The sequence below is a fragment of the Astyanax mexicanus genome, chromosome 3 (assembly GCF_023375975.1).
Source record: "Astyanax mexicanus isolate ESR-SI-001 chromosome 3, AstMex3_surface, whole genome shotgun sequence".
NCBI classification, from domain to species: domain Eukaryota; kingdom Metazoa; phylum Chordata; class Actinopteri; order Characiformes; family Acestrorhamphidae; genus Astyanax; species Astyanax mexicanus.
Window position 1 is genome coordinate 41,176,394 of NC_064410.1, and position 1,153,433 is coordinate 42,329,826.

The 1,153,433-nt window shown below is 37.7% G+C and overlaps 4 protein-coding genes and 1 long non-coding RNA gene across 21 annotated transcripts; 2 read left to right on the forward strand and 3 right to left on the reverse strand.

Moving 5' to 3' along the window:
- Positions 1-472: 472 nt before the first annotated feature.
- Positions 473-35,274, forward strand: col9a2 (procollagen, type IX, alpha 2). Its single transcript, XM_049475326.1, has 32 exons — positions 473-799; positions 2,326-2,400; positions 5,930-5,965; positions 6,128-6,190; positions 6,700-6,753; positions 7,941-7,976; positions 8,240-8,263; positions 8,661-8,714; positions 10,780-10,833; positions 12,201-12,251; positions 14,149-14,205; positions 14,348-14,401; positions 17,971-18,024; positions 18,124-18,177; positions 18,722-18,775; positions 18,872-18,925; positions 19,012-19,065; positions 19,176-19,229; positions 20,550-20,603; positions 21,172-21,216; positions 21,693-21,746; positions 21,906-21,959; positions 23,112-23,165; positions 23,304-23,375; positions 24,284-24,319; positions 24,453-24,497; positions 24,606-24,638; positions 25,947-26,093; positions 27,252-27,306; positions 27,992-28,180; positions 29,729-29,806; positions 34,011-35,274. Exons 1-32 carry the CDS (start codon positions 737-739, stop codon positions 34,214-34,216), a joined length of 2,067 nt encoding a protein of 688 aa, XP_049331283.1. The 5' UTR covers positions 473-736; the 3' UTR covers positions 34,217-35,274.
- Positions 35,275-37,838: 2,564 nt separating this feature from the next.
- col16a1 (collagen, type XVI, alpha 1) lies at positions 37,839-165,786 on the reverse strand. 8 transcript variants are annotated; one of them, XM_049475328.1, is made up of 71 exons: positions 165,638-165,786; positions 157,148-157,242; positions 147,046-147,126; positions 142,976-143,093; positions 131,471-131,594; positions 130,806-131,087; positions 126,525-126,605; positions 123,364-123,438; positions 103,998-104,030; positions 99,876-99,911; positions 98,449-98,505; positions 98,002-98,037; positions 97,801-97,845; positions 97,649-97,687; positions 95,550-95,612; positions 94,203-94,247; positions 94,012-94,107; positions 92,239-92,277; positions 92,008-92,052; positions 91,726-91,761; positions 90,343-90,465; positions 89,342-89,377; positions 87,512-87,547; positions 85,873-86,001; positions 85,540-85,584; positions 83,885-83,920; positions 83,756-83,800; positions 82,767-82,793; positions 81,731-81,877; positions 81,262-81,297; positions 81,064-81,171; positions 78,871-78,993; positions 78,636-78,689; positions 77,969-78,010; positions 77,506-77,541; positions 77,276-77,329; positions 77,112-77,180; positions 76,801-76,854; positions 75,297-75,323; positions 71,752-71,802; positions 71,303-71,344; positions 69,073-69,144; positions 67,283-67,327; positions 64,583-64,627; positions 61,404-61,520; positions 61,043-61,084; positions 60,823-60,900; positions 59,183-59,227; positions 58,512-58,556; positions 55,801-55,854; positions 54,750-54,803; positions 53,773-53,826; positions 53,136-53,180; positions 52,901-52,954; positions 52,703-52,738; positions 52,554-52,616; positions 50,701-50,772; positions 50,356-50,409; positions 49,976-50,020; positions 49,830-49,874; positions 49,630-49,683; positions 48,446-48,499; positions 48,305-48,355; positions 48,105-48,194; positions 47,940-47,975; positions 47,769-47,813; positions 43,356-43,550; positions 43,140-43,203; positions 41,482-41,658; positions 41,315-41,392; positions 37,839-40,746 (listed from the first exon to the last, which is right to left on the reverse strand). In XM_049475328.1, exons 2-71 carry the CDS (start codon positions 157,221-157,223, stop codon positions 40,550-40,552), a joined length of 4,833 nt encoding a protein of 1,610 aa, XP_049331285.1. In that variant the 5' UTR covers positions 157,224-157,242; positions 165,638-165,786; the 3' UTR covers positions 37,839-40,549. The 8 variants fall into 8 exon arrangements, with proteins under 8 accessions (XP_049331285.1, XP_049331284.1, XP_049331286.1 ...); XM_049475327.1 differs by having other exon boundaries at positions 157,148-157,246; XM_049475329.1 differs by lacking the exon at positions 99,876-99,911 and having other exon boundaries at positions 157,148-157,246.
- Positions 165,787-263,522: 97,736 nt separating this feature from the next.
- adgrb2 (adhesion G protein-coupled receptor B2) lies at positions 263,523-785,907 on the reverse strand. 10 transcript variants are annotated; one of them, XM_049475337.1, is made up of 34 exons: positions 784,909-785,907; positions 650,173-651,001; positions 533,281-533,361; positions 531,051-531,236; positions 496,511-496,675; positions 493,502-493,666; positions 491,197-491,298; positions 487,109-487,215; positions 482,541-482,735; positions 479,435-479,503; positions 467,041-467,149; positions 464,960-465,106; positions 458,281-458,356; positions 451,932-452,034; positions 444,060-444,103; positions 394,134-394,260; positions 364,970-365,073; positions 361,401-361,503; positions 359,841-359,942; positions 355,390-355,540; positions 346,875-346,944; positions 343,668-343,734; positions 336,076-336,161; positions 328,697-328,795; positions 325,061-325,232; positions 315,651-315,743; positions 307,813-307,852; positions 307,504-307,518; positions 303,052-303,794; positions 292,495-292,530; positions 288,902-289,012; positions 274,996-275,047; positions 272,137-272,190; positions 268,210-268,301 (listed from the first exon to the last, which is right to left on the reverse strand). In XM_049475337.1, exons 2-33 carry the CDS (start codon positions 650,984-650,986, stop codon positions 272,153-272,155), a joined length of 4,572 nt encoding a protein of 1,523 aa, XP_049331294.1. In that variant the 5' UTR covers positions 650,987-651,001; positions 784,909-785,907; the 3' UTR covers positions 268,210-268,301; positions 272,137-272,152. The 10 variants fall into 10 exon arrangements, with proteins under 10 accessions (XP_049331291.1, XP_049331289.1, XP_022538851.2 ...); XM_049475338.1 differs by lacking the exon at positions 268,210-268,301 and adding an exon at positions 281,387-281,465 and having other exon boundaries at positions 272,165-272,190; XM_049475334.1 differs by lacking the exon at positions 274,996-275,047 and having other exon boundaries at positions 263,523-268,301; positions 315,663-315,743.
- Positions 785,908-913,612: 127,705 nt separating this feature from the next.
- LOC125799237 (uncharacterized) lies at positions 913,613-914,506 on the reverse strand. Its single transcript, XR_007438070.1, has 2 exons — positions 914,234-914,506; positions 913,613-913,731 (listed from the first exon to the last, which is right to left on the reverse strand). It is a non-coding gene; the product is annotated as an uncharacterized LOC125799237 (long non-coding RNA).
- A 180,862-nt stretch (positions 914,507-1,095,368) lies between these two features.
- On the forward strand, positions 1,095,369-1,097,391 carry LOC111195561 (uncharacterized). Its single transcript, XM_022683438.2, has 3 exons — positions 1,095,369-1,095,540; positions 1,096,006-1,096,225; positions 1,096,507-1,097,391. The coding sequence occupies exons 2-3, from the start codon at positions 1,096,014-1,096,016 to the stop codon at positions 1,097,327-1,097,329; spliced, it is 1,035 nt and encodes a 344-aa protein (XP_022539159.2). The 5' UTR covers positions 1,095,369-1,095,540; positions 1,096,006-1,096,013; the 3' UTR covers positions 1,097,330-1,097,391.
- Positions 1,097,392-1,153,433: the final 56,042 nt, after the last annotated feature.

Here is a 1,153,433-nt window from a genome sequence, read left to right on the forward strand (position 1 = left end):
GAAAGAAAAGAGAGAAGGATGGATGATCACAGCCATCAAACCATGCTGAACTTCTTATATTTGTGCACTAAGAGTGGCATAAAGTTATCCAAAAGCAGTGTGTAAGACTGGTGGAGGAGAACATCTTGTTTGTTATTCCAGGCATTTCTCATCTTCTGCAAATAAATGCTCTAAATGACAATATTTTTATTTGGAATTTGGGAGAAATGTTGTCCGCAGTTTATAGAATAAATTAACAATGTTCATTTTACTCAAACTATAAATAGCAAAATCAGAGAAACTGATTCAGAAATTAAAGTGGTCTCTTATTTTTTCCCAGAGCTGTATATTTCTTTTTCAGTGGGGATGTAAAATGAACTCTCTGTCCAATTAGCTCCTGTTGGTGGTTTCATATTCATGAGAATGATAATTAGCCTAAAGCTCCACCCCCTCAGGGGTCCTCAGGCCTGTCCGGTTCTCACAGTGCTGGGCTCTGAGCTCCCTGAGTTCTCAGGGGCTGGCTGTACAGTTGGGTTACACCTCTCATCCCCCCACTCAGGTCCCTGCAGCTGAGTTTTTTCTCTTCTGTTCTGGGCACCTCACACTCTCACACACACACACACACACACACACACCTTCTCTTGGCCGGAACCTTTCTGTCCTGGGCTCAGAGGCCAGGAGAAGAGAGGCAAGGCGAGGAGTAGTCCCTGGGAGCGGTGGTTCTGAAGGAGAGAGGAGCCAGAAGTAAGCCTTCACCATGGCTGGGTGTTTCACCATCCTGGTCCTGCTGCAGACGCTGTTCCTGGCTCTGGCTCAAGTGGTGAGTGAAGCTGCAGAGTCTGGTTGTCTGGTCTTTGGTGATAGTGCTGCTGCTGCTGGTGCTGCTGTTGGATGGCTTGAGGGCTCTGAGGTTGCCAGGGAGAGACATAGCGGGCTGGAAGAGAGTGTAGTACAGTAGTTTATCTCATTTTCAGTACATCTACATTCAGTAGATGATTGGCCATGCATATTTAGTTTCTGGTCAGATATTGTTGCTGTTGGACAATATATGCACTTTTCTTTACTTATCTTTACTTATTAAGCTTCATTATGACTTGAAAATCACACCAAGAGCTTCCTCGATCGATTACCATTTTTGGACTATGCTTCCTTTCATGCTTCTCAATTATATTCTTGGTGGTTCTATATGGTTCAGTGTGAACATTGCATTAATTAGATTTAGCTGGATTTGAGTGAAATAAATGAAAAGAAGGACCAAGATGTGGCCTAGGCACAAATGGAATGTGGTGGCTGTGTGAGGGAAAACACACATACACACACAGGCAAACACACTCCACAAGGGCCCCTTTCAGACTCTCTGTTAGTGGTCTCTATGCCTGAACCAGCAGAATCACACCTACATGGGAATGTTTGTTAAACAAACTCTGAACTTTGGAAGATTTGGAATGTCTAGATTTGATGATCTGATGCATTAAATATTTTCTTTTTGTCATAAAAAGACATGCCATCTTTGTAATGTATGTTAATTGTAATTATAATCAATGTACATGACAATCTGATGCAAAACTTAATTAAGCTTAGGATGCTGGAGGGGGGCTGGGGTGCAAGGCCTCAGTAAACATCTCCCTCCCCCAAATTTTGAGTCTCCCAGCAAACATTCTTTAGTTTTCGTGTACATTCCTTAACTAGAACTTTGAATTCTGTTTGAATTATTTAAGTATTTAAGTATTTATTGTGCATACGATGTTCACAATAAATTTGCTTTTTTTGATCGCACTATGCCTTTAATTATCATTCAGTTATGATTTACAGTAGGACTGGATGATATAGCCAGCTTTTTTATTACTTTTTATGACATTACATATAATTCTGCTGATATTGATAAAAAAACAATATAAAAGCACAAAAAAATTGCCATGTCCGTACATACAAACATATGTAAAATGAATTTGCCAATTTAATGTATAGTAATGCACCCTGTAATGAACATCACACAGTGAAAGATGTTGGTAAATGTGTTTAAAATCATAATATTATTATTGAAACATTTCTTTATTGCCACATATAATATTATTAATAAATTATTCTCCATTGTATTGATCAGATTCCATCCCACAGATATTATTGTTGTAGATGCATCACTGGTTTTGCATTCAGTTCATTGTTGTAGTTTCACCCTTTGTATCATTAATAATACAAAGTGATGTTTTTTGATGAATTATCGTGAGTTATAAGCTGATTATCCCCTTTGTTAAGATGTTATTGGATTAAACCCATGTATGCCATATATATATATTTTAAAAGTGAAAATCTGAGAGCCTATATTTTGCTCGTTTTTCGTTTCAGAACGGTCCTCCAGGAGCACAGGGCCCGCCCGGTCCCCCCGGCCCTTCAGGTACCCCCGGAGCCGACGGCATTGATGTGAGTTCTGCGGTGCCACAAGTTGGAGCCATACAAAGATAGTCATTGTGTGCTCAGTTACATGGGCAGTGCAACCGTCTGCAGTGCCACAATTTTCTCAACAGAGGGCGCCAGAAATGAAAACAAGTGTACAATAGAGTTCTTTCTGTTAATGCAGAGAAGCAGCTTTACAAGGTAAACTGTGGGGAGGCCCTTATTAAGAGTCTAGTAATCTGATATTCAGTGTGTTTGAGCAGTAGAGGACTGGTCTGTAGAAGAAGACTGGACACTGCTGGTACAGTGACTGGAGTCATTTCTGTAATGCTAAATGAGCACTAAATTATGGCATATAAAAGTATTTTCCATATTTATTAAACATACAAAATACAATGGTCTTAATTTATTTATTATTAATGATCAGATGTGAATCTTAATGATAAGGTCTTATGAGAGAGGAGAATAGAAAAGCATGATAATACTGCAGGCCTACACCTGGCCAAGACTGGGTTAGTACAAATGCTCATTTTGCAAATGGGACCTTTAATAAAAGCCCAGATACATGCAGGGAGGGTGTCTGAAGGTGGGGCATGTTTATGGGAGGAGTCACTCAGCCCATAAAATGATGAACACACACATACACACTTACTTTTTAAGGAACTGGACTTTCCAGAAATTTAACATACAAAGTGCCTTTTTAGTAACATTTATGGTAACATTTACTTAGGTCAAGTGTGTATAAGTTCAACAGAAATTAAATGTTTAGTGATTGTGAAAATTGTAAAAAATAATATTTGTAATTAGTTTATAACTGAAATTAATAGTTCAAACTGTGTACATTCTAAATTGCCATATATAATACATGAGCACATGCGCAGTACTTTCTATTAGCTAAAGTTTAAATATAAAATAATATAGTAACACTTTATATGAATGTTATCTTTATAAGATTCTATTAATATACTCATAACAGATTATAATGCATTCATAAGGCATTATAAACATGATTATACATATTTATAAAAATGTATAACCCATCATAACCATGTTAATTTTGCATCACGAATTGTGATCATAATGCATTAATAGCTGTGTTAATAACATATCATACGTCAATACCAAGAAACTAAATAATATTAGTTATAGTCACTTATAATGTATTATAACAGCTCTTTGTGTGCTCCAAGTAAAGTCACATAATTTCATTATGGAACTAGATTATTAGTGATAGATATATAAACTATTTTAACATATATATTATACACACAGCTTATGATCTATTATGATCACGTGTCATATAATATATGATATCATATATTATACTGGACTTTTCAGATATAACGTCATATAATGTCATATAACATCATATAACGTAATATAATGCCTTATGAATGCATTATAACATGTTATGAGTGTGTTTATAGAGTCTAATGGAGATGACATTTATAGAAAGTGTTACCAATAATATATATATAAAATACCACAAATCCAATAATATATCTTTCTGCTATCTACTTTTTGGAACTATTCTTTTAAGTACAGTTATTGGAAATTATTTTTACATTAATTTTACTGGTTATGTTATACACAACAGACACTTAAAATGCATATTACAATACTCAAAATTAGAGATCATAGTAGGAATTGATGAATAAACAATGTCAATTGACATTATTTTTTTTACAAGAATATTTGTCCATAAATTCTCAAACTGTCTTATGTCACATAATGAATAAAGGTCAATAATTGTATTATCATCTATAACCCTGGTAATTATTTCACATACTTCCAAGAGTTCTTTTTTATCTTCCACTTGGATTTGTTGAAGAAATTGTATATATTTATCTGCAAGGGCAGAGGTTAAAATTATCCGACTTTTTGTATAATAATATGAAACATCAGCCAAAATAAAATTAATTTTGGTTGTGCATCCATATCACTATTAATATCACTGATAATACTATTAAATCATGCTATTGGCCTTTGGATATACATAGCACACTGTAATTCCAAATAAGTCCTCAGGTTAGATTTGGTTTAGCATACCTGATTTAGCATGTCAACTACTTATTAACTTACAGATATGCTGTGTTCTATTTAGTTTAGAAATGGAATTTCAGAGATGGGAATCCCAGCTGGATTTTCAGTGCTTATTCACAGTTGATTTAACATCAAATTAAGGTTTAATCAACTTAATTTTTTTTAAAAAAGATGAATCAACATTAATATTGTGATGTTGTTTCAACATCTTACTTTTCAACATTTAATAAACTATAAAATGCAATCCATTTTCATTCTACAATGTACACTCTTGTTACAGGTAAAGGGTTTAATAAAGACAGTGGTTCTGTATAGAAACATCAACACTGGAACAACATCTGCATCTTAAAAGCTTCTTCAGATTGAAGCATAACATAATTACAATTACAATTACAATTTATTAAAATATATAAAATATTAAAATATATAAAAATATAATTAAAATATGAATCCTATGATTAAAATATGATCTTATGATTAAAATATGATCTTATGATTAAGAAATATAATATAATATAATATTATCTTAATATAATGCCGGAAAATGCATTGTTATCAATACCTATTAATCATTTTTAGCAACACCAGTTGATAACAATGCATTATACAGTATTTTACACATCCAAAGACCAGAAAAACATGTCCACAGATAGACGTTAGACAGTACTTAGTGTAACTAAATTAACGAAACACAAATACTGAACAAAGCAGTGCTAATAAACTGTGTAATACTACTGCTTTTACTACTGTTCATATGCAGGGGAGCCATTTTGTATATTGAACTGTTGGTTTGTTAAAACTCTCCTTACTTTCAGAATCAGAAATCCAACTTGTTGGGCTGTTAAAGGTTAAACTTCCTACTTGGAACTCGGATTCTGTAATGCAGCATCGTTTAATTACATTAATATTCTTAGAATTCAGGGGCGCTGAGTGGTCCAGCGGACTAAGGCGCTGCCACTATGATCAGCGGGAGATTGCTGGTTTGAATCCTAGTCATGCAGCTTGCCATCAGCTGCCGGAGCCCTGAGAAAGCACAATTGGCCATGCTCTCTCTGGGTGGGTAGATGGCGCTCTTTTCCCTCATCACTCCAAAGGGTGAAGTCGCTCAGAACAGGGCATCTGTGAGCTGATGTATCAGAACCGAGTCGCTGCACTTTCCTCCGAGTGCGCTGTAATGCTACTCAACAATGCTGCATCAGCAGCAGTTGGAAAAGAGGTGGTGTCTGACTATACATGTATCGGAGGAGGCATGTGCTAGTCTTCACCCTCCTTGTGTTGTGGCATCACTTGTGATGGATGATATACAGCTGTTTAGCAGCTGAATGGGTAGGGCAATTGACCTAGAAAATTAAATATATATGTCTTATTTGCTTGGCAGTTTGACATTTTATTGAAGTTTGAGGTAAAGTTGGAAAGGAATATAGAGTTTTGTACACTTCAAGAGTACAGACCCAGAATGCAATGAGAATTGTTTGCCTTTGTTCTAACAATCTTTTTTCAAATATTTTTACAGGGTGATAAAGGACCTCCTGGCCCTCCTGGACCACCAGTAAGTGACTGTCAGAGAGTGTTAACAATATTCTTATAGATGCTCCTTTTAAAACTTGACTATAAACCTTACATTCCTCCCCAAAATGAATCTTTTTTGACTGCACTTCTATATCCCGCAAAAATATATTTTCCACATATGTAATTGTAATCCACTTTGCAGGGTCAGAAGGGGGAATCAGGCGAGCCTGGACCAGACGGACCTCCTGGGGAGGATGGAATTGATGTGAGTTCATGTCTAGCTCAGAAGTATTTTGTGTCTAACACTGTATTATATGAATACTGATGAAATGCTTTTGTGATGCTCTTGCTAGTGCAACACTGAAGTTAAGTATTGCTTTCTTACATGTATTCACTGCCTAGCTCTCTAGGAAGGGATGCAGGTCTCCCTGACCCGGCCTTTCCAGTCACATGATTGGAATCACAGCATTAGAGCAGGGATTTTGTTGGATAATCTGCTTTGGAATGTCAGTGCAATGCTGTCCTTTCTAAAACTGTCAAAATGAGTAAATTATGAATAGTAAGTCCTAAATAGAATGAAGGAAAGAAGGCCCCAATGTTGGCATCATAATTAGTTCTGAAGCATCACAGCCTTTACTTAAATCTTCAAGAGAAAAAGACCTAAAATACAATCTTAAAATATAAATGATTAATTCTCACTTGTATGCAAATATTTAAGGAATTTTGTGCAGATGAATATTTTAACACTCCTCTCTGTATTTCTCTCTTTTCAAGGGTTTGATTGGAGGAAAAGGTGAAAGAGGTCCAGTCGGACGTCCTGGACAAAAGGTTGGTAAAGAGGCAAATCCGATACTAACTGAACTGCAGTGACACACTGTGTTTTCATCTCAGTGGCTGGGGAGAATGATTGCTGGTTCAGCGATTTGCTCCAAAGCACCATTAACCCACATATCTCTGAAGCTTTTGAATAGATTGTATTCACCTTTATGGCATTTTGTAAAAGCATTTAGCCTGATTTACATACAATTTTATCAAAGATAGGTGAATGTATAGTATTAAGGGGTTTGCTCTGAGTGGTCTAGCGGTCTAAAGTGCTGCCACTATGTTCAGGAGATCGCTGGTTCAAATCCTGTTCATACAGCTTGCCTTTAGCTGCTGGAGTCCACAGAGAGCACAACTGGCCTTGCTCTTTCTGGGTGGGTAGATGGCGCTCTTTCCCCTCATCACTCCAAAGGGTGATCTCTGCAGCACAAGGTGTCTGTCAGCTGATGGATGGGAACCGAGTTGCTGCACTATCCTCCAAATGCTCTGTGATGCTACTTGGCAATGCTGCATCAGCAGCAGTTCAAAAAGAGGCGGTGGCTGACTAACAACACATTCTACCGGCCACTGTATTTGTTTGTATTTTTGTTTTATAATGTTATACAATGCTTAATTTCTACAGACAAAAGGATTTCTGTGTATTCATATTTATTATGGAATGATACAATATTAGATTTTTACAGGCATGGGCGTTGAGCGGTCTAAAGCGGTCTAAAGCGCTGCCACTATGATCGGGAATTTGCTGGTTCGAATCCTGGTCCTGCAGCTCACCTTTAGCTGCCAGAGGCCTGAGAGAGGACAATTGGCCTTGCTCTCTCTGGGGGTAGATGGCACTCTTTCTGTGCCGATCAGCACAAGGCATCTGTCAGCTGATGTATCGGAACCGAGTTGCTGCACTTTCCTCCGAGCACACAGTGACACTACTCGGCAATGCTACATCAGCAGTTCAAAAAGAAGCGGTGTCTGGCTTCACATGTGTCGAAGGAGGCATGTGCCAGTCTTCACCCTCTTTGTGTTGTGGCATCACTAGTGATGCGGAATATACAGCTGAGTAGTAGCTGAATAGGTGGGACAATGGGCCGAGCTAAATTGGGAGAAAATCGTAAAAAAAATATATATATATATATTACAGACAAAGTGGGATTGATTTATATTCATTTTTAACCATTTTTATTCTTTCTTGATTGTCACAGGGACTACCAGGGCTTACTGGTCCAGTAGGACAAACTGTAAGTTAAATATTGTTGAATATATGACATTAGTTGAACCTGATGCAGTTGATTACTGAATTATTTTGTATTACATTTACAAAATTAATTTAATAATTCATGGTAAAGCACATGCACTTCCATTTTTTATTTCTTTTTATTAATATTGTGTACATTACAGTAGTGGCATAATGTGGAAATTACTTATATAACTAAGACAACATTCATGTTTCATTAAATAGGAGACTTTTCAACAATTATTTCTTTCTTTTGTACTCCTATAGGGACCTGGGCTTCCTGGACTTCCTGTAAGTACTAACAAATTTCAGCATACTTTTGATACCTATACCATTACATAATCATTTGGATTTGTATGTTGGTATATACAGTACTTCAATTCTTCACTTTCAAACAACATTACAGTCTTATAGCAGTTCCTGAATAATGTATACAATCGGTTGTTACTGAATATTATCACTCAAAAAAAAAGTCTAGGATTCAGCAGGTAAATTAGAGAAGGCACATGCGGTCAACACATGAGCTTAAGTTTTTGTTATTAACCATAATCTGTAGCTGGTTCACAGTGATAGAACTGTTTATTTTCTTTAATTTGGAACTGTCAGTCAAAGTTGGTTTAAATTCTGTTGCAGACATTTCTGCTCATCATTCAAATGCTGTCTTTCTTACTGTCTGTTCTGTCTACAGGGAGCACCAGGCGCAATTGGGCTTCCAGGGAAAATGGGAGCTACAGGCCCGAAGGTTTGTCCTACTGATTTAGATTACCACAAGGAATTAATATCACAATGTGACTTGACATAATATTGTTAAATTTGAGTTGATCATATTCCCTAGTTTTTAACTAATTGCCTATAAATGCTGCCATGTACAGCAGCATAACGATTAACTTAGCCTTGATTAGCTTCAGGCGAAAGAAGCTGTGGAAAAAAACAGAGAAGAAACAGAGTTACAGCTATTCCTATCAGCTCTACCATTTGGGAAATTAGAGCGTGTTTCAGATATGAAACAATGATTTTGATTATCCAGGGATGTGACAAGGCATGTTCATGATAACTGAGCACAATTTAAATTACTTTCTATCCAAATGTATCTAAACACCCATTATAATGAGTGAATTTAGCTACTTTATGGTGCATCTATTTCTGACACAGATGTTCACTTGTAGACACACAACTCATACAATCCCTACAGAAGAGCTTTGAGCCCTATCTTACACTCTGCACAAGGTGTGTTGCGATGCTCATCGTGATCTTACACCCTAAGAACAGTCGGTTTTCATGCATTGCGCTTGCATCATTTAAATAGCAAAGACGGATATATCTACACTGATAGACATGGTGGTCTGGGAGTGAAGTGTGTTCAGGTCAATTTCTGGCATATCCCTATTTAAGCAACGGAAAACACAGGTGCCCCACTGTCTGAAATGAACCTAGACAACAGTCAACCCTCAGACGTTCATTGCTATCTTGGCAACACAGACACATCGTGACATAAGGACATGCAGCAGTGCACAAACCCAACTTTGACGTCAACTAACCAACTAACCAAATAGAGTACCTAATAGGAGTGTGCCATATCATATCAGACACGATAATATCGCTAACATTTTTGAATATTGTGAACGATAATATACCCTAAAATATCGTGCCTTATCACCCACCCCTAATTGTCACATTACACGCAGGGTAACACAGGGTACTATTTTTTTGCTGTTTTTAGCAAAAGACAAATTCACACTGTTCTCATTTACCATTATATATCCATTAGAGACTATAGAGATTAGAGATTATATTTGTCCATCATAATTTATTTTACTTTAATCCTGGATATATGGAGATATTTGGAGTGCAATATTATTAGCCTCATGACATTCTGGATCATTGACCTTTGTTACAAATGTGATAAAATTCGTTTTTTTTTAATATCTTAGTTAGTGGTGTGCCATATCAAATAGTATACAATAATAAAATGTCATATTCATTTTGTTGCAGTGGTGTATTCTTGAAATATCTTTTTTTTTAATTCAGTGTTTTGTCATAGAGTATCATTATCAAGAGTATCATTATCATGAAAATACCATTAAATATTGTGATATAATTTTAGGGTCATATCGCTTACCCCTAGTACCAAATAAAAGAAAATTGCTGTTCTTGTAAATCACATGCTCACTTATCTTTTTCCATCCACACCATACCAAAGAAACATTGAAGCAGCCTAAATCAAGCTTGACCATGCACGATTGATGGCTCAAAATAGGGCCCTAACACAGACTGACACTATGACCTGAGGATTACAAATATTAATCCTGAGTCACGTTGCTACGCCATCAGCAGCCAGAGCCTGAGAGAGCTACATTTGTGGAAAACATTGGGGAAAAAGTATAGCATAGTCAACAGAACAGGTCATCCTGGAACAGAGCAGCCATGCTCAATTCATATGAGTGTTGGATAAAGGAGAATAAAGCTTCCCCTGCACTAGACTGTAGAACAATGATTGCGCTCCATCCAATACCTTTGACCTGAAGACCTTTGGAATGGGATTTGTTATCCAGAATTATTAACGCAAATCGGTTTAGTAGCTAACCTCACAAATGTTCTTGTTACTTGATGCACTCAAATCAGATGATAAACAGAAGGAGATTTAAGCTGTACCATTCCACTTATAGACTTATATGATGATTAAAATGAATAGTATTGAAATAGTATTAAGTGATAAGTGATGAAAAAAAAGATAAAGCACTCATTCTAAACTTTTATGAAGACTGTTCTAAGTAATATCTGTGTTCATTTTCTGTATCTATTTTCAGGGAGTAATGGGACCTGCTGGACCTCCAGGATTGCCAGGACCTCCAGGAAAGCCTGTAAGTTGTAGCAGAACTATGAACTAGCAAATCAAAGACAGGAAAAGGCTTTTTTCTGTTGTTTTTTAACTTATTAAGTCGCCATATAGAGTATACTAAAATGCCTTAAGCTTAAAAAGTGACTAATTTGAGAAGATGCCTTAATAAAGTACTTGGACAAAAGTATTGGGACACACTTAGCAATTATTTGAATTTAATTCCAACAGTCTTTTTTATTGACAATTGGAAGCGTTTGTGAGCCACAGCAACTCAGCCATGAAGTGTCAGACCATGTACAGTTATAGAGCAGTGTTGAGGACTCAGGAAGTCTTCGAAGCTCTGTCGAATATAACAGAACAGTTTCTGCTGTTAGAGCTGCAAAAGGCTTATTATTATTATGTGGTTTTGAACCACAGAGTTTAAGATGTGATAAACAAAAATATTTGCAAAAATAAAACATTTTATTTAGGTCAAACTCAATGATTTGACTGACATAGTACAGTCACGTGACTGACTAGCTAGCTGAGTTTTATACATTATGGAGGGAAAGCGGGTGTAAACACGAGGTGACCGCATGGCCGCAGACAGCCTGTCCCAAGCTGTGCACCGCTATTCTGAACAATTTTGCGCAGATAGTTTCAGCTACAGCCGGAAACGTGCTTTTAATTCTAGAAAAACATTTATATTTACTTTTTTAAAGGCCATTTAAATGCTTGATTATTGTTGTTTAGCTGTTTTCCTTGGGTTTGGAGTGCTTGGCTGACTCTAAAGGGCTGACTCAGCTCTCGGTCGTGAGACAGCGTGCGGGTGGGGGCGGGGCTGGTGACATCACAGGTCCTGCAATGTTTAATATGAAATATAAAAAAAAAACATTGCAATGTCAAATTTTTCCAATATCGACATGCCACTGTTGCCCTTTCTATTTACGTGTTCTAACGTCTTATTAATGGTTTATAAACTCTTTATAAACCCCTTTTTAAAGGAGCCTTATTTTAAAGTGGTACCAAAAGGCTTGGTCAATGGAATGTTTTGTGGTGTGTTAGTTGGGATGCAAGTCACAAAAGATTGAAAATCACTGCTTCATATTAATGTCTATAGATTCAGAATGACATGTCCTAAATGCTCCTGTCTGTGTCCCAATACTGCTGTCCATGTAATATTTATAGCCTAGATCAGTCATGTAAGAATTTTTATGCTAGTGTTGTTTTGTGTAAAAAGTGTAAAAGCCAAATAGTTCACTTTAGGTTTCTTAAAAGAATGTGTCAGTGTTTAAAGTGCACCAGTACCCTTCTGCTCTACAGTAAGAACCCTGCTATTACTTCGTGCCACTCTCTCTCTCTGACAGCGCACCTTCTGCTTCTGTTTCATTATCTGTTTCTCATATCCAGGGGCCGCCTGGAAAATTCTTGGGTGGAGAAGAAGGCAGTGCTGACTTGCAGGTGAGATGATTGCTCTAGATAAAGCTCCCTCAATTTCCGCAGTATGTCTACTCTCTGCCAGCGTGTCAGTGACAGCGTAAATAACAAAATTTATTCTTTCATCCTTTGTCGCTTTGGCACCTGACTTTTTTGTCGTATCATCTGTTGGATTCCTGGGAACACAGTGCATATCACATTTTGTTGAACTGCATTTACTGAAGTTCTCTGTGGTCAAACTTATAAAACTTATAAACTTATTTTATATATAGCACAGCAAGATCCTACTGTAATCCATTACCCGCTTTGCCTCTTGCTGGGCTTCTCCTTCCTCTTATTGATTCACAGTTCATGGATTTCTTTCATGAGCTCCATTAAACGGTTTTCTTCAAAGGTCTGTGCCCATTAGTACCCTCTTAGATTCAGGTCCATGGCTGGATGCTAACTTGCCAAGAGTTTATGCAGTGTGCAGAAGGATCATTACTGAACGTGGTCCAGAAGTTCATCTTCACCTCAGCTTCTCTCAAGAACCCTGTAGACACTGCTTACAGATTCTTCCTCCTTTTAATTAGAGGCTGGTGCTTAGATATGGAAGGCGAGAAAAACTAAGCTTTCTCTTCTTTCTGTTTTTTTTTTTGTACCACTCTCGCTTTCGCGTGTGTAGCATGATGAAAGTGATATGTAGAAAATGATAAATTTATATTGATTGGCACTTACTGTACATAATTTAGGACTTTAAAATAGATTTTAAATAATAGTATTAATAATTAAATTCAGTCTAACCAGTAGTACAAACTTTGAGGGAACATCAACCCAGTACTTATAAACATGTTCAAATGAACTGCAAAGTGCACTGATAAGTGTGAAAGGTCAGTCTAACGTATTTTTATTTGAATTTTCTGACTGTTTGAGGCTAAATCCAAAATTATTATTATTATTTTTTTTTTAATTATGTAGTGCAGTGTACAATTAATAAGTTTTCATCCATTTTACAATTTTATTTTTTTCGTCTTTGCCCCTCACAATCGTAATTTCAGGAAAAAAAAATATATTTTCTTTATTTTCAGATTTTTTCATTTTTTGCAAGGTGGATAATACCGTCAAATAGGGGTTACAAAACACAACTCTGAGAATCGAGAGAAGATTTAACTTTTAATTTTTTTAAAGTTCTGTTTGCGAAAGGCTAAATAATTGAAAAATTGGATGAAAACACATTTCATTTTCTCTGTACTGAATGGAAAAATAAAAAAGTTTTATACACAATCTTCTATTTTCGAATTGAGCTTGATATAGTCAGATCTCTCTGCATAGTTTGGTGGTGCTCTCTCCCCTTATCAGTTCCTAATACTACCTAGTGAAGCTGTATTGGCTGCAGATCGAAAAAAGTAGGGGCTCACTTCATGTTTTGGATAAGGCACATTCTTACACTCCTAATGTCAGGAGCATTGTGAGTACTAGGGCGAGTTCTAGATAGAGGGTGAGCCAGTTGTCTCAGCTAAACTGGAGATTTAAAAAAATCTTGATTAAATATTCAGTTGAAAGTATTGAAATTGTTGAACAACTTTTATTCAGGTGGACCATGTTTTTCTCCCTCTCGAGTAAAGTTGCCATTGTTGGATCAATACTAGTTTTCGATATTGATAATTAACAAATTTCACATTTTTACCATTATATGTCAATATACTTTTCATAGTTTTTAATTTAGGGGACCAGCTTTGACATGGAGGTGTTGTGTTATTGTGTTAGCATTGCACTGGTATGAGTGTATCAGACACAGCAGTGCTGCTGGAGTTTTAAAACACTGTCCACTCTATTAGACACTACCTTGTAGATGTAAATTGGAGACAGAATCTCATCTTGCTGCTGCACAGTTTGTGTAATCCTTCTTCCATGGTTACTGACGCAAATGTCTTCTGTTTAGTGTCCAACCAACTGCCCACCTGGTCCTAAGGGTCCCCAAGGACTGATGGGCGTTAAGGTAAGTTCATCATTAAAATGAACTGAAAGCCTAGCATGATAACAGGTTCATTATAATACACATGACTTTGGATTTTTAGTAGTGAATAGTAGGTTCACTGCATGACAAGGATGTGACGGTTTGGTTTATTTATTTTTTGCAGGGACACAAAGGTCATGCTGGTATCTTGGGAGATCCTGGAAGCATTGGAAAGACGGTACAGAGATCCTTTTAACCTTATTTTCTTTCTTTAGAAGTTTAGAAGTTCTGGAACTTCTGCCTCCTTGTACCTTGTATACTTCAATATATGATCGCTGTAGGCATCAGACAAAAAAAAAAGCTGAGTTGCTTTAGCGGACTCATCCATAAGGAAATACTGTTAATATACACTTTGAAGTGAAATTTAAAAGTGAAAAATGCTACAAATCCAGAAAAACAAGAATACAGCATTTCTATAGGGGAGAGAATTTGGATTTCCAGATGAGATTAAGCCTAATCCTTGACTACACATCCCAAAAAATTGTCCAGGACTAGACTTAATCTCTATTTGAGAAATAAACCCTAAAGATTTGGCTCTCTGGAATTATAAGAGGATCAGTTCAGTTCAATTTAGTGGTGAATTGGTGGTTTGAGCAAAGGGTTATTGATTATTAGTGTTGTGAAAATGACCTCCACAGGGCTGGTAGAATAAGTTCTTTCTACAGTACGCTGCCTTCAAGCTTAATCTTAGGCCATTACGTTTGGTACATTTGGTCAAGTGTAAAAGCTGTTTTCAGACCCAGAAAAAGTCCACCTGAATTTAGTGGTCTGAATTTAATTTCAAAGGGACTCATCAATGCATGTAGAAGTTATCCACTCCCTGTGCTATGTGTGGGGTTGTGTGATTGGTTCAATTCATCATGTAACTGCTTTGACTTATCTTACTCTAACTTACCTATCCTACTTATCGCACCTGCATGACTAAAAACCTTATTCCACGAAAATGATCATTGATCAGGTGTTCCTGCCTGATAAAATGCCATGATTGAATTCATGGAAAATCATGAAAAGCGATGAATGTATAAACATGTTAAATGTAATGGCTGATATACTGCCCACACACTCTACAGCATGTCATATACTATATATTGCTTATCCCTCAACTACAAACCAGGACAAGAAAGACCATTATAATGTATATGACATGGTCATAGTCATAGTCAGCTCTCGTACAGTAACCTGGTCTATGTCCTTGAGTCTGAGTCAGATTTATTATTCTTCATGTTCAGTTCATTCAGTTTCTGTTTGTTTACATACACTAATGACCTCTGATCCTCACTAGGAAGCACACTGTATATCAGAAGCAGATCCCTCGAATTTAGACTTCAAGGGAAAATATCCTTGTAGGATTGGAAAAAGCCTGAGTGTAAGCACGCAGATCATACGTAGGCAACTTTTCAAACAAACAAACAGACAAATGAACAAAGAGCAGCTCTCGCGCATCCACCCACTCACTCATCCAGAGCAGGATTAGCTCTAATGAAGCCCCCTGAGGCATATGAGTGGCACTAATCTGCGTGCGATTAGTCAGGACTAGCCCAGCTGAAAAGGCGAGGGAGAGGGTCAGGTAGTGCAGGAGGAGAGGGAGCTACAACGCTGTGCATTAATCAGATTTAATGAGCGCTCCACGGCCAGAAGGGCAGAGAGAATTTACCCATAGTGCCCTGCACGGTGGCATTTGAGGATTCAGTGATTGTAACACAACGCTGAGCATTTCAGCTTTTGGATTCTGGCTGCTCAGCCTTTCATGCCTATTAAGAACAGTCTAATAAAAGATCAGTTTTGGTGTCAGCGAGAAGCATTGACTAATAAAGACATCAGTGCAGAGTGACAGGATACACTGACTGAGCTCAGATATATTAAAGCTTATACTCAAAATGAATTAACAATCAAGGAATTGATAATAATAAATTATTTAAAAAGTCACTACCTCTCTTGCTAAACCAGACTCTCAATAGGTGCCTTAATTTTAGAATATATCATAGTGCCATCATTATCAGATACAGTATGTACTGTCCACACTGTTAAACCCAAGTGCACTTTTTTAATAAAATAATAAATATCATTTTAGTTCTACAGAAATATGGGCTTTCATATTTTGATAAGTTAACCTAACTCAAAAATTATGTGTAAGATCAGGTTTTTGGCCATTTATATTTTAAGCTATATTGATCTGAGTATTTACATTTGCCTGGGGTGTTTTAAACTTGATAAGTAAAACTCACACGTTTCCCATCGACTCCTAGCATCACACCCACCTTCAGTGTGTTATTGACCCCCTAGCTTCATTTTCTTAGGTATACTTTTATATTTTATTTGATAGCTGGCTGCTTGGCCTGAGTGCTGAAGGTTGTAAGAGCAAATTACAGGTGTCCCTGTTTACGAATATATTTTTTTACGGTTAATGTTTAGTCAATTAAGAAATTATAATTTTTTTAACAACAATAACATTGCCCACCTGAAGCAAATTTAATATGACTCCTGCGCTCTTAACTAGACTTTTATCTAAAACAACGCAACTGTTTCCCTAACTGCCTGGCCAAAAAAATATGATTTTTGGATTTAACTAAGTAAATGATCTGGGGTTGCTGCTGCAGTTGGTCTGCAGGTCTAGGTTCAGCAACAGTATGTGCTGAAAGAATGAGGTCAGCTGACTACCTGAATATACTGAATATAGACCAGGTTATTCCATCAATGGATTTTTTCTTCTCTTTCTTCCCTGATCGGGCTGGAATTGTTTGTGAAAGAGTGGTTCAGGGAGCATGAGATCATCATTTTCACACATGGATTGAGAGTTCACCACAGAGTCCAGACCTTAACCTCATTGAGAATCTTTAGGATGTGCTGGATGGAGAAGACTTTGTGCAGTGGTCAGACTCTACCATCATCAATGCTGCTGCAAGATCTTGTTGAAAAATGAATTCAACTCTGAATTAAAATAAATCTTGGGACATTGCAGAATCTTATCGAAACAAAACCAAAGTAAATGCCGCAATGAAAGCCAAAGCCGGCCCAACAAAATCTTAGAGTGTGTGACCTTTTTTTTGGCCAGGCAGTATATTTCTATGTTTCGTACTTGTTTGAAATGAACATCCTTATATGGATATCATGCTCATTCCTCAAAGATATGCTCTAATAAACGTCTTAATAATCATTAACTTCTCATCAGCTAATCTGAAAGCATTTGTCTACTAATTAGTCTCACTTTGATTCCTTATTCATTGTTCTTTGAACTTTTAGTGTTGTGTTCTGATTTTTTTTATTCAGCATAGTCCAATCTGTGTATGTTTTGTTGTGGAACATTTTAGTCTTGCCAATGTCCTGGAGCTTCGTTGAACAAGTGCTATATAAATAAACATAATATAGATTGTTAGCCTTTTTTTATTTCCAAGTGGGTATTGGCAAGAACTTAGTGATACAATACACATCACAATACAGCGCTTCCGATTCATTATATAGTGATACTGTAAGCAAGGTGATTGTTTCAATCCACACTGTCAAGTATAAAAATGACAAAGTTTTTATAACAAGTATATCAATGGTAACTACAGAGTACAACACTGCCATCTAAAGAGTAGGGTTAAAAACACAACATAAAATGAACCACTGTCTGACACCAATTTTTACATGTACAATCGATACAGCATTGCAAAACAAAATATTGATACTTTGATATATTAATATTGTCCTAAAAAACACTTTAAAAAAGGCCACTTTATGTCTTAACCCATCTTTTTATTATTATAGGGCACCAAAGGAGATGTTGGAATCTCTGGTGAGCAAGGAATACCCGGCCCTCCAGTAACGTATTCATTTATTTTTTTTTTTATTTTGTCATTTTGTATGAGGTATTTTGGAAACAAAATACTGTAGACTGACCTTCTTCTGATTCTTTCCCAGGGTCCACAGGGTCTGAGGGGTTACCCAGGAATGGTTGGACCAAAAGGAGAGACAGTGAGTCATCTAACATCTGAACTGTCAGCCATCAAAACACTAAGTGCACACTAAAACACTGGTGACATAAAAGGCTAAAAACTGCCAAACCTGCAGTATTAGCTTTTCTTTACCTAGGAAATAACACAGTCGCATAGTCTCCTCATCCACAAAAAATATCAATCACAGGCTTTTAGAAGCAGATGCTGCCTAAATCCTGAATCTTCTCCAATTACAAGCTAACCTGGCTTTGGCCCATATTCCTCCATCTGTAGTTAACGATCCCATGTAGTCATTTATCCTGGCATGACCACCAAAACATTCTGTCCAACTGAAAGCGTTTATCTGTTATTAGCAGAACAAGGCAGCTGTAATGTCTGCTGCTCTTTATTAGCAAAGAGCTAGCATATCCACTGACATCTACACTTTTCCTGAGGTATCTCACCGGAACAAATGATACTAAGAACAAATTCAGCATTACTGTTAAATCTCTACACCCCACGCTGTTATAAACCACCTTTTTATTTCTACCTTGTCATCACGGCTTCTTCATAATCTCTCTTAGGGCCCTCGTGGTTACAAAGGAATCACTGGTCCCATCGGCATACCTGGAATCCCTGTAAGTTTCAAAGTGCTCTCAGATGTTCCCTCTCTCGCTCTTTTTCATCACTGAAGAAGTTATATTTACATCAAACTTTCTTCCTGTGTCACGTAGGGTGAGGAAGGACCTCAAGGACCTCCTGGAGATGCTGGTGAGAAAGGTGATATGGTGAGTAGAGCTGATAAGCATTCACTTGATATTTCCTCTGCCCATTTCCTGGATATTTCCTTTTATCTGACTCCGTTTCCTTGCAGGGCGGACAAGGCGTCCAAGGACCGCAGGGAGGCGTAGGAAAGAAGGGTGAAAATGTGAGTAAAAACATAGACAAAGTAAAATAATTCCCTTTAAATTAAGCACTTTACCTTCAAAATATGTGAGCATGATCTGCAATAATGACATCATGAAATGTAATTCTCAGGGCCTTCCGGGTATTGATGGAAAAGATGGTACACCTGGCATCCCAGGAATAAAGGTATGAACTGATGTTTCAGATCTTTTAATCACCAAACTAAAAGCAAACTGATAAATGGAGAAGACAATGATAAACACATTTTCTAAAATGCAGGATTATAAATTATTGTAGCTTTTTATTGAGTCAAAAATACAAAAAATAAATTAAATACAGATATTTTAATGCAGTAGCTTAGCACCACCAAAGGATTTGGCACATTTACAGAGCATGAAAAAAAAAACATTATATAAAATGTGTCATATTAATCTAAAATCTAACAATATTTTGTTATTATTTTTTTTAAATATCTGCTGATACTAATATGACACTGATATATAATTTAGATAATTGACTACATTTACATTACCAGGCTGAAGAGACTCAGATATGATATTTTCAAATCGGTTTGGAGTCACTTTTATATCTGGTCATAGGTTAGCTACAAATCCAGTTTCTGGACATGTGGCATGAATGTAAACAGCCAGATCAGATTTCATGCGTTTTCTGCCTGTACTCTTGCACTTAGTGCTGTCATCATTAGCTAGCCCTGGTATTGTGCCGAATTCTGACTGTATTAGCACAGTGGATTATGCAATATTGTGATTCCTGTTCTTTCTTTTTTATATTGATTATTACATTTTTCCTTTACAACAAACAACAGAACACTGCTTAAGGAGAGTCAGATTTTGCCAGGGAGTTAAAATTCTGCAGAACACTGGCAGCATCGCAAAACAACTGTGGCAACGTGTGCATATTCTTACCATAATGTGCACGTGTGGCAATTCAAGAAAAGATTTATTCACATTAAAGACACACACACTTACATTTTTCAATCTGAACCACCAAGATTGATTGACACATTGATTAATGAGGCTTGTAATGTGAACAAAGCCATTGCACATCCTGAATACCTGCAATAACCACAGTATTAATGTTTGTTCAAGCTTCATTAACTGTGCAACCTTATTAGTGCTTAGATTCTCTACCGAACCCGACCCGACCTGAGGCCCGACCCAAACACGGGCTGGGCCAAGATTTACCACCACTTTCCTCGGGCTTAAGAAAATAATCTGTGACGTAGGCCTCTGTTTTTTAATGCTATTTTTATTTTATATAAAGCTATGGTGTGGTAATCACAATATAGCAAAGTAATACATCAAACTGTGTTTTAAAAAAGTTGCACAAGTGCACAGTGCACACTCCGCTTGTCCGTATTACGCACTTGTGCAGTGCAGTGTCGTGCATAGCCTTATTACTGTTTTTTGTGTTTTTGCACTTTATTTTTTTGGGCCCGATCTAAGCTTTAAACTTGATCTCATATGTATTATTCTCTCTTTCTAGGGTGCTCCAGGTCAGAATGGCAGACCAGGGCTACCTGGCCACCAGGGGACAGCAGTGAGTACCCATTTCAAATCTATACTGCATTATTTTCAATATTTATTGTTTTCAATATAAATCCATTGTTTCCTTTGCTGCAATGCTGCAGTAGTGATCATCTCATGCTTGAGGACACACATTCCCATTCAGCTTAAATCGCCAGCGACTGTGAACCCCCCTACCTATTCTCAACAGGCATAAACGGAAATAATTAAACAAAACGGAAGGCAAAGTGTCTGTGTGTTTTCTAGGCACGGGTCCAGACTGACCTCTGGGACCTCGCTACTTTAGAATTTATACTACCTTGAAATTGTCCTCTCTCTTGTTCTCTGCAAAAATTCATCATCATCAAACATGACTCTTTGTCCTGGTGGCTGTGGGTAATGGAGCATGCTGGGTGTGATCCACACCATCACTGCATACTCAGCATGCAGCAGAATGGAGGAGAGCCCTCTCTCCATCCAACAGCACAAGTTATCACTACTTCCTCTCTCAGAATATTGCTAGTGTGCAGAGTTCTTAGAGGAGGGACAAAGCTGTCACAACTCTGACCTTTTCTATTCTGTATTTCTTTCTTTTTTTTCAGGGTTTGCCTGGAAGCCCTGGGACCAAAGGAGGAGTGGGAGATAAGGTAAGACATATACAAGCTTGTTGCCTTGAGTGGTTTTTCATTATTGATGTCTTATTCTTTGGGTTGCCATGTAAGATCTAATGCAGACATAGTAGAGCACTTAATGTATTGTAGTGTCACTGGGGGCAGAGGCCAAAGTCCTGTTTAGCAACAGCATATTAAAAATGAAGAGAGAAAGCATGAAAAATAACTGCCATGAAGCAGTGGATCTCTTAATATGGTGGCTCCACAAGCAGAGACCCTTATTCACCATCCAGCACAACACCAGGAGGGTAAATAACGCCCCACCATTGGAACCACCACAACTACATTAAAGACCAAACACAGACAACACAAACTGCTTAATTAACACCAACAGACAGAAAAGGGCTTTTTACCTCCTCTATACTTGGTGCCACCACAGTATCGCCAAGTAAATTCAAACAATAATGCATCATCCAGACATCAGACCAACTCTAAATATCTTTTTTTCACAGGGAGAAACAGGACCCAGGGGTTTGATGGGCATGTCTGGTGCTCCAGGTCCACAGGTACCTAAGATATTTTTTTTGGAAAGCTGTTTCATTGCAATGTCAAAAGTGAGAGGCAATTTGTCATGTACTGCAAATTAGAAGCAAAAAAAAAATAAATTTTCTTCCCAAGACTGACACTTCCTGTCATCTCTCTCCCTCTCTTTCTCTCTCTTTCAGGGTGAGCCTGGGCCTCCAGGTGAAGCTGGTATGGAAGGAGTTCCAGGGCCAAAGGTGATGACTGGCAACTTTCTCATTTTTTGTAATCAAATGTTTTTAATTTTTCATTTCAGGAAAAAAAAAATGTAACATACATCACTGAATCTTAGAAGGAAAAATTGTGGCTACATATCCCAAGGCACTCTCCCCGAATGGCAGTTTTATTTCATTAAAGATACACTATTTAAAATCAACAATTATAATTAATACTGGATATAGTACAAAATTTTAAAACATTTAGGCTAACCTCTTGCCAGAATTTCCCAACCCTACAGTCGATCCCCCTTAGCACCATAAATATATGAGCAGCTGAGTTCCAGTTAAGTTCAAGGTTATACACCTGATGCAGAAAAGAATCATTTGCCTCTCCAGCTCAGGAAATGAGAGGTTGATAATGTTAGCATTTTTTATTGGCAGTCAATCCAGCATCCAAATTCTGTTATCTGCACAGGGGTGTATTTTATTTTAGTTGAATTTATTTTTCACTAACATTTATAACCAATTCCCACAATTCTCTCTTATTGTATCCCCTTACCATACCAACCAAATCATCATACATACTGTATATATACAAAATGTGGCAATGTGACACAGTCTGAATAGATGTTACATAAAGTCAGTTGCTAAGGAGAATAGAAAATGGATGACAGCAGTGAGAGAGGTATTCAGGTATGAAGGGATAGTGCCATAACAGACCTTGTAAATATTTTGGACACTTTACCTATTGTCTAAATGGAGCTTATGTTACCAATATTTGTTCTAAACTAAGAAAGCTGTCAGACAACTAAACATATTTTAGACAACTGACAATTTTTTTTGTTGTTGATTGTATTGTCAATAAATATTTTAATATTAAAGTATGGGCTCCTGAACTATTTTTAAATTATTTTATATTATTTTAATATGCACAATTTAATTTGATATATACAAACAAACAATATACAAGCCCTGTACCTACAAACATCTGAAAATAAATGTTCCTATTCATGTAGTGAACCCTGTAATGTTACAGTTACAAATAATGTGTAGTACAAAAATGGAAATGTGTTTAAAAAATAATTGTTATTGAACCATTTAACTGATTACATAATAATGTTAAATGAATGTTTTTTCACAAACAGTTATTACTTTGCTTGTTAAATTATTTTACCATTCCCTCTCCAATAGGGTGACCGGGGTGAGAGAGGAGCAGTTGGGCCTCAGGGAGTCATCGGCAAGCCTGTGAGTTGTTTAACCAATTATTCGAGCAGATCTAAATCATTCTAGTCTGTGTAAAACAAAAGTGACTTTTTTTTGTATATCTGGATTCACCTAATTGATAATCCCTGTTGTCTTGTATTAATATCTGTTTGTTTTTAGGGAAGCAAAGGAGAGAGAGGGCCAATGGGTATACCAGGACCTCAAGGCATTCCTGGAATTAAGGGTGACAAGGTGTGTGAGTATGTTTGCATGTTTATCTAAACTTATTTGTGAATTCAGTATATAGCCCTGGAAAAAAATAAGAGACCACTTAAAATTGATGAGTTTCTTTGATTTTACCAAATTGAAAACCTCTGGAATATAATCAAGAGGAAGATGGATGATCACAAGCCATTAAACCAAGCTGAACTGCTTGAATGTTTGCACCAGGAGTGGCATAAAATTATCCAAAAGCAGTGTGCAAGACTGGTGGAGGAGAACATTATTTGAAGTCTGAAAGCTCTGCATCTTTTTTTGTTATTTTAGCCATTTGTCTGCAAATAAATGCTCTAAGTGACAATATTTTATTTGGAATTTGGGATAAATGTTGTTTGTAGTTTATAGAATAAAACAACAATGCTCATTTTATTCACACACATACCTATAAATAGCAAAATCAGAGAAACTGATTTAAAAACTAAAATGGTCTCTTAATGTTTTCCAGAGCTGTATACTGAAAATGAAAATGGTACTACAGATGAGAAAAGCTGTTTGGCCTGTAAGAGATTGCAGTAATATGCTATGGCCATGCAGTGGTGCTATTACTCTTTCTATAAATAGGGAAGCACTGTATGTTTTGTGCCTTTTCTCTAAAAGATATCTTTTCAGCTCTTGGGTAAATTATGCCTCAGCTTTCCAAATAATTCCCCTCTATCATAGATGAAATATCCTCTTATGGGCAGTTTAGTGTTTGTTGTCCTTTTATCTATAATATCCTTGTCATTTAAAGTAAGCTATCGGGCATTGCCGCTGATAATTTAGTATGGTGGTCCTCCGGTATCTGGTTAAACAAAGATATTGCATGCAATAAATTGTCTCTGCTTGAACCATTAGGGCTTGTGATGGATGGTGTGTAATCATGCTATTGCTTCTTTCTATAGGGATTCCAAGGCAAAGTGGGGGCAAAGGGAGACTTTGTGAGTATATGCTCAGATAAATAAATGGCCTGTTTATTCAGCATAATGGAAACCCTGCATCATATAAAAGATGAGAGCAACTTCAGAAGAGTTTCATACGTGCCTTACTAATGTAATGTTCGCTCTGTTACAGGGTGATCCTGGGGTAGAAGGACTTGCTGGAGAGAAAGGAGAAAAGGTAAGGGTGTTAAAAGGTTTACAGTATATTGTTATTGTTAGATAAGAGACTATTCTTTTATACTCAGAAATAGATGCCAATATACTGATGTCTCCCATCATTCAACAGGGACAATCTGGAGAGCCTGGCCCCAAGGGACAGGTAAGAAGAACAGGGTTCTGCAGTTCTTCACAGATAATTGTTTCTCAACTCAGGTTGAAGAAGTAAATTGCAAACAAAATAGCATTTTCACAGATGCTAATGCTAGAGGGCTAACACACAATGTAAAACCCCATTAGAACATGCAACTAGCTGCATACCTGTATCACCACACACTTTCCTCAAACTATGCCTCAAATGCTTAAGCAATCTCAAATAAACCTGTTTCTGACACAGGTTGATGTATGGACAATATCAAGGCTTTAAGCTAGCAACTAACATCGTTTTCAGTTTAATATACACTGCCTGGCCAAAAACAAAACGTCTCCACCTGGATTTAACTAAGTAAAGGATGTGGGGTTGATGCTGCACTTGGTCAGGTCTAGGTTCAGCAACAATTGTGAAAGAGTGATTCAGGAAGCATGAGATCATCATTTTCACACATGGAATTTTCACCACAGAGTCCAGAGCTTAACCTCATTGAGAATCTTTGGGATGTGCTGGAGAAGACTTTGTGCAGAGGTCAGTCTTTACCATCATCAATGATGCTGCAGGATCTTGGTGAAAAATGTATGCAACACTGTATTTAAACAAATCTTGTGACATTGCAAAAGCTTATCGAAACAATGCCTCAGTGAATGTGTGCAGCAATCAAAGCTAAAGGAAGTCCAACCAAATATATGACCTTTTTTTGGTGGCGACTTTTTTTTTTTTGGCCAGGCAGTGAATGTATCCCCAATACTCTGCTAAAAAGGTTTTAATAATAAAACAACATTGCCAACTTAAGCTATTCAAGCTAGTTACCATATTAGCTTTTGTATAGCATACAACATGGTTTTGTTTGAGTTTGATGGTTTAGCTTGTTTACATGCATGAATAACCTGATCAAGAAAAAATAGTACAATCAAGCTTGACTGACAAATGAGGTAAACCATTCATTGGTTGTGTTAACCATGTGTTGGTTGTGTTAACCATGCGTTGGTTGTGTTAACCATGCGTTGGTTGTGTACATCAACAAAATGCAGTACACATAAAAACAGTAGGGGCAGTACAGAGATATTCAACAAAATTGACATTATGAAAAGATTTCAAGAAAGGCTACCTGCATCGTTATGGTGTGTCCTTGTCATGGTGGTAAGGGGTAGAGGGGTAGACTTCAGTAAATGAAGCACATAGGCAAGTATGTAAGTCAGTAAGCTCCCATTGCAGCCAGTCGTCTATGCAATATAGTGATTATTTATAATGACTGATTGCCAAATGTCCTTTTATTACTCAGCTTCTTCAACTTTTTCTCATGCTCTTCTCTGACAGCAAGGAGTGAGGGGTGACCAAGGACACAACGGTCCCACTGGTGATCCAGGCAAACCCGGAGACAAAGGTCCCGCAGGCCTGCCTGGACCCAGAGGCCTCAACGGAGTGAGAGGAGTGCCAGGCATGCCAGGAATACAGGGCCCAGCTGTGAGTGTCTCTCACACATTGCAATGTGTGATTTCACACTACACTGTGTAATCGTGTAATTTTCCCCCCTGCTGTGCAGAGACGGCACCTCGGATTATCACATCTGATTATTTTTTATGCGCTGATATTTCCAAAGACCTTTGTCAACAGGCCCTTTCTAATGTTGCTGCTGTGCAGCCGACTGCAAATGTACAATATTACAACATTGTGTTGTCTCGGTCAGAGGTTCGATGTTTTGTTGGAGCTACTGATACAAATACAAGATTGAAAAGAATGTATGACATATTAAAAGAACTGGGGCTGAAATTAAATAAATTCCACTGTTTTGATACTTAAAAAAATATTATTTATGTTTTTATTCTTTAGAAATCTCATTGTTTTTGTAAGTTTTTTTTTCTTTGTAAAGAACAGTGAGTCTTTAAATACATTTTTATGTAATAATAGCCTCTACAGCCCATACAATTAATTGTAATTAGTTTAAAATAGTGTAAAACTGGAGATTATTGTACTGTTAGAGTCTAGGATAATAATAACTTAATAATGTCATGCCACAGCTATACATTAATGTTTTCCCAAAAGGCTTTGTGTCCTATTGGCTGTTACCTGCACCATCACTTTCTGTTATCATGTACTGTTATTGTTTTTATTTATTTTTCAATAATTGTAAAAAAAAAAAAAAAAAAAAAAAAATGAAGAATTACATTCAAAATAAGTAATAGCTGTATAAATCAGATAAACTGGACACTGATGAAGAAGGTATACATATTATAATTAAAACATGAAAAAATAATCCCTTACTGTATTAATAGCTACAGTACAGCAAACTGCACTGTTGTGTTGATTCAGCAGACTGCTAGGCTACATTGCCTAGTAAAAATATTTGCCTTAAACAGTGTTGTTCGTTTCATTTACTTCATTTGGTATATAACCGATACCTTATTGATATTATATGTTATATGTATTATAAGTTATATATGTGGGGATTTGGCTTTTTTTTTCTTTGAACTTCTTAAGATTCTCAGTCATGTTTTCTTGGGGACTTTTTTGCAAATTCAGCTCCTGATGAATAAAACAGGATGTTATTACTTTAACTTCCTTTTTTCTAACCTGAATTTGCTGTTCTCTTTCCCCCCTCCCTCTGTTCTGCTTTCTTCCCAGGGGCGTGATGCCTCCGATCAGCACATCATTGAAGTGGTCTTGAAGATGCTACAAGGTGAGTGTGAGGCATTAGCTCTAAAAACAAGAGATTGTGACCACTTTATTCTGTGGCCCAGGGCAATGTCAGGAAGAGGGCAGCTGAAATCTGTGGCGCTATAGCCGTGATGCACTTTTTATCCATAGAAATGAATTAATGTGAAAGTCATCACTCCTCTGGGAGGTGTTGGCTGCCAAGGTGTGTGGATAGTGCAGGCTGCAGCTCTTTTCCCCTCCTTTCAGATTGACATTTTCTTCCCTCCCTCTCAGTTTACTCAGGGTCTGTAAGTCTCTGCGATTTTGCTGGAGATGACCAGGCCTGACTCATGATAACCCCTGTTAGGCCTTATCATTTCAGTGTAATCCTTCAGTCTGCCAAACACACACACAAACACACACACACACACACACAATTTGATACAGACGGACAAACAATTTGGAGGAGTGGAGAATTTCGGCCTTCCTCCCTGCAGTGAGGGTGATTAGATTTGGCCACTGAGCCGTCTTGAGAAGGGGCAGATTATCACTCGCGGTTCCTCCGTTGACACACCTGCCCAGCTCTACTCTGTTATCTTAATGGCATTTACCCCTAAGCCAGATATACAGAGATATGCAGTATGTTACATGGAAATCGATCCATATTTGCACACTACCTAAGTGATCACCAGATTGTGCTGTACTTTTATTCTATTATCTCCTGACAGAGAGGTTGGCTGCTGTAGCAGTAAGCGCTAAAAGGGCGGTGTTGGGTGGAGCTGGAGTGATGGGACCACCAGGCCCTCCAGGACCACCTGGACCTCCTGGTCCTCAGGGACCACACGGCCTTACTGGCGCCCGTGGCATCCCCGGCATGCTCGGAGGTCCAGGCCAAATCGGAAACACTGGCCTCAAAGGTAAATGAGCTATGATATGTGCATGGTGTGTAGCTATTAACATCTTTTACACTTTTTGACATACAGACTGAGTGTGTTTACATTTACTTCATAATCTGATTACTACAGAACATTGGAGTTTGTCAGTAATCTGATCATTGCATTTATGTATATTTAATCAAACAATTAATTAATTAATTAGCCAATAAACTCACAGAATTAGATGTAAAACCTATCCTTTAGTCCAACTGTCTTTGTCGCCATCTCACGTGCACCATGCTGCCTTTTAAGGGTACCACAGTCTGATTTCAAGAGTAACAAAGACTAAAATATATAGTTACTGAGGTAGTAGAGTGCTTTCTTAATTTCTAAACCAATCATTTAGACATTATTCCAATTTAAAAAATCAGAGTATGTTGTTTACATGACTACTTTAACGATCAGATAACTGTAATACTCTGCTTATGTAGATTAGAGTTATGTAAACATAAAGTTATGTAAATAAATTGGGCCTGAATTATCAAGCATCTCAGAGTAACTGTACCGATCTAAGATCACCTCTCATTAGCTGTCTAATAAAATCCAGTGAACTTAAACTGATCCTGGATCAGTGTTCTTACTGAGAAGAAGTTTGATAGATAAGGGACACTTTTTTCAAAATGAATTATAATTAAAACATGACTTTTTTACACTGACATCTATTGAATGTAATATGTTTTTCCTTCTTCTGTAAAGTTACAGCATACTATAATAATATATATTTTTGCTACTTTAAAGGCACTGGTTGATAATAGGGCAGCACAATATGTACAAAATGCTTGGAGTGCTGATCTTTATTATTTTTATTTATTTATTTATTTTATGGTCTATTTATTTCTGTTATCTTTACGACCAAATTTGCCCATCGCTGATTTTGCTCAGTACGTTTATTAGTTTTTTATAAACTCAAGCTCTCACTGAGTGCCCTTAATGAACACAGGAAACTCCAGCATGAACACACTCTCCAGTATCTTCCATCTGCCACAGGCATTATATAAATAAACTGGTCTTTAATAGGCCAAACTGGCACTTTAGATTCTTAATTGAAAACTAGTGGCTTGTTTATCCAACATGATATCAAATAAAGAGCTACATCGAAAGAGACAACTGCAACACACATCAGCACACAACACAAATCAAGTTAATCAGATGCAAAAAATGTCTGCTTTTATTATCAGACAATTATGTAGTGCGTAATATATTCGTTTTGCCATTATATTACTGGTTAAACATGAGCTTGTCTTACATTTACCAAATACTTACTAATTTACTTTTGTTAAATTACATGAACAGCTTTAATTCTATTTAATTAATAGTTTTGAGAATGATCAATAAATAATGCTGTGTAGCCCTGTTTGCTAGTGATCTGTGGAAGGCATTTAGGGGTTATTGTACTGTGGAGCTATTAAACATTCTCAGCTCATTCAGATGGTTATAGCACAATGTAAAACTTAACTTAGGATGGAATACTACTTGGCAAAGACAGACCGAGGTACATCTTTATTTTCTCATCTGTGCCATGTTTTACAGGAAAGAGAGGCGCAAAGGGAGAAAGAGGAGATCCTGGCCGTCCACATCCAGGAGAGCCTGGACCTCCTGGCTTCCCAGGTAAGCCCTATAGAGAGCCTTAATATTATATTCAAATATGAAAGAACTGCTGAATATTTCCAACATTAATGTGAGGGAGTCCGTTTTTTTTGGCTTGTGATGTCATGATGTGCCAAAATTATTAATAGACAAATACTTATGGTCCAAAACGACTTTGAAAAAAGTATTTTTGCATTGTCTACACTATTCGCTAACTTATCAAACACATGATCCTCTATGCAGCTATCAAAAGATATTTAAAAAAAAAGTAATCGATGCCCACAAAGCAGAGTGTTTTTAGCCTTCAAGTTTAGGGGAACTGTGGAGGTCAAGTTGAGACCAAGAAAATTTGATAAAACCTTGAAGAGAACTGCTTAGATTGTAAGAAAGGCAAATCAACCCCCACATGACTGTCAGGAATATGCACTGGTCCACTGTGCAGCATTGCTTGCGCAATCTAAATACATGAATACATGCAAACTCAACCTCAAAGTAACCAGGTTGTGTTGCCACCATTGACACTGCAGAGGTAGAGGGGAAAAATGAATTTCCACAAAATGTCATTAATTACTGAATACAGATCTAAAACAGCCTGTGTTAAACAGTTGAAAATAGGATATCTTCTTAAACAGAAGCATGGTTTCAAATATACCCACAAATCCACCATGGCCTACCTGAAGAAACACAAAATGAAGCTTTCGGAATGGTCCTCAGAGTCTCCTGACCTAAATCTCACAGAAGGTTGGTGAATATATCTTAAACAAACAGTGCAGCAAGGTAATCCAAGGATATATTAGAACTTGAGTGGGAGGCGAGACGAGAACATGAAGCCTTAAAAGTTGCTTCAAAAAGCCTATGTAAACTGATTTTCCCATGTCATGGGATAAAATCTAGTTTCATATCTTTTGACTTTTGCCAGTCACATGCATTCATTACTGTACTGTCCAAACATGACGTGTGTGACAAACGTGTGGTTCAAGAAATGTTAAATGCTCACACAACTTCAGAAACGTATACACTTATACTTGATAATCCTTCATGATCAGTTTACTTTCTGGTCTCCCATGACTTCTGGCATGTCAGTGTATTAATATAGGGTGAATTAAATACTGTTATTTAGGGCTGCACAACATGTACATAAACCCCACTGGAGATGTGATTATTTAGAGTCTACATGTGTCTGTTGTTTATTGCCATCTACATAATCAGTGTTGCAGAGGCCAACAACATGAGAATGATTAACAAACATTTTTTTCTAGCTTAATCTTTTCATTAGCTTTCAGTGGGGTACTGACACATATTATATATGGAAAGCTTTACTCCCTTTGTTAATAATAATCGTGCACATAAAGCAGTTTTTAATTATTTTTAAACTGATAGCATCAAGCTTTCTGCAGTATCTGAATGGGGGAATCAAGAGAGTGTGATTACAGCTGCAATACAACTCTGCAGGCAAATCACCAGGACGAAAACAGCTTAAGATTCAGTTAGACTACTGTACTGTAGACTACTGCTGCATGCATTTACATAAACCTTGTTTTTATGTAAAAAAATATAGAACCATACTCTAGTATTATTTCTTTTTATGCTGATCAATAAAATACAAACCTATCACTGATCCATCCATCTATTCAATTAACCAACCAAATAATTAATAGATAAATAAAAAAACCCAGAAAGTTTCAGAGATTGTAACAAACTATAAACCTGAAAAACAGATTTTGATGGGTTAGCTGGTCTACAATCGTGATCAAGCATGATCAAAATTAAATGCAACACATTGAAGGTCAAGAGCTGGTTAATCAGCTTGTTTATCATCAGGACTGGATGTTCAGTCTTGACTAGGAAAGACCAGCTTAAACCATCCAAAACCAGCTTCCAGCAAAAACTGGTCTGCATGTAAATAATCTAAACAGGCCAAGCTGACATCGGTCCTTGATTTTGGATGAAAATGGCTAGAGGACAATATTTAAGTCAATTTATTATTGGGATATGAATGTCAGGAACTTCTGTCACAAAGACTCACTGACACTCTTATGCAGGCCACACCATGGACAGACACTCGAGGATAAAAATGACAGAGTTTATAACAAAAGGGACTAGGCTTACAAGAATTATGAGGGACATTAAGAGTAGTTAGGCAAAGCAGGGTCATACAGGGTAAATCCAACAAAACAAGGGAGAAGGCGAAAGAGAGGTCCAAAAAACAAGAACGGTCAGCAACGGATAATTTATAGAATGAGCAAGGCAAAAGACGATAAATGGTGATACAAAAACAGATCAGTAAAAAGGAGGCAAAACAATAAAATGCGTCATAGAAGAGCTAGGAAAACTATATTCAATACTCAGCAATGAACTGAGCAAACTGAGGGGTATATACACTAGGGAGGGAAGGTGGGCCAGTTAGTAGCTTGGAGAGTGGGAACACTGTAGCGTCATGTGATCAGTAGAGTCAGAGATGACTGGTGTGGGTGCATGCTGGGAAGTCTAGGAGTCTTTTAGGAACAGTTCAGAGATATAAGCAGGCAGACTGACAGCGTCAGGACTGACAAACACAAAGCCTTAACTGACCAGCGCTTTAATGGAAACAATGACTAAAGTGCCATCAGTATTTATGTTGTTAATATTTGGGAAAAACAGGAAATTGGGTTGAAAATTGCTTCAAATTGTTTCAAAGCTTGTGATATTTGTTTATTAGTACAATATATATGAATATTCAGTGAAGCATCCTCAGGTGACTGACAATGTCAACATAGAATGTGATCAGACTGTATCAGCTACAATGGTGCCTCCATAAGTATGTAGACAGAGATATTAGGGAAAGCCTGTATTGTGTGGCATCACAACCCTGATGAATGCACATTTAAGGAGAAAAGTGCAATAAAAAGAAAAGGGAAATGGTCAGATGAATCTTCTTCTTTCAGCATATTCTCCTCAAGTGGGCAATTGTATGGCCTTTTCAGAGGTCGGCTAATGCTTGTAGTGTTGTAACAGCGCATTGGCGGTGCTGGATTACATCTGAAGCTGGAATACTACTAGCACTGTAGTAACGATGTTAGATAAAGCCACTATCCAGGCAGGGCAAGGGTCCTATTTAGACAATAAGCTGAATTTCACAACTTAGCATGCTAACTTGATTGGTGAAATTAGGGCAGTAATGTGAAATTGGATATAGCCAACAGCAACAACTGTTTTTACTAATTATTACTAGATGCTGTGCACAGTCTGGTCATGATTTAGCAAAACAGCAAATGGAAAAAAGGAAACTGTAACCAGTCTAATGGGTCCACTTCTGTGCATGATGGTACAATTTGGCCTTCATTAATCATTTGCCCATGCAGTAAAAAAAAACAGCCCAAGAGGATTGGTATAGGCTTACATGCTTGGCCCCTAGAATGAGTGTGCTTCCATAGTGATTATTCTGTTATACACGGTTATTCTGACTGATTCCATTATTCTATGATAAAGCATTTATATCCTAATATATCTTCCAGTGTATCCACAGGGTATAAGAAGTCATTGAATGGTATCATGTTATGGCCTTCATTGTCATTTTCATGGCTTTCATAGAGATTTTAGACATGCATGTTAGACAGCTCTCAAAACTAGCACCCACCATCAAAACTGACTGAGAGAATATACAGCTCTGAAAAGACTTTCTCTGACCCTGCTATTTATAGGGAATATGTGTGAGTAAAATAAACATTGTTGTTTTATTTTATAAATTACGCACAACATTTCTCCCAAATTTTAAATAAAAATAGCATTTTTTGCAGAAAATGAGAAATGGCTGAAATAACAAAACATTTGCAGAGCTTTCAGACCTCAAATAATGCAACGAAAACAAGTTCTTATTCATAAAGTTCAGAAATCAATATTTGGTGGAATAACCCCGGTTTTTAATTACAGTTTTCATGCAGCTTGGCATGTTTTCCTCCACCAGTCTTACACACTGCTTTTGGACAACTTTATGCCACTCCTGATTTGGTCAAATCAAAGAAACTAATCATTTTTATTGCTTAATGCTAAATGTGACTGTTTAGCTTTGTTGACATTAGCGGTTAGCATTTAACATTAAACAGAAGACTGGAATATTATACTCTGATTCAGTCATGACTGGATGAAAATCCTGTCTGAATATACAGCATTTCTTACATTTCAAGTTTCACTTTGTTCTTTGGCCTCGGTTTGCAGTGTAATTAAACTTTACCCTGTTCTCTATTAGGTCCTCCTGGTCTGGATGGCGTGGCACGGGACGGTAAACCAGGAGAGAGGGGGCCACAGGGCTCTGCTGGTGAGGCAGGTCATCCTGGAAAAGCCGGACCTCCTGGCCTCCCTGGCTTCTGTGAAGCAGCAGCATGCCTGGCAGCCTCGGCCTACACTTCCCCTCGACTACAAGAGGCCGGCAGGGTGAAGGGGCCGTCCACTTAAAACAGGCCATTCACTGCAGCCTGAGGACATCTAAGGGATAGAGAAAGAGAGAGAGAGAGTAACAGAAAGACACACAGTCCTTTCCTCCACCGGACATCATCATCCCGAGAGCGGATGGAGCGGTCTAGCGTGACTGACTTTGCAGTTTAGTGTGAGCCTGATGTATGTGTGTTTATGTATGTTTTGTGTTTGTTTGCGTGCATGTGTGTGCTTGTGTACATGTGTTTGTTTGTAATGGATGATTTGGTTACATCACTAAAAGCAATCGACCAGTGCTAATCGTAAAAAGCTAGTTATGAGTTGATGATCTGGCACCATTCCGCCATCCCGAACACAGTGGGATGTGAAAGTACCACCAGTACTGTAGAAGTTATGAGCTCTGGACTAGATAATCTGTGATGTGCAAACAAAATCCAAAAATTGGTGCTGTTTCTCTTTTTTCCATGGTCACTGCATTTGTTTTTGTTACTTATCATCATCAAGTTTATGGTCAATCTGAATTCTTATAAAAAAAAAAAAACAAGATCACTGTTTCACCATTAGTAGACATTTCTCTAAAATGTGTAAAAAAAACTGTAGTAATAAAAAAAGAGTCCAAAACTATAGTCTATACCCTTGTAACTTATTGTTAATTACCTCATGAAAGTACATGTACATTATGCCCCCTTTGTACTTGCCTCGGCTTAGGAACAAATGATCTATGCTTTTGTTTGGCCAGTAACAGTTTGTTACGCCGAACACTATCACTGACTCAGTGCTGTAAATCTTTGTAAATGTGTGTTAATTTTATATGAAGGGTGGGTTTACAAGCATGATCAAAACCCCAAATTAATGAACATAATCAGCATTCGGGATCAAGCTTTAAATAAAACTCTCTGTGCCTCTTTCAGGTTATTGTGTTCTGTACTTTTAGCTGCAAAACAAAGGAGAACTGATTATTTACTGGCTATTTATTGGTGATTATTATTTGGTTCATTTGTAAACACTCAAGGTTTATTTTTCTCGTGCTTGTTCGGGATATTTTAAATCAATAAAGAGGAACGTTTTGTAAGACTGAATGTTCTTCTGCATCTTGTGAAGTCATGATATAATTGTTTTAAAGCACAGATATGATTATTGTACCAAAGGGCAAGCTTTATCTGCCTAATTCATTCACTTCACTTCTTAGTGTTACTACAGCATTTAACATAGAGGGAAAAGTACTCTTTAAGCATTCAGTTATAAAATCCAATTCTGGATTTTAGTGGAAAGCTGATTAAAAGAAGAGACAATTCTGGAAACAATCAATAGGTCATTACTGCTAATACTAAAGTGCTAGCTTTTTACACTATAGTGTAGAGATTAGCATATTGTATTTTATGACTAAAATAAAACTAAGTATATTGTGGTTGTTGTAACAGGTAGTGTGCATTATAGTTTGAGCAAATGCAATACAGTCTAGGCTATATAGAAATATTGTTGTCTGTAATTCATGTGGTTTATTAAACTGAAGTTATTTGTTGATGGAATATTAATTAACCACCTGTGGCAAAGCAAGATAGGAAACAGAAGTTTTAAAATAATTAAGTTAGCTGCTCTCTTATTAATCTGTTTAAAAGTTTAGGTAAAATGTTATTCTCATATAGGTAATGTAGCAAAATGTTACCTTAATGTTTTTTAGCAGTTTTTACTTCTGTGGTTTGTTTTTTATTTAGCAGTATTGCTTTTGCTCTGTCCACTTTACTGAGGTTGTAAATATTCAAAATTAGCTTAATGCTAACATAATAGATAAATCCACATTTCAAGGCAAATGGAAATTCAGTTCTTATCAGGGCAAGCATGTGAATTAAGCTGATTTTAAAGGCAATTATAAAGTTTCTGTAATGTGTGCAGCTATCGACAAGCTTTTCTGATATGGAATCATCTTTCCTGAGTGCATTTCCATATGGTCTTTTACTATTAAGACGATTTAAAAGCTAAACATGTAGCTAGCTAACTATGTTAGCATTAAATTAGCTACATTCTATATATCTCCTATATACAATAATATATTATATTAATATATATATATTAATAATATCTCCTAAAACAATGACCATTTCTACAAAATGTATTACACTAGCAATTTTCCATCAGAAATAAAATTATTTGTAATTAACTTACCAACTTACCTCCACTTTTTATCTCTCAAACTGAGACTTGAAATGAGACAGCCCCTTTACAAATATGCTGTGCCTGCAATTCCACAAATGCTGACTGGATACTTGGCTGCTCACACTATCTCACTTTAAAGGCAGTGTAGTATTGAATGTTTCTGTATCTAAATTAAGAGAAAAACATGTCCTGTATTGCTTACTGCTAAATATGAAGGTTTAGCTGTGTTGTCATTAGCTGTTTTTAGCATTTTTGCCCAGTAAAACAGAAGGCTAGGATATTGTACTCTATTGCCCGGCTTCAAATTCCTGTTTGAATATAGTGTTTCTTACATTTCAAACACAGTCAAAAGCTAGATAAAAGAACCTTAGCAGGGAACCTTCAAATCATACACGACTCAGTACCTTCCTGTCTTTTGAATATATTTATTTAGTTTCAGACACTGCTGTTATTTAAATAAGCAGACCTAGTTTTTTTTTTGTTTTTTTTTATCAGGTTCTGTGTATGCAAGACACATTCAATTCACTTTCTGCCACCTAAAATAAAAAGAAAATACAGCATTTATTATTATTAAGTAACCTGCTATTACGTTAGATAGTAAGTCATTGTTTTGAGATACTAAGTCATTATTTTGAGAAACTATTTCATTATTTTAAGAATTTGATTATTTCAAGGTACTCATTTTATTGAGATTGTAAGTCATTATTTTGAGATAGTAAAACGTTATTTTGAGATACTATCTCATTATTTCAAGATAGTAAATCATTATTTTTCGAGATAGTAAGTCAATTTGAGATGGTAATTATTATTATTTTAAAGTAGTAAGTTATTTAGAAACACTACCATTATTACTGTCTCAAAATAGTGACTTACTATCTCAAAATAGATATACTATTTCAAAATAACAATTTCCTATCTCAAAATAGTGACTTACTATCTCAAAATAGATATACTATTTCAAAATAACAATTTCCTATCTCAAAATAATGACTTACTATCTCAAAATAATGACTTACTATCTCAAAATAATGAGCAGTTTGCTTAATAATAAGAAAAAAATGTAATAGGTTATTTTTCAGGTGGCAGGAATTGGCTTCCCTATTTGCCATGTTTACTAGGTGTTCTTACCAAAAAAACTGCTCTAAAGCTTTAGCCTTATACGCATTTTCCCTGCTCTGCTAAAAAAAACACACAACTCATCAGAAGCTACTTAGCCAAGCAGTGAAATTCACAGGGTGTGCAGCATGAACTCTTGACAGTTTGTTCCTGATAGCAGTCATTTTCTTGCTTTATTATATTCAATTAAAATTAGACCTTTGACCTTTCATACTAGAGGAAATAATGTACAGGTCAGAAGGCAGGCACTCCAAACCTCCTAGTATTAGTCAGAAAGTGAAGAAGAAGGAGAAATCAATATTCAAAAAATATAAAATTACATTACGTTGTTTACTGTTTACTGTTGGTGTTCCTCTGAATAAATCCACACCAGTCTGCTTTAAAACTTTATTGCTTTTCTTATTTTTTGTTAAAAAACGATTTGCACAACAAGTGGCTACAACATGAACAACACAAAATGGAGCTATAGGTAACGGTGGCTTCTTTTTCACCCTTTTAAAGCTTGAGGTTTGTTAAAGCATTGCAAAATGAAGTGATGAACAGCAAGTCTTTCTGTTTAATGTAAATTAGGGTAACCCTTGGTAACAGAACTGTAAAGATTATAGGTGCATTATGTAGGATTTTTAAGATGAAACTGTGTGGGCAGTATGGCATAAATTTTATACCTCCATACATTTTCATGATGCATGTAATGTACCAATGTGTATTATGATACTGAGCAAATGCAGACTAAAAAACACACTGTACAATAGTACAAGACGATTTATTCCGAATTTGCAGCACTTCATCCAGTTTAACAGGGCTAATTATGTTGGTCAGTGGTTTTAAGTAGTGATGATATCCATCAAATGCTCATACATGCAGGCATTGTGCTAAGAAAATGTAAATCAATAACAAATTTTGCCATTTTGCCCAAATTTATTACAAATGTCACAGGTTGTGAGTGAGCCCATGTTTAAACAGAGCAGTTTTTTAGAGAATTCAATGGGACTGCTGCACATGTTATGCAGGCATCAACTAAAGCAATCTGGCAGTCTGAAAAGTCTAAATTACATGAAAGTTTTCCTGTAGTGAGAACTAATCTGAGGTTAACAGTCTCTGGCTGTACACTACATGGCTGATTTTTTTTCCCATTTTTAAATTCATAAGTGAAAATGGTATAAAGAGACTAGGGATGCACAATGATATGTGCAATTGTTAAAAAAAATGCAGTTATTTATTGGCTTCAGACTAATAATTATATTCTATATCACAGTGATTTTTTTAAAGATTGTTTTAGTTATATTTCACTTGTATTGAGCATCCTCTAAATATTCCAATTTTTGTGCATCCTAAAGAGACTCGTTACAATACATTTATTAGAATGTTACCATTAAGCATGCTTCACACACAGAACGATTTTATATATTTTAAACAATATGTTTTTTTTTTACTTTTAATCCTACATAGTGCACCTTTAAATGGCTCACATACACACACTTTAATATCATACAAACAAATACACGCACACATACAGTACATGCTTATATAATTGTACTTTTAAAGACAATTTCATAGATGTTTGACCCAAATCTTAATGTTCATGCTTTCTTTAAAAAAAGGCTCAAAGTGGGGCTACAAAAGTGGTTTGGCTCTTTTGGTTTTAAAAATCAATTAAAAAGACATCATGCACCCACTCACAGACACTCACACACACACATGCTCACACACACAAACAGTTCTGAACGCCTGACAGAGAGAGGATAAAGTGCTGACTGTAAACGAATCAGGTTGGCATCTGGCTGGCACACAGCAGCAGGGTGAATGTGGTGATATCAGGACTGCTTTCAGACGATGGGATGAGGACTAGAGACTGTGGCTGATGGAGAAGCTAAAGATGAAAACACAGCAAAGTGTGTCTGGGTGGAAGCACGTGGTTCACCTGAAAGTGGTACAGTATATCAAACAAAGGAGTTCAAGTCTAAAAGGTTTAAAAGGTTAATGGTACAAGGCCATGAGTTGTAGTGTCACTAAAAATTGCTCACAATATTATCTTCCTTTATAAATCTGTAGTAAAAATTGTTTCATTTAAGTAAACAAGTCATTAACTTCAACATTTTACAAAATATTGTCTCGTTTAGTGCTTTTAAAAAATACCACAATAGATCTGAGATGATCGTGGCAAAAATAACGACCGCCATGCTGATGCCAATCTATTGCAAATGTATAAAAAAGCCGTTACATATAAATATAAATATGTACAACACAACCTCGAGGGTAAATAGGCATCATTATGTCTCGATTTTACCACCTTTACAAGTCGATTATGATTATAAACATTTTACATTTTAATGTAGGGAACTTATAGTGTAGTCTGGCTCAAAATAAGATTGAAGGCACTTTCCTTTGGGATATTTTGTTGAGGTTACTATAGGGAACAAGAAAAAAATTTCAGAAAGGACTGTGTGAAATATTTTTCAGCAAAGCAATAATTCAGCAGAATGCAGCAGCTGCCAAGAAGACCCAAAACTGGAGGAATATTTTTTTTTTTAGAAAGCATTTCAGCACAAAAAAAAAAATAGGAAGTGTTGACATGGAAGAAAAACGGTTCATAGCTGAGCTTCTCACTGATGACACCAATGAAGCCAGTAAATCAGTGTGTTGATAGTGAAGGTCTATTTTTTTAATCAGGGCCCTCAATCCAGAAGTCTTCAGTCAAGCATTAGAAAACAGAAACTCCAACGAAATCAGAAAGTAGAGAACTCCAAATTAAAGAGAGGCATGATGGGTGATAATCCAGGTATTCCAAGAGGGTTTGTGGCTGTAATTGCAGGGAATCGATATCCTTTAGGCACTGGTTCTCCTTTAACAGATAGCTTATATTACTCCATTGGTGGTATGCCAGAACCCCGGCATAGTAGCATTTGCTTTTGTATGGTGACACAAATGCCCATTCATTCCACTGTTTCTTCTCCAGAGATCTTCTAAGGTGCATTAGCAGGCAGATTCAATATCACAAAAATGATGATGAGAATGCTGATGTTTGAGTCTCATCCTTTCCCTTTACCCCTCTCTTGTTCCCTCATACTCCCTCATGTTCTCTCTCTAATACATGGGGCCTTTAATAGGAGGGCCCTTAGGGCTGTACTCCACAGGCCCACTCATACAGTCAGAGGGGTGACAGCGGCCTTCTTTGCCCTTTTGGCCAGTTGCCCCTGGAGGTCCAGGAATACCAGGGATACCCTGTTGACCAGCAGGGCCTGGTGGTCCCATCTTACCATAGCCAGGGGGTCCAGGAACACCTGAGAGAAAGAAGTAGGTAAGTGAGTAAAAAGAAACAAACACTAGAAATAATTTCTTAACTAGAAATGACTTTAGTCAGATATTAGAAGTCAAAGCTCACATTCACTGTGTATATTTCTAAACTATTTGCTCTCAGCTGAAGCAAAAAATATGTAAAAAAAAAAAAATCTGGAGGCATCTAAATAGAGTTTTTAACCTTTAACTCAAAAATCTTGCTTAATAGCCATATCTTATTAGCGTATTTCTCCCCTGAGATCACATTTTTTTTTAGAGAGAACTCAATAAAATAGTGACAAAAGTCAATGTGTGCATATCAGGTAGCTAGTCTTGTTTCTCATTCATGATCCTTGATTTTTTCTTAACATCTTTGTGTCATTTTGCCATTTCATTTTTTTTTCATTTAAATGTTTTCTACATATATTTGTAGTAAAATGTGATCTGATCTTAATCCAAGTCAAGGGTATTGAGAAATAACATAACTCATTGCTTGAAGGCGACTTTAAAGATGGCACAGATATTCTCTTCGTATTCTAACACATCACTTTAACCACTTATCTAAGCTCTCACCTGGAGCTCCTGGGGGTCCAGAATCTCCCATCTCTCCCACACCCTTATCTCCTTTCTCTCCTTTTACACCAGGCGGGCCTGCAGACACATTCCAGTTTTGAGTAGAATATTAAGCTTAAGGCATACAGTGTTTATTCTGGGAAAAATCAGAACCGTGCTGCTCTTACCTTGAGGGCCCATAGGTCCCTGTCTGCCCTCCCGTCCGAACTGCCCAGGACGGCCCGGCAGCCCTGGGGGTCCCTGGATTCCTGGATTGCCATCTTTTCCTGGGGGTCCAGGTCGACCAGGCGATGATACCATCTCTACTGGCATCTGCATGCGTGACATGTAGTACGCCATTCGCTCTGAGGGAAAAAAGCGTAAATATTAAAGAAGAGGCAAAGATGAACCCCAAGTAGGACTGGGTTAGTTCGTGAAAATTAATCAAAATCATAAATTAGAATGTCTGATTGAAGTAATTTTGCCAATGAGAGTCACTTAGATTTACTAAAGTGTTAATTACTTAATTAACGACGTTAATTAACGTCTGAGTTTGTCTACCTACATAGGTATACATTCTGTGGTGTGCCACATAGTTCTATCTTAGGGTCTATAAAACCGATATTATTTATGAGAATAGTGCAGTTATGAGTGTGAACTGAAGTGCATGCCAACACAGGAGAGTTTAAGGAGTTAAAGCACTGGATTATTCATCAAAAGTTCGACTACACTGCCACTGTTTGGCCCTTAAAAAAGGCACTTAACCCTTTCTGCTCTACAAGCCCCACAGCAAGGCTTTCAGACCTGCCATTCCATATGCAAAGAAAATAATTTATTTACTGTACAAATGCAGCTCTGGAAAAACATAAGAGACCACTTCAGTTTTTAAATCAGTTTCTCTGATTTTGCTATTTATAGGTGTATGTATGTTTAAAATCTTTAAACTAAGGACACATTTTCACCCAAATTCCAAATAAAAGTATTGTCATTTAGAGCATTTATTTGCAGAAAATGAAAAATGGCTGAAATAACAAAAAATATGCAGAACTTTCAGACCCTGAAATAATGCAAAGTTTTTTTTTTAATCACAGTTTTCATGCATCTTGGCATGTTCTCCTCCACCAGTCTTACATACTGCTTTTGGATAACTTTATGCCACTCCTGATACAAAAATTCAAGCAGCAATACATTGCAATGTAATGTAATGGTTTGATGGCTTGTAATCATCCATCTTCCTCTTGATTTTTTTCCCAGAGGTTTTTAATTTGGTAAAATCAAATAACCTCCGTATTTTTAAATGGTCTCTTAATTATTCCCAGAGCTGTATTTGCATATTAAATATTATAACATTTATAACAAGTTAACAAACAAAATCATATGATGTGTATTTCATATTTTGCTATGTATTTTGTTTATATTGTGGTACTATGAAATAACAAAGATTTGTGAGGCAGCAATACCCAAAGCCCCTCATCCATATTAACTTCGCTTATCTCTGCTTCACGGCTCCATTTATCAAAGAGGGGGACTGGCTTCCTACCACAAGCAGAAGCTGCCTGAACTCCAACCCAAAGTTCTCTGAGCTCTCTCCCATCACTTTAATCTCCTCGTGAATAATCACAAGCTGCTGGCATGTCCTGAACTTGCAAGAAATGTATTATGATAATGTCCTTTAATGTGAATAAAGTGTTCTGACACTTTGACACATCAGGGAAATAATGCCTTTGTTTGGGAATGTGTGGGGTCATTTAAGTAACAGTTCCAGCTTTTCCTGGAAGAAACGTGTCTTTACTTATCATTCGAGGGAAATAATATGAAAGCCAAGTGACACAGGAGGTTTTCTTACCATCAAATATCTTTATGACCTGCTGTCTGATAAAAGACCTGATTTCATCATAGTTGACAACAGCCTGAAAAGATAAAGAATAGCAAATATAACTTCTGTTTTACTGCCAAACAGTCTATTTTTACTCATACTTTGGAAGAAAAGCATTTCTATATTTGTGCTCTATGCACTTAAAATGTTAAAATTTTGTGTAGAAACAGTGGAGTTTGATCCTACATCATTTCCTGGGATTCCTGGTGGTCCAGGGGAACCAGACTGTCCAGGAGATCCAGGGTTGCCTCTTTCTCCACGTGGCCCTGCTGGGCCCATTATTCCTCCGGAGTCTTTAGAGGAGAAGGGTCCTCCTCCTGGTGGGCCTGGACGTCCACGCTCTCCTGCCGGCCCCCTCAGTCCTGGAGATCCTGCCTCACCCTGACAGGGAAAAATACACAGCTTTATATAAACTCCTGCAGGTGACCAAGATTTAATGAACCCACAGTTTATGAACAGAACTTGACAGTAAATACGTTGATTTGTTCAGAACTAAATGTAAATAAGTTTAATAATAAAGTAGTGCTGTGATGGCAGTGCATGCCAATGTGTTCATTTCCCCATTTCCAAATTTCTCCTTGAGCAAGCCCAATATTATCTGTAGCTACCATTCAATACCTGACTTGGCTAATCAGCGCTTCATTAAGTTTAATTAAGCGTGCTGGTGGTGGAATTAAACAAATGATTACAGTGGCTGGAGCTGTGTAGAGGAGAATACTGGAAATAAACATTCACAATTTAATTAGGCATTGCGCTGATGCTTTGTTCTAGGGAGTTAATAAAGGGAGTTTAAAAGTATCTGTATAGGTGACATAGCACAGTACTGAAAGTATGTGGTCAAAACTATTAATTTAATGACCTTCACTAGCCAATAAATACCTTATGATATGATCAACAATTTATTGTATCAAACAATTTATTGTTACCCATCAGTATTTGAATATGATCTGATTTTTAGTTTTAGTTAGAGACATATCAGCCAATCACATATTTTGGCTAAAAATCCGATTCTGAGAGCTGACAGGACAATGAAGTCCACAAGTTTGGATTCAAACTACACAATTGTAGTCCTAATTTTGTGCAGAATTGCAGACAAAAGTCTCAGATTAAAAGCAAATCGCATAGAAAGAGACTTGCAGGTTGGGGATTTTACCAGTATTATCTGACTAGACTCAAATATTTGTAGAATGCACAAAAAAGTAAAGTCCTATGGGGGATGGATACCCCTCTCGAGAGTACATCACTTAACCCGGTGTAGTGAGTATTAGAACACAGCAGAGATAACAAACACCAACTACCACATCAAACAGCAAACAGTGCCAATCATATTTAACTGTGACCAAAGTACAACAGCAGCAGCAGGGAAGCTGAAAGAATCTTTTTAAAAAGTTTTAAAAAGTTTTTAGCGCCACATATGCAGCCCTTTTGCTGTGTTTCCACAGCTCCACACTATTAAAATTCACAGGCTCGCAGCTGGTGTTCAGAGTTTGACAGAGTTTGATGTTTTATCATGGTTGATAAAAAAAGTAAAGTACATTCTATCTTAAGAGATAAGCCTTGCATCATTAAAACATATGATAGAAACGTTAATATGGCGTCCAGCCCTGACTTCAATTCAGTATCGCCCCAAAAACACTGAATGTCAATCTTTAATATTTTAATACTTACACAGTAGTGAAGATGGAGCAAAAATTCTGACACAACTGCATACTTTATTTAATATCACTGTAATCAGATATGATATTTCAAGATCTTTGTAGTTTAATCGGCACCTTTGAAATGAATCATGATTTTACTCATTTATACAGGTCCAACACCGTGTATGCTTTTCTGCAATATTAACTACAGTCTATTTTGGTTTAATTTTAAGTGAAATAAGTAATGCATGAATAAGTGATATATGTGACACTACGGAGTCACTAAATACACTATTCAAGCAGTGACGTTCTCGTGGGATGAACTTGTAGGATGGTTTCTTTTAATAACGCTTTAAATCTCCATGACAAGTCTCTAATCTCTGTGGCAAAACAGATGAACATTAAAACAGCCAAAACCAACAGCATCAACAGCATCAGTGAGTGTAAGTAAGTCAGCCAAGTGCGTGCATGATGACAGCCTCCTGCTGTGGGTCTGAGAGAAGAAGAAGCTGCTTGTTTACTCAACACCCATACATAAGCATTTACGCCACACTTTTGAACTGTTTGGCTCAAAGGGGCTCTAAGTGGGCAGCTCTGGGGAGGGGCAGATCACTCAGGGCAGTGGGCATGGACAGGATGAGGGGCACTGGAAGGACACTGCTCTGGTTCGTAATCTGGTTAGGTGAAAAGGGGTGGAAGAAAAATAGTAAATCAGGTCTGTTTCGACTTTTGACTGGAGTTTCCTCAAGGTGGCGCTAATTAATCTGCAATGAGCTGCAGTGAAAACATAGAGACTGAGCTGCTGCCTGTCTTGTATACTACCTGACTAATTTTCGACAAATTAAAAATAAAAAATGTTGTAAATCCATCAATATTTTGAAGCTTTTCAATGTTATTTGAATCCCATTTTTCTTTTTTCCGTTTGTTTTGTTTGTTTAGGTTTGTTGTTTGTTTGTGTTTTTGTGTTGATGTGCTTGTGATGTTGGTTGTATATGCTGTGTATCTGACCTATTGTTTCTATTTCATGCTGTTGGATTGTGTTTTATACAAAAAAAAAAAATATATATATATATATATACATATATATATATATATATATATGTATATATATATATATATATATATATATATATATATATATATATATAAAAGTGTGAGAAAAAAACTTAATGGTTTAAAAAAGGCACCACATCAACCAAAAAGACTGTGCCAAAATAAAAGACACTTATACAAACTAATACAAAACAGACGATACTTTTAGCAAAATTCTAAAATAATTGTACCACATTTTACACACTTTTATCTTTTTTTGCTAATCTAAAAAAATGATTCTATCTGTGCCTAAAGGACTTTTGTCACCTTTAGTGTGTGTGTACTTATAGTCTGATGATGCATAAAGAAAAAAATGGAAAAATAAAAACAAAACAAAAATAATCTCTTTAAAAATGTGAAAGGAAAAAAAAAATACAAATCTTAATTTAGGAAATACAAAACAAATGCTCAAGAGAGTGACCCCAGTGCTCAGTGTCATTTAATTAGCGTTGGGGCAAAAAAAAAGAACCAGATTCAGCTCTGTTTATTATTATTATTATTATTATTATTATAAACATTATTTTGTAGGTATTATGAGCTTCCCAGGCAAAACGAAGGTACATCATCATTCATTATTTTATATCAAAAACTTTCCTGTCCAGTAATGAATTTAATAGTTTTCAAAGAATTGCTGTGCATTTTATTTCACTCTTCCGCTAACTCAGTATTTTCTGACTAAGCAGAGCACAGCAACCATGCGCTCAAATTTCAGAGTTACTAAATGGTACAAATTTATGTGTGTCTGCTTCAACAGATCTGATGAAAAACAGAGACACATGACAGACCAGCAAGATTACCAGACCTCAATACCAATTCTTTCTTTGAAACAGCAGCAGAGATGCTGAAATTTGATATAAACTCCTGCTACAATGGTTACTTAGTTTGTGGTAAAATGGACTAAATTGGAGAGGAACTCTCAAAAGATCCTTAATCCATACTCAAAGGATTAGACTAAAGACAAGTATATATGGAACCAAATGTGAAAGAAAATCAATAATTACTTGATTTTGAAAGTCTGGAAGCAAAGTTGCCAAAAAAAACTGTTATATAACTCGAAATCTGCAATTACACTGAGAATTAGGGCTCATATCTGCATCAGTAGATAATTGCCTAAGAAGACGAGGGATGGGATTTCTTAGCCACAGATGGCTGCAGTATCATTAGGATTCAAACTCATGACCTTCTCTCATGGCACAAGTAGTACTGTGCCATTCTGAAGCTTTTAATTCTGACTCATTTACAAAAATAATGAAATATAAAATAAATAAAGTTCAAATGTGCAACTTGTTCCATAGTTTTCAAGATAGTAACACCACTCTGCACCACTCTAGAAAAAATTAAGAGATACTTCAGTTTCTGAATCAGTTTATCTGATTTAGCTTTTCAAAGGTATATGTTTAAGCAAAATGAACATTGATGTTTTATTCTATAAACCACAGACAATATTTCTCCCAATTTCCAAATAAGAATATTGTCATTTAGAGCATTTATTTGCCGAAATTAAGAAATAGCTGAAGTAACAAAAAAGATGCAGAGATTTAAGACTTCAAATAATGCAAAGAAAACAAGTTCAAGGGTTCAGAAATCAATATTTGGTGGAGTAAGCCTGTTTTTTAATCACAGGTTTCATGCATCTTGGCATGTTCACCTCCATCCATCAGTCTTGCAAAAATTGCAAAAATTCAAGCAGTTCAGCTTGGTTTGATGGCTTGTGATCATACATCTTTCTCTTGACTATATTCTAGGGGTTGGTAAAAATGGTAAAATCAAAGAAACTTATCATTTTTAAGTGGTCTCTTATTTTCTTTTCCAGAGCTGTATACATACACAGTATATTTCTGTCAAGTGCCAAAAAAAAAAACAGCCAAACCTTCTGTCCATGTTGACCAGCCTCTCCTGGCAGACCAGGTGATCCCTTATAAACAGATAAAGAAAGTCAATTAAGCAAAGATTATTAATATTGCATTTTACTGAACTGTTGAATGTGGTAACTTAACTGTATCATGACTCTAAGTCATTATCAATCAGAAATGTGACTTACATCTTTACCCGCTGCACCATCACTGCCTGGTTCTCCCTGAGCACAGAAAAATGCAAAAACGGTTTGTTAATAATTTGACAGTTATTCCAGTTATTAAGCATTAAGACTGAAACACAGAGTTTCAGCACATGGGTCACAAATTTCTAATGAACTGCAAAGAAATACCATCTGTCCTGGATGCCCGGGGGCCCCTGGAGAACCAGGCATTCCTGGCAGCCCTCTCTCTCCTCCTTCGCCTTTGTCACCTTTAATGCCCTGCAGATTGACAGGAGGACAGAGTCAGCTGGATGAGACAGGAAACCAGCATAGACTGGGATATTATTAAGCATTAATTAAAAGGGTTCGCTCGTCATTAGCACGCTCACCACGCCAGCAGGTCCAGCTGGTCCTGGTTGACCTGGGGGACCTGCAGCACCCTGTACAGTGAATTACAAACTGTTAGTTCACATATTATCAGTAGACTGCAGATTGGATTATACCAGAAGCACACATTTCTTTAGGCTTACCAGATGTCCTGGTGCTCCTGGTGGTCCTTGTGGTCCTGGTGGTCCTGGATCACCCTGAATTTAAAGGTAAAAGACAATGTGGCAAAGTGGAAAGCCATTAAACCAATGCAAAAATAATGTAGTTAATTTTAAAAACGATATTGTAAGAAACCATGTTTAAGGAATCACTTATTGCTAACCCAAATATTGCTTTGTTAGCTATGTACTGCTTTTAAGGGGCTAACATTGCTAACAAATACTAGACATTAGTAGTTAACCAAATATATTTTACATAAATACATGGCCACATATTTCTCAATACATTCAAATATCCAGGTTTTTGCACCCAAGGTATGCACATTTATCAATATGTTTGTGTTCTGCTTTTTATCCTGTTTCCGGTCTGTCTCTGTCTTACCTGCCCTCATGTTTGTTTAATTTTACCCTCTGCACACGCCCTGTGTTTTTTCCTTGTCTCCGCCAGTCTTCAGTGTGCTCACCCGTTTGTTTGCAGCCCCTCCCCCTTGTTACCTGGTCCCAGGTGTTTCTTGTTTCCTGTCCTCACCTGTTTTTCCTGTCTGTGGTTGTGCGTCCTACCGTCAGTCAGGTCTCGTTTTTTTTTTTTTCGTTTTTGCTGGGCACAGTCTGACTTATAATTTGTCTTATTTCTACTGATACACAAATGTATCCAGTCTGGAAATGATATGTAATGTAATATATATAAATACTGCTAGGAATTTAATGTGTAGGTGTCTCTGCATTCAGCTACACAGAGAAGTCTTGCCTCTACATATAACTACACTATATAGCTACATATGACTATATATAACCTACAATAACCCAGTAGATTCAGTAGTAAAATAAAAAACATATTGGGCACTAAATAAATCCTGTTTTAATGGTTACATATAAGGAAAGTGTAAAATACTGCACTTAAGTTATTATAGAATAAATTCTATAAAGTCACAGAGTAACCTTTAGAGGAATTTCTTGGTAATTTAAAGACAATTTGGAAACAACAGTGCACTAAACACGTATTTACTATTCAAGTGCATTTGAGATAGTCTCTCACTAAACTGTTGCTATACTAAACGTGTTCAATTACACTGTGTTGCACTTTATAACTTATTTTTGAACTTAATTTATCCCTATTCCAAACATTCCCCCTCTAGAATGTGAAAATAAAATAATAAAATAGTGCTCACCTCAAGCCCTGGTCTTCCTGCTGCCCCAGATGGGCCCTGAGGTCCAATATCTCCCTGAGAGAAGAGAGAAAAAAGAGAGAAGAAAGAGATAACAGAGAGCGAGATGAAACAATGAAAATATATAATTTAAGAAACAAAAGAATGCAAAAACAACAACAAAAAAAACAACAAAAAAATAAACAAACAAAAATGTTTCCCACCTTTTGTCCCGGGAATCCGGTATGCCCCTTTATGCCCTTGAATCCCTGCAATGAAAAATATCATCCATGTTTAATAAGAGAATGTTTGAACTGGAATTCGAATAATAAATTACAAAAAGTGATAGATATGTGTTCATAGTGCATACTGGTATTCCTCTGGGTCCAGCAGGCCCAGCTGGACCTGGATCACCCTGCAAGAGATGATAACGAAAGATAATAAGAAATAATAGATATTGTTTAAAAATATAAAGGGATAAACATTTGCTTAATATGTTTTTCCTTCTTTGTGATAATAAAAGTTAGAAAAAATAGAAAATCGCAAAAATGAAAGGAAAATAGTCACAAAAAGTAATCAAGCAACAAAATAAGGTTTAATCTGTATTTTAAATTTGCTTTTGGAGAGTTCCTGACAAATATGCTCAGTAGTTTCCCAAAAAAAAACAGTAGTTTAAAGCAAGCAATTCAATGCTAGCAAGTTAAGAATTATAGTTATATAAACTAAAACATCAATTTAATATTCTCTGACCCGCATTCCTGGTTTCCCATCCTTGCCGTCATGACCTTCAATCCCTGGAGGACCCTATAGGTGACACACAGACAGACAGACAGACAGACAATGTCAAACACACCCACACATGTATAAACAGCAAAACACTGATAGCTGCATTGTTCCTGCGGGTAGAGACATCCTGTAGTGTACATCTTCACTAAATGCTTTTCCCAGACTCAGTGCCAGGGCAAGGGCTATTCTCCTGAGGCTGCAGAGCTGGCCTTGCTCCCAGCCTCCCACACAGCCTCAGAAGCTGCATTAGTTTTAAAGATGCTACAGTTTCAGAGCTCATCCTAGGTCTTCCTGGGTCTTGCCCCTCACCTGCATGCCAGGGCGCCCTGCAGATCCAGGAGGGCCTGGGGGTCCCTGTGGGCCTTGTGCTCCAGGGCTGCCCTAGAAGAGAGAAACAGAAAGAATAAAAAGAGCTTAGTGTAAAATTAAATATTAAGAACACTGTCAGGAATATGAACGCTTATAACAGTGCAGCAGGCTTTTGTTGCCTTCACTCTCCTGACCTGCTTATCCTAGATGCATTCAAACATTTTGAGGGGCAGTAGGCTTGTCACTGTAATTATTTACGTTATATTGACTGGCTCAAGCCAGTTGGGTTTATTTAGCAAGAAAAGTCTACTATCATGAAGGAGCTGGTATACTAACTTTTCTTAAAAAAAAACAGTAACTTTAATTATATTTATGTGCTATTTATGTGCTATTTGTGATCATTGTTAATGTTTAGTTTTACATATGGGGGTTCAGTTCCTAAGGACCTCTCTACTCTCTATTTGATACACTACGTTAAACAACATGCAGAATAAAGCAAAAGAGCAGCAGCACAGGGAAACTCTCAGCAATCAAGCTAATGTTGTTTTTTAAATGATGAAAAGCTTTCACAAGCCACTAGGGATTTGCCAGTCCAATACTCAGTATTAGTATGAGTACAATACTGGCCAAACCCTTTAGTTCAAATATTAAAAGAAAAAGAAGTATAACATGTTATGATCCAGTAGTCTAATAAGTCACAGCAAATGCTTAAACCTAGAATTCAAGCCTACATGTGTTTAAGTGTACCTGATGTTATTCTAAGCTTTATAGAGAAGCAGAATATTTCTCAAAGTGCTACATGGAAAAAGCATCAATATTACAACTTAAAACATCTTACAAATTCACGTTAATAAGTTAATTATTTTATATGTTTTTAGAGTGGCCCTAAAACGCCATAAAATACAGTCCAAATCCTTCTTTAAAACCTTCAAGCTGCTACAAAGTGGAAGCATCACCACTAAACCAAAAAAAAATACTGTAAAACTTCTAAACAAATCTACAAGTTAATTTCAAGTTAAGAGTCATACAATCTGATAAAAATGATTTTAACTGCTTTTTTCATACTTAAGATGGTAAGGAAGGGCATTCTATAAACGAGTGTCATCTGTCTATGTTACGGTTGGGGTAGTTGATGGATCCAAGTGCAGAGCAGAGAGGGAGATTTATTTACTTATATGGATATAGTTCTACGATTTTATTTGTCAGTTCTATTAATGGTTTTGAAATAATAATGTTAGTAGGAATGTACTTAAGCACCTCACAAGAGGTGTGGAAAAAAGGCAGGAAACAGAACAAAGGAAATGCCACAAAATAGCATTTACCAACCAAACTAAAACACAACCAAACTCAAAACTGTCTGAGCACAGTTCAGTCCTTTCGTTTTGTTATCTTTTAAGATATTTTCTTTATCTTTTTTGTGGATTTCTTTTCAGATCTCTTTCCTTCTTTTGAGATCTATTTTCTTTTCTTATACCCTCTGTTATCGGTCACCCTTCTGCAAAGGTGCAACAGTGAGGTTTAGTTGACACTGATCACTACCGGGGATTCTGGGAGTTCCTCCCCTATGTCTACCAGCCCCCCCTGCTGGTAGCCTGCCTATCTATCTATCTATCTATCTATCTATCTATCTATCTATCTATCTATCTATCTATCTATCTATCTATCTATCTATCTATCTATTGTATTCAATCTTGGCAGAGCAGCCAGTGAATGAATGGAGGACGGATGTAACATCAGTAACATCAATCAACAATCACCACTGACATGACTGTGCGTGGCCTTCAGTGATAACAGTGCACTGCACAGCAACACACTTACAGTACAATGCATTTATTGACAACACTGTTACTTGCCGGCTCTGCCTTTGGCCCTGCTGGTCCGGTAGGACCAATTTTTCCTGGAAATCCTGGTGGTCCCTGAAAAGATAGCAGATAGACCATCAGTTAGGTGGTGGAGGATCAAGCAATAAATTGATCGTAAAACCTTGTTAATAATGTTCTACCTGCTGTCCGGGAAATCCTGGTGGTCCTGGGAATCCCTAGATTAGAACAAAACACCAGGAACAATTCTTACTATAGGTTAAGCAGCACCACAAATATATTAAGAGGGAATGAAACTGAAATATGCACCTTAGATATGATTTTTATTTAAAAAAGCAGATGTTTAAACCTTTTAAGAGTTGTAAGAGTTGTTTTCATACCTGATCTCCCTTCTGTCCCAATGCTCCTGCTGCTCCTGCTTCTCCTTTGGGACCCTGTAGGCATACAGGCATCTTTGTATGAATTCTAATAAATAAAACTGCAGAACGCACAGAGATCTGATTGCACAATTTAAAATATTAATGAACAAAATATACCAGAAAAAAATACAGTATGTAAACTGATGTGTGTATGAATTTTGATGATGTAACTGCAGGAAGGGGACTGTTTTCTTACAGCTGGGCCTTGTGGTCCTGAAAAACCTGGAGGTCCTGGTGGGCCCTGCAGAGGTGAACAAAAGCATTTTTTTTTCTTTGGGCTGTTTTCACACCTTGTTCATTTAACTGAAGTGCGCTCCAGAGGTTTGGGTTTTTGTCAAGCTGCTTCTTGTTCATTTGTTTCGGTTGGTTTCACACTGCAGCAGTTAAAGTGCACCACATTTTACATTTGGGAGTTCTGGGACAGTTCAGGCATTTGGCATGGATACAAGTGCTAAATTACTTTCACTTTCACTGAAGATAAAAAATAAGAGCTATAGCTTTTGGAATTTCTGATCAATCTTCACATTAATTCTTAATATGAATGAATTGCCCTATCTACTAAACGGCATGTAAGTGTAACATCTATGGTTAGCGTAAAAAAGCCATATAAATAAATCAATCAAAAATCATACATGTTCTATCTTCCTTTTATTGCTTTTGATTATTTGTCTAATTAATGAAATCAATCACCAAAATATGACCAAATATGATGTTCCATGATCTTTACTTTTCTGTTTCTTTATTTAATTTTAGTTTTAATAAACAGCTAGTTTATATTTACTGAACAGATCAGATATTACAGAGAATAATTTAGCAAAGAAAGATGCTCTTACTGATTCTCCTTTATGTCCCGCAGTACCTGGGCTGCCTCTTTCTCCTTTTAGCCCCTAGAGTAGCAAACATACAGTAAGAACATGTAACATAAAATATTCAGTCTCAATTCTAGAAATGCTCATTAAAGCAAAGTGAATGTATGCTAGCATGGGTTAGGTTTATTCATATTTAAAACATGTATTTGGAATATAACACGTGAAACACACCCTTATAAATAAATATAAAAATGGCTGCTAATACTGGCCTGATTCACTTTGACCCAAAATACTTGTGTGCAGCTTTTTGACAAAAGTATTTCAAAGAACAGCATGACAGACTTATGATAATTAATAATAATTATTTAATATATTTATTAAATATGAATCTAATACTTTAGCAAACAAAAAAAGGTAATAGAAATTAGAGATTTAGAGAGGGTTAAATATCAGACAAAATCAAATACAAAGCAAACAAATTGAAAAATTAACACAAAAAAAAAAAAAAACTAAATGATAGAACTAAAGCAGAACTAGACAAACTGACAAAAAACATGAACCAGACAAGGAACATTACAACAAAGGAGCTTCTCTTACATTACATTACATTACATTTAGCAGCTGCTTTAATCCAAAGCGATGTATAAATAATGATGTACATTTAGCAATAAAGGACATAGAAGTTTAAGGCCAGAGGTAAATTGTGGGATAGAGGAGGAAATGAGTAGAAGCAGGAATTGAGGTTAGAAGTAATTCGTTTGGTAAATGTGTTAAGAGAGTAAGCTCTTAACTAGAAAACTGTAAAAAAAAACACAAATGAGACAAAGGTGGGAATATTAATCAATAGGCGGGGCTTGGACAGAGACAAGGTAGGAGACATGACAGAAAAAAAAAACATGGTGCACAAAAGAAAGAGCCATGACAAACACAGAGATGGGTTAGAAAAGCGAAAAACAGGACAAAAGCGTGACAGCACAAAACGTAAATTTGACACCACATACGGGAAGTCCAGGTGGTCCCATGGTTCCTGGGTATCCTGGAGTTCCAGGTGGACCCTGGTAAAATAAAAAAAAGAGTTGGGAGAAATGACCAATTAGACTAAATTAAATTGCTATTAGCAGTGTTGGGCACGTTACTTTGAAAAAGTAATTAGTTATAGTTACTAACTGAGTTACTCCACTATAAAAGTAACTAGTTACCAGTAAAAGTAACTATTGTGTTACTTTTGTGTTTCTCACCCCCGTAACCACCACCCCCCACCCCCTGGCCCCCACCTTCTCAGAGCGTGTTTCATAAGCGAGATAAATTGAGTGCACGACAGTAAAGACAATAATCATCTGATGCTCCCCTCCCTTGTGACTCTCACACGCACACACACACACACACTTGCACCTTTGTCTGTATGCACGAAGGTAAAACAAAAAGTTCATTGAGCAGCTAAAGTAACGTGCAGTAACGGGGTGTCGGAAATGGTAACGGTGTTATAGTTACAGTCATAGTAATTAGTTAGATTACTTGTTACTGAAAAAAGTAACACCGTTATTCCCATCACTGGCTTTTAGTAATAGCTATAGTTTACAAGTGAATTGTATGCTCAAACATATCCAGACTCTACTTCTAATTAGACGTATGCAACTTTAAAATGTACATAATAGTTCAACAATAAATACTGTCTAATGAAAAGTATTGGAAATGGAATGGGACATTGAGAAGCAGTAACGAATAAGCCTAATGGTACCATGCTCAATGCTCAAGCATCAGCTAGAGGGGTATAACTGCCTAGAAATTATATGTGGAAGAATGAAACTGTGTTTGTTTGAGCGCCACACAATACCTGTAATACTACAGTATTAGGCCACCATCTAATGTAAAGTATAGGCTGTTAACACAGCAAGGGAAGGAGCAAATTACTCTTGAATTTAGAATAAAATATTGGACAAAAAGTTTTTTTTATTGGGTTTAAAACCTAAAACAAAAAAAAACTTTTTGGGCATTAAAAGCATCCTTATACTGTACAAAAAAAAAAAAAAAAAAAACAGAAAACAGACATACCTGTTCTCCTTTCAGTCCAGGAAGCCCGTTTTGTCCTCTCTCACCTTGCTGACCCTACAATACAAACGACAGCAAAAGGAAGCTTCTGAGAGACAGCATAATAAAATGATGGACCGTGCACGGATATGAACGTGTGCGCATGTCATGAGATGCACCGCCGCAGTAATTTGACCATCAAGCACAGTTTTAAAGTGGCTGTTTACAGCTCTCTCTCGGATGGCCTATGTTCTGCATCATGATTTGAGGGGATTATAATGGTGCCTGCAGTCTTGCCTTGCAGTTCAAATCTCATTTCTGCGAGCTCGGCGCTAATGTGCAACGCTGGATCCTGACACCATCTCATTATTTACTTCCATAGCGAGGCCTGGTAATGGGGTGAATGAATTATTGATCTCCCCTCTCTTGTCATCTGTATTCCATGTAAACAAACAAATGATGCAGAGATATTACCTTTATTATCGCGGGACAAAATGCGCCCATCGGCTATCGGAGATGCATAATGAAAGATACATGCACCTGCGCTGAATCGCAGATAAGATTATCCATTAAAAGTCGCCATGCATGGATGTGTCACTAACATCGCTTAGAGTACTCTCTGCGATCTGCTTCTGCAAAGAAATCAGCGTGAAAATCTTAAGCGCGGCATGGCGAATACTGAAATAAGGCAGCATTTGTCCCGAGTCAAGGCGGATTCCAAAGAACAAGAGCTCATAAGATGAATATGACTTCATCAAAATGATATGGCAGGGACAGGGCGTCGGCCAACAGGTCAGTGCCCCGGTGGGTCTCAATACTCAGCACAATTCACAATAGACGCAAAGATGGCAGGATATGAAAAATTCCTAGCAGGGGATGCTTCAACAAAATGAAAATACACTTGATTTGTTTAAAGGTGCATTAGAACAGACAAGTGTATTTATCTTGTTGGGGTTAAATAAAGAATAGATAAAGAGAGTTCAGCAAACTAATCTCAACAAACCTCAAAACTGTTACACAACAGACATTCAAATTTTACACCCGGCCCACTAACAAAGTGACACAGCAGCAACTTGATACCTGCAACTCGAAACTAGAAACTAGAATTCTCTGGAAGCAAATGGGCATCAATGCAAGGCTAAAAGCTAATGCTAGCCAACTGGCATTTCCCATCTCTACCTCTTCTCTCTAACATCTGCTTTAACAATGGACTGCCACAGTTGACTACCAGTTGAGCTACACACAAATTAAAATGGCAAATAACCTGGCTAAAATCTCTTTTGCTAGCTAACCACACACCCCACTGATAGTACTCAGAGACGAGAGCATTAGGACATGAATACTAATAGGAATAATTGCCAACAATAATTATAATGAACTGAATACTGTGCTAAAAATAGCAAACACACACAGAAAATATCTGCTACCCTGCTATGCTATGCTTTATGGATCCTATGGGTTAGCTACTATGCTACTTTTAAAAGGAACTAGTTAACAGAGAGTGTTAGAAGAGGCCCAACACTTTTAAATTCAGGCTCAAATCCTTCATGTTTGAGCAGGCCTTCAGCTCAGCTTAAACCACTGCAGCTCCACACACTTTTATTCTGTGATGGCACTTTTATTCTAATTACATAATTTGGTTATTTTTCCTTTCTTTTAAAAATAGTGTTTAAATCATGTTTGAATCATGTTTTATTAATGCTTTATTCTTTATATTTTATTTGTATTATTTCAGTTTTTATTTGTGTTATTTTTTAACATGTTTTTTAATTTGACTTCCCTTTGTATTTTCTCATTTGTATTTGTAATTTGAATCACCGTTGTGCATGAAAGGTGCTATATAAATAAACTTGCCAAGCCTTGCCTTGCCGTTGATGTAAATTAGCCAATAAAAGCCAATTAAAGGATTGTAAATGGACATTTAAAACCATGTCTGGGCCTTTAGGCATGATTTTATTCAATCACATACTATAATATACCAATCCATATGCATATTAAACACACTTGACTTAAATGAAAACTTTTATAATTACCACCAAGGTTTAAACCATGATATACCATTAAAAACGAAAAAAACAAAAAATCTCTAGGAGAAAGCTGAACGCAAGGCACTCAACAGCTCTGTGATTTTGGCAGCCTCTTTGTTGTCCTAAAAGCTTGCTGACTACACACACCACCTAGGGGTTCAGTAACACATTTAGTCAATCTGCAGATCAATGCTATATACAAATTTCAATTCAGAAAACAAGAATCCACAGCGCGGGCCTACTGTTCGGCTTTTCTCCGCTAATAGGAAAGCACAAACAATGAGAGAAAAGATCAACAATCTTCAGGCCAGCACTTTTAACAGATCCGGAAGGAGACTGAAGGAAATTAGAGGATGCGGATAGTGCACAGCAGGCATTAAGCTGGGCCGCACGGATAATAGAATCCATGCTGAACTCATCACTGAACCCGGATCAAAACCGTGCACAGGGAAATAGCCTGTCAGCAACGTACCCTCGCTGTTCAGCCTTACAGATTTTCAGTAACAGAACAAGCGTGAAAACAGACAAGACTCCCTTTGTCTTCTTGACATCACGTTGATTGAGTGTACAATATATGAAACTTCTGATCAGGTGTGGAGGAATGGCAGCAGGCAGTCAAATAGGCAGAATGCATTTTGTATGTTTGTGTAAAATGTGCTAGGCTAAATATATAGGGTGCTATATTCATGGAAGTGGCAGAACACTTACAGGTAGTCCGCTAGGGCCTTGAGGACCAGGGAAACCAATATTACCCTTTGAAAAAAAAAGAGAGAGAGGAGTTAGGACAGGGCAGCATTTACTATCATTGTGTTTTATGTTTTATATGTATATTCAGTAAAAACATAAAAAACAACTAAATACATAAATATTTTAGCATAATCTACGCCTAACTGGCACCTCCCACACACCTTATCTTTAAATCAGTCCTTATCTGCACCTGCAAATCATGTAAATCAAATGCCTCCTCATTGTTGAGGGCATTGCAGTTTTAAAGCCCAGCACTAGAGGGCTCTGTGACCTCGTGGTGAAAAGCCAAGGGCGTTTTCTCTTTTTGGATCTTTCCTAATTGAAAACACTGAACCTGAAACAAAGTAGCCCCTGTAAACAAGCCGCGAGCTCAGGAACTAAATGTTAATGGCCAAATCAGGCCATGAAGAGCACTTCAGCGTCTGCTCCCCGTCCAAAACACAGGAGCGCTTCCGCCCTGTAATGCTCGAGCTTTTGCACCAGAGACATCTGGTCAGAGAAAACCATGACAAAGAGAAAAACACGATAAATAATCTTCCTTTCCTCCCGAACACCGGAGGAAAGATCCTCAGTCTCCAGTGGTGATAATCAGGCCATGCTAAAAAAACCACAGAAAAATTGCACAGACTTACAGGGCTTCCAGGAAGGCCAGCAGGACCTCTTTCACCTCTGTCGCCCTAAAAGAATGAAACAAACAGAGAGCACATCAGCCGAAATATTGAAAATAACACAATAACATTGCATATAAATATCCACATTATTCAGAGTTGTCCACACACACAGCCTCAGCATTTTGACAGCCGCTAAAATGTATTTTGACCCTTTTTCGTCCAGAGAGAAAATAAGTTTTGCTGTAGTAAATAAACAAGGTCACACAGTGTCACTGATTCAGAGCACCACTGTTTTTCCCTGTGGTCATTTCCATTTCCATGACCTAAACCTTGACTCAAGAATCAAGCCAATGGGATCCATCTAAAAGCACGGGACACAATTAACATAATAAAAAAAACATAATAAATAAAAAATTATTCATGGTACTTAACTATGGGAATATGGTGTTTTGTTTCACCTACGGGACATATGGTTTGTTTTGTTTTGTTTTGCAAAGTATGCAGCTACCATTAAATAAAGTGATTTTTTATGAAAAGCAATCTGTAATATGTATATTACTTAAAACTAATTCAGCAGAGTTTATAGGCTATATACAGGCATATGGAAAAAAAAATGGAAAAACCCATGAAAACGGAAAACGAGTTTCCACCATAAAAACAAAAATAATCATCTACAAAAATAATTAAGAAAATGTAAAATGAAGATGACATAAATATGTTTAAATTTGTTCAAAAATACAAATTTTTAGATGGGCTATTTTTTTTTTTTTTTTTTTTACAAGACAGGACAGTACAACAACACAGACAGCTCTGTACTACAACACACACGGACATGCACTACACATCCCATATCTGCACTACTGCTTATACTCGCACTGTCATACACACTTTAACTCACCATAAAAACTGTGAACTTTAAGAACTTTAGGCACTCATTCACTTTACCACCAGCCTTAAGCTATTATTATACCATATTTGCACTACTGTATATTATGCGGGTTCTGTTTATGCTTGTACTGTCATCCCATCTTAATCACCCCCATCACTATTGCACTATTGTCTTCTGTCTTACGTATGTCTATTTGTGTATTGTACATATAGTGTCTCCCATTCTTCATATTATATGTCTTATTTTCACCCCCCATCACTATTGCACTATTGTCTTCTGTCTTACGTATGTCTACTGTGTCCTCGTTGTATTGTACATATAGTGACTCCCATTCTTTTATATTATATATCTATTTTCTGTACTTGTAATTTTTGGGAAGGACGGTAACGTAATTTCAATTCTCTGTATGTCCTGTACATATGAAGTATTGACAATAAAACTACTTGACTTGACTTGATTTGACTACAGCACAACATATAGATACAGTTACATAACATGTATAGTAAAAAGTGCAGCACTGTATTTAGATGCAGTAATATATAGTATGGCAAGTGCATGCAGAGAACAGCAGAATGTGCAGCAAGAATACAGTATTTCTATCATATACTAGTGTAAAGGAAGTAAAAGTATATGTGTAATCTGCTGTATAGAAAGATGCAGAAAGAAAGCACAGAAATCTGCCTTTACAGGTTAAATCCTAATAATACACTGATAATGAATGAGCCCCTGTCGTGACATGGCAAAATTGGTCTTGCCGAGTGCTCACACTCACCGGATCTCCTTTGATGCCCGGTTGCCCTGGGATACCAGGCGTCCCTGGCACACCTGTGCAAGCATTGTTGTTGCTAGCCTAGAAGAGATTAAACAGGCACATGGGCACTACATTACAAACATCCTGGGATGACTTAAGGACATGCTGAGGCAATGGCTGCCTCGCAGGATGAAAGAAGACTGGTTATAGATAGCTTCCGGATAACAGCGCTCACACTTACAGGCCCTCTAGGTACTTCCTCGCTCTGCGGCCTCTTGAAACACTGTAAAAACAAGCATAGATTGTATTACAAGCTCATTCGTATGCAACTGCAAATGAACCGAACCTGTGCAATGCTATATCAAGAGCGAAGTGTGACCAGAAGCTAATTTAAATGTTTATTGGGTGGCCGGCTACAAAATAACACGCTTTGTATCCCCGCTTGCATCATCTTCGTCTAGATAATGCAGGATACTTCAGCTTGCAAGTAGTATATCAAAAAGAAAGTTAAAACAGCCGAGTCAACAGAAGCCCAAACCAGCCACTCAATAAAAAAATAAGAAAAAAAAAAAAAGAAAAACTGCACTAAAAAGCCCCCTCACCCTCTCACAGCCATCTATGGGAATGACACCAGGCTTGCCCTGATCTTCCTTGTCAATCTTAGTGTCAGCCGTGCCAGGCGCGCCTGGCCGGCCTTGGGTGCAGTCTTCACACCCCACCTACAGCAGAGCACATTCAAGGTTAAACAAAGAGACATTGGCACACATACATTTAGAAGCCCCCCCCCCTTAAACTCCATACTAATGTCCATGAAATATGTGAGAAAATGCATTGAATTAACTCGAATGTGTACAGAAATCTCACCCAAAATATATATTTTACTTAACTTTACTTATTTAATTAGGGCCAAAATAAAGTTAAGTAACTTTAAAAAACAAAAACCCACAAAAGTTGTAAAATGCACTGATCAAGCATAACATTATGACACCTTGTTTCCACAGCCATTAGCCCACAGGAACACCACAGAGCAGATTAGGGTGTTAGGTATTAGGGTGGTGGGTCAGGCTGACACAAGTAGATCAGACACAGCTGTGCTGCTGGAGTTTTTAAACAATGTATTCACTTGCTGTCCACATTGTTTGTGGACTAATCTCAGTCTAGCAATGATTCTGAGATGTTTAAAAACTCATCTAAACACAGGTCCTAACCATTAAAGAACAGTGTGAAAGGAGGATGAATAAATATAGTATACATAAAATACAGCATAAATAAATATAGTAATAATAAATAATTGAGATAAACAGAAGGACTGCTGTCTGTAACTAGATTGCAGTTACTGCAGAAACTGTGAGTGTGATTGCTGATTTGTGGCTGGTTGCTATGGTGCTGCTAAGCGGTTAATAGGTGATTGCTAAGGTCTTGCTAGGTGGTTGCTAAGGTGTTGCAAAGGTATCTATGGTAGTTGCTATGTTGTTTCTAAGTGGTTGCTAAGGTGTTGCTGGGTGGTTGCTATGGTATCTGTGGTGGTTGCTATGTTGTTTTTAAATGGTTGGTAGGTGGCTGCTAAGGTGTCCCTAGGTGTTTGCTAAGTTATTGCTATGGTGTCCATGGTGGTTGCTTGCTAAGTGGTTGCTTAGTGGTGGCTAAGGTGTTGCTATGGTATCTGTGGTGGTTCCTATGTAATTATACTGTAAAAGTTCAAAGTGCTCCTATATGGTCAGTGGAGTATAGAAACAAGGAGGGGAGTCATAATGTTATGCTTGATAAATTTATGTAATATATTTTGTTGATGATAAAATGATCTATACAACTGAGAAATTCAATGCATTGTTTTGTATATGCATGTATAATAATAATACCAATAATGATATAAAGAACAGTGTAATATTCTAATGCCATATACATCTCAAAATATCTGTTACTTTAAATAGTTAAACAAGTAAAAGACAACTTGATTTACCAAAATCATAAATTCTCTCATACCAATCTATTATGGATTTTGAGGAACAGAGAAAATGGCAACCTGAAAACTCTTCACCTTCTTCTTACAGGTTTAAACTTTGTGGAGATCAATTACTCTATTGTTCAGTTCAGAGAAGAACATGTAGGCTGATTGTTGGGACAAGGTTTAGGCAGTCTGAGAGCTCATAACTCTTGGGGTGCACAAACGTTTGCATAGTGTTTAAAAGATATGGCCAATATATCTTTTAAAAATAAAATCACGATAATCTTGTTCCTACTCACTTAACTATTAACAGTAACAGAAATTCTGAATCAAGGAGCCTTGGGCATACTGAATACATTTGGGCATTGCGATAGTCATGGGATATCGGTATGCAAATTGATCAAGAAGTGTTACCTAAGGTGACATCTTGGGAATTCCCTTACCTGTATAAATTGTGAGGTGTTATCTTGTGAATGAGGCTAAACACTGGCCAGCATGTCCATGGCAAGGTGATGTAAATTAAAAAGAGTTTGAGTGAGAACTGATAGTAAGTGCCAGATGAATGGGACATTCCATTTTTCCAGTTGTGTCACTGCACTATGTACTGGGAATACATCATACACTGCCTGGCAAAAAATAAATACATAAATAAAAAATCGGCACCCAAAATAATCTAATATATCACTTTTTTTTGCCACCTTTAGCTTTGATTTTGACATGCATTTTCTGTGGCATTGTTTCGATAAGCTCCTGCAATATCACAAGATGTATTTCAATCCAGTGTTGCATTAATTTTTCACCAAGATCTTGCAGCATTGATGATGGTAGAGTCTGACCACTGCACAAAGTCTTCTCCAGCACATCCAAAAGACTCTCAATGAGGTTAAGGTCTGGACTCAAGTGGTAAACAATCAATGAGTGAAAATGATGATCTCATTCTCCCTGAATCGCTGTTTCACAATTCCAGCCCCATGAATCCTGGCATTGTTCTCTTGGGATATGCCCATGTCATCAGGAAAGAAAAAAAATCCATTGATGGAATAACCTGGTCTATACTCAGTATATTCAGGTAGTCAGCTGACCTCATTCTTTCAGCACATACTGTTGCTGAACCTAGACCTGACCAACTGCAGCATCAACCCCAGATCATTTACTTAGTTACATTCAGATGGAGACTTTTTTTTTGGCCAGGCAGTGTAGAATGTATGACAACCCACAGTGGACAGCACAGAGGATGGTTGTAATTGTGACCGATGGCATCTGGCTAGAATTGTCCATGCAACAGACAAGCGCACCATTTTTTTAGCTTCGATGGGACATGGCAAAAGTCATGGGACACAATACATGACATCTGGCTTTTAGGTGTATATGGAGCTATTTTAATGAGGTTTGTCCCATGCTAAGTGATGTAGTTAATCCACAAAGGAATGATGTGTTAACGTACCTTCGAGTGTTGATGTATCCTACTACAAATTTCTTCCATCTGAAGCAGTGATTTATAATACTGGTCCTAGACTACCACTGCCCTGCATGTTGGAATGCTTTTCCTGCTCTGACATATTATATTAACTGGGATCACTATTACTTAACATAATTAAGTTTAATTAATTATGTTCTCTCATAAGCTCCAGGTCTCTCCAAGTAAAAAGTCCAGCTCAAAATGTGCAGAAGAATATAAAATATAGGCCTTTAACACAACTTCCAGAGGACTGGCACGTCCTGCCTGACAGCTGATGGACGGACTGGGGCGCTGAACTGAGGTCTACTGAGAGGACATATCTGGTCACAGGCGCTTGTGTACAAACAGGAAATCAGTCTTGCGTCGTTGTTGCTAACCTTTACGTCGGGGGAACCCTCATCATTTGCGATCTGTATGGGGATCTACAAAATGGAGTCGAGAGAGAGTGAGTGATGGTGACACTACATGCCTATATGTATTGTTAAAACTCTATTACCGTTCAAAAATGAAGAAATTAAACATAGCCCACAATGTTAACATGGTCACTTTTATTTTTATTAAAAAATATTAATAGATGTATTAATAAAAATGTATTAAATATTTAGAATATATCAAAGAATGTATATGTTTTATTTATTTTAAGAATAATCCTATTTAATATTGTAGCATCTGTTTAATTAACAATACCGTTTTTTATTTTATGAGATAATATTTAAAGCTTAAGTTTATTTCTCCGAAAAATAAATATTATTCATTACATGTTTTTGCGGTTCTGTTTTTACCACTACAGTTTGGAAAACAAGTGTTTCCCATCACACAGCAGTTCAGGGGTCATAAAACTCACATCTGCTTTTTTTAAATAAAAACCACATTTGAGTAACTAAGAAACACCATTTTTTTAGGCAGATATGAAGTTTGTATTTCTCCCGTCACTACTGGGTGGCCTGAAACACATACCTGTAACTCTGCAGTAAAGAGCAGTGGTTTGTGGTTTCACAGTAGGACATTTTTTTCTAGGAGAACACCTGTAAATTACATCCTTCCTGAAGCGCTATCTATCTAGTAGCCAGCTTGTTCTGTCTAAACTGCTGTAATCAGCAAGGGTTGTAATTTGTGCTTCGTAATGATATGATCTGCCGTGCCTTTGATTATAGGTGTGTGCAATTACAGAATCTTGCTTATTATATGTCAATGTTGACCTGGGTGTAATTTAACCTATATATTTTAGGTAAATCAGTTTTTTTTATGTCTTTTAACTGTTTAGACCCATTATCAGTCAGCACATGTACAGTATATATATATATATATAATTTAATGAGATACACCTCATGTCCAAAAGAATCTGGACACCAGCAGCACAAGTGGGACACAGAAAGTTTTGTCTATGGGTTCGTTGTTGGCAGTGACAAGACCATGAGAGATACAGTGAGGGCAGCAATTATTTGATCACTTGCTGATTTTGTAAGTTTGCCCGCTGACAAGGACATGAACAGTCTATAATTTTAAAGGTAGGTTAATTTTAACAGTGAGAGATAGAATATCAAAAATAAAGTCCAGAAAGACAATATTGTTTAATTATACACATTTTTTTTTGCATTTTGCAGAGAGAAATAAGTATTTGATCCCTTTCGAAAAACCCTTGTTGGCAAGCACAGAACTCAGACTTGTCATGAGGAGTTTTGGTCCACTCCTCTTTGCAGATCATCTCTAAATCATCAAGATTTTGAGGCTGTCGCTTGGCAACTCAGAGCTTCAGCTCCCTCCATACATTTTCTACAGGATTAAGGTCTGGAGACAGGCTAGGCCACTCCATGACCTTAATGTGCTTGTTTTTGAGCCACTCCTTTGTTGCCTTGGCTGTATGTTTTGGGTCACTGTCTTGCTGGAAGACCCAGCCACGACCCATTTTTAGTATCCTGGCAGAGGGAAGGAGATTGTAACTCAGGATTTTACAGTACAAGGCTCCATCCATACTCTAATTGATGAAGTGAAGAAGTCCTGTGCCCTTAGCAGAGAAAACACACCCAAAACATAATGTTCTCTACTCCGTGCTTGACCTTGTGGGCACTGCAGTGTTTTAATCCATTACAGCGTTTTTGTTTTGATATTCTCTCTCACTGTTAAAATTAATCTACCCTTAAAATTATAGACTGTTCATTGTTTTTGTCAGTGAGCAAACTTAAAAAATCAGCAATTTTCTTCACTGTATTAACAAGAGCTTCTGCATTGGGATTGGGATTAAGGTGGGCTGTAATGACGGGGCACATTTGGAAAGCCCAACTGGGTCCAACAAAAAACAAATGTACAAACCCACTCAGAGTCATGCCCACCTGGAACCCACCTTGCCCAAATTGCACCAATGTTTCTTGTCACAAACGTCTTGAGTACAAACTTTTGGACCTACAGTGTAGCTTAGTAATTGGGCTCTCCTGTGAAAACCGAATTACTGGTGTATCTCTCAGAGGCCGGATGTTGCATTGACATTACAGATGTAGTTTGGCTGCTAGAAGAACTGGTTGTTGGACTCTGGTAATGTTAGAAGTGGAGCAGAACTTGAATGTGGGATTTTGAAGCCCGGCCAAATTTCCGTGGTGAAGAAGAGGCCAGCGTGGGCTTCTGGCCAGTGGAGAAAACGAGCCTGCCAAAGCACCACTCTTAAATGGAGATCTAATGGCTCTTACTGTACCGCACATCAGGCACCCTTAATAGCCGTCCTTCCTGTAACTCAACACGATGGCAGTGTTTACTATCCCAGAGAGCCTTGGAGACGGAGTTAACACTGAGAGGGCAATGAGATCATTGGCATCCATAAAATGGATAGAGCAATGGAGACAATTCACAATGTGCTGAGTTAAGAGACTTACAACCCGGTTACCGGTTGCTTTCAAAACCATAAAAAGCAGATGGTATATTGCTATTGTTCTCTAGATGCTGCTACAGTGAGCTTAGCCTCTTCACGCCATTAATTCCACTAACAGCTCCCATAAAGCCCATCCTACTCCAGTTCCACACCAGATGTCAACCAACCAAAGCTACAGTACTCTATTAACTCCTCCTCCTACTATCTGGTTACTCACTGCTTGGCCGGGCAGACCCGGGCGACCATCATTGCCAGGGAGACCCTGTAAGAAGGAACTGAGGTTGAATTGCTTTAGCCTTTGGCCACACTCTGGTCACCTTCTTCGGCGGAGGGTATAGGAAAAAGTAGCCAAAGCTCTGGGCCCTCTCCTGGTTTGTGTTCCAGCTTGTAGTTTACATTTTACTTTTAGCTTGTTTTTAATCTTGCTTTTAGTTTAAGTTCTTCTCATTCGTGCTTGGAAAATCAACACAAGACCAGGTTAAAGACCAAGCAGTGCCCACTGTGAAGCTTCAGTAAGGGCCTCATGTTACTTTACCTAAAGATTACAAAGAGCTTATGAGCCTTCTATTATAAATAAGACATTTTAATTTGTGTGGTAAACTTCTGATTCACTAAGGCTGCTTTTACACATCAGGTAGAGTGGTCCACATCCAATTTACTAACTGAATCTGATGTTTTTTTTTAGGTTGTTAACAAAACAATTTTAAATGCTACATATATTTAACATTCCTCTAAATAGTTTATGCTTTTCAACTGATACCTGACAGACATCTTTGCCAGCATCACAGAAGCTATGAAGAAGATTTGGTGGCTGACATATGGACTTTGGACATGTGGACTGTAAAAGTGCTTCCTCTGCTGCCCTATAGACAGCTCTCAGAGGCTATTTCGGGTAGTGCACCTCTTGGTGAGAGATCCCTGGCTGCTAGACATGCCTCTACGACATACTCAAAGACACATTGCCCAGTTAACAGAATATGAGAAGGGACACATCATTGCAATTGCAAATGATGGTAATTGCAACTAATTGCCTGCTGTCTTCACCATCTGTCAGTTTTCTTCATTTGCAGTGGTGACATAACAAAGAAACTTTAACTAATATGGACTTTTACGGTATCCTCTTTATTGTCTCAATGAATTCTGAACTGGCTGTTTAGAACAAGTTGCATTGACACTTACTGGATTTGAAATGGATTTTAATACCACATATGAAAATCTTTTTTTTTTTTCACACTGCCACAGAGATTTGATCTGAATCACTTTTACCTGCTGTGTAAACGTAGCCTTAATATCCAGAATTAGAGAATTTAGTCCTTAGGATTGATGATTAGTATGGGCAATAAAACAGCACCTCAATATGCAAAATATTTCATAGCTTCACAGTGAGTTCTGCATGGTTTTTAATAGAGAACATTACATTACATTTATAGCATTACATTACATTTATAGCATTACATTACATTTATAGCATTACATTTACAGCATTACATTACATTACTTTTACCAAAAATACTTTTAAACTTTACTTTTTTAAAACATTTAAACTATTTAAAAATAACATTAATAAACCTGCTCCAGTTAAACACACCCATGCCCCATTAAAAGCATTAGTGCAACTTATACAAGCAGCGCAGTTTAACAGGACTTCAACTTATGGATTAAACCAGCAGCGTGAACAAAAGCAGCTACTTTAAGAGTTACATTAAAATTCAACTACTTTAAGCTGTTTCTGCAAATATTTAAAGCATTTACTTTACATTTAATGACGTTACATTACAGTTTACTTTAAATATCAATTTACTTTACAAGTTACATTTGATAATTTTATATATTATTGGTTTAACGTATAAACATTATACAATATACTTTTTATTAGCTTTAGCCAAAGCCCACAGCTACCCATGCAGCCCACATCCCACCCTGACAAAACAAAAGCCACAAACACTTTGACTGTGAGACACACAGAGAGACAGTAGCAGAGCAGAGGAAGGCTCTCAAAACACTAACCTGTGGGCCTGGGATGCCTGTGAAGCCCTGGGGCCCTGGAGGCCCTGGGGGTCCTGGAGGTCCTGGAGGGCCCTGAAGTATATTGAGCACATGAGCATCATTATGAAATAAATACGAAATAAATACAAATTCTTACACTGACAGAAGAGCTACATCAAATTGTATATATTTTTAAATGTGTACACAATTTCCACATTCAGAAAACACCATCACTGTTACCATCAAAAATAAATAACAATAATGTTGGCATGATGCATTCTCTTCATGTGGAAATGGTGAAAAGTTAATTTAAATCATCACTTCTGTCATTATACAGTAGACTGTGCATTGAGGAAAGCTACACACAAGGGAGCACAGAGAGTTTAATATATGTATCAATCATCTCAGAGCACTGATTTGGGGGTTTGTTTCATTATTTAAAAAGAAATAACAGCTTTGTCATGTTCTTCCTAACTTTAAACATAGTCACACTTTCTAAATGTGCTTGTAATTGAAAAATCAAGCTTCTAATAATGAATGATTTTATCAGAGGCAGTCTCACAATGTTAGAAACACCAGGTATCAAAGCGGTTTACTCCAAATTCATAATAGACCAAATGCTAACTGCAAACACTTCCAATACTTTTTAGAAAAATAAGCAAACCAGAAACTTCTACGCTAGAGAGGGCACATATCTTAAAAGGAAAAAAATATATATTCTTAGGTTTTAAATCCGAGAATTTTAACTGCATTAACTGTCAATATACCAAACTTGCTTACAATACAAATATCTAAAAAAAAGACACCATTGTATCAAGATAATTATCTCAAAATGTATGACAATTTGAAATATATCAAGATAATTATCTCAACATAATCTTATGAGTATGTATTATCTGAGGATAATTATCTAGAAATAATTTTCATAGGATACATTTTTCAAGATAATTATCTCCATGTAATTTTCTGATGATAATTATCACAAGATATCTGTGTGTACATGTATTATCTTGTGATGAATTATTAATTGTCACATAATTGATTCAATTACATGGCAAATGATATGATCTCTATATGAACTCTGGTGTAAAACTGACGTTTGGTTTAGTGAAACATGAAAAAGAGTACTAACCTTTGTTGAATAGCCCACCTCCTCTCTCCTGTAGCTTTCCAAGATCCAGTAATTTTACTCAGTTTGTCCAAACATGCTTTACAATGGATGATGTGGGGCATATTTTGCCCCTGCAGATAAATCACATTTTTACATGTTATCCAGGCTCGAAGTAGCTTCACACATCATTGGTAGAATCTGGAGAGCCCTGACATTTAAAACGAGGCATTAATAACTTAAAAAGTGCACAAGAAGCTTATTAAAAACACGTAGTGCACTACAGGTTGTAAACAGTGGTTTTTAATAAGATTCTTGTGCACTTTTTCTGGACAAAAGCATGTTTGGACAAACAGAATAAAGTCACTGGATCTCGGAAAGCTGTGGGAGAATGGAGGTGGGCTATTTAACACAAGGGTTAGTACTCGTTATCATGTAGTCAATTTTTCATTGGAGTTCTCCTTTAACCCTTTTTACAGTGGTTTACTGACAGGATTTTAAAAAAATCCTCTGCCTTCTGCCCAATGATTCTGTGTAGACTTTGGACACAATTTAACCCTAATCAGGAAAAGTGTTTTAAAAAATGGAACCTGACATAATTAAACAGATTAACGAGTCTCTTAATTTGAAGTGTCTCTTAATTGTTAAGTTTGTTGTTTCCTGAGTTTTTATGTACTAAATGTACTTTTGTCTTTTTTAACCTTTTCAAGTACTCGGGATCATTTGTGAATTCCTCTGTTGTTGGGAACTTTTCTACTGGTAAAAAAAAAATCAACTTCATATGTGTCAGCCTTGTTTGGCTTCTAAACCACAAAGGCTTTAATTGGATGGTGATGCAAGGCTGTTGGCATTGCAGTTATTTTATTGGTTGCTTTCTAAAATTGACTCTTGCACGACTTTGTATTCAAACGACCCTGGATCCAATTTCACTTTATTTGATGACAATGTGTACGCTTAAACCCGTTGGTTTGAAATTAGTTGTGAACTTCTTAAGTTGTTTAGTTTTTTAAGCTTTTGCTTTTATCGTTCCCCCAAATTAGACTAAGACTACTAATACACACTCTATGGAGATGTTTGATACATATGAGCCTGTTAACTACATGTATCTCAGCTCAAAGCAGAAGAAGGGTTAGACAGTCAGACCTGAGGGCCAGCCTGCCACATGTTCTCAGAACCTTTGACACCCTGCAACACAAAAACAGTCAAATATAGAGCAACAACAACCCATGCATGGCTTTTCACCAATAGTAAAGAAATAGTTCACTGAGGATTCTAATTGATCACACTTTCTCTTAATCCAAATGAAGTCAATCAACAAAAATAGCTTTTTTTTTTTGCTCATGAGCTGTTTTTTAGTGACCACAGACTTCCATTGATTGTTAGCTATTTAATGCTTCAGCCAAATAGCAGCTCAGTCCAGTCCTGCATCCACATCTTGGCTGATGAAAAACATTTAGGATAAGAGTGTATCCACTTTTTTTCAGTAAACTATTCCTACTATTCTTTAAGCATCTGCAAGCTAAGGCACACTGAGGCAGAATACCGGGTGTGCAGAGTCATGATGAAGTGTTTGAATGTGTGGAACTACTTACAGGTACTCTGAATGCTGCATTAGGCAGGCAGTTGCAATCTCCTGGTTCACCCTATTAAAACAGGAAACACACCATACTGTCTCTGCTTTCTGCTCACTATATCACTGTACCACAGTACAACTGAGTAAAGCTCTTTATTATTGTAGTAATATTCTGATATTCATTAACATATACAAAAAAAAATCCTCTGTATTTGACCAATATAGGCCAATTACCCCACTAACGTTTTTTTTTTTTGTACTGACATTGTTGCAGTGTCACTGGGTAGCAGTGCGTTTAAAGGAAAGCACAGCACCCCAGCTCTGAAACATTAACTAACAGATGCCTGTGCTAACCATTAAGTCATTAGGTGAGATAAGGGGAGATAGCGCCACTTATCCTCCAAGAGAGTAAGGCCAATTGTGCTCTCTCTGATCGTCAGATCATAGTGCCAGTGCTTTAGTCTGCTAAACCACCTAAAGGACCTATTTTAACCTTTCAAAGTGATTTTAATCTACAAAAGGCTTAAAGCGTTAATTACAAATAAAAAAATCAGATAGAACAGAACACTTATTTTGTCACCTGTCACTTTTACCTTTCACATTGCATTCAACACTACTTCCTTGATCTACACTGAAGTACATTATTATAACATTTTATGTTCGTCACAGATGTGATATAATCATAAAACTAACATTTTAAAATTTACTCTCCTCCAAAAACTGTTTTTTATTTTTTTTATTTTTTGCACTGTATGTGCGCAGAGAATTGTGGGTAACTGATGGCCTGAAAGTATACAAGTTACATGCTAATAACTTGCTGAATGAAGGCTGCATTTGTAGACTGCATTTCTAAGGCTGTATGCAAGGTAACCTTCACTTTGGAACAGCCTTCTATGAAAGGAAATGTATGTTGGCTACAGCCTAGGATTGGAACACAGCTATTGTAGTATGATTGGCAATGATTATTACAATGTTTGACATGAATGTATTCATTTTGACTTATAAGAGAGTTTAAATGAGCCTTTAAAGTGTCTGATTCTTTTGGTTACAGGTAACAGATCATTTTATATCTGGTTTAGATATAATGCAAGCTAAACTGATTTAATTTTAATAGATTATATTGCTTAAAAGTAGCAAAAGTAAGTTTGTAGTCAGATGACTAATCTTATAATATCAAACAACAATGTATAAACTGATACATGCAAAATATGATACATTTAGACCACATTTAGGAGGATATTACTTGCTAACTCACTTTTTCTCCTCAGTTTAGCTAGGCCAATTGTCCCAGCCATTCAGCTGCTACTTGGCTGTATATCCCCTGTCACTAGTGATGCCACAACGCAAGGAGGGTGAAGACTAGCACATGCTTCCTCTGATACATGTGAAGTCAGCCATCGCCTCTTTTCAAACTCCTGATGATGCAGCATTGCTGAGTAGCATCACAGTGCACTCGGAGGAAAATGCAGCAACTCAGTCCCAATACATCAGCTCACAGATGCATTGTGCTGATCGACATCACCCTTTGGAGTGATGACGGGAAAGAGCGTCATCTATCCACCCAGAGAGAACAAGGCCAATTGTGCTCTCTCAGGGCTTCATCAGCTGATGGCAAATATTGTTTCATTATTAAAATTATTACAGTTTAAAAAGTTCCATCACAAAGACCAAACTTTGTTCTGTTCAGTTTTGTAATGGCAGTGATGATTTGTTCCTCCCTCCAGACGAGAGCGTTGTTAGGGGTTATCAGAAGAATGAGGGAGTATAAACACAATGTTGAGACAGAAATACAAAAGACTGAGTGGAAGAACTTCATTGTGGTGCTCAGCAGCAGTGACAGAGCACTCCATCACACTTAAAGCAGAATATGCATCATTAGCTATCAGCCACTGCTTTCTGTCTGTTTAGACCAGACAGTCCAAGACATAATGGAGAACATTAGAGGATGAAGTGTCTCAGCATCCAGTTTCTCTTTCTCTCATTTTCTCTCACACGCATTCTTCACCTCTCAATCTTTCTTTCCTATTGTTCCTCTCTCTCACCCCATCTTTCTTTTTTTTGCTGCTCTTCTTCTTTCAATCTTTCCATCTCTCAATTGATTCTCTCTCACCTCTCTCCCTCCCATTTTGTCTCTTACTGTTTCTATTCCTCTACTTTTTTTCTGCATATTTTTCTCTCTCTCTCTAATTCTTTTCTTTCACTTTCTTTCCACATTTCTCTTTATCTCTCCTGTCTCTTCTTTTTTTCTCTCACTTTCTGTTTCTCTGTTTAATTCTCTAACACCCTCACTCTATTTTGCTCCTCTATCCCTCTTAATCTTTCATTTCTCTCTTACTCCTCTTTCCACCTATCTGGCCCTCTACTTTTGTTTTGCTCTCATTTTGCTTCTTTTGCATATTTCCTTTTTTTTTGTCTCCTGATCTTTCTATTTCTCTCCCTCTCCCTCTCCCTCTGCATTCCCTCTCTACCATCTCTCTGCTTCCTGTACCTAAAACCCACTCTCTCTTTGTCTAACAATTTCAGTATTGCTAAGCTCTTTCCTATTTTGTCTCTACCTTTTTCTGTTGCTCTTTCTCTTCCACTTCGTCCTTTTTTCTTTTTTATTTCTAACGCATTTCTCATTTGTTCTCTCTCATGTCTCCCTTACTTTGTTTCCTTTTTATTCTCCTTTATTCTTTCAGTGTGCCAATTTTTCCCTCACCTGTATTCCCTTTATTTCCATCATTCTGTCTTTCTTTTTATAGCAGCTGTTTTTTCCACCAATATTTTGATAATTTATAAAAATAATAATAATAAAACTCAATGAAAAGAGTCCAAGATTTGAGTGTCTAATCATTGAACATCCATTTAGATGGACATTCTAAAATGCTGAATCATAAAATGTCTCTGCAGTGCCTTTCCAGAACTGTCTAGTGTGTTTGTGCTCCCAGATTTATGTTAACATCACCTGGGAGGCTCGTCCTGCCTGACATGTCTGAACTGCAAAGAGCACAGCCTTAAAAAAACTGCAAATAACTGTAAAGATGGAGTTAAATCTCTCCTGACCTATGTTTAATCCCAATATTTTAGTCTGCATGACCTGCCTTGTTTCACTCCTGTGTCTTTAATTGTTTTAGTTTATTTATTTATATACTCTGTTTTTACCTCTTTTCTGCCCTTTCTGTTTTTTTCGTTACACTTTCTGTCTCTCTTTCCATTCTCTCTCTCTTTCTCTTTCTCTCTCTCTCTCTATCTCTCTCTCTTTGTCAGTAGATTGCTGCTGACAGTTAATTAATAGCCTCATTCTTGCTCTTAAGGGTTCTTTTAACGTCTCCCAGTTTACTCCAAGTCTTTTGTCATTCTCTCTCTCCCTGGCTCTATGTGTGTCTCCAGGGTGGACACATCACTGTCCACACAACCAATCCCCTCTAGACTGATTCTCTATCTCTTTATGCATGTTCACGTACACACACACACACACACACACACACACACACACAAACAAACACAAAAACCCACACAATGCTTTTGCTTTAGAGGACCTCCTCTAAATCGCCTCCTCAGCCCACTGAGTCAGAGACTTACCTTGTCACCCTTAGGTCCACTGGCTCCCTGAAAGACAGAAAACACACACACACACGCGCGCACACACACACACAACGGCTCAGTTTAACTCTGTTATTGTGTATAAAGCTCCTGGGCATGTGAGATGAGTGCAGATCAGGGAGGAGAGGCGACAGCTGATGAGATGAAAGCAGACAGCGTGTTGTTGTTATGGATCCAGGCAGCGTTATAGCCGACCCTGCCTGTCTCTGCCTCTACTCCTGCATCCCCCTGTGATAAAGCCCCTGGTAATTAACATCTGATGCACTGAAAACAGACGGCACCGCCTTTGTTTCTTTAATAAGAGGAGCCTCGCCGAAATAACAAATTCCCACTTCCTTTGTCTCTGATGCTGCCAAAAACGCATCCCATGCCAAGAGTATGCGGGGAAGTCTGATTATTTATGGGGCTCTGAGTTATGTAATAAGTCTGGTTTTGCATGTAACAAATTTGCTAGTGTTAATTCAACACTGTTAATGTTGATGCGGGCAATCTGACTGTTAGAAAATAATAATTACAGTGATAATCTGGTTAATTAGTTAGTCTAATTTGCCCACAAATGGGTTACTGGTCGTGTTCTGAGTGTAAAGAACTGTGTGTAAAGTGTCAACTGAAAGTTCAGTTCTAGGAAGACAATATGTGAGTATAAGGAATAATAATAATAATAATAATAATAATAATAATAATAATAATAATAATAATAATAATAATAATATTTAAAAAAAAATGTAAGAGAGAATAATGTAGAGATTCGCTGTATATGCTCTTAAAAATAGAATTAGGGTTCTGCAATGCATTGCCATAAAAAACTTAAAGATTAAAGATTCCAAAAACAATGTTGTCTAAATGTTTTAATTAAAAAAGCTATTTTGAGTCTACTTGTATACTGGTGATGAAAAACAAAACACAGTTCAATATTACCTGATTGTGGAATTGTGGCTGTGATCACGAGATTATTTTTATTATTTTCTTTTATTATTCTATTTATCATTAATTTATTTGAGCATACAGCTCTGGAAAATTAAATTAGAAACCACTTAAAAATAAAAAGCCTTAAAACTTTATTATTATGAACTTGTTTTCTTTGCATTATTTGGGGTCTGAAAGCTCTGCATGTTTTTTTGTTATTTTAGCCTTTTCTCATTTTCATTCAAATAAATGCTCTAAATGACAATATTCTTGGGGGAATTTGGAAGAAATGTTGTTGGTAGTTTATAGAATAAAACAACAATGTTCATTTTACTCAAACATATACCTATGAATAGCAAAATCAGAGTGGTCTTTTAATTTTTTTCCAGAGCTGTAGATATTGAGGCACTTATTTTATTGCATAATATTAAGTCTCAGTATTTTACAATTTTCTGAAACTCAATTGTGATGTTCTTTATCATAACATCTTCATCTTGGAAACGAATGATTTTCTAGATCCCCTAAAAAAATGTTTAAAAAATGGATTTGAATGACAGAATAATGCAGTTTTACTTACAGGTCTGCCATCCTCCCCAGGGATTCCATGTGAACCAGGAAGGCCATCCCTTCCCTGAAACATCAAACACACAAATTACAAATGCAACACACCAAAACTCACAACCGCTCATATTTTATTACAGTTTTAGCACTTTTTTACATTATATGTAATAGCACATATACTGTATGTCCAAATGTTATCTGCAAAGAGACACTCATTTTACTGTGTGATATTATATTGATTATCATTGTATTTTCAGTTTTCTACAGCTTTTTTAATCAATTTATAATCATGATTATCAACAGTTGTGGAGTTTGCTGTGCCCTCACCGGGGGTCCTGTTGCACCCATGCCTAAAGGACCCTTGGGCCCTGGTGGCCCTACGTCACCCTTCAGGCCCTGTGGAGGAGGTCACACAAAGTCAGACAGAAGTACGGACAGCCTTAGGGCCTGGCTGGCCAAAAAAGTGCAGAGTCATCATGACGGTCACCTACCCTCTGTCCAGCTGGTCCCATCATCCCGGGGGGTCCCTGAGGCCCTACAGGACCCTGCGGCATACAGTTACACAAGTCTCCAGTCAGTATACACACAGAATGGGAATCTAGGCGGGCTTGGAGCAAGCAGCGAGCTAATGTTTATAATTAGGCTGCTATAAATGCATCGCTATGAGCACAGACACATTTGCTTAAAAATGCAAAACTTGGACCATTCTGAATGCACTTACAGCAGCTCCAGAGAGACCTCTGGGTCCTTGTTCCCCCTAAATAGAAAGAGCGAAGGTGTTGATTAGCAAAATAATATGCATAGAGTGTGTTTAGTTAAAGATGAGATGACATTTTAAAAGAAGAGCTTCTTCTGGCACAGTAACAAATCAGTAGGCTGTACAGCAGGTGCACCTGCAGATTTTGTATTTAGCGCATTAGCTTAAAACTGCGCTGGCTTTAAAAATCAGTTTAGTGAAATGTGTGTGTTCAAAGAGCACCGCATGTACAAAATGAGATTTTCTTTTTATATGACCTTATCGGATTTGTGTGTTCAGGCAAATCAATAGAATGTGAAATGACTTAAAGCCAAAATGGAGATGGAAGTGGAGGAGATACATCTGAATCATATTATAAATATAAATAATCAGCTTTAACTGTGTGTCTAAATGTAGCCTAATACTGTTCTTTTATTCAAATATATACCTGTGGTCCTGGGAGGCCAACTCCTGCAGGTCCAGGATCACCCTAAAGAGGAAAACAGGCAGAGACTGAAATCCACAACATGTTCACATAGAGATAAGTAGAAAGTAAAAAAAAAATAATGCACTCCAAATACAGTATCTCGTATATCCAGGATTAAAGTAAAATAAATTAAACTGGACAGATACAATCTGTCTCTAGTAGACATAACATGGAAAATGAGAACAGTGTGAATTTTTCTCTTGCTAAAAAAAGCAAACATGTAGCAGCCTGATGTGATAATTAGTGATTATTAGAGGTGGGTGATTCGGAACAATATTTCAGGGTATAATATAATTTATAACATTCGAAAATGTGGGCAATATTATTGTGTACGATATGATATGGCACACCCCTACTTAGAACTTATTTCAGAGATTTAAAAAAAGTATTGAGCTGAGTATTGAGCTGAGGACCAGCGGATCTGTGTTCTCTGGAATGATGGAGTCATTCTGGGATGCCTTGGGAAGTTGGGGATGAGGTAGGGTGATAATCCTGACCTCACTAACACTCTTGCAATGCTTTCTATTGATCCTACCATCATGCAATTTTGACACAGTGTAAAAAAAAAAAAAAAAACTGCCATATTTATATAATGTCTATAAACACACAATGCTCAGCTTTACTTTACCTGACTTCCTTTAGGTCCTGAAGGTCCCTGGCTACCGGGCAAACCTGGCATTCCCTACAGAGCAATAAGAGACAGAGTAAAGTCAGCATTCATTCTAAAGAACAAGTCTGGCATTGAGATGTTTGCTTTGCTACCAAAGACGCTGGCACGCCTGCGCAGGTCTAATTCATCTGAATAGAGAGAAGTGATTATACAGTATATCTGTGCAGAGCGTAACACAAACTCAAGCACTCACATGTTTCCCTGTTCTTCCCTCGCCAGGTAAACCCGGCTCTCCTCTCTCTCCCTTGGGTCCAGGTAAACCCATCACCTCACCGGTCCCCTCGGGGAGCGACGGACAGCTGTCACACGCGTCGCCCTAGTAACAGAGGAAAAAGACAAGAGGACCCATGGGTTCTGCTCTCAGGGTAAATGACTCCACATTTCAGAGGCTTTGGTATTTGCCACTTTGGTAGATCAACAGAACTCAAGCCATTTAATTTCATCACTGCCACACAGTTTTTTTGGTTTGTTTGTTTGTTTGTTTTTTTCTCCCCAAGCAAATCTGTCGCAATCATCTCTGGTTACACTTCTGAAAGCATTATCTGTCAGCATTTCCTGTTCAGCACAGACTACACTTCAATATTTTATGAGTATTTTTACATTTCACGTTTAGCATTTTCACAACTCGGCGGCAACACTAAGCAGCAAGCAGACTGCATTTTATGCCTTCCCCATTGTGTGCTGAGACAACTCATACATTTGCCAATATGACAGACATATTATTTTAAAGGGCTTTTAATAATGCATTTAATACTGAACAGTATACGAAGCCATGGTTAATCACTTACCTTCACTCATCAAAAGGTACCAGAATCAAAAAATGATTGAAAAAAATGTTTTAATCATTTATTTCAGATTTTTCCCCATTTTCTCCCAATTTTGGTTATCCAATTGTCCCACCCTTTTGTGCGTCCCCATCACCAGTGGCACCTGTGACCCTAGGAGGATGCGGACGAGCACATGCCTCCTCCGACACGTGTGAAATCAGTCACCCCTTTTTTTGAGCTGCTGCTGATGAATCATTACCTGAGCAGCTAGTGCGCTCGGAGGAAAGCACAGCGGCTAGGTTCCGATTCATCCGCTCACAGATGCCTTGTGCCGCCCGGCGCCAACTTTAAGCGTGATGGGGAGAGAGCGCCATCTACCCACCCGGAGGGAGCAATGCCAATTGTGCTCCCTCTGAGTGCTGACAGCTGATGGCAAAGCTGCATGAGCGGGGATTCGAACATGCGACCTCCCGCTCATAGTGGCAATGCTTTAGACCGCTGGACCACTCGGCGCCCACATGATTGAAAATTTAGACTAACTTAGACTAGATTAGTTGTAGAGATTCCTAAATTTACTCTGCTGAGAAGTGTTGTAGCGTTAAAATACCAATCCGCTGCCAGCAAAACGCACCTGGCTCTTAAAGGGAATGGCAAATGACACACTGATTGGTTTTATTAGGTTTATGGAGAATTAGTACATGCCTTTTGAGCGTATTGAGCCGTGTAAGGCGTATTTTTAGTGTCCTTATTACAGCAAAGACACACTGACACACCCTAATTCAAGCTGTACAGTGCTTGGTTGACAGCTCACCTATAGATTGTTAAAATAGGGCCCTAAGTGTTTAATAAACCTGCACCTGACTCCAAATCACTTTTGTGGTTAACTTTGTTACACGTAAGGTTCTATTATGATTGCTACTGTATGTACCATATTTTTCGGACTATAAGGTGCACATACATTTCCTTTATTCTCCCAAAAATCGACAGTGCACTTAATAATTAATAATATAATAATAACAAAATATAATAAATAATATATAAATATAATACATAATAATGCACCTTATGTATGAATTCTACCGGTCAGGTTCTAAGAAGCAGTAAAGCCAGTCCACTGGAGTATAGCGTTATAAGGGAGTTTTTAGTGAGCACAAAGTTTCTCCAATGCTGAGGTTAAGTGCAGTGGCATTACTTTAGCATTAGCGCTAACTGCACGGCATTGGCATTAGTGCTAACTGCAGCGCTAGCTCTTTCGGTGTTCAGAGGTTGAGTATATCGAACTGTAGTCTGCGTGTTTACCGTGTTAAAACAAGCTACATGGAATGAACTGCTAGCTGATAGCACTCTAGATTTCCAGAACACTCAGGGTTTCTCAGTCTACCGCTATTGGTCTGTATTTACTAGTGTTAACCGTGGCTAGCTAGCTTTGCTAACCTTGGCTAGCTAGCGCTGCTAACCGTGGCTGGCTAGTGCTGCTAACCGTGGCTGGCTTGCACTGCTAACCGTGGCTGGCTTGCACTGCTAATCGGGGCTTGCTAGTGCTGCTAACCAGTAATTTCAACTGCTGACTGAACTCTACGTACTAAATAAAAAATGCACCTGAAATACTCATAGCTTACCTTCTCTCCTTTCAATCCGTTAAGGCCATCTCTACCTGACTCTCCAGGCAGTCCTGGAGTTCCAGCTGCCCCAGCCAATCCTGGGTCACCCTGTAAGCCCTGATCACCCTGTGGATGAGGATCGGTTGTCAGAAAGTGTCAGTATGTCACTCATTATGCATGCATTCAAATCTACCTTGTCTTGTAACAAAAACTTACTTTTTCTCCTTTTAGTCCTTCAAGGCCTGGAGGACCCTGTAGGGACAGGTTAAAAAATCTAATTAATGCAAGTGAGGTTCAGTCATTGATTAGTGTGGATTACAGCTGCCATGATGTCCACAGTGATGGCTGACTGATATGCAGTTTGATTGTGGAATTGAGATGGAAACCACACATTAATTAAGAGCTCTTCAATCATAGTACTGGACACTCAGGCTGATTAATCAGTCATATTTTAATGATGACCAAATCTTTTTAGCTTATTTGATTATTTAGGTAATTTATTCGGATATCAGTAAAGTTAGTTACTGTTAGATATGGTTTTATTCATCTGTACACATTTTAAAAGCATTTTTTCTTTCAAATTGGGTGCATACTGAGAGCAGGTACTATGGTTATAATAAACAAAAACAATTAGTAGTCCCAAACAATTATACTATAGAAATTGTATTTAATGTTGTGCACTTACCTGCTTGCCCTCTACTGCCTCTCCTGGAGGCCCCGGAGGCCCTGGAGGTCCCTGGGGGCCCGGTATACTGGGTCCTTCTGGTACTTTAACAAGGGTTGGGCCACCTTTCCCCTCGGAGGAAGTCATGCACTGACCACACGAGTCTCCCTGAGATATGCAGAAGTGTATGGACATTACATTCATACACACAATTTATACAAACACACTTCTGATCCTTGTTATCCCATGTTTTCTGGATTTTTTTTAGATACAGCAAACAACACATGCAGCTCCATTACTTCTACTACTTACATTACTACTACTGGACTGAAGCAATGTAACGAATGCTCTCTGGGAGAAGGTGGGTTCAAGAAATAGGCAATAGATTTTAGAATGATCCTAAAATAAAGTTTTTAGGGTATTTTTGTGATGACAACATTCTTGGCAATATGTATAGTCACAAAAATATATATAATTTTTTTTATTTCAAGAATTTACTACTGCTACTATCTAAAAATATGTAACTTACCAAGACTTTAATTGTGTATAACATAATAATAGTGTAACAAAATAAATAAAGTAATGTAGCAAAAACAAAAAACTAGCATAATACTAAAAACCAAAAAAAAATTTTTTTTACATATTTACTGGAAACATAAATAATTTTATATAAAGTAAAGTAAAGTAAAGTAAAGTAAATTGCAAACCAAATGCAAAATAGACTGCTTTCAAGATAGAATATCAGATTGGTTTATTATTTCACAAATCATAGCAATATTATTGTGTGTGATACGATATGGCACACTCCTATTAGGTATTATTTTCAAATAGTTAATTTTTTTACTTTACAACTTTAGCTAGCTAGGTTAGATAGCCAGCTCTCTCCACAAACAATGGCTAATTAAATTAGACCGCCAATTGTCTCACCTGCCACATTAGTCACATTAGCAAGTCAATTACAATTTCTCATTAGACCCAATATTTTTATCATACGTCCAACCCCACTTCAAATTCTAAGTATAATCACAAGAACATTTTGAAACACTCTCAAACTCACCTTTTCACCTTTGAGACCATGATCCCCCTGCACAAAACACAATTAACCTAAATTAGGGATGTGTACAAGCAAGAACCTGCATTACATCATAATAATGCAATCACATTAACTTTTATTAATTAGGAATATTCAGGTATTGTTATTAAGTTATGAAGATTTTTAAATATCTAAAAAAAAAAAAAACATAAATGCCTAAACAGCATACCAGATAATCATGTTAATGGTCTCATGTTAAAAGTACTAGTGCATCCCAAAAGTTAGAATATCATTAAAAAGTTACTTTATTCCAGTAATTCAGTTACAAATGTGAAATTCATATATTATATAGATCTATTACTCACAGAGTGATTTATTTATTTATTTATTTTTTAATTAGAATATTATATAAGACCAATTGGTACTTAGGCAGTGTGGGCAGTGTCCTGCTGGAAAATGAAATCTACATTTCCATAAAAGTTGTCAGCAGAGGGAACCATGAAGGGCTGTAAGATTTTGTGGGAAAACACTGCACTGACTTTAGACTTGATATAACACAGTGGATCAACACCAGCAGATGACATGTCTCTCCAAACCATCACTTATTGTACTGTGTGCCTCTTCACTCTTCCTCCAGACTCTGGTCCCTCGATTTCCTATCTATCTATCTATCTATCTATCTATCTATCTATTGCAAAACATTTAAAATGAACTAAACTTGGCAGCATTTGAGCATATTTAAAGTCTTCCACTGATTATTGGAGGTAATTTAGCAACTTCAGCATGTGAGCAGTGGTGAGTAACAGTCACTGCTGACAAGCTTTACTAGTCAGTATGGTTCATTAAATGCTCATTAAAGGCCATGGATTTGTTGATTTTATGTTGAGCTGAAGCTTTGATTCTGTTTAGAGGTCTAAGGAAGAGTTTCACTCTAAACTCACTTCCATAACCTGCTTTTAAAATATCAACATAAAATTGAGTAAATCATTCTATAATCCAGTGGGATACTTTACCTTTATTCCTTTCTGTCCACCAGTTCCTTTTGGACCAGGTTTGCCCTGAAAATAAATGGCATAAAGTAAGTCAAGTGTATTGGTTATATCTCATATACTAAAGGTAATAAAAAAACAAAGTGTACTCACTGTTTTTCCTTCATTGCCTTTACTGCCTGCATTACCCTACAACCAAAAAAAAAAAAAACAGGGTCTCAGCCTCATCAACAACAGGAAGTTCAGGCCCTAATAAGACTGCAACTAACAATTATTTTGGTAGTCTGATGATTTTTTTTATTTTCGCTTAGTCATTAATTAATTGCATTAATTGCATTAATGGTCGTGCCTTTTACTATTAATTAGCATATTCTGTTTCCTACAACATTTTTTTACTGCTTTAAAAAACAAATAAATTAAATAACACTTTACATTTATGACTTTTATTTTGCATAATACACTGCCTGGCCAAAAACAAAAAAAAGGTCACATGCTCTAATATTTTGCCTTTAGCTTTGATTACATTGTTTCGATAAGCTTCTGCAATGTCACAAGATTTATTTTAATCCAGTGTTGCATGTTTCATTTTTTCACCAAGATCTTGCAGCATTGATGATGGTAGAGTCTGACCACTGCACAAAGTCTTCTCCATCCAGCACATCCCAAAGATTCTCAATGAGGTTAAGCTCTGGGCTCTGTGGTGAACAATCCATGTGTGAAAATGATGATCTCATGCTCCCTGAATCACTCTTTTACAGTGCTAGCCCCCATGAATCCTGACATTATCATCTTGGAATATGCCCGAGCCATCAGGGAAGAAAAAATCCATTGATGGAATAACCTGGTCTATATTCAGTATATTTAGGTAGTCAGCTGATCTCATTCTTTAGACCTGATCAACTGCAGCATCAACCTCACATCATTTACTTACTTAAATCCAGGTGGAGACTTTTTTTTTGGCCAGGCAGTGTGGATTTGATACATCAGGAGTGTATCTCTTTGAACTGCAGAGTTAATTGCTGTTTTCAAATGCTGACTAAAGACCCATCTCTTCAAGGAGTACTTACAGTATCAGCACTCATCCTCCAGGTATCTTCCAGGTACCCATCCTGACTTTTGTATTTAGATGTATCTAAGAGTGAAGCCTCTTTTTGATTATAGCATCTACTAGCTAACTCACTTCCAAACTGTTTCAGAAAAAATACAAAGTCTTGCATAATGCTGCTTTAAGTGAATACTGATAAGTTTATTTATGTCTCCTTAAGTAGTTTTTACTGTCTGAACGATCTTCAGTAATTCAGAATCCAGAGCTCCTTCGGTAACTGTAGTCCTGTAGTCCTGAACTGACCTTACCTTAAAGTTAAGTAATAATTAAGGACGTTTTTATTCTTATTAAGTGTGTTTTGTGTTCTGTGTGAAATCATTAAGTATAACAAGTATAAGAAGGGAATAACACTGCTTGCTGCCCTTCCTGTGGCAGACGGGGGTTTAATTTCCTGTCTGGGCAAGCACACCACCACACCAATTAGAGCTCTTAGGTACATCTGGTCTTCCCTACATTTGTAAGGTGAATATGTTGTAATATGTCGTGTTATAAGTTAACAGATATACCACAAATTTAAATGTAAATCTGGCATACTTTGACCTTTTAATTTGAGCTTTTTGTGGAGATTACACACACACACACAATTTAACCTGTAAGAAGTGGCCAGTCAAATCCGACTACAGATTACATTACAGAACATCCTGCTATAATGTTCTACAACATGCTTAAATGTTTTACTGAGCATTTAATAGGACCAACCAACCTTTTCCCCTTTTAATCCAGGCAGACCACTGAGACCTGGCTCTCCCTGAGAAAGAAAGAAAACAGAAAGAGAGAAATAAAGTGGGGGGGGGGGAAAGAAAAATGAGAGTGATTAGAAAAGGAAAAAGAGAAAATAAGAAATGCAGAGTACAATAACTAATGATCAAAACAACACAGGAGCATTTACATGCACAGGTAAATGAAATCCATTTGTGGCTGATTAGGCCTCGCCACCCTATTCATTTTTAACGACATGCTGTATTTATGCCAAATTGTTCCCATTTAGCTTCTAAAATAAACAGTATCTCCAGCGCCGCTCTATATAATGACTCACCTGCTCTCCTTTCGGCCCAGCCAGCGGCTCTCCTTTCTCTCCTTTAGCCCCCTTCAGACTCTGAGTCTGAGAGCTCAAGGGAGCTGTAGGTTTTTCACCAAGCGTAGGGCACACAGCACACGGCTCACCCTGAGCAGCACAAAAACACGAAAGTGTGAAATGAAAATCAGCACTAATTTAAAGGAGTTAAATATTATAATAGGCAGAAATATCAGCTATTATACAATGCAATGATATTTAATGTTATGAGGTCACACGTTAAACTGATTCCAATAGTGCTAGCTCTCAATGACAGAAATGCAGGAAACAGTAGAGATTGTGTGAAGGGGCTACAACAGTCCAGTATTTTAGAATGGTGCACATCTGCACAATAAGCTGAATCACTTTCCTCATAACCACATATAAATACTGGGGGCAATGTAACGCACATGCATATAGATTGAGCAGGATGTGTGTCACTAAATCAATGTCTCAGGTATGTATTAACATTCCATCAAATTATAGCCCTTCTTAACACATAATCAATTTGATGTAATATATGTTTAAAACTCGAATAAAAAAATCTGTATTATTTTCTAACAGTATTTTTTAATTATAAAGTGACTTTCTATTTTATAACTTTTATAAACTTTAAATAGAGCACATGTTTTATATAAGCAGATCTAAACTAAATGAACAGATGGTTCAGCATCAGGGAATCTGCATATATGGGAAAATTAAATGTAAAACTTATTAAGACTTTTGATAAAACGTCTCAGAGACTAAATTAAAGAGCACTTTCACAAAAAAACAAAATGTAAAAAGCACACAAAACAGATATGAAATTACTACAGTAATTTCTGTTGTATCTGACAAAAGTCAATATTTCAAACAAACATACAATATCTTTGCATGAAAAAAAAAACAGTTCTGACACACTTCCTTATGCCTACAATATTGTTAAATCAATAATCATCAAACATCTGAAACTATTTTTATGGTCTGTGGCCTTTTTAAGTCCTTTCATGGAGGGTAAATGTAAAACATTTTATGACAAATTAAGGCTTTTTTAGCTAAACTAATTGAAGATCCATAGACACCCAGAGCATGTTCACATTCTTTACTACTTTCGACACATATTATCCAGATAAAGTTTAGCTTTGGATGCATTTATATGCTCATATTTTTACCACATCATTGTGCTTAAGTTTACCATGGAGTTTACCATGTGTAATATGGAGCCTTGGATTCCCTAAAGTGTCTATAAAAAAAGATTTTTTTCTTAGTTGAATAAGACAGGAAGCAGCTATTTTATCCAGTGTAAGAGATATCCTTCAGAAGGTCACAACCTACTATTATACAATAGCAAGAAAACTCCTTTCTATTTATCATTAAATGTGGAAAAGTAGCTGATGTATCTGGAGTGATTTTTTTAGAACAGCAGATTTTTTATTAATTAATTAATTTTGTTTGGCTAGATAAATCACTTGTTTTACCCAGATATTACAATGAATATGAGTGTAAAAATGCTTGTATAGTATATAAATATAGTATAAACATTTCTTATGAGAGTTTTTGTGAATCAACATTTAGAAGCTGAGCATCACTGCAAGAAATATAGAGAGATGCTTGAACTCCTATTTACAAAGTCCAAACTCACCTTTTCCCCTTTGGTTCCTTCAGACCCACGCTCACCCTGTGAAACATTCACAACATCACAAATGAGAAACTGCCCACGACCAGTCAGCTGCCCAACACTTCACAGCTTAAATCAGCAGAAGAGAGCGAGGTGTGAAAGGCACAGTGGACATGTGGGTGTCAGCACTGGGGCTGTCACAGCTCAATCTTCCTGAAGACTCAGGTGTCAAATATACTGCAGTCAACTGGTGATAGAGCCTTGGGGATCTGTTTAAGGTATCCGAAGCTTGTATGCATATATTAAGTGGGTCTGCTTTGTGCTCTTAGGGTAACTATGAATAATTCAAAAAAATCACATTATGCCAAACTCCAGTGCCAGAGTGGCGCAGCACTGCAGTTTAGTGCTCATTTCCTTAACCCCTGCAGGTCTGGACTCATCATTTTGCTATCCATCATTTTACATTGTGTATGCGCTAAACATAACATAATAAAGACAGTTACAGAATTCAGAATACAGAAAAATCTTTTTTTTTTTCTATTATCAAGTTAATGTCAATAAACTCTATATGATTCAATATTAAAACATTTTTTGATTAGTTTTAATGGACGAAATTTCAAAAAGGATCATTGCACAATCAAATGTTTTATTACAATTAGCAAATTTAAACTATACAATCCCCTCCTCTACTTACAAACATAAATTAACCTTATAATGAAATGAGGATTTCTTAAAGTATCTCAATTATGTTTTTAGATTATTAATTTCTTTGTATTTTCTTTGTAAGTTCATAAATAGGAGGATTTACTTCAACATTATCTCCCACACTTGTTTTAGTTATCTTGGTTATGTATGTTTTTATGCCATACTCCAGTCCCAGAGTGGTGCATCACTGCAGTTTAGTGCTCATTTCTTTAACCCCTGCAGGTCTGGACTCATCGTTTTGCTATCCATCATTTTACATTGTTTGTGCTAAGCATAACATAATAAAGTTAATTACAGAATTAAAGAAAAATCTTTTTTTTTCCTATTATTAATATTGAAATATTTTTTTTCAATTTGTTTTAATGAATAAAACTGTAAAAGATCACTGCACAATCAAATGAATTACTACAATTAGCAATTTGAAACTATACAATCCCCTCCTCTTCTTACAAACATAAATTAACCTTATAGTGAAATGAGGAATCCTTAACCCTTTCAGACCCTGCACCCATTACAATAGACCTCATCTATTTTCTTTTGTTCTTAAAATTTTCTGTTGTGCATAACACTATTTGAGACCCATTGTCAATGAGAAAAGACCAGCCAATGAAAAACTTTTTCATTTTTCAGCTTTAAGAACACTTTAAAAAAACATGTGCTGAGATAGTTGGTGATCTAACTATATGAAATATAAAATAAAAATGTTAAAACAAACACTTCTAATGCAATGGACTTTTACTTGGACGTGTTTTACTTGTGTGCATTACAGACAGAAACCAGCATTTTTATATTTTACCACCACTGGAACAGAATTGAGGTCTTAAAGGGTTAAAGTATCTGAATTATTTTCAGACCATTCATTTATTTTTATTAGCCTAAAAAGTTCATAAACAGCAGGATTTATCAATTCTTCTTCAAGTACGTGGCAGACTGGTTATGTATGTTTTTTGTATATCAACCAGTGGACTAGAGGAAAAAAAAGTCCAAATAGGTTGAAATTTTGGATTGTTTCTGTGGACTCATGTCTAGCTAACTTGCTATTATATGTCATTCCTTACATCGAGCTACTCTGGAGTTTTGGTGCACGTAATGAAGAGGACAAAACATGAATGTTGATGAAAAAGAGACAAAACCAGAATAATCACAAACCTTTTCACCCGTCTTGCCATCTTTTCCTGAAGAGCCCTTGAACAGAGAAGAAATCGAGATCAAAACAAGATCAATCTGAGGCCGTGACATCAAAGCCCTCCTAGCTCACTGCTACTGTATCACTTTACACATCGCACCTTTTCGTTCTCCCTTTATCTCCTTGGCTTTCTCCAAAGGCCCATATCTGGGTGTGTCAGTGACTCTGACGTTATTGGAAATCGCTACGGAGAAGCGCACACAAGCGCTTTAAGGTGCACAACACAGAGTCCTATTCGGCAGACTTTATCCATCTCGAATGGGTGCAGAGACAGTAGAAGTAAATGGATAAAAAGATGGAGGAGCTAAAACCACGTATTACGATGCAATATTTCATTTAGCACTTTGTGAATGCGAATAAAATGAAGACAGGGAACAAAACACTGCTGCCACTGACGGTGGAAAATGGGCCTTCCTTAGAGGGAACTTAACAGGCCACAGAGATGAGCTATATCAGCGGGCCCAGCAGCTATAATTACAGAAAGCAGAATATGATGTTGTGGCTTGCTTGGTGGAGAGTGGTATAAGGATATCATCACTCATTCAATATAACGCCAGCAGGGTTCAAGAGCACAGGCTGAATGCTGCCGTGTTCCTGCGGTTCTGGTAAAAGAAATGTGCTGCACCTTCTGAGGTGAGTATTGCCTCTCAGAGGGGTACCTCAAACTCAAAAAAAAAAAAAAGAGCCTTTATTTTTCCCCTCACAAAGCGATGATAGAGGACTGTGAACACAGAAGACACTATATTGACTATTCAGGGTCCCTATAAAATACTGGTTTAGACCGGGACTTATGGGGGCAATATTGATTATTGCTGCTCATGAAAACATCTCATGAAATCCAGGATACAGGGAGCAGGAGAGTGATGTGTTATTGTGCTCTACAGGAAAAAGAAAATGTTTGAGCTAGGGCTCAAATTGTTCTGAGGCTTCAGACTCTGTGCATCAACAAAAAAAGTGGGCTTACGGGCAGACCACTCAGTCCTATCCCTGGCTCTCCAGGTTCCCCTTTAGGTCCAGGTTTCCCTTGAAGTGTGACTGTGTTCTCTGAACCAGTTGGCAGCACTGGACACACTTCACAGGGATCACCCTGTTGAAAGAAATAAAAAAATAAACAACATATACATATCACAACAGCATTTACTTAAAAAATAGATAGTTTATTTCTAAAATCTGATTGGTTGACCCACATTTATACCCACTGTAAAATTGTTTATGAGTTGAATAGTGCAGTTGACAGCATGTTGAAACCAAAATGGCAATGATATTTCAATACAATTCTATTATATGTTTTAATTGCAGGTCAGGGGCCATCAGTATTATTTTAAAGCTTTGGTTTTAAGAAAAACACACTACATGATGCTGCTTAAATAAATTAAATATAATTATTTATTAAAAATCGATAAGTCGTCTCATGTGCTATTTTGGGTTCACACCCTTCAATGCTACATATAAAGGACAACAATCTGCATTTTGGCACTGAAATATTATAGAAAATATCCTTAAATAAAGGTTACACTAAAAATTAAATTAAAATGTATTTTTGTTTCCATATGAAAAAAATATTTCATTAATTTTATATTGATTTCTGATAGTTTCTGATGTCCTTGCAAGGTCCATAAAACATCAGAAAAAATACAGTAATTTTATTTATTTTTTATTCTTTTCTGCATTCTTTCCTGGTTTCTATGATGGTGAAATATATACATCTATTTTATCAATTCTCCTTCAAGTACAAGTTTTTGTCTATCAACAGTGCTACCAGTTTACTGGAGAAAAAAAAAAGACCAAATAGGTTGCAATTATTTTTTATCATTGAAATATTATCTAAAATATCATTAAATAAAAGTTGCACAAAAAATGAAAATGTAATTTTGTTTCCACATGAAGGTTTGTTTTTTCCTATATTTTATATTGATTACTGATATTTTTGCTGTCCTTAAAATATCAATAACACAACACAAAATAAACAGAGAAAATAGCCTTTTTTATTCTTATCTGCATTCTTTTCTGGTTTCTATAATATATTCTGCTGGCTATGATATATCCTATCATATTTTTGTCACTCTTACAGAATGCAAACTCAAGGCCATGCATTAAATGGATATACCATGGTGTAATTAATGTTACACACACAGCTCTTTTGCATTATCAGAAAATACACAATAAAACATAGCTTGACTTTAGCATATATGTTTATAAACAGCTGTAGGAGTAATTATCACATTTATGCTCTCACTACTGTCAAAGTTAAACATATAGAAATAAAAAATATGGTCTGAGATCAACCTTGAAACCTCAAAAAAGAGCAATAATATGGGCTTTGGACTCTATCCCAAGACTGACTAACCTTTTCACCCTTGGAACCTCCTGGCCCTCTTGGACCCTGCAAGCAAAGCAAAAACACTGACGTGTCCATCAAATGCTTCCCAGTATTCCAATTTATCCACTTCTACTTGCAATTGGTGATGATGCTGATGGTAATAATGGTGGTGAAATTATTTATTGTTCACACACTTTGTGTCATTCACACTGTCAGAATAATGGCAGCCTGAAAGGACTTTTCTTAAAAAGAGTTTTTTTTTTTTTTTCAGGTCATGCCACAGTCTAATGAAAGGATAAGTGCACTTACGGGGTCGCCAGGACCGCCGTCCTTTCCAGGTATCCCAGCATCCCCCTGTGAACAGCAACATACAGATATTACCTTCACTGATCATCAGATTCAGTTCCTAGAAATTCACCACAATGTAATTACTAGTCGTGTTATCAAAAAGGCTAGAGTAACAGTCTCTAATTCTGAGCTACTGCTGTATCTCAGTCTAATTTATTCAAATTAGAATTAGCAAACTTTCACACCACTTACTTTGTCTCCTTTTGATCCAGGAGGTCCACCTGGAGTCCCCTGAGTAAAAAGGAGAAGAAGAAAGAAGAAAGAGAACTTTTCATCAGCAGGACTTTCATTAATGACGCGGACACACTGCAAGCTACTTCCCAAATCTTGTTTAGTTTCTCTTTTATGTCCATTTATGGTAAAATGCCTTATTTTATGAGCCATCATTCATCTCTTCACTAACTCTTTCTTAATGTTCTTTAAACATCTACTAATTAACTTGCTTTTCTAATGAAATAATGAAATGTGATGCAAATGTGTTTCACTTCCACATGACTATAATGACACTCATATGGGTCTGGATTTATTAAAAAGCACAGTCAGATTTAACGTGAGAATATGAGCAAACAGAGCTGCAGTAACACATTAGGTCATTTATAAATGAGAATTAACAGCATGTGTGATATTATGCACTACTTGTGCTTTCCTCCATTTTTCCCATTAGCAATTAATGGCCAACACTGTCCAGAATAAAACAGACCCAGATGAATTCCATAAGTTTGCTTAAATTAAGAAATAAGTGAAATAAAATTGATTTCAGTTGATTTCATGAAGTAAAATTACATTTTCTATAATGTTAACATAAGCTGTACCTTAAAATGTGCAACTCCAGAACATTATAATAGAGAACAGAATTGGATGAATTAGTGAATCATTTTAGACATCTTGATTATATTCCAGAGGTTTTCAATTTGGTAAAACTAGGTAGGTCACTTTCATCTACAATTTTATGGATTCCATATAAATTGAAATTCTTGATGTGTTGCCAGGCTGATACAACTCATAAATGTCATCCATTTCTTTAAAAAAAATAATGCTGTTTCAATCCAACAGTAATTCTACTTCATTTATTTTAAATTTACATCCATTAGCAAAAACTAGACAACATATATGCAAATTAAAACAAATATATGTATATTAAGCAAAAAAAACTGCCAATGGGGTAAGCAACATTTTCTTAGTAAGATTTTTTACAAAAAGCAACGGCAAAGTCTCAAAATGAGTGAAGTAACACCTAAATCAAGCAAAAAAAGTCACAAAAGACAAAAGAATCGGAATAACTTGATTGCTGCTTAATTGTGCTTATTGTGAGTTCAAATTACTTAAAATAAAGTACAAATTCTAAGTAAGAATGATTAAGATAATTATCCCTAAAATAAGCAAAATAATCTAACACTTACAATGCTTAGTAAGACAAAAAGTCTTATCAGAGAAGAAAATAAGATTTATTGCCTTAAATTTAGAAAATTTCACTTGCTAAGATTTAGTTTTTTGCAGTGTACATTTTAAATCCACAATCTTTTTATTTCTTTAATGTAGTAGTGACCATTATGATACCCTCACAAGTACAAAGCACTTGTAATTATCATGCATTATCTCATTACACAATCCATTTTGGTAGGCTTTACTGTGGACACATTCTAAAAAATGTGATTTAATGATAGTGGTTTTGATTGCCAATAGAAACTGATTGTTCCACATCAATTTCAGATGAAAACCAAGACTGCTCTGGGTTGGGTTGCTAAAATGCTTAAATTCTAATTTAAATAAATGAAATGTTCTTTTGCATTAGAAAGTTCCTTTAGAAAGCTACTGATGATAAAGCTAAACGTAATGCTTATAAAAGGTGTCTTTTTCGAGTTTGTTAATTTTTTTTTAATCTAGCCAATTATTTTTCCCTTTATTACATTAATAAAAAATGTGTTCCTTTTTAATTCTTTATTTAAGTGAAAAGTTGACTCTTACTGGTAATCCAGGTTTGCCAATCCCAGGTAGTCCAGGATTTCCTGGTGGGCCTGGTTCTCCCGCTAACCCTTCTGGACCAACAGAACCTGGAGTTCCCTGTCAAATCAGTGCAAGGGTTTGAGGTGTAGTGTGTGAACTGTAAAATCAATTTTTCTGTTAAGAATCAACAGCAAAGAATCGGTCAGTTTTACCTTCTGCCCTTTAGGACCCACTACACAAATAGAACCGGCCCGACCCTAAACAGACAGTAAACTCAGAAATTCATAGTATAAGCACACATAAAAGCTGCCAGTGGCAGTGATAATAATACCACATACACATTAACATGTAGAACAAACCAGAACTTATTTAAATGACCATTCTGAGCTCCCTAGGCCATCACTGCAGGTTGGCCTAAACCAGATAAACAGTATAAAACTACAATTCTTAACCTGCATTAAGAGTTTAGCTGTTTCCTCCATCCTGTTAGCATAGTTGTATACTGAGAGAAAAAGATTAGGGTGTTTAAATCTTGGTTAATACGCTCCGACTACACATTTAAAAAAATCAATGAGGCTGCATTGATTTACCGGCCTTTGTTGGTCTTAGGTAATCTATGTGGCATTAAGAAGATTTAACTTCTAAAGGGATATCTCGGGAAGAGAATAGGCATGAGCGAGTAGCTCAGGAGGAGTCTAATTCTTCATAATACTTTTAAAAGCTCTTTCGGCAGAGCAGCATGCATGTGTGAAGCCATTTTAAACAACTAACTAAAGGGCCACCTGCTTGAGTGCGCTTAAGGAGAAACATAAAATATGTGATGCATATTGATGAGACAGTTATTACAGGGGATACTGCTTCAAATTCATACAATAACCCTTTTAGAACTGTGAAATATGAAAGGAGGTCTGGAAATAAAGGTGTGTAAGAATGGGAAAACTGTGTGTGCCCTCTCTAAAGGAGCTCGTCATATCAGATATTATCAGAGACTGTAAAAAAAGATGGACGCCGTGTCTCCGTTCCCATTCATTCAATGAAAATGAAGCCAAAATCTTCCGCCATGTTGGCGATCCTGACACCCGATTCTGCGCAGTAGAGACCAGAGAAGGGAGAAAGACTGTGGATAGCAACCTACTCATTTGAATAACCCCGCCCCTGAGGGCTGCCTCGCGGTCACACACTGCAGAGCGGGGCGGTGCGGAGCTGACGGTCTGTTATTGGTTCCCGCCCATAAGCAGCCCTTTTACCATAACCACACATTTTTTGAATAGAGCTGAATAACATTTTAAAAACCGAATTCTGTGGGGATATAAACATTTGACAATATAAGCAGAGGTTACACTAACTGTTGCATTTAAATAAAAGAGGTAGAATTACAGTATATTAGAAAAAAACGTGATTGAAAGTTGTCTGTTTTGCCATTGAAACCTATGGGGATGGGTGGAGTTACACAGCTTTCTGCAGCCGAACAGCAGGGGGCGCCCGACCTGTGGTGGCTTCACTTTTGAGAGACGATGCTCTGTCCAGCTATATACAGTCTATGGATATTATTTACTTACGTCTTTGCCCGGATTTCCAGTTAGACCCTGAGATCCGACTTCACCCTTCTGTCCCTTATCTCCCTGACAGTGAGAAAACAGAGCGGAATTATTGTGACTTAACTTTAGATTTGGATGCACACATTTAAAACACACTTGAGCTTTTTAAGGCTCAAATAAGAGTTTATAATCAATTGGAAACTATAGTTCATCTTATCCCAAATCCAGCTGATTAGCCAAAACAAGTTCTTTTCACAACTATGATGAGCTATGATGTAACAAAAAGCCGAGCTCAGTAAGTAGTACTGAGCAAACCACATGCCTCTGATTTATGGTACACTTCCCTCAAACTGTAATGGAGTTGTGAATGAAGTCACTTTAAAGGAACTGGTTTAGGATGTTGTTGGCACCTCTTCACATACACTGACATGCCAGAAGTCATTAAATAACAGCATATAGAACGATTCTAAGAATGAAGTTTACCTTAGGTGACCCGTATAAGTTGTTTGGTATTATTTTTAGTGAGGCTGAACGTAGCTGAAAATTATTGTGGCCGCCAACATCTGGCTGGAACTGTCCATGTGAACATACACCAGTTTCAATGCAGGAGAACCCACACACATATCTCAAATGTCATTGCAGTGTATTTTAGCTTCCACAGGCATGTTTGTTTAATGCACTTTGTAAAAAGTGGCAAAAGTAACTTGCACTGTTGAAAAAAAGTAGTAGCTGAAATATGTTTATGTCCAATCATAAACAACACTATGTGATACAGTGCCATTGCACTACTTTTTCTATATTAGCTACAGTAATAGCATGTCAAAACTGTGCAAACTAGAGAGCCATATCAGTATCGAATGGCATCTGTACAATGTTTATATCAGCAGGGTGGAATAGCACACACACTGCGTGGTGGGATGTTGGCCTATTATAAAACATCATTTACAGTAAATGCCTTTTTATTTTTTTAAATAAGAAAAATTAGGTCAATATAGGCAGTCCACTGTTTCAGGGATGAGGCCAAATTGCATATGTCCCCAGCACAAGTATAGCGTCTTATATATGGTTGTCTTTGTTTATTAAAACGGCAATAAAACTGCACATCTTTGTTGTCTTCTATGTAAGGTTTTTTTCTCCTCAGTGGAATGTTAAATTATATATTTTTGGTTTCTTTCTGAATGTAGATAACATCAGTTAGAGATGTTATTTCGATTATAAGCCCTGCCCAAACAATGAATGCATCCTTGGCAAATTCCTCACTTTAAAGCACTTGTATTTTAAACTGGCAAAGAGCAAAAAACTTTATTATTGTTGAATTATTATTAAACTTTTGTTATGTTAAGCAAATGCTATGGTGTCTAACAGAATAGGTATAAGGGTGAAGAACTAAAGAGTGGGCCTTTAGTTAAATCTACCGGGTTTAAGGAGCTAAAACAGCATTTCCCTGTAAGCCTGAATACCTTTGACTTCCCGTGATGGAATGTAAAATGTAAATACTCAAAAGCCCTATTCGGATGGGATTAGTTTTTCAGGGGGTCCTGGAGTAATTTTTTGTTTTATGGGGGGTCCTCTGTGATTTTATTCCCGTCCAGAATGACCATGTACGCATTTTTCTTAGACGTTCCTCTGAGAAAATTACGGGCTGAATTTCCTACTGTTTTTCACTGAACTCTGTGCTCCTCCAGTAATTTTATTCCTGTTCAGACTCACATCTCTGAGTTTTGTCACCTTCCATTTAATGAAATAGCTATTTGTTCACTGCTACACACCGTAAATACACTTTGGGCGCATTTTCTACGGAGATCCTAGTAAACACAGCAGCGAGTGGAAATGGAGGAGCTACTGAACGTGATTCTGTGACAGAGAAAGCCTAAAAACTCACTAATCCTTCTGTTTATTCAACTGTAACCAGAATGCAAGAGTTTTATCACTGAGTAGAAGTTTGAAATATTTTTAACAGACATCCTTCTGAGAAAATAATCCCATTCGGGTAGGGTGATTTATTATTATTTTTTTTTAGTATTCGAATCCTGGCACCTCACACAGCTAACCAAGCCTGCGAGTACCTGTGGGCAACCGTAGTGGCTTTAAAAAAGGAACACAATTATTATTTCTATTACCTTAATACCAAGAGCTCCTCCCCAGTTTCCAGACAGGCCCTGAAATATAGGCAAATAAGAAACAGTTGAATCAATGGGCAGAAACAGGAACAAGATATCCCCTGGGCTTCAGCAGAGACACGTCACAAGCAGCACAAGTAGCACACACTCACCGACTGTCCTTTCTCTCCTTTCTCACCCTTAGCTCCTTCCGAGCACTGCAACACACACATACACATACACACACGCAAGTGAACAGAGTGAACCAACAGATCTGATGGTCTTTAATGATGTGTTTTCCTACACTTTTACAGCTATCAGTAGCCAAAAAAAAAAAGGTTTCAAAATAGATTTCTGAGTAAACAGGAACTCACTCGACCAGGAACCCCAGACTCAGTGCAGTCCAGACCCTGCAGACACATGGACACACACTCAGATCACCACTGCAGAGGACTATCCTCTCTAAACACACTCAAGCATGCAAACAGTTCATACCAAGACGAGTCCACACCAACTGAAATGTCCTCTCATGATCACCATTAGAGAGATATTTTGGTGGGTTCCATTAATGTCAATAATGTTTCAGTAGACAGCGCCAAAAAGAATGAAAGTTTAGACGAGTCAGCCATTCAAAAGGAAGCTTTGGCAACAGGACCACTCTCTAATGAGGCTCTGGCAAACGATGCCAAAACAAATGCAGCTTCCCCTGCACTCCCGAGTCAACCCTTTAATCTCAGTAGGTTGATAGTTGAGAATGTGCTCCTTTTTTTTGTTAAGAGGAACGCTTTGGAGCACTAGTGAGGAAACTGCCTGCTTCTTACCGGGTCTCCTTTCTCTCCTTTAAGGCCAGGCTGACCGGTCTGCCCTTGCTGGACAACCTGCAACACGAACCAAGAGTCGGTTACAATGAGAGCCAGTGAGTTCATAAATAGTACATAAAACTTAGACACACCAACACACAGACACACACACATACACACAGCAGTGTGCACACGGAGCGTGCTCACGCAAGCCAATGTGTTCGTAGCATCATGCAGCACAAAAAAGAAGAAGGCTAAAAGGCTTAACACCAAAAATCTGTAGCCAACTGGCCAAGACATGTTCAAGATATGCTGTCTGCATATCTCACTTTGTGAGTTTTGCAAAAAAAGCCAAGATGCTAATGTAGCTAAGAAGATATGGCCACAAATTAGCATTCTGCAAAAAATGCCTGCCTAACTTCAGCACTCTTGAACTGTACAGAATGGTTCCTCATCTATATAATTTTATCACTTCATTAAAAAGTAAGTGCGTCCTTAAAAATAATATCTTTTTGTTTAAATTCTGCTAAATTCAGACTGATCCAAAGCAACCCCAGACTATCTCACTAACACCACTATGTTTAATTGTTGGTATACAGTGTTATCTTAAGTAGGATCTAACAGAAGTTCACAAAAGTCTTTGGGGTCATCTAGATTAAATTTGTAGGTCTAAATGTGAGACAAAATATTTGCTACTCTTGCTTCTGTCCTATGGATGTAAGATTTGATTATTGTGTAGCAAGTCAGGTCTCATTTAGAGCATTTTTTTTGCAGAAAATGAGAAATGGCTACAATAACAAAAAAGATACAGAGCTTTCAGACCTTAAAAAATACAAAACTAGTTCATATTCATAAAGTTCAGAAATCAAGCATGTTCTCCTCCGCCAGTCTTACACGCTGCTTTTGGATAACTTTATGCCACTCCTGGTGCAAAATTACAAAATCAGTTTTACATCAAGTTTAACATTTAAAATGTTTTTTTTATCACTCACATCATATTGATCTTCTTTGCAAATATAGATCTTTATGGAACCAAAAATGTTCTTCCACGGCATCATTTTACGATTTACACTTTAATCACAGTAGTATTTGCACTTGAACTGTACGATTAAAAGCAGTACTAGAAGCCATTTTCAAACTTGAATTAAAATGAACCATACATTTGTTCATTTTTATATGTCAAACAGCTCTTTATCATGTGAGCTTATTTCTTTTTTTAATTTCTAACTATTGCTATCCCTCTCTTATCATCTGCAAACACAACCACCTTCCTATATTATAAGGTCTTCACAAAGCTTCATGAAGAAAAACAGCCACACTGGTCCCAAGGGAAGCAAATGACTGGCTACAGCCTTAAGGTGTAGTGCTGTCACATGCATATTCATGCATATGCTGAATTACATCCTACACAGCCGTGATACATGCTCTGGCGGTATGGAAATACCCACATTCTGTTCCTCACTGATCAATACACAGCTTGCACACTGGGAGAGAATGCAGAAAAATCAACAACACATGTACGGATGTACAGAGGATATAGATTAGAAATGTGCTGTCTGCTTGTCTGCATGATGAAGAAAATTCTCAGATTTCATTTTTTACCTAAAAATGATCAATAAAGATGATTATAACTATACAGTGATTTTATTACTCTTCTTCTGATTAAGGAAAGAGCACATTGTGGTGGTTCTGCATGGTGGTCTGTGGGTGGCAGTAATACACTATGTAAGCAGCTGCGAGTGGAGGAATGCATGCAGACTGAGAGGGAGGCAGTACTAGATCGGGTATGAGTGTGGGGGGGTGGGGGGGTTGGTGGTTGGGAGGGCTGCACGGGTGCGTCTTTTTAGCGCACCCCATCTCTCTCAGGGGAGACAAAGATCAATAGGAACAGAAGGATCCCTACGCCAACGCCGGGCCGCGCCAGCTGCACAGCTACGCGGGAGGGGCGCATGCAAACTAAAACAACTCATAAATAGATGGGGCTTTTAGTGGAAAGGCGTAATTAAAACAAAATCTACCACCCGTCATGCCGCTAAAGTCCCGCTCAGACATCAAGCTGATGATGTATACGATGTGGTGAGCTCACGGAAAAAGAGAGAGAGAGAGAGAGAGAGAGAGAGAGAGAGAGAGAGAGAGGAAAGGAAAAAAAAGGGGGGGGGAAGGCTGCTCTGCTGCTTTGCTGTGGGAATGGCTGCAGTGAACACTGCTGAGTGCAGTGAACACTTACTCATGCTTTCCAGTAGAGGAGGAGGAGGAGGAGAAGGAGGAGGATGAAGGGGGATGAAGGGGGACGAGGGGATGTGGCCTATACCATTCATTTGACACGTCAATTCGTACTCACTGTCCAGCTTCACTCCTTCTACTCTTTCTTTCAGCACATTTATGCACCCCTCTGTGACAGTTAAGACAGCCATCCTTTATAGAGGGTTAATATATTTCATTCTTTCCAGCGTAGAGGGGGGTAAAATGTGGCCTTCACTATAGCACACTCACACTTCAGTTCTCACTCAACGCCAAGCTTTAACATTTCTAAGAGATGTGTACGTATTAGTTTTCCGTCACTCTCAGTACATTTTACCAATGGCTATTTTTGTGAATAAAAATAGCTGCTCTTTCTAATTGCTTTCTTGGAAAAATAGGAGTGTGGGGTGACGGTAAAATTGTAGCCTATATGACTGTAACACCTCAGCTGTTACTCAGCAGTGATCCGTACTCTTTACAGGCTTTATTCCTATTGAAGTGGGGTTAGTTTAATGTGGGGAGGAGGGGAGGATAATGCAATTACCAGTATTAAAAGACATTCTCAGGAAAAATAGTCCCCTGACCATGTTTGTGCCACATCAGTCTTTCTTATGGATATACACCGCATTCCAAATTATTATGCAAATTGGACTTAAGTGTCATAAAGATATTTTTTATATAGATATATTTATATAGATATATTTGTTTCTCAATTAAACTCAGGGATGGGTATTGTGTCTCAGGGCTCTTTGGATCACTGAAATCAATCTCAGACATCTGTGATAATTAGTTTGCCAGGTGAGCCCAATTAAAGAAAAACTACTTAAGAAGGAAGTTCCACATTATTAAGCAGGCAGGCCACAGGTTTCAAGTAACATGGGAAAGAAAAAAGGATCTCTCTGCTGCCGAAAAGAGTCAAATAGTGCAATGCCTTGGACAAGGTATGAAAACATTATATATGTTTGAAGTGTAAGAAATTGTCCTCAAAATTAAATGTAGGCTTCCAGCTAATTGTGCATTATTACATCTAATCCAAAAACCTTATTGTGATTAAAAGAGTGAAGCAAGTGTCAATGTGTGATTAATCTTGCTTGTGCTGACCCAAGTGTCTGCAACTATTGAGTTTTTCTTGATACTTGAACTGAACTGTGTATGTGGGTGGGTGTGCAAAGGACAGTTAAGCTGACACCTCAAAACTGAATGTCTCATCTGTACTCTGTAACGCAGGAGTCTGTGCCTAAGCAGCAGAGATGAGGCCGGTTCGGTAGGAAACCCGGCAGATAGGACACAGTAGTACTCAATAAAGTTGTGATAGAGTAATATTTTATCAACCAGTTAGAACCAAAATATAGAATACTACACACAGGCTTCCAATGCAATGAAACAATAATACTATTATATATATATATATATATATATATATATATATATATATATATATATATATATATATATATATATATATTTTAGTTGGATTAATTGGATTTTTTAATATAGATTTTATAATAGCATATTACAGTCTGGAGATTACATCCCTGGAGATATGAAAGGGTTAAGGTAAAATATCTGATATCTTCCAAAAGGAAGAAATGGTCATACTTACTTGTGATTTATCTAATTACCATATATGCACATACCCAGTTACCATGTGCACCATGATTCTCTTTGTTTTTTTTGTGTGACTTCCACTTCATTTCAATTCATTTTTAAATATCACAGCAAACTAATTCATTACAAGCACATGAACATGCTTTTTTAAGTTCCATTCATATGCAAACAGGTAAAAACACCAGTGTGTTTTTTTCCCCCAGTGTGGCACAAGAGATTCTGAGCACTACAAAGAGGAATGGTGTAAGAGACTGACAGGAGTTGTTTCGTATGCTAATCTGGAGCACTATTTGCTTATTATACAAGAGTGACAAAATTAGCAGGCAATACACAGGTCCCTACGGATCTGTGCTGTATAATAACATACAAATCACTCTCCTGTCAGATATATTAGCTCAACTTTCTATGTTCCATCTCCACTGAAGCTCCATATTTTATAGCTGTTTGTTTATTATTTGAACTGAACTGCAAGTGTGAATGGAATTACAAATTTGGACTGAATTACAGTTGTGACTGATTAACCCACAAGAGCTCGTGGTGACATACAGTGTGTGTCACAAATAGGTGCAAAGTTCTTTACAGCAATTTGTCCTTCACTTTAACCCATTGTGACAGCAGGCACATTTTTTTTGTAGTTGTAATTCCTACCCTGACCTTCGGGGGCAATAGTGGTTATTTACACCAGATTACAAGCCATCCAAAAATGGAAGCCATTTTGTTTTTACATTGTTTTCCTATTTTTGTTCTCTTCTTGCACTCTGTCAATTAACTCATAAGGACTTCTATGGACAAATCTTGCAACCATCTACAACAATTTCACTGAAGCTTCTTCACAGCCAAAGCAAAGTTGGATTTTTTTTTTACTGTTCCACTTTATTTCTCAGGATTTCTATGGGTGTCTAAGGACTATTTCAGCCAGACCTGGTAAGAATGATCCAATTCTTTTTGGGAAGATCCTTTTGAAAGAATTTAAAAGACTGGAGAAATTTATTTCTTTGGGTGTGTTTTGTGCATTTATCAATCAAGGAGTTGTAGATCTTGATTTTCATTTATGTAATTTTTGTATTTGGTGAATTTGGGGTTTAGTAAAACATTTATCTGCTCTTATATGATGGTATCCTTCCCATTTTAAAAAAAATCTGAAAATGTGTTAATAAGACAGTAACCGTTACACCATGAAGTCCCTATGTGACAAATACTGAACATCCTGAGAGCATCACAGGACAGTGTGTAAATGTGTGATAATACAGCTGTGATTGAGGTAAAACTAGATCATTTTAAAGGTGTACTTGTGTTTCTACAGGTCTGTTTCATTCATTGAACAAGTCAAATGCTTTAATAAAATATTTTATGTTCTATATAACCAGTTCTGACACCATGTCTATGTATTAAATATATTTAATAAAACTGTTTTTGTGTTATTTATGTTACGGTGGGATTTTACCCTCAAATTATTTATAATCATGTGTATCTTCTGTATCACAGGAAAAAAAAACTGAATGAGCTGCTCAACAAATTTAAACTGATTCAGTATAAATTTTCATTTCAAAATTCAGCATTAAAACTGAGCTCTTATGGGTTAATCCTGGTTGAAGGTTTCATCAGCAGGCTTTTGTTTCTGAGTGAGCTCTAGCTAATTTAGCACATGTGGCAGATTCTTTTCCTCTATTGTGCAGACAGGATCAACTAATGTTTCTACTGGCTCAATTTATGAGACTTACCTTTTCTGCCAATTCTTTTGATCCAAGGATTGCCTGTTAAAGAAAGAAAAAGGAACATTAGACAAAAATAGTCAGATAGCAGGAAAAACATTAAAGTGCCCCATAGTACAGTACATACCTTATATATAGTCTATAGAGATGCGCCAATATGGAATTTTGTACATGATATAGTTACACATGTTCTTTTCATGCACAAGTCACATAACAATGCAAGTGTAAACACCCCCAAGCACTTAAAACAGATACAAATCCGATCACTCAAACCACTTTACTAAGACGCACTGTGTCTAAGACACACTGTGCCACATGTAAAGGCAGTGTAAACTCATGCGTCTCTACAAGACGCACTCCACAGACAAAACTACTCCATAAGTACATCTGGAACACTAGTAATACTTGATAAACATGATATTTGCTGATAGTGAATTTGCTTCAGTACCTGCTGATGCTGATAGGAAATACATAAGTACATACATATGAAACCAATAAATACACCTCTGGAAAAAAATGGGACCACTTAAAAATGATGAGTTTCTTTGAATTTACCAAATTAAAACCTCTGTGATATAAACAAGAGGAAGATAGATAATCACAAGCCATCAAACCAAACTGAACTGCTTGAATTTTTTGCACCAGGAGTGGCATAAAGTTACCCAAAAGCAGTGTGTAAGACTGGTGGAGGACAACATGCCAAGATGCATGAAAACTGTGATTAAAAACCAGGGTTATTCCACCAAATATTGATTTTGGAACTCTTAAAATTTTATGAATATGAACTGGTTTCTTTGCATTATTTGAGGTCTGAAAGCTCTGCATCTTTTTAGTTATTTCAGCCATTTCTAATTGTCCGCAAATAAATGCTCTAAATGACCATATTTTTATTTGGAACTTAGCAGAAATGGTGTCTGTAGTTTATAGAATAAAACAACAATGTTCATTTTTCTCAAACATATACCTATATATAGCAAAATCAGAAAAAACTGATTCAGAAACTGAAGTGGTCCTTTATTTTTTACAGAGCTGTATGTAGGTAGATCTTATAGAAGACTACTGTGACATTAAATATCTGTGCCAAATCTAAATCCACTCTTATCTTTCCAGAGCCAATAATCTATATGCCAATACTTGTGCCGTTTTATTGTGATTTTGTTTTAATCATATGCATATAATCAAAATTTTTCGGTTCTGATGCAATTCTGATTAACAACTGCTGATACATTCCAATTACTCCTTTTAGCTACCATTAACTTGTACTCTTTCTTGCACAGAAAACCTCTGCAGATGCTTGATTAAGCTTGGGAAATTTTTGGATGGCATTTTACTCACATTACAAGTAAATGTGTTGCTCTTATGCATTTCTGCATTAAAATATCTCCCAAACAAATATGTTTTATATTCCATAGTAAGCTGTGGAACTGGAATATGGATTGGTGACGTGTCTCATGTTAATATTACAGCAGGTTTATGGTCCAGTGCAAATTATGGATTGAAATCTGGATCGGTTATTGGAAACGCTTGTTCGTCCAATTACCAATGCCCAATGTGTTAATTACATCAAAATCCATCCTGATACCGAAAATGGATCAGATTGGTCCCATCACTAGTACAGTTCTCCTGGTCCTTATATCCACATAACACATACACAAATACTTGACACCTCCTCAAAAATAATCCATTGTTTCCCAAAATACCAACCTGAGCCCCAGTTTCAGAAATCACTTTATTGTTTTCACTGGTACAAAGAGTGCTCAGTGTAATGCCTTCTTGGCCATTTAAAAAATCGAATTGTTTTATGATGTTTTTGGAAAACTCAGTCCATTACAATTGGCCAATAAATGCCTTCTTTTGTAGCTGTGGTTGGAAAAGCTTTTACAGAACTCTTTAGATCTAATTAATACTATTGATAAATTTTAGTACAAGTTTCTGAAGAAATGTAAAAGTTTAAAGGCTGTTATTCACTTCTAATTATATTTATTATGCATGCCTCCGAAACAAAACACTGTTAGGACTTAAGCATAGCTTTCAAATCCTGTAATTGAGCCAACATTGGGGGCAATTTATTGTCAGTTACACCCTGCCAGTTCTCAAAAGCTTACATTTGCATTTGTGGGTTTAGCAGGGGTAGGCCGGTTTCATTTGAATCTGAACTCGACTCATCCACCTTTCTTTCATTCTTATCACACTGGCTTTTCTCACACAGTACCGTTTGTTATTTACCACACATGTACACCCATGTTACATGGACAGATTTATTGCCATGGGTTGCATCACTATGATAAACAGGCCAAACACAAGGACTGCTCCTCAAGCCCAAAAGCTGTGGGAAGGAAAGGAAGGGAGGGGATGAGAATAAGAGTAGGAAAGTGGACCAGAAAAACAGAGAAAGAGAGCAGATGATTGACGAGTGAAAGATGAGTGATGTGTTGCTTGGTTGACAGTAGGGCTGTCAGAATTAATTAACCCACTAAACCCTAGGTTTATAATTCAGTTAATAATCCTAAAGAAGGAAATATTGTGAATTATTTGATAACTGATTGCTCTAACAAGGTTCTATTTTAGGGTCTATAAAATAATGTTAATGATAATAAAGCTTGAATTCAGGATTTAAGGGCTTAATTACTGATTTTAATTTACTTCTTCTTTTCCATCCTATTATCTTTGGGGTCAATTTGTTTACCATCTCTGGAATAATAATAATTTGTGATTTTCTGATTAAGATGATTGGTGTCCTTCATATTTAATGTCTTTTCCTAAAAGTAAACATACCACTACCACAACAATATATATTTATAGTGTCCTATAAATAATTTACACCACAGGCTGCTTTATAATCTTATATATAGCTATACATTTTTCTCTGCTTTAGGGATATAACAGCACAATGCTCATAGAAATGGATCTACACAGATTTATCTCCTGAAAACTGTTTATGCACTGTAAAGCGCTTCTGTTTATTCACAGTAAGCTTAGATTCCGGAATTTCTCTAGCACTACGGCTGGAGCATTAGCATTAGCGGCTACCCTAGAGGAACCCTGAGGAACCGAGTTTTCTGGTAAGCCAGGGTGATATAAGCTAGCGGTTTGTCCCATGTAACTTTTTTTAACACAGCAAACATGCAGACTACAGACAGATATACTCACCTCTGAACGGTCAAAGAGCTAGCGCGGTTAGTGGTTAATGCTAATACTTCTCCAGTAGACCTAGCCGGGGTACTAAAACTCTGTTATAATGCTGTTCTTAGCGGAGTGGCTTTATTGCTCCTTACAACCTGACTGATAAAAGTCATACATAAGACACACTGAATTAATAGGTGAACTGATGATTTTGGGGAAAATTAAAGGATTTTAAGAGCGCCTTACAGTGCAAAAAATACATCTTTGTCTGTATAGCATAATTTACTTATTGACCAGTCATAACATCCCTGATAGATTAAGTAAATTTGCTAAATAATCAATAGATAACTACTACATACCACTATAACTGACAATAACAGTCAAAAAAGCCATTTCTGCAAATGGGAAACAATACACTGATTTGCACCTCAAACATATTCAGATAGATCCAGTAATTAGTGATTAAGTCTACTTTAATGTCTAACTATTGTTAAGAGGTATTCAATTCCATACACACAGTTTGTATAACCTTCATAGAAAAGCCCTGCAAATAGAATAGGATGCTCAGGATCAGCTGCACACGACTCTAAGGTATAAAGCCCTAAAGCACTGGGCTATAGAGCACTGGAACTGTGTTCTCTGGAGTGTTTGAGCTCCATTCAATAGCTCTGGGATGAGCTGAAGTGGTATTAGTGATCCAGAACTAATCCTTTAACATCAGTACCTGATCCCAATGTGTTCTTCTGACTGAATGTAATTAATCTTCCCAGCAACTTACCAGCATCTATTGATGTGTATAGTATTTCCACGAATTTTAGAAGACAGAATGGAAGTAAATACTAAAGTAATACTGAAGTGAAATCACTTTTTTATTTTTAATAACAGTTCATATCATTTTCCCTCTCCCTTTGTGTGTGTGTAATGGTAAACTCTTGACTGATATTTATTGTTTTGTTGATGACTGAGGTAAAATCTTTTTTGAGGGTGAATCTTTTGATGGTGAATGTGCTAAGATGTGTATGTTTGTTAGCATTAGCATTAAACATAGCACTGGTTTTAAAACAAAGGTTTGTGGTTCCCCAGCCAATAAACAGAACATTACTCTGAAAATTTTATACAGTTTCAGATATTAAGTTCAAACTAAACTCTCTTTTAATTACCTTCTGAGAACTCTTCTCAGTGCTGCTGGTTGGGCAATAATGTCTGTTAATAGTGCCTTAAAGCCAGCAGATGGTGCTCTGTAAGACTAAAGCCAGGCGGACACTGCGATTTTTTTAATCGGATGCGTTCTGGAGAGCTCACACTGCACGTTTGAATCGTTTGTCGTGTATGAACAACGCCTGCGATTCATCTGCACACACTGTACGGTAGCCCGTAGGTGGAGCTTTCTTTGCGTACAAACTCTCGCTTCAACACAACATGTCGCCTTGCAAAAGAAAGTGCTTAGCTTTGCTTATTTGTGCCCTGTTGTGCGCTGAAAGTCCACGGAAGAGACGTACATGGACTCGCAGGTGGCTGAGGCGACGTGGACTCTACGGGTTGTCCGTTTTACAGAAGGAGAGCGCATAGAAAAATGACTGCGCATCAGGCTGCGAAAGAAACACCAGCAGCTTAAATAAAATTAAATAATTTTATTTTTTATTATGTTTATTGTTAAAAACTGTAAAAACTGGTTTTGCAACACTGAATATTAAACAAGCAATCGATTATTCACACTGGATAGGGACCCTCATTTACAGTGCCGCTGAGCACTAACAGTTTAAAAGGGATTAAAAAAATATATAAAAAATAGAAATAAAAACTGACATTTATTATAGACGAATAAAATATATACGTAAAAAAGGAAAAATAGGACCTTTTAAAAAGATCATAAAAATTTACATAAAAGGTAAAAAATTTATATCTTATGAAGATATATATTTAATGATTTGATTAATAAAAGAAGAAAAATAATTAAAATGAATAAATAAAAAATATAAAATATAAACTCGTTTAAAATAACCCAGGCTTTCTGCAGAATAATCAAAGTTTCAGTTAGTTTCAGTTTCAAATCATGAAAACAGCTCACCAAAACCTCAAACTATTCTTTATATTTGACAATATTTACTTACAGGTCCTTTGCTTGTACTTACAGGCCCTTACTTATTTTTATTCAACTGAACTGAGTTTTATATTATCTGTAGCCTCACGCTGAATTCAGCTCCGCGCTGCGAAAGAGAGCGAGAGAGAGGCGCAGCGCATTTTGTCCGATTTATCTTGATTAATTATCAATACATTTATTAGCTTTAGTAAGTTTAATAGCATTAATTTTACTACACTTCTCCGACCTTATTTATTAAAACGTTTATTTTAGAAGACAGAGGTTATTCTGCGAGCAATGCCACACGCTGCGCTAAGCTGGCTTTGCGTGGCTAATATTCTGGAGCACTGGATGAGATTTTAATTAATAAATTAATATATTTATAATTTTAATAAATTTGCCCTGGCGAAAAGAAACGAATTATAAAATATAGCTTTGTATTTCTGTGCATGTTTTAAGTTTTATATAATTGACGGGCAGCACCAGACGCTGACAATGTGCTTTATTTTTCAGATATAATAGCAAAGTGAAATAAAATAAATTTATGTTTGTCAAAGATATTTTCTCTTTTAATTTTTCTTTTCAAAAACTCCAGCTATTGACTGAGAATAAGCATCTGTTGAAATTCTTAAACAGCAGAATGCCTGTGTCTGCTATATTAAGCTATAAGTCTGTGTACCGAACATAAATATAAATCCTTATAACTGACAGAAATAAATATGACTAATAATAATTTATAGTTACTGTGCAGATTTTTGGGAAAACAGGTCGTGACGTTAAGAAATCGGCCCGCAAAACAGCTCACACTGTGAGACAAGCGACCAAAATTTCTGGCATGTCAGAAATCCCTGGTCGCGTCCGACTGCTCATTCGCAGCTCGTATGGGCAATTAATCAGACATCGCTTCCACTCTCACACTGCACGACAAACGACGCACGATCAAGCTAAAATTCGGCCCGATCATGAAATTCAGTCGCATCCGACCAGATCGGGCTTAAAATCGGGCTAAAATCGCACAGTGTCCGCCTGGCTTAATGCTGAAAATAGCCAATACCAAGCCAATTCAAAATATGACTGGATCAGACCTGATCAAAATTAGTGTAGCACAGTATACAGATATTAGAAAACAATCTCAATACTTTGTCATTAACAATGCTACAGCATCCCAGTAAATTAGAAATTAGCATGTTTTAAAATAAGAGCAGTATTTTCAAGGAGCATGAGCAGAGCTTTCTCTTGCTGTTCCTGCAGGCACTCCCTGCGAGTGAAAAGAGAAAGCCAGGCATGGCTGCTAGGTAATACCAGCAGTTTTGCCTACCGTCCACTGCTTCTGCAGAAAGTATACCCACAAAGCAAAATTCAGTATTATCTGAAAGTCAACGTAAACTCAGACACATCAAAATTGGTGTACAAAAGATGTTTTAAACCTGTGCAGACCAACCAGTGAGGTATCTTTAAGAAAGATATGCACACTTGTTTAAATATTTGAAAAAAAAAGGCAGGCTAGTAAATGTGATATCATGCATTTTTAGGTTTTAGTCTTTTTCAGGAGGCAGTTGAGGGCAGTGATAACTATTTAAGTTAAGGGGCTTTTACTACCAATGTGGCAAACATCTCTATATGGTCACATAGGCAGCATAAAGTTAACCCTATGTTTAAGTTCCAAACTTAAAATAATAAATACATTTAAAAATAAGCTGTTCACAAGTAGATTGTCAGCACCAGTTATAAACAAGCATTTTTAACATTTTAAACTGGTTATTATAATCATAGCATGTACATTTTTGTCAGTAATTGTTGCTATTGCTTGAAAATGCAATTGCCACAGACGTGTACTGAGTGTTGGTTATTAAATGGATTAATCAGTGAGATATAGATTCAAATACACAGCATGGCCAAAAAAAAAAGGTCACACACGCTAACATCCCAAAGATTCTCAAAGGGGTTAAAATCTGGACTCTGTGGTGTTTTTAATTGAAATTAAGAATAAACATCACATCATTTCTGTTTTTTTCCTTTTACTATTTATAAAAAACAAAAGTTTCAAGTTTGATCTTCTATTATTACATTAATTTCTGATGTTTAAGGATATTTAGGCAAGTATTATATTAAAAGTCATCATTTTGGTAGTGTGAAAACACTAATCCAAAATCGCTGAACTGGATCTACTTAATCTTGTTTATTCTGTTCATTTAAAAACAGATAAAATGCTTTTGTTCAAAGCTAACTATTTGCCTATTAGTTATCACATTAACCCTAAATATGTACCCTACAATGATACTCCCTCAATCTCACAGCAATAATCTTTATACTCCAATGATTTTGGAAAGAAATAGGTCCAGGCTTAATATGCAGAAAAAAAAAAAAAAAACTCTGCAAGAGACACTGCACACCACAGCGCCAAAAAAAGCTCAATACCTAATCTCCAGTCATGCCTGCAGGACCAAGTAGTACATTAATGGGCCAAGTAAAGCAACACACGCACGCACACACACACACACACACACACACACAGACAAACTCTGCAGCAGACAGAGACAAAGCACACAGCAGGCAAGTTGTCCACACAGCTCCAGGCATGCACAAGACTGAAGAAAATTACAGTGACCTGTTCCAAATGCACCGGCGTGGAATGCAGGCATTAATAATGCAGGCGGTTTTGTTTAGGCTTTGTTTAGGCCGGTTGTGCGGCTCACTGATGATGTCAGGCGTGCCGCCGTGGCAATGCGAAGCCTCACTGTATGAGGCGAGGAGGTTAATGCAGCAGCACCGGGTTTATATCAGCCAAAACACACTGCTGGAACTCATTAGCTGCCCCCCTCCCCACACATATACACGTGTACACACACAAACCATGTGCCACACAGCAGTGACTGCTATGCTAGAATGCAGCCACTGGGTCAGACAGAAGTGAGCATGTGTGTGTCCTTCACATCATATAATGTATACTGTATAGAATACAGATGCAGCTGTAGGTGCTTTAACTCCCTTTCAGCAACAGTTAACCCTTTAACTCTTAGAAGTAGCAGCGATTGCCTGCAATAACTAACACAGCAAGAAAAGCAAAAAAACTGCAAGAAAGAACATAATTATTGCAGATGTCACCACTATGGTGAAACTGCTTGCTAGGTGGGTGCTTTGATATTTTAGGTGGTTCCTAGGGTGTTTTTACAAAAGGGCTGAAAGGTGGTTGCTATGTGATGCCTGGGTCATTTTTTATGTAGCTGCTATGGTTTCCTATAAGTGGTTTCTAAAGTTTTTATATGCAGTTACTACAGTGTGAGACAGTGGCTGTGACCAAAATGGCTCCCTATTTACTATTTGGGGCACTTTTGGGTATGTCAGCCATTTTTCTCTTAGTGTCCGAATCATAAAGTGAAATTGGAACGTGATTTTGAGGGCACTATAAGCTCCCACAATGCACCATGATTTATAGTAAACATCGCTGCCTACTATGCAAGCTGGATGTGCCCCAGAATGCATTGCGAGAGTCGCTACTACGCAACAGACAGACAAACAGAGCGGATTCCGAGCCATCAGGGTTGCCAAATTGTTACAGTGGGATTCCAATTCACTGGGTGTAAAACGTGTTTCAAATCTGACAAAATGCTGAGAAAATCACCCATACATAATACAGGGTTCATTCCAACATGATTTTAAATAAAGTACCTTAAATATTTTAATCACGAATTACAAAAAAAAACTATATTTAAATTATTTTATCTGCATATTTGTATTGTGTTTTGGGCATTGTGTGATAGACCAAAGAACAGTAATTACAGTACACAAAAAATAAGCTCGCAAGCAATGAAAGAAATGCTCATACATAATGACCAACACAATCACGGCTGATTCAAATTTCCATCTGGTTGCTATGATATTTCAGGTGGCTGCTTTGGTGTTGCAAGGTGGTTGCTTGGTGATTTTTACAATGTTTCTCTAGGTGGCTAATTTGGTGTTGCTATGTGGTTGCAATGATATTCCAGGTGGGTGCTATGATGTTGCTAGGGGGTTGCTATGGCATCCTATACAATTTCTTAGGTGTTGTTAGGTAGCTGCCGGATGGGTTTTTCGTGTTGCTAGGCAGTTGCTATAGTATTTCATGTAGTTGCTGTGGTTCTTTAGATGGTGCAAGCAATCCAGACTGTTCTCATACAGAGTTCCCCAATGGTGGAACAAACTACCTTCCACTACCAGATCAGGAGAATCTCTTGCTATCTTTAAGAGACTCCTGAAGACAGAGCTCTTCAAAGAGCACTTCTAACACACTAAGTACTTCTAATCTCATTTCCTTCTTCCCCTCCTTCACTCCTCCATCCTATTATTTCCCTTTGACCTCCCTTAGGCCCTATCTGAAGATGTTTTTACCTTTAACTCCCATTACTTTTGTACTTTACTATTGTAAGTCGCTTTGGACAAAAGCGTCTGCCAAATGTAATGTAATGTAATGTAATGTAATGTAATGTAATGGTTTCTCCAACTAGACTGGAGTTTTGCTAAGAGTTTGCTATGGTGTTGCTAGGTGGCTTCTAAAGGGCTGCTAGGCAATTTTGCAGGGAGGCTGCTACAGTATTATATTTGGTTTCTACTGTGTTCATTAGTGGCAGCTAGGCAGATGCTATGGTATCTTAGGTGGCCGCTATGGTTTCTCCTGGTTGCTTAGGTACAACATTGAGTTGGTTGCTACTAGTGTATTTATATTATCATGAAAAAAGAAATAAAGAGGGGTGCATCATGGTGAATCAGACAAGGGTGGCGTCCTCTTTGTTGGACATTTTTTGGACATTCTAGTGCTTAATTAGTACACTACAGGATACAGTACCAACCAGATTATGCTGTATGTCCAAATGTTTGTGAATGTCCACTTCTAATCAGTCAATCAATTGAGCTACTGTGAATTGCTCCAATGGGTGACACAGATGTGCAAATGAACACACACAGTTTTTCTAATAGAATATGAGTCCTATAAATCAGATAAACATGAATCTATTGGCACAATGCCTAATGCAAGCCATGGGTTAGATGGTTATAAGGCCCCTACATGGTGATGCTCCATCTAATACATTTGGGTTGAGTTGAGAAGTTGGAAATAAGGTAAAGTGAGGATCATCCAATATCCTCACCTCATTAACAATGTCTAAAACCATGGTGGGAACTGACAATAACATCCCTTGGATATATGTGGAGTTTAATGAAGTAAACCTGATAGTTAACATGTGGGTCTAAAGGATAAAGATAGCACAAAGTTTCCCAAAAAAATCCCAAACCAGCACACCCGAAGCTGTGAATATGCATAAGCTAACTCTCCTTATTGGGACTTTCTAACTAAAGCATGCTCCTCAATTGATTGCTTTCCTCCATAGACCAGCAAGCAGAGACAGTCTATCCTAAGAAAAACAGAAAAAAACATAATTAATGTAGGAGAGGGAATAGATTGAATTAATATAAATCCTGAAAGGAAAGCGGAGGGAATATACATTTTGGTGGTAATGGAAGTGTTTTTATTGCGGATGGGTCTTGTTGCAATCTAAGGATGGCGTATAAATTCGCAGAACTGCTGGGCTCAGTTGGCGGGGTCAAACATTAATCACCATGCTGTTGACGTTTTATCAGCGGGACGGTAAAATTACCAATTATCTGAACAAGGAGAGCCATGAAAGCACATGCTGAAGCGTGCCCTCTCCATGCTTGAGCTCTCCCACCACCTCTCCTGATGCTCTTCGACGCATCACAGATTAAGAGAAGCAACAGTAGCCATGCATACACACACACACACACATATATATGAAGAAGTAAAAGCTTTAGTGCAGCACACGAGCACTAGGCATCGACTGCCAGCCTGACTCACAAAGAGTACGGAGTCAGACCTCTCACAGTGATTAGGCTCTGAGTGCTTCAGTGTGTGTGTGTCTGTGTGTGTGTGTGTGTGTGTGTGTGTGTGTGTGTGTGTCTGTGTGTAAGAATGGGAGAGAGATAGAAAGAGAGGGAGAGAAAGAGAGAGAGAGAGGGAATGAGAGATTTTAACGGCCTGCTGTGTAATGGACACTGCAAGAGCTCCATCTTTGTGCATGAGAAAGAGCGTGAGAGAGAGAAAATAAGAGAAAGACAGAGAAAGACTGAGAGAGACTGCAAAAAAGACTGTGAGAGTCAGACTGTGAGAAAGATAAAGAGATAGAAACAGACTGTGAGAAAAAGTGAGAGATACATACTGGAAGAAAGCACGAAGGAGCCAGACTGTGTGAAAGACTGAGAGAGAGAGAGAGAATATAAGCAAGACAGAAACAGACTGTAGACAATAGTGAAAGACAGAAAAAATGAAACTGAGCAGGACTACGAGAAGGATTGAGAGAGAAACATACAGTGAGATGAAAAGAAAAGGCTGTGAGACAGAGAGAAAGAGACTGCAACAAAGAGACAAATGGGATACAGACTATAAGAAAGAGAGAGACTGCAAAAAAGACTTGGAGATAGACTAAGAAAGAGAGAGTGAGACTGGGAGAAAGAAAGAAGCGAATCTTGAGAAAGACAGTGTGAGAGACATACAGCGAGACAGAATGCAAGACAGATTGTCATAGGCTGTGAAAAACTGAAGCGGAAAGCAAGAGAGAAACCGTGAGAGTGAGAGGAAATGACCACGGGGTTAAAATTTGATTTGCGCATCATGTGTTAGCACACAGTAAGAAACGCAGCACATAGCCTACATGTGTGTGTGTGTCTGTGTGTGTGTGTGCTAACATTTGGCTCATGTCTAAAGCCCTCTGGAAATGATTAAGGTGCATGTGTGAATGTGTGTAATCAGTTAGAGACCAAACAAACAGCGGATGTAGGACTGCAGCTGAAGACAGACCAAGCTGAAGAGAGCTCTCTGAGAAATCCACATCAACCCACTAATAAAACACACATACACACACACACACACACACACACACTGCCACATATGCAGGAAAACACAAGCCTGCAGTGTGACTAACCCCAGCTAATAATCTCATTATTGTTGCCTCATCCACTTCACTCTGTTCTGGGAGACTTTTAGGAGGGACAGCTGTGTCACAAAAGCAAGCATGGAAATGTTATATTCACAAATAGCCCACAAAAAAAATCTACTATTTTTATGCATCTCAGTTAAGTCATCCATGTGTTTACATGCAGTGTAATTACACAACTCTGCCTGCTTGTTTATCTAGAGATCCCAAGTACAGAAGTTCAAGTTCAAAGAAATCCCAGCAAGGGTTTGGTGTTCTGTTGTAATGTGATAGGAGCTTTAAGGAGTTAGACTGTTGTGCCATCCTAGAACTACGTGATAACACTGCATACAAACACGGTGATGACCACAAATCTAATCCAACATTTAACAAAATATTTAACCCAAAAGAACTCATAGTGATGTGTGTGTCAAAAGCTGTGTAAAGTTCCTTACAGCACTTTATTCATGATTTTAACTTAATGGGACATGTTGTTATGTTATTTAATTATAAAATTGTTGTTGTGTCGTTTGTTACATCAGCATTTTTATATTTTTAATATTTAGTCATGTGCCCATGGTAGGAAACAAAATATGGAAGAGCTGCTTACTTAATTTGTCTGATTCAGTTTTGAATTTGCTATTCAGAAATGACTCTTATGGGTTAATTTTATAATGTTTTAAAGTAGTTCAACTTAAACTCTATTGTCGACCAAAACAAAATAAAAGTGACTAAACTTTTAGACTAAACTAAGCTCAGTTTGCTCAAAAACATTATTTAATAAGTTACTTTATAGTTTACTTTATTTTAAGTTTGCCTGACTTTCAATTCAGTCCCCCACTTCTCACACAAACATGCAAACCAATTTATTGCAATTATGCCCGTCCTCAGAGACGAGCTGCGGCGTAAAGCACCATTCCGCATTGCCACTTTCTGCAAAACAGCACTTTTGATCATTTAAGAATCCAAACTACCGTAATTGTTAGCCTTAGAGCACTGACTACACCTGGTTTCCACATTGCTATTGCAGTGATGGGCTGATAAATGGGTTCTGGCAGAAAACAACAAGCATTCAAAGCAACAAAGTTGGCCTGGCTGGAATGGCTTTGCGCAACACAGAGAAAGAGAGTCCTGAGAAGAGAGAGGGAGAGATGGAGGAAAGGAGGGAGAGATGGAGGAAAGGAGGGAGGGAGGGAGGGAGGGAGGGAGGGAGGAAGGGAGGAAGAAAAGTTGGGTAAGGTCACAGAAACTGCTGAGATGAAACCTCGCTCAGATTTGTGGAAGGCATGCGAGGAGCAGCTTTGTTTGCAGTGTATGCTGGCCCACTGGAGGACAAACAAACTGCAGTGGGGAACAGGGCACACACTCAAGTCATTAACAGACAGAGGGAGATGAGCTAGGACCAACAATCCACTATGAATGCAAAATAGACAAAACCAGCAAGCAACAGAGGGAGAACAAGAAGACCGGAGAAATGAAAAAGCTGAGCTCAGAGGGAGTGGGTGCAGATGAGGACAGGAAAAAGCAAATCTGGAGGAGGGGGTGTGGACTGATACAGAAAATCAGCACTTCTAAATGCGCTCCAATCCAAAAGCAATATTCATATTAATCTACACCTTTCTAAGCAGCTCTACTTGAACAAATCAGCCTGTGGGTATAATAGTAATGCAGGATGTTGGTTTATTCTGTGAATAGTTACTGGTGAAAATAGAGTAGCACCACTTTTTCATTGGTGTCTCTTGTTCACTCTTCCCAGTATATATTATACTTGCCATTGCCTTGCTTTTACTGTTCTCAAAACCTGGGCTCTACTTGAACAATCAGCCTGTACTGTAACTATAATAGTAATGAATTATGAAGGCAGCTAACTAGCTAGGTTAGTTAGATTATACCTGGGCTTTAAATACTCAAATAGACCAATTAATCCATCATTTCCCACTAAAAACAATAACTGGTCATAACTTTTGAGTATAATATAAAGTGGGCTACTTCTCTGTAATCACAAAAGTCTTTGGGTTGTTCTGAAGTTTTCTACAAGGCATGAACGAGTGGATCTCTCAGGTGAAGTCTCAGAAAATGCTGATTAAACATGTTAATTAGCAACATGACAGTTGTACTTTCACCTCCACTCCTTGCGCTGGCTTTAGTGTGTTTATTTTCAGCATATTCAGACTAAAATATCTCCAAACAAGCAACATTCTATTCAAAGCAACAGCTAATTTCACTAATTTACTCAGTTACAGGCTGGAATTGCTGTAGCAACCTCTGGAGTTCCTTCACATGAAACCTCGGCATATGCTTGATTGAACTGGTTAAACTGTTCAACACAGAGCACTTTTAGCCCTCGGCATGCTGGGTTTTCTCACTTTACAAGTACAGTGTTGCATTTTTAGTCAAATCTGCAGCCAATTATTTGCTCACTAAGGCTGCTGCAGGTTCATAGTAATCCGTGGAACTGGAATCTGGATTGCTGTTGTGCACAACTACCGTCTATTTTCTGCTTCTGCTATTTTCATACATAAGGCACAGTAAAGCTGAGCAAAGTTACTTAAAGCTAAGCTAAGTGAACAAAACTTTAATTCTTAAAAAAAAAAAAAATCATTTTATTTTAAAGTTAACTGATCGCTGGATGTAAATCTCAGACAAACCAAGTCTCCCTGAAGCTGCGGGAGTCTCCCGCATTTCGGTAGTGGCTCCCTGATGCCCGCGAGTCACATATAATCTCCCGGAATTCAGAACGAGTGCCTCAAACGTGCACACAGGCGACAGACTTTTTTCTCTAATCGCGTGTGGGAAGGAAAGAGTGAAAACAGAGAGGGTTCTGATTGGCCTGTTCTCTGCAAAGAGTCTGTGAGACAGCCAATCAGTTTTTAGTGTGGGCGGGCAGTGTTTTTCCCCCTTCCTGGACGGGATTTTTTCAGTGAGTGTGAGAAAGCAGATCATGGCGGAGGCAATATTAATAATTATTGTAATATGATATGAAATGTTTTTGATGTTGTGCAATTGTTTGTGATATTGTAACTGTCCATTTTTGTCAAATAAAGGCTTTTTTTTTTAAAAAAGAAAAAAAGGAAAGCAGAGGCAGGGCCTTCCAAAAAGAAAAAAAAGATAAAACTAATTTCATTTCACCTCTGAATACTCTAAATTGAATTTAAATAACGTAAAATTAATTAATATAAAAGTAAAGTTTCGTTATCCTTTGGTGTGTGTGCACAAGTTTTTTTTTTTGTTTGCTTGTTTTTTTTTTTTGGGGGGGGGGGGGGGGGGGGGGGGGTTGTAACCTCCCTGAAATCAACTTTGCAACTTGGGATGTCTGAAATCTATACAGATTCATCTCCTGAAAACTGTTTATTTGGGTGAGTACAGCACTTCGTTTATTTACAGTAAGCTTAGATTTCCAAATTCCAGGAGAAGCAGCTTTAGCATTAGCAGCTAACTAACGCATTTAGAGCTAGTAAACGCCGCCTGACAGCGCTACACTAAGGAATCAGTAAAGCCAGGGCAATATTAGCTAGCGGTTCATCCCATGTAGCTTGTTTTAACACGGTATTCACAATCAGGCTATACTCACCCCTAAAACAGTGAAAGAGCTAGTGCTTAGAACAGTTAGCGGCTAATGCTAATACTGCTCTGACAACTGACGATTTTTGGAAAAATGAAAGGATTTTAAGCGTGCCTTATGGTGCAAACAATACAGTAACTCCCAGCTTGTCAAGCGACAGGAGATCAATGAGTTCAAATCCTATCAGCAACCCTCAGCTCTCCATGTCCAAGAGGCTTTGCCCTATGTGATATCAGGTGTCCTAACATGTAAATGAAAATAAACAGTAAACAAATGAATGTAGAGGGACACAAACGGAACTTTTATCAAACGTTTTAAGCAATTTTATATTTTAGCTACAGCACATTTGGAGCTGCACAACTCTACTATCTTTAATTGTTAATTGTGACTCAATTTCTTAAGATTTTGTGAAGCAAAAAATTAAGACGTTTCTTTACTAAAGACTAAAGTGTTTTCTCCATGTTCATCAAAACACACTAAAATGTGTAATAAACCACGTAAGAATGTTCTCTCAAGTTATTGATGATGTGTTCTGGACAAGTGCACATAGATTTCTGTGCAATATTAAAGGTGCTAGTAATTATCCTCGTCATATATCGGTTTAAACTACATTTGCAGAATGCAGTTCAGCTCAAACCTGTAGAGTACACCAGATAGTTGGGTCTGATTGAGATCAGATAAGACTCTTGCCACAAACAAACTTCTCCGGAGTGTATTTGTGAGCAGACCAAGACCTCTTTCTCTCATGCTCTTCAAAGAGCACTTACTCTCTTAACACCTCTAACACACTAACTACTTCTAACCTCATTTCCTTCTTCCTTCACTCCTCTATCCTATTACTCCCCTTTGACCTCCTTTTATCCCTATCCAAAGTTGTTTTTACCTGTAAACTTATTTTACATTGTACTTGACTATTGTAAGTCGCTTTGGACAAAAGCGTCTGCCAAATGTAATGTAATGTAATGTAATGTAATGTAATGTAATGTAATGTATGACTACTGTATTTACACCTGCCCAGAGGAAACTGCACTAAGGCTGAAATGAACCAGATTCTGATTTAACCAAACTACAGTTGTGAAAACCCCCTCTAGTCTTTTAAATTGCGTTGATGTCACTTCATTCAGTTTTATTAATATAGTTCACTTTTTCTTGAGTATTTTGATTTCTGAATTAGCTTTTGTTTGTTGCTTCAGATCCGCACATGAAAGTTTGTTTTTGAAAAAGATGCTAAATACTAACATGTTTAAACACAGTTGCAAAGCAGAAAAAAGGCCATCCAATTTTTTTATTTGTACATCATGATGTACATAATAAATCCAGGCTTTCAGACTGATGCAGTTCCCTGCACCAATCCCTTTTCCCATTCTTCTCAAACACACAAAGCGGAAAAACATGGAGCTTCACCAAGGATCTTCTCGGGCTGTACATTAGCCTCAGACCAGGGCCGCAGACAGCAGATGGGCCATGTTTTGGAGACGAGCATTTGCACTCCTAAAGCTTTTCATCTGCACACAGGCTAATGCAGCCTAATGCAGGTCTTTGTTCTCTTCCTCTGGGAGGAAGTAGGCTGGAATCTTTAAACACAGGCTCTATCAAAACCTTCTGGCAAAAGAGGAACCTACGTGTAAAACAGTCCGACCTTTCCTTAATTAAGAGCCTTTCATTACCACTGCTTTTTAGTACTCGAAAGGGTTCATAGGCAATTATAAGCAGCCAGGGAAATGTTTAAGGTCACCTGTTATTGATGCAGGTTAATGATGTTATAATTAGAACTCGCCGTACAATACTTAACACACTGGTAATTCATGAGGTGTGGAAGTCTAAACGTCTAAAGATTGGTAGACACCTGCTCATTCAGGGGTCCTTCTGAAATCAATGATATTCATAGCTGTAGTAACAGCCTCTATTATTCTGAAGAGTTTTTACATTATGGTGAAGATTTACAGTGAGGATTTGATTGCATTCCACCACACAAGAGTATTTGTGAAGTCAGGTGATGATGCCGGATCATTCGTTCTGGAATATAAACTCTTAACTCATCCCAAATGCATTGGAGAGAGCTCTATCACTACAAAGAACACGGTTCCACTGGTCCGCTGCCCAAATGCTGAGGGGTTTTATGCCTTTCCATCTGACGCTTGGCGGCTGATCAGCTGCATCCCATTTTTTGCCAATGTTTTTCTATGGAGATTATCCAAGTTGGGTGAGCACGACTAAACACCTCTGTCGGCTGTGCGTGCAACAAGTAGCTAAACGGACTAATTACAGGAGGTGTCCGGATACGTTTGGACATGTATTAAAAGAGAGCGTGTAGCTTTGAGAGTGCAAAAGTTCAAACTGGTGGTTCTTACTCAAGTTCAAGAATGTCCTAAACCTGTAGATTTGAGAGTATTTCCCATGCTCTAAAGCTCAGTGCAACTCAGAATGTGTGTCAATTAAATGTTGGAAAAGGTTATTTCAGATGTGTTGGAACAAAGAAAGCACTAAAGCATATGGAGTAAAAGTCATCTAAAAGAGAGGACAGAGAAATACTGCAATATATTCTTAAAACAAAGAGTTTAAAAGGGTTATTTTGCAATACCATAGAAGCCAGTATATCCAGTTTACTAGTATTTTCCACGCCCTTAGATGGAAGAAGAATAAAAGCCCAAACTCAGAGGTTTTGGGCTGGAGTTTGGGGCAGCTTCCCAGGGAGCATTAAGCTACAGCCCCCCCCCCCCCAATTAGAAGATATATGGGAAGAAATAAGAGAGAAGGAAAGAAAGAGGAAGATGGGGAGGGGGTGGGTGCAAAGTTGTTTGACATGCAAGTAGAGCGGAAGTGAGCGTTATATATAGGGTGGAGAATGGGCCCCCAAAAATGAGTTATATTCATAACTAAACTTCTTATTCCTATATTCCTAAAAGAACATTTCAAAATTACCATTTCTTGAATTGTTTGCAAGTGAGAAGAACCTTTGTAACGTTTTTCCTCCCCACAATATAAAGATTGTTAAACCAAGAGTTTAATAACACTAAAACACCATGTTCCCAAATTGTTACTAAATTCAGCATGTAGTACCATGCCAGATACGTTAAATACATAAATTATCATAGTTGTGGACTGATTGGAAGCTGGATCTTGCGAAAAGAGGCATAAATATGCGTCCACTGCTGCCCAGAGTCTAAATTTGGGTAGTGTACGTCTTGGTGAGAGATTATTTGGGATCCAACAACAGTCATTTTTGAGTATGGAGGCCTCGTGTTGAACCTTTGCTGTGGCGCGACACACTCCCCCAGCTGTTTGTTGATGATTGATGATCTGGAGAGCCTTTGAGCTTTTGAGAGTCGGCCAGCCCTAGTAGTGATATGAGAGACACTAACAGCTCAGCAATATGTGCAGGACATCCTGCAGAAACCTATGTGGCCTTATATATGGCAAAGTTTCTAATTGCCATTTTTTTTCAGCAGGATAATGCTCACCCACACACAGAAAGGGTTTGCCAAGAATGTTTCCACCAGACTGAAACGTTCATGGAAACACTGAAACACCATAAAGCGTTCATGGAATTCAGTGTTGCCACACTTTCAAAGCATTAATGCTAAAATTAATTATTTCTAGAACCATGTGATTTCTAGCAGCAGAGCAGAGAACTTGAAGCTCACCAACCTGGCTGAAGGGATTGGGCACAAACTCCACCTGATTCTCCGCTGCTCTCCGACTCTTTGGGGCATCTGGAGGGCACTGAGAAAGAACACAAAAAAATGGTAAGATGATCTCACTCTTCTGTAACCACAGTTGAGTTTCAGGAGGTGTGCACAAAGCTGGTACACTGAGCTACAAAAAGGCTACCAACTGTCTCAGAAGTAGGTCCAAACCACATATGGTATTTAAACGGATCTCTAAAATGAAAACTGTCCTCACCAACAGCCCTCAACTCTAAGACGATATCTTCCTCCCTTTGTGAACTCCATCAAAGTGCCCTGTTAGTTTTTTCTGTGGTGGCGCTGGTGCGTTTGTTCAGAGGGAAGTGTTCCCCTTGTTTCCAGTTTTGAACGGCACTCACAGGAAGCCCTGAGCACTCGCCCCGACACAGCCCCGCACGGGAGAGACACGCCAGCTTCTTCCTCATTAAAAGGGCTCATTAAAATCTTTGAGTGAGAGGAGCCTGGTGTAAAAAGCCCTGCAAACTTCTAACGGCTTTGGTGACATGATTTGCAATCCTCCCGCCTTCCCTCCCAAATAAAACATCCACAAACTGCTTTGCTATTAAATGTTCAGAAACACAAACCTGGCACATCCCTGCCATAACTACCATTCTTGGCCTCATAAGAGCTCTAAAATATTACCCGATCCAACAGCGCACTCCAGCTCCAAATGCCAACAGTGGAGCTGGCAGTGCGTGTTCTCCTGTGGCCTTGCTTTCTCTGATACGGCTATCTCCTGAGCTCCCCTGGGCACTTTATTTTTACTATTCTAGTTTTTATTTCGGTGGCTGGATGCATTTCAGACAGTCTGATGCTGTGTCGGAGTGAAACGTTTCTCTGAGCACAACCTTGCCAGAGCTCTGATCAATTCCTGAAAAAGAGAGAGAGAGAGAAAGGGAAAGAGACACTCCACATTCCAATGCCCTAAAAAGAAAGGAAAGAAAAAAGTAGCTCTTAAATTCCGATGATCCAAGCTCGGTTCCAGCACCTGGGACGTCCTGATGAAAGCCGAGCCAGCGTTGGATCGTTGCTTGAATCGTCGTCTCAAACTCTAAAACTGATGTTTTGACATTCCGACACTTTTTTTTTTTTTTTTTACCGCATTCACGCCTTTAAAAAAAAAAAGAAACACTAGGTGTGCTTCCTGCGGCTCCATGCTGGAGACTTAATGTGCACACCACTGTTTCCCCAGCTGTGCTGAACGCCAGCTTTATCACCTAGCAACACTGGAAAAATGAGGACCCCTGGAGATCCCCTCCCAAATCAAAATATATATCAGCCTACATTCCAGCCCACATGCTGCTAGGCCACAAATTCTCATCTTACTGCATAATTCAGCAGCAACGCTCCGCATGTCCGATTGATAATGAGACTCATTCCTCTCCTGAAGGTGGTCTTACTTTCTCTCTTATCCTTACAGAGGCAGAATTTTGGCTGCTGTGTGCTCAAGCGAAACTGTCGAAATATTGGGGGCAGATTGCCTGCATTGTCGCGCTAAGCTTCTAAAATGGAGTTTAAATGACGCATTAGCTGCATTTTCATCCACTCGTCAAAAGGATTTTATGCCAACATTTTAAAGCTGCGTAAAAGGGTCAATATGAATATAGCTTTTAAAACTGTGTATTTTCAAGAAATAGACGGATAACAAAACAAGCATAATACACCTCAGTCCATCTAAAAAGAAAAAAAAAACACTCTGTTGCATTAAAAAGATTTGTGCAAGTTAAATCTCTTCCATGCACACCAGAACAGAGCCTACAACAGTTTCATTTAACAATCTGGGCATTGTATTTTTTTTGCTAAGATACTTTAATAGGAGTTGCCATAAGTTTTAACTTTTCTGTCTTCTCTCAGTCAACTAATATTCTTCACACTGATTAGTGAGTCTATTTTTCTGGGCCGTCAGTGTGCATTACACGATTATCAGTATAAGAATTTAGAAGCTTACAAAAATGGGGATTTACATTTAAATAAGAAATTATACATTTGTGCAATAGTAAATATATTTAAATGCAGCAAATTCTTTAAAAGTAAGCTTTAAAATCATTGTGATGCTCCACTGACCTGTATTAGGCTGAATAGTGTCATTGCCATTCTAGGATTAGCATGCCGCTAACTGTGCTTGGTAACTTTGGTGGTGCTGCACAAGACCATGTCTGTCCAGGTTCCCCCTTATTATCAAACAGTGCAAAAGTGGTATATGCTGTTTGTACTGATGACGGCTAAACCCATGGTCAAGTGGTTGGTAAACTAGACTAGCTAAAACTATGCCATAGAATTGTCTCCTTTTGAGGGTCAACTCTTGCAATGTTAAAGTAGCATTTTGCAAGAATTGGTATTTATCTTTCTCCTGGGCTCCCCCTACAGTCAGGAAGTGTACTTTGTGCTTTTAACCATATTTAAACAACACACTTTACACATGCATTTCTGGACAAGCTGACAGAATGGAAAGTAGTGCAGCATGTGGATTAAAGCATTACACATTTCTCAAAGATTATCCGGCCTGCTCACACAGTGTTAGCACTGTGCTGAGCCCAGAGTAGCAGTGACAGAGGTGCTATCCTTCCTTATAGGTTAGTGGATTGTCACAATGAGCTTAAAGTTGTTTTTTTATGGAAAAACTCATTCTGTATGCAAGAATTTTAGCAGTCAACGAAATTGAACAGGGCAAACCACTACAAATAGGTTAATGGGACACTTTAATATACATATACTACAAGGCAATAAGTCTAAAAGCTTTAAAAACCTTGATTTAACAGAAATACCTGTGTTCTGTCTGTTTAATTTAAGCATTTGTATGTACCTCTAAATGCTTAAACATTCCTTCCCATGACTTCCCAAGGCCTTTTACTCTATTAGGTGGCCAAAATCATCCCAAAAACTCATCTTGCCATGTTGTCAGATTTTAAATATCAATGTGTAATACATGTGTAATATAAGCTTGATACATGCTACTAAAGAACCACAGGTTTACAAATAACTAAATTTTTTTCAGTATTTTTCTCATGTAATGGCCAAAATTCTCTGCCTCTAGAAAATGAAAACTGTACAAAATCCCTTAAAATATCCCTGGCTGTGGTATTTTATCTTGTGATAGGCTCAACTGGTTTTGAAGCCTCTTACCCGAGCGCCGGGGATTTCACAGCAAGCCTCCTGGATGGCCAGACTGGGGTCACAATACACCATCATCTGCTGAATGTCCATCTGGCAGAGAAAACAACAAACAGTATTTCATACACCGCTCTCATGAAAGTCTTTCTGTTTCATAGCACTGGTGTTACTGCAGTACCCTGGAAATGTGATTCACTGAATGTACTTGAATCATATATGCACATAATTTGCACACAAATAGAGTTAGATCCGCCAGCAAAACATTTGTTTCATGCATTATTTCGTCTTATATAGTAGGCTGCTCATCCACTTTCCTGAGTAATGGTGTCAAACCTGTCAGGTAGGGAATACACCCCAGTCTCTTGAGAGTTGTTGTGCACCTCTTTCAACATTTCACCCGATGCCCAGGACTGAGAAGTGGGATTGCAGAGCTGGTGGTCTTGCTGGTCTTTTAGAGTTTTCCTATACAGCTGTCATACTGGGATGTGGGAGTGTGTGAAGATTTTGATGCTTGAAGGGCTTTTTTATTAGGGTGAGGCTGATTGATAGACTGATTGAAGTCTATGGAAGGTGAGGCGGTAAATACAGACAGGAAAAAAGTCAGTAGTAAAGTGCTCAGGTTTGGCTTAATTGTTCAACCATGAACAACAAAAACCAAAAATTGTACATAACAGAAAAGAAAGAATATGTACACAATATTGCCAAACGTATTTGCTCATCTGGTAAATGACATTGAATTCATTGACTAATATCACATCCTTAATCTATAGGGCTTAATAAGATGATGTTTCAACCTTTGTAGCCATAACAACTTCAACTCTTCTGGAAAGGCTTTCCACAAGGTTTAGCAGTGTGTTTATGATCATTTTTGACCATTCTTCCAGAAGTGCATTTGTGAGGTCAGACACTGATGTTGATGATGACTGAAGTGTTCTATTGGGTGGAGGGTCAGCCATGTTCTTTCACACCAAACTCGATCGTCCATGTCTTTAAGGACCTTGCTTTTTGAGCACTGGTGCATGAAATTGTCCACAATTTCCTTATGATTACAGCTGTCATTAGGATTAGTTCCCAAATCCAGAAAAACAACCCCAGTCAATGATCCCCCCCCCCCCCCTCCACCAAACTTTACTTTTGGCACATTGCAGTCAGGCAAGGACCGTTCTCCTAACAATTGCCAAACCCAGACTTACTCATTGCATTTCCAGACAGAGAAGCATGATTTGTCACTCCTGAACAAAGCATCTTTTCTGATATAGGGTCCAGTGGCAGTGTAATTAAACCACTGCTTTGCATTGTGCTTGGTGATTTGAAGGCTTAGATGAAGCTGCTCAGCTTTGTAAACCCATTCCATGAAGCTCTCTACACACTGTTCTTGAGCTAATCAGAAAGTTGGGGACCTCTACACACTATAAAAAGCATTTGCTGACCAATATCTGTCATTTTACTGGGCCTATAATTACAGTATATGGCTGAATTGCTGTAATTTTCAAAGTAGTAGACTAGGTGGCATCCAAACATGGTACCACCTTGAAATTCACTGGAGCTCCTGTAGAACCAGTTTGCATGACTAGATAGGATTTATACACGTGACCAATGGGAGTGTTTGAAACACCTGAATTCAATGATCTGGATGGGTGAGTAAATACTTTTGGCAATATAGTGTAGATATTACAGGTTATTTAACTAAAAGCAACCCCCCTACTCTTAAACTTCATGACCTTCATGACCAGGAGGAAAAGTAGTGCTAGTTTTCACGGCCATTCCTTAAGGTAAGTCCATTGTCTCATTCATTACCACATGAACATGACAGTATCACCACAAATCTTTAATCTATAGGGTGAGTAAATGAGGCAATATGGCAGCACAGCGTCAATATTGTGTTCTGTTTAGATATGAAGTTTGGGAGTTTGCCTGTTGGGATCTGCTGTGTTTAGGTTATGCTGCATTTTGAGGCTTGTGAGGTTTTTGAGGCTCATAGTAAATCAGTTCCATCTGCCAAAATCTCATCACTCAACAATGCCAAGGAAAACAGTGGCGCTACAAATCTAATAGTGCAGTAAAGTATAACATATTTACAGTATCCATCTTCTACTGCTTGTGCTATTTGTCTTGTATTCGATCACATAACAAAGCAAACTATTTCATGCATTAGTCTTGGCTGAATGACTACATTTGGGCTAAGAGGAAAACGGTGTAAATTCTTTTCAGTTTTCTTGGCTGAAGCTTTCCTTTAAGTGCTTGAGTGAGAGAGAGCCTTAAAGGCTGCTTGGTGCTGTTTTACATTTTTGACCACTTCACTCATCATTCAACTAAGTGCCTGGGTTGAAGAATTGATGAATAAGTAATGGCTCAGGCTCGTTACGGCAGCCTCTTTAGGCGCAGGGTCTCATTTCATCATGCTCTTAGAGAGCTGCTAACATTAGCCCCGTGGACTAGTGCCTGTGGTCATCCTCCTGCAGAGCTTCTAACACATCCCTTACAGACAGAAAGCCCTGGGCTCAGCCTGCAGGTAGACAGTACACAGGAATCAACCACATTGAGGACGATATTTGCAGTGTTCTACACAATTAGCAGCGGAAAGAAAGATTCTGCTGTACGGTCTTTAGTTGTTTAGCTGACACACACAGAGTTCATCTCATTATTCCTTTAACAAACGTTGTTACTGCAAGAAAGACCTTTATTTGTGATCAGATCCTTACTGTAATAGAAACTTAGCAAATTCTTTGGGTGTTTGACCTTATTGTATGTATGAATGTATCTTTACGTTACCCCAAAAGTATTTGACTGCTTAATTGAGTTACCCAGTTAGGACAAAAAGAATGAAACACTAATGTTAGCTACGAATAAACAGTGTACAAGATCGTATCGCCAATTAAATCCTTGCTATGCTGAAATATAAATTTTTTGTTGTTAGTCTGGGATATCTGTAAAGCCATTTACCCTTGATGGAATAAGACGAACTAGTGGTATTTACTGTTCCTGCCAAAGCAACCACAGTCAAATCTCATTTAAGAATATCTATAATTAGAGCTATCTAGAACAGTAGGTAGCTCTTAACATTATATTTACTGTACTATACTATACTAAAGTGTATTAAGTATTTTCTTTTTTTTTTCTTGGAAAAGTACATACTTTTTTAAATTACTATATGTACTTTAAATACATACTAAATATACTATTTTAGAACAATTTATGGCAACTTAAGTATATTTCAGTTGTAATTAAGATATATTTAAATATAACATAAAAGCATTTAATTGTGATTTGGAGTGTTTTTTTCATACAACTTCTGTGAACTTATGTAGATTTAGGTTTGTGTTTTTAAAAACACCTTTTTAATACACTTGAAGTATATTGTAAATGTACTAATTTGCATATTGATGCACATACTGGAAAAAAAAATCACTAAAGTGCACTTTAAGCAGTATTTAATGCAACTACATATATTTGTCTATCAACACAACTTATAATTTAAAGCACTGCTTAAAAATACATTTATGGAAATACAGAGAAAGTTTATTTAATAAAATGTATAATTCATAAAATATATTAAATTGCACTTTTAGTTTCTTTACCTAATTTGAACATACTTTTTAATGTTCTTAAGTATACTTCCTTTTTAAAGGGCACTCCTTAAATTTAATGTTTGTTCATTATTTACATTTTTTCTACATGGTAGATTAGTATATGTTTTGTAGACCAGGATATGTGTTATATTTTAGATTATTCAAAGTAGCACCTTTTGCTTAGATGACAGCTTTGCACATCTTAGCTGGATTTTCTTAGTTAGCTTTATGAGGTAGAGTCACCTATAATGGCTTTCAGTTAACAGCTGTGCTGAACTTATCAAGAGTTACTTGAATTTATTGCCTCTTAATGTGTTTGAGAGCATCAGTTGTTGGTACAAAGAGTAATGTTTTAATCCATATTATAGCAAGAACTGTTCAAGTAAATAAAAATCTTTATGAAATGAAGATCAGTCAAGTTACCAGCTTGAAAAGGTGTATCCAAACGTTTGACTGGTACTGTATAATAGCCTGTACTTGAAAGCATATGAACATACTTATCTATGCTTTATTCAGCACAGTATACTTCAGTTGTTTTACTATGATTGTACTGCAATCCTTGTTAGAGTATGCCTAGAATTACCCTAACTGAGAAAGTCAAGCAGCTGATCACTACCTTTTTATCTAGAAAAATAAGGACCCAAGAACACAGTTTTAGCAATGCAACAGACCTTTTTGCAACTGTATTTCTTATGTGTCTGGCACCAATGTGTCTAGCACTAACCTCCACAGGTGCAGCATCATTTGCCCTCATGACCAGCAGCGTGTGTCCAGTGGAAGAGATCTGGCCCCAAGGCTCCAGGGGCTTGGTCTCGATGGAGCTGCAGTCCACATGCAGGGAGGCTGCTCTTTTCTGCACGCTCAGGGCCACTTTATGCCAGCGCAGGTCTAGCAGTGATTCAACACCTTCCCCGTTAAAGACGCACCCTGCGAACGGGGCCTCTGCATCCCTGGACCCCGTGCGCAGAGCCAGCGTACCCTCCGGCCCATTTAGATCCAGCGACAGCTGCAGCAGGTAGAAAAGGAGAGAAAGAAAAGGATGGAGCTTTATGTCCTCCGCTGTATTTCCATTTTACGGAATTGAGACGGACTGAACTACCGCAAAGGAAATCAGTGCCAGCTCATTAGTTTCAGAGAGGTAGTCTTTAACTTCTTATTATGAGCCTGGCAATAAACGGACACTAGTCTCAGCTCAAACGATGAGTTTTAATGAAAGACTCTTTTTTTTTTAGCGCTCTGTAGAGAACGCTGGGAGAAACAATGGCCCATGTAACCTGTAACCTGTATCGGTGCCATTAGGGAAAAGAAATGAGTCTCGAATAACTTGTGAAGCAGAAAGAAGAGAGCTGCTCGAGATGAGAGAAAAGACTTCAGGTTCTGCAGCTGTACCTGAGGATACCCTTGCTCATCAGATATCTGGAAAAGATAGATGTTGTCTGCCAGACTCTTCTTTTTCAACAGCAGGGTGAAAACCACGGTGAACTCCTCTGGCAATCCGTGTGGAAACACTTCACTATGGAAAGAACAGAGGGGTTGTGATTAGTCTGCAGTAACACTGCTGGAACATACACTGGCAACTTCTTTTCGTTCCTTGTTTTCACTCCTTTTGAACTGGGTACAATATGCTTAGGAAAATAATGTGAACATCTAAATAACTGCATGAGAAATGCATGAGAAAGTGTGGTTAGACCCAGCTGCGTGAGTCTCACAGTACATGCGTGAGAGTTGGCAGGCCTTGTGTTAGCTTGGGGCTAGCATACCACTACATGCCACAGCTTTTGCTTCAAATATTGTGTTTTTATAATGATAAATGTTCCAACTGACTGAAAATGGAGAGTTCAGCATGGTCATGTAAATCTCGCTTTTGTTGATATTGCTATTGGCTATAGAATGGAAACACAATTTCAGAAATATTTACAAAGTCAGTTCTGAATATCCTGCTGATAATAATCTGGCCAGTTCAAGATGGTCAAGCTGGATGATCAGCTTAGTTTATGATTAGTTTGATGGTTTAGCTGGTCTATAAGCATAATCAACTTGACTAAGCTAGATAAACATTATGGCCACACTAGTCAACCAACACATCCAGCATAACCAAGTATGTTGTCGAGCATGACCTACATAACTAAATGTTTCACCAACATGACCGTTTTCGCTGTGATCCTTTTTTTTAATGACATGACCATTTCTCTTCTCCCACAGTTTTGGAGATATAGATACCCTTCCCACTCCATGTTGTTTGGTCTTAGTGAGTTATGTTTGCTTGTATACAGCTTTTTGATTATAAGAACCATCTGGTTTTACTACGTAATGCTGATCTGAAGAGGATGGGTTCCCATTTCCCATTGAGCCTTGATTCCTCTTAAGGTTTCTTAAATGAGAACTACTGTGTAAAACAGACTTTGAGTGTATTAAAGTGTGATAAAAAGTACTTATCTTTGTTGAAAAGCTTTTCTCCGCTCTCCCGCATCTTTCTGAGATCCAGTATTTTATGTACTTTGCCCAGACAGGCTTTAGAATGGATGATATGGGGCATAATTTGCACCTGCAGATAAATCGCTTTTTTCACCGTTATCCAGGCTTAAAGTAGCTCCACGCTTCATTGGTAGAATCCGGAGAGCCGTGACAATTAAAACGAGGCATTAATAACTTTAAAACTGCACAAGAAATTGAATAAAAGCTACTGTTTACATTCCATAGCGTAGGTAAATCTCTGGGCCCCGCCATCTTAAATTTAAGTCACAATAAGTCAACCATCGAGCACTAACGAACAGATAAAATAGTTGAGCAGATCGCAAAATTAATGAATTAATGAATTCTTGGAAATGCATGAATTCCAGCTGTTGCTGAAAATATCTGGTTACTGTTGATATTAGAATGCAAAGAACCAACAACAAATTAAAAACAAATTGCATAAACATTGCTCAAAACGTTTTACTATTCGTGCTTAACGACTGACTTATTGTGACTTAAATTTAAGATGGCGGTGCCCAGAGATTTACCTATGCTATGGGATGCAAACAGTGGCTTTTAATAAACTTCTTGTGCAGTTTTAAAGTTCTAAATACCTCATTTTAAATGTCAGGGCTCTCCAAATAGTACTTTGATTTTGAATAACAGAATTTTTTTTTTTTTTATCTGCAGGGGCAAAATATGCCCTGTTTCACTCATTCAAAAGCCTGATTGGGCAATGTGCACAAAATACTGGATCTCAGAAAGCTGCAGGAGAATGAAGGTGGGCTATTCAACAAACATACACCAGAGTTCTCATTTAAGTACCTGATTTGCCAACATGAATCTACTGATAGTAGCATGATAATCTGTAGCATGATGATTCTCTTTGAATAAATTATTAACCACTGGAAATTGTGTTGTAATTTGGGTTTATGTATGTCTGTTTCTTATATATTTCTTAGAAAATAATATTTTTAGAAATCAAAGAACATGCTTATTTCCATTTTTAATAAAAACAAAAATAAAAATTGAAATGCTAGCATTTATCCAATATCCACACACACTACATGCATAGGTGCAGCAGCAGCAACATACACACACATACACACACACACACACACACAGGTGGTAGGGTGAGAATAATGGGGTGGGTGGTGAACAGCAGGGGTTTCTCTCAGTGTGGAGAGAAGAGGATAACCCCTGACACTGATTTTCATAAGAAATGCCGCTCAGCCGACCTCATCTCTGTTCCCATCTCGAGCCCTCTCTGGATCCAGCGTTTGGCTGCTTCTCAATAGGTCAAGGGCAGGCAAACTGTGAGAATGTGTTTACCATTGCAAACGTGCTTTCTCTCTTTCTCTCTTGTAATGCACTTCAGTGCTCTAGATGGGTCATGGGGTGAGAGAGAAAGCACAGACACAAACACAAATGCACTCACACACATCACGCACTCACACACACATGAACACACAGTAGTAAAGCAGCTGGTTCATCTCTTTAAAACAGACAAGTACGACAGTGATTTACAACAGACTGAGAGAATCCCAGGAAATAACAGAGCAGCTGCCAACCTAGGAGCCCTAGTCTAAACACACGTGTATAGAGAGCGAGAGAGAGAGAGAAAGAGAGAGAATTATTATAAAATGTAGAGCTAAATGTTAATCGCTCTCACTTTTATCTTTTCATGCTTTCTTTCACAAATACATTCACACACACGAACGCACAGAGACAAACGACAGCATGTAGGTGTTTCTATTACAGACCTCAGTGAGAGTTCGCAAAATGACTCAGACTAGAGGCCAGAAAACATACAAATCGAGGAGGAGCGATGAAAAAAAAAAAAAAAAAAAAACAGGGAGAAAAAGAAAAAGATGTGTAGATGTCTAGACAGGGAGAGCAAGAGAAAAAAAAAACGTGTATTAATGTAGCCCGCATCGGAAAGACAAAGACACAAAGAGAGAGAAGAGACAGAGAGAGACAGAGAAGGAAAAAGAAGAGAAGAGAGGAATAAGAAAAAGGAGGGGGTGTATTAAGGCAGGTCGCTTCCTGTGTGAAATAAACAGGTCTGTCATTGTGAATTCTGAGTATAGACTCTTTCCCAGGCCCCTGAACGGAAGACAAGGAGAGAGAGAGAGAGAAAGAGAGGAAGATAGAGAGGAAGAAAGAGAGAGAGAGAGAGAGAGAGAGAGAGAGAGGAAGAAAAAGTGAGCGAGATAGAGTTCTGTTTTCAAATGGGAAAAACACCTGGGGCACTGGAAAACTCATACTGACTGAGGGACGTCTACCTGATAGTTTTGTGGTTGTGTGTATGTGTGTGTATGTGGGCGAAGGTCTTAGACAAATTTCTGTACAGTACCAGTCAAAAGTTTGGACACTCCTTAAATGTAGAGGTTTTCCATTATGTTTTATATTGTAGATGACAGTCATCCTGGCATTTTCCCAGTCAGCTGAAATAGCTTTCAGTTAACAGCTGTGCTGAACTTGTCAAGAGTTAATTATTTGAATTTTATGCCTCTTAATCTGTTTGAAGAAAAGACAGTCAGTAAACCTGAAACATTTCAAGAACTTTCAAAAGTATCCTCAAGTGCAGTTGCAAAGACCATCAAAAACGTTATGATGAAACTGGCACTTATCAGGACTGCCCGGGAAAGGAAGAGAAAGAGTTAGCTCTCTTGCACAGGATAAGCTCATCAGAGTTACCAGCCTCAGAAACCACAAGTTAACAGCACCCCAAATGCTACACAGAGTATTTTGATTGTTTTAACACTTTTAAGTTTACTACATGATTCCTAATCTGCTCCTTTATAGTCAGGATGATTTCACTATTAATTCACAATGTAAGGAAAGAAATAAAAACATTGAATGAGCAAATGTGTCCAAACTTTTTAATGGTACTGTTAGTTGTTACATATCTAAATTTGTGCTGATTTTCATGGGTATAAAATTTTGAACATTTATTAATGCTTTCCAGATTTGAATAAATGCAGCCATTAAAAAGTGTTAAGCTCTATTTATTTGTACTGTTTAAGCAGATTCTTTAGTGTATTCTGCACAAATGGCCTCATACATCATTGTGAGCGTTTATTGTATTTGTGTGTCTGTATGAAGGTAAAAAGGAAAAGACAGGTTTTCTTAAGACCTCCTCACTTTCTTCTATTTCATCTTAAGTTTTTATTTTTTTATAGATTTGCTTGTTCGTCAGACTCTGCCTTCTATTTTTCTCGGATTCCTTCATCTGGTATGTTTTGGTTTTGCTGTTACTGATTTGAAGTTGCTTTATGACTTCTCTTTTGGAATGTTCCCTTTCTAATAAACCTCAAAGTCTGTTTTTTATTTGCAAGGGTTTAACTCACTCGCTCAGCATCCCAATAAGTTTAATCTTTACATAGACTCAAAACTTAATGATTAGTAAAGAAATAGAAATACTGAAGAAAAAAAAAAAAAAAAATAAAAAATACATATATATATATATATATATATATATATATATATATATATATATATGTATATTTTATTTTTTTTTCCCCATCTTTTTGACATGCTGGAATACCTCATTATGTTTCACCCAAACTTATGAACAAAAATCTCTGAAATTGTGCAAACTGTTCTTACGTCACACGTACAGCTTTTAAAAGAGGATCTGGCTTAGTTTTACTAAACGCAAGCGGTTGGTGGAGCAATGGAGACTTCAGAAGGGGAAACTCAGAGCTCAGTAGCTTATTTACTCATAGTAAAAACAAAGTGTGTCATTGAAGTGAAGTTTCTGAGACTGAGCGCTCTCTCTCTCTGACTGAACCTGGAATAGGATTCATCCGCTCTGAAAGGCGACCGCATTACACCCGCCAATTTTTAAATGATTTCAATGCAATTACACATTCTCACCAGAGAGGGCCCTAAATCCCAAAACTTAGACATCAGCTTTAAATGTTGGAATTATGTTTCTATTCCAAAATGAAGAATTAGCATTAAACCATAAATACAAGTTGACGTCTGTAATTATAACTTTTTCCCAAAATAATTAAGGATTTTTAGGTGTAAAAAATTATTTTCATCTTGGTTAACTGAGTTTTCTGCCTTTCCTGGTATCTCATTAATAGTCAGTCTCTTTCTTAGCAAGGAGTAATAAAAAGAATCACTTTAGGAGAGGCTAAGACCTGCACTTCTTGGATGTTCCTGTAGAACCATTGGTGACATGCCAGATGATCTGTTGCTGAGCCCCTGGGAACATTTTGTCAGTACAGTTAGTCCTGGGAAGATTGACTTTTGTTCCAGTAGTTCTGAAATTATATTTAATGGCTCTCACCTTTTTAAAAACTTTTTGAACTGACATACAGTATTTCAACAGCTGATCTTTCATCACTTCTAGATTTTCCTTTGATCATGGTGCAGTGTGATTATAAAATTATGTTTATACTCGACGGAGCTGTATGCATTGATGCCTGGCTGTATTCACTCAGCTGAATCAAACCTTAGATCAAACCTTAAAAACACAGTAAATTATTATGACCTTTCATTTTCATGTCAATATGCATAAAAAATCTAATTAAAGTTTTAAGAATTTGTTGTGTTTGAAAGCAAACAAAATGAAACATTTGGCTGAAGTCTAATTACCAAACATGTTTTTCACAGGTTTTCATTAATTTTACCACTTTTTTTACCCACCAAAAAATTAAATAACTGAAATGTATTTTATCTTCTACTCTAGTCTCACATGTAGCTACCTTAACTTTGCTATTTTAGTCATACATTTACCTTAACAGTGCACATTTACTAACAGATTTACATCAACAGCGCTATTTTAGTCATACATTTTCCTCAGCAGTGCACATTTACTAACAGATTTACATCAACAGCGCTATTTTAGTCATACATTTACCTCAACACTGCACTTTTACTTACAGATTTACCTCAACAGTGCTATTTTACTCATACTTTTACCTCAACAGTGCACATTTACCAACAGATTTACATCAACAGCGCTATTTTAGTCATACATTTACCTCAGCAGTGCATATTTATTAACAGATTTATCTCAACAGTGCCATTTCAGTCATACATTTACCTCAGCAGTGCACATTTACATACAGATTTACCTCAACAGTGCTATTTTACTTACACATTCACCTCAACAGGGCACATTTACTCATATATTTACATCAACAGTGCTATTTTAGTCATACATTTACCTCAACAGTGCACCTTTACATACTGATTTATCTCAACAGTGCTATTTTAGTCATACATTTCCTAAACGGGGCACATTTACTTACAGCTGTACCTCAACAGTGCTATTCTAAGAACAAATGTACCTCAACAGTGTTATTCAAGGCAAATATGAGCAAAATTTACACAGAGAAAGATAGACCGTCTTTTGGCGAACAAACAAATGCTAAGACTATGTTAGCATTTCAGTTAACATAGGTAAGATAGTACAGTTTGTATCTTTCAAGTGGAATACAGCTGTTTTTTGATGAGATACTAAACAGATACCAAGCATTATACTGTATGTGATACTGGATGCTCTATTTAATTTAATTGATGTGAAAAGCATGAAAAATTAACGTAAACCTGTCGTTTATTAACTGCCAGCTCTCTCCAAAACCAGCACTGAAGCTGGCAATTCAGCATTTTACCATTAATCGAAGTGCAGGGCACTTTCCCATGAAAGCAGATCCACTGGCAATATGCTGAAAGTAAACAGACTTGGCCTGATCCGTCTGGTATCAGCAGTTCTGGGTCAACTCAGTACAAAGCTGCCTTAAAGCAGCCATATCAGAGTCTGACATGCTAGCCTTCCATATCTAAATATACAGACCAGCAAATACAGCCAAGCTTACACCACAGTGCTTACTGCTGAATGAACTCTCCGTCACTCTCATACGTAAGCATTTTACAGCTGTGCATGCACATGCCCCGAGGCCTGTTCTATAGAAGATTCTATTAGCAGCTCTCCATCCGGCCTGCCTGAAAACATTGCATCAACATCCAACATAACGCAGCAAAAAAAACAAAGCAATAAGCATTTGCTTTCGATCTCTCGCCTCCTTATTTATTTACAACAGCGTAAAAGCTTTGTCCACAGAGTCAGCCAGAGGACAGCCTCCATCTTAGAACAGGAGGGAAAACGGGAGAAGAGGTGTGTGTAGATCTCAGCCATACACACTCAGAACACACACTCAAATACGAACAGAAAAAGCAGGCAATGGATGCAGAGAAACACTGATTTTTTCTCATGCTGTTCTTGCTGAGACTTGCTCAGTCCATACTGAAGCTTCTACTTCTCAGTCATTTGAGGACACAGCTGCCCTGCAATCCAATGGATTTATATACAGTCATGTGTAAAATGTTAGGATACACCATAAAACAAGTGTAAAAAAAAAAAAAAAAAAAAATCTGTCTATGCATAGCATGCATTTTCTTGACAAAGACAATAAGGGAAAATCTGAAGTATTTCAATTGAGTCACAAAGTAATTCAGTATAAAAATTGTTACAGAATTATTTATACTTACAGCTCTGGAAAAAATAAGAGACCATTTAAAACCTCTGGAATGTAATCAAGATAAAGATGGATGATCACAAGCCATCAAACTGTTTGAATTTTTGCACCAGGAGTGGCATAAAGTTAGCCAAAAGCAGTGTGTAAGACTGGTGGAGGAGAACATACCAAGATGCATGAAACCTATGATTAAAAGACAGGGTTATTTTACCAAATATTGATTTTGGAACTCTTAAAACTTTATGAATATGAACTTGTTTTATTTGCATTATTTGAGGTTTGAAAGCTCTGCATCTTTTTTTCTGTTATTTCAGCCATTTCTCATTTTCTGCAAATAAATGCTCTAAAAGACAATATTTTTATTTGGAATTTGAGAGAAATGTTATCTGTAGAATAAAAAAACAATGTTTATTTTACTCAAACATAAACCTATAAATAGCAAAATATGTGACACTGATTCAGAAACCAAAGTGGTCTCTTAATGTGTTTTTTTCCAGATCTATAAATTGTTCTTTAAATGCAATTAAAAAGTACATCAAAACAATTGTTAAAAAATATGTATATGTTTGTCTTTCTATGGCATGTCCATTCTTCACGCAAAAAATGGTGAAACAATCTGAAGTTTTAAAGACTGGTCAACAATTGAATGCAAAAGAAATTAATTATCTAACTTACTATACTATAAATGGTTTGTAACTGCAAAGAACCGCAAACATATAATAAGTCTCTACATCTATCTACAGATTGTCTTTTTGTCCTGAAAATCTGCAGAAAATCTGAATTGATAACAAAACAAGTGTAACAATTCTCTATGTCTACATTTTTTTCACATCTTTTCCTGACATAAAGAAGTATAGGAAAAGTCATGTGTATTAAAACTGATAAATAAATATTTAATTCTAAAGTAGTTTTAGTTTAATGTAATTACATGCAGCCACAGAGAACAGCAAAGCAACTGTATTAAATCTTCATATCTAGGCATTTATCAATAAACAGGGTTTAAAAAATCTGCCTCATCCTTAGACTGTGCTACTCATCTGACCCACTTGGCAAATATTCCACCTTTTCTGTTATGTCTGAGACCAAAAAAAGACAATCCAGAACTCCAGAAGAGACATCCAGTCTGTAGCACCCTAACGCCCTAACGAGGGTTTAGTATTCATTTCTAGAAAATGGAGAAAAATGCATGGTCACATAAAAAAACTGTGGCCATAAAAAGACTGGTTTATGTTGTGGTTTATGGTCACACACAGTGACCAAGGGTACTTAGAGTTATTGTTAATAAAAGTTTTACCACCCTAGCTGTGTGCATGTGGAGAAATGTGTGGGTGCTCTGTGTCTGATATTCGGAAACTGAATAATGGACACAGTGAAGCTAATGAGTCAAACTCCAGCTGGAAGTAGCATTTATATTTTTTTTCCATGCTAGAGGCATAAGGTCTTAATAGGCATTCAGTTGTAGTGGCCATGCATTTCAGTAGGAGTTTTTAAAAGACTGAGGGCTTGTGCTGGCCTGTTGCTAATACTTTGGCAGTGATGTACATTAGTTCCAGGCAGTTATGCGTGCACTAAATGAGACTACAGGAAAATACGTACAAAGGTGTGTCTGATCTCAGTAATGCTGGGGGATATCAGCAATCTAATACAGTATTTTTTGCTGTGGTACAAGTTTTAGTTTTAGAAGTATTGATAGTTAATAAGCAGCACAGTTTTGCTATAATAATTTTTTTTTTCAAGCAGTCTTAGTGTTAAGTAAAAAGCTAGTTAACGATCATTCAATTGTATCAAATAAACTTTATTAAGCAATGATAGAGATAAACAAAGTACTTTCAGTAGGACCTTTATTTGTATATTACACAATATACATTGGTGTTCACAGAGGCTATGTTCACACTACCAGGCTGAAGTGACTCAAATCTGATTTTTTTGCCCAATGTGCCTCAGATCTGATTTTTTCGTGGCTGTGTGAACGTGCCAAATCTCATTTTTTAAAAATCATATTTAATTCACTTTCGTACGTGGTCCTAAATCAGATATGTATCACATCCATGGACATGTGACAAGAATGTGAAGAGTCAAATCAGAATTTTACGCATGCGCTACATGCTTCTCTCTTGTACCCACACATCTCTTGGTGCAGCTGTGCAGCTATAGCTGCAAAAAAACAGAAAAAGCAAACCGCTTGGCTATTTTTCTCCTCCTCGACCTGAGCATGTACTTCAGACCAGCTGTTTGCTGTTTATCCATTCCAGCAAAAGATACTCCACATATGAGCCGCTAACACATCCAGTTCACCTTTATAAAGCTACGGGTCATCTCTTTATAATATGATGTTTTTTGTGTTGTTGGTGAAGAAGGTGACTTTTATACACGTATCAATGTGCGCATGTGAGACATTTCAGGGACAGATCCGTTAACATTACACACAGACACAGGTCTGAGTCATATTTCTGAATGTGAACCATCAAGACAGCCAAATCTGATCAGAGTAAAAAATCAGATTTGAGCAAAGTGGCTTGTAATGTGAACGTTGCCTAAAATACAGACTGCAGACCACAGCCTTGGCATATCACACTATCCAAATTGGGAACTATAGCAGTCCATGTTAATGCATTAATGCACACAATTAATCTGGAAACTTTAACATTAGTTTGTGTTAAAAAATGAACAATCACATGACAAGGTTTACAGAGCCTGGTGATGCATTAGTGGTTTTATTTAGTGATATAAACACAGAATCGCTTACTGTCAAGTTCAGGATAGATAAGATGGCACTTTTTATTTATGATGAAATTTAGGCTCTCCCTGCTTCTCTCTCTCTTTCCCTCACACATAAACACAGAGCTAACGGCTGCTAACTTTTCTTGTTGTATTTAACTGAAAGTTTTAACGGAGGAAATCTACATTTGCTCAGTTCATTAGCCTGCCAGGCATACCACACTACACAATTGCAATATATGTTTGAAATAATTTAAATAATTAAGTTAACAATTAGGTTGAAATCATGCATTGGTCTGCCATATTACAATCTAGTGACATTCTGGTGGATAAGCAAGCAAGCATGCTATGTATATATTATTCTGAATCTGAGGAAAACATTTCTTATCTTACTGCATTAGTTTCAGCCATTGGAGAAATGGTTTAAATGCACACCAAACGAATGCTCTTAAAACCATTCAAGCCTTTTAATCAGTTTGATCAGGCTACATTGACTGACTGATTGTTGTGCTAAATTAGTTTTTTTATTTATATATTGATGGCCAATTACATTTTTGTGCTGAGTCGCAGAACATTTTGTAGTGGGTTAGTTGGGCTTGGAGTTGTAAAAGTTTGGAAAAAAGTTTGTAAAACTGCTGTAGACTGTCTTACCATAACACTATTTGAATATTAACCAAAGCAATTAATACCTGCAAAAAATATGTATCATGCACATAAAAAAAAAACATAAAGCAGCAACAGACTTTTTCTTGTTTTCTATGTCATAAAAAAATGCTTTGGTTCCATAAAGAATCATGTTTGTGAACAAAGATTGTGAAATTGGTTAAAGACTCTTGTGCAGATTTTCTTTATGCTCACTCACCTTTATTAATAAATGCAACCAAAATTAGTTATTCTATGCAATGGTAGCACCCTTTCTTATAAGGCTACAAGTAGCAAATTTATTGCAAGCCATTAAGATTAATAAATGAATTACATGTGAATTATAATGGTCCCCTAAATTAGAATGTAACCAATAGGTGTATACTGATGTGTATATATTTAAGCCAACATCTCCCAAGACTTGTCTCTGATGCTTTGTGACTCAGTGTGAATCAGAATCAGAAGAAATGTTCCTTTTCTGTGTTAGTGTAAATAGTAACTATAAGAAGAAACAAACTGATGTTGTTTAGGAACATTTAGAAATGGAGTGAAGGAAAAAAAAAGAAGGAGGATAAAGGCTTACTCAGTAGGCTGGATGAGGCGGACTTTTCCGAGGCGGAGGATGACAGGCCCTCGCGGGTTACGAATCTTCTTTACTTCGCTGTTCTTCAGCAGGGAGAACCGCCGCACCAGATTGAAACCTGTGAATCAATCGATCAATTCATTAAGCATCCAGCAGGCTAATCAATCAGCCGTCTACCAGGTGCCACACGCACACACACACGCACACAGCACAAAGTGCGGCACAGCAGGAGCTCAGCTGCAGCAGGAAAGTATTTAACTCCAAAAGAGATCAGAGTAAGATCTCATAAGACAGAACCTTATAATACTCAGTGTTTCTGCAGAAATTCCCTCCTGGGAACAGGGCACAGATTTCAGGAGCTTCGGTTACAGCTGGAGACTTTATATAACAAATCTATACCGACGCTTTTGTCGTTTTCTAGTACATTATCACAAAATTCTTCACCATCATCTTGTTTGTCGTCATTAACATTCGATTCTGAAGTGCCTTCTAGTGGATGTTTTGCTTGTAAAGGACTCATAGAGGTATGTGGGCAATGAAGGTTACAGTGTTTGAAGCAGATACATTCATAAATGGGCCTTAAAGAAAATATATATCATACAACATCATAAAACAAGCTTTAGTAAATTTACAGAAATATTAGATGAATTTTAAACGATGAACAGAAATCTATGAATTCTAATACTAAAACTACATCAAGAAGATTAATATAAGAGTAATATTAAAGTACATAGTAATAAATTTATACATTCTTTATACATTGTTAATAACAACAGCTAATATGATTAATATGAACAGATTGTCCAAATGTTTTTAAACATATATTTAAAAAAACACTTCAGTTTCTGAATCAGTTCCTCTGATTTTGCTATTTATAGGTATATGTTTGATTAAAATAAACATTAATGTTTTATTCTATAAACTACAGACAACATTTCTCCCAAATTCCAATCAAAAATATTGTTATTTAGAGCATTTATTTGCAGAAAATGAGAAATGGCTGAAATAACAAAAAAAAAGGATGCAGAGCTTTCAGACCTCAAATAATGCAAAAAAAGTCTTACACACTGCTTTTGGATAACTTTATGTCACTCCTGGTGCAAAAATTCAAGCAGTTTAGCTTAGTTTGATGGCTTGTGATCATCCATCTTCCTCTTGATTATATTCCAGATGTTTTTAATTTCATAAAAAAAAATATATATATATATATATGTGTATATATATATATATATATATATATATATATATATACACCAAATTTTTATATTGTGTAAATATTTATATTCATATTTTCTACATAATATCTCTCTTTATATCTTTTCATTATGTTGTTTCATATATTTTATCTCATATAATTGTTTCATGTGATCGGGCAGTCATCAAAGCAACAAAAAAAAAAATGTATGAGGAGTATGAGAACTTTAAAATGGTCCTCATACTTAAATATTAGGACTAGGAAAAATGGCCAAAACATCATATTGTTCTTACGTCTTTTATAATACCTGTAATCATTATATTTACATGCAGTAAACAGTCTCTCACTAGTTTAGAGCCGTGTGTAATTAGAGGAAGTCCAGCAGAAATTAAAAAGATAAAAAAAAAAACTGTAAGACCTACTCAAAGAACATAAGCCCTTTAAACTGCATTTTCCTGTAAATTCTTAAAGGGATGTTTTAGATGTTAGTTCAATTACTTTACAGTCCCCAGTGAGGGTTCAGATTAAAAAGCATGTACTTCTCTAAGAACAACATAAAAAAAAAGCTTTAGATCAGACCACAGAGCAACATCAAGTATTCCAGATAGTGTAGCAGATCACAAAAACAGATAGGTCTCTGTAGGGATGTACACATATTATTGCAATAAATCTTCAAAATAATTGGGTTTCCATTTACAAGTTTATAATAAGCTTGAAGCCAAAGTTTAAACAACAGCCGCATATCTGACTATCAGCTATAACCATTAATCACATGCTACATAATGGAAGATTACTTTCTTTGAAAAATGACTGTTTTTGTCTTTAAACAACACTGCATGTTTATACTGCACTGGAGGGGGAGGTGATCTGATATAGTGATGATCTTCTTCACTTAAGGTGCTGAAAATGACTCAAGTCATCAGTTATCCTAGGTTTAATCCACTCTCTCACTTGGAGGTTAAATGCAAGTACAGTTCTATTCACTACTTTGCATAAAACATAGTCTAGTTATTGCTGCCATTAATCTAATGAAAACCTCCATGTGATTTTCGAAAGAAATTACTCAGGTTTAACTATATTGATTATTACGTCCACTGCATTTAACCTATTGGCTCAAGACCTGCATTCCTAACTTCTATTACTTATAACTCGTAAAACATTTCACACGGCCAACTTCACAAACACAGATTAACCTTTTGAACCCTAGGTCATTATTTAGTTATTACTGATAATCCCTATTTTATGGCATCCGTTCAGTAAGCATATTTTGTGAAGTCCCACAGGGTTCTATTTTAGGCTCTATGCAATTCAAATAACCTGTGAGAGTATTGCAGTTATGAGACTAAAGAACTGAATAAAGTGTAAACCTCCTGTACATACAGGGTTTAAAGCTTTGAAGCTAGGCTTGGGCTAAATGGCAGTGCCAAAAGTGCCTTCCACAGGAAATTCATTCAGTTCAGGATTAGCCTTAATCTGGGTCTGGGAAACTGGCCCACAGAGTGAAGCAGCTTTAACGATTCTCCTCGAGGTTAAACACTAAGACTGATATCATATGGGCTGATTTATACCTTGCAGGTGGTGGCTTTTTAGACTATGTACATATTTATTTATGGAAAGCTAGCTCTATAAATTTGTAGAAAGTTATCCTGACTTCTCCTGCCTTACTCAGCCCTAGACTCAAAGCTCATATCATTTATGTTTTGCCTCTAAAAATGAATCCAAAGTGTTTTATTTTTCAACCCAAATAAATGATTGTTTCACATTATCTCATTCATTTTTTATCAATTTAATTTGCCACTGACAGTTTGTGGTTTGACAGTGCCTGTCACAGACATAGAGATAAAGTGAATCTCACACTGGCTCCCGACACCAGCTAATTGCTTTTTCCATTCTGGTGCCTTCTCCCCTCACTTACCATCGCTGTGTAGTCATTCCCCCACACTGCCTACCCTATGTATAGACTTGAAATATACAGCTCTGAAAAATAAATTCTTGAAAAAGTTTCTTTGATTTTATCAAATTAAAAGAGGAAAACGGGTGATTGCAAGCCATCAAACCAAGTTGAACAGCTTGAATGGCATAAAGGAGTGGCATAAAGTTATCCAAAAGCAGTGTGTAAGACTGGAGGAGGAGAACATGCCAAGATGCATGAAAACTGTGATTAAAAACCAGGGTTATTCCCTTAAAAACTCTTAAAACTTTTTGAATATGAACTTGTTTTCTTTGCATTAAATATTTTTTTCTTATTTCAGCCATTTCACATTTTTTGCAAATAAATGCTCTAAATGACGATATTTTTTATTAGAAATTTGGGAGACATGTTGTCAGTAGTTTATAGAATAAAACAACAATGTTCATTTTACTCAAACATATAAAAAGTGAAATCAGAGAAATTGATTCAGAAACTGGAGTGGTTTATTTTTTTTGTTTCCAGAGCTGTATATTAATTTGTGCTTGTAAGAGCAATTCACAAATTTGTGGATACTGACTGAATGCTGTAAGACAGCTACTGCAGACTGTAGACTCTGAATATGGTAATTGTTAATAAGTAAGCAATGTAAAGACATAAAGTAATAACTGAATAAATATATTTTACAAACAAGTGTTTTAAGTTTTTTTGGTCTGTCAAATTGTACATACACCATATGTTCAGTTTGTGTAATTTGAAGTAATTTAATTGGTGTTGGATTTGTTCTGACCAAATGTAGTTGTGTTCTTATCACACAAAGGGTTTATGTAGTTCTATAAAGCTATTTTCCTTCTGAGAAAACAGTTCAGTAATATGAAACTACTGTTCATAATTTTTAAGTTAATTTTTTTAGTTTAAAGTTTTTTTTTTATATATATATATAAGATAATAATAAAAGCACCATACCAGTAATGTTGTGTCTGGCCGTCTGTGGAAACTTCCAGTCTTCAACCTGCAGAGATGGGCAGGGCGAGCCTGAATCTGAATCTGAATCAGAAGAAACAGACAGACAGACAGATTTGTAATTTGCAGCACACTCACTCCTGGCCACTTTACTTCCACAGTAAAAGTTTTTCCCAAGTACAAGTTGAGTGTCTAGTTGAGGACAGCTCTGTCAAATGCTGCACCTGAGCGAAAGGGCGAAAGTGTAGAGGTGATCAAAGCTCATCTTGGGGAGACAGGCGCCACCTCAGATAAGAAGCGAAAAAAAAAAAAAAATCAGAATCACTCCATAATCCAGAGACAAGGCCTCTGACAGCTGGCCTGACGTTCCATCGACTGGTGGACGTCACATGATGGATCTACTCACGCTGCCACTCACCACTGTGGTGCAAAGTACTGTCTGTCATGAGGCGAGGCAAAGCTTCACCTCAGAAGAGGTTGAATATCACAAAAAGTTACAGGATGTCACTGCATTTCTCGCTGAACGCTAATGACGTTAGCATTGCATAATGCAACAACCACAGGTTAGAGACATATAGGTTAGTAGAGGTTTAAAATTTGCATTTAAAAAGGCAAAAATGGGCTGTTTAGCAAAGTACTTGATTCTTCGTATCTTCAGTATCTTCGGCAGTACGTCTGCTCAATGCGTCTGAGACCAGAGGGCATTTTAATCAGCGCTGTTTGATCTGCTCAAAGGCCTGTCCATCAGTCAGCACGCGTTAGCGAGTTAGCTCAGAAATGCTCTGAGTGCTGCTGTCACTTAGATGTTTCAAAGATCAGATGAGAAGGTGAAAGGCAGTAGCAGTAGTTTTTTTTTTTTTTCAATGGGAAGTGAAAGTGGGAGAACAATGAAAGGGAGAAGAAGAAGAGACTAGGGCTCAAAAAGAGATGCTTTCCAACCCCCTACAACCTACGCAGGTCTCTGTCAAGTCCCATAAATCTCTTTGTAAACCTGAGACACTTGAATCTCCCCTCAGCTAACTCAGCAACCTCAGATGAGGGGGGAAATCTCTCTTGCACAAAAAAAGAAAAGAAAAAAAAATCTGACAAACAAGAATTCGCTGCACACTGTTTTCATTTTTTTTTAAGTCATTCAATAAATTCTGTCTCCTCAAATTACTACAAAGCTGATTTTCCACAAAAAAAAAAACAGCAAAATTAAGATGCAGCACTGTCAAGGAGGAGCCTGAGAGCCTGCAGGCTGATGGCTTCCTGTGGGAACCATGGAAGTTATACAAAGAAGAAGAAAAAGAAGTGGAAGACGACCGAGGAAAGTCACAAGCCACTCCAGGTAGCACACCAGCTCCAGCAAAACACACATGGAGATCTATAGATAGATGACTTCCAGGTTTACAGCAAGCATTTTATCAACACTGTAATATGTGATAAAATGCAACAGTCACTTCAGGAGAATTGATATATATATATTTTATATTTTTTGTCAGTTGTCTCAACTACAAGTACCAAGCTTGGTAGCTTTCCTCGTGTTATTGCCTGTGGAAGGGTAGCTAACACGGAAGTAAGTACTCTACAGCAGGGAAGTGAGCAGGTTAGCCATGTGAAGCTAATTCCCCTTGCTGATATGCTTTTACTACTAAATACTATTTCTTTCAAAAAGAAAAAAGGGATTACCTCAGACTAGGGCTAAATACAAAACAGAACGGCAACTCTAAAGCACCATGCGAGAAAGCTAGACGCATAATAACTTAGCGGGTGCTAGCACAAAAGCTTAGCTATCAAGCTAACCACAAGCTACAATCACTTCCACTAACCACATGTTGTGTAGAGAGGACAGCAACATTATTAATTAAGACAATGTGTTACTGTACATCAAATTTGACCTTACGTGTTAATATAACACTAACACTGACAATTTCCCTACTAAAAAATATTGATTCGGAAATAAGAAGCAATATTAGAAGCAAAAAATATACCCTATGCTGGTAAAGTGTTAATATGATATAAATAGGGTATATTTGGGTATATTTTGTTCTTGTTGACCATTCTTGTTGACTATTCTTGAGCTGTACATTTTAGCAGGGTTAACACTGGCAAATTAGTAGTACACAGAAGTTTAGTTGGCTGTGTGTACTAAAAAAATAACAGTAAGTGATGTGATGCTATACTATGCTATGCTACGCTACGTGGCTGCTGTGAGGTAAACAAGGCAGTCAGAGCAGAGAAAGAAAAAAATATACAAAGAAATGTGTTTAATTAGGCTTCATATTGGGCCTTTTTTTCTGTTTCCATGGTCACATGCTTATTTAACATAACAAAGAACATCTTTAAAAACAAAATGCCATATTTTTCTATGGCATATTTAACGAGGTGTTTTTTAAGGAACAGATGCAAAGAGAAAAGTAAAAATAAAAAGTATAAAACTTTAGAAAATAAGATAAAAGGCATGACTTATTTATACCTGTTTACATCTGGTAACTTCATATGGCTACTAGATTGCACAAGATTGCATCCTGATCAGATTTTAGCCACGTCATTTACTTTTAAAGTCAATATATATTTCTTGATACATATGTTATGTGTTAGATGCCAGTGAGCTACCACATCATGTGGGAGACCGGGGCTTAAATTCCCAGTCTGGGTAACTATGATGTGCTACACCTATAAGAGTCATTGGGCAAGATTACTAACACTACACTCTCTGTAAAAGGAATAACTATGTAAGTCGCTCTGGACTTAATGCCATAAAATATATATGTAAATCTCTGGATATGTGGGACAGAATATGCAAAACTTCTATTTGCACAGCAATTTTTAATAGTGTTTTGGTTGTACTGGGGAGAATTTTTGTTGTTAAATGTGTCTTGAAGAGATCGATGTGGCGCAAAAGCAAATGAATAATTGGAATTGAATCCGTTTTAAAAGCAATCTTGTATGTTTGCACTTATATCCACACAAAATCCTCATATTCAAGACTCAAGATAAAGTGACCAACAGTAAACAAGGTCTTTGGGTAACCTGTCTGAGCACAGTCTACCCTGAACCAAACTCAGAAATCCTCCACTAATAAGGGAGTGAAATTTCCAGTTTCAGCTACCAAAGAAAGAAACTTTAAAAAATATAAAGTGTGAGAACAAAGCCGAGTAATTAGGAGCAGTACGGCTTTGATCATGCCCAGCCCTGGACTGCTGATGAGGGTACACCATAACCTTCATCTGACTCGGCCAAGAACTTCACGGAACAAATGCATCGGCCGTGTTCAATCTGATCTTTGCTCAACCTTGTTGTATACCACACTCCTGGGGGTTGTGAATTGAGTGTCTCTGCTTTATTTGTCCTGGGCTACATGCTGTTTACTTCCATAGCTGGCTGAAAAGAATCATTACAGTGAAGGTCAATGGGTGCTCAGCACAGCATGGGGAGGCGAAAAGGCCCTTCAGAAATGTCCGATCAGCTGTATCGGCACAACTTTGCTGGATAATTTGACAGGGTTTTTGAAGCAAACAAGAGCTTGTTTGTGGTATTTATGGAATCAGAAGTGTACACGCTGTACTCTTAATAAAAGGCTTTGAGGTCTTTTAGTACAGGGAATGGTTTAAATACAAAACCATGATAACTCAAAGAACCACTTAGATGCTTCAGTAGAAGGGATGTTCTATTCTATATTTTAATCTTTTTTTTTATTGTAAGCTCAATCCACTTTTGATCCTTTGTTTGTTCATACAGTTCTTACAAATGTCACCTGTTGCTTCATTATTTCTTCTGATATCAAGGGTATTCTTTCGTTTTGAGTACCTGTTTCTACTGTCCAGACAAGGCTTTCTATTACATTTTGGAGTATTGCTGTGAGAATTTGACTACATTTAGTGACAAAAGTGTTAATGAGGTTAGGATGTTGGATGATCAACCTTAGACCTCATCCCACAACTTCACAATACATCTGGAAGTATTGGATGGAACACCATCTTTCCAGAAAACACAGTTTTTTATGCTCCACAGCTCAAGCTTCATAACCTCTCTACCCCACACCTGGCATTAGATATGGTTCCGTTTTATGCATATCTGCTCCAAAAAACTGTATTCTATTAGTATTTGCAAATGCATGTGTCAACAATGGGTTGAACTTAAAGTAGCTGATTGTATTCATTATAAGCAGTGTCTTGCACTTTTGAATAGTTGCAGAAATTACTCTTTTTGGAATTAATAAGGTATAACTGAACAATACAGTCAAAACAAAATTTTCACCTTTCAGTACTTCGATTAGAAGGCATAAAAACTGGACTAGGATGTCCTTTACAAAGTTTTTCTTGCTTGGTTTTAGTCTTCTTCACATTGGTGGTAAGCTAGAAGCCTAAGAAACTACAGAACATGCTTTACACATACATTTTTTAACAAGCTAAGAGATACAGAACTGTACTGAGCCTAACGCAGCAACAATACAGGCACTATCTCACTGTTACAAGTGAGTGGAGAATCAACATACTTTCAAAACTGATATTTTTATGGTGAAACTCCTACAGAATGGTGCTGTAAAAGTAAAGTCCTAGAATTCACCCATAAGAAAGCGCTGAACAGCACAAAAGTACTTCATACCACACCCTGACGCTATTAGTTGTACATTCAGTTCACTTCAATTCTTTCAGTGAATCCAGACAGAACTGAACAAGACAGAAAATGCCTTAAACATACACACAAAACAAGCTCCACTTTCCACCCAACAGCTCTAGAGTGAGCTTAGTAACCGTCAACCTGTTGATGTATTAAAGGAGGAGAGGCCAAATTCGAAAAGGCAGGTGCGTTGTTATTATACCTAGAATACACAAACGTATGGATGTGCCGACAGATGCCTTGAGGCATGTTTCCTTCACTTCTGTTTCGCAGCCCAGAGGAGACGTGGCCAGTTTGAGGTAAATCTGATGAAAGACAAATCGTGATCCCAACCTGGGGGCGTGAGAAGCTGACTCACAGCCTCCTACAAAAGCTAGAGTGGAGATCGGGTTCCTCAGCAAGCATCCTCCATATTCTGTATGTTTTATCTCCTTCTTGGCTCTTGAGAGACTGACCATCATGAACTCTGAGAAGTAAAGGGTTTATTATTAGTTCCTGACTGCATTAATGACTGACTTCACTGTCAAACTTTTATTCCTACTGTTGCAAACTTTTATATGATTTTTTTTTTTTAATGTCTTCCACTTTTTTTTTTTTTTTTACCCTTTTTAATTGTTTCTTGTTTGCCAATTATATGCAAACCTACAGGTACATATCATACATGCTTTCTGGCCTCCTTCTGACTTCTGCCTTTTGTCTTCACTGACCCCAGGAACTCCCTTTCCTGTAACGCGCCTGCCTTAGAGACAGTTTCCGACTTCCCAGTCACCTGACTACTAATTATTCACCTGTGCTCAACTGTGCTTCCCCTGTAGCCTTTTTATACAAACCCATTTACTTCCTGCTCCCATTGCAACGTATTGCCAACAAATCTTGCTGTTGTGTACCAAGCGTTTTTTTTTTTCTTTCTGTTTGATACTCTGTGTATGATCTGTGTATTTCTGGGTTCATTCACTCTCATATTCTCCCGGCCCCTCTGGTTCTGGTTGTCCTATTGTTTTTTTTTTTTTTTTGGATTTTCGATCTGTTTTTGTCTTATGGTTTCTGCCTTAGCCTTAGCTTTGTTACCTGCCAACTTTGTCATTAAAATATCGTATGTGTCCGATCAGTCCTGAAACCCTGACAATATCTGGGCTTTACAGAAAATAATTTTGTAAAATATTTCTATGCTGCAGAGTATTACAAGAATATAAAGCTTTGTTACGAACATAAAGCTACTCAGATGTTCTTGTGTCACTACTGTAGAACCCCCCCCTGCAAAATAAAAATAATAAATTAGTTTATTTAAATCAACATATTGGTATTTACTTGGAAAAAAGGCAAAGTTGCTATGTCAGAACTCATTAGCGCTTAACTTGTCCTTCTGTTACCCAAGACTATAAGCATGGTCTCTTAAAGCAACAATCAGAAGAGCATGTGTGAAAGGTGAAAACTGTATAGTAATCCTTATCCACAAACAGAAATAAAATAAATCTAAGGGTAATCTGTTCATCTTATTCTGCTGTGTGATGCACATGCACTCTAAGGGATTCGGATTCTGGCAGGGAGGCAGAACTCAGCACCTGGAAAGGCAATTTGAGTATCTGAGAACAAGCTTATGTCAAAAGCACACCCCCCCTACAAACCAATTAATGTCAAGTAAAGGCAAACACAGCACATGTAGTTGATAACAAATAAACTGCAGTGTGAACCAAAACTAACTGGGCCAAATGTACACACATGAGCCTCGGTTTGGACTTTAAGCTGTCAATGCACATTGATTTGTAAATGATTATCTAATTGCATATGCTTAAATTGTTATGTTTATTTATACTGGACACACACTCAAAAGAATGATCACTGATAAATATAAAAGGTGCAAGAAATGGCCCTTTGATCGATGCCACAGTGGTAGTTCCAGTGATTTCCATAAACAACCATATCTGTAAATGATATCTGAAGATGATAAGAAAATGTAAGCAGGTAAAATAAACATTCCACAACATTAAGGTTCTTTAAACCTTGACGTTTACTTATCTCTAACATGGGTCTTTTGTGGAGTCACCCTAAGAACAAATTGTTGCAATCTTTAATTTTTTTTTATCAAGTGTACACCTTCCCCCTGTATTATGAAATGTTTTCCAGGCCATTTTGTAGAAAAACAGGTTAGATTCAGCTGTTAGCAATACGTCAAGATATGTCCTTCTGTATTACATTTAAAAATGGTGTGAGGAGTAAATGCAAATTTTTACAAAAGCAGATTTTCTCCAGTTTTTGACTGTGAACACTGAAGAAAGCTGAATTTGAGTAAGTGTACATCAGAGCTGTATCTTACAAGAAATACAGCATTTGGATACGGTTATATTTGGGTACTGGGAGTTTAACAGTAAACAAGTTTTTCAGTGATATATGCCATCACATGTCAAAGTGCAAAATGTGGAGGAGCTGAATCTTCATGTGGAACTTCTGGAAAATATAATTAGACACAAATGGCTGTGAACTGAAAAACATCCCTAAATAAATATACATTTATATTTACAGTTTAAGACAGGGCATGTTTAAATGTATTTTTCTTCATATGAAAAATTGTCAGTTCTTATGCCCTGCTTTTCAGTATTTTGATAAATCCTTGCATGTAACTTGATCATGAATGATACTCCTAGCACTTCATAGGTTGTGAGGTCTTATCTTGCTCACGGCAAGACTTGATGTAGTCCGTTCAATCATTTAATCTAGCACCATGTTCACCCACCTCCTCTCACTGCATTAACAGCAAGCTGATTGGCCCTTGTTGAAGGGCAGGACTTCATCTGTGAACAGATTACATGCTAAGCAATAGGAAAACTCCTATTCATGGTTTATAAGCAGTATCCCCATAAACCATTTATAACCGGATTTATTGCAAGCAAATTCTTGGTCCCCAAAGCGAAGTTCAATTATGTCTCATGTGTTAACTTTATAGTCCTCGGGACGTTAGGATGGTGTTAGTCTGGAGCCCAGCATATATAATGGAAATACATAATAAAAGGCATTACAACCCACAGTGTAATGGGTCCTAATGATCAAGGGTGGCAGTATCTGGCTTGATTTGTCAATGTGAAGATACAAGCGACTCTTTACATCCCAAAATTTACATCCCCATTTAATACTCTTACATGCATAACAGTTCAGTTAGCTTTTATGTAACATGACAAGTGTCACACTTGTTATTCTAGTTGGCATGTCAATGTTTTTTTTAATAACGGTTAGTGCGAGACAAGAAAATGACATTTTTTAATGAACTTTGTAAACTCGAACAGAACATAAAATGTTAAGTATGGATGTAAACTCAAAATGTCTAAAAAATGTTCTCCAGCATTTGATAGACATCAGCATAGGTCTGAAGCACAACTCCACAAACATAATCAATTCCTTCATTGTTCCCACAAACCTTCCACTCCACATTTTCCAAACAGGAAACTCAAACTTGCAGCAACCAAAATAACCCCAATAATTTTTGTTATTCTTCTAAGCTCCTAACTTTGCTATTAATTGTTTTACATAATATATTTTCTATTAAAATATGAGAGTAAACAATTCCCACCAACTCTGGAAAGATCTTCTAAAAATAATCCATGGAAAATATAGCAGGTCGACAAAATCTCAGACTATTTTCCACAAGTCTCCCCCCACACTGGACTTCTTTTTTTTCTCTCTCTCTTCAGCATGTTGTCTAAGCAGACTTTGAGAAAGCATATGGGGTGGGAGAGGGGAATTACACTCTGAGAGACGATGATCACTGTGACAATGTCTGTTGGCTCTAGTTTAGTCAAAAGCTGCCCTTAGCCCCCAGAGAGGCTCTCCTGAGGCACTACAGACAGGTTTATCCCATAGAGGATCTGGTTAACGGGCAGATTTCCTACAAGAGGAATTCCCCCGTGGAACTCTCAACCCCCACCCCCAAGTGACTAAAGCAGAGCATTTCATTCTGTAGACTCAGCAGACCGAGCAGTACAACAGCATGGATACATCAAAAACATTAATGAAGCTAAACAACAGCAGAGCTATGCTCAGATACAGGCCTATGCATTCTGTTCAAAGCTAATCATAGTACATACATAGCTATAATAATTTAATAAAGCAAAATTCTGTACAATACAATGTTTTTTCACAGCTAAGGGGTATTTCTCAGAATGCTCTGAAAACCCAAGCAATAATATATTATGAAATACATAGCGTCGCTGTCCAATGAAAAAAAACACTTATCTCCATTTTTGTCGATTTTTAGTTTAATACAAAATTTGAACAGACAAACTGTCCCTTACACTGTGCCAATATTTTTTGATGAACGGACCAATAGAAACTCTTCAAAATGACCTTAAATAAACTCTTTTTACATTGACTTTCATTGAAAGCTTACAAGGTTTTTTCTCTCTCCTGTAAAGTTGCTGTTTTGGAGATGAGTGTTTTTTATTGGACAGCGACGATAGATATATGCCTAAATTATTTAATTTCTAATAATATCAGCAATTTAACTTTTCCACATTCTGTCACCTTACAACCACAAACTTAAATGTATTTCATTGAGATTTTAAGTGATAGACAAACACAACGTATAGTAGAGTTGGTATACAGTGAATAGCCCTGTTTAAGTAATGTTCTAATCCATATTATTGCGAGAACTATGGTATTTAACTAAGTATAGAAATAAAATACTTATAAATACTAAGAAATAAAGATCAGGCAATCAAAAAAAAAGAAAAAAATCAAGAGTTTTGAAAGTATTCTCAAGTGCAGTTGCAAAACCATTAAACAACGCTATGATAAAACTGGCTCTCATCAGGACCGCAACAGGAAAGGAAGGCCAGGAGTTACCTCAGTTACACAGCATACGTTTAACAGAGTTACCAGCCTCAGAAACCACAAGTTAACAGCATAACAATAAAAACACTTTTAAATCATTGTGACTTAAAATGATTCCTTATGTGTTCCTTTAACGTCTGGATGACTTTGGTATTATTTATTCATTTACAATGTAGGAAAAAAAAAATGAGAAGCTGTGTCCAGTTTTTGACTGGTTTTGTATATATAGGGAACATACTACCCAAAGCTTTTTTTATTTTTAATAATTATTATTATTATTTTTTTACAATTTACTCTGACTTTTACATTATTTAACCATTAGTCCATTAACATCAAACATACTCAACTATTTACTGGTAGTATTGGATGGTAAATTAAAACAGTTGTATTTTTGACCTCTGGCTCCTATTACTGCTGCAAAAAAGTTCAGACTTTTCTATTTTTTTTCCCCTCTATAATGAATCGCTTCCCATTAAACCACTCTGAATGACTTTAACAGCTTGCCTCATTAACAGAGAATGTGATGGAGCTGTGCAGTTATATGGGTGTACATCAATGTCAATGGCTTCAAATATAGTTCATACTATCAGCTCTTAGAAACAGAACTACCCTTTATTACATTTTATAAGGAAGTATTTGAGGGACGCATCACTTGAGCACTTTAGTTAGAGCCTCTCACCTTCAGCGGATGCCAATCGACCCCCATGACCTGACCAGATGGACAGCAGCACAAGGGAGGACAAGATGACCCTCATGACTCCCCCCTTTCACCTCCTACCTGAGAGACAAAAGAGAGAGAGAGCACAGGTGAATTCTGTAAACTGAAGCAGAGGGGATCGGAGGCGGCATTGAAACCCCCAGAATCAGTCAGAAACCTTAATTGTAGCAGTCAATCAAGAAAAGGAGCAAGATCAAAGCTGATAACATGCTGGGTTACGGTGAAATAACCGCCTGCAATCAAGGACATAAATGCTAATGCCATGGGCTTCATGCAGCGGTGTCTAATAAAAAGAAGATCTGAGGGTAAACTAATGATGGTGGATTTAAGCTTAGATGGGCCCTTAGCAATGTGTAAATTGGCCTAATGGCCCATAGTGTTTCCAATAAAGCTTTGTAACCCATGTGGTTTGATGATCATCGTTACAACGTCCATCTGCACCTCTCTGTGACCATATCAGCTTGGCCTAACACGTGTACACACACACACACACACACTCTGATGTAAGTCCAATGGAATGGTTATTTAAAACACTGTATGACACTTTTAAAGCAACTATTATATACAACCCTGAGAAAAGGGCATTTCCTAAATACACTCACACACACACACACACACACACACACACACATTTAAAACATCTGCCCCAAATCCACCAGGACATAAATTCGACACATGCAAAAACACACACTTATAGACTCAAAACACATGTCACAGGCAATCAATCAAAAGTTCCACCAAGACAGGACAATATATAATTTGATACACATGATTTGATATATGGTGTTGACATTTGCTTTGATATCACATAAGGCTACAATATGCAAATTCCTGTTCTTTGACCAAGCCCTGACCAATCACTTGATGAGCATTTCTGGATGTATGAAAAAAAGCACTATAAAGCTTTTTAAGTGATTATAAGGCATATTATAAAACCCTAATGTACCTTATTCTGGGTAACTAAGTTAAGTAAAAGTTAAGCTAAGTAAACAAAACTGTATTTCTTTAAAGAATTTTTTTTTTTAATTCAAACAAGCTCTAGAGATTCATTAACACAAATTTCTCTCCTGACAAATATTAGCTAGCGGTTTGTCCCACATAGCTTGTTTTAACACGGTAAACATTCAGGCTACAGGCCAAAAATACTCACCTGTAAACAATGAAAATGCTTTAGTGTTTAGCTCGGTTAGTGGCTAATGCTAATGCCGCTACAGCATTGCTAGCCAGGGTTAGCAGCAACCTCTGAATGATGAAAAAGCTGGCCCTTAATGCTAATTCTGCTCCAGCCTTAATGCTGAAGAAACTTCACTGAAACTCCTGTATACCGCTGTACTTCAGCAGAGTGGCTTTACTGCTCCTTACAACCTGAGTGGTAAAATTCATACCAAAGGTGGACCAGATTATAAGGCACACTGACATTTTTTGGGAAAATTAAAGGATTTTAAGTGCACCTCATAGTGCAAAACATACGGTAACCCCTATAAAGCTTAACTATATAATTATTTTGCCTGACATATGGCAGGCTTATCATTTGCAATGATATTAATTGTCCAAATCTGACAGGACCTGAATGCTTCAATAGGTTTAGTCAGGTTTCTAAGTAGGTGAGAAACACTAAAACTGGAATGAATTGATTTTGGATCATTGATTATTTGTTTATTTATTTATTCTATTTCTACCTGTGCTAGTATTACAACCATAACAGGTTTTATTCTACATTTTGGGTATTGATGTAATGGTCTGGGTCACTTCCAGGCAATGTTTGCAGTGTTTTAAATATTAAAATGTGTGCACTCTTAATTGGTTCAGGTGTAAACTTGGCAATTAAATTTGATGCCTTTAAAAGCTACATCACAGACGGTTTAACAGTTATGAATATGCTGCATGTTTGAAGAGGTTATGAGATTATGTTAAAAACACTTCGCAATATATATATATATATATATATATATATATATATATATATATATATATATATATATATATATATATATATATTTTTTTTTTCAGATTTACCACAATTTTGTCTGCCATAATAATAATAATAATAATAATAATAATAACAACAATACATTTTATTTGTAATGCACTTTACATTTAAAAAAAATCTCAATGTGCCATCAACATTGCACGTACAAGTCCCAGGATGTGTAGATTCTCTTGCAGTTTTGGATACTGTACTTTAAGGCCCAATTAAAGCTCTAATTATCAACAAACAATTACATTAATGATTCACTGCTACAATTTAAATATACTTTAAGGTATATTGTAATCACTGCCAGTTTCATTACAATACAACCATATTATCCTTCAGTCTTATTTAACTAAAAAGCTGATTTCCCTTCTAAGGCCTGCCTACACATTCTTCTATTTACATTCTCCAGTGCTCTGGCAGTCAAAGTGACCCCGACCAATGCTCCGGCATGTCTCAACACACACCTGTCAGAATGAAGGACGGCCACGGAACCCTGAGGCATGATATCTTGCAAGGCTTTATGGCTTTCTTGTATATTTCAGTCGGTCTGGCTCGGCTCACGCCGGCTTTGAGGGACACGTACCCTGCATCCTTTTAACTGAAGTCATCCAGCATGAGGGAGAGACGGCACACAACCACCTACTTAATGTGATAGCAGCAAATCAGACCGCACTGGCCTTTCTGATCCCGACTCAGAGTGCTGGTTTTAAGTAACGCCTCACTTTGTGACCTCTTGTTAGATTCCCTGGCTTTTCTAGTCTATGTACTGTACGCCATTCAGAGTCAATTATTCATAGGACAGCTCCTCTCGCCTCACCTCTAAGTCAACAGCGGTCCGTACAAACAAGACAGCATCCTCTATAGCGGTGAAAGCAAGCCAGCGCCAGCCTATCACCTGAGCTCAGAGCCTCCAAGCCATTTCTTCATTACCTTTCACTTCCATGAGCTGAAATAAAAGCCCTCGGGTACTTTGTTCTCTCTCACTTTGCTCGCCATGTTAGAAGCAAAGGCGCACGCGGCTGGACCGCACAGATAAAGTGGAGGAGTGTCTCTCACACAGCTCTGGCTCGCCTCCCGGCACACTGGCGAGTAGTCAGCAGTCGGAATCGGCCTCCAAACACAAACCGGCCACAATGCAGCACTGTTCAGCACCAACCCCACAGTAAAAACCCATCATTTCCATGCAGAGACCACTTCAAAAACAATGATTCAGCACTACCCTCAGACAGACGGACAAAAGAGAACACGACAATGAGCACAATCAATAAACGAGCAGTAGAATGTAATGAGTTGCTGTCTGCTGTCTGCTTTTCTTTTTTTTCTGTGACGGGGTTTTGTTTTCTAGCGAGTTTGCAGCCGTACACACCTGCTGCGTGCGCCGCTTTCCTGTTTCAGATTGAGCATCACTCATTGAGCGCTTGACTTGTTGCCAGGTGACAAATGCGAAGAAAAACATAAAAAAGACTCTATTTTCTAGACGCCAACTGTTTATTCTGAATGCCCTATAATTTTTGATGGCTTTTTGTATGAAAGAATATGCAGAATAGAATAAAAGCTGAATAAACTGAAAACTACCCACAGAAAACATTGTTTACCTATAAGCAGAAGCTTCTCTTTTCATTCACTATCATCCTCTAAATAGGGGTGAGCAATATGACTATGAATGTTTTATCGCATGATGATCAATTTTGCCATTGTGACATATAGGCTGTTGTCACAATAGTTATGTTGATTTTTAAAAAAAACTCTATTATTTATATTTTGTTTATTTAGGATATGATTTATTCAGGATATGCAATGTCTGAATATTCCTAATAATTAAAATATAATTGCTCATTTTAAGGGTGTAATTACATGGTTATGGTATCAGACAATATCTCAAAATGAAAATATCACAGTTTATTACAGTTATTTCTAGAACAGTAAATCATCATGGATACGGTCATTGCTTAAGGAACACTGATTTACATGCTTTATTACAGAGAGTGATATTAGTCCTGTTTAATTTGATGCAGTGCAGCATAGTTTAAATATGCAGTTGTACTCCATATGGGAGAGAGTAAATAAACAAATTTGGTCAAAGGCTGATTACTGAATACTAAACTTTTTTTGTTTTAGGATTTCATTAAATTTGCTAATTGTTAAATGCATTTTATAGCCTAAATGTATTTTGGTCTTGCTTTAAAAAATACAAAACTACAATTAAAAAATATTCATTGAATATATTTTATATATCCCATCAGACAACAGTAGACAACAATTCACAGTAAATTCACATCAGCAGTGGCGACTCTAATCATGAACTAATTTTTGAGCAGTTCTGTTGTGAAAAAGTGTTTTTTCCCCCTTTTTCCGGTTGCCAAATATCTGGTGCATTCCTACTTGTGACTGAAATATACTTCAATATCATGATGCAATATCTTTTCCATATAAATATCACCCATCCAATTTCAAAGTGACTCCTAAAATATCTGTAAATCTTAACTCTTAAAAAGAGTCTACTACTCTCACAGACATTGTAACAGAAACGAAAAGAAAATGGAAAGCGTCCTGGGAGGAGATGCATGAACTGACTAAGATAAGGCCCCAGTCACAAATGGTGGATCTAATCCATGTGTGAGTCACTATCAAAACAGATTTTGCGTGGCTAGCAAAGCATGAGGCCAAGAGAGGTGTAAGTGAATGTGACGAAAGAGCAAGCAGCACTTTTTCATAACCAGTGACACGTTGCTTCATCCCAGTGGCCCTCATGACCCTTAATTTTGTGTGTAAAAACTACAAAATCTTCTCATTTACAATATATTTAATTACACATTCATATGAATGTATGCTTACACATATGCCACAATCAAAGCTATTTTTATAATCCATATTATCTGCTCACGTGGGCTTCATGTGTTAAAAAATAAGAAACAAACACAGCAGTTTAACTGGGAGATCACAACCCCTACGAAATGCTTTTTTTCTGTTGAGGCTAAAGGCATTTACGCACTTTACAACACCCAAATGGAGCACCTTTGTTGTAAAGTGCTGTATTTCTTATTTCACACACTTTCCACATTTAGAACGCATGCCTCCTAAACCTGCAGATAGTAAGAATTACAAAAAATCAAACCTTAACTGTGGGTGGAATATAAACATAACCCTACTGGGGAAAAACAGTCTCACCAGCTCATTATGACAGTTATTAGGCAGTTGATGTTCACACTGGACAACCTGCTATTTACATCAAACTCAACTAGCTTAACCAGCATGCATAATTGCCTGGATGGCCATCTTTTTAAAACAATTTAAACCATCTAAAACCATCCTCTGATGGATTTTACAAGACACAAGTCAGGAAGCGTATGCATGTTGCATCATGATTTGATGAAAAGTGGTAAAAAGGTGGAATAAATATTAAACTAATTACTTAAACATCAACAAATAGTCTATTATGCTAAAACTGTTAAAACACTACTACTCTACAGGAAGACACAAGCAGCTTTCATCACATCACCCAGCTGAAAAAACAGCATGTCCAGGTCAAGTGGGTCAAGCTTGGCCGTTTAGCTAGTCTGCAAAAACCACACAGGTCGACCAGCATGACCAAATTAAATGCAGTATACTATGCTGGTCAAGTGCTGACAACCAGCTTTCTTACTGCTATACAAGGTTTACGTATATAGAGTACATAAACTGCCTGGACAAAAAAAAAAGTCGCCACCAAAAAAAAAACAAGATTTATTTCAGTCCAGTGTTGCATTAATTGTTCACCAAGATCTTGCATTGATGATGGCAGAGTCTGACCGCTGCCCCATGAATCCTGGCATTGTAATCTTGGAATATGGTTGTGCCATCAGTGAAGAAAAAAAATCCATTGATAGAATAACCTGGTCTATATTCAGTTTATTTAGGTAGTCAGCTGACCTCATCTTTCAGCACATCCTGTTGCTGAACCTAGACCTGACCAACTGCAGCAACCCCAGATCATTTACTTAGTTATATCCAGGTTTTTTTTAACAGGCAGTGTACATACATATATAATTAATGTCATAAATATAGTTATAATATTTAGTGTGTCTGCATGGTTCTATATTATGACTAAATGTCCCTTTATGTTTTAATCTGTTTAATTAACTTGTCTACCTAGATTTTGGTTTTCCTGAAAGAGATTAAGCCAAATCCTGGACTCTGAATGGAGATTCTCCAACCTAACAGCCACATCACTGATACTTAGGATCTTCTGGTCATAAACTCGTCTCAGTAACTATTCACCAATTATATGTGGAAATTACATGTGGAAAATTTACATGCTTAAAAACGTGTTTAAATTAGATTTCTTAGTGAACTATCCCTTTAAGTCATGTAGTAACAGTCTCTGCCTTTTCCAGTGGGTGGTGAAGTCATTAGGGGGGAGTATGTTTCCTCCATTACCTCAGTGACCCCCATACCACACCGTGGGGAAAAGATATATGTCAGAAAAACATCCACAAACGGATTTACCTTGAGGCACAATATGTGCTGAAATGGTTTCGCCAGGAGGCGAAGTGCAGGAGCACAGTCGAGGTTATATTCCAGAAAACCTAGCCAGAGGACAACAACCACTAATCATATCTAAATATCTAAATTTATCTATATTTTAGTTAGCTGTTCATTTTTTATTTATTTAAATGGAAATATGTGGGTCTTCTTGCCTGTCTGAAAAATCCAGCTTAAGACCAGGTTTTGTATTTGATTTAAGTCATGCTCTGCCATCCTTGTGATGTTGGTCATGTTGGTCTACCATCAGCTCTGCTGAAAAATCTAAATCAAGACATGACTTAAACTGCATGAATAAACTGACCGTTGGTGGTCAAGGTGGTTGAAAACAGCTGCTCATCCAGATAAAAACATACTATACGCTGGTTATCTAACTTGATAGCCAAATCTCCAACCACATATGATGCATTTTTTAAGTGTGTTGAGTTTGATTTAAATCATACTTGGTCATGGTACTTGACCAGCTTGGTCTTGCTAGTTATGTTTCTGGACCAATTTGGTGAGACTGGCCATGTTGGTCAACAAGCATCCCTGCTGAAAAGGAAATCAAGACTAGCTTTTGTTGGTATTTGGTTTCTGATGGTTTTAAAGTGGTGTTTGGTGGTCAAGGTGGTTGAAAACAAAGCTCATCCAGATGAATAAATAAAGGTCATCCAGATGAAAGCATGTCTTATAGTGGGGATCTAACTGGTTGACCATCTCCTGACCAATGTAAAACATGTTGCCTTTGCCTAGAGTAGGACATGCTTGGCTAATGACCATGCTTATTGGTGGTAATGTTGGAAAACCAGCAGCTCTGCTGAAAAATTCAACTTAAGACCAGTTTTTATTGGTAGCTAGTGTCTAAATTGGCCCTTGATGGTTAAGGTGGTACCCTATGATACCTAATACAGGTAAGATACCTGGTCTAGCCCAGGACCAACTTGTCATCCAGAAAAAACATACCCTATGCTGGTCAAGAGATAGTTAACTATTATCCTACTGGCAAAGAGCATGTTTTTTTTATGCCCAGTTGATTTTTGAGCTGCATTCATACTGTATGATTATATTTGATGTGGTCAACCAGTTCTAGTCATGCATGGTCAAGCTTGGTCATACTGATTATCTAACTTGGTCAGATTAATCATGCTTGCAGACAACCAGTTTGGCCTTTTTTGTGCTCTGTGTGCACTCATTCACTTTACCAGCAGAAATAATGTTTAAATACTCTATATTTGCACTAATGTTTATACAGCTTCTTTTTTATAGTGGTACTGTCATTCCCTCTTTAATCCCTTTAGCATACCTGACTGGTACACTCTTACTCTTAGTGTCTCTCATTCTGTTATTATTTTAGATATTTTTATTATTTTGCTGTACTTGCTGTAGCTTCGGGAAGGAGAGTAACGTAATTCCAATCCTTTGTACGTTCTATACATATCCAGTACTGACAATAAAACTATTTTAATTGACTTAACTATTTTAGCAGGGTGCAGTACCATGCTTTAACACTAGAGGATCTAACATAAACATGGGCACCATAAATCAGAATTATCAGACTTCTCAGTCTAAATCTAAGCTACTATTTTATATGACATGGATAATTACAAAGAGACCTGGCTAGATATGTGGCCAAACTTTATCCATGCTGCTAATATAGCTAATTATTTAGATTAGTTATTGAGTTTAACACTAGCAAAAGCTCCATCAATGTTAATACGGTACCCCAAACTGTGAACCTAATGAAGAGGTAACCCAAATTGATCACATATCTTACTCAATGAAAAGAAAATGAACTGAAACTGACAGAAATGAGAAATTCCTCCTCATAAACAGAACAACACACAGACAACCACACAATTACAGACCCCTCTCCTTCTCCCCTCACTGAGATGAAAACCCACAGAAGCCTGCAGGAGTGTTTTTTGTTTTGTTTTCCAGCGGTGCGTGCAGTGATGTAAACAGCGCGTGCATACCTACTAACAATCGATAGTTCCTCTCAATCACGACCACATGAATCCAGAGCAAAACCCCCCCGTCCAACAATCTGAACCAGCTCCTTCTGTAATCCACAAACTGCTCTTCCCTAAACTTTCCCCGATTCGTCTTCAGGGGGGAAGGGGAAAGTTATGGCTCTGCACTTCTCCTGCTCAACTTTTCCCTCCCCTCCCCTCCCCTCCCCTCACACAGCTGCACACCCACCCACCCCTCCCACCGCCTCCAGTCTGTGTGAGGTGTGTGTGTGTATAGAGGGATATGAGGGTCACAAAAAGCCATATACTGCACACGTGTAGATATTTTGTATGTTAAGTGTTAATCAGTATGCAAAACTGACACGTGCACGCCTGCTGACAGTAAAGCAGTAGCCTGAATGGCAACTTGCCAAGAAAAAAACCTGCTCAAAATGTGTAACTGTGAACATTTAAGTGACAAAAGAGTAGCTAAACATTTCTTTAAAAACATTGAAAACGTTTATTTTTGTTGCAAAATTTTTTTAACCCATAAGAGCACAGATTATTTTTTTGCATATTGATAGAATTTCAAAATTGAATCAGATAAATTGAGTAAGAATTCATGTATTTTTTTATTGTGGGCACATGATTTTAAATATTTTAAGGTTAAAGTCTAGAAGTAACATATTGTGGCGTGGAAGAGGAAGGAAGACCCGTGAGACTAATGCTGAATGCTCAACAGCTCCTTTATTGAACCGGCTTGCCAATCACTTACAGTCTTTAACAAGACTAGGAGAGCTAAAACCATTAACCCACAGAGCTAAAATAGCCCAAAGGCCACCAACCCAGCTGTGTGTCTCCCAGATGGCAGATCCAGAGTGGTGCCCACCCTCTCTGCATAACCCCTCCCAAGGCAGATGCCCCATCCCTGTCATCCTCGCACACAGGAGAACAGAACCATGCCTACAGGCAGCCACACACACAACCCAGAGCCGCCACAATATTGTGACGCCTGGCGCTGAAAGCGCTCCTGACTTTCTCTCACTCAGCTCTTTCTGCGATCTTCAGTCACCGGACTACATTACCCAGAAAGCACCACACATGGACTACACTGGCTCACATGATCACATGACTCTGCACGCAGCACTTTCAGGAAATAATCATTGTGATTAGTCTCACCTGTTTCCCTGTGTATATATAGTGCTTCACCCCACACGGTTTTCATTGCTGTTTTGGTTTTTTTTTTTTGCCTTTTTTTCTGCCTTTTTGCCTGCCCTAAGTTGCTGTTTGGCTGTGTTTTGATCCTGAACTGTCTCTCTGTCATTCCCTGTTCATCGGAATTGATGTCACGTCTTAGCCCTGTCTCATGTCTCTGTGTGTCTTCCCCACGTGACCTGTGCCTCTCTGTGTCTCCTGTCAGTAGATTTCCACCATGTGTTTCTCATTTGTAGCTCCGCCCCTTCCCCAGGTGTTTCCAATTCTAGTGTGTTTTATGTTACTATAAATAGCCCTCCTCTGCCACCTTGTCCTCCGTTGGTCTTTGCACCTTCCCCTGTTGTTTTGTCTCTCTGTTGTTTCACCGTGTTTCATAGCCCAAGTTCTTGCTCTGTGTTTACCTCTGTTTATCTCGTGTATATTTCTGGTTTCCTGTTTATTTCCATTGTTTTCTCCTTTGCCCTGCTTAGTTTAGTTCTCCTTGTCTAGTTTAGTTTCTTGTTTAGCTCTATGTTCCCTGTATATAACCTTAGTCATTTGTTTCTCGTTTATTTCTTGTTTTCACGTTTATAGTATATTTCCTTATTTATTTTCTAGTTTATTTCCCTTATATATATATATATATATATATATATATATATATATATTCCCTGTTTGTTTATTATTATCATCGCTCGTTTGTTATTGGTTATTTGTGTTTCTTTGTTTCATGTTTACTTGTTCCTCGTTTCCTTGTTTCTTTGTTATTTATTTAATAAATTATTTATTTATTTCGCCCTTACCTGCACTTGTGTCCGCTTTCCTCGTCTACCTGCCTGGGTCATTCCGTGACAATTGACCCTGCTGGCTCTAACCACCCTTTATATCGCCTCTTTTCTAAATAAATCTGTTTTTACGCATCCTGCCAGATCATTACACATAAACAACACAACAACAATTTCACAACGTGTATTTTAATATTTTGTTGTACAAATCAGGTCACAACTAGTTTTATGGAACGTAAAACATTTAATCAAAGCATTTGAATAGTTAAATGGTTGAGATTGTAGCAGCAAAAAAATACACTTTTTAAAGGAGCTAATTTTATTTCCTGCCCCGACCCAGCACTCCTACACTCTGTAAATAAGGTCAGATGAACAAACACACATTCACACACAGTCTTGTGCCAATTTATACTTCTGTGCCAAACCTACGTTGCAGCCTATGCATATCAGTGGCTCTGCATTGCTCTGTTGTTTAAACCGTGAAGGTGGGAATATGTGGGCGGAACTGCGAGGCCTGCCAGACTAATCACTGCTGCGGCTGTCCACGGTGTAGGTTATGGCACTGGGTATGCCGCGGCGCATAGGCAGTATTCCTGGACAGTAGAGAATAATCTATATTCATTTTGAAGAAACAATGTATCCCAACAAGGTGTCCCAACACTTTTGACCTTATAATGTATTATATGTATCAGATTGCTGCAGAATCACACTATTGTATAGGAAATATTACTTTCCACCACTGACTGGTCAAAAATGACATTTTCTTCAAGAATAGAGGAATTGGAAGAAGCTCTATTTTGGAGATACTGCTAGGCAGAATTGCTTTTACTGGTCATAAAACAAAGACCACTTAAGTAAACTTGATAACCGGTGCTGTTGTGTCAGCTTGGCAACTAGTTCTGCAGTGAAAAAAAAAGAAGTCCTTTAGTATATTTGTTCAAATCATTCTTATATTTTACATAAGTCACAGCAGGTTAGCTGTTTAGTTTTCTTCTCACTAATTAGCCAAGCACCTGCAGTGGGGTTTTAATGAATTGCAGTAACTTTGGAATCATGAGCACTTCAACACATTGGTTTAAAACACCACAAAAACAACTGTGTTCTCCCTCCAAAGTGATTTGGGCTGCTTATATATGCAGATTGGAGAAAATTGCCAGTAGTTGGATGTCTCTGGAGGGCGTATTTAGCAGTTGATGAACAAAATGAGCCTCACATTATATGAAATAATGGACTTCTTAAATAAAGAAGTGTACTTCTCATATAAAATTTATGTATTTCAGTTTCATAATAGACGCCATTAATTGAAGATTATTTTATATAGTAACAAGTCAGTGAACCATTGTTTTATTCAAAGAAATGATTTAAGCTTAATAAATAAATACAATGAGTTTAGAGTTCTTTAACTATCTGCCTATCTGATCACCAGGTAGCAGAAAGCCATTATTCACATTTAAACCCAGCAAATCCCAGCCATCTATTGGCAACTGTCTAAAAGTAAGACGGATTTACCCTAAAATCTGTTTAACTTATGGCTTAGAAACCAGCCTAAGCCTGGTTTTCTTAGCACACAGTTAGCTAAACCGTACACAAAAATGTTCAGTGGGAGGACTTAATGATGTTGGGATCAGCTGATTGCATATGTGATCTGCATTTGTGTTAGTTGTGGAGATCATATCATGGTTTGTGGTGGTCACACTTTTTCATAACTTGCACACAAACAAGATAAAAAAAGTAAAAATAGGTCAACAAACTTACAGCTCTATATTTCGAATTTACTTAGTAAGCTCTTTTTTAAAAGTTAGCATGCTAACTCACTAATCCTGCAAAATCATGGCGTGAGACCATGTAAGACAGACAAGTCCAACTAGGCACATATAACGGCTGCAACTGCTGCAAAATTATGATAAAACAATGTGCGGTTCTTGATCCTGATGTAGAAATATAGCAAATGGAAAAATAAATCGCAATCAGGCTATTGAGTCCACAATGGCACAAAATGGTATAATGTGGCCTAAGGGGAATTTTACACCTGAAAATCTGGACCACAAAAAGTCCAAACCAAAGCTTATGTTACATTTTAAAGATTTAGTCTGGTTAGTTTTGGTTTTACACTGCTGTTTAGTGAGTAGACTAAAGAACTTTGCTATATCCTGTTGCCATCACCAATGTGGGTTGCGTCTCCCTATATTTCACATTCATTGGTTTGTATACGCCAGTCCTGGATGTTGGCAGGGTGTCAGTTCAATTCAGTTGGTTTTAAAGTCTGAACCATCAAAAAAAGTGTTTTTACACTGCAAATGAACTGAAGCATGGTTCAGATGATCCGAGCCGAGACCACCTTTTTGCCCTTGGTTTGGACCGTGGTTCCCTGTACTTTCACATTGTCTACTTTTGTTCAGATCAAACTAGAAAGTCTGAAGGTCTGGACCAAAAAGGTAGGTGTGCAAGCACTCTTAGTAACTTTTTGGCTCTATAGTGAAAAAAGGCCAATGATGAGTGATGTGTGAAGTAGGAATAAACCTTACCTATTAAATTTAAAACATCTAAATCTCTGGTATAATTGTGTCATGTTTAATGACATAAAAGGATTCCTACGCTTGGATTAAATGGGAATACATTACCACTGTTTCACTGCCATAGTTCACAACCAGAATTCTCTCATATTATATCCATTATCCCAACAGTTCTGGCATGGTTGTTTGGGCTACCAACAGCCTAAAGGGAAGATTAAGAAGAAAAAGGATTTTCCAAGTTAAATAGTTGCACAATCATTGATATTCTGCCAGGATTCTACACATGAAAGTTTTCCATAATCATCCTGCCAAAGTCCTGGCATCATCTCCCGGCAGCACGCCATTAACTGAAAGCCGGAGCAGGGTGGGCGGGATACGCAGTCTTCACAGTGTGAAGGCTTTCCACAGAGATCATCACTAAAGCGCACTGAAATGAATTTCTGTGTCCTTCAAAATCACCCGCAAGTCAATAAGACTGAATCCCTAATCGTTTACACTGTCCCCAAGGTTGTTGTGACTCATAAATTTAATTAGATGGTTAAAAGCCTCAATCATACAAAATATTCCAGGGACTGATTTATGAGTATGCCAATAATCTAAACACTTGTAGATGTCGGTTCACAGCTTTGGCAGTGGGGCTGTAATTAAATGAGAATAAAATGAAATCAGAGAACAATGAAAAGGGCTGGATGGGGGAACAACCTGTAAGGTCAATGTGGACCAACGGTCTTCACAATAATTTTTAATCAGGTTCTGCCTCAACCTCATTCCCATCTCTCATCATCTCTAATCTCTTTATTATTAGTTTATGATCTGTTATAATTATTTAACAGCACATTCTGATTCTGAATTTTTTGTAGTAGGCCCCGCTTAATGATGGCACAATGATGACAGTGGAAAAACCTTCTCAGCTTTTGCTTTCTATTTTCTCTTTGCTCACACAGATATACAAATGCACACAGACAGCTTGTTTTGTCACTGTGGAGAACTACTGCCAATAGAATAGGTATAGCTGGAGCAGACAAGCATGAATATATTAGCATTTAGCTGTGAAGCAATGGAACTTTGTGCTAAGGTGCTTCATCCAGTGCTTTTAGGATGGGTTGGGGAGCTGAGAATGAGGTGGTGTGATGTTTATCAAACATCCTGACCTCACTAATCCTCTAAAGAGTGAATATAAATGAATCGTTAAGCAGTGCTCCAAAAGAGAGCTGTCCAAAAGTAGAGATGAATGTGCAGGTATCCAATACTTTTGTCCACATGGTGTACCTTTCTCAGTTTGGTTAACTTCTGATTAATGGAAGAAAAGCTTTTAATTTAATTGAGTTCACTATTAATTGTGATACTTTTTGCAATATTTGTCAATTTATCCAATAAGAAAAAGAAACTGTGGAAAAAAAAATACATGGAAAATAGATTTGAAGAGAATTTGAATATCATTGTCTTCTAATATCATTGTCTTTCTTTTGTGATGTTTTTTAACTTAGGCAGTGTCACTATTACTATCTAACAGATATAGACATACAATTGAACTACGGATTGCCATTTGTGAGGCAAATCTGAATTAAACCCAGCCATTCATTGCAAGGTAGTTGTGCTGCTATACTGAAGTTTGTTGTAGCCCTCCTTTAATATTCTACCCATTTTGTTCAATGGACCAGTTCCACTGGCAGCAAAATAGCCCCAAGATATGATGTGTTTCTGGGGTTTAATGCCTCAGCTTTACTCTTACAACATATACCTCTTGTGCCCAAACAAGTCAATCTCTGTCTCATCTGACCATAAAATTTCCTTCCAGAAGGGTTTTTTTTATTTGTCTGAGTGGCCAGATCCAAACTTTAGTCAAGCTTGAAGGTATTAATTTTGCAGAAAGTGCTTCCTTCTTCCAGTCAATAGCAGTATTACTCTTGTGAGTGATGTTCCAGCAGCTTCCAGTTTAATTCAGTTCAAGTCTGTGGCTCTTGGGCTGTACTTCACTATCTGAACCAATTTCTTTTACAACTACAGGTGACAGTTTTTGTATTCCTTGTATTCCTCCAGAACTTGTGCATGCATGCAGGAGTTTTATCCAGTGACTGTATAAAACATGGACAGTGCAACTCTCTAAATTTTCTGGCTGGTTGTAGGATGATGTGTCGCCCAGCCCATCACCATTTATTTTAATGGCAATTTAAAAAATAATATTTTTTTTATTTGAACTGTTTGTGTTTAGTTCCAGCAATTAGTTTTTCCTGTACTAATATTGACACATTGTTTTATATGATTTTATTTTGCTATATTTAAAGAAGGATGTTCTCGCAAACTTAGGGAAAGCAATCCGAGACTCTTGGTCTGGGAAAAGGGGTGGGCCTACTAAAGGATACGTTAAAGGAACAATCAATACTAAATGAGAATGAGTGTGTGAAATGTCTACAGCAGTTCCATTTTTAACCATCAAAGAGTCATTTGCCCCAAATGCAGGGTTCGTGCAGGTTGCCAGATTGAAACATGATGGCAATACTCTGTGAGCTAATCAGCAAATGTATAATGTTTGCAATGTTTTTATTATTTGCACACATTGATTTTAAATAACTCTGTTAGTTGGGTTAGTAAACCTTGCTAAAGCTTAGTGGCTAGCTGTTCAGGACCAAAATAGCCAGCTCTCCTGTTTCCATGATTGCAGCACACTGTTGTGTTCTATTCCTGGCAATCTGGGGTGAGGAAATGGAGGCAATGGTGGGCAGGTTTGGCTGTTACAATACACTCAGATTATTGTGATATACCACATCCCAGTTCACTGTGAGTTGGTGAATCTGTTGGATTCCGGTAAAGAAACATTGTTTTGTATGTGGACACAACAAAGTATAGTCGAGCAAGCTGTTAAGAGGCCTTGACCATGGCTAGATAAAATACATTTTGGAAGTTTTATCAACTGAATAAACTGAATAAACAACCTATGTAGTGTATGCTTTAATATGTTGTGGTGTTCCACTGGGGATAGGGGTGTGGCCACTGTGGCTTGGCAGTAAGGAAAGTGGAAGAGGATCCCACATTCTCCACCACTTTTTTCCACTATTCATACTAAGATTAGAATCGATTTGACACACTTTACGGAATTCAACTTCCAAGTTGTACCTGTCTGTGGATGTGAATACTGGGTGTGCATTAGTAAAAAGGCAGTGATTATACACACCCAGAGCGGTGGAAAGCCCCCTCGCCACCCAAGGAGCAGTTGGGGGTTAAGTGCCTTTCTCAAGGGCAACTTAGTCATTAATATTAAAGGATGAGAAAAGCACTGTTCCTTCACTCCATCGCTTCCAACCAAGTTCAAAGACCATCTAGGCTCATGCTGATGTATATTTAAGAATTAGACCACAGCTTCCCCATATTGCCATGAGTGAAGTAATACAGGAAGATGAGAAAATCCTGCACCTAATAATTACAGCCCATTCCCTTATACTCTAATCTCTCAATACACCACAAGCTCCATCAGTTCGTCATCTGGAAAAAAAAAAGGTTCCTAAATCAGTTTCTCTGATTTTATGATTTTACTATCATTTAGAGCATTTATTTGCAGAAAATTGCTGACATAACATAAAATACATCAAATAATGCAAAGAAAACAAGTTCATATTAATTAAGTTTTAAGAGTTTAGAAATCAATATTTGGTGGAATAACCCTGGTTTTTAATCTCAGTGTTTATGCATCTTGGCATGTTCTCCTCCACCAGTCTTACACACTGCTTTTGTATAACTTTATGCCACCCCTGGTGCAAAAATTCAAGCAGTGGAACAGTGGTAATGTATCTCCATTTAATCCAATCTTAGGAATCATTTTATGTTATTAAACATGACACAATTAAACCACAGATTTAAATGTTTTAAATTTAGTAGGCAGTTTTATTCCTACTTCACACATCACCCAGTTCAGCTTGGTTTTATGTATTCCTTTATGTATAGGTATTCTTTAACTCTGATTGTTTGAAAAGACACAACTATTTTTTCACCAAATTCTTTATGAACCACATAGAATATGAAGCAACTTTCTCCCTTTCCCCCCCTCCCCTATTTTATTTCAAGCTGAGAGAATAGAGCCTGGCAGTCTACTTTATTGGCCTTTCATTCCACAGAGTTTTGGACTCTTAAGAGGATGAGGGATGAGGGATGGGGTGCACAGGGATGGCTGAGGGCATTAGTAGATAGAAAAAGCGAGAGGGGGTGGGGGTTCTTAGTGTCTGCTGGATTTTAAAACAGGACTGGCATCGCAGTCAGAGATCATGAACTAAGCAACCCGTGCAGGTGCTCGATCGGATTTCATTTCGAGAGTGAGCTTACAGCACGAGATATGATTTGCACGATCAATACACATGGACACAGACACGGCTGCGTGAGGGCGTCACAAAGAAAGAGAAGCAAACGGAAAGACGGCGCGCAATAGAAAACGAGAAAGTGCAAGAGGCTTTCTGTAGAAACCCTGGGATCAATATTGCAGCCATGGCTGGGTGAGTTTGTGTAACTAAAACAGGCCAGTTGCCGGTAAAGGAGAAGAGATCATGCTGCAGCTCAGTGGACTGAGTTATTGTACCAACAGACAGCGCGGTTAACACGGTGGCTCCCTGCCAAAGCACAAAATCAGCAGCACCAAAGCGACACTGAGCCAGCAGCTGTAGATCCAGCTCATAAGATGCAGCGTGGTCTCTGCTGCATTAAGTAAATGAAGGGAAGAAGACTGTGGGTGGTGAGAGAGAGAGAGAGACCGAGGAAAGAGATAGATATAGATAGAGAGAGCTACAGAGAGAATAAGACAGTGAGAACTACAGAAAGAGAGAGGGAGAGAGAGAGAGTAAAAGGATAGAAAGAGATGAAAAGAGAGAAAAGAAAGTTCAATTGGAAGTGGGAGAGATAAGAAAAGAAAGAGAGAGACAGAAAGAGAAAGAGGGGAAGAAAAGAGAATTTAGTGGAGCGAATGAATAGAGAATGAAAGATATTGAGAAAAAGAAAAGAACAAAAGAGCACAAGACACAAAGATAAAGAAAAGCATGCAAGAGGAGAAGGGAGAGCAAACAAAAGTGTAAGGGTGAGAGAAAAGGGTCAGAAAGAGAGAGAATGAGCAAAAGACGAAGTAAGAGAGATAAAACGTGGAAAAAGGGAGACGACACAAGGGATAGATAGAGGAAAAAAGAGTGCAAGAAGAAAATCTAAGTGCAAAAAAGTACATAAAGAAAAGGAAGAAAAAGATAGAGAACGAAAAACAGCACATGGAAGAGATAAAAAGAGAGAGGAAAAGAGAAAGGGGAATGGAGGGAGAATGAAAGAAAGAGAGAAAGGGCAGATCAGCCCTTGGGAGGGATGGAGGGAAAAAAAGAGGAAAGAAAAGGGGAGTGATGGAGAAAAAAAAGAGAGGGAGAGAAAGGGGAGTAAGAGCACAAGAGAGAGGGATGGAGAAAAGAAAGAGAGGGAGAGAGAGAGTGAGAAAGAAAGAGAGATAGATAAAGGAAGAGAGAGAGCAAGAGCAAAGTGGAGTAAGAGAGATGGCACAAGGGAGAGAAAGAGTAAAAATAGTAAAAGCAAGGGAAAAACAGAAGTGCACATAAGGAAAAAATAAAGAAAGGAAGGAAGAAATAGAGAATGAAAGGGAGATATAAAGAGTGGTGAAAGTGTGCAAATGGGAATGATAGGAAGAGAGAAACCGGAAGAAAAAGAGCACAAGGGAGAGAGAAAAAAAAACGAGAATGTGGTGTAGGAGAGAGAGTGCAATGGGGAAATACAGAAAAAAAGAAAGAACAAAGTGATGAAAGAAGAGACAGAGAATGAATAAGAGAGACAAGGGAGGTTAAGTCCAAGGGAAAGTGAAAGATATATGAATAGAGAGACAGAGAGAGAGAAAGAAAGAAAGAAAGAAAAAGAGAGCACTAAATGAAAGGCTGTTGCTTTCCTCCTTCTTAGCTGCATGATCCACATCCAGAGTCGGACAGCTTGGGACTGTGGTGGCAAGCTGACAGCCATTAGAGCAGCTGTTTTTTTTTCTCTTTTCCATCTACCCATCCAAGAAAGGGAAGAGAAGAAAGAGAGGGCTGTGGAATATGCTGAGTTAGGAGGAAAGCGGGACTGGATATACAGTAGGAGCCAGCAGCCAGCGGTAAAGTGTGCTGGAGTTGCGTCAGTTACAGGATTGTTACAGAAGCAGTGACTCAAGCGTGGATATAAAACAGTTAGAACTGTACAGCTTACTACAGAAGGACTGTTAAAGCTATAGCGTGTGGTGTAATTGCTCGGAAGTGTTCCACAATAGACTGTAGCAAACAACACAGTTTAATTGTCGTTGTGTTACAGAACAGCAAAAAATAATTTAATGTGGTTCTGTACAAATGTGTAGATCATCTCAAAATGTCTTAATCTGTAAGAAAGTGGCATGTGCCAGCAACCACCAGCAGAGGGGCTGGACACTGCAGTGGAAGAGCTGGTGGATCTGGGCTAAAAAACTTCAATTCCCAGAATCCCCTGGTAATCAGTGCTGAACACAGCTTAAAAAAACCCAGGCAAACCTAAGTTCACTGTCACACCTTTGTAGAGGTGTGATCGGTAAAGTTGGGTAAGATAAAAAAGAGAAAGAAAGAAAAAAGATCTTAAAAGAAAACAAAAGACTCACAAAAGAAAGAAACGATATCTTAAAAGAAAGCCAAAAAAAGAGAAAAGTCCTCAAAGTGTTTCCTGATTTTTTTTATTTTTTTTTTTTTACAGAAAGTCTTTCCTAAGATTTTATTTTAAGTTTGTTTGGTTCCACTTGCTTTGTTTGGGCCATGTCCTTAGTTTTCCTTTCCCGCCATTTTTTTCCTCTGCTATTTTAAAGGCAGTTTTCAAAGCCTCAAGAGTAAAAGAGAGGAAGAGTGAGAGAAAGAGTGAGGAAGAAAGTGAGAGCATACATTTCAGCATATAAATAAAAAGTCATCTAACTTCTGAACTTGACAGTAAGCAACACTGTATTATATCACTTAATAAAACCCTATGTATATTACTAAATAAAGCTGCTTATATGTCACCAGGCTCTGTATCTTTATCACATGACTAATTTGCATTAAAACTATGTTTTTAGATTCATTGCATGCATTACATTGTAATTAGTAACAGCCCTAGTATTTCTCTTGTTGTTTTCATTTTTAATACAATTTAACGTTTTCTGAACACTCAACTTTTTTTAACCAGCTTAATGAGATTTGGTAATGTAATCAAAAACAAATCATTGTTTTTAAGTCTGAATAATTTCAGTTATCAAATATTTGCTGCACCCCTTATTTTTTCTTTACCTTTTTAAAACTGCATCAAAAAACGGGGACCATGTGTTATTGCTTGTGATGTCACACATTATGACATAACCAATGCGGCCACAGCACAACCTCGAGTGCTCTTTTGTTTGACCACAACTGAGGCATTCCCTAATTATAGATTACTCCTCCTGCAATGTGTCTGCATCTTAAATTGGTTTTACACAGGCAGAAAAAGATTGCCGAGATTGCTGACAGTCCATAAACGTAGCGGTGCATGAAGCATTCTGCTTGCAAAATCAATGTGCGTGAGAAAATATTGAACATGTCAGTTAAATATATGTACTGTGTATGAATGATTGTCCAGGTCTGGGTGTGCGCATATAAAAGTGATCTTTTTAGTCCGTGCAATATGTGTCACACGTGTGTGTTGCTAGGCGCCGGAGATGTGGAGACGAGGAGCGTTTAGTCTGGAGGAAACAAATCACATGACTGCCAGACATCCCCTCACAGGCACTCTGGGAATTGGTTACTCACTCACGGTTTCTCCACTTTCCACAGTGCTCTCCAAACATGCACCGCAACTCCGAGCTCAACATGAAGCCCCTCTCCTCCACATTCAACGCTTTTTCCAGACGAGATGTAGAACAGACCGCATTCCTTACAAGTTCTATCACTCTTCATGTGCTCTACATCAACATGTTTTACATAAATAGGGCAGAGCATTGCTGTCATGCAAAATCCTCTCCAAATTCTTCACATTAGCAACTATTGAGGAAATAAAAAATGTAATAGCAAATCAAATATTTGATTTCAAGTCACTCTGTGGCATTTCTATTGATCAGTTCAGCAACAATATGCTATCTACTCTAAATACATCATCAAAACCTAAAGGTAACAAAGTTTCTCCTCCAAACAAACAGAAATTATATTAAGCCACTAGTCACAGATGTTTTCAGTTATGCTCCTATATACACTGCATCGCATCCGGCTGTGTATGGATAGCATAGCTACAGCATGGTCACCCAAGCCACTGGGAGAAATGGAAAAAGGCTGACAGCAGGGCAGATTAAAATGTAATGCAGGGTTATTCACATATTATCTATGCCATGTTTTACTATATATAAAAAAAAAACATTAGAAAACAAACACACATTAATGGTAATATAGACATATTAACATTTATATATTGTAAAGATTTCAGTTTGTACATTCTGTAGTGATGCTGAACATTACATTTCTGGATGGAATCAAAATACTATAAAACAAAACAAAGAAAAGGCATACAAATGAATAAAGAATAAACAAGGTAAGTGTAGAGCAGCGATGTCCAAACTTTTTTTGTTGGGGGCCAGAAGGAGAAATATATTTGAAGTCACGGGCCACACTCTGTAATAAAACAAATAATGAAATATACCAATTTAAATACCGTATTTTTCGGACTATATGGCGCACCGTATTATAAGACGCACCATCATAGAACGCCTATTTTCTGGTATTTTTCCATACATAGGGCGCATCGCATTATAAGGCGCATTAAGTGACACTAGAAAGGGTGCCTATATCAAAGTGAACAGGGGTGGCGCCATGGCGGGGGGGGGGGGGGGGTGTCTTGCCGGTGGAGCGTCTCAGTATACAAATCTAGCTCTTTCAAAGTCAAACGAGTGCTGGATATTAATCTACACAGATTCCTCTCCTGAAAACTGTTTATTTGGGTGAGTAAAGTGCTTCAGTTTATTTACAGTAAGCTTAGATTTCCAGATTTCCACTAAGGCTTGCTGCACCAGCGTTAGCATAGCTATCCGCTAGCACGCTAGCTAGTCCCCTAAACTAGTAAAGTTAACCCAAACTTAAACGACAGCGTTACACTGAGTAATCCTGCGTGTTCTGGTAAGACAGTGAGATATTAGCTAGCGATTCGTCCCCCGTAGCTTGTTTTAACACGGTAAACAAGCAGATTACAGGCTGATAAAACTCACCTCTGAGAGAGTTAGTGCTTAGCATCTAGCTAATGCTAGCCAGGCAAAGCAGCACAGACTTACAGGCCGATAACTCACCTCTGAACAGGGAACGCTTAGCGATTAGCATCTAACTCTAATAATACTGCTCCAGCAGTATTAAAAGTACTAAATTTAGATAATACTGATCTCTGAACAGGGAAAAAGTTAGCTAGCTTAGCAGTTAGCATCTAGCTAATGCTATTGCTGCTCCAGCCACGGAGCTGCACGGCTCTGCACGGAGTGTGTGTTTACTTTAGATAATTTAGATAATACTGATCTCTGAACAGTGAATAAGCTAGCTAATGCTATTGCTGCTCCAGCCTCGGAGCTGCACGGCTCTGGACTCTGTATAGCACTGAAACTCTCTATAACGCTGCACGGAGTGTGTGTTTACTGCTCCTTACAACCTGACGGGTAAAATCCATACAAAAGGCGCACCGTATTATAAGACGCACTGTCAATTTTTGTGAAAATTAAAAGTTTTTAAGTGCGCCTTATAGTCCGAAAAATACGGTAATACATTTTCCTGATTATTTTATTTACACACCATTTTACTTGACTTACTATCTTTATCTTTGACAGTGTTGTTGATACTAAGATTTTTCAAATTGATGTTTAATTTCATGATGTCTCTTAATATTAAACTCCTTAATTACGGCAACTTTTAGACTCTGTTTTTCTGCACTAGAAATGCACACTCTCTCTGCTTTTAGACTCCTTGGCCCCTTTTTTCTGCGCTACAACTGAGCACTCTCTCCGCTTTTAGACTCTTTTGCCCCGTTTTTCTGCCCTAGAAATGCGCACTCTCACCGCTTTTAGACTCTTTTGCCCTGTTTTTCTGCCCTAGAAATGCGCACTCTCTCCACTTTTAGACTCTTTGGCCCGTTTTTCTGCGCTAGAAATGCGCACTCTCTCCACTTTTAGACTCTTTGGCCCGTTTTTCTGCGCTAGAAATGCGCACTCTCTCTGCTTTTAGACTCGTTTGCCTGTTTTTCTGCGCTAGAAATGCGCACCATCTCCGCCTTTAGACTCTTTTGCCCCGGTTTTCTGCGCTAGAAATGCGCACTCTTTCCGCTTTTAGACTCTTTAGCTCGTTTCTGACACCTAGCGTTCAAACTTTGAATCTCACATTATAAAAAGCTGCTTAACAGCGGGCCAACTTTCATTCTATTTCTAAAATACCTCGCGGGTCGCTCCAAAAAAGGAAACGGGCCGCAAATGGCCCGCGGGCCGTAGTTTGGACACCCCTGCTGTAGAGACTGCAGAGATGAGATTTAAAAAAATAATAAAGCTTCACTGAAAACAAATTTGTCATTCTTTTCTTCAGATAAAAGAATGCTTTTCTTTCAAACAGCCATACAGTATATGGGTCCCTTAATCCATTCACTTTGATTTTGTCTGTGTGGGTTCCCTCTATGTGCTTTGCCTTTTCCCACCATGTTACATTGCCCCTAAGCATCAGTGTATGAGTGAATGGTTGTGAATGGTTGTGTATGTTACCCTGCAATGCACTGCTGCCCTGTCCAGGGGGGTATTTCTCTCTTAAGCCCAATGATAGGCTTCCTGACCAAAATAAAGTGGAAAAGAGTTTGAGTTTGGCTTTGCATCCACAGCCTTTTTTTAATCTGTGTTCAAGTCTGTACTTGTGTTCTTGTGGACGCATCAGTATCATTGTAATGGTGTAAGTGTAAGAGTAATTTCTAAATAGTCCTGTTGTTTATACATACTAGGGAGGGCAGGTGGAGCCAATTAGTAACTTGGAGAGCAGGAACACTGTAGCCTCATGTGATCAGTGGAGTCAGGGAAGTCCGGTGTGGGTGCATGCTGGGAAGTTGAATCTTTATAAAACAGTTCAGAGTCTTGAGCAGGCAGACTGACAGCATCAGGACTGAAACAATATTTCTTGGTATCTTGGTTTAATGTACGGAAAATGTATTCAAGTAAAGGCTGCTATGCTAAACACAAGGTTCTTCAGTTCCACCCATTCAGCATTTCAGCCTATCCTTTCATTGCAAAATAACACTTTGATTGACAAAGACATGTAATATATACTGTAAATATAAAAAAGAATCTGCTCCATCCTTCCACTGTAAACTTTCACTTAGAATAAATGAAATCTGAAATCATAAACACACTTGACACTTTTAATGCAGGTATTTTAGTGCAGTAAAATGTTTTATTAAATTTGAATTGGGATTTAAGTTCATCCAACCTAGCAACAGTTGCCACAAAAGAATGGATTTATGGGTAGAACACAGAGGTCAAAAGTACTGTAGTACCACCTCCCACAAATCCTCATAACACACTGCAAGTAGCACTGGTATCAAGAGGATGTTGGCCTGCTTCCATTTTACCTTACTGAGCCTCAGTTCAAACAGCGAGAGATCAGCCCATGCCAACGCCTGTTCTCTCAGCCAACTTACCCGAGAGAGAGAGGGAGAGAGAGAGAGAGCAAAAGAAGCTGGTAAAAGAAAAATTGCAATGGAAAAGTGACAGAGAGCAAAATCTCATATCTGCTGCTGGCAAATATTTTGTTTTTCCGCTATCCTGGTAGATTATAAATTGTCTGCTTCACTCGCTGCCCCTCTACAGTCCCAATAAAAAAAGCCTGAAAGGTCCAAAAATGTGTCTTAGTGCACATATTCATCAAAACAGAATACAAAACCAGTTTTGACTTCTGCAGCCCTGTGAAAGTGCCTGTTTACGTTTCTCAAACATTTATTTTATACACCAGATAAAAGCAATTTATGTGCACCTTAGAAAAATAAAAATAAAAGCGAACAAACTTCAGAAAAGCCACACAAGCTCTGGCAGTATGAAGCACACAGGTGGACTTATGCTTTTCATAGAGTATGGCACAGTGAGCAAGGCTATGTCTTTACGCTACGTAATAAAGCATGCAACATTGCAATTAGCACGTAATTAGTGTTGTAACAAAATCTCAAAAGGGACCACATTAAAAGGAAAGAAGGAAAGAATATGTTAAATTTAATGTTTGCAATGTAATGCTAATGTAATTCCAGGTGATTTTGGACAATTTCTATTGAACCACTCATTGTGATACGTTCAAACAATTAAAGAAGCAGCTGGTGTGGATCTACAAATATAACAGCAGACAGAGTTTTACTGCAGCAGACTGTAGTAAAACTAGTGCACATTATAAAGAGCAGGTGTTGTTTAGTAAAATATCAATGATGTGAAGATGATAATAAGGGAAGTCTTCACTGACTCACTGGCTTTAGGTGTAAATGCAATATTTACCAACACTTCTTCCCCTATTTTAGCTTGGTTATTTTTTAAAAACAGAATCTGTGGATGCTTTAATACACCTACATTTTTTTTTATCAAATTTTCTCCCAATATACACAGCCAATTACATAATACACTTATTAGGACTCTCCCTAACACTAGTAATGTCCCAACACACCAGGAGGGTGAAGACTAGCAAATGCCTCCTCCAATACATGTGAGTCAGCCACCGCTTCTTTTCAAACTGCTGCTGATGCAGCATTGTCGAGTAGCATCACAGCTCACTCGGAAGAAAAGCGCAGCGACTTGGTTTCGATACATCAGCTCACAGACGCCTTGTGCTGAGTGACATCACCCTTTGGAGTGATGTGGGGAGGGAGCACCAACTACCCACCCAGAGAGAGCAAGGACAATTGTTCTCTCTCAGAGGACTCCAGCAAGTGATGGCAAGCTACATAAACGGGATTCAAACCAGCGATCTTATCCAGGAAAAAATGCCTACATAGGGCCTGCATGGGTAGCCATAGGGATTTTACATGTTCCATGTTTTTGCAATTCATGTTCATTGTCTTCATGACTCCACTAGGGTACATCTGTTACTGACACATGGTTCCAATTGTGCACACAGTTTTTTAAATCTCTGTAGAAAAGCACTGCCAATAGAATGGAACGCTCTGGAGAATCTTCAGTGAGGGGTTAAAAAGCCCTAAAAAAGTCTCTAAATCTCCAAATCAAATCCCTTCAGCAATGTTCCACAATCTAATGCAAACTCTTCCCAGAATAGTAAATGATGGCAATAGAGAAACCACAAACTCCATATCAATTCCTCCAATTTAAAAAGATACATTGGGTGTGCAGGTGCCCACAGCACCATCTCAGCCTTCTGAACCAAGCAATTATCAAGAAACAGTGTAAAAAAAAGGGAACACACACTGAGCTAAAGTTATGAAGTTTGGATAAGACAGTGATGACATACTGAAGCAGAGTGGGTCTATTAACTTGTCGGTTCCTGTAAGTCTTTACTGTAAGACTAAACTCTGGCTCATTTCCCACCATCTGAGCACGTCTCTGAAAAAACCTCCAGCAGTCAGGAAGTTTCTTATTGTTCCCCTCTGAGGCTCCGCTTAGCCTTAAACAGCTTTGCTGTCCAGCAGAATATAAAAAGTTGGCTGAAGTTGTCTCCTGATGCTCCTGCCTAATTACCTGGAGGCAGCGTGAACACTCAATCATCTCCAAAATGTAAAACTACTCCACTTAAAAGAATCACTGAGACGCACCTGGAATACACAGAGCTGATCCTGCACCCAAACTAATCATACTCCTCTCACATAACTAAGAGAGAGAAGGAAGAGATGGACACAGAAATAGATAGAGAAAAAAGGAAGGGATGCAGGAATACATAGCGAGAAAAGGATAGCAGGAGAAACAAAGACAGAAAGGAAGGGATATGAAGAGAGGAAGAGAAAGAGAGAGAGAAGGGAAAAATGGATGCAGGAATAGATAGAGAGAAAGAGATAGCTGGAGAAAGAAAGAAAGAGAGTAAGGAAGGAATATGGAGAGAGCAAAAGAAAGAGAGAGAAGGTATAGCTGGGAACAGAAATAGATAGAGAGAAAGGGATAGCAGGTGACAGAAAGAGAGGAAGGAAGGGATAGAGCAAGCCAGAAGGACACAAAAATAGAGCGCAAACAAGCGAGAAAGAGAGCGATAGAGAGACTAGACAGAGAAACAGAGAGAAAGAAACTGAAATATATAAAGAGTATGGCCTAGAAGAACAAAGAAATAGACAAAGGAAGGGATAGAGGGACATAAAGAGAGAGAGAGAGAGAGAGAGAGAGAGAGAGATTGCAGATCGTACAGCTGGATTTAGGGCATGTTGGTGTGTCTTTGGTATCATGAGGGGCAGAAATATGCCTTGCGTGACTGGAAATGTGCAAAAGAGATGTACTAATTCTCTTAATTAATCACGGGTGTGTTTTGGGTGTAATGTGAAATTTACCAATCAATGTTTCACTTGTCATTCCTTTTAAGAGGCAGGTGAGCTCTGACTTTGGTGCGTTCATATCTTAACAGTGCAACGCTTACTGACCTGCACGTTCATGCTGCGAGAGTATGCCAGGGGCTCATTTAAGCGAAAAGCAATGTTATTTTATTCTTTATTTATTTATTTATTTAACGAGTTGAGGTGACGCACCTTTAAGATTGGACTCTGACGATTGACTGTTGTCTAGGTTCATTTCAGTCAGTGGTGCACCTGTGTTTTCCACCACCAAAATAGCAACACTTCAGATATTTACCTAAACACATCTCACATCCAGACCACCACGCCTATTATTCTTAAATTTAATTGCTATTTTAACAGCGCAGGCTCAAGGCTTGAAATTAGACTATTGACGGGGTGTAAGGTAGCAAAGAGCATTGTGATGTGCCTTGCGCATGGGTTACGATAAAGGAGACAATAAAAGGACGCAGTACAGGGACAAAGAGAGAGTGAAGGAGTGAGGGGAAGAGATAGAGAGAGAGAATGGAATTAAAAGAAGTATAAAAAGGACAGAAGAGAGTGGGATATAGCGAAAGAGTCATATTTCCGAGAAGCCAAAACAAACGGCCCTCAATCAATAGACGAGAGACTGTATAAAAATGTTACCCAACAGCAGTCAGAGAGCTGATGTGCTGCTCCGACTGCCGCTATCCATCTCTGTCCTGCAGCCTGTAAAACATACAGTCAGTGTCTAATCAAATCAATATGTGTGCGCTTCAGTCAGTGCAGCATGAACGCTCCCCCTCTGCCCTCGGCTTTTGTAGTCCCCTTTGGGTGGTCTTGCCCTGGCGGTGGCTCTTTCAGCTCTAAAGGGCTTCTGATACCCCCTCGAACAGAGGCGCTGATGAAAGGTCACCTTCTCCAGACACTCCAGGATGTGATCGAGGTTTATAGTCCAAACCATAAATTACAGACAAAGACAAAAAGAAAAAAAAATCGTTTTTGAAAAATTGTCCTCTCTTTGACTTGTTTGTTGGAGAAAGTATAGTGGCTTCCCAAACATTAAAAGTGCCATATTGAAAGTACTATATGAAAATGCAAAATCTGTGGCATGCTACAGGACAGGAATGCACAGGAATGAGGTAGCTGCCCTGCGAGGAAACATTATGTAGTCATTTTATCATAAAATTAAAGCTTCAAAAATTTAATTTATGGCACAACTTGTAGTAAATATGGTTTCTTTAGCTGCAATAATACACGTAGTAAAATAACCCAAATCCACAACGACTCAAATTTTATTATCAAATCTGATCTCTTTATTGTGGTGTAATGTGCAAACGAGCAGTGTTTCACATTAAGTTTTGGTTTTATCTTTCCCAGAATTACAGGAGATATCAAAAAGTTTCAATGACTAACGGCTGGGTTTATTAGCAAGAATGTGTATGAGCTTGCTGTTACAAGGCCACTTCTAGACTCTGGGTTGCATCCTTGTTTGTAATTTTCTCTTTAAAAATATTTAAGTTATTGCATCACTACTAGGGGTGGCTGCTTGTCTTATATGATCGCTCCCTAGAGCGTTCTTTACACCTTATTCATTACACCTGGGGTTTGGGCAGTGTATTGGTCAACAGCATAGGCAGGATTAAAGTGCTTACCATGAGGCCTCCATTATTGAAGAAGACTGTCCTTGGATCCTAAATAGAAGCTGGATTCACCATTAAAGATGATACAATTCCAGTCTATAGCAGTCCAGGATTATTGCTGATTAAGACAAAACTGTGGCTGGCTGGTGGATAGCCTAGATGGCAGGCAAGTTGTTGAAACAACCATTGTCCTTCTCTTAGTCCAACACTTGTAAATTGGGCATAATTGAGATGTGTAACAGTTAATGATTTCTCACCAAGAGGTACACTACCCAAAAGTAGCCTCTAAGGGCCTTTTCAAAGAGCCCTTTTGTGGCAAGACCCAGTTTCTTATCAGACCACACCTGTGATCATCTACATCCCTTTTTGAGACATAACTGCATGTGTTTGTGTAAAAAATTCTGAATATATTTTTCTTGTGCAAATTCAGTGCATTCATTTTTATCAGTGTGCAGTTTTGTTCTGGACCTGAGAGCCTGAATGTAGTGAATGTGGCTGGCTGTGCACACTATGCAGGATAGATGAAAGCTTGACTCAGAGCATTAAATGAAGCCTCCATGGTTATTTCGTTCACCGGAATCATGCATTCGGCCAAATCTTCATGGCTATTCGACTCACCAGATTTATTTTTGCAGCACACTCCACATTCTCCCAAAAAGTGGGTCTTACTCCACCTCACCCAGACATCACATTTTTGAAAATGAATCTTCCAGCTACTGGTGTGTTCTGGTTTTGGATGTTCAAACTCATTGCTAAAACATTCAGGTACTGCAGATGTCCCATTGCTGCAGCATTCAAATACTGGTCTCTGGCTGTGCCTGTCAGCGAGGACAGGTACCACACATGCATCTCCGAGCTTTAGAGCTGTAATTGCCTGGGGAAAAAAAAAAAATCACATTTATTCCAAGTGAATTAAGGTTTAGTATGCAGTGTGTCAATGAAGTGAAGCATGAACAGCCTGCAAATGATGCAGTTTCTTGGAAGGCTGCGTAATTGTCTTTGTCTCAACAAACCTTCTGAAGCAGACAGTGTTGCTCTGGCTCTGGAGTGCTTGCTCCAAAGTGCTTGGAAAAAAAAAAAGAAACAGGAAACGGGGTCTGTGGATTTTTGGATGTATCTACATATGCTTATGGATCTACATATGTTTAAACCCACAGTAGACTAAAGGATGAGGTAGCTGTCCTATGAGGGAACATTATGTAGACATTTTACCATAAAATTAAAGCTTTAAAAGTAATTTAATGGTATGATTTGTGGTACATATGGCATATTTAGCTACAATCATACGGATGGTAAAATGACAATTAATCTTAATTTTATGTTTTAAAATTTGAAGGTCTAGAAAATCAGTTAAAAGTATTTTTTCAGTATGAAAAATTAGTTTAATCAACCTATAATATGAAAATGGTTCATCTCACATATTTGCAACCACCCCCTGACAAAAAAATACAACAAATTTTAATGCTATGTTTCAATGTTACGTAAAACTATTGTTGGTCTTTCAAAAGTAATAAAGTATTAAAAGATTTAAAAAAGTTTGAACATGTATTTTTTTATGAAAAACAAATTAATTATTCTAATTGAACCACTACCTGTTAGAGTAAAGGAACACCATTGCACTAAATATTGATAGAATAAGTAGTAAATATAAGTATAAGTAGTAGTATAAGTAGTAAATATTTTTATTAGTAAAAATATTTACACTGCTTGTAAGGATTTCTTTGGGATTTCAGACATATTTCGGATAATTAAACATGCAGGTTACAGGAGCTATCAAAAAGTTCTAATACTGCTAACAACTGGGCTTATCACCAAGAATGTGTTTGAGCTTGCTGTAAAAAGGCCACTTCTAGTCTCTGGGTTGCATCATTGTTCTTTATTTTCCTTTAAAACTGCACCCTCATCTCCCTGTGGCTGTATTCACATTTCTTTTGAAATGCTTTCAAACATGGAGTGTTTTTTATATTTTCTTTGTAATTTCCATCACCCTAAATACAGTATTAATGAGACATGTTATATCGCTGTCCCACCACTAAAAACCTCCCTTAGTGCTGTTGTCCATTTTTTCCTTCTCCTGTTAAGTAGGATTGACAAACTTGAATATGATCTGGATTTTAACCACATATTGTCATTTCCAATGAAAAAACAAGTATCTTCAATTTTGTTGATTTGTAGTTTACTGAATAATTTGAACATACATGCTTTTCCTGCTTTAACTTTGACTTCTTTTGAAGTTAAGAATGTTTTAACTCTCCTGTAAAATTGCTTTTTTTTTTTTGAAAATACATGTTTTTCATTGAACAGTAACAATTTGAAAGTGACCCACTCAAATAAAGTGTCAAATTCAATGTGTTTAAGCCATTCACACTATGTATTATTAAAAAGATTGGATTTGGGTCATGTTAACCTGTTGTGTGAACTCTGGGCCCAGAACACAAACTGTGGGCCTGTCACTCTGGACAGTCACACGACAGACACCAACTACACAGTTTATTAACAAAGGTGATAAGCTTACAGTAATAGTAAGGGACAGGCAGGGTCAGTAACAGTATATTAGCAAATATATACAACATACCAGAGCGTAGTCAGGCAAAACAGGGTCACACACAAGAAGTACAGCAGAGAAAGAGCAAAGGCAAAAAAAAAAAGTTAAATATACAAAAATGAATCGGCAATGGAAATAAACAAAAGAGAGGTCAAGGCAAAAATAGATAGTAGGAAACCAAAGTCAGTAACAAAGGCAACACACAAAGGAAATGCCCTGTAGAAGAGCTAGTGAACTTGATTCAATACTCTGCAATGGACAGAATAAACAGAGGGGTATTTATAATAGACAGGCCAGGTGGAAACAATCAGTAACTGGGGGAGCGGGAACGCTGTAGCCTCAAGTGTGAGTGCATGCTGGGAAATGGAGTCTTTGTTGTGTAGTTCAGAGCCCAGAGCAGGCAAACTGACAGCGCCAGGACCTTGCACACAAACTATGAAACACTTTAGGGCCTTCAGCTTTTCAAAAAAAAAAAAACAAGTTTTCCGCTGTCCGTTAGGAGGATGTCAAAATTTGGGAATGCAAAATTGAATTACACACCATTTCCTCAGGGGAATCCTAATAAGAAAAAAATACACATTGTTGCATAATGGTGCTTTAAAAAGTTTAATATTTAAAATGTTAGCGAGGAAGTGTTTTTGTGCTTAAGGAAGAAAAGCACTGACAGAACAATCCTGCAGCCCAAGTGGTTCAATAATTTAAGCATGCCTCAGTCAAGAAAAAGAAAAGTAGTGAAGTAGTGAAACTCAACTCTTAATTGGGATGATAAAAAAGAGCTTGAGTCCACAGGCTCGGGAGGTCCTGCGCTGGGAGAGGCGTCTGTTTTCAGAGAACTCAAACACGGCGTTAATAAAAGGAAATTTATCGGAAGCTTTTACTTTAATTGAAGTGTCTCGTGTGTAAATAAGCTCAGGGCATGTGTTTCAAACAGTTTTTGATGGCAAGCAGCCGCTGGCATGGCGGTGGAAGTTGTGTGTTTATGCACCAGGAGACAATGCTTTTCATTAAAGTCTTGTCTTATCCAGAGCCATCCGTCAGAACTGCAATATGTGAGTGTAAATGAGTGAAAACCAAAAGCCCTGGAGGAGGAGGAGAGGGGGTGAGGGCTGGACTCATTCAGCCATGGGCTGTGGAGCGGTTGGGACAGTGTGAAAGCTTGTGTCAGCTCCATATCTCTCTCAGCAGTGTGACTGCTGCCGAGCAACAGGCTCGGTAGAATCCAAATAATCCATGTTATGGGAAATCACACAAACAGGAAAGGGAATGGAAGTATTCCTGGAAGGATTTCTCCTAAATCACATGAGCGTCCCAAATAATGACACATTACTTTATATTTGAATTGTTTCCCACTGTTACTTTAATTAAAAACAGCAGCCATCTTGATATCTGAATTTTGACTGCGCTCTGGTCCAGCTCAGCAGATAGCGTTCAGCAGGGTTCTTCTTTTCCAGTTTTGGAGAGCTGGTTTCTGGCAGAGTTTGGTTGAGGAGTTGATTTCCCTGTGCAACAACACCTGCTGAAATAAGAAATACACTGTTGAAAAATAAGTTCAATCTGGTGTTTAAATAAAAATCACAAAACCATGTCAAACACTGCCCAAGAGAACCAGAAGTGAAGAACTCCCATAGAAACCACTTAAACATATTTATATTGAGAATATTTTAAATTTAAATAACTGTTCAAATATCTTCTTGATGCCCCACTGATGTGCAATATCAAGAATATCATCTCTTTCAAACCATATCTGTGTTTGGCAAGCCAGAAACTACACAATTCACACATGTACAACTGTGGTAAAGTAGGCAAGACAATGCTCGTGAATACTGATATACAGTATAATATTGTCAGATTTGTGTAAAATCCTGTGAAATGAACTTACCTCTACAGTTTACCTCAACTTTTTCCCTTATTAGTGATGGTTTTGTGTCTCCGAACTTGTCCAGAAATGCTTGTGTAAAGCAAATCCCTTATGGGTGGCTCCAAGTGTGAATTATACTTTGTAGGGGAAGAGAAACCACAAGAATTTCCAGTTCCTTTTCATGTTTTTATATATTTTTTAAAACAACTCTCAATAAATCAGCAAACAAAAGGCACTGCTTAAGGAGAGATAAAAAGATATACAGTATATCCTGGTTGGCCATTCGTTTGCACAGACACATTTATTCACTCTAACAAAAAAAATAAAAAAATAAATTAGCTTTACAATAAAGATGGTTGCAAATGTAACAGATACATGGAACACAGTATTAGTTCTAATCTTGCATTAGCTATTTTTATCATAATATATTACCTTCCCCAGATGTTTCCTAATTTATTTCTTGTTCTGGTAGCTTAGTCCTGTCAGTTTGTTTATCTTGTTTCGTGTTAATTTCTTGATTCATAATTTGTTTAGTTTTTTTGTTAATAAATTATTTGCATTTATGCCCACCCTCCTCATCTTTGCTGCAACCAGAACAATATTAACACTGTGTCTATGTGTCTATTGTGTCTAAAAAACATACAAAAAAAAAAAATATATATATATATATATTAGGGGTGTCACGATCTCGATATTTTATCGAAATCGAATCGAAATGAGGTCATGGTCTCGAGTATCGAAGTCAAAAAGAGGATCGACGATCCCTCCCGCGCACGCTACGCAAATAGCGCAGCGCGCTACGCAAATGGCGCGGCACCAACACAGCGCATCCTATTCATTTAAATAGAGAGCCGCTGCATGAGCGCAGCCCCGCCCTCAGTTCTGCTGTGTGAGAGACAGCTGCCTTTCAACCACGGAGGAGAAACTGAAAACGGATTTATAGAAATATAGACAGGGCTCTCAAGTTTTGAGTGTCGGCGGGAGTGTGATCACTGTTTTTTATCTGTCCAACGGGGGAGGGGGGGGGGGGCGGGGGTTGGGCGCGCAGGTTTTGTATCTGTATCTAACGGAGGGGTGGGTGCGCGCAGGTGAGAGCGTGTGAACTCGCTGAAATGCGTGTGTCAGTGTGACTTGAGAACACTGACTATAGATCACAGTGAGGTGGATTAAAAATCTTAAACTTATAATTGACTACACCTGTTGCTTTCCATTGAATTAAAAAAACATCTTTCTCTCAGATAAAGTAAACACAAGCATGTTTCTGACTAAAATAAAAGCTTTTCAGGAGAGATATAAGTTATGTGTAAATATTTATAAGACAATACCTGACAAAATCTGTTTTAATGACGTTAATAAACATCACTGTGACAGCGCTAGTCACCACATCACTTATCTAACCAGCCTGTACTGATTTCTGCCCCCCAATAACGCTTTCAATAACCTCTAATAGCCTTTAATAGTCTTCAGTAGCCTTTAAAAGACTTACCTGGCGGCCGTGGTGTGTCCACTAAACTCCGTAGTTATAAACATCCTGAGGTTAGCAGCGCGCTAACTGACCTGTTTATAATGTAATCTGAGCAGTGACTCCGTGTCGGCTGTTCTAACCTGCTGCTGTTAGCTGCTTGGGCTGAAAGATGAACTGTAGTGAGCTGTATTATCCGGTTGGTGGGGTTAAAACCTTTATTTGTTTACAGAAACAGTAAAAACGGACTGGCTGAGCTTTGTAGCCCGTGGCTGGGCTGTACTGAAGTAGTGACTGAGTGAAGAGAGCGGGGCTTGTGCTGCTGCAGCTCCGACTAGTGGTTTGATGAAGAACTGCAGCTTCATGTAAGTGAGCAGTTTCACCAGCCATCCACACACAGCTCTGATAAACTGCTTGTTTTAATAGTGCACACTGTTGCTACCAAAAAAAGTCACTAGATGGCATTACCATATATATCTTAATAAATAATAATAATATTTATAATAATAATAATAATAAATATATTATTTAAATTTTATGAGGCATAAAATAATAACAAGAAAAAAAAACAAGAAAATCGAGAATCGAATCGAATCGTGACCCTCAAATCGAAAATGAAATCGAATCGAGGATTTAGAGAATCGTGACACCCCTAATATATATATATATATATAGTTCGGGTTTTTTTTATTTAGTTCTATTAAACATCACCTAAATACTGTACTAAGACTGTTTATTGCTGGAAGAACTTGACTCTATGATATGCATGACATACAAATTTGATATCTTTCAATATATTGTGTAATTGCCCTGTAATCAGGGCAAGATATTGTGCTGTTTATATAATTTATTAGGAAACTCAAATAGAATATAAACCTAACTAAAATATTTGTGAAAAACTAGGTAAAATAAATGTTCACTTTTTAATCAATCACAACAGTGGGACATAATGTCAGAGTACAACACTGCTAGCTTGTGGGCGGGGTTTAAATCAATGTCTGACACCAATCTTTTTACAAGAACAAACAATTAAAAATCAATATTGTTTCTGAGAATCAATACAGTATATCAAAACAAAACACTGCAATACTTTAACATATTATATATATTTTTTTACTCCTCTAGTACTAAATACAATCCTTTTCTCCTAAAAGTTTAAAATTAACAATTTGTGGGTCTCCAAGAGTGCAACTGGCTAAAAATTGAACTAAACTGATTGGATTACATTACTATCTGCTCCATAGCCTGAAATGGCCTCATTAGCATTCATCTCCATGTTCCTCTATGTTCTTATGAAGTGGAGCATTTAGCCCTGCTGTGGATTCACTGTGATTTGCTTCTGGGGTGAGAGGCCATGTGTGAGGAGGGCTGGAGATAGAGCTCAGATGTTAAGGGGTCAGGCAGAGGGTGACTGGGTAGATAAATGGAAGGTCAAAAAGAAAGAAGAAATGAGGAAACTTTGTTTCAAGACCAGCTCTGACAATGCTGTAGTAATAGAAGGGTTTTTTTTATTATAACATTACTAATCTGTAGTGATATCAGTTTTTAAACTAAGTAGAAGCCTTTTTAAAAGTGTCTTGTGATGGCTTAGCTACAGCCTTTGCTATCTTTCAAAACTTTTAGCATCAACATGGTACCTTGCATAACTTTTAATAGATGCCACTGTTACAATATTTGAACATTTGGAGCACTAATATTGATTCATTTATATTTACATAATTTAGATTTATATAGATTCATATATGGAATTTGGATAGAAGATAAAGAACAAATGAAACACTGAAATCAATGTAGGTAAAAAAAAAACATAATTTGAAATCCTTAGATGTCATTTACAGTGTGTGATTTTTTTTTTTTTTACAGTGAATGGATCACTAGATGGGGCATGTACTTTTTGGCAGTTTTTTTCACAGTTTTTTCTTTGGATTTGGCCATGGTGGCCCACTCACTCAAGAGCAAAACAAACTAATATCTGAAGATTAGATATGACAGGCTCCTCCAAAAACCTCTCCAACCATGTCCTAATCATCTGCAGCTGATGTGCTGCACCTGAATCTAATTTATTTTTATGTTACCTACCCTACATTTTCAAAGTAGGTTTGTTTAAAGACATTTCTTTAGGTAAATGTGTTAAGTAATATTACCTTCACCTCTTAATCTTGTTTGAAAAAAGACCAAATATTCATATGTTTTCGTGTTTCCATGGGGTATGATAATGAGTCACATGCCTGTACACTCTTTTAAGATATAAATTAATTAAGGAACTTCTAAGGGGCTCTTAAAATTAAGGGATTTTGAGAAGAAAGGGTCCTTAAAGCACCTTAAGCTTTCTTTAAAGGGGACATTATGCAAAATCTCGTTTTGCGTGTACTTGAGTCTTTTCTGCTCCTATAAACACTCCAAGTATGAAAAAAGCATCCATCTATCCATTTTTTGTGAATCAGTTGAAAGAGTTTGGTGTCATCATATACAGGGGTTAGACGATGAAACTGAGACACCTGTTGTTTTAGTGTGGGAGGTTTCATGGCTAAATTGGAGCAGCCTGGTGGCCAATCTTTATTAATTGCACATTGCACCAGTAAGAGCAGAGTGTGAAGGTTCAATTAGCAGGGTAAGAGCACAGTTTTGCTCAAAATATTGAAATGAACACAACATTATGGGTGACATACCAGAGTTCATAAGAAGACAAATTGTTGGTGCACGTCTTGCTGGCGCATCTGTGATCAAGACAGCAAGTCTTTGTGATGTATCAAAAGCCACAGTATCCAGGGTAATTTCAGCATACCACCAAGAAGGACCAACCACATCCTACAGGATTAACTGTGGACGCAAGAGGAAGCTGTTTGAAAAGGATGTTCGGATTGTATCCAAAAAAAACATAAAACCACAGCTGCCCGAATCACGGCATAATTCAATGTTCACCTCATCTCTCCTGTTTCTACCAGAACTGTCCGTCGGGACAATAAATTATTGTGGTCAGCAAAGGGGACAGCAAACAATATATTTCACATTATTTATAGAGAAAGTGATGGATATTTATTTTACCACTAAGCGACACTGCATCACAATGGTCAGCAGATGCTTACAAGTGCTAATATAAGCCTGAGCTGTGTTTTTTTTGTTCTAAAGGACAAAAACTTGGCCAGGTTGTGCAGCTTGTGCTACACTTCAGCAGGCATTGAGACAGGTGATAATAATGGCAGAGTAAAGCTATGTGTGGGATGGCACTGAATAAACAGCAGCATCTTTTAAATGAGTGTGGTGTCCCCTCCAGAGCTCTGGATGGATCTGGGACACTCCGGCGTAAGACGCAGGGTTGGCCTAGTTCTGAGGCGCACACACACACACACTCCAGCCCAGACGCTAGCAGCACACCTGTCAGCCCCTGATCAAAGCCAGCATGTAATCACTGTGACAAAAGCAGGAGAGATTGTTCTGCTGAAGGAGAACAGGCCATCCCATCATGCCTGCGGGAGGAAGAGGTAAATATCCAAACAATGCGAGAGGGTGGGCAAAGAGGACGGGAGGAATGAGCTTGTTTCCTGTGCCGTTGTTTTTTTTTTATTATTTCTCAATGAACTAGTGTCATGAGAAGTATTTTATTTATTACTGTGTCGTTTCATTATTCAGTGCTTGCAATAGAACATTGCAAACTCTGTTAATTATGCACACACACATTACATGTACATGAACAGCCTACCTACAGTACACTGATGCTCACAAAGCTCATCTCACCGCTCTAAAAGCAAACATACCGCCCGGGCCAAGTCCCATCCTCACTTGCTGGCTGGTGTAAGAGAATCTGATTTATGGGCCTGTTGTTGTCTCCGATTTTACTGCTCACTGTGAGTTCCAGAGGGAGCAGATTTACTCTCTTTATCTCCAGGAGAATCCAACTGCGCACAAGATCAAGGCATCATTGATTTTCCCCCCACTATTGATCACATTGAGCCGACTGTTAAGTAGTTGTCCCTGGCGTGGCTTAAAAGAAGCTGAGAACGCAGCACTTTTATTGGAGATATGCAGGTGGTCTATTGTGCTTAAGGCAAGATTGCCTGTGATACTTTAGTTTTTTTTTTTTTTTTAAGCTGGACCGCGATAAGTTTACCGTTATAAATCCTTCAGATGGTTAGATATCAGCTAAATGACCTGTTCATGCACCGCCTATGAATGCATTCAGTAATACTTTGTTTAACAGGTCCTAATAAATAGCAACTGCATCTAATATGCATTCATAAATGCTAGCATTTGACTTAACACTACGTAACGATATTTTTTGTTCTCAGGTGTTAAGGGTGTTTTCCTAATTAGTTTTGCCCAAAATTAATAAAAAATGTGTCATGATCTGGCCGGACTCAGGCAAACGCGGATGCATAAAAACAGATTTATTTAGTAAAGGGGCCATACAAAAGGGTGATCAGAGCAAGCAGGGTCAATGCCAATAAACAGGGAACGACATACCATAAACAGGAAACAGTCCAGGGTCAGAACAAAGTCAAACGGCAATGTAGGGCAAGCAAAAAGGCAGAGTCGAGGTACACAGAAAAATGGTCGAAAAATAAGTAAACAAAGGTGTGTATATATACAGGGGGAAACAGATGAGGCTATTTACACAGATTACTTCCTGTATGTGCTGTGTACAGACTCATGTCATCTAGTGAGTCAGTGTAGTCCATGTGTGGTGCATTCTGGGTATCGTAGTCCTGTGACTAAGGAGTGCAGGAAGAGCTGAGTACGAGGGAGACAGGAGCACTTTTAGCGTCAGGCGTGACAAAAAGGTTATTATTCTCCATAAACTAGGCTTTTGTGATCAGTATAATGATAATTAAAATGTATCTACTTTTATGAATATTTGAGAAACATTCAGTGCTGTGTATAGACTTCAAGACACTTTTGAAACGATGAGAACTATCAAGAAGTTTCTAGAACTGTTCTAGAACTGTTTTTTTAGCTATTAAACACTTGAATTGACCATGTTTCATAATAATTGCATATTTGTATTGAAATGTTGATAGTAGCGTAGAGTAAAGCAAAAGTAAAAATGTTTCGTCTGTTAAATTTACATTTAAGGTATTTAGCAGACACCCTTATCCAGAGGGACTTACAACAGTGCTTCGTTGTTTACTTCAAATTATCTATAGCTAGTTTTTAGAGACTAGGATCAAGAGATACATCAAGCTTTGATAATGTTAAGAACCCTAGAAATTTTTTTTTAGATTAGTTTAGGAACTCCATGAAAATATGAGTCTTCAGTCTGTGTTTGAAGATCACCAGTGACTCTTTCGCTGTTCTGACACCCAGTGGAAGTTCGTTTCACCACCTTGGTTCAAGCACATTGAAGAGTTGGGATGTTTGTTTTCTGTGTGTTTTGAGGGATGGAGGTTCGAGCTGAGTCGTACTGGAAGCTCTTCGAGCTCTTGGTACAGATCTGGCTTTGACCATTGCCATCAAGTAGGAGGGAGCTGGTCCGTTTTTGGCTTTGTAGGACAGCGTCAGGGTTTTTAATCTGATGCAGACGGCAACAGAAAGCCAGTGAAGGGAACACAGCAAAGGAGTCACATGACTGAACTTCGGAAGATTTAAGACGAGTCGTGTGAAGTAGAGGGAATGTGTGAAGTAGGAATGCATCTGACAAGTCAAATCTCTGGCTATGTGCCACATGTGTAAAAGAGTAACTCACATTTTCTGGAGTTAATAAGTTAGAATGCATTATTTAGATTTGTCATAGATTGACATAGATTGGTTCACTTTAAATATACTGTACATAAATAGCCTACTAGCTTCCCCAACCTCACAATAGTTGCTACAAAAGAGTCTATTTCTAGGCGGACTATGAATATTTCAGATTTCAAATGCAAAAGTAATAAAAAAATACTCAACTCTGCATGACCTCTCCATCTGCATTCAGATCTCAGTTGGACACAGTTCACATTAGTCCACACACACACACACACACACACACACAGAGTCAGTTAATGTCTGATAAAATGGGATGTGGGCACCGGGGAGTTTTGTAGACTTCAGGGCATCTGATCTCAGCATGTAGACTAAATAGGCTAAAGAGGGTGGGGTACTGGAGTGTGTGTTTGGGGAGGCTAGGGCTGTGATGAGAAGACATGGCTAGCAAGTAAACAAAGTGTAAATAACGTACTGCGATACAACCTCTAGCACTGGGCACACAATAAGATCAACAGGACATGGCTCTGAGCTAGAGACGTCCTGTTCAGTGTGGACGTTCACAAAGGAATGTGTCCAAGATAAAGTCTCCCGAGGATGTTGTTCAACTCTTACTGGACTTTTGAGGTCATCCGCTGAACAGAATATACAATTGATAGACAAAATTTCCTTCCTTAGCTAGACTATTTCTCATGATACAGTTGTAAGGCAACTGTAACCCTTTGGGATTACTTGAATTTCTGCATAAAATTGGTCATTAAATGTGTTCAAATCTTCATCTAAGTCACAACAATAGACAAACACAGTCTGCTTAAACTAATACTACACAAAAGATCATATGTTTGCATGGTTTTATTGAACACAACATATTAACATTCACATGAAAAAAGTATGTGAATCTTTGGATTTAATAACTGTTTGATCCTCCTTTGGCAGCAAAAACCTCAACCAAACTTTTTTCTGTAGTTGCAGATCAAACCTGCTCAACAGTCAGGAGGAGTTTTGGATCATTCCTTTTCACCAAACTGTTTCAGTTCAGCAACATTCTTGGGATATCTGGTGTGAATCGCTCTCTTGAGGTCATGATGCCACAGCATCTCAATTGGGTTGAGGTCAGGACTGGACCACTCCAGAAGGCGTATTTTCTTCTGTTGAAGCCATTTGGTTGTTGATTTACTTCTATGTTTTTGGTCGTTGTCCTGTTGCATCATCCATCCTCTGTTGAGCTTCAGTTGGTGAACAGATGGTCTTAGGTTTTCCTGCAAAATGTCTTGGTTAACTTGGGAATTCTTTTTTTTTTGCTGATGAGCAAAGCAGCCCCAAACCACGATGCCCCCTCCACCATATTTCACAGTTAGGATGAGGTTTTGATGATGGTGTGCTGTGCCTTTTTTCTCCACACATAGCGTCGTGTGTTCCTTCCAAACGACTCAGTTTTGGTTTCATCTGTCCACAGTATATTTAGCCAGAAGTGCTGTGGAACATCCAGGTGCTTTCAAACATGCAACTTCAAACATGCAGCAATGTTATTTTGGACAGCAGAGGCTTCGTCTGGTGTGTCCTCCCATTATTGTAGATTTGTGCCAGAGATTTCTGCAAGTCTTCAGCTGACACACTAGGATTCTTCCTCACCTCATTGATCATTCTGCGCTGTGCTCTTGCAGTCATCTTTACAGGGAGAGTAGCAACAGTGATGAACTTTCTCCATTTGTAGACCGTCTGTCTTAGCATGGACACATAAACATCATGGCTTTTATAGAAACTTTGTTGTGACTTAGATGAAGATCAGAACACATTAATGACCAATGTATGCAGAAATTTAACTAATCCCAAAGAATTCACATACTTTTCCCTGCAACTGTATATCCTTATAAGTAGCTGCAAAGCATAAAAACATCTTTATTTACAACTGTGAGAATGCTATTTTGTTTTTTCCAACATTCAGAAAGAACCCACCTTAAGTCCTCATGGGATCCAGACAAACATAGTTAGCCTCAAACATGCTTAATCAGTCATATTTATGCAGCCTTTAAAAAAAAAGACTCAGATTCGTATCCTGCTGAGTATATAAAGAAGCTTATTAGTATTCAGAAACACACATCTGAATGCTTTTCAGGATTCAAGCCATAAAGAAAAGTGTTCTGCTAATCATATGAGGTCAAAAAGATCTGCCTTTTCCATCATTACAGGCTGTGTTTTTTCTCTCTACCTCAAGAATAGCTAATCTACATAGACATGTTTGGTGTCTAAAGTCAGTTTTAGGTTCCTACTGCTGGGATCATAGTCTATGGTGGGAAAACTGTGGGAACAGTAACACATTTGGGGAGAATAAGTGAAAAAAAAAAAAAACAGAGAACCAGCAAAAACAACTGAGTGCACTGAGCTGAAACACACAAAAGCCATACAAGACAAACCCCTATTTTTGGGACCTATTTTAGTGATCTTTATGCAAGCTGAGTTTCTTGTCTTTGCTGTCATAACAGCAGGAAAAGTACCTCTTGTGTGGCTCGAAATGTGCAAAAAGCATATACTAATTATCTTATTTATCTTATTTAAACAGTTGTGTTTTGGGTGTAACATGAAATAAACTGAAATAAAATTTCCTTTTTCCTTTAAGAGCCAGGTGCGCTCTGACTTTGGCGGATTGCTATTTTAACAGGGTATCTGCCTGGATGTGTCCAACGCTCCTCAGCAGAGGAAACTGACTGCTTGTTCACACAGGTCATTCACAGGAACAGCAATGACATTTTATAAGTATTCTGTTTATTGTTGATGTAAATGATGGGTTTGTGCTCTGCTGCGTGTCCGTGTATGTGTAACAAGTAGGGCTGTATATGCAATGGGCTTGCACCCATGTTGCCAAAATAGCAATAACCTCTGATTGTTGATGTATGCATAGGTTATTTTCAGTCAGTGACACACCTGTATTTTCCATTGGCAAGATAGCAATAAACCAGAAATTTACCAGAACACACCTCATTCTAAACATTCACACGCTTTGTTGCTATTTAAACGACACAGGAGAAACACGTGGAAGTAGACTGTTGGAGGGGTGCAAGATAGCAACGCACATCACAATGCACCTTGCATAGAGTGTAAAATAATGCTCAAGGTATTTACAAACGGACCAATCAGATTCATGTTTGCAGACACATGATGATGGTTATGGGTTAGTATAAATGTAATGTAATGTAATGTATCACAGGAAGTATAAGAATAAAGTTCAGTCCAGTTAGAAACTTGTGGAGTCTATGGAGTTTCTAATGACATGTTATCTCTAAGCAAAAAACTAATGCATATAACACAGAGCTCTACTTTCACCACTGTTGAATCCTGGTAAGGCTTTCACTCATAACGTAGCTGTCCAATGAAAAAAATAAGTCTCTCCAAAACAGCAACTTAACAGGAGAGAAAAAAAAACTTTGTAAACTTTCAATGGAAGTCAATGTAAAAAGAGTTTATTTTAGGTCATTTTAAAGAGTTTCTATTGGTCCGGTCATCAAAAAAATTGCCACAGTGTAAGGGACAGTTTGTCTGTTCGAATTATGTAGAAAACTAAAAATCGACAAAAATAGAGATGTGTTTTTCATTGGACAGTGACGATATTCACACTCAGTGACATATGTAGGACTTCCAGATGGCCTACAGTGATATTTTGTCCTAAAACAAATTGGTCCCATACACCGGAAACCAAAATGTGATGTTTGAATACTTATAACTAGCATTAGCAAAAAGAAATTCTTAATGTACTGCTATTCTCCCTGTTTCTAAGTGCAATGTAATTCTGTTTGAAATGTGTCAGTAAGATAACAACTCTATGAAGATAGCACACATTTCAGCCAGATTCACTCAAACCATCTCCCCTGTCAGCTGACCCTCCGGCAGCCATCACAAATGTTGACTTACAGTGGCCGACACGTTGTACTGTGTCAGTTCACTAGCTGAGCAAACACTGAAATTGAACTAACATATTAGTCTCGAGGGCCTTTGCAGATGAGCCGGACCCGATGAATCAATGAATCGCTGCTTCATTGCTGTGCAAAGGATGCTCTTCTTGAGACTTGGCCACCGGTTGGATTCGGAGCCTGTCACGGAATTCTGCGTAGGCGTGAAGCGGTGCAGTAAAGTGCAGAGGTTTGGCTATTGTCACTCATGCACTAGCGGAGCAGCTTGCAGTGGGCACAGTGGGAAGGGTGCCTGAGAGAGTGCTGCAGTGTTTGGTCTCTCAGCAGCTGCTGCATTAGTGAGGCAGCTGAGATTTCACACTTCAATTTTTCATGATGTTTATCCAGCTCTTTGTTCTTTAGGGAGAGATCAAGGTGACGTTTTATGATGGAGGCTGGAAATATTTATTACTCTTTTCACACTTTTCTTTAAAAAAAAACGATTTCCTTCCCTAGCATCACATAGTATAGGAGAAATAGAGTGTATACTGTGCATAATCACACTTTACTGTAATTAAACATGACTTTATTATTTTATTACTGAGTAAACTTGTCAGAGGCATGTGCATATCTATGGATGCCCTTCTGCTTTTCAAATAGAAAATAGTGCCATGAATGCCTTCTATACCACCATCTACTAGACAGTGTACCAAAGAGTGCCCTTTTCTCTAGAGCAAATGATGTGGTGCTGTATAGGATTCTCCTGTAAGTGAAAAACATGATAAAGTGCGTGGGTAGATCCTCCTCTAATAGACCACTGAAGTCGTGTCGTCATTTTGTAGTCGGCGTCAAGTTGTTTATGCCCATATTTGGGGCTCCGTGTCTAAGCGGTAAATACGGAATTTGAATGGGCTTTTCAAAAACTGGCCTCTGTCACATTCTGTGGTAAATAAATATGTTCAGAACACTGTACAATTTAGTCTGTGTACATTTACCTCCTAAATATCACTGGATCCTCTGAATTTCGAGATCGTTTAAGGGTAGTAATTAGAAAAATGCTAACTTTAAGCTAATGCTTAACTGATGTCACAGCACAGCGGCTGTGATGTATTTGATCTCAGCGATGGCACAAAGTTGTATTCTTCCATCCCTGGCATTTAAGGAGACCAGTTCACCAATGAACAACATTAAAAACAATCATTTTTTATTTTATTTTTCTAGCTTTATTAAGTTATTAAGCTGAATGAACTAGAGTCCTTCACCAAAGTTTCTTAACCATAATATTGTAAAGAAAAAAAAAAAGAGGGAACAATCATCTTCAGGTCTGTGACCACAGGTGTGGTTTTCTTCTGATTTGACAAAATTCAACAATAAAAAAAGGAATACAACTTAACATTTACTTTACCTTTGCTGTCTTGGGCTTTAATACCTAAAAAAAAAAAAACTTGACAACCTTAAATCTTCCCATAATTTATTCATTTATGTTTTCAGTTCTGCTCATGAGCAGTTCATCTTATTATTTTTGAACTGTGAGAAATCTATTTAATATTCTTAACTTTATTACTTTCCGACATTCTGAAAAACACCTCAATTCTTTATGGGACGCAAATAAACAGAGTTAGACTTAAACTCATCTAATCCATCATATGTATCCATTTTAAGACCTTTCTAAGCCTACTGAGTATATAAAGAGCCTTATTATTCACAAACATGTGTGAATGCTTTTCCGCTGATCATATTAGGTTTCTCGCTATCTTTAAGAAACTCCTGAAGACAGAGCCTTTCAAAGAGCACTTACTCTCCTAACACCTCTAACTAACTAACTACTTCTAACCTCATTTCCTTCTTCCCCTCCTTCCCTCCTCTATCCCATTATTTCCCTTTGGCCTCCTTTAGGCACTGTCTAAAGATGTTTTTACCTTTAACTTCCATTACTTCTGTACTTCACTATTATAAGTCGCTTTGGACAAAAGCGTCTGCCAAATGTAATGTAACGTAATGTAAAAAGAGATCTTCCACTGCCTTGCCACTCAATTTCAATGTTGTCTCCTGCTCCAGATCCTCGTACTGATACATTCACAGCAGGATCATGCTGCATAGCTGCGCATGTCACTGTTTAGCCAGCATGGTCTTTACACCAGTTGTCTACCCTCTCAATAACATGGAACATTCACTTCTTCATAACTCAGAACTTGCTCTTACATCAATCATAGTTCTCTATGATCTCACTCTAACTGTTAATTTATTTTATTGCATTCTTATTCTTGTATCTGTTCTGCTGTCCAATGCAAACCAGAGGAGGATGGGTTCCTCTTTCCAGTCATGGTTTCACTATCAGGGGTTCTTCCTTTTAAGCTAAAGAAGCACTTGATATGTTGGTTTCACTTTCAACACTGGCTTGCTCAAAAGAGGCTTAGACCAGAAGCTGCAAAATATATTAATTATGAACCATAAAATAAACTGAATATATTCATAGGTGAGCAAACAATTGGTTTGATTGGTTTTAATATTCATTTGGGCTGTCAATTTTATCTTAACCCATAAGAGTCCAGACCCAGTTTTGAATATTGATGCAAAATCCAAAATTGAAACAGTTGAATATTAAATTAAATTAATATTCTAAGGTAAGAGTTCTGATGTAACATACATGACACAACAACAATTCAAAAACGTATTAATGTAGTTTATTAATTTGTCTATACTATACTACTATACTTTTGTCGTTAGTTGGGTGAATAATAATAGATCCTGGCTGAGCCATATTCCTAATTCCATTTGTTAGGTGCAGGATTTATCTTCCTGTATTACGTTATATAAATGTAAAAAAAAATCTATAAAACATTTGAATTGTTAAAAAAAAGTAAAAAGACACAATTAGAAGTTAGAATCCCACCTTTAAAAAGAGCAGATGAACGATCACACATTCACACACTGTCCTGTGATGCTCTCAGGTTGTTCAGTATAGAATATATGTCAGTAGAGAACTTCATGAGTTACAGTGAAGGACAGAGTGCTGTAAGGAATAGCATGGGCCCTTTTGTGTCTTTTAACACAGCTCCTCATTGCTCTCTAGCAGCTCAACATTTCACACACACACAGCTAACAGTGTCCTGCGTAATCTAAAAAAAAATATTGAACCCTTTGGTTAGACTAATAAAGACATATGTCCTTACAATTTATCAAAGAGATACTGTAAACAGACACTTTGCTGTTGAAGTGGTGGGAATCATGTCTGATTCAGCTGTTTCTGTTTGTCCAGATCTAGACTGTGTGTTAAAGAGGCCGAACCATTAATCATACTGTAGGTCTACTGTAGATCAAACGTCTTCTCATACCTGTAACTCAAAGCTCTATGAGACTAAGCATTGCATTAGTATTCTTTAGAGCAATCTCTTTCATTCTCACTCTCACTTTCTTTCTCTCTGTCTCTCTCCTCGTTCCATTCCTCCTCCGCACGTCTTCCTTCTTCATAATTGACATTCTTAGACAAGATCAGTAGCGAGCCGGAAAAAAGGAAAGCGGAGCGTTTAAGCTGCAGTCTTTTCACAATGTGCCTGTTGTTCCTGCGGTAATTACACGGGGTGCAGGAAGATCACCCCTGCTTATTGAATTCATATCAAATGAAACGTAAGTGGCAGCCGGGCTGTCCATGCTGCACTGGAACTCTAATAATTTAGTGTGTTCTTCTTACTGTCTCGCTTGCTTTCATTCCTTCAGTGCTCTTTTGCCCTTTTTTCCCTCACCCTCAGTCTCCCTTCATCCTCCATCTCTCAGTGCCAGTCATTTTTCAGTCCTCCACCCCCTTGTCTTATAATGGCCCTCCTTTCGCTCCATCTTCCATCTCTCTTTTATCCTGACTTTGTCCTCTCTGCTTTCGCAGGCTTTCTCAGCACCCCGCGAAAGGCAGCCTTTCATGTGCACTTGCTGTGTGGTATAAATAATGATGCGGCCATCGTCGGCCATGTGACCAGCCATTTCTCTCTGATCCTTAGAGGGAAGTGTAGAGCTGTACCGGCGGGCAGTTTCCGACGTGGACCCCTAGATAATCACTCTGGATGTGGGCTCTCTCTCTTCTCTTTCTCTCTCTCTCTGAGCATATTAGTCCACAGCACGCATCAAAATTTGATCAGATCAAACAGAGCTGCATGCCTAGCTGCAGTTCAGTCCACGTCCACTTGGAGGTGACATTTCCATAGTGAAATGAGAGAGACTCTGGCCCATAGGGCCGCCACACAGGGTAGGTAGCCACTCGCTCGCTCGCTGGCTCGCTCGGCGGCCGGCCACACTGCGCTGTCAGCCACCTTTAAATCAGGCCAGATAAAAACAGATGCTGGATTGAAATGTCACGAGCGTATCTCAAACTGCCAGCACATTAACCTCCTCACCCGCCATGCCTCGCTCCCCCGGGGCCTCCACTGAACTCCATTGATTAAAAACACTAGCAGGTTACTGGAGATCCGAGGGCATGAAAAATAGAAAAAGAAAACAGGCAGAGTAAGCAAACAGGCAGCTCTTTAGCTCTCCGACGCTGCCAGAGGTGAGAGACAGAGACAGGGAAAGGGAGGAAGAGAAGAAGGAGGAGGAGGAGGAGGAGGAGGAGGAGGAAGAGAGAGGACAGGAGATATTTCTAGAAAGAGCTGGAAAAAACTGGAGAGACAGAGAGAAGGAAAAGTCTCAAACAAAAAAAAAATCCTTACTGCGTACTTTCTGCAGTTATGAGCTCATACCTCAGTGCTGCATCACCGTATCATGAAGCAGACAGAAAAGCAGGAGATTTGCGACGGGATCTTACTGAACAGTGATTTATGACGTGACAGGGGAAATGATGTCTGCATTCGCAGGACATCATAAATCTCCTTGTTTTGCTGCATGCTTAGAATTCCCTCGCTTCTTCGCATGTCCTGGAGCAGGCATATGATCACCAGACCTCCAGGCTTTACTGAGGAGCTGGAGGAGATGTCGTCAAAGTCTCTTAAAGGGGCAGTATGCCTGAGAGGAGGTCAAATGACAACTGTTTAAAAACTTTAAGATGTTTTTATTAAAGATGTCTTTGTGTGGCTGCTGGTTGGGAGTGGATAAAAATATTGGCAACACTTAATTGACATTCCTTTGTGAATGTTTAATTGTAAAACAGTTGTTAACAAAGTATCAGTTACCACCATTAACAACCAATCAGTGCAGTAGCAGTAGTGATGCATCTTGATGAATTGATAAACTGTTGATGCATTGATTACATTTATTAGATGTACTGTTCATATGTTACGTATATGCACTTAAGGTCACTTGCAATTACATCCTACACACACCGTAGAGAAGTGGCAGCCAATCACGCACAGCATACTCTCAACCGGAAATGACCTGGAAGATCACCTGGAGGACTGTATCAGTCACAGAGTGCCAATCCATATCTGGATTTGGAATATCCAATTTCCCTGATCTCCAATGTTTTTGGACTGTGGGAGGAAACTGGAGTCCCCAGAGCAAACCCACGCAGACATGGTGAGAACATAGAAACTCCACCCAGATAACGACTTGAATCCAGGACCCCAGCCATGAGAGGCGAACATGCTAACTTCTATGCCATCATACCACCTAGTCCTAACCATAACCTCAATCTAAAACCTATTCTTAACCATTTGAACCCTAGGCTGTTTTGGTGTGTTTTTTCTTTGTTTTTGTCAGTTCTTTTTTCAGGTCTTATAACACAGTAATTATATCAGACATACACATGTCATGAGCTCTTTTACTCCAGAAGCCATACGGCTGCTCAAAAATGTAATCATTTAAAATGTAAAAGGAAGCAGAATTCTTATATTTTCCTGGAACTGGCCATGTTTTGGTCAGAATTTTACTCATTCTTAAATGTATAGACTTTAAATATATTCATACCTAAGATATCTTTTTAAAAATGGTTAGACTAAAGGGTATATGAGTTGAAAGCATAAGAATATTAATGATAGTTCATTACATGGCTTATTAATTATTACTTTGACAAAATACATGGACATCATCAGTCAGACTTATTTTTCTTGATAATCACACCTCTAGGATACTTGAGATTACTAAACTCCTGACACTCAGAGCAGCCTATGCCTTTCAGTATTTTAATCAGGAGACACAAAGAAAACTATACACAAAAATATAAACTTTTTACTCTGAATAAATAAAAATGTTTAGGTGCTAAATATCTACTTAGTAAAAATGTGCAAGTAAAATAAAACATATATAAAAATATTAAGTAGTGCACACCATACCTAGCTTTAGTTTGAGTGCAGGTAGTGTCACACTTTTCCTGTGGACACTTTTGAGTCATTTACTGATATTATTTGGTTTAAAACATCATATAAATATGTTTGAAGCACTAAAGGTAAATAATATTGGTTGGGGAAGGAGATCTCACTTTTTTAGGTGTATTTCTCCATTTGTTTCTTGTAGATGCTTTACTGCACTGGGATGTCATCACTATTTTTAGAAAGAGTAAGTTCTGCCCCTTCTAACAATATACGGATTATGTTTATGTGTGAAGGGATTCCTGAGTAACTAAGCTAAGAACACAAGGTGCGATTTTGGATGGAAAATCCGTCCGTAGGGTTCTAAGGGTTAATGATTATCCTGGACCTAGTCTTAAACTCAACCCAATACCTCACCTAGGCCCTTAATCTCAATACAATTTCAATACAGTTAAGATCCAGTTTCAGACTGGTGTCAGCAGCAGGTCAGTAACAGTGTGTTGAGGAGTTTAGATGGTCTGTTTTAGAGCAGTTACATGATTATTGTTTTATCAGGTTAACATCTATACATACTTTGAATTTGAACAGTCAAAATAAAGAAAAAATAAGTTAAACTCTTCAGTAAAACTCTACTGATGATCTGATAGTGAATGTTCAGATGCTGCTACACCATCAGTGTGTTAATAGTATGCTACGGAGAGTTTGAAGGCCGAGGACCGCTCCAAATAAAGTGGAATCAAATTAGTTTTTGACAAATGCTCTGGATTATTAGCAGAATTAAGTTGAATTACAGCTCTTTGTACTAGTTTATAAGGTTCATTCTGTCCTAACTAAGTTCAAGTTTAAAATTTCATCCTTTCAAACCAGTAAACACAAATTGATTTGCCTTGATTGGTAGACATGGTAGTCATGGAATAGCAGTATTTTCATTAATCTTGAAGTGTTACCTCAAGGGACAGCTTGAGAATGTCCACATCTATATAAGTTGTGAGGTGTTCTTTCTTGACCAGAATGCTCATGGCAAGGGCACATGAAGATTATTAGAGTTCAAACATGGCCTGATATCACATAGACCACAGAGGAGAGAGTTTAGTGAGTAGTAATGATTGTGCCTGGTGGTGTCTGGATAGCATTGCCCTTGTAAACCCCACATGCATATATTGCAGGTCAGTGCATTGTTCTTCAGCTTCCATGGAACATGGTAAAAGTTCATGCACCCTAACCGAAATTAGATTTAAAAGCTCCTTTTCTACACAGAAAGTGTTTTATTTGCTCAGTAAAACTTTACTATTAGAGTAAACACAATTATCATTCATACATGAAATAGTTTTACATTACTGTGCTCGTTATAACAGCTGCAGAGCTCTCTTAATCAGAGTCTTTTAAAACTATTTATAGGTATTGTCATATCAACACCTGGTTTGGTAAATCAGGGAATGAAATTAATGATGTTAAATCAGGTGAGGATGATGGACTTCAACACACCCACGCACCAGCTTGGAACGTCTAAGAGAAACCTGGAATTAAACTTTGTTCTACAAACTAACATCAAGTAATTTCTTCAAAATGACAGTTAATCAGGACCAAGAGAACAGGCTGTTCTATGTGAGGCCACGATACCAGAACTAATCTTTTTATGTCTTTACACTTATTCTTTTATTATTTCAGTTATGTGCATCAGTTATTTTAATCAAGGCATTTAATGCTTTTTTTGTCTTTTTTCTTCATTCTGCATCTGATCATATATTTAAAATAAAAATGGCAAGATCAATCTTGGATATTTGGACTTTTTCTTTATGAGATCAGTCAGAAATCTTTAGTACTTTTCTATTTGTTTGTTAGCAATTAACTAAAATTACTGAAGGTGCACATCATACACTGTTACTACTGAACTTAATTAAGCGTTGTTGTTGTTTTTCTTTTGCAGGGACAATTAAAGAGTTCATTTGTGAAAAAAACAGGTGCTGTTCTTAAATATTAGACATATTTTTTAAATTTTTTAGCAAATTAATTATTTAATTGTCCCTGCTAAAAACACCTGATTCAACTCTGCAGTTAGTAGTTGTTCATCTTAAGCAGTGCACTGTAAATCTATCTACGTATTAATAATTATTTATTATTTTTGAGCTACCATTTAACAAATGATTAATTGGAAAGTCAATGCACTGGATAAAGCATTGTAAGATTTGAATCTCCTTTGTTTTCAGGGAAAACGAAACAAAAGAGCAATACTGTAATGCAGAGTTAAAATATATTATATTTATGTTTTTAGTATTTCCCAAAAGTATATATGGACAATATTAATAAAAAAAACACCTCAAAACCACTGTTGGTTACTATTTTTTCACCAACTTTCCACAACTCTTTACTCCAATCAATCTATTCATCCACCTTCACAGCCACTGCTTCCTGGCCTGGAGGAACAGAGACAGACAGTAGTCAGGGCAGGATGATCGAACCCAAAATGCCACACCTCTGGAGCTGTGTGACACATATGCTACCTGCATCACCACTGCGCTACCCGAATAGTGATGCTTAGGGTTCAATAACAGTCAAAAAGAAAAATGGTTATATGTTTCAGAAAAGGATCCCAAAAAGATTAGCTATTTTCAGCTCCTATGATAAACCACCATGGTCAGATTATGCTTAAAAAGGATACTTAGCCAAATGAGCTAGCTATTAAGGTGCAATGGAAGTCATAAATAGTCTTGGTTCATTCCTTCCACATGTTATCTTAATGTGCGCTGCTTCCGTTGGTCTCAGTTAAGTAATTATATAATAAGGGGGTTCACCATTTTTCCTCTCCACAGCATCCCATAAAATGAAAATTTGGAGATGATGTGAATGCTGGGCCCACCTGGCTCTTAATACTGTACTTTAATAATAGAAAAAATGTTCTTAGAAATCACCTTATAATTAAAGCCCTAATCAAGAATTACCAGAAACTCAGGCTGGCATCTGTTCCCGAGCCTTATGTAATATGCACTATATGAGCTTCATGAAAAATTGAACTCTCTAAGCTAAATATTCTGTCTTGTGGTGAAGTGGAAGTCATAGAAAAGTAAAGATATGAAAGGGACACAGTTTATATCAGTCTGTTTAGCTTTAATATGATTTTATTATTGAGATTTTAATCAGAATTAAAATCATGGCATCATACATTATGTAATTTATTTCTCTAAAGGCAAAACATTTTCTCTCTCTCGTATGTTCAATGGAGGTCACAAAAAATCCCAGATCTGAGTCAGGGTCTATTTTGGCTTCTTCTTAATTTTTCAGTACATGACAGCTTAATGTGATCTGCTCCAGTGTAGTTATTTTCCTTTGATTATGGTTCACCACACTAAAACCACTCCTTTGACTTCTGTGGATTAACATATTGCCCTGCGTGGGGGACGAAATTATGGCTGCAATCACGATTAACTTATCACAGCATTATGCGTTTTCAAAGCAATGTCTCAGAGAGCCTAGTGGGCAAAAAGCAGTCTAGACCCATCAGAAGCCCAAGGCTCTGGCTGGTGCTAAGCCAATGGAAAACAGAGCCCCAGAGAAGGAGACAGCGGATGACCAGTGCACACTGTGGGCTGCTGGGCTGGGAAATGGAGCTGCCACAGTGTGCTCACTGCCTGCTATTACTGCTCACTGTGCATGGCTTGACTGAGCCTAACCATTATATTAGGCCTACGCCGAAGCCGACACATGGAGTTCTGGGGAAATGGGGCTGTACTTGGATTTCCCTGCTCGGCTGGTATCACAGCTAAATAAAAAATATTCCTACACAGTAACATCTTCACTGTTAAATGAACACCTACACTGTTAAATTGACACATACTATGTTTACAATCAATCAATCAATCAGTTTAAAGACATAACTCACAAGGGAGTTTTTTGCACTATGTAGATTTAAATGGAGAATGTCGTGTGAGCTGAGACATAATGGAAAGTGTGGGAGTTGTTGGTAGAAGCTGTTTGCTTTCTGCCCTCTTTGCATACTCTGAAAACTGTTCAAAGGTTCACAGTAGCAGTTTTCATCCATGTAATATTTAAAGATACAGTACATTTGTAAAACTGTTTTAATATAAGGTTTAACTCTCACAGCCCAGTTTCACTACATTTCCACAGATCCTTCTGTCATATGTTGTTTTTTTTTTTAGCCAATCAGAGACTTATTCGATGTTCCCAAGCCACCTGATATCTTTGTTTTCTTCATCTGGTGCCCCTAATGCATGCTGTGTATATATATATATATATTCACATTCACATTCAAAAGTCACAGGACAGCCTTTCACTTCAGAAACAAAATATGGTGGCTTTCAAGATGGCGGCCTTATTCCAGAAATAACCTAATTTTTTTTTAGGTCCCTTCAGGTCACCCATTACTTGCTGGGATATTCATACATGTCATGTTCCCTATTTTTTCTGATATAAAAATGTATATATATATATATATATATTACACTTCACTGCACTATATATTTTATGTAACAATATTTTTTTATGTAAACAATATTTAACCATGCAACAGTTTAGTGTTACATGAAAGCTTGTCATACTAGTATATTATACTGTGTCCTTTGACTTTTGCCATAGACCATGAAAGCTAAAGAACATTGCAATGACCTATGAGATATGTGTATGGAGCCTCATGCATTGAATGTGTATGTGATTTTTCTGAGTTACTTGTCTGTTTGCATAGATATTTCTAGTCTGATGCTACTGGTCAAGATCATTACCACTGACTGCACTGTCTACTGTGGTAATGCCTTTTATGACATATCTCCAGTACACATGTGACACTGTGATTGGGGAACTTTAAATTACCACACAACTTAAAAACAGACTGTTCAATGCATCTGGCAACCACTATCAGTCCTTACAAAAACTCGAAATTAATTCATGCCGACTTTACAAGATAACATATAATGATTTATGCAGGTGTGGTTGTTCCCAAGCCTTCCCTTGAGGTAAAACTTTAGGAGGAGTTTACATACTGCTATCCCATAATAATCATCCACAGACAAGCATTGGCAGGAGGAGTATGAAGCCCACCAGCATTAGGTTGTTGGGCAGTGTAAATGTGTGTTCTTAGGAGTAGTAAAGCTTCATTCAGTTGGGATGAATTGGAGTGGCATCTGTGATCCTTTTGGACTTTTACTGTAATCACTTCTCATAGCCAGAAGGGAGAAGGTCAGGAACACAGGTGTTCCACACATGGTGCCCACCACAGGTGCGTGATGAAAAGAGATGATGTCGTACTGAATCCAGGTCACACTCCTCCATCCCTTCAGCCTCCCACCCAACAGGCTTTTTAAGGATGGTGACACGCTCATAAATCACCTGCCAAAGAGCCCTGTTTACGGAGGGGGCACATTATGCCGTCCGTATGTAAGCCATCAGCACCGTGATGAATTAGCTGCCATGAATAGGTATTCCTGAATGACATCGCCAGCGTGCGTTACGGCGCCCTTCAGCACGGAGCTGCAGCTACAGCAGCCTCAACACTGACACTCAACACCACACTGCTTCAGACCCCTCCAACTGACCACTACAACCAGAGCAAAAAGGAGAGAAAGGGTGCCAAAAAAGGGTGTAATTGCTTTCTCCACTTCCCTATCAAAAGGCTTTGAGAGGAAACTACATTTGGGTAGTGTACCTCCTGGTAAGAGATTGTTGAATGCTAGACATGCATCTTTGATACTCTCAAAGACGTTTTTTTCCAGTTGACAGACTTTGAGATGGGGCATCACTGGACTGAGAAAAGCAGGATCTCATTTTGATAACTTGCCCCTATCTAGGCCGTTCATCAGCCATCCACCATCTCCTTCTTTTTCAGTAAAAAACCTGGACTGATACGGTCTGGAACTATAAGCTTCAGCACTAGTTTTACTAGCAAAACTTCTGTGCTCATCACTCGTATCTCGACCAATCACCATCTTCGACCTGTATTTATAAGACCTCCTTGTTTCCCCTCCAGCTGCCTGGGGATTGGCTCCGCCCCTGCCTCCTACATAAGGCAGGATATATACTCTAATATTGTAATCACTTACATATGTTATCATTACATTCATACATACATCTCTGAAAAAAAAAAACACTTCGGTTTCTGAATCAGTTTCTCTGATTTTGCTATTTATATGTATATGTTTGAGTAGAATGAACACTGTTGTGTTCGGACAACCTTTTCCAAATTCCAAATTCCAAATAAAAATATTGTCATTTAGAGCATTTATTTACAGAAAATGAGAAATGGCTGAAATAACAAAAAAGCTGCAGAGCTTTCAGATCTCAAATAATGCAAAGAAAACAAGTTCATATTCATAAAGTTGTAAGAGTTCAGAAAACAATATTTGGTGGAATAACCCTGGTTTTTAATCACAGTTTTTTTCATGCATCTTGGTATGTTCTCCTCCCCCAGTCTTACACACTGCTTTTGGATAACTTTATCCCACTCTAGGGCAGAAATTCAAGCAGTTCAGTTTGGTTTGATGGCTTGTGATCATCCATCTTGGTAAAAAAGAAAAATAGAAACTCATCATTTTTAAGTGATCTCTTTTTTTTTTTCAGAGCTGTATAAAGTTTCACTTGATCCCAACAGGTCCTTCTTAGAGTACTATCCTTTTGTTATTGAGTGTGTGGGAGAGAGAGAGAAGTGAAAATAAGAAAGAATGATGTGTCGGAGAATAACAGAGGGATATTATTATTATTATTATTATTATTATTATTATTATTATTATTATTATTGTGTTTTAACAACAGCCCAGCAGTACTGTGTTTAATACTGGGAGTAGAAGCAGTGAAGCAGAGGGGGGGGGGGGGGGGGGGGGGTAAATAAGGGAGCAATGATGATAAATGCTTCCTGTATAATATAAATAAGCATTCATTGTTTAGTGTGTGTATTGTGAGAAATGCTTTAATTCATGGCTCGTGAGACGTCTACCTACTGAACAGTATCCAATCTGGAGGAGGGGCGGAGAGATGGAGCAGCCTGCCAGGCACAAAGAGAAAAAGAGAGAGAGAGAGAGAGAGAACCTGCTTCAAGCCACAGTAGTGGCCATGAAAGTTTATTTTCTAATCATTCCAAGCAAGGCAGAGTCTATGGCATGAATAAATCCGTAAAGAATGTACGTGCACAATTTTCCAGTCATTTCACCTCCTTTCAAAGGTAGGCTGGTGTAATAAATGTTGGCTTAAAGGTAACCACAAAGCTCTCTTTCTCCCACCCTCTCTCTCTCTTTCTCTCTCTCTCGCTTCATCCTTCTGTGTTTTAACTTGAATAGTGAATAGTGCAGCCGTGGAAGCTCGGATATAACCAGGGTCGCTCAGGAAGATAAACAAATCCTCCTCCTGAAAGAGGAAAACAGAGTACGCGAAGGCAGATGGTCAGTCAATAGAGCAAAACAACGCAATGGATTTCAGCAAACAGGCTCGCATTATTTATCATAGACCGGAAAGCGTTCAGCGTTCAGCTCTCCAGCAGCTGCATCATTGGAGCAGGGATATCAACAGGCAGTTGTGAGGAAAACAAGTTAAAACAGACAGAGAGAGAGAGAGGGGTGGAGAGGGAGAGAGAGAGAAAACAACAATAACAGACCCAGAGAAAAATCATCCATCACCAGCCATTAACTCAGGCAGGGATACTGGTGGATGGCTGTCAGCCAAGCGAAGAGCGGATATGACAGAAGCCCTGATTCATTTGGTCACCATTAACTATGAATGATGACAGCACAGCTCACTTTCACAGTGATCGACTACAGGGGACACCTAGTAAAGAGTGGACTTTTACAGTAGTTTCACTGTAAATTAAGCAGTGAATATGTGCATGCTGTAAAATGACAATAATGACCTAATATTTAAGAACAAACTTTAGAACTAATTTTTTTAATATTATATTATTTTGTCTTTGTTGGTGATTGTTGGAAATGTTTTTATTGTCAAGAATGCCAGACAAGGGTGAGACACGTGGATTAAAATCAGAGAATTTATTAAAGATGGTAACAGTATCACAGGAAAAAAACAAGCACAGGTGTAGCTAACAACAGTAAGGCAGCATAAACAAACAACATACCATAACAACACCAACCATGGGTAAGGCAAAGAGCAAGGTCCAAAAGCAGGCAAGGGTCAAACCAGAACACAATCTTAAACAGAAGGGCTAAGCTAAAGTAGTAGTTGGTAACAAACAAGCAGAGGTTAGATATACGATATACAAATTAGAAAAGCCAGGAACTAGATTCAATACCAGGCACTGGGGGACAGGAAACAGGGACATTTATACACACTGGGACAGGTGTAAGCAATTAACACTAATTAGTAGGACGGGGAATCAGAGCCACTGAGTGGTACGTGACCAGGAGAGTCCGGAGGAGAGAGCACAGGTGAATTCTGGAAAATGTAGTTCATGTCAGGGGAGACAGAGTCCGTGGCAGGCAGACAGGAAGTGTCTGGGCTGACATTTATGCATTTTGAGCTCTGCTTTTGGGCAATGTTGGCTGTTGTTTCTTTTGTAATAAAGTATAAACTATACTTAAAGAGACATTAAAGCTTAAAGACACAAACTAAAGAAGACATAGCTGTGGATAAATAACGTGTCTTTTTTTTACAGCAAGCTTGAAAATATTTTTGATTAAAAGCCTAAAAGTGTCATTTACTGGAACTTCTTAAAAGCTTCTGATGTAAAGGCGAAGATGAAACTTTTTTTTTTTTTTTTGCAGAATGCAAATGCAGGTCATGTTTGGAGTGTGCTCTGTTCAGACGAAAAACTTAAAATAACCTAAAATAGCCTAAAATAAGCATCAGCTATGGAGAGTTTTGGATGGAAATTAAGGTTTAAAATCTGCTCTAAATAGGTTCTAATTATCTCCAGCCGATGTGGTGCATCTGATTCTAATTTTAAGCATTTCATAAACTAATTAGCAATAGGTTTTCTGGTGGTGTCCTAATTTTTTATTTCTTTTTTTCCACACAGACTGTATCTGCTGTATCTCTAGTGTATGGCCAATTACCACAATCATTTCAGCGAGATTGCAATGGGATTTCTATTCTTTTATTAAATTTAGAAAAAATGATTCCAAATTATGATAATCATCAACTGTATGGTTACAATTATGGCATCTAGAGATTAGACTGAACTGTAAGATAAAGCTTATTGTTCAGTAATTATTCTATTGAACTGTATACTGAATAGATTCTTTTTTCTTGCCCTGCAAATAAAGGCACAATCAATTGCACATTACTATTGGCCATATTCTCAGCAGACTGTGAGTTCCAGCCATCCGTGTCTTTGAGTGCAAGAGAGCTTAATTGGTGTACCTGGTTAAATTGGATGGCTCTCACTCTCCCAGCACTCAGCGCATTGCTAGCCAACACTGGCCTCTGTTAGCTGGCTTGACAGAATAAGCCGTAAACATTCTCTTTGAAGCCTGTTGAGCTGTCCAGTGGCGCTGCATTAGCACCTGGAGTTGGAAAACATGCAGTGGTAGGTAACTTCATGCCTGATAGAAGCACACAATAGCCCTCATTATCCCAGCCTGGGGGTACCATGCAATAGTGGGACACCTTACTAGCAGCTGGGAACCTGTGATGACTAAATTCTATCCATCCATCCATCTTTTTATCCCCCCCCCCCCTTCATTCTGTCAGTGTCGCAGTAGGTTGAGAGCTTACCTGTAATCATTGGCCGCAAGGTTGGAATACCCACTGGGTAGTGCACCAGACCTTTGCAGGTTACCACACCTAGCTAACTTACAGTAATAATGTTGAGTTCACATGGATGGAACAGGGGCTAGGTGGGTTCCAGAAGAACAATGGCTCTCTGTGGGTTTATACATGTGTTGTTACATGTGTTTGGATGTTTGGATTGAAGTCCATCAGCTCCTAACAATACAGCCCACCTTAATGTCACATGGGCCTCATCACTATGGGTTCCATGTGCAGTGTACTGTATAACCCAGATCAGAACCATGCCTAACCTCTCCTGGTATAAAGGTGCACAATATGGACAAAACATGTAATGTGTGATAACTGCAACAAAAATGTGATTGGATACGCAGATATCAATGTGAAATGTAACAAATTAAGATTAAATTAAGATTAGTATAAGCTTCTAAATGTTTTTTTAGAACTTGGATGACTGTACTCATTTTGTTCCAGGCTAAAAAGTAGTTTATGCATTTATTTTGGACCTCTGTCTCACTCTATCTTGCTCTGCCTCGCTCTGCCTCCAGCTTTTCTATGTCATGTGAGCAAAGTCTACAGTATGTAGAGCTCACTCTGTTACTCCACAAAGGTAATTTTACCACATATCTTTTAGTATTGCAAAGGTTTATCATGAAAAATGAGTATTACTGACATTCAGATACAAGACTAACATAGAACCCATGGATTAAGCTTTCTGGTTCCCAGTCATCCTCTGAGAAAGCAAATAAATCATGTGCTTAATACTAGTGTAAAGGTTCTTCCTAAAGGAGTTTCTTTTAACAACTGTTTATTACACACTCAGGACCAGATGTTCTATACTATTCTACTATGTTGCCCAATTTAAGGCAGTGTAATATTTAAGTGTTCAAGAGCAAGGTCTGTTCTTTTACTCCAGCATGAATCAACAGCTCAATGGCTTATAGTCTTCTACCAAGTTCGTCTTAAATCAAGAGTACATTTTCTTCTAGAATTGGCCAAATCCACAGCTACTCTGGTAATAGTAACCTCGCTTTAATTGACCTTATGGTAATATAATAACAAAACCTGATAATAGACAGTCTATTCTATTTTTAGAGAATGGAAGACAAGGCTGGAACTCGACTTGACATAGTTATTTTATCCTCAAGTTCAACAAGTTCAAAACTTGTTCATTCAGATGTCCTAATTAGATAGAGAGGGAAAATCACATTTCTTAAAAGTACCTCCTGTAGGGCAGTGCAATTTCTTTCTTTTTGTGTGTCGTTTGCTCAGCTGAATGAGGCCACTTTCTAAGCTAAGTGATACCCTTTTAAAAGTTAGCTTTTATTTGGTAGTTTGTTCATACTGTATGTAATATTAATTCTAATACTGTTATATACGAAAATCCAGTATCACCATTGAATCCCATCCTTAATCCCTTAACAGGCCTTGGCCTGTATATGAGCTAGGTGATGTAGGTGTTACAAAACCCTTTTTTGCAGCAAGTTATTTACATTCTGAAAACATTAAGGGCTTTGTAGACTCAGGGGACTAGGAGAAGCTGTCTCTCTTAAATTTGAAAATAGACATAAACTAGACAGCCATTACAAAAAACAAGGTTTGGACGACATTAACTGTTTGATTTGTCTACAAGCAGATTTATTTTAAATATTTCCATTACAATTACAGTTAGGATTTTCAGTAACATATCTTATCAAACATGAAAAATTTTATGTAACGCTTGCATAGAAACCCCTTAAGATATACCATATTTTTCACACTATAAGGTGTTATAAGGAACTTCTAATTCAGCAGGTCTCGCTGCAGGGTGGTGGTTTTTTGGGGGGGTTAAGAAAAGTTAAGTAAAACTAAGCTAATAAAACAAAACTGTAATAAAAAAACTTTCTTTTAAAGTCAAACGTGCATTGGATGTTGATTCACACAGATTTCTCTCCTGAGAACTGTTTATTTGGGTGAGTAAAGTGCTTTTGTTTATTTAGAGTAAGCTTAGATTCCCAAATTTACTAAGGCTGGAGCATAAGAATTAACTGCTAGCAACTCCCCTCTGAATAGCGAAAGAACTTGCACAGTTAGCGGGTAATGCTAATGCTGCTCCAGCAGTGCTAGCTGGGGTTAAGAGTATGCTACAGGCTGATAGTACTCACCTCTGAACGGGGAAATAGCAGTTAGAAGCTAATGCTACTCCTGCTAAAGAACTAAACTGAAATTCCTGTGAAAAGTAGCTTTTGCAACTTTCTGCTCCTTAATACTTGTCTGGTAAAATTCATACATAAGGCGCACTTAGCGATTAAAAGGCACAATAGCGATTTGGGGGAAAAAATAAAGATATCAAGTGCGTATTATAGTGCGAAAAATACGGTAGGTGTGTAAAATCACCAGTAAAATGCCGGCCTGTTAAGGGGTTAAAATGCTATTATTTGACCTAAGTTAATACAATTAAAATCATATTTATTATTCAAGTTATGAAGCTATGAGGGTGAGCAATTGAACCACAGGCCTATATTTTAGTGAACATGGATCATACATTTACAGCTGGGATAAATTTGTGTAATATATATGATATTACTTCATAAAACTATTGTATGCACTGGCTCAACCAGTTGCTAACAGCAGATGTAATCAGGTACACTTCTTATGAGGCAGTGGTCACCGCTCCGGGCAGGTGTGCTCACTATAACACTGTGTGTGTGTTTGATCACTTGTGTATATGTGTGTGTTCACTGCACAAGAAAAGGCTAAGGCCAAATCCCATCTACATTAATAATCAATGTAGGAGTAAGACCCAGACCAGAACAGACCAGAGTAAATGACCAATGACCTACAGTATCATTGACATCCCGTATGCTATCAGCGGAATAAACCCCACACAAATATTTTAAGCTTCAAAGAACACTTTAATTGGGCCCAATTCCACACAACAGTAGAGCTGGAAGTAACACTTCATTAGCAGTAATTAACTCTGGTTCTCAAGGCATTTAGCACAATGTCATCACTGAAGGAGAGCAGACCGCCCTTAAGACAAAACTCTATACATCAGTGACGTTAAGTGTGTGTGTAGGGGGTGAGGTATCAGAATAAGTTTATATGGCCAAGTATGATATAAATAAAAGTAAAAAAAAAAGGCAGAGAAAAAGTAATAAAGAGATATAATGAGAAAATAACTTTATACAATAAAACAATGGAGTCAGTATAGACAACAGTCACTTTAACCTGACTAGAAAATTCTGTGATATGAAGCTTTTATTGATTTTTTTCTATGATAGTTTCAAACATTTGTTTTGTTAAACAGGCAAGTCATGGTGTTATTTTGCACGATCACTAGATGTATGCATTAATCCTAACTATAGAGTGTTAAAAAGGTGTTTAAAATTCAAATTTGATGAAGGGATTGAGCACCTTCGCAAAGATATAATTACTGTGGTTAAGACAATTGCTTTAAATGTGAATCTGTGGGCTGGAAACCCTTTGTATATATGAATGTTTTTTGGGTCACGTTATTCTGTTGTTTATTTGTGTTGCTTGAGTTGCTTATTTAAATTTCTGCTTATTTTTAAAAAATATATATTTCTGTTTTTTATTTAAAATTAAATTCTTAACCTTCTAAAGTGTAGTATATATATATATATATATATATATATATATATATATATATATATATATATATATATATATATATTATTTATTTATTTATATATATATATAAATAAATAGTTTATTCTGGATGATTTTCATGGGGGTCATATGTAAATAAAAAAATTAATTAAAAATGATAAATTCACTTAAAATCTGAAATCAAGCAATTTAATTGATTTTCATTCTAGTTAGAGATTTATTTTTTTCTCATATGAATTTTTCACTTCATAAAATTCAAGGTTGTGTCGTGATGTGCTGAAATGAGTGCATGCTTAAATGATGGATTGGAAAACATCATCCCTTTAGAGTGTAAATCCTACAAAAGCATCCCCCTGCATCTGAGTATATGGAACGGGCCTAAAGCACGTCCTTCTGCGAATCACAGTCTCCATCACCATTATCCTCATCTCCAGCGTGAAGCATTCGCAGCCGATATTCCACGCATCCATATCCACAGTCATACACGGTGAAGAGCACGGATGCACCTGAGAGTGATTTCTTTCTACAGCCATCATCATTCAGCCATCTCCTAAAAGAAAATGGAACAAACAGCAAGCCTTTTTCAAGCAATCCCCATTTCCTTTAGATGTAGAGCTAGCAAGAGATGTCCAATGAAAAGCCGCACTAGATGGTTGTGTGGTCTATAGGCTGCTACAAACAGGGTGATAATGGCAGTCTAGGTTTATTGCACGACAGATGATGCCAATAAAACCTTGGCGAAACTCTATGGCAGACTGTGTGATAGCGTTTACGTTCATGTGAGCTACATTCCAGATTATATAACAGATACTCTGACGATAGGCCTGCGATGCCCATATTCTGCTTGAGTGATCCATCAGTGCCTGTCCTTGAAGCAGCAGAGGTTTTGTGTGATTCTCTGCTATGCTTTTATTGGTGTATTTTCAGACGTGTATCTTTATAGGGGTCACATTCACCTGATTTTTATTTTGGCCATTTAAACTTTCTGACAGTTTTGTTGTTGGCCATATCTGATGGCAGAGGTTCTAAATCAGCTACTGGTGAAAACAGTGCATTAAGCCTTCTAAAGCCAGGAAAAAAAATTCTTTATCTACTGTATACCTAAACCTAACCTTCTACACCTAAAATTCATACCATTTCTGCCTGTGTTTTCATCTTTTAATTCCTTTTTAGAAGCTTCATAACAGAGGAATGGAGCTTAGCTCAGTGACAGTGTCAGTCCTGACTCTGTCAGTCTGCCTATTCTTGATTAATGTTCCACTAAAGACTATATTTCCGAGCATTCTCAGCCCATGGACTACAATGGCTGGGCTGAACACGTGACACTGCAGCGTTCAGCCTCGCCCACCTTCTGATTTTTCATTTCCCACACCTGTGTTCACCCGTATAAAAAGCCCTCTGTCTCCTTTGCTCCTCGCCAAGTATTGTCTAGTTTTCTAGCTCTGTTACAACGCATTTTCCTTGCTATCTTGCCTTATTGTTATCAACCCTTTTCTGCTCTTCGTTTACTCTCTTGTCTAGCCCTATAGTTCTGCTGTTGATCTTTAGTTACCCACCTTGCTTTCTTCTCTGACTACTCTCTTGCCTTATCCCTTTACTCCTGATTGTTTAGCCATGTACCAACTCTGCTTCTGGCTCGCTACGTTCTGGTATGTTGCTATTTATTGCTGCCCTGTTGTTTACTAGGTCTACATTGTACACCAAATCTCTTTGGGATCTGTGTTAACAGTATACCTGTGTTTTCTAGTCAGCACTTGTCTCACCTTGTCTTGGCCCTGCTGACAGACAGCATAAACTTTATAATGTACCTATTGTTTTCTCAATTCTTCTTCAAGTACAAAGCAAACTTGTTGCATGTACTGTTTTGGCAAAACAGCACAGCCAGTTGACAGAAGCTGTTGTGTAAATTGTAAAATACTGTTTGTATAAAATACATTTGTGCAAATGTTCAAAATTTCTTATAGTGCTTTTTTTATGACACCTTACTAGAGAGAAGGTACCTTCATCTCAGAGAACAGCTATATGAGAGAACACATTTTAAGAGAGCGACTTGATTGAGAAAAGCTCCATGGTAATGGGCTTTTGTCATTAGTGTGGTGCGTTTCGCTTCAGCGTCCTCCTGTCCACATATAAGCAATTCAGTTAGACGACTGAGCCATGTCATATCCAAAGTGCAAAGGGAGCAGAGGGGAAGAGGAACAGCCCAATTTTCTCCAGGCTAATTAAAGTAAAGGAAGACAAGATGAAGGCCAGTACCTCCTGCACCGCTGCACACACACTGGAGGACCCTCCAAGGCTGCTCTTTCATGTGCCTGAAAATTGGCCAACAATTTTTTTTTTTCGACCACTTCTCAAAAGAGTAAGGAGTGGGAGGGCTCGATAGCCCAGCAACGTGTTTTTTGTTGTATGTTGAGCGAAGATCAGTCAGCAAAAGACAGACATGCATTATTGAATGTAAGAGAAGTTCCCTTTTTTATTTTTTTACTTGTTTTAAAATAAATCTTGACTTCAAACCAGCTGTATGCGTAAATTATTTAAAATGAAAATAATATCTCCATAATGAAAGAGTTTCTCTCAGTTATTAAACTGAGAGAACCTCACTTTCCCTCACTCCTCACTTCATACTTTATCTCATCAGACCTGATCTAAGCAGCAGAACCATGGATGCTCCCCATACTCCCTCTCTGCACACATTCACTACAGACCATGTAAGAGGTGAGCTGAGGAGACTACACACCAGCAAGATAGTGGGACCAGAAAGAATGAGTCCTAGACCACTGAAGTCTAGTGCTCTTCAACCTGAGATGATGACGTGAAGGCATCATGCCTTGTTCTAGTGCCCAAGAAGAGGTGGCCTAGTGATCTCAATGACTTCAGGATGGTCACTCTAACATCCCAAGTAATCAAGACCCTGAAATACCTGCAGTTCACAAGTGGAAGTGGAGTATTCCATACAATACTTTCTCCATCAGGCTCATTCTCAACTGGATAAAGGGGGGAAGTGCCATGAGAGTCATGTTCTTTGATTTCTGCAGTGCTTTTAACACCATTTAGTCCCTCCAACTGAGAGAGAATCTGGCAAGGATGCAAATGAATCCACACTTGGTCTCCTGGATTACTGATTATCTCAACTGGCAGACTTTAGTATGTCAGGCTGAAGGACTGTACATCAGAGACTGGGGACACTGGGGACTGTAGAGTACTTTTTTTGTTCGCCTCAGACTTTGAGTTTCCAGAAGTTGTTTCCAGAAGGTACTGCTATTGTGGCTTGTGTGTGAGAAGGGCAAGGAGGTGGAGTACAGAAACCTGGTGGAGGACTTTGTGGAAGGGTACCGTAGGAACATAGATGGTGGTGGACTTAACCAGGGCTAGGTTAGTCCCTATTGAGGGGGTTGATGTGGAGATGGTTAAGACCTACAGGTAACTCAGATTGCATATGGATGATAGGTTGGACTGGTCAGTCAACATGGACACCATATACAGAATTTAGGCTCTACTTTCTGAGAAGGTTTGGTGTCTTTTAACATCTGTAGGAAGCTACTGCAGATGTTTTATCAGACTGTGGTGTCTAGCTGTCTCTTTTATGTTGTGGTGTGTTAGGATGGAAGCATTAAAACGAAAAACGAATCTGTGGTTTATCTGGCTGAGAGGTGAACACTTCACAAACTGCTGTCCATTATGCACACCACCATTATGGACAAAAGAAGCAAGTTCAGTGGTAAGCTGCTGCTGTCACAGAGCTGCTCAACAGACACACTCAGGATATTCTTTGTTCTTGGTTCAACTCTTCCCAGTGTGGCCAGGAGAAAGAGAAAAAACAGCTGAGGATATAGCTTCAAAGACACAAGGCTAACACTCTACCATTTACCACTGGCTTACATATATGCAGCTATGTACGACATGGGAGCCTGAAGCCCTGTCCCAATTTTTACTCTCATCCCTAAGCGCCTCCTGAGAGGGGATTTATATGAGGTTGTTGAAGGGCAGGGAGCAGAGGCATTCAAGGCATTGCAGAATTTACAGCAGAATCGGAACTTTTTCTATAAGTAAAGTAAGTTTTGTGAGATTTTCTGCTATTTTTATTTTACATTTTGGCATCTTACAATTATTTTTATATTAAAGTTTTTAGTGATAAACCAACACAAAGTAGCACATTATTGTAAAGTGGAATGACAATTATACATATTATACTTATCAGTACTTGCTAGAGCCATCTTTCATCTGGCTTTGTCCCCTACATGGCTTGAGAGTAATTGCAAACAACACTTTTTATGTGTTGTTCTTTCCACTCTTCCATAAAGACCAGATTTGTGCAGTGCACGGCTGATAGTTGTCCTCTGGACAGATTCTTCCAGCTGAGCTGTGGATTTCTGCAGATCCTCCAGAGTGACCATGGGCCTCTTAGTTAGTTAGCTAGTTAGTTAGTTAGTTAGTTAGTTAGTTAGTTAGATAGATAGATAGATAGATAGATAGATAGATAGATAGATAGATAGATAGATAGATAGATAGATAGATAGATAGATAGATAGATAGATAGATACTTTATTTATCCCGAAGGAAATTGCTGCTTCTGTGACCAGTGCTCTCCTTGCATAATCTGTCAGTTTTGGTGGACGACCATATTTTAATAGTGGTTGCGTGAACAGTGCTCCTCGGGATGCTCAGAGCTTGGGATATGGTTTTATAACCTAACCCTGCTTTAAACCCTGCTTTAAAGATTTATCTGTTTGGTCTTCGTGGTGCTGTTTGTTCTGTAGTCTTCTCTAACAAAGCACTGAGACCTTCACAGAACAGGTGTTTATATTTATACTGAGACTAAATTACACACAGCTGGAGTCCATTAACTAATTAAGTGACTTCTGAAGGCAATTGATTGCACTGAATTTTACTTAGGGGGTTCAAAGTAAAGGAGGCTGAATACTTTACTTAATAAGTTCCAATTCACAATTATTATATGTGCTACTTTGTGTTGGTCCATCACTTTACATTTCAATAAGATATGTAAGGCTATTCCATGGGGTACCCTAATCGTCTTTGGAGATCTCCGCTTCTCACTTTGGACATTGTGTTGAATGTACCATTATTCAAATTGTTAATGAAATTAAGTCTGACGACTGGCCAAAGGGCAGTTGACACCTCTTGCTTGAAGACGTCTACTGAGGTGAAGAATCTTTTTAAATAGTGGATCTGAAATGTATCTTGTTCATGTAAAATGTAAAAGTGTTCATGTTTGGTATCATTTTAATGGTCTCAGTGTAAGAAGTACAATGGTCTCAGTGCAGAAATGTTAATAATAACCTAAATTAAACATTTCTGAACTTTGGGAGAAATGTCTCCATTCTGAAGAGACACTCCCCTTCCTGCTCCTGATGTGTTTTAGATTGCCCCATGATGATCAAAGGCCATGATGAACAATGGTCGTGATGGTCAAAGGTATCTAAATGTGAATAGTGCCAAATTCCAATCGCAATGTAAATATGAAATGTATTGTTCTGGTTGGATATTTAAGGGAAGTACAAGGACATATTCTTGGAGTTTGTCTGGTAGTATGAGACCTCCCATGCTCTGCATGTAGCCAACATTTGTCTGTAACCAGCAGACATATCTACTCTGTATGTAACCACTATTTCAAATATATCACACAATATTCTATTTCAACTATACTATGCAATATTCTTAACTGCTATCTTGTTTGACTTGGTCTTGTGGATTGTTTAAGAATATTGTTTCATATATCAATTTAGGTCACAATAAACCGTTAACTGTTAATCTGTAGTAAGTGTTTGTTGAATCTTTTTTTTTAGTAGGCCTTAGGGCCTAATTGGTCTGTTTTCTGAGTTTCTTTAAGTTTCTAGACTTCAATAGTTATATAGTGAGTTTTCACTGGGCACTATGTCACACACTTAACTACTAAGGAAAACATAAGATTGAGTGTTATGTTCTGTAACCGCTAGTATTGACTAAGTTCTGGACCGCTGAACATCTCAACCCACGTGCTGGGCTGTTTTCACATGTTATGTCGTATTTTTAGGCTATGCCACATTTTAACCTCTGAGGGAAATAGATAAGATTGAGTGTTATGTCCTGTAACCGCTAGTATAGACTATGTTCTGGACCGCTGAACATCTCAACCCATGTGCTGGGCTGTTTTCACGTTAAGTAGTATTTTGGGTGTTGTGTACTTTTAATGCCTATATCTCCTATCACTAAAATATTTAACCAGACCTGGTTTTGCTTAGACATATTCTAATTCTTAGTACGTGTGCTACTGATAATTGTTAACTGCTTATTTGCACCTAGTTGGTATTTATGAAATGGAGTCAGATTAGTTTAAATTAGTATCTCACCTAAGTCTCATCTAAAGTACCGGATAGACGGAATACGCATTAGGAGGACAAGGCATAGGCCTGTGTTGTCGCCTCCCCTACAGATACTTTTGTGGTTGTAAGGTGAAAAAATGTAAAAAGGTTCAGTGGGTATGAATAATTTTGCAAGCCATTGTATCACATTCTAGTAAAATGAGAACGGAAACCTCAAATACAAAGAGAATAAATACAGAGTATCTTGTATAAAGTTACATAACTCATCAAAACCTTTCAAATTATAATATACTGTATATATGTATTCCATATATGTTTACCTTCAAAATTCCACCTGCATGTATCTAGTGATTTATGGATGAAAACTAAAAGGACGTACTACTGAAAAGGTGTTTTTAAAGTGTCAGTAATGGCATAGGACAAGGCCTGAGGGTGAATATGCACATTCTATGAGCATTTTAATGCTAATATGATCAGGATTAGGCACTTTTAAGCCCCAGATTGTGCACATATGAAATTTCGACATGATTTAAATTGATTTCTCTGGCATGAGTGGCGAGAGTATCTCTTTTCCATAGCAACGAGTGTCTGCCCACACTATCAGTAGCATCGTCTCAGTCAGAGCAGTGCACCTAAAGAGATTTGGAGGCAGTGCCGTGTTCCCCAGCGCAGGAGATGAGTGTCAGGCTGCCTCGGCTCGGCCTCAGCCTGCTCAGTCTCTGCTATATAACACCCTCCTCAAAACAGCAGACATAGTTAAGCAGGTTTTAAATATTTATTCAGTCAACACCAAGCACAAATCCGCACGGGAAAAGGGAAGAATCTGTGATGGAGAACTGCTGGCAGCCTGGTGTAGGAAGAATGAGCTGGATCCATCCTGAGCTCAACATAGCAAAACATATTTGCATGTGAAAGCATGATAAATATACTGAATCTCTTTGATATTAAACATCTTTCATATTTTAGCATCTTTGCAAACAGACTGTGTTTTGATGGCTGAGCTTTAAGAGTAAAACATGTAAATGAAAACTTGTTTTAAATGTCTGTCTTGAATTTTTTTCTAAAACAAGAACGTTCTAAAACGTACTGTAAACCTGATTAGGCAAAGTTAAAATTTGTAAATTGAGTAAATGGAGTATATATATATTTATCATGATGATTAAATGATATCATATATAATTTAAACGCATCCCATCTAGGACTTTATCTGACTTGCGGGCATCAGGGAGCAGATATTGATATGCGGTACACTCCTGCAACTTCTGGGAGACTTGGGAAGTCTGTGACACTGACATGCAAAAAGGGATGGAACTTAGCAGTATGTAATGTGACTATGTGGTGGCTTGGGAATGATGACACATGTAAATGTTGTGAGGTGTTGTCTTGTGAGTGAATTTGAACAGTGGCCAGTGTGCTCATGGCAAGGCAATGTGAATTCTTACAGTTCTAGTGAGGCCTGATACTGGGTACCAGATGGATTGAATATTCTATTTTTAAAGATTTGTATGCATTTAAAATTCCTTAATCCATGTACTGTGTGTAGTGGGAATACGTCATAAAAGGCATTACCATCCAGTACAGACAGTACAGTGGATGGTAATAATCCTGACTGGTGGCATCTGACTAAAATCTAAAGTCTGTGAGAGAAGCAACTGTTTTTGCAGTTTTATGGTAATAAACTGACTGGAATGTGAAAGTCAGTTTTTAAAAAGTTATCAAAAAATAACATCAAAACAATCCATTAGGATTTTGGACAGCAATTTAGGGTGCTCCCATGATTTTGTATTAATAATTTGTAAATTGTAACTGACTAGAGGAGGATGGGTCTCCTCCTAAAGGAGCAATTAGTAGGAAATGAGTGCAAGTTTTAGGTAGGGAGCAGATAGAGCAGGTAGAGTGGAAGCACTTGCAAGTAATTATTGAAAACACACGAATAAACAAATAAAGAACCAAGGAACTGAAACAAAAGAAACTCAAAGTACATAGAAAACACAGGAAAATAAAACCTGACTGACGTGACAACCTACAAGCCCGGACAGAGCAACAGAGCAACAAGGACGACTATTTACACACAAAGAAGGGGACAGGAAATAGGAAACACCTGGGACCGGGTAACAAGGGGGTGGAGATACAAACGAACAGGTAAGCCACAGGGGCAGAGACACTGGATAAACACAGGGCACCTGCAGATGAGGGTAAATAAACACAAGAACAGAACAGAGAGACACAAAACCGGATGAGTGTGTGAAATGGCTACAGCAGTCCAATTGTAAAACACTTGATGGAGTTGTCTGTCCCGCCCCCGCCCCCCCCCCCCACAGACACAAAGCTCTCTCTGCTTGCCAAGCTGAAGATACTTAACATACAGCAACGAGTCCTAGATAAGTTCAACATCTTCTACCAAATAGGCATCTAGCGTTATATTGACTGCATTTTACACGATAGACAGATGTAAAAACAACTAAATAGCTAGTTAGCTAGTTGCTTAGAATGATCTTGCGTAACATTATTGTTACTTGTTTTGGACGAAATAAATCAATTAACACATAAACTAAAGTGAGTTAATATAGAGTCTAACTTTCAGTTTTTTAGAATTTTTAGCATTTTAGACAAATTCCAAGGCTTTTTAGAATGTTTAGCAGCTAAGATTTCGGTTGAACCAGCCTGCTTGCTAGCTTCAATGACTACAGCACTGCTGTTGTGCTTTTTTTTATACCTGGCAACCTTAGGGGTTGAGCTAGTGTTGGGGGAATGAGCAGCAGGCAGACATCTGTGACATCTCTTTGACTTACCACACAGTTCTATTAAGAAAATACAGGCTGAAGCTCTGAGAAAGATAAATAAATAACAATGCTTGAAGTTTGCACAGTTCCTTAATATTTAATGACACATACTGATCATTTTATCAACTATTTACTACTGAAATAAAATCTATATCGGTCCTTTAAAGGTTTCTTCTTCCAGCTTTGAGGGACTTTTTGTCTTGCCACTATCACATTTGGCATGATTTTATGTTTAATATATTGTTTGATCCTGTCTTAATACCAGATGTCTGTGAAGCTGCTTTGTGACATCATCAGTTGTAAACAAAGAAAAAGTGCTATCCAAATAAATATGATATTTGATTTGACTAGCTGTTCTATTAGTAGTGTGGAGATGTGGAGAAGGCGGAGGGAAAGAGAAGCAGCTGGACGCTATATGTGTGCGGCTCTGTGAGACACAGTGTGGAAGAGTCCTTCAGAGAGAATCAGTTTGAGGCAGAAGAAAGGAGGGAATGAAAGGGAACGGGTCAGGAGAGGACAGGATGACCACAGAGGCAGAGCTGGGTAGAGAGATAGGCAGCTGGAAAGGAACGGATCTGGATGGAGTGTGTTGTTGATGCTGTGTGTGTTGCTGGGTTTGGCTGCCTCGCTCAGCTGCTCCATAATTCATTGAAGCTCTCCACCCAGGCCCAGCCTAGAGGCCACCTGTCACTCAACTCGGGGCATGCTTTAATTAATTGGAGGTGGAGACAGAAACCCCACACACTTACTTACACCATCTCTCTCTCTTTCTCTTTCTCTCTGAACCTCCATCTCCCCAGGGTTAACACTTTCAGGCATTCTCTTAATTTGGCAGCTACTTCCCTCTCTTCTCTGTGTTTGTGTGTGTGTGTGTGTGTGTGTGTGTGTTTGTGTGTTGGGAAGGGCTTGTATCTGTCTCGGATCAGCTACATACAGTTTGTTACATGTCAATTTCATCAATTTGTGTGGTGTTTTTGAAGATGTTCTCATTTTGCCTTGATTATCTCATCCTGTCTGGTTTCTTTATTGTTTCATTTAATGTTAATTGCTTATTATGTATTACACAATGAATTCAAATTAAAAACAGATATCATACATTAAACATTCTTAAAGTTTTTCTCTCTTACAGTGAATGACATTTTGATAACTTTACCCAATGCTAAACAGTTCTTTGTTAGCTCTAACCCTAAATCTAAAAGCCAATAGATTTTGTTCAGTGTATTTTTTGGTGAATGGCGCTGCACTGTAAAAAAAATAAATAAATAAAACCCAGCTTTAAATGATACAGTCTCTGATTACAGTGTGTTGTCTAAGTTGAATGTGATTAGGGCTCATACAGATATACCCAGATATTGTGAATATGGTAAAAACATAAAAAAATAAAACAACAAGACCCAATTTAAATAGGTGAATAGGTAGGATAATCCAGACAGAATTATTGTGTGGTCAATTTAATAAAGTAAAACTCACTCATTTCCCATTGGCTCCTGACACAAACCAGCCCATCACACTTACCGTCAGTGTGCAATCATTCCCCCTTGGCTGCCAGAAGCCTGTGTGAGTTTTAATCAAATAAGTCATATTACACACACAAACCCACTATGTATTACTGAAACAGCAGAGCTCAAATTGTTACACAGCTTTTTTTGGGGAAAAAAAAAACATCAAACATCATAAAAGAAATTCAATATCCATGCAAAGTCTAGTTTTAAATAAAAAAATTGAAAAGCTCAAGTACTCAAATTTAGAATAGACTACTGCTACCAAATTTACACTTGATAAAGACTGTTGGTTTGTTCATGATATTTTGTGTGGGTTGCTAATCTCATGATGCCAGTAAATTGTAAAGGAGTGTCAGCTTGCATGTAGCATATAAAGTATGTAACAAGATGTCTATTTTGACACCTTAATGACCTCGCAATTTAAACAACACATTGATATTCATAGGGAAATGTTTGTAGAATAAAATGGATGGACTGTGGAACTAGTCGGTTAACCACTGTGAGTGTGATGAGGCAATTTTCGAAAATGCCGTTCATTTTTCCGACATAATGAAAATGATTCCACGCCAGTGTTGCTGTTGTGTGGTCTTAGGGTTTCTTAAATCTTGAGTTTTATGGCTATACATAGATGCCTTTGGTGGCCTTACATCCTTATTTATTACATGAACATTAATTCTTTTCCTGCAATGGTGGAAAAAAAATAATGTGTATGTGGGCATGCATTATGATGGGGCTATAGAATGGCCATAGTGTTCGCTTTCGGGTCGCTGGGTGAAAGCTAATGATGGACTCTGGGTCTCTGATTGTTCCATTAGACCATTTGAGCTGATTGCCTCAAATCAAAGAGCCTCACTCAGCTTTGTGATTGGACCAGATCAGTCAGTCATTAGCCAGGCAATCAGCTCATATGGCTCAGTTCCCATGGTAGCCCTACTTTCTCTACCTTAGGAGAGCGGAGAGGACAGAAAGGGAGGAAAGGGAGAAAGAGGCGAGTTGAAAACAACAGCCCTGTTCAATCTTGGTGTTCATCAGATTTCCATTTACTTCAATCTCATCTTTTTCTTTCTTTCGCTTTATATAGTGCTCTCCTCCTCTGTTTAATATATGTCCCTATCAGAGACTCCCCCCCCCCTCTCCTCCCCCACTTCCCATACTCTTGCCCAACGGCTGGAATAGATACCAGCCTCGACTCCCCTGTGGCCAAGGATCTTCAGATAAAACGTCCCTTCCCGAGTGCTTTCCATGCACCCCCCTTACCCCTCCCTCCCTCCCCCAATCTCTTGCCACCCCATAACCCCCCTCTTCCTTCCCTTCTCAGGTGATGCATGGCTCCTGTCACAGATGGAATCAATGGGATGCTGGTTGTTTTAATTTAGCGCTGCTCTGAGAGGATACTGATACTGTGCGTCAGGGAAGAGGGATCACTGTGGCCTCTCACCATCTGTTTTTACTTTCCCTCCCCGTTTCCCACATTGATCAGGAGCACCCGGCTCTGGAGCCACCGTGCAGGAGCCTCCTGCCCACAATGGAGAGGTGCAGTAGACCGTGTGTTGTAAAGTCTAGCCACTGAGGCTCTGGTGCTAATTGCAGCCTTACTGTCACTGCTCATTCAGGCGACTTCAATGGAGGTCCGGGGCGAGGATTCCTGAGCAATGATCGGACCTTAATCATCCACATTCGCCCTGACAGTCTCCCTTCTCTCACTGTCGGCTATCATCTCACCTATCATCATTACCTTTGTCGCCGCCGTGATTAATATCCCTCATTTGTCTCTGAATGTGGTGTCTCAGGGAAGTCTGGAAAGGCAGACACTGGAAACATTTCAATAATGAGAAATGACAGTAGGGACGGGGTGATGTTACAGAAACCAGGAGTGCAGGTCTATAAATCAAGACCACACACCATCCAAATCCTTCTGACCGCATGAATGAATGCGAGGATGATTTGAAACCTGTGGCATACTTAACATTGCAATTAAATAAACCTAGCTACTGTGTACATATTGGACATTTTATCAAAAAATTTAATTGACCACTATACCAGTGTTTCCCAACCCCAAACGTTGACTCAGACATTTTAGACTCTCACAGGATGAGTTATACCAGGAAACTTCCCACTTAAATGTGCAGAGCAAGGTGCAAAGTCTCTTGTCTATTTCCATGGACAATTCTAGCTAGATGGCCACTGGTCACTATCATTTTCACCCACTTTACTGTGCACTGTACGTCCCACTATACATTTGAGAAATGGAACATCCCATACATCTAGCACCCACTATCAGACCTTGCTCAAACTCAGCGTTCCCTAAAATAACACTTTATGGTCAGTTTACTTTCTGATATTCCATGAAAAAATGAGACATCACTTTCCAGTTTCTTTGATTTTACCCAATTGAAAACATCTAGAATATAATCAAGAGTAATATGGATGATCACAAGCCATCAAACCAAACTGAAATGCTTACATTTTTGCACCAGAAGTGACTTAAAGTTATCCAAAAGCAGTGTGTAAGACTGGTGGAGGAGAACATGCCAAGATGCATGAAATCTGTGATTAAAAACAGGGTTATTCCACTAAATATTGATTTCTGAACTCCTCTGAAAACTTTATGAATATGAACTTGTTTTCTTTGCATTATTTGATGTCTGAAAGCTCTGCATCTTTTTTTTTTGTTATTTCAACCTTTTTTTCATTTTTTGCAAATAAATGCTCTAAATGACAATATTTTTATTTAGAATTTGGGAGAAATTATGTCTGTAGTTTATAGTATAAAACAACAATGTTCATTTTATTCAAACATATACCTATAAATAGCTAAATCAGAGAAACTGATTCAGAAAGTGAAGTGGTCTGTTAAAATGTTCCAGAGCTGTATTTTGGACAATGAACAATAGCAACAAGTGGGCCACAGTGAAGAGCCGTATGCACACAAAAATAATGCACCTACTTAAATAGAAGCTGTTTGTTTCTGATAAAATGACCCATGAATGCAGGTAACGAACAGGTAAACATAATCAACTGGAAACTCGATATGTATATAGATCCTAAAATTGTATGTGTAAACAAATGCTTAGTAAGTGTATAGATTTATATAACCAATGTTCTGGAAATTGTACAGTAAATTGCCTATACACATATGCATGCATTACACATCTAATGCAGTGAATAACTTGCCATGCAGTGTTTTCCTTCTCTGTGTGTGAAAAGAAAGAGTAAAGGAATGGCATGAGGTGCAGGAGGAGGAGGAGGAGGGCGATGGGGACAGGGAAGCCTCTCTGTGGACCATAACAGCATTTTCTCTGTAGCCCAGGGCAAGAGAATGGAAGCTGCTAACTGTTATTCCAGTCTGTCACTGGAGATCTGCCTCATGCCAGGCCATGTAGCCTTTTTTCTGGCCATGACATGAGCCAACGAGGTAAAAAGAGGAGCGGTGAGAGAGCAAGAGAGAGAGGGGAGGAAGGGAGGAAGAGCGAGACGCATCAGGCATTTCACGCACCTTCAATTTTGCAGTGTGACCATTACGACTGGGGAAAACTGAATCCCTCTCAGGCTCCTTCATGATAATTAGACTATTTTCAACCTGCCATCTACCTTTCTCGTACTTCCCCGCAATCCCACTGACTCATCTCTCCGTAAAAACCTGTCCTCTTTCCGCTTCTCGTTACGTGACTGAGTCATTAGGCATGAGTCACAGCTGGAGTAATGACGGAGCTCGCTACAGACGGACTGCTGACCCCGAACTGATTTTAAATTCACACCAGTTCACTGCTCATTTCACTGGCTGTCCCGAGACAAGACCACAGCAGCCAATCAGAGAGTCTGGAGTATAACAACCCTTCCAGCACTCCCTCATCTCCCCTCAACAATGGCATTACAGACTCCTCTGTTCAGTTAATGGTGAAGCAAAGGTTAATTGAGCTGTAGACAAAGACTCAACCCCGTCACAACGGGAGAACGGCTACAATAAATGACCATAATCATCCCATTTGACAGCGATCACAGGATGGAAAAATCACTTTCAGGAATTACCTTGTCGGGACACCTCGGTCTAGCTCGATCTAGCTATAATTTTCCACAGTCATCATGTTGTTCAGTCTCCATTTCCTTATTAGTAGTAGTTTCTAACCACATGCCCATTGATGGCTGGATCAGGTACCAATCTGGGCAGGTTGTTCCTAATGCAGAAGTATTGGTAAATACTATCAGCTACCAGTGTAAATTTTGACAGATTATTTTGATTTAGTTTTAGTCTTACTGAATTCGGCAAAACACCGGTCATAAGGACGCTGTATGGGCCAGCTGTGTTCCGATAACTGCTCAAGAATATAATTTTTATTACAAATGATTCCCCTATTCGTCAGTCTTTGACATTTCCGTTTAGTTTAATACATTTTAATACATTTCGTCATAATTTTCGTTTTCGATTCATTTTTATTTAGTTTTCGTCTCGTATTCATCATGAAATACAGGTCGAAGATTTTTCGTCATACTTTTCCTTAATGAAATTAACACTGTCAGCTACATTATTAAAATACAGCATATTTATAGAAAGATTCCAGAGTAAAAAAAAACTCGAGATCGGGAAAGAAAAATGTGGGAAACCACAGCAAAAACTTGTTTTTCTACTTGAAATTCTTTTTCTAGTTTTTTTTAGCTGTACCAGAAGAGATGACAGATTACTAATGCTTTTAGTAATGTGAATTGTCTTGCTGTGTCCTGTCATTGTTTGCTTTGTGGTTATTCCCAAATCACTCTGCTAATACTGTTAATAACAGCTTTAGCAAAAGTTCTACCAGGAGAATCCAATGCTATGTCATATATGTCAAAAGTTTGGACACACCTTCTCATTCAATGCGTTTTCTTTATTTTTTTATGACTATTTACATTGTAGATTCTCACTGAAGGCATCAAAACTATAAATAAACACATGTGGAGTTTTATGTACTTAACAAAAAAGGCCCTGGCCTCCACAGTCATCGGACCTAAACCCAATCCAGATGGTTTGGGGTGAGCTGGACTCTTGAAGCTCATTGAGAGAATGATGCCAAGAGTGTGCACAACAGTAATCAGAGCAAAGGGTGGCTATTTTTGATTTTTGATTTTTTTTGTTAAGTACATAACTCAACATGTGTTCATTCATAGTTTTGATGCCTTCAGTGAGAATCTACAATGTAAATAGTAATAAAAATAAAGAAAACGCATTAAAAAAAGGGAAGGTGTGTCCAAACTTTTGGCCTGTACTGTATATGTATTTCTTGCTCAAGCTGGGTTAAAAGCAGAGGCTCAAATCCATCTATATCCAATGCAAGTGGTGAAAATGGTTGATTTTTGTCTTTTTTGCCTTTAAGCATTTCTCTCTATAGTCTAATAAAACTTGTGGTCCAATGAGAGGGTGGAGAAGGAAGGGCAGGCTGTCAGTCTGGCATTTCATTTCTCAGAAGGAGACAGTAAAGAGGAATAGGGAGGCAGAATGGCAGAGTTGAGGGAAAGGAGAGCAGGAACCGTCTGGCATTTCAGGATCAGTCCCTACGACAGGAAGAAAATGTCATAATGTTCAACCAGAGGTATATGTCAAAATCTAGACCAGCTACACCAAATAGCTACAGAAGAAGCTGTTTTATACGTTTTCACTATAATGTGATCATTAAAGAGACTCCTTAATTTTTTTCAACGGATTCATTATTCCAAAATAAGTTGGGAGGCTGTGTAACAGGTAAATAAATTTAAATGAAAACAGAATGCAAAAATGTAATATTTCACCTTTTGTTTTAGTCATAATTGAACATAGAACACATATCAGATGTTGAAAGTGAGCCATTTTTACCATTTCATGAAAAAAAAAACATTAACTCATTTAAAACCTGATGGCAGCAACACATCTTTAAAAAATTGGTAGGCTGCAATATTAAGTGGTGCTAATAAAAAAAAAACTGTGTCTAAAACTGTGAAATAATTGTTCCTCTATGTAAAATTGCCAAGGCTTTGGATATCATACCTACATCACATAATGTCATCAAAGAATTCAGAGAATCTTGAGAAATCCTTATACACAAGGCACAAAGCAGGCAATCAACATGGGATGCTGGTGATCTTCGGGCCCTCAAGTGACACTGCATAAAAACATGCACGATTCTTTACTTCAAATCATTACTTTTTTTGTAAAGGCATCCCATCATGAAATTAGGGTTGTATTCGTAAACAATGTGCTTAAACAATAATCTAGAAACCTCACTGACTTTAGCTGCACTTCAATCTCTTTATAACAATATGATCAAATAGAAAGATCCTATTTTGTCTACATGAAGACTCCTCACTAAAAGTAAGACACAGCACCCAAAATATATGATTTTATAACTCACCATAGGCCTGGACAATAATTCGATAACGGTATTTATCGCGATAAGAAATGTTTCAATAACGGTGATATCATTTTTGTGTCATATCGATATGTATTATTTACAGAAACACGGCTCAGCTGCGCTCCGTTCGGCCCCTAAAATCTCTCGCGCTGAAACTCGCGCTGAAAATCTCTCGTGCTGAAATCTCTCGCGCTGAAAATCTCTCGCGCTGAAGCTCGGCCGCGCTCCGGTCAGCATCTAAAATCTCTCGCGCTGAAACTCGGCCGCGCTCCGGTCAGCGCTCCGGTCAGCATCTAAAACCTCTCGCGCTGAAATCTCTCGCGCTGAAGCTCGGCCGCGGTCCGGTCAGCATCTAAAATCTCTCGCGCTGAAACTCGGCCGCGCTCCGGTCAGCATCTAAAACCTCTCGCGCTGAAACTCGCGCTGAAATCTCTCGCTCTGAAGCTCGGCCGCGCTCCGGTCAGCATCTAAAATCTCTCGCGCTGAAACTCGGCCGCGCTCCGGTCAGCGCTCCGGTCAGCATCTAAAACCTCTCGCGCTGAAGCTCGGCCGCGGTCCGGTCAGCATCTAAAATCTCTCGCGCTGAAACTCGGCCGCGCTCCGGTCAGCATCTAAAACCTCTCGCGCTGAAACTCGCGCTGAAATCTCTCGCGCTGAAGCTCGGCCGCGGTCCGGTCAGCATCTAAAATCTCTCGCGCTGAAACTCGGCCGCGCTCCGGTCAGCATCTAAAACCTCTCGCGCTGAAATCTCTCGCGCTGAAGCTCGGCCGCGGTCCGGTCAGTATCTAAAATCTCTCGCGCTGAAACTCGGCCGCGCTCCGGTCAGCATCTAAAACCTCTCGCGCTGAAACTTGCACTGAAATCTCTCACGCTGAAACTCGGCCGCGCTCCGGTCAGCATCTAAAATCTCTCGCGCTGAAAATCTCTCGCGCTGAAACTCGGCCGCGCTCCGGTCAGCATCTAAAATCTCCTTTTAGAATCTCCTAAATCTTTATTCTGGCTGAAACACTTTTGTAGTTTATGTTATATCTAAGTTATTTATAGTTATAAAAGCCTACAGGTTTGCTTATTTGACTGTGATATCATGTTCCTTTTATGTATATAAAGGCTTTTTTTCCTTATCCTGGTTGAAGCACTTTTGTTTTGATCTGTTAAATTTGTTTACGGAAGAATAAGAAGCTTTGCCTCTGTTGTAAATGTAAAGTTATTTATATTGGTAATATGTACAGTACAGGCCAAAAGTTTGGACATACCTTCTTATTCAATGCGTTTTCTTTATTTTAATGACTCTTTCATTTCATGACGCATTGAATAAGAAGGTGTGTCCAAACCTTTGGCTTGTACTGTATATAGGTTATAGGCTTGTGTTTGACAGAGATGTCATGTTTTTATTTTGCTATAAGTGATTAAAAGTGATCATTGGTTTATTTTGACCATTTTTTATTTCTAAAGTATTATATAGTTTTTGTGAAAGGAGGCTTTAAAGACTTAAGTTTTTCTTAGGCCTTCAAAATATTTATGTCGATATCGAAATTATATCGTATCGACCGAAATTATGGAATATATCGTGATATAAATTTTGGCCATATCGTCCAGCACTAACTCACCATCATTGCTTAGCTTTCTTCTGCTTGTCAAAGTTACAAAATCTGAGTGCTCTGGTCATGCTTCAAGCTAAAATAAGAGGAATTACTTCAAACTACAGCTTTAAGTGGGCCACCATGTCCATCCTCTGATGTCTGAATGACTTGAAAAGAGGACAAAGAATAAGTTACTCCCTTCCAATCTTTAGCCCCATTTAACCATACATATAGGAGCACTTTGTTGTAATATGTAACTAAAGTTACAGACTATAGTGTAGCTTTTCTGTTTCTTTGCATGCTTTATTCTTTCACCCTGTTCTTCAATGTTAGGAACCCACAGGACAGAACCCCTGCAGTGACTCTAACATAGTGGTGGTTAGTGTTTTAATGTGTGTTGTGCTGGTATGAATGGATAAGACACAGCAGCAGTGCTGCTTGAGTTTTTAAACACACTACCTTGCTGCTAAGCTGTTACGACCCGGTTCTCTCCCCAGACCAAACACCAGACCCTGACAATGAATTAAATCAGGATGATTTTATAGATTAAAAATAAGGGAATATGACTTAAGAGATGAGCATAAGCCAAAATAACAAATAAAAACAATTGACAAACAAAGACAATTAAATAAACCTGCCGAATGATAAAAACAATATACACAAACTTAACTGACTCCCTGTCACCAAAACAGGAGACAAAGGTAGCAAACCAAAATGGCCTTCACTGCCAACTTTACTCAAAGAAAAATGTAAACTGTAACAAAAACTAAAACAGGTGCAGGGTTAGTCTGAGCAGGAAGTTGTTCCAGGTCAGGAAAAGGTAGGAGCCCTGTGTGAACATCTCATTGACAGTATATATTAACTGGACCAAGCCATCCCGCTGATTTCAACGGAGCCAGGTGAGGCCAATCGTGTCACTTCCTGATCGGCTTCTCGTGGGGCGTTAACCGGGAAAGTGAGAGTTTGCGCAGGCGCCAGCATGACGCGAATCTTCCGCGTGCCGTGCAAACAGCTGTACTGTTTATAGGAGCTGCACAGAACTATTCACTCCACAGTGAGAAAAGCTCAATTCCGTCCCAGAATGAGGCTTTTATTCAATAAACAGCAGATAAAAACTAGAATTACTGATATCCAATATTAGTCCACGGATTTACTGAAGAATATTCATAGTTTGTCTATATAACAAGCATTTAGAAACTCAGTAATGATAATAATAAATGTGTAATATAAATTACAGTTATATCTATACATTATAATTCTCATAGTCTATCTTATTTCTATTTACTACTATCTTACTATCTACAATGTATTATAACTGTTAGTAGTAGTATTATATTTGCATAATAAGAGGTTACTTTGACCCTGCTCTAATTCAATCAGCTCTGTACTTTTAAATAAAGAGGAGCAACTTCTCCAAACATTACAGCACGGTATTTTGGGTCTCTGTCTTTTTACGTCATCGTTAGCATAGTTGTATAAAAATTTTATTTTCTAAAGCCATGAACAGATTATTAATCTTATGGATCAAATTGCAGAAAATCCGTTCTTTGTAGAAAAGAACACGGGTCGTGTCATAATCGAAAACGGCTTGGAAATACATTTATTATTGGTTCAAAGACACCCCGAAATGAATGGAAGTGAATGGATAGCTTTGCTCTAATGGTCCTCTCATTCCTCAGCAGCACACTTCCGGTGGCACGTTTTGGAAGGGAAAAGCTGGGGGCCTGGAACATCTCTCCTATGTCTGTTTTTTTTCTTGTGCTTTTATAGAGTGTGCCTCTGGTGGCCAACCATGGTCCTGCAACTAAAAACTTACAACACAACACACAAACAGCAGAGAGGGCACACAAGGAAAAAATATGACCAGGGGTTGCAAACATAAACATTGTAGTTGTAAGGTCAGAGACAGAAGCTCATCTGTTTCTGCACAGTTTCTTTCGGTCAATATTCTTAGGCCAGCAGGCAGACACTGATGTGTTAAAAATACTCCAGCAGCACTGCTGTGTCTAAATCACTTATATCAGAACAACTCCAGGAATCACTGGAGGAAAGAAGGAAGCAGAACATGCGTCTTGTTGGCTTTGGAGTAGACAGGAGGAATTAAGCTGGAAGCCAGGAGAAGGTGGGCGGTGACTGGCCATCACTGTCAACCTGCCAATTAGCCTCTTAACGGACGTGTAATACATTCATGAAGAAATTTGAGGCAGAAAAAATATGTATATAGATTTTAACGCCTTGTATTAGGAGTGTCGCTTATTCTTCAGCATTCTAACGCACATGTGCGGATTCAGAGGGTTCTCCCGGAGACAAATACATGTGAATCAGCTCTGTCGACCAATCAGGTGCTGCGTTATGCGGAGAGGGAGAGGGGCTGTAAGCTGATCTTCTCAGAGAGCAAAGAGATTTTACATAGGTAGGGGGAGTGCCCTTAAAGAAACACTGCACAATATCTTTCCCTCAGGAGTGTAGAATACAGAAACACATTATTTACTGCAAAATTAGTTATAAAATTAGTAGTTTTTATTCTTATAAAGTTTCCAGTCCTTTGGAAAAAGAAAGGACTATCCCAGGAGCAGATGACTATAATATCTAACCAGTGACAGGAAGCAGTTTATAATTTTACATGGTGAATCTAAACACTCTATAGCAAAATATAAAGCTGGAAAAAACTTCATCCATGTAAATATTTCATTTTATGGATCTGAAAAGTGCCTAAAATTTGGTTTATTACATGTTCAATTGAATAATTATTTTGAAAATGCTTCTAAATAAAATTAATGAATAAAAATGCCTCTGAATTATTTAATATTAGCGTGAAAAGCCTTAAAATCTAAGTATATGTAATATCAGACGGAAATTGGTAAAATTAGGCTTAGAGCTTAAGAGGCTAGAAGGCATTCTGGTTGAGGGTCGAAACGCCTAGGAAAAGCTGGGTACCACCTAACGACATATTCTCCTGGCAGCAAGTTTTGATCACTGTCTAACTGGAAAAGTAGCAACTATAGATGTATTCAGCATTAAGAACAACTCACTAACACACCACCACCATAGCAATCTAACTGCAGTGCTGAGAATAACCCACCACCTAAATAATACTGTACTTGTTGCTCTGTGGTGGTTCAGTAGGCTCTTGATTGTTGAAGAACAGGGTGAAAGGAGGATAATAAAGTATGCAGAGGAACAGAGTATAATTATAGAAATACGAAGTTCTCCTACATGTTCACTGAAGGTAAAAAAAATATATAATAATAACAGTGAATATAGAAACGAGGAGGCAGTCATAATATTGTGGCTCGACTGTGAAATATATAAGGATGAGGGGTTTAATTTATATCCATCACAGAACAGCTTATTTTCAATCATGCTTGCCATCAATACACCGTCAATCACAGATGTGTCCTTGTCATTCTTTTTTTGACATCAGTTTATGTTAGCCGTGAAGATCTGCACTCAAATGCCATTAGAATGCCAAAGGCTTGCATTACTAATCTTGTTTCATTTTTATCTAGGATAATACTAATTGATATCAACGCGATCTTACAGATAAACTCCCAACTGCTCTAACTGGACCAAAAAATGAAACTAAAAACTTATAATGGGACATTGTCTGGAAGTACAGGACAGAGGTATCATACATTTTCAGTTTTGCAGCACGGAAAAATAGGAATGTAAGGTTTAAGTCAGTGCTATACAGGGTTACCCCAATTTATAACCCCAATTATCAGCTGGGGCTGGTTGGCTTAACTTTGCAGATCCTGGAGCAGCTGAAGTTGATGGATGGGAAAAAAAAAAAATCAGGGACTGTGCAAAAACTTTTGATAGAGTTTATAAGTGCTTTCACACCTACCTTGTTTAGTTCAGATTTTCAGCTTTTTAGCATGCTCTGAATAAAATTAGCAGGTCTCAAAAGTGCCTTGGACATTGGTCCTAATCAAAGGACCAAAATTCGGTTCCAATCAAAAGAGGTGGTCTTGGTCTGGATCATCTGAACCGTGGGCCAGTTAGTTTGCAGTGCGAGGAAATTGGATATTAGGAAATTTAATAGATAATTTGCATTGTCAGACTTTTGGACCTATTATAGGACAACAGGATGAAAGAACAAAAGTTCTTTAGTGTGCTCGCTAAACTGCACTGAAAGCAAATGTATACAGTACAATATAACAAACACGTAAACCTTGGTTTGAACTTGGTTTGTTCTGTTTTTTTTTCTATACACATTCTATGCACATTAAGGTATCCTAATAAAAGTATTCTAATAAAACTATTCTAAAGAAAGTATCCTAACTCTGGACCTTACTCAGGCTCCTTCACACAGATCAGGTCTCTTTTTTTTTGGTATATGTCACAAAACTGAGTTAATTTTTAGGGTACTTTTATGTCTATTTTCAAACAGTTTTTTTTGGTCCACATTCACTTCTGTACATTTGTGCTTTCTGAGCATTTTCCTCATTGTTTGTTTTATTTACATGAAAAAAAAAAAAGTCACAACAAATGTGAAAAACTTTCTTTTCTTGGTCAGGAATGTGCAAGAAAGTAAATACAGGAAGAAGGTCGTGGTGATAAGGAGCAACAACATAGCTGTAGTAATGATCTGTAAGAAGGTAAAACTACACCTGCAGAATGCAGCGTAGCTCAAACTTGCAGAGTACACCCAATATTTGGGTTGGATTGAGGTCAGATCTCATTCTTACCAAAAATAAAACTGCACCAGAGCTTGTTTAGGACCAGCACAAGACCACATTATCTCAAGGGTCTATGTGTGATTGTTTTGGTCTGCACCCGAGTGTGATTACTGTGTTCATACCTACCCACAGCAAGGGTGAAAATGAACCAAAGCTCTCAGGGGCAGTTTCCCAGACAGGGACAGATGGACGGATAGATGGATGGACATACCGACAGACAGACAGACAGACAGATAGCTAGATAGATGTTTATTGATCCCAGAGGGAAATTCTAGACTTCCAGTAGCAGATAAACATAGTAAAGGATAAGAATGATACAGATAGATCTAGATTAAGATGCAACAAAATATAAAGTATAAAAGTCCTGTAGTGTTTGTTTAATTAGTCATAGTCTTGGACAGTACACTGCATTTTGAATGTAGATTTTATATTGAAAGGAAAATATAGTCTACGACTAAACTTTATGTTAAGAGTTATGTTGGTTCATTTTAACCCTAGATGTGTTTTTATTGTGTTGGTATAAATAGACCTCCAATAGTCTCACATACACACGTCAACTCAAAAATGTGATTTATTTAGACAATTGTTACATCTGGACTGCAATAAATGGATGAAAAGTGAACAATGTGAAGAAAAAAAATCATGGTTTGTACCACATGTATCTGCAATCTGAACACAGCCCAAAAGTAGTTTATTTTTCATTGCAGGGGTTCCCAAATCTTGTTCTGAAGTTTTGTTGCCCAGGAACATTTACATCCACACCTTTAATATTCAGATGCCCGTTTCTGTCTTCATTACCTGGTGTCAGATTAGGGTTCGAGGTAAGGTTCGAAGTCTGCAGAGTGGAAAAATCACCCATAGGAGAATTTGCCACCCCTGTTCTATAGCTTCGCTCAAAATTACCCTATGTGGCACCCCTATAAGGGTGTGTATTAAAAAAGCATGCAGAAACATATCCCGAATCCACTGGTGTTCCGCAGCAGTATTTCTAGCAGTAATTTCTCATTTCCAGACAATGTGAGAATGTTAGCATGTGGCTAATACAGATGCTGGAGCAGCCCTCCACAGGCTCAGCAATAACAGCCTGCAGGGCCAAAGCGGGAAGCAGTAATGATCAGGAAAATGACTATAGGCCAGTCAGAGGCTTGTGCAACAGGGAGACATCTATCATGCTGTAAAGAGCAAGGAACAGTAGTCTATCCATCCACAGCATCTTGCAACAATAACAAAAAATGACTCTTAAACTCCCCTAAGCTTGAGGTTGTTATTTCGGAGCAAAGGGGATGAGAGCTGGTTCAGTTACACATTTGATTTCTTGGTCTTTCACCAAAACAGCATTCAGCGTTTTCTGTTGTTTGGTTTCTGAAGCTAGGCTTCTAAACATTTAGCTTTTAGTGTTGGACTTCACACTGCAGCCTGAGAAAATTGAAGCTGCACTTTAACATGGCCAAGAAAATGGAGACAACATTTTAGGGAAGGGAACCAGCAAGAGCCTGAGGCACTTTCTGTACAAGAGCATTTTCAATCAGGGGTATACTCTTAAAAGTAAAGGTGTCAAAAGGGGTTCACTGGAGGGATGCCATGGAAGAGCCATTTTTGTTTTTTATGTATAAAATATACACAGAGTAACAGTAAAAAGTTTGGACACATCTTCTCTTTTAATGTTTTTATTTGTTTTTCTTTACTTAGTTGAGTAGTTCTTGCCATAATATGGATTAGAACATTACTCAAATAGAGTTATTCACTGTATGCCTGTAACTCTACCTCTTCACAACTTTACAACTGATGCTCTCAAACACACATTAGGAGAGCAAGAAATTAACTAAGTTAATAACTCTTGACACGTTCAGCACAGCTGTTAACTGAAAGCCAATTCCAGGTGACTCTACCTCATAAAACTGACTGAGAAAATGTAGCCAAGGTGAGAAAAACTATCATCTAAGCAAAAGGTGCTACTTTGGCTAATCTAAAACACAAAACATTTTCTGGTTTGTTTAACATTTTTTTGTTTACCAAATAAATCAATATGTTTTTCTTCATAGTCATTGGATGACATTAGTATTAATCTACAATTAAGAACATTTTAAAATGATGGAAAAAAAAACCACTGCATTTAACATTGTGAAAGAAATGCAAATGAATGAAGAATGTTTTATAGTTTATTGTATTTTTTGCACTATAAGGCGCACCTAAAATCCTTTAATTTTTTTAAGCCACTCTGCTAAAGTACAGCATTATACAGAAACTTTAGTGTAGTTCTCCAGCAGTATTAGCATTAGCCGCTAACTGCACTAAGCGCTAGCTCTTTCACCATTCAGGGGTGTGTATTATCAGCCTGTAGTCTGCTGCTGACCCCAGCTAGCACTGCTGGTGCAGCATTAGCATTAGCCGCTAACCGTGCTAAGCACTTTTGCTGTACACAGGTGAGTATTATAGTACTGGACCCTGTGCATTTACTGGTTAGCATTAAGTTAGCAGCTTGTATATTTAAGCTTTCCTATTCCAGTAAAATAAAGACCCTTGTAAACTTTTCTAACATGTCTTACAGTTGTTGCCCCAACATAAGCAATACAAGCAGAGGTAAGTGCCACATATAAACTGTAAAATGTAAAGTGACATCAAGTAAAAGTTCAGCCTACAGAGCAAACTGAGAGGTGTACTGACCACAAGGAGAGACCAATCATAATGCTCTCTGTATCACGCTCATGCTACATTTATTAGTCACTTGGTTTCGCTCAATTGCTTTCAAGTGGTTGTAAAAAATGTAGAAAAGTGTTGTTTAAGGAAAAATGGATGTTAACATTGTTTTTGTTATTATTTGTACTGTATCTTAATATAATGTCCAAAAAAAAACATATATTAAAAAAAAGAAGCATCAATACCAATATGTGTAGCTCTTTAAGAAAGAAACAATAAGACAAACAACTGTCACCCTGTAAGTGGAAAGAGTTGGGAGTGGCAACTATGATATAAAACTAATCATCTAACATTTTACACCTGTATTTCTGTATCTGGTCTTTCTGCTGATCTTGTGACAAGTGAGTCATCATTGTAAGCTTTCAACATCTAGTGTAGGATATCCTTTTTTTCAAAAGAGTAAAAACTGTTACTGCAGAAAAAGTGGGATGCCCAAATATATGAGTTATTCTATGCAAATGCCTGGACAATATTGTTCCTCTCCACCATTAACGTTTATTTTTTTTTTAAAATATGGTTTTAGACAAAACCTCAGCTCAGAACTCTGTATAATAGATTTCTGTGGGATAGTAGGCATAAACCTCCTGAATTCTTGCAAAAACTTGAACTTCTTTTGTATGCTAATAGAGCAACTGATAAAAATATATATACTAAGCAACAGAAGATCCTATACAAGCAGTGATAGTAAAGCTAAACTGAAAGATCTGCATAAGGTCACTGATAGTCCAGCTGTTTCCCTTACTCGCCTTCTCACTCAAGGTCTCAAGGCTGTCCTCGCCTAGCCTAAGTTCTTACCAGCTTTCAGCTTCGCCGTCTCTAGCTGGCTCATTAGCTAGACTATTCAGGTGCTTTACACAGAGACTACAGTGCAAAGTCTTGTTGTTTTTCTCTCTCTCTTGACTGCTTCATTGTGTTTTTGACCCATTTCCCCTGTTCATTCTCAAGCTCTCCCTGCTTTCCTGCTGTGTCTTTTATGTCTGCTTCGTGTTTTATAGCTTGTGTCAAATAAACCTGCAGCTGCTTTGTGTGACAGAAGTCTTCACTAAACCATGGATGAAGCTGGTTTGGGGGAACATCTTGGCAAACAACAACAACAACAACAACAGGAAATAGAAGAAGGACTTCCACTTGTCCACTATTCAAACCCAACCTGATGATGCTATGATGACATCCCTTCCCAACAGCCTATAGCCAATCCGATTAAGCCCTCACCTGGAGATTCTTCCGAGGTATGATGGCTTTCTTGATGCCTGTAAGTATAAGATTGATTTAGCTCTTTGATTTCTCTTCTGACTAGTAGAGCTAAATATTTTGGGTTCTGCACTATAGCCCCCGTAACGGCAAGCTACTAAGGTCCATAACACAATTTCTCAGCCATTTAGGGGATGAGGGATGTCTTGCAGGCCTGAACTGGTGTACTGAGGTGGACTCCAGACTCTCAATCAGTTTGTATTCACATGGTTCTTTCTCTGGACTCTCATGTATTGCATGAAAAAAGAAGTTGGGAAGGACCCTCCTAAGCTTTACCACAGAATAAAGTCAATGCTGGTTCTGTGAATGACTGTGCTTGTACTGTGTCTTCCCTAGATATGCTAAAAAAAAACACTAAACAGTTCCACTATGGGCATGACCTTTCAATGAGATATAAGGCAGCAGCTACAGCTGTTCCCCTGGGTTGCCATGCTCTGTGATATCCCATTGGTTGGTAACCCTGCAGTTGCCCATGGTCAATATCTACTGATACCCACCAAGAACTTTAAACTCAGTCTCCTGTATGGGACCTGTTTTATCCAACCTTTCGAAATGGTTAAACAAGTAATCTCAATCTTAATCTATTGTTACCACAATCAATGTATCCTTACTTAAATCTGGGTATCTGTAGATATAGGGAAATTAAATGTCTTTAAAGGCATTAAAAAAAGACTGGAGAAAACTTCACTAAACTTGTGATTCCTGTTCTCTGACCAATTTTTCAAACAAACATTAACCCAACAGTTTTGCACACAAAGAAAATGAACTGTTTATACACTGAAAATATAGATCCCCATGTGCATATGCTAATGCACTCACCTGCCTCATGTTGGCTCATTAGCTGGACTATTTCAAAGTTTTGCGCAGATACATGACTGCAAATTTATGTAGTTTTGGCCAACATTCCTGATTTGTGATTCTCTTCTGTGTTTTGACTGCATTATGGTGTGTTTTGACCTCTAACTTTCTCCCGGTTTTGGATTTCTGCTCTGTGGTTCTTGTATGCCTTGTATCAACTGTCAATTTCAAAATTCTTCAGTTTTATATGACACTCAAACCTAACTACAATTATGTCAGCACCTACTGAAAACACAAAAAGAGGACACAAGTTACAGAAATCAAACTTCTGTTTGCTACTACCACACCATGGCCAGATTTTGATAGGGGGAGGAAACCAGAGTACCCTGAGGGAACTCACATGGAGCTGTGACACACACCCTACCTGTGGGGCAACCCTGCTGTCCACCACGCTGTGGCATTACCAATTCAACATTTCAAATAGTAATTTCAAAGTAAAAAATAGTCACAACATGAATCCTCTTAATTCGGCATTCTGGAGCATAGCACAAAAATCGCTGTGCTGAGCCCAGAGTGGGAATGATAGAGACACAATTTTCCCTGTTACAAGTCAGTGGCGTGTTTACAATGATTTTAATGTTGTTTTAAGGCAAAAAAAAGCTTCATAATGTTGCTTTAAGATGGGTCTACATTACATAACTTATAGGGGCAGTTTCCCAAACAGGGATTAAGTCTAGTTGTAGACTATATTTTGAAGTGGTCTTTTTTAAAAAAGACTATACTTTTTTAAAGGATTTTTTTTCATGTAAAGATTTCATGTTAGATAATAATAATAATAATAATAATAATAATAATAACACAGTGTATGGACTCATCAGCCATCTATATTATCATTTAACCATTTAAACCACTTAAAAAATAACAGAGTTGACATGTATCAATGTCAGTGTTGTTTATGCCATAAATATATATTAACCTCACACTGCATTTGTTTTTTGAATCAAATTATCATTTATTAAAAATGTAATATATATATATATATATATATATATATATATATATATATATATATATATATATATATATATATATATATATATATCACAATAACAGATTTAATTCAGCATTCTGGCATTATTTGCTCAAGTGCTCTTCCTATAGGTAAAGGAAGTGTAATTCAAGACAAATCACCCTTTAATCCTCTTTTTTTCTCTGTGGCACATGCCCATGTCACAAGCTGAGAGACCACTACATCACTAGAAGTTAAATAAGCACGTGGCCTGGCTCAGTAAGTAACACTATATTACACAGTGCTGCGCAGTTTTTGCGAGTGTTATTCTGAACACTTCATCAGAGTTACATAGTGCAGAAACTGCCATGCTGATCCCAGAGTGGGAATGATAGAGACATTATTCTCCCCTAGTCAGTGGAGTGTTACAATGATTTTAAAGTTGTTTTCAGGCAAAAAGCTACATAATGTTGCTTTAAGTTTCCGAAACAGGGATTAAGCCTAGTTTTAAACTATATTTTCCTTCATCCTAGACTAAATCTCGATTCAAAATGATTGGTAGTCCAAGACTAGGGTTAATCCCTTTCTGGGAAACATGATCATTAAGTCCTATCAGATTATAAAAACAAGAGATTCTTATATATTTAACATCAGTTCTTTACATATTTTCTTTTGTAGCATTGTAGAATAAATGCACACTAGACGATTAGATAAAGACATGGGAGCAGCACAGGCTATGAATATCTTTACAAAAAAAAAAAATCTCCAGAGAATCAACTGGATGCGATGCACTTCGCAGGCCTTGTTTGCACAAACAGGACGTGAAGAAGATCAGTATGTATTCTACAGCAGAAGCAACACATTCCGTTAAACTGAGAGCTGAGTGTTTTGAGCTACCACACTCAATTTTTTGGGAACTTTGGCAGCTCATCCATTTCTGCGGATCACTGGACATCAATTTGGTATTACAAACTCTGTTTTCTAGCTCTTTCTACAGTCCGAAGGACTTGTTCAATTACATGTCACACTGGAGAACTTCTCAATGTTTTGAGTGGTAAAAATTTAACATGCTCGAAAATATTGGACTCTTTTCTTCTCACTCTACCAGATCATCCGCGCCGTCAATTGCTTCATATGAAGCTCCTGACCTGGAAAATGGCTTCAGAGTGTGAATGTTTGTCAACACTGGAAATGAAGGGGTACAATTCATGGCATTATTCCAGAGAATGCACTCTGAACTGTTTCTTTACTGCAGTGGTCTTTTTTTATCCATGTTTTTTTTCAGGCATGAATGAGCCATTGATAGATGTGTTAGATAATAGTAATACAGTATACTGTCCATTCTAGAATTGTGTTAACTCATCAGCCATCTATATTATCATTTAACCATTTAAATCATTAAAAAATAACAGTTGACCTTTGTACCAATGTCAGTTGTTTTTTAAACACATTAGCATTTATTAAAAATGTAAAAGGAGATTGACTTAGATTCTCTCAACATCACAATTACAGATTTGACCAATAATTTGTTATGGAGTTTCTATTTAGCCCTGCTATATTTCAGGTCTCTGAAGAAAGACAGGATTTGGCAGCCATGAAGTCACTGGTTAACGTAGACTTCTGAGCATTTTCTGATCAACTCATATTTCTAAGGCTTTTTTTTTACTAGCTACTGCAGACAGTGGAGGCTTAGAAACAGTTTCATGTGCAGCATGTATATACAACTCAGAGAGACCTATTGTATTTCACAAAGAACAATAGTCCTGTATTTTGTATTTTAGCAGAAGGACTTTTAAAGGAAACAGAGTTGACCACAATGTTTTAGACAAGCATTATATATTTACTCTTTACAAAATCTATATATCGATATTCGATGCAATTTTTTTTTGGATAACTGTTTATAGATTAAGCACAAAGTTGAATGAACTGACTGAATTATTATTATTATTATTATTATTATTATTATTATTATTATTACAAGCAGTGTTTAAATCACGAGGTGAAGAGTCGATAATATGTTGGTTAAAAGTCATTTACTTTAGTTTTGGTGTATAAATTGTGCTTAAAATACACATACAGCATCATTAATTGCAAAACATTTAAGCAATAATTATTATTGTTATTGTTATTATTATTATTATTATAATCATCATTATTATTATTGAAAATGTGTTTTTTTTTTTTTTACAAAATGTTGATAAGGCAGACTCAAAGTGTACTAGAATGACCCATATATATCTACGTTTATCATGCTATCCTTCCAGACCACCCTTTAGCCAGAACAAGCCAAGCCATACATGAACACCCTGTGATAGCCATGTCTAGAGTGAAGCGCTCTACTGACCGTAACGTGCCCTGCCTGTCTATAAAACGAGTCTTCTTCATTGTCTCATTATCTTTATGCTATCGCCTGGCCTTGTAGTACTAAAAAGGTGCTTGATTTAAACTAGCAAGCCCTCTTCACACTTGAAAGCCTGGCAGTAGGACCACACTTACTGTGCTGAACCTCCACGGCAGCGGCGGCGGCACGGCTCAAAAACTGCTGTGTGTAATAATTTCACAACCGTACTGAGATTTAATCATACTCCAATTTTGCCATCTCAGAGAGAGAAAGAGAGTAAGAGAGTGAGGAAAAAAAGGGAAAGAGAGAGATGGAGACCAGAAAAAGAAAATAGACCAAAAATATATACATTTGTTCCAATTCATGCTCATTAATAACACCCAGATGCTCTTTAATTTGGGCTGAATGCACTGAAATCTCATTATCTGCTTCTATAATTCATTTCTGTCATTTATAGCCCAGGTTCTGTCCATATTAGCTCTGATTTTCAACACAGGTATAAAAAAAAAAAAAAAAAAAAAAAAAAGGAACATCATCGTGGCAGTGCCTGCTGTGAGAGAACATGTCCTGGTGTGAGAGACTTCATTAGGATCTCTGTTCTGCCCGAGCTTGACGATGGAAGAACGCTGGCACCGGCACATTTTCATGATGTTAAACCTTGTTTTAGCCTTGCTCTCCACTTCACAGCATTACCAGTGACTTGAGAACTGAAGTCCTGCCTTTTCTGCTCAACAGCATATACTGTAGCTGCCAACGTAATCTCTGTGAAAAACTGCGAAAGCCAAGGAAAGGAAAAAATGCTGATTCTTTTACTTCCTGCTGGTAGAGGGGATAGAACCTAGAGACCTAGAGGCGCTACAGTTTCTCGAACCTCTATAACGCTTAAGCCACACTATACTGTATCAATATAAAGCTTGTGGAGCTTAGCTGTTCCAGTGTTCTTTTTTTATCAGAAACCTTTTACTTATGTTAGAGAATTAGTTTCAGAACAGAAAATCCACTTTAACTCACCCAAGGGTACCTGGAGGGGACTGATCACTCCAGAGAGCGCCATTGGGTGTAGTCACCTTAGAAGCAGAGTGTCCTCTTCTGATGGCGGGGCTTTTCTAGAAAGCTTTCTTTGTACAGCTAAACACCTTGTTAGAATTAATAGTTAGTACCGTAATGCTAAATTTATTAATTTAAACAAAAATGTTTAAAACAATGCACTTATTTTTTTTGTTATTCAATTCATTCTATTCCATATAATTCCATATAATGTTTGAGACAGTTGGCATTTTAAATTGGGTGGAAAACATATAAGAACACACAAAAGAAAACAGTTTTTCACATTTTTTAACTGCTATCTTGACTGGAAGAGATCATTTGCTGGACCTTCCTGTTCATTACAAGGAGTAGCTGAGTTTTATAGGAGCTGTCAGGCAACTAGCTTGTTGTGCTCTTGGTTCATTAACAGATCTTAGCATAGAATGCTAAGATATGCCAATATGATCTAACCTTTAGAGCCCTATAGACGGATTTTATCCAAAATCGCACCTTGTGTTCTCAGTTTGATTACTCAGGAATGCCTTTACATATCAGCATAATTCATATAAGGTTAGAAAGGGTGGAGCTTACTCTTTCTTGAACAATGGTTACATCCCAGTGTGGGTTAAGCATCTGCAAGAAATCTTTGGAGAAATACACCTAAAAAGTAAGATCTCCTTCAAAGTTCCTTGTTTTATTCTTTCATTATAACTCTATTTATTTGCTCAAAACACATAATCAGTTGTATTTAGATTCACTCTTGGGTCGCATGACGTCATGATTGCCACTGATTCCTCAAAGTGATGAAAAAAAGGACTTTCCCTATAACAACAACAAAAAAAGTGCAATTTGTTTTTCACATTTTTACTTGTACTTTGTACTTATTTTGGATTTTGGATTTTTGTATATAGTTTTATTGTGTCCTAAATAAAATAGTTTTTTTTCATCATTCTGTGGAATAACTCTTTATTATAATATTTGTTGTTATTATAAGCAGCTGAAAATAAATGAATTAAAAGGTAAATCAGTTTTGTTATTAGTTGGAATATTGGCCATACTGTCCCTGATCTAAATACTGAAAGGCATAGGCTGCTCTGAGTGTCAGGTTTTTAGTTTTTATCTACATGTATCCTAGAGGTGTGATTATCTGATGCTCTTCATGTATTTTGTCAAAGTAATTATCCATTTAATTAATTATAGAATCAATATTCTTATGCCTTCAATTCATATACACTCTAGTCGAATCATTTTTGAAAAGATATCTTAGGTGTTTTCTGTCCATGTTTTTCTGCAGTCATTGGTCCCATTACTTGTCCTATCACAAACAATTGTCCAAGCTGTCTGTCTAATGTGTCACAATATTGTACTCGGAGGAGAATGCTAACTAGCAAAATTGCTAAATCAGCAAACAGTTACTGATTTGACTAGCATCACTGAGTGTGATGTGTGGGTGGGAGAAAGAGGGGCCACTTAGATTCTAGCTGGTGGCTGTGGCATCACTAGAGATCAGCTGTGTGGTCTCCTAAAGACAGATGCACAACCTAGACTGAGCATTTCTTGGAACTGAAATTGTTTGTTTTTGTATGAATGAGAGAAAGAGACAGATAAAGACAGAACCGAAAAAGAAAGACAGAGCGTAAACGAAGCGAAACAGACAGAGACCAAGAGAGAAAGAGGGCGAGAGGGAGGGATGATGTATAAACTAACTGGCTCTTGCTGCACCATTAGCTTTAGCGGAGGGTGCGGCCATGCGTCTGTGCTCAGAGATAGCTTTAGATGGGTCGGACCCTGGGGCCCTCATTCCCCCTGCTCCAGAGTCAATGTGCATTACACTACCATTCCTGAGATCTGCCCTTCCTTCTCCACCAGAGAGAGAGAGAGAGAGGGAGAGAGAGAGAAAGAGCAAATAGGGAGAGTGCAAATTGAATAGAGAAGTAAAGCTGGTAGAAAAAAGAAAGTTAAATAGAGAAAGAGGGAGAACAATGGAAAAGGGGAGGATAAAGACAGGAGAAAAGAGAGACAGAAAAACAGAGACAGCAAAGAACAGTAAAGAAAAATAAGATAGAAAGCAGAGGAGAGCAAAAGAAGAAAACAGAAAATAGAGTGAGAGAAGAAAAGTTGATAAACAAATAGGTAAAAGAGAGAGAGTACAAATGGAATAAAGGAGGAATACGATTAGAAAAAAGAAAGATAAACAGAGAAAGAGGGAGGACACATGAAAAAGGGGAGGATAAAGTCAAGTGAAAAAAGAGACAAAAAATAGGAATACAAGTAAAAAAAAGAAAAAAATAGACAGGGAGGCCAAACAAATGAAAAAGAGGAAAATAAATAGGAGAAAAGAGAGATGGAGAAGAGCAAAGAGAGGAAAAAGAAAGAAAGGGAGAAAAAGTATAAGATAGAAAGCAGTGGAGAGCAAAAGAAGAGAAGAGAAAAGAGAATGAGAGAAGACAAATGAATGAACAAATAAGAAAGATAAAGAGAGAACCAGCTAGAGAAAGGAAAGAAAGAAAAATGAAATAAAGGAGAGGATCAAGTGTAGCGGATTAGAAGAAACAGAGCAGAAGATGCTAATGAAACATCACAGATTATTTAGTCATAGAAAATAAATGTAGTAAAGCTTTCAGAATTCAGGCTGGTGAATGTAAAAAACAAACAAACCTAAAAACAAACCCTGAGATAATGAATGGGCAGGAGCGGGTCATTAGTTAAGGGAATAATTCACGGTTACATGTAATGACTGCATCATAACCCGCATTTACATCACACCTTCAAACTGGCGATTAATCATTACGAGGCGCATCGAAAGCAACAACACAGCGCACAAATCAAAAAGGAGGCAAGGAGAGCTAGAGGACATCTGCTGCTTCCTTTCATAACCCCTCCACTCTCTGTTCTTTATAACAGGCTGCGATCATAAGCTGCAGCCTTCAGATATAATCTTTCACAGTGCCCTTTCTTTGACAATATCTCTCTTTCTGGAGTGAAGTACGCTGGAGTGGACGGAAACTCATTTCAGGAGAAAGGAAAGACTGAAAAGAAGAATTAAAATGACACGACCGAAGGGGTTCAACTTTCCCTCAAGAACTCTGGACCCACGTCGAGGTCAGTTGTCCATCCGGCATCGTCTTAGAGGCACGCCTGGTTTGTCCTGACTGAATCCATTAGGCGCGCTTCGGTTCCACAGGAGCACTTCTATTTATTTCTTTCTTGTTTTTTTTTTTTTTTTTTGCTTCTGCAAAGCTGAGAAGAGGGAGGGGAAAACGCGTTCAGCTTTCAAGATCAGCCCTCTTTTCCCCCCATTCGCCTATTTTTAGATATTTATTTCAATCACTGAGAAAGCGCAACATTTCCGTCAGTGCGTAAAAAATTAATGCGGAGGAAAATACTTTTAGCGGGGAGTGGCTTTTATGTGGCCTTTTTTTTTTTTCTCTGGGTCTGAATGCAGAATGGAGAAATGGCTATTTAGGTGGAATGAGCCAGGCTGGGAACTTGCGTAAAATATTGAAGGAGACAGCAGATCTGTTTTGTAGGCCTAATGTCATTGCTGGGGTCGGCTGGGTGAGCACAGCGTCTCAAATCAGAACCGCAATGCATGTCTACGTCAGCCACGGCCAGCACAACGCACGTGAGCGGCGTGAACAAGCAGCGGCGCGACGTGACCGGATGCGTGTGAAATTAGCATATTATGAGACGTTTTGTCATCCCAAATCACCACCTCTGGTGGTGTCCTCCTGCATCAAGGGATAAGTGGGAAAAGCCCTTTGAACTTTACATGCTATTAACACGCTCGTCCTGGATAATGTATGAGTTCACCAAAGCCTACACGCCATGAGGGCTGCTTGATGTGTACATACACTCCTTCCTTCTTAAAATATAAAAAAATAAAAGTCAATTCCCAGTTCCCAGCCTTTGAGCATATTGTTATGGATCTATTTTTGTCTCGCCTTGGGCTTGGAAGGGTTGCTCTTTGAGCTGGATGAAATTTGCGCTGCTCCCCGAAGGCGTGAGTTTCCAAATGCATATTCTTTTATCCGTGGCCATCCTCCAGGCAGCCAGAGGAGGAGGCTCATCTAGTTAACAGCACGATGAAATGCAAAAGCACTCACATGAAATGTGTGCTTTCTGCATGTTAGGAGAAGCCCTGCTTTCTTCCGGCTTCAAAAGACCCGAGCAGAGGAGAAACGCTGCTTTTTCGATAACGGCGTGAAGGAGGAGGGAGCGGGGAGAGAGCAGAGCAAGGCGCATTTCATTTCGTGCATGCGCTACACATCATCCCGCTTGTAGGAACACGTGTGGCGCACATCCTGCTGGACTGCAAATCTGAACGCTGAGCGGAGACGGATTTGATGAAAGAAAAACGGGAAAAGATGAGACCGTCGTTCCGAATTGGACACCTCTGGACAGAAGGAGAAAGCACGGAAGCCGAGGCAGATTGCCTGACCTTATGCGATGATTAGCTGTGGTTTAGTGAGAAAAAAGGAAGACGTGACGGGATGCTTTAAGTGTCATGTTTTCTTGTCGGACTCGAGGGAAAAACCCAAAGAGTGCCATTAAGTTAATTTCGTCTCTCTTTCGCTCCTTTAAGGTCAAACCCGAAGTTACGAGGAGATGAGAGCAGCTCTCTGGGCATAATTTCTGCTAAATCAAATGTGAAAAAAGACAGAGGGAGCAAAAGATTCCTCGAGGAATAATAGGCGAGCAGTGGCGTGTATGCAAGAGAGAGCTGATTGGGCCCGGGCTGCTATCAGCAGGCAGCTGTCCGGGAGGCTGGCTGGAACATCTCATTACCCAGCCACCAGCTTCCTCCGCAGGGATGAACAGCCTCTTCCTCACACCTACACCCACACAGCAGCACCACAAGCCTGCAGGCCGTGCTCACCATTCACGCATTAGACCGTCCGCTAAACAAGACGCATCGCATTTTCCCCAGGGGCCTTGATGAGCTTCAACAACTCTCTATATGGACTGTGTACCAACTGCATTAATAACTGGCACCTTCTCAAGTTCAGCATCTGAAGTTTGGTTCTGTAATTTTCTGCTGTTTCCAAAAGTCAAATACTGTCAAATACTGTAGCTATTAAGTGATGAAAGGTTACAGCCACCAGTTTAGCATCATACAAAATGAATGAATGTCTAAATCAGCATGCGCATCAAGATCAAGCTGTAATGAGTTGCATAATCTAAAAAGAGTTATCCAAATTGGACTTGCTTATGTGGCTGCTGACCCTGTAAAATATTTTTATTATAATAATAACTGCCACACCTGGTGCCAAAGGTGCTCCCTTTTGCCTTCTGAGCCTGTGTCTACCAGTGATCTCCCAGCTACAGACTCCATTGCCCAGAATGCACCACACATCGACAGTACTCATTAACTTCCTCACATGACTGATCACACAAAATCTCCCAGACCACACAATACTCACCTGAGTGTTGATTTCACCTGTTCTCCTCACTATATATACAGTTTCCCTGCACTTCACTTACTCCCTGACGAGTATTAGATCTGGTTCTGTCTGTCTATACAAAGCAGTTATCTTCCTGAAAGCTTGCAATTGGCCACCTTAACCCTTTTTCATAATTGGATTCGCCTGTTTATGTTGGCCAAGGGTCAATAAGCTTACCCAACAAATTTTGCGTTGCAATAACTAGTGCTAAGGGTATTCAAATCAATAAAATGACAAGGGTGCTTAAATTTATGCGCCTGCCTAATTTTGTTTAAAGAATTATTGCACACTTTGTGTAAATTCTATAAGCTTAATTTCACTTCCCAGATGTCACTGTGTTTGTCTGCTATAGAATATATTTAACTGGAAATGCTGATCAGAATAACCAATGATTTATAAAGGAAAACCATAAAAAAATGAATAAAGTGTCCAAAATAATTCATACTATTGTAAAAATTAATAAAATTACACTTATATGAAACACACTGTAGTTTGTCAGGTGAAATTCTCTACTAGTGTGATGTGTCACACATCAACCTTTCTTTCTGAAAAAGTATTATATACAAAAATAAACCAATGTTGGTGACATTGCCATGTCCTCTACAGCTTGTTTCAAAAACGGTTTTTCATTTTATCTGGGTTTCCTTACTCTTGAGACTAAACTACACTCACTTTGGCTTGTAAAAAAAAGCTTCAAAAGTCCCGTTGGCACTGAAATGCCTTATCATGTGCCCTCTCTTATCAAGAGGTGAGCACACGTTAAAGGATTAAAACCGAGTGCATTTACTTCCTCTATCATCCCCACCTCTTTCTTCATTGTTTCCATTACCAACACTCTGCAGTCAGAGCTGTGAAGCACAGATACAGAAGTAAAGAGATCAGACTGTGTACCAGAACACAACACTTACATTAACAGAATGGATTTTTAGTGTTCTAAGATTTTAGTTTTTTTTTTTTTAGTTTTATCCATCCCTGTGGATCCTAAAACATCTCAAAACATGTACACACTCTTTTCCTCTTCCTGGATAACACCAACATGTGCATATTGATCGGGTTGCATCATAAAAAAACATTATATTTTGTATTATTGACACCATGAGTCTTTAAAGATAAAAAAAGAGCATTAAGGGTTTCAAAAATGCAGAGGGAAATCAGGATGTAAAACATTAGGCTTGCAAAGAATTCTTTTCAACCACAGATAAAAAGTGTTTAAAGATAATTCTCTACACTCTAAAAAACAGAGGTACGATATGAGTACTTTTTTGTACTCGAAGGTACACTCTTCATAATTGTACCCTCAATGGTACAATATTGGTCTTTACAGGGTCAGATTTGTTCCCTTTGAAGTACAAAGTCTTTCCTAACAGCAATAAGTACAAATTTGTACCATTTATCCAGCCAAAAGTTACATTTAGTATTCTGTATCACTGCACTGATAAACAATATATATTTTAATTGCACATTTTTCATTTAAAAGCAAGACAATATTGGATCATCAAGTTTTTGAGCCATGTTCAGTTGATGATAATGTTTATAATGTTTATAATCTTTACTGGCAAAAAAAAAACCATGGGTACAAAAAAGGACTTTCACTGAAAGGTACTTTTTTGTATCTCAATATAAGGTACAGCCCCAGCGACAAGCTTTGTACTCTTTAATGTACAAATCTGTCATTTTCTTTTCTATCTATGATCATTTGTTCTTTATGTAAGGTTATCTTAAATAGCGTGACATTTCTGTTGTGTTCAGTTACAGTCATGCAGAATTACTCTGATTCTCTGTCAGTTAATAGGCATTTTCTAAACTGATTACTCGCATGAAGCAGAATAAATCAGGTCGTATTATTGATCGTATCAATTTGTGCCATTTGTATGCCCTTCTGCCATAAAGGTTCAAGGTTCTGATCTCTGGTGGCGTTTATTGAGGTGGATCAAATGCCTCTGTAATGGAATTCATGTCAATGGAATGTTATCTGACATTTATTTGGCTCTTTGCAGTGGTTGGGGGGGTATATGTGTGTGTGCATGTGTGTGTGTGTGTGTGGTAGTGTTGGGGATGTGGGTTTGCACTGCAGGGAATAGATGATTTCCCAGCCCTGAATTCTTGGTGGTTTATTGATTTCTCTTTAATGACCAGCATGTTATAAATATGTTAAAAAGACAATTGCATGCACTTTATATGTTAGAACTATTCTAACTATGATCATGTCATGTAAGAAACAGCACACTCAGCAGCATGAGTAAAAGTTCTGAGATCAAAGCTCATTTCCATTACATCAGTCTTAAAGTTACAGTAAGTAGGGTAACCATGATTTCATGATTTGTGAATGTTAATTTGTGATTATGCTTCTATAGTCAGCACACGTATAAAAAACATGTCTGTTGGTCCATATGTACATCAATCATTGGTCAAACTGCTTTCCACCATAGCTGATTAATCACAACCTATAAAAAAATTAATGTTAAAAAATTCAAAACCAGTTCGATTTTTACCTGATTTTTTTTTTACATTTATTTATTCAAATTATTCCTACTCAAAGCCCCCCAGCATCCTAACCACTCCCATGTGTCATCATGGTTCCCTTTTTTTGGAAAACCCCAAAATACATAACATAACAACAACAGTTGCAGAAAGACTCAATTGAAGTTCAGTTACGTTCCCTTATGTCTAAACTTATGATCATTTTTAATGTTTATATAGTCAGTGTTATACATTCATTCAATTCAATTCAATTGGTCAGCTGGTACTTTAACTTAAAACTTCCCAATCAAAAAAATATGGAACATTAACTAATTTTGTTTTGAATAAAACAAGAAATTGCCCAAACATACACACACACACACATACAACTCTGCGGGAAAAAAGAGACCACTTAAAATAATGAGTTTCTTTGATTTTACCAGTTAAAAACCTAAAAGACGGATGATCACAAGCCATTAAACCAAGCTGAACTGCTTGAAATGTTGCACCAGGAGTGGCATAAAGTTATCCAAAAGCAGTGTGTAAGACGGGTGGAGGAGAACATGTCAGGATGCATAAAACTGTGATAAAAACCAGAGTTATTCCAACAAATATTGATTTCTGATCTCTTTGTTTTTTTGCATTATTTGAGGTCTAAAAGCTCTGCATTTTTTTGTTATTTTAGCCATTTCTCATTTTCTGCAAATAAATGCTCTAAATGACAAAATTTTTATTTGGAATTTGGGAGAAATGTTGTCTGTAGTTTATAGAATAAAACAACGATGTTCATTTTACTCAAACATATACCTATAAACTGAAACTGATTCAGAAACTGAAGTAATGTCTTATTTTTTTTTTTTAGAGCTATATAAACAATACCAGTCAAATGTTTGGACATACCTTAAATTCAACAGCTGTTCAATTGTTTTTTATTCTGCATTGTTCATTATTATTAATATTATCCAAACTACAAGGAACATATAAAATTGGATTATTTAGTAAACAAAAAAGTATTAAAACAAACCAGAATATAATTTTAAATTCTTTAAAAAAGAATGGCTGGATTTTCGAAGCTTTCAGTAAACAGCTGTGCCTCGTCAACAGTATTCTCCAGTAAAAGTATCCTCAAGTGCAGTCGCAAAGACCATCAAAATTGCTATGATGAAACTGGCTCTTATCGGGACTGTCCCAGGAAAGGAAGACCAAGGGTTTCCTCTGTTGCACAGGATAAGTACATCAGAGTGATCAACCTCAGACCCTAAGTTCTAAACATGAGGGTACAAACAATAGGCTATTATGTTGTATATATTTTTCTCATGTGCTTGTCTGTACTACATGTATTACTACTTTTTATATTATTCATTATATTTTGTCCTTTCTCTACTAGAGTAAGTAAAATAGTGTTGTATACTACTACCTCAATAAAATATTAACTGGTCTAAAAGAGGTGGGATGGTGGTGGGCATAAAAAAAAAAAAAAAAAATGTATTTGGACATGGGCTTTAGCTGTACACTGCAAAAAATCTTTGTCAGAAAATAATCAAGCAAAATTGTCTGCCAGTATAGTGAGAAAATTTAGCTTGTTAAAATTCTTAAAACAAGAAAATACATTTTTGTGTATATTATCAGTAAAACAGTAAAAAAAAAAAAAAAAAAAAAAAGACATTATGACTAGACTTTAGCAAGATTTTCTTGTTTAAACATCATAAAAAATATCTATAACATCATAAAAAATATCTATAAAATGGCAAAACTAGCATATTAATATTCTTTTAAGGATTTTTATAAAACATCATTTGGTCCAAAAAAAAATCTTAACAATTATGTGGAATTGCTCCATATTATATTACTGTTGAGTGTGATTTTTAAACATGAGTTATGTCCAAACTCATGTTGGAAGTTCAAATCTTTAACAGTAAATATTTAATTAATTCATTCATTTTCATCATCATATCAGTATCAATAAATATTGTTGTTCTGACTTCATACTTCCAGTTTGCACTTTCCAATATATGTAATTCTTCTATTACTACCTTTATGTTTCTCTCCCACCATTCTGTCATCTGCCCCCTAATAAATGATACTGTGAGGAATTATTAGACACCGACACATCAGATTGAAAATTTATTTTCATATAAAAAGACACTCTATGAAAACAGTAGAGGACTACTTTGTACAATCTTGTGTATAAAAAAAAATAAATGGGGCAAAGGGGACTTTCTGTGACAGTCAACGTTCCAAGCGTATGAGATGATGTGGGTGCTGGTTGGTTGGAGGAAACGCCAGAGCTTCGATGATAACGATGATAATGACTAAGATGATGATGATGATGTAATGTGGAAAACATCTTCATGATTCCGGGAACGCGTGTATTTTCTTGTATAGTGTTTGTATAATGACATGGGCAGGGTCGTTTCATGTCAATCATTCATGACACAACACACACACACACTCACATACATACATACAGACGCACATATTCAAAATACATATTTCATAAAATAAATTTGACTGTAAGGCAATTGTCAAGCATATATCCATATCCAAAATGCATCAATAAGGTATGGGGCAGTCTGGGTGCAAGGTCATTGAGAATGCTGCAATGATTTTAATAAACCTGGAACCTGGAGTACATGACGAACTGGACACGGATAACAGAGCTGCTGAAGAAGAAAAAACAAATTGTGCACAGCTTAAAAAGAGCGCTGTCGACGCGCTACACAGCCGACAGCCGAGTCAGATATCCATCAGGTGGGGAGCGTGTGGAGCCTTGGGATTTGAACCTCGGATGAAATCGAATGAGAGGAAACCCCACTCGATATTACACAGAGCTTCGGAAATGAAGAGCGCAGTGATCACAAAGAAACTGAGAAAAAAGAGAGAAAGGTAGGCACTGCTTATGAAGTAGGGGGAGCGTGTGGCTCCGTGATAAATGAACGAAGTAGTGTAAAAAAAAAAAAAAAAAAAAAAAAACAGGAGCGGGTCACTTACCTGTTTGGCTTAGTGTACTTATAACTCAAGGCAATGCTAATGACACCGAAGTGGTTTGACTCAACAGAGACTGAGAGTCCTTGAATAATAGGGGCCTCTTGAACATTAACAACCTATAGCCCAAAATAAACGAGGGCCCGCAATATCATCGTTTCTCAACTCAGAACTGCGGAGAAAATGAAGAGGGAGAGTAGTTTTAATCAGCGGTGGTAGGGGGTTATTTCCTGCGAAATGAAGAGGATCGGCCGTGTTCTCCATTACTGCGGATTACCTCCAAAGGTTAAAGTGGCGTGGTCTTGTCTTGGAGCCTGTGTCTATATGATGTGCTGGCTTCAGGGCTCTTTGAGCAGATGGTTGTTGCACCAAGTTCGAAAATGTCAGGACAAATTGTCAGCCCCAAGGTAATTATCTCCCTTTCTCCCTGAGCCTCCATCTGCAGTTACATCATCCTACACAACCTGCCCTAATTGCTATGAGTTGCAGACAATGAAAAGGAGAAAAGCGCAGATGACCTCTACGCTCGACTCAGCATTAAGCCGGAGCCTGTTTCAGCGCCGGAGTCTCGGCATAAACAGATAAGGTTGAATCAGCTAAAGCCTGGCAGGTCTGGAAGCGAACTCGCAGATAATCAGGAGACACACTCGCGCTGATGCTAATGTCGAATTCAGCAGCAGCAGCAGCAGATGCAGCGTTTGGAAGTGGAGTAATGGTAATAAGGAAGCCGACAGTGTTTTATCAGCACTGTGCTCAGTATAACTCTTTGGTGGGCTGCGGGTGGGCCCAATGTTAGACATGTTAGACAAACTGGAGGAGAAGGTGGTTACGACTTTCTAAAAGCCAGTGCGAAGGAAGTATGTCGCTTGGTAATTAAAAACTGAATGGAAAGAATTTAATGCACTGAGTTTACTTTATTATGGAATAATTAGGAAAAGAATTGCATCATATGTCTAAAAGTATTCAGGCGCAGGCAATTACTACAGATTAGTGGTTTCAGGTAATGCAACCACTTCCTGAGCTATTGCTGAACCACTGTACACTAAGATAAAATGGTATGCTTAGGATATAAGGACCTCCATCAATGGGTGGGGAGCAATGGAACAGTTCACTGACATATTGAATGTCTATTACATTCTATTCTATTGTGGTACACATGTGATTCTATTGATTAAGAAATGTTAAATTCCAGCACAACTTTGCAAATGCAATGTCCCATCCATCTGGTACCCACTATCAGGACTCGCTCGAACTGGGATCCGAGTGGTTGAGCGGGCTAAGCACTGCCACTATGATCAGGAGAGAGCTGGTTCGAATCCTGTTTATGTAGCTTGCCTGAGAGTCCTGAGAGAGCACAATTGGATTTGCTCTCTCTGGGAGGGTAGATGGCACTCTTTCCCCACTTCACTCCAAAGGGTGATGTCACTCAGCACAAGGCATCTGTCTGTGAGCTGATGTATCGGAACCAAGCCACTGCGCTTTCCTCCGAGCGCACTGTGATGCTACTCAGCAAGGTTGCATCAGCAGTAGTTCAAAAAGAGGCGGTGGCTGACTTCAGGTGTGTCGGAGGAGTCGGATGTGCTAGTACTAGTGATAATTGGCCATGTGAATTAGGCAGAAAATAGGAAAACAAAACGCTCGAACTTGCTGGACACTGGACAGGGTTAATGTCACTCACAATATAACACCTCACATCTTATACAGGTGTGGGTGTTCCCAAGCTGTTCTCTAAGGTAAGACTTTATGATGAGTTGAAATACTACTATGTTGGTTGGGTTTGATCTGGATCCAGATCTTATCCAACTAATGGTCTGAATGCAATCAAATTCTCACAGTAAGGCCTTCTTCACTTCTCAGAGTAGCAGAGGCTGTTACTTCTGTAGATTGGAAACAAACTCTTCTATTAATATTCTTTATCCCATAAGAAACACAGCACAAGCAAACTTTTGGAAGTATGGTGCACGTACCATTCTGTTGTTTTAATTGATTTAGTTTTAGTTTATATATTTTACTGCTACTTTTAGCAATAGCAATGATGGTGCAGCATATTTTATTCATGTGGATAAGATGTATACCTTTGAAGTAAACTCAGTGCATCACTTTTCTTTTGCAGTGCAGCCGACGTTATATAAGCTCCCGTCCACTCACTGGAGACTGCTGAGTGCATATCTGTGTTGGGAAAGATTATTTTGGCTCAAGGTTTGACCTTCTCTGCTTTCATGTGAAGTAAAAGAGGTGCTGTTCTGTCCTGCTTCAGCTCAGTCCGGATATCGATCACTTAGCTGGGGCAGGCCTGCGGGGGCTGCCTGTTTCTTTCCAGTTTAAGGTGATCTGGATGCTTGCATGCTTAAACCATGAGTGCTTCACTCCAGAATAAAGCTATTGACTCAGACTAATAAATCCCCCTCAGCTCTGGTGATGGATGCTCTGTTTTTGTTGATGCAGGCTCTGTTGTCACGCCAAATCCCGGCCCTTTACACACTCTTTTATTGAGCTTCTATTATGAACGGCTTTTGTGGTAAGATAGTTTAGGGTCACTGGCGACAGACTTATTTCCTCCGTTTTAAGGGGGATAGTAGCTACTGAATCAAGCCAGAATCAATAAACACTGCAAGCGCTGGGCAGACGATGCAACAAAGAGATACTGCGAGTGTGGCCGTATCTTACAAAAGGGAAGAAATCGCATCTTCTCGGTTCATTCGGCCGTTTTCTGCATTTTTAGCTAAGCCGCAGGTTAACGTAACAGAAGAGAGGGTAAACACAGGCTTGATTTTTTTTTTGTCCCTTCGATCATGAATCTGTTAAGCATTTGACTCTTAAGAACACCCATTTTTTGATTGCTATCAGTCATTTTCTGAAATTAAATATAGAACACATTCACACAGCAGCAGAAACAATAAAAAAACCTACTTCCACGAAAACTCGACAACCAAAAAAATTAGTTCATCTTATTATTATTGTTTTTTGTTTGTTTTGTATTTCCATTTTTTGCAAAAGAATTCAACCAAAAAAATTGAGGGACAGTCTAAATGAAAAATAATAAAAAAAAAATCAGTATGAAGACTCCATAAATTGATTGAGTGAATACAATAGGCTTAATGCTGTATAAAAAAACAAAAACAAAACAAAACCAGAAATAAGACAGATTAAAAAAAAAGAAGAAAATGATGGCACATATTAATGGACCACTTTAAACTTCCCTTCCCCTCCCCTCCCCCTGAAAAAAGCGAAACCAAAAGCAGAGAGCTTGAGTCATCCATTAGGAAAAGACAGGACAGAAAGGAGGAACAAAACCCTACGGTGCTGAACACTGTGCGAAACATCAGTAAGAGTTCTTTTTCTTTTCGTTTTCTCTATAAAAAAAAAAGAATGGTGCAGAAATATTCTTTTTTTCTTTTTTCGTTTTCTTGTAATTTCCAAATCATCAAACAGGTGAAAGAGAATCCTTTCCGGAGTAAAATCAAGACATTTCAGAAACAGTTTGTTAAAAATTCTCCCCATATACTCTTCAAGCCCCGATTCTTTCATTGAAAGCGTCCGTGTGAAAATATAGGATAGAATAGTCTTTTATATTCTTCTTTTTTTTTTTTTTTTAGTTCTGTCCCGTCAGCGGTAAACAAGTGTATAATCCTTTAGATTCTCCTCTTGGTAGAAAGTCACGCCACTGAGGTGTGTGTGTGTACGAGTGTTTGTTTGGAGACGTGTGTTTTTGTGTGTGTGTGTTTTCCTCACACTTCAGTCTGGAAGTCTCCCTCGGATGTGTCCGGAGTGTTTGCTGAGGGAGCGTCCCACGTCTTACTGTGCAGCTCCACTCTGTCCTTCTGACCACCGGAGCCACACGACGGCTCGGGGATCATGGTCTTAAAGCTGTCCCAGGAGCGCTGCTCTTCCGGGGTGGACTTATCCTGTGTCCACACATGCACACACACACACACACACACAATGAAAAGGATAAGGGGGGGAAAAAAATCCATTAGAACAGTCTCTAATTTCACAACAGCTGTAGCTGGGCAGTGATAGATCTGCCAGTGTGCGCTCCAGGCTATTATTTGTATGTAATAGAAACATAATTGCCGTAAATGGATGACATTTGTAATATGCAACATTTGTAATAATAATAAGCCCTATAATGCATTTGGCTGCCTAGGTGTCAAGACTGAGGATCGTTTCCACTCAATATGCACCGCACACCAGTGCCTCAGGGGAACATATCAGCGATAGCCATCCTATGATCAGACTGTGTACGTTCAGCTAGGACGCTCCTCCTGTAAGATACATGGAATCAATTGATAGCTCTTCAGCTTTTGATAGAAACCTGTACTCCAAAATAATACCAACGCAACTGGATATGAATGATCAGATGATTTTATGCGGAGAAACAAGAGAATAAAAAGGTATCAGGATGTGCGTACCACAAGGTTCAATTCCGCTGCCCATTCAATTTCGCTCTCTACTTTCCAGCTGCCCAAATGCATTTGATTTAATCCATGCATGCATGTCTCTATAGCCCCATGCATGTTTATGCAGTAGAGATGAATGAAAGAAATCGATACATTCCAAAGACAAAAATTAAATATAGAACACTATTCCCATTACAATTCAGCTTTAGGGTTCCAGATGCAAATTACCCAACACAAGAGTATCAGTGTTTTTTTTTTTGTTAGTTTGTTTTTATTTGCCTTGTTGAGTTCTTTATCTCCACCTTTGCTAGAATACAAGCCTGCATGCTTTCTATGTTTTCGTTTTGCCTGTCATGCACCTTCCACAACAGCAGATGACGATGTGACATTTTTTATATATTTATAAATATATATATATTTTTAATTCTTTCCATGGTTCTATATATGGCCACATTCATAGCATTTAAACAAATCCTTGTAGTATTTTTGCTGCTCTCCCTTTTATGCAATCGTCCATGTTTTTTTTTTTTTTACTGACACAGTCTCAGGCTTTGTCACATAGGGACCCTATTTTAGTGATCTACAGACGAAATATCAATTGCACAGCTGGATTAGGGCGTGTTGGTGTGTCTTTGGTATCGTGAGGGTGCAAAAATTACACAATAGGCATGTGCTAATTCTTTTTATTAATCATGGGTGTGTTTTAGGGTGTAATAATGTGAAATAAACCAATCAATGTGTCACTTCCCATTATCTTTAAGAGCCAGCTGTGCTCTGACTTTGGCGCGTTGATATCTGAACAGTGCAGCGCTTTCGCGTATCTCAGCTGAAGGAACTGCCCTGCGTGTTCACGCTGTGAAGATGAGCCAGCAGCTCATTTAAGGGAACAGTACATGTTATTTTATTCTTTATTCTGTTTATTGCATGTTCTTCTGTGTGTAGTGCTAAGATTAGGAATGGACTGAGAATTGACTGTTGTCTAGGTTTATTTCAGTCAGTGGTACACCTGTGTTTTCCACTGCCAAAATAGCAACATGCCAAAAAATTCACCTGAAAACACCTCATTTCCAGACCACCACACCTATCAGTGTAGATTTATATTCCTAACCTCTAACGCTATTTTAATGGCGCAGACGCAAGGCGTGAAAATAGGCTGTTGACGGGGTGTAAGATAGCAAAGAGCGTTGCGACGAGCTTTGCGTAGAGTGTAAGATAGGGCCTATAAGTGTCTTTATCTGCACAGTTCGAGGTGCACAACACAGAAAAGAGGTAGATTTTATTTATTAGGAGAACAGCCACTGCCTGCAATATGAATAAGATGTTTGCTAATGCTAATAATGGCATCGGTTATTGGATAAAATCCAACCCTTTCACAGAAAGCCAATCAGCTTTCTGGTTTCACAGAGAGCAGGGTAGGGTTGGGGACAAGCTTCCATCGATGTGTAGATCAGTGCAAACACAAATTGTTTTTTTTTTTTGCATTACTGCACTGAATGCTACAAACTATCAGTTCCTAATATTAATAGTTTGTATATGATTTCAGCAGTGATGTAAAAATGTTTCTAAATCTGTAATCTCACCTTTAATTTCCAGTATTTGGTCCCTTACCACTCGAAAAGATGGAAAGTGGTCGTGTATGACTGGTGTTGACTGTGCAGTTGACTGTGCAGAACCTGAAGCTAAAACTTTACGGGTTGCCAATGTTCACATGATAGCTAGATTTACCCATCCGTCCCATAATGGGTAAAGTTAGCATTTAGACCACACTGTAAACCCATAAGTTGTTTGAACTCAAATGATTTAAGTCTGTATTACATAAATTTCCATACATTCCTCAACTATTTTGAGTTAGTTTAACATTTGTGGGCACAAATAAACATTCAAACTGAGATCATTAAGTTGAACCAACTTCTAAAAACTGAGTTTAATCTGTTGCCATTGGCAGTTTCTTTTCCATTGGCTTTTGTCACAATCTATTAGCATACTGGGTGTGTCCAACAGTTTCTGACACTCACCATCAGTGTGTAGCGATTTCTTCTGGGCTACCTTAGAAATAAATCAAGTTCCCCTTTAGTTGTTATAACTTGATGTTTTGATTTATGCTAACTGGAGTTTTCATTCCCCATTACTTAAAAAATTTGAGCAAACCAGCTGCCGTAAAAAAGTTAAGAAAACTCAACTTATCCGGTCCTACAGTATAGCAAAAATAAAAAAAGTTAAATCAGCTTCCCCTTTAGTTGTAATAACTTGATGTTCTAAGTTATGCTAACTTAAATTTTCCTTTTCCATTGCTTAACTTTTTTAAGGCAACCTGTTTCCTCAAATTTTTAAAGTAAATTCAACTTATCCAGCCTTACAGTGTAGTTTACTGTGCTGGAATGGTTTCTGTCAGCGCACATTGGTACAGTATCTGCTGATGTCCTCCCATGCTTTAAGACTTCTGAGCACAGATGTCTGTATTAGGCAGTATTGCTGGGGACCAAACTCACAGTCTAGAGCCAAATAGAGCCATATCTATTATAGAGAAAGTTGTGCCAGGCGCTGGTAGCATCCTTGTGTTTCCTTGAGTGTGAAAGGGGCATATAGACTTGTACCCTGCATATTGTTCAGACTGGAATGACGGAATAACTAATATGAAGCATAATAACCTCACTATATGTTCATGTGTGACTATGGAAGATATATGGAAGCTATTCCATTTGTTTGGACTGGAGATACAAATGGAATATGGGTGGATACTGATAGAATGCAATTCCAGACCAACATGAAAACATGAACATCTCTCCAAACACACACACACACACACACACACACACACACAGACAGAATGCTGAGAAGTCTTCAAGTGGTTTGGCCTCATCTCCACGTCTATTTTTGTAACGATGGTGTCCTTCGGAGTGTGACCGAGCGAAACAGGGGCATCTCTGTTGATGCAAGCCACACTTGAACCACCAGGGGGCGACGGCAGCCTGATTATCATTCACTCAATGTAACAGGCTGACAGTTGGCAAAATGAATACAAAAAGCATAATCTGGGAGCCAATTTGCATGTTAAATGTTGGAGAAGGAACATTTTGTAATGCAGAAGAGCTGCTGATGCAGGAGTAGAGCCCAAGTTGGCTCCTGAGAGAATGCTAACGTGATTCTGCTGCTTATGCCAAGCCTCCGTTCCCTGCACTCCCTGCTCTACCTCACTCCCTCTCGCTCTCTCTCTCTCTCTCTCTCTTTTTCTCTTTCTGCCTCTCACATTGTCTCCCAAACATCTCTCTCTCTCGCTCTCTCTCTCTCTCTTTCTCTCTCCCTCCCTCCCATCTCTCCCTGTCAGTTCTTTTCTACTTACACTCGAAGAGTTCTTTTCACCTCCGGCAGACGAAATGCTCCATCGCTTTTCCCTCTGTTGTGATAAAAATGAGGGAAGAGAAAAAGAAAGGGGGGGAATCACAGTCACTGGCATGTCTGTGGGGAATGCAACATTTGTCTTTTTCTTCGTTTCCTTCCTTCTTTTTTATATATATACCTCGACGGAGGTGTGTGTGTGCACGTGTGTGTGCAGTCTCAGAGTCTTGTGTGCACCCCCCCCCTCCCTACACCCACCAAATCTCTCTCTTTCAGTCAGTCAGTCAGTGAGAGAAATGTAGAAATGCTGAAAGAATACCCAAGCCTAACCATCTACAGGACTGTGCTCAGGGTAGGATAGCAGAGGCAGCGTCCTGCTCACTGCAGCACATGCATATTTGGACATTTGGATCATGTCTGCACTCTGTTGCAGGGATATGTTAAGTCAGGACACAGCTACACTCTGTGTGAGTCTGTGCTGCTACATTATTGCTGTTGTCGCTGCTTCTGCTTTAACAAGGAGAGATGAGTAGCACTGAGTGCTGCTGGAGGAACCAGCACTAGAGGACAGTGACACGTGCAAATGCACTCACTCACTAACCAATCTGCATTTCCTGGAACCTGGTTTAGCTCTAAGACTGATTTCCAGGAATTATGCCACAGGGACTGCCACAGCCCTTCCCTTCCTCACGCCACCACAGACTTCAGTGGATATAGTTTTCAAAGAAGCTATTTTTGAAAGAGATCAAATTAAGGAAAACATCATGACTGTACTCTCCTTTTAATGGATTATAATTATATGGATTTGTGAATAACACTGACTGGCCAAAAAAAAAAAAAAAAATCGCCACCTGGATTTAACTAATAGTAAGTAAAATAGAAGTAAATGATCTGGGGTTGCTGCAGTTGTTCAGGTCTAGGTTCAGCAACAATATGTGCTGAAAGAATGAGGTCAGCTGACTACCTGAATATACTGAATATAGACCAGGTTAATCTATCAATGGATTTTTCCTTCCCTGATGATACAAGCATATTCCAAGATGATCCATGAGATCATCACTTTCACACATGGATTGTTCACCACAGAGTCCAGACTTTAACCTCATTGAGAATCTTTGGGATGTGCTGGAGAAGGCTTTGTACAGCAGTCAGACTCAGACAAGATCTTGGTGAAAAACAAATGCAATACTGGATTGAAATAAATCTTGGGAAATTGCAGAAGCTTATTGAAACAATGCCACAGTAAATGTGTGCTGCAAGTAAAGCCAAAGGCTTTTAGAGTGTGTGACCTCATTTTTTGGCCAGGCAGTGTATAAGAACACACAGAGGCCAAAACATAAGCCTATACAATGTATATAAGGAAATTTAGCTGCCTCCATTTTTAATTAATGGCTCTTGTGATGTCACAGTGACAAAAATCAAGCTTTAAAAATACTGTAAATATCCACCTATTCAATTTTAGCCCTGCCAATTCACAATGGTGTTGTAAGGATGATATTGTTTCTAGCTATCAGGAGCTAGCTCAGGCTTCTTGTGGTTTTATGCCCCAAAAACCTCATTCCTGCTTAGTCATTTTTGTGATACTGTTTCTTCAAGATTGTATGCCATATTTGCTTCCCAACAGGCAGGAACATCATTGGCATCATAAAAAGTACTACTAAAGTACTATGTCCGTCCATAAAGTCCATGTCTTCCACACTAGTTATTCTAGCAACGACAGACTGCAGTAACAACACTCTTTATCATTTTAGGACGGTTGAGTGGGTGGGGCTAAATGGCTGTACACTGAATGGGTGGTCATACTTACTATACAGCTCTGAAAAAAAAGAAACCACTTCAGTTTCTGAATTAGTTTCTCCAATTTTGCTTTTTATAGGTATATGTTTGAGTAGTGAACATATTGTTTTATTCCATAAACTACTGACAACATGGCTGAAATAACAAAAAAGATGAAGAGCTTTCAGACTTCAAATAATGCAAAGAAAACAAGTTTATATTCATAAAGTTTTAAGAGTTCAGAAATCAATATTTGGTGGAATAACCCTGGTTTTAATCAAGGTTTTCATGCTTCTTGGCATGTTCTCCTCCACCAGTTTTACACACTGCTTTTGGATAACTTGCCCCTCATTCAAGCAGTTTATCTTGGTTTGATGGCTTGTGATCATCCATCATCCTCTTGATTATATTTCAATTTGTCAAAATCAAATAAACATCATTTGTAAATGGTCTCATTTTTTTTCAGAGCTGTATCTATGGTTGTGACCCAAGATACACCTACTCCTAAAAATAACAACCAACAGTTGGCTTTGTTCATGATATGTTTGTTCTCTACATCTACTTATTTCCTTTTCTCTCTTTCCTTTCGTTACTTTCTTTTCCTTTTCGCCTACCAACTGGTTCTTGGTGTATTCGTATGGCCTTGAACAGAATAAAAAGCTCTGTTGCAAAAGTCCACAAATATTGCATTTAAGTAAAAGCAAAGAGTGGGAGAAGTATAGAAACAAAGGAGCGAGTTTAGTTTAGCCGTCTATGGGGTTTAGAGAGGAGAGAGGACACGGTTAACACACAGATGAGACAGGAAGGACATTACAGGAACTATAACAGCACAGAACAAAAAGGAGCAATCACAGTCACTTTGCCAGCAGGTGGATCAGGAGAGAAAGCTGAGGGAGTCATTTGCGGGTCTAAAATTGTTTGTGTCCTTCTACTGAGACTACAGAGAGGAGTAATACAGAGAGAGAGAGAGAGAGAGAGAGAGAGAGAAATAGAGAGAGAAAGCGGATGGATGGGCGTACGACACAGGCAGGCAGTGGGAGTCCCAGCATGCCCCACACCTGCTGCTCTCTGGATGAGTGTTTTTTACCTTTTCTCTCTGTGATGCCCTTGGGTCTGCTGACTGCCTGGCTACAGTCAAACTATGGCAGAAAACATGCATTTGAAACCAATTCCATCGAACGAAGAGACAGAGACACACGGATACACAAGATACACAAGAAAAGCTAAATAATGCATTAACAACACACAAATTAATACATCATGCAACTTAAAATAACTTTAAATCAATGCAACATCACAAGAAAACAGCAACACAAAAAAATACAGTAATAAACCAAAGAATGTGGATAACATCACAATGAACACAATAAAAGCCAGGACAATAAACAGGTCTATTGAAAGAGATGAGTATAAAATACATTGTATTCATTATAAAAATTATAAATGATAAAAAGAGTGAGCTTTGGGGTCACTAAGCCAGCCAGAGGCAGATGAAATTTAGTTCAAAACCACTGTATTTATAAAACAGTATTTTTATATGACAAATAGATATAGTGTCAAAGAGCCTATTAAATAACAGGATAGATTACGGACAGTTACAGATGCTTTACTCAAACTAAAAGTGCTCATGCAATGAAGAAAAAAAACTCTGTACAGACGAGAAAGATGCATCAAAATGCATCGATAATCAATTTATAATCGGATCACAGACCTTTGGATCGTATTCCCTGGGACAGTTCTTGGACGGTTATGAACGGTTATGAGTCTGTCTGGAGCCCTAATTATTAATACGTCTCTCATGCCATCCCTTGTAAAAGAAAAGTGTATTAACTATATATTTTTAAAAGAATGCTTAACATGGAAAAGTGCATACTTTTTTAAATTAAAATATGTACTCAAATACATACTAAACGTGCTATTTTGGAACAGCTTATGGCAACTTAAGTATATTTCAGTTGTAATTAAGCTATATATTTAAACAACATGAAAGTATTAAATTGTGCTTTATTTGAGTGTTTTTTTTGTACAACTTCTTCAAACTTAAGTAAATGCAAGTATGCATTATAAACGTACACTTTTTTGTAATACACTTAAAGTATATTTCATACTACTTTGCATATTAATGCACACATTGTGTACAGCTTAATGATGACACTGGAAAAAAATACACTAAAGTGCACTTTAAGCAGTATTTAATGCCACTATATATATATATATATATATATATATATATATATATATATATATATATATATATATATATATATATAGTATTTTTTTCTATCAATACAGCAAATAATGTAAAGCATTGCTTAAAAATACATTTTATGGAAGTACAGAGAAAGTATATTTAATGTGTATTTTAAAAATGGATATTAAATTGAAAATGCACTTTTAGTACTCTTTACCTAATTTAAACATACTTTTAATGTTCTTAAGTATACTTACACTGTGCTTCCTGACTTCCTCTCTTTGACCCTTCCTCTATAAAGATCAAATGATCCTGCTAACAAGCTTTTGCCCCCCTTTAAAAAAGATCTAAATACATACTAATCACAGACGAGGATCACAGTATAATATCTAAACTAACAGGCATTACAGCCGAGCGGAATGAAGTCGTTGGGGCAGCAGATTCTGTAAACAATCTGACTCTGGCTTTTTACACATCTCACATCTTAATTGGCACAAGGCCTCGCATTAGCATTGTGCTCTCTAGGTCCGTGTTTATATGCTTCAGTCCAGACCAGCTCTCCGCTTCTGCTTCCTCATTAAGCTAGCTGATGGAGCGTCAGCCCTATGCTCAGCACACACAGCAGCCAGTAAGAAAATACAATTTAACGGCTAATTTGTGTGAACGGGGAAAAAAAAAGGCAGACGCACTCAAACTACAAAGGGCACGGGTATAATTTTGAAGCGTGTTAATGAGGCAAATCAATTATTCAATTAATGGCCTAATTATGCTGCGGAGTGGACCGCTTGAAAGGCCAACAACTGAATAAAAAAGGACAGAAAGTGAGAGAAGCAAAAGGACAGATGGAGGAGAAAGCACTTTGTCGCTCAAGAAAAGCACATTCCTGTATACTAGCAAATATGCCACTTACTATGGCATATATCTTCTATGGCATGGCCAATAAATAATTAGAAGCTTCTTTTTTTCTGTTTATGTACAGGAATGTAAATAAGAATGTAAATTAAGTCGGGCCATATGAGTGGGGCATTGCATTTCTGAAGTTGTGCAGAAATTGTAACATTCCTTAATCCACAGTTCATGTTTGTACCAGGAGTACACCATAGAAGGCATTGCCAGAAGTGGCATTTTATCGTATCTACTGTATATCTGATTCAGTTTGCCCCACAGACTTATTCCGCAGCTCCGTGCGTCAGACATTAGCTTTCATGGGACAAAATAATTGGCAAATCATCATTTTTCATTGATGGCTATATAAAATAAGATAATCCTTTATTAATCCCACAATGGGGAAATTTACAAATGTGTTATATGCAGAGAATGAAGTCTCAAACCCAATGTGTGTTGTTCTCTGCTCTTTGTGTTTTGGCAGATTTAGACTAAGGATCTTCGGTCCGGATCAGTCGATAAGTTACTTAGAGCGTTTTCACACCAATAAACCATTCAAGCACAGTTTAGCTCAAGTAAAAGGAATATATTTGATAGCTTGGTCGGATTGATTACCGTTTTCACACCTGCTCAATCAAACCGCACTAAAGGTACTGATGAATCTGTGAAAACGCCCTAAGTTAGCTGTGATGCTAACAGCCGGGCTTGATTAAGTTAGAGCAGCAATGCTAACAGACACTGGGCATGATACAATGTTATCAGCTAGCAGCAACTGAGCATGGTCAGGTTAGGGTGGATTAATCGCAATGCTAACAGCCCTCCTCTGGAAAACAGACACAGGAGCCGGGATCTGAAGGTTTAGAGCTGGTTGGTCACAATGCTTAGAGCCAGTTTTGGCAATGTTGGAGCAGTGGCATTTCAAAAAAATCATCTGTTTTCTCCAAATATAGATATCTTTATATCATTGCTGTCCAATGAAAAAAGGGTCTCCAAAACAGCAACTTTATAGGAGAGAGATAAAACCTTATTAACTTTTAATGGAAGTCAATGTAAAAACTGTTGATTTAAGGCAATTTTGGACAATTTCTATTGGTCCATTCATCGAGAAATTATGATACAGTGTAAGTGACAGTTTGTGTGTTCAAATTATGTAGTAAACTAAAAATCTGCAAAAAAAAAAAAAAAAAAAGAGAGATACCTGTTTTCAATTGGACAGTGATGATATGTCCGTACTGTGTGACTTAATGACCAAATGAATATTATCACAATGAGGACACTTTCACTGTCTTTCTGAATAGTTGCAGAAACACCCACAAAAACATGTTCAAATGAACACATATACTGTTCACATCAACACAGGGAACCCAGTTCTACTGTATTTAATATTTAACTGACATATTAAAATATCTCCTACACTTAACCTTAAGTGTAACAATGCTGCTAGTGAATTCATTAATAGCACTCCTCTGGTATGGATAGCCTCCATCACAAATGCTTCAGCCTGATAGAGGGGTCAGCTGACCCCTTTCACGGGCCATTTCCACTAAATGTAGCTGGTTAAGCTAAATTAGTAGTCCTTGAAGGATATACACACTTGTGCACACCACACACTTACAGTATGTGCTATACTAATACAATGTAACCCACCCTAAAACAATCAACTTGGCACTGCTGTAATTCAAATTCAACTACACACATGCATATTTATGAAGAGAAGCATATGTAAGCAAGGGAGTGGGCGACCGAGCAGAAGTTATGGCCAATCCATATTTCAGCAGCCAGACTGTCACTTTCCTCTGCAGCCAGGCTCTCCTGCTGTGTTCATATGTGCTTTCAGCATCGCCATGAATAGATTGAACACAGAGCAGCGGTCCTTCATCTATCTGGAAGCATATGGGGCGCCTCCGCTAAAGCTATCAACCCAACCAGCATCATCACTTAGAGGTTAACTGCCTTTCAAACTGCATCAAGGCCCGCGCTCGCTAACACACGGCCCATTCAGACGCAACAGCAGATTCATCCACCCGCTACTCGGAAAAGAGAGAGATTGGGGGGATAATGATGGGAGTAGATGGAGCTGTAGACGAGGAGGAATGTGAAAAGAAAACGAGTATGAAAAAGAAGCTCTGCTTCGTCATACAGTGAAGAAGAAGGAGCGTAAAATAATGACATAATAACGAAAGAAAAAAAAAACAAAACAAAGTTAATTCAGAGGGATGGGCTCATTTTTGGATGTGTTAGAGACCCCAATTGGCTCACTGATACACAAAATAAAACAAACGGATTTGAATTCTCTCAAATGTACAATACTCATCTCAAAAATAGCCAGAAAGGGGGATAATACACACACACACACACACACACACACACACACACACACACAGTACAGTCACCGATCAAACATTACTGAATTAGCCAGTGATGCACTGATATACTTGGTTCAAATCAGCACTTTAATTAATTATAATAATGATCAAATTCAAGGAAGTACAGTAAACGTAAAAAAATAAAATAGTGTTGCATTAATATTTGCATTCATGTGCAAATATAAGTACATTCACAATTGATTCAAGTCAATTCAGTGCATTACTTTTTTCAGTGTGTGCCAGTTTAAACACACCACTACTGCAAACCAATGTCAGGGCATCTTCTTTCATAATTTTGGGTAACACTTTAATATACAGTAAGATGTATTATAATGTTTTTTAATTGACTGCTCTTTAATAATTTATACTGTAAGTAAATTGAGCTTTTTACAAACAATAAACTAGATAGTGAGTATTAACAGCGGCCTTTCATAGCATTAAATGTTTTATTTTTACTGTAATACGACTAAATGAAATGTATACATAGATAAATAAATAAATATCAATTTCAAAGGAGTTTCCAGGGACTCCCAAGTGGTCCAGATTCGTGCTCCCATCAACTTCCAATACATAAGGGTTTAGCAAAAATCTGTCAGGGTTCCCCGAAGACTATTTAACTTGGCAATCATAGATAATAAATATTTAACCCAAGCATAAACCAAATGCTTGATGGAATTCAACAAGATGAGCAGTCATTACTTTCTTTTCGAAGTAAATAAGTTCCTTAGTAAAGACACTAAATATATACATATACATCAATTAATATATACAGCTCTGGAAAAAATAAGAGACCGCTTAAAAATTAAATTGAGCCAAATTAAAATCCTCTGGGATATAATCAAGATGAAGATAGATGATCACAACCCATCAAACCAAGCTGAACTGCTGGAATTTGTGCACCAGGAGTGGCATGAAGTTATCCAAAAGCAGTGTGTAAGACTGGTGGAGGAGAGCATGCCAAGATGCATTAAAACTGTGATTAGAAACCAGGATTATTCAATCAAATATTGATTTCTGAACTCTTAAAACTTTATGAATATGAATTTGTTTTATTTGCAATATTTGAGGTCTGAAAGCTCTGCACCTTTTTTTGTTATTTCAGCCATTTTTCATTTTCTGCACATAAATGCTCTAAATGACAATGTTTTAATTTGGAATTTGGAAGAAATAGTTTATAGATTAAAACTACAATGTTCATTTTACTCAAACATACAGTATATCTGTAAATAGCAAAATCAGATAAACACTCTTTTTTTCCAGAGCTGTATATATGAATATTCAGTATACTTGTTGCTGAACCTCCTGTTAGGCAAAACCCTTGTACGTCCAAAAAAGGCAAATTATCATCAATTATCTGTCCAAAATATGAACAAAAAAATAAGTCTAAAAATTTAGATGTTTTTGTGCAAAAGTGCCTTTAAAAAATTCTGCTTTGGCCTAGTTTTTGCCTAAAAAGCAAGTATTATTTATTTATTTGTCAGTCAACACATTTTACTCCTTTGTTCATTTATAAAAACAACATTATTTTTTTCATTACATCATGTTTCTCTGTCTTAGTAGTCTTATTACCTGTTTAACTTAGTTTTACAGATGAGTTTAAGTTGTAAATCTGAACTAAACTCTCTCTCTCTCTCTCTCTCTCTCTCTCTCTCTCTCTCCCACACACTCACTCATACATGAACTAGCACAAATAACTACATATCGAAACACCAATCGTACTGTACAGTATTGCACTACCAACATTCACTCTAGAAGTAAATCTAGATGGATAGTTAACCCTTAGATGTCACAATTTTTTTTTATTATAATTAAATAATTCTCACTAAGAGTTATTTGGTATTTAATGTGATTAATTTTAGAACTGTGTTATTAATAATGAACTTACATTTAAATAGTGCAGCAAACTAAGAATTTGATCTTCAGACGTCTAAGGGTTAAGAGATTACAAGACACCAGTGGGGACCTCTGTCTCTCAGGCCCCTCTCACAGATGGGCTAACACTAGCACCAGGTCAGGGGGCTGCGGGACATGCTTACGTTGGCTCTCTTTGTAAACGAAGCTCGATCTTCGCGTTAAAAGAGGCTCAGTTTGTCGTGGTGGAGGAGGAGGAGGGACCTGTGAAGCGGACTGGACCATTAGAGGGCTCAAAGTGTGATGCTGCACTTTATGGTATTTTGTTTTTATTTATTTTTTTATGCCATAAACTTTTTTGCCATTTTGTCAGTATACTTGACTGGATTTATTTTAGATACATTTGTATGTGCAGTAGATTATAGATTTTAAAGTAAACATAAATATACTTTTGTTAATTTTATTGAAAAAAAAAAAACAAAAAAACAATTGGAATGATAGGAAGCGTTTGGTGGAAATGTTTCCTGCTGGGGAATTACAGATTATTAAATTCAGTAGTTCACTTACTTTTTCTAGCATGATTACTCTGCTTAAAGGTATCTAATTAGTGTCTATTTTTGACTTAGATAACATTATATCATGTTTTATTAGTAATCAGTGCAGCAATGTACATACACATAAATACACACAGATATTTATAAGTACCTCAATTATGTTAATAAGTGTGCTAGATTGAAGAATTCTCAGCCAACAGAAAACATTATAAGAACACTTGGAAACGTTTTGTAAAGGGTCCAGAAGGTTAATCTGTAACATTACAGAAATAATGTTCCAGGAACATTCTGAGAAAGTGTGAAATAATAAGTAAAAATAACAGTTTGCATCACAACATAATTAGAACATTTCTCACATAACGTTTCCAGATAGACGAGTATAAGCATTATTAAAACATTAAGTAATTAATTAAGTAATATACCCAAAAATGAAAAATGTTAACTTTAAGTGATGTTGCAGTGACGATACCAGAACATTTAAATTTTTTGAATAACAATAACTTGAGGTATTGAATTTTATATAAATGTTAACTGTAACGTTCAGAAAGCATTCTACTAACCAAACATTGTTAGCTGGGTAGAAACTTTCACATAGTGAAGGGTTCTATATCTGTTGTTCTATATCTGAGGTTCCTTAAGCTTATTTTATATAATTTTTTTGTTTTGTATTTTATTTTATTTTATTTACTTATTTTTAAATTTTATTATTGTGTTTTTTCCAGAATTAATTACATTTATTGTGATTAATCTAAAATTAGAAAATACCCCTTTACTCAATACTGGTTTGAATCCATGTTTCCCTTTGCTTTATATACTAAACCGGAAGCACGAAGTCTGTACACTTCAATCTGTCTACCAACAACCATTATATTAATGAAGGTTCCTTAAGCTTATTTTATTTTTTGTGTTTTTATTGTATTTTTATTTATTTTTTTTATTTTTTTCCAGAATTGATAACATTTATTGCGATTAATCTAAAATTAGGAAATAGTCATTTACTCAATACTAGTTTGAACACTTAAAAATAATAAATTAGCTTTGTGAGAAACCATGTTTCCCCTTGTGTTATATACTGAATCTGAAGCATGGAACCTGGACAATTTTTATTAGACATAAAATATCTCTCAAGTTAGGTTAGTTAGGTTACTTGTTAGAACTAAATGATTAAAAACAAGTAAAAGAGTATAAACAAGTTCATTCTCTCAATCGATTTTATATACTGATCATTTTCATGCATTATTGCTGTTACGTAAATGTATTAAATCACTGTAAATGAATGTATAGCTCTAAAAATGCACTGTATTATTTATTAGTATTTTTATTGTCTATTAAAAACAGTGAAATAATGTATGGGTCGTATATCCAAACTGGCACTGTTTTTGGTGATGGCTTGTAGGAATTACAGCGATTTTGCAACAGAGCAGAATACTTCTTTAAGAGAGAATTACACTGGGTTAATATGAGCGCTCAGAAGAAAGATTAGAATTTCTCAGCTCTTTTCTACTCTTAACCTGGTGACTCGAAGATGAGATCAAAATCACTGGCTGTCACAAGGCTTAGGAGCTGGCTTATTACAGTAATTACCGATGCATAATCTCTATTCTCACACTCTCTCAGACACCATTATCGTTGTAATTATTGCATTGTCAGAGTTAACTCTGTGAGAGATTACGGAATCTGTCAGATGACTTCCTGAAAGCAGTGCTGACTTCACCTCCCCCATTAGTAATCAAAAAGCAAAGTTAATTCCATTATGATTCATCGGCGTGATCAAAATTGCTGCGAGCGGTTGAAAAGACGTCGCGCTGGGAAGCGAGCACAATGCTTTGATGACTATCTGGAGGTCCAAGGCATCTTCGAAACGTTTAGAGGCGGAATGGAGGTTAATAGCTTGGAACGGGCCAGGAGACGGGGTGCAGACAGCATGGCCCAAATTAAATGTGAGTGAACATGTGGCAAGTGCCACCGGAGAGCACACTCCATCATACGGGGCTCGGCTGCGAGGAGGTGCTTCAGCCGAGGAGACGGCATTTGTTTTAAAATCTTAATGACGAAAACCCTCTGGACACTAAGTGTGGAAGTGTGCACGGCTCCTTCCTCCGCTGCTAATAGACCATAAAAGATTCAGCAGCTCCGGTAACAGGAAGAAGCACTGAACTCTTTCCAGGGACAGCAGAGATCCAGCAAATGTCCTTGAGAAGAGTTCACAGGCAGCAGACAGAATATGATCCAAATATTAGTAATGCACCACGTAACATCAATAAAACATAGCTGACGGGAAGGAATATAATGAGAGGGAGACTCCGACAGTCCCAACGTGTCAGATATATACAGTATTTCTGTTTGTGATGTGACTCGGTCAGTTATGGAAAGTGCTAATAATCTTTGCCAGGCAGTCAACAGTCTGCAGAAGGTGATACACAAAACGAGCCTGGAGCAAGTATTAATGTGAGTTTGTAGAAATGTTTTGGTTCAAAAAATGCAGATTTAAGTCATTTGGGAAAAAAAAGAAAAAAAAGAAAAGTTTAGTAACACTTTCTATGAATGTCATGTCTGTTAAACTCTATAAACATACTAATAACACGTTATAATGCGCTCATGAGGCATTAGAAACATGGCTTTAAATATTAAGAAAAATAGGAAAAACACTTTCTATGAATGTCATCTTTATAACTCTATAACTACATTCACAATATATTATAATGCATTCATAAGGCATTATAAACATGGCTATACATACAAATTCATAACCTACTATAGCCATGTTTATTAAGCATTATGACTTGTGATCATAATACATTATAAGCTATGCTTATGATATACATGTTAAAATTATAAAGTATATATCGATAAAAATCTAGTCCCACAATGAAAGTCTGTCACTTTACTTAGAGCGCACAAAGACCTGTTATAATGCATTATAATTGACTATAACTAACATTATATTCAAGACAAGTATAATCCATGAGTGGTTGAAAATATATTTATAGGATTACTGAGGGTGTGTTTATAAGTTGGAAGCTTTTTTAGTCATGATACAAGTCTACAAGCTGGGACTGAGTTTCTGGGTATTGACATATAAAATGTTATAAACACAGCTATTAATGCATTATAATCACAGTTCATGATGCATAATAAACATGGCTATGATGAGTTATAGAGTTTTATAAATATGTATAGCCATGTTTATAATACCTTATGAATGCATTATAATGTGTTATGAATATGTTTATAGAGTCTTATAGAGATGACATACATAGAAAGTGTTACCGAAAAATGTATAACTCATTGGTTCTGGTTATAATGCATTTTGAACTGTGATTATAAAGCATCAGTGTCTTCATAAGACGTTATAAATCAATACGAAGAACCTCGTCAACAAAGCTGCGTCAACAAAATACAATTATAATGTGTTGCTGTAGGATTATGACACTTGAGCTATTTGTACACATTATGAAAGAAAACACAATATTTTTGCATCCCTAAAGGACGGTGTGAAGAGTGTAGCAGTGTAATCATTTCGAATTTATAAGGAACATAAAAATACAGTATTCTTTAATTAATTAATGTAATTGATAAATTGAAACACATGAGCAGGAAAGTATGTCTCCAAATCTGTCAAAGTTACAGCTATAAGAAACATTTGGTAGAGGTTCGTGCTGATCGCTGCTGGAGAATTGCAGGTTATTATTTACAAGGAATTATAGTTCACTTACTTTTTCTAGCCTGAACTCTGGATGTTTACTCTGGTTGTGTGTAATTATTTCATTAGTAACCATTGCAGGAAAAATTACACATTTTATTATTTGTTTTAATACTGAGAAGTATTAAACACAGCCTCTGTTGCAAATCAAACGTGAAACACAACACTGTCAGATAATCATAATGCACAGTTACTTTATATTTCATACCATAAAACAAAAAACAACAGTACTATCATTTGTGATGTAACCTTTTATAATTTTGTTAAATTGATTCAATTTATTAAGGGTATAAATATTGCAGTAGGCCACTAGTTGTTACTAGTCTTAGATGGACATGTTTCAAATGATTATCCAGCTGTAGAAACCATCCTTATTTCAGCCTTACTATTTAAAGGATGGTTTCACAATTGCATCTAAGATTCACTGGCCTTTTGTGGAATCCATTTATCACACAACCCCAAAACATGATAGAACCACCCCCATGCTTAACAGATCACAAGGTATCCTTTTCATGAACTGCAGGTCTTACTTTTGCTCTTGCTGATTGTGGCCAAAAAGTTCTATTTCGCCTTTCAGTTTTCAAACCCTTCCTTTTTGTCTAGAAGTTCTGTAGCATACTTCTAAAAAAATGTATTTTGTTTGAGGTGTTTCATTCTCATGACTTTTCCATGAAATCACTTGACTACACCTTCTTGAAGGTTCTCCGCACTCATATTGCGGTTTTGATTTGCATTTCTTTCATGCATGCATGCAGTTCCCTTAAGAGAGTTTTCTTATTTGTCCAGATCTCATTTTGACCTCCACAGTTCCCCTGAACTGCTATTTCTTAATAACAATCCACACTTTAGAAACAGTAATATGAAAACTCTTGGCTTTGAACTATTTCCCTCATGTGCAGGCATTGATTACTTTTGCTTTCAGATCTTTAGACAGCTGCTAAGAGGAGGCTGTGTTTGGGGAGTGTTTGGAGAGTCAGATCATTTTTAAAGCTGCGAATCTGATTCAGCTGTCAGTTTCTAATTAAAATTTATGATATGCCTCAGGCCTTACTGTTAATCAAGGACAGACACCTTGTCAAAAACATCTGTCCAAAAAAAAAAAAAAAACCCTGATGATTTTTAACTTATTTTTGTGGAGCTCTGCATTATGAAATGTTATGTTTAATGCGTGATTTGCCACATAGGTTGTGTTTAGTACTTCTCAGTTTTAATAAATGGCACATGTCTATGTATTTATACACATAAATAAAGCATAACATTATGACTACCTCCTTGTTTTTACATTTATTATGCATTTTTTCATATATAGGAACATATAGGAACATTTTGTAGCTAGGGGCATTAATTGGGGTGGTGGGTTATTCTCAGCAATGCAGTAACAGTGCCATGGGTGTGGTGTGTTAGTTTATGTTATGCTGGTAAAAGTAGGTCAGCCACAGCAGTGCTGCTGGAGTTTTCAAACACTCCAGTATCACGGGTGGACTGAGGATAGTCCACCAATAGTGTCCTGTAAGCATCATCCTGTGAGCATTAATTAAAGACTACAGGATGACCAACACAGTGATCAACTGTGCAGCAGCAGATTCAGAGCTTCTGTCTCTGACTTTACTTTATCTACAAGGTGGAGCAGCTATGTAGGAGTGTCTAAAAATAGGTGGACACAGTGCTTAAAAACACCAGCAGCACTGCTGTGCCTGATCCATTCACGGCCAGCACAACACAATAATTTTTAAAGCTCTGAATCTAAATCAACAGTCAGTTTCTCTATTTTAAATGTTTGATATACCTCAGGCCTTACTGTTAATCAAGGACAGACACCTTGTCAAAAACATCTGTCTAAAAGAACACATGATTTTTACATGTTCTTATTTTTATGTTATGAAAGAGCTGTGAATTAGGATTTGCTGAAAATGTTGTTTTTAGCTGCCCATCATCTAGTTTTGAATCATGCCTCAGACTAGTTGTTCACTCTCTACAACCAATCACATCCAATTTTCATTAAATCTAACTGCTTTTATTGCTGGTGTTGCTATACACCTAGATATATGAGACCTGTGTGAATGCATAATGACTTAATATTCATTTAAAAGCTCTCTGACCAGTGGTAGAATGGTCCCCCTTCATATGCGAGTCTTGGTCCTCTCAAGATTTCTTTCTCCTCCAGTTCTGAGGAAGTTTTTTTCTTGCTTCCATGCTTACTGGAGGTTCTATATTATAGTTTCAGTGTTTTGTCTGATTCTTTGTTTTGTAAAGCTGCTTTGTGACAACATCAGTTGTAAAAAGCACTATATATATATAAATAAATTTAATTTAATTTGATTTGAACACATAAACAAACAACTACCATAAAGCCAGCATCACTGCAGTGCTGAGAATGAGCTACTACGCAAATAATACCTGCTCTGTGGTGGTCCACTTGGGTCCTGACCATTGAAGAACAGGGTGTGTCCCCTATACTGTAACTTTTTATGGTTTTCTCTTAACAATGGCTTTCTTCTTGCCACTCTTCCATAAAGACCACATGTGTGCAGTGCACGACTAATAGTTGTCCTGTGGACAGATTCCTCCACCTGAGCTGTGGATCTCTGCATTTCGTCCAGAGTCACCATGGGCCTTTTGACTGCATCTCTGATCAGTGCTCTCCTTGTTGGGACTGTAAGTTTAGGTGGACGGCCTTGTCTTTTTAGAAGGTTTACAGTTGTGCCATACTCTTTCCATTTCCAGATAATGGATGGATTGAACAGTGCTCTGTGAGATGTTCAAAGCTTGGGAAATATTTTTATAGCCCAAGTCTGCTTTAAACTTCTCCACAACCTTATGTCTGACCTGTCTGGTGTGTTCTTTGGACTTCATGATGCTGTTTACTCCCCGATATTCTCTTAATAACCAACCTCTGAGGCCGTCACGGAGCAGCTGTATCTGTACTGAGACTAGATTTTAGTCATTAGCAGTCATCAGGCAACTTCTGAATGCAATTGGTTACACACCACACTTTTCTTTCTTTTTTTATTTGTAAGAAATGTTTTAAATCATGCATAATTTTCTTTCCACTTCACAACGGTACACCATTTTGTGTTGGTCTTTCACATTAAATTTCAACGGAATATACTTATGTTTGTGGTTGTAATGTGACAAAAATATGGTTCAAGGGGTATGAAACCACTGCAAACCACTGTATGCAGAGAAACAGGAGGACTACATTTGTATTTATGGAACTACAAAGTGCTCCTACATTTTATAGCCTCGTAAAGCTTAAAAAAATGGAAAACGAGTATAGAAACAAAGAGGTGGTCATGATGGTATGCTTGATTAGAGTATAATTACAAGTTACATACATGTTTTTGTTCAATCCTGAATTATGTTAATTGAGTGGTTTAAGAAATCACTTTGTTCATCAGGGCCAACTCCCCATTCCCCCGAGTCCTTGTGCTTTAGTGTCTTACCTTGAATGTGGTCATGGCAGGATCCCTGTTATACCTATCTATGGTGTGGAACTTGGAGTGGTTGAGTTCATGGTAGAGCTCTGAGTGTCTTTTGCGAGTGTGCATCACTTTCTGGAAGGAAGGTAAAAAAAAAAACAAAACAAAAAAAAAATAAACAGAATAAAAGGGTAGGAAGGGAAGGGAAGGGCACAGAGGAGGTGGTGGACAGACAGACCGGATGGTCAGGAGAGGAGGGGACGAGTTGCTGGCATAGATTTTACCACCCATTAAAAGATTCCTCTGGGTTTATCCAGCCTCCGCAGCATTGGCAGTTTAAATGGCAATGAAAGCAGGGACACAGCGGGGTCTCTCTGGTCAGCGGCATTCTCTATAGGGGGCACTTAGTCCCCCACACCCTGATTTAATTGGAGGTGCTTTTAGAGCTTGGGCGGTCTAACAGACACAGCTGCTTCCCCAAGCAGGTCAGAACACAGAACCCACTCTGACCCGGGCCAACTCACACTGAGAATACCAGCTCCAATTAAGCCTGCCACTGTACAAGCGGCGTGCCCCCCCACCAGTCACTTGTCACCGGGTGCCGTGACAACCATATTGGCACATGTGCTGTGTGGCCAAATTACTGGGAAATGTTTTATTTATTTATTATTATTTTTTTATAGCAGAGAGAAGAGTACCATGCAGCGCTGACCAGGATGGAGGGAGTCAATAAGCTGTTGGTTAGTAACATACCTTCATTTGAGAAGATGCCTCCATAATGGAAAGCAAATCTCCAGTCAGCAGCTCAGAAAATGTTGCCTTCAATATTTGGGATTGGAGTAGGGGTGATGGTGATGCTTCCAAAGAATGTTACATTTATAATGTCCGTTACATGGAGCTACTGTAAATGCTGTATCAATTCTTTAATAAGCCTGTATAATTCCTTCATAATGGTATATTTACTTTTCCCATTTACATATTTTCGCACTATAAGGAACCTATTAAATCTGTAATTTTGCCTGTAAATGCCTGTAATTTTCCCAAAAATTGGTCAGTGCTCCTTTTAATCTGGTGACCCTTACATATAAATTTTACCAGACAGGTTGTAAGGAGCAGTTAAGTCTCTCCGTTGAAGTGCAGCATTATACAGGAGACTAAGAGCCATTAACTGTGCAAAGCGCTAGCTCTTTAGCCATTCAGAGGTGAGTATTATCAGCCTGTAGTCTGCTGCTAACCCCGGCTAGCGCTGCTGGAGCAGCATTAGCTTTGGCCACCAGCCACACAAAGCACTTGCTCTTTCACCATTCAGAGTTGAGTATTATCACCCTGTAGTCTGCATGTTTACCATGTTAAAACAAGCTTTGTGGGACAAACTGTTAGCTAATATTGCCCTGACTTACCAGAACACTCTGGTAACAGTGCTGTCCGGCAGCATTTACTGGCGGTTAGCTGCTAATGCTAATACTGCTGCACCCAGTCTTAGTTGGAATCTGAAAATCTAAGTTTACTGTAAATAATGGAAGCGCTTTACTCACCCAAATAAACAGTTTCAGGAGAGAAATCTGTTTAGATTAACATCCAGCACTTGTTTGACTTAAATTTTTTTGTTTGCTTAACTTCGTCGTCACTGGTGAATTAGAAGCAAACCATGGTAACACCCCTGTTCCTTACTAGTGTCTCATAATGGGCCTTATAATCCAGTGCGACTTATGTATGAAAATAGACCAGAAAATAATGTTTATTAATAATGCACCTTATAAGCCGGTGTGCCTTATAGTGTGAAAAATACGGTGTACTAAAAGTAAGTATGTGACCTCAGTCATGACAAGTACATCTGTTCATAAAATCATGTATATTTATACTAAAGTAATGCTCTACAGTAGAATCATCCCTAACCATGTTGGGCTAAAAACAGCACAGAACACTTTTTATTGATTTCTAACAGTTTCACTAATGCTAGACTCCATTTATACTCAGATGACAGAATGTGAAAAAATTCAACTTCAACTCCCCTAAGTCAGACTTCCCTTTTGAAAAGAAAGGAGAGCCTCATCAACCCCAAATTCCCAATCCAAGATGGCTGCACAGTGCAGATAGTAAAAGCAGACTTTTTTTTTAGACTGTTTATTAGCATTTCTGTCTATTTGTGTCTCCCCAGCGCACATTAACATTCCAACATCTGTTAGAATGTTTTGATAGTGATTAATATGGTATAATGTTAACAGCTGGATCACTGGTACATGAATGTCAAACCAGTTGTGGTAAAGTCTTTAGATAACTGTTTTTATAATGTGTATCTAAATTATCTTAACCTTTAAATGGAATGCTCTCAACTTGGGTGTGATATAATTTCCAGCTCCAACATTCAACTCCCAAAATACAATAAATGGAATGCAGCATTAGTAGAACAGTCTCTACAGAGAAGACACTTTGGATTTTACTTATGAGGACACGGTTGAAAAATATCATTAGCATAGTTTTGAAATTGTATAATTCTAAAGAGTGTTGTTTCAAAACTGAATTATAGTTGTGTCATAACTGTATTAGAGGAAAGTGAACACAACACAAGAACATGTAGTGCTCATGATGTACATTTCTTGCTTTGATTAACATAAATGTATGTCCTGCCTTTTATGTATTGCCCTTAATGTCTTAATAAACTGGGGTGTGTTTCCTGACAAATTCCTATTATTAATTTACTTAAATCAAAAATGCTTAAATGACTGTTCACACTTTTAGTTGAAGTGATCAGATTAAATTTGTGTGTTAAGTAATCCTTCATCTTAGAATTTATCTAGGGTACAAATTAGTTTAAATGATTAATCAATTAACTTGATTAGTTAATTGATAATCTTAGGAGATTAAACTTCTAGCCATTTCTGCTACTAATACTATACTAAGAAAGTAAAACAGCAAAAAGATTGTTTGATAGCAGTATATTATCTGGCTAATATATCAGAATAAACTGCGCCTCATCATCAGTTTAGCTCATTAAAAACAAGTATATTTGATAGCTGGGCATGATTGGCTTGTATGCTTCAATAATAGACAATAAGCATGATCTGCTCAGAAAGCACCATTTCATCCACCCCTAGTTTAGAGCTATTCGTCTGGCTTATGAATAGCTTAAAATAGAAAAGTCTGAGTTTAGTGTAAATCTTAATTTGACTGGAGGTTTGCTGAATTCCAGTTTGGTCATTCTTCAGGCTTCACATGTGCAAACTCTTCCACTCGTCACACGCTGACCCACTTCACACTCACAATTCAGTGTTTCTGCAGCCTCAACCTTGTGGCATTTTCACAGTCTGAATGTGTAGCATCCTCACGTAGCTCCGCTTTTTCTTAGAAGCACAGCCAGTTACCTCATTGAAGAAACTGTCTAAAGTTGTCAAGCAACCAGCAGAAATGCAAGAGAGAGAGAGAGTTCAAGAATCAAGGCTGATGAAACACTGAACAACTCTACCATGAATTGGATGACTACTAATCTGGATGTCAAATGCAGGGAGTACAAGCACCAAAGCAGTACTGGGTCCTCTAGGCATCAATCAACCCTCCAGCTAAAAGCACACAGAAGCACAAACACTGGGCCGGGGACAGAGGGGGGGGCGAGATCTTACCTCAAAGTCCAGTTCAGAGTACCGTACTCTTTTCCTCTGGGGGAGGGGGGAGTGGAGAGAAGACATGATCAATCACAGCAGCACATCATCAAAGAAAGTCTGAAATGCCCATCCAACCTGCTGCGATGGCCAGCGACTCTGGGTTCACTGCTATACGGTTTGGATACTGAGCTTTTTTTTATGTTTTAATACTGAAAATTGTCTAGCTGAGTCATGTGGAGTTCATGTGGGGTCAGACAGGGACAAACAATGTGTCTAAATCATCTCCATCAACTTACACAACTTTTATCTTTAATTTTAAAATGTTAACTTCAAATACTGTAAAAACACATACGAATTACTTAAATTTTTGCATTTTTCAGATTATCAAACAAACTTTAATATCAGACAAATACAACCTGATTAAATATAAAAAGCATTTTTTAAATGATAATTTCATTTATTAAGGAGGAATAAATTATCCAAACTGATGTGCCCCGTCTGTCTGTCAACTGGGCAAAATGTTGTAGTATCTTGAGCTGTGATGCCATGTAGATGCCTGAAATAAGTCTTCGCTGATACTGTTCTTTGTATATAAGAAAATTTATTACAGAAAAAAGAATAATTAGTACAAAAGATAACAGCATCATTAACAAGCAAACCGGTTTTGCAGGGAGAGAGCTCTTTTCCCAAATCTGATCTGTAGCTCTCTGGCTGGAATTGCTGAAGTCCAGCCTTTATGTTTGAAAAACACCTCACAGCTGGAAACACTTAACATACGCTCCTATAGCGCACATACATAGAACATACACAAGTTAGTCTGACGCAATGCATGGGAGGGGAAAGAAGTGCTCCCCCACACTAGCCTATGCTTGAAAAAACAAATGTGTTTAAGTTAGGGCTAACTCCATCTGTTCCCTGTGGTCCAGTGGTCATTCTGTGTGGAAAATATATATGATAATGGTGAATATGGTGAATATCCCATGTGTTTACAACTGTGTATGCTCAAATATACGTCAATGTCTTTGATGCTGTCATACAGACATGTCTAGCCAAACGTCCGGCCGTCAGTTCGTGACCTCAAGCTCAGGCATACTTGGGTTATGTAGCAGGACAATGATCCAAAGCACACTAACAAGTCCACCACTGAATGGCTTTAAAAAAAATTCAGACGGGGTCAGACGGGGACAAACCATGAAGCATCGAACTCTGTAAAACCCCATATGTCTGACAGTTAGCAAGCAATGCCTAATAAACAGTTAATTAATAATCCATTACACACAAAAAATATAGTTACACCCAGAAGGAATCAACTAACAGCAGTAAAACTTGGTGGGTAGTTATTCCAGACTATTATGGATTGACTCATAATGGCAGCAGGTCATTTTCAGTGATGAGTCCCACATCCAATGAATTTGTGTGTGGATGTACTGTGAGTGGTTGGTGGTTTGTTGTTTGTTGTCACGCGTCACATGTTCACATCTCAAGAGCTTGCAACATCTCCACCACTACCACAGAATCTGCAGGAACTGCGAGTTGGAACATGGCTGGACACCATTAGGAACCTCTACAACTCCATGCCGAGATGTCTGGCATGTTGCACAATACATTTGATACATTTGGTGTACATGTTCTGTATGTTTAGCTACCTATTTAAGTAATTAGGGTCTAAATTTCCCCATATCAGTCTAAAAATATATGTAATTTATTGTTTCTCGTAAACTTTACCTTCCTTCTGAATAGCACAGTACTTCAACACTTCCTTCTGAGTGCAACTATTATTATTATTATTATTATTTTTAGGTGAGTTCAATTAATTAATTAATTACTTATTAACATCATGATTAATGTGTTAGGGCTCTAACTACACATATTGAAACGTATTTTTCATATTCTGCAATGTTCTAGACTTCTTCTCTGCTCAAGCTAAACAGAATGCTTTGTATAGTGTCAGTGACATATTAACTGCTTAATGTAATCGATTCCCTTAAATCATTTGAGCTGCACTTATTGATGCAGCTTTAATCAACGTGCTAGAAAAAAAACCCCAATCAATTGCTTAAGTAAAGACAATTAAAGATTGAGAGAACATAGGTTAATCAAAGCAAACTATTTGTCTAAATCATCTCCATCAACTTACACAACTTTTATCTTTAATTTTAAAATGTTAACTTTAAATACTGTATAATACTTATATGAATTTCTTTTCTTTTCACATTTTTCAGATTATTAAACAAACTTCAATATCAGACAAATACAACCTGATTAAATATAAAAAGCATTTTTAAATGATAATTTCATTTATTAAGGAGGAATAAATTATCCAAACTGATGTGCCCCGTTTGTCTGTCAACTGGGCAAAATGTCTTTGATGCTGTCATAAAGACATGTCTAGCCAAATGTCCGGCCGTCAGTTCGTGACCTCAAGCTCAGGTGTACTTGGGTTCTGCAGCAGGACAATGATCCAAAGCACACAAACAAGTCCACCTCTGAATGGCTTAAAAAAAAGAAAATAACGAAGGTTTTGGAGTGTCCTAGTCAAAGTCTGTTTGAGGTGCTTTGGCAGGATCTTAAACAGGCGGTAGATGCTTGAAAACCAAAAACCCTCCAGTTTGGCTGAATTAAAACAATTCTGTAAAGAAGAGTGGACCAAAATTCCTCTACAAAGATTAAACGACTCCAGATTGCCAGTTATTGGTAAACCTTGATTGCAATTGTGTTTTTTCCCTTTAATAAATAAAATTATTATTTAAAAAGTGCTTTTTATATTTACTCAGGTTATCTTTTTCTGATACTAAAATGTATATAACCAGTGTGTGTTCCTGTTTAGAATATTCTCAAGCATACAAAGGATTTGACCTAGTTAATCAAGGTAATGCATTTGAGTTGTTTTATAAAGGCACCTATTTTTGAGTCAGTGCACTGCCTATGTGGACAAAAATAGAAAGCTGATACAATATGTACAGTTGTCAACACATTTCAATATGAGCTCAGCCAGTGAGGCACTAGAATTATACGTGTCAAAGGGTTTCAAATCACTTATTTCAACACAGATGGAAACATCGAATTATGAGTGCAAAGCTGTCCGTCAAATAATGAATCTTTACATCTGTAAGTCTGAATCAAATTTCGCAACAAGGCTTATATATATATATATATATATATATATATATATTTTTTTTTTTTTTTTTTGTTATATTGTATATATTTGTACCAGGTTTGGTTTCATCCTGCAGTTTAGTGATCATTACTATTCTACTGTGTTCATTGTGTACTGTTGTGAGGTGCATCTCACTATACATCACATTGATTGATTTGTAGTACGAAGAATGTGTGTCTGATATCATTGTTTTGTCATTTTGGTGAAAATTAAAATGAATTTCCAGATGCTGCGCCAAATTGTGCACCTCTAACAGATTCTGACTCCCTTCCAGTGCACAAGTCACATATCATATCCTTATATAAAAGGATTAATCTACAGTTACAGTAGATACAGGAAACAGGAATTCCATATTGCTGCATGTGTGTGTAAAGTAGAGCCAGATTGGAATAAAACTTTTGATTCTATAATTTTCAAATTTGTTACCATAACACTGTAAACAAGCACACTATTCCAGATCAGTAGAGATGTGTCAAAGTTGGAACAATATCAATCTCTCAAAAACTGAGGAATCAGGTAGAATAATAAAGTTACAAATAATAACATTTCGGAGGAACAACGTTATTATTTTCAGCTGCTACTCAGTCAGTTCCATTCATCATTCTGGACACATTTAACTTTTTTTTTCCCTTTTCTTTTTTCAACTGCTTATTAAAAAGCTGCAAGGTTATGCAGAACTAGTTATTAGAATTCTTTCACACATTCATCTAAAACTAAATGAAACTGAAAACTGTTTTTTTTTTTACTTTTAAATCATAAAATGTTTTTTTGGAGATGACTTCTATACTTGAAACAAACTCAAATAAACTTACTTTTCTTTTTGTAGACATCATAACAAATGCAGATGCTTAAATTGAAAAAGTAGTCTCCGAATGACCTTATAAACACTGATATGAGCAGTAAAAGATAGCAGCACTGATGTAAATGTCAGAGCAGTACGGGTCTGGTAAAAGCGTCACAATCTACTGCTAGTGCCGCACGTTTCCTAAAGTAAGTGTGCATCTGTGTGCGAGATGCTCTTAATTAATGTGCTGTTTCAATCTACTTGGCTGTTGGTGTTTACAGGTGCTGGTCAACGAATTAGAATAATTTGAAATAGTGCAATCATGAAATTCTTTGAATGCATTTTTTGTGCAGAAAGCAAATCAGGTGTTCACCGCACCTGTCCTACTCGTTAGACTAATCACAGAACTCGTTACCTGGAAAACAATTTGCTCAGCTGAGCTTTCCAAAAGGCCCATTTAGGCCATTTAACTGTGACACTGTTGTTTTATTGAATTAGAATAATGGAGAAACCGTTTCATTGAATTAGAATAATTTTTATTATAATTACAATCATCACTTTCTCAGTATTTTGTGGCTGCCCCCCTGGCTTGTATGACTGCCTGAAGTCTCCGCGGCATCGATTTGACCAGCTTGTCGCAAGTTTCCACACTCACAGCTTCCCAGGCAGTGGCGATGTTCTGCTTCAGTTGGTCCAGCGTAGTAGGCTTTCTGTCGCGAATTTTCCGCTTGACGATGGCCCAAAGGTTTTCAATGACAGGCGAGTTGGCCGGCCATGCCAAAACTTCAAGCTGTTTTTTAGTGAACCCATCTTTGGTCGACTTTGCCGCATGAGCCGGTGCAAGATCCTGTTGAAATATGAAGTCTTCTTCGCCGAACTGTTCCTCAACAGTCGGAATCAGGAACGTTTCCAGAACATCTTGATATACGGCAGCATTGACAGTCTTCTTGAGGAAGCAGAGTTTCCCTACACCTCGAGCGGACATGCATCCCCAGACCATAACGCTCTGGGGAAACTTGACGGATCTTTTCATGCACTCGTGGTTGTAGGTTTCGCCACCACGACGCCAGACACGAGGACCTTGGTCACCGAAGGAGATGCAGAAGCGTGATTCGTCACTGAAGACCACTTTCTGCCAGTCTTCAGCAGTCCAATCGCCGTGTTCTTTGGCCCACTTCAGCCGTTTCTCCATTTGTTTCTTGTTCAGCATCGGTTTTACTGCTGGAACGCGAAATTTGAAGCCGAGTTCGCGCAGACGACGGTAAGTGGTTGATCTGGAGACGTCAGCGCCAGTCTGCTTGTTCCACAAGTCGGTGAGCTCGGAAGTGGACTTGAACCGGTTGCTGACTGCGATCTTTCTCAGCTGCTTGTTGTCGCGAGCAGAAGTTTTTCGGACGCCGGAACAGTTGGTGCGCTTGCTGCAGTTTTTCTTGAGAGCTTTGCAGACGGAAGACTGGCTGATGCCGAGCTGCTCAGCAATTTTAGTTTGGGTCAAGCCTTGTTGGCGAAGGGCTTGAATTTGAGCCACTATTCCGGTTGAGAGGTCGCGCTGCTTACCCATGATTGATTTTACAACTTAGAAATTCTACTCAACCCTAACTTTATACTGCACAGTGAACACTCTTCACAGAAAACAAAAATTCGAGCATTTATTCTAATTCAATGAAATGGTTTCTCCATTATTCTAATTCAATAAAACAACAGTGTCACAGTTAAATGGCCTAAATGGGCCTTTTGGAAAGCTCAGCTGAGCAAATTTTTTTCCAGGTAACGAGTTCTGTGATTAGTCTAACGAGTAGGACAGGTGCGGTGAACACCTGATTTGCTTTCTGCACAAAAAATGCATTCAAAGAATTTCATGGTTGCACTATTTCAAATTATTCTAATTCGTTGACCAGCACCTGTATATCAGAGAGAAAGAGCGATATATAAAAAAATAAGAGAGTAAAAACATAGCAGGAAATAGGTAGTGTGGGGTTGTGTGTGTGTGTCCTCTAATGAACTAATAGCATCTCCTGGGCTTCTCCTTTGGCGTAGCCTCTTTCTCCTCCATCTGCTGTCCCTCTCTATGGGGCTGTAGTGTAATTACAATCACACACACATTCACACACACACACACACACACACACACACACACTCACACATGCACGTACACCCACAATCCCCGCTTGCACAGGCGGCACGTTGTGTAAGACCTTGTTGACATGGATTTCAGGGGTAAGGCACACCTCAAATTAACGGCGGACGTTTCCAGTGGGGGGAAATATGACAGTTGCTAGGTGATAAGTATGTGTGGGGACCGAGGTGCAGGAGATGGTACACAATCATCTATCCCCGGTATTAAGGAAATAGATGATGATAGGATGATTAGAACTAGATACAACACTCTGATGACCTTGTTTTAATAACACATCTCATTTACAGCCGCTAATGATCGCAGGCTACACAAGCTACACTGTTAATGTGTAGCCTGCGCCTTCATTAAATTCATCTTGTCAAACACCATTGTGTGCATCTTAACGTGGCTTCATCCTGAACTTTGCTTTGCTAGATCTCATTTTCATACAACCCCCCCCCACCACACTGTACGCCCACTGTCTCACTGCCCTTTTGCTATTAGCTTTATACTCTTAGCCCTTTCCCATTATTGCACTGATGTAAATGCAGGTACTGCAGATTATTATTAAGGTTGTAAGAAATAATGCACAAAGCATAAAAGCTGAGATTCATTTAAATGTAAATGTGCATTTTGTATATTTAAACTTAATTTATTTTTTAATGAACTTTTGTGAGGTGGTGGAATTTGTTGTTGAAAAAATACACTTCAAAATAACTTTCAGATTAAACAAATTCATATCCATAGATTTTCCAAGTTTTAAGTAAAGTTGATTTAAATTTATAGATCTGAATTAAATTAGTTAAATATGGAAATTTTAAAGTTATTTAGAAATTTATTTTCTCCCAAAAGCAGATTTCACCACTTTACAAGTTTTTAAATGTATAATTTATGTATTACATCATTAAATATATCTCACCAATTACATTTTTTACAACAGTTTTTGTGTTTTGAAATCTTGTGAGGTGGTGGAATTTGTTGTTAAAAATATACACTTCGAAATAACTTTTCAATTTAACAAATTTAGACTCATAACAGTTTTAAATCAAGTTGATTTTAATTTATGGATCTGAATTAAAGAAGTTAAATCTGGAAATATTAAGTTATTTTGAAATGTATTTTCTTCCAAAAGCAGATTTCACCACTTTTAAATACATAAATTTCTAATTTATGTATTACACCATTAAATATTACAAGTTTATCAAAATTCAAGTACATTAAATACAAATATACAAAAAGCAGATACAGAATTTAAAAACGTATGTCAGCTTTCAAGCCCCATAACAGTGAATCCTTTCGTCTTTTCTTTCTAATAATTTGGCTGCATATTTATTTGCCTTAAAGTGGCAATAACAGTAAATTTTGTGAATTTGGGGATTTGGTGAGATTATGTAATCGCACAAAATTGCATGTGGAAGAGTTATTTTAATGCAGGTAAATATTAATAAATTAATATGTGAAATTATTATTATTAGTATTATTTTTGACTATACTGTCTTTTTTGCTCATTTATGAAATGTTGTCAAAATGTAAAGAGACACAATTTAACATCCACAAACCAACAAATGTACTAATAAACCTACTAGACCACTCAGCTCATGTTTTTTTAATTAATATATCAATATTGGACACATCCAGAACACAGATAGCATACACTCTTAGGACACTCTTTCCCTCTATCTCAGGAATTCCACTGCTAAAAAAATAAACCCTAAGGACTTCAGCTTTAATAACAGCATCAAACATGTCTAAATAGACTGCATCAGTCTCTTGAGTCAAGTCCTGGCCATTTTAGCCCATTCCTCCACCAGCTGGGTGCATATATTTCAGCTGAAGTTTCTGTGTACCTATATGTCAGCATTTCACATGCTGTTCCAGGCTTGAGGTCTTGTAATTTTGCGAGTCAGTCAAAGTGTCCAACTGATTTGCACCCTAGAGTTGCCATCCTGCAATGTGACAGCGTCAATGATGAGTTCTTCATGGGCATGGAGCACAAAGTCAGAGGAGGAGTGGGCTGAAATGGACAGAAATGGATTTTAATGGATTGGGGAATGTCGATTTATCTCAATATGCTGGTGCAGTTTTAACCTGTTAAGGTCTGGTGCTGTCGTTAACACAAGGAGACTCATAACTATTAGAAGAGATATAAAGTGTGTGACTTATTTACTTACTGTCCAGTGAGATATAGACTTTTATTGAACTTACTGACCATAAAATATAAATAACTTTGGCTTTTTCTTTAATGATTTAACTACATGACCAACACTGCTGACTAGCCAATGCAGTTTTAATGACCATACAACAGTCTTACTGGATGTTCCCCAATAATTCTTCTACAAATGGCTCCATTTAAAGCGTCCCAAGTCCAGAGGGCAGGAATGGGTTGGACACCAAACCAGGAGTGAACAACTATGACTTTTTACTTACTATTCAACTACTTACTAAAACTCTCAGTTGACAATAGTGGTCTACAGTTCACTAGTATTCATACTGGACACCTCATAACTGCCATAAATACAAGTGATGCTACTAAGTTCAGATCATTATCGAGTCCAAGACACAGAGCAGGGATGCCCCTATAACAAGAACTCCTCTATTACTACTTACTCCTAAAGCACCAGTAAGAAGTCTGGAGGTCTGGTTACAGCCAGTGCAATTTTTTATGAGGCATTTCCAGACTAATGTCACTATGTTTTAACACCTTCTCCTGCACAATGACTACAACTGCCATCACCATACATATCATATATATTATTATTGAATTGTTCCCAGTAATGATCATCTGCAAAGGTCTCCAAAACAAATACAACAAAAGGAAAGGGCTGGAAATCAACCAAGGTGTGAATAACTAATGAACTAATGAGGTTTTTAAGACCAATGCTTTTAAGACCAATGTCACAAAGTTTGAATACATTCTCCTGTTCAATGACTGCATCTATCTCAGTTGCAACGGGCAGGAATGGACTGGACGCCAACCGAGAAGTGAACAACTATGAATTTTACTAATGAACAAGTTCTTTAAATACACAGTCAATGGCAGCTGACCAGTCACCAACCTGGTACCTACTAAACTGCAACGTTCTCATTTTTTCCTTTCTCACCACAACAGATTGCCAATTCATGAAGCATTGCAGGAGGTAGATCTAGGTTTTGAGGCAGATTGCAGACATGTCTCCAAGTTTTCCTAGTATATTTTCCTAGTATATGCAGATCCTGTCATGAACTCCTCCATTTGTACTCTTTGTAATATCAAGAAGAGGAGGCTGAAGGTCTGGTTGCAGCCAGCAAAATCTTTAATAAAGTATTTCTAGATGAACGTCGCTATGTTTTAACACCTCCTCCTGCACAATGACTGAGTCTGCCAATGCCACATTTCATTATTGAAATGATGCTGAATAATCTACAGATGATGCTCTTAAAAGAAAACAAGGCTAAAAAAACAGGCCCTTAAAACAGTAAGTCAAATGAACAGATGTTAAGCTAACCCTGTTCAGCCCAAAATATGTTTTACTTTTACCCCTCAGTACTCAAGCTTGGATGTCACCAAAATGCAACATGAGAAAACAACAGAAGTACAAAATGTGTTTTCAGAGACAATAGGCAGTGGCATATGGCATCTTTGGGCTGCAACATATTTGGGTTGTTTTATCTTTTGCAAAAGACACCAGCTTTCTGCATTTTCTGCACTGTTGAAATGAACACTCTATATAAATTGGTAAGACATAATTTTTCTCATTCTTTCCAATAACCTAATAAAGCAAATTTTAGACAACATAGACAACATTTTATAGCAATATCTATAAACTCAGCTAAATACCAAGTCCTTCTTTTTTTGGATGAGGTTTCTTGGGTCAAAAATAATAAATGTGGTCCTCAGTACTGAAAATTAAAACTTCTGATTTAGGTAATGGTTTGAACTCTCGATTGAGCTTTCTTCATTTTTATGCACAACAAATTTGCCAGGGTTAAATCAACATTGTTAGGGTTAAATTAACACTGAGTGTTAAAATGCAACTTTTACAGTGCTGACTTTTTAACTGGTAAATTTGCATCGAAGGCATCTCATTAGATTGAGCCATGTGGTGGAAAGATGACCGATAACTTTAACTTGAATCTGCTGGGACAATATAGTGAATAACAACACTACACCCCCTGTAGCAGATTGGGATTCACTTCCTACTCCAATAGAAGTAATCTCTAACGCTACATCGCTCTAAATAAGAGCATGAGGCCATAACATAAATATTGTATAATTATGTTCCAAAATATGATTTGGATGATATCCACTGTTGGAGTTCCAACTAATGGATAAATATTCTGTTATTCTCTTAGTAATGTTGAGATCTGTTAAAATAGGGAGCCTAAAATCAGGCTTTTACCATTAGTGTCTGGAAAGTGGAACACTTCATGGAAGTGTTTTTCTTTTCCTATAAATGCACTGTTTCAGAGAGTTCATCTCATGACAGGAATAACAGCAATTTAGTGGATTAGTGTCAAACCACTACGTTCTTTACTTACTTCCAGGGATCCTGCAGAGAGGCTGGTGTTGGTGCTGCCGATGTTGCGGGGCAGGGTCCTGGTGCGCTCCACCGTGCCCGAGGTGAGGATGTGTCGGACGGACGGCCGGCCCTGCTTCACCTGCAGCGTGTTGTGAGTGTTGGCGTGGGCGGGCAGCTGCTTGAGCGTGCCGTAGGAGCGGTTCAGGTTCATGCTGATGTGATCCACGGTGGCAAAGTCCGCGGGGTAGGCCTCGCTCTCGGCCGGATGCAGGGTCAGAGGCGAGGGGGGCGGAGGAAAAGGGGGGTCTTCCACTGTAATATTGAGGGGTTTGCCCTCATCCTGGGGTGGAGGAGGGGGAGGTTTCAGGCTGACTGTTCGCCGTGGTAAGACCATGTAGTCCCCTTCCCCAGCTACCCCACCGCCACCCCCCACCGGCTCCGAGGCGTTAGGGGGCGGCCGAGCCCAGCCAAGTCCGCTCTCGGTGCACAGGTAAACGGGGGCGGAGCGCTGGCGCTGCTGCTGCCCCCCCTGCTCCACGTTTACCTCCTTCTTTAGGGGCTGCTCGTTGAGCTCATTGAGGGGGCCCAGAGGGGGCACCTGCACCAGCAGGTTGGGGGGCGGGATGTTCCCTGGCAGGCTGCTGAAGTTGACCCCCTCCTGATGAGCCGCCAGCTTGGGGTCGTCCTCGTCGTCCAGAGAGATCCGGGACAGCGTGCCGGTGATGGTGGCCGGGTTGCAGGTGTTCACCTCCTTAAAAATGACTGAGGAGGAGGGAGAGGACGAGAAAGAAGGAGGAGGGGGGAGAAAAGAAAGAAAGAAAGAAAGAAAGAAAGAAAGGAGGGAGGGAAAATAGAGAAGAGAAAGGGAACAATACAAACAGAGAAATAAAGAAGGGAAAAAAAAGAGAGGAAGATAAAACAAAAAAGACAAACCAGACAGAAATAAATAACAAAAACAGAGAAAGAAAAAAAGAAAGAAAGTATGCAAGAAAGAAAGAAAGAAAGAGAAAGAAAGTATAAAAGAAAGAAAAAGAAAGGAAGAAAAAGAAACAGAGGAGGAACAATAGAGAAGAGAGAAATAAAGAAAGTAAAAAGAAAGGGAGGATAAAACAGATAAAAAGACAAACCAGCAGAAATAAATAACAAAGAAAGAAAGAAAGAAAGAAAGGGAGAGAGAAGTAAAAAGAAAAAAAGACAAAAAGAAAGAGAGAGAGAAAAAAAGAGAGAGAGAGAGAACATAAATGCAGGAGACAGAGAGAGGGATAGAAAGTGGAAATGACCGAAAAAAAGAAAGGTCACAGCAGAAAGAAAAGAAAAAGAAGAGCACAAACAGTGAAAGAGAAACAGAAAGACAGACAGACAGACAGATAGCACAACATAGATGTTTGCAAAAGATCCAGAGAAAGAGAAGGCAAATACAGGCCCCAGATATATGAAAGCCATAATGAAGGCGGGATGTGATTGGTGTGTGTGCATGCGTGTGTGTACGTGTGAGTGTGTGTGTGTGTGTGTGTGTGTGTGTGTGTGCATGACATTTGAGGTTGGCACAGGCAGTTAAGGAGCATGCAAAGCGAGGGAGAGAGGGGTGAGAGGGAGAGCTCATTTACAGTGCACAGGAATGAGGAGTCAGAGGTCAACTGGTGGGAGATACAGTGGACAGGTAGGAGGAATGGTGTTTTTTTTACATTTAGAAAAGAAGAAACAGGCTGGACTGTAGTGCTGATTAGGCTGAACAGGAAGGAAATCCATTCACATGCAGAACAATCCACTAACCCATGAAGAAATAAGAGCCAGCACCATATATACCATGCCAGAGAACTAACACTCATTATCCTCATTATCTGATAACTATTGCTAAACTGACCCATCAATTCTCTACTGCACTTCTGTAACTGTACTCTCATGGCAACTGCGGCCAGGATGGACAAACGTATAGAACAGTAAAGAAAAGCTATTAACTTCTATAAATTTAAATGTATTCTGATGATAAAATAATAAGAATAAGTAATTACAAAATTTTAAATTCAATATACAGCTCTAGAAAAAATGAGTTGCTTTGATTTTACCAAATTGAAAACCTTTGTAATATAATCAAGAGGAAGATGGATGATCACAAGCCATCAAGCCAAGCTGAACTGCTTGATTTTTTGCATCAGGAGTGGCATAAACTTATCCAAAAGCAGTGTGTAAGACTAGAGGAGGAGAACATGCCAAGATGCATAAAAATTGTGATAAAAAAAAACACCAAATTTAATTTCTGAACTCTTAAAACTATGAATATAAACATGTTTATATTCATAAACATGCAAATAAATGCTCTAAATGACAATATTTTTATTTGGAATTTGGGAGAAACTTTGTCTGTAGTTTATAGAATAAAACAGCAATATTCATTTTACTCAAACATATACCTATAAAAAGAAAAATCAGAGAAACTGATTCAGAATTTTTTTTCAGAGCTGTATATTTATATATTATTGTATTTTAATAGTTACCTATTTCCACTTAGCTAAAACAGCACATTTGAGCTTTACAGTGCACAATTTCAACATCATGCGCCGATTCTAAACTCTGAAAATTATTAGAATGGGATTTCTTGCAATATTCTGCAAAGTTTATCCAACCTTGCAAAGGTTGCTGCCAAATATGACCATTTAAATTTGTACCCTCCTCTGGCACATGTTTCAGGCAAGCTCGTTAAATTCTGTTGGATTTACAAGAATTGGTTTAGCTTTCATTCTGACAAATACCAAGCCATTGCTGCCAATATATGAATTTGGGAATTTAATAAAAAAAAAAAGTCCTAAAGCTCTTGTCATGTGGGTTCTTAATAAAAGGTAAAAGCTGATGCAACAACAGCTCATCTAGAAGAGAAAAGAATATACAGCTCTGGAAAATCAAACTGAACTGCTTGAATTTTTGCACCAGGAGTGGCATAAAGTTATCCAAAAGCAGTGTGTAAGACTGGTGGAGGAGAACATGCCAAGATGCATAAAAACTTTATGAATATGAACTTGTTTTCTTTGCATTATTTGAGGTCTGAAAGCCCTGGATCTTGTAGCTTGTATAATCAAAGTTGTGTTATTGTTCTTAGACAGACATAACAGAATATTACAACCTCATCCTCGTATCTAGGCTGCCCATTATATCAGCTTGACTGATCATATAAGAGCACTCTGTAGTTCTATAAGTACCGGCTGTTTCTTCTCTGCATATTATGTTATACTTATGTTATATATTCCACCCTGGTTTTCTATGGTGAAGACCCCACAGTACCACTACAGAGCATTAGGTATTGTCTGGGTGGTGGGTCATTCTCAACACTGCAGTAACACTGATTGACATGGTGGAGGTTAGTGTGTTAGTGTGTGTTTTGCTGGTATGAACAGATTAGAGACAGCAGCAGTGCTGCTGGAGGTTTTAAACACTGTAGCGGTCACTCACTGTCCACTCTATTAGATACTCCTAGCTCTCAGTGGTAACAGGATGCTGCCTACAGACTGAATAGTTCTGGTTGGAGGACCATATTCAGTATAGAAGTGACACTGAGGTGTTTAAAACCTACAGCAGCACTGCTGAGTTTGATCCACTCATACCAGCACAACACACACTAACTCATTAACCACCACCATGTGACCAGTATAGTGCTAAGAATGACCACACAAGTAACAGCTGCTCTGTGGTGGTTCTGTGAGGTCATGACCATTGAAGAACAGGGTGAAAGGAGGATAATTACTGTATATTTTCAGAAAAAATTACAGAACTGTTATAAAAATGCTTCTATGTGGTCAGTGCAGCTGAAAAAATGGCTAGTAAGCACAGAAACCAAGAGATGGACACAATATGCAGTCATTTTTCCAATATCTAATACAACTTACTTGAGAAAACATGTGAAAACATGTGAAAACATGAGAAAACAAGAGACCACTCAAAAATTATGAGTTTCTTTGATTTTACCAAATTAAAAACCGCTGGAATATAATCAAGAGGAAGATGGATTAAACTAAGCTTAACTGCTTGAATTTTTGCACCAGGAGTGGCATAAAGTTATGCAAAAGCAGTGTGTAAGACTGGTGGAGGAGAACATGCCAGGATGCATGAAAACTGTGATTAAAAACCAGGGTTACTCCGCCAAACATATTGATTTCTGGACTCTAAAGCTCTTAACTTTTTAACTTTTTTTTGTTATTTCAGCCATTTCTCATTTTCTGCAAGTAAATGCTTCGACAAATAACAATACAAAAATGTCAATATTTTTATTTGGAATTTGGGAGAAATTGTGTCCGTAGTTGCATAGAATAAAACAACAATGTTAATTTTTCTCACACATATACCTAAAAATAGTTAAAATCAGAGAAACTGATTCAGAAACTGAAGTGGTCTCTTATTATTTTTTTATTTTGTTTTCCAGAGCTGTGTTTCAAATGGAATGCAAAAACAAAGAAGTACTTTTGCTTAAAGTGAGACTTACATGGATGTCCTCTCTCTGCAATGAAGGAAAGACAACAGTGTGTAAGGTTAACGTTATATATATATATATATATATATATATATATATATATATATATATATATATATATATATATATATATATATATATATATATATATATATCACAACAGTAAATCACTATAACCACAGGGTTAGAGTCAGAGAAACATGAAAGAACAGATGATCAGACTTTAGAGGAACGGACAGGGGGAGCGTCAGACTGGCAGAGATAGAGAGGAGTAATGACAGAGAGAGGAAAAGAAGGACTGAAACACTTAGAAATACTTGCCTGTTTGACAGGCCAGGTCCACGTCTTTCTCGAAGTCGGTCTGCGTGGGAGAGCAGCAGAGCAGAGGGTGGATTAATACAGCTTAAGAGGCGTTTTCAACTCAACCAGCTACTGAATAAGAGTAACTGCTTAATGTGCGGGGGGGTTATGCTGGAACATGGCACAGGTTCTAACCCAGTTCTGCATAGGATGAGAGGTGAGTGGAGAGTGAAGAGACAGACGGCACAAGGGTGGGTGGAAGAACTTCGCCAAACAAAATGCTGCGTTTTATGTCCATGTAGTTTCGTCATGTAGTCTTTGACAGTACTGACCCAAACCGGTCTATCACAACACCTCTGCAACACCTCCATGATAAATAATAAACATGCTTTAGCTGTAGAGAGCGTATCGATATCTAGCTTGAATGGAGAGAACTTGTTGCTGCTGGAGAAAGTGTGTATCAGCCACTCAAACTCACACTGACATTTCAATTTAATGGGTTTATGATATGGACAAAAATGTGATCTGTGATAATGATGTTTAATAACCCAGATATCGATGCAAAAATCAATAAAGTAAGATCTAAACGTATATTAGTTGACTTATTAATAGTCCTTACTTGGCGTTGCTGCATTTTGTTTCAGATTAAGTAGTAGTTTGGTGAGTATGCTCACTATGGACCTGCTTTACTTTGTTTCCTGCTTTATTTTGCCCTGCTTTACATTGCTCTACCTCACTCTGCCTCCAGCCTAGTTATGTCACGTGATCACAGTCTGCAAATTGAAGAGCTCCCTCTGTTTCTGTATGTGGTGATGCAATTTGAGTTCCCTGTTATTCATGAACCATTTTTTTTTTCTTTTTTGAATCAGCATCGGAGTATACTGACACTCCTGCACCAGTTCAGGATTTAAAATAGACTGCAGTTGCTTTGGTTCATTCACTCAAACAGAGCTTATCTCCAGTAGTTTTTATAAGTTTTGTAATAAAATACATGGACTGCCCAAACTCAATGAAGACAGTCTGAGACTGAGATTTTTTTTTTGGTTTTGGAGAAGAGGATGGGTCTATTCATCAAATGAATAGTGAGTCTGGCTCTGGTTGCAAATTTTACACCATCATGGAGGTTTTTGACTGAATTTGTATAGAATGGAAGAGAATGGAAGCAATGGAGCCCATGCTTTTCTACAGTCATTGCTATATGCAGTAATTTTCAAACTTCTTACTTTCCTAAGGCCCTTCGGACATGATATCTTCAACAGCATGCCCTCTCTCATTCAATCCACATACTGCCATGATCTACATTATCAACAGGAAGGCCAGTAGCTCAGCAAGCTTAGTAAGTATGCCAACTTGGGTATGGTTGAGGGGTCAAATGCCAAATCTGCCTGGGCATCCCTCATTAAGCCCTTAAGCATGGTGTTTAAGCGCACACTGGGTCTAAGGTGCAGCTTCTTGACTTCTATTGCAAGTGTTTAAATAAACACTAGCTAACATTTGGCCTTTTAAACTCAGTCAATCTAAATATCATATCTTATAAATTTCATAACTTTAACTCTACAATGAACAATAACTTATAATAACTAAATAAGAATAAAACAAAAAGTGGTAACACTTTCTATGAATGTCATCTCTATAAGACTCTATGAACATATTCATAACACATTATAATGGATTCATAAGGCATTATAAACATGGCTATACATATTTATAAAACTCTATAATTCGTCATAGCCATGTTTATTATGCATCATGAACTGTGATTATAATGCATTAATAGCTGTGTTTATAACATGTTATACGTCAATACCAAGAAACTCAGTCCCAGCTTGTAGACTTGTATCATGTCTAAAACAGCTTATAAACACACCCTCAGTAATCCTATAAATATATTTTTAACCACTCATGAATTATACTTGTCTTGAATATAATGTTAGTTATAGTCAATTATAATGTATTATAACAGTTTTTGTGCGCTCTGTCAAGTAAAGTGACAGACTTTGATTGTGGGACTAGATTTTTAATGATAGATATAAACTATTTTAACATGTATATCTTAAGCATAGCTTATAATGTATTATGATCACAAGTCATAATGCTTAATAAACATGGCTATAGAGGATTATGCATTTTTATAAATATGTATAGCCTTGTTTATAATGCCTTATGAATGCATTATAATATATTATGAATGTAGTTATAGAGTCTAATAAAGATGATATTCATAGAAAGTGTTACCCAAAAAGTTATTGCACCAACTCTGTACTTATCATTAAAATGCAAGTGGTGAATTCAAATCACGTAAACATATTAAATAATTAAATAATAAAAATAAAAGAGCTGTGGTTTTATTCTGACAGTGACTATACCTAACACTGTCTGTGTAGCAGCACATGAACACAGTGTGAATGATGAAGGTCTCTACATGGCTGTGGAGGACATTTAAATAGCACGATTTGCTTAGACACGAGTGTACTCTGCATGCAACATTGTCCACAAAACTGACTGTAGGTTTTTATTAAATTCAATTTGTCAGCTATTTCAAAAGCTGCCGTGCTCAGAAGCTCGTAAATTGAGCTCAGCTTTGTTTGTCTGTGTTGCCTGTCTCTGGGAAATATCTGCTAATGAAATGAAGTGAAATAAATAGTGTGAATGGTTTAGGAATAGGAGTTCAAATGCATGTAGAATGATAAATAATAGACATATAGCATTGCTCAACTAAATCCATTCTTCTTGTTTGAAGTTTGGTGTAAAACTGTATCCTTAAACTCTAGAGCTAGAGATGTGGAGTCAGGTGACGCTTCCTAAAGCTACAATAAATAAACTCCAACGGGTGCAAAATGCAGCAGCGAGAATACTGACACATACAAAAAAACACAACCATATCAAACCAATTTTAACTGCCCTCCATTGCCTCTCTATTTCTTTTAGAATTAAGTTTGGTAACACTTTACTTGGATGGTCCATTTGATGACCTCGTTAATGCTCAACTGACATTCTACTAACATTCAACTGCATGTCTATTAAATGCAATTGAACTGATAAGTGAAAGTAAATGATTCTCTATTGAATCTAACCCTACATTCAACTCTTACCCAAACTCTAATCTTAACATTTTAGGATTGGGTTTAGGGTTAGATTTTAAGCTTAGGTTAAGGTTAGGGTAAGGGTTAGGTGTAGGGTTAGATTTTAAGGTTAATTCATGGTTAAGGTTAGGGTTAGGTGTAGGTATAGGTTCTATTTTGAATAATTTACATTCAACATAGGGTTAAGTTACATTGAATGGACATTCAATTCAGTGTTAGTTGAATTTCAGTTGAGCATCAACAAGGCCATAAAATGGACCATCCAAGTAAAGTGTTACCTTAAGTTTAAGATTTTATTACTAGTCTATAAATCGAGTAAAGGTTTAGCACCTTTATACATCTCTGAAATGCTGATTGAATATGTTCCAAATTGTGTGTTAAGATCATCAACTGATGAACAAACTCCCCCAGATCCTCTGTATGAAACTCAAAAAGAGTGGAGAAGCGGCTTTCTGTTTTTATGCACTAAAAACTACCGATAAATATTCGTCAAGCAACCTCTGTTACTCTTTTTAAAGAAAAAGCTAAACACATATATTTTTACATTAGCTTTTAATCAGCATTTATTTAGACCCTCCTTATTAACTGTTTTATTATTTGGTCCTGATTTTATTTTTATCCTATTATTATCTTATTTTTTTTGTCTAGCTTTTAATTAGATCTTATTTGGTCTAGACCTCTCTGGTTTTGATTGCATTTTTATTCTATCATAATCATAATATGTTTTTCAGTATTATATTTTATTAATGTTCATTTTAATTTACATTTTGTTTTATCTCTATCTCGCTTGTTGTGCTTGCTTGCTTGTGTGCTATTTCTTACTCTCTTTTTCCCTAGGTAAAGCACTTTCAACTGCCTTTTTTTGTATGAAAGGTGCTATATAAAAATGTTTATTATTATTAATATTAATATTAATATTAATATTATTAGAAGAGTTTCTTAGTTATTTTAGTCCTGTCTGAATGAGCCACGTCAGTCATTTTTATGAACTGCATGCTCCTACATCAATAAAGTTTCTGGCGCATTTTTCCTTCTGTAGAATTAGCTGTAAAAATAACCTTAGGTTATATTAATCCCATGCAAATTTATGGGAGGGTAAATATTTCATCACATTCAGTTTTGCATCTAGTATGGAGGCTTTTCACTTCATTGTGAATGGCACAGATGCCCTGGTTCCTCCATGTCCCAGGTATTGTGTAATAAGTCAGACAGCTTAAGGCAAGTCATTGTGTAGCATCGCCAAACACTGTAAAATGTTTATTAAAATTTCACCATTACTATAAAGGCCTCAGAATGCTTTTTACAGAAACAGAGACGACATTGGCTTCAGTGACCAATGTGATGTAATTGTGGACAAAAATAACAGCAGAAATTGCACTGGGGCTTTGTTTGCAAAGTCGTGCACACAGAATCTGGCCCGATTGCTTTTCAATTTAGTTTTGCAGGTAGTATGCTGATGCCTTAAGTGTTTTATATGATGGGTAGCATCCCCAAACACTTTGTAATAGTGTAATCATAGAGTAATGTTGAAGGTTGTTTTGTTGTTTTTGGAGGTGAGAGTAGTGAATAAATCGAGTAGCCACTCCCATCTCATTTATGTTGAGATTGCTTATCTGTCATTTACAGCTCTGGAAAAAAAAAAAATTAAGAGACCACCTCAGTTTCTGAATCAGTTTCTCTGATTTCGCTATTTATACTGTAGGTATATGTTTGAGTCAAATGAACATTGTAGTTTTATTCTATAAACTACGGACAACATTTCTCCCAAATTCCAAATAAAAATACTGTCATTTAGAGCATTTATTTGCAGAAAATGAGAAATGGCTGAAATAACAAAAAACAAAGTTCATATTCATAAAGTTATAAGAATTCAGAAATCAATATTTGGTGAAATATCCCTGATTTGTAATCACTATTTTAATGCATCTTGGCATGTTCTCATCCATCAGTCTTACACACTGCTTTTGGATAGACTTATGCCCCTACTGGTGCAACAAATTCAAGCAGTTGAGTCCAGCTTGGTTTGATGGCTTGTGATCATCCCTTTCCTTATGGATTATATTTCAGAGTTTTTTTTTTTTTATTAAAATCAAAGAAACTCAACCTTTTTTTAAGTGGACTCTTATTTTTTTCCCCCAGAGCTGTATTTTAAAGGCTTCCTGTAGATAAATTGCAATACTCCACCTCCCTATGTACAATTAACCACATCTGAGCAGGGCTTGTATCAGTTAATGTTATTAGTTATGAAAACTATTTGGTGCTTAATACTGCATTATCATTTACGACAACAACAAAAAAAACTCAGGAAAATGCTCATTTAATTTTGCTGCAGCCTAACAAAATCGTCTTTTAGTGTGAGTGTGAGAGAATAGGAACCAAACAAACCATATATTCCAGCATTTAGTAGCATGCATTCACAGGAAAAACTAATCTCCACTTGTAATATTACACTAAATGAACTTGAAGTAAAACCTGCTGACAGCAAGCTACTTATCTAATTAGCCATCTAATATGTTCACATTATGCTGTCAATTACACTCTAGTATTCACTACTACACTACAGCTGCTACTACAGCACACACACAAACACAGCAGCAGAGGCAGCAGCAGCCCTGCCGGCGTGCTGCAGACGTACGGCTGCCTGCATGAGCTCCAGGCCGGGGTTATGGCTGTGGTTGTGGTTGAGGAGGTGGGTGTGGTTGTGGTTAGGCCCGTGGCTGTGGTTGTGGCTGTGGTTATGGTTGTTGTAGGGCAGTGGCGGGTGTGCGTGGCAGGCTTGGTGGCAGCTTTGGATGCATGCTGGAGTGTATCTGAGCGAGCCTCGCTGATCCTGAGTGTACATGGGGCATCGCTGCCAGTCCAGAGGAGACAGAGAGCGAGAGAGACATGAGTTCACGAGGTCGAAAGAAAAGAGAGGACAGGAGAACAAAAGATGGACAAAACATGGAAGGAAAAATGAAGCAGAACTAATAACAAGAGAGAAGAAGAGAATGAAGTAAAGAAGTGGAAGTCAGGGGAAAAGAGAATGGAAAGTAGAAATGAAGAAAATTAAAAGGACAGCAGATGAGGTGAGAGAGGAATGGATAAGAAAAAAGTAATAAATAAAAAAAACAGAAGAGCAATGAATCAGATAGGAAAACTAAACATTAAGAATGAGAGAACATTAAGAAGGAGAGGAAAATAGATAAGAGAAGCCGAAAGATAAAAAAGATAAGACATATGGAAAAGAGAAATAAAAAGTGGTGAAAAATGAAAGTAGAAAAAAAAGAAAAAAGGAAGAGAGGAGAAATAATAAGAAAAGAAAAGAAAATCAGAGGAGCAGAGATGAGAGGCAAAAAATAAATAAATAAAATAAATAAAATAAAAAATAGGACATAAAGGACAAAAAGAGAAGAACAAAAGAAAGAAGTGCAGTAAATTGAGTAAAAAAAACACAAAGGAAAGAAAATGGGATTTTGTAGGGGGGCATTTGCTAGTCTCTTTATCGATCACTGAAAAGGCCTATGAGACAAACTTACCTATTAGTTGCATTATAACTACTGATTGGCTTAACAGATTAAAAACTTTACACAGTTCTTTAGATCGAATGACATGGAAATGGTCGACACTGGCTTCTGTATATTGTAAAGAAAAACTGCATTGATTTTGTTGAATAATTGGAAAAGAATTTTTTCTAGACAAACTCTGGTACAAATTTTTACTGGTACAAATTCAAATTATAGATCGTTTTAACTCACATTTGAAATATGAGCAACAAAATATTTTACTAGTAATAACATCAGATATACCACTGTATAAAGTCATTCTTACTAGATTAATTGCCAGAACCAAATATTAATATAGTAATTATTATATAGTAAATTAAAAGTTATATGTTTTTAGTATACATTAAATTTCACCTGCTCTTGTCTATAACCACATTTTATAAGTAAAAAAAAAAAATCAGTTACAAATATATGGGGAAAAAAAATTGTACAATTTTGTGCAATTTAGTACAAATGTTAAGTCTAGACAACAGTAATGTAGTTTTGACTAAATGTAATGTAAAATCTGGGTATGATAGTTTTAGATCTCTATAATATAATTTTATATATCTGTAATTCAGGTTTTGAACAATAATAATAATAATAATAATAATAATAATAATAATAATAATAATAATAATAATAATAATAATAATAATAATAATAATAATAATAATAATAATAATAATGATAATAAAACTACACCTGAATTTACAATTTATACAAGTAAAAAGATGTAACTGGAAATTTTTACAAGTAAAATGTAATTATAGATAAGAGAAAGTGAAATTTCTTGTAAATCAATGGTAACATATCTAGCTAAAATTACGTTAAGGGTATGTGATCCGAGTCATGTGACTAGTCAGAATGGCTTTATTGATCTGTAGATCTGAAATTATTAATAGTAAAGATTTCACAGCTGTTTTTTTTTACTAGTAAAATCTACATTACAGAGATACCAAATTTGAAATTTAAAAGTTAAAACTGTATTAAGATCTGCATCACTGATGCCATTTTAGCCTATAATATCTTGCTATAAAAAATCAGCAAATCATGTATAATTTTCTCTCACTGTTAAAGCGTCAGGTATATAGGCAATGATAATTTGATTCAATGAAACAAATCAATAAAAAAAATCCTGTATAGTATTAACTACACTGAACTGCTACCGTGGAGATTACACAGTGGAGCCTGTAAGAGGGAGTCGTTGTACAGTTTTATGTGAGATGAGGTGGAATGAGATGTTATTCACCATGATCTGCACCTGGCCGTTCTTGCAGGAGTCTGGAGAGTTCTCGCTGTCATCTTTACAGCCGCCCATTCTGCAGCGTACTGCGTCCTGCACCTGAACAGGAGAGGAAGAGGGAGGGAGAGAAGCATTACACAACAAGGCATATTCCTGAAATGATATATTTTTTACTTTAGCTATAGGCCACCTCTTTCATCTGCCAGATTTTTTTATGACTAATGCGACATTAAAGTGATGCTAATATTAGACTGGAGGGCAGCTATTACACCTCTTATGTACAGTGTGTATGTTTGCATAATGTGCAAACTCACAAAAAAAAACAGGCACTCTTTATGATTCACATTCTTGTTTAAATGCAAATCAATATGTGCTTTTCCATAGTAAACATTCTTGTCCATTGGAACGACAGACAGCCCATATTATACACCATATACAATATACCACATTATACATATACCATATACCTTATTCTATAGACCACATACATGCGAAAAATAGCAGTATGTAAACAAACAAAAAAAAAAGATAATAATGTTGGATAAGTAGTTTTGGCACGCCCATCCTCAAAACTACTATTATACTCTTATAGTTATACTGTGCCACAAAGCTAAGAGACTTATACATCTTTAGTTCATGCTTGAATTGAATTAAATTAAATTGAATGAACTTTCTTTATTCCCAAGATTTTTTTTTTTGCAATTTACAGGGCAACATCACAGGAAATCATCACACAAAAAGAAAAAAAAAGCAATTAGTCCATGTCAATGTCCATGCTCATTTAGCAATCTGACTATAGCAACAAAAGTCCCTCTTGGTCAGTCCAACATCTAGGACAATGGTACCAATATGTAAAAGCAAAACAAAGTGCATGTAAAGGATCATTAATGATAAACGTCCTTTTTTCAGTGTTGTTTGTTTTTACAATACAATAAAAGATCTGAGTGGAGCGCAGAGCGAACCACTCAAATATTTGAGTGGATCTTTTATGTTCCAACACTTTTAGAACATGTCAAGTCAAGTCAAGTCAAATGTATTTTTAGAGCACATTTAAAAACCACAAGGGCCAACCAAAGTACTGTACAATACAGAAGTACAAACAAGAATAGTGTCAGCAAACAAGACTCAGATTATCCCTGGACATACAGATAATTCATTAGGACTTACTGAAAACATTGAAAGACCTGACAGTACAAGTACATTTTTTAATTACACTTAAAAACCTTAGAAAACACATGCATTGCTGGCCTTTTTTAAAATGGCTTCTGTGTTGCCCTCAAATTTACATTTCTAGTCAAAGACTGTCCCCAAGTACTACCTCTCATTACTGCTTGTACGTTTTTTGTGTTATGTAAGTATTAGCATACAAGGGGGGAACTTAGAGAAATCAATAATCATCTCCTTAGTTTTTTTTTTTTAAACAATTATCAATGTTAATATGAATAAGAACACTTTGCCAAGGACCACAATGTTCAAAGCAGTGTAGACACTCTGGACCACTTACTGTAGATATGGTCAAATTACTAATTAAAAGTAATTATATGTATTAATTACTGCTATAAATGATGTCTGTCCAAAATGGCCATTTGGGTTTTCTTATAATATTATACTGGGGTTTTGTTGCTCCCAGAAGAGCTACTTTTGCTGTTTTGCATTCCAATTTGGTTTGGACGAAAGAAAAAAAAAAGAGAGAGGAAATCATGATTCAGGTTATTATTTATTTATTTAAATGTTATTATTGCTGGAGGACAAGGCCTGTGTGTGGGGCTGCTCTAGAGCATCCTGTTCTATTGCTGTGGAGATTACACGAGCTGTGTGTGTGTGTGTGTGTGTGTAGCTAAAAACCTGGTTCAGCAGTGGTTGCAGCACCTTAGAGTAGTTAAATTCTCTAATTAGTAGGGCTGTCTTAAGACTTTTAGATAGACTGCAACTTGAGGATGAATAACAAAGAGGCGTCTTCTTACCCAGAGTGATTCAGTAATTTAAGATGCGAGCTACAAATAAGGCTCAGTGTTCTCATTAGTGTTTGCAGAATCAAGGAGACTGCAAGATCCTACTCAGCACAAAAGAGCAGCGCTGCTGCTTTTAGGTCTTAACAAGACTTCCCACAGAAACAGACAGTGCACAATGTCTTTCCAATTAATCTACATCTATTCTATTGTACTACATCTGAAAAAACACAAGCACGTGGCCCAAATAGTAAGAAAAGAACGTATATTGCACAGTCTTTCTCTCTGATACGTGAATGTAATTGCTCCTTGTGTACTTCCAGCAGGCCACCAACCCCTTTTTGTTCTCCAGGCGCAATCTCCTAATTATGTCTGATCAGAATATTTTCATTACACATTGTTTATTACACCCCGTTTTCATTTCACAGACTGTCCTTGTTATAGGTCCACCAGGACATCACAGCAGAACGCTCTGTTATATCTTCAGCTCTGGAATAAAGAGAGGGAACTAAAGGGCAGACAGGAGCACGGTAACAATACTTTTCATTGCTCTGCTTATCACCAGCACTGGGAGGGTAATATAATAAAAATAATGAAACATTATACATTTATGTTATGCATAGCAACAGATTCAGAACAACCATCATTAAAAAAAAAAAAAAAAACTTAGATGATATAAGTTTATATGCTTGAGGTGAGTGACAAACTATTCACAGAGTCAGTGGTGGTAACTGTATGTGTTTACATTCAGTGTACCTTATAAAGCAGGACACCTGAGGACACGCCAAACTTTATCAACTGCGAGTTAGCAATAGGCTGTTTCCATTGAAAAATAAAGGTTTTGGCAAGTAGTCTGTCCAGATTCTTTGAACTTTGAAACTGACAGAGTGTATACTTCATAGTGCTTTAAATAAAACGCATTAAACAATGTAAAGGACCCTATAACAAGACAGAGCACTCAAATGATTCTCGATTTTTTGAGGTTTTATACAGAAAAAAAGAACTTTGCTACTGTTGGAAAAGTAAGGTAAAACCCTGGAATCCAGTTAATATATTCTATATGTTTTTATATATGTTAATATACAGCAAACATATTATTAAATGTACAACTTATAGTATATTATCAACGTTTTAGGACTGTGTTTTACAAATTCATTTAGAATTTAAGTTTACCTATTGAAATCTTATTCATTTGACGAATAAATGTCCTTGAAAAAGTTGCAATAATGCAATTTCATTCTATTCAACATAATGCAAAATGGTACCATTGTGGTATTTGATTATGCAGCATACCCAAACTTTTGCTTTAGGGCCTTTTACTTTTTGAAAATGGTAAAACAAGGCACTTTTACTTGAGTTATTAATAGCAACAGATATTTAGAGGCAGAGTGTCCAAGCATTTATATGCATTTAAATGCAGGGTGTCCACAAAGCCATCAGATTATACTTCTACATCGTCGCTGTCCAAGGAAAAAACAGTATCTTTTTTTTTTTATATATATATTTTTAGTTTCCTACAAAATTTGAACAGACAAACTGTCCCTTACTCTGTGCCAAAATTTCCTGATGAGTGGACCAATAGAAATACTTAAAAATTACCTGAAATAAACTCTTCTTACATTGACCTCCATTGAAAGTTTAGAAGGTTTTTCCTCTCTGCTGTAAAGTTGCTGTTTTGGAGATATTTGTTTTCATTGGACAGCATGATATACACTGAAAAATTTAAATCATGAGACAGCAGTATGTAGGTTGATTATGAAACGTTCATGAAACTTCAGAGGTCAGTTTTGGAATGGGTGTTTTTTTGTGTTTGTGTTGAGTGGTTCACTCTCCTGGTGTTGGTGTAGAGGGTGGATAAGGGTCTCTATCTGTGGGTCACCATTATTAGAGAAATCCAGTGCTTATTGGAGCTATTCCCGTCTCTCCCTGTGTTTAAATAAAGTTACAAATTAGCCATGGGACTATGGCTTGGCCACCCTCGTTACTCCACCCCTGGTGACCCTGAAATATTAATTAATGGCTGTTCATGACTGCACAACAGTGCAATGGTTAAGCTTATAAGGGGATATCAGTGGTGCAGTAGTGATATTCTAATTCTGGGTGAGGACTGAAAGTGGGTGCTAGATAAATCGGGCTCTGCATTTCTAAAATGTCATGTGTGTAATGGGAATGCGACACAGAAGGCATTACCGCCCACAGTGGACACCTTAGTGGGCCCTATTTTAGCAATCTATAGCACACTGGTCAATTGCGGTTCCCACAGCTTGATTTAGGGGCCTGTCGTTGTGATTTTGGTATCGTGAGGGCACAAAAAATACACCTTGCAGAGCTCGAAGCACACAAAAGGAATGTGCTTTATTTCTTAATTAATCATGAGTTGTGTTTTGGGCGTAACTTGAAATAAACCAATAAATCAGTGTGTTAATTGTCATTACCCTTTAAGATCCGGGTTTGCTCTCACTTTGGCACGTTTTTATCTTAACAGCGCGATGCTTTGTGCGTCTCAGCAGAGGATACTGACCTGCACGTTTACGCTGTGAAGGTACGTCAGCAGCTCATTTAAGGGAACAGCAATGTTATTCTATTCTTTATTCTGTTTATTGTTGGCGTGTGTGTGTGTATAATGAGCGGGGGTGTACACATGCTGGGCTTGCGCACCTGTAGGAATGGACTCTGAAGATTAACTGTTGTCTAGGCTCATTTCAGTTAGTGGAGCACCTGTGTTTTCCTCTGCCAAGAGAGCAACATGCCAGAAACTTACCTGAACACACCTCACTTCCAGACCACCACGCCCATCAATGTAGATTTATTTCTGAACTCCGAAGCTATTTTAATAGTGGGGTTCAAGGCGTGAAAACAGACTGCTGATGGGGTGTAAGGTAGCAAAGAGCATCAGAAGATTATTCCCAGTAGCTTCTAGTTTGAAAAGTCCATGTGAACATACAAAAGACTCTACATTCAATAGAGGATGCCCTACACACACTTCCAGCAGGTCAGTGCATGGCTTGTTATCTTAATATTTGTATTTCTATACATTGTTATGTCTGTGCATTTTTCCATTTTTTTTTTAGTTTGATTTGATTTTAATTCATTTTTCACATTTCCTATTATAGTATCTCATCTCATGATGAAAAACATTACCCACATTAACTACATTTAAGATCAATGCTCTTGGCTAAGATATTGTTTCTGCAGTGTAAAGGCCTCCTACATACAGTCTGAATGTGTTTTATCTCTTACACTGTGAATGTACATTCATTATCTAGCATTTAGGAAATCTGTTCTTTCACACTTAACTGAGCATGGGTTGTCGTGCAGCGGCGCTATTCACTGACTGCAGCAAAACTGCGCACAAACACACAAGCCCTCAGAAAAGCCAGACACAAACACACACAAACATGCGCTCAGATTAGTATGTGGAGGAAACACTGGCCTATCCTGCCAGAGAAAGGTGGTATCACTCACTGATTCAGCTTCAGCATTTGGTATGATTGCCTATTCAGTCGGAGCTCTGAGCATGTAGGCTGAATACCCAATGGCATGTTTTGAAGTGTATCTCTCTCTCTTTCTCTCACTCACTCCCTCTGTCTATCTCTCTGTCTCTCTCACTTCCTCTCTCACGCTCTCCAAACGGCAGCATTTCACAGCACCCCTCCCTCCCTCCCTCCCTCCCTCTCTCATCCTCTGTGCTAATTGCCATTGCTCTCTCTCCTTTGTTGATCTGCCACTTAACTGTGTGTTATTCACACATCAAGCCAGGCGGGCTGTGTATGATTCTGCGGCACTTGCTAGGCTGCGCTCCGTTCTCTTGTTATGCTAAAGCTATTAGGGATTACATCAAATCCTTGGGAGGGATTTTCATATATTTACTAAAATAATTCCAGGATTTATTTTATTCTAATCCCCCAGTTTTTGATATTGATTTAACATATAAGGCCTAGCGACTTAGCACTTCTATTTCCCCTCCGCAACTAAATCTCTATTTTGTGATTTGTCTGATATGTGAAATTCAACTTTGCGGGCGCCGGGGGAATTGGATCAAAGGCTGCTGCATCGTGGGCAAGGCCACACTGAAGGTGGTTTCGTGGGGAAATCTATGAAAGGAAGCCTCCGCTGTCTGAATCAATTATTATTCATCAATCCTTACAATCAGCAATCCTTATAATCGGCTTAATTCCTGGTTTAGCTAAGCAACAAAGGGCACATTTAAAGCTGCTACTGGTATGCCATTACAACCAAAGTATTCATGTATATCAGCAGTAATTAGAGTGCCTATTAAAAGGTTTTCACCTCCTTGGATATTTTATCCTTTTATTGCATTTAGACATGGAATTATGGTCAATTTAATTTGGCTTTTTTGAGAAGAATGTACAGTTTAAACAGATTTGTAACATTTAAATCATAGCAAATGTAAAACAAACTTCAGAAATAAAGTGACTTCATAAATAGTCACCTTGTTTGAAGTGGCAGTCCGTATTATTTTGTTTCTAAACTGAAAGCAGAAGCATTTCTGAGTGGAGAAGAGATAAAATATTGTGTTAAATGGTACCAGTGTGCTGGAACGGCCAATCCCTGCAAAGCCTGATATATTCATTTTAAAAACTGGGGTCTTGGGTCGCTTTTCACAGGAGTTCTTCATGTCTTTACATCTTTACGTACTTACGTCACATGTACAGCCTCTGTACTGAACGCGAGCGGCTGGTGGAGCAATGGAGACTTCAGAAGGGGAACTCAGACGTCCATAGCTCCTTCATTTACACTGACAAATCGGACAATTGTATATAATAACTCTCTTACTTCCTCTGAAGACATTTCCCTTAGCATTTTCTGTCTGAACATGCTCTCTCTCTCTCTCTCGCTCTCTCTCTGACTGAACATAATTTGGAATCGGATTCATCTGCTCTGAAAGGAGACCGCATCACACCTGCCCAGTTTAAAATTATTCTTCCGCATTCTCACCAGAGAGGGCCCTAAATCCTCCAAATCCCAAAACCTAGGGACATCAGCTTTAAAGTCACAACTATAACTTTACTCCATTCTGCTTTCTAAAATCTTTGCTAAAGCTCTGTCAGGTTGCACCAATTGACTGGACCACTTTTAAGAGGGTCTGTCACTTTAAAGAAGGTTATGCAATCACTTATTTCACTTTTTTTTAATATTGTTTTTATTTAATTGATATTACTTCGTAGAAATATGTTTTTCCTGTAGTAATAAATATTTATCAATTTTCTATAAACAATAAAGTGGGAAAAGATCCAAGGGGGTAGATTACAGTTAAATGTATATTGGTGGTCTTTAGTATTGTTGAAAGGTTTATAAGCTCCTGGGTAGCTCCCAGCATACTAGGTATAACTACTTTTCTCTTTGCTGGGGTTAATTGGCAGGTTTATTTTGTTTGGGTGGGATGTATGGGGGTTTATTTGTGTTCATTTGTGTTCATGTAATACAGTTGTGGAGGTTTCACTAGTAAAGCACGGCTAACTCTTCTGGTGTTGGTGTAGAGGGTGGATAAGGGTCTCTACCAGTGGGCCACCATTTTTTTTTAAAGAAAGTCAATGCTCAATGGAGTTGAATAATGGCTATGGTACTATGGCGTTGCCTCATTACTTTCCCCCTGCTGACCCTACAATATTAATGAATAGGCAATCATGACTGTGCAACTGTAAAAAGTGCTGCAGTGTTTTTCTTATTTTGGTGCATTTTCGTTATTTGCATTAGCTCTTTTAGCTAAGTTGTTCTGGGCTTATAAATACACTGAACACACTGATGTCCTTGGCTTCTGAAAGATGAAAAAAAATAAAGAGTTGTATTGTGCTGTGCACCAGCCTGCAGCACATGAGCAGACTGGAACTAGCTCTTTAATTAAAATTAATGAAGACAAAACACCGTCAATGACCAATAACCTTGGGAATTATTGATATCCTTTTATACACAGACTAATGTCATAATTTCTCCACATGTTCCCAATATGCTTGGAGGACAGCAAATAGTTTGCTTCCTGTTTTCATGTGGTGAAGGCTTTATTTTAGGTAGGTAATTCTACGTACGCGCATCATTATGGTAAAAACAAAAACAGGAACCCTAAAGGCTAAAAATAACTTGAGGCAGAGTTATTCTGGTTTAAATCAATCAGCTTGATCAAATTAATAGCCCAAAAAACAAACATAGTGCATAGAGGATAGATGCTCATATTGCCATTCACATTCATTTGATGTCCACTAGAAAACAGCAATTTACTGTCAGTGTTTAGTGTAGAGTTTTGGGAAAAAGCAGACTTTTAGGAACACATAAGGAATCATGTAATGCTAAATAAATGAAAATACTTTGTAAACCCATTTATGTGGGCTTTTCTCTGGGGTGTTGTTAACTTCGATAAGCTTATTCTATCCTAGGAAACTCTTGGTGTTCCTTTCCTTGGACGGTCCTGATGAGAGCCAGTTTCACCATAATACTTTTGTTGGTCTTTGCGACTTTGGATTCTTGCAATTTTCAGATTGACTGACCTTAACTTTTTAAAATAATTTCCTTTTTTTACTTAGTGAAGTAGTTCTTGCCGTAAAATGGATTCGATCATTACTCAAATAGGGCTATTCACTGTATACGAACTCTAGCTCTTCACAACTTCACAACTGATGCTCTTAAATACAATATTAGGACAATAAATTCATACTGTATAATTAACTCTTGACAAGTTCAGCACAGCTGTTAACTAAAAGCTGAACATTCTAGGTGACTTTTCCTCATAAAGCTGACTGAAAAAATGCCAATATGTGCAAGATATGCCTACTTTGAAGAATCTAATATATTAATGTATTCTGGTTGGTTTAACACTTTTTTCTTAACTAAATAATTCCACATGCTTTTCTTTATAGTTTGAATGGTTTTAGTATTGATCTACAATGTAGAAAATTATGAAACAATGAAAAAAAGCAAATAGAAAATAATTTTGTTTGTTATAAGTTTCATCTTTGCTCTTTATTAAGGTGTATTATGTAAAAGCAAAAATGCACAGATAAGGTTCTGGCCAGTGATGCTGCATCACTTGCACAGAGTAGCAGCACTGAGTTGTTTTATGCCTCTAGTGAGGTTTTCCACTTACGGAAATCGAAAGCTAAGCTGTAAAAACAGCGCAGGTCAATACACTGTTCACTTTTCAGGTAACGCATTGTCTTCTTTACACACATAAGCTCTCACAGGAATTGTACTTACTTAGACTCCTAAATAACAGAATACTGCATCTGTAATTACCAACAGATCCAGTTCAAATGTGTCCAGTCCTTATGGATGATTTATGATGAGTATGATTGACTTTCACAATAATAAATTATTACTAATTTGTATATATAAGCGAAAATCCCTTTTAATTCAGCACTCCTTATTGTCCTCATCAGCAACCCAACTGGAATCAGGATTATGCTTGTGTGAATTATATGAATTACATTTAATGAAGAACATCAGTTCACTGACCTCTCGGCGCATGGCACAGTGCACAGTGATGATGACGAAGCCCTGGACTGAGTCGAAGACAGCGAAGAGCACCTGGAAGAGCGTGGAGCGGCGGTCCGTGATGGCTAATACTGCTGACATCCACGTGAGCGCCAGCAGGGGGAGCACCACGCACGAGCTCCATAAAGACGCCCTGTACACACACACACACACACACACACACACACACACACACACAGCATGACCACTTACAGACCGCCTACAGAGTCACTCAGCCGCACATTAGCACATACTTTACTATCAAAGGCTGTGAACTGTTACAACAGTGGTGCAAAATGCACTGATGACTGGCAAGTGGACGCTCACAGAAACACACTCGAAGACTAGGTACACACATCAGTTACTCACAACAGAACAAACATATTTTTTGGTATTTTTTGCTCTCTTTTACACACACGCGCACACACACACACACACACACACACACATATATTAACATCATAAGACATTCATTAATGGGAAGCTTTGGAGCCAACAGTATATGCTGGTGGATTAGGTTAAGGTGTATTAAATATAAAGTAAACATATAGATGATAATGTTAGCTTTAAATTTCTCAAATGTCCAACAGTGGCAGCTTTGTGAACTTGGGCATCGAACCCACAACCATGTCATCAATAACCCAGTGTCAAAAATCCATTAAGAGCCCAAAAGTGGAAGATTAGAAGCCATTTGTACTGAACCCACAACATTGTTTTAACCACTGAGCCATTACTGTCCAATACAGCATTGGTTAAATGTGCTAATAATACATTGTTACACAGTAACTAATTCATAAAGAGGACTTAAATTAAGTGGTCCAGTGGGCTAAGCACTGCCACTATGATCGGTGGGAAATCGCTGGTTTAAATCCCATTCATGCAGCTCGCCATCAGTTGCCGGAGCCCTGAGAGAGCACAATTGGCCTTGCTCTCTGTGGGTGGGTAGATGGCACTCTCTCCTCACTCATCACTCCAAAGGGTGATGTCGCTCAGCACAAGGCATTTGTGAGCTGATGTATCGGAACCCAATCGCTGCGCTTTCCTCCGAGCGTGCTGTGATGCTACTCAGCAATGCTGCATCAGGATAATTTTAAAAGTTAAAAAGTTAAAAGCAGTTCACATGAGGATCACGGAGGAAGCATGTACTAGTCTTCAATCTCCTGGTGTTGGGGCATCACTAGTGATGAGGGGAGTCTCAATGAGTGGATTGGGTAATTGGCTTTGTAAATTAGGGAGAAAATGGAAAAAAAAAAAAAAAAAAAAAAAAAAAATATATATATATATATATATATATATATATATATATATATATATATATATATATATATATATATATATATATAAAGTAACAATATTTAAGTAGGGAGACCACAAAACTGCATAAGTTTCAGGGCATGTAGATGTAGATCCCATTGCAATATACAAATAAAAAGCAAAGGATGCGCAACAAATCTTTAATCTGACTTTTAGAAGTGGAATAGAGTTCTATATGCGTTATAAATAAATGTGTTTTAGATAAAATTAGATAAAAAGTAGATCACATAGCAAAAACCCAATTTAAGTTAACACGGACATGGTAGTTTAGGTTTGTTTATAGTTGCTAGATATGAATTGACAGTTTAAAATGCTATGCTAAAGAGATGGACATGACAATAAGCAATTTGTCCCTTAAAAATGAGTAATTTGCTCAATTAAAAATCTGGTGGTATTTTTTTTTTTAAAGAATCAAGGCCTAGTCATAGACTGCAGTTACCTTTCAATGTAAAAACTTCATACAAAATGGGGTGTAGTCCAATAATAGGTTTAGGTTTTTCATATTTCTATGAATATGTTTGAGACAAAACAACATGGTTGAGAAACATCATTATCTGCCTCTTAGTAGTACTTAGTGGATTTGTGAGTCTGTGTTTGTTTTGTGTGAAACTGACTAATGGACACTCAGGTGATAATTAAGACACACTTAACTAATTGTATAATTGTGGAATGAGCGCAGAATTCCAATCAAGGTAGTTCTTAGTGATTTCCTGAGTGTCCATTGGTCAAGAAATAGTCGGATGCACGAAAACACCAATTAGAGATGCAGAAGAGGCAGAAGATGAGCTTCTCAATTATATGCTGTATTACCACAAAAAAAAAAATAAAAACTTGCATTTTCAACAACCCCATATGGTTAAACCTTCAAAAGAAAAAAGCAAGCAAGTTATTGTTGCATAATAAATGTATAAAATCATAAAATGAATAGAAACATCAGGAAAAAACGCATTGGTTGACCTCTAAATGGTAATGTGATTTAATGGGCCAACGTATTGTAAAGCTTGTCTAACTCTTCAAATGCATGTGCTCCCAAAGAACTCAAATATGTGGGCGGAGCTTAGATAGATCAATACGACGCCCATGGTACGCAGTGTTAATTAATGATTAGCTACGCAATGACTGATCTCTGTCTATTCTGACGCTGAACACACTCTGCCAAATGACAGACAAGGCGTCAGAGTAGACAGTTTGGCTCAGTGGACACTGTGGGCAGAATGAGGGGGTTGGGGGTTGGAGGGGGCCGAGTTCACGCTGGTTAGCCATGGTGTCTGACACCAATGTAGTGTGTTCACGCTGTACTGAGTCCATATCCTGAGTGTAAATGGGCTTAACTGACAGGGGACAGACAACCCACTTTCAGTTCATTACCAATGAGAGTGAAAAGAGAGAAAGAGGGAGAGAGAAAGAGAGAAAACGATAGACAGAGAGAGGAAAAGAGAGAGAATAAAAAAAAACAGTGATACAGAGAGAAATATGGTAATGCAGGCTTGTAATAGGCGTCTTCAGATTGTAACTGATGGACCAAAAAAAACAACACAGAGATTCACACACACACAGCAAATTACACACAGATCCCCAGATCAGATTTCCATTCAAAAGATGACAACAGCATGAACCAAATGAGAAAAAGAGAAAGAGACAGACAGAGATGACAGAGGAGAGATATATCAGTAATTCCATTACTAGTGCAGAAACACCACCGGCCAAAAAAAAAAAAGCCACAGATTAGTCCAATTTTCTCAAAATCCCAAAAGAACAAGAGGTGACCTTGGACCCACTCTCTGGTTCTTTAGCTCTTCAAAGAACAGACATCTCACACTGTGTTCGGTGTGTGTGTGTGTGTGTGTGTAAGTGTATGTGTGTGTGTGCAGGTGTGTGTATGACTGCATGAATGTGTGTGTGTGTGTGTGTGTGTGTGTGTGTGTGTGTGTGTGTGTGTGGGAGAGCAGTTCTTTGAAGAGTTTTAGTTTCTTACTGTCAGCAGTGTGTTAGTACAGCCGAAAGAAGAATGAAACAAAGAAAAAGAAAGAAGAAGGAAAAGATAAAAAGAAGAGGAAAGAGAGATCAAGTGAGTGGGAAAAAGAAAGAGAGGGAGAAAGAGAGATAGACAGGGGAAAGAAAGAGAGTGAAGGTGAGTGAATAAGTAAGATACAATATAGAGAGAGAGAGATCGAGAGAAGGGATAAATGAACAGGAAGGGAGAGAAGCAGTGACGAGAGAGAGAGAGATAAAATAAAATAAAGAGAGAGAGAGAGAGAGAGAGAGAGAGAGAGAGAAAGAAAGAAAGAGTGGAATGAGACTAACATGGCGCTGCTGGCGGTGGAGCTGGACATAGCGGTGCTGGAGATGACCCCACACTTGGAGCATTTGAGGAGCAGTCTGCTACGTGCCTCCAGCGGCGGACTTCAGGACCCAGCACACAAACACACACACACAATCACGCGCACACACACAATCACACACACAAACCGCACACATACACAGAGCACACAGGGGAGGGGTGGACAGGGACATACAATGGAAGAAGAAGGACCACAGAAATGGAAAAAGGTGGGTCCATTCATACAAACCATGCACACCATGCAAGGCAGGCCAAGACACATACACAAAGTAAAACGCACACATACGACAGGGGTATGGTCAGGTGAGAAATTGTAGTACAAAAAAACAGAAAAAAGAAAAGAAAAGGAAAAAAAAAAAAACATCACAACACAAGGACACAAGGAGAGGGAATGACATAAATAAAATAAACGAAACAAAAAGAAGAAAAAAGGAAGAAAGAAAGGAAGAAAGAAATTAAAGCAATGGTTAAAGTATAGTAGCCGCAATGGACAAACAGCAGCAGCACAGACATCATATGACAGGTTATTAATGTGCTACAGTATATACAGTACATGTGTCTATTAGAGGAGATGAGGCAGGTAGAGGAGAACAGTGACAGAGAAAGAGAAATAAAACAAGGCAGAGAGCAAAGCTCTGATAAAATCTTATTAATAACAGTTGAAGCATGTGGAGCTACAAGGACCAACCTTTACCCGTTTCTGTTTCTCAGCATAATTTATTATACTTTTTTACCACAGAATTACCACAGAACATGTATTACTTGGGTAATGGGTCATTTTGAGTACTGCAGTGACACTGACATGCTGGTGGTGTGTTAGTACAGTATGTGTGTTGTACTGGTTCAAGTAGATCAGACACAACAGTGCTGATGGAGTTCTTAACACTGTCTCCACTCATTGTCAACTCTATTAGACACTAACTTCCTGCTTCACTTTGTAAGTGTAAAAATCAGAGATGGAAGCTTGTACCGATTTTGTTTTTTGCACTATAAGGTGCACTTGAATCTACGCCTTATAATCCGGTGTGCCTTATGTATTGATTTTACCAGTCAGGTTGTAAGGAAGTCCAGCGTTAAAAAAGTTTCAGTAAATTTAATCCAGCACCAAGGCTGGAGCAGTATTAGCATTAGCAGCTAACCACAGCGCTAGCTCTTTCACCATTCAGAGGTAAGTATATTAGACTGTAGCCTGCATGTTTACCCTGTTAAAAAAAGCTATGTGGGACAATCTGCTAGTTGATAGCGCACTGGCTTACCGGAACACTCCGGTTAGCAGTGTCGGGCAATATATACTAGCACTAAGCGCTGCTAACCATGGCTAGTGCTGCTGCTAACCAATGATAGTGCTGCTGCTAACCAAGGCTTGTGCTGCTACTATCCACGGCTAGCGCTGCTGCTAACTGTGCAGTTGTAAATAACTGTTGGAAATATGTTGCTGGAAATCTAATTTACTCACCCAAATAAACAGTTATCGGCAGATAAATTGTGTAGATTAACATCCAGCTCTCATCTGCTTTAGAAACATTTTATAATTTTTTTTATTACAGTTTTGTTTACTTAGGCGCCCGCCAAACACCCCCTCAAATCCCCCCTCCCCCCTTAGCTGCGATACCTGCTTAATTAAAAGGGAAACATGGCGACACCCTTCGCCAGTTCCTTTCTATTGTCGCTTAAAATGTGCCTTATTATCCAGTATGCCTTATAGTCCATAAAATACGGTATTTTGCTAAAATTCTTGAGTTGTTCATCCTCTAGTTTTTCATATCAGTGGCCACAGGATGCTTTTGACTGGATATTTCTGGTTTGTGTACAATTCTCAGTCTAGGAGGTGTTTAAAAACTCCAGCAGCACTGCTGTGTCTGATCCACTTGTACCCGATCAACACACTACAAACGAACCACTTCCATACTAGTGTTACATACAGTAAACACAACTCATTTATTTGAATGTGTTTGTGTGTGTGTATTTTTGCGCATGTTTGTATGGATGTTTGTATTTGTGTATTTGTATATGAGTGCATGCTTGTTTGTTTTGTGTGTTGTGTATTTATGAGTAACTATTTTCTCCTGTATTTGTTTGTTTGAGAGTTTGTTTGAGAGTGTTCTTGTGTGTGTGTGCGTATACAGATATGTGCATTTGCCTTGTGTGTATGTGTTTGTGTTTGTTTGTGTTGTAATAAATCACATATCTAGATTTCTGCACTCTATGACTAATGACCTGAGGTAAAATATCACCAAGATGAACCGAAATCTTTTCTCTATCTATTCCACTCTATGTGTGTGTGTTGTTAGTGAAAGTGCTGTGAGGTCACCATGGTCAGAGTCTCTCTCAGGTCATTAGTCATGGATTTCAGTGTTTAATGAACCCGTCAGAATGGCCCTCAGCTTTGTGAACGCAGTGCTGGTTTGGACCTTTGTAGGGTTGGGACGAGCTAAATGAGGCCAGGGACTGAGACGCTCTAAAAGAAGAGTTTTCTCCGCAAAAATTCATTATTTACACACACACACACACACACACACACACACACACACACACACACACACACACACACACACACACACACAAACACACAAACACACACACATAAACACACACACACACACAAACAAACACACACACACACACACACACTGCGGCAGAGTCCGATTCCCTGTCTGGCCACAAACACTGCAACAAACACACTAACTAGTCCTTCATCGGCCATCTGCAAAGTCAAACAGCTCCACAGGGAGACGGATCAGGGTGAGTGACAGCTGGAAAATGCAGTTTTGTTGCTTAAACAGATTTATAATGGTTTTATTGTTTATACTGTTGTCTATCAGAGCAGTAATTAAACTACTTGTTTAGGAGTTTTTTCTTTAAAGAGTCATGTGAATACAACATGTATGTCTAGGAAAGAAAAAAGGGTGTGGAAAAGGAACTCTGTATAAATAAATGTATTTGTCTTTTTTCTTTCCTTAGTTGAGCAGTTCTTGCCATAATATGGATTAGAACATTACTCAAATAGAGCTATTCACTGAATACCTTTAACTCTACCTCTTCACTACTTTACAACTGATGCTCTCAAACACATTGAGACAAGAAATTCATACTGTATAATTAACTCTTGACAAATTTAGCTTGACAGCTGTTAACTGAAAGCCTGAATTTCAAGTGACTACCTCAGAGGTGCTATTTCAAAGAATCTAAAATATAAAACTTTTTTTTGTTTTTATATGTTTTTTTTTTCTTTCTAGTTTGGATGACTTCAGTATTAATCTACAATACAGATTTTTTATTGTTTTAAATAATGAATAACCAATGAATTTAAAATGTGTCCAAACTTCTAACCGATACTGTATTGAGCTTATTGCACTTCAATAACTACTTAGTGAATAAAGAAATACACTCTTAAATAATGGTTACTACATGCAGAATCCATACACTGACTACTGTATATTCAGACTTTTCAGACTCATTTTTTTTTCCTGATTTGTGTGGATATGTGTTGGTTCTTCCTGGAAATTGAGTATAAAAGAGTGTACCATTCTTCCAAAAACATCATAGTGATGAATATGAGATAAAGTCACTAGAATAAAGATCTTATTTCACTTGCCAAGGTATTATTTACATCTGCACAATAACTAGAGTGCTGAAAGATGCATTATGCATTATGTAAATATGCATTATCCCTCTGACCAACCAGAGTCTTAATGCAATGCAGATAAGATGCTGTATCTGATATCTGGGTATGAGACACAACTTTAATGTGATCCAGCAAAGGTAATTTATTTAGTTTACAATATAGTACAATGATATAATCATCATTATTATAATGATATAGTGCATTATATATATATATATATATATATATATATATATATATATATATATATATATATATATATATCATTAAGTCTCATTATGTACATATAGGTGTTTGCATGTGATATGTGATATACTGATATATGGAAATGTGTGTGTGTGTGTGTGTCTGTGCTCATGTAAGTGTTGGTTGCTAAGGGAACTTCACACACAAGGTGCTGGCCAAGATAATAGCCAGTTAGTCATTGTAGCTTCCAAAATGCGTCAACTGCACATGCTGCCCATAAAAAGAGCAGGGGAGAATAAGAAAAATGGAAATCAATTTGAGGGAGAAATTGCAGCATGGATTGTTGTCTGGAGGGGGGATTAGAAATATCCAGTCATTAGATTAGCTCACATCTCTGATTAGCTCCTCATTCAATACGCAAGACCAATTGTCTCCTACACACTTGTCTATGGAAATCCACAGAGCAATTTCATCGTGTTAGTATCATATAAACAGTGCCGGAGAAGTGGGGAAGTAATTCGTCGGCATTACGAGAGCCTCTTCAGTTGTTTTTTTGCGAGCGGAGCGCATACTGCATTATAATAGGTTGCGTAATTGTCGCCGTATTGCCATCAGCGTAAGGTCTCTGATCCACTGAACGTGACGCGTTTTAAGCACCGCTCCGTGTTTGACACGTGCAGACCTGAAACGCTGTAGTGCGCTCATCTATATCTCCAAATGGATTTAGGGTTCCAACGGAGTCATTATGTTAATTAAAGAGGAGACGCCTAGGTCTCCATTACACTCAGAAAACAGACAGGGCTGGTGAAATAAAGCGGATTTGCTGGGATCTGAAAAGGTAGGAGGATGAGGCAGATGCGGAACTTAGTGATTCTCCAGGTCTTTTCACTCACATTATTAACCGTGTTAAAAGGATGCATCTGCTTTCCATCTTCTCAGCCCCAGCTAGGATGAAAAGAGCTTTTTACCGCGTGAGATCTCCCGTAGGGGCGTGTGCGTGCACGTAGCGATCACCCACTCAGTCAGGAAACACAGAAAGCTAATGATGGGACCATCAGAGAACTAGTTTCAGGTAAACAAGCCAAGCAGATCATCACAGACCCTGCGTGCACTAATGAAGGTGTCATTATTCACATTCGGAGCAAGAGTTTCTGAACCTCGTGCAGTAAGAGTGAGTTTAAATGTGTCTGAATTGTTAAGTTAGGGGTGGGTGAAGTCAACTCTAGTGAAATTCAGATCATTATATATATATATATATATATATATATATATATATATAAATATAAAACAGAGCAGTGTAATATAGCATACTGCTACAACTACTGACTACTACTGCCACGACTACTACTATAGCTACTACTACTCCAACTACTACCACCACCACCACCACTACAGCTACTACTACTACCATCACTACTACTACTACTTATACTACTATTACTACTACTATAGCTACTACTACTCCAACTACTACCACCACCACCACTACAGCTACTACTACTACCATCACTACTACTACTACTTATACTACTATTACTACTACTATAGCTACTACAGCTACTAAAACACTTTCTAAAACTACCAATACGACAACTACTTCCACTATTACTACTACTGCAACTACTTCTACTACTACTACCATCACTACTACTACTACTTATACTACTATTACTACTACTATAGCTACTACTACTCCAACTACTACCACCACCACCACCACCACTACAGCTACTACTATTACCATCACTACTACTACTACTTATACTACTATTACTACTACTATAGCTACTACAGCTACTAAAACACTTTCTACAACTTCCACTACTACTACTTCCACTATTACTACTGCTGCAAATACTTCTACTACTGCTGCTACTACTACTACTTCTACCACAACTAATACCACTACTACAACTACTATGACTACTATCATTATTAATACTACTACTACTACTACATCTAATACATCCACTACTGCTACTACTACTACTACTATCATTCCTACTACTACTACTATCACTACTACCACCAGTATTGCTACTATAGTTACTACGACACTTTCTACTATTACCAGTCCTACTACTACTTCTACTACTACTACACTTACTTCTTTTACTATGTCCACTTTTATTATTTCTACTACTACCACAACTTCTACTACTACAACTACTATTACTACTACTATAGCTACACTCCACTATATAGTGGAGCTACACTCCACTATTAATACTACTACAACTACTACTGCTACTACTACTACTACCATTCATCCTACTACTATCACTACTACCACCAGTACTACTACTATAACTACTACAACACTTTCTACTATTACCAGTCCTACTACTACTACTATTACTACCACTACTACAACACTTTCTTCTTCTACTATGTCCACTTTTATTATTTCTACTACCACCACTTCTACTACTTCTACTACAACTACTTCCACTATTACTACTACTACCCCTTCTACTACTACTACCACCCCCACTACCACTACTTCTACTACTACTAATACTGCTACCTTTATTAATAATACTACTACAACTACTACTGATAGTACTTCAACTATTACTACTACTCATTCCACTACTCCTACTACTACTACTACTACTATAACTACAAGTATAATTTTAATAATACTTATACTACCACCACTAGTACTGCCACCACTACAACTACTACTAGTAATAATACCCTTTTAAAATATGAAGTTTGTATTTAACATATATCTTAACACTAACCTAGACCATAAATCTCTTTCAATGTAGAATTAAATTCCATTCACAGTGCTATACAGCACAGGTATAAGCTTATCTGGAAAACCAACCCTATATGTCCAAACACGGCACTGCCATGGTGGTAGTGTGTTATTTTGTGTTGTGCTGGTATGAATGGATCAAACACAGCAGTGTTGCTGAAGTTATTAAACACCTCATTGCCACTTCTAGAGTGGGCGAATATCCTGTGCCCCCTAATTAAGGACTAGAGCATGGGTAAAAATGCTATCAGCTACTTTCAGTCCACCCATTGCTGACATAAATGTGCAAATGCACACACACAGCTTGTCTGGTTCATTTGGAGCATAATTTGTAGCTTTGTAGTTTGGTGATCATCCAGCATATTGATTCAGCTAATTCAATCAAATCCTCACTTTTATCCATATATTGTATCTTTTATCTCCAATTATTTTTTTTTCACACAGACTGAAGATGGCAAATAGTCTTTACTGTTGTTTCAAACTATTCTGTCTGAATATGATTATTAAATAAATACAAATGCTCAATAAATCACTGTTGAACGTCAGAATGAAAGCAGCAATTGTCCTCTACTCTAAAATTTGTAGTTTAATATTAGAATTTGATCTGTTATTTTATATGTTTTTTTAAAGGGTCAGATTGAAGTTGGTCGCATAAACACATGACTGGATATCTCTAATTCTTGTGAATAGGGGGAAGTGGGTATGTGTGTGTGAAGGTATTATGAGGACCCTGCTTTAGATATACAGTGTTGTGTGTTTTTACTCACCCTGCTCTCTGCTTTTTGGATTTGTCTGAGATTCCGTCTCTAGACATGAGCTTATTGAAGACAACTATTCCAATAAGCATGTTTACCTGTGGAAAAAGAGATATGGAGGGTGAGATTTTAGCTGCAATTTGAGGCTATTCTGCAGCTGAGAAAGCACACATTAGCACGACTGCCAACATTTTACAATCGGGGTTTATTGGCCAAGTGTGTCTGCGCACACTAGAACTTTGGCTTCAGTTGCATAGTAACTCACAATGCAATCACAGGGACATCCAATTCTGCACACACAGACACAGAAACAGACACACAGATATACATACACACAATAACACACATTAATAAATGAAAAAAGATTGAGTACATTATTTAGTATAACCTGGTTTAGCATAAACTAGTATGCACTATATTATGGATTAGTTTTATTACAATTTTAAGTATCTTTTTATAGGGTGACTATGTGTTATAGTTCTTCAGGATCTGTGTCCGTCTAGGAATTCTTAAAAGTATATAATCTGCTTTAAATGCCACCTTAACACAATAATTGTAATTGTACCTATAAAACCATTGCTTAAATTCCTATGGAGAGAAAGATAGGTTCAGCTCTGGGTAAAAAAAAGAGACCACTTCAGTTTCTGAATCAGTTTTTCTGATTTTGCTATTTATAGGTATATGTTTGAGTAAAATGGACATTGTTGTTTTATTCTATAAACTACAGACATTTCCTCCAAATTCCAAATAAAAATATTGTTATTTAGAGCATTTATTTGCAGAAAATGAGAAATGGCTGAAATAACAAAAAAGATGCAGAGCTTTCAGACCTCAAATAATGCAAAGAAAAGACGCTCACATTCATACATTTTTAAGAGTTCAGAAATCAATATTTGGTGGAGTAACTCTGGTTTTTAATTACAGTTTTCATGCATCTTGTCATGTTCTCCTCCACCAGTCTTACATAATGCTTTTGGATAACTTTATGCCACTCCTGTTGCAAAAATTCGAGCAGTTCAGCTTGGTTTGATGGCTTGTGATCATCCATCTTCATCTTGATTATATTCCAGAGGTTTTTAATTTGGTAAAATCAAAGAAACTCATCATTTTTAAGTGATCTCTTTTTTTTTGGACAGATAGAAAGAGGGGTGGGGGTAGATGTCAGAAGAATTATTATGTATCATCATAATAATCATTGTCATGCAAAAACCTTGCATCTACAAATCTGCAGTAAAAGTCTAGTAAATAAACAATTTATTTATTTAGTTTTATGCTTTAATAAAATTACTGAAATAAGAATATTTGTCCACACAGACTGTTTATATTGTTAATTCAGTGATTGGCATGCACTTCAGGTCTTTAACCTCATAACTACATTACTACCATATTTTACATCAGTTTTATAGGGCCTGGAATAGAACCCTGTGGCACTTCTCAACTTACTGTCAAATAGTTGAATCATTAATGGATTATTTTCTGTTTTAGGATTACACAAAGGGTTCAGGAGTAAAGAGAAATACATGTAGCAATAGAGCTACTGGACAGTTATGAACTAAAAGTGATCTTGAAGCAACGGGTTGCATACAAAACCTATTTCTTCCTTAAATCTGTAATGTGAAACTGTTCAGTGCAGCAAATCCCATTGAAATGAATGTAATTTAACATGAGAAATTCTGCTGGCAAAAAGCTAGTGTGACTGGGCCTGCAGGCACTTGTGTCTGTAGTAGCAATACATAATTATATGCAATAGAAACGGTCGCAATTTCCAGCATTGCTGGCATCTCACTGAATTATTGGCTTGTGTGTTTTCTTTCTGGTTATTTGTGAGCCAACAAATACATAAAAAAGTATTGGAACATTGGCACCGAGAATGTTTGCTTGATTAAATATCCACGACCTCACAATATACGTAAATACGTAAATAGAAATAGTTTTAATAGTAAATAGTTGCACTTAGAAGACATATAACATATTGCAATATATGCGGTTAAAAAGGTAAAGGTTACCATACATTACAATATTTTTTTTTTAAAACCGTCATATTTATTGAGCTATTTATACAGAGGTAGAGTGTAAAGCAGGTGTCTGCAAGCATGAAACATCTGGCCCGTGAGGTTGTTTGATAATAACTATAACTATAATGAACTAGATAAAAAAAAATAATGATAAAATGCTTCTCTGGTGAGCTTTTGTTTACATATCTCTTTTTCCATGTCCCAATTCACTAGCTGGGGCAGCGGTAGTGTATTGGATCGCGACCCTGACGACATGGGTTCGATGCCGCGTGAGGAGCGGTTCCTTTATTTATTTATTTATTTATTTTCTTCTTGGGTTTACCTGATTTGAGATCAGCTGTTCTGCAATTGGGTTCAGCAACCCTCTGGGCTGGAGAGCTACTAGTCTGTAGTACCCCATCCTATTACACTTCATTTTACCCGCCCCCCCCCCATCCCACCCCCTTGTGGCCCGCCATGAAATGACTTGGAAAATATCTGGCCTGCGTAAAGCAGGTGTAATGCATGTGCAATACAACAGGCCTGACATCTCGGCATGGAGTTGTAGAGGTTCCTAATGGTGTATTATGATAATCTGTACCATGTAGCTCAAGAATTCTCCTACAGAGTTCCTACAGTTTCTGCAGATCCTGCAGTAGGGGTGGAGTGTTAATAACCTTTTCAATCATTAGGGATAGGAGTTAAAAGCAAGCTCTTGAGATGGCAGCAGTCTGTGGACGATCAGTGTCCTGTTATAAAAGCCCGACATCTCGGCACGAAGTTGTAGAGGTTCCTAATGGTGTATTATGATAATCTGTACCATGTAGCTCAAGAATTTTCACAGCTCCTACAGTTTCTGCAGATTCTGCAGTAGGGGTGGAGTGTTAATAACATTTTTAATCATCAGAGATCCAAAGACCATGGTGCTTCCACACACTGATTCATTGGTCATCTCCACCAAGACAAAAAAAAGCAGGATATGTCACTAAAGATGATCCACTGTCTACATCACAGTCTGGCAAGACTATCCACCAAGTTCCATTTATATTTTATCAGAAATTGAATATACAAAAGAGGAAAATACTCCATCAGTGCACAGACAGTGGAATCCTTACTCAAGGACCTGCCAGACGCTGCATCGCTCCTGCTAGAAAACAATAGGCAATTGGCCAGCAGTGTGAATAAAACAAGCAGGCAGGATTTGGCTCTGAGAATGATGCTGTAGCTGCTACCACTCAGCGGTCGCCTGGTGGGGAGTAGACGATAAAAGGTATTTTTCTCTTCTTGCTGAATTACAGTAGATTTAATCTCAGAGCTTTCTTTATATCACAGGAATTCTTCCTGCTGTGACCTTTCCTTAGCTTCTAAGGCTTCTAGAAGATAAAAAAAAAATTCTTTTTTTAAGAATTCCATTGATGTGCTGATTTAAACACTATCATGGGTTCTATATCAGTGTTTTCTTACTGCCATCCACAGCTTAAGCTGCTTTTTTCACTGGGTTCTTTTAACTCAAATAACGTGCCACTGAAACTTCCTCTGGTGGCAGCATGAAGGCCTTTATGCAAGGCTATGCCTGTGTCTGTGTTGGAGGAATTAGAGGTATGTAGTATCTATAAATACACTAGTCAGGCTAATTCAAGGCCTTCTACATGTGCATTTATGCCAGAAAGGTATAAACACAATTAGTGGGGAGGGAAAAAAAAGCAGTGTCATAACCCCCTGACCCCTGATCAGCCCTTGGCACTGCATGCTGCTGCTAGCAGTGGCTCTCCACCAGCCCGTGACAGGTGTTCTGGCTGTCTGCCTGGGATCAAATGAGCGGGTGGATCATGGAAGGACGGTAATCCCTGTTTCCAGTGCTATCTGTTATCTTTCTATCTCTATCTCTCTCTATCTCTCTCTCTCTCTCTCTCTCTAGTGCTTATGGTGCAACTCGTGATCCTGTGCAAACTACAGAGTGAGGATGAGGCTAGAACAGAAAAGCAGATGGTGCCCTGGCCTGCACATTCAGACAGATGATAGTGAAAGCCACAGAGACACCACAAACCCACAGACCACACAAACACACATACATATGTGTTCACATACACACTGTTCACAGAGCATATTGAAAATCTGAGATGTTTAGTAACTCTTTGGTAATGAACTTTTTTCATAAGGCTGTAAGATATGTATATTAGCTTCTCAAAATCCTTGAGGGGGTAAAATGCATGAACAATTTATATACAATACAGTAGAGTCAAATAGTGTTAAAATGCTGCACTCAAAACAGTTACGATAAGTCAAGTAATACGATAAGTCGCATACACCTAGCAAATATTTGTCATGCTAGTTATCTGACCCAGTCAGCGACTAGAAGTCAGGAGCAGTGGCTGCAAACTGCCAACTGGAACCACTGGTCAAAAACGCACCACCTGCATTACCAGAGCCATTTATGGAGAGTCTGACCCCTTTCTGCCCCCCAGTTCTATCACGAAATGATTGTTAAACTCTAAAGGGTGCTCGTGAGTCCTCTATAAACTGGGTGAATGGAGCTAAAAGCTAAAAACTTTGAATTTAAAATAATCATGAGCTACTTGTTTTGAGTATTTCTTTTATTTTAGAAAGTAGAATAATGTATTTTACTATAAAAGCTAAGAAAGTGCACCTGTATATTTCAGTTTATCTACAGAAAACAGGTTTAACACTGTAAAGCACTAGCATTACTGCTACTGTGATCTGATCTGATGTCTGTAGTACTGAAACATTTGATATCGTTCTGTGTTAAGGACGTAAGTCAGATCAGATATTTATAAATTCTCATCAGTTGATGAGATCAGTTGCTTTATATGAAGCCATTCATTTTGGGCAAAAAAAATGTGCAATTTGTGACCCTGTGATGCTGATCTGTAATGTAGTGTGAAAGTCTCAACTGAAGGACTTAAATTTTGTAGTGTAAACAGCACATTGACTGACGACTCAAAAAGTCATGTAGTGTGAACATGGCTAAACAACACTAAGTTTGTGTCAGGTGTGGGGTGGTGGCTCAATAACCCCAATGGAAGCAATTGCTAGTCCTCACCCTACTAGTTTTAAGAGCAGCGCTAGTAGTGATAGGGGGAGTTCACATAAATGGGGATTGGCTAATTGTGCTAAAATGAGCAACAAATTAGAAACAAAAGTGGTGAAAAGTGAAAGTGCAAGCTTAATGTTTCTAATAAAGTGGACGATGAAGATCACTTATACAGTATATACAAAGTACTCTACAGAAGTCAAAACTTAGAGCAAAGAGGGTCTATTTCTTTTCTCAAGGGGTCAATGTGGAAAGCTTAGAAGAACTGGGCATTAAATCCACAGCCCTTTGAGCATTTTCCCAGTTTTTTTAGCCAAGCCTGGATCATCCTTTATTTATTTTATTTCCAGTCAAAACTGGTCATTAAGTACAACATATTAATTTGTCACAATAAATAGAAAAGCTGAAAACTGAATTAACAATATTTCAAAGACTTAATGTAACATACGGTGGCTCAGTATCTTGTATTGCAGCTTTCATTTTTCCCATGTCTTAGCAATCCGAGCACTGTTTTATTTCTTCTTCCTTTTTTTAGGTATTCTAAACATATTTGATAATAGTAATTAAGGTCTTGTCTCAGCAGTCAGCAAATATTTTTTTTTCAAAAAAATTTTTTTCTACATTTATTCTACTATCAGGCCCACTAATTATAAATTATAAATAAATACATTTATACTTCTACCAGTCAGGTATTAAGGAGCAGTAAAGCCACTAAAAATCTGAAATACACTGTTATAAGGGTGAGTTTTCAGTGAAGTTTCTCCAGCACTAAGGCTGGGTGGAGCATTAGCCAACCACATCACTAGCTCTTACAGTGTTCAAAGGCGAGTATATTAGAATGTAGTCTGCATGTTTTCCGTTTTAAAACAAGCTACATGGGACGAACTGCTAGCTGATAGCGCCCTGGGTTACCAGAACACTCAGGGTTCCTCAGTTTAGAGCTATCGGGTGGCATTTACGCCCCGCTAGCGCTGGGGTTAGCGGCTAATGCTAATGCTGCTGCATACAGCCTTATTGCTGGAGAAACTTCAGTGAAAACTATCCCTTAGACAAAATATAAGAAATCTAAGCTTACTGTAGATAAACACTCACCCAAATAAATTATTTTAAGGAGAGTAATTAGAAGGGAAATTGCGACACCAGTGTTCACTTTGATATAGGCATCCTTACAAGTGTCAAGTAATTAGCACTAATTAGCATTAACCGCTAACCGCAGCACTAGCTCTTTTGGTGTTCAGAGGTGAGTATATTGGACTGTTGTCTGCGTGTTTGTCGTGGTAAAACAAACTATGTGGGACAAACCGTTAGCTGATAGCGCCCTGGGTTACCAGAACACTCAGGGTTCCTCAGTCTAGCACTATTGAGCAGAATTTACATCCCATTACCACTGTGGTTAGCAGCTAATGCTAATGCTGCTGCACCAAGCCTTAGTGCTGGAGAAATTTCACTGAAATCTCACCCTTAGACAAAATTCAGGAAATCTAAGTTTAATGAAAATGAATGGAACCGCTTTACTTACCCAAATAAACAGATTTCAGGAGAGAAATCTGTGTAGCTTAATATCTAGCGCTCATTTGACTTTGAAAGAAAATGTTTTTGCTTGCTTACTTCAATGTAGGCATCCTTACTAGTGTTACTTAATGTGCCTTATAATCCAGTGCACCTTATGTATGAAGAAAGACCAAAAAATGACCCAAAAATAGACATTCAATGAGTTCACGATGTGCCTTATGGTCAGAAAAATACGGTATATGGCGAATCTGTTACTGCACTTGCCAGCCAAACCTCTCCACATGTCTTTTTTTTTTTAGCCCCTCAGTAGCAAGCTGAGCTATCGGCCTTCCAGAGCAGAACAGAGGAACACAGAACTCTTTCATTATCTACCTTGAACATGACCACTGTGTCTCCACTACACACTGGACACTGGAAGGTTGGGCTCTAAAGTGTAGCTGTGCAGTGAAGCTGACACAGTGCACAGTGAGAGTAAGTAAAGAGAGAACAGCAGGTCCAGCGAACGCAGAGGCTTTCGAATTCTGATCATGCGAGATGCTTGGTGAGAAACAATCACACTGTTCTGCCATTTGCAGAAAACTAGATTAATTATTTTTCCATTAATTAGATTTGCATCCCTCAGGAGGGGGCCAGCATCTCCAGATGCCCAAATCTCATTTACAGCTGTTTATCTGAGTGGGCCGCATCACAACACCACCAAGGCACAGACAAACAATGCAAATCACATCTGACCATGAAAACACAGCGCAAACAACTCGTCCATAACTCTCACACCTGAGGCCAGACTGGAGACACACACACACACACACACACACACACACACACACACAGCTCAACAAGTTTAATCAAGCAATTAAAACATGCTACACTAATGGAAAATATACACATCCAAAATGGATCTGGGCCCAGACACTAATTTCATTAGTGGCAGTTTTCTCCCTTGGCTCAGAATCGCTGCTTGTTTAGACTGTAAAACATCAAAGAGGTGAAACCGGCTGGGGGAAGAATCTGACCAGTGGGAGAGTTAAGGGCACAATGGCACCTACCAGCACAATGACAGCAGCGGGACCAACGAAAGCATAGAGAAGCCCTCCTTCCAGAGATAACCAGCAGCTGAGGAACAAATAAACACAAGTTGAGAGTTTAATAGTAGTCAGGTGATGAAATATGTTTCATTATAATGGTAACTAAACATGTTTAGATTGGAGTATCATTTAGTCATTACTTGCAATATGTGTATATGTGTGTGTAATGCTAGATAGAAAGTCAGACACAAAGAAAGGAGATAGAGAGCGAGAGAGAGCGCAAGAGCGAGAGAGAGAGAGAGAGAGAGAGAGAGAGAGAGAGAGAGATTTCATTGTAACTCACCCACAACCTTATAATTTACTTATAACTTACTTTTGGTTTAATTATATTTAAAGACAAAATGGAGGAGACACATGTAAAGTGGTAATTACAGAGAAAAAGAGAGGGTAAGAGAGAAAGAGAAACATAGAAAGAAAGAGAGACAGAGAGAGAGAGAGAATTTTTTCCTTATTACTGTACCATATAATTTACTTTTACTTTTGGTTTACTAATATTTGAAGGCAAAATGGAAGATACCCATACAGAGTGGTAATTAAAGAGAGAAAGAGAGAGTGAGAGAGAAAGGGAGAGAGAGAGAGAGAGAGAATGAGACATTATCCTCTTTTTATTTTTTCATTATTACTTTACCATATAATTACTCGTAACTTTTACTTTTGGTTTACTGATATTTAAAAGACAAAATGTATAAAGTGGTAATTAGAGAGAGAGAGAGAGAGAGAGAGAGCAATAGAGAGAAGTTGGCATAGATGGGTGGCAGCCCACAGAAAAGTGGCCATGCATTTCTCTACTAGAACTGTCTGGTATGTTTGCACTCCCAGATGTGTAGTAGATGGTGGATCAGAGGTTTCACCCCTCAATAAGTGGAATATTACTCAACATTCAAAACAACACAGCCTTAAAAAGACTGCAAATAGCTGCAAATGGTGTTCAGCCAAAAGCAGATGAAATGTCTCAGTTAAATGTCTCTGTTCTGCATGTTTTCTATTGGAAATTGTCTACTGAAACTGTGTAATTTCACATAACTTCTACGAAACATTTAGATGGAAACCTGACAAAAGAGAGAGGAGGACTCACATTAAAAATGATTCTTGTTCCCTACATAGAGCACACACATTAATAGCTGTTCAATCAAAATGCTGAATTCTCTATATCCAATAGAGTGTCATTAAGGATTCAGTAAGAGAGAGGAGTGATGCATTTCATTCTGTTTGATTCCCCTCCCCACACAGCTCATTATCAGTGCTACATTCTCCATCACTCAATCCAGCTCTCGCTCTATCTCTCTCTCTCTCTCCAATCTATAGAGAGTGAAGTGTGCTACCCCACACTCCTCCACATCTCTCCCCTAGCTGGCAGGAGAAGACAGTGTGGGGGCTACAGGCAGTGTAACTGAGCGGTGCAGTAAGGATGGACAGTGTAAGGTCATCTGAGGAGAAACTCTGCCTGTCACTTTACAACTCTCATAGTTCTGTCGCTGCCCTTACATGACAGACGTAGCCAATTAGATGGCTAGAAGGCCATTTTGTTTTCAACCCTCGCTCTGATTAGTCAAGTAGTGCGCTTGCTCAAATCAATGGCCTGTCAGAAGAGTCGAAGTATAAGCTTTTAACATCGCAGAGCTGCAGAGAGCTGGGAACTGGGAACAAGGAGAAGACCAAGAAGATTCTTTTAGTTGTTTTAGGAATTTCATTGCAAAATGATATACTGGCAAGTTAAAGTATTGTTATTGTGGCTGTATATTGTCGCTGGCCAATGAAAAACAAGTATCTCTATTTTAGTTTACTACATAATTTGAACAGACAAACTGTCTCTTACACTGTGCCAAAAATTATTGATGAACAGACCAATAAAAATACCTTAAAATGACCTGAAATACACTCTTTTTACATTGACTTCCATTGAAAGTTTAGAAGTTTTTGTTGCAGTTTTTGAGATACTTGTTTTTCATTGGACAGCCACAATATCTAATATCATTATGAGACTGTTACAAACACATGTGAGATTCCACATATTTTAACATATTTCTAAACATATTTTACAAATTTCAGAAGATTAAACAATTTGATTTTAGTTTTACTTGATGAAAATATTTAGAATAGGTCAAAATCTAAAAAAAAAAGTCCATAGAGTTGATATTTATTTTTATTTAAAACAAATTGTCATCTGTTCATTTTCCTTCAGCTTCACTTATGACCTAATGCTACTTATGACTGTGCAAATTTATAAACCATAGAAATTTTTTTAATGAAATTAATTATAACATAATTTTTTTAAATCATTTTTTTTCTATTTAACTGGCTTTAACTGTGTCTTTAAGTCTTTAAACTCATAGATGAGCTCTGTTTCTATTAGATTTTCTGTATTTTGCCATATTAAAAATACAGCATGTTCAGGCTGAAACACTCTTTATAACTTCAATGTGAATGGGTGGAGCTATTCTGCTGTAAGCCAAACAGGCAGGTAAAGTAAATATACAGAATGTAAAATTGTTTTGGAATATATATGTGTGTGCTGAGAAATAAAGCATGCTTTTTTAAACTTAAGCAATGTAAAAACCAGTAAAATATTCTTATAATCTCATAATGTGAAATACACTATTAGTGTAGACACTACTTTATACACTGCTACATGTTTAAAGACACCTGCCCTTCCAAAACTTTTCTTCTAAAGTCTAGATGATCAATAGGGATTTGGTTCCCTTACTTGCTGCATTGAGAGCCTCTTCTCTTCTGGGCTGGTTTTTCACTAGATGCTGAAGCACTGCTATGAAACTTTGATTGCATTTAGCCACAAGAGCCTAAGTGACACCAGACACTGATATTGATTGATCCTGGAGATCATCTGGATCGCAAACGCTGCTGCAATTCATCCCATTGGTATTGGGTGGAGGTCTATAACTCCAAAGAACACGGTTTTACTGTTTCTCATCCTAATGTTAGAGATTTTAAACCTATTTAGCTGCTTATAACTAGGCATAATAGGTGGCTTCTACATAATGTAACATTCTATTTAACATATGTATCTGTATATGATCATGTCTGATATGCACCTTTAGGAGTCTGGATACTTTTGGACGTAGTAGTTTATATTGCTCACACTTAAAATAACATGTTTATTTTTTGCTGTGTATTTCAGGAGTTTGGATGTGATCAGTGAAAGATACTCACTAGCTTGCTGTGCCGTAACCTCTAGCTCTAGTGAATCCTACAGATACAGCAACAACAAGGGCTGGCAGGCCTGAGAGAAAGAGAAAGAGATAGAGGGAGAGAAAAATAGTAAAAAAAAAAAAAAAAAGAAGAAGTAGAAAGTAGTTAAATGCACAGAACAGGCAAAGAACAGAACAAACTGCAACAACTAATGTGCTAACTTGGGTTTCCTGACAGAGGCAGGCCATTACCAGCGTTATTACATGAAAAAAAAAAAAGGTCAATTTTGAGGAAAAAAAAAAGAAAAGAAAAAAATACCAATTTCTCTCAGTATTCACCACAAGACCACCAGTAAAAAAAAATCCGTCCTCACTTTGAGGCCTTTGTTAAAGGGGAGATATTTCACCTTATTCCACATTATTTCAGAGTTGAGCCATAAAGTACTTTCTGGGCTATTTCAGTGTGTCCCACAGAGTTTTCTATTATATCAACTGCAGAATTATTATAGATCATTTAAATAAAACCGCTGCCTCAACTCCATAGAACATTGGAATTCACAATTCTCAGTTAAATAACACAAATGTAGTCAGTCACTGCGAGCAGGAGCGGTTAAATCTAGCTTTCTATTGTTTATTGCTGTTGTAGTTAAGTTTAGCTGGGAAACCCCAACATTCAGAATGGCTGCAAACACTGCTATGGGTATTTAGTTCATGTCAATATTCTGCTGTTTTTAGTCTGAGATACAATATACTTTTCTGAGGTTGTAACTAAGCTGTGATGTTGTTAGATCAACAGAGAAACATAAACACAATGCTGGAACTTCCACTGGAATTACTAAGCATTAAGCACTATAACACTTAATATGAATCCTGTATTAGTAATGAATTATATAGCATTAGTGCATAGTGCATTACAGGTCTACATAATCGCTTACATATAATGATTGTCATACACTTGCATACTAACCTACAATTCACCTTAAAGTCTGTGGATGGATTTTCTACATTGCAGATTAAAACTAAAGTAATTCAAACTATGAAGAAAAAACATAAGGAATGATTTAGTAAAGAAAGAAAACAGAATATGTTTTATATTTTAGATTCTTCAGAGGAGGCACCTCTTTTTTCTTTTAGCTTTATGAGGTAGAGTCACATGGAACGTTCAGCTTCCAGTTAACAGCTGTGCTGAACTTATCAAGAGTTGATTACTTTTTGCCACTTAATGTGCGTTTGAAAGCATCCATTGTAAAGTTGTGAAGAAGTAGAGTTACAGATATACAGTGAATAACCCTATTTGTATAATGTTCTAATCCATATTATGGAAGGATCTACTCAACTAAGTAAACAAGAAAATGACGTAAAGAAACGAAGGTTCAGTTAATGAAAAAAAAAAAAATTAAGAACTATGAAAGTATCCTCAAGTGCAGTCTCAAAGACCATCAATGTTCATCAAATGTTATGATGAAACTGGCCCTCATCAGGAAATTGCAAGTTAACGGCCCCACAGATAGGAGCCTACCTAAATGCTTCACAGAGTATTTTGGTTTGTGTAACACTGTTTTGTTTGCTACATGATTCCTTATGTGCTTCTGTATAGACTGGATGACCGTATATGACTTTATGAAGAGATGTTTTACTACGTCTTAAAATACAGTTTATAATTTACAGGTATAATAGTAGCAGTTTGAACCTAATTTACCTTATTTAGGGTACCATGTCAGTGGAAACATAACCTGCACAGATCTCCATCTCTTAGTACAAAGTGAAATTTATGAAGAAAATTATAAACACAAATCTACAAACTGAATGTATTGAATACAAATTGACTGAAAATCTGAATCTAAATGTACAAATTACTCTTAACAAGAATCAGATGTGATTCTGAAAAAAGATACCAGTTTTATCTGTGTCTCAGGGTCAAACATCCACCATATATATATATATATATATATATATATATATATATATATATATATATATATATATATATATATATATATATATATATATATATATATATATATACACTCCTAACTCATCTCTGCTGCATCTACAGTATATTCATAAATACCTACACAGTATGCGGACGTGAGCTATGAAAAGAACATTCAGAATCTTTCACAAATCACCTTTGTATCGGCTTTACCTGCTGCAATTGTTCACTACTCTATAAGGATTGAGTGCTGCACATATGCAGGGTATAATATCATTACAGTGAATAATGCATGTCTTCTTCTGTTATTTAAACCTGTGAAGTATTACTCACATGTTTCCTCCCATTCATTCCTCCATTTCACACAAGGGTAAAGTATGAAATATTATAGTTAATCTACCCTGAGCTAATTTTACAGCCATTTAAATAATGATATATCATTATAAGCTTATTGTTAAGAAGTGTTTTCCGCTTTTTGAGTATTAATTCGCCACATACTGTAGAACACTAGACACACTGTAGTTAAGAGCCTTTTTTGTTTCTGCCGATTGTGTTTAATTTTGAGTACACAGAAAATATCTTCATTTAGACAGTTATATGTTTCTAATCTGCATTCTTTGTTATTCCCCCTTGTAAAAGGAAAGTGTAGCATTGTTTTCACATGAATGAAATGCTGGCTATCACATATCAATAACACAATAGGCGTTATTCATCAACCAACCATTCTTAAAAAGACATTTCTTCTTAAAATCTAAGACTCTGTCATTCACCACTGTTTTTATACTTGATTTTTTTTTACAAGGACAATGGGATCCATTATTATAAGACCTTAATAGCAAACAATTCTGCAATTTAAAAACACATGAATCTGATGGAGAATTTTTTTTTTTTTTTTTAAGAAAATATAAAAAGCCATGTATATGCAATATATAAGCCAGCTATCTGTGGATTTGATAACCAGCATTTCATTCATGTGAAAACAATGATATACTTTCTCAGATTTCAATTCCACCTTCTATCAGAGGTGTAAAAATAAACTTAAGGTCTTCCTTTTTGTATTAGTCTTTTTAATTGTATCAGGTTACCAATAAACATACATATACTTACATTGCATATTCTTTATTTGAATTCTACCCCCCTCTCACTATGTTTGAAATCTGTGTTCCACAGTAATGCATAAAGGCTTCTCGGTCTGCAGCTAATAGATCCCTTTAACTGTGTAGAGATTAATTTGTGCATTTGAGTTGTCATTCTATTTAGACCCTTTGGCTTTTTCCTTACTCTTTCTTTCGGGTGTATAAACTATGCGTTAATTGGTTGACCATGCCTAAACAGTAGTTCAGTGTTTTCTGCGTTTAAGGACAGCTCAGATTTTTTCTCTTTATCTTAAGCTGTAAATAAACTAAGTTAAAGTAAAATTCTGTGTTGACATTTTGACAGAAATTAATATGGTTTTAATAAAAGAAATAGCCTCTATCAATTTCTCTGGTAAATATAATTGCCTTGTAACAAACAGTACCAACACATTAGTTCCATCCAGATAAAAACTGAAGAAAAAACAAAACATAGCCCATGCTTAAACAGCTTATATCTTGACTAGCGCAGAATATGATTTGAAAATGAATTATATGGTTTAGAATATTGATTTTATGGTTTAACAGGTGTTTTCACCTGTGTTTTAGTTGTAGCTCCGCCCCCCTTGTTACCTTGCCCAGGTCTCCCTAGTTTTTTTTTTCCTGTCTTGTGTCTGTATTGCTTTGTCGGTTCTTGTATGTCTTCACATCTGTTTGGTTGATGGTTTTCCTTAGTTCCTAGTGTCCGTGTATCCATTGTTTCTATGTTTTGTTTATCTTGTTTTAGTTTAGTTTTTTCTTTTTTGTATTAAACAATCTTGTATTTGCGTCCGCTGTCCACGTCTAATATTAACTGCAGTGGTGAATGCAGGTGAATTCAATGCATCTTTTGTTTTATTCCAGCAGAAAACTGCAGTTCTCTTAAGTCTCTAACACAGTTGACATTATGGGTTCATCTGAGTTGGCATGTGATGGTCATTGTGGTTGAGAAGCTGTTAAAGCACTGTGTAATTCATTAAGAGCACCAAATAAGGCCCACAGAGTGACTTTTCACTCAGGTAAACTCTAGTAAATGCATCATTTTTTTTTTTTTTTTTTTTTTTTTTACAATGTACAAGTGCAGTGCTCTCCAGTGAGTCTCTAATGTGTTTGCCATTATGGTCAGGGACGCCTGCTTTTGTCATGCGGTAATTGGATCTATCAATTATACTCTCCCTTTGTCCATGTGCCACGTACCACACTTAATGAGCATGCCTCTGAAATATTCATGTAATTAACAATGCTCTGATTAACTCCATAAATTAAACGGCATTAGAAAAAAAAACACATTTAAGGGGAAAAAGGACGAGGAGTAGCTTTAGCAGGTGTACTGGGATTTAATATTGTGAGATATATTTTTAAAGCATCTACAGTCACTGTGTTTTGGCTTCCAAAACCGACACACCAGGTAAACAAAGTGAATTAGCATTCTGACAGATCTGACATAAAAGCTTAAGCTACCATCAGTAAATTTATAGACAAATACATGTGTTTAAAAAGGGTTGCCAGTTGAGTGAGGCTTCATTGTGGCTATTAAATGCAATTCAAATGTATCCACCAATAAAAGCCAATGCTTTGGGTGTGTATTCCAATCCATTATCTATTACTATATCATCTATATATTTGTGGACACCCTTTTTATTGAATGCATCCAGCTACGTACTTTAATTTGCACCCATTGCTGACAATGATGTGAAAATGGACATACCATATATGGTATGCACAGATTATCTAGACCCTGTAGAAAAATACTGCCAATAGATTAGATTAGGACTCTCTGGAGCTGATAAACATAAACCCATAGGCACCATGTCTAATGCTAGTCACTGGTCTAGAAAGCTATAAAGCCCTTATAAATTTGTTTTGGAGCAGTGAAACTGTGTTTTCTGCTCCAATCAATATGTTTGAGATGAGATAGCAAGTTGTGCATGAGGTGGGGTGGTGATCATCCACCTCCAACATCCTCTAACCTGTTCTTACTAATGTTCTTGTCTTTATGAATGCAATCAAAACCTCATCAATGAACAGAAAAGGTCCAAAATCTAGTAAAAAGCCTTCCCGGAACAGTAGAGACATTTTATACAATTACTTACCAACAAAAGCAGGATAATATATATTTAAATACCCTTGATTCCAGAAAAACTATAAAATAAGCAGGTGTCCCAATGCATTTGTCCATACAGTGTACAACCAAGCCATAACGTGACTCAAAGGACAACAAGAGAGGATTTTAAAAATAGTAAACTCCTACAGAAGCAGAAATGTGTGGTCAGACGTGCTCAAATGGGGTCAGAAAGAGTCTGACAACCAACATAACAATTACTGACAAGTCAGAAGCATTCAGTTCACCATCTAAAGGCAGTATATGTCTCATATAAGGGTTACAAACCTTGAACCTGGAACTCTGGAACACAATTTGACATGAAAACATAGAGAAGATGAGGAACTAGTGACACACACTGTGTTAGGTAAGCGTTTCAGTTGGGATAATACACAGCAACTCTTCCTTTATTGGTGTGGATTGGTGTGGAGCATTGGATACCACCACTGCCTGCTTCTGAGCTACCACATTATCATGTGGAAGACTAGTGTTCAATTCCTGGTCTGGGTGACCTGCACTATACTGTGATATACCAATAAGAGTCCTTGGGCAAGACTCCCAACAATACATTTGTCCCAAGTTGCTCTAGATAAGAGCGTCAGCCAAGTGCCATGAAAGTAAATGTAAATGATTCCTTGCATTTTTATGAGGACCATAAGCAACACTTTACTAACATTTTAGCCTTACTATACTTTAATCAACAATAAAATGCACTAGCATGCCAAAAGCCATAAGTCATTGAATAGCAGACAATACTATAGTATATTGATCAAGAAGTGATACCTCACTGAATTGCTTGGAAACACACACCTGTATATGTTGTGAGGTGCTATCTCGTGAGAGAGGCTGAACACTGACCAATCAGAGTGCTCATGGCAAGGTCACATGCTTTATCAGAATGATTGAGGGTACCAGAATGATGGGACATTCCAGTTTCCAATTTGTGCAGGCATATTTTCATTACTCAATCCACAGTGTGAAATGCATCATAGTGTCACATGACACTGCAGTAGGTGGGAATGATTGTGACTGGCAAAATCTGGCTAGAACTGTCCATGTGACCAAAACTCATATCCAAAATCAGTGCAGGAGAACTTACATTTCAATTGACCTTACTGTCCGTGCTAAATACAATCAGATGCTATAAATATATAGATGTTAAATGTGTTTATATATTTTATATAAATGCTAAATAAAGACTTACAAATACACGCAAAGTTTTAGAATACTAATGTCTTTTGTAGCACTGTGCCATTCATAAATGTGTAATAATTAGTTAACAACCATTAGTTAATTAATAATAATTAGCTAACATAAGATATTTAAATACACAATACATAATCATTTTACCTCCTTATCAGGGAAATACAATAAAATCGAAGGTTAATAATAATAAAGCATGTACACTCTGGGGTGTTACCATGGTGACTGCACCAGAAAGAAACCAAATCAGCATAACTCAAGCTATTTTTCATGATGCACTGTATGTATGATGTTGGATATCTCATTCAAACCCTGTGCCCTGTGTGGACAAATGCCAAACCAATGCAGTATCAGCTGAGAACATCTTTAAATTAATAGATTAAATAGCTGGATCAATAAGGCCCCAACCAAATTCAAGTAAGGCTGTAATTGCTTAGCTATCTCCTTGGATCTCACCTGCACTGGGAAGATGCTATCCTATACAATTTTTATCTCTGATACCACATCTGTGATACAGCAACCATGCTGAGCTGAACTGGCGTGCCATATTGTGGCATGTCACTGGGTTGCATTGAGTGAACGGAGGAGCCAGATTGTGGAATGTCATCTGGCTGAATAGAACAGAAGTGGCATGCCACGCTGTGTGGTGTCACTCAAATGAATGGAGAAAGAACAGGCACAGTGGTGCAGTCCGTCACGTTAACTTCTCCCTGGTGTGAGGTCATATTAGAGAAATCACATTACAGCTCTGATGAGGCTACCTGAGCACCTCTGTCTAAGTGTGTAAGTGTGTGTGTGTGTGTGTGTGTGTGTGTGTGTGATAGCTTGCTATCATTCATCTCATAAATCAAAGTTAGAATCTTCTATAGTCTTATATTTTTTACTGTACCTCCCCTATCATTGTTGTTTGTTTCACTGTGTTGTGTAACTGCTATTGGCTGCTACATTTCCTTGAGGATCAATAAAGCATCCACCCAACCCACCCATCCACCCCACCACCCACCCACCCATCCACCCATCCATCCATCCATCCATCCACACACCCACCAACCCACCCACCCATCCACACACCCACCAACCCACCCACCCATCCACTCACCCATCCACCCACCCACCCATTCATCCACCCACCCACACACCCACCCACCCACCCACCCATCCATCCATCCATCCATCCAACAAACAAAATGTTGTGAATTTAAAGAACAACCAAGTCTCCAGAAATAGAAAACCTGATTCTGTAATAAAATGCTGCTTATAAGGGTCACTAAATTATGACTGATGTTTAAGATTTAGTTCTGCTATCTACAATATGTTTCAGATTAGAAGGCGCACTATAAATAAACATCTATTTTCTGTTTAGCAGCGCTTGTACATGCCACCCAATACATGTAGACTAAGGAACCCTGTGTGTTCTGGTAACCAAGGGCGCTATCAGCTAGCGGTTCTTCCCGTGTAGCTTGTTTTATGCACTCACCTCTGAATGGCAAAAGAGCTAGCACTGCGGTTAGCGGCTAATGCTAATGTTAATGCTAATCCTGTTGCTCTTAGCCTTAGCTTATAATGCTGTACTTCATTGGAGTGGCTTTACTGCTCCTTAGAACCTGATATAATTCATGGATAAGGTGAACTGGATTATAAAGCACACTGCCAATTTTTAGTCCACCTTATAATAAGACCATAAAATACGGTATTTAAAGCCCAGTCACTCTGTCTGATCAGTTTCTGTCTTCCAATGTTTTGGGTTCAAGGTACAAATATATCCAGATATTAGGGCAGTTTTATCAGGGCAGTTTCTGAAGAAGTAATTTATTTTGTTTACTTAGGTTAAAGTTTATGAGTTTCCCAATCTGATCCAGTGATTCAGGCTGCGGTAGATCCAGGTATATTTCTATTTCTAGCCAAGTCTAGTTAACCGAGGCTCTTCTTTAACCATAATGTTCAGAGTGCTCTCTGGTGTCCTCAAAGCGTAATTAACGGACATTATTGCCATGTCAGAAGCAAATAAACAGAATTGGATTTTCTATCAACACCGAATAGATAAACACACCCACAACTGCTGCTTAACACAAGTGTATGACATATGTATGTACAGTACATAAGGGGAAGTCTCAGTATTGTATTACCTGTAAATAAACCTGTTTATTGAAGGTAGAAATGTATGAATGAGTACATGTGAAAGACCTACCCCAGCCCAGGCACAGGAAACGCTTGCGGATGAGGCGTGTCCTCATCTTGCCAATCACAGCAAGATAGGACTGCCACGCCTCCGTCAGCACCCAGCAGAAAGAGGCCAGAAAGAAGAAATGCAGAAAGGCAGCGGTCACAGTGCACAGCCCCTGAGAAAGAGAGAAAGAGAGAGAGAGAAAGAGACAGAAAGCAAATGAGATAGTAAAGAGCAAAACAGAGAAAACAGAGTTTCAGAGAAAGTGATACAGAAAGAGAGAGAGATAAATTAAGGGAGAACAAGACAGTGGGACAAATAACAAAAGACAAAGTGATATATGAAAAAATAAAGTAAGCAGAGCGTAAAGTCAGTAAGTGAAAGTGAAAGAAAAGTGTAAAAGCGAATGTGAAAAGAAATATTACAGAGATACAGGAAAAGTGAGAGGGAGAGTGAAAGACAGAGTGATCGAAAGTGAGAGCAAGTTAAGAGTGAAAAAGATGGTGGGAGAGAAAGTTAGAAAGAGAAAAAAAAACAGCGTGAGAGAAATGTGAGAGAAAGATACAGAGAAAGTAAGACATATAAAGCAAGTGAAATCAGAGTGAGAAAAAAGTAGTAGAGCGAGTGAGAGAAAGAAAAGAGCGAGAGTATGCGAGACAATGAGAAAGAGAGAAAGTGAGACAAGAGTAAAAGAAAACAGTAATTGTGAAAGTATAAAAGAGAATGTAAAATAAATATTAGAGAAATACAGAAGTGAAAGGGAGAGTGAAAGAGCGAAAGACAATCAAGAGGTAAAAATAGCATGAGAGAAATCAAGACATTGAGAGTGAATTAGAGAGTAAGAGATAGAGTGTAAAAGAAAGATACAGGTAAGACATATAAAGCAAGTGAAATCAGAGTCAGAAAAAAGTAAGAGTGAGTGAGAGAAAGAAAAGAGTGAGAGTATGAAAGTGCAAGAGAGAGAAAGAACAGAGATACAGAGAAAGCAAGACAATGAGAAAGAGAACAAGAGATGTATAGAGAGACATGAACAACAAGATAATTAACAAAAGAGAAGGTGAGTAAAACAGAGTGGGACAGCAAGTGAGAGAGAGGGGGGAAAGAAGCAAGAGAGAATGTTAGATAAAGAAAAAGAGACAGAAAGTGAGAGAAGACAATGGGAAAGAGCATAGTAAGAGTACACAAGTAAAAGAGAGAGAGAACGAGAAAAGTGAGTGTGAATAATAAAAATAGAGAATAGAGTGGTTTAGGGAAAGTGAGAGAGATAAAGCAAGAGAACAAGAGAAGGACAATGAGAACAATGAGAATGAGAAATTTAGAGAGCAACATAGTATATAGAGAAGAGAACAAAAATAATGCAAGAGAGAGTGATAGAGAACAGACAGAACAGATATATACAGAGAAAGTGAGATTGTGAGAAGGAGCACATCAAAGAGTGAGAATGAAAGATGGAGTGAGAATATTAAAAGTAAGAAATAGAACAGTGAGTGTGAAAGAGCAAGGCGAGAAAGGGAGATAGAAAGAGAGAGGGAGAGCGCGAGAGTGAGAAAGAGAGCCGGGCAGAAAGAGAGAGGAGTGTGTAGGAGCACAAGAGCGACATGGTACAGATAGAAGCATGCATGCTAACAGGTCTCAGCCACTTTTCACACTCTTTACAGAGACAGGGACGTGTTGGAGATGGAGGGAAAGGGCAGAAAGGTCGTTGTTATTAGAGACGGCTCTCTCCAGCTGAAATCCAGCAGTACAGTTACCACAGACTACTCTCATGACGACAGTTACCGAACATGGCTCTTACGGAGTGCTAGCGTGTGAGTTTAGAGGCTACTCCAGCCTGGAGTGGAGGGACTAAAGCACACGGACCACTCATCTTCTAAGGCTGCGGTGAGTGATGCCACAGCACGACAACAGAGCGCAAAGTGGGTAAGAGGGAGACATGTTATCTAACAGGGCTTAAAAAAGTACCCCATCATTGAGGTCAACTACAGTCTATGATCTACAAATGACTGAAGATGAAAGGGATATGGCAATTAATGGCTTCAAATTTAAAATTAAGTAGTGCTCTCAAAAGATAATACTGTGTGATTGTGTAACCATGCTTCAATTTCAATTTCTTTATACATTCATTGGTAAAAAAAAATAATTCACCAAGAATGTACACTATCAAATTAAACTTGACATTTATGAATGTATGCCTTGCGCTGGATTGGCGGCCTGTCCAGGGTATATACTGCCTTCCACCCAATGCCAGCTGGGATAGGCAATGGAATGCAAAAAAATTCTTTAAAAAAAAAGACAACAAATATGGCTGCAGAACGTCCTGCACATATAGACGAGATGTTAAAAACTACTCCAGCCCATATCAGTCTAGGTCTCTGATTACGACATTCCTATAAATGTAGGAAACAGTGGCTGGAAGATGGACAGCCTTGATGGTGGGCAATTTGTTAAAAAAAAATCATCCTTCTTCTTTCAGCTCAATGATGCACACCCTTTTAAAGTCTGCCAGCTAGGCAAAATATCTTTGAGTGCATCAAAGAGGCATGTCCATCAGTCGACGATCTCTCACCAAGAGGTACACTATATTACACCATACTGTAGCAAGACCCTGAGTCTAGTCAAACAACACCAGGAGTTGTGCATAAATCCTGCATGCATTATTTTTTGTAAAAAATTATATATCTAATATATAAAACTAACAAATAAAATAAAGTTTTGATAATTATACGTACTATATACACTGCCTGGCCAAAAAAAGTAATTGCCAAACACCCTTTAGATTTGATTGTGGCATTGTTTTGATAAGCTTCTGCAATTCCACAAGATTTATTTCAATCCAGTGTTGCCAAGATCTTGCAGTATTGATGATGGTAGAGTCTGACTGCTGCACAAAGTCTTCTCCAGCATATCCCAAAGATTCTCAATGGGGTTAAGATCTGGACTCTGTGGTGAACAATCCAGGTGTGAAAATGATGATCTCATGCTCCCTGAATCACTCTTTCACAATTCCAGCCCCAAGAATCCTGGCATTGTCATCTTGGAATATGCCCGTGCCATCAGAGAAGAAAAAAATCCATTGATGGAATAATGTGGTCTATATTCAGTATATGCAGGTAGTCAGCTGACCTCATTCTTTCAGGACATACTATTGCTAGTCCTGAACCTAGACCTGACCAACTGCATCAACCCCACATCATTTGCTTAGTTAAATCCAGGTGGCGACTTTTTTTTGTAATTTTCACTACCCGTCATTACATCTCTACAAAAAAAAAAAAAAAAAAAAAGTGCAGTACCACCCCAGAGACGTGAGCGATTTTCCGGATGCCATTTGAGCTCTGACCATACGGGAAGCAGAGACAGAAACAGGCGGAGCGCGAAGTGATTTGAAGCATGTCGTATGAGAAGCCTTTTCCTCTGACAGAACGCACCCAGATGACTAGTTTTGTTTACTGACAAAAGATGGGGCATAAGAGACCCTCAGAAGACACTGCATGACATCTCAATGACACAGTGAAATGATTTTTTTTTTACTTTCAATGTTCTCTTTTTGAACTTTTTGGGTGATTAAAATTAAGATTTAAGATGTTGGTCTTCACAGTTCAGTTCTGATGTCTGAATAAAACAGAATGGCTCAAGTGACTAGACCATCTTTTAGCTTCGGTTGGTGTCCGTTCCTGCCCAAAGCGACTGCTTGAGTTTGCATTGCAGTGGTTCCTCTCTTTTGCCTCCGTAGCCACACTCACACCCTCTCACAGTGATTGACACAGCTGACACAAAGCTGACCCCCGGAGGGCCCAGCAACGCAGTCTGTTCCAGCTGCCAGTCTACAAAAAAAAAAAAAAAATCGGCCCTCAACTTGCCATTTCCCTGAGATTCTATCATGGCCTCTTACATTATGTCGTGACAGGCCGGGGAGAGCACTAACATGCGCTAGCTGGCAGTGAATGGCACCACCGCCTCGGGTGTTACTGGGCCTACAGTCTGCTGGGAGAGCCTTCTACTATTAACTCTCCGTCCACAATCAGGTTTAATCTGAGTAGGCTAGAGCTAATTGCGTTTCTATCAGACCCTCAGTAATGCTGCATTTACATGCTGACACGCAGGAAAACCTGTCAGGGTATAAACTGCAATAATATTCAATCAATGGTGACAGAATTTATATTTAAGCCCGTCAAACGGGAATGCTAATAAAAGCAGAGCTTGGCAGTCTTGGTTATTTACTTCTAGAGGAAATTCATGTTCTTTTTAATTCATTTAAACAGTAGATCCAGGTCCATCTGCACTTGGGTTGAACCGCAAGACATTTAGCATCATTCTGGTCTGCAGTGGAAAATGAAACTCTTGACTGAGAGCACACTGCGTGATCCAACATTCTGTCATCAGTCCATCTGCAGAACATCTGCTTTCCCATCATTCCCTGCCATCATTATGTAAACGCAGCACAAGGGTTATGCTAGGGCTGCTGTCCTACTGCCTACCTCAGTGTCTAAACCCCAAGCTAACAGCACCTCATCGTCTTCACTGATGGGCACATCGGAACTGTTGACTGCAGGCTGAGTCATTTGACTGGTTTCATCTGGCTAGTTACAGTACAAATAAACAAACAAGTAGGGGTGGTGTTAAAGGTGAATTTAAGATTAAATACCAATGACAATGGTATTTAATGCAATGACAATGGATTAATGATTCATGGAAAAGGAAACAGTGGCAGATGATTAGGACAGAACATTGTTGTTTTAAGTTATAGCTACATGCTACATTTACACAGCAGGTGAAAGTAAAAAATATATATTTTTTCATTATATGCAACACAGATGTGTTAACTGTGTGGCCATGTGATTGACAAAATATGATTTGGCCATAAAATATTGATTTAGGCCACCTTCATATCAATTTCAAATCACTATTATATCTAAATTTGTGACTTCCTCAATACTGAACTTTATCTGAGGAGAAGGTGAAATGGACAAGAAAGCTTAAAAACAATCTTAAAAATGTGCTGAAATCTCATGTTTTTTAGAAAGTAAGCACCCTTTTTACAGCAACCTCAAATACATTCTCACTAAATAAGCCCAGCTGTGAAACACTGGGACTCCGCGATTGCTCCTGTGATGCTGGGAAAGATTAAACCAAAACTTCACTTTACCTGCTGTGAGTGTAGTCAAGAGATACTACTTTCCTTTTAAATTATTACTCTACATTCACATTAGCTTTACACTCTGAAGGGCCAATTATACTTCAGTATCGAAGCTATGGTAAAGCCTCTGTTAAGCTGTGTACCATATGCAATAGCCTAACTTCCACCTTAATAAATAAAGAAATGTATCTATGCATTGCCCAACACAGACAGAAGCAGCTGTGATTGGTCCACCAAGCCTTGCGTTCCCGCCAACACATTTCCAACTTTAAGGCTGATTTATACTAGTCAAAACTATTTATATTATTATATTAGTCAAAACTACGCCATAGCCTAAATTTCTATTTGGCAAGAGTGCGCTACGCAGAGGAACGTGTTTATACTTCTGTCTGCGCATATAAGCGTCTCTGCGGCTCTCGGCAGTTTAAACTGTGACGGCAGGAATGTTTGGGGTGGAACGCGAGGCACGGAGGACCAATCACAGCTCCGGCTGTCTGAGTCACGCTGCGCAAAGTAGATTTCCAGAGAGGTGCATGTCAATCTATGGTATAGGGTACACGTCGATGTATAGGCTATAAATTGCAAAGGTATAAATTGGCCTTTTTTCATGATTGCTTTGATGTAGCAAAGATTTTGATAAGATATATTACATAAAAACAACTTAAAACTAAATAGAATAATATTAATATCACATCCACTCCACAGAAGTTTAGTTTTCTCTAAACTTTCAACACAATTAGATTTAGTCTTAATGTAATGCTGTCCTTTTATGAATACGAATATAAATTTGATTAAACTATACACTTGTTTTGACTAAGGATTATTAGGAATAAAGGATGAATCTGGTTTTCTAACCACTTAACCAAAACATAGATACACACACAAATGCGTGCACATTTACCTTGCTAAGTGTCTGGGACTGTCCCACCAGTATAAGCACGTTGGAGGCCAGTATGGACAGGCAGAAGTTCACCAAGATGATGGACCTCTCTGAGCGAATGTACCTGAGAAAATCAATGAGCAAACAAAGATTTTACAACACTGAATGTTTGGGCTCTTTGCATTAGACACAATTCATTTATTTCTCCTCCCAGTTCAGAGAGTTAAAAATAACTGCTAGTGAATTGCACCACGCGTTCATTACTGTTCATGACTGCGTGCGGCATCGCTAATCACTTATTCCTGTCACTCAGCTGACTTTCTCTAAAGGCCACGTAGGAGAGCAGAGCACACTGTGAAAAATTTCGTGTCACTCCTGGAATAAGCTGACACTTGACTAAGCGCTGCTGGCGCCCAGCGCATGACGTTAGTCTCTGCTCTAGGCCATCTGCCACACAGTGGCTGCTGCGGTTTGAATCTGCACAATCCTCTGCTAGCACCCACCACATAATCCTGCCCTGCCACAGCCTGCTCCTGCCGTCCCTCATTTGTTCCCAATTACAGCTAATTGCAGTTTTGGCCCAGCGTGGCTCTGCCCCACGCCAGCCTCTCTCTCGCGCTCACTTTCCCTGCCTGAATAATCCTCCAGTGAAAGCTGATAAAATGAATTGCTTTTGGAGGTGTTTTATTATTATTATTTTTTCCCTCTCTCTTTGGTTGAGTTTCAAAAGGCCAGAGAGAAATGCGCTCCCAGAAATAGCCGACCAACCGCTTCGCTCAGTAAAGTTCACTCAATATGAAACTATGTCAGAAAGATGGCTTCAACTCTTGTATTATTAATAAAAGAACCAAAAAAAGTTCTAACGTGAAATGATAACGTAACATAAACGAAAGAAATACTTCCTTACTTACGTCTCTAAAGAATCTCTAAAGAGAATATGGTAACACTTCCTATGAACCATGTATTCATAATGCCTTATGAATGTATTCATAGTGCATTATATGACATGCGTAATACCTTGTAATGACTGTAATAAGCCTGTATAATAGCTCATAAGTACTTACAGCGACATTCATAACACATTATAAGTATACTACAAGAATAAGAACATTGTACAATGTAGTGTTGTAATGCACTATAACACAGATTTCGTATATTTTGGAGTAATGCATTATAATATGCAGCTATGATTTCTCAAATTTAGCTTTTATATAAGTGTGTAACACATTATAAAGCCTTATATACAGTCGCTACTGGCTTTAAGTGAAGTGAATTTTCATATGCTTTTTTAACATGAAGTACATTTTATTATGCCTCACTGTAATATCTTGACCGTAAGGTAACACTTTCTATGAATGTCATCTCTATAAGACTCTATAAACATACTCATAACACATTATAATGCATTCATAAGGCACTATGAACATGGCTATACATATTTATAAAAATGTATAATTCATTATAGCAATGTTCATTATGCATCATGAACTGTGATAATAATGCATTAATAGCTGTGTTTATAACATGTTATACATCAATACCAAGAAACTCCGTCCCTGCTTGCAGACTTTATCATGACTAAAAAGCTTCCTATAACTTATAAACACACTCTAAATAATCCTATAAATATATATTTTAACCACTCATACATTATTCTTGTCTTGAATATAATATTAATTATAGTCAATTATGATGTATTATAACAGGTCTTTGTGCGCTCTAAGTGCCAGACTTTCATTGTAGGACTAGATTATTAATGATATACTATTTTAACATATATATTATAAACACAGTTTATAATGTACTATGATCACAGGTCATAATGATTAACAAACATGGCTATAATGGGTTATGCATTTTTATAAACATGTATAGCCATGTTTATAATGCCTTATGAATGCATTATAATATGTTATGAATGTGGTTATACTGTCTAATAAAGATGACATTCATAGAAAGTGTTACCGAATATGGTAACACTTCCCTATGAACCCTGTATTCATAATGCATTATGAATGCATTCATAGTGCATTATATGACATGCGTAATACCTTATAATGACTGTAATAAGCCTGTATAATAGCTCATAAGTACTTACAGCGACATTCATAACACATTATAAGTATACTACAAGTATACGGGTTTATAAAGAAAGGGCTTATAATGCCTTATAATATCTGTTCATAAGAACATTGTACAATGTAGTGTCATAATGCACTATAACACAAATTATGTATAGATTTTGGTATAATGCAATATTTTAAGCAGCTATGATTTCTCAAACTAAGCTTTTATATAAGTAACACATTATAAAGCTTTATATACAGTCATTACTGGCTTTAAGTGAAGTGAATATTTTATACGCTTTTTAAACATGAAATAAATTTTATTATGCCTCACTGTAATGTCCTGACCGTAATGACTTTATAATGTGTCACGCACCTACATAAAAGCTTCATTTGAGAAATCATAGCTGCATAATATAATGCATTATACCAAAATATACCAAATCTGTGAATTAGTGCATTACAACACTACATTTTACAATGTTCTTATGAACTGATATTATAAGGCATTATAAGCCCTTTCTTTATACACACTTGTAGTATGCTTATGTGTTATGAATGTCACTGTAAGTACTTATGAGCAATTATACAGGCTTATTACAGTCATTATAAGGTATTATGCATGTCATATAATGCATTATAAATGCATTATATATAAATGCATAGGAAGTGTTACCGAGAATATTAACAATAAACGGTAACACTTTCTATGAATGTCATCTCTATAAGACTCTATAAACATTAGGCATGTTTATAAAGGCATTATAAACATGGCTATACATATTTATAAAAATGCATAATTCATCATAGCCATGTTTATTATGCATCATGAACAGTGATTATAATGTGTTTATAACATGTTATACATCAATACCAAGAAACTCAGTCCCAGCTTACAGACTGTATTATGACTAAAAAAAAGCTTCCAATTTATAAACACACCCTAAATAATCCTATAAATATTTTCAACCACTGATAAATTAGTCTTGCCTTGAACATAATATTAATTATGGTCAATTATAATGTATTATAACAGGTCTTTGTGTGCTCTAAGTAAAGTGACAGACTTTCATTGTGGGACTACATTATTAACGATATATATATATATATATATATATATATATATATATATATATATATATATATATATATATATATATTATACTATTTTAACATATGTATTATAAGCACAGCTTATAATGTACTATGATCACAAGTCATAATGCTTTATAAACATGGCTATAATGGGTTACGCATTTTTATAAATATCTATAGCCATGTTTATAATGCCTTATGATTGCATTATAATATGTTATGAATGTGGTTATAGAGTCTAATAGAGATGAAATTCATAGAAAGTGTTTCCCAATAAACTTTTGAAACATTAAAGAACCCCTACATAAATAAAACATTGTATACCTGCTAAAATATACACTCTAGAACCACAAACATGTCCTCAAGCTAAGAACCATTAAGAAGGTTTTAGTTATATGAGTGTGAGGGACATTTAAAGAAATTTCTTACCTCCAGAAGGCAGCATAGATAAGCAGCAGAATCAGTAGTGCAGTACAGGACACTCCACAGCCCACCATGAGGGGTACAGATGGCAAGCTGGAGGGTCCCATGTCCTGAGATTGAGAAAGAGAGGGAGAAAGAGAGGGAGAAAGAGAGGGAGAGAAAGTAAGAGGAGGGAGATTATAAAGTGTCTATGTAATCCAGATCTATAATATAGGCCTACATGATGTCAAGATCCACATGCTCAGCTAAGCATTCTCCCAAACATCTGTCACTACTGTATTACCATACGAGAACGTCCAGCCTAGTAAGTGAAATGATGTAAAATGTGCTTACTATCTTTGCTCCATAAAACCAGTATGACGCACGAGGGCTGCACACTATGTCATTTCAGAACTGTCAGTAACACAGCAGGAGGTGCAATGTCACATAAGGCAAATAATGCAGCTTTTTGATGCTGGATACAAAAGGAAAATTCACACTTTCTTAGTAAAGTGACAGACCTATCAGAAGGAGACTACTACATCTGCCTTATACAAAGTATTTACTCCAATTGGTAACACTATACTTGGATGGTCCATTGTAGGAGCCTCATAGTTGTTCAACTAACATTTTTTTTTATCTAACAATTAACCAAAAGCAGGATTCATACACTTTTTAAATACATTTTCATGAATTTTTCTGACTTTTACATGTCAAAGCAAATTTTCTTGACCATACGATTTTTAAAACAGTGAAAACATGCACAATAAAACCAAAAATCAACTAAGACCATAATCGAAATTGATTATACTAGGCCTAAAACGAATCTGACACATTTTTTTTTTAATAATACAAAGTGTGTCAGATCCTGAGAGCTCCATTGTGTAGGCCTTAATTCTGAGCTCACACATTTGTTAGCTCAAAAATTTCTCCATCGCTAAAAGGAAACACAAAGATTTGTAGACCAAATTTCCAAGACTTTTCCTAAACTTTCTAGGTATTTTTATTTTTCCAAAACTTATCCAGACCTGAAAATTGCTATTTTCACATTCCTTTCCTTTTCCAGGTTTTTCAAAACCGTACGAACCCTGTAAATGTCTACTAAATCATTTGTAACCCTACACCAAATTGTAACAGAACTGAACTGAACATTTTATAGTTCACAGTCTTAGGTTAATGTTTGGGAAACGGTTTGGTTTAAGGGTTGATTTGTGGTTAAGGTTAGGCTTAGGTTTGGGGTTAGGTGTAGAGTTAGGCCCTACAAAGACATTAAGTTCAATTTAAATAGACATACAGATGAAAATTAGTTGAATGTTAGATGAATATCTAGGAGGCATATATAATGGACAATCCAAATAAAATAATATCCTCCAATCTTATGCCAGATGACTTTTTGAGAGATTTTATTGTGATGTACGACATATACAATGATGCATGATTTTCTCGTTTTGAGGTTCCAATGAAATCCATTGTGTTTAACATTATCATAAGTTTTAATTATTGGCTCACTGTTATATGGCCATTGTGAATAAACAATAGTTAAGCTCCAATAAGTCTAGAGAAGGAATCATAAACACAGCAGCGAGTCTGAAAATGAGGACATTCAAGTAATGAGGCAAACAGACAGAAAACTGGGTAACAGGTAGGCGTCATAAACAGGAAGGCAAAACAACAGACAGGATGGTGCTGAGTATGACTGTGTAACCTCAAAGTAACAGACAAACAGAGTGGTGTATGCACAGTACACACAGGCAAATGAGGCTAAAAAATTAACAGCAGTTGTGTATTAGGATCAGGTGATTTTGGAATTTGGGAAACATCTCTGATAGGTGGAGAATGAACCAATTTCAGACCAAAATTTTTGATGGTCTTTGCAACTGTAAAGGATATTTAAGTTATTGAAATTTTTGAATTTTGATTGACTGACCTTTATTACTTAAGGTATTTTTTCTTTGATTACTTGAGTAATTCTTGCCATAATATGAATTAGAACATTACTAAATTGCTAAATTTCTTTCGGGATCAATAAAGTATCCATCCATCCATCCATCCATCCATCCTTCCATCCATCCATCCATCCATCCATCCATCCATATCTCTACCTCTTTAAAACTTTACAACTGATGCTCTCAAACACACACTAAGAGGCAAGAAATTCAAGTGATGAACCCTTGACAAGTTCAGCACAGCTGTTAACTGAAAGCTGAGCATTCTAGGTGACTCTACCTCATAAAGCTGACAGAAAAAAATGCCAAGATGTGCAAAGCTGTCATCTAAGAAAGAGGTGCTACTTTGAAGATATAGAAATGTAAAACATATTCTGGTATATAGCTGTCCAATATAGCTGCCCAATTTTGATTTTGGTTGCCGTCTGAGTGACATTTATGTCTATTATGTCTTTTTTTTTTTTTAGCTCTGTTATCTCCATTTCTGAATTATATTACAGAACTGGTTCTTACACTGTATAAAAGTGGGTTAATCTGAAGCTACTATTTAAAAAGGACAAGTATGAAAATGTCAATGCTGAATGTTGACTCGTTTTATTCAAGTCAACACAACTCAGCTTATTTGCTGCACAGTGTAAACAGCAGGTAAGGCTTTGATTGAGGGATTGGGAAGAGCACGGAGAGAGGAGGGAAGAGGAAGAGGACAGGATGGCAGGTAATGCACACCATATGGCCCTGTCCTTTCCCCCTGCTTTCTCTTTTTTTTCAGCTGCTCACTCTGTTTCACCTCATGAAACCCATGCCACAATCTCGGGCTTTAATCAATACCACTTATTGCTCACCCAATTAATTCTAGGGCTCGTCCCTTTTGCACTAGACCTGTCTAACCATAAGAGCTCAATATACTCTTCCTCATTCCTGCATTCTCTCATCACATGATTGGGAAGCAAATTCAGGGTTAAATGAAGTGGCCCTAGCCTTCTTATTATGGTGTGTAGTGGAGAGACCCCACTAATTTCCTTATGTCCACAGGAAGCCTTTGAGACCACTCAGATCTCTTCTGTTTGCACGAGTTCAGCAATACTGATGAGTTTGCGCCAAACGTGGACTTGAAGTGATTCAAATCATGTTTACCTTTCAAATGACGTCACTCTGAATGTACATCTCACTAATCAATCATCTTTCACACATAAGCAAAGCTTCACAAGCCTTGAATAGCTGAATAGCTCAATCAGTCACACATATACAATTTATTTATCGCTCAGAAAGAAAAAGTAAAAAAAAAAGTGCATCTGGTGTGGTGGTGTTTGATGGAGCTGCTGACCGGTACGTTTGTTACCCTCAAGGGCCATCATTGTAGCAAGTAGCAAACGACCTCGTCATATCTCAATATGAGTAGTTTTGTCTCAAAATGGGCATGAAGACCCACTGCTGTGAAAACGAACAACAGCCACCATAATATACAGCTCTGGAAAAAAATTAAGAGATCACTTAATTTTCTGAACCAGTTTCTCTGATTTTGCTATTTATAGGTATATGTTTGAGTAAAATGTACATTGTTGTTTTATTATATAAACTACGGACAACATTTATCACAAACTGCAAATAAAAGTATTGCCATTAAGAGCATCAATTGGCAGAAAATGAGAAATGTATGAAATAACCAAAAAAGATGCAGAGCTTTCAGACCTCAAATAATGCAAAGAAAACAAGTTCATATTCATAAAGTTTTAAGAGTTCAGAAATCAATATTTGGTGGAGTAACCCTGGTCCTTATCACAGTTTTCATGCATCTTGACGTTTTCTCCCCCACCAGTCTTACACAGGGCCGCTGCTAAGGTTTTGGAGGCCCTAAGCATAACTGGTCAGGGAGGCAATTTGGTTGAGGCCTAACGCTGGCTGCGTTGTCTGCGTATGCAGAGCGGCGGCCCTGGTCTTACACACTGCTTTTGGGTAACTTTATGCCACTCCTGGTGGTGCTAAAATTGAAGCAGTTGAGCTTGGTTTGATGGCTTGTGATTATCCATCTTGATTATATTCCAGAGCTTTTCAATTTGGTAAAATCAAAGAAATTCATCATTTTTAAGTGTTGTTTTTTTTTTCCAGAGCTATATATCTATGTACTATTTTAGGGGGTAATTTCTATTATTTACACTACAACTTCCACAAAAAAAGCTAATGTAATGCTAAATACTGTTAGCCTTAACCTCAACAAAGACAGTGTGATTCAATTCAATTCAATTCAATTCAATTCAAGTCAATTCAATTCAACCAAGGAAAAAAGACCCAGTCAGAGGAACCCATCCTCCGTTGGTCGACCCGAACACGTACTAAACATCTAAAAAGTCTCTGCTACACACCAAACAACATTAACATGAATAAACATATAAAAATACGGTAACACTTTACTTGGATGGTCCATTTTATGGCCTTGTTGATGCTCAACTGACATTCAACTAACACTGAATTGAATGTCCATTCAATGTAACTTAACCCTATGTTGAAGGTAAATTATTCAAAATAGAACCTAACCGTACACCTAACCCGAACCTTAACCCCTAATCAACCATAAAATCTAACCCTACACCTAACCCTTACCCTAACCTTAACCTAAGCTTAAAATCTAACCCTAAACCCAATTCTAAAATATTAAGAGGGTTAGAGTTGAATGTAGGGTTATATTCAATAGAGAATCATTTACTTTCAACTTTTAGTTCATTTGCATTTAATAGACATAGTTGATGTAGTTAAATGTTAGTTGAATGTCAGTTGAGCATCAAAGAGGCCATCAAATGGACCATCCTAGTAAAGTGTTACCAAAAATACAATTCATAACTCACTAGTTGTTGCATCGACTAATCTAGTAGTCGGCTAGTTGACCAGAAAATCAATTAGTGAGGAGCTGTCGACTAGTCGGACGAAGAGAAAACAGTAGCGAGGATGCAGGTTAACAGTAAAGAATGTAGATCTTCTGTAATAAACACTGCAATAATCAAACTCCGTTAGCCTGGTATTAATTTAGAAGAGATTAATCAAATTACACAGCTGCACAATATGTAATGCAATGCTTAAGTAAAAATAAATATATAGTTTGCCATTTAAATTTTCTTAAAATGACTAACTAATTATTATTATTATCTATCCACATTAATCACTGGGGGAGTTGTATTAGTGTTATAATTATCCTTATCCAATTCCCCCTGGTAATTATGTCTGTGGTTACACTATTAATGTTAATAGAACAATGTACTTCACCAGCCAACACTGCTGTAGTTATCTGTTATTGTACCAGATGGAAAGAGACTTTTTTCTTAAGTCTTTGTCTTGTTCCTTCTGACAGTTTAAGGGAACGGATTTAGATAAACATAAATATAGGATAAGATAAACGGGTAAAAGGGTTTTTGATGATAGCACATGCCTTTTCTTGAAACTCTAAAATGATATATTGCATGGTTTGAACATTATTTATCTACTGAAATCAAGTTTAATGCAATAAAAAAATGAAAAAAAATAATTGGACCTTATAATAGAATTCAGGACCCCAGTGCTAAAGAGACAAATGTGCTAACCACAAAACCACCACGCTGATATATTTTCTAGCATTTATGACGTTTATACTTATTACATTAACAAATAAATAAATTTCTTTGGTGCATGTCATTTTTTAGACTTTTATTTACAAGCAAATTATTATTTTCCGCTTTGTTAAAAATCTGCAGTATTATGTGTCAAAAAAGACTTAATTAAATGTGATAAATCAAGCAATAATAAAAGCTCACTTTTCAGCCGTATGTTTTCACTGATTTCCTAATCAAATTAATTAACATTTTTAAATCACATTTTGCCATCTTCTGTGTCAGCTTGATATGAGCATGTTATCACATAGAAAGGATACAAGTGAACTTCCAACAAGCCATAATGAGATTTTGTTCAAAACAGCAACGTATTAATTATAACAATTATAAAATATAGATTATGTTACCAATACCACCTTTACACTATGCATACAATACAATGATCTCTGATCAATGTTCTTGATCCTGGAAAGCATCACGATTACAGCTGACTGATGCTTTAGAGATTTGTCCTCAAACATGCTGCAGTTGAATTTTGGGATTCTGCCATGACCTGTAATGAGCCTTGTGATCGCCAAACCCTGCATGAACTCCTAACCTGTTTTCTGAGGTTGTGAATCTGCCTATCCTATAAACTGAAGTTTTCACCGACTACCTTCTCTTGTTTGTGGTATTCCTCATCTGGAACTATTTATTTTCCATCATATCAAACAGATATCATAGATCTGAATACTCCTATATTTTTATCATGTTAATTGTTTGGTCTATATAAGTAAAATATCTGTTGGTTGACTTATTAGGCCAAAAGATCACAAAATATAATATACTGACATAATATACTGTAGATATAGAAGTAAAAGTGAAGACAATCAGGACAAATGCTTTGATATGACATCTTTACACTTAAATAAATCTTTACAAATTAATAAACAGATAAAATAACAACTGTTTACCTTGTTTAGTCTGGTCTTTTGGAATTTTTTAATTGGTCTGAACTAAAATAATCTGTGTAAAATATGCTGTTAACCATGTTCTGGAACAAAAGACCAAAAAAAACTGGTCCAACCAACAAAGGTAGCCTTAGTGCACTTCACTTGAACCATAGTATTTTTTTTATTTGTATGCAGTGTGAAAGCACTTTTATGGATGGTTTGCGCTTTAAGATAGGTGTCACGACTGATCAGAGGCCAGACACATGCAGTTTTAAAAAAGGAAAAAAAAAAGGGTTTTATTACAAGACTTGGATAAATGCTATACAGGTACATACCAAAAAATGCAAGGCCGGACAACTTAGCAAACAAGGGCAAAAAGTTCAAGTCCAAAATAAAGTAGCAATAAAAGTCATACACGAAAAATTAAACAAGAGTGACAGGAATGCTAATAATGCTAGGTGGCTAGTCACAACTCAGCAATGAACTGACATTGAACAAAGGAGAGGGTATGTATAGACAGGTACACAGGTGAAAACAATCAATAGTCTGGTGACTGAGACCGAGTGAGTGTCCTGTGATGATGATTAGGAGTGTCAGCGGCATTCTGGGAAAATGAGTCTGGATCAGCATGGAAGACAGAGGGAAAAATGACAGTTTCGTAAGGAAAGCGTTCAATTCTTCATTCAAGAACAGAAAAAGAGAAAGAACAGAGTGTTGTGCTGAAAGACAACTCCCACAGCAGTACGGCTGAAAATGCGCATGTTTGTGACTCCTGTATCTACTGTAACTGTAGAAACTGACTAAATGTATACAGTGTAAAAAAAACAACAACAACAACAACAAAAAACAAACAAGAGCATGGTCTGGATTCTGGTCTGGACATTCAGGTTTGGAGACAAAAAAAAAACAAAACGAAAAAAAAAACTATAAATACTAAACTTTTGGCTCCACCCTCTCAGGATGGGTAAAATGGCCATCTGTCTCACCTCATTACTCATAACAATGTTAGTTTGAGTGTGAACTTGATCATCCTTTACTGTAACTATTATTCATGTGCGTTGTTAACCACAGCACCATGCTGTCATAAAATACTAACATTATATTAGAGACAAAGACCTTCAAACAGTCAGTCCTTAAATGTCCCGTTTGTTCTATCTAGCTGTGAGTTCTCACCAAATAATCACACTGACCAATTAGCCGTCTTGTGCCAGGCTTAGCACTACCCACATGCAAGGCTGTGTATGAGAGAGGGGGAGGAAAAGAGAGACAAAAAAAAGAGAGAAAAAGAGAGGGAATAAAATAGTAAAAGGCTAGTAAAGACACAGGGGAGCACGGGGTTGCGGTGGTTCAAAGCTGGTGGTTTCATAAAAGTTTTATGGCTCCAGTACGGTGGGCCGAGTTGGCAGGAGCAGTCCTTGAAGGTGGCAGAGGAAAATGAAAGCCCCTTGCCCACAGCATGATAATAACCAGCTCTATGATAGCTAGCCTGCGTTAGCTCTACTGGTTCCTCTAAAGAAGCCCACGTTACTGAATTGTAGCTGGCAGAGCACACACAGAACAGCAGCTACAATGAGAAGAGGAACACAAAGAAAGAAAAAACAAAAAACAGGAAAAACACAGGAGACACAAACAAAACTTAAACTTCAATCAACCCTCGAAAGTAGGTGGGAGATGGATAAGGGGAAAGAGTGAGAGTCTGATTTTCAATTCTACTCAAGTCAAAAGGACAGAAGTGAAGCCAGCAAGAGATTATGATCAAAATATCTGAAGAATAAAGAACAAGAAAAAAAGTGTCTGATACAAATTCAAATGCCTGTGTGGGTAAAAAGGAGACTGGAAGGAGAATAAAGGCCCTTAAAGCCCTGTAGAGGTCTTACAGAACACAAAGTGCATATTTACAAGTAATGAAATTATACAGCTCTGGAAAAAAATAAAATAAAAGACTATTTAAATATGATGAGTTTGTTTGATTTTACCTAATTGAAAACATCTAGAATATAATCAAGAGAAATATGACTGATCACAAGTCATCAAACCAAGCTAAACAGCATGAATTTTTACACCAGGAATGGCAAAAAAAGTTATCCAAAAGCAGTGTGTAAGACTGGTGGAGGAAAACATGCCAAGATATATGAAAACTGTAATTAAAAACCAGGGTTATTCCACCAAATATTATTTTCTGAACTTTTTTCTTAAAACTTTGTAAATATGAACTTGTATTCTTTGCATTATATGAGGTCTCATTTCTCATTTTCTGCAAATTAATGCTTAATTATATAATTAATTACATGCTTGTATATCATAAATGTAATGTTTGCCATCGCTAACCACTTTTGATCAGTACTCTGATTCTAATCCAAACACAATATGTTCACACCTGCTTCTTCATGTCACTTCCTTGCCCCTTGCTCTTTCTGTGTTCATTTGCAGCTCCATCCCCTTGTTACCTGTCCTTAGGTGTTTCCTGTTTCCTGTCCCCATTTTTGTGTGAATAAATAGTTCCCTTTGTTCCTATCTCACTTGTACTTGTGGTTGTATGTTCTTACGTCAGTCAGGTTATGTGTTCAGTTGTTTTTTCTAGTCTCCGTGTTTCTTTGTTTCTTGAGTTATTTGTTTGTTTATTTTGTGTTTTTTTTTTTTCAATAAATTCTCGCACTTTAATCCACACTTGATGTCTTGTTCCTTCTCCCTACCTGACCCTTCATGCAGTCAAGTGAAATCCATGAGGGATTCATCCAGCAAAAGTGATTCAGGAAGCAAAAACACATGCTCGTGTTCGCGTACAGCTAGGCCTGTCACGATATTTTTTTTTTTTGCGAACGATATTTTGTCCAAGAAATTATTGTTGCCATTTTTAGACCACTAATTTGGCACTGATAAAATTATAACATATCATAAGAAATGAATTAACCGTTTTAAAGACAATACACTTTCTATTCCTGTTCACACACCTAATTTTGGAATCGCACAATTTTGCGAAGGGGAACAACCGGTCTGCCCCACACAATGACGTGCAGCCCCGGTCTGTCCAAGCTGGCCCACGTTGAACCGGCAAAAAGACACTGCCTCAGCCTTCACTCCAGATACACTGATGGTGAAAGGAAGGCTGAGGCAACACGAACCTAAGACACTGAAAGTAAGCAACTAGAGCCGCACTGGGCTGTTACTATCTTACTTTAAGGGCATTTTTCCTAATAATGGTATGTTTTGAGTTAATTAACTCCCTGTGTCTGTCTCTCTGTGCTACCGGGTCCCTGCAGCCATACCCACAGTCACAGTCACAAGATATGTAGGTGCGTTTTGTAAGTGCAAACACAATAGACAGTATCACGATTTTTAAAATGATTAAAGTCAAGTCAATTTATTGAATGATAAGTCGATAATGTAGTTATTGTGACAGGCCTACGAACATTACAGTCCACTGCCATCATAAAGAAACATACATATACATTTGAGCAGAAACTGCAGGAAATGAAGTTCTGCTCTGTACTTTATACTAAATCAGACCTCATCAGCAGGTCTCACACACTGCATCAGCCCTGAATGATGCTGTGAGGCAAAATTTAATCAAAAGTGCCTTCGGTGGAGAGGTCATAAGAACATGTATGCCGGCTCCAGAGAGAGATCAGGCAAAGGAGAGATGGAAAGAAGGGAAAGGCCTCCACGGGCCAGAGCCCGCGTTCATTCAGACACCTCCAGCCCGAGGCCTCCATACCATAACAACTGTCCTAAATAAGCACGGCGGACTGGGAAACATGGCCACGGCTCTGCTCGCCTGCGATTGGTTCCCGAGCATCAGATGGTGCAAATTATAGAAGCTATCATGGGCCACCTATCCCAGCATTCCCCGGAGCGGTGCGAGGCTCCTAACAAGCACTAGCCGTGTCTATTTTCAGCCCCAGCAAGTTTAACCTACTTCTCCTGCCCCACGCGGTGCTGAGAGCCCGTTTATCCCTCGCTCTCCCTCATCCCCCTTTTACTCCGCAATAACTCATTATGACAAAAAGAAAGAGGAAGAAGGGTATGAAAGGGTGGAGCTCAGCACGGTCGACGGGGGATAAGGCAGGGGGATAAAGCTGGATGGGCATGCATGGGGATCGCAGGAGGCAACAAAGAAGAAGAAGAAGAAGAAGAAGAAAGTACCAGCAAGAACCCTAAGCAAAAAAAAAAAAAAGACAAATTTAAAAGTCTTCATTAATCAAGTGGTTAAGACCCTGTGAGCTCTAAAGTAGGTCTAAGACCTCAGAGAGTCTACCTTCTGTTTAGATGCCTCTTAATGCAACATCAGGAGACCACGTCCCTATTTTAGCATATGCTTAGTCTGTTCTTCAGCTTCCCAGGACACTTGTTATCACAGAAAGTTGCTCAGTAGTAGGAGAGATATCTGTCAGGGAAGTGGGGACACGGAGACCATGACAGAGGCCCAACACACTGCTAAGGAACTACCCAGCAATTATACTGTATCTATAGAAGGTTTGGTCCAGAGTTACTTCATCCAACAACAGCTCTAGTTGACAGTTGATGATATAATATAAATAATATGTTTGCAGTGCTGATGAATGAACTTGGGGAAGACCACAGGCAGAAAGTTTCAGACAATGGCAATTTTAAAGCCCCTTTTCTGGGCAGTAAGTGTTTCATTACTCAGTACACCACTAGAAGTAGAATAAATACAAATAACAATCACACAAAAAGTAGTGATTTTTGCATCACTGTGCTCATAACAATATCTTCAAAGTTACCCTCTAGGGAGGCATGGTATTATTTACAGATATCATCATATTAACACTGGTTTGGTAAATAAATCGATGCTTAATGTTGTTAGTTAACACACAGTCCACACACTCACTGACTGACTACTTAAAAAATATCAATCCTTTCTACTTTTTACTGTATTTTTGTTTATTTGCGTCTATTCCGATGATATACCGTGTTATTTCACGCTAAACACTCTCATTGCTGAGATAAATGTGTCTCAGTAATGTGCTCAGGTGCTCAAAACTTTTGCACACTACTGTATATAATGTCTATTACTGTGTGTGTGGAAGAAAATAACAGTGTGTGAAACTTTTGATAAAATATAGTCTCATGTCACCATGTATCAGGTAAAAGGAGAGAGTTTGGAACAGGATTTCAATCATTTAATTACTGAGCAAGATAGACGGTAACTGATATCACTTGTTCAGATGAAAAACAGAAAGACACAGCTCTATGATTCTTTGGCCCAACAAAATGAATTTGTTAATTTAATGATACAGAGTATATTGGGCACTGTTTTGATAAGCTTCTGCAATGTGACAAGATTTATTTCAATCCAGTGTTGCATAAATTTTTCACCAAGATCTTGCACGGATACAGTCTCACCTCTGCACAAAGTCTTCTCCAGCACATCCCACATATTCTCAATGAGGTTAAGATCTGGACTCTGTGGTGAACAATCCATGTGTGAAAATGATGATCTCATGCTCCCTGAATCACTCTTTTACAAACAATTCCAGCACCATGAATCCTGGCAGTGTCATCTTGGAATATGCCCGTGCCATCAGGGAAGTAAAAAAAATCCATTGATTAAATAACCTGGTCATTTAGCATGCTCTGTATAGTACACTATGTTGCTGAACCTAGACCTGAACAACTGCAGCAACCCCAGATCATTTACTTAGTTAAATCCAGGTGGCATTTTTTTTTGTTTTGGCTAGGCAGTGTATATTATTCAGACTTGTGCATTGAAGTTGCCAAAAACAAGAGATTTATTTGCGATTACAATTCCTTTACAAGTAAATAAGGATGCTATTGGGCAAATACCCAATACCGGTATTGGTTTTCTTGTACCTTTAACATTATTATTATTTCTACCTATACATAAAACTGGGGCATTGGTCATTTGCGTGTTTATGCCCCCACAAGATACATTTGACACAGCAAAAAAAAAAACTTCCCCTTTATTGGTAGTGAGACCCCACTGCATTGCTCTAATAACAAATATACATTGATTAAAAATAGTGATTAATATTGACTAAAGACTAGTGTCAAATAACTAACTGAGACTAACTAATAACTAATTGAGACATAAGACTGTCATTAGTACTCTGAATTAATGTATGTAATGTACACCTTGTGACACATCATAGGAGTTAGCGAACTACATAAGATTTCAAACACTATCACAGAATGAATATAACAGGGAGTCATTCTGAAAGTAGCTATAGTCTTCAAAATCTTAGCTTCATTACAACAAGTTCACACAACTGCCATTCCCTAATAACATTCCACACTGCAGAAACCACAAACTGAAGAGCTAGACTACAGTTTTATAGCCTTCCACTACCATGAGCTGGAAAATGGGAAGTAATTACAGAAACACTTCTAATCGCATATGTTTACATGGTATAAAGGCCCTATGAATACTTTATAACATCACCCTTAGTTTTAAATATAATTTATTTGATATATATACTCCTATGGTCTCCAAAGAAGAATACAAGTTCCACTGTATGACAAGGCAATACAACAGCACATCAGTCACTGTCCACCTGAGTGAAGATCTTTATAAACAGATGGGAATCTACAATGTAGAATATTTTGACAGAGGTGACAAATGGATCAGGAGAAGCTTAGACCTTGTGCCTGCATCAACATACATCATGATCAAGGCTGACCCAGCAGCAAAACTCTCTCTGCTCTGGCCTTGTTCAGATTCAATATAAATGTTCCCACAACACATAGCTTTCAGTGTACAGAAGATGCTATCATTTCATAATGATATACAATGATTATACAGTCATAACATTAAAGCCACAAACTGGTGAAGTAAATCATAAATGATCTTGTTATACTGGCACCTGTTAAGAGGTGTGGTATACAGCATTATCCAGTAAGTGGATAGGAAGGGTCTGAAGCACTTTGACAGGAGCCAAATTATGATATTTTGAGGACTGGATTTGAAAGTCTTACGCCATGTGCAAAGTGTTGCACCTGCATTGTTTAAACAGCTAAAACTTTTAAATGTATCTATATGTCGATGTGTGTGATGGTCTCGAAATGTCTGGCTTGTTGCTACCTTGGCAGTGGAAAACACAGGTGCACCACTGACTTATTAAAACAGATTACAACAGTGAACAGTGAACAATCACACAATTATCGCTATCTTGATACACCCCTGCTTGTTACACACATGCTGCAGTGTGTTTGTAACTATTAACATGGCGTCCCTTCCTTCAGCAAAAAGTGTCAATCAACATGCTGGTTATACTGTGAATAGTGGAGGGGTTTCATAATAGCATTTTGCATAAATGCATTGCTGAGCAAATTATTAGAGATTTAAAATATGTTTTTGAAACAAGAGTTTCAAAACTTTTAATTTTAAGTATGTTGGTCTTACTTACTGAATACAAAAATGCATGATATCCAATCAGACCATTCATATTCATGATGCTTGCCCATGAATAAGATACATACTGTATTTAGAGCCACATATGAAAGTGACTTAAATCTGATTTGTCATGTCTACACATCCCTGAACAAAATCTGATCACAGTGTCGCATTAACCCTTTCAGACCTGAAGTATCTCCAGGGAAAAGGTATCTCTGAGGGAAAAGGTTTCTGTAATGCCCAGAAATGAAGACTCTAATATTCTCCTTTTATTATTTAAGAGTTAATATATATAAATATATATATAAATATATATATATATATATATATATATATATATATATATATATATATATATATATATATATATATATATATATATATATATATATATATATATATATAATTTCCATTGTATTGGAAGCCTATTTGTAATATTGTATATTTCATATGGACCATCTCTGAACAGTTAAAAAAAAAAAAATAAAAAAAAAAATAAATAAAAAGTGTTCTAAATCACATTAAATAAGTTGAAATGTATCTGTTATTTTGCTTAAATGGCTCTAGTACTACAGTTATCCAGTGGTTTTACAGTGCTGTGGGTGGGGCCAAGTTACTCTTTCATTGGTTTATAAATGTGTTTGTTGGCTGGTTCATTGACTGTTCTGATGGACAACAGCTCTCAAATGGTAAAATGAAAATACAGAAAATACATGATGTCTATTGTAATGGATGCAGGGTCTGAAAAAGAAAAAAGAAAAAAATCTGAATTGATTGAATACTGATTTACAATGATTTACTTATGAAAGCCAAAAATATTAATTGAGGTTTTTAACTTGCCGTCAAAGTTACCAAAAACAAGAAAGGAATCAGTATCAATTGTATCACAGAGTCTAATAAAAAAAGAGAGAGGAAAAACCTTCAGAAAGTCCTTGCTGCATGCCTCAGCTCCTCAAACTGAACAGGCTCCTGTACGCTGCTTGATTTTCACTTAATACTAATGGTATGTATTAACGAGGTGACAGACAGGAACACAGGGTTAAATACATATGGTCATGTGTCACTGGCACATTTCTTCCCGCTGAGAGGCTGCCTTAATTTCAAGTTCAAAATCTCCAACAGTGATAAGGTTGCTTTTTTTTTTTTTTTTTAGTGGGCTCTAGCTGACATACTTTCAGAGACGGACAAATGACATTAGTTTTAGGAAGTGCTTTGAGCCAATGATTAATTAAGCAGAATTAAAGCAGTGATTAAATGTCATATGACCTATCAATATGTACTGCTGCAATATATGGGTTTGCATTTATAACTATAGAATAAAATACAACTTAAGTAGAATAGATCTATTTCACAATGCCATACAAACAGAAATCTGGACAAATCAGAATCAGGTTCTTTTTAACCCTTCATGCAATACATTTGGGTGGGTATGAATATAGCAATCACACTTAGATACTGGGCAAAAAAAATGATGCAGTTTAATCTGCCCACAAAATGACTACAACTTTGAACAAATACCATCTCTATCATTTCTCCATGTCACATTGCACAGAACTGTTCTACACTAGTCCAGAACATCATCAGCTAGAGTGATACATGTTCTCCCAGCACTGGGTCACTATGTTCTCCAGAATGATGGAGCTCTATCGAATACTTTGGTGAAAAGTAAAAGTAAAAGTTGTGTGAAAATACTATTAACTGACACTAGTTAAGACATTATGTTGTGAATTATGTAAATAATAAAGAATTTAGATATTATTAAAACAAATGGAATTATTATTAAATGTCTTAACTAGAGTCAATTAATAATTACTTAAAGGTATCATTCCATCATTTTTCATTCATTTTAAAATATCTTAGGTCTGTAATATGAATGGATGCCACGTGAGCTCCGGTGATCTGTTATAACGCTTCTTTTGTCCAGGTTCAGATTCCGGCTGTTACTGATGCGACAGACAAGATGGACAACAGTTAGAAACTTTTAAAAGTAAAAATATTTTCAGACATATTAAGGATATATTCAGCCACTGACCTAGTCTTAGAGTCTCTGTAAAATGTGAAATCCACCGGAGATCCTATGTAAACTATAGTTTCACAGAGGTGGGTAGTCCAGGTCCAGAAATTAAAAATCCACCCTGGGGTTGGCTGAGCAGTTGGGGTGGATTCTTACTTTTAACTAGTGTAAACAGAACAAATTCTAACCAATTGTTCCTGAGCTTTGAATTACTGGGCAAAGCATATAACACTAATGTACTAATTGTTCATTAAAAATGTACTCATATTGTAAAGTGTTACCAGTACTTTTGGGATCAGAGTGCTGCTGTTTCAGCAAAGGAAAAAGAGGGAACAGCAATGGTGTTCACTTAAAAAGAAGAAAAAAAAACACTATAGAACATACTGTATGAATGACCTCTTATTTTGACACTGTATAAAAACAAATTTATGAGTGTGTGTGAGTGTTTGTGCGACTATGTGTACAGCCACAGGGACACAAAGATGTGTCAACAAGCCTGAGGCAGATTAGTTGACAATGCGGATTCCCAGATACCGAGTGGCCTTCGTCCTTCAGCTGGTTTGCCACCAAGCGTTTAGCATGCAAGGCAGGTTGGCCCTTTGGTGCAGGACACAAGTTTGTTTATGTGTGAGTGTGTGTGTGTGTGTGTGTGTTGCTGGGTACTAAGCACAGCATACTAAAAGAATGCAGTGGTGGTGATGGCATGTGTACGGTGGTGCGCATGTGCCTGTGCCTTTTGTCTCGACTTGAATGCCTCTCATTTGATCTTGTCCACCAATAAATCAGCTCGCAGTCATTATGCAGCACAGAGAAACTGACACACGACAAATTGTTATGGCCAAAAAAGCCACTATCCACTCACTGCTTACGACTCCCATCATCCATCACCGGGTAATTGATTGGCACAGAACTGAGCGTTGTGTCACTAGTATGGCGTACACTAGGCTCTTGGGGCTTGTAGTCGCTGCAGCGCAGATAGAAGCCGGCTCATTGCAGCCATTATCTCAGCTCTTTTTAAATACAGCATATCCGTAACCCTGGTAAATCGTTACTGCCTAGCCACGCCATGTTGCTCTGCCCGTCTGAGGCAGGCACTGCAGGAAATAAACAGGATTAGCTGGTGATACCCCCTCCACTGTAAACGGCCTGACAGCATTGGCTTAATCCTGCCCCCTCCCTTTCTTTTCTATTAAACATAGAGGTTAATCCAGCACTGCATGCTTTTTCTCTCCGACAGCCCCCCATCCGCCCCCAACGCCCGGCCACGGATAAGCTGTTAGCGCCGAGGTCGAGATGGTCATTTATGTTCTCAGGCGTTTCCTTCGCACAACGCTATTTCTGCTACAGTCTAAAGCTTTCATACTGATAAAGAAAAAAAAAAAAGTATGTTTTATATATTAGCAGGAACGTCAAAAACATTCTAATGATAATCAAAGGACATTTGTTATTTAATACAACGCCACTAAGAAGAAATGATACTTTCACATATATTATTATTTTAATGGTGCTTAAAATAGCTTTAAGAGGCATTTTACAGTAGTTTGTAGTTGTTAATGTAATATTTTGAAGTTAAAAGTAATAAACAAGTCTGTGACTGACTGCGGCACTGTCCAAGGGTGACCCACATTGGCTCTGAATCCACTGCAACCCTAACCAGTAAGATGTGGATAAGAAAAATGATGGAAAAAGAAAAACAGTAGAAATATATAAAACTGGTACATTGTATTCTTGACAATTAATCGTTAAGTTCAATAAGCTTAGGCTCTATTACTGGAATGGGAATGATGACATCAATTTTCTCAATTTGCCATTGACAAATTCCAGCTTATTCTAACATTTCGCATCCATAGATTTTGCTATAGACGTATATTTATCTGAAAGGCTCATTTATGTCCAGTGTAAAATAGAAATATACAAAAATATACATTAAATTAACAATACTGTCCAGTCAAAATGTATTATTTTGTTCACTTTTTTATGATTTAACAAGATTAATAAGAAAAAGTTGCTTTCAACTCAAAGAAAAATCTCAGATGGAAGGATCCTCTTCCCCCTACTTTCTCTCAGTGCATATATGGAGTTGTACAACACCTCAAGTTAAAAAAGATTAGATGTTCTCTTCAAGGATCTCTTCAGAAATTTTACACAATATGGCAAGGGTTTCTGACCTATATAGAGAAGTTGGGCACATACATTTGCCCAATTGTGTGTATGTCTGTTAATTGTTTATGGTATGATGGAGTGATGTGATATTTGAGATGGCCTTCGTTATATTAATGGACTGTAAATATGTTAAGATTGATTGAAGCAGGTCTGGGGGTGGGGGGAAACAGAGAGAGGGACAGAATGTATGTTATGTTCAAAAATATATATGTGTAACATAGAATATTAGTAAAAAGACCTTGATTAAATCTATAGAAAAATTATGCTGCACAATTCATTAGATTCCTTGTTTCTTTTTTTCCTTATTTGCTTATTTTTTATCCTCTAAAACGCTGAACTACTAAAATGTGTCAAAAACCAGGACAGAGAAACTGTTCTACAGCAAGAAATCAAATCTGATATCAGCTGTAAAGTGAAGTATATTTTTGTTTTGAGATGTTGTGGAGTTATAAAATTATAAAATTGCAAAAAAATGACAATACTAAAGTAAAAAAGTATAATTTGTATTTAAAACCATTTTGAAGTTGAAGAAATCTGATTATTTAAGAACTTTCTGTAAGTACAGGGTGCATGCATCTTTCTGAAACAACAATAATTAAGAGACTTAAAAGAATTTAAAGAGTAGTTAACAAACAGTTAATCGCCCATGGAGATTTTGGTTTGGTGGCCTACGTGTCCTGTGTAGAAGACTATGACTTCGTTTACCACTTTCTTCTAAAGGATCCTGCCCCTGAATTATGACACTCAAAGTTCATACACAGGAATCTGAGGGGCAGTTTATATTCTGGCTCTGTTACAGGTGATAAGACAGCACAGCCGAGAGTTTAGGAGGAATACAAAGTGAAGGTGAAACCAATCCAAGTCCAGACCAGCACATCACTGTGTGGGTAGGAAACATTCAACAACAGCCCATGATGACTCAAACTGTAAACAACAGGAACAATGCCACTGATGCAACCGGTTCAAAACTGCGGCACACAATTTTCTTTCCTAGCTTCGATTGACACTGGGGTTACATTACATCATTTATACACCCAAATCTCAATGAGTGTCTGCTTGTTGGCTCTAGTTTACAGATTCTGAGGCAGTTGGAGTGTGGGAGGAGTGAAGTAGTGAAGACTCCTGATGAGTTTCAGACACAATTATGAGCACCACTTTAAAATAGGGCTCATTTATAAAGGGTTTGTATATAAATTAAGTTGTAAATACTTTAAAAACCTAAATTAGAACTTACAACACTAGTTCTAATTTTAAGAACAACATTAAATAACTTTTTTTTTTTACATATCTAATAAAGTAATATAGAAAGTCAGTTTAGTCATTTAATATATGTTATTATATTTAAATATATTAGTTATTAAAAGAAATGTTAATGATGACTGATTGAAAAGACTAAGGCAAGATAAGCATCTAGTAAGATCTGAGCTTTAACAGTATAAACGAGTGTGGAATCACTATTTGGTACATGGCAAGCCACTGTTCCCTTGCTATTCATGTGTTGCAACTGCTTATTAATGGTTTAAACGTAATCAATTACCATTAATAAACTCCATTATGAACTATTCATAATGGTATACCTGTGTATGAATTACAATTAAAACACCAAAAGCAAAAATAAATAATTGTGCATATTAATGTGCTTTATATATGAAAAAGTAAGTGGTATTAGTAAATTAACAATATTTCAGAAGGAGGAACATGTCTCAAGCCCCTCCTTTTGATCTAACATGCTATAAATATATATAAATAATATTTAACTCTGCTATTTCACATTTCTGACACCAATTTCAGTATAAGAGAGGGATGACTAGCTTCCGACTATAAGCAGAAGCTGCCTGAAATCCAGCCCAAAATGTTTTCACCTATCTTTTTAGATCTTCTCCTGAATATGGAGACATATGTAAAACACTTTAATACACCCTGTGCAGAGTGTGTCGCAATGCGCAATGCTCATTACACCCCGTCACCAATCTATTTTCATGTCTTTTGTCCGCGCTATAAAAATAGCTTTACAGTTTAGAAATACATTTATGCCGATGGTTGTGGGAGTGAGATGTGTTCAGGTAAATATCTGACGTGTTTCTATCTTGGCGGCAGGAAATACAGGTGCGCCACTGACTGATTAAAACCTTAACAACAGTCAACAGTCAGCCATCCAATCCTATCTTTGCGCGCATGCACCCACACTCATTAAACACATACAAGGGCATGCTGCAGAGCGCATACCCGACTTTTCGTTTTGAGCCTCTCAAGACATATTTTTTTGCACCCTCACGATACCATAGACACACCGACATGCCCTAAATCCAGCTGCACAATGCGTAAATTACCCATGCGCTACAGATAGCTAAAATAGGGCCCCTTGTTTTACCAGTTGTAGTAAACTCCAAAGTCTTTACCTAGGGTTTTTTTGGAGATGGGTTGAGAAATACTGTACAATTATCAGAACATACAGAACTGGAAGGCGTTTGACATCATTCCCAGCTTTGACATTACACTTTAAAATACTGGATATCGTCTACTCGCACAGTTTAGTGTCAAAATGTGTAAAACGACTATGCCAAAGTGTTTCCAGATCTAATCCAGCCACGTAGTACCGCTAACGCAAGGTGTGTACAAACTCTTACTGACAACATCTCGCACTTCACACCACTCTCACCTTTATCTCTCTTATTTACTGTGTAAGTGTAAATGTTTGTTAAGCTTCAGTATCTGTGGCTGCTAGTAATGGGAGAGTGTGATTTGTGTGATTGCGGGAGTTTGTACTACTTTGGCAACAACTTCAAAACTGTTTGTGTGACGGTTTGAGATACCCAGCCGTTTCATAATTGATTAAGACTTTGAAGACGTTGTGTTTTTTTAAGCCTTAAGATCCATTAAAGGGAACAAAGCAAAGTAGAAAGGATGTGAGTTCAACCATTCTTCTGCTGACATCTTCTGTTAAAACAACTGGCCTCATCAGCTAAAATAGGTTTCTTTTTTTTTTTTTTTTTAAACAATGATTGCAGATCTTCTGCAGATTTCAGCAGTTGATGATGACTAAAAACAAAACAAAACAGGATGCGCTTGAGATAGAAGTACTAAGCAAGCACTCTCCTGAACTATTCATAGAACTTCTGCAAACTTTCCACACAGCGTTACGGTAAAGGTCTTTCCAGTTGAGTGGAGTGCGTCGCTAGTTTCTGGGGAACATTACTGATGAGCATGCACTGACCTGTACACAGCCTGGCTAATGGAAGGAAAATGACTGTGCAATAATGGTGCTGTTTATTCCCCATCTGCAAATGTCACCAGGCATTACAGTTGCACGCAGCAGCCAGCGGGTCTTAATGCCAGCTTCAGAGAGGAGAGGGAAAATTGATAGATGTCGATTGGTAAAGTTAGCCTCCAGCTTTGGGTCAGTGGTCATGTGGACTCTAGCCAGAATATCCCTGTTTACTTTGTGCCAAAAGTGGAACAATGTGTTAAAAGTCCAATCTTTCAAACTGTCCAATAGGCTGTTAAGTTATGTATACACTGCCTGGAGAAAAAAAAAAAAAAACAAAGTCTGATATTCTAATATTTCGTTGGACCGCCTTTAGCTTTAATTGCTTAACGCATTCACTGTGGCATTGTTTCAATAAGCTTTGCAATCTTCAATGTCACAAAATGTATTTCAATTTAGTGTGGCATTCATTTTTTACAAAGAACTTGCAGCATTGATGATGGAAGAGTCTGACCACTGCACAAAGCAGCTCTTCTCCAGCACATCCCAAAGACTCTCAATGAGGTTAAGCTCTGAACTGTGTGGTGAACAATCCACGTGTGAAAATTATGATCTCATGCTCCCTGAATCACTCTTTCACAATTCCAGCCCCATGAATCCTGGCATTGTCCTCTGGGAATATGTCCGTGTCATCAGGGAAGAAAAAATCCATTGATGGAATAACCTGGTCTATACTCAGTATATTCAGGTAGTCAGCTGACCTCATTCTTTCAGCACATACTGTTGCTGAACCTAGACCTGACCAACTGCAAAAAACCCCATATCATTTACTTAGTTAAATCCAGGTGGCATTTTTTTTTTCTTTTTGTCCGGGCAATGTATAACTACATAACAACAGAAAAAAAAAAAAAATCATTCTTTTTATTTGTAGATGTCTAAAACTAGCAACAAGCAGCCCAATACATTTTTTATAGCTATCAAATATGCAAACTACAGTTAATTTTACAAAACACACAATACAGCCTATATAAAGTCAATATAAAAAATCAAGTTTAATTTCACTATTTTTAGTTAGATTAAAAAATAGCAAGATTGAATCCTTATATTTTAGTAAAGAAAACGTATCAAATATGAAAAATATATAAGTTATTTGCAGGTTTTTTGACAGAAGCACAAACCTCTCTACTAAGAGTCCCACTGGCTGGTTATATACAGCATTTAAAGACAATCTAGAACAATCTAGAACAATACATTTAACCAAATTAATTTGATCATTTTTTTTTTTTATTCTTTTAGATTAAGTTATTAGCATTAGTTTATGTTAAGTGTAAGAAACAACCTCTAAATTACCAGATAATTATTTAAGTACTTTAGAAGTTACTTGTTCAACCTCTATCACAATATATCACCTCACAACTTACGTAGGCGTGGGCATTCCAAAGCTGTCCCCTGAGGCAACACTTCATGATAATTGTATGTACTGCTGCACTATGACTTTTGGCATACATCTTTCCACACATGCAACTTTTAAAACTAGATCACAGATTAAAATGTTCAAACTCCCAATCACACTTCAGAAACATAGAATTGAAACAATGAAATAATGTAAGAGACAAGATTTTTTTCATAATCTGTGTAAAAATATGCAATCATCTCCTTTAAGCCAGGCAGATGTAGAGAGATTTGTTTGATAATGGCCTCGTTTTAGAAGGAGCAATAAAAAGAAAAGGCAGACCTTGATGCTTTTGATTCAAAGGGTCTTTTTTTTTTGTTTCATACAACAAAAAACTAAAAAATAAATAAATAAATAAATAAACATGAATAGCGTAGAAAGGAGTAGAAAAAATTAAATTGCAACAAACTGAAGGAAATAAATGAATAAATAACTAAAACATAAAAAAATGAATAACCCCAGTCTGAAAAAGAAGCATTTTCTAGCAAAAATAGACAGCTCAGAGTGGATTGGAGGCGTCAGCGCCAGAGTTTTCCTCTTGACCGCTCTAGGTGCTGTGAGAACTCATTCAGCATCTCCTGTATCAGCTCCTGTCTCTTTCCCTGTCTCCTCAGTTTACCATACCGCCCCGTTCTCTCCCTGCCTCTCACTTCACTCATTCAGTCCCTGAGCCTGGATTTCCTCTCTCTGTCTCTCCACTCTCCACACACACCCACACATCTTCTCTCACCAGTTTCTCAACTACTCAGCAGAGATGGCCGCGGTCATTTGAATGTAGATATTCGTAAAGTCATCTTAGCAGCGGTTTACTAAAGTACTTGACTCTGGCATGTCAAGCACCTGTAAAAATATCCAGTGCAGATTTCTTTAAAAAAGGAATGTTTTGAAAAATATTCAAACTGAAGCCTGAGTTCAGCCAACATGATCTACATTCCAGAGAATTTTACACAAACTTGTAGAGTCTATCCAGCTAGGATAAAGAAGAAATAAAAAGTATGGTCTCATACTTTGAGTTAATTGGATTGTATATCATATATACTGTATACAGCTCTGGAAAATAAGAGAAAAACAAGAGACCAATTAAAAAAATGATGAGTTTCTTTGATTTTACCACATTGAAAACCTCTGAAATATAATCAAGAGGAAGATGAATGATGACAAACCATCAAACCAAGCTGAACTGCTTGAATTTTTATTTCAGGAATGGCATAAAATTATCCAAAAGCAGTGTGTAAGACTGGTGGAGGAGAACATGCCAAGATGCATGAAAAGTGTGATTAAAAAAACAGCGTTATTCCACAAAATATTGATTTCTGAACTCTTCAAACTTTATGAAAATGAACTTGTTTTCTTTGCATTATTTGAGGTCTGAAAGCCAACTTTTGGCCATCTTTTTTATTTCAGACTCTTTTACTTTCTGCAAATAAATGCTCTGAATGACAATATTTTTGGGGGGAATTAGGAAGAAATATTGTCTGTAGTTTAAAGAATAAAACAACAATGTTCATTTTACTCAAATATATACCTATAAATAATAATATTTCAGAAACCATTTTTTTTTTCCAGATATATATATTAGGTCTGTCAACGTTAAAGTGTTAACACACGCTTTTAATTTGGACTTTTTTTTTTAACGTAAGTTAATTATGGCACCAAGTTTGCCCAAGCTTCCACCATGATGTGCCCTGTGCTGATTGCGGTGTCCAGTTATAACTCTCTGAATCAGACTTTCAGCTAAGCTTTTTTTTTCTCTCTCTTTCTCTCTCTTTGTTTTCCACTCTCTTCGTTTCTTTCTCTCTCAGTTTTTCTCTCTCTCCATCTCTCTCTCTCCATACCAGATATTAAGCTTTAAGGCAGCAGATAGGACACTCAGACTCGCTCTGGCAATATTCCACTTGCTTATTTATTAGATAATACATGAACTAATGTAGCACCAACACATATACACACACACACACACACACACACACACAGTCCGTGGTACAGCACAACACACACTCTCTGGTTCTCTATGCTCTCAGCATAGCTACACACTTGCCAGCGCGCTTATCGTAAGGGTCTCTTAAAGAGATAGTGTACACATTACTAAATACTGGCTGTTACATTTTATTTCTCCCAGGCCATTTAAATGGTCATCCCTGAAAATTCTATACTCAGCAAATTAAGTTTCAATTGAGAAATCTTCACAACCAAGCTGAGATGTTTACAAACCAAATTGTCGTGCATATTTTATTCCAGCACCCTACGTTGATTTTTTTTCTCTCCTCCCCTATTTTAATTGACACCAATAAAATAAATATAATGGCATTTTACATTTATTACCTTATTTCTTTTATTAACATTTAAATATCCACTATATAAACGTAGAAGTGCAATTAATCACAGCTAATCACACAATTTTGTTACCAGCTTGGCCTTACTGTTTAAACCATCTGTGGCTTTGTAATTATTATATTTTCATCTCAATACTTTTTCAGTCTGTATAATCTGTTATGAATGTGTGAGTGACCGTGAGCGCAGTGAAAGCAGCGGTGGCCCTAGCCTGCTGTGCAGAGTCCAACTGCTGGGTGACAGTGACTGTCCACGAAGCTCCACTCCCCCACCCCATATTGCTCACTCCTCAGGGCTATTTTCCATCTCCCAGCATCCCCTTCATCCACCACACATATCAATCACTTTAATGGGGAATGCTTTCAGAAAGAGAGTGGGGTTTAAAAAAAAAAAAAAAAAAAACACAAAATGCTACTATGCTAAACAAAAGTGGGTCAGCCTCACTCCTGCTGGTGACTTGTGGAGGAGAAGGGGAGAAGAAATGAAAGAGAGAGAGTGAGAGAGCGAAAGAGGGTATGGGCTTGGGTCGGCTCTGGCCATATGGTGGGTTCTCTGTTGCTTCAACACAGGGGAGTCACTAACTATGATAAAAAGCAGTATGGAAATTAATCAGGACAGATGAAGGGCAGAAAGGTCGGAGATCATTTGAAGGGGCTGCCATTAGTTTTTTGCAGACTGAGTGACTTAAAATGTGTGCAGATTTAGAAACACATTCATAACACACAAGCAGATTTTCAGGTCAGAGGAAAAAAAAAAAACAGCATCTATTAAAAGGCAGCACTCCTGTAATGAGAGTAATATACTCTATATATATGACTGTCACAATGGCTGCTGTAGGTAACAAGTGCAAAACCATAGGAGAGCAGACTAATGGGACTTTTACACTGCATGGAACCTACAGCATTTGTACACTAATTGACTATACTCAACTTTTTCAGATTTTGCATTAGGCTTTGTATTCTCAGGTACCTGGTAGAGGGATGTGTGTATTTTGTTAATACCTGCTCACTAATGGATTCAAGCGAGCTGAGTAGGGAAGAAGCATGGGCATCATGGAATTTTGCAGAGGTACAAATGTTCCATGGAATGGAAGAGCCACTAAAGCCTAAACCATATTTTCTTGTGGTAATTTCCGCCTCTGCAGTGCCCTCTCAGGTTCAACTGTGCTATAGTTGTGACAATGCAGACACGTATGCAGGCACAATATGCAGATCAGTCAGTCAATAATACTTCCCCCTTCTGATGTCCAACCATGGCTCTCACTGCTATAAGAGGCACACTGCTGCTGCTGCAGCTCAGCCAATCAGCTCTCCCTCCTGCCCTGCCTCTAAACCCATACATCACCTAGTGCCCTGCCTAAATCATTTTTTAGCCTTTTTTAAAATGTCAGCAAAATTCAGGGGGTATAGAGCCCATTCGATTTTGATGTATCAACTTATTTAGAGAAAAGATTATTCCTATATCTCCAGCTATCATTATTCTAGTAGTCCACTACAATCTTCTCCTACAGCAGCAAAAGTGATGGAGTCCCACATGTACACCCTAAAGACATGTCTGGACCTTAACCTCAATGGACATTGTTTCCATAGAGTTAGAAACTGCCTGCATATAACGGGCTAAGGTCAGAGCAATGGAGAGACTGCACACTGCCTTTGCGAAAGTGAAGTAGCTCTTCTCCAATGTGAACTTTTTGACTATTTCACTTCCCAGTTTTAATTTGGTTACTAGAGAGATTGTTTATTTTGTTGTACTTTATACAATATATGAGGACTATCAATGGAGCAGGTTCCATTTATTCCTGCTCCTCCCCACAGTGTTGAAGCTGAGTTCTAGCTTTGTTGCTCATGTCTTTTGATACATCAATAAAAAAAAAAAAAAATAAAAAAAAAAATAAAAATAAATAAATAAATAATACAAATAAAAAAAAGCTCCAATGAGAGTTGCAACATGCAAACCATGAGTAGACACAAGAGTTTACTCAAGTACATTCAGTAAAAAGCACCATAATTTACTGCTGTTAAACTAACTAAAACTTAAAGGCTCCAAAACAGTAAAAGAAACATACTCAACTTAGATTACATTAGACTGTAATCCATTTAACTTTACACTATACCATTAATTCCATTTAATGTCCATTTTTGGCATATCACACTATAAAAAGCATACTATATCTACAGCTCTGGGAAAAAAATAGAGCACTTTAGAGACCAGTTTCTTTGATTTTACCAAATTGAAAACTTCTGGAATATAATCAAGAGGAAGATGGATAATCACAAGCCATCAAACCAAACTGAACTGCTTGAATTTTTGCACCAGGAGAGGCATAAAGTTATCCAAAAGCAGTGCATAAGACTGGTGGAGGAGAACATGCCAAGATGCATGAAAACCGCAATTAAAACCAAGGTTATTCCACCAAATACTGATTTCTGAACTCTTAAAACATTATTTATTATTTATGAATAATTTTGCATTATTTAAGGTCTGAAAGCTCTGCCTCTTTTTTGTTATTTCAGCCATTTCTCAATTTCTGCAAATAAAAGCCCTAAATGACACTATTTTTATTTGGAATTTGGGAGGAATGCTTTGCGTAGTTTATAGAATAAAAATTTTACTCAAACATATACCTATAAATTGCGAAATCAGAGAAACTGATTCAGAAACTGAAGTGATCTCTTTTTATTTTTTCCAGAACTGTATGTTTCTGGGCACTCCTTCTAATAAACGCCTTCAACTACTTTAAATTGCACTCTGTGCTCACACAGATGTGCAAATGCACACTTACACAGCTTGTCTGATCCCTGTAGAAAAGGACTGCCAACAAAACAGAATCAGGCTCTCTGGTGCATCGATAAACAAGAAACTAATGGCCACATGCCTAATGCAAGGCGTGGGCTATAGGAGTATACTGCTCACTGGTATTGAGCTGTGAAGCAGTGGATCTGAGTTCTCTGGAATGATAGCTCTTTACTCAATACTTTTGGGAATAGTTGTAGTGTTTGGGAATACAGAAGGAGGAGTGGTAAATCACCTAACAGCCTGACCTCAATAATGTCCTTGCATTGCTGAATGCAAGCAAATCCTCACAGCAGTAAGGAAAGCCTTTCATGGAGAGTGAAAGTGTAAGTTATTCCAATAAAAAGTGGGATAAACTCTTTGAAATAACCTTGATTTTAAGATTTTAAGAAGAAACAGTGCCCAATATGTTTGTCCATATTGTGTAGTCGGTGCTTGTTTTTTTTTTTTTTTTTTATATATAAAATAATTCTCTTTTTGACTTTTTCAACAAAATAAACAAACAAAATAAATAAATATCCTGCCAAAAGGCAAAGCAAGAACAGCGAATAATAAAAAGAATAATCTCTTCCTGGAAACATAGACGCTTGCCTTTCCCATCTCATAAAGGAATGGCTAGATTGCCTACGGCTGCCAGGCACTCCATAATTTATTCACAAGACTGTGCCGCAAAGGGACACGTCGGAATCAGCGGATCATTGCTCATGTGACACCCACCCACCCTCCACCTCCTGCCAAGGTTGCGGAGAGCAATCTAACGGCCTCTCAAACGCCCGCTTCCGGATGCTGATGAGCATGATAGTCCTCATCTTTCAGCCCATTACTTCGACAGCTCTGACAGTGAAATAATTACCAAAGAACACAGTGTTTACCCTGCGTTTACTCCAAGACGCGGCGCTGCATGACTCTCGTCTCATTAGCCACCCAGCCGAGGAGCTTTCTGCTTCAGAGACGAAGCAAACTATGATGCGGTGAAGGAGCGGGTTTTAGTGACCGAGTCTAAACAAAAACATTCAAGAGAAAAGAACGAAGAATGCTCTCTACCACAACGATGCCAATTGTCCCATTGCTAGCATATGGCAGTGCTGCTGGAGATCAGTGTGTGTGTGCGTCTGTGTGTGTGTGCGTTCCAGAAACAATTCACAAGAACTACTTTCTATACACTCCATAGCATAGCTTCCCTAAAGAACCCTTCAATGGATGGTTCTTCAAAAAAGAAAAGAAACATAATTAAACCCACACAGCTAAGCAAGGTACTTCAAAGAAGCTCCAGTGGTTGTTCTGCAGCTGATAGCGAGGGTGTGGCTAGGCTAGGCTAGGCTAGGCTAGGCCCTGCAGTGCTAAATGTGTGCAGAGCTGATCCTGAGAGGTGGGTGTGTTAGGTGTGAAGGTAAAGCTGGCACTCACCGGGTCTTTAGCTTTCTGTGCTAACACTGCAAAGGTGGAGATCTTGCTGCAGAGACATTTGGTGTGGACTGCCGGGGACGGGAGTGTTTGGCAGCCCTCCGTGTCCCAGATTTCCTCGCCAGCCTCTCTGTTGATAGGGTAAGGGGAAAACACACACATCACATTTATGAGAGAATGAAAGAGGGGAGAGAGAAAGAGAGAGGAAGAAAGAGAGGGATTCAAAGTGTGAGCTAATTGGGGTGTTCAGTAAGCAAAAACAGAAGCAAAAACATGATGCCCACTGGGAGGTGTAAGATGTGATTTGTAGTTTTGATTGAGGAAAATCTGTCGACTGTTAAAAGTGTTTTACAGAACACTTACACAGCAATCAATGTGACCTTGTCACACCTTGCTAACAGGTGAGGGTAGTTGTGCCTCAAAAAAAAAAAAGTGGGTTGTAGAGAAAATGATGGCGAACTGCAGTAGCACATCCAATGCAAGCGTTTTAATTATGTGATAGGTGCAAAATCTAGTCAAAATATCAAAAGAAAAAGGAAGTTTTCCTTCATTTATTAACAATTGCTGATACATCAACCAATCATATCAGTAACAAACTAGGAAATGAAGCCCTAAATAGGCCACCACTGGTCTACCCAACCCAGCCAAAACCAAAGTATTTTTCTCTGCAGGTGAACACACTAATAAACAAACAAACAATAATAAAGAATAAAGAAATAAAGAATTGAAAAAAATATTCAGAATAGCCATGTACATACTATAGTCCGCAACCCCATAAAATAAACACAGACAAAAGTAAGGAAAATAATCAATTAAATCTTATAAACCCCAAAAAAGTCCCCTCTAAATGGTATGGCCCAAAATGGAGCCTCCTGAGCGTGCCTCATTTTGCTCAGGCACTATATAAGGACAGCTAAAACTGAGATTGGGCCTTTTGCCAGACCAGGAAGAGAACACAGGAGCACAGGTAAGCATGTAAGAGCAAATATTGTACCTGTAGCTTTAAAAAAAGAGAAATGTATTGCCCAGTAGCACACAGAAACTGTAAAATGTGGTAAATGTCCCAGGCTAGCAAAATATTCAAAAAGGGAGTGGAGGAATTAGCATTAAGTGAAAAAATGGCTGGGTAAATGTGTAGAGCAGGGACAGAACAGGACTGGAAACTAGTCTTAGTTCTGTCACAGACCTCCAGAACTCTCGTTCTCTCATCACATATGCACTTTCTTTCCTTCCATTTTCAAACTATACAACGTGGCAGCAGTGACTAAATACCATGATTACACAATTTAACCCTTAGAAGTCACATTTGTAACTATTATTTCTCACTAATAACTTATTAAACCAAGCTACAGTCAGTTTACATTGCATACATTAAACGATCATTCATGTCCGTAATTTTAAAGTATGACTGACATAAAATGTATTTTTTGATGTATAAAAACAATATAATAAAAATAAGGCTGTAAAATTAGATTATTATGGGCCTATAACCACCATTTATGTTACTTATTGTGTCTTATTAGTAGGGGTGGGTGATCTGGCCCTAGAATAATATCAATATTTCCTGGTGTTATTTCACGATAATGATACTCTTGATGATATGACAAAACACCGAATTACAAAAACTATATAAAAAATACACTACTGCAACAAAATAAAACAATACAATTTATTATTGCATTCAATATGATATGGCACACCCCTAACTGAGATATTAAAAATACAAGAATTTTATTCAGTTTCAGATTTGTAACAGAAGTCAATGATCCAGATTGTCATGATACTAAAAATGCACTTCACATATATCCATATATCCAGGATTAAAGTAAAATAAATAATACTGGACAGATATAATCTGTCTCTAGTAGATATATAATGAAAACATATAACACTGTGAATTATTCTTTTGCCAAAAACAGCATTATAAGTAGTACCCTGATGTGACAATTAGGGATGGGTGATATGGCACAATATTTCAGGATATTGTTTCATGATATAAAAAAAAATATTGGCAATATTATTGCGTATGAGATGATATGGCATAACCATACTGATTAATATTTCTCCAGTTATTTATTCTTTGGAGCCCTGGAGCCCTGGACATTTTTCTATTATACAATTTTATGTAAATGTTTTACACACATCATGTATACATTATATAGCCACTTAAAATCCTGACAGTTAGCATAGCCACTGAAATCAAGTGTAATACATCTGAAATTCACATTTGATCAACTCAACATTAAATTATTACTGTTTATTACGTTTTCCAACTGAATGAACTAAACGTCTGTATAGTCTGACTGATTACTGGGAGATAATTCTGTTGTTCATGAGCTGGAATTTGAACACCCCCACCCCAAATCAGTTATGTAAATAAATAAATAATTGACTGAAATGTAATAGGTAAGAAGACAAGAATTCCTTATCTTACTGTGATTAAAATTAGGGTTAAGAAAACTCTCTCAAAAAAGAAAAAAGAAAAAAAGAAATCTGCCAACTCTCAGTTGCTAGTAGCAATTAGTCATTTTTTAAGATAACAAATTCCAAATGTAGACATCCACTAGGTGGTCAGAATGGAGTAACCATGTTTACAGCATATGGAGAATATTATTATTTTTTTATTTTATTTATTTATCTCTATCTTTGTCTCTTCAACATCAAAGTTAGACAACGTATATTGTTGTAATATTCAATTAAAGTAAACTCACTTACTCATCGTTCTTAACCCCCAATTTAGCATTATTCCACTATTTAGCACTATTTAAATGACCAATAATAACAACAGCTTATTACTTTATGCTGTATAACAGAACATAAAGTTATGACACTGATTCTGGACAACAAATTATTATCTAAAATAAGAGAAACATATGATATTCCTTTTAGAGTCTTACAGGGGCTGTGCTTATTTCAGGTATAGTAAGCTATTATTCGTGGAATGCTTGTGGAATGTGGAATGTACTTACAATCCATGTGTTAGCTGGGCTGTGATAAATCAGCACATTAAAGTGCATAGAAACACATTTATCAACATTATCACCTTTCATTTTCACACCTATCTTCTGCTCCACAGTATATGTAGTGACTACTGTAGTCCCACCCAGTGCATGCGTTTGTCTGTTTTTAGTAGCTTTCTCTTTCTCTCTCTTTCTCTCTCTCTCTTTCTCTCTCTCTCTCTCTCTCTCTCTCTCTCTCTCTCTCTCTCTCTCACACACACACACTCTTTTACTGAGCTGAGTTATTAGGCACAGCTTGGCCTCTCCTCTCGCTGGTTAATGAGTTTAAAGCTTGCTAATGAAAAGTTTGATGTTCAGAGCAATTATGAACATTCAGTGCTTTTAATTGTACTAGTCTAATTACCAGTCTCCTCACAGCAGGCATGCCTATGCCCACTCTCACTGACACCGGTTTGACCGTCACAAGGAGACCGCACTTCTTTCATACGTGAAATCTGTCTATTAATATTCGCTGGCTAATTAATTATATTACATACATGAAAGACTGTGGAGAAAGCAATGGGGTGATTTTAGTTTCTAATCAATTATCGTAGCATTTAAAAACATGCCCACTGCTCATTGAGAGCATTATGTATTAATTATAGTAGTTAAATATATAGTGTACCATTTTTAAACGATTTAGAACACACTTTATCGCAAACTGTAATGAAATTTAACCTCTGCATATAATCCATCTGTGGCAGTGAATACACACGCACACGAATACGCACACGCACATACACTCACTCTAGTGACTGAGCAGGAAATACGCCCACACCTTAAAGTAGTAGTCAGTCACCTAAGCACCCAGAAATTAAACAGAGGTTATGTGCATTGATCAAGGGCGCCTCTGGAGTGAAAGTTGAAGCAGTTTTTTTTTTCTTTTACTCCTCCCCACTACTATTTCCTGAGAGACCAGGGGATTGAACCAGTGACCACCTGGTCTTAACATTTAGGCAATAACAGTTTTTATTGGAGGATACCTAAAGTATATACCATAAGTAAGTAAATAAATAAATATATACATATATATTTATATATATTTATATATTAATTTATTTATTTACTTACTTTCAATTTTTAACTTTCACAAAACGTTTTTACTTTTTGACTCCTGCAACAACACCAACTTACACAAAGTTTCCTTAAAGTCTGATAAAATGAGAATAAAATGGAACGGCTGCATTTTTCACAGGAACAGAAGATTAGAGAGTTAGACAGAGAGAGTGGGGGGGCCTGATGATTATACTCCTCCTTCTGTTTGGGTCGTTATCACGCTGAACGGCACAGTGTGAAACTCGCTACAGGAGGGCCTCTCACGTCTCGCTGACATTTTAACTCTGCTCCAGCAGCACACGCAATTAAAGACCAAACTTCACTGAAACAAAGGGCGCATTTCTGATTCACCCCCCACACACAGCCACACACACACACACACACACACACCAGCCTGCCCTCTCACACCCTGCTTCACCTCAACATGACAAGATATTAACCTGACAAACAAATGAAATGCGTGCATGGACATTTTTACTGATCACATTAGCCGACCCCCTCTCCTCTTTATGGGCTATCTTGGAGTTAAAGGCACAACAGCAACAAGTTATAGCTGAGATTTCAACCCCTAAGATTCTGAATTATAGTGGAGGTCTCAGACTGTAGAGCTGCCAGCAAAAACTCAGGTCTGTCTGTCTGTCTGTCTATCTATAATGTTTATCTAGAAGTAAACATGGGTGTCTCCATGTTTCCCTTCTAATACAGCACGTCGCGCCACTGGGTGCGCTTAAGTAAATAAAACTATAATTCTTAAAAAAAAAAAAAAGTCAAACGAGTGCTGAATGTTAATCTACACAGATTTCTCTCCTGAATACTGTTTATTTGGGTGAGTGAAGCACTTATTTACAGTAAGCTTAGAATTCCATTATTTTGTCCTACGGTTTACAGAAGCGGTAGCCAGACGTGATTAACAATGGTAGCCGTCCGTGGTTAGCAGCGCAAGCCAACTGCATTTAGCAGCGCAAACAAGCTGTCGTTAGCAGCGCAAGCCAGCTGCGGTTGCTAATCTTCTGTTCCTGTGAAAAATGCAGCCGTTCCATTTTATCAGAATTTAAGAAAACTTTGGGTAAGTTAGCAACCAGCCACAGTTAGCGCTGGTAGCTGTAAGCAGTAGACTGAGGAACCCTAAGTTTTCCAGTAATTCAGGGTGCAATCAGCTAGCGGTTTGTCGCATGTAGCTTGTTTTAACATGGTAAAATTTGCTAAGTTGAGTAGTTCTTGCCATAATATGGATTAGAATATTACTCAAATAGGGCTATTCACTGTATACCTTTAACTCTACCTCTTCACAACTTTACAACTGATGCTCTCAAACACATTATGAGGCCATAAATTCAAGCAACTAACTCTTGACTAGTTCAGCACCAACTGTAAAGTGCACCTAGCCAGCCGTGGTTAGCAGCGCTAGCCAGCCCTGATTAGCAGCTGGCTGTTAACCAGCAGTAGACTGAGAAACCCAAAGTGTTCCAATAGCCCAGAGTGCTACCAGCTAGCGGTTCATCCTATGTAGCATGTTTTAACACGTTAAACACAACTTTACTTTAAGTAGGTTGTCATAATACGGATTAGAATACTCAAATAGGGCTATTCACTGTGTACATGTAAATCTACCTCTTCACAACTTTACAACTGATGCTCTTAAACACAGTAAGAGGCAATAAATTCAAGTAATTAACTCTTGACTAGTTCAGCACAGCTGTTAACTGAAAGCCTGAAATTCCAGGTGACTCGACCTCATAAAGCTGACTGAGAAAATCCAGCCAAGATGTGCAAAGCTGTCATCTAAGCAAGAGGAGCTACTTTGAATAATCTAAAATATAAAACATATGTTGCTTTGATTAACACTTTTTGTTTACTAAATAGTTTGTAATATATATTTTTCTTCATAGTTTGGATGACTTTAGCATTAATCTACAATGATTTAGTACCTGTTTAGAAGCTAGTAAGAAAGTTGCACAGTCAGAGTACGTAGTAGGGGCTTTTAACTTGTTCTAAATGAAGTATAGAACTGCAGGTCTGTGCAGTGTCTCCAGCTGGTGCTGGCTGTGTGTGGAGCATTAGTGAGCGGTCTCTCAGAGTGGAGAGAGGAGTGTTTGGAGAGGTCTCAGAGTGGGCCTGAGCTCATCAGTGCTGGGTGGGAGCAGGGCAGAGCGGGGCCACATGGCAAGCTTCTGTAAGGCTGTGCTCTCAGTTCAACACAGACGCTCTCTCCACTCACAACATTAGTCCAGCACCTGCTGCAGATTAACTCTGAATGTGTGACATATTCCACAGAGATTATCCAGCTCCACTGGGAGCCAGGACACATCCCCGTCAGATGGAAACAACAACACAGACAACCGCCTGTGTGTACGTGTAGTAAACTCAGTTTAGTCAGATTTGACTGAAATTTGACTTAATGATGCACTTGAATAATTGTACACATAGTATACAACATCATTTGAACTCATCAGCTGTCCTTCACACTGTGTTAAATGTCAGGATAAATGGACCAATAGAAAGACTTGACATATGGTCTTATTTTATTGACTTCCAATTAAAATGAAAAAGCTTCTTTCCTTTTCCGGTAAAGTTTAAGTTTTGTAGATACATGTTTTTCTTTGGGCAGCAATGATAAGAAAACTATTTGGCTGTAAGTTTGGGCTCCTCTGGGCAGTAAGTACAGTACCAATACAGTACAGTTGAGAAACAGCTTAAATTGGTTTTGTAATGTTGTAAGTTATTTAATTTAAATGTATGCATATTAAATTAATATTAGTCATGCAAACTATGAAGAAAAAAACTGAAATAATTTAGTGAAGAAAAAAGTATATAACAAACTAGAATATATTTTATATTCTACATTCTTAGTAGCACCTCTTGCTTAGATGACTGTTGGCTTTCAGTTAACAGCTGTGCTGAACTTGTCAAGAGTCAATTACTTGAATTTCTTGCCTATTAATATGCATCAGCTGTCATGAAGATGTAGAGTTACAGGTATACAGTGAATAGCTCTATTTGAGTAATGTTCTAATCCATATTATGGCAAGAACTACTCAACTAAGTAAAGAAAAATGTATTTACTTTAAGAAATGGTAAGAAATGGTCAGTCAATCGAAAATAAACTCAAGATCATTGAAAGCATCCTCAAACACAGTCAAAAAGAAAACATTAAGAATGTTCTGAAGACCAAGAGTTACTACTGTTGCACAGAATAATTCATCAGAGTTACCAGCCTTAGAAACCGTGAGGTAACAGCACCCCAGATAAGAGCCACATAAATACTTCACATATTCATTATTTTGAGTATTTTGCTTTGTTTAACATGCATTTGTTACTTTATAGTCTGAATGACTTCATTACAAATTTAAAATGTAGGAAAAAAGAACAACATTGAAATTTTGGACTGGTACTGTATATCCTTGATACTATATCATGTAACAAAGTGTTTAAATGTGAGACATGTTGAAGAAATGGTCAAATTTAATTATTAATCTGGATAGCGAGTAATAAGACAACTCTATCCATGGAAGACCTCCAGCCTCACCAATACATTTACTCTTCTGAACTAGAGCATCAGGCTAATATTAATAATATACTGAAAATATAAACAATTCCATAAATGTGTATACCATATTTGATAAAATCCAGCTGTATTCTTCTTAAAGTATCTGATATCTGAAATTAGATTATTTTGCAAACTATTCCTATAAGCATTCACTGCTATAAACTCTTGTCCAAACCCTTGAGTGAGTGCTGATGAGTGAGTGTATGATATTGCAACAACAAGGGGATAATAAAAGGACTGCTAATAATAAATAACCCTTGTTAGTCTTTATTAAGGGCTATTCGGTGGATCAGCTGGTCAATAAAGTGGCTAAACCCAAGCACTAAAGGTTTATTAATGCCAGAGGTGCCATTAGCAATAACCCGGTGCTGCTGTATGATGCTTCACAGTTGTGCCTGTATGAACTTTACTCCAGATTCCAAGTATGTATCCTGTGCTGAGGCCCATATTAATAACCAACAGCTTGCTTTCAGTGTAATCACAATTTCCCATTATCTCACTCCATCAGAGGTGACCTTTCAAAAAGCTTTAAAACATGAAGTATGTTGTTAACTAGTTCCTAAAAAGGTTTGTTAATCAACTATCATTTCACAAAAAAAAAACAGAAATAACGTAACTAAAGTAATATCTAAGGTTACTTGTTCAATTTTAAGATATCTTATTTTTACTATTTAAGTTATTTATGTTGGTCAAACAATTTAAGTTTTGGGCCATAAATATCTTTGGGAAGCTTTTGTAAAATCTGTCTGCTGTGATATCTGATGCCAGACAGATAGTAATTGGTTCCCTCTTTGAGTTTTGGTATGTCTTAAAGATTAGTCCTTATAATCTAAAGTTGTTTTACGAAAGTTGTTGCCACTGCTCAAAACAGATTCAGACCCAGATTACTATAAAGTTAAATTACAGGGAAGTGAACTCTGTGAACCTCTAACACTGTTGCATTTGAGACATACGCTAAATAAGGCAGTAAAACAAGCCAATTATAAAACCATAAAATGCTTCATAGCAGTCCTGACTCATTAACATTTACCAAAATTACATTTCCGATTCTCTATCCTGCTACCATATATTTTGTAAACCTGCTATATAAATAAATCTGATTTGATTATGATCTCTTGTCCCAGTCAAAGTTGAGGTTGAAGTAGCACACAATGCCTAATTCCTAAAATTATGGTGCATTCTAAAATGTTGTATTAAGGTTTTTGAGACGCATATTGTAAATGCATCAGTAACTCTGGTCAACATGCATATCACCAACATATTTCTGCTAACTACAGTATATGTAGGGGAAATATGTGGCCATAGGCCCTATTGTACACACTGCACAAGCCACATTGGGATGCTCATCTTACACCCCGTTAAGTCTATTTTCATGCCTTCATGCCACACACGTCAGAATCCTCTGCTGAGACACACATTAACACAAGTGCTGCGCTGTTAAGATATCAATGCACTAAAGTTGGAGTGCACCTGGCTATTAAAGGGAATGTGATGCAAGTGATACACTGATTGGTTTATTGCATGTTACGCCCCAAACACACCCAATATTAACAAAATTAGTTTATGTAATTTATGGCGTATTATTTGCACCCTCACGATACCAAAGACACACTGAGGCACTAATTTAAGCTACGCAACACGCAATTGACCGATGTGCTATAGATCACTAAAATAGAACCCCATGAGTGGCTTAGCAAACCAGGTCCTAACTGCGGCTTTGCCTGATGCCACAAGTGAGTGTGTATTGATACTAGCATAAGTTATTATGATCCAGAATTCCAGATTAGGTTATTCAACTAGCTGGTAAATATATGGAAGTAGCTATCTGGTAAGGCATTGGCAGGCATAATTGCAATGTTTTGACTATGCTAACACTGTGGCTAGACGATTTGATTTTTTGGTGAAGCCCTTGGGTTTCTTCACCAAAAATTAGCCAATCACAGCGGAGCCATTATATTATTCTTTTGCACATAATGAAAGAAAAATTAGTTTGGTTAACTCTAGAGGGGTGTAAATAGCTGAAAACAGTCACATACTACTTTACATGATCTCATGTTATTCTACATTTTTTTTTTTCTATTTATGATTTTATTTCTAATTTTTTCCCATTTTCTCCCCAATTTTACACGGCCAATTACCCAACTGACTCATTAGGACTCCCCCTATCACTAGTAATGCCCCAACACACCAGGAGAGTGTAGACTAACACATGCCTCCTCCGATACATGTGAAGTCAGCCACTGCTTCTTTTCGAGCTGCTGCTTATGCAGCATTGCCAAGTAGCATCACAGCGCACTTGGAGGAAAGCGCAGCGGCTCGGTTCTGATACATCAGCTCACAGACGCCTTGTGCTGATCAACATTAACCTAGGAGTGATGTGAGGAGAGAGCGCCATCTACCCACCGGGAGGAAGCAGGGCCAATTTTGCTCCCTCAGAACACCGGCAGCTTGATGGCAAAGCTGCATGAGCGGGGGTTCGTACCTGCGACTTCCCGCTCATAGTGGCAGCGCTTTAGACCACTGGACCACTCCGTGCCATGTTATTCTACCTTTTTAAAGAGAATTAAAGAGAAAGAGAAAAAAAAATAAAGAGAAAAAAATGTCCATTAATAATTAATCTAGTATTTTTCATAGTAAGAGATTCAGTCTTTACAATGTTATTGCAAAGCAAAAAAAAAAAAGCCAAGGATAGGATATCATAGTGGAGCAACAGTGGACTCTTCCTGACAAAAAAAATAAATAAATAAAAAGGAAAATACAAGGTTAGATACCCACAAGTGCTGACAAAGTATCGGAAAACTGCATATTTCCTTCCCTATGCCACTGTTTTACCACACACTTACTTCCATTTCAAAATACTTAGCACCTAAAACTCTGTCTACTGCAATATCACTGCAATCTTTCTCAGACCTTGCTCCGTAGCGTGTCCCTTCAGAAGCTGGGGAGCCGAGCTGCCCCGTAAGTCCAAGGCTTTTACACAGCAGCAGAGAGAAACACAACCCAAAATCTGGGTGCATCTAGTTAGGTTTGGATCACAGCTTCAGGCTGTGAAAGGCTCCAAGGGATATCAATCAATAGCCGGGGAAGCGAGTGAAGCTACAAGGTTAGAAAAGAGGTTTGTGAAATGGACTGTTTGGCAGGAAAAGTCAGTACTCTGCAATATTCCCCTCAGAAGACCGGCGTGAGAACAACACTGGCGGTAAATTAGGCAGAATGGTTAAGATAAGACATTGTGAAAAGCTGTTTCTGAGGAGCTCAAACACAATGATGCTTAATTTCATTTCTCAATTAAATTTATGGATTTTAATGCATTCACGTGCATGTTGGGCGATACGTGTCTCTGAGGTAAAAAGTCATTTCAATTCAAACAAGCCTGGCTGCGATGAACATAAACATAACATATCTAACATCTATAAATGTGATAACGTGTATAGATTGCCCACAGTGTGGTCCAATGCTAATACAGTGGCTTGCAAAAGTATTCATACCCCTTGATCTTGGCACCTTACAACCACAAACTTAACTGTGTATTTTATATATATGTTTTAAGTGATAAACCAATACAAAGTAGCACATAATTGTGAAGTAAAATGAAAACGATACGGTTGTTTTTTTTTTGTTGTTTTTTTTTTTAACAAAATAAAAATAGGAAAAGTCTGATGTGCAAGAATTCAGCCCCCTTTACTCTGAACTCTAAATAAAATCCAGAGCAGTCAAATACCTTCAGAAGTCACTGAATAAGTTAATAGAGTCCAGCTGTGTGTAATTTAATCTCAGTATATATACAGCTGTTCTATGGTTTGTTAGAAATCACTAGTGAACAAACAGCATTATGAAGGCCAGGGAACTCACCAGAAAGAGGTCAGAGATAAAGTTGTGGAGAAGTTTAAAGCAGGGTTGGGTTATAAAAACATATTCCAAGCTTTAAGTATTTTAAGGAGCACTGTTTACACAATATAAAAGCTTCAATTCAATTTGAACTAAACTGAATTACTAAAAGAAAGTAACTTATCCGTGATATTCTAATTGAGATGTTGAGATGCACTAGTATACTATTACTATTTTGGGGATGGTTGACAAGCCTCTGAAAGTTCTTAAATCCTTTGAAGTCTTATTATTGCCATTTCGCTAAAACCTATATATGATATATGCAAGTTTATAACCGAATAATGAATTGCAATTACATTTGATTTACATTCTGTAGTGATAAGAAAATCACTGTTCTGTTGGTCTCTCTCTCTCTCTCTCTCTTTTTTTTTTTTTTTTTTTTTTTTTTTTTTAAACAGTAACCTGCTGGGTTGACAAAGAAAGCTGCAGTTATACATAATAACCCATGTTATGTAAGGGTTTTTTTATATATTTATTTATTATTATTATTATTATTTTTTTTTTTATATGTACACACTGCAGACTCATTGCAGGCACAGAACATAGCAATGCAATAGGCACAATCACCCATCAGGCCAGGTGGAACACAAATGACACCAGTTTCAGAGGTCAGTCTCGGTCGGGCAGTAGAGGTCAAAAGTTCCTCTAGGATTCAGACCCTCCATACATATTCACATGATAAGTTGAGCGTTTAATGGCCTTTTCTGAGAACGGTGGGACACAAGGCAGTGCTAATGAAGGGGAAAAAAAAAAAAAACATAAAAGAAAATCAACCTTAGAACATACGCTCGCACACCCCCACACACAAAATGCCACGAAATGCCAAGGCAGTCATTTTTCACACTTGTGTATGCAAGGCCAACTCCACTATTCAATTAGCCCACGCTGCGATGGGCGTAATGAAGCAGCACAGTGCCCGGACCTGTCCTTTACTGCGGCGTCCTCTGCACAAAGCGCCCTGCGAGGGCCACAGACACTGCGATTAAACGACCAGATCAGTGTCAGCAGGAGTCCAACGCTGAAGCCCTCCATTTGTTTTGCTTAAAGCCGTCTGATGGGTGGCAGCCGGATTACAGATTGAACTAAATTGACTTCATCCCGCTTCTTTTGTACTTCCAAACCACGAGTTTACTGTAATATTCATGAAGAGAAAGGTCTCTTCACAGAGAGAGGAGCGGCGATATCAGATTAGAAACTGTGTTATGAGAGATCAGCCTGCGCTGGATTAAGCTGAGGATCATCTTGAAATGGAGGAGGAGGAGCACAGGGAGGTTGTAGTAAAGGGGGATTGCACACTCAAACGCATTACTTGGCAGCACACCTTATTTATTTATTTATTTATTTATTTTTAAATATATTTTTCACATTGTAAATAAATACTGAAGTCACCCGGACTTTGGAGGAACACATAAGGAATCATGTAGTAAACTTGTTAAGTGTTAAACAAACCAAATATCCTGATGAGTGCCAGTTTCATCATAGTTCATAAAAGTTCTTGTAGCAACTCTACCTCTTTACAACACTACTGGTGCTCTCAAACACATTAAGAGGGCATACAAATTTAGCTAATTAACTTTTGACCAGTTCAGAAAGTCCAGCCAAGATGTGCAAAGCTGTCATCTATTTTAACAATCTAACGTATAAAATAATCTAGGTTTGTTTAACATTTTTTTTTTGTTTATTAAAACAAGTCCATATGGTTTTCTCTATAGTTTGGATGGCTAGTATTAATCTACCAGTGGCATGCAGTTAATATAGTTCTGCAGGGAATGATTTACATGCACCTATTGTCACCCCCTTCTCTGAAGGGTTAGAAGGGCCTCACTGCACACCACTGTAATCTACAATGCAGAATATTTTAAATGTTTTAAATTCTTGAAATGGAAAAAAAAAAAACTGAATTTAAGGTGTGACTGGTACTTTATTTCTATACAGTAATATATTAGAATAGTATTAGAATAGTATTAGAATAGGACAACAGAATGGGACATTCCACTTCTGAAGATGGTTATGCATGTAGGATATAGGAAATTAATACAATGTTAATTGGGTCTCATAGAAGGCGTTACCAACCACAGTAGACAGCACAGTGGGTGGAAATGATTGTGACAGGCGGTGTCTGGCTAGAATTGTCCTTGTGGCATAAATCAGATCCACAATCAATGCAGGAGGTCTCGCAGGCATATCCATCAGTTCAATGCAGTGTTATTTGGCACCTAAGGGACATCTAAGTGCAAAAGTCATGGGACACAACACACAATAGTTCTTGTCCCAATAAACTTACAGTATTTATCATGTTTTATATAACGTGTGTGCTACATATTATCAGAGCGTAGACCTAAACATAATGAAGTGCAGCTCAAAATGTGCCTCGACATGTCCGTAACATTCACTCGTACCAACTCTGAAATTGACGCTCTGTATTCAGGCTGAAGCTAATGATGCAGTCCTAATCAGTTGTGTTATGCTTGTGAGGTGCATGATCTAAAAGACACAACAAAACAATAAAGCCATCCACATGATTCAGCAAGTGCTTCCAAAGCACTGACTAATTCCTCGCAACTTTAAATATATAGAGAGCATAATTAAGTCTGCTAAATTAAATTTAGCGGTGCAGTGCACTGTGCGAAATGTTCAAGAACATCCGACAGGTCTGAGGTAGTGGCAGAAAAGAGGACACTTAAGCTCTGAGCCATTTGAAACAATACATCACATGCCCTCCATGACCTACTGGTCAAACTGTAGAGCACCTTCAGTAACAGACTCATTCAACACCACCACAGCAAGAAGCAGTAGAGGGGACGTTTCAGACCAAGAGCGATCATTCTGTACTACACCTCTGTGCCAAGGCTTTACTGTGCATTGAGCCACCAACAAGTCCACAAACAAGTATCACATTCATCACATTTATTCTGCACAATCACTTTGTCTCTATGCTTCCAGTGTTCCTGCTACATGTATTTTGGTAATTTTTGCTTATTGCTTTTAGAAAATGCCATTATTGGTGCACATACACTGTAAGACGACAATTAGTTTGAACTCAAACTGAACTTTGAAAAAAAAGTCTGTTTTTAGGTAAAATTGGATATTTCCAAACATTACTCAACTATTATAAATTAACTGCTGAACATTTGTAGGCACGTATACATTCAAACAGAGATCTTTTTGAGTTAACAACTTAAAATAAGTGAGTTTAGTCTGTTGGGACATATTATTTGTGTGTACGCACCATTTGAGTGTAGTCGTTCCCCCCTGGGGGTTCCTTTTGGTAAACTTGTAGATCATATATTATGATTAACTGTCTGTCCTCTAAATTCACATTTTCCAGGCTTGTAGTGTCAATGTTAAATATTTGTTTTATAAAGTAAAATGGAATAGAAAATAAAAAGTAAGAAGAAATCAATTTATTTATTTGGAAGATACTAAGAAAGATACTAAGAAAAATTGGTGGGCAATTTAATTGGTATTACCAAAAAATCAAACAAAAATAGAAATAAGTTAAATTAACCAACCCTTTAGTTGTAATAACTTGATGTTTTAAGTTATGTTAACGTAAGCTCTTATTACCCATTACTTAACTTTTTTTTCAAGGCAATCAGCTCAATTTCTTTAAGTAAATTCAAGTTATCTGGGCTTACAGTATAGTAGGTGCCTTATGAGTCTGAGCAATGTGTAATTCCTCAGCGTGCTACACCACACCAAAGCCAATTTTGACCATACTAAAAATGTCAAATTACAGCCACATCGAGATCTCAAAATGCCACAGTAGACAGCATGTGACTAGAAATACACAGAGAAATAAATTCTAGTAAAGATAGAAATGGATGCCAAGCATTTTAATTGATGTTGTACACTTTATTTCATTTAATTCATGAACTTCAACCTGCCGTTCCATATAGCAGAGCTCCAATCCACTACGCTACGAAATAAGCTTGCATCTATACATATTGTACATCTACAATACATCTCCAAAAGCTTATAGACACCAGCTCCCTCAGAATGGCTTTTGAAATAAAAGATAAAACGTTTTTCCTTTGCTGCAGTAACAGCCTCTATCATTCTGCAGATGACTTACTCTAAATTATGGAGCATGCTGTGAGGGTTTGATGACATTTGGCCATGACAGAATTAGTAAGGTCAGGTGCTGATAATGGATGATTAGTTAAAAAAAATTGCCAATAAAACACCTCTCAGAGGTATTTGTAAGGAACTTCAGCACTCTAGAGAAGTCACTGCTTCTCAGCTCTGTGCTGAGGGGCTTTATATACCCCTCTATCTATTGGATGCCACTGGGTATTATGAATGTAGACTTGGGCATGGAGCATCCTGTTATGTTGGCCATGCTTTTCTATGGCAATTAATCAAAATGTTCATAATCAGTCCATCCATCATCAAAGAAGACTAATCAATATTGCCAATATTACACATTATGACATGAACCATGAGTGAATTATTGTAATTATACCACAGTTCCATTATCGCTGTTTATTAAAATTGATTGAGTTAAAGAGGATGAGAAAATACGATCTGTTTGGTTATAAACACTCCGCAAATTAAAGTAGTTCCATTGCTGCTCTGTTTATAGCTGCACAGTTTGGCTTGTAAGCGCTGCATCGTTGCTAGGTTAGCTGTATGTGGCGGAGTAATACATGGAGAGCTTCGGTTACAGTGCATTTACCTGCTGATAATGGAACTCATAGAAAACCTCTCAGCCAATCACAATGCAGAGTTGGAAATAACTGTGGTATAATCTATAGTAGATTTCCATTCCACTGGTTCCATATATAGTAGCAAAAGATAACAAAAGATATCTGATATCTGCCAAGCAAAGAACTCCTTTTCAATATTAAATAGAACCTTTTTTTCCTGCATGCACTGAATATAAATATATTTATACAACCTCTTTAAAACTCTTGCTTCCAGCTCTTTTTTTTATCAGGTTGCTATGCCTGACTGCTAACATGGTTAAATAAAGCCTGTTAATTGCATGCTTTTGACACCAACTGTGGGGGTGACATGTAACTGTACATATTTAATGTAGTTAAACTGTACGCTGTAGATAATCTAGTGGAACTTCCATTTGGTCACCTTCTCAAGTTCCTGTAGGACTGTCATCAGTGACCTGTCACAGCAGCTGTACAGATATTTCTCCAGAGTTACCTACAAAATGGTTTTACGGTTGTTGGACCATGAAAGTGACTTTTTACCACGATAAGTGAAGGTTTGTTCATGTATAATTGCTCTACATCATTTAATCAGACTTTTAGTAACTATTATGAACAGCTTCTTGGTCTGTAACAATTAATGTCACCTGTGGGAGTCCTTACTTTAATAAATTGAACAGAATATTTAACTGAATTTTAAATACCCTTACCAAAGCTCTGGAAAAAAAAAAAAAAAACATATATCGTAGCTAATAATGGGTATTAATATAACTAATTATTATAATAATGTCTAATTTTCTAAAAACGATTTAAGATGTATTAATTCTTTTGACTATTAATCATATTTATATATCACAAAGTATTTTTCTAAATTAGTCTTTTTTCACATTTTATTTCCTTTCATGCATGCAATACAGACAGGGTGGACAATTGTAACGAAAACGTGGCATTTATTAAAAACATGGTTGACCTAAAGATGCAGACATGTTGAATTGGTCATGGTGAGCTTGTTCTGCTTCAAAGCTACATTTAGATTTTCTAATATAAATAAAAATAGTTTAATTACTGTGCTATGTTACCATTACATTGTCGACAGATTAAGCTTTACCTCAGCTAAGTATGGAATCAACGTAATAAAAATATAGATAAACTGATATTAATTGCTAGTGACTAGGGAAAGTGTTATTTATTTATTATTATTATTATTATTATTTTAAGTTATCACAATTGTTGCAGAAGGTACTTCTGTCTTCCAGCTCAATTGCCTCCATTCTCATCATCACTCATTCACTCCCTCACATGAAACCTCCCAGACCACAAACACCTGAGTACTGAATTCACCAGTTCACCTCACTATATATACTTCTGCACTTTACCCACTTATTGCCAAATATTCGAATGGTTCCATCTGTCATTATAAAGCATTGATCTTACCTGTGTTTTGTTTATTCTGTGTAGTATCTTTAAAAGTACATTTTGACCTGGACTGTTTCACTGACCTTGTTATGTTTGCAACCTTAAGCTACATTTGCATTTTTAGTTTTGAACATATTTTTGACCACGCTGTTGAATTATTCTTTTTTTATTTTATTTTTTTTTTTTTAAATAAAACCTCTACATTTTATATGCACTTGTCCGGCCCCTGCCTGGCCCTGACATCAGTCTTTTGAAAAGAAGAAACGGAAGGTAATGAGCTCCCTAATGTCAAATGTTCCTCTCTTAAAGGAGGGTTTATACTAAGGTGATCGGATGCACAGAGACATCTTTAAATATCACTTTTTTGTTTTATTGAAAATGGCTTAATTAATAATTGAAATGCCTAAATGATTACAAGAACAACACCTTAAAACGTTATTTAACTTAACCTGGCAGCACTGTGGACATATGAAAAAAACTACCCCACATCCGAGAAAACTGTAAAAAAAAAAAAAAAACATTTTAAAGTAAAAGTCCTCTATATTTAGAATATGTTCATTCAGAGTAAACCTTGAAACACATATAGCTTCACAGTGTTTGTATGAAATTTAAACAACCATGCTGCAGACACAAAAGGCATGCTACACTGATATTGACCCTAATACACTTGGCCCTTAGTTTGAACCAGTCCTGGGAATAAGGATGGACTGAAAAAAAATGGAGGTTTACACAAAAGCACACAGAGCAAGGATGAAAGAAGCCCACACAAGTGAGTTGATAAGTGTGAAGGATCTCAGAAAGCAGGGAGAATTGACCGCATTCACCGGAGGAATTTCAATAAGCACTTGCTGAATATGTCTCACAAAAGAACAAAATGGCAACCCAAGGTAATGTGACTGTTACACTGAGAGAGGATGAGGGAGCCAAATGGAGGGCAGATAGTGAGGAACACCCTCAAGTACCCGAGGCTGGCGGCAGTGACTTAGCCGAGGAGTTAAGTCTGAGGATAAATCTTGGGATGACACAAATCAGCCCAGGGACTTTAGCACGCTACCTATAAAAACTCGGAAACACATCAAGCTGGAAATAAAGCTTGCCCATGTGTCACACTGACCTATATAGCTAATGCTGCTCCAGCACACAGGGCTGCGGTCCACGGGCGCTGGGTTTAAACGTCAGCGCCGCCACCGCTCCAGCCTGGCCACTCTACTACTGCTAGCAAAACGGTCCTCGCAGGAGCCATTAGCTCACCTTAAAGTTAGATAATGGAAAGTCCTCTCTGGAGGCGGGCGGATCAGAAGTGTGCTTCTTCTTTCGCTATATCCAGGCCTGGGCTTCTGAGAAATGGCTTAGCTTCTGGACTGCTGTGTTTTGAATGGCAGAAGGTGCGGCCAGGGCTCATCATTGGCCCCTCACCTTTGCTTTCCTGCCACTAAGAAGTCTAAGCTTCTTTGGAGAGATTAGCTCGCTTCCTGGTGTGCTGAGAACAACACTGCCAGACAGGTTAGCATTCCGGTCGACCTGCGGCATGTGAAACTATCGCTGCGGCTCTATTAAACACATTCCCGTACACACGCAATGGTGTCTTCTACCGCCATGCTAATATCGACACTTTGTCAAAGCAGGATAATCGTGCTAGTAGGAGTTAGGATAGCCTAGAGATGACTTGATCTTAACCAGAAGTAGGAAGAGGAAATAGAAAAGTGGGCCAGGAAGCAAAAAAAGGAATACTTTTAGTAGAGCTGTAAGAAAATATCGATAATATATTTTATCATGATATATAGTTTTGAAACACTGTATTGATTTTTCGAAAACAGTATCAATTTTAAGTTTAAATATAAATATTTTTGTCAGACTGTGCTTTATTTTGTGCTGTGGTTAATCCCTGACTGTTAGATATCAGTTTTGTACTCTCGTCGTTGTTCATCAAATTTTACATACACTATGAACGTGATTTTTTTTTTTTTTTTTTTTTTACACCATGACTATGATTTTTCCCCAAACATTTGATTTAAACAATCACAATATATTGTGAATATATGCTTACAGTATCACAATATATTGTGATATACTCAATCACAACCCCAGTATCATGATACTGTACGTATCATACTGACAATACACGGCCCTACTACTATTAAGAGCAGCTCCTTGGTCTATAAAACTATTATTTTTACCTATAAGAGCCCTAACTTAATAAACTGCATATTCTCTTTAATCACCTGTATTTTTAATATCTGTAATAATGCCAATTTAACTGTATAATAATGGGAATCATCTGAATAATGCCCATTTTCTGCTAATAACATGCCTGAGAAATACATAGATAACATATAGATAACACACGCATGCATGCCTTAAAACAAGGAGTAGATGGCTCACAGTCCTGGGAATAACAGTGTGACAGAAACATTGGACTTTATCCCATGTCTTGTGTGCAGAGCTGTGCTGTATGGTAAAATTATTATACCATTATATCAATATTTAAAGACATTTTCCCATTACACGATATTTATCGCAAAGTTTTGAAATGCAGACAATACGCAACAGCATTGGCACATTCTTAAAAAAGAAAAAAATGATTTAAATGTTGTTTCATGCATCATTTATCATTTTATTTTAGTAATTATGATATTCTCGATATGCTTCAAAAAGGATATTGTTGATAAAATAAGAACATTTATCGCAATACAATAAAATATCATCATATTGCCCAGCTTTACATCTGTGTCCATGCTAAAAGTAAAACTTTGTCCAAATAGGCTACTGGAAAGTGTGCCAGGGTGGAGAAAGGGACACTTTTCAGTGACTATTATGAACAGCTTTTATGTCTTTATGCGTAATAACCTGTTTCTAGCTAATATTTACTGCTAAAAAAATAAATTTAGCACAGAAGCAAGTCTTGTGCGGCTATGCTGAAAGACACACTTCGACAATAGAGTCTGAACATTCTAGCAGGTGACAGGATGACCTAAAGTTCTAAACCAGAAGTAGGAATGTGGGCCAGGGACCAAAAAGCAAAACTTTTTAGTCTGTATAACAATTAATGTCACCTATGGGAGCCATACATTTCCAATAACTTGAACTGAACAAGTAATGAATTAGTAATCACTTGCTTTTTATATATTTATAATAATACTATTTTTAATAGCTAATAATGGCTGTTATCAGATTTGTAATAATATCACTTTTCCTGCTAACTGACATGAATCAGAAATACATGATACAAACACAGATCATGCATGTGCACAAACTACAAATAATTACTAGATAAATAGAAGGTTTAGCACATAAAAAAACACACTAAAGCATATAAAGCAAGGTGTTACATAGAGCTGGACCTGTATTGTGTGACTAATAGATGCTAATAGTGACACAATTTTTTCATTAAAACAGGCTAAGCATGCTAACAGGTAACAGAACGGCCTAAAGTTGACTTTATCTTAACCAGAAGAAGGAATAGAGACTATAGGTAAGTGGGCAAGGCCCCAAGAAATATAACAGATACAATATAGCAACAGTATGCATACCTTCCTACACTCATTGGTAAACAAATCACATGATCACACAAATCCAAATGCTAATACATCTTTCTCTGCCAAGTGATTCCCCAGTGCAGGGGATATAATAGAGGCTGTAATGTTTATTCTTGCTTTGGTAGCCGCTCTGCTTGGACAGGTGTAAGCTAATCTAACGCAAGAGACTGGGATGCATCTATCATGCATAAGCAAGGGCTAATACAGATGCCACTGCAAGAGTTCCTCAGGGGAAAGCCTTGTTAGGAGGAACAGTGGATCGCGAGATGCAGCACACCTCCCAGGAGAACTCGGCAACAAAACAACCTGTGTGAAGACGTGTTTGTTTACTACCTCTCCGTTTCTCTTTCATCTCCCTCTGCCTTTTTTTTTTTTTAATGGCTGAGAAGCTCACACTCAAAAAACACATGGGCTACAAAATGTCTCCCTGATATCTGTCTATCTTTCTCTCTCTATCTCTCTTTCTTTTTTATCTTTCTGTCTTTTTTTTTTTTTAAATCTTTCTCTTAAATAGGCAAGGATAGGTCAGAGTTTGTACTCACCACAGTGGCGTAACTCCAACCAGCCACAGTAAAGATGTCATGTGAGCCGGTAAGCGCTCTTTGAGTTCCAGCAGCTTCTGACACACTAACACTCTGTCCCCTATCCTGAGAGCCCCACCCCCCACGCGTACACACTTCCGCCGTCCACACACATACACACACACACTCCCGCCGGAGGAGGCAGACACTTATTTCCACATCAGGGCACTTCCAAACTAAATTTAGAATAGAGATGCTGCATGTGACATCTGACATTTGACACAAATGTGTTTTTTTTTGTGTTTTATTTATTTATTTTTTATTTTTTGCAAATCCGCAAAGAGGCCAACCACGTGGATGGATTCTCATTATGATGAAAAGAGCTAATCAGCTGTGAACAAAAGGTCACGAGAGTGCAAATAAGGGGATGAGCTTCGCAACACAGGTGCTGGCCTGAGAACTGACCTTAAATACAGCTCTGGGAGAAAAATAAAAAGTAAGAGTTGAAAAAAATGAGAAAATGAGTTGAAAATGAGTTGAAAAAATGTAAAACCTGTGGAATATAATCAAGAGGAAGATGGATGATCACAAGCCTTCAAACCTCAAAGCTGAACTGCCTGAATTTTTGCACCAGGAGCGGCATAAAGTTATCCAAAAGCAGTGTGTAAGACTGGTGGAGGAGAACATGCCAAGATGCTTTAAAAAACTGTGATTAAATAACAGGGGTTATTACACCAAATATTTTAATTTTTCTGAACTCTTAAAATGATTTTTTTATGAATATAAACTTGTTTTCTTTGCATTATTTGAGATCTGAAAGCTCTGCAAATAAATGCTCAGATTAACAATATTTTTATTTGGAAGGTGTATATCAATTTTGTTCTTATTTTGAGACTGTTTTAAGACTTTATTGGCCAATATATGATACTTTTTGCAGATATAATTGTCTTTGTCTGTTTAAAATGGGATAAAGTGAATAGAAAAAGTGAATAGAGGTCTAAATAAAGAAATGCTGGTCTCCATGTGGTTGTGAAATAAGATAATAGCACACGAGCGAGCTCTCGCTGCGAGATGAAATCTGCATCATCCCAATTCAGCTCATTTTAACCATAAGACGCTTAGGGATTAGTGTCTCGCTTTATTACAGAGAGGGGGTCATCCGGGGTGCACGTTCGCCAGTCAGAAGAAAAAAGACGAGAGCCTTCATTCCCATTGTGAGCCTCTCTTATTTCCTCATGTTGCCGCAGCCTCTGCAGCCACCCTTACTGCTGAACCCGTACACTCGAGACAGCCCAATGACCCCATTATTACTGCGCTTCTGTTTTCATTCATAGAGGAAGAGTGCACAGAGTTCAGGGAGGCTAACTTCCTCTGCACTTCTCCGCTTTTCAACCCCGACCTATCACTTCAAGCGTCTCGTGGCTTTGTTTGAAATTAATAAATAAATTAAGACTACGAAGAGATGAAATATGAAATCCTTCACAGCAATTAAAGTGAGTAAGACCACATTGGAGATATATTTACATTTGTTTGGCATAATACATGATGAAGCTTACACAGTAAAGCTCCATAATTAAAGGTGTCCTAGAACGGGAAACTGTAATTAATGAGCTCGGCACAGTTGAATAATGAGAGTTCAGTACATGGAAGTGGCATATTGTGAACCTCAAATACAGTTGTGTCCTCCTTTCAAAGCTAAAACAGAGATGGAAAAACAGGCTGGATTTAAACTCCCAGAACTGTTAGATAATATTCTTTACTCATTTTATGTTCACTGCCAAAATTGGCATATACTATATTGCCAAAAGTATCTGAATTCAATGATTTGGATGGATGAACGAATAGCGGGAAACGCTGCTTAGAGCAACCGGCCGGTTGATGCACGGTGTGATGGCCGGGAGAAGAACCATGAGGGATGTGCAGGACTGTCAGGGAAGAACCAAGAGGTCCATGAGGGACAGTCTAGGAAGCGCAGGTGCTAGGCTAAAAGCTAATCCTACCAGACCCTGCTACATACAGCATCTGCTAGCTGAATACACTCTGCTCTCTGGACACAAAGTTGTGCTACAAGCTACTCACCCTATTAAATCAAATCATCAAATGGTTTGTGTTCGTATGAAAGTGAATGCTGTGTAAAGTCAGCTACTGCTGTGAACATTGGCATAAAGTATCTAGCCATGCTATCACAAAAAAAATGCTATCATACAGGTGATTTAATGATATTAAGAGCTCTTTAGAACATAGCTAATTAGCAAGCTCTTAGGTTAATGTCTTTCCTGACAGCTTCGCAGGCTCCTAATACGTACATAGGCCAATTCTTTGAATAAAAATGGTCTGGTGAAGGTTTACTTACTCTCCACAAAATGTTTTTAATTTTTTTGACATCCCACTAAAAAAAAATAATAATCCAATTCATACACATTACAATACACATCTTGCATGTTTAATATTGATATGGCTGTAATCTGCATCAACTGACACAACAGTGTCTTTCATATGTTTTAGCAATACTAATAGTTACACATTACTGTATACATGTGATAAATATAAGCAAATATGAATCAAATACAGTACCATTCAAAAGTTTTTTTTTTTTTTTTTCTGAGCAACAGAGGTAACTCTTGGTCTTTCTTGCCTGGGTCAGTCCTGATGAGTGCCAGTTTCACCATAACATTTTTAATAGTCCTTGCAACTGAACATGAGGATACTTCCAAAGTTCTTGAGTTTTTTTGGATCGACTGACCTTTATTTCTTAAAGTATGGATTTTGTTCTTTACTTAGTTAAGCAGTTCTTGGATAATATGGATTAGAACATTACACAAATACGGCTATTCACTGTATACCTGTAACTCTACCTCTTCACAACTTTACAACTGATGCTCTCAAACACATTCAAATGGGAAGAGATTCAAGTAATTAACTCTTGATAAGTTCAGCACAGCTGTTAACTGAAAGCTGAATATTCCAGGTGACTCTTCCTCATAAAGCTGACTGAGAAAATCCAGCCCTGAAACATATTCTGGTTTATTTCTCAGTTTTTGTTTACTAAATGATACTAAAAATGTTTTTCTTCATAGTTTGGGTGACTTCAGTATTAATCTATAATTAAGAACCTTTTAAAATAACAAGAAAAAGCTCTAAATCTAAGGTGTGTCCAAAGTTTGTATTGTATATCAAGTGCACTATGACACTTTTTAAAAGAAATCAATGATGATCAGTCTGCAGTTTGTTTAATGCTGTAATAATTATTATAAGATTTCATTACTTCTAAAATCTAGCTAGCTATTAGCCTCCTAGCTCCAGTGCAAATCTAAAGAATAAATGTAACACAGCATCTAGCCCAGACGACGCTAGTTTCCCAGACCCGGCGTGCTGTGCAGACGGTGTGCAGTGAAAGCAGCTTAGTTGAGTGTCTGGTGGGGGAGTGTGTGAGCCCTCCGTGTCCATGCAGGAGGGTGCGGGTGGAGGAGTATGAGTGCTGTCTGATGGAACTCGGCGTGGGGGATTAGGAGCCGGATTAAGGCAGCCATCCTGGAGGTAGAAGCCCACTCAGGATTGTGCCGGAGCACCGTCTGCTTATTTACATACACAGATGTGCGTACGCGTACACCCCCCAACCCCGGCCTCACCCCTGGTAGGGGGTCGGCCCCATCGAACAACTCGGAATTCTGGGTCGTCTGAGAGAGAGTTGCTAGTGGCAAGGTCAGTAGATAGAGCTATCGCCCACTCTGGGTTAAAAACAGGGGCAGGAAAATCCATGTTGGATTGAATTCTGGTTGTGGCTGCAATTTGTTCTATTTACAAAGTTTATAAAATATGAACTACATTTAATAGCGGTCTTTAAGGCTAATGTAACTAACAAACAAAATAAGAAGACAATTATAGCTGATATATAATAGTAGGTGGAATAAATAAATAGACTGGAATAAATAGATTAAGTAATATAAAAATATTTAATGGTTTATTGTGATATGACAATATGCAAAAAAGAAAAAAAGATAAATTTCCAAAATGTACTACCATGACCACAAAAACTACATATTAGTTTTATAGTATGAGTTTCAACTCATTAGTAGAAACCTTTGTCTATAAAAAAAAAAAAAAAAAAAAAAAAAAAAATATATATATATATAATTAAAACATGTTGGGTGAGATTGTGTATTAAATAACAAAACAAATAAAAAAATAAAAAAAAAAATACAAAAAAATAAACAAATAAATAATATAAAAATAGTAACAACACATCTACCACAATACTAAAGTACAGAAGTTGATAGACGTTCATATATATAAAATGCACACACAAAGATTCCTCTAAAAACACCTTTAAAGCTTCACAGTGAATAAAAAAAAAAGAAAGACAGAATAGCAAAATAATATTAATTTATTGTTGTGTATGATATGAAATGGTGCATCTCTATTAATATGCTAAACTCATTACCTTTGTTTAATTAGCATCATGCACTTCTAATTGTTATGGTCCTTTTAAATAGACTTGTTTATGCAGTTTATATCATATCATATATCATTCTGTTTACGTAATGTGGATTTATGTAAATGCTGTAGGGTATATATTGCCGCTGTCCAAAACAGATTTTTTTCCGTTTTTATTGGACAGCGATGTTATTGTGTATGGGGTTATGTGCTGGTTTAGTGTGTAGACTCCACATGGATTTTATTGGTGTAAATTTTAATTTTAAATAAACTATTCCAATAAGACAACAGCACAGCCATGGGTGAAATGGGCTCATGGCTTCATCTCAATGTCTACAAGACATACTCTCGGAAAAAGCAGGAGTAAATATTGGTACAGAGTTGTTGTGGTATGGTGTGCGGCAAGCTGGCACACGGCTCACTGCGCAGCTCCAGCAAAACTAAACAAAATATTTACAGCCAACGGAAGCAGTTTCAAAATGCCAAGCCAGACATGCTGTCTGGAAATGCTGCCAATACTCAGGAACAGCAAAAGAAACAGAAAAGAAATGCTACACCCTTGATAATCGTGAGCGTCGCTAAACAACTGTCATGGCCGCCATTGTTCTTCACGCAACAGAAACAACTGTAAATTGCATTTTTACGGAGGTAGATACAACATGAGAGCATTTTGTACAAGTCCAGATTGTTGAAAATGGAGTTTTTAACTGCTTTACTCTCCCAAATACAGAAGGAGGTAGGATTTCCAAAGGCAGATGGCGTAGGCATATGGGCAGTTAAAACACTGAACTGTAAACAAAAAGCCACGGCAGCCTAGCATGTTGAAATAGCCTTGGCGGAGGGCTATTTTTATTTATTAAATAAACACCCACAGGGGGCGGGGTGGACTGTGAAGATCTGTCAGCCAATTCCAAGCATAATCCCCGCATAAGAGAGACCACACAGGCACTGGCGGGCATTCTCTACTGCCTACTGCCCACTGCCCAGACCTGTGCACATTCATATGCGTACGCACAAACACAAACAGAAACACACACACACATACATACTTTTTTTTTTTTTAGCAAATATTGGTACAAAGTCTTCTGCAAACTTCCATTCTTACTGTATTCTCAAGCACTGAACAGTAAATCCGGTGACATTTACTAGTCAACAGACACACAGCGGTAGTTCTACACAACCTCTCAAAGTCACAGTTTGAGGTCATCATTAGTCCATAAATACCATTAATAATAAATAAGGCACCTCTACACGCCTCAATATACAGTAGACTGACATCTCACACAAGTAATTGTACAGATTTGAGGATTGTTAAATGGATGTTTCTGGTTAATGGACTATTCTTAGTCCAGCAGTGACACTGGGGCGTTTAAAAACTCCAGCAGCACTGCTGCGTCTGATTTACTCGTACCAGCACAACACACACTAACACCTCATACACCTCCACCACCATGTAGAGCTTAGATCAGACCCAAAATATCTGTCATGTAGAGCCTGAGCCTGAATTAAACACGAATTTTTTTAAATATGTAGAGCATTTTAAGCATTTTGAGCTTTTAAAAACATTTATGGGATGTTTACATGAGCGAAATCTGTTTAGTATGATGTTAATTAGCATTGCAACACTGAAGAAGACCTATCATTTAAGAAAAAATATTTATTAAAAACAGATCTCTGAAATATTTAAAACATGAACAATGCGAACAAAGATCCACAGACCTAAATGTCTGTTATTTAGGCTACAAGAATGATGTCAGAATGTCTGAATGACTTTTATCTAATCTAATATAGTTTAACATAGTTAAGGAATAGGAACTAATTTATAAGCAAACAAATCTTTTTTTGTATTAAGCTTACTGTATAGTCTATGTAAAAAAAACACAAAAAAAATGTAATAAGGCTGCACTGCGGAGTGTGCACTGCGCACTTATGCAACTTTTTTTAAAAACACATTTTAATTTGATACTCTGTTATATGGTGATTTGTGACAAACAACACATACTACAAATAGCTATAAAATACAATTCAGGTAGAGGCAAAAACCTAACATGGGCTTAAATAAAACCTCTACCTTAATAGTATAAAAATATATATTTTATAACAAACACAACATCAACAAAAGAAAATACCAAGACATTCCAACTATATAACAAAAAAAAAATAAAATTGTGATCACAACTATTAATTAAATGATCCTTTAAACATCGTTTATAATGTTTTACAGATAAACATTTTTTTTGCCAAATCTTATTGAAAATTTATCTCTACAAGAGAGAAATTTAGGAAGATGATTATCACGCCATAGCTTTATACAGAATTCAAATAGCATAAAAAAAAACATTAAATGCATTAAAAATAGCATTAAAAAAAAAACTTTTTGAGACCAAGAAAAGTGGTGGGAAAACTAGGCCCGAGTTTGGGTCAGGCCTTGGGTCAGGTCAGGTTTGGGCAGAGAATCTAAGCTCTACCACCATGTCACCATGTCACTGCAGTGCGGAGAATGATCCACCAATCCAAATAATAGCTGCTGCTGCTCTGTAGTCGTCCTGTGGGACTCTGATCATTGAAGAACATGATGAATAGAGGCTAAGAAAGTTTGCAGAGAAACAGATGGACTATAGCTGTTGTTCTAGCTGTGCTAGATTCTATCCCTGACTGTTACTGGTTGCCGCAGTGAGTCTGTCTATAACTAAGTTAAATTACACCGGCATTCTTCTGCTTTTTTCAGGACATTCTGGGCTGATTTTGCAGCTGCTGGTCTCTGTGTGATGGTTCTCATTTGAATTCTTTGCCGAGCAGCTCACACACAGGCCTGCTTCTTACTTCATGCATACTGACTTCAAAGGCTTTAAAAGTAGAGGTGGAGGGCTGCAGACGAGTGCAGGCAACTCGGCCTGACTTTCATACATCATTTAACGTCATTTGCTTCACTCACTGTGTTCACCTGAGCACAACAATCCTCGATGTTTTCACAGTAGAAGGAATTTTAATTTTACTGTTCTAATATTTTTGGAGGTCACTGTACGCACACACAGATACAGCCAGTCTGTAAGCAGGAGGGAAGAGTATCAGATTAGGGAGAGAGAGAGAGAGAGCTTCTAGCTGTGTTAATGTGTCAGTGTGTTATGGTTAAGTGGAGATGATTAAACAGACAGTGCACAGCTCTTCCCGCTCATCTGCAGGTGCTCTCATGCCGTCCTCTGCTTCTACATAAGAAATCTCTCTGGTCATGGCGCGGGTCAACATCGCTGCTTAATTATAAATCTACAAAGTTTCCATAAATCACTTAAAAACCACTCAAACAGATATTAAGGCTTTCTGAGCAATTACCACATAGCAGTGAAAGCGCCGTAATGTGCTTCAGGTAGAAATCTCACCGCCATTATCACCACGCTCACACCTTGCACCCTTAAGCTCACTAACACTCCTAATGCACTCTCTCCGGAGGGGAAAGAGGAGAAACCCAAACGTTCCAGTCTACCATCCCTCCATCCTCTCCTTCTCTTTCTCTCTTACTCTTTCTTTTTGTTTCTCTCTTCATTACTCTAGCTCTGTTTCTCTCAGTCTCTTTCTGTTTCTCTCATTTTCTTTCTGCTTCTCTCAGAGTATTTGTTTCTCTTTCTGCTTCTCTTATTTTCTTACTGCTTCACTCAGAGTATTTGTTTCTCTTTCTGCTTCTCTCAGAGTATTTGTTTCTCTTTCTGCTTCTCTTATTTTTTTCTGCTTCTCTCAGAGTATTTCTGTTTCTCTTTCTGCTTCTCTCATTTTCTTTCTGCTTCTCTCAGAGTATTTCTGTTTCTCTTTCTGCTTCTCTCAGAGTATTTCTGTTTCTCTTTCTGCTTCTCTCATTTTCTTTCTGCTTCTCTCAGAGTATTTCTGTTTCTCTTTCTGCTTCTCTCAGAGTATTTCTGTTTCTCTTTCTGCTTCTCTCATTTTCTTTCTGCTTCTCTCAGAGTATTTCTGTTTCTCTTTCTGCTTCTCTCAGAGTATTTCTGTTTCTCTCAGAGTATTTCTGTTTCTCTTTCTGCTTCTCTCATTTTCTTTCTGCCTCTCTCAGAGTATTTCTGTTTCTCTTTCTGCTTCTCTCATTTTCTTTCTGCTTCTCTCAGAGTATTTCTGTTTCTCTCAGAGTATTTCTGTTTCTCTTTCTGCTTCTCTCGTTTTCTTTGTGCTTCTCTCAGAGTATTTCTGTTTCTTCTTCTGTTTCTCTCAGTGTCTTTCTGTTCCTCTCATTCTCTGTTTCTCTCATTCTCTTTCTGCTTCTCTCAGTGTATTTCTGTTCTTCTCATTCTTTTTGTGTTTCAGTTTCTCTTACTCCTTTTCTGTTGATCTCATTCTATGTCTGTTTTTTCTCATTCCCTTCCTGTTTCTCTCATTCTATTTCTGTTCTCAGTTTTCTCACTCTTTTTCTGCTTCTTACCTTCTTTTTCTTTCTCTCATTCCCTTTCTATTTCTATCAGTCTCTTTGTTTCTCTCATTCTCTTTCTGTTCTCATAGTTTCTCTCACTAATTTTCTGTTTCTCTCATTCTCTTTCTGTTCTCATAGTTTCTCTCACTATTTTTCTGTTTCTCTCATTCTCTTTCTGCTTCTCAGTTTTTTTCACTCGTTTCCTGTTTCTTTTTATTTCTGTTTCTCAGATTCTTACTGTTTCTCTGTTTTTCTGTTTGCTCTTTTTCAGTTTCTCTTATTTTCGTTCTCTCTTCTGTTTCAGTTCATCTCATTCTCTTTTTGTTCTCAGTTTCTTTAATTCTGTTAAAGTCTGTTTCTTTAATTCTATTTCGATTTCTCTCATTCTCTTTCTGTTCTCACATATTTCCTGTTTCTCTCATTTTTCTTTCTGCTTTAAAGTTTCTCTTACTCCTTTGCTCTGTCTTCTCTTGTCTGCTTATGTGATTGGTTGTGTGTCTTTATTTCTCGTTTTGCCGCTGGTTCTTTTGAGCTCTTTTTCTTTCTCATAGTTTTTCTTACTTACTGTTTCATTCACTGTTTCTGTTCATTGGTTTCTCTTACTCTGTTTCTCTTAGTTTGTCTTTCTGCTCAGTTTATTTTTCTATCACTCTCTTGTTTCTTTCTGTTTCACAACATTTCCATTTTTCTCAGTTTTGTCTTATTCTTTTTCCCTCTTGTTTTGTTTTACTTGTTTTCTCTCAGTTTCTCAATCTGTTTTTTCTTTGTCTCTTAACAGTATTTCTTAAACACCTTTTTTCTGTAAAGAGTCTGCAGACTCCTTGTGTAAGCAACCTATAACTGTTCTTGTCTAAAATGGTCATTTCTGACAAATTACAAAAGCAAACAAATTTCTTTGAATATTATTTGGATATAAAAAGCAAATAGAAATCACACAGTTCAAAAAGAACAAAATATTTTTTTTCTGCATTAAAGGGTTATTATGTACATAAGCTTAAAACACTCTCTTCTCTGGGTCAATCTTCTTCTCTCTGTCATGTCAGCAGCTAAAAGCCTCTCCTCTTAGATGGGCTTACACAAAGACAACATCATCATGGCTGCTCGCTTCATCCTCCACAGTGAGCAAACAGCTGATGGGGCTTTGTCTGGCATCTCTTAAGCGGCGTGTGTGAACCCCCACGCTCTCTGGCTCGTTTGAAGCGATAAAAGCTGTGTCCTTTTCACACAGAACTGCCAACTACTCTTCAGCACAGAGAAAAGGGCACAGCATCGCTACAACCAGCTGACAATTAACGGCCTAGAGAGAGAGAGAGAGAAGGAGAGGGGCCTAGCTAGCCTTATTTACCCTGTATATTATGTGAAATCTGAATTAAAATGCTCCTGACACTCAGGGAGACAGGACAAGCGTACGCCTCCTCCAATACATGTGAAGTCAGCATCCATCTTTTTACAAACTGCTGCCAATGCATTTAACTAGACAGCCAACAGAAGGATGTGCTAGCTACTCTCAGGCTCCAGCTACTAATGGTGAAGCAACATGACCTAAGATTTAAATTCATGTCCTTCAAGCCATAGTGTCAGTATCTTAGGCTATGTTCACGTTTCCAGGCTAAAGAGACTCATCTGATTTTTTTTTTTTTTTTTATGGTGGAAAAAATAGACTTGATTGTACTTAAAACATACTGAGAAATGTCTAAGTATGCTGTAGATATACTAACAGATTTATTTGTTCACTTAAAATATATTAAATGTGCATTTATATCATGCTTTCATCAAATGTTAAAAAGTAAACTTTGATCATTTTTAAAAAGTACAATAAAGTGTATTTTATATAAATAGACCAACTATTAAATACATTTTTTTAGTTTAATGTAATTCAGTAAACTTCCTAAACACTTATTTCCAAATATACTTTTGTACATTTTTAGCAAAGTTAAACAAGTGTTACAGTAGTTTGATACAGTACAATGTATCAAAAGTTTTAGACAGCAAATTGAATACTAATTCATGCAACAAATTTAAAGGGAATTTGTAACATGCTAAACATTGTAGTACAGTATATTTAAATATATATTTCATACCCAACAAAGTATATACTAGAAGTTTGCTACTTACAAAAGACAGGAACAAGAAGTATATTTGTACTCTAATGTAAATAGATCACATATATTTAACATCAATTCTTAGTAAATACCTAGTACGCCTGATGTATAATAGTGATATAGTTAATAGTAAATATTCATTAAATGTATTATAATTTTACTGTAAGCATTTTATGTCTTTTTTTGCTTTTGCGCTACGTGTTTCTCTCTCGTACCCACACATCTCTTGGTGCAGCTGTGCAGCTATAGCTGCAAAAACAGCAAAAGCAAACCACCTCACCTCCTCGACCTGAGCATGAACTTCAGACCAGCACATTTCACTTTCTAAAGCTACGAGTCGTCTCTCAAATAGGAGTTTTTTTTGTTTTTGGTGAAGAAGGCAATGTTTATACAGGTATGAATGTGCACATGTGAGGCGTTTCAGGAACGGATTTGTTCACATTACACACAGATACAGATCACTTACATTTGTGAATGTGAACCGTCAAGATAAAGTCAAATAAAGTACTTTTTACTCACTTGGAGCCTCAATGTGTGTAAGATAATACCAGTACCAGTGCAAAATAAGCACACATGCATGTTTTATTATGATTACTCCACAAAAAGGAACATAATCCACAGCAATCAATGACCAATGACCACCAATAAAGGACGCCCTTGGAATGAGGTGCTTTCAAATCAGCACCTTCTATTATTATCTGCTCACCCTAGGTGAGTGGATATAGTTATTAGATGGCATTAGACAGATTATGCTATCCAGGGATTATGTGGCTCATTAAGGGCTGAGAAATTCCTGATCTGTCAGCAATCACCTGCTGCTGTAATGTTCCAGTCAATCTAGAAGCAGAGCACTGATAGAACCTGCGCAGGTGCAGAAATAGCAAAGATCTGGTGGACTACCTTCTCAAAGCTGCCTCTAAAATACTGCACACATTCAGTAGTCAAAAGCCACCTGCACAATATCTGAAGACGCGTTCGCTCAGCACAGCTCTGTCTGCTAAATCCAGCAACAGTGCAAGATCAGCCATTTCCACTGGTGACAGGAATCACCTGATGTAATATTCCAGTATCCAAGGAGCCAAGCAAGGACATAACCTATACAGATACAGGAATAGCATGCATCTGGTGCATTCCTTTCTCAAAACTGACTCTAAAATTTAGTTAGAGTTAGAGTCATAATTTCAGTAGTGAAAAGGCGACTAACCAGCCCAGTCATCACAATATCAGCTTATATATCTGTGCAATGTCTAAATAACTTTTTTTTTCTTCAGCACATCCAGCAGCCATTGAATTCACATTTCCTCTAATAATCCTCTAAAAATCAGATTCTGAACCCCTTTAATTTTTGTTGATTTTTAGTTTACTACATAATTTGAACAGATAAACTGTCCCTCACACTGTGCCAAAATTTATTAATAAACAGACCAATAGAAATACTTCAAAATGACTAGAAATAAACTCTTTTTACATCGACTTTCATTGAAAGTTTAGAAGTTTTTTTTCTCTCTCTCTCCTGTAAAGTTGCTGTTTTTTAGATACTTGTTTTTCATTGGACAGCGACGATTTGCAAACACATGAGGTAATGCACAGTTACATTAAATTACTTTTTTAACATCTTCAAATGTTTTGCACTGGCCAAAACATGTATAAAAACATATTGTACAAAATATGTACAATACATATTATGATATAGGATTTACGACTCATTATATTGTGATACTGGCAATATTTTTTTTATATTTTGTTTTATAAAATTTTAGAAAATTTGTCATAGAACAAAACAACCAACAGAGTAAAGGTTTTTCTGACGTGTTATGCAATCGTAACAGTGGGATCTAAAAACAGTGTACGACACTACTATTTAGCAATCAGGCTTTAAATACAACACAAAAAAATAATAATTTGGATACTGTGTTTTTGACAATCAATATAGTATTACACAAAAACTTAATCTCGTAATAAATTCATATATTGATTTCTTTTACACTTCCCTGATAACAAGCATTTGTCTGCGAATAAGGGAAAACAACTCTGCCTTTCCCATCACACACTGTTATGATTTTAAATATATATATTTCCCATAATTTATACTGTAATTATGCCTTAAATTCACCCTTAATCCGCCCTTAAAAGGAACAATCAAGAACAGAAAGAAAAGAAGTAACTAGGTTTACTACTTTACTACTGATGGTACAAAAGTGGTGGCCGGCTTTTACGGGTCTTCCACCGTTGTTGTAAATGTCAATTTTCTGTAGTCAACTTCTACAGTCCTCCAAACTTTGTGGTCTTCATAGCTTAGCTGAGGAACAGCATAGCGTAGAGAGCTTCATGAAAAGAGTTTTCATGGGCAAGCAGCTCTATTAAAGCCTGACAAATGCAGGTAAGGTGAGTGGATCCATTGGACAATATGTGGAATTAAACTAAGAATGAAATAAAACTGATTTTATCCACCTACATTGTTGCTATCTGTCCTCTACTTCTTTAATCCTCAGCACTTTCAAGCACAGCTCTCTTTTCCAGGGAACAAGTCCTTCTTATAATGTCAAAAAAAAATAAGAGCTTCAGTTGGGTTATCGGGGCTTGAAGGGTGAGTTGAGGCTTGATTCGATTAAGGATGTGTTTGTTTGTTTTGTTTGCTCTCTTAAAAGTACTCTTAAAAGTCGCCGCCAGACGTACACATCAATACTTTTCCCCTCTCTCCTGTTATTTTATTTTTCAGCTTTAACTAAAAGCTCCATTAAGACTCCCAGAAGTGACCACAGCCCAAGCAGTTCACCTGTATTTCTGCTGCTGTAAAGATAAGTCATGACAGTGGAAGATCTTTTATCTTTTTTTTTAAGCTCCTTTATCTGTTTTCTGCTCAATGCCAATCTGCAGTGGTGTGGATATGGACTGAAAAGTGAAGGTAGAAGGTTAGTAAAAGCTGTCCACCACTTCTGTATCATTACCATCAGCAGTAAAGGTAGTGTTCTTCCCTGTTCACGTAAAATCTTTGATGTCTTTGTGTTAAACCAAGTTCCATCTTTTCTTTCTGTTCTTGATCATTCCTTTTAAGGGCCTTTAAACCATCCTGCTTTTCCACCATGTATGTCATGCCATCTACAAAGGTATTGATGTTTCTTCTACCAGTCAAAAATCCTCAATCATCTTCCTCCAGTCCTACATCTCTTATTTAGTTTTAACATTTAGATTAAAAAGGTACAGCAGTAGCCATCTTGTTCAGCTGATGTGGAATTAGCATGTTTGTCTTTTTTTTTATTAAAACAGTCACTTCTTGCTTAGAATAGAGGTTTAGCATTAAAATTCAGTGATGCTTTATGCCTTGTGAGCCTCAAAACTTAAACAAATATGACTTATGAACTGTATTTTTTATATTAATCATATGTATATATCATTTATACATATATAGAGCTTTACATTTTCACTTGTATGGACAAATAAAAAAATGGCATTTTTACTAAAAACATTAGTCACTTTCTTATCCTGTTCCATGTCCTCCCCTTGTCTTCCCAGCTGCCTCCTCATGTTTTCCCAGCTTCCTAGCACATGGCCCTGTGTTGCTTTCCTTGTCTCAGCCTTAGTATTTTCTGTTTCCACGTGTGTCATTTGTAGCTCTACCCTCCCTTGTTACCTTTCCCCAGGTGTTTCCTGTTTCCTGCCCTCCTCTGTTTTTATATATAGATCCTTTGTTTCAGCGTTTGTTTTTCTGCTCTTGTACGTTGGTTAGGTTGCTCGTTCCATGTCTAAGTTTATTTCTTGATTTTTGTTAGTTAGTCCTGTTTGTTTATTCATCCTGTTTTTGTGTTTATTTCTTTGGTTTATTTCTGTTTCATTAAAAAAAAAAAAAAAAATTTTGCATCTCCCTGCTGTGCGATTTCTGACATTGTTGACCTAGAGTTGTACATTTTGTAACATTTTTCTGTGATGAATTTGTTCCATTTAAATTATGCATTTAGATTTTCTAAAAACAATTTTAATTATCTTAAGAGTGTATTATTATTATTATTATTAGGGGCAGCTTACGCTTTACCTCAGCTAAATATAGAGACAATATGAGAAATCTAAAGTAAAATCAATATAAAAAAAAAATGGAGTGTCTTCAATCCCTTGAATTAAAACATTCTAAAGGTATGGAAGTCAATGGTGTCAACATTTACTTTCTTAAAGGGGATAAAGTATACCCCTTAATGACAGGGTGAACAGAGGATTCTGGAGCATTTACACAACTATGCTGCGCACACAAAAGACACACATTTAAAACAGATACAAATCCCATCAAACCGGTGGTAATTATTTAAAGCAAGGGCTGCCAAAGCAGTTGCCTTTCCCCAAACCTGATACTAATACAGCATACAGTGATACTAAATACTTAATACTGATACTAAAACGATACTAAATGGTATTCATAAAACAAGCAGATTTGCATGTTCTGTTCCACATAGCAATGACATTGCACATTGATGTATTTTAATAGCATTTTAAAAAGCATTGCACTTTTAATTATTAATATTTGATTATGAATGTTTGAATATTCTACATACCCAAAACATAATTTAAAGAAAACCAACGATTTAAACAAAGTCAACACACTGGCTCATTTATGTCACATAAATCAAACACGAAATTGAGGTCAGCAAACATGATGGAGATTACATCCATATATTGTAGGATAAGTCGATAATGTAATTATTGTGACAGGCCTAGCCTTAGGTCACCTGAGCATGCCAAAATGTTTCTAACTACATTACAGTCTGCACATGCTCAGTGTATGGAAGGCTGCATTATACTGATTTGAAGTGAAATGAAGTGCAAGACTCTCTCTCTCTCTCTCTCTCTCTCTCTCTCTCTCTCTCTCTTTTCCTCTCTCTCTCTCTCTCTGGTAAAGAAGTGATGCTGAGCTGATGGGGGATGAAGGAGGCGGGGCAGAGGAGGCTGCTGCAGGGGGAGGTGGCATTAAGATGAAAGGATGCATGCAGAGCATCATCTCACTTCAAACAAAGGTCAGCCAAAAAAAAACTAAATGATGTGCAGCCGAGGTGAGGTCACTCGGAGCAGCAGAGGATAATTAACGCAGCGCTAAGAAACAACACAGTCTGACAGATACAGCTGACCAAAAGTGCATCAGCTAAATCTGAGTGTGTAGGCGTGTGTGTGTGTGTGTGTGCATGTGTGACTAAATGAAACAGCTGCCCACGGCTGACCTTTTACATCCACAGCCTTCACGTTTATACTTACTTCTTACTCTCAACTCAAATCATCAAACTAAACAAACACTCAGAGAGAATGAAGAGCTGTGGGGCATTGAGCATCATGTCAAATGGTGGTTATAATATATAATGTAGTGGATAAAATAAATAAAAAAAAAAAAAAATAAATAAATAAAAGAGCCAATCAGCTTGCTGTTTGTGCAAAGAATCGAGGAAAGTCATCATGCTAGTGGGGTTTCTAAAGTGTTATTAGGTGGTTGCTGAGGTGTTGTCATGTATAATTAAGCAATAGAACAAAAGAGGGAGTGTGTTATCACAGCCGTGATGTTACTCGCAAAAACACACAACCTCGAGAGTTCTATTGCTTTTATACAACAGTTTTTTTATTTTATTATTATTATTTTTTTAAGAAAATAAATCAAAGAACCTCAAGAAATACATAATGAATATGCTTTGATATGCTTTTAAAGCATAATGAATATGCTTTAATATGCTTTAATTATTAAATCATAATGAATATGCTTTAATTATGCTTTAATTATTAAATCATAATGAATATGCTTTAATTATGCTTTTTGTGCCTTCCGCCAAAAAGTAGTTCCACAAAAAGTGAACTGTAACAAAACTGGTTATATAGGTTTATACAACACTATGAACGTTACCTTTAAATCAAATTTAGGAATAAGCTTAAAACAGTGACAGTTAAGGGGGTTGGTAAATGTTAGGACCATAAAATTATGCTAAAACTCTTCTTTCCTGCTCAGCGGAGTCGTCTTTATGTAAAAGCTGTGAGTTTGGGAGCATTTCTGCCTGTTTACTGAATGGTGTTGGTTAGCTAGCTGGCAGGCTAGCTGTGCCTGCAGGAATGTGGTTAGGTAACCGTAGCTTGCTTTAGCTTAGCATTAGCTTAGCGTAGCCTGACTGGTTACGTTCCAGCTATCAGACTGCAGCTGAGTTAACTGATGGATTGACGAGCCAGCACAGCTGGCTAAGGGTGAGCGTGTCTTGGCTTGTCGCTAGCCTGTGCTAAGCTAAGATGCTTCTATGGAATAGGTATTGTTTTTTCAAGAAATTGATTTCTTGCTGAGTATTGGCTAATGTGCTTGGCTAATATTATGTACTTCTTTATTTTATTACTTTTGTCTAAATTTCAGACTAAATTATTGGGTCGACAGCTAATAGAGGTGTGTCCACAAGCTTTTGACTAAAATATATTATGGTTAGGGTGATGATACACTTCCTTAAAACGCACCATTCTTTCTTATGCAAACATGCACAACAGTTTAAATTATATTTGATCTATGATTGTGCCAGTTTTTAAGGGATTAGCAGTAGTAGCAGTCTCTCAGCTCTGTGTATTTATAAATAAATAAATTCTCACCTGAATGATACTGAATACATTCCGCTACCTCACTGGCATGAGCACCGTATTTCCCACCAATGTCGCTATTGTTCTGTACTTGTTTAGGGTGTGTTGCCAAGTTTGATTCAATTAAAACCAACCCTGGTGTGCCTGCTCTGTTTCATGCCTACCCTGATTGGTTCATTAGACCTAAAAGAGAACGCTGTAATTTGAACCCTGGTGTGCAAAACACACAAACTGACCAAAATCTCCTGAGCAGGTTTGTGTCGGTTCACTTGCCATATTAACACAACCTGGATCAAAGCAGCTAAACAAACCCCACTCAGCAGGAAGCGTTGTATACTCTCCACAGATCCGCTCCGATGTGGCAAAATATAAATGTTGGACGATGTTTTGACACATGAATGTGTTTTGATCACCTCTTCATAAACTCAACATATGTAACTGATATTAATTGAGGCCATATACTGTACCTCCATTTCCATTTGTTTAGTTTTTTTTTCAATCAGATTCGATTTGGCTATTTTGACAGTTCATATTCATCAATGTAATCTATTCTGTAATGAGAGTAAATTTGTTCAAATGCATACATTAATTCGTTTTTGCATGGCATCTCCCCAAAGCTAAACATGAGAAAATTGGTCACTGGTTAAAATGTGACTAGAAGTGTTCTTTAAACTCAAAGTTCTGCCTTTTAACAAAAAGAGACAACCAGCTCATGGTTACGCCACATTAAGTGCATTTGTACAAGCAAAAATCCAGTCTTACCACTACGGGTTGGGTGATATGGCCCTAAAATAATATCACAATATTTCATGGTATCTTCACAATAATGTTATTCTTGGCAATATGACGAAACACTGAATTAGAATAATTATTTCAAGAATACACTACTGCAACAAACTTATTTTTTTTATTTATTATTGCATACATATTGCACACCCTAACTGAGATATTAAAAATACAAGAATTTAATCAGATTTTGTAACAGAAGTCAATGATCAAGAATGTCATGATACAAATAATAATGCACTCCATATATCTCCATATATCCAGGATTAAAGTAAAATAAATAATACTGCACCCATATAATCTGTGTCTAACAGATATATCATGGGGAAATGAGAACAGTATGAATTTTTCTTAAAAAGTTTCTTGCTAGAAACAGCAAACAAGTTGTATCCTGATGTGATAATAAGAGGTTGGTGATATGGCATGATATTTCAGGGTATTATATTGTTTATGATATTCAAAAAATTTAACGGTATTAGTGCGTACTATAGGAACAAATACGAATATGACTCAAATCTTGATTTGCAAAGTTTGGATTTGACATGTCCACACATTCTGAGAAAAAAAGAAATGTCTGTGTTACAATCTGTGTTACAAGTCTAAATAAAACTACAATCAACTGAACGATCTACAAATATGGCTGCAGCCTTAAGGCCTCTCCAAGTTATATGTGATATGAAATTCCAGAGATTTGCAAAGCCAAACAAAAAGCCAAACATATAATTGCCTTTAATATACACAGTCTGACACACTGCTGTTAATGAAAATTAACTTCAGCTACTGTATACAGTATGCGATTTATATGGCATTGACCATAAATTAGGAAAATATACCAAAATATATAACGTAATGAGTCAATCAATATCAATAACCTCAAACCTCAAAGAAAATATGTGGGTTGTCACAGTAGGAAGCTCCGATTGCCATTTTTTATTTATTATTATTTTTTATGTTTTATTTTAAAGACAAAATAACAGGGTTTGCCATGAGTATGAGAAATCACATACCCATACATTTATACACCAAAGAACAAGCTAAACTGAACAAATGCATTCTCTATAGCACATTTAAGTGGCTCATTTGATCGTGAGCTCATTAGAACTGACAGGATAAACTACAGAGCATGAGGCTGCAACACATAGGACTGCAGTATTCACCAAACCCTTACATTCTCTACATATTCCACATATCTGTCTTTTTAGGTAACCTTTTTTGATTCACATTTGCTCTCAAATCCAGTTTATAGTCAGAAAGAAATACCTGTACTATATGTCTAAATACATTTAAAAAGGGAAAAGGTCACTACAAAATCGAATCAAAATTCCTTGACTTTTTATTTTTATGTTTCCTATTCATTACCTAATGGTTTTGAAAATGTATATATACAGTATTTTCTCTTTCAGGTCTCATTCAGAATGGGGTCATTCTATCATATACCATCAGATTCCCTTGGTACTCTTTCTGCTTTATTATCGAGCTAATGAAATTCTAGTTTTCTATCGATTCAAAGATCAAAGCATCCACACAAGAATGATTGAATTGCTGCATATTGAATGGAGGCCTGATCTTTCATATTATCTGACCGTTATAAAGACATATCCGCCCGTTACGCTCACGAACGCAGCATTAGCTCGGCCGGCGCTGCGGCAGGAACTGCCCTGAGCAGCGGAGGAATGGCTGCACAGCACCGTTTCAGATGAAAATATTTTTCATAACGGCGCTCGATATTTCCCTCCGCACACAAGCAGCCTCGCAAAGCTTTACTCAAAACAAATTAGCTCAGAACAAACACAGCCTGGGCCGCCTCAGATAGCGTCCATTTAGCTATCCCTATCCACCCACCGTAGCTGCATGACTGCACGGCACTGGAAGCATTACCGAAATCACTGCGCTAATACATTGGTACAGAGCATCCATTATGACACTGTGATCAAATGCAATTTATCATCCGGCAGCAAAGGCTTTACTTTGTGCTACACGTTTTCATGTTATTCGAGGACCTGATTACAGTGGTCCCACTGTGGTTTGAGACCCACTGTGGCTTTGAAGAGCCAGTAATCTGCTTTTTTCTTGTAGTTCGTTTATTTATTTGTATTTATTTATTTTTCCTGGAGTTCACTTACAACACTTGCATTGTTTTACGTGCTGAAATGTGTTTGTACATGACTATTTTGTCCAAGCTGTCTAAATCCATTAGAATTAGCCAGCTTTAGTTAATGGGCATTAAATCTGAATTACTGTACGTCTGTTATAATTGCTTTCAGCGTTCACTGTAAAATGAACGGGCGCGCTAAATGGCCATAGGCCGAATGGGTTGTAATATGCAAATTCACTTCTATTTAGGACATCATGCCCACAAATGGAAATAAAAGAAGTTGAGAGTCGAGAATTCTGTCTTATAGTATATTGTGTTACTTTTGATCAACCACCCATCTCATCTCTTTCACCACATAATCTGTGTTACATCACCAGACTGACATCCAGAACTGACCAGGCGAAAAAAGGGGTCTGGAAACTAAACTGAATAAGGCTAAAGAACTGGATGGCATTGGCACCAGAGCCTAGAACCTGTATATTGAATAACTGCAAGGCAAGAAAAAGCTTGGGAAAGCCTGGGGAAGTTATCACTTATGTGAAAGACTGTGTGACCTAAAGTTTTCACTTCTTCACTTTCCACTGGTGGCTCTTACATCACAGAGAATGAAGATGCTACTGTGTCAACGCATTCCCGTGCCCTCTGTCACTTGGCTACCGAGACAGCACTGGGGTAGGTGCTGCACAGAGCAGGAGCTGGACAGGCATCACTGTGAGGATCACGGTTCTCATCTTCTTCAGTGCATTCAACACCATCCGGCCTAAGCTGCTTGGGGATATGCTTCAAGTGATGCAAGTGGATGAACCTTTTATCGCACGGATAATAGACTGACTGGCGGACCACGGCTTGTGAGGCTACAGGGTAGAGTGCCAGACAGAGAGACTCCTCAAGGATTTGCACTCGCTCCTTTTCTGGGATGTAATAGAGGTGGACAGGAGGGTGCATACAGAATCCTGGTAAAGGCCTTGAATGTGGAATGGTGTAGGTAGCAAATGCAGCATGGACAAAAGGACAAAACCAACAATGATGGCATGGTGGTGGACCTTCAGGAGGTTTAAGCCTTCTCTACCACTCTATTTTTTTTAATAGGGAGCAAATAATAAGAAAATATATTTAATATGAACTCCCAGTATCACTAGCAATGCCGAAGTGCAAATATTTCTATATTAAAGCACTCAAAAAGACACAATGCTAAGAGGTCTGTGTCCCAAGTGTATAAAACAAACCTTACTAATAACGATTTCCAGTATGGTGCAGAAAACTAGTGAATTAATGTTGCTCTTCAAGCACTTTAATAACAAATATGAATAAATATTTGTGCTGTGAGGTGATTACATGCTTTGTGATTAGTTAGTCTAAATTAATATCATACATTCGCATTAATCAACAAAGTATTTTAAACAATTAAATTGAATTTTATTTGCAGAGCATGAATGAATTTAATGAATGGATGAATTACTGGCATACACTTAAAAGCTCTTAAAACACTACACCAATTTGTATAGCTGCACACACTTATTCTCTTCTATATTATTGAACTGTTTTGCTCTATAATAATAAAATATTCCAGCCTTGCTTAAAATGAGATGCAACTATTTATATAATTTAGACATTTGACCATATAGTGATTTTAGTCCAAATGAAATCAAAACATTTTTTTTTATTTATATTATCTGCAATGGGGCTTTTATTATGAAGCCCGAAATGGTGGCGATGCTTACTGAGTTTTCCGAGCTGAATTAATTGCAAATCTTTGATAACAGATAGATTGCACTGTGCTGGTTCGATTACTAGGTTCTGGGGTTTGATATGATTTATGGATTATTAGCTAACATATAAACAAGGCAGCAGTCTGGATTGGAGCGTGTTAGCGTGTTAGCTATGGAAAACTGATGGAGTGGAAACTCTGATAAGTGTGTTTGGGTGCATTTTTATTGGCGTACTGTATTCATGTACTGGCAGTAGCTTTCAGTCATTACAGTATTACAATACAACTGGAAGCTCAGAGACCAAGGAACAAACCTGAAATTAATATTTAGGAACAGTATAAAGCTCTATTGCTTAAATTAAGGGAAGTATACATTTCGGGCAAATTCTGAGATTCCTTTTTCCTTCGTTGTCCACTGTCAATGAGTTATCTTTATTAAGGGTGTACAAAAAAACACCAACACAGCTCTAAAAAAAAAAAAAAAAAAAGTTCTGGGTGCTGCCGTACATAACTGTGTGTACCAGAGTCTTAATTAAATCATAGTTTGTAAATATGTACACATTGACAAGGCAGGCAGGCCGATCCATGCCGAGATACTGGGTCATATCTCTGCTCCGATCGGAAACGCACGCATGCGGCGAGTGCTGTCAGAGAGTCAAAGAGACTAGTCACCATGAGACCACATCGACTAGTTCCCATAAATAAATGAACGTCAGCTGGCAGAGAGCGAGTGTGTGCTCGGAATAATCCGATTCAAAGGAATAACGAGGCTGCGCTGTTATGGCATTATTATGCAGAGGCAAAGTGCAATAACTACACGGAACTGCCAGTGATTAGAGGCTTCACTATTGTGAGACTGTTGGAAGAGTGAAAGAGAGAGAGAGAGAGAGAGAGAGAGAGAGAGAAACAATAACACACACATAGAGATCCTCAGAGAGATTATCTTCATTATCTTAAAAAGCTGTTATCAGGGGAATTGTTAAAGAACTGCTAATTGCATGAGAAAAAAGGAAGTAAAATAATTTTAAAAAGACACAAAACAATGAGAAAATGAATATAGTAGGCGAAGGCCCACTGCTAAATGAGGCGGTGCGCAGTGCTTAACATAAAGTCCTAGTATATGTGTGTGTATATATGTAAATAGACACATCGTCAAAGAAATAGTTGCAAAAATAGTTGCACCCAGGAGAAGAATGGTTGAATTGCGATGCTATTCAGAAGAAAGATTACCGGGGTTTCCAGGAACAATACGTGATTAAACATTTAGACTAATATAAGCAACTCAAGTTTATATTCATTGAGCTACACATATGTAGCTCAAGTATGTGGAGAGTATATGTAACATGTATTACTCAAGCTGTAGAGGTTCCTAAAGGTGTCCTGTAATAATCTATCCCATGTAGCTTGAATATTTGTACAGAGATCCAGAACTATTTGTGTGTTTAAAGCTGATGTCTAAGTTTTGGGATTTGGGGGATTTAGGGCTCTCTCTGGTGAGAATGGATAACTGCACCGAGCATGTGGAAGAATCATTTCAAACTGGGCGGGTGTGATGCGCTCTCCTTTCAGAGCGGATGAATATGATTCCAGGTTATGTTTAGTCAAAGAGAGAGAGAGAGAGAGAGAGAGCACTCAGTCAGAAACTTCACTTCAACTACAAACTTTTTGTTTTTACTGAGTGAATGAGCTACTGAACTCTAATATTTCCCCCTTCTGAAGTCTCCAGTGCTCCACCAGCCGCTCGCATTCAGTAAAACTGAGCCGGATCGTCTTTTAGAGGCTGTACGTGTGATGTAAGTACGTAAAGACGGGTGACGTGGCCAGAAGAACTCAGCAAAAAGCGACCTGACCCCCCAGTTTTTAAAATTAAAATATAATAAGCTTAGCAGGAATGGTCATTCCAGCACACTGGTATTATAAAACTCAATATTATGTCCGTTCTCCACTCAAAAATGCTACTGCTTTCAAGCTAGAAACGTAAAAAATGGACTGCCACTTTAACTTATGTAGTAACTAAAAATGGACAAAAATGGAGATACAGTATATATCCCCTTTCACCTATAACAAGGTTATGACACCCACGTGTTGTTATTATCTGGCCGTATGGGTGTTCCTATGTTTGAGTGTACATCAGGGATAAAAAAAAAAAAAACCTGCCTGTTTTTAATCACACCGCCACATTCATCACGGCCTGATCTGGAATGTAATTTGGCAGGAGAGGTAATGGGGTTTTGTGTTAATCGACTTTGCGCGTTTGCAGATAGGGGAGGTTTTCTGCCTCAGTAATTAGCGCCTGCTCTTCTCCTGCTTAGCCAGGTCCGCCTGTTGCTGTGCTGCGCGGCCGGTGTGTATTAATGATGCGAGCGCTGTGCTGTGTCAGCGGGGAGTTGCTCCAGAGGAAATACCAGAGCAGCCGTGTGTGTGTGTGTGTGTCTAGCACAGATGAGAATTCACCGCTCCACAGGTAGCGCACACAGGTAGCTCTGCATACTCTCTCTCTCTCTCTCTCCTCCCTCCATCTCCTTTGCTTCATGAGCTACAATCAGTAGAGCCACAGATGCTTTAAACACACAGGGGAGCACACCAACACAACACACACACACACACACACACACACCTACACAGGGGAGCACACAAACAAGTACCACAAATTCTTGTTCCAAACTAAATAAAGAGTCAGGAATAAATGTAGCTTTCTTTTCCAGGAAAAATAAATACATGATACCTACAAAAACCTTTCGTTACTACTGACAATCTTCGGTCATGTCTTTTTTAAAATTCTGATGTTATGTTATAGTACCATAGTGCATGATGCTTTATGATTTTGTTTTTGCTGTTTTTGCTGTTTTTGCGATTTCGCTTGCATTGATATTACTACTCTCACTCTTTTCTATTAAATTTATTCTTATTATTATTTATCTTATTTATTATTATACTCAAAAGATTAATGTAGGTATTGCATACCTCTAGGAAAACTTTGCTAAACTGTTCAGTATCTTTTTTTTGTGTAAACACTCCATCTGTTTTCAGATGACACTAAATGCATACGTGTTATCAGGCAAAAATCAAGTGTTCTTCAGGAAGGCCCTGTTCCTGTTCTTTTCTGGTGGACCACACCAAAATAAAAAGGCCAATTTTGGTGTAAGATGACAGGGCATTTCAATCTCTTTTGCAGAAACGATGAACCGCGGGAGTTCTTGAAGTGAAGGAGAGGTTAAACGCTTGCTTAAAATATGGGCTGACAGCTACATAAAAGAGTGACTGGAGAGAACACTGCCAGTAAAATGTCCAACGTGCAGATAAGTCAGTGGGGATTCCTGCAAATTTCTGGCCAATGCTGCCTTTATTCAGAAAAAAAAAAACTCTAACAAAAATATTTTAATAAGTGAAATTTGGTCCCCAGGACTACAGCATTGTGACAAAGCTGGAGACTACTAATCCAGCCACTGTCGCTGTTATATATAAAAATGAAATGTATTTATCAATGTCAGCTGATTTCTTCACTAACAAGATACCCCTCTCAAGAGTATACCACTCAGCCCATACAGTGATTACAAGCACAACAATACATTCCATCATTTTTTAATTTATTTTAAAATGTCTAGCTGTGGCCTCTAGTATGAATGAATGCCACGTAAGCTGTTTTTTTGTGAAAAAAGTTCTGTGGTGTTTCGGTATAGCCCTTCTTTAGATGACTGAATTAGTCGTCTCTGAAGAAAGACAGGATTTCGGCTCTTGCTCATGAATATTCATACGTGCAAACATATCGCCTCTGATTGGCTAACAGCACTGCAGCAGAGAACGCCTACCTGCCTTCCCCCCACAGTCAATTTCACAGCTCTAAAACTCAAAGGACAAAATGTTTTCAGAGATACAGCCTTAGTTGTAAACATATAATACTGAGTGCTAGATGAAGTTAACCCTTGAACTTCACTTAACATCAGACTTTCAGCGTCGTTCTGATACAGCTCGTACCATCTAGTGGACACATGACAACATTACACTCAATTGATTGAAAACAAGATGGTGGAAATCCCAGTCAAAAGTTTCTACAGCCAGTCCAGAGAGAAACATGGGCCAGGTAAAAAATCCTCATTGAATTTTATATTTGAAACTAGTTTATTTAATAATTCTAAATAACAATGTAATGTTATTTAGAATTAAATTATTTAACAATAATTATTAATGATAATGTTTAAATGTTCAAATTACTTACTGTCCCCACATGAGGTTAGGTATATTGTGTTTGGTACTAATGATCTCAAATAGCTAAGAGAAATAAAGAAAAACAAACAAAAGTATGGGTTTTAGGTGGATAATAACCATGAGATCATACCGTCCAATGTCCATGTGAATGATCTAACAACACTACACTAACACGCTAATGGATGAAGTACCTACTATTTTAGGATTGAGGACTTAATGCGAAGAAAACTGGAAGATTCTAACAGTAACAGGAAGGGCTGGGTATCCAAATTCAATACCAAAAAGGCACAAACCAAAAAGTCTAAGTATTACCGAGTCCCAAAAGGTCTAAAAAAATGTGTTGCCTGTTTTCGATACTTTGCATGAAACACGCATAAATGCGTCAAAAGCGGAAAGTCCATGCTGCGTCTTAAAAATTCAAATTGCCCACACACCGCCTCTGTGCTAAAATCTCAGTCTTTTACTCGCTCTGTCTCTTCCTCTCTCTCGTTCGTTCTGTCTCTGGCTAACTCGCACTGTCTTTCCCTTTCTTGATCTATCTCTCCCTTTTACTCACGCTCACACTGCCCCCCCTCTCTCTCCTTAGATATTATAATACAGTAAAAGAAAGCTCTAGTCTTCCAGACCCAAACTACACTACACCATTATTACTGCAACCCTTTCAAAAATAGAGGGAACTAGCAGCATTAAAAAAAAGTCATGATTATAATTTATTTTTAAGGGATTGACACCACTTATACAATGGAATATTGAAAAAATCTTTGTAGTTTAGGCTCAAGCAATGTATTTGTTCTTAATAAAAGGCCACGAACATGCTCACTGTTTGTTCCAACAAGATCCAAAAAGTTGGAGTCTCTCATGGTGACAGCATAAGAATGAGATTACTCATGTTGGCTGTTAGGTTGTGCGAGAATAATCATAGTTTTTTTTTTTCTTTTTTTTTTTTTCAAAATTTTGAAAAAGGCATTGAAAAGTTGAAAAGTATCAAAAGGTATATATATATATATATATATATATATATATATATATATATATATATATATATATATATAAATAAACAATACCCTTCCCTAGTAACCGGCGCCTCCTTCAGTGTAGAGAAATTGTATGAGAAATCTGATCATAAGCCCCACAAGGAGATGCATTCAGAAAGCTAGGTGTGGATGGCTATGCCTTTAGATAATTATTAGTGATCAGGTCCCTCAGGTGTGAATAATCATTTTACAACTATTTTTATTTGTTTTTATTATAGAGCCTTTAAAAAAAAAACTTAAAAAGCAACTTCAGACATCAAACGTGCATGCTGATCAACTGCACTTTTGCTGAGGGTGAAGTGTGAAAATGATTTATTTTATTTTTTTTGCGGAACTATCACTGTAAGCGGTGTGGCCATTACTTGCTGTAGCGTTAGTGAGAACTTCAAAGCACTCGGAGCAAACCTTCACAAGAATCAATATATGAAAGTTTCCAGAAAACGAAGAAAAGCTGCTTTCAAATTAGCAGAGGTATTTCAGGGAGAGAACTGCAGTGGAGGAGGAGGAGGAGGAGGAGGAGGAGGAGGAGGCTGATGTGCTTATGGACGCCTGCGCGGCACGATTTCAGACACTATATGAGTCAACCTGTCTCACGAATATGGAGCAGTGTGTCAGCCTCATATTGTGCTGCTGGAGGAGAGGATGGAATCCACATTCACTCTCAGTAATTCAATTAACACGATGTCAGGGACTTCATTACTGCTGTTATTCCTGATTGTTAATGAATCTGAGATATTCAAACACTTCCCCTCAATTGCATACAGTGTGATTGTTGTGTGTGTGTGAGTGAAGGGGGGGGAGTGTGTGTCATACAAATGGGGAAAAAAAAACCCCAGACAGATAGGAATACAAACACATGTCACATAAAGAGCTCATACAACAGGAGCGTATGCGTATGCGTGTGTGTGTGTGTGTGTAAGTGTGTGTAAAAGCGTGTATAGAATTAGACTTACGGGTTGCTTTGGTCCCAGACGACACACTGCGGATCTGACGTGCCCTTTAGAGAGAAAAGACAGAGGCAGAGGAAGAAGCGAGGAGTTAGCGCTGGAGGAGAAAAACAGGAGGTGTTGAAAGGTAAAGAGAAAATGAAACAGACAAAGAAAATGCTCCTCAAAGTCTCCTTTGTACATACTGTGTATGTGAGCGTCTATGTACAGGGGTTGGACAATGAAACTGAAACACCTGGTTTTAGACCACAATAATTTATTGTCCCGACGGACAGTTCTGGTGGAAACATGAGAGTTGAGGTGCACGTTGAATTCTGCCGTGATTTGAGCAGCCGTGGTTTTATGTTTTTTGGATACAATCCGGGTTAGCACCCGAACATCACTTTCGGACAGCTTCCTCTTACAGCGTCCACAGTTAATCCTGTTGGATGTGGTTGGTCCTTCTTGGTGGTATGCTGACATTACCCTGGATACCGTGGCTCTTGATGCATCACAAAAACTTGCTGCCTTGGTCACAGATGCGCCAGCAAGACGTGCACCAACAATCTGTCCTCTTTTGAACTCTGGTATGTCACCCATAATGCTGTGTGCTTTGCAATATTTTGAGCAAAACTGTGCTCTTACCCAGCCACCAGGCTGGTCCAATTTAGCCATGAAACCTCCCACACTAAAATGACAGGTGTTTCAGTTTTATTGTCCAACCCCTGTAAATGTGTGTATGTGTGTGTGAGTTTGTGTTTAGACCGAACAACAGGTTCTTAAACCCCAACCTCATCTCAACCCTTTCATTTATCGTTCAACACACATCTCTGTCTAGACTGCAGATGATTCATTACCAAAACTCATTCGCAATTTATTGATTTGCAGGAGTCCAGGCTGATTCCCTCACTTCCAGGCCAGAGTGAAGCCCCTAATCAGGGTTCAGTGGTGCATGGCCGGGTCAATCACCTATTATTGGTTCATCAGCGAATCGACTGGTATAATTGACTAATCTGTCTCAGCTCCACTTCTGCCCATTATCTCTCTCTTTGGAGGGAGAGCTGTCTCGGGGAAGCACTTACTGACCCCAGAGGGATCTCCTGACCTGCACCAATGTCTCCAAACTATTTATTTACGCTTCCTGGATAACAAGACAAGGGCTTGTCCAAATAATAAAGACAAACAAATCGAAGAGCTTCAGAGACACTCACAGGTTTAGATGTTAAACATACATTCGGCTAGGAGAGAAACTGTACGTTAGTAAAACTATTTTTTTTACTGAAGTTAAACTGAATTATGGAAGCAAATATATGCTTAACCCTCCTATTATCTTCATTTGTCAGGAACAGCAATGGTGTCCCGGGGTCATTTTGAACCGGTGCATGTTTAATTATCCAAAAGATACCCCAAAAAATCCTTACAAGCAGTGTAAATATATTAATTTCTAATTATTCTATCAATATTTTGTGCAATGGTGTTCTTACCTCTAACAGGTGATGGTTCAATTAGAATAGTTCACTCGTTTTTCGTTAAAAAAAAATACATATTCAAACTTTTTTAAATGTTTCACTACTTTATTACCTTTGAAACACCAACATATAAAACAATAGTTTTACATAACATTAAAACATATTGCAATTTTGTTTTAGTTTTAGTTTTTGCAGAGGGTGGTTGCAAATAGTAAGATCAACTATTTTCATATTATATGTTGATTACACTAATTAGGCAAGCAGAAGAAGTTGCATACTGAAAAAAAATGCTTTTAACTATTTTTCCTAGATCTTTTAACTTTAAAACGGGTCAAATTGACCCAGAACATAACAGGAGGGTTAAATGAAAGTACCTACTTTTCATACCAGCACTATCTGATCAGATTAAAACAGACTCAGGCTCATTTGCACTGTTAATGTGGTTTGTTTGAGCAGGTGTGAAAACAATAATCACACTCGGGTGCACACCAAAACTACCCACTGAAACCCACGAGAGGATGTGGTACCGGTCTGGTTCCTATCAAACTCCGGAGAGGTTTGTTTGTGGTAAAACGTGATCAAGTATCGATCCGACCCAATTATCAAATGTACTCTTCATATTTCAGTAAAAAATGCTGTTCAGGTGCAGTTTAATCTGATTTCTTAGCCAGATAACATCCATAGCTATGAACAAACACGGGCTTTATGTATAATGTGTGTATTTAACTTTTTAAATAGTTTTTTATTTTATTTTATTGTACCTACAGTGGAACACTTTTTTGGTAATATGTATGAAAAGATTTTCCACCAATCCAAAAAATGCTTTCACTTGAAAAAGAACCAGCTGATGATTAAACTTGTCATTTGAGATATCTCGGCTAAAAAATATTACCATTCTCTTTGCTAAAGAACCCTTAAAATATCATTGCACCATTTTTAAACAGTTTTAAAACCATAATGAGCATATACAGTAATTAATTAGCTAATTACTCCAACACCTTTAAAAAATCTATAAGAAATCAGTTAGACAAATGAAAATATTATTGCTGATCTGTTGCCTGCTAAAGAGTGAACTCACATTTATCCGTAGTGTTCATCCCTAATGTTACTGGTGCCTTGCAGTTATGTCAGATACTTGAGTCAATAATCCTCTACAAGGCAAATAAAAATAGCTATACTGAACTTTCAGTTGCCAAATAGTGAACCCAGGTTTATCAATAGTGTTAAATCTTAGCAGGTACTGGTTACATATCTTACTTTACCTTCTATGTTTTGCAGTTTTTAAATACTTGTTAACAAGATATAAATATATTTATTTAACCATTAGGCTTTTTTTTTACATTTTAATTTTAAATTGTAAGCTTCAAAAGGTCTAAATAACACTACAAAATAACAGTGTAATTCTGCATTCTTTCCAGTGGTGGAAAGAAGGCCAAAACAAAACAGCACATTTAAAAAATATATATATTTAGTTTAAAAAAACTTAGACATGTATAATACAAAAAAAAAAAAAAAACTTTTAATGAGAGAGTGGGATTCAGGTGATGTTCTTGCATGTCAAATTATGCACTTTTTATCATTTTTTATGGGCCAGCAGAGCACATTTTAGGCAGCTTTAAAAAAAAGGGCATTTTCCATTTAGCAAATTAGAACCTTGTTATTAGCTGCCCTTTTCATAGATCAGGTACTTTGCAATCATGTCTAATTGGTGGTCAAGATAAGGTGCTTAATGTCTCTTAAAAAAATAATAATAATAATAAATAAATGAAAAAAAATGTCAGAACCCAAAATCAAGAGCCCTCTTGTGGCTGACTCTGGCGTGACCTTTGCTTAACAAATAGATGACTGAATATTAGCCTGAAAAAATAAAGACATCATTCTTTTTGTTCTAAACAGTATAGACATACACGCATGCACCCTCATGCGTGCGTGTAGAATTGTCTTCACTGTGTTATGTGTCCTGACAGCATATGGCCTGGCCTGCACTAATTGCGCCGTGTGTGAGCACTGATGGCACTCCGGTACAGCTCTGCCAGTATGCGTTCAGCAGCACGGAGCCTATTAGCACATACAGAGCAGCGACATACGGAGTTTAGCTTCAGATTCGCCTCGCGGACAGCAGGAGGACAGAGTTGGCCGCTCAGAAAAAGACGAAGTGTGCAGAACGCACTTTTATTTTTTATTTTTTTGGCTGAGGCACATTGTTATGTGATGCTGAAATCACTGAAATCACTTTCACTTAGATCAGCTGTCAGTAAAGGACCGGCTGGAGCCGGCGGCCAACACATGGACCTGCGCCTGGGCCTAAAACTGACGGATATGGATGAGGCCTGGCTGCAGAGACTGTGAGCCACAGCTGGTGGGGGGCGGCCGCCGTGCCTCCACCTCCCAGCTTGCCTCTGTGGGTCAGGTCAGAGCGAGGCACGCTGCCTCAGAGCAGCTGTCCACAGCGAGAGGACATGTCCCAGCCCCCCTAAACCAACATCTGTGGCCGGGGTGTGTTGGTAGAGACCCTGGCTGAGATCCACTCCAACTGACCCGGGACCACCACTGTGCAGGTCGTGACCTAGCAATGCCTCTAGAGAGATCTGGAAAGGTTGAGCATGTACATTCACACATACACACACACTTACACACAGAGACACACACACATACATACATACACCATTCGAGCATAACATTATGTCCACCTTCTTTTGAGCTCTTCAGTGGTCAAGATCCTACAGGAGAGACCACCACAGAGCATCAGGTATTATTTGAGTGGTGGGTCATACTCTTGGTAAGTGTGGAAAGTGTGTTAGTTTATGTTGTGCTAATACAAGTGGATCAGAAACAGCAGTGTGTGTGTGTGTGTGTGTGTGTGTGTGTGTAGTGTCCTGTGTCCTCTGAAGAAGGACTAGAGGATGACCAACACAAACCACGCAGCAACAAATCAGCTTCAGTCTCTGACTTGTGAGTGGACACAGAGTGTTTAAAAACTCCAGCAGCACTGCTACATCTACTCCACTAATGCAAACACAACGCACACTAGCACCTGGCCTGTTGCAATAAGGCAAGCAAACCAATCAATAGCCTAGGGCCCCTGAGCTGGCCAAGGGCCCCCCGAAAGTGACTGGTTATGATTTGAATGTAACAACCCTTTAAATTCAGTGACGGTCAAGTACCACTAGTTGCTAACGGTAAACAGCCAGATTTGTGGTTCCTGCAGCTAGCTGAATATGAAACTTCAGCAATCATAAAGCAGGATTATCCATCAGGAATCCAGAAAAGAAAAAAGAGAAAAAAACAAAAAACTAAAATTCGGAGGCTGTTTTTGATACTTTGCATGAAACGCGCATAAACGGGGTAAACATGGAGAGCATGCGCAGTGCGGTAAAAACAATTGTTGTCCAATTGTCGACACTACCGCCATGCTGAAATCTCTCCGGTTCTTGTACTTTTCTTCTCTCTTTCTCTCTCTCTCTCTCTCTCTCTCTCTCTCTCTTTAAATGATTGACACACCACTCACTAATCTAATGCTGATATTTCTTAAACACTGAAATGCATCCAGGAATGTGCTTAGGAAATTTTATGAATTTATTTTTTTAGTTTAAATAGGTAATGCTGTAGTTTTTGTTCTTAATTAATCGCCATAAACATGCTCTTTGTTTGTTCCAACAAGATCCAAAAAGAAAACTCTCATAGTGGCAGTGTGAAAGTGAAATTACTCATGACAGCTGTTTAATAAATCTGTTAATAATTAAGAATAATTAAGAATAGTTAGTGCTTTTTTTGTGTTGCAATTTAGAAAAAGGTATCGCCAAAAGAAGTATTGTATCGAAATCAAGGTATTGTATCAGTATCAGTATCGAACATTTTTAAACAATACCCAGCCCTACTAGCCACAACCATGTCTGAGTCACTGCAGTGCTGAGAATGACCCACCACCCAAATACTACATGCTCTGTGGTGGTCCTGTGGTGGTCCTGTGGTGACCATTAAAAAACAGGGTTGAAGGGAGAATAATAAAGCATGTAGAGTAACACAATAAGGACCGCAGCCTGATTAATGGGTGTAGAAACAAGGGGGTGGTCATATTGTTACGCATGATCTGTGTACACACCCACACACAGTCCCAAAACTCCTGCATGAGGGAGCAGGTGAAGGTTGCTTAGCAACCCAGAGGTGATGGGGCTTCAAAATCACAGATTTATGTTGATGTACCATCCGAGCTGATCGCACTGTACCACACGAGCCTCCACCACATTACTCCCTTGGACATGCTGTCAACCTATGCGGGGGCTGTGTATGACACACACACACACACACACACACACACACACACTGAAATATGAATATAATACTGGCAGTTTCATCTATAGCACATGCTAAATCTGCACCGCTCGATGTGTTGGCAGCTGTCCTCATGCTGGCTACTTCCAGGCCTCTGTGCTGTATACATGTTCATGTTACTATAAAGGTTTTTTTTATTCATGGATGAATGGGCAGAGAGTGTATAGGGCACCTCTAATGGCAGCTGTTCTACACATATAATTAGTATGTGGTCATGTTTAGTATGTTAAGCAATTATAGAAAGGTCACAAGCTGCTGTAGGAACATGGTAGGAAAATGTTAGCAAGTCATACAGAAAATAGAAATTAAATATTTATTTTGCATTTGTTGGAGTAACTATATACTACCCAGAAACAGATTTCTACTAGATTCTGGACCATTGCTTTGAGGATATGATTGTATTTAGAGACTAAGGCAATAGTAAGCTCAGGATCTCATCCTCAATGCCTCAATGTCCCAAAAGTATTTGATGGAGCCCCATCATTTCTGGGAACACAAGTCATTTACTGTTCCATAGCTCAGTGCTGGGAGCTTTATACCCCTCTTGCCTGGGCCCATGTGTTCTATTCTTTTGGCACTATTTCTCTACAGGGACTACACAAGCTGTGTGTGCTTGAATGAGCACATCTGTATCAGCAATGGGTGAAGCTAAAGTAGCTCAAAGAATCTGGGTATCCACCTAGACAACAGCCTATTTCCATGCCTTGCTTCTGCATTGTTTAAATAGCAGCAGGGCTTGTTAATATATCTACGTCGTTGGCCAAGGCGGCCTGGAATTGAGGTGTATCTTGAGGTGTATCTTGGCAACCAGTCAGAAGTTCATTGCTATCTTGGCAGTGAATTGTCGTACCTGGCTCTTAAAGGCAATGGCAAGTGACACGCTGATTGGTTCATCGTACGTGTACTTTTCCCGTCGTTACGATAGCAAAGACACACTGACATGCCCTAAATCAAGCTGTCTGACGTGTGGTTGACGGCTTCCTATAGAGCGCTAAAATAGGACATAGGGCTGGTTACACTACATAGCTCTTTCAATGGAGAATCTCCATTCACTGGTATATATATATATATATATATAATGACTATAATAACATACATACACAGAAGGATTTTCTGTTTACATGGTAGAGAACAATGTATAATTGTGTATAAAAGACCTTGGTTCAGTCTTCAGGTAAAAAATAAAAAAGTTACACTATTGAAAGTAAAAAAACATTCAACTAAAGCATATTTCGGTTTTGATTTTTTTTAAGATGTAGGTTTGGAGGTCATTTCTGAGGTGATTTCTGTGAGTAAGCATTGTGCACTAAGTGTTTTTGATTATATCACTTAACGGTAAATGCTCAAATACATCACCAATACAACACGCATGGAAAATATCCATTGAATTGGTCAAAACATCAAAAAATCTATGTTAATAGAGTCAGATCCGGCTTTGCAGAAAACCTACAGCCCTTACATCACTTCCTTACATCACTGTCGCCATTGAAAACATTTAATATTTTTGTATAATGTGGACATTTCCTTAATTTAAATACAATTGTGAGGTGAGAAATGTGGAAAAATGTGAGCACCATGCCACCATGGAGAGTTAATTATAGGGTACCACTTTAAAATAAGGCTACCTTTATAAAGGGGTTATAAATGGTATATAAAGGAGATTATTAATGGTTATTAATTAAGCTGCAAATACTTTAAAACTCATTAATAAGCAGTTAATACAAAAATAACAACATAGATAGAAATGACAACAGTAGTGATTCCACGCTCATTTCTACTGTCAAACCTCAGATCTTTCTAGATACTGATCTTATTTTGTTTTTTCTTTAAATCAGCATTAAACTTGCCATATTAATATATTTGCAAGAATGTTTAACTATTTACTATAAATTAAATTACTTTAATTAGTTGAATTAAATCACTAAGCAAACAACGGATCACTGTTGCCTTTTCTTATAATGTGTTGTAACTGCTTATCAATGGTTTTAAGGCATTTACAACCTAATCAACAATACTTAATAATCTAATTTATAAACCATTTATAAACCCTTTATAAGGGTAGTCTTATCTTAAAGTGGTGCCAATTATGGTTACTTACATTCAGCAGAGGCGCCAGTTCCACTACGACCACCGGCTCAGTGGGTTTGGGTAGAGGACGTACTGTCACTGTCAGAATCTTCGAGCTGATCACCAACGGATCTCTGAGAGACACAAAAAACAAGACAGAAAGTGATGAAGAACAAAACAAACAAATCACTCTACTGCAATGAATGAAGTGTTGCTGTGACCTAATTGTATATATATGTTTGTTTGGTTGGGTTGGCTTGTGTGTGAGTATGTGTAAAAGAGGGTGATAAAAATAAAGAAATAGAGAGAGAGAGAGAGAGAGAGAGAGAGAGATGGAAGTGAGGTCATAAAGAGGAACAGACTGGACAGACTTATTTGTCCCGCAGCAGCAAGCGAGAGCGAGACTGTGCTCCCTCTCTCTCTCTCTCTAGAGAAAATTAATGAGACGCAAACCAAGAGCCAACAAAAACTAAACAAACAGCCGTGATCCCATACATATTCAACAGCCCCGGCTGCAACCAAGCACACTCAAAGAGCACTGACCTGGATACCTCTCACCCCAACTCATACTAACAGAAACAGAGAGAGGCAGGCGGAGAAAGAGAAGAAAAAGGAAGAGAAAAGCCCTATGAAATCTCTTTTATTTTTTATTTTATCTTTTACATGATGGATTTAGTTTTTCCTAAAATGACATATCATCAACAAAAATTATACAAACAGCAGCTAAATGTATTGTGTATTTATTCAAATAAATGTTTATTAATTACTAAAATATAACTTGATATAAAAATAAATACGCATGTTCATCCAACTATACTGTACATCTATTGCTTAATATATATATATATATATATATATATATATATATATATATATATATATATATATATATATATATATATATGTTATATGTTTGAGTAAAATGAACATTGTTGTTTTATTCTATAAACTACAGACAACATTTCTCCCAAATTCCAAATAAAAATATTGTCATTTAGAGCATTTATTTGCAGAAAATGAGAAATGTATGAAATAACCAAAAAAGATACAGAGCTTTCAGATCTCAAATAATGCAAACAAAACAAGTTCATATTCAAAAAGTTTCAAAGAGTTCAGAAATCAATATTTGGTGGAATAACCCTGGTTTTTAATCAAAGTTTTCATGCATCCTGGCATGTTCTCCTCCACCAGTCTTGCACACTGCTTTTGGATAACTTTATGCCGCTCGTGGTGCAAAAAACTCAAGCAGTTCAGCTTGGTTTGATGGCTTGTGATCATCCATCTTCCTCTTGATTATATTCCAGAGGTTTTCAATTTGGTATAATCAAAGAAACTTTTTAAGTGGTTGCTTATTTTTTTTTTCCAGAGCTGTATAGTTTAGATTGGCAGATTCTCTACAAGAGGACAGGAGCAGTGCTCATGGTTTTGGTGTTCACCATTTGAAACAGAGGGGAATACACCCACGATAAACCAAGAACCTGTTCACAGCCACAAAATGAATGAACCACTACATAATTTGTAGAACATGTACAGTAATATTCCTGGTTTAAAATATATTTAATTTGACTGATCAGTTAAATTAATTAATAATACGACAAAAAAACTAGCCTGAACTTAATTTATACACATTTTTAAGAACTGCCTCTAATTTCAATACATATTAGGAACAGTTTTATTTTCTGTTTGGTTTCTTCGTCATGAAAGGTCATAGGTCCTTCTGCTAGCAGTTATTGTTGTTGGTAAAATCCACATTTTTTAATCCACATTTTTTTTGCAAAGAGACTTTTGAAGAGCTACTAGAAGCTACTAGGCTGACTTGTTGAGCTTAATTTCACAATGCCCTTGAGAAGTGTTTTTCTTGTATACAGTATGTTGTCAGAGCTGTTACATAAGTGTTTTGAGCCAAAAAAAATACACTTCAAGGTACATTATGCTCAGGTGCTAAAATTATAGTTTTTTTATTCAAACTTATTTTTTAGTATTTATATCTGAAATCCATTGATAACTGCAAATCCTTCACTCTCCTCATCACTGAAATCATAAGACCCAAACAAAAGAGTGAAGTAAGTAGAGAAAAGACAAAAATAAAGAATAAATAGAAAGCTAGAGGAACAACAGATAGGACAGTGGAAAGGGAGAGAAACAGACATGTTGAAAAGTAAACTGCTAAAGATGTACTAAGAGTAAAGAGGCAGAGAGAAAGAAAGGAAATGAGAGGAGCAGAGAGAAAGAGAATAAAATAAGAAAAAAGACTGAGAGGAAAGAGGCAGGGATAGAGAGAATGTAATAGTGAACAGGCAGAGCTGAGAGTATAGGGTAAGTGGTGGTGAAAGCTGTGCTGTAGAGCAGTGGGGTAAAGGGTTCTGACACAGTTTGCTGAGTGTGGATGGCAGAGCCCTGCAGGTTTAGAGTGAAAGAGGGGTTAACAGGGTTAACTCTGCATGCCCCTTAGTTCAAGCCAAGAACATCTTCCTAATTAAGCTTCTCTCCTGCACAGCCTGCACCATTCAAATAACATGTCCAGGCAGAAGCTACTCATCCTGCTGGATGCGGATCAAGAATAAAAATCTGTTTATTTCTACCCAGACTCTACCTCTCTATAGCAAATGATAGGTGGCTTAAATTAGAGAAAAGGAGGGTCACTTAACAATCCCTTAAAATAGCTTTTTTTTTTACAGGTATAGGTAATAAAAATAAAAAAATAAAATAACTTGTTTACAGTCTGAAAAATTGAGGGCTTTAAAATCTCCTACAGGACACTTGGAGAAGCCGCCTGTTTTCTCTCTTCTCCACTTAATAATTTCAGATCAGTAACAGAAATCAACCCAAATTCTACATGCTTGAAAAATGTGTGTAAAAACTAGACAAACATAATGAAACTAAAGGTTTGGAGGACATGAACTGTTTGATTTGTATTCAGTAAAATATTGATTTTAAAATGAAGTTTAGGAAAGAGTCAATTTTATGATTTTATTCATTATATTTCGACATAAGCAGATTTACTTATACATTTTTTAATATATTTTCTATTACAATTACAGTTATGTATTTCAGTAATGTTCCTTATCAAACATGAAAACTTTTTATGTAATGCTTGAATAGAAATCCTCAAGATTTAGTGGCAGACAATTGACAAATATTACTAACCAATAGGATGCATTATTTCACCCATTACATTTCAAACCAATCAAAAAGCACAACTAGCTCTTAGCAAGAGACTCTCCATGACATGTTTGTATATTGTTTTTTTTTTTTTTTTTTTTTTTTTCTTAATTCAATCCACACTGACGCAATAATCTGGTTAAAAGAATGTTCAATGTAATCTCGTTATGTGTGCAATCAGTCGCATGCAGTTGGTGCCTATAGACAATAATTTTCCTGTATTTACATAGCAATAGAGTCCCAACTGACTTCTGCATTGGCTGTGTTTCTCCCAAACGTTCTGGCCTCACATCTGCCTTTACTGTCTGTAATGATTACATTTCCATAATCTACTGTCTCATGATGTCACATCACACCATCTGACTTATTTAATCTAGGACTGTTCCACGATTCCCTCTCACCTGCATACTAATCACATGCACCTGTTTTAATCACCACCTCTTGTATGTATACCCCTTCAGTTTGTTAAAGTAAACTGATACATTGCGAAGTATTGCCAACTGTTCATATTATTTATTGCATACTGTTTTATCTACCTGTTATTGATCTCCTCCTATTTAGTTTTCTGTTTAACCTTGTTGCTTTACCCCTTTTGGTTTGGTAGCCTAGTTGTCTTCTGTTTAGCCATTTCACCATGTTTTGGTTTATGGTTTATGATTCTGGCTCTCTCGTGTGTTTTGGTTGCTCTAGTAGTCTTGTATGCTTTCACAACTGTCAGCCTATTAAATCATTTTCAACCTTTATTTCTGTAAGACTAAAAAAAAATACTAAAATAATTGGACTAGCTTAGCTCTTCCCACTCAGGAGACAACAGATATTTGGCTCAGGTTACATTTATTTGGTGTGAAAGTGACAAAGGATGTCCCATTACAGGCATTCACACCTCTCTGCCTCACTTCCTCCTCTCTCCACTCCTCTGCTTTATGAACTTTGAACCAGATGGTGAGCTCAGGATTGGAGAAGAGAGGGAGAAAAGCTTCAGGGACAGTGAGAGATAGACTGAGGAAGAGAAGAGAGTCAATCACTTGTTCACTGTTAGGGACGTTTACTATTCTCGGCCTCGGCAGATGAGTTAGTCATATCAGAGGAGTGGTAACAGAAGGATGTGAACACTATAGATTGTCTCTTGGGGGATTATGGGATTAAAGACCACACTATAGGCCAAATGTTGTAAGCTACATTCCCAGAGAGGATATTACAGCATTCCTAGCATTGATCTTGCTGTATTTGCTGTAGCAGGTGCCAGTGAAAGAGGTACGGCACGCAAGGCCAACTGGTCCTCTTTGACGTCAGATGATAAAGTGTAAAAGGACGTACTCTAACCTTGATATGATTTGTACTCCAAGACGGACATCAATTTTTGTAATACTCACGCAATTTTTTTTTTCTTCCAAAGATATTTACTGTAGTTAACCCTTTAGAGTCTTGTACAGAGTCTTTAGCAGAAGGCTGATACTCTTAGACTAGGTCTCTGTAACCTTCTTAAGTATGAGGATTCTATCTGGATAAGGCTAACCATACAAATGTGCCATATTTATCGCACTCTAAGGCACACTTTAAATCCTTTAATTTTTTCCAAAAATAGTCTGTGTGCCTTATAATCCGCCTTATGTACTGTATAAATTTTACCAATCAGGTATTAAGAGCAGTAAAGCCACTCCGCTGAAGTACAGCGTTATACAGGAGTTTCAGTTTAGTTCTCCAGCAATATTAGCATTAGCCACTAACCACGTTAAACCGTTCAGGGGTGAGTATTATCAGCCTGTAGCCTGCTGCTAACCCCGGCTAGCACTGCTAGAGCAGTATTAGCATTAGTCACTAACCACGCTAAGTGATAGCTACTCCGCCTTTCTTAGGTGAGTATTATCGGCCTGCAGCCTGCTGCTAACCCTGGCTAGCACTGCTGGAACAGTAAAAAGCATTAGCCACTAACCACGCTAAGCGATAGCTTCTCCGGCTTTCTTAGGTGAGTATTATCGGCCTGCAGCCTGCTGCTAACCCTGGCTAGCACTGCTGGAACAGTAAAAAGCATTAGCCACTAACCACGCTAAGCGATAGCTTCTCCGGCTTTCTTAGGTGAGTATTATCGGCCTGTAGCCTGCTGCTAACCCTGGCTAGCACTGCTGGAGCAGTAAAGGCATTAGCCAATAACCACGCTAAATGATAGCTCCTCTGCCTTTCTTAGGTAAGTATTATCGGCCTGTAGCCTGCTGCTAACCCCGACTAGCACTGCTGGAGCAGTATTAGCATTAGTCACTAACCACGCTAAGTGCTAGCTCTTTTGTCATTCAGAGATGAGTATTATTGGACTGGCTTACCGGAAAATGCAAGGTTCTTCAGTGTAGCGGAACTAGAAGGAAAACATGGCGAATCCCCTGTTCCTTACTAGTATCACATTATGAATTTTTAAATCCAGTGCGCCTTATGTATGAAAATAGACCAGAAAATAGTTTATTAATAGTGTGCCTTATAGTGCGAGAAATATGGTGAGTGTAAAAACAACCAAGACACGTTAATACAGATACAAATTTACATTACATTATTTAAACCACTTAATGGGGTGGTCTGACACAAGTGAACGAATCCATCTCTCCAAGAAGCATTTGCCAACCACAACTCCTCCCACTACGATTGAAACTCCTCCTCCCACAATACTGGGTAATTACTGAGTTAACCAGTCTTTTACCCCACTATCTGGCCACACCTGGCATTAGGTATCGTGTCAACAGGTTCCTGTTCATCTGCTCCAGAGACTCCTATTCTATTCACAGTACATTTGTTAAGGGATTAAACATGGTATATTGTTCAGAGTTCATCTGAACATCTGAGTCAGAAATCGATGCAACTTAAAGTCGCTAAATACATTCACTAGAAAGGGTGTATATATAGTGTATGTGTAGTTATTTACAGAAAGCAGTATAGGGCATATATATACTGCATATAAACCAACTTATTTCTCTTTACCTATTTTTTATTTATTTATTTATTTTTGCCACACCTCTCTTGCTTTCTTTCTCAAAAGAAAAATATACCCACAAGTTTTTGATACTTACCCAGTGGCACTGCAGGAGGCCTCGTGCATTCTCCTAATAGGTTAAAAGGTTAGAACCTTAAAACAGACATCTTAACATGCTAAGCTGTTTTGTGCTGCAGTTAAGCCACAGTTATCGCCGCCTCTCGTCTATTCTTAAGTTGCTTTGTTAATCAGGGAGACTTACTTGGGCGCTGGCAGGATGAAGTTGAGGGTGCGGTACAGGATAGCGCCGATGACAAAGTAAGATGCCTCATCTGATTCTGCAAACAGAGCATAAGCAACACAGACAGCGTTAAAAGCAGATCAGCAGGCGACCAACAGGCTTATTACTTTAAGTCATTTGGCATTATGCAAATGCTTGCTGAACCTCGCCCAAGTAGCATACAAAGTAGCACCTGAAGTTACATTTCTTTGACAGAATCACACCCTACATAGTCACAAACACATATATACGAGTCCTGATTTGAGGTAAGTATGAAAAAGGATTTTACCCCAACATTAAAATTAAAGATACCATATATTTCACTATTTTTTTCCTAATTCACTAGTACTACTGGTTAGATTATAGTGGTTGTATGTACCAAATTCAAAACACTTTTATACGTGTTTTATATGTTTCATATGTGGACATCAATGGGTGGTGTTATAAATTGAATAGATGGAATTCATGGAATTCATTAGAAGAGGTCCTTCTTAGTAGCCTACTGGTTATACAAATGGAACAAAGAAACAAATAGAACAGAACAATCTACCAAGGTCTCACAGTGATTCCAGGAAAATTCCTGCTGAGAAAGCTTGTGTGCCTTTTCATTTAATGATTTCATTGTCCAATAAAATACAGTAATTCAGTAAATTAAATTTTTACCCTCTATTCAGTGTAAATGAAAATAAGCAATGGGTTGAGCAGCAATTATTCAGTTTGGTATGAGATTAGCCAGTGTGATTTCCAGCTGATGGATACAAGCTGTACAGGACTAGTAGAGAAACATTAGCTGAGATAATCTAGCAAATTTCAAGTCACATATGATCTGTGTGGACCATTGTGTTGCACTGAGGAATCGGATAGTGCTCAGAGCCATGAAGCTCCGGAGTGCATCAACACATGATGGTAGTGTAGTCTAACTTAATGTTAGCTTATTTAAAATAACTTTTTTCCTTATTTTTTTTTTTTCACATGGGACATTTTCTGTAGCCTTATTTTATTTTATTTTATATTTTGTCAAGACTATTGCTAAGAGCACTTCTGTCTCACCCAAACTCCAGTCTCCGGACTACATTGTCCAGAATGCACAACATACCAACATCACACTTATTCCCAATCACATGGCACTGCACACAGCACCACCAGGAAGTAAATCACCAGAGTTCTAAACACCTGTGTTATGTTTTGCTGAGTATTTATATTCTCTTTATCCTCATACATCACATTTCCCATTGTCATTGTGTTTACTCTCTTGTTTTTGACCTTGTTTGTATTTACCAAGCCCTAATTTTTGCCAAATTTTTGCCCTCTGATACTGCCTAGCTGTGTATGACCTCTGGTCTGTTTATCATCCCTGGTATGTTATCTCCTTGTTGCTGCTGTTTGCCATTGTCTGACCATCCCTTTGTCTGATACTTTATTAATATTAATAAAGTATATTTAGATTTGCAGCTGCACGTGTCTAAGATTTGCTCAATAATGGCACCTTTTAAGTCTTGTAGTTGAGATTTTATGACGTTTCATAACATCTTAAAGCAGTGTGTGCAGAATGTATGTAGGGGAAACACCAAACCACATTTTTCTTTAAGATGCAGAAAACAGTATGTTTGAAATATATGTACAATATTTATACACTGTTAAAAAAAAGGGAACACCTAAACAACACAGTGTAACTCCAAGTCAAACACATTTCTGTGAAATCAAGCTGTCAAGTTAGGTCGCAACACTGATTGTGAATCAATTTTACCTGCTGTTGTGCAAATGGAAGCATTCTACTATGTAATAAATACAGATTTTCAACTGGAATACTTTATTCATTGAGATTTAGGTCGTTATTTTAATATTCCCTTTATTTATTTTTTTTTAATTGTATTTTGTCGCTGTCCAATGAAAAACACTTATCTCCATAACAGCAACTTTACAGGAGAGAGAAAAAAAGCTTGTAAACTTTCAATGGAAGTTAATGTAAAATGAGTTTATTTCAGGTCATTTTGAAGAGTTTCTATTGGTTCGTTCATCAAGAAATTTTGGCACAGTGTAAGGGACAGTTTGTCTGTTCAAAGACAGACAGTGTAGTAAACTAAAAATCGACAAAAATGGAGATGTTTTTTTTTTTATAGGACAACGACAATTTGTACTCAGTTAACTAAGCAAAAGCAAAGCAAAAACTTCAAGTTAATCATGGAGTTTGGTAATTAAATTCATATAGCTAGAGTCCATAAGCAACCCTCTAACTCAATCCATGTACCAACACTGCAGAATCCCACCTTCTTTTTTTGACTTTTAGCTTTTTTTAACAACTCGACCGCCTCACGCATCCCTAGACGTTCCACGAACAACCATCACAGAAGCGATTGTGTCAGTTTTTCAGAACTCAAGTTGACATTCAAGTTCCTTCATGTAGTTCAGACACACAGACAAAGAGCAACAAGTAAAGAGCAGCAGAGCAGGGTTTACACTGTCCGACAGAAGGACTTTTGAGTCAGACTGGACAAAGAGTGACATTTCGGAGGGAAGCCGAGAACGAGAAGTGCCCACCAGTCTGAATCTCCTGCCGTCTGTCCACCCCTCCTCACAATCCCCTCATTCCCTGCCTCGTTTCAACTCTCTGCCTGCATCCCTCACTTCTGTACTTCCTCCATCTTTTTTTTTTTTTTTTTAGTTTTGTTCTCTCCATCACAGACGCACGCTTTCCTCCTCGTGCACCTCTTCACATCTTTGTTTGCCTCCATGAGGCTGCTTCCTTCCGCACGCCTTTCTTCCCGGTCCCTGCTTCTTCCCCAGCCAAGCCCTTCTTCCCAATGCTGAGCCATGCTGAGATCTTTAGGTGAGTGCCATCATGCTGGATGGTAGGAAGAGGTGTACATGAATGGGGCAGGGTTTGGATAGAGAACTGCTGAGGTGTTTAACTGTGGCCCTGACCCAATTGATGCAGTTGTGAATGTAAGGCTGTAGGGCGTCTCATTTCTTTTCTCAGTTGTTTAAAGGGGAGCTCAGGAGAAGTTATTCTGTGGCGTTTGTTTGTGCAGGGTATCAGTATTTATGGGTAAATTACATTCAAGACTTTTTAGAGCAGTTTCCCAGACTGGGATTTAACATAGACTTTGACTACACAGCAATTTAAATGTATATTCTTTTTTTCAAAGAAAGAACAAATATATTATATATAATAAAACACCAGGCTTAATCCCTTCTATAATAAAAAAAATATATAAAAGACTTTTACTACCCCTTAAAGACAAAATTATGGACACTTTCGCAATAGCAAAATAGCAAAGGCACACAACATTAATATAAAGTTTACAGACTTCCCAGAATGCTTGATTCATGTGTGCTTTTCTGTGACAAGTAAATATTTCAAACACTAATAAATTACCAGTTTTGCACAAACAAAAAATAAAAAAATATATAAATAATGCAACTAATTTAATACTGAAAATATGGTCCAGTTAAAAAAATGGGATTTTCCAATTTTCATTAAATTATATAATAATTATAATATTTTCTTGATTCTGTATGTCATTAAATTGGTAAGCTAAACTGCACTGGATATTTGGAAAATAAAACTGAAAATACAAATAGTTGTTTTCAGACCTTTTGCACATAATATTATTGTTAACATTAATGTTTTTAGACTTTTTTATGGTCTATAGTCTACTTCATCAACTTCACAAATTGCAAAGAATAAAGTCAATCTATACTGTCATGTCATTTCCAAGAAAAAAATATCTATATGTATTTTCATATGTGGATAAGCTAATATATTTTTACTGATTTAATTGATTCTGGTATGTCACAATGTGTGTACATTCTGCTTCCTGAACTTCCTCATTATCTGCTGATTGTTTCTTGTCCATCTGAGCACGCACATGCTGTGCTGTTTTTCTGCTATATAGAGTTGTTTGAGCACTTTCCATTAGAGTGGTTGCAGCCTTTCCAGAACATATTTTTCTGTACCAGCTGTAAAAGTCAACATTATGTTTTAAAACACTCTTGTATCCTCCATTGTTTATCTTCTTCTGTGCTGTTCTTATTCTTTTATACAGTGTAGGTTATGCTTAGGGTTATTAATGGAATATTGCAGACAATTACTGATAAAAAACTGATTTAAACCTCTAATTTTGTAAGGGGGGCACTAGCCTCAAATGCCAAAAGTCATTGGATAACAGTAAATACAATGATGTTGAAGTGTTGCCACAGAGGACAGTTAGGAACACCTGTGTAAGTTGTAATGTGTTATTTTGTGAGTGAGGCTGAACGCTGGCCAGCATGCTCATGGCAAGGCGATAGAAATTGTATATGTACAGCTCTGGAATTTTTTTTAAAATACGAGACCACTTAAAAATGATGAGTTTTTGATTTTACGTGATTAAAAACTTCTAGAATATAATCAAGAAAAAGACAGATGATCACAACCATCAAACCAAGCTGAACTGCTTGTATTTTTGCACCAGGAGTGGCATAAAGCAGTGTGTAAGACTGGTGGAGGAGAACATTCCAAGATGTATGAAAACTGTGATTAAAAACCAGAGTTGTTCAACCAAATAGTTGTTATTAATAATTGTTATTAATAATTGTTAATCAATAAACACATATATATATATATATATATATATATATATATATATATATATATATATATATATATATATATATCAAAATCAGAGAAACTGACTCAGAAACTAAAGTGGTCTCTTATTTTTAGTTTTTAGAGTAACAGTTGTGTCATAGTTGGACTACAATAGTTAGACTAGAAGGAACTACTACTAATAAATGTGAAATTAGCTTACATTTCTGCACATTGGCAGACTACAACACTCAAGAAATAATAAAATAATATATATATTTTTTAGAGTTTACAGTACAGCAGTTCAGTTCACTTATTTAAAATGTAACAAGCTCATATTAGGCTTTAATCACTGTGTCATTTCTTATTTCCTCTGAACTCTTTAAAAATAAACATTGATACGTGTATTTTGCAAGACAAACCGCACACAGACAGTTATCCCACTGAATATTTCACTTTAATTTAGTGAAAAATTACCCAGATCGCACGGCGCTCCTTGTCCCCGCAATAAGACTATGAAATTCTCATTTGTAATTATTGAGCTCGAATCAGACATGTGAAATAATACCATGCATGCTGATAGAATAAAAAGGGGGGGGGGAGCGAAGAAAGCACAGAAAGCACTGATTGAAGCACAGCGTTCACTCTGCACAGCGGGTCTATTAAAAAACAAATCCAAGTGTAATCAGCGAACTGTGGACCGAGTCATTCAATATTAAAGAGATTTGTCCTTTGTGGTGTTTGTGTTGTTTGGCTTATTCATTGTTTATTATTTATTTATTTTTTTAACACTTAGAGGCCGATGTGGATAAAGATGGGTGAGATGTGTGAGGTGTGTCTGTCTTTAGGTTTCTCTAAAAAAAATAAATAAATAACAAAAGCTGGTCTTAGATGGGCCTTAGAGAGGAGTGGAGGCTTTCTGAGAGGAGCACAAGGCTGGAGTCGATCACACGCCAATCAATTGGAGCTTGAGACTGGCTGCTTGTTAAACGGAGCGATGCTTTAGTAGCGTAGAGATGCAGAGGGCCTTGACAAAAGACTGAATGGGGAGTCAGCAACACAACCTTCCTTCATTTTTTTTTTTTTCTGTAACAGAGCCACAGTAGACGAGGAGATGCTGGTCTGACAAAGTTCTCTGCTGTTCTAGAGAATAAACAGAGAATCAACAATCAAGTGCTGGACAAGGGGGTTTCTTATCGCCCACAGCAGGGGGTGGGGAGGAGCGTGTGTTTACACAAGAAGCCGCCGGTGTTTCTTATTATCGTTCAGGGAGGCTGAGTGTAATGACTCAGTCTGGAATAGGAGGAGCTGTCTGTGGCTGAGATGCCAGACTGGAACGGCAGCCATTTCCTCTATCTTCGTCTGTTTTTCTCCCCGTGTCATTTGAGCCTCTCTTTAGCCCTCAATCTCGCTCTTCAAACGCCTCCCGCTCTAACTGGCTCTTTTCTTTCTCTGTGGCACTATCTGCAACCTCTCCTGCCTTCATTTCCTCCTCTAGCACCTGAAGAACTCGGCATCTCTCCCTATGATCTAAACCTCAGGTTCCTTTTCACCCTCATCTTCTCTTTCTCTTTCTCTCTGTCTGTTTCTCTCCCTCAAAACACACTCGCTCGCTCCATCCCTCCATCTTTTTTCTCTCGCGCCTTCGCTTTCTGAAACACAATCGATTTTTCTCCTCAGACCTCGGGGTGACTGAGGTGCTCGCAGCTTGAAGAGAGAAGAAAAAAGAGAGTAGAGAGAAAGAGAGAGATAGTAAGAGAGAGATAGGCTGACAGACAGAAAGAAGAAAGAAAGAAAGAAAGAAAGAGAGAGAGAGAGAGAGAGAGAGAGAGAAGTGTAGCAGGGTATGGGAAGCAGGGAAAAAAAAGAAAGAGCTGAGTAATAACTCCAACAAGGATTACACACGTGGAACTGATGCCCAGCTCAGACTATCAAACCAGCTGAAAGGAGAGCAAGGCTGGAACACGTTTCTGACACCTGCTGTCTGATGCCCAGTCAGTGTTTAGCACCACTGTTTGTCCACAGCGCCTCCATTTCTGCAGCTCTCTGAGGAGTAAAAAAGCGTATTGTATATTACAACAGGGCTCCACTCACCGTCGGAGGACAGAGTGAAGACTTCTTTGGGGATGAAGAGTTTGTCCTCCGCTGACCGCGCCCAGTCCTTCATCCCCCGCCTGCCCTTCGTAGGGAAGTTGATGTCGCTGGAGACTGCCGACACCGGCTCACGCTGGATGGTGATTACTGACAGAGACACACAGACAGACAGACAGACAGACAGAAGGAAAGAAATAGATTGTATAAGATAGTTTGGAATCATGTGGCAGTTTAATAACTACTGTTTTGTTTTTTAATTCAACAGTAATTTAAGAGATTAATAGATTGATGGAGATACTGCACACTGCACACTAAACAACTACTAAATAAAGAGATTTCTGTATGCTGTATTAAATAATCTTCAAGACTTCTGGAAAGAAACATTAGGATTAAATGATAAATAATAAATAATACAGTGTATAGTCCCTTTAAAATATCTGCCATAGAACTTAATCAGGTTCTTAAAAAAAAATGAAGAATTGCAAATGTAAATTCTATGATAACTTTCTTTGCTGATGTTGAGTGTCCAAATGTTATGAAATTATCTACAGCTCTATGAATCATTCCAGAAACAATTAAAATGTTTTGATATGTTTTCATTTTAGTTTCTTATTTTTTTTTCTATTCAATGAACTACTTTATTCTTAATTAAGTATGATACTTAATAGAAAAATCAATAATACTAAAAAAAAAAATAATCATAATATTATCTCACTATAAACTGTTCTATTATAAATTTCGATTATTATAATCATGAAAACATTTTGCAAATATAATAATTAATAAAATGTATACTTTTTATTGTTGCTCCTGAAGTAAAGTTAAGTAAATATATAATGTTGGACTTAATGGTTATTAATATCAGGCAACAGAATCAGATATCAGAGTGAAAAAAAAATGTCTAATTAAACAAAACAATTTTTTTATTTTAAGGTCAAACTGCTAATCTGTAAATCTACAGAGATTTTCTCCTTAAAAATGTATATTTGGATGTGCTTCTGTTTATTTACAGTAAGCTTAGATTTCCAATATTTTAGCATGGCAGAGCTAGCCATGATTAACAGTGCTTAGCCCTAGTAAATGTCACCTGACAGCGCTACACTGAGGAACCCTAAATGTTGCTATCAGCTAGCAGTTTGTCCCACGTAGCTTGTTAGCACTGCGGTTAGCAGCTAATGCTAATACTTCAGAGGAGTGACTTTACGGCTCCTTACAACCTGACTAGTAGAATTCATACATAAGACGCACCGGATTATAAAATGGACTGAAATTATAATTTTTTGGAAAATTATAGGATTTTAAGTGCGCCTTATAGTCTGAATAATATGGTATTAGTTATATTGTATGCATTAAGGCTACATACATATTACAAGCATTATTTATTATTATTTTTTACATTTGTTTTGCTTAGATCAAATTAGGCTCTCTTGTCGGTTACATGTATGTGGCACATGCATTTTTTATGTGGTGTAGGATTTTGACTCCCCACCAGAGTCAGACCTCCCTTAAGCAATGTTCTGTTGTTTGTTGTGAAAGAAAACTTTGTATTAATAATTAATCATGAAGAGAAACAACAGGAATCACACGATTAACCTGTTGTGCTCATGCTGCTTTGTAATGTGAATCAATTAAAAGGGGAGTCTGGTTCAATCTGGCATAAACTGGCATGATAACAGCACTAAGCACATGTATACAGGCAAAATGAGGTTTAAAAAATGCCCACAAATCAGATATGTAGCGTATCAAATCTGACATGTCGACATGTCAAATAATCAGTCTGGTCATTTGAAAACAGCCTAAATAATACGTCTAAAAACGAACTACTATTTAAATTTAGATCTAAATTGCAATCTGACAGAAAAGATAGAGGAAGAAAAAGAGAGAGAGAGAGAGAAATAGAGAGAGAGAGAGAATTCTTAAGATGAGATAGTGAGTCGACAGTGAGCATTAACCGGATCAAAGTTCCCCTCATACAATATGACATCTTTCAGACATGAAACAAGAAGTCTTCATCCAGTACAGCTTCTGTCTCCATCTTTATTTCCAGCACGTTTCTGAGAGAGTTCTGAGAGAGTACTCACTGAGGTTAGTGGTGACGACCAGAAAGCTCTGGAAAGGCTTCTGAGCCTCCCCGATGAGATGGATGAAGTCTTCTACAACTCGCATTAGCAGCACAGCACCTGGAGAGACCTGAGAAGAGAAAACACATGAGGAAGGCCTCAACTAGAACAGCTCAACTGCAAAACTCCCAAAAGACATTGCTTTTAGACCTTTTAGAATGTTCTGTGTCAAAGTAAGTTGAGTTATTGTATTAATATGTACTGCATTTAAAATATATATTACACATAAGTTTTAAGATCAGTTACCAAGCAATGTAAGCTAGTGTGTGGTTAATTAGTTTTTAACAATTAACCATATATTATTAGCATCTGTACACACTACTGAATGTTTTTGTCAATTAGCACACTATACTCTATGATCTACATCATGTGGCCTTGTCTAAACGTCTGAAATAACAATGACACCTACATTTAAATCTGTGCAATTTAGTTGGATGCTCATATCCAGAGCAATTTAATAATTTACAGAACCAAAGTACTGTACTTTTGCTGTTCAGAAACTATAAGGCACATCACATTTTAAGGCGCATTTTAAACAACAATAGTAAGGAACAAGGGTGTCACCATGTTACCCTACTAATAATAAGTGCTTATTTGTCTTTCAAAGACAAATGAGCGCTGGTTATTAATCTACACACATTTTTCTCATAAAAACTGATTATTTGGGTGAGTAAAGGGATTTCGTTTTCTTACAGTAACCTTAGATTTCCAGTATTTTAGCCACAGTTAGCGCTAGTAAATGTAGCCCGACCACACTACATCGAGAAACAAAGAGTGTTCTGGTAAGCCAGGGCGCTATCAGCTAGCAGTTGGTCTCACATAGCTTATTTTAACATGGTAAATGTGCAGGCTACAGTCTGATGCACTCGCCAGCTAGCGCTGTGGTTAGCGGCTAATTGTAATACTGCTTCAGCCTCAGTGCTGAAGAAACCTAACAGAAACCCCAGTATAACGCTGTACTTCAACAACCTGACTGGTAAAATTCATACATGAGGCGCACCGGATTATTCGGTGCACTGACCATTTTTATCTGTATCTGTGGCCAGAGCTAGGCACAATATTGTGACAAATACTGTACACTGTGAAAATGTCTTCAAATATGAAGATTTAACTTTTTACTATATATCCTGGCTCTGTCAGTACTTGATTAAGGAAAAAAAAAAAAAAAAAAAAAGCGAACGCTACTCAAGTCATTTTGCCAAAGCAAGCAGAAATGTGAGATTAGTGTTCATCTATGGGAGTCAGAATTTGCATTTGTTTGCAAATGGTTAATGGACCAATTCATGATCTATTGGCAAGTCCTGTAAATGATTCTCGTCATATAATAAGATGTGAATAAAGAATGAGTAAAGATAGAAATTCAACATAATGTAGGGGCTATAAACTTTATATAAAATATAAATTATTTACAGACAATGACCACAGTATATTAATTGGACTGTAGTATGTGTGTTTACTGTGTTAAAACAAGCTACATGGGACAAACCGTTAGTTGATTTTGCCCTGGCTTAACACTCACATTGCTGTGAATCTGACAGGTATTGGGTTCCAGTATCAAACATAAACGCAGCTCAGATCGGAGTAGAAAACATCCGATTTAATGTGTTTTTTGCTGTTTACACAGCCACATATGGTGTAAAAAATCGGATCTGGGCCACATTTACTGTACCCGCTATGTGAACACAGCCTAACTGCAAATTTGACAAAGTGGTGGACAATTTTGGCTACATTTCAACAGAACAGGAAGTAATGGAACCACAGTGGCCATGTTTCCAACAGTCGTTGATTCATCCAAACATCGCCACAGCATTAATATCAGCGCAAGCTATTTAGCAGAGACTGCACGTGCCCCTGACTCCGAGACACGACTAATAGAAAACAGCGAGAAATTCAGCATGAGTTATTCTCCTCCACTCCCACGCATGATCTTTACAACACCGTCTTTATAGATTGTCGCAAGGTTTTAATTCACGCAGCCTTTGTTCTGAGGGGAAGCGTGTCACATTCCCATTTCATGATGATGTTCATGAGGCTAAAGACTCCATTCTTCAATCTAATTGGAATTCTGCCTTTGTGTGCGCAAATGAAAGAATTTATGAATGCGTGCGTCTTGCTAGTCTGCTATAGGGATTTCTGTGTATGTGTGATTGGAGTGTATGCAATGTGAGTGTATGCAAAGTGTATGCAGAATGCAGCAAACTGCATCATTTGTTACCTTTTTTCTTTTTTTTCCACCCGACCGTTTATTTGTACCAATTTAATCCCATGTAATATGCAGCAGATGGTGGTTTATATGGAGCCAAATAAGAAATGGAGTAGATTGGCTGCACTGTTTGCTTGTAATAAATAATTAAAGCGCTAACACACTTCCTTATATTTGGAAATGGGGCTTGTTTTCTGCTCTCCTGCAGGGAACAGATCTCATTTACTTACTGTAGTTTGGAGCTCTTTGACACATGTAATATTGGAGCTTTGAGCTTTGTGGGCTGTTTGCTTGGTTTCTGGCACCAGCAGCTCGTATTTGCTTTACTGTTTAAGGACAAACAGTAAAGCAAACAGAGAGAGCTTTCTTTAGTGACTGCTCTTGTGTAGTCAAGTTTATATCAACCCATACATGTCCTCAATGTAGTATGATGAGGGCAAATGCCACAGAAATAACATTTTATAGGAATTAATATGAAAAAAAGAGTTTTAGTCTCCAAAAATATATTTAAAAAAAGTTTTAAATAGTTATTTGTTGACTCCACCTCTGCATCTGTATTTGGAAAGACATTCCCAGTCACTATAAGTATTGTAATTCGGCAAATTATTATACATAGAAAAGTAATAACCAATATGGGTACCACTTTAAAATAAGACTACCTTCATAAAGGATTTATAAATGGTTTACAATTAGTTTAATAATAGTTACTAATTAGGTTGTAAATGCCTAAAAATCATTAATTATCTGTTATAACACATATGTAGAAAGGTCAACAATGACCAATGACCTGTTGTTTGCCAAATAGTGAACCCACTGCCATCTATATTGTTGCCCTGTCTATGTATGTGTTATAACTGATTATTATCCATTAATAAACTAATTGTAAGCCATTTATAAACTCTTTATGAAGGTAGTCTTATTTTAAAGGTGTACCCCAATATGTATACCTATAACTGGTATAAACCTTGCTGAACCTACAACCCAGTCATCAATAATTTGGTGCTTAAAATGCTTTTAAGGGGCTGAATGAAGGGCTCAACAGTGACAGCTTGGGAATTAAACCCACAAACTACAAATCATCAATAACCCAATCACCAATACCCGACATCTATGTACTTATTCTGGGAAAATATTAAGGGTGATTGTTTTATACATTTATGTAAAGTTTCTTTTGCTGTGTATAGACCCAACATGTCAATGCCTCTGTATGTCTTGTGTGTTTTCTTTTCTGTTACTTTCTGTTTCTGTCCTGCCTTTCAGTCTGTGCTCTTAGAGCACATGGCCTGTGTTATTGTCCTGTCTTCGCTCTAGCCATTAGTGTTGTCACCTTGTGTCTTTTTTGTAACCCCGCCCCCTCGTTTCCTGTTCCAGGTGTTCCTCACCCTCCTTGTGTATATAAGCCCCTTTATTTCAGAGTTTCTCTTGTGGAGACTTTTGTGAGCTTTATGTGCCTTGTATTGTTTCGTATGCTTTGTGTTTTCCTAGTCAGGTTTGTGTGGATTTTGTGCTATGTCTGGTCTCAGTTCTTTTGTTTTTGTAATAATATTGTAGTTTTGTTATCTTGAGTCTTGTCAGTTTAGTTTGCTTAGTCTTGTTCATTTGTTTTGCGCTTCTGCATGTTTGCTTTCAGTTTTATTTGCTGTTGTTACTATTTTATTTGATTTATTTTTGATCCATCCCATCATCATCCCTGTGTGACAGTAAAAAAATAAAAGTTTATTAAATGAAAATTAGTGCGGTAGAACTGTTTGTAAAGTACATAAATAACGTACAAATGAGTCTGAATACTCAAAATAAAATGAATCGGTGACTATGCTAGTAAGGAAGGGTTATAAAGGGAAATGCACATAATTTAAAAATATTTTAAGTAAAGCGTTGCTAATCACAGACAAATTACTTACTTTTTCAAATCAGTGATGCAATAAACTCATAGACATGCTCGACTTTTCTTAAGATTAAAGGGTCAGACAATCTCAGAACATATGGATAGCAGTGGGCAGCAGTGCCAAAATTATCACACTGTAAGTACATTATCTGTCAGTTTCAATATCCATTATGTATTAAGATTAAGATCATCCTCTACAGCTACTGCACAGCAGTATAACACATCCAAACCATCTGTAGCAGCACACACACACACACTCTCCCACACACACAGAGCTCTGGACAGCTAGCTTAGCCCCCTGGGGAGCATTTAGGGGTTAGGCACCTTGCTCAAGGGCACCTCAGAAAGTGCTATTCCTTCACTCTTCACTCACTCCCACCCTCTCTGCTTTATACCAGTCTAGAGATTTGAACCACCAGTACCAACGTACAGTACCACGTCCACTTCTTTACCCTTAAGGCCAGATCTGCCCTGTTCATACTCACACATGCATACTTAGAAAAAAAATATATATTATGTGCTTTAGGAATATTAGTTTTAACAACTTAACGCAAAAACAGTTTGGGGATTAATGCTTTATTTTTTTTTGCAAACAATCAGCATGATTTGTTGGCCTGCAGCCAATCTGAGGAGGTGTGCCAGATTGTGCTACAGCTTGCATCATTTCTACATTGAAATTACATACTAATATCAGTGTCGGGATGATTTTGATGGATACTTAAGCTAATTCACATTTTTTAGCTGTGTTTTTTTAATTTACAACAAAAGGAAAATATATTGCTTTGGTGTAATATACAGTGAATGCAGTATATAAACATGCAATTGCTTTTCAAGGCCTTACAAATGGTGCACACACCTGTATAAGTTGTGAATGAGAGTGTTTGGATGATTTTGATGGACATTTAAGCTAATTCACATTTTTTATCTGGTTTTATTTATTTAATTTTTATCTGAGCTCAAAACTAGGCTACAACCAAGTCTGCAAAACTAAACCCGCCTGTGTCTCAGCAGCACATCCACAATGTACGGAAAATGTATTGCTTTGGTGTAATATGCAGAACATTCAGCATAAACATGTAATCACTTTTTAAAGGCCTTGAAAATGGGTCTAAACTATATATTTAGTAGCAGTAGACACAACTGGATCATGGTGAGTACACTGACACACCAAAAGTCATGGGATAGCAGTATATAAATTGAGTGGAAATGCACACGTCTGTATAAGTTGTTTGGTGTTATCTTGTGAGTGAACCTGAACACTAGTTTTTTTATTGTTATTTTTTCTTGAAACAATTAAATGATTCCTTATTCATTCAGCTAATTCCAAAGGGAAATGAGATGTGTATTTCTTAGTGTAAACAAACAAGGTGTGTTTTTTTCCCGTCTTATTTGTATACATGTTGCTGCCTGTGGGGTGGTTGCTGCTGTATTCATATTAGGTCACATTGTTAGTCCAGTTAGTAAGAGGCCAGATGGTGTTGAAATGCAACATTACTGAAGGGCACTGCTGTTGACTCAATTGCATTGTTCAAATATACACACACAAACAATAGCAACACACACACACTCACACACACACACACGGTTTTAAGGTCAAGCCTATTCCCATGAGACTGAGGGAACAGGTGTTATTTTATGAGCATGTAATAATGATGAAAATATTATGTCATTACAATCAGTGAACCGTATCACACAAACACACACACACACATACAAACTCTCTCACACACACATACAGACACACACTCTCATTTTGAATTAAAATCATATTTAGCATATCCTAGGCAACACTGTTAATATTACAGCATTCACTCAGACATCATCACATCGCTCCTTCGTACATAAACTATATGGATGCCACTATTAGAACACCTGCTTTATTTATTTTTCCCTACAGTAAAGGTTATTAAAAAAGAGTTTATCTTGCTTTTGTTGGAGTAACTGTCTCTGCTGTCATCTAAGAAAGGGCCAAAAGTATTGAATGGAGCACCATCAATCAAGAGAATGTAGGTTCACTGCTCCACAGCTTAATGCTGGGGGGGAGTATTGCTGGCTTGCCTAGCTAACACAGGTAGTGCCTAATAAACACATCGCTCCTTCATACATAAACTATATGGATGGCACTATTAGAATATCTGCTTTTATTTATTTTTCCCTGCAGTAAAGGGTATTTAAAAAGAGTTTATCCTGCTTTTGTTGGAGTAACTGCCTCTGCTATCATCTTAGAAAGGCCCAAAAGTATTAGATGGAGCACCATCATTTTAAAGATTAGAGCTTCACTGCTCTACAGCTTAATGCTGGGGGGTCTTATTCCCGTCTTGCCCAGCTAACACAGGTAGTGACTAATAAACACATTGCTCCTTCATACATAAACCATATGGATGCCACTATTAGAACACCTGCTTTATTTATTTCTAACCTATCTATCTATCTATCTATCTATCTATCTATCTATCTATCTATCTATCTATCTATCTATCTATCTATCTATCCATCCATCCATCCATCCATCCATCCATCCATCCATCCATCCATCCATCCAGCCAGCCAGCCAGCCAGCCAGCCAGCCAGCCAGCCAGCCAGCCAGCCAGCCAGCCAGCCAGCCAGCCAGCTAACACAGGTATTGACTAATAAACTCATTAAATACATTTGCTTATTAAAAATAAAAAAATATATGAGCAGAAACCCTTGCCTTTCCTTACAAAATCTATTCATTTTAAGTCAAATTCTGACTGTTTATTGTGTATTTAAGTCCTCAATAAAAAACTGGCAGTCAGCGTTACGTGAAATCTCTTCCAACTTCTAAAACCAGGTGCAAAGACCTCAGACACAGCGGCTCCACTGAAGCACTGGCTTCAAACATGTGCTGAAAAACATTTACAGCAAGAATAACACTAGTGGAACTCTAGAGAACTGAAGTAGGGTGTGTGAGAAGATTGAGTGGAAGATAAAGCATCCCGCAGCTGCAGTGTGTGCTCACAGTCCGTGCTACTGTAGAGGTAGAATCGCACCCCCTGTAGAATGTTGTGTGAAGTAAAGAACGCTATTGAACTTCTACTCTGTGCTCAGTCACACCCTGTAAACACCAGAAAACAGAGCTACACACGGTTTGTGTGATTAGCAGCAGTGGGACTAAATCAAATGTTAATTTCAGACACACTGTGACACATATTGTGGTCAAATCAAGGCGCATTTTCTACTGTGCCATCTGGTCCTTTCTCTCACTCTTTTGTATCATTTTTCTGTGCCTTTTTTAACTTACTCTCATTTTTTCTCTGTTCTCTACTTTCCTCTTCTTTCTTTGTCTCTATTTATTTCTCTCCTCTTTTTATCTCTTCATGCATCTTCATGCTTCTATTCCTTTTTCTCTATTCACCTCTCGCTCCTTTATCTCTGGATCCCTATTCCTATCTTCTCTAATTTTCCCTCTGCCACATTCATCTCTTTTACACTACCTTTTTTGTTCTCTCTTTTTTGTCTACCCTTTCTTTATCTTTCTATAATTCTCTTTCTCAGCATCCTTGATCATTCTTTCTCTTATTTTGTGTTTATCTCTTTGTGTCTTTCTCTCTCTCTTTCGATTCTTTTGATCTATTATCTCCTCTATGTGTTATTTTCTCTCCGCCTCTATATCCTCATTCTTTCTATCTCTATATCTCCTTCTATAGCTATGCTTCCATTCAAACATTTAGCAAATAGTCTGCACAGATAGAAGTTTCAGTGGGAGTTTTCTATAGTTTTGCAGGAGCTAAACTATAGAAAGCTTTCTCCATTTCTCTCTTTTATCTTGCTCTCTCTTTCTCCATTTCTTTCTCTTCTCTCGCTCTCTCTCTCCATTTATTTCCCTTCTCTCGCTGTCTTTCCATTTCTCTCTCTTCTCTTGCTCTCTCTTTCTACATTTCTCTCTTCTCTTGCTCTCTCTTTCTCCATTTCTCTTTCTCCTCTCACTCTCTCTTTCCATTTCTCTCTCTTCTCTTGCTCTCTCTTTCTCCATTTCTCTCTTCTCTTGCTCTCTCTTTTTCCATTTCTCTCTCTTGCTCTCTCTTTCTCCATTTCTCTTTCTCCTCTCGCTCTCTTGTTCCATTTCTCTCTCTTCTCTTGCACTCTCTTTCTCCATTTCTCTTTCTCCTCTCGCTCTCTCTCCATTTCTCTCTCTTCTCTTGCTCTCTCTTTCTCCATTTCTCTCTTGCTCTCTCTTTCTCCATTTTTCTTTCTCCTCTTGCTCTCTCTTTCCCTTTCTTTCTCTTCTCTTGCTCTCTCTTTCTCCATTTCTCTCTTCTCTTGCTCTCTCTCTCTCCATTTTTCTCTCTTCTCTTGCTCTCTTTCTCTCCATTTATCTCTCTTATCTCGCTCTCTTTTTCTCAATTTCTCTCTTCTCTCTCTTTTACTCCATTTCTCTCTTCTCTTGCTCTTTCTCCATTTCTCTCTCTTCTCTCATTCTTTCTCTATTTCTCTCTTCTCTTGCTCTCTCTTTCTCCATTTCTCTTTCTCCTCTCACTCTCTCTCCATTTCTCTCTCTTCTCTCGCTCTCTTTTTCTCCATTTCTCTTTTCTCTTGCTCTCTCTCTCTCTCCATTTCTCTCTCTTCTCTCGCTCTCTTTTTCTCCATTTCTCTCTTCTCTCTCTCTCTCTCTCTACATTTTTCTCTCTTCTCTCGCTCTCTTTTTCTCCATTTCTCTCTTCTCTCTCTTTTACTCCATTTCTCTCTTCTCTTGCTCTTTCTCCATTTCTCTCTCTTCTCTCACTTTTTCTCCATTTCTCCATTTTTCTTACTCTTTCTCCCTGTTTCTCTCTCTTTTCTCTCTCTCTCTCTTCATTTCTCTCTTTTCTCACTCTCTCTATCATTTCTCTTTCTTCTCTCACTCTATCTCTGTTTCTGTCTCTTCTCTCGCTCTCTCTAGGCAGTGGGTGAATGTGAGCAGAATGAGATGTTCAATGAGATTCAATAGGTTTTGCTGAAGTGCTGGTCATGTGCAGAAGTGAGAGTGCAGTGTGTGACCCACAGCAAGCTTGCCACACACACACACACACACACACACACACACACACACACACACACACTTGCTCTATTCATGTGGGACTCACCAATCTAACCTACAATAGACAGCAAACTGAAAGCTAAACTTAAGTACATAAACATATAATCAACTGCTATATAAAATCACATATAGAAGACCACAAAAAATACACATCATATTATAAATGCATCACATGGGAAATTATTCAGCTAGAACTCAAACTAAAAAAACAGAAGTGTACTATTTCTATTTCAGCTGTAATCTAACACTAATGTAATTTTAACATTGAGATGCTTCTGATGGATCTTATTATCTAGACCAGGTATGATTGCTTAGGGATTTATTTGATTGTTGAATCATTTATAGTGAGATCACTATAAGAAGCTGTTTTACATTTGCTAAGCACTTAAAGGCTGTTTAATACTACCTGTTGGTAGAAGGAATTTTAAAATTACTTTATTTTACAGCATATATAGATATAGATGCATTTTGAAAAAGAAAAACAAATATGTATCAAATTAATTATTTAAAAGCAGCTTTAAAATCTGTTGAAATCTGTGAAAACAAGCACAAACACGACATACCTTCAATCAGGTGTGTCTAAAAATGTGATGTGTTGATGTTAAAGATGTTTAAATTCTATACACGGTACCGTTTGTGTGAGAAAGTCGTGTCTTTGTCATGTCTTTTGAAGTCACTTCACAGTTTCTGTTGCTTTGGGCTTTAGCTTCTTCAGTTTTCTCAGAGCACTGTTATGAACCACAGTAGCAGAGAGGCAACAGTGGAAGAACATCTTCTCTCAGACAGACGAAACAAGCTCTCAGACTCGGTACCGTCCATAGAAAAGTAGGTTAGGCTGTAAAACTGGAGATTGACTGAAAACTGGGCCATTGTTCCTAAAATTGTCTCCACCAAAGGGTCCTGAATACAAAGGCCTGGGTTGGTATATGGAGAGCATTGTCAAAAATCAAGCAGACTTTCAAACACTGGATCTTTAAATAGCAAAGTATGCACCACTTATTCCCGATACATGTAAGTTAGTAAATGGAACAGAAAAATTACAGCATGTAAGCCATTTAGACGGTGACAGTATAAACTATTTTGTTCCAATTGAGAACATATATATATTTTTTTACATTATACCACAAAACATATTAATGTATGTACTTATTTTGCCAATATCTGTATTAACATAATATTTATTTATTCATTTTTTACTGGTATGATCATTAATGTGAGATATTCCATGTTTGCTATTTTACTATTTTTATTATAATAGTTTATATTTTTGTGAACATTCATTATCTGCAATCAAGATAAAATACTACATTAATTAAGTCCCACTTTATAATAAATGTCTCTAATAACAATGCAGTCACACATTAACAATCCATGTAATAATAGTGTAACTACTTGTGAAATATGCATTGTTACAGATTAATAGATATGCATACAGATATGCAATACAGATGCAATAGATACAGATCAAAGTTCATTTTGTCTTTGTGTGAAATAGGGTGGGTGTACTTAAATTGTACATTGTGATACTTAATATTTAAGTTTATATCACCCAGTACTATTTTACACTGGTCGGGTTTTGCTGTGAGTTGTTTATTTGCATTTTATTAAAAAAGGTGCTCCATTGCATAATTTAAATACATTAATACTTAAAGCAGCATATTAAAATCATAAGAAATCCTGATTGAGGAGGGGGGAAAGTATTCTAATAACAGCAAACTCAGTCTTCATCTACTAACAAAATTAGTATTTTAGTAACCTTTACTTAATTTCTGCATACAATATTACCCAATTACAATTACTTTAGTATACTAAAAAGGATGTAATCCATGCCATCCATGTGTTGAGAGAGTGTAAATTTTCAAATTTCAAGAATTATAATATATTATGTATCATAAATTATTTGAGTATTATTGTATGCATTAAGTTATTTTAATTAGGTAATATTGTATGCAGAAATTAAGTAAAGTTTACTAAAAGAAAATATTGATTTACCAAAAATAAATTAAGCAAAGTTTAATGAATGAACAAATTGCCTGAAGTTCAGTTGACTTATTTACTCTATGAAACATTTAAGTCTTAAAACTGAGTTGAACTTACTTAAATTTGCATTAAATTAAATTTACTTGAAAAAAGCAAATACAGAAACTTGTGAGAAACTTATTTTTTTTTCAGTGTGAGACATTCTGTAGTAAGTACTGTTATTAATTAATATTGATGAATGTTTCCTTATTGTAAAGTGTTACCAAACCTTAAAATAAAATAATACAACATAAAATATGTAAGTGTATACAGTATATGGGTATGTGTGAGTGTAATAGCATTACTAGTCTAAATTATCTTCCTGTGCAAGTTCAGTATTTGCATATACCATCCAATATCTAGTTACATCATCTAGCTATTCCATATCATTCTGGTGAAAGTGAAAAAACTCATACAGCAACTCATAACAGAGAAATCAAAAACACAGAGTTCTTCTAACCAACCTATCAATAGCTTTACTAACAAGAAAACAATATTCCCCCGCCTCTGTACCCATTTGTTTTATAGGGAAAAAAAAAGAAAAACAGACAATCAAGATAAACAGTTTAATGAATACATTTCCTCCTCTCTCTCTAACACGTTCGCACAGCACTGTATCTATTCTATCATATATTATACTAATAAGAACATCACGTACAGAAACGCAAACTGTTCTTGTTAAAATCTTGATCTTGTTCTTCATAGACAAGTCAGGTGTGATGAGGGAGAATCTCATGAAATTACGTAGGAATGATGGATGTGTCCCCTCAAGCACAGTCGCACTGCACTGCTGCCTGAGTGAAGAAGTCACATCTTATCATGACCGCGGTTCCGACGGCACGTCTCATGTGCAATTAGGCCTAACTGAATGTGAAGCTGATGTTTCTGTACTGATAGGCCAGACAGGAACCCAAACATAGGTTCAGTCTAATGGATGTGCCTGAGCCGCTGCATCAGGCTCAAACCTGCATGTCCCACTCAGCACTCAGCCCTCTGCCCTGTGAGTATTAGCCGCTAGCTTAATTAGCCCACTTATTAATCTGCACTTTGATAGCAGCAGTGACTCTAATAGCCGCTCGCTGTGAGAAAGGAAATTAAGGAACACGGTAGAGCTAATGTCCAGTCGGAGTGATTTGAGTGTGTTTGAGTGTGAGATGGACACATATGGAGGTGTCTGAAAGGTGTGAGGAGGAAAAGGCCAGCGCATTACCTGATGAGCATCTTCCCATTTCTCGAGGTTTTCCATGTCCAACATTAAGCTGACTATCTGGAAGAATTTCTGTGGAAAAAAAAAATAAAAATCAGGAATGGTGAGACGGAAAAGTCAAGGAAAGCATTTGTTTTTTTAGTATTTAGTATGTGTGTAGATGTGTGTATGTGTAAAAAGTTCACCACTGCTTCAAGTGGTATCAGTATGTATAGGCGGATATTTATTTATTTATTTATTATTTTTTTAATATTTATTTCAAATTTTCTCCCATTTTTTCTCCCTCTCAATTTAGCTAGGCTAATTTTCCCACTCATTCAGCTGCTACTCCCCCCCTTTACTAGTGATGCCACAACACCAGGAGGATGAAGACTAGCACATGCCTCCTCCGATACATCTGAAGTCAGCCACCGCCTCTTTTTGAACTGCTGCTAATGCAGCATCACACTCGGAGGAGGGCGCAACAACTCAGTTCCAATACATCAGCTCACAGACGCTTGGTGCTGATCAACATCAATTTAGGGGTGATGTGGGGAAAGAGCGCCATCTACCCACCCAGAGAGATAAAGTCCACTTATGTTCTCTCGGGGCTCCTGCAGCTGATGGCAAGCTGCATAAATGGGAATCGAACCAGCGATCAACCCAATCATAGTGGTAGTGCTTAGCTCGCTGAACCAATCGGCGCACTGGCAGATTTTAATTTTTTTTTTAATGAGAAGAACTCTCAGAACACTCTGCATTTCGACTGTTTACAAATAAAATCCCGTCATTCAACAGAAAGAGCCAATCAGCTTGCTTGTTGCTACATCGATACGCTGGCAGGCAGTTATTTTGGTAATGCATTCTATGAATAGTTTGCCTATGAAAGTCTTTGATAAAAAAGTCATTCATAAAAAATGTATAAAATGTCTATTTCATACATGTTAGGGCCTATTTATTGTGCAGTATGAATTGTGATGGTAATGCATCACAAGCTTTTCAAGTGTTTTAACATGTTATACATCTGGGTTAAAATATCATACAGTGTTTATGTCACCATTAATGAATATACATGATGGACATCTGCCACTTCAGTTGGAGTGTACACTGATATGTTATAATAAAATATAAATGTATATAGGCTTTTATAACATGTGTGTTATACTAAGTAGGTACTGTAGCTTTGTTAAGGTTATTACATCTTAAATAACATCTTATAAACACAGCTTATGATGTATTATAATTATAATATACACATGGCTTAACTGTGTTCAATATTTTTACATATTTATAGCCACAGTCTTATAGATATGATATTTATAGAAAGTGTTACGCTTTTCATTCACAAAAGACCAGGTTCTGATCTATGTGAATAAGAAGGGGCCAAAATCCTGAAAATTACTATTTCAAATTAACTATTTCAAACTAATATTTTAATCACTGGTAAAATGTGGAAAAAAATCTCTACAATATATCAAACCTGGTTCAATAAGTAAGAAAAAAGACAGAACTTGACAGAAATGATTCTGTTTGCTATTTGCTGTACTTATGCATCAGTTGTTCTCAGTAAACGGACAGTTTGTACTGTTTGGGAAATGTTCTAGTCTGAGTATACGTTTGCTGGTATGTATAGGCCAGTGTTCCATGCAGTCTTTGAGGAAAGTAGAGATGGATTTTTTTTTAACTCTATCAAAGATTGGTGAGGCATCACCCTAGTTCTTGTGAAAAGTGGCTAATTGAACGGCCACTTGCCCCCTATGCTTTCAGCTGCTACAGTATATCAGCAAGACAGAATTGTTCACAGCGGTGGTGAAATAAAGCAGATGTCTGAAGTGTTTAATACGTCTGAAAGCTACCTCACAGCAGGTCATTACATGAACTACCAAATAACACATACACCCCTTCGATGTCTGATTCAGGAAGGATTTAGTCTTTTTTAGATCTATTTTTGATATTATCCACTATTATATTATATTACATTTTATCATAAAATATCAAAGCCATACTATATATACTGACACTCCGATTATTGTAAAATGTACATTTTGGAGGTTAAGACTTTTCATGTATCTCAAGCTAGGACCTGCAACTATTATTCATATGAAGAACAACACTGTGTAATTTAATTATCTAATTACAGTATGTAATTGTCTTAATATCGAATAATCCATTTAGGGGTATACGGCACAAATGATGCTATTTGGTTAAGAATTAAATTCTAAATTATCCAATTGATACTGGTATCTCACTGATACTACTTCTTTTTATGATTAATAAATAATCGGCTACAGCTTGGTTCTTTATTTATACAGCTTCATTTAATGCAATTAGGACATACAGCTCTGGAAAAAATAAGTGACCACTTAAAATGATGGATTTATTTGATGGATTTTACCAAACTGAAAACCTCTGGAATATAATCAAGAGGAAGTTGGATGATCACAGCCATCAACCCAAGCTGAACTGCTTGAATTTTTACACCAGGAGTGGCATAAAGTTATCCAGTTAAAAGCAGTGTGTAAGACTGGTGGAGGAGAACATGCAAAGAAGCATGAAAACTGTGATTAAAAACCAGGGTTATTAACCCAAATATTGATTTCTGAACTCTTAAAACTTTATGAATATGAACTTGTTTTCTTTGCATTATTTGAGGTCTGAAAGCTCTGCATCTTTTTTGTTATTTCAGCCATTTCTCATTTTCTGCAACTTGTGTATTTTTATTTAGAATTTGGGAAAAATATTTTCTGTAGTTTATCAAATAAACCACAATGTTCAATTTACTCAAACTTATACATATAAAAAGCAAAATCAGAGAAACTGATTCAGGAACTGAAGGGGTCTCTTATTATTACAGAGCTGTATATAGTATTTAAATACAGAAAAGCATCATCATGATAAAAGTATTTTTCTAACATTAAAAAAATTGCAGATGCAAAATAATTATGTCAGTACAGCGAACTTTTTTCAGTTTAAGACATGATTTCTAGATATCTTCATAAAAAAAAAAATATATATATATATTTATAGCTATATATTAATCAACTGTAATACCCACAAAATGTGCTAATTGTCCTTGTGTTGGTGTGTACTTTGTGTGTGTGTGTACAGTGTGTGTCTTTTGCACACTCACCTGCACGTCGTCGGGAGCTGGGATGTAGGTTGCTCGTTTGAAGGTGTCCGTCACATTTCGGAGAATCTCCACAGAGAATAAGAGGTCACCGCTGTAATAGCTGCGACGGGACATTAACTCCAGGAGACTCCTCACGATCTGAGACATGCCTTCCCCAGCCAGGGTCCTCTGACCCTTCGCAAGATGCTCTCGTAACTGCCGGAGAGGAAGAAAGAAATGAATCAGTGTATGCAACTTTTGAGCACTGCTGTGACGATTTGATTGGATTCAGCAACAAGAGGATTACTGTAGTAGGGTCAGAATATTGTATAGAACACCATGGTTCCAAAGAACAAGGTTCTTGCCACTGCTCAACAGCTAAATTATGGGTATGTTTATAGCCAGGGTGTAAATTATACACAATGGCATTTGGAGGGGTGAAGTTTTTCTTCAGTTTGTTACGGAAAACCAGTGCTAATGCCTTACAATCCTTATGATGTGTTACTTGCTTACTGTAATGTCTGCAGTTCATGCCTTTTTCTACATTTCTGCTTCTGTTGTGCAGAAATTACAAACAGCCCACATAAAACTAGACCTGTACTATTATGTGAATGTTCTGTTCCACCTATTTCAAGCCGAAGACATTAGGTTCAAAGTTCCCAAAATATACATATTGTAACGAATTTTCCATTGTTGCAAAATAAACAAAGAACAAAACCCTAGGGACTAACTATAAAGAAAAAGGTTACTGAAACAAACACTATAAAACAAACAAGCAAAATAAGCAAACAAAGAAACAAACTAAAAAAACAAACCAGAACACTGTAGACAAAAACACGGCAGGTCCAAGGCTCAACAAACACAGCTAAACAAGATCCAAAGTAACAAGACGAGGTCAAACAAAAAGCATGACACAGAACAAAGGAGCACATGGGGTATTTATACACAGGCACACACTAGGGACACCTGTGGAGGTAATGAGGGGGCGGAGTTACAAATGAGACAGGAGGGGTTACAGATGACAAGGCGGGGCTAAGGCAGAAACAAGACCAAAACACAACAGTAGCACATGGCTGGGAAACATGACAGGTAAACAAAAGAGAACAGAGGACAGGAGCAGGAAGGAACCAAAAAAAGGAAAGACACTGGACAGACACAGGTGTGACACATATGTGTTCTAGCTGGAGAAATTGTCTGTGTCAATCAATGCTGATGTGTTAAGTACAATGAGTGAGCAACAGTGCTAAAGATACTGTATGTGGACACCACCAACAACTAAACCTATCCATGACTGAACTTCTGGTACTACCAGCAAAACTATCCATCCAACACAACGTCAACATAACCAGTTCTTCTTTTAATGAACAGTTTAATGACCAGCTCTCCTTTACACATCATGTTGCTTCAGTTGCTCAGTCCTGCTGCTTTGTGCTTTACAACATCAAACAGATTTGACCATTTCCAACCTAACGAGTCACCCAACTCCTAGTACAAGCATCGGTCATCTCTGCCTTGACTACTCGACTACAGTGCAATGCTAATGGGCCTCCTGGCCTGTGTAGTAAAGCCACTACAGATGGTCCAGAACGAGTTCCACCAGCCAAAACATGTGAGGCACATGTCACCCCACTACTCATTGAGTTCCCCCGGCTACCCAAAAATATTAAAACGTGTTTTTTATACTGTATATTTGTTTTTACAGTGTAGACTTCATTGCATTATAATTACAACCTCCTACACAATTGCATATCTTATACTGTAGTCTCATAGCAAATATAAAATAATATTTTTTAGCATTATTAACTCAAGAGCATGAGGTGTACATTAAACTCACAAACAGAGAGATTCAGATAGTAATTCAGACAGAACATTATTCTGACGCCTAGAATAATAAAGAAAAATAGTCAGGCCAATGAAAAAAGTCAGGCAAAGGATAACAGATCAAACTCACTAAACTCTGTTTTGCTCTTAGTGCAATTTAAATGGTGGACTTAAAATCCTCCCCAATTCCGACCAATAAGGAGAACTGAAACAAAGTCAAAAGAACTGCAGTCGGCACTTCTACTCTGAGAGCTCTTGCTTACAGTCCAGAGAGATTGGAGTAGCTGCTGATTAACTAATAATAGGTTTGCGAGTGGCATAGGCAGCAGACAATAGCAATCAGAACTAACTAAACATTGTATGATTATAATGAGGGGTGAGCGAACAGGTTAACAGAACAATCAACCCAATGACATCACAAACCCCCCCAACTCTCTGACCTTCCTGACCACTTTCATTAAACGTGTCACGCAATTATATAGTACACACAAGGTCATGGTTCAACTAGCACATATTAGGAGGAGCACATACATGTCAAGAGGCAATAAAGAAAAGTCACATGGGAAATCAATCCTAATCAAGTTCTCTGTTCTAATCTATACCAAAAAAAAGACTACATAGTCTCAAAGAAGGCCAAGTTGTTACTATCTAGACAGGCTTAAAGTGAATACACTGCACTATATTGCCAAACTTATTGATTTACCAATATAAATGAATGACTGAACTTAGGTTCTAATCACTTTCTTGGCCACAGGTGTTTAAAACCAAACACCTAGGCAAGTTGCAGACTGCTTCTACAAACATTAGTAAAAAAATGGGTTTCTCCACTCTCAGGAGCTCAGTAAAAAACAGCATGGTATCATGATAGAATGTCACCTGTGTAACAAGTCAAGTCGTGAAATTCCACTACTCACTACTAAATATTCCACAGTCAACTGTCAGTGCTATTGTAACAAAGTGGAAGTGACTGGAAACGACCGCACTCCAGCTGTCAACTTAAAGCTGTAGGCCACGTAGATGCTAAGGTGCATAGTGCACAAAGGTTGCCAACTTTCTGCAGCGAATCGCTAAAGACCTCCAAACATCATGTGACCTTCAAGAGTAGCTCAAGAACAGTGAGCAGAGAGCTTTATGGAATGTGAGCCATGGCCGAGCAACTGCATCCAAGGCTTATATAACCATGCATCAGATGCAGTGGTGTAAAACAAGCCCCCACTGCACTAATCACTCTTTTATATCTGGCAATCTGAAGGATGAGTCTGGGACTGATGGTTGACTGGACAATGGTACTTGTCTGACTGCATTGTGTCAAGTGTAAAGTTTAGTAGAGGGAGGATTATGGTGTGGGGTTGTGGTCCGACATCAGTGTCTGACTTCACAAATGCATTTCTAGACAAATGGTCAAAAAATTCTCATAAACACACTCCTACACCTTGTTGAAAGCTTTTTCAGAGGAGTTGAAGCAGTTATAGCCACAGAAGGTGGGCAAGACATCATATTAAAGCCTATAGGTTAAGAATAGGATGTCCCTCAATTTCATATGCGTGCAATGACAGATGAGTGAATACTTTAGCAATATACAGTGACTCAAAAAAAAAGAGTCAAATAAGTGGTCACTTACAGATACTTACTGTAAATGCAAATGTATATATTTAAGTAATATGCACTAGCGAAGCTTAGATGTCCACAGTAACCAATATAGCTAAAGGGGCTTCCCCACTGGTTAGGACTCCACTGATATAACTTATTTATGCACTAATAATACAGAAATCAACAAATAAATAAATTAAATATACATAAATATAGATTTTATAGTATCAAAGAAGTCAACTCTGACTCTGTCCTGACAGGCTTGATGTTGACCCTTTCAGATTTTGAGAATTTGATCTCCAGTAATGGAAAAAATATAAGAATGCTGTTTTCTGTCTGTAATGCACAGAAAAGAAGACTCTAATATTCTACTATAAAATCTATATAGCAAAAAAAAAAAATCCAATTTACTTTTTTTATTTCCATTGCAATGGAAACTGTGTGTAATATTGACCATTTAATTTTATAAACCATCCTTAAACAGTAGAAAAAATGTGATTCAAAAGTATTCTAAATCATATTAAAATTAAATGATAAAAAATATAAATTAGCTGTTACTTTGCCTCAGTGGGTTTAGTACTACTGTTTTTCCCCGTGCTGTGGCAAGGGCCAAGTTTTTGTTTCATTGGTTTATAGACTTAACTCATTCATTGGCTGCATCATGGCCTGTTCTGATGGATAACAGCTCTCAACTAGTGTTATATGCAACAAAACATTTTAAAATAAATAAAATGCATGATGTCCATTGTAATGAATGCAAGGTCTGAAAGGGTTAATATAAGCCCAAAAATGAATGAAATAAAATGTCACTTTTAAATTTAAATATCTATACAAATATCAGATGAATTAGGCAAGGCTTAGAGGACCCCAATAAGAAATTCAATTAAAATACTGCAAACAATAATTCTAGACTCTTTTTTACAGTCAGCCTCTTGCTTGATATACTGGTTAGGACTCCAATGGTAAAACCGTAGGCCAAGTGTTTCAAATTAACAAATAACTAATCTATAGATTGATACAGAAATCAACCAATCATGCTCTGATTTCCAATAGCTGAAGCCAGTCAAATAAATACATACATACATATGGTCTCAAAGAACGCCAAACTGAGTATATTATGACAATACGTGTATTGAAATATTGATGTGCATAAAAAGAGCTAAAAAGATGTTACTTACAGATAAATGTAAATATCTATACTCAAGTGAGATGCATCGGGCGAAGCTCGGAGGACCCCAGTAAGCAACTCCATTAAAATCCAGCAAACAACGACGACTAGCAGATCCTGCAGAGAGAGAGGGAGAAGAAGACAAGATAGAGGTTTCAATACTGTTGCTTAAGATGTTAAAAATAAAATGACCCCTTTTTGTTCACGAGCAGTGCTGAATAATAACAAAACTTAGCCTCAGCTAAGCCTCATTCCTACTGATCCAAGACTGGCTTCTTTGCCTCTGGTTACCAGATCTAAAAAATCTAAAAAATACAAAAAATATGAGAACTCTGCTGCAAAGCCGGCCGTTTACTCACACTTGCATCATGCTGTCTCTATGCAATGGGGCATGACCGCACTATCACCCGTCTATGCCGGGCAGGACATACACACTCTCTAATCCACAGGGAAACACTAGCAAAGTCCCGTGGGTGCAGATTGCGCCAGCTCACCTGCCTGCAGGAATGTTCTTAGTTATTTTCTGCCTTTTTTATTTTTCATTTTGCTGTTTTTTTTTTTTTTTTTTTCCACAGGGATATATATATTGCACTCCGGCTTTGACCTCATTCGCCACCGCGTTCTGCACTCAACACTTCAAAGGCATCATTTATTAGCCGCCTGTGTTTTTTATTAGGTATAAATCAATGCAAGCCTGGGGGCTGTTTCTCGCACGATATCAGAGACATACAACATAAAACTCCTGGGATACATAAACATGGTAAAAAAGAGTAATGTGTCTTAGGTGTAGCAAGAGAGCGGGGATTGTGCCTTAGGTGAGCGTGCCCAAGGGTATCAGGCTTTCTGACTTCAAACCTTGACCAAGCAGCATCTTTTTTTTTAGTAACGGTTTAAATGAGGCGCATATTATTTGATCTAATATTAGTTAGCAATGTAATCAACTTTGTTTTTTGCAGAACTAGTCTATTATTTAGTGTGAGTTTGAAACTGAAATGTTAAATAAATTCAAATTGTTTTTTTGACAGTTGTTTCTAAATACCTAGAGCAATATATCACCTATTCATTAGGGCTGCAATAGTAGAACTGAAGGTCATATGCTTCAAATTAACCAATAATTTATCTATGGGCCAAATAGGAATCAACCAATCGTGCTCCATTTTCCATTTCCAACAAGTGAGGCCAGTTGGTCCACTTAAAAATGTATTTATTAAAAAAAAAAAATAATAATACTAATAATAAAATAAATGTCAGTGCAGTGAATATGAGCAGTAGCCTAACCTAAATTAGCCTAACTAATCATTTTTAAAGAACTGTGTCTTGACTCTTAACTGAAAGAGACATTAAATGTGAACATGTGCACTCAATCAATAATCATCATTTCATCAACTCATTTCATAAATGTATCGGATTAGTGGACAAATAAATTCTTAGATTAGATTAAGGCAAAGAAATCAAAAGAAGGTATACGATAAAGAGATTCTTTTGGAAATGTAACTATAGTGTCCCCTGTCATGTCTGACACTGTTTAGTGGTTCAATCCAAATAAAAAAACAGTGTAAATAAGTGGGAATACAATGTTGGGTCAATGATTTCTAAAGGAAATTCAAAGTATACCATGTTTTCCATGATACTGGCCCTCAAAACATTTACAATACATTGCATTGACGGCATCTAGCTGATGCTCTTATCCTGAGCAACATACAAGGTTATTCCTGTTACAGAGGTGGGACTGTTACAGAGGTTGTCCAAAGACTCCTATTGGTGTAGAGCAGTACAGTCACCCAGACCAAGAATTGAACCCCAGTCTCCCACATGATATGGTAGCTCACTGGCATGCAGGGGTGTTATCCACTGCACCACACCAACCGCACCAAGCACAACTAGATATGACTATGAGTTGTGCTGAATTAATGTAGAACCACTGACTCTTCTAACCACCTGGTCTTATTAACCAGGACTAGTCCTGCTATCTTTTTAACACAACATGCTGTTGTGAAATATTGTGATTGACTTTATAATGATAATGATAAACTTAGTCATTCTGCACAGTCCTGCTAGAGGCTTACTTCACAGGCACGGTGCACCGGGGTGCTAAACAACACTGCATTGAGCTTCCAGTCACGCCGCGCTCTTCAATGGGCTCCGAAATGAATGTTCATTAAGTGCTGAGAAATCAACTTATTTTGACTGCAGTCATGAGCTTGTTGCCTGTGGTGAGTGTTTTGGAAATGACTAATTGCATCTCTGATAGCGTTTTATGGTCTGGTTTTACCGATCATAAAATCTTTTAATAAAGCCATATTTCATGAGTTGGAACTAGCATCAGTTCTTTTTTACTACAGCGCGGGCGGTTCCTGTCATTAGCTCATTTATCCTCTGGGTCTTTCGTGTGAACTTTTGCTTTTTTTTATATATGTGCTGTTTTCAAACAGAGTGGTCACACCAGGGACTGAGTAATATAGTGGTCAAGCATAACATTATGACCGCCTACTGGATTGTTCAAGCATTTTCCTTGTTTTTTTTTTTTTTGGGATCCTCTGATCATGTATTAATGAATTAACCCCTTAACATGCCTTCACCCGTATATGGTCTACAGGTGCGGGTGATACAAACCCTTTTTTTCTGTAGTAAAATACTGTTACTTATTTACACAATAATTCCAGATCAGTAAAAGGAATTAACCCAAATTCTACATGTTTACAAAAAAAAAAAAGAAGTAAAAACTAGACAACAATAATAAAATGAAAGGTTTGGAGTAACTGAGAACTGTTTGATTTGTATTCAGGGAAATATTGATTTTAAAATGAAGTTCAGGAAAAGGCAATTTTATGATTTTTATTTCATTATATTTTGACATTAGCAAATTTACTTAAATGTATATATTTTTTACATTTTCTATTACAATTACAATTATGCTTTTCAGTAATTTATCCTGTCAAACATGAAAGCTTTTTATGAGATGCTTGAATAGAAATCCTTAAGATTTAGTGGTGTAATATCAGACAGACAATTGACAAAAATCCTGGCCTGTTAAGGGGTTAAGTTATACTTATTTAGTGCATTTTTAGAAATGCAAAAATGCTTTACAATCAAGTTTTACACAAAATCATTTATACTCAGCACTCAGCAATCACACTTGGTAGATGGGGTGCAGTGGACAACACCACTACTTGCCAGTGAGCTACCACATTGTGTGGGACACTGGAGTTCAATTCCCTGTCTGGGTGACTGGATGCTGCTTGGGCAAGACTCCTAACTCTACACTGGCCCACCTCTTTAATGAGAATAACTGTGTAAGTGGCTCTGGATAAGAGCGTCAGCTAAATTTCATTAATGTAAAATATACATAAATGTAACTCAGCAACAAGAAGCGTCAGCCAGTCGTGCATAGCATACCCTTAACCGGAAATGACTGTCCATCTGGAGGACTGCATCAGGCACTGAGAAGCTGAACCAAGACAGAGTGAGTATCCAAATTTTGTGGGGTGATTTAGAGTGGGAGGGACCAGCGTCACCGAAGGAAACCTGAGCAGATACAGGGGGAAAATGGAAACTCCACCCAGACAGGGACTTGAACCCAAGAGGCAAGAGCTTGGAGACAAATGTGCTGTGGAGGCACCACTAAGCACCGAATTACCAGGACACTTTGAAGATACAGAATTACAGATTGGAGTCCACGTGTCTCTTAATTATCCTGTTCTTTAATGGTCAAAACCAGAGACACTGAGGTGTTTAAAAACTATGTCAAAATGTTATGCTTGATCATTGTGTACAGACATCCTTATATAAAAAAAAAGCTGCCTCTGCCCAGGCACTGACGGTTTACTTCCGCAGCCTCTTATGATGCGAGCCGCGTATCCAGAAGCCTATCTAAGCACAACGTCAAATCAAAGTGCACCACTACATGGCATATTGCTTAATTAACTCTGATAACATCTTTAGTGAGACTTTAATCCATTCGACTTTCTTTTTCTGTCTAATGAGGATACTGTAACAGGGAATAGTCTGATTATCGCTTAGACAAAGACAGAATTAGAGGGAACGAGTGCACTGGTAGTTAATGGAGAGGTGCTTAGCACGTGCGGGTGGGTGGCTCACCAGTGGCGTTTGATGGACACTTGTTGTAGACAGTCTCTCCAGCTGAAGCTCTCTTCCATGTCATGGAGACCTGGTACTCGTCCCTGCAGATTTCATGAGGTGCTGCACAGAGAAATACACACCGGTGTAAGAGAGCAGGAGTGTGTGACTTGTTTGGGTTGGTCCCAGGGACTGTAGAAAAGCATGGGCAGTATGAAGTCTCTCAAAAGTGAAGCAACCACAGGTCTAGTGCCTTTTCTGGCTAATTGCAGTGCAATGAGTAGAGTAGCTCTACCCATTCTTAAAACGACCCAACAAATTCCAACAATTAGGTTTCCTTGTGCTAATATTGGCACATTGTATCATTTTCCCCAAGAATTGTTTTAAAATATTATCATCATAATGTATCAAAAAAGACATGGTTACACCTACAAACAAATGGTCTGCCTGGATTACATGGAGTAGCTGAGTTGTAGTCGAGCTGACAAGCTGGGTGATCATATTATTACTAATCTACTACTAGTGATCCTGTGGTGTTGTACTGTTGACTGTGATATCAGACACTCTATACATCTTTATTTCTTCTGTAAGTCTGATTTCCATGTAAAATGGCTAATGGGATCTAATTAGTTGTTAGCTAGCAAGCTAGCATTAGCATTGTTCAGACGTGCTGGACTTGGTAGTATTAGCACTTGGATTAGTTGCCACTAAAATTTGGAGTTTTCTGTTTATTTATTGACATTTTGCTTTAAGAATTCAACAATTTGCTTTGCTTTTGGTGTAGAGGAGAGGGAAGGCCCAACAAACAGACATCTGATTTGTGCTTCCTAGACTCTGGTTGCCAATTTGACATCATGGCTGACATTTCTGGCTTCATTTCTACAAAGAATGAAGGGAAAAAGAACCACAGTGTCCATGCTTTTCTATAGTCAGTGGTTGGTCCATAAAAACAAACTAATAAAAAAACCTATACAGGAAAATACATCCACAATACATTATACACAACAGCAAGGGGCCTTCTCTACTTTCTATACTGTATTTCATTCAAGCACAATGCAGACTGCCTGTAGTCACCACATCACACTGCATTCCTCCCTGCCTGACTGCCGTCTGTGAAGAGAGAGGGCTAGGACGAGAAAGGAGAAAGACATCCACGAGAACCTCTCCTTTTTTCATCTAAATATATGCTTCCCGACAAAGTTATTGGGCAGATCTTTGTCTTCAGGATCTCGGCACAGTGCTATCAAAGCCTTGTGCCTGATATAAGCTCCGCGGCAATGTCTGACATTTATTTAATCTATAGCCTCCCAAAGCTACAGTCAAAGACGCGCTTATTAAAATCTGCTGTTTGCTGCACTCCCTGACATGCTGACAAATCGCACGCAGCGGCGCTTTGAACAATTCGCCCGAGCCAAGGAGGATCTGCCTTTGCTGAAAGAGAGAGGGAAAGAGGAAGAGGGGGGGAAAAGGAGAGTGACTGTCAAGCGGGAAGAGAGAGAACGAGAGAGAGAAAGAGAGCGCACAGGAGAGAGGCCTACAGGTACATCAACAGACAGGCAAAAGAAAGAAAGGAGGCCCACTGAGCGAATTGAGGAGAAAGACAGAGTAAAAACAGGAAAAAAGAGATGCCTGGGGTAGACAGAAAGATGGCAGAAAAAAGACAGATGCCCAGAGACAGCGGAGAGAGAAGAGAGAGGAACGACAAAAGAAAGGCATTATAAAAGCAGCTTTGTAAAAGAAAAAAGAAAGAGAGAATGAGAGAGAGAGAGAGAGAGAGAGAGAGAGAGAGAGATGGCCACCATCCATGCAGGGAATGCCTGAGCAACATGTGACTAAGCATTAACCTGTAGAGGAAGAGTAACCTGTCGAGAGTTATTACTACTATACTGATCTTAAAGTAAATGTAATTATGCAACTATACATCGTTGCTGTCCTATGAAAAAATGTATCTCCATTTTTGTCGATTTTTAATTTACTACATAACAAAATAACAGACAAACTGTCCCTTACACTGTGCCAAAATTCCTTGATGAACGGACCAATAGAAACTCTTAACAATAGAAACAATAGAAACATCTCTTAAATGTTTCTTCAGAAACCAAAAGGAATCACACCAAGAACCTTTTAATCATCTTATTATATGCTGTACAGGTTTATACCATGCAGGTATTTCAAATTTTGTATATAATAATTAATATCTTACAAATACAAATATGTATCTATAATTAACTTCCACTAAACTACAACATAAGTTAACTTCAGACTGATTTATTGCAAAAAGGCCCATGTCCATAAAAAAAAACAAAAAACAAAAAAACAAACCTACCTGGGCACTTCTTGTCGTTGCAGGCGCGGACCTCCTCCCCGTCCCCGTCACAGGGGTAATCTTGGGTTCCTGTGCTCTCACACATTCTGAAGCGACGCTGCCAGCCCGAGTCACATGTTTTAGAGCACAGGCTCCATTGATTCCACGCCCCCCAGTTTCCCCCACCTAGAAGAAGCAGAGAGAGGAGCATAAGGGTCAGCAGGTTATCACAGGTTTAGCTTTGTGCCCTCAACTCATTAAAATCTGCCTAACAATAGACTAACAATCAGACTAACAATAAAATGCAATCAAATGCTTTGTATAGATGAATATATGCAACATATAGAAGAGCAAAATAATTTTTGAGGATACTTCAGGGTTATAGTTCAGAGGCGATTATACCAATTTTACACTAGTTCTTTATCTGCTTAACTCAACTTAATTTATTTATTTATTTATTTTTTTCATCTTCACATCATTCATCACACATTTTTTTTAATATTCTGCCATAATAGTAAAGACTTTATATTTATGAAATGTGGAATTACTCCAATTAGCAATATTGGCCTTTTATCAAACAGGGGTAATTAGACTCACACTTTCTAGCACAACCACAAATTAACTTTGAACAGCAGAGCATACACAGTAATTATCATCACATACTGGCTGTGATTTAACATGTTGCACCTGCAACCGTGACCAAATTTCTAAATGAAATAATAAAAAAAAAAATACATTTTTCTTAGTTGTTTTATATATTACATTATATTTTACATTTTATATTACACAAGGACATATTGTAGGGTTCACCAGTAATGGCATGAAAAGTATAAGTGCAAGTCTTTAGAAATACTTTAGTTTTAGGGCTGAATTGTGTGTAAATCACGTAAACCCAACAGTTATTGGTAATGTGCTGCATTTTACATGGGCTACCATTTATATTGAACAAGTTGTTGTTGATATTAGGGAGAAATAAATATGTTTCAGCAGTGCCTGTGTGTATGTGTAGATGTCTGTATGTGTATGTTCGTACTGTACACCCAGATGTCTTTCTGTAATTGCATACTTTAAATCTACTTTATACAGTGAGTAAGACATACAGCTCTGAAAAAAAGAGACCACTTAAAAATTATGAGTTTCTTTGATTTTACCAAATTGAAAACCTCTGGAATATAATTAAGAGGAAGATAGATAATCACAAGCCATCAAACCAAGCTGAACTGCTTGAATTTTTGAACCAGGAGTGGCATAAAAAGCAGTCCAAAAGCAGTGTGTAAGACTGGTGCAGGAGAACATGCCAAGATGCCTGTAGACTGTGATTAAAAAAACAGGATTATCCCACCAAATTTTCATTTCTAAACTCTAAATTCTAAAGTTTATAAATATGAACTTGTTTTCTTTGCATTATTTGAGGTCGGAAAACTCTGCAGCTTTTTTGTTATTTCAGACATTTCTCATTTTCTGCAGATAAAGGCTCTAAATGACAATATTTTTATTTGGAATTTGGGAGAAATGTTGACCGTAGTTTATAGAATAAGACAACGATGTTCATTTTACTCAAACATAAACCTATAAATAGCAAAATCAGAGAAACTGATTCAGAAACTGAAGTGGTCTCTTAATTTTTGTATGTATTTAAACCTAGGCCTGGACTTAATCTTAACCATGTTAAGCATCAGTTCCATCAGTCACATGTTGCTCAAACAAAGGGGTTTAGGTGGGGAGGCACACACATGCCTTTCCAAGACTGCTGCGCTGTCCAGGGTCCTGATGGCATGTTCCCGCTGTTCAGCACCCCTATTCTGGACAGTACTCAAACACTGCATGATAAAGGGGCGGAGCCGACTAAGCTAGAGTGCAGTGTGAGCCACCTGACTCTACTTACTCACTGTCTGGGCACCAGCTTAAAAACCCCACAGAGAGATCAGTTGGGTGAATGCTCCATGTGGCTGGCTAGTACCAGTCCCTTTCTCTCTCTCCCTCTCTCTCTCTCTCTCTCTGTCTCTCTCTCTCTCTCTCTCTCTCTGAAAACAGAAGCACCAAGCTCCAGCTGCCCACCTCAAATATCTACCACACAATTGTCCCCATTGGACTCCTGGCACGAACGTCACCGCCCACCTCCAACCTTTTAAGCTACTCTCCAATCCTTTTGTTTGCCGCTGTTTTGAGGCTTGGTTTGCAACATAAAAGTCCCCTAGAGTCCCTGCCAGAGACACCTGTCCTCACAAACAATTCTAGCCAGACACTTTTTTTATTTAAAGCCAAATGAGCACTGGATGTTAATCTAAACAGCTAAACAAGAGTTTAGCAGTATTTACAGTAAGCTTAGATTTCCAGATTTCTACTAAAACTGGGTGCAGCAACATTATCACCAACAGCTAACTGCTAGCGCTAGCTCTGGTTATTAGCTAATGTCACTCGACAGCACTACACTGAGAAACCCTAAGTCATCCGGTAAGCCAGGGTGATGTCAGCATGCAGTTCATCCCACATAATTTGTTTTAACATGGTAAATACACAGGCTACAGTCTGACATACTTGCCTCTGAATGGCAAAAGAGCTCGCGCTTATCTCATTTAGTGGCTAATGCTAATGCTAATGCTGTTCCAGCAGTGCTAGCCAGGGTTAGTTGTAGGCTACAGGCTGATAATACTCACCTCTGATCAACAAAGGAGATAGTAGCTAATGCTGTATAATGCGACACTTCAGCAGAGTGGCTTTACTGCTCCTTACAACCTGACTGGTAAAATTCATACATAAGGTGCACTGGATTATAAATCGCACTGACGTTTTTTTTAAGAAAATGTAAGTATTTTAAGTGCGCCTTATAGTGCGAAAAATGACAAAAACTGGATAATTTACATCACCTTGTCATGAGCACACTGGCCACAGTTCAACCTCGATCACAAGGTAACACATTAAAGCTTACACAGATGTGAGCTTTTGCAAGCTTTCCCCTGAGGTAACACTCACTAGACTACAGTGAAATGAAAATCTATTTTAAGCCTATTTTCTATTTTTGGATTATACCTCCGCAGGACGGGTTAGTGCAGTCCCGTGTTTCTGCATGTGGACCCTTGCACTCGGCCCAGCCGTGCACAGAAACGCTGCAGCGCCGCTGCCTCTGCTGAGATCCCACACCACAGGATACAGAACACCTAGACCACGGAGACCAGTCCAACCACTGACCCTCCACTACACAAAGAGAAAGAGAGAGAAAGAGAAATAGAGATAAGCAATTTAAACTGTACAGAAAGCAACAGAGCGATGTATAGATATAACACAGATATAAAGACAAACTGACGGCTAAGTAGATACTGATACAGAAAGAATCAGTCTTGTTTCTGTATACAATGAACTAAAATTCAGTTCATTTTTCACTAAAACAGAACATTTATGTACAGTATATAAATGCAATTCTTGTATATGAATGCATTCATACCTATACAAAGGATGGGTATGTATATATATATATATATATATATATATATATATATATATATATATATATATATAATTAAAAAGAAAACAGTTTATTAATTAATTTTAGAATTAATTTTATATTAGTATCTAAAATACTGAAAGCAATATATTTAAAAAGTCTCATTTACATTTCATTACCTCCTTAGCAATTTTACCATTTATCAGGAGTTTTATGACTAAAACAAAACTAAAAGTCTCCAAAATTCAAGAATTCCAGGTTTTCCAGATTTTCCAGAACATTTGGAATCCCAGAATAAGAGTCATCGGTTTAGGCTTCTGTATCCAATTAGCAACTATATCCAAAATTAAATTTCTATATCCAACAGCTCCAAATAAAATATTGCCAAAGAAATACTGCATATCCATATCACAAAAAAAGCACAGCCAAAAGATTGTCAAAAGAATAGAAGCCTCTGGAGCAGCTGTAGATACAGTAAGTATATGGTCACCATGCACAGTGCTATTGTGTGCATTGCTTTGGCTTAAGGGAACTATAACACCTTTTATATTAATGAATTAATGTAGAGTATTTGGTTCATACTCCTACTCCTAACCAATTAGCAGTTCCGTGTTTCACCTCTCCTGAATACAAAGCCAAAATAGTGTGATGTTGCTCTAATTTTATGTCCATAAATACAAGAAAAATCCAAGAAGCTATACATGTCTAGGTTGCTTTTAAACTCTTATCACTATCAATTAGTTTATTAAGATAAACAGCAGAAGCAGACACAAAAAAAGACCTGTGCTATTAGCATCATCAAGAAGAAAGGTGGTATTAATATCATTTTAATCTGTTATCAAGAGAGAAATGTATGAAATGCGAGTGTATTTTAAAGGATAAGGCTCGGAAGCAAATTAATTGGTAAAGCAGTATTCTATCTGACAGCAATTAAACAGAAAATAGAACGTTGATAACATCAATCGCGAAATTAATGAGAGTCTTCTTCTGACTTTGATAACAGGAATATATTATGAGTTCTCGCCGGATTGTCTGGAAGAAAAAAAAAAAGTCTTTCTTTGAGTTTCTTTTTCTTCTTCCATGAAACCAACCTGGCGTATTTGCATAACATTGCACAGCACTGTTTAATAAAAGGCTGAGGAATCCATCCAGCCTAGATAAAGCTTTTAAACCTCTTGAGAGGGAGACGGAGAACAGGTTTGTGAGGAATGTCTTATTGCCCCAGTTTACAGTACCTCTTCGTATTTTCACTGTACGGCTGTCGAGTGGAAATAACTGTAAATCGATGTCAAACTATATACATTGATTAAAGGTAGCCAACAGCACATTTCAACAGTGCATTTCAGTCTAGTGATGCTATCTGGAGAACATCTGTATCTGTGTCTATTTCATCATATAAACATCAGTATATTGTGAGGAAATGTATTTATTTAGGTGATTCATAATCAATAAGGAGGGTAAATTATTTCTTAATCATTAATGTAGTTGTGACTGGAGATACATGACTAGCTGTAGAGATTAGAATGTGCGTACGTGGCTCACATGGGCGTGCAGGACAGGTGACCACACAATCACATCCCTCGGGCATCAACCATAAAACATACGTGGCACAAGTTACTGACCAGTGCACTGGAAGGTTCTGGGAGCTACGTGTCACTAAAGTGTAAGCTTCACCCTCGCCCCAGGCTGTAGGAATGCACCGGACCGGACTGGTCAAGACTGGCCAGGTGATGTACAGAGAGACGTGGACTTTTTACCATATAAGGCAATGTCCTGAGGGGACCTAAAAAGGTACAAATACTCTAAGATGTTGGCTGTACGGGGGGAGAGACTTGAACGCATGCTTTGTAATGTATTCTGTCTTTTCTCCAATTAAATCATTGCTACTCATTTGATCCAGACTCAGATTTTCGTGTTTGTTCTGTCACTAATCTTTGTTTTCCACCACAATATGAAGCTGTAATGCTGATTTAATATTGTTAATCCTTAAAAGTACCGAGAAACCAATTAGAACTACTGATTATAGCTGCTTTAGGGTGCATCCACTGTGGATAAAAGCATTCACCTGAACACATACAATTCCAGAAAGCTATTGCCATCTTATTGTATATGTTTCCTAATGAAAAAATACTGTATATTCATATTAAATACTGGCAGCTCAGTCCAACAGCCTCTATGCACGACTGTCTTACAGGTTCTTATACTTCAGCAGATTAATTTATGTTTTCTTTTTTATAATGTTTTCAGTGAAAGAACTCCACATATATTGGGTAGGGGTGAAACGATTACTCGAGTAATTCAAATAAAAAAAATCAAATTAAAAAATGGATCGAGTAATTTTCTGTGCCACGAGTAATCGTTTATTTAATTAAAAAACTCAGCGCGCTGTAATTTGCATAATGCAAATGTTTATGCCTTTTTTATTGATTCATTCCCTATAGTTTTGATACTTACAGGAAATCCTTGTTGAAAATGATTTAACTTAATTTAATAAAGTACTATTTATTGAATAATTATTATTTCTTTCTTTATTTATATCTGTGTTTGCAGTTTGGAAATGTATGTTGTGAATTTAAAAATATAACTTATCTAAAAAAGGAAATCAATTGGACATTCATTATTGAGTGAAATGTTTTCTTTTGTGTATTTGTAATTACTCTTTAAGCAACAAATATGTTTTATCCGATTACTCGATTAATCAAATCGATTTTTCAGTAGAGTGCCCAATTACTAAAATAATCGATAGCTGCAGCCCTAATATTGGGTTTAACATATAAAATAGAGTAAAACAACAATCGTCAGAGGACGTCGAAAAATATCAAGATAAATTGATGGCTCATGACAGAAGCTCATGAGAAGTTCATATGACTGGCATGTCTATTAGACTCTATAATATATGCACACGTATAACTACAAAGTATTATAAACATATAAGAACATCTGAAATGTATAACACATTGTGTATGCAGCCATGTTTATTAGACATTGTGAATGTTTTTTTTTTTTTTTGTAATTATAATGTGACATATTAAACTAATACTTAATTAATATTCCCATGATGGACATCTGTCACTTTACTTGAAGTGTACAACGGCACATAATAACACATCATACATTAATAGAAGCTATAATACAAATTTAACATATAAGTATAACAGTAATTCATTAGCGGTTAAAATTGATTACAGCATGACTCTTTTATAATTGTATTATAATGCTGCACAAGCATATGAATCACAATATTGTATACTGTATTTTGGAATTCACTACATGTGTGAATCTCATGTGTGTATAGCAGATAATTCCACACTTCTCTGTGGAATTAGCTTCATCACTGCACTCACTGAAGCAAATCCTCTGTGCAAACCTACAGCATCCTTCAACGTCATCCCCCAGATCACTGCACATTATTTTAAAGTCTAGAGTGTAAAGTCAATGTAGTGATAACCTCATTGCTCTAATGCTGTTTACACAATGTGTGTTCTTACAGAAAGTGTGTCAAATCTCGATTGACTTAAATATGACACTTCCCATGCACTTCTTTTTTGAAGATTTATTCATGTACTGTATATACTGTGTTTAAACTGATATGGGTATGACTGATGGAATGCATTAACATTAAATTAACTCTGTATTTTAGGGATATATATAGATATGTATATATATAGATGTATCTCAGAATAGTATGGTCATCTTTTTCAGTTTCACTTTGTAGTATCATATTTTTTGCACCACTATAAGGTGAAACCATATTATAAGGTGCACTATCAATGAACGTCTATTTTCTGGTCTATTTGCAGGTCTATTTTCATACATAAGACACACTGGAATAAAAGGCATTATGCTACACTAGTAAGGAACAGGGGCGTCGCCATATTTTCCTTCTAATTCAGCATGTCTCTATGTTGAGCGCTGGTAATGGTGGTGGGCAAGGTAACTAAGTAAAATAAAGCTAAGATAAGTAAACAAAACTGTAATTCTAAGTCAAACAAGCGTTGGTTGTTCATCTACACAGATTTCCCCTGTTCATGTGGGTAAGTAAAGCAATTCAGTTTATTTGCAGTAAGCCTAGATTTCCAGATTTCGACTAAGGCTGGGTGCAGCAGCATTAGTTGACATAAATGCTGCCCAACAGCTCTACGCTGAGGAACCCTAAGTGTTCCTGTAAGCCGGTAAGGCGATATTAGCTAGTGGTTCAGTCCAAGTAGCTTGTTTTAACGCACAGGCTTCACTCAGATATACTAATCTCTGAACGGTGAAAGAGCTAGTGCTTAGCTTATACTGCTCCAGCCTAGGTGCTTAAGAGAAACTTCACGGAAACTCCTTTATAACACTGTACTTTAGCGGAGTGACTTTACTGCTCTTTACAACCTGACTGGTAAAATTCGTACATAAAGAGCACTGGATTTTAAGGCACACCGAGGATTTTGGGGAAAATTAAATGATTTTAGGTGTGCTTTATAGTGCAAAAAATACCGTACTAGGATCAGACCTTAATGTGCTGCTAAAAAAAAAACACCTTAGTTTCACTGCTGGACTGGGAATTGTCCATCAACCAGAATTTTCCAGCCTGAATTTACATCTTCAAGGAGGGTCTAATTTAAAGGACAGTGTTCAAAACCTCCAGCAGCACTGCTGCATCTTATCCACTCATACCAGAAGAGCTTACACTAAGAGACATGCACGACCATGTCAGTGTAACTACAGCACTGAGAATGACCCAGCAAATAATATAAAATAATAGCTGCTCTGTTCTGACCACTGAAGAACAGGGAGAAAGGAGGCTAATAAAGTATGCAGAGAAACTAATTATATACATAAATCCAGTAATTATAGAAGTACAAAGTGTTCCTATATGCTCAGTGGAGCTGAAAATATGAATAGTGAGTGCTGTGTTAAGAAGGTGTTAATAATATTCCAATATGACTGTAGGTCCGCAGATTAAAGACCCAACATGATAGGATTCGATCAATCCAGCGTGGATGATCCGGCATGTAGACTCTGACAGGTTGACCTATGTGCTGCGTGCAGCACGTGATTGGGGCTTATTGCATATGCAGCAGTCATCTGCGGCTGGGGTTAAGCAGGCCTGTCACAGGCCAGAGAGTGTGATAAATAACAACAATCTTCCCAGACCCATAAACTCAATCAGTACTGAGAAATGCGGCCTGTCCGTCCACCGCACCTTCATCAGAGCTCCGACTGCCGCTCTCATCATCACTCACTGAAACAAGCACCAACCAAAAAGGACATCTGCACATCTCGGTTGCCAGGAGAGACGGCAGCTGTGGAAAAGCGCCCTGCGTCGCCTCTTCAACTGAAGCAAAGCACACACAGCTGAGCGCCTGAAGCCACCGGAGAGAGAGAGAGAGAGAGAGAGAGAGAGAGAGAGAGAGAGAGAGAGAGAGAGAGAGAATAACGGGAGACAGACAGAACGTCAGACAACAGAGGCAGAGGACAGAGAAAGAGAGAGATACAGAGAAAGACAAAGTCAGTCAGAGAGAGACAGAGGAAAGGGGGAAATACTAGAGATAACAGAGGGAGAGAGAGAAAGAGAGAAAGACAGAGACAGACAGAGAAAAGAAAGAGAGAGAGTGTAAGATAAAGATAATGAGAGGAGAAGAGACAAAATGAGAGAGATAGAAATAAAAAAGTAAGAAAGCAAGAGCAAAAGAGAAGAAAATGAATAGACAAGTGAGAAGAAAGGCAGTAGGAAGCAGAAAGTAAGAGAAACCGTGAGAACAACAAAAAGTGAGAAAAAGAGAGGACAGAGAGTATAAAAAGAGACTGAGACAAAAATAGAGAAGACAGAAAGAGATCTACTAAAATAACAAAAAAAAAAGATGCTGACCCTTCAAACCTCAAATAATGCAAAGAAAAAAACAAGTTCATATTCATAAAAATTTCAAAGTTCAGAAATCAATATTTGGTGGAATAACCCTGTTTTTCAATCACAGTTTCATGCATCTTGGAATGTCCTCCTCCACCAGTCTTACACACTGCTTTTTTATAGTTTTATGCCACTCCCGGTGCAAAAAGATTTTCAATTTGGCAAAATCAAAGAAACCAATTTTAAGTGGTCTCTTATTTGTTTCCAGAGCTGTATCTCTAAAACAGAAATTTACAGGAGATAGATTACACCTAGAAAGAGAATTCTACTGGTCAAGACATCAAGTTTGTGAAAGTTTGTGTGTTCGAATTATGTAGAAATCTACAAATAAAAAAATGAGATACTTGATTTTTTATTGGACAGTACATATTGCAGTTTTTCCCAAATGTTTACACAAAAAATGTGGAACTATGCACACAAATCCAAAAACATGAAGCTCATGTGTCAACATTGTGACTCCAAACTGCTAAACTCTAAACACAATTTTATATGTTCTCACTCAAATATCATTCTAAATCACAGCTTTGCAAATCGCTAAACACAAATTTCATCATTTAGAACACCTTGCTCACCTAAGAATCACTGACCTCCAAATACAAAACTCTAATTACCAAATAGTCTCACACAAGTTGCAGCTATATAAACTTAATTAGCAGAACGTTTCAATCACTTGTCAGAATATAAAAGAGGCCTCACGTGACTGATACAGTCCTACTACTATGTTGTCATCTGGGATAATGTAATTTCCACTGGGCAGCTCTGGTCAATGATTGGTTCTCTAAATCCACAGTTTGTTGTGCTGCACCTTCCACCATATTCCCCATTTCTAAATCCAATAGAGGAATTCTTTTCTGCATGGAGGTGGAAAGAGTACAAACGCAGACCCCACGAGCGTGTGGCTCTACTTCATGTAATGGGGGAGGCATGTGATAACATCCACGCAGATGATTGCCAAAGATGGATTTGCCATGCAAGCCATTTTTCCCCCGCTGTTTGGCGAGGGAGAATATTGCAGCTGATGTAGATGAGGTCCTCTGGTCTGACCGAGATCAGGGGTCTGATGAACAGTGATCTGTTTCTTTGCATTTTGCAATAAATATATTTTTGTTTCCTCTTTGTATGTGAATTTTCCTTATCATGTTTCTCATTGTGAAAATAGGTGAAAATTACAGTTTTGCAACATATTGCATACAGTAAATATAGCTTCCATTTGTGTAGTACTGTAAATGGGGGGGTCCTACACCACACCAAATAAATAAAAACAACAGAAAGCCAACATATTTCCATGGACTTGTATGCATTTGAATTTGTACAGCGGCCTCATGAAGTCAAAAACACAACCAAATACTTCTGATAACAGTGCTCTGAATTTATCTTGTCAGTGTTTATTTGATGCTCCGTAAGAGATGAGCATAAAATAGCTGTGTGTGTTGTTTTGGTGGAAGGAATCAGTTTTGCTGGAGATTTGTAGAGTTTTAACAAAGCAGTTAATAATTTGCAGTTTGTGTTTAGAGTTTTAGGAAATTGAGCCAAGTTTTATAGAAATGCGTTTAAACATTTGGGAAAAACTGTAAATAAAGACAACTAAATGAATATATCAGATACAGCTCAATAAACTTTAATTCTGTTTTAGACTTTAAAATTAGATTTCAATTATTGATTAAAAAGATCATTGCCTGCTTGCTGAGGACCCAACTGAGAGAGAGAGAGAGAGAGAGAAAGAGAGAGCAAGAGTGAGAGCATATATAAGCTATTGAAGTCCACTATCCATCTCCATATACCACAAGGGCTGTGCTGGTGTTCACCATTTCAAAGGACCCTTGCATTTGAAACTCAATATCCAGGGGTGTCCTATGCTCAGAAATGAGCAGGAAAAAGCAGGAGAAAGCACATTTCCTCACAGACCCCTGCCCAGAGATGCACTTTCCTCTCCACATACCTACTGACAAAAACACACAACACCACACAGCCTATGTGATTGTCAAATTTGTAATATCACCATTTCAAATGTGTCTGTTCCTATTGATCCATGCCTTTGTTCATAACCAGAATTAGTCATTGATTTTTGTTGTTTTTTCTATAAAAACGAAACAAACCAAAGCTAAAGCAGATCAGTTACAGTATGTGTAGACGTGTCAAACTAACAAAGTTAATTTTTGATCTCTGTAATTTGTTTTAATCCAGTGATTTATGATTATTCCTCATTCAAACTACACCTTAAATTAAACTTAAACTTTGAAAGCCTCAGCTTATCTATTAATAAAAACACAGGAAAACTCTGAGAAGAGAAGCTTCCACTAAAATCTGTCCTTGAGTCTCTCTTTCCTTTATTGTCTAAGACTTGTTGAGGACTTGTTGAAGACCAAGAGTTAGCTCTGTTGCACAGAGTAAGTTCATAAGTTCATCAGAGTTACCAATCTCAGAAACTGCAAGTTAACAGCACCCGAAGTTCCCCCTTGTTCAAACTGTTCAAACACATAAAAGACTCTGGAACCCAAGGCTTCAACCACGTAGACTAACTGTATCAAGGCTGTTTGCTATATATTCTGAGCAAACTGGCAGCTTTGTTTAAAGCAAAATACATTCAATTTCACTTCTGCACTACGCACACTTACTTCTTCTAAACATAGACAAGGAATAAAAAAGCATATTATAAAGATTAGGACAACAAACAAGTGGCTTTACACAGTTGCAAAAACAATTGTTTCAACTAAGCTTAGCCCATTGAAGTTATTCTGTCTGCTGACAGCTAAATCCTATACATGATGTTGTGCTTTTGAAGCTGTTTCAAAGCCCCTGCCTTGAGTATAAAAGACAGTATTGACAAATATACACCCTCAAGCAGTTTATTAGGTACAATATAATCATACTGGTTATGGCCTCTTTTCACTTTGAAAGAGCCTCAATTCTTTGTGGCATGGATTCCACAAGATGTTAGAATTATTCCTTTGAGACATGATGGAGACACACTTCAATCTCTGTTTATTTTTTTAGACACACTTTCATGCTGCAAATCTTCTGCTGTACCATATTTCAAAGGTGCTCGGTTAGATTAAGATCCATGACTGGAAAGAAACAAAACTTATCGTCATGTTTATGGGTTTTTTTCAGGTTTTTCTTTTGCTTATTAGTAATTAAACTGTAAAATAGAACCTAATGTGGTCTTCTGCTGGTGCCCATCTTCCTTAAGGCATATTTACCACAGTTGTGCAGGGTAGTTACTGTAGCATTTCTGTCAGCTCCAACCAGTGTGGCCATTTCCAACACCAGCAGATGACATGTTTCTCCAAACCATTACTGATTGAGGAAACTTAAATCTCACACTAGACCTCAAGCAGCTTGAACTGTGTTCCTCTCTACTCTTCCTTCAGACTCTGGTCCCTTGATTTCCAAATTAAACGCAAAATTCCAAAAATTCAGCTCAGCTCACTTTCCTAAAAAAAAAAATAATCTTACAGCACTTCATGCTTCCCTCTGCTGACAAATTTTATGGAGATGAGGATTTTATTTTCCAGCAGGACTTGGCACACTGCCCACACTGCCAAAAGTACCAATTGGTGTTATATAATATTCTAATTTTCCGAGATACTGATTGTTGGGTTTTTATTGGCTGTAAGTCATAATAAATAAAGAAACACTTATAATAGATCACTATGTGTGTAATATAGCTACGTAAATAATATATTAGTTTCATATTTTAAACCGATTTACTGAAATAAGATAACTTTTTAATGATACTGTAATTCTTTGAGATGCTCTAGTACAGTGCCTATAAAACTGTGTACTGATCCCCCCCACACACACACACACACATTTTTTTAACTCTTTAAATCCAATGCAAAAACAGATGTAATGCCAATTAAATTAACATATACAATGTTGTGATTGCATTCAAATTTACTAACCCTACTTTTTTTTTTTTACTGACTAACTGTTAACAACTGTCACAATTACTGCAAAGAAAAATGACCTTAATGCAGTGAATCTTATGTATATTAAGTGAATGTAAAATACACATGTGCATCTAGAAGGTTCAGTCATTGGTTAATTAGTATTTCTGGTCATAATTACACTTCTTTACTTCATTGAGGCCAAAGGTGTATCTATTAAATAAAGCTTTTTTTGTATTGCAAATTCCAATTTATTTTGCCAATAGAATGAGAAAATGTCCAATGGGTTGAATATTTTAATAGGCACCGTACATGCATACAAACACACCTGCTTCAATTTAAGTCAGGTCTTTGGGATAGATACTGAGGACCAAACTGCTAATGGCCCCCACAGAATATCGAAGGTAGAACTGTTGGAGCGTGAGGTTAAAATAACAATGATACCGGTGTAATTCAACATGTCTAAAGAGATTCTCATGGCCCACCATGCTTCAGTGAGTAGCAGAAGTGTCTATTAGTGTGACCTAACCCTGCCCGGCTTTAATTGCTGTGAGCGAATTGCATGTCAGCGGCGGTGGGCGCAGGCTGACGGCGGGGTGGGATTTGAATATGAGGAAGGTGCGATGGTGTTACAGTGGAGAAACTCTGGAGAGGAGAGGTAAAAGATCTGCTCGCTGGCAGGCTGTAATCACTGTCTGTCAAACGGCACTCGCGCAGATTGGCCGGACTGTTCATTTGTGCCTCCTCGAATCAAAGGCAATCATAGTGATAGGCCGTCACCCCTAACCCTTGAGTTGGCAGCTTAATAGAGGTTTTCAGCGAGAGGGGGACTGGTTCAAATTGAAACCAAATTGAAATGTAACAGTCAAATGATTTATTGCTCATCTCGGTGAGGTAATAACTAATCTGGGATTCGCATCCTGCTCAGTAAAGCGGTGGAGACGTGATACCGGAAAGCCAACAAAACCCGAGCAGGTGCACACACATCTGTGGACTTATTTAAATAAGTCACTTCCGTTTGTCTGAGCCACGGATGCACAGCAAATTCTGCCTTTTAGAATAAACTCACCTGATTTTGAGCGTGTATGTGTGAGCGTAGGATACACTAGGGCAGAATTAAAGTGACATTACTTTAGAAGTAGATTTTTTAATGCTGTTCAGGAGTTAAAACGTAACTATTATTCCATCTACACTCTAAAAAACAGAGGTACGATATGAGTACTTTTTTGTACTCGAAGGTACACTCTTCATAATTGTCCTCTCAAAGGTACAATATTGGTCTTTACAGGGTCAAATTTGTTCCCTCTGAAGTACAAAGTCATTTCTAACAGCAATAAGTACAAATTTGTACCATTTATCCAGCCAAAAGGTACATTCTGTATTCTGTATCACTGTACTAATAAACAATATATATATTTTAATTGCACATTTTTTATTTGAAAGCCAGACCATTTTGGATCATCACGTTTTTAAGCCATATTTAGTTGATCATAATGTTTATAATTTTTATAATCTTTACTGGCACAAAAACCATGGGTACAAAAAAGGACTTTTACTGAAAGGTACTTTTTTGTACCTCACTACCAGCCCCAGCAACAAGCTTTGTACCCTTTTAAGTACAAATCTGTACTTACTTTTCTTAGTGTGTATTATAAAAAAACAACTCTCAATTTAAACAAATTTTAACATTAACTCTTTCATAAAGTTAAGGTTTTTCTATTAATTATTGAGCTAATATTTGTACTACATGTCAGTTAAGAAAATGGTAACTTGTTCTTACAGCCTAAAACACTGCGGCTAGGCCGGGCAGTCAAGCAGTGTACACAATAGTTAACTAAATACCCAAGGAAAGGTAGTCCTTGTGATTAAGATTACACACTGATGCTAAATGAAGGTTGATGGACATACAATTTAGACAAATAATTGATGTCAAAAACATATAAAAATAAAATTTATGTTTTGTACAATGTACCAAGGAATGTCAGATGCTGAAAAAAGATTACTAACTGAGATAATATTCCAACTATATGGGCAAATTAATCAAACACAGATTCACTTAATCGCCCAGTTCTTAGCAAGTTTAAAGTAAAGGAAACAGTAACTTGTTCTTATGGTCTACAACACTGTGGCCAGGCAGTCACCCAATATATAAAATAAAGCTTAATTTCCAAGAAAAGGTAGCCTTGGTGGGCAAGACTACACCATGATGGTGAGTGAGGGACAAACCCATTACACAAATACTTGGAAAGTTGTACATTTTACTTAAAGTACTAAGAAATGTTAAGTGACCCTCACCTTATTTTTGTGCATTTTAGCTGTTCAATTTTGGTAATAATTAATGAAAATGTAGTGTGATCTCTACCAAACTGTTTTTTTTTTTTTTTATTGCAGCAAAGCAGTAAAGGTAAAGCAACAGCAGGAGAGTTGCTTCATGCTCCTTGCAAATTTGCAAAAACAGTTAATCCAACTCCAATGATTTGTTTTGTGGGTGCTGGGTGGGATACACTCAAGCAGTAAGTGTCAGAATGCGTAAAACGAAGAGAGAAAACTGAATGTGAGATTTGGAAAAGAGAAATCCACCACAGAAAGAGAAAGCGAGAGAAAGAGAGATTGGTAGAGAAAGGAAGACAGAACAGATTAACAGAAAGAGACTGTGGAAAGGTCACCGCTGTGTCGCAGGACAGAAGAGTGTGAGCAGAAAACAGCGGAGTTTTTCCAGAAGACAGAGATGTAAGAGTGGCAGACCAGAGAGAACATCTGACCATGAATAAAACACAGGGATAATGACAAAACACACAGGCTGTGAGAATGAAGTGAGAAAGGCAGAGACAGTGCGGGAAAAGAGAGATTTAGGTCAGAAGCACAGCCCACGCAAGTACTCAAATGTACATACTGTAATAACACACTGCCAGCTCAAGGTCCTGCGGTATAAGCTCTTTAGGAGTTTCGTTGCTGCGGCTCTTTAAAAACCTCAGATTTCAAGAGGCTGGTCTGTAAATTAGACGGTTTATGAAGCAGATCTGTGGTTATTTCAAAAGCCACAACAACAAGAAACATGTTTACACTTGAGAGAAATGTGTAGAGTTTTTTTTTGGGGTATAATGGTTCATGTATTCATACTAAAAGGTTGTATTACAGAAGTAACTGGCATAGAAAATACAACGTTTGTGGTATTAGTTTCGTAAAAACCTTCTAGTTGTTACAGATGTCATATTTAGGAGTGATGACACACCTACGTTGATGGTGTTCTAGTTAAACATTAAGATAACTGTGTAGTGAGATTTGGGAGTAACATACATGTCCCACTTTTTATGTCTCAGATTATCATTGTTAGAATTGTCCCGGGCTACTACTATTTACTGATAGTGATACCAGTTGAAAATAATGTATTATACAGTATTTTGCACATTCAAACACAGTGGAACCCAGTCCACAGATAAACAATGGATAATATTGTGTGGATAATGCTTTATTTAATAACACAAAATATAGAATTAGATAAAAGTGATATTAAGCTGTATAATACATTTACTCTTACTACTGTTGATGCAGAGTGTAGATATCTTGGATTCTTAACTTGGGCTTGGTGAGGTTCCAGTTTCAATTTTGTTTTTTAAAAACTAAGGCAACAACGCCCGAGTTCAAATGTAAACCAGCATAAGCCGCTGCACTTGCATGGTAATGTGGGAACTGTATTGGTTTAGGGGTATTGCTATAGCAACTGTAGTCTTGTTTGTCCCCCCCACCTGGCTCCCCTTCATTATCATCACGTTCCTTGTCTCTGCCACATGTACATATGTGAAACAAGTGACTCATAAACCTCTTTTTTACCTTTCTTTATTCTTCATCTCTCAACTGTGACTTCTGTGCACTATTACACCCGGAAAAGGATGACAAAAGTTGGGATGTGTGGCTATTAAATAAACAATAAACAACAATAAACAATACTTTTGATATTACGACAAGCTATTGCGTTTAATTTAAGATAATGAAATTCTATCATTTTGAATGAAATAATATAACAATTGGCACATATTTTGTAAATGTAATATTACACATTTAATCATCTGAATTTTTTAGTAGATACAACTGCTTGCTGATATTACTTAACATTACGAAACTGGTGACAAAATATACATAAATACAGAGGTGTGAAAAAGTATTTGAGTAAAAAGAAGGAGGGATGTGGGGCTATTGAATCACTTTTTAGAGTAAATAAACAATACTTTTGATTTTAAGTCAAGCTAAAGCGTTTAATTTAAAATTTACAAGTTATGCTTGTCGAATCAAAGAACACTACAATTTGCACATTTACTGTAAATGTAATATTACACATATCTGGCGTAAAACTAACTCTGTTTTTATTATTTTCAGAAAAAGGACATTATACTGAACGTAAAACACGGTGGTGGTAGTATGATGGTCTGGGGCTGATTTGCTGCTTGAGGGCCTGGAGAACTGGAGATGTAATAATAGATGGAACCAGGAATTTTGCTATTAACCAAACAATTCTGAGAGAGAATGTTCTGTTTGTGACCTCAAGCTCATGCGTACTTGGGTTCTGCAGCAGGACAATGATCCTAAGCACACAAATAAGTCCACCTTTGAATGGTTTAAAAAAAATAAAAAAATAAATAAAATAAATAAATGAAGGTTTTAGAGTCTGAATTAGATGCTGTGGCATGACCTTAAATAGGCGGTTTATGCTCAAAAATCCTCCAGTTTGACTACATTTAAAACAATTCTGTAAAGAAAAATGGGCCACAATTCCTTCAAATAGATGTAAAAGAGTCATTGTTAGTTATACAGTTATTGCCTCCAAGGGTGGCACAATCAAATTATTAGGTTTAGGGGGCAAATACTTTTTTTAAATACTAGGGTTAGATTGGTTTGGATATTTAAAAAGTGTTTTTTTTTTTTTTTTTTTTTGTCAGTCCTGTCACTAACTGTCTGCCTGTCGTGGACTCAAGCTCTCGCTCTAAAGACTACATTTCCCAGTATGCACCTGTGCTCTACTCTCCGGATCCCTTAGGCGGTTCCAATTGTCATTTTCTGTTTTCCCTTTGTTGATTATTGAACCTATTTTCATAGCTCTACTACTCGGCGTTTCTTTTGTACTTTGTATTCTTTTGTTGCCGTTTTATTTTTATTTTTCTTTAGCCTAGCCCTTTGTTTATTAGCTTCTCTTGGTGTTGACCCTGCTTTGTTTTTTTGACTATTCCTTTGCCCTTTCCTCTTGCTCTGTTTTGGACCTCCTGTGTCCCCCCAGGACCTCTAGCCTGCTTTCAATATCAGTATGAAAAAAAAGCAAAAACAAAAAAAGCTGTAGGGGAACAAATACTTTTTCTCGCCACTGTAAGTGACTAAAATTATAACTTGAAAAATCTCATTACATTATTGTAATTATTGTAATTGACTACATATTTCAGATGTGCCTCATTTGCCATATTATTTATTTATGTGTGTGCTTATTTTTGGAGTAAAGGGCACTTTCCTGATGTTGAAATTGTGTGTAGGTTATGCTTGTGCACAATATATTGCATAGTATTATCCTCTTACTGCAAGTACTAGTATATCGTAGGTTGTATTCTGCAGCTTTGCCATAGCTTCCACTGTTATGAAACCACTCCTAACAATGTGTAATAAAAATAAAGACTTTTCTATCTATTTTATTTATTTATTATTTTTTGTATAGCTCAAAGCAGCTGTGCTCGTGTACTTACGTGGGTTATGTTACTGCCCTCAGAGCAGGGGTGTCAAACTCAGAGGGCGGGTGGCCCACAGGATCGCAGAGGTCACTGATTAGTGTCTTCCCTCCTCTAATGCTTAGACGCTCACCCCGGGAAAGAGCCTGTAATTAGCTTCTGAGTTCAGTCAGGTGAGTTACGTGAGTCAGAATACTAAACTCTGCTGTAGACCGCTGTGTCCTTCGAGGTCTGAAGCCTGACACCTCTGCTCTAGGAGTTATGGAGAAATGGAGAAATGGAGAATGGTACTAACCAGGGCAGACAGCTATATTGCAGAGCTTGGTCTGCACCTCGGGCCCTCCGCAGCCCTGGCCTCCGTGCTGATGGGCCACACAGCTCCTACTCCTCGTCCGTGAGCCACGCCCACACGTGACCGAACAGAGGCTCCACGGAGACCACTCCTCCCACAGCCCATGCACTGTAAACACCAACAAATCCACCAGTGTGGGTGAGACAGGGTGCTAGGAGGCAGGGCCAAAGGGTTCCTCAAGAGCCAACAGGAGGAGCTAGGGACCACCGAACACACTGGAAGCTTCACCTTCTTTAGAAAGCCTCACCTTCTTGCTGAAAATGCTGGTAAGTGGGATGTGGAGTGAAGCTAATGCTGCCCTCATGTCCCTTTCAGTTCTTCAGAAGTTGAAAATACTGTAACATTAAAATTTCAATTAAAAATATCACTTTTTTGAGTGGGATTACTGCAAAACGAATATCAGAGGTTGTGCACTGGGTGAGCGATGTTTGTGTTCAGTAAAAAACCCATCACAAACAAGCTCCTATTTTAGGTTGCAACGTCCATGCAATTATGATGCATAATTAAAACTCAGCCAGTTTACAACACAATTATCAGCGGTCACCTCTTGCTTTTATTTGTTTGTATTTGTTTGTTTTTTAGAGGCTTCAAAACTCGATTGAAAAATTGAATGGTGGCATTCATGACTGCCCATCTCATAAATACATAATTATAGCGAATATGTTTTGTCTGACATGACATGAAGGCAGCAAGAGAAATGTACAGAAGATATAGGAGATATAGGAGAATGCATGGACTATGATAGAGAGAGAGAGAGAGAGAGAGAGAGAGAGAGAGAGAGAGCATGTAGAGCTGGGATGCAATCGTCTGTAACCTGCTGAAACATGGCATGGGGAAATGTTAGAAACGTTCATGAAATGCATCTTTATCATCATGACATGGATATCTGAATATGATCATTTAGCATATGCATGATGGGTTCAAAGAGGCCATATCCTGTTTCTGGTTAATTGTGTGGTTTTGTAGTTATTGGACTATCATCGTAGCTCATCAGAAGGTTGTATACACCAGATGGTTAACTAGTAAACTGATTAACTTCACTCTGATTGGGTACTTGTTGTTGATTTATGTAGTATCTCATAAAAAGTAAGAACACCCCTCACATTATATCTTATCATCACTTTGTGTGTAATACATCTACTGTATATAATACAGCTCTGAAAAAAAATAAAAATAAGAGACCACTTTAGTTTCTGAATCAGTTTCTCTGATTTTGCTATTTATAGGTAGATGTTTGAGGGAAATGAACATTGTTGTTTTATTCTACAAACTACAGACAACATTTCTCTTAAATGTCCAAATAAAAATATTGTCATTTAAAGCATTTATTTGCAGAAAATGAGAAATGACTGAAATAACAAAAAAGATGCAGAGCTTTCATACCTCAAATAATGCAATAAAAACAAGTTTTAGGTGTTCAAAAATCAATATTTGATAAAATAAACCAGTTGGTTTTAAACACAGTTTTTATGAACATTGGCATGTTCTCCTCCACCAGTCTTACACACTGCTTTTGGATAACTTTATGCCTTAACTCCTGGTGCAAAGATCTAAGCAGTTCAGCTTGGTTTGATGGCTTGTAATCATCCATCTTCCTCTTGCTTATATTCTAGAGGTTTTAAATTTTGTAAAATCAAAGAAACACATCGTTTTTAAGTGATCTCTTATCTCTTATATGAGAATATATTGTTGTACTTAAATCTAATTTGTATTGTAAACCATGATATGGCCTCTTTTTAATGTTGTTTCAAACAGAATTCTTTGACAACAGGGTGAAATCACTGTGTATCTTTGGAAGCACGAGCAGGGATGCTCTGGGAGAAGAACAGAAGAACATGCAGTGTGTGGATTCTGCCCTTGTGTTGGTGGCAGGCTATATACAGCAAGCTGAAGACTCGCTGTGACTTCAAGGCTGTTCTACTATCATCTGATCCCGTCCACGCACACACAGATGGTTGTGGAGTGTGGTGCGACAGCAGAGAGTGAATCATGAGATGCTGCTGCTGCTGCTGAAGGTGGGAGTGTGGAGGTCCTTGCCAGACCACTGCGGTGCAACAACCCTCAAAGCAACATCCAGCCAGGCAGAAGGAAGCACATGACACAGCCCAGAGGGCACAAACACACACACACACACACACACTTCTGCATGCTCCCAGTCAGAAATGGATCTGGGAAGATAAAATGTAAATTTATGAGGGTATGAGAGAGGGAAAGTTGGCGGGAGAGAGATAAGCAATGAGGATACATGGATGTGCGTGATAGAGATAGAGAGAGAGAGAGAGGGAGAGATGACAAATGATCCAGACTGAGATAAACAGATAGATAGGTACACTCATCATAAAAAATAAAAAATATATAGTTGCACAAATGATTGCACCCAGAAGGATATAACCAACTCCTTGACATCTCAGAACAAGGTTGTAGAGGTTCCAAGTGGTGTCCTGGAATAATACACTCAAATAAGCTTGAATATACTGTACTATGATCGGGAGATCGCTGTTTCGAATCCCGTTCATGTAGCTTGCTTTCATTAGCTGCCGGAGCCCCGAGAGAGCACAGCTGGCCTTGCTCTCTCTGGGTGTGTAGATAGCACTCTCTTCCCACATCACTCCAAAGGGTGATGTCGCTCAGCACAAGGCATCCGTGAGCTGTTGTATCGAAAACCGTGTCGCTGCGCTTTCCTCCGAGTGCAATGCTGCATCAGCAGCAGTTCAAAAAGAGGCGGTGGTTGACTTCACATGTATCGGAGGAGGCATGTGCTAGTCCTCACCCTCTTGGTGTTGGGGCATTACATGTGATAGAGGGAGTCCTAATGAGTGGGTTGGATAATTGTCCTTGGAAATTGGCAGCAGTATGTGGGTGAGCATTGTCCTGCTGAAATAGCCCTCTTTAACAGCCACTCTATAACATTATGTTGGGCTGTCAGAGTGATAGTAATAAAGGCCAAACATGATCTGGAATTATATAAAATTGCAGGGCTCCCCACCGAGTTTCATTTCTGTCTGTTTATTCCTTCTGGATGCAACTATTTTTTGGTGATGCATATAGAAGATAGAGAGATACGAGAGGGGTAGAAATGGAGAACAAGGCAGAAAGAAATATAAGGAGAAAAAAGGAGGCTGACAGAGAGAGATGGGTAGATAATATGCAAGAGATAGGGACAACAAGAGGAAAAGAGAGGGACAGAGACAGAGAGGAGGAGAAGGGAGAGAGAGAGAGAGCAGACGCTGAAAGCGAGATGCAGAAAAGAGCAGAGCGATTGTGAAGGAGGGACAGAGAGGGAGAGATTTTATGAGAGGCAGTGGGGTGTAAGAGAGATGGATGAGATTTAGAAGAGGGATGGGGGATCATGGGAGAAGGAGACGAAGAGAGAGAGAGAGATAGAGGCGAGGATTTTTTTTTAGAGGGAGGCTTGGAAAGAAGGTTTAGAAGAGACAGAGAGAGAGAAAGAGGGAGAGAAAGAGAGCTAGGGAGAGGGAGAGAGATTGAGAAAGAGATAGCTGGCCTCCCTGTGTTGAGCAGGGATGTAGTGTGAATTATGTATGCTGATGAATAATTGATCTCGCTCTGTAGTGCAAAGCTCAAAGGAGCCATGGCTCAAACTGCACACAGAGCACAGAAAAACTCACATGAAGCGGGCGAGCGAGGCAGGGAGACACAGAGAAACAGAACCAGAGAGAGAGAGAGAGAGAGAGAGAGAGCGCGAGAGACAAACAGATGGATTAATGGACGAGAGGGTGGATTGATGGAGACTTGTTGCTTTGACAACTCAAAGTTTGAATCTGAAAAATTGATTTTAGCAAACAAGTTCAGCCAGTAGCTACTCTGAACATTTTAAAAGCACGAGGCACTCGTACAAAAAAAAAAAAAAAAAAAACCACCACTGAGCAAACAATATGAAGTAGTTAATGGGGATCATTCCGATGCCACAACCACTCAAACATAGTTTTCCATTTAATACATCTCTGACCTGTTTCACCAGAACAACCTGCCACATTTTTTTCCAGCCATTTGCTCTAAAATTAATTTAAGTTTTTGTAAATTCTAAAAACACCTACCTTTACAGGTCCAAGGTTTATGGAACTTAACTTTTGGGTTAACTATTAGGCTAAGCCAAACTATACTCACTTCTACGATATACTGTAACACAAATACTGGCATATATATTATGTCACTGGCATATATATTATGGCATAAATACTATTGTGTATTTCCACAGCACAGGTCTAATACAAGATTATTTTATGTTGTGAAATGTTGATAAGTTGATAAACACAGTCACTACTGTTCCTGCTGCTAAAGCACTTTATGAAAATTTTAGCAACACTTTTGTTATGATGGTTCATTAGGAATGCCTCATATCCTGTTTGCTCACCTAACATTCACCTACCATTCACCAACTGAATATCTATTATATGCAACTGAACTCTAAAGTAAATGTAAATGACTTTCAGTGGAATCTAACCCCACAGCCAATCCTAATGCTAATCTTAACCTAAACCCGGAATCAACCCTAAAACCTCACCCTAAACCTTACATTAAACTTTAACTTAAATCTAACTTTAATCTAAACCCAACACTTAAAGGGTATAGGGTTGGGGTTAGGACTAGGGTTACATTTAATTAAGAATCATTTATATATAACTTTATTTTTAAGAGTTTAACTGCATTTAGTCTACATTTAGTTAAGTGTGGACCATCCAAATAAAGTGTAACCAAGATTTTATTATTATTTTATTTTATTTTCTAATTCCTTATTTCCTTATTTCTAATCAGACAAGAGTACATCCTACCTTTCCATTTCACATTGCAATGTGAGATAACAGTGCTCATCATAATCACAAAAACTGGACATTTTTCAATATCCATTCTTGTGTGTTTTTAGTGCAAATAATAATTAAGGTCCTCACATATGTTCTTATTCCAAGTTCTTCTAAACCGAGGATGCATCAGTTCACGACTCGCAGAGGAAAATAAATGTTAACACTAATAAAATGTTAATTGTGCAAACATGGATTGTAAATCCATTTTTGCAAAATGTTAAAAAGCAGGATCAAGTGAACCGTTTCTATAAAATACAAGAACTTAAAATAAAAATGTATACAACTGTTGATCTGAACAGCGCCTTTTGCCATAGAGTCATCGTCAAATTCATGAAGAATTTGTCAAATCTTATCATCTGATACAAACAACAGTTGTTTATACAGTTAATGTATGTCGTGAGGCTGGTATGCATTATCCTCCTGTGATAGCCTTAGCTAAGCTGGTATACTACACATAATAGTGACTACTATGATTTATTAGGAAGGTGAATTTTAACTTATATTCAATTATATTCAACAGCATTATCATTTCATTGAATTAATAAAATAGCAAATCCATAGCATCTCAACAGGACCTTTCTTCATGTGTTCTTGGGACTTGTTTTTCAAAAATGGTTTTCACAAGAACATAAATACAGTACCATTGCATACCTTTGCATTCTTGGTGTTAAAAAACTTTACTCGTTAGTTTTACACATTCTACAAATTTGTGAGTTTGAGTCAGATCTGCCGAACCAATTACTTTTGTCAACACTATCAATCAATTTCTTATGCGGTTCTGTAGCTATGAGGAGACCCTGCAGCATGTTGTGACTTTCTGAAGAGATAAAACAATAAAAAAAACAATGCAAAATATGAGACATATATCTAACAGCTCTAAATATCAGCTAAATAGAGTGCATTCATTGCATTATTGGTATTGAAAAACTCCCATTGCCTAGCTCTGAGTATGTATCTTTGCTTGGTAAAAGCTCGGTAAAGCTAGAAGTTCCTGGGTGGGAAAAGTTCAATCGGATGCTTGTTTTACTGCTAGATTGATTGTGCGTTCTATCGGCAGTGACTCAGTGCTGAGTGATGTGCCCGGAGTACTCACTGTCTGTGTATAGACCGCATTTATAGACTGCAATATCTATCAAACCGTCGTCTGTCTAACCCCACGCTGAGACCCGGAAACAAGTTATACTGATTCTGCAGCGGAGGAACATTCCTCCAACTGAAGAATGAGAGAGGGAGAGGTAGAGCGAGAGAGATAAAACAAGAAAAAAAAAAAAAAGCACAAAGGGGTGATATAGATAAGGAAGGAGACAATAAGGGAAGAGGAGGAGGAGATGGAAAGTTGGACAGACAATAAAAAAGTGAAGAGCAGCAAAGGGCTGGAGCAAATAAAGTAATAACTTAAAACACATCGATCCTACAAAAACAACTCCTCCACTTTAAAATCCTCTCGGGCTTTAGAGCTCGTTCACACTTGGCCTAAATGTATTTGTACCCGTTTTGCAAATAGTGTACTTTCTGTACTTTTTTTTTCTTCTTTTGATGCCAACACTAAAACACATCCTCAAGCTGGATCTCTGTGGGTCTTGTTATGTACTACAGCAACTCATTTTTACAAGTTTACTTTAAAAGGAAATATTACTTTTTAGGTAAAAGGTGAATATACCTTTATGGATATTTTCTGAAAACATTTAATGGTGCCACCGAATCATAACAATCCAAATTATTATTTGAATGCTCAAAAGATTATTTGTAGAGATGAAGCAATCATTGTCAATTTGCTGGATGATGCATTGTCTTTTCCAGGCATTACATGGTAATGCATCATCAGGCAAGGCTTCTGTAACGTTGCATGCATTGTCACCCAAGTAAAAATCCTAAAAAAAAAAGACTTTTCTTTTTAGGAATCAACCACTTAGTTGATCAAACTTGATTGAACTTTGTCCACCAGGTGAGAAAATCTGTGAATTCCTGCTTGAAACTGAACTGTTTAGATCAGTGTTATTAGCAATGTTTGCTAGTGCTGCTAATACACACTGTACTAGGTAAAGTGATGAACTCTCAAGAGGGAAATCTGGTTAGTGGTGTTAAAAGACTTTACTCACATTCCCCCAAGAGCCCCGTTAGTTTTACACATTCTACAAATATGTGAGTTTGAATATGATCTGCCAAACCAACGACTTTTATCTTTACTGACTTATGGGATTCTTGTGGCTGTGTAAAGAGATAAAAGAATTTGCAAAATATGTATGAGACATACATCTGACCAGCTCTGTCAGCTACAATATTGGCTGATCACATATTAGGATTAGGGCAATTGATCCTTCAATCTTTAGCTATTCTCCTGGTAAAAAAAAATAATAATAAAAACTTGCAGTGTGTACAAAAAAAAATAATGCACAAACTGGCCTGTGTTAAGCCTCACTTGCAAGATAGCACCTCCCAACATGAAGTTTAAAGTGGTTAACAAAGTGGTTAAATAAAAAAAAGTAAATGCCATAAACTATGTAAGAAATGCACAGTCATTTTCTGTTATTTAGAAACAAAACAAAACAAAACAAAAGCATAAGTGGGTTTCAGAAGTACATTCCCCATTGCTTTTGTAATCAATGTGTTTCACGGAAATGCTCTGAAATTATATGGTAGTCAAGATTAGGTGGAAATAAACAATTCCTTTAACTCTGTATTTAAAGCTGGATCAGATCTGACCAATTTGAAACATTTCTTAAACTCTGATTAATCTACAGAAAGAAATAAGTGATAACTTCATCATCGCTGCCCTCAGCCCTAATGAAGTGGGGGCACCATCTCTGATGAGTCAAAGATTCCCGGGGCAAAAAGCAAACAGATAGCTCCACCTTTTGGCTAAGCACTGTAATCGCCCCATTTGCCCTTAATGAGCGTGAGCGAGCAGCTATTCAGTCACGCTCCAGAGATACTGACTGAGAGAAAAACATGAAACAAAGATCAAGAGGAAGGCTTAGCAGGTATGAATAAATAACTCCATAAATAAATAACAGACACACCCAGTGTGCAGCATGGGAAGCAGGCTAATGAAATAATTGCTAACTATGATAAGATAATTGCGCATGTTGTGATGCTGATGGCAAATCAGTGAAGCTCACATGTCAGTGTGGTGATGAACATTTTTTTTTTATTATTATTTTTTATTCTGCTACAATGTTGCTAATCAAGTTCCTACTTACAGAAAGGCAGAGGAGATCAGGAAAAAACACTACATTCTTTGAACTCACTATATGAACATCTGCCATCTGCTACTTTTTTACAGGAGAAAATGTATTACAAATGCAGTGGAAATTATACGTTTTCTATTCTAACATTTTCTGACAAGGTTCTGCCCCATTTATAGCGCCTTTCTACCAAAATAACTATAAGCTACAGTGCTAGTTCTAGCAGGAAACCCCTGTGCTCATCACTCATCTCATATCTTAACCAATCACCAGCTTCCACCTGTTTAAAAAACCTCCCCTTACATGCCCTTCTCTGCTTGCAGGCGCCGTTTAATACTTTTCTACTTTTCATGCATTGTTGGTGTTAAAAGACTTTACTCGTTAGTTTTACACATTCTACAAATATGTGAGCTTGAGTCAGATCTAAACCAATTACTTTACAATTACTTTATCAACACTTATCATTTTCTCTTTGTTTTACTTTAATGCTGTTCTGTAGCTGTGAGTAAGATCCTGCAGCATCTTGTGACTTTGTGAAAAGATAATATAATATTATGAAAAATATGAGGCATACATCTGACCAGCTATTTTATTCTAGACGTGAGCTACACAGTTCTGCCCCATTGATTTTCAGCACTTTTCCACCAAAAGAACTATGAGCTTCAGCGTTAGTTCTAGCAGAAAACTTCAGTGTTCGTCACTCGTCTCGTATCTCAACCAATCACCAGCTTCCACCTGTGTTTATAAAGACTCTGCTTGCAGGAGCTGTTTCATTTCCCTTCCTTCATCGCCACCTCCTCTAATTTGGTCCTGCCGGCTGCCCGGGGGTTGGCTCCGCCCCTGCCTTCTACATAAGGTAGGATCTGTGAGGGTCCAGATGCTGCATTCCTGGGCTGATGACGGGGCCTACGCCAAAGACGAACTTTACATAAATTATGATCTAATCCATTGTTAATACTATCAAAATTAAAGCTGTAATTATTGCACGCTTGCCTCTGGAGTCTTCCTGGTAGAACTTTGGTTCTTGAACCAGTTCCAAAAAAGAACTCTGGTTCTTGTAATAGTTCTATTTTGGCTTATTAGAACTGTGGTGCTTTTGAGCAAACCAGCCTGCGTTTCCACCAGTTTTAGTGAAACCGTCAAAACGACACACCAAACAGAGTCATCAACAGAGAGCTTTGCACAGTGTCATCACAGTTTGAGCTGAAGAATCAAGTATTCTTCGGTTTCTGCTGCGAACAAGCATTCCTGAATCTGGAACCTACTTTTGTTGATGGAAACGTGGCGAACGGTTGGAAAAGTGCTATGAGAGTACTGTAGGTGAATGTGTGGTGTCCACATATTAAAAAATATATAACATATAATAGTAACAAATAAATACATCAATGAATAAAACAAATCTGTTTGGCACCCACTATCAGGTCAGCCAGTGTTCACCCTTACTTACAAGATAACACCTTACAATTTATACAGGTAAGAACTTTCCCAAGCTGTACTCAAGCTGATGTTCTGATCATTACAAATGTACACACTACTATCCTAGAACTTTTGCCATGTCTTGCTGTGTAAATTACTTTAGCTTTGTTTTAGCCTTAAACTGTGTGCTACTGTTTTTTTTTTATCACTATTTAAAAAAAAAGCTCTATGCTTCCCTTTTTGTTGAATGTACTTTTTTTCAGACTTTAGACTTTGTCCATTGCCACACAGTCTAATTATACTTTGGGTACACGTAAACATAACAGCGATTGGAAATGGAGGAGCTACTGAGCGTGATGTCACATGACTGAAAAAGTCTAAAAACTCACTGGTCCTCCTGTTTTTTCAATTGCAGTCCGGATGCAAGAGTTTTATCACTGACTAAAAGTGTGATTTTTTTTTTTTTTTTTTTTTACAGACGTCGCCCTGAGAAATTAATCCCATCCAGATAGGGCTTAAGGTACATACAGGCAAAACATGCTAAACATGCTGCCATTATTAGATTGTGTTCATTGCACATTAAAGCAAGGAGTAAGCAATTATGTTTCTAACCTCATTAAACCACCAAAGGTCACAAAATTGCATTTCTCACTTCGATGATTTAAGAATGGCATTGCCTCTTTGCAATGTTTACCAAGAAGATGCTAAATAATCAATAGTCAATAGGACGTAACAAAAAAAAAAAAACATGTGCACAGTGCACAGTGGTTAAACGAGAGCTGCTTTGAAAAAAAAAGGGGTTAAATTGTGGAGTAGAATCCTTTAAACGGCCGTATGCTCTCTTTAACACTCTATCTACATAATCTAGGTCTCCCAATGTGTCAGGAGGTGAGAACGACTTTATCTCTCTCAAATAATTGCATGAGATTTCATTTAACGGAAGCCCCTCAGCTCTGAATTGAATTTCTTCATTAAAAAGCGCCAAGTGAGTTTCATTTAGTGCTGCTTGGCACGAGAATGGGAGAAGGGCCCGTCATAATGAGAGGCCAGCACACAAGACGTATCTTCACACGCATTGTGAAGAGATGGCAGAGTTTCTTTAGACGATCACAGACAGATTAATTCAGCATTTAAACTGGGCTGTTGGATGCTGCTGTTTCCAAAGATATTATACTGCAATGTATTTAGTGTAGAATAAGGGTGAGCTATATCATACTGTACAAAATAATATTGTCACATTATAATTAATACATACAAACATTTCTGTCTTGAAAACAGTTAATTTTGTATTTGTTTTGGTTGAATTTGGTTTTATTTTTTTTATATAATATTGTATTTTGTTTATGATTGCAGTTTATATGTATGTAGGCCTGCCACGATCATTTAACAAGCTATTGACTTATCACACAATAAATGGATCTAATAGCAATAATGTTGTCTGACATCGAAATGGTCTATTGTGTTTACTTGCGTGTTTTTTTTTTTTTTTTTTTTTTTTTACATATATATGAACTTAAATGAACAATATTTTAGGCTATTGTAAATTAGCCACAGCCCAAATAGACTGCAAAACAGTATATGCAAAAAAAACTAATCATATTCCCACATTATTATTAATTAAAAAGTATATTGTTTTTAAAATTCTCTAATTATATTAGTAGGCTATTATATTATTATTTATTGGCATCAAATGCTTTTTAAATGACAATACTATAGTTTATTATAATTATTTATGGGAACATCTGGAACTAAAATTATGATTTTATATAAAAACCAACAATGTCTTGGTAAGTTACTATTGTTTATAAAAAATAAAACAAACATTCAAAGATGTTATTACTTTTACTGAATGTTTGAAACTGTTACACTAAAATAAAAATAAAAACACAATTGAATAGAAAATATAATTGAAGTAGTATATTCATACATTTTATATGTATATTTTTTTCTCAGTGTTTTAACATATTGGCAGGAATACCATTATTATTTAAATTTCCTGAAATTATTATTATTATTTTTATTATTATTATTATTATTATTATTATTATTATTATTATTATTATTATTATTATTATATATAAAACTGAGCAACCTATTTGGAACTGCAATACAGAATATGCATTTAAAAATAAAAATAAAAAAATAATAGCAGTAAATGGTGTAATGGTCAATGTGTCTTTGGTGATTTAAAAAACGAATTTATGGTCAAGCACTTACTGGTGACTCTGGTGACTCAGCAAGTGTTTGGATAATAAATAGACAGAAAGCAACTTGAGACAGAAAGGCCACAGGCAGAGGAGCAGAGGAGCAGACTGTAATAGCGCTTTCCTCATTCTGAAGCTCACGCTTGAACAAATCTGAATAATAATCCCTCTCCAAACTAAATAAACTGGGCCATAATTGCTTTTACCAATTAATTAAATTCAGTCTGAATGTGAGCCAAAGATAGGGTCTGCGTTCTTTAAGAGTGAAACTAAGCTAATTCGGGCCTAGCCTCAGCTTTTTTTATGAGCCCGGCCAATCACCCCAGTTTTCTGATCTTAACCTTCTTCTTCTTCTATGCAATAACATGCTGCTTTCAACTGAATTATAAATAGGCCGCACTGAAGGTCAGAGTAAATCACTCGCACATTTGTTCATCCAAACTGAAAGAACAGAGAGAAAGTATGCGAGAGAGAGAAAGATCGAAAGAGAAATAACTAGTTATTTAAGGTATATATTAGGGGTGGGCGATATAAATAAAAATAAACTCACGATTTTTCAGGGTATTTTTGCGATAACGATATACTTGGCGATATAGGAAAACTAAAATAATTCATTAATTTCAGGAATATAGTATAATCATAATCATAATGAGAATCATAATGTGGCAAAATAAATAATATAGCATAAAATAATATAATGCAGCAAATAATATTGCAGAATATTTAGTGCATGCATATAAACTGCAAACTAAAACAATTAAACAATAAATAAACCTAAAGCTTCACAGTAAATAATAGACTACTTTTAAGACAGAACAGCCCTATTATCACAATATGGATTTTTAATATCATGATATTTCTGTGTCACGATATATTGTATACGATATAATATTGCCCACCCCTAGTAGATATTGAGTGACATGGCTATAACTGTTTAAACACATTGACCCACAGTACTTTCTGCAGCTCTGTATATTTCTGTATATTTCTCCTTTTTCAGCTTTCTGAGAAAATGACAAATATCCCTGCAGTGAAAAAAAATTTCACTAATTTTAGCATTCCATCAATTCCATTAGTGTGCTGCTAATCCAAGATCTTCAATGAAAGACCTTTTCAAAACGGTGTTTTTTTTTATAGGAAGACATTTCACCAATTGATCTGTCAGTTCTCAACCCCGCAAATTCACTTCACCAAGAGAACCTTTAACCTTTAATCCATTTATATCCAATAGAGCACCTATATAATTTAGCTCCGTCTCAGTCTATACTGTATATATATTGTACATCTTTAGGTCAAAAATAGCTCTAAAAGGCCTCTACTACATTAACTTGTTTTATAATTGTCTGTCAACTGCCCCAAACTGAAAACTGACTGAAAACTTGCCATTTATTTCACTTAAAAATCTTAGCCCAGTTTTTCAGTCTTTGACAGTTTTTTAGTTGATTGCTGAAAAAAAAAAAAAAAAAGGTCAGAGGCAAATCAGGGATCATTCAGCACTCACGCAATTGTGTAGTGTAAACTCCTGAAAGACGCTCGCTGAGCTATCGCTGACTGATCACTGACCAGTTGGAGGTGCCCGGCAAATATTTGGCATGCTAAATACCTGACCCAGTCAGTGACTGGGAGTCAGGAGCAGCGGTTACTTATAGCCAATGGGATTACAGAAAGATCAGTAAATTACTGTTACTTGAGTGAGTCCTCTATAAATGGGAGTGAATGGAGCTAAAAGCTACAATTTTAAATAAAAATAGTGACTGAATATTAAATTCCTATAGCCAGTGGCCATTGTGTTCATGGATCTGATTGATGATTTTTTTTTTTTCAAACAAGGCCTGATAGTGGGTGACACATTTATGGTACATTCCATTTCTGAAGTTAGCAAATATATTGCTATTCTTCAATCCACAGTGTCGCTTGTATACCTGGAATATATAAAGGCATAAGAAGGCATTATTACCCATAGTGCACAGCGTGCAAAGTGTGGTACTGATCATGATCACCAACATCTAGCTTAAAGTGTCAGTGGAAACAGATTCATATTCTATACTGAGGCCCCACAGGCATATCATATCAACAGTGCATTGCTCTAAAGCTTCCAAGGAACATGTTAAAGGCATATCAGTCAAGTTTAATCAGTGTTTTTTTCTAGAGTTTTAAAAAGTTCGTCCAACTTGACAGCTGTAGCTACAATTGCCATGTAACTTCAAGAAAAAAAAAATCTTTTAACCAACATTTTGATCAAAATTTAACCTAAAAAGGCCTGTGCACTGTCAGCCTTTGCTGTGTGACTATAATAATCCAGTCCTGATTATAAGATCCCCCAAGTCAGTACATAAACTGTGTATTTTCTGAGAGTATTTTCTGCTTATATTCTACGTCTTAAGATCACCCTGAAACCACACGCTATACAACACTGATCCACTGAGCGGAGTGGGAAACTAAAAATACATCAAACGCTAATCACGACAGCCGATATATCATCAAAGCGGAGGCTGTGGATATCAATACCACTGCGGAATATCAAATGAGACAGATAAATTGAGTTAGCTCATTTGCATAAATATGGAATTAGCATACGGAACGACCTGCACAGGCGATGATCATCCTAAAACAAATGGTAATCCATAAATGCCTCGCAAGCAGGAACATTTGCATCATCTACTCAGTGTCTAAAGGCACCGAAGACTCAAGCTGGCCCCGGGGTCACATACATCAAACTTTACGAGAACGAGTGCTGATCCAGGCTCAGGCTTCATTTTCATATCCACTGCAATATGATTATGCGGATGAAAACGCTGACCCTAATTCAGCAAAATTGCTCTCTGAAATTCCTAACGCGGACCATCCAATTAGTTTATATATAAACAAACTGGACAGTGAAATTTGTCATTGTTTTGCCTCAGCACTCCCGGACGCTCATGTAAATAGCCTGCTGAAATAGTTCATTTAACCTCAAAGTCATCATTTCATTGCAAATCTAATGCGCTGCCCAAATGTGTTCTTTTATATCAAACAACTTTGTTTGTCTGGGAACACCACTCATTCAAGCCTTTTACAAAGGACTTTCAGTAACGCAACATTTTTTAAGCATTGTACTTTAAAGGAGACATATTATACCTCTTTTTCCACAAGTTATACAAGGTCTATGGGCTGTACAAAACATGCAAACTTTTATGCAAAAGCTGTTGCTAGCAATGCCATGTTTAAGCTTAGCATTTACCAAATGTTAGTGTTAGCTTGGGCTAAATGGCAAAACACTAACAACTGCAAGTTCAACTGCAATAAAAGCACAAAACTCACCATTTAAACATCTTACATGACCCTCATCTGCTGACTTGCAACAGACAGTCGGTACAGATTCCTCCCTCCGACGAAGTCTGCTTGCTAATCTTTCTGAATACTGTCTATGCTTTTCAACCAAAATGCCTGAAATGGAATTTATTTAACTAATCCAGTGTGTTGGGCTCTAGTAGGGCTTGATGGGTGACGAGTCAGAGTGGATGCATGTTTTTTTATTGTGATGTCAAACGGCTTATAGAAGCATAAGATTCCATGATTCCTGATACCAAACACTTTTTAACTGATTTTCAGAGTAAGTTTTGCATAGCATGTCCTCTTTAAAATATCAGCTTCAAAATCACATTAATACTTTACTGACTGTCATAGGAAGAGTACTGTCTCTATCTAGTACAGATTTACACATGTCGAGAAATGTGTAAAACTGTGTAACTCAAGTCATATCTGAGTAAAATCCTGTTATTAATATTAAGTTTTAGCCCTTAGAATCCTTCTCCTTCAGTGATGGATTTATTTCTTGAAAAGTTGCTTGAAAAATAAAAGTGCAGTCGATATGTGTGTGCTTTATTTTTGGTGGCATAAAGCGATAAATCCAAACAAATACCAATTCTAGCGCAATATTGCTTTAAACACCTGTTTTTTTTTTTTTTTTTTTTTTTTTTTTAAGACTGACCTATCCAATAGTTTTCACTTATCCAATTTGTGTGTTTACTCAATCTACTATTATAACAATTACAACATTTACAAAAACAAGCAATAATGCAGTAAAACAGTCTAGCTAATGAGTTAATTACAGAAACATGTTTGGTTCCAGATTTACCCACAAGGGCAGCAGTCATCACATGAACGTGTTCAATTTGTTCAATTCCATGATTAAATCAGCACACCTGATTTAACGTAATGGAGTGATTAGTCAGAGCAGGTATTGGATAATAAATACAGTGCTGTTTTTGGAAATGGTTAAACAAAACACACTGGCATACATGCAATGCTGTTTCTTTTATTCATTTATATTTTACTGTTAATATTTTGCAATTGAATTATTGTTCAACAAAATTGCTTTTAAAATGTTTCAGTTTTCAGCACACACACAGCACATATACATTCTGTGACATATAAAACAGGACATAGTTTTTCTCCCAGATCTATTGCCAGTGGCCTCCCACTAGCCTGAAATCCACTGCATTAAGCTTCCAGTGCCAAAAAGGCAAAATTCAAGCACATACATAATTCTACAAGTGGACGATATGGTAAAAATATTACATCCTATTATTCAAAGGTTTCTTTTTTTTTTACAACACTTCCCTTGGAAGCATCATTGTATTGAAAACTGCTTTTAAAATACTCTATATTAAACTTACAGTGATTCATCTGCTACACTTCCTCAAGTTAAACTGGACTATTTACCCTCTTTGTAATAAAATGTACATAACAAAATTTTATCATGTTAGATAATATACTTTTCTGAACATATCAGTGTACCTTAAACCTTCAGGATATGTTCAGCAATGTATAATATGTGTTTCGATTAGGGGTGGGCGATATGGCCCAAAAATAATATCATGATACTTCATAGTATTTTCACAATAACAATACTCTTGGTGATTTGATTAAACATTGAATTAAAAAATTATTTCAAGACTACACTAATGCAACAAAATGAAAATTGTATTTTATAATTGCATATACGTTATCATATGGCAGATTTCTTACTGAGATATTAAAAAATTACAATCATTTTATCAGATTTGTAACAGAAGTCAATGATCCAAAATGTCATCATACTAATATTGCACTCCAAATATCTCCATATATCCAGGATTAAAGTAAAATAAATGATACTGAACAGATATAATCTGTGTCTAGTAAATATAAAATGGGAAATTAGAACAGTGTGGCACGATATTGCAGGGTATAATATTGTTCATGATATTCAAAAATGTTGACAATATTATTGGGTTCAATACGATATGTCACACCCATAGTTACAATAACAACATTTATAGATATTTAATATAGAATTAAATATCCATACAGTCCATCTCTGTGTACAGTATTTCCTCCGCTTCACATTGTTTAACTGTCAGTAATGCAATGTCATTGAACAGCTCTACACGCTTGGAGGAGAGCACTAACTGCTGACTCTGCTATGAAAGATAACAGATGCCTGATGGGTAGGGTCATCTTACCCACCCAGATGGAGCAATATATATATATATATATATATATATATATATATATATATATATATATATATATATATATATATATATATATATATATATATATATATAATGTATATAATAATATATACGACTATTGCATCCCCAGGATAATTTGTTGATTGACCCTGTCAGACCTGTTTTATGTCTGTAATGCATTTAAAAACTACATTCAGTAAATAAAAAAAAAATAAAAAAAAAAATATATATATATATTATTTGTATTTTTGATGTTCATTGCAGTGGAATCATTGTTTAACATTTTTCTTTTATTTAATAAAATATTTGTATTATTTATTAATTTAATAATTTTTATAACTTTTTTTTTTATCCACAAATCATTCCTAACCAGTAAAAACGAAATAAATAAATATATAACTCATAACATAATGCTGGGAAGTGTCTACTCTGCCCTTTTGACTGGGACGCTGCTATGCTTTACTACACTGTAAACATTCTCTTTTCTAATGCAGTGGGCAGAGCTAAGCTGCTGTTTGATTGGCTGATGAACAGATTTGATTGACAAACAATAGATCTCAAAGTGCAAGAACACACAAGAAAGTAGAAAACACATAATGTCCATTACAATGGACACAGGGTCTGAAAGGGTTAACGAAGTTTCGAGAGGTCTATTACTCTATTACACTACAGACTGCAGTGCAGGCAATTATATACCAGTAAATGTATAAAACAAATGTGTAAAATAACAAACAAAAACTGCAATATTTCCTATCTATCCAACTTGCTTAATTCTAGTCTGTTCTTACAGTACCTCAACCTCATTCTGTGCATTTTAGCTGTGATAAGATGCATTGTTTTACAGAGGTTTGAGTGTGGGCTGTTGCAATAATAACTGATTACTGGACAGTGGACAGTAGATCAGTATTTGTGTCATGCTCGAGCAATTATTTCCCACAGTTTGTGCAGCATTTTCTCATGCATTACTCTTTACGCTTTCCCCATGTGGAGAAAGACTAATTAAACGTGTTTTTCTTTCAGTGTGTGCAGTGCAGCTTCAGAGCTTTTTTCTTTTTTTTTTTTTTTTTTTTTTTGGGGGGGGGGGGTCTGTGTTTGTGTGTGTTTGTGTGTTTATGTGTCTTTGTTGTGAGTGGTGGGGGGGGGGGGGGGGGGGCGGGTACTGTACCTGCTTGATGCTGAGGCTCACCTGGGCAGGTGGCAGTGTTGTTGCAGAGGCGCGTCTCTCTCAGCGGGCCGCTGCACAGCGTCCCGTACGGAGAGGACACACAGGAACGGGTACGCACCTGCCAGCCCTGCCCACACGTGAGTGAACACACACTCCACTGAGACCACTCCTCCGCTGCTGGGTCACCTGCATCAGACAGCGAGAGAGAAAGAGAGAGAGAGAAAAAAGGAAAGAAAGAAAGAGAGAGACTGAAAATCAACAGCACATACCCATGGAAAATTTCATCAGTCCTTCACACTAGTTGAACACATTAATATTAATGAATCAATATTTCACACATTACTGTATATCTATATATAACTCTGTAAATAAAAAAATAAAATAATAATAATAATAATAATAATAATAATAATAATAATAATAAGAGACCACTTAAAATGATGACTTTTTTTGATTTTAGCAAATTGAAGACCTCTGGAATAAAATCAAGAGGAATATGGATGATCGAAAGCCATCCAAACAAGCTAAACTTCTTGAATTTTTGCACCAGCAGTGGCATAAAGTTATCCAAAAGCAGTGTGTAAGACTGGTGGAGGAGAACATGCCAAGATGCATTAAAAAATGTTGGTATGGGTACTGGACTGGCCTGCCTATACTGTAGTTCTGACTTTACCCTAACATAGAATGTGTGGAGAATTTGGAAACAAAAATTTGATACATTTAACTTTGTACTGTTGCAGTTTTTTTTTCTGTTTCTTTTTTCAGTGTTTTTGTCTCATTGGCATTTGCTACATATTTGTAGTACAGTATATAGGACTATTTAATCAAGTTTAATCTCTAGAGACCCTGCTTCCTTATATGGGGACATTACATTTCTGTTTCTCTGCACCAAGATACTTTATTTTTTGAACCTTTGACCTCACATGGAGACACTGCCCTAAACATCTAGTGGTCACATGACACAACATTACAACATTGGTTGATTGAAAACAAGGTGGCGAGAATCCCAGTTTAAATGTTTCTACAGTCAGTCTGGACAAAAACATGAGTCACTTAAAAAGTCTCATTTATATATATATATATATATATATATATATTTATATATATATATATATATATATATATATATATATATATATAGTTTTAGTACCTCTAATTAGTTTTTGTATATATATATATATATATATTTTTTTTTTTTTATATACTTGTTAGGTCCTACTAACCCCAAATTTGCTAGTAGAAATAAAAAATGCCCACCATGCAAAAGCTTGAGTCTTGAGAGGTTCTATACTTTAGCAATGTCTGAAAATGCTTGGCTAATGTTAAGACAGAACACCACACATTTTTAACTCTTTCCTACCAGAAGAGTTCAAGGTTGAGGTTTGGCGCGCGGTTAAAATATCATACATGCCACTACTTTTGGAGTGCATACCTTCAATAATACAGAACAGCTTTATATAACATTCCATGTGAGCTCTGTGTGACGTAGCACTGTGCAGCAAAGTGATGGGAACGGGCAAGCGAACAGGTGCACTGCAGAATAAGCCCAGACAAACAGAAGCCTCCACTGAGCTTATAGTGTGTGAAAAAGTTCAGTTTTTGTTTGCTGATAAGGTCAATAATTAGCATTTCTGCCTGGTGGGTGTCTCACACCCGCACAGGATTTTTCAAAGATTCATGAAGTGTACGTGCAATCAAACCAGAATGCCAAGTGCCAGTGTCAGTCCTGCTTGTTTTTGCGGCTCAGGGTAAGGGGAGGAGCAGCGAGACGTTAAGTAGAGTAGGCAGCTCACAAAAAGGCCCAGATGCCCAGGGCTCAAGACTCTTCTTTTTTGCGTATGTATGAGGCCTGTAGCAGTTGAACACGGTGTCCTGGGACGCCCTCCGCACCACCAGCCGGCCGTTTCTAGGCTCAGCCCAGCCCTGACAGGCCTAGATACGGCCGGCTGGTGGAGGTGGGGGGGTCTTTTTGTTGTGTGAGCAAGCTCCGTCCGTCCTTGCGTGGAGGCAACATCACTGAGCGAATGGGTAAATCAAATTAATTGCACGTCTCATAATCACATTACATCTTCATTTGCATGAGGTTGAGTCAAGGCTTAGTCTCCTCTGTGGGGACTGGAGGACAGAAAGGGGCTGCTGGGGCTTTTTAAATGGCAGAGGTATTCCCACCAATAGAAACCAGGATCCAGGATCATGGAAATCGTGGAGAAAGTGTGGAGATCGTGCTTACCAGTTTGAGCCTGGAACACTCCTGGCCCGTCGGCTGATCTGGGCCTCTGGGTTTTCACCTTCTGTTCATCGTCGTCGGGATCTGAACAGATGCAGAAAACAAACAAATTTAAAACAAAATGTCATTACATTACTATGCTGACAAAAACTAACATAGAGCATAGCCTAAAAAAGCTACATTAGTATATAGCATTTGCTTCTGGGCCTGTGTAAAGTCTAGACACAGCAAACATGTTGTAGCCAGTTGAGAGTCTTATACAACGCTTTTGGATAAAAGATTATTTTTTATTCTTCTTTGAAAAAGCTTGCAGACGTGAGAGATTTGGCTTTAGGTCAGGCAACCCTGAGGTCCATGGTAAAACCTTTAGCCCTTTAGCTTGCGCCTCTAAAGTCATCACTCTTTTATCTTCTGGTGCTTTTTTATTTGATTTATTTATTCATTTATTTATTTTAATATAGCTGGTGTAATATCTGGTGTAATCTAAAACTGGTATTAGCTGATCTTTCCTGGCGCTCACTATGAAGTCAAGCTAATTCAGGTCTGACACCTCAGTAAACATGAGGTGCACCTTTCCTTTCACTTTTAAAACTATATAATATAAAAAAAAATAATATAAAAAAGAACAATATGCACTATAATTGCTTATAATTTTGGAGGGGGGGGGGGGGGGACTGTAATTCACTTTGTTTTCTAATCATATTTCCATTCTCAGCTGTTTAGGCCAAAATGATGAGTTTCTTTAATTTAAGCTAAATTGCTTGACTTTTTGAACCAGGAGTGGCAGAAAGTTATCCAAAAGCAGTGTGTAAGACTGGTGGAGGAGAACATGCCAATTGTTTATTATGTTTATTGTTTATTACGTGATTAAAAAACAGGGTTATTTCAAAAGATATTGATTTCTAAACTCTCAAACATCATGAATATGATCTTGTTTTCTTTGTATTATTTGAAATCTAAAAGCTCTGCATCTTTTTTTTGTTATTTCAGCCATTTCTAATTTTCTGCAAATAAATGCTCTAAATGACAATATTTTTATGTGGAATTAGGGAGAAATGTTGTCCGTAGTTTTTAGAATTAAACAACAGCAAAATCAGACTGATGTGGTCTCTTATTTTTTCCAGAGCTGTAGGTCTGGGACTGTAGACACATATACCCATTCTATTCACGTGCACATGCTTTATATACCGAATATCTAATCAGGAGCAGCTTAATGACGGACTTCGTTCCTGATGAAGTGAAATTAGATTATAAATGCTTTAGTTCAAATAGTCTTTGTTCGGCTAAGCCTGTTGACCAGGAGCTCATGGAGGATGAAGGAAAATCATAGGCTGGAATGGTTTTTAATGGAACAGAACTTAATTCCCTGATTAATCTTAATTGCTCATTGGGAGTCTTTAACAGGATAAGAGGTTGGTATGAAATGCCACTGGTGCACCGCAAAGCCAGACACAGCGGAGGTGGGCAGACACAGCGGGAGCGGCCACCCATACGAATGTGCCTCTTTATAGCTCGCTCTAAAGTTCACCATTAAATGGAGAATAATTGTCTCTGTAGCTGTGAGTCAGGAGAGCACATGCAAGTCATGTTTCATCTGTGCACCCTGGAATTCCTTTCTTTAACATACAGTTCAGGACACACACTTGAAAAGGGCACTCAGGACAATTTTGAAAAATGCTAAAAATGGGAAGGGGTAGTTTGGGTGGGGCACTGGGTGATGTATGGGTTTAGAGTAAGCAGGAGGGAGAGCTGATTATCTCAGCAGCAGTGTGCCTCTGATAGCGGTGAGACGCAGATGATTGGACGTAAGCAGGGGAGACGATATTATTGATTGACTGATCAGCATATTGTGAAGTGTCTGCGTACCAAAGTACACGGACACATCATCCTCATCTATAGCACAGTTGAACCTGTGAGGGTGCTGCAGAGGTGGAATTGACCAAAACAAAAGCATTTTTTAAAGGTTAGGAAATGTTAATAAAAAATAAGCCTCAATGGTATGTTTCATTAATTAAAAAAAAAACACATTTCAGCTATTAATGGAGAAAAATATGGTTTAGTGTTTAGTGGCTTTTTAAGGCCAAACCTTTTAGACACCTTAAAGGGTAACTGTTGTAGACAACTTTTTTTCATCATATTGTAGAATGTACTGAAGCCATTAGTACACTTTTAGGCCCTGTACACATGTATCCATACATACATACAGCTCTGGAAAACAATAAGAGACCACTTCAGTTTCTTTGATTTTGCTATTTATAGGTATATGTTAGAGAAAAATAAATAATAAACAAAATATTGTTATTTAGAACATTTATTTGCTGAAAATAAGAAATGACTGAAATAAGAAAAAAAGATGCAGAGCTTTCAGACCTCAAATAATGCAAAGAAAACAAGTTCATAAGTAAAAGTTTTAAGAGTTCAGAAATCAGTATTTAGTGGAATAACCCTGGTTTTCAAGCAACTTGGAATGTTCTCCTCCACCAGTCTTACACACTGCTTTTAGATACTTATATGAGAGCTCTGTAACTGCACCACATAACTTTGGTGGACTTGTATGAGACCTCTTGCAAGAGCTTCTTGCTACTGCTACTTGCTGTTTGAGTCATATACGAGCCCAGGAGCAAAAAATACAAATTCTCGTGTAGTGTTTTATTAAGTTAACAACAATACAGGGATTCTAATTAGAACAGAACAGTTGTTTACGTACATAGAGCTTTAAGGCACAGTAACAAAATTGACTTGCTTCATTCTAATGTTAAAGAGAGGTTAGAAAATGGTCACGTAAAAAAATAAAATATGAACTGCAATGCAAATGAAATGCAAATTAATAAAACACAAATTTGTATTATTTGTATTACAGGGGCAGAAAACTAAGGACCTTCAGAAGAGGCCTTCAAAATTCGCTGGACTTCTGCTTTTGCTCTAAGTGCACAAACCTGCAAGGCTACTAACAAATTAGACGTACATGACGGAACAGAGGATTCCCTGTCAAAGGGGGAGAATTTGAAAAGGAGAGGAAAACAAAAGACGACAAAAAGGAACCTCCGGGGCACTTTCTAAATTACCACTCAAGACGTGCACTCCAAAGTTAATGGATGTTTAGAATAATTCACAATCACGAAACATCCCCAACAGGAACATAAAATCTTCTTTTATTCAACATGATTTATATTTCAGCGTGCCCACAACCCTGCAGCTAAATTCATCTTAGTCAAATCCACCAGGAACCACAAACCCATTCTAACACCAGTCTAGCGCTCAAATCTGTTCTTGTCTTTAGCATTCAGATTCCCTTTCACCGCTGACAGCAGCAGGCCAGACTGCATCACAATAATGATGGAATCCTAACAGAAGGTATTTACTGTTGGTTCTAGGTGTAATTGATTCTGTCTGGCGGCGTTCACGAACAGTCCACCCCAACTTAAACCTAATTATTCACAAAAACCTTCGAGCCTTTCAGAAATACGTGACCTTGATTGAGCTCTCGTTCATGACAGTAACAGGGAGAGGGTGGAGAAAGCTGCCAAAACATCCGGGCACATCTCAACACTTGGGCTGCTAACTCCAGAGAGTTCCCCCCACGTCGACTCTGTCAAGCAGGCTTGATTAGCAGCGCCCCCCGTGGGGCTGACGCTAATACGCTTATGATAGCTCAGACACGCACCCGGGCGATCACGCTAATTTACGTTGTCACGGGAGCCACAATAACGCTGTCAGGGAAGTCAAGGTTTGTTTCATCTCCTTTTCTGCCTCTTTTACGCCCCGCTCTCCTCCCTCCATTCGTTCGTCGCCGCGTTCCTTTTGTTCATATTGTTCATATGGGCCTTCACCTCAGTCCTAGATCAACTGGGAGGACAAAAAAACAAACAAAAAAAAAAAACGACAGAGCAAAGCAAAGAAATAAAATAAAGAAAGTGCATATTTTATCTTTACATCAGACACAGGGTCTGAGGGTCAGTTCAGGAGGACAGAGCGTAAAGCTGCCTTATCACTCCCAGTGATAGATTCTGTGCTTTCACTCGCTCTGATATTACTAAGAGCACTGCCCTAGTCCCTCCATCATTATGTCTCACCCAATGCATTTTTTACACTGTTCTCACTTTGGGTCAAAAGAAACAAAATAAAAGCTATGACTGTGCTGTTCAGTGCTGCTGATGTAGAACACAACCAAACTTGTGCTACCAGTAAAGCATAACATAGTAACACTTTACTAGGAAGTTCCTTTATAGATGCTTCGTAGATGCTTAATTAACATTCAACTAACTTTCAACTAAGTGTCCAATAATTGCAACTGAATTCATAGCTGAATGTAAATAATTCTCGATTGAATGTGACGCTTTACCTAACCCTATCTCTATATCAAAACTTTACTTTTAAGAGAAAGGTTTAAGATTAGTTTTAAATTTCAGGTTAGTGTTAAGGTCATAACTACAATTAAAATTAAGTTTTTGGGTTGTTTCAAGGTTGGGAGTAAGGTTAAAATTAAGTTTTAGAGTTTATTCAAGGTTGGAATTAAGGTTTAGATTAGGATTTAGGGTTGAGTCAAAGTTGTGATTAAATTTTAAATTAGGGATTACAGTTGATTCAATGTTGGGATTAAGGTTAAGATTAGAGTTTAGGGGTGATTCAAGGTTGAAATTAAGGTTAAAATTAGGTTTAGGGTTGATTCAAGGTTGGGGTTAAGGTTAAGATTAGAGTTTAGGGTTGATTTAAGGTTGAGATTAAGGTTAAAATTAGGGTTAGATGTAGGGTTAAATTTCACTGAGAATCACTTATATTAAGATGAGATTTTAGCTGAATTTTATAAACATTCAGATAAATGTTAGTTGATTGTTGGTTGAATGTTAGGTGAGCATCTATTAAGCCCATAACATTTCTGTTCTAGTTTCCTTTCTTTTTATTAAAGATTAAAAATGTGGTAGGATCGTATTTTCATATTTAAGATAAAATTGGTCAACAACAACCAAAACTAGCTGTCGATAACCAGTTATCCTTTTTTGGCTAATACTGTAAACCTGACACAGATGCAGGTTTATCCTCTACAACTTTCAGAGAATTCGATCATTTCACTTCAGGAAGACCACCCACATGCTTATTCAGTCTCTTGTCATCTCAAGACTCCACTACTGCAGCTCACTCCTGGCTGATCAGTCTCTGCATGCTGTCAGGCCCCTGCAACTGATCCAGAATGCAGCATCTCGATTCATCTTCAACCTTCTGAAGTTCAGCAGCGTCCCTCTCTTGCTATAAACCCTACTTACTGGGATCCTGTAGCAGCCTGCATTAGGTTTAAAACCCTGATGCTTGCCTACAAAGCCAAAAATGCTCTGTTTGATGGCACTGGTCAAAACCAATCTGCACCAAGAGCCCTTCACGCTTCAAGTATGGCTCGCCCTGACCCACCATCTCTCAGGAGCTGTGCAATACAATCATCCAGGTTATTCTCAGGAATATTCACTCTCCCCTGAGTGTCAGAGCAGCAGAATCACTTGCTATCTTTCTTTTTCTCTACGCTTTAGAGCTGCTGAGAACATAGAGATATCAAAACTGCAAACTCAGTCTTCATCTGCTCATTTATTCATCATTAAAGCAAAGAAACAAAGAATTACAGCTGAAGAGAATTGGCAGGCAAAAAGAGAGCAAGAGAGCCCTCCCTCTTGTATCCACTATTAAAGAAGATTGCATCAAAATCACAGATGCATAAAGTACTAGACACCCAGACTTGAATAAAAGTAGAATAAAAGTGCTCTATTAAAAAAAAGTGGATTTGGTAAAAGTTGAAAGGTTCTTAAAGCTTCAGTCTTGAGTAACATACTAAAGTATTTAGTAGTAGTGTATTCTAAAACTTACTACTCAAGTACTGAAAGTAAAAGTACACTATTTTGTTATTATGTAATGTAGTTATTACAGAAAGCAGTGGTGAACAGCTTTATTAAACCGACAGTGACAGTGCAGAGCATCTACCGCTCTGGCACTGATAATGTGTAATTGGAATGATTCCTAAAATGTGTATCATTGTTTTATAATGTTTTTAATACACAATATTATGCAACACATAAAAATGTATTGGAGTAAAAAGTATTAAACTCATTTAAAATATGTATTGAGGTAAAAGTGGCAGTAGAAGAATAAAATAATACTACAGTAAAGTACAGATACAGCATTTTAGTACTTAAGTAAGGTAGTCAAGTATTTATAAATTGTTACTATATGTCTGATAACAATACACAATTATTTAAGAGTTTAAGTATTTTACCACATGTTCCTAAGTCCCCTAAACCCCTATATGGACGGACTGTTGCTTTTAAGTAATTTTATTTACTGAAAGTGTCTTTTTCCACAGGCAGATCATTAAGTTTTTTCAACCATTATTTCTAAATGAAAACTAAACAATCTTATACTTCTTGAATTAAACAAAATAAACTTTCAATAGAATTAAACACTTTAAAAGCAAACTTATAAAATAAACAAACGTAAAATAATACAATTCTTCTTCCAATCCTTTTCTCTGCCATAGAGTCATAGAAGGTTAGAGCATGATTCATCTCTTTCTCAAACATCTTTAATATGGCATTTTAAATGACATACTCAATGTACAGTATGTATATTAATAAGCGTACATCTACCTTTAGAAATCATGTTTTGGAATGAATGCGGCTTTTATAAGAGCTGATTTCTTTTTAGTTACTTTTTTTTTTCTGAAACTAAATCTAAAACATGCCTCAGTGTTATTTACAGTTCCCAAAACCTGAATGCCCATCAGCAACACATCCAAATGTATCAATTTAGAATAGTGGTCCAATTAGAAAAAAAGCTTTACAAATGACGTAGCTGTCTCACCTCAGCCTGTGTCTGCCTTTTGTTTTTTTTTTTTTTGTTTTTTTTTGGTTGTATGTGCTCCTGTCTTCTGTTCTCTTATCTTGTGTCCATAGCTATAAGCTCTTTAAACACATGGTCTTGTTTTGTTATTGTCCTGTCTGCACCCTAGCCCCACAATGTCATTTGTTGCTTGTTACCCCGCCCCCTTGTTACTGGCCCCAGGTGTTCCTCATCCTCTTTGTGTACAGTATATAAGCCCCTTTGTTTCAGTGTTTCTGATTGAGTCTGTTGTTTGCTTGTGTGCGCGCCATGCCTGGTTTATGTATTTGTATTTTTTTTATTCTTGCATCTTTGTATGTGTTGAAATCCTGCTTAGAATCCTTGTAGCTGTCTGTTCTTAAGTCAGGTTTGTTTGATTTTAGCTCCTAGAGTCAATCATGCTCTTCAGTTTCTTAGTTTTTGTTTCATTTTTAGTCCTTGTCCTCGTATTTTAGTTTGCTTTGCTTTAGTTTTTGCTAAACTGTTTGTTTCATAAGATTAAATATACTTGCAGTTACGTCCTCTCGTCTACCTTTGTCTGTGACACTAGCGTTCTAGCTTTTTTGAGAACAAATATGAAAGATATTGTCTTTTCAGTCCAATAAAATCAAAGAGCCTCCATTAAATCTTTAGTTTGCCATCACTGTGAATCACTTTCTGGAAGCACGGTGCTGGATGTTAGAAATCAAATATTTAGTATCTGAGTTGTATAAAACATGCAGGTGCCTGCTACTATGATAGCTGCTACGTCTGTTGTTACAGTGCGGTATAAAAAAAAAAAAAAAAAAAAAAAAAAAAGGGATAACCATTAAACGCTGCACATGCCTAATTTTAATTTCCTTCTTATTACTGTTAATAAACTCTGATGGCTCACTGCTGTCAACAGCTTGGATTTAGAGGCAGAAAGAACCTATGGTGTTGTTTGCTGGTGTTTAACAGAGCAACAGGTCTTCAGGTACCTCAGCTGAGAGGCCCTTATTTTAACCATCATATCCCTATGATACTGTATGTCTGTCTGTAGTACTACAAATATATCTCTCTCTTCTCAGAAACACAAGTGCTTCACAGAGTGAGTCACTATCCCAGAACACCTCCAGCCATGCGCTGGTGGATTCTACTAATGCTACCAGATGCTATCTTATAAACACTTTCTGTGTGTGCTCTGTAAAGAACTGCAAGACAGAGGCCTCCGGACTTTACATGTTTTCAGTCCTTAGTATGTATGTATAAGTGTGTGTGTGTGTGTCCATGTGTGAGGTGTGTGTGTGTGTGTGTGTGTGTGAGCCAACAGTTTCAGCAGTAATTGAAAGGCTGAGTTATTGGCCACCCCCTCCTCCACTCCCACTCCCAGTTTGTTCTCTCAAGCTGGAAATGAATTAAAGCTGTTAGCTCAAATTGAAGCCGTTTAATTGGTCTAGCCTTAGAGGGTGTCTTTATTATTTGCCGGAGCTCAAGTGGGCTCTGTCCTCTGAGGATTCCCTCATCCATCCTCCACAATCAATACACAGCCTGGCCTCTTAAGGATGCTGGCTATACTCATCAGTTACTGACTCAGAGCTGTACTGTACTACGTTGCATACTAAAACCCCACAGCTGTCTTTTATCAATAGCAGTCCAAGCCTATATGCATCAGTGGCTGTATTGAGTGTCTAAGCCAATGGGCAGGCAGTGACACCTCTATATTAGGCTAAAACGATCTACATTAACCATTTAGAATCCACAGTTATTCCTTATGCTAATAAAATGATGCCACCAATAAACCAGCCAGGGCACCACCAGTAAACAAGATCCTGAGAAAACACATACCAGATACGATAAACAGTCCAGCGGCTATACGTGATAGAGCAAAAATCTGAGTCAAGAAAATAAAAATATATCACAACGGGAAGACAAACATGGAGCAATGGAATAACTTTAGCTTTGTAGAGAGGAGAACTTGCAATACTAGGCAAAGGGTATGATTGAATTGATGGGTTTAAGTAGGGTTGAGGGCAGGTGTTCAGTATTCAGGTGATTAGCTTCCTGGAAGTGTCGCATGCAGTGTCATGTGATTGGGTGAATGAGTGATGTCAGTGAGTGGTGCGTTCTGGGTAATGTAGTCCAGAGGCTGGAGATTGCAAAAAAAGCTGAGTGTGGGGCCAGGCGTAACAATGGCCATAATGATGTATGGAATGGGTGATCGTCATTACTACTGTTTATTGGCTCATCTTTCTAAACTGAAACAATGCATAAAGAACAGGTTGTAATTAAGATAGTAGAATCAGAAAGAGAAGTTTGGATCTGGAAATGTGAATGGGTTTATTTCAGTATATTGGTTTGTTTTAAAAAATAGTGTTCTTAGATTAGAACTAAGAACACAAGTCATTACATGCAATATTACCTTTACATCTTGAGTAACTGCCTATTGTTCTTTTGCATTAGGCAGAACTTCCCTAAGTAATCTGAATGATGACAACATCCAGAGCCAAACTGCACCATTAGAATATGTGTGTGTGTGTGTGTCGCATTGTTTTTTAAAAGTGCTGTAAGGTTTATGATTTGAAAATGAAAGCACATGTCATAATGTAAAATATTGTAGACTCTAATAAACGCTTCTAGGCAGCCTCCAAGCAAACGAGCGAACACGGCTGCCTTATTTAATGGAAAACAACGCTAAGCAGCTGAAGGATAATGTGTCAGCACACTGTGCCTTAGCAACACAAACAGAAGCCTAATGACACTCAATCTACCACCGAATCCACTGAATCAACAGTGGTGTTTGTTAGACAATAGTGTGTCCTGGTCCCTCCTTACAGTGTTTGGAGTGTTTGTGTGTATGCAAGAGTACTGTGGCAAATCATCAACAGCGAGGCATCCACACTTTTCCGACCAGGTCCAGTAGTTATCCTTTTCTAACAAGCCCCTGAGTCCCAGCCTTTACGAGACTCCCACGGGCTTCAGACGGAGTGTAAATAATATACAGGCCGCACTTTATCATGCTGTGCCAGGCTAGTGCCCATAAAACAACCATAATCTGATCACAGAGCACCAAAGACAAGAGGATTTAGATGTGGACAAGACAAACAGCACTAGACGCAAGCCAAAGGATCAATAAGGATAAAATCAGTGATAACTGACCTTTTCCTAGCTTTAACGCTTGTTAGAATGTCTTGGGGCTTTCAGACGGCACCATAGTTGGAGACTGCCGTCCTTTTTTCCCCTCTTTTTCTGTCTTCTCTTTCTTTTTCTCTTTTGCTTGTTAAGCAAGTGGTACAAAACACTGTAGGAATGGCAAGATTCCGGACAGTTCTATTGGAAAGTCAGATAGTAGAGTTGAGGTGCACATTGAATTCTGCCGTGATTTGGGCAGCCGAGGTTTATGTTTTTAGTATACAATCCGGGTTAGCACCCGAACATCCCTTTCAGACAGCTTCCTCTTACAGCTTCCACAGTTAATCCTGTTGGATGTGGTTGGTCCTTTTTGGTGTTATGCTGACATTACCCTGGATACCGTGGCTCTCGATACATCACACAGACTTGCTGTCTTGGTCACAGATGCGCCAGCAAGACAACAATTGCACCAACAATTTGTCTTCTTTTAAACTCTGGTATGTCACTCATAATGTTGTGTACATTGCAATATTTTGAGCAAAACTGTGCTCTTACCCTGCTAATTGAACCTTCACACTCTGCTCTTACTGGTGCAATGTGCAATTAATAAAGATTGATCACCAGGCTGGTCCAATTTAGCCATGAAACCTCCCATACTAAAATGACAGGTGTTTCAGTTTCATTAAATTTTACTAGTCACAATCAGGCCTGATTCATCCTAGACCTGTAGAATCAAGAAATCACTTAAATAGAACCTTTCTGAGAACATGGAGCAGCTAAAAGATCTCAAAAAGAAATACATTATGCTACGATCAGAAGAAATTCAAAACCAGATGAGAAAACAAAAAAAAATTGTGTTCAGTCTGGAAAAGGTTATAAAATGTAGTTTAATAAGGTTTTGGGACTCCAGCAGATCACAGTGAGAACTATTATTCACAAATAAAGACACATGGAACACTGCTAAAAGGTCCCAGGAATGGAAATTATTATAGACAAAATTATTGCAAAAGGGCATGTACAACTCATCCAGGAGGTCACAAAAGAACCCAGAACAACATTTAAAGACATTTAAAGACCTGCAGGTCTCACTTGCCTCAGTTAGGATCAGTGTTAATAAGTCAATAATAAGAAAGAGACTAGTTGAAAACCAAAAAGAATAGAACAGTACATCTCACATTTGCCAAAAAAAAAAACTAATGATGAAATTCTTTGGACTGACGTGACAAAAGTGGAACTTTTTGGAAGGTGTGTGTCTCGTTACATCTGCCGTAAAACTAACAAATCATTTCAGAAAAAAAGAACACTTGTATAGCAAACCCTGCAAAATGGTTTAGATAGATAGATAGATAGATAGATAGATAGATCGATAGATAGATAGATAGATAGATAGATCGATAGATAGATAGATAGATAGATAGATAATTTATTTATCCTGAAGGACATTTAGAATTTAAGTTTAGAATGTTTAAAATAAATGAATCATTGTTTAGTATAAATACAGTAATTCTGTTTTTTCACTTATTTGGCAGGACAATAAAACTGCTTTCTAGATCACCAAAAATTCGGTGCTTCCTTAATAGGATGACTCTCGATTGTTTTAAAATATTAAATGGACACACACCAACGTTTAGCATAAACACGGCTTCTCCTTTAAGATTTTAAAGGTCGGCTTGTTCTCAATTACGTCAGTTTGTTTTACAGTCTCATATTAAACTAAAGCGAGATGTGCCTTTTCTCCGGCTGCTCCAAGACTCTGGATCAGTCTGCCAGGTGACAGACAGGCATCATTATGGTTTATTTATTTAAATAATATAAAAATGCCATGCTATGATTAGAGCTCGAGTCTTGGATGAATGTGTGTGTGTGTGTAAGTGTGTTTCTGTCTGTCCTTGTTGAGAAGATTACATCTGGCTCCATGAGTCAGACAAAGGAGGTGATTTACTCTGTCTCTCGCTCGCCCATCCTTTTTCTGGAGCTGTATCAGAGAGCGGGGGAGTCGGCATGCTTGTGTGTGTGTGTGTGTGTGTGTATGTGTGTTTAAGATTAGTTCATATTTGTTTACTGTGTCTGTTTTTGTCTATCCACATGTCTGACCAATCCTGCATGACTATGACAGTGTGATCACTCAAGTGTGTATGTATTCTAACTTCTCTATATAGGTCTTGGTGCTATATATGTATGACAATCTGCTATGAGAGTATGGACTGGGTTATTGCAGATATGCACGAGTATGTTTAAGTGCTGAGAAGGGGTGTAATGGTACAGAAAACTCACAGTTCAGTTCACACCTCGATATAGACTCCACTGTTCTGTTTTCAGTACATTTTCGGTACGGTTGGTGAAAAAAATAAAGAGCCTGGGCATTCTGTATAGCCGCACCTTTATTAACTTTATAATAACAATGGAACTTCATTTTGTTCCATGAGCATGAGTGGGTTTGCGAGAGAAAGAGAGAGACAGACAGAGATAGAGAGAATGAGGGAGCAAGCAAGAGAGAGACAGACAGAGAGAGAAAGAGAAAGCGAGAGTGAGCATATGAGAGAGAGAAAGAGAGAGAGTGTGAGTGAGCGAGTGAGATAAAGACTGTTACGACTGGTCTAGGGATATAGGCCAGAAATGTTATAGTGGGGAAATGAGGAGTGTAAAAAGAAGAATTAACAAAAAGAAACACACAAGACAAGGCTCCAAAAACGTTTCAAATATCAAAAGTGTATTTACAATTATTTACAAACAAATAAGCCATCTCTCCAGGGGTAAGCAAGGCCAAAATAATAAACAAAGCCCACTCTAACTCTACCCACAATTCTAACTAATCTAACCAAATGAAAAGCAAAGAAAATACAGAAACTAACCCTAACTCCCTAACTAACCATAAACAGGAGAAAATATATGTACAACACAAATGGCACTTACCCCCTTCCGGCACAAACACAGTGAACACAAAGTTAGGCCTCACACACAGGCCAACAAAGAGCACTAAACTAGCAACACACAGAAAAGCACACAGATATAGCTCCAAACCAGCACACACACTAAAACACACAGCTCTAGTTCTCTCTCTCTCAAATAGCCAGTCAAAAAGTCCTCGGGATGGTGGATTTCCCGCCTTTTTTATTCACTTCCAGGAAGGGCTGGAGACAGCATCTAGAACAGCACCACCTAGGGACATGGAGGTACAGAGACAGAGAAAGAGAAAACAAAGAAAGCACAGGAAAAAAACAGGCACAGCCATAACAAGACAGACAGACGGAGTTAGAGAGAATGAGGGAGCAAGCAAGAGAGAGAAAGAGAGAGACAGACAGACAGACAGAGAAAGAGAAAGCGAGAGTGAGCAAGTGAGAGAGAGAAAGAGAGAAAGTGTGAGTGAGCGAGTGAGAGAAAGACAGACAGACAGAGATGGAGAGCATGAGGGAGCAAGCAAAAGAGAGAAAGAGAGAGACAGACAGACAGAGAGATAAAAAGAAAGCAAGAGATAGCAAGTGAGAGAGAAAGAGAGAGCGTGAGTGAGCGAGTGAGTGAGATAAAGAGAGAGAGACAGACAGAGAAAGAAAGAGAGAGAGCATGAGTGAGTGAGCAGAGAGTGAAAGATAGAGACAGACAGAGAGAGAGAGAGAGAGAGAGAGAGAGAGAAACAGAGAGCGTGAGTGAGCAAGTGAGAGAGAGAAAGAGAGAGAGACTGACAAAGAGAGAAAGAGTTAGAGCGCGCAAGTGAGCGAGCGAGAGAGAAAAAGATAGAGAGACAGACAGACAGAGAGAGAAAGAGAGAGAGTGTGAGTGAGCAAGCAAGAAAGAGAAAGATAGAGAGACAGACAAACACAGAGAGAGAGACAGAAAGAGAGCGCATGGACCCTGCAAGCACTCTCCAGTGCCACTCGCCCATGTGCTCAGAGTTAAACTTCAGGGCAGGCTATGGGCTAAATCAGTAGCGAGTTGCTAATAGCAACAGTGCTACAGCTACACTGTCCACATTATGTTCATTGGTTCCACAAGTCTCTTATAGACTGCCTGTTTACCATTTAATCTGCCTGCGTTTGCGCATACTGAACCGTGACCGCCGTACCGTGATGGTTCGTAAAGAATACACGCATCGTTACACCCCTAATGATAGGACCATAAAGTAATATCACAATTAATTGCATATTTTACCTTAATTTGAATTAATACATGATTATTTTAAGTAACAAAGGACAAAGCACCTAAACAGTGGAAAATGTATTAATAGACATCCCACCACTCCCATGACTCATGGGATTCTCCCAAAGATTTACAGCAGCTTCCTGATGACTGCAAGTCATGTGAAATATCCTGGACACAAGGACACTGCATGTTAGGCCCTTGCATGTACAGTAAGTGTGTCATCAGTCCATCCCTGTACATCAATTGCTTCCATTATAGTCACACGAACAAGAGCAACCCATTCAGGCCTGTCAGGCACTAAGGACTCTCATGCCATAAGCTGATAGATGTGTAATAGCCTATAGTCTATAATCATCATTTACAAATGATAATGCTACCATCATGCTAACGGTTTAAGCAATGGTCCAATCATTAGGAGATCATAAGTCCAGCCAACCATAGCAAAGAAAGCATAATAGGCCTTGCCTTTCTTTAACACAGCATGATACGAGACAATGTGAACAAATGTATGATCACCCGCCTCCTAGCACGTTTGATGACGGGAAAGAGCTAGCCAGTGGCTTAAAATTGGCACTGAGAAATGATGAAAAGAGTAATCACATGATCATGGAAGCAGATTTGGGGTGAGTTATCCGGTCAGGGATTAAGCAGAGTCCTGGACTACATTTTCTTTTCAATGGGGAATCTCCATTTAGAATGCTCTGCAGTGCAGGATGAGGCCAAATCCCAGTCTGGGAAAGCAGCCCAAGATCTGATAAATAAAAAATGACAAAAGATGACCTTTAAGCCATATGGTTCGACTGACCTGAGGAAATTTCCTCAGATTTAAAAGCATACAGGCGGAGGTAAATGCTATATTCCAGATATGGTATGGGTATAGTTTTATTAGTAAAAATAATACATCTTTTTTTGGGACAGATTTTGCAGATATGGTTAGCATATGTTGTGGGCATTTTTACAGAGAGAGAGAGACAAAGAGTTGAGTTCAATTTAACTAGCCACAACCAGGCCTGATTACTGTAATTACATTAAATTACATTACATGTAGAATCAAGAAATCACTTAAAAAGAACCTGACTGACATATGAAGCAGGATAAAATATTCTTATAACAGAAATTCATGAGTTGAAAAAAACAAAGTCATTGATATCTATCAGTCCGGAAAAGGTTAAAAGTTATTTCTAAGTGGTGAACCTTCCCAGCAGTGGCCGGCCGACCGAAATTATTCCATAAGGGCATGGACAACTCATCCAGGAGGTCACAAAAGAACCCAGAACAACATTTAAAGAACTGCACTTCTCACTTGCCTCAGTTAAGGTCAGTGTTAATGATTCAATAATAAGACAGATTTTTACCCATATACAAGTCAATCTCTCTGAGCACCTTTTCACACAGCCAACACTTTCAGTCACTACATTATAAAAGAAAGAGAGAGAGAGAGAGAGAGAGAGAGAGAGAGAGAGAGAGAGACAGAGAGAGAGAGAGAGAGAGAGAAATAAGACTGGCTTAAAACCTGCTTTTTTTACTGGACAAAGACTCGAGCTAAGAAAGAGGATTTAGTGGTTTGTCAGTTTGAGCCAAAGTGGATTCATTGTTGTACAAGGCCAGGATTTAGAAGGAGAGAGAGAGAGAGAAAGAGGAAAGAGGTAGAAAAAGAAAAAAAAGAAAGTTAGACAGCAAGTACAAAAATGGATACAGAGATTTTATCACAACAGTGGGGAAAGATGGGGATTTCATACACACCAGGTGTGCAGTAGCATGTCCTTGGGGAGGTAAACTGTACGTGTGTGTGTGTTTGTGTGTGTGTGTGTGTGTGTGTGTGCAAGTTCTGCTGCCACTGATATGTATTTCTGACTTTTTCTCAAGTGATGCAATATAAAAAGCATGGCACTCATGGTCATGGACTCATGTATGAAAGTGAGTGGGAGTAATCTGCGTGTGTTCAAACACACGCTACCTCTGTTTGTACAGGGATCTGCATAACAGGTTATACAGTATATCCCATGTACACTGACATCCATTTGTCCCTGTATGTGTCTGCATGGTTGGACAGGACTCAGACATGTGCAGATATAAATAAGATGGTTTATTAATAAAAGTAGCAATATAAGGAATAGTCAAAACATTCAGGATCAACACCAGTATACAGCAGCAACAGAGAGTAAACATACCATAAACGAGATTCATACATGAGCAGGAGATATCAGAGGGTAGGCAAAAAGCGAAGTCGAATAAAAAAAAGAAAAATACACGAGAAGGTAACAAAGGCAAAAGAACAAACATGCTGTATGTGAAGAAGCAACAAATTTTGTAAGGTGTGTGTGGAGTGAGGATGTTTTTATATACTGTAGGTGTGAACAGGTGAAATCAATATTCCGGTGATTGACTTTCTGGAGGTGCTGTCACGCCAGGCATGACAGTATGTTTGTAGGAGAGGGAGTAACACCCATCTTTATGAACATACCAAAAGTCACGGGATAGCAGTATGTAAACTGATCATAGGCTGTTACCTCATCCTAGCCTTTGTTATAGTGCGACTTTCTTCTGAAATGACTCTACTTGTACTTGCACTGTCTTGATTGTCTTGCCCCAGCTTTAGCTCCACCCTGTTTCTGTCCTTCCATTAACACGCACACACCCACACACACACACACATACACACCTGCAGCTCACACCTGCAGCTCCTGTCCTATTATCTGTGCCTTGAAGTGAAGGCTACAGGTGTGGAGGGAGAGACCTTGCTATCTCTTGCATACAATGACTCTTTTTCACTGTTCATTCAGGCACATTTGAAAAGGACTGTGCTTTATTAACGCAGCAATGAGTCAAACTTATATTCTTATATGTTTAAAAACGTTGCATTAAAATTCATATTTTGTTGCATGTTCCACAGATGAATTAGTCATCTGCAGCTGAATCACCATTTAGCCATTTATCGAAAGTTTATCAGATTGTGAATGACTAAATATTTCAAAGAGTCCTTCTAAATATGTCCTATAGAGTCCTTCAATCACTCAGAAATAAAGGGAAGGTTTCTATGAAACATGTGATGGATCTGGTTTTGAGGCACAGTTATTATTTTTTTGCGTTTGCATGCCCTCAGTTCGGACTTACCAAGGTCTGGCTACACGAAAGCTACACGTAATGCTACTGTATTAACTCTCCTGTTATGTTATGGGTCAAAGTGACCCGTTTTAAAGTTTGAAAATCTAGGAAAATTTGTCATTTTTTAGTATGAAACTGAAAAAAAAAAATTCTGCTTGCTTGCTCAACACATAAAATGAAGTGGTTCATCTCATATCTCAAATATTTGCAAACACCCCCTTCAAACAAAAAATAAAAACTAAAACAAAATTGCAATGTTATGTTTCAATGTTATGTAAAAAATATTGTGTTTTATATGTTGGTCTTTTAAAAGCAAAAATGTAGTGAAACCTTTTTTTTTTTTTTTTATTAAGAAAAAGAGTGAATTATTTTAATTGAACCATTACCTGTTAAAGGTAAGGAACATCATAGCACTAAATATTGATAGAATAATTAGTAATGGAGTTAGGAATGAAATATTCACACTGCTTGTTAGGATTTTTTTGGTTTTAGTCATCTTTTGGATAATTAAACATGCACCGGGTCAAACTGATCCAGGAACAACATTGATGTTTTTGACAAATGAACATAACAGGAGGGTTTAACTGCACTATGTAACTTTGGTTGTGCTGTATAAAACCTCTAGCCAGAACTGCATAATGTTGTGTACCCCTTGTTTTTGTGTTTAACATCGATTTAACATCAGTCGACATAGTGGTTTATCTTTCAGCTTGTCAACAAATGCATGTGTACAGCTGTTGAAGAAACAGCACTAATCCAGATAGATACTGTAGAAGTGGATTACACTACCTGAATATAGAGGAAGCCCAAGAGAAACAAAACGTAAAATTTAAGGTAGTGTGTGGTACTGTGTGTGTGTGTGTGCGTCTGTGTAAGAGAGATTCCCTTGCTTGTACTGGCGTATTAGACTGCACTCAGTGTCTCTATCATTTCTTCCTAGGCGACCAGCAGACAGAAATGGCTTTGTGTCTCTTCCAAATGGCAGCTGTGAGCCACTGCCCTCCCCACAGTCTTTACTGCTCTCTATCACCTGATGAAGCAGAGATGAAATGGACTCTTTTATGAGCCGCCGGACAGCGGGCATCAGTATAAGAGGTCCTGCTCGCTGCAGACTGCAGCCCAGCTCACGCCTCCAGGAGGATCAGGAAATGGAGAGAGAGAGAGAATTTCAGAGGCTTATGAGACTTTAGAGCAGGCAGAGTGGATGTGAAGTGACCTTGGACATGGATGCACACAGATCTTTACACAAATGGGGGATTGCATGATGTCATATGTACAGACAAGGAGATAATCAGAGACTAGAAGTTTTAATTAAATGAAAAATAAAACCTAAAAGTCTGCTTTATCACAAATATGTTTCTTTGGCTGGTTTTCACTAGAATTTCAAAGCTAACATTTCAAACAAACTAAAAATTAACATGTAAAATCACTGATATCACTGTTTGTATCTATGCAACAATTTTGTTTTGAGAGACCCTGCATCCTCATATGTGAATATTAGATTGTTGCTTATCTTATAATGATCACATGACAACATTACATTTGATATTGATCTTGATTGAAAACAAGATGTTAGGAACCCCAGTCAAAAGTTTTTTTTACAGCCAGTCCAGACAGAATATGGTTCACATAAAAATTATAATCCAATTTTATGTTTGAAACTAGTTTATTTACTTAATAATTTGAGGTTTTGGAGTCATTCAGTCCTTGGTACCACTTTAAAATAAGGCTCCTTTATAAGGGTTTATAAAAAAAAAATAAAAATAAAAAAGTTTATTAATGGTTACACATTAAGTTCTAAATACTGTAAAAACATTAATTAGTATTTACAATACATACATAGAAAGAACAACAGTGGCAATAACTTTTTAATGTAAGCAATACAATTATATAGAAAGTCAGTTTAGTAATTTAATGTTATTTTAGTAAAAAGCATCGGAGGTTTAACAGTATAAACGAATGAGGATGTTTTAACTGATTATTAATGGTTAATAACCTAATTAATAGCCATTAACAAACTCATTTATAAATTATGTATAAACACTTTATAAAGGAGCCTTATGTTAAAGTGGTACCAAATTATGTTTTTACATAATTAATAATAAATAATAAATAAACAACTGTCCCCATATAAGATCATTGTTTTTTTTTTGTTTTTTGTTTTTTGCTAAAATGATTTCCTGTACAAAGTTTACTTTTTATATTTGTTTTATATTTTGTCCTACTAATCCCAAATAGAATAAATAAATAAATAAATAAATACACCAAGCAAAACACTGGGTCTCATTGAGGTTAATTAAATAAATTTCATTATGTTTGTTATTTCCCTTATAGAAAATGCTTGGAATGACCTGGATTTCTGCATTGCACTTTAAGACTGATCGTCTAAACTTGATCTAAGTCACAATTATAAACAGAAAAATTGTAACTACATGAATAACATGCAAATTGTTAGAGTACTGTTCAAATCTTTCACAGTACCATGCATATGGAACAAACACCCACACTGCAGGCTAGAAAAAGTAAGTGAGCTCATATGTTAATGACTCCTAAAGGAGTGTAATTGGCAAAGAGTGTTTTAATGAAGTGATTAGTGTGTAAGTGTAGGTTTCACAGGAGCTTTGCTCATTAAGTAAATTAACTTCCTTCTCTAGGAAGATTGAGTAGTATGAACAATGCTTCCATGCCAAACACTTTTAGAAGACCTCAGAAGACATGTTTTATAGACACACTGAATTGCAAAAGGTTACAAGTATATAAGTGTATTGCTACCTAGATATATATATATATAAGACCTAAATATACACCAATCTATAGATAGACAAACTGTATACAAATGGACTGGAAACCCAAGGGTAGCAGCAAGAAACATAAAGAGCAACCTGCATGTGTCTAGTTTTATAAAGATTATATACAAGTATGGTATTTCTAAAAGCATGTCATGATGAAAAAAAAAAAATGTTTGTCCAAGATCAACTTCATCATGTGGAACAAACCACAATGCTTCTAGGAATACATACTTTGGACTGATGAGATGATAAGGAAGAAATAAAAAACTATGGACACCAAATCCATATTTCAACTGTGAATCACGGTGGACAGGGATTGCCATGTTGCTATCCTTGAGAATTTACAGATGTTTCAAAATATTTTGCAGGATAATATAAGGACAATAGTCCACAGCCTCAAGCTAAAGGAACAATGAGTAATGCAACAAGATACTGATCCAAATCCCAGAAGTAAATCACCATAAGACTTTTCTGAAAAAAGAAGGAGATATTGGTTTGGTATGGTCAACCCTGAGTCCTGACCTTTTCCCTATTGAGGTACTGTGGCATGACCTAAAATGATCAGTGTAAAACAGGCATCCCAGAAATATTCATGACCTGAAACATATTTGCAGGAAGAAAAAGCCTTAACTCTTAAACTGAGTAAAAGTTCAGACATGGTTTACTAAATCACTAAGTTGCAAGTGACAAGTAAGTCCCATGTCTTGACACCCAAGTCCCAATTCATGTCTAAAGTTTTGACACTCAAATCCCAAGTCAAGTCTTCAAGTCTTGGAACTTAAGTCCTGGGTCAAGTCCAAAACTTTGAGACTCAAGTCCTGAGTCAAGTCTCAAGTCTAGACACTCAAGTCCCAAGTCATGTCTAAAGTCATGAGTCCTGACATTCAAATCATGAGTCAAGTCTTGACATTCCTATGTTGCAAGTGACAAATAAGTCCCAAGTCTTGGCACTCAAGTCCCGGGTCAAGTCCATAACCTTAAGACTCAAGTCCCGAGTCAAGTCTCAAGGCTTGAAACTCAAGTCCCTAGTCAAGTCTCAAGTCTTGAATCTCATGTCCTGAGTCAAGTCTCAAGTCTTGGAACTCAAGTGTAGAGTCAAGTCTAAAGTCTTGATACTCAAGTCATGAATCAAGTCTTGATATGCAAGTCCCAAGTCAATTTTCAAGTCTTGACACTTAAGTCCCGAATCAAGTTTTACATTTTGGCACTCAAGCGTAAAGTCAAGTCACGAGTCAAGTGTCAAGTCTTGGCACCCAAGTCTTAAATCAAGTATTAAGTCTCAACACTCATGTTCTGACTCAAGTCAAGTTTCACAAGAGTGAAATAAGGGATTTATACAAGATTTAAATCCAGGAATTTATTTAAAACCAGATGTATAGTTCAGGGGTATTGTTAAAGCCAGAATACATCTTCTGTGAAGCAGTGTGCAGTATACAGCATAAAGCTAGCTGCAGAATATCGTCATGTGTTTTGATTAAAACCTGTCATCTGTGCAGTGGATCAGTAGGATCTTCTGACTGTAATTGGAAATCGTGGGTACTTTTAGAGTTAAAATCTGACAAAACATTGATTTATAGTAATAGTTGGGTTGATTCTACAGGAATTATACACACTCTTGTAGGATATCAATTCCAGAAGATTTTAGTAGATACCTGGAGTCACCACTTACCTTATTGTTCTACCATACTCTGAAGTCCCTTTGTTCCTAGCAAACCTGACCCTACCTGACCAAATCAAAATGTCCTTTTTGAGATGAATAAATTACTAATCCTTAAGCTTTTATTGGCTATGAATCTGTGCAAAGTTTGTATTTATTAAAAGACAGGAGTTAGGGAGTCTGTGCACCACTCAGGATTTTTCTTTAATGTATTAAATAAAAAAAATAAAAAAACAATATGATATCAAATAATAACAAATCACCTGTGACTTAATATTCACAGGAAATTCAGGAATTCCTATATTTTAAAAGGAACTTTTCACTCAGAGTGGCTGTCCTGTACCTCTCTGGTCTTTCATGCAAGATTTTCTGGTGTGGGTGATGACAACTTCTTTGTTTATCATTAATTATAGCCTGTATAGTAGATATTTCTTCATGTGATTAATACATAATGTGCCTGATGAATTACGGTGCTTTGTCTACACACTGCAATAAGTGGTTAAAAAAATAATGTACTTTATCTAGACAGTCAGTGCAGTATGTACATGCAATATTTTACAGTGTGTGTAGTTTATACGTTTACCCTGCAGATGTATACTGTTCTGTGTGTAACTGCAGTGTGTATTTATTGTTCTGTGCTGCAGTGTTGTGTTTAATTGTGCTATGTTGACTCTAGTGTATAGAGCTTTCTGTGCACACAGCTCAGGCTTATATATGTTGCACCGAGGCCCTGGAGGAATGTTATTCCGATTTATTGTATACTTGTGTAAGAAGGGGATGACGATAAAGAACTTCTCGGCTCTTAAAGAAAAAAAGGAAAAAAAAATCCTGAAGGCCAACCCTTCTGGACTCCCAACATGATTGATGCCGCACAGTATTGGGCCTCTAATGCTTTTAACAAGTCACTTCAGTCAAACAATTTATAAGAGTGTACCAAGTCAAGAGGGCAATTTCCATTGGTGTTATGTTGTTTTCTTTTCAAAACTATTTGTGTGTGCTCGTGTGTGTTTGTGGGTGTGTGTACGTTTGAGTTTGTGATCAATATTGACTGTTCCCATTGGACTTGACAGCACATCAGAAATAATAGACTACATCATCACAAGAGGGGTGGAAGGGGGCGTTGATGACTTTTTCTTGATAGCTTTTCCAGCTTTTACACATACACTCACACACATACATACACAAACACATCCCCACACAAACACACACAGACACATTGGACTGTAAATAAAACTAAAACCATTTGTTTTTATTCGCCTTTTCCTTTTTTCCGAACAAAAGCTAAGCTAAGCTTGTCCTGTGGCTTGAAAAGCTATAAAAAAGTCACAAGTCTAAGCTTAACATTCGTCATCTCCAATCCCTCAGATGAAGAACCAACATCAAGAACCAACATTATAAAATAACTGATAGACCCACGTTGGCAAGGGATTACTTGTCAAAACTTTACTGTGCAAAAAAAAAAGCCTTATGTTAATCAATGTCCAGAAGCAGAATTAATGTTTCTGATCTCAGAGGCATCTGAGATGTGATCAAACAAATAAAAAATAAAGTATTAAAATATTCCAGATCTTTTATTTTTGTAGAAATGAACACTGTGTGATTCAAACGACAGAGAAAGACTAAGGACCATCCAGACTGTTATCAGCCTCAAGTTCAAAAGGCAGGTTCAGTGTACAGAAGCTACATTTTTAGACTATTTTTTTTTCAACAAGACAATGTAAAACCACATGCTGCACACAAGACATGACAAGACAAGACAAAACAAGACATGGCTGTGGAAGAAGGAGACATGGGTACTAGACTGGCCATCTTATTGATGACTGAAATGACCCCAATAATGACTGTATAGTGTGTTGTAACATAAGCTGGTTAAAAATATTAAACAGTTTACAGACATGTACATCTCATTCATGAACCTGTTCTATGAATAACCCTCTGCCAAAAAAACAAACAAAAAAAGCTCTAGGGAACCATAGTTCCTGGAAAGCATTGTTATTCTATGGCATAACTCTGAGGAACTGTCTTTTTTTTATGACTCTGTGTGGAACAGGAAAAGTTGGAGGTCTTAGGAACTCTTATGAGAGATGAGGCTATAGTGTGTAGTGTTTCCTCCAGGGTGTAACAACCAGGCCTGTAGCTTTCTCCACCTGGCTGCCTGCCTACCTGCACTAGCACGGCCCAGCGGTGGGACCGCCTCGTTATCAGAGCGCTGGGCATCCTAAACTGCTTCTAAAAGTGCTGCTTCAGAGCCTTACTCAGGAGGCATAATCTAGATTTCTTTATTTTTAGCAAAGTAAATAAGAACCTCTTCCAATTTGCCTGTCTGGATCCATGTTCTTGTAACAAGTGTGTTTATACAGTCACATTACTTTCTTATCTGAATTTTTAACTTCATCCGTTTTCATCTGCTGGGCAAAACCCATCCATAAGGACACTCAAGGGACTTCAAACTTCTCTCCAAGGTCATGCTGAACTTTCACACCTGTACAAAAAAAGCACTGAAAGGATCAAAAAGCCACAAGAAACATCACAGTTTGGTTTAGGAACAGCACTGAAAAGAACCCACAGACTCTCCAGAGAATGGTGTGATCAGTAAAGCGCATCAGCTGGACTGAGCTTGGTGACCTGCATACCATCTATAACAAGTAGTGCATGACCGAGACCAAAAGTAAACCAAAGAATGTTAGTGTAGGACCTCATCTGTCCTAACAATGCATTCTTCTCTCTAGCCAACACAGCCAGCACAAAGTAATGAGGATGAGACTTTTGGCCAACAGAGTATTCCAGCCCACCAACAGGTCTACAATTAGGTCTACATTATATGTATAAATACACTGCTCAGACATATCACTAACACCACCTGCCTAACACTGAGTAAATTCCAATGGGGTCACACCAACAGATCTGACTATTGAAGACATCAACTCCACAAGGCCTTTAAATGCATCCTATGAAAGCTAGCACAACTCTTTTGGATCGTATAAATGAGCCTTAGGGCGTTTTCACACCTGCTTAAAAACGGTTAAAACTAATTTGGTTCAATTGAGCAGGTGTGAAAACAGTTATCGCACTCGGGTGTGGATCAAAAAACCGGACCAAGGCCAGATAAAGGAGATAGATGGTCTCGGTCCGGTCCCAATCTTTCTCTGGAGCAGTTCACTTGTGGTGAGAACGTGATCCGGTTATGATACGACCCAGCTATTAAATATAGTCCATTTATTTAAGCTAAACTGCTGATAAGGCGCAGTTTAAACTGATATATTATCCAGATAACACTAATTACAACAGCTACATCTGCGTTGCAAGTCCAAACACTGTGTTTAAAAGAAACTGTGTCTAAAAAGCGCAGAGTTTTAGCTTTTATTGTTAAAGCACAGATATACATGTTGTAACAAAGAATCTTCTCACTATTTTTACTTTTTCCATATATTTATATTTACTCCCGCACCAGACAGCTCTGACCAATCAGAGGACACAGCCTGCTCGCATGGTTTGTTGGTGCACATTTTGGTGCGTTTAAGTTTATGCCTGTGTGAAACCAAACCAAACAAAGGAAGAAAATGCTCTAAGTGAACAAACTCATCAACTGATTAGGACCAGCGATTTGAACTACAGGTGTAAAACCCCCTTAGATGTCCAACCAACTGGTTGTTGGTGGACCAGATGTCCTTTCTTGGACCACTTTTGGTAGGTACTGACCACTGTATATTTGGAGACACTTGGAGATGACCCATTCCTCTAGCCATCACAGTTTGGAACTGCCAAATTGACCTAAATGTTAATACTTGCCAATTTCTCTTGCTTGCAGCACATCAACTTCAAGAACTGACTGTTCTCTAAATGTGATAAAAAAGCTGTAATTAAATTGGGAATTTAGCCAGGCATTTCCAGACATAATCATTAAACAAAGCCTTTTATGACCCTACACTGGTAATGTTTAAAGGCTTGCCTGCTTGGCAATTTTATCATGAATAAGAGAAATAGTTTTGGGCTTCAATGTGAGCAGCTTAATTTTACAGAGCTTTTTGAAGGACAATTATTTATTTATTAAGCCTACTCATAACTAACCAGGCAAAATTACCAGCTGTGTTCTAGTTAATGCTACAGTTTCAAACAAATGATTCTCAAATGAATAAATGGCAATACTTGGCGATACTCTTGGCGATATGAAAAAAAAAATTGACTAAAAAAATAATTCAAGAATAAACTACTGCAACAAAATGAAAATTACAATGTATTATTGCATGCAGTATGATATGGCACACCCCTAACTGAGATATTAAAAAATACAAGAATTTTATCAGATATGCAACAGAAATCAATGATCCAGATTGGCATAATAACAATTATGCACTCCAAATATCTCCATATATCCAGAATTAAAGTAGAATAAAAGATGCTGGGCAGACATAATCTGTCTCTAGTAGATATATAATGGGAAATGAGAACAGTGTGAACTTTTCTTTTTGCTAAAAACAGCAAAAAAAAAGTAGTACCCTGATGGGTGGGTGATATGGTATGATATTTTAGGGTATAATATCATTCATGATATTCAAAAATGTTGGCGATATTATTGAGTATGATATGATATGGCACAGCCTTAATAAAGCAAACAGTACCAGTCAAAATGTGTTTTCTTCCTTTTTATGATTATTTACAATGTTAATGTAATATTAAAGACATACATTAAATAAAAAAATAAAGAAAAGCATTGAACTAGAAGCTGTGTCCAAACCTTTTACTGGTACTGTATGATTTAGACACATTTGACACTATTCTATCTTCTATCTTTCATCCTTTTTCCCCATCGGAATGTGGGAACTATGAGACAAATGCAAAAGCTGACACCAAAATAAAGTAATGCTCTAAATGAAGTCTAGCATTTACTTTTTTTAGCTACAGATCTCAGACTTTATCATGAGGTAAAAGCTTGTCATGGAAACAGTACAGGACCTGAAGAAGGAGTCATTAGCATTAGTGCCGATTCATTACAATGGAATTTGCTCAGCGGTGCGTGTACACCTGAAAGATTCATGTGTCATGGACAGTGTGATCTTTGCTTCATTGGATTTTTCTTCTGGCTCACAAAACTGTAATACACTGATCAGCCGTAACATTAGCACCACCTGCCTGAAACTGAGTAGATGCCCTTTGGCTGCCACAACAGATCTGCCTGTTTGAGGCATGGACTCAACAAGATCTTGGAGGTTATATATAGTATGTGGCACCAAGATGTCAGCAGCATCTTGGTGCCACAGATCCTTTTTTTTACCAAAAGTAAAGGTAGGGCTTCCATGGGAATTAGTAAGCCTCACATGACTGTAACCCTCTGGTTGGTTCACCAGTTGCCATTTATAGGACCATAATTTTGCCATAAAGATTATTATTGTGCCCATCCCTTTGCAGATGTCACTGTAGATGAAGATACTTGCTGATGTGTGTATTCATAACTCCACAATGGCAACAAGGAGGAAGACATTTTTTTCAAGGCATGGACCCAATGCTTGATAGCGCAAATCCATGCATCACCTTTCTTTTTGTGGGATCACAAAAGCTTTGTCTGTTTTCTGCTTTTCATCGTTTTGCTTGGCTGCAAACATGTAGAAAAATAACAGCACATATATATGGATATATAACAGGATATATGGCAGTCCACCTTTTGAGAAGACTTTTATTCATACAGGCTATACTTGCGCCATGCTGTCATGCAGTACACACACTCACTCCGCAAAGCTGAGCTTATGACAGTAACATCACTCCAGTGTGAAAGTCTGGCTATTATATTTACCGTGGCTTGCAAAAGTATTTATATTTTTATCATCATGGATGGAGCTAAATACAGGGCGATCTTGGAAGAAAACCTGTTGGAGTCTACAAAAGACTTGGACTGGAGCAAGACCATTTGAGAACTTGTGGCAGGATCTGACTGAGCTGGAGCTGTTTTGCAAAGAAGAACAGGCAAAAAATTTCAGTCAGTCAGTCAAATTTTAGCAAAGCTGGTGGAGACATACCTTAAAAGACTTGGAGCTGTATTTGCAGCAAAAGGTGGTTCCACAAAGTATTGGCTTAGGGGGGCTGAATACTTTTACACACACCACACTTTTCAGTTGTTTATTTGTAAAAAAAAAAAAGTTTTGAATCATTCATAATTTATTTCCCCTTTTCCACAATTGTATACCACTTTGTGTTGGTCTTTTAAATTCAATTCCAATGAAATATATTTATGTTTGTGGTTGTATTGTGACAAAATATGGAAAAGTTCAAGGCGTATGAATACTTTTAAAAGCCATCGTAAAAACACTTTAAGTTGAAGCAGTCACGTTATAAAATGAACCAGTCATGTGACCCCACACACTGCACTGGGAGCAAAAACTGTAGCTCACATGGATGTTCTACATAGACGACACATGAGTCCAGTGAAAGTGACCAACTGTAACAAACTAGCAGGCCAACGCCTGAGTCTGGAAGAAAATGCTTGTGTGAAAACACCCTTAATTAACTTTAAGTTAAAGTCAAACAAGTCAAGTAAACAAATTCTTTGTAACTTCATTTTGGAGCATTTGTATTGGTGCATTTATTATTTAATTTTACTTTATGTTAAGAATAACTGTCAGATTTACTTTATAAAACAAAAAAACAAATAAAAATAGGCAAACATGAACAAGAACACACACACACGCGCGCACACTGACACAAACACATTGGCACATAATTTTCTCACATCTCTCTGGCAGACCTGGGTGTTAGTGGGGATGAGGCTCGGGGTCTTCTCAGGGCATGCTAAGCTGTGCTTACTCATGAGCCCCCTGATGCCGCGGCTGAGCCAAATACCTTTCAGCAGCCAAAATCCAGCCCTCTGTCGGTAGCTAGAGAAATATTGATTAGTTTGCGTCGTGACGTCCGAACATTTCTGAAGGATTCTCGGTTTAAAGGCGCTCGGAATAGGCGTAGGGCTGCTGTAAAATTTGGCTTTAGCATCGCTCCCCCTCTAAAACAGGCGGCATGGCATTAGCAGAGGACACCACCTGGGACGTTGCCATGGCAACACAGCATCAGGCTGCTGTGTGAGAAAGTACTGACACATGGGGCTAATAAATGGCAGGTATGGCCTTACTGGAGGCACTTCTCACCCTGTGTGTGTGTGTGTGTGTGCTTGTGTGTGTGTGTGTGTGTGTAAGAGGAAAGAGAGAACCGATGTGAGACTAATGTAAAGGTGAGGTGTGTGAAAGACAGAGAAAGGTGTGAACAAAACACTGTGCTTTATGTGTATTTTCTTGGATCTGCACTGTGAAGCATGCTGAGAAGGATGGCTGACCTTATTTGGCTTTTCCAAACTTTCCAGTGCTTTCCAGCTGGTGTGCACTGGTTGCACTATGGCTGACTATTAATAAATTACCTTAACATGCTGCTAAACTGAAGCTATACCCATAATTATACTTGCGAAAACATTTGCTTTATAGCAAATATTAAACAAACAGGGGAAAAAAACACATCCAACTCAATGAGAAACTAGAGCACAAGTACCTAACTTCTCCAAACTGTTCGCTAGAGCACATTAAAGTCACTATAGTTTATCATAGAATAGGGCTACCACTCTCTACCAATCATAAGAGGTGTATCAGGTTTAAAAGTATTCACTAGTCCAGTTCTAATTCAGAAATCACTTAACAAATATTGATTATTTGGTGTCTTTATGGTCATAATGCACTGAATTCTATCACATACATAAAATTAATTCACCTGTACACAAACCTATTCTTGTAACTGTGTACTTAACATTTTTTTGTTCAATTGTGTTCAGGTATAGAATATAAAAACAGCTTTAGCTGGTTAAGTGTTCACATCAGGACAGAGAAATATAGGAAAAAATATGATTGTTGGTGTCAGACTAGCCTTTTTTCAATATTAGCTAAGATATATATTGAATTATTAGTAAGTGCAAGATAACCCATATTTTTTATATTTAATTTTAATTGTTTCCATGATAAACAAAAAGAAAAGTTGTGATTGAGAACAACAGCAAATTGAAACTGCATCACCCTTGTGCAGCAACAGATGGAGCTCTTCACGCTACTGACTGTGCTTACATGACATAACTAGGCTGGAGGCAGAGCGAGGCAGAGCTCCACAGTTTGCTTAGTTTGGGAAAATGTGTGCAGCCAAGCCAAATGCAGGAAAACCTTTAAGGCACTTTAACTAACTATTTGTGCCGCCATACTGCTGATCTTCTGAGATTGTCATGCCCAACATGTTTAAAATGTACACAAAAATGTTGTAATAAAGAATATACACAGCAACATTGCCAGAGTTTACTTACCCAACTCTAAGACTGCTGAATTCATGTTGATTCAACATAAAACCAATTTGTTCTGTACAATTTGATGTGTGCAATTTTGCAGCGAATGGCCTTTGTCCTTAAAACTATCAGAAAGGCTATAATAACTCAGTAACCACTTTGTACTAAATTGAGCTGAGCAGAACCCTACTCTCAAATGCAATGTAGAATACATGTATCTAACCATAACCTTGATATACAGGCTACAACATTAGAAGACCCCATTAAGTCCCAATGACTCCAGATCAGTCAAGAACAGAAAGCTGAGGCTGCAGTAAATAAACTGGATTAATTAACAGTGATTTAGTGGCTCTCAGTGAAGTTTCCACTCACCAGATCTAAATACACTAGAAGATCTTTGCCTATAGTCTCACTGCAATGAACAAAAAGATGCATCCAGTGTAAAACTAAGCCCACAATAGAATAGAGAGCCACATACAGTACAGGCCAAAAGTTTGGACACACCTTCTCTTTTTCAATGCGTTTTCTTTATTATTATGACGATTTACATTGTAGATTCTCACTGTACTTTTTTATGTACGTTAACAAAAAAGGTGAAATAACTAAAAAAAAACTAGATTCTAGTTTCTTCAAAATTGCCACCCTTTGCTCTGATTACTGCTTTGCACACCCACTCTTGGCATCATTCTCTCAATGAGCTTCAAGAGGTGGTCAACTGAAATGATTTTCCAAGAGTCTTGAAGGAGTTCCCAGAGGTGTTTAGCACTTGTTGGCCCCTTTGCCTTCGCTCTGCGGTCCAGCTCACCCCAAACCATCTGGATTGGGTTAAGGCCCGGTGACTGTGGAGGCCAGGTCATTTTTTGTTAAATACATAAAACCCCACATGTGTTCATTCATAGTTTTGATGCCTTCAGTGAGAATCTACAATTTAAATAGTCATGAAAATAAAGAAAACGAATTGAAAAAGAGAAGGTGTTTCCAAACTTTTGGCCTGTACTGTACATGTAATGCCTAGATTACACACCATCTACACTTCTAAGCACTTGTTCCATATTTCCAGAGTCAACTGCTTGATATTCTGTATAAAGACTTAAACACAATGGGGCACATGCGTTGGTCACAATGGACACAAAATCAGCATTCATGAATGCTGACTATGGAGAACGTCCTTGAGAAGATTTCATATTTCCATGTGCTGCTATGCTCCCATCTCGAAGATGATGTCTATACCATACTGTTACATAAGCCTCTTATGTTGTACTTATGCTACTGCTCTCTCTCTCTCTCTCTCTCTCTCTCTCAGCTGAATGTGAGCCACTTGTTGGACTGAAGGCAGTGGTGAGTCACTGGGTAGGATTAACCCAGGCTTAGCCAGCTCTTCCCAGCGCCCTCTCTTCCTCAGAGCAACATGACCTCTTCAGCTTACGCAGGGATCGAAGGCGCCTGCCTGACATATTGAGCTTCCTTAGGGGAGAAATTACAGTGATTTCATTTAATCAGCTGATCCGCAGCTTCTAATGGGACGGCTCTGTCAACGGGGGACCTCACTCACCTACATCACCGGATTTCCACCCACCCACAGAGGAGTCAAAACATATAATTCAGTTCCTCATATACTATAATAAAGGACTCTGATAAAATACCATCTGTAATCTTTGAATGCTCCTCTTATCGTGCCCCTACATTATGTCTAACTGTGAGTTGTATATGATGTAGTGTGTGACCATTCATTAACATGCCAAACGTCACAGGGAAGTATCGTGTCCCATGACTTTTGACATGTCCCTTTAATAATTTCTGCTATGATCATTCCGCATTCTGTGTGCAGATGCCGCAAGAACAAGATAACACCTCACAACTTACATTATGCATGTGTGGGTTTTCCTAAGCCATTCACTGAGGGAAAATAATTTAGTTCCTTTATATGGTGTATATTAAATAATATATTAATATATTAAATGAAAAGGACTGTATGTAAAACATTGTGTGGATGTGTTTCACATTAAATCATACACTTTATACAACTATCCAGTACATACAAACACTTTAGGACACTTCAATTTAATGCAGTGATTCTCAACTGCTGGGTCGGGACCCAAAAGCTTGTAAAAATAAATACATAAAAAAAAATAATAAATAAAACGAAAAATAATTAATGCTCATCTGATTTTGTACTCGTCTTTTATATTGGGTCAGAAAAGAGACAAAGCTAAGAGAGTTTCTTACTAATGTACTCTGAATGCAGAAATATGCAAAGAAGTAAAATATCAAATGTTGTGGCCTTTATCATTATTATTATTATTTTTTGCAGTTTTAATATTTATTTTGAGTTAAGTTGTACTTACTCCTGACAGAGATGCTGAAATGTTCACACACACACACACACACACACACACACACACACACACACACACACAGATTGTCTAGTCAGTTAAGCGAAGTATTGCCAACAGAACAGGACTCTCTAGAGCAGATGAACATGACGAACCTATTGGTACCATGCCTAATACCATGCTAATGTCTTGGGTTAAAGGGATATGAAGCCACCAGCACTGAGCTATAGACAAGACAAGGAACTGTGTTCTCTGGAATGATGATGCTTCATCCAGTAATACTGGGATTTTAAAATGAGCTGGGAATTCAGAGATGAGGTATAATTGTGATCATACAACATTTTGAGCTCAAGAAACCTTTTTTTTTTTTTGCTGGATGCAATCAAATCCTTATAGCAAAGCTGCACAATCTTGTCAGTAAGTGATCCCCATAGTAGACAGAGTTATGGCATTTTTTTTTAAAATACCCTTAATTGCAAAAGAAAAGGCAAATGTTCTTATAGTGTTCTTTAGAAAAAAATGGGGCAATAGAGGACCCCAAAGAAATACAGTATTGGAGGCTCTTTTATACATTTACTTTTCAGATATGTCCAGTTACCAGTATTTGATTTGAAAATATTCTAAAAAAAGAGTGCGTGATAAAAAAAAAATGAATGAATTTATTTATTTATTTGTTAAAAAGAAAAACACAGAGAAACATTGCAAAACCTGCAATTTTCTCATGATGATTAGGAAGGAAGATGGGGGGACTGTAGTTGCACTTACCTCCAAAAATGGGGCCTTCAACTAAAAAAATATTTGAGAAGTGCTGCTGTAAAGGAATTAAGGGGATCCTTATACAGATTTATATCAATAATTATTTAATGTAATTAAATACAAATTGTAGAATAGAAAGCAAAAACCTGAAAAAAGGCATCTTTGTTGATTTTTCGTATTTGCTGGCTGATGAAAACCGATTTTTATCAATGCAGTAGCAGACAACAAAATGCACCAAGCAGCAGAAAAAAAATGTTTTTCTTTTTTTTTTTTTTTTTAGGGGGGGGATGAGGTGAAATTGGTGAAAATGGTCCACACACTATTACCAAAATAAGGCATGCTGGGTGGCATAATATCTGTAATTTTATGTGGGAGAACAGCAGCATCTCCCTCGCTCAAAAAAAAAAAAAAATGCAGGAAAGCTGGAAAGCATTGGTTTTCTGAAGGCAGTGATATATTGTGTTTCTCTGGCAGGACGGACAGCAAGTCTGATAGGGTTAACAGAGGCACACTGATACAGTATAACAGACACGAGGGACTTCTTATCAGGTACAGTGTCACAGTTTTGAGTCTCAGAGTCTGTAGACTGTATGTCAGCGTGTGACAGCTTCACCCGAGCTTCTTCCCAACTGTTTGTCCAGTGCTGTGCCTTTACTGCTGTATCAGACTGATCACTTAGCTCCAACATTCTCCTTACTCCATACTACTGCACCACACCACAGACAAAGTGCTGCAGCATGCCCCAGCACAGCATCTACGACCTGATATACAAGATTCATACAGAGAAAAAGCCTCGAAAAGGGTCCTGAGGCCTGGAAACATGGCATGAGCTCTTGATGTTAGATTACAGGAGCAAATGAAGAAGAAACGTTAATGTTATGGTTGAATCACAGTGGATTTGGTGTTGGTTTTGAAAAGTGGATCAATGTTGATATGCCAACATTGTTTTAACATTGTACGTTTAACCGATAATAATAATAATAATAATAATAATAATAATAATAATAATAATAATAATAATAATAACAAACCATAGCTCATATTCGCAATGCTCAAAATTTTAATGAAAGAGGGGAAAAAAAACTAATAAAATTATAAAAAAAAAAAAAAAAAAATTAACAATTTAATTTTCATTCTCTCTCTCTCTCTCTCTCTCTCTCTCTCTCTCTCTCTCTCGCTAGCTATCTCGCTGAATATACAGTATTGTGCGAATGTTTTAGGCACCTGTGGGAATTTCAGTAATAGGAATAATTGTCTTATCAGGGCAGTAAGCGTTTATTATCTCAGTAAAACACCAGCATTACAATAAATACAAACGGCAAATGCTTTTACATCACTGTTTTCCTTAAAACATCTCCTAATCTCTCCTCATCTGAGTTTAATAGAGTTAGGCTATTTCTAGTTCTCATCATATCAACACCTGGTTTGGTAAATGGGTAAATTTGGTAAATCAGGTGAGCTGCTGGCTGAGGGAAATCATCCAGAAAAAAATTCTGGATCTACACTTTCTTCTACAGCTTGGCTCACAGGATATAACATACTTAGTTAAAAATGAGAATGTCTTGCTACGTTTTACTGTATTTATGTTTATTTACATCTGTTTAAATCATATGTGGTGCTTTTTTTTCAAGTAAAAACACTCATATTGCTGAGATAAATGGATTAGTGTAATTTGCTTTGGTGCCTTAAACTTTTGCACAGTACTGTACATCTCTGAGAAGTAGGAACTGTACAACTACAAACAAAAAACAGTTACTACAAGTAGCTAAAACTAGAAAATCCTTAACAATAAACTTAAATCACTGCAGTAAAGCTGAGTGTAAAGAATGTTCCCCACTACTACCAATCTGGTTCAACACTTAATCTCAAAAACACAACAGTAAAACTAATACAACATGAACACTGGTGCCAGATTAAAAAGTTGCAAATGGAAGTAAAAATACTTTTCCAACCCTCCATCTAACCGTTTTTTTAAATTGTATGGTGATGAAATGTAAAACGTTAATTCTAAAGAAAGAAAAAAATCATTTAACATTTTACAGACATTACTTCAACCATAATTTCAACCACAACCACTGGGGACTAACTAAATTTGCCCATCAGGTTGTAGATGTGGGAGACCGTGAAAAGTGAAAAGTATGGAGACCGTGATCCCAGATGTGTTAATAAGAACCATGCATCTAAACACTGTACACTATATTACATTCTAAAGATTATAATGTATATGGTTAACAATTATATAGTAAAAGTTTTATGAGTGAGAAGTTTCGTTTCTTTAGAGTTTAAGTAGTTAAAAGATGCATACTTGGAAACACTGTAAACATAAACATCAGAATATACCATTCGCTCCACAGTGCACACAAAGCAAATCACTTCACAGCCCTATAGGGAAATTCTGATTTATTGCTTTTCGTGATATCACAAAAGCCACAGTATTTTTTTGCCACAGCAGTTTAGTCTGCTCCTTTAAGATTAAATTATAAAGCCTTATTCAACTCTAGCCCCCCAAGACATACAAAAAAAAGCCCAATAATAATCCACATACATTCAATACAACACATACATTCAGTCATTTCTACAGGTGTTATGCTACTGCATGGATTAAAACTTTTTTTTTTTTTTACTTCTGTTACACATAATAGAGATTAACAACAAAAGCACATATGTTTAAATGTAGTGAAGGAGTTTTTTTTTTACTTTTTCTCAAAGACTGGAGGAGCTTACAGTAAAATAGCTTTAAGTTCTGTCATTCACAGATGCCTCGGGTCATTGCCACTAGTCAAATTCAGAAGCCAATGCCTTATGCATTATGCATATTTACATACAGTACCAGTCAAAATCTGGACACACATTCTTCTTAATATGTGTCCTTTATTTGTATTATTTACAACATTGTGGATTAAACTCTCAAATATAAATCTACAATGTATAATGAACATAACATTAAATAAAAGAGGCATGTTCAAACTTTTAAAGGGTACTGTAATTGAGTTGTAAAATTAAATAAGTAAAAATGCAAAAATGTAGTAAAGTGACATTGTCTCACTTCCCCATGTTGTAAAAATAATCCTACCCAAATAGGGCTTTTAAAAAAACATCCAAAATTGTTGTAGTTTAAAATACAATATTACTAATATACCTCATTATTCTATTTATTATTATTATTATTATTATTATTATTATTATTATTATTATTATTATTATTATTACTAGTGAAGGGACCTTAAGGGGCCCCCACTGTGAATGAGACACAAGACACAATACAAACAAGTCAAATAGGCCAATTTTAAATAAACACATAACTTATAACTTTTATATAACTATTATTAAAAAAAATTAATGCTTTTAAGAAGCTTTCTTTTGTGGTTTATGGCACAATGTTACCTATAAAAATAACAACATTATTTGACAAACTGCAAAAATCAGCAGTAGTTGCCATCTTTAAGCTTTTGTCTTTATGTTTCATGAATAGGACAGTAATTGTATTAATTGTAAGCTAGAGAATACACACATATTTACGACAGAATTAAAATCTACACACCTATATTGTGTAAATTGGGTAGATTTGTGTAAATTCGTCACTCAGACAACAAACAGACGTTGCAGTACCCAGAGTTCCAGGATGAGGAAACGCAGTGAGCGTGTACACACGTGATGTAAGAGAACTCCACTCTATGGAGAGCACAATGGATGAGCGGTGTATTGTAAAGGAAGCCGCAGTGTGTATGTGGGTAGATGATTTGTAGCTTATTGCTGAGGCTGTTTATCTTGCAGCTGCTGAAGCGATGGAGTATCTGTTTGGCTTGTTTCTGCAGAGAAATTAGATCACACATTCAACACCATGCCCTAGATTCTGTGACGGAGTCTCAACGGCCAGCAACATTCTGGTTAGCTGCTTGGCGTGAGCCAAACCTGGGCATCGTACCTGACAGGTGTAAAAATAACATGCGGTCTGGAGCCTGCTATGAGGCATCAATCCTCTTAGCCCAATCTCCCCCTGCAACACTTGCATACTTCCCTCCGTCTCTTTAAATTCTGCTGCTCCACACTGATACGGTCACACATCGGCCTAACTCCTTATATAAATCATCATGACCAAATTAATTTATAGATGTACATATATAATGTTAATTTTATAATATTTCAACAGTCTAAAATCATCTGATGAGCAATAAGATCCAGCAGATCAACAGTTTTCTTAACATGAGCTTCTTCTGCACATTTTAGTCCGAATAAATCCGACTCAGATTCCACCAGTTTTTACCAATGTGAAGTGTGTGATTCATTTTGGCAGGTGTAAATACAAACATTGCAGTCAGATGTGATGCAAAACAACTGCACCAATACCCTTAAGAGGAGTTGGTCTCTGTGCAGGCCCAAACAAGCTCTGGAGTGATTCATTTTTGGTGAGAATACATTGGTGCAAGTTTCCCGAACGGTTCTTTGCGTTTCCACCGGTTCTGGGTCAGGAAAGCCGGTTCCATTCTGGCCCCACAATCTTGCTGGTCTGGAACCAGCGAACCAGTGAAAGGGCGGGGCGTTAAAACGTCTCCTGGGCAAAGTTGTTTTACAAACCTCACCAACCTCATCCATTCACAGCTAAGAGCAGCAGAAGCAGCTAAATGAATGAAAATTAATCAAAAGTGGTTCACCGAGAATCAGCAGCACAAGTTTTAAAAGGAGCTCGGGTTCTGCCATGTTGTTTTTAAAAAGCCCCCTGACTTCTGTTGAAACCCACATTCATGTATATACGTAGTGAGTGACTCCTTGAAGCAGTGGAAACACGGGCCAGTCCTTAAAAGGTTCGCAGGTTCTCAGGAACCGGCTCCGGCACCAGCACTTTTTTGGTGGAAAAGAGGTACCAGATAATTACTACAGCTGTGAACAGAGCTGGAACCTCCACTTCAAATGCTATTCAAATTATATTTATTCTATGGTGACATTACAAATACAGGGATTTTCCCCAAATCTAAATTATGTTTGGCAGATAGTATGATCTGCCTCTGGTAAGAATTTCATAGAAAATGAGAAATGTCATAGAACATTTTCCTTTCGTATCCAGCGGCAAAAAAATTGTAAACTAATGTGTTTAATTGGATTTGCCTTATATGACATGACACATCCTGCAATATGACTATTGTGCATAATATACACATTGCGATTACAATGCGAAAACAATATATTATGTAGCTGTAATTTAGACCAGAGCGAACTTAAAAAAAATGGATAGTTTTGTCAACTAACTTAGCTTTACTGCAAATAATGCTTTCTTTGTCCTCTTTTGCTGAATGCCCCTTTTTTTTTTTTTTAAGTCGCTTTGAATAAAAGTGTCCGCTAAATATAATGTAATATAATGTAATGTAACCAAGATCTATACAACACAAATTTGCTTTAACCTAGAAAAAACTAGTGCAGAATCTTCTGGAAGTTCTGTTGTATATTGTAAGGTTTAAACATAAGAAAAATAGATTTTTTTACAAGTATAAACAAGGCAAATGTTGGCGGCGAGTGGTCCAGTGGTCTAAAGCGCTGCCGCTATAAGAGATTTGCCATCAGATTTGCCATCAGCTGCCGGCGCTCAGAGGGAGCAAAATCAGCCACATGACATTGCTGAGTTATTGTCCACTCCTTGAACTACAGTATTTAGCGTGCTAGATAACTGACCTTAGCCTTACCAAAGCAACAATGAGAAACATCCAGGTCCATTACTAGAGGAAGAATGATAAACACATCCAGCACAATGAAAACACCACCGCAATCACCAGCACTGACCCCTGGCCATGAATGAGACTCAAACCCGATGCTCAGCACTAAGGCATACATAGTAATTGATTTTACTGGACGGGCACCAGGAGGTGAATTCAGTTTCAATAGGAAGGGTCAGTCTTTAGCTGTGACAATTCTTCAGGTTATTTCCTGCTATTTCCAGCATTTTCTGTTTTCCTCAGCTCACTTCACATTCTGGAGATCTGTCGCTCTCCTCGCTGGTGGAATTAAATGTGTTATTTCTCGTACACTGCTGGAGAGGTCAGGTTAAAAAACTGGTTTGTAATTACAGCACTTCTGTGGCCGACACCACACAGAATGAAGCTTGGTATTTGTCTTGCATGCAGTAACTACGCTGTGTGTGAAACTCACTGAAAGCCATCATATTTCTACCATTTCCCTCCGTCTACTTTGTTTGCAGTCGTTTGGTTATAAAGTGGCTTTTCTGAGCGCAGTCTTCTTTGTAAGTGAACTGCATGCTTGACTGGATTATAAATTAGGAAATTGATTCAGTTGCCTTAGTTGTGCATTTAAAGGCTTTGTCTTGCTGAATACTGGTACACTCGTGATACGCAGTTCAGTTGGAGGCATTTGAGTGTGAAGAGGAACAGAAGAAGCTTCTGCACAGCAGGGGTTTGCCATATCGTATCGCTCACATTCATATCGGCAAACTTTGAAATATTATCACAATATTATTTTGGTTCCATCAGGTTACAACTTTTTTTTACTATTTGTAGCTAAAGGAAAATGTATACTGTTCTTATTTCTCATTAAATATCTATTTGAGACTTCGTTACTTCAGTCCTGCATATATGGAGTTCATTATTAGTATCATGGAATGGATCATTGCCTTTTGTCAAAAGTCAAAATACCCTGACATATCATGATATTATTTCAGAGCCATATCGCCCACCCCTACTGCATAGCTAAAATCATATCATCATCCCTGATTTACTGTTTTCATCAGAGATACAGGACCTCGTCAGCTTTGAATTGATTTGCAGTCAATGAAAATTCTACTCAAGTTTCCCAAAGACCCCATTTACACTTGATCCCTTCATATGACTAGTACCTAGACTGTATGCTGATGCATATTGGGAAAAAAACATATTGGGGCACACACTCATACGTTGATTCTTTCAAAATCAAGGGTATTAAAAGAAGAGTTTATTCTGCTTCTGTTGGAATTACTTTGACTACAATTTAATAAAGGCTTTATACTAAATGTCTACTACAGCATAGATGTAAAAAATTGATAGTGTTCAAGTGCATTATCGTGAGGTAAATATGTTGTTTGATCACAATCCCACCCACCTCGTCTCCGCTCCCCAACTCATCCCAAGATACACAGAATAATCAGGGGTACGTTTCCCAAAAGGTTTTTAGCACTAAAATGATTTTTTTAGATGGTCGAGCGACTTTTATACTGAGCACTCACTCTCCAAGCTAAGACAATCTTAACACTAAGATATAAGCAGGGTCATAATGTACATACAAGGAATTGCAAAGATTTAGTTGACTAGTTGATTTGTTAGATTTACCATTATTTTTCTTGTAAAAACAACAGAAGAACTCCGGATTTCACACAAATCATAAAGAATGGCAACTGCATACATTATATTACCAAAAGTATCCGTATGTCTGCATTGCATTTGTTAATGTGAGGTCTGGATTAAGCTGCTTGGCCATGAAAGCAACATAGCATGTTAATAATACCTCTCCTTCAGTTGTTTCCAATGAAGCCAAATTAAATTCTACTGAAAGATAAAACACAACACAGGTACCGTAGTTGGAACAATTTCCATTGAAATGAATGTAATTTCTCTCTCAAAATGTTTTGCTGTCTGGAAGCTGGTAGAATTTAACCTTTTTTGTGTAGATCTAAACAAAATCCTGCATAATATAAATATAAACCCAAATTTTGAATAGTATTAGTAGTATTTAGCTTAATATGCAGATGTTAGAATCTAACCCAGTGCTCTGTTTCAGTGACTCTGTACAGGAATCACTTCTTAAAACAGCTGCATGAACAATAGGGGAGGAATGAAATAAAGCATTTAAATGTAGAGCATCAACTACAGAGAAAAAGGCAAGTAGTGCTTCAGAGATGGCCATGCAGAGAACTACCAGATGCATCTCCTGATGCAGATCAGGGGAAGTTCACACCGCAGCCTGATCTACTGCCTTTTAAATCCAGTTAAAAGGAATCAGACACTTTGAGCTTCTGTCTCCATGAAACTTGCATCGCCATTTGATATTCATCCACGTGGCTTCAAAAACACATTAGCCTCGCCTTGATGGAAAAGCCCCCTACTGCCATGTCTCTCTCTCTCTCTATAGGTCACTGGTTCTTCTTTTCTCTCTCTCTCTCTCACTCTCTCTTCTCCTCACTGTCTCTCTCTCTCTCTCTCTCTCTCTTTTCAATCTGCCCTATAGTCTTAACTCATTATTGATGGCCCATTTTGTCTGGGAGAGAGCTTCTAGTACTCTGGAACAGCAGAGCGTGAGGGTTTTGTACTGCATGTCAGAGATTGAGAAGCATGTGATCTTTATGCATTATAGAGGCTGCCCTCTGCCTTTATCATTTCCCTCTGCATTAAGCCCGTGGATGCACAATGCCGTGCACAGAATACATGCGAAATTGTGCAGACTCCTCATCATCATTGCTCATCATCAAATTTCTCACTGCTTTATCTGTCTAGACTAAAGTAATGACCTAAAATAGCCGAAAGACAAATCAGGAAAAGAACAGGGAGTATGTAAGATAATAATCAATATAATATTCCTTATTATGGGTCATATATGGGTGTAGAGAATGTGCCTTTCCCTGCATTTTAAAGCTGTAAAACTGCAAGCAGAAGGTGTTCTGCAAGACTACTATGTATTTGCCCACAAACACAAACTGCTTCAAATTTCAGCTATTTTAATCCATGTTCATGTTCATTAACACCAGTAACAAAGCTGCAGGCTGTCATTAAAAGCACAAAAAGATGTGTTGTTTCAGATGATACGCTAATCAAATATATAATCAATTAAATCAGCAAACACTCCAGTCAACACTGATCTAAAAATGGCTAAAAATGACTCTCTGATACTTATTTATTTAACTTTATTTCAACTTTATTTATTTAAATTCCTAATTTGATTTCATTTTATCCCTAATTTGGATGACCAGATTCCCAACCCACTTATCAGGACTCACATTTTTGGGCTACAGAGTGAGCGAATGATGGACAGGTCTCCTCTTATGCTCAGTAGACTGATCAGTGCTCTCTATAGGTGGGATTTCTACTTGTCCACTCTTTTTGCCAGAGTTTTTACCGTTGTTCTGAAGGGTAATGGCAGATGGTTGGACTGCAGGGGTGCTGAAATACATATTTAGATACCATCAAAGCAACTCAACCCAACTCTTCCAGAATGTTTGCCTGGCAAGTCTGATTCAACTCCAAAACTACAGGAAACCAAAAAAAAAAAAAAAAAAAACGCTTTTTCAGGAAGCTAGACTTTTTTTTATAGCCTTTTAAATTATTTGTATTTGTTGTTTTGGCCATGAGAACGTAGAACCATCTGCACTCTATACGGCTCTTGAAAAAAAAATATATAATAATAAGAGAGCACTTAAAAATTATGAGTTTCTTTGATTTTACCAAATTGAAAACCTCTGGAATATAATCAAGAGGAAGATGAATGATTACAAGCCATCAAACCAAGCTGAAGAACTGCTTGAATTTTTGCACTAGTTGTGGCATTAATTTTTCCAAAAGCAGTGTGTAAGACTGGTGGAGGAGAAAATGCCAAGAACCATTGTTCTTCCACCAAATACTGATATCTGAACTCTTAAAACTTTATAAATATGAATATACTTTTTGCATTATTTAAGGTTTGAAAGCCCTGCATCTTTTTTTTTTCATTATTTCAGCCATTTCTCATTTTCTTCAAATACATGCTCTAAATGACAATATTTTTTATTTGGAATTTGGGAGAATTTTATACAATAAATCCAAAATGTTAATTTACTCAAACATAAACCTATGAACAGCAAAATCAGAGAAACTGATTCAGAAACTGAAGTGTTCTCTTTTTTTTTTTTTTTCCAGATCTGTATATTACGGTGTGACAATATGAATAAGGTTAAACACCACATAACCCAACCAGTTAAAATTAAAATAGCATTATTTTAATTGCATATGTTTGTGTCTTAATACTCTTATCACATTGCTTGTTGGTGATCATAGAGCACTGTATCCAAGGCTGCAGTCCTCAATGCTGCAGGACAGAAGTCCAGAGCTTTAAACTCAGCGAGAAATCTAACTTCTGATGGATGTGTACTGAAGCTACGCCGCTCAAAACATTGCAAAAGTTCACCACCCTACATCAAGGACGTTTTTAGCAAGCGCGTCGATCCGCGCGGCCGCAGGAGGCCCGCTTCTGCCAGAAGCTGAGATTCCGTTGCATTAGAAAGGAACCTGCAGACAAGATGACGGAGATGTGATCTATTTTTAAAGGGCTTTAGTCGGCCTAAGGTCTCCTGCATGTATGATACGTTTCCACGGCGATCAATGAGCTTTGCTATTCTCTCTGTTGCGCTCGCCTCGCAGATAAGATTGATTGATTCGGCTGCGGGTGCGAGCGGGGCGACACGGGATCTAATCTACTCATCTTCACCTGAGTGAAGGACGAGCCGGAACGCTGGAACGGAGGAAGCCGGGTCAGGCCAGGCCTGCTGCCGCAGTGGAGCTCGGGGCACGGGGAACACTTTAACCAGCTAGAGGCTGTTGACTTATTTATCTTGGCAATGGTTAAATATTAAAATGCAATGCGGCAAGCCGTCGTGGACAGCCTGATTAATTATGCAAGCAGCAGTAATTGTGTGAGATAACGTGGCGTTCTGCTTTAAGAGCATACACAGTGCTGATGCTGATGAGTGCCAATGCAGTGACGGGTCCCTCAGTTGCACTGATTGCCCCACCAACAACTCTCTCTCTCTCTCTCTCTCTCTCTCTCTCTCTCTTTCTTTCTCTCTCTCTTTTTCTCTGCTACTGTTTGTTTCATTTATATTTTAATTCATTTTAATTTAACTCTTAACGCCATTTGAATTTAATCTGACTGTGGAACAGAAGCGTGGTAACAGAAGCAGTTGAAGAGGGCAATAAAAACTTCATGCAAATAAGAAATAAGACTTAATTGGGCACGTCCAAACAGCCTGTTGAACCGTGGTGTGAGAGTAAGTCACATCCATAGCTATAAACTACATGTTGAATCAGTATTAAAAAAAAGATGGAGGAGATGCTATTGAGAGATCAATGCACTGGTGCCAATTATTAAAAAAAAAAAAAAAAAAAAAACATCAGTGCAGTGCTGAGGAGGCGGAGGAACCAGGGGTCCACCCCCACAACACAACACGCACCGCACAGTGAGCTGGACACATTTAAAGGCTGCCTCAGGCCACACAAAATATGAAAGAGACAGTAACTGGGAGCACGATTGCTGAGCAGCATGAGGCTAAAAGATGGTTATTAAAAGTGAGTAGAGCCCCAGTTGGGTTGAAGTTCTGTTTTCTTAAAGGAGAAATCCGGTGTGAAAATGGACTTGGGGTGTAGTGAAGCATGATAACGAGTGTGAACTTTTGTTGAATAGCCCGCCTCCGTTCGCCCTAGCATTCCGAAACACAGCGCTTACAGCCGATGATCTCAACATGCTTACCATGCTTGCGATAGGGGCATAGCGTTGCACATGCAAAGAAATGTTTAGCTATTTTTACACCATTAACAAGCTCAAAGTAGCTCCACGTTTCATCGGTAGAATTCCGAGGGCTCTGACATTTAAAACGAGGCACTAAGAACGTTGAAAGTGTACAGATGTTCATACACACAGTGCCTTGATATAGTTCTCTAAGCACTGCCATCTTGAATTTGCAGTAAGTGATGATAAGTCGAATGACAAGAGAAAGAACAAATACGTAGGACAGAGGAACAGATCGCAAATCTGATTCCATGGAAATGCATAAATTCCCATGCCATCCTTAATTTCTATAATTATACCATTTATTATATGTTATATATCTTATATCCTGTTGCAAAAGACATTTTCTCTGGCTTAAAGTGCAGCTGAATGCTCGCTTCTGATTGGTTTCTTAGGCACACCCCAATTTTAGTAGTGGGTTCTGATTGGACAGTGATTACATTGATTTCATTTTGGCATGAATTACAGATAGATAGATAGATAGATAGATGGATGGATAGATAGATAGATAGATAGATAGATAGACTATAATTACTGAAAGTATAATCAGTTGACCCTATATGCATTTCTGAACATTGTCCTTGATTTCTTTTTCTTCATTTTAAAGATAGCACAGGACAAACTGTAAGCTCAGAATCATTCGCACTATTACACAGCTTAGGCTATTTCTCATCCCCAGTAATTAAATGGATACTGCCCAACCTTATTTCTGACACTTACTATCCTGTTCCCAGCCCCCCATTACTTGGCCTCCTTGTCTTCCCTTTCTAACTGCTCCCCTGTATATATGAGACAGGCCTAATGGCTTTAATGAAAATCTGGTTAAATAACATTAGTAGAGTTGGAAAGGGTCCTGGGGACAGGGTTTGGATGGGTACTGAATGAGCCACCTGGGTCAGCACACCCAAACCAACCCTGACACTACCGCTGGCACAGCCGTAATGCGTCTAAATGGCTCTGCTTATGGGCGGCGGGAGCTGAAGTTGCGCTGATTCCATTTGTCAGGTAAATCCAGTTCCTGTGTTGATAGCGGCCCCTAAGTGCATTAAGTTATAGCATGTCCACAGAGCTTTACCACTGAGAAATGGTAACCACTCAAATATTGATTACTGTTGTCATTGCCTAAAACTGCTTCTCCAAAGGGATGCTTGCCGTCTCTCTTTCCCTTTTGCTTCTCTCTCTCTCCCTCCCCCTCTCTCTCTCTTTCTTTTCCATTGGCTCAATGAGGCTTGATTAAAAGGTAAGCTTTTAAACGAGCACAAGGCTTTCCTGTCCATTAAATACCCAAACGATCTCATCTTGGGCTCCCGCTAAAGAATCCTCCAAAAATCGAACCGAGGTCTGACTCATATTTTTGCTTCTGCTCCAGTTTTACTTTACTTGACAGTTTTGTGATGGAGAATCTACCTGCAGAGATGCTAGACATAGAGAGGCGCTCTGCTCTGCATGCAAATTTGGCTAAAGCAGGCAATGCATTAAATTACTAGAGGCACGCACAGCTACTGATGATGTAGAAGTAGCCATGAAAATGGCTGTGGATCATAATGGCCAAGGGATAAGACTGAATAAACAATTTCCTCTAATAAAGCCCTGTGTATGCATTTTAACTTGGGCAGCACCATATATATATATATATATATATATATATATATATATATATATATATATATATATATATATATATATATATATATATATAATTTTTTTTTTTGAGCATTGCTACCGTAATGCTATTGATCTAATATAAATTATGTTACTTCAATCATACACATATTGCTTTAATATCATTTTTACATTTTCGATTAATTACTTAACTACTGGCAAGATTTGGTAAAATGTTTTTTTTGTTGTTGTTGTTTTTTTCAATTTATATTGCCGAACAACAGCATTTCCTCATTGCTCACTGAAGCAAATGACAGGTTCCAGGTAAAAAAAAATAGCTAGAAATTTTGATTACTTCAAGGAAACAGAGAATGATATTTCGCTGTAAGTCGTACAATGTATGAGTATGTATGTGACAAATAAACTTTGACCATGCATGCATAAATGCATAAATGAATGGAGGAATGAGGGATAACAAAAAAAAAAAACAATATATAGATGGGTTGGGGTCAATATGACTGCAGATCAGAGTTTGGGGACCTGCCCTGAAAGAGTACATGCAGCTTGATGGCTGCTGGCCAAATAAAACTGTGCACTGTGGTCATAGACCACAAAAAAATGAACATGACTGAATGGGAGTAATAAGGAAGGAAAAATGACAAACAGAAGAGTGTTTGCCTGCCCTAAGGAAGTACATGAATTTTGTTAGCTATAAGGATACAGAAACTCTTTGTCTTGGGCATGTGTGGAAATAAATAGTAGTGCATGAGAGGAAAAAAGGGTGAAAAAAACAATAACACATAGATAACTGAAAGGAATCACTGTGGATTAGAGCTTTTAGACCTGTTCGAAAGGAAACAGGCAGTTTGGTGGGTGTCGGATGGCAAGATGTTTGGGATTTGGATGAATTGACAATAAATGTGAGATAATGCAAGAAAAGTGTGATTAAAAGAGAAAAATGACAAATTAAAAATGTGCTGGTCAAAATGAATAAACGGGTGAATTTATTCTCAGGGGCCTGCCCTAAGAAAATATATCAGTATATATTGGTGTGCATTGGTCAAGCAGTATAGAATGGCCCACATGGATAATCAATACTAACGTTGATTCATTTATTTCCTCTTTTAAGGTTTACACCATTCTGAACATTAGCATTACATGCAATCATCACACACCTGAATCTAAATAAAATATAATTGTGTAGATCTAACATTATTTGTTATTAGTTTCAGTGCTAAGAAGCTTTAAAAATGTAAACAATTGTGGTTAACCCTGATTAACCATGATTGATCACAGAAAATTGTTTTTTTTTTTTTTTTTTTAGATCAACAGCCCTAAAAAATAGCATTAAATTAACACAGTTAATAGCAAAACAAATACAAAATAGACAGACCGAATACTAACTGCTATCATCTCATCACAATATGGATGATATTTTATTGTTTCACAAATGTATGAAGATATTATTGTGTATGATACAACACGGCACACTCCTGCTTGGGATTCCAGTCTCCTTTGTTAATCCCAATGGCAATGTAAGCCACTGTCTTTCATTCCTCTCCATCTACAGACATGTTGCTTTTGGCAGCCAGCATTTCTGCTAATGAGCGAGAATATGTAAAACTTCAACACAGGCATGAAGATGAAGTTCTGAAGATGTTCTAAACACATCAGCTCTAGCAGTCTGACAGCAACACACAAGGGAAAAAAAAAAAAAAAAAAAAACTCTCCTCTCACCCCTTCTCATTAGCCTGTTGAGTCTAGCAGCTACGCTCGCCTTAGGGCAACAGGGCCATCGCACTGGAGTACAGGCCAATGATAATTCACAGCAGCAGAATCGTGAAGAATCTTTTTAAATTGATGTGGCATCGTCAGTTCTCTACTGAGCCGTGTAAAAGCAAACCCGACCCAAACAGCAGTGAAAGAGTCATCTGGACATGTGTTCTCTCGTACTTGCTTGGCATGCCTTTTGAAGTGGCTTGTTTTGTTAGCCATCGATTTTTTCTTTGCCACACAGTGATCTTCACATCGCAGAGACTCCGTGGGGTAGCTTGTAGACTGCAGTCGGGGCAGCAGGAGCACGCCTCGGCCTTCTGGGAACTCCCTGATGTGCTTATTGACTGCTAAAAGAGCAGCAATTAATCAGACAGAGGTGGAAGCATCTATCAGCCTACACCGAAGCACTTGGCATACGTCCGGCGCTCCGATGTGCATGTAGTCAAAAGCCTAGGCCTGGTTTCCTTAAACACACCCATTAAGAGTTGTTATATAAAGGCCCTCACGTGGTACATAAGGGGGAAAAAAAACAGGATTTATCTGCTGCTACTGCTGCGGTAGTGAATCTGCAGCTGGTTTGGATTCCTCAGCCAGGTGCTCTCCAGCGAACAAAGCTCGATTGATTTAACACTTACAGATTTAAAAGTAATTACACAACCACTGTGTCACTAAACTTGTGTAACCTGAACCAGCCCAACTGACCATGTGTCTGATACTGCGTTTTTTTCATTCAGTTTATATAATATAAATGTTCATTGATTATTACATAATGACGCGATTAATCACAGTTATATAATCGATCACATTTACATTTGACGTAGATTCTCTATTGAATTTCTGTATAGATGTGCATCCTGTATGATAATTAATTGCATTAATTGCATGATGAGTTATATAACAAGTGATATTTATTTAATCTTCCAACAGTATTGACGCGTTTCAGTCTGAACTTCTGACCTTTTCTGTTTCAATGTCAAAGAAACGACAAAAATACAGTTAAATAAACGTAAAAAAAGGATGCTATAAAAAATAAAGCTAATAAACCTTAACATTAAAACCTTGGATAAAATATACCCTTTCATACTACAGGAGAACTAGTTGAAAATATATATAGGGTACATCTATTGATACAATACAAAGATGGCCACACCCACAGATAACATCTACTACATAATCTGGCAACCGCTATCAGGATGATGGCGGGTTATATTTAACAGTCCTCAAACCACAGTGTGGGAATATGTACTGGGAATCTGTACTGGGAATACAGTATGTCACAACCAAGGAGGCACAGTGGACAGCAGAGTGGTTGGTAATGATCATGACCGGCGGTTTCTGGCTAGAACTGTCCATGCAAACCCACACTAACAGAAATCACATCCACATTCATTTAAGAAGACCCTGCAAACGCATCCCTCAAAACACACTACTAGTTCCTGTTCCATGATTCTTAGAATATCAGTGTGCATGTGCACAACTACGGATAATGCAGTAACCTAGAGTCACCTTTACTTCATTTTAGCTGCATCACGGTTGCCAGATTGGTGGTTTCCAATTTGCTTGTAAGCTTGTGGGAATACTTTAGTATTAAATTAAATTTAAAAAAGGGAAACAAGAGAAATAATACACAAAACTGAAAGCTATGCAAGCTATGTCTACAAAATGACCACATTTCTATTTCTACATTTCTGTACAGACTTTTGTTTAGGGAATAAAATTGGATTCCAAAGCTTAATGTGTAAAAAAGCATTAAAACAGTTTTAGTCTGATCAGTCAGAAGCCTATCCTCTTTCACTGTTCTAGAGAATGGAAGATGGCTAAGAGAATGAGAATGAAATGGCTCAGGTCTAAAACCTCAAGTGCCTTTCTGTGCCACCCACCATCCCCTGGCTGAACAACTTGGTCAGAAAAAAATTCATTATGTACAAAATGACAACATTCACCCCAAACAACTACATTTGCTGCATGGCATTTCCCTATCACAGTACATAGGTAGCTGTTGATGCTCTACTCAGTATTCTGGAGGCTGGGGGCTGGAGGCTGCTCCTGGCTGGATCTTCTGGCTGAGGTGCTACAGGCTGTGGATCTGGGCCTCTGGCTCAGGCCCGTCGAGCCGAGAGTGGAGCTTCACTCAATGAGGCCCATTGCTCCTCATTACTGCCCAGCTCAGCCACTCTCCACTCCAGAGTTAGCTGCTGCCTCATCCGCACATGCCTGATGTGTTTGGCCAGGCTGGGTGCTCCCGTGGCACTGGCCGGATCCAGTGGTCGTTAGTGGGCCGTTGCGGGCTAATGAGGCTTGGCTGGCTGGGGGTTTTGTCGGACGTGGTGAGTAGAGGGGCTGAGAGTGAGTCTGAAAGGATCAGCTGAGATGAAAAGCCCAGGTGTCAGCTTGACACCCCTTCTCCAGCATTTACGTGGAGGAGCCATGAGGGCATTCAGGCACTGTTATTTGTGAGGCTAGATCACGTGGATTCAGTATGTAGCTCTGTGACCATAATGAAAGTTTTAAGGCTGGGTTTCCTGGAAGCAAAAATCTCAGTGCGAAAATTATACTTACAGGGTCGAGCGATCAGGGATAAAACCAGTGAACAGCAGCAAGATGGAGAAAATATACCATACACGATTAACAGTCCAGGGGTCATTATTAGAGAACAATCCAAAATCATGGTCAGTTAATACAAAAACAGAGATGGCAACAAGAAAGAAAAGGTATGGGGTTTATATAGGCCAGTGAGCAGGTGTTTAGAATGCCGGTGATTACATCCAATGGTATCCACCATATGAAAAATATTTCTCCATTCAAGACAATGACATTTAAGACAGGGCAACCATATTGACCATTTGTGTTAGAAACAGATGGAATTCATCCTCTGCCTTGAAGCCAATCATTCAGTGAACACACAGATACAGACTAGTGAGCACAGACAATGATATAGTGAGTACATACATAAAGAGCATCACATCATGTATCTGAAAAATTCTCTTCTAATTAGAAGGAAGTTTGGTCCAGAATGTTTTTTATATACACGATTAACATTTCAGAAGCCATAAAAAGGCAAGGCAATATCAGAGAGCAATGCAAAATCAAGGTCATTAAATACAAAAACAGGGACGCAAAAAGAAAGAAAAAGTATGGGGTTTATATAGGCCAGTGAGCAGGTGTTTAGAATGCCGGTGATTACATCCAATGGTATCCACCATATGAATAATGCTTCTCCATTCAAGACAATAACATTTAAGACAGGGCAACCATATTCACCATTTGCTGTTGGAAACAGAAATGTCATGAACTCATTCATTCATTGAACAGTCAGATACTAACTAGTGGCCACACAACATGATATAGTGAGCACAAATGACCAGAGCAGTAAGCAGCCAACACTGTACTGCACATGTAGTGCAGTAAGAGTTAATAGCCCAGTAGTGCTAGCTTGGGTAACCCTGTCATCAATAACTCGGTGCTCTAACCCCTGAGCCACCACTGCCACTGTTTTTTATCATGTGCTTGTTTAAGATTTCTCTGACTGTATCAACAGTTGTTGTTCGCCAGTCTCTTCCATTTACCATCAACAGTTACATCCACTGTTGTCTTTTTTTTTTTGCCAGATCTTCTCATAATATGTCCAAAATAAGAGCTTTAGTTTGGTTATCTGGGCTTGGGAGGGAAAAGGAGGGAGAGGGAAAAGATGATGTCGAAGCTTGAACAATAAAAAAGCCCTGCATGATGTTGCATTACCAAGTTTGCTTAGAAGGGTTGTGCCCAGCTTAAAACTGGTTATAAAATTAGTTATTAAAATAAATTTTATTTGATTTGACTTGCTCGGTATCAAAGCTTGGCTATAATAATAACTAAAAAAGATGATGTATCACAAAAAAAAAAATACATTGATAAGCATTTCTAACAAAATCACCAATCACTAGTGAGCTTAAGTCTCATCCTTTAACACAATGAGTTACTTATAAAGATCCAAATCAGCAGTTATCTTACTGGTTGACAGGCCAGTTGCTGTTACAGATAAGGGGTGTAATTGATCAACCATTTACCTATGTAAAATGCTGTCAAACTCATAAATACCTATAGGACTATATTTTAAAGATCAATGGGGAAAGCAATCCAAAAACAGCAGGTTTGGCTGGTGATTTATATTAGCCAGTGTCAAATTCTGCTCTAGGTGCTTTATTTGTCAATATGATCAGAACAGAGCAGAGTTTGACACTGGATTTAATGGGGTTCTGCAGCCATGCCCATGTTCTGTATTTCCATTTAGCGGTTAAACCTGAATTGCATCCTGTGACTGAGGAGACTCACACTGAACTGCTACAATCTTTATCTTATTCCCAAATAAAATCTAATCTGAACTCAGGATCAGCTAAATTGCAGACTTATCACTTGATCTGATATTCTGTCCGAAAAAAAAAAAAAAATCTGATACCAATCCATAGCCTATCTATTTTTTCCATCGCTAGTTACCTACAAATATAAATGTGAGCAGGCAGTGTAGAAAGATAGGATCTGAGTTAAAGACCAGAATAGAGCATTAATGCTTGCAAATTGAACACAACCTTGGTGTGTTTCCTCCATGTCAGTCCTGCCCAGGTCTCATTACCTCCCTGCAGCAGCACTGCAGCCTGCGCTGCGACTCTGCATTATCTGCACCGCTCACAGAGGACATGCTGACTTAGCGGACCTGCAATCAATGCCTCTGACTTATTCTCTCTCTCTCTCTCTCTCTCTCTCTCTCTCTCTCTCTCTCGCTCTCTCTAATGACAACCCACAGCATCAACATGCGCCGCCTCTAAATTACTGCTGGCATTTTCTGTAGGTTTAATTTGCATGACAATTATGTATGTATGTAATCACATAAATACATAATTAATGACAGTTAGACATACAATGAATTACACTGCATTCTGCATTTTGCTTTCTTCAGGAATAGATTTAAGTCAATTAAAAAGCTAAATTAAATATTGTAGCTGCCATGCAAAAACAGTCTCCGAAATATAAAAAATATGTATTAAATTATAGTAAAAACATTATATTTAGAGACATTTTAGAGCATCTCTATTGGTCCATTCAATGTAAAGAACAACTGCCAGATCTAAATTATGGCAACAATGATGAAACAAAATGAATGTCTTAAAGCAACAGGTGTGCTTACACACTAAAACACATTGTAAAAGAAAAGTGCATTTAAGTATATGTTTTTTAAAGTAAACTTAACATGTATAATAACATACTTCTAACATTAAACTAACATGTACTCAATGCATACTAAATGTGCTATTCTGAAAAAAAAACTATGGCAACTTAAGTATAATTCAGTTGTAATTAAGCTATATTTAAATACATGATAAACGCATTAGGTTGTGCTTTTGTGTGTAGTTTTTCATATATGTTCTGCAAACTTAAATAGATTTAAGGATGTTTTTTTTTTAAACATCTATTTTAATACACTTATAGCATATTGCATATTGTGCACTGGAAACAAAACTACACTAAAACGCATTTTAAGCAGTATTTAATACCGCTACACATCAAAACAACCAATAATTTAAAGCATATTGCCTAAAAATACATTTTATGGAAATACAGAGAAAGTATATTTAATGTGAATTTTTATTGAGTATATTAAATATAAAATGCACATTTAGTATTCTTAACCTAATTGAACATACAATTGATGCCTTTAAGTATACTTTTTTTTACAAGGGTAGTAGCGATGACAGAAAATATAAATAATATATTGTATTCCGTTTTTTTTTTTTTTTTTTGCAATACTGTATCGATTTACAAAAAGTTTAAACAATATAATTAGCAGCTATACAATGTATTAGCAGCAATATACTGAATCGCAGCCACTGTACTGTGATGCGCAATATATATTGTACATTCTTACCAATACACAGCCCTAGTGACTTGAGAATCTTATAAAATATGCAGAACACAGTGGGTTCTTGAGGAGTTTTCCTGGCCACCAACATCATAGGCAGCTTAGAAAAAGCAAAATAAGGTTTCCCACAGTCCATAGTCATAAATTGCTCAACATGGACAGAAGTGTCAGTTCAGATTATTGTCTCTTTATGTACAGCCTGTGTGCACCAGCGTCCACCTGGAGCCTCTGTGTGAGTCTGCTGGAATCAGTTAAGAAGATTTAGATATTCGGAGTTTATAAGCACAGTATATAGACAACCACCTTGGCTAACACCGCCTATGAATTCTTTACTATCACATAAACATCACAAATTGAAAAGCCACGGTGCCAGATTTTCATCCCTGAGGTGGTTTTTAAGAAAAGGACAGAGAAAAGAAGGGGAAAAAAAAAAGATTCTCTTCTCTGCGGAGCCCACAAATCCCTGGCTGACTAACTGGTGATGTGTGACAGTGCTCTTATAATTGCTGAGATGTCGATAAATCCCCAAGCCGGTTTATTTCCTTGGGGAATGCGACCGGATACCTCCCTGTCCATCCCACGGAGACAGCGCCACACTTTCTTATTTATTTATTTCCGTGCGCCTCACAAACTTTTACTGCTGCCTCTCAGAATAGCCTCTGGGCAGAGAGAGAGTGAGGGTGAAAGAGAAAGAGATACAGAGAGAGAGAGAGAGAGAAAAAAAGGAAATGTGCACAGAAGCTTTCTCCCACAATCTCCTTCCCCAACTTCATGTACTCACTCCTTAGGAGATGAAAAGCAGCGTTTTTTTGCTTTTTCTCTCGCTTTGTTCTATACCTGACAAATCCTGTCTCTTTTCCTTCTTCGCTGCTTTCCCTCTTATTCTCTCTCTCTCCAGTAGGGGTGCGATTATACACAGATTTTCAGGTTTGATACGATTTTTGAATTTTTGTTTTAAATTTGATTACATTTTTCATTTTCATTAAAAGACCTTTAATTATGCATAACAGGATGTTTTTGTCTCAAATATAGATAGAAGTAACTTTGGAAAATATAATAAAAAAACAGTCCTGTCATGAGCATGGGTACACATATAGCCTTAAACCTCAACCTACTGTCCCCACCTTCTTTACTCTGATTGGCTGCTATCAGATGCCTAGGTTTAAATGGTTTTCATAGTCTGGACAGAAACCACCTCTTTTGGTTGGACAACATTTCTGTCTTTTGGTAAAGACCAGTCCAAAAAGTTCCTGAAGCTCCAAACCAAACAAAACAAGTGTGAAAACACCCTTAATCTAGAGCAGTGCTTTTTCACAAAATACAGTACAAGACAATAAATAGCAAATACACTTGAAACAGACTGATGAACCAAAAAGAAATTAACTTGCTATAATTTAACTTTCATCCAATAACCTTTTATCCCAACAAAAGTAAACACATTTGGTCAACATTCGCTTAACGCTGTAGCTCCAGTCTCCTCTGTTCTATAGAAACAGGCCAAACACCATGTCCACCATGTTGTCAAATTTGAATCCACAGTCTGCACAGTACAGAACAGAGGGAAAGCCAGACTTTCCCCCTTTCTCACAAACCAAGCATCTCAGACTGCCTTCATTGAGTTTATAGCACAGCCTAAAGAAACAGAAGCTAAATCTTCAGATTTTTCCACTGGATATCCCGTTTGTATCCATGTTTTAATAATAAATGTTAGTTTATGTATTTTAGAATTAAACATTTCCGATGCTGAAATATTTCCATTAAAGCTCCACTAGGTAGGATTGAGATTTTGTGCTCGTGGGCTCCCCCTACAGTTGTAGAGTGTAATAAATGTTTCAGGCGGATTAGTTTCTCTTTCTCGTTTTCTGGCTTTCACAGACATATTTGGTCTCTTTCCAGCTTCTGCCAGAGTGTCTGTATGTTAGTTTGTAAAGAATGAACCAGTAGTCTTTGTAGAACTGTTAGAACTAAAGGTCGGAAAGCAGGTCGCAGTTCTCGCGAGCGTTCGTCGCGGCCTCCTCGGAAAAAGTTACAGAGTCTGGTTTGAGCTCAGAGGAGCCCTGCACAGAAACGAGAGCACCGCTATTCCTCCTGTTACACCCCAATGCACCTCAATGCTTTTTTAAAAAGATCAAAAATCAAGGAAATCCTACCTAGTGCTGCTTTAAATACCAGTTTATAGTTCAGACAACCCAAAGTTACTATAGTCCAGTTTAACCCCTTGAGCAGCTGCAAGGGACTCAATACACCCATATGATAGTTCCATAGGCTGCCCTTTCTTTCAAATATATTGGTGCTCCTACAACCACCCAGTAGAGGAGCTAGATCTATGATGGCAGGTGATTTGAGGGACACTGTATTGTCCATGCTTTTTTTTCTACAGCAATTAGCTCAAAGTTATACAGTAAATTTAGTACATTTTTATACAGAATTTTTGTAAAAGACAGTATAGTAAATCAGTATTAGTAAAGTGAGTAAAGTATTAGTAAAGTAGCAAATAGTAAAATAAATATATATTAGAAATGTGACTGCAATATTATATTTTTGGTCCAGCTTATGCAAGCCCCACACACTAGGTAATATATAACTGATACATACATGGAAAGGTAGATAGGCACACACACACACGTATACAATCCTCCCTCCAGCTCTCCTCTGACTATCACACTTTCTGACCCTCGTAGGCAAGAGAGTCGTCACCATGACACTGCACCCAGCTCCGCTAATCTTTGCTGGAAATGCCGGGGAGTGATTGGCCTCCCAGCACAGCCAATCTGTCCTTGGAGCTACGCCAGGACTCTACACCCCCCCGCTGACACACACACACACACACAGGTGCAGCATGCTACCTTACACATATTCCAGTCACGTCCCTCTGACTGACTGAATATAGAGCATCTGGGACGATAATACTGGGACGTCTCTCTCGCTCTTGCGCTCTCTCTCTCTCTCTCTCTCTTTCTCTCTCTCGCTCAATCGCTCGCTGTCCCTATCCTTCTATCACTCTTCCATCCTTGTACAGACACACACACACACAGACACATACAAAAACACAGGCACATGCTAAAACACACCCACACAGAATTATGCACACTCACTGAGCACTTTATTAGGAACACCTGTAAACCTACTCATAGACAGACATATAGGACATATAGAGATTAGGTTAATCAGCTAATCTGGACATACAGCTCGGGGGAAAAAAAGAGATAACATAAAAATGTTGAGTTTCTTTGATTTGACCAAATTGAAAACTGGAATTGGAATATAATCAAGAGGAAGATGAATGATCACAAGCCATCAAACCAAACTGAACTGCTTGAATTTTTGCACCAGGAGTAATCCAAAAGCAGTATTTTTTTTTTCCAGAGCTGTTTGAGACAAATGCACTAGTTGTGTTGTCCATTTCAGTAGATAGAACCACTGAAGACCTTCTTAATTTTAAAGTTACCTTTATTGTATTTAGCTGACACTCTTATCCAGAGCAACTTACAAGGTTATTCCTATTACAAAGGTCAGCCAATGTAGTGTTAGGAGTCTTGTCTAAGGACTTTAATTGGTGCAGCACAGCATAGTCACCCAGACCTGGAATTGAACCGCAGTCTTCCACATGATGTGGTAGCTCACTGGCAGGTAGTGGTGTTATCCACTGCACCACACAAACCACCTGCTCACTGCCATTGTCTTCTCAATTCAAGGATGAATAAAAACTCCTTCTCTCATCCTAAAAGTGTTGGGTAGAGCACCATCATTCAAGAAAACACAGGTCCACTGCTACACAGCTGAGACATGGTGCCAATAGGCTAATGTGTATCTTCTCCAGAGAGTCCTATTCCACTGGACTTACTTTCCTATAGGTGAAGCACAAGCTGTGTGCACCTGGGGCATTCCATTATATCCAAAAATGGTCACATATTGACAATACATGTTACATTTGAGTGGCACTGCCCTATATTAACATTAACATTTTAAAAAGCTGTAAGCAATGTCTTTCGTACTAATTCCGTTTATGTATGCAAATAAAATGTATATATATATATATATATATATATATATATATATATATATATTATGGCAAGCCAAACAGGAAATATATAATAAAAGCTGATATATATATAATGAAAGTCGATATATATATAATGAACTCTGATATATATATAATGAAAGCTGATATATATATAATGAAAGCTGATATATATATAATAAAAGCGATATATATATAATGAAAGCCGATATATATATAATGAACTCTGATATATATATAATGAACTCTGATATATATATAATAAAAGCTGATATATATATAATAAAAGCTGATATATATATAATGAAAGCTGATATATATATAATGAAAGCCGATATATATATAATGAAAGCTGATATATATATAATGAAAGCTGATATATATATAATGAAAGCTGATATATATATATATATATATATATATAACGAAAGCTGTTAAGACCCTTTAAGAGGTAAACGGGTGGTCCGCACAGTCAGCCTGAGAGACTGAAGGTGGCGTTGTGGTTCAGCCGGCCGCAGCTCCTCGCGCAGGGGAGGCCGACCACCGGCAGGCAGCGCGGCGCATTCTCTCCACGGAGGTGCAGCGCGACCGGCCTCGGACTGGCTTTAAAGTGTCAGGGGGCGAAGGTGGCAAAAAAGCACCGGCCCGCGAGCTGCTTTCACTTTCCCCGAGCCGGGGACGGTCTACCAGCGTTCATTATATATATATATATATCAGCTTTCATTATATATATATCAGCTTTCATTATATATATATCAGCTTTCATTATATATATATATCGCTTTTATTATATATATATCAGCTTTCATTATATATATATCGCTTTTATTATATATATATCAGCTTTCATTATATATATATCAGCTTTCATTATATATATATCACTTTCATTATATATATATCGCTTTTATTATATATATATCGCTTTCATTATATATATATCAGCTTTCATTATATATATATCAGCTTTCATTATATATATATCAGCTTTCATTATATATATATCAGCTTTCATTATATATATATCGCTTTTATTATATATATATATCGCTTTCATTATATATATATCAGAGTTTATTATATATATATCAGCGTTCATTATATATATATCAGAGTTCATTATATATATATCAGTGCTATCCTTACTTCCTTTTCCTGATGATTTAATTTCCTGTTCCCATTTTTCCCCCCAAGCTAGCTGCTGTTGTTAAAAAAACTTATGGAGTGTTATTTGTAACAATATCATATAAATAAATGAATAAAGAAATAATTGCTTAAAATGTTAAATAAATATTTAAAATGAGATTTAATTAATTAAAAATAATTAATAATTAGTTTCCCAAATCCCTATATTTCCCTATATATATATATATATATATATATATATATACGGAAAAAATAATTAATAATTAGTTTCCCAAATCCCTATATTTCCCTATATATACATATAGGAATTAAAAAATAATTAATAATTAGTTTCCCAAATCCCTATAATTCCCTATATATATACGGAAAAAATAATTAATAATTAGTTTCCCAAATCCCTATATTTCCCTATATATGTATATATAGGGAAATATAGGGATTTGGGAAACTAATTATTAATTATTTTTTCCGTATATATATAGGGAAATATAGGGATTTGGGAAACTAATTATTAATTATTTTTTAATTAATTAAATCTCATTTTAAATATTTATTTAACATTTTAAGCAATTATTTCTTTATTCATTTATTTATATGATATTGTTACAAATAACACTCCATAAGTTTTTTTAACAACAGCAGCTAGCTTGGGGGGAAAAATAGGAACAGGAAATTAAATCATCAGGAAAAGGAAGTAAGGATAGCACTGATATATATATAATGAACTCTGATATATATATAATGAACGCTGATATATATATATATAATAAACTCTGATATATATATAATGAAAGCGATATATATATATAATAAAAGCGATATATATATATAATGAAAGCTGATATATATATAATGAAAGCTGATATATATATATAATGAAAGCGATATATATATAATAAAAGCGATATATATATAATGAAAGTGATATATATATAATGAAAGCTGATATATATATAATGAAAGCTGATATATATATAATGAAAGCTGATATATATATAATAAAAGCGATATATATATAATGAAAGCTGATATATATATAATGAAAGCTGATATATATAATGAAAGCTGATATATATATAATGAAAGCTGATATATATATAATAAAAGCGATATATATATATAATGAAAGCTGATATATATATAATGAAAGCTGATATATATATAATGAAAGCTGATATATATATAATGAAAGCTGATATATATAAATATATAATGAACGCTGGTAGACCGTCCCCGGCTCGGGGAAAGTGAAAGCAGCTCGCGGGCCGGTGCTTTTTTGCCACCTTCGCCCCCTGACACTTTAAAGCCAGTCCGAGGCCGGTCGCGCTGCACCTCCGTGGAGAGAATGCGCCGCGCTGCCTGCCGGTGGTCGGCCTCCCCTGCGCGAGGAGCTGCGGCCGGCTGAACCACAACGCCACCTTCAGTCTCTCAGGCTGACTGTGCGGACCACCCGTTTACCTCTTAAAGGGTCTTAACAGCTTTCGTTATATATATATATATATATATATATATATATATATCAGCTTTCATTATATATATATCAGCTTTCATTATATATATATCAGCTTTCATTATATATATATCGGCTTTCATTATATATATATCGCTTTCATTATATATATATCGGCTTTCATTATATATATATCGGCTTTCATTATATATATATCGCTTTCATTATATATATATCGGCTTTCATTATATATATATATATCGGCTTTCATTATATATATATCGGCTTTCATTATATATATATCGCTTTCATTATATATATATCGGCTTTCATTATATATATATCGCTTTCATTATATATATATCGGCTTTCATTATATATATATCGCTTTCATTATATATATATCGCTTTCATTATATATATATCGGCTTTCATTATATATATATCGCTTTCATTATATATATATCGGCTTTCATTATATATATATCGGCTTTCATTATATATATATCGCTTTCATTATATATATATCGGCTTTCATTATATATATATCGGCTTTCATTATATATATATCAGCTTTTATTATATATTTCCTGTTTGGCTTGCCATAATATATATATATATATATATATATATATATATAAATATATATATATAAATGGCCGTTAATATGTTTCATATGTGACAGTCAGGTGTGCACACCGAGCACATAGATAGCATGAAGACACTGTGGCATTCTCAGGCACCGAGTGCAGGCCTCTAAAACGCACACACAGTCCCCGGTTACATCAGATGCCCTTGAGGCCTATCCTTCCTTTTCTTGTAATTATTTCTAAATACAGAATCTCTGCCCAGAGCCACGGTTAAATTAAACACATTGACTGGTGACTGTGATGTGTGTCGACACGGCTCATGCAAACAAGCCATGCACACGTGTACACACACACACACACACACACACACACACACACACACACACACATTCACACATAACACACATAATTATACATCTTGATGTTCAAGTACACACACACACATACGCACACAGACAGAATCATACATGTCGATTTTCAAGTACATGCACACACACATATATATTGATGTTCACTCGTGCGAACACACACACACACACACACACATGCAAGGGGCGGATAAGGAAAGGCCTCGAAAATCCCTGCCGGAATAATTACCTCGTCTTCACCCACACAAAATCTCCCTAGCTGATGTCTTCCAGTGGATATGTGAACCCTACTGAGAGCGGCCTACACATCAAACAGAGACGACTTAAAACAGAAACTCTAATACAATTTAGCCATGCAGGCCTTTCAAACACAAACCGGCTTCAGCTGGATCCTGCATCCATCCTCGCCCTTAATAATTTAACTACAGCTAAATTAGAGCAGCCTCTGCATCTCAAACATGTTAATGCAAAATTCAAAAATGTCCACTTGCTTGTCAAGTAGCTACAGAAAACCACTCTCCGCTGCCCTCAGACACATGCAGTACACAGTATGGACAAAAATATCCTGCTCATCTTTTTCACTGTTTCTTCTAAAATCGAGTGTCTCTACTGCCCAGAGAAGGATTTCATTCAGAGACAAGAACACCTAACACATCCCAAAAACAGAACAGCTGTCTGTCAGAGAGGGTCTGTGATGATATTCGATCATATTTGTGTGTTAATAATTACAGCAGCTCTGTGTTAGGCTCACAGTTTTTTTTCTACATCATTGTTGCATCTTAGCTGCATTTCCTTATCCAACTTCTAGATGGAACTACGAAGCTTGTGCATGGCAGTACAATAACTGCCAGTGTTAAGTGTAAGTTAACACTGTGTGCATGTTTGGCTCTATTCTATTTGTAGCATGTGTAAGACTAGCATGCCTCACGGAAGAAAGTGAATAGTGACCACTAAAAAGATATCCCTTTCAAGAGTGCAACTTTCAGCCTATGCAGTGGATAGTTACTAGAACTGAAACTACAGAGAAAGCAGAGCTAACAAACACCACTATCCACACAAAACAAAGCAAACAGTGCAGGACACATTTAACCTAGACTAAAATCACAGTAGCAGCAGTTGGTAGCCGCAGTAACACAAAATACTTTCAAAATAAAAGCTAAAGAAAATATTAGCAATTTGAACAAAACACGAATGCACTTCTTCAATTCTGTAAACATCTTTTTCTACAGGGATTAGACAAGCTGTACATGATTGTGCATTTCGTCACTGTCCAATGAAAAACAGTAACTTTACAGGAGAGAGAAAAAACCTTGTTAAATTTCAATGGAGTTTATTTCAGGTTATTTTGAAGAGTTTCTATTGGTCCGTTCATCAATAAATTTAGGCACAGTGTAAGGGACAGTTTGTCTGTTCAAATTATGTAGTAAACTAAAAATCAACAAAAATGGAGATAAGTGTTTTTCAAAGGACAGCGACGATTTGCACACCTGTCTCACCAAATGGTGCAACATTTAAAAGTATCTGAATGAATTAATCAGAAGTGGTGTCCACAAACATTAGTACATTTATTGTATCAGTATGATGTATGGTGTGCATTCACAGAAAACAAAATAAGACCAGCTGTCAGAGGAAAAACATGATGACATCTGCTGGAGAATTTCTCTATTTTTTATATTCTTTCTTATAATAGAGAATAAAAGAGGGACCTTTCCAAGCCCTCCAACGTGCCGAGGAAGACCATCAGCTTACACACTCAAAGAGCATGTGAGATTACAGGCTGTCTTTGAAATCTACAGCAGAGGGGGATGTAGTGAGGTGACAGAACCTGTGTGTGAGGGGGTGAGTTTCTGTGTACTTCCCACTTCGTCCGTTAAAAAAAAAAAACAGTGGGTGTCCTTGCTAGATAACTCTGCCATTATGTTGCCAGTCATTGGCGATGCACGGCAGGGTCACACACATCCTCCAAACACACAGAGCCAGTGCGTCCATCCGAGCCAACGGTGCGGGCCGGCAGAGAGCGAGAGAGGCGGCAAGTGAGTGACGGCTGCGGCCGCGCACTGCTGTCCGTGTCAAACCAGCCGGTGTAATCCTGCCCCCTGCCCACTGTACCAAGCCTGACATGTGCCCCTTCGTGTTTAAGAGAAACACAGACCTCTACACACCCCGGCTGCTTTCACATTACTCACATACTGTACACACAAACACACAGGATATAAAGAGCATACTAAACTGTATTTACTGTTAGACAACCCCAAACCAGAAGAAATAGGGACTATATAGAAAATAAACATGAAAAGAAAAAAATATATATATTTTTAAAGTATTTTACAGACTATAAGGCACATTGTATTATAAGGTGCACTATTAATGAACATCTACTTTCTTTTATTTTTTTTACTCTATTTTTAAGGCGCACTGAGTAATAAGGCACATTTTCAGCGACACTAGTAAGGAACAAGGGTGTCGCCATGTTTCCCTACTAATTCAGCAGAGTTTGCCGCTGGAGCACCTAAGTAAATAAAACTGTAATTCTTAAAAAATATATATATAATAATTTCTTTTTAGTTTAAATTTTTGTGCTAGCCGCGGTTAGCAGTGCTTAGTGCTAGTAAATGCCCCCCGACAGCGATACACTGAGAAACCCTGAGTGTACCAGTAAGCAAGGGCGCCTTCAGCTAGCGGTTCTTCCCACATAGCTTGTCTTAACACGGTAAAAACGCAGACTACAGTCTGATATGCTCACCTCTGCACAGAAAAAGAGCTAGCGCTGCGGTTAGCAGCTAATGCTAATCATGCTCCATCATCGGTGCTGAAGAAACTACACTGAAAACTCACCCTTATAACCCTGTACTTCAGCGGAGAGACTTTACTGCTCCTTACAACCTGACTGGTAAAATTTATACATAAGGCGCACCGGATTATAAGGCGCACTGTCGATTTTTGGAAAAAAGTTAAAGATTTTAAGTGTGCTTTATAGTGCGAAAAATATGGTACATTTTTTTTATATATTGTTTGTATTAGGCTTTCATTCATGTTTTACACTTTCCTAAACCACTGCTGCAAATGTGAAAGTGATAAAGCAACAAGCAGCAAACATTGTTTGTAGAATATCAAGTGTTGAAATGAAATACACCCAAATTTTAGACTTTATTTTTAATCATTCTTAAGAATACAGGTACAAACACAAGGAAATGCCTTTACAGAATCAGCATTATTTATACAGATGACATTTTTAAGCATTATGTTTTTCTCTTGTTAATTTTCATTGTTAAGTTATGGAGGTGACATGACTTCACTCAACCAATCACGGTTGTTTCTGGGGATGGCATAACGACAACCGAGATGACTCACTGGCAGTGTCCCAGCAACTAGAACGTTTGGATAATGTCAAAAGGAATCATTTGTCCTCTGCTTTGTCACATGTAACACTAGCATCTCTGAAATCATGCTCAAAATGAGTTAAGGAGATCTGAGTTGTGTGTGACAGCAGCTTCAGGCTGAGGAGATGGACCTTTTTGTTCTTTTGCTTTTACTAAATTAAAATTAACTTGCCCCTTGGCACTTGCTTGTTTTGTAAAAGGAAAAGGATGGCAACATAAGACCCCCCCCCCCCCCCCCCCCAATAAAGTTATTACTTATTGAAATTTTGTTTTCAAATAAAGATGTTAAGATATTTATAGGGGTTGGACAATGAAACTGAAACACCTGTCATTTTAGTGTGGGAGGTTTCATGGCTAAATTGGAGCAGCCTGGTGACCAATCTTCATTAATTGCACATTGCACCAGTAAGAGCAGAGTGTGAAGGTTCAATTAGCAGGGTAAGCACAGTTTTGCTCAAAATAAATATTGCAATGCACAACAACATTATGGGTGACATACCAGAGTTTAAAAGAGGACAAATTGTTGGTGCATCTGTGACCAAGACAGCAAGACTTTGTGATGTATCAAGAGCCATGGTATCCAGGGTAATGTCAGCATACCACCAAGACGGACAAACCACATACAACAGGATTAACTGTGGACGCAAGAGGAAGCTGTCTGAAAGGGATGTTCGGGTGCTAACCCGGATTGTATCCAAAAAACATAAAACCACGGCTGCCCAAATCACGGCAGAATTCAATGTGCACCTCAACTCTCCTGTTTTCACAGAACTGTCCGTCGCACCAATAAATGATTGTGGTCTAAAACCAGGTGTTTCAGTTTCATTGTCCAACCCCTGTATGAATATATGTATATGTTGCACACTCAACATACATTACTCAGCATTCCAGTTGTACACAGTGCCAGTTCTAGGGTTTGTTAGGGGCCAAGACAAAAATTTACAGAGTGCTCTTCCTTTAACCAGCATTCTTCACCATTACGTTATAAATCTAACACCGACAGTTTTTATATGATGTAAATATACAGTTTTCAGTGTCATAAAACCCTGAAATACACACACCATGTCATGCTAGAGCAGATTACGCAAAGGGGTAGTCAGACAAAGCAAGCTCAACACCGGTAAATAGCAGCAGCAAGGAGATAACATACCAAAAACAATAAACAGTCCAGCGGTCATACACAGGAGGGCAGTATTAGAGGGCAGGCAAATGCAAACAAGGGCAAAAACCAGAGTAAACATATGCAATGGGAAAAAAACATTGTATGAGGATAAATTCATCAATACTCAAGAGATAAGTGAGCTGGAGTGAGTCCCTTAATTAAGGCCTAAGAAGGTTTGTTCAATATTCAGGTGACGGGTTTCCTGGAGTTTCCTGGTACAGTGTCATGTGATCGGCAATGAGTGTGATTTCAGTCAGTGGTGCATTCTGGGCAATGCAGTCTAGAGACTGTAGATCACTCTCAGCACCAGGTGTGACACACCACAATCATTTACACCAGTACGCCTTAATACTTTAAAGTACACTTGTACAAATTTATTTGCATCTACATTTTAAATTTTAAACCATGGTCAGCATGTCTGGACACACTACGCTGCTTCACTTGATATGTTAGCTGATGTTAAAATAAAGTACACACATTAAATATAGTGATGCTAGTGGAAGTCAAGTTATTCTACTATCTCTCCTCCACGGTTAAGGCAAGACTAACTGCATTTAATTTTACATGTAGCATTACATGTCTGTTTGTTTTTCTCCCCTTTCCTCTTCTTTCTTTTTTCGTTTTTCACTCCCTGCACGCCACTTGCAAAGGGACTGAGTGGAGTCAGGTGGGAAACCCTTAAGGGAAGATCAGGTCTCCCCTACTGTAAATCAGTTTAAAGTTTGTCAGCCCTCGGGGGCCCTTCATTAACCTGGGCCCCCAAGCAGTTGCCTAGTGGCAAAAGGCATCCCTGGGTGTAAGTAAAATGTAAAAGAGTATTGGGAATTAACAGGCATTGCCTGTACAGGCAAGATCATGTATTATAGATGTTTTTTTTAGCATGTGTTAAAGTGGTAATTTATTTATTATATACTGTATCTGACTAATATACAAAGTTTACAAGTATCATTTTAAAGATAGAAACAATGTAAAATTGTTTATTGTGCACTTATCTAAAAGCATTTAGCTTTTGGAGATCAGTGTTTTTCATTGGACAGCGACGATATGCATGCACTAAATATTCTGCAATATTTTTTGCTGCGTTATATTATTTTATGCTGTATTATTTATTTTGCCACATTATGATTATGCTGTTATACTCATATACTATATTCCTGAAATTAATGAATTATTTTTGTTTTCCTATATCGCCAAGTATATTGTTATCGCAAAAATACCCTGAAATATCGTGATATTATTTAAGAGCCATATCGCCCACCCCTAGTCTCAACTGCCGCTATAAACACTCCAAGCACAAAAAAAGAAAACAAAACAAACTAAACAAACATACATATGTTTTCTGTAAGCCAGTTGAAAAAGTTTGGTGTCAGGAATCATATGTTTCTAGAACACAGTAGGATTAGCTAGCAGACTTCGTCTGATGGAGGAATCTGTGGAAAAACAGGGTGGGTCTGTGGCAAGTCAGCAGTTGAGGAAGATCTAAGTACTTTTAAATAATACAATAACTAGCTTGTTCTTATTTTGCAATTTAGTTTAATTAGAAACAAGCAATTGGAACTGGCAAGAATAGAGCTTTATATGAGACCTCTTTATATGAGAGTGATTTTAAGTAAAGAACTTCAAAAAACATGTTTTGTATAGTCCATAGACCTATTTTAACTTAAAGTGAGGTATAAGAGAGGTATAATATGTCACCTTTAAAGGTGGAATAAACATTTTCAGCAATAATCTGGAGAATAACTTCAGCATCTTTGTTTTTTTTTTTGTTTGTTTTTTTTAGAATTTTATTTTATGATGTCCAAAATGTTATATTGAGTTTATCTACATTGATTTAGGGAATTATGAGGAAAGACACTGATAGGCAGCATAGTGAACAACCATGCCTGCATGTCCACATAGCATCCCCTTTAAAAAAAATAAAAACAACAAAGTTAATTAACTAGCTATTAATTTTGAAACAAAACATTTTGGAATTGTGGTGTTCCTAATGTTTCACAGGTTTCTTATGTGGGAACTATGAAAATGGTGTTAATAACTAATTCATTAGTACAGCAGTTCATAGAATGAATAACTAAGAAGTGGTCCTCCATACTGTAAATCAGTTTAAAACATACATTTCAATTATTTCTATTTTTGTGAATACATTAATTTATCTCAGGTCATCTGGTGCAGTATTTTGACTGATTGATTGCATTGTGTATAAGTGGTTAAAGTAGTACATATACCAAAGTCTTAGGACCACTAAAAACTGGTGGAATTAAAGCTGAATATTGTGTTACAGTCAGTGCAAAGTTCAACACCAAGCATTCAAATCCCACAGGTGGGACCATTTCAACCAGACACCAGTTACAGCAAATCCCACTGGAGGGACAAGACTTGCTAATGGGCTAAGGCTTGGTCAGCATTGTGAAAAAGGCTGATATTGTGATGATAATAATACACTGTGCTCTGCAGCCCTTCTGTCATTCTCAACCCATTTCACTGTTTGCTGCATAATGGATGAGCCTATGACTCACCTGAATGAGACCGGGAGGTGAGGGGCTGCTGGGAAGGGATACGGGAGCGGAAACTGAGGCCCCATTCGTGTGCTTCTTTATGCAAGTTTAATTTGAGGAGTTCATTCAGAACGCTCCACTGGCATCCCACTGCATCTGAGTGCGGAATCACTGCAATGCATCAGAGCGCGGCAACATAAAGAGCTGCGTGAACCAGGGCCAGGCCAAAGGAACGGCCAGACCGCATTCAACAAACACTGTGGCTCGCTACCTTTTGAAGGTATTTCAGCCTGTGTCATCACTTCACACTAATTTAGCCTCGGCCCTGGGAGAGAATAGGCAAATCCACCTCCGTGTTTTTCATCCTTAACCGCTCTCTGGGCTCGCTTTTAATGGGCGGACAGCCACGGTGCTCCGCTCCCTGTTTATGGAGCTGTATCTCTCTCTCTCTGTCTCTCTCTCTGTCTCTCTCTCTCTCGCATGCACTGCAGTGTGGGTGGACAAGTACAGAGCTGCTGTTTTTTTTTTTTTCCCCCTTCTTTTTTTTCCCAAGACTGCTGTCTCCTCCCTCCCCTCTTCCTTTAGAAATCAGTCTATTACAAAGTGCTCTTATGGGGCATTACCAAACAAGGACTTGGGGCATATTTCTTCCTTCGGTGCTGCTGGGCCTAGCTCTAATTTACATTACTGAATTCAATTAAGATCCACTGGCCACCAAACAGCTCCGAGCGCCAGGGGCAGTGGGGATGGTTAAGCTGCGTGTAGGGAAACGTGGTCAGCAGAAGTGTGCTGATACTATTACAGCAGGGGTGATGTACATCTGAGACTGATGTAATGAGATATAATGAAGATGCTTTGACTCATTTAACATTGTTGGTCCAATAAACAGAACAGATCAACTGTAATTCTGTTATGTTTTATTCTTGGGAACCATTCCTGAGGGTACCAGACACAACATCAGACAAACCTACAGAAACATTGAAGGTTTAAGGAATACGGTGCTTTCATTACAAACCAAGGAACGCTGGTTTGAATCCTGGATCGTGCTGCTTGCCATCAGCAACCGGAGTCCGAGAGAATACAACTGGTCATGTTCACTATGGGAGGGTAGATGGCACTCTCTCCCTACATCACTCCTAGTGTGATATTATTCAGCACAGGCATCTGTTAGCTTTTATATCGGAGCTGGGGAGCTGCACTTTCCTCTTAGGGGCATTTGGAAAAAAAGACAGCAGTAGGCTTCACTACTAGTCTTCTTTACTAGTTCACTACTGTGGGCATTGGTTCATATCAATTGCAATTGGATAATTGGTCTTCCAAATGGGGAATAATAGCTTTGTAAAGAAACATGATCCACTAGGGTATTGATGCTGGGGATGTGAATTCGATATCCTGGTTTGATAAGACTCTAAGGGCACTGTTGGGCCCCTGAGCAAGGCCCTATAAGGCCCTCCACAGCAGTGGAGGCTGCCCACCACTCGGGATGTGTGTGCTCACTGTCCACTGTGTGTTTGCTTACAAGTTGAACTTACTAGATGAGTTTTAAGCAGAAATCTAATTCTTCAATGTCCAACACAAATAGTGATTGTGACTGGCTTTGCTAAAGCTGTTGCCATGTGGGTCAGCCAGAACTCTTTATGTACCCTTTGTTACTAATTACCCCCCATTTTTTAACAATATGTTTTTTACAATATAGGAATAATATTTATTTTATTTATTTTTATAGTACTAAAATTATTATTATTATTATTCTTTAAGTTTTTAGTTTTCCTTCAAGGCCCTGGTAGTTTTACTTTTGACCAGTAGGATATATCTGCTCACTCCAGATTTGCTCTCACAGCTCGTACGTGAAAAAAAAGAGATGTACACATGGACAATGCCTCTGCCTTTAGTACATCATATCAAATGGTTCTATTTACTGCAACAATAACAGAACATTTTTGTGCTACACAGAACGATCAAATCATATAAAATATTTCATATAAAATGATATATAGATAATCAGTTTTTTAGGAATGCATAAAAAAAAAACTAAACCAAGAACTAAACCAACTGTCACCAGCCATCCTCCTGGAGGTTCACCTTCCTGCAGGTTTCACCTTCAACTCACATCTAACGCTAATACTCCTCATTCAGCTAATCAAGCACTTCTGAAGGCAGTAATTACTGTAGATGGATAAGGTGGGGTTGATTAAGGTTGGAGTTAAAGTCTGCGGGAAGGTCGATCTCCAGGAGCAGAGTTGGTGACCACTAATTTAAATATTTAAATCATTTTTTCTGATTTTTTTACGGTTCTATACCTGCTCACAAGACTAAGAATTGGTCTATGTTCACCGAGCAGGTAAAAGTGGCCTCACCAAATGTGTGCTTTATGTGAAGTTTCAGTTTCATATTTGCCAGCATCACAAAAGCTATCAAGGACTTCCAGTGTCTGACAACTGTGCTTATGATTAAGGATGCATTTGAGCTTGATGTAAAAAGTTACTTTGCCACGGCCACTTTGTGTCCTTCATTTTATTGTCTTCTTTTCTTTTATAAGATTTATTTATTTTTATTTATTTTTATTTATGAGGTCTGTTTCAATACCACATACTGCAGTGGGCCAAGTTGGAATTGAAAACATTAGATTTAGTGTGTCTTTGTGGCTCATACTGTTACAAAAATGACAAAAAGATCAGTTTTGTGCCCCCTTGGGGCTCAGAGTGGTCCAGCAGGAGACTGCCCGTTTGAATCCTGTTCATGTAGCTTGACATCGGCTACCAGAGCCCTGAGAGAGCACAATCGGCCTTGCTCTCTCTGGGTGGGTAGATGGCGCTCTTTCCCCTCATCACTCCAAAGGGTGATGTCGATCAGCACAAGGCATCTGTGAGATAATGTATCAGAACCGAGGAGAAAAAAAAGTGTCTTGCATCACATTGTTTTGCAAACAATATAACATGATGTTCCTCCTAGTGAAAGGTCTTGTAGACTGTTATGCTAATGATGTTGCTAATCTGTAGTGTGAAGTGTAGTGTAGAAAACCACACAACCACTAAAAGATTCCTGATTACAAGACAACAAGTTGTGTAGTGCTAAGACTACAGTGATCTGACAACTCTGAAAGCTGTAAAGTGTCCAAGTATTTTATTTAATGGGACACAGACTATTAGGACCTACAGATGCCATCCTAGAAGAACAGGCAGGCAGTATTGGTTTCGTCTGTAAGGCAAGGAGGCCAGAATTAAAAGAGAAAGAAATGTCATCCATATCCATAGGCTACATAACCCTGGAGAAATCCATTTTATGAGGGTGTAGTTACATAACAACAGAACTGACATTCAGACTCTGTTAACAGTGCCAGAGCTTAAAAGAGGCTGTCCAGTGGCCTGCAGTGGGCAAAGTCGCAAGTTCAAAGCTGGAGCCCATGTGTGATGTAATGTAACGAGTTATGAAAGGCCAGTAGATTTAAACAGCTATCTGTGGAACAGGCCTAAATCCATCTCTCTTGTGTAAATTATCCTATTTTCACTTTTCCTCACCTCTCCGGCTACCAACTCCCACTCTACACAGCATGCTGTCAACCTGCCCACTGGAATTCTACAACGAGTGCAGTACCCTTGCCCTAGAAGGAGACTTCCCACACACACACACACACACACACACACACACACACATACACACACCCTCATTCAACTTCACTTCAGTCTTCACAATAGCTCACTTAGTGCATTCCAGGCAGTGATGAATTCCACAGGTGGACAGGGTTATGAAAAAGTGGACATACAGAACCTGCTTATTATACTAAAAGGTTTTGTGGTAAGGCTTTGTCATAACTGACCAGACAGGTGAGCTATTTTTCACTGGAGCTCAGTCGGAGTGCCGCTATTTTAATACAATTTAGTGCTGAGCAATATGACCTCAAATCAATTCCATAAAGAATTGAACAATTTAGCTTAATTCTGATAAATGAATGATTACTTTAATGAATGACAGACAGACACTTAATTTAGATTTTAATTTTTTTTTGGGGGGGGGGGGTCCAAGCTGCACAAGTTGCTCCCCAGAGTTATCCCCAGGAATCACATGACTATACAGTACATGCGGCAGTATGTTTTTAAGGGGACTGTACATGGGCGCCCATAGTGGGGAAACCATAACCAAGCATCGATAGAACAGAAAGAACATCTTACCTGTCCTGCAACTCTCATAATTTTCCAGAAAAAAAGGAAACAGCTCTCTGATTCCCACAAATCAAAAACAATATTCCAGAATTTGGGATATTCTATATAAAAATTGATCAGCAATTTTATTCTTATTTTTTCCCATTTTCTCCCCAATTTACACGGCTAATTACCCAACCTACACATTAGTACTCACTAGTAATGCCCCAACACACTAGGAGGGTGAAGCCTAACACATGCTTCCTCCAATACATGTGAAGTCAGTCACCGCTTCTTTTCGATCTTCTGCTGATGCAGCATTGTCGAGCTGCCAGCACGCTGGGAGGAAAGCGCAGCAACTCAGCTCTGGTTTATCAGCTCACAGACGCCCTGTGCTGCAGACATCACCGTAGGAGTGATGTGGGGAGGGAGCAGGGCCAATAGCGCTTTAAACCGCTGGACCACTCGGCGGCCCCTTGATCAGCTATTTTTTGATGGTATCTCTCTGATGTCAGTTTTTGCAGGGTGTGATGTCTGACATAATTAAACAAACAATAATTTTCGATTAATTGCCCAGACATATGGAGAAGACAATACAACCAACTGAAACAAAGTATGCATTAACTAAAATGTTGTCTAACAGTACAAACCAGCTCGTCCAACATTACATTCAAAGTTTACTGACAGTATTTACTGTAAATCCTCCACTCTGTAGACATTTCTAGACTAGTCTCTGGAATATTGCAACAAGGATGTGATTGTATCCTTTAGCCACAAGAGAATATTGAGTACATATTAAAAGCACTGACCTCTCTAACTAATCTCCAAGGTATTGGATGGAAGTTGACTCCATTTCCACTGCTACAGTACATAGCTGGAAGTTCTGGAAGGGTTCATATCCCTCTATACCTCTAATGCTTCATATTCAACATGGCGACCTTAGGTATTTGTGTCTCCTATACTTTAGGCAGCTATTTTTTTCATGTATTTATTTTTCATGTAAAGTGTGCATCCACCCCTTAAAAGACTGGAAGCTTTTGTACCTATTCTGTCCTATTAAGAAATAAACACATAAGTAAAAAAAAAGGGCATATAATAAGTAAGACCTACTGTATTAAGACCTAGATCTAACAATAGCAACCACAAAAAGACATTGATGTCTACACGTACTTACTATGAAAATAGAACTTGATATAGTAGCAGATTGTGTTTTTATTATTATTATATTTTAATTTCAGTCCTTCTCTTTTTTTTTTTAGAATCATAAAAATAATTATACTTTTCTTAGTTGTCTTGATCTCCCTTTTTAAAGGGTGGCAGCAGCTTTTCAAAGAGCCAGACAGCCCTCAGGGCGCTGTTCTTAACTCGCTCCATTTAATGTCATGATTGAAAAGCCTGTTTGAACAAAAACAAAAGGGAGAAATTTTGACGTTTTGATGACTCCTAAATTAACAACTACTGCATTAAATAAAAAAAATAATAATAATAAAAAAACACACATTCAGGCAAACACACACAGGAGCCTAAGGCAGGTGTTTGTACACATGTAGGTGAGCTATGTGAGTTATGGAGATTCTGTACAGGAACTGTACATTAATATTATGATAAATGGCCCTGTCCATCAGGCGGAGATGTGGCTGGCAAACAGATTGGGTGGGAAATTCCACTGAACGTCGGAGCAGATGAACATAAATGAGGCCCACAGAGGCTGGACCTCACTTTCTGACTCACACACACACACACACATACAAATACACACATACACACACACACACACAGAGAGAAGGACATTGACTGGCCTGTCTAGGCTCTCCCATGACAGCCCAGATATGGGAAGCTATAAAAAATGCTATCGATCAGCCTCAGGAATCTTGGCACGAAGCACAGAAAAAAAAAGCGTGAAAAAATAAATAAATAAATAAATAAAAAGAAAGAAAGAAAGCATGCATGTGTTCATGAAGGAGTATGAGGGGGAGGGAGGTGTGTAAGGTATGGAAATTACAGAAACCAACAGTGTGTGACAGGTATGACACAGACGCAGGGCATTAGCAATGGACTGACCTGCCATGATGAAATTTATGGCCCACCCGCATAATGTATTTCACCTGATTATACAATCAGATCATCTGTGTGTCAGTGCACACACAGCATTACACTGCAACTAAATCACCAAATATTCATTTGTTACCCTCCCTCCCTTACCTGCTCTCCTCCCACTCCCTTGTCTCAATCTCTATCCGCCTCATTGCTTTCCGCTGCCCACCTCTCCTCCTCCAGCCACGCATCACATCAATCCATGTCTTCACATCCATCCTCCTGCATCCTCCACATGCAGCAATCTTACAACTACATCTTACTGTATTAACCCTGCAATGTAAAACCTGATGGGTTAAGTAAATCTCTGTCCTAAACCATACTAAGTATGACTTTAACAAGTCCAGGAATGGAAACAGGATTCAAGGTCCAGATTTTAGGTAACACTTTACAATAAGGGTCACAAATAACAGTAGTGACACCAGTACTAAAAATTATTTAATGATTATGTAATGTCAACTAATTATTTGCAAACACTAGGTAACATAATATTAATCATTACTCATTTTTAATGCATAAGAATGTTGTTAATAATGATGAATTGAGACATTTGTTATTATTAAGAATGTCTTAACTAGTTTTAACTAATAATTAACTGAGAGATTCTGTTGTAAGTACTGTTAATTAATGTACCCATTTTGATTTTAAAACATAAGTTGTGAGACTTAATATGAGACGTTAATTTGTGACCAGTGTAGCTTTCAACCAATATAAAGCCACTCTTGAGAGCAGAAAAAGGGTTAAATTGCTCTTACAGCCTTCAACACTGAAGCAAAAGAGCTTACGATATGTATGTACTACAATATAATTATACACATGGAGGAAAGGTAGCCTCAGATGGGGAATGACTACACACAGATTGTGAGCAAAGAGCTGCAAATGTAAAGCTAAGCTAAGTAAACAAAACTTTCTTTTAAAATCAAATGAGCACTGGATATTAATCTACACATATTTATCTCCTAAGAACAGTTTATTTGGGTGAGTAAAGTGCTTCCGTTTATTCACAGTAAGCTTAGATTTCCAGATTTCCACTAAGGCTGGGTGCAGCAGCATTATAATTAGAATTAGCATTAGCGGCTAACTGCTAGGGCTAGCCATAGTTAGTGCTAGTTAATGCCAGCCCCTCAGCAATACACAGAAAAAAATATTCTGGGTCTTCTGGTAAGATGTTTTTCCGGTAAGTTGTTTTAACATGATAAAGGTGCAGGATACAGTCTGATATACTCGCCTCAGAACAGCAAAAGAGCTAGCGTTTACTAGGGTTAGCAGCTACTGCTAATGCCTCTCCAGCAGTGCAAGCCAGGGTTAGCAGCAGGCTAGAGGCTAATAATATTTACCTCTGACTGGTGAAAGAGTGCCTTTACTGCTCTTTACAACCTGACTGGTAAAACTCATCCATAAGGTGAACTGACGATTTTTGGGAAAATGAAAGGATTTTAAGTGCACCTTATAAGACAAAAATATGGGATCTTAGCTCAAAATATGTCAAAAACCTGATCTTACACAATGAACATATACAAAAAAATAAAGAAAAAAAAAATAAATAGAATAGTCGCTGTTTCAGTCATGTATTAGCCTTTGGCGCATTATCACTCATGTGTCTCCATCTCCCGAGGGGCACCGTTGGTAGAAAAGGTTGCCATGTGTTGTCAAGATGTCTGCAGATGCAGTCAGAGTGTTGAGGAGCTCCATGCTAGCATCAGGAATAGCATCAGATAAACAGCCCCTGTCACTTTCCTGCCTCACAAATTACTCCACACTACTTAAACACTGACAGCTTTTACACGCAGTCAGTAAATTGCTACTACTGCCAGGCTCTATGGAGGCGTAAAATAGATGGAGAGTGAATGGCTGTCGTACAGAGCGGAAGGTAACTGAGGGAGCGCTAATGTGAACCGCGGGGTTAGGCATACATTACGAAGACACGAAGAGAGAGAATCCTTAAAATTATGCTAATTTGCTCAATTTGAAATGACTGATTAATATGTATGAGAGAAATAACCAAGCAATATATATGATTGCTCTATATCCCTGCCTCTAGATGTCATTTCTCAAATAGGGCAACTAGACAGAAGAAGGAAAACAATGCGTGACATGTACAATGTTCATTAAGTATTCATTAAGTATTTATAAACTAGTCCTAGTGTTTTTTTTTTAATTATTAATAATGAAATATACAAAACATATGGGTAAATGGGTTTAAAAAACAAAAACAAAACAGTATGCAACAGACGCAACAGACTCATTGGTCATTAATATACACTGAAATACACATATTCAGTACAAGCCATGACACAGTAACTAGCAATGTGTCCCTTGACTTTTGCCATGTCTCCAGGAAGCTAAAGAATGCTGCAACAACCTGTAGGATATATAGCTCTAAAAAAATGATGAGTTTCTTTGATTTTACCAAATTGAAAACCTTTGGAATATAATAAAGAGGAAGATGGATGTTCACAAGCCATCAAACCAAGCTGAGCTGACTGAATTTTTACAGCAAGAGTGGTATAAAGTTATCCAAAAGCAGTGTGTAAAACTGGTGGAGGAGAACATGCCAACATGCATGAAAACTGTGATTAAAAACCAGGGTTATTCCACCAATTATTGATTTCTGAACTCTTAAAACTTTATGAATATGAACTTGCTTTCTTTTGCATTTTTTTGAGGTCTGAAAGCTCTACATCCTTTTTGTTATTCTCATTTTCAGCAAATAAATGCTCTAAAATACATTATTTTTAACCTCACTCACAAGAAAACCCCTCACAACTTAATGTGAGTGCTCCTAAGGCATCAAGACATCCCCTGAAACAACACTCATCCTCAGTCCTGATCTCCTTTTACGCAGAGTAGAACCCCCTTTTTAGCAGGAAAGCCAACCCTCAAAGGCCAAAAAAAAAATGCTCTTCAGAAAATAAAAAGACGGGATAAAAGGGAATGATGAGTCCTTAATTAATAACAATTGACTAAATAAGAGCCGTCACACGCAACTACACAGGAGTAAGCACTGTGTGTGCACACATATGTGTTTAGGCCACTGTGCATGCATGCAGGTGACATGAGTTATGAGCTGGTTTTGTAAGGGAACTGGACATTAATACCATGATAAACGATGCTGTCCTTCAGGACGGAAGACGAAGAGTCAAATTATGTAAATACATCACATGTTTCATTGCCTTCAAGCTATTGGAAAAAGAGGTGGTGGTGTTATTATGCTAATGTAAAATAGAACTGAGTACTATTAAAGAGGATATATTTCATTTCATTTTTAAAATAAGAAAACCAATTACTCAATTCACTGATTAGGACTCCTCCTATCACTTGTAGTGCCACCAACACTACTAGAAGGGTGAAGATTAGCACAGGCTTCCTCACTCGACACATTAAAAGAGGTGAAACCAGCACCTCTTTTTTATAAACTGAGGAAAGTGCAGCAACCCAGCTCTGCTACAACAGCTAACAGATGCCTGGGCTGACCAGCATCACATCAGGAGTGATGAGGCTGTAAAAACTCAGCAGAAATGGCTCAAAATTACGTTTTCCCTAGGAAAACTAAAAATATAGTGAATCAAAATCAAAGAAAATGTTACTTTCACTCAGTTAAACAGTGGTTTAACTCAAAACCCAGCCTTAAAAAACCCATACATAAACTATGTAGCCAAAAGTATTAGCGCACCAATCCAAATCATTGAACTCCAATTCCAATCACTTCCACGACCACAGTTGTATAAAATTAAGCACCTAGGCAAGTTTTAGACTGCTTCTACAAACATTAGTGAAAGAATGGGTCACTCTTTTAGGAGCTCAGTGAATTCCATTGCGGTTCTGTGATAGGATGCCATCTAATCGTGAAATTTCCTCACTACTAAATATTCCACAGCCAACTGTCAGTGCTATTAAAACACAGTGGAAGTGACTTGGAACAAAAGCAATTTGCACAGTCAACATAACATGACAAAACAAGGTCAGCTGATGTCACCAACTTTCTGCAGAGTCAATCACTACAGATCTCCATTAATCATATGGTCCTTTAGATTAGAGAGCTTCATGGAATGGGTTTCCATGTCCAAGCAGCTCCATTTAAGCCCTACATCACCAAACGCAAGGCAGATGAGCAGATACTAAGATTATCTGATACTGGCTTTATTGGTAACACTTTACTTGGATGGTCCATTTTATGGCCTTGTTGATGCTCAACTGACATTCAACTACCACTGAATTGAATGTCCATTAAATGTAACTTAACCCTATGTAGAATGTAAACCTATCCCTAACCTTAACCCTTAATCAACCCTAAAATCAAACCCTACACCTAACCCTAACCTTAACCCTTAATCAACCCTAAAATCTAACCCTACACATAACCCTAACCTTAACCCTTAATCAACCATAAAATCGAACCCTACACCTAACCTTAACCCTAAACTTAACCTAAACTAAATATGAAGATAAGCGTTTGGGTTAGAGTTGAATGTAGGGTTATAATCAATAGAGAATCATTTACTTTCACCTTTTAGTTCATTTGCATTTAATAGACATGTAGTTCAATGTTAGTTGAATTTCAGTTGAGCATCAAAGAGGCCGTCAAATGGACCATCCAAGTAAAGTGTTACCGCTTTATTTTCAGTCCTATTATGATTGGCTGATCATAAGTCCATGTGTATATACTTCTAATCAGGCTTTATCAGAATAAAGGGAAGAAAACTTCTTCAGGCAGGTAACAGCTCTTCAAGCTCCAAGCCAAAGATCATGGTCAAACAGCTTAAAGGTCAGTTTCCCAGACAGGGATCAAGCCTAATCGTGGACTACACATCATTTTGATTGGAGATTTTCCATTGAAAGCAAAATATAGTCTACAAACGGGCCTAAACCCTGTCTGAGAAAACCAACCTTAAAAGTACATTCAGGGCTAGCAATGAGATCCAGTGTTTTTTGGGTCAATTTCACAATTTATCTTATCAATATAATACTTTTTAAGACAGCATTAGTGCTTGAAAGACACTGGCACAACTGTACATTTTATTATAGAGACCATGATTAGTCCAGTCTAACTGAATGAACCCAAGTACATGTTGAATAAAATTGAATGTACACAGTTTGGGAAAAATATTGGAATTCTAGTTTTTAATCATCTTTTACTGCTGCTGCCTTTTATCTATGATCACTATTCAATATTATACTTTTTATTTTCTTGAAATCATTATTGGACCTTTCTCTGCCTAGATCATGGTAAGAAATGATAGTACCTACTAACAGTGGAGGCAAATCTACTGCATATTATCAGACTCTATGTGTCTTCACTCTACTGTCAAAAGTTTATAGCACAGAGTAATATATACATATGCATGCACTGACAGTTGACAGGCATGACAACTGTATATACTCAGGCTATATATGCCCTTACTGTGCTGTCAGTTCAGCCTGTTTATGGAACAGTTCTTGTGGTAATGAGCGACATACAGCATTAGCTCCTCTATTCCTGCACACTTTTACAATACAGACATAATATTATATAAAGAGTATGCTTCCTCACGTCTAGGTTTTTTTATAGTACCTCTTTTCATATATTTATTCCCTTTAGATACTCTCTACATTCCTCCCCCAATGCCTTGATTTTCCTCTATACAAAAAAATAAAAATAAAAAGTAACTAACCATCAACAAACCATAGTCTCTGAATGTCTATATTTTAGTCACTGATTTTATTATAGTTATACAATATTAAGAATTCACTTTAAACTCTTTATATGATTTACCTTTGTTCATTCAATTACAGTATGTATGTATTATAGCCTTGGGAAGTCATGTCATAGAAATTGTTTAATTGTTTAAATCATATTAATTTCGGATAACCTCTCTTTTTTTTTGGAGTGTGGGTTTGCTTTTAAATATACTTTAATAAAAGCCAAAACCACACCTTTATTTGCAGCTGATTAGGGACGTCTTTATCATTTTTTTTTTCTTATATATATATTTTTTTAGCCCCAGATCTAATCTCTTAATACCAATCTAGACTTTGTGTGTAAATATACCTTTTTATTGTTAAAATAAGTCTATAGAAAATAGTATTTTTAATGACTATTTTATAGTTTATAGCTTTATTTCTTTTAATCAGGTTTAAACTTAAGGATTCAGCTTGACATTCTCTGCCTCTTCTCTATTCCACTTAATCAGACATCCCTTGGTGTTTACTCTAAATAATTGTAGTAAAAAGTACTGTATAAAATCAGCAAAGGGTTTTAATGCATTTTCTTTTCAGAGATAGCAGTTTAAATTTTCTATCTATTTTTTTTTCTGCCCCACACAATCATAGTCATATAATCAGATATCAGATAATCTGCCTACAATCAAAAGGTCATTTGTGATTAAAGTAGGCAGGTTTTAGTCACCTGATGAGATGAAGCACAGCAGACTCTCTCTGATGACAGACAGAAATCCACTTTGTGATACTTTCACCTTATCTGGGATTTGATTTTTTAATCTGGACTATCTAAGTGAATTTGAGGGAAATTACAGATACTTTTTCCTTTACCCTTAACTGGCTAGAAAAATCCATTACAGATGACAGATCAGTTAGCTTCAGATCCAACTCTAACAGTGATAAAGAATCAAATGCAGCATCTCTACCTGACTGTTGTTCTATGGATTTTGAATGTGGCTTTCAGAATGAAAAAAAGGGAATTAGGTCTTTCAAAGGCTGCCCCCTATTGGTCAGGAGTTACATTAAGAGAAAAAAATCACAACACTCTCTCACAGACAGAGTCTAACACACTCCCACACTCCCCCACACACACACACACGCTCCAACCCCCGGCTATCAGTGGTGCTGTAGCGCCAGGCACCATGTGGAGTCGTAGAGACGTGGACTCTGGCTCTTCTTACCCGAAAGACATGACAGTCAAAGAATACCCACACGCACTGACCTCATCTAACTCTTCTACTGACAGTTAGATAAGACAAAGCGGGTGTATCAAGCTGCAGCCCCATTCCCATAATGCCTTTCTACTCTCTCTCCCTCTCTGTCTCTCCCCTTCTTTATCCCTCTGAGATCTGTCTCCTGTGGCTCTGAAAGACACGTCCCAGCTCGGGGACACGGGCCGGAGGTCCCGGCGGACAGCAGGGCTCCCAGGGAGAAGACCCTGTCCCCTTCACTACCCCAATTTGTGTCTGCAGGATGACACAGGCCTGCCTCGGGAACGAGGCCTGCAGGAGCTTCATTTATACATTAGAGAAAGAGAGAACAAAGCAAAATACTGTAGGAATAAAGGAAATAATAATTGACAGAATAAGGACAAAAGGAAGAAAAGTACTATTGACTCCTGTATAAATGTTTACATAGGAGTGTTTGACCTAAGCGGTGCACTTCAATGTCAATTAGGCATTGATTACTGTACATAAATAGAGTTTATTTCTCTATTTTTTCTATGTTCAACCACTGCATTAAACTATAAAGTAGGCACACCGCTGCAGATGCTCTGAACAGACTGCATGGCCATCCTAGTGTTTACCACATTACTATTTTTGATGTTTTTGATGTATAAGACTAATGTGTCTCATTGAGAAAAGAAAGTAAAGACTCTTAACACCACTAACTGGATCTCCCTCTTGAGAGCGCACTTTTCAGCCCATACTGTGAGTAGCTATTAGAACAACAACACAATATAAAAGAGATAGAAGAGAAAACAAACATTGCTATGCATAAAAAAACAGCACATGGTGCAGACCACATTTAATAATCACTAAATGTACAGTAAAAACTTTCAGAAAGTTAAAGAAATTAAATAAAAAATAATGAAGTTTTTAGCACTATATAAGCAGACATTTTGGGTTATGTTTACACTCAGTGTAGTTCTGCACAACAATTTACAGCTCTCTCAGCTGCAGCTCACTGTTTTACAGCTTATTTATTGATTGATTCCAAAAAGTAAAGGATATTTCATCTTGAGGGACAATAAGTGCACAATATTTTATAAACCACTTTCAAGTCTGCCTGGCAAGGGTAATGTGATGAAGAATCTACTGAAACTAATAACCCACAATGTACAGGGGTTGGACAATGCAACTGAAACACCTGTCATTTTAGTGTGGGAGGTTTCATGGCTAAATTGGAGCAGCCTGGTGGTCAGTCTTCAGTAATTACACATTGCACCAGTAAGAGCAGAGTGTGAAGGTTCAATTAGCAGGGTAAGAGCACAGTTTTGCTCAAAATATTGCAATGCACACAACATTATGGGTGACATACCAGAATTCAAAAAAGGACACTTGGTGCACGTCTTGTTGGCGCATCTGTGAACAAGACAGCAAGTCTTTGTGATGCATCAAGAGCCACGGTATCCAGGGTAAAGTCAGCATACCACCAAGAAGGACGAACCACATCCAACAGGATTAACTGTGGACGCAAGAGGAAGCTGTCTGAAAGGGATGTTTGGGTGCTAACCTGGATTGTATACACAAAACATAAAACCACGGCTGCCCAAATCACGTCAGAATTCAATGTGCACCTCAACTCTCCTGTTTCCACCAGACAAAAAATGATTGTGGTCTAAAATCAGGTGTTTCAGTTTCATTGTCCAACCCCTGTATGTCTATTATTGTCCACCAACAAATTCATATAGCCGCATACAATACAATTCAGACAAAATTGAGGAGAAATTTTGGACGATTCCTTCCTGCACTTCTGTTTCAGTTCATCAATATTTCTGGAATGGCTTCAGGTCAGCCCACGGTTTCTCAGTCATGTTAAGGTTAGGACTAGTCATTCCAAAGTACAAATCTTCCTCTTTTTCAACCATTCAAGTTGTCATTGATTCACTTGTGAGCTTCGGGTCACTGACTTGAGACATCACAACTCTTCAGCCTGAGGTCATGGACTGCTGTCTCAACATTCCCCTTCAGAATGTTCTTCTACACCTTTTCACCTCTGTATTCATTGTTCTCTCAATGGCTGCAAAGTACCGATGACTTGAGGCAGCAAAGAAGTCCCAGACCTTTTTGCCATCGACACCATGCTTCACACAAAGGTTTTTGATGTTGGTTTTTGATGTTGGTGTGCAGTGGATATAATGGTATAATGTATATATATATATATATATATATATATATATATATATATATATATATATATATATATATATATATATATACATACTGTGGATATTATCAGTACCTAAAAACATTAAATAACTGCTTACATAATAACAAAAAGTATAATTATTCTTGTTTAAACAGATGAAATGCAGCATATTTTTACTTTACTAAGTATGGGAGAATATTCAAATAGCAGTTGAAAACAAATGTCTCACTACTTTTGCACATTTCCTGTATTTCAGTATATTGCAATAATTTTAAAACTGTTATAATACACCCTCCCCTAATGAAACCTATTGCATCTCACAGAGCCCATACCTTTCAAAATGTCCATACATCATTACTTAACAAAAACAGTAATATCTCATCAATATATTTGCATCATTGCTATCATGCAAATTTTACAGAAACTGAAAAAATATATATATCAATGTAAAATAATTAACATTTCGGAGCATTTTGTATAATGTGTTGAACAAGAACCTTTAATACAACGTAAAGAACATGTGCCAGTTTCAAATTATGAAATCAAATGGATCATTTTTGTTTGTAAAATATACACTGCAAAAACATTAATCGTAGCAAGTGAAATTTCAAGGCAATAAATCTTTTTTTTTTCTCTGATGATAATTTTTGTCTTACTGAGCATAGTAAGTGTAAGATTGTTTAGGAATATAATCTTCTTCAGACTCACTTAAAGTTTTCACCTTATTTTAAGTAATTTGAACCCAAAATATGCAGAAATTGTTACAAGTCAAGTTATGATTTTGATTCTTGTGTACACATTTAAGCCAAGAAATAAGGGATTCTAGCTTGATTTAAACTTATTTCACTCATTTCGATATTTTGTGATTGCGTATTTTTAAAAATCTAACTAAGAAAAATGAGCTAACCCCATTGGCAGATTTTTTTTTTGCCTTATTTAAGCATTTACGTCTCAAGTTACATGTATTTTGTCTAGTTTTTGCCAATGTTTTTTTTTTAAGTGTAACACTTAAACAATAAAGTATCCATGTGGAATCGCAAACATAATAATATAGGTTGTTAATATAGAGTAATTAAGCTCTTCATCCTAGACTTCATCAGATTGATCTGATTAATGTTTTATAAGGCAGCAGATTTGTCAAATGACTGCAGGTCGATGCGGGTCAACACAGCCTTGAAAAAGCAGGTGATCATTTTGAATCTCAGTGGAAGAAAAATCGATTTCATGAATTCTAAACCCACAAGGACAACTTCCTAGTTTATCATTTCCACAGACATCAAATCCCATTCATGCATTCCCACTGGATTACCCAGTGAATGAATCTTTCCCACCCTAACCCCCAAAGGAATTCAGCCGAGACAAACCTGGACACTGGCCAATTATCCTACACAGCAGACTGTACTATATGGAAGAGCTTAACTAAAGAATACGGCAAATCTTCAAAGATAAAACGAATTTCGTATAGATTAAACTAACCCTTCTATTTATCTTAGTTAAGATGTTGAACTCACAGATCATCTCTGATGTCCTTCTTTCACTGAAACATCCATATCCATTATTGGTTCATAGTTAAACACAGACACTCTATGCATTTCATATGGAAAGCTGATCAAGACATCACTCTGTGACTTAATGACCACACATATTGACATATCATGACATAAGCACAGATGTACTGCTGATACATCACTGCTGACTGGATAAACGAGCTTTGATTTGTAAGAGAAGATCACATTAGGGAGGTTGGGCAGGTGAAAAAGTCAGAAAACAATAAGCACCAGGGTTTCTGAAAACTTCCTCCATGTCCTTCACCTCAGTGAATCCATACACTGCTGTAATTAGTGCCCATATGGCACACGAGAAGATGCTAGGGGACTCGGATAACTCTAGGGCATTGAGGAAGAGCCATAACCAGAACTCCATTCACGTTCCAGGACTCTAGGCACCAAGCATTTCACCTAGCTGCTTCTTCAAGAAGGTAATGATCCACTACAGCTGATTGGGCCACTGGACAGGAAAAGACTCCAGGGCATTCGGATCCCCATCCATCTTTCATTTCCTGCTTGTCTTCTGGAATATTCTGTTGTTCACACTGTCCCTCAGTTCAGCTGTGCTAAACATACTCTAGGTAGGATTTATTAGGATTTCTAGCGCTAAGGAGAACACCTGGGAGAGACCCAGGATATCCCAGGTTCACCCGAGCCTATCTTCCCTTTTTCCTGTCATTGGACTCTCACTGCAGCCTCAGTCTTGGACGCGATCAATGCATTTTTCATTCCCTCACACAAGGCCCAGGGATCGGCAACATAATTATCGATCAGGCTATACGGCCCACACATTCGGACGCAGGGTAAGTAGCTGAAGGGGTCTCACCGCAGCGCTCACACTCCTAACAGCTCACGATAAAAGTTTGGCATCCTGCTTTATATCAACACTATGGCTCCCAGAAGTACCAATAAAGTTCTGGCCATGGCCAATCCAAAAAAAAACTGAGGTGAACAGGAGAACTTCATCCGCAAACTAGCGAACGTCCCCCACAGTGCCTTCGTGTCAGCTCACTGACCTGAACTGAGCTCCTAATACACACCACAAACAAAGGGACATTGCTGCCTTAGGCTAGATCTGGAAGGACATGGGACACACACTTCAAAATCAAAAACCCACACACAGAAAAAAAAAAAAAAAAAAAAAAACCTTTGCCTGCACTCCAGACTTGGGTCAAGTATTTGAACCACTTTTGCGCATCAAAATATTTTATTTTTAAGTATACTGTATACAGTACCATTCAAAGTGTTGGACACACATTCTCATTAATACAGTATTTGTCCTTTATTTGTATTATTTAGATAAATAGATAAATATTAAAGACCTAAAAACTATGAAGGAACACATTCCAATGCAATTAGGTAGTAGACAAAAAAAAGTGTTAATAAACACCTGACATACCGTATATTTCACACTATAAGGCGCACCTAAACTCATTAAATTTTCCCATATGTGCCTTATGTGTGAATTCCAACAGTCAGGTTGTAAGGAGCAGTAAAGCCCCTCTGCTGAAGTACAGCATCGTAAAGGAGTTTCAGTAAAGTTTCTCCAGCATCAAGGCTGGAGCAGTATTAGCATTAGCTGCTAACCACACCCGCTAGCTCTTTCGCTGTTCAGAGGTGAGTAGTATCAGACTATAGTATGCGTCTTTGCCATGAGGAACTACTCAGGGTGTAGTGCTGTTGGGCGGCATTAGCAATATTTTCAACTGTGGGTCATGCTGAATTAGAAGGGAAACATGGTGACACCCTTGTTCCTTACTATTGTCACTTAAAATATGAAATAAAATTCGGTTTGCCTTATGTATAAAAATATAGACCAGAAAATAGAAGTTCATTGATAGTGCCCCTTATAATGGGGTGCTTTAAAGCAGCACTAGGTAGGATTTCCTTGATTTTTGATATTTTAAAGAAATAAAATTACAGCTTGAAACTCACTGCAGCGCTGCACTGAGGAGTTATAGGAGGAATAGCTGTGCTCTCGTGTCTGTGCCGGGCTCCTCTGAGCTCAAACCAGACTTTGTAAGTTTTCCGAGGCGGCCGCAACCAACGCTCGCGAGAACTGCGACCTGCTTTCCGGCCTTTAGTTCTAACAGTTCTACAAGGACTACTGGTTCATTCTTTACAAACTAACATACAGACACTCTGGCAGAAGCTGGAAAGAGACCAAATATGTCTGTGAAAGCCAGAAAACAAGAAGGAGAAACTAATCCGCCTGAAACATTTATTACACTCTACAACTGTAGGGGGAGCCCACGAGCACAAAATCTCAATCCTCCCTTATGGAGCTTTAAAGTCCGTAAAATACAGTCAAACAATATAGGTGTTTTGGGAAGAGTTGGAGCGCAGAGTGAAGGAAAAGCAGTTAACAAAATCTCAGCACCTCTAGAACTCCTTAAAGACAGTTGGAGAACAGTTGGAGTTGGATTCCTTGTTCTACCTTGTGAAGCCGATTGAGAGAATAGTGCAAAGAGTGGGCAAAGTTGGCATCAAAGCAAAAGGTGTACCTAAAGTATTAAAACATATTTTGTCTTTTTTGTCTTTCTTTTTTGCTTCATAACTGCATTTGCATTTCTTCATAGTTTCATGTCTTCAATATCGATCTATGACGTGCAACAAGTAGTTACATTTCTGGGGAGGTGTGCATCGGATAAAACAGATATGTCAGGAATTATGCATAAGAAATAATTGTAAACTAGAAAATATTAATTAAAATGAATAGTTCCTTAGTGTGTATCTTTCATTTCAACACTAGCTTTAATGGGATTCCGCTTCAGTTGTGCATGTGGTGTGATGTGATGTGCATGAGTTATTGCCACCTAGCACATGAAGGAGCAACTGCAGATTCCTGTGATGAGGAATCATGCACAGCAATGCAGCAAGTTATATAGAAACATATAGATCACATGACCAGCTCTCACGATCAGCTTTGTTAGAGAAATATGGACGCAAAGCCAAATTATCTTTCCAATTCCAATAATTGTCAGTATGTCTGATGTCACTAATATTTTTCTAGCATAAAAACTAACTGCTTTCAATTGACAGCACAGTTCTGTCGCACAACCCCCATAAAAACGAATATTAATATGCATGTCGTCTACTCGAACGACCACACCCACGCAAAGATGAGTGATATCCCGCTGTAAGGCTCTAAATGAGCAATGCTCGGGCTGGTGGCGACGCCGTATCCCGAAGTCCTTCACCCTGGTCCGAGCACAGTCGTGGCGCAGTGCCAGCGGAGGCATCCAGCCTGAGCCCTCTGAGCTGGTGTGCGTCTCAGCGTAGGGGAGAGTGGATTGAGCTGCGTGGGGGAGAGCAGGGCTGTGAGAACCGACCGAGGCTGCACATAAAAGCTCTCAGTGCTCAGCCACTACAGAAAGGGACAGAGAGATGGAGCCGATGGATTCAGAATACTAATCCTGTTACCACAGCAATCAAAAGGAGCGCCGCTCTCTCTCTCGTGCCTTTCACCACCCTGCTCTCTCTCTATTTCATTTTTTCTCTCTCTGTCTCTCTCTATCTTTTTTCACTCTTCCACTTTAATCACTGAACTATGCCATGACCTAAGACCTGTTTTTTAACTGGAGATGGTTATGTAAAGAGGTAGAAATATATAAAACACTGTTAAACCACTAAAATTGAACTTGCTGCCGTCAAAGCTTTGCTGTCTTATTTTAAATACAGTGTTCTGTTTCTTTGTTACAGAGATCCAAGTTCAAATGGACTGTGGCATGGTGGGTGGTTCACCAGATGTAAGGCACAGATCCTCTCTCCAGTCACTTTTTGCAAAGAGTTTGATGTGCTCATCCTGTCTATGAGGGTCTTCTCCAGGTATTATTTCCACCTCCCAATAATAGAAAAAAAAAGCTTTACACCCACTCTAATCCTAACCTGAATCAGTTTCCTAGACTCAGGGTATGTCTAAATGTGACTAAAACAGTGATCCAACCCTTTAACCCCCACAAAGTTTCCGCAATGGACCTGCAGAACTGAACTGAAATGATGCACTATGAAAGAAAGAGGTTGAGTGCAAATCCTGCCCTCTGAGAACCCTAAAAGGCCTACTGAGCACAAAGACAGAGCAATCAGGATCTTGGCAGAATCCTGGCCAAAAAACACACTGATAGGTCTACAGATCTTAGAAACAGACGAATGCGGTTGTAAATCCCACCCACAAATCACACTACATAGTCTACTGAACACACAGACAAGCCAAAGGATGTAAACTCCACTGACAAAGAACACTAATTATATATAATATAATAAGCAGGATGTAAATCCCACCCACAGAGCATATTGGTAAGTCTACTGGGCACAACGATGGCCCAATCAGGATGTTAATTTCACCTATAATGAACACTGATATGTCTACTGAAACAAAAAAGGAAAAAAAAAGAAAAAAAATCTCTATGTCTATGATTTCCTGGAGATTGTATACGGTTTGCAGGCAGCAGGATGTTGCATATTAATATGTGGGAGATTCACGCAAGTTTGGGAAAAGTGGGATGTCCGCTAAAAATATAAATAGATTAGAATCCAAACATCCATCTCGTACAGTGAGTGTACAGTTTGTAATTTATCAACATCAACAATGTGTTATTTGATTAAGGGCTTTTAGAAAAATGACACTATTTAATAGTCATTATATTAGCTTCAGCTTTTCAGTTTTTTTTCTTAATCAGAGAGATCCAAAGAGAGACAGATATCTGCACTTTAATGGTGATATAATTCACAAGCAGTGCGATTACACAGGGTAAAAACAGCTGACCCTATTTAATGTCGTATTATTAGTTTCAGATTTGGTGTTCGGCTTAAATAGCTAAATGGATTTCAATATCATGGATGAAAATTTGACGCTGTGCTAGCTGATAGCAGAGCACTGGCCAATTTTCTCTGCCCTCTACTAGTCAAAATCGTCTTTTGTCCTCTTCCCTGCTTCTGGCGATTCCTCCCTCTCTTTCTCTCTCGCTTTCTCTCTCTCTCTGTCTCGGTCGCTTTCTCTCTCTCAGTCCTTCTCTCTCTTGCACGTGCAGCAGCGGAGCAGGGCTGCGGGTGAATCATTAGCTGTGGGACTGGTGTCCCCTGACGGATTACAGCTCAGCTCGGTGGACGAGATAAATGATAACTTCCCTATCGCTGGGAAAACTAAATTAGACCTGCCTACTCTGCGCTCGCTCGTCCAACTCACGCTCTACTTCTCATTTACAAACTCTGACCTGGGCGAGCACCTAGCCCAGAGCCCTGCATTTGCTTATGTATGTGTGTGTGTGTGTGTGTGTGTGTGTGTGTGTGTCGGCGCATGCAACACAAATACACACACACACTTACACTTCCAGCCACCTGTTTGTTATTCTCATCTGTTCTGCGGTACAGCGATTAGTCCGTCATAGATTATTCAGGCTTCACCTAACTCATTTCAAGGTGCAATGGCCTAGGGAGTCAAACAGCACTTTAATCCGAGGGCGAGCGAGCAACCAAATGAGTGAGAGAGAAACTTAGAGAGAGAGAGGGAGAGAAAGAGGGAGAGTGAGGGGATCATTATTCTGAATGAAATTGCTCTTTGGTTTAATAAACAGAACAGTGAATACAGAGCCATCATCTAGCCTCTATTAATAATCTATTTATAAAAAAAATGAATCACACTTAAACACACAAAAGAAATCCACGTTTTTCCGCTTTCATCTTTCTTACGCAAGACAGAGAGACTCTCAAATCTCTCAATAACCATGATACATACTGTATACACACTAGGCGCCCCATCGTACACCCTGTGCAGAGCACGTTGCAATGCTCATTGCTATCTTACACCCCAGTCAACAGTCTATTTTCACCCCTTGTGCCTGCGCCGTTATTATAGTGTCGGAATTTAGGAATATATCTACACTGATGGGCATGGTGGTCTAAAAATTGTGCTGTGTTTAGGTAAATATCTGGCTTGTTTCTATCTTGGTGGTGCGAAATGCAGGTGCGCTACTGACTGATTAAAACCCTGACAACAGTCTGCCACCCAATCCTTTCTTAGCCATGCAGGAGCGCTACCCTGCGCACGTGCACCGCGGCTCTTTAAACACACATATGGATGCGCTGTTGAGTGCAGCTTTTAGAACAATAAACAGAATGCAAAATACAACGTGAACACACAGGTGAGTTAGGAGGTAAGATATAAATGTGCCAAAGTCCGAGCTCACCTGGCTCTTAAAGCAAATATAAAGTGGCACAGTGATTGGTTTATTTTTCGTTACACCCAAAACCTATTAGTCTTATTCAGAGCTGCACCTGAGCATCCTATTCTACTATCATGTTTTATAGAATGTTAAAAAATGTTTCAGTGTTTTTTTTCAGTGGCACCAAGGTTCATGTCATGTCTTTGTTACATTGTGTACATTTGGTTCAGTTCATTTTGGTGTCACACTGCATTTTAGTGAGTAGACTAAATAAACGTACATAACACTATATTCTGTCATCATCAGCTACGTCTGCAGCAACTCTGGCAATCTATACTCCATATTAATGGACGAATTCTAACTCTCTATCATGATCCAACTTACCTTCAAGTGCATGCGACCCCCAAAACAAAGTAAGCGTAAGAGATTGTCCACAAATTCTTTTTATTACTGTTCATAAATAAGGGTTAATCTACTGTTACAGTTAATACATGAAATCCCAGTCTAAGCGTTAGTGTCCTCTGGTTTGTTTAAAGGCTGCCTTATCTTCCTATAATTGGTCTAAAAGACTGAATTATCTAGAAAAGTGCTTTTACACTGTAGGAGAACTGGACCATGGTTCAGTATATCCAGACCGAGACCACCTCTTTTAGTCTGAACCAAACCCTGTTGCATTGGTTTGGACCAAACTGGACAGTCCAAAAGTCCGGACCAAACAATGTATGTGTGAAAGCCAGCAAAAACTGTGCTAATTTTGTGTATGCTTTATATGCATAGAATGACAAAAAATGTATGTGTAAACAAAGCAAACACTCATAAAAACTATATGAACCTTTTTAATGCATATGTGACACAGGCACACATTTCTTTTCTGGCTTAAGCATGAAAAAAGAGGAAAAAAATATTTTTCAGTGTTTTTTCCACTCTTTTTTTAATCCTGTTCTCCATATGTTGTGGGCACAGGCAGGCTATGCCCCAGGTGGGAGAATGACACATCATCGTGACCCAGATAATTGGGTCTTTACCACCTCAATCGTGTCTCCTGAGAGCAAAACAAGGGAGAGAAACAGAGAATGCAAGAGAGACTGAACAAGTGACAGGGAGAGAGAGAGAGAGAGAGAGAGAGAGAGAGAGAGAGAGAGCAAGACTCTTATGGAAAGAAAACATAATGGCAATAAAAAAACATCTGTTGTGCTCCTCAGTTTATGATTTAGAAACTCTATTTGACTAAACCCAGCTGGCTAACAAGGAGACGCAATCACAGGCAACACTGAACTCACGGCAAGGGGTGTCAGAGAGAGAGAGAGAGAGAGAGAGAGAGAAAAAGAGAGAGTAAGAGAAAATATGAGAGAGAGAGGTAGAGAGAGGTAGATGGACAGTCACACTGAGAAAGAAAGAGAGAGAGGGGGAGAGCTAAATATCACCTTTCACATTAATAGGCCTGTCACAATAAACCATTTTCTTGGACGATACATTGATCCAGAAATAATTGCGATAAACCATATTTTTTTGTCCTATTAAGACCATTTTAGAGTATGCAACTGATATAATGATACATAATAGCATAATAATGCAATTGCACATCACACTAAAAGAGTAATGACATTTTAATTACTAAGATTATGTCCATATATTATATGATAAGTTGTGACAGGCCTAGCACTTAATATACAAGGGTTCAATACTGTGTCTGAAAACTGTGCCCCCTAACAGTTCATGGGTAATAGCTCTAGCATTACATCATCAATTCCCTGAATCATGATTCAAATGTACGTCACTGTGAATAAGAGTATATGCCAAATACCAACAATACAGTTTATATATATATATATATATATATATATATATATATATATATATATATATATATATATATATATATATATATATATACTGTCAAAAGGTCAGACATAACTTTTCTCATTTAATGTGCTTTCTTTCTTTTTTTTACATTGTAAATTTAATATTAAAAAACATTAAAGCTATACGGGAATGCAGAATTGTTTTTTTTTTCCTAACAAACCAGAATATGTTTTATACTTTAGATGCTTCTACAGCTAAACAATAATTGAAGCTCCAGCTCATCATAAATCACCTCAGTTGATCAGGTTTAAACCAGGGGACATAATAATAATCCCATGTGTGTTCCTTAATTGTTTTCATCCATTTGTTACTAATCTACAATGTAGAAAATAAATTAAATAAAGAAATAAAGAAAACATTGGATGAGAAGTGTGTCTAAACTTTTGATTGTTAGTGTATGCACTATGCAGCTCTGGAAAGAAATTAAGAAACCACCTCAGTTTCTGAATCAGTTTCTATGATTTTGCTATTTATAGGTATATGTTTGAGTAAAATGAACATTGTTGTTTTATTCTATAAACTACAGACAATGTGTCTCCCAAATTCCAATCAAAAATATCGTCATTTAGAGCGTTTATTTGCAGAAAATGAGAAATGGCTGAAATAACAAAAAAGATACAGAGCTTTCAGACCTCAAATAATGCAAATAAAACAAGTTAATATTTATAAACTTTTAGGAGTTCAAAAATCAATATTTGGTGGAATAACCCTGGTTTTTAACAGTGCATCTTGGCATGTTCTCCTCCACCAGTCTTACACCCTGCTTTTAGATAACTTTATGCCACTCCTGGTGCAAATTTTAAATGTAAGCAGTTCAGCTTGGTTTGATGGTTTGTGATCATCCATCTTCCTCTTAAGTCATCATCATTAAGTGGTCCCTTATTTTTTATACTGATGATATATTCTGATGAATATACAACTAAGCAATAGTACATGAGCGGGAGTGTTTTATTATGAAATGTTATTCGCAAACCGTGTTTTATTGCTTTTATACATCAGATTTTACTAAATAAACCAATACATAAATAGAAGCCCTAAATTATAGATATAATATGCTTTAGTATTGTCAATACCTTCTACCAAAAAGCAGTTAAACAATGAATGACTGAATATCTATGGAATTCGTAACAATTCCATAACCAGCCTATACATGATAGGCTACAAAATTCGAATAGGTTATATTTCATAAACATATGTCCCCATAAGTAGTGTTATCAAAAACAAATCAAGATTAAGATATAATTCACAAGATATAATTGATATGGTATTGCTAATACTAAATCTCATTAGCTCTAAGTAAAAAACAAGAAAACAGAATATAGCATATAGGTATAGAGAGCTAAAAACTAAATTAGAGAACATCCTAAATGTAAGTGCCTGAAGAAAACTGGACTGCAGAAAGAATGGAGGCTCCGCTGGTCTAATTAAGTCATGCTACCCATGCTACTGCAGCTTCTACATGCAGTGTCCAGCAAGTCCTGGCCTCCAGCAGGGCCCGCTCTAGAACCGGCTCTAATTAACAGCACATGCAGTCCACAAGTACACGGGCTGGCATGCACTTGGGACCTTTTTGGGTCCCTGGAGCCAACCTGATTTCACACGGTAATGAGGCCCGCGACTTTCTCAGCCTGCCACAATAATTGGTGTCTATGGGGGACGGTGGAGCTGTGGAACTAGGTGCTGCTGCTGCTGCTGCAGGACGATAGTTCAGCATGCAACGAGTCAGCATGCGGCCCGCAGTATATCAACACAGAAAAGTTACCACCTGGGAACTCTCTGGCTTCTTCTTATACACACACACATACGCACACACACACATGCGGAGAAGCAGATCGTTAGGTGCTACATAGGCTAAGAGCAGTGAATCCACAGACACATGTTACAGCCTGATTGTTAAAAGTGTGTCTTGTTGTTGATTGTTGATGATTAGTTGTTTGCAGCAAAAAATGAGAGGACACATCAGTCATATAGCAGTATCTAAATATTTAGTAGATCATCAAGAGATTTTAGCTGAATTCTGCTGTTTTTCACTTTATTTTGAGTGTTTGTGTAACAGACCTAATATACAGCTCTGGAAATTTTACCAAATTGAAAACCTCTGGAATATAATCAAAAGCTGCTTGAATTTTTGCACCAGGAGTGGCTTAAAATTATCCAAAAGCAGTGTGTAAGACTGGCGGAGGAGAACATGCCAAGATGCATGAAAACTGTGATTAAAAACCAGGGTTATTCCACCAAATATTGATTTATGAACTCTTAAAACTTTATGAATATGAACTTGTTTTCTTTGCATTATTTAAAGTCTGAAATCTCTGCATCTTTTTGTCATTTTAACCATTTCTCATTTTCTGCAAATAAATGCTCTAAATTGCAATATTTCTATTTGGAATTTGGAAGATATTTGTCCATAGTGTATAGAATAAAACAACATTGTTCATTTTACTCAAACATATACCTATAAATAGCAAAATCAGAATAACTGATTCAGAAACTAAAGTGGTGTCTCATTTTTTTTTTCCCAGAGCTATATTAATTGGACAGATGTTAATTGGAATTAGGCATTGGATTGATGTTTGGGTTAGAACTAGGGCTAGAATGATTCTTTTGGGTTTTGGGTTTGGGAGTCAGTATGATTGGTAGGGTTAAGTTCTGGGTAAATATTAAGATTAGGGCCAGAATTAGGGTAAGGGTTAAGTTTTGGATTGATTTAAGATTAGGATTAGGATTTAAATTAGTCCAGACGGATGCATAATAGTTTTGGGGTTTCAGAAACAGTCAGTTTTACAGCTTGATTTTAAATGGATTTTTCTGTTTGAGGTTCATGGTTTGTTACTTTCATCCATTACACAATAATGGAGAGGTAAAAACAAGTAAAATGTTTAGGGCAAGTTTAACAACCAGTGCTTTTGCTTGTTTTAACATCCAGATGAACTCAGTGCCACACACCACACCAGTTCCAAGAGTAGTTTCACTTCTCAAAGTCTGTTTCAGCATCTAACTGGGACATATAGTTTTGGGCTCAGTCATGCAGAAATACTGTGCGACTGTGTGGTTTATGAATGACCAATGGCGCATGAAAAGAAGGTGACATGCAGTGGCACCAGATTTTATGAATCTGATAGAACCACTGAAAATCCTCATTTGTCAATGACAGAACGAGTTATCAAAACAGTATTTCATAAATCTGAGTGCTTGTTATATGAATCTGGGCCAAAATATCTGAAATTGTTGGCTCCTATTCATTTCAGTAACAGCTACCCACTTTAGATGTACCAACATTTTGCTGATTTAGAATTATTAGTTCTTTATCACAAATTCCAGCTTAGCTAATGCAAATAGTATTGGCTTTGTTACATCATAGAATACTGTTCCACAGCTCCATTCAATACACAATATCACAATAACACAATATATTATATAGTTTTAGTCATATCATATAAGATTCATTAGTGGCATCTACTATCGATACATTTTATTGAAACATAGGCAATCTTGAGGCATACAGATTGAGCAGCTGTCTGTTATATGAACAGAGAATAGGGACAAAACCATGATGTACGAAAGGTATTAAAGTCAAAATAAAAGTCACTCATACTAATGAACAAACAGACCTTGTCAAACTGAAAGTCACTAATACTAATGACCAAACTTGTAGTGTCAAAATAAAAGTCACTAATACTTATTAACAAACAAATAGTGTTAAAATAAAAATCATTAATACTTCTAACCAAACAGACCTTGTCAAACTAAAAGTCACTCATACTAATGACCAAACAGACCTCGTCACACTAAAAATCACCAATTCTAATGAACAAACAGACAGTGTCAAAACTAAATTGACTAATACCAATGAAGAAACAGACATTGTCAAAATAAAATTCACTATTATTTATGAACAAACAGACCTTTTCAAACTAAAAGTCATTAATACTCATAAACAAACAGTTTCAAAATAATATTTACTAATACTAATAAACAAACAGACGGTGTGAAAATAAAAATCGTTAAGCTTTTGACCAAACAGACCTTTTCAAACTAAAAGTCACTAATACTAATAAACAAACAGACAGTTTCAAAATAATATTTACTAATACTAATAAACAAACAGACGGTGTGAAAATAAAAATCGTTAAGCTTTGGACCAAACAGACCTTTTCAAACTAAAAATCACTAATACTAATGAACAAACTGACCATGCCAAAATAAAAGTCACTATTATTTATGAACAAACACGTCAAAACAATGGTCACAAATACAAATAAAAACCCTCACACAAAATAATTTCAAACTAAATACTACAAAAACCCCCTAACATTTGTCTCCTTTTTTTTTTTGTCTTTCTTTCTCTAACTAATTTGGAAAAAATGATATGATGTGTCATATGTGATTTGAACCCTCAGCACCATCACATGTATGCAGGTCTACAATTCTATAAACATTAGTTATATTTCCGTTAAAGTGTATGTCTTAACAAATGCAGTTTTCTATGTGCTACAGTGCAATTTTTCTATTGGCTGTGAAATTGTTGTTGATGATACATAAAGGAAACACTCTTACTTGCCCTCAATCGATATCAACGATTAGCCTATGACACTAAAAGAATACCCTAAAGACACTGATTACTTCATTTTTAATATGCTTTATAATTATAATTATATTTTATAACTGTTTAATGCTGTATTTTGACTATAAAGCACACCATCCTGAAGGTGCATAATTATGTTTTTTTTTATTTATTTATTTTTCATGTGTGCATGTGTTTCATTTTGTAATAAAACCCTAAAACGGAGCATGCTGACATCTCTTATACCCCCTTGGAATGTTAGGTCGGACATCCAACAGGAAACAGCGTAGCTCTTGCTAGTAGGGTTTCTTGTATGTGTATGTGTATGTGTATGTATTTGCAGTGTATAAGTGCATGGATGCACAACTCTCCGTGCTCTGCAGTGCCGCAATGTGACTTTAATGATTAACGATAGTCCTCTGTTGGACCTCTCTCGCAGCCCAAACCTCTGTCATCATCTTTCTGAAAATAGACAAAGTGCTGCGCCACGTTTAATGACAAGCTCCTCTGATCGATGCTCCGCTCGCACTCAGAAACAAAGCAAGAGACGCTCTATTTAAACAGACAGCTTAGCCACATGGGGAGGAGGGTCTTTTGGGCTGGGGTTTGAAGCTTTGGACAGCTCTCTCCCTCTCTCTCTCATTCTCTCCATCCCTGCTGCGTGTGGAGATAGTGATAGGCATCCACCTCAGTAGCTGGAGGGAACGCTGCCTATAGCAGGACCTGGGGGTGGGAGGTAAGAGCAGGAACAGAAAACCACAGAGCTGTGATGTTTATTTCAATCCGTCATAGATCCGTCGCACCCGAAGAGTCTGAATAGGCGCTGGCAGCTTAAAGTTCCCTTGAAGTCCATGTATGCCTCAAACGAGGGAGAAGTTCAATACAGGCTCGACGCGTCTCCACCGTATCTAAGAACAGTGAGAAGCCACAGCCTATGGAGATAAAGATAAGCACGGCCTTTAACCACAACAACGAGGCGGCCCTGAGCCTCGCCGGCTGAGTAAACGCCGCGCACACGGCTCCGTTTGAGTTAGCAGTCAGACGTCGCCCTGCGGACTGATGCGTTCACGCCGCTCGACGCCGCTCCGGCTGACTGACAGCACAACATACATACATCACACGTATGGGCCGCGGGAAAACACTCGCAAATGAAGCAAATGAGGGCTTGCCACTGCAGCGGCGCTTTGACGAGGTTTGACAGCGGCAGCCGTTTGAATGGCAGGCTGATTTACACCTCTGAGTCATGCAACATACCGACATACCATGCATGTAGGCTTGCTTGCTTCATTACAACCTACTATAATGCCACTGCTGTTGATATTCATTTTCAAGATTTTAAATTAGTATGCATTATATTGAATATATTCTTATATACAGTATACTGTACTGTACAATCTTAAAAATAAAAGCTCAGATCTAGCAGAGTGTCAATGCGTGTCAATGTGTGTGTTTGGTGGTTAATTACCAAAAATGAAGGGATAGATTCCTTTAAATATGCCTAGAACAGCATAAACTGTAAAACACACAAAATATGATTTATTTTTTATGTACTCATGTTTTGTTTTTATTTTAGATGCTAATCAGCTTGAGTTAACCTTAGCATAGCAACATCTGCAGAACCCCATTACAGCCAGTACTGAACTCTGCTCTGTGTTTGCAACCTAGTGTTTTTTAGTCCGTTTTTTTTTTTTTTTTTCATAATATCTGACACAAGCTCACATATTGTTTTTAGAATTTGTAAAACTGAGATTATACCTGTCTTGTGGGGAAGCAGAGCCAAGACTTTTAACACCACTAACCAGATACCCCTCTCTTATTCCGTTTTTTTCTCAATCTTCCCACATCATGGGAAAAAAAAACTTGCCAAACATAAAAAAGTCTAGGCCAGGTTTAGTTTTTATTGATTTTAAACAGACAGTTGTGCAGTTCAAGTTTTCAGTAATCTTTAATTAAATGTTACATTTAATTCATTTTTACTTTCAGTCATTTCTCTTCCGAACAAAGAGGTAGGGGATAAAGAATAAAGAACCAAATGTGCCATGACCAATACAGTACTTATAGTACTTAGTAATGTAGTTGAGTGTTTTTACCATACCTGACACAAGCTCACATATTCTTTTTAGAATGAGACAAGTTAGTATGTAAAACTAACGTAATTAGTAATGTAAGGTCATGTAACATGTAAGTTAGTATACTATATGGTAACTACATTTAGGTGTACATCATGCACTTAGCTAGTAGCTATACTGGTCTAGTGAGACTAAGGTACCGATTTGAGCTGTGGTTTAGGTTAATACTGGATATACTGTATTATTGGTGGGTCAATCCACCAAATTGCTCAGAAGTTCTTTGCAACACTTTACAGCTTTTAAATCATGTCTGATAACTTTTTTAAACACAGAAACAAACTAATTACAAAAAATAAAAGAGCTGTGAATAAGCTGTTTAGGACTATAAAGGGCTACAAACGGCTTTAATACAGCTCTATTAAAAGCCTTAGTGTGCTTTTTTTGTTGTCATTTTATTTTGTTTGGAACAAAATGATACTAAAATACATAAAATGAAGGATATTATGTGCATGCACACATACTGTAGTTGGTGAAGGTCTTCATGACTTTTGGGAACCATAAAAAAGTATGAAAACAGAGAGATAGATATGAGACAGAGAGAAAGATAGAGAGGAGAGGGGGGGATGTTACGAAGGTGTTAGACAGAGATGGAGAGGAAAGAACATTGATATGATGAACACGGTGTACATCTTCACAGGGAGCCGATGAATACAGCATAAAAAAGAGCACTGCATTCAAAATACCATTCTCCTCCCGGCACAGCACATCCTCCTGAGGGTGTACCCTATCTCCGCGGACCTTTATCAGGAGAACCCTTCAGAGTACAGCTGTCACAGCAGCCCCTGGACGCTCTCGGCAGGGGTCAGCCACGCAATTAAGGTTTCCTGAAAATGCAGGATTCCTGAAAGTCGTCTGAAAGAGGAAAGGGCTTGAAATGTAAAAAATGAGGGATGAGAAATGGAGCTTGGCTTGTTCCCTGCGAGAGAGAGAGAGAGAGAGAAATTGTTCCCGGGTCTTTTCTTTCCTCCGAGGACTACCTGCAGTTCGGCGGCATCTGAGAAGCTGCTTTTTTTTTTTTTTCACAGGCGCATGCTGTTGGTTTCGAGCTGTTTTGTATGGATGGAGTGCATTTGTCAATGCCAGATTACTACAGGCTGCACAATGAGGTGGAATTATACCCCTGTCTCTCAGCCCACAGTCAATGAGGCCAGCTGAGGGGGGAAAAAGGGAGCACAATACCAGACTATTAATGCAGGAGATTTCGCAGCGGAGATCTGAAGAGGGCCAGCGTAATAGAACAAAACCTTCAGTGTTTGATCTGTGAATTAGCACAATAAGCTGAAAGATGAGCCGCGTTCAATGTAGGTCACGCGAGCCGACGTCTCAACGCTCCTCGAGTGAGATGTTTGCTCACCTATATTTGCGCTGTCTCCTAATAGGCCTATTTGTGAAAGGGATGACTGCACTGCTGATAATTAATGCAAATTGAGGAGCTGACCAATGTCCTCACACTATAAACTGAAGGAAGGGGAGCGCTCACGGAGGTTGCCAGATATATTTACACAGGTCGTAGGCTTTTACACTGCCCATCAAGTGTAAGGGGAAATTGTGTAATAGTGAAAAGTCTCCTCAAAATGCTTGTTGTTTGAATAAATGAATATGTGTGTATTGTTGTATTTCCATGAATATTTAGCATATTACCATAAACTGGTTATTTATTTCAAATGCTTACAAAAAATCCTGTATTTATCGGACTGTAAGATGCACAGGATTATGAGGTGAACGGTCTATTTGCAGTCTTTTCATACACATTTTCATTTTTTGTTTTCTCCACAAGGCACCTGACTATGGTAGCCTGTTGTGCCGAATTCAGCACCCCCGCCAGGAAAAGCACCCCACCTTTCAGGAGCGAAGATGCACTGTCTTAGAAATAAGCACCAAAAATAGAAATACTCAAGAAACTGTTCTAAGCTACGCTGACTCATAAGAGATAACGTCACCTGCACCCACTGCTGAAAAAAGGTGCTTTTCATGGCGAGATACTGATTTCGGCACAACAGCTGTGCCGAAATCAGCACCCCTGCCATGAAAAGCACCCTCTCTTGGGAGGGGGTGCAGGTGACATGTTTGTTTTTCCTTTTTGTTTGGTCAAAATAAACAAACTAATGTCAGAGAATTATCGATTCAAGCAACAAAGTTCCCGGGAAGGGTGCTTTTCCTGGCAGGGGTGTAAATTCGTCACAACAGAGCACTGTGTACCACATAAAATCAGTTCTAGGTCAGTAAGCACAACCAGAATACACCAGCACACTGGATTATAAGGCGCAGAGCCGGATTTTAAGCACGCCTTATAGTCTGAAAAATACAGTACTAAAAAAATATTCTACTCTGGAGTATTATCAGATTTTACACACTATATTACCTTGATGATGATGTAATGTCTACACACACTTTCACACAAGTTCTGTTAAGGTTCTTATAAACACAGTTGATGATGCATTGTGATCACAAACCATAATGCATAATAAACATAGCTATAGCTATGTCTTAAACATGATTATACATATGTATAGCACTGCAATTGAAGTTTTGGTAACACTTTTTATGAATGTCATCTCTATAAGATTCTATAAACATACTCATAACACATTATAATGCATTCATAAGGCATTATAAATATGGCTATACATATGTATAAAAATTTATAATTCATCATAGCCATGTTTATTATGCATCATGAACTATAATTATAGTGCATTAATAGCTCTGTTTATAACATTTTATACATCAATATTAAGAAACTCAGTCCCAGCTTACAGATTGTATTGTGACTAAAAAAGCTTCCAACTTATAAACACACCCTCAATAACCCTATAAATATATTTTCAACCATTGATAAATTATTCTTGCCTTGAACATAATATTAATTATAGTCAATTATAATGTATTATAACAGGTCTTTGTGCACTCTAAGTAAAGTGCCAGACTTTCATTGTGGAAATACATTATTAACGATATATATACTATTTTAACATATATATTAGAAGCACAGCTTATAATGTATTATGATCACAAGTCATAATGCTTTATAAACATGGCTATAATGGGTTATGCATTTTTACAAATATTTATAGCCATGTTTATAATGCCTTATGAATGCATTATAAAATGTTATGAATGTGGTTATAGAGTCTAATAGAGATGACATTCATAGAAAGTGTTACCGAAGTTTTTAATGTGTTATAAGTATGTTTATAGAGTCTTATATACACAACATTCATAAAAAGTGCTAGCGCGAAATGCTAAAGTTTAGGTGCAGCTGTTTAAAATGTCTCAAAGCTTCTCAAAAGGCATGGCATTAAAGATGATTATGGTCAATATATTAGAGTGCTATTTTTTTTTTTTTTTTTTGGAGAATTGTAGCGTGAAAAAAAGACCACTCAAAACTTTCAAGACCCCAAAAGCTTTCACATAACTTTTACCAAGGTCTCACATTTTAATTAGGTGTTAGAGCTATTTGTTTCTTCGTAATTATCACTGGGCCAAGAAATGCAAATTTCTAAGCTTCATGAAAAAAATTCTGACTCCTCAAACTCTTTCTTCCCAAACAGTCAGCAGCCATGGGCTCCTCTAAAGCCTTAAAAAATGTAAAAAAAAAAAAAAAAAAAAATGGAGCACAGCTTACACTTAATGCCAGATGTCCACGGACAGATATTCACACTGATACTGTTCACACTCGTTCAGGAGTTATGCAGCCTGGAATACAGTAGTAACTCCAGGTCTTTTAAGGAATGCATTTAGAAGATTTTAATACATTTTTAATAAATAAGGCGTCCTCAAAGTTGTAACAGGCACAGTTTAAAATTCTGCCACAACATGCTAATGTACACTCTGCACAGACACAAATCATGTGCTCCAATGGGCCTCGGTGGTCATAAAACCGAGTGGCATATGACACGCCTCAGAAGGCCTTGCTGCAAATGGAAAACGGAGAGGACAGACCGAGTTAGCCAAGCTTAGCTTAACAGAACCTCAGTGCCACACGTAACAGACAGCAAACTGTGACCCCGATCTAAACCTGCGAGTTGTGGCAGTGCGGGGGATTAAACTGTGAAGAGGAAGCCGGATAGTGCGCGGAGCCCTTCCCCTCCTTCCCACACTCCCCACGCTGCTCGAAGCAACTGAACCAGAACCGAGGCCAGCGATCCATCCATCACAGTGACATATCCCCCACTCATAACACGCTGACAACAACACTACCACACTCACTGCACTTCTGCATCCACTAAATACTACACAAATATACACGCACACATGCGCACTACACAGCTGCACTATATCGTACATCACTCCATTCATTGCTGCTCCAGTGAACTTTGCAGTGCGGATATTGCAGACACGAGCAATATGCAGATGAGGGCCTTATGTTCACTGTGGGCTTTCAGACCAATCGCAGATGATCACTTGGGTCAGATGAAGAAGGCTTTACAATCCAATACACATTAATAAAAATAAAATCAAGGAAAGGTACAACGTTTTTTTTTTATGCAGTAATCTAATCATTAACAAGCAAACAAACAACATATTTCAAAATGTTTTTTTCAGAAACTTGGAAATGGTTTACATTTCTTAATAACTGTGGTCATAAAACCAAAAGTCTTATTCGGCAACTGTTCTTAAAACCTACTTTTTCTTAAAACCTACGAATGCAAATAATCTGACATTCTTATTTGATATTTGCTCAGTTTACAAAGTAAGTAGGATGCACCACTATTATAAAAGAAGAAATGTATGTGGTTTTAAAAACATAAAAAAAAGAAAATAAAAGAAACATACAGCTCTGGAAAAAAATAATAATAATTAGAGACCTCTTCAGCTTCTGAATCAGTTTCTCTGATTTTGCTATTTATATATGTTTGAGTAAAATGAACATTGTTGTTTTATTCTATACATTACAAACATTGACAAAATTGACAGTGACACGCATGCTGTTACATAACCTGCACAACTGTAGTAAATACGTACATAACTTGCATACTTCACCAATTAAAATAATGTACACTATTATTACATTGATACACATTGTTAATGTGTAACTTTATAGAGTCCATAGCAATTGGGACCCTATTCAAAACTATAAGTGAAATAACACTACATCAAATGTTAAGTATGGTAAAATCGACTGACAAACAGTCTTGTGAAAAAAAGCATATTTTGATATATATAGATAAATAGATGGATTGATTGGCTATAAAACTCACATAATTGTAGAATGAGTAGCAAAATATCATAACTAACCATATACCCCTCTTGAGGGTATGCTGCCCAGCCCAGTCAGCCCAGTACAGTATCAGTAGAGCTTGCAAACTCTGATAATGACACTGAGCTCTGCAGTGCAGTTCTGCATGAGAATTCACAGTCAACTCTCACAGCTTGTGCTCAAATATCAAAACACATTTTCAAATCTTGTTAGTCAATGAAAAATGATGTTACCATTACTAAGTTTGCCTGGAATGGTTAATGTAGCATCCAGTCCTGCTAGCTCAAAGACAATAGGCATCTGATTATCGGCCCCCAACACACTAATCGGACCATCTCTGTTTGTGACCGTTTGGTTTAATGATTTTTTTTTTTCTGATGTGAACTTTTTTTTTTCCTAAAACAGCATTTAGTCTTAATGCAAATCTAAACAATACAGTCTAATGCACATCCATGATATCACTACTGTAGGCCTTACTGATATCAGCCAGTATCTTGTGAATGAGACCAAAGCCTCTGAATCGCTGCCTTTGTGTTTCTACTCTACATTAATTTCATTTGGCAACAGAGTACAGAAACCGGAGGACTGACTAAACCTGAAAGGCAGACTTGGCACAAATGCGGGCACAGGACCATATTTATTATACAGACAGGCCCAGGTTCTATTGATTGCAGAAGTGCAGTCCAAATTGAGAGTGAGATAGAAGGCGTCTAAGTGTGAGGGTGCATTTAGAAGTATATCAAACCCACCTTTTTGTGCCCGTAATTGCATGGCACTGTCTGTGCCACAGGCTCTCTCAAACTGATCCGCAGTCAAGGTGTCAGCCATTTTGAAGTAATATGAGTGGGCAAATTAATTAGGGCTCGGCGGAGAAGAGAAAGCTCTGCCCGGGAGAAGGACTCGCCGCAGCCATTAGGATCTTTTAAAGACAAAAAGAGGATGATTGCAAGAAACGATACCCGCTGGAAACTCTTTTCTGCGCCTGTCAAACCAGCCTTCATTATATATTTCGGCGCTTCGAGTCAGTGAGTCGAACAAAATGGATGTACTTTTGCATTAAGACAACTACCTTGGACTTGAACCAAGATTCAATTTGCATTTGGAAATGTCATTTTAGCTGTAAATGCCATGAAAGCATTCATGATAGCGCGGCGAGGAAGAAAAGAAGGCTTTTTCTTCATCAAGTCACAACGATAGACAAACACAGTCTGCTTAAACGAATACCACCAAAAAATTATATTAAAGCTGCCCTGCCCTATAAAAAAAACCACACAAAAAAAACAACATACACCAGTTTTAGGTTTAAAACAACTGAACCAAGACAGTTAGAAGAGTTGATCTTGGTTCAGTCCCAAATAAACTCTGGAGCGGTTCGCTTGTGGTGATAACGTCACGCGGTCTCAATCCGACCCAACTATCAAATATACTCCTTTTATTTGAGATAAACTGCTGATAAAGCTCAGTTTAATCTGATATATTAGCCAGATAACGGTAATTACCACAGCTATAAGCAAACAATGTCTCTGCGCCATGCTGTTCACATGCACAGTGTGTGCTGCGCTCACTACTCGCAGCCACGCGACTCCATTAACTACAATTTACATATGCGCTGCACGTAATACTAAAAAACACTGGGCTGGAATACAGAATCTTCTTGCTAAATTTACTTTCTTGCTCCCGCACCAGACAGCTGTGACCAACCAGAAGAGAATACATGCTCAAGTGGTTAATTGATGTGTATTTTGGTGCGTTAAAGTTTGTGCCTGTGTGAAACCAAACCAAACAGAGGGAGAAAACACTCCAAATAAACAAACTCATCAACTGATCTAGACCATGGAAACCAACTACAGGTGTGAAAACGCCCTTGGTAAACAAACAGATGTTAAAGTTTCTTCAGATTACTGTACTATCCTAACCCTGTACAGCTTGGGTCTTTCAACTTGAAAAAAGACAGATTAAGGTGGGGATTAATTGTGGTCCTGCCACTACTGATGCAAAAAAAATGACTTGCCATGACCTTTGTTAAAGTACAGTGACCGGAGTATGAAGAATCGCACCATTAGATCTTAGATCTTCAGGCGCAGCAATGTATCTTTTTTTTCCCCATCATAACGATCACTGACTTTGCATTGCCAAGATAGCAATACGCCAGAAATGTACCTGAACACACCTCATTTCGAAACCAAGCCCATCGGTGATGGATAGATATATTTACAAACACTGCTATTTAAGTGAAGCAAGGAAAATATGAGAACATAGACTGTTTGTGTGTGTTTTTGGGGTCTAAGATAGCAATGAGCATCACGATTGCACACACATCGCTCAGGGCGTAGGATAGGACTCATGTCTGTGTAGATATCAACGAAAAACATTGCAAACTCATAAAAATACAACTTTTAATTATCCTTTCAGTAAAAATGTTATGTATCAAGTATGTAAACTCAGGCTTGGAATGTGTATATGGTTCTCAGAGTTAAAAGGGTCTAACACCCTGAAGGCATAAAAACGAACTTTATCTGAACTTTATCTTCAGTTTATGCCAGACAAAGCCATGGGAGGGCACCCCCTCAAGCAGTAAATTGGATAGTCCTCGTTTCTGATTTGATAACTCTTTATGTTGTGAACTGGAAGTCTGCAGATCACTGATAATTAACTTCAGAGCTGATTCTCATGACTCTCCACTCTCTGGCTCATCTCACTTTGATCTCAGCCAGACCTTCATCTCAGCAGAAGACAGAACAACACAGGCAAACTTCTTAACGGAATTGGACTTAATTTTAGAAACGGCCCCCCTCGACGAGAGATTTGTCACAGACAGTTCACATATGATGCATGTTTTTGGGAGGTGGGAGGATACCAGAAAATCCAGAGAAAACACACACACACACACACAGACAAGGGATAGGAATCTCTATGCATCTCACAATGATTTGATTTGATTAGATTAGAAATATTGATACATCTTGACATCTTTTTTATCTATACAGGCATTCTTTTTTCCAATAATTATTGCTGATTGCTGGTACTTTTAAAGCAAAATATTGCAAATATTGTCTAGTATTTGAATATCTTGCAATCCTAAAACTAATGGAAGGGATTTGACAAGATAACTGGAAGGCACTCGCCAGCATAAAGTATTTTCCAGTTCTTTGAAGAACCATCAGCAAAGGAAAGGTGTTCCTGTAGCAGCATACTTTTGTAAATTAATACAGACTTCAGCATTTTCTGAATCACCAATGTGATTCTGCCGTTTTCTTTAACAGCTCAGTGCTAGCTCTTTCGCCATTCAGAGGTATGTATTATCAGCCTGTAGCCTGCTGCTAAACCCAGCTAGCACTGCTGGAGCAGTGTTAGCATTAGCTGCTAACCACACTTAGTATAACTGTTCTGACTCTGATATTGGATTTATCAGCTTTGCGCCCCCTACTGGGTGTGCATATTTGTTTCTTTCTGCATTATGTTTGGCCAATAAAACCTCATGTTAGGCCAGTTCTATTTATTTTTGTTGCAATATGCAAAATAATGGCACATATTGTAATTGTAATTGCAAATATACGTCCTTGTTGTTTATGTTTGATTTTTGTATTTTCAGTTTCACACCAGCTATACAAGTAAACACATTAAACAGCATTCTGTGATTACAGGAATGTATGAAGATGTTTAACTTGCTGGATAGAAGAACCAGTAAAGCCAGTGCAATGATATTTTCAAACATTCAGTAGAGACAAACAAACAAACAAAAAAAGCTTTAATCTGTTGGTTTTTGTAAATGAAATAAATTAGCAATACTATAATTTTGTAAAATAATAAATAATGTAAAATAAAAATGTAATGTGGCCAAAAAAGCAAAATACAGTAACTTCAAATACATTTTCTTAATATGTTCTTTTTAACAAATGTGAACAATTTTCAAACATTTCAAAAATTTGAACTAATATTGTGTAATGTACCCTATGGCATATATTGTAGCTCTTGTCCAGTAGTCCTCGTTTCTCTACAACTTCATCAAATACTCTGGCTTTTGCTTACATTTGAAATTCAACTCACAATTGATGTCCATGTGGCCATGTGTGTGTGTGTGTGTTTACTGCACAGATAGGTTAAAGGTCACATTCCATCTGAGCTTTCAGCATAAAAAGTATGTTGAGTATGATAGTCTTGTCTTATCATCGCTATGCAACTACAAATTGATTTATTCACCCACCCCTAAAGGCTTATCTTTGCTCAACGATAAATATGGATACGCATACAGATGGAGCTTCTGTCTAAACTGTAAGTTCATTGTTCTCTGAAAGCTTCTGGATAGGAATGGATCAGAGCAGTAGCACTGGAAACTGTAGGGGAAATGTGGTTAATAGTTCAAATAGTTCAAAGCAAAACATTACCACTGCCATATGGACACAAATCTTAAAACCGTTTACAGCCAATCACCCAAGTGCCTCTTTTGTCTTTCTGTAGTAAGTATATTGTCACAACCTCCTCTATCTTCACCATGTTTGTCACTGTTTCAATCTGCCTTCTATTGGATGCATTCTGCAAAATCAGTTTCAATATAAAGGATACATAGAAGTATGTGGGCACAAAGTATATGACAGTTATTTGAAATGGACATGTAAATTTTCTTTTATGCTTCTTTCGCTAGTTAAGCATGAACTAGCTCATAGATCTGTTCTAACTTGTGTAAAAAAAAAAAAAACGGGTATAACACAGTATGTCCCCTTTAACGCTCTGAACTCCTTACAGACTCCAGACACCAGAGCAAGAATTGAACCCTTAGAATCAAGCCCCTAGAGCTATGAGACACATATTACCTGCTGCGCTACCATGCGAAACTTCCTAATCAATACCACTGGACTACAAAATCAACATGTTGTGACACTATTACGATATACCAATATAGATGATATATTGCCCAGCGATACCTTACAGCAGGTTATCAATGTGTCAGACTTCATGCTGCAGCTATCAGGCTCTTTTTAGTCCAACATAACAACTCTTGGCTTCAGTTTCAACAATACATTAAAAGACATTTTTTTTGTTTGTTTGCTTTATCTGATAAAATATATTATTGTTTCATAAGCTGGAAGATGTTTTTAGCTGGATGTAGGAGTGTCACAATAGCTATTTTTTTGTGGACAATATACTGTTCTTTAAATAAATGGAAAAACAATACTTCTGATATTGATATCTTAAGCTATCTAATAAGAACATTTAGACAATATAGAAAGGTTTAATTATGCAAAATAAACAAACATGACCTGATTCACATTAATAATCTTCTCATTATGTAAACGCATTAAGCAACACTGAGGTCAGTTAAACTGACTGTATTTATATCCATATGTTGTACAATAAGGTGATAATATAAATATTGTGACAGGTCTAGCTTCACAAAAAAAAAAAAAAAAACTATTTTAAAATCTACATTTTACCTAATAATAATTACAATATACAAATATAATTATAGCTTTGGAAAAACTAAGAGACCACTTAATGATTATATTTTTCCTTGATTTTACTAAATTTAAAACCTTTGAAATATAATCAAGAGGAAGATGGATGATCACAAGCCATTAAACCAAAAGCAGTGTGTTAGACTGGCGAAGGAGAACATGCCAATATGCATAACTGTGATTAAAAACCAGGGTTATTCCACCAAATATTGATTTCAGAACTCTTAAAACTTTATGAATATAAACTTGTTTTCTTTGCATTATTTGAGGTCTGAAAGCTCTGCATCTTTTTTGTTATTTCAGCCATTTCTCATTTTCTGCAAAAAATTTTTTATTTGTAACTTGAGGGAAATGTTGTCCGTAGTTTTTAGAATAAAACAACAATTTACAACAGTTAATTTTCACTCAAACATATACCTATAAATAGCAAAATCAGAGGAACTGATTGAGAAATTGAAGTGGAATCTTATTTTATTTTACTTTTTTCCAGAGCTGTATGTGTTCACATAAGACAATCGTTTCAAATACATAAAAAGTACCACATTTCTAAAAAAAAAGGCTTTCCAACTTCCAGTTCCTAAGCTCCTATCACTCTATCGCTCATTTATCCTTTTAATAAAACAAAGAAAGCAATTCCATGAGGACACACAGTACAGGGATAAACGTTTTACTGAAGAACGCACGATGCGCTTCAAAGAATGATTTATATAATCAATGACTCACGAGCTCAGAATAAAGCCGCATGGAGATCTTACTGCTTTTGCCTACAAGTGAATGGTTCAGTACCAACATCAGCATACCCCACTCACCAATTAGCCTCTGCCTGCGCTGTCTCTGGGATGAAATCAAAAAGTTGTGACTCGGCACGCCTCGGCTACCTTTGAACAACAGAAGGTAAACAGCGGTACGGGGACGCTCGCACGTTCGCTCGCTCAGTAAATACGAATAACACTTTATTCTTTCCCTCCATTCAGAGGTTGAAACAAGAGGTTTGCGGTTTGTGGATTTTATCCTTTTCTGTCAACACGTTCTCAAAGGAACGCACACTTGGGATTTGTGAGCGGCGTTCACTGGTTCAGTGGCTTGTCACTGCACAGGCTTTCTAGTGTGAGCGCTTGTTCCTGATCAAGAGACAACTGTTCTGACAAGCAGCTGGCTACAAATTTGTGGACCTGAAAAGTGTTAACTAATTATTCATTCAATTAAAGCCTTTGAAGCGTTTGCCTGGAACTGAATCTGATCCTAATGATTACTTAGATCACAGGGTGATGGCTTCTTACTGGTTCCCACAATTCAGAAGACTTAAATAGGGAGAAGAGCCTTCGCTTATAAAGCCCCAACACTGGAATGTCTCGGCTGAAATCTCACGTGTTTAGTTTATTTATTGGTAATTCTTTTTTCTTTTAGTGAAGGGGCTGGTAAACTGAGAAGCTGGTCTAGTCATTCCTCTTCTTGTAGGCAATTACTCAGGTTGGCACACAGCAAAACAGGTGGATTCCTGTATATTAAGGTGGATTTGTGTCTATGTTACCTTCTGGCTCTTTCCTTTTGTTTGTCAGATTTGCCATAATCTGATCATCTCATTCACATTCTCTGTACTCTACTCTATAAATGAAATGAGTGTTCACCTGTCCGGCCTGACACTGATGCAAGTTTGGGAGCACCGCCTCCTTCATTATGAACCATCTTTACTTGGATTATGAATGCTGTTAGTATTATTACAATAATCATATCATATTTACCATTAACCATTAATCATCAGTACTTTCATTAGTCCTACCATCGAATGTATGACTATTTTACTCTACACCAGAGCATAAGTACAGCCTGTGATGGTATGTGATGGTTTGTTGTATGGTGACTTATTATCAATAATACAGCTCTGGACAAAAATAAGAGACCACTTAAAAATTAGGAGTTTCTTTGATTCTTTGATTTGATTGAAAACCTCTGGAATATAATCAAGAGAAGGATGGAGGATCACAAGCCATCAAACCAAGCTGAGCTGCTTGAATTTTTGCACCAGGAGTGGCATAAAATTATTCAAAAGCAGTGTGTAAGACTGCTGGGGGAGAACATACCAAGATCATTTTTGTTATTTCAGCCATTTCTCATTTTCTGCAAATAAATGCTGTACATGACAGTATTTTATTTGGAATTTGTGAGAAATGTTGTCCATAGTTTATACAACAAGGTTCATTTTACTTTTGCAAGTTTAACCAAAGGAGGATGGGTCCTCCCTTGTGAGCCTTGGTTCTTCCCAAAGTTGCTTCCTCCAGCATTGAGGGAGTTTTTTTTTTTCTTAACCAGTGTCACCTTCAGCTTACTCACTGAAAGATTTGTGTATATATTTTATGTTTTATATTTTGTTGATTTTTGTCTTATAAGTGATTTCTTCAAAGCTGCTCTGCAAAACTATCAGCTGTAAAATTCACTGTGTAAATAAATTTGATTTGATTTGATTTCATCCCAAAATGTAGTATGATATCGCCAGAAATCTCAGGGTTCAATTAAAACAGTTCTCTTCTTTACAGATCACCGCAAACAGATACATATTTAGGCTAAATTAAGATTGTGAACGCTTCCAAAGTGATTTTTCCATGCCAGAACCTACTCAGCAAAGGCTTCCAGAGCCAGCCTGCCTTTGCTCCTCCAACATTAAAAGGCTAAGAGACCTTGATTTGGAGTTTGAATGCTCTGTATTCGGCTGCCATATCCACGGCAAGGATTTATATTTAAATGATTTGAAATTACAGAGCAGCCTGGCTGGCTTCGCCACATATTCCAGGGTGGCCTAATTAGGGAAAATATGCCAATATATGCCCAATAACCCTCAGAACATATCCAAAATAATTCAGACTACTCTCAGAACACTAAACTCATCAAACTGTGATGCTGGCTAGAGTCAGTTGAAGTCAGCTGTGGGTTTTGGGACATTTCATGTGCAGCCTTTGTGAGGGGAGGAGATGGACGCAGCTCAGTGACATCAACACTGGTGCCATCCTGCTGTCCAGCCCACATACACACACACTCACACACACTCACACATAGACACACAAACACACACAGTTACAGTCAGTGGGTGAAACTGAGAGAAACACTGCAGCAGGCCAAACCAAGCTGTGTGAAAAGAGCATGTGCTTGTGTGTTTATATGCATGTGAGATTTCTGATAATGAGCCTTACCAATGTTGCTGTTTGCCTGTATCTGCTGATAACCTGGCTGTCGGCATGGTGACGGGGGTAGATTAGATGCTGTGAAATGGATATGGACCCGAGCAGGCGTGACCCGAATGAGGGCAGAATTTGAATATCTGATTTAAGCTTATTTTAACTGATTCTTCTTAGGTGACCTCCGTCAACATAGTCCAACGTCTATGGAAATTACCATTGGAGCTTTATCATAGCTGTAAGCCCAACACTGGCATGTCACCTCAATCTGAGCACAACCTTCCAAAGATGCGTTCCAAAGTCAATGCTGCAACCGAGATGCATTTCTGTATGTATGATGTTACATCATAGAAGACATAGAATAAGGGATCCTTTGTATCCAGCCAAGAATAAACAGGTTAAGGAGATTCTTTGTCCCCAGGGCCATTAGACTTTTTTTGGACATTTTACTACATCCATGCATATATACATTTACATATACAGTAGTAGGGTCAGTGTCACTTGCATCATGCAGTTTTGCTCTGTAGATCATTTATTGGCTGGCTGAATCATCTACTGCACTTTTCTATCAAAGTTTTTGTATCCTATGTGCAGTAGATATTTATTGATCTATCTGTCTGAAAAATCAGCTGAAGTTCGTAATAATTTAAAGGATGCAACTGAGGTATCCTTTGTGCCAAAGAAAAACAGCTCCATTAAAACTGGGTGAAAATGTCAGGAAATAAAACGTCTAGTGCACAGTTTGTGTTAAAACTATTTCTGTGAAGACATTAAAAAAAAGCTATGTTTTTTATTCCCTCAATGTAATCATGTGACCCTTGCGCACGATACCGTTGCACACGTGACCTTTACAGAGCCTTGTTAGACAGTTCCAAACAGCCAACTGAGAAGGACTCTTTATTAAATAGTGCAACCTACACTTTGGAATGCAGCTCTCATCAGCAGGTAAATCACGCAACATGAACAAAGCAGTTTTCTTTCTCTCTGAGCTTTTTTCACACGTGTGAAAAAGAAGCCAAACGTGGGCAGAGACGGGAAAAGCACAGCCAAAAAATGTAGCCAGACCCAAACCGAGGGGGGTATGTTTAAAAATTACATCAAACACGTAACCTCTGATTAACACTTTACAAACATGCCCTTTGACCAGAAATTGTTTTTTTTTTTTCTCCCAGCACTTTTAAGATCCTGTTCATCTTTGTAATTAGAAAGCAGTGATATGTAGGTCCAAAAAAAATAATAAGTTGGTATCAAGCTGTGACTAAACCTGCTTGTGATCCAAAGACTTCAGTAAGGCAACAGAAGGCCAGCAAAACAAACCAAAAAAAAAAAAAAAAAGCAGCGTAAGATACTCTGCCATAGAAGCACTAAGAAAGCTCTTTAAATAAATCCAGTGGAGTAAAATGATATAATCAGAGATGGCAGAAGTACAAAACTCTATACTTAGGTAAAAGCACAAATACTCCAGTTAGAAAGTAGAAATTGCATATGATTTACATTCAAAAGTATAAAATGTGATCATTTATGATTTGATTAATATTAAAAGCCTGTTTCTTATATACTGCAGTGTTTCCACAAGATTGTTTTTCAGCAGCAGTGGCAATTTTACTGTAGAACTATATTGTAACTTTTGTCCTTCTGTATCATAAACAATACTTTAGAATTTTTAAAGGTGGCATGGTAAATCTGGTGTCTGGAGACTTTATTTGCATTGCGTATGTTGTTTGCAGCTGTAAAACCTCTGTTCTAAATCTAATCACAAGAATACACTTCCTGTATCCATCTTTTCAAATTAAAAGCCCTCTACAATGCTTTGCTAATCAGGTTTTATGATTATACTTCATAGAATTCTAAAACAGAGGCGGTAATATTTTTGTAGTGCTAGGGACCAGTATGAGAGTAGGTACATTTAACAAAGTACAATTACTTTAAACATAGTTGTTTCTTATCATTCAGTATCAGTCCTTCTTCATATACAGTAGCTTTCACAAGTGATTTAATAAATAAATATTCACAGCAGTACACAGAGCAAAAAATATACAACTCTGGAACAAAAGAAGAGACCACTTCAGTTTCTGAATCAGTTTATCTGATTTTGCTATGTACAGGTTTATATTTGAGTAAAAGGAACATTGTTGTTTTATTCTATAAACTACGAACATCATTTCTTCCAAAATCCAAATCAAAATATTGCCATTTAGAGCATTTATTTGCAGAAAATGAGAAATGGCTGAAATAATTAAAAGATGCAGAGCACAAATAATGCAAAGAAAACAAGTTCATATTCATACATTTTTAGAAATCAATATTTGGTGGAATAACCCTGGTTTTTAATCACAGTTTTCATCTTGGTATGTTTTCCTCCACCAGTCTTACACACTGCTTTTGGACAACTTTATGCCACTCCTGGTGCAAAAATTCAAGCAGTTCAACTTGGTTTGATGGCTTGTGATCATTTATCTTTCTCATGATTATATTCCATAGGTTTTTAATTTGGTAAAAAAAAAAAAAAAAAAAAACATTATTTTTAAGTGGTCTCTTTTTTATTTTAATTTTTCCAGAGCTGTATACATATTAATCTGGTGTGTTAATGTAAGCGTGTCCAACCCTATTCATTAATATGTCATTTATTTTCTCGCCAGCATATCAATAGCTTGACTGAAAACAACACATTCTAAAAACTTTTCCTGCACGTCTGTTTTAGTTGCATGTATGCTGCTGTTAAAATGTATCTTAATGGGGAAAAAAAACATCACAATTGCTGCTGACAAAGTCAGTATTACACAAAATCTGTCCTTAGACTAATTTCCTAAGACTATACAGAACAATTCATAATATGGCCACATGCAGTACATATCGTATGTGTTGCATATTTTGCTACACAACAGTGCTATTTTTTTTATTAAATAAACAAATTCCAAGCAAATTCTGAGGACGTGTTTCTTTATTTTCTTCTCACACTACAAACTAATATACATGAAAGATTGTTTCATTTTCATCACAATGACTATGGTATCACAGTGCTGGCAGCGGACACTGTGACCCGATGATGACTCCCAGCAGCAGCAGCAGCATGAGTAAGAGAAACTTGGCTTACCTTGCCGTACGTCCCTGGGCGCTATGGCTATGGCATTCTTGGAATGCAGCTGGGTGACGCAGCAGTCGTCTGGCGGAGGCTGCAGCACGCTGGAGCTAGGGTCCACAGAGCGGTTGTGGGGGGTGGCAGGCAGCAGGGGGACAGGCGGGCCGGTGTTGGGACACACGCAGCCCGTCTGGGTGATGCTGCAGCCCACGCTGTCCCGGCCGGATCCCCAACCGGAGCGCAGGCATTCCTCGAACCAGCGGCACAGCACTCCACAGGTGAACTGGCTGGAGTTCTCATTGTTGATCAGCAGTACTTCCACAAGCCTGTAGTCCAAGGTCTCGGCGGACAGAGGCACCTTGGCCTCCGGCGACCTCTCCTCTCCTTCATCAGAGTCCCGGCTCGAGTGAGCGCTCAGGCACAGCTGCACGAAGTTCTTGTCGAACTGCAGGAAGGTGTGAGGGCCGGGCACCAGGCACAGCTCCACGGCCTCCGGGTCGAGGGGCTGCAGCGGCGGGCCGCACGTTTGGTTGGGTAGATAGTGGTCCAGAGGCAGGACGAGCGGAGAGAAGGCCAGGCACACTCCGGCGTGGCGATTAAAGCGGAAGTAAAGAGAGTACTTGGTGGGGTCGGGGTTCTCCACCGTCCAGGAGCAGCCCGCAGCCAGAGACAGGGGGTTTGGGAAGAGGTCCCTGAGTGAGAAGGAGCCGTACAAGACCCCCGCCACCAGAGAGGAGCAGGGGGTGCTCTGGCCCAGCGGCTCCACAGCCCAGGCCAGCGCGAGAAGGGACGACAGCACAGACAGGCAGAGCTGACCAGCAGTGTTCATCCTATGTCATTTGTCCTGTAGAGACAAAAGGAAAAAGAGAGTGAGTAAATCTTTTCTTCTCTTTTCTAGGTGTTTTTTTTAAGTCATTTTTTATACACAAATATACAACCCCAATCTGCAAAAAAAAAAAAAAAAATACAATACAATAAAATAAAATAAAATATCTCTAGAAATTGTGGAATTTTTACAATTTTCACAATTTTAGAAAATGTTCCAGAGCTGAAAATTGTGTAGATATTAGATATGCCACCATATCCAGCACAAACTGCCATCAAAGAATTTAGAGAATCTGAAAAAGGAAAAGCAGAGTGGATAATTTTTTATATTATCTAGAAGTTTAGTCATTTTCTATAGCCAAATTTACAATCCCAATTTCAAAAATAATGGGATAGTGTGTAAAATTTAAATACATGAAAAAAGAGGGAGAATGCAATGAATGCAACCAATTCATTAAAAAATATATTTAAATAAATAACATTTTATAGCAGCAGCACATTTCCTAAAAAAAATGGGACAGGGCAATATAAGGCTGAAAAAGGATGTGGTACTAATAAAAACAGCAGCAATACAAGCCCTTTGCAACTAACTCACATGGGTACTGGGTATAAAAAGAGCATTTTACAGAGGCAGAGTCCCTCAGAAGCAAAGATGAAGCAAATAAGCAAATGCAAAAAAAGAAAGTTTTTTTTTTTAATTTCCACAATTTTAGAAAATGTTACAGAACAGAAAATTGTGTTAAAATATTGGATATGCCATCATATCAGCACAAACTGCCATCAAAGGATTTAAAGAATCTGAAATCTGAATCCTGAATGCTGGTGATCTTCAGGCCCTCAGGCAAAGATCAAAACGAAACTGCTCAAACCCCCTGTTTGACTGCAAAAGTCCTTCCTGAAGGCTCACATGTGGTGCACTGTTCTGTTTTCTGTGCAGGAAACCCAGATTACTATGACTTTCATGGAAGAGTCATCAATAGAAAACAAAAAAAAATTCTGCATCATCATACTCATTGGGAGAGACGGCCAGACACACTCCTGGCTAGTGATTAAAGTGGAAGGAGAGGTAGAGGTAGAGGGTAGTTGGAAGAGTGCTTTGATTTTTTTATAGCCTTAGGTTTTTGATATGTCTGTACTGTTAAACATAGATAAATATTAAACATTAAAAACCTGCCATGCCTGGACATCTTTCCTCCCGTAATCTAGTAAATTGAATACATTTTTTGTATTTTATTTTTTTCAGTCAAAATGGCCATTTCTTATTTTGATGCATTACTGAACCATTTTAACTTCCTGAAACCCAGACGTTTGCTTTCTATACCTATTTGGGATTTGTACAACATAACAGATATAAAAAAAACTAATCTTTGTCTTTGGTCAGAAAGTCTTCATGTATTTTTGCAGAAAACAATGTGTCTCATATGGGGAGAGTAGTTTATTTTAACATTTAAAAACAATCCATTAGTTATTAACAAAATTTTAGCTCTCTCCAGTAGGTCAATAAACTAGTTTCAAACCTAAAATTCAGATAGCATTTTTACCTGGCCCAGGTTTCTATCTGGACTGGCTGTAGAAACATTCGACTGGGATTCCAGCCAGCTTGTTTTCTCTATATGAGTCCAAAGGATCAACGTATTAAAAGTAGAAAAAAAAACAAAAACAGGGTATCAAGAGGTTACGAGTGTAGGCAGAGTATGAGTTCACGCACCAGCTTTTGCCCTACACGTGTAATAGACACTTTGGGTAAACTTGACTGCATAATCCCTGCATAATATAAAAATAAATAAATAAATGAGTATTTAAAAAAACTGTCGCTACTGGCGTTAAGACGCCTGGAAGCAAAATGTTAAACTTTTCCGTAGATGAAGAGGAAGAAAAGTAAGGCAGGATAGAAAGTTTGGAAACTTTGTTACTTGAGTATGTGATTCATTAAGAGATTTACATTGCTAATCCTCCTTAATCTGTCCTGTGGAGAGACACAGGGAAACGCTTTGTTTAATATTAATTTCATGAGTAAACAGCCTCGTGGCCAGACGGAGGGGGTTGTGAAAGAAGCAGGGAAAAGAGAGGGAAGAGAGCAAATGCTGGGGAAGAGTGAGGATAAGCAGAGAAAGACAGAGAGAGAGAGAGAGAGAGAGAGAGGAAGAGGAAGAGGGTGTGGGAGGGAGATGTGTGTCACAAATCCGGCCACTTTAGTGCTTTGACAGTGTTAATGAAGCAGAGAGTTTTTCTGTAAATCAGCCTCCTCTCTCTCTCACTCTCTCTCTCTCTTTCGTATCCCCCGTTCTTGACTGCCAGACGGCTCCCCCCCTACCCGCCATCCATTCATTTTCCCCCCAGCTGCATGCCCGGTTCTAATTCAGCTCCTACGCCTCTGCTTTCACTCTTCATTCAGCCTCGCACGCACACTCGCGCCAGCCTCTCTCCCTTAATTACATATGGCCACTAAGCTGCATTAGCAGGCCCCAAGCCACTGTGTCAGCTTCAGCGCCACATCCTTCCATTTCTCTCCATCTCTCTGTCACTTCGTGCCATTTTTCACCCTCCCTAGCTTTCCATATGTCCCTCCCTGGATCGATAGATGGATGTGCGTGACTTAGATTTTTTTTTTTTTTTCTACCCCCCTCCCGCCACTCTCCTCAAGCTTGTTTGTCATTCTGCCTCTCCCGCCCTCTCTTTTTCTCCCTCTCAATCACTCTCGTGCCCTGACTGCTGCTACTGCCGACACCGTCTCCTCCCTACTTCTCCCTCTCTGTTTCCCCTCTCTCGTTCTCACTCCCGTCTCCTGTACTTTCTCTCTCCGCAGCCTGGCAGATCAGCCTGTAGCTATGGATCTTTATGTGTGAAGGTCGAAGACCTATGTGCTTTGGCAGCTGTCGAGCGCATATGCATGAGTGCACAAATACACACACACACACACACACACACACACACACACATATCATGCATGGCATTATGACCACTTATTTCCTAGTTTCTACACACATTATTAATGTTTTAGCTATAGTTCTGTATCTGTTTCTCTACAAAATTTATTATCCTCCATTTACCGTGTTCTTCAATGGTCAGGATCCCACAGAACTACCAAAGATCTGCAGCTCTGCAGTGATACTAGCATAGTGGTAGATAGTGTGTTAGTGTTCTGCTGGTACAAAAAAATAGATCAGACACAGCAGTGCTGCTGGAGTTTTTAAACACCTCAGCATCTTGTGACCACGGACAAATGCAAAAATAAAAAAATAGTTTCCGTGTCTGACTTTATATCAACAAGGTGGTTATAGACATAGGATTGTCTAATAGACTGGAAAGAAAGTAGGCACATCCTGTGCAAGGCACATCACAATGCTCATTGCTCATTGCTATCTTACATAACGACGGAATTTATGAATATATCTACTCTGATAGGCGTGTGTTCAGATTGCTATCTTGGCGACGGAAAACACAGGTGCATCAGTGACTGATTTAAACCCTGACAACAGTCACCTGTCAGACGTCATTATCTATTTTTGCTACGCAAATGTGCCACACATACACCCCGTCTTGTCACACACACACAGATGCACCGCAGTGCACAAACCCAACTTTTACATCAACAGCAAAAACAGAATACAAAATCTCTTCAAAATCTCTTCCCACACCTTCACAGCGTGAACAAGTAGATCAGTTTTTTCTCTGCTGAGAAGCGCAGAAGCATTGCGCAGTTCAAATAGCAATCTGCCAAAATCAAAGCAAACCTGGCTCTTAAAGAGAACGGCGAGTGACTCGCTGATTGGTTAATTTTATGTTACACACAAAACCCACTCATGATTAATTAAGAGAATTAGTACGTGCTTTTTGCTTGTTTGGAGTCAAGAAAGGCATTCAAAGACACACTGACATGCCTTAAATCAAGATGGTGTGCAGTTAACAACTCAAATATAGATTGTTAAAATAGGGCCCACAGTGTTTAAAAACTCCATCAGCTCTGTTGCGTCTGCTAAGAATGATCCACCACCCAAATAATACCTGCTCTGTGGTGGACCTGTGGGTTCTTACCATTGAAGAACAGGGTAAAAGGAGGACAACAAAGTATGTAGTATATGGCCTCTAATTATAGAACTACAAAGTGCTTAGTGGAGTAAAAAAAAATAGAATTGCTCAACCTAAACAAGCAGGAAAACCACCATGCACAAAACTTTTAATTTTAGTTTTTGAATTTCAAGCAATTTAATTTGACACTGGCACACTTACAAATAAATCAGATTGTTTCAAATGTTCAGATAGAGAAAAAAATTAAACCTTTTTTTTATAAATCTGTCTCAACAAGTTATTCAAGTTCAAGGCACAAGTAGCAAGAATTAACATTTAAATGATTTAGCACTGAAAGCGGAAAAAAAAACAACAACATGAAGAGGCACATACTGCATTCCTGTATTATTATGAGCTGATTATAAATAGCCCTAAAAAGTATCCCTAAAGCCATCTACCAGCATACAGTAGGTAGGCTGGAATTAGAGGCTGTCAGCGCTGACAGTTAATTTGTGTTGTGAATGCAGAGTGGAGGGAGTTTTTTAAAAGAGGCCTATAAACACACAAGTGTTTGGAGTGGAGGCATTTTGTCATATGAACGTTCCTTTCCCGGCTCCAGCTTATTGAGTGCCTTGATTGAGAGCCATTTGGTAATTCCAACAGTAACTTCAAAAAGGTTGTGGACAAAATAGATTCAAGCTTAAAAGGTGGAGCAATCAAAGGCTACACAAAATGGCCGCATGAAAAAGTACTTATTTATTCAGCACTTCGCTCTTTTTCTTTTTTTTTTTATCAGATGATGATTGAGACTGCTTCAGGTGCAGAGGCGAATGCCAAAAGGTTTCAAAGCCTGTATAGCTGTATAGCATCTATGAACCTCCAGAAGAATGCTAAATAACTCCTATTATTCTGACAGGGAAAAGATAGCTACAGCAGGCCCCACTTGACTATTTAATAAACAACACCTTAAATCCCATTAGAAAATTGGAAAAAAAATGAGTCTTGTATAAGACAATTTGCTTGCTCAAGAAAAATAATTAGGTCATTTTGGTTTTTCCAAAAAAAAAATGGAGTTTGAAAGCATGATCAAAAGAAAATAGAGAAATTGCCACTCTTAACAATGGTGAAAAATGTGGTGGACCACCAAAACTGCCTGCATTCGAACAGACTGTACTTTCATCTTTGAGAGAGGAGACAAATTTAAGCCTCAAATTCACTCTCTCTTCAGATGTGTAAAAAATATCCACTATCCATCTTCACACTGTGAGAAGACAGCAGAGAACAACTCAACACTGACTGTGTGTAAAAGTGTAGAACTGATAAAGAAGATTTTACTGAGGAAAGCAATCAGACAAAAAAACAATAAAGTACGTTTTCACATTAAAGCCCTGGTGAAAAAAAAAAACAAAACAAAAGAAAACTTAATTGTAACTAAAACATACTGAGAAATGTCTAAGAATGCTGTAAATATACTAATAAACAAATGTATATACTTACTTCAAATATATTAAAAGCACATTAATATTATGCTTTCATCCAATGTTTGGAAGTAAACTTTGATCATACTTTTTAAAAAGTACAATATAGTGTATTAAAAAAAAATAGACTACTGTGAATTGCACTTTTAGTTTAATGTACAGTAATTCCATATACTTATAAAATACTTATTTACAAATATACTTTTGTACCTTTTTAGCAAAGTGTGTTAAAACAACTGTTTTTCAGTAAATATTTCACTTAAAGTACAATAAATTATTACTAGTAATTAAAAAAAAATACATTTGTAACACGCTAAAAATTGTAGTACAGTACATTAAAATATATTTTTATACCCAACGATGTATACTAGAAGTGTGCTACTTACAAAATACAGGAACAAGAAGCATGTTTGCCCTCTAATGTAAATATATTTAACATCAATTCTTAGTACATTTCTAATACACCTAATATACCTGGTATATATATATAATAGTGATACAGGTGTAATACTTATTAAATGTATTATAATTTTACTGTAAGCATATTTACAATATGGGGCTAAATACATGAAGCAATACGTTCAAATGTTACTTAAGTATATTTTAAAGAGTTCCATTTTATCACAGTTTAGTACACTTCGAGCACAATTTAAGTAAGACTTTTGTGGTATTTTCATGCAATTAAAGTCTAATTCCATTTTAGCACTCTTTAAATATACTGTTTAATAATGTGGCTACAAGTACACTTTAGTGCACAACAGCAGAATAATGTATAGTATACCTTAATTGACTTTTTGTCACTAGGTAGGGCTGAAGCTCATTGGTCTTTGTGGACGTTTTCAGAGCAACAGTCTCAATATCCAGGCCTCAACATCATTAAATGTGTTTAGAATGACTTGGATGGCAAAAAGAAAATGCCTCAACTTGTACTTTTAAGAATTAACTTCATCAGGTGTAAATATATCCCTTCCCAGAACAGTTTTACTTCAAGTGAACGATTGTGAATGCCCACAGCTGTATAACTTGTGAAGTGCTAACGCTGACCCTGGCCAGCATGCTCATGGCAAGCCGACGTGAAATTCAAGACATGAAAGTGGGTGCCAAGCTGTGCAAGTATTTCGGATTCCTCCAAAACCCAAAGTGTTCATATATACTGGGAATATGTCATAGAATACATCATTATTGAACACAGTAAAGAGAGAGTACTGAGCGGTAATGATCGTTACTGATGGTTTCTGTCGTCTTGGATGTGACTTTGCAGGTTCCCTATTGATACTGGGAAACAACATTAACAAATGTATGAAAGGCAGTAAACTAAACACACACACACACACCTAGCTAACACACAAAAAAGAAACTGTCCATCATGGAGCACCAGCCCTGTCGCTAATGCTATAGAGGTGCTCCCTAGACACAGCTTCTGAGGTAAATAAATGCTCCGCTATAGAAAAACGGAGCTATAATCAAAGAGAGGGCTGGAGCGGAGATGCAGGGACGTTTTTTTTTTTTTTTTTGATTGTTGGACTTTTGAGGAACAGCGATCGTCCCTGATCTCCGGCACTGCTGGCTAGTCTAATTGGCTGTGGAGTTAGAGGTGAGAGTACAAATGGCTGCTAGTTAATGAGGAGCGTTTCGGATCTAGAGTGGTGCGGGCGGCTCCAAGACTGTTTGTACCCTATATTGCTCATAATGTTACATCATGAGAGTGCGACAACCGACCAATTAACAGTCAGGTGTCAAAGAGGTGTCAAAGCGACTTTTAGTTAGCGACTTGAAGTTGGTTCACACCTTCAAAGCTCCTGAGGCTTTCAAAACCCTTTGTAATAACACTACAACTCTTTGTACCTCCTGAAGCTAATGAGCAGAGTATACAATAAAGGCATATTCACTGCTTCAGCTTTTGTTATTCTCTTAAAAATACGTTGAAAGTGGCCTTTCAATTAAGCTTTAGAGGGTTGTTAACGTTAATGCATCTTCCAAGCAGCAGTAGCTACATGTGTACATAAATATACATTACTGTGTAAATGTACACCCTAAGCCTATTTGTATCTAAAGCAGGCCATTTGTGGTCTCGGACTTGAGCAGCTGTATTGTACGTTGAAGGCAGCAGCATTTCATCCTTGGAGATAATGGAGAGCTTGCTGCTTAACAGAGGCCAAAGAGAGGAGGCTCTTCAGTGGGATCAAAGGGCCAGCAGTGGGCTCTCCAACCAGCTTGTGCAACACAGTAATGACCCTTCAAACGCACTAGAGGAGCACACTGAATACACATGGACGAACAAGTCGGGTTAAGGACACATGCAATGTCCTCGAGAGCCACACCAAGAGGTCCACACTTGGCTCCAAATGAGGTCAGCAAGTACTTTACAAAGTGTGACTCTACGTACTTGATCAGAACGTGCTTTAGAGAAATATCTAACTGGTCCAACTCATAGTTACATTTTCAACCCCCTATAGAAAATGGTGACACAGCCATTCTGAGGTGGGATCATGAAGTCCAGGGTCCAGGGTCTCTACAGACTCTTTCTCATTTGCTAATTTGAATATGCGAAGATACTACACGATCATCAGAAAATGCAATGCAAGTAAATATAGAATGAATTCAAGTTCAGTGAATGCACTCAGCTATTTTAAGTTGTGCTCGCTGCCCACACACAGCATGTCTAGTCCCTGTAGAGAAGTACTGCCATTAGAATAGCAGCCGTGGAGCAGTGAAACAGTGTGTTCTCTAGAATGATGGTGCTCCATTCAACACTTCTTGATGGATGATTTGGGGAGTGAGGGGATGAAGTATGGTGGTGATCATCCAACTCCTCATACAACCTCACTAACACTCTTCTCAATCAATCAAATACTTAAAATAATTCTCTACAATCTAGTAGAAAGCCATCCCGAACAGAAGAGCTGATACTACAATTAAAGCTGAATAAACTCCTAAAAATATATAATGAATATGTTATTTTATGTAGACAGTTTATGTACAGAATATTTATATCACGTGATGGTTCTTTGAAAAACTCTCGGCTTGCTGCATTTAGGCATATCTGTGAAGTTTTTGAAAACCAGTATGGGGATTTCAAATGACTAAAAGGTTACTAAATGTAATTCTATGTTTAATCTGAAAATCCAGATACTTTATTTTTTGTTTTTTTAGCTTTCCTCCATGTTTAACCCTCCTATTATGTTCGATTCAGGAACAGCAATGGTTTTCCAGGATTAATTTGACCTGCTGCATGTTTAATTATCCAAGAGATGTCTGAAAACCAAAAAAAATCCTTACAAGTAGTGTAAATATTTTCATTACTAATTATTCTATCAATATTTAGTGCAATGGTCATCCTTACCTGTAACAGGTAATGGTTCAATTAGGATAATTTACTCATTTTTCATAAAAAAAGTAAAAAAAAAAAAGTAAAAAAAAAAAATAAATAAAATAAATATATATATATATATATATATATATATATATATATATATATATATATATATATATATATATATACCTTTTAAACATTGTAATTGTTTCACTACTTTATTACTTTTAAAAGACCAACATGTAAAACAATAGTTTTAGATAACATTGAAACATAACATTACAATTTTGTTTTAGTTTTAGTTTTAGCAAAGGCTGGTTGCAAATGTGTGAGATGAACCATTTTCATATTATATGTTGATCACATTAATTAAGGCAAGCAGAAGAAGTTTCATAGTGAAAAAGACTTTAAACAATTTTTCCTAGATCTTCAAACTTTAAAACGGGTCAAACTGACCCGGAACATAACAGGAGGGTTAAAAGGCATGTGTTCTCCGTGTGATGCTCATGTGACATGCCAATCTACTCTGATTGGCTAGACAAGCACCACTGCCAGAGTCAAGTGGGGAGCAAAGTGGTTTTCCAATCATGAGGACACCAGTTGGGTTGGTCCACCATAGTTCAAAAGCGTTGTTAAAGTGCCCTCTTGACTAGTGTCGTATTGCCCTGCCCTTTGAGCAGCCTGAACCTTACAATACAAAGCATGGCAGCAACACTTTGTCTCGGCACATGTACTACACTTCCCAAAAAAATAATAAACTAAAATAATAAACTACCATCAAGAGCTCAAACATACAGACCTACTCTGACAAGTTTACAAATAAATAAATACAACTTTTGACCCCATTCTCCCAAATCAATCAGTTTTCAAGTTGTATTTAAGTTTGTCTGAATGAAGCCCTTTACATACAGCATCAGACCCATTTATCGGCTCATTCTACATTCACTAAACACTCTCTAAATAAACACTCTCTGCAGTCTGCACTATTATGCCAAGTCACTATTGATTTCTTTAGATTAGCCACTAGAATTAGGAGGTCTAGCAGTATGTAGTACTGTAGTAATGCAGATCACTGCAGTCATGCAAACAAAAAAGCTAGGCTTTTCTGTGTGGAGAACCGCCTATTTTTCAAAATTCCACCATTTTCAACACCACAAATAGCTTTTTAATAGCTATTCGTAGGCAGACCTACCTGCAGTATTAATACCACTCATCCTTTCATTTCATTTGACTGAGCCTTGTTTTTGTTTTCTCTGTGAAAGCTGTAATTTATCAAATTGCATGCCTACCCTATAAATGGTGTCATAAACGGACTGACTCTGCACTGCAGTTCCAGCTAAGACTTCACCACAAGCAAATCTCATCAATTAGATCCATTTGACTAAATATGGCTCTTTGTTAAACAATAGATTAGGAGTTACTGCTAGAGCAGAGCACTGCAGCCAATACACACAAACAAACTCAACTACTCTGTGTGATTTTTGTAAAACCTCCAGTTCACACTGTTCTGGGCAGTTCTCCTCTATTCATGCTGTTCTAGAATACTCTCCACATTCACAAAGTTCTAGAATATTCTCCATCTCCATCTATGTTGTATATCATGTATTACGTATTATGTATATTGTATATATATATTCTTCATTCACACTGTTTTTGAATAATCTCCATTCACGCTGTTTAGAATATCCTCCTTGCACACTGTTATAAAATATTATTCATTCACACTGCTTCTAGAATAATGCTCATTCACACTGTTTTGGAATATCCTCCTTTCACACTGTTCTAAAATATCCTCCATTCACACTGTTCTTGAACATAATACTTTGACACTGTTCTAGAATATCCTACTCTCACATGTTTCTAGAATAATCTCCATTCACACTGCTCTGCATATCCTACTGTAACATTGTTCTAGAATATTCTCCATTTGTTTAGAACATTCTTCATTCACACTATCCTATAATATTGTCAATTCACACTGTTCTAGAATATGCTCCTATTACACTGTTTTAGAATATCCTCCTTTCACTTGTTTCTTGAACATACTACTTTTACACTGTTCTAGACTATCCTACTTTCACATGGTTCTAGAACAATCCTCATTCACACTGTTCTAGAATATGCTCCTATTACACTGTTTTAGAATATCCTCCTTTCACTTGTTTCTTGAACATACTACTTTTACACTGTTCTAGACTATCCTACTTTCACATGGTTCTAGAACAATCCTCATTCACACTGTTCTAGAATATGCTCCTATTACACTGTTTTAGAATATCCTCCTTTCACACTGTTCTAGAATATGCTCCTATTACACTGTTTTAGAATATCCTCCTTTCACACTGTTCTAGAATATGCTCCTATTACACTGTTTTAGAATATCCTCCTTTCACACTATTCTTGAACATACTACTTTCATACTGTTCTAGAGTATCCTACTTTTACATGTTTCTAGAATAATCTCCATTCACACTGCTCTGCATATCCTACTGTAACACTGTTCTAAAATATTCTCCATTCACAGTGTTTAGAACATTCTTTATTCACACTATCCTATAATATTCTCAATTCACACTGTTCTAGAATATGCTCCTATTACACTGTTTTAGAATATCCTCCTTTCACTTGTTTCTTGAACATAATACTTTTACACTGTTCTAGACTATCCTACTTTCACATGGTTCTAGAACAATCCTCATTCACACTGTTCTAGACTATCCTACTTTCACATGGTTCTAGAACAATCCTCATTCACACTGTTCTAGACTTTCCTACTTTCACATGGTTCTAGAACAATCCTCATTCACACTGTTCTAGAATATGCTCCTATTACACTGTTCTAAAATATTCCCCATTCACAGTGTTTCGAACATTCTTCATTCACACTATCCTATAATATTCTCAATTCACACTGTTCTAGACCATTCTTCATTCACAGTATCCTATAATATTCTGAATTTACACTTGTTCTAGAATGTCCTCCTTTCACTTGGTTCTTGAACATACTACTTTTACACTGTTCTAGACTATCCTACCTTCACATGGTTGTAGAATATCCTACTTTCACATGGTTCTAGAACAATCCTCATTCACACTGTTCTAGACTTTCCTACTTTCACATGGTTCTAGAACAATCCTCATTCACACTGTTCTAGAATATGCTCCTATTACACTGTTCTAAAATATTCTCCATTCAGTGTTTCGAACATTCTTCATTCACACTATCCTATAATATTCTCAATTCACACTGTTCTAGACCATTCTTCATTCACAGTATCCTATAATATTCTGAATTTACACTTGTTCTAGAATGTCCTCCTTTCACTTGGTTCTTGAACATACTACTTTTACACTGTTCTAGACTATCCTACCTTCACATGGTTGTAGAATATCCTACTTTTACATGGTTCTAGAATAATCTTCATTCACGCTGCTCTACAATATCCTACTTTTACAATGTTCTAGAATATTCTCCATTCACAGTGTTGAAGAACATTCTTCATTTACACTATTCTATAATATTTCCTACTCACACAGTTCTAGAACATTCTTCATTCAAACAATTCTATAATATTCTCCATTTACAATGTTCTAAAATGTTCTTCATCCACACTATTCTAGAATATCTTCCTTTCACACTGTTTTAGAATGTCCTTCATTCACACTGTTCTACAACATTTTATATTTTCACTCTGTTTTCTAATATTTGCATACTGCTATCCCCATTCGCACTGTTCTAGAACATTCTTCATTCACACTGCTTTAGAATATCCTCCAATCACACTGGTTAGAATATTATCCATACACACTGATCTAGAATATCCTCCTTTCACATGGTTCTTGAACATACTACTTTTATATTGTTCTAGAATATCCTACTTTCACATGTTGTAGAATATTATCATATCATACTGTTTTAGAATGTTATCCCCATTCACACTGTTCTAGAACATTCTACACATTCACACAGTTTATTCACACAAAATATTTGCATACTACTCTCCCCAATCACACTGTTCAACAATGTTCCTACCATACAGTATTCCACAACAGTGTGTCTCAACCAGTGATGGTATAGTTACTTTGAAAAAGTAATCCAATTACTGATTATTAATTACTCCTTTAAAAAGTAACTTAGTTACTTTAGGGATTACTTGATTTTAAAAGTAACTAAGTTACTTTATTAGTTACTTTCAGCAGCTGCAGACACCACCTCCCGCCGCGGCGCCGCCTTAACATAAAAACTATAACCAGTTTTGCCAATACTCCCTTTATTGGAAAATGCATTTTTAACAGCAACAATGTATCTCTAGACATTTAAAGTTGAACTATTTCCTGAAAAAATAAGTTTTTTTTATAAACATAAAAGACAATTTCTCTTGAATTAACTTAACATAAATTATTTGTTTTATAAAAAATAAAATATGGTCTTTCTTGATTTCACTTAACATAAATACTTGTTTTTATAAAAAAGAAAAATAAAGAAAGTCTTTCTTGACCTGAAATATTTAATACTGTAAATCTTAACATTGAACCTGTTGTTCTCTGCAGGGCAGCAAGGAGTGGTTTTATAAAACAAAACCGTGTATATGGTCTAGGCCAGGGATCACATATATGCGGACTGCGGTCCGGGTCCGGAACCAGACGTTGTCCAGTGCGGACCCAAACCAGCAAACTACTGAAAAGTATTTAATTTTGACAGCGTTCATTTAAAGCGTCAGAACTTTTCTTATATTTACGGTATACGCGCTCTGCGGCACAAAATCTTCAAACGCTCTCCTCTGCCAATCAGATCTGTGCAGACCGCTGCCCTGGCTAGTGAATTGGGACGCGGCCGGGAAAAAACGCCTTTATAAAGAGATAGGGAGCCCGAGAACTGGCGGAAAAATGAGAACAGGCAGAAACTAAAGACATGCCGAGCGCGAGAGAGAGAGAGACAGGGGAGGATTGTAAAGGTGACGGGAAAGGGAGCGGTGTGTGTGTGTCTGTGTGTGTCTGTGTGTGAGTGTGAGGTGGATAGAGAGAGAGAGTAATGCGCAGTGACTTGGATAAGTAACTTGAATCTGATTACTGAATTGAAAAGGGTCAGATTAGAGTAACGCGTTACTGACATCACTGGTCTCAACCCTGGTTCTGGAATCCATAGAGATTTTAGTGTTTCCTGGCTCCCAACTATGGCTGATATAATCGATTACAGAAAACAGGCTGTACACTACTACACTCGAATATTGGGGTTTGCTGGGGTTTCTTGGTCCTGCACGCTCTGACCCTTAGTGTTCACGATTAAGGTGAGGGCTAATGGCCTGGGATTTGGCCTGCTTAAGCATTTTATCCTGGGTTAGTGAGTGTATAGTGACTGTTCTGTCAAAACATTGACCCACTTCAGCAGTTTCGGTATAAAGCCTTTAGCAGAAAGCAGTGAGCAGGAAAAAAAATGAATGGTTCTGCTTCACAAATCAGGACACCCAGAGAGAGAGTTGACCCCCTGTACCGCTCTACACCCACCCCCACCCCTCCAGTTTCATCAGGAGCCCTCTGCATTGCTGAGGAATGGGATTAGAGATTAGGAATAGCACTTTGCTCCTGGGTGACATCTGACCAAAACCTTGCTGGAAAATGTCCGACGGCACCGGAGGCAGTTAGCAAGGTCACATGGACCCTCGCACCGGAAGACTAAATTACATTTTTGAGAGCACACAAGGAGTTCAGGGCTTTTTTACCTCTACCCCTCAGGCCCGGCTGGTAAAGAGTGGGCAGAGGATGGCCAGCACTGAGGCCCTCCACCATCGACATGCTTACCCTGCCCATTAGACCTGCCTGCTTTGGCCATTGATTTATTCATTCGCACTGCGGGGGGCTAATAAGCGGGAAAGCATAGGGAACAGAGTTTAATTTTCCTGGGACAAAGGAGACATTGAGGCAATTACAGGCAGCAGGAAATACAAGGAGATCCGCCATCCTGAAGGTTACCAATTCTCACCAAAAGACAGAGGAAAAAAAATGAGAGGATGGCATCTTCCTGACATACTACAATACAATGAAATGAAATGGCATAACTCAACTGACAGCAAATCGATCCAGTTCATGATTCACTGGATTTCAATTTGATTCAAGAATGATTCAATACATTCATTCATCTTCTTATCCCCATGTTCTGGTCAGGTTCACATTGGGTCAGGATCCTTCCCAGAATACCCCCCTGGATAGGCAGCCAGTCTATTGTAAGGGTAGCACAGACAGCCAGTGACTCACACACTCAGATCTAGGGGGCAATTTAGCGCAGTCAATTCACCTACTGAGTGTTTTTTGGGAGGTGGAAGACAACTGGAGTACCCAGAGGAAACCAAGCACTCCCAGGAAATGGAGAACACACCAAACCTATCCCAGAGAGTGACCGGACCAGACTGTGGATCGAATCCACAACCACAAGGAAACATACTCTACTACTCTACTTGCTGTGCCACCGTGCCATTCGATTCCATACAATAGCAATTTGATTCAGAGATTAACGGTAGTTTGCGTCATGATTTTAAACTCTGTAAAACACTGTGTTAGGATTCACTGTATTTCCTTTCATTCTTTCCATCACTTTACAGTACAGTACAGTACAGTGCAATTGCAGATCACTAATATATTTTTTTTATCTTGTAATTTAGCCAATGGTACAAACCAATTAGGTCATATTTGGGAGTTAAGGATTACAACTACTCTGTGTGACGCTCACTGTAGGAGCTACTTAGACATAAGAAGCTACAAGTTCCATGTTTAAAAGCTAGATGGTACTATGAAGGTGGCATATGGTTGCAGAGACTCATTACCAGCCAATGATGTACTCCTAACTATTGTGTGTGCAAGCTACAGTAGGCTTGGCCTTCTTTTTTTTTTTTTTTTTTTTTTTTTTTGCTGTTTTAAACTCAAACATTTGTAGAATGTATAAGATTAACGGATCTCATGGAGGAACAATCATAAAGACAATTAACACCACAGCATACTCGGATACCCCTCTTGAGAGTGTATCTTTCAGTTCATAGAGGGAGTAGCTATCAACACAACAACAACACAGCAGAACTATCAAACACCACTATCCACACAAAAAAGTGATAAGTCCACCCTCTAATACTTGCATGCTGTAAGATACTGAAATTGAAGGAGACTATAGGTTATTTGATTACCATAATGTCCTAAATGTATAATACAGTTTCCTAAATGTGTAAGGTTTTTAATTATACAATCACAGCAGGCAAAATCATTTTTTAATGTATGACTGATGTATTTGCATAAGAAGGAATTCTAACCTAATGAACTGCATCAAAAATAATGACACATTATATGCGTAAGACTATAACTCATGTATAATCTGCCTATACTGTGAGACATCTTCCAATACGGCTATCCAGTGCAGCTGAAGTGACTGAGGCAGACTGATAACTAATCAATGTGGTCTAGCAGGAGGTGTGATGCATGTGTGGCGGTTGAAGCCATCTCAGCAAAAAAAAATCTTTCTTATGGGCTTCAGTGGTGCAGCCCAGTAGCCGAGGTCAGAAACGCTGCATGTAAAACACCACCCGATGCTGAGACCTGCAGCCAAGTCCACACAATCCATCCCAGAGCACTGCAATACATGCTGCCAGAAGATTCAGCGCAAAACAGAGATCAAAACTGTTCCCCGTCTCATTTCCCCATCTCAGATACTGTTTACTTAAATAAGGAAGGAAAAAAAAAAAACAAGACGTATGTAACCATGGCAACGTGTCTCTCCACAGCTCCGAGAGTTTTAATTTGGTTTAGTTTGATTTTTTTTTTTTCCCGCACTGTTTTCGCTCAAATGGAACCCATTCAAAGATTCATAAAGAGCATTCCTGAGCACGCACTCGCGCGCAACCCGAGCTCAGACGCGAGATGGATCTCTGCAAGCTTTTCGCAGGGGATTATAGTGACTGATATCAATGGCATTAACCCAATCTGCTTTCATAATGGTCTGACGGCTGCTGAAGACATGTTCCGCCTGTAAAACGATGCTCAAAAAAAGATGAGCACCTTTCCACCCATGCCATTTCTTCAGCTGGGCTTCTTCAGCGAGTCCCAGCAAGCTTAGCGTAAGAATGTAGAGTACGTATACACCAATCAAGTATAACATCATGAGCATCTTCTTGTTTTTATGCTTCGCAGCTCCACTAAACTTATTGAAGCACTTTGTAGATGCATATTTATAATTACAGACAGTAATCTTTGTGTTTCAGGACCAATACAAAGCAGGTATCATTTGTGTGGTGGGTTTTTCACAGCACTGCAGTGAGATACACTGACAGGTGGAGGTTAAAGAGTTAGTGTGTGTTATGCTTGTATGAGTGGACAAAACACAGCAGTGCTGCTGGGGTTTTTGAACACATCAGTGTCACTACTGGAAATAAAAAATAAGGGACCACTTAAAAATGATAATTTTTTTAATTAATCAACTTAAAAAGAAAAACCTCTGGAATATAATCAAGAGGAAGAAGAATAATCACAGGACATTAAATCAAACTGAACTGCTTGAATTTTTGCCCCAGGAGTGGCGTAAAGTTATCCAAAAGCAGTGTGTAAGACTGGTGGAGGAGAACATGCCAAGATGCACGAAAACTGTGATTAAAATCCAGGGTTCTGAACTCTTAAATATGAATTTCTTATTAATATGAACTTGTTTTCTTTGCATCATTTGAGGTCTAAAAGCTCTGCACCTTTTTCTGCAAATAAATGCTCTAAATTACAATTTTCTTATTTGGAATTTGGAAGAAATGCTGTCTGTAGTTCATAGAATAAAACAATGTTCATTTTACTCAAACACATACCTATAAATAGCAAAATCAGAGAAACTGATTCAGAAACTGAAGTGCTTTCTTATTTTTTTTTTTTTCCAGAGTTGTATATCTAATAGAGTGGACACACTGTTTAAAAACTCCAGCAGCACGGCTGTGTCTGGTCCAATTATATTGGGAGCAAAACACACATAACTACACATTAACCACCAACATCTATTACCTCACCATGGACCACGGATTAACCCCCACCATCCATTAAATATAGTAGCTGCTCTGTGATGGTCATGTGGGGTCCAGACTATTAAAGAAAATAATGTAGAGAAGCAGAAGGACTGCAGTCTGTGATTATAGAGCTACAAAAGTGCTCCTATAAGTTCAGGTGAAGAAAGAAGTAGGGGTAGTCAACATAATAAGCCTAATCGCTGTATGTGTGTCAGCGTAAGTGAATAAGGGGCCCTATTTTAGTGATCTATAGTGCACAGGTCAATTGAGCATCGCACAGCTTGGTTTAGGGCGTGTAGGTGTGTGTCCTTGGTATCTTGATGGCGAAACGCGCAAAAGGCATGAACTAATTCTCTTAATTAATCATGCATGTATTTTTACCGTAATAATAAACCAATCAGAGTGCCAGTTTTCTTTTCCTTTAAGAGCCAGACACACTCTTTGCACGACTTTGGCACGTTGATATTTTAACAGCGAGGTGCTTTTTGTGCGTTATGTTATACTTTATTCTATTTATTTTTGATGTAAAAGCTGGATTTGTGCAATCTCATGACTATCGTGAGGGTTTTAATCAGTCAGTGGCGCACCTGTATTTCCCGCCACCATGATAGAAACATGCCATGATAGAAATGTACCTGAATACACATCACTTCCAGACCACCACACCCATCAGTGTAGATTTATTCCTAAACTCTTATGCTATTTTAACGACGCAGGCACAAGGCGTGAAAAAGGCTGTTGACAGGGTGAAAGCTAGCAACGAGCATCGTGATGAGCGTCCTGCGCAGGGTGTATGATAGGGTCCTGAGTGTGTGTGTGTGTGTGTATGTGTGTGTGTAAATGCAGGGAAACGACAAGATGAATATCTCCCTACCTTCGGGGTGCCGTGATAAATTCATAGCATCCGCGAGTGAGGTTTACTCGAGCTTGCTAGAGGAACAAAGCCCCAGCACGTTAGTGGGAGGCTAGCGTAGCGTTCCAAACAGGTGTCAGACACACGCTGCCAGACTCAACCCACACCCCCCTCCCAAGCCCCCCCCCCCCCCCCTCACTATCACCACCACCACCGCTCGCCACCCCCCCACACACACACACATCATCTGACTTAGTGATGCGTGGCGCACGCTTTATCAGCCTGTGTCTCCTCAGCAGGGGGGCGGAGAGAGGTGGTGGATCAGGGCGCTTTCTCTTATTCACTTACACAGAGATGCCATGACACTGTAGTGTGATTATGCATGCATGAGATTAGGCAGGAAATGAATTCATATGCATGCACTGACATGATAAGTAGTCAAAACATTAATACACACACACACACACACACACATGCGCAAGAAAGCACACACAAATGCATGCAAGCACGTAGGCAAGCACCGCTAGCACGCGAGCTAGCAGAGCTCAGATTTAACAGCACCCAGCAAGAGTACTTGAGCACATCAATAATTCAGGCACACACTGATTCAGGGCTTTTTAACTGTAATTTCTTTTTTTTTTCTCGTCTTGGCCAGAATAGAAGCGAGCTCCCTCTGTTCCATCCGCAGTTGTTGGCCAAAACACATCACAGTGCTTCAAGTGCAAGGGACCGCCCAACGAGACAGAGTGCTGTGGTAAGTGAGAACATGGCCTGGGAGCGTGTGAAGGCTGCTGAGGGCCTGACCTTTTCAATCTAGACCATCTAGAAAAGCCCAGAGCACGATGAAAAGATGAAATGACAGGTCTGACAACTGCACCCATCATGTGGTAAAGGAACAGTGTGTCCAGAACATTGTGTAGATCAGTTACAGTGTCGACATGAGTTTAAATCAATGGGTCCAAACTAAGGTTTTATGTCTTTGGGCATTTTCACACCTGTTGTTCATTTACTTATAGCACTTTCCCTCTCGGTTTGGTTTGTTTTCACACAGGCACCAATGTAAACGCATCGTAATGCACAGAGAAATAGTCCCCAACAGCATTCTATAGGCAGCGTTCTGTGAGCAATGATGAAGGACAAGAGGATGACCAACAAAAACTGTGCAGCAGCAGATACAGTGTTCATTTGTAACTGTAATAATTATTTGACTAATATATCAGGTTTAACTGCACCTAAACAGCAGTTTAGCTGAAATTTTGCACTATTGTCTTCTGTTTTACATATGTCTATTTGTGTATTGTACATATAGTGTCTCCCACTCGTTTATATTATATATCATATTTTCACCCCATCATTATTGCACTATTGTCTTATTGCACTATTGTCTTCTGTCTCACATATGTCTATTTGTGTCCTTGTTGTATTGTACATATGTTGTCTGCCTTTCTCTACATACGGCATTAATTGGTTTGTTGAATGTAGTCAGTTCAACAAGTTGCCTTTCTAGGTGTCATGCTAAATTCTGCCTCCCTGCCAGAATTTGACTTCCCATCAAGTGCAGGTATGTTAAAATGAGTGGATTCCTTTTATTATTTCAGTTCAGTTATATTTTGTTTCAGTAGAAAAAGGAATTACAATGCCACAAAGTGCTGCCATAGAAGAACCACTTTTGCATTTTTTCACACATATCTGGAGATTTAGCTGTTTAGTCTGAACCAAAATAAAGAATGTGAAAGGAGCCATGTAACAAAATAAAAAACTTATGTTCATTCTCCGTTCTTAAAAAAACATTAATAATCAGTTATAACACATACGTAGAAAGGGCAACAATATATATGGCTGTGGGTTCACTATTTGGCAAACAACAGGTCATTGTTGCCCTCTCTACGTATGTGTTATAACTGATTATTAATGATTTTTAAGGCATTTACAACCTAATTAGTAACCATGAATAAACTATTTGTAAACCATGTATGTACAATTTATAAAGATACTCTTATTAAGTGGTACCCATTCTCCTGTGTGATACGTGTGCACGCAAAGCGAGCACAATTCTGTAGAGAGTCAGATTAAGTACAACACCTGGTGAAGCAACTCACTGAAGTGAAAGCACTCTACAAATCAATTCTACAAGTTATGCACGGGAAGACACAGCCTACATGGATGATGGAGACAGAATGAAGCCAAGTTCATTGGTGCAATGGGAAAACCAAAACAAACTAGACTAATTGTGCAAAATGGAACAAAGACATGAACCTTAGTGTTTTTGAAGATAGTCAATAGAAGCTTTAGGTTGGACGCTAATTGGCCTTTGCTTGGTGCTGAGCGCTTTGGTCACTATTACCTCTTTTCCACCAACAAAGTGCTAATGCCTAAGAAAATTTTAAGAACCACTGCTTCCACTGCTTTAAGGAGTCACTCACTGAGTTTGTGAATGTGAATGTGTGTTCTACAAACCAGAAACAGATTTTGGACAATTTGAACGCCAATTCGTATGCTTGAGCACCCCACAGTTTGGCCTCTCGCATCACAGGCTCACTGGTTCCACACCAGCAAGATTGTGGGTCCAGATCAGCACTGACTTTTTTTTTTGGCGGAGAACCTGTGATTTTGTGGAGGAAAAGCACAGAAATTGGCACCTTAGGTGCTTTTCTTTCTTTTCTTTATTGCTGCAATTTTGCAGCAAATTAGTGGAATACACATTGTAAATTTTAGGGTTATTTCATGATAAAACATAAAGCATATTCATTTCGCCTCGTGGAATTTTGTCTAATTCTTGACTGCCTACCACTAATCAGTCGTATAGCATGCAAAGAACCACTAAAATATTCCTGATCACGAGTGAAAGTACAACCATTTGATCACTCTAAGCATAGTTTGTTGTATGCATGGAATTACACACAATAAAAACTAAAGCTCAACAGTAAGCAATGTGCAAACTTACTGTATTTGTAATCTTTTTTCACTTTTGGGTATCCTTTGGGTAAAAATGGAAACAAAATTCAGGCTTCATTTTTGCTTCTGCTACTGAATAAACACACAAGCCAGACAAAAGCATAGCCTTTTTATGGATAACACTAAGCCACACAATGTCAGAAAGCACATAAACAAGTTGCAGCGGGATTACTTAATCACTTCACGCAGTCTGAGGCAAGTGTGTAATGATTTAGGCATGCAGTTTGCACCAGGGCTGTAGCTACAGGGGTCCACGTGGAAGCCAGGCCCCCTCTGGATTTCTCCAAAGCTCTCCGATTTCACTGAAAATAATGTTACACGAGAAATTGATTACACATCTCTGGGGGGTTCTGCAAGTGATTATTTGGGTCTTTGAGTTCATGTGTGAGAGTGAGCACAGAGAAAAAAAATAGTGTTGTCTGAAGACCTTATCTTTGAGCTTCTGTTTCAATACAAGTATATATCTAAAACTCATCGGTTTACACTCCTCAATAATATTTGTTTGCTTGATTCATTGTCCTTGAAATTAATAGGAATTGGAATATGCAATATATACAGCTCTTTAAAAAAAATAAGAAACCACTCCTCTTTCTGAATCAGTTTCTTTGATTTTGCTATTTATAGGTATATGTTAAAATAAAATAAACATTGTTGTTTTATTCTATAAACTACAGACAACATTTCTCTCAAATTTAAAATAAAAATATTGTCATTTAGAGCATTTATTTGCAAAAAAAATTAGAAATGAGTGAAAAGAAATATGCAGCTTTCAGACCTTAAACAATGCTAAGAAAACATGTTTTTTATTACTAAACTTTTAAGAAATCAGAAATAAATATTTGGTGGAATAACCCTGGTTTTTAATCACAGTTTTCAGGCAACTTGGCATGTTCTCCTCAATCAGTCTTACACACTGCTTTTGGATGACTTTATACCACTCAATCCGAGACATTTTAAGAACTTGGAAAGTATCCTCAAGGGAAGTGACATCAAAAGACCACCAAAAATGTTATGATGGAACTGGCTCTCATCAGGACCACTTCAGAGCCGAGAGTTATCTCTGGATAAGTTCATTAGAGTTACCAGCCTCAGCTCAAACCTCAGGTTAAAAGCTCCCCAGATAAGAACCATCTAAACGCTTTAAAGTATTTTGGTTTATTTAATACATTTTCTGAATATTTCTTTTTCACAGAAACAGTTACTTTAGGACTTTGGTGTTTAATACAAATAATTTAGACTTTGACAATAATTTACTACAGTTATATGGCAAATACATCCAAAATACAGCATGGCCCCAGCATGGTTATCATTGTGCACTGTAGTATTATTAGTACAGTATAGTACTATTAGTATTATACTACTGTCATGTATCTACTACTAACAGTAGATACATTACAATGCAGTATGTAATATTTCATATTTAGTGCGTCCAAACAACATAAAACATATCCATAGTGTTTCAAACTACAGTGTGTTGCTCTGTTCATACAACTGTTGTACAAATAGACAAAATAGAAGTGCTAATAAACTAAAAATACAATACAAACACATCATATTAACCCCTTTTCACTGTTTCTCATGACTGTCCCCTCCCCTTCTCCACTCCCCAGTGAGATATTGGCTACACCGCTCATTGACACTATGCTATCTGCTGGCTATTAATTGGCTTTCATGACTTGTTAGCTACATTAGCCTTGTAGCTCCAGTGCAACACTAATGCCTGACTGATTGAATCTGAGGTAACTGTGCAAATCAAATATTTCACCGGAATATTTCTCTAAAAGGCCTCTTTTTGTCTGTAACGCTGGTATAGTTGGGACCATGCCATGATATCAAGGGCAAGAGAACAAAAACTGCGAAACTGATAAAAATGAAAAACTCACAGCGACAGACTGAGCTAGTAGTATAGTAAACAGGAGGCAATCATGTCTAACAAGACCTTATTTGTCCGTGTTCCAGGATGACTCCAATTGGCTCAGTAATAATAATACACCATATGTACCGAACAACAGGCTTCTTCAAGATTTAGCCGCATTAATGATTTACTTGTGCAAAAGGCAGCTATTTTTTTTATTTTTTTTTTTAAATGCTACGTTGTCCGATTTAAACATTCATGTGCCCGTGTTGGAAATGTGGTGGAGGGTACGGATGTCTTGTCCATCTGTCTCCACCTCGGGTTCACCATCCTCGTGCGCGCCTGTCCCTGCGCGACCCGCTCGACTTGGGCAGCGCCAGAGTGGCACACTGACGCCCCCGAACCCATCGCCACGCTGGGCATGGCCTGAAATGTCACCATCTGTCAGCTCAGAGCGCGTGAAGAGGGAAAAAAAAAAGTCTCCTCTTAGCGGCAGCTTAATGGAGCAGCTGTACAGAAAAAAGGTCTCCATCTCCCCTCAGCAAAGCTTGAATATTTATCAGTGTGACTCGCTTCCCCTCTGCTGTTCTCCTCTCCACTCCAATCCCTCGCTCTCTCCGTTTGTTAGCAGTCCTGTTATACAACTCCTCCTTCCCATTCCGGCAACAACAAGCGTCTCTTTAAACACGCCGGCCGAGCCCAGCCGAGATCACAATCCAATTCATTTTGGCGTGAGCCGTGGGTCTGGACCGTGTGCTCTGCTGTCACTCTCTTTCCCCCCTATGTTCATGACTGTGTTACTTCCCTGCATAGGTTAAGGTCTCTTTTCTTGGTGTTAAACATGTGAGTAATATACTTCAGATTTAACAGATTTAGTGCTGCTGACTGTGTATAATGCCTAATGTTTTGGCAATAATGTTTTGCAAAGCTTATACAATGTATATACAAAGTAGATAAAGTAGTATCCATTTTCCATTGAGCATATATGAGCACTTTGTAGTTCTATTGATCTGCAAACAGACACACAGACAGACAGAACTGAGATTGGTCTATGAACAGCGCATTGTGGGAAGCATCCTGCTTCCATCTCTACAAGTTGGACAAACCTAGTATGAGAGGTGTCTAATAGAGTGAATGTTAAATGAACAGTGTTTAAAAACTCCAGCAGCACTGCTGTATTTGATCCAGTTATAGCACTATTACACTAACCACCACCATGTTACTGTCTACTGCAGTGCTAAGAAAGACCCACCACAGGCGCTAAGTGGTCCAGCGGTCTAAAGCACTGCCACTATGAGCAGGAGGTCGCAGGTTCAAACCCCCGCTCATGCAGCTTTGCCATCAAGCTGCCGGTGCTCAGAGGGAGCAAAATTGGCCCTGCTCCCTCCAGATGGATAGATGGTGCTCTCTCATCACTACATCACTCCTAGGGTGATGTCTGCAGCACAGAAGCATGTGCTAGTCTTCACCCTCCTGGTGTGTTGGGGCATAACTAGTGATAGGGGGAGTCCTAATGAGTGGGTTGGGTAATTGGCCATGTTAACCGGGAGAAAAAATTATAAAAGAATGACCCACCACCTAAATAATGCCTGCTCTGTGGTGATCCTCACCACAGATAAAAAGGAGGAAATAATATGACATATACAGATTCTATATGTTCAGTGAAGCTAAAAACAATTGTTCATTAATATAGAAACAAATAAGGGGTCATAATGTTGTTTTGTCTTAGCAGTATATAAGATTTAGACTCAAAACATCAAAGTGCTAACCAATACTTTACCCAACAGGAGCTGATAAAGCTAGACACAGTAAGTTTTTGCACAGTAATGTTTTTAAAGAGGAATTAGTGAAGGTAGTAACTCTTGTAGTGAATTGTAGTGCTTGACAGAGTTTTACCAAAGTAATCCTCTGCTCATGAGGTTCTGTCAGCTATTGTTAAATGATGGTTCTTGATGCTGTTCAGTCTGAGGATTTAGAGATCATAAGTGTTCAGCTTAGACTTGTGCTCTTACGCTTTATGCACCGAAATGCCTCCAGATTACTTAAATCGCTTAATGATATTATGCATTTTATAGGGGGAAATAAAAAACAAATATTCTCATCTTTCTTTAAAGAGCATTGTTTTTGAACAATCTAATCAGTGTCTCGTGCATTTGGTAAGAATTTGGTGGAGATCCTCTGCCTATTTGTTTTAACTTAAAGGGCTACTACACCATAAACCATATGTTTTTTTTTCTTTCTATTAATAGCTAAGTGTCTTCCTTTAAAGTAATGAAACGTACAGACCTGCTTAAATACATAATATTTAAAAATATTTCCTAACCATTAAAAAAGCTTTTATTCTCAGGTTCAACTGTGCTATAGGCGAGGATGATGTGTGTGTCCGTGTGTTTTGGGACACAGACACATCACAATATGCAGATCAATCTTACTGCTATCAGAGGTCAATCAGCCAATTAGCTCTCCCTCCTGCCCTGCCTCTAAACCCATACATGCCCCTCCCAAACTACTCCTCCCATTTTTAGCCTTGTTTCTATTTGAGCTGAGGGTGGAGTCGGCAAAAATCAGGGGGTTTAGCCTTTTATTAATACTTCTTTCATGCCAAATCATGATTACAAATGCTTGTTAACATCATCTGTCTGATTTTTTTTTTTTCGATTTTTATTTCATTACTAGCCCAAACTTTCCTTATTTCATTTTTTTTGCAATGTTTTGAAGGCTGAAATATAGGAGGAATAGATGTATATTAGCATCAAAAGAAATATCCTAGGCCAATACTGTCTGCAATGAAATAAAAGTCAAAGTGAATGTGAGAAACTCTGCTTTTTGTATTTCCATTGTCTACACTGTTCACTTTGTCCAATTTTGTGTTGTAATTCCAGTAAGGAATTCTTGTAAAGTCAAGATCATCATTTTAAGCACAGGACAACTTGTCTCATCTCCAATGGAGGTTGTTTCCTTCGCAGCTTCACCCTCAAGAATCCACAAGTCAAACATGATCAAAACAAAGTGCGTTTGTGTCTCTCATTATAGCGGTGCGGGTGAACAGAGCATGTTTCATCCTCATCTGGGACGCCACGCTCCATCCAGCCTCCATTTGGAGCCAAAAGCGGACAAACAAACAAACAGCAGCTCAGCATTCACAGGCAGTAATGTGGTGGGTGCTGACAGCTTTAGATTAAAGCAGAAACTATTCTGACTGAAGAGTGCTACAAACACAGCCCTGCTGCGCGAGGGACGATGCGGAGAGCCCGGGCATTTAGACTTTCTAAATGCCGCAATCTCATTTGCAAGCCGAAGCAGCGACTGCATCGATCTGCAGGCAGAGAGAGAGGAGGCAAGCACACCCTGCAGGAGAGGGATGAAATGGGAGCGCTGAGAGCGAGGGAGATGTCACAGGGGATGTAATCCTTAAGAACTGGGCCTACAAACATGCACCCAAAATTACCCTGCAAAAGTAGGCAAGGCAGCCAGAGACTGGCACATGCTTGATTCAGAATAAAGTAACCTCCTTCAGGCTGAGCTGAGGAATACGCAGGACCTAGCACAATATGGAGATCTGTCTGTGTAGTTTTCACCAGCTAATCAGAAAAAGGTTGTAACGCTTTTGCAGGAAGGTTCTCTTTGTCAGTTTAATTAATTAACAAATTAATTTATGTGTTTATCCATATCCAAACATTTAAGAGCTAAGTCCACACTGACTATAATGTAAGCAAGAGGCAAAAATTTGAATTTATAATCCTAAAGGTGACAGGTAAAGTTGTACAGTTTATAAATAACTTTTATAAGTTTATAACTTCTTAGTCTCGTAGATGGTATAGAGTTGCACGATGCAATGTCGTCACAAAACGATTCAGTTCTTTAGCATTCGATGCTTTCAACACGTTTCAATACTCTATAAAGCACAGTTACTAGCTTCAAAGGAGTCAAATTAGTAGGCACGATTTGATTCACTTCATAATAAAACTGATTCACGTTGTGGCCGGAGTGGCAGGATAAAGGTAAAATAGTATTCTGAACAAATGAATCAATTTGAAAGTTTTCATTTTACTCAGTTGAGCGACACACGCACACACAAGCCAGCGGCGAGAAAGCAGCAGCGCAGAAAGCATTACAATTTTATCGTTGTGTATTTTTCTTCTTCTAAGTATCGATTTGGTATCGAGAATCATGATACTACAGTTGGTATCGGTATCGAAGTCAAAATTCTGGTATCGTGACAACCCTTATACAGTATGGTATATGTTTGGTCGGAACAATAGGTGCACCACATTATCAGCAATAGAAAAAAAATTAAATTTGGGTTTTCATTGAATTAGTTAAGAGACTGAATAACATATATTGAACAATAACTCAGTGGTAAGCAGCAGTGGTAGGTCCACATTCTAATCTGGCCCTTAAGTCTTTTAAGTTGGTCAGAATCTAAATAGCAAGTATGGAATGCTGTGTGAACCAAATTCTAGACCAAAGGCCCAAAAACTGGTCTGATCAAAAGAGAAGGTCTCGGTCTGGACCGGCTGAACGATGATTTGATTCGTTTGCAGTTTTGATTTGGTTCATTTGCACTTTTTTGCTGGTTTGAACTCTGTCTGACCAACTACAAAAAGGTGAGGCAGGGGATCCTCACCTGTTAAACAATAGAAGAAGAGAAAGAACTGGTGCTGTGATAAAATTGATCTCCCTTTTATGTACCCGCAACTTACAGGACAGAATGGCCGTACTCGTGATTACTGTATATACTGTATATAACTAAATAACTGTAGATTGACCCTGTTCTAATTAAATAACAAAAATTTAATGTGTTAGGCTCACTCTTTTCCATGACATGTGTACTTTTGGCATGGAGGCAAAGTTTGGCACAACCACTTGAATTGACAATATGCAGCCAACTGACACACACCCATCCACAAACCAATCAGTATTAACTATAGGTAGACAATATAGGGAGACACCTCCCATGTAGATGATGATAACAGGATGTAACCAAGTGTGCTTACTAAGCTGCAGTATAAAGCCATTTTGACGAACCAAATGTTTAGAATATAACCTGCAAAACCAGCACATTGCAAATTACCTTTTTTTTTGTGATATTACAAAAGACATGTTTAGATGAAATTAGTCAGTTCCGTCCACACATACAGCTCTGGAAAAAATAAGAGACCACTTAAAAATGATGAGGTACTTTGATTTTACCAAATTAAAAAGCTCTGTACTATAATAAAGAGAAAGATGGATGATCACAATTTATCAAACCAAGCTGAACTGCTTTAAAATAGTGGCATAAAGTTATCCAAAAGCAGTGTGTAAGACTGGTGGAGGAGAACATGCCAAAACGTATAAAAACTGTGATTAAAAAACAGGGTTAATTCATCAAATATCGATTTCTGAACTCTTAAAACTTCATGAATGTGAACTGGTTTTCTTTGCTTTATTTGAGGTCTCAAAGCTCTGCAAACATATACCTATAAATAGCAAAATCAGCGAAACTCATTCAGAAACTGAAGTGGTCTCTTAATTTTTTTCCAGAGCTGTACACTAAAGTTACAGGAATATTTAAGTATAGGCCACTTTAAAACCAGAATACAGAACAAAAAAGTCACACAAAAAGTAGTGGTATACAAAAGAGCCCCAAAAGGACACAAAAAACAGATATAGCTATAGGAATCATACTGTATTTGTTCTGGTAAAAGGTCAATCAATGTAGGACTTCTCACATTCACTGTACATATGTGTGAGCGTGAGCTGAATCAATAACTTTACTTACTTCTAAACTTTTTTTTCCCCCACAGAACTACCTAAAGCTGCTCATAAATCAGGCAGCAGCAGCATAAAATAAGCATTTCATTTTAATTACGCCATTAGCATTATGAGCATTATTACATTCTGCTTAATTCACCTTACGCTCCAAAGCAGAATTAAATGATCAATTACCTACCTAATATTCGCACATAAATGGAGGCCTGTTTCTTCTGCATGGGTGTTATGCCGGTTTTGTATGGGGTGTGTAAGTAATAAAAAGGCAGAAAGGTGAGCGCGTAGAAAGGATGAGAAGACAGCTCTGTGTGAGAGGTCTTTCAGGCCTGTTACAATGGTCAACCTTAGGTCTAAAAGACAAACTTACATTAGCACTGGACAGGAGTTTTACCTGTTTACATTTTTTTTAACTAAAAAAGACGATACTTGCTTATTTAAAGGAAAAGTGTTACTGTGGACAAACATTAGATCTGTGTGGTTGAAGACAACGTGACCAGGCATTCACTATTTGTATTAAATGATATTATGGACTGCATTTAGCCATATATATGCAAACCTTTTGTAGGTTTATGGCTTAAATGAAGCAGCTGCTAGTGCTAAGCAGCTGAACATTTAATTTAGGTGAGTAAAGTAGGAATGGGAAATACATTGCCAAAAACTGATATACAGTACCAACAGTTTGGACACACATTCTAATTAATATTTCTTATTTTTTTTTTTTGTTCTATTAACTACATTGTAGATTAATATTAAAGACTTTAAAACTTAAAAAAAACACATGCAGTTAGGTAGTAGACAAAAAAAAGCTATTTTAAGACTATTAGAGAACTAGTGTCAGGAGGTGGCAGGCAGGAAGACGTGGAGGCGGACCTGTGTGCAGGTAAGGGAAATATATTTTTTAAATAAATAACTAAGAAACAAAGAAATAAATAAACAAAGAAATAGAGAAACAAACCAAAACAAACGAGGGGTAACGATAACATACAACAGGGAAGCTAAACAATGAAACAAACTAATAACTAATCTAGATAAAGAAAAACAAAACAGAACGAGGAAATAAACAAGGAACTAGGAAATAACAAGACAAACAAGAAATAAACACGGAGATAAATACTAGGGCCAAGGGCTAAGAATACAAGGAAACGCTGAGAGACAAAACAACAGGGGTTAGTGCAAAGACCGACGAGGACACAGTGACAAAGGGGGACTATAAATACAAACAGGAAACACACACTAAACACGAACACCTGGGGAAAAGGGCGGACCTACAAATGGGACGCACATAATGGAAAATTACTGGGGAAGAAACACAGAGGAGCACGGGTCACGTGTGGAAATTACACACACATGAGAACAGACAAGAAACAGGACCAGGGCGTGACAACTAGGTTCTACCTCATGAAGCTGACTCAGAGACTAATGCCAAGAGTGGGCGAAGATGGCATCAAAGCAAAATGTCCTACTTTCAAGATTCAAATATATTCAAATATATGTAAAAAAGATTCAAATATATATAAAACATATTTTAGCTTGTTTAACACTTTTTGCTTACTTTAGAATCACATATGCAAGAACTAAGAAGGATGTGGGAAAAAAAATGAGACGGGGTTCAAACTTTTGACTGGTACTGCATTCAAAATCCATTATACAAAATATAAAAAAATGATCATGTCAAGATAATATTGCGGCTGCAGCTCATTTTTTTCAAAAAAGGACATAAGAACATGGGTGGTGTATGTGGAAATGGTTCTTTCCAAGACTGATTGCCCTCAACAGAGTAGCATTTTTTCGGACTATGCACTAGCACTGTAGGAGCAGCATTAGCATTACCTGCTAACTGGGCTAAGCACTAGCTCTTTCACCATTCAGAGGTGAGTATTATCTGCCTGTAGTCCGCGTGTTTACCGCGTTAAAAAAACAAGATAAGTGGGACGAACCAGTAACTAATATAGCAGTGGCTTAGCGAAGCACTCTGGGTTCCTCAGTGTAGTGCTTTTGGAAGCATTAGCCGCTAACCACAGCTAGCTTCAGCAGTTAGTCACTCACATGCTAATGCTGCTGCATCCAGCCTTAGTAGAAATCTGGAAATCTAAGCGCTTTATTCACTTTTATTCAAGCGCTTTGTTTTCAGGAAGTAAATCAGTGTAAATTAACATTCAGCACTCGTTTGACTACAAAAATGTATTTTTTAAGAACCTTTGTGCATATAATATCATAAACAAAATTAATGCAGTTTTCTGAGTCAGTCTATGCTTACATTTATGATATGCTTTACATATGGTGTCACTTATAAACACATATAGCATATCACAGTTTTCTCTGAATCTGTATCGACATGTCAGCTTTTAGTCATGGAAACCTGCCTTTTTTGTTGGCTCCTTGCTTCACATATATACAGCAGCACTCTCATACCCAGGGTTGCCAGTTTTCTACAGTGGTTTCCAGTGTTTCAAATGTGAGCCTTCTGCTTGCTGTGGCTGAAAAAATAAATAAAAAATCCAAGAGGAAATACTGGCTATACTAGTGAAAATATACTGAAATATCTGAAATATACATATACTGGGTGCTCAGCTTACAGTACATGTAGCTGTGCCTGATTTAGGGGGGTCTAGTATGTGCTGCCTCCTCAGTGCTATTACATGGCCAGTGCCTGAACTGCACACACATTATAAGAAAAAGCTATATTTCAGAGAGAGTCCGGAGGGAGAGAGAGAGAGAGAGAGAGAGGCTGTACCACACACACACACACACACACACAAACTCACACACGCACACACACTCACGCTGCATAACCATCCTTCTTTCCTCCCTCCCCTAACCCACCCAGCCACCCACCCACTTACTCTATCTTATAGTGCATTACCCAAATAATGCAAGAAATGGGGTGGAGGTGGGAGGGGGGATATGAAAGTGAGAGAGCCAGAGAGAAAGAGAGTGGAAAAAGAGGCTTCTTCCATTGGAGCTAAATTAAACCTCCAAATTAAAGTGGTGACTGGGGAATGAGCCTCATTTGGAAAGAAAAAAGGGGGGTGAACGGAGGGGGGGTGGTCTAGGCAGACACACACTCCAGCTTCACCTCTAGCACAGCCTCAGAATGGAGTGGGACGCTGAATCTCAATTACAAAGCCTTCAAATGAGCCTTAATTTAGAGAGGTGGAGGCCTGCACGTGCCGCCTCCTCACTGTCATTACATGGCCATTGCCTGAACCGCACAAACAGCTATATTTCAGAGAGTGTCCAGAGGGAAAAAGAGAGAAACAGAGTGACTTCCAGCACTCTCCATAATCACCCACCCTCCTATTCATCCACCATCTCTCCCAACTATTCCACCAGTACTCTCCTCTGTCAATGCATTACCCAAATAACACAAGACAAAGGAGAGCCGAAGAAAGGACAGGAAGAGAGAAAAACACCCAGGCCCCTTGCTTTAGTGCTAAATTAAACCTCCAAATTAAAGTAGCAACTGGGGAGCATACCTCATTTGGTGAGAAAAACAGGCAACAAGATGAGGAGAGGAAAAAATGGACAGAAAAAAGCAGTAGAACAGAAGAAATTGAACTGAAAGATAGACAAGACACTCAGGGTTTAGCAAGACTAGCATAACTAGCCCAGTAGATGTTATGCTGTTATCACCATTTGCATTTATACTTTATTTATAACACTTATTTCATTTTTTCTAGATGGTAGCCCTGGTTTTGCTGGTTTCAGATGGTCTTCAGAAGCTGTTTTTTTGATGGTCAAGGTGGGGCAAAGCTATCCTCAAGATTAAAGCACACATCCTATGCTGGAATACGGAAGACTGGCTGCAGGGTCTTAAGTCTGACACATTTCAAGCAGTTAACACACTCCACACACACACCACAGCTTGTATTTCTCATGCACAGAAACTGAGGATGAAGAGCAACATCAAGCTTTTTCCTGCAGAGTTCTGAAGAACTTTGCCACACACCAGGCAATAAACTGTCAAATGTAGCTACCCAACAGCCAATCAAAAAATAGCATTGTTGTATCCGGACAACATTTACATGATCCAGCAAATACCTTTTTGTGATTCTTGATTAAAATAACCCCTGCACTTCCCGACAAAATCTCACTTTGAACTGACTTCAAAACATGAGAGCCTTTAAGCTAGTTTTTGTACAGGGGTTGGACAATGAAACTGAAACACCTGTCATTTTAGTGTGGGAGGTTTCATGGCTAAATTGGAGCAGCCTGGTGACCAATCTTCATTAATTGCACATTGTACCAGTAAAAGCAGAGTGTGAAGGTTCAATTAGCAGGGTAAGAGCACAGTTTTGCTCAAAATATTGCAATGCACACAACATTATGGGTGACATACCAGAGTTCAAAAGAGGACAAATTGTTGGTGCACGTCTTGCTGGAGCATCTGTGATCAAGACAGCAAGTCTTTGTGATGCATCAAGAGCCACGGTATCCAGGGTAATTTCAGCATACCACCTAGAAGGATGAACAACATCCAACAGGATTAACTGTGGACACAAGAGGAAGCTGTCTGAAACTGTCCGTCTGGACAATAAATTATTGTGCTCTAAAACCAGGTGTTTCAGTTTCATTGTCCAACCCCTGTATGTATAGCGTATGTTGCGTCTGATTTTGGTAATGCTTGGTAAAACTGGTTTACTAGTATGGCTATGCTGCCATGCTGCTTGAGCGGCATCACCAAACAGGACCAAAACAAAATGCAACATATGCTATTCTGGCCAACAGCTTTGACGCCATGTTTGTTTTTCAGCTTGGTTTCGCTGTTCATGCTGGTCTACTGAGGGATACAGAATAATTTACATTTTTTGTGAAGTCTTGTAGGATTACTGTAATATTGCAACATGTATAAGTACTGTAACTCTAAGATTGTCCAGAAAAGCAAAAAAGTGTCCTTTAATGGTGCTCAAAGCACGAATTACACTTGATTATATGGGGAAAGAAAAAACAACACATTTGTAACGCTGCCTGAACAAACCTAATGACACTTGCGGATATTTGGCTTTCTTGGTCACATGACATCGCATTCAGTAGCCCCATTTCCACCCGCTGTTATATTTATGTGGATCTCCATAGAAATGCATGCCCAAAGTGTAATTATGATGTGTAGTAGTGGACAAAACTCAGAGCTGTAATTCAGCCTGTAATTTTCTCAGAGGACTTCTGAGAAAAACACGCACATGATCAATCCGAACGAGAATAAAATCACAGAGCATCCCTTGTAAAAGAGAAAATTACCCCCGAACCCCCTAAGAAACTAATCCTGCCCTGATAGGGCTAAAGATAAAAAAAAAAAAAAAAAACAGGCAGAAGAAGGGGCACAGAGGGCAAAGGGGAAAATCCAAAGGAGTAAATCAAAAAAACACAAAAAAGAAAAAGAAACAAAATACACACAGAAGTATTAAGAAGCTAAATATGCTCGCAGAATTGTTGGAAGTACCTCGGAAAGGGCAAGTGCAAACAAACAGGCATTAAATACACACGAAGGCAATCAGGCACAGGTGAAGGTAATCAGTAATTAGACACAGCTGCAGAAAAACGACTTCCAGTTGACAGTGTGTGTGGAAACTGTCCATGATAGTTTTGAAGAAGGGCATGTGACTATGGTATGAGAGAGAGAGGGATCCTGGGTAATGTAGTCCAGAGTGACAGCACTCATGCGTTTCATGACTCCAAGCACTGTTCAATTCCTCACCAAGCCTCAACAAACCACACAGTATTTTGACAACACTACATACAATTTAAGCCACAACCAGACCACAGAAAGCCACAGGACATCGCATGTGGCTCACCACTGCTTGTGAAAGAAATCCTAGAGAAAACATATACTGCACAGGCTTATTGTGCATTCTCATAAACCGTGAAAGCTGTTGAGAGGACTGGAGCTCCAATTTGTTGTTGCTTTTCTTAGATTGCTTCTGGCTGATTTATCGACAAGTCTTCTGTGAATACTTTCCTGCTCGGTCTACTGAAGGTAACACTTTACAGTCGATTTAAAAGCAGTACTTGAATGTAAGGATAACTGCAGCAGCTGCAACCTGCACCATGGTATGGTTTGAAGATTCAAATAAGAAATATGAATTAAAGCAGAATTATACAATAATTGTTGTTTTATTGTCACATAGTGTAATCCGTGCTTTGAGCCACCACTAAAGGTTTTTTTGCTTTTCTGGACAAGCTGAGAGATTCAGAACTGCTATTGAATTTTATACCTGTTAAAGGAAGCGATATTGAAGTAATTTTACAGGACTTCACAAAAATAAGAACTATTCTGCAATTCTCACAAGCACTATGCAGCCTACTTCACCAAAGTTACACAGTGCAGAAACCTGCATGCACAGCCTGGAGTACAGGCAACAAAACAGACGCTAATCCCCTTATTACAAATCAGTGAAGCACTAAAAATATTTTTTTAAGCTGTTATTCGAAGGTAAAAATGTTCCATATTCCAGCTTTAACAGCATTTCTCAGCACAACCTCCAGAAAACAAAACGCAGGCGGCATTTGCGTTTTCAGTGTTTTCAATTGTTTTGCTCAAAGAGGACAAAGGGGAACTCTAAAAATGCTGGCCTCGTTTCACACCGCACTCCCACCTGCGCACAGCCGGCATCCAGGGAAGACTCCAAGTCATCTGCTGTAGATTTCCCATGCTGAGGGCAAGCTCAGTGCCAGCCTGGTAGTCAGAGTAAATAAGTAAATCCACAAACACTACAGCACGAGCCTCCGCAAAGAGCACATCACTGACCTTTAGTAAACACAATGTAATCTCTTAATGCTCCTCGTAGTGTAAGTAGTGGTGTGTAAGAGTGTGCTGAGTGACAGATGAAAAGAAGAGACAGTGGCAGCTTAACAAAAAGTGTTAAAGAACTTGAACAGTGGATTGAGGCTTTGGATGAGGCTTTTGGACCTTCTGCATTTAAAAGAAGATTTTATGAATGCATAAGAATGCTGAACAAAAACAATGCAGAGCTGCCACACAAATGAAACAAAGAGAGATTGAGAGAGGGACAAGAAAACATGCATTATAGCAGGGGTACTCAAAAGTCTCAAACCAAATGAGTTGTTTTGCAGACTGAGCACAAAGAAGGAAAAAAAAAATCTTTATAATCTGTCTAAAATCATGTGATCTACTTTTGTGTCCTGCAGTCTATTCACAGAGCCACACTGTTCACGATGCGTGATGGACTGCGAAATATGTGTTCATTCAAGAAGCCAATGTGCCAAATTGTAAAATATACATTATTTTTATCAACTCTGATTTACAGTAGCAAGAAACAATGAATGAGCTTCATTGCTTTTAAGTAGTTCTGTTTTTTTTTTTTTTTGTTTTTTTTTTAGATCTGGCCAAAACAAATTTGCTATCTGGATTTAACTAAGCAAATGATGTAGTATTACTGCAGTTGGTCAGGTCTAGGTTCAGCAACAGTATGTGCTGAAAGAATGAGGTCAGTTGACTACCTGAATAAACTGAATATAGACCAGGTCATTCATTCTATCAATAGATTTTTTCTTCCCTGATGGTACGGCCATATTCCAAGACAACAATATCAGGATTCATGGGGGCTGAAATCGTGAAATAGCTTATCGGAACAATGCCACAGTGAATGCGTGCCGCAATCAAAGCTCAAAAGGCGGTCCAATGAAATATTACAGTGTGACCTTTTTTTTGTTGGCCAGGCAGTGTACTTTGGTCATCAGCCTCATTTTGTGAGACTTTGTGAGATGGATGATATTTATATTGCTCATTCATCCTCTATGCACCTTTCACCCAATAAAAATTCTGCAATCAATTTAAGCGATTTTAACTTATACATATATAAGTACCCTGCACTATAGCATACAGTGTACTGGATACAAGACTATGTAAGACAGGTACTGTCCTCCAGTAGACTTATAAATTCTATGCACAGTGAGAATGAAGTCAATTTTAGAACACTAAGCGAAATAAGAGCAAATAGCTGCCAAAGATCAAAGGAAATGGTTTCTCTGGGAAAATGTCTGGAGCTGTGTTATTTCTTATGGAGTACCTTTCCTCCCAGAAAGTTTCTTTGGCTGTGAAAGTGCAATGGTGTGTGTGTGTGTGTGTGCGTGTGTGTGTGTGTGGCATAAGAGAGAACATGCAAGCAAAAATCTACATATGTGTTTATTCATGTTGTTTGTGTTTGGGGGCACGTGTTGATGCCAAGATTTCTCTCTCTCTCTGTCTCTCTGTCTCTCTCTCTCTCTCTCTCTTTCTCTCTCTCTCTCTCTCTCTCTCCTTTCCTTTCCTTTTCTTCAGGGCTGATTGATAATAATATAATGATAATTGAATATTATAAGCATGTAATGCAACGAAGGTCCATCATTTATTTTCACCTTACTCTTTTACTTAAACCTTCCTTTTTTCTTTGGAAAAACAATCCAAAATCCTGGGCTGATTGGCTGACGACACACAAACCGACCAATGAGGTGGCAGCTAGCCTTATTCCATCTAGCAACACAGAGAGAAAGTGGACTGTACCATTTGCAGTGAGTAGAGGCTGCTATATGTTTCGTTTTTAAAAGTCTGTTAATGACATCATTTCTAAGATTTGAAAATTGTTCAGCTTATCAAACTTCTATTTAAAAAACAACAACAAAAAAATTTAACTTTATACTTTCAATTTTAGGGGTGCTGAGACTCGATTTAGGGGTGCTTGAACCCCCCCTAAAAGAGCTGGTGACACCCCTGCTTTTAATATAGTTCATATGAACAATCTATATATTCCTTAATTTATATATTCTGTTTGAATGTATCATGTGAATGCGTTGAATTTGTTTTAAATAATGGATTGTCAAAAAGCCTCTCTCTCTCTTTAAGCATCTTAAATAGGCTTAACCTATTAGGAACATTGTCAAGTTACGTCTTATGTGTTATCTTGACAAGATGACACATAAGACTGAGTCCATTTTTTGTGCTTTTGGTAATGAGAAACACCCATGATCTGCGTTTACAGATATATTAGTATCAACAGAGATTAAATCTGATATGGAGCTATTTTTTTATTATTTTATTTTTTTATATATATAATTAACACTTGTTAGTGTGAATGTAGCCTCATTCTATCTCTCCCCTTTGTATCTCTCTCTCTTTCTCTCTTTCTCCCTGCCCTCTATTCATTCCCTCTCTCTCTTACTTGGGCATTGACAGCCCCACATGAGCTGACATGAACAAGAGGACACGTTGAGTTGCCGCCTCCAGTCCCTCCACCCCCTCACACACTCTAATCCGCGGGTCACTCAGCCGAGCCCCGCGGGTCACACAGAGGCCACAGCCCAGTCCTCATGAGCTGTCACACTCAAGGAGATGCGCTAGAGGTCGAGATGAACATCAAATAGCACACTGTACTATCGAGGCCTGATTGGAGTGAGAAAGATGTCCATTCAATTATTACAAAATACTCCAGATTAAGACATTCAGAAAAATGCTGGGAAAAGTGATGATACAAAAAAAACACAAGCTATTTTAATAACAGTGTTATTTGGTATTATAGCTATTTTTTTACACGTTAAAACATGACTACATCAAAATATACTTTTTACAACTTTTATTGATCCTCTTGATTTATTGTTTTATTTTACAATGCCTTTACATTATATTGTGGCGTCTGTGTGTGTGCCAGCTTTTAGTGTGCCTGTGGGGGCGGGGTATGGTAATCCGGGGCCAGCGGGGCATTATGGGGGTATGTTTTGGGTGGGTTAAGGGGACCTACCATCTTTGTGTTGGATAGCTGGGTTGGTGGCCTCAGGGCTGTCTGTGCTGTGGTGGCAGTTGGGTTTCGCTCTCCTAGCCTTGTTAAAGGCTATAAGTGAGTGGCAAGCCTGTTAATAAAGAGCTGTTGAGTACTTGCAATGAGTCTCACGAGTCCTCCTTCCACGCCACAATATTAATCTGATTATTTTAACTAACTAAACAACCAGGCCTGGTTGTGGTTTTAACTGAACGTAGTATTGTCAAAATGCTAAAAGATCTTGTGAGATTAAAACAGTAGAGTATTTCTCGTCAGTGTTAAATGAGACATATACATACCCAGGTAACCAAAACAAATGTTTAATCATTTTGCACACACACACATAGACAGTTCAGTTAATCGTGTGGTTCACCAAGCCTTGTTTTTCTGCCCACACATTCCTGTTTTTGCGGTTTAAACTGAAGAGCAACAGAGATGATGCGGAAGCCATAACCACAGAGTTTTGGTCATAGGTTGCCAAGACTGTATAGGACCCCTTAAGGGGGATTACCAGTTTAATAGGAATGGTAAAACTAACTGCAATACTGCACTGTGTTCTGTATTTAAATTGCATATGATAAATCAAAATTCATTTATAATCATAGCAAAAACTGATTGACATGCATTACACGATGATTACTTACAAAATATTTTTAAAATTCACCTGCAGTTTTGCAGTTTTTTTTTTGTTTCAGACAAATAATTAAATAATTTCAATCATATATTGTTAAAATCTCATCTCATTCTTGTTTTTGTAAGATGAGTGTTTAATCTTATCCCTTCTCTCTACTTTATGTCTTCTTTATATCTGTCTTTTGTCACGCTTTCTGTACCCCTCAGTAGACCAGTAAGACCAGCAAGACCAGCAAAACTAAGCCGGTCAACCAGCATGACAGTAAAGCTCTCGGACACGTGTTTGTTGCATTTGTTCAACTCAGAAAAAATTTCCTAACTATATTTTGACATTCTACTATCTTTTGATGCCACTGATATAATTTGTGCATAATAGCCTAATAATAATAATAATAATAATAATAATAATAATAATAATAATAATAATAATGCAAAAACACCCTTTAAAAGAACAATAAACTTTTAATTAAATTTGACAGGCGATTCACACTGCCTGTCAAAAGCCTGAAGCATATTTGTAATATGTATTTATTCACTTACATTTATTTTTTATTTATTTTAATACAAAAACACACCTATTAGCCTCAACTGACACATCATCACCTGTCATACTCTGCTCTGTGTGTCTCTGTAAAGTAACTGTCATTCTTTAATTACATGCTGCTCATGAACTTGAGATACGCCTCAGACAATACTGATATCATAATTAATATAGTAATATTCATATGGCACATATTATTGACATCATGTCTATATATTCTACGATAGGTCAATAGAACTTCATAAATATAACAGGTCTACAAGCAACCACTGCGTTTTGCCTGTACAGTATATCGTTCTGGTAAATGCTGTGCTGCAGGGTGACAATAGCAGTTCACACTGTCCTACATTCACTTCCACAGTACCTTTTAAAAAAAGATGGTTATGATGTATTATAGATTATATTATCATATATCTCATATAAAACCAGTATCATTAAAACCAGTAAGCGTATCCTCTTTAATATTGATTCTAATAAGTGAGCAGGAAACTGACAGTCAGCAGTTGCTAAGAGATATATACATATATAAAATAGTCCTTATGAAAAATGGAGCAGGTGGTCAATTCCAGTTCAGTTCAGGACATGCATTACTGGCAGTTTAGTTCTGCACGGTCTATAAATGCGGGCCCGTATGCGCAGCAACGAATCAAAATGGACTAAATTACTGCAAAATATTTCCAGCAGGCTCGAGTCTGTAGAACAGGCGAGCAGCATTAAAATGCATTGCCAAATTAAATCTAATAAATACCCCACAGGGTTTGACCTCCATTTGGTGTAAAACACAGGAAGGAACAGCGGGAGATGCAGCCCAAGACTTTTCCTCTATTCTTTCCTCATTTTCTCTATTTTCTGTCTGACAGCTCCTGCTTAAGTGTTATGAACGGTGATAATCCTGTCAGCCTTTCGCACAGTTTCTGACAGCTCCAAAAACGGCTCGGCCGTGCCTTCTCGCTCTGGACAGTTTGTTTCTCTCGCTGGTGATGTTTTTATTTCAGATCAGCTCCTCTGCAGGGCTGGAAACCTGCTGTATCCACATTCAATTAATAACTCGCAAAAAAAGTCATATTTACACAATTTTTCCCCTTTTACCTCAAAAGCAGTTCATCAGCCAAGACACGTTTGCTGTCCAAAGTTTTGTTTTGCCCTGGAGCTATGAGCTAATATAGCTAACATGTAATAGAGGCTTATAAAGCAGTAAGTATTTTTGGTGATTTGGCGATCTGGGGAATCTACCTGTACAAATCATATCTAATTAATTAATAATTTGTTACTATTATGATAAATTCTGTCACATTATATCAGAAACCCAATACACAAAAAACTGCCTGTTTAATTAAAAAGAGAGAATGATTAGTCGTGTTTTTGTAATTAGATTTAAAGCAGCAAAATATGTAAAATGGATTTTTTAGTTTTCTCTAATGCTAATGAGATAATCCAAGCTTGCAAACAAAGAGGCAGACAGGCAATGAAAAACACAAAAAAGTTAGAGTCAAAAACTGACAGAAGAATGGCAAATCAAAAAAATAGAAAACATACCAAACATAGGAAAGGCTAAAATATAGAAGGAAAAAAAAATCAGTTCAGAAATGCTACACAGTTGGCAATACTTCGTAATAAATAGACTAAATCTTATTATTAGAAACAATATATGCTATCCACACTGTCTCGCCGGTGTAGTGATGAAGGTCTGTGTATCCAAATCAGTTCTGACCACATTCATCCGCCATCAGCTGCCGGAGCCCTGAAAGAGCACAACTGGCCTTGCTCTCTCTGGGTGGGTAGATGGCTGTATTTCACCTCATCACTCCAATGGGGATGTCAATCAGCGCAAGGCTTCTATGAGCTGATGTATCAGAACCTATTTGCAGAAAATTGATAAACTGAAGGTGACCCTGATTTACAATGTACCTTATACATGTTTATACTGCTTGTCTGGGCCAGTCCATAGACATAGAAAATAAGAGGAATAAGAGGGAAATTGTGTAAATTATCTTTTTTCAGAGAACTAGTGTTTTAAGTTTGGGATCAGTGTGGAATTTGCTGTGCTTATGTGTTTGTGTGTGTGTTAAGTAAGGGTCGAGTAAAACTGGAGGAGTGTTCTAGTATTCCACACTGTGCACACACTGCCTCTGAGCACTGGGGTGGGGATACGCTGTGATAAACAACGGATCTGACAGAGCCCAAGAGCCCTCCTAACCTACATGTACAATTACACTGCAGAGAGAGAGAGAGATTCACTTTCGTAGAAACACCTCATTTCTTTACATGATAACTATACAAAAAGTGGAACAAGTATCAATGTCAGAAAAATCCAAAGTCTTTTGATCTGTTTATCATAAAAAATAAAAAAAAAATTACACAGTGTAAAGGGCAGCTTCCATTTCTAATAAAGTGTTAAAATCAGTTCATAAAACAAATACACATCCCTTTCAGACAGCTTCCTCTTGCATCCACAGTTAATCCTGTTGGATTTGGTTCGTCCTTCTTGGCGATATGCTGATATTACCCTGGATAGCTTGATACATCACAAAGACTTATCATATATCATATATCACGAAGACAATTTGTCCTCTTTTGAACTCTGGTATGTCACCCATAATGTTGTGTGCATTGCAATATTTTGAGCAAAACTGTGCTCTTACCCTGCTAATTGAACCTTCACACTCACACTTACTGGTGCAATGTGCAATTAATGAAGATTGGCCACCAGGCTGCTCCAATTTAGCCATGAAACCTCCCACACTAAAATGAACTAAATTCAGTTTCATTGTCAAACCCCTGTATGTGTTTGAAATAAACTTTTAAAAGTGGTCCTATTATAGTAAAGTAGCACTATAAAAAAAAATATATATATATCATGTTGGACACATTTAGCAACCAACTGAGAACCACCTGAATCTGCACTTCAGAAGCCCAGTCTCTGGATAAAAAATAGGGTTCTGATTGGTTTTGGTTCTGAGTCTGTTGTGTCATCACCAGGTGAAATGGAGATTCTGATGGGTTCTAATGTGGAGTCTCTCTTTTCATGTAACACTGTTTTATGTATCTGGTACTACTTACTCATGCTCATTTATATGGGTTGAACAATGTTTTTGGTTTACTTTTACTATACTATACTTTAGACCTGAAATTAAAAAATATATATATTTGCAATGTAGTTGTTTAATATGAGGTAAATTGAATTAAAGTGTCTTAGATTACAGCTAGTTTACTCTTGCTGGTATTATTATGTGGTGAGTTCTTTGGTTTGTTCGCTTCACAGCCTAATTTTAGAACTGTTCACTACTATGCATAATTACATTGTAAACAAGAGAAGGCAACAATGGTAATATGTTAATATGTAATACGGTAGATACAGTAGTAATATGGTAGATATCCTTCTAACCTTTTGCAGTCTGGACATTTGGATCCAAATAATACAAGGCTCTAGCATCCTGGCTGACTCTGTGTTGTCATGGTATCCTCTCACATTGCTTCTGCTTCTCCAGTTTCATTGCTTTCAATGGTGCCAACAATTACTACTCTCTACTACTTCCACTCATTAAACACATTAAAACGTTCTGTCTGTTAAACACATGTGACATGTGAGTAATACCAACTGAACAATACCAATCTTAAACTAAGTGTTATAATAAGCATCCAGCACAATTTGCATACAAAAAAATAGGACAGAAAAGAATCCTTTCTGAGAGCTATCTGATCACGGTCCTTACGACAGCGACGGCACCAAGCACCCAAGTTCTTTTCCTCCAATCAAACAGATCCACGGCCCTCCTGATGTGTGAGTATGCTAGTTGTGGCAGCTCTGGCTGATCACTGTGGGATGAGACACAGCGGCCCATCTGAAGAACATGTTCATCTGTGAAACACACACTGGGTGTGTGACATCCACACACACACCCCGTGAGTCACCTCAAAGCAGGTGAACAGGAGTTCCAACAAACCACTGAAGCTTAGCTCTTCTCTTTGATTAGCTATCTGAAAATGACAGAGACTGGCAGAGCTCAACAGGGTGTCTCAGACAAGGACATGAGGGGAGGAAAGTCCATTTAAAATTGTTTTGAACAGTAACTGAGCTCTTGAATATGAAATAATGAAGAGTGCTGCCATAGTGGAGCAGTGTAACACCAAAGATATGCCACCTCCCCTTTCAGTCTGTCTCATATCTCACTCTATCTATCTATCTATCTATCTATCTATCTATCTATCTATCTATCTATCTATCTATCTATCTATCTATCTATCTATCTATCTATCTACCTACCTACCTACCTACCTACCTACCTACCTACCTACAGTGGTGTGAAAATTAGTTTGCCCCTTTGTGATTTCCTGTATTTTTGTTTTTTTCATGTTTGTCACTCTTAAATGTTTCAGATCATCAAACAAATCAAATAATTAAATATTAGACAAAGACAATGCAAGTAAACAATAATTTAAATCAAGATTTTCATTATTAAGGGAGAAAAAAAATAAAACCAAAAGACTCATTGCAAGTAAACACAAACGCTTAATTGGATGGTCCAACCAATTTTTAGGTGAAGGGTTCAAAAACTTTTTCACACAGGGCCATATAGGCCATGTAGCTCTTAAACCTTCATTTAAAAACTACATTTTGCATTTACTTTTGTTGTGTTTTACTAATATTTAAATTTGTTTGATGATCTGAAACATTTAAGCATGCATAAAACATGCAAAAACATAATAAATCATGAAGGGGGAAACACTTTTTCACACCACTGTACATCTATAGTTCAGTTCAGCAGAAGTAGCTTTCATAGCTTTGGTGCGCACCATTTGAAAAAGAATGAAATACACCCATAGTGAATGAGCAAATGTTTGTAGCCACAAAACAAATGTATACCCTCTTGTCCACAAGAAGGCATAAGTAGCTCCCATGATTTTGGTGTTCACCATTTGAAAAAGAGTGAAATACACCCATAATGAATGAGCACATGTTTATATCCACAAAACAAATGTATACCCTCTTGTCCACAAGAAGGCGTAAGTAGCTCTCGTAGTTTTGGTGCACACCATTTAAAAAAAAAGAGTGAAATACACCCATAATGAATGAGCATATGTTTGTAGCCACAAAACAAATATATACCCTTTTGTCCACAAGAAGGCAGAAGTAGCTCCCATAAGCTTTGGTGTTCACCATTTGAAAAAGAATGAAATACACCCATAATGAATGAGCACATGTTTGTAACCACATAATGAATGTATACCCTTTTGTCCACAAGAAGGCAGAAGTAGCTCTCATAGTTTTGGTGCGCACCATTTACAAAAAAATGAGTGAAATACACTCATAATGAATGAGCACATGTTTGTAGCCACAAAATGAATGTATACCCTCTTGTCCACAAGAAGACAGAAGTAGCTCTCATAGTTTTGGTGCGCACCATTTGAAAAAGAGTGAAATACACCCATAATGAATGAGCACATGTTTGTATCCACAAAATTAATGCAAACCCTATTGTCCACAAGAAGGCAGAAGTAGCTCCCATAAGCTTTGGTGCACACCATTTAAAAACAAATGAAATACACCCATAATGATGAGCACATGTTTATATCCACAAAACAAATGTATATCCTTTTGTAAACTATATAACTCAAACAACTATACAACTATAGACTGTAGTTAACATACGTCATGAATCTTTCTGAGAACTGTGTTCCTGTATTGCAAAACAAAGATGAAATGTCTGATATGGTTTGCTTTTTTATGTTTAAAGTAACTGAGGGCTTGAATAAGAAATAATGAACAGTGGTGCAACAGAGGACCAGTGTTACACCGAAGAAATGTCACCTCCCCTTTCACTCCCTCTCTCTCTCTCTCTCTCTCTCTCTCTCTCTCACACACACATACACTTTCAATTCCCAAAGGTGAGCCAATGTCACCAAATCCCCACACAGAACTTATATCAAATGAGACCAGCTTATGTTTTCAAGGTTGCCAGCAAGCCAGTAGCCATGGTGATCCATCAAATGAGCGAAACAACGTGCGGCGGTGAGTCCGAGCCAGAGAGAGAGAGAGAGAAAGAGCGCGACAGAGGGGATTAAAAGGATGGGGAACGGCGGAGGAAATGGGGTGCTGCTGTGCGGTGCCTCGTGGCCATGCCTTTATCGCTGTCTGCAAAGAGGCCACTCGGTGCCAGGCTCGCGGGTGACCCGTGGACGAATTTACAGCAGCGCTTCAATCCATAAACATGGGCAGATCAGGCCGAGAGATAGCGCTCCGGAGATTGCGGTGGTAAGGGTCCCTTTCTTGCGGCCCGCTGCGATGTCAGGATTATGTCGATACGGGCCTGTCCCCGTCCCATTCACTCCCGCACCGAACACTCCTCAGACTGACAGCGGCGCATTGATAGTACGGGCCGGTCAGAGGTGGACACTTAATCCAGAAAGAGCTGAATAATTAGATGAACCCTCCACGTCGCCACTCACTTACAAAGCAGCGGCAGGAAGAAAAGAGAACAAAGGAAGCAAGGACAGAAAGTCATAGACTTAAGAATTTGTCCCAACCCAATGGGACCTGACTTCCATTACTTCTCTCATATTTGTCGTGCTTGGACTGAATTCAGAGTTTGTATTCAGGGCTGTTCCTCCTAGTTCATCCCCTTTTACCTTGAATCATATTTTGGCCTCCTTTATTCCTTATTTGATTCCTCCTGTATGCCTCCATGACTTCAAATCATGGGTATTACACTCCGTTTCTTCCATACCGTACAGCTATGTACTGTATGTAGAAGAATGGATTTCCATTCAAACATTTTTAAATAGTTAAGCATTGTACAGATGCATCGCACACACGATTGTACTGTCCCCATCTATACATCTACAGTTTAGTTTTGCAGTTTGTCTACAAGAAAACAGAAGTAGCACCCATTGCTTTAGTGTGCACCATTTAAAAAAAGGGTGAAATACACCAGCACAAGAGTAATATAACAGGCTAGTTGTTTGTCTGTCAGCTGTTCATAATTGTAGTCCTAGTATAGTACAGTTTTTTTCCTTTACTTCACTTCAGTTTCTCTGATTTTGCTATTTATAGGTATATGTTTAAGTAAAATGAACATTGCTGTTTTATTCTATAAACTACAGACAACATTTCTCCCAAATTAAAAAAAAAATATATATATATATATTGTCATTTAGAGCATTTATTTGCAGAGATAAATGAGAAATGGCTGAAATAAGAAAAATGTTTATATTCATAAAATTTTAGGAGCTCAGAAATCAATATTTGGTGGAATAACCCTTGTTTTCAATCACAGTTTTCATGCATCTTGGCATGTTCTCCTCCACCAGTCTTACACACTGCTTTTGGATAGCTTTCTGCCACTCCTGGTGCAACAATTTAAGCAGTTCAGCTTGGTTTAATGGCTTGTGATCATCCATCTTCCTCTTTATTACATTCCACAGGTTTTCAATTAGGAAAAATCAAACAAACTCATCATTTTAAGTTTCTTTTTTTTTTTCAGAGCTGTATAGGCATCATCCACTACAATTATATAGTACGCTTGTAGGAAAAAAGCATCAAACTTTCATACATCTACACTCAAAGCTTTGGTGTGCACCATTTAAAGAGCAGTTAAATACAACCTGCGAAAGACACGCAGATGTTATAGAATATAGAATATAGAATATAATCCTCTACAAACTTTCACCTTGGATCAGACGATTTGGATTTTAATAACTTCGCCTTGCTTGTTTGCTGTATTATAAGTTATACTTATATAGCGCCTTTCAGGACACTCAAGGCTGCTTTACAATGAACACTTTATAAAATCCTTCACACTCAATTCTCAAACAACTAGGGCTGCAACTAATTATTATTTTGGTAGTCGACTAGTCGATTATTTTTACGATTAGTCGATTAATCAATTATTATTTCTGCCCTGTTCTCCATCTCTACGAAAACATAATAATGCGATAGAAACAGCTGAATATCAGATTTAAAAGGCATTTAAATGTCTTGATGTTGTGGAAAGTGGAAAGTACTGATATGTAGTGTTTAAAAATGTAATCTGTAGTGTTTGAGCACTTTTGGAGTGAGCCATTTACCCATCTCCCATTGCACTCTTGTGCCCATCACTTTGTGTAATGCGGTACTGTTCCAAATTAACGATTAGTTGACAATGAAATTTGTAGTCAACTAATTTAAATAATCGACATTGTCGATTATATGTACTAATCGTTGCAGCCCTACAACCAACACACTGAAACATCTGACATCAAGCTGGAGTTTTGCGATAGAACAGGATCATTGTAAGTTTTTTCTTTGTATCTTTAGTAGGTTGGCAAAACTTTGTGAAGCTGTTGGCCTGCTTCATAAAGATTTGTGGGATGCTGTTCTGCATTTTTCAATTCTATTGTCAATCCCTGTTTGTTAACTGTAATTCCTATACAATAGTGTAGTGCACAGACAGAACATGTCAGAATCTGTAGTAATCCAAAAAAAAAAATAAAAAAAACGAATGCTAAAAAATGAATTACTAACAAATACTGCACTACTGCAGGAGCATCACATTCTTCTCCATACATTTAACACATGTGGCACTTTAGTGACTGTTCCTATTGAAAGCCAGCCAGCTGAGAGGTCTTTGTGATTGAAGCTCCTGCCATCTGTGCCCCAGAAATGAACCCACTTCCAGAGTCACTTTGATCTTTTTCTCTTGAAATCTTGATCTAAAATCAAGGTCACATTTTTTATACATGTCACAGAGCATGGTCGAATGTTAATTGCTTAATTGTATTATTCAGTACACTTGTCTGGGCACATTTGTACTCGTTATGTTATTCTACTCATTTATTCAGCTTTTTCCTTTAATTCGTCACTTGTCTGAGGGTGTGTGTTCGTGAGATTATTCTGGTGTGCTAAGCTTGAATGAATGAATGATTGAGTGAGTGACTGAATGAATGAATGAGTGAGCATGTTAGACGGGGTCTTGAATTTGATGTAAATCAGCATCTGCTCTGCTGTGGATCACTCGCTATGTGAGAAAGACAACAAAAAACACAGATGCCATTCAAATCTCTGTCAAATATCTAGAAGGTTTGATATAGGGGCCTGTCGGTGACTGCTACAGCCAATAGGAGCACAGGAGAGTGGGTGGGGAGAGAGCTGAGACTGAAGCTAAAAAATGACCTGTATTTACCCATTTTCTTATTCATATTCATTTAATGCAAATCAGCCCAAATTAAACAAATTAAAACTAATTATCCTTGTTTATTACTGCACATCCAACATAGTAAATGTTAAAGTTTTATTTCTAATAAATATAAGTTTCAAACATTCAGTAGAAACAAAATAAAGGCAAACTATTGTTAATTTGGTTAAATCAACAGTAACCTACCAAGACTATTATTTTGTATAGATTAACAATAAATGTACAACAAATATTAATAAAAATAATGCGAAAAAAATCTACCACAATATTAATGTACAGTATATTTAGTGAATCACAGTAAATTTCCAGAATACCTTTAAGACTATAGAAGAAAATCACTATTGTTTTACCCCTAGTGTCACGCATGGCATCACACTAGTTTTCATAAACCATATTTTTCACACTATAAGGACTTAAAATCCTTTAATTTTACCAAAAAACGATGGTGTGACTTATGTATGAGTTCTACCAGTCAGGTTCTAAGGAGCTGTAAAGCCACTTCACAGAAGTACAGTGTTATACAGGTGTTTCTGTGAAGTTTCTCCAGCACCAAGGCTGGAGCAGTATTAGCATTAGCTGCTAACCACAGCACTAGCCCTTTCGCTGTTCAAAGGTGAGTATATAAGACTGTAGCCTGCATGTTTACTAGCTTAAAACAAGCTACATGGGACACACTGCTAGCTGATAGCACCCTGGCTTACCAGAATACTCAGGATTCCTCAGTGTACTCAGTTTCGGGAGACATTTACTAAGCACTGCTAGCGCTGCTGCTAACTGCTCTGTTATTGAAAATATTGAAAATCTAAGTTTACTGTAAATAAATGGAAGCACTTTACTCACCCAAATTTGTGTAGATTAATATCTAGCGCTCGTTTGTCTTTGAAATATTTTTCAGATACCTGCTGAATTAGAAGGGAAACATGGCGACACCCTTGTTCCTTACTATTGTTGCTTAAAATCCGCTTTATAATCCTTATAGTCTGTAAAATACGATGTGTTTTTGAGACAAAACATTTTGATTTTAGAGAGCAGTCTGGATTGATGCGTGTTCCTCATGGTGAAAGACCATTTAAATGTGTGATTCTGATCAGTTGTGTAGTTTGAAAGCCACATTGATGGAAGGAAACTTTTTATGGCAAGCTTGGCATTACAGTCAAGGTCAACACATCTAAAATGTTCTCCTCTCTTTCTTTCTTTCTTTCTTGCTTTCTTTTTCTTAAGACTGCAGTCTATAGCTCCAGAAATAGTCTCCTCTACAGACAGCTGAAATGTTAAAAACAGCAGGGTCCATTTCTCCCAGCATCGGTGAGCATTTAAATAGGATAAGAGTATAAGCAGCTGTGTCTCTGTAAACTGGCACAGACAGGTTGGATTATAATATGGCGGTTCAGCTTTTCTTCGGCCTAATGGAAGCATTGCCTGCAGGCCCTCACCTCCAAGCAGCTCACAGCAGATGCAAGAAAAACAAAAACAGCAGCAACGGTGCAACAAGCAGTGAAGGATGAGCTCCCCTGCCTCAGCCTCGTTCCATCCCCAACATCACAGCGCTTCCTCCAGGCACATAAACAATATGCTAATTAACAATACAATTAATAGCATAAGGGGCCGTTCGTGGCTATGAAATCTGTTCGTTTAAGTAAGACAGACGTGGCACCGTGGCATCCTCCTATGTTTAAACTGGTGGGAGAAATTAAAGTTTGTAAGCAAATCCAGTTATTGGCAAGCTGCTCTCCTCTCACTCACACATGCACACACACACACACACACACACAAACACACACACTGACCAAATTACACCTCTACTCACACACCTGTCACCATGCCACAGAAGGCAGTCAGCAGGTACTGCCTGCAGAGCCAGCAGGTAAAATGGCAGCACTTCTAATGACATGCTCTCACACTGAGTGTGTATTACTTAAAGGGCAACTGACCCCCTAACTAGCACCATCAGTTACTGTACATTGGAAGCATGTGCATAACAACTATACTATATTAACATGTAGCATGTTGCCCATGATAACAAGGATTTCACAATACTTAGCATATTGCAAGATTGTTCTCTATGATACTTCATGCTATCTGTGTTACTAAAGAGGATAGAATATACCTAAATATATATAATAAATAATATATGATACTAAATATCAGTAATTCTGAATTCATCAGTGTCAGTTTCACAGAACTTTACAACCAAATACCTTTCACAAATGAAACAGTAACTTAATTAAGGATAATTGGGGGAGGGGCAAGGCTTCCTGAGTTCAGAGCGTTTCAATAAAAATATGTTTCTCGTGCCACGAGATCTCGTCACACCCCTAAGAATCACCATTCAACAGTACAGTAGTTGATAGAACCTCATGGGCAAGGGGTTACTTTAGCAAACCTAAAATACAGAGTTATATTCAGAAACATGTAGCTAATCATTTTCCTCTTTACTTTTTTATTATTATTCTTATAATTAATATAAGGTTATAGAGCCTAATAGGCCTAATGTGACTGCACACACACACACACACTATCAGTATAAGAGAAAAAAAAAATGGTATTGATAAACTACTTCCCCACCCTGTCCCCCATTATCTACAAACCAAACACACAAACACACACAAACACACTGAGTAGGAGTTGCAGAGAGAGAGGAAGTGAGTGAAGCTCTATAAAGTGAACTGGAACAGTGTAAGTGCTTTTAATGCCGAATGAAAACAGATCAAAGCATGGATCGACACTCGCTCTGTTTTCTAAGCTATTTGCTCAGCCATTGAACGACCTGCTCAATCACCCGCACTTAGACAGCACATATAAATGCCACCTATTGGCTTGTTGTGGTCAAACATAACAGTGTCTAAAACATACGACGCGCTATCAGGCTGGTTTCCTCACACTATGACATACTAAAATAAACCGTCTTATCACTACAGTGACAATTTTAGCAAAAATAATACTTCTGTTATTTTATACTAATATTACTTATACTTACGATCATATGTTTATTTTTTAAACTTACATTTTCCAGTATATGTTAAGTGTTTTCAGACACTGTTTATTGTCAGCAGTGTTTACATGCTGATAGGATAGAGGATGTTGTGTACTTCTTTTTCTTGTTGTTTTTTTCTTTAATTTAAAAGGATTAACAAATTGCAGGCCATTAGGTAAGTAATCAAATCAGCATTATAAATTCCCTGTGATCTAACCCTTAATGAATCATTATTTGGTGCCTGCATTTAGAGGCTGTAGAGCATTTTTTGAGAGTGATTACCAGAGGACAATTACCAGATTGTACCCTAAAACATTTGAAGCCTGGTGTGACCCGTTGTGTCCTTTTCTAAAAGGCTCTGATTAGGAATGATGTGTTTTTGCAGATCTTATTGTTGGGCTAGAAAATAATAATTTTTAAATGCATATTTTAAAAAGTGTTTTGCCCTTATTTTTCTCGAAACAAAAAAACAATTAGGCTCTATTTTAGCGATCTATAGGTGAGCCATGAACTGTGCATCAGACAGTTTGATTTAGGTTGTGTCAGCATGTCTTTGCTATCGTAATGTTGGAAAAAGTATTTCTTGCGAGACTCAAAACGCACAAAAGGCATTGTGCACTGCTTTGTGTTCGCACATTGGTGGTGCACCCATGACAGTTCACTGCCAAGATAGCAATGAACGTCTGACTGTTGATGTCTAGGTTTTATTCAGTCAGTGGCACACCTGTGTTTTACAAAACATCAGTTATTTACCTCATTTCCAGATCACCACGCACATCGGCACAGATATATTCACAAGCTTTGTTATAAAAATAGACAGTTTTAGTGTCACTTTAAAAATGTACTGTCTTCCTCTTCCAGATGATGTTATACACTGCTCACTTATTTCCAGTACCAGGGTCTGTTTTTACACATGCACAGACTGAAAAATCTTCGAATTATATATATATTATATATAATATCTATATATATTTAGCACACTCTTGTCTCTCCCACTCTCAGCTCAGCCTGCAATCTCTAATCTCTGGACTACATTGCCCAGAATGCACCACACACTGAAATCACACCTGGAAGTAAGTCACCGGAATTCTAAACACCTGTGTTAGGCCCTATTTAAGGGGCTCGGTTCTTTATATCCTTATATCATCCTTTGCTGAGTATTTACAGTTTATCCTTGCACAATGCATTTTTCCATTGCCTGTGTTACTCTTTTGTTTTGACCTTGTTTGTATTTACCAACCTGTATGTTTGCCCTTATTACTACTTTACCATATATAACATGGACTGTTTATGGGTCCTGGTATCTTATCTCCTTGTTGCTGCTGTTTACCAATATTGACCTTGTTTTGTCTGACCATCCCTGTGTCTGATACTTTTATGAATAAAGTATATTTTGATTTGCATCTGCGAATGTCTGAGATCTACTCAATCATGACAATATTTTGTTTTTTTATATGTATATATATACAGAGGCAATGAAAAATATGTGACCCTTTAGAACCCCTAAAGATAAAAAAAAACTGCCACATACAAGAATTCTTTGCATGTTTCTGACAGAAGCAAATGTCTATCTACTGATTCCCTCAAGTTCTACAGTATATATAAGTTAAAAATATAAAAAAAAAAATAAAAAAAAAATTCAATCTTCAGTATTCCATTTTAAACATCCCTATAAAACTGTAATTCATTAATTAAGTGATTAACCTCCAAGCCGTACCTTATCATCAACATATAGTTTATTTAATTGAAGCAGCTAAAGATCCTCGTTTTTCTTCATGAACAAAGATCTGTTATGTACACCACTTTTTCATCCTGAGTGAGTGCGAGTGTGTGACACGAAGCCTATACAGGTCACGTCCTCACACTCAGCAGTCAAAGGCACACGCGATGGGACCTGTAGGAGGTCAGAGTTCAGGCTAAGGTGATGTTCCCCAGCTCCCGGCTCACGCCAGGCAGCTGCCTGGACTCCATGAGCAAGGCGTCCGCATGCAGTAATTGACTTCCCTCCAGTCTCTTCCTGTCAAACAAATGGCCGGGCCATTGTTACCCCAGAGAGCTCCTCTGGGTCATAATCGATGGTGCTTGCACTGCAAAAGTCCATCGCTGCCTCTGGTCTTTCTGCATCGCAGCAGAGCGTTTAACTGATATGCTGTGTTCCGGGGCTCACCATAATGCACCACAATCAGACCGAAATGCCACCCTTTAGATGCGAAGAGAAAAAAAAAAAACAACTATAAAAAGAAAGAGGTTGAGAAAAAAAGTTTTACATTTCTCCAATTTACATTTGGAGACTACATTTGGACTACAGACAATTTACATAGATTACATGTTTAAATATATAAATGTATGCAATATTTACAGAACTAATATTCATAAGATTCTCCACAAAGAGATGGTTGTATTCCGGAAAAAGCAGAAATTGAATTTGTCAGTCTAAAATCATAGATGTATGTTAAACCTTGGACAAACTACAAAACTTTACAGTCGGAGCAGGTTATAAACACTAAACCACTGTTTTTACCAATTTTAATAGAATCTGAACCAATATAGACACACACTAAACGACTAGGAATGATACACTGTGACATGCACCACAATGAATTGCATTACCAGATATAAGTATATGGAGGTGTATGAGCTTGCTGTAGTTGTTGTTTGTGTTGCTATTTGTGCAGAAGCAAACAAAAACGCACATGATTCATTTGAAATCAGTAACGCAAATTAATTACCCCACCAAGTTTGGCCTCAACTTCTGGCGTAATCTGCCCCACCCCCACCCAAGCCTCAGATTTTGTCCTTGGTCTAGTTCCCAGTGGAGCGGTTCATTGAGTTGAGAACTTCACTTTACCAGCCTTAAGCTATATACCATATTTGCACTACTGTTATATACTATTTATACTGTCATTCCATCTCAATCACCATCAATATTGCCCTATTGTCTATGTTTATTGTGTCTTGTTGTATTGTACATATAATGTCTCCCACTCTTTTATATTATATATAGTTTTCTTTTTTTCACTTATATTTATATATCTATTTCTCCCCCACACTACTGCACCTTGTTTTTGTCTCATGTATGTCTATTTGTGTCCCTGCTGTATTGTACCCATTGTGTCTCCCATTCTCTCTTTTATTATATCTATTATCTGTACTTGCTGTAAAATTGGGAAGGAGAGTAACGTAATTTCAATTCTCTGTATGTCCTGTACATATGCAGTATTGACAATAAAACTACTTGACTTGACTTGAACTTTATCTGGTCTTGATCCAAGCCAGCTACTGAATATACCTCTTTTTAAATGAGCTAAATTGCTGATAAGGTGCACTTTTGTATATATATTAGCCAGATAATATACTGCTATTAACAAACACTGTCTCTGCTGCTCTGTGCTGTTTACACAGGCAGTACTGTGCAGCGTTCACTGCTTACATCTGCACTGCACAGGGCCATTGAAAACAAAACACTGTTCTGTTTTAAAGCAGAATCACACTCCACAGACATATGGGCTAAAATAAAGAATCTTCTCACTATATTTACTTTCTTGCTCTGGCAAATCAGCATTGAAATTGGGAGTGTTTAGGTGTGTGCCTGTGTGAAACTAAATCAAACAGAGGGAGAAAACACTCATCAACTGATCCGCACCCAAAAAAAATCAGCAAATTAAGTTCTAATTTAGAAATCGTGAAGTCATGCATTCTTTATTATATATTCACCCTATTGTGCTGGAAGGACACGTGGGATGTATATACTGTAGTCATGTGCACAGAATGCACAGTTAAGGATCTTGCTTAAAGGCACAACTTTGGCAGAGCCTGTTGTCAAGCCTGGGTACTGAACCCATGACTCTCTAATCAATAGCCTGGTGCTCTAACCAGTGAGCCACCACTGCACCAACATTCCACTCTTCTTTACAATCTATAGCCTGAACAAAACCTAAGTGAAAGTACAACAATGGAGCTAAGAAGGCCACATACCAGCAGTCAGACCAATAAACCTGTGGCACATCTTTGTATGTGCAGCATTCAATAAAGAAATGAGTTATCAAAAGGCCTAGGCATGCACTAAGACACTAGATGTGTGAACATCCTCAATAAAATTCCTTCTGACCCCCGTTTCATTAAGCATCTCCAGCACTTCAGCGCTGCTTGATAAAGCACATCCAGTCCTCGGCATCTTCGCAGAGCTCATTCTGTAAATGTACCACTCCCACTTTTAATCCTCATCATTCTCTCCCCTCAAAAAATAAAAAATTCAAAACAGCAAGCTGGAGTGGGCTATGTTAATTAATCACGGGAAAACCAGTGAACACTGAATCTGATCCAATTAGATGCGTGCTGAAGCACATGTGGCCCGCGGATGGGTATGCATCGCCTGCTGACTGAAAACAACAACAGTGCTCTGATTGAAATGGCAGCGCTTCAAACACACAGCCCGTCCCTGCGGACACCACTCAGCACTCATGACTAAATGAAAAGTTATCCATCTCATTGCAGGTTAAAGGGGGAGGGAAGGGGGAAGGGGCCCTGCCGCATGCGGATATAGATGAATCTCCCATGCCCTCCTCTTTATTCTTTAGAAAGCCCATGCTTGCATTCATGCATACACAAACACAAGGCATCAAGCCTGTATTTTGCTGTTCAATGGTGCAAATACAGACTGCAGTCCTTACGATTTTTTTTCTTTTAAATCGAGAAATGTATTCCTGCATGACCAGAGAACGAAATATTCTAATAAATGGTTTCAGAGTACTTCTGTTACCTATTTATGGCCATGACAGCTTTTGCTGTTTACCTAAGCAAGAATGGTGCTGCTAATGGTGCTGATACAATAGCTATTGCAAACACAGAGATATGAGAAGAGCAATCTCAGACTTCATCTCCTAGTTCACACATTATTCAAGGTCTCATTCCGCTAAAATCCCTTTTTTCTTGTTCTTGTGAAATACTCTACTAATACTCTGAGTTGTATATACAGGGGTTTGACAATGAACCTGAAACACCTGTCATTTTAGTGTGGGAGGTTTCATGGCTAAATTGGAGCAGCCTGGTGGCCAATCTTCATTAATTGCATATTATTGCAACAGTAAGAGCAGAGTATGAAGGTTCAATTAGCAGGGTAAGAGCACAGTTTTGCTCAAAATAATGCAATGCACACAACATTATTGGTGACACACCAGAGTTCAAAATAGGACAAATTGTTGGTGCACGTCTTGCTGGCGCATCTGTGACCAAGACAGCAAGTCTTTGTGATGTATCAAGAGCCACGGTATCCAGGGTAATGTCAGCATACCACCAAGAAGGATGAACCACATCCAACAGGATTAACTGTGGATTCAAGAGTAAGCTGTCTGAAAGGGATGTTCAGGTGCTAACCCGGATTGTATCCAAAAAACATAAAACCACGGCTGCCCAAATCACGGCAGAATGTGCACCTTAACAGAGCAATGTGCACCTTAACTCTCCTGTTTCCACCAGAACTGTCAGTCGGGACAAGAAATTATTGTGGTCTAAAACCAGGTGTTTCATTTTCATTGTCCAACCCCTGTACATGCTGCATATGAAACTGTTCTTCAGCCTCCCTTGTCTGCAGTAGCTAGTAAAAGAAAATCCTCAGAAATACAAGTTGATCAGAGAGACGTTAAGGTGTCTACATCAACCAGTGAGTTCATGGCCAAGCCCACCTCGACTCAGAATCGCCCACAAGCTACAGTATTAGGAGCTATGCTAAGCTATAGCTGTTTACAGGTTCTGTTCTACAGAGCTAGTTAACGTTAGCTATCTTGTGTATCTTGCGGCCGTGGTGAGGGGGTTTTTCACACTGCCTCGGGGATAGTGGGGTCACGGCCGCTCAAGTCTGCCGTTAAGTGAAGTTTAAGGGTTAACTTTATCTAGCACTCAGTGCTATATATTTATAACTAAGGCTGCATCTCTGAAAACATTTTGTCCTTTGAGTTTTAGAGCTGTAAAATTAACTATGGGGGAAGGCAGGTGTTCTCTGCTGCAGTGCTGTTAGCCAATCAGAGGCGATATGTTTGCATGTATGAATATTTATGAGCAAGAGTCAAAATCCTGCCTTTCTTCAGAGACGACTAATTTAGTAAACTAAAGCAGGGCTAAATAGAAACCTGATAGACACCTGAGCACCTTTTTTTCACAAAAAATGGCACACATGGTATTCATTCATACTAGAGACCACAACTAGACATTTTAAATTGAATAAAAAAAACTATGGAACGAGACCTTTAAACCAAAGAAATGAAGACTTAAGACTGAAGCACAACAGATTCCTTGTTAAAATCACCAAAATCATCCTTTCTTAACAGAGCCTGCACCACAATGCATGTTTTAAAAGTACTATTCAGCTTGCTCACTGCAATTCTCTGTTGCTGTTGCTTCAAAACAGGCTAAAAAACAAATCAAGAAATGTAGCCACACCAAAAAAAGAGTCTAAATGATAATTACAGTTCATACAAATGTAAATAAACATAAACAAAAAGATCCTATAGAGCATTATATCCACACTTTATTACAGGAAGACCTGCATTAGCACTCATTCATGCAGTTATCTAATCAGCTGCAATCAGAGTGGCAACAGTGCAAAAAATGCATACAATCACGCAGATATGGGTCAGCAGCTTCAGATAATGTGGAAGGTAATCAACCGTCACAATCAAGTTGAGTGTGGTATGACTGTTCACGCCAGATGGACTGGTCTTAATATTTCTAATACTGCTGATGCCCTGGGATTGTCATTCGCAGCAGTCTCTAGAGTCGTGCCCTAAAAGAACAATATCCAGTGAGCAGCAGTTTTTGTATATAGAAAAGGTCTCTTAATCAAAGAGGACAGTGAAGAATGACCAGACGTGTTGGAGCCGACAGAAAGGCTACAGTAACTCAGTTAACCTCTACAACAACTATACAACTGTGGACAGATAAAAAAAATCCATCTCTGAAAGCACCTCACAAAAAACCTTGAAACAAGAACATAAAGCTGAGGCTGCATTGGCTTGGTGTAAAATGATGCACTGTGGCATTGTGGTGACTATGCTATGCTACAGCTCTGGGAAAAGAAAGTTAAGAGACCACTTTAGTTTCTGAACCAGTTTTTCTGATTTTGCTATTTATAGGTATATGTTTGAATGAAATGAGCAATGTTGTTTTATTCTATAAACGATTCACAAATTTCTTCCCAAATTTCAAATAGAAATATTGTCAATAAGAGCATTTATTTGCATAAAATGAGAAATGGCTGAAATAATAAAAAAACGATGCAGAGCTTTAAAAGCTTTAAGTTTTAAGAGTTCAGAAATTAATATTTGGAGGAATAACCCTGGTTTTTAATCACAGTTTTCATGCATCTTGGCATGTTCTCCTCCACCAGTCTTACACACTGCTTTTAGATACCTTTATGCCACTCCTGGTGCAAAAAATCAAGTAGTTCAGTTTGGTTTGATGGCTTGTGATCATCCAACTTCCTCTTGATTATATTCCAGAGGTTTTCAATTTGGTAAAATCAAAGAAACTGATCATGACATGTCACCTCAAGGATTACCCACATCTGTATAATTTGTGAGATATTATCTTGTGAGTGAGGCTAAATACTGGCCTGCTTGCTCATGGCAAGGTGAGATTAATTATCAGTGTTCGATAGTGGTCTGATAGTGGGAACCAGATTGATGGAACATTCCATGTGGCATGTCAGTATATTTTAAAATGCAAGGATTCTGTGGATATCTGGTTCCCATCATCAATACTGTGATCAATTATTATGTTAATAATACAATACAACTATTTAGAATGCACTTTTATTAAACTTGACATGTTACAATAAAATTACTCCTTATACATCTTTAATATGTAGACCTTTAACTTTAACAGACAGCATGGAAGCATAGTCCTGCCCACGGATGTCCTCCAGGAACTGTCACTGGTATGTGATGAAGACAGCAGAGGGTGGGAGATGGCAGGATATTTCCCTCAGGCATGTGTGAGTGTGTGTATGTGTGTGTGCCATTAGATCCAGTCACTTCCTGAGCTTGAGATTGACCCTCAGTCTCTCATCTTCCGATATCCTTACGTGTGAGAAAAAGGGTGTGAAAAAAACATGCAAAGTGATGCATTCAGCTGAGCACTGTATTTACATGATGCACATGAATAAAATATTGCATCAACATCATTCATTCCAGATAAAGTAAATTAAAAAACAAGATTTGGGTTGATATAATACTAGTGCATTTAAAAAAATTAGAATATCATTAAAAAGATACTTTATTTCAGTAATTCAGTTCGAAATGTGAAACTCATATATTATGTAGATATATTACATACCCAGAGTGATCTATTTTTAGCATTTGTTTCTTTTTTTGTTGATGATTATGGCTTACAGCCCATGAAAACCCAAAACTCAGTGTCTCAGATAATTAGAATATTATATATGACCAATTAATACTTTTGGCAGTTTGGGCAGTGTGCCAAGTCCTGCTGGAAAATGAAATTCTCTCTTCAAACCATCACTGATTGTGGAAACTTCACACTAGACCTCAAGCAACTTGGACTCTCTTGTGTCTCTCCACTCTTCCTCCAGACTCTGGTCCCTTGATTCCCAAATGAAATGTAAAATTTACTGATAATCAGTGATGGTTTGGAGAGACATGTCATCTGCTGGTGTTGATCCACTGTGTTACATCAAATCCAAAGTCCCTGAACATCTTACAGCACTTCATGCTTTCCTCTACTGACAACTTTTACGGAGATAAGGATTTCATTTTTAAGCAGGACTTGGCACACTGCCCACACTGCCAAAAGTACCAATTGGTCTTATATAATATTCAGATTTTCAGACACACTGATTTTTGGGTTTTCATTGGTTATAATCTATAATTATCAACAGTAAAATAAGTTGTCTTTTTCTTTCGGCCTTTCCCTTTTCAGGGGTTGCCACAGCAAGTCATCTTCCTCCATCTCCCTCTGTCTTCTATGTATTCTGTCCTCACACCAGCTACCTCCATGTCCTCTCTGACTGCGTCCATATATCTCCTCTTTGGTCTTCCTCTTTGTCTTTTTTCTGGCAGCTGCATGTCTAAGATTTTTCTACCAATACACCCAAGGGGAACCTCAACATCTTTGTCTCTGCCACTTCCAGTTCCATGCTGGCACCCTTTTGTCACAAATCACACCTGTAACTTTTCTCCATCCACTCCATCCTGCCTGGACTCTCTTCTTTACCTCTTTGCCACACTCCCCGTTTTCCTGGACAGTTGAGCCTAAGTACTTAAAGTACTACAATAAAAGAAGTAAATGCTTAAAATACTGTAGATTACACTGTGTGTAACACATCTATATAATATATGAGTTTCACATTTTGCAATGAATTACTGAAATAAAGTAACTTTTCAATGATATTCTATTTTTTTATAGATGCACTAGTATATTTAATTTCTATGCAGTTGACTGGCATCATCCATGAGTTGCATCATCCATAACAGACCATCACTGGAGGTTCAGACGTTATTTTTTTTTTATACATTTGATTATAGTAGATCATTGTAATATTCAGAAAGGTAATGTATTGTACATTCTGCTTATATTCCTTTAATGAAAAGTAAAGCATAAGCGGACCTTAGCTTGAAGTATGCAGGTGTTGCATCCATCTAATTCTGCCCCGCTCAATTTTTAGAGTCTGGATTTTGCCTCTGTGTTAGAATTTCTGTTTATTTTATAATAAATGGTTATGCAAACCCAACATTCCAACAGTTTATTTAACATTACTTAGAGACATTTAGCCATCTGCAGTCTCTAGCTTTCAAACACATCACACAGCTAATTAATAATCTTCAACTTCCGAAGAAGAGTAGCTGCGAATGGTGTTGAAGGTGCTAATTTAAAAATATATGAATAATAAATCCACCCAAACATTCCTACGTCTGATTTTACCATTTTGTGTGGAGAGGAATTTTGAATATAAAGGTTTGGTGAAGCAGATGCACCTGAGAAATCCATTCACCAGAGCCCAGAGCTTTCCCTTCCCTGGAAAAGGATGTTCTGGTGTTCTGGTGTTGGTTTATCCTCCACAGAATGGCAGAAATAGCACAACCAAATGTATGTTTGGATGGATGTTTTTTTTTATATATATTATTATAATTATTATTATTTATTTATATATTTTTTTTTATTTAGCACCTCAACCACAGGCAAAGCTCCTCTTCCTTACTTGTAAGATGAATCCATAAACAAAAACTGTTCTGTCATTGATTCCTCTTTCGCTTTGCTTTTCGCTTTTGTAATATGTTTGGCTGGACACCCATTTTTGGGACTCAGTAAGGAAAAATGATTGTCACCTCCATACACAGTGTAGATGAGTCTAATAAGCTGGGAAGTCATCTGAGGTGAGTCAGCATTTTCCTCTGGCAGGGTTGAGGAAGCCCGGGCTGCTATATAATCCTTAGGAGCTTATGTGCAAACTTAGTAGGACGGAAAGTGTATTTTATTATTTCTTTATTATTATTTTCCTCCTGGTTTAATTGCCAATTATTTAAGTCTTTCTGTGCTTTGGGTTGCTCATAGTTAAACAGCCAGAGTAATCATAAGCACCAGCTAAATGTGTAAATATTCCCTCCGAGACTCGAGGCAAACGCTGTCAACGGCAACGCGATCCAAATGCATTAATAAGACCCGTGTCTTTTGAAGTATGGAGCCGCGTAAGCTCTCGCGCGCCCGCCTTCACCTCTCCGTGAGCAAACAGAGCTCTGCGGACGGAGCGGAGCGGCCCGGGCTAGAACAAAGGGATGGAAAAATATGATGTGGATCAAGTAATGCTATGTACACTATATGAATAACCCAAAGGTATGACAAATTTGAAAGCGGAGATGTGTTTGAGATGGAGGCAAAGGGGAGCGGGGCTAGATAAAAAAGAAGCGCTCCCCTGGGCAGGCGATGAAGAGAAAGCAGGAGCGAAACGCCGCATTTATTATTCATGCAGAGATTTCTGAAGATAAGGGCACAGGAGTGACAGGTGTGCTCAAGTCTTCTCCCTCAGGAATTCAAAGGGTCCTCCAGATGAGAGAGAGAGAGAGAGAGATGGAGAGAAGGAGCAAGAGAGTAAAAAAAAGTTATTCTTTAAGCAAGAGAACGGAGGGAGGTAAAGAGAGAGAGAGAGAGAGAGAGAGGGACACTCAAGGTCAGAGAAACTGAGAGAGTAAGCGAGAAATAAAAGGCAGTTTAAGTGAGTCTTGCTTAACCCAAACTCCAGACCCTCTGACCCCCGCACGCTCTTGAACGAAGCCCCGCGTTCAAATAGCGCACAGCTGACTCAGTCAGGCAGCTTATTAGATGAGAACCAATGACTTCTGCTTTTTTTTTCTTCTTCTTCTTTTTTTCCTTCTCCCCCGACTCTTTACATCCGCTTCCCTTGGGGGGTCTGATAGAAGACAGCAGCAGCAGCAGCAGAAAGGAATCACTACCTTTCCTCTCTCCTTCGTTCCCACTTGTCGCACCCCCCCCCTCTCTTTTTCCGCCACCCCCCTCTTAAATGGCTCATCAGGCAAAAACACTTATGCTGCCAGCAGCCCACAGAGAGAGGCAGGGGAGAGGAGGTCGCACAGTCTTCCGTTCTCCGAGCTTTTCATTAGGGGAAATGGAAGCCTCGCAATCTCTCTATCAAAGATTAAACCAAAAATAATACAAATAATAATATATACAGTGAGTCCAAGAAGTATTTGATCCCTTGCTGATTTTCTTCGTTGGCCCACTAATAAAGACATGATCATTCTATACTTTTAATGGTAGATGTATTCTTACATGGAGAGACAGAATATTAAAAAGAAAATCCAGAAAATAAATATAAGGAATATATATTAATTGATTTGTATTTCATGGAGTGAAATAAGTATTTGATCCCTTAGTATTCATTAGCAGTTCTGGCTTTTACAGACCAGTTAGACACTCCCAATCAACTTGTTACCTGACCTGAAGCCACCTGTTCTCACTAATCACTTGTGTGAAAAACACCTGTCCACAGAATCAGACAGATCACACAGATTTCAAGTCTCCAACATGGGTAAAACCAAAGAGCTGTCACAGGACCTCAGAGTCAGAATTGTTGACCTTCACAAAGCTGGAATGGGCTACAAAAAGATTAGTAAGGTGTTGGATGTGAAAGTAACAACTATTGGTGCAATTATCAGAAAGTTTAAAGAGTATAACATGACAATCAACAGACCTCGGCCCGGTGCTCCAAAGAAGATTTCGCCTCGTGGGGTGGCAATGATGCTGAGAACGGTCAGAAATCGTCCTGCAACCACTCGGCAGGAGTTAGCAAATGACCTGAAGGCAGCTGGGACCACAGTTTGCAAGGAAACAATTGGCAACACTTTGCGCAACAATGGATTCACATCCTGCAGTGCCCGAAAGGTACCCCTGCTGAAGAGAGCACATGTGGAGGCGCGCCTCAAGTATGCCAATGATCATTTGAAAGATGAACCAAGTTATTGGGAGAAGGTTTTGTGGTCAGACGAGACCAAAATTGAACTTTTTGGCCTCAACTCCACCCGCCATGTGTGGAGGAAGAAAAATGCTGCCTATGACCCCAAGAACACTGTGCCCACCGTCAAGCATGGAGGTGGAAGCATAATGTTTTGGGGGTGTTTCTCTGCCAAGGGTACAGGGCTACTTCACCGCATCACTGGGAAGATGGATGGAGCCATGTACCGCACAATCCTGAGGGACAACCTCCTCCCCTCTGCCAGGGATCTGAAAATGGGCCGTGGTTGGGTCTTCCAACATATAACGACCCTAAACATACAGCAAAGGCAACAAAGGATTGGCTCAAGAAAAATCACATTAAGGTCATGGAGTGGCCCAGCCAGTCGCCAGACCTCAATCCGATCGAAAATCTATGGAGGGAGCTGAAGGTCAGAGTTGCCAAGCGACAGCCCACCAGCCTTCATGATTTAGAGAGGATCTGCAAAGAAGAGTGGGCCAAAATTCCCCCTGGTGTGTGTGCTAAACTTGTGGTTAACTACAACAAACGTCTCACCGCTGTGCTTGCAAACAAAGGCTTTGCCACTAAGTATTGAGTGTGTTTGGCAAGAGGGATCAAATACTTATTTTCCTCATTGAAATACAAATTAATTAAAATATATTCTTTAAAATTATATTCTGGATTTTTGTCTTGATATTCTGTCTCTCCATGTTAGAATATATCTACCATTAAAAGTGCAGAAGGATAGTGTCTTTATTAGTGGGCAAACAAAGAAAATCAGCAAGGGATCAAATACTTCTTGGACTCACTGTATAATTAAAAAAATAATAATCATCATTCATCCAGGAGACCTTTTAACCCCGCTCCAGATTCAGGACTTCACACACCTAGCTTTGAACATGAAAGCACATAGACACAAAAGAGAAAAAAAAAAAGAAAATGACTTCACGTCCTTCACGTCAAGATATCCATCACTCAGAGGCTTGAGGTTCGAGGAGCCACCCGGTTTATTTTCGTGGGCCAATTAATTAGCCCACAGACACTTTCAAACTGTTGCCTCAAAGCTAACAACAAAGCAAACAGACGGCGAGCGGAGGAGGCGTAGTCCCACTCTTCCTCTAATGAACTCAAGATTACCCTCAATATTATCATTGCCACTTTCAGCTAATCTTGTTAGCAGAAACGGCTCTAAGCTAATCAAACGCACTTCCTCTCGCGACCGGGCGTAACACGCCGGCCCCTGCCCCCGGCGAGCCGAGCAAGCTGCTTTCGCTTTTGCAGCGTTGAGGTTGTGGTGCTTTTTGAAATTTTGATTATTGTTATGTAATTCCATTGTTATGTAAGATTAGATAAGAATATTCTAATCCAAATCTCTGGGGAAAAGCCTGAGCGTGTACTGTTTGAGGGCAGTGCAACCAAGTGTGGCATGAATGTAGATATTCCCCAGTTAAAGTGGGGTCAGCTGTATAATCTGAGGGACTTTTGGGCAGTACTTTTGTTTAAATTAACTGTAGTTGGTTATTAGATTAAATAAAAAATCATTAAAATATAATGTAAAATAATATTCCAATTACTTTTTTTTTTTACTATTTATTTTCTGTTTGGCGTACTTTTGTCATATCTACAAAACAAAATACCATTATCAGTGCACTTTATAATCTGGTGCCGCTTATGTATGAATGCTACCAGTCAGATTCTTAGGAGCATTAAAGCTGCTCTGCTGTAGTACAGCGAGTCTGGAGCAGTATTAGCATTAGCCGCCAACTACGCTAAGTGCTAGCTCTTTTGCTGTTTAGAGCTGAGTATCTTCAGCCTGTAGCCTGCTGCTAACACTGGCTAGTACTGCTGGAGCAACATTAGCATTAGCCGCTAAGCGCTAGCTCTTTCGCCAATCAGAGGGACTGTAGTCTGCACGTATACTGTGTTTTCAGGAGAGAAATCTGTGTATATTAACATCCAGCGCTCGTTTGACTTTGAAAGAAAATGTGGTACCACTTTAACATAAGACTACCTTTATAAAGGGTTTATAAGTGGTTTACAATGAGTTTATTAATGTTACTAATTAGGTTGTAAATGCCTTAAAAATCATTAATAATCAGTTATAACACATACGTAGAAAGGGCAACAGTATAGATGACTGTGGGTTCACTATTTCACAAAAAAACAGGTCATTGTTGCCATTTCTATGTATGTGTTATAACTGATTATTAATGATTTTTAAGGCATTTACAACGTAATTAGTAACCATTAATAATTCTCCACTGGAAGGTGTGTGAAACCAGGGGAACTTAAGGATTTACGTGTGGAAAGCGCCAAGGAAGGAGATCGGAATCCACCACACCAAGATCAAAGGATACCTCCAGGTAAGTTCAAAGTGCAGAATTTATTCAAAAAAAGTGTAATTAAAGAAAAAATGAAAAATATAGAATTAAAAAATACAATGCAAATTAAAGGACTATAATGCAACTTAGCATTGAACAGCAGCCCTACAAATAAAAACTGTGCCTAGGCTTCAGAACAGTACTTACTGAGCTTACTAACTCTTCAGCAGTCAGTTACACAATGAGAAAAAAAAGCTCCCCCACTCTAACTTACTGCCCCTTTAAATACTGGAAGCCCCGCCCCGGGCTAAACCAAATCTCAGCAGGTGAGTTAAAACATCCTAATTAAATGCATACAAACATTAACATTTTCTACAATGTGCACATATTCTCACACAGATTTAAAATGGCCATTACATCACAACATCTACCGGTAAGTATTCCTTTCAATTAACTTAGTCTTTTTCTTTTACAGGCTCTTCACTCCAGCTCCCCTCTCTCCTGCACTGCCACGGGCCCTTCTGGCTAGTACAAGAAGAGGAACTGTAATGGCTGCCAGTCCTTTGGAACCCCCTTCTCAGGTAAGTATCTCCATGTGTTTGTTAAAACAATTGTCTTTACAGAACATTAAATCTCTAGCAACAGCTTTGGAGATGAGGGAGACTTCTTACCTCATCACAAAGTTGTAAACCATTTATAAACCCTTTATAAAGGTAGTCTTATTTTAAAGTGGTACAGATTATTATTATTTTTTTTTAAGAATTACTGTTTTGTTTACTTAACTTAGCTGTACTTAATTTAGTTTGTTATTAAGTAAAGTGTAATTTAGTTAACAGAGAGACCTGCTGAATTAGAATGGAAACATGGCGACACCCCTGTTCCTTACTAGTGGCGCATAATGCACCATTGCACTTTATGTATGAAAATAGACGTTCATTGATGCGCCTTATAATTCGGTGAGCCCTATAGTGAATAATCTATAATAACTGGAATTGGAAATAACTAAATTAGGAAACCCCCCTCAAAAAAGGTCTTAGACAGATTTTTCAGCAACACCTCGCTGATAAGTGGTGTAAAAATACTGTCAGTCCCGGAACACACCAAAACACACCATTCCACTCTCACGCTCTAATGCACCTGCACCCACACACCCCCTCTCATATTCTTTCCCTGGCTCCTCTGCTGCAGCCCCAGTGTGTGATGTATAGCTTTTGCCATACTGCAGCAGTATACCTGAGGTGACGGCCACTCAGGTTTCAATTCGTAGCCCAATTACTCACTCGCTCTGTGATTTATGAGGCCGGCACACCAACTGTTCACTCATTTCCTTAAACGCCAGTGAGCCGTCTCTCCACACCCTACACCACAAAGTCATACTCCCTTAAACCATCAGGCACCGTCTCAGCACCTTCTGGAGCCCGGTGGAAACAGCCTACAGCAGAGACGGGATAATCTGGCCCCGGAATGGGGGATGAAGGATGAAGGAAGCTGAAAAGTAACTTTGTAAGAGTAAAAGAAGGGGAAAAATCCTTTATCGATTTAGACCCTATACGTAAGACCACACATACTGTAGTCATTCCCATACCGTCTACCATGTGGTCTTATATGCCCCAAAATTGAACCTTGTGGGACTCCGCAGGACATGTTAAACGTAATGGTTTCCAAAGAATTAACATCAGTTTCTTGCAATACTGTATTAATTCTCAGAAAGACAAATTGATTTTTAATTCATAGTTTGATTTAATAGTTTAAACACAACCACTAGATACAGGATAAAAATTAATTAAAATTAAAAGCTGTCTTCAGATCCCACTGTTCTTATTGGATACAAAGTCAAGTTTTCTTTTATTCAGATTTTATGTATATGAATATATATTTTTTGTTAAACTATAACATATTTCCCAATCCTAAAAAAATCACAATGTCTTGCTTATAGTTTCAGAATATATCACAATTAGTTTTGCCAGTCTATCGGATTAATCACTACAATATGTGATAAATCACATTTAAGCTTTTCATAATGGATATTTAATGGAAATAAAATAATCAATGATAGATTGGCAAATTGAAATTCAAGTTATACAACTCTGCAAAAAATAAGAGACCAAAATGATGAGCTTCTTTAATTTAAACAAATTGAAAACCTGCAACAGGAGTGGCATACAGTTTTCCAAGAGCAGTGTCTAAGACTGGTGGAGGAGAACAGGCCAAGATGCATGAAAACTGTGATTAAAAATCAGGGTTATTCCACCAAATACTGATTTCTGAACTCTTAAAACTTTATGAATTATTTGAAGTCTGAAAGCTCTGCATATTTTTTTTTTGTGAATAAATAATAAAACAATAATTTTCATTTTAATCAAACATTTACCTATAAATAGCAAAATCAGAGAAACTGATTCAGAAACTGAAGTGGTCTCTTATTTGTTTCCAGGGCTGATTTAGATTTTTTTTTACAATTACTTTTTTTTTTACAATTGCATTAATCACAACAATCATCAGTGATTAATCTATATTAAAATAATTACTTAAATATTTTAATGCTGTTGTATTTTGAAAGGGAGACAAAATATTTAGGTAATGAATTCTTTATTTCAGTATTTTTTCATCTACTACTGTTTTCCAAAAGCGCCACAAAAACTCCAGCAGGTATAAACTCTTTACACATCTCTCTCCCTAATGAAGAGTGTCCATTGTTCAGATTCACAAAATATATAAGCAGAATCCTTCAATAATAGATGAGAGATGAGCAAGAGACAAACAAAACCAATATTCAGATGAGGAGAGATGTGGAGTAAGCTTCTCAGCCCTCAGTAGGCTGGGACTACAGCCTTTTAGATTAGTTTATTAATGGTTACTAATTAGGTTGTAAATGCCTTAAAAATCATTAATAATCAGTTATAACACATACATAGAAAGGGCAACAATATAGATGACTGTGGGTTCACTATTTCACAAACAACAGGTCATTTTTGCCCTTTCTATGTATGTGTTATAACTGATTATTAATGATTTTTAAGGCATTTACACCCTAATTAGTATCCATTAATAAACAAGTTGTAAACCATGTATAAACACTTTATAAAGTTAGTCTTTATAAAGGGTTCACACAGATTCACACAGTATATAAGCAGAGTCTTTCAATAATAGATGAGAGATGAGCAAGAGACAAACAAAACCACCATTCAGATGAGGAGAGAGGTGGAGTAAGCCTCTCAGCCCTTAGTAGGCTGGGACTACAGCCTTTTAGATTAGTTTGCATATAAAAAAAAAATCACACATTAACGTTTCCTGATTAATTATGTGGATTACTGCATTAATATTGACAGCACTAATCACAATTGAATATTGAATTATAAGGCCTGTATTGTATACCATGTCATGCCATTGTAATTAATCTTTGAATTAGTCTGCTTTATTTTCTTTCTCTTTCTGTCAATGCTGTAAGATATTAAAGACATTCTGCTCTGTGATTAGAACACCACTGAGTTATGTGAAAAACAGTAGGTCATTTTCTCAGGACCAAAATCACTGACATGGCCAGTGACATGGCCATATAATTACATAGTGGCAGCATGTCTAATATTCCTGTTTGTTTTTTTTTTTCTTTTTCAAAGGGTTTTCATACATAACATAATCTCAAACAAATCTTATTTTGAGTTTATCACATTGTGTTTGAATTAAACTTACATTTACATTGATCCATATAGAAATCACCATCCACTTCAACAGAGCATGTGAAACAAGGCAGCTGATTGCACAGCTATTATTTGGCCTGTATGCTGTTTTATCTTTATTTCATGCACATGGTAGACAATAGAAGACTTAATTCTGTTGTTGTCTATCAGCACAAGGACCTTGGAAGTGTCAATGCAACTAAAGCAGGATATCATAAGCAGAGATATAACAAAAAACACACTAAAAAGTTGTGTCAGAATATTTTTAGCATGGCTTAGAAGCAATAATGCACCAGTAAGCTTAGCCTTCAGAACAGAGAAACACAGCAGTATAAAAACATAATAAATACTCCCAGTCACAAAGAAAAACTGTTGAACAGATAAATAACACCATCCATGATGCTAGCATACATTTTTCATGAGTCAATTATAGTGAGACGAACACATCATCATGATAGCAGATTTAGCAGAAGACACTAAGCACTGGTAAGCACTAACAACCAAAAGGCTATTTTGCAGTACTTTTTTTTAATGGTTAAAAAGAGTTGAATACAATATCACAATGTATTACAATGAAATAAAATAATCACTGATAGACTGGCAAAATGAAATTATATTTGTATAATTACTTGTGGTTAAAATGGTATTAATTACAACAATCATCAGAGATTAATCTTGATTATTATCATGATTTAAAAAAATGGTAATGCTGGTACTTCTCTGAATTTATACCCAAAAATAAGTGGGTACTGCTTTCCAAAATCACTGCATAAACTTCAGCAGGTATAACATTTCTCTCTGATGAAGAGTGTCCATTGGTCAGATTCACAAAATATATAATTAGATTTTTAGTAAACTACATAATTTGAACAGCGAAACTGTCCCTTACACTGTGCCAACATTTCTTGATGAACAGACCAACAGAAACTCTTCAAAATGACCTGAAATAAACTCTTTTTACATTGACTTCCATCAAAAGTTTACAAGGTTATTTCTCTCTCCTGTAAAGTTGCTGTTTTGGAGATAAGTGTTTTTCATCGGACAGCGATGATTTGAGGTGTATTTTTTTTTTTACAGATCAGATGAAAAGTAATCTTTGTTAGACTAATAGAAAGAGGAGAATGTTCAGAAGAGACTGTCCATGGACCAAAGCATGCCACATCATCTATGAATCAAGATAAACCAGACAACAGACGAGAATGGCCTAGATCTGGCCCACACTAATACATTCACCCTGCCCACAAAACCCATGCGTTATGATGGTGATGACTTTGTGCAAATCTGGGTGACAGAACACAGCGAAGATTGGCACTGTTCGCCATTTATGGATCAAAAAGTAAATGTGGCCCAGAGTTTAAATTATAAGATACACTATCAATAAACATCTATTTCCTGGTCTATCTGGTCTATTTTTTTATAAGGTGCATTAGGCAACACTAGTAAGGATGCCTACATCGAAGTGTGCAAGGATGTTGCCATGTTTCCCTTCTAATGGGGAAGCTGGGGGAAGCACCTAAGTAAACAAAACTGTAATTCTTATAAAAAAAACAACATTTTCAAGTCAAATGAGCGCTGAATGTCAATTCTACACAGATTTATCTCCTTAAAAACTGTTTATTTGGGTGAGTAATGTGCTTCTGTTTATCTACAGTAAGCTTAGATTTTCAATATATTGTCTAAGGGTCAGTTTTCAGTGAAGTTTCTCCAGCACTAAGGCTGAGGGCAGCAGCATTAGCATTAGCAGCTAACCACAGTGCTAGCGGGAGGTTAATGCCGCTCAATAGTGATAGACTGATGAACCCTGAGTGTTCCAGTAACCCAGGGAGCTATCAGCTAGCAGTTCATCCCACATAGCTTGTTTTAACACGGCAAACATGCAGATTACAGTTAGTGGTTAACGGCTATTGCTAATGCTACTGCACCCAGTCTTAGTGCTGGAGAAACTTCACTAAAAACTCACCCTTATAATGCTGCACTTCAGAAGAGTGGATTTACTCTTCCTTAATACCTGACTGGTAGAATTAAGGTGCACCAGATTTTAAGGCGCTCTTGATTTTTGGGAAAATAAAGAATTTTAAGTGCGCCAAAAAAATACAATATATGCTACAGAATTGTTGAATCACAAAGCAGTGTTTCTCAATCCTGGTCCTGGTGCCGCTTGTCTTGCACATATTTGAGAGTTCTCTGTTAAAATGCTATGGGGACCTCCCATTCCTAGATTTCTACACCTTTATTGGAGTCTAACCGTGGTAAAGCTAATAGTAAACACTGAGATATATAATAAAAAGTAATAAAAAGCTACTGCCTGTATAGTTTATGGACAGGACTGTGTGGAACACAGATCTAGAGAAGGCTACAAGATAATTCTGCTGCAATATGAGTTTCCAAAAGAATTCAAAACAATGGAAGAGGATTCTTTCTAGAGCTACTGGAGGAGGAAAAATGACCAGAAAACCAATGGTCACTCTGGCTAAGCTCCAAAGATCATGAGTGCAGATGGGAGAAATCATCACTGCAGCACTCCACTACTTGGATTTATGGCAGAATAGCCAGACAGAAGCCTCTTCTCAGTAAAAAAAAAAGCACATAAAAGCCTAAAAAAGTTTCTTGGACCATGAGAAAATGTGTTCTCTGGTCTGATGAAACCTCACTTTGAACTTTTGGGTTAAAGCCCAGACCAGTCAGTCAGTCAGTCAGTCATCTGGTCCAGAACTGGTGCAGTCAATTAAAAAAAAAAGTTTGGAACTTCAAAACCTACATGTTTGGAAACAAAGATTCAACTCCAAAGATATGAACTTGATTCCACATAGAGAAACGTACTCTTTGTCTGCATGACTTTTCTGTGCTCTCTGGAATGATGGTGTTCCATCCAGTTAATTGCAATCAGATCCTGACATCAATGAACAAGAACATATAGCAGAGGAAGCTATGAATGAATATAGTATATTGTATATTATATGTACATAAGCACAGGGACCAGAAATAAGACAGTGTCTATGTAAAATCACATACATAAGTATGCGAGAGAATGTGTAGTGCACAAATGAACAACAAATAACAAGTTGCTAATAGGCTATGGCTATCATTTTACTTCTTAGTAACCTCCTAATATCTCCTCCTCAGCATTTAACAGTACACTAACAGTAAACAGTGCTACACACAAAGATATTACCAAAATATGGCACATGGTAAATTACTAAAAAAAACAAAGTAAGAGATTTTTTTTTTCCATCAACACAACCTTTTATAAATAATAATGTGCTATACTGTAACTGAGAAACACATATTTAGTACAACAAATGTACCATATTTTTTGCAACTCTGAACGGCAAAAGAGCTAGTGCTTAGCGCAATTAGTGGGTAATGCTAATGCTGCTCCAACAGAATATTTTGACATACACAAAAGATCATTGGGCACACCCCAGTTTGGGATCCCACCCCAGTTTGAGAAATATTTAGCTCTGAGAGACATCTTTTATTCTGGAACATCAGATGAGGTTGGAAAAATATTAAGCTACAATGTCAAGATCGGTTGTCTATCATACCATCAATCATAATAGCATCTTTCTTATTTTTTTGCTTTTTTTTATTTTGTGAATTTTCTCTTTTTCTATGTATTGTTTTAAACCGAAAGGACAGTGAGTATCTACACTGTCATGCCAAAAGTCCTGGAACAGGAACTGTTGCATATTGCATCCCATGATTTTTGCCATGTCCCAAAGGAAGCTAAAGCGTGACTGGCCTTCTGCATTGAATGCAGATCACAAGCATTATCATCCACTGCGCTGTCCACTGTGGATGGTAATGTCTTCTGTGACGTATTCCTGGTACGTATTCCATGACACTGCGGATGAAGGGATGTTAAAACCTCAGATGCTGAGAATATCCTATTTATATGGAACACTCAGGACTTGCTTGAACTCTGACCTCACTCACGAGATACTGTAACACCACACAACCTAATGTAACTTCACTTCCTGATCAATTTACATGCCGCTGTCTCTTGATTTTTGGCATGGCAATGCACACTATGGCATACAAACAGCAGCCCTCATCATGCAGAACAGACAATAGGAAGTTTAGAGTAGATCAAGTGTACAAATTAATTCAATTGTTATGTTAAATAAAGTTTATTTGTCTAATTCCGTATGCTCTTTTGAAATGATTGGTAGTATACAGTATATAAAAAGAAAGGTGATTTTCATACGCTTCACCTAATATGGACGTTAATCGGCTTAAATTAAAGCTGATGCTCTGCAGTTTAACATCATCATCATCATCACTTTCAAATCCAATGTACTTGAGAACAGAGCCAAAACTGCGGTTTCACTGTTTAATTGCACACAGACTGCAGTGTTTGCAAAAAAAAAAAAAAAATAGAAGAAGGTACTTTAGCCACAGCGAAGTTGCAGAAAAAGCTTTAAAAAAAACAGAGCTGTGCTATTAAATAATGCAGAATTGTCTCGTTTTGCTTTGTTTTCTTCTCATTTCTTTTTTTTTCTGTGTGGCTTTGATGAATGAATTCCAAGGTTATCTCTTTTAAATCCATCCATAGGGAGATGCGAGAGGAGCGGAAAGGAGGGGAATTTCTCATTCTCTGACTGTCTCTTCTTCTGAAGATCAAGACATTCTCCTCTCTGTTGTCCTGACATCATTAATACCATCATCTTCTACAATGCTGTGACTTGAAGTGCGTGCTGAGTAACTCATGAGACGGGGAAAGAAAAAAAGATTAAAAAAAGAAACGTCGCTGTTTTACAGTTGATGTGGTTGTTGTCCATATGATTCATATACAAGTCACTGCTGCCGTCTAGACGACATGTGCATTTGGTGTTCACATTTTTTTTTTTAAGGGGTTGGATAGGCCATAACGAAGCATGCCTGATTCTGAACATAATGCAATGAAGGCTACTTATAAAAAGGACTTGGATTTAATTCCACATAGTATCAATGCATCTTCCTCAATGCACCTCCTATTTTTGCCTTCTGGATTAAAAATAATGAGTGGTGTAAAGAGTAAAGAGCCCTGCGAATTGAAATGCATTCAATTCACACTTCTTCAATACTGTGCAATACGTTTCTACCTAATCATACATTATGTATGCTTATCTAGTCATAAGGGATTACGGCTGTGGAGTCTAGGCTTTTTCCGCTGTCTGCGTGTCACTTCGGCACTGAGCTGCGGAGGCTGCCCCGCGCCATTCTGCATACAGAACGAGCCCATTCTGACCAGGCCACAAGAAGCCCTTTGCTCTGAAGAGCACCGTGAACTCCAGGCTGTCAGATTCACTCCCGGCTCCTCCTTTCTCTCCACAGAAAGCCCAGCAAAGATTCTTCCTTTCCCCTTCATACTCTCACACTTTTAACAACACACCCCGTCCACACACCAGCTCCTCTTTCACACTTCATGCTCGCAGAGGCCTTGATGATCAAACGCAAGAAAGCGGAAAGCCGGAGTACAAGCACAGCCACTGCGCTCGCTCTCTTGGCCATACATGCAACAGCATGCTCTAGCATGCCTTTAAGCCTGGACAGAGGAAGCCCGAGGAACATGGCAGCTGCCGAGTGTTTGTGTCCATGAATGCATCATCTTACACAATACATTTTTTAAAACGGCTGGCCGCATGAGATGCGCCACTACAATATAGGTCCATAGACAGAATTTAAGATACACAGGAACAAACAATATATACTGTATATATATATATATATATATATATATATATATATATATATATATATATATATATATATATAGTGCCTTTTGCCACATTTCAGGCTTCAAACATAAAGATATGACATTGAAAATTAATTGGATATTTTAAACCTTTTTTAGAAATATAAAACTGAAAAGTGGGGCGTGCAATATTATTCGCCCCTCCCCCTTGTGTTAATACTTTGTAGCGCCACCTTTTGCTGCGATTACACCTTTGCTCGCGATTTACAGCTGTCCTGTCAACAGATTCTTCTACCTTAGCTGTAGATCTCTGCAGTTCATCCAGAGTGATCATGGGCCTCTTGGCTGCATCTATGATCAGTCTTCTCCTTGTTAAAGCTGAAGGCTTAGAGGGACGGCCGGGTCTTGGTAGATTTGCAGTGGTCTGATACTCCTTCCATTTCAATACGATCGCTTGCACAGTGCTCCTTGAGAGTGTAAAGTTTTGGAAATCTTTTTGGATCCAAATCGGGCTTTAAACTTCTCCACAACAGAATCTCGGAGTTCCTTGGTCTTCATGATGCTCTCTGTGCTTTAAACAGAACTCTGAGACTATCACAGAGCAGGTGCATTTATTTGGAGACGTGATCACACACAGGTGAATTCTATTTATCATCATTAGTCATTTAGGTCAACATTGGATCATTCAGAGATCCTAACTGAACTTTTGGAGTGAATATGTATATTTTCCCTCCAAGGGATAAATAGCAGTAGGGGTGTGCCATATCGTATAGTATGCAATAATATCACCAACATTTATAAATATTGTGAATTATATTATAACCTGAAATATTGAGCCATATCTGCCACCCTAATTATCACATCAGGCTGCTACTGTTTTGCGTTTTTAGCAAAAGAAAAAAATCACTGTTCTCATTTCCCATTATATATCTACTAGACACAGATTATATCTGTCCAGTATAATTAATTAGACTTCTGTCCTGGATATATGTTGATATTTGGAGTGCATTATATTAGTATCATGGCATTCTGGATCATTTACTTCTGTTACAAATCCTTGTATTTTTTAATATCTCAGTTAGGGATGTGTCATATCATTTTTATTCCAATATTTAGCCAAATATTTTTGGACTCCACCCAAGCCAAAAGTTTTTATACACTTCTTAACACTGCTGAGCTGCAATCATATCGTATATACTCAAGAAACTTCACTTGAATCTATATTGTTATCTGATTAATGCTCACAAAGGAAACTTAAGAATCACACTGCCGGCGTACGCTGTGAAAAAAGTGCCAAAAAGGCAAAAAAAGGTGTCTCTGGAGTAAAACTCCAGTAGGTTCCCTGAAGAGCCAATCAATAACCAATTGCAGATGTTTTTTGGGTGTTTGGCTTAACCAAAGGCAGTTATTTTCAATGATATATGCAGTAGAAAGTCTAAAGGGAATTCCATTGATTTGTTAAAAAAGAAAAAAACATATTTTAGATTTTTAAAAGAGATAAAATACCTAAAAGAGACGCATTTTCACAAGAAATGTGTTATTCAGGAAAAACCTGCAGGCCCTATTTAGACCTGGTCTTTTCACATGCCTTGAGTAGCAGGATAATATCTGGTGCTTAGCCACATAAAAATGCAGGGGTAAATGCACCTGAGAGACATTTAAAATCTATTTAAATCCACTCAAACCACTCCAGCATGCAGAATGAGATATATTTAAGCCAGATGATTCCTAATCAGTTTAAATGTCTCCAACATCTCTACAAGCTAGAGTCTACAACCAAACCCTCACAATACTGTGTCTGAGCCTTGCCCTACTGTTTCCCTGCACTTAAAGCAACATTATACAGCATTTCTACCTTAAAGTTACAGACTTTAAATCAAACTGATTCTCCACTGACCCCAGTATAACAGAGAGAATAGTGTTAGTGTCAATGCTACTCTGCTAACTGCACTATGTAACTTTGGTGAAGCGGGCAGGACAATGCTCGCAAGAACTGCATAACACTGAATAACTCAAATTTAAAGTGAAATTTGTGTAAAATCCTGTAATATTACTCAACCACAACAGTCCACAAGCTTCTTTTACCTTTAATCATAGTTCTATAGCTCCCAGCTTTTTCAGAAATGCATGTACTATTAGGAAAAAGCAAAAATTACACTTCTTCACTGCAGAGAGGTTTAAAAGAAAGATACCAATTCACACATTATGCTAATTTAACAGAAACAACCCTGATCACCAATTTCTCATCTTAGTTTAAACTGGTGGTCTACCTTTTCTGGTCAAGCTAATTGGCCTAAAACCATGACAGACTTCACCCTTATTTTTACGCTCCATTGACTAAATATGGAGAATAGAATCACTACCACATTAAGCTGGTGCTGCACTATGTAGGCAGGACAATGCTTTCTATAACTGTGTAATGCTGCATATTATGAAATATTAGTTGAGTTATTTTACTCAAAAAATATATATTTCAGCTTGTCCAAACAATTTGTAAAATGTGGATTTTCGAATTTAGCGAATTATACTTCCCAATGGTAGCGATAGCCCAGAAGATAAAAATGCCAATTCTTGCATATTGTTGCTTTGAATTCATGTTTTTTTTTTTTTTTTTATAAGAGTGTAAGTGTGGTGGGGATGTGAGGAATTGTACCGATTTGACACCAATTAAAGCACAGTATCTTATTAGAACCTGTAAACTTAAGCAATGAGCCATTTACAAAGTTGCTGAAACTCGTTGAACAACTTTTTTTATCCACTACTTCGAATTCTCATTAGCTCTCAAATTATTTGTTATGATATGAGTGTTATGATATTCATTGTGGGCCTACACCTGTGCAAGTTTTGAGGTGTTATCTTGTTAGTGAGGTTCAACACTGGCCAACATGCTCATGGCAAGGCAGCATGAATTATCAGAGTTCGAGTGAGACCTGTTAGTGGATGCCAGATGTACCTTCTGTACTGTACCTTCTGTTTTCTTGAGTTTCTTAAATCAACTTGAGTTTAACTTAATTAATTCAAGTGTGTCACTTGTGTACCAGAAATAGTTCATAGGGGTCATAACTGGGGCTGCACGATATCGTTTAAGCATCGCCATCGCAATGTGTGCATGCGCAATAGTCACATCGCAGGATGTCTGATGTCACTTAAGGCAATTAAATTAAACACCTCATGTTTCAATGGTTTGATTTTTCTTAACACAAGAAGTAGATACACAGCGCTGTCTCTGTGTCTGTGTGAGTGACAGGCTGCTGCTGCCTGAGAAGCGCGAGGAGGAGGGACAGCGCGAGGGAGGGGGTTGGAGTAAACACGAGGTAACCGCATGGCCTCCATTCACACGGTTGGGCACGTGCTTGTAAACGTATGTGTCGAAAGCCGTGCACCTGAGTCCAGCACAGTTTTGCAGCGCAGAAATTTCCAGTTACAGCTGAATTCACGCTTTTAATACCAGAAAAACTCTCTTATTTACCTTTTAAAAAGCCATATAAATGCCTGATTAAAGGGAGGATTACTGTTGTCTTGCTGTTTTCCTTGTGTTCTAAGTGCTTGGCGCTGACTCAACTCTTGATCGGTCCGGATCAGAGACGGCACACCGGTGGGGGGGCGGGGATTGGTGACGTTATGGGCCCTGCATTGTTTAATATCGTGATATACAGTGCATTGCAAAAGTATTCAGCCCCCTTGAGCTTTTCAACCTTTTGCCACATTTCAGGCTTCAAACATAAATATATGAAATTGTAATTTTTTTGGTGCAGAATCAGCAACAAGTGGGACACAATTGTGAAGTGGAACGAAACTTCTTGGATATTTTAAACTTTTTTTTTGGAAATAAAAAACTGAAAAGTGGTGCGTGCAATATTATTCAGCCCCCTTGCGTTAATACTTTTTAGCGCCACCTTTTTCTGCTATTACAGCTGCAAGTCACTTGGGGTTTGTCTCTATCAGTTTTGCACATCGAGAGACTAAAATTTTTGCCCATTCTTTTTTGCAAAACAGCTGGAGCTCAGTGAGGCTGGATGAAGAGCGTTTTTGAACTGCAGTTTTCAGCTCTTTCCACAGATTCTCGATTGAATTCAGGTCTGGACATCGATTTGGACATTCTAACACCTGGATATGTTTATTTGTGACCCATTCCATTGTGGATTTTGCTTTATGTTTTGGACTGTATATCGTCGAAAAACGAACATTTGCAATGTAAAAAAAGACACGCAAGCAGCTCCTCAAGCAGAAATTATCATTGTGCCATTTTCAACAGCTAAAATTGTATGGAATCCTGTTTGTTCTACTACTGTTTTACTACACAAATGCTGCCACGTTTACTCATAACAGCAGTTTGGATCATTTATGAGTTATATAAGACGCACATCAGAATGCGGCCGTATTTGCTTGTTTGTAGCAAATGATACTTATCTGACCGAAAAGTAGCTGTTTTTTGTGATGTGAAGATAAGAGCCAGCAAGACCTAAAAAAAAACGTTTGTTCAAAGCCGTCGAAAGGATCAACGAGCCACCGCTGTGAGCGCGAAACCAAAGAGAAGGGCCTAACTGAGCGAGTGGATGTGGAATGCAGAGTGGAGAGGAGGCACTGATGCGTCAAGCTGGGTGGCGACTGTCCTTGCATAGGAATGCGCGTTTTAGGGGGGGGCCTCGCTCCTCCGCCGCCCGAGCACACCATGGGAGGCAGAATTAATGCAACACTGCAGCAACGAGGCCGCAAAGTAAAGAAACCCACTTAAGAGTAAATCCATCTCATCATCATCTCATCAGAAGGGTCTCTGTGTGTGTCTGAGTGTGCATTTGTGAGAGGGAGACAAGAGGAGGATAGAGAGAAGGAGAGAGAAAGAGAGAGAGAGCGAGAAATAGAGAGAGAGAGAGAGCACAAGGGAAAAAAGCAAAGATTAAACGAAGGTTAAATGACCAAAATGTCGAAGAAGAATACAGAAGTAGAACAGTGGGTGTTCTATTTAGGGTTGTGTTGTAGAAACAGATTCACTTAAGCAAATCACTAGAAGGGCAGAGTATTCTTCTCTAATCATTACACAGTACTGGCCTCCACAATACTGATATTCCTGAAGTAAAAAAAAAATTGTGATAAACTAGATTAAAGACATTTTAAGACCCTATTTTCTATTACTGATTTAATGTAAAAATGTGATGTAATGTAGTGAAATAACATAACAATGCACAAAAAATATTTAATTACATTCTTAAATATAAGAACATTCTGAAATTTTAATTGGAGTGAAATAATACAAATAAATATCCTGCAAAAATCAAATAAAATTACTGTTTATGCTTTAAGCTATATAAACACAATGGGCACAACTGAGGTCAGCAAATATTATTGATGTAAAGCCTATATATATTCTACAATAAACTAATAAAATAATTATCCTGACAAGCTTCAGCATATGCTGTGTACATTAGGAGTGGGCGATATGGCCCTAAAACAATATCAAGATATTTCATGGTATTTTTGCAATAACGACACTCTTAGCGATGACAAAATCATTGAACTAAAAAAATATATATATAAATAAATATTTCAAGAATACACTACTACAATGAAATGAAAAGATTTTTTTTATTGTGTACAATATGATATAATATGGCACATCTCTAACTGAGATATTAAAAAATAATTTTATCAGGATTTGGAACTGAAGTTAATGATCCAGAATGTCATGATACTAATAATAACGCACTCCATATATCTCCATATATCCAGGATTAAAATAAAATAAATGATACTAGACAGATATGATCTGTCTCTAGTAGATATATAATGGGAAAGAACAGTGGGAATTTTTCTTTTGCTGGAAACAACAAAAAAAATAGTACCCTTATTTGATAATTAAGGGTGGGTAATAAGGCACAATATTTCAGGGTATAATATCGTTCATGATATTCAAAAATGTTGGTGATATTATTACGTACGATACGATATGGCACACCCCTAATGTACATTCTAAACAATTACAGTTTTTTTTTTTGTTTTGTTTATTTGTTTTTTCAGGGACAATCAAACACATTTTAACCCCTGAAACAAAAAGCACAATCATATATTTTTTTTCTGCTGCATAATTAAATGGTTATTATAAGAAGAAAGTCATTGATAGTCATTAATGATGTACAGTAGAAGCTAAAATATACTGCACAGACCTACAGAACATGTCTGTGGGGCCTCAAGTATTGAATATGGACAGTTCTAGCCAGACACCACCAGTCACGATCATTACCTTTCACTACCCACTGTGCTGTCTACTGTGTGGTAAGGTAATAGGTGAAGGTTAAAACCTGCACAATGTCTAAAACTGAAGGTCCCATCCCATCAGGCACCCTCTATCAGACCTCACTCAAACTCTGATAATCCACATCACCTTGCCATGAGCATGTTGGGCACTGTTCAACCTCACTTACAAGATAACACCTCATGACACCTCATGACTCATACAGGTGTAGGATTTCCCAAGTCCTTCCCCCAGGGAACACTTTATTTTATTTTTTCAAATAATTGACACATGCTATCCCAAACACTTTAAATTACTTTAAAATATTATAATATTAAAATACATATGAAAAAAACATTCAGTCCTAACAGTCCTAGTAAACATGTTTAACTAAGGACTAAAGAGAATAATAACTGTTTCCAGATACCGAACTGCACTATCTATTAAATACACAATCCTCTGTAGAACATCCATCATGAGCTGTTCTTCAGAGAGATAATAGCTGATGCTTGGCTGAACAGGTGCGTTCTAGGAAGTCCAAAGCGAGTGTTTACCTGCTTGCCTGCACAATATCCCCACAGTTTCCCCCATGACAACCTGCAGGCTCAATCACACGCAGCTGGCTTGCCAAGGTTTACTCAACTGCTGCTGAGAGTGGCTCGAGAGGCTGTAGCTGCATTAAACAGGAGCTGGTCTTTAATTATGAGTGGCTGCTCTGGTCACCCATTCAAGTGTGAAGAGCAATCAGAGACGCTGATGAAATAGCAAAGAACAACCCAGATGAATTCTGGAACTGACGTGGGCTTTTACCCCGAGCAACTTGTGGCTGTGGCCGGGGAGCCTGGGGCTTTCTATGCCTTCTAGTTTTGTTTATTTCATTTATTTATAATATTTTTTTTAGCATGATTTAGTTTGTGTCAGTGTGTTTTTGCTATCGTAACGACAGGAAAAGTATGCCTTGAGCAGCTTGAAACGTGCAAAAGGCATTCATTATTTTAATTAATCAAGGTTTTGTTTTGTGCAATAATGTGCAATAAACCAGTCAGCTTTCACTTGCCATTACCTTTTAAGAACCAGGTGCGCTTCGACTTTGGCACATTGCTATTTCAGGGGTGCAGATACCTAAAATAGACGTGTCTTACACTTCTCACTTCTCACACTCATTCACACTGGTTCATTCTGTTTATTCTTGATATAAAAGTCTGCATAGCTGACAACTGGCATGCACTATGGGCTTGTGTACTGCTGCATGTCCATGTGTGTGTATGTGCATTGGATAAGCACCACTGTTGACAATTCACTGCCAAGATAGCAATGAACTTCATACTGTTGATGTCTGCCTCAGTTTTATTCAGTCAGTGGCTCACCTGTGTTTTCCATTGCCAAGATAGCAATCCACCAGAAATTGACCTGAACACACAAAATGTTGAGACCACCACGGCCATTGGCGTAGATATATATTTACAAGCGGTGTTGCTATTGAAACAACACAGACAAAAGTTGTAAAAATATATATTGGTTTGGTGTAAGATAGCAATGAGCATCACGACACACCATGCAGGGTGTAAGAGGGTTCTTTCATCTAAAAAAGTGAAAAAGTTCTTTGCAACATATGTAGTATGAATTAAAAAATCTCTTCATATGCTCTTCATATGTTAGTTTTGCTTTCTTTAACTGGGACAGACACATTAACCCAATTATTCATGTCATCAAACATGATGGCAACTAAGAAGCAGTGGCAAACTGTGACTGTTAGATCTATCATGCCTTCAGTTTGCGCCATAAATATCAAAAATAAGGAAATAAACTACCACTACAAAAATGCTAACATCTACTAACCTCCCTATGGGTATCTACTAGTATGCTTTTCCAATGACAAAGCACTGCACTGTTAAGATACGAACGTGCCAAAGTCAAAGCACACCTGGCTCTTTGAGGGAATGGCAAGTGAAACACAGATTGGTTTATTTCCTGTTACGCCCAAAACACACCCATTATCAATTAAGAGGTACCAAAAACTAAATCCAGCTATGCAATGGGTGGTTAACGGCTCACCTATAGATTGCTAAAATAGGGCCACAAAATAGCATCACAAAAGCTCATAACTTAGACAGCATCAAAACTGACAGCCAAACACTAAACACAGCTATAAATCTTTATAAAGCTATAAATATGTTGCCCTGTCAAGACAGGCCTTTTAAAGGAGGGCCTTCCCCAGAGAGTCCCTGCCGTGACCTCTCCTGAAGTACAGATACTACTTTTATGGTCTCAGTATGCAGAATCATGTAGACCTTCACTGGAGACTTTAGTGGAAATCAGTCCTATAAAAAGAAAAAAATTCCTGTAACTTTTTGAAAATTGAAATGTATACTATTAATAACATTTTCAATGGCATATGTTATATGTTGGTGTTATATTTTGATGATCGTGTTTTGTTGTGTTTTACTCGCACATTTTATTGGATTCTGACAAGACTTGTTAATGAGCAGATTAGTTGCATGTAAATCAGGTGTACTGGGAGGAGGGAAAGCACTAAAATGTGCAGCACAGGGTTGAGAAACACTGTCATATAAACTTTATCTGAACGTTATGTCCAGGTAATGCCAAATGTCATGGGACAGTGTGATTGGAATGCCAATCCAAAGAGACAGTTGTCTCATCAAACGAAAGGACAACACACACAAGCTCACCATCCCCTGTTGAACAAACAAACGATTCTACAGGCCAGAGCCGCACAAAGACACAAAGACACGTTTGAACATAAATGTTACAGTGTTTTGTAACACCTGTTCATGTGTTATTCATGCACGTTTAGCTTTTACCAACATTTTACTACTAGAAAAAAAAGAACATGCCACATTCTTCAAACATTATGAGATCATTCTTACATGTCACATTGGTTGTTTTTGTACACATCGATATTTTCTGATAGTAGATCTTCTCAGACTATTCTGTCATGATTAGTGCACCGATAATGTATATTAATCATTATTATCATTATTAATATTATTATTTTGAATACAATGATTAGTAGCTGTAATTTGCTCATGTTCCCTACGTAATCAGTACCAGCATGAGCACCACCAACAACATTTATTCAAAGTCCATATGAGGTCCTTAACACAACTGCAATCATGTTGATGGTTATTGGTTATTGGATTGTTTATTGTTTAAGGAAAATCTGCAGACACTCCGGCCCTATATGGATTTTAGCTTATACATCTTTAACAAGAAACAAAAAAAAACATTCACAAATTAGGGCTGCATGATATTGGGAAAAATTACATTGCAATATTTTGTTAATCTGCAATATATATATATTGCAATATAAAAAAAAATACAGGAATTTTACCAAATTTCGCCAGAAGTCAACAATCCTACATGTCATGTTATTAATAATGCAATCTTTGCATCAATGATTGGAATAAAAACAATAGTATCTTTAATCTTGTAGACACTGTCATGGAAAATGAGAACAGTTTGACTTTTTTGTTTGTGCACATTGCAATATTGATCCTAAAATTACATATTGTGCAGCCCTATTACCGATTTATATGAATGCTAATTTAAAGACAGCTCAAATACATAATTCGATAAGTGTGTGTGTATGATTTAGCCCTAACACTTATTTATGTATATGTTTATTAATTAAAAAAATAAACTACTGCAAAAAAAAAACTTTATTAAGTATAAATACAAAGTTTCATACATTCAGTAGAAACAATATATATTGGTGGTTTGTCTATTTTGTAATAAAAAAAAGTTGACAAGACCCTGATTTTGTACGAAACAATAATAACAATGTAACAAATAAAAAAAATAATGAAAATAATGTAGCAATAAAAATCTACCACAACATTAAAGTGCAGCATACTTAGTGCATGCAGAAAAGCTAAAAACGAACAACTTATAAGGCAACTACAGTAAATAGCAAAACAACAAAGAGGTAGACTGCTTTTACGAGCATGGCTATCATAAAAATATGGGTTTTTTTATATTGTTTCAAAAATAGTTTCAGTATTCAACATTTCTGATATCAGTAAACAGTGTGATGCATTAGGGGTGGGCGATATGGCTTTGAAATAATATCACGATATTTCATGGTATTTTCACGATAACGATACTTTTGGCGATATGACAAAACACCTAATTAGAAAAAATATTTAGAATTTTATTATTGAATGCGATATGATATGGCTACCTGAAATATTAAATAAAAATAATTTTATCAGACTTGTAACAGAAGTCAATGATCCAGAATGTCATGATACTAATAATAATGCACTCCAAATAATAATAATAATAATAAAGTAAAATAAATGATACTGGCCAGATATAATCTGTATCTAGCAGATTTATAATGGGAAATGAGAGCAGTGTGAATTTTTATTTTGCTAAAAACAGCCAACAAGTAGCAACCTGATGTGATAATTAGGGGTGGGTGATATGGCACGGTATTTCGGGGTATAATATCATTCACGATGTTTCACATTTTTGGCGATATTATCACGTACGATTTGATATGGTTTACCCCTATGATGCATTATACATTTATTTTTTAGTGCAAAACCAAAACCAAGTCTGTAAACATGCCTCCCTGTACACTTGCTTGGTTGACACACTGGTGACTGGTTTCTGGTTCTCCAATCTCCAGCAGGGCAACAGAGAGCGGGGCGAGATTGCGGAGTGTAAATAATGCAGAGGCTGAGAAAGTGCTGAGCCGAGGTTTCCCACTTTCACTATGGCGGGTTTATAAACCCATACTGTGGTGACACGGCGGCGCTCTATTCACCTTGTACAGAGAGCATCACTCTCACAACACACAGCACTCCACTGCTACATCCACCACCACCACCACTCTCCCCTGAGGTGCTTGACCTCCTTAACAGACAAAGCAGCTGGAACACAATGGGGACAGGGGAGGACACTCTTCCTTCCGTGTCAGTGCACAGAAAGCGCAGGCATGACTGTGGCCAGAGCCCAGCGCTGCGTCTGACGCGCGTGCTAGTGTCTGCGCCGCGTAGGCTTTTTATGTGTGGGGCTAATAACGCAGTTGAAAGGCACAGCTCCGGGCAAATCCGCCTCACAGGAGACATCTGGGCCCACACACTGCTCTTCAAAAAAAGCCACAATGGGCTTCCATCAACCTAGGCTAGACCTTCAAAGCGAGGAGCTCGGTGGCCGAGCGGGCCCGGGGACGCTGGTTCTCTGGGACGTGCCTGGTGATCCTGATATGGATCTTGGCTCAGAGACAAACTCCCCCCATCAGATCTGTAGCCCATCCCAGCCCTAAAGGACAGGCCTTTGATGCCCAGCTGATACCGCATTGCTTAAAATTCAAATTTAGACGCACTGGATTTGCCAGTTTATGTGCCCCCGATGCCACCGAATTCAAATGCCTTAGACGGCTCTCCTGTTTTCTCTGTGCCCAACCCCGATCACCATGCTGCCCCCCCAACGGGCAATGAAATTGAGCCTCATCCAGATGTGCCCCCCCCCCCCCTCCTCCCAGGCAGGAGGTGCGTGGCACAGGCACTACTTTCTAGCACTCTATTTAACCCCAGTGATCTGATCTCCTCCGAACCGCTGCACAAAATGGCTGCTATGGATCAGTGAACATCAGCAAAACACATCTATAATAAAAGGCCTTACAACTAAGGCAGATGTTCACATTATCGTTCAGAGTGTGGGAAGCTACCAAGACGTTTAAAGGCTGGTTTGAAAATATTTTAAGGCGTGTAAAATCACTTTATAATGCAGCTCAGATGAGCAGAGAACCTGAATAATGTTTTACTTAGCGGAGGCTAATCGTCTAGTTCAATTATTGTAAACTAAATTCATGCAGTTCATTCAGTCTCTTGGTTGTCAGATGCCAACCAATCATATTTCATATACCCTTGCATAAGTTCCTGGGTCGTTTAGGAAAATAGCTATAGCAGCCATAGCTGTAAAAGTGCTGCATATGATGCTGTTGGATTTGTGTTAAATAACATTACAGAAAGAAGTGTGTATACAGAACGTCTCATCTTAGAATATTGAAAGACGTATTTCTATATTTGCTGACTTTTACTATTGAAGGTATTTCTTTGATTTTTTTTTTCGATATTGTTGGATCTTTGCATCACTGTTCCTTCTGAGGTCCATTTGTCCCTCTATTGGTACTTTGGACATTGGTACATATTGTAGGAAAAGGTGAAAAATACAAAAGATTCTGACTTGCTAGACATTTTGTCTGGTTTCATCTGTGGCTTCCTGCAGCATCCCAGACATCAAATTGCTGTCCTTTGATTATGTCACACTACACAGCCCATTTGCCATTCACAATGATCATATCCGGAACCCAGTGCTCCAAAAGTATCTGATCCAACAAATGAAACCCAGCATTACTTTGGGTTTCTTAAGGGGGGAATCTATTGAATATATTTTATGTAGTATATATTTGTATAAGATTTCATTTAAATAAGCCTTTTATTTCCAAATAAAGCCTTAAAAATCCAGATGAGAAATGAGAAAACAAATTAGGCATAATGTAAGCAAAGCACACAGTGAAAACACAAGTGTGAACAATATTATGAAGTATTAAATAGTCTGTGTGAACATATGTGAAAATCTCATCAGCAAAGGAATAAAAGAGCATTATATTTTCCCATAAAACATAAAGCTCTCTGAAATACATTCACAATGTGTGATGTGATAAAAAAAAAAAAAAAACACACACACACACCAGAGGTCACGTATAAATCTAAGAGCGCAGAGTTGTGAAATAGAACTAATTTAAAGAATTGAACGTGTGCTCAAAGGAGCCAGTCATGCAGTCATTTGGTTGGGCAGCCCCGGGCGCGAGCCGCGGCTATTATTGTTGACGACAACTAATCCAGCGGCATTCTCTCACTGGAGCACGCCTTTTTAACCAGAACAAAGCCCTGTCACTTGAATGGCAGCTTCAAAAAACAGAGCCGCCACAGATGAATGAAGCTGCTGGAGAAATCACATGCCAACCAATTTCCTCCATTCATCAATCTCCCTCGGCCTCTTATCCACACAGGAAATCAAAAGGACGATAAAAGAAGGACTGGACACTGGAAACCAAAGCCCTCTCAGCAACACGCCCCCGTCTTCAGAGCAAGGACAATTGATCTGCCAGCTGATCCATTGACAAGCTATGATAACACTGAAGCTATCAGTGATACCGTGCATATGAATGACAATTAAGCACTGCAGGAAATCCGTTAATGTCAATACAGTGATAGAGAAAATGGCACACTTGTCTGCTACACTTTAATCCTTACACTGCAGATTATTCAATATGGACAGGATCAAGTATTGAGTACTTTTGAACTCAACCTGCGATATATGAGTTTGGGGTTCCAATGTGTAAATGTGGATGTGGTTTCTGACAGAGCCACTGTTCTGCAGCATGGACAATTTTAGCCAGATGCTGCAGGTCACGATCATTACATCCCATTGCACCGTCCACTTTGTTTGGTAACACTTTCAGTAAGAGCTGGGCGATAAATAGAGATTTTTTTCGTTTCCTTTTGTTTCAAATTTTCAGTTAAGGACGAAGTGTTTTTATGAAAATCAATTTTCTCTCAGTTTTAACTTCCACTTACTAAACCCCTTCTGGTCTCCCGTAGTTCAGAAGGACCCTCCTTCTGCACGTTTACCACACACACACACACACACTGGGGGAAGAAAGCTGAAGCTTGTGTAAATTAGTTTGTTTTTACGTTACTTGCTGTAAGATATGTTAACCCTCCTGTTATGTTACGGTTCAAATTGACAGGTTTTAACGTTTAAAGATCTAAGATAAATAGTTAAAACTATTGTTTCAGTTTTGCTTGCCTTAAATTGTGTAATCAATGTAAAATATGAATTTTTTTTAGGAAAAATGAGTTTTTATCCCAATTGAACTATTATTATCAATGAGGTTAGTAATTGAATATTTGTTTGGGTTTTGGTTGGGTTTCAGACATGCAATCAATTAAAACAAAAAAAAATTGTATCAGATTTTTTTTTAGACCATATCGCCCAGCTCTACTTTTAGTGACATATTTCTAATACACACGTGAGACTGTGGATTGAGGAATAACAAACGCACATTGTAAGCATCTTAAGCAATGGCATGTCCCATTCATTTGGCACCCACTATAAGGACTTGCTCAAATCACACTGGCCAGTGTTCAACTTCCAAGATAACAAGATAACGCCTCACAACCTATGCAGGTGTGGTCATTCCCAGGCTGCATACTTCTGTCCTGTGAGATTTGGTATATCAGTCTTAGTTTGAAGTCCAAATTTGGCCAAAAGTAAGTGGACACATCTTTTTTTATTATTATTTGAGCACATTAATGGCAAGCAGTTACATTGCATACAATCAATCATTTCTTCATGCAGAAGTCTGTTAGAGTCTTTTAAAGTGACAATGCTACAGTAACTAACATATTTTGCCCATTCACTAAAGTTTCTCCTGAGGAGAACATGTTGCTGGACTAGATAAAAAAAATACAATAATCACACACATGTACAACTCAGTGCCCAGGTACAACTTCAGTTACTAAATCAGCTTCACAGATTTTGTTATTTATAGGTATATGTTTGAGTAAAATGAACATTGTTGTTTTTTTCCTATAAACTACAGACATCATTTCTCCCAAATTCCAAATAAACATATTGTCATTTAGAGCATTTATTTGCAGAAAATTAAAAATGGCTGAAATATCAAAAAAGGTGCAGAGCTTTCAGACCTCAAATAATGCAAAGAAAACAAGTTCATATTCATAAAGTTTAAGAGTTCAGAAATCAATATTTGGTAGAATAAACTTGGTTTTCATGCATCATGGCATGTTCTCCTCCACCAGTCTTACACACTGCTTTTGGATAACTTTATGCCACTCCTGCTGCAGAAATTCAAGCAGTTCAGCTTGGTTTGATGGCTTGTGATCATCCAGTTTCCTCTTGATTACATTCCAGGTTTTCAATTTGGTAAAATCAAAGAAACTCATCATTTTTAATTGGTCTCTGAATGTACATTAATGTTGCACATATCAAATCATTGTTTTTTTTTACTATGTCACACCACATGTCCCATTTGTAATTTATAGTGCAATCATTTTTAGGCCAAATCCAGGAAATTGGAGGGCTCTGAAAAAAATCCGTCCCAAAATACAAAAAAATAAATAAATACAAAAGTAAGTGTCTTTCAAAGTGCCAAGGCCACGGTAACTAAACTTTCTACCTCGGCTGCAGGTTCCTTTCTCTTATCACGCAGAAATGTTTAGGAGCAACGGGAGCTCAGCTCAGCCTGCCACACAAGTTTCTCAGAACAAGATCACCCAGTGCTGCGGCACGTACTGTGAAAAGAATAAGTAAATAAATAAATAAATCATCCATCCTTGGATGCAGCTCTCACTACCAAGCTCCAGACTGCCTCTGGAAGCAACATCAAAACAAGACCTGTTCGATCATAGCTTCATGGGTTTTAAACAATGTGAGGGCTGGGTGCCATAAACAAGCACAAATTCACTGTGTGCAATGCCAAGCACTGGCCAGAGTTGTGAAAAACACAATGCGATCAAATCTGGAGCAGAAGAAGCATGTTTTCTTTGGAGTGATGCATCAAATTTCCCCATCTGGTGTGATAAAAAAGCACATGTGTACGTGACGTTGTCGGATGACGTGTCCACATTATTAATAATAACTTAAACTAAACTCTACTAAACTAAACTGCATTAAAAAACCCTAGGTTGAAGCCAAGGTGGGCAGCATGCTTGGCTGCAATGTCATATAAGCTTGTTCCAAACTAAAGAACCCTTTGTATACAGCCTAAAAATGCAGTTAAAGTTTAGAGCAATTAGGAGGATGCAACTTATGTATCCTTCATGCCCTCTGTTATTGTTTTTTGGCTTTTATTTGATTGCAGACAACATTAATACAAGATATGTCACGTTTTGTCGACTCATCTTCATTTCATTTGTTAAAATACAGCTCTGGAAAAAAAGACTACTTAAAAATGATGAGTTTCTTTGATTTTACAAAGTTCAAAACCTCTGGAATATAATCAAGAGGAACATGGATGTTCACAAGGCATCAAACCAAGCTGAACTGCTTAAATTTTTGCACCAGGAGTGGGCTAAATTATCCAACAGCAGTGTGTAAGACTGGTGGAGGAGAACATGCCAAGATGCATAAAAACTGGGATTTAAAACCAGGGTTTTTCCACCCAATGTTGATTTCTGAACAAAATCAGAGAAACTGATTCACAAACTGAAGTGGTCTCTTCATTTTTTCCAGAGCTGTACATTCATTCTTGCATTTCGAGTTTGCAACACGTAAAAAAATGAGGTGATATCAACAGGTGATTGCATTTTTTTTACAAGACAATCCAGGCACAGTTCTGCCTGCAGTCCTGACCTGTGCCCAATAGAAAATGGGTGGAAATTTTATTTAAATGAAAATGCAACGACAATTTCATGCTGTTGCACACATTAAGATGAGTTTGTAGGAAGAATTTGACACAATAACACTTGAACCCTTCATCGCTTCTGTGAAAACATCTTTTAAATTATGTAAAAAGGAATGGCAACTTTACAAAGTAGGAAATACTTTATATTCCCATTTTTTTGCAATGGCCTGTAATACAGGAATTTATAATAAATAGCATAAAATGAAGTTAAGCCGACCAAGCACTACATATATTGAATAGAAGTCAAAGTAAATATAAGAAACACTGTGTTTTTTTTATTATTTGAATTTTCCCATACTCTCCCAATCTTTTCAGATTTTTTTGGGCTGTATAATTATAATTTAGGCAAGAATTGATGTTCAAGTGTCAATCAAGTTTCAATCACCACGATGCCTCGTTAAACTGTTCCATTTGTGTAACCAATAGGCTACTGAGAAAGAATCTTCACAGAACAATCGTACTGAGGACCCGGCTTACCTCGCCTGCAGCCTAGGCTTTAGAACACAGCTACAGAAACACGTGAAGCCTGTGATGTCACTAATTGCATCCCAGGATCACACATCACCTGATCACGCCCGTCAGCACAGAACCGTAGAAGCATCTCACGGGAGCGCAGGAATCAATCAGCTGTGCTTCACCACCCGCTTCTCTAATAGCTCCTTCTAGTCCCGTCTTCAAAGTCTTTTATTCCTGTTGAGGAATTAAGCTACTCTAAGACACAAACCTGCCAAAGAATAGATCAATACTTATATCCCTCATGTATGCTTTGAAAATCAGACTCTTGCCAGTGTCTCCAATCATTTTCATCAGCTGCCAAGGTGCTAAGCAGCCAGATTTTCTATAAAAGTATGAGGAAAAAAGAAAAGAAATAACACAATCGATATTCACCGGCTTTCATAAGCAAAAAAAAAAAAACACAAATATTAATGGTGAAATGGGAAAGAAGACAAAATGCAAACTAGAGCAAAGCCGTTTGGAAGCTTGAAGGTCTAAAATTTAGCAAGTGAGCAAAAAGCTGCTAACTATTAAAACACTGTTCTGATACAGGCCTGCAACGACAATTATGTTATTGACTTATCATACAAATTATATAAATGACCTCAATCATTACTGCTGACCTCAGTGTTATCCACTATATTTTTCTTAGCAGGAAAATCCTATTAAACTGAACAAAGCAGTATGCTGAAACATTGTCTTCATTTTATTTTGATTAATTTTATTTACGTGGGATATTTTAAATTTATAAATTCCAATTCTAAGTTCACTGCTTTTGTAGTGGTAAGAGTGTCACTGCATCATTATGATATTAAATGTTCATTATATCAGTGGCATCGAATGGCCTTAAATTATTTCACAGCTATTTGTGGGACAGTATATCGTCAAAAACAAATCAAACACAAAAAAGTGCAGATTATGGCAGAAGTTGGGGTCAATTAATTTGCGTAAAATTAGCAAATTAATCAAGTGCATTAAAGCTTTAATGATGACCGTCCTAATTCTTATTAATTAAAAGTTCATTGCTCTTTAAAAGAGTGGGTTACACTTTACAATAAGGGCACATTAATTAGGAGTACTTACGACAAAATATCTCAACCGTCAGTCCTGAAGCTCAGTGTTCCCGCTCACCCAGCTACTGATTGCACACACCTGTTAACAACTATTGTTCAGCATCTCCAAGAACTCCATCAAGACGCTGAGAAAATTATTCCAGGTGACTCGCCTTCATGAAGACACTGAGATTTAAATACCAAGAGAGTGCAGATCTGTCCTCAAAGATAAATGTGGCTACCAAGAAGAAACTAATGTATTTAACATAATCTGGTTTGTTTAACACTTTTTTTTAGCAAAATAATTCTGCATGTGTTTCTGTATAACTTTATTGTCTTCAATATTAAATTTACAATGTAAAAAATCAGAAAAAGAAAAAAAAACAATTTGAATGAGACGAGGCTGTATCATTGTAGCTTTAGTAAATAAAGTCTATTGTTTATCACAATACTTTCTACACTGTAAACGCAGAAGTTGTTTGAACTCAAATAAATTAAGTCTGTTTTACACAAAATTGGAGATTTCTAAACATTACTCAACTATTTTGAGTTAGTCAAACATTCGTGGGCACATATACACTTAAACAGAGATCTTTGAGTTGAATCAACTTATAATAACTGAGTTTAGTCTGTTGCCATTAACAGCTCCTTTTCCATTGGCTTCTGTCACAATCTATTTGCATACTGGGTGTGTCCAACAGTTTCTGACAATCCCCATCAGTGTGTAGTGATAAACCCGGGGCTACCTTAGGTAAACTTGTAGATCACATATTATGATTAAATACTTGGTCTCTGTGCTGTAGGCTGTAGAACAAGCATCATTTCCTGAGCTGCAGTAACTCTGTGTTCTCACTGTGCTCTCAGTACTTAACATTTACGTAATATTTACTGTTTTCTTTCTTCGTCTACTTTTCTATGAGTATTTAAAAAAATAGTTGAATGAAACCAGAAAGATGACTAAATACAAGTTCAGGAAAATATTCATTTTAAATATATATGTATATGTATTTGTTAAGTTCACTGTACTTAAAAATTATATTACATGAACTTAAAATTTATTAGGTAATCGGTTACACCAAAAGTTCTGAGTGTAGTCAACTTATCGGGTTTTACAGTGTAGGGAAATATATTGTCCAAACGAAAAGATATCATCACAGGCTTATTCTAATGGTTATATGGAAATGCTACACCGTGCACATATCAGCTTATAAACACAAATTACCTCAATGAAGCTAAGTTATGATTCTCGTTGTTTTTAACTCAATTACCTTCTGCAGTCAACAGTAGCAAATATTACATCTTCACTTTCGCTGATGTTTAGACGCCGATGGCTAATGAAATCAAGTTTGCGTATTTGTTTGTGCAGATTCGCATCCGGCTACAGCATATGGCTTAATTGCACTGATAATTCCTCCATGTCTAGTTTACTTACTCCAGGATCCGAGCAATCCTTCGCCTCAAATTGCCAGATGCATCGCAGGGTTTCCAGCTGCTGCGGTCATTCGAGCGGAACTAAAAGCGGTATTAAAAAACTGAGGAGAATATTTGTAGATTCAACATCCCATACAAGCGTCCTAGAAACAGTAAATAAGCCCTGTTACACGGCGCGTATGATAAAAAGACATAAATTGTGCTTTCATTCACTCTCTCTCTCTCTCTCTCTCTCTCTCTCTCTCTTTTCTTTCTCTCTCCCTCCTAATTTCCAGGCTCAAATAACTTTTTGTCTGCATGGCTGAGTCAGAATGATATCCGTCCTGACATATCACAGATTTGTCTTCCGGAACTAATTTCCACAGCAGAACGTAAAATGTTTTAATGAGTTTTTATTGCATATTGATTGCAAATTGATATCTTTGGTTGAGGTCTCGCATGAATAATGTATGGGGGCGCCTCTTTGTGACAGGCCCGGTCTGCCTGTTCAAAAGGGGGCGGAGCATGGTGGATCTGTCTGTGTGTGTGTGTGTGTCTGAGACACTCGGCTGTTTTAATGGACGGGAGTAGATGGAGATTTCAAGGACATAAACATGTAATCAGTGAGAGATGCAAAACTATAATTACCGAGTGTGAACATCAGATGAGACGGGTGTGGAGAGGTGAGAATTACCAAAACAGTGTGTGGTCTAGCATGATTACAGATTATAGTATTATGATATTAATAAATAAAAAAAAATAATATGAAGATTATAGAACCAAAGAAGATACTATAATACAGTGTGAAATACCCGTTTTTAGCTGCTGTGTAATACACTACTGTGTGATATATATATATATATATATATATATACTGTGGATATACTGAACAGATTGTGGGTAACTAGGCAGCGCAATCATTTCTTGTTGTTTTAACTCCTCACTCTTGTGCTTCACTGAGATGTAGAGAAACACTAGCTACAAGTATAACATGTAGGATGTCAGTTTTGAATTGAGTGTATTTACATTTACTACATTGGGAGAATCAGTAAGAAATCACAGTTCTTCTATGCACAGTTCCACCACTTCAGGCGATCACACTCTCAGTAATTGGCATAATTACCATAATTTGAAATGAAATTAAGTTGTTTAGTACTTGGTTTTAAATAAAAGCCTGGGATCTGTGAACTACAGACGTCAGCAGACACCGGGTATCATCCCATGATAATACGCCGCCCACAATTCAGACATTCTCAGTTCCTGCTTCTTTTTGATCCCTTTTTTTGCCTTCAGTCCTCAGTAATTGAGATGCACGTTCAGTGAGATTCAGGAAGACTAAGGGATTTGGTTTATTAAGAACATAACAATTGTAGGCCTTTAAATACTTTTAGCAGTTTAGGTGACTGTAAGACAGGTCCCACTGTGATGTCCCACTGTGAGTGTTAGGCTACGTTCACATTACAAGCCACATTGCTCAAATCAGATAATTTGCTCAAATAAGATTAGGCTTGATCTTGATGATTCACATTCACAAATGTAAGTGACCTGTATCTGTGTGTAATGTGATCTAATCTGTCCCTGAAACGTCTCATATGCGCACACTGATACGTGTATAAACGTCGCCTTCTTCACCAACAACTAAAAACATCATATTTTAAAGAGACGACTCGTAGTTTTATAAAGGGAAATGGATGCGTTAGCAGCTCATATGTGGAGCATCTTTGCTGGAGTGGAGAAACAGCAAACAGTTTGCTGTTTTTTGCAGCTATAGCTGCACAGCTGCACAAAGAGATGTGTGGGTACGAAAGATAAGCAGGTAGCGCATGCGTACAAGCAAAAATCTGCATGAATTCTGATTTGACCATTCACATTCATTAAACACATGTCGACGGATCAGATACTTATCCGATATATGACCACATATGAAAGTGACTTAAATTTGATTAAAAAAAAATTCGGATTTGACACATTCACACAGCCATGACAAAATCTGATCTGTGCCACATTGAGCAAAAAATCAGATTTGAGTCACTTCTGCCTGGTAATGTGAACGTAGCTTTGGCCATGCTTTAACTGCAATGGTCATATTCATATCTGTAGTCTGCAGTTGCTGTAGATAGCACAAATATTTTAATGTATTTAAAGTGCATCATATTATATGTATTTAAATCACTGCTCTTTGATAAGGATATTGGTTTGAGTGCCTGGACTGGTCACAGCAGAGGGTGCTACACTATATATGGGACGAAGATCAGCATGTCGAGTTAAAAAATACTACTTGTACTTTTTGCCATCTGCCTGCCTCCCAACCAGGCCAGTTTCTTTTCAGCCTGGACAGCTTGTGCTGAGCTCTACTCAGGTGTTATTTATTGGTAAGAAAACATGTATTTATCCCTAATGTGTATAATTAACCCGCACTCAGGGGTGAACGTTCTGTTTTGCTCATCTTTTGTTCGTGTTTGTTTATGTTCTGTGTGATAGGGCTTTTTTTACGTAGGTAAGTCAGTTCTTTTCTTTTCATACTTTTTATTGGGCATATTTGGGCCTGAAGACTGGGTTTATGTAATATTTTATGTATGACTGCTATTATACCCTTAAACACCTGCGGTGATAATACCCTGAATTAAAGTGAACAGTATGTGGTTTAAAGCCTAGCCATTGTTTTATTTCAAAGGAATAAAACTGCTGGAGTAGACGGTTCAACTTTCACATTTTTTTTTTTTACAAACATTGTTCTATTCTATTCTTATATATTGTTTACACCATTTGTAGAAAGCACACACACAACTTGTCATGTTCCATGTATTGTATAAAAGTACTCCCAAAAGAATAGGACTATCTAGAGCACAGATAAATATGAACCTATAGGCACTTTGCCTAATTCCAGGATTTGGTATAGCATATAGAACTTTCATTTTCTCTGCAATGTAGGGCTGGCCCGAATAGCGTTTTTTGAGCTCCGGATATTCGGCACTGATTCGAAGCGAATATTCGAATATTCGTTTTTAAAAAAAGAGGTAAAAAAAATAAATAAAAAAAAGCAAATCACGGCCCCTTTAATCCACTGAAAAATGTTCAATTTGCTCTGACCGACGAGACATATTCACCCCGGATTTTTGTTGTTTTTATCCCCCATATTTTTTCTGTGTTTTTAGCTCAGATTTCTTTGTGTTTTCATCCCGGAATTTCTGCTGCCCCACACGCGGCTTATCCGCTGCGTAAGCAGGCTAGGAGGCTGCTGCTGCACGGTTTCTCCGCTGCGCAAGCCAGCCCAGTAAATTGCTGTTTGTGTTTTCACACTTAGGCTATTTGCTTAAAAAAACAAACAAAAAAAAAACGTTTGTTCAGGAAGTATTTTATATTCTTAAACATTGTTGATTATATTAGAGGACAGTCATTGTAAACTGTACTTGGTCTATTTCGGTTAAAGGATTGTGCAGGGCATATTACTGATTTTGTATTTTTGCACTTGGGCTATAAGCTCAATATTAAATATTTCGTTTGTTTAGAAATTATTTTATATTTTAAACCATGTTAAATTATATTAGAGTAGAGGAAAGTCATTGTTAATGACGTTATTGTACTTGGTCTATTTCGGTTTAAGCATTGTGCAGGGCATAGCCGTATTACTGATTTTGTATTTTTGCACTTGGGCTATAAGCTCAATATTAAATATTTCGTTTGCTTAGAAATTATTTTATATTTTTAAACCATTTTAAATTATATTAGATAAGAGGAAATTCGTTCAGACATCATTTTTGTAGGCCAGGCTTTTGTAACCGATTTAGCCCCTACTGTTGCCACATTACCCCTTACGTTTTATTATATAAATCAGTTTCGAAGAGCCTGCATTTTTTTTATCATGTATAATAGAGGTCTGCGCGAGACTGATTTTTAAACCCACTCTTCCACGCTCCCGCGTTTCTGTCTCGTTACCGCTCCGCCAAAAAATTGCTTCTTTTAATCCCGCGCCCGCCCGCCACATAGTGCGGTCCCGTTCCTTACCCCAGTCCAAACACCATCGGTGTGTGCGTGTGTGTGTCGGTCCATCCTGCGCGTTGAGAGTTTTCTTTAGTTTTTTTTTTTTTTTTTACAATTATTACAGTTTTCTTAACTATTTATTAATTTGCTCCTGCATCGTCTGGATTAAACTCCCGCTCCAGCCAATAACAGTTCAGTTCTGTCCCGCGCGCAAGATATTCTGACGGGACCCGCGAAAACAGAAGTGGTTAGAGTGAGGTGGAACTCTGGAAAGGAGAAAAAAAACGAATATCCGAATACCAAAATTAAAAACCGAATACCTACTCAACGAACGAATATCCGAATACCCGAATATTCGGGTCCAGCCCTACTGCAATGATGGTGCTAAATCTAGTATTGGCTGAATTGGGAAGTAGAAAATGAGGTAGGGAAGTGATCAGACAATATCCTGACCTTAGTAACACTCTTGTGGCAATCAATTCATTACAGCAATGCTTCAAATTCTAGAAAACAGCCTGTTTATTAAAAAAAAATAAGAGACCACTCAAAAATCACAAGTTTCTGTGATTTTACCAAATTGAAAACCTCTGGAATATAATCAAGAGGAAGCTGGATGATCACAAGCCATCAAACCAAGCTGAACTGCTTGACTTCTTGCACCAGGAGTGGCATAAAGTTATCCAAAAGCAGCGTGTAAGACTGGTGGAGGAGAACATACCAAGATGCATGAAAACTGTGATTTAAGAAACAGGGTTATTCCACCAAATATTGATTTCTGAACTTCTAAAACTGTATGCATTATGTTTTTTTTACTTAAACATACAGCTATAAATAGCAAAATCAAAGAAACTGATTCAGAAACTGAAGTGGTCTATTAATTTTTTTCTTCTCCAGAGCTGTATTTTGATCAGACAATAACCTGACCTCAGTATCACTCTTGTGGCAAATTAATTTCTTACAGCAAAGCTTTAAATTCTACAAAACAGCCTTTTTATAAACAATAGAGACAGTTACCCCATCAACATCAGAATAGAATCTGCTATAATACCTTTGATTAAGAAGTAATAATGTATGAATTGGTGTCCCAATATTTTGGTCATAGTGTGTGTATATATAGATACATATATTCGTTGTGTAATTTCCCAGATAAAGCAGGTCTTTACAGGGCTGTACATGTCATATGTTGAACAACCTTGTAAGCACATGGTCCGTTCGCTGTGTAATAGTGACTTAACAAGCCATCAGAAGCTATAGCAAAGCCATGACGAAAGGTTTAATACCCTGTTCGCTGTAATTTCTGGTACTTACAGCAGATCATTTTCGGCTCCCTGGTGCGCAATCTCCAACCACAGAAAGGAAGAGAACATATCTGTAGGGTTCATTGATCAGCAGAAGTCAGGCTTTAATGTTACACTACACATATCAATGAACAGGTTAGGATGGTGCTTAGAACTTCTCAGAAAATCAAGCTTTCCCTCTCCTGCTGTGAGAAATGTAAGAAAAAAAAAGAGCAAGTGTGCAAACAACCACACAAAGACTTTTTTTTTTCCCCAAACTCCCGGACATTTCCATAATGGGTTTCTAAGTGGTCACTACCCACCATGGGCATCCCCGGTGTCACTGACAGGTAATTGAGGCGAAGCCAGCAGGCTGAAGCCAAAATGCTCAAGAATGACTGATGGCGTTGGTGCATTGCGGGTGCATCATCAAAGGCTGTGGCACAAAGTGGTACACAGCGTACCTCTCCAGACAAAGGCAACGAATCGTCGCCGAAGCACCAGATGGACATAAAACAAAGCTCTCTTCAACAGGGTGTCGTGGAGAGCGCTCAGTGAAAGGAAAGACAGATGTGAGGCAGCTCACAATATACTACAATCTATGGCTTTAATCTGTCCAAGGCATATATATAGGATATAGGCAGGCCGCGAAAAAACGTCTCAGACACCGCCTAGCTAATTCTCCCTATCCTCCTAATAGTATTATCATCAGTAATGACTGAAGCCAAGGGAGGGGTATCCATATTCTAACACTTTCCACCTAAATCCAGACAGAAATCCCCTTTCTGAGGGAAATAGTCTGCAAATCCTATTAAATCAACTAAATGTTATAAAGGGGGGCAGCAAGGCCAGTCTGACAGGCGTTAGCGCTGAATCACGTAGAGTCGAATTGACTCGAGTTAAGCTCAGAGAGCTTTTTGCACCACAAAGAGAACTAATCATCGGGATGACTGCCACAGGCAAGCACTTCCAGAAAAGTGCATTTCGCGCACCATCATAAAAAACGGTATTAAAGTCAAGATTCGCATAACGTGCACGGCTCGCAATTAAGAGCCTAATCATTTAATGCGGGGCATGTCCGGAAGCCATTCCGGCTCAGGATGCGCCTCTCACCGTGTCTTGCTATTCTGCTGCCTCAGGGGGAGATGTGCAACTGCAGGTCAATGACAGGCAACAAAACGCTTCCTCATTTCTAAGTAACAGATGCTGCGAGATGTAAAGAATCTGCCTGGTTAGCTAACTGCACACAGTGCCAACAAGGGGATTAAGGAGGTGTGGGGTTTAGATTGCAGGTGCACGGCGCTTTTATGCGATTGCCTAAAGAAGAAGCAGAGAAAACGAGCGCTTAATGTTCCTATCACTGCTGATACTCATCCTGTGAAGGACCATTGTACCTGTATCTATTCTCAAATAATTTAACCCTGAGGTTTTTACCCTTTTTTCAATGTGCAACAAAATATTGTGCAACATATCTTGTGTAAAATACGATAATATGTAAACATATACAGCTCTGGAAAAAAAAAAGAGATTACTTAAAAATGGTGAGTTTCTTTGATTTTACCAAATTAAAAAACCTCTGGAATATAATCAAGAGGAAGAAGGTTGATCACAAGCCATCAAACCAAGCTGAACTGCTTTATTTTTTGCACATAAAGTTAAATTTGGCATAAAGTTATCCAAAAGCAGTGTGTATGACTGGTGGAGGAGAACATACCAAGATGCATGAAAACTGTGATTAAAAATAGGGTTATTCCACCAAATATTGATTTCTGAACTCTTTTCTGAAAACTTTATGAATATGAACTTGTTTTCTTTGCATTATTTGAGGTCTGAAAGCTCTGCTTTTTTGGTATTTCAGCCATTTCTCATTTTCTGCAAATAAATGCTCTAAATTACAGTATTTTTATTTGGAATTGGAAAGAAATGTTGTCTGTAGTTCATAGAATAAAATGACAATGTTTATTTAACTCAAACATAAACCTATAAATAGCAAAATCAGAGATTTTTTTTTCCCCAGAGCTGTGTTTCACCATTGGTTTGACATCAAAAGATCACATTTTGAGAAAGGGAAATTGATTTATTCAGTAGTCATTTTGTCTGGTATTTTTCTTACAGTCCCTACTCAGTGCTGGAGACAGATGCTTGAGAAATTCAGTACATATGGTGGTTATTGTTTGTTCTTTGTCATCATTTGAAATGTGTTCTGAGAAGAGTGAAAGTTCCAGTCATATTATAGTCACAGTTCCAGTTCCACGATGTGGGAAATCTGGGCGGATGCCGATATATACATTTATAACTTACAGAGAGTAGACACCCCAGTCTAACTTAAAAACTAATCAAAATAAATAAAAATAGCTTAAATCAATGAACTTTAAATGTAAAATTTTACAGCCAGCATTGATTGACGTTCTCTATCATACAATAAATATGTCATCAAGTATCGGTTTGAAATATTTGAAGTGGTCATATCAGCAATTATCGACTGATAATAACACAATTCTGATATTATCGTGCATTACTAGTTCCAATCACAGAACAGCACTGTTCTCATAAATCAACTTTCCAACCCCAAGTTAAGAGCCCCTGTTTAACCTGGTATGTGCCATGACTTTTACTGCTTTCATAACCCATAATGATATAATACTAATCCATAAATACATGCAAAGCAATGCAGAGTGTCTGAGTTGTTCCTAATTTATACCAGTGACACAAAACCTCAAGAATCACTGGTAGTTTTGCAGAGTTTAGCAACATGAATACTGATTATGCATCAAAGTACACAGCATTCATAATTTTTCTGAGATCAAATTTACGCATTTTAACATTTAAAGCACATAACTGATATCCAAGTTCTCAACGTACAGCAATGAAAATCAGAGTGTTTCAGTCTGAATTGCTTATATAATATATTGCTAATAACATTATAGGCCAGCCAACTAGAATAGAGAAGATTTACATCATTCTTAAAGCTACAGTAAATGCAGAATTAATTATACCACATAATTAGAGGCTACAAAATGATATAGAAGAATTATGTGCTTTTTGCGTTAAGCAGAAAAACCGAAACTGAAGAAAATGAAACATTTGTTTGAAGGCTGAATGCCAAATACCAGACACAATTTTTCTCAGATTTTCAGGACTTAATAATTTACACATATTAAATGTATTTTTTTCTTGTTTTTCAAAGAAAAAGTGGGCCTTGACCCTGAGATAGGACTTAAAAGTGATGAGTCATTTTTCAGTATAAATCATTCTATTCATTACAACTTAGAAAAAAATACATACATATACAATATTATGACCCCCAAACATACCTACACAACACACTATTTATACCAAGGACAGCTGTGTTAAGGCTGATGATTGGCTACAGTTAAAGCTGCTGACTCTAATGCTATCATCCACATGCCTTGGGTAATCAGAAGCGCAATAAGGCATCACTGAGTCTGAAACTGCATATGACCACTGGAATTAGTGTAAGAAGCAAATCTGGCTGTGATTAATACAAACAGCTCAAAGCTGACAGATCGGACTGACAGAATCAGGAGATTTAACAAAATTCAGGCCCAAGTAATTGAGGCCTATGGCCTGTGGGCAGGACAGGCTGAGGATATGTAGGCTGATGTGTTTCTATGCTAACAGTCATATCTCTCTGCTGTCAATCCCCCACTCCAAACACTGTAACTGATATCTAGTGTAGTGCTGTATCTGATGAATGTGCTCGGCTCAATGGGACACTCAAACGGTTTAAGTAGGCTTGAGCATCAAGAACAGGTTCTCTTGCTATAATCCACGTGATTCAATTTCACTACAGTGAAAACTACACAGATCATTCACTTCCCTACACAATACAATATATTAAAAGGGACATATTATGCAAAATTCACTTTTTTGAGCATTTTTCTCTACTGCCCCTATAAACACTTCAAGCGTAAAAAAAAAATAATAATATTTTTCTGTTAATCGGTGTCAGAAATATATGGGCTCCCTTATTTTAACATCACAATAGGCAAGATGGGCAAAGCTGTCATCTAAGCAAGAGTTGCTGCTTTAAAGAAACTAAAATATAAAAATATATATATATATTCTGGTTTGTTTATCCCTTTTTTATTTCCTAAATAAGTCCATATGTTTTTCTTCATAGTTTGAATATGTTTTTATATTAATCTTCAATGCAGAAACAATTAATTCATGGTGTGTCCAAACATGCATGGACCCCATCTGGGCACCCATGTAAGATTAAGGTGGGCTGAAGTGATGGGGAACATTTGGCTAACACAACAAGTACAAACCCATTTAGAGTCCAAGCTCAACTGGAACCCATCTAGCCCAAGTTCCACCCATGTAAGCCCCACATGAGCATGTTGGCTGGGATTTATTGTTTCTGCTTACTGTAACTGGTCTGCTTCACTACAAACCTCCCTTCAACACATTTCTACAAAGATTTGCAGCCATATGAAATAATTTACCACAGCATTAATAGTGAATATAGTTTTAGTAACTCATTAAGAACAAACTAAATAAAACAAGACTGATCTTATACCAGCAGTCTACTGGGCATTCTCTTTATATACAAGACAACCATAAGCACCATACATATCCTGCCTCCACCTTTAACCAATCCATGCAGCGCACATATATACTAGAGAGTACACTCAGAAGACACCCAGAGAGGTGGACTGTGGTGCCTATGGAAGAGTAAGGGGTTAAGTGACTTGCTCAAAAGCCAAATTGCTGCCCATCTCACCCCTGGCATTGAACCCTCAACCATGCTGTGGATGGCCTGGTGCTCTATAACTGCTGATCCACCACTGCATAAGTCTTCCTATAGGAATTTAACTTATACATGTGCATTAACATACATACTTAGGCCCAATCCCATTTCACCCATTGGCCCTACCCCTTGTCCCGATTTTTGTTAGGCTGGAGGGGTAGGTTGAAGGGATAGGGCTTGTTAGCCCTTCACACAGAGATTTTTTTTCAGATGCATACTTCAAACAAAAAAAAATTACCAAAGAAACCCGCAAATGTAAGTATTTTCCTTTTTAAAAGTGACAATTAGCTTTATTTTACCAGAGTTTACTGTGTAGTTTCAATGTTTTATGGCTGAAATTTTCATAACAAGCATACAAAAAGATCTTTAGGTTGTCTCAGTAGCTAGGTAACTTTCCTGTTTCACCTTAAATGGTGCAACAGACAGCAGAGGCTGCAGCATTTGAGGCGGAAAAGAAAGAAAAATAAATAAATAAATAAAATAAATGGTAATCAAAGCTAATTCAGCTTCCTAATCACAGAGGAATTAACAAATGGACAGTAATAATGAAATTCTGCACCACCCACCCTCTTTCTGAAGACATACAATAAAGCCCTAAAGTTAACTAGTTAACCAGCAGCAGCTAGGTTACTGAACTTTAGCACTTCTGAATGAGTATTGGGTGCTTGAAGGGTTGTCCCAATTCTTAGAGTAGCGGATTTCACCCCTTCCCCTTGTAACTCTGTTCCAAGGGTAAAGGTTACACATGAAAACAAAGGGTAGGGGTAAGTGGTAGGGCCAAGAGGTAAAATGGGATTGGGTCTTAATGATTTATGACCAGGTAGCTTCATACATTTACTGTATGTGATATACTGCATATGACGAAGCCCACAGACATTTACTGAGTCTAGTGATTATGGGGATTCAGTGCCCCCTAGCAACCCACAAGTCCTGAATCTGATCCCTACCACTGGGACACGGAGGGAACTGAAGTCTCTAAATCACTTCCCAATCACAGTTTTCACAGAGTTTTAAAGTTTGCTAAAGCATTAGGAGTGGTAAAAAGAACAGAACTTCTAATCAGTGGAAAAGTATGGCTTTAGTCGAAATATATTCAGTTCCGTTGGGTCACATTTCAGATTTAATATCACTCTACTTTGCTAAAATAATTTGCTCAACAAAGTCCTGCGTTTCCTGAATTAATAAAGGCTAACGTTTTTTTTTTCTTTTTTTTTTAAAGGAAGCCTCACTGCCTGGTATCAGGCTCTTTAATATGATTCAGAGCTTTGCTAAGGTGGGAGCTACCTGGAGTATAACGTGTGAACAATGATATTAAAGAGGACACTAAAAGTGACTCCTATCTTTAAAGAGGAGAGACGAATACTGGCTCCTCGCCACCACGGATATTATTAAACTAATTTGTCTTGTCGTAGCCCTGGGTGAACCCATATCTTAGTGCCAAGGATGTATCACACTGCATAAGCAGCAGTTCAGTGGCAGGAGTTTGCTTAGTGGAAAGGAATATAGATCACAAGCAAAGCAATACAGAGGGGAAACTTTCCGCATACCTCAGAGGAGGCTTTGATTTTCTCTCCTGGACAGAATGTTAATTGTACTTCTCTCCCTCTCTCTCCATCTCTGTCTCTTTCTCTCTCTCTCTCTCTCTCTCTCTCTCACTCATTCTCAAATAAACAGCTATTCTCAAGTTGACGAAAACGCCATTGATCACACACACAGACCAACAAAGTCTGACAGCACTCATATATTTGCGATGCGTATTCTACCGAGCTGAAATCATTCTTTGTTGGGTAGCTTCATGCTGCAGGCCATAATTAGTCAAGCCACAGATAAGCTGGAGCACAGATGGCAATACTGAAGAGACTTCTTCCCCTCGGTCTGCAACGTGTCATGTCATTTCATTTTCTACAAGAAAAAACACTGTTAACATCCACAGACCTGATTGTACTGTGGGACTGAAAGTCTCATCATAGCATATTTACAGCAGAGTAGCATTGAAACCTGTGGGCACACCTGACGGATTTTTTTTTTTCTTCATAATTTTAAAGATATTTTGATCTACATCAACTTGTGCTTAAAAGACAAAAAAATAATGCCATATTAATACAGCACAGTGAAATCTTAAGTCTAGTCAATATACGCAATATGCGTGATTGAGAGTAGCTGTGCTTCATTAATGTTATGTGCTATTACTAACGTTTGGCAAAACAAAAAAAAAGAAAATCTGTAGGGTTTCTATTCACTACAGTTATGCAACAACAACTTATCAGGATTGAAACAAAATAACGATATTTCATTTGCTCTGCTCTTTGTAGAACCATCTTTACCAAAAAAAAGGTCCCTCCCAGATGAAATCCACCATATCTGGGAGTACAAACACACCAGACAGTTCCAGGAGAGAGGAGCAGAATTGGTTTTCATACAAGTTAAGATAAGGATTAAAGATTCACTTTAGCATCTAATGCAATCTTTCAAAAGTTTAAGTGTAAATTTTTTAGACCATACATAGGACCAGTTGTTTCTAGTCACCAGTCAACTGTGTCAACTGGTAAGAGAATTAGCATTGCTTTATGCAAGCTGAACACTTGTGCGGAGTACATAGTAGTGGGGAAATTATTCTTGTGAGCGTAACAACAGATCCTTATGTTTCCTCTTTGCTGTATGTCAAGTAATATGAATGAATCCACACTGATACATCATGTTAACAGATTACCATATACCACTTGGTGTGTGAATGTTTATTTGATTTTTTTTTTCTAATGTTTCTACCTTTTACTAATGTAAAAATCTTTTATGATATTGATTTTTTGTTGTTGTTGTTGTTGTTGTTGTTTAGGTTATTTCATGCATATTTCTAAAAGTCGCAAAAAAAAAAGAACTTGGGGAATGAAAAACCCATTATTATCGTTAAATTAATATATGATTGCAAGATATGTCCTATTAACTTAGTTTATTTTAATACAAAGTTAAGCATTTAATATTTTAACATGTCTCAATATAATAACATAGTAGATAAAAATGACTAGTTTTAAAATGTTTTTCTTTGCAAAATATAAATATTTGTGTTCAAAATAAAAAAATTACACATCTACAAATCTATCTACAAAACAAAACATTTCAATTGAGTTTACTACAAAATATAACTCAACAAGCAGTTATTAGCAGTCAGAAAGTGCAGTGAATATGTGGGACTTGCAAGCCTGTTGCAAAGATACCCCAAGGGGCTCCTTATAAAGCTGTTTGAGAGAATGCCAGCAGGGCATAAAGTTGTAATCAAAGCAAAAGCCAAGTACAAGAATGTAGAATAACAGAAAGTTCTGATTTGTTTTTGTTCAGACTCACTGCTCAATTCCACATCTTGTAGCTTTTGTAACAGTTGAAATTGCAGAAACCCCCTCTATAAACAGGTTAGTCCAGTATTCTATCCTTTTTAATGGATCTGCGATCTGAATGAGTTTAACAATGCATAATGAGAGGTTAATGACTACATCAATCCCCTGTTTCTGGTCTCCTCCGTTCAACAATCAACCCTGATCCCCTGAAGTCAGACACTGAGGGAGATAAAGATATGAGAAACAGAAAGAGAACGTGCAGAAGAAAAAAGCAAAGTGGCAAGACCTTACATTTCCTCTAGCAGCAGCTGAGTGCATTCAAGGGCACCTCATGAATATGTGACTATTTAAACCTAGAACTTTAGAATAGAAAAGTTAAAGAAGAATAGAAGATTTCTTTCTCGCCTTATCTGACTCTCAGTTCACCCAACATACCTTATATCTTAAACCAATGAGGCGTCTAAAAGACAGCACATAAAAAAGGCAGCGTATAAAAAATACAGTAATAGAAAATCCGGGGTCTAGTTCTCCACGCTTCTGAAAACACTGTGTCTGTGTTTTCCGCTAATCCCATTAATGTGATTTTGTTTATTTCATTATTTCATTTGATTGCATTGACTCAGTCACGCTTTCTTGTTTTCGCTGTTTTTTTTTCTTTTCTTTTAAGTCAGAAAAGACAGGGCAAGAGTCCAAATTGGCAACGCGAACTGACACCAAGCTTACAGTAGACTTGAACTGGAATAAAATGTTCAACTGTTTTGACAGACTGTCACCCAACAACATAACAGCCCACATGCCGTGCGGAGAAATCTGACTTTCACTCATTAATATTCATGGATCGTGGCCAACAGGGAGCCATGAGTTGGGGTGTTGCTTGACTGGTGGCTAAGGGGCAGTGACAGGAGTAGAATGGGCCGTTCTGTTATGTGAAAGTGTGCCAGGGCTTTATGTATGAATCCGCAATGCTCACGCAGTTGGTTCCGTGAATGATAACAATCCCGTTCCCCGACGAAACTGGATGGCCTCATTCCGTGGTGACAGCAATGAGAGACAGAAACTGAAATCACTGATAAACGACACTGCTTCAGGATCTTCAGAAGGCTCTCCAGCCTGCATCGTTTTTGGATCCTGAAGGTCCTTTCACACCAAGTTTGATTTTTTGGACAGAAAAAAAAACAAAACATTTTTAAAAATTGGTTTAAACTGTAAAACTTGGATTCTAACATTCTGCTATGCTGTTGGATGCATTAAAATAAGGCTCCCCAATCTCCACCCAGCTCAATCTGAGAGTTATTAATCAGTAGAACAATATTACTGGGAGCTCTCTTAATGGTTAACCCCAACACCAGATACTGATTGTTTTTTTCTGAACCCCCCCAGATTTTACAATATTTTACAATACAGCTTTTTTTGGTGCCGGCCCAAGGAACACCTGTGTAATAATCAATGTGTCTAATCACCACACTTGTGACTGGTGGATGGTTTATCTCAACAAAGAAACAGTGGTAAATAACACAGATTTAGTGAAGTAAATACGAAAATAAGAAAGTAAATAAGTAAAAAATAAAAAAGGCCTTTTGTGAACATAGAAAAAGTCTTAGATGTTTGAGATTAGCTCATGAAAAATTGGAGCGAACCAAAAGTGTTTATATTTTTATTTATTTGTAAGCATTTATATTTTTGTTCAGTGTACATTCCTGTTCAGATCTGAAAGCTTGGGGAATTACATACTTGACAGTCACTTTATGAAAGTCATTCAATTTAGTTTATATCCGCAAATAATCTTTTAACTAAAGCCTTCCTCGCACACAGCACGTAAAAGAGAGCAGAAAGTAGACAATAAGTAGAGAAAGAGAAAAGTGGGAATTTAGAAAAGTGGGTACTTTCTAGTTCCACACAGAATGGATGGCAAAAAAAAATGATGCACTCTCTATGAAGGTTCTACTATGTTAAAAACTGTATGCCTTATTTTTAAAATCGTTATGAAAGGGTTTTAATTTGAAGACCCAATTTGTATGTTGCAGCAGCACAGCTCATCATTTCTTCTCTACACACACATTTAGACACAGCAATGTTCCTAGAAGAAATAAGCCCTCTGCAAAAATGTCCACAGAAGCATAAGCACAAACTTGAGACACGGACAATAAATAACAAAGAAAACGCTAACATGAGAGGGAAATATATAAAGATGACAGAGCGTCAGAGAAATACTGCCTGGTGATGCAGGACCCTTTGAGAAACTCAGTGTCACATTAATTATGCACTTCTTGGCAACACATAATAAAAAATGCCCCTATATATAATCCTTTTCCCCGGACCTCGTTATAGATGAAGTACTGCCCGGGTCTCCAAGGTGTTGCCTCCCCAAAAATATATAAATAAATATATATAAAAAAAAAAAAAATAACCGCTTGGGCCACGAGTTGTCCGCTGCCGAGCCGCACAGCCTGAGCCACACACTGGCCCATTAATAAATTACAGCAGACATGCAAATTAAAAGACGAGCCGCCGGGGATGCAGACGAGAGGAGACTGTCCATTCCATCCCGCTGCACACAAGCTAACATAAAGATCCCTGGCTCTCCGAACCAATCAGGAGCCGTGTTATCTAATCACATCGTCTCTGGGGTGCTGTTACCAGCAATATGGCAACACAAGATGCTCCCAGGTTGAACATTTTTGCCCTTTAGAACAAGAAGAACAGAACAAAACTGCCCCCGGAATAACACTGTACATGTAAAACCTATAAATATTTTATGGGTTAAGGTTTATTTAACTTATTATTTTATGTGCTTAAGATAAACTAACCAATGGGCACCACTGCTCTAGACAGCACTATTTCCTTCCTAGCCTTGAAAGACCTATCTCTGTACTAATTATTTTTGCCAGTTAGAAAAAGGGAAAAAACTAAGGCTAATAAGATGAATATAAATCAGACAAGAATACACCAACATCAATTCAACTTTAGATTGTTTAATCTGATTGCGTGATGTGTTTTCCACAAGGTTTTGGCACCCTTCAAATGTACCAGTGGTACAAATACGCTTGTAACACCCAGTCATCAACATCGGGTACCACAGCAACCAGCGGAAAACACCTGAGCAACCAACTGGGATTCCATAGCAATTGTCTAGCAATGGGCTAGCAACCACCCAGCAGCACCCTAGCAACCACTAAGCCGCATCATGACACTTTCCTAAAATACTCTACCATTGCAACCACTTTGTCACACTGTAGAACTCATCTAGTATCTACTTAGCAGCACCATAGCCACCACACTGGATACTATCATTGGATGCAACCGGCTAACAGCCATCTGGAATACCATAGCAACCATTTAGCAACACCGCAGCCACCTACTTGGATACAATAGCAACCATTTAGCAACTTTAAAGGCAAAACCTTAAAGCAACACTGTAACAATCACCAAAAATATGGTAGAAATCACCTAGAATGCCACAGCAAGCACGAAGAAACACCATAGTAACCACCAAGAATACGGTAAAAATCACCAAGAATACCACATCAAGCGTAAGGCAATACCATAGTAACCACCAAGAATACAAAAGAAAACACTTAGAATACCACGGAAAGCATAAGGCAACACCATAGAAACCACCAAGAATATGGTAGAAATTACCTAGAATACCACAGCAAGCACAAAGAAACACCATAGTAACCACCAAGAATATGGTAGAAATTACCTAGAATACCACAGCAAGCACAAAGAAACACCATAGTAACCACCAGGAATACGGTAGAAATCACCAAGAATACCACAGCAAGCATAAGGCAACACCATAGTAACCACCAAGAATACGGTAGAAATCACGTAGAATACCACAGCAAGCACAAAGCAACACCATAGTTACCACCAAAAGTATGGTAAAAATAACCTAGAACACCACATTAAGCATGAAGCAACCACATAGGATACTATAGTAACCACATACAAGACCAAAGCAACAATCTAACAACCACTTAGCAACATCATAGCAACCACCTGGAAAATCAAAGCAACCACTTTAGGGGAACCTTACCCACTGGAACCACCTAGCAACCATTTAACAACTCCATAGCAACCACATATGCAACCAACAAATGAGCCATCTAGCAATGACTTAGAAACACCACAGCAAGCAGCTATAAACACTATGGAAACCACCAGGAAAACTATTGAAACTGGATGGAGCTGCATCACCCCAGAGAACACTGTTCCACTGCTCCACAGCTCAGTGCTGGAGAGCTTTAAACCCCTCTAGCCGAAACTCAGCCTTTGGGCATTAGGACCTAGAGCACATGTGCAGCTCCTCCAGAGCATCATCTATGGAGATTATACATGCTGTCCCACTTCAACACCTGAATTCTCTCATTAGAAGAGGTGTCTAATACTTTTGGCCATATGGTGCACACTCACTGCCCCTCACTCCATCAGCTACTGAATGCAGTGCTAAAAACTGATATATCAAACACATACCAAGAAGCTCTCCAAAAATAAGCATAGGCTGCTGTGCCCAGCCAAGAACAGGCTTCTGTCGAGAGCTACAGGGTTGTCCTTGAGCCGCCAATCCCCAGCTGCTCCCTCTAAGGACTGAGCCAATCTTCAGAGCAAGAATTCCATGTCTAATCACTTTTAATCGGGTCCCAGTTTCCACTTTATGGCCATTGACAGAATAGGATTGGATTGGATGTGAGAGCTATAAAGCCGGGCCCATGTCTGGCTGCAATGGCTGGTGGGCTCTAACTGACCATGCTGAAGGGACAGATCCGCTGCCGCTTGATTGCACCTTCTCTACGCTAAAGTGGCCCTTCCTCAGCTTGATGTATCAGCCTCATTTTCTCCAGAAGATGATACGATCATCAGCACTGGAGCAGTGGAGAAAATCAACGGGGGTGAATGGAAGAAGAAAAAGGAACATTGGTTTGGCTATGTCTCTATCATCAACATGTTAACTTTGTATTAACTTCGTATTAATAGACCTGTCACAACAACTATCATTCACTGGACATAATGGATATACTGTCCCAGAAATATTTATGATAAAAAATATTATTGTCATTTTACAACCACTTTATGCCACTGATATAATAACAATATAATAGCACAATAATGCAATTACACCTTTTAAAAGAGCTTCTAATTATTATAGAACATTCTGACATCGGAATTGGATAATAAACATTTTAAATATTCTAATTAATTACATCTACAGTTGTCCAAAAATAAACAAAATAACAAAAACATTGGGCTAAAGGTATAAATGATTCAATTAAAGCTATAGGGTGTACTGATAATAATATACAGTTCTGGAAAAAAATAAGAGACCGCTTCAGTTTCTCAGATTTTGCTATTTATAGGTATATGTTTTAGTAAAATTAACATTGTTGTTTTTTATTTATAAACTACAGACAACATTTCTCCCAAATTCCAAATAGAAATATAGCCGCAAGCGGCAATCATCGGGTTCAAGCACCAACTTGCACAATGGTGCCTACTGGAGCATTGAATGGTGATGTGTAAGAAGGTCTAATATGATTGGAGATGCCCTGTCACATTTAGAAATTATAAAGTTTTTCACCTGTTATTAATGTTGAGCAGAGGCCTTTCAACCTGATCAGTGCTTAAATTCACATGTAAATCTAGTGAACTGTGTAGGATATTCATTAAGTGAGTTAGAACTAGTCAAAAGGTGTCTACATGTTATTGGTATTGATCAGGTGGCTTCAACCAGAATGTTCACAAAGTGGTATTCAGATTGACCTTTGAACCTTTGCAGAACAAGCTGAAATGTTTGACCAAACAAGTTTAAATTAACACAAAGGAGTGAATGTTCTGATATGACATGTAATTACGAAGTTATTATAAATCTAGTTCTGAATTAAATGGCGCTTCATCAAGCACCAACTAGCACAATGGTGCCTACCAGAGCATAGGATGGTGATGTGTAAGAAGGTCTAACACAATTGGAGACATTCTGTCACATTTAAAATGATCAAAAGTCTTTCACCTGTTATTAATGTTGAGAAGAGGCACAAAGGAGTGAATGTTCTGATATGACATGTAATGTCAAGTTATTCTTAATCTAGTTCTGTATTAAATGGCGCTTCATCAGAGTGATATTGTACAGAGGTCTTTAACATTGTGAGATTACAGCAAATACTGCAGAGTTACAGCAATTTAGGTTAGAAATTCCAAGGACGCACAGATTGCTTGATGCCTGGAGAGTATTGTATGTGAAATTTTCACAAATGTTTTTAATGAACATTTACCTAGAGACTCTACAGTGTGCAGCAAGACTGAAATGGAGGTGATAGGCCAAATATCCAGAGAGTAGTTTCAATATAGCTATTTTCAAACAATTAGCAATTATGAATGAACAAAGCACTTTTTAAACATAGTTGTATTGAGAAATTTGTCAGAGCCACTGTACTAAATATGGCAAAAACAATTAGATGTCAAAATAGTACAGCATGATTGACATATACTCGTTTTTTTGGAACAGCGCCCCCCAGTGGGCGGATTGTTTCAGCACTTTGCAGGTCACTACAGTGTCTCCACCTGAACATAACTGCCAAATATCATCCAGATTGGGCAACATTCAGCCTGCCAAAATGTCTGCTGAATGCTGATTGGCTGATGGTGTTCAGCCATGTTGATTGATTAAGTTGCCCTTTGAACATCCTTTAGAGGCTGTATGATAGATTCTGCATGCAAAGTTTCAACTTGCTAGGTTGCACGGTTGCTGAGAAACAGTGCTCCAAATTTACCTCTTGAAGTGAATGGGGCATATATCCGGAAGGACTAATTTGCATATGGCGGCCATATTGTTTACATATTTCAACTTTTTCTTACTGAATATTGAAGCGCATGCTCTCACGAGTGTTTTGATACCAAACATGCCAGGATTGGTCAAAATTCCTAGGACTAGTTTGCAAAAGTAGGTTTTGCATATTATGCAAATTAGCACAAAATCTATATAGACGGAAGTGCATGGTCCAAATTGGAAAGTTGTTGGTATTGACCCAAGGAATCCATCAAAAAAAGAATTTTGAATGTAGGTCTTATGGTTTTTGAGTTATTGAGAAAATTGTGAAAAATGAATTTCCTTGTTTATAGCGCCACCACTTGACCAATCGGTGCCATTTTTGTTGTCCACCGAGATGCACTGATCCTACATCTACCTACCAAGTTTCATTTCTCTATGACTTACGGTTTAGGCTGCACAACTGTTTTTACAGGAGAAAAAGAATAATAATAATAATAATAATAATAAGAAGAAAAATCTTAGCAAAAACAATAGGGTTCTACGCACCTTCGGTGCTTGAACCCTAATAATAATAATAATAATAATAATAAGAAAAATCTTAGCAAAAACAATAGGGTTCTACGCACCTTCGGTGCTTGAACCCTAAATATTGTCATTTAGAGCATTTATTTGCAGAAAATGAGAAATGGCTGAAATAACAAAAAAGATGCAGAACTTTTAGACCTCAAATAATCCAAAGAAAACAAGTTCATGTTCATAAGGTTTTAAGAGCTCAGAAATCAACATTTGGTGGAATAACCCTGGTTTTTAATCACAGTTTTCATGCATCTTGGCATGTTCTCCTCCACCAGTCTTACACACTGCTTTTGGATAACTTTATGCCACTCCTGGTGCAAAGCAGTTCAGCAGTTCAGTTTGGTTTGATGGCTTGTGATCATCCATCTTCCTCTTGATTATATCTAGAATTATATCCAGAGGTTTCAATTTGGTAAAATCAAAGAAACACATCATTTTTAAGTGATCTCTTATTTATTTCCAGAGCTGTATGTATATATTGTCCCACCCTTAAATGTTACGTGGGATGTTTTAATGCAATGACTTTTAATGCATTGACTAAAAAACAGCTCAATACAAAATCCTTAACTGTACTAAACAATATTTGATAAATTTGTAGTATTAAGCAATGTTAATAACTGTAAATTGAAATGTTTGTATGTGTTGTAAATTGTGTCTAATAATCTTGAACATTAAACATGATTGATTGATTACTAAGTCGTTTTGCAAGCAGTCCTCATGACACTAATTCAGCTATCTTTATCTCTTAACTAGTACTTATAGATTCGTCTTTATCCGTGCACTGTCTCTGGCTCTTTGAGAGCGGGAATTCTGTAATAATCTGATTTTCTGCAATGGCTAATGAACACTCATCCCTGCCCCGTGCCTGTCGAAGTGGGCCTTTGTGCATTATGTACTGCAGCAAAGAAAAGAGCAGTGGGGATAATTTACTTAGTGGCTCCCCCACATGCAGCTCTATCCTACTTACTGAAGCTGCGCAGAGAGCCACTGCTGCTCACAGCCATGCAGCACAAGGTCTTGGTCATTGATGGAATCCAGCTGAAATGCACACTAACACTACCGATGACTATGATTACAAGCCCAGTGGAATAATAACCATTCTTCCTACGGACTTGTGTCACCGGAGTGAGTTACAGTATCTAGCAAAGCCTATCATTAGTGAGCTTTTTCACTCTGGACTGACTATAAGTGGCTTCTTTCAGAGGAACCACGATGAGGGAAGATAGAACATACACTATAGAAGTGGGCAGTATGACAATATTTTAGCATATTGTGAGGATCTGTCTTAACTTAACAGCAATATATATTTTTTATGCATATTACGGATATCATCAGTCCTTAAAGAACATTAACTAACTAACTAACCTAATTGCACAATTAATTACAAAAGTTTAATTTGATAAGGAACAGGACAATTTGAAAAGAGTCCCTGTAGTCAGTATGAGGTAATGTTTAAATTGTAGTTTTTATGGATATGATGCATTTCTTCTGCTGCATTTTGACTGATTATTTGGATCAAGATAGATATTGTGTATCATAAATTTTTTTTTAAATATTGTGTGGGAATAATTTATCATATCGCCCAAGCCTAATACAGTATAATATCTAATGAACTAATGATTGTTCAATTGTTCAATGTAAGCTCATTAAAGTATCTGTTGTGAACAAATTCTAGCTTCTAAAACACTGAAAACACTGCCGAATTTTACATTCCGCCAGGAAAATCACCCCCTATTGGGAGCGCACGCTATATCGCCATGTATGTAACCGTGACTGAGATAACCGTGACTTTTGGCACGTATACTAAGTCAATTAAAGCAGAGTATCCCTGCTTTTATCAAGAAGACAGTGTATATGTGCTCCCGAGAGAGGGTGCTGTTCATGGCAGAGGTGCTGAATTCAACACAACACCAGCAAGCCCACTGAGCAGTGAGTGACGTAAGCTTGCTCGGGCACGGATTGTTTAAATGCAGTGTGAGTGCAGGCCAGCGGAGGAGTGAGGGAGTGGGCAGAACCGTGCTCCAGCTCAATTCAACCAAACCGTGCTTTAGTGTGAGTACACCCTAAATGTACTCTATCACAGTAATATACAGCTGTAGTTTGATCAGTATAAATTTGACCCCTCACTGAATAAATGACTGCTCTGTGGACATTTACAGCTCAAATCAAACATGCCGTGTAGACTGTCTGACCTTTAGATTACATGCCTTTTATCTATGTGCCATCCACTGATGAAGATGGGTTTTGGGATGTAAACGTCTGTCTGGGGAAGAGTTGAGTCACTGTCTGGAATGTGAAGGGTACCCCCAACAGATACATACAGCTTATATATATATATATATATGTATATATATATATATATATATATATATATATATACATATATATATATATATATATATATATATATATATATATATATATATATATATATATTAGAGCTAAACTGAAATATATTTGAACTCTGATATAAATCATACTTTATAGCTTTCTAGCAGCAGTTAGGCCTGTCACAATCATTACATTATCGACGTATCGTACAATAAATGGACATGACCTCAATAATATTTGATATCGTAATATCGTCTATTGTGTTTATTTGTATGTTTGTACACACATATAACAATGAAGAGTATTTTAGCCAGCAATAACAGACATATGCTTTAATGACTGAGACTCCATACACACAGTGTGGACTGCAGTAGGTAAAGAAAAAATATGTATTTCCAAGACTATGATTTAAAAATGTAGTTTTCTTTAAAAGGGTCTAATTTCTTTTTTGTTGTTTTTTGATGTTTGTTGGTTCTATTTTGTATATTCTATTATCATTATATCAGTGACATACAATTGTCTTAAAATGACAATAATATCGATTATCGCAATAATTTTTGGGACAATATATCGCCCACAAAAAAAATCCTATCGTGACAGGCCTAGCAGCAGTTTGTACTTTTTTGTATAAAGTTTGTACCTTTGTTATGACTCTTCAGCCAACAGCTGCAAAATCTAAAGTCTAACCTCAGAAGGTTTGTCCTATAAGGACTCCTTATCAGCAGCCTATTGGCTATGAGGTTTCATGGTGGAGTCACATTCATAAACAGAGGCTTTTTCGCACAAATTTTTGTCTCTTTATGTTGTACATGCACAGAGAATTGTGGGTAACCAAGGGCCACAAAGGATACATCAGATGAGTCCAAAAAATGCAGCTTACCTCAATTGCAGCCTAGAGTTTGGAACACAACTTATGCTCTATCCGGATGGTATTAGTTTCTTAGGGGGGACGTCTATGAAAAATATTTCACACTTCTACTCAGTCATAAAACTCTTGCATCTGGAAACAGGAGGACCAGTGAGTTTTTTGGCTTTCTCGGTCACTTGACATTGCGTTCAGTAGCTCCTCCATTTCCACTCACTGTTGTGTTTTACATGGATCTCCGTGGAAACAGGCTCTCAAAGTGTAATTACAGTGCGTAGCAGTGGACAAATAGCTGTTTTATTAAACGCAAGTAGAAGAAACTCAGAGATGAGAGTCTGGACAGGACTAAAATAACAAGAAGACCACGGAGTTCAGCGAAAGACAGTAGGCAATTCAGCCTGTAAATTTCTCAGAGTACGTCTGAGAAAAACACACACGTGGTCATTCTGGACGGGACTAAAATCACAGAGGGCCCCCCCAATCTCAGTAGTTGAAAGAGCCCTTTGCAAGAAGACACTGACAGCAGCTTCACCTTTAGGCTGTCATAGGATATGTTTAGAATGCTGGTAAATCAGATTTGCTTCTCGAATCAGATCTGTAAGATACTGGTATGTGCAAGTAATCAGATCACATTTGGATGTCTGGGCATCACAATCCTGCATCAGCATAGGTATCTGTGGTAACAACATAGACGTCAAGTAATTACCTACTCATGCTGTTGGATCCTCACACTTGCGTCACTTTTGAAATGACAAGGTCATTTTTGTCACTTTTTTAGTGATGAAAAGAACACTTTAACATTTCAGCATCCAGAGAGTTAAGACAGGTAAGAGGCATATCTTTACAACCCTTATTCAAACTAAAAAAAAATGATTTCATGCATTTTTTGCTTCCCAAACAAACAAACAAAACAATCTGGATTCAATCTACATATTCTAAAAAGTCTTATTTATGTAAAACACTGTTAATGACAATTGCATACCTCCTGCTCTTTACCTAATTTCACTATGGCAGCCTTATATGTGGCAGTAACTCTATTCGCAAAGAACCGCTGTTACTTTTAGAGGCCTATGAAAACTAAACCTATGATATACTATATCGCATGCAACCTGCATTTAATTATATTAAGTGGGTGCACGGAAATTGTAAACAGTTCATCAAAGCACCGATAACTATGTTGGCACAGGCCCAAGGGCATGTTCATGGGATTCAATCCAGCTGGCTTTTAATAAGCTACTACAAAGCTGAACATGCATACCCTGAAGAGACTACCGAATTCAAAACCGATTGACAATGACATCTGTGGAGCAATGTTTAAGTTAATTAAAAAGAAAAAAAGGAAAACACCAAACGAAAGCTTCTTAGCGGCGCACAGACATGCCCTACCACCAGGTTCAATACGGGCATGGCTGGGGTTCCGCAAAACCTCAATTAGTCTCACTGATGGTGGGAGGAAAGAATGGTGGGACCTCTCTCCTTTCCCACAATGCAATAGGTCTGCCAATCGGGCAGTGCATGATCAATGATTGCACAGTAAAATTAAGCTCTTGCAGTTCTCCTCTGCTTATATTAAAACAACCACTTTACACAGTATTTTGTTTTAATTCCACAGGACGTGCGTGCGTGGCATGAACCAAAACAATCCAAATGAGTTTTTATATAATATTTTTATAATTTCATAATACTTTTTTTACTTCTACTCTAACTCTTAACCTGATTACTTGATTTTACTACATTACTGATCTGTGTACATACCTAAATACTGTAGCTTGGCTGTCCTATACTGTGCCTTACTCAAAAAGCAGCAAATGCAGAAACACTCCATATGCAATATTTGGACAAAAGTTTTGAGACACCTGCTGTTCCAAAATCAAGAGTATTAAATCAAGAGTTTATACTGTTTTTGTTGGAGTAACTGTCTCTACTGTTTAGTATTATTCTTTTCTCTTCTTCTTACCCTTACCTTTCTGAGCTCCGTTGCTTCTTTCACTGTACTGTATTTTTTGCAATATAAGGTGCACTTAAAATCCTTTAATTTTCCTAAAAATCATCAGTGTGCCTTATAATCAGGTGTGAGTTTTGTATGAATTTTACCACTCAGTTTGTAAGGAGCAAAGGAGTAAATCCACTATGCTGAAGAACAGCATTATAAAGGAGTTTCAGTGAAGTTTCTCCAGCACCAAGGCTGGAGCAGTACTAGCATTAGCTGCTAACAGCAGCGCTAGCTCATTCGCCATGCAGAGGTGAGTATACTGGACTGTAGTCTGCATGTTAACCATTTTAAAAGGGAAGAACCGCTAGTTGATAGCACCCTGGGATACCGAAACACTCAGGGTTTCTCAGTGTAACATTGTCGGGCAGCATTTTTACTAGCGCTAGTGCTGCTATCCATGGCTAGAGCTGCTGTTAACTGTGCTAAAATATTGGAAATCTAAGCTAGGGGTGGGCGACATGTCTCTAAAATAATAATCACGATATTTCAGGGTATTTTTGCGACAACAATATACTTGGTGATATAGGAAAACAGAAAAATAATTAATTAATTTCAGGAATATAGTATAAGAGTATAACTGCATAATCATAATGTGGCAAAATAAATAATATAGCATAAAATAATATAATGCAGCAAAAACTATTGCAGAATATTTAGTGCATGTATATAAACTGCAAACTAAAACAATTATACAATATATACAATTAAAGCTTCACAGTAAATAATAGACTACTTTTAAGACAGAACATCTCTGTTATCACGATATGGATTTTTAATATCACGATATTTCTGTGTCACGATATATTGTATACGATATAATATTGCCCACCCCTAATCTAAGCTTACTGTGAGTAAACGGAAGCGCTTTACTCACCCAAATAAACAAAATTACAGTTTTGTAAACTTAGTCACCCCCAGCAGCGAGACCTAGAAGGCAAAAAAAAAGTCTACAGCTGGAAAGTTTTACAAATGAGGTGATATAGCTAGCTGGCTTATTTGTCGTTATAAAAGTTTTTCCATTTTCTTCCATTTTCCATCTTTTATTCAGAGCGTAGATTTATAACAAAACACCCTGTGTTGCAAAGCTCTCTCCAACACTCTGTAATGACTATTTAGGCAGTATATGGTTGTGGCTTTAGAAAGGGGCTGAAAGTAGGGGGTGGGTTATTAGTTAAAAACTAGCTTACACATACTGGTTTATAGAGAAATACACATGCTCTGGCTTTAACTGATGTTTAAACAATCTATTAATTTAGAAAGTAACCCACAAATAATGTGCCTTAGGCATTCATCATTTCCATTCCCTGCAGCTGCACTGTCAAACTACTCCAGTTAGGGTAAATCATGACTCCTGCATCCATGCTGGGGAAAGAACAGCAAGTGAAATGTGCTCATAATGAAACTAGTGCAATGTTTTTGTTTGCTGTACTGTACCTGCAGCTTAAAATCTTACTGTTTTGTGAATGTTGACGTGCTTTTTCAACTGATATGACCGTTTCACAGTCATGCACTTTCGTGTGCTTGACTCAAGAAACGTTTTCAGTAGCATTGTGCCTGTTCTTTAGTTTGGGTCTGACAAAAGATGCCTTAAAGGATGAATCAAAACATTTTACCAGAGAATATAATGGCAGCAGTGCAGGACAATGACCCAAAGTGCACATGTAAATCACCTAAAAATGGCTAAAAAAAAAAATTGTATTTGTATTTGTATAAACAAACGACAAAATCTTATTATTATTAGCCGGAGTAACCATTTGGTGGTGTTGATAGGATGTTTTTTCTTCATTTCAAGAAAGAACATACGTTTATGGAATTTCTTTAAATTTTAACTTTGAAGAACCGCTGATATTTTGTGAACTATCATGTGTTCTGTGTGGTATTTGGACACTTTGAGACACTTTCGTGATGGGCCAAGTGTAGAGATGACTTATTGATTGAATTACTGATTTAAAACATTGTTTGCAGGTTTATGAGTTGATATTGTGTTTACATAGCCACAGCAATACTCAGAGATGACACAGAGCTCTCCTAAGACACTAGATTTTACTTATTATTGAATGTTTTCCCTAATGGATTAATCACAGATCTTTACTGGAGAGCAACACAGCAATTTTCAGAAATTGTAGGATTTTTCTAGCCCTTTCTAACCATGTATGGTTTATGCGGATGTGTTAATGCTTTCTTGAGTTATTAAGCTAGTAAGCTATTAAGCTGTTAATATTTTTTGAGTTATTCGTTTATTAAGAGGATGACAAGGTGCGATTTTTGTATCTGACATTATTGGGTTAAAGGATTGAGTTTGACATACTTTTCTAGTATTGATATATCATGAAACACCAGTAGAAATCCAGGTACATCTGAGAGCTTACTGATTGCTACACTAGAAACGCTGTTACCTACAATTTGGGCTCAATTAGGTGCTCACGAGGAATACTGACTGCTTTCTAACATAAACTTGTGTTCATGTCTAATGTTCTGTTTATCTTAAAAATACAGTGTCTGGCCCCCAAAAAGTCGGCATCAAAAAAAAGGTCACACACCCTAATATTTTGTTAGTTTGCTGTGGCAATGTTTTGATAAGCTTCTGCAATGTCACAAGATTTATGTCAATCCAGTGTTGCATTCATTTTTTTAAATCTTGCAGCATTGATGATGGTAGAGTCTGACCTCTGCACAAAGTCTTCTTCAGCACATCCCAAAGATTCTCAATGAGGTTAAGGTCTGGACTGGTGGTGAACAATCCATGTGTGTAAATGATGATCTCATGCTCCCTGAACCCTTTATGCTCACTCTTTCACAATTCCAGACCCATGAATTCTGGCATTATCATCTTGGAATGTGTCCGTGCCATCAGGGAATATTCAGTATATACAGGTAGTCAGCTGACCTCATTCTTTCAGCACATACTGTTGTTGAACCCAGACCTGAACAACTGCAGCAATCCCACATCATTTACTTAGTTAAATCATGGTGGAGACTGTCATGGATTGCACTGCAATTATGCTATATGGTTGCACTATACTACAAATACTAATTTTTTAAATTATTGGACATGTAAACTACTGTATTTGGAGGCTTACATCTGCTACCGTTTCCCTTTAACGGAGCTCAGGTATAATGTTCCTACCTATGGACAATGGGATTGTCTCCTCCACATGCTAAAATGACAAAAATTACATTTGCAAAGAAAGGTGTGCTGCAGGTGCAAAAGTGTTTATTCTAGCGGCGTATCAAAGAGAGGGCTTTGGACTGGGAAAGCTGAAGATCCCTTTGGAAAAGGGCATGTGCTAAGCACATAGTGCAGTAATATGATGTGATTTAAATGGATCCTGCTTTCCTTCTGTCACGGCTAAATGGGGTAGCTGTATGCACACTGTGGAAGACCCGGCAGCAATACAAACTGGATCTGAGGATTTTATTATCAGTCACTCCTTGAGGATGAGCTCGTCCCTGACAAATCTTTTTGGTATTAACCTCGGCAACAGCGTCTGCTGGTGTGTGCGCATGTGTGACTGTGTGTGTGTGTGTGTGTGCGCCTTGTTGTGCGTGTGAGTGATTGTGTGTTTGTGTGTATATATCCACTTACTAATCAAAGGTGTGTGTGTGTGTGTGTGTTGTAAAACAGAATGTCACACCGAGCCCAGCCTGAGTCTAATTGCATGCCAGCGTTTATGTGCTAACTTCCAGCTTATGGACTTAAGCTCAGAAGCTGGGTCAAACTTTGACATGCTCATTAGGATCAACTTGTATTGCACATGCTAATTTAGAGGACTCAATGATAGTACTGTGGAAACGACAATGCTCCTGACATTAGGTGTCATCGCCCAGCGGTATGAATACGCCACTTGCATCATGGCCTATGACTCCAGTTATTTCTTTGTATAGAAATGCTATCTGTGCCACAACATATTGTACATCAGATACAGCCTGGTACTTATAAGGTACAAGCCACAATAATTGGAGTAAGAGAGTACTAGGCATGTGAAAAATATTGATTTATGAAAGTATCACTGTGTTACTGTTATTATTGTTTTGTAGATGGAAGACAGTGGTTAATTTTGTGTTGTATAAGTTAACAGTGTTGTACTCTTGTGTCTTCAGAGACAACTGTTTTGATTGGATGAAAAGTAAATGTTTCTTTTACTCATATTTTATAAACATGCTGGTCTGTTTTTTCTAAAATCTGATTATTATTTTTTTTATTATTTAAAACATTGCGTTGCTTACAACTTTGTAATATATTGCAATATTACTATGATACACAGCCATAAAAAGTACCTGAAATGTATAGTAGCCTTATCCATTAATAGGTCTGTTATTATACTTATATTATCAACTTACTACGAAATTATCATACTATAAATATAAATAGACATAATCTATTGTCTATTGTGTTTATTTTTTGTTTGAACAGTATTTTAGCCAGTCATGCAATGACTAATTCACACAGTGTGGACAGTGTGTAAAATTAATTGCAATTATATTGTCATTAAAAGGGTATAATTGCTTTGTTATGCTATTTTAACATATCATCGTATCAATGGCATTTAATGGTCATAAAATTACACTAATATCATTTATCACAATATTTTATAAGACGATGTATCATCCACCTATGTCTACACAATATATCATGAATATATCCATTAAGCTAATAACAATATTTGGTGAAAACTACCAACAGTTGAACAGCTTTATACAAGTCATACAGATTTAACTGATAATTCAAAACTCAAAGCATTACTTATGGTCTTATAGTCTGATAAAAACCGTATACTCTCACAATATTCTGTCTAATTAAATTCAAAGAAAATACTATCAGAATTTCTACCATTCTCTACAACAAATTTACTATTTACTACTTGTGTTGGCGTCAAGTTCTAGCAAATCATGATGACTAACATGGCAGTGACTCAGCAAGGGGAGGAAAATCAGCCATGCTAGTGATAGTAATAATCCATTTTAATATTACATCTTTATTTGAGTTTAATACTTACTCGACATATGTAATACGGATTTCTCTGGCTTTGAAGTGCCTGTTTCAGATGTAACAGCAGAAAGAATACAAAAGCAAAGCATTTGGGGATTATATGTTAATATACATCACTGTAGGGCTTCACTGCCAGTGTTAACTAAATCTGAAATGTAATATTATTTCATGTCATCATAAATACTGGAATTTTACGTACATTCACAAACTGAAATAACTGACTTTAAATGTATGATTAATACCCTCCCTTTCTAATCATGGTCCTGGAAATGTCTAATAAAATCCACTGTTTGAAAGTCCAGCATAATTACGGCCTGCATTCATTTTAGGTATAAAATCATGGATATCATGATAAATATGAATATCAATTACAGGTTATGAATATTGAACAGGTCAAATATGCCATAGTCTACCTTAATAATCAGACAGACCCCAAGATACACCACACTAATAGAGACTTAACTATTAGTTAAGTGAAACGAAACTGCAAAATAACGTAAGGCACAGGCTACTATGGCTTACGATGGAAACAATCATACACTGTGCATTGTTTGCTAATGTACGGAAGTGTTGTAATTTTAAAAGAGACAATTTTATAATCAATAGTGATAGGCTATCACAGATACGAATTACGTGAACATTAAAAGAAGTACATTATTAATGCCTTACTGTGCCTGGCACTGCGGGCTATGAAGGGTGATGAATTATTTATTGCGCAAGGTAAGGACAGAACCCTGATCTTTGATGTAGCTTGGGAAAGTACGGTAGTGTGAAGAAAGAAATTGATGGTTAGCAGTTAGAGGCTTGCACAGTAATGGGAAATGTTACATTTAAAGCATTTAGAATAGATGTAATTATACCATACCAGCAAGTCCTATTTTTTAGCCTTTTCAAAGCATTTTTATTCAATTTTAAACTGATTTTTTGGTAAATTCTGTATTTTTTACACATGCGGTACAAAACTGCCACTAGGGTGGTGCTACTCTTGTTACTTGGTTAGTACCATCAGTGGATGATATTCAGAACCTTATTTAATGGACATATTTTGTACTACAGCTCTGGAAACAAAATAAGAGACCATTAAAAAATTATGAGTTTCTCTGATTCTACTAAATTGAAAACCTCTGGAATATAATCAAGAGGACGATGGATGATTACAAGCCATCAAACCACTGTATGAATTTTTACACCAGGAGTGGCATAAAGTTATCCAAAAGCAGTGTGTAAGACTGGTGAAGGAGAACATGCCAACATATATGAAAACTGTGACTAAAAAGCAGGGTTATTCCACCAAATATTGATTTCTGAACTCTTAAAAACAATTGTTTTCTTAACACAATAGTATTGTGATAATTTTCAAATAGACAATATCTGTTATACTTAAACTTTATAGAACATTTATTTCATTCCACAGATATATTCTTAAAACTACTAAAACATTTTTCTGTGTTTTGTAACAGAATATCATTATTGCAAAAAATGAAACATATTATTTTAGGGCTATATCGCCCACTTCCAGTACTACATGCATTTGCAATTGTTTTACCCTAGTATTAAGGCACACAATTGGACATGAAGGACCTTGCTGTACATTTGAAGGTACATTTACACTGTTTGTACTCTTAGTAACTCTTCAATGAATCTTAAGTGAAGAGTATCTATACCATACCCTATTTCTTTAGAACTGTAGAACTATGCGCACATGCATTTGTGTGAATTGATACAAAAAAGAAAAACATGATCCAGACCTAAAGAACTATGGACCTTTTTGTAGAGCATGATTTGAACCCAAACACTCAGCTTGGAATGGAAATGTCAAGCAAAAAAACAGTAAAAATACCAGATATGGAGAACTAGAGAAGGACCGCCAGTTAAAAACGGTCAGATCTGATCAATGGAATGCTAATAAAAAACACAACTGCAGGGAAGGTCTAGAAGGTTGAAGACGGTGTTACACAGGTGAGGTCCTTGACATTTGCATTCCATTTTCGTATTGCGGTCCAGATATAGTCTCCACCAAAAGGGACTATATTACCAGCCAACATTAATAAATGGCATGGAGCGGCAGGGGAAATACTGGAATTTCAGGCACTCCATTCAGTGTCCATATGGCACTGGGATTCATAAGCAATAGCAAACTTTCTGTATTAGTGCCATCTACTGAAAGATCTAAATAAGCAGTTTAAATAGGAAGGGAAGCGCCCAAACACGAAAAAGCTCCCACGTTCAAATGGCCAATCAGGTCCCCCTGGTACGACATTATGGAGCTGTCAAGAAGTGAAATGCTCAGCTAAAAGTCAAACACAAGATGAGACATCATGTTCAGCCTTGAGAGAGCAGCGAGGGAAAAAAGCCATCAAGAATATGTCGCTTCAAAAGTCTCAGGAGTTCTGCAGTACTACACAACAGAGGCTCAGGGACAAAGAATCAATACAATCTTCGAGTTTTTAACTTTCTCTCTTGGATGAACATAATGAAAAACATTACATAAAAGCAAATATTGCTGCTGGGCCTCTCGCTGAAACCACTGCGCTCTAGCTCACGTCCCCAGTCATCAGAGGACGGGGAGAGAAGATGACAGTAGCAAATGGCTGGCTGAGGGACCCAGACGAAAGAAAAAAAAAAAAGAAAAAAAAAAAAAGAAAAGACAGCGACTTACAAAAACACTCTAGAGACAGTCCCTTCACATCAGCACCATGACTTTATTCTCCCATTTTTTATAAGGTATGACCAAGCTGTTGCCATTACCCTTCTTCTTCAGTGGCCTGCACTGGACACTCACAAGGACACATTTATCAGTCGGCAATCAGTGTCTCTTTTCGGTTCATTGGCTCCTAAAGCCCATTCATTTTGGGACATAGGCAATTTTTTTAGGTCACTACAGTACAATTTGTGAGGGAAATGGCACTGATTTTTCAAAATCCTTGCCCAATAAAAGAGCTGAGATGTAAAACACTATTTTAAATCTAGACACGGAGGAGAACGTGCAGGATATTACAATGACATGGCAACATTTATGGGACATGAACTAGAATCACATGCTATGCTTTTTGCCATAGTCAATAGAAACTAAATAATGCTGTTCTGACCTGTGGGATTTACATGTAGAGCCTCCTACATTAAACGTAAACGTAATTTCTTTATACAGACAATTCTAGCCAGAAGCCACCAGTCATGATCATTACCACCCTTTGCACTGTCCAGTGTGGGTGGTGATGCCTTCTGTGGTGTATTCCCCAGTACACATGTGACACTATGGAATGAGAAATGCTATAAAGGCCAGGAAATTGAATAAAAAACTCAGAAACGGAATGTCCCATGCGTCTGGCACTCACTATCAGGCCTCACTCAATCTCTGATAATTCACATTGTCTTGCCTGTATTCTAGCCGCTGATTAACCTCACAAACTAGATAACACCTTACAATGTATCAGTTTACATACTGATATCCTATGACTTGGCCTTCTCCTCCTGTAAAGATGAATGATTTTATTCTACTGTATATTGGTGCTGTCCAATGAAAAACAAGTATTTCCAAAACTGCAACTTTACAGGAAAGAGAAAAAACTTCTGAACTTTAAAAATAGAAGTCAATGTAAAAAGAGTTTATTTTAGGTCATTTTGCAGTATTTCTATTGGCTCATTCATTAATAACTTTTGTCACAGTGTAAGGCACAGTTTGTCTGTTCAAATTATGTAGTAAACTGAAAATCAACAAAAGTTAAGATACTTGCTTTTCATTGGACAGCAATGATATAGAACATATATAACTGATAGATTTTAGAAACTGTCTTCTGAAGCCAGAGAAGAGCTGAAGTTGCTCAAGGTGACTCCAGCATCTGAAGTCCTAACCGCACATGTTTGTCAGCATTCCCTAACAATAAGAGCTCCTTATTGCTCCAGTACAATCCATTTACAAGCCATTCCAACACACATAATTTGCCTAAGCGCTTGGGTTTTGGTGTGAGAGCCAGCACAGAGATAATGCTCTCACTAAAGGACTGACAGTGAAACATGGTGAAGCGATCATGAGGGGAGTGATTCACATTTTTTGAGGATTTTCACCACAGCTTACCCCAGTCAATGCAACGTGAACTGCCACTGATTTAAGATGGTATCAAAAGAAGAAGTGAGCACTGTTGTGGACAATCCAGCAGAAATTTGAAACTATAAAGATTAAAGAACCATTCAACTGGTAAATATCTTTTACATTAAGAGTTATGGGGGCTCACCATGAGACAAGGATGGATCAAATTGGTTTAAATTATGGGTCATGCTGCTTGCCAATTGCCAGTTGGCCTTGCTTTTTTCAGGGGTGTTCTGGTGGCATTTTCTCCAAGTGTGAGGATGTTGGTCAGCACAGGCATCTGTTAGCTGATGCATTAAAGCTGGGGGTACGACACTTTATGCTGGCTACCCAATGATGCTGCATCAGTGGAAGCCCAAAAAGAGGCAGCGGCAGTTTGGATTCACATGTATTGGAGGAGGCATGTGCTAGTCTTCACCTTTGTATTGTTCGGGCATTTTTAGTGGTAGGGGAGGGTTCACATTTTGGTCTTCCAAATTGGGCAGAAAAAAGAGAACTTGACACTGCTCAGTGAACCCTTTAAAGCCCTGTTACATTAGAGCATAAATATCATGCACATGATGTTCCATATTTACAGTCAGCACACAGATTTAATGCAGCATGCTGGTTTGGAAGAATCACAGGTGAAACAGGAGGGCTGTTTTTTCCCCTTCACTCTCTTTTGGAAAAACAATGGTATGGTCAGGGACAGGGACCACTCAACCAGGGAAGGCCAAGCTGTTGCCTGGCTCGTGCTCCATATGCACTGCTACATGGCCCATTGCACGCGAGTGGGGATGGCGAGGGGCATCGCTCGCTCTTTCTCTCTTTCTGCAGCAAGCACGCAGCCAGTGAGAACACCTCCAGGTCTTTCAGAGGCAACAGATGCATTGGCGGGAGTTGTCCTCGGAGGGAGCGCTCTGCATGTGCTCTGCATCGTATATTTTTAACAGACACACGCCGCAGAGAGTGAGGAGTGTCCGGCCTATGTTTCTACTCCTATTAGCTCATTTGGCGCTTCGAGTGCTGCACACATGCCAGTCATACATACCAGGGCAGACTGGAAAGCAAGGGCACATGCAAATGAATCAGCTCCATCTCACGCTGCTGCACCTCGAGCGTTCCCCCTGGATGCCTGCGGATGGGTGTTAAACCACATCTCTCACCGGCAGAAGCTCTCTGCATTCTGCCCTCCATGCATGTGTGCTCATCCTGACGTTTAGGGGATGGGGGTGGGCCATCATTCACATCGCACGTAAAAGGCATGCAAGATGCAAAATGCGTTACGCCCAAACGGAAGCGAAGTGCGCTCTGATGTGATCTCCATTTGAGCGATATTACGTAAGCAAAAACTGACTACGAAATGCCTGAGAAAGAATATGAGAACATTTGTTTTGTTTTTTTACGATGCTGTTAAAGTTAAGTTGCCGTAGCACGCGCGCGTACACACACACACAAACACACACGCACGCTCTCACATTGGATTCTTTTAGCTGAAGCTCAACAGATGGGCGCGAGTGAGATGCAGAATCGTGAGCAAGCACCACACCACCTGCATGACTGCATATAGGAGGAATAGCTCTAAAAAAATACATTTTCATGGTTATCCACCCTAAAAATAGCTAAAAAAAATGTAAAGTAAAAAAACATTGCATACTGAAATGCGCTTAAAACACGTTTTAAGAAGATAATTTATCTTTCTACGTAGATGGCATGGTAGCCTACACAGCGTGGGATACCTAAAATACGTTATTTCACGTAAAATAATAGACTATACTAAAAAATAAAAAAATAACGTAAAAATCCAAAAACCCTCGTGCCGTATTATAGCAGCCACAGGCTGTTGCCACCGGCGCCTTATTTCACACACTATTTTCACCCATTATCACTGCGTTTGGCTCTTTTAATTCACGAACACTCGCGCGTTTTTTTAAGCCTCGTGCTCATCGTATTCACTATTTATTTGCCGTCGCTAATTTGTTTAGAATAACTCTTATTATATTTAAGCGCACTGCGCAAAGTTAAGGCTAAACTCAGACGACAAGACACCAATGAAGTACAGGAGAAGGTTTAGCTAGAGAACCTTGAAGAGAGGCGTCCTAAATCCCACCCGTTTTCTGTCAAAACCCGCCCCTGCGCCACGATTGGCTAGCAGCATCGTGCCTCCTGCGCTTCTATTGGCTGAGTAGTTTACGGCTGTGACTCACCGGACGGTGGATGAACTCTTAGCCAATCCCGAAGGAGAGGGCGGGGATTTTTACAGGAAAATGGGTGGGTTAAATAAAAATGAAAATAATAAATAAATAAATGAAATAGCGCGTTCTTCCGATAAGGAGAATTAACGTTAGAGGAAGAATCATACACCTTAGCGTACCTTAGCTTAGCTTTTATTGCTTAATTAGCTTAGTTTGTTTTTGAGTGTTTTCCGTAGGAATATATCTACACACCAGTTCATTTATTTTTATTATATATATATATTTTTTTTTTAACAGCCTTGACACTTTGATTCCAGTTTACACGACACACCTCGAAGGAGAAAAAGATAAAAAATAATAATAAGGGAATTTAGCTTGCTAGCTAGCTATAAAACTTTTACAACATTAAAAAGAGTATTATTATTACTGAACTGAGGGAATTCAAAGCAGGCGGATTGATAGCTAGTTAGGTTAGCCTGTCGATTCATCCGCGCGCACACACACACACATTCAACACAATCACACACACGCGCACACACTGCTGATGGCATTTAAAACTGAAGGCTCTGTCAGCTTGCTAGCTAGCTATGTTAGGGAAATAATAAAATATAAAAGAAGCAGCATTCGTAATAAAACGAGAGCACGTGAACATAGGAACATGAAGAGATTATCCTACCTGCTCTCTGTCAGCAGCAGCTATTCAATATTCCCGGATTCGTTTCGCAGATACAAATGAAGTTTGCCCTCCATGACACGGCTCAGTTTAGCTTCACGGCTATTTTTCCCCTCTCAGCAGCGCAGAGCCGAGTCTTTTCACCATCAATCTTCCACAAAACGAAGGAGCAGCGGCAGCAGTAGCGGCAGCAGAAGTCAGAGAAAATGAAGCGAAGGGAGCCCAAACACACTGTAGGATAGCGGACGACATGGAAAAGACGCAGCGTGGAAAAACCAGAGCAGACTTAAACTAGCTGTAACCGGTGAAAAAGCACGAGCGCGTCCCTTACTTACGCACAATCCAACATAATAACCCAAAAACGAGAGCAAAATCGAAGAGGAGCGGGGAAAAAAGGAACAACATATTAAAAAAATCAAAAACACAGCAGAAGGTCCACTTCAGTCCACGAGCTGCTGCTGCATATCCATGCTGGTGCACCGCTGATACTCCAGAGCAGTTGCAGAGAGAGAGAGAGCAGTGGTGTAGCAGTATAGTGGTCGTGGTGCGGTGGTGGTGGTGATGTTGGTGTTCTCCTCCTGTTCCTTTCTGTTCTCCTTTATTTATTTCCCAAATTTGCTGCAGTTTTATTCCCAGGATATCAATGCGGGCTAGCATGCAAACGACCGGACCGACTGACTGACTGATTGACTGACTGTAAGAGAGAGTGTGCGTGTGAGTGAGTGAGAAATAGAGATAGAGAAATAGATGTATGTGTGTGCGTGCGTGCCTGCCTGCCCGCGTGCATGCCTGCGTGTGTCACTGTGTTTGTCTGAGTGTATGAGTGCATATGAGTGAATGAATGCATCCAGCCCCTCCGTGGAAACGTGGTGCGTGTTTTCCGCAGGTTTCTCCCCGGGATGATCCGATCCGCGCGCGCTTGTCTGCAGCAGCAGCAGTAACAGGGCAGCTCACTGCACGCGCGCGCGAGCGAGCATCTGGATCTCCCAACGCGCCGAGCAACCAAGGCGGAGAGGAGGAGGAGGAGGAAGAGGAGAAAGAGGAGGAGGACGAGGAGGGGAGGGGGTGCACACTCACTGACGTCAACCGGCGGAGGTCTTCAAAAATAGAGCCCAAAAATTTCAGAGCTCTTAAGCTAGTCAGGAGGAGAGGACGCACCTCTGATTGCGTTAAAATCCTGTGAAACAGCTCATAGCCAAGCAAAGAGCACAATCTAAACTACAATACTTTATCAATTTTAAATTAGACTAATGGTGAAATTCAGTATTCATATCTGAGATCAGCCAATCACTATCAGAGCTGATCTTTTAATAAATGAGGTCATTGAACAGTGAATAATATGAATGACATATATAGGAAAATAGGGCTGTGCATTGGCATGCATTTGGTGATCAATATATAGCTTTTTATTGCGATTCTGCAAGTAAGGTGATAGATTGCAATTCTTTAAATTACATTTTAGGGGCAAAGCTGTCACAAGCCCTATCCGGACAGGATTAGTTTCTCAGGGGGTCCTGGGGTAATCCTCTGTGATTTTATTTCCGTCCAGCACGACCATGTATGTGTTTTTCACAGACGTCCCCCTGAGAAACTAATCCCATCCTATAGTATAAAATGCAAAAATCTGTATGTCAGAAAATTTGAATATTATATAAGGCTAATTGGTACCTTAAATGAAATCCACATCTCCATAGAAGTTGTCAGCAGAGGGAAGCATGAAGTGCTGTAAAATGTTCTGGGAAAACACTGCACTGACGTTGGACTTAATATAACACATTAAATCAACACCAGCAGAGGACATGACTCTCCAAACCATCACTGATCATCAGTACATTTTACATTTCATTTAGAAATCATGGGAACAGAGTCTTGAGGAAGAGTGTAGAGACACACAGTCCAAGTTTCCACAATCAGTGATGGTTTGGAGAGCCATGTCAACTGCAGGATTTGGTTCACTGTGTTTTATCAAGTACAAAGTCAGTGTGCAGTGCTTTCCTGGAAAATCTTACAGCACTGCTGACATCTTTTATGGAGGTGCGGATTTCATTTTCCAGCAGGACTTGGCACACTGCCAAAATTACCAAATGGTCTACTGAATTGCTGAAATAAAATAACTTTTCAATTTTATTCTAATGTTTTAAGATGCAAAAGTACATATAGCTCCCCATTATCTCTGTGTAGAGTTGTTTTTGTTGTTTCTGTTATTTGTGTGTGCTGTCCAGGTCATCAAAGTCAAAAGGTTCCTCTTACTCAGTCTTGGTTTTTCTCAAGGTTTCTTCCTCTTAGTATAGTACAGTTTCCCTTGCTACTTTTGCCACTATCACTGAGGCTGGGACCTTTATCTCTGTAAAGCTTCTTTGTAACATGTGTTGTAAAAAGTGTTATATACATATATGCATACAAGTTGATTTGAATATTGCAATACATAATATCTTGTTGTGTTTTGATATTTTGTTACATCCCTAATAGAATCCCTAAATGAGAAGTGATATGTGTTGGTGATTTAAAAAAGAAGAAAACATACAGCCAGTCATGTCAGAAATATCATATTTATAAGATAAATGCACATCAATATCACCAAAAAGTCATATTTACCAGTACCAAAAGCAGGGTTTTTGCCCTGACTTTATGAGTTGGGGGCTTGTTAATACAAAGCACTAATTCAACAGCAACTGCATTTGTTTTTGAATGGTTTACTGAGTAATTACTTACGTAACTGTTTATGCACGGTCACCTGAATTATATTACAATCAAAAGGGATTTTCTGAATCAGAGTTTCAGTCTATTGAAAATAAAGTAAGCACAACAACTGACAAAAAAGTTGGTAAGTCAATTTTATTCTGGTCTCCACTTCATATTCAATGATTCAAAGCTTTATTGTAATTCTCTCTGTACACACTCAATAGTGTGGAATTCAGAGAGTGACTGTGATGTCCAATGCTCACTGATAGACTGACAGATTTTGTAGTAAAGTCAAATTAACCGTGACAATGCGCTGTACATGCAGTCAAATATGCCTTTTCAAGTAATAGTCATGATGATTTTTGCTTGAAGTATAGTGAAAAGGGTTCTTCTAAGAACCATTTGAGCTCCCTGATTAAATAATCTTGGCTACAAAATGCTTACTTATCTCAGGTATTATTCCAAATGTATGTAATGTGAAGGGGCAATATACACCATGATGCTAATGCAGCTTGAGTACCAGGATATAGATCCTTTTAACTGTATTCAACTCTGGACAATGAACAGATTTACATTTGCCAGTGTTATTAGTAGAGGATGCAGCTATACTAGAAGCAATTGTAACGGTGTACAGTGTACAACATTCCGATATGTATGGCTTTGGTGATTGAAAGAATGGCCATCATTTTTTATATCAAATCTTACAAACAGCACAGGTTTATTATTTATATCAATATTGATGGCAGCAGCTTTAATTCACAGCAAGCCATGGTTCATAGTGGTTTTTGGGTTGTTACTGACCTCAGTTTCCCCTCTTCATGCCCATGATGAGTGAATGTGGACTTCTGACCACAACTACGCATCATCTGCCTTGACCTAGAAAGCAAGCTCAAGTTATAATGGGCCAACACAACCAACTGGACTGTCACATCATTTTAATTCCATCTGGGCATAAATACAGGGCATTAAGATACAGTGGGGCTCTGTTGTTCCCAGTTGACTATAGGGTCTTGTAGAGATGAGTCACTTTTACACTTGGATGGCACACGAGTTACATTGTGTCACATGTCCTATTGGTAGAAAATAACAGAGAGCTACTTAGGCCTATAGTATACAACATTCTTGAATGTATTGCTTGTAAACATATTGTCACGCCTGGTGCTAAAAGCGTCCATGTCTCTTCCACACTAAGCTCTGCCCAGGGTGCACCACACACAGACACTACACTAATTCCTGATCACATGACACAGCACATGACACTTCCAGGAAGTAGATCACCTGAGTACTATAGCCCTATAAAAAATTAAGGTCGGTTACCCTGTTTGTTCACTGACCTTGATTTTTGCATGGACTATTTACCTACCCATTAATGACCTGATGTCTCTTTGTTACTGCTGTTTGCCATTGTTGACCTTTTTCTGTTTGACCTGTTTTATTAATAAAGTATTTTTTAATTTGTATCTGCATCTGCACATGCCTGAATGATGCCCAGCCATGACACATGTTTATTTTTAATGGCAATATTTTAAAAAGCAAATATAAGATACAATCTAATTTTAGGACCAATCAGAATTATTGTTCATTAAATGTGATGTTTTTCATCAGATTTTCCAAATGCATCCTGGAGGTCAGCAGGTCATGCTTTAGGTCAGAATCTTTATTTCAGACCCATGAATGAATAAAGAACACTTTACTTCAGAGGATTTAAAAAGAAGGCTTTGCCTCTTTCATACTTCAAATCCATTTTACATCATAAGTGACCCGAGAACCGGAGTGCCAGCTGCCGTGTAGCCATATTCTCCCCGGATTTTGTCCACATCTATAATTAAAGAAGCCGGAAATCGCCAAAGATACCAACAGAATATGAGTAAATGTGCAGTGACATCAGAAACATTAAAGCCGCACTCTGCGCTAGTTACGTAACTTGCTAAATTTGCTCCGAATGATACAGCATTTTATGTTCCTGAACTGTATTCAGTCAGCACAATTTGGCCTCTAATCTTAAGAATTTCATCTAGACCCGAATTCGATTTCTTTCACTTCATCCTGAATATTTTATGACTAGGCATTTGGAGCTGACAGAGTGTAGTCAGCACACCAGCCTCCGAAGCCCTCCTCTCAGTAGTGCGTGTAAAGAGGGGAAAAAAGGGGCTGGAAGTTCAAAGCGTATTTGAATATGAACAGGTGTAAATCCACAGATGGACTCTGGCAGCAGTCTCGAGTGACTGTAGAACTCAGCTAGTGTGAAAGCACTAATGACTAAATGCGGGATTAGAGGGATGCTGCAGGAGGGAGGGAGATGAAATAGAATGGGCTGTGAATTCGTTCCATGCAGAGTATTGGAACTTTTTTCAAGGCTTTTTATTTAGGCTAGTTTTGCATTGTGTTCATTTCTACCACACAGATTTATTTATTTTTATCTACACATGGCGTCCATTTAACTGGTCTTATTTTTCTGCACTTTGCTTGCCATTGCTGAGCGTTCAGGTTTATTAACCTATGGTATATCTGTAGCTTTAACTCAAGCTTACCTGTTTCCTGCTAAAAAAAATGTGATTTTTTTATTTATGATATTATTTTTTTTACTACTGTGACATAAATTAATCTGGCAGTTCCCAGTACAACCAAAACACCAGTAATAATCGCTGAACTGTGAGCAAATTTGCATATTTCATCCCACACAGAAATCAGATTCCAGTGTGACTAACCAGAGACACATTTCGCCACCAAGTGTTAATGCATGTGGCTAAAAAATTATATCAGGAGACATTACTGCATATTAAGTGACCAGGCGTAAACAGGGTGTTAGTGTGACTAGTATCTGAATTGTATCCTGAAAAGAATACTGTGTGGGACAGAATTTACTCAACATGTTGCAATCATAGTCTGTGTATAGCTGGACAGAGCACCGTCTCTCAAAAGTGAAGCCACCAAAGGTCGGGGGCCCCCTGCTGTTCGGGATTTTAGAAAGCTGTGTAACCCCACCCATCCCCATAGGTTTCAATGGCAAAACAGACAACTTTCAATCACTTTAAAAACGTTATTTAACTCTATTCAAAGAAGGTGTAGTTATTGTAAAAGGGCTGGTTATGGGCGGGGCCAATAACAGACCGTCAGCTCCGCACCGCTCAGCTCTGCAGCCTGTGACCGCGAGGCAGCCCTCAGGGGCGGGGTTATTCAAATGAGCAGGCTGTCTCTCCACAGTCTTTCTCCCTCCTCTGGTCTCTACTGTGCAGACTCTGGTATCAGGATTGCCAACATGGCGGAAGATTTTGGCTTCATTTTCATTGAATGAATGGGAACGGCGACACGGCGTCCATCTTTTTTTAAAGTCTCTGGTTGCAATTATTACAGATGTTTTTGTCGTAATAGAAGCTAAAATACGTGGGTCAAACAATATGTGGGCTAAAAAAAAATGGCTCTTTAAAGTGAACGAGCCTGCTCCTGATTGTGACCCGATTTTTGAAAGCCACACACGATTGGTCAAGATGTGTGGTGGCAAGTCTTCATTTAGCAAGAGGGGAGGAGTTACAAACACATCCAGGAGAACGAGTAGACAAACAGGAGGTACACAGTCAGAGACCTTTTTTTTGTCTAATTTAGATGGGCCTTTGATTTTTCTATGTCATAACTATTTTTTGTAGCACTTTATCCCGTGTTGAGTAATAAAACCATATAATTAATAAACTTGATTAAATGTGATATAATGAATATTGTTTATAAATAAACACATACTTTGATAGTACATTTTTTTAATCAACCAACCACAATAAATGGAATTCCCATCATTACGCAACAGACAACCTCCTAAAGTACTTTGAGTGATCGAGTTCAAATCTGTTTCAAATGTGTGTCTTGAATGTGTTTACACTGGCATTTTATTGTGATTTGGCCTCATCCAGATTCAGTATAATCCTAATACTAAAAACAGATGATGATATCCAGGTATTAATTTGTGTTTTTTTTTGTGTAACAATGACAATATGAAAAATTATGAACAATTTTGAATTGTCAAATATCAAAATGTCAGTCTAAAAAAACAGTTATGCAAGCTCTGATTTTTAATAAGAGACCAATTTTGTTATAAACTACAGGTTTCTGTATTACAAAAGCACAAAATGTTGGCCTAAGATGAATGGCAATGGAACAAAATCACTATTAACACTTTTTCTTGTAATAGGTTTGCTGCAGAAATTGTCTTTTCTAAAGGTTCATTCATGCTGCTGTACAAACTCAGACTTCCAAAGAGCAATCTCACTTTGACTTTGAGTAATTTAGTTTCTTCCTCTTTACGCCAGAGTGCAGGAAAAGCAGAAACACAAAGTACTGATTAATGCACTGATGGAACAATGCAGAAATAGGCCTACTGTTTGTTGCCTTAATTGCCAGTTTGGTAATTGTCGTCCTCACTGTATAATTTGTCTGCTCTGCGGAAGAACCTGTTTTAAATTCGTGTTTAAGACTGGCTCCACAAATGCCACCTCATACAAAGCCTCTAAGAAGGCTTTCTGAATCAGTTCTAGCACAGAGTTTTCTCAGGTTTTTCACCAAACACAGATGGAAGGTATGTGGTAGTAGGTAGCGACTACTGTATGCAGGGGATTATACTAGTGAGAACTGACAGGCTGAGTATCTGTGTTATTGTCATAGGCTGAATAATGGATTGTGACCCTAAATCATTGTGAATGGGAGTCATAGCATTTTCCATCAATACAATGATGCATTTCAGGGAGGATTTATGAGCTAATTGAGTGTTTTTGCTCGATGATTTATCACTGTGGTCCTTGTTGACATACCCAGTAACCGGATGATGTTTTTGAAATGAGGAAAAGAGAGTATACATTGGTCAAAATAAATGCAGGAAAACAGGATTTTTTTCTTTTACTTAATATGATAAGATAAACTGTTTGCAAATTCCTCAGATTAAATTAATGGAAATTAATGTTGTTGTTGTTATCGTGGTATATTTGAGAGCTCTGCTGAACGCAGAACTGACCATCTGCTCCAGTTGGGGCAGTGACAGTAATAGCATAGTTTTCTGTTATTTAACTTTTTCTCGATCCAACTTTTTTTGTGTCTACCTAAACTAAGTTGTGTCCTTTGGAGTATTTTTACTTTGGAGTATGTTTACTCATGTCATTCTGGCCAGACACATGACAGACTCATGCAGATACCAAGCACACAGTTTATTAATAAGGGGCTTAGACTTACAGAGGTGTTCAGAAACAGGCAGGGTCAGAATCAGAATGGCATGCTAGAGTGTGAGTAGGTGAAAAGGGTAATTCACGAGATAACCAAAACAGGTAGAAGGGCTAGGCAAAAAAGAGAGGCAATGACAAGCAAACAGTACAGAGGCAAGACAAGAGAGTAGTCAAAAAATAACAAAAGTGGATTGGTAAGAAAAGGTAGAAGAGCTAGGATCTAGATTCAATATTGGGCAAGGATGAACTGAAAACGAGGGGTATACATATTAGTAGGACCAGGTGTGAGTAAATCAGAAGCTCGGCGAGCCAGAACGTGTCATGAAAGAGTCATGTGATTAGCAATGTCTGAGAAGTCTGGCGTAGGTGCATGCTGGGAAATGGAGTCTTTAGTGTGTGTACTAGAGTTCATAGCAGGCAGACTGACAATGTCAGGACTGACAACTTATAGTGGGAAATTATACATTTCACTAAAAATAATTAAAATTAAATTCCATGCGCCATACTTGTCCATGCACTCTACATTTTGGTGATGCATTATCTCTGTCTTACTCTAGCTTACTCTGTGGAAGTTAAGTTAAGTTTTTTGAGAGCTCTGCTGAACTCAAAAGTGGCCATCTGCTCTAATTGGGCAGTCACGGTAATATCATTGTGTTCTGTTAGTTTATCCTTCCTTAATCCTTACTTTATGCCTACTTGTGAAAGTGAAAGTGAAATTTGTCCATTTAAAAAACATTTTTAAATTTAAGTTTGCTCAAAGTTGTAAATTATATATTATTCAAAATGAGTATTACGATTACTCAACACATACACTACCAGTACCAGTAAGTTTAATATTAAATACATTAAAGCTATACAGGAACACATGCAGAGCTATTTTGTAGGCAAAAAGTGTTAAACAAACCAGAATATATATTTATACTTTAAACACTTCTTAGCAGCCACATTAATATTTGAGGACAGATCTGCACACTCTTGGTATTTTAATCTCAGAGTCTTAAATGAGTTTCTGAAGGTGCTGAACAATAGTTGCTGCTTTTCCTTCACGCTGTGAAGCTTCAGCTCATCCCAAATCATACATCTTAGGCTGATCAGGTTTAGGTCAGGGGGTTGTGAGGACAAAAACATTTTTTGGTTTACTTTGTAATTCCATATACAGCTCTAGAAAAAAGTAAAATGAACATTGCTGTTTTATTCTATAAACTACAGACATAATTTCTCCCAAACTTCAAATAAAAATGTTGTCGTTTAGAGCATTGATTTGCAGAAAATGAGAAATGGCTGAAATACCAAAAAGATGCAGAGCTTTCAGACCTCAAATAATGCAAAGAAAACAAGTTCATATTCATAAAGTTTATCAAATAAAATAAAAAAATACAATATTTGGTGGGATAACCCTGTTTTTTTAATGCATCTTGGCATGTTCTCCTCCACCAGTGTTACACACTGCTTTTGGATAACTTTATGCCACTGCTGGTGCAAGAATCTACGCAGTTCAGCTTGGTTTGATGGCTTCTTTCTTTTGATTATATTTCAGAGGTTTTCAATTTGGTAAAATAAAAGAAATTCATAATTTTTAAGTGGTCTCTTATTTTTCTACAATATAGAAAATACATAAAATGGGAATAAATAAAGAAAAAAACATTGAATGAGAAGGTGTGTTCAAACTTTTTACTGGTACTGTAATTCTCCACACACTTTTCTTTTGTGACACACTCTCTTTCTCTTTCCCTCTCTCTTTCCCTCTCTCTCTCTCTCTCTCTCTCTCTCTCTCTCATGATTTATAGCCCCAGTGGAATGGGGCTGGCGCGTTGATGAGGCAGGCTTTATTTACTCAGGTAGCCATTATGATGACTTCAGCCCCCAGTGATGAATGGATTCAGAGTAGTGGAGGTCTCTGCAAAGAAAAATCATCATAAATGTCATATTTTATCAGAATAATGCTCTCCCTGAATCTGTGGACTGTTGGGGTGCACCAACATACAGTCAGATGGACTCTGTGTTGAAGAAGATAGATAAAGATAGAGAGGACAAGTTGCAGCGACCAATTGCAGAAACATGCAAAAAAACATGCTAACTAAATCTGAAAGCCTTTCTCACAGTAGCAGCATGGGTAACCCAGTCTCAGGCTGTGTGTAATTACCAGCACTTCTTTGAGAACATTGAGAAATCCACTCTTATCAGACCAGCATAAAAAAAACACACCACAGGAAAAGGCAGGCTTTAACACATCTCTATCACTGACCAATCTAACATACCCTGAGAAACACACCACACACATGATATCTAAAATATCTGAAGCACCACAGAACTCCTCGTGCTGGATCTCCAGGGTAGAACGGGGTGAAGGGTGGTTATAACTGGTAACAGGAATAAGACCTTAAAACTAGAGCAGACGATTGGCAAGCAAAAAGAGAGCAACTAGAGCAGATAGCAGGAAGAGCACACTTTTATTAAAAAAAATAATATTTCGCAGGTACATTTTTGTTCCCCACAGATTACAAATAGTGCAGATAGACCCAGAAAGTACAGTAAGTGTGTTTCTTAAAAGGTGTTGAAAAAAAACTCCAAATACAGTATCTCCATTAACCTAAGGTACTGAAGATCTAAGACCCTTTAGTATAATGGTACCATGTTTTGTACCATTTTTCTGAGAGTGCAAAATAGAGTTAGATTATGAGGCAAGAGGAAGATGCAAACTTATGTAATGTTATGGCCTGTGGATAAAGCATGTGGAGAATAGACTGTGCTGCTGTATTGATCTGATGTTTAGAAGCTGATATTAATCTCTAAAAAAACAAAAAATTAATGCTGCAACTGCGTTCAAAGAAAATATAGATTTTACACTGTGCAAGAATGATACTTTAGCAAGTAAAATCCTCATGAATTCAGTCAATATATGTATTAGTTATCGTTAAGTGATTACTATTATAAGAATATTATAAGAATATTCAATCTACAGGGGCTTGCAAAAGAATTCATACCCCCTGAACTTTTCCACATTTTGTTACCTTACAACCATAAACTTAAATTTATTTTATTGAGATTTTAAGTGATAGACGAACACAAAGTATTGCAGACGTGTCAACATTAATTTCAATTTTTTTTATTAAACCCTTGGATATCTGGTGTGAATCGCTCTCTTGAGGTCATGCCACAGCATCTCAATTGGGTTGAGTTCAGGACTCTCCAGAAGGCGTATTTTCTTCTGTTGAAGCCATTTGGTTGTTGATTTACTTCTATGTTTTGGGTAGTTGTCCTGTTGCATCATCCATTCTCTGTTGAGCTTCAGTTGGCGGACAGATGGTCTTAAGTTTTCCTGCAAAATGTCAAGGTAAGCTTGGGAATTCATGCAGCCCCAATCCGTCCAGGCCCTGAGGCAGCAAAGCCCCAAACCATGATGCTCCCTCCACCATATTTCACAGTTGGGATGAGGTTTTGATGATGGTGTCCTGTGCCTTTTTTTCTCCACACATAGCGTTGTGTATTCCTTCCAAACAACTCAATTTTGGTTTCATCTGTCCACAGTATATTTTATATCTGATTTCTGTAAGCTGACCCTGTAGGATTCTTCCTCACCTCATTGATCATTCTTTGCTGTGCTCTTGCAGTCATCTTTACAGGGCAACCACACCTAGGGAGAGTAGCAACAGTGCTGAACTCTCTCCATTTGTAGACCGTCTGTCTCACCGTGGACACATGAACATCAAGGCTTTTAGAGATACTTTCAACAAGTCAACAATTCTTGAAAGTAGGTTTTCTGAGAGCTCTTTTGTGGGAGGCATGATTCACATCAAGCAATGCTTCTTAAGAACAGTAAACCTAAAACTAGTGTGTGTGTGTGTGTGTTTTTTATAAGGCAGCAAAATAAAATCAAATATCAGATTGTACATCATAATTTCTCTTAAGCATATTGAGACATGAGTTTTAGTCATGATGCACAGCTCTATCCCCACACACCAACCAATGAACCTGCCCTGACATTTAAAATGTAAAATATGGATTTTAGTTCACACACCTCTCCCCTTGCTCAGCCTATTCAGAACCTAACCAACTTGAATCTCTCTCTAAAAAGTGTAAGAAAGTTGGCAGCCCTGAATGAGATCATTTAGATAAAATAGCTTTGAATAGATCAAATGTTTTGAATATTTGTTATCAGATTCTTACAATCTCAAAGCAAGAAACATTAGATATCCTTGCAAGATTTACAATGCCTTCATTTGCCAAGATATCGGTTTACTTTTTTTTTAATAAAAGAGAATTGCAATGGCAAAATCTCAAGGAACATGGGAAAAAAAAGAGAAGAAATGCCGGATCCAGAGATAGAGCGAGTAGAAAGCCGGGTCGGGGGCTTACAGGCAGATCCTTTCAGCAGAGGGAGCTTATGTGCCAGGGAAATCTGGCGGCACATGATAACAGATAAACATGTTTTTACACTGCTGTTACACGGCCTCGCTCCTCACTCCTCACACAAACCAAACAGACTTCAAGTCATGAAGGCTGGCAAACACAGTACGCACACACAAACACACACACAAACACACACATGCACATATTCTCTCCCTCTCTCTCTTATACTGGATGCTCTTCTTCTCTCAAGGGAGAAACAACTAAGTTCAGCGTGAGAAAGAGGGAGGAGAGAAGGCTTTTACTGTACAGTGAGTTAAGCATGTCATATCAAATAAAAAAGACAGAGTCATAAGTTTTCTTCACATTATCTATGTAGATGCACTTTTTTTTTACAGCAAAATATAGAGATATCTTGCCCCTCTATCACTTTAAAATGTTTTTAGTTCATCACTTTAATCATTACTGCCTTAAAAATCCACCTTAAGATTGTTCTGTCGGTTTGATGGCGTGTTCTGCATGCTGGAGTCAGAAAGGGATTTTGGCCTGAAGACAGAAGTTTTGAGTGCTGTACGAAATGGATTTTGCTGTGCAGTCATTGTTAAGTACTGGAAGCGACATAGATATCATGCTCCAATAATCTCAGATGACCATAAACGAAAGGTCCACTGTGTGTATGGGGTGTGTTTAAACTTTCAGAAGTGAGATTTGGTATGGGAAAAAAATTATGATAGTGAATGAGATTAATAAGGGATGAAAACAAAAAATGACAAATAAATGAGTGCAGGTCAAAATAACATAGACTTTGTCCTCAGGGACCTGAAACAATATATATCGGTCAAGCAGGTTGGTGTGTACTTTTGTTTCTCATTCATTTTAAATTAAAAAATGGAGATGTGGAGAGCGGACACAAATGCAAGTATTATTTATTAATAAACAGAAAACAAGCAAAAAAACAGAAATAAAACAAGATAAACAAAACAGCTAGAAGCAAGGGATACACAGAGAGTAGAAACTAAGGAAAACCAACAACTTTACTGACCAAACGCACAAGAACTGACAAGGGACACTGAAAACAAAGGGGCTATACAGTATATACTGTACATGGAAGGGGTCAGGACATGGGAAACACCTGGGGACAGGTAACGAGGGGGCAGGGCTACAAACAACACGTTTGGGAGCACATGGCTAACAAAACTGAGAGGCAATGGAAAAGATGGAAACACAGGACGAGAATGTGACAGCCCCCCTCAAATGCGACAAATCAGCATCCAGGAGCTGGAAAAGAGGGGCCAGGAAGGACACAGGAAAGGACCAGAGATGGGACATGAGACTGGATGGAAAACAGGAACTGGACTTGAAATGGGGATGGAACAGAGGACAAGACCTAGGAAATGAAACAGAGACTGGACCGAGGGCTGGACAGAGAACAGGGACAGAGACTGGAAAGGTAATGAGGGGGCGGAGCTATAAACGACACATGTGGGAGCACTGAAGACAGGGGCAGAGACAGAGACAAGGAAAACACACAGAGAGCCATGTGCTAAGGAGCACATGACTAGGAAAATAGACAGGTATGTGAAAAGATAGAAATAAAGAGATGAAGAGGATAAGAACGTGACACTTATTCGACCGACAGTCTGGAGTTGGAACGATTGGTGACAACATCTGTAAAATTGTGTGATGAGTTATCCCATAGGAAAGAAAAATTAAAAAGGAGATTTCCTTAATGTCTCTGTTGTTTCTCCTAGACAGATATGAGATTAGAAGGAAACCCAAGAGAGATTTTACTTTAAATCTCCTGCTGCTCAGATGTTTCTCCTGAGACAAAGACTTCCATAATCTCACATGCATCTCCTCCTGAGTTTTACTACAGATCTCAATACAGGCTTATATTGTGCTCAGATTTGATAAAAAAAAATAGCAGTAATAGTTTACTAAATACAGAAAAGCTTAAATAAAAGTAGACCATGAAAAAAAATCTTTCCAAGAAGAAGCTTCCGAAATGAATAGACTATATCTAAACAACGCAGAACATGAATTACACAATTTAGCATAAAAAATCTGATTTCAGAAAATCTCATGTCTCATTTTTGTCTAAATTGATTTCTCCTAGGCAATTTTAGGAGAAACATCTGTGACAAAGTTGATATCTAAATGAGACAAGGGAGAATCACAAATATGTCTCCTGAGACATCATAGAGCAACATTTAAGCAATAAAATTTTCCTCTGGGATGCGACAGAAATCTGTCAGAAAAAAATAAAGCAGAAGAAGATAAATGTAAATTGGATAACAATATAATTGTTATTTTCTTTCACAATGGTCAACCATTAAAACACTGATGAATGTCAGTACTTGTAAAAACTGCAGATAAAGTGGGTTTTATCCATGAATTCATTACCTTCACTTGGTCAGCTCAGATGTTTGAACATGCTGCAAATATCATCCATCTCTGCCTTTACAGATTATGCCATCTGTGGTTTCATTAATACATCATTACGTGCATGTCACTGTCATAGCTTACTGCAGCATATGTACCCACTCCACATTTAGTCCTCTAGAGTGAGATCAGCCTGCATGATAAGTGTATTAACACAACACTTTACTGGGACAACATGATTATGGAGGCTCTCTTATAACTCATTAGCACTTACATCTGGTCACAGGAAATGTATTACACTACAGGTGCCCTAGAATGGAAAACTGTAGGTATCTTAGTATAGCTGCATAATGAGAGTTTGGTACATGGAAGTGACATACTGTACCATGAAGATTAAAAATGATCTTGTCCTCTTTTAAAGGCAAAAGCTATAGAAGTAAAACAGGGCTGTAAATGGGTCGTTTGTAAAACCCCAAGACTATTACATAACACAGTAAGCCAGCAGGCCTTTAACAGGGGAATCAATATGCTGGTTTTCCAGGTATAGGTTTGGTTTAGTTGGTTAATGTAGAAAAGCATGGATAGTGAAAACCAACTCAGGTCTTGCATCTATGTTGGATGGTTCGCTCTACCAATTCCCATATTTTTTAATGACAAAACACAGCCCATTATCAATCATACTCTTCTCTTCTCCACCTCCAGTATCCATTATCACAATTTTCCCCCAGATATCAGTTTTTAAAATGATATTCTACTATATTGTAAGATGAAAGGGTTATCACTGCACATTTTTACCCCAACTTCTCAGTCAGAAAAGGGAGGCAGTGGACAAAGAGCACCGATTCTCCAATAAGATCTCATAACACCTGTGTATTGACACTGTATTGACAAAATATCTACTCGTCTGCCTTGCCTTGGATGCAGCTGCTCGTCCATGGCAGCCCTTCCATTAAGCTTCCATCTACACACTGTTCTTGAGCTAATCTGAAGGCCACGTGAAGTCTGGAGGTCTGTAGCAATTGACTGTGCAGAAAGTTGGTAACCTCTGCACACTATGCGCCTCAGCATCTGTCGACCCCGCTCTGTTATTTTACGCTGAAACACACACCACATAAGGAATCATGTAGTAAACCTAAAAGTATTAAAGTTTCTATGGTAACTCTGATGAAGTTATCCTGTGCAACTGAGGTAACTCTTGGAATGGTCCTGATGAGAGCCAGTTTCATCATAACAATTTTAATTTTGAGGATACTGTGAAAGTTCTTGCAACTTTTCAGATTGACGGCCCTTAAATTTTGAAAGTAAATTTTCTTTACTTATTAGTTGAGTTGTTCTTTTTTTATAATATGGATTACAACATTACTCAAGTAGGTCTATTTACTGTATACCTGTAGCTCTACCTCTACCAACTTTACAACTGATGCTCTCAAACACATTAACATTAAGTCATTAACTCTTGACAAATTTAGCACAGCTGTAAACTGAAAGCTGAACATTCCAGGTGACTCTACCTCATACAGCTGACTGAGAAAATCCAGCCAAGGTGTGCAAAGCTGTTGTCTAAGCAAGAGGTGCTTACAGGGTTTGGACAATGAAACTGAAACACCTGTCATTTTAGTGTGGGAGGTTTCATGGCTAAATTGAACCAGCCTGGTGGCCAATCTTCATTAATTGCACATTGCACCAGTAAAAGCAGAGTGTGAAGGTTCAATTAGCACAGTAAGGGTAAGAGCACAGTTTTACTCAAAATATTGCAATGCACACAATATTATTGGTTCAAAAGATAGTACAAGTATAGTTCAAAAGAGGACAAATTGTTGGTGCACGTCTTGCTGGCGCATCTGTGACCAAGACAGCAAGTCTTTGTGATGTATCAAGAGCCACGGTATCCAGGGTAATGTCAGCATACCATCAAGAAGGACCAACCACATTCAACAGGATTAACTGTGGACGCAAGAGGAAGCTGTCTGAAGGGGATGTTCGGGTGCTAACCCGGATTGTGTCCAAAAAAACATAAAACCACGGCTGATCAAATCACGGCAGAATTCAATGTGCACCTCAACTCTCCTATTTCCACCAGAACTGTCTGTCGCCACAATAAATTATTGTTTCAGTTTCATTGTCCAACCCCTGTTCATTTTTTTCATATTTTTGTTTAAAAATGCTGTACCATTTAAGGTGAAGTTAAAATTGTATAAGATGCCTTTTATAAACCTATGTCCTATTCTTTCATTTTTGGTCAGCACAGTTGGCCCAAACCTGTGTTGTAGAGTGTATGATCTCTAGTGGTTTAGTGTGTGATGGACATTCTTTTTTCATTTGCCACAGAAATTTGCAAAACTCTGTGGAGAAATTCAAGCTGTCCAGTCTTTTTTTTTTTTTTTTTTACAATTTGCCAAGACTTTAAAAGTCATGTAGTGTATCCAAGCCTTTTTTTTTACTGTTGCTAATTTTAATAGCAAATGGTATGAAATGAAGCAGAAAGTGAACAGGTGTTGAATTTACATTAGACTATAAACTCATGTCGTGTCCTTAAAAAACAGGATTCACAGAGCCCTTGGAGAATCTGTTAGCTTTCTTGATTAGCAAGGCATCTCATCACCACCTCCTCCTCCTTCTGCCCTCCCATTCAGTCTTTTACTGATAAAACCCTCCTTCCCCAACCCCAAGCCCCTCCCTGTCCCCCCGGCCCCTCCCCTCCTGTGCTCTTTACCTCACTTCAACCTGAATGATGTACTTGCTGAGCTATTTGCAATGCTAAGCATCGGTTGGCAGTCGTGTCAGAAAGGGGTAACAGGAGGCATCCTGAATGTTCCTCAACAGCAGGATAATCATTTTATCTCTGCTTTACTAAGCTACATAATAAGTGATTTAAAGAGGGATTAGCCTGGTAGTATATACATGAGCTGTTGTTTCGGCCTCTTGGACGTCTATGCCCCTACTTTGCCAGCTTATGTAATTTAGTTTACAAAAGGCGTCTGACTCCTGCTTTGAGATGGGTTGACAGAGAGAGGGGCGCAGAGAGGAATATCAACAAGGACGGCCGCTGAGTCCACAGTCACGTTAACCCACTCCACACACCATTTCCTCACGCTGCAGTAGAAGCAGAAATATTCAGAAAAAAACAGCATAAACTTAGGGCTTACAGTTTTTCCCAAATGTTTAAACGCATTTCTAAAAACTTGGCTCAGTTTCTCAAAACTCTAAACACAAACTGAAAATTATTAACTCCTTTGTTGAAACTCTACAAATCTCCAGCAAAACTGATTCCTTCCACCAAAACAACACACACAGCTATTTTATGCTTATCTCTTACAGAGCATCAAATAAACACGGACAAGATCAATTCAGAGCACTGTTATCAGAAGTGTTTGGTTGTGTTTTTGACTTCATGAGGCCGCTGTACAAATTCAAATGCATACAAGTCCATGGAAATATGTTGGCTTTCTGTTGTTTTTATTTATTTGGTGTGGTGTAGGACCCCCCCATTTACAGTACTACACAAATGTAAGCTATATTTACTGTATGTAAAATGTTGCAAAACTGTAATTTTCACCTATTTTCACAATGAGAAACATGATAAGGAAAATTCACATACAAAGAGGACACAAAAATGTATTTATTGCAAAATGCAAAGAAACAGATCACTGTTCATCAGACCCCTGATCTCGGTCAGGCCAGAAGATCTCATCTACATCAGCTGCAATATTCTCCCTCCCCAAACAGCGGGGGAAAAATGCCTTGCATGGCAAATCCATCTTTGGCAATCATCTGCGTGGATGTCATCACATGCCTCCCCCATTACATGAAGTAGAGCCACACACTCGTGGGGTCTGTGTTTGTACACTTTCCACCTCCATGCAGAAAAGAATTCCTCTATTGGATTGAGAAATGGGGAATATGGTGGAAGGTGCAGCACAACAAACTGTGGATGTAGTGAACCAATCATTGACCAGAGCTGCCCAGTGGAAACTTACATTATCCTAGATCACAACATAGTAGGGCTGTATCAGTCACGTGATGCCTCTTTTATATCTTGAAAAATGATTGAAACGTTCTGCTAATTAAGTTTACATAGCTGCAACTTGTGTGAGACTACTTGGTAATTAGAGTTTTGTATTTGAAGGTCAGTGATTCTCAGGTGAACAAGGTGTTCAAATTGATGCAGTTTGTGTTTAGTGATTTGTAAAGCTGTGATTTAGAATGATATCTGAGTGAGAACATGTGGAATTGTGTTTAGAGTTTAGCAGTTTGGAGTCGCAATATTGACACATGAGCTTCATGTTTTTGGATTTGTGTGCATAGTTCCATATTTTGTGTTTAAACAATGTGGAAAAACTGTAATATATCATATATCATTTTGCAACAATTTCATAGTGTGAAGTATGTAAATAGATATGTTAATTGGATGTGGGAGAGAGAAACTGAGATGAAGAGGCTAAAAAGAGGGGCGAATAAGAAATAGCAAAGAAAGAAAAAGTAAAGGAGAGAATAATAAGTCAAAAAGGAGGACAGCAAAGAACAAACAAGAGAAAGAGAGAACAAATGACTGAAAACAACTAGAAATGAGAGCGTTTATTAGACTAAGAAAGAGGGATTAATATGAGAGATAGAAGAGCAAATGGGATAGAAAAGGGAAAAATAGCAAATGAGAAAAAGAGAAAGGAAGAGAAAATAAAAAAAACAGTTAACAGCAAATGAGAGCTCAATCGTGAGAAAAGAAAATAAGAGATCAATTGTAAAAAAAAAAAGTAAATGAAAGAAATGCAGGACGAGAAAATGAAAGAAATTGTAAGAAGATCAAATGAGAAAGAAATTAAGAGAAAAGCAAATGAGAGAGAAATTGAGAGAAGATCAAATGAGAGAAAATTTATGAGAAGATCAAATGAGAGAGAAATTATGAGATCAAATGAGAAAGAAATTGTGAAAAGAGCAGATGAGAGAAATTGTGAGAGGATCAAATGAGAGAGAAATTGTGAGAATATTAAATGAAAGAGAAATTGTGAGACGATCAAATGAGAGAGAAATTGTGAGAAAATCATATGAGACAGAAATTGAGAGAAGATCAAATGAGAGAGAAATTGAGAGAGGAACAAATGAGAGAGAAAGTGTGAGAAAAGAGGAAGAGAAGAGAGAGAAAAACAAATGAGTTTGGCAAAGACAAAAGCAAATAAGAAAGAAAGAAAAGCAAATGGGAGAGATTACTAAAAATAGACAAAGAAGAAAAGATAAAAAGCAGTGAAAATAGAGCAAAAAAGTAAGAAATAGAGAAGCTGTGAAATAAAAAAGAGTAAAGACTAAATTATAAAGAAAGAGAGAAGAGCAATTGAGAGATAGCAATTGTAAGAGAAGAGCCAACAATAATGTAAAAATGTGAAGAAAATAGGGAGCATTAACCCTCCTGTCGTGTTCACCTCCTGCCCCTTACTTTAGTGTTCCCGGTCAAATTTGACCGGTCAGTTTTAACTGCTCTTAAATTAGCACAGAAACCATTTTTCACCATACACAAATTTTTGTACAACATTTTTTAGCTGTGAACAATGTCTCAAAGCAGTGTTTAACCTGAATTTATAAAATTATACACATAATAACTGCAGGGAAAGTACAAATAGGCACTGAAAATGTATTACAAAATGAACGTTATAAATAATAAATTGAAAACCAAAGACAAAACTCAACATGAAGGTGTGTGTGTGTGTGTGTGTGTGTGTGTGTGTGTGTGTGTGTGTGTGTGAATTCATGCACATAAGTGGCATGTGACACTCAGAGTGGGTCAGAGTGGGCCTTGCAAACATAGGCATCACATTTGCAGCACCTCAGGCTTGTTTTGTTGTCTCTATGGGCACAGAGCTTACATGGGTTTTCCCATCTATACCTGCATATTCCAGGCATAGCTGCTCCTGGCATCACTTGCCCAGATCTTTATTCCATATTTCCCTATTTTTCCCTTTTTGTAGCCTCATTGTTTTAGAGATATACTCCTGCTAAAATCAACAGACCTATGTAGGCTTGGAGGTCTACCAGGTCGATTTCTCTCCAGGTGTCCCCAAACACACGCTTCCCCTCCAGGTTTGTCATCTCCAGTATAATTCCCTCAATGAACTCTGGTAAAAAGAGTTGGAAACTGAACTTGATGTCATCCACATGAGATGTCGCATACCGTGTTGGCCCTGGAGTCATCTTCATGATGTTTTCCACTCTTGCTCTACTTCCTCTGTTCTGGGGGGATGAAGACCAGAGCAAGTGTCTACATTTGGACCAGAATGTCTCCTCTGAGACATCCTCTTCTATTTCTGATTCAATTTCAGTGCCCTCTTCATCATGTCCAAAAACCTGGACCAGAACCTCTTCCAACTGCTTGGTCAGTCGCCTACTCAGAGTAAAAGGAGTGCAAGGCAAACATCAAGCTATATATATACATATATATATATATATATGTATATATATATATATGAGGTCTGTGTGAAAATTATGCATTGATTGGGTGTGGTTTACGAGGGGATAGGCACAAAAGCGTGGAAAAGAGATGGGTTCACATAACAGATACCTGTCTAGGCTGGGTGAAAATATGATACATTGTACTGTATCATCAGGAAGTTGGTTCACGTGGGAGGTTTGCAACATAAGCGTGGAAAAGAGATGTGTACCCGCAAAAGACATTGTTCAATCTCAAATGTGTGTGTGTGTGTGTGTGTGTGTGAGTGTGTGTGTTCATGAGTCTGTGTGAGTGAGTGAGTTGGGGTGGTGTGTATGGGAATGTTTTCTGTCTGATGAATGAATATATTCTGGACATCCATTCATTTCCTATGGCGGTCACTTTTGACCGGGAACACCACAGGTGTAACAAGGTTGAATAAAACATTCAAAATTCAATGAAAGAGGTGATCATCATTTTTATGTGTTGAAGTGCATAGTGTGGAGGATATCATAAGGCCTTGAGGCAATCAAATGTAAAACACAGTATTTACGAGTGTTTTAAGTTGTAAATCGGTCAGATTTGACCCGAACACGACAGGAGGGTTAAGTGAAAAATAAAGAGAAACATTGAGAGAGAAGAAATAAGAGAGAGGGGGAGAATGAACAACAGAAAGACAAATTACTGAGTAAGAAGACAGTGGAATGAGAGAGAGAGAGAGAGAGAGAGAGAGAGAGAGAGAGAGAAAGAGAGGTTGAGGGGACCTTTGGAATTTGGATTTTTAATCATTTGGACAGAGGACGCAACACTATCACAACACAGATGCCTCCCTCGATTTTATGTGAACAAATTGCTGTTTAGGAAACTGTGGCCAGGTCTAATGATGCGCCTAATGAATGGTGATTATTTTTCCTCGCTATGCCAAGAGAAAGAGGGGAAGAGACAAAAAAAAAGAGATAGTTACAGCTCAATGTGTCATCATGATTCACTACATTAAGGATTAGTAGCTCAATAAGCCCATCGCATACTTTGATGTGACCTATTCAATTAGTAATGAGGCCATGTAGAGATCGATCCAAGCTGCATCTGATCAAGAGGGGCATTCCCTGTGATGCAGGCTGAGTATCAGATGGTTACCCTGTCTACTGAATCTTATATCCCACAATGCCCATTCTCTCACTGACTCTCCTGAACAGGACAGCTCTGTTTCCCAGTATTGGGGACAAATTTATGGGGCACTATTACCATTTATTGCAGTACGTTACAATGAATAATTATTTGTAATCAGCACATTTGGGTTCATAAGAACAGAATTAAGCTTCCCTCATCTATCACAAGAGTCAGACGCTAAAGTTGGGTACAGACTGTGAGAATAACCTTGCTTTATTCCTGTTTGTCAGGCCTTTTTGCTGTGGATGTTACTGAATGTACTTATTAACAAAGTGCAATTAATCACAGTGTGATAATGGACACTGAAGTGAATGATTAATAACATCACTTAAACGTAGTACAGCTTTGCTTTCAGTGCAGTGTAAGTGGCAGTAAAACCACCCTCTGTTTCATCGATTCATTTGTCAAAGTAAATTTTTACTTGCCATTGACCCTGTATATTTAACCTGTACGTAATTGTGCTATTGTCTTACAGTGCTGCAATTCCAGATGATGGTGCGGCAAAGTTCGTTCGCTTTCCAGATTCTAATACGTTTTAGATTAAAATTAACATACATTGTTCTTTTGAGTATTTTTCATTAAATGTTAATTAAACAGAGGATGCATCCCAATTGCATGCTAGTTAGTAATACGAACCAGTTGTTGAGTATGTAGTATGTAAAATAAAGAAAAATGTGTGAAAGTGGAGTATGTTGGTCAGTATTTCAGTGTGTGGATATGATGGGCACTGTTATCCCACAATCCTATACAATACAAAAAAAGAAAAAAAAGGAAGTCTGGAAAAATTAGGGAAAAATGTCAGAAACTGATGCATGTAATGTACAGTATGTTAGCATAGCTAACTCTTCATCACTTCATACATTAATTATTTGTACACAAGCTTTTCAAACCAGTTCTATTAAGATTAGTAAATATTAATAAAGTAACAGGATTAAAGTGCAGTATGCAATTCGAACAGATAGTCAGAATTGTTTTTTTGAAAATGGCATCTCTTCTGATTATCAGTTTTAGATGAAACACTTCTTATAACTTCAAAATAGATAGGTGTCGCAAAACTGTTATAGGCTGAAGAGACTGTAAACGAGTGTGCTTTCTTTTTGTAGCATCGCAAAACAAGCTCGTTTTGCAGCTTAATATCTTACAGTATATTAATTGTATAGACTGGAGGCTGACTTTTAAAACTTTTTTTTTTTTTTTTTAACATTTTTTACATACTAACAAAGACTTACTATTAAAACAGATTTAAATAACATAATGTAGCAACCTAACATCCAACTAGCATTCAACTGCTAACTGAACTCTCAGACGAAGATCATTGATTCTTAATGCTCATGATAACCTTTTAACCCTCACTTTGAATCAACGCTAAAAACCTAATCCTAACTCTAACCCGTAACTAACATTAACCCGTAACTCTTAATGGTTACGGTGAGAGTATTTGATTATGGGTCGATGTAATGTTACAATAAATACTAGTGAATTATTTACATTGAACCTAAGAATTCAGTTGGATTTGATGGACATTTAGTTGAATGTTAGTTGAGCATGGGGCATCCTCGATAGATCATCCAAGTAACCTGTGTAACCTGCGTCATATTTGTGTGATATTCTGCCACACTTCTATTGCAGTAGTCCACATTCTTCTGTCACTTTTAGTGTAAGGTCTGTATCTTTCAGCTTGTCAATAAGTGCATGTTTATAGCTGTCTTTGAGGTGGCAGCTAGGCTTATGGAATTTGTATTTATGACAGTGGTGCAAAAATTACACTCCTTAACTGTAGGGAGGACACAAGAGCAAAAAATACAAATCATCAATACAATTTTACTATTGAATTGCTTGGAAATCCATTCTATGAAGCTCTCTACGCTCTACTGTTCTTGAGCTAATCTGAAGGCCACATAAAGTTTGGAAGTCTGTAGTGATTGACTTGCCAGAAAGTTGATGATTTTACAATGACAGATGCAGAGTTCCTTATAACAAAGACTTCCACTTTGTTGACTATGGAATATTTAAAATTGATGACATTTTTCACAACTGGATTTGTTGCACAGGTGGCATCCTATCACAGTACCCCTCTTTAATGGAATTCACTGAGCTCCTAAGGGCGTTTTCACACCAGCACTGTTTGGTCAGAGTAAAACGAACTCTGGTCCGTTTGCAACTTTAGTGTGGTTCGATTAAGCAGGTGTGAAAACAGTAATCGCACTCAGGTGCGGATCAAACGAACTCTGGAGCTGTTCGCTTTGGTGAGAACGTAATCCGGTCTCGATTCAACCCAGCTATTAAATATAGTCCATTTATTTGAGCTAAACGGCTGATAAGACGCAGTTTAAACTGGTATATTAGCCAGATAATGCTAAGTACCACAGCTATGAACAAACACTGCGTCCATGCATGCACATTCTGTGCTGCATTCAATCCTCACAGCCGCGTGACTCAGTTTACTATATATACATCTGCGCTGCAAGTCCAAACGCTGTGTTTGAAAGCGTAACTTTTAGTTTTCATTGTTAAAGCACAGATCTGCGCGCTGGAACACAGAATCTTCTTGCTCTATTTACTTTTTTTGGATATGTGTATTTACTCCCACGCCAGAAAGCTCTGACCAATCACAGGACACAGCCTGCTTGTGTGGTTTATTGGTGCGCATTTTGGTGCGTTTACATTTATGTCTGTGTGAAACCAAACCAAACAGAGGGAGAATGAACTCCAAATAAACAAACTCATCAACTGATTTGAACCAGAGAAATGAAGTACAGGTGTAAAAAAAAAAACCCATTCTTTCACTACTGTTTGTAGAAGCAGTCTGCATGCTTAGATACTTGGTTTTAGTAAAAAGGGGGTTCACTTGAGGGGAACTCTGGAAAGAGATCAATAAAAACTAGCAACCAAAAAAAAGCAAAAACATTTTTTTTTTCACAGTTGAGAACCTTTAAAATAAAATTATTCCAGTAAAAAAAGTACACACAAAAAAAAATCTCTCACAAGTATAGCTCTGGTCCCGACACGTAGTCCCCAATGTACCAGCTATCTAATAAAACTCCCCTTCCCACGGGGTCTTTCTCCATTACTAGTTTTCACCTGAGGGTGATAAAGTTCCATTGATTCCAAGACAATGCTGATTAAAATCAATGCACCATCTCCTCTGCCCTGTGGAGTCCCTGACCAGCGGTTACTACCCAAAAAATGGACCCAGAGCACTGAGACAGAACCCACACTCTAACACTCATGATAGACTTTCCCCTTCAGCTCTTACCCACGCAGTGCGGTATGTGTGTGTGTCTCTCCGTGCCTGGTGTGTAAGCGCTGATCTGTGATAGGGGTATTGTTGTGCTGGAATGCTGCTTGTGTGGCTGAGGAGAGGTGAGAATGGATGGAGAAGGGAAGTGAGATAAGTCAAACTGATGATATCGCTGTGCGAGCCAGACGGTATAGACAGCGAGAATGACCAATAAAGCGGCAAGATGTGGAGTGATACCAGCCAGGGCCTGCCGAGATGTGAGGAGAATGATCACCCACCATACCACCCACCAGACCCAGGGTAAATTTACATTCGGCGCATGGATCTGTCAACAATGTTCCTTTTATAGAACTCGGCTGAGTCTGTGAGGAAGGTTAAGTAAACAAGTAAACATGCCCCTGTACTGATATGTCAAGTACTGACGTTCACTATGCTAGACTGCACGTACAGGTGCATCTCAAAAAATTTGAATATCATTGAAAAGTTACTTTATTTCAGTAATTCAGGTTAAAAATGTGAAACTCCTATATTGTATAGATGTATTACACACAGAGTGATCTATTTCAAGCGTTTATTTATTTTATTGTTGATGATTACGGCCTACTGACTTTGTGTGATAGAACACAGTGGACCAACACCAGCAGATGACATGTCTTTCCAAACCATCACTGATCATCAGTAAATTTTACATTTCATTTGGGTATCAAGGGAGCAGAATCTGGAGAAACAGTGGAGAGACACACAGTCCAAACTGCTTGAGATCTTGTGTGAAGTTTCTACAATCAGTGATGGTTTGGAGACACAAGTCATCTGTTGGTGTTGATTTAATTTAATTTATTTTGCAGCAGGACTTGGCACACTGCCCACACTGCCAAAAGTTGGTCTTATATTATATATATACAAATTTTCTGAGACACAGACTTTTGGGTTTTCATTGGCTGTTAGGCATAATCATCAACAATAAAAGAAATACAGGCTTAAAATAGATCACTCTTTGTTTAATGCCTCTGTATAACATAAGAGTTTCCATTTTTTAACTGAACTGAAGTATTTTTTTAATCATATTCTATTTTTTTAAAGATGCACCTAAATTAGGTTTAATTATACATTTAGGCCTTAGAAAAGTAATAAGAAAATTAATAAAAAAAAAAATACTAACATGGTGGTGGTGTGACTGTGTTTATCATACCAAATATGAGTGGATCAGACACAGCAGTGCTGTTGGAGTTTTTAAACACTGTAATTAAAAAACTTTGAGTTACACTTTCCTTACACACTAAAACAACTTAGAAAATGGTATTTACTAAAACACCACTTCTTGGAATGAGAAATGAAAGCATATAAATCACATAGAAATAGGATGAATTTGCCTTTGAGCTTGAAAAAAAGCAGTTACAGACAAAGAGCTTTTTTTCATTTTCTATCAATTACACCTTAGTTTGTCCCTCTTTTACATGTTTTTTTTACACAGGTTTACAGGCAACTAGCTAATAAAACATTGGTGTTTGCTGATTCCCTGCACTCTTTAAGACTTTAGATGAAACTTGCAACCAAAATGAACAGATATATTGAATGACTATATGGGATTCTTCTACTTATAGGAGAATAAGAACACACTTTTGGAGTATACCATCACTGCTTGTACAATAGGTCTATCCGACACCCCCTCTCTTCAATACTATGACATGCAGAGATATTGACATCAACGGCTGCAGACTTTGTGCAAAATCTCTGCAGGTGTGAATATTGATTGACTCCTGCAGATGAATAAAAACAATGGAAGTGTTTAGATGTTAGACAGGATTTAGACCCATTATAGTAAAGTATGGAATAAACTTTCAGACCTTGTACCATATGACATGACTTCTAAGATCGGACAATGAACAAACAAAACAAACAAACAAACAGACAAACCAAAATTCAGTGACCAAACCTTTTTGTTATAAAAGTAAATGCCTTCTTAAATGCAATTGTATACAATGTATTCAGTTCATTTTTCATGTGTCATTTGGCCAACGGTGCCAAATCCATATCCAAGTTCATAAACATCTATATATACACTGTGCATATTGTGTGCATTGTGATAGGACCACCTGATCCCACACTGATGAGCAAATGCTTTGATGATGAGCATAATGCTTTCAGCAGAAGACACAGGGTGAGTGTTGGTAATAGATGGTAATAAAGACTTCATCCAGAGTGCTCTTTTGCATGAGCGACTGGAATAAGTGATTGATTGGTGGACCGTGTGTACCCAGGTGTGACTAATTGGATAGTGAATTTATATGCCCTCACCTTGCGTGTGACATATGTGCATGCTTGTCTGTGTGTGTGTGTGTGTGTGTGTGTGTGTGTGTGTGTGTGTGTGTGTATGAGGGGTGAAGGACAGGTGCAAACTGAGCACTTAATTCGGTGTCAGCAAGAGCAATAGCAGGGAGCTATTAGTACAGGGTACATTACAGTGGTGTGTATGTGTGTGTGAGTGTGTGTGTGTGATAAAAAAAAGAAGTATATATATATATATATATATATATATATATATATATATATAGCATGTTTATCATCTCAGAGAGAAAATGAGAGAGAAAAAAGAGGGAGACACCATTTTATAGTATTTACAGTAATTCAATAATTTTATATTCGTTTCTATATTACACATATATTAATTTTTAACCACACAGCTCTGGGACAAAAAAAACAGAGACCACTTCAGTTTCTGAATCAGTTTCTCTGAGTTTGCTACTTATAGGTATATGTTGAGCAAAATGAACATTGTTGTTTTATTTTATAAACTACAGACAACATTTCTTCCAAATTCCAAATACAATATTGCCATTTACAGCATTTATTTGAAAAATAAAAAAGATGCAAAGCTTTCAGACCTCAAGTAAGGCAAAAAAAAAAAACAAGTCAATATCAATATTTCAATATTTGATGGGATAACCCTGTTTTTTAATCACAGTTTTCATGCATATTGGCATGTTCTCCTCCACCAGTCTTGCACACTGCTTTTGGATAACTTTATGCCACTCCTGGTGCAAAAAATTTGATGGCTTATGATTATCCATCTTCCTCTTGATTCCTCCTGATTATATTCCTCTTGAGGTTTTCAATTTGGTAAAATATAATTTTTTTTTTTTTTTTTTATCCAGAGCAGTATATCACACCATACACTATTCATAAGTATAAGAATATTACATAATAAGTAAGTATTAGTAAGTATTCTGCAGAAATAAAAGATCAACCAATCACCTGCTTCTATCTGCTTTTAAAAGATCAGATGCAAAAGATGCAAAATTTACTGATGATCAGTGATGGTTTGGAGAGACGTCATCTTTTTAAATCACCCATTCTTGTTGGTGGACTAGTGAGTGGGTGGGTTAATTGGCTGAACTAAACTAGTAAAACAACTGGGTACAATTAATAAAATAGAAATCAAATCACACATATACTGTAATATTACAGTGTTCCTATTCAGCAAGTAAAGAACTTAAATATCCTCTTCAAACAGAATCTGAGGCAGTAGCCATGACAAACAAATGACTTGCTAATAGAATAGTGCTTTGTGCAAAGAACAGGAAGGCTGAGGTGCTTCAGTGAAATGTCAAAGCTCTTTCAACAGCCTCTGACAAAGCTATTCTTTGAATGCTTTTTGAATGAGCAGTGAAATTGGTGTGTCAAAAACATTAAAAGCTCAGAAAGAGACCAACAGAGTTTTTTTTATTTATTTATTTTTTTTTACATAGTTCAATTTGCCTTTCATGTGTGGTTTCCTCTTCGGTAAGTAACTTCCGAGGGAATTCTACGTGCTTGTTTGCATGACCTTCTGTGCGCACACAGATTTTTTTTTTTTCAGAAAAATGCCCTTTAGCATATGACAGGGTTAAGTGCAGGAATGGTACGAGCCAAAAGAAACAGAGCATAAAAAAGCCAGTCTTCCCTGGAGAAGCTCTTCTTTGTGCACTCAGTCCGTTACAAAATACCTCTCTGGAACACCAGGCGGAGCGAGGTCGTGGAAGAGGTCTCCAATAGTGAGGTCAGAGACTGAATCTGTGTGAGACAGCCTCTAAGATGAATAAGATGTTAGGTGTGCAGACAGGGAGTTCTGAAGATAGCCTGTGACAACTCTATGCAGCACCAGAGATTGGAGTGTGATGTGCTTAGCAGTTTTAAATTTGTGCCATTTCTCAACAAGATCTGTGAAGAACAAGCGGAAAAAAAAAATATTCAAGAAATTCTAGCATGTTCGCCTCCCAGCACTGGGATTTTGGGTTCAAGTCCCTATCTGGGTGGAGCTTCCATGTTCCCGTGTCTTTGCGGGTTTCCTCCGGGGACTCCAGTTTCCTCCCACAGTCCAAAAACATTAGGTAAATTGGATATTCTAAACTGCCCAGAAAAATGTCATACTCTAAATTGATCTGGTGTATATGTGTATGTATGTGGTATGTATGTAAGTTTGTGTGTGTAAATATATGTATGACTGTGTGCTCAGGTATTAATTGGCACTCTGTCCTGGGTAAATACTGTAGTGCTCGATGCAGTCCTCCAGGTGGACGGTGCTTTCCGGTTGAGAGTATGCTGTGCGCTATTGGCTGCTGCTTCTCATGGATGTGTGGATGAGTGCTGAGTATACATGGTTGTGTATAATACATGTAAATAGTAAAGCGTCCTTGGGTTTTTAAAAAGACGCTATATAAGTTAACTTTCATTTATTCATACACATGCATAGCTTCTGGCAGCATTCCTTAAGAATATTAGTCCATTTTTCATATGCAATGGCCTCCATTTTTCTTATATTCTTGGGTGTGCTTGCTGCAACTGGCTTCTTTAATTCCCATTGAAGCATTTCCACGAAATTTAAGTCAGGTGATGGCTTTTCCAGAATCTTCCAGGACTTCTTCTAAAACTAAGCCAAGGTGGACTGACTGTGAGATATGCTTGGGATCATTGTCTAGTTGGAAGGTTTAATGATGCCTTAACTTCAGCTTCCTCACCGACATTAGCATTTACTAACAGGATTTCTTGATACTTGATTGAATCCATATTATCTTGCACATGCTGCAGGTTTCCAGTGCCAGAGTAAGTAAAAAAGCCTCAGAGCATTATTAAGCCACTGCTTAATCATGCTTCACTGGAAGTTGACATCTTTTCAACATATGCTTCATTCGTCCTTCTCCAGACACAAATTAATAGGCCCAAAAAGTTCCAATTTTGCTGGAAAAGAACCTCAAAATCTTTGCAGCTTGTTTGTAGGGTTTTGATTAAATGGCAGATTCAACAAACCCTTAGCTAGTCCTGTTTTTTATCTGTTTTATCTACTTGCAAGTGGGTACTCTTATAAATGATAATTATGTTCATGGGTTTGAATTATTCGGATACAGCAATTGTCAGTCTGCCTGCTCCGAACTCAAAAATTCCTACACAAAACTCCACTCCCCAACGTTGCACTTACACTGGACTTCCCTGACTCTACTGATTATGTGATGCTATGATGTTCCTGCTCTCCGAGTTTCTGATTGTTTCCACCTGACCTTCTGTGTATATATACCCCTCTGTTTGCTCTCCTTGTTGCCGAGTATTGCGTTTAGTTTACTAGTTCTTCTATAACATGTTTCTTTTGTATTCCTGGCCTTTTGTTTCCGACCCTTTTGTTATATTGACTATCTTAATTTTGCCTTGCCCAGTTTGTTGTTTGTTTAGTTGCCGACCTTTTTTGTCTTCCCTTTTGCTATGTTGAATTTCCTGGTATGACCCTGGCTTGTTTCACTACTGTTTCTGGTATGTTGTTTATTCTCATTACTCTATTGTTGTTGACCTTGCCCGATACCTCATTATTCTTGTAAGCTTAACCCCCTTCTAAATAAACTTTTTTAAGAGTAGCTTTGTGACAGCAGTAGTCATTAAAATTGGCATTTTGTGTTACATTTGGAGAGAAAACATCTTGTAATTTTATATTTGTGATGAACTATTTTAACTGCTGTTTAAAATAGACTTAGCCTCTTTAAAAAGTTATTTACACTGGTGGAAATATTATATAACAGTATATCTATCTCTTGTCATACATAGCTTTTAATATTTACAATAAGACTAAGTAGAGTAGTAGAGAGATCTTGCACCATACTGCACCAACTGCTCTGAAAGCAGGGGATCAGTTCTTCAAGGCGTTTATTTATGTGTGCAGAACAGACAAGACAAACCGAGCCACAGAACAAAGCAAATGGGTGTCGATGTACATAGCTGTGTTTGCACATTGCTATATAGGGTACAGACATGAGCCAACAGCTGTGCTTATACTGAGAGAGAAAGAGAAAGAGAGAGAGGACATATATGACAGAAATAACTGTTCTCAGAGAACAAAAGAACTGCAGGGCAGAGCGCGCAGAAATAACAAGTATGTCTTACACAGAGCCAAGCAAACACACACATGCAGAATATAATATTGACATTCTACTGTAACAATGGCATCTCATCAAAGACTGAATATGAGACAAAGATTGTGCATGCCTGTTCAAATCTTCATGAAAGGAATGCTACAGTTATTGTCTACATAGTGCCTTCCACTGTTCACATCACCCAACAACAGGAACTGTTGTTTTCTTTCTAAATGGTGCACATTTCTTGAAATCAGATCATTAGAAAATTATTGTTTTAGTTATCAAATTGTTTGGGTGGCCCAGGCGCTCACTGGTTACCATGTTTGTCTCTCAGCACTAGGGTCTATGGGCACATGTCACCCCGCTGCTCATTGAGCTCCATTGGCTACCAGTTGATGCTCGCATCAAATTCAAAGCTCTTACAATCGCCTACAAGGTGATGACAGAACAGGCTCCTTCCTACCTGCACTCGCTCCTGAAGGCTTACGCTACCTCCCGGCCGCTGCGCTCCTCCAATGAACGTCGCCTCGCTTTGCCAAACATTCACACAAAGCAATCCAGACTGTTCTCATACAGAGTTCCCCAATGGTGGAACAAACTACCTTCCACTACCAGATCAGGAGAATCTCTCACTATCTTTAAGAAACTCCTGAAGACAGAGCTCTTCAAAGAGCACTTACTCTCCTAACACCTCTAACACACTAACTACTTCTAACCCCATTTCCTTCACTCCTCTATCCCATTATCTCCCTTTGACCTCCTTTAGGCCCTATCTGAAGATGTTTGTACCTTAATTTCTATTACTTTTGTACTTCACTATTGTAAGTCGCTTTGGACAAAAGCGTCTGCCAAATGCAATGTAATGTAATGTCTACGGTCCAAGTCCCTACCTGGGGACAGTTCAATTTCCATATTCTCCCGGTGTCTGTGTGGGTTTCCTCCCACAGTCCAAAAACATGTTGTTTAAGTGAATTGGTTGGCCTAAATCTACCTGGTGTGTATGTTAATCAGAAAATGAAAATGTGTGTACATTTGTATGACCTCTCTCTTTTCTATTTCTTTCTCCCTAGCACTCTATGTAGTGTTCCAGGTGGGTGGTTGTTTCTGGTTGAGAGTGCACTGTCTGCAATTAGCGGCAATCGGTGTTGATTGTAAAGAGTCCTTGGAAATGATATGTACAGGTGCTGTATACAGTGGGTTTTAATTAATTTGCAACAGTCTAGCAATTGCCACGATGATCAGGAGTTCACTACAATCATGTGAGGAAAATAACTGCAAACATTTAGTACAAATGGCAGAATTTCCTGCTGGTGTTTATGAGACTCACTTTTCTACACTTCTACTACTTCTTAATTCTATAAAGTCCCTTATTCTGTGTTTCACATCATCTCTGAGATCTCAAAAGGACTCCACATATATACAGTATTGTAGGCCAATAATTCTCTTCTCTGTTTCTAGATGATCCCCTGCCCTGGACATTTAAGATTTTATTCTGCTCACAACACACTGACTGGCTAGTCAGCTAATTAACAAGCCTTTCCTCAGTTTAAGCTATCATGTTAGAGCAGGAAACCATAAAATGTGCAGGACAAGGTGTCTTGGTATAACTACTTTAGTCTACTAGAGTGAGTAAATTTGATAGCTTGGTTTAATTTGTGCAGTCACATCACTATCCAAACATCAAATCAAATCAAATTTATTTGTATAGCGCTTTTTACAACTGGTGTTGGCACAAAGCAGCTTTACAGAAACATGATTACAGGACAAAGAATCAGGCAAAACATTAAACATAGAATATACATAATACAGAACCCCCAGTGAGCGCGGAGGCAAGGAAAAAAACTCCCTCAGAGCTGCAGGAGGAAGAAACCTTGGGAGGACCAAGACTCACATTAAAGGGGGGACCATCCTACCACTGGTCAAATGGCTTTTAAATTAATTTTAAAAAGTCTTTCATACATCCACATAGGTTTTATATATTCAGGTGTATAGCAGCTCCACTAATGGCTTATAGAGTAAGATGGATGATGAGCAGCTGATCTGTGGTGGTGTCGGGTCCGACAGGTGGGCAGTCAGTAACTCGGAGGAAGGCAGAGAGATGGAATTAGTTTTGACTGGATTTATGTAAAACAGAGAATATAAAACATTCTCAGAGTGTGGCAAATGACTCCGGCAGATCTAAATAAAACAGCCTAACTAAAGGCAGAGAGCCAGAAGGTAACATAGACATGAAGGCTCCCTGAAACACTGGCATCCACCCACTCCACCGTCCACAAACCTGAGTGACCGCGTGCAGTGGGAGAACAGCAGCACCAGCATCTCAGTTTACCACAATTTCCTCTGTCCATGAACCCCTGAATCTGCAGCCTTATCTAAAGGGAAAAACATTAATTACCAAAAGCTAAACTAAACAAGTAAGTTTTCAGTCTAGACTTAAAGATTGAGACTGTGTCTGAGTCCCGAACATATTCGGGGAGATTATTCCAGAGTTGAGGCGCTTTATAAGAGAAAGCTCTTCCTCCTGCAGAGCTCCTCTGAATTTTAGGAACTACTAATAAACCAGCACCCTGAGATCTAAGTAATCGCGGTGGTTCATAACAGGAGATGAGGTCTTGTAAATACTCAGGAGCGAGCCCGTGTAGGGCTTTATACGTTAACAGGAGAATTTTATAGTCTATGCGGAATTTGACTGGAAGCCAGTGCAGTGCTGATAGTACTGGACTAATATGGTCAAATTTTCTCGTTTTAGTAAGGACCCTGGCTGCAGCATTTTGATCTAGCTGAAGTTTATTTAAGTTACTGCCGGAACATCCAGACAGTAGCGCATTTTCTGCGTCATGCAGTGATAGGGCATTTCTTAGCTTGGCAATATTACGGAGGTGTAGAAAAGAAGCTGTTCTAGTAACATTAGATATGTGTTTATCGAATGCTAGATCTGAATCTATGATAACTCCAAGGTTTTTAGCTGCTGAACCAGGGGGGGCTGAGAAGTCAGCCAGATTTAGCATTAAGTCTGATAATTTATTTCTAGCAGCTTTGGGGCCTAATAGGAGAACTTCTGTTTTATCACTATTTAATAGGAGGAAGTTGTGCGACATCCATGATTTTACATCTTCTACACAATTCTCGATTTTCTTTAATCTCACTCTGTCATCAGGTTTGGCTGATATGAAGAGCTGCGTGTCATCCGCATAACAATGAAAATTCACATCATGTTTTCTAATAACTTTGCCCAGTGGGAGCATATATAATGTAAATAATAACGGTCCTAATATAGAGCCTTGTGGAATTCCATATCTTACCTTGGTATAACTGGAAGACATATAATTTAACCTCACAAACTGATAGCGATCGGTTAAGTACGATTTAAACCATGCTAAGGCAGTTCCGGTTACACTGACCATGTTCTCTAGTCGTTCTAAAAGGATAGTATGATCTATTGTATCAAAGGCTGCGCTCAGATCGAGCAGTACGAGTAAGGAAACACAGCCTTGGTCGGCGGCTATAAGTAGATCGTTTGTTATTCTAACTAAAGCTGTCTCAGTGCTATGATAAGGCCTAAATCCAGATTGAAATTTTTCATAGATCTGGTTTCTTTGCAGGTAAGAGCAAAGTTGTTGGGCTACAGCTTTTTCTAAAATCTTAGAAATAAAGGGTAAGTTTGAAATAGGTCTATAGTTAGACAGTACACTAGGATCAAGATTTGGTTTCTTGATCAGAGGTTTAATTACAGCTGTTTTAAAGGCTTTGGGTACATGGCCCAGGGTGAGCGATGAGTTTACTATCATTAACAGAGGTTTAATTATATCTGGCAGTACCTGTTTTAGTAATTTAGTAATTTTGCTTTTTTTATCCAAAAGCAGTGTGTAAGACTGGTGGAGGAGAACATGCCAAGGTGCACAATAGCTGTGATTAAATGTAAATGCCCTAAATGACAATATTTTTAATTTGGAATTGTTGTCTGAAATGTTGTCTGTAGTTTATAGAACAAAACAACAAAGTTAGTTTTACTCAAACATATACCTATAAATAGCAAAATCTAAGAAACTGATTCAGAAACTGAAGTGGTCTCTTATTTGTTTCCAGTGCTGTATATATTAACATTCTATTAGTTTTATATTAATGTTATTTATTTTTTACCTTTATTTGTTAAACTTAACCTTCGATTAAAGTTTTTAATCACAACGCAAATGCTGTTTCACCATTGCAAAATGTAATTATTCTAGGCTTAGGCCTGATCTGGATCTGGGAAAACAGCCAGCAGATCATTAGACTATATATATATAAGCTAAGGAGTAAAATCTATACCGCTTTGTCTTCAAGTGCTTATACCTTTAGTTTTTTTGGCACGTGGCACCTTTCACTATTAAACTGGGGTTTTTGTGTTTGTATCATTTGTTCACACAGTCTGTGAGGTCATTTGTGAATTAAAAGGCACTTACATTAGGCTTTCTGAGAGTATAAGCTCTGTTATCCATAAAACACTATTCTGTGCGTACTGGAAATGTACAGAAATTATGGATTGTACATTTGTAATAAATAGAACTATACATAATTCTAATAGCAGTCATTGCAAATCAGCATTAAATGATATTACACAACTTATTTCTGTATTCTAAGCTTGGAATATTGAATACTGTAATGAAATATGGTTTGTAGATATATTCAGAAGAACTGTCTGTTCACACCAGACACCAAACAACAAACAACAGCTGTGTTAAAGCGCAACAAACAGGATTATATTCTTACTAGTGTTCTGGTAGAATACATGTTTGTTTTCAGAAAAAAAATAAAATAAAGATTGTTTTATAAACCAAGATAATTAATTTGTGAATTAAAAGACAATTACAAGACGTCATTCAGTTATTACTTGAACTTTTCTTTTTCCCTTTATTTAATAATTAAACTAAAAATGTCTCTGCTCTTCACTCTTATGAGTTTCACACATTTAAAGCAACATTGCAACAGCTGTTCTTCACAACTTTCTGAAATAACACGGCTGGCTAGACCCAACAAAACCGAAGGTGGACCATCCAGATGTTCTCCCAGTTCCAAAACAAGAAAGACAGGAGGAGCTGTTTTTATTTACAAATGTCTAATTTGATAACAAATGACATTTTATTCTCCTCGTATGATTTTGTGTTTTGTGTAATTAGGCCAATTAATGTTCACATGAAATATTCCTATGTATGTTTTTTTTTTTTTATGCCATTGACTGACACGTGAAACAATGGCTTACTGAAATAAAGCTATGGAAAAACAAATTAAGAGAGCACTTCAGTTTCTGAATCAGTTTCTCTGATTTTGCTATTTATAGGTATATATTTGAGTAAAACTAACATTGTTGTTTTATTTTATAAACTACAGACAACATTTCTCTCAAATAACAAATACAAATATTGTCATTTAGAGCATTTAATTGCAAAAAAAATTGCTGAAATAAGAAAAAAGATGCAGAGCTTTCAGACCTCAAATAATGCAAAGAAAACAAGTTCATATTCATAAAGTTCTAAGAGTTCAGAAATCAATATTTGATGGAATAACCCTGGTTTTTAATCATAGTTTTTATGCATCTTGGCATGTTCTTCTCCACCAGTCTTACACACTGCTTTTGGATAACTTTATGCCACTCCTGGTGCAAAAATTCAAGCAGTTCAGTTTGGTTTGATGGCTTGTGATCATCCATCGTCCTCTTGATTATATTTCAGAGGTTTTCAATTTGGTAAAATCAAAGAAACTCATCAATTTTAAGAGCTGTATATACAGTATTTTGTTTTTTTCCTTCACTAGAGCAAAGTGCATCATGACTGAAAGGTTTGACAGAAAAGTAAAAAAAAAAAATACTCATAAATTCTAATGCAGGTGTGCCTGATATCTATATCTAATCTGTCTAAATTATAAACATATTGTCTGTTTTGCTAAAAAGCTGGTGGATCTCCATTATTTCTGTCAGTCAAATCATTTATCTGGGCAGTATATATTTGCAGTGTAGTCTTCAACCAGCTTGAACTTATAATAATAATAACCATCGGCAACAGAAAGGAGACATGAGCGAAATTTATTAGGACGCTTCCAAAAAGCGTTGCCAAGATGAGCAGGGGTCAAGAAGCAGACAGACAGGGGAATATCAGGAGAATCCATAATCACAATGTCAGAGACTAGCAAGCAGGAAAGGCAAGGTCAGGAGTCCCATTTGGACAAAATAAAGTTTATTCTGCGTTCTGATCAGTCAAAGCCTTTTTCAGAGGTGATTTAGTTTATATGGGGTCGGAGGTAATTTTCCCTTCCACAGGAACTCCATTTCAGTCAGCCATGTTTGTTTTCCTCCCTCATCCTCTGAGAAGATTACAGGCTAAATTACCCACTGTTTTACATCCAAGCCAGTGGTGTAATTTAATTACATTAAGATGCATACCTTTTTTTTTTTGTCCAATCAGATCTTACTTCCTAATGAAAAAAAGATTGTTGGTCACTGACACAAATATTTTTGTGTCTGTGGTACAGTATAGTGGTATCTAGGTAAAGCTGGTCTGATGGCCTTCAGAATCAGAATAACCATCAACTTAATTTAGGGTGGGGGGATGATTTGTGGGTGTAAAATGCTAAAAATTAATAAAGATATTTGTGAGGAACCATCAACTTAATTAAACAATTAAGCAAACAGAGAAAAAAAAACTAGTCATTTGTATTTCTGGTTAGTGGCATCAAATTATTACATTATGGCAAAATGAATTTCCAGGACACTGGTTATATATGTAAGTTGCATAAAGTTAATAAATAAAATACTGTGGTGGAGCCCTCAGGAAAGCTCCCAGCATGCTCGGCTGCAGCCCTTCTTTTTTGTTTCTGGTTATTAGGCAGTTCTATGTTATTTGGAGAAGGGATATGGGTGTTTGTTTGTTTGTTCAACCTCTTGGTGTTGGAGTGGAGGGTGGATAAGAGCTTGGGGGAGCCATTTGATGAGAGAACCACTGCTTGTTGGTGGTCATCTTTCACACTTTCTCCTATTCTAGATAAAGTTTCTCAATAAGACTATGGCCTGGGCTCATCACTCCACTCGCTTCACCTGGTTACGCTTCAGTATATAATGTCAGAACCTTTGTTGAATTAATCACTATAAAACTGTTACACTGTAAACTATCTAAAGTTAAATACTGTCACTGCTTGCTGAGCACTAAACATATTTAATGCACTTATAGGCCTTTTCTGTATTTAATTGTTCTGGATTAAAGCCTGTTTAGGTGGCCAGAAGTTTACTGTGAGAAGATTGCGGAAACTGATTGCTTTGGATCATTTGAGTTTCTCTAAATTGAAATAATTTGTTTGTGTATTTGACAGATCAATTGTGGATTGATTAGTTTAGTCTGAAATGCACAGTGTGCTTTTATTTTGCATTCCATTGTTATTTGCCAGCATTTCTGCTGCTAAACGATCTCACAGACACGGGAAGTACAATTAGGAGCCTGGTGCTCATTTGATTCACCTGCAGATTCTGTGCATGTACTAGCATTAAATCTATCTGGGATAAAGTGAATAAACAGACACACACACACACACACACTTAAACACACAGATGCACACACAGACACACACACATACACAAACTCTGATTAGTGCTCAGCAAACAGTGGTTGCCATGACACTTGGCAGCAATTAGAAATCTAAAAAAAAAAAAAATAATCAAAGCTAAATAAGAGGTGCTTTATTAATGGCCCTTTAGGAGAGCAGAAACAGATGGAGGAGACGCAAGAACAAGAGAACAAGAGATGAACACTTAGCTCATCCGAGCTGGAGCGGTGTGACAGGGAGAAAGAAAGCTAGTGACAGTACTTCAGTACTTCATAATGCGGCCAAACAAAAAGGTGTTAGAAGAGCCTTCGGGGGATTCCACACAATGCTAATGTGCTTCCCTCAACGAGGAGCCGCGGCTATAAAGAGACCGCAGAACGCCACATTTGTGCAGAGCAGGTTCCACAGGCTAGAGAGGCACATAAGCATACCGCAGACTTTAAAACATTTAAACTCAGGCCTGCCTTCCCCCCTGTGCCTCTGCGAATGGTTCGCCCCAGTCCATTAAGAGCAGCATGCTTTTTTATCGATCTGAAACACCTGGAAGAGGGACTGGCAGGCTCCCTGTTGTGCCCGCTCCATGCTTGTGTATGGGTTTGAGTCACACCTGTGCAGCATAATACGGACCTTCACGACACAAATGAGGGGGTTTATCGCCGAGAGTCTCCCTCCAGCGCAAAGCAGGAGCTCAGGAGGTTAGCCGGGGTCCCGATACCATGCACGGCCTTAAGCATTCACACACAAACACCCCGAGAGAGAAAACCCCGCCGCCGACCTGCACTATGGAAATGGAAAAACCAACACTTGCAAGCTTATGGCATATCTCCAGTAGGGACCAGATAAGCAAAAAAAAGGAAAAAAAAAAATAGGCGATAAAAATGACTCAGTGCACACAGCGCTGTCTCGGCATGTTAGCAAGACTTGCTGCGCTCACAGCATTTTCTCATGCACTCTCTCCGAATGAAAAAGTAAGGGAGTTTGGGAAAACGGTTAACACAGTAATTACTCAGAGCTTTGTTTTAAAGAGGGCATATTCTGTAGTACTCTACTGAATTTTATTCATTCTTACATCATTGTTATATCCCTAGCTCTCCCCTCTTAAGAATTATATATTTTTTTGTTTTCTCTAGCACCTATTTTTTTTTCTTCTTCTTGCCTTAACACTAAGAACATTGTAAAGGAATTCTGCTAAGTAGGTTGTATACCACATAATTGTGAATTTCAGGGAATTTTAGCCGGCATTGAAATGTGTATCTCTCACAGTGTTAAATCAAACACTAATAATACACTTGATGCCACTTATAACACTATTATAAGTGTCTTTAATAGCTGTGTAGTTACACATTAAAAATCATGTAATAACAATGTAATTGCCGATGAAGTACACATTGTTACAGATCAAATACAGTACACTTCAGTTTCTGACTCATTTTTTTGTATATGTTTGAGTAAAATGAACATTGTTGTTTTATTCTATAAATTACGGACAACATCTCTCAAACTCCCAAATAAAAATAATGTCATTTAGAGCATTTATTTGCAGAAAATGAGAAATGAAAAAAAGATGCAGGGCTTTCAGACCTCAAATAATGCAAAGAAATCAAAGTTAATATTCATAAAGTTTTCAGAGGAGTTCAAAAATCAATATTTGGTGGAATAACCCTGGTTTTTAACCACAGTTTTCATGCATCTTGGCATGTTTTCCTCCACCAGTCTTACATACTGCTTTTGGACAACTTTATGCCACTCCTGGTGCAAAGATTCAAGCAGTTCAGCTTGATTTGATGGCTTGTGATCATCCATCTTCTCTTGATTATATTCCAGAGGTTTTTAAGTTGGTAAAATCAAGGAAAAACATTATCATCATTAAGTGGTCTCTTGTTTTTTCCTTATCTTTATGTATGTTTGATTATGTTTAACGATTGAAGTGTTACCCAATAACTTGGTTTTTGATAATAAATGAACTCCCAACAGTTCAAACACAATTTTACATTTTTAACATCATTAATTGTTATTTTTAATACCCATACATCATATCATCACAGCAACAAGATATGACACAGATATCCACAGATCTATTCTGTCTCTACAGACTTTCAAAAAGCATCTGCAACCCTTTGCTGGGTCTTTCCACACCGTTGTGACCACACTCTGCTTTTCTTGAGTCTTTGAAGCTTCCTTTCTCAGCTACCAGTGAAAAATATATTCTATTGACATACTAGTGCTCCTACGCTCGCACATTTATAAGGTTCTATTAATTCAGGAGGATATGTAAAACATTTCACAAGTATATACGCTGCCATCCACACGCTATCTTTTCCATTGACCTCCCTGCATTTTGCAGCAGGATGAATCCACAACATAACATTCTGCTTCAATTACAAATTGACTGTCTGCATAAGCAGAGAGTACAAGTGATTGGCTTGCCCGCAGTCCTGACCTGTCTCTGATTGAGAATATTTTACTGCATTATAAAGCACAACATATGACAACTGAGTGCATACAGCTGTACAGGTGAAGTTTTGCACAGTGAAAGAAGGGTGGAAAGATCCCACAAGCTACATCTGACTGAATAGTGTTATTTTTTTTAATGTGGGAACAATAAATATCTTTTAATAAAATGAATGGTGATGTTTGACAGTGGTGAACACTTTGCTGCATGTTGCAGTCATAGGATTTGAAGTAAACTGACAAACCAAAAGTCATATTATAACAATATTTAAATTGACAATGAAGTGTTACTTCAGATGACCAACAAATACTCATAAAATTCATTCATACATATACTTCTTAAATGCACCCCAAGGGACTTTATTACATTTGCACAAATATATGTGGTACATTTCGTACATATTATATAGTTCCTGTCTATTGGTGGCACTGTTTTGCTACATACACACAATCCATATACTGTACAAAAGGCAAAAAATCTATGTCACAATATGTTTCTTACTTTTGGTCGATCTGATACAATTCTGATAACAATATGAACAGTATAAAAGCCAAGACCTTGATCTATGTAATCCTGCAATGCAATGGCTGGGTGATGCAATAAAAATATTATATCACGGGCGGCAAATGGTCCATCGGTACAAAGCGTTACCACTATGACTGGGTGGTTTGAGTCATGGTCATGCATGATTTAGGTTATGGTTAAGATTAAGGTTATGTTACTTTAAGTTTTGATGACTATTTTTGTTGTGTTTCACTTACTTCCCAAAAGTCCAGATTGTTGCTAGCAAACTGTGGTTCACAATAAACTGTCACTGCCTGGAAAACACCACCAAAGAGCATGGCTGTGTTCAATGGTGTGTTTGTGTGTGATGACAGAGGGTGTTACTGCCAGCGATAAGCCCCAGGCTCTCATGAGTGATTCCTAATGAGGCCTGCTCCCACACATCTCTTATCACCGTAATGTTCATCACATGTGACACTTTAATACTGAATGTCAGTCAGAGAGCCATACAAGCAGCACCTTATCTACAGTGTTTATGGAGACTAGGCGTTACTGCAGGCATCAAGCAGATCTAGAAGTCCTTACAAAGCTGTGCAGGAGAGCAGAGGAGTGGAAGTTGCCCCTCAAATGACCAACAAGAGGGTCTGAAGAGTGAAGATGAATATCTGACTTTGGCTTGGGCCAAGAATTAGTCAGTAGAAACATTCGAAGTTAGTCTAAATTGCACAATTGGTGTATGGTTTGGTATGTTTGATTATAATTATGAGTATAAATTTCTGATGGAGTAAAAGCACAATACAGTGTTGGTCCCATATAAAGAATACCAATAAAAAAATTGACATAGCTTAAAGAGCCACTAAACCCTAAACCCTTTTTTTTCCATTAATAGCTGAAATCTGTTACTTTCAGTCCTGCTTTAAAAAAATGTATAAACATTTCCTTACCTTAAAATAAAACACTTTTATTGTGGTAATGTCCATCTCTGCAGGTTCAACTGTGCTCTAGGTGTGGATAATGTTTCTGTCTACTTCGGTACACAGACACATCCCAATATGCAGATCAAACAGTCAATAATACCGCTGAAGTCCAAACATCTGCGTTTTACCGCTATCAAAGGCACACTTCTGCTGCAGCAGCTCAGCCAATCAGCTCTTCTCCTGCCCTGCCTCTAAACCCATACATCACCCAGTGCCCCTACCAAACTACCTCTTCCATTTTTTTTAGTATCAAAAAAAGTCAGGGGGTTTAGAGACCCTTTAAATTGTGTGTTTTTTATGTAAAAAAAATATATTATGCATTGTAGATTGATACTAAACTCATCCAAACTATTTGAATAATGTTCTAATCCATATTATGGCAAGAACTACTCAACTGAGTAAAGAAAAAATACTTTAAGAAAGAAGGTCAGTCAATATGCAAAAATTAAAAAAAGAACTTTGAAAGTATCATCAAGCGCAGCCATGAAAACCATCAAAAGTTATGATGAAACTGGCTCTCATTTGGTCAGCCCCAGGGTAAAAAAACAAAAAACAAAACAAGAGTTACCCCTGTTGTACAGAATAAATTAATTTTTTTTAGAGTTACCAAGCTCAGAAACCCCAAGTTAAGCCTAAGTCTTTGTTTGGTATAAATTATTAATACGTCTTTTAACTCATTTAGCTGAGTTAGCATATCTACATAGTTAGCATATCTACATAGTAATAATATTGTGGCGGCTCTGGGTTGTGTGTGTGGCTGCCTGTAGGCATGGTTCTGTTCTCCTGTGTGCGAGGATGACAGGGGTGGGGCATCTCCCTTGGGAGGGGTTATGCAGAGAGGGTGGGCACCACTCTGGATCTGCCATCTGGGAGACACACAGCTGGGTTGGTGGCCTTTGGGCTATTTTAGCTCTGTGGGTTAATGGTTTTAGCTCTCCTAGTCTTGTTAAAGGCTGTAAGTGAGTGGCAAGCCTGTTCAATAAAGGAGCTGTTGAGCATTCAGAGTCTCACGGGTCTTCCTTCCTCTTCCACAATATGATTGTTCTTTAAAATACTGACAAAATGGCATAAAGGGTACTGGCACTGAATAAACCACTGAACTTCCATCAGACGGAATACATGATTAACATACTTTGCCAGCATGGTATGGAATGTAACAGTGACTCCCACCCACTGCCTAAATCAATGGAAAATATGAAAGGAAAGACAATTTGACTTAAACAAATCAATGGTGATATTTGCCATGTAGCTTTATTCAAACAGATCATAATCAGAGCACATGAGCACAATGACAGTTTGCATGTGTGCCCATGTGTGATTTTTTTTTTTTTAAGTACAGGAAAGTCATTAAATCCACATCAACTTCTTACCAGGAACAGTTATTATCAGATTCATCAGAGTAATGCAGATTGTGACTATAAGGACATATGTTGCAGTGGTACTGTTTGCTCTTAATATCACAGTAAATCTGGTGATATGCTTTATTAAATGTTGCCCATTGATATAAAAGCAGTGATGGTATAGTTACTTTGAAAAAGTAATCCGATTACTGATTACTCCTTTAAAAAGTAACTTAGTTACTTTATGGATTACTTGATTTTAAAAGTAACTAAGTTACTTTATTAGTTACTTTCAGCAGCTGCAGACACCACCTCCCGCCGCGGCAACGCCTTAACATAAAAACTATAACCAGTTTTGCGAATACTCCCTTTATTGGAAAATGCATTTTTAACAGCAACAATGTATCTCTAGACATTTAAAGTTGAACTATTTCCTGAAAAAATACGTTTTTTTTTAATAAAAATAAAAGACAATTTCTCTTGAATTAACATAAATTAATTTTTTTTATAAAAAATAAAATATGGTCTTTCTTGATTTCACTTAACATAAATACTTGTTTTTATAAAAAAGAAAAATAAAGAAAGTCTTTCTTGACCTGAAATATTTAACACTGTAAATCTTAACATTGAACCTGTTGTTCTCTGCAGGGCAGCAAAGAGTGGTTTTATAAAACAGAACCGTGTATATGGTCTAGGCCAGGGATCACATATATGCGGACTGCGGTCCGGGGCCGGACCCAGACGTTGTCCAGTGTGGACCCAAACCAGCAAACTACTGAAAAGTATTTAATTTTGACAGCGTTCATTTAAAGCGTCAGAACTTTTCTTGTCTTTACGGTATACGCGCTCTGCGGCTGTGCAGACCGCTGCCCTGGCTAGTGAATTGGGACGCGGCCGGGAAAAAAACGCCTTTATAAAGAGATAGGGAGCCCGAGAACTGGCGGAAAAACGAGAACAGGCGGAAACTAAAGACACGCCGAGCGCGAGAGAGAGACAGGGGAGGATTGTAAAGGTGATGGGAAAGGGAGCGGTGTGTTTGTGTCTGTGTGTGAGTGTGAGGTGGAGAGAGAGAGAGTAACGCACAGTGACTTGGATAAGTAACTTTAATCTGATTACTGGATTGGAAATAGTAACGCATTAGATTACTCGTTACTGAAAAAAAGGGTCAGATTAGAGTAACTACGTTACTAACATTACTTGTTACTGAAAAAAAGGGTCAGATTAGAGTAACTACGTTACTAACGTTACTGACATCACTGTATAAAAGCATAAACAAAGGTAAATATTAAACAGTATGATTCCTATAATAGCCATCTATCTCCATGGTCAAAACCAAATATATTATGAGAAAATTGTTTTCATTTATTTGTTGATCTCTTGCTTTTATCATAAACCCATAGTTTATAGCATGACTGTCAGTGGGGCAAAGTAGGGCATTAGGTAAAGTTGCCAAAGACTATCAAAAATGTTATGATAAAACTTGCTCTCATCAGGACCGCATCAGGACATGAAGACCAAGAGTTACCTCTGTTGAACAGGATAAATTAATCAGATTTACTAAGCTCAGATTCCGCAAGTTAACAGCACCCCAGATTAGAAATAAGATTATTTTGGTTTGTTTAACACTATTAAGTTTAATACATAATTCCCCGTGTTCCTTCAAACCCTGAATGACTTTAGTATTAGTTTATAATGTAATACATTTCTATTACTATTAATTACAACTATGAACTATTGTTAATTAAATACATTTCTACTACTATTAGACAAACAAAAGTATTTGTGTACATTTAGAAGGAGGAGTTTTACTCAAAATATCATTATATCATACTGTAGGAAGGGTAATATACAGGCTTCACTCACTCTGCAACAGATCATGTTTTTCTATCACTGTGAATCTTTGCAAATTTGAAATGTTTTGACCTTCAGCAGATAAGTGTCACTCATCAAGTGTCACTTATCCCATGCTAGCCATCAAAAGAGATGGAAGGTAAAATTGACCCTTGGTGGACACAGAGAAAGAATATCTGCACTGATTTTACTGAAGAATCCTTCTCCTCCAAAAGTAATAAGATTCTCTTTTCTATTTATCCAAAAGTTAAAGAACATCCACATTTTTTCAGTTGTACACCGGTAGTTTCATGGCTCATGTAAGTCTGTTTTTTATGTTTTCACTTGCCAAGCCTGCAATGCCCCAATGCTAAGTTTAGACTGCTAACCTAAATCCAAACTCTTTTTTTAGTATTGATCTTTAGCTAGTCTGGACAGCCAAAAAACACATGGAATCCAATGTGTCTCAGTCTCTTGGCTCTGACCATTTAAATCAGATTTTAATGTGTGTTTTGCATCACTCACAATGCTAAAACATAATCAGTATCAAACCTCATCAAACCCAGAGTGCTGGGTTCCAAGCAGAGCACCAAAGATCAGTTACTTACTTCAATAGTAACTACAGTAGTACTACCTCAATATCACAACACAGTTAAAACTGAGACAGAAAACAAAAAGGGGTCAGACTTCACATAAACGCTCCTTGCCATGCAGAAGATGTATTTCGGACTTGTGGTTCTCTCTTCCTATATAAATTCCATCGGCTGTAGGTAGCCAAGGTAACTCTTAACTCCCAGTCACCAACTGGGTCAGATATTAAGCATGCTAGATATTTACTGGGCGTCTTTTACTTGTCGGCGATCACTCTGCAAACCATTCGACAAGCGTCTTTCAACAGTACATACTACATGACTGATCCAGTACAGAGTGGCTTCCGAGCAGAGGTTTTTGTCGGCGATCAACGAAAATTGTTTGCGACAAAAAAAAAAAAAAAAAATTGTATAGTTTGACCTAGGTGTGATAAAGAGTACAAAAACACACTTTGTTCCAACATTGCTTTTTTTATACAGATAAAAGGTTAGTGAATAATCAGTGTACCTCTATCACTAGGAACCAGATTTAATTTGTGAACTAATGAACTTTTTGAGGTCACTGGACTTTTTTTAAGACATAAAATCTGGAAAATCTTCACTTTGAAAACATTTAACAGAAACAAAAACAGTTGTCTTAGATGTATACACAGTGGAGGCCAAAAGTTTGGACACACCTTCTCATTCCTTGAGCTGGACCACAGAGTGAAGGCAAAGGGGCCAACAAGTGCTAAACACCTCTGGGAACTCCTTCAAGACACCTTTTTTCGGTAAGTATATAACTCCACATGTGTTCATTCGTAGTTTTGATGCCTTCATTGAGAATCTACAATGTTAATAGTCATGAAAATAAAGAAAACGCATTGAAAAAGAGAAGGTGTGTCCAAACTTTTGGCCTGTACTGTATTTTACATAACATACACTCCCCATTGGATTAGATTGTGTGAGTAAAATAGTGTGCTATAGCAATCACAATACAGTATGTAATATTAAAATAAAATAATTATATCAAAGGTATCAGGCAGATACTTGAGTTGGCCTTTACTCTTTGTGTGTGTGTGTGAATGTGAGAGTCAGTGTGTGGCTTAGTGTGTGGGCGCGCTGTGTACATGACAGGGAATTGGGTAATTTGCATCTGTCAGAAGCCTGACTCTGAACATGGACGTGATGCGACCTCATTGTCCTGCTGTCATCAGCACTACTCTAATTAGATCAACAACATTAAGAGGCTGTTAATATGATTCAAGAGGATTTCTTTCATTTTGATGTATACTGATTCACTCCACTGCGTCTGTGAGTGCATGCTCCCTAATGAAGCCAGCTATTTATTCTCCCTCAACACACTCACTCTTCATTATCATACACTACATACAGGCTGCATTGTGTACTGCATCAGGGCTTTTAACAACTGCTCAAAGAGTTTTATACATTCTCTACTGTCTTTAAAAGCTCACTTGAACCGTTCTTTTTCTTCTACTTTCCTCTCTTTTGAAATGTTCCATATTCTGCCAAGTGTGTACAGTCTATGTGTGGAAAGTTTTGTAATTTACAAAGAACAAACAGCCCAAAGCAAAATTTGGGTCAAAATAAAGATTTGATATTTTACTCATTCTTCATTGAGGATATACTTCTCCACATTCTAAAACATGCAGTATTTAGCATTCTTTTTTTTATTTTTATCATCTGCCATTATATTTCTAAGACAAAACAAGAAAGAACACAAAGAACAACAAAATAAAATGTCTGTTTAAATGTACAGGATTAGCATAAATGAGCAAACATTTTACATTTATGCAAAGGATTTTATTTTTTAAATTTTATTTAGAATTCAGAAACCATTGCATAAATCTGCACGTGCACCTACGGTAATTCACCAACTCATATTCATATGGAATTTTACAGTACAATTTGATTCTTAAACAAGGGTCAATAGAGGTCAGCCAATCAGAACTGAGGTCATCAATATATCATTGAGTCCACAGAAAAACGTCATATATCCATTTTCGTTCCATTTTTAACACTGTCTGTAGTCCTTGTGTCAAAATCCCATGATGAATGAACCAATGGAAATACTTTAAAATGACTCAGAATAAACCTTTTACCTTGACTTGCCTATAAAATTAGGAGTCTTTATATTCTTTTTTTTCTGTAAAAGAGCCAATTATGGCGACACAAGGTTTGGTGTAATATGGTATATTTAAATTAAACCATACAACCCCCCAAACATGAAGCTCATTATTCATAAATAAATGAATAATGATACAAATACAGGATAAGGCCCCTTTAAAGGCCCCACTCCTACCAGTGGCACCTGCCCAGTCCTCACTGGGGCACATCATAACAGAGATCTAGATCAGGCTGCAACAAGATACAATGGTAGGATCCTCAAATCTAGATGTATATGTTATCTGCTAAACTAAGCAGTGTATTACTATGACCTGTAAAATAATATATATATTTTTTTAAGCAGTGGGATTTTTCTGGTATAACAGGCATGGCTTAGGCTAACGCAGCTAGCGGTGCATAAAGCTAGTTTAGCTAACTAAAGTTCACTTCATATAAGCCGGTGCTACCATATTTGCTATGGTAAAAGTTCCTGAACTCATCTTGCACTGGATTGTGTAGATTCAGCCTTCTCAACTCGGCAACCCGAGTGATCTTTGCGTTTGGGAAGGGGTGGGCGGGGTAGACTACTCTCTGTGGTGTTTTGAAATTAGATTGCAGTAGCTATTTCACACACCTTCTCACATTTCCCACTGAATGCTCCTTTAATGTTTATTTTTATTATTATTTTTCTGTTTTACTGATTTGGAAAGCAAATGTGATTAGATAGACTTAACAATTTAGTATTGTTTCAAAAAACAGCAACTGCACAGTATTTTATGCAAGCAGAAATGGTTCTTTCATGGCTTTACTCCAAAAAAAAAAAAAAACACCCTTTTTGGCAACTTTTATTTATGCGAGTGTTGTGTAGGACCGAAGCGAGAACTTTTCTTGTTTTAAACATTGCTGTGTGGCTTTGATTCCCAGTCATCGCGCTATAAATGTCACTCCAGCATCATTCCTCTGAGACTTGTTTTTGCAAAAATGTACACAAATTCCTTCGGCACCTCTTTACTACAAATGGATCTGCGTTCCTTTTGTCTGTTTTTTTCCACTGTGGCTTTGATAGTTAGTCCTGAGAGAGAGTCGCTTTGTCAAAGAAGCAAAACTGGAGGCATTAGAATTTTGCTGCGTTCGCAGGTTGTGTTCATTTATGAAGCTAAAAACAAAGGTACAGTCTTTGCACAGAGTCTTTTTTTATGTGTTATGTATTTTGTCAGCAAAAGAGCAAATAACATCTGTCTCAGAGCGGCACGTCAGTGGCAGCGAGGCATAGAATAGAGGCTGGAGTGGGTCATGACGGCAGAGACGCTAACAACCCTGAGGGACAGAAGAAAACAAATCCACCCACAAAGTAAGAGAGAGTACTGTACGTGTGATAAGACAAGGTCACATATTCTATGCAATCAGGGGGAATTCGAGGAAGGAATATGTTTAGAACAAGCCTTTCAGCTTATTTCACTGGCAGCAGTGTTTGACCCTCAGCAGCTTGATTCTGTTCAGGTTGTACAGTATCTGTATGTGTTTGCCATAATATACTGCAACACACTTCTAAAGGCCATATCTCACTGACCCGTACTGTTCATCAACAATCACAGTCCTTCTCTGATGTCGGCTATCTGCTTCTTACTGAAGCAATAGGACACAAGGTCAATCTGTTATTAATAAATAATGACGTACAGTAGTTCCACTACAAATGGAATGCTGTAACTGTTGCTGTTGTACTTTATACAACCAGGGCTCAACTTCCCCCCAAAACCTTACAGTACAGATGATTTTAACAACAACATTAACCCTATTGTTTAAGAATCCTCTTTGTACTAAAGTGCTTTTGAGAATATTGAATAGAAGAGAACATTTAAGAAAAGTATATGTGAGAGAAACAGCATGAATGGGGATATCATCAACTAGAACAGTGTAAATAAAGAAATACTGCTAAAACCCCATATGTCACGTCTGGTGCTGTTAGCTCCTCTGTCCCTTCCACACCAAGCTCTAACGGAGGTTCTCAGGTTAACAACTACACTACCCAGAATGCACCACCCGCTGACATCACGCACTCACCTGATCACGTGACACCTCACCTGCTTCCTCCTGGAAGTCCCGAATACTGATTACTGGCACTATAAAGGTGCACGCCAAACAGACTACCACGCCGCGTATTGTAGGTTATCCTCGTACAACGTGGTACGTAAGCATGACACAATCCTTCGTTCTAAATGTTTTTCTCTACCAGTGAATATCGTTTTGCCTGATGGTATGCTCTCTGTCTCAGCGCTTGTAGATTCCGGGTCGGAAGGGAACTTCATCAGTCTGGACCTGGTTAAGGAGCATAAAGTGCCCACCCGTGAACTTCTACGCCCCCTGTCCATCCATGCTGTCGACGGGAAGACGGTTCGCTCCAAGCCGGTTACCCTGCAGACTCTGCCCATCACTCTACAAGCCAGCGCTCTTCATTTTGAGGAACTACCACTTTTCGTGCTTCCCTGCACCGAGCATCCAGTTATCCTGGGCATGCCATGGCTGAAGACCCACGATCCCACTGTCTCCTGGCGCGATGGAGATATCACGGTTTGGTCTGCTCATTGTCATGAACATTGTCTAGCTTTGGATAGTTTAATCATTCAGTCTACTTCAGTAGAGAGTCCTGACGTTTCTGATCACATTGTTGTACCCGCTGAGTATTCAGATTTTTTGGAAGTGTTTAGCAAAGATAACGCTACTAAATTGCCTCCGCATCGCCCCTATGATTGTGCTATTGACCTAGTGGAGGGTGCCACCCTACCCAAAACTAGAGTCTACCCCCTTACGCTCGATGAGGAAAAGGCTATGCGTGATTATGTTACTGAAGCTTTGGCTCAAGGTTTCATTCGGCCGTCAAAGTCCCCCGTCGGTTCTGGGTTCTTCTTTGTAAAGAAAAAGGACGGGGGACTGAGACCATGTATTGATTATAGAGGTTTGAATGCCATTACGAAAAAATTTGCTTACCCATTACCCCTCATTCCTTGTGCCCTTGAGCAACTGCGTACAGCTACCTACTTCACTAAGCTCGATTTGCGCAGTGCTTACAATTTAATCCGCATTAGGGAGGGGGACGAGTGGAAAACCGCGTTCACCACTACTAATGGCCACTACGAGTACCTAGTCATGAGTTATGGTCTCGCTAACGCCCCCGCAGTATTTCAGTCGTTTATGAACGATGTTTTTAGAGACATGATTGGCAAGTATGTGACACTTTTTATAGACGACATTTTGATCTATTCTTCAGACCTAGATTCCCACGTGCAGCACGTGCGCTCAGTTCTCCAGAGACTTTTAGAGAACAATCTTTATGCTAAAGCCGAGAAATGCGAGTTCCACCTTCAGAGAGTCGCATTTCTCGGCTATGTCATCAGCTCCCAGGGGGTTCTTATGGATGACTCTAAAGTAGATGCCGTAACTAGCTGGCCCGTTCCCCAGTCTATCAAAGATCTTCAACGTTTCTTAGGATTCGCAAATTTTTACAGACGTTTCATACGTAACTTTAGTAGCATAGCTGCCCCCCTTACGGCGCTCACTAAAAATGCCACCAAAATTCTGAAGTGGTCCCCTGAAGCTGACCAAGCTTTTCAGAAATTAAAAGCCGCCTTTGTCTCTGCCCCCATCCTGAACCATCCTAATCCAGATTTACCCTTTGTTGTAGAGGTCGATGCTTCTAATACCGGCGTCGGAGCAGTTCTCTCCCAACGCAGCGGTTCACCGCCTAAGCTTCATCCTGTAGCCTTTTTCTCAAAGAAAATGTCGCCAGCGGAGCGTAATTATGGGATAGGGGATAGAGAGCTGCTGGCTGTCAAACTAGCTCTTGAGGAGTGGCGTCACTGGCTGGAAGGTGCTGCACATCCGTTCACCGTTTTAACTGATCACAAAAACTTAGAGTATCTCCGTACGGCTAAACGCTTAAACCCCCGTCAAGCTCGTTGGTCATTGTTTTTCTCGCGTTTCAACTTCTCTATCTCGTTTCGTCCAGGCAACCGTAATACTAAGGCTGATGCCTTATCCCGTGTTTTCAGTTCCCCAGATGACACATGCCACGCTTCTGAACCCGAACACATTCTGCCACCCACGGTTAAGGTAGCTGCTATTAGATGGGAACTTGATGATCTTATCCAGCAGAGTCTGGTTAACACACGACCTCCGGAGGGTTGCCCTCCTCACAAGACTTATGTACCTGAACAATTTCGTGATCAACTTATTGGCTGGGCACATGCTGCTCTTACTTCCGGTCATCCAGGCGTTATACGTACACTGCAACTCATCTCAGCTCGGTATTGGTGGGAAACCATGCGAGCTGACGTTCAAACTTTCGTAGTTTCATGTTCAGTCTGCGCACAATGCAAAACACCCAAAACCCTTCCAGCCGGTAAGCTATGTCCTCTGCCTGTTCCTGAACGACCATGGTCACATATTGCTGTAGACTTTGTTACTGATTTACCTGAATCTGAAGGTTACACAACTATCCTTACAGTGGTAGACAGATTTTCTAGGGGAGTTAAGTTTATCCCTTTTCCTGCACTTCCTACTGCTCTTCAGACCGCCCAAGCTATATACACACACATTTTCAGACATTATGGGGTCCCGGAGGACATTTTGTCAGATAGAGGTCCTCAATTTACTTCTCGGGTATGGAAATCATTTTTTGAACATTTGGGTGTACACGTGAGTCTCACTTCTGGGTTTCACCCCACTAGTAATGGTCAGTGTGAGAGAGTTAACCAAGAGTTGGGAAAGTTTCTAAGGTTATATTGTTTCAAACATGCTTCTGAGTGGTCACAATATTTGATTTGGGCTGAAATAGCCCAAAACTCCTTAACTAACTCCACGTCTGGTCTCACTCCCTTTCAGTGCATTCTGGGTTATCAGCCTCCGTTAGCTCCATGGACAGCGTCGTCCACTGAGATTCCCACTGTTGACGACTGGATGAAGCGGAGTGAGCAGGTGTGGGAGGAGACGCATCAGCAGATCTCGGAGGTCTTACGGAAATATAAGGAGCAGTCCGACAGACACCGTGGTACCACCCCCCAATACCAACCCGGAGACAGGGTGTGGTTGTCGACCCGGGACTTGAGGTTTGAGGGGGCCTGTAGGAAACTGCTGCCTAAGTATATTGGCCCATTTAAGGTGTTGTCTCAGGTTAACGAGGTGACTTATAAGATTGAGTTGCCAGCTCAGTACAGAGTGCATAACTTGTTCCACGTTTCTCTGCTCAAGCCTCTTGTCCCAGGTCCGCTTGCTGAGGGTGTTCCAGATGACGTGCCGCCCGCGGCTGTGGAGGGGGAGGATTCGTCTACCTATGCGGTTCAAGAGGTGTTGGATTCACGCAGGCGTGGCGGTGTGCTCCAGTACCTCATAGACTGGGAGGGTTACGGCCCTGAGGAGCGTTGCTGGGTTGCCGCTGGTGACGTGCTGGATCCTGCTCTACTGGCCGAGTTTCATGCCCGTCACCCTAGTAAGCCTGCTCCTAGACCCCGTGGGCGTCCCAAGCGCTCACTCTCTTCTTCGGCTCCGGTACGTAGGGGTTCCCAGTCTCGCAACCCCCGCCTGCCCGGCACCTCTGAGGCTATGCCTGGTCCTCCCGCCGGTACTCCCTGCCCGTCGTCGTGGTCGTCCCCGTTCCGGCTCCGTTACGACTCCCTTGGGGGGAGGTACTGTCACGTCTGGTGCTGTTAGCTCCTCTGTCCCTTCCACACCAAGCTCTAACGGAGGTTCTCAGGTTAACAACTACACTACCCAGAATGCACCACCCGCTGACATCACGCACTCACCTGATCACGTGACACCTCACCTGCTTCCTCCTGGAAGTCCCGAATACTGATTACTGGCACTATAAAGGTGCACGCCAACCAGACTACCACGCCGCGTAGTGTAGGTTATCCTCGTACAAAGCGTTACTTATCTCTTGTCTCAGTTTACTTTGTGTATGACCTTGCTTTTGTTTTCTCGACGCCGATTCTTGCCTCTGCCTTTGATATTGGATTGTTTGTGTATGACCTGGACTGTACTTTCACCACCGCCTCTTGGATTATCTCTGATACTGGATTGTTTGTGTATGAACTCTGGACTGTCTCTCGTTTATGGTATGGTTTTGTCTTCATTGCTCTGTCTACTGGTGATCACCCTTATTTCTGTATCGACCCTGATTACATCTGTTTATTATTATAATAAACATACTTTGTTTTTATCAGTATCTGCGCTTGTCTGCTATTCTGTTCTGACCATGACACCATAAATAAGATAAAAATATTCCATAACTGTTTGACTGAAAAGAGCTTTCCACAAATTAACCAAAGTGAGTTAAAAAAATAAAAAATAAAATAAAAAAATAATAATTCTAGAGTGACCAGAATAGTAGAGACTGCTGTATACCTGTTTGAATGAGCAAACAAATGTGGACGAACATTTTGTGCAGATAAAGAGGTTTTATTAAAAGTGTTTAATCCAGAATTGTCATCAAAAACAGCTAGGGTCAGCAAATATATATATATATATATATATATATATACACCAAGAAAAATGAAAAAGTCCAGGGTCGGTACATGTCAGGAAAAGGCAAATGCAGAACAAGAATCAAAATCAGGGCAATGAAAATAGCAGTGAGACTTGGCAATGAGAATGGTAGAGAACGGGTGAGAACAATTAGAACTCTGGTGACCTGGAGGGGTGTCATGTAATCGTGTGAGAGTGTAGGTAAGAGTCTGGCGCAGGAGAGAGATGAGTGCCTAAGACGACAGTTGGGACAGAACATTCTAGAAATTAATGAATAGGAAAAGAAAAGGTCTACAACAGTGCAAATGAGAACATTCTAGAACAACATGTTATTTCTCATATTGATATTTTGTCAATATGAGAAAATATCCAAAATCCGTGAGTGGCAAAAGCATTCTGGGACAGCATGACTGTGGGAGAACATTCTACAATAGTGCGAATGGTGAAATGAATGCTCACATGGAATACTGTACATAGCATAGTGTGACATGGGGAGAACATTCTAGAACAATATGAATAGGTAAAGATATTTGGAAGTCAAATGTTCTTATTCTTTGTGAATTGTAGAGGATATTCTGATAACTCAATGTGAGAAAACATTTAATATTACAGTGCAAAAAGAGAATATTTTAAAACAGGGAAAGCAAACCATAAAAACAATGTAAAAGGAGTCTTCCAGAAATCAAACACAAGTATGGCACACCAAACGAGTGTGCTCTGACTGATGTATTATGGAGATTACTGGACTGGGGTGCTCCTAGAGGGAGTGAATGACCGGCAGTCAGTTAAGGAGTTAATGCATTTAGCTACAGCCATTGTGCGCTGGTCAGGGAATTTCATTAGCGATCAGCTGGAGTCTCAGCTTGGCACTAGTTCTTCCTTTGGATAAACCACTTAACCCCACTTCAGCAATTATGTTTTCACTTTTAAAAAAAGCCATTATTGCAGTTCATATTACAGCTGCAGCCTGGACTAGAGTCCAGTCATATTAATAGTTATTTTATGCCAGCAGAGATATTTATTTCTCAGACTCTGCCTGGTATTTTTCAAGGATTGTGCATGGCTATATGTAAAGTGTGATATGTAATAAATGTGAAAGAGTACACATATATATATATTTTTTTCTTCCAGCCTCGTAGGAACTAAAATTATAGATGTAAAAGGTAGTATTTTAGAACATCTTCAAACTGGTAATACAGTTCTAGTCAAAAGTTTGGTCACATCTCTTCTCATTCAATGTGTTTCCATTCTTTTTATGATGTTTTTTATATTGTAAATTTAATATTGAAGACATTACAGCTATAAAGGAACACACACTGATTTATTTTCTAATAAAAAAAAAAAAACAGAATATGTTTAATACTTTAGATTCTTATAAATACACTTATTTAGGTTTGATGACAGATTTCAGTGTCTTCATGAGTCACCTGAAATAGATTTGTCAGTCTTGAAGGAGTTCCTGGAGGTGCTGAACAGTAGTTGCTGCTTTTTCTTTACACTGTGAAGCTCCAGCTCATCCCAAATCACTAAATGACCATCCCAGTTGGGTTTAGGTCAGGGGATTGTGGCCAAGTACTTTTTTGTTTACTACGTACTTTTGTATGTGTCCTCTTCTACAATGAAAAAAATATAATTATATAAATCATATAAAGAAATAATAATAAAAAAAAAATAAAGAAATGAGGAGGTGTTTCCAAACTTTAGACTGGTTCTGTAGGTAAATATGCAGAGACTAACCAAGAATAAACAATTATCAGTACTATATAATATGTCTTTGTCTCCTATTTTAGAGGAAAAGTTCCTCTTGTCTGCAGGATCATATGTTCCAGTGTTGTCTTCTAAAAACAGTCTTCCTTAAAACTCTTGAGACTGCATTCTCATATGAGGACATTGCATCTCTGCTTGTATGCATGCTGATACTTACATATTTCACGAGGTTAAAGCTCTCAAGTGCATGGTCAGTTCCGATTGCTGGTGAGAATGTGAAATTGCACCAAACATGCTACCAGACACCCTGTTTATTAAATTAATATTTGTGCCTTTGCAAGGATGGTAGCAGAAGCACACTGATGCCGTTTGTTTAAAACAGGGGTGCCCAAACTACGGCCCGCGGGCCATTTGCGGCCCGTTTCCTTTTTTGGAGAGGCCCGCAAGGTATTTTAGAAATAGTATGAAAGTTGGCCCGCTGTTAAGCAGGTTTTTATAATGTGAGATTCAAAGTTTGAATAGGTGTCAGAAACGGGCCAAAGAGTCTAAAAGCGGCGAGAGTGCTCAGTTGTAGCGCAGAAAAACTGGCCAAAGAGTCTAAAAGCGGCGAGAGTGCTCAGTTGTAGCGCAGAAAAACGGGCCAAAGAGTCTAGAAGAGGAGAGGGTGCACAGCTGTAGCGCAGAAAACGGGCCAAAGAGTCTAAAAGCGCCGAGAGTGCACAGCTGTAGCGCAGAAAAACAGGCCAAAGAGTCTAAAAGTGGCGAGAGTGTTTAGTTGTAGCGCAGAAAAAGGGCAAAAGAGTCGAAAGGTTGCTGTAATTAAGGAGTTTAATATTAAGAAACATCGTGAAATGAAACATCAATTTGAAAAATCTAGGTTTACACAACACTGTCAAAGTTAGATAAAGATAGTAAGTCAAGTAAAATGGTGTGTAAATAAAAGTAATCGGAAAAATGTATTATTTAAAGTGGTATATTTCATTATTTGTTTTATTACAGAGTCTGTGGTCCGTTTCTCCTTCTGGCCCCCAACAAAAAAAGTTTGGACACACCTGGTTTAAAAACACTACTGCTTTCAATTTAACATAAAAAATCTTAAGGACTGCTGCTTTAATTAACAACTAGTCAATCAGTTAACTGGTTCTTAACATTCTTTCAAAATAGGGCAATTTATGTTGTGCGGTATAATAGTTTAATTTCTCTTTAGTATATTACAGTTTGTCTTCATCTCTAAAGAAATACATTAGTTCTTTGAGAGATGCCACATAATAATTTCAGGAGATGGCAAAGCAATTTTCAAAGAACACTTTGAAAGTAGCACTTTCCTCCAGAAATCTGTTCACTTTCTGTGAAATCCACTTAGTCAACTTAACAAGTAAGAACAGATGAAACTGAAACTTGAAACTTGAAGCTTAACACTACTCAGACCCTATTTACCATTAGTACCTATCTGGATAGCAACCTGATCAGATTTTAGGCACATGCATATATACTTGATAGTCAATATATATTACATTACATTACATTACATTACATTACATTTGGCAGACGCTTTTGTCCAAAGCGACTTACAATAGTCAAATACAATGTAAAATAAGTTTAAAGGAAAAACATCTTTGGATAGGGATAAAAGGAGGACAAAGGGGAATAATAGGATAGAGGAGTGAAGGAGGGGAAGAAGGAAATGGGGTTAGAAGTAGTTAGTGTGTTAGAGGTGTTAAGAAAGTAAGTGCTCTTTGAAGAGCTCTGTCTTCAGGAGTTTCTTAAAGATAGTGAGAGATTCTCCTGATCTGGTAGTGGAAGGTAGTTTGTTCCACCATTGGGGAACTCTCATGAGAACAGTCTGGATTGCTTTGTGTGAATGTTTGGCAAAGCGAGGCGACGTTCACTGGAGGAGCGCAGCGGCCGGGAGGTAGCGTAAGCCTTCAGGAGCGAGTGCAGGTAAGAAGGAGCTGTTCTGCCATCACCTTGTAGGCGATTGTAAGAGTTGTAAGAGTTTTGAATTTGAGTATATATCTATATATCATAATCAAACTGAAGTCTGTGATGTGTGGAACCAGATATTTATCTGTGCTAAACGGTGTTGCTGCAATTTCACAAGCTGTTGTGAATTTATTCAAACTTAGAGGAAGCCAACAGCTTCAACAGCCCATACTGATGATAAACCACTGTTTACAATGATGACCCTGATTGCAGCTGGAGCAAACGCAGATCATGTTTGATGCAAAAACAAGGTGAAAACTGATGGGAGTGAATCATGTCCTGACACTGTCAGTCTGCTTGTTCAAAAGTCTAAACTTTCCCTTCTGAACTCTAATTTTTAGCATGCACCCTCACTGGAACTCTAACACTCCATTGATCATGTGATGCCACAGTGTTCCCGCTCACCCAGCTACTGATTACCCACACCTGTTGTCACATGTGTCCCTCACTTCTAATCTAACTTTGACCATTTTTGTATTTGTGACTTCCCTGATTTTTAGATTTTCCATGCTTGACCTTGTCCTGCCTGACCACTCTTTGATATGTTTTTTTTTTTTTTACCTGGTCCATGTGATGGGCTTACTAATTTTAGCATCAGTCACACCATTTTTTTTGTAAATTTACAGTCTGGTATGTTATGGGAAATATTTTTAACATATGAGAGGTTAAGTGTTGGACCCCATTTACACCTGCTTACTTCAGGTAGCCTGAATCTGGAATGCATCCTGATACTGAAGATTTTAAATCTGATTGCTGTGTGGAATAAAATTAGCTAATTTGATTGTGCTCCAATTATTAATTTTGATAGATTCCCTTCTTATATTGTATTGTTTAATATTATATCATGGTATGGGCATGTTTCATTTCTTATTTTATTATATTATACATTTAATTTGATGTTATTCTATTGTTGTTTTATATTTCCATGTATTTGTTTGTATGTAAGCTGTGGAAACACTCCAATTTACCTCTAATTTTCTTAAAACCTTAAGAAGTGTTATTTTATTTTTTTTAGTATCCCATTATTATTATTTTTTTATAAATCTGTGTTTATTATAACAAACATTTAAACAGATCAGGATCATTTAAGATTTTTTTTTCCGACCACAGTCCCTCCTCAAAGATAATGCGTCTTCACTGTTTCATTTTTTAATAATTCTTAAGTTCTAAACCTTATTTTAGTAGTTTTAGAAATCTCCTAAGATGTTTTCTCTGTTTGATGCATGCCAATAGTTTGACTCTTCTCAAACAGACTCTAAAACATCTTTTTTTTACAACCACAGGATGTGTCTTCCCACGTGGTTATTTAATAAATGAGAAGCTACTCCCTGCATCAGTTAGGGTTAAATAACTTGTTGTCAGGTGAAACATAATAATCTATGCAGTAATTATTGAATGGGAGGCTCTTACTTATTTATTTATTTAAATCCAGGTGGTGACCCTTTTTTTGTCAGGCTGTGTAAAATACTCAGTAATTATTGTTTAGTTAATATTAGCTCATTATCGCCTAATGAGCAATTAATCAAAACTCTACTGCAGTTAATAGCAGTTTTAATTTCAGTTTAAATAAATGAAACTTCCCATGAATTCAGCCAGCAGGATTCAGACCGGTCAATACATTCGCCCTAGAGAGCGTTTCCATTTAAGGTTGTTCGTGTTAAGGATGAATTAATGCAATGGCCTCGTTTCTTCCTTCTCTTTTGCCCACCCCTCGTCTATAGTCTAATGGTGCCGCGCTCTTCCTCACTTTTTTCCCCTCTCTTCTGCTGCTCTTCTAATTTAATTCCACTAAAATCCAATCAGTTTCATTTGACATTTAAATTGAGTCTCAGAGGGGGACCATTTCACGAAGACACAAGAGGAGAAGGAGAGAGAGAGAGAGCAAGTGAAAGAAAATAAAGGGAGAGAGCGAGAGAGAGACAGGGAGAGAGAGTTAGCAAGCTATGGAAGAGTGGCTGAAGGGTTTGGACAATGCTCTCTTTCTCTCTGCCCTTCTCTTCCAGCTCGCCCCTTTTCATTAAGACTCTAAAGTTGGGTGCACATTGGCAGCAAGTGAGCAGTGTGTGACATGCCCGCGGCCTCCAGTGTATGACAAGCCACCTAATGAAAAGCCTCAGTCACACTGACTGCCTCATACAGCCACCTCTCACATAATTACGTCTTAAATAATAAATGTCTGCGCTTACATTTTCATACTCTGCAAGAGTTACATGCAGCAGCTGCCTTGTTTTCTACATTCCAGCAGTACGAGAGAATCGTGTGTGTGTGTGTCGGACAAAGATATATATATATATATATATATATATATATATATATATATATATATATATGCATATCATCGTCTAATATATTTATATAACAGAGGACAGACATAATGATAGGGTTAGAGACATTTTTTAGAGAGAAAAATAGGAGAACAAAATATAGGGTCTAACACAGTAGGAGAGAAAAATATGAAAAGTTAGATAAAGAAAGGAGAAAGAAATGAGGAGTGAGCATAGTAATGAAAGACAAACAAGAGAAATCTACAAGATGTACTACGACACAACATGGAAATTAGAGAAAAATTATAGTGTGAAATAAGAGGGGGAAAAAGATATAGAGAGTAACAGAGTAAGAGAATGAGAAAAAAAAAACAATTAGAGAGATGAGAACAAGAAAAAATAGGAGACATGAGTGAAATTATGAGTAAGAGATTGAGAAATTAATGAGAGAAAAGAGAGAAAAATTAAGGACAAACAAGAAAAAAATCCACAGCAGAGAGTGAGAACATATAAAAGAGATAAAGAAAGAGAAGGAATACATATAAAAGTGAGTGAAAGTGAGACAGAAGTGGAGTGAGACAAAGAAGAATAAAAACTGTGACATGGAGAGAGATTATGATGATGGTTGTTATTATTATTATTATTACTTTGCCAGAAAGTGCCATTATTTACTGAGGGAGAGAGAGAGAGAGAGAGAGATAGAGAGAGAGAGAGAGAGGAAATGGAATAACAACATCTAACACAGGAAAATGATTTAGCAGAGTGAGAGAGTATACAAAAGAGAGAAAGAGGAGAGAGAATAAAATTATGAGAGAGAAAGAGTGAGAAATATGGAGAAAGAGAAAACGAGAGAATAACCAACCCCATACGTGTGTGCGAGTATTCAAGAGAGAAACAAAGAGGAGAAATTTTACGAGTGAACGAGAGAGAGCAGAGTGTATGAGAGTATAAAAGAGAGAATGAGAAGGAGAGAGAATAACAGAGTGTATGGGAGGGAGAGAGAGAGAGAGAGAGAGACTAGAGTTTTTGTGATTTATTTTGCTTTGCCTAAATTGGCTGGTGATAGCTGAGCAAGCTCGTTTGGGCTGGAAGCTGGGCCGGTGATGAATAAGTTAAGTGTAGCGACGGTGCTCTCATGGAGAGAGAGAGAGTATAATCAGGAGCCAGATAGAAGACATTACTCACAGTTTCGCAGGAAAGTAATGGACACGTCCAGCAGCACATGCTAATGCACGTGATTTACATCCCTCCCACTTCTGGGTGAGGCTTCAACTCATGACTCAATACAACAAAGTAATTTGTTTCAGACCTTTTCCCCACATTATGAATTAGAGGAGAGTTGGGGAACAGAACTGTAGCCTACTTTCACTCCTCAAGTTTCTTCTCTCCTTTATTGTGCAGGCGAGCTGCGTGCTCCGCTCACTTAGCATGTGCGTTTGAGGAGATGAGGATATTTCTCTGTGAGGAATAAGTGACACAGTTGCTGAAAGCTGCAGACTCATTCAGCGTGAGAGAGCCGCAGCACTTCAAACTGATCGGATAGCTTTGTAACTGATAGAGGCCTTTGCACAAGGAAAATGCTCCAGCTGTCTGCTGGGATAAAGCGCAGCTCATACAAACAGACACCTAACAGCAGATTCTGGGCATAGACTGACAGGTAAAATGGAGGATATTTACTTACATTGAGAGTAAGTGCATGATCGCGCATGTCGAACTTGCAGTTGGGGGTCTGATTGAGATGTTTTGCTGCCAAGTACAGGCCTGCACTGCTGATAAACCACCGCTATTAAAGGTGTCCTACAGTACAAAAAACTGTATTTATCTCAGTTTGGCACATACAAGTGACATATCATGAACTTCAAACACTGCTGTGTTCTTTTTCAAAAGAAAATATAACCAAACAAAACAGCTCTGCAAAATGTGCCAATCCCAAAACCACAAAACTGAATAAAGAGCACCCAGAGTAGTTGCTAGGTGGGTGCTATACTATTGTAGATCTTGCCAAATGGACAGTAATACTTTTTTTGGTTAAAAATCTGTAATAACTGCCAAAAAATAGTGTGTACAGTACAGGCCAAAAGTTTGGACACACCTTCTCATTCAAAGCGTTTTCTTTATTTTCATGACTATTTACATTGTAGATTCTCACTGGAGGCATCAAAACTATGAATGAACACATGTGGAGTTTTATGTAATTAACAAAAAAAGACCTGGCCTCCACACTCACCAGTCACACAGTCAAGGCAAAGGGGCAACAAGTGCTAAACACCTCTGGGAACTCCTTCAAGACTGTTGGAAAATCATTTCAGGTAACTACCTCTTGAAGCTCATTGAGAGAATGATGCCAAGAGTGTGCAAAACAGTAATCAGAGCAAAGGATGGCAATTTTGAAGAAACTAGAATATATATATTTTTTCTGTGAGGTACTTAAAACTTCACGTGTTCATTCATAGTTTTGATGCCTTCAGCGAGAATCTACAATGTAAATAGTCATGAAAATAAAGAAAACGCATTGAAACAGAGAAGGTGTGTCCAAACTTTTGGCCTGTACTGTATATGTATGATTTACGATATTATTTTTACAATACTAAAAACCAAGCTATGCTATGGTATGCAAGGCCACATGGCTCCTGTGAGCCACTGCAGTGTCATAAATTAAAACTAAAAGCAGAGCTTATAATCGTTTTTCATAAGCCCTCTGTACATAGGGAAATCTACATATCACGAAAGTATAAAAATGTAAAAATGTACTTAGTATACATGTATCTCTCTCATATTATCTACAGTACCTATACATTAAAGAACACCTTAGAATTTTATTTTCCCATTTTCTCCAAATTTATCTAGGCCAATTGTCCCCCCATTCAGCTAGTCAGCATTGCCGAGTGGCATCACAGCGTGCTCGGAGAAAAGCTCAGCGAATTGGTTCGTACACATCAGCTCACAGAAGCCTTGTGTTGATCAACATCACCCTTTGGAGTGATGAGAGGAAAGAGCACCAACTACCCACCCAGAGATAGCAATGCCAGCTATGCTCTCTCAGGGCTCTGGCAGCTGATGACAAGCTACATGACCAGGATTCGAACCAGAGATCTCCCAATCATAGTGGCAGCGCTTTAGCTCTTAACGAAAACCTTACGAAACACATATGAATACTCACTAAATACATTCTGTATGCACAGATACTTACTTACTAACTTTGAAGGTTTTCATGTAACACATTTTTGTGCAGATATTCCACAGCAAGTCAAAAGGACAGGTTTATAGGAAAAAACACATTTTATACAGCATGGATCATGACTGTTATTATGAACTGTTGTGTAGCTTTAACCCCCTTTTTTAAAGCAATGTTTAGTTTTTTTTAAAGGAAAAGATATCATTTATATAGACTCTAATTAATCAAATGTGCAAAACGTTTCTCATTCTAAGGCACATTTAATCATTTGCAGAAATGCCTAACATATACTTTAACATATACACATATAAACATATATAAACAAAAACATTTCTCTACACACACTTTTGGTGCAATGGGTCAAACTGATGGTTATTATCCTGCATGAGCTACTTCTTCCTATACACTAACCAAAATAAGCTCTGTAACAAGTAATGGATTTCCTCTAAATAAGCAGAGGAGTTTTGTAGGGAATCCAGATACTCACTGCTGTGCCACTGTGGCTACCACAGCGCAGACGAGGCACAGACTGTGCTGCAGTGTTGTCTGTGCTCATCCATAGGAATATCTGCATTATATCATAATCCCAGGAGCTTTCCAAGAAGAACAGCAGCACCCTGCCAAGGCAGAGAGAGAGAGAGGGAGAGAGAGAGAGAAGAAGTAGAGTGAAGAATACTGGAGTACTTCATTAAGCAAAAGATGCTGGAAATATATTAAATACAATGCAATAGTAAGAAAAGATTAAACACTTTAAAAAAATTATGACTCTAAACAAATCAATTGCATAAAAATAGAAGATCCAGTAGAACCAGTAGTGCTGGATTAATGCTGGGTTGTAAATCTTTACTAAATAATTGGATGAAAATAACAATATTACAGGGATAAAACCTTTTTTTTAAATCGAACTTCTCATAGTAAGAATGCTGATCCAGGACCAGTTAAAGTTTACTGAATTCTATTAGACACCTGATGAAAGGTGATCTCAGCACCTTTATTCTGAGATGCTTGATAAATGAGGCGTTTTGTCTGTATTTTAATGGTAAAAAGTAATAATGTGTTTTATAAAGCTATGTGACTCGGTTCAAAACAATACTATTTGGTTAACATAACTGATTTTAAATGTAATAAAAACCCTTCTTTACTGTTTACTTTTACTTTTTTACTGAACTTTTAAGTTCATAGTGAAACATATTTTTTTTTTTTACTTTTTTATATGCAGATTACTAACATAATGTTGTCTTATCTTCATCTAGGTCACAAAAGCACAATCTAACTAACCTAGGAACACAAACAGCGCACTATAAATGAATGTCTATTTCTGGTCTATTTTCATACATAAGGCGCACTGCATTATAAGACACATTTTAAGAGACATCTAGGGTACTTCTATATCAGCTAGCGGTTTGTCACACGTAGCTTGTTTTAACACGGTAAACGCGCAGGTTGCAGTCTGATATACTCCCATCTAAACGACGAAAGAGCTAGTACAGCAATAGCGGTTACCAGGTAATGCTAATGCTGCCTCTGCAGTGCTAGGCTACAGGCCAATAATACTTACCTCTGAACGGTAAAATAGCGGTTAGCAGCTAATGCTAATGTTACTCCAGCCTCTGTACTGGAGAACTATACTGAAACTTTTGTATAACACTGTACTTCAGAGGAGTGGCTTTACTATTCCTTACAACCTAACTGGTCAAATTCATACATAAGGCGCACTGACGATTTTTGGGAAAATATAAGGGTTTTAAATGCCCCTTATAGTGTGAAAAATACAGTACATATTTATGTTGGTCCTGTTTACTTAATAAACTGCTCCTGCCTAAAAAGCTCAGTTCAACTCTTTTGTTTCTAAACACTTTCCTTAGATGCTAGAGGCACGAACATGAACTTCTAGGCTGGTTTGTTATTGTGATTTGGACATTACCTCAATGTTAAAGCAAAATGCAAACAATCTTACAAACAGACTAAGTGGCAAACCCAGTGACAAAAGTACCTGACACTGAGGATGTAACAAAACAACAGGTTAAAGAATTTATCATCATTTTTTTCAAAATGTAAAGGCTAAGAAAGCTGAATGACAGACATAGTGGTCAAAAACAGCCAACTGGAGCTCCATAATAATAATAATCCCTCTTCAACCTTATGAATATCTAATTTGCAGCTAAAATGTGTCGGGGTAATTGATGCTAATGAGGAATTTACAGGTTCTTACATTTAAGGAATCACTTACTTTTTCTAGCCTGCAATATATGCAATAAAAGACATGGATCTGTAACTACTGATGTTTTTTGAAAGGGGGCTGAAAAACAAAACGTGATTTTGCTAACACTGTGATTAATCACAAATCAGAGATCATCTCTATGCATGTGCACACACTCCTACATAGCGGGCAGTATCTATTCTCCATTGGCATTAGCATGCGTCCAGTGTTGAGTAAACGCTTTAGAATGGAGGAGAGCTGCCCAGCCATCCCCCTCCCACTACCCCCACCTCCAGCCTGACTTCATTCACGCTCCGCCACCACACTCATTCAGCCATTGACTCTCCTAGCAGCAACACACACACACACATCATTCATAGGCCTCTATCTGGGTCAGAATTCTCAGAGCCAGCTATCTATTAATAATATTAAAAATGCATCACATGATGCGAAGGCCTAACTTTCAGCTCTGTGAATCTGCTGCTTTTTTTGTTGCCATATCTCACCCCCAAAACTCCTCTAAGCCTCTATAATATTTTTTTTAAACCCAGCACACATCCTGGACAGCTTTGTGAACTCTCCATACTTACACACAAGATGTGTTTTTCTCCTTCATCCATGCTCTGTCTGCACTCACATTTGATGTTCCTCAGCGTATCTGAAATGACGTGATGCCATGATCACAAGATATGTCATTACTGGCAGTGCTTAAGAGTGCAGGGGCTCATGCACACTTTGAGGGTTTTCATCTCGAGGGCTCTGACTACTCACATTAAAACATGATCCTTTGAAACGGATCTGTGTCTAAGAAATGCTGTTAGGATGCAATCATGGAATCAGTAGCAGAAGAATGTCGATTTACAACTATATTGTGTGCAAATCTGTTTTGTAAGAGACTGATGGACATGTGCAAATGCACATTATAAATATAACTATTGTAAGGAGCTTAAACTAACCATGGACAGTGGGTTCACATAACTGAATTGTGTATTTTTTTTATTTATTTTGTTTACTGGAAAATATTTTGGGGTCTACAAAAACATAAATGTTGCCAATCCAACTTAAAAGCATTATGTTTACCTTAACAAAAGTTAGTTATGGGAATGACTACACAGTGATGGTGGTGGTGTAGTATGCAAATACTTGATAGGTGCCAGGAGCCAATGGGAAACGTATAAAATTTAGTCATCACTATTGCCCAATCATAAGACACATAACTTCATAGTCACAGCCTGGAAAGTCACTTAGTGATCAAAAAATTATTTGTGAGTGTGGCCATGCCAGATTTAAACCTTGAGTGAGGAAGTTTGAACGCAAATGAATTGGATTGTGTCTACATGATCTAGTAGGAGTTTTTAGCTTATAAAACTTAGTTTAGATGTAAAACGGAATTATATGTAAAGCTCTGGAAAAAAAAAGACCACTTCAGTTTCTGAATCAGTTTCTCTGATTTTGCCATTTATAAGTATATGTTTGAGTAAACTGAACATTGTTGTTTTATTCTATAAACTAGGGACGACTACAACAATTTCTCCCAAATTCCAGTCATTTACAGCATTCATTTGCAGAAAATGAGAAATTTCTGAAATACCAAAAAAGATACAGAGCTTTCAGAGCTTAAATAATGAAAAAAAAAAAAACAAGTTCATATTCATAAAGTTTTAAGAGTTCAGAAATCAATATTTGGTGGAATAACCCTGTTTTTTAACTAAAGTTTTCATGCATTTTGGCATGTTCTTCTCCATCAGTCTTACATACTGCTTTTGTATAAGTTTATGCCACTCCTGGTGCAAAAATTCGAGGAGTTCAGTTTGGTTTGATGGCTTGTGATCATCCATCCGCTTCTTGATTATATTCCAGAGGTTTTTTAAAATGGGTACAATCAAACAAACTTATCTTTTTTCATTTTTAAGTGACCCCTAATTTTTCTAAAACTGTGTTATATGTAAAAAAAAAAAAAAAAATGTTTTATGTAAAACCAGCAGCCACCAAAACTATTTTTAGTGTGCTATTATAAATATAATAAAATGAAACTACTTTAATATTTCTATCCTGGAGTTTTGTTCCACTTGGAGTTACCATTTAATTGCTTCAGTTTTCCATTTTTACATGGTGTGCAGCCAACTGGACTACAAAATGTGTGAAAGTCTTAAAGGATTTCTGCAAATGTCTAACCATATGCACAGTGATTGAAGAGGATTTACATTTATTCACGGTCCAGAACATGTCTGTAATAAATGGAAATAAATGAGTATGCTGAGAATTCTCAATATAGTGAGCTCATAATGTAATAGACATCATGTAATCCAACATGCACTATTGTAAAATACATTTGGGTAACACTTTACAATAAGGGTGCATAGTTAATATTATTTACTACAGAATGTATCAATTTAACAAGATTAATTAATGTGTTAAGTACTGTTATTTGTGACCCTTATATAGTAGTTTTAAGGTCAATGCAAGATAAAAGATAAAACAAACCCGTAAAAGGCAATGTTTCTAGACGGAACCAAGGCAACAACAAAAACGAAACATTTAAATGCATGTGCTTGCTGGCTAAATGTTTGTTCATGTAGAGGGAAAACTTTGTAGAATATAATCAGATTCATGATTACTTTGTGTATGTATTTAAAATGAAGCAATTAAGATTTAATTGAAGTGAAGACTTTTAGATTTAATTCAAAGAATAAACCATTTTTAAATTAGATCTATTTTTTATACATTACAGCAGTTACACCCTTTTATATTTCACATATAAATGTAGCAATTACTTTGGATGAAATGCAGTGTGTTGTCTTCAACACCTGATAATTAGATAGAACTAGTACCCAGTAATAGCTTTCATGAATCGTATGCTCATTAACTGAGGTTATTAAAAACAGTAAAACACAAAGCAAAACAACAAAATAAATCCACACATTTAAATATAGCACAAAAAGTTCTGACACATCTTCCCATTCAAAGTTTGTCTTTCTTTATTTCTTTAATTAATTTATTTTCTACATTGTAGAAATCCCCTGATCTAAACCTGATCAACTGAGATGGTGATTTGGGATGAGCTGGAGCTTCACAGCGTGAAGAAAAAGCATCAACTATTGTTCAGCACCTCCAGGAACTCTACGGCACGGAGCCACTGAGAGTACCAAGAGTGTGCAGCTCTGTCCTCAAAGCTAAATAAAGATATTTAGAAGAATCTAAAGTATAAAACATATTCTGACACAAAAGCTGAGAAAAGTAAAATTGATACCATTCAAGTACCAAAAGAAACTTTACACACTTCTATGTGAATCAGATTCTCTGATTTTTCAATTTATAGATATGCTTTTGTAAAATGAACATTGTTGTTTTATTCTATAAACTACTGACAAAACGTATCCCAAATTCTAAATAAAAAATATTGTCATTTAGAGCATTTATTTGCAGAAAATGTGAAATGGCTGAAATAACAAAAAAGATGCAGAGCTTTCAGACCTTAAATAATGCAAAGAAAACAAGTTCATATTTGGTGGAATAACCCTGGTTTTTAATCAGATTTCATGCATCTTGGCATTTTCTCCTCCACCAGTCTTACTCACTGCTTTTGGATAACTTTATGCCACTCCTGGTGCAAAGATTCAAGCAGTTCAGCTTGGGTTGATGGCTTGTGATCATCCATCTTCCTCTTGATTATATTCTAGAGCTTTTCAATTTGGTAAAATAAAAAAAAACTCATCGATTTTAAGTGGTCTCTTATTTTTTTTTTTCCAGAGATGTATAAATATACAGATAATACAAAACAGACAAAAGCGCTGTGGGAGGCTGACCTTGGTAGTGGAATTTGCAATGATCACCGGAACGTACAAAAGACACAAACAATAAGCATATTTGTACTCTAATGTAAATAGATACACATATATTTAACATCATTTTTTTGTATCAGCATTCCTAATATACCTGGTGTATAATAGTGATACAGTTGTAATACTCATTAAATGTATTATAATGTTACTGTAAGCATATTTAAAATATGGGGCTACATACATTAAGTAGTATGGTTAAATGTTAAGTATATTTAAAATAGTTCCATTTTAGTACAGTTAAGTAAACTTAGCACAATTTAAGTAAGACTTTTGTACTATTTTTATACAATTAAAGTATAATAAGTACAAAAACGTTGTTCCATTTTAGCACTCTTTAAATATATTGATTAATATCGTGGCTACAAGTACACTTTAGTGCACTATAGCATAATAATGCTTAGTATACTTTAATCTACTTTCTTTTTTTTTTCATTAGGGGAGGCAGTTCCACCCAGCGTGGACAGCACAGTGAGTAGAAATAATTGTGACCAGACACATTTTGGCTAGAAAAAAAATTGACACTGGCAGAAGTCACAGCCAGATTCAATATAAAAGACCCAGAACACACACACACACACACACACACACACACACACACAATTTGGCTGGTCAGTGTAGTTAATACAGAGTGCATGCAATTCTAGTGAAGATTCTTAAGAACAAAAAGTACAACATTTCCAAAAGTATTAAGAGGTTGGCTTGCCATGGATTGTATTCATTCATACATTCATCAGAGTTTGTTGCTGGCGTTGTGCTCCGCTGACTCTGGCTGCACTCTGCCGAGCCTGAAAGGTATTCATTTGCTGAAAGTAGCTCAAATGACCGCTTGATAGATCATAAACAAAACAATATTACATGTGATTAGTTGCACATTAAATGAGACTGTGATTTCGTAATTGGCCTTTACCCTTCTCTCTCTCTCTCTCTCTCTCTCTCTCTCTCTCTCTCTCTCTCCTTTCAGAGATTTCGCTTCGGACAGAGTGAGTCAGTCCCTCCGCCGTGTTCTGCACTGTGATTGGTGCAGTTCACTGTCCTAATTGGCAATTAACAGTGCTCACAAAGCAATCAAGCCAGGCAGATGCGAAGCATGAAAATGAGCTTGTGTATAATTTACCAAGCTTAACTTGGAATCTATTTAGGAGAAGAAAAGTTATAATGAGCTCAGCGACACGGCAGTTCTTCATTCTTGTATGCAGCTTGATGGGCTCTTGGCATGAATGGAGATTTTATCTGTACTGGCAGTGATTCTAACTGCAGTCCGGAGCGATAGCCAGTCCAAGACTACCAAAAGAACAGGACTGGGAGTGTGAACTCCGCGCAAATTGCTCATAACTGATAGACACAGTTTAAACTGAAAAGATGTTTATTTACTCTAGCAAAGTTGTGCTACCCAATTGAGGCCTGCACTTTTCTCGCCATATTTTTAGAACATGCGTAGTTCTTTGAAGTTATTTTTAATTGCTTTGCCTGGACGGATGATAATGAAGCAACAGTCATTAAACACAAACATTAGCTGTGTTTGCTCCCACTGATGGAGCCTCTAATAACAATGCGAGCGGCGCATCACAGCGCTAAAGTTAGACGTCTCACTCTGCTACTCCAGTCACACTTCTAATTAGACGCAGGCCTTGCATTAACAGGAAAAATGAAGGACAATGTACACAGTGAATGCGTACATAGAAATCTACTGGGCTTATGATGATACATTAAGAGGCAAAGTCAATACACAAGGAACCTCTAGATGAAATAGGATAAGACAACATTAAATACAAAACAGCACAGTATAGTTTCACACATATTCACTTATGACATAATTAAACTGGCAGTCTCAGCAAAAAAAAAAAAAAAAAAAAAAAGAATTACTGTTGTGAAATAAGGTTAGTAATGTTGCTTTGTCAATAATAAAGTATATTTACAATAGACAGCCTGTGTGTATATATACTGTATATGATAGAGTTAAAGTGTATTAGTAGACTTACTATTCTATAACTTGGTGGGTAGTTGTGCCAGGCTGTCATAGATTGACTTCAGTTACATCTTCCGTTGTAAGTTCAGTTCACTTGCAGATCCCTTCAGTTGTTCAGCTGCAGATCCCTTGTAAAAGAAAAGTGTTTTTTTTAAATATACTTAACATTGAAAAGTACATACTTTTAGCTTAAAATGCATACGTTCTTAAATACATTTTGGAACAACTTATGGTAACTTAAGTATAGTTCAATTGTACTTCAGCTATATTTAAATACAACATAAAAGCATTAGATTGTTCTTTTTAGTGCTTTTTTATTTACCTTATTCAAACTAAAGTAGATATAAGAATGTGTTTTTAAACATAATTTTAATACACTTGAAGTATATTCTACATGTACTACTTTGCTTATTGATGCTCATATTGATATATATTGATACACCTTAATGACACTGGGGGAAAAAAACTACACTAAAGTGCATTTTAAGCTGTATTCTATGTATATTGTCATTAAAAACGTATATTTAATAGAAAATTCACTTTTAATATTCTTTACCTAATTAAAACATGCTTTTGATGCTCTTCAGTATATTTCCTTTTTTACAAGGGATGTCATGATATTTAGAAATGAAAATTAAAAAAAAGATTGGGAAAAAATAGTAGACAACTTATAAATGATGAGTTTCTTTTATTTTACCAAATTGTAAACATCTGGAAAGTAATCAAGATAAGGATTAATGATCACAAGCCATCAAACCAAGCTGAACTGCTTGACTTTTTGCACCAGGAGTGGCATAAAGTTATCCAAAAGCAGTGTGTAAGACTGGCGGAGGAGAAAATGCCAAGCTGCATGAAGATGCATGAAAATTCAAGGTTATTCCACTAAATATTGATTTCTGAACTCTAAAAACTTGTTTTCTTTGCATTATTTGATAAAAGGTCTGAAAGCTCTGCATCTTTGTTGTTATTTTAGCCATTTCTCATTTTCTGCAAATAAACGCTCTAAATGACAATATTTTTATTGGGAATTTGGGAGAAATATTGTCTGTAGTTTATAGAATTAAACAACAATGTTCATTTTACTCAAACATATAAATAGCCTATAAATAGCAAAATCAGAGAAACATATTCAGAAACTAAAGTGGTCTTATTTTTTTTCAAGAGTTGTACATAATAGGTAAAAAAAAATCACATTTTTCAAGCTTTTTTTGTCTCAATAAATGAGTGTTCTTTTCTGTAGTAAAGATTTATTTTTGGCAGCTGTTTGTTTGGGCGTTTTTATTACAGTGTATTCCTAAAAGGCAAAAAGCATGTGATTTGTTTCTGTGAAATGTTCCAAAAAGCAACAACAAACAGCAATTCAGTTCCAAAGAATTTCAAGAAATTAATAAGTATGTCATGTGCAAGGACCTAATATTATAGTTTCTTGTGTGGTCATCACTCAGGACTTATTAGATATGCTTTTTGTACTTGATATGATGTCATGTTTGAGTAAATTGCTCCAGCTTCTTTTGGCAACACTCATCTGTCAATCTGCTTTGATCCCAGAGGGGACTTTAAAAATGCATATTTCATACACCGAATGTCAAACGGAACGGCTGCGTATTGATAAATTGTCACGTAAATAAAGAAGCCCTTACTTCCTTTTACCTTTAAGCTACTGAAAGCAGCAGCGGCACTCAGCAATCAATCTTAAGAAGGAGTCGTACATGCTCGCAGCTCCTGCAATTCTGTTCCTTCAGTGGAAAATAAGGAAAACTGTGAAGAACGCGTAAGCAACTCGCAAACCTGCCACAATAATCACATGCTGCCTTATGTCAGAGTGAACGCAAATTTCATTTCCCATTTCCTCTCCCTTTTCCCTTCTTCAAACGCCCATGTCAAGAAACCAATTTAACTTCAAATGCTCTTTCTTGGGCACAGGAACATGAAATGAATGAAATTAGAAAGGGAAGCAGAGTCTGTCTCTAATGACAGAAAATCTCTCTATAAACCTGAAGGCTCTGCTGTAGCCTTGAACATTACAGCAGCAGTGCCCCCCTCAAGAGGCCTTTCTTTCTGGCTTAAAAGTGACGTGTGTAATCAACCCTGATTACTTTCAGGAAGGGCATCGGCCAGTCACATACCTGCTCCACCAGCATTAACTGAATAAGGACTCTGGCTGAATGTTCTGTTTTTTTTTTTTTGTCTTTTTTTTTTTTTAGATTTTTAATTATGATTATGTCTCTAGTTTACTTTTGCCTGTAGTCTTTATCTTGGCATATGGCTAGATGACAAATTTACTTTTAAGCACCATATTAACAAGCTATCAGGTAAGCTGAGGCAAAAACTCTGCTTCCTGTATAGAAATAAATCATGCCTCCCAACACACACAAGAAAAAAGATTGTTAAAGCAACACTTGTATCTATGCTAGATTATGGTGATGTGATTTACAGATATGCATCAGCATCAACATTTGAATAATGTTGCAATTTTAGATTAATTTTGCAAATTATTCACCTAAGAATTACCTTATACAAATGAAGCATTCAGGTTTTGAACCACTTCTAGTTCTTTTTAGTTTGAGAGTTTAACGACTGGAAAACAAGACGCACCAACGCCATATTTCGACCTTAATTACCCACCAGTCTGGAGAGTTTACCAGTCAGATATGTGAATAGTTCAGTAAAAAGGCCAGTGATGTAGGAGAAAAACTATCCTAAAGACAAAAAGTAAAAAAAAAAAAAAACATCAAGTAGCTCTGCCTTTACATTGTATAGAAAGAAATGTAATCCAATTTAATTATGTATAATTCTGCTTTTACTCTGAACAGAACTAGAGCTTTTTAAAACCTCAAAACCAGTGAGACCAAAAGGTCCAACGTAATCTACCTCAATCAAATCTTTAAGAATCTTTCTGAATCATGAAATAAAAAAAAAGTAATAGTTTGGTCTATGTAGGTGAGTTTGGAATTCTTAGTTCAATGATCTTCATACAAGAGTTTCACAAACTGCTTGAGTTCATAATGAAAAGTTTTTATTATTATTTGAATTGCTTTTTGTCAGTGTTCACTCTGTACTGTTCAAATTCTCTATTGAAATTGTGCAATCGCCTGTCACCAGGGCTGAACTGGCCATGGAAAGGACAGGGACAGTTCCCAGTGGACATCTGTGTGTGTGTGTGTGTGTGTGTGTGTGTGTGTGTGTGTGTGTGTGTGTGTGTGTGTGTGTGTGTGTGTGTGTGGGCAGACTGCAATAAAGTATTCAGCCAGCACATGTGCTGCACTGTGACTTCTGATAGAGTCGCATACAAAAAAAAAGCAGGTGTTTGATCAAAGACTGGAGTGCACATAGTACATCCAGTTACTGTCTTGTATGCATGGTCATTGACTAGACAAGTAAACACTATTTCCTGAATGACAGTGTAATGTCAATATTTGGGATAAGGTAAACATGATGGGTATTTAGAGAAAGACATATTAAGAAAATGCATAGAAGGCTAACAATTCCATTTCTGTCTTAACCTTTAAAAAACAAAAAACTTATGTAAAAGCTTTATTTGCAAGAGAGTTTTAAAAACAGTCACCTTCGAAAACAGTTGTTTTCTCAAGTACCACACTGTGAGAACCAAACTAGAACAAAACAAACATTACACTTCCCTAGTTACAATATACTGTAGCTACCTAAAAAAAGAAGCTAAATACGCTCCATTTCCTCGAACAAAAGCCAAAATACATTGCTTGGTGCTGCCTCTAACCTAGGAAAACCAAACAGAGCACAAAGCTACATGGTATGAAATGTAAAGGTGCACCCATCTTACCACTCTGAAACCCCAGCTGGCACAAACAATCCCTTCAAAACAAACAAAAGAACTACAAGTAAAGAAAAATCCTTAAAACAAAAGCATTACCCTAAAACAAGACTAAACTCATTAAAACAAACATAGTGAACATGTAAGCAACATTTGTATTATGTAAAAATTAAGTCAACTTAACAGTAGAGATTAAAACCAAATTATATATATATACCTGTATACCTGCACAAAACAAATATATATATATATATATATATGCATAGGTATAAATGACAGACAATGTTTTTGTACTAATTAGAGTCTGTAGGAATTTAAAAGTGTGATGGAGCGAGAGAGAGCGCACGCCGGAAAAAAAAGGGCGAGAGAGGAAGACACACACAACTAGTGAGAGAGTGAGCATCCTGATTGGCCTCCCCTCATGCTTAGTTGGCCAATGAGTTTTCAGTGTGGGTGGGACTTGCAGTGCGCGTGCGCGCGCGCGAGAGAGAAAGAGAGGCAGAGACGTTTACAGTGTAATAGCAGCACTGTGTCAATTAAACAAACAAACAAACAAACAAAAAAACATTTTACTCCCCAAAAATACTCTACAGTCAGTCTTTACTAATTCTGTTTGCTGTACAGTTTAAACACTGACTTTATATATTACCCGCGGTGTTAAATTACTAAATTACTACAGAGAGCTGCTGAGGTGAGTTTAAACAGCCTTCACTCCTTCATTTACATTATTTACATTAGTTAAACTAACGTTAGCAGGCTAAGTGTTGGGGAGATACTGTACTCTGTCCACTCCATTAAAATTAAGTTATATGTTATAGTAACTACAGACTTCATTAAAAGAAAATATATATATATTTATATTTTCTTAAACAAACAATCATTTCAAGGTGGTTTCTCCTTGGAAAAAAAAGAAGTAAAAATACATACAAGTATCCTAGAATCTCTTGGAAATAACATCCATGCTGTGTGAATTTTTCTGTAATATACTTTGTAAATATTAGTTTAATATAGATGTGATATAGATGTAATATAGATAATCCTGACTAATCGAAAAATCGAATAAATAATCGGCAGATTTGTCGACTACAAAAATAATCATTAGTTGCATCTCTAGTGTATACATTTTTGTGCTACATAACATTAAAATGACCCCAAAAGGGCATAACCGTGCATCCAGGAGGTCATAAAATAACCAGAACAACATCTAAAGAACTGTAGGTCTCACTTGTGTGTTCATGATTTAATAATCAAAAAGTGACTGGGAGAAAAGGCTATCTATAGAAGAGTTCCAAGGCAAAAAAACACTGCTGACCAGAAAGAACACGAAGGCCCATCATACATTTGCCAAGAATCTTATTGATCCTGAGGATTTTGAAATAATATTATGTGGGCTGATGACGCAAAAGTGGACATAACTTCAGAAAAAGAACATCATAGTAAAAGTCTAACATGGTGTTACTAGTGTGATTGTCTGGGGCTGCTTTGCTGCTTTAGGACCTGGACAACAAAACCATGAATTCTGCTTTCAATCGAAAAAAATGAATAAGAATGCCCAGACTTTATTTTGTGACTTTAAGCTCAGGTTTAACTTGGGATCTACAGCAGGACAGTGATCCAAATCACATCAACAAGTCCATCTTAGAATGTCCTAACATATTAAGATTCATATTTTAAAGAACTGTGCTTCACATTGAAATGTATATGTATCTATTCTCAGTGAAACCAGGCTTAATTTTCATTAATACAGACAAGTGTAGAAAAAGCTTGTAAATATAAGTCCACTCTAACTACAAGTTTAATGTGACATGATGAGACAATCTGCCAATCAATAAAACAATAGCCTATGATGATGTGATCAAATCTCAGGACTTCCTGAAAGTCCAATCTTAAATTAGGGCGGAGCTATTTTTAACAGGATACATCCCAATGCAAAATTAGGCTAATTTACCCTAAATATGTTATTTAATTGAATATAATACCACTAATAATGTACTACTATTTGTGTTGGGAATTTTCCTCTCTAAATTCTGCTATGCTACACTTTTATAATCTCTGTATTCTTTTACATAAAGTCATGTTTTTTGTTTTAAATAACTTCAAAATGTTGATGTTTTTCCACAAGTATGGTTACATTTATTCTCCACACCGAGAAAAACAACACAGAAATTTTATATCTCTGTGGGAGATTTTTTTATAGAATTAAACACTACTGGATCTGTAGTTTCTTCTCTTTCATTATGAGGACATCTCAGTCTGTCAACCAAGCACACAGAAGCTCTTCTGAACAGAAGCACAGCTAACAGCTCTCTGGAGGATCATTCACCCTCATCAGGGAATGTGGAGTTTCTTGGGGAATCTACTGTCAAACAGATGGTCCACAGCAATAACTAGCTCCAGCTCAGACTTCTCTTTATTAACCTCCTCCATTCCTGAGCTTAGAGGAGATGGCTGAGCGGAGAGATGGATGCCACAGGGAGCAGAGACACAGCTCTGGAGCCTTAAAGGCGCCTCAGATTCACACTTAAATTAATAAAACAATCTGTTTTGTGGAGATAATGCAAATTAAAGAAGTGCGAGGAGCCGTACTGTAGCCTCCTCTCTAAACCCCCTTTCTTCAAGGACTGTTTCTGTTTGTTTGAGCATCAGAAGCTTCGTGTATATTTTTATACGCTTATATTTAGTAGCATTTGTTGCTGTGCAAACTTATGGACTTGTCACTGTGTCTCCTTCACTACAAAGGACGCCCTGATTTCAGTCCGTACTTCCTGCGCACAGGTTTTCCCAGCTTAGCTTTTAACCCCCCTGAGTCATATACTAGTGTTACTTTATTTTAGTAGTTCAGTTCAAAATGTGAAACTCATATATTATATAGATGTATTACACTCAGAGTGATCTATTTTAAGTGTTTTTTTCTTTTATTTTTGATTATTGATTATATTAACTTACAGCCAATGCAAACACAAAAATCAGTATCTCAGAAAATTAGAATATTATATAAGACTAATTGGTACTTTTGGAAGTCTGGGCAGTGAGCCAAGTCCTGCTGGAAAATGAAATCCGCATTTCCACAAAAGTTGTCAGCAGAGGGAAGCATGAAGTGCTGTAAGATTTTCTGGAAAAACACTGCACTGACCAGCAGATGACATGACTCTCCAAACCATCATTTATTATCAGTAAATTTTTCATTTCATTTGGAAATTAAGGGAGCAGAGTCTGGAGGAAGAGTGGAGAGACACACAGTCCAAACTGCTTGAGGTCTAGTGTGAAGTTTCCACAATCAGTGATGGTTTGGAGAGACATGTCATCTGCTGGTGTTGATCCACTGTGTTATAACAAGTCCAAAGTCAGTGCAGTTTTTTCTCTGACAATGTTTATGGAGATGAGGATTTCATTTTCCAGCAGAACTCGGCACATTGCCCACACTGCCAAAAGTACCAAGTAATTTCCAGTGATATTCAATTTTTTTTTTAGATGTGAATAATGTTAATGTACCATTGGGTAGGGGCTGGAGTCTATCCCAGCCGGCATCGGGCGGAGGAATTGCCATTTATCTAATTCTATATACAGTACAAATGTATCTTTAATGTGTTTAATGTAAAACTGTTTGTAGACAAGTTTATTAGCTTATACATTATCAGTTAACAGTTTGGACAAAACTCTTCTCATTCAATGTTTTCTTTCTTTTTAAGATTTGTTGATTTGGTAATTTTAATATTAAAGACAACAAAGCTATACAGCAGAGGTCACTAATGGGCACCCAAATATTGTCGAACCCATGTTGTCAGGGTCACGGTCCGGCTGCTCCAGCTGTTGAATTGGGATGCGGCCGTGAAAAAATGCTTTTATAAGGAAATAGGGAGCCCGAGAATGGGCGGAAAAACAAGAACGGGCGGAAACTAAAGTCAGGAGACAGAGAGACAGGCGAGGAATGTAAACAAAATCGGTCCAGAGGGGCATTTTATTATTATTATTATTATTATTATTATTATTATTATTATTATATTTTTGGCCTGTCGAAATTTTCTCTAACTGGACCATACTGAATTCTAATTAAACACCCCTTCTATACAGGAACACATGTATAGTTATTTTCTAAACAAAACATGTTTAAAAAGAGCAGAATATGTTTACATTTTAATTTCAGTGTCTTCATAAGGTAGAGTAACATGAAATAGTTTTCTCAGCATCTTGAAGGAGTTCCTGGAGGTGCTGAACAATAGTTGCTGCTTTTCCTTCACGCTGTGAAGCTCCAGCTCATCCCAAATCACCATCTCAGTTGAGTTTAAGTCAGGGGATTGAGGAGGACGAACACTTTTTTGTTAACTATGTAATATGTTTTGATATTAATAAAGAAAGAAAAACATTGAATGACAAGGTATGTCCAAACATTTGGTACTGTATATTGTGCATTTAGCTTGAGTACATAGAAACTGAGTGCATAGAAACTGCTAGAATGTTTGTGTGGAACATGTGCCAAAAATAGACCTGAAGAGCATTTCTCCACATTGTACGGGAACGCTTCCGTTGTGGTGCTGCGTGTATGAAAGCTTGCATTGATTAATATGGGGGCGTATTGCATTCAAGCATGTTTACCTTTACGGGTGAGTGGTGGACTGTTAGACTGTCTACCAAAACAGAACTTAAACACTGTACTGGTTGGAATGTTTGTGGCTGAAAAAAATAATTCTTATTAATTTTTCACTGACTTTGTGCTAGATGCATGACTGTGTGGCCTGAGCTCACCCCTGCCCACAGCTACTGCCAGTCATATTTTTCAATCTTGTACCACTCAGTGATGGCTGTTAAAGCACACACAGCTTGGATTTCTCCAGCTTAAACTGCAATAAAACAGATTTAGAGTTAGTAGACATGCAGTAAAACAATACAAAACACTCTTATTCAGGATATTTACTTACTGTGAGCTAAAGCTGGAGGTTCTTCAGTGTCTACACCATCAAAACTAGCTGTGAAGTTCCTGCTTAGGTAAGAAACGAGCGGTAACGGATGCTGTGCATATGTAGCAAAATGCTAACCATTTAATAGGGAATTTCCATTAATTTAATTTACACTGAATCTTAGCCATTTTTTAGCCAATTTTTGATACCCTGATTGCATTTGTCTTCAGAAAAACATGTTTTAAGTAAGATTACATTTAATTATTAAAAATTATTTTTATTAAATATACATCCTTTATATTCAAAGTTATTTTATATTTTATGCCACTAACATGAACAAAATTAATTTTAAGTAATATTTAAAGTTAAATGTCAATATAATTACTAACCTAGTATCTGTGTAATAATAAAAAAAAAAGTTATATAATGTAAATAGAATATAATAGTCAAATGAAAATTACAATCATAAAAATGGTCTAAAATTTTGTCTTTTTTTTATGTACATTTTTACATATATATGCATGCACATACGCAGCTGCACGCACACACAGATCCTAATATCAGTTGAACAAATTTCTTCTCAAGAGTGAACAATGACTGCAATCAGTCCTGTGGCATGCTTACAATAGAGCAATCAACATCCACTGGTATATAGAAGGAAACAGAGCTACACATGATTGTTTCTTTTAGCCACAAACCAAAGAATATCAAAACTTCTTTATGCAGCTGAAAGATAAAATCAAATTCCGTAAGATAGGGTGACGCAAAGGAACAGATGAGCAAAGCTCTGTCATAAATGCCCTTTAACATTCTCCCTGTGGAGGAAGAGGAATTAATGTTCTTAAGATGTATATTTAGATGGACGTGCAATGTGCCGCAATGTGAAGAAGCCTGAGGTTCCACTTCAGAAGTTCAGCTGGGCTGTTGTAGGGCCACTGACACACTCGTGACGCACGTGGTATCTAGAATGATTCATGGAGCTGATATATAACACATGACCAAGGGGGGCCCAAACTTTTGTATACAGAGAGCAAGAGAGAGAGAGAAAGTCGTGAAGCCCAAACCTGTCAACAACAACAACAACAAAAGCCTCTTTTTACATTCAGACAATGAACATTTTTAAAATCTCTTGTAAAGCTAACACCAGCAGTTAAACATTACATTATATTACATTACATTTAGCAGATGCTTTTATCCAAAGCGACTTACGCATAATGGTGTACATAGACGAAATAGAAGTTCAAGAAGGCAAGTTAAAGGAGAAATGGACTTTTGGTGTAGTAAAACATAATAAAAAGTACTTAGCTTTGATGAATAGCACACCTCCGTTCTCCCACAGCGTTCCGAGATCCAGAAATTTTAAGTTTGTCTTGTTTCCTCTACACACTACAGTGGTGAAAGAGAAGCACGTTCAGTGGCAGATTGCTACAGCTACGCTGTACTAAAGAGCGTCATGTGAGATCTTTCCTTCCCACTGCTATTAAACTCTTTAATGAGTCTCCTTATTGTAGGGACACTACTGATATTCTACTTTCTGAACTGTGCTGATCTAAATCTACTATTATTATTATTATTATTATTATTATTATTATTATTATTATTATTATTATTATTGTGTGGTATTATCTAAATCATGCATTTTATTTTAATAGTATTTTACTGTTATTCTTCTTATCTGACTTGTTGACACCTAAAATACCCTCATTAGCCATGCTTATTTATTTATTTATTTTTATTTTTTTTGTGTGCTAATAGCTCTTTAACTTTTGTTGTTTATTTTTTTTAATGTATGCTTGATTATGTGTGTCGTATGTACAGCACTGTGACACTGCAATTTCCTTTGGGATCATTAAAGTGCTATCTTATCTTATCTTATCTTATCTTAGACTGGACGACAAAGGCCATATTTTGCCCCGATAAATCGTTTTTTTTCACTGTTATCCAGGCTAAAAGTAGCTCCACACCTTCTTGCTAGACTCTAGAGAGCCCTGACATTTAAAACGAGGCATTAATAACTAAAAAAACACACACAAGAAGCTTATTAAAATCCAGTGTTTACATCCTATAACGCTAGCTTTAGCTCCGAGCGCCACCATCACTGTACTGATAATGACAGACATAGACTCCACATAGCATATAGCAGGCGCCAGGAGGCAGGCAATGCGGAATGTATATATGTATATATGTCATTATCTGTACAAAGATGGCAGCGCATGGAGCTGAAGAAAGCATTATGGGATGTAAATGATGGTTTTTAATAATCTAATGAGCTACTTTGTCACCCAGTCTAAAGGGTGTTTGGAAAACTGTTAAAATGTCTGGATTTCGGAAAGCTGTGGGAGAACGGAGGTGTGCTACTTATCAAAGATAAGTACTTTTTATCATGCTTTACTACAACAAAAGTCCATTTTACACCTGATTTCTTCTTTACGTTCTTTGAATTTAAACTTAGCAGTAGTTGTTAGCCAGTGTAGCTCAATGAGTAGTGGGGTGACATGTGCCCCATTAGCTGGTTAAAGAACCAGGTGCACTGCTGTTTTCTGGACCATCTGAAATGGCTTTAATACACAGGCCAGGATGCCTGTTAGCATTGCATTGGAGTAGTTGAGGTATGAGATGACCACTGCTTGTAGCAGGAGTTGTGTTCGAGATCTGTTGTGTGGCAAAGGCAGGATTGATTAACTGCAGCAACATGATTTGTAAAGAATAGTTGGTCATCAACCATAACACCCAGGTTCTAAGCAACCTTTTTGGGGGAGATTGAGAGTAAGAGCAACCTTTAAACATGGTGCGGGTAGTGTAATTAATTGTTGCAAAAGTTTTAGAGTGGTCAAATCAAATCCCACTGAGAAACAAGACCTTCAACAGGTAGTGCTTCAGTGTAGTCAAATGAAAACAATTCTACAGCAGCTTTGACTGCAAGAAAAAAAAAGAAACTGCACTGCACACACTATGATATCATGACACACAGCAATAGCATTATTAAACTGAAATAAAAAAAACATTGAATGAAAATGTAATTGCCCTTCAGCTGTTTAATCAGCAAATTAAACAAATTTAATTGATAATGACATTCAACTGACTGAACACAGACAGGCCTGCATGCAGCCAGGCCTTCTGGAATTATTAATACTTTCATACTGATGTTTACCATAAGAAGCATCCTGCAGAGCTACCAACAAAGTAAATAAAATAGATAAATGAAAAGAATATCTACAATACTAAGCTGAAATCTATACGTCCACAAACTGTTACCATAAACCATGTGAACTGTTTATATAAGGAATTAATTGTAGGGCATCTCACAATATGATGTTATTAACATGTTGTCCATGGTAATGATGACATCAAAATTCTTTCATTTTAATGAAGATGATAAAATCCTCCTAAATAAGCAAATACCAGGAATTATGGATTTATTGGTATATAATTCAGAAATCAATATTTGGTAGAATAATCCTGATTTTTAATCACAGTTCTCATATATCTTGGTATGTTCTCCTCCACCAGTCTTACACACTGCTTTTGGATAAGTTTGTGCCACTCCTGGTGCAGAAATTCAAGCAGTTCATTTTGGTTTGATGGCTTGTGATCATCCATCTTTTTCATGATTATATTCCAGAGGTTTTTAATTTGGTTAAATCAAAGAAACTCATAATTTTTAAACAAAAGGACTAAAGGAAATAAGGGAGTGACTGAACAAAATTGTAATTCATGGGACAGCAGTAAGAAAGAAAACACTAAAAAACAAACAAACACACAAAGAGTCTAATCCACATCTGAATGGATGAAAAGAAAGTAAATTACTGTTTTTGAGTGGTCTTGGCCCAGACAGAAATGCTGTGGCAGGGACTTAAACGAGCTATTCATGCTTCAGAACCTACCAATATATCAGAATTAAAGCAGTTCTGCAAAAAAACACGGCTAAAATATCTCCACAACATTGTCAAAACTGATAGAGAAGGTCATGCTAGAAGTTACTTATTTGAAGGAAATTTATTTTATTTTCAAAGGGCAAAGCTACATGTTGGATAACTTTGCTCCTTAAGTAAGTGAAACAATATGTTTTTAAATATGTTTTATGTTTGATAAGGTCTTTTGTTTAACATGATTTATGTTACATAAATGTTTATATGAAGCATGATGAAGGTAAATACTTTTTAATGACACATTTTGCTTAGTTTTTTTTTTTATCAGATAATGACATAGATGAACGATCCATAGATACTGGTACTTGGCAATATGAATAAAAAACTCAATACTGTAAGATAAATAAGCATAAGACATATGCAGGTATATGACACAATATTATTAAAACATCAATATTAAAATATCAGTATATGTGTAACATAAATGACAGCATGATATATATTTAAATATTTTAATATTTCTTTAATATTCATTCTAACTGTGATTTCTAAGTTTACTATATATATATATATATATATATATATATATATATATATATATATATATATATATATATATATATAATTGTATTAATCTTATCTTATTTAATATATATATATATATATATATAAATATATATATATATATATATATATATATATATATATATATATATTGCTCCCTTATCTACACTGCTTTTTTATTTATTAGTATTAATTTGCACAAGGAGGGTAACTTGGGGTGCAACATTACAAATTTGGTCACTTTTTTATCTCTTATCTCTTACGTAGGTCTGTAACATGCCTGTCCTCAACCAATGATGGAAACTTCTCACAATTGCCATTGCCTTAGTAATAAGATTTGTTTGCAATCCACCTGTCTCTATATATTCCCTTCAGATTGTACATTAATTTGCGAAGTATTGCCAACCCACCATAGTTGCATACTGTGTTTACTTCAGTGTTTGTTGTTCTTTGCATATTTACCTGTTAATACTTCTTGGTTTTTGCCTTCTGGTTGTGTTGTTTGATTTAATTATTTCCCTGGGTTTTTATTAGTGTTTTAGGCTTTTGTCTCTTCCCAGCCCATGTCTGTCTTGTTAGCCATCGTCATTTTACTTTTTATAATGCGTGGGTAATGCCTGGTTATTGTCACAAACAAGAACTCACGTTGAATTAACAGTTTTTATTTTTTTATATCTGTGAGTGATAATATCTGTGAGTGTCTAATCATAGTTTCAACCGTGACAGTGGGAAAAACCTTTAAAAGTCCTATAATTAAAACCAACATTTTTATATCAATTACAGTTTCCCCTGGAACATTTTCAACTACCCTCAAAATGAACCTTGATGAAACCCATCTACTACGCTTTAGAACCAAAAGCAATTAAGCTTGTTTTTTTATAAGCAATTACTGGAAATAAGAAAATGGCAGTGCCTCTGTCTAAAGAGAGATAAGTAAACTGGATTTATGATTTTTTTTCTGTTGTATTGATCTTCTTAATTGCAGTGTCTTAGTTAAAACATGGAACAATGAAGTGGAGCGCAACAACAGCAGCATTAAATTCATTATCTTAAAGAATGCCCGAGCCTTACAAGACTATCCATAGGCTTAGGAACACTCTGCTGAGAATGAATCAGTCACTTAATGGGGGAGCCTCTCTTTCTGTGTGTGTGTGCGCGTGTGTGTGTGTGTGGTTGTCTACAGGGCAAATGTAGATTCAGAAAAAAAATCATTACGCTTTTTTTTAGATTAATTTGTATTAATTTTATTGTTTGTCTTGCTGTTGTTATTAACTGCATCTGCGTTGGTCGAAATATCACAAACGTAAACCTCCTAAATATGCATGTTGAAAACTGTGAAGATCCTGCTGTAGAGATACACGTCTTCAGATTGATTTATTATTGATAGTCAGTGTCCCTGTGTGTTCTTTGTGTTTGCCTGTGTCCTGTGAAGTCTCTCTCAGCAGATCCAGTCCTGCAAGAGCATGTCTGGGTTGTGCTGCTTTCCTTCTTTCTTTTCATGTGGCATATCTTGTTCTTGTGTGTTCTCCTCTGTTTTCAGCGTGTATCAGTGTGCCAGAGTCATCTGCCTGCTTTGTAGCTCCAGTGCAAAACTCAAGAAGCCAGGTTTGATAAAGTACATTTTGAAGTAAATGGAGAACTGAGTTTTTGTAATCTCTCGAAAGACACTTTGTCACTTTGAGGTCAATGGCCTTGTCTAATAAGTGGAATTACTGCCAGGAAAGAACACCATAGTTTTATGGTTGCACTAAAGCAGTGTTTTTTTTCTTTAATATTAATAATTGTTCTTAAAATATTTATTTAAATTTAATTTAGTTGTGATTATTATACTGATATTGAAGGTAATTAAGTCATTATTACAGACTAGAACCTTTTTTACTTTATTATATATCTCAGTGTGGTTTCGATCATTTTTAAAATTAGATTATTTTAATGTGCTGGATAACAGTTTAACAAAGAGCTCTAGTATTAACCAGAAGCAGCTGTGTTTGTATGTGTGTGTGTGTGTGGGAGAGGTAGGGAGATTTACATTCACAGATTTAATTCATATTTCAGCATTAATAAATAGTTTTTTTTAACTAAATAAAATGGTAATATGTCACCAGGCTTTGAAAAACTGGGAATTAATAGAATTATCTAGAGCTAAACTTGGTACAATGATTAAAAAATGTCATGCTTTAAAGTTTCCAGATTAATCGCTTGCTAACACATTAACTTTGGCAGCACAGGTTCTTACGTGTAGTGATCTATAGAAATATACTTACGTGTATGTATGATATTTGTATTATATGTTTTATTTAGGTATTTATATATTTATTGTATGTATTTATCACAAACTACCCGCCAGGATAAGCTATGATAAGGAGAGATAGGAAGAGCACTTAAAAAAATAAAGGTGCTACTGGTTCTTTGACCAATGCCATAGAAACCTCAATTTTTAACATTTGGTTTACACAGCCTTATTTGCCAATTTTAAAGGTTCTTCACTCTTACTTTTCTTTTACAACATTTTTTTAGGAAACCAGTATTGGTTCATATATGGCTTATTTTGAGTACTTAATTTAAGACATTAATGTTATTCAGGTGAGCCCATAAAAATAATCTAAAGCAGGTGTTCACACAAAGCATTACCACCTCAGTTAAAATATAGTTTCAGTATTTTATATAAAGAAGTTAGATTTGATTAGTTCAGCAATAGTAGATTGAGCTGAGCTAGACTGCGACTTTCCTTAAAGACAGCCAAAGGCACAGAACAGATCCACTAAAGCATAATTCAAACACTGTAAAAACAGAAATTCAGTCAGACACTGTAATTTGTACTATTATTACAATTAATGAGTTCTTATTTCCACTGGTAGTTTTTCGTTTGTCTTTCATTAATGATGAATTTGTGATTAATTCATTCATTTTTGTTCATGAACCCTAAAGCAGCTACAACATCAGGAAATGCTTACTGAAAATAAATTCAACAGTTTTACACAGATAAACACAATAAAAAAAAATGATTTTGAGCTAAAAACAAACAAACAAAAAAAAAAAAAACAATCATGTATATACCACATTCCACAGACTGCTTTGCTCAGATCCATAATCCTTAATTTTTGATTGTATTTTGACCTTATTGTTTTACTTATTTCTCCTATTCACTAAACACATCTGGGTCTTTTTAAATAATTTCTTAAATAATGTTAATAAATAAATAAATAAATAAACAATAATTACTTTTGTGAGTATATGGTCTTAGTTCTGATTTCTGACTGTTGTCAAGCCTGCAAAGTGTGCTTCATTACACATTCGATTCATGGTTCCTGTAATTGTTTTTTTTTTTTTGTTTTATTTGTTATGATATTTTATCATTTCTGTCTATTTCCTTAATCAGCCTACTGTTTTAATAATGAAAATGAACCTGTATGTAATACATCTAATTGCCTGCATTCAAGCGCATGCTGTGAATGTGGATGAAGATGATGAGGTAGACTCTAATTGCATTCTCTAAAGTTATCCTCAATTACAAAATTTGGCAGAAAAACAGAAACTAATTCGTTTTTTTTTTTCATTTGTGGCCATTTGCAACCTTTTTATGACCTTTTATTTCCAGATAAGAGCTGTTATGCAAGATGAGCAGTGACCCACCGAATAAGATCAAACATTTATGTGACACCCTAAAGATACCCATCATTCATCTAGGAGTGCAAACTTTGAGAGCAGAAAAGACATGCTTAAATTTTTTGCATTTTTCATATTGTCTAAAGCTAAATTTGGAAAGCGTATCATGATCGGACCAACCTTCAATCCAGTCATTGGCCACTTGTTCCAATTGATAAGATAATTGCCATTGCTGTGTACAAGCTCAACACTTGTAAGGAGTATAGGGTAGCTATTTACCTTTCTCCTCAAGCCTGTGTGTTCTTTCCCCACGTGCACCCCTGCACATGGACCTGTGTGTTGCTTTGCATCTTCGCCCTAGCCCTGTGTTCCCCTCATGACTATCTGTAGCTCCGCCCCTGCCCCCATGTATTTCCTGTTTCCTGTCTCCTTCTGTGTGTATATAGCCCTTTTGTGTCTATGTTTAGAGGTCGGTTCTTCTGTTAGGATGATGCAGGGAGACACAGAGGTGGATGCAATTGTGAGTAATATTTATTGAAAACAAAGAAAACTAATGAACAAACAATAAACCGTAACTAACACAGACATAATCTTGTAGTTTAATCATATTTATAATCAATTCTTATTAAATACTGGAGGAAAATCTATGGGCTGCCCTGGGCCTAGTATTTTGCTATAATGAATGGCGCCGAGCGCTGCGGGGGGGGGGGGGGGGGGGGTTTGGGGGGGGATGTGAACTCTGTTAATGCTTGGGTACAGTTCAGTTAATGCTTGGGTGCAGTTCGGTACTGCTTGAGATGATCTCGAGCCTGGTCCCCCCCCAGGGCTGAGGTGAAAAACTAAATTGAGGGAGGTGACGGGGTGGAGGTGGGCGTGAGTTTGTTCGTCACGGAGGTGAGTTGTGACTTGGAGGTATATATAGGGCGAAGGGGTGGAGCTTGTAATTGAGGCGCTCTCCATATCCCAAAATTTTGTTAATCCTTAACAACACTTTGAAAATAATAAAAAAAAACATTATTAAAGTAATATTATTTTAATATTAGGTTTAATAAGTACATATTTATCCATGTGTTCTTTAGTAAGAAAGTCTGGTTTGAAGGATGGTGTAAATACACTAAAACACTGTCAGCGCTGTTAGGATATGCCTGTGCAGCGAATACAGTATTCTAGTCAGGTCACTTGACAGACTCCACTGTAAAAAAAAAAAAAAAAAAAAAAAAAAAAGGCAGATTGTCTTTCAACTTGTCTCATCACCGCTGAGGTAGTCCCTCGAAAAGCTGGGTGTGTGCACACGTTTTAAACAAAAGGGGAAAACAGATGGTGCCAGGTCTGTGTGTTTTTTTAATCGCTGTCATCTTTGAATTGAGCTCATTAGATATCTGAGGACAGTGCTTTAGAGGAATCAGATACCCCACCTGCTCGATCAAGGTTTCCGTGTTTGTTTAACAAATTGAGCACATGTTCTGACCACTTGGTCACACTAAGGTACAGTGAACTATCAACTGTGTTTCCTCACAGACTGATTTACATAGTCCTTATATAGTGTTCCAGACTGTAGCCTATTAGCTGTCTTGTGTTTTCATCACTGGAGAGTTTCTGACAGTATCTGACGAGCTGTTATTTGAAGTAGATGATAATTTTAGCTTAGTACAGTGTTCAATAGCTGTCATTACTTAAACAAATTAGAAAATAAATAAATACTTCATACTTAAATAAATGAGTAAACTTTAGTCAGTTACCAGAATAAACCATATTTTCTAGGTATTTTAAGTCCCAGTTACTTGGAACAAATGTCTTTACTCATTGCTTTGAAGGCAGATAACTTATAAGTAACCAAAACTACAATATTCTAGAAAGCATACTGGTTGTGTCATTGACACTCACCTTCAATGTCTAATTGTTTCCCCTGGTCAATCTTCTCTTAGGCTACATTCACACAGAAGGTAAAACTGTCCCAAATCGGATTTTCTGACCAAATCCGATATTTAGTTTTTAATGTGATCCATATCTGACGTCTGTCTGAACGGTCTGTGCTTTTGCATGACATAGCAATGCTATATGTTAAGTTTCACTTTAATCCTTGCCAGAATCTCAGGAGCTGTGAATGAGTTCAGACTGCAACTGAGCTTATCACAGAGAATTCCCTTTAGCTCACCTTGTGCTGATTGACATCATCCTAAGAGTGATGAGGGGAAAGAACGCCATCTACCCACCCATAGAGAACTAGTCCAATTGTGCTCTCTCTGGGCTCTGGCAACTGATGGCAAGCTGCATGAGCAGGATCCGAATCAGCGATCTCCCGATCATAGTGGCAGCGCTTTAGACCGCTGGACCACTTGACATCCCTAATAAAAGAGTTTTTAAAGCTTAGGAAATGTTTATAATTTTTTAAAGCAGAAATGGTATGTTTCATATGTTTCACCTTAAAAAAAAACACATTTCAGCTACTAATGAAAAAATATTTTACTAATGGTTTAGTGTTTAGTGGCTCTTTAAAATATCTCTTTAAAAGAATAAAAAACATATTAAAATATCCAGATAAGATTGCTTTTTCCTCACAGACTAACCACTGATTAAAGTCTAGAAGTTGGCTAACATATATTGTGCTTTAGTCTCAAACAATACCTTATTGAACTATAGCGACAGAGTTCACAGACGACTGAATAAGAAAACCAAGCGAAGAGAACTGAACTCCCAGCATACGGTATCGTTCCTCAGCCGTGCATATATGAGACATAAATAGTTCTTAATTGCAGCACTGTGAGAACTGGACAGAGAGTTACACAGGACAGGATGGCGCAGCTAATTCATCGTTAGAGTTAATGATCTATTTTCTATTCGGTTCAAGTTGAAGTCAGAAGGGGCAGGCTGTTGGCAGCTCCTGGGGTGGAGGATGTAATGGCGAGAATGAGCTGGAGTCTCGGACTTGGCAGCAGCAGGCGCCATGGGTGGGAGGCAGGGAAGTGGACTGATAGGGGACGGAGCAGAGAGGCGGAGGGCATGGTCCTCTTTAGTGAGGCGAATTGCTTTGACCAGTCGAGCTTGGCAGAGGTTCACCTCTCTCACCCCAGTCAAGAGGAGGTTTAAATGAAGATGGCTGTGGAGGGGAAAGACTATACGACGCTTCTGAACTACGAGAGGAATTTCTGGTGGAGGTTGAAGAAAGAAAGTGGAAGCAACTGAAGGTACCTTTCTTTTATTGTTTTATTTAATTATTTCTTATTTAGCCCAGTGGACAAGACCACATAAACAAATAAACGAGTAAACTTTACAAAAAAAACAACAACTCACATTTACTAGTGGTTCTTAGGTGTCAGTTACAGTATACTTGCAGGTTAAAATAAATGACCTGTCTCGTATTTCATAACATGAGCTCGGCTGTTTCGGTTAAATATGATGATCTTTAGGATTTTCCTTATGTTTGAGCAGCACAATCTTAATGACAAAAATGCACACCTTTTCTTACTGGCTCTTGGCACCATCTATTTGCATATTAGATGTGTCCTCCTGTCATCCGCACTTACCCTCAGTGTGTAGTCATTCCCCCTGTGCTACCCTCTCCTAGATATATATGTAGATATTTATGGTTGGTTAAATGAGAACAACTGAAGGTGCACATGTTATGTTTTATTTTTATTATTTTTTTAATTTAGCATAGTGGCCATGACCACATAAAGAAATAATTTAGTAAATGTTACTCAGTTAAATGTTTTCTAGAGGTTCTTTAAGTGTCATTTACAGTGTACTTGCAGGTTAAAATAAAAGACTTATCTCATATTGTCAACTGGGCTGTTTTGGTTAAATATGATGATTTTTGGATGTTCTGGATGTTTGGGTAGCACAATGTTAATTGACTAAAATTCACATGTATATATTTTATGGTTGGTTAAATGGGAACAACTCAAGGTGCCTTTCTTTTATTGTTTTATTTGATTATTTCTCATTTAGCACAGTGACCATACGACCACATCAGTCTGTTCATTCTCGTAAATTAGTACTGTAATGTAAAGTCTAACTCTCCCCTTTACCTGCAAGAACAGATGTGCCTGTTTGACCAAATCACGTCACCTTCTTCAATGAGCTGCAATTGAGAAATAATGAATATGCATCACACTTTTGTTAGCGCCAACAATTAGGATGACTTGTAAGGGTTAATTATTCATCCTTCTGTCTCTCCACTCAGCCTTGCTGTATCCGTCCTTCTGCTGAGAGCCACAGCTTTACCGGATCTCCAGACCCTGGCATGTCAGCAGACGGTGGAGAGGATGGAAGAAGGCTCAGTGAGCTCCCAGCATATGGTGCACTATGACAGGGATTAAGAGATGCGATGTCCTGGGCTGGCGGTGCTGGCCTATGCTGAATGTCTGCCAGATATACTCAAAATCCCCTTAGATTAGAAATTGTCCAGGGTTTTTCTTCAAAGGTATGGTTGATGTGACTTCACTCAGGTGTTAGAAAATAGTCACACCGTCCAAGGTTTCTCTTGTGAAAAAAAAAGCACTTAAATTGTGCTTTAATAGTTTATAGTCTGATATAATAGAATACTAACATTTTTATATATTTTATAAATATAATATTTAAAGATTGGCACTGTTTGTTGCAATATTAAAACAAATACACAGATTTTTACCAGATTTCACTAAAAATGTATAATCTAATACGTTGTGGAATATTAGAACATATATATTTTAGATGTCTAGATGCTTTAGGTATGTATTTAATAATCTTAAATGTGTAATTACTATAAAACAAGAAAATAACTATGCGTTACATAGTTTAAGTCATATACTTCTATTGTCATTGTCACACAAAAACTTTGTCCCATTAGTCTCATCTTGTAAAAGTATAGATTTTTAATTTAAAAAACACATTTATTAAGAATATATGTATAAAAAGAAATATACAGCTCTAAAAATATATATATAAAAGACCTTAATGATTATGTTTTTCCTTGATTTTACCAAAATTGTCCTCTGGAATACAACCAAGAGGAAACCAAGCTGAACTGATTGAATTTTTGCACCAAGAGTAGCATAAAGTTATCCAAAAGTAGTGTGTAAGACTGGTGGAGGGGAACATGCCAAGATTTCTACTTGTCATTTCTCATTTTCTGCCAATAAACGCTCTAAATTACAATATTTTTATTTGGAATTTGAGAGGAATTTTGTCCTTAGTTTATAGATTAAAAAAACAATGTTCATTTTACTCAAACAATTACCTGTAATAGCAAAATCAGAGAAACTGGTTCTGTTGACGTATACTATTGTTTCACTAAAAAGGTTAACCCACATAATATATTTTGCATACTTTGTTATACTGATATATTTGATTTGTATTGTGCATTCTGTTTAATTCAGTGTCAAACACAAACAGACAGAAGAGCCTGTAACAAACAACACACACACACACACACACACAAACTTACAAACATTAAAGGGTTAATAGCTCACGCTTTACACTTTTACTATACATACAGTCTGCCTTACAATGTAAATTATAGGTCTATTAATACTATTTAAAATAGTAAACAATGATTCAGACTGGCATACAGCCAACATTCTGCACATTGTGTAAATTACATAACTCCTTACTTACAAAACTATATATATTATATAGACTCATTAACATTTGCCATGACCTCATTTAAAGCTGTTTCTGAAGATTAATATCCAATACAGAGAAATGTAAAAAAATTACATATATGATCTCATGTCATGTATTAATTTGTTCATTCTTGTCTTTTTTACTATACATTTTGTTGGACTTGGTTTAAGCCTTATAAACCCGTCACCTTGTTCAGCTCAGCTCTGCTAAATTCTCCATTCCAGTTCTGTCTCTGTGGTGTAAATCAAAGCAGCTTAGCACAGGGAAAGTGGAGCTGACAGTTAGCATGGTGGGTCATGTTAGTCTGTTGTAAATGCTGTCTCTTCATCATCAGAGAGTGGAGTAAGAACAGAAAGAAAGAAAGGGAAGAATACTTGGTCCCCCTCTATTGTAGACACAAATCAACTCCAATGAGCTGGAGCAGCATACTGATACTGAGAGCCTGAGCTGCTGAACAGCAAGAGTGACACAACACTGGCACAAGGGTAAGCTGACCTACATTTCATCTAGACCAAAAATTCTGTTGCTTATGCCTGGATTTAAGTATGAGAAGGCTAGCTGCATGATTTTGTGACTTTTTTGTGAAGTCCATTTATGTTATTTCAAATCAAAATGAACATTTGATGCACGTTATTCACTTGTGAAGAAAAGGGGCGTTTCCATGTTTTCCTTCTAATTCTGCAGGTCTTGGGTGGTTGGGTAGTAAACTAAGTTAAGCTTAGCTAATCTAAGTAAACAAAAATGCAATTCGGTCAAATGAGCGCTGGATGTTAATCCACACAGATTTCTCTCATGAAAGACGTTTATTTTTGGTAAGTAAAGTGCTTCTGTTTATTTACAGTAAGGTTAAATTCCCAAAAGGGCTGGAGCATTAGCATTAGCAGCAAACTGCTAGCAGTTACCAGCTAATGCTTCACAACATTAGAGCTACACTAAGAAACCCTGAGTGTTCTGGTAAGCCGATAGCGATATTAGGTAGCAGTTCGTCCCATGTAGCTTGTTGTATCATATAGCGCTTAGCACAGTTAGTGGCTAATGCTAAAGCTGCTCCAGCAGGGCTAACAAGTTTAGGCCAATAATACTCCACTCTGAATGCTGAAAAAGCTAGTGCTTAGCACAGTTAGCGGCTAATGCTAATGCTGCTCCAGCAGAGCTAACTGGGGTTAGGCCAATAATACTCCACTCTGAATGCTGAAAGAGCTAGTGCTAAGGGCAGTTAGCAGCTAATGCTAATGCTGCTCCAGCAGTGCTAGCCGAACGGCAAAAGAGCTATTGCTCCAGCCTCTGTGCTGGAGAGACTAAACGGAAACTCTTCAAAATGCTGCACTTAAGTGGAAATTCATACATAAGGTGCACCGGATTAAAAGGTACACTGATAATTTTTGGAAAAATTTAAAAAATGCACATTATAGTGTGAAAAAAATTGTACAAATAGATTAGACATATGGCAATTCAAATGAAATTAAGCAGGAAACATAAATAAGTTCTAAAAACAGCAGAGTTAATTGAACTACCACTAGACATGATAACCATATAACTTATAAAAAAAGACACATTCAAGTGCAACTTTCAGACTATCAATATGTTTTTCAAGCGTATCATATACTAGCTGTTTTTCAGTCAGTATGTCTATAAGGCATCAACAGAGAGCTCTAGGGAATACAGAAAAATATATAGAGTGTAGAATGAAAAAGTGCACTGTGCTGCTCTCGCCAAACAACCATAAAATATTTTAGTTCTATATTTAAGCCCAGTCTTGACGACCAGTTTTAAATTCAAAGCACGTACTGTACAAAAGTACTGTCTTGACTTATTTAAACTAAATTGTAACTACCGTATTTTTCGGACTATAAGGCGCACCGTATTATAAGACGCACCATCAAAGAACGCCTATTTTCTGGTATTTTTCCATACATAGGGCGCATCGCATTATAAGGCGCATTAAGTGACACTAGAAAGGGTGCCTATATCAAAGTGAACAGGGGTGGCGCCATGGCGGGGGGGGGGGGGGGTGTCTTGCCGGTGGAGCGTCTCAGTATACAAATCTAGCTCTTTCAAAGTCAAACGAGTGCTGGATATTAATCTACACAGATTCCTCTCCTGAAAACTGTTTATTTGGGTGAGTAAAGTGCTTCAGTTTATTTACAGTAAGCTTAGATTTCCAGATTTCCACTAAGGCTTGCTGCACCAGCGTTAGCATAGCTATCCGCTAGCACGCTAGCTAGTCACCTAAACTAGTAAAGTTAACCCAAACTTAAACGACAGCGTTACACTGAGTAATCCTGCGTGTTCTGGTAAGACAGTGAGATATTAGCTAGCGATTCGTCCCCCGTAGCTTGTTTTAACACGGTAAACAAGCAGATTACAGGCTGATAAAACTCACCTCTGAGAGAGTTAGCGCTTAGCATCTAGCTAATGCTAGCCAGGCAAAGCAGCACAGACTTACAGGCCTCTGAACAGGGAACGCTTAGCGATTAGCATCTAACTCTAATAATACTGCTCCAGCAGTATTAAAAGTACTAAATTTATATAATACTGATCTCTGAACAGTGAAAAAGTTAGCTAGCTTAGCGGTTAGCATCTAGCTAATGCTATTGCTGCTCCAGGCACGGCTCTGCACGGAGTGTGTGTTTACTTTAGATAATTTAGATAATACTGATCTCTGAACAGTGAATAAGCTAGCTAATGCTATTTGCTGCTCCAGCCTCGGAGCTGCACGGCTCTGGACTCTGTATAGCACTGAAACTCTGTATAACGCTGCACGGAGTGTGTGTTTACTGCTCCTTACAACCTGACGGGTAAAATCCATACAAAAGGCGCACCGTATTATAAGACGCACTGTCAATTTTTGTGAAAATTAAAAGTTTTTAAGTGCGCCTTATAGTCCGAAAAATACGGTAATGTAATTTTCTCAGCAATTTACTGTATATAATTGATAAACATTAAGAGACCACTACAGTTTGCTATTTATAGACATATGTTTGAGTAGAAAGAACATTGTTGTTTTATCCTATAAACTTCAGACATTTCTCCCAAATTCCAAATCAAAATATTGTTATTTAGAGCATTTATTACAGAAAATGAGAAATGGCTGAAATAACAAAAATATGCAGAGCTTTCAGACCTCAAATAATGCAAAGAAAACAAGTTCATATTAATAAAGTTCAGAAATCAATATTTGGTGGAATAAACCTGTTTTTTAATCATACTTTTAATGCATCTTGGCATGTTCTCCTCCACCAGTCTTACACACTGCTTTTGGATAACTGTAGCTTGGTTTGATGGCTTGTGATCATCCATCTTCCTCTTGATTTTATATATATATATATATATATATATATATATATATATATATATATAGTTAGTTAACTCTACTTAAAAATATATATTACGTGAACTTAAAATCTCTTAGGTAATCGGTTACAACAAAAGTTTTCAGTTTAGTGAACTTACTGGGTTTTACAGTGTACAGTAACCTCACTCCAGTCCTATTCATTTGTGTTTTTGTTACAATATACTGCCGCAAAAGGAAGCAAAGCGATAATTTGAACTCGTCATGTGGCACTGAGAGGAGATAGCTTCAATAGCTGCAGCAGACCACACCAGAGCCCTCGAACCCCAGATCACAGATTTCAGAAGAACCAGAGATCAGTACCCTGGACAGCTCCCAGGCTCAAAAACAGCTTTCACACTGGACCAAGCATACCGAAGTTGTAGAGCAACTGAGAGCTCAGTTGGGAAGACCAGTAGATTGCTATGTCAGTCAATTGCTCCTTATTTTCCAAACTCAGTGACAACTTGAGAAACACTACTACATTGCATCATACTGTCTTTCCTTTATGTATAAATGGAACATTATTAGCCGTGGGTCCCGGCTGGATACGGTCTGTGTAGTAAATAAAGGAGCCATGTGGCGTTCTCGTGTGTCTGTCGTTAAAATTGCAGCATTAGAAAAGTTATTAGAGTCTGTAGTGGAAAATAATGGCAGTGAATATAGCAACCCTAGCTTTGTATAAATACATGAAAGAATTTTCCGGTCCTGTCTGCTTTTTATGGTGTTGCTTCACCTGTGATTACTTCAGTGTTTGTTTACATAACAATGAACATCACTAAACAACAACCAGTGCATCAATAATGGTGCCTCTATATTAGGGTTGGAAAAAATATTGATAGATCTGATTATTGTGATACGTGGTGGTCTGGAAATGAGTTGTGGTCAGGTAAATTTCTGGCGTATTGCTATCTTAGCAACGAAAAAACACAGGTGCACCACTGACTAAAATGAACCTAGACACACGTCAACAGTCAGATTTTTATTACTATCTTGGCAATGAATTGCCAACAGGTGCATCCCAGACACACATGATATGTACTTATAGACACACAGCAGTTCACAAACCCATAGAAAATGCTTGCTGCCAGCTTTACAAACAACAAACAGAATGAAAAATCGAGAATTAGCAGGTCAGTTTCTTCTGCTGAGAAGAGTTGAACACCTACAGGTAGCTGCGCCCCTTTAATAGCAATGTGCCAAATTCAGTGCACACCTGGCCCTTTTAAAGTGAATGACCAGTGACATGCTGATGGGTTTAATTCACATTACGCCCAAAACACAACCTTTTCCACATTTCAAGATGAGCAGGGGCTTCTTGTCCTGTCGTTACGATGTGTGATGCCTTCATTCCTAGCACAATCCTCAGAGAACAAAGTTATTATTAAATTATTATTAATGAAAGATGAAAATAAAGATTGAGAACAAGATTAGGAAGCTTAAAACTGGAAGCACATTAACACTAAGGAAACAGGAAAGCGTATGTGCTGCATGAGTGCAGTGCACCAGAGGGACACAGTGTTCCACAAGCAGATCATTTTACTCATCCTTCGTTGCTCTCTGCTCCATTATCTCTCCTGAATAAGTGTGCCTGTGCTGCGAAAGGCACGGCTGGGCATAATGACTGCTTCAAGGTGCAGCAAAACCAACAAGGCCCTTTGGTGGCCTTGCAGGCATGACACCTTATAAAACCAAAGAGGAAATTTTGGCCATGAAGAACAGCGGCTCATATCGCAGGCTTTATGCAAGCGCTTTATACGTACAAGGCTAGCTGAACACTTAAAAGAGAAATGAGTCTTGAAATAAACCAGTCACACACTTCGCACCACTTACCTATTGTCTGCCATGCCTGAGAGCCTGCAGTGATACTGTATATAAAATATATAAAAAAATATATATATAAACCCTTCACTTTCCATCACATTCCATCGCAGCACTGACTCCCGTCACTGATGGCATTTGCTTGTCTATGCAGTTTAGAATCAATACTTTAAATGGTATTCTAGCATGGCCAGTATGGGTAAATGGTATTTTAACTCGGTCAATACATCAAATGCTTTTCTAATGCAGACCACAGACCTCTCTTTTAACTGAATTATGGAGCTGATGGTTAGATATAAAGCTGAATTACACTCATTGTAAAATAAATAGATAGACTTATTGCGCTACACACACAGAAGTGTGTATTACAACATGCAGATGTCTCAGCATTGAGCTGTAGAGGTTCTAATGGTGTTTTGCTTTAAACTATTCCATGCATGGTAAATGGTGCGTTTATTTACACAGTTCCTGCAATAGAATTGTCCTTTTGAAATAGCATACTGGAATGGGCGATTAGAAATGTAGAACCACTGGTTGTAGGACACCATGATATGAAATGTCCAATTTAAGACGGCAAAATTTCACTGTTAACACAGACCTTTTAGACGTTTAAAATTGGGTGCTTCTTCTTCATAAGCATCTATGGGGGAAAATACAAACACTGCAGTAAGTAAGAAGCTGTAGAATCTAAAACGCTAAGTATTAAGTAGTGATTATAGAATTTATTTTATTCAACCTTTAGAACCACAAAAAAGAAAGGAGGACCAAACAAACCCTTCTCTTTAAGTAAAGATTACAGAGATGTGCTCGTTTAAAGCTCTAGTTTCTTGTTTGCTTTGCAAGAGCTGGCAACCCTGGTCGTAGCAGAAGAGTTGGCACCCATAAAATGAATCAGCAGAGGCTCCAAGCTATAGCTGATAGATTTCAGCATCTTGTTAATCGAGCATCTGCAACTGAAGGCAGGCCTTCCACTTCTGGGACTATGGTCAGTAATAAATAAACTTAACCTCCACACATGGACTGTTCCAAACATAATAGTACATATAAGACACATAATGGATACCCACGTAACCCCTATGTCAGTTAGGGGTGGGTATATTGGCGCAACTAATAGTATTTAATGTACCTTATCATGTAAGCACCTTAAGACATCCAAAAGTATCTAGGTAACAGGGAATTTTCTGTCATCTTAAGACGTTTAAACGTCCATCCCATGAGGCCAGCATGTGACCTGCTGCCATCCTGAGTCAATCCATGACAGTCTGACCCAACCACCCACCAAGCTTCACCTCTGTTAGTTGATTTCTTCTGGGGAAAAAAATCTACTTTTTTTATAATGAGTGTATATTAGGTTTTAAAACCTGCCTTCTATTTTTGGTGGGGAGGATTCCAGTGAGAATGGCAGTTGGGAGTTTCCCTGCCTGACCTAACTACTCTGTCTTACAGATAAGGGCACCTTCCTCATGCTACTCGCTGGGATTAAACATAGTGCCAGACACTGCATGGTGGGAACGGACAGCTAAAGTGAAGGGGGGTCTAGTCTCCCCCCTCCTGTTGCCTTGGGGAGGCTCCAGGCTTAATTGTAACATGGAAGAGGGTCACTCTGGGCCAGCACAACAGTACAACTAAAAATAACAGCGGGAGGGTAATAAAGCTGCAGTGGGGACACTTCCTATATTACTGAGCAAAAAGCCCCTAAGCCCAGGACGCCTCGCCACTCTGCCAGGTTCCAGACGGCTTCACTGCAGCGCTCACTCAGCCACTGCGAGAGCACAGGCTGCGTACCGCGCATACACACTGAGCACGAGCGAGATCTCCATCAGAACATACCCTCTCACTCTCTCTCTCTCAAAAAGAAATAAAATAAAAATAAATATATAAAATATATACACATTAATGCAATGTTATGGCTGATGTGCCACAGAATAATGTTTAGCCATTATGTTGCTTGGCAACCACACCAGACTATTGCTATCAAATGAGCCCTTCCAAGAAAGAAATAATCATATGTCATCAACCATTTCACCCATTCCTGAAAAAAAAAAAAAAAAAAAAAAAAAAAAAAAAAAAATATATATATATATATATATATATATATATATATATATATAAATTATTATTATTATTTTCTTTATTTAAACAACCTTTTACAATAAAAATATATAAATATTAATACATATAAATAAAAACATAAATAAATACATTTCTTCATTATAAATTATTACACAGCAGTTTGTGGAAGACACATAAATCTTACTGGACAAACATTTTGGCAGCATGTTTTTTTTTTTTTTTTTTTTTTTTTGCCTGAATGCCTGAATTATTTTTCTGGCCAACATTTTCTTAGAAGCAACACTCGACATTTTGTTCCAAACGACATACACAATTATTCATTTTGATAACAAATTAATTGGAAATTGAAACATAGTATCATGTTAATTTTATTCTTAGCCAGTTGACCTCATTAAAGTAGGAAAAATAATAAGTAAAACAATAAACAATTAGTAAAAAAAAAAAAAAAAAAACGCATAAAAATCAAACATTAAATATGTTAAACAATACATGATAATAAGATATTAGAAGGGTTAAAGAAACATGACCATTACTGGACTAAACTTCAGGGAAGTGTTAAACTGAAAATAAAATTCTTCTGCACACTGTATGTCAACCAGAAACTAATATTAGTAAACTGTGATTGTTATTAATTAATAGTTAAAATAAAGATGTCCAGTAAATGGCTTGGTAATGAAGAAAACCTCATCCGGGCTTACTGTACACTGCAGCATTTGTTTCAGTTTAGTTTTTAAAATAGAACATCATTTCTTTGTTGCAGAGCAGTACATAATGAAACTCCCTCCTGGCAGAAGAATAATCAATATTGCAAACAAGGATTTCTTTGTAAAATTTGAGATCCGTTCACTTTATTCTTTTCCTTTACTTTGCAAAAAAAAAAAAGATTCACGATATAAATTAAACGCCACTTAGAAGAGCTGCTAATTGGAATCCCTGGCACTTTACAAATATGCAGATCAATAGCTAATAAAATTCACCCAGTAAAATCACCAGTGATAAATTAACTACACATTAAAGGCTGATGCAGCATCAAATATTTACGTCCTTCAAAGTATTTCAGTTACAACCCTGAAATTGGTCCAGACAGACAGGGAAATGTGTGCATGCAGGAAAAAACTGAGCTGTTTTGAAGGGTACAGATGAAAGTGATATATGTAAACTCCTGGTGTTTTAACTGCATTTGAACTTGCCAACTTTCCTTTTAAATTAACATATAAAATGTGAACATGTGGATATCCTGCTGTTTACTGCAAATCACATGCTATCAAAAACATGAACAAAATACTTTATACTGTTTTAAATAATTTACATCTATTCCATACTGATTTAAATATGAATATGAAACTATAAGAAACCTTACAATTCCACATGAGCTTTTGTACATTTCCACAAATACATTTTTTTTTTTACTTTTGAACATGAATAATACATAAATACAATGTCTATTCTCCAAAAAAGAAAAAAAAAACATTTCCCACATTTTTGTTTATAAAACCCATATGAATATTTCATTTTTATTCAGACATTGGAGCTATACTGTTCCACCTCATCACAAGCATGGTGTTTTTTAACCCTCCAAAGACTGTATCCTTGTTTAATTGGTAAAAACCCTGATTAGAGCCCATTTTATCGTAATTTTTTTTATGGTCTTTGCATCTGCACTTGAGGATACTGCACTTGAGGATTTTTTTCCGATTGACTGACCTTTTTTTTATTAGTCATTTTTATTTAATTGGTTGAGCAGTTTGGATGACTTTAGCATTAACCTACAATGCACAATTTTTTAAAGAGTGTACTGAACTGAAACACCTAATAACACTAGTAATAACCCTCCCCTGCTCTACACATTTAATTGTCTTCCCTGCTTTAACACACTCCCTGAACGTCCCTCTGAAAGTGCTTGTTATATAGCTGATTAGTTTACCCAGGTGTGTTAATTTAAGGGAACACAATAAATGTGCACCAGGACTGAGAAACCCTAAATTCACGCTTTTGTCCTGTTCCTTGTCCTTTCTGGTCTGTCTTTGTGTTTTTCCGCTCTTCCTTGCCATGTGCTTTTTAGCACATTGCTCTGTTTTGTTCACATCTTGTCTCTTCCTTTGTCTTTGTAACTCCGCCCCCTTGTTATTTGGCCTAGATGTTTCCTGTTTCCTTATAGCCCCTTTGTTTTTGTGTTCTGGTGTCTGGTCTTGTGCATTTTTACGACTGTTATGGTTGCTTTCTCCTGGTTTATTTCTTGTCTCCCTAGTTATATTCCTGTTAGTTTGTTTTTCTTGCTTTGTGTTAAGATTTTGCTTTATTGTGTGTTCTTTTTTTAAATAAATAACTTTTAGCATTTACGTCCACCTACTCCCGATTGCTGCAACCGTGACAACTGATCTAAATTATGAACTGATTCATTTTGTACTGGTTCACTTATTGGTGACAGTGATCCCTGTCTGGTTTGCAAATACTTCTGCTTAAACTGTACAAAATGGCTCTGTTTCACTGCATGTGTCAGTCAGTTGGGGATTACTGCTGATGTGTTATTCTGAGAGAGAGAGTGAAAGAGAGAGAGAGAGAGAACTGTAGAGTGACAGACAGACACCCTGTCCTAATGGCCTGTGTGGGGTGTGTTTGGGTTTTCAGCGTTAGGCCCTGCTGTCATGCCGTCGTTTCCCCTCCGCCTAATGAGCCCGCAGCCTATCCCTGGGTAAGGAAATGTGAGCATGTGTTTAACACGGGCAAAAACTAGCACAAATCAAAGTCAGCATTTTTCTCTCCCTTTCATCCTCCTCCCTTCTTCCACTGCTTGGTTGCCCCCCAGCTCCCCCTGCACCTCTCCGCATGTGGCCCCACAGGATAGACCAATGGGGCTCTCTAGTGAGATGAAAGCGTGCTTAATTCTTCTTTTGTTTGCTGCTCTGAGCTTAAAAGTCCTTTTTCCCTTCCTCTTACACGCTCTCCCACGCTCGCTTTCTTTCTCCCACTTTCTCGCTCTCACTACTACAACTACTGTCTCAACAACCACAAACCAAACCCCTCCCACCACCACCACCACATACGAGCACAGCAGCATCCGTTCTGCACACACACACACCCTACAAACACACAAATGCCCACGCACACATTCTATCCAGCTCCTCCCAGTCAAAAAGCGCCTCTATAATGTTTATATAAGATTTCTGAAACTGATAGGAGTCTCACTGGGCAATTGCTCAGAATATGAAAGTTTCATTTTCTTGGGCTTCATACATCAATCTGAGCTGAGCTTTGTCTCTAGCCGACAGAGACGCTGCCCACAATAGCATATTTATTTATTTGCCTCCCCGAGCAAGTCGACGTGGCTCTGATAAGGCCAGGCTGAAATGTTTATACTCTCTCTCTCTCTCTCTTTTTTTTCTCTCTCTCTCTCACTTTCTGCTGTCCCCTTTCCAATTGTGTCTGGTCCCCGTCCAGCCCGCTACCTTTATTTGAGTTAGGAAGCTTTTTTGTTATGAGATTTATCTCCCTCTCTCACTCTATCACACTTCGACTCTGCGACTGTGGGACAAGCAGTCAGAGACACAAATAAATTCTGGTCCTGCGCTAGGATTTAATCCAGCTGTCCTGAGGGATCTCTTTAGCCTGGAAAGAAGCTGCTGCTTTTTTTTTTTTTAGATTATAGCAGGCTGGGATCACTAGAGGTACCCCGAGGCAGAGTGGCATGATTCACACTAAACTGTATTTTCACATCTTGCAATAGATTTGCAGTGTTCCACACTGAAAGCAGCTTTGCCTAAACTGAAGTGATCTTTTACACTTTTACAGCATCGTTTGAAAATAATATAACAGAGAATGGTACAATGCTTTGGAAATGAGTGTTTAATATTCTTTATTTTTTTCCTCTAAACCTTTTCAGACCCTGCTTCCATTACAATGGACATCATGTATTTTCATGTATCTTAATGTTTAAATGTGTTGTAGCATGTAATGCTATTTGAGAGCTGTTGTCCATCAGAATAGAAAATTAACAAGTTAATAAACCACTGATATAGTAACTTGGCCCACTGCACTGGATAAACCGTAGTACTAGAGCCATTGAGTAACAGCAAAGTAACTTTTCATGAAATAAAAAGGTCAATATGATATACAAAATATCAAACACAGGCTTCCAATCCATAATAATAATAATAATAATAATAATAATAATAATAATAAATAAAAACAATTCAATATTTTAATTATTTAGATTTATTTACTATATAGTAAATATAGTAGAATATTAGAGTCTTATTTTCTGTGCATTACAAACAGAAAGCAGCATTTTCATTTTTATTTTTTTCACCTGAGATAATTTAGGTCTGAATGGGTTATGGTATTTGTGTGCTAAAAATGGCTCCTCAGTCAATCCACATTTCTCTTTCTCACCTTTTTCCTGGGGGTAATAGTAACAAAGGGCAAAGACAAGACAAAAAAAGACTAAACTAGACAAGACAAAAAATACAACACAAAAAAGACAAGTGAAAACAAGACAATAACAAAAAAGACAAGACAAGACAGGGCATGAAAAAAGACAAGACTAGACAAAAAAAGACAAGATGAGAAAAAAAGACAAGACAAGAGAAAAAAAAGACAAGACAAGAGAAAAAAAGACAAGACAAGAAAACACAAAAAAGGCTAGACAAGCAAAAAAAAGAAAAGTTTATTAAGAGCTAAAAAATGTGATTTGTTTTATATGCCAAGGGTGGCAATTCCTTTGCTCTTGATTCACCGTGTCTCGTGTGCACCAGGAATATGTCATAGAAGGCGTTACCTCCCACACATAGTGGACAGCACAGTGTGTGGTAATAGAATTGTCAGTGCAAACAGACAAGAGACTCAACTGGCAGAAATTCACATCTACATTAAATTCATGAGACCTCACATACATATACTGCAGATACGTGCAGTGTTCTTTAGCTTCTGTGTTTGCTGAAATGGCGGCCATATTTAAAAGGGCAGAACTTCTGTTGCAAATGACGAACCTCAGCAAATGATATATCACTGGAATACACCGGATGTCCTCTACATGCTGCAGCAGGTCTCAGCCCTGTAGCTCATGTGGGTTTTGAAATATTCTTTGGGGACTTGTCCCTGCAAGGGACAGAAATGAATTACCAGGTCTTACATGGCACGAATGACCTAAATTGCCATGGGCAGAATAAGGGATTGTGTGTTTTTTTTTTGTGACATCACAATCATGGTGCGTTCACAATCGGCATTGATTCATCTTTTAAAATGTAATAATAATTCAATGTTAATTCAACCCAACCTTGATATGACATTTAAAAAACATTGAATAAAAAAAAATACTTTTAAATTATGTCTGGATATTTTTTTTTTCTGGATTGCAGAAAGAAATGGTTTTAAATAATAACCCTCCTCACAATCCTTTATGTAAAAAAATTAATCAAAGCCACATTTATTTAGTTTTTTAATATTGTCTCCAAGTTTCACCATGTATAATTCATTTAAATGTATTATACATTTAATGTACTTTGAATGTAATGTTGGTGTAATGTAATGTTGTAAAGGTTTTGTAGAGGTTTAAAGTAAATTCTGAAATAATTTGGTTTTACTGGAATGATAAAGTGTGGAAAGAACCCATTGGATAAAATGCAATAACATACTGCAAATGAAGCGAACAGCAGTGTGTCACGGAGACCCAGGCAGGTAGACGAGGAGACGGACACAAGTGCAGGTAGGGCGAAATAAATAAATAATTTATTAAATAAATAACAAAGAAACAAGTAAACACGTAACAAGGATAATAAACCAAAATAAACGAGGGAGACTAGAGAACATAAACAAACAAGAGATAATAAGAATAAACAAACAGGGAATAACAACAAGGAACTAAACTCGATAAAAATAATAACCATACCTGTCAATTCTCCCGTTTTGGCCGGGAAACTACCGTATTTTACTCCTCTTTCCCGCCGTCCTCCCGTATTAGTATTTTCCCGTAAATTTCCCGTATTATAATAAAATTTTAAAAACTTTATTATTGAGGAGACAGGGCACTGACCGCTCTGTGTCTCTTAACCAATCGTGGTACCGGTTCAAGGAGAAAGTCCCGCCTTTCAGGAGAAACAGTCAATCAGCTTGCTGGTTTTGCGGAGCGCAAATGAGGGTCAGTGTGGGGAAGACGCCCCGCCCCCCGCTGTGAGTTCAGGCAGCTAGTCGGAGCAGCTGATGTTAAAACATGGACATACGGAGATTTTTCTAAAAGAAAGGTAAGGGTAGGCTAATCATGTAAACTGTGAGGAGATTTTTCTGATAGCTGCTTAAAAATACTCGTCTCCGAATAAAAACACACAGATTAAACCTTTTAAAAATAAAAAAAATTACAGCTTGTGAAATGTGGAGAGGACCGAAATGAACTGAAATGATCAGAAAGAAGTATTAATTAAAAAGTATTAATTATGTAGACCCCATTAGAACTAATTTTTACTGATGGAATATATCTGGTCCATGTCTTTTTAGTAAAAGCTCATGATACTATTTTTAGGTCACCAACAGTAAATTTGCAGAATTTGTGCACCCTTTGTTCAATTTTAAATCCATTAAATAAATAAAACATATATCATATAAAAGAGTGCATTTATGCCAAAAAAGACATGAAATCTTAACTTTTTTAAATATCTAGAAAAGGGTTATTAATTTGGCTGTATTAAAAGAATGACATATGTAGGAATGTCCACAAAATTTCAGTGTCAACAAAGGTAGGCCTATCAGATTCTGATAATCTAATTGTAGTCTGTAAATGGTTCACATGTGGTTATCTTAGATTTCTTGTAAACCTGTCTTAAAATGTAAGGGATACTGAACCTTCGTTGGGCTGGTGGGACGGCTTTAATCGGACGTAGGAAAATATCCCTTATTTTTAAATCTAAAACTTGACAGGTATGATAATAACTAACAAACAAACCGTGAGTAAATAAACAAAGAAGCAAGCGAGAGACTTAATAAATACAAAACAAAACAGGGCAGGGATAAATACACAAAATAACCAATAACCAAAACAAATCAGAGAACCTAAACTAAACCAACTAGAGAATATAATAAAAAACAGGGAATATATACAAGAGAAGGACTAGAAATAAACAAGGAAATAAACAAGAAGCTAAACTAGACAAGGTAAAACTAAACTAAGCAGGGCAAGGGAAACAAACTAGGAATAAACACGGAACTAGGGCTTTAGCAACACAGAAACGCGGAGAGACAGACAACAGTGGAAGGTGCAAAGACCGATGGAGACAAAGTGGCAGAGGAGGGCTATTTAAAGAAACAGGAAACACTATAATTAGAAACACCTGGGGAAGGGGCGGAGCTACAAATGAGAAAGGTGGAAAAGTACTGAGACGGGAGACACAGGGGAGCACAGGTCACGTGGGGAAGACACACAGAGACACGAGACGAGGCCAAGACGTGACACAGTGACACTGAGATGTTTAAAAACTCCAGCAGCACTGCTGTGTCTGATTCTGAACAACTGTCCTTTCTGTTGTGTTAACATATCATGATTATCACGATTATGGACCACTGGACCAATTGAAAAGACTCAAATTCAAATGTATGTGCTAACATATTTAGAAAAATAAAACATTTTAAATCTGCAATTATTTATTTATTTATTTTTGTTATAGTTATAGTGTAGACAGAACTTATTGGGAGAAATAATAATGCTTATATGGGCATTCCTACTGTGATGGGCAGTGCTGCACCACTGGCCACCAGCAGGGGAGCTGGGCAACAGAGGGGAAAAAGAAGTGGCATTGGGTCCCGAAACTCCAAGTCCCAGAATCCCCAGCGGTGATCAGTGGCAACCAGCGACACCTGTGCAGCACTCTATATAAAGCCCAGTCAAACCACTCATTCTCGTCGCACCTTTAAAGAGGGATGACCGGTAACAGAGGGTGTAAGAAAATAAAATAAAAGAAAGAAAGAAAGAAAGAAAGACAGAAGAAAATAAAAGAAAGAAAGAAGAAAAGAAAAGAAAAGAAAAGAAAAGAAAAGAAAGTTTCACAAAAAAAAAAAAAAAAAAAAAAAGATCTCAAAAGAAAGTAAAAGTAGAGGTCTGAGCTGTGCTCAGTCCGTTTTGAGTTTGATTGTGTTTTGGTTTGAGTTATTTGAAGCTAAAAAGCTGTGTTTCAGTTGTACATGCCATTTTGTGGCATTTCCTTTGTTCTGTTTCCCGCCTTTTTTTGTGCACCTCTTCAGGGTTTTGTTTTCCACCTATTTTCCAGTTTCCTCTGTGGAAAACCAAACCAAGTTCCACAAGCACACCCTTTTGACACAAACAATATTAAAACATATTTATAAATATCAGAAACAATCGAGTAATCAAGTAATTATAAATATACCTAAGCAAACATATATGACTGAAGATATAAATTATTACATACATCCCAAAACAAACAACCATTTTGCTCTGCACTTGGATCCAACACCACCCTATCCCGTAACACCTACGCAATGTTTTTTGTCTGTCCAGACGTTAGATGGCTGGAAAAACGGGGTTACAGCCCATCTAATCTCTCATTCATTCTGCAGATTTATGAACTGTAACATTGTGGGTGTCAAATTATAATAATTGAGCATGGAGTGAATTTTTATGACTGTGGCAAGGCTGAGTGAGTAAACAGTGGTGCTAATAAGCGTTCTCCTGCATAATCAGTGTAGCAGTACGCCACAGCTGCGTCTGCAGGTCACCTCTGATTAGCATGAAAACATGCACCCAAGCACACCATCACAATAACCTCACAGAGAAGTCTTTCTCTCTTTCTTTCTTTCTCTTTTCATTCTCTCTCTCTCTTTTCTTTAAGACGTTCTTGTCTAGAACAGTTTATAAAGTGTCCAGCAGAAAGGTTCATGAAAACACTGAGGCGTAATACAGTACATATTGATTTAGAATGAAACATGACCATACAACACCAGTGTACCCGGCGTCATAATCATGTTGTCATGGCTTAATAGAGGCCTTTACATTTATAACCATGCCTTGAGGCAGTTGAAATGTGAGTGCTATACAAAACAAAAGTAACAGGTAATTTAGTTGCCATTGATATAGAGCTTCTACAAGGGCATGTAAAAGAGAATAATAGAGGTATTGGTTCACGTTTGAATGAAAAGCCTTGAGAAGAAGTCAATTACTCTTTTATTAAAGACATATACTTATGTATAATCAAGAATTTTGCATTAACACTAAGACTTGCCAGGACCACCACAGAGCATCAGGTATTATTTGGGTGGCGGGTCATTCTCAGCCCTGCAGTGACACTGATTGACATGGTGGTGGTTAGTGTGTTAGTGTGTGTTGTGCTGATATGAGTGGATCAGAGATAGCGGCAGTGCTGCTGGAGTTATTGAACACTGTGTTCACTCACTGTTCAATTTTTTAGATACTCATACCTAGCTGCTCCATCTTATAGAGAAAGTCAAAGTAAAGTCAGAGATAGAAGCTTTGAAACTGAGGTTACACAGTTTGTGTGGGTCATCGAAGTCCTTACTCCTTAATTGGTGCTCACAAGACGCTGCCCACAGAATGCTGTTGGCTGGATATTTCTGGTTGGTTGGCTATTCTAAATCCAGCAGTGACACTTAAGTGTTTAAAAACTCCAGCAGCACTGCTGTGTCTGATCCATTCATACTGGCACAACAAACACTAGAGTTTCTTGCCATTTGTTTTTTTTTTTTTTTTTTGCATTTTGTCATTTTTCATTACGTTGTGTTAAAACATCAATGATCAAAGGACCAATATAAAAGACTTCAAAATTCAATCCTCATTTGTTTGTTAACTCTAACACATTTGGAAAAGTAAAATATTTTAAAGCATTTTAAATGTGCAAATATTTTTTGCACACACTATGTACTGTATCGTTCTAAATTATCATATTGTATTATTGTAGTATACAGTAACTCTGTGAAGGAAAATACAGTGCATGCTGTACACATCACATTAATAGTCAAAATCCCATAATGAAGATTTTTGACTTTTTAATCAATGGATCTACATTTTACACAGACAGCACAGACTACAGCATTGTAGTATGTATTTTATAGTGTGTATTACAGACAATATATGAAACACAGCATCTAATAACTCTGCAAATATCAGCATAAAGTGACTTACAGCATGTACCAGCTTAGGGAATATTAAATAAGACAAGAAATGCAAACATAAAAGAAACAAAAACAAGCAATAGTTATTAAAAGTCAGGGGGAAAATGAGCTCTTTCCTCAGATCTGAATAAATCCACAGGTGTTTTTGTTAATACGTCCACTGTGGAAAGACCACTTAACACTAATAGAAAAGAAATAAGAACATTTGCAAATCAAAGAAGTAGCCGCTGGTGTTCTGAGAACAATGAAATAGCCACTTCAGAAGCCGGAGCTCAACATCGCGGAGGCGTCCAAGCAGGAATTTACTATGTATTGTGATTAGACACATGAATTTAAATGAGATATACTGCACTTTTTCGTCTGGTTAAACCGTATTAATATTAAAGCTGTTTTTGCAGACAAGAAAAACCTCACCGAGGCTCTTGAGAGGAGGTAGTGTTGATCTGATCACAAATTAACTCGAAATCGATTTGTTCATGGTGTGATTTAACCTCAGTCTGACCTGATTATCAGGTGTACTTTGCAAGTTTGAGGCTAATAGCTATGCAGGTAAAGTTTAACCTGTTATATTGTTCAAATAAGTATTACAGCTATGAGAAAATGGCGTTTCTTCTGTTGTTCAATGCTAGATGGTTTGCTGTGATGCTTTTTTGGTGAAAACAAACCCAATATGCATTTAATCTCACATTTCAGTTATTTACTCACATAAATGGAATACTGTTTTTTTGCATCAGTTTTAAAGAACATAATATAGAACCCTGTGGAATTCCCCATTTTCCCAAATTTCCTAAATTAGGATTAACAAGTTAATGTTATTACTATTAGGTATCTAATTACTATTGGGTATCTACATGCAAAGTTCAGCAAGCTGGTCGAGTTGTTCCTATGTTAAGAGTGTACAGTTATTAGAGGGAAAAACATGGAAAAAAGAGAGGGGGTAAAATTGACCACATAATGAATTATGAAGCATTTGTATTTGCAGTGCATTTATTAGGTCAAAAGAAGGATCAATTCTCACTATTTTGCACCCAATTTTGCATTTGGACCCACTGCAACACTATAAACAAATAAAACAGAGAAGAAGATGAAATAAATGGTAAAATAAATTAAACATGAAATTAAGGTAAATCTTGTTGCTGTGCAGTAAGCAAAACAAGTATGTCTGTTTTTGTAGAGTTTTTGTTTTTATTAATCTATTTTCTGTTTAAAAATGTATTGATGAACATACCAATAGAAATTCTCCAAAATTACCTGAAAGAAACTATTTTTTATCCCACTTCCACTAATAAATTAAAAAGGCTTTATATTTATCCTGTAAAGTTCTTTTTTGAAGTTAACAAGTTAGTAATAATTAACCTAGGGTTTAAGGGGATGCCATGTATACTACCAAGTCCACTACATCACCTCACACTATTATTCTTTTTGTCATTTCCCTCAATAGACAGTCTTCATTGACTAGAATCAATAATAATGTATTTGTAGATCACAGTAGGTGATACTGGGAAGTTTTAGTTTGATGATGGATGATCTGGTCTAAAACTTTAAGAACTACTGCATGAACAGATCCAAACCAGAACAAATGGACTGTGGGTGTGAAAACGCCCTTGCACTCTGCAGTCACTGCTGTTGAGTAAGTACAGATCATCTGCTACAGAAAATCAGATAAAATACCCAACCATCAAAAATCACTGAATAAAATGCAAGAAGTCTTTGCAAGCAGAACAATAGAAAAGTACATGCAGTAAATAAAAGTCATTTTGTATGTATTCTTGCTCAGCATGGGTGTCTGAGGCAGTCATGAAGTGACCTTCAGCGGCTCCTCTTTTCCCGTCACACACTGACTGCTGAAATTTGATGGAATGTAGTTGTTTTTATCTACTCCTGTGGTCGCATTGTTAGAATCTCTCCCTGCAGTTACGATCTCCTCTCTCGGTCTGCTGGGAATAAATCTAATAATGGACCAGTCCCTGACAGCCTCGTGCAGACGCTCTGGGGGTTCATGAAGACTATAAATCCATAAATGCACACTTTTACCACTGAAATGCCACCAGCTTCACAGAGGCAGACAGAAAGTAACCTTGGAAGGCCTTAAAATCAGTCACTCAATCTAAACCTCTGGACTTCCTTGGACTTTTAAACTCGTGGGATGGATGGCACCAGTCTATAGGGCCATGAGACTGTCTAATCTTGCCATTCATTTGGGTTATAAGAAAAAACAGAACAGCTGGGTAAAAATGATTGAAATGAGTGAAACAACACATATACACTATACTATATATGCTTAAATGTGTCTTTCAGTTAAAATCTACTTGTTCTTTGTGAAATACAATAGTTCTCTCTCCATAAACCCATTCATGAGGTCTTCATGAAGATTCTGAGATTCACCAGTGTTGATTTTTGTATTTGTGATTTGTTCAATTGCAAGGACAACTATAAAAGCATTGCTTCAGAATGAAGAAAGAAAGAAACATTGACAAAACATTTGACAAAAACAGACAATGGGTGGATGGATGGATGGATGGAAGGATGAATTACTATTGGGTGTCTACATGCTAAGTTAAACAAGCTGGTTGAGTTGTTCCTATGTTAAGAGTGTACCGTTGTTAGAGGGAAAAACATGGAAAAAGCCACTTATGGTTAAAAGAGTTAGAGAGGGGGTAAAAATTGACCACATAATAAATTATGAAGGCAGTGCAACATGAAGCATTTGTATTTGCAGTGCATTTATTAGCTCAAAAGAAGGTTAAATGCACCCAATGCATTTGGAGCCACTGCAACACTATAAACAAATAAAACAGAGAAGAAGATGAAATAAATGGTGAAATAAATTAAACATAAGGTGAATCTCGTTGCTGTCCAGTAAGCAAAACAAGTATGTCTGTTTCTCCAAATTCTCCAAAATTATCTAAAAGAAACTATTTTTTTTCATTGACTCCCACTGAAAATTAAAAAGGATTAAATTCCTGTTTTGGAGATACATGTTCTTCATTGGACAGCAATGATTTACATATAATTTTATTTCAATTCCTGTCACAAGGATGGAATGAACAGACTGTAGCAAATTGTACTGAAGCAAACGTTTTATTCATGTGCAAATTATTTATGCATTAGAACTGACTATACATTTCAAGCACCATTTGACATATCTTGTTAAAATACCTTTTATAAAATATGCAAAGAGGTACAAGGACAGAGAGAAGATATGGCGAAAATACCATAATCTCTCTGAGACATAAGACCTCAAAGCTCAGAACTATGAGAACCCTTCTGTGTCAGGCTTTGGGACTATTTTCAGCCGGGCGATAGAGATATCAGCAAGCTAATGCTAATTCCCTGCCACGGAGGCATCCACACACTAATGAACATAGGCAGACATTATATTACAGGCAGGCGTGGGATGACTGACCTCTCTCACAGTAATCTCTCTATTACACGTTTCACTTATCCAGTGGCAAGAGACAGGTAATTTAATAGCCACACAGCACCGGGCTTCTGCAAAGACACCTAAAGGGGAATGAGGGAATTAATAGCTCGATCTAAATCAAAAACCCTCAGTCAAAATCAATAACTCTTTCATTATAGGGCTCTATTTATCCCTCAGTCTTTCAGATTCCCAGTGTGCTTAGTGATGATATGCCATAATGGACTATTTTACATTAAAGCTAATATTTTCAAGCCTTATGACGGAGGTTCTTAATCCTGGGACCCAACGCCATGCACATTAGCTGCATGTCACTCCACAGGGAGCTTAAGTAATAGGCTACCCATATATTCCCTGCAATGATGCACAGGATTTGGATTAACAGTAATGCAGTTCATGCAATGGCATTATAAAAAAAAAAAAATCCTGCAAAACAATAAACAGTTGTTCACTTCTCCTTCTAGAATTTCCCCTTCTATTTCAGCACTGTTACTTCCAATAATCTGAAACCCTCAAAACCCTCAAAAACAACCCTAATTCTAAAAAAGTTGTGTTGCTGTATAAAATGTGAATACATGTAAATAAAAATAGAATGCAATGGTATGATTGGCAAAACTTATATACACACATTTTATCCACAATTGATTAGCCAGGTTCACACTACACAATTTTAGCCCAGTTTTTTAATCGGCAACAGTTTTTAATTGATTGCCGACAAAAACACTGCTATGTGGCAAATCGGGGATCTCTCTGCACTTGCTCAGTTGCGCAGTGTGAACTATTTAAAGACGCTCGCCGCGCCATTGCTGACCGATTGCCGACCAGTCGCAGACGCCAGGCAAATATTTGGCTTGCTAGATATCTGACCCAGTCGGCGACTAGGAGTCAGGAGCAGTGGCTACATACTTCCAATGGAATTAGGGAAAAAGAGAGAACCACAGGTCTAAACTGCACCCCCTGCATTACCAGAGACGTTTATGACTAATCTGACCACTTTTTGTCCCCCTTGTTATATCATGAAATGACTGTTAATCTCTAGAGAGAGCCCGCAAGTGCATTCTGTACGAATGGGTGAATGGAGCTAAACTTTAAATTAAAAATAATGATAAACTACTTGTTCTGAGTATTTCTTTAATTTTAGAAAGTAGAATTATGTATTTCACTAAAGAAAAAGCTAGGAAAGTGTGCCTGTATATTTCAGTAAAGAAAACAGGTTTTACACTGTAAAGCACTAGAATTACTGCTACTGTGAGCTGATTGGTGCACTGTAAAACATTACAGCCACATTAAGTTATGTGAACTTATTTGTTCTTTTCAATTCCAATTGCCATGACAAGTTTAGTATATTGAACTCAAGTTCCTTCGTTTTACATAAAAATAACTTAAAATAACATATTGTCTTAACTTCCTGTGAGTTATTCAAATTTACCCAAGTTTATTCAACTTACGTTTTTAAGTTATTGGTTAAAAAAAATGAAAGTGTGAAGATTTGAAAATGCAGAGAGGTAGAGTGATAGGCAGCAAGTTAGAAAAGACTGGAGTACTTTTTACAACTTTAAAACCGTGGGCGCATTGGGCTAAACACTTTTTAACCGACGCATAGCAGTTAATAATAACAAGGAGCAAAAAACTAAAGGGGATTACTTTCAGCTGCGTGAGTCACCAACACTCCAAAAAGTAATTCTGTGTTTTAGTCAGAAGAACTAATGTTATTAAGTTGAGTGAACTCACCGGCCAGTACAACTCCATTGTTTTCAACCGGAAAACTTAAAAAGGTTTGTTGAGCCAATGAAAAAATGTGATTTCAACCAACTTTTAGCTCTTTCTACAGTGTTGGTTCATGCAGCTTTCCTATTGGTTCCTGGTACCATATATCTGCATATTGGGTGTAGCCGTTCCCTTACTTACCATCTTTGTGTTGTCTGTTGCCCAAAGCTACCTTATTCTGGGCGTGCACTAATTATAATATATACGTTGATTGCCAGGCCAATATTTGCATATTGGGTGTGGTCTCTCCCTTACTTACCATCTTTGTGTTGTCTGTTGTACAAAGCTACCTGATCCTGGGCGTGCAGTAATATAATATATGTGTTGATTGCCAGGCCTCAGTGTTGTAGGCTGTAAGAGCACATTAACTTTGTTGTGTTTGTAGTGATCACAGTATGCTGGCTTTGAGCTACAGAGTTGACTCTTTACTGAGTTTACTCTTATTCTGCCCCAGCAATATACTGTCAGTATTGGCAGTTAAATAATAATGTGAAAAATGTTTCTAATACTTACGGTTAACTTAAAATAATAAGTTGTGTGAATATTACTGAAGTTTTACTAACTTGAAAGTGTGTGTTAAAATAAAGCTGAATTGTTAGTTTATTTGACTAAACAGAACATTTTTTAAAAAAGGACAAATTAAACACTTGAGTTGTTTTAACTCAGTGCATCAAGTTGAAACAATAAGTAATGAGTATTTGAGCAACTTGTTTAACTTAACATCTTGAGTTCATACAAATGTTTTCATCAAGTTGAGTTAACTCAGCTTTTTAAGGCAGCAGGGGAACTTATGTTGCTGAGTTTAACCAACTTAAAATGTTTTACAGTGTGGACAAGCTGATCCTGAGTACATAAGTACTTCAATATAAAACAGACATCATCAGACTAATTATAAATACTAATTTTGCTCAGTTGCTTCATATGAACCTATTCATGTTGGACTCATTGCAAGTGTGTATTCTCCTCTACAGAGATTCTCTGGCATGGCATAGCTAGTTCTCATGTGCTTAGTTCTGGTGTGTTTTAGTGATAAATGTGTTTCTGGAGATCTGTGTCGTGAGAAATTGTGTCATTTGTGACCCCGTGTCACTGATCAGTTATGTAGTGTGAAAATCTCAACAACTGAAGGACTCACAATTACAGCACAACCAGTTGTGTAGTGTGAACAGCACAACGACTGACGACTCAAAAAGTCATGTAGTGTGAACCTGGCATTAGTGATACATTTTACTATTTCGTAAAAACACTGACTCATTTACAATAATAAAACATGTACTAATGTAAAATGTTTTTTGATCACACTAAATAAATGTAAAGATTTTAAATAAAACTGTTTGTAATGCAGTGCTGAATGAGGGCCCGAAGATCACCAGCATCCAAAACTGACTGTCAGTCCCATCCCTTGTACACAGAGATTTCTCTAGTTTATTTTAATATTGTAGGACATCCTAAGTCTTTACAGTTTTTAGAATTGGGCCTGTAAATGAATCCCCTGAATAGTCCAGTTCACAGGGAACTACATGGACATTCGGAATGAACCCAATGTTGTGCTTTGCTTAATGGTACAGTGGCGCACACGATAAAACACACTGACTGATTGACAAACTCCTTGTAAGCTGGATTATGTGTGTGTTAAAGAACAAAGGATTTGAAAATACTGAAAGCATAGGGTCCCTAAGACTGGGATTAAGAATGTATGTGCTGTAGAATACTGAATAAAAAGGTCCTTCAAGGTCACAGAAACTGTGCTGTGTTATACTGTACAAGTATTATACCAAAACAGCAAATCAAATCGAGCCAAATAGACATCTTCATGCTTTATATATTAACATTGTCATATCAAATTTAATGAAGATGAATAACTAAGGGCATTCTACAGCAACATACTGTGTGCTGTGGCAGTTTTCAGCAGGATAATGCTCACCCATACACAGCAAGGGCTTCCCAGCAATGTCTCTGTCAGATTGCAACACTTGCCTTCTTTTGGTTGCCAAATTCTTCACCAACAGATGGTATGGAACCATTTGGGATGTCAGCTTTGGTGACCTTTGAGAGTGCAGGATTTACAGATCAACATATATGGGAAAATGGGCTTGAGCATGCTATTCAGAACCTGTATGCCTTCAAGGAGATTTTCATGGGTCTTCCAGCAGGACAATGACCCCAAGGATACACTTTAAAAAGCACCCAGAAATGGATAAAACAAAGTAATAGAGAGTTCTGAAGTAGCCAGCAATGAGTATCAAAAGGTATCAATCATTTTTATGGCCCGTTTATTTAGTTTTTTTATGAAATTATATATAAATTTTGGCTTTTTTCTCTGTTAATTTGGTGTGTTGTTCCAATACCCACAAAAGAAATAAACATGTGTATAACAAAATGTGCAATTGTAAAAATACTATGTCTGTATGTACAGCTGTAGAAAAAAAAATAGAGACCACTTAAAATGATGAGTTTCTTTGATTTTACCAAATAAAAAAAAACTCTGGAATATAATCAAGAGGAAGAAGGATGATCACAAGCCATTAAATCAAGATAAACTGCTTGAATGTTTGCACTAGGAGTGACAAAAAGTTATCCAAAAGCACTGTGTAAGACTGATGGAGGAGAACATGCCAAGATGCATTAAAAACTGTGATAAAATCCAGGGTTATTCCTCCAAATATTGATTTCTTTTGTATTATTTAAGATCTGAAAGCTCTGCATCTTTATTGTCATTTCAGCCATTTCTCATTGTCTGCAAATAAATGCTCTTAATTACAATATTTCTATTTGGAATTTGGGAGAAATGTTGTACGTAGTTTATAGAATAAAACAACAATGTTAATTTTACTCAAACATATACCTATAAATAGCAAAATCAGAGAAACTGATTTAGAAACTGAGGCGGTCTCTTAATTTCTTTTTTCCAGAGCTGTATATTCTGTAAGTAAATTCAGTCGTGACATTTCACTGCAGCAGCTCTGCAGTCTGTGCTGTAAACATTCCAGTAAGTGATCAGAAGCTGCCTCTGCTGTCTGTCACTGAGATATTGCGCAGTGTGACTGAACAGGTTACTCTGAGACGTGTCTGAGAATAGTGCTGCTAAATTAACGTCCCAAAATGAATTTGAGGAGGCGAGGTTTCCCTCATACTGAGTTCAGAGAGATGTAATGTGCGGGTCATGTTGAGCGCAGTTCACCTCAGCAGGTAGCGCTTCTCCTTCCTAAGAATGCTCTCCCGTGTAATTACCGAGCAGCGCCAAAACTAATAAACTGGAAAACAACACGCCGTTGAAGAACGTTTGCTACAGCAATCACTTGAGAGAAATACAGCAATTAGCGAAACTGCATGAAGATTCCTCCATAAACACATGAAAACAGACAATTATAGCAGTGTCCTCCATGACCTCGACGTACAGCAGAAGTCCTCTTCTGCTGGAAGAAGAAGGAGGAAGAACAGGACAAATTTGGTGTCTGTTAGAATTAACATTAGTCAAGTTGTACTGGTTTCGACTGGCTCCACTGGGAAAATGACCGGGCTAAATGAAGCCCCAGAAACAGATGGTGTAGACTGTATTAATACATCATGCGACCTGCAGTCACACACGCATATGCCAAATGCCTACCTGAGGAGCTGTAGGGAATCATTGAGTTTAATTAGCTTAATAAGAGTGACAGTGGTGGGCCTGATGTATGTCTGTAAGAAAAATTGGTGGTTAGGTTGTGTTTGGGATACAGTAGGTTTGAGTAGGTGGTTTTGTGTGTGTTTAGTATAAAAAAACAAAAAAACACAATGGCAAGTGAAGGTGTGAAACACAGGAGGACAACAATCCTGCAGGGAACTCATCAAGACTCTCATTTGCAGCTCTTTAGCCACATGCAGGGAGGTGAGAGTATTTACTATTCCCCAGCACTTACATACACTCCCAGCTGTATACGCACATGCACACTTGGTTCCAGTTAATTCAATAGCAGGACATAGGGTCACGATTCTGTATGATTCTGTATGTTTTATTTATCCGGAGGCAATCAGCCGACTGCAGTTAACTTAAATAGCCTGACCTCAGCACTGCCATACTGTATCATTATTATTTACGTGTTTACCAGCTAAAATTTGATTACTTTTTTTTACCAGTCACAGCAGATCACACACTGAGTGCAGGGTAGTAGTTTTTTTTTTGCACTATAAGGCACATCGTATTATAAGGCACACTATCAATGTACACCCGTTTTCTGGTCTATTTTTCATACATAAGGGACATTTTAAGAAAAAATATAAGGAACTTCTAATTCAGCAGGTCTCGCTGCTGGGGGGTAGCTAACTAAGTATAGCTAAGCTAAGTAAACAATACTGTAATAATAATAATAATAATAATAAAAAGTCAAATGAGGGCTGGATGTTAATCTACACAGATTTCTCTCCGTAAAACTGTTTATTTGGGTAATTAAAGCGCTTCCGTTTATTTACAGTAAGCTTAGATTCACGAATTTCTCCAGGACTAAAGCTGGAGCATTAGCATTAGTGGCTAACCGCTAGCAATTTACTCTCCAAAAATGTACCTCCAAACAGTGAAAGAGCTGGCGCAATTAGCAGGTAATGCTAATACTGCTCCAGCAGTGCTAGCCTGGGATAGGAGCAGGTTTCAGGCAGATAACACTCAACTCTGAATGGTGAAAGAGCTTGCGTGGTTAGTGGGCAATGCTAATGCTGCTCCAGCAGTGCTAGCCGGGGTTGACAGATTGATTTGCTGGTTTTATAAGACAAATTCAGGTTTATGCAAAATTAAACAGACATATTTACTAGGTTTTACCTTCCCATACTCCAAATTGCTACAATAATATCACTTTAAACATATACCTTAAATACATAAAGAATGATTGTGGGATAATGATCGTGACCAGTGGCGTCTTACTGTTGTGATAATCGTCTGTGCAAACAAGACGTATTATTCTCTTCAATGGCATTGCAAAAGTTATGAGACATGTTGATCCTAGTGTACTTCTCATTCCATGATGTGCCATGTTAATGTATTTATTATGCTAAATACAAATGATAATCCAAAGAACACAAGCAAGTAAACTTAACCAGTGGTTTAAACAGAAGTAATTTAAAGTTCCAGCATGGCCTAATCAACATCCCAAACTAAACCCCATTGACATGTTGCGGCAGGCCATAAAACGTGCAGTTTTAGCTTGAAGGCCTACAAATGTCATTAAGCTGAAGCAGTTTTGCAAGGAAGAGTGGGCCAAAATCCCTCCGCAGTGATGTGGGACACTAATTAACAATCACAGAAAGCTTTTTGGATGCCGTTATTGCTGCTAAGAGGGTTTTAACCAGCTTTAGAAAGAAAGAGGGCAATCACTTTTTTTCTTCTTTTTTTCACAGGGGATTAGGTGTTGAATATCTTTTTTCTTTTTTAATAAACACACACAATATCTTTCCCATTGTTATTTTTCTTTTCCCTCAGAATCCATTATATTCACTATTAGATTTTGGTTAAAGCAGCAGTGGCATTCAGTGTTTGAAATGTGAAGAAAATGTGTGTGTGTGTGCTATTTTTCTTATAGGTCTGGATTTGCCTCTGGATATGAAATTGAGCAATCAAGATGTGACTGAAGAGTAGATGTAGCGTAGCTTTAATTCAAACAGTTTAATAAAAATATTGCATTAACTTGAGTATTCCAGCCATTTTTAGGCTTATGCAGAAGTAACTGGGGAAAAAAAAAATATATATATATATATATATAATTAACAAAAGGATTATTTTTCATACTTCCGCTGAGCAATGTGGACATACATGTTATTAATGAGACCATTAATGAACAGACACTGGTTGAATATGAATGGGAATGCTTGCGACGCTCAACATGGCATCTATTTTAGCCAATCAGCTCACTAGTTGTTGCTAAAAGAGAGGTGGTGGGTCAGGCGAAAGCTCCCCTTGATGTGGGGATCTGTGCAAGTGCAGTAGCCAAATCAAAGTGGAAAAAAAAATATGTATAATTGTCACGTTCTCATCCATTTTTTTTCTCTCTTTTATCTCTTCTGTCCCTCGCAAGTGTGTCCGCCCTCCTCATCTCTTTCATGCTCCCTACCTGACAATTATTTAGCCAAATGCTACAATTTATTCATTATGTTTTATTAAAATGTTGGGTTTGGTTCAGTTGGCTCCAAATCTTTAACCCCTCCTGGTCCTATCACTGACCCTGATGAAGCTTATCAATGATATCCATACAGTGGCTTGTAAAAGTATTAATACCCATTGAACTTCTTTCTCATTTTGTCACCTTACAACTACAAACGTATTTTATTGAGATTTTAAGTGATAGACCAACATATAGTAGCAAAATTGACCTTTCTGGCCTAAATGCAAAACGCTATGTGTTGCAGAAAAATAACGCTGCTCATCATACTAAACACACTGTGAAAATGGTGGTGGAAGCATCATGCTCTGGGGATTATTTTCTTCAGCAGGAACAGGGAGTTAGGAACAGATGGAAAAATGGATGAAGCTAAATACAGGTAAATACTTTAAGAAAACCAGTTGGAGGCTGCAAAAAATGAGACTCACCTTCCAGCAAGACAAACATACAGAGCCAGACCTACAGTGGAATTGCTTATGTATCATGTGAATATTCATGTGTTAGAATGGCCCAGTCAATGCCCTGACCTAAATTCCATCTGTGGCAAGACATGAAAATTGCTGTTTGCAGACGCTCTCCATCCAACCTGACTAAGCTTAAGTTAATGTGCAAAGAAGAATGAGCAAAAATATCATTCTCTAGACGTGCAAAGCTGGTAGAGACATACCCCCAAAAGACTTGCAGCTGTAATTGCAGCTGCAAATTAAAATGAAACACTTGAAATGAACTTGAAATGAAATTTATGTATTTGCTTAGACCAGAAATGAAATAGAAAAACACATCTGACCATGAAACTGTTAAAGCTTTCAAATTAAAACAACAAAAATACTTGAGGACCCAACTGTACGTACAGAACAACAGGAAAAAACATCAAACACACATGAACACGGCTTGTTAGGCTCATTTTGCATGCACCCACACTCACTATGCTACAGTAAAAGCCATTAGTAATTGGATTGTGTCTGTTTGTTTTTCTTTTTTTTCTTTTGGTTTTGTACTCCAGTACACCAGTTTTGAAATGAATCAATGGCCATGAGGTTACAGCACAGACCATCAGCTTTAATGTTGCTCAGCATGAGTGTAAGAGACATTGGCAAAGCATTAAATGTGTCAAAATCAACTTGGGAACATCATTAAAAAGAAGAAAAAAAAAAAAAACACTGCTGAGCTTAGCAATAGCAGATGACCTGCCGGGTCACGGAAGACAACAGCAGCGGCTGATTGGATAATAAACTGAATCAGCAAGGACAGCTCTTAAACAGATCAAGAGGAATATCCAGAGTGGAAGTATCAAAGACTGTTGCACAGAGAATAGTATAATAGAGCAGCATGATCTCAGGTGGCTCAGAAGAAGATTCACACCACGAGTCTGAAGTCTGAAGAACAGAGGAACCCTTTTACTGTCTTGAAAAATATATTAAAAAACAACAAAAAAGCCTGTAATGTTCTGGTACAAGGACATATGAATAAATAAATGGGAGCTAAACTTGTATCAGAGTGATGCTCTGCTCATGATACAAAACAAACCATCTAATCTCATGTATGACTGCCTGTGGAACTGGGTCACTCATCTTTATTAATAATGTAACTTTAACTTTGGTCAAATACTGAACTGCTGAGATTCCACATTCACCTTGAAGTGATACAATGACCTAAATGAGCTAAAGCAACTCTGAAAAATGTAATAGATACAATATTTGTGCTAATAGTTGCTAAACATGTCTGCATTGCAGGCAGAGAACCAACAAGGTGTTGTAGCTGATGCAGACTGTGTAGTCCAAAACCAGCCAATCAGATCTTGTTCTCACACTCGCCATCCCCGGAATTCTTGCTTGTTTCAGCTGCTGTTAATTTTCTTGTGTACATAATCCTGTCTGTTTTTATATCTTGTTGCTAAGTACTGTCACTGTTTATTCAGAAACATACAGGGCTTTATATTCCTGTTTGCATTTCTGTTTATGACCCGTTTTTTTACTTTTTAATTAGTTTTTTGACTTGCCTTATTTGCTCTGTTCATACTGTGTTTTTTTCTATTTTTGGCTCAGGTCTACTCTTTTGGCTCTTGGTTTGGCTCTGATGTCTTGGTTTCGTGTCTCTCTGGTTTTGACCCTTGTCTGTATTACAACACTCAGTTTTTGCCCCTTATATTTAAGCCTTATCTTAGACCCCGTCCACTCGAATCCGAGTATTTTAAAAAAATGAGTTTTTTTGTCTCTTATTTAAAATATCTTCAGCCACAAAAGCAACGATTTTATAAATATCTCTGTCAACACAGAAATGCCACACTGATCAAAAATGCTGAAATGAACAGGAATTCTCTATACATTGGAACGTTTTCTCTTCAATGAACAACTACTTAAATTTCTAAATTGTCCCACCAGGTGCTTGTTCGTCCAGGCCTGATGCAGAATCTCGATTCGCTGTAAGGTTTGTACCTCAGGAAGATTGAAAAAAATGGACACAACACATTTTGGTGCGCCCTCTGTGTTAGGTAATGTGAGAGTAACATGACATTAAGCTCTTAACATGTTATTAATCTGCAAATTCGCAAAGAGAACAAAACCAATCCAGGCACTGTCCATGTTTCAGGCTCATTCTGAACAGGCTAAGCGCAGGCCAATCCAGAGACAAAAACCTCAGTTTTTAAAAATATCACATTTTTATCTAGTCCACAACAGTAAATTTTGCTCTACAAAGGCCTGGTGTCCTCTTATGAGGCATTTATACTGCCACTTTATGGTAGAAAAAGAGTTTAACATGTTACAGTTTTGATTTGCTCTGAAATTTAAATGAACAGTTAATACAGTAAATGTTTTTGCTGGCACAGAATTGTTAAGGCACAATATAAATGTTTTGCACATCATTACTAATTCCGACTTCATTGTGTTCTATCGAAATATAAAACTAAAGTCCTCATATGTGGACATAATTTTTCTCAGAAATCATGTACTAATATAATTCTTAGTTTTTTTTACACAATAATCAGATGCCAAATAGCCCAAATGGCAAAGGGAAATAAAAAAGCATGCCATGAAAGAGTTTGGGTCTGAGGAGGTTAAAGAGAACTGTGTTTTGTAAACTGTATTAAGGATTCGTGTGGATGGGGAATTATTTTAACTGCATGTGTCTGACTCTAGTCTGTAATGTTACTTACTGTCAATATTTTGCAATCAAACATTTTAAACTGCCATTGATTACAAAAAATATAAAATCTTAAATGTTAAAATATGAATAAGTTTTGGTGGGTCAGTGGTTAAAGCACTGGCAACCTGCCTCTGAAGGGTTCTGAAAGGTATGTGTTTGTATGTGCTTGCTGTATTTCACTGTGTTTGTTCACTGCACTCGTGGGTTAAAGGTTGAGGCCACATTCCATTTGTGAGTCCAAAATAAGCAAGGTCAATGTGGTTGTCTTGTCTTGTCTTGTCTTGTCTTAATATCTTGAGTCCAGCAGATCTGATCTTTTTTTTTCTTTGATGCTGATAGCAATCAATACCAATATACAGTACAATCTCTATGTACTGTATATTTAGTTTCCCCTTGACCTGTGATATATAAATGCCATCAAATGAATGTTCTGACATTTAACCTCACCTTTAACGTGCTGCAATAGACAGAAAAAAACATCTTCTAGCTATGTACAGAAAAGCTCTATTATACAGCTCTGTTGGGAAAAGACAGAGTTAACTACACATCTGAAAAGAAAGACAGTGTTGCGTAACTGTACGCCTTTACTGATTGAGCTGTAACACTGAGCTGGAATGGGTTTATGGGTGAGATCTTTCGAGACTAAAAATAGCCCTTGTGTCTGTAGTGTAGAACAGCATGAAAGATGAATAGTCTAAAGAAAGACACCAAGCAGTCACATGTTCCACTGATGGAAATGTCAGTGGCGTGAAGAAGATTGCAAGAGATAGCTGACATTTGCTTCTTTGCTTTGGCTGTTTTAAGACTTATTATTTAATCATGAGTTGAAGCATATGGGAATACATTGTATGTAGTTCTATAATAACATACTATGGTTCTTCTGTTTCTCTGCATACTTTAATATAATTGTTTTTTCATCCTGTTTCATTTTGAGTTCTTCTGTGAGACTGACATGGTGGTTAGTGTTTTAGTGTGTTCTGTACTGGTATAATTGAATGAAAAGTGGGACACAGCAGTGCTGCTGGAGTTTTTAAACAATTAGAATAGTCTAGCAAACAGAAATATTTAGCCTTTAGAAATGTACAAGGCATTTATTGCAACAAAAAAAAAATGTTAGCTGCGGTCCAATCTGAAGGGAGCTGCCTAGGTAGTCATTGCCTTCAAAGGCAGCTCCCTCGTTCGGCAGCATTTTCACCCATAAGGGATCTTATAAGGCAGCGCGTTCGGGATACGCTCTGGAGTCAGCATACGTCATCACGTCTAGCGCGCTGTGCTCGTGAGCTGTTTATAAATAACTAAAGTTAATGATCACTTACCTCGGGATAAATCTCAATGCAGCGGCAGCTATTTCTCTTTTACTCATCCAAATATTACATATATTTAAATATTCATGATTTACTTTAATTCTACACTTTTCCTCACTTAATTCTCAGAGTATGGTCAGTTTTATTTATGTATTTAATTTATTTTTGATTAGATGCTTCATAGAAATGCATGAGTAATGAAACCCTAATATAATAAATATTTTGTATGAGCCATCAGAGCTAAATAATCAAACTAAGCTACGTTTCACACAATAGTACATTCATACACAGTCAGCTAATTTATCTTTACCTTTTAGTTGCATAAAACACATGATTCATAAACTTTTTATTTATTTATTTACCCATACCCACTAGTTGAGATGTGATACTACAATAAGCATAGTGACTATAAAACACAGCAAGCAAAAATAATAATGTTAAGAGAGAAAACTTTATTACATTCAAAGAAAAAAATATATATTCATAAAGGGAGCTAACGCTGCCTCCAGCCGGTCTGACCAGCGTTCACCTTCCCCGGCCCACGTTCATCCCTGTGGAAAAAATAAATCTGAATTAGTAACAGTGGTTTATGGAGAACACGCTCATAATTCCACTATTTACACAATTAATCACTCAGTTACAGGTAAATCTAGTTATTCCCTCTAACAATTAAACTGTTTACGCATTAAATCACTAAATTACAGGTTATTCTACACGTTTACACTATTTACACAGTAAATCACTTAGTTATACGTAACAGTGACTTAAAACAGTTAAAACTTTTTACACTGGACGGCCAGGGTGTCTTTGTTTCCTAGCGGGGGTTTCCTCAGCGCTGCAGCCGCGTTTGGTACTCTCTAAGTCGGCTAGATGCGTGTTAGCTTACCCGGTAAATTAGCGCGATAAGCTAACGGTAGCTTCCGCCGGTCAGGTCTTACATTAAATGAAGTACAGGCGAAAACAACGATGGAAAACAACTTAAAACAGTCTAAAATATGCTAGTTTGATAAACCCACGCAGCGGTGAGTGGAAATACAGGCGGGAATTACTTACATTTGTACAGAAACTCCGTGGCAGGCCGGCTCCGTCCGCCATGTTTTTAAATCTGAGCGCTGGAACTCTGAGCTGGTGAAATGCATCATGGGATTGCCTTCGCCGTGAAGGATACATCTCACGCTGCCTTCAGAATTGGGGTAAAATAAGGCAGCTGCCCAGGTAGGCAGCACATGCTACCTTCCGAATGGGACAGTCCTTTTCTCGGGAGCGCGCCTATGCTGCCTGCAAATGCTGCCTAGTTGGGCAGCTCCCTTCAGATTGGACCGCAGCTTATGTGTGAGTGTGGGTAGTTCCCTGATCCATATTCTTCATATGATTCATTGATTTTGCAAAATTGAAAAGCTCTGAAATGCAATCAAGAGGAATATGGATGATCACAAGCCATCAAACCAAGCAGAACTGCTTGCCAGGAGAGGCATAAAGTTATCCAAAAGCAGTGTGTAAGACTGGTGGAGAAGAATATGCCAAGATGCATGAAAACTGTGATTAAAAATCAGGGTTATTCCACCAAATATTAATTTCTGAATAGAAACTTGTTTTCTTTGCATTATTTGCGGTCTCTCAGGTGCGGGAGCAGTGAGAGGACGTGAAGGCGGACGCAAATGCGAGTAACATTTATTAACAGATAAATGGACAAACAAACCAAGAACGAAACAAAACTGAGAAAACAAGAAACAGAAGCTAACGCAAAAACACAGGGAACAGCCTAACCGACGTAAACCGTACAAGAACCCACAACCAGAGCGGAAACACACGGACTATAAATACAGAGGGACCACAGGAAACACCTGAGGACAGGTAACAAGAGAGGCGGAGCTACAAACTAGACACAGGTGGAAACACTGAATGAGGAGGCACAGGATGAAGACACTGAAGCACGCAGAGGGATAACAGGGATAAACACAAACACAGAAAGGAGGACAGAAATGGAACAGATGCAGTACGTGACAAGGTCTGAAAGCTCTGCATCTTTTTTTTATTTCAGCCTTTTCTTATTTTCTGCATAAATGCTCTAAATGACAGTATTATTATTTGAAGTTTGGGAGGAATGTTGTCTGTAGTTTATAGAATAAAATAACAATGTTCATTTTACTGAAATATATATATATATATATATATATATATATATATATATATATATATATATATATATATATATATATAAATAGCAAAATCAGAGAACCTGATTTACAAAGTGAAGTGGTCTCTTGAGCTGTATCTGCTGTGCATATTTTGCACTGACTTGCTTGGTGAAAAAAAAAAAAAAAACTATGTGTGTGTGTGTGTGTGTGTGTGTGTGTGTGTGTGTGTGTGCCTGCAAATAATTCTGTGCATGTGAACCGTCTGAAAAATGTTCTACGATTTACATTATTTTAGTAATATTATGGCAAAGCTTACTAAAGATGAGAGTGCTTTTCATGATGCCCAGCAGTGTGTAGTTGGTTAGACACAAATCTGGCAATATGAATGAAGTGTACTATTTTGTGCAAAAGTTTGATTTTGATAATGCTATTTGTAGTTTTGGTTGCAGTACTAAATCTTGCAGAATATAGTTTGGATATGAGGTTTTGTGAATTGCGTTAAAGGTGTCCTTCCGCTAATATCCACTTTTTTTCTAGTTCTCACATACAATAGTCCTTTGCCTAGTAATTCAGAGCTAGGGAACAAATGGTTAGAATTTGTCTGGAATTTGGAACACCAACCGTGAGGTACAACTGAGATGGGTAGTTGTATGTTTTAAACAGTTCTGTTTACACTAGTTAAAAGTAAAAATGTTCCTTTCTGGACCTGGACTAGACATTTTGGAATGAGACCTTCTTTTTTGTCACATCCTCGCCCTGTTCCTGTCTGTCCTCGTGCCTGTGTGTTATTCCCACGTGACCCCTGCTCCTCTGTGTCTCTTGTCTCAGTAGTTTTCCACCACGTGTCTCATTTGTAGCACCGCCCTTCCCCAGGTGTTCATTGTTTCCTGTTCCTATTTATAGTCTTCCTGTTCCACTTTGTCGTCGTCGGTCTTTGCACTAACCCCTGTTGTTTTTCCATTCTCGTGTTTTTTATCTCAGCCCTCTTTTTCATAGCCTTAGCCCTTATCCTTTGTTCTTTGTTTATCTTCTTGTTTTTTCTAGTTGATCCTTTCTTGTTTATTTTTCATTGATCTCTTGTTATTTTCCAACCCCTTGTTCATTTATTTGTTTTGTTTTCTCTCGTTTCAGTTATTAGTTATTCCCTTGTATATATTTATAGTTTATTTATTATCATTATCTCTAGTTGGTTTAGTTTATGTTCTCTCATTTGTTTTGGTTATTGGTTATTGGTGTATCTTTGTTTCGTGTTACTCAATCCTGTTTTCTTTGTTTATTTGTTATTTATTAATTAAATCTTTTCTTACCTGCATTTACGTCCGCCTCCACGTCTTCCCTGCACCTCACCCTGACATTTTTAGTATTTTAATAACACCAGCCTAGTTTACAAAATTGTGTTTTAGCAATTGAAAAAAATGTAAATATATATGAAAATAAAGGCATTTTTTAATTCCATTACCAATGATGTCAGAAGGAATAATGAATGAGCAGGTTTTTCAATTTAAAAAAAATGTAGATATTTTATGAAAGTAAAGCATTGTCTCAAGTATTTGGCCCATACACTGATTTATTAGAGTTTTATGATTCAAATAGGTCAACTGAACACATTTGACATCATAGAGAATTACAGAATGTACAGAGCTGATGTACAGTGACACAGTTGATTCATGTGCAACTGACCCATTCAAATCAGATAAATCAAAGGGCTCATTTTCCTCACTATGTGAATTTGTGTGTGTGCGCCGCTGCTGCATGATCAGAGTAGTGGGTGAGATAGGCCGTGCGAGATGGGCTTCAGCGTGCTCGAGCTGGAGGCTAATGAAGCGACAGGCAGCACCTGCGGCCCGCTCAGCTGAGCTGAGGCCGTGGCCGAGGTGGAAGCAGCTGTACGCTGTGGGCACAGGGAACGGAGCCCGATTCTCAGCACTCAGACTGGCTCCCACTGTGTGTGTTTGCTCCCTCTGCCAGCGTGTACCACTGAGTCACATACAGCTCCCGTGACTCAGCCGGCTCACAGCATCGCTGCGCCTCAGATCAGATCTTCGCTGATCCTCAGTTTGCTCAGTGATTTTTTTGAATCCCCCAATACACTGAAATTTCCATGTCCTGTCTGAGCTCTTAAACCTCACGCTGTTTAGTAGTGTTGGAGTTCAACTCAGGATACACATTACAAGTTTGAATGCTTGTGTGCATGGCCGTGAGTGTGTGTGTGTGTGTGTGGTAAAATGTGTTTACGGGTACTGGTGGAAAGCTTGCTCATGCAGCGCCCACCAGATGTTCCAGAGATTGCCGTGTGTGCCGCTGGGGATCAGAGTTATCAAGCTCACAGATCCTCCTCCCTCAGATTCAATAACTATTACTCAGACCTGAGCAAAGGTCAGTAGTGACTAAAGCTGTATTATTGTAGATATTAGATCAAAAACGTTGATAGGTAATGCAGGGTCTAAAACATTATTGTGTTTTTACACAGGAAAACAACAATCGTAAAAGGTATCTCGAAATCAGAAGATTTCTTATCCTGTATTACAGGGTGTCTATAATCTGGTCTTTACCTCTCCAATCTACTCTCCCAGTGCAGTCAGGCCCAACTCAATTGTGAATCATACTTAAATAATATGAACAACAAATAATGTATTGTCCATTGTTCATCTTTATCTTTCCTCCAAATAGCAAGGAATCAAATCAATGTAATAATAATAATAATAATACATTTTATTTAAGAGCGCCTTTCAGGACTCTCAAGGTCACCGTCGGGATTTAAACCCGACATTTTTTTAAGTAAATAGAACGTTAAAACTGAGCTTTTTAAAAACTTTTTTAGGCTGTTTAAATAAGCGACATATGTTCAGAAGATGTTAATTAAAATTGCAACACTAAAGAAGCATAGACCCGCACGTCAAGTCAAGTGTGTAATGCAGAAGAAGCTCACGTGGCACCTCAGATCATGCCATAGCTTTATATAAAATAAAAACAGCATTAAACAAGCATCGTAATTTAACCTTTATCATCCAATTTCACATTAATATTGTAAGCAAGAAAACATATCCCCCATATTTATGCTGATATACAGTAAGCACTACAGCTTAGGTTGGGCCCAAAAAAATCCAGCCCGACCTGGCCAGAACCTGCGCATGTTCTGCCCGAGCCAGACCCACCCCCACCCGCCCCATAAACTGACATTATGCTCCCGAGCCTGATTTAAACCCGACATTTTTTTTAGTAAGTAGAGAGTTAAAACTGAGCTTTTTAAAAACATGTTCAGGCTGTTTAAATAAGCAAAATGTGTTCAGAAGATGGTAATTAACTTTGCAACACTAAAGAAGCATAGACCCGCAAGTCAAGTCAAGTGTGTAATGCGGAGAAGTGGAGAAGCTCACGTGTGCGCCTCAGATCATGCCATATCTTTAAATAAAACACAAATACACAGGTTCGAACCCCCGCTCATGCAGCTTTGCCATCAAGCTGCCGGCGCTAAGAGTGAATAAAATTGGCCCTGCTCCCTCCGGGTGGGTAGGTGGTGCTCTCTCCCCACATCACTCCTAGGGTGATGTCTGCAGCACAGGGCGTCTGTGAGCTTGTGTACCAAAACCGAGCGGCTTCGCTTTCCTTCAAGTGCGCTGGCTGCTCGGTAATGCTGCATCAGCAGCAGCTCGAAAAGAAGCGGTGGCTGACTTCACATTGATCAGAGGAAGCATATGCTAGTATTTACCCTCCTGGTGTTTTGGGGCATCACTAGTATAGGGGGAGTCCTAATGAGTGGGATGGGTAATTGGCTGTGTAAATTGAGGAGAAAATGGGGAAAACTGAAATAAAATAAAATAAATAAATAAAATAAAATACAAATAGCATTAAACAAGCAACGTAATTCAGTATAGTTCATACGACCCTGCAAAATTTTGCATTTCCTCTTGTGGCTGTGGGAGGAGTTACAAAAAATGAGAATAGAATAATAATAATAATAATAATAATAATAATAATAATAATAAGAAGAAGAAGAAGAAGAAGAAGAACTATAAATTGGGTTTTCTAAGCCAATTTAAAAACAGACACCTATATCATAGACCATTTTCTTGATCCCGACCCAGCCCAGCCCAAGGAAAGTGATGGGAAATCTTGGCAGAGAATCTCTAGAAACTCTAGTGAGCACACATGCCCAGAGTGGCAAGCAGGGGAATAGTGACTGTCACTGATCAAGTGCCCGACAGTGGCAGCTTTCCAAACCTAAGTATTGATCCCACATCCTTGTCACCAAACTCAAGTATTGAACCCAAAACCTTCTCACTTCTCAATAACCATATCTTCTAACCCCTGAGCAACCATTGGCCCTACAGAGCCACTACTGCCTCTAGGCACAATCTTTTGATTTTTAAACAGAAAAAAAATGTTGAACCGTTTAATTAGGACATCTATGTTAGCCTACACCTTATGCCAACAAGCTAATGGCATAACAGACAGAGAGTGTTTTTTTTTTGGGGGGGAAAGTAATTAACCTCTTACGCTCCATGACCTTTATTACACTCTAAGGATTATTATTTGCTAATTACATGCAAAGTAATTCATACTGGGAGATCTGTTCTGAAGTTGGGGGTTGGGGGGGAAGGATGGGGTAATCTAAGCGAATAGAAGTATAGCCAAATGATTGACTTGTGTTTGGTTACCCCTGTTTGTGTTCTCTTGTCTCTGAAATTTGATACAATTAAAAACAGTCTATTTTTCATAATTTGTCCTTAAATTGTCAATTTCTTATTTTGCAGTCCACCTTAAACTGAGCAAGTTACACTCTGGCACCTAAAAGCTCTGTTCTATTATTAGACTAGATTTATTACAGGATCTGCCATCCTTAAGCTAAAATAGAATAGTTTCTTAGCCTTTTCTGTCAGTAATTTACAGGTCAGCAGTCAGTCTATTCCACAAATTTACATTAGCCATGTGTCTTCATCTCAAGTGAAGCACAATCTCTATCTTTCTTCTTACAGTTTCTATAATAGAAATGTTCTTTGGCCTTTGCTCTCATCATCTTTAGCCTTGGCAGCCCCTTTGATAATATATAATACTCATAAATTATTTTTCAAGAACTCTGATACCTACAATTGTGTCAGTAGACTAGTAGATTAATTATACAAAACAATAAATAAACAAGTAATCAGATGTGTGGAAATAGACAGTATTAGAGAGGCCTACTGGTATATTTATGTAGGTTTGAGGAATATAATCAATGTGAGAAGGTTAGAATGGAATATAAGGAAAACCATATTGTTAAGCATGGTGAGTGGAGACAATGACAGATTTCACAGATTTTGGCTCAGTCAACAAAAGCATAAAGATTCATCCAGCTGACAAAGATCTGAGTGTGCTAATGGGCTTACAGGGAAAAGAAACTCCAAAGAATTTAAAATACTTAGGCTTATATGTATCCAAGACAAAGTAATTTTGAATTGTATGCTGTGTTTTAAAGAAAGTACTGAAGTATTCAAGTGAGGAACAGATTAAAGACTTATTGACTATCTGAAGTTCATCTGAACTCAATGAAAATGTAAGATATGTGTAAGAATATGTGGATCTACTTACACAATGAACAAGAACAGCACAATGTCGGACCCCTTTAGTAACAATGGAGTTTGGGGAAAAAACAAAAACTGGTTTGGTTAATGTGGACCAGTCCAGGGCAGAGTCTGTAATGACCAGTAGAGTCTATTGGTTACATGTGTTCATACTAAATCTTCATGGTTTGTTAAATCCAATTGTGTGGAGAATAAGCCTAAGTGCAAAAAAATGACATAATTGAAAATCCCAGAAAATCAAACAATAGTATTGTAAAGCTTTTTGAATACTTGGAACTTTCACTTTTCACTTCAGTTGAAGTAAGTAGACATGCAGTAGAATAGGCATGTTAGCTGAATGTCATTTGAGCATCTCCAATGGACCAGCCATTATAAGACAACAATAGTGACATAAACTCGGATTTTAAGAAATACTGGGAATGTTTAAGGCCTGGGAGAACTATACAATTTAACAACACTTCCAAAGTTTTTAATACTGCTTTATCAGTGGACAAACCTTCATACAATGTTAATCAACCTCTAGTAATGGGTACCCAGCAATCATGCTGGGCAAAAAAAGCAGAGCAGCAACAGTAAAAACAGACCCATTCAGACTCAGTCAGAGTACCAGCAAGGCAGCAGAGGTGAAGAAAAGACAAATGAGACAAACTTAATTAAGCAATCAAACAAAATCCATGAAGGTGACAAGGGAAGAAGCGACAGTCAAGCAGTGGGATGTTAGCAATACTCTGGTCTGGAGATGATATCAACCACAGACGTGTTTGTCCATAGGAACCTACTGATTTTCAAATCATATAGCCATATCAATACTGTGCTCCAGACTGACCATTGTTCTATATCAGTGTTCTATATCTGTTGGGACTGGGACTATTGAAAGCCTGTCTAGACTCAGAGAGAAATGTAAGGATCAATTAACACCCATTTAAACAACAGAAGCACCCAGAGTGCTAGAGTGCCTCCTAAGAAAGCAAGCATCAGTCTCCTACACTGTCAACCTGTCCAGCACCTACTTACCCCTACACAACTATGGCTAAGGCAAGATAGACCACCTGTGATATATGTGATATACACATTAACTCACCTTAACATGCCTTTTGCAATCATTTAGTCCCCTGTGGGCAATGCAAAAATCAAATCACTATTACAAACTGTATGTTTGTGTTTTTTTTTTTTTTAGCAGAAATGGCGACATCAATATACTTGAGAGTATTCCTGTGGGCATTGTCCTGTGACCACTGTTGAAGACTAGAGGGTGACCAACACAAACTGTGCAGCAATAGATTTAGAGAAGGGGTCGGCAATAGGCGGCCCACAGGCCAAATGTTGCCCTACAAGCATGAACCATCTGTTGCGTGAGGCTGTTTGAACTATAATGAATGTTACTTAAAATAAAATAAAATAAAATGCTTCTCTGGAGAGCTTTTGTTTATATCCCTCCCCTGTCTCTCTGTCGCGCTCAGCGTAACATTAATTTCCGCCCGTTTTCTCCTTATAAGGGCATTTTTTTTCCTATCTGTGTCCCAAATTCACTAGCCAGGGCAGTGGTAGTGTATTGGACTGCAACCCTGATGGCACGTTTATTTATTTATTTTTTCCTTTTTTCTTGAGTGTACCTGCTTTAAGATTAACTGTTCTGCAATTGGGTTTAACAACCCTTTCCCATTACACTTACTACCATTACATTTTCCAAAACAAACTTTTTTTTTGTGTGGCCCGCCAGGTAATGGCTTGGAAAATATCTGGCCTGTGGCCAAACTTAATTGCTAACCCCTGATTTAGAGCTTCTGTCTCTGATGCTTCATCTACAAGGTGAAACAGTTTCATAGAAGTGTCTATTGGAGTGGACAGTGGGTGTACACAGTGTTTAAAACCTCCAACAGCACTGCTGTGTCTGATCCACATACACTGATAATGAGCCACCACCCAAATTATACCTGCTTTGTGGAGGTCCTGACCACTGAGAGAAGAGAAGAGAATGAAATGAGAATGGTAAAGTATAAAGATAAACAGATATAGAACTACATTCTGTAATCATGAAACCATAAAGTGCTTCTATGTATTCAATGGAGCTCCCAAAAATGTGTAAGGGGTTTAGAAACAAGGTGACTGCCATACTGTTTGATTGCTTGATTGATGTAGATAAAACATGTTTTGGGACACTCACACCCATCAGGGCACATTTCTTATTCGATGACATAAGCCTTTATGATACCTCCTCTTGGTTTTGTGCTATAATAGGTTTAAAAGAACACTGTAAATATCAGGAAAAGAGCAGCAATGAAGAACATAGTGGCACAAATTAGCGAGATGAGATGAGAAATACGCTAGAAGTTGAGACTCCCAGGTTAAATCAGCGCAGTGAATTACATCTGCTTTGAAATTGACTGCTAACAGGGAAACAATGGGCAGGACGGGTCCCGCTCTCAAGGAATGCTTTGGGCCGTAATGAGATTGGAGGAATTTTTTGCTCTGGCACCGTGACTTTGCCGGCTTTGCCTGATTAACAATTTACACATTTACTTCCCTGCCTAAACTGGGGCTGCCTCTATGCATTTTAACAGCCCCGTGTGAAAGCGAGAGAATGAAAAGCTGGCAATGAACGCTTTTTTACAGAAAGGACTTGAGCGTTCCTGGCAGCCGCCTGACCTTGGAATCAATCAAGCAGAACTAGTGGTGCAAATCAGAAATAAACAAGCTGGACTCAGAGAGCATTCAAGATCTAATTGGGCCAGACAGTTTGGAGCCCGTCATCCACTGATCCACCACCTGGGTCTACTGCTCACAGCGAACACAGGGAAAGAATACAGCGGCACAATCCTCGCAATTACTACATACGATTCCTGATTAGTCCACTGACTTCCAAAAGCAAAACGGTATTCTTCAGCATGATTTACCCAATGACGTCTAAAACCACACCGTGCGTTAGTATGACGCTGGCGGCATTAAGATGGCATTCAACAGCTCCATTTGGCCACCAGTCAGATTACCTTAACATGAAAAATATATTTAAAGATGAAGCAGCCAGTATAATTGGTCAAGGTTTATATAAATTAATGTAATCATTATGAGTTGTTTGTTGCATTGACAATGACTGTTAGTTTAGCCAATTAAAAACATACAAAGCATTAATTTAAGTGCACAAATCTTTTGCTATTATAAATGATGACACAGGCAGGCATTTTCTCATTCAAGCATCATGTCAACAATTGCTTCATTTATCTTATTATTATTCATCTTCTATAAACTATGCACTGTTGAATACACGCATACTATATGTGCTCTGTAAATCACCAGTAACTGTAGATTTTATTATCTCCTGTTTGCATTTGAAACATGTCAAATTAATGTCAAATATAATTACTGTCACAGACGTAAATGGTGTATAATATAATCTTTGTGGATACCATTTACCTGTTTAATGAGAGAAATCACACTGACAGATAAACCTCAAGCAGCCTCACCCACCGCCTGCTGCTCAAGTTCATGCACTTTTCTTTTTTTATGTAGCCCATTATCTTAGAAGCAGATGGAGAAGCAGATGCATTATATTGCAAAGATTTTAAAATGATTTATTTTTGATCTTAAAGTCCAAAGACTTTAAGAGTCCAAGACTGCTTTTGCAAGATTTATTCAAAAAGAGTCAGATAAAACTGTTTTCTTGATGCTGAAGTTTAAAAGTTGAAAAAAAAAGAAGCAAAAAAAAAAATAAAAAAAGAAAAGAAAATAACACTCCAAAATCACCAGATAGCCCTTGATAATTAAACTGATTAACATAAATGAAAAATGAAAGCGTAAATGGAAAGGTCTCTGCATCAGCCTCATGGCCTTGGGGAGCAAATCAGCACGTTCCCTGCGGTTGTGATAACAGCTTGTTGATGTCGCCGGTCTTTCTTCAAACTTGATAACCGCTACTCCTCTGAGTACTGAACTGATCCAACTGTCGCTGTGTTCCTTGTTAACCATATTATCTCAACTAAGCAAGGCTGCTTCCAAATCTGAGTGGATGGCATTGGCAGAAATTAATATTTCACCATTTTTCTGGGAGAAAAAAACAGAATCTGCTCTCAAAAACAGTCAAAAAATTGAATAGAATAGTACAGAGTAGACAATATATATATATATATATATATATATATATATATATATATATAGATATACCCTTAAATTCAAATTGAGTAGATGCCTCAATTCTTTTGTCTATATAGTGTAGCTAAATGACATTGTTCTCCCTGCTTTTTACTGTTTTTCCTATCATCACCATTACCACCAGTCACTGTGGTCTTTTTTAAGAAGCCAGAGAAAGAAGCAGAAGTGGACAGCCAATCAAGTGTCACATGTGCAATGGTGTCAAAATTATTTGCATTCATTACTGAAGTAAAAGTATAGATACTAAGGTTTAAAAAAGTTAAATAGTTACAGGGGTTGGACAATGAAACTGAAACACCTGGTTTTAGACAACAATAATTTATTGTCCCGACGGACAGTTCTGGTGGAAACAGGAGAGTTGAGGTGCACATTGAATTCTGTCGTGATTTGGGCAGCCGTGGTTTTATGTGTTTTGGATACAATCCGGGTTAGCACCCGAACATCCCTTTCAGCTTCCTCTTACAGCGTCCACAGTTAATCCTGTTGGATGTGGTTTGTCCTTCTTGGTGGTATGCTGACATTACCCTGGATACCGTGGCTCTTAATACATTACAAAGACTTGCTGTCTTGATCACAGATGCGCCAGCATGACGTGCACCAACAATTTGTCCTCTTTTGAACTCTGGTATGTCACCAATAATAATGTTGTGTGCATTGCAATATTCTGAGCAAAACTGTGCTCTTACCCTGCTAATTGAACCTTCACACTCTGCTCTTACTGGTGCAATGTGCAATTAATGAAGATTAACCACCAGGCTGCTCCAATTATCCATGTAACCTCCCACATTAAAATTACAGGTGTTTCAGTTTCATTGTCCAACCCCTGTATGTAGAAGCTGAAGTAAAAGTGTAAAATTACTTGTTTTCAAAACTATTTAAAGTACAAAAGTAAAATGAATGTAAAGAAATAAGAATGCCATTAAATGCCATTAAAGCTGAGGCCATGTACCAGAAGCCTATAGTGCACTACCTCCCCCTTTTCCCCAAACACATTTTTTCTAAAAGCCATAATGACTATAATACTATATGAAAATGTTATGGTTGTTAAATGTGGAATGCATTAGGCTGCCTGTTTCAGCTGCATATATACCAATTGGAAATATAATTTACAATGCAAATATATCAAAGAAGCTTAGTTGGGAAATTTTGCTTAAGTTCTCTTGAGTCTCTCCTAGGGATCATCTTCATACCAGACTAAATACATCTGCTATGTTCTTGCTGGAGTGTGCGTGTGACCTGTGTTGGTGTGATTAATCCATATAAACCAATAGGATGTTGCAACGATACATTATATGTTTATACTTCTCATCCAACCACAATCAGATTCACTCTGGATTGGAGAGATTTATCTGGATAGGGTTTTTTTGTTATTTTGATGCATAAGAAGCTGTAATGAAAACAAGCTGAAATGAAATAGGAGTAATGAGGCTATTTTTAAAATATAAGGAGAAGCAAGTTCAGATAATTGCCTGAAAAAGTAGGGAGTATAAGTAAAATGTAATCTGAAAAGTATTTACTCCAGTAAAGTATAGATAACTAACATTTCTACTTAATATCTGTACTTAGTTACTTGACACCTCTGTACATGTGCACCAAGAACATGGTATAGCAAGCATTACTACCCGAAGTGGACAGCGCAGTGGGTGAAAATGATCACGCATGGTCACATTTGGTTTGAACTGTCTGTGCAAACAGGCAAACAACCCTGCCAGGTGGCCCCACATACTGTAAATATACTGCAAGTCAGTGCAGGTTCCATGGGGCACGCCAAAAGTCATGGGACACCAGTCAATACTACAAATAGTATTGGAGAGTGGGAGGGGCTGCTGAAGTGGAGCGGAGTCATTCACAGTGCCATACATGACACAAGCTAGAACTGACAGAATCATGATACAGATCAAAATGAAGTGACATCTGAGAGCAACTGGTGCCTCTGTGTCGCTGAATCAAACTGCATTTTAATGATTTTAAGATTAATAGGGCTGCAATATGAAGCCTCGCTCACAGAGAGGGAAGTGTGTGTGTGTGTGTGTGTGTGATATATAGAGATTTACAGAAAGAAGGAGTGCGAGAGAACAGTACGTTTTGACAAGTAAGAAAAATCACGTGTAATGGAGCATTAAGACAATTACTCACTGTCTGTCTCTGTTGTCTCTCTTGCAGATATATATGCACACATACACACACACACACACACATACAAATGTGCACAAACACACGAGCAAAGCAGCCATTTGTCACTTTGGTGAGTGTGTGAGTGTGGAACTGGAGAGGGAGAGGAATTTATCAGTCGCTCCACTTCACGCTGTGTCAGTCTTCTCTTCATCCAACACTCTCCCTTCTCCATGTACAGTATATCTTTCACTATTTAATTAGCCGAATGGGTGATAAACCCAGCATTGATTTTATTTATTTCTTTATTTATTTACATGTGTTTTGTGGCATGTCTGACTGCTTTTCCTAATGAATAGCTAATGGACACTGCAGGGAATGACAGAGCTGATAGAGTTTGCATGCATCTGCTTTGATCCTGACCTTATGTGAAGATAGACCTTTTATTAGGGGTAGTTTATATGGCCTTATTGTAATATCATAAAATGATACAATGCATCTAGATGATTACCATATTCTTTGCACTATAGACTGGGTTATGAGGCACATTATTTTTAAAGTCAAATCTACCCAGATTTCTCTCCTGAAAACTGTTTATGTGGGTGAGTAAAGCACTTCTGTTTATTTACAGTAAGATTAGATTTCCAAATTTCCACTAAAGCTAGCCAGACAGCGCTACACTGAGGAACCCTGAGTGTTTTGGTAAGCCAGAGCTCTATCAGCTAGCCGTTTGTCCCACATAGCTTGTTTTACCATGGTTAACGGGAAGGCTACAGTCTTATATACTTAATTGTGAATGGCTAATTAAGTGCTAATTATTTAGCGTGGTTAGCAGGTAATGCTAAAGCTGCTCCAGCAGTGCTAGCCAGGTTTAGCAGCAAGCTACAGTCTGATATACTCAAATCTAAACAGTGAAAGAGCTAACTAGCCCTTAGTGTGGTTAGCGGCTAATGCTTATTCTGCTCCAGCAGTGCTAGCCAGTGTAAGGAGCAGGCTACAGGCGGATAATTCTCACCTCTGAACAGTGAAAGAGCTAGCAGTTTAGTGCAGTTAGCAGCTAATGCTAAAACTGCTCCAGTCTCGAGGCTTGGTACTGTCGATTTTTGAGGAAATTTAAGGATTGAAAATGTGCCTTATAGTGAAACAAATAGGGTACAACAATGAATTAATGTAATTGCAATTGATTGCAATTTCTATTGTTGGTGATATGACAAAACTATTTTAGTAATATATTTTAGTAATTTTAATATGTACTACTCCAACTTTGTTGATTGTGGAAACATCAGTAACTTACCTAGACTTTATTATTATTTGTAATGTTACAAATAATAATAAAGTGCATAAAGTAAATGGGAAAACAAATACACTATAGACAGCTTTTGAAGGATGAAATATGGCCTTCATTTTGCTGCTTGGCTCCCATCTAAAATGATGAATGTGTTAATAAATTACCTGGTTTAACTCTGGTAAACCATTTAGGAGTAGTAACATCATAGTAAGAGATTAGATTTACAATATGCTTGGGATGTGTTGGTAGGGAGTGGTAGGTTTCTGAAAATTACATCACATTATATTTAATTTTTCAGGTATTTGAGGTACTTAGATAACATGGCCATACTGGTAGGTCAACTGGGAACCAGAAAGTTTTTACTGAAACCCATCTAGCCTACATTCCACCCATGTAAGCCCCACATGAGAATGCTGGTTGAGTAAAGACAAGAATAGTATCTATAAAACATCTGCAGTGGACCATAAAATAAAATATTTCTGTACTGGGACTGATTGTGGCAGTGTAAGATGCACTTGTTTTGAATTATGTTTGGGTTACTATTTATAAAATATGGTCATATGCCCATATGCTTCAGTAATCAAGCCTTTATTTAGTAATTTTGTACAAAAGGAGCTCTTTCCCACAACATTTCCAACAGAGATTACCAATAAATGAGTACATCAAGGTTTAGGCCTTCCAATTTCTAATGCTTCCAGTCTGGCAGCATTCCAGTCTATCAACACATGCTCTGGGCTTCTGAAGACTATCTGGGACCTTAAATTGATTTGGAAATATATTATCTGTTAATTGCTGGAGCAGACTTAGAGAATACGTCTAAGAGAATATTTTCCTTCTTGTTCTTTGGTTACGGAAATAACCTTAATTTAGCAATATCACACATGCTGGAAGTACACCATAACATTAAAACAGTCATAACATTAAAACACATGTCTAATATTGTGTTTGTTCTTCTTTGTGCCTCCAAAAATCTCTCTGCTCTGAGTGGTTGGGACATGAAATCCACAAGACCTAGCCAGTATCTGAGACTCAGATCATTATGACATACCAGAAAATCAAGCCTCAACTCGGATTCATTTACAAGACACTTGAGATTTAACTCATATCAAGACTTATATTTTAAGGGCGCCGAGTGGTCCAGCGGTCTAAAGCGCTGCCACTATGAGCGGGAGGTCGCAGGTTCATGCAGCTTTGCCATCAAGCTGCCGGCGCTCAAAGGGAGCAAAATTGGCCCTGCTCCCTCTGGGTGGGCAGATGGCACTCTCTCCCCACATCACTCCAAGGGTGATGTCTGTAGCACAGGGCGTCTGTGAGCCGATGTACCGAAACCGAGCTGCTGTGCTTTCCTCCAAGCTCAATGGCTGCTCTGCAATGCTGCAGCAGCAGCTCGAAAAGAAGCGGTGGCTGGCTTCACATGTATCAGGGGAAGCATGTGCTAGTTTTCACCCTCCTGGTGTGTTGGGGCATTACTAGTGATGGGGGGAGTCCTAATGAGTGGGTTGGTAATTGACCGTGTAAATTGGGGAGAAAATGGGAAAAAATTGAAATAAAATGATAAAAAAAGACTTATATTTTAGAGACTTGACAATCAGCTTAGACTCACATTCCAGACTTACTTTCTGAAGACAGACATAGACATAGTAGAGACTCAAGACTTACCAGAGACTGTAGAGACTCAGATTAGGCTCACATCCCTAATAGTATAGGCTCAGTGCAAACTTGCATCCCAAAGATTAAAGATTAAACTCAGACTTACATAATAGAAGCTCAAGACTTAGACTTTGCTTAGCCTAGAAGAAGACTTAGCTCAGACTTGTATCCGATGCATTAAAGATTTAAGAAGTTCAGACTCATACACACAAAGGTCTGGAGATAAAACACCAGAGACTTAAGGTTGAGCTCAGACCTGCAAACCAGAGACCCAAAAACTTAAGGCTGACATACCAGGTATTTAAGAAAACAGTTAATCTATCAACTATCTATTATTCTTTTTTTTTTTTTTTGCAAATGACTACTGACTTATAAACTACACTGTAAACCTTTCACTCTTGGAGCAGTGAGTAAATATATTTAGGCCAAAATATATGGACCGTGACATCATCTTCATGATTTGGGCTATGATTGCCACCGCACTGGATGTGAAATGAAACAATCGAGATGCAACTGAAGCGAAGACTTTCAGGTTTAATAAAAAGGGTTAAACAAAACAAATCATATGAGGTGTTTAAAAATGACAACAACCATTTGTCAACAAAGACTCCTCATTTCCAGAGCTCAAAAGTAATTGGACTAATGAACTTTGCCATAATACATGCAATACTTTGTTGAGAATCCTTTGCAGGCAATGACTGCCTAAAGTCTGGAACCAATGGACATCCCCAAACACTTGGTTCAATCCTTTATGACGCTTTTCCAGGATTTTAGTGCAGCTGTCTTTAGTTGTTGCTGGTTTGCTGGCCCAAAGACCACAAAATATCCAAAAAGAGGACACAATTTGTAAACTTACACACTTACACAATTATGCAATGTAGAAAGCTGATGTCGTCCTGCATTTAGCACCCCTGCCAGGAAAAGCACCCCCTCTCGAGATACTGATTAGTGAAATGAGACTTCAGTTTATTTGATCAAAATAAACAAACTAATTTCAGCAGATTGTCTCAGCTTTCAATTCAAGTGACATAGTGCATGTTCCTTAGAGGGGGTGCTTTTCCTGGCGGGGGTGCCGAATTCTGCACAGCACCATGTTTTTGGTGGGGTTTTTTTCATTAATTTACTTGAATTAATCGATTTTAAAGTAAATGAAATATGTGATTGTCATTTTTAATCCACATTCACATTTTTAGAAGCTAAAATAGTGTGAAATATTCAGGAAGGTCTTTTAGGTGGTGCCTAGCCTTAAAGTGATCATTTATTAATGAGGGAATAATTCATGCATTCCATAAACAGATTTTGAGATAACTTGTCCAATTCCAGAATGATTTAAAGGATATTTCTGTTTAACACCTTGAATTAAACTTGAATTTAATTATAAAGATTGTGTCAATGTCCAAATATTTCTGGGCCTAACTGTACACCGACTATAACTTCTGCTTTAACCTGAACAGGATAACAGTGGCATATCCAGCCGGAATATTGTGCATTTCCCTGTGAATACGGGAAATGTTTCTGCTTGACCGAGTGTGACCTCTCTGAGGACATGATGGCATGATGCAGCATGATGCAGAGCATCATTTAGAAGATAATGAGCTGCCCGCGACCCCATCACCGATGATGTGCTGGCATTCATGATGGCAAGCATGTTTATGTGCAAGTTTATGTGCCAGCGTGTCTCTTATCAAACCCTGCGTGTGTGCAAGTCTCCCTCGCTTTCTACCCCATTAACGCCCATAATGTGATGCCTCCTGTCACTGGAATTATGGCCATTAATGAGAGCTGCTTTGATTAAGGCAGGGAGACATTTAGACCTGCAGTGAGCTGGCATCATCATCCGCCGCAGTGAAGGTAAAAAGCCCGTTGGCAAAATCTCATGAAATACTTAGTGCCCAGTAAAAATTTACTACTTTACTTATTCGCCATTACATCACCAATCACTCTCTCTATCAGCTCTCAGATAAATATAACATGACATATTGAAGCCGGACATGGGCAACCCCGATATTAATCAGAAAATGATGTAACACAGCTGTGATTTTATATGTTGGCAAAAAAAAAAAAAAATCTGCTGAAAGTATGTGAAATATCTCTGTATGCTTTACAAAGCTGAATGGAAGATGACTTTCACTTTCACGCTGATGGAATTTAATATTACTGCAAAATAAATGTAATAAAATATCAAATTAGAGACACATAAATAAAATTAAGTAAATGAAGTGTTAATGCATTTTTACACCTAAGAACATGGATGTTAGTGGATGTTGTTGCTAGCATGTTGTGTGTGATCCACGAAAAAATCCAAAGTGATTTAATTACTTAGTAAGAAAATAAATATAACTATATACTATAAAATGTACTTATGTACTTTTTTATTTTGATGTCCAAAGAAAACGGATAAGTCAATAGGATCCAACCTTGTCAGCAAGCTGCACTGTTAAAAAAAAAAGTGTAAAAAAAAAAAAAAAGTTAAAAAAAAAAATCCGGAAACAGGGAGGGGAGCAGAAAATGTAAAAAATGTAAAAAAAAAAAAAAATAAAAAATAAAAAAAAAATACTGTAAATTTTAAAACAGATATAAACATAAATAAAAATAATTGTATTTAATATGATTACAACTATTACTGTCATTTTACAAGAAAGTGAAATCTTTCACTTTCACTTTCAAATATGGTAGCTTGCCTGGCAAATTTTTAGGTCCCTAGAAAGTCAAGGAGCCATGATAAACCACTTCTAGAGAAGTCAAGGGACCCATAGCAGGGGCCCTAGTGGTCAAGGGCCCTCTAATGGTATGCTGTTCATAAGGGGCTCGAAATCATGGCTAGGTCCCCCAAAATCATGGTTAGGGCCCAAAAGGGGCCCTGGGATCAAAGTCCCTATAGTCAGAGGATGATTAAAATAAAAATATATTGTACCATAAAGGTTAATAGGCATTGCACATTTTTTTTGGGCCAGCGCCCAGGGGCCCTCGAGGTCAGGGGGCCCAGGGGGCCCTGGCCCAAAAAAATGTGCCTATTAACATTTATGGTACAATATATTTGTACCATATATATATATAATAATAATATATACTGGTCCGGTCAGTAATCCAGCCATGGTTGCATATGCATTACACATTTTACTTCTGTATGTGTAGCTCAATAAATAGGACCAAGAGTTGCCCACACTATTTGTTTAATCATTGATTGTATTTTTGCAACCATTTTTTTTTTTACGATGAGTACATATACGATTCTACTCACAAGAGCAAATTAACTGCTTTTAACTGTGGAGGAACAGAACTTATCTAGAGCTAATCTATCTCCAGCGTCAGCAGCTCAATCTGACACAGATAAGAAGGAGGTAGTGGATGTTATTTTCACTCAATAGTTCCCCTCCAATTGGAAAGGTTCACAGTAGGGAAGGCTATGGCTGGATGGAGCTTGTGATCCATTTTAATTCAAATACAGTAGAAAAAAAACCTTTTAGGTTAGAGAACAAGATTGGGTCTTTTTATGACCTCCAATACGTTTACCTCCACTACGAGAAGATCTGCCTTATCATAATTACATCTATTCTCACTACTGACCTAAACAGCAATCTCTCTCTCTCTCTCGGGCTTATGCACATATATATATATACGCACATATGAAAGTATTAGGGGGATGGGTGAATGTGCTGAGAATGTATGTGGTTAAGAGCATGGACCACGTTATCGGCAGTACGTGTGTTATGAGAATGAGGTGAGTTATTTCCCTGATTCTGCATGAGATATAGAGAGCGAGAAAGTCATAGTATGAAGCATTCTCTTCAGAAGGTCACCTGCCGACTTGGCTAAGAATGTGCAGAATAGTAAAAGCTCGAAATCTGTTTTGCCACCTCCTTGAGCATAGTTGGCACAAAAGGTATTTTCAAATGTTGCTGAGCAGATGGTAGCACCTTCATGTTTAGAATAGTAAGAGCTTTGAGAGTTTTTAATTAGGATCACAACAAAATTCTACCTCTACTGTTTATCTTCTATCAAACACTTGAAATTCAAACACATACATCACGTCAACCTGATGTCAAACTTCTTTTCCAACATACAGCTCTGGAAAAAAAATAAGAGACCACTTCAGTTTCTGAATCAGTTTCTCTGATTTTGCTATTTATGGGTATATGTTTGAGTAAAATGAGCATTGCTGTTTTTTTCCTAAAAAAAATACAAACATTTCACCCAAATTTCAAATAAAATATTCTAATTAAGAGCATTTATTTGCAGGGTAACACTTTACTTGGATGATCCATTTTATGGCCTTGTTGATGCTCAACTGACAATTAACTAACACTGAATTGAATGTTCATTAAATTTAACTTAACCCTATATTGAATGTAAATTATTCAAAATAGAACCTAACCCGAACCTTAACCCTTAATCAACCCTAAAATTGAACCCTACACCTAACCCTTACCCTAACCTTAACCTAAGCTTAAAATCCAACCCTAAACCCAATCCTAAAATATCAAGATAAGCGTTTGGATTAGAGTTGAATGTAGGGTTATATTTAATAGAGAATCATTTACTTTCACCTTTCAGTTCATTTGCATTTAATAGAGATGTAGTTGAATGTCAGTTGAATGTCAGTTGAGCATCAAAGAGGCCATCAAATAGACCATCCAAGTAAAGTGTTACTATTTGCAGAAAATGAAAAGAAAACAAGTTCATATTCATAACGTTTTAAGAGTTCAATCTTTAAACAAAGATTGATTTAGTGACTTCTAGTAAAAACTGCTGTATGTACAAATATGTACATAAATGTACTATAAGTGTGTGATGAATTTCACGATGAATGAACCAACAAAAATACTCTACTCAAAATGACTTGGAATACAATCTTTGCACTGACATCTATTGAAGTTTTGCTGCCAGTAAGCTTGACAGCAAGCATTTTCCATTGTTTATTTCATTATTTGATTATTTGATTTGGCAGGTTGCAGACTGCTTCTACAAACACTAGTGAAAGAAAGGGAGCTCAGTGAATTCCACACTGAAAAAAATGTTGCGTAACATTAAAAAAAGTTTTGCAACTTTCTGCAATCCTTTCTTTTAGTAACATACAATATTACCTAATTACAATTATTTAATTTATACAATATTATTATATATAATTTTTGTTAAAACACACATTCAAATATTTACATAATCTCAAAGATTTATTTTGTAAACAGACCAAGTCTCACTGTCTTAACACATGGCTGGCATGTAATTCATTCTTTTTAGTATAGTTTATTCCATCCATGTGTTGAGACAGTGTAATATGTGTGTTTTAACTAAAAATATTTAAATTTGCATCATAATGTATATCATAAATTATTTGAGTAATATTATATACATTAAGTAATTGTAATTAGGTAAGATTGTATGCAGCAATTAAGAAAATGTTACTAAAAAAAGAATTGATTCATCAAAACTAAATTAAGTAAAATTTAATAAAAGAAAGAATTGACTGAAGCTCAGTTCACTTATTTACTTTATGGAACATTTAAGTCTTGAAACCTAGTTGAAGTTGCTTAAATTCTCTTGAAATTAAATTTACTAAAAAAAAAGAAATGCAGAAAATTGCAAAAGTGTTTTCAAGTAAATTTTACACATTATTTTTTTCATTGCAGCGCAGTACAATCATATGATGTCCAGTTGTGACATTTCCTCACTACTAAACATTCCACAGTCAACTAACAGTGCTATTGTAATACATTGGAAGCATGACTTCCACTGATGAGCAATTTTTACAGAACTCACAATTTCATGTAGCTTTAGATTAGCTCAAGAACAGTAGAATGTAGAGAACTTCATAAAATGGGTTTCCAGGGCTGAACAGCTGTTTCCACACATTACTTTACCAAATGCAACACAGGCGAGCAAATATTTTTGGCAGTATAGTGTATATTTCAATATGTAAAAAAAATATATAGAAATGCCAATCAATGAATTAAGATGTCATAAAAGCTCCTGTTGGTGTAATATATCCTGATATTTTGTCCACACCGTGTATGTCCTATATTGAAATTTATATTTTTATTTCCATATATTAGTTGTCCAAATAGGTAAAAATAGGATTTTATCCAAAAGAAAAATAAAGTAAGAGCCCTCCTGGATACACATTTTAAAATCATTCATTTATTCAGACTCGCTTATAGTTTGTATTATAAAACTAAAACTTTCCATTTATTGCATTTATAAAGTGTTAGGCCTAGCATAGCCTGCAACATTAACCAGAACTCGACCCTGCTTCAAGTCTGGCTTCATTGACTTTTATCCTATGCTCTACATCCACAGACTTCCTGATTTCATGCACTATTAAGACAGAATAGCCTTTCCTGTGATCTCAGGTTCCTCTTAAAGTGGGCACTATTTTTGGGCAGGATTCTGGTTTGGGTTGGAATGACAGTGAGTTGTGTTGGTTATATGGGAACTTTGGATTTTGGTAGCCACCTCTGTCTTCATGTTTATTGGTAACATAGACACTATTAATACGAATGTATATAGTGATGGCATCATAAAAAAATATATTATAAATATTATAAAAATATATATTATTAGTATCCTTTCATGCAAAAAGCTTACAAATTGCTAATTTAAACTTTTAGAGCTATATACTTTTATGCTATTTGTCAGAACACCTACTGTCATGATACCTAAGTGTCGTCACATTAAAACATAGACCAGTCCATTGCAGCTATGACTTGGGGTGGGTCTGCAAATGTGATTTCTAAAAAAAAAAACATAATTATTACAATAGCAAACCTCCCAGATATATATATATATATTAAATATTGTAGCATTGTTGGGGTGCAGAGTAATGAGGTCAAACCATAGTTCTGATTGACAGCTTTACTGGAACAAGGAGAGAGACAGAAATCACTGCCAAAGAAGCAGTAGTTCTCTCTTTAAATGGTGTTCCACTAATAGAGAGACAATTATTCACCATCCACACTAACACCAGACCAGGAGGCTGACGAACACTCCCAAAAAACAACTTAAAACCCTCTAAGTAACCCCAAAAAGAAACAAATGCCAGCAACAGAGTATAAATTGAGCTCTCTGAGAACTCTTAAGACCCTCACAAAATATATATAGAAATTTCAGAACAAGCTATTTATTATAAACAGATAAAGTATGCAATAAAATGTTTACGTGGTCTTTGGCTCATGCTGGAAACTATAGGTGGCTGCCTACTTTCGCCCAGTGTAACAACTGCCCCTGTTTCTGAGGACCTAGTTATAGCAGATAGTAATTAATCAATGTACGATTACCTAAATAATATACTGTGTGTGGAAGAACAGGTGTCCCCTGCTGACACACTGTTTCGAGTGTGTAGGTGTGTGTGTGTGTGTGTGTGTGTATGTGAGAGAGGGAAGGAGAGTGTGAGAGATGGTGCTAGTGCTGGTGCTGTTGCTGTAGGTGCAGTGTGTGTGTAGCTCTGGCCTTTGCTCTGGCTGCAGATCAGCTTTAATTACAGTGCAGCTCTTCAAATCCCTGCAGAATCTGCCGGAGCCCAGAGGGAGCGGCACGGAGCATCTGAACCAGTGCAAATGAAAGTCATCAATCAGCAGAGGATCCACCACGTTACCACACACAGCTGCAACCCCACCACAGTAGCAGGTGAGAGGGCCACCAGCAGTGGTTTTAGCAGTTGGGGGAGGGGTGAGCATTCAGATGATATCCTTTAATATCTTTATTTGGACCGATAGGATCCCCTATAGTGTATTCGTAAATATAATGATGTAGCAGAGGGCCTTTGGGTTAGGCTATAGAAGAGCCACTTTTGGTTCCATGAAGAAGCAATTTAGTGTGGAACTAAATGTATATTGGTAGAGAAGTAGGTTCTACAAAAGGTACCTTTGTGGATCCAAAAGTGCCATAAAAAAACATCAAGAGTCTTCGTATGCCTGCTCTCTGATGCTTTTAAAAATACATGCTTTAAGATCCTGCAGTTATATTTAGCCTAATGATTAATAACATACTGGCTATATTGTTATATTACAACCATTTTTCTAATATTTTTCTAAAACTTTTTATAATATTAATACAAAATAATTGATTCATATAATTCAATTATTCTTCATGGCTCAAAAAGTGAGTAGCTACTTGTGCATTGCTACTTTTCTATGACCATAGCTACTGTACATGTAGTGATGCATAAATTAGACCTTTCACAATGACCTTTTGTATGTTGGACAACATATTGTCCTGGAAATAACTGTGATAAATAATATTGCAATCCTACTTTGCACATGATGAAATAATACTGCAAGTCCACATACTTTAAAAGGGAAGACATTGGACAATAAACATGTCTAAATATCTTAAATAAATAAATCTATCTATATTATCAATATTAAATAAATACCTGTCATCTAAATAATGTTGAATAATATAAAATCTCTGTTCACTTACCTGATGCTTGAAGTGAATGAGCTCATTCCTTTTAAGCAAACACAAAAAGCAATTTTGAGATCAGCAACAATGATTGAGGTTTATTTCTGTATGTTGAAGGATAAGCCAGTTGTGCAATAATTGTGACAGGTTTTTACCAATATTTAAAGGTTTAGATTTGTAGTTTCTGGGGGCAAGAGTTTTAAACGTTTTTTCCCCCCCAGTAATGAAATCACCTTCTAGGAATACAACGTAACTGCTGAACACATTTGTAGCCAGGTGGTGAATTGAGTATACACCTTTAAAATGTGTGTCTGTAACTTTAAGAAACACAATCAGAAGTGTTGTCACCATGAGAGAGGAAAGGGAGGAGCTAAGAGCATGGTAGAGAAGGAGGCTCAAGCTGCAGTGAATGGTGGTGCTCCATTTTAGGATTCATCCAGAGCCATCCTAATGAAATAAGAGAAGCTGTTTGTCCAAGTTCTAGCTAGGGTTTTACAGTGTATTCATTTTATTTTTGTTATTTTGAGTACAATTGAGTACAAGCTCTGATAAAAGTGTATAAATCTGTACACTGCAGTTGCAGTAAGTCGAAGATAGGTGGTGCAGTGTTGTTAATATTTCTGCTCAGCAAGTGCTGATTGTTTTTATTTTGCTTTTATTTCATATTTGTTTTATTTCATATACATTTTTATATTTCATAAAAATCCCATGTGGGATCTATCAGAATAAAATACCCCAAAACAGTATTTTGTCATTTGGTGTGCGTCCTTTCCCTGGTGACACATTTGAAATTTCTAAAAAATACTATAGGCCAGTTATGTTAACGTCTATGGCTTTGGCCCCATCATCAGCCCAAATCTAGTAGCATTTGGACCACCACAGATCCTGTTCTACATGCACAGCAAAGGGTGGAGCCAACCACCTGAGAAGCCCCAGAAGACCAAACTGGTGTTGGTGGGGAGGAGAGTTAATATAGCTGTATCTGAAAGCAGCAGAGTAGGTGTGTAAATAGAGGTGTTTTAATGGCAAATGGAAGCTGGTGATTTTGTCAAAGTAAAGATGATGTTTCTTTAGCACACTTCTCTTGGAATGTTAGCTAGGGGTGGCTTTGGCATCATCGTGGATCTAATTGGGATTAATGCTTATGCAATCTAAAACAATGTTCCATGCCCCAAGACCCAATAATCCACCTACATTTTGTTACAAATTGTCTATATTTGTGGGTCCATTATCTTTGCCACATTGGACAGAAAGAGGCTTTTTACACAACTGAACCAGCAGATGAGGCTACACAGAGTAATGCAATGAAATATGCAATGGAAATGAACTGAAACTGTGTGGTAAATTGTACCTGTCCAAACAACCTCAACCACACATGGCTTTACTAACTGTCACAGCAACATGCAATTCTAAATGAGTTATAGTTATTTACACCTACACAAACAGTTTAAATTTGCTTCAAGCTAAGCAAAAAAAATTGTCAATAGCAAAACAGAATCTCACAGGCATTCACACTGAAAGACTGGTCTAAACCTTTTATTTAAACTCACCTTTGGGTATAAACAGCTTCTAACTGCGGGAGCAACTTTAATGGAATGTGTTGGGTTCATGCCTGCTTCACAATCACCACAGGAATCATCACATGCCTGCTCTGACGCCTTTGAAGCATAAACGCTTTGAGCACCTTCGATTGTATTCACATCCATGAATAACAAAATACAGAGAAACACAAGATGTGAAACATGGACTGTTATATTGCCATTTTTCTCATAAATGGAGAAATTTCTAAATATGAATTATGATTTGCCATAAATACTAATCATTCTATAAGCACCTGCTAATATCCAGATCTAAACATGCATTTCTGGACAAGCTGGATATGCTTGATTCTGTCTAAATTCTGTTTACATTGCCAGCATGACTAGATGAGATCCAATTTTACTTTCACTCATAAAAAGCACACCAAACTGTATTTCATTTCCATTTCACTTCCTGTATACAACATATCCTTATTAAAATCATCTTGATACAAAAAATAGATTATAAAAAAAAAGATTATTGATGTGGGGTCTACAATGCAGTGAAACTGTACCAAAAATGACTATTTAAATCATAATGGAGCAAACTCTACTGCTCTTATCTACTGGTAAGCATTTGATACACATATACAATGCCAAAGCAATATCAAACAAGACGAAGAAGGCAGGAAAGAGAAGCCAAGAACCACAATAATAATCATTCACGTTTTTAAATGGATATATGTCTGCTTGTCTGACAGAAAACTCAGTACATTTACACTTTTATTAATGGTGTCTCCAAGTTTCATATGCATGCTGCTTGTGAAACTATGTGTTCTTCTATTCCTGTTTTCCTGCATTAGCCAATAAAATAAAAATAGACCAAAATGAGTGAATCAGGAAAAAAACCCGAACTGATGTCAACCTGTATGTTAGGATTCATGGCCAGGGAGGGAAAGTCACAATGCTGTTAGCCAACCAGAGGCGAGATGTTTACATGTCATGAATATTCATGAGTAGGAGCCAATATCCTGTCATTCTTCAGCCTGAAGCAGAATTACTGGAGCACTTTGTCACAAAAAAAACAGCTCACAGATCGTTTATTCATACTACTGTAGAGACCACCGCAAAATAAATGAGAAAAAACGTGAAATAAGACCTTTAAATGTCCTTTAAAACATCCATGCCTGACAACCTCTGAATATGGTTTATGTTATCCTATTATAGTCCAATCATAATGCCTCTTGGGGTGTTTATACCTGGTAGACAAAACATTAAACATACAACACAGACCCCCCAGTAAGCAACAGAGGCAAGGAAAAACTTCCTCATAGCTTGAGGAAGAACGAATCTTGGGAGGAACCAAGGCTTACTTGTACTATCACATGTACTATCAATGCTAATATACTGGATAAGGGGGGACCCATCCTCTTTTGGTCAGATAACTCATAAATGAATGTTAAAAAAATCATTATACATGTACATATGTCTAATATATTTAAGTAAATAGCTACACCAACCATGGAAGTAGTTACAAAACTCTCATGCAGGTGTCAAAAACTAGACGGTGGGCAGCTAGCATCCATCAGGAGAACCTGAGGGTGGAAAATCCCTCGGTATCAGGCCAGACAGGTGGGCAGTAAATAATTTGGCAGATAGTTACAATAGTTTTGACTGGATTCATTAAGAATAGACACTATGAAACATTATTAGAGTGTGGCTAATGATTCAATCAGATCATAATATAAAAGCTTAACTAAATGGAGCGAGCCAGAAGGTAACATAGACATGGAGGCACCCTGAAACACCGGCATCCACCCACTCCACCGTCTACAAACCTGCACCAGCATCTCGGCTTGCAACAAATCGCTATGTCTATGTCTAATCGCGGGATCTGCAGCCTTTAGACAAGTGATTTCCAAATGTAATTTGATAATCAAAAATACATGTTAATGGCAGGTGTACACAGGTCGATAGAGAAGCGCCATCTGAAGCAAAGGAAGCGCAAAAGAAAAGACTAATGTGGTAGATATTGATAGAGAAGAATTACAGGATTTTACACCAACAGAACTCAAAGTTACATAGTGCAGTTTTTGGCATTTCAGGCCAGAGAGGAAATTACAGAGATTCAGAGACACAACATTCACCCTATTACAGCCAGTGTATCACTAAAATGTTTGTAAAGCTGTTTTCTTAATGCAAAATTGTATAATAATGTCACTCAAAACAAACACAAAATAATACCAATTAAGCATTGTTTGTAAAATCAATGTATTCTCTTATTTATAGCAAAAAGACAAAAACAAATTAATAAGTAAATGTATTAAAATATCCAAATGAAAAATTATTCAATTTATTCTGTTCACATTTCATAATTTGGAGAATAATTGTACGCACATAAACACATGTGAGTACACAGACAGGTGGGCACACAGTAACACACCTGTCAGCGCTCAGGTGGGTTTGACAGCCTGGTTAAAATAATTAAACTCTCTTGAATATGTTTAGAAAAGATGACATATTATTGGTTCTCTGTGTGAATACCGGCCTAATTAAAAGAGACACTGCTGGGAAAAGGCTGCAGCATGGCAGGTCTGGCTACAGCCACACACACCTCGCAGAGACGTAAGGTGAAATCTGCTCAGCCTCACGGAACCGCCGCTCTTCCTCCTGCCGGAAACACATACCTCAGCGAGGGTCCCTCTTATATGTGCCCTTTACACATATGATGAGATTTCACAGCTGTGCTTGGTTTCGTTCACTTTTGGCAGCTGGTGCTGCGTGATGGATTATCTATAAGGGTCTGCTGAAGGATTTCTGCAGGTTGGATTTAGGAGCATGTAAAGATTTGGGTAAACCTGTGCACTGTGGGAAATCTGCATTTTTTTTGTTCATTTAACTTCTGTAAATTCTGATATCAGCATATACAGTACCAGTCAAAATTTTGGACACACCTTCTTATTTAATGTTTAAGTTTATTTCTTTATATGATTAATTTTCTATATTGTACATTAATATTAAAGACAATTAAGGGATATATTTGGAATTGCGTAGTTAAAAAAATACACAATCCTCTGATCTGGGTGATTTTGGATGAGCTGGAGCACAGCGTTAACTATTGTTCATCACCTCCAGAAACTCCTTCAAGATGTTGAGAAAACTATTCCAGGTGACTCTCCCTCATTAAGACAATGAGATATAAGTTATCTGTTATCGAAGCTAAATGTGGCTACTTAGAAGAATCTAAAGTATAAAGCATATTCTGGGTTGTTTTAACATTTTCTGTTTACAAAATAGTTTTCCACATGTTTTTCTGTAAAGCTTTAATATCTTCAATATAAAATTTTCAATGTAAAAAAAAGAACTTAAAAAGAAAGAAAACGTATTGAATGATAATAGGTGTGTCCAAATTTTAATATATATATATATATATATATTTTTTTTTTTTTTTTTGATACTATAAAGCAATGAACGTCTATTTTCATACATAAGGCCACCAGATTATGAGGTGCACTATTCAACACTAGTAAGGAACAGGGGTGTCACCATGTTTTCCTTTTAGTTCAGCAGGTCTCGCAGCTGGGTGGTGATGGTGGGGTAATTAAATTAATTAAAGCTAAGCTAAGTAAACAAGAACTGTAATTCTTAAAAAAAAAACATTTCCCTTTAAAGTCAAACGAGCACTGGATTTACATCTACACAGATTTCTCTCCTAAAAAATGTTTATTGTTGTGAGTAAAGCACTTTATTTTATAGTAAGCTTAGATTTCCACTAAGGCTGGGTGTAGCAGCATTAGCATAAGTGGCTAATCGCTATCTGCAATTTAAAAATCATTAACAATTGTAGTAACAAGTAAAACAACTGTAAAAAAAAAAAAAAAAAAAAAGATTTTTTTTTCTACTTTGGTCAGTTAGAGAGAGTTTCTTACTAATGTACTCTGAATTCAGAGATATGCAGAGACTGAAATATCTAATTTTGTGGCCTCTTATTTTTTGGTGCAGTTTTGATATTTCATTTAATTGTAATAATGATTATACATGTAGTTGTCATGTTACTTAGGTTCCTAAAAAATGCTCTTAAAATTACTTTAAATGGGTTTTTAATGCTGTTTTCCAAAAATAAGCAGCTGGTCTTGAGCTGGATTTACCATCAGAGATATAAAGGTATACCATTGATGGTATCTCAATCTCAATCTAAAATGCATCATTCTCCTTAGATAAGTATAAATGAAACCCATAAGGTTGATGAATGCATGACACTAGTAAGTCATTAAATCAAAACAAAGCAGCTTTCGCCCTTTGCTGCTCGTTTGAACTTCTTACCTTATCCCTTGTTTCTGCCTCGAAAAACACAAGAGTTATTTTTACTCTTCTAGAATGTTCCAATTAAAGAGCACAAATCCTCAGCGAGTCCACGGCCCACAGCTGGGCAGGGTAATTACGCCACTGGTAATTAAATATTCATTTGAACAATCAGGACTGTGGGGGGTTTTGTGTCGCTGGGCGGCACGGGGCTTTCTGCAGCTGCTGCAGTGTGGAGGCTGACCTTTTGAAGCACCTTGAAAGGGTCCTCTGTGCACTTACTCCTGCTACAAGTGTGAGTGCACGTCCACGGGGTCTCCTGTTATCACACATCATCCATATCCCAGGGTAACCAATAAATACTGTATCACTTGAATATCAAAGTTGGAGAATGGGGAATGCTGGATGCAGAGGAGTGGGGGGTTGAGGGGGCATACCAGAATATCCATAGATTTAACTATAACTGCAATAAATAATGTAAAAGTAATCAGAATTTTCACACAGCTATATACCATAAGCTTAAGCTATATACCATATTTGCACTACTGTTATTTACTATTTTTACTGTCATTCCATCTCAATCACCATCAATACTGCACTATTGTCTTACGTATGTTTATTGTGTCTTGCTGTTTTGAACATATAGTGTCTCCCACTCTTTTATATTATAATTATATATCTATTTTTACTTATTTACTTATATTTATATATCTATTCCTCCCCCACACCACTGCACCTTGTTTTTGTCTCATGTATGTCTATTTGTGTCCCTGCTGTATTGTACACATAGTGTCTCCCATTTTCCTTTATTATATCTATTATCTGTACTTGCTGTAAAATTGGGAAGGAGAGTAACGTCATTTCAATTCTCTGTATGTCCTGTACATATGCAGTATTGACAATAAAACTACTTGACTTGACATAAAAGGCCAGATCTTTTTTTTTTTCTTTTTTGATGAAAGGACCAATAGAAATTCGCCTAAATGAATTGAAATTGACATTGCATTGACTTCCATTAAAAGTGATGAAGGTTTTCTCCTGGAAAGTTTTCGTTTTAGAGATACATGTTTTTCATTGGACAAGGACAATATGCAGTATTTGGTCTGGTTAGTTTTGGTTCCACACTACAGTTTATTGAGTGGATATAAAAAAAAAATATATATATATATATTTAATGTGTCTAAGTACTTTGTAGTTACAGTGTAATAAGCTATGTAACTACAGTGTAACTACTGTTGTAATTGCACTTGCACATGTAATTGTAATTGTATATGTGTATTGTGTCTCTCAATGATAACGTCTGATAAATTATTTTTAGTATTGAAAACTCTCAATTAGCTCTAATTACAAACCAGACAAGAGGTGTTGGAGAAGTTAATACTCAACTTATCACAAACCTTATTACACATGTGTATGTACACTTATACTATTTCATGCATGCAAGTACACACACACCGTTACACATGTGTACATACACAAGTCAAAATTAACCTTAATACACATGTGTAATTACATAATCTGTACCTCTGTTATTAATATGTAACAATGTGTACTTCATCAGTAGTCATACTGTAGTTATATAGCTTTTTATCGTGTAACTACAAAGTACTTAGGGACACATTATAAAGTGGGACCCAAAGAACATTAACACATCCTCTCATCATCAGCTACGTGGGCGAGGTCTCTCTGTACTTTATATTGACTGATTTATAGAGTGTTATGAGAAAAATATCCTTAAATTCTTTTCATATCTTTTCATAAAAAAAGTTTACTCTACTGTTACAGTAAATAAATTAATTCCCAGTCTAAGCCTTTGTCTCTAAACTGCTGGGTAAAACACCTCCACACCAAGGGGAGTTAAATTTTCGGCACAATGCCAATCTTTTTTTTTCTCTGGTTTGTTTAAAGAAAGAGCACAAAGGCTGTCATTCATCCGAAATTAAGAACCATCTAGAAACCGGACCATGATTCAGTAGATCCAAAGCAAAACCACCTCTTTTGGTTGGATAAAACTCTGGTCATGATCTGAACTATGATTCGCTGCCTCTTTCACATTTGCTACTTTAGTGAGGTCTATAGTGAGAGCATTCTTGAGGTCAGGATGTTGCAGGATTATTTCCTCCCCCAGCTTACCTCAAGTAACAGATAAAGCACCATCATTCCAGAGAACACAGTTCTGCTGCTCCACATCCCAATGTAAAATTCCAATACGTTCAAGTTCATCTACTCCATAAAGTCATATTGTATTGGCAGTTCCTCTCTACAAGGTCTAGATAAGATGTGATAAGCTTTGTAGATAGTGCTACACCTGTCTCAGTAATGGGACTTTAAAAGCAACTTAAAGTAATTTAATGCTACATTAAAAGATTTTGGTCTTCAGGAGACATATTAAGCTTAGTCATATAATATATTTTCCCTTTCAATGGAAAAGCTCCATTTAAAATCCCTGTCTAAAGAACTGCCTCTTAAATTGCTCCAGACCAGCACCAAGATGTTGAGTTTCATCCCAGGGATTCCAAAGTCATCCATTTTTGGCAGCTCAAGAGAGACTAATTGACTTTGCTCTCACTGTGGGTGGGCTGCTTCCATCACTCAGCGCAACGCTGGCCAACAAGGGCATCTGTTACCTGATGTAACCGAAGTGGACAGATAGTGTTCGCCTTTGTTTTTGTTCAGCAAGTCGGAACGATGGATTACTGCTTCATGTGACCTGGAGTAGAAAGCACATGCTAACATTCACCTGCCAATTGACCTAAAAGACAAACACAAAGTTCAATCGAATCAGAAGGTTTTAGACCACCCCCGTTTTTTCTCCTAATTTTTGGCCATTAAAGCCCTTCAGGTCCAGTCATTAACAGAAAAAAATACAAAATCCAGAGTAATGCCAGGACCTTTAAGGAAAACAAATGAACTAAAAACTGAAAACAAAATAATTTTAGAATTGTAAAAAAATAATAATAATAATAATGAAAAATGATGAGTGATTTTTTTTAGGAAATAATTAATACTTTAACAGCTTATAGCTGGTAAGTAGCAATATAAATAAACTGAGCATTTACCAAATTCACTGCATTGTATCCTATTCTTTTCAATGGAGAATGTTGCCACATGTGCATCGTGCATGACGAGCTGCATGCATGATGCGTTGGCAAAAAAGCTCATCCTATTTCAACTTTATCAAATAAGTATGCTATGCTGCAACTGGCCAATCAGGAAAGAGAAGGTTGGTACATCATACGAGTATCACAACTTCTTTCAAACTTGGAGAAAAAAATAATAATGGCTTTATATGCATTTCCAGAACATGATCAGAATAAGATTGATAAAAAATTTTAAATCTTAAAGATGTGAAAATCAACTTACAGACTCACAAACACATCCACACACTGCGAATGTGGATTCTAGCATGAAAACTCAACAAAGGTAGGTATGCAAAAAATAAATAAATAAGTATAAAATCTCAGTAGTATTAAAAAAGTGATAGATACATAATATTTTTTTTTGTAAAATGTCATATGTGCCAAACTGTAAAACCGGGAGAAAAGAGTGGACAACAAAACAGTGTCTAAAAGCAACAGAGAAGGTGTGTAATTGGAGGTCTTATAAAGACAGGTGATTAGTCTTAGAAAGGCTGGTGATTGGTCAAAACATGAGTGATGTGCGTTAGAGTCTCCTGGTAGAACTTGTGCTGTAAAGCTTTCACATCTGGCATGGTACAGTTTAAAGTGTCGAAAAAAAGTGCAAGTGGACTCTTAGTTCCAGAGACACACCCACACACAACAAGCTGACAGTTCGAACACAAGTTTATAAGGACTTCAGATATTTTTATTTTTTTGCCTGCAAGTGAGTCAAAACCAATGAAGACAAATAAAAGGCTGCAGTTCCACCGCATCTGGCAGAACTACAGAACTGCTTTGTTTCTACATCGTGTTTGCTGATAACCTTATTGCCACCTCCTTCTAGTTTCTATTGCATTTACCTCAGTGCTCTACCTCATAGGCCTCTGTGTTTCAATTTGAAACCGTATTGTTCCCAATCCTAATGTGGAGTGAAGAGTGGAATATAAAGTGTGCCGTCCAGTTCTTCTACCTCTGAGACACAAACTCTTTGAAGAGAGAGCGGTCCATCCTCAGAGGATGACCACGATACAAAGGAAAGGCTGTGTCATTCAGTGCAGCAGTGGAAAAGCTGCTGACGCTGCTAATTTGTTTGGCGTAATTGAAGTGGACAGGTGACAGAATGGAGCTCTTCATAGCCCCTGACTCATGCCAAGGAGATGGAGACAGGTGTGTGTGTGTGTATGTGTGTGAGAGGGTGAGACTATGCGTATGAGTGTGTGTATGGGTGTGTATGTGTGTGTAATAAGATCTAATGAGGCAAGTACAGTTCAGACCTCTATGCTTCTTGGCCTTGACCCTGAGGTTTTAGGTTAGCATTTCACAAACATGAACATGAGCCACTTAGGTCTATAATCATCCAGCAGGGGGTTGAGCTCAGTAGGCTCAGAAGCAGCTCCCTATATATCCCTATATTTTTTTCTACTCATTCTGTTAATATCATATATATATATATATATATATATATATATATATATATATATATATATATATATTTTTTTTTTTTTTTTTTTTTTTTTTTTTTTTTTTTTTTTTTTTTTGAAAAAGTGTGTGAGTCAATAGGGGCAGGGCAAGATGTTATGCTCCATCTCACACGTCCAAAGTGTTCCGCAAGTGAGTGAGTGAGTGAGTGAGTGAGTGAGTAAGCAAGAGAGTGAGTGGGCGAGCGAAAAAGAGAGAGATAGAGAGAGAGCTCAGGGGATAGCAGGGTGCAAGCCTGCCACGTTTCGATTAAATCAGTATGCCTTCTGTCGGGGTTCGGAGGTGACTGCTGTCCAAATTGCAAGTGTCAGAGAGAGATAACATTGCTATGAGTGCAGGCCCTTTTAGAGAGAAAAGCGGCGGCTTACTCTGTTCTCCACCCACGATAAAAGCCGACGGGGACTGAGTCACCCTTTAAGAAAAGAGGTGCACGATATGGCTTTCAAGTGCGCACAGTGGACATCTAGAGTGGAACAAGATAGGTGAAAGTGGCCGAGCACAATGCCAGGGATGTCTTGTTAGAGGAAAAGCAGACATTAATTGGAAGGAAAAGTTTTGCAGAGGTACAATAAACAAGGTTGTTCACACTCTTAAAACAATTATAAACTTCATTCAGTTATAAACTTTTAAATAGTAGTAATTTTACAATGACTAATTAGTAACTAATTACTTACATTAAGATACTACTGGGATGGAACGGTAGTTTTCCTGGATGGGATCCTGCCCTAAATGGGAAACAGTGTGTAATCCAAACTTTGAATATACTCAAAAATGTGTTATACATTCTATAAGCTACATATATATTGTTGTATTGTCACGGCGGCCAAACACACGGCAAACCCTCGTTGATACCAAACACACAATTTATTATTTAGTAGAGGATTAAACTTGTAAGAAAGGGCAGCATAAACAAACAACATGCGTACCAGAGAGAGCAGGCAAGGAGGTAATACATGGAAAATCCAAAATACATATAAGCAGAAGGACTAGGCAAAAGGGTAGTCAAAATATAGTACAAAAACAGGTTGGCAACTAAAAGGCTACCGATAAACTAAGCGCTAGGCAAAAAGAGGCAAAAAGTGTGGTCTAATATAAAAAAGTGTTGATAACAAATGACACAAAGCAAATAAATTGGAGGGTAAAATAGATTCAATACCAGGCAACAAAATAGTGAAACAGGGGGTATTTATACTAGGGGAGCCACATTAGCTTGATTAGAAGGGCGGTGAGCCAGAACACCGAAGCATCACATGTTTAGGAATGTCCAGGAAGTGGCAGGCAAACAGACATTGGAAGGACTGACATGTATAATATGTAAGAACAATCCTAAAGGTATCTTTCTTCATATGTTCTGGGACTGTTCAATAATTCATCCTTTCAGAAATGTGTGGTCTGTAAATAAAGTTCACAACTATAACTGTCAATTTGGAGCCTTGTTTACAGTTTTTAAATGATATCTCACACTGCCAGTTTTCTTCTTTTCAGAAAAGATTACTGATGGTAGGCTTCACATCAGCACAAGCATTCTGCAATGGTAGATCTGACCTGATATTAATGCAGCACTGTGTAGATTAACACAGCTAAAGTTAGCTAAAGTTAACTCATGGACTGATTTAGTCCATTGAAACTTTTATTTTAGTCATATTTTTTATGACTCTCCTATTTGCCTTTGCTCCACTTTCTTAATAAGAGATAAATAGATTGACTAATCTAGGTAAAAGCAGAAATTCACAGAAGCAGCAGAAGCAGCAGAAGCAGCAGTGGTGAGTGAGAGAAGAATATGAAATGGAAGGAGGGGTAAGAGCGTGAGCTACTGTGTGTTATTAAATTTAATCCATATTTTAGCATAAATATAATGAAATCTACCTTCACTTTTTATTTTATTGTTGTTCTTAATGAAGACATAATGAATATCATATATTTGTGTTGTAATTACTTTAGGCACATTCAATTTGAGTTAGATTAAGATCAGGGGTGGGTTTCCCGAAAGCTTCGTAACGCTAAGAACTTCGTTAACTCGTGCTTAAGATTGATCGTTAATTAAAGAGTGTTTCCCAAACCCGTGCGTAACTAAAGTACTACATAAACTCGATCGCAGATTAACGAGTGCTCTCACCCAGTCGTTATTTTTAACGAGCTTCTTTAGGGGATCTCGACTTGCAGTTCAGCACCTTAAACACCAGGGACCACCAATTTTGAGGAAGAAAAATGATAATTTCCGTGTTTGAAGCAATTATATTACATTACTATTAATTATAATCAATTATATTACTATATAATTATTAATATTATTATATTATATTACTATTAATTATAATCAATTATATTACTATATCATTATTATTATATTATATCATTATTATATTATATTATATTATATTATTTCCCGTGTCTGCGGGTGCTCCGGTTTCCTCCCACAGTGCAAAGAAATTAGTTCAGGCTAATTAGATGTCGGATAAAAATTGCCCCTTAGGTGTGAGTGAATGTGTCTGTCTGTGTCTGTCTGCCCTGTGATGGATTGGCATCCTGTCCAGGGTGTATACTGCCTTCAGCCCGATGCCAGCTGGTATAGACTCCAGCCACCAAGCATCGACCCCCGATATGTGTATATATACACATATATATATATATATATATATATATATATATATATATATATATATATATATATATATATATATATATATATATATATATGTGTATATAGATATATATATGTATATATATATATATATATATACACACACACACACAGGAACATATGTATTATTATATTATTTTTATAATATTAACAATTATAATAATAATAAATTAATATTACTATCAATATTACTGTTAATAATATTAGTATAATATCTATTAATATAATATATATTAACAATAATAGTTTTAAAAATGTAAAAAATAAGTTTAATGTTTTAAAATAGAATAGATTTTCGAGTATTTATTTAGTCATATGTATCTTTAGGAGTATAATGTTGTTAATTACAACACATTTCTACGTTTTTAGGGTGTAATAGTGAATAAATACTGCATATTGCAGTGTTGAATCGATATTTGTGGATCGATTGAGCGCGCTGTTTCGGGGGAGGAGTCAACAAAGATGTTCTTTAACCTCGTTCGTTAATTTTCACGTTGCGAAGCTCTTTGGGAAACACTCGCAGAACTGGCTCGTTCTTTACACACGTCATTCGTTAGTTCGTTCGTTATTCGCTAAGATTGATCGTTTTCGGGAAACCCACCCCTGATCATATTTTGTGACAAAATTAAGCAGAAAACCATGGAATTCCAAGCGGTTCAAATATTTTTTTTCTTGCCAGTGTATGAGTCATCTTTCAAAGGAATTCGTATAAAATTATTTTATTTCAAGTTATTTTGAAGTTCCTTTCAGTTTTTTTGAAGCTTACAGGAAATTTATGTATGTATATTTTTCTGCTTTTCCGCCGAAACCCTATATGTGCAAAATCAATGTATTTTTCTGGTAGCCTACATCAAACCCGATAGAACTGAAAGGTAAAAATAATAAAGTGAGAGTGAGTGTGATCGTGAGAAATGTTGTTTGGCTTCGCCGTGTGTTGATACAAATGCCTGAAATATTAAGAATGAATTCATGAATTTAAACAGAGTAGGTGACAGCTGGTGTGGAACGTTCAGATGCTACAAATAAAAAGGAAAGATCTCTCAAAGCCAAAGGGGAAAAAAAAGATGAAGTGCTATAGCTTCCCCTCTTCCATTTCCTTCTCCTCCTGCCTCTCTGTCTTTCCTCACCCTCTCATTTATCTTCCTTCATCATCTTCCATCTTTCTGTTGACTGGCATACATATTTATAACACATCAAATCTCAAAGAACAGAAAATTGTGCTCTCTGTTTCTCTGTGTGTGTGTGAGGGAGACCTGTGGTAGGTGTAGGTGGGGTATGTTGTGCTACAGCACAGGTAGCTTTTGATAACTAAACTGGACATACAGTGTTTACGGTTTGAAGCTCAGGAGATATGTTCATTATTTTTTAACATCCTCAGTGAGATGAGAAGTATTTCTGTTTGTTTTTGTATATTTAGCTAATTGATGTTCATACAAGCACACTGTATTGTCTCTTTAGTTCCTATAAACTCTGATGTAAGTAGTTATGCACTAAATTGATCTGGAGAGACACTGTGGTTGGTGTGCGCAATGGATAACACCAGTATCTGCTTGTGAGCTACCACATAATGTGGGAGACTGTGGTTCAATTCCAGATCTGGGTGACTATACTGTGATACACCAAAAAGAATCCTTGGGCAAGACTCCTAATTGGCCCAACTCTGTAATAGGAATAACCTTGTACGTCGCTCCACATGTTGTAAATGTAATAATTTGACCTGGGAGGACAGAAAAAGCATGAACAAAAGCATACGTCCCTATAAAGAACTGGAGCTGTCATTTTAAATATTGATCCCGTGTCATCCTTTATATTTTTGACAACACTGTCTGAAATGTCTGTAGTTCATTGTAAGTCTGAAGACATTAGGTAATCCTTTTTTTTTATTAAAATGTCATCAGGCTTGAAAAAAAATATACCTGTCCAACCTTTAATTATTACCATTCCAGCAGTGACTTTATAGTCATTAAATAGTACAAATTAAAGCAGCCTGCCCTTGTATCTTTGGCATTTAGACTTTTAGCACGTTAGTGTTGACAATAATTTCTTAACCTCCACTTCTGAAGGTTTACAATTTGGACTTTGAGAAAAAAAAAACGAGTAAAATAAATCAGCAGGTACAATGACTACCATTTAAGTTGCTCTCATTAAAAATATATATCATAAATAGTGTTGAGTAATTTACCCAAAAGCAGTATTACCTTACGAATTGCTAATTGCTTTTCTCAAACTGGAAAGGGAATACTTCCTCAATACCTTTGTTACAAAAAAAAAATAAATTGCTCATGACATAACAATGATTAGGCCTAGTCCTGGTCTCCACAGCATTTTGAATGGATATTAAATTTATATAAGGGATATATAAGGGAAATATAACTTGCACACAGAGTTCATTTCTTTATAGTAATCTGTTCCATTGGGTGTAAAGCAATGATTAGTTATGAATTCAATACAATGGGGAAAGATAAATCCCCACAGGTTTCTTTTAAGAGACAGTAGTGCAAGTTTCAGTTCTATGTAGGGTCATACGAGTAAGTTGGAAAATGGTCAAATATTATCACTTGATATATTTAAAGTACAATATAGAAAAAATAATGAAAACAATAAAAAACTGAAAATTACAGAAAAATAGGTTTAACCCCCATACATATGCACATAATGTTTAACACATAAACTACAACACATAAACACCCTTCACCTAAATTTAAATTAACCTTACCTTATAGTACAATGTGAAATTCTTACATTTCCTTTATTCATTTTTAGAAGCATCAGAGACAATCAGAATAAATGTTTCAGATTGACCCTGTTTTCTCAATTATTCTTCAAGTACACAGCAGAGACGTTCTGTGCAGCATCAACAGTGGGAGGGAGCTGTATTGTGCTTTGTTCTTTTTTGCTATTTATAGGTATATGTTTGAGTAAAATGAACATTTTTGTTGTATTCTGAAATAACAAATGAAGATGCAGAGCTTTCAGACCTAGTAATGCAAGTAAAACCAGTTCATATTCATATTCAAGTTTTAAGAGTTCAGCAATCAATATTTGCTGGAATAACCCTGTTGTTTAATCACAGTTCTTTAATCAGCATCTTGGCTCCACCAGTCTTACACACCGCTTTTGGATAACTTTATGACACTCCAGTGAGTCCAGTCCTCCCAAAGAAAAGACTTATTTGAAAGAAATGGTCCAGTCCTCTAGCTTCTGTGTGTCATATGCACTCACCATAGTCAGACACTAATCAGCGTGAGCTAAGTTGGTAACTTTTTTTTTAATGGCTTGTGTATTCTTGTACTGCACATTCTCATTTGCATGGTGGTTTGGGATAAACACTGTATATACGCATTTGCTCCCCTAGTAAACATAAATAAAAAAAAATATCTTGTCAAGTGTCATTGTTCTAAAATAAAACTAATTATGCAAATGAATGTTATCTACCTACTCTTTCATGAGCACTGAGCTTCCAGTCACAGAAGAACCCAACACTGACATTCTTCACACATTCCAGGCTGATAAATGAGGGACACATAGGCCCAGGTCTGTCTGTGTGTAAATAATTCAACAGACATGATAGACCCAATCTCAAGGGACTGGAGACTAATTCTCAAGTACGCTTTGCTTGTGGAGTCTACGATGGTGGAAATTCGTCATATATTGCATTTCTTAATGCTAAACCCCAATTTATTTAAACGGATTAGCATAATCTAATGCTAGTATCAGCTTAGATTTATAAAGCTACATTCATTGCCAAAGCATCACAGGGTGCTATTACTCAGCTGTGATTCTGCTGCACAATTGCTTGATGTTTTATACAATTTTTTTTTTCTTGTCTTCAGGACAATCTTCCCAGCCCTATTTAATTTATTATGAATCTTTTATAAGACTTGGATAGTGCCCAGAGGCAAACTGATTGCAAAACAATTTATTTCAGCAATAATGCTGTCATTGTCTCTGGAGTTTGCTTGCATTGCGTTGTAAATAATAAAAGTTCTAAAAAAAAAAAAGAGAGAGAAAAGCAACTAGGTGTTAGGCAGGTATGCAAAAAGACATTACATGTCCTTCCCCTTAGCATTAAAAATGTTCCTGAATGTTTAATTTAATTCATTTTGTTTCGGAAATTCAGTTCATGTTAGTAAATAGCTTCAGGTTTTTCATTTGCATAGCCTTATTCTCGGCTTTGAAACGCCGCTCTTTAAAATGCAGATTGATAAAGTCAGGTGTACTACAACCTGCAGCTTGTGTAAAATAATGGTGTGCGCTAAAACCTATTTACATGCAGAGAGGCTTATCTGGCCTTTATTATCCACTAAATACTAAATACATTCTTGCTTGTGGTTCAGTCTGCTTTCAATTTAATACAATACAAGACTATCAATATGTTTTTACACTGACCTAGGACTTAAAACTAGTACTGTGTCCCATGACTTTTGCCATATCTCATGGAAGCTATAGAATGCAGCACTGAGCTGTGAAATACTCTCAGAAATCTCAAATATAGAGCTACAGTTTTTGTCGCAGTATTAAAAAATTAGCAGTATTGTTGGTTTTAGCTAAGTATTTTAGTATTTTACTTTAAACTGGAGGTACCATGTTTTATTAAATGCTATTTGGTAGATATTTGTTTAATGTAATGTGATCACATTTAAATATCATCATGTTGAAATCGAATAACTTACAAAATTAAAAACAATAATAATATGTTTTAGCTGTAGAATGCCTTTTACAGACCGAAATTTGCTTTAAAATATAATAAAGCGTAATACACATATGATATACTGTTTCAGACGTAACTGCAATAAACAATATGATTGACGTATTGCCATTTAAGACCATTTTTGTTAACATATTTAATTCATTTTCGTACAATATACATACAATAAGACCATTTATGCCACTAATAGAATGATGACATAATAACATAACAAACATTTTTAAAAAGCAGTTACTTTTGAACTGTTATCAATATACAGACATTAGATTTTAAATAGCAAAAAACATATTATTATTATTATTATTATTATTATTATTAAATAAATAAATACACAAAAATAAACCATTGTTTTTAAACAGTGTCTTCATAATGGCTTACTGATGTTGATGGGTTTATCCATAATTAAACCCAATAAGCACTATTGACCTATTGACTATGTCAATATGCTAATAATAAGCAAATATTGTGGTCGGCCAAAGGAAAATATCATTGATGTCATAGAAAATACATTAAAATAAATTACAATTAAATAATAGCAATAAAAATGATAGAGTGTGACAAAGTCATACAATAAGTGAACATGTGTCATAGAAATCTCCAACTCTCTATAATTAATGCTGGAAAGGAGTAATAACTTATATTTTGTACTAAATTCATACTTCAGCCAGATCATTTATAATAAAAAGCTTTTTTTCATGTATAAACAATTCAATTTTTTTATTCTAATTTATTTTTACAGAGAGCTGTAGAAATCTTCTAAAGACTGCTGGACAAGCTCTTCTACACATCCAGCCACACACTCACATGAGCTCAGTTCAGTCTGTCTCTGTGTAATGATCATGGCTTCTCTCTCTCATGCTCATTCTGGAGCGGTGGCATCTCTTCTCCTGAGCTTTTGATCTTCTAGGTGGTGAGCTCATAGGCAGACTCTGAGATGTTTGGTTCAGTTCTAGTAAAGGTTATTTAGACACAAGGGAGTATGACCTCATTACCCCAGCCCTTCAGTTCCACCGCAGAGCTGAGACCACTCAACTGACGAATGTTCAAGTCCTGTAGCCAATGCTCAAATACTGAAGTCCATTGTAGCTGAGGGTTGAGGGTATATTTTCTTTATATGGCATATTCTGCTGAATTGGTGCCATTCCGGTCAATTTCTGTATAAATGTTGTCACGCCCTTGCTCTGTTTCCCTGTGTTTACCCAGGGAACACCCTCGTTATCTGTTTCCCCAGGTGTGTGCTTCCTGTGTGTGTATATATAGTCCCCTTATGTCTCTGTTTATTCGTTGGTCTTTGCACCTTCCTCCATTGTTTGTCTCTCCATGTTTTTTCTGGTTCATTCACTCTCGTTTATTGCCCTAGTTTATTGCGCTTTGTTTGTCACTGTTTATCTCTGTTTATTTCTTGTTTATTTCCTGATTTATTTCCTGGTTTATTCTCTAGTCCTGTTTAGTTTATTTTCTGTCTAGTTTAGTTCCTCGTTGTTTTCCCTGTTTGTTTATGTTTGTTTTATCTCTTTTTTTATTCCTTGTTTGTTTCTTTGTTACTTGTTATTTAATAAATATATTCGGTCTTACCCGCTTTTACGTCCGCCTTCTGCATCCTCATCCTGACAAACGTGAATATGAAATAACTTTAAAATACACTTTATTACTAAGCATACTGTCTTGTACATTTACCTAATTGCAAAAGTAAGATATGTAATTTAAAAAATAATAAAACCCTACTAAGGACACTGAAAAAATAGCATGTGTTACTTGTCCCCACTCTCTAAAATCCTTCAGAGATGTATTTTTTTGAATTGTTAATTAACTGCAAATCCCATATACGCTTTAAAAATATTTTTTTAAATAATAAATCCATAGTATTTTAGTTGTTTTTACTTATTCCTGTAACCGTAAAACATTACCCCAGCTGAAAAATCTGGAACATTTTGGGAAAATCACTAGAATGTCCTCATGCTATTAGCTGTTATTTAGCTATTTTTCATGTTTTGCTTATTCAATGCTAAAAACTCATTCCTGTTACTTTCATTCCTGTTACTTAAAACATAAAAAGTAACAGGAATAAGTGGCAGTAACAGGAGTGTTTTTTTGTGTATGTCATGAATGTCAATTATTTCAAATAATTGACATTCATGACATACACAAAAAAAAAAAAACACTCCAGGCATTTTTTTCTTGAGAGAAAATTAAAAGAATTAGTGGACTTGCTTTTAAATATGCTTTTTGAATGTCACATTTAGTGTTGTTTAACTATCTTCGCATTAGAAACTTTGTAAATAATTAAGTAAACCTGAATGAGATTGACCAGTACATGTTTTGGATAGTTAAATACATGTGCTATTAGATTCAGAGTTGAAAAAAGATTTTAAAATAAGTTGATCGGTGGAATGGCCATATATAACCTCAAATACAAATGCAGGATTTGATGTATATTAACAAAAGAAATTAAGTTCTAAATAAAACATGAAATATATTAGTCTCAATCTGTGTGCAATCAAATAAAAGTCAAAGTAAATGTAAGAAACACTGCATTTTTTTCAATTTTCTTTTTTTTTTATCTGAGGTTGTAAGTACACTAATATTTATTTATATTTAGTAGAAGGTCACGGTCAAATAAAAGTCTCTAATAGATGGTAAAAATCACAGAATTAAGAAAAAATATTTCATTCTAACGAATAACCATAAATATCACCATATATCCCTTTTGGGAGGAACCCGTTATTTTCTTTACTATTGTAACTTTTGTCAAGTGTAATGTGCTAATCTGATAAGGTGGAAAAAAATTAAAATATAGCTAATTTCTTCCAAAAGGTAGAAATGTTTGATACCATATATGGTTATTTGTTCAAGCCAATGAAACAGTAGCTTAGCTGCACCCACATCCCTGAAAAAAGGCAGAATGTGGCAGTGCTCTAAAGCCAATGAGGCAAAGTAATAAGAGCTATTTTTTTTTTTTTTACAAATTTTATGTGATTTGAACACTTTGATCATGTGTATTTGTAATGTGTAGGAATGGTTTGTGACATAAAAAGGTTAATATCAAACATGAAATAAAAATGTTAAACACAGACTTTGATACAATGGACAGTGAAAAATGAAAAAAAAAACACAATTAATATATTAATTAATTGGATATGACTGGATTTTATATTATTGTATTAGTTTCTTGTTTTGTGTGCATTACAGTTAAACAAAAAAAAACATTTTTGTATTTTTCCATCACTGAAACATAGCCCAGGATTGCTAGGGTTAATGTAAAAAAAAGGGAAAAACTGTATTTTAATTGTAATAAAATGTTCACAAAATAAGGGATACAAATAGTGTACAAAAATCAGACTGAACAGATAATTCATCCTAAAAAAACAGAAGTACAGACACATACTGAAACTCTGTAACTCTGCCTAGGTTTCTGTTTTAACTGGTAACAAACAACCTGCACTCACTCCATGCCAGACACTCCAGACCTGCACGCTGTGTACATACACACTGTAAATTATGTTTTTTTATCTGTATTTTACAGCAAACTCTACAATAAGCTATAATTTAAAGAGCGTAATCTCCTGTATTTTTATATAATGACTGTAATTGTAGTGGATGTAGTTATGTGAGGGCTTCTGTTGCTGTGGAACCAGCTGTCACTTTCTGTCTGGGCAGCAGATAATCTGACATCTCTTATATCTCTCTTTTTTAGAGATGCTTACTTTTGCTTGCTATCGTATTTATGTATACTGTTCTATATATCATATAGATTTTTTTTTGCAATGTAACACCATTATTTTTAAGATTTTAGCACTGTTATGACTGAATGAAAAATAGTAGTAGTAGACATGAAAGAAGAAGTAGTATTAGTAGCAGTAGTAGCAGTAGTAGTAGAAGCAGTAGTAACAAACTAAGTAGTAGTCATGAAAGAAGTAGTAGTAGTAGTAATAGAAGCAGTGATAGTAATGATAGTGTAGTAGTAGTAATTATAATAGTAGCAGTAGTAGTAATGATAGTAGTAGTATTAGTAGTATTAGTAATGAAAGAAGTAGTAGTGATGAAAGAAGTAGTAGTAGTAATGCTAGTAGTAGTAGTAGCAGTAGCAGTAATGATTATAGTAGTAGTAATAATAGTAGTAGGAGCAGTAGTAGTAATAGTAGTAGTAGTAGTAATCGTGAATCTAATGGTAGTAGTAGTAATAGTAGTAGGAGTAATGATAGTAGCAGTAGTAGTGATAGTAGCAGTAGTAGTAATGATAGTAGTAGTAGTAGCAGCAGTAGTAGTAATTATAATACTAGTAATAGTAGTAATGATAGTAGAAGTAGTAGTAGTAGTAGTAGTAGCAGTAGAAGTAATGATAGTAGTAGTAGTAGTAGTAGAAGTAATGATAGTAGTAGTAGTAGTAGTAGTAATGATAGTAGTAGTAGTAAGGCAAGGCAAGGCAAGGCAAGTTTATTTATATAGCACCTTTCATACACAGCGGTCATTCAAAGTGCTTTACAAATTAGAAAATACACAGAGAAGTCATATAAAAAATAATAATAAAAAAACATGTAAAAGAATAACAGTAAAAATGGAAAATAAAAACTAAAATAAGAGTCAAGAAGTAAAATTAAAAACATGTAAAAGAACAACAAGGAATTGGAAATAAAATTAAAATAAGAAAAAAACATAATATAAAAGTGCCGTTACAGAATAAAAGTGGGCGGAGCTGCAGTGTTTTAAACTGAGCTGAAAGCCTGATCAAACATGTAGGTTTTCAGTCTGGATTTAAACATGTTTAGTGTTGGAGCTCTTCTAACACTCTCTGTTAACTGGTTCCATTTAAGAGCAGCGTAGTAGCTAAACGCTGCCTCTCCGTGTTTAGTTTTTACTTTAGGCAGCTCTAACTGACCAGTTCCTGATGATCTGAGAGTTCTGCTCGGCTAATACTGCTGGAGCACATCAGATAAATATGCTGGTCCTGCACCATTAACACATTTATAGACCAGTAACAGTACCTTAAAGTCTATTCTGTAACATACTGGTATCCAGTGCAGGGATTTAAGGATGGGGGTGATGTGCTCCCTTCTTTTACTCCTAGTCAGAACTCTGGCTGCTGAATTCTGAATCAGCTGAAGCTGTTTGATGGTCTTTTTTGGGAGTCCAGTTAGGAGTCCATTACAGTAATAGTAGTAGTAGTAGTAATGATAATAGTAGTAGTAGTTGTTGTATTAGTAGTAGTAATGATAGTAATAGTAGTAATAGTAGTAGTAGTACTAATGATAGTAGTAGTAGTACTGATAGTAGTAGTAGTAGTAGTAATGGTAGTAGCAGTAGTAGTAGTAATGATAGTAGTAGCAGTAGTAGTAATGATAATAGTAGTATTAGTAGTAGTAATGATAGTAGTAGTAGTACTAATAACAGTAGTAGTAGTAATGATAGTAGTAGTAGTACTAATGACAGTAGTAGTAGTAATGATAGTAGTAGTAGTAGTATTGATAATAGTAGTAGTAGTAGTAATGATAATAGTAGTAGTTGTTGTATTAGTAGTAGTAATGATAGTAATAGTAGTAATGATAGTAGTAGTAGTAGTAATGATAGTAGCAGTAGTAGTAGTAATGATAGTAGCAGTAGTAGTAGTAATGATAGTAGCAGTAGTAGTAGTAGTAGTAGTAGTAATGATAGTAGTAGTAGTAATGATAGTAGTAGTAGTAGTAATGATAGTAGCAGTAGTAGTAGTAATGATAGTAGCAGTAGTAGTAGTAATGATAGTAGCAGTAGTAGTAGTAGTAGTAGTAATTATAGTAGTAGTAGTAGTACTGATAGTAGTAGTAGTTGTAATGATAGTAGCAGTAGTAGTAATGATAGTAGCAGTAGTAGTAGTAATGATAGTAGTAGCAGCAGTAGTAGTAATGATAATAGTAGTATTAGTAGTAGTAATGATAGTAGTAGTAATACTAATGACAGTAGTAGTAGTAATGATAGTAGTAGTAGTACTAATGACAGTAGTAGTAGTAATGATAGTAGTAGTAGTAGTAGTAGTATTGATAATAGTAGTAATAGTAGTAATGATAGTAGTAGTAGAAGTAGTACTGGTATTAGTAGCAGTAGAAGTAATGATAGTAGTAGTAGTAGTAGTAATGGTAGTAGTAGTAGTAGTAGTAATGATAGTAGTAGCAGTAGAAGTAATTATAGTAGTAGTAGTAGTAATGATAATAGTAGTAGTAGTAATGATAATAGTAGTAGTAGTAATGATAATAGTAGTAGTAGTAGTAGTAGTAATGATAATAGTAGTAGTAGTAGTAATGATAGTAGTAGTAGTAGTAGTAGTAGTAATGATAATAGTAGTAGTGGTTGTTGTAGTAGTAGTAGTAATGATAATAGTAGTAGTTGTTGTAGTAGCAGTAGTAGTAGTAATGATAGTAATAGTAGCAGTAGTAGTAATGATAGTAGTAGTAGTAATAGTAGTAATGATAGTAGTAGTAGTAGTAGTAGTAATGATAGTAGTAGTAGTAGTAGTAGTAATGATAGTAGTAGTAGTAGTAGTAGTAGTAATGATAGTAGTAGTAGTAATAGTAGTAATGATAATAGTAGTAGTAGTAATGATAATAGTAGTAGTAATAGTAGTAATGATAATAGTAGTAGTAGTAGTAGTAGTAATGATGATAATAGTAGTAGTTGTTGTAGTAGCAGTAGTAGTAGTAATGATAGTAGTAGTAGTAATAGTAGTAATGATAGTAGTAGTAGTAATGATAGTAGTAGTAATAGTAGTAATGATAATAGTAGTAATAGTAGTAATGATAATAGTAGTAGTAGTAGTAGTAATGATAATAGTAGTAGTAATAGTAGTAATGATAATAGTAGTAGTAGTAGTAGTAGTAGTAATGATAATAGTAGTAGTTGTTGTAGTAGCAGTAGTAGTAGTAATGATAGTAGTAGTAGTAATAGTAGTAATGATAGTAGTAGTAGTAATGATAGTAGTAGTAGTAGTAGTAATGATAATAGTAGTAGTAATAGTAGTAATGATAATAGTAGTAGTAGTAGTAGTAGTAGTAATGATATTAATAGTAGCAGTAGTAGTAATGATAGTAGTAGTAGTAGTAATAGTAGTAATGATAGTAATAGTAGTAGTAGTTGCAGCAGTGGTAATAGTAGCAGTAGAATCCTGGTGCAGTATAACTCTATTCCCAGCGTTTCACAGTAAATAAAGGCACAGATAAGTAAAGTGTGTAAATAGTGTGAAAGCATGCTGTAACTCATGCAGTGCTCTTTATTAGCTCTCTCACTCTTTAGCTGCTGGTGACCGGCCAGAGAGCTGAATCTCCTCTGGTAAAACAGCAGGGCGATAATAAAGTCATGTACTCTTCATATGAACAGGAAGTTCTACAGATAACCAGTGAAAATGGGGGAAATTATGGGCAGCGGGGATCAGAGAGGAAGCATTAAAAGATTAGGCATGAATGTGGGCAAATTGAAACTGTTTCTAATATCTGATTGGCTGTTTTGTTGCCTAATGCTAGCTCTGTGTGTGCTCCGCTAGCTCTAGCTGTGGTGATATGCAAATGCACTCCAACGGCAGATTACAGCTACCGAGTGTTGAAAATGACAAAACAGCAGCTCAGTTAAAATACAAATACAAGCCTGATATAGTTGTAAGGTAGAAGTTAATGTTAGGTAATTAACTGAACCTTATCTGAGCTTATGTAAATTCTATGATTCTTTGATCTCAACATCAAACATGATAGAGTAATTTAATATGATATTACAGAAAATGCCTTCAAATAAAGTGTTTTTTTTATATAAAACATGAGAAATACTGTGTCTCAATGTGAGAAAGTAGTCTTAAATATTGTGGCAATGTTTTTTTGTTTTATTTATTTCAGATTTTGTCCTATTTCTCCAAATTATGGAAGGCAAATGATCTAACCCACAAATTAGGACTCCACCTAGTAATCACTAGCAATGTCCCCAACAGTAGAAGGTTGAAGACAAACACATGTCTCTGCTTTAATACATGTAAAATCAGACTCTGTTTATTTTTTTTAAACTACCGCTAAGACACTAAAAGACACCTGTGCCAGCCAACATCATATTGAGAGTGATGTGGGAAGAACACTATCTACCCACAAAGAGGAAGCATGACCAATTGTGCTCTCTGTGACTCCAGCTGCTGATAGCAAGCAGCATGACCCGGTAAATCTAAGGCTATGTTCACATTACAAGCCATATTGTTCAAATCCATTTTTTTTGCTCAGATCAGATTTGGCTATCCTTGGTTATATTCACAAATGCAAGTAATCTGTATCTGTGTGTAATGTGAACAAATCTGTCCCTGAAACGCCTCAAATGAGCATATTGTTACGTGTATAAACGTCTCCATCTTCACCAACAAACAAAAAACATCATATTTGAGAGACTCGTATCTTTATAAAGGGAAATGGATGCGTTAGCAGCTCATACGTGGAGCATCTTTTGCTGGAGTGAAGAAAGAGCAAACATCTGATCTGAAGTTTATGCTCAGGTCGAGGAGGTGAAAAAAAGCCAGGTGGCTTGCTTTTGCTGTTTTTTTTGCAGCTATAGCTGCACTATGAGATGTGTGGGTACGAGAGAGAAGCACGTAGTGCATGTGTAAAAGCAAAAAGATGCATGAATTCTGATTTGACTGTTTGCATTCATGTCGCATGTCCATGGTTCGGATACGTATTCGATTTAGGACCACATATGGAAGTGGCTCAGATCTGATTTGAAAAAAAAAAAAAAAAAACATATTTGGCATGTTCTCACATCCATGAAAAAATCAGATTTGATTCACTTTAGCCTGGTAATGTGAACGTAGCATAAATCCCCCCCTGTTTGGGACTAATAAAGGATTGTCTTTTCATATCTTATCTAATTATATTCAAACTGGTTAACCTCAGACTATCGTGGCACCTTAGTTTGCTGGACCACTCAGATCTCTTTATTGTGGCAATGTTGACCAATTGACCAGTATTATATTTATTCATATTTATAAATCTGTTTTGGTTTTAGCCTCTGATCCTACCTACTGCCCATTCTCCAATCCAATTTCCACACCCTGGGTTGCCAGGTATGGAACATGATAGTGCCCAAACACTACAGTGCTAGAGCTATAACCTTGGCTCCCTCCTAAAAAGCTCTATGACCAGACACATAGCAAATTACGAGTACATATTGACAATGCGTTTGATAGATGGAATCAGCTTAGAGCCAAGAAGGACTACAAGACGGATGTCGAGCTGAATAATTATCTCCTGAACAGATAATGTGAGATAATGTGAGGCAATTTGTCACAACCCCTAACTGGGACATTTGAGTTTTCGTATTCAAACTGTGGGTGGTCTGGGTGTAGCTGGGATATGAAGGTAGTGAGTATTTGAGATTTGAGAGGTAAAGTGATCCAGACTAGTGCTGGCTAATGCCGTAATGCTACAACTTGCTCATGTAAACTTCTATCAGTTACAATAAAGCAATAGATGAACCACAGCAGCAACTAGTGTCTAAGAAACTGAAGGATTGAACCTACATTGATTTAATTTATTGAAAAAAAAAATAACTGTACATTACTGCTTCTGGGGAGGAGGGGGCAGGACATATAACTTTCTCCAGTGTTTGAAAGTGTACTACATGTAGCTATTTTAAATGCATGCTCTAATGTAGTACATATTGTTCCGTTACAGTACAGTATATTTCATAATGTATTAAAATGTCTCTACTATTCATATTGGCACAAGCTGATGTTATAACAGTAGATTGTTTTTAATTGATATCACATTACGTCTGAAATTAGAATAATGAGAGGTGCTGACACTGATTGGATTGGAACTGAATTAGTGTTCCACTGGAAGAGACAAGGTTGACAAGTTCTCTTCTCGTCCGCATTCATTTCCTTCTATCCCACACTGCTGTCAATTTCATCTCTCTCTCTCTCTCTCTCTCTCTCTCTCTCCTTCGCTCTTTCTTTTACTGAGACACACACACCAACCTATCACACACTCACACTCGCAACCACACACAGACTAAAACAAACAAAGTTTGGATCGAAGATGTAATATGGCTCATGTTGTGGTTTTGGCATGTCTTATCTCAGAGACTGACAAAAACAACACATTGTTTGATGCATGTACTGCACTCCTGCTCTCTGCAGAACGCTGGAGAAATGGATATGGAGGGTGAGTCAGCTTTGATTCTGGGGACTGCCTGGGCTGCCTCCAACTACAAAACACTCTGTTTCATTGCTGAATCTCGAAATTGAGTCAAGCCAACATACTGTGAACAAAATAACCAGTTTCGTTTAATAATGGCATGTCAAAATATATATTATATTATGGATTCTGTGACCGAAGAGAAAGTTTAACAAGGAAAAGTTCAGTTACAGCTATATATATGTATATATATATATATATATATATATATATATATATATAAGTGTAGCTGTCTACAACTGTGGAGTCACATCTCATCATGTCTCTTCATGTCTCTTCTTGTATCTTCATGTCTCATCATGTCTGCAGGCATTCGGTTAATTTATAGATATGTTTTATAGATCATTTATAGATATTGTTGTATAATAATGAATACATTTTTTCCACACCTACCTGGTTTAGTCAAGACCTTCAAACTTTTCAGTTTGGTTTTAAACCAAAATGCCAGGTGTGAAAAGTGCAAATGAATTTTTCCAAATTAAAGTTTGGATCAACAAAACCATTGTTCGGTCTTCTTGCAGTAGAACAACTTTTTTTTTTTATAGATAATTTAGACTTTTTGACCAACTGAAGAAAGTTGAAGCAAGGTTTCATCATCCATTAAACAATAGAAGAAGAAAAAGAACAGGTGCTTTGCTGAAACCTGACACTTCTTAATGTGTACTAGCATCACACAGCATTATGAGTACAAGATATTATTTTATCTAATATAACTGAAGATTATGTTTTATTTATAAACAGAAATAAAATGAATCCAAGGTTAATCTCTTATGCTAATTCTGCTGCAGTGTGTGCTGTGTGCATGCACTTTAAGGGAGTCAAATTCTGATTGGAGGGAAGAATTCAGCACAACATCTGGGAATATGGGATATTGAAAGAGTTGATGCACTGAGGCTACACAATGGGATGTAGTCTTCAAATGACATGGACCCCTTTGTGGACACTGCTGTATTCTCAATGTCTGCCACAGTTGGTTTTCTAAGTAAAGGTAAACCAAAAGATGAAAGCAATCAGTGCTGGAAACTCGGATGAGTTGAGGAATTTACCAAAAGAAGATAATGATTAAGAAGTAGAGACTTAAACTAGACCAGAAGAGGCCTGAATACCATCACAGTCTCCAGCCAATACAGTGAGGAGTTATTTCACCAATTTCATAATGAGCCCTTTTCTGTATCACTGTGATTCTCTTCACTGTCTCCGTCTCCCTGGCAGATTTTCACCTGTGGACACTGACTGTGACAATCAACTTTACCCCTCCACTCCTGAGCACTCCAGCAACACTTTCTTGCATTCCATGCTGATGAGACGAAGAAGCATCTGGGAGGCCTCAAAAAGGGCAAAGCAGTCAAACCAGATGTCATAAATTCTAAAGTATCGAAGCTTAAAATAAAGTGTGTGATGCATCTTTAACCTGAGCTTCAGTCAAAAAGGGAAGAGCCCCAGTCAGGTGGAAAACTTCTGTCCCCAAGAAAGGACAACTGACAGCACAGAATGATTATCGACCTGTTGCTTTGACATCTCACCTAAAGAAGATGCTGGAGAACCATCTGGTGCTGACTCACCTGAGATCACTGCTCAGACTAGCACTTGATCTTCTGCAGTTCAATATTCCTGGATAATATTGGAGTGGATGATGTGATCATCTGCTGGCTGGACAAAGCACATGCTTAGGCTATGTTCGCAGATTATCTGACTAAAATTAAAAACCCCAGAGAAAGACACACGCTGACGATGTACAGACTCAATGCCCACAGCCTGGCGACAGAGAGCGGGAGACAGAGGAAACACTGGAGACCCAGAGCAGAGCGAGTGTGTGATCACTGCAGCTCCGGGCAGGTAGAAACCGAGCAGCACTTCCTCTCCTCCTGCTTTAAATACACCCAGCTCAGACTCCAGTTCCTACAGAACATCACATCCACCATCCCGTCACTCACACAGAGATTAATAATACAGCAAGATCTGATCAGACTGTATTTAGGAGAGATTCCAGAATGTGTTGGATTATCTGCTAAATATGTGCACAACTGCCACACCCTGAGAAACCAGAGCCCCACCCTACACTAAACCACCCTGCTTATATATATATATATATATATATATATATATATATATATATATATATATATATATATATATATATTATTACATAAAATATATGTACATTAATTTATTACTTTTTTCACATATTGTAATGTATTTATTATCCTTCACTTTTGTCATACTTTGATTATTATTTTTGTATTTGTATTTGTTGAATTGTTTGCTTTGGGAACAGTTGTTATTTGCAATTCATGCAAATAAAGCCATTTGAATTTGAATTTGAATTTGAGAGACCGACGATGAGAGCACGAGGGCGAGAGAGAGAGATACAGAGAGAGAGAGAGAGAAAGAGAGAGAGAGACCGACGATGAGAGCGTGGAGCGCGAGGGCGAGAGAGAGAGATACAGAGAGGGAGAGAGAGAGAGGGAGAGAGAGAGAGCGAGAGATACAGAGAGATTCAGAGAGAGAGAGAGAGAGACCAATGACGGGAGTGAGAGGAAGTGCTACAATGGAAAAAAAATGGCTAGTGGAAGTGATGGCACGGAGACAGACACCGATTCTCCTGATGAACATTTTCATCACCTGCTAAGAAACCCACAATTGCAGTGTCATGAGCAAAAATCTACAATGAGCAGTTTTAAAGAACGTATAGTGATTTCTAGCTTGTAGTGTGAAAAAAGTATTTATTTGAATATCTCAAGAAAAAAGTAAAATGAACTGAACTTTGAACTAGTTCAGAATTAAAGTTGTGAACTTTGAACATGAACTGTTCACTTTGAGCATGTATGAACTGAACTCGAACTAGTTCAGCTGTGAACTGGCACAACACTGATCTTTAATGTCATATGTGATACAAATGTGATGTTTGTGTGGCGGTATGAATGGCAAATACTAGCTGAATTGTCAATAATGATGTGGACCACTTCACCAAGGGGGATTGAAATCTGATTGTCTATTCAGGACAATTGTTCTCCTAAAGACTCCATTTCCCAGCATTCTCAGCCCATGGACTACAATGACTCGACTGAACAAGTGACACTGCAGCATTCATCCTCGCCCACCTTCTGATTGTTCATTTTCCACACCTGTTTTCACCTGTATAAATAGCCCTCTGTTTCCTTTGCTTCTGGCCGAGTATTATCTAGTTTTTCACCCCATTCTGTCCTTATTTACTCTTTTGCCTAGCCCTATAGTTCTGCTGTTTATCTTTAGTTACCAACCTTGCTTTCCTCTCCTTTCACTACTCTCTTGCCTTATCCCTTTTACGCCTGCTTGTCTTACAGTGTGCCGACTCTGGTTTCATCTCTACGTTCTGGTGTGTTGCTATTTATTGCTGCCCTTTTGTTTACTTGCTTACTATGTACCCCAATCCCTTTGGGAACTTTGTTTTCAATAAACATCATAGCGAAAGAAAAAAATGCAGTGAGAAGACTGGAAAATTAAATGAAAGACAGCAGTGAGTGGGGGTTTCAGTGGTGGAAAAAAAAAATGAGCCACCCAGAAGCATTTTTTGGGAATGGTCTTTTACAATACAGAGCCAAACTTTTCAGACAAAAATAAAAATATAGTGTAAACTATAGCCTCAAAATAAACTTTTGTGATTCTGTGAGAAATTTAGATTTGGTTGTGAACAGCCTTAGACACAAAAAATGGAACTGTGTGAAATATCTTCTTTGATTTCAACAGATCATGCAACACCACACAGCCTGCAGTGCTGGTGAAGAAGCTTTAAATGATGTAGCTGAAAAAAATTCATCATCTCATGGACAATGGACTATTTGACTGGTTGACCCAAGTGTCTGTGGCTGCAGGGCTGTGTCTCAGACTTGGTTAGATGTAGCCCAAGGGACCCTACTAGCTCCACGCTGGGTCAACCTCTACACCTCTGACTTCATGTCATCTGCAGAAGTTGTCTGATGACACAGGCACTGTGTGTTGCATCAGATGTGGCCAGAAAGACAAATACAGAAAGCTTGTGAAGGACTTTGTTGACTGGAGTAACCCAGCGCTCACAGTGGCAGGCCAAAAGCTGCTTATTTCAGCCCGAGTTTGTCTCTTGTGGGTGTGTTTGAGGTTAGCATTAAGGCTAATATAGCAAACCACCTATCAAGATATCTGCTTTAATCACGACTTATGTTTCTTCGAATTATCAGTGTATACATACAATATTGACTCATTTACAAGAGGAAAAGATGAAATAGCAGTTTTGAACCTCTTTAATGTGTTCCAATATTTCGATCCAATATATCCAATGTATCCATGATTGGTTAGAAGAATTTGTTGAGGTGATTGGCTTGGGTTGTCTCTTTACTCCATATAATCACATAATTCATTGGCATAAAGTTGAGAAAATCGCCATGCAATTTGTCGCTGATTGCTTTGTCGCATTGCTGCTAAACTGCAGCTACAAATGGCTTACTCTTATACAAAATGATTGGCCACTTGTCACTCACCTGCCAGAGAAAATGCAATGTACATGAAACCAACTGCACCTTAATGACTAATGTAACACTATGGGGATAATAGCTGACTCTAAGGAGTCTTAACTACCCACTCACCTTTCATACAGTGTATATCTAGCTGGGCAACAATCTGGACTGAAATCATTGCACCCAATCCATGTAGAAGTATAGCCAGTTTGAGTACAAAAATTATCTATGAGCATTCTGCCGCTCAGGTGCTGTTGTGTACTGAGGCCACAGTACAAACAGTAATGCACACAAATAAAAAACCTAAGCAATTGGTTTAAGAAGGTCAGCTCTGTTATAGAAGTAAAGTTGGACTCTAAAGTATGGATGCTTTGTCAGAATGAAGAACTCATTAAAAAAAAATTGGATAGCTAGTATTTCGGACAATATCTCGCATTGCCTGCACTCAACACTGGAACACTGGAAAAATAGAAAAGTACATTGAGTTTTGCAGATTAATTCAGCTGTGTCTATGTCCCTACTATGAGTCTTCAGACAGTAAGAATAGTCTCTCTTCAGACAGGAGGGATAAAATATCCTGTAGGCTGAACTGTGCTGAATTACACTGTAGATCTCAATGCAAACATAAAACATGCTCTATTCTCTCTTCCATAACGTGCTGCTCTTATCACACATCCCTTTTTATGACACCTCTTTATATACAGTACTGTAGGTTGATAATGTAGTGCATTGATGCATATATACCTGAGTAAGAGCAATGGCTGTATATACAGTATATCAATGGCACATGCTAGGTTTGCCCATTCTGTATTAATTTCTATAGAAATAAAGGAGAAAATCAGACTCTGTGTAGTAGAGCTCAGAAGCACAACCAGACCTATTGACTTATTTGATAGATCAGACCAAGGACCTTATTTTGTTAGGGCAATAATCACCTTCATTAAACAGTGCATATTAAAATCTGGAAGCATAACAGATTTATACAGTAAGTAAAATAAGTCTATTTTATTTTAACACAGTTTACATTCACATCAAATAGCAGAATGCCATTTTAAAAAATGAAGTGCAGGGAAGACTGTTGGGACTAATATATGGAGATGGAAAGATAATTTAGAGGAGACAAAATAGATGTTTAACATTAAAACATACAGGAACGTTTGGAGACACATGTAATATTGCAACCAGCCAGCAGAGGCACTAGACCTGTGGTGGCTTTACTTTTGAAACACATTGCCCAATCCAATAATTGTACTGTAGTTTTACTGTTTACATGTAAAATCATGTTCTGTATGCCTGAACACACTGCATGGTAAATTGTAAATACAATACATATTTACTATACAGTAAAACCAGTTGCATAGAAACACCCGTCAACCATACATTTGTATGAAAAATGATAAGGCATTTAAGTTACAAAAAAAAACAAAAACGAAAACAGTAGCTTAATAATATCTTTACATCTTTGGCAAATATATAAACCTAGATTTCTAATCTTTCAATGCACTTTCAATACTCCTTACAAACAAAAAGTTGAAGCTCAATTGAGTTAATCCAGCTGCAAGTGCAGGAATGCTGTTACTTCTTTCTCCTTGGTTCCTTTCTTTCCTCTACCCTTTTCAGCCTCGTGGAGCGTAATCCAAATGTGAGGGTTTTTCATGGTCAAATGCATTTGTAACCTCTCCTTGGCTTTAATCTTCTGCCTGAGATGTTTGTGTATTTCCTCCACAGGGCTTTAGCCAGCGCTGGCCTGGAAGAGAGAGACAGAAACCGAACAGCATCGGTACCGAGGGATCAGGGGATTTAACTCAATCACTCAACTTCATTTCTTCCAAATGCAGTGTTAATATCCCCCAATATTTAATTATGGATTGCTGCATTATTAGTGATTACAGGACCTGAGTTTTATCACTGAGAGAAACACAGAGAGAGACCCAGAGAGAGAGAGAGAGAGAGAGAGAGGCCTAAATCAAACATTTTTAAGGCTTACATGCTCTGTTTTAATTAGTTGTGATTTTTTTTTCCTAAACTAAATAGTGAACAAAAAAATACATAGAATTGGTTATTCAAGCAATCAGCTAGTATCTGCACAGTATATTTAAGCAGTAATTCACGTGAGGGAGTGCTATAACGTGTTATATTGGCACTGCTGTGATGCGGTCGTAGGACGAGAAAATGCGATCGGTTTGGTTATAAACACTCCGCGAATTAAAATAGTTCCATAGCTGCTCTGCTTGTAAACCTAATCAACCTGTTTTTAAACAAAAAATGCTTTACTCATAATAATGTGTGCTTATGTGTGATAATGTTTGAAATAATTACTTATTTATTTGTGGGGCCGCATCTTTGCCGTCATGGCATGACATGGCATTTCTGCACTGTGCCCATGGGATCCAGCCCTCCCCAAGGGTGTATAATGACATCACATTTGATTTGTATTTGGCTTGTAAGTGCTGCCTTATTGCTAGGTTACTTGTATGTGGCGGAGTAATACATAGAGAGCTTTGGTTACAGTGCATTATCTGCTAAAATGTCACTCATAAAATGTCTTTCAGCCAATCACATTGCAAGGTCGGAAGTAGCTGTGGTATAATGTACATTATACAACAGTTAGTTCCGACCTCGCAATCTGAATGGTTGGGAAGTGAGTGTTCTAACCGTGCTGATATTTGTGATAAAGCCAGCCAGGCTAGGCTAAGCTAATGCTAAGCTAAAATCAAGTTACGCTAACGCTAATTTACTGCCAGCTAGCTAACCAGCACCACCCAGCTAACAGGCAGAAATGCTCACAAATGTGCAGCTTTTACATGAAGACAACTCGGCAGAGCAGGAGAGGAGAGTTTTAGCGTTATTTTATGATGCTGATGATGAAGTTTACCAGCCCCTTAAATTTCACTGTTTCACGTGTATTTCAGTGTTCATTTAAAGCTAATGTTCATGCTGTTAGTCTGTATAAATCATACGCTGTTTTGTAGTTACAGTTCTGTTACAGTTTACTTGAAAATAATAATAACAGATACAATATCTGAGATTTGGTCTTAGGCACAAGCCGAAGGCAAGTGTTCCATTGCTTTTAAACAGCAGTTTTTTTTATTTTATTTCATGTTATTTGCGATAACACACTCCCTCTCGTGTCCTATTGCTTAAGTATATTTTTATCATCACAGTTCAGAGACTGTCATGATTGATAAGTGACATGATTAAGAGAGCAAGTCACGCTACATGATTCTAAACACTTTAATATGTGACATTTAGTTCACACATTTCACACTGATGTCTGACACCTAATAATGGCCACAGGCTTAGTAAATCTAATAGTTTTATACTCTCATATACTCTCATATACGTATGCATATTTCTATGTACACATGTACATATTACATGCAAGTCTGTCATGCTCATGGTTGTGATTATTTAATTTGTCTTGGCAGTGACTGCTTATTTCACGCGCAACACATAATACCTAGTAATTTCTCTCTATGAAAATGTTCATGGAGGAAACATGAGGCATCAGCCACACGGCGCTGCTGTGTAATCACCTCAGAGACACTGTTAATCATTATTAACTATGGTTGGAAGGGAAACTAGAATGATTTCTTTTTTAATGTATTAGTAGTGTCATCTTAAATAGAACATCTATACATATTTAACAAAGCACAATGCCTTAACTGATGAAAAATGAGGCACAGCCTGGCAAATGAACAACTCATTTCTTACTTAGGTGAACAGAAAGAAGAGAAAATTTAGAGGAACAACTTCAGATGAGCTGATCCTTCAACTAAACACTTAACCCACACCCAATTTAATCCTAAGGTTTACTGACTACACCTTAACCTGAACCTAAAGGGAATTTACCACACTTGTTGGAAATTCAAAAAAAAAAAAAAAAGACCTACAAAGACCATAATCCTTTGCAGCAGGATAATGTGAGGCCCAGGGTTTAAAAGGTCACTGTCGGCCATTTTTTCCTCTCTTAGTTTGGCATGGTCTTAGGATTTGTACCCTTCTGGATTAAAGACTATGCCTTCCTTGGATGTGTTTGTGTAAGTTTTAGATCTATTACTTTCTCTATTTATATTTCATTTGTCCACTTTCATTTGTCCACTCTTTTGCTTGCTCACTTACTTTTTTTATTTGTAGATAAACCATCCATCCAATACCTTTCTCCTTTCATCCATCCATCCATCACCTTCGTTCCTTCCAAACCATACACCATCCTCATCCATCCTTTCCTCATCCATGCATTAATCACTGTCCATCCATGCATCTGATATCTGCTCTGCATCGTTGTGAAAGACACTGTGAATAAACTGCATCAGTTGAAGTCTGTTCATTCTCTTGTGTTTTAATGAACACACCATTACGACAGCCAATCTTCCAAATGAAACCCAACCAAACTTCACAACACCTCAACCTAAATCTTAATTTAATTTTACCACACTTCAACCTGAAGTTAATTTACTATATCTCAACCTAAGCATAGTTAATCTATTACACATCAACTTAAATTTTACCTGCACCTCAACCTAAACTTGGGCCCAATCCCGTTTCACCACTTGAGTAGCGCTAGCTGCTAGTTCAGAAACCTAGCTGCTACTGGTTAACTGGTTAGCTTTAGGGCATTGCAGGTCTTCAAAAAGGGGGGAGATGGTATTTCCTTAATTCATCAGTGGGTGGGAGCTGAAATGAGCTTTTATTTCATATTATTTAATTTTTCCGTTCCGCCTCAAATGCTGCAGCATCTGCCATATGGTACACCATTTAAGGTGGAACAGGAAAGTTTGCTAGCTACTGAGACATTCTACTAGCGATGTTTTTTGTGCTTGTTATGAAGAATTTGGCCAACAAGGCATTGAAACTACACATTAAACTATGGTAATATAGTTTAGAACAAGCGACCAAACAAACCCACAAAATAGTATTTTCCTTGTTAAAAGGTCCCTTGTTCCGCCATCTTACCAGTGATTCTCATACCCCTAAGTTTGAAGTAAAGTGAAAACTCGCAGTTTGAAGGACTAACAAGCCCTATCCCTTCAACGCACCCCTCCAGCCTAACTAGAATCGGGACACCCCCTACCCCTCGGTGTGCACAAACCTAAACTTGTGCCTTAATCTAAACCTGAACGTAACCTACACCTAAACTTAGCTTACAATTAAACTAAAATCTAAACTTGAGGTGTACCTCAACCTCAACTTAACCTACTTCTCAACCCAAACCTGAACTTATCCTACAATTAAACTAAAACCTATACTTAACCTACACCTCAACCTAAGCCTAAATTTAGCCTACACCTCAACCAGAAGTTAACCCTTAGAACCCCACTGACGCAAATTGCATTAAAAATTGTGCATTGTTTATACAGCCTAATTACTCATGAATGTGTCAACGCACCAACATGATTCATACATTGTGAAAAACAGGGAACCCTATTGTTTCTACAAATAGCACTGACCTCATGCTGAACTGAAGTGTTTTTGAGAAATCTATTGTGAAATACACCTGAAGAATAGCCTTTCCTTCATATTCCCATGCTTTATTCCTTCATGAAAAGCAGCTGATAGTAAATATCCAGTGTACTAAATAACCATAGGTAGGAATATTGGCCATTTTGGCCCAAATATTTGGGCCAAAATATGTAATATTTGTAAAAATATGTAAAAAACAAACAAACAAACAAAAAACAGGCGCTGGGTAAAATCAGTTCCTTAAAGATTTACAAATTCTGGAAGCATTTACCTAAATTATGTTTTTTTTTTTGGAGCAGCTCAATGTCTTCAGGTATAAAGAAACATAACATGTGAAAGGGGAACTGACAAAAATGGAGAAAAAACACACCAAAAAAGGCTGGGGTTCAAAGGGGTACAACCAAACCTAAACTTGTGTCTGCAGGGCTGAACAGGTGTGTATTTCTGTAATGTTTCACCAAACAGAGCCTCTAGCTTTGAAACTAAATTTAATGCTACATATTATTGGTTTGCTGTCAATGAAAGGTTAATACAATGTCAAGAGCATGTAATGGTTTCAAACAACATTACAGTAGTGAAACCATAGCTTCTTCTTAAGTTTTTCTTTTTATGATGTTTTATATACAGTATATTTCATTGACTGGTTCCTGTTCTTCATGGAACGGTTTTTAATGCATGATTTACCAGAAACAAGATATGCAATGACCAGTACACACAAAATGAAAAGAAAATGTTTCAATGGAGAACAGTTCAAGGTAACGTGGCCAACAAATGCTTGGGGATATAACTGTAAAAATCCTGTTGCCTTTTTCCTCTTTACCCTTTGTACAGCTGAAGCTGCAGTTTTTTAAGGTGAACTGGTTCTCTTTGAAACAGGAAGCAATCCATTTCTTTTTATTTCCATCTCTATTTGAGTGTATATTGTTGAACTCCAATTCTGGCCTTGATTTCAATCTTGAGGCAAATGGATTTTCTGTTCAAAGCCGCCACCTTGATTCTGAAAGTCGGTTTTGTTGGAAGCTTGAAATAGATGGAACTTACAGTAGTTTTGTTTGAACTGAGCTGCGAATTAATTTCGGTGACCACAGAATGACATCTCATAACTCTTGAGGTATTTATGGATAAAACATGATATATTGTGGTTTACCAACAGAGCGTGGAAGATAAGCACTGTCTGAAACATTTAGATGGGCAAGTTACAGAACCACTGTTCAATGCCATTGTTAAAAAGATACTTTATGGGATGTAATGTTTGAGAAAAGCATGATTTTAGGTACTAGTTACCGAAGCTGCTGAGTTTTTTTAGAATTTGCTGAGTAAAGCTTCAGATTGGACACAAAATTGTGTTTGCTTAGAAACTCACTTAGTCAATTACTCCAATGATTGAGTGATTGCCAAATGGCAGTCAAACACAAACCCCTAACACATATCAGGCAGGTTTGATATGGACTTGTACCTTTCAGCAACTGCTACAACCAATCAGAAGCAAGACATGTTTTTTTTTTTTTTATAAAGCTCAAGGTGAAGTTATACACACACCTGTCTTTATCCATTATCTCATCCATCACATCAGTTTTCTTTTATGATCAAACATAAGCAGTTATGCTTGCTGTGGGTTCCTCCTGGTGAAAGATTGTGCAGTTTGATCAGTCATGTATTGTGCAAATCCTAAAGACTAAAAGAGCCCAGATTACCAGACAACAAATTGTGTGGTGTAGAAGGTACAACAATCTGACACAAACGTTACGTAGTGAGCACTAAAATCCACTTTTTTTGTTCTTTGTATTATACTATAGGTTCTAATACTCTTCCTCAGCCTCCCTTGTCTGCAGTAGCTAGTAAAAGAAAATCCTCAGAAATATGAGTTGATCAAATGATGGTGAGAGGTTAGGTGTTTACCTCGGCTCAGGACCACCCAAAGGCAGCGCTGAAGCTGGGCTGCAGTAGAGCCGACACTGTCTTGTTAACTAAGGAGGAGCGTAGAGCTCTGTTTACTCTGTTAACAGCAGCTAGTTAGCGTTAGCTATCTTGTGTAAGTAACTGTAGGTTTAAATCGGATCTCCGGTTGATTTCCGTGTTTTACCGAGACCTTAAATATACACTAGGGAAGCACGGTTTCACAAGACAGCACAACTCGATAGAACAACGGTCAAAGCGGGCGCCGTTCTGCTTTACTTGAGATGATATAACTATAAATCATCATTCTTATTCAGTGTAAAGCAAAGAGAGCTAGATAAAAAAAACAATGAAAACACTGAATAACAAATGTTTAAAAAGATCACGGAAAAGATTCTGCTCTAAGTGTGCTAAAATTACATGATAGACATAAATAAATTGCACACAACTTCAGAAAACTTACAGGTAGTAATTGTGTCGATGTATCATATTCATTCACTCATTTATTCATGCAGAACAAATACATATATAGCCAAGATTCTTTTCTCAGTCTAATACAAATTGAAGAAGTAATACTGCAGTAGAGCTACAAGCAGAGAGATGTATATGACACATTAGCACTAATAAGACCATAATATGGAACAAGTGTATTGGATTATTAGCAGGAAATGACAAATTAGAGTCAGAGTGAAGACAAATCAGCTGTAGAAGAGCCTTCTTGGCAGCATCATACATATTACAGATGCCTACTTCAGAAATTAAATATATCATATCACATCTTTGTCTGCACTATTGAGTAAATTAGCTTTTTACACTTTTTAAAGGCACACAGTGGTTGAAATGAAAAACATACAGCTCTGGAAAAAAATATATAAGAGACCACTTAAAAATGATGAGTTTCTTTGATTTTACCAAATTGAAAACCTCTGGAATAAAATCAAGAGGAAGACGCATGATCACAAGCCATCAAATCAAGCTAAACTGCTTGAATTTTTGAGGAGTGGCCTAAAGTTATCCAAAAGCAGTGTGTAGGACTGGTGGAGGAGAACATGCCAAGATGCATGAAAACTGTGATTTAAAAAATATTCCACCAAATAGCTCTTAATGAACTTGTTTTCTTTGTATTATTTGATTTCTGAAAGCTTTGCATCTTTTTTTGTTTGTTTGTTATTTCAGCAATTGCTCATTTTTTGCAAATAAATGGTCAAAATGGCGATATTTTTATTTGGAATTTGGGATAAATGTTGTCCGTAGTTAATAGAATAAAACAACAATGTTCGTTTAACTCAAATACATACATATGCATGGCAATAACAGAGAAACTGATTCAGAAACCAAAGCTGTATATATTCAACCGTCACCACATCAGTGAACATTCCTATTTACATTTAACTGCAGTGTGGCAGGTGTTTTCTACAGATATTTAATAGACTAGGATATACAGTTTTTAATTAAGTATATTCAAAGTCTGAAGATTATAAAAAAAATACAGCTTGTTTTGTTTTGTTGCAATCTGGCAAATTTAGAAAGAAACAAATAGCTGCTATTACTTTTTGGAAAATGAACATCTTATTGTAATGGAATAAAACATACAGTAGATTAAATGCAAATAAGGTGTTACTTTGCAGGCCATAATATTACACTGTGTGTATATGTTTATATTGCACACATAAACTGCTGAGCTCAAATGATCTAGTCTTATCAAATGTACCTGGATTCATAGTTAGAGATGATACTCTTTTAATCTGTATCTGTTCAAGTTTCTACAATGTCAAGACCCCAAGACCTAGGCCACTATTTTAGCAATCTATAGGCAATCTGTGAACCATGAAAAGTGCAGCTAGGTTTAATGCATGTCATTGCTGTCGTAACGACGGGAAAAGTACACCTTGCACAGCTCAAAACATATAAAAGACATTAACTAATTCTCCTAATTAATCATGGGGGTGTTTTGGGTGTAAGAATAAATAAACCAATCAGCAATGAGATAGCAATGAACATTGTAACGTGTCTAATCAGATCACACCTGTAACAATTTACATATCTGTTTAAGACGTAACTGCATATTGAGAATTTGCAGCAAATCAAATACAATATGTTATTTCTCTAGTCAGTTAGTGTATCTATTATTTGCTTCATAAAACATAATATATAAAAACCTCAGCAATTGAAAAACAAATCCTAGCTTTTTATGCATTAACATCCTATCTATGTAATTTGTGCTGGATTAAAAAAAAAAAAACCATTAAAACAATGTAATGGTGAGGCAATACGAGCAAGGGATGCAATGCTGCACTGGAGATAATTGCATGACATTATACATGCCATTTTAATAAAGCTGGTTTTACAATGAATTTCCCTATTAACAGCTATACACAAAAAGCTGTAATGTTTTATTTAATACTGTTTGTTTACAATCATTAGAAAATGGATAAAATTGCCTACAAATGGTTTGCTGAATGTATTTATGTTTTGTTGTCTGACCACACAGCACTTCCACCTTTTACTAACATCGAATTCCCCAACAGGAACCCACAGAGAGCTTCTTTTGACAAAGTGTTGATTACAGCGTAGTAAGCCTCTCTCTGCGAGTTTCTGAAAAGTGCTTAAAGTAAAGCTGGAGTGCGTACAGGAGGCCTGATTCATGATGCCAGTGTGAAGGGGATTTTAGAGCCATTTATTTGAAAGGGCACAGGGATTGTGTGGAGGCTACCACTGCCAGTTAATCAACATGCCATACCACAATCCCACAGGTAACCTTTCAACTAGCACAAACACTGGTGCGTGAGATCACACTGAGCATTTGTCATTTTATACATGCCCCCCTGATGCTAAAGAGATCTCAGTATAAATGTTGCTGGCTGCAGAGTTAAGTAAAAACCAATACATCTTTATCCTAATGAGACAGATATTCTATTTTATATATATTCTTAAAGGTGCAAAGGTGATAAAATCACCCTTTAGACATATGGTAGACCATAGGATGAATACCACAAACACACACTCACACTTACCAACATCTACAAAAAGACATATCAAAGCAACACTTGGTATTATTTAGGATATTTTTTTTTCCTCCATCAATTATTTATTTTTACTTCTCTCCCTTCTCTCCTTTTAATTACTAAATCACTCTCTACCAACATTTAATATTCTTTTCTATCCTTACCTATTTCCATTTGATTTAATTTTTCCCCCTTCCTTTTATCTTCCTCCTTTTTTTCCTTCTTCCTTCTATTTTTCTTTTTCTTTTGTGAGTTCATGTTTACTTATGTCCCTATCCTTCCTCAATGAATAACCAAAAAAAACAAACAAAAAGAATGAATATCCTAATCTTAACATAATCTTTTTTTTCTGATTCAACAACATGTAATAGTTTTTTCTGTATTTAACCCTTGTGTGGTGTTCATATTTTTGTTACTTGTTTACTTTGTTACTTGTATTTAATTCAGCAAAATTAAGCAATTGTACATTAAAATGCTTTACACATTCTTGCTTCCCCTAAATTGCAAGCAATATAAACAGCTTACATGGTTAATATTTGCCCATTACCTTTCTTATGTTACATTTCTTTTTAAAAATGCTACTCTTTTTTTTATTAGTTTTTTAATAAAATGTAAAAGAAAATGAATTAAACTCAAGATATGTGTAGAAAACTTGTTTAGTTTCAAATTTACAAATGAAGCAATGTTTATTAGCCCTTGGCCAAACATACTGTATGTAAGTAATATAAATGTGTGTGTGTGGGGGGGGGGGGGGGTGTACAGTGTGTGTTTATCGAAAATGTGTATTGATATATGTTTTTCACAAAATAAATGAGCCAATGCCAATGAGTTTCAGTTATAAAAAATATTTTTTTGTATCATTTGATGGAAAATGAAAACGGGTCCCACAGACCCGAACACCACACAAAGGTTAATAACAAGAGAAAATCTCTTGATTCAACACATGCTGCCCTTTAGCTTCTATTATAAGAGAGATTCAAGTCAGCAGGTTTGCTGTTCTTTGTTCAGTACTCTACACATATTAGCAAATTCGTGATAACATATAAAAAAAATAAAGCAGTGGCTTTTAACCTATGAGTTACAGTGGTACTGTTAGAGCCACTAGTAAAAAAAATACTTAAATGTTATGTTTTTCACATTCAAACAGGTTTCATTTAGAGAAATCAGTAATAATGAATGAATAGGGACTAAAACTACCAGGAAAAATATTTGGAAAAATATTGCCAAAATATTGCCACAAAGTAGCAAGTTTGTATTAGATACAGATATACAAATGTAATATCTATCCACTACCAAAACTGGCAGATAAAGCAAGGATACATGCAATTATAATGGATTCTAAATACTCTCTAAAATACAATCTAATGGTAGAGTCTAATAAACTTTTAGGACAGCAGAAAAAAAGCACTTTATTTATTTTATTTTGTTTATGCACTCTATTTAATTGCACATATTTGCACACAGGGGATATATGACAGGTTAATGGCATCAAATGACAAAGTTAGTTGGTAAATTAATTGTTAATATTAGTAAATGTTAAGTTAGCTATGGATTAATGGTTGCGAAAGCTCTAAAATGAAATGTCCTGCAGTAATTAAAATCTATTAGTTAACTTGATGAGCTACACTGAGTTTTATGCTATATTTGTCTGCTATATTTGTCTACATTTTCATGTGGGCCAGAGAACAGTTGGCTATGAGTTGCATAGAATATTCCATTAAACCAATTTATTTAATTAGTTTAAAAATCTAGTAAATTATTTTTTGAAAAACCCTGTAAAAATACTTTTCTGCAGTCTGCTTCTTTCAGCATCCATCATCTCTAAAACTCATCAATACCTGTTTCTACTGAGCAGGATAGAAAACCCGGGCTTATCCTAAGGTAGGCACGGCGGCCCTGTGAAAACAGCAGGAGCAGTGTCGGCCAGGTGAAAATGAACGCTAAAAAGCTGTTCCATCATGCTGATGAGGTCCTTAATGTAGCTTGGTTGCGACACTTGACTTTGGCCCCAGGATGTTTTCAGTGCATTATCACACTTAGTTCCCGCGCCAAATATTGTGTTTACATTAACCTTGGGATGGAGGGAGGAAGAAGAAGACAACTTGCTCAGCGGCAGTAAACAGCGGGAGATAGCGGGCCAATGCTAATGGATTCTGAATTGGGAAATCCTTAAAAATGGACGGCTTTTATAATCACATTCCCTCCAGACATATTTTTACTCATAGTGGAAAAAATTGCAGTTGAGGAATAAAATGGCAGGGCCCATGCCTGTCTGCATATACAACAGTACTTAAGGTCAACATTCAGCGCAAATTCCTGGCATTATTTTATACAGGAATCACACTGGAACATTATATACATTGAAAGTTATATATATAAGAAATATATAAAAATTCACTTCAATAGTAAGAAGTTATTACTTTAATTATGTTATACAATCAAAACATTACATGGGGTGCATTAATTCTCTACTTTATGTAAAACAATGACAACATGAAAGACTAAATTTGACTTTACTGTGGAGGGTGGGGCTCATATACAGCACTTATCATATCATTACTCTTTTTTACATTTTCAATGTAATGTTTTGTAACAAATGCTTATTTGATGTTCAGTAGGCTACATTTTCTGATCTTGAAAACTTCATATGCCAAAAGCTACGGGACAGGTCCCATGATTTTTGCCACATCCCATAAAAGCATTAGTATGCTTCACTAATGCTGCACTATGTTTGTTGGGAGTTGGGGACAAATCAAGCCAGACGCTGCCGATCACAATCATTACCACCCACCGCACTGTCCGCTGTGGGTGGTAATGCTTAGCATGTTGTGTTCCTGATACACACATAACACTGTGGTTCATGCTATGTTAAATGCCTGCTTTAGAAACGGAGGGATGTCTTATTCATCCTCTCGGTCAAACTCTAACATTAAATTATGTCGCCTTGCCATGAGCACACTGGCTGGTGTTCAACCTCCCTCACAAGATAACACCTCACAACTTATCATACACACCAGCTATCCTTAACCAACCACTGAGATAACACATACAGTAATCATAGACATTAATTTTAGGTTGAATGTTAGTCATCACGTCAGATGAAAAAACAATTACATCAGGACAATGTCTAATACTGTTACGTGCCTGCAGGGCATAGTCAGTTTATGCGCTGCTATCCCATGACTTTTGCCATGACATTGTACAAGACCTTCCAGCAAAACAGGCAACCTGTTCCCAGAACTATTCCCAGTTACAATATAGCCCTATGCCTGTGTTATAATTGGGTTGCACTTCATTTTTATAAACCCTCAAACCTACTTGTATACATGTAATCAAAACGCCTTTCCTCCTTCTGGCTTTTTAAAGATAAAAGAGCATTGCAAATGTCACAACAGGCCTAGATATGAGAAACTTAAAAAATTTAATCATATAACGTATGAAATTGCGTTGTGTGTTTTGAAAATGCAATTATCTACCTAATGAGAGCAACTAATTGTTTTTTTCTGTGTTAATATTTCCTTATATTTACACGTTGCTTAAATGCATTTCTCAGAAGCATTTTGAGGAGTACCCGACAAACCAACAAACAATTGTGTAAACACATAAATAAATAACATGCACATATGTTTCAGACAGACACTGTTCACATATGACATTAACATACATACTGGATGATCAGATGACTCTATAGATGCTCGATAGTGATCTATAGGTAAGCTGTGCAGCTTGATTTAGGGCATGTCAGTGTGTCTTCACCATTGTAACGACGGGAACAGTATGCCTTGCATGGCTCTAAATGCGCTGAAGGCATGAACTAATTCATTAATAAAGTAATTATGGGTGAGTTTTGGGCTGAACATGAAAAAAAACAATTAAGAGCAAGGTGAGCACTGATGGATTGCTATTTCAGGGGCGCAGCATAGGAAACTGAGCTGCTCGTTCACGATTGTTCATTCTGTTTATTGTTAAGTAAAAGTTTGCATAGCTGCCCACAGGAACATGCAATTGGTTTGTGCATACCCATGTGTGCAAAACAAGCAGGGGTTTATGCATGTTGGGGATGTGCCCGGGTTAACAATTACCTGCCAAGATAGCAATGAACATCTGATCATTTCACTCAGTGGTGCACCTGTGTTTTCTATTGTCAACATAGTAATGTGCCAGATAGAAATTTACCTAAGCACAACCAATTTTGAGACCAACACACCCAACAGTGTAGTAATATTCATACTCACTGTTGCTATTTAAATTACGCAGGCACAAGGTGTGACAAAAATGTTGGTGGGATGTAACGTAACAATGCTTGGGTGCAAGTTAGGGCCTCTGGTGTTTTAAATGTTACTTCTTTGACCGCTCTAGAAAGAGGTGCCTGTTAAGAAAATAGAAGAGTTGGAAGAAGGTACATAGTTTTAAGTCATGCTTTTATCAAATTAATACAGGTTTTTTTTTTACACAAATTAATGATGCCACTAAGTTTACTCTTCTTACAGACCCTAAAGACCTTTTAGGGGTTTTATTATCTACTGAAGAAGTTCAGAAGGTAGATTACTTGTTTTAAATAACTAAATTAACTCTCACTGTTTACACCTTTTACACCTGATACTTAAATATAGTTCACAAAGTTACAAAATAGTTCTGTGCTCAAAGTTAAAAATAAACAATTAAATAAACAAACCTAAATATAAATATGATCCCATTCTCACAGAGATAATTTTATTTTACATTTGAAAATCCATTATTAAAAAAAATCTGTACTAAAAGGAAAAAATGTCCTTGTTTTAAGTGATCCTCAATATGTATTGTACAACATTCACTCATTGTGAATACATTGTGCTGAGCACTTAAAACAGATCACCCAGGATGTATGTTAATGCCAGCTGTGAACACAGTTGGTCTCAGACTATACACCTTTGTTTTCCTCAAACAAACATGAAGCTTTACAAATCAAGTCCCAGCAATGTATCGTAATGCTAAAATAATGCTTTAAAGCTTCTGAATGTTTGTCTGGAATGGCAGAGTAATCACAGCCTAAACCTGCAGGCTTCTCATTTTGGAGGCTTCTGCTTCTTGCTTTCACCACGATCCTAAAAAAAGACCTCAAGCTGTTTTAATATCATATGAAGCTGGCAGGATATCTGTGGATTTAGCCATTCTGTAATGTGTTATTGATTTGGAGATGCTCACTGAAAAAGCTCAGTATCGGTTTTACACAATATATGGCGTATTTATTTTTTCAAAGACAGTTCCTATAAGATTGCTGAAGATTCTTAAATATTGTCTGTCGGATATGGACATACTAGCAGAATAAATACATTTGTTAGTATGGCCAAACTTATAGAATCATTTACCAAGACTAAGAGATTAAGCCTAGTCATATGTTACCTATTCTTTTCAATGGAAAATCTCATGTCATAATGATTTTCAGATTAAGACTAGACTTATTAGACATAAATGCACACTTTTTCTAATAAATGCTTGTATTAAGTGACCCATTGTTAATACAGAGGTGTAAATGCACACTCACCTAGTTTAGGCCCTATAGAGAAGCATTGCCAATAGAATAGATCATGATTTTCTGGAGCAGGTAAATATGAATCTATTGGCATGATGCCTAAAGCCAGGCCAGGGCTAGGGGTATATAGCCCCCAACGATTGAGCTATGGAGCAGTGGAATTTTGGTGATCCATCCAATAGTTTTGGTATGTGTGAGGATTCAAGGATTCAAGGAGATTTTATTGTCATTCACATCTCATGTGGTACACGAGGTGGAATGAAATTGTAACCTCACGGTCCAGTTACATAAAAAAGAGCAATTGTTTAAATAAGATAAATATAAATCTAAATAAAATAGAGTAAAATAAAGAATAATAAAATAAAGATAGCAAGATAAATACACAAACTATAAAGGAAAAAAGGAAAAAGTAGCAGCAACATGATGTCCAGAGTTCAAGTTTGCTATAGCAGCATGTTTAAGTGCAAATGAAGAGCAGTAACATGATCAATTAACATGATAAAGTGTTGATTTGAGAGAGTTGGGGATGAGTTGTGGTGATGATCAGTTAACATCCTGACCTTGTTAACACTCTTATTGCTGAATACAATCAAATCCTTACAGCAAATGAGAAGTAGAATGCTTTCTATGACCATTAGAGACAGTTCTTCTAACAAATGCAGGATAAAGTGTTTTTTTTTTATTGACAATATTTTAGAAATAGCAATAAATGAGTTTGTATTTTTGTCAATCGTATATTTCTTTGTAACAAAAGCTCAGTCTTCTTATTGTTTACAAAAAAAAAAAAAAAAATACAACAAACCCAAGCAGGACTCATATCATCTTTTTTTTTTTTTTTACTTCAGTTTTAAACCATGTAGGAGCATCTGTTGTGTAAAAAAAACAAAATATTTCTGTTCTGCTGCTAAACAGAGGAAGTCGTGGAGTCATGTCATTTCAAATGAGTCACGCTTTCATTTGGGGGATTGGTAATAGAGAGTGATATCTTTGTTTATCGACAAGCTAATCAGAATTTGCATTTTGACAGACTGTAAGTTGGAAGTAACTGAAGAGCGAGTCAGGCTCTCGCTATTAAACTTTGAAGTGCTCCCTGGAGAGACAGCTGAGAACACACCACGCGCCGCCACAGTGCTGTCTAACACCAGCCAAGTCACAATTTCTTTCTTGTATCTGAGACTGAGGAGGAAGAGGGGAAAAACAACAACAGCAGCAGCACCACTAATCTCTGAGATCTCGTCAGTAAACAACCTTTTATTTTTGAGGTTCGGCGCCCATGCACGCGTTTGTCTCTGGTTAATGATGTCGAGGTGTGAGGCGCTGCTGGAGCGCGGAATTTTTAGAATATGTGTATTGATGTGTATTCATTGCTCGACAGCATCATTTTTCTCCACTTTTCCTGCGCCAGCACTTTAACAGCCCCTTTAGTATTGGCCTCAATTAGCGTTAGTGTGAAGAGTTCTGAGGTCTAAATTATGGATCGTGCAGAAAATTGGAAAATAAAGCCTTAAGGATGTGTGTAATGCTAACTCTGTGATACAAACATTGATAATCAAACAAGTGTCTTTCTTACAACTGCTTGAGGCCTACGTTACAGTCAGATTTATGTTTGGCAGCCACAAATTGATTTTAATGACCTGCTTTTCTCATTTTAGGCATAAACTTGTACATTTTTAGTTTTCTTCATTAAATTTTACACTTAAAATGTCTATAGTATTTAGCAGATGCTTTTTTATAGAATTACTGACAAAAGTCATGAATAAAAAAATACATATATATAATAATAAATAAATAAATAAAAAAAGGCATGGCCACGACTTATTAAGGCATGGGAACAAGATATAAATACATGGTCACGACTTATCAAGGCATGGGAATGAGATCCTAAGGCATGTGAATGAAATACTTATGTGTAGCCATGCCTTATTAAGCTGTGGAAATAAGATGCTAATGTGTGGTAACAAAATAATTGAGATAACTAAGTCACGGCCACGACTTAAGGCGTGGAAACAAGATAATTTTTGTCAGAGCCAGACAGAATAATCCATTTTAATCTTTTGTAAGAAAGTGTGGAGTGAAAAATGCGTGGCTATGCTTATTAATGTGTGGCTATGCTTATTAATGTGTGGGAATGAGATACTTATGCATGGCCAAGACTTATGAAGCCATGGGAATGAGACTATTAAGTCATGTTAATGAGATAAGCAAGTTATGGCCACCACTTATTAAGGCGTGGGAATGAGATCATTAAGTCGTAGCCAGAGAATAATAAAGCTTGCTTTTCTGTAAATTAATCCCATAAAGAAGAGTGAATATTACATCAAAGCTCCAATCCAAGAATACTATTTTGTAAAAAAAAAAAAAAGGAGAGTGAATTGGTTGCATTTTATTTTATTCTTGGAATGAATTACGGAGATATTTTGGAGTGTCTTCCAGTGAGACATGGAATATTTAAGTTAAAAAGACACTTAATTCTCACACTAAAAGCTCACGGGTTCAGACACAGACCTGTTTACCTTCCTTCGGCAGTCATATTAGGCACAACCCCAATGAGCTGCTTGCATAGTTAGTTGTAAAACAAAAGAACCTTGTGGCCACACCTTGATGGCTACTATTTAATTAACTCGTTCCCACACCTTAATAATTTGTGACCCTGCCTTAGGATCTCATTTCCACACCTTAAATAAGTCTTGGCCATGCATTATTGTTTTATATATGATGTAAAAACCTTAGTAGCTCCGTAGTTTTCCACTAAAACATTGATTGTTTACCAATACCAATAACAATAAAATGTTAAAAATCTTTCAAGTTAATTACTGTTACCCAAAGCTAACTGACAAAGCTAAAGCCAACACATGAGGGTATAGGTGTCTCAAAATATAACAGTATAACAATCATCATTTGTAGGAAATCAAGATTAAGATTTCAGAACTGCACTGCCAATTTCTCACTTCTTTTTTTAAAAGCAGAACCAGAAGTGACATTGATTTAAAATTCAAGAACTTAGCAACCACATGTGTTTCTGAACAGCACGTCTAATTCACAACGAGTGCCGCATATTTCATTTTCATTTTCCTCAGCAAGTTGGCAATTAATTCATACTTGGTTTTCAGGGGAAGAGCAAGAACACAGTGTTCTCGGCAAACATGTGCTTAAGTATTGGATTGTAACTTAGGAAATTGAAGATGAAGTCAAAGAAGAGCATGAGAATACAGTACAAAAACACAAGAATGATTATTGTGAAACTTCAAACAACAAAAGTATACATGCACAAGTCTAATGCTGCGTTCACACAGCAAGAAAAGTAGCTCCAACTCAAATTTCACATTTTTGGTACCAATTTAAAATAAAGGGTTTATAAATGGTTTATAAATTAGATTATTAGGTATTGTTGATTAGGTTGTAAATGCCTTAAAATCATTGATAAGCAGTTACAACACATCAATTGAAAAGGCAACAGTGATCCGTTGTTTGCTTAGTCGTTTAATTCAACCGAGTCATTTAATTTATAGTAAATATGACAAGTTTAATGCTGATTTATGGAAAACACAAAATAAGATCAGTATCTAGAAAGATCTGAGGTTTGACAGTAGAAATGAGAATGGAAACACTACTTTGCCATTTTTTTAACCCACTATTGTCATTTCTATGTTGTTATTTATTTATTAACTGCTCATTAATGAGTTTTAAAGTATTTTCAGCCTAATTAATAACCATTAATAATCTCCTTTATAAACCATTCATAACCCCTTTATAAAGGTAGTCTTATTTTAAAGTGGTACCTCTTTTATTTTATATATTTTACTTTTTGTCAGTTATTACACTTCACACTCCTAAAGTGGCATGCATATCCACTGATGCAAGGCTTCCACTGAAGATTGGATTCCATCTTCACCAGCATCTGAGAAGCTATCAGTGAGTCCCAGTGGATAACAGCTGGGCTTATCACTGATGATGTGTTTGAGCTTGTTGTAGAAACTGCTTGCTGTTATTTGGTCAGACACTTCTTTGGTTTGTGTGTTTTTTTTGTGCCCTAGGTTTCTTAAAACTTATTTTTTTTTATGTTTTTCCCCTTTAACACTGTAGCTACATCCTCCTAGGGCATTTTTTGGCCATTTCTTTACAAACATGGATGATATGTGTCACACCTTAGCCTGTGTCTGTCTCTGTTTTCCTGTCTGTGTTCCCAGCCATGTGCTTTTCTTTAGCACATGGCATTGTTTTGTTATTGTCTTGTCTCTGCCTTAGCCCCGCCTTGTCATCTGTAATACCTCCTGTCTCATTTGTAGCCCCGCCCATGTGTTAATTCCACAGGTGTCCCTTGTGTGTGTCTGTGTATAAATACCCCATGTGCTCCTTTGTTCTCTGCCGTGCTTTATGTAAGATCCAACCTCTATATTTGTATTTTGTCTTAGTTAACCTAGTCTGTTTGATTTTTCTGTTTTATCCCTTATCCTGCTGTTTTTTTTTTTGTTTTTTTTTTTTTGTAAGTTTATTTTCTGGTTTGTTTTCTTTAGATTGTTTTATTCTTTGTTTGTTCATTTCTTTTCTTTGTTTAAGACCCGTTAGTCATTTGTTTTGTAGTTTGTTTTTTAGTGGTTTATTTGGTAGTCTCAGTTTTTGTTTGTTTTTGTCATGTCTAATAAAACTTTTAAATAAAAAATTTAAATTGTGGGGAAAAAATAAAATTTTGTGAACTGAACTTTTGTAAAGTAATAATAAAAGCAAAATGTGTAGATTTTTTTTCTTCATTTAAAGCCTCTTAAAGCCCCTGGATGTTGCTGTTTGTAATTTAGAATCTGTAAGCAACCATCCATCAGAGCACTGAAATATTATAAATACAGTAATATCTCCTTTCAAACGTTCCAACTGTCACCATACACAATATGAAGTCCAAACACAGATTGACTACAATTCCCAGCATGCATATAACAATATCACATGTCCAGCCAATCACCTCTCATTCTCATGCATATACTTCCTTAGAACTTTAGGTTGTTTTGTGTTAATCTTCTTGTGTATAATATAATATAAATTAGTCTATTTGTATGTCTTTTTGTGAAGTATTGCCTTGTTTATTTTTCAATGTGTAACCATTTTTTATTTTTTGGACTTTATTATTTGATTGTCTTTATTTTTGTTTATATTGTTTTATTTTTGGGCCAGATTTTTTTTTTTGTCTCAGGCTCAGATGTCCTGGCTCTCTCCTTCTCTGGTTTTGACCCTTACCTCAGATGCCTGTGATGACCACCATCACAATAAGAGTGTATGTAGGAGAAAATGCCAAATAACTGTTTAGATACAGTATATCCAATAACCCTTTCAGAGCTGACTTATGTTCCAGAGATAAAAAGATTCTAACATTCAGAGATTTTTTTTTTTTTTTTTATAAATGTAAGAATGTTCATTTTTTAATCTTAAAAGAGTGTCTTTAGTCAGCATTTGGTCATGACCAAGCTGTTGAACATCATAGTGGACGTTTATTTCTAGCACCTCAGACAGAGAGAGCACAGGGTCTTAAACTCTTGAAGGATGAAGGGTTAAGCTGAGGTCTTACTGAAGTTCAAAAACCTTTAGGTACAGGTTGAGTTTTGAGGGTACCATCAGATCAACAGGGCAAGTCGATTTTTGGCTTTTGAAAGCCAGCGTTGCAAAGGTTTTCAGTTCACTACTTGAGGCCAGTGAAGGAAAAGCTGCAACAGAGAAAATTAGAAAAAAAAGTGAGGATGAGAGTTCTGTTCCATTCTGGATCAGTTGCAGGGTTTTAATGGAACGTACACTGTAGATAGGATGAACGGTGAGATGAGAGCCGCAATAGACAGGCCTTAAGATGACAAGAGACTCAACAAACAGATAGAAGGCATCCTCAGAGAGAAAATGTCATTCAATAGCTGCACTAGATGAAAACTTGAACTTGCATAAGAGTCTCAAGTATGTGACATGAGCCACCAACAACATTTGGTCATCCATACCTACATCAAGACTTTGTCCTTCTATAGTATGAAACTCCATTGATGTAATAGAGCAATTCTCTGCCACTATACCTAAAAATGGACATTGTGATTTAAAATAGACATTATAAATACACAGACAGACACACGTTGGTTAATTTAACCTCTATTAATTAATTGATCAGCTATTTTATGTGGCTTTAAAGTTTAACCACCAACAGAAGGAGAGTAAAACGTGCAGAAAAAGAAAATTGCAATAAGAATTTAAGCATAACTACTTAAAAGTTTGGTATATTTTATTGGCCAAAAAACAGTGTACATGTCTTTTAAACATTTTTAAATAAGTAATCTAAGACTGAATGCATACTTAGCTCTTAGCTGTTTGCTGTAGTGGGTGCCGTTTATATCTTCATTCAGTAAGAAAACTATTTTGTTTGTTTAGGGGGGACTTTTATTGACAGGTTTCACTCCAAAATAGCAGGAGGTGACATCACAACACTTCCTGATTGGTGCTGTTTAAGGCCTGTGCAAGCCATGTGACTAAATATTTTACCTTCTTGCAGGTAGTGCTTTACATTTCAGTAAAGTAATTATTGAACAGCCTTATCTTACTAATGCTGCATAAACATACTCGTCAGAAGATTTCTTTCTTGCATGAATGAAGCTGAAAAAATGAGTTAAACTAACAGGAAAACTGAGTACAAACTTTGCTATGGTAGAATAGAATTAAATGCACATATATTACAGAAAAAAATAATGTTTGTTATCCTGGATCATGCTGCCTGGCATCAGCAACCAGAGTCAGAGAGAGTGAGAGAGAAAGAGAGCATAATTAGCCATACTTAGTCACACTTTCAACCTCCTGTTGGGGGCATTGCTAGTGATAGGAGGCGTTCATATATTAGGTATTTGGTCTTCCAAATTTGGGAGAAAATAGGGTACAATTAAAAAATATATATTTTAAGAATCATACCATCTTATATTGATTTAGTTCTGTTTCCACCTTTTAAGGTTTAAGATTTAATCAAATAAAAAAATTGAGTATCAAATTTGTGTCATCTCTCATTTTCTTAGTATAATACTAATAGTATAATTGTGGAATGCAATCAAATCCGTACTGCAATGCACCAAATTAAGTAGAAAAAAGCCTTTCCTGGACAGTAGTTGCAATTACTTTAAAGCACGTACAGGAAAAACTTTATTTACTTTACTTACTTAAATACCATGATTTGAGAAGAAACACTAAATCAGCAATTGTCTCAGTATAAATATATTTATCGATTTAGTATATTTAAGTAAGATAATGTTCAGTTCACTGAATCTAAATGAGGCTAAAGTATAATAATGAACAGCCACAGTGGAAACTCATTTAACATCATGATGCGTAGCTGAACCACACAAGGCTCATGGGGGTCCAGTAAGCCCACACAGTTGTGCTCGTGCTCAGTAGTACACAACGCAAAGTGGAGTGGACGTTTTGATTTATTAGCACTGACAATGAGATGTGATTGTGTTTTCATTTCTAAGCTTTATGCACACATAGCCTTCTACCTCGAGGGCATTGGTATTAAATTACAATATTAAATCTAGTTTCTTTTCCCTGGGACCATCTCATTGGAATAAACTGTTTTATTAGGGATTACAAGAGCCCACACAGAACACACCCACACTGCTTCCACTTCTACATAGCTACATTTTGGCAGGAAAAAAAATATATAAATAAATAAATAAATAAATAAAAATAACACAAACAATGAAGTTTGCCCAATATTTCCAATTTCCATTTCATTATTTATACCAGGGTGAAATGCACAGTGTGAAACAGCCCTCGTTTGAAGTACAGAAATCAGCTTTCAGTCTTTCCATGGATTTCCATGCATAATTCAGGGTGACCAAATCTAGATGGTAATGCTTTTCATGCGAAGATATTGCCATCCACAAAGCTCTCTCTCTTTCTTTCTCTCTCTCTCTCTCTCTCTCTCTCTCTCTCTCTCTCTCTCTCAGTGCAGAATTACTCTGTGGGCTTGAGTTTTGAGTAAGATATCACAGTCTCCTACACATTCAGAATTCATTTGTGAGATTCAGGAGTGTCTCTGGCTCTGACAGTTGCATATTTATCCACTGTCAAGACTCTGGATGAAAACTCTCACAATAATGCACGGTGGCATGTCCCTGGCATAGACGGCACCAGACTATAACATTTAAATTGTGGATGGAAATGTAAAAGTTTGTGAACTGAACTTTTGAAAAAGTAATAATTAAAGCAAAATTACTCACTAAGAAAAATATATACAAGAAGTTGAGTTAAGATGGCCGCCACTTCCCAGGAAGACCCCCCAAGGACAACAACCAGGTAAGTAAAAGTATCTTTTGTATATTTACACACCAAAATGTTAATTTAATGTCCCCAGCAGCACTGGTGATGTAGCCAGGCCTCTGCCATCATCACATGATACAGTACACATAATATATTTTGGCTTATTAAATGTTATAAATCTGTACCTCCTGCTGTTAAGAACGACTTTGTACTTCAGACGGAACATGTAAATCTGACCCTGTAAAGACCAATATTTTTCCTGTGAGGGTACAATTATAAAAAGTGTCTCTTTAATTACAAGAAAGTACTTATATCGTACTTCTGTTTTTTTTTTTACTGCAAAATTTCTAATTTCTAATGTAAAGCCTATTTTTATTATTCGACTTTCTGTTTTGTTTTTTGCTCTGTTTAAACTGGTTTTTTTTTCTTTTTTTACCTTTTACCTTTTACCTGTATCTTTGGCTCAGGTTTTCTCTTCTATGTAGATACAGTGTCTCCAATTACCCTTTCAGACCTGACTTATGTTCAAGTGATTGAAAAATATAAAAATGCTGTTTCCTGTCTGTAATGCACAAATAATCAAATATAAAATCTATGAAAAAAATACAATTAACAAAAATATAAATTTTTTGTTCTCAATCACATAAAATTAGTACAACTGCCATGCACTTGTGTCTAATTTACTGGGGTTTTGTTTTCAGTGCAGAAGGTACTTCATCTCTATTTTTCCAAGACTGCTCTCTGCTTTTTATTTTTATAATTCCCCATCAGATTCATAGTCTGACCACTGATGCTTAAATTAGAGGAGTCTTTTAGTCAGCGCTGAAATTACTGTGCTGGATAAGTCATTCTCACTTCAAATGGTCAAAATGAGGATATCAGACAGATGGACTGTATGTGTGTGTGTGTGTGTGTGTGTGTGTGTGTGTGTGTGTCACGGTCTCGCTCTGTTCCCCTGTGTTTCTCCTGTAATTTTCCGTCACGTGTGTCTAATTTGTAGCTCCGCCCCTCGTTACCTGTCTCCCCAGGTGTTCATTGTTTCATGTTTAGTATAAATAGTACCTGTTAGTCTACGTTTGCGGTCGGTCTTTGCACCTTCCAACGTTGTCTGTCTCGTCACGTCCTAACTATAGTTTTGCCATGTTTCTAGTTCTTTGTTTAGTTTGTATTATTTGTTTATCTCTAGTTTGTTACTATTCCTGGTTTTGTACATATTTACGTATTTATTCCTTTGTATATTTTCCCTAGCCCTGTTTAGTTCCTTTCTGTTTAGCTTAGCTCTTTGTTGGTTTTCCCTGTTTGTTTATGTACATTTACTTATTCGTTATTCCCCTGTTTGTTTGTTTGTTTACTTATTATTCATTAAAGTCTGTCTTACCCGCTTTTACGTCCGCCTCCTGTCTGGTCCCGCGTTACAGTGTGTGTGTGTGTGCAGGGGCGTAGCAGCAAATTCTGGGCCCTGTACACTCTCAATATCATTGGGCCCCTATCCATGCCAGTACACAAGGGACGTGAGCGAAAAAAAAAAATCAGGATTTTTCATGGGCTCCTCTCCCTGCTCGGGCCCTGTATAGTCAGGTCCACTTTTCCCCCCACTACCACGCCCATGTGTGTGTGTGTGTGTGTGTGTGTGCGTGCGTGTGTGCGTGTGCAGACTGCCCAGGTTCAAGTGTATTCTGCTATATTTAAAAGTCTGTACAGTCTCTAAGCACAGTAGTGAAAGTAAGCGAACACACTCTAGTTCTGCCTTCACTAGTGTCTCAGACTAGACTACACTACCCAGAATGCACCACACACTGACACAACTCCTTCACACAACCACATTACAGTGCACACAACACTACCCGAAGGCCATTCACCTGATTATTGATTACACCTGTACAACATACTATAAATACGCCTCCAATCCACTCACTCCTTCATGAGTATTGTTTGGCTAACCCCCACTTTACGACGCGTTTCTGAATCTTGTGTTTTTCTCTCTCGTGTACCGACCTTGCTTTGTTTTTTTTCTCTGATATTGTCTTGTTGTGTATGATACCAGGACCGTCTTTCTTCTCTAATGTGATTAACCCTTGCTGCTCTTGTCTGTCGGTATTGACCCTGTTTGTTCTGACCACTGTTTGTTTTGCCATTTTTTTTAATTGATTAAGCACTGTTTATTGAAATGTTTTGCATTGTAGATTAATACTAAACTATCTAAACAATAAATAAAACATAAATAATAATTTTGCAAACAAAAAAGTGTTAAACAAACCAGTATAATTCAGCTTTGCACATCTTGGCTGGATTTTCTCAGTCGGTTTTCTGAGGTAGAGTCACCTGAAATGGCTTTCAGTAAACAGCTGCGCTGAACTTGTTAAGAGTGAATTACTTGTCTTTATTGTCCAATTAATGTGTTTCAGAGCATCAGTTGTGAAGTTGTGAAGAGGTAGAGTTACAGGTATACAGTGAATAGCTCTATTTAAGTACTGCCTCAACATATATCAGGATTAAATTATCTGAATTTAAATAAGTTTGTAAAAGTTTTTTTATAGAACTTTTTGTTTGTTCGCAAATTTCTGTTATTTTTTTCTCCAAGTCCTTTGGACCCTAATTTTGTTAACAAATGAATACAATACACAAATCACATAAAACAAATAAACCCAACAGAAATTTGCATACGATAGAGGCATTTAACAAAAGATTTTATTATCTGATACATAACACATGACCTTCCACAGCTGGTGGAATATGGAAGATTGTTCTGAAATATCTGTTATCTTCAGATCATTCAAATCTCCACTTTAAAAAAAAAAAAAATCAGCTTTGGATCAATAAGCAACTCTGTGGAAAGCTGTGGATTTTTTATTGTCTGCTCGCTGCTGTTTGTAGGGCTGTCTACCCAAGGGCGCAGGAAGGTCTAGTGTACTCTCTGCTTTCAGAATAATTCTTCACTTTTGAAATTCAGCGAGAGTGTGGCTGGGGCTACCTGTCAGTCACACCTAAACACAAAGCTACAGAATCTACTTCTACAACCCCTTCCCTCTCTCTCTCTCTCTCTCTCTCTCTCTCTCTCTCTCTCTTTCTTTCTTTCTTTCTTTCTTTCTTTCTTTCTTTCTTTCTCTCTCTCTCTCTCTCTTTTGCCTTTCTATTCCTTTGCTTCCTTGAAATCACATACAGGCACAACCATACACAGTTTCTCTCAGTCATAAAAAAAGAAATGCAAAAAGATACTGTATATAAAAGATCTTGTATATAAATATTGCTTATATAGGGCAGTAGCCATAAGTTGAACATTGGTGGGAATCAAATCTACTCTGTACTTTTATTTTCTTTTGTTGTGACTACTTTCATGATCTTGACTTACTTAATAAACAAAAGCTACGATATCTCCACATATTATACAGGAATTACAACAAGGATATTTGAAATTTTGCCTAGAATTTATAGTGGCTATTAAGTATAGTGACATTAATTATATTTTAATAGGCCTGTAAGGATTGTCAGATAATTTTGCTGTGGGTTATTTTGTCACATATCACATGTACAGAAAGTCTGGTGTCATGGTGTGGGGTTCAATTTTGCACAATGCAGAGTTTTTTCTCAGTTTTTGTCAGTTCCTCTTTTACCTGTTATAACACAGTTATGTTAGGAGACAGCCACATGCTATCATTTTTTTATACCAGAAGACACTGAGCTGCTCAAAAATGTCATCATTTAAGATGTAAATGCTTCCAGAATTTGTAAATCTTAATGGAATTGATAATGTTTTGATGAAAATTTTATTCAGCGCCTGTACATACTTCAAATCAATTCACACAAGAGTTTTCTTTTCAGTAATAGTTAGATTAGAGTTTATATTAGTTAAAAGTATAAGGATTTTGATGATACTTCATGAGCAGCACCAGACATATTTATTATTCTTGATATTCCCACCTCTAAGATGCAGATTGCTAAGACATTGACAGTCATAGCAAGTCATAAGAGTTTATTCCAATATTCAATATCCATTATTCCTACCCAATGAAAGTGATTTAGTACAGTGCATATTTACTATCAGCTGCTTATAATAACAGTAATTATTATAGTAAAGAGGTCTTCAAGAAAATGATCAGATAAATAGTGCTTTATTATAATACACACAAAATTTAAAACTATATACAAATATGCAAACTTGAAATGTAACAAAACAGTACAAAACAGTTAAAAATAATAAATATTTTTGTAAAAAAAAAAAAAAGAGTGCCAAATAGAGCTAGTGCAAATGCAAGATATTTCACAATAGATTTCTCAAAAACAATTCAGTTTAGTGCGAGGTCAGTGCTATTTTTTGAAACAATAGGGTTCCATTTTTGTCACAGTGTATAAATCATGTTAGTGCATTGATGCATTCCTGAGTATTTAAGCTGTATAAACAATGCACGATTTTTGACGCATTTGCGTCCATGGGGTTCTAAGGGTTAACAAGGTCCTACAACCAGTGGCTCTACCTTTTCTCAATGCACACTCTGGTGTGATATTCCAACAAAACAATACTTATCCACATACTGTTGCTAACTCAAGAGCTTTCCTTGAAGATACAGACACTATGCTGTGGGCAACCGCTTCATCAGCCCATTAGGAACCTCTACAACTCCATACCAAGAGGAAACAGGAAGATTCCAGGGCAAGTGTGCAATAATAACAGCTTTAATTTAGATAGTATTAACAATGTATCAAATTACTCTAATAAACGTAAAGTTTGTTTTTAGCGTAGGCCCTGTCGTCAGCCCAGGTATGCAGCATCTGGACAGTGGCAGATCCTACACCAAACTGGAGGAGGTGGAGAGGGAGAAGGGGAAACAAAACAGTGCCTGCAAGCAAAGAAGGGGAGGTCTTATAAAGACAGGTGGAAGCTGGTGATTGGTTGAGATATGAGATATGAATGATGAGCACTGGAGTTTCCTGCTACAACTAGCACTGAAATTTATACTGTAGTTCTGGCATGTTGCATTACACATAAATTACACAATACTTCTGTATGTGTTGCTCAATAAATATAATTTCTAATATATAGTGTGATTATGACCTTGTTCCAACTGGCATGGCTGGACATGCACAAGCAGAACCTTCAAATAATCTGTATTTCTAGTCAAATTCAGAGGTGTTAGAGCAATTTTCACATGCAGAGGACAGAGAGGATTGCGCTGGGAAAACATGTGCAGTATTAATAGCTTTCTTTTCTCTACAGGCATATTAGATGCATGGATATGACATGTTATATTAAAAGGTCTTTATGAATGGAGGTGTGTGTGTGTGTGTGTTGGGGGAGGTGCATTTAATGAGGGTGAACACTGTATAATGCATATACGTGTGGGCTAAAGGGTGAGGAAAAGAAAGCTGCTGTCATTGCAGTAATGAATATGTTTTTCTGAAGAAAATATTATGCAACTGTGCATGAAATGTGGCGCAGATGTCTGGACAGAGCTGAGCAATTATATTTCGAGACAGAGCTGAGCAGTGGAGAAATGAGGTTAAACCTTCATTTGATATGGGCCAGACAGAGTTAATAATGAAACGTTCGGCACATCATTAAACTGTTATGAACTCATGTTCCTTTCAGTAATCGAAATGACTGACATGTGTGAGGATCCTCATTGGACCATATTATTGTCTTTGCTGTGATAAAAATAGGCCCTGATCACTGGTGTCACAATATTTTGAATGACAAGGACTGAAATTATGTGTTGAGCATTTACATTTCATTATAGTGAAAATAATAGCAGCAGTAGAGCTGAGTGTTTTATATGGAATCTGCCAAATAAATTTGCCATAAGATTTAAAAAATATTTTTTTTCCTGGATATCTAAAAATAAAGAAGTTCTATATTGACACTATCCAATAAAAAAAGAAACTCATTTTTTGTTGAATTTTAGTTTACTACATAATTTGAACACAAATCTCTCCCTTAAACTGTATCAAACATTTCTGATGAATGGACAAATGTCATTTCTCTAAAAGTATCTGAAATTAACTCTTTTTACAGTGACTTTCATTGAAAGTTAAGAATGTTTTACCTTATCTTGTAACGTTGATTTTTAGAGATATAGCTTTGTAAAAAATACAAACGAATAAAAAAACGCTTTTTTATGCATCTTGGCATGTTCTCTTCCACCAGTCTTACACACTGCTTTTGGATGACTTTGCACCACTCCTAATGCAAATATTCATCCATCCATCCATCTTCCCTCTTGATTATATTTCAGAGGTTTTAAATTTTGGTAAAAAAAAAAAAAAAAAAACACTTAAGTGGTCTCTTTTTTTTTTTCATGTTTTTCATTGGATAGAGACGATAGGATTTATGTGACACAACTAAAGCCTAAACCCTACCTACTAAACCTAAATTTAACCTATACCTGAACATAAACCTAATATTATACCCTAATCTAAACTTAACCAGTATCTCATTGGAAAATTAAACTTAAATAAAACTTGAAATAAAACTTCACCTCATCCTAAATGTAACCTACACCTTAACAGAACACTAAATGTAACTTAGACCTGAACTTAACCTGCACCTCAATCTAATGTACATCTTAACCTAAAACTTAACTTACCATGCACCCCAGTCTAAGTCTAACCTCAGTCTAAACCTAAGCTATAGTGACACTGTTTTCTCAGTTTTTCTTCCAGTACATGGCAGAGAGGTTGTATGTATTTTGCAAATAGAAAACAACATCAGTGGGCAGGAGCTATAGTGAGAACAGTAAAACATGTATGAAAATCATGTGTAAATATCGGAAATATCTTGATGTAAGTAATAAATTTACAAATAATTTGACACATAGCAGATGGTAAGTCCTGAAAATGAGAAGTGCTTAAATTTACACTAGAGTGTTTCAAGTTCACTCACCACATAGTCACACAGTGTAGGTTTACAATTACCGACTGTAGCCCATCTGTCACAGCACAATTCCAGCCCCCCTGAGGGTACAGGAGGAGTGGGAGTTTAGGAGCTTCCATTGGCCATAGAAATATCGGGTAGTAATTCAGCCATAAATGAAAAAAATGTCACATGCATAAAAATGTATGCATCATATGTAGCTTTCTCCAAAATCTTTGCTCAAACAATGTTCCATTATTATACCAGGCTACAGGCATCTGTTGGACAGTTCATATCTTTTCATTAGCACCCAGGTCAGTGTTACGCAAAATGAGGATTAGATAACATATGCTTCATTATGGCCCCCAAAGCTAGTGAGATTATGCTTTTGATGAAGTGTCCCTTTCTCTGAATGTAAAACAGTAAAAGCCAACATGTTCTTGCTTCATCTTCACGTTTAATTAATATCATAAAAACGCCTTGGCTTTACAGGGTCTGAAAGCATTAATAAAGCATCTGGGAAAGATTTGAAAGCGGGATCATAACAGTCAGAAAGATTATAGAATCACACTGAAAAGCTGGAACCAATCGCATTAGCACTACTGTTAATGTTTCTTCAGGCCATGGAGAGACTGACCTGTATTTTAACATGTCCACCATGAAAAACCCAGCAGAGCCAACACAGCTCCGAGCTTAAAAGGCACAATCCCTCCAAAAGCCCTCTTTTGAGTATGTTTATACTCTCTATTTTTCTGAAACGGGAATGAGTTTTTGGTCTGGGCCTTTTGAATTCATGTTCTGTTATGAGTAACTCATTTTAGTCCTGTTTTCTGTCAGTGTTAAAACTATATTTTAAATAAAAACGCATGGATTAACTAGACATTATTGGATTTTTGCCGGTGGATAGTAATATTTTATTCATTCCTCTGCCCCTGTCCTAACTTGTCTGTAACCATGAGGGGAATTCATGGGAATACGAATAGTCTGCATACAGTCATCAGGATATGTATTTGCAACATGGTAGTCGGCTTCACATAGACATAAAAAATATATATTTTTCTTTTCCATTGACTTCCACTTTCCTTATCCTGTAACTTCACCATTTGGAGACAGAATATTTGTTGTGTATTAGCAAAAATGTTTTAGTGATGTTATAATTTATTAACACAGAATTAAGAGAAATACAAATCAATATCCAGTTATATAATTGTAATCACATCTGAATGATCAATAGCAGGAGCAATGCAATCTGATTGCTTTCTTTTTTTTGTTCTATACCTAGTGTTAAGGGTCTTAAGGGTCAAAAATGACTGGCTGCCATGTTTATTTAAAAGCAGATTAAGAAAATATATTTATACTCCCTTAAAAAAAAAAAAAAACCTCTATACCACCATACAGGTACACACAGTAGATTGGCATTGGGCCATTTTGACCCATAAAGTATACAGTATGAGTAAACAGACTGCACACAAGCCATATGTTAACTAGTATAATACATATATAGAATTTCTAAAAAGTCAGCTTTCATATAACATAGGGTAAACACAAGAACTGCTTAAGGACAATAATAAAATTATAAAAAGTATACAGTACATCATAATTAGCTTCATCTGAGAGTTTGAGAGCTAAAATTTGCAAAATCAGGGAAGATATATCTATCTAACAATGTGTGAACTCTCTATAACCACAAAACAATACCTTGGCTAAAATGTGTCAGTGTAGGGCTATTAATAAAGAAGAAGAGTTCTAGATACAAAGAGTCATTTCAAATAATTTATCTGCTGTCGTGTTTTTTTAAGAGTGTCTGTTGTTTAATATTAGCAGACATACCTCAGACATTACTCCGTTATGTCAGGAGTTCAAGCCTCTCTTGAAAAAAAAAAAATAAAGACACGATCTTTTTAAATAACTACAGACAGATTTAGATAGTTATAAGAGAAAATTGTTGATTTGCTAGTTCAAAACATGCCATCAGCTGATGGCTTTGCGGAAAGAGAAAGATGAAAAGAGAGAAAACCCAGAGAACTTTGGGAAGGAGTTTGGAGAGCACCAGCTTGTCTAGTTCCCCCACATGTACAGTAGAATCAGGAAGGAGAGATAACAGAATTAAAGGGAGGAAATGGGCAGTGGAGGGTTGTGAAAACTCCAAAACGTATTGCATAATAACACTAAACAGCTTATAGGATTTTTGTTCATAAACAACTGTCTCAACAAATTTTAGCTGAGATTCCAATAAATACATAGCACTGACATTGCTCTAATTAAAATGATCAATGACTTTCATTTAAAATACAGTCTCTGTAAAACTGTCTGTTCTACTACTGCTGGATCTCAGTTCTGCATTTAATACTATTGACCACACAATACTCATAGATAGATTTAGTGGTTTCTGCTCTCAGAAACTGTTCTGTTATGGTTCAGTTCATCCCTGCATGGAAGAAATTATTTTCTTTTTTTTCCTGATCAATGTGTTCTTGTTTCACGTAAAAGGGGTGTTCTATGTACTAAATACACCGCCTGGCCAAAAAAACAAAAAACAAAAAAAAGTCACCACCTGGATTTAACTAAGCAAATGATCTGGGGTTATACGATTGGTCAGGTCTAGGTTCAGCAACAGTATGTGCTGAAAGAATGAGGTCAGCTGACTACCTGAATATAGGCCAGGAATATACTGAATGGCATGGGCATATTCCAAGATGATAATGCAAGGATTCATGGGGCTGATATTGATAATTTTTGGGATGTGCTGGAGAAGGCTTTGTGCAGTGGTCAGACTTTATGCAACACTGGATTTAAATACCTGCTCGTATCAAATTCAAAGCTCTTACAATCTGATAGAACAGGCTCCTTCCCACCTGCACTCACTCCTGAAGGCTTACGCTACCTTTCTACGTTGATTCAGCCTCACGTATCGCGCTGAATATCAGTTTACTACCCTTTCACGAACTGGCTGTTTTCCAGCTGAAATGTACAACCTGTACAGGGCTAAGCTGTAACAAAAGACTGCATTTCTCTGTGTAATTTAAAAAAAAATATTTAGTGTTGAAAAAGTGCCAAAATTAATAAAACCTTTGGGGAAAAAGGTGTTCGCTACTCAGAATGTTTTCATTCTGACCCTGCGTGCGTGTAGGCCTCTGGTGCAGGATGTGTGTTATGGAAATATTAATAATAAAAGCAAAGTTATACAGTATTGCCAAACAGGCCACTTTGATTGACAACACAATAAGAGGGCTAGTTAAATCTATTGATTTACTTGTCATGATGGTGGCATGAATTTTTAATGCCTGTCACATTCCAGAGTAGCTCAGTTGACTTGCATCAGCCTCTCACAATACACCCACATGAGGCGCCATGTTATTGTATTCTCTCTCTCTCTCTCTCTCTCTCTTTCTCTCTCTCTCACTCTTTCAGTAGCCTTCATTTCTCTTATTAATTATCCCTTTTTGTCATAATTCCCCTTTGGTTTCTTTGCTCTCTGTCGTTTTTTTTTTTTTTTTTTTTTTTTTTTTCAATTTATTTATTCCTATCCACACACACATTGGAAATCAAAGTGTGTAAGCCTCTGTGGTGGGAGGCACTGAGCGCTGCATAAGGAGCAGACAGAGATACGAGCTCCAGTCAACACGTACAAAAGCATCCCAACCGCCCCACATCTTCAACAAACAACACAAAACCAGCCAGACGCCACTGTGCCACTTTAACAGCAGTACCTGTTGAAGTGAATCCATTTGGAGGCCTGCATTCACTCTGTGATGACACAGCCCCAGCAGACAATAAGCCCCCTCTGAGTTTGTTTAAAGAGATGCCCTATGCCCGAGCACTGTGGCAATAAAGGGAATCAGTCATGAGCTCTGAGTGCTTTCATATCTCTTAATGAGAACACGCCTTGTGGTCCGGCACTGCAGTGTTGTGCAGTCTTCAGAATGAATACAGGGGTTTGGTTGGTAAGTTAAGTGTTCTTGTGAGTTGATATGTGTGTGTATGTGTGTTTATTTGTGCGCATTTATATGCCCTTACATTTGTACTCCGCTTGTTTGGTTTCCTCATTAACGACCATTGTATTGCTTAAATAAGCTCTTCTCTGCGTGCTTAGTGGAACAATGCTGGTGTTTTAGTCATTTGCTAGTCAGCAGGGATAAAGATTCCTTTTACAGCAGGACTTTGCTAATAAACCCCACAAAGCTGTATTTTGTTCTCTTGTGGAAAATACAATGCCTGTGGCATTCGCTGTGGCATTATTTCAATAAGCTTCTGCAATGTCACAAGATTTATTTCAATCCAGTGTTGCATCAATTTTTCACCAAGATCTTGCAGCAGCATTGATGATGGTAGAGTCTGACCACTGCACAAAGCCTTCTCCATTCAGCACATGCCAAAGATTCTCAGTGAGGTTAAGGTCTGGACTGGTGAACAATCCATGTGTAAAAAAATAATGATCTCATGATCCCTGAATTCTGCAATCTTTTACAATTCCAACCCCATGAATCCTGGCATTGTCATCTTGGAATATGCCCGTATCATCAGGAAAGAAAAAAATCCATTCCATTGATGAAATAACCTGATCCATAGTCAGTATATTCAGGTAGTCAGCTGACCTTATTCTTTCAGCACATACTGTTGCTGAACCTAGACCTGAGCAACCGCAGCATCAACCCCAGATCATTTACTTAGTTAAATAAAGGTGGCAACTTTTTTTGACCAGGCAGAGTATTTCTGAAGACAAAAAATACTAAAAAAAAAAGAAAATGCAGGAAGAGGTTGTTGGAATTAGGAAAAAAGAAATGTTTAGAGAGAAATGCTATATCATTATAAGGAGGCCTTTACCCTGCTAGACCACCTAGATACATTATGAAATCTGCTTGGAGACATACAGGTTCTGTAGGATATCTTGCAGCACATTTCCAATCAAAGTTACCAAAGTTGCAGCTGGGCCTGTAGATCCTGTAGAACACATGATTGCCAAAGCTGAAATCCAAGCCTCGTCAGATACTTGATTGATTGCTTGATTGGTGATAAATCCAAAGAAAGTCTTGCAATCTTGCAGATGTATTCATGGGAAACATGTGTATCAATGTGCATGGGTAAGCATTATCGTGCAGAGCAAAAAAAGGCCAGTTGGAAACCTTGCCATGAAAGGCAACCCAAGGTTACAAACAAAGCTTCTTTCACCATTATGATGACTCCCCAGATCATCTGATCAAAGCAGCAGTTGGGGCAGTTGCCGGACTGAAGTGCTCACCTAAAGGCCTCCATACTCATATTGAACAGTGGTTGGCTGACATGGCTTATAGGGCTCTCCATCCAACGATTCATCACTGAATGCAGTTGAATAAAGTTTTTCAGCACTCAATGCATGCTCAAAACATAAACATATATATATATATATATATATATATATATATATATATATATATATATATATATATATATATATATATATATATATATACATACATACATACATACATACACACACACAGACAAACACAACCACACAAAAGTAACAACCATCCAAGGTTCTTCAAAGCTTCTCTTCTACAAACAAGGCCTCAGTTCACAATTCTGTGTGGCATGGATTCCACAAGAAGATTTTTTTATGTTGACATGAATGCACCACACAATCCCTGTAGATGTTTCAGATGCACTTTCATGTTGTGGATCTCCTGTTCTTCCATATGACTGTTCTATTGGGTTTAGATCCAGCGGTTGAGAAGACCAACACATTGTCCAGTTTGGCATTTGAAGCATGATTTTTCATTTCTTGTATGCATTTATATGCATCATACAACATGATATCTATAATATGTTCTACAAACAATATATTATATTAATTGTCTTATTACAATATTGTGATTTAATTTTTTTTTTAGTTTTTAAACAGTTTGAGAAGCCATTGACAAATTTCCCATTGCCCAATTGATCCATATGTTCCGCATTGTAGATTTTAAGAACACTGAGACCTTGATTCTGCCCTTTCTTAGCAATTATTCTGGTAAAATGCTAAAAGAGATTCCTCAATTGACACTGCTCAAAAAATATATATATTTTTTTAGAACATTTAATTTTGAGAAAGTGCACTCTATACATTGTATTAACAACTTCTGATGAATGGATAAATAGAAATTGTCAGTAAAAAAAAACAACCAGTTAATAAACTTTCCCACACATCATGATTTAATGGTAATATTTGTTCCTGCCATTATTAAAATTTCAGTCCAGAAATCAGTAAATAATCTACAATTAGAAAAAAAAAGGCATTTATATTTGCAGTTCTTATTCTTAGCAAAATATTTGCACTGTAATTTGCAAAAACAAAAAAAAAACACACAAAAACATTGAACATCCCACCATGTACAGTACATAATATCTTCGGAAAATATGGAGACATCCCTTTGCAATAGGTTCAAGGAAGACGGTCCCTATTGAATGCTGATGATCTTCAGGCCCTCAGATGTCAAATGCAGGCTTATTTTGTACCGGAGATCATTGCATAGACTCAGGAACACTTCCAGGAATCATTGTCTTTTCATTGTGTAATATACAAATGCAGTTTAAACAGTGGTGTGCAGTGAGGCCCTTCTAACCCTTCAGAGAAGGGGTGACAATAAATGCATGTTAATAATTACATAATGTTTAATCAGGAAATATATATATTATAGCTATTGTAAGTGTAAGAATTTATTTTATAAATGAACTAAAATAAAAAAAAAACAGCATGTCACACCTGCACCTTTAAGATCAGCCTCGCCGGAGTACTAATAAGCTGACTCCGCCCCTCCCACACACCTGTGGGACATCAGCTTATTACTTTTGACTACGATTTTGCCTAGTGATTTATTCCTGGTTTTGAACTACTGCCTGTATTTTGGATAACGATTTTTGCCTTGCGTTTTGGATTAATAAAGCCTGCCTGCCTTTGCATCCAAATCTCCTTGGTTGGTTCTTACACAGCAACTAGTTTAAAGCATTAGTCTGTGTTTTTTAGTTGCTATAAGACTCATATCTGACTGACAGCGGTTTTAACCAATCAAAGCTTTTTAAAATGGCTTCTGCCACCACGTGACTGCGTGCCCCTTCTCCTGATTTTGAAAAGGGTGTAGTAATGAGTCTATTAGCAAAGTCGAAGGACAGTCTAACCAATCAGATTCATGATTTTCACTCCGGGGCGGGGCCATGGATGTCTAACCCCTTCTCAGCGCTGTGTTGAAGGTGTTACGTGTTGCTTAGTCATAAACGGCGCTCATGCTGGATTAGTTCAATAGTTAGCGAACTATCATGGAACTGCGGCTGCAAATGAGACAAATATTGTGTTATAACATATTAAAAAACCTTTTTAAAGGCTGTTCTTCAATGTGAAACTAATTTACAATAATAGGCCGCCTGACTGGTGAGTTTTTGTGTGTACTTAATGTTTTGGCTGCTCTGGCGTACTGTAGACATACAAATGAGTGATACTTGTTGAATGGTTGTACTTGTGGGCAAATTAAGCATTCTATTGTCTATTGTATACTTTTGTGGTCTGTTGATGTGTATTAAGTTAATACAACCAAGTCAAGACAGAGAATATGTAGTTATTGTAATATTTATCTACGTGTCGGTCGTCCGGCGGCGGTGGGTGGGGTATGGGGGAGTTGGTTGCAGAAGGGGTACCCACTATATTCACTGTACGCCACTGAGTTTAAAGCTGTATTCTGCAGAGATGAAGTCATATGTGAAAACAAATTCCTTAAAGGGACCGTCAAAGGGACCGTTTTAAGTATGAACATGGCATGGATTCCACAATATGTATACAATGTACCAGAACATTGTATGTTATGATTAATGTTTTTTTCTTTTTGGTTCCAGTTCAGAAATCAATAATTAATATAACATTAGATAAAAAAAAGACAATTATGTTTGCTATTGTTATTCATAGCCAATCATGACAATATCAGGCTATTTGTTGTTTTTCTTGAAACAAATGAATTTTTGAACTGCTAAGATTATATTTTGCACACTTTGAATTTTGATGGACAACTTGCTAATTGGGAAGAGGGTTTCTCAGTGATTAGTCTATTGATTTTAAACACCATCAATCTGCTGCTTAATTAAACAGTTAATTCATGAAAGTGCTATTGATTTGGCATGTAAGGCTGTACACAGCCAAATACAAGCAAAAGCAGCTGTAAAATGCAAAGGTCCTTTAATGACTCTGTCAGGGTGCCAGATTAAAAAAATAAATAAATCGGTGAAGAGCGTTCCAGTTCCATTCTGTTAAATATATATATATATATATAAGAAAAAAAAAATCAGATAGACACTTACAAAGACAAGGCCTTGTCATTTCAAGGATGAACTTCTTCATCCTTGTATGTTGAGTTTCAGGCATGTGACAGATTTAGATATTCAGTATTCTTTTGGCACTGTGAATCTCGGGCCTTGAAATAAAGAGAGTAAAAAGGGACAGTGAAAACATAGTAGTATCACTGTTGGTTGGTTTCTAAGTAGAACATTTCTCAAGGAGATTCTTGGAAATGTTTTATTTGTAAAAGAAATGCATGGCTGTGAAAAGCTTTTTTTCTTTGGAGCTTAGAACAGAGAATAAAAAATGAGAGGCTCAATTTCAATTTCAGTTTTTTTTTTTTCTTCCATAGCCAAGTCCAATTTTGGAATCTTTGTTTCGTTTTAAGGGTGTTCAGAAAACCAATTATGTACCCATCCTGTATCTTCATTTTTGCCATCACTCAACTGTGTTTTTAAATGATATCGTTCTCACATTAAACTCCAAAGAAAAACTGAAGCATTTTATGTGTGCTACTCTTGTAGAGATCACATTCTGCTAAACAGGTAAAGACATTAACTCCAACTGCCATTCAAACCAAAACATCTTCACAAGAGAATATAATTATATAAAATGTTTTCAATCGCATCTCATCTACAGTAGAGTAAGTGTAGGAAAATGAGCCTGAAGGCATATTGGGCCAACTCAGAGAGCCAGTCGATATCAGTCTTCCTTTCTGTCTCTCAGCTGAGGATTGATGGGATAGCAACCTCTCATCTCAGTCAATGTTTATTGGAGCTTAACAATTCCAGGTGTCTATACCACATTCTTGCAATTCCATCTGTCAGTGGAACGAGCGAACCTGTTTCTAGACGAGCAGCTCATGGACTCAACTCACCAGAACATGACAGCGCTACCATTGCATCAACCAGCGGCTTCCAGTTTCTATTGTAAAGTTAGTCTTAGAAGATACTAATTAAACGTTTTAGTAATAATGTTTAGATCTTTTAATATGTGTATAAAATGCATTTTTTAGAGCAAAGTTTACTTATAGGTGGACCGTGGTCTTGACCCAGAAGCAGATCCAGACATTGGTTTATGCAGATCCAGGAGAAATTCATTGTTGAGACTATTTCAATTTGGCAGTGTTTGTTTTAGTTAGAGTTACTTTTCCATCCTTACAGTGTAGATAGCTCACAAACCAATTATATCTGTCATAAATATCTGAATTACCCTCCTCAGCCAATCGGATCTGAGCAGATTTAAGAAAGTGGCCCACCCAAAGGGGAAGTATAAAGCAAGAAACAGCCAGAGGAGCTGTAGCCCTAGAATACAACAAAAAGGCAAAATCCAATGTTAATCCGCACCTTCACATGTAAATGAGAATCTCCAAGATATTACTTTAGCCCAGATTTAAAGAAAAGAAAACCATGAAACTCAAATTGCACTTTTCTTTTGATTTGTCTTTAATTAAGCACCTTACATGCACAAGAAATATGTAAATTGATTTGCCTTTCAATTGTTGACTACATACACTTGCCTACTCCAATATACAGGACATGGCATTGAATCAAAACACAAGTTTGACATTATAATACATAGTATGTTCTCTGGCTTAAGTACTTCCTCTAGTTTTGCTCTGGATCTTACTGAATTCTCACTGATTGAATCCCCTGTTATAGAGTTTTCCTACACAACTGTGTCAAAAGCTACTAATCAGTAATTCATAACAAACTGAAACTGTGTGATTTTCAAATTCGTTTTTCCAGTCAGTTTCCATAAACTCCATTATGAGTGGAAATTGATGGATTTTTTTTTTTACTTCAAGAGCAATACTGAAATCCACACATTTTATTTTCTCATTATGATATCAGAACTTACTAGAATTCAAACATTTCAGTTTCAGTTTAAACCCCCATTGTGTGTGCTTTTATCATGAGCTCAGCAAAGCGAAATTAAACCTGTTTTGATAAACCTTGCCTTTATAACAAAATCCATGACATTCTACTGAACCTAAAGCTGCTAAAACACAATCACACAGCCATGTTCTAAAATCAAACACAATCATTTTATACAATGGCAAACTACATTTAGTGTATCCTGGCATTTCTGAATAATCATTACGTGGACATAACTTTTAATTAACCATTTTATTAAAAAATGAAAAAAGAAAGAATAAACAGCCCACTAGAGAAAGCTCTAAACAATACAGCTATGTCCGGAGAACATCACCATCAGACTCAGTCCCTGTATGGGGATACAGGTTGTTCTTCCTGTATCACTGTCCGCAGTAGGGGAGCTCAATCTCAACATGCAGCAAGACAAAAGCTGGGAGAGGGAGTAAATAAAGATCTGTGCTCGGTGTTTACTGGCTCTTACCATCTTTTCTGTCCATCATTTGCTCCCTTGAACACAAACAGAACTGCTTTAGCTGACTACCAAACTGGAGCTAAACACACAGCAGAAGGAAAAGCTCCAGGGAACTGACTGGAGGCAAAGAAAAATAACAGGGTCTGAATAAACTGGTCAAAACTGCATCTTGGGCAAAACAAAGCCTCACATTTGCTTCTGTATGTATACATCAAAAAAATCATACATGGACATTTTTACATCTGAAAATTCAGATGAGAGTACAAATTAAAGGTCATGTGTTTGAAATATTTTACACAGTTGGTCCAATTAGATTTGGTTTCACACTGCAGTTTAGTGAGTGGAATCGCTTGCCTTTATTACATCCTGTCATCATTATGCTTGTGGTCTACAGCCCTTTATTCTTGACCCTGATTACCTGATCCAGGTAATTATGGCTTTCAGGGACATGAGAGCATTCCAGACTCCCCAATGTAGTAGATCTACAGGACCAGGTAAGAGAACCCATGCTTTAATGTATTACCCTCAGATTCCTTTTTTATATCATATTTCATTTCTAATTTTCTAATTTTCTCCCAAATTTTGCTCAGCCAATTACCCAACCCACTCATTAGGACTTCACCTATCACTAGTGATGCCCCAACACACCAGGAGGGTGAAGACTAACACATACTTTCTCTGACACATGTGAAGCCAGCCACCGCATCTTTTCCAAATGCTGCTGATGCAGCATTGCCGAGTAGCATCCCAGTGTGCTTGGAGGAAAGCGCAGTGACTTGTACATCGGTATAGCGGTTCTGATACATCGGCTCACAGACGCCCTGTGATGCAAACATCACCCTTTAGTGAGTGAAACCATTCATGCACAGGTGCATCAAAAGAGGACTTTTTCTTCTTCTGTTGCTGAATGTTTGACGATAGCTTACCTTAACATAATTGGTTCAAAAGTTCAAACCATCGAAGTTCAAAGTGCTTTTAAACAGAAAATTAAATGTACCTTGATTCAGTTTATCCATACCATAACCACCTCTATTGGAAGACCAAATATTGGTCCTAACATTGGCCTGGATTGTAAAATACTGACTTACTACTCATTTAATTGACAAGCAACAGTAAAAACTAAATAAAATTTATATGAACAGTTTTTTTTATAAGATTATGTAATGTGTAAATTCATGAAAATTGATACTAAACATTTACACCATATGAATGAACCTTTATTATCTTTCTCTTTTGGTGAACTTCACTGGCTTCTGTAACCTGTAATGAAGAATCCCTTTTTTCATACAGGGCCCTATCTTACACTCTGTTCAAAGTGCGTTGCGATGCTTAATTCTTACATTTATTATATCTTACACCTCGCAAACAGTCTATTTTCAGGCCTTGCACTTGCATCATTTAAATAGCGCTGAAGTTTAGGAATATATCTCTGTCGATGAGCGTGGTGGTCTGGAAGTGAGGTGGGTTTAGGTAAATTTTTGGCGTATTGCTATCTTGGCAATGCTTAACACAGTTTTGCCACTGTCTGAAATAAACCTTGACAACAGTCAATCGTCAGACGTTCGCTGCTATCTTGGCAACGCAGGCACATCATGTGTATACACCTGCTTGTTACTCCAAAAAAGTCTTGCTTTTTCTGTTTCATAATTTAATCACATTTACAAAATGTGCAGAGGTGGATGAAAGGCTTTTTAATTGTGTACAGTAAGACATTACAGTAAGATGATCCTCTCTAGCTCCAGCATGACTGAGCCTGGTTTAAACAGAAGGATTAGTGCATGGTATGTAATGCTGCTGAAGCATACTGGAGCTTGTATCTTTTTATTCCCTGTTAAGAGTCTTTGCGAGTCTGTGTTTCTGAGCCATGCTGATGCAACAGGAGATGAAATCTAACCCTCAATCTTTTTTCACAGCAGAGGTTGGTCAAGGCAAGACTGAGGATCACAGCAAAAGCTGCACTATAGCCAGGAGGAGCACTGTGCGTGTGTCTGTGTGTGTGTGGGATATGTTTTTTTTCACCCTTGATGAAATATTTATGACTTTTGTGCGAATAAAAAAACATCATTGTCGACTTCTGGGCGTTATGTGCAAAGACCTAATGGTTTCCTTACTCATGAGTGCATAGCAGTTTTTATTATGATAATAATGCAACAGCAGCATCAATTATTATGCATCAATAACAATAACAATAGTGGTCACACAGTAATATTTATAAGTATAATTCCATTTACTTGTGGTGAAATTACATCATTATTTATTTATTTATTTATTTATTTATTTATTTATTCATTCATTCATTAGTCCTAAATTACCCCAAGTCCAGAAATGCAGGGATGTATGTACTATATATTATCAAATTAAATATAGTTATCTTTAGTTTATACTAAGGGTGGGACAATATATCAATATATCAATATTGTGATGCATATTGTACTGTGTCAATCATATTTTATTAATACCTGACACAAATATGTATTTTTAATGAAACACAGGTGCTCTAAACTCCCTAAGACTCGCCCCCAGTTTGACTTATTGAAATCACTGCTTCATTCCTCCATATGGTGGCGCTAAGAAACGAATTGGGTAAACCTGTGGTGAGGAATATTGGTTGTCAAATTATGTGGAACTGACACCAATAAATCCATAGTTCCTGGTATTTGCTTATGTCAAGGCAAGGCAAGGAAGAAACTAGTGCTGATTAAATAAAGAGGCTTTATGGAAAAGGCAGGGTCAAAACCAATATACAAAAACATAAATTAGTGAACACACCAGAGAGAGTGAGACAGTCCAGGGTTAAAACATGGCAAGGCAGGATCAGAGGGGAGGGCAAAAATCATAGTAGTAAATATATCAAAAAAGAAAACAGAAAAAAAAAAACAGAAACATGGGCAAAAGAAACGCTTCCAAAGTGACGGACAAAACCAGATCAAATACTCTGCCAGGAGTGAATGAAATGCGGGGTAAATAAAGTGAGTGAAACAGGTGAAACCAATATTCAGGTGATTGTGGTCTGGGAGTCTGGTCATATGTTTAGTCATGCGAGGGAGTGAATGGGTGATAAGAGAGACCACTGGTGGATTCAGTTGCAGCAGAGCCAGAAGTGTTTTATGCTCCTCAGTAACACTTAGAGAATTGTCTTGCGATATATTGGGTATTGCAGAATCACAGTATCATCTTATCATTGTTATAATGGCCAATGCATTATGAAAATATTATATTGTGAGATGGCCTGTGAGTCCCACTCCTTGTTCCCACTTCTAGTTTGTCTGCAGTAAATAGGAAGGTAACGTAAATGCAAGAAACACTGCATTATTTATTTGAATCTATTTTTTCTGATTTGGGATTGTAAATACACATTAATGTAGCAGGAATTTGATAATACAAGTCACTTGAGCCAACAGGATTAGAAAGATGGAAAAAGGATTAGAAAAGTTTTACAGGGTACTGTACTGTACAAATGTTTCTAAAGGCATTATTAGTTAAATTATCACAGCATGTGGCAAAATAAGAAGAGAGATTAGAGGCATCTGCAGAAGTACACAGATACAGTAAAGGTATTAGATCTACCGGAAACAAGATTCATGCAATTAAGTATAAAGCATTTGCACTTTTATTAAATAGGATTTGTTGTTCTAAGAAAACTTGGTGTTGTTTGGTGAAATAGCCTTTTAAAGAAATATCCTAAACTTTTCTCTTTAGCAATCTCGCTCCCATTATCTTTAATAACATCACTGAAACTTTTGAAGAGGAACAAGCTTTCCTATCAGCTTTAAGAAGCAATATTAGAGCAAAATGTAATTACGAACACATACGCTTCTTCTGCACAATGTGTACATTCATCAAAATAAACTGCATTACTTATTATCTTAGAGAAAAAAATCTGCAACAATATCGTCACATAAGCTTCTCTCAGCTTTCTCTTCTAAAGCCTGCAAAAGGAACGACAAGAGCAGAGTCTGGTGACACTTTCTGACATTTCAGTCTCAATCATCCACTCCAAGCACTCACAGTACTCACTGCGCTATGGCATCCGGCATCACCCATTCACCCTCCATGACCCCTCACTGTGTCACGCCTGGCACTGAGAGAGCTTGTGTCTTCTCCCACAATCAGCTCTGCCTGTGATCTCCAGTCTACATTTGACTACATTGCCCAGAATGCACCACACACTGACATCACTTCTGCTTCCGATCACCCCTAGGAAGCCAATCACCTGAATATTGGCATGCCTGTGCCAGGCCTTATTTAAGAGACTCACTCCAGCTCCCTCATTGCTTAGTATTGACGGATTTTCCATCATACAATGTTTCCCATCTCCTATTGCCTGTGTTATTCTCTCGTTTTTGATATTGTTTGTATTTACCGACCTCTATATTTGTAACATACCAGCTGGTATGTTATTATGTTATCTCCTTGCTGCTGCTGTTTACTGATATTGACCTTGCTTTGTCTGACTACCCCTTGTCTTATATGTTTATCAATAAAGTACATTTTGATTTGCATCTGTGCATCTGTGTCTAAGATCTGCTCCTCCGTGACACACTAACTGACTACCCCAGTCCAGTACAGTGGAAAAGAAGACATATATATCTATTTGTCAAGGGAGGAAAGAGATTGATATTTAAGTAATTTGAGATTTCTTAGTGTTTTTTTTGCTAAGCCTGTATCATGCTTGTGCTATGATTTTCCTTAGTCCTTAAAATAGATTAGACCTTTAAAATCCTTGTTGATTTTTTTAGCTAGTTATTGCATCCCTAATCTTATATGTGCATTTGATGAACTATATGTATGTAAAATACACGTTATTAAGAAAAGTCGGAAATAGAGCTGACATTTCCAACAATCACCATCATATTTCAGCTACATATTTATGCTCATGGCGGCCTACAGGTTTTAAAAAATACACTTTTTCTGTCACTGTTACTAACTTGTTAAGCTGTTGCTAGCAGCCCAATGTTGCACCCATAAGGAAATGTTAGATTGCAGTGCTATTCATAAAGAACATGTGTAAATAACACATAATAATCAAGTATTGTGTAATACATGTGTAATACAACATGCATTGATGTCTGGGTATTAAATTGTATAGGTTCCTAATGGTTTCCTGCAATAATCCAGCCTACTGAGATAAGAATATTATTATGCAGTTCCTAGAGATTTTGTCAAAGGGTAAGTGATAATTGTTGATAGCACATCCAAAAGAATACCACATATTTTTAATCAGGCATAGATCTGATGAGACTGTATGGATGGCCATGACATAGCATTCTGTGTCTTTAAGGCAAGCTCTTGAGATAGTAGCAGTATATGGACAAACATTGTCTTGTTGGAATAACACAGTGAAAGTAGTGCTACAATATTTGCCTTTTAAAGTGTCTATAATAAAAACTAAAGGTGTAAATCTGACATCGATACCAGGGCAGAATCTGTGATGTGTGAGAATCATTATCATCATTAATCATCTATTAATCATTTATTAATCATCTCCACCAGTGCTTCACCAGTCTTTGATGACTGATATGGTATTAAAGGCAGGACTCATCATTGTCTGTGTGCATGTTGTATTATGTTGTACAGCCATCTGCCAGTAGTGCTGGCACTAACATAATGACACATAGATGGCATCATTGATCGCTGAATGTTTCCAAAAAGTGGAAGTCAAACATAGAAAGATCAACACGGGTAAACAGCAGCAGCAAGGAGATAATCATACCAAAAACAATAAACAGTCCAGAGGTCGTAAATGGCAAGGCAGTATCAGAAGGCAGGGCCAGTCAAAACAAGAGAGCTAACACTGTCAAAAGGAAAAGCGTTGTACAAGAATAAATCCATTAATACTCAGCGATGAGTGAGCTGGAGTGGGTTCCTTAAATAAGGCCTAGCACATGTGTTCAATATTCAGGTGATTGGCTTTCTGGAAGGTGCCAGAGTGTGGTGCATTCTGAAGATCACAAGCAGAGCTGATTATAATGTCAAACCTACTGTCTGTTGATTCCTTCTTCTTTTACATAACTTTTTACACAGATTAAACAACAGCGCTGCACAAATTCCTTTAAATTCACATGGATTCCTATGGATTCTACCACTGTATGTAAAATAGAAATTTCTAGACAACAACCATACAAGGAAATCTTCTGCACTGACAGCAGAGTGGCAGTCCTTGTCAGCACCAAGGACTAGCGCGTATCAGCCCATGGATACATAAGCTACATCCATGGGCTGACCACACCATTATTTCCTCCACTGAGTGGTTGAAGAGCATTTGGAGCTAGCTAGCGTGCGCTGTGCAAAAACATTAATGCTAAAAGCAGGCTCGAGGGTGCAAAAGGCCAGCGGAGCGGCTCTCCAGCGAGGGGGCCCAGCGAGCGGCCTGACAGCTATGCTAAGCCACAGACAAAAACCCACACAGAAACTGATGAATACAAACAAACTGAAGTGGTGCAGTAGAAGGACGCGGAAAACAACGAGGCTAATTCCCTCCTGACCCTGCGGACAGCCAGGCCAAATAGCATGCATGCAGCCTTGTGCAATAAGAGGGTTGAAGGACTTGTCAACAAAAAAGGATTTCTACCACAAACTCACTCACACACACACACACACACACACGAAAAGCTCCACTAAAAGCCTCCGTCTGAGGCAGTGTCGCCTCTCAGGCCCAGCAAAAGTAATTTCCCTTATGTTGACCCCGGGGGAGGAAGCCCAGATGTAAATATAGGGTTTGGCACCGGGCTCTTGGCCACCAGAGACACAGGGTCAGAGTTCTGTGGAAATGCAAGTGGAGGGCTATTACTCTTTTCTTTTTTCCCCCCTCTCCCCTCTTCCCTAGCTCCTCCTACACCGTGTATTACCTGCAGCTTAGTTGGAAAGGTGATTGCACTTTGAAAAGTTAGGCTCTGTCTTCCCTGCAGGCGGAAATGATATTGGTGAAGAATGAGATCCCATACAAAAGGTTCCTATTCTGCTTCCCCTTAAGCAAGGACTCTGATTTTTGTCATGCTTGGACCCACACACACACACACACACACGTACACACTTATACACACACTCACATAGACTGCCTGTCCTGAGAATTCCATTATATCGGCACACTAAACACAAGTTCACGTGTAGTACATCTATACAGCAGGTTTAATCAGTCTGTCGGGGGAAAAGCTTGTTTCAGGCAGTTGCCTGTTCTGTGTGCCGTGACTACGATGAGCCTTGCAGAGTGAGATGTAGCTGTTGGACCAAAACAAGTTTGTGACATTTTTGGAAATTATATAGGAGCATATGGGAAGCATTTAGTCGCAAGTGAGTGAGATAAAGTACCAGTCAAAAGTTTGGACTCATCTTAAATTCAGTGCACCTCTTGCAGATGACAGCTTTGCACACTTTGGCTGCATGTCCTTAGCCAGCTTTATGAGGTCGAGTCACCTGGAATCCAGGCTTTCAGTTAACAGCTGTGCTGAACTCCTCAAGAGTTAATTACTTGAATTATTGTGCTCTTAATGTGTTTGAGAGCATCAGTTGTAAAGTTGTGAAGAGGTAGAGTTACAGGCATACAGTGAATAACTCTATTTGAGTAATGTTCTATCCATATTATGGCAAGAACTACCCAACTTAGTAAAGAAAAAAAAAATGTAAGTCAGTCAATACAAAACATTTCAAGAAATTTGAAAGTATCCTCAAGTGTAGTTACAAAGCCCATCAAAAACATCATGATGAAACTGGCTCTCATCAGGCACAGCCCAGGAAAGGAAGACCAAGAGTTACCTCCATTGCACAGGATAAGTTTATCAGAGTTACCAGCTTCAGAAACTGTAAGTTATCAACACCCCAGATAAGAGCCCACCTATAAAAAGCCACTATTTGGTCTGTTTAACACTTTAAAGTATGCTACATTATTCCTTATGTGCTGGAAAGAGAGAACATGTTTATGTGGTTGAGTGGGATGCTTAAGACACAGAAAAAAATGACAAAAAGTCAAGTGCAAAGTCAGTATGTTTGTGGATTAGGGCTTTTGCACCAGTCCTAAGGGAGTATATGACGTTTAGTAGTTTTTGCGACAGAAATCAAATTCATGTTCATGCTTAGTATCAGTGAATTTTGTTTACTATGTCTTCAAAAACTGCCTGTTTTCCAGCTGAAATAAACAAGCTGTACAGGGCTAGGATAGTAATGCTAGCTGAGCTAACTAAGCTCAGCTAACTTTTGTTTACCAAAAGACTGGCTTCCTTTTTCAGGGTAAATTTCACTTACATGTGACTTAAATAGTGCTGCTAAGGTACATCTATAATTAAAATAGTAATGCTGAGGTAAATATATGATCAAATAAGCTCTACTAGAGTAGGACACAGCAACTTAATGCTGTCCTTTCTGTGTTATTTTTTGTGTTTTTTGTTTATATATCAGCCCTTCAGTGTTCAGTTCAGCTGTGTAAAGCTCACCTACACTCACCAAAATCTTCTAATTGTTGGATAACAGCAAAAACTGTAGAGCATTTTTGCATTTATTTTTTCCTGCAGCATACAAAAATATGATATCCATAACACCATGCTCTTTGTATATGGATGGGTTACTATTCTGTAATTACAAGCAAAGCAGTAAAACAAAAGAAAGTTACAGGGGGGGAAATGCTATGCATACCCCAGATCACTGTGATTTTGGTGTACTAACTAGCCATTGTATCATCTACTGATTAAAACTTAAATTCATTATGTGCTGACATATGACTGGCCAGTTACTATATGATAAAATATCAGATTGATCACAGTCTATCCTCAGGCAGAAGCAATCACGCTTAAAAGGAGCTTTGGTAGAAAGGCCCTGCATCAGGAATATTAGGCCATCAGAACAGATCTGAGTGGAATAAAAGTGGCTCTCCAGTAGACGTAATAATATAAAGTCAATTTGCATTTTTCTGAGTCAGTGGAATATAATGCAATACTTTTGTACATGCAGTTTTTCCTCCTGCCTAACAAGTATTTCTCTCTGTCTCTCCAGTGCTGTCTTTGATTCAGGTATCAAAGTAGAAACTTTGATGTTCTGCTGCCATACATCGCCTCTAAATCAGATCCTCACAGAAACCACATGTGAACAGAAATATATAATGTGAGAGACAGTAAAAGAGAAAGGGACGGAAAGTCTTCAAAGTACATGGAACTGAGCCTAGGATGTCCACATAAGGTATACAGCTCTGGATCTATTTATAGGTATGCGTTTGAGTAAAATTAACATTGTTGTTTTATTCTATAAACTACAGACAAAATTTCTTCCAAATTCCAAATAAAAATATTGTCATTTAGAGCATTTATGTGCAGAAAGTTAGAAATGGCTAAAATAACAAAAAAGATGCAGAGCTTTCAGACCTCAAGTTCATATTCATAAAGTTTTAAGAGTTCAGAAATCAATATTTGGTGGTATAACCCTGGTTTTTAATTACAGTTTTCTTGTATTTTGGCATGTTCTCCTCCACCGATCTTACACACTGCTTTTGGATAACTTTATGCCACTCCTGGTGCAAAAATTCAAACAGTTCAGCTTGGTTTGATGGCTTGTGATCATCCAAATCCAAAATCTTCCTCTTGATTATATTCCAGAGGTTTTCAATTTGGTAAAATCAAAGAAACTCATCATTTTTATGCGGTCTCTTATTTATTTATTGGTAACACTTTAATTGGATGGTCCATATGATGGCCTCTTTAATGCTTAGCTGACATTTAACTAACATTCAACAACATGTCTATTAAATGTAAATGAACTAAAAGGTGAAAGTAAATGATTCTCTATTGAATATAACCCTACATTCAACTCTAATCCAAACGCTTATCTTAATATTTAAGGATTGGGTTTAGGGTTAGATTGTAAGTTTAGGTTAAGGTTAGGGTAAGGGTTAGGTGTAGGGTTAGATTTAATTGTTGATTAAGGGTTAAGGTTAGTGTTAGGTGTACGGTTAGGTTCTATTTTGAATCATTTACATTCAACATAGGGTTAAGTTAAATTTAATGGACATTCAATTCAGTGTTAGTTGAATGTCAGTTGAGCATCAACAAGGCCATAAAATTTACCATCCAAGTAAAGTGTTACCATTTTTTTTTCCAGAGCTGTATATGTGTGTGTGCTCACAAACTTGCACAGTATGAAATGTACAATATGTGTGTGTGTGTGTGTTTATACATGCACATGTGAGTTTTACTTTGTGTACAAGCGCACAAACAGGATTTCCATGGCCTTGAGCTTGCCGTAATGTTGCCTTTATTTGTGAATATGCCCGGTCTGCACTGCTCGTGCTCCACGCTTAGCTGGCGCTCAGTGTCGCTTCACTTTGATATGCCACATTTTTAGCATGTCACGGGCACAATGAGGCGGAGGCTGGTGCACGCTGTCACTTGATGAAGTCACCGCCGTTTCTCGCCCAGTGAGAATGTAATTGACAGCCAAAGCCTCACAGCATGCATCTGTGTGCGTGCATAAATGTGCGTGTGTGTGTGTGTGTGTGTGTAGGGGGCAGGAGGAAAATGGCACTGACTCAAGCTCATCTAGTAAATCCTATTAATTTACAATGTGTGCCTCCTGCCTCTTACCTATTAGATATTCTGATTAAAATCAAGGCTGCAAGTGACAGCATGCAGCATGAAACGGCGAGGCTTGGCTCTCCAACGGGCATGTGTGTGTGTGTGTGTGTTTTGTGTGTGTGTGTGTGTGTGTCGAATCTAGCACACAAATAGAAATCAGGGCTTACTGGTTGAGAATCTGTTGTAACATTGTACACGGTCTGCACTGTATATTTATTTTTGTGGTAAATTAATTATTTTGATAATTAGTTTACCACAAGTTAAGAACATTCATGTGTAATATGAGCCATAAATAAATAAATGATCAAATAAATAAACAAAAATGGTGCTAATATTTTAAATTAATAAGGACACAAGTATAAACAGTTAATAAATGAATGTAAAAATGAATAAATAAATTATGAAAGTTACACAAACAGCAAACTGCCATTCTAAATGTATTTACATTAAAAAAAAAAAAAAAAAAAAAAAATATATATATATATATATATATATATATATATATATATATATATATATATATATATATATATATATATTACCCTATACCCACACCCTATGCACAGTCAGCTGAACAATACATATTGAATTGCACCGTAAACTACAGTGAAAAGTTTCTTGTTGAAAGTTGGTCTAAAAAAACTAAACATTTTTTGTTGGCAAAATTTGGTTAAACCCGACTTGAGGCCAGACCAACTACTCTGCACATGCTCATTTTAACTCTAACTTTAATTTAAAGGGTCTACTAAACAAGTCTTCAGGTTTTTTTTTAAACATAATTAATGTTGGTCATGCAGTTTGTTTTGTGTGTGCTTCAGCCATTTTTGAGGAAAACATACATACGCATGTTTTTCCCATTGGCTCTTGGCAACATCTATTTGCATATTGGACGTGTCCTCTCACCTCTCACTCACCATCAGAGTGTAATCGCTCTCGACAGGCTGCCTTCTCCAGGGACTGATATATGTGTTACATAATAGTTAGCTGCCAGGCTAACTCAGTGTTGAAGGCTGTGTGAGACTGACAATAAGACAGATATGTAATAGAACTTCATAGAACTTAAATTAGGCCTAAACTAAAAACATAACGTGAATTTGAATTTGAAGTTGGTTGACACTTAATATTTGAAGCTTTTTTTATACGTATGAACAATTAATTATCTCAACTATACATTTCTAGTTCAACTGGGGTTGATTTTCTTCAAAACTTTTTTAGTTTGAGAAATTTTGAGTTTTCTCAATTTTTTCATTGGAAAATGAATTGGTATCTACACATAAAGAAGTACAATTTGATGTGACTGAGATTTTCTAAGCTATAAAAGTGGGGGAGAAAACCAAATATATAAAAATAGCTCCAAAAAGCTATTAGAACAGAGGTCCTTAACCTGGAATGATTCAGGTTTGCGCATGCATGTCTGTATTTTCTTTTTTTTTAAATTACATTTTAGAAGGAAGAAGTGAAAATTGAGCTTCTATCACACAACTATGCTTGTGGAAATCCTGTCTTGAAAACAAATGTGAAATGTTTGAGTAACAGCACCATATTTAAGGCTGACACGTGTGTTTTAATTGATCTTAATTGAATGAATTAAGATCCGGAGTCAAACCACAGTGCCCAGAACCTCCAAGTGACACAAGACCCAGACCCACGCAGAACATCAGATCATCGGCGGGTAAAATGGCCCCAAGCTAGCAAGGGGAAGGAGTGGCTCCAGTTCGATGATGATGCCAACAACATCTTGGAGGCAACAGCCAAGGGTGATGCTGACCGACGCCTCCAGGCGATGACAACCATTATCATCAGCCTAGCAGCTGAGAGGTTTGGAGTAGAGGATAAGAGAGCAGGAAACCTTTCTTACACTAAGAGCAACAGGGCGAACAAGATCCACCAGCTTAGGCAAGAGTTGAAGAGCCTGAGGAAGAGGTTCAAAGAAGCAAGGGAGGAGGAGAGGGGACCTCTAACAGAGCTGCGCAGTATCCTCCGAAAGAAGCTTATGACTCTTAGGAGAGCTGAGTGGCATAGAAGAAGGAGGAAAGAGAGGGCCAGGAAGCGGGCTGCCTTCATTGCAAACCCCTTTGGATTCACAAAGCAGCTGCTGGGGAAGAAGCGAAGTGGCCAGCTCACCTGCTCCAAAGTGGAGATTGACCACTACCTCAGAAACACCTTTTGCGATGAATCCAGACAGCAAGATCTAGGCCATTGCCAGCACCTGATCAATCCACCGAAACTGTCCCTGGACTTTGACGGGAAGGAGCCCAGCTGGAAGGAGATCCAGGAGGTTATCAAGAAGGCTAGGGCAAGCTCAGCCCCAGGACCAAGCGGAGTACCTTACAGGGTCTATAAGAAATGCCCAAAGCTCCTCCATAGGCTCTGGAAAATCCTGAAGGTCATATGGAGAAGAGGAAAGGTTGTCCCACAGTGGCGGTTCGCGGAAGGAGTGTGGATTCCAAAGGAGGAAGAGTCAAAGACCATCGACCAGTTCAGAACCATGTGCTCAGTGTTGAGGGAAAGATATTTTTCAGCATTGTTGCCAGGCGCCTGACTGACTATGTCCTGAAAAACTCATACATTGACACCTCTGTCCAGAAGGGAGGGATCCCGAAGGTGCCAGGGTGTCTGGAGCATACAGGAGTGGTCACGCAGCTTATCAGGGAAGCCCGGGAGAAAAAGGGGGACCTGGCGGTACTGTGGCCGGACCTCACAAACGCCTATGGGTCCATACCCCGCAAATTGGTTGAGGAAGCCCTACGCCGGCACCACATCCCAGACAAGTTTAGAAATCTCATTCTGGACTACTACGACAGTTTCAGTCTGAGAGTATCAACTGGGCCAACAAAATCAGACTGGCATAGACTTGAGAAGGGGATCATAACTGGGTGTACCATCTCAGTGATCTTATTTGCACTCGCCATGAACAGAGGCCCCCTCACAAAGTCTGGTGTCCGCCAACCACCCATTAGGGCCTTTATGGACGATCTGACAGTGACAACACCACACGTCCCAGGCAGCAGATGGATCCTGAAAGGACTGGAGGAGGTGACCACATGGGCTCGCATGTGCTTCAAGCCAGCAAAGTCCAGATCTCTGGTGTTGAAGAAAGGAAAGGTTGCCAGCAAGTTCCACTTCACACTTGGTGATACCCAGATATCATCCATCACGGAGAAACCAGTGAAGTGCTTGGGAAAGGTGTTTGACTGCAGTCTGAAAGACACAGAGGCAATTCGTGCCACCAACCTTGAGCTGGAAGCCTGGCTAACCACAGTAGACAAGTCAGGCCTACCTGGCAAGTTCAAGGCTTGGGTTTACCAACACGGCATCCTCCCACGAATTCTTTGGCCACTACTGGTTTATGAGGTCCCAATCTCCACCGTCGAGCATTGCCCTGTATGGGAAGAACAACAAGTTGAAGCTCCCCATCAGCAGCTTGAATGAGGAGTTCAAGGTGAGCCGTGCCAGGGAAGTGCTGCAATACAGAGAATCAGAGGACCCAAAAGTTTCTCAGGCTGGGATCGAGGTGAGGACAGGGCGGAGGTGGAGGGCAGCAGAGGCGGTGGATGTGGCTGAGTCACAGTTACGGCACAAGGCTCTGGTGGGAGTGGTGACCCAGGGAAGAGCAGGTCTGGGTAGTGGCACACTGTTTCACTGTGGAAAAGCACAGGGGAAGCAAAGGAGATTACTGTTGCAGCAAGAAGTGCGGGCATCGATAGAGGAGGAGCGGGCCAGCAGGACAGTTGGAATGCGGCAGCAGGGAGCCTGGACAAGATGGGAGCGTGCCGTGGAACGCAAAGTCTCATGGGCAGAGCTGTGGAAATCAGAACCTCATCGCATATGATTCCTGATCCAGGCTGTCTACGATGTGCTACCAAGCCCATCCAACTTGTTCAGTTGGGGATTGGTGGAGTCACCAGTCTGCAACCTGTGCATGAAGAGGGGGACCCTGGAACATATCCTCAGTTGCTGTCCGAAAGCCCTGGGCGAGGGGCACTACCGCTAGCGCCATGACCAAGTCCTAAAGGCCATAGCGAACACCATCAGCTGGGGAATTACCCAATGCAAGCGCTTCCGCCAAGCCAAGAACATAATCACTTTTGTTCGCCCTGGGGAGAATCCACCATCAGCTGCCAGGGCTGCCTCAACTGGCCTGCTTAAAACAGCACAAGACTGGGAATTGAAGGTTGACCTGGGGAGGCAACTTAAATTCCCATAAAATGCTGCCACTACAACACTGCGGCCAGATATAGTGCTGATCTCCAAGACCTCCAAGCAGATTGTTCTTCTTGAACTCACTGTACCCTGGGAGGAGCGGATTGAGGAGGCCAACGAGAGGAAGAGGGCGAAGTATGCAGAGCTTGTGGGGGAGTGCCGGAACAATGGGTGGCGAGCACGGTGTGAGCCCGTTGAGGTTGGATGCAGAGGGTTCGCTGGCCAATCTCTCTGCAGGGCCTACAACATCTTGGGCATCAGTGGGGCCTGCAAGCGAAGGGCCATTAAGGAGGCCACTGAGGCAGCAGAAGTTGCCTCAAGGTGGCTGTGGATAAGGAGAGGAGAACCGTGGGTGTGGTAGCGCTACCTGGACACAAGCTGGGGCCTGATCACCCCCAGCTGGGTCGCCTGGGTGAGAGTGTATGATGTTTGAAAGACCTGAAACACTCCGTGACCCCAGGTAACATCACTGATGATGTGTCCAGGTTGCATCAGTAGATGTTTGTGACAAAAAAGAATGAATGAAGACTGCAGATGAATGGATATGGAGTCCATACTATATTTTCTCTGCAAAGCCAACAGGAATGTCTATTAAAACAGAGCTTGCACTAATTGATCTGACCACTAATACAGAGGTCAATATTAGATTTTAAAATATTCATGAAATATTTTAACCCTAAATAAGTAACACTTTATAATAACTTTTGTTAATATACCATTAACTAATAATTAATAACTGTTGTTTTTCACTTATTAACAAACCAAAAAGTTGCAAATATATTTGTGAATACTAATGAACACATTGGCAACATGATCTACAATTGATCAACATTTGTCAGGTTTAAAATTCTTATTAACTAGTGATTTATTAATGTTAAAATTCTGATTAGCTAATAATTTATTAATTTCTTCTTAATACGAATATCTATGCTGCTAAATAGGTGTCATGTGTGTAACCATTTGTTAGTATTCATATTCTGATAAACTAATGCTTTGTTCACCTCTACTGATTGTTAGTAAAAATATATTAATGAAAGTTATTATAAAGTGTTACCAAAAAAACGTCTGGTTTAAGAGGTTATCGTCCCTCGCCAAAAACAATCATTTATCTGTTTGACCAAGGCTTAAAATGCCCAATATGTAGTCTAATTTGCCACCTATGTTCATATAAACCATATATGCACATATACACACTTGACTGCTTATGCTTTTCAACCCACCTGTTCATTGAGGAAGATTGTACAGCAGCCAAATCTATGGTTATGTTGGCAGGCCCAGATAGCATTGTGTATGTGTGTGTGTGTGTGTGTCTGTTATCTCCATATAATTCCTGCAGAGTTCCCCAGAAGGTCAAGGACACAATCAGGAGTGTCTCCCCCTGAGGGAGAGATGCTAGCACTGGGCTATACAGCTGAAATGAAATTGTGCCTCCCGCACCCGTCGCCTCTCAGCATGGCTCTGCTGGCCTCTAAAGCACACAGAATTCCAAGTGCAGGTGCATCAGGCCTCAACAGGCAGTGGAAACACTTGAGGAATTTGATTAACATCAAGCCTCCATCACCCAACTACTCCTATACTCTCTAATTGCACAGACAAACATTTGATCTTGTGCACTTAAAACACTCGCCGCTCAGTTGCATCAGCACTGAGAGGAATCAGGTGTAAACGGGTGCTGGAGAGTAAATAGCTGTCATTTCATCCCCTGCAACTCATCAGTCTGTGGGTTAAAGCTATGATTTATAAATATAGAGATAAATGGATAGATGTACTTTATGGTGGACAGGATGGAGGGATTCAAAAGACATCTTCTGAATTGCTGCTCTCCAATAAAAAACTTCCATCTCCAAAATGGTGACTACAGGACATGGTACCACTTTAAAATAAGACTACCTTTATAAAGGGTTTATAAATGGTTTACAATTAGTTTATTAATGGTTACTAATTAGGTTGTAAATGGTTTAAAAATCATTAATAATTAGTTATAACACATACGTAGAAAGGGCAACAATAATGCTTAATGCCAGCACACCACATGTAGTATCTATATTAATAGAACTCAATCCAGTATCTTTGGGATGAGATGGAGTAAAGTTTGTAACGGTTAAAACTATTGGTCTTGTTGTTAAAATCAAACTCCATAATAATGCCCTTCATTTTAGATGAAAGATTGGATGATATATACAGTTTTTCATATATATATATATATATAGTGTCTTGTCTTGTCTTGTCTTGTCTCGTCTAGCCATCAAACCCATGTCTACCACACATGCTGGGATGGATGGAAGATGGAAGTGTGGGTGGATGGTTTAATGGATGGATGGATGCATAGATGGATGGATGGAGGACCAATAGATAGATGATACAGAGGGATAAATAAAAGGTAGCTAAAATTATATATGAATTATTGAGGAATATAGACTAAGGGATAGGCTAGAAAGAAAGGTGAATGAATGAATGAATGAATGAATGAATGAATGTGAATAGATGCATGGTTGAAATGGATGGATGGAGGAAAAAACAAATGATGGATGGATAGATACATGCATAGATAGATGGATAAATGAACAAACGAAAGGACAAATGAAAAAGAACAAACATATTGAGGAAAATTAACAAAATAAGGGATTGATGGAGATGATCAAAAACATGGACTAAGAGAAATGTTAGATGTGAGAAATTGAATCAATTAATGTATGAATTATTTAATTAATTTATTAATGTGGGCAGATAGATAGATGTACAATGTAAGTGTAAATAAATAGATGCATATGGACTAAATAAGAGCATACACTAATCTGTCTGCCCCTTCATTCATACATGGACACATGCATAAATGGATGAATAATGACTGAATGGATAGCGTATGAATGGCTTGGTGGATTGATAAATGAGAAAAAGAGAGAACTAATGAATGAATGATTGGTTCAACTGGGTTGTTGTTCACTTACTTAGTCGTTATGGTTAAAATGTTAAGAATGTTTAAAATGAGCAGAGGAAGAGATGAATCTCATACTACATCATTCTTTTGTGTTCTGGCTTCCAACGCTGTTGAAGTTCTGCCATTTTCCCTCTGAGTCGTGAGGAAAAAACAGAATGAGCCGCTCTCCATCTCTTTTAGAGACAGCAGGCTGCATATTTATCTGTCTCCTAATATGTGTCATCAAAGGTTAAACTCTGTCTGTCATCTTGGATGTGCTCCCTTTTTGCCAATGACTCATTTTCTCCCTCGCTTTCACTTCACTTCAGCTGTGCTTTATTGAAGGGAACGTTACCAGTTATCTTATGAAGTATTTAACAGAAAGGTAAATCTGAGGAGAAATCTGGAGAGTGAAATTGAACAGTAGAGACAGTAAATTATTGAGAAATTGAACAGTTTATTATTCATAAGCTTATTTATAAGATTATTAGTCATTAAGAATTCAGGGAACTATTTTTGTCTCTGTTTTGGTTTTCTTTCTCTCTCAGTGCCAGTCATTCTCTCTCCTTTTCTGACGCTACACTTTCTGATTAATCTAAAACACAGCCTCCATCTCCTCACTTGACAATCTGTCCCTGTGTGGTTTTGGAAATAAGATTGTCACAGAAGTAAATTCCCACCGATTTAATATTGCAAGATTAATTAAAAGTAATTATGGAGCAGCCTCTGTCTGTGGGCATTAATGCCGGCAGCGCGGCACGCTTAATTGTTGTTTAGGAAGTTTGAGTGACTGCGTTCCTCTTTGGCAAGTGTTTACACTCCTAATATCATCACAAAGTCCGCTTCAGCTGCTGATTTACATCCATCATTTGCATTAAATGTCAAGGCTGTCATTAACATCCTCGCCTCTCTACATACACTCATATACCCTTCATAAACACTCTAAGTCAACACCGTCATGCTGGGTTTGTCAAGCTGTCATAATGACACGACTCGTTTTGGAGCCTTTGAAGTGTGGATGTGAAAACTTTGTTGACAACTGAACTGATTTATGGAAATCATGATCGGTTGTTTAGGGCATCTGAAATAAGCTCTGATGTAGTTCAGCGTTTTACTGTATATCATATGTCCATTTTTAGCTTTCTTTAATGTTTGAACCCAGTAGCTGTTCTGTATATGTTGTAAATATTTCTGGATGAATTAGACAATAAAAAGGCTCTAAGGGCATCCACACACCAATTATTTTTTTGAAAAGGGGATTATTGGACAGCATGGTGACTCAGTGGTTAGCACATTTACCTCCCAGCACTGGGGTCTTGGGTTCAAGTCCCAATCTGGGTGTAGTTTCCATGTTCCCTTTGTGTTTGCCTGGATTTCCATTGAGGAATCTGTTTCTTCCCACAGTCCAAAAACACAGAGATCAGGGTATCCTTAGAAGGCACGGTGGCACAGTGGCTAGCAAATTTGCCTTCCAGCACTGGGGTCTTGGGTTCAAGTCCCTATCTGGGTGTAGTTTCCATGTTCTCCTTGTGTATGCGTGGGTTTCCCTTTGGGGAATCAGTCTCTTCCCACAGTCCAAAAACATGGAGATCAGGTAAATTGGATACTCTATTTTGCCCTGAAAATTTGAAAATTGATACTCTAGGAAAATTAGATACTCTAATTAAATTATCCTGGTGTGTGTAAGTGTGGGTGAATGTGTGTATGACTGTATACCCAGATATTGATTGGCACTCTATCCTGGGTCAGCTCTGGTTGTTTCCGGTTGAGAGTATGCTGTGTGTGATTGGCTACTGCTTCTCACCAGTGTGTTGATGAGTGCTGAGTGTAAATTTTTGTGTGTAAAATGTTATTATAAAGTTTCCTAGGGTTTCTAGAAAGGTGCTACATCATTCAACTTCATTCATTTATATATATATTTCAGGCAGGAATGTTTTGACAAGGTGTGGCATTGCACTGTGCACAACCTCCTCCAAACAAGCAGGCATTTTTATATGAAAAGTCCAGCATTTCGTCATGTGGTCAGTACACACGCTCTCTCTTTTTGTTCATAAGGTTGAGCTGAGTACAGTAACCTTCTTGCAGTCCTGTGAATCTTAGTTCTATTAGGATATACTGATGGTAACAGAAATAACATAATGAGTGAAAGCAGCCACATTTCAGAAGGAACCAATCACACAACCCCACATGCAGCACTGGGAGCAGATAGCTTCCACACCTGAAGCAGACCACACCAGAGTTCGCCTGAAGCAAACCCAGACCACCGATATTAGAACAAGCAGAGATTGGTATTCTACTATTGGACTCAAACAGATTTTACACTTGGATTACACTCTACCAAAATCACAAAGCAAGCGATCCTGGGTCTAGTCTAGTCTAAAAACTAAACTGAAATTTCTTGGAAAACATTCCTATTTTCCATTTAAAGTCAGGGAAAATCACAATTTTGGAGACATTTTCATAGTACAACTATGATATCCACCATCAACATTATAAGAAACATCTACCTTCTACAGTATGTGCAGTCAATAGCCACTTTATGAGGACCATCAATTATTTTTTCCTATATTATACAAACAGTAGATTACATATACATTATATACTCTGCTTACACAATAATAGGTCATAGCTTAATATCCAGTTGTCATGCAGAATGTGTCAGCTACCTTCTACTTTATTCATCATTGGTCAGTTCCTGAACACACAACAGGTGCTGACTGCTGTTTAGTGACCCCAGAGCATTAAAATATCACTTGACTCTCTCCTTTTATTTTCCCCATTTACCTATATGTCTTTTACTTGCAGTGGTAAAGCACAGTATATTGTTTTGCTGTGGCTAGCATAGCCTATTGCATGCTGTGCAATTAAGTATCAAATATCGTCAGCACAAATTAGACTACAGCAAGCTTGTTTTATTTTAGATGCTACTGTATGTTTCCCTTGCTGATATGCAATAACTTGCATTAAGCTCTGCTCTTATGGGGGAAAACATCTATAAATACACACTGACGTGGCTTCTTTATGGCCCTCTCATTCACACGATTTATACAGAAGAGTGCAATACAAATGTAATTCAACATGCTAGATGTCTTCAAATGCAATTTTAGAGCTTCCTAATAGTGTCCAGCAATAATCCATCCTATGCAGCTTGATTATTTCTTGAATATTTTGCAGTAGGGTGGAATGTTAACAGCATGTCAGCAGTATGTGGACAAGTACTTTCATGCAGAATGCACAGTTAGGTGCACTATTCCAACAGGACACTGGTTGTCCACATACTGCTGCCATCATAAGAACTTGCTTTTCAATAATTAGCTGCATTGTATTACTGCAGACTTTTTCCCAACTGAAAATGTACACTATCCTCCTCTACTACAGGATAACTTCAAGACGTCTGGCATGTTTCATCTCACTCTACTTCTAAATGTGTAGCTTAATATATATTGTCCATATCTGGCAACATTTAATTCATCATTCAATTATTATTCTTTGCAACCTTTATTATTTTTTTGAATACCACTGCAATCCAACACTTTCTTCTGGTGTCTAACTTACATGAACTTACATGAATCATTACACTTATTGGACAACGTTGGTCTCCTTTGGAAAACTCTGTTTCACTTCTACACTTTAAATGCAATGAAGGCAGTCTAAGATGTGCTTGGACTGTGGGAAAGGGATGTATCTACTGAAAGAGTAACTGAGTCTGGCTCCACCATTCTGCTGGGCTCTACTGTACAGAATTGGGTTGTGTCCAAAATATATTTCCCAGAATCCACCACACACTGAAATCACTCCCATTCCCAATCACTTCACACTACACACAGCACCTCTAGGAAGCCAATCACCTGAATATTGAATACACCTGCTACAACTGCTGAGTATTGACAGATTTATTCTTGTACAACATGTTTTCCAGTGCCCGTTTTGTCTCATTTTTTGACCTTGTTTGCATTTACTGTCTTTGATTTTTGCCTGCCCTCTGATACTGTCTTGTTGAGGATGACCTTTGGACTGCTTATTGTTTCTAGCATGTTATCTCCATGCTGCTGCTGTCTACTGGCTTTGACCTTGCCTTATCTGACTATTCCTTTGTCTAATACTTTTTATATAATCATAATCAAGTGTATTTTGATTTGCATCTGCACATGTCTGAGATCTGCTCCACCATGACAGCTGGTTGGAGATTATTTTACAACATAGCGAACTATGTTGCAATGATTTTTATAGAAAAAAAAAGAATAGAGCCATGGCATCCATGTATTCTCTCTACCCTGACGTCTAGTAGTATCTCTTTTTTCCTTTTCATCTATTCCATTGTGTCCCCCGTCCATTCACCGTTACAGTAGTTCCCAAAGGATCACAGCCATAACTCCCCCAGCCGAGCAACAACCCAGTGCCTTTGGGGGGAACCTAATGAGGCCCAAAAATATGGTGGCCATTTGTATTTGTCAGAGATCAATTTGGTTAGATGGCAAAGGCAATTTCAAAAGACATTTTCGAGTAATGTTATCCAGGCTTCAGCCCAACACATCAGAGGCACCATCACTGATTTGGCACGCTATTGTTAGTGCGGTGATGGGAGTGCAACAAAAAGGTCACAAACAAAAAAAGAAAAAAAAAAGTGTCATGAAAGGACTGGTGGAAAGAAGGGGGGGGGGGGGGGGGGGGCGTGGTGTCTGAATGAAAGACCTGGTACATGGTTATTTATTTTTTTTCCTTCAATCCTTCCTTACTTCCTTCCTTTTTTGATTCTGCGATGGAGTGCTGCTGAAGGCTGAAGTCTACTGCTGCCCTCAGAGCAGTGGTGCATTGAGACTCGACTGACGGCTGAATGTCATTTCTTCATATTTTACAACAGCAGTAAGTGCGAATCCAAACTTTGTTTTTTGAATCGTATCCAAATCTCCGGCACTTCTTCATCCATCTTCATTGCGGGCTTGTTTCTCTCAGTACCCAAAAGTCACAGTGCCTCTCCTTCTCCCTTTCCACCTCACACTCAATCATTCTTTCCCTTTTGCACGCAACACACACACACACACACGCATATGCACCTGTGTTGTGCAAAAAAAATTAACGCGCATGACTCAGCTCCCCTGCGAATCATTATGCTTAGTGAATTACTAACTGATCTCACAATACCACCTGTTACACACACATATACAGACGTACCGATACACACACACTAACACACAGACAGACACTAGAGACAAAAAAGAACAGTCTCACCTAGGCTCAGGTCCCTCCAATAAATCAAAATATATTTCCCTCAAGTCAGTTCTATTCCCTCATGGATAACCGCTAATAAATGTCATGGGCGTACATTTTGATTTATCTAACGCATTCCATCTGAAATAGAGCCGCATTGTATGTAGGTCTCCCATCTCATCTAAAGGCTTTGTGGCTGCCCTCAGGCTCAGTATTAAACCTCCGAGACGTTGCATCCATCCTTCTCCACACCAGCGTAACGAGAGTCATCGCTCCATCCCGCAGTCTCCGAAGGTCAACGCGCGTCTGTCCCAGAACAAATACTTACAGACTCCAGATGGGGCCTTTTGGTCGAGTACATAAACTGTACAGTGTTAAATATTCTCTGTGTCCTCGTCTGTTGTCTGTGTAAGCCTTGGGCGCTCTCATGCCTCTCGGAGACCCAATCAGCCATAAAGCGGGTTCGAGCACGAAGCTTGAGAGAAGCGTCTCCACCTCCATGCATCACTGCGTTGACACGGCTTTCTTTGGTGACCCCTTTCCTTTTGTAACTTTGCATTAATAATGCAAAACGCATTTATCAGCTCAGGCCCGAGGAGATGCTACCCTTTCTCTAGAAACACAGCCGCTCTCTGGCGCGCAACAGAGGGGTCGCCTGGGAAATAAGGGAGTGTGTTTACTGGCGTTTACTAAATCAAAGGGAAAGGGCACTGAGAAAAAAAACATAACACGACTTTTTAGACAACTACTTTACAAATATTGTTTCAAACATAGCCTCATATCTATAAACGGCAGCTTTAAATACAAGAGAAGTGGGGGAAATAAAAAAAAAACAACAAAAAACTGTATTAATCTGTAAAATGTTCTACAATAGATATGAATACATGTGAGAACGTGCCTTTCTTGTTCCTGGGCTCCCCCTATAGTAAGGAAGTGTAATTCACGCTTTGAGCCAACACCGAGTGAGATTCATGCCGTACACAAGCATTTCTGGACGAGCTGAGTTGTAAGCTGAAAGTCATTGAAATTGCTCTAACCCTTTTAGACTTAGAATCATATTCCAGTAATGGGAAATAATAAGAATATAAGAATGCTGTTTTTCCTGTGCTGGACACAAAACTTAAACTTTAAATTTGAAATAACTTAAAATCCAAATAACTAAAATATTTAAACTCTTTTTTATGTCCATTGCATTGTTCGGCATGATTATTTCGTATTTGATATTGACCTTTATAATTTCACAAACCATGCCGAAACAGTAAAACAAACATTGAAAAACATAAAATCAGTAACAATTAGCTCTTACTTTGCTTCGTTGGCTCTAATGTATGCCCTAATGCATTTAGTAGCTGTTTTTTTTTTTTGTTTGTTTTTTAATAGTGCAGTGGGCGGGGTTAAGCTCCTGTTTCATTGGCTAGTAAACTCTCTGATTGGGTGGTTCATGGTTTATTCTGATGTACAAAATGCCTTAGTAACCTTTATGTGCAACAAATCATGAAAAAAAGAAAATACCACAAATACACAGATACCACATGACACAGATAACTGCTATATCTGTTTAAAGGACCATTAAGGATGATATATTTCTGTAGTAACTCATAATATGATCAGGATGTGTCATTAGATATTAAGTAAACAGTATGCTCTTATTTGAACTCTGCGGTACATGTGAATTATGGCCTCTGAATCTGCTCACTGCCATTCCTCCAGCCCCATTTCCACACCTAGGTTGTCAGGTATAGGCAACAGTATGCAAACAGTGTGCTGCAGCCATGGAAATGTATGAGCTGGCTTTTTTTCTTTTTTTTTCTAAACAGGTAATCACTGAGCTTCAGTAAGGTTGCTGATTATATCTAGGTAATTCTACACTACCACTACCGTAGTAGAGAGGGATTGTGGACATTGCAAACGTATATATTCACTAATAAACTGCCGAGTAAGACTCGTCTTTGCTTGCTATTGTGTGTCAATCTGGCTTCCTTCATTATTGCATACTTAAGTCATTTTGGATCATTAGTGGTTCAATCATTACAAATTTAAAAAAGCAGCTGGAAATGTAAAAACAAACAAGGAGAACAAACAAGAGGAACAAGCAGAGGGTTGGACTGTTTTTGTATTTTGTATTTGGGTGGAGAGATGTTCGATATTCTGTTTGAGTTAAAAGGAAAATTACAGTCCATCCCCTGTTTGCCACTTGAACGTATAAGATACCAACTGACAATGCACTACAATGGCAGGTAACACAGGCGGGTTAACAAAAGACTCACAGGCTGCTGACTTTATCCCAGGTCAAGTCCCTTCACGGCCGAATGTCGCACTCTAAAGCCAAATGTCACTCAGCACAAAAGAGCTTTTCTATTCTGAAGCTTAAAGGAGCTGCGATAGTGAACAGTCTGAGATAAAGTCTTTTTTTTCTACTGTGGGTCAGACTGTGGTTGTGTGTTTTTTTTGTTCTCCCAGGGAAAAAGGAGGACACATTCTACCTCTATAAAACTGATATTTTGAAATGTCCAGAGATACTGCAAGTCTGACTGATCGGATATTATGTTCAATTTACTAATGCTTGCACTACTGTTCCACTAATATGGACATTTCTCATCCTCTCTGAAGGCATAAATTAGTCGTAGCATCTTGGAGGAGTTACTAGGAGACTGCTTGACAATGACAGTAATCACAGAAGCTACAGGAGACAGAGGAACACAGATCTAAGATAAAGTTCACATTTTACCATTTCAAGCATTTCTATTCAATGTTAAATAAAGAAGCATGGACTGAGCCCAGAACAGCATTCAGATCGGTGGGTTTCAGGTAGAGGTGTGTTTTGAGTGGGTGGGTATATGTGCTGTTACTGGGACTTAGATGGGCTTCCAAATGGGCTCCATCATTACAGCTCTCCATAACCTTACATTGGTTCCATATAGGCCCGCTATGCAGTGTACAACCCAGATGGGGCCCATGTTTAAATATTCTTTTTTGGTCCAATTACTGATCTTATTGGGGCCCATTACTGACATTCATATGTGGGGCCAACATGGAACCCATTCATAAAACTTTTTAGCTCCAAGGGAAAGGGGTGTTACTCATACAGGCCCCACATGTCCCTTAAATAATACATTTATTTCATTTGTTTTTTTGTTAATTTATAGAACAGAGAGCTCCAGTCCTAAAATCTGATTGGCTAAATGGCATTCAAATCCTTCATAGTATACTTTTTATATGCATATACAGTTTGAGACCACAACATTCTGAAATAATGGCACACTTCTTTAAACCATTGAGCTATAAATTAACTCTGTTTTTCTGTCACATGGATAATCAAGTAAGGAAGTATTCAGTTCTGTTTAAACTGAGGTTGCAACATTTTTTAACACATAGAAGCCAGCTGGGATGCAAATCCAAGTGTAGAAAAAAGCGATATTAGTTTGTTTTTAATGTAATACTGGAGGTACTACTGTCACATCAATGCAGTAAGCCATTTGAGGGCAGAATTTACAGTAATTTACCCCTGTAAATTAATTGTAGACAAATATCTTTGTTTATCATTTTTAGTACTGTATCTTTGCCACTGAACTGGTACCATATTTTTCACAATATAGTGTGCACTTAAAATCTTTTAATTTACTCAAAAATCGTCAGTGTGCCTAATAATCCGGTGCGCCTTATGTATGAATTTTACCAGTTAGGTATTAAGGAGCAGTACAGCCACAAAAGAGTATACAGGAGTTCAGTTTAGCTCTCCTGCACTTAGGCTGAAGCCATATTAGCATTAGCCACTAGCTCTTTTGCTGTTCAGAGATGACTATTATCGGCCTGAGGCGTGCTGCTAACCCCGGCTAGCACTGCTGGAGCATCATTAGCATTAGCCGCTAACTATGCAAAGCTCTAGCTCTTTCGGCATTCAGATGCGTATGTATCGGACGGTTTGCTGCGTGTTTACCATATTAAAACAAGCTATGTGGGATGAGCCGCTAGCTAATATTGCCATGGCTTACCAGAACACTGGTAAGGTGTTCTGGTAAGCATTTACTAGCAGTTAGCCACTAATGTTAATGCTGCTGCACCCAGCTTTGTTGTAAATCTGGAAGTCTAAGCATACTGTAAATAAACAGAAGCAATTTCCTCAGCCAAATAAACAGTTTTCAGAATTAAATCTGTGTTCATTTGACTTTAAAATAATAATAATATTGTTATTATTATATATTTTTTAAGAATTACATTTTTGTTTAGTTAAGTTTACTTAGTTAGGTTACCCCAACCACCGCCCAGCGACGATATCTGCTAAATTAGATGGAAAACATAGTGACACCCCTACTTCTTACTAGAGTCGCTTAATGCACCTTTTAATTATTAATTATTTAATGATTTAATTATCTGCATATGCCTAGGGTGTGTCTGGCCACATCATTTTATTTATATCTATTTCTTGTTTATAAAAGTTTTTGAGAAAACATTCACTAATGGATATCTGATATGTTTAATTGACCATGCTCGGCTCGGAGTTCATTCTGCTTACCTTTTTAAATCAGCTATTATTCGCTGTAGTGAGGTTTCCTGAGGATAGCGTGCCTGTTTCACTACATAGTAAAGTGCATCACAAAACACACAAACTGCATTATGCAAGTATGCAGGGTTAAAGCATAAACACACTGCATAATTCACATATTCGCTGTGAGCTTTGAAAGGCAGTACAGCCAATGAGCAGACGTTTCCTTGCGTCTCTTTACCTTGGCTTGGATTCTGATCTTGCCAGGAGGCGTCTTCCATCAAAGAGGAAATCGGCTTCTGCCTGCGCCCTGTTTAGGCAGCAGCGTCATTATGCACCCAGCCGGTGAATGAGGCATGATAAGAATATATTAATTCTATATCAACACGTTACAGAGTTAATCGCAGGCCTCACACACTCTCTTCTCCAGCGTACGTAGTAGGATGACGTCCCTGCTTCAGCATACATCACTGCACTCCAGTGTCTGTGGATGCTGGAGCTTTGTGATGAGGGCCTATTAAAGTCCTCGAGTGTTTGTTGCAATCACAATGAGGAGAAAAACTCACTGGTAAGCTTCATTGTGCAAAAGACAAAGGAGAAAGATGTTTTATTCATTGTGTCAAGCCACTTAGACTGTATTATGTCCTGTTAGCTTAGCTTTTATAAAGGAATCAGAGCAAACCAAAGAAATGTAGAAACATATTTTTTTGTGGACAGATTCCATAAACCTACTTTCATTGTGTTGTTGCTGTGCTATTTTAGTTTGCAGTGATTTTATCAAACAGATAAAAGTTGTACCAAACTTAATTCAAGCTATTTTTTTTTACTCTTGTTTGATTTTAATTGTATAGTATATAATATATAGTATGTATTTCTACAGTGTTTCATAGACCATTTTGTTTATCCAAACCAAGTTTCATATAATATATATATTTATCAGTACCTGGCCAGACAATGTCATTAGCTATTGTTTCATTCAAAGGACTTTTGTTCTCAGAAAGATTTTAACCCTAGAACACTAACGTTAAAATTAGTAACACCATCCCTAATGTTGTGTATACACTGTATGACAAGTTTTGGAACCCTTCTTTAATTTTATATCATATAACATTACATAAAATAAAAAAGGTACCATGGATGACCTTATAAAAAAGCAGAAAAATGATTAGAAGATCAGTTAATCGTTAACAGGTAATGTCCTAACAAAAAAAAGTAATGCTGCTGGGAACTTGGTCTTTGGTACACCCATTCCTGGGACATGCGAGCACCTGAGGTAAAACTCACCTGGCGTTAGGGTTCTAGGGTTAAAGCTTTAGTAGACTTGCAAATAAAGACTGTGGACATGAAAATCATCAAAACAATTAATAATATATATTTTCCGTTAACCTCTTTTTTGGAAAAAACAAAAAAAACGTATACATAATTTTAGCATGATGTGACATTTATTGATAGAGTATGTAGATAAAGCAAGAAGGGTCGAAATAAGGTCAGCATAGAGCCATTTGTGTTTATTTTGTGTACTTATACACAAGCCAGTCACTCGATTACAGAAATCGAAACCTCAGTAAACTCTAAATATCCGTGAAATAACAACCACAATTCAAAGTAAAGTGTTAAAATGGAACCGTTCTGTATCAAAACTGTTTGCATTTGCACGTGTTGGGGGACTGTAAGTCATGCACATCCTTTAAACTATTAAGACTACCCCCAGGCTATAAGAGGTTTGGTTATGCGGTTGGTTTGGTCCAGTCAGCTACTACATCATATGGAAGACTGGGGTTCAATTCCCAAACTGGGTGACTGTACTGCTCTACATCAATATGAGTCCACCCACCTCAGTAATATAAATAATATTGTAAGTCGCTCTGGATAAGAGCGTCAGCAAAATGCCATAAATGTAAGTGTTGGTTTAAGTGTGATTAGTGCATTTTCGCAATTTTTGTCAGTGTTCTTGAATCAATAAGAAAGATACTGTGTGAAAATGGTATCCATGGAAGAGATCCAATGCAGAAAACACAAAAAGAACACAAGGGCCCATCTCAAATTTGCCAAAAAAACATAGTTACAATCCCCAAGACTTTGGGAAAATATTCTGTTAGCTGCCAAGACAAAAGTGGATGTTTTTGGAAGGTTTGTGTCTCGTTACATCTTGCTTAAAACTAACACATCATTTCAGAAAAAATGAAAATGGTGGTGGTAGTGTGATAGTTTGGGGCTTCTTTGCTGCTTCAGGACCTGGACAACTTGCTGTAATTGATGGAGACATGTATTCTGCCTTCTATCAGACCATCCTGAAGGAGTTTGTGACTTTAAGTTCAGGTGGGTTTTGCAGCAGGACAATGACCCAAAGCACACCAGCAAGCAACTCTGAATGGCTATCAAAGTCCGATTGAGATTCTGTGGCATGTGGCATGACCTTCAACTGCTATTCTGTCTATGCTTCAAGCTGTCTATGCTTGAAAACCATCTATATACTGTATTTTCATCCTTTCTGGCAGTATTATTTTAAAAAAGGACATTCACTGTTTTTTTGGCTGACCTATTTAGGTATCTGCTTTGACAAGCTATTTATATTTGTAAGCGACTGCTGCGTCAATGGATTGTGCTCGCTATAAGCCAAGAAAAGGGCATCGGCTAAAAAAAGAATTTCTTTCGGCTCGAGATGTATAGGTTCGCTGCCCTGCTGAGGTAAAATATATTCTCTAAAGAAAGAATAATAACGCTAATAAACATCTGTGAGAGGTAGTTAATATCTATTTGATCTCACGCCACATGTTGTTCACGGGCTGCGCCGCGGGGCTGAAACAGCAATATTGATTGGGCAGGTCTGATGTATTTTTTGGAGATCACGGTAATAGAGAAGGGGCACCTTGCCGCGGCACAGATAAATGGGGGATGCCCTGCTGATGAGGGCTTATTTCTCATCATAGTGACAGAGGCCAGTTTACAGCGTGGTGACCCTCAGCCAGCAGCACAAAGTGGGAACAGTTAGCCGGTCAGTTTCTCTGTCAGGATGTTATAGATTCCTCCTCTCCCTGACGTAGCTTTAGTATGGGAGTCAGGATCTCTCTCTCTCTCTCTCTGTCTCTCTCTCTCTGGCCACAGAGGACAACTGTCATATCTTTCTTTCCATCTTCCATTTATTCCCTCTCTCCCTCCTGTTTGCTCTCTCTCTCTCTCTCTCTCTCTATATATATATATATATATATATATATATATATATCTTTCTATCTCTCCCTCTCTCTCTCTCTCTCTCTCTCTCTCTCACACACACACATAACACCTAACACCTAGTCCAATTAGCAGCTGCAGATCAATCAAGGTGTCCTTACTGCAAGTGTTGGTGCTCATCCTCTCTCTCTCTTTTTCTCTCTATCCCACACAGACACACACACACACACACACGAACGTGTGAGCAGTGAGTCCCAAAGGAGAAGTCATTTCCCACACGAACAACTGTGTTCGTAATGGACTGTGTTGTAGATGCTGCTGTTTGATGTTGCCCAGCTCGTGTTATTTCCCAGAAAGCCCCCTCCCCCCCGCTGCTCTTGTCCTTTAGCCTCTCATAGCGTCCACACTCTGACCTGTCATCAGCCCATCCGCCCCTGACCGCACGCCGCCTCTTGCCCCATTGCCTCCTAGGCACATGTAATGACTTTGCCCGAAGTCACGACTCAGAGGAATTAATTAACCAGCGGCCTCCTCCGGTCCTCTTCCTCCACATGGCCCACGGACACGGGCACATCATCCGAGTGCCAGAGTGAGCTTATTGATTGTGTTTTGAGCCATCCCCCCACCAGTGATAGCAGCCTCCACTGATAAATATCTGGCCCCCTACCACCGGCCCCTGATGGATATCCCACTATACTCTCCGAGTCTGTGAAAGAAGAGGAGGAGGAGGAGGAGGATGACGGTTGGGGGCTAAAATAATGTTTTTCCTTTTTCCTCTCTTTTCATGTCTTTTTTTCCCCCCTCCAACTTCCTCACACCACATGTAGGGCTGAGACCTAAAGCTTTTTTTAAGCAGGGTGAGAAATTGACGGGAACTCGGGCACTGAGTTTTGGCAAGCAATCACAAAACTTATACCCCTGGTGTTTTAAAAGAGATATAAAGAGTATAAAGAGATATATAAGTGTTCAAAGGTTTTCAAATCACCAACAGAAGTCAAACATTTATTTTGCTCACATAAACCTTATACATCCTTTCAGATGTGAAATAAATACTAATAATGTTCTAAATGGATTGTTTAAAGCTGTTAAATTTCATAGCATATTTTTTTTAAAAATGTGACCAGATCTTGAGGAAAGATCGTCAGGCCCAGTCAGGGATGAGACAAGCACAGATAGGATAGAATAAAATCAAAACCAGTCAAAAATAGGCAAAGACAAAACCAGAAAACAATAAGGGTAGTTCAAACACAGAATAAACAATGCACAGTCAAAAAAAACACTGTGTGTAGACAGACAGAACCAGATCTAATACTCTGTAGGGAGTCAGTGAGGTCCAGGGGTAAGTATATATTCAGGTGAACAGGTGACATCAATACTCAGGTGATTGTGGTCTGAGGGGTGTCATGTGAGGGAGTGAATGAGTGGTGTCAATGTGTGGTACATTCTGGGCAATGAAGTACAGCGCTAGGAGATCACTGGTAGACACAGGTGCTTTATTTATTGGAAATCTTATGAATAGATGCAATCAATAATATCCCACTAATGATGTAATAGTGTCTTATTTATTGCAGTAAAATATATATTATTATTATTATTATTATTATTATTATTATTATTATTATTATTATTATTATTATTATTATTATCATTATTATTATATCAGTTATATTGAGTAACCCCATATGCCCCTTGACCTTCATGACACCCCATGCATTACTATTCAGGCAGAACACCAACACTAACAGTAACGCTGAGTAGCTAAGCAGGGTGTATTTATACAAGGAAACACAGGTGTAAGCAATCTCAGAAACTGGGTGAGCCAGAATGCTGAAGTGTCACATGATCAGGCATGTCAGGGAGGTTTGGTGCAGGTGCGTTCTGGGAAATGGAGTCTTTAGAGTCAATACTAGAGTTTGTGACAGGCAAACGTACAACATCAGGAATTTAATTGTTTATTGTTCGTAAATATGGGTGTATCTGCATTATTATGTGCTTATATTATCATTGTTATGTATTGTACTGTAAATCCATGCTTAATTACTGTCTGATCTTCTCTGATCATGATCGTACACAAAGCAAACAGGGCCCAATGTATACCAACGTGTAAAAAAATGTATTTTTCTCTTTGAAGGCGGGTTTTCAGGCACTCCTGAAGCTGTCTGAACTGTCACACGTCCTGAAAGGCTCATTTGTGCAGTATTTCTGTTCTGTCTTTTTCTTTCTCTCTTTCAGGTTTCAGTTTTCTCTCTCTCTCTCTCTCTCTCTCTCTCTCTGCTATGAGAGTAAGTTGCTGTGTTGTCAAACCATCATCCGCAGTTGGAGAGTTGGAGAGAGGCGAGGTGAGCTGCACTCGCTGTCAGTTCCACTGCGATTCTCAGTCCTAGTACGGCTAACCAAGCACACAAGCACATTTCATACTTATTGGAGAAAGAGTGGGTGAAAAAAAAACAGAAAAAACAGAAAGAAAATTATTGTGTCTCCATTAAGCACAGGAGGTGCATGAAAAAGCAAGCGAAAGAAAGAGAGAGGAGAGGTTGACATGCTTGGAAATGGTGACAGGTGATAATGTGCTGGGTGGCAGGCCCCTCAGAGACAGCAGCATGGTGCCCCCAGGCCCAATGCTGTTAGCTGGCGTTAATGAGAAATGACAGACGGATCACACACCTTCAGTTCCCTCTAGCCCCCTCTCCCCACAGCTCAACACCAGGTTTGCCCTCCCCATATGCTACTCCCCAATTCTCTGAGCATGTCTACACTCATTCACATTCTACTACACAACCATGAGAGAGAGAAAGAGAGAGAGTCTGCTTTTTATAGTGCAAGACAAAAAAAAGAAGACAATTTATAAGTTTATACATACTGTAGATGTAGCATGCAGTTTATTATTTTGGACAATAAAGTTAAAGCTTATTCTGCATTTAGCTGGACAGCAGACAACCAAATAACTCAAAGTTTCTGTGTAGAAGTCAGTATGTCACCATGTTTTATCTTTTCCCATCTATTCTCATAAAGAAGAGAATACACAAACAGGACAATTATTTTATGCCTAGGTATTTTACCAAACTTATTGTCCAAAAAAATTATATAAAATAAATAGTTGCAGCCAGGATTGCTCAAACGACAGGAATGAATCTTGGTGTGTAATACTTACAAGTCAAGTCAAGAGGCTTTTTTGTCAATACATTTGAGCACAGGTACAAAGTGTAACAAAATTTCATTCCTCCGGAACCATGGTGCAACATGGAACAACAATACAATAGACAAACATAAAGTGCAAAATTGTAACGATAATGATAGGAGGGGTTCAGCTCCTCAGTCTCTGTGTGTTGAAGAGTCTGACTGCCTAGTGGAAGAAGCTGTTGCAGAGTCTAGTAGTGGAGGCCCGGATGCTCATGTGTCTTCTGCCGTATGGTATCAGTGCAAAGAGACCAAAGATTGTCATGAACTGACTCAGAATATCAATGGATGAGTCTCACTTTTGTCTTAATAGAGACAACCAACACCATGTCACCATGGTCAAGGTCAAGATCAATGGTTTGTTGTAATTAGAGATGGCACAGTTACCTTGAAAAAGTAATCTGTAATCTTGAAAAAATAATTTACTTTATTGATAACTTGATTTTTTTTTACTTTAAAAGTTACATTACAAGCTACTTTATTAGTTACATTCACCAGCTGCTGACAGAAGCTACAAACCACCTGGTTGTGTATTTGAAGTTAGATAGCACCAACCCTGATAGTGTCATCTATTGTCAGCCACATCATCATACCTCCACTAGATTAATAATGTGCTAAACTGTACAGCATGTGTAAAACGCTATAAGAAGTATAGAAGTGTCACGTCTGGTGCTGTTAGCTCCTCTGTCCCTTCCACACCCAGCTCTAACGGAGGTTCTCAGGTTAACAACTACACTACCCAGAATGCACCACCCGCTGACATCACGCACTCACCTGATCACGTGACACCTCACCTGCTTCCACCAGGAAGCCCCGAATACTGATTACTGGCACTATAAAGGTGCACGCCAAACAGACTTCATCGCCGCGTATTGTAGGTTATCCTCATACAAAGCGTTACTTATCTCTTGTCTCCGTTTACTTTGTGTATGACCTTGCTTTTTGTTTCTCGACGCCGATTCTTGCCTCTGCCTTTGATGTTGGATTGTTTGTGTATGACCTGGACTGTACTTTCACCACCGCCTCTTGGATTATCTCTGATACTGGATTGCTTGTGTATGAACTCTGGACTGTCTCTCGTTTATGGTATGGTTTTGTCTGCATTGCTCTGTCTACTGGTGATCACCCTTGTTTTTGTATCGACCCTGATTTCATCTGTTTATTATCATAATAAACACATTTTGTTTTTATCAGTATCTGCGCTTGTCTGCTATTCTGTTCTGACCATGACAGAATACGCGGCCCAACTAAATCAGATAGCAGATACTGAGGCTATTAGATCTGGTTTAGCCAACCAGGGGAGGCTACTCGGTCAGCACCAGCAAACGCTCGCTGGTGTGACCCAAGCTGTTTCTGAGCTAGCCCGCCAGCAAACCACGCAGCAGCAACAACTAGCTGAGCTGCTAGCTCACCTCAGAGGCGTAACTGAGCCTAGCCCTAGCCCGTTAGCTGCCCCCAGTATGCCCAACGCTAACTCTTCTGTGCCTGGATTTTCTGTCTCTAAACCGGAGTTGTTTGATGGGGATCCGGAAAAATGCAGCGGTTTTCTTTTACAATGCTCCGTGTTTTTCAGTAATTCACCGCCTACAACCGATAAAGCTAAGATCGGTTTTATTATCTCACGGCTTTCTGGTAAGGCACTCGAGTGGGCTACAGCTATTTGGGAAGACCTTTCTGGGGCTAGTTACACTGACTTTTTGGCTACTTTCCGCTCAGTTTTTGATCATTCGCGTTATGGACAGTCTAATGGAGAACTTTTGCTGGCTCTTAAGCAAGGTCAGAAGCCGGTGGCTTCCTACGCTCTGGAGTTTCGCACTCTCGCGGCTGGTAGTGGGTGGAATAACGCTGCGTTGATCAACGTGTTTAGATGCGGACTTAATCCAGATATACAGAGGGAATTAGCCTGCAGAGATGATTCCCTGACCCTGGATCAGCTCATTTCACTGTCGATCCGGTTGGATCAACTTCTCTCGCGCCGACCCAAGATCAGTCCTCGCACTCAACACACTTCTGTGTCTCTGTCCCGCGCTCCCACTCCAGAGAAAGCTGCGCTGCCTGCCCCAGAACCCATGGATATCCAGAAAACCCGGCTAACTCCTGAGGAGCGGCAGCGACGAATCCAGCTTCGCCTATGCCTTTATTGTGGAGAGGCCGGGCATTTCAAGGCTGAGTGTGGTCTCCTGACCCGACCTGTGAAAGCTCCAGCCCTGGGACAGCGCGTGGAGTGCTCTCCACGCGCTAACGTGGTACGTAAGCACAACACAATCCTTCGCTCTAAATGTTTTTCTTTGCCTGTTAATATTGTGTTACCTACTGGTATGCTCTCTGTCCCAGCGCTTGTAGATTCCGGGTCGGAGGGGAACTTCATCAGCCAGGACCTAGTTAAGGAGCATGGAGTGCCCACCAGAGAACTTCTACGTCCATTAGCCATCCATGCTGTTGATGGAAAGACTGTCCGCTCCAAGCCGGTTACCCTGCAGACTCTGCCCATCACTCTACAAGCCAGCGCTCTTCACTTTGAGGAACTACCACTTTTCGTGCTTCCCTGCACCGAGCATCCAGTTATCCTGGGCATGCCATGGCTGAAGACCCACGATCCCACTGTCTCCTGGCGCGATGGGGATATCACGGTTTGGTCTACTCACTGTCATGAACATTGTTTAGCTTTGGATAGTTTAGTTATTCAGTCAACTTCTGTAGAGAGTCCTGAAGTTTCTGATCCTATTGTTATACCCCCTGAATATTCAGATTTTTTAGAAGTGTTTAGCAAAGAGAATGCTACTAAATTGCCTCCGCATCGTTCTTATGACTGTGCCATTGACCTAGTGGAGGGTGCCACCCTACCCAAAGCTAGGGTCTACCCCCTTACTTTAGATGAGGAGAAAGCTATGAATGATTACGTTACCGAAGCGTTAGCTCAAGGTTTCATTCGGCCGTCGAAGTCCCCTGTCGGTTCTGGATTCTTCTTTGTGAAGAAAAAGGACGGGGGACTGAGACCTTGTATAGATTATAGAGGGTTGAATGCTATAACAAAAAAATTTGCCTACCCATTGCCTCTCATTCCTAGTGCACTCGAGCAACTACGCACGGCCTCTTACTTCACCAAACTCGATCTCCGCAGTGCATATAATCTTATCCGCATTAGGGAGGGGGACGAGTGGAAAACAGCGTTTACCACTACTAATGGCCACTATGAGTATCAAGTTATGAGCTATGGTCTCGCTAACGCCCCCGCCGTTTTTCAGTCATTTATGAATGACGTATTCAGGGACATGATTGGGAAATACGTAACACTTTTTATAGACGACATTTTGATCTATTCCCCCGATCTTGAATCACATGTCAAGCACGTTCGTTCTGTTCTCCAGAAGCTGTTAGATAACAACCTTTATGCTAAAGCCGAGAAATGCGAGTTCCACCTTCAGAGAGTCGCATTTCTCGGCTATGTCATCAGCTCCCAGGGAGTTCTTATGGATGATTCGAAGGTAGATGCCGTTACTAGTTGGCCTGTTCCCCAATCTATCAAAGACCTCCAACGCTTTTTAGGATTCGCGAATTTTTACAGGCGTTTCATACGCAACTTTAGTGCCATAGCAGCCCCCCTTACAGCGCTAACTAAGAATGCCACCAAAGTTCTTAAGTGGTCTCCTGAAGCTGACAAGGCTTTCCAAGAGTTAAAAGCCGCCTTTGTTTCTGCCCCCATTCTCAAACATCCTAATCCGGATCTACCTTTTGTTGTTGAAGTTGATGCTTCTAATACTGGCATTGGTGCAGTACTCTCCCAACGCAGCGGTTCACCGCCCAAATTACATCCCGTAGCTTTCTTCTCAAAGAAAATGTCACCTGCGGAGCGTAATTATGGGATAGGGGATAGAGAGTTGCTGGCTGTAAAACTAGCTCTAGAAGAGTGGCGTCACTGGCTGGAAGGTGCTGCACACCCATTCACCGTTCTCACAGATCACAAGAATCTAGAGTATCTCCGTACAGCTAAACGCCTAAACCCCCGTCAAGCTCGTTGGTCATTGTTTTTCTCCCGTTTTAATTTTTCTATTTCATTTCGTCCTGGTAACCGTAATACTAAGGCTGATGCCTTATCCCGTGTTTTTAGTTCCCCAGACGACACATGCCACGCTTCCGAACCCGAACCCATTCTGCCACCCACTGTTAAAGTAGCAGCTATTAGATGGGAACTAGATGATCTCATTCAGAAAAGTCAAGTTAACACACGTATTCCGGAGGGTTGCCCTCCTCACAAGATTTATGTACCTGAACAGTTTCGCGATCAGCTCATTGGCTGGGCACATGCTGCCCTTACTTCCGGTCATCCAGGTGTTACACGCACACTACAATTAATCTCAGCTCGGTACTGGTGGGAAACCATGCGAGCTGACGTTCAAACCTTCGTAGTTTCTTGTTCAGTCTGCGCACAATGCAAAACACCCAAAACCCTTCCAGCCGGTAAGCTATGTCCCCTGCCTGTTCCTGAACGACCATGGTCACATATTGCTGTAGACTTTGTTACTGATTTACCTGAATCTGAAGGTTACACAACTATCCTTACAGTGGTAGACAGATTTTCTAGGGGAGTTAAGTTTATCCCTTTTCCTGCACTTCCTACTGCTCTTCAGACCGCCCAAGCTATATACACACACATTTTCAGACATTATGGGGTCCCGGAGGACATTTTGTCAGATAGAGGTCCTCAATTTACTTCCCGGGTATGGAAATCATTTTTTGAACATTTGGGTGTACACGTGAGTCTCACTTCTGGGTTTCACCCCACTAGTAATGGTCAGTGTGAGAGAGTAAACCAAGAGTTGGGAAAGTTTCTACGGTTATACTGTTTCAAGCATGCTTCTGAGTGGTCACAATATTTGATTTGGGCTGAAATAGCCCAAAACTCCTTAACTAACTCCACGTCTGGTCTCACTCCCTTTCAGTGCATTCTGGGTTATCAGCCTCCGTTAGCTCCGTGGACAGCGTCGTCCACTGAGATTCCCGCTGTTGACGACTGGATGAAGCGGAGTGAGCAGGTGTGGGAGGAGACGCATCAGCAGATCTCGGAAGTCTTACGGAAATATAAGGAGCAGTCCGACAGACACCGTGGTACCACCCCCCAATACCAACCCGGAGACAGGGTGTGGTTGTCGACCCGGGACTTGAGGTTTGAGGGGGCCTGTAGGAAACTGCTGCCTAAGTATATTGGCCCATTTAAGGTGTTGTCTCAGGTTAACGAGGTGACTTATAAGATTGAGTTGCCAGCTCAGTACAGAGTGCATAACTCGTTCCACGTTTCTCTGCTCAAGCCTCTTGTCCCAGGTCCGCTTGCTGAGGGTGTTCCAGATGACGTGCCGCCTGCGGCTGTGGAGGGGGAGGATTCGTCTACCTATGCGGTTCGAGAGGTGTTGGATTCACGCAGGCGTGGCGGTGTGCTCCAGTACCTCATAGACTGGGAGGGTTACGGCCCTGAGGAGCGTTGCTGGGTTGCCGCTGGTGACGTGCTGGATCCTGCTCTACTGGCCGAATTTCATGCCCGTCACCCTAGTAAGCCTGCTCCTAGACCCCGTGGGCGTCCCAAGCGCTCACTCTCTTCTTCGGCTCCGGTACGTAGGGGTTCCCAGTCTCGCAACCCCCGCCTGCCCGGCACCTCTGAGGCTACGCCTGGTCCTCCCACCGGTACTCCCTGCCCGTCGGGTGGACGTCGTCGTGGTCGTCCCCGTTCCGGCTCCGTTCCGACTCCCTTGGGGGGAGGTACTGTCACGTCTGGTGCTGTTAGCTCCTCTGTCCCTTCCACACCCAGCTCTAACGGAGGTTCTCAGGTTAACAACTACACTACCCAGAATGCACCACCCGCTGACATCACGCACTCACCTGATCACGTGACACCTCACCTGCTTCCACCAGGAAGCCCCGAATACTGATTACTGGCACTATAAAGGTGCACGCCAAACAGACTTCATCGCCGCGTATTGTAGGTTATCCTCATACAAAGCGTTACTTATCTCTTGTCTCCGTTTACTTTGTGTATGACCTTGCTTTTTGTTTCTCGACGCCGATTCTTGCCTCTGCCTTTGATGTTGGATTGTTTGTGTATGACCTGGACTGTACTTTCACCACCGCCTCTTGGATTATCTCTGATACTGGATTGCTTGTGTATGAACTCTGGACTGTCTCTCGTTTATGGTATGGTTTTGTCTGCATTGCTCTGTCTACTGGTGATCACCCTTGTTTTTGTATCGACCCTGATTTCATCTGTTTATTATCATAATAAACACATTTTGTTTTTATCAGTATCTGCGCTTGTCTGCTATTCTGTTCTGACCATGACAAGAAGTCAGTTGCTCTGCCAGTATTTCAGTGTACTGTCGATGCAGTTGATGTTTACTCAGTTGTGGGAACTACCAGAATGCAGTCCATGATCTTGCATCAGGGTCTGATGATCAGTAAGCCTGACCCAGCTTGCAGGGGCTACGTTCCACAAATACACTCTTCAAATACAAATACAGCACTGCTCACTATAACTACTAATCCAATGCCTTCACTTCTCTTATCAAGCTAAATCAATCCTTTTTTATGTTTCAATGATAATGCATCCAACCTTGTGCACTGCATCTTTTCATGAAATCTTTAAATATTTTATATTCTGCTGGAGAATTTTGAATGATGTATTCATTTAACCAAATTAGTATCGCACTTATCTCCTTACATTTTGGAATAAGTAATTTTTGTTGGAAATAATGATTTTGGTACACCTATCGTCATTTTTGGGGAATCTTAAAGGTTTTAATAATTGAAAGGTTACTGCAATGCTCCCTTAAAGGTTTCAATCATGTTAAGGTTACAAAAATATTATAGGAATGTTCGCAGAACTATATCCATGTCAGTCATGACGTTGTCAGTCTGCCTTCCACGAACTCTAGCTATCACACTAAAGACTTAATATCCCAGCATGCACCTACACCAGACCTTCCGAACATGCTGGATCACGTGACACTTTGGCAATCTGGCTCACCTAGTTTCTAGAATTACTTACACTTGCTTCCCCTAGTATAAATACCCCCTGTTTTCTGCTCCCCCTTGCCTGGCATTGAATCTAGTTCCCTAGCTCTTCTACCTTGCGTTTCTTTTGTGTTTTTGCTTCTTTGTTGCCAACCCATTTTTTTTTTGTATTTTTGGCCACTCTCTTGCCTAGCCCTGAATTGTTTATTTTTCTTGTTGGCGAACCTTTTTTTGTTATTTAAATGCTCTTTTTGCCTTGCCCTTCCACCTATTTTGGATTTCCTGAGTATGATCATTTTGCCTGTTTGTTGTTATATATTGCTGCTATTTTGGTTCTTCCCTGCCTGTATCTGACAACTCCTTTCAGTCTAGCCCCTTTATATATAAGCTATGTTTTTGGTATCCAAGTGTGTCTGTCGTGTGTCAGGCCACCATGACAAAGCAAACCAATTACACCCAAACTATACCGAACCAAAATGGAATTTCCCATGGAACCAACCACTAATCTACTCAGACATTAGGCAAAATTAAGCAAACAGAAAAAATAGATACCAACCCTCAAAATAAACAGAAAATCAGGAAAATGTGTTATTGTAAATTATTTTGGAAATTATAGCACCTATCAGTATAACTATCAACTTTAGTAGTCGAAAGGCAGTGATAGAGTACGACAGAGGAGACAGACACAGGCAGACATGCTTATCTCACAAGTTTCCACAGCTAAATGCAACTTTCTCTGACAGCTACTCAGCATGTCATCCTATATGTGAGAGCTTTCAGTCTATAAAAAAATATTGTTTGAATTTCATAGTTATATTGATGCGATATGAAAGCTGAGATGTTATTTGATCAGAAAGCAATAAAACCCCAAAACAGCCCAGAATTGGGTTTCTGACCTAAAATCAGATTTTCACTTAAATATATTCAGTTGTTGCTTCAGACTCAGAATGACAGAAACTGTCACGATTTACTCAAGCTGAAAGGAAAATGAAAGGAAGGGAAAAACAATTGAATTATTTATTTAAAAATGATAACCCGTTCGTGTTTCATAGTCTGGGCAGCCTTGGAGTTGAAGTAGTTTGCTTGACCTGTTATTCTAAATGGGATTTTAGAGCAGGAATTATCAAAGTGCCATTTTTGAAAGTCCCTGAAGTGCTGTGAAACCTAGCCAGAAATTTAACATTTTCAAATATTAAACGAAGGGTTGCAGCAGTAGCAGGTTTCACAGTGTTTTTCACACCATTGCAAGCCTAGTTACCCAAACAGTGGTCACCTCACATCACTCGGCATCTGAAAAGGTTAATAACCAGCATCTGGAGGAGGGGTCAGAGCAGTCAGTATCTATAGGATCCATATCTATAGGATTAGATTACCGTGAGCCTTCCAGTTCCAGCCAAAGCATGAGAAGAGTTACACAGCAAAGCAATAAAACACCTTCAAGGGGCCAATCCATCCCCGACCAATTACCTTACATCAATCAAAGCCACAATAAAGAGCGAATAAATACAGTGAGAACCACGTGTTGGCGTGGAGTTGGAGCTTGTTGGCGGCTGGCTCTGTGCTGAGTCTATAAATCCTGAGAATCTGAATAAAATCAAGGAGGCTGGGCTTCACTTCATGGTGGGATTTTTGGAGATAAGGCGATAAGGCAGTCAGTAGGTTAACAGTTAAACAGAGGCTGATGGGTTTGCTGGTGGAGGTCCTTGTAATGCACTTTTAAAGTAATGGCCACTTCATCATACTATTGTAGCGCTGGCTTATGCTCCTTATGCTCTTGATGCTATTATTATTTCTATTGTCTCTGTCAACATACTGACTTTGTGTGTCTTTTTGTGTGGAGCATTAAATATATATATTTGTTTAATGCTTTAATTATTATTATTATTATTATTTTAATCCATTGGCATTTGCATCTATGAGACAAAACCAGGCAGTGGCTCAAGCTGTCAGCAGCAGGAGCGTTCCCTATACGGCCCTGGTGGTGTGGTTTGATATGCTAGCTGTTACACATTAAAACATAAAGCATTGCAATTCAAGGGTATAGATATGGTGGAAGGACGGTTGAGAAAATATTTATGTGCTCTGGGAAGGCTGTAAGAATTTCATGCCGAAAAAAATAAATAAATAAATAAAAAACAAGGATCTTCTTCTCCTTCTCTTGCCAGGGTTACAGAATGATGTGAACAAATCTGTATATGGTGAAGTGGAGAATACCGAGCAGCCCCCAAAAAGGCAACGTGGTATGAATAAAATCCTCTACAATCCTGTTTTCCATTGATATTCAGCAGCGTATGCCGTATTGTCTCCAGCAGCAAGGCAAGGCTTGTGTTGTGTATATATTTGTGTGTGCGTGCTCGTAAGTGTGTGCGGAGGCGGAGCGATAACGAGCTACTGGTTGAGTAGTCTCGCCTGCACAGATACCCTGCACCTGGCTCTATCTGTAATGGATTTCTCCTCACCTCCTATCTCCACAAGTGTTCAGGATGTTCTGGAAATAGACAGGAAACTGAGGCCGGAGCAGCTGTCTCCAGCACATTTCTAACGGCTGTATTTCGCCCTTGCGCTTATTTGTGCGCACATGTTAACTTAAACGTGTCAGTCTCTTGACAAGATATATTTTTTTCCCCTTCCTCCAACCTCCTGACTCAGCCCCTGTAAAGTAGTTCCCTGCAGACTTTAAACCCATTCCGTTTTTTTTTTTTTTCTTCTTCTCACCACACCTCCGCTGATCTGCACTCTTCCTTCTTTTATTTCCACTCAAGGGTAGTGATGCTCTCACGGTTCAAACTCCGAAGCCTATTACACCTCGTTCCTCCCTCCTGAAAAATCCATTTTTTCCCCTCCGCATTGATCTGTATCTCAGTCCCCTCAGTCAGAAGCACAGGGGGTGGATGAGAACGAGCGCGAGTGTGTCACTCAAAAACAAACAGCACTGCCGTCAGTATCGCACCGCTATCGGCTGCGTCTCCAATCTCTCAATAACTCGCCCGCCTATCTCCCATCTCTCCATATCTCTACTGCACTTTCATAATAAAAACAACAACAGCAACAATATCGCAGCCTCATCCATGAAGAGGTTTGTTTATCCAGCATAAGCAAATTCTTTTAGTATTCTTCCAGCCACAACCCTTTTCAGTCTTTTCCTATAAGAAAATGCACTTTATATCTCTATAATTCACATCGTACATTATAATTCATACGCTTTTGTTATATGTATGTAAGTACGTGGGACATAAAAAAAAGGATACATTAATTGTTTCTAACTGTTGTAAAAGTCTACAAAGTGGGGCGGCAATTGGCAACTAGATGTAGCATGAAGCATGAAACATCTGGCCCATGAGGTTGTTTAAACTATAATAAACAATAATGATATATGAAAACCTAAAATAATAAAAGATTGTCTGGTGAGCTTTTGTTTACAATCCTCCCCTTGTCTCTCTGTTGCGCTCGGAGTGACTTTAGTTTCCACCCGTTCTCATTTTTCCTCCCGTTTTTAGGCTCCCTATCTCCTTATAAGGATATATTTTCCCAGCTGCATCCCAATTTACTAGTTAGGGCAGCAGTATTTTATTGGACCGTGACCCTGATGATACGGTTTCAATTCCGTGTGAAGAGCGGCGTGTATATTTATTTATTTTTTCCTTACTTCTTGGGTTTACCTGCTTTGAGAACAACTGCTCTGCACTTGGGTTCAACAACCCTCTGGGCTGGAGAGGTACTACAGTAGGGGGGTGACTGCTAACAGTGGGACAAAAAAAGAAAGGGAAAGAAAATAGAAGAGATGAGAAAAGAGGAAAAGAAGAGGAAAATGGAAGAAAGGAACAGAGATGTAATAAGAGAAAAGAGAAGAGAAAAAATAGAATAAAGAGAAAAGAAAAGGAAATAAAAAAATAATAAAAAGATAAACCAAATACAAGAGTAAAACTAAGAGAGAGATTATCAGAAAAGATACTCAGTATGACTTATCCATATAAATAAATAATTTAATCAGTTAATATATACATGTATTAAATATAATAAATATAACCATATTTAATTGCAAAAAATTATTTCACTCTGCTCTGCACTTTTTTTCTCCACCTACCTCGACCATAACAATCCCATTCTTATTACCTACTTACCAACCCTCAAGACTTAAGAACCCATAGCTCACCTTGAGAGAAACTGTGCTGAAAGGGTCAAAGAACTAAAGGAACTATGGGGCAGGCTTTCACACAGTCAGTTTGACATTAAAGGACAGTGTTGGGAAGTAACGGATTACATGTAACGGCGTTACGTAATCAGATTACAATTTATGAGTAACTGTAATCCGTTACAGTTACTGCTTCAGTAAGTGGTAATCAGATTACAGTTACTCTGTTAAAAAAAGTAGATTACATTGCGGTACTTTCCTATTTTTGGTCTTCCAATCCAACACTGACAAAACGCAATCACTCCTCCCTATTTGTGTGTGCAGCGGTGTCTGTGTGCGTGCAGGCAGCGAGACGGGAGGAGGGGCAGACAGCGGCTCCGCACACACAACGAGACGAAATTAACTGACATTTTCGTAGACGAATAAAAACGAGACGAAAATGTTTGGCAGGGACGAAATCCAATCAGAACTGAGTTAGTTCTGAAAGGTAGGGACCAGTTAGGAAGAGATCCAATCACTGCTACTTTAGCGAAGGTGGAGAGGCGGGATAAGCGGGGTACTCATCCAATCAGTACCCGCCTCTCCTTCAGTAGCCGCGCGCTCAGATACAAACCCGGGAATTAACCTGTCGTTACGGAGCTCGACTGGAAGTTAACTCGACAGTGTTCAGTAGGGAGAGAGAGAGAGAGAGAGGGGAGAGGCGATATATTTCTCCTTTGACGTCGCGAAAAACAAGATAACGTGTAAACCGTGTGGAGCGACTCCATCTCGGGTAAAAACACCACTAATCTTTCAGCTTCTGCAGAGCAGAGTCACACAGATCTCCATGCAGAGATCAGCGTTTTAATGCTGATCTTATTTCATGAGCTGATGTGTTTAACTCGGCAGTGCACTAAAACACAGAACTGATACAGAACTCACTCATTAAGATCAGATCATCTGTTTAGTCTCACAGTGGGAAAGATATAGCTAGTGTTAAAGCAGGAACAGCTCAGAAAGGAACTCAATAATATAACCAAAATAAAACAATAAAATAAGTGAATCTATGAACCCAAAAGTCTGTGTAAAGTTCCTTACAGCACTTTCTCATAAGTCTCTCACTTTAACTCATGAAGTCTCTCAGTACATCCTGAGAGCATCTCTACAGGACAGTGTGTGAATGTGAGTTTCTGATCTCATTTATAGACTGTAGCTCCAGTAGATGTGCTGGGTTACTGCTGGAGATAAAACTAGATCATTTAAAAGCTGTTTTTGCTTCCACAGCTCTGTTCAAACTATAATTTAACTATTCAGATGTTTTATGACATGATTTCTAAAACTAATTTTTAAATGTAAAATATGTATAGTCACACACCTACAATAATAATAATAATAATATACATTAAATCATATATAAATATATTTCACATTAAACATTAACAATATTACTCAAGTGGTTATTAAACGTTTCATTTCGTATACGTGTAGAGTTAATAATTCAAGGGAACTGATGAAAAAGCATTTACATTTACACCCTTTACATTTTTGTCGAATAAATTTACTGTAATTTTAGTTGACTATATTCTTATGACATTAAGTCGACTAAAACTAAAAACATTTCAGATGACTAAATTGTGACTAAAACTAAATGCTATTTTCATCACAAAACTATGACTAAGACTAAATGAAAATTTGTTGTCAAAATTAACACTGGTGGCAAATAGATGCAAATAGATAGCTTACAGTTGTTGTTACATTGTTTGGTTTTTAATAGTTTTATCATCAATTTAGTATTTTATAAAATTGTTTGATGAAATGGTTTCATAAGTTTTTTTATAGAGTGATTGAAAAGGCTGTTTTATTTGTTTATCTATTTGTTAACTGGAAAGAAAAATAAAATAATAATATGCAATATGTGGTTGCTACATTCATTCAGGCTTAAAAAAACGAAAAAGTAATCCAAAGTAATCAGATTACGTTACTCACTTGAAGTAATGTAACTGATTACGTTACAAATTACATTTTGAGTGATGTAATCAGTAATCTGTAAGGGATTACATTTTAAAAGTAACCTTCCCAACACTGTTAAAGGAGTCCTACAGTATATTGAAAACTGGGCCAAATTGAGTTTTCTGTGTCCTTTGTAGTCTGAAAAATGCAGAAAAAAAAACTGTTTAAACGTGCGGTGCACTGCTGCTTTGTGCTTACAGGCAAAATCTATGACCCATCTTTTACAAGTCTCAGAAAGGCTGCGGTTGAACATCCAGCTTGGTTTTTATTAGAATGAACTGATTGTGTATGTGCTGCTGTTTTATACAACTGTTTCCCAATAGAAGTGTTCAAATAGATTGTTCCTGTTAAAATAACACAACCTGGACTGCTGTAAGACTTGTCATGTAGTTAGTGGCATGTCTCAGGAAGCTCTATAAATAATTGCATTTATATGTATTCAGAGGATACATTTTGGGTAGTGGACCTCTTGGTGAGAGATTGTTGATTGTTAGACATGCCTTCTATAATGCATTTTGTGACTTTTGCCAAGTTGACAGATTTTGAGAGGAGACATATCAGTTGGACTCATTGATTGGACATCATTGGAAACAGGACGGTACTTTTAACCAATTGCCCACCATCTCAGCCATCAACCCGCCACTGTTGCCTTTTGTCACACCTTAGCCCATGTCTGTCTTGTGTTTCTCCCTCATTTGGTCTCTTGTGCTCCTGCCCCTCTGTTTTACTGTCATGTGTTCCCAGCCATGTGCTTCTGTTGTGTTTTTGTACCTGTCTCCGCCCTAGCTCCGCCCTAGCCCTGCCCTAGCAATTAGTGTTCTCACCTTGTGTCTTGTTTGTAACCCTGCCCCTTCGTTATCCAAGCCCAGGTGTTCCTCACTCTCCTCGTGTATTTAAGCCCCTCTGTTTGAGTGTTCAGTGTCGAGTCTTTTGTATCCATGTCTTCCGTATGCCAGTTTTGTATTTTGTGTGATGCCTTGCTGTGTGTCTGTCAGGTTGTTTTTTTGTTTCTAGAGTTACTGGTTTCTTAGTTTTGTTGTTAGTCTTGTATTTTTGTCTTGCGTTTACCTGTGTTTGTTTTCTGTTTATTTTCAGTGAAGCTTTGGTTTATGTTTGTTTGTTTGTTTGTTAGTTTGTTTTAGTTTGTTTATTTAATAAATTATATATTCTGCACTTACGTCCATTCCCTCTCATACGTAACACTTTTGCTTTCAGTGGTGTTGAGAATGAGAAACCTGGACTGTTATCACACCACATAATTATAGCATCATATATATATATATATATATATATATATATATATATATACACAGTTCTGGAAAATATTAAGAGATCACTTTAGTTTCTGAATGAGTTTGCCATTAAAAGATATACGTTTGAGTAAAATGAACATTGTTGACCTCAAATCATGGAAAGAATATTCATATTTATAAAGTTTTAAGAGTTTAGAAATCAATATTTGGTGGAATAACCCTGGTTTTAAATCACAGTTTTCATGCATCTTGACATGTTCTCCTCCACCAGTCTTACACACTGCTTTTGGATAACTTTATTCCACTCATGGTGCAAAAATTCAAGCAGTTCAGTTTGGTTTGATGGCTTGATCATCTATCTTGCCCTTGATTGCAATCCAGAGGTTTTCAATTTGGAAAAACAAAGAAACTGATCATTTTTAAGTGGTCTCTTATTTTTTTCCAGAGCTGTATATATAATAAAGAATATTGCAAAACTCAAAAATACCCTGAAATAAGGTGATGTTATTTTAGGGCCATATTGCTCAGCCTTAAATATGATTTATCTTCCAGTCCTGCTTGCCATAATCCATTAATATTCTATCAGGACAAACCAGAACCTGAAAATCAGAGACCTGAGACCTTGTAAGAGAAACATACAGCTGAAAATAAGTCCCACGCTTCTCACAGTGTGGGTTTATTCGAGGCCCTGCATATTCCGTCTAATCACCCCTGCCATCTAGCTACTATTACATATTCTCTTTGTGCATCTCAAGGCTTGCAGGACCTGATTGACAGGCTGGGTGATAATGGATTTTACCCATGTCAATGTGCTTTGGGGGTTTATTATGGATCTAAAATTGATCAACGGCCTCCATGCAAGTTTGATTACCGCTCAATGCTTTGCTTCGTTATATCACACTCGCGGAAAAGGAAGCACGCAACCATGAACATATGGGCTTATCCAGTTTGCATAACCGAGGCAATTACCGAGATAACAAAGCTAATCAAGCACAGGCATTTCTATTTCAGATGCACAGAAAATACACCTGCATCACCCACCGAGACTGAAGAAGAGAAGCGGCTGGGATTGCAGCGCAGAGACGACTTTGTTTGCGTTTGATTTTATAGAAGTGATAACATATTTTAGGAAGACCCGTATCTCTGCGAGCGTTAATCAGTGACATTAGCTACAGTGGCCCCTTCATTATGAGTTTCATTTATGCATCATGGATGTTAGGGCTGCTCCTTTTACTCAACCTATTTCATACAGTTGTTTCTGCTTTACATGTATACATGCAGACGAAAAAAACAATTACCTTAAAAGAAAAAAAAAATCTAATTTAAACTAGAAGCTATTTACCACTTCAACCACATTCTCCCATTTCTCTATAATGCCTATAATAGTTGTCTTGTATGAAAGATCCTTTCTGTAGTATAAATATGCCAATACACTTTACATATATGTTTTTGTTTGTTTTTTTGTTTTTTATCATTTTCATCCTACTTTTCTCCACATATTAACTACGCCCATAATCCCACCCACACTTATAATCTGTACTCCCCCTTTATCTAGTGTGTTCCGAGGAAAGTGCCATACATCAGCTCACAGATGCCTTATGCTGATTGACATCATCCTGGGAGTGATGAAGTAAAAGTGTCACGTCTTGGCCTCGTCTCGTGTCTCGTGTCTCCATCTTCCCTGACTATAGTCAACCATTTGATTTATTATATATTATTGAAGGTACTGAACTTAACTCAACCTGATTGTGTCATCTATACCAATCATCAGAGGTGTGTTAGACTAATAAAATACAAAAAATTTCAATATTCAGTTTCTTTTTTTATTGGTAAGAATGGTCAAACATAGTGCCTAGATAAATAGCCTCCATCTCCCAAGATAGTCAAGTTCACTGAATTCATAAGGGCATTCTGGGAAATGTTAAAATTAATCGTTTCTAAATCTGTCTACACCAAAAAATTGTAAAATGTGCAAGTTTTTTTAAAGAAACTTTTAGCTAATGTGAGGGATGAAGTTGTGCATTCCATCAAATGAAGCAATACATCTTTTTACAATAGTCACTTTAAAAACTGTTTTCCAAAAATTAGCTTGTGCTCCAACTGCAATCAGATTTTCTACTTATTTCTATGAAGTGTTATGATTGGACAGAACATACCATACACGATAAACAGTCCAAGGGTCATGCACAGGCAAGGCAATATCAGAGGGCAGGTAAAAATGAGGACTGGAAAATACAAAAATAAGGTCAGATACAAGATAGCTAATTTATGCAAGAAAAATGCTTGGTACAAGGAAAATCTGTCAATACTCGGCAAGAAGTGTGTGAAGTGAGGGTGTATATATATGAGGTACAACCGGTGTAATCAATATTCAGGTGATTGACTTCCTGGTGGTGCCATGTGCAGTGTCACGTAATCATGAATGGGAGTAATGCCAGTGTGTGGTGCATTATGGGTATAGTAGTCCGGAGACTGGAGATCGCAAGAGAGTCTGCTTGCTGTGTAATAAGTTTATTTGTATATACTGATGTGCTATTCAGTCTGACTTTCCAGAAGAAAATCCGTCAATACTTGGCAAAGAGTGACTGAAGTGAGGGTGTATATATAGGAGGTAGAACAGGTGTAATAAATATTCAGGTGATTGACTTCCTGGTAGTGCCTCTGTATGTAGAAGAAATAGGGAAGTCATGGAAGCACTGTGAGCAAACATCCCTCTGAAGTTTGCTGTGTAGTGCTACGCATTTGTGATTCATTTACTTACTACTATTAAGCATTTTAAAGGTCAGAGTTAATTTGTACCACATCCATCACACATGGTTCGTATTATAAACATACTGGCGATACTTACACAAGTACCACATATGGTGAGGGATATGAGTAAACCAATTAATTAGTGCTGTTTAAATAGTTACAATATAATTAACTTGTAACTTTAAAAAAATAATAAACTTTGAAAAAATAATAACTTTGAAAAATAATGAATTACACATTTATACAAGATGATAATGTTACAGGAGCAACCACATTATAAATGGCCTGTAAAATGTTTATACTCAAATGATAATACATAATATCATATGGTTGTGTTGTTTTTCTGTTAAATTCTCCACTGACACTTGGACTGGGATTTTGCATACACTGCCAAAAAGATAAACAAAAAGTACAAACAGTGCCACAAGTGTACCATCATAAGTACAGCATGATCCTTCAGGTCCAATGGTGTCTCATATAAATAGGCAGAAGCAACAGCAAAGGAATATGCTGTAAATACTGTATGTCCCTTAAATAAGAGGTACTGAAGACATACCCTTGAGGGTAGCACCTCTGTGGAAGTTTTGTAAAAAATTATTTAATAAATAAAATGGAATTTGGATTAGGGGCCCTATATTACATTTCAGCATGGACTGCCACAACTGTTACCCTTACCCTAAGTTTAAAGAAATGGCGTGTAAAATTGTAAAATTAAAAAATTTGAGGCAGCAACTATCACACAGACCAGGAAACAGGAGAGAAACACTCTATGATGGTTGTAATAGTTTAAACAGTTAATTTACAAAAAGGATGGGCATATAAGGCGAGTCTAGGGCAAGCAGGGTCAATAAAAATGAAGCAGCATAAACAAACAGCATACCTGGAGGTAGAGGAGTAGCAAGGGTCAGTACACAGATAATGCAGAAGATGAGGAAGGAGAGTAGTCAAAAATACAATCTGGTTCGGCAAAAAAAATAAAAAAAAGCATTAAACTGGCAAAAAGGCAAAAAGGGAACACAGAAATACAGAAACGACTCAAACACAAACAGCCAAAAAACATAGAGAAAAGCATTGGAGAAGATCATCTAGGGAACCTAGATTCAATATTCAGCAACAAAGAGAGCAAACTGAGGGGTATTTATACTAATAGTCCAGGTGCTATCAATCAAAAGCTAGGTGAACTGAAACACCATAGTGTCCCATGGTCTTTTTTTTTTTTTTTTTAACCTTTATTTTACCAGGTAAAATGTTTGAGAACCAGTTCTCATTTACAAACATGACCTGGCCCTATAGAAATAGGCACCACATAAACATAGATAAAACACAAAACTAAAAACATGTCAACAATAAAAGACACAAAGAACAAGGACTTGTAAAGATTAACAGGAACAGTCATCAACTATGATATGCTCAATTTTTTGCTTGAAAGTGGTAAATTTAGTTAAAATTTCAATGTGCATTGTAAGGCGTTCCAGTCATTTGCTGCTGCAAAACGAAAGGAGTTACGACCAAAAATAGTACGGGTTTTTGGAATGGTGAGCTTAATGCAATTACTTGACCTAGTATGATACGTATTACGGGCTATGTCAAGTAGAGAGGAGAGATTATGTGGTGTCTTTCCCAATATTGCTTTATAGATTAAATTAAACCAGTGATGGAGCCGCCGAGTATGAAGGGAGGGCCAGCCGACCAGTTTATAAAGGTCACAGTGATGAGTGTGGAAAGGAGCGTTAGTGGCAAAGCGGATTGCTGAATGATGAAGAGTGTCCAATTTCCTAAGAGCAGTGCCTGATGCCATTTTATAAATGACGTCACCGTAGTCCAAAATTGGGAGTATTGTCATCTTGACAAGAGTGTGTTTAGCAGCATGAGTGAAAGAGGCTTTATTACGAAAAAGAAAGGCAAGTCTAGATCTAACTTTCATCTGCAAGTTATTGATGTGTGTGGTGAAAGACAATGAAGAATCCAGCCAGATGCCTAGGTATTTATAAACATTAACATATTCCAAAGCTGTGCCATTGGCACAGCTGATCTTGGGAGGGTTAGTGGCGTCATTTTTTAGACCAAAAATAATGCACTTAGTCTTATTAGTGTTAAGACGGAGATGGAGGTTTTGAAAGGACTGCTCAATGGAGGTGAGGCTAAGTTGAAATGTAGAAGCTGCAGAGTGAAGTGAGGGACCAAATGAATATAGAATGGTATCATCAGCATAAAGATGTATATGTGAATTACCAGCAGCTTTGGCTACATCATTAATGTAGATAGAAAACAAGGTTGGACCCAGAATGGAACCCTGAGGTACACCTTTAAATATGGCTAGTGGCTCGGACAGAAAGTTTTCTGTTTTCAGCTGCTGAACACGGCCTACTAAATAGCTGGCAAACCAATCACAGCAGGAGGTGGACAAACCAATACTAGAAAGCCGACTTAGGAGAACTCTATGATCAACTGAATCAAAGGCTTTGGCTAGGTCAATGAAGGCAGCTATACAGGTCTTCTTGCTGTCTAATGCCGTGATAATATCATCAAGGACCTTTGTGACAGCGGTCATACAACCATATCCAGCCCGAAAACCAGATTGAAAGTCAGACAAGATGTTATTTGAGGCAAGGAAGTAGCTTAACTGTTTATGGACCAGCCTCTCCATGACTTTGGCTAGACATGGTAAAATGGAGATGGGCCGATAACAATCGGGATCTGAGCCAGAACCACCTTTAAAAAGGGGAAAAATCAAGGCTGACTTCCAGTCCAATGGAAAAGCAGACAGATGTAAAGACAGATTAAATATTTTTGTGATTGGAGCAGCAATGACATGAGCAGATGCCTTGAGGAACATGGGATCAAGTCCATCATAGCCAGCAGATTTATTTGGATTTAATTTAGTGAGTTCTTCCAACACTTCTGAGACAGAGATGGATTTAAAGGAAAAGCCTGAATTGCTGGAAGAGGGAGGCTGAAAGGTAGTAACTGAGTTTGAGGTGGTAAACGCTTTAGTTGAATTAATGAAATGATGGTTAAGGAGTAAGGCCATCTGATGCTTATCATTAATAACAATGTTGTTGAATATCATAGAACTTGGCAGATGAGGAGAATTAAGTTTATTTTCCATGGACTTGACTGTGTTCCAAAACTTTCTTGCATCAGAACCGCAAGTGTTAAATTTTTCCCTAAAATGGGAGATTTTGGCGTTTCTGATGGCCTGTGTGGCTTTATTCCGACACTGCTTAAAAGCAAGCCAGTCAGCAGGAGATTGAGTAGATCGAGCTTTTCGCCAGAGAGTATTCTTTTTATGGATAAACACTGCTAGGTCTTGGGAGAACCAAGGACTATACCGATTTTTTGTTCTAAATCTTTTCATCGGGGCATGTTTATCAATAAGCATGCTGAATGTTTTCTTAAAATAAGACCAGGCATTGTCTAAACTGTGGATGGAATTGATTATGTCCCAAGGCACTGCTGCAACATCTTGAACAAAGGCCTGCATGTCAAGTTTCCTCAGGGAACGCTTTGTCACAATCACCGGTGGTCGTTTAACAGAGGTGCCAGAGCATATACATGCAATAGCACAATGATCACTTATTTGACTAAAAACTCCAGATTGGTAGTTAGATGGAGTATTAGTTAAAATAAGATCTAACAGTGTGGAGGATGAGGGAGATTTAAGGTTAGGTCTTGTAGACTCAGATATAATTTGAGAGATGTTTAGAGCATCAAATTGTTGCTGAACTATGTCTGGGGGGTTGAACATATCCCAGTTCAGGTCACCCAAAAGAACAAATTCTGAGGTGATGAATGGAACTAGGAATTCACTGAGAACTGTTAGTGACAGAGCTGTAGCAGAGGGTGCTCTGTAACAAACAGCAACAGTAAGAACGAAATTTGTTGAAAGTTTAAGCTTTACCACCAATAACTCAAATTGCTTGGGGACTGATTTAGAAAAAGCAACAGTGCAATGCAGATGGTCTTTCACATACATAGCTACACCACCTCCCCTGGTACTTCTGTCCTGTCTAAATACAATGTAACCTGGTAACAAAATATCAAGATCAGTGTTGCTTTTCTTAAGCCAGGATTCAGAGATGGCTAAGACATCAGGGTTAGAAGTATGTACCAGTGTTTTTAAGTTATCAAAGTGCCTTGAATTTAACAGACTACAAATGTTCACGTGTAAAAAACCCAAAGATTTGCGATCACAGAAGTCATTAAATAACAACTGAGATGAGGTAGTGTCAAAAGCAGGCCCAGGATTCGGGTGAACATTGCCAGAAATAAGTAGCAGGAGTATAATTAAAATGCGTCTAAAAGCTGTATCAAAACTATCCAAATTGTCATCTTTCACAGAGGATGTACACAGAAGCAGATCATGACAACCAAACAGTTGCTCCAATAGCATAAGCGGATAAAGTTGAGATAAGTGAAGTACCTGAGTGGTCGGTAGTCCAAAGTTTTTGGTGATCCAGTAGGATAAGACATCTCAAGGGGGTAAAGTAAAATCCAATGTGGTAATGCCATAAAATACAGAAGCAACTCCAGATGATGAGTCATTGTAGTCCTGAGTGCGAGAATGCTGGGAAATGGAGTATTTGTTTCTTTCAGAAACCAGAGCATGCTGACTGTCAGTGTCAGTACTTACAGCAATCATGTTTAGCAAAACAAAGAAGAGTCTACTTCCTGTGTAATGAGTTTATTTTTGTATATTCTAATATGCTATTCAGTCTGACTTACCAGAAGTACATTTGACTACCAAGTGCAAATGCATGTGGCTAAAATCTGATCATGATACAACACAGATACTAATCACATGAAGTGATCAGGTGTGAACAAGATCTCTGTGACCTCTGACCCCCTTCTCTCAGATAAAGCCTTGTGGAATAATTAAAAGGATCTGGGTCTTTTCAAAATATTGAGATCACAAAATGCTGTTTTAGGGGCTTTAAAATTGATTTTTTTTTGCAGATATCAACAAAAGTTTATTCTTTTAAAGACTCAAAATCATATAGTTATGACATTGTGTGTAAAGCTATCAATAATATTGGGTTAAAGGCATTAATCATGAAGGAACTTCTGATAGAAATAGAATTTAGAGCTTTATAATCTCTGTTCATATCCAGATGAAGGCTAATGATGGTGCGTCACAGTAAAAATGAACAGATATTCAAAATATAACTTCAGGCAGTCACTGAGTGAAAAGCATTTGCATCCAAGTATTAAAATAATCTTTATATTTATAGTGATGTCAGTTCATCTAGTTGGGTTTTAGTCTGCAAATATTAATGGAGTGATTTTTACAAATATAGTGGCATAAAAATATAATGGCATATTTTTTCTAATTATCAAACAAAGATAAACTGTGTAAATAAATATAAAAAGCAGTTTTTAAACGATAATGGTGATTTCATTTACTAAGGGAAAAAAGCCCAATAAAAGTCAAGAAATCACTTGAATAGAACCTGTCTGACAACATGAAGCAGCTAAAAGATCCTATAAACCAACACATTATGCCACAATCTAAAGAAATTCAGATTAAAAATGTTGTCATTGACATCTTTTAGTCTGAAAAAGATTACAGGTTAAGTCATTTCGAAGGCTTTGGGACTCTAGTAGACCACAGTGAGAGATATTATTCACAAATAACATGGAGAGATTACCTGAAAACACGAGTGAACCTTCCCAGGAGTGACTGTTTTAACAAAATTATTCCAAAAGGGCATGGGCAACTCATCCAGGAGGTCACAAAAGAACCTAAAACAAAATCTAAAGAACTGCAAGCCTCACCCATCTAGGTCAGGGTTAATGATTGAAAAATGAGTGCTGACCAAAAAGGCTTGTGTCCTGTAACCACATTTTACCGACTGCCAAGCCAAGTCAAGTCTAGATGCAACAAGTACATATTGAGGAAAAATAAAATTTTCTTTAGGAGTATTCTGCACCAAGGAACACAACAATAAAATACACACTACATAAAGTGCAAATATGAAAATATAAGACTATAGACAATACATTAAATAAATAAGACAGATATAAACATTAAATAGCATTCTTTTCTGAATGTGTGTGGTGGGTGCAGAGTTATAAAACTTGAATCCTATAACATAAGGGTACACAGTTATCTATACCGTGTGTCAATAGATATGTATGTGTGTGGAGTGAAGGGGTTTCAGTCCAGTGTGTGAGAGAGTGTGTGTGAGGAATGAGAGGGTTTCATGTCATTTTTGCCTGAGGGGTAAAAAGGGAGCCAACCCAATATTGAGTAGGTCCCCCAGTGTGGTGCCACAACAGATCTGACTGAGGCATGAACTCCACAAGACATCTGAAGGTGTCCTGTAGTATCTGCAGCAGGTCCTGAAACTCCTGTAGTTGTGAGGTGGCCCCTCAATGAGCATCAGTGAAGCTCGCTGGTTGTTCTTTTTTGGAGCTATTTTGATAGGTACTGAACACTGAATACCAGGAACACTGCACAAGACCTGGGTAATGTGTTGGAGATGTTCTGACCCAGTTATATAGCCATCACAGTTTGACACTTTGGTTCAGTGTCTGGTCCCACTATATAATAAGTGTCTCTAAAAGCTGTGGGAGAAATATACAATTATACAAAACTACATACACTATTACTATGTACAACTGTAACAAAATATCTGCAACAATGTATATTTTACCAGTAATTATTATTATACTAGTTACACTGATATTACATGGCTTGTTATTGTGTAAATACATAGTAATTAGAGATGCTTAAATGTAAAGTGGGACCGGGTGACTTGTGTCAGATCATCGTGTTTGCTCATTTTTTCTGCTTTAACATAAATTCCAATTGCTGAGACATAAAAAAAAATACTTAGAACACTAAAAATAGAATTTGTTACCTTTTACAATGCTGTGTGACTACAAATCCAATCTACGCTTTAAATATATATATATTTTTCATAATACATTTATAATATTAAAGTTAAAATACATCTTTTAATTTTTAACTTTTTGCTTATGTTATGCTAAAAACTAATACTTGTTACTTTAATTACTGTTACTCAAAACATACAAAGTAACAAGAATGAGTGGCAGTAACAGGAGTGAGTTCCAGTAACAGGAATGAGTGGCAGTAACAGGAGTGAGCTTCAGTAACAGGAATGAGTGGCAGTAACAGGAGTGAGTTTCAGTAACAGGAATGAGTGGCAGTAACAGGAGGGAGTTCCAGTAACAGGAATGAGTGGCAGTAACAGGAGTGAGTTCCAGTAACAGGAATGAGTGGCAGTAACAGGAGTGAGTTCCAGTAACAGGAATGAGTGGCAGTAACAGGAGTGAGTTCCAGTAACAGGAGTGAGTGCCATTAACAGGAGTGATTTTTTTGTTATAGATATCAATTATTTGAACATTCAGTCAACCATTTCTTTAAAATAAAGGTTCCAAAGAGTAATATCAAATGAATTAGTGAACTTGCTTTTAAACATGCTTTTTAAATGTCACGAGTTTTGTGAGCATTTTCAGCTTAGAAACCTTGTAAAAATTTAAATAAAGCTGCCTGAGATTGACCAGTACCTGTGTTATTCAATTCAGAGTTGAAAAATGAAGTTTATTTTGTAGGAGTTACAACAAGAAAATGGCAGGTAGTACACTTAATGATATGTCTTCAGTACCTTTAGATAAGGGATATTATTGTACTTTTATGCTTTTGCTGTTATTTTTCCTACTGTTTTCCTACTGATCATGTTGTACCTTTGAATGTACAATTGCACTGTTTGTCCTTTTTTCTGACAGTGTAGATGAAGGTAACACTGAAGATAATCAGTGTTTTCATGTATCGTGTCAGTGATGCTAATCGATGACTGATCGTTCCACCATACTTGTGTGAGCTTTTAACCTATTCATGCAGAGAACACACACATACACAGTTGTACACACACACACACACACACACACACACACACACACACACATACTGTGATATAGTGAGAGAGCAGTGATATCAGAGAGAGCAGTTAGGGGCCTTGCTCTGGGGGCCCAACAGTGGCAGCTTGTCGAACCCTAGTATTGAACCGGCATCAATTACACAGTGCTCTAACACCCGAGCCATCACTGCCCCTGGGCATATTCATATCAGTGCACTTTAACACTGTCTCACAATCAAACCAGCAAACATGCGATACTAGACATTTATATATATATATATATATATATATATATATATATATATATATATATATATATATATATATATATATATATTTCACAGAGAAAACTGTCACTAATCTCCCCCATTACATCTCTTTTAGCATCACGCCTGCCTGATCCTCAGCTCTGTCTCTGCTGCTCCTGATTAGCAGCTTCTTGGCAAGCCTTCAGCTGAATGTCCAGATGTTTGCTGAACTCTGCACCCTGTTTGGCAGTGGATGTGGATTTCCACCAATAAAATAAACAAGCTAAGCAGTGGACACATATAGTAATTGACTTTTCTTTTTTTTTTTTTTTTGGTCCTGCTTCCATGAACAAATGACATTCAGTATTATCCAGCCTTGGGGCGAAATGGACAAACAGGTGTTTGGGAACACTGCACAGAAGGTTGTCCCAATATCATTGTCCACATCTGGTGAACACAGCATTGCCAAACACTCATTTAAGAGGTTCTGAGTGATGTACATATATTGTATTTTTCTCTCTCTTCTCAATGTACATTGCAAATTAAAGCTTTGAACAAGTAAAACACTTAATAGCACTCTGTAAAGAATAAACCAGATGCTTGTGGATGTAAAATCTTAAAGAGGATTTAATAAAAGGAGTAGTTTAATATTACACTCATCGTCAAAGAAACAACTGCACCCAGAAGGAAGCATCAGATTGCAGTGCTATTCGGAAAGGAGGTGAATGTAACCAGGAACTACAAATGATTCATCATTTAACATGATATGGGTAATATGTAATGAGCTTCACATACAGAAGTAGTGTGTAACATGTGAAACATAACATGACAGACATCTCTGCATGAAGTTGTAGAGGTTCCTAATGGTGTCCTTTAATAATCTGTTACATGTAGGTCAAATATATTCAATAGATTTTCAATCTGGGAGACTGCTGAGTAGTAGTATGGAAATGGGGAGTATACTTTTAGAAAATGTAGAGCCACTCAGGACCTCATTATGATAATGTTAGGCTGTCAAAGTGCCTGTAACAAAGGCCAAAAATGATCTGGCATCTTTTTTTAAAGTATACCACACATTATAAAACAAGAACTTTTGGACACGTGACACATGGCAGCTGTTGATCTTGTCACTGATCACAATGCCTCCACACACAGATTAATTGCTCAGCTTCTTAACCAATACAAAAGCAGGACAATTTTGTAAAGATTTTGATTATTTGAGTGAGTTATAAAATCAGAGCACTGACACAATAGCCTCCAAACCAGGCAAGGACTAAACAAAAGCCCATCCAAACCTAAAAACCAAAGAACCAAAACAGCTGTCAACCAAGCAAAGGGACAAACAAGATGAAACAAGGATAAGGCTGAACAGGAAATACAGTATGCACAATTTAAAAAAAAACTGACTCGGTTGGCAATACTTTGCTGAGTGGTTGCTAACAAACTGTACAAAAATTTACACAAAATAAGGTAATTGTGAAAATGTGACAGCAGGTAACATTCTAGTGCTGAGAATCGAGGGAAAAAGTTCATTATTGTTTTAGATGACATGACTGAGACATTATGAACAGATGGATTATGGGAAATGTAGTTGTATTATTGTAATTATCATGCAGGAAAGGGTGAGAAGACAGATGCAAATGTAAAGATAGTAAAATGTAAAGCAAATAAACAAGACAAAGTAAACTAAACTAAACTACAAAAAACAGACAAGGAAAACCAAACAAACACAAAGGAAACTAGATTAAGAAAACAAAACTTAGAACCCTACAGACCTGACAGAAACACTTAAAATATACAAAAGTAAACAAAAGACAAACACAGCATACATGGTATTGTAGCACAAAGACTCCACACGAAACACTGAAACAAAAAACAAAAGGGCTTAAATACATGTTAAGGGTGAGGAACACTTGGGGCCGGTAACGAGGGGGCGTGGTTACAAACAATACAAAAGGTGCACATGGCTGGGAACACAAGACAGGAAAACAGAGGGCAAAAGCACATGGAACCAAAAGAGGCTAAAGTGTGACAGCAGTAATGTAGTTATATATATATTTTTTTTACTGTAGCCAGAAGTGTGACACATACATACAGATAAGTGGAGAGAGACTCATCTTCATTTTGAAATACACTTTTTTAAGCAATCGTGTGGTGTTTTTTGACTCATCAGTGAGGGCTTGTATCTACTCCTGTAGCACTTAACCCTCAGTCCCACTCAGTACACACTTAGATGCATCTACTAAAGTGCGCTGTCAAATACTGTCTGCTTTTGGAAACATGTCAGTACTGTAGAGAACAGAACAGGTCTGGCATGAGACAGGGTCCATTTAGAGCATTTCCTGAGCCAAGCATACACACACATACACACACACACACACATACACACACATGCACACACACACATAAAGCATACTCCAAACAAACGAGGAGAAAGGCAGCAGGGTCTGCCATCTCTGTCAGTCTGGCTGAAACGATATGGCTAAAAATACATTCTGAAATGACTGTGCGTCAGATATTTCCACTCGAGACCATTCAAGCAATCGAGGCCAGTGTGTATGGAACTTACACAACTGCAAGGATAGTCATTTATTCTCAATTGCAGTGTGGATTGTTAACCTTGTCACCATCTAGAAGAAAATCTACGAATTTGCAGTAGTTAGTAACCTATTTGAGTCACTCTATCACTTACTTTCCTTCTTGGCTTGTATCTCTATATCACACACATACGCACACACTATAAAATTAATACTATTACTGGTTACAAATGTGGATTTACAAAAAGAGTCAGGAATATGTAAGGAACGCTAAAAGAGCCAGAAATAGTAATATAATTATTGCTAATATATTACTGTTAACTTATAGTAAGCCAACACTGGCAGCAAAAGCATTGCAAAGTAAGTATAATCCCTGAGAAACACCTTAAATAAAACAACACGATTTATTTATTTATTTATTTTTTTTATCAAACATTACTATAATTTAAACAGGTGGCAACTGGTTACACTGTAAGCATGGACAACCAATATAGAGCCAGAACTAAAAGCTATAGCAGCTGAAAAAAGCCCATAAATGGTTGTTGGCTGTGAACCAATGATTGTATTTGCACTGTAAAAAGTAGATTTTACAGAGAGATTACAGCAAGAAAGTTGCTAATAAAGATTACAGGATATTAATGTATAATAAGCGAAATAATAATAATAATAATAATAATAATAATAATAATAATAAACAAAATACAGCAAAAGTAACTATACTTTAAAAGGAACATTCAGTAGGAAATGAGAGAAAGTGTGTAAGATAGCAACAGCAGTCCAATTTCAAAACACCACAGATACTTGTCTGCCCCGCACACCTCTCCCCAGATGTGAAGCTCACTCGGGTTGCCATGTTGAGGAGGCTGAATGTACACAATCCTGTGCAAGACAAGTTCAGTAATTTCTACCATGGCAAGCAACGTCGAGTCATACTAGTACTGTAAGTTAGTCAGCTAATAAATATATGTTTGGAGTATTTTTATTGTTTGTACATTATAATCTGGCTTATATGAACTTTATCCATGGTTAGCATGATTAGAAAAATCCCACTGCTCCAAAGATATACTTAGATCTACTATTTTACAGGTTCTAGTAATATATTGCTTAGTTTAGCAGATAACATATAATCTATATTTGAGTATCCTACTGTTTTATCTTGTTGCAGCCTGATCTAGATCTCAGTTATGATGTGCCCTCACTACAGTCAAATGAAGCCAGTGAAGCCTGGGCAGGTGCCGCTGGTAGGTGAGGGAGAGAAACTTTCAAACTCACTGCCAATATTTACCCTTGTTTTATTCCTTCTTTGGTCTCTGAGCCGAGGCTTTTTAGGCTGTCTAGCAGCTAAGGTTGCAGCTGAACCAGCCCTGCTTACTAGCTTCCATGCTGCAACACCACTCACTCCCTGTTGTGTATTAGCAACTTTCAGGGGTGGAGTTAATGTTTGGGAATGAGCAGTAGGCGGAGACAGAGGCCAAAACAAACACAGATACTGGGATCCACTGCACAGTCCCAATACGTATGTACTGGTTAAAGCTCTGCTTACAAGAGCTGCCAATGCTTTAACTTAATATCTAATGATACACCCTGATCATCATTTTACCATTTACTACTAAATGTAATTCTTAATGGTTCTCCAAATGTTTGGGTCTTCAGTAGCTAATGAAGTACTATATAATTACTGTAAAAATACAGCTAGTCAACACTGGCAGCACAAACATTTCAAAGTAAGTACTTGTAATTCCTGAGAAACATCTGAAATATATGCACACATTTTTTTTTTCTAGCAAATGTTACTGTAATATAAACAGGTGTCAACTGGTTACAGTGTGAATATGGGCAGCCAATATCTCTGAAAGTAAATTCGAGTGCCTCTGCTGGCTGGTTGCAACTTGAGTCCTGAGAGAGCACTATTGACCTTGCTCTCTCTGGGTGGATAGATAGCTATCTTTCACCACATCACTGTAAAAGATGATTTTGGTCAGCACGGGCATCTGTTAGCTGATTCGCTGCGCTTTCCTCAGAGCATGCTGGCCACTCAGCAATGCTACATATGCAGCAGTTTTTTTAAAAAAGATGCGGAGTCTGACTTCCTGTGTGTCAGAGGAGGCATGCGCTAGTGAGAGGGGGTGATAGAATGATAAAAAATAAACATAGTATTATTGATAATGTAATGTTGTGCTGTTAACTGTGCAATGTCCTTGATTTCTACTGTTAGAGAAAATTCAACTGGCTGAAAATGTTCAAAATCACGAATGCAAGAATGCAATAGAATGGAACCTTGGCATCTATGCTACTCTATCACACAGGCATTGCCTGGGACTGGTTTGTAAATATGGTTCAAGGAAAACTGCATGTTGACTAGATGCTTGTATTTTATTTTACACTCAGTCATTTATTTCCCAACGGTCCTTGGGACCAAATAATCATCCATTAAAATGTCCAATAAGAAACCAAACATGGGTCTTCTGTGGCACCTCTCCAAATACACTTCCTGGCTTTTATTATGAATACTGTAGGACTAATACTCTTGATGATAGCTGAGGCATGTGATTGGTCAGAATGTGCTTATGAAAGAATATTTCAAAGTGGATTACCATCCCGAAACCTCAAGATCAATATCTGATAGAGAACGTGCAGCAGAATGCTTCTATTTGATTTGGGATTGTTGGCCTACATCCAGTCAGTCGTTTCAAAGCGTTTTCAATAGAAAACAAATCATTTAAAGCTTGAAGTTGGCAGCCGCTGCTTTTAGAAATGCTATAGTTTCAGCAACTTAAGCCGGATGAATGGCTAATTTATTTAGAGGCTTGATTGATTCTGAGTGCCTGAAAAACATTCTGTAGCCTAGAATAAGGGGTAGATAACATATAACAGATGCATTGTTTTTTTCATTTTTATGTGAAATCACAACACCAATGTCTTTACAGCTATATGGCTACAGGATTCAACTGTATTTGTCTTCAGCTGACCCAGAAATGACCCAGATATTGATTATGTAACAAATTTAATCAGAATCAACAGCTTTCTGCTTTACATGCACTTAACTACAGGAGTGATTAATGCAGTTGATTTTCGTTTTCTTCTGATTTTTTTTAATGCTTGTCCACATAGTGCTGACGTATCAAGAGCTGACCAACAGCATTGCCAGACCTATCCCTGATTGAAAATGAGTGAAATGCTTTTGGACATGCTATAAACACTCGACCTCTACTGCAAAATCACATAGTAACATAGTAAATATTCAAGCTGCAACTTTAGTTTACTTTAAGTTTATTTGAACCAATACTTTTTTCACAAGAGAAATAGGTGGGTTCTGAGACAATATGCTATTTTCTGAACTGTGTATCAGGTCCAGATAAAAATACCTGGAATTAAAATCTAAATGTTAGTCTTTTAATGGTCTTTTTTCTATTATTCATCTTTTAATGTGAAACTCTAATGTTTTCAGTGTACAGCAGAAATAAATGGATTGGCCTCATTATTCCAATACTTATGGAGAGAACTATAAGCTTTAACGTTAGTTCTAGAAGGAAATTCCAGTGCTTGTTACCAATCACAAGCTCCTCAACCAATCACCAGCTTCCACCTGTCTTTATAAGACCTCCCCTTACATGCCCCGCTCTGCCTGCAGGTGCTGTTTGGTTTACCCTCCTTCCTCCCCACCGCCTACAGTTTGGTCCCACCTGGGGGTCGGCTTCACCCCTTCCTCCTTCATATGGCAGGATCTGAGAGGGTCCAGATGCTGCATACCTGGATTGATGATGGGGACTACTCCAAAGACTAACTTTAAAACATTGTTAATAGTATTGAATTTAAAGCTGTTATTATATCATTGCACACTTTCGTCTGGAATCTTTCTGGTAGAATTGTTCTATATGCACTCTGTATATTGCACTATGTGCATACTACAGTATACACTAGGGTAGTGGTCACTAATAGGCGGATTCAGAAGGATTTAATTCTGAGATTATTTAAAGAGGCGGAACTTTTCTTGTCTTTACGGTAAACGTGCTTTGCGCCGCAGTAAACTCACAGACCAATCACATGTGTTGTAAGATCACCAAACTCTCATCTGCCAATCAGATCTGTGCAGATTCGGGAGCGCGGAGCTTACCCAGGTAAAGTAGGCAGTGAGAAGTTACAGAGAAATTAAAATACTTTAAAATACTACTAGAAATTAAAATACTGCATTTAAAAAAATATATACTAACGGTAAATTCATGTAATTATCATGACAAGCAGGCCTAAATCTATTATAAATAAATTAAAATAGAATAAATATAGCATTTTAAAAACATGCAGATTTATCACATTAATAAACTCGATAAGTTACATTATTAAGGGTGTTACCATTTATTGTATGATAAGTCGATAATGCAAGTATTGTGACAGGCCTATTTAACACAATAAATATTGTTGAAATAAACTGAATAGTATTTGTAATTAGTTTTTTCTTTCAGTTGTTGATGATATAAAACACTGACAGAACTGCTATAGGCTTTTTCAGTATACAGGATTTAATACTGAATCATAACACAAGGTAAAAATGACGATGGTCTGGATCTTGGTCTGACGAAATTTTTTTATAACTAGACTGTACTGAATTCTAATTAAATACCCCCGCACTGAGGTTTAAAATTCAGCATAGATGAGTCATGATCATATATTCAGAGTTGTAATCATCAAGAGTATGTGCTCCTGACAGAAGCAATAGAAAAATGTATATTTTGGCTGGGCTTAATGTACAGTAAGTATGAGGGGGAGGGAGCAGGCAGATGGAGAGGGGTCCAAGGACAGGTGAGGGAGAGAATTAAGAAAGAGGATGATGAGGGTGGAAGACAAAGATGGATAAGGAGGAAGAGATTAAAGGGGCAGGAATGATTATGTTAAAGGAGGTGGTTATGAACAAAGACAAAGTGGGGGTGGTGATTATTATTTAATATAAGTGTGTGTAGTGTAGTGGCTAGTGTATTTATTTATATCCTTATAGCAGTGTCCTCCATAATTTAGTAAAAACTGAGCAGTAGACACACACCGTAAAACTTGACAAGTTAAGTAAACTCGAATGATTTAAGGAAACCAATTGCCTTAAACCATTTAAGCTTAATAACTCAAACAATTTGAGCATATATTTTTTTTAAATGAATGTGAATAATGCACATAATCATTGTTATATAGAATTGAGTAAATCGAGTGACTTGTACTAATCATGTTCACAGTGTAATTATTAGTTTATTTAAGTATTTTGAACACATGTGCACTGTAAACCCTAATAAGTTAAGTCTACTCAAATCATTTTTAGGTAATTCATTTTTTTTTTCACTTTTTCAAAAAGAAGCTTATTAAAACCCACTGTTTACATCCCATAACGCTAGCTTCAGTAGCTAATTGTCTATGTTTTTTCAGTTCAGTGATGGCGGCGCTCGAAGCTTAAGCTAGCATTATGGGATGCAAACAGAGGTTTTTAATAAGCTTATTGTGCACTTTTTAGGTTATTAATGCCTTGTTTTAAATGTCAGGGCTCTCTGGATTCTAGCAAGGAGGTGTGGAGCTACTTTGAGCCTGGATAACGGTGGGGAAAAGCAATTTATTGGGGCAAAATATGCCCCGTGTCACCCAGTCTGAAGGGCGGTTGGACAAACTGTTCAAAAGTCTGGATCTCGGAACGCTGTGGGAGAATGGAGGTGGGCTATTCATCAAAGGTAAGTACTTTTTTTCATGTTTTAATACAACAAAAGTCCATTTTACACTGCCGTTCTTCTTTAACTGGCACAAATCATTGCCACCTTACAACTCTGAGTCTACTGATAAATTGGTATAGGTAATAGGAATGAGTAAATGGAATTATAAACCAATACAATAATACAAATATTCATTCAGTATCATTCAGTATCATGGTTTGTTAGGAAGCATAATTTGTAAATGAATTTACGAACTCCATTTCCTTCATCTGTGTGCTTTTTCTGCAGAATCTAAAGCAGGTGTCAGTCCTGACATTCCAGAAAATTACAGCCTTGTTGGGCAAACAATGCTTTTATTTGATGGATAATCACACAGGCAGAGCCTACAATAGAGGAAGAATAGGCGAGTACTCAGATAATAGATTGCTGCTGTCCACTAAGTGGTGCTGAACGGTCTCTAACAGTCAGTGTATGAGTCTAACTATGGAGCTGTCCATCAGGCTGGTGCTGAAATGCAGCGCGGCTGCTGTACGTGTGCCTCGGTAGCGCTGTCCCTGTCAAGTGGTGCTGAAACAGACTCCCTCCTACCGGGCTTTTAAACAGTTTACTTCTTTATGGTGATGTGAGACAGATTCCCACAGAGACCCACCAGCTTTGCGCCTCGCAGTAGACTAGCTCATGTTGTTCTTTTGTTATTTGCAAATCCAGTCACACAACAAAATGTGTCCGAGCGCTTCACAGAGTGGGGGAGATCGAACAGTGTAACGATAAATTAATAGCAGAATGAAACACTTTGCCTGAGGCAGCACACCTCTGTGCCTGCTGGGAGAAATGAGTGGAGAGTGATTAAGACACACTATGTTGAGGGAGGGTGGAAGTGCATATGTGTGTGTGTGTATGTGTGTGTGTGTAAGAGCTCTAAGGATGCAACCTCCATTAAGATTTTTCCTGTCCATCTAGCTGTATAACACGCCATGCTGCAGGCTGGGAATCTCTGTGAGCGGCAAATGATCATCTGCAGTCATGGACATCCATCAGCACTCAAAGAGAGTCACTAGAAATAACAACTTCCTCAAGACTACTGCAGCCAAATCATCTGTAGTCCTTCCATCACTCAAAAGATCCATCACCCATTTTTGTGTGTTAAAACCAAGGTAATATATATATATATATATATATATATATATATACACAGTGTACAGTACAGATGCATCTCAATTAATGTAATATCACCAACAAGTTTTACTTTTTGAATAGAATTCCTCAAATAATTTTTCTTCAGGGTTTTCACTGACCCTTGACCAATTAAATACATTTAGATTATTTTTATCACTTTAATTGAGGCCTCATACACTGCCTGTCCAAAAAATAAAAAGTTGCCAACAAAATATTTAATTGGACAGCCTTTAGCTTTGATTGCGTCATACGTTCATACTGTGGCAGTGTTTCTATAAGCTTCTGCAGTGTCCCAAGATTTATTTCAATCCAGTGTTGCATTAATTTTTCACCAAGATCTTGCAGCATTGATTATGGTTCTCAATGAGGTTAAGGTCTGGACTCTGTGGTGAAGAATCCATATGTGAAAATGATGATCTCATGCCCCCTGAATCACTCTTTCACGATTCCAGCCCCATGAATCCTGGCATTGTCAATTTGGAATGATTGCACATGCTTTAAATAGCAGTCAAAGTTACTAATCAGTGCTTGGATTTGGAATTGGACTCTAGTCGGTTTGACAAAATGGCTCTGATCCAAGATATGTTAAAGATATGTTTGCATATTAAATGTCATCAAGGTCTATCTACAAACTTCTTAGAATGTTAAGGTCAGATGATTGTGAAAGACAGTCCAAAATCTTCAATTTGTTTCTCCTCAGGTAGTTTATTGTGGACCTGAGTTAAATTTTAGATTTTTTTTCCTTTTGTAGAAGTTTTTTTCAGCCATTTAACCAGATATACTGACATTGACTTGCTTTCAAAATTTGCTGGCATTTTGTTTAAACTGTATTTTTTTTCTTAAGTTGTTTAATACTGTCAATGCTATTAGGGGCAACACAAGCCTACATCCTCCCCCATGCTTCACAATTAGCTTTTTTTCAGAATTCAATTGCTGATTAAGTCCAAATAGAGTTATATGTGGCTGAAAAAAAAAATGCTGAGAACTAACATGCAGGTTATGGCAGGTTTATGGGAATTATTTGGATTTACCTTTCTTACCAGCATACATGCAGTTCTCTCTAAAAGCTTTTTAACATCAGTTTTTGTCTTCAAACCTGAAAATGTGTGGCTATCTTCTTACAGTTTCCCCTGCCTTTAGGCTCAGATAACACACAGTATATTTAATGGGGGTTAATACAAGGTTTAAGGGTCAGAGAAAGCTTGTATATAAAAAGCTTGGAAATTTGATTCAGGTAACAGGTCATAATTGCAGTTGGTGAGATGCTTCAGGCATAATCTGTTAATCAAAGTCTGAAACCTTGTATTTCACAATGCTACCTGGAATCATTGGGTGCAAGGCAGGATATGGTGCCAGTACCTCTTAGGTAATTATACAAATACACACACACACACACACACACATTCTAATTATTCATTTACCATTAAATCTTAACAAAATGTAAAACATAGTTGCCATTATTAGTGAATCAATAACATGGTTAAAGGTTGACCTGCATCTACTGTATATGACAGAAATATCAATGATTATTTGATTATGACTACGATATGTCTCTTGTTTCATCAAAAAGCTTAAGAAAAAAAAAAACACTCTCCCAATTACAGCCGCCGTGATTGGTTCATAAACCTCAGGGTCATGATCAATTAATGATTTAGAAACAATATACTGTGTGGCCCCAGACCAAGGCATCACTTAACCCCTAATTGCTAAATAAAACACATGGCCTGTTATGATTAGATTCGGGACTGTTTGTTGGCACAGCAGGGTTGTTCGCGAGCGAATCACAAGCCGGAGGGAAACTGGAGGCCCTACCCACCTCCGCGCATTTTAATTGGCTATGTTAAGAGACTGGCCTCTCTGAAGTGACATCTGTGGGACAAAGCTGGGCAGAGCAGACCACCACAGTGGATTAGAGCGCTTCAGGAGAACAGTGAGTGGTCCTGATGAAGGGAATGAAGATCTGGAATAGAATTCTTTAGGAACCGGAGTGTAAAGCAATTGGGCTTCAGAAACAGAGCTAAATTAAATGAACTAATGAATGAATGAACACCTTGAGCTCATTAAGGCTTTAGTGTAGAAACATTAGTGAGCAATTTATTACCATTAATTATCTTCATCTACAGTGAAATCTGTCAAGTGGTGGATATTCTGTATTAGGCAGCAAGTGATGAGTTAGTTCAAGAAGATGTTAATTAAAATAATTAGGTAAATCGGCCATGTGTAAGAATAATTTTGATTTTGAGAATCATTTGAAAACCTACTAATGAGTAAAAATTAACACCCCAATATAATTAATTCTCCCAAATTCCAAATAAAAATATTGTCATTTAGAGCATTTATTTGCAGAAAATGAGAAATGGCTGAAAAAAACAAAAAAGACGCCGATCTTTTAGACCTCAAATAATGAAAACAAGTTCAAATTTATAAAGTTTTAGATAGATATAAAGAGTTCAGAAATCAGTATTTGGTGGAATAACCCTGGTTTTTAATCACAGTTTTCATGCATCTTGGCATGTTCTCCTCCACCGGTCTTACACACTGCTTTTGGATAAGTTTATGCCACTCCTGGTGCATAAATTCAAGCAGTTAGCTTGGTTTGATGGCTTGTGATCATCTATCTTCCTCTTGATTATATTCCAGATGTTCATATATATTATTATTATTATTATTATTATTATTATTATTATTATTATTATTATTATTATTATTATTATTTATATTAACATTTACTGCCCTTTCCAGGGGGTTCTCCTGCCCCAATCTGATTGATTTAAGGATAAGCTCTGGACCTACATCAACCCTAACTAGAAAAAATATTATCTAAGAAGATATATGGGTGGATATTTCTACATTTATTCCACTTTAAAAGCAACATTTTTACTTTAATCTCTAATTTATGTAAGTACTTTACTTTACTTTTTTTGAAAAAAGTATGTTGCATTGAGTGCAAGCAATCAAACACATTTAACTTTCTTTAACTTTCATTTTTTTTAGTCACACCTGGTGCTGAAGGTGTTGCGGTTTCTCTTACACATTGTTCATTCAGGACTCCATTGCCCAGAATGCACCGCATGGTGACATCACTTATTCACACTCTCAAATGACACATCACATGAACTCCCCACAATGAGACCCCACTCCCTGACTTTCTCCCTGACTTCACCTGTTGCACTCACTATATAAACCCCTTTATCAAACACACTCCTGGCCGAGTATTTATTTTGGTTTCATCGGTTTTCTCTGTTTTCTCTTTTCTCTTGCCCGTGTTTTTTTTTTCTTTTTTCTTTTGTTGATCCTTTTTGATATCCTTAATAAGATTCCTGGCTTTTTTTTTTTTTGGTTTTGACTCTGTCTGTTGTGGACCATGATTCTGGATTGTCTCTGTTTAATAAAAATCCTCTTTATTTTGGCTGTATTTTCATTCATTTGGCCCTGACACACAGCTTAGAACCTTACACAGAGCCTGACACCTCCAGCAAGTTTTCTGAATTTATGTAGCAATATTATGTGGGGTAATTTAAAAATTGTACAAGCCAATGTTCTAATCTATTCTGAGCTTTGGAGGGTAGAGTGAAATTGCATCCATTTCTTAAACCCAAGATACAAGAGGAGAGATGTGGGATGTGGATTAGACAGTGGAAGATCGCATTACCAATTAAACTTGCCAAAAAACACATACTCATCTGCTCAAAAGTGTTGTTATGATCGCTGACGGCAATGCTGCGAATGTTGTGCATCTACTATTGAATATTAAAATCCCAGATTCATTTAATCATATATTTACCTTCCCTACAGTACTGGAACTCCTGCTCTATTTTATTTTATTTTTGTTTTTTTTTTTCATTTCATCAACAGGGATCATCATGGCATGAGTCACCTCACCTCAAACTGCATTTATGTTTAATGAAAGAGTTTAATTCATCCCCTGATAAGATTAATCCCTGCATAAACTCCTATTAAATATATTGCTACTAAAATAACCTAACATAACCTCTGACAAGACTTTTATCACTAAATCTGAGCACTCTGTCTCACTGTGTTGTTTCTCTGCCTATTTATGTCCTGCTTCATGACTCCCCCAGCAGTCAGGAAGTAGAATCAGCTTTTTGAGGGACCTCTAAAGACTTAATGTACACATGCATTTCTGGACAAGCTGAACGTTACAGAACTATCAGTAAAACTGAAATGTGGATTAAGGGGTGGAGTAGAGTAATATTACAGGATTTTACACCAATATGACTCAAGTTACACACCATTTTGAAGTTTTCTCGAATGTAGTCCTGATTACTTTTCCAAAGTTATACAGTGCATTTAGCAGCATGCTGAGCACAGAGTAGCAATAGTAATATAATATAATATAATGTAACAGTAAATATGTCAAAGTTAGTTCTGACCCTGCAATGGGATTGTCTGAGAGGCGTTCTATGAGTGCCATTATCAGCTGGTAATGCCCTGTAACCAAAGCTCCACATACAGGTACATCACCACATACAGGTAACCTAGCAACGATGCAACGCTTACAAGCCAAACAGCACAGCTACAAACAGAGCAGCAATGGAACTATTTTAAGTATTGGAGTGTTTATAACCAAACAGATTGTATTTTCTCTTCTTCTTTAACTCTTCAAAATCTTTCAGTAAACAGCAATAATGAAACTGTGGGATAGTCGCAATAATACAATTGAGGTTTATGCTATAACAGCAGTGCCAATATTACATGTTATAGCACAAACCTCTCACAGTTTTGAAATCATTATTTTAAGGTAAACATATAAGAAAAGTAAAAAAATAAACATATGTAAATTTCATACGTCAACCCTGGCAGAAATGTAAATGGAACATTTGACATTTTTGTTTGTTTAAATGCAAAGAAATAAAAAAAAAACCTAGACAAAAACAGTACTGCCTAAAAACTAAGACAGTGTTTGGAACAATAACTTTGTTTTCCATTAAATTATTAATTCCCTAAATTATTAATTCCCTCATTCATTTGTTAAACTGAAAAAAGTTGCTTTATAGCAGCGTAGAAGGGTGCCAGGTTCAAGCAGGTTTAAGCATTTTTCCACACCGCTGCTTAAAATAACCACTGCTTTTACTTAAGAGCCATTGAGGGGATTTAGGGGAGCTCTTATGAACACCAACAAGGTAGATGTTTAAAGATTATGATTTATTCCTTCAGAAGATTTTCTCAGCTTGTTCTAAGTGGTAATAGGGAGTATATTCTTTGTACAGCACATTCTATCTTTTTTTTATTCTGAGTGGACGGCACCCCGCTGCTGAACCCTGCATTCCCGCTTCAGAGGGGTCGTATCTGACATGCAGCCATTCTCCTCCATTTCTCCCCACAGGTCTTACAGGAAATCCCTTTAAGGGCTTAGAGAGGAGAGACAGCAGTGTCCTGCACATGCTTAATCTAGCAGCACAGCTTTCCACAGCAACTTTAACACAGCCCATTCTCTGTAGCACCCTTTCTCCCTCACCCTAACCCCCCCACCCAATCCCATCTCTCCTGCTCTCTCTCACTCCTTTCTCTCTCACATACTTTCTCTTTCTCTCTCTTTTTTCACTGTGTGTATTACTGCATTATACCAACTTAAGCAAAAACAAATATGTCTTACAGGATAAATAACAATAACAACAGTAATAATTGAGCCCTTTAATAAAACGACCATATATCATGTATACATTACTTTCTGTTCATATCGTCGCTGTCCAATGAAAAACACTTATCTCCAAAACAGCAACTTTACAGGAGAGAGAATTTTTTTTAATCGAAGTCAATGTAAAAAGAATTTATTTCAGGTCATTTTGAAGAGTTTCTATTGGTCCATTCATCAAGAAATTTTGGCACAGTGTAAGAGCGAGTTGTATGTTCAAATTATGTCGTAAACTAAAAATGGACAAAAATAGAGATGTGTTTTTAATAGGACAGTGATGATATACATGTCATATTATTTATGCTATAACTAAATAACTAATATTTGATAACTAAATTGTGCTTTATTTTTATTTATTTCAAAAAAACTCATTTATTAAGGCACTTGAACACATTTGTAACAATAGAAACATATAGAGAAACAGAAACATACAAAAAAAATAAAATAAAGAAACACTTTGATATGTGATTTAGATGTTAAATATGGTTGTTTATTGGAAGGTCTCAATTAAAATGTCAGCAATGGGGACATCAAAAAGACAGAAGCAATTATGAATAAAATCATAAAGCTTGTATTAAATACATTTAGGAAAACAATTATATTTATATATTGATACAAAACTGTCAATTACATATTTAATAATAACAATTTGTTGTTGTCCTAGAAATTATTGTGAATTTAAGTAATCATAGTCTGGTAGATGTACAGATGTTATTTGACCTATATTAGCACACATTTTGTGTACGGAGTTGCTGTTATTGAACTACTGGTCCTCCGACTGGCTAAAATACTGTCCACTATCATTTATTGAATGATAATTAGATGTGAGAGGTCTACATGAACACAGTAACAAAGTTCAATAGAATATGGGTAATGAAGTGTCACCCAATGTTTCTTAGGTGGTGACACACTGGACACAGTGTGGAGTCTAGTTTATAGATGTATAGTTATCATCATATCAACAGCTGGTTTGGTAAATGAAAGCTATAAAGATATTAAATCAGGTGCGCTGGTGATGGAATTGAACATATGCACAAACTTGCTGGGGGCTTCTAGGAGAATCTGGATCTAAATGATGTTCTAAAGAATTAGTCTGTAACTGGTTCACTGTATTCATGTTTACTTGCATCTGTTCAAATTCTATATGAGGCTTTTTTCAGGCAAAAAAAAAATCAGTGTCTAAAACTTGTGCACAGTACTCTTTGGCCCAATCCCATTTCTCTTTTGTACTCTACCACTTGTTTTCAAGTGTATTCCTTCCCTTTGGAAGAGAGTTAAAATCCTCTTTTACGAAATGGGACAACCCTTATAGCAGCCGATACAGATATATAGCAGTGGAACGCTAAAGTTTAGCAACTTAGCTGCTGCTGGTTAACTAGTTAACTTTAGGGTTTTATCATATGTCTTCAGAATAGGGGGCAGGTGGTGCAGCAATTAATTAATACTGTCCATTCCTAATTCATGTGTGATGGGAATCAGAATTTAGCCTTTATAAACTATTATTTAATTGAATTGTTTCTGCTCCACCTTAAATGCTGCAGCCTCTGATGTCTGTTGAACCATTTAAGGTGGAACAGGGAACCTAGCTAGCTACGTAGCTATCAACTGAGAGGAACATCTAATGATTTTTTTGCATGCTTGTTCTAAAATAAAATGGCTATAAAACATAAAAAATACACTTAAATTATGGTAATATAGTGGTTATCATATTTTTTACAAGGGAAATCCTTTATTTGTGTGTTTTCTTTGGTCACTTGAGTTCCCAATTGCCAATGATTCTTGTAACCCTATTGTTTGACGAGTGCTTCTAAAAAAATCTGTATTTGAAGGGTCATGTATCCATAAAACTTCTCCCTAACCCCTCCAGCCTAGCAAGAATTGAGACACCCTACCCTACCCAGGCGTGCACATGCAAACCAGAGGGGTAGGGCTACGTGGTAGGGCCAAAGGAATGACCTATGACCTGGTCTCGTTACTCCACCCCTAGTGATGCTACACCATGCATTATGCCTTATATGTGATTCCAGTATATCTGCCCCGATACTTTCCACTACTCTGGTGATTTGCTGTATTTAGACTCATACACCAGTTTGGTGCACAACATGTGGACGAACTGTGTCTTGTTTGTGCCCAAAACTGGCAAAATAGACTCTGTGTCTAATACCCGCACACAAGCATTCAAATCTCCTCCCTCCTCCACTAGAAGAACGCACAATCAAAGCTCAATACACAAGCCGTTAGCGCACGAGAAAATTTCCATCAGCAGCATATGAGCGGACACAGATAATGAAGGCATGATTGCATGAATTGATTCATGAATGTGAACTCTTGCTGTGACACTGGCGGTTCGGGGGGGAGCCTCACCACACCACTGAATAAACATGATGAATCATTTATTGCATCTTGATACAGCAGATTACAGGGTGTCGTGTGAGCGTGGGGTCCGGGAGAGAAATAAAAAGAAACGCAATAATAATTATGGGGACGAGAGTTGGTGGCATGGAAATTTAGATTCTTTCCCCATTTCACTGTGTGAAACACCACAGCGCCTCTGGGAGAAACACTCGTGTAAGCAAAAGCAGAGAGCGGCTACAGAAACGATAATAGCTATCCCTGCCTTCTTATAAACAATCCACTAATCTATGACACCAAGCACATTAGAAGATTACATGAATATCTCCATAAAAAAAAAATAATCTCAATCCAGTGTACAGCATTCAATATATTTAGAATACTGCGAAATTGTGTACAATAGTGTAACAGACCATGGCATAACTATAGAGATGATTACAGCAGGGGTTATTATAGGTTATATACATTTTTAGTGTTTCCTTTATATTGCTACTTATACAGTTATACAGTATATCAATGATTCATAGCCCTTCAGGCTGTGAAAATGCATTAGTGGATCATCATGCATCGATCTGAATGTGCAATTTACTCAATTTTGAAATGCTAGCAGATTTGATTCAAATCAAAGTTGATAGTCAATGACACAGTGGCATGAAGATGTTTAGGCACATTTCTCCTACTGTAAATAGCTCAGTAAGAAAATAGCTAAGTAAGAGGACAAAGTTAATATTGGCACATTCAAAATGTGAACCAAAAGGGCAAAGAAAACCAGCAACTAGGCAATCTATAGAATAGGCAAGGCAAAATAGTAAATGGAGACAAAAACAGGTCAGTAATAATAATTAAAAAAAAATCTACTAAAAAAAAAATCTTTATGACACTTAAATCCAATTTGCATAATAATTTGGAATGCAGTGTATTTGTTTTTTTTCAGGCAAAAAACTTATGTTGCTCTTTCACATTGCTGAGATGATAATAGGTTTAGAATAATGTGCTTTAAAAGTGTTTAAAACTTTTGCACAGTTCTCTATGGCCCAATCGCATTTCTCTTTTGTACCTGCACCACTTGTTTTCAAGTGTATTCCTTTCCTTTTGGAACAGAGTTATACAGAGATGAGACAAAAATAGGTCGGTAATGGAAACAAATAAAACAGGGAAACACATTGTATGAGAGTAATGTAAAATACATGCAATACCCGGCAACAAACAAACAGGGATGAGGGTTATATATATATATATATATATATATATATATATATATATATATATATATATATACAGATAAGCAGGTGAAAGCAATCAATATCTCGGAGAGCGAAGAAAAGCTGGAGTATCATGTGATCAGTAGCATATGTGAGTTCTGTTGTAAGTGCATGCTGGGTACTGCAGTCCATAGAAAAGAGTACAGAGTCTGGAACAGGAAGGATGACCGGATCATGACTGACACTGCCTCAACAAAGCATTCTCTAATTACTTCTATCCACACAAAAATGCTACTTACATTAAAAAGTATAGTTGTTTTTATTAGTTTATAAAGTATTATAATATAATATATAAATAAAGTGACAGATTTCAGGGGAAACTATTAATATATGACATATACGAGATTTTAACCCAGACGTGTGATACATTACAAGCACATATATTGATGCATAATAATCTCAATTCATAATACCTAATAAGCATGTCTATAATCTGTTATACATTGTTTTAATATAAGCTGAACTGCTTACATTTTTGCACCAGGAGTGGCATAAATTTATCCAAAAGCAGTGTGTAAGACTGGTGGAGGAGAGCATGCCAAGATGCATAAAAACTGTGAGTCCAAATATTGATTTCTGAACTCTTAAAACTTTATAAATATGAACTTGTTTTCTTTGCATTATTTGAGGTCTGAAAGCTCTTCATCTTTTTTTGTTATTTCAGCCATTTCTCATTTTCTGCAAATAAATGCTCTAAATGACAATATTTTTATTTGGAATTTGGGAGAAATGTTGTCTGTAGTTTATGTTTTTAACTGTTATGTTATGTTTATGAAATGTTTATAATGCCTTACAAATTCATTATTAAAGTGTAATACACATGATATTCATGGAATGTAATCTAGCTATCTAAAATCAAACCATTACAACCCATTTCATACTTTTATCTATTTTTGTGAGATTTTTAAGCCATATTGCATGCATTGCTGCACTGTTGCATCGTCTTTAGAGGATGATCCACTGACTTAAAATGATGTCTATGTGAGGGGACTGTGAGAGCCATATTAAAAGCTTCAGCTTGTGTATCTTGGCTTAGTCGATTGTGGATGTTAAGGTGTGTTTAGGACCATTATATTTTGTTTATTTTGCTTGGATCTGCTCAGTTAATACTTTATAAGATAGTATAGCATGTAAACCCTTTGTTTTTGTAACTAGCAGATTTTCACCCATTCTTCCTCTTTTCAAAATACTTCTATTTCTGTGGAATTCTTGATCTGTCTTGCATGCACTGCTGCACTGCTGGACTGTCTCTTTTTTTTTTTAGGTCTGTCCACAGACTTCCAATGATGTGTAGCACAAGCCTAAAGCATGATCGATTCACCCCTAGGCTCAACAGCTGGAGAGTTTTTAATGAAATTCAGCAACAGTTTTTTTTTTTTTTTTTTTCAAACATACCTTTGCTCATTGCAGATAAACAGTTGGGTTTAGCATCATGACATATTTTGTTTGTTGGTTAGTTTGTTACTTTTTTTTTTTGAGGATGCCTGTAAAGGTTTTCTTTTAATGGCTCTTTTAAGAAGTTCACATTTATGCAGGTAGTACTGAACAGTAGAAAAGTGCACCACCACTCCAAAGCTAAATCTTTTAGCATTGTTAGTTTCCTAAATGTTACTAAATCAAATTGCTGTGGGGTAAGAGATTTACAAAGCTTAGGACGAAGCAAACAATACTCAGCAAAGAGGCAAAGTTCTAAACCCGATTTAATACCTGGCCAAACAGATGTTAGAACTGGGGAGAATTACTTCCTGGAGGCGTCACATGATCGTCAGAGTCTCTGAGGAGTGAGTTCTGGGTAGTTTTGGTTGATGTCACATTGTTCCAGGCTCAGTTTGGATGTTCATTGTTTAGTTGTTTGCACCACTGGAGTGTGTAAACCATTTTCCAGGGACATCCATATCTAAAAGCTATATTTGTACTGGAGAATTTCTTTAAGGAAGGATTTTTTTTTGGATCTTTCTTTTTCTTTTTCTTTTTGTAAGTAACCCATTACAGCCAATTCTTCCTTGCAAAATACTTAGAAAATATTTCTTGTGAGATCTTTAAGCCATATTTGTCTTTGGAAGATGATCCAGTGGCTTACAATGATGTCTATGTCAGGGGACTGTGAGAGGCATATAAAAACCTTCAGCTTGTGTCTCTTGGCGTAGTCCATTGTGGATTTTGAGGTGTGTTTAGGACCATTATATTTTGTTCATTTTGCTAACAGAACCAGTTTGACAACCAACACACCTGGAACCTGCTTAAGACAAAATCAAGAAAGGAGAAAGAAGACAATCAAAAAAAAAAAAAAAACAGAAATCAGATGAATGCGCATGGTAGGCACTACAACAACGCATGCTAAAACAGACACTGTTTTCTAGCTCTCTACTTCACACACTGGCAAGATAATTGAAAGATCTGAGAACAATGATAATGATAAAAGGGAAGTAGCAAAGACACAGATATGGAGCATTACAGAAAGGTGGAACGAGAAAACTCAGGCAAACACTTGGCTAGGAAACAGGATGAGGAAGGAAAACAACAGGGAACAGACAGAGAAGTGGAGAGAGAGAGGGGAGTGGAAACCGGACCTCATTACAATATCATTATAATTAACTCTGATTAACTGTAATTATCTAAAATCTTGTGATTGCTACTAATAAAATAGGAAAGAAAAAAAGAAACAGTTTCAAACCACAACCATCAGCAAGTCCTGGTTGTGCTTGTTTTGTGTTTGTTTGTTTTTTGTTTTTTTTACCTTTTTTACATCAGCGTCTTTGGGACTATAGTAGAGACCAGAGACTACTATAGTCCAGAGACCAGTATCCTTCCTTTATTTTCACTTTATTTATCAATGCTGCCATTGTGCGTTTGATCAGTCTTCTCACTCTTCTCACTTTGTCTTTGTCGGCAACTTTGACAGAGAAGCATGACGTACTTTAGTCAGTGTAGTTATGCATACCAAAAAAAAAAAAAAAAGTTTTTAGGAAAGATAATTCTGACATTCTGTGACTTTCCTCTTGATGTGCCATAAATCAGGCAGTTTTGGGTGGAATTTTTAAACACTGTGTCCACTCACTGTCCACTGTGTTAGACACTCGTATCAAGCTGCTCGACTTTGTGGATGTAAAGTCCGAGACAGAAGCTCTGAATCTTTGGTTGGAGGAGTATTAGAAAGTCCAGCCCTGACACTGAGGTGTTTAAAAACTCCAGCAGCACTGCTGTGTCTGATCCGCTCATATCAGCACATCACAAAAAAAGAAAACACATCTCCACCATGAAGTGCTGATTATCAATCAATCAACCTTTATTTAAACTCAGAGTACATTGAGGGAGGCCCTTATTTACAATGTAGCCGAGCAATTACATAGGGAAGAGATTGACAAAAAAATATAAATAAAATAAATAAATAATATTAAAAAAACAGCATTTCAATAAGATATAATATATTTTAAAAAATAAGGTAAAAAAATGAATTTAAGAGGAATCATAAAATCATATGTAAAAAAAATCAAAGGTAACAAAACTAATAAAATGCAACTACAGATGAATAAATAACACTAATCATATAAAAGTGTAAAATATAAATAAACAATAACTAAAAACAATAAAATACAAAAAAGAAACAATAAAATAAATGTGAAAGAAAACAGCTAAAACAAACCAAAATTAAAAACAAGTTAACTAAAAAAAATAATAAAAACATAGCAGAAATCATAAAAAATGATGACCCAGCATTGAAATTATATCTGGTCTGTGGTGGTCATGTGGGGTCCTGACCACTGAACAACAAGAGGATAATAAATAAGGATAATAAAGTTTGCAGAGAAACAGAGGGATTATAGTCTGTAAAATTAGAACTATACATTTCACTCCTGCTGTATAAGGCTTCCACCAAATAGGTGTTATTTGCTTGTTGTAATTCTTCCAAATTAAACATAACTTTTTAATCACATGTGTTCAACTATTCAAAACATGTACTGGTCAATTAGGCAGCTTTACTTAAATTTGAACACTTTTCAATGCTGCAGATGGTTGCAAAACTGTTTTGACTTTTAAAAAGCATGTCTTTATTTGAAAGAAATGGTTTACTGCATGTTCAAATAATTGCTAATTATGACAACAAAAAAAACACACTCCTGGGTAACACTTTATAATAACGTTCAGCTAAAAAACATTTATATGTGTTTCCTAAATTTCGAATTAAGTGAACATGAATTAATTATGTACTCATATCTATAAATCATAAATTTATATATGTAGTATATGATTCACAAGAAACATACAAAGTAATTATTTCATTCTTAGTAAATGATTAACAAATGATGAATAGGTCAGGATTTCAGTTTTTATTCAGTTATATATCAGTCATATACTTACATAATAATAATAATAATAATAATAATAATAATAATAATAATAATAATAATAATAATAATAATTCCTATATAAATGTAATATTTACAAAAAAAAATTTAATGTTGAGACTTAGATGAACACACACATATATATATATATATATATATATATATATATATATATATATATATATATATATATATACATGAAAATATATCTAAAACTAAATATATCTAAAACTACTCTAAAACTACCTAATTTCAAAAATAAGATATGTAATATTTTATATATATATATATATATATATATATATATATATATATATATATATATATAATATATATATATATATATATATATATATAATATATATATATATATATATATATATATATATATATATATATATATATATATATTACATATCTTACTTTTGCAACATGAAAATATATCTAAAACTACTCTAAAACTACCTAATTTCAAAAGTAAGATATGTAATATTTTATATATATATATATATATAAATATAAATATATATAAATATATATATATTACATATCTTACTTTTGCAATTAGGTAAATGTACCAGACACTATGCTTGATAATACAACTTTAAAATTTTAAAATTATTTGTGTTTATATATGTAATTGCATGGGGACCCATTTGGTGGAATGGCACATACACAATATATACGTCATCACTGACACTGTTATCTATATTATATGTACTTTATACACAAAACTAGTCGGTGTTAGTGGCCGGTTGCCATGGCAGCGGCTTCAGTACAGCATGGCTGCAGCAGTGTGATGACGTCACAGAATTTGGAACTTTGAGGTGAATCAGATCCTGAGTTGAGGATTTTAGTGATCAGTTCTGCTTGCATCTGCGACTGAACTGCACACAGAGAGAGAAGTTCCCATACAGCCAGAGAGAGAGAGAGTTATTCAGAGAGACAGAGAGAGAGACAGAGACAGAGAGACAGAGAGAGAGACAGAGAGACAGAGACCGAGAGGTTATCCGAGAGGTTTATTTCTCAGAGAGGTTTATTCCTCCACACTCCTGTGAGTAATGGAAAAATGGTGGAAAAAATACAAAAAAAATTGTAATTAAGTAAAATTACCTTTACTTTGCTAAAATTCTACTAAAGTAAAAGAAAAAGTACCTATCTAAAAATCTACTTGAGTAAAAGTAAAAAAAATATTCAATTTAAAATGTACTTGAGTAAAAGTTACATAGTTACTTTAAATTATTTGATGTAAAAAAGGACAACAAATCATAAATTAAATAATTTAAAATAAACTATTATTCCACATAATAATTTGGACATTCACATTTCATTTTAAGGAACAAGTGGCATAGGTTTCTCCGATCCATTTTTTTTCTTTACTGTTAAAAAGTTATGGTCATGTAGGTGACAATAAACTGCATTTTTATAGTTTTGACAAAAAATGACAAATTACTCATAAAATCTACTCAATTACAGTAACCTGAGTAAATGTAACTCGTTACTTTCCACCCCTGAGCAGAAGGAGTCATGGCGAAAGACCAGTACACTAGAGACCTGGAGAAGGTGATCATGGAGCAGAGAGACACAACATTCAGAGTGCTCAAACAGTGGACAATCGAGAAGGCTGAATGGGACGCGGAGAAAAAGAAGATGAAGCTGGAAATTGAACAGCTGAAGAAGGAAGGAGAGAGGCTGAGCCTGAGAAAAAAGAAAGAGGAAGAGCAGATGCACTCTAAAAAGTAAGTCTGTGTTTTATTCAGGAGAACTAATATTATTAAGTTGAGTAAACTTACGGGCCAGTACAACTCAAAAAAATGAGTTCAGAGAACTTTAACCTAAAAAAATGTAAAATGTCTGTTGAGCCAATGAAAAAATGTGATTTGAACCAACTTTTAGTCACTTCAAGTGTTAGTTAGGTTGAATAAACTTAAAATTGTATGTATTTACAACTTAACTGAATCAAATCTTAATGATAACTTGACTGGGTTAAGTTGAGCCAATGAATATTTTTGTTTTACAGTGTGGGAGATGTGAAGGATCTCCTAGAAATGAAACAGGTGCAACAAGCCATGGAAAAGCTTCAGAAGTCAGAGGAGGAAAAAAGAGATCGAATCCTGCAGGCCTGGACTGTGGCAAGCAAGGAATGGGAGGAAGAGAAAAAGAAGATGAAGGTGGAAATCGATCAGCTGAAGAAGGATGGAGAGAAGCTGATAACGATGAAGAAGAAAGACAAAGAGCAGATGAAAGAGGAGAAGGATCTCCTAAAAATGACAGTAGTCCAGAAAGCAGTGGATCTGATTCAGAAAACAGAGACTGAAAAAAGAGACAGAATCCTGCAGGCCTGGACCGAAGCAAGTGATGAATGGAAGGAGAAAGAAAAGAAGATGAAGCTGGAATTTGAACAGCTGAAGCAGAAATACAAAGAGCAGACAGGAGAGGTGAAGAAAGATCTCCTAGAAATGAGAGTGGTCCAGAAAGCAGTGGATCTGATTCAGAAAACAGAGACTGAAAAAAGAGACAGAATCCTGCAGGCCTGGACCGAAGCAAGTGATGAATGGAAGGAAAAGATGGAGATGGTGATGAAAGAAAGAGACAAGGAGAAGAAGGAGATGGAAAAGAGGAGGGAAGAGAGGAAGAAAAAGAAGGAGTTGGAAAAGATGAGGAACGAGAGAGAAGCCAAGGTGATGGAGGAAAAGAAGAAGAAAGAGCAGAAAGAGAAGGAGCAGAGAGAGATGGAGGAGATGGTGCAGAAAATGGAAGCACTAACCCTTGACTCCAGCTGGCAAAAGACTCGCCTCAAGATGAGGAGAAGAAAAATAGTTCCATTTAATCATCTTTTCTGATTTCCAATTTCTTCTGATCCCTCTTTTAAGATTTCAATAAATCAGTTTTTATTGAAACTGAATAAAGCCTGCTCTGTTATTTTTGTGTTTCCGTATATATTCATATTTGTATATAAAGTTAAAACTTGTTTTTTTAAACAATTATACAGGGTTTAAGATTGTTATAATGTATAAAGTATGTAACTGATGTGTTACATCTGAATTCCTGGTCTATTCATCATTTGAGTACATAATGAGTACATAATGTATTCATTATTAATTAAATATGAATTACATTTGCATGTTATAATGACAACATTATTATAACATTATTATAAAGTGTTACCCACTCCTGTTACTGGAACTCACTCCTGTAACAGTAAAACCACTCCAGATGATCCAGAACGCAGCAGCACGTCTGGTCTTCAACCAGCCAAAACGGGCACATGTCACCCCGCTGCTCATTGAGCTCCATTGGCTACCAGTTGCTGCTCGCATCAAATTCAAAGCTCTTACAATCGCCTACAAGGTGATGTCAGAACAGGCTCCTTCCTACCTGCACTCGCTCCTGAAGGCTTACGCTACCTCCCGGCCGCTGCGCTCCTCCAGTGAACGTCGCCTCGCTTTGCCAAACACTCACACAAAGCAATCCAGACTGTTCTCATACAGAGTTCCCCAATGGTGGAACAAACTACCTTCCACTACCAGATCAGGAGAATCTCTCACTATCTTTAAGAAACTCCTGAAGACAGAGCTCTTCAAAGAGCACTTACTCTCTTAACACCTCTAACACACTAACTACTTCTAACCTCATTTCCTTCTTCCCCTCCTTCACTCCTCTATCCTATTACTCCCCTTTGACCTCCTTTTATCCCTATCCAAAGATGTTTTACCTTTAAACTTATTTTACATTGTACTTGACTATTGTAAGTCGCTTTGGACAAAAGCGTCTGCCAAATGTAATGTAATGTAATGTAAATGTAATGTTCCTGGAACTCACTCCTGTTACTTTTTATGTTTTAAGGAATTCATTTAATCATGGTCTTCAGAAAAACCAGCTGATTGTAGTAAAACTTCCTGTTGTAGATGTTCCAGATGTTTCAGACAGAGTAATGTTTTACGGTTACAGGAAGGAGGAACTAAAATGTGTATTTTAACTTAAATATTATGGATTTATTATGAAAAGAAAAAACAGCATAGATGGGGTTTAGAGTCACACAACAATGGAAAACAAATCTCTGAAGGATTTTAATAATTATATTTCATGGTAAAGTTTATGGTTTGGAGTAGAGTGGGGACAGGAAACAAATGCTATTTTTTTATTTATTTCATATCTTACTTTTGCAATTGGTTCAGTGTACCAGACAAAATTATTAATAATAAAATATAAGTTTTTTGTTTTTGTTTTTTCCTGGGGACAGAAATGGCACCCATTAAGCTCAGATGAGTATGGTTATAATGGTTAGTGGGTGTAGAAACAAGGAAAATCATTGAATTATGTAATAAAACTTATTAAGAATGTAGAGTTAGGATTCCAATCCTAATAATAGGAAGAAAATAATAGTTCAGGAACATCATTTAGTATGAAGCCAATAAACAATGTTGTTATCAAAAATCTGGAGTTGTGAAACTTGTGTGAAAGTGTTAAATTGTGTGAGTTTTTCTCCATCTTAAACTACAAGTTGATTTAAGGGAACTCTTTGGTGGTGTAGTTTTTCCGAGTTTATTCCAAGGTGTTGAGGAGCGTGACTGAACTCTCTAATGGGCGTGTCTTCCAATCCTAGTCTACCATAGGTGTGAAGTCTTGCCCACCAGGGCTATCTTCCATGGGGTATTCCATTATATTTTATGTAATGATTAATTGCTTAGCTGACGTGTTGTTGGCTGTAAGAGCAAGTTACCATCTTCTGTCACACTGTGAAGTGTGACAAAGTGCTGGCAATGCACTGAGAACTGCAATGCAGGATTAAAGTTGCCATGTAATGGAGAAATACACTGGCATACACTTGTTAAAGCTCCACTAGGTAGGATTGAGATTTTGTGCTCGTGGGCTCCCCCTACAGTTGCAGAGTGTAATAAATGTTTCAGGCCGATTAGTTTCTCTTTCTCGTTTTCTGGCTTTCACAGACATATTCGGTCTGTATGTTAGTTTGTAAAGAATGAACCAGTAGTCCTTGTAGAACTGTTAGAACTAAAGGTCGGAAAGCAGGTCGCAGTTCTCGTGAGCGTTGGTCGCGGCCGCCTCTGAAAACTTACAGAGTCTGGTTTGAGCTCAGAGGAGCTCCGGCACAGACACGAGAGCACCGCTATTCCTCCTATTACACCTCAATGCAGCGCCGCAGTGAGTTTCAAGCTGTAATTTTAAAAAATTAAGGAAATCCTACCTAGTGGGGCCTTAAATATGAAATTGTTATTGTAATCAGTATTGATGCTTTTTGTTGTCATTTTTTCCTAAATGTTCCAGTATTTTAAAATATTAAAATATTTTTTTTAAAGCTTTGATAAATAATATATTTTTTTTTGCATTTTTTCTTACCACTGTGAAGGAGTTTATGGTAAAATGAACTCCAGCTGAGAGCTGTATTTTACTCTAGATGGGATATTAGAGTATTTTAACTCCCACAACAGTTCAGATTAAACTCTTGGACAGAAGTAAAAAAGCCAACTCCCAGAAAAGAGTTACTTTAACTCTGTCATAGTAGAGTGTATTCTATGGTCAAGCATATACACTTAAAATTAGTTGATTAAAATTCCCAAAAAACAGAATTTGCTGTGCAGGACTGGGACTTTTTGAATGTTTTGTGCTGAACATATTTAAGCACATATTTATATAGGTCAGCACACACACAATTCTCACACCTCTGTCCAAAGAGTTCACCAATAAACTCCTGTATGAGAAGAAGAAGCAGAAACACTCCAGACTCCACACTCTCTGGTGGCAGTAGCTTCTGTATAGAGTCTCTGTAATGAACAGTGCCTGAGTGACAGCCTCCAGACTCCAGTAACACAGCTATCTGAGTTGGGAGGAAGACCGCAGGGCTTTGCAGGGCAGGAGGGGGGGGTGGGGGGGGAGGCTGGAATTGGTGGAAGAGCTCTCAGGTGGAAGCTGGAATTGGTGGAAGGGCTCTCAGAGGGCTCAAGTCTATTGATGGGGATATTAGGCGCGGGTGTCTCTCCTCACAGGCAAGCCAGGCCACTGATGGATTAGTCCTGGAACTAATGTGTCCGTCCACCTGTGAAATGAAACCAGCACAAACGTCTGGCAGCCGCTCGCCCTGTTCCGGACATCCTGCAGATATGACCCACCGCTGGAGCGATACAGGGACAGTGCGGCAGACGCCGAAACACACACTGAGGGACATTCATGCCACACACACACACACACACACAAAGCAAGCAGCATCCACAACTGATTTGTTGTGTCCAGAGTTCCATGATCCCAGACAGAGCACAGACAGATACACAGAACTGCTTCAGGGATGCACATGATCACATAACCCAAGCATGCTCATGAGAAGACCAGAACCAACTGATTCCAACCATAGCAAATACACTAAACTCACTCAGGCATATAGAATGTCACATACAGCTCTGGAAAAAAAAAAGAGATCACTTCAGTTTCTGAATCATTTTTTTTCTGATTTTGCTATTTAAAGGTTTATGTTGGAAATTAACATTGTTGTTTTATTCTAAAAACTACAGACAACATTTCTTCCAAATTCCAAATAAAAACATTGTCATATAAAAGCATTTATTTGCAGGAAATACGAAATGGCTGAAATAATGCAAAAAAAAAAAAAAAAAACAAGTTCAAGTGTTAAGAGTTCAGATATCAGTATTTGGTGGAATAACCCTGGTGTTTATAACCCAGTTAACCCAGTTTTCATGCATCTTGGCATATTCTCCTCCACCAGTCTTACACACTGCTTTTAACTGGATAACTTTATGCCACTCCTGGTGCAAAAAAACAAGCAGTTCAGCTTGGTTTGATGGCTTCTGGTCATCCATCTTTTTCTTTCTTGATTATATATTCTAGAGGTTTTCAATTCGGTAAAATCAAAGAAACTCATCGTTTTTTTGTGGTCTCTTGTGGTCTCTTCTTTTTCCAGAGCTGTTAATAAGCAATTTCAAACCCTTTTTTTTCTTTTGGTTGTTTGGTGTTTTAAACAGAAGCTGCTTCACAATGCATTAAACAATACAAATCACAACACTTTCCATGAACGTCATCTCAGACTCAATGAGCACATTCATAACATAGTATAATGCATTCATAAGGCATTATGAACATTGCTATAAATATTTATAAAAATGAATAACCCATTACAGCCATGTATATTATGTATTATGACTGTTATGATGATTGATGTCACAATACATTATAAGCTGTGCTTATAATATATATATATATATATATATATATATATATATATATATGTTAAAATAGTATATATCTATCGGTAGTAATCTAGTCCCACAGTTACAAAGACCTGTTATAATACATTATAATTTACTATAACTAGTATTGTATTCAAGACAAATATAATTCATGAGTGGTTAAATATATATATTTATGGGATTATTGAGGGTGTGTTTATAAGTTTGAAGCTTTTTTCTGCAAGCTGGGACTGAGTTTCTTGGTATTGACGTATAACATGTTATAAACACAGCTATTCATGCATTATAATCACAGTTTATGATGCATAAAAAACATGGCTGATGAATTATACATTTTTTATAAATATGTATAGCCATGTTTATAATGCCTTATGAATGCATTATAATGTGTTACACATATGTTTATAGAGTCTTATAGAGATGACATTAGTAGAAAGTGTTACCCACCTTGTCCTTAAATCCCCAGGCCTTCTACAGAACCCCCAAAAAGCATACATTATTTGGTGGCTCATTCATTCTCAGCACTGATGTGACACTGACATGGAGGTGGTGTGTTTTTTTTGTCATTTTTGTCACATTCTTGTTGCGCTGGTATTAATGGATGAGACACAGCGGTGCTGCTGGAGTTTTTAAACACTTCCAGAAAACTGTGCGGCAACAGATTCACAACTTCTGACTTTTCATGGTGGACTAATTAGGTAAGAGTGTTTTAGAGTTTGTAGTGCAAATAGATAAAGAACATTAAAGATCTTCCTAACAATCATATTTTTTTTTAGTAGATAAGTTGTTGGATGGATCAGCGTACTCTACAGTGTAATCGTAAAATGATATGGAATTAGCTGAAACTCAGAGGGTCAGGAGTCTGGCTAGATCTACATTACTTAAATGTTATTAATTCACTACATTGTGTGCAGAACAGCAGATGCCTGCCTGATCCTGCCTGTGAGATTACTTTTAATTATGGCTGAAGTTTACACAACTCTCTGAAGTGCTTGAATCTTCACTTCAGACAGAGCAGCCTTATGTTTTACAGTTTAATAAGCAATCTGTCAAAACCAAGATACAGCAAACACAGGAGGGCATTCAGACTGTTGTTGTGTTTTAGCTTACAAATGATCCCCTCCAGCTGATAACCAGATATTAACCGTTTCTTCCTTTTGTGAGAAATTAGTTATATATGTATTTTTTACAATTATAAACTATAGCAGGAGAAGCTAACATTTTACAAAGCTTAATATTTAGCATTACAAAACTGTCCATAAAAATTACAGTAGCTACAGATGTATAGCAGAATTTTTTTTTTAACAATGCAGTCTAAATAATAAAGATTATAATTACCAGCTTTATAAAACTACAATGTTTATATCATTAAAACTTAAAAGTGAATTTCAGTTAAATAATAGTGAAGTGAAATAAAATATATGTATGCTTGTAAAGGGCGGGGAGCAGCAGCTCTCCAGCCCAAAAGGTTGTAGGACCCAAGAGCAGAGCAGTAGATCTCAAAGCAGGTAAACCCAAGAAAAAAAAGGGAAATAATAATAATAATAATAATAATAATAATAATAATTATTATTATTATTATATAATTGTTAATACATATATAATAGGATATATAATAATATTATATATATATATATATATATATATATATATATATATAACTCTTATTATTAAACCCCGCTCCACGCGGGGATCGAACCCAGGCTGTCGCGGTCGCAGCCAAATGCTCTAACTGCTGAACCAGCGAGTGGATTGCGACGTGAATGCTTTAATCACCCTTAAGAGCCTCCGCCGAAAGGGGCAGAGCAAAGAAAACGGGCGGAGGAGGAAAACGGGTGGAAAACAAAAGTCACGCTTGGCGTGAGTGAGAGAGAGGGGGAGAATATGAAAACAAAGCCCGCCGGGAGGCGCGGCTACCTCTTATGAGACGAGGTTAAGGATAAACTGAAACAAAAGAGCTTCCAAAGAAAACAAAACTGAACTGAGCTGCTTGTGGATTAAATGCTGTTCCACCAGAGAGGAGAGAAACAGCGGGGAAGAGAGAGAAGGTGAGTAACACACACAGACACATAGACCCGAGAGAAAGAGAGGGAGGCTGTGGAGCACACTGCTCTACACAACTACAAAACTTGAGATTAAAAACCCAAACTCGAGATTAAAAAGGGATAGGGGAAAACTTTAGCGGGAGAAGCACGCCAGCGATGCTGTTCAGTACTCTCTCCAAAGGGAAGGCAGGAAAACGGCACTTGCCGTGGATAGAGCAGGGAGGAAAAGAGAGCCGGAGCTCAGAGGAGAATCCGGCATAGATTCGCTCCCATGAGCGTCAAAGATCCAGCCCCGAGGACCTGAATCTCAGGGTTTATATAGGGGCAAAGCCAGGTGGAGTGGACCAGGTCTGATTAGGGGCTCAAGACCTCCCCCTGGCGGCTGAAGAGGCCCTCAGCCGGCCCCCAGCCATTACAATGCTCAGTCGAAGTGCTATTCTTTTTAATGTTTTTATTTCTAAAACTCCAGCATTTGAGTGGGAATAAGCATCTGTTAAAATTCTCAAACAGCATAAGATCTATATCTGCTATATTAAGCTACAGTTATTAAGTCTGTGTACTGAACATAAATATAAATATTTATACATGTCAGAAATAAATATAACTAATAATAACTTATAGTTACTGTGCAAATTTTTATGTATATATTTAATTCTTGTAGTTTATTTCTGAAGACTCTGGGTGAGGTATATTTTTCTAAAGGTAAAGGTGGTAAAGAATTGATGGTGTGTGGTAAAGCGCGTGGGGAGCGCAGTGATCTCTTGGTGATCATGACCCAGTTCTGGCTTTTAGACGTGGTTTCACGGGATCAGTTGTGCAAGACCAGAAATTTATTGGAACACACGTCATTTCCAGACCACCACACCCATCAGTGTTAATATATTCCTAAAGTCCAATGCTATTTTAACGATGCGTGCGCAAGGCAAAAACATAGACTTTTGACGGGGTGTACGATGGCAACCAGCCATGCTACACGCCTTGCGCAGGGTGTACGATAGGGCCCTAAGATGTTTAAAACCTCAAGCAGTACTGCTGCCTCTGATACACTCATACCAGCACAACACAGACTAACACACTAACCACTGTGTCAGTGTTGTGTTACTGCAGTGCTGAGAATAAATGATCCACTACCCAAATAATATTTGTTCTGTGGTGGCTAATAATTTATGCAAAGAAACAGATACAGGACTACAGTCTGTAATTATAGAACTACAAAGTGGTCCTATATAAATGGATTATGGTTACAGAAATATGCAGGTGTTCATACTGTTATGCCTGGTTAATTAATGGTTATTCGTTTGGAAGGGATCAAATAACCAAGTTGGTGTTACCGAAGACGGAGTCGGAGGGGTGTGAAGGAGGAGGACGTAAGTGCAAAGATAATATTTATTTTAAACAAACAAGATAAATCAAAACAAACAAAACACGGGTAACGCAAAACAACAAGGCTTGGATAATATAAACTGAGAAACACTGACTAAGAAACTAAGACGAGGATACAAGAAACACAGACTAAGAAACTAAGACTAGGCTACAATCGGACTGCAGGGATACAAAGATACAGCATACAAAATACAAAATACAAAAGACTCGACACTGAACATTCTAACAGAGGGGCTTAAATACAAGAGGAGAGTGAGAAACACCTGGGCTAGGAAGACGAGGGGGCGGGGTTACAAACAGGACACAGGTGAGAACACTGATGCTACAGGGCAGGGCTGGGGCGGAGCTAGGGTGGAGACAAATACTAACAACAACAATAGCACATGGCTGTGAACACTGACAGGAAAACAGAGGGGCAGGAGCACAAGAGACAAAATAAGGGAGAAACAGAAGACAGACATGGGCTAAGGTGTAACATTACCCCCCCTCAACGGCGCCACTACCAGAGGCGCCGAGAGAGAGGGAACAGGGACTGGACAAAAGACTGGACAGGGGGCAGAGACTGGACAGAGGACTGGACAGGGAACCGAACAGGAGACGGAGACTGGACAGGGAACGGAGACTGGGACTGGACAGGGGACAGGACACAGGGCTGGACAGGAGGCTGGACACGGGGCTGAGGCTGGACAGGAGGCTGGACACGGGGCTGAGACTGGACAGGAGGCTGGACACGGGGCTGAGACTGGACAGGGGGCTGGACACGGGGCTGAGACTGGACAGGGGGCTGGACACGGGGCTGAGACTGGACAGGGGGCCGGACACGGGGCTGAGACTGGACAGGGGGCCGGACACGGGGCTGAGACTGGACAGGGGGCTGGACAAAACTGGACAGGGGAACTGGAACAAATACCTGGACAGGGACGGACACAAACACAGTGACAGGGACGGGAACAGGAAAACCACCGGGGACAGGAATGGGAACAAACACAGACACCGGGACCAGGACAGGGAGAGACACGGGAACAAACATTGGTGGGTGCCCAGGACTGGCGAAAGTCTGTACGGAAGTCCAAGGAGCCAGCCTGGGCACAGTTCTGGGGGCAAAGACAGGGGGCCTTGGGGCAGGCCTGGGGGTATACAAAGTTCTGGGAGTGGGCACAGGGTCAGAGGCGGCCGGAGCCGCGGGCACAGGGTCAGAGGCGGCCGGAGCCGCGGGCACAGGGTCAGAGGCGGCCGGAGCCGCGGGCACAGGGTCAGAGGCGGCCGGAGCCGCGGGCACAGGGTCAGAGGCGGCCGGAGCCGCGGGCACAGGGTCAGAGGCGGCCGGAGCCGCGGGCACAGGGTCAGAGGCGGCCGGAGCCGCGGGCACAGGGTCTGGAGCAGTGGGTACCACGTGGGCGGCAGGCACTGCTGGTGCTGGAGCTGAGGCTGGAGCAGCGGGAGCTGCAGGAGCTGGAGCTGTGGCAGCAGGTGCTGGAGCTGGAGCTGTGGCAGCAGGTGCTGGAGCTGGAGCTGTGGCAGCAGGTGCTGGAGCTGGAGCTGTGGCAGCAGGTGCTGGAGCTGGAGCTGTGGCAGCAGGTGCTGGAGCTGGAGCTGTGGCAGCAGGTGCTGGAGCTGGAGCTGTGGCAGCAGGTGCTGGAGCTGGAGCTGTGGCAGCAGGTGCTGGAGCTGGAGCTGTGGCAGCAGGTGCTGGAGCTGGAGCTGTGGCAGCAGGTGCTGGAGCTGGAGCTGTGGCAGCAGGTGCTGGAGCTGGAGCTGTGGCAGCAGGTGCTGGAGCTGGAGCTGGGGCAGCAGGTGCTGGAGCTGGAGCTGTGGCAGCAGGTGCTGGAGCTGGAGCTGTGGCAGCAGGTGCTGGAGCTGGAGCTGTGGCAGCAGGTGCTGGAGCTGGAGCTGTGGCAGCAGGTGCTGGAGCTGGAGCTGTGGCAGCAGGTGCTGGAACTGGAGCTGAGGCTGGAGCAGCGGAAGCTGCTGGTGCTTGAGCTGGAGCTGAGGCTGGAGCAGCGGGTGCTGCTGGTGCTTGAGCTGGAGCTGAGGCTGGAGCAGCGGGTGCTGCAGGTGCTTGAGCTGGAGCTGAGTCTGGAGCAGCGGGTGCTGCTGGTGCTTGAGCTGGAGCTGAGGCTGGAGCAGCGGATGCTGCTGGTGCTTGAGCTGGAGCTGAGGCTGGAGCAGCGGATGCTGCTGGTGCTTGAGCTGGAGCTGAGGCTGGAGCAGCGGATGCTGCTGGTGCTTGAGCTGGAGCTGAGGCTGGAGCAGCGGGTGCTGCAGGTGCTTGAGCTGGAGCTGAGGCTGGAGCAGCGGGTGCTGCTGGTGCTTGGGCTGGAGCTGAGGCTGGAGCAGCGGGTGCTGCTGGTGCTTGAGCTGGAGCTGAGGCTGGAGCAGCGGATGCTGCTGGTGCTTGAGCTGGAGCTGAGGCTGGAGCAGCGGGTGCTGCTGGTGCTTGAACTGGAGCTGAGGCTGGAGCAGCGGGTGCTGCAGGTGCTTGAGCTGGAGCTGAGGCTGGAGCAGCGGGTGCTGCTGGTGCTTGGGCTGGAGCTGAGGCTGGAGCAGCGGGTGCTGCTGGTGCTTGAGCAGGCGCGGCGGGTGCAGCTTGAGCAGGCGCGGCGGGTGCAGCTTGAGCAGGCGCGGCGGGTGCAGCTTGAGCAGGCGCGGCGGGTGCAGCTTGAGCAGGCGCGGCGGGTGCAGCTTGAGCAGGCGCGGCGGGTGCAGCTTGAGCAGGCGCGGCGGGTGCAGCTTGAGCAGGCGCGGCGGGTCTAGGAGCTCGTGACCTGGGAGTAGGCACAGGAGCAGAGGCTGGACCCCCAGGCACAAGAACTGGGGTAACAGCAGGCACAGAGTCAGAGGCGGCCGGGGCCGCGGGAACTGGGTCAGAGGCGGCCGGGGCCGCGGGAACTGGGTCAGAGGCGGCCGGGGCCGCGGGAACTGGGTCAGAGGCGGCCGGGGCCGCGGGAACTGGGTCAGAGGCGGCCGGAGCCGCGGGCACAGAGTCAGAGGCGGCCGGAGCCGCAGGCAGCGCTGATTCAGAGGCGGCGGGAGCCGCGGGCAGCGCTGGTACAGAGGCGGCGGGAGCCGCGGGCAGCGCTGGTACAGAGGCGGCGGGAGCCGCGGGCAGCGCTGGTACAGAGGCGGCGGGAGCCGCGGGCAGCGCTGGTACAGAGGCGGCGGGAGCCGCGGGCAGCGCTGGTACAGAGGCGGCGGGAGCCGCGGGCAGCGCTGGTACAGAGGCGGCGGGAGCCGCGGGCAGCGCTGAAACAGAGGCGGTGGGTCCAGCTGGCGAAGAAGCCGCTTCAGCAGGAGCTGAGAGTGCGGCTGCCGCCAAGATCCGGACAGGAGCTGCAGATTCAGCAGTGGGCGTGGCTGTGAACACCGGACCGGAGCTTGCTTCCGGAGCCGGAGTCGAAGATCTGGAAGCCAGCCGCGCTGGAGAGCTGGAAGCCGGCCGCGCTGGAGTGCTGGAAGTCGGCCGCGCTGGAAAGCTGGAAGCCGGCCGCGCTGGAGTGCTGGAAGTCGGCCGCGCTGGAGTGCTGGAAGTCGGCCGCGCTGGAGTGCTGGAAGTCGGCCGCGCTGGAGTGCTGGAAGTCGGCCGCGCTGGAGAGCTGGAAGCCGGCCGAGCTGGAGAGCTGGAAGTCGGCCGGGCTGGAGAGTGCGGTGGAGCTAACATGCTAGTTAGCTTAGCTGGAGCTGGGCCGACACTCTCCACCCCGCGGAGAGGCGCCGGGAGCGGTTCATCCCCCCGAATTAGCTCCGCGAGGAACCGGAGATATTCCAGGTCCGCCTTCCTCGTGGCATTCCTTTTTGCTACGTCCATATTTAGGTCGAGTCTTATGTTACCGAAGACGGAGTCGGAGGGGTGTGAAGGAGGAGGACGTAAGTGCAAAGATAATATTTATTTTAAACAAACAAGATAAATCAAAACAAACAAAACACGGGTAACGCAAAACAACAAGGCTTGGATAATATAAACTGAGAAACACTGACTAAGAAACTAAGACGAGGATACAAGAAACACAGACTAAGAAACTAAGACTAGGCTACAATCGGACTGCAGGGATACAAAGATACAGCATACAAAATACAAAATACAAAAGACTCGACACTGAACATTCTAACAGAGGGGCTTAAATACAAGAGGAGAGTGAGAAACACCTGGGCTAGGAAGACGAGGGGGCGGGGTTACAAACAGGACACAGGTGAGAACACTGATGCTACAGGGCAGGGCTGGGGCGGAGCTAGGGTGGAGACAAATACTAACAACAACAATAGCACATGGCTGTGAACACTGACAGGAAAACAGAGGGGCAGGAGCACAAGAGACAAAATAAGGGAGAAACAGAAGACAGACATGGGCTAAGGTGTAACAGTTGGCTACCGATTTTAAGTGAGGATTGCTCTGAAATGAGGCAGCAAATAAATAAATTATGCGTCTTCATACATTAATAAAGGGAGGATGCCGATGAGTGAGATTGGGCTTAATGTAATCCAGCAGAAGACTTTTGCTCATTAATATTTCACCATTATCATCAATGCGTTAGCCACAATGACTCGCTGTGATACAAATCGTCAGAGAAGACTTTCCCATCCGTGAACGCTGTATGCGTAAATGAATGTTGCAGTCGCCAGAACCATCGGATTATAAATAAGGACCAGCGTACATCATCTTCTGAATCGCTGCACATCCTTCCTATTTATTTATTTATTTATTTTCTTGGCCACTATCTTTATCCCGCTGAATTTGCCGAGCTGGAATCACATGCTTGTCACAGTTTTACAGTTTCTCTCCCAGAGCACAGATCACATTAAATGTGACACACCAGGCGTTTACCCTGCCAGTGTTCTAAAATTGGAGGAGGAGCTTCTAAATAGGGTTGGGGAATTTCTGGAAACTGTCATTTTAATTCCTGAACTTACAGACTTCAGACCGTCCAACCATTAAGATGTTTAATACTATAAAAGGCATTTAATAGCTCAGTCATGGTCCAGTTCCAGGAGAAAATGCTTTCAATATTGCATCTGAAAGCTCATTATTATCCCTGACTCTGAACTAGCATGCGTTATCAAGAATTTACCATGTCAATATTAAAATGTCATAGAAACCAAGGATATTAGAATATTTCAGGGTATGTGATATTGTAGAAAATCAGTAAACTCTTTTTGAAAAATTCCAACTGAAAAAAAAAACTTTTAAAACATTCTACATACAATACATACTCAATAATACAGTTTAGATATTGTTAAACATACAAACACAGATACCGCTAAAACAAACACTGATAAGTGCACCTTTTGCCGGTATTTATATTAGTAAATATCATAGGTTTTCTCTTTGTTTCCAGCAGCAATTCTTAAAATCTTAAGATCCACAAATATGACTGATAAAATAAATAAACTGACCCTATTAACTATAGCCGGAGAAGCTAACACCTCACAAAGCTTGATATTTAACATTAAAACTGTCCATAAATATTACCACAGCTACAGACTCATAACTAGAGTAATAGCAGAACAAAATGCTTAATAATGCTGTCTAAATAACTCACCGTAAACAAGACAAAGATCGTAATTACCTGCTCAACAGCATCACATTCCAGGCTACTGGTTACACTAGCATTGGTAATTCATACTGATGCTCACTATGATTTGACTTCATTGTTAAACAGGTTACCTGCTCAACAGCATCACTTAATGAATGCTGTATACGTAAGTGAATGTTGCAGTCATCAGAATCATCGGATTCTAAACAAGCACCAGCATGTATCTCTTCTGAATCGCTGTACATCCTTCTTATTTATTTTATTTTATTTTTTATTTATTCATTTTCTTGGCCACTATCTTTATCCCACTGAATACCAGACAAACCAAGTGTCCCTGAAGCTGCGGGAGTCTCCCACATTTCGGTAGTGGCTCCCTGATGCCCGCGAGTCACATATAATCTCCCGGAATTCAGAACGAGCGCCCCAAACGCGCACACAGACGACAGACTTTTTTTCTCTAATCGCGTGTGGGAAGGAGAGAGAGAAAACAGAGAGGGTTCTGATTGGCCGGTTCTCTGCAAAGAGTCTGTGAGACAGCCAATCAATTTTTAGTGTGGGCGGGCAGTGTTTTTCCCCCCTCAGTGAATGAGAGAAAGCAGATCATGGCGGAGGCAATATTAATAATTATTGTAATATGATATGAAATGTTTTTGATGTTTTTGTGCATTTTTTTGTGATATTGTAACTGTCAATTTTTGTCAAATAAAGGCTCCCCCCCCCCAAAAAAAAAAAAAAAAGAAAGCAGAGGCAGGGCCTTCCAAAAAGGAAAAAGATAGAACTCATTTCACCTCTGAATACTCTAAATTTAATTAAAAAAAAAGTAATTAATATAAAAGTAAAGTTTCGTTATCCTTTGGTGTGTGTGCAAGTTTTTTTTGTTTTGTTTTTTTTGGCGGGGGGTGGGTGGTTTGGGGGGTTGTGGGTGTGGTGGTAGGGTAACCTCCCTGAAATCAACTTTTGCAACTTGGGATGTCTGGAATACCCAGAGCTGGAATCACATGCATGTCACATCTTTTCAGATTCTACTACTGATTTGACCTCATAGTTGAAACAATTTCACCCTAAACAAGACAAAGATCACAATTACCTGCTCAACAGCATTGGTAATCCACTGATGTTCACTATGATTTGACGTTTTGTTTAATAAGCATTCATTATTGTTTTGTCGTGAAACAAAAGACAATATATCCTTAACACCTATTTATGACCTTTGTGGTAGAAATGTTTTATTATTTGAATGGTGTATCATAGTGTAATAGCCTCTTGTTCCTTTAAATTATTGTTAATAAAAATACAAGAGTGATTATATCTTGTTGGTCGTAAATAGATTCTGCTTGTACATCTATTTTGTTCTATCACATGTAGTCAATACTTGCAATAGCAATTTCTTCCAGCTTTAAACATCAACATGAATGTTATGGTTATGAATATTCTGTCACTGCCATTGCATGTGTAGGCTTGGTGTTCTATGAGAGAGAGAGAAAAAGACTGATAGAAGGAGAGAGAGAGAGAGAGAAAAAGACTGATTGAAGGAGAGAGAGAGAAAGAGAGCAGAATAGAGAACACACTGAGCATGCATGTGTGTGGTTGTTAATGTTAGGGCAGTGAATGTAGCAGAAATGAACTCTGCTATACACAATAAACAAGCAGATCGATATGAGCGAGGGAATACAGAGCGAGGAAGAGTCAATGGAGTGGGACGGCAGGCCACTGAGGGCTTATTGGACCCTTCACTGTCTTTAGCCACCTCTACTCTTCTGCTTAACAGCATCTGTGGGAGCCATTAGATCAAAGTGCCAGGTGCTGGCCCTTTCCTCCACTAACCCTTTAAGGCAATGTTAGTGCTTGTCATTGTTTTAAAAGAAAACACACACACACACACACACACACACACACACACACACACACGCACAAAGGTGGCAGACAGAAAATGACAGCTCAAATAAACCTTAAAATTCCTACAGAGAAAATCTATATTTTGATGTGTAGCAGTGCACCAGAGCTAAATTCACATTATCAGGCTAAATCTGATTATTTTGCCTTAATGTAAAAACAGATCAGATTTTTTTTTTCAAATCTGGTTTAAAGGGGACATATTTTACCTTGTTTTACAATAGATATAATATGTCTATGGGCTATACAAAACATGATCATGAAGTTCTTTAAACAAAATCACTCATTAAGAAATCTTACAAGCTCTAATATTGCCAGTTTCAGTTACTTTCAGAATGAGCCAATTAAGGGCTCTGTCACTTTTATGTAAATAAGCTGTTGCTAGTTTATGCTTATGGAACCTCAAAACTCTTTTGATTTGAAATTTGAAAGTAGTTACATCTTCCTCATCTGCTGACTTACCACGGACAGTATGTACAGATCCCTCCTTCAAAAGAAGTCTGCTGGCTGGTCTTGCTCTGTACTCTCGGTTCTCAACCAAAATGGCAGAAATCGCATTTCTTCAACTGATCTAGTGGGTGGAGCTCTGGTGGAGGTTGGTAGGCAAGGGGTGTTGCCCATTTTATGCAGGTTTCTGTATTGTGATGTCACATAAGGGAGCCATCCAAATGGCTCATAGAAGCATATGATTCCTGACACCAAACTCTTTCAACTGATTCACAGAAAATAGATGGATGATTTAGTTTGTTTTGCGCTTGGAGTGTTTAAAGGGGCTGTGGAGACCCACGTGGAAATGCAAAAGCATGCAAAGCAAGTTTTGCATAATATGTCCCCTTTAAGTCACTTCCATTTGATCTTAGATTGATTATATATCCTATTTAAAGACATGTTTACCTGTATGCATGTAATTAGTGCTGTTATTCTATAGGTAGGTCTGTTCACTCATCACACATCTTTGCAACACCACCAGCCACCTCGTCTCTATAAATAGGGAGAGAAAAAATAAAAAACATATTTAAAATCACTAATGAATAATGGAATCAGTCATTTGTAAGGTTTGGCTCAATAATATGCTTTTTTAGCTTGTTCTGGCTGCTGCACTTGCACAGATCTCCACATTGACGGGTTCTGAAAGTATGTCAACTCTAGTGACTCTCCTTTGCTTGCAGGGCTCTTTTTGTAGAAGGTTGGGACTTAATTTGAAAATACAAGCCTTATTGAATGTTAAAATAACTTTAAATCATATTTCAACCAGTGACCATCTGCTCATTTCTAATGTCTTTGTGGAGGTGATATGTTTAAATGTATCAATGTGTGCTGTTTCAGTGACATGCTTATTTACATTGCAGAACAAAAACAGGCCACTTATAAACTCAGATTTATGTATTAACTGTTAGGTTAATCTATATATATATATTTATATATTTTTTTAATAGATGGTGACAGAAATCAGGGGTCACAAAACATGATTTTAATTTCTTTTCTTCACATACGCTGTTTTTTCATTTTTAGAAAAAACTATTTTGATATGGTTTACGTTTTTCAGGCCTAATAACTTAATACCTATAAGATTCCTTGGGCAAGACTAATGCTAAATTCATATACTGTACCTGCATAATGTGATTCAAATGCACAAGATGCTCTGAGAGAGTGTCTGCCAGTTGCTGTATATATATATATATATATATAACTGTGAATGACAGATATTGGGAATCTGCAGAGGGACATATTCCTCTGTATGGGAACATTCTAAATAAATGATTTGACCTCTCACGCCCACCATTCAGACCTTTTATTGAGCCAAAATGTTCAGTTAGTGTAGAGAGTTGCTCTGATACTCTGTTTTACTAGAAAACATCACTTTACAGAGAGGAAATAGATGACGGTTTTGTTTCATGTTAACTTTAAAGAAACTTACAACACCGAAACAGTTCTTTAAGTTCTACAAGCTCTTGCGGTACTGCATAGGAACTATTGGGAAAGAGTGTAGCTTTCTCCTCTCTCTTTTTCTTTCTACCTGGCACACTCAGTCTTTCACTTACTAAACCATTTCACCTCTCTTCCCTCCATTGTTCGTCTGCCTGCCTCTCCGGTATTATCCATCTCTCTATTGATTTCTTTGCAGAAACTTCTCTCTCCTTCTTTTTTTATACTGTTCTCACCATCATTCACATACCGTTCTGTTCATTCGGTCATCGCAGATCTTTCCTATTCTTGCTCCTACTTTTCTGTCCATCCTGCCTCCTCGCCCTCCGCACCCCCCTCACCAAGCACGCCGCATTAATAATTGAGTGGGTGTGAAGATCTTCCTGCCGGAACATTCTCCTTCATTAATCCCAATATGTAGTGTGCTGCGGATCTGACAGGATTCATTTCGGTTCCAGACACGCTTTTGCTCCAGCTCCCTTTCTGTGCTGCAACACACACACACACATACAGACTCACACAGATGCACACACACACACACACACTCTTCTACTCATACTCAATCCCATCTTAGCACCCTCTTAGCCACACAAAAAACAAGCACTTTCAATAGAATGACAGGAGTCCAGCTTTGCTAATAAAAACTTGCAGCCTGCGCTGTTTGGTTGTGTTTACCTTTTATTTCGTATTATACAAAGGGAATCTTACACAGTATTGTAATCACTAACCAGACAGAATCAAGGGTTCTAGAAATCCAATACATTTCAAATAACAAGCATGGCAGCTAACAGTAATAAACTACAGCAATGTACAGAAATGTACTTTATTAAAATGTTTATTATTTTTACTTTCAGTTCATAGCAGACAATACCCAATATATTTACATACACCCCTAGGTGAAAATGTATTCAATTCTTTCATACTAGTCACTGGATGTTAAACATGGCACTTCATGGCAAAGAACTCTCGCAGGAAGTGAAATACAGAATTGTGGTCATGCCTGTAGTTTTTGGACTATGTTACTCAGAACACACCTTACCATGACATCACACGATCACATGACTCTGCACTCCGCACCTCCTAATCAATGAAATTCTCAACACCTGTGAACTCTGTATAAATTGAACTTCAAAACACACAGTCATCGCTGAATAATTGTTTTATTAAGCATTGTTTCTTTGCCTGTGTTTTTTCTCTTGTGTATGACCTTGGTTTGTTTATTCACTGATTTTTGTCTGCCCTCTTCTACTGTACTCTGTGTATTACCTGGACTGTTTATCTGCGAATCTGATTTTTTTTTTTCCGAGACTGCCCTGCTGTGAATAAACCCTGGATTGTTTATAGTTTATGGTTTGTGTTTTCTATATAGCTGCTGTTTATCATTACTGATCCTGCTTGATTTGACTACTCTTTTGTATTTTGATTCCTTTAATAAAACATCAGTTGGCCTAGGCTATAAGTAAATTTGTTAACACCCTAAAACTTTGTGAGATACTGTACAAAGCTGTGTAACATGATTACACTTTAAGTAGCTCTGAATAAGAATCTCTGCCAAATACCATAAAAGAAATGCAGAAAACTGGCATTTGCTGTAAAATGAAATATTTTAACACTAAAAGCTTGAGTTGAACCTTCCAGAATGCACAATTTCTGCAGCAGCCTTAAGAAGGTTTTTGTAAGACTTTTACAGTAAATTTACATACTCTTTTCACAGTGTTAAATCAATATTGCTGTGAAACACCATATCGGCATATGAGTTCAAATGATATACTGTTTAGCGCGCTAGCACTTGGTTAGCCAATTTGTCAGCTATAACTACCTAGGCCCAACATGGTGCTCATGCATCTAGTCTGTGTTCATTAGTAGGGTTTCCTGGCCCATGCTGGAAGCGAACAGGCCATGTGCGACAGCATGCACAGCTTGGAGGGTTACAGTACTCTGTGCAAACACTGCGGCACAGTGACGATATGGGGAAGTGATCAAAAGCAAACATTAGCATGGGCAACAGGCTGTGCACATGGCAGCATGTTGCAGCCACTGAGGGCAAACGCCCCCATATGTCACTCTGCCCTCTCACTACTAGATTCCGCTGCCTGTAACAGCAGGAGAGCAGCCCCAGCGTTCAATACACCAAACACTCATCCACACATTTACATGTTAGAATATAGATAAAGGTTCGTGTTCTTTACATATGCTGATCACCGTGGTTTAAAGGTCACATGCTAAATCATTTATAAAAACGTTCCTCAGAGTTCTTTTGGTTCATTTCATCCAGCACTAAGCACTGCGTATAAAGAGCTGACCCCCTTGACATGAAGTTGTAATAGAAGTGCAAAATGTGCAATTTAATCAAGCCGGACTCCTAAAGACGTTGAACAATCACCCACCACAACCACCATTTACATACGACAATGCAAATAATGCATACAATACAAAACATCACCACAAAATGTCTCAGTAATGAATTCTGTGTAAAATAATGTTTTTGTTTAGGTTTAGATTCAATTGAGAATCATTTACATTCAGATGAAAGTTCATTTAGCATTTAATAGATATTCAGTTGAGTGTTAGTTAAGCATCTACAAAGCATCTACAGTGGACCATCCAAGTAAAGTAATACCAAATGTTGTAAATCATTACTGCATTAATGCAGTGTTTGCAATGAGCACAAAATCAACATGTATCATCTAACAAGTACTAAATACATATTTTAAAGAAAACCTATGTTCAAAGATGAATCACTGACTACATAACTAAAGTCATTGCCCATAGCCTTCTGACTGCCCAGAGGGACTTTTCATGCTCTTTTTCTGCCAGTGTTGAGAGCATATATTGAGCAGATATTGCATATGAATGAGGAGACATTTGGTTATTTTAAAACAAAATATAAGCAAGTGTTCAATGTTGCCAAAACCTTCAGGATTTATCTCAATATTATTTTTTTCTTATTTTTCATAATTATTATGTCATTTCTGGGGGGATGTGTGGTGGGGGGTCCAAAAAGTGTCAACAGGCCTCCCTAGACCGTGATCCTTCCCTACATGCATATAACAAAACTTTTTATTTGTTTATATTTTTTAACGTACTGAATACGTTTTTTTATATGGTTTTATTAATTTTGCCACTTTTTTAACCAATGATATATTAAATGTCTTAAATGTAATTTTACCTTTTAAAAGGACAATTTAAAAACATCTTTTTTAAGGCTCTAAGTTGTTCAGCAGGCTAAGCACTGCCACTATGATTGGGAGATCGCTGGTTTGAATCCAGTTTATGTAGCTTGCCATCAGCTGCCAGTACACTGAGGGAGCACAACTGGCCTTGCTCTTTTTGGGTGGGTAGATGGCGCTCTCTCTCCCCACATCACTCTAAAGGGTGATGTCGCTCATCACAAGATGTCTGTGAGCTGATGTATTGTAACCAAGTCGCTGCGCTTCCATCCAAGTGCAATGCTGCATCAGCAGCAGTTTGGAGGAGGGATGTGATAGTCTTCACCCTCCTGGTGTTGGGGCATCACTAGTGTCACTAGTGATAGGGGGAGTCCTAATTAATGGGTTAGGTATTTTTATTTGTAAATTGGAGAAAAAAAAAATAATCTTAATCTTTTGAATATACCAACAAAGTGCAATAGATTTACCTCAGAAGTGCTATTCTCATACGTTTATTTCAGAGGTGCTATTCCAGTATTAAATGTACCTCAGAAGTGCTACTCCAGTCACATGCAAGTGAAACTTACAAAAAAGGGAAATGCAGACCGTCTTTTGGAAAACAAACATATGCTAGATAAGACTATCTTGTTACAATCCCCAGTCATAATATTAGTTTGCCTGTTGCCTCTATCTTCTTATTTTGGTTGTGTGCAGTACCGTGATTGGCCACCAGAGATAGAGCTTCCTCTAACAGTGCCAGAAAAAAAAAACAAAAAAAAAAACACTGACCTGGAAAGAAATGTTTATGGTCCCTACCCTTTGATGCTTTGATACCCTGCTCAGACCAAGCCAGCACTTCCAATTTCCACTCTGTTAGCTGTTAGGATTGCTATATATTTTTTTCATACTCACAGCTTTAGGTACAAATAGTATGTGAGTGCCTTATTATTATTATTACTATTATTATTATTATTATTATTATTATTATTTTTTTTTATTATTATTATTTTTTGTCGCTTTTTTGCAACCTATTTTCCTATTTTTGTACCAGATAACAGGCAGTTTTATGTATTTATTTATTTATTTATTTATTTGTGTATGCTCCTGAGCTCCTGAAGTCATATTTTCTCCACTGCTTCACAATAACTTCACATTGATTCATTTAACACAATCTTTGGTCTGGCAGCAGATGTTCTGGGGAGAGATCCCCCTCTCACTTTCTGTTACAGCCTGACCCTAGACTGGGTCGTAACGATCAACAAACAAACATTTATATACATTCAACCGTAAAAATTACTTATGATTTACCTTGTTAGTTCATGAGCCAGGTCAAACTATGCATGATTGTACTATTATATAACTTTAAACTATTGTTTTCCATCACAACGTAGTGCATCTGCCCACCTTTAAAATATCCTATGATTTTTCATTATAATGTCAAATGTTTCACTCCCACACAGCTACTACTGAAACAAAAACATATTGAACCTGGAAATACATTGCAGCACACAAGAATTTTTTTTTGTTGTTTTTCTCAAGTATAGCATACTAGTTATGTAAACTCTTGTATGAGTACAATGTAATAATACAAAGAACATACTCAGATTACAACCGTGGCATTTTGTGGCATTCACACAAATCCTGTTCAGAGCATTGAAACATCTTCACCTTCCTCGAGTAAATATTAGCCTTATTAAACAAAGGAAGAACAGGGGTCTGTCTCACACCTGACCAGCTCAGCTGCAGGTTATGGTCCATCAGAAGCTCCTGGACCAATTAGAATGAGCTTCTGAACAGTAATGGGCAGCGCAATTAGAAAGCAGCTACTTTTAGGTCATCTTTTTTTTTCTTTATGATATTTGTAGCTTAAATCAAGAGGAAATAGATTTTTTATCAAATTGAACAAATTATTCTACATGCAGTAATTAAAATTAACTTTTGAGCAATGAGTCAGAAGCTTGCAGACGTAAAACTGTAAATTAGGTTCAATGAGAAGGAGCGAGTGAATAGCGCTGGTAGAAAAGGTACCAAGAACAAGGCAACCAAAAGAGACATGGGCAAAACCAAACCACAAACAATTAAGCTAAAAGGTTAGAACCACAAAGCAAACAATCAAGAAAAATAAATAAATAAATAAAAAATGGTTGGCAATACTTTGCAAAGTGAGATGTGATTTTAACAGGTGTATGTCACTGTTTTCCAAAAAACATGCATTTTTTTCTTGGCTCTCATTTTACATTAACTTCCATTTAAAATTATAAACATTGTTGGCCTTTTTCAGTAAAGCCACCATTTTGGATATATTTCTTTTTGATTGGACACCTGTTCAGTTTACATTCCACTTTGCAATGTTCTGCCAACCATTTAATATTAGAAAAAAATATGTAAGCACTGAGTCAGACACAGGTAAGTGTGATCAGGATTCTGGTGAGAAGGAATAGGACAGCAGTTCAAGATTGGTTGAAGGAGATGGAGTGACTGTGACTTTGTAAGCAGTTGGATTATGGGTAGTGCAGTTTAAGATTTTAGTTGAAGGAAGAGTGAAAAGCAGGGAGCATGACAATTTAGCATTTTTTTGCTAACAGGATATGATACAGAGTTTTGTTCAAAAAGTTGGTATTAAGATAATGCTGCTTCTATGCTAAAATGCAGGTGTTCTAAATACTGAATTAAATACTTTTTCTAGGTAGTTTCTAGGTAGAAAACTCAGGCAGACCCACAGCGTATATTTTGGCTTTGAACGAGCTTCTGCTGCAGCAGTAACGGGAAGCGGCACAGTAACCATGTCTGTTGTAAAATGGCTTGAGGAAAGAAAACCAAACAGTGAGTAAAACAAGGCTAAAACACATGCCAAGAATGCAAATAAATGCTGCCTGGAGCCAATGGGATAGATGTATGTTTTACTCAACAAGGTTACATTAAACAAACATTAAACGGAACTTTAAATTCATATTTGAATATGCAGACATATGTGATAAGTTTTAAGTAATGAGAAGCACATCCAATTTTGAGCCAATGTTAAGAACAGACTCAGCATATTTTATTTAGATATCCACAATTCCAGACTTAACCATATTGTCCTGCAATGAATCCAGGTTATGTTATATGGAACTCTTGTGCTGATCACTTCAATTCTCCCTTTGCTGTGGAGTGACACACTGCCCCAACTGGTATGATAATATAGGGAGCCATCATATACAACAGTTGGTCACTCCTAGTAGTGAAAGGAGGGACACTAACAGCTTAGCAATATGTGCTAAGAACATCCTGCAACCAACTGTATTGTCTGTATTGATTTCAGGGCTTTAAACTGATATTTTTCAACAGTAGAGGTCCCAAGTTTTTCCGGAAGATGTGGCCTGTTCTCTACAAAGAGTCTGTGAGTCAGCCAATCAGTTTTTAGTGTGGGGGGGCAGTGTTTTTTTTTTTTTCACACCTGGTAGGGATGCATTCAAGAGCATCATGGCACCCATTAAAACTCATTTTACCTCTGACTACGCCAGTATATCCATCATGCCTGGTAAAAGTAAATAAAACTATGAAATTATTGCTCGCTGTACAGTTTGTAATAGTACTAAATTATATATCCAAGTCCAGGTCCAGGGGTATACAACAGGATAATGATAATTCAAACACAGCAATGTCTCTGCCAGATTACAACACTTATTTGGCCTGCAAAATCTGTGCAGAACCTGTATGCCTCCATGTCCAACCATTTCATATCTTGCAATGAGGCTAGAGGCATCCCAACAGAAAAATGGATAGAGTCCAACTAGAGTTTTAGACTTTTAGAACATAATAACTGTATGCATTTTCTGATACATTTAAATTTAAAAAAAAATCTAAGAAAGGGTTTCATTGAAAATCAACGTGATTAGTTTTTTTTTTTTTAAATATACACTATATTGCCAGAAGAATTCACTTACCCATACAAACCATTGAATTCAGGATCCAGTCATTTCCATGGCCACAGGGGTATAAAACCAAGCACCTAGGCATTCAAGAGCTCCGTAAATTCCAGCAAAGAGATAAAAAAAATGCTACCTGTGGAAGTCCAGTCATTAAAATTTTCTCACTATTAAATATTCCACAGTCGACTGTCAGTGATGTTACAACAAAGTGGAAGCAACTTGGGAATGAAAGCAACTCACTCTGTTAATAAAAGAAAAAATATAGGTCGCCAACTTTCTGCAGAACCAATCACTACAGATCTCCAAACTTCATGTGGCCTTCAGCTTAGCTCAGGAACAATAAAGCATAGAGGGCTTCATGGAACAGGATTTCATGGTCAAGCTGCTACATTCAAGCCTTACATTACCAAATGCAATGGAGGTCATTTTTTTTTTTACTTTTTGCAATATAGTGTATGAGACCTAGTTCTTTATGTGTATCCGTGTGTGCGCAAGCAGTGGTGCAAAAAGGGGGTATGCAGCGTTTGCGACGCATAGGGCACTGCACTAGAGGGGGCGCCAAATCGATGCCGGAAAATTATTTCTAGTCGGCATTTTTGTTCATGTATGATAATACACAGGGGCGTCGCCTGGCCTGGGCTTCCAGTAGCCCCGAATCGTTTCGCTCAGCTCAGCTGTATTATTAGTGAGGAGACAGGCCGCTGTCAACTGTGAATGGAAAATCTCTTGACGCAAATCACGGAGCCAGTTCAAGGATAAAGTTCCGCTTTTCAATAGAAACAGCCAATCAGCTTGCTGGTTTTGCGGAGCACGGTGGGCTAGTAGGGAAGCCCCAGCCCCCTCACCGCCTTGCTGGGGAGGATTTTTGAGGGTTTTTGAGTTCTTGCACCGGGTTTCAGCGCTGATGTTAAAACATATATGGATATACAGCGATTTTTCTAAAAGAAAGGTAACTGAACTAACCATGTAAACTGTGATGAGATGTTTCTGATAGCTGGTTAAAAAGACTCGTCTCTGAATCAAAACACACAGATCAAGGTTTGAGAATGTACCTGATCAGCCAATAACTATTTCATTTTCCAATGAATACTGTGTTTTTATTCATTTAGGATTGCAGGATTACTGTGAATGTATTTAGCTAACCAGTTAGGTAGAAGCTGGATTTTGTGGATAGCCAGAATTTAGTACTATACTTAGTTTAAATGAGTTTCTTAACCCTGGTCTCTGCCCTAAAATTGTATATTTTCCACTGGATCCAACTGATACTAATAAACTAATATAATTAACTGGGCTGAGCCCCGTATTTTTACATACCCAGGCAATGCCCATGATGACCTGCAGGACAGGTGCTGTATTTACAATATAACGGATCATAACAAGTAACTAATAACTAAAAAGTTATAGAACAGGGGTGGCCAACACTGTTTTTTATATTACATAACTGATATTCTGCATCTAGAAATAATTTTTGGTTGGGGGGTTGCCGATAGTATGTTTGCATACACCTCAAAAAGTATGTAGTTGCACCCCTGTGCGCAAGTATCTGCAAGTATGGAAGAATGGAAACACTTGTATATATATACACTCTAAAAAATAGAGGTACGATATGAGTACTTTTTTGTACTTAAAGGTACACTCTTTATAATTGTACCTTCAAAGGTACAATATTGGTCTTTACAGGGTCAGATTTGTTCCCTCTGAAGTACAAAGTAATTTCTAACAGCAATAAGTACAAATTTGTACCATTTAACCAGCCAAAGGGTACATTCAGTATTCTGCATCACTGCACTAATAAACAATATATATTTAAATTGCACATTTTTTTATTTGAAAGCCAGACAATTTTGGATCATCAAGTTTTTGAGCCAAATTTAGTTGATGATAATGTTTATAATCTTTATAATCTTTACTGGCACAAAAACCATGGGTACAAAAAAGGACTTTCACTGAAAGGTACTTTTTTGTACCTCAATATAAGGTACAGCCCCAGCGACAAGCTTTGTACTCTTTTAAGTACAAATCTGTACTTACTTTTCTTAGTGTGTATATATATATATATATATATATATATATATATATATATATATATATATATATATATATATATATATATATATATGTGTGTGTGTGTGTCTGTGTGTTTTATGTGCACACACATTCCTCTCCATATGTTTTCATTAGTCTGTTCATTTATCATAGAGGCACTGAAGAAGCTGCTGGAAGTCAGGGGTGTTTGGAGAGAAGGTGCTGTGGTGCTGTGTGCATCATTAATTTGCAAAGTGTATCTGTGTGTGAACACAATTAAGAGTGTTAGACTTCTACAGGAACTCATATTCACGCACACACACACATACATCTTTATTCTTGGATGGTGGTGCACTTCAGAGACACCTCTCTGCCTCCAGCACTGCCACTGCAATGAAACTCTAGGAACATATATATTGTACAGATGGTAGGTGCACTATATTCCTAAAAATAAAGGTGCCAAAAATACCTTCTTTGGTGTGAAAATCTAGAAGCGCTACTGATAACATTTTTCTTTACAGTCTGTTAAGTTCTGGGTATTAACAAGGTACAGAAGTGTGAAGTACAAACTCTAAACTTCTTTCCAACTGTTTTGGGAAACATGACAGTAAGTTCCAGCATAAAACACACTGAAATGGCTTCAAGGTTCAGTGCATTAACCTGTTATTGTGAGGAAAAAAAACTTCAAAGTGAGTGTAATTATTGTGAGTTCAGTGAGGCTACGTAGTAAGAGTCTGTCTTACTATAATGACAGATTATTCTTACAAGGAAAGCAAAGGATATTTTACGAATTAAACAATAAGGACTGGTAAAACCAAAGTAACTACTAGCTCAACATAAATCAATTTTACTTTCCTACTTAAACACAAGACCTCACATTAAAATATGTAAAAAGACTCATTTTTGTTTTTTTAAAGGTTGACAAGGTTACTGCTTGCCCACCTTTCATGAAAATCTAACTTTTACAGTTTCTTTCTAACCTTAAATGCATGCACTTTGACTCACACGTTGGCAAATATAACTGTTAAAAAACATGTTTTGATTGGTGGAGGTTTCTTTACAGATCTTGAGGTCTTCTCCTCAGCTAAACTTGCTACAGCAGGCCTGAACATTTGTTTACTCTTTTTTAGAAAAGGCTAATTTCAACCACACAAAAACTATAAAACATTAAATATAATTTAAGTATAGTAACCTACACATAAATATAGTATTAATCTAACCTTAATCTACACCTAAACCTAATCTTAGCCTACCCCTCAATCTACAGCATAATCTACAACTACACCTAATCTTAACCTACTCCTTAGACTACACATATATTTAATCTGATCCTACAACTTAATCTACACCTAATCCTAACCAGTGATGGTATAGTTACTTTGAAAAAGTAATCCGATTACTGATTACTGATTACTCCTTTAAAAAGTAACTTAGTTACTTTATGGATTACTTGATTTTAAAAGTAACTAAGTTACTGTACAAGTTACTTTATTAGTTACTTTCAGCAGCTGCAGACACCACCTCCCGCCGCGGCGCCGCCTTAACATCAAAACTATAACCAGTTTTGCGAATACTCCCTTTATTGGAAAATGCATTTTTAACAGCAACAATGTATCTCTACATTTAAAGTTGAACTATTTCCTGAAAAAATATTTTTTTATATAAAAATAAAAGACAATTTCTCTTGAATTAACTTAACATAAATTATTTTTTTTATAAAAAATAAAATATGGTCTTTCTTGATTTCACTTAACATAAATACTTGTTTTTATGAAAAAGAAAAATAAAGAAAGTCTTTCTTGACCTGAAATATTTAACACTGTAAATCTTAACATTGAACCTGTTGTTCTCTGTTTGATCGATTCTTCTTCAAGTACATCACAGAGTGTGTGTTTGTGTGTTTTTCGCTCAACAGCGCTACCACTAGTTTATTCATAGAAATGAACAGTTCTACCACTTGTTCGTTTCTATGTAAGATCATGTTGGTCTTACAAGAACATTTTCTTTTACACAAAAAAGATGTGTGAAAGATTTCTGCGAAAAAAAAAAAAAAATCTTTTCAAAATTTAAAGAACCTCCACTTAAAATGAAGCTTCTTTACCAAAGCTTCCTAGAAAGACACGTCCATGCCAAGAACCATTTTAGGAACCTTTATTTCTTAAAGATCACAAAGAGATTATGTTATAATGACAGCCAGTCAAGATATACATGGGAATGCAGGCCTGCTGTGTCTTTTCTTGCTGCTGTAGAACAGCATGTCTCCTCCTTTGTAAAAGACCTAATTACCCAAATTCCCAGGCTTCATTTAGCAGCTGTGAAACCTTCAGATGCGCTGCTTCCCTCTGAGAGTCCCTCACAAAAAGTCAATGGATTTTTCTGATTTTCTTTTTGGTGTCATTCTGTTTTTTCTTCGCCTTTTCATACGAGGCTGTGTATGTAGCTTTCTGTGGTTCCAAATGTCCCTCTGGTGAAGAAATGCATGACATTTGTTTTCACATTGAAGGGAAATTTAGCTGGGTTCAGTGTAGACCCAGCATCATTTATGCTACAATCACACAGCAGGTGAAAGAGGCCCAAATGCATTTTTTAGGAAGTTTAAAGGCTGTTCTGTATTTTAATGCTTTTTAATGTGACCCGTACCTTACATGTGTCTGAACATTTTGCTTTGTGTAAATGATGGGCAAGCACAATAGAGCAATGCTTCACATGAAGTTTTGGTTTCATCTTTGCCAGAATCACAAGAGACTTCTTATGTTCTTTCTTTAAACTTTGATTTTAAGCTTTTTTTTTTTTCATTTGAACCTGGAGCCTCTTCCAGTGGCCATGTTTGTCCATTTCATTAGGAATACTGAGCATTTGCAACATGAATTTTGGAACATCATTCCAAATATATATGTGCTTTGTAACCTCATTATTCTGCCAATAAAACCAAGGACGGAGGTAGCTTTGGACAGGGGTGGGCTTAGCCCACCTAGATGTGCACCTTGCTCATTAAATAAAAATGAAAATACCGCTATGTACAGAATTTTTCAGACATTTATGGAAACTTCCTTACATTTTTGGAATTGTCCAGAAATTTCTGCAAATATGTGGAAATGTTCGGACATTTACGGAAATTTCCAAGAAAACCCCCCCCCCTCAAATGTGGCCCTAAAAAATAATAAAAGTGTCAATTTTAAGAAAACCTCCAAAAACACAAACAACATTTATGTAAATTTCTGTACATTTCTGGAACTTACTGCACATTTCCTGAAATTTCTGTAATTTTTCAGAAAATTCTGCAAATATCTGGAAACTTCCGGACATTTACAAAAAAAAAAAAAAAAAAAAACTCCCCCCTCAAAAGTGGCCCTTAAAACTTATAAAAGTCAATTTTACGAAACCTCCACAGAGCACAAGCAACTTATTTCAGTATAGTTCCTACGACCCAGCAAAATTCCGCGTTTCCACGTCGAAAGCTGTTGGAGTAGTACCATTAAAAAAAAAAAAAAAAAAAAAAAACATGACTAGAATAATAAGAAGAAGAACATTATAAATAACAGTAACTTGGCTTTTTAAAGTCAACTGAATAATTTTTGGGCCACTGAAAGTTCCAGTTACTTTTCTCGCTCACGTTATTGTAGGTAGGTAGGTAGGTAGGTAGGTAGGTAGGTAGGTAGGTAGGTAGATAGATAGATAGATAGATAGATAGATAGATAGATAGATAGATAGATAGATAGATAGATAGATAGATAGATTATTTTTACTATTATTTTTACCAGCCCATCCTAATATAGCAGGCTAAATATGGCTCAGAATGGAACCCTTATTCACAGCTGTTGCCCCTATTCCCTTTTTTCTGCTACTCACTGCCTTTTTTCCTTCATCTCTGTGTTTTGACTTTTGACACGGCTGCAAATCATATATGTATGGGATTTCAGTACCACAAATTGAAGTGTCCCAAATCTGAATTGTAAATGACCGATTCAATGTGTTTTTTGCTTTTTTAAAACAAACTTTATTAAATCATTTGCATACATTACAGAGACTGCATCATATATTAACATCATATTTAGGGGAGCAAAGCATAGATAACATTTCCAACAATTTTTTTTAAATATATCTATAACCAATAACTAGAACATTTAACATGATTACATTATTAAAAATGTTATATACTGTAGACCAGAGGCATTTCTTTGTGTTTTTTTTGGTCCAAAGTTCTCATCTCTTGAGTTCACAGATGACATGTTTAAAAACTATTTTTGCAGGTATTTGAATGTGTTTGATAACCATTGTGCCACAATACAATAGTGTGTACCACAGTGTGTTCCAAAAAAAGTTCTTTTGTTTTAGGGTCTAAGCTTTCATCAACTTATCTTGTTTTCATCAGTTTTACTTAGTTTACCTCCAGGTCAAGCCCGATTCCCTTTTAGCAGTCTCCTGCGCACGATTGCAGTCAACAAGCAGATGTTAATGGCCAGGGAGACGTTTCTGCAAAAGGTAATAGTTGATTTTAGCCCAACATCGACAGCACCCAAGCCCCCCAGAGACTTAAATTGAAAAAGTAGCTCTCGTCTGGTGACCTCTCGATTGGTTCCCCAGATAAACCGAACACACCTTCTGTTTATCCTCTGAATGTGTTTCTCTTTTGGAGGAAAAACATTAGCTAGGTATGTTTTTTTACCATTTACACTGACACACGAACAACACACTTGTGATATACAGGGGTTGGACAATGAACCTGAAACACCTGTCATTTTAGTGTGGGAGGTTTCATGGCTAAATTGGAGCAGCCTGGTGGTCAGTCTTCATTAATTGCACTTTCCCCCAGGAAGAGCAGAGTGTGAAGGTTCAATTAGCAGGGTAAGAGCACAGTTTTGCTCAAAATATTGCAATGCACACATCATTATGGGTGACATACCAGAGTTCAAAATAGGACAAATTGTTGGTGCACGTCTTGCTGCCGCATTTGTGACCGAGACAGCAAGTCTGTATCATGTATCAAGAGCCACGGTATCCAGGGTAATGTCAGCATAGCACCAAGAAGGACCAACCATATCCAACAGGATTAACTGTGGACACAAGAAGAAGCTATCAGAAAGGGATGTTCGGGTGCTGACCCGGATTGTATCCAAAAAACATAACCAAAACACAGTCAAATCACGACAGAATTCAATGTGCACCTCAACTCTCCTGCTTCCACCAGAACGGTCCGTTGAGACAATAAATTATTGTGGTCTAAAACCAGGTGTTTCAGTTTCATTGTTCAACCACTGTATATGATAAAACAGATCAAATTTGGGCCACATGTACATGCTATGTGAACGTAGCTCTACCTACAATGACATTTAGAAGTCGATGTGAACACCCTACAAATGCAGGAATGCAGAGAAAATGAGAAGCCTGTATTCTAGCTGGGTTTGAGCAGCGAGGCTGTTTCGTCAAAAGCATAGGGGACCGAAAAAGTAATTTTCAAATGTGCTTGGAGAGCAAATGTTGGATATCTGGAGCGGAACATGTGGTCTTGGCCCTGCTTTGACAGGCCATTATAGTAATCTGTGTTACTTAGGGAGACACCAAGAAGCTAAATACACTCCAATCCACTTTCTGAGCAAGCAAGCCACAGCGCACTAATGAAAAAAAAAAAGGAAAATGTGTTTGGCATCATTATGGAAATCCTGCACCATTTATTTTTATTATGTGTCATAAAGGTCTGGCTGAGTGTATATATTATAAGACACACACACGCACACACACACACACACACACACACACACCTCACCCAACCCCACCCCCACAAACACACATATATACACACACCCATCTCCATACAGCCTTTTTTTTTTATCTCCCTTTCCAATTAGCTACAAGGCTAGGCAGATGTGTTCATTTTCTGAGTTGTTAACTGCACAACACAGTGATGCCATGATTCTCCAAGCATGAAGCCAGGAGGAGACCTGAGAGTACATCATTTCTCAGCTCCCACTGAGACAGAGAAAGCACCAGTGCTGAGAACACAACAGACCCTGACCCTGGTCGTCCAACGCCTACGCTAATGCTGAAGACTGACATTGCGGCTAATCGTCATCGAGCAAAAAATAAAAAAATAAAAATGGCTCGCAACTGAGTGTGTTGTGAATAAGAATAATGCACGTTAAATGAGCAGCACATTCAATACAACAGCGGGAAATCTTTTTTAGAGCCCTAGGGAAGTGTGTTCCTCATCCTACTAGAATGGTTATACATTGCTGAATGTGCTATATTGGGATTTTGGTATTTGATGTATAAAAAAAATGCATGAAACTAGTGCTACTGCACGCCTCCCAGTGTTACACTCATCATCTTTTAATATGAATTACCACAGACATTTCATACATGTTTATGCCATTTACAGGACCATAAAATCCTCTATTCACTTTGGCCTCCTCTTCATTCATTTTCTCTCGCTTGCACGTTCACACTTTCTCTCTTTCTGTCTCTCTCTTTCTTAAGATTTTGAGATGTGGCAGAAATGTCTGCAGGCATATCAGAATAAATAAAAACATGTGCTTTATCCTCCACTCGCTATCCATTTATTCAGCTTTATTTACCATATAAGATCACTTTGTAGATCTATATGTAGTCCACATGTAGTCCACATATGTAGCTGCTGCATGTTTTATTAGGCTCCTTTTGCCCTGTTCTTCAATGACCAGAACCTCACAGGACCCAGAGCTTATATTCTCTTCCTGAACCCGACCTGAACCCCAAACTCAGGCCGGGTCAGACCGAGATAGATTCCCCACCACTTTCCTTTTTTTCCCAATAAAAAAAAAAAAAATAGTGTTTTATATTCATAGGCATTGGTAATTATATAAGAGTAGAGGAAAGTCATTGTAAATTATATTATTGTTCTTGGTCTATTTTGGTTTAATGAGTGCACAGTGTGTAGCCTTATTGATGTTTTATGTGTTTTGTACTAAGGCTATATGTTTAAAAAATAATAATAATAATAATAATAATTAGTTTGTTCAGAAAATGATTTTTATTCTTAGATATTCTTAATTATATTAGAGTAGATGGGGAGATTGGTTCTTAATAAACATTTTTTCTTAAATAATAGGTTTTCTTCAGTGTTGCAATGTTAATAATCATCATTCTTAACGGATTTCGCTCATTCAAACAGACCGGAAATTATTTTAAAAAGCTCAATTTTAACACTCTACTCACTAAAAAAATTGTTTGAATAAATTGGGTTCGGGCTCGGGTCGGGCTGGATTTTTTTGGCCCGATCTAAGCTCTAACAGGACCACCACAGAGAAGACACAGTGTTATTGAATGGTGGGCTATTCTATGAAGTGATCAGCGTGGCAGTGTAAGTGTGTGTTGTACTGGTACTAGTGAATCAGAGACTAGATACTGCCGTGCTGCTGGAGTTTTTAAACAGTGTGTCCAAACACTGTCCACTCTATTAGATACTTCTACCTTGCAGCTCCTGTTTGTAGGTGTAAAGTCAGAGACAGAAGCTCTGAATCTGTTGCTGCACAGTTTGCATTGGTCATCTTCTAGTCATCTTCTACTAATTTTTATCAGTGCTCACGGGAAGCTGATGGCTGGATTTTTCCGGCTGAATAAATGAATTAACTAATTAAGCTGCGCTTAAAGTATAAAGCACCTTTCTATACACCCACGGCTGTTTTACACTCATGTCACAAAGCAGGGGTTGGCAATTAAGTTTGGGCCAGGGCCAGATACTTCCCAAGCCAATACCTGGCGGGCCCAAAAAAATATAAAATTCAGTTTTTTAAAACGAAGTGCAATGGGATGGAGTGCTACAGACTAGTAGTTCTCAAGCCCAGAGGGTTGTTGAACCCAATTGCAGAACAGTTGAATTCAAAGCAGGTAAAACCAAGAAAAAATGGAAAAAATAAATAAATAAACACACCGCTCCTCACACGGGGTCAAACCCGTGTCATCAGGGTCGCAGTCCTATAAACTACCGATGTCCAGGCTAGTGAATTGAGATACGGCCGGGAAAAAAACACCCTTATAAGGAGATAGGGCGCCCAAAAACAGGGCGGAAAAACGAGAACGGGCAGAAACTACAGAAGCTCACGCCAAGCACGAGACAGGGGAGGAATGTAAACAAAAACTTGTCAGAGAAGCCTTTTATTTATTTATTTTTTTTTCATTATCGTTCATTATAGTTCAAACAACCTCACGAGCCAGATGTTTCATGCTTGTGGGCCACATCTGACCCACAGGCCACCTATTGTTGACCCCTGTTATAAAGCATTTACACTCAGCACTCATCCACTGACACACCAGTGAGAAGCTGAATCCAATTGAGCAAAGTGTACTCTCAACCGGAAACAACCGGTTCATACATCACTCCAAATATTTATACGCTTTTTGTTTCCTTTATTATCCTGCGAATGAAACCAGGGACGAAGTTAGCTTTGAGAAGGGGTGGAGTGGGGTTGGCCAACCCAGTTGTGTGTCTTGCTTACCCAATCAGAAGCTAAGAAATAATTTTTGACCACTAGAAATACCAGTACTATTCCTTATGTATGCTATCTTAAACTACATTTATTATTTAGATCATATATTCATATGAAATATTTATACCAGCAGCATTAAATCACCTATATATTTTTTTACCAGCCTATTCTAATACAGCAGGATAAATTTGGCCTTGAATGAAACCCTTATTCACAGCTTTAGTCCCTCTACCTGCCAGCCAATTGTGCACAGCATACTCTCAACCAGAAATGACCATCCACCTAGAGGAATGCATTGGGCACAGAGTGGCAATCCATATTTGGGCACATCTGGGCACACAGTCTTCCATAAATTCACAGACTCACACAATTTAGTTAGATCTCCATGTTTTTAGACTGTGAGGTGTTTGAAGCTCTAGCAGTCAAAACTTCATGTGAATGTATCTTAGTGCTGAGAATGACATAAAGGGGGTAATAATGCTATAATATGACTTCTCACTGTCTCTATGTTGATCTTTCTTATTATACATGTCTCCTCCCTTCTTCTTTCCTCTCCACACCTCAATTTCTGTCTTGATTTCTCTTATTTGCTCTCAGTCTTCTTTCTCATTATATTTCTCAATCTCTCTCTCTCTCTCTCTCTCTCTCTCATAAAGAAGAAATGTACAGTATTTTTTTTTTTACCTGTACGTTCCCTTAGGTCGGAGACCTCCTAACATTCAGGTGTCTCCTCATAACGTATAACTCTCAACAGCATCGATTCATTCACATCACAAGCTGCTGCTGTCTGCCCAGGAGAGATCCACCCACAAACGATGGGCCAAAGCACGGGCAAGACAGGCACATTCATCTGCTACAGTACACTCACATACAAGCACACTCACATACACAATAAAGAGGAAGATAAAAAACGCAATGATACAATGGAGACAATAACAAAATCCATCATTGCTTTGTGCAGGGTCACAGAGGGGAGCTGTAGGCATTCCGTAATTGAAAGAGAGACTAAAACACAGTGTTTAGGCCTTGTTAAGTAGAAGTCATGTTACTTGAATTAATCACATGCACACAACATAATACATGCCAACCAATTGCTTGGTTTAAGGAATTAAACTGAGCCAAGACATTTACATATGTTACAAAAAAATAATAATTTAATACTACAGTTAGTTCTGACCTCGCAGTGTGGCTTGCCAGGAGGCACTTAATGACTGTCAATATCTCTTAATAATTAATATCTGAAAAGAATCACTCAATAAGTTAGTTAATAATGCCTTACCAACGGTCTATTGCTTATTATGATGTCTGTTAAACTCTATTACCATAAACATGCTGTATGATATTTATTTATTTATTTATTTATTAAACCCTTGTGTGGTGTTCGGGTCTGTGGGACCCGTTTTCATTTTTCATCAAATGATACAAAAAAAAAATATTATTTCTAGCTCAAACTCATTGGCATTGGCTCATTTTTTGTGAAAAACATATATCAAAACACATTTTTGATAAACACACACTGTACACCCCCCCCCCACACACACACACGCACACACATACACATTTATATTACATGTATGTTTGGCCAACATTGCTTCATTTGTAAATTTGAAACTAAACTAGTTTTCTACTCATATCTTGAGTTTAATTCATTTTCTTTTACATTTTATTAAAAACTAATAAAAAAAGAGTAGCACTTTTTAAAATAAATGTAACATAAGAAAGGTAAAGGGCAAATATTAAAAAATGTAAGCTGTTTATATTGTTTGCAATTTAGGTGAAGCAACATGTGTAAAGCATTTTAATGTAAAATTGCTTAATTTTGCTGAATTAATTACAAGTAACAAAGTAAACGAGTAACAAAAATATGAACACCACACAAGGGTTAACTGAAATTGCTGATCTGAACCACCCATGATTTAACATTATCAGGGGTGCCCAACATTTTTAATACCACTAATATGTGTGTGGGGCCTCCTGCATTAAATATGAATGGACGCCTCCAATCACAATCATTACCACAGACTGTGCTGTCCACTGAGATTGGTAATGCCTGATGTGATGTATTCCTGATACACATGAGACACTGTGAATCAAGGTAAAGATGCTAAAGATGCAACGACTTCAGAAATGGAATGTCCCATCTATCTGACCCCCACTATCAGTGTTCCTTTAAAAAAAAAGAATATTTTTTTATGGTTTGATAGTGTTATAAAAAATTAATTATAGAGGAAATTTCATGAAAACACTGAGACATGATACAGTATAGTGATTCTGAATGAAACATGACCTTACAACAGTAAAGTAAAGTAAACCACTAATGTGCCTAATTTTATAATCATGCTGTCATAGCTTAATAGATGCCTTTAGATTATAAGCATGCCAGTAACTATAGCAGACAGTTGAAGTGTAAGGGCTGTAATAAACACAAAAGGAATAGGCAATTTAGTAGCCACTGGTATAAAGCTTCTATAGAGGCATTTAAAGGGGAATAATGGAGTTAATGGCTCATGTTTGAATGAAAAGCCCCCATACCGAGTAAATTAATCTTTCATTAAAGATGTCTTTCTTATGTCTAGTGCACTTTATGCTGCTAATGTTGACATGCTATAATCAAGGATTGCATTAAAGTCCGTATGCAGTATCTCGCTTATCTTAGCTATAGTAGCATGTGGTGATTGCACAGGATTAAGGTAACATGAGGTTATTTTTTAAGTGAAAGGGAAAAAATGTGAGTGCATTTGGACAGGAATAAAATCACTGAGAAACTCTGGTAATTATCACAGCTCCCTATGTAAAACAAATCTTGTCTTAATAGAGCCTAAGGCTAATTACATTTAAACTACACTGTTTATATTCTAGTACCAAATCCTGGTCCTGGAAATCTATCACTCTTCTTAGATCAAACCAAGCTGAACTGCTAGACTTTTTGCACCAGGAGTGTAAAGCATAAAGTTATCCAAAAGCAGTGTGTAAGACTGGTGGAGGAGAACATGCCAAGATGCATGAAAACTGTGATTAAAAACCAGGGTTAATCCACCAAATATTGATTTCTGAAATTTAAAATTTTATGAATATGAACTTGTTTTCTTTGCATTATTTGAGGTCTGAACGCTCTGTATCTTTTTTTCTTATTTCAGCCATTTCTCATTTTCTGCAAATACATGCTCTAATTTTAAATATTTGTATTTAGAATTTGGGAAAAATGTTGTCAGTAGTTTTTAGTAGAAAACAACAATGTTAATTGTACTCAAACATATACCTATAAATAGCAAAATCAGATAAGCTTATTCAGAAACTAAAGTGGTTTCTAAATGTTTTACATCCTATAATGCTAGCTTCGGCTCCGAGCGCCACCATCACTGTACTGATAATGACACAGCCTTTGCCAGGAGCTGAAGCTATTGTTATGGGATGTAAACAGTGTTTTTAATAAGCTTCTTGTGCACTTTATAATTTATTAATGCCTGAAAAAAGCGATTTATCGGGGCAAATTATGCCCTGTGTCACCCAGTCTGAAGGGTGTCGTTAAAACTGTTAAAATTTCTGGATCTTGGAACGTTGTGGAAGAACGTGACAGAGAGGTGTGATATTGATCAAAGGTAAGTACTTTTTATCATGTTTTACTACACCAAAAGTCCATTTTACACCAGAGTTCTTCTTTAAGAGATGCCAATGCTTACACTTTTTATTATCTGATGACATATTCTTCCTATAGACTAGAATAGGTAACCAAGGTCCAGTAGAGTTCACTCATATCCTGGCTCTAACACACCTTCTACACCTAGTAATTAACGTTAGAGCTGAATCGGGTGGTGCTTTAGCGAGCGGGTGGGTGGGTGGCCAGGCAGGCGGGAGGGCAGACAGGCACAGACAGGAACAGATAGAAAACTGAGAAGAAAGAAAAAAAAAAGAGAGATACACAAAAAGACTAAGTGAGAGAGAAAGGGAGAGAAAGAGAGACAGCAGACTGAGAGCAATTAAGAGAACATCCCACATCCCACACACTCAGCTGACCAAAGGCCACGTCCAGAATGCTCCCAGTCACGGCTTCGCGGGATCCAATCAGCCACAGTTCTGCCATTTCTCCATGCTGGGCGGCACACACTCCATCCCGCTGTCAGCAGCCCTGCCTCTGACATCTGCCTTCAGAGCCGTATTAGTACAGGCACTGTAAATCTCCCCCATCACACGCTCCCAGGTCACTGTTTAGTGGGTAATAGGAGGAGGCTGATTTCGGCTCAGGGGAGGAGGGGAGAGAGAGGAGGACTCTTTTTCAGCCTTAAAATTTCTCTCAAAGGGGCAACAGACATAAACGTGTGTCACGGCGAGTAGCACAGGAGAAGGTAATAAGACCAAGAATTATTGTTTACAATGTGAGGACGAGATAAACAAGGCCAAGCAAAGTGTGCGTCGAGGGATAAAAAAAAAATAAAAATAAAAAAAAGGATATGAATTGCCCGACAACGGAAAGCCCTGAAAAAGAAAAGGGATTCAAGGCTCGCTTAAAAAAAATAAATAAATAAAATACAGGCCTAAAACATTTCTCTTTCCAAATGAACCCCTTCTTAGGGTCATGTAGACACTGAACTGCCCCCTGAGATCAGTGAACAATGTGGCAGTCATCAGCTCAGGGGTACACAGCAGCTGGATTATCCATCCACCATTACACACAATTGCACAGACATATAGACACTAATACGACCCCCCAGCATCCTCAACATTAAAGCTTTTAGAGACAACTGTTCGTAAACTATTAGTAGTAGTTTACTGGTATTAGTAGTTCATGAGCACACACTCATGAATACTGATACAAAACCTGGCATGCAATAAAATTGGCTTCCCTTGTTGCCCTTTAAAATGGCTCTTAGAGGCTACATTTGGGTTGTGTACCTCTTGGTGAGATATCTTTGTGACATATACCATTACATACATAACATTACTGTAAGAAGCAGGGTGGTAGGGTGGTGATTTCAACAAACTGCCTGCTATCTAAGCACTGTTAACATATATTGCATATATTGTTAGAGTTCTACAAAGTAGAACTTAAGCAACGAATCCCAGCTCTGTTTAGAAAAAAAGACAATGGCCAGCTTTGAGTATGGAGGTCTGCTGGAGAGCACTTTAATTCTGCCTTTGTGGTGGAGTAGTTTATTAGTACACATATACAGTATTTACACATATAACCTCCTAAGACCTGGCGTCCACGTGTGTGGACATCACATTTTGGGTTATCTAGACCACAACACTAAATTTTGCTTTACAAGGTCCTGTTGTCCTCCTACGAGGCCATTATACTGTTATCTAATGGTGGAAGAAGAGTTTAACATGTTAAAAAAAGTAAAAAGAAAAAAAAATGTTCAGAAATTTAAATTAATAAATGTTTATGTAAATCTACAGTAAATGTTTACATTTTTTAATTTATGTCTTTGTGAAGTGAAGCATTACTTCAAATGAGCCATGTCGCTCAAAAGAGGCACAATTTTTCTTTACGCACCAAGGCATTTTTCCATGTTGACTAACTTTTTAGAGAATCAGGCTGGTAATTTCAACATATTGCTTGCTATCTAATCTCTCTATCATTCAGCCACTGTAAACATAGTTTGCAGTGATGAGTGACCTGGAGTGCTAGAAACTGGGAATATTTCTTCTTAAGCAATAAATCCAGGCTCTGTTTGGAAAAGGACAATGAGTGTGGATGCCTTGTGGTGAATGCTTCAATTCTGCCTTTGCAGTGGATCAACAATGCTGGGGTGATGTATATTTATTCAAATTTACAGGATCTACAGGCCAGGCTGCAACCTTCATGACCAATCATACAGTATGTTGTGTTTTTTCCAGGCTAGCGGCAGCTCAAAGGGTACAGCAGCCTCCTTTTAATTGTATGTTTTTGTATGGCTTATACTCTAATATTGCAATTACTTACAAATACCATCATTACAGTCACAAACAAAAGTTTAATTTATGTTTTTAATTTTCTTTTTTTTTTTATTTTAGTGTATTTATACGCTGCATTCCTAAACATAAAGATGCTTCAGACAGTTATTTGAGCAACACCACAGAACAACCACTTTTAATTCCATTAAGAACTTTCATCTGAAGGTTCTTCACAAATCCCTATTAAGAAACATGTTTCTTTATGGAACAAAAAGTGGTTCTTCTCTAGCATCACTCAAGTAGCCATTTTATTAAGACTGTATTTTCTCTCTTTTTTTTTTTATTTGCACTGCAGACACTATTAATATTAGCATATAACCTAGACTTTGGCTGGGTTAATGTAAAAAATCTGAATAAAATTCTAGAGGGGCTATATTTAAGGTAACTTCAGGGAAAATGTTCCCCAGGGTAATCTGTTCTCCCCTCTTATTTTCTCTCCTGACCGAATGACTGGGTTAAATCTAATCTCAGCACATTTATGGATATGCTTTAAGGAATTCTGAAATTTCATTTGGATGATTTCTAGGGCGTATTCCCAGTGAAACCTGTTGGGGTCATCTGATCACATTTTTTCTTCTTCTATGCATTTATATTAAGTTCTTCAGGTAATGTTTTTTAAAATAGTTTTAAAACTACTCTCTCCAGATATGGGTCAGAAGGCCAGCGTTAGCATACTGTTACACATATACAGAGTTATTTAGTCATGATTTCATCATGAATATATAAATACATTGGCTAGATAACTTCTGCATCTTACCTGAGTTACCTATCAATATTTAGCTACAGAGGTTCAGCTTCAGTCTTGCTGGGGGTGAGTTTTGAGTTTCGAGTTGGAATATTAAATAATAAATGCTATAGGTTATTTTTTACGTATTTTTTATTGTCATTTTATTATATGCTATGGAATAATCACAGAATCAAGTATTTTGTCCTAAACTCATGGGCATTTATGGTTAAACTTTACATTAAATGATCATTGCTCTAATTGGGGACATTATTCTCCATTTTCCTTCCATTTAATTGAATGGAACTAATATTACTCAGAACCTCATTTTTAGAAGAAGCACAAACATTCTTAACCCCTAAACTAAGCTAATCAAATTAAATTAAACGTTGAATAATTTTGCACTGACCCATTTTTAATGGTTTATTCATCCTAGAATGTCAAAGAGTTGGAACAACAGTTTGGCTTCTTCATCATTTTCTAAGGGAATTAAGTAAATAAATAAGTTATATATAAAAAAAAAAAAAAAAAAAACTTCTTAAAAGTCAGTGCTAACTTAGAATCGTGTTACCAGAATAGAGTGCAACATGGGGGAAAAAAAACACTACTCAAAAGCATTTTAAAAAGCAGTGTTAGGTTATTTTACACAGTAATACACTTAATGGCAATACATAATGCTGTCAATTAAGCAATAATATACTCAGACCTTGAGTGTATTATTGCGGTTATACCACAGTTCCATCATTACTGTTTATTAAAATATATAAATTATTAAAAAAAATTGTTCCGTCGCTGCTCTGTGTGTAGCAGCACTGTTTGGCTTGTAAGCGCTGCATCGTTGCTAGGTTACCTGTATGTAGTGGAGTAATACATGGAGAGCTTCAGTTACAGTGCATTACCAGCTGATAATGGCACTCATAGAACACCTTTTTTTTGCCAATCACATTGCAGGGTCGGAACTAAATGTGGCTTAATATACAATACAGCAGATGTTAGATATTGCACTGTAACGCTTCCTGCTGTTGCATCAATTTTTTTGATGATGAGTGTGGATGCTAGATGAATATGCATGCCATTGCATGACCAACAGTGCATTAAAGCATGACATCTTCTGGTTGTTGCTAAATTACATGCAAATAAGACAGATGGGTAGTTACAGAAATTGATTTGGAGTGCTGTTATCAGGAGATATTGGCCCTCATGGAATGATTCTCAGCCAATCAATAGTGTTGATTGAAATAACAGTGGTATGATAACAAGCATTCCACTTCTCAGAAAGGCTGTCAATGTATACCATATACCATATATACCATATACATTTCAATTTAAAAGATACACAGGGCTTTCAGCATGTTTGGATATTTTTTGGTGTAGTATTAATTAAGTTCTATGGCTAGAGAGTACTCAGACACATGCAGATTCAGGAACTGTGATTTATTATACAGCACAGAGAAAACAGGTAGTTATTATACAGAAAAGTTTCAAGAGGGGCAAACAGCAGCCAGAGAGATAAACACGTACCAAAAATGAGGGACAGTCCTGAGGTCATACACGGCAAGGCAATGGAGAAGAGCAGGCAAAAATCAGCAACGGTATAAATAGTCCAGGTAATACACAAAGATCAGAGGGTAGGCAAAAAATCAGAGTCAAGAATAAAAAATCCAGGGGTCATACACAAAAGAAAACACAGGCAAAATAGAAACACTTTGTAAAGTAGGTAAACCAAACAATACTCTGCACAGGTGTGCGTGTGAAAGGGCTTTATATACCACGAAAAATTAGTATTCCAGACTTCAGGGTGGTGTGCTGAGTTCAGGTGGATATGCGATGTCAGCATGTGGTGCATTTTGGGTAGTGTAGTTCGGAGACTGGAGATCGCAGGAAGAACTGAGTGTGATGATTGTTAACATTTTCAATCTAACCTAATCAAAATCAGATATTTACACATATTGTTTAATTACTTAAGCAAAATAGAAGTATAGAAGCATGCCTTGCCTAATTATGTTAAATAAGACTACTGTACATAAAATATTAATTAATTTAGATTAAAATTTGATTCTTATCCAAAAATTATTCTCCACATCACTCCAAATGGTGATGTCGATCAGCACAAGGCGTCTGTGAGCTCATGTATCAGAACCGAGTCGCTGAGCTTTCCTCCGAGTGCACTGTATTATCAGCAGTAGTTTGAAAAGAGGCGGTGGCTGACTTCACTTGTATCGGAGGAGGCATGTGCTAGTCTTCAAATTCCTTGTGTTTAGGCATCACCTGTTATTGGGGGATATACAGCTGAGCAGTAGCTGAATGGATGGGACAATTGGCCTATTTAAATTGGGTGGTAAATGGATTTTTTTTTTTTTTATAAAATAAAAAAAAAATTGTGCATCTAGTAAACACAGCAGAATCCGAAAAATGGTGACCTTATTCTGGAGAAAAATACATTAAACAGCTGAAGCAGAAGCCACTTGTGATCCTGCATTAAGAGGTTAAACAAACGTGACAAAAATGTGCTCTACGCTCCAAATGCACTCATGAGATAAAATAAATACACAAAACAAAAGTCTGTACATGTATTCACCCTCTCTTGAGTCATTTTCATGTGTAGCTTTCTAAATGACACTAAACCCCACCCAAATTTGTTTAAAGTGAACAAGCATTCACACTGATGCACACGTTTGTTTGTGCCCATGTGAATAATGCATTTGTATTAAAAAAAATTATATACACACATTTGTCTTAGATATGGAGTAGATGACAGTTTTGTACATTAACAAAGAGAAATCAAGCTCGCACACAAACATGCAGGTGTTCCAGCTCGAAGATAATTACATTCCTGTGGGTTGAGCGATGCCACAAAAACAGAGCAAGGCTCGGAGTCACAATTAGGCTTCAGCAGAGAAAGTGTTTCGTTTCAGCAAGCATTGATTACTTGCCTTCATTAGCAGACAGGCCTACTTACAGGACGGTACTGTGTAATTGATAAGGTCACCAGACTCAAAGAGACAGGGGAGCCTAATTAAAAACCAAACAATACACCGCAGCCCGTACTCCTCACCAGAGGAGGAGAAAACAAGCGTGCAGAATTTGCTTCCCCTAACGCTGAATGATTAAAAGAGTGTCAGGCATCAGAGGAAAGAGACTTTAGTACTCTTCGGTTGCGAGGGAAATCTGAAGACAGAAGTGCGGTTTAATCAGCCTTTAGCTTCTAAAAATGGCTAGGTTACATGCAAATAACAGACATGTACTTACAGAAACTGATTTGGAGTGCTGTTATCAGGAGATATTGGTAAAAATGAAATTATTTTCAGCCAATCAGTGTCAGATGTACCAATGTAGGTACAATGGTAAATGTCAAGGGTGGAGGATTTTCTGCAATCAATTATGTTGGGTGAATGGTGCTCCCACAATTAAAAAAAATAAAAAAATATTTTGGAAAAAAATAAGAGACCACTTCAGTTCCAGAATGAGAAATGGCTGAAATAACAAAAAAGATACAGAGCTTTTAGACCTCAAATAGTGCAAAGAAAACAAGTTCATAAAGTTTGGAGGGAGTTCAGAAATCAATATTTGGTGGAATAACCATGGCTCTTAATCAGTTTTCATGCATCTTGGCATGTTCTCCTCCATCAGTCTTACACACTGCTTTTGGATAACTTTATGCCACTTCTGGTGCACAAATTCAAGCAGTTCAGCTTGATTTGATGGCTTGTGATCATCCATCTTCCTCTTGATTATAATCCAGAGGTTTTCAATTCAGTAAAATCAAAGAAACTAAATTTTTAAGTGCTCTATTTTTTTCCCCAGAGCTGTATAATATTATTATTTCAATTTCTGCATTGCAAGAGCACAGTTATGTTATGTAATGTTATAAGAATAAAATGCAAACATCATATACATATTTAATTTAAGTAAAGTTTAATGCAAAGAGTACATGTAAAAACAAGCATAAAGTCTCTGATCAAGTTATTTTTCTTTCTAGAGTCTTTCTTTGATTTTTGCTTAATGTACGTCTTTCTTTACTCATTTTGAGACTTTGCATTTAGTTATTTTAAGAAATATTACCAAGTAAAAATCCTTACAGATTTAGTTTTGCAGATTTTTTTGCTTAATTTGAGCATATACATCGACATTGTTATAGAGTTAGTTGAGTTTTTACCAATGGATTTTTTGCAGTGTGACTATAGGGTCAGTAAGGTAAAGCAACCTGAGTGCTAGATAAAGCAATAAAAACAAAGAAAACAACCCATTAAAGATACTACACCTCAGCACCATGGCAAAAATAATAGTACATGATAACAGCTTTGTTTATATGTAATGTAAGAGTTGAATTGATGATGGCACATGCCTGTGTATGTTACAGATAAACACTTTCTGGGTGCTCCCGTATTTATTGCAATATAAAAGACATACAGAGCTTTTGATCTTTTTGGATAAACTGCGTGTGGTAGTAATTAAGTTCTATTAATAACCTTTTTTTAGCGTGTTGCTGTCTTTTTACCACTGCTCTGTTTTCACACAAAATTGATGTGGTGCCAAAACTACATGAAAATCTCAGGATCAAAAAATCCTCCAGTCATGTACAACAGGCAGTTCCCCAACAGCAACTGATTATAAGAGCATCAGGCATCAGAGAAAAGAGACTTTAGTTGTGAGGGAAATCTAAGGAACGGTTGTAGACAGAAGTATGGTTTAATCAGCTTTTACGTTCTAAATTTTGCTTGATTTAAAACAAATCATAGATCAGACAGAACAAACGCTTGGTAATTTTAAGCAGCTGGCTGGGGATCAGTCATTTAAAGCAGTAGTCTGGGTGCTAGGTGAAGCATACTGCATAGCAGCAGAAAAGCAACTAATTGTAGGAACCCATATTAACCTTCTGCTGTAGAATACCATAGAAATTTCTTAGCAAATCAGCCAATATGCTTTGCAAAAATTCTTGCAATTCCGTAAGACTTACCCAGTATAGCCACAAGCTAATGCCATGTTCTGAACTAGCAAACAATCACTGGAAACAACATTGCAGCTGCTTAGGAACCCCACTACAACCACCTGTATACCATGCAGCTTTTAAGCAAAAGCATATAAAAAATACACTTTGCTAATTATTATTGTACTTGTTTTATGGATAAATTAATGTTATTTTTTTTATTTGTTGTTGTTGTTGCATTACATCTTTTTATGTTGATGGAAAAACTTAAACATTTATTTAACTTTCTTTCATAAGTATTGGTTGATAATTTGACACTAAATCAATGTTTATTTAAAGGCTTTGAAGGGTGGAGGGTGTCATGGATCTGAGGTGTGTAAAAGGGGAATTCTGAGCACAGACATACGGGTAGAAACATCTTATCTGGAAATTTAGTTTTCACTCAGAAGCTGAACATTGTAAAGACTTACATGTAGCAGCCATGGAGTCTCTCAAACAAAGACAGCTGTACCAATGAGCCTTTATATAGGGGAGTTTCCCGCCTTTGGAGTGGGACATACCACTCTTGAAGCTAGAGCAGGGGGGTGTTATAGTGGGCGGTCTTATTTTATTCTGCAGTGATTTTGTTTGGTATTTTTTTTGTTTATGCTTCAGTATGTATATTGTGTGTCAGTGTTTCAATATTATTTGGGATAGAGTATACAAGTTGTTATAGTTGGGGAATTTAGTTAATTGGTCTTGTTTAGTTGGACTGATCTAGATGAGGGGTTAATGCTTAATAAGGAGGAAGGTGAGTCAGTTTCTTGAAAACTACAGGATTTATTAACAGAATTTAGCATAATAATAATAATAATAATAATAATAATAATAATAATAATAATAATAATATTTTTTATTTATTTATTTATTTATTTATTTATTTATTTATTTTGTACACTCCTGACGCTTACTCTCGTCCAGATGATGGCGGTTATGCTCCATACAAACTGGGTGCAACTGCCATAAACACAAAAGAAGAAGAAGAAGAAGAAGAAGCTGAGTCAGTTTGTGCTTTTGCAACCTAGAGGCTGGTAGAAGCAGAAAGCACTGATGTTTAGCTTGTTTCTCTAGCAGGCCTAAAAAGGCTTTTTTTCTTTCTATATTTTAAGCTTTTGTTCATTTATTTTCTTTTCTTGTTTGCTTCTATACACTGTAAATATTTGCATCACTAAAAAGGATAAAAGAGAAAAAAAAAGTAAAATAAATTCTGCACTGGATGCAGCTTCTCGCTCCCTCCGGGTGGGTAGATGGCGCTCTCTCCCCACATAACTAAAGGGTGATGTCCGCAGCACAGGGCATCTGTGAGCTGATGTATCGGAACTGAGTTGCTGCACTTTCCTCCGAGTGCGCTGTGATGCTACTCGGCAATGCTGCATCAGCAGCAGTTCAGAAGCGGTGGCTGACTTCACATGTATCGGAGAAAGCATGTGTTAGTCTTCACCCTCCTGGTGTGTTGGGGCATTACTTATGATAGGGGGAGTCCTAATGAGTAGGTTGGGTAATTGTCTGTGCGAAATTGGGGAGAAAATGGGAAAAATTAGAAAAAAAAGAGTGACAGGAATGCTAGTAATGCTAGGTGGCAAGTCAAAACTTGGCAAGTAACAGAACAAAGAGGACATTACATTACATTACATTTGGCAGACGCTTTTGTCCAAAGCGACTTACAATAGTCAAGTACAATGTAAAATAAGTTTAAAGGTAAAACATCTTTGGATAGGGATAAAAGGAGGTCAAAGGGGAATAATAGGATAGAGGAGTGAAGGAGGGGAAGAAGGAAATGAGGTTAGAAGTAGTTAGTGTGTTAGAGGTATTAAGAGAGTAAGTGCTCTTTGAAGAGCTCTGTCTTCAGGAGTTTCTTAAAGATAGCGAGAGATTCTCCTGATCTGGTAGTGGAAGGTAGTTTGTTCCACCATTGGGGAACTCTGTATGAGAACAGTCTGGATTGCTTTGTGTGAATGTTTGGCAAAGCGAGGCGACGTTCATTGGAGGAGCGCAGCGGCTGGGAGGTAGCGTAAGCCTTCAGGAGCGAGTGCAGGTAGGAAGGAGCCTTTTCTGTCATCACCTTGTAGGCGATTGTAAGAGTTTTGAATTTGATGCGAGCATCAACTGGTAGCCAATGGAGCTCAATGAGCAGTGGGGTGACATGTGCCCGTTTTGGCTGGTTGAAGACCAGACGTGCTGCTGCGTTCTGGATCATCTGGAGTGGTTTTACTACACAGGCTGGGAGGCCAGTTAGCAGGGCATTGCAGTAGTCGAGGCGTGAGATGACGACCGCTTGCACCAGGAGTTGGGTGGCCTGTTGCGTCAAGAACGGTCTAATTTTTCGGATGTTATAGAGCGCAAAGCGGCAGGACCGAGCAACTGAGGCCACATGGTATATATAGGAGGGTATATATAGACAGGAAAGCAGGTGAAAACAATCAATAGTCAGGTGACTGAGACCGAGTGAGTGTCATGTGAGTGTCATGTGAGTGTCAGCAGCATTCTGGGAAATGGAAACCTCAGCGTCTTGGCAGAAATAATAGTATGAGATTTTTAGAGTGTAAGCTAGCATACTGCTGGTGCTGTAAAACACAATTTATTCATTTACTTTTTTATTTACTGAGTCTGATGTAAGAAAGTAGGCTCAAAAAATGACACCAATTTAAAAAAGGGTAAAAAAAAAAAAGACACCCAAGCCACTTAGCACAGAAAGGCGCTCTCTGAAATATCAAGACTGTCTATTTCAGCAGCATCCTGCTTCCTGGTGCTCCCCACACAGCTGATCGATCTGGTCTCCAGTCACGTTTATTATCTCAGTTATCTACACATGCATCATGCAGCGAATAACACAATCAGAAGTCATTCTGAAAAGGGGAGATGAAACACTGTCCCAGAGGTCAGCTGTAGACATCCTCATCCTGTTGATTAAACACTGAATGGAAATGGTTCTCCATTTTCATCACTCTTAACTAAGAAAAATATAACATTTGTGGTTTATTTACAGTATGTGTTTGAACGAGGGGGAAAACTGCATTGATTTTGCAGGAAAAGCAGAGAAATGGTTTTACGAAAGCTGTTTACTTCATTAAACTGCAAAAACACTTTTGGTTTTTGACATTAAGATAAGATCAGGGTCAAAACCAGTGAACAGCAGCAAGAGAGAGAGAACATACCATAAACTATTAATAATCTGAGGGTCATACACAGGCAAGGAGGTATCAGAGGGCTGGTTGAGTCGAGAAACAAAACAAGATCAAACATGAAATGTAAAACACAGGCAAACAAATAAATTTGTAGAGTAGATAAACCCACAATACTCAGCAATGGGTGACGTGGAGTGAGGGGTTTTTATAGGCTAGTGAGCAGGTGTTTGGAATTCAGGTGATTGACTTCCTGGAGGTGTCACAGTGTCATGTGATCATGAGAGTCAGTGTGTGGTGCATCCTGGGTACCGTAGTCCGGACTGGAGATTGCAGGTAAAGCTAAATATGGGAGACACAGGAGCACTTTCAGCGCCAGGTGTGACACTTCGGAAATTATAGATACAGTACCAGTCAAAAGTTTTTTTTTATAGTACCAGTCAAAAGTGTTTTTTTTTTTTTATTATATTAAAACGTTCTATCTTGTATTAAACAAAATAGAATATGTTTCACATTTTAGCTTCTTCAAAGTAGCTCCTCTTGCTTAGATGACAGCTTTATACAGCTTGGCTGCATTTTCTCAGTCAGCTTTATGAAGTAGAGTCACCTGGAATGCTGAGCTTTCAGTTACCAGTTGTGCTGAACTTGAGTTAACTTGAGTTAATTTTACAGTATGAATTTATTGCCCTCTTATTGTGTTTGAGAGCATTAGATGTGTTGTAAAGAGGTAGAGTTGGAATACAGTGAATGGCTCTGAGTATGTTCTAATCCATATTATGGCAAGGACTTTTTAACCAAGTAAAAAAAAAAAACTTTAGGAAATGAAGGTCAGTCAACCCGAAAAAAAAGAAAAAAAAAGTAAGAACTTTATCCTTAAACACAGTCAACATCAAAAATGTTATGAAGGAACTGGCTCTCATCAGGACCGCCCCAGCAAAGGGGCTGGATGACTTTCGTATTAATTTCCAATGTAGAAAAATATATAAAAATTTAAATATTGAATGGGAAGTTGTGTCAAATTGTTTGATTGGTAATAAATGTGATATGAACTTAAAATAAAATATATGTATTTTTTTTACAACAGCATAGTGTTTACTAATATCCAACAACATTATCTCCTCCAAACTTTACACCAGGTTGAAAGATGTGGAATTTTATTCATCCTCGTGTCACATGATTGTCAACTTTTGAGAGACAAACCCTAAGCAGTGCAGGTTGACAAACATGCCTGGAGCCCCTTAAGGTTGTGTCCTAAGCCCCTTGCTGTACTTACTGTCCAATTATGACTATGTGGCTTTATGACACTTTCAGCTCTGCCACTATTGTCAAGTTTGGAGATGATACTGTTGTGGTGGGAGAGGAAACAAATATGAAAACACAAACAAAAGCACATGGCTAACTGACAGGAAAGGGTCCCTATAGTGTATATAAATAGCATCTCACACATTTTCAGTTGGGTGATATGTCTGTCTTTCCAGTTGACCATGGCATGGAATGGATGTTTCTTCAAGGCTTTTTTTATAAGATAGCAGCAGCATGAGGATGAGCATTGTCTTTACTAGAATGTGCCTTCCAGATAAGTTCTGACTGCACTGGTTGGTGCTACAGAGTGCCTGTAATGGCCAAAGCTGAACTTGGAACATACAGAATTCATCATGACGAGGACCACAGTGCCTTCACAAACCTTAAAGATGCCTACCAGCTCTCTCCCTATGATTCCTGCCCGAAACATATCTCCCAAGCAGCTTTAAGGGAACGTGGTGGCCATCCACCAAACAACCACTACTCCATCCCTCTGGAGAATCCCTTCAAAAATTAGTTTCTATGTATGTCTGGACCCACTATAGTATGTTTATTCCCAACTTCAAGGCTCTGGAAGATCCTATACCTTGAGTTTCGTAAGACTCCAGAGGCACCATCAGCTCCAAATACAAGCCAATAAAATCCAATAAAAGTTTGCTGGTTTGCAATGGCATTATAGCAGCTGCTCTCTCAATCTGATTAATTATTCTGGCTGAAACCTTTCTCTTTTGCCTTTATCTTCATAAATCCATCTGTGCTCTAAATCGGCCACAAATCTCTTCACAGTACTATGAACAAATATCTAATGTGTTCATGCCTTGTCCATGGCACTGCACTTTTTAATGCTTTTCTTTTTAATGCTTTGCTTTAAAATTCATGACTTAGAAATGATACTTACTTTGGTTACATTGACTACATTGATTTGTGTGTGGTTTACAAACCAATTTATGACCAATTGGTGCCCTGTGAGCTTGCATTAAAATGATATTAAATTGCATTAAATTAAATTGCATGTTCATATCTTATAAACAACAACATTAGGAATGTTCATATTCAAAAGGTAATATCATGCACATCTTTTTATCTGTTGGATTGTTTGCAGTAAAAAAGTCAAGGGGTCGTCCTCCACAAGTGTGCACACACAGAAAAATCCCATCACAGTGACCTAGAATGTTGTTCCTTGTTTCTATTATGTCTCTCATCTTGCTATTGCAAATTGCTGCCGTGTGGAAGGGCTGAAATGTAGAGTCCCAACGAGGCTGGGAGTCGATTTAGGGGCTTGGCAAAGTGAGCAAAGCCTGCTGGGTCGTCTGGCGAGGCGGGAGGTGCTTGCAAACATTTACATTCATTCTTTGCCAGAGAGCAAGGGGACGAAAACACAATATGATCAGAAAACACAGCACTGGAGCCTGGGGGGGTTGGAGGGGAACGCAAGAGAGAGACAGGGGAGGGGTTTATCAGGCTGATGCAGTGAGAAATAACACAATACCCTATGAATCCAGCCATCATATACAGGCTGGAAATGGCCCAGGTGATGGAGCTGCATCCTCATCCCCAACACCAAGACATGAAAACCCACATACAACAAAATCACTCTCAGCTCTGAGCCATTTCTGACCCTCAGCCCGCCTGCCCACATTATACCCATCCATTCACACTCACACCCTCAGCCACGTCAATTAGCAACAGGCTGCCGGGAGCAGGCCCAGATAATAAAAAGGGCTGTGGATATTCTATGCCGAGCCTTTTTCATTAGTCTCCACTAAACAATTCATTTTGACAGAGTTACGAGTGCATCCCTAATTCATTCCTTACTGCACAGGCCTGATTAACAGCAAGCTCAGTGAAAATGACCACCGCAGCGGCTGATTTAAACCCCCACACACCACTGTTTTTAAACGGTGTCACATCATTACACTTTTATGCCTCTACATTGATTTGTTTACTGAGCAACACAAAGTTCATTGTGGTTTAAAAGGGAATAAAAATGGACTCGATGCATGCCTGCATTAAACGGGTTTCTGTAATGAACAGTATTTTACGCTGCAACTTCTTAAACACCGCTCTTCTTCCTACAAAGAACAAGCCATTCAGAAAGGTATGTAAAAGGCAAATGTTCCCAGGGTTTCAATCTCCTCACTGTGATTTAATCATGAGCTAAAATGAAAAGATCATTTCGCTAACAGGTAAAACGAGGACAAACTGTACAACCCTGACTTTTTCAGCGCAGGTTAAAAGTCAAGCACCAATATTGTACTTGTCCCCTCCATCCCAGGAGATGACGGCACAATCCTCGTTCGGTGTAATGTCTTTGTGGTAGTGTGAAAAATGAATTGCGGGGGCTTTGGGTTAAGAGGTTCCGGGAGAAATGAGAAGTATCGCGGAACATGAACGCGGGTCTGAGCGGCAGACACAGCGATCAATAACAAATTAAAGCAACGACGTGAGAACACGGTGTCGCAACCATTCGAAACAAGGTTATTGTATTAAACCATGGCAAGTGCCTTCCCACATGCTACCACTACCCCACTGTGATCGGTGTAGGAAGTAGAAAGAGATGAAAAGTTTCCCCAAAGGAGCAAAAACAATAAATATAGCATTTACCGCCACATGTATAGTGTAATATAAAGTAATATCAACAATGTAGATTTAGATGTATCTGTGTAAAAGCCTTCTTTAGAGACATCACCTTATTTGGAAAAAAAAAACACTGAAACCTTAATTTAGTTCCTTGAAGAAACTTTCACAGAAACTGACAGTAACTGTGTGTTACTTGAAGAGCTGATTTTGTAGAGGATTTGGTTGAGTAAAAAACTTTTTAAAAGGTTTGATGTTATTAAAGTCTTATGCCACCATTATAAAGGGGTGTTTTTTTTTTTACATTTACATCTAAATACAGTAATGTACAGTTTCTTTAAGTGCTTCCTCTGCAAAGTAAAGTGGGTGATACTTGTGGGTGTTTTTCAGGATAATACAGAGGCATGATGAAGTAAAATTATTCCAGGATGACCAGCCTTTTTTGGCTTTTTTTAAAGTATGTTTTATTGGATGTGACTTCCTAAATGTGCATATTGGGCCCTATTTTATCGATCTGTAGCACATTGCGCAGCTGGTTTTAGGGTGTGTTGATGTGTTTTTTCGATGAGTGATTGGGTATCGCGAGGGCGCAAAAAATACACGTGCGAAACGTGCAAAAGACGTAGCCTAGAAATTTACCTGAACACATCTCACTTTTACACCACTACACCCATCAGTGTGATTCATGAGTGGTTCATTTTTTTAATAATTACAGCATTTTATAGGGTGTGTTTATAAGTTTATAACTTTTTTTAGTCGCAATGCATAATTCTGCCAGCTGGGAGTTTCTTGGTATTGATGTATAACATGTTATAAACACAGCTTATAATGCATTGCATTATGATCCCATTATTATTAATATTATTAATTATTATAAATATATATCATCATGTTTGCAGTGCTTTATGAATGCATTATTATCTGTTATTAGTATGTTTTTTAGAGTCTTATAGAGATGACATTCATAGAAAGTGTTACTGACTTTACTTTACACACAGTTCGGCAACCAGAGCTGCACATTTTACAAGATTTTGCTCCAATTCCACTGTAAAACTGTCACAGTGTGTTTTTTTTAAGAGTTTACTTCATATTTTAGGTAAATATTACCTAAATTGAACAGAGAAGACCCACAAAAAAATCTAATCTCACATTTCTTAGAATGTTACACCAAAGTTTTTTTTTTTTTCTTTTTGGCTCCTGACATCCTTTATTTGTTTAATGGGCGTGTCCCCCCACCCTTAACTCACCATCAGTGTGGGCTCATGCTTAACAAGGCTACTTTTTCCTGGGTATTCTATTATACTGTATTTTATAGAATGGTTCACTGCTTGGCCACAGTGTTGTTACTGCAAAACATCTTATATCTTTATGCTGACTGGGAACTGCAATGCTGTAACCACTGCAATGTTTCTTCTACCAGTGTTCAGGAACAGTAACGTTCTTCAAAGTGTATGGCTAGCTATAATTGCAGTAATTCATTATTAAATAAAAGTCCAGACATTTAAAGTACGTATGTTTTTTGTAAAAAAAATAATAATTACAGTATATTAAAATATTTACAAAAAAGCGCAGCAATGATCATGACCAGTGGAGTCTAGCTAGAATAATCCATACAAACAGACAAGAAACTGTGGTAGAAATCACATTCACCTTTATTTAGCTTCTATAGGACAGGATCCTTGTTTCTCTTGCATTACTTTTCTGGCATGTCAGATCAATGCTGATCCTGATACACTGTACTAGGTCAAGAATACCATAGTCCAAGCATACCAAGTGTATTTTGTGACACTCAATGGAACAAACAGTGTAAATATGATGTGCATTTATGAAGAAATACACATTTTTTTCCCTTTTGATTCTACATACTGTAATTATTGAAGGAATCATTCATATTCCTGGAAACAGTTTTCTGTTTATATGACGCCCATAAAACAAGTGACTCCAGGCCTGAGAGGAGCATTCGAAATACCACGTGGAGTCCACATCAAAGGAAAGCCATTACCTCTGGAGAGTTAGCTTAGCACTGGGAATGGAAATGTAATGGCCATTTTCTGCTGCAGTCATACCGAAGCACCCGTGGCCATCTGCGTATTAGCCGTAGCTGTTGAAAGAGGCTGGAAAAAGCTCTGAATTGTATCAAACGGGGAGGAAAAGAAGAAGGAAGGAAGGGAAAAGGCCTATTTGACTATTGAATTCAATCGTCGGAATATATAGAATGCTGATGGGGCTCCGCTGACAGCTAGATGCTGATAATATGACACTCTGAGATCAGACCCTTCTCCTTATGTTGAGTTAGGAAAGTAGGCTGAGCGCAGGACAAGAGACAAGTTCAATTGTCTTAAAAGGAGGGGAGGAAATAAAGAGGTATGTTTGCGCCTTATGAATTATGCATGCGACGGCTTTCAAGCAGTTTGAAGGCTTTCTTTTCATACTTCCACTCTGCCCTGCTTTTACTCGTTCTCCTGCTCTCTCTCCCTCTCTGTCTTTCTCCCTTCCTGCTTCGCTCTTAAGTGGGGCTGCCAGATTAAGTCAGGGTTGGGCTCAAGGCGAAGGTAGGCCTGGCGGAGGAGGGTGATGAGCAATGCCTGTGTTGGCCTAGAAGTGACACGGCAAAAAGCTGTTAATATCCTCCAGCCACAGGGAGCTCGGTAGTAGGGGATAGGAAATGTACTGGATGCTACGTAGGTCACTCCTCTTAAATAAAGCATTAGGGCAGATTAGAGCGCTAGCAAGAGCTAGCCTTTTTGCTGTCACCCCCACTCTCTCTCACTTGCTTTCCATTT

Coding starts and splice junctions, on each gene's coding strand:
- col9a2 (XM_049475326.1), top strand. CDS start 737: ATGGCTGGGTGTTTCACCATCCTGGTCCTGCTGCAGACGCTGTTCCTG. Junction 5,966..6,127: donor CTGGCCCTCCTGGACCACCA/GTAAGTGACTGT, acceptor TCCACTTTGCAG/GGTCAGAAGGGGGAATCAGG. Junction 18,776..18,871: donor TCGGCATACCTGGAATCCCT/GTAAGTTTCAAA, acceptor TGTGTCACGTAG/GGTGAGGAAGGACCTCAAGG.
- col16a1 (XM_049475328.1), bottom strand. CDS start 157,223: ATGAGGGTCATCTTGTCCTCCCTTGTGCTGCTGTCCATCTGGTCAGGT. Junction 126,606..130,805: donor ATGATGCTGCACCTGTGGAG/GTTAGTGCTAGA, acceptor TTTCTCTGCCAG/ATGGACATTCAGCAGATGAT. Junction 83,801..83,884: donor AAGGCAATGAAGGAAAAACA/GTGAGTACACTT, acceptor ATTTATTTTCAG/GGCAAACCTGGTCCAAAAGG.
- adgrb2 (XM_049475332.1), bottom strand. CDS start 650,986: ATGAACACTGCTGGTCAGCTCTGCCTGTCTGTGCTGTCGTCCCTTCTC. Junction 533,362..650,172: donor GCCCAGGGACGTACGGCAAG/GTAAGCCAAGTT, acceptor GCATCTGTTCAG/ATCCCGACGACGATGAACAG. Junction 315,744..325,060: donor ACTGTGCCATGCGCCGAGAG/GTCAGTGAACTG, acceptor TCTCCTGTTCAG/GTGCAGGACGCAGTACGCTG.
- LOC111195561 (XM_022683438.2), top strand. CDS start 1,096,014: ATGGCGAAAGACCAGTACACTAGAGACCTGGAGAAGGTGATCATGGAG. Junction 1,096,226..1,096,506: donor GAGCAGATGCACTCTAAAAA/GTAAGTCTGTGT, acceptor TTTGTTTTACAG/TGTGGGAGATGTGAAGGATC.